Source organism: Homalodisca vitripennis, chromosome 8 (genome assembly GCF_021130785.1).
Source record: "Homalodisca vitripennis isolate AUS2020 chromosome 8, UT_GWSS_2.1, whole genome shotgun sequence".
NCBI classification, from domain to species: domain Eukaryota; kingdom Metazoa; phylum Arthropoda; class Insecta; order Hemiptera; family Cicadellidae; genus Homalodisca; species Homalodisca vitripennis.
The window spans coordinates 101,267,169-102,394,755 of NC_060214.1; the positions used below are offsets into that span (position 1 = coordinate 101,267,169).

At 34.6% G+C, this 1,127,587-nt stretch overlaps 8 protein-coding genes, 1 long non-coding RNA gene and 1 other non-coding gene across 15 annotated transcripts; 6 read left to right on the plus strand and 4 right to left on the minus strand.

The window, feature by feature from the left end:
* Window positions 1–152,625: 152,625 nt before the first annotated feature.
* On the minus strand, window positions 152,626–666,884 carry LOC124367798 (phosphatase and actin regulator 4B). 6 transcript variants are annotated; one of them, XM_046824917.1, is made up of 15 exons: window positions 666,673–666,884; window positions 651,568–651,663; window positions 350,940–351,104; window positions 318,901–318,999; window positions 282,718–282,816; window positions 181,650–181,883; window positions 179,672–179,896; window positions 175,858–176,074; window positions 174,251–174,283; window positions 169,540–169,688; window positions 162,841–162,997; window positions 158,669–158,724; window positions 158,081–158,184; window positions 156,616–156,788; window positions 152,626–153,976 (listed from the first exon to the last, which is right to left on the minus strand). In XM_046824917.1, the coding sequence occupies exons 1-15, from the start codon at window positions 666,770–666,772 to the stop codon at window positions 153,961–153,963; spliced, it is 1,923 nt and encodes a 640-aa protein (XP_046680873.1). In that variant the 5' UTR covers window positions 666,773–666,884; the 3' UTR covers window positions 152,626–153,960. The 6 variants fall into 6 exon arrangements, with proteins under 6 accessions (XP_046680873.1, XP_046680875.1, XP_046680870.1 ...); XM_046824919.1 differs by lacking the exons at window positions 651,568–651,663; window positions 666,673–666,884 and adding an exon at window positions 632,971–633,025; XM_046824914.1 differs by lacking the exons at window positions 651,568–651,663; window positions 666,673–666,884 and adding an exon at window positions 543,883–544,739.
* Window positions 640,089–640,160, plus strand: Trnae-cuc. The gene has a single exon. It is a non-coding gene; the product is annotated as a tRNA-Glu (tRNA).
* A 12,170-nt stretch (window positions 666,885–679,054) lies between the features above and the next one.
* Window positions 679,055–687,740, plus strand: LOC124367800 (sulfotransferase 1C4). The gene is made up of 7 exons (XM_046824922.1): window positions 679,055–679,284; window positions 680,372–680,471; window positions 681,015–681,213; window positions 683,647–683,773; window positions 684,901–684,995; window positions 685,103–685,289; window positions 687,034–687,740. Exons 1-7 carry the CDS (start codon window positions 679,065–679,067, stop codon window positions 687,150–687,152), a joined length of 1,047 nt encoding a protein of 348 aa, XP_046680878.1. The 5' UTR covers window positions 679,055–679,064; the 3' UTR covers window positions 687,153–687,740.
* Window positions 685,022–715,513, minus strand: LOC124367799 (GTPase Era, mitochondrial). Its single transcript, XM_046824921.1, has 7 exons — window positions 715,089–715,513; window positions 696,069–696,193; window positions 695,068–695,242; window positions 694,690–694,905; window positions 691,898–692,078; window positions 689,662–689,825; window positions 685,022–685,291 (listed from the first exon to the last, which is right to left on the minus strand). Exons 1-6 carry the CDS (start codon window positions 715,362–715,364, stop codon window positions 689,662–689,664), a joined length of 1,137 nt encoding a protein of 378 aa, XP_046680877.1. The 5' UTR covers window positions 715,365–715,513; the 3' UTR covers window positions 685,022–685,291.
* Window positions 715,514–729,911: 14,398 nt separating this feature from the next.
* Window positions 729,912–747,668, plus strand: LOC124368288 (THO complex subunit 5 homolog). Its single transcript, XM_046825562.1, has 7 exons — window positions 729,912–729,947; window positions 730,809–731,023; window positions 732,911–732,986; window positions 734,182–734,367; window positions 736,868–737,000; window positions 738,512–738,621; window positions 747,603–747,668. Exons 1-7 carry the CDS (start codon window positions 729,912–729,914, stop codon window positions 747,666–747,668), a joined length of 822 nt encoding a protein of 273 aa, XP_046681518.1.
* Window positions 747,669–750,192: 2,524 nt separating this feature from the next.
* On the plus strand, window positions 750,193–751,978 carry LOC124367801 (NAD(P)H-hydrate epimerase-like). Its single transcript, XM_046824923.1, has one exon. It carries the CDS (start codon window positions 750,549–750,551, stop codon window positions 751,398–751,400), a length of 852 nt encoding a protein of 283 aa, XP_046680879.1. The 5' UTR covers window positions 750,193–750,548; the 3' UTR covers window positions 751,401–751,978.
* An 11,115-nt stretch (window positions 751,979–763,093) lies between these two features.
* Window positions 763,094–779,060, minus strand: LOC124368289. The gene is made up of 5 exons (XM_046825563.1): window positions 779,057–779,060; window positions 778,189–778,317; window positions 773,741–773,933; window positions 770,293–770,411; window positions 763,094–763,232 (listed from the first exon to the last, which is right to left on the minus strand). Exons 1-4 carry the CDS (start codon window positions 779,058–779,060, stop codon window positions 770,333–770,335), a joined length of 405 nt encoding a protein of 134 aa, XP_046681519.1. The 3' UTR covers window positions 763,094–763,232; window positions 770,293–770,332.
* A 58,091-nt stretch (window positions 779,061–837,151) lies between these two features.
* On the plus strand, window positions 837,152–844,421 carry LOC124367803. The gene is made up of 3 exons (XM_046824925.1): window positions 837,152–837,536; window positions 843,123–843,289; window positions 844,138–844,421. Exons 1-3 carry the CDS (start codon window positions 837,387–837,389, stop codon window positions 844,313–844,315), a joined length of 495 nt encoding a protein of 164 aa, XP_046680881.1. The 5' UTR covers window positions 837,152–837,386; the 3' UTR covers window positions 844,316–844,421.
* A 934-nt stretch (window positions 844,422–845,355) lies between these two features.
* Window positions 845,356–871,879, minus strand: LOC124367804 (probable ATP-dependent RNA helicase DDX47). Its single transcript, XM_046824926.1, has 9 exons — window positions 871,634–871,879; window positions 868,702–868,795; window positions 867,294–867,458; window positions 865,670–865,836; window positions 863,375–863,611; window positions 859,495–859,718; window positions 847,660–847,792; window positions 846,241–846,369; window positions 845,356–845,542 (listed from the first exon to the last, which is right to left on the minus strand). Exons 1-9 carry the CDS (start codon window positions 871,757–871,759, stop codon window positions 845,396–845,398), a joined length of 1,422 nt encoding a protein of 473 aa, XP_046680882.1. The 5' UTR covers window positions 871,760–871,879; the 3' UTR covers window positions 845,356–845,395.
* Window positions 871,880–1,102,577: 230,698 nt separating this feature from the next.
* Window positions 1,102,578–1,107,069, plus strand: LOC124367158. The gene is made up of 2 exons (XR_006922875.1): window positions 1,102,578–1,102,675; window positions 1,106,723–1,107,069. It is a non-coding gene; the product is annotated as an uncharacterized LOC124367158 (long non-coding RNA).
* The last annotated feature ends 20,518 nt before the right edge of the window (window positions 1,107,070–1,127,587 follow it).

The window sequence follows — 1,127,587 nt, forward strand, 5'->3', positions numbered from 1 at the left end:
TTTTGATACCCTCCTATTCTGCCCTTTACCAAAACCAGTTTGGCTGATGATTAATAAAGATTTTCTCTAGTTTAGATTCCTCTATCTTTGTCAATTTTAAGAAAATCCAGGTTGTGTTATTATAGACTACATGAGAATATAACTATATTTACACTGGTGGGAAAAGTTGCGAGAAAACTTGCGCAACTGCTATCGCGTAGTGCTAACCAGATAAGTTATTTTAATCGCGAGAATTGTCGATAGAATGTCGCAAGTGCTTGCGATACTTGCGTTGATAGTTGCGGAATTATCTTAAACGTATAAAATAATAAAAGAATATTCTATACAAGGGATCTCGTCAAAACCAAATGTATCTCTCGTCATAGACGTGTTCCTGTGTAAGGGACTGTGAGAGAAGAAAATGAGCCAAAACTTGGCATTAAAATTAAACATTTTTTTAACACAATATACCCACAAACCACATAATAACTTATTGATACCGATACCACTTATGCTTAATTTATTAATATGATTCAATTCATCTAAGTTAAATTGTAACAAAAGTATTTTGATATATTAGTGCATACACTGTATTTTTATTACTCAATAGCGTCAATAAACGTTTGAGTTTCAATAATATTTTTTGATATAGTACATTTAAATTATACATTACAAAGGGATAAGTTATTATAAAAATGTATATGGCATTTTTTAGAATCAAGCGAAACTTCTTAGCTATTCTAGTACAACTATTAAGAAAGCTCGCTTCCTACATGAATTTCTTTTTTTTTCATTCATCCCTAGAAGTTCAAAAATCAAAATCGTTATAATCATTCATAATAAAGCGGTGATCCCGTACTATATACAAATGTATACTAAATTTACCCATTACAGTCGACTCTCGATAACTCGAATTTCAAGTGAACGGCTGTTTTCTTCGAGTTACGTATAGTTCGACTTAAGAATAGTTCGAGTTATAAAGGTAATATTTCACTAAATTCGACTTACAGAGGTAATTCGACTTACAGAGATAAACAAAATAAAATTCGAGTTATAGAGGTACAAATAAACTATGTTTTTTATTCCCTACATCCTTTACAAAACTAATGTATGTACTGTAACTACATACAGCATTTGTACTTACTCTCACACTGCAATGTATGCCTACAATTCATACGTACATACAATACAAAATTTCTAGTTGTAGAGGTAATGTATTTAAAGACTTCGACTTATCTACTGAACTTCGAGTTATAGAGGTAATTTTTCTATCACTTCGAGTTATTGAGGTAAAATTCGGGTGCAAAATTAATTCGAGTTACGCATGGTTTTTTTTTTCGACTTAGGCAGGTTTTCTCAAGGGAACGGAAAAAAAATTCGAGTTATCAAAGAATTCGACTTATTGAGGTTCGAATTATCGAGAGTCGACTGTATATATTAGTTGGTTTGAATAGAAACGATTTCTAACCAACCTAAACATGCTTCGATTCCTTAAGTTTAGATCAAAATTATTTTATTGTTCAAAGATATCTAGACGTTTAGAACTGAATTTCTGTTTCAATTTTCTTTTAATTTTAAAATTTGCTTTTAAATTTTTTTATTATTTAATTTTTATAACTATGAATATATTATACTGTATATATTCAAATACCTTTATCTAAATCATTAACTGTTAAAACAATGTCAATAAAACTAAAATTGAGTTCAAGTTCCGCGCTACGTAATTACACAGACGAGAGTTCCTTCAACAGCTTATCCACGGAATAAAATGCGTTCTTTATGAAGTACTGCCTTACATTCTTTTTAAAACACTAAAAGTGCTGACTATATTCCCTTTTGGTGCTACACGTTTTTAGGAGTTTTTGCAAGCATATGTTGAAAGTACATAAAATTAATAAAGTGTAACATCTTATAGTTATTTTAGCACTAGTTTTTTTTTTTAACTACAGAATAGGAAAATAATAATTACAATTACTTACTATGTTTGAAAGTGATTATAAACAATAAGGTTTTTTAAAAGATTGTGTTTACTTTTTAGCACTTAGCACAACATACCGCTTTACTAAATACGCTCAAAATAACAATCCAAAATAAAAAAATAAAAACTTTTTACAGAATAGGAAAATAATAATTACAATTACTTACTGTGTTTGAAAGTGATTATAAACAATAAAGTTTTTAAAGATTGTGTTTAATTTTTAGCACTTAACACAACATATCGCTTTACTAAATACGGTCAAATAACAATCTAAAATAAAAAATAAAGACTTTTTACAAATAAGAAACCGTATACAACTTGCACACTTAATTTTTAGAAAAGGCATAGAAACAAAATATTTTTTTTGTTTTTGCCCGCTGAAAAGCCCTAAAAATCTAGCAAAGTAAAACAATTAATCCAACAGATTAGTTGCGGCGTGTGGATAAATGAATAATGCTGCTTTTCTAGATTATTACTATTTACACACACACACACACACACACACACACACACACACACACACACACACACACACACACACACACACACACACACACATATATATATATATATGTGTGTGTGTGTTTATATAGTATATTTCTCTATGTATATAATATATACACATATATTATATACATAGAGAAATATCATTAATTACGAATGTTATGCCGTTTGTGGTAAACTCCGACCTAACGTCACATAGCGCAATGTTGGCATGCTTACGGTTACAAGGTGCATGTGTTGAAGAGGTCTTCAAACTACGCGGAAGAGCATTGAATGCTTTGGGACCAAAATGTGTCCTGGACTTTTTCCTGGAGTGATGCGGAATGGCTCTTTCAGATTAATTAAAAATAGGTGATTATACCTAGGGAAATACAAGAGGTTCTTGAAGGTAGACATGGACATAAAGAAAATACAAACAAATGAACTAAGTCAACAGATTTTCTTTAGTGAAAATTTTCCTGCAACACGACTACTTTACGTTTTTTGGTCTCAAAAGCTGGTTTTTCCATATGGAATGTATCAGGCTTTGTATAAATGTTTAACAATTATTGTAGCTAGGCATTTATATACAGTAGTTTGACACCACATTATTAAATATAGAAGGTAGGTTTGCAGTATAATAGGCAACGTTTTTAGGGGAGCCTATAAATTCGTTATAGAGACCACTTAATCAGACCCTGCAACACACTACATTGCATCAGCACTTGAATGGCTTTCAAGAGTTGACCTTCAAGAGAGTCTGATGCAGGTCGCAACAGGAGCTTTCCAGGCCGTTTACTTTACAAGAATAATAGGGGTAGGCAGGCAGCGGCTTTTTGTCGGCTTTTGAGGCATCCGCCAAAACCTTCCCGGGAGCTGCGAGGGGTGCGGACGGAGGGGTGAAAGTGAAAAGAAACAAACCTCTTACAAAACGAGTACACTTTCTCATACTTTCCCTTTTCGACAGATGGAAAAAGCGAAGATATTCAACGATTCCAAAACAACTTAATCTATACTTTTTTATGTCCTCAACGGTTTTTTTTTTTAGGCTTTGCAACTGTTTTTTTTTTTTTTCATATGTTTGCTTTTGGAAAACAAAACATCATGTTCTTGATATTTTTTTATATCATCAACGATATTGTTTTTGTAGGCTTTGCAACTGTTTTGTGCATATAATTGCTTTTGGAAATCAAAACATCATGTTCTTGATATTTTTTATATCCTAAAAAATTTCGTTTTTTTTCATATGTTTGTTTTTGGAAAACGAAACATCATGTTCTTGACACTTTTTATGTCCTCAACAATATCGTTTTTGTAGGCTTTGCAACTGGGTGCACATGTTTGCTTTTGGAAAACGAAACATCATGTTCTTGACACTTTTTATGTCCTCAACAATATCGTTTTTGTAGGCTTTGCAACTGGGTGCATATGTTTGTTTTTGGAAAACGAAACATCATGTTCTTGACACTTTTTATGTCCTCAACAATATCGTTTTTGTAGGCTTTGCAACTGGGTGCATATGTTTGTTTTTGGAAAACGAAACATCATGTTCTTGACACTTTTTATGTCCTCAACAATATCGTTTTTGTAGGCTTTGCAACTGTTTTGTGCATATGTTTGCTTTTGGAAAACGAAACATCATGTTCTTGATATTTTTTATATCCTCAAAAATTTTGTTTTTGTAGGCTTTGCAACTGTTTTCTTTTTTTTTTTTTTTTTTTTTTTGCATATGTTTGTGTTTGGAAAACGAAACATCATGTTCTTGACACTTTTTATGTCCTCAACAATATCGTTTTTGTAGGCTTTGCAACTGGGTGCACATGTTTGCTTTTGGAAAACATCATGTTCTCGATATTTTAAAAAGTTGTCCCTAAATGCATCAGATTCTACATTTGTATTCCTTTATCAAGCTAGTCCGGGAGTCGAGGGCTAATTTGTATTGTAAAAGCACACACTTGACTAGTCTTTTAATTAAATCAATATATGAATTTTCTCTAAGATAGTAATTGGTTAACAAGCGCGCTAATTTCGATTATTAAACTGATTAAGACACACCAAAACAATAATTTGGCGAGTTGCTCAGAAACACATAACGTAGATGAGAATGTTGAATCAATGTGAATGTTGAGTTTAGCTCCAGTTCACATGCAAAGTCTGAATCCTGACGATGTCACAGACTTGACTCCTGGAATCTGGAGTCATTAAGTCTCTCACAGCGTCAGATTTCAGACGCTGCACTAAGAGGAAGTTGAACTGGAGCTAAATGGCAAACCATGGCGGAGCAAAAACATTCACAACGAATCAACCCTTCCCACTATAGCAACGTCATGTGTAGAAAACTCGGTTTTGGGTCGTGTTTAAAACATAGTGTGCACCTGATGAGACAACTTGGAAACTCCTCTTCACCTAGGTTACACTTGATCTAGGTGTCTCTGATCTCGAAACGATGTAAAAAGTTTGGTGATATTCGAAATTCTTCAACGCCGACTTTTTTTATCTCTTGAAACTGATATGACTCCAGATTCCAGGAGTAGAGTCTGTGACAGTATCAGACTTCAGACCCTGCACTAAGCGGATGGTGAATTGAAGCCACTCAACATTCACATTAAATCAAACCCTCCTACCACAGTTAAGTTAAGTGTTGTCTGTATTGTGAAAGAAAACTGAAATTCCGTACTCCCTTAGGGGTAAACTTTTGGATCTAAGCTTCTTCTCATTTACTTCAACAACTTGAGTTAATCGACCCATAATGGAGTGATGGTTACCATTTTTGTACTTTGGATATCTCTGTTGATTTTGAGCTTCTTAGTCAGCGACTTTTTTATCTCTTCAGTCAAACATGACTCCAGATTCCAGGAGTCAAGTCTGTGACAGCGTCAGATTCCAGACGCTGCACTAAGAGGAGGGTGAACTGTACCTAAACTCAAAATTTACAAAGAAAGAGTTGATATTTTTATTTAATTTTTAAATATGTGTCAGTTAAAATGAGTCTTCTATATGATTATCTGCAAAAATACGTTTATTATCTTCATCAGCAACTCCTCTTGCTTCAATCACAAGTTCTGATTTTCCTCCAACCATCTCTAAATTTTGTTTTCAATAATTTTTCCAACTTTTGATGATTTAACTTGATTTACAACAATATTCTGGTTACAATAAATCGACGAGCCAGATTTTAAATAACATTTGCTACGTTTCAAAACTTGCCGAAATATATTATGGTGCTCCGTAATTCTTTTCCCTAGACACATAAACCACAGGTTTATTTCTGATAATTTCAAGTTTGACTTTTGTACTGGGATTGAACTGAACGCCAGTTAACTTTCATTTTATTTCCGTAACAAATTCCTCCCAATTAAACTATTAAGTAGTACGTCAAAGACGCCCTTTATTTCTCAAATTAATTACAGTTCCACTTTTCAGAAAATCTTAATGTGCCCCTTACAAATGATAAATAATAATTTCACATTAAAAACCTATATTAGTCTTTCATACCAGTTGCCCCAGTTTAGGTCAACCATTTGATGAAGGGTTAAAAATATCAAATAAAAACATTTCTTCATCAATCTTTTTTTAGTTTTATGTGATAGGTAACCAATCGTCAGGTACGTGAATAAAAGTTAGATCAGCTTTACTCAACAGCATGTAGAGTATTATGGCTGAATTTGGTGAGTTTTAGCATTTTATCTTGGTAATATTACAGTAAACCCGGAAATAAATTCCAAATTATACTATAACATTTTATTCCGTCGTCGTACATTTTGCTCTATCTGTTCGGTTTAGGCCTGCCACCTTTATTTACAAGCAATTCAGAAACAATCCGCGATTTCCAAACATGTTGAAGCGATGATAGCTCAGACTTCAAAGTGTGCTTGGTGAGAATTTAGCAAACAAACACTTCTTTTAATTTGGCCACCTAACAAACAAGTCACTACACCAGTGAAGCATGACATGTTTTCAAAACAACCATGTTTCCCAATAGAATGTTGATTTAGTAGAGAGCCTGAAATAAATTTGTAAGTGTAAGCTTATATATATACATAAACATACATGTAAGAAAGATTTCAGTGGCAATTATAGATTTTTTTCTAAACCTGAATAAAGCTCCAACACGGAATTGTCTCTCCTAGAAAGACCCAAATGACTTTTAGCGTGTGAAAAGGGCACATCCGAACTCAAAATCGAACCCGGGTCTCTGTGATTATAAAACGAGACGCTAGACACTACTATGCAGGCATACTGAACGGGGCGTGCAGGCATACTTTTTTACTTCTTCCATGTACGTAGTACAAGGTAAAATATTATAGCTGCTTGTTTATAAAAAAAACCGCAATAAGAATGTTTCTTAATTTTTCAATTTATGACTAACATGATTATAAACATAAATTTCACAACCCACGTCTGCATAAAAATGCCTTTTCAAAACGCTATATTGATCATGAGTACGGTTCAGTTAAAATAGTAATGCAGACCAAAAGAATGACCCCGAGTTGGGAGTTATTCTCAGTATATACATTTAACTTTTGAATCCCTTATTTTACTTTATACTACTTTTGATATACCCTATTTGTGTCAATTAATAGAATCCATCAAAGATTGTACCACTAAAGTCGTTATTGTTGAAAAAGCAAAGTGTTTTAAAAGAAATCGAATTCTGAACAAATTGATTAGCATGTAACGCCAACAGTACATCATGTGCATTAAAATATCATTATCTCCACTAAAAGGAAGGAATATATGATTTGGAAATTTCAAAAAATACTAGTTACGAGATTTTATCCTTAAAAATCGTGTTAATGTTAAAGAAGCAAAGTGTTTTAAGAGATGAGAATTCTGAACAAATTGATTAGCCTGTAACGCCACAGTTCATCAACTACAGTAAAATATCTTGATTCCCACTAACAAGAAGGAATATATGGTATGGAAATTTAAAATAATACTAGTTACGAGATTTTGTCCGTAAAAAATCGTGTTAATGTTAAAGAAGCAAAGTGTTTTAAGAGATGAGAATTCTGAACAAATTGATTAGCTTGTAACGCTACAGTTCATCAGGTACATAAATATATCTTGAGCCCCACTAACGAGAAGAAATATATTATTTAAAATCACAAAATATACTAGTTACGTATTTGGATTGTCACAACAACAACAAAATTTAAATTTAAACATATTCTACAAATCAATAATCAGTACTTAGGCAATGCATGCCTTAGCATTCAGGACCAAGAATGTTAGGGAAGATTTCTAAGATGCCCTTCAATATCCTTCTTTTGCCCTCCTCTACCCTTGCAATGTCCCATGTTGTTGTGGGTTCTGACAGCACAAACCCACAGATGACAAGGTTTCCAGGATAATAGATGATATTATAGTCCAGGTCGTCAGGTAGATTCTGGGGAGGCTCAGGTGTCAAGAGAGAAGCCTTCAGGTGGTCTTGTTTACCGAATTCCTCAGATTGCCTACTTGAAAACAAGATTATGGGTATTTTACAGATCATAACAACTTTTTAGTGTGGAAGTAAAAATAAATTTGAAACGAGCCACAAGCAGCTATTATTGAAGCTTAAATTGTGAAGATCCCAGGATTAAGGATTATAGATCTCTGAAGAACTGTTTCTGGATATAATGAGTGAAAATCAACACTATTAAATTAATGCTCACAAAGTTTTATAGAACACATCTACGGCAATTTCTACTAGAACAACGTTAAATAAGGTCTGGACTGAATATACACAATATACTTGGACAAAACCTATCTATTTATCTATTCGCCTCACGTTTTAGCATATTTAGAACTTATTAATTAATTAACAAATCAAGCCAATTTAACTCAAGTGAATTAACATTCTTGTCATACTTAATATAAAATTCCTGCAAGTTGATAGGTGTTTTACATTATTTTCTAGTACGAGTATAAACCTTCAGTAGGTACTATAAGATAATTTCATTTTTAATGAAATAATAAGAACAGATTTTCAATAAACTGAATTGTACAGAATACATGTACAGAAAATATGTATGTAAGTTCCCTTTCAATTTAGTATAAATTCTAGTTTCTGGTTGAGAAGGAAGGGTTATTGAGATATATGTTTTAGTTTGTAAGATAAAGATTGTAACAAGGAAAGTATTTTAGTTATGTTGGTGACTCATGCAGTGTTATCTATTATTAATCTGCAGTGCAGGCGCCACGGGGAGTAGTCCGGTTGATATCATAAAGAATCCATAGAATGGACTCTGATAAGAAACCTGTTTTATTTTGTTATTCACTGACCACACTACTTGCAAAAGTGGTCAGTCAATTTCGAGTTGTTACAATTTTGTATTGATGTACATTTGATGTTAAAATAAATTCATTTATACCTTTCAACTGTTCCTGCCTTGATTTAAAATATATATAAATTGAGGCATTGTTCACTAAGTTCAAAATATTACTGTCCAAAAAGTAAGAATCTGCGTATTTTCAAATTAATATTGTAACTCTAAAACATTCCAGTTACCAGGAAGACGCCTATTTGTAAATACTTGAGTCTGTAGCCTATCAAGTTTCAATCGTCTTGACCTCGAGTTAATCCATGAATGATGTAAAACTGTGGATTTATTACAACGCATCCACTGTTCACTGATCAAGACCCTACTTGAGTCCGAGTTAAGTGAATCTAAAATTAGCGAAGATCAGATAAACGAGTTTTGAGGTTAGGTCTGGTTGATTGTTGAATCAACTGATGCTATCTTGGCAGCGACTGTGACAGCGCTGGACACGGAAAGTCGGAATGGAAGGCCAATCAGCTGTCAGTAGAATCAATCTTCAAAGAACGACCGAATGATCAAATGATGTCAGTTTCGAGAAATCGAATACTCGGAATTGTTTTGTTTGTGGTCGCCGCTGCAGTCGTTGTGGCTTCAGTTGAAAGTGATCTGGGGCGGCATAAATATATAGTTTCCTACCGCAGATATTCTCGGAACATCGCCACTGCCTGTCCACACACTATAAACGTGTTTCAGCTTCAGCCTGGTTGTTTCTTTAATAGGCCATTTGTATATTTAAGGGTCCGTTTACGCTACTATGTTGGTTGTTTACGCTACGTTTCTCTGTAATCTATATAGTCAGCCTGTTTCTGAAATATCACAGTTTGTAGTCTATAAACAATGACTACTAACCGAGTGTTCTACACATAACGTAGCTATGGTGGGAATGGTTGATTTCATGTGTCTAAAACACCGTAGTGCACGCAATTGGTTACCTGATGAGACAATTAAAACACTTCTGATTTTGTAGTCTACGTGTATCTGATATCGAAACGATGCAAAGAGTCCAATTTGAACTTCTTTGTCGTCGTCATTTTTGGATCTCTTCAAACTGACATGATTCCTAATTGGAGATAACCTCAGCATTTACATTGAGTCAGCCCTTCTATCCCAAGCTAAGTTATGTATTGCCTGTATTAGTCAAACAAACTAAAATGTTTTATTGAATTCCTCAGGAATCAATTTTGGGATCTATGTTTTTTCTCATTTACTTGAACAAATTGAACTTTTGGTTTTACACGCTTACGAGATTACTTGTAATACCAAATGATGATGACCAAATCTTTCAGCAACAATAATTCAAGATTTGGAAATAAAATCGTTTGTCGAACAAAGTGTGTGCATCTAGCAAGTGTCTTAAATTTTGTCTTTAACAACATGAAAATTATTTGCGACAGTTGTGATCTGGGTAGTGTGGGCTACTATTAGAGCAAAAAGGATCTATGAAATTTAAGGAAAATGTTAATCTTGAACAGGTACCTGGAATGATTAATTAGAATCCGCGTACGCATGATTTGTCAGTAGTATTTTATATATATATATATATATTATATATATATATATATATATTACGATTCAATTATATTGTATTTGGCCATATCTGTCACATATGCGTTTAAATAACCAAACTAACGTATGATCGAAAGACCAAATACCGGTCAAGTGACTTTTATTGAAATTAAAATTAGGCTATTGCCACTTATACAAATTTAAATGTAAATAATATATATATATAAAAGTTCGACTCCCGGCGGAGCAAGTACTTTTTGTGATTCAATGTTTATTGAAATTAAATAAGGCTATTGCCATTTATACAATTTAATGTAAATAAAAGTCGTTTGACAGGTATTTGGTCTTCCGATCATATGTTAGTTTGCTTATTTAAACGCATATGTGACAGATATGGCCAAATACAAAATAATTGAATCGGAAAAAAGTAAGCGCTCTGTGGTGTAATGGTAGCACATTCACCCGGCAAGTGAAAGATCCGGGTTCGACTCCCGGCGGAGCAAGTACTTTATATATATATATATATATATATATATATATATATATAATAAAACAAAAATAGCTTTTAATATTGCTATTTTAATAGCTATTTTGGTTGACACCAGTACAAGGAACAAAACAAATGCGTATGAATAAGGACAAAAAATGGGCATTCATTGCAAACAAAAATATAAGCAATAATAATTTGTATAAAACGTGAACTTAATTAAGAATACAACCTTGGCAAACGTACATTAGCCTAAAACGATATTATACAAGAGCAATTCTAAGGACGACTCTTATCTCAGTTTTTTATTACCACGTTTCCATACTTTTTTAAATTTTGTAACTTTCTCGTAAACATTTCTCTGTGTTACAATGCTGTTTTAAATACTCGTGTTTTTAAATTGCTATTTGTTGTGCTCTCTTCCCTTAACACAAATATTCTCTAGTATTTCTTTTTCGGAACACCATCAATACAGTCGCATCAAGGTCGAATATTTTTACCAATTGATCAGATAGCATATAGAGCTAAGTTGCATACGTCTAACTTCGCTTTATGGCTATTGACTGCGCCAAGTTCTTGATATGCGTTTATTGACTTGACATAAATTCCTCAAGTGGGTTTGAGGTGTAAAGGTATGAAAAAAGGAATACCCTGTAATGTTGACATTGCTGTAGAACAGTCTCAAGTTGCCGTAATCTGACCCTACCACAAGAAGCCGCCCATAGTGCGCTTGGAACCGACCTTTTGACATGATTTCTTTAATGCTAAAAACAGCGAGATCAGCTCTTATAGGACTGTGAAGAATGTTGAAAAATGAAGAAAATTGGGATGTATTATTTTAAATCGTTTTCCTCCTCCTATTGTACCAAGTTTCTAATGAACCACTCATGAATATACAATTCAGCTTTATTTTTTCATTTATGTACTTCCTGAAAAGTTCCGGTACACTGTAAAAAATTATCCTTTTTAATTCGCTTCACCAAAAATTACATTAAACAAGAAGTTGGCTAAAAGGATTATCTTGTTTCTGATACACTTTGTAAAAATTCTTGACTAAAAGACACACACGCTATTTAGTTTATGTATTTTTATTTATCATCCTTAGTTTCGGCACAAATCAGTACCGAGACGTGGCTTTTGGCGATAGCTCTCTCGAACCGATCTCCGAATTGAGTATTGGTCGGTAATTGTTTATTGATCGTCCATAGTTTCGATACAAATCAGTACCGAGACTTGGCTCGGCAAATTCTCTCTGGAACTAATCTCTAGATTACTCGGTCTCCGTATCGAGTATTGGACCGTAATTGTTTTTTATATCGTCCTTAGTTTCGGTATAAATCAGTACTGAAACGTGGCTCTCAGCGATTGCTCTCTCGATCCGATCTCCGTATCGAGTATTGGACCGTAATTGTTTATATATCATCCTTAGTTTCGGTATAAATCAGTACTGAAACGTGGCTCTCAGCGATTGCTCTCTCGATACGGTCTCCGTATCGAGTATTGGACCGTAATTGTTTATATATCGTCCTTAGTTTCGGTATAAATCAGTACTGAAACGTGGCTCTCAGCGATTGCTCTCTCGATCCGATCTCCGTATCGAGTATTGGACCGTAATTGTTTATATATCATCCTTAGTTTCGGTATAAATCAGTACTGAAACGTGGCTCTCAGCGATTGCTCTCTCGATACGGTCTCCGTATCGAGTATTGGACCGTAATTGTTTATATATCGTCCTTAGTTTCGGTATAAATCAGTACTGAAACGTGGCTCTCAGCGATTGCTCTCTCGATCCGATCTCCGTATCGAGTATTGGACCGTAATTGTTTATATATCATCCTTAGTTTAGGTATAAATCAGTACTGAAATGTGGCTCTCAGCGATTGCTCTCTCGATCCGATCTCCGTATCGAGTATTGGACCGTAATTGTTTATATATCGTCCTTAGTTTTGGTATAAATCAGTACTGAAACGTGGCTCTCGGCGATTGCTCTCTCGATACGATCTCCTAATCGAGTATTGGACCAAAATTGTTTATATATCATCCTTAGTTTTGGTATAAATCAGTACCAAAACGTGGCTCTCGGCTAATTTTCTCTACATCCCAACCAAGTGTTGGTCCTTAATACTTTTATCCTATTTAGTTTTGGTAGAAACCAGCTACGAACTTAGAGCCGGTTTCTGAAATGAGTATTGGTTAGTAACTTTTTTTATCATAACTAGTATTATGCGTGTAGGTTTGAAAATAACCACTCATATTACGATTACTATAACTAAAAGCCTAATAACATAATAATTCCTTTTCTATAAAATTAGTTGCTATTCAAAAATCAGAAAGAAAATCAAACAACCGATATAATTTTACTTAGAATTAAGACTAATAGTTTAGAGGGTTTAGCCATAATGACTACAAGAAGACCGTATTAGTATACCGTGCAGTGACTACAATAATCTGGCAACGACGCGACGACTGAACCAGTCAGACCATGTCGATTGGCTGTTATTAGAAGTTGACTGCCGATCAGCTGTTTTCTCGGAACGATGGAACGCCGGGACACGACCAGCTGTTTGATAAAGAAATTACCGTAGGCGTTTAAGGCTATATGATTTTAGAAACTTCATCCTTTTTAAGTGGTGAATTACCCATTTAGATTATTAATCGTCTGCAGAGAATGATTATTACATCATGTTAATGGTTATATCTCTCATTTATATTAATTATAAAGAACAGCCCATCGCTAGATTGCACAATTTCAGATCATTCTAAAATCATTCAGAATATAGCTTTAATATGTGGCTTTTACTAGAAGAATTATTATTTTCTTATTATTGCGTAGTTTTGCAAATTTTAGTACTTAGCCTAGTAAAAAAAGGAGTACTACAAGAAAGGAGTACGCCACACCACGTGTCGCGTACAAATCTTCGCTACAAAACAAAGTCTTTAGCTCACTATATTCTCGAGATAACTCGGTGTTGGTAATATAGGAATGTAGCTTTATGTCAAATTTGAAGAATATAGGTAAGTTCATTTTTGAGATATCGCGCGGACAGAGAGACAGAAATGAAATAACCAGTATCCCTCAAGTTATGGGCTTCGCTAACGCTCGGCCAATTAGTGCAGATTACATAGTAGACATGTGTATGCAGAGTGTACAGACCCGTTATATCCTTCAGACTTCTGTTGTATGCCTTTGTAGACAGTGGGCTGGAAATATGAGTATAGTTAGTAGACCTAGGATTAGAATAGAAACGAGAAAGTCACGGCGATTGATGCCAACCACACATACGAGATTAACGCATCATACAAAAGTCATCATTAATTTGTTACAATATTGTATCTCTAGTTAACACTGTAATTCCTGGGTGCGCAAAAGGCTCTCGAGGATTCAGTATATGGCACTAGGTCGCCCCTTAATAGAAGAATACTGTGATCAAATGTAAGCTGTAACCAAGCTGTAATCAATTTATGACAAGGTAAGTCTCTAATTTTTTATTTTTACTCTATGAAAAAAAATCCCACACAAAGACACCAAAAGCAAAGTGATTTATTTTGCTACTTTCTCCTAGCCTTCATTGTTACTCACATTACCAATTAAGTACCAATTCGCTGACGCTCAGCCAAATCCCATGGAGTGACATTCACCATCATCTAACAGTATTGCCTATATAGTAATGAATCTGAAAGCGCAATTTAAAAGCCTGTAGGTCAATCCGTTTTCGACTCGTACGGACAGAGAGATAGACAGACAGACACAAATGAAATTCTCCAGCCCCTCGTTCAGCCAATGATAAATGGTAACTTTTTCATTGAACACGATGATTTCCTTTGTACCCGAAGATGACAGCTGAGGCTTTGATAGTCTCGAACTGACATGCTTAGTACCTTATTTAGGAATCTACACTGGCCATTATTATTATTCTCATGTAACTCACACTCTTGTCGTGAAAAAGCAAGTAATATCAACTAAACTTAATAATCAGAGGTTTTTTTTACGATAGGAAAATGCATTATGCACCGTCAGGGACAGGTGTTCGCCCTGGTGTGTGGGACTCTCACCCACTAAAAACCTACCAGTCCAGGCATTGGAAACCCTCTCGGGAACGCATCTCTGCAACTACTTCAAGAGGGTGCCATCGTTCGCCCAATGGGCATTACTTCATTCTAAAATCCAACAGCATGAGCTATTCTGGTGCTTTATAGCTGCTCTCTTCTAATAATCATAGGTTAGGTTACTTAGCCATTGACTATCTACTATTCTAATATCTCACTATTCAATTTACCATTTCTGACGTGATATTTTGGAAATGGTACATAATACATTATGGTTTGTCTGTGTTTCAAATGTTCTTCGTTGTTAACCGTAATTTACAAAATACTAAATATGCTTCTACGGCAGAGGTTCTTCTTTTATTTCCACCCAATAGATAGGACAGTATTTAGTGACTGGAAAGAGGGATCACATTCGTCATTGAAAGAACTAATTAGCCTACTGCAAAGTATCCTAGTAGACCACGCGGTTAGCATACATGTAAGTCAAATCAATTTGATATCGCTATAGACCTACTGGATATCATCGCGATGCACCTAACGTGATTACCCAATTTGTTTGCATTTATAAACTGCAATGAGCTTTATTTGCATAAATTACAACTACGGCCTTGATTAAGACACTTTCACTCCGCCTTAGCCTTATAGGAGATGCATTAAACGAAGAGACATGGTTTATGCTGCGCTGGGTTTTGTGTCTCCAAGGTCGGCGACGCAGAAGAATGGGCGGACATTTGAACCGGTTTGTTTATTTATGGGCCCTAACGCCTTGTGGCCATCAAAGAGAGGCAGGAATTGTGCAGCTTCGTGGTCTCCAATGATTGGTTGGTCAGCTCAACATCATGCCCAGCTGGTCTCTCTGCACCTTCTTCACTTTCCTTTCAAGCAATAATTAGTTATAGCCTCATGTTTAGATTGTAGATCATTCGAAATTTTGGATTTTATGATGTTCAGGCTGGAAGTATTTTGTTCTTAAGACCAGAGGTTGAGAAACCTCTTATTGCACTTAGTCCTAAAAGGACCTTTACGCTTGCTTCCGGAGTGCCAGGATATTCAGGATAGGTAAGGTTAGGGGTAGGGGCCGCCTCCTGTCGATATCCACGAGCAGGGATGCACTATATCAGTCATGTCATCTTGGAAGAAGGGGAGGCCAGTTCTGCTCCAGCCTCTCCAATCAAAGTAGGTAAGGGTAGCACACCCTTATGTCCATACTAGCCTTGAACCCTAAAGGGAGCTTCTACTACTCCAACAATCATCGTCCATTGTAGACTAGACCTACCGATCCACCTTATTATCTCGACATTTGCGATAGTGATGTGCCTTTGCTAGGTTGCCCAGTTTAAGTGACAGATCGGTTTAGCTGCACCTTGGTGTACGTTCAAGAGGAAAGTATAAACCAGCCAGAGTAAACTCCTACTGGGGTAGGCTGAATGAAATTATCACATTAAACTGCATTTTTTATCGCGCTAGCTGTTCGTTTAAAACTCAAAACTGTCAAAATTTGTCGTACGTTAGTCCTGAGTGGCTGAGAGAGCAACACACGCAGTAATCTTCATAGTTAAAATGTTCGACTTGATATTGTTCTCGGATCGTTCTTTATTAAAGAAAAACTTATTTTGAAATCATCTTTAAGCAACGTTATGTTACTCTGGCTGTCTAATTGGCGACAAATTAATTTTATAGGTCTGGTTACATTACGACGGTCCATCTCCACATTACTACGGCAGACATGTCCACAGCACATTTCCGCTAAGTGGGGACAAGGGAAGCTATTGAGTTCTCTGCAACAGCACGTAATTTATCACTACTAGATTACTTTCTGTGTGGTCACATTTAAAACAAGGTTGGGGCAGCCGATGGCCGAGCTGTCTAAGACGTGGGACTTTCGATCTGAATTAGAGATATCGTAGGTTCAAATATTTACTGAGATCATTACAATTTTATCAGCACCATCAACCTTATACTGTATGGATTCTTCCCTGTAATATGTTTGATAAGTCCTCGCACAGACCAGTGGCTCGTGAGTTCGGTCAGAATAAGACTAAAAGAAGGAAGGACCTTTGTTATACAAATTACACAATATTGTGTAACTAATATAATCAAAGGTGCATCTCTTCCTTCCCTCTGTTTATGAAGTTCTGCACGCAAATCAGACGTCTCAGAAGAATGGACATAAAAGACTTTCAAAGTATGATCAAAGTAATGAGAAAATGTCCATTGGGAACCATTTTAATTGCCGTTTCAAGATGTTTCGATAGGTGGTTATACCGCCAAACCATCCAATGGAAGCAGTTCGGGAACATAAAATATCGTATATTCCTCTTATAAAGTACTGAGATAATAATTAATTGCAATAATAAAAAATACACAGATGTTTTAGTTTCTCGGTACAGAATGATAAGTAATTCTAACTAACAGTACCCTCTTATTTGTTAATAATTACTTTTTTATTTTTAACATTTATTTCACTTTTTAATTTTTCGTCAATTTATAATGGAATGATAAACAGACCTATATTTTGCACTGCTCATTTTCTAACATTAATACCTTGAAAAGAAGATGCCGTCTACTTTAAAAAAGTTAAAGTTGTTAACTAAATGGGAAATTGCCTGGTCTGGTTAATGGTAACCAGATAGTTGTAACAAAAAAGTGCAGTTACCTAAAATGGTAGGCTGGGGTTTTGGTGGGTTAGCAATTAAAGTTTGACAGGGTTATCCCACTCATTTTTCATACGACAGCTATAGAACAAAAGTTGAACAATACACAATAGTCAAGATGCGAGGTTAGATTATTCGTCCGTATTTCTGAAAACAAGCTATTAAGATTGACACCAAATCCTAGATTTCTTCTACCATTCTTATAAAAAAGCACAAGTAATGAGAGAGAGCTCTACCAGTAAGAAAATCGCGCAACGTTGGCGCGGCGTACTATCACGCGCATGCGCAGAGCTGCGACCATGGCCGTGACATCGACACCCAATACTTTCCCTACTTTCCCCGGACATGCCCTTGTAACCTAACTTCCGGTTTCTATCAAGAAAATATATTTGGTATTGTTTTGGTACTTGTCATTGCTCCCAACGTTTAGTCAGTTAAGCGTAGAAATATTGGTATTACGGTACTCATCATTTATAAAATCGTGTTTTTTCTTCTGCACACTTTCATAATTCAAAATCTTCTTAGGTTTAAAAAAACTTTTTGATGCTCTATAGTTTTGACAGGCATGTGATACGATGTCGGTGGATATTTTACGGTGTTGAATCACCAATTTGCCCATCTCACACCTACGCTGCCACGTTTCTTGTGCATAAACGAAAAGGTAGCTCCTAATTCCACAGCAGACTCGTTTGGATTTTTGTTTTTACAGTCTTTTACAATAATTTTTCCTTTCTTCTTTGTTGAAAAGTGATTACTATAATATATCACCTATATTACTCTTAAAAATACATTATAATGTTTCAAATCTGAATGCCTCTCTAATTCGCTTAACTGTTTAATTTAATTGTTAACTGCTAATTTTTGGATTGAACGTTTTAAATATTTTTTCCGAAATTCATAAAACGAATAAACATAATATATTGCAACGAAAGTAACGCCAGCTTTAGCCATTTATATGAGGTAATAAATCAGGATTTTAGGATACACCAATTCATTATGTTTATGGCAAGTGCAGCAAAGGTGTCAGCAATGGGGTAAACTTTACCCAAGTGTTTAAAACTGAACATTTTACTTATTTGGCCAGATACATACAATGAGATAAGTAATAAGAAAAATTAAAATGTGTTTTGCAAGATGAGACATTTTGGTTATAATTCAATTTGTACCTCACTATCTCCTTTCTCGATTCCAGCAAATTTATCAAGTTTAAATTCAGTAATAAAGCATTTTTCCAGCACAGAAATGCAAGGAATTTGTAAGTATAATATTGGGATTTATTTCTGAATTCCAAGACAAAATAAACTCCAAATAGAAGGCTTAGTTGTTCGTGGCTGGAATAAACGTATTCTTATTATTATTTTATGATTCAAACTCTTATCTAAATAAAACTTGACAATGAATCTTCAGAGCAATAACGGCGAGATTAACGGTAGTGATTGTACACCAACTCCTTTATTATTCTGAGCGGTAGAAAAAAGTTTCTTTATAAACATCCAATACTGGAAATGTATTCCTTAAATTCTTTTCATTATGGTAAAAAACTAAATGTCCGTTTAAACGGCCGTTTCTGCCCAAAATCCTGACCGAGTTTCTCCAATCACGAGAGGGGAACTAATAAGTGTTGTCGTTCTCGATAAAACCACCAACAAAGCCTTTGGAGCCGTAATCCTGTAGACGGGGACTCATGATTACACACATTGTGAGTGAGAGCATGCCCATAGAAGAATCAACAATAGAGTTCCCAGGACAAGCGAAGCGAACGAAGGAAAGGTGATCCTGCTACTCTCTCGCGTAGAGCTGGGCGGTCTCGGGCCCATCGTGCTCCCCCAATAGAGGGCTTTTAGAGCTTTCAATAGTCTTTTGAAAATGCTTGAAATTTACACATTGGTCTATAATTTTCTAGTGCTTTTTGTGTGCCACCGTGTGAGATGATTTCGCGTTTTCTAATATTTGTTAACAAAATTCTCCCAAACAGCCCTCGCCTCATCGGCTCTGGTTAGATATTGAACGAAGTTCCTCCGTGGTGTGTTTTTATCACCCTTCGGGATAAGCAGTCAAGGTAGTTGGCTCTGATCTGTAATTATGAAAATCTGAAAACCATCAATAAAGCGAGAACTTTGACTGTTCAAAACTTAGTTAAATATTGGGATAGAAGATAATCCTTTTCGGAAATAAATCAATTTATTGTTGTGATTTTGAATTATTAAATTTCATATTTAATAATAGTTTACAAAGTTGTTCCTTTGGCGACTCTTAATGGCTGTCAACATATTTTCAAATTTTGAAATCCCGCCATGTATACAAGGGGATTTCAAAATTTGAAAATACGTTGACAGCCATTAAGAGTCGCCAAAGGAACAACTTTTTTATATATATATATATATATAAGCACATGAGTGGTTTCTTAAAAGTGTATCTTAAACACTTTATACATAGACACATATATTGTATGGACGCATTTTATATAATTTAACTGAAAAGTCAATAGTAATCGGGAAAACCCTTAGTAAATTAACGGCCGCTTTTCTGGAATTTGTCATTATTTTGTGACTTAAACATGTTTAGAACTTATTAAATACACGCCACCATGTTTGGATTGCTATCAATTCTAAAATATAAAATATACCGTGATTCTATGCCATAGTATAATTCTTTAAACACACGGCCGGCATCTTGAAACTTTAACGCATATCTAACATTGTAGGAAAACAAACGTTTAAACCATATAACAGTACATTGTTAAAGGGTGATTAATGCAAACATGATTACTGCGTTCTTTTCACGGATAATTTGAAACAAAAACAAAACTGACTCCAGAATCGTTCTGATCGAGTCGAGAGGATGTGGATCTGCTGGAACGGCATTTCTCCAGGTTCCAGGAACGCTGGCCTCGCTGACCACTTCTCGGTACAGACACACACACGCGCACACGCACACTCCGTGTAATTAGACACAACATGGATGGTGCCCCGAGGCAGTGCTTGTTACCGCATGATGCGCTATGCTACAGGTTGACAAACATAACAACATCAAAAACTTTTGAAAATGTTTTGAATCACTTAAGATTGGCCTGCTTTTTGAATGACACAATAAATAATATATAATACGGAAAAACATGATAATTCAGTACTTTAAGATGGCTGAATGGGATTTCTAATAGAGTAACACTGTTTAACGTTTAAATCCAAATTTTGGTCTAAGCTCTTTAAGGGAACTTTTATAAAAGCATTACAGAAAACATTTTTCGATTATTTCACATGGTCTGTAGGCATTTGAAGAGAATTTAGTGCCATTTTAAGAAAAGAAGGGAGTCTTGAAGATAAGCACAAGGAATAAAAACAGTCGTACATAAGGGTATGAATTTACATTTTGTTCATAAAAAATGACTGGAGGGAATTACAAGACAGTTTTTTAAAATTTGTAACAAATATTAATTAACATGTTATTAAGAAAATTATATTAAAAAGCATATTTCTGTAAATCATAACTCATGTCACACTGTCTGGAGGTATACCTGAGTTCATTCCTTACAAACTCACAATTTTATCTTTAGATGTATTTAGGTGGGCCTGGTAGCAAAATCGTCTAAATTTCTTGGTTTAAATTAATGTAACTCTTCGTGTGGTGATCAAAATTATATTCTACTCATTCTGCCTTCGGAGAAATTCTTAAAGGCATATGACTTTTAAAATGAAATAATTATTCTAACAAAAAATAATTGCACTGTTTTAATTTATTGCCTTTACAATAAGTAGAAGTGGGAATGAAAGGTAAGATGGTTAATTCAATGCAAATGTTGAGTTAAGCTCCATTTCATCATCTGCTTTGTGCAGCTCTGAGATTTGGTACTGCCATAGACTCGATTCTTGGAATCTGGAGACCGTCTGAAGGTACCCAGCAAGACCAAAACAGTAGAGTACTTTGGCATTGTTACAATATTCAAAGCGTGCTCTCAGCAATAAGTACGTTTTGAGTATTGAAATCATGGCAAGTACTGAGCAGTACTCCCAAGGTACTGTATCGATTCCGTCTTGTTGGATACCTCCAGACGAACGTGGCCTCCAGCTCCAGTGTCCAGTCTGAGTCAAGTCACTGATCAAACACTCTGCACTGAGAGGAAGGAGAAATGGAGCTAAACCCAACATCCGCATGGAAATGAAAGGATGAAATATGAGAGGCGACACAGAGTCTTACCATATTTTTTTCTAATGTATTTCTAAAATAGAGGAGGTTCGCTTATCAGACCTTTCATACAAGGTAGTAATACAAAGTAAGTCATAAGGTATAATACCACTAGCAATACATTTTTTTGCCTAGCGAAGAAGTTTTAAATTCCAATTAATTGTCAAAAGTTCCAATCTTGATTGCCCATATTACAGCACAAACAAGCCAGTTTGTACCAATATTAGTTAATACATATTTGCTTTAGATTCTTCTGTTGAAACGATTGCTGTAGACAGTTGTATTTTAGCACAAAATGTATTTTACAGCTGTATTTGATAGCAGACTACGCGTAGGCTGTATTTATACCACAAGAGCACTGTGTTCACATTGAAAATAACCTATAAGGTTAAAATAATCTGTAAAAAGGTGATTAACAAGTGCTATTGATTTTCTCAGAAATCGCTAAGTGGTCTTTACTCTTCGAAGATTTGTAGATAACCTATTTGTTGAAGGTGGCTGTACGTATCGATGGCAACAACATCGTTTTTATCGATCACCTGCCACGGGATTTGGTTATCTGGTTATAAGTGAGTTTGAACTTCGGTATATTAGAGAAATCACGTCAAATAGAGTGCATTCAGATAGACCTATGAACTTCATCAGTTGGTGAGATGCAATGACCGTCAGAGCTACAGGGGCTGCAGCCCCAATTCACCCATATTTCTCACGATTCTGTGTTGTAAGTAGGCTAGCACAGTTTCATTTCCGGCTTGTATTTTAAAAATGCATGAAAGGAATGTATGATATCGGACATTTACCCTTTTTATATGTTTCTAAAATAACACTATTTTCGAGGATCTAGATCTACTCTATTATTCAGGTACCAGTAACCCTAATAAACAAAAAACTTAAAAACGAAGAAGTGCGGCAATGGGCTGCCACCCAAAGGTTAAAGTGATACCTGACTGATATACCAACGACATGACAGGAAGGAATGAACCCAAGTGATACTACTGCACAGGAGCCAAGAGCACACATAGCACGTCACACACGCACTAACGAAGATGGTACACGAATACAACGATGACAGATGTCCGGAATAACAAACTTTAATATAGCATATTTTACGGATTATAAAATAAATAATCGGTCAACTTTTCATCTCCTCGTGATGGATTTCGCATGCATTTTCCAGCGGTAGGTATGTACGAAAATGTCCAAATTTGCGAGAATTGAGATGATGGCATCCAGGAATCACGGTACGCCCAAGGACTTTCGTGACACCGCGCCGGCAGCATTTGCTACGCACCGGCCTCTGCGACCTCCCCGGCCCGCCACCACTCCCAACTCGTCACGACGTCCTCTCACGACACTTCCCCGTCCATCACCGATATTGATGTGTTCTCGTGACTTGCGACACTCCAAATAACAATTTGTTCCCCGAGTAATTTCGTATAATAGTAGGTATTAGACGGGTCAGTCCCGTTAGTCGATTCGTGGACTCCGGGCCTTCTGTGAACCGCGGTCTTCTGATTCTACCGCATACCCGAACATGCTACTGTGTGAATTCAGTTATCCATTATGTAAAACAATGTAATATGTGGATTATATGACACTCTGTCTAAAAGCAAGTCAATACAAAATGTAGTAATCTAATCATGTGTAAAATTTAATACATATGCGTTCAGTATTTCATTGAAGTGAGCGTGACAACAAATTTGTCAAACTTGAGCATAGAGCATATGGTCAACCTCCAGAAATAATGCATATACCTAAGCGTCTTTAATGTTTTTTTAAAGTTATTACATGTGTAAATTAAATTAACTGTATTGATATAGTTTGACTTCATATGTGATCAATATCAATAATGTCGTCATACATGTTGTCTGAATCTACAGCCCTGGTACACTCAATCGAGTCGAATAGTCTTCATTATTTTCAAGTAATATAAGTTTGGAATATTATAATCTATAATATCAAGATAAAAGGTTGTGGATATAACCTGCAGATCTTAAAATATATCTCCATTTTACCTTTGCAAGTCTCTTTAAAATAGCGCCTTATTCTTGGATTACTGTTTTTGTTATCAGGGGGTCTCTAAAATTTTCAACTTCAATTAATCTATAGCCATTTTTTTAGAGAAAAAATAAAGTCTCTTATAAGACCATCACATTTCCAATTTTGGATAATACGAATAGCTTTTAACATTGATCATTGGTAAGCACCTCTCGACCTGTACTGGGGTGTCCGTAAAATCCCAAGATACTGCAGTAGTGGTAGCCCCCTCATTTAACACCCTAGATACGATTATGCAGTCGAGTTCTTCGGGCAACCATTGCATTATAGCGAACGGGTATCCTGTTAACCATGGTATTGTCAAAATTAGATTTATTTATATTCAGTAAGATTATTCCAGAATTCTCGTTGTACCATAAGGACTGCATCTATTTGTGTTATTATCTCAGTTCAACTAGAGACAATATGGTATCAACTTCAGAATTATATTTATTTTTATTGGTGGGAAATTTTTCCACAAAGCGTATTACTTGACTTTAATAATATGTACTGATAGGGAAGAAGAGGCATTAATCGTAAATCATTTTGTAATCGTGATACTTTAGGTTTGGTTGGGTTTATACAATATTGCTGATACCTGCTACACATTGCTTATTTTGTGCAAAGTAATTGGACTAATAGACATATTCTAAATTCCCAAAACCCCACCATCTGGCACAGACATTAGCCGGTTTGTCAGGAACGCGATGACTCCTCCTGTCCCAAGGGCGCAGTTGTTGCCTCTTTGTTTCAGTGTTTACCCGAACGACACGAGGGGCAGAGTCCCCAGTCACGGTCAAGACACGGGGCGCTGATATTGCACGTTTTTCGCGCCATGTGGAAGTCAACCGTCCGGACAGCCGTGATGGTCTGGAGTGTCGCTGGGCCGGTTCTTACGTGTTTACTGTGGTAAACAAAACAACATTATTGAAGAAGTAAAAAAAGTTTAAACCCGACTGAGTCAGAATCAGCAAAAGATGTTCTTTGTTGTTAAATATATTTTAAAACATCAGAAACAAGTCTAATCCATTGTGGTTATGGTTATCCATGTGGATGAGATAACACATTGTCCTAAGTGGTGGACGACCGTTCATTTGCCACAATCGTATGTCTTCTTTGAACATAATTTTCACTAATGAATGTGTGGTTATTGTTTTACTAATTATTATACTTTTAGTTTTTAAGGTTTCTTCTATTATAAAACCAAGTAATAAACTCATTCCTATTATTTTCAAAGCACTTCTATCAGACTGGCTGGATCGGGAGTTGTCTTAATCCATACAGGAGCATTAGATATAATTATAAACCATATATAAGTGAGGTATATAGTGTTATAATCCGTATAGAAATTTGATATAGGATTATAATCCACTTTGGCAGCGCAGTATAATCCATACAGGAGCACGACACGTAGTCTCATAACACGTCAACGTGGAATATAATGTCATAAGCCATACGGCAGCACACGATATTATTTCCTATCCATAATATCGTAATCCAGCGTGAGCTAAACTTTAGTGATATAATTCACGTAGCACCGTGGGATACCCATAGACTGTAGAAATGCGAGATATAGTATCATAATTGATATGGCAGCGTGGAGTATCATGTCACGATCGATATACAACTGTAATCGATATATACTGTAATAGTTCACGTGGAGTATGAAATATAGTGTTATAAGAACTTTAATTCTATACCATTTATACGTTACTGTTCAGCTAATAGAAAATAATAATTTATTCATATTTTTTATATCATATAGATTCAGTAGTGAAGAAACGTCACAACAATAAAATCCCTAGCAGAATTGGAACTATTCATTCTATAATGATTTATAAATTCTTCCCGATTATACACTAATTTGCAAGACTATTCCGTAGGCCTATTGCCTCAGTATTTAAGTAAACTGAGGCATTCTTTCTCTTGTCTTTAGACTCTGTGGTGAAAGGATATTACAATTAGATCTAGAGTCCTCGCACTTCACATGAAATGCCACCCCACTGCATTATACCTGAGAGATCATATACCCCAGCAAACCAATGATTACATAGTATAAAACCACTATGTAATCATTGCAGTAAACCCTCTTCAGGTAGCCCCATGGGTGCGGATAAATACTTGATTGGTGATTCCAAGATATCCTGCGGAAGGCTATGGCCATTGGGGAAAATCCTGATCCTCACTCATACCCGTCCCAATGGCCTTCCCCAAGAAACTCCTGGTCTCCAGCAGGAGTATGATCGAAGTCTCCAACCTCTCTGTACCAATAACTATCAGGAGAGATCCTCACCATTGTTTTCAGTTCAATCTCACTGCACCAACATCACAAACTTATGGTATCCAACATTGGCACCTGTTCCTTAAAAGTGTCCTGTGCATACCTGTGGTCGTCAGGAGAAAGCCTCCTTTCTCGCACCTCAACCAAGGACCCGTGCCAAGGAAACTAGTGTTCTACAATATGGAAGTCCTTTTCAAGGATATCTCAAACGTAAAATTTAGCCTAATAGTAGTTTCCTTGTATCAACCACTTTATGCGTATAAAACGCATGCAAACATCTATTAAACTTCTTTTTACAAAGTCCTGGAATTAGACCACATTCGTTTTCTTCTCAAATTCAAATACAGCTTACTAATTTATGTAGTTACTTTTTTCAACTATTTCTATTTCCCTGTTATACATATGGCAACTTTGAGAGTGCCCTGTACATATTTTACTATATACTTTTGAATACAAGTTTATTGTTGTTTAAAATAATATTATAATCTATTTTATTAATTTTATGTAATGTTAGCAAAGAGATTGGTTTAACTTTAATTATTGATCATTGTTTTTAAAAGTTTTCATTCCGATGGAATTACGATAACTTATAATACCTAATGCAAATGTTTGAATCTGAGTTTTTATCAACTCAACTAACTAAAGTGTTACAGAATTTTGGAAAAAACATTCGAGACCAATAATGGACATTTTAAACATATAAAAAAGTATAAATCTCTAGCTAGAATTTCAACGTCACCAAAACTTGCTTGTCGATAGAATAAATAGAAAGTAGAATATTATTGTCTGAGCATTAGCGAAACCTACCAATTAAGGGGCCGGACAAATGGTATTTCTGTCTCTCTGTCCGTGCGATATCTTGAGAAAGAACCGACTTATAGACTTGAAATAATTTTGCTTGAATGTTCATTTCTAAATACGCAACATCGAGTTCGATTATGATGCATGTCACTCTGTGAGCGTATTTGGCTGAGCGTAAGTTAGTGTTTTCATATTGGAGTCATGGATAACCAATGAAAGAATCGTATACAGTTAAAAATCATATGGCAATCATATGAAATTGTAACACATGTAGCCTAACTATCCGTAAGATATTATCTCGAGAATGCTTTTAACTGTAGACTTTAAACAATGTCCATCCGTGGGAATGGGCTGAGCGTCATTGAATTCAATCATTCAGTAGGCTGGCACAATTTCTCCTTTGTCTGCCGGCGGATGTAACAATTTCTCTGTACGACTGTCCGTCTGTCCGCAGAACATTTCAAGAAAGAAATTCACTATAGCCTTGAAATTTTGCATGCAAACTCAGCAAAGCCTGTAATTCAACACGTGGCGTAGAGTACTCATACCCTGTATAGTATGTATCTGTAATAGTACAGACAGTATTTTCAAAAATTGTCCCAATATATCGGTAAAGGGACAATAAAAAATCATTACTTTCTCATAATGGCGTTATTTTATTCAGAAATACAACGGAATCTTGAATGACTCGACACAATGTAACGAATGTTTTCACCAAGCTTACTGTAACTTTGGGGTCCTTTGACCCCAACGTTAATGGAATTCTTCCTTGGGCCGATAGGACCCTATGTACAAAGTTTTAAGTCACAAAATATTTTACCAATAGTTATTGCATAGACGAACATACAGGCAGCCAACGAAACAAAACGAATCTAAGAACCTGTCCTTGTAGTATTTACGCTGGTTGAAATGAATATTAAAGTTAATATACAAAAAATCAGTAACACTAAGTTTCGATATCTGCAATCTGATCTCTTCTTCAGGTAAATAACTAATTTAATACATAATTACAAACTAGATTAAAATAAACGAATCATACCAGGGCGTTGTGATACGCCTAAGTGAGGTATGATAATCACAAACACCATGTTGTGTCAATTTCACCAACTCTAAAAACATGCACTTAATAAAAAAAACTAAACACAACACTAATTATTAAAACAGAACTACAGAATACAGGTCACAATACGTCTGCATTCGTCGTGACTTGTTATGATTTGTTTATTTTAACCTAGTTTGTAATTATGTGGTAGTTTAGTTACTTACCTGAAGAAGAGATCAGATTGCAGATTTAGAAACGTAGTGTTACTAATTTTTTGTATCACTGAACGATGACAAATGTCCGGAAAATTATGTTTCCTTCACAATCCTTCCATCGTCAAAAATAAACTTCAACATGGAAAAGTTAAAATCTTTGGAATTATTGTGAACAGTAAAACTTTTGAAGTCTGTTTCAACTATTACAAAACTCGTTTAAGATATGTTTGTTTCGTTTGCAACTTGTTGTTACGCGGTGGGAGCATGCACTAGACTGGTCTAACGAGGGGGAATTCAATTGAGAAATAAAACCACTGGGCGAGAGTACAATGGACGGGCTTGTTGTCACGTATTAGATTGCATTTGTTTTATGTCTTCCAGACCGCAGATGTTGAGGGCAAACCAATATCTCAATATTGTGCGTGACAAGCCACTAAGGGCCGATGAGGGTCGACCCCAATCATGGGATACTTTGTGACCTACTTTTCTTCGGATCTAACTACACGTGTAATAGTCAGGGGCATTGAGGAAATTGCTAAAGTAAATTATTATTGTGAGTGTTGTAAGTTTCGCTAACAATCAGCGTCAAGAGTGTTTCAAGAAACACACATCACGGCCATAATATTAGTCCACAGGCGAGAGCCAATATGGATTGTATAATCACACACTTTAGTTTTTCTTGAAATCTATAGAGGAATTTCCCATTAGAAATAAATTGAACGTTAGCATGGTTAGTTTTGGGAAATATAATGGTATGATAGGATTTAAAATATCAAACTATGATTTTTCTGGTATATATAATTTTATAAATTTGACACTTATTAGTTATATCAACATCATCTAGAGTAAAAAGACTGAAAATAGTCATTTTATGCCAAGTGGTCCCAGTTTGTACCAAGTTTCAAGTCTCTAGTTTGTACCAAGTTTCAAGTCTCTAGTTTGTACCAAGTTTCAAGTCTCTAGTTTGTACTAAGTTGCAAGTCTCTAGTTTTTTTTTCAAATTCAAAGTCACTTGTTTGACCCAAGTTTCAGGTCTCTAGTTTGTACCAAGTTTCAAGTATCTAGTTTTTACCAAATTTCAAGCCACTAGTTTATACCTAGTTTCAAGTCCCTTTTACTTACCAAGTTTCAAGTCTCTAGGACCGCTTTCTATCCAGAGTTATCGCATAGATGGACGGAAAGATAACGACATAGTTTTAAAAAGGACCTGTTACTCAGTAACACATAGATTTTCTCTTAGCGGCGTGCAGATGGACCGTCAGACGGTTGGTGCCTGTCGGGTTCTTAATAATACAATTTCAGAAATTGAACTCCTATTTCTGATTAGTTCATACTTTAATAGTTTACCTAACCTAATCTATATCTATCTATATATATAAAAATGAATGTTTGTATGTTTGTCCTTTATGGAATCGTGAACTATTGGACCGATCATGATGAAAATTTGTACGTATATGTATTTTTCCACGGAGAAGGTTTATAAGCTATGCCCATCCCTTTCCCGATTCAGGATTCCGCCCCACTGGTTACAGAAATACCCATAAGAAATGCATTGCAGCAAACATATGTTAACGTCTTTTCAAATTTTTAATCAGCTGTTCTTTGTAAACATATATTACACTTATAGTTTTAAAGCATAGAGTAAGCTTAAGAGAAACGACAAATTTTGTTTAAACTGTTTTTGCAATCACTGTTAAACATAGACTTTACTATCCAGATAATACAATTCAAATTTGACGTAAAAATTCACCTTTAACTGCAATATTTATTTAATATAAACCATGCTCATGCTTGATCAGAAGAGTAATGCAGATATCATAATTACTATCTTACGTTGGCTACAAATATAAAGAATGTTATAAAATCAACCTTAGTTGTTTTTTTTGACAGAAGTATGGTTCTCAAAACTCCGTGTGTACATATTCTCTCGATCGAGACAACAAAGCAAGCTCAATCGTGGCATCGGAGATATAACTAATTTAATCTAAAATTTATTATGGTAAAAAAAAAATTTACTAAGTAATATAAGGACTTCGGTTCTTAAGATTTGCGTGCGAAGCCGTGGGTAACAGCTAGATAGAGGCAGGAATATGGTACATACCTTCATAATACGCCCAAGAGGCTCACGATGGAACGACTATCAATTATCTCAGCAATGTTTAGAATGTGATAGAAAAAGAATAAGTGAATATAGTGTACTGTTTTCAACGGGAAATTGCGTGCGAAGCCGCGGGCAACTTTTGCAAAAAATTATTGAAATGCGCAGCAAAGCGCGCCGGGCCCGCTAGTAATATTATAAATGCAAAAGTGCCTTTGTTTGTTTTGCTTTCACGCTTAAACTATTCCCCCGATTGCACTGATATTTTACATGTACATTCTTACGGTTCCTGAGATGAATATATGCCTATTCTTATTTCAAAAATGCCTCCGGGCTACGCCGCACTGGTGTTTAAAATAGAAAAATCTCACCTTGGTCTCTTAAAGTTGTGAAATACTATTTGAAGTGACCTGTATAATGGAAAACAACTGTTCTGTGTAAACATTGTTTATTACTTTCAATCTGTTTACATTTATAGTCAGTGAATCCTCTAAGGAGTAACCATTACTTTTCACGCAGTTTTTAGATTTCAGTGATTAGGACCTACTCATCTAACTTAAAACAAGTCCTGAAACATAAGATGGTCAGAATTTGGCTCCGAAGACTCCCTTTGAAGCAGTCAACAAGAAATATGCTAGATGAAATTTCGCTGTGCTATTGTGCCGTTTGAATTATGAATGTACCAATTCCAGCTCGAAATGTCCTAAAATATAAAAAAACTTACTGATATAAAATCCATCTTAGTTCTCTTTTTACAGAAATCGGCTTCTCCGATCTGTGATATTTATTTTATTTGTTGGGGATACAAGGCAAAATAAACTATGGAACAATACGTACTAATAACGAAGTAAGTTACAATGTAGTATAAACTTCTAAGATCCAACTGATTTAAACACTTTTATTTACCTCGGACGTATCGAAATGATCCTTATTCAGACGAAGACGTACAAAATAATGAAACAATAGTACGAAACAACGTGTGTTTATAGATGCGCCCAGAGTTTTTGCTTAAACTAAGACTGTTACATACGAAACACTGGAATTTGACCCTCTAGTAGTTGTTTCCTAGAGCAATTACCTCTAGAAGCAAAGGTCACAATTTGGACATATTATTTCCTGATGTTGGCATTCCACCCACTGTAAGACGGTCAGATGGACTGCACTTTGACCTGTTGACCACAATATCACCCCCTTCTCAGAATCAAGAGGGACGTACACTATGTGCCAACTTTCAAAATATTTCTGCGATGTTTTATCGAGATTTACTGCACAGACTGACTGCCCACCATACACCATCCACCAGACATTGACTGTCTACATTTTGACCACAACATCAACTGTGGTTTTCCTTGTACCTAGGGGCCTACGTTTCAATTTTCAAATCTTACGATCTTTCCATCAATTGTTATCCGACAGGCGGACAGGTGGATTTCCCTTGGGCCTGGAAATCAATAAAAGGTAAGTAATCAATAAGTTATTTATGGACCTCAAAGAACTTATGCATCAAGTAAAACTATTGTTCTATTAAGGATTATCGCACTATTTATTGTGGTTATTTTGGGCAAATGTAAAGTTACAACCACGGGAAACGGATGAAGTAAGACACACGTATATGAATCAACAATATTTAATAAAACATGACTCGAAAGAAAATAATTCTTTATTTGAAAATCAAATTAAAAACTCAAATTTACAAATTGTTAATTCGTTAACAATATGTTATTGAAAAATTTGATCTCTTGATATGTGTTTTTATCGTCAGCACTTTATCCTCCAGCTCAATAAATAAAATTCTTCAGTAGAGATTAAAAACGACTATATACTCTCTTTACCATTATTTAAGGCGTATTTGGCAATGGAATTTGAAAATCCAACTCAATTTAAATCCGATCTCGCCACTTGAAGGCTGCGTAAAACTCACGCTCAGCGAAGGCTCAGCAACGAAAGGAATCAATCAGTAAGACGAGATTTGCACGTGATAATAAACTATACTCCGGAAAAAATTCCGTAAGAAAATTTCACCCAAGGCTCCCCATGTGAAAGGGCCGCACGTTGTTACCCACGTAATTTTCCAACAAATGGCCGGCTATTTACCTCAAAGAATGCTGATCGTCTTTACTCCGCGGGTATTGTAATGGGGACAAAAGGTTGCGGTACTGTCTATTGTGGCAGGACGGGTCTTTCTTATGGTGATCATCGCGGTACAATGGTGGTGGAGACTCGTCCTGTGTCAATACAAGGACCGTAGAGCATCTCCAACGCGAGGAGGTTACAATCCCACTCCCCCTCCCACTTTCTGGTCCGGGAGGAGGAAGAATGGTATACAGTTAGTTATAATCGTCTGGTATACAATCCAGACGTTTTGGTAGATATTCCAAAGAGAATACGGTTTACACCGGTTGTATCATAGATTCGTCAAGGAAACCTCTAAAGGACCAGTTGTTTACCTGTAGTAACCACAGAAATAACACGGGCCATTTTCACATCACACGTCGAAAAAAGTTTTCTCCCTAAATGAAGGTGTTCTCCCACCACGTGTTGCCTAACAGGCTTCACTGAGGTTCCTTGCAAAATGTAAATCCTAAAGTTGCTCGTGTTCCACATTCACATGTTACAATGACATGTCAACGTATCCAGTTTCTTTAAACATTTATTTAATCAGTGTACTCACGTTGCTATCATTGTTAATAAATAAGCCAATCTAGACATTCTCAATGGCGTGACATGTACCATTATCGAACTCGATGTTTCTTATATAGTAATGAAGCTTTATGCAAAATTTAAATTAGGTACGTCAGTTCGTTCTTCGGATATCGCGTGGACAAATATACAGACAGATAGACAGACAAGCGGAAATTAAATTTTTACAGCTCCTCGAGTGATACGTTTCGCTGATGCTCAGCCAATAGTGTAAAAAAATCTCCGTCTCACAAACTCTGCAGAATCTTGAAAGGAAATATTAGATTGTATTATTTAAAACAAAATCAAAGTCTTCAGTTAGGTAGATAGGTTATATCAAAATGTCTGGGTTCAATGCAATTTTACACTATAGATAATACAAAAAAGTTATTAAATTAAAAAAATTTAGCCTATTTGTGGATGCATTCAGTAATTAAATGTTGTATTTAATTTAAAGTATTTATTTAAATATCTAAAAGTTAATTCAAGGTTAACTTTTATATTTGTTCCTATAAACTTTCCTGTTTCATCTCCATAGGCCCCATAAAGGTGATCATCATGATTTTGTTCCGAAAAAACAAGGTTAATAGCAATATCACGCCCTTACTTTTATATTGTAGAATTACGAAAGATTTCTCATTTCAAAGATATAATTTTTACGCATCTAAACTTTTTTTTAATTTCTGGATACTTTTATTGAGTTTATATAAAAACAATCTGAAGTTAATTTAACCGTTAAAATTTCAAGGTACGTTAGTAACGACTTTATATATTAATATGTCTTTGAATGAATTACGACTAAGAAATCACTTTTTGTGAAATAGACCGTAAGAAAATTTCATGGTTTTTAATAAAATATTAATTCGTCTTTCATATAATTTACTGTTAAAATGTTATATCCTCAATTACTTTTTATGGATAAAAATAACTTAACCGAATACCAATCGCACCATCTTATGGCAGGAAAGATTAATTAATTACTTAGTAAGTATATTATTGTAATCCTTCATAAGGAATCAAAACAAACAAACTTATGACGTTATGTACAAAGCTAGGATTATGTGTGGCGGCATAAACTACCTCTAATCGTGTAGGAAACAGCAAAACCATTCTCGACTACCTATTTATTAGAAATGACAATGTTGAATGTTTGTATACATAAATAATTAAGATTACTATTTATTACTGACCACTACTTTGCTGCCCTAAATATTAGAATTCAAGCGTTAACAACAATACAGCATGTAGTGATAAGACCTACATTGATAAAACATTACTCTCAACTACTTAAATTGACTAGACTTGCGTCTCAGGCATCCACGACGTAAATATTTTTTCAAACTTTTTCAATAACTGAACTGAAAGTCGAGAAAAACTACTGAGAACGGTCTACCAAGACTGAAAAAGATTACTAAAGAATTAGTTCGGGGAGTTAGAATCAGGAACAAATTTAGTATGTCTTAAAAAATAACCATTAAACTAAATCTTTGAGATTATGTTCAACTGAAGAACAGATTGATTGAATATGCAAACTAATTCGACCAAACTTTATTACTACAAATCCAAACTAAATACGAATAAACATACTCCTAAGCTTTTGCATGACAATTAATAAGTTGGCAGATAGGATGGAGAAAAAAGACGTTTTTCAACTTAGTAAATTCAATATCAACATTACTACGGAACATGACATAAAACAACGTTAACGGGTGGTACATTCCGTATTGATTGCTTTTCCCAGGTAGTTTATAACTTGCGCGGGGCATAGATTCCAATAGTCTACCTGTTGCCAGTAACAATGGACATCCAGTTAAACCTGAGTTCACTATTCACACCACTACTAAGACAGATCTCTACAGACACATTAATAGCCCTTGCGGTATGGCTGCATATCTGCGTCCTTCCTAATAGTTAACTTTCACCTTTTCCCTTGTCCACTCTACTATATAATTAACTCGAGTGTACGCAGAGTAGTACTCCAGATGTTACAAGATGTCTAACGTAATCCCACTTTTTAAAGCTGCAGACGCTTCTCTGAAATCGAACTATAGACCAATTAGCTTATTGCGTGTTTTTCGAAAATCACAGAAAAGCTAATTAAAGGTCTATTAGTTTCATATTTAGAGTCGAATAACATTTTAACTGACAGTCAATTGGGATTTAGAAAATAAAAAAATATTATTAACATCTCTAAGAAGTAATTACTGCCTTCTCGAGCAGCAGTGGTTCAAAGATAACAGTGTGAACGTGAACAAATAGCTACCATTAACGAGGATTAACAGCTCATTACACCAGTGGATATGGGGTAATTCAGGGTAGTACATTAGGACCTGTTTTCTTTTTAGAATACATCAATAATGAGAACTAAATTCAGAATCTAGACAATCAAACTATCTAAATACAACACCAATCTCTATTCCTCCTTTTAAAATGTTATTTCTTTGTCGAAACTTACTAATATTCAATAAACAGCTGATGAGAAATTTGTTACTAATGAGTTTTAGAGATTAGAAATATAAACATGTTCGTAAAGTTTTCTATTTTGTTTTGAATTTAACCTCACTGCAAAATTATATTACACTATACGTATATCATTGTAATTTTTATCGGATATAAAAAGTAAAATCAAATGTAGTGTCAGATATATCTTTAATTATAACCAAAAATATTCCTACACCTACCAAAAAAGCGTAAAACCTGAAAATAATTCACTCGCAATTTCGCTTAACCTGTGATACTCTTAACCATGAATACTGAACAATGTGTATCTGATATAAGTCTCTTTCCGTTTCAAAAATACCATAGTATTCCATCGTATTATAAGTGCTGCTTCTTAAGAGGAGAGTTGGACTACGAATTTAGGATTCCTCCTTTTGGGTCTAAAATAGATCAAGTGTTATTACAATCGTTGGAGCTATTCAACCAAATGCACGCGACGTTGCATGAAATTTGATTAAGTATTTAGATGGTATTTAAAAAAATTAGTTTCAATCTCTGATTTCAAAGCCCCTAACCACTCCTCTCCATACTTAAAGTCTAAATATTCTGGATTGATCAGGAAATATTTTTCGGTCCACGTTACTTATCTCAGGTGTTTTACATGCCACTTTAAAACGGTATACCTATGAAGTCCCCATAGTTCGATAGAAAATTGAGGGCAAAGCTTTGGGTAAGTGCTAGTAACTTTATAATATTTGTTATCTTAAAAAAATAAAGAAAAAATCTGATGCGGCATACATATTGGTGCTAAAGTGATGGATAAGTGGTTTTAAAATAACTAAATGTCAGCTTTACTATTAGTAATAAGTTCGTCGTATTTAATAAAGCCTTTATTTTCTTAGGAAATAACACATGTAATGGAATTTACTTAATTAAATAATAATTACAAACAAATCGTTGCACATCGAGAACATAGTCGATAACTGAACGGATAACGCGCCCACTATAACTGCGAGTGGACGTGGGCGAGAGCTTTAATCGGCGAGGGTATAATTATACTGGGGTAAAGTCTATACGGACAGACTATAGTGATCTGCTGAGAGCCACTACTACAGCTGGCAGCTTGTATATGGTTATAAGGAAGAACACGTCTTCGGCTGTTGTTTTACAATGTAATCAGTCTGTTATAATTGGTTGTTGCAAATCAAACAAGAGGGCTAAAAGAACACAGGTACACATTCTGAGTTTCTCCGACAGTAAACAGACAATGCTCCGTCGACATTGCTTGGAACAACCGATGATACAATAACGTTTCAGAAGAACAAACTAAATTTAACCAGTGAAACAAAGTAGTCATTACACTTTCCAGATTACTGGCGTTTTGCTCCTATTGAGCTACTTCAATAACTACTTCATTAATAAATCGCTACAGTGTCGCCTGCCCCCAAAATAGACAAGTGGGATTGGTCAGTATAGTGATTTCCCCAGGGCCGGCTTTAGGCAGGTGTGACTGGTGCGGCATCACAGGACCTCGCGCTTAAGGGGGGGGGGCGCACCAAAATCTAGTTTTTTCCAAATTAATAATAAAATACTAATAATAAATGCCTGTAACTCCAATGACGGAGAGACCAAGCAGTGTTTCAACTTTTTCTGTATTCAGAGAAGTTATCTTAAAGGGCTACACATAATTGATTGATTACACTACCTTAAAGATAAAAATATGGCTTACCAACACCAAAAGAAAACAAAAGAAAAGCAAGTATTGATTAAAAATAGTACAAATTGCAAATGTCTATAAAATAACTATAAAACCCACGTTAAAGCCGCGAAACTACTTTTCAAATGACATCATGTGTAGAGTTCAAAAGATTTCAGTCGCTGATAGTGCACACCCTTGTGGTATACCCAATCGTATGCCTTTGAAGAGGTTACAGCGTCATGCTTCATACAAATAGCGCCATTCTTGAAGCGCGTCTAGTCTTACTGAAACGGTCTTACTGATTTTATGTGTTTCTTGTTTTTTGCAAGAACACTTTTATAACCTATTGTAGAGTACTCACCATAAAGAAATTATAGTCTATAAAACTGCAGGCGAAGTTAGCGAGAACATAATGTAATATTACTCAATCCTTGGTATCAAAAAAATTGCGATAACGTTTATACTTCTTTCAAGATTAACTCGGAAGTCTGACCTACAAAAGAAGTTGATCGAATGAATGAATCCTGTTCAAAGTGAATGGTCTGATTTTATTACATCCTGGAGCCGTAAATGTAATGGTCATATAGTAAAAGATAATTATTGTAAGTTATGTTAAGCTTCATTTCACCTTCCTGTTAGTGCAGCTGTAATGTGACAGTAATGTCTTACAGTGAAATGTGACACTGTAAGAGACTTGATTCCTGGAATCTGGAATTTACATCTAAAGAGATACAAAAGAGACTGTGAGTTTTCCGATTTGCGAAATGGAGCTAACATCGGACTTTATCAACATTCGCACTGTATCAACACTTTCCACGCATAGTAACGGTATATGTAATTGCAAGTTGATTTCAGTTTATTTTCTAGTTATATTTTACAACTAGCGGGCCCGGCGCGCTTTGCTGCGCATTTCAATAATTTTTTTGCAAAAGTTGCCCGCGGCTTCGCACGCAATTTCCCGTTGAAAACAGTACACTATATTCACTTATTCTTTTTCTATCACATTCTAAACATTGCTGAGATAATTGATAGTCGTTCCATCGTGAGCCTCTTGGGCGTATTATGAAGGTATGTACCATATTCCTGCCTCTATCTAGCTGTTACCCACGGCTTCGCACGCAAATCTTAAGAACCGAAGTCCTTATATTACTTAGTAAATTTTTTTTTTTTACTATAATAAATTTTAGATTAAATTAGTTATATCTCCGATGCCACGATTGAGCTTGCTTTGTTGTCTCGATCAAGAGAATATGTACACACGGAGTTTTGAGAACCATACTTCTGTCAAAAAAAACAACTAAGGTTGATTTTATAACATTCTTTATATTTGTAGCCAACGTAAGATAGTAATTATGATATCTGCATTACTCTTCTGATCAAGCATGAGCATGGTTTATATTAAATAAATATTGCAGTTAAAGGTGAATTTTTACGTCAAATTTGAATTGTATTATCTGGATAGTAAAGTCTATGTTTAACAGTGATTGCAAAAACAGTTTAAACAAAATTTGTCGTTTCTCTTAAGCTTACTCTATGCTTTAAAACTATAAGTGTAATATATGTTTACAAAGAACAGCTGATTAAAAATTTGAAAAGACGTTAACATATGTTTGCTGCAATGCATTTCTTATGGGTATTTCTGTAACCAGTGGGGCGGAATCCTGAATCGGGAAAGGGATGGGCATAGCTTATAAACCTTCTCCGTGGAAAAATACATATACGTACAAATTTTCATCATGATCGGTCCAATAGTTCACGATTCCATAAAGGACAAACATACAAACATTCATTTTTATATATATAGATTAAGTAGTATTAATTCTACAACCAGGTTTCTATTGTTATCTACGTTTTAGGGCATGTATAGTCCTACGTTGTGGTGGGTGGGAAGGGGCGCAAGAGTAAATGGATTGTAGGTCCACGTCGTAAAACCTTCGTGGTAATTTCCTACCTACTTTTTAAGCAGGTGCAATCGATTTTGGGTTGAGTAAATTTGTTAAATATAACAGTTACATATAACAGTTATATAATCGTTCAACATTCGCTTCCTGGAGATCGAAAAAGAACAAACAAGATTTTTGGGTCACTTCGCGAGAAATTATTTGAAGTTGTCATTTTGGGTCATTTTATAATCAGGCCGAATGGAAAACGGCTGATTATAAGGATTTCAAATTTTTGGAACAAGTATGTGAAATGTGATTGGAGGGTTTGACGTATTTTTTTATTTTTAAACACATGAGTAAATGTTTTCCATTATGTTTAAAATGTTTCGAAAAATATTAATTTAGTATATTTTGGAATAAAAAAATATTATGTTACTCCCTCCGAGAGAATTATGTCTAAAATTTGGCGTTTTTAAATGGTAAAAAAACGTATTCCTTCGGATATTCAGACTGCTTCCAACCGTGCTGCACGTGGATGCGCAAGCAGGAGCGCACTCGCTTTTCCCCCGCCAACGCCAATCCCCTCAAAATGGTAATTAATAGCCGATTTCGAATCCTTACAAAAAGCCTTTGATTGATTACGCCTTTAATTATTAGGTTAAAACTCTTAATTTTTAGTATGTCGTTCTTTAAGGAACATACAACAAATTCTGTATAAGATTCTTTTTACTGTCATTATTTTTTAATAATGAGGAGTTAAAGTGGAGAAAGCTTAAATTTTTAATAAAAAGACAGTTTTCTCCAACCTTTTGGTTATCGCAATCTACAAAAAACATTGAAGATGTATTTCTTTCGCTCTAATAAATAGCCCGCTTTTAAGGTAGCTCTAGGATGGCAAATAACAATACTCGAATAAGTTACAAGCAAAGCTGGCCTATAGCCTGTCACCAAGGTCACCCCTGATAGGGACAATGTGTGCACGTGGCGACTCCAGTTGGAACCCTTGTCAGATCTGCGGTCAAGGTGTTTCCACTTCTCATAAAATAATCTACTACGACCCCCTTTGTTTAAGTTTGGCTTTAAGTAGTTCTTCAGAGTGTTGCTTTTGTTTGTTGAACTCTTACGTGAGTTCAAGGGAGGCGGTTACAATATGTACAACAATGTCTAGTTAGTGTATGTTTTAGCTTCATTACTTAAGATGAGATTCTTTGCTATCATAGAATTACCTAAACATAAAATTTTTATGAAATATTGTTATCAATGTATAGTTGTATTATTTCTATGGTATATCTTTATTGCTATAGGGAATTTGTCACCCCTAAAGAACGCCTCCTCCGGAGACGGGTAGGCAGGGTGATAATGTAATCCCGCAGACCAACAGGTTATAAAGAAATGTTATATTATTACCTGATTCATTCACCCATGATGACTCGAGCTGTCAACATCAATTTGGATATCTTGAGAATATCCGTAAGACTGAAACCTCAACCAAGATTGCGTATCTTCGAGTTGTTGAGCGTTGAATATACTTAACGGAAACGTGCCAGAGCACACACCCAGACAACGATTCACCCAGAAAAAGAGACTATCAAGAAAGACATTCGACTTCTAAAGGTTCGTGGAAAACAAAGAAAGACTTAATTTTGTGGAAAGGTAATATAGATTTCATTAATTAAAGAGATTGTGCTGCAATCGAGTAAAGAGTATGGTTCGTATATAACCTGAAACCTTGAAAAAGGTTACTACACTGGTAAGAGAGGAATCATTCAACACTTTGGAAAAGAAAATGAACAATGATTCAAACCGTGTTTACCTTGAAGATAGAAAAAAATGGAGTCAGTGTCAGTAAACGCTACAAGTTGCAATTACTCTACAAAGGGACAAATTTTCAGTGATCAACTGAGACAATCGACTTATACAGGTACCAATAATCGAATCTCCAACAGTGCCGCAGGATTGGTTTCAATCAAGATATTTTAAGTACACTTCCAAAATAATTTAAAACCAAAGGTTTAAAATACTATGCCAAAATGATAAAATTGAGTGGACGGGGTGGCCAGTATAAATGATGTGGTTCTAACAGGAGCGAACTTTACCGATTTAGTGTGTGACGTGGCAAGATGTAAGAAATCCGGCAACTCGATTGGGTGGTAACATTTCGAAGAAGCTGTACTGACATACACATTCCAAAAGAATTCACGGTAATCCATAGCGAAAACAAAAGCCGAGCATTGCGTCTCAACGACTTGAGCGCCAGAACACGTTGCACAAGAACTGTAGCGAGGACGCTGGGATCATACTCGACTCATAGCTCTGATTGTTTTACAACACCAGTGACATTATAAAATGGCTACTCACTCAAGATGCATACACACCCACAAGAGAAAAAATTTTCCACGAATCAAGTACATAGTGGACAACGTGAACGATTTATGGCAAGTGGACCTCGGTGTATTTAATAACTTAGCTTCATACGATGGCGGATTCCAGTATGCTATGATTGTAATAGAAGTGTTTTCAAATTATGGTTGGATTAGAGTTTGAAAAGAATAACAGGAAAGGAGATAAACTAAGAGTTCGAACGTATAATTCAATCAAATGGTCGTAAACCATTTAACATTGAAACCGACAAGGGTACAGAGGTCACTTCATTACAGTGCAGAAATAAGTTTTAAGAAACTATATAAAGTACTAAAGCTTCTGTTGTAGAAAGGTTTCTGAAGATCGTCAAAACAATATTATGGAGATAAAGCAGCTATGGTGGGAAGGGCTAATTCAATGTGAATGTTGAATATAGTTCCAGTTCCCCACACTTTACGCTACATTGATATCATTCAAGCACTGGTACATGGATACAATCATACCGTACATAAGAAACCCACAGATGTGAACGAAACCAATATTCTAGAAGTTTGGCAGGCCCCGTATTCGAAAAAGGGGAGTTGCATCTCCGAGGTTGAAATATGGGGATGCTTTGCGAGTGTTAGAAGAATATGAATGTTGAGTTTAGCTCCAGTTCAACTTCCCTTAGTGCAACGTCTGGAAAACTCTTGCTAGATGTTGTGTGCACACCTGATGAGACAATTAGAGTACCTCTTCTCCTAGAATACAATATATTTTGTAGCGTATGTGCCTCTGATGTCGAAACGATGTACAGAGTCCATTTGGGCTTTCCGTCGCCGACTCCTTCAGACGAACATGACTCCACATTCCAGGAGTCAAGTCTGTGCCGGCGTCCATTTCAGGCGCTGCACTAAAACGAAGGTGAACCGGATCTAAACTCAACATTCACAGCAACATTTATTTTATATATTTATAATTAATGCTCCTAATTTAATTATTACATAGGAACGCTTTTATATAAGCAATGTTCACTATATTTAACTTGTAGATATTTGTTTTTAATACGTATCATCATAAAGTGAAAAATTAACACTCTGTGTGAGGAATGACCATCGACTGTGTTCATATGGCTACACTAGACTATAGGGGTAATAATACACGTTCTTTTTTGTAGATAAACACAACAATGAACTAAATTTAGTGTTACCATGAATACTATGTAACCTAAACCCGATATATCGGACTACATCAGTCCAACACATGATTGATTCGATTAGCCAATATAGTTGAATTCAGATTATTAATCCCTCTTTTTTACAATACGTTAATTTATAGCAGTAACAACACAGCTAGCTGCTAGGATCTCTGCTGGACTGGAACCGCGTGGCCATCTGTAAGGACAGGTACGGTCAGATACGTCACAAACACCACCCGTGATGACGTCACCTTGCTGTTCTGCCTTTCTTGAGGTAAGCCAAATCAATATTATAATATGGTAAATACTTCTTTACGTAATACATTACACTCTACTTCATTCGTAGCAACCCATTGCACACAAGAGGTCGTTTATAAATAGGCGAAAAATAATAATTAAGTACAATATTTATTACTTGCATTGATCCTCAAGATCCAAAAAACTACATTCTTTTGTTAAGAGTTTCAATTGTACCTATTTTGTGACCAAAGAATTTTGTAAAATTATTTTGAACCTCCCAAAACATCTATAAAGGGCATTTTGGGAGTGGGAAGTTGTTTTTTGGGAATTTTTTAACGTAAAGATGAAGCGTGTGGTACCTCATTTTAAAGGTTTAAACGTTCTTGTTGCTGTAAATGTACTGGGTGTTAAAATCTAAAAAATACAGCTTTGACAGGTTTCTTATAGTTACTTTATTGAAAAACTTATGAAACTCCAAATGTTACCAAAAATAGGTGAGGGCCCAACCTTCCAAAAAATAATTAAAAAGTTCAAAATCAACAAATTTTTACATTTAAAAATTATGTACATTTTGAAAATTAAAATATGTTTATAGCAAAAATATATTACTTACAACCGTATGGTTTCCTTTACACCAAAACTTCAGATAGTAAAAAACACTTATTTGTATTTTAACTTTGGCTTTATCTGAAGCGGTTTTGGTTCTGTAGGCAAAAATTAGAATTTCAATTATTTTATTCCAATTTGTTTTCAAAAAATCTTATCCCAGGTGGTCTAGTTGACTGTATTTTAATTTATTAGTTTAACAATCTACTAATAAGCTGAGCGTTAGCGAAACCTATCATTCGCGGCATTGGAAACCTTTAATTTCCATCTGTCTGTACGATATCAAGGAACAAACTAACACATGGGCTTGAAATTGTGCACAAAAAATGACTAATACTTGCGGAGTGAAGTTCTCTAATAATTAATTAAGAAAGGTAAATAGATTTTTGTGTTATTTCAGTATTTAAACAATGTCCATAAAAAATTATACTTCATTGATTTAATAATTCGTGCTCAATGTAAAGACAAAAGTTTTTACACGCACACGTTTATTCCTCTACCGAAACTTTGTTTATAATACTAGTATGATTATTCAAATTTCAATAAAACAGCCCAATTAAAGTTAGCATTGAATAATTATAAATTAATATAAAAATCGTAAAATTGCCGTACCGTCGATGACAAAATAAACTACACGTTGACGCACGTCAGAGTGATGTCAGATACACGCAGTATAGGATACAAAAGACTACTTGGATCAAAAAGTTTAGATATCCGAGTTTCAACGTTAACCTCAAAACTAACTAGTGCAGCTAAAATTACGGAATTTACATTAAAAATTTGCCTGTTTATTCTGCGTTTATATACAAAGCATATTATTTAAAAACAATAACTTTACGTTGGTACGAACGTAGAAATGTACTGGGTTGTGGCGCTTTTCAACCTAACTGCGACTTTGAAAATTCATAACTCGGATACCTGTTACAATATTTACACTAAAATGTTATACATGATAGGTAAAGGTGTACAGTTTTTGATTATACAATTTTAGAATATTTTACCAATATGAATATAAATTGTTATGAAGTCACCATTTAACTTTATTTCTTTACAGATCAGGACGGGCATTTAAGGCTGAAAAGGGGATTAGCCTCTTCTCAATAAAGGTTTAGCACTTGATGGGCACAATATGTTAGGAATGTGTAACTATACCATGTAACAATACAATATGTGTTAGAGTGCGTTATGTGAAGAAAAAGGGGCCAGACTCAAGATGTTACTGTTATGTGGTGATAATCGTAGGCTTCTATAAACAATGTTGATTTCAAGCAACGAAAATAGTTTTTTAACATAGTAAACTCGAAAAGTCGCTCGTTTCTGTCAATCGTTGGCTTTGCACTTTTGGACATGTAAAAGTTTGTGAAGGACTATCGCATTAGAGGATTATTTAGTCTAATCTCTAAACTACGCCTTCTAAAAAACTTTGGGTTTTATAAATAGTGTTTGCGTTAAGCGTTTTCTTCCTTCGGCTGACCAAGGATTCTTTTATTCTCGAAATTAATTCTCTTTACCACCGAATGTTCTTTCTATTTAAGGAAGTTCATTAGTGCTCACCGAAATGGTTTAGATTCGGGTACAAATCAACGGAATTCCGTTATTCTTATGTACTGATCACGCGTTCGTGTTTTAGCAGCGGGCAGTCAATTACTAAAAAGAAATTACTCCCTCCCCCACAAAAATCCACAGAATTTACAAATTTTTGAAAAAAAATATTAAAGAAATAGTAATTACTTGAAATGAAAAATTATTTCAAGGATAATATTCATACTAATCGTAGTTAATACAACGTTCAGAATTTACCCTCTAGGACACTTAAAATAACAAGAATTACAACTTTGTTTGAAATAATATTACGTTTTTTCTCAACAATTAAATTTTGTTGTTGCCATAAAAAACAACTGTTTTGTATTAGTAACATTTTGTGTTGTACATTGCAGCGGCTCTCCGAAGCGTAATATACGGAAAAGAAGATCCCCGTTTGACACCAGAATAAACAGGCTCTGGCGCTGCTGGCTATACTTCACACAACTACTGGGCATCGAACCTGCGTGACAGGCTGTGTGGCTGGGACATTCTTCAAAACGATAAGTCAAAACAATATACAGTAGTGTGATTAATTTATGAGTAGTATAGAATATAGGCTATAACGGGTGTCGCATGTGTATTTCTTATAAGACTAAGTGTTCGAGGAATAGAAAAAATAAACCCACTAGAAATAAAACGTTTTTGCAATATAATGAAGATGAGATATATAATTATCTCAAAAACTTACTTTTCTTACTGATTGGTTGTTTTATGTCAACCTATTTAAACCGGTATTCTTTGGCTCACTTAAAATAATTTGTGTTTACTTATTAAGTGCTGTTTTAAAGATAAAAAAGATGTTTAAAAGAAGTGCTGCCTGGAGTTAACACAACATTAGATTGTGTGTTTCATGACATGCGTGTCACAATGCTGAGGTACGATTTGTCTATTTAAACCTAGAATCTAGTTAGGTGTTTGGCCAGTTATCCACTTGAGGAAGAGATCAGATTTCAGATTCCGAAACGGTTTGTTCCTGACTTTTTTTGTCACTGTTCCTGTTACCTTCGCAATCCATCTATTGTCAAAATTGAACGAGGACTGCACAAAATCTTAGGACACCCCACTGACGTGTTATTACTAGTAACATTTTTTACACTGATATATGCAATTGACGAAACATACTATTCGAAACTATTTATTACTACTTAAAACTAATAACAACTCTTTAAAAAAAAATCAATTATTGCACCATTATAACATCAGAAATAACCCCTTACAACACCCCATACATCGATTAGAACTATTCGAGCAGGGTCCTTATTATTCAGCCATCAAAATCTATAATACTTCCAAATCTAAAGAGGGAGAATTCCATAAATTTTAAAACTTCCCTAAAATGCTACCACATTGACCGAGCATACTATTCAGTTGATGAATACTTACATGAACAGTTCTTTACGAGTACATATTATTGCGTAGGTATGAGAAGCCTGCGTCTGTCAAAAAGTATATTCTGGCCGTTGCAATATAATCCTGTTCTAAAGTAAGGGTGCCACAGTTGATTAAGCGTTGATGCCCCGATCAAAAAATGTTTACTTACGTAGGTATGAGAAGCCTGCGTCTGTCAAAAAGTGTATTCTGGCCTTTGCAATATAATCCTGTTCTAAAGTAAGGGTGCCACAGTTGATTAAGCGTTGATGGCCCGATCAAAAAATGTTTACTTACGTAGGTGTGAGAAGCCTGCGTCTGTCAAAAAGTGTATTCTGGCCTTTGCAATATATTTTATATTTTTATATTTTAAAGAAACTGGTCACTTTACCTTCGATATTTCATATAATCAACTTTTAAGCATTTTTGAAACGGAAAGTCTTCAAAAACGTAGAAAATTAGCGAATTTACTTTTTCTTTTTAAATTGCTGAGAGGTGAAGTAATGGATTCATTTTGCTTGTCAAAGATTAATTTTTACACTCCATCATTTTATAATAGATCCCAAAATTTGTTTCACATTAATTTTTCTCGTACAATGGCACATTTTTCATCACCTTTGAATACAATGATGAGATTGCATAATTCTTTGCCTGGGGAGGTTGATATATTTTTATAGTATTAATCAATACAAAAGAGTTTGTCAGAGGGATATAAACTGAGCTAGACTATCTAATACCTTACATACGCACATTTAACAAATTACTACACTACCAATATTTTTATTAAGATGTTTATACGTGATTAAAAACGAACACGCGCGCGCGTTCTTTTTGTTATGGCTTATCTTGACTTTGTTAATATTTATGATTATTTATTATTGTTGTTATTTTGTTTATAATTTTATTATAGTTACGTTGTTATATCTATATATATATGTATCTGTTATTTATCTTTAGGCTTAATTATCTATTTAATGGAACTATTTTGGTGGAACACTGGACTGGATTGAATTTATTTGAATGTGTGAATATTATTGCATGTCATCTTGATTTAAACATGCACAATGTAATTGGGTGTGTAACCTGTATTGTTGCATGTAAATAAAATAAAGAAATAAATATAATTCTGTTCTAAAGTAAGGGCGCCACAGTCGATTAAGCGTTGATGCCCCGATCAAAAAATGTTTACTTACGTAGGTGTGAGAAGCCTGCGTCTGTCAAAAAGTGTATTCTGGCCTTTGCAATATAATTCTGTTCTAAAGTAAGGGCGCCACAGTCGATTAAGCGTTGATGCCCCGATCAAAAAATGTTTACTTACGTAGGTGTGAGAAGCCTGCTTCTGTCAAAAAGTGTATTCTGGCCTTTGCAATATAATTCTGTTTCTAAAGTAAGGGCGCCACAGTCGATTAAGCGTTGATGCCCCGATCAAAAAATGTTTACTTACGTAGGTGTGAGAAGCCTGCTTCTGTCAAAAAGTGTATTCTGGCCTTTGCAATATAATTATGTTCTAAAGTAAGGGCGCCCCAGTCGATTAAGCGTTGATGCCCCGATCAAAAAATGTTTACTTACGTAGGTGTTTACAAACATGTAGGTCTGAGAAGCCTGTGTCTGTAAAAAAAACAACTAAGGTAGGATTTTTTTTTAAGTCTTTTAATCTGTAGTAAAAGTTAGTTTCTTTATCTTTAATATCTGCATTTCACTACTGAGTAAACATTGCATACTTACATTTAATGTTGCTTAAATTTACAGTTAAAAGTATATTTTTATTATCTTATTACCTCGATAAACTCTATGTTCAATAGTGATTACAGTAAAGCTTAAATTAAAAAGCTGTTACTTCCTAGTTTAATTTCAGCTATAATATCTTGACAGACTGATTTATTCATCAACGCGCAGAAAAAAACCATGAAATATAGAGACATGAAATTTGGTACATTTGTTTATCTTGTGCCCTATAGTAGCACATATATAAAATATTTTGAACTGATGTTAGATTTGGGTTTAATAGGTCATGTTCGGTGAAATTATCCAGAAATGTTCAGTAAGTGCTACCATGAAGGCAATTGCAATATGTTGTTTGTCTATAACAAAATCTACCTAAAATTTCTAGTGAAGCTAGCCAATTTAGGATCAAATTGGTTCAGTGCATGTAAGTTTTAAAATTCTAGGTATTACGGTATGCAGCAGATATCTACATAAAACCTGGCCAGTGAGCCCAAATGTCTTCTGTTTGATTGATAAGGTGGTTTTAATTTGCACCAAAGTTACAGTATTTAGCATTTAGTTCAAATAACACGTTTATAGTTTCCTAAAATTTTAAAAATTATTCATAATTTTTATTCAGTAATTAATATAATATAATTAATATAATTATATAAATAAATATAATTAATAATAAGTTATTTAAATTTCGTTTTACCCATCAACGAAATATAAGTTGAAAACGATAAATATACTCCTGACATGAATTTAATAAATACTAATATTTCCAACTACACGGAATTAATCATTTCTATTGCATATATTTATTTCACCGTATATTGCAAAATATAGTTCAGACATTTTAAATATTCATTTCAAATATTTCATGTAACATATCATACCCAAATAAAGATATAGCGTTTTTACTTTTGAACTTCTATTGTATCTACGTAGCAAACCATGCACTTTTTGGCTGTTCTCATATTTGTTTAAACAGAAAGACTAGGCTATATATTGTTATAGTGCTGGTACTTTATAACCATTTACACACAAAGCCCTTGAACTGTATTTTCTGACGGACGAAGAATTACAGAGTAAGATTTATTCTACAGTGTTTTTGTACTTCAGATTGGCGCCAGATCTGGCAGAGAATCCTAAGCTGTAAGCCCATCGTCTGCAAACAACATTCTACAAACATCTTCAATACAAATTCCTTCCCTTGAGTTTATTAGTAGCCCATCTTCTCAACATTTCAAAATTTTATTTTACGGATCAGCCATTCATAAATCCATCCTTGAAGCTATCTTCCATATAATTTCAAATTAGGCCACTTATATTCCAGCAGAGTCCTATAACCCAATAATTTTGTATATTTATCTTTTTCTTTCCACGTAGTATTTTTGATCCCCCCCTACACTGAAACGTATTTTTGTTATTTTCTCTTTGCCTCATTCATCATTTATAAATCCATCCTTTAACCTATCTTACATAACATTTCAATCAGGCCGTTTATAGTCCAGCAGAGTCCCATAACCCAACAATTTGGTATGTTTGTCTTTTTCACTCCACGTAGTATTTTGATCCCCCCTAACACTGAAACGTATTTTGTTATTTTCCCTTTGCCCCATTCATCATTTATAAATCCATCCTTGAACCTATCTTTCATATAATTTTATATTCCAGCAGTCCCATCACCCATTAATTTTGAATTTTTGTCTTTTTCACTCCACGTTGTATTTTTATCCCCCCCCCCTTCACTGAAACTTATTTTCGTTTTGCCCCAGAAGTCAAATCGATGGAAAGAGAGCTTCACTATGGAGTCCCTCAGGGATCCATACTAAGTCCTTTACTCTTTTTGATTTACGCCAACGACGTTGGGTCATCTTTACAACATGGATGAATAGTCCAGTACGCAGATGACACGACTCTCTGCTTTAGCTCCAAGTCGAAAACACAGTTAGAAAAAAACACGTTCATAGAACTCAACAACGTAATCCAAAATTTCAATGAGCTAAACTTAAAAACAAACCCGACAAAATCATCTTTTATCCACTTCAGCCTACGACAGGCAGACTCAACTTCCACTCCCACAGTCATGTTGGATGAAAGTGAGGTTGAGGAAGTCTGCACGACCAAATTCCTTGGAATTCACCTCGACCGAGGTCTGACTTGGAATTGTCATGTAGACAATGTCTGTGCCAAACTACCCTCAGGCGTTTATGTTTTTAAAACAACTGTCGAAGTATTGCCCAACTCAGGTACTGATGACGGCATACTTCGGAGTAATCTATCCACACCTTTCCTACGGATTGATCTTGTGGGGAGGATGCTCAGCCGCTAACATTAAACGAATTTTCACTCTGCAGAAAAGGGCTGTTCGGATAATCGCTAAACTACATAGGAGAGAGTCGTGCAGACCAGCTTTCAACAATTTAAAAATCTTGACCTTACCTTCCCTCTATATTTTAGAAACTTGTCTTTTCTTTAGGTCAAAGTGCGATCATATAAGAGGAAGTGAAATTCACTCCTATGAAACTAGATGAAGGGAGGACTACCGAACTGGGAGACACAGAACGGTAGTCCATACACGTTTGCCCTCACAGGTAGGAGTTCATCTGGTCAAACAGGCTACCAAATTCAATTAAAAGTGTCCCAATGCTCATCTCAAAAAATATTGATCGCAGAAGCCTTTTACAACACAGACGAGTTTATGACACACGACTGGGAGAACGCGCTACAAACACACTGACCACCGGATGAGAGTGGATTAATTCGAATGAATGAGGGAGTGAATGAAAAACATTGTATTTGAATGGGACCTCGATGTAAGATTGAATGGAAAATTTTAGTTAAAAAAAAAAAACAAAAATCAAGTGACGGTTGCATACATTTAATTGTAAATGTCAATTGCAATAAAATATTTATTTATTTATTTATATAATTTCAATCAGGCCGCTTATATTCAAGCAGTCCCATCACCCATTAATTTTTAATGTTTGTCTTTTTCACTTCACGTAGTATTTGTATCCCCCCTTCACTGAAACGTATTTTGTTTTATTTTCTCTTTATATTTCTTTATTTTTAACAATTGCTGCATACTTCTGCTATCTCCCTTGAATAACTTTCCTGTTTTATTTCAACCATTCCCATTAGTGTGTTGTCTCCACATATCTATTCCCCCTGTGTGGCCTGTAGTATTCTTACCACCGTATAAACATTTCCCCTTTCCAATTTACATTTTCAATTTTTCATTATGCCTGTCTTACATCTACCTTTCTGCGTTTATAACCTATATTTCTGTCTTCTTGGTTACGTTCTGTTTTCCGCCTCATACAACTCCTAATTATTAAGTCCTAACGTTAACACATTTTTATACCTTCATGCTTTTGTTCCTAATCCACAACATTTTTAACCAGTTTAAACATTACTTCTTTCAAATACAAATATCGTTTTACTTTTTCTGCATTGGATGATAAGACAACTTCCGGACATTTCCTTTCCATTCTTACCCCCGTCATAACACACTTCCTATTCTTATTACTCAACATTTCCTACTTAATGTTCCCTACTTTGCTATATATTTCCAACTTTTTCCATCGTAACTACTCCTATAAAATATCGTATCCATCCGAACTTTCTCTTGAATTAGGCCTATTTCTTTTCATCAAATACTTTTAAAATGTTCTTGCCAACACAAACATATATCACTTATAACATCCTTCATTACATTTTCTAATTATTGGTGCTAGAACTACTGGCCACTGTTTTACGTTTTTAAGTTTTTTTATCACTCCTCCCATTTTTCTTCGACTTGCTATCCTTTTTTTCTTTTTTTTTTTTTTCTGTTTCATACTATGTGCATGTCATATCCCCATGTATCCACACTGTACAACTTGGTTTCTGCTTTTAGTTTACTCCCAAAGAGTTATGTTATCAAAGTTTGTTTGTCTATCTTCCCTCTAAACCTTCTCTTGCTTAGTTTGCTTCATACCACTCTTTTATTACTCTACTTGTCCTGTTCTATTGTTCCTATAGTTTCTTCTTCACAATACCCATCATTTGAAAACTCCTCCCTTTTTAAAGTCCTGTTAAATTTATCCTTCTCATTCCTCGGACAACTTTAGGCCATCTAAGTTTTCATGTTTTTATTACTATTTTCTGCTATCCTATTTCTGCCATGTTCCACACAACCTATTTCTGCCATTTCAAACACATAACCTCTCTTTCTGCCATTGCCCCCACATTGTACTAATTTTGTTATACAGCCTATTATTTAATATTCTAGTATCCACCCATTCTGTTATATCCGGCCTGTTTTCCCCTTTCATGTGTTCGTGCCACCGAATTATTTAGTTTAATCCCAAAGCATTATGTTTTTAAATTTTGTTTGCCTACTTCTCCATTATTCCCTGTAAACCTTTTCTTACTTTGTTTTACTTCATATCGCTACCTTTTATTACTCCACTTTTCCTGTTTATTTTGTTTCCTATAGTTTCTTCTTTTCATAATATTATTTTGAAAAACGTTTTTATAATCTTGTTATATTTTTATCCTTCGTATTCCTCGCCTTCTTTACGTTTATCGAAGCTCTCCGCGTTTTGTTACCTATTTCTGCCATTGTCCATATATTGTTATAATTTTCCTATTAAAAAATTCTACTCATCCCATAAATTCTGTTATATTCGGCCTGTTTTCCCTTTCCATAAACATTATTTTTAATGTGTTTCCTACCACCGATTAAAACTTCCTTTCCCAAGCGTCCTGTTACATTTTCTAATTTTTGCTTCTATTTTCACTTATTTATTCACGGTGCTATATTTCTAAAGTTTTCCAATTTGTCCTTCCAACCACTTCGGATGCCTTCTTTATTTTACTTCACTTTATTTTCAATGTAGTGATTCTTTAAATATATAACACATCTTCTATTACACATTTTTCTATATTTTACGGTTTATTATAATGTTACACAAGTACTTCTTCCAACCATTTCATAACTCACAATTCTTTTCATAAGTCTCTATTGTTACAAAGAAATATCTCTCCCACACTGTTGATTATTAATTTTGAAACTTCCATATATAAACATGCCCCTAGTTCTTCAGATTGTTTTTGCCCGTCCATATTCCACATTTTCTGGTTATATTTCACGTCACTTCCATTCTTTATATAATTCAAAGTCTTCTCTAAAAACAGTTTTCCATATTTTGAAACCCCCTTTTCAGTATCACTTCGATTTTCTTAAGGTGCTTCCCAAATCATTCCACTCACAATTAATCTTCTTAGAAGTCGCTTGTTTTCCCAAGACATTGCCATTCTACACCCCACATCGTTGGACACTATTTTACAGGTAATTGTATAACAGTTATTTTACTTTTAAACGTTTTATACCTATTTATTATAAAGAACATATATTTATGGTAATTCTTCGTCCGTTACTATACAGTTCAAGTTTTCATATTTAAAAATTGTGTATTTATTATATTATTATTTATAAGTATATTTAGTTTTAAACTTATTTGAATAGGATACTTCACATTTAATAAAGATTTTTTTTATTAATAACGTCGTGCAAAGTTCTTAATTGCTTTGTTTTTGAAAAGTTATGAAATTTATTACTAATCGACAAGTTTATTTTGTAACTGTAGTACATTTGAAATCGCATCAAGATAATAAAAACTTTTAGCTGTACATTTTAGTAACTATTAAGTATGCAGTGCTTGATCCATACTGTAATGCAGATATCAAAGACAAAGTTAGTACCTAATTTTCACCATAAATGTGAAGGCTATTATAAAACCCATCTTAGTTGTTTTTTGACAGAAGGTTTCTCAGACCTATGTGTGTGTGTGGATATAGGGTGTGTGTGTGTGTTGTTTTTTTGCATCAGATATGTAATTTACTCGAACCAGAAGGGCCCATAAACGTGCAAAGCCTACGGAATTGAGGAGAGGAAACTGCTGGTATCTGCTAATGGTTTAAAATTTTAATTTTGCTAAAGATGAAAATCGTGTTTAAAATATTATTAAAAAAAACTATAAAAAACTGTAAGAATAATTTTCGTATACATCTCAAAAAAGTACTTATAACAACACATTTTTACTCATCTACTACAAGTCTTAGGTAGATTTCCTTTGTTGTTCATAAAACCCGTTATTTTGGAACTAATTAAAGTATGTACCAGCTGGCTCCTGAAACCCTGGAGAGTGCTTTCACTCAGGGTCATAAATCAGACCGGTTTTTTCGTACAATTTTACACCGGGGTTCCGCCACAATATGTTAGTGCTATCACTCAAGGTCATAATCAGACCGGTTTTTTTTGTACAATTTTTAAACCGGGGTTCCGCCACAATATCTTAGTGCTATCACTCAAGGTCATAATTAGACCGGTTTTTTCGTACAATTTACCTCCACCCCCCCCCCCCCCCACCCCCCCCCCCCCCCACCCCCCCCCCCCCCCACCCCCCCCCCCCCCCACCCCCCCCCCCCCCCACCCCCCCCCCCCCCCAAGGCTCGTTATATTTCATAAGATCACAAAGTAGGTATATTTTTTAAGATTTTGAACTGTCTTGTCCACGCCTGAAGTTTTGGAAAAAGGGGAGGAACCGAAAAATACTTCGAAACATTTAGACGTTGCAGTATTGTGCAAATCATAAATATCCGTATACTAAATCACGAGTATTAATATTTAAATTTAATTTTTTAGGTAAAACTATTGTAAAAAAATATTTCCTTCCTAAAATATGTGTCCGCTACTTTATACCACAAGTATAGAGTATAGAATATTTAGTCACTCTTCCCAGTTTTTTTGTGAAAAGGTGCGAAGCCGAAAAATACTTTCGATTGGATGCATTACTACTTTTAAATGAACAGTTATAATTAAGTAGAGGGTGAGGATTAGCCGCCACATTGTTCAGAGTCAGGTATATATTTTTTTGGTGTTTTTGTTTATTTTTTTTCTTGCATATAGTGGATCTCAAAAATCTCTCGCATTAAAGTAGAATTAAATTTTGAAAAGTCAACCCTAACGTTTTCCCGTTTTTTAGAAAGAGGATAAAATAAAATCATATTTTAAAATGAACTATGATAAACGTACAACAAAGATGTGTGTTATTTTCTTTAATGAAGTTCAGAAATGGAGAGTAAATTTATTTCCACCCTGCACACAGAGTACCTCAATATTCAATACTCTCTCTTCATACCTCTCGTTTCCACACAAATTGTCAGTAGACAATGTCAAAGCCGTACTCTACTCATATGGATTCATTTGGTTGGCTTCAGCTGATCCCGAGGTTACAATGTAAATCTCTACTGATTAACACAGTACACTGCAGATCACACAGCAGTTCTCTCTGATCTGTCGTTTAACAGCTGTAGGAGGGCTATTGGTGATAGTGGGGCCAGGTTAACTAGGACGGTTTGTTTTTGTAAATGGTCATTTTAATTGTGTGTGTGCTAAATCGGAACTTCTGAGGATTGTTTGTAGGTATTGCTGAATATGTCATAAAAAAAGGATAAAATACAGTGTTCCGTCTTCTGTTACTGCTTAATACTTACTGTAATATTTCATGAGGACATACATTTTCACACGGTGACTAGAACTATAACTAATCTAGTTCCAGTTCACCTCCCTCTTAGTGCATCGTCTGGAATCTGACGCTGTCACATACTTGACTCCTGGAATCTGGAGTCATGTTCGTCTAAAGTTAAAGAGATGCTTAGGAAGCTGAAAACGAACTCTTTACGTCGTCTCTGCGTCAGAGGAGCTAAACTCAACATTCACATTGAATCGACCCTTTCTAACACAACTACGTATGTGGAGAGAAAACTTAAAGTTTTCTCCTCTGTGCTTAGAGATCGTGGAAACGTTGTAGTGCACTCAATTGTGCATCTGATGAGACAATGAGAATGCCCCATTCATCTAGAACACTATGTTTTTATATTTTTTGGTCTAGTTGTCTCTAATGTTGAAACGATATAAAAACGTATTTTGAGATTTTTCGTCGCCAACTGTTTTTGGATCTCTTCAGACTAGCATTAACTAGAGCTAAACTGAACATTGGCATATTTCCAGTTATAAGTAGCACTTCTCTTCCCGCTGCGAAGAGTACCAAAACGAGTTATTGTATATTTTTACCGGTTATCCAGAAAAAGTGTAAAATATATTAAAAAATATAGTTGTCTCTAATGTCGAAACGATATAAAGACGTATTTTGAGGTTTTTCATCGGCAACTTTTTTTGGATCTCTTTAGACTAGCAAAACTGAACATAGGCATATTTCTAGTTATAAAGTGTTTTCACTTCTATTCACGCTGCGAAGAGTATCAAAACGATTTATTGTATATTTTTACCGGTTATCCAGAAAAAGTGTAAAATATAGTAAAAAAATATAGTTGTCTTTAATGACGAAACTATATAAAAACTACAGAAAAAGTGTAAAAAATAGTCAAAATATAACAATTCATTCAAATATTAAAAAATTATAAATTTTGCATAGGTTATAGTTTGCCGTAAAAAAGCTAAAAATTACTGTCTATAACCCAAGCTATTAAAAATTACAGTCTTTAACCAATCAAGCTCTTAAAAGTACAGTATATAACCCATAAAGCTCTTAAAAATACAGTATATAACCCATAAATGCATCGTGTACACAATTGTTTCTTGTATCTCTCATATTAAATTCTCCACATACATACATTACAAGATTTTTTAGGGTTTTCACAATAAAAACTAAAACTTTTAATATTTTATACGTCTTTGAAAAAATAAAAAATAAGTATATACTTCACATGAAACATCATCGGGATGTTTATTAATGCCATCTTTAAAATGACAACATCAACGGTTCTACGACCAAAAGTAACGGTGTAAAAAGTGCCTAAGGTTCAATATAGAACATATAGTATAAAACTGAAGGTCGTTTCACTCCACTCGGTTCGGCTCTCAAGCAAAAAAACTCCATGGTAACGTGTTTCACCTCTTTGCCAATAATTCGAGAGCTGCCCTGTGATCGGTGTGTGCATGCATTCGTAAATAGACGACACGTTTGCCGGTAGAGTGCGCTGCCTGCTCTGTCAGCTAAGCGGCGGTGTAGTGTAGTGTGAGTTCACTGTAGTGTGGTGCGTGTATACTGTACACTACACTGTACATTGTACACTGTACAACCTCGTACTTCATCGATCCTGGGCGTACACGCACGCACACGCACACACATGCTGCAAATGCTGTCGTCCCTTTGTTCCCGGACCTGTAGTGTGCAACAACCAGTTCGAGTTTTATTGAATATAGATGCAGGTTGTGCGTTGGCAACGGAAATCCTTTAAAATTCCTCCTGTCGTTAAAACCAGTATTAGTGTTCACGTTGTAACAAATTTTAACAATGAAACGATGTGCATCAGCTATTGGGACTGCCGATGGACGAGCGGTCTTTGAATCGTTGGACGTTGGACTTTGAATCAGAGTTAGAGATAGCGCAGGTTCGAATCCTGTCTGTGACCATTGCACTTTTTATCAGTACCATTGATCTTGTACTGTATCGATTCTCCCCCCTTATTCTGTTTGATAAGATCCTCGCACAGGCCAGTGGCCCATGAGGACGGGCAGAATAAGGCTTAAAAGGGTATCGGCCTCTCGTCTTAATATATATTTATTCAATATATATATATATATATATATATATATATAAAATACATACATATATATATATATATATATATATATATATATTGAAATAAAACAGGAATCAATGCTTTTGTTTGAATATTTCTATTGGCGCTGGACTATTTCGGACATTTTCTGTCGTTATATGTAACAAAAAAAAAAAAGAACGTCACGTTTCGGAGATTAAAATCTAATCGCTTCCTTAGGAGTAAACCTCCAAGTACAAGATAAACAAGAGCTAAAAAGTGTGGCGATGGACTTGCTACTCAAACTAAGTTTAACAACAGAATATGTTACACGTCATCTATCAAGCATACCCTTACGTCTTAAGGTTTTTTACTGTTGAGGAAGGGGGTAGATTTAAATCGTTGAAACGTCGTGTTCTATTTTTGTAACATGATTGTAAAGGTGGCGAACGTACTAAAACAATTCGTAGCAAATTTTGTCTCCCTGATTTAATATGATAATGACTGTATCTCTATCAATTCCCTAAGGGTGTATAATGGTACACTATAATGCACTGGTAATAATAGCCTATAATGCCTACCTCAAAATAATCCATTGTTATATAGCATCCCAGGAAGTCCAGAGCTGCAAGGCAGCGTTCTCAACATAAGCCTCTATAAGAGCATTGTCTATAGTCGGGAATATAGATATGTACAATGCTCCGTTATGCAGCTTTCTTGGACCACACTAAAAATACTTTGCTTTAACCAACAATTAAACAACAATTGGGTGAGGCTTGTTCCGTTCCATTGAATACAATTTTTATAATTTTCGGCTTTAAGGTTTGCTCTATTGATATTTTATATTATTGATTTGATGTGATATCAAATATCAATATGATATCGTTGTTTGATATTATTTACTGTTCAAACGTGTTAATAGTTAAAACGTAATTATTATTATTATTTTTACGTTATAATATTTACGTTATTTATTTTACGTTTATGCACGTGGATTCGCATTCACGGATTTTATAACATGCCCTTTGGTTGGACAATTTTAATATGATTATTCATGCAATAATTAATAAGTAAAACGTGATGTACTCAAACATTTACTATTTCCTGTCTCTCGATATATGTCTTCAATTATATATTTATTATTTGAAATTGCACAACAAAATGAAATATTTAACACACCTTTGGGTTTTTTATTTCTGTTGGTAGTATGGGAAATAATGAAAACTGTTCCTACTCCATAACGATGCAGATATAAGTCTTTAAATGTCATAAACCTAGAATCCACAATTTTCACAATATATTAAGAATAATATTCGTTGTTTGAATTTTTCAAAATATTTAGTCCTGGAATATGATAAATAACGGAGGTGCGTCATCAGCAGTGATGACATGTTTTATCGCCAGCCGAGTGCCGATTTACAACAATGATGCTCTAATTTGCTGCACTGGTTGGCGATAACATGTCATCATTATTGGCGCCACCACACCGTCATACATCACCCGATCGTCTAACCTGATGTACAGTACAAAGTAAATTACAAAAAAAATTAACTCTTAAGTAGTCAAAATTATGGGTTTTAAAATTTTGCCATTTTGAAATTATGAATAATTTTATATTCGTAATTTACACGTAAGATGTTGTTCTCCATATGCGGCCTTAGACATGTTTATGTGGAGTTTAAAAAATACCAAACTGACTCAAGTTTCTGGTAATTAATCCAAAAATGAATGCACTTTTTTTGTTTCTAACTTGAGTATCAGCTGTTGAAAATTTGCTGCATCGATCAGCTGACTCAGGCTTCCGCCAAACCTTCACTCATTTGTGATTGAGGGTATTTTGTAATGTGAAATCAGGTTATTTATAAAATATGTTTGTATTTAAGCATTATACTACTACAAACATCGTACAATAGTTAGTTCTTTTACACTCGTACTGTATCAGTTTCTTTACAGTTTAATCTGGCCTCTAGTAATAACGAAGACACCACATGTAAATAAATAAATTTAATTCATAAAATTGATGATATTCACCAATTGTGAACTCTAAGTATGTAGTACTATGCATAGGTGAACATTATCTTGATTGGAATGCAGGCTACATATTTTCTCTTGGGACAAAAAGATTAGAAAATTATGCCTAGTCCTATAAGGACCTTTGCGCTGCTTCCGGAATGATAGGATACTTTGGATGGGTAAGGTTGGGAGCAGGGGTCGCCTCCTGTCGAGATTCATAGGAAAAACGTTCAGGGCACTAATCTTAAGTCATGTCCCCTCCTAGGAAGACGGAGAGGCCAGCTTTGAACCAGCCTATCCAGTCAAAGCAAGTAGGGAGTGGCACACCCTTATGTCTAGTTTTGCCAGAACAGTAACTCTTAGGGAACAAACCCCACCAATTCCAACAGTCATCTCCCGAAGTAGACTTGACTTATCGAATTACTCTATGCGCTTCAGAATCTAAACATTTGCGGTTAATGATTTGCCGCTCCTGGATAAGGTTGCCCAAAATTAAGTGACATCGGTTTTTGCTGTACCCTCTGTGGGTTCAACTGTAAGGTATAAACCAGAATAATAAAAGGTATAAAAGAAGTGAATCCTCCTGGGCTACATTTAGTTTAAATATAAATATGTACATTTGTGTCTTTCAAACTAATGAAAAAAATAAATTCAGAACACTTGGGTGAACTTAAGTTTTAATTTGGAGATGTTTAGATAACAAACTCCCTCCTCCCTAACACCAAGTAAACGTTATTTGTCCACATTCACCGATTCCAAGTAATTAATTATTATGTACCAAAATAAGCAGGAGTTAGAATTTGTTAATTTCCAGTATGATAATTAATCGGCCATATTCATAACTAAAGTGCGTACAAGAAGTAGGTACGCACACAGTTCCGTAACAGGCTTTGCACACAGTAGGTATAAACAAATTCTTTTTCATTTGTTGGTATATAGCCAAATTCGATGTTAATATATTTTTTGATATTCCGATTGTAAAGAATTTCTTTTCATTTCACTCTTCAAAAATAACAACACAGAGGAACACATTACATTCTGACATAGTATTTTTTACATCTTGTAATTAACTTCACGGTTCCGAAGGCGGTGTAAAAGTGAACGCTTTCACAGTTCGGCCGACAACAGCGCACCTGCAGTCTGGTGTCTGTGAGGACGGCGTTGGAGAAACTAGGACAAGTGTACAGACAGACAGACAGACAGATGTCGTGTACGAGAGAATATGAAAATTATCAGATCGGAAAGACCGCTGGACCGTGTTGACCTGTACACTGTGGAGCGCGCTGCCGTTCGGGCGATGAATGGGAAGGCTATTGCATGCCGGGCCGGCTCTGTTTTGTGTCAATACCGCTGTGATACACGCGTCGTGTATTAGCGTGTAAGTGCATCACAATGCGCCATTACCATTGTTATACTTGAGCCAAAACAAACCGCCAACCACGTATTACACGTCTTGTAATGTTCTTTTTGTTTTACCTGTGAGATTTAATGACAGAAACATATTTATTTAATATTAAACTAAACATATATTTGTGGTGCTGTAAATAAACAATACTCTAGTTTGTGGAAGGAGCTTGGAAGATTTTGTATCAGCTCATACTTATAGTTACTAGTTTCCATATGAATTCAATAATTCTTGAAGTAACCATCCTTTCAAACCTTTTACGTTTACATTGAAATATGTAGCAAATAATGTAATATATCTTGCTTGATTAAAAGATTATAATATATTAAAACGGTCGCATTTGTGAGGTATGAATTTTTCTAAAGGAATCCATGCAAACGTAATAAAATCTTTGAGTTTACACAAGAGTGTCCTAAAACGGGAATATGGGATTTTTTAAATGATAAGTTCAGATATCCTTTACCCTTTTTACGAGAGAAACTATCCGGCCCAGAGCCCTTTCTCCAACCTGTGTTCGTAAATATGTATAATATTAAGTAAACAGTGAAAGTGTTAAGGTTGTGCAGTCAATTTTAAATTGACTGACTTGTCTTATTTTATAAATGATCTCTTTATGGTACCTTCCCAAAACACGGAAATGGTAAAAAATTGACTTTTCGATAATTAAATGAGAAGTTAAACAGGGAAAGTATTAAGGTTGTGCAGTCAATTTTAAATTCGCCTTTCTTATTTTATGTAGTATCTCTTTATGGTTCCTTCCCTGAACAAAGAATTGTTAGAAAAAGGCCTTTTGATCATTTGATGCGGAGTTAAACAGAGAATGTGTTAAGGTTGTGCAGTCGGTTTTAAATTAACCTGTTTTATTTTATAAATGATCACCCTACGAAATCTTCACTGAAGACTTAAATGATGGAACAAAGGCATTTTGATCATTCGATACGGAGTTAAACAGAGAAAGTTTTAAGGTTGTACAGTCAGTTTTAAATTAGCCTGTTTTATTTTATAAACGATCACTCTACGAAACCTTCACTGAAGTTTGAAATGATGGAAAGAAAGCCTTTTGACCATTCAATGAGGAGTTTAACAGAGAAAGTGTTGTCGGGTTTAGAGTAGACTGTTTGATTTGATAAATTATCACTTTACGGAACCTTCCTTGAAAAAAGAAATGGTAGAAAAAGGCCTTTTTTCATTCGATGAGGAATTGCAGTAATAATGTCGTCCTAAATCGAATCAGACTCACGGTTACGGACTACGGATAAGTATAAGAGTTTTCGTGTAGATATTTTATATAGATATAACGTGGATTTTCTTGAAATTGTGTAATTTTACTGCAGACATGCCATTACGCTAAATTACTTAATGATCTATACTGTCTAACACGTATAGCCCTACTCGTGTTCTGTAGTTTTTCGTTGAGCGTGGTTACAAAACTAATCAACACGATCATTCTTTGTTTGAAGTTTATTTTTGACAATTGGAGGATTTTGAAGGAAACAGTATTTTCTTCCGGACATTTGCCACCGTCCAGTGAAACAAAAAAAATCTGTAACACTACCTTTCGAGATCTGCAATCTGATCTCTTCTTCAGGTAAATAACTAACGTAACACATCATTACAAACTAGGTTAAAATAAACAAATCATACCAGAGCGTTGTGACACGCCTAAGTCAGGAATCACAATCACCATGTTGTGTGTCAACTTCACTAACTCTAAAACATGCACTTAATAAAAAAAAACTAAACACAACATTATGTGTGTTTTTAATTATGTGTTAGGTTAGTTATTTATCTGAAGAAGAGATCAGATTGCAGATCTCGAAACGTAGTGGTGCCTATTTTTTGTTTCACTGAACGATGGGAAATTTCCGGAAAAATCCTGTTTCCTTCAAAACGATATTTCGTCTTGAGTTCAACGGTGATTTATTTTTATGAATGAACATAAACGATTTCGAAAATGGAAGGGGTCCGAGAGGAAATAAAGAGCCACTCAATGTCCCTGAACGGTAGTGTGTGAATGTGACCGCACGCCGGCCGCGACCCAGTGGTCAGTCAGCGGCACCAGCCTCCGGGGTCGCAGTGGCCTGGAGCCGAAAGTATCGCGGTAATTGAATTCCAGGAGCGGTAACGGATCATGAGGCCGTCGACCCTCCTAATCTATAGTCCACATTACAGCGCACATCAGTGAACACTCCCGCCGCAGTTGCCACACCGCCTTGCTTCACCGATACAGCGACAGAGATTCGCACTTAGGCCACCTGGGGCACGAGTGAGTCATCACTACCGCCCGCCTCTAGTACGCCAGTGCCTGACCTTTGTGGTACTTTATGGTGCTCTACCCAGTGTGGGTGCAATGGGATGAGTTCCTCGGCGAAAAGTTAATCTTCCTGGGGGTAGCCTTAAAGTTCTACGTGGATTCGAACCACTAGTGAGAGCTAAACACCAACAATTCCAAATATTTTCAAAGGACTACACACCAGTCTCGCAATATACTTTGCAAACCATCGGCAGGATAAGAGGAAGATTCTATAAAAGCTTGAATCACAGTCGACTGTGTCCTATTGCCGAATGAGAACAAGGAATAAATAAATTAATGTTATTTATATTATTTTGTTATGAAAAGGAATAAAAATCATTTGGCCGATCAACTGTACTACACTGGGTACAGCGAAAACCGATGTAACTTGGTTTGATTTGTTTTTTGTTGAAGAAAGTGAAAGGTTCTTGAATTTATTGTATGGTAGCATTTTCGTTATTTGTATGTTTACTGTAGTAAATATTAGGTCTCATAGAAATAACGTAACGAAATCTTTGAGTTTTCACAAAGCTGTCCTGAAGCGAAAGTGTTGGATTAAAAAAATAAAAAATCAGAAGTTCTCACTTTATTTGATTTGTTTTGTGTTGAAAAAAAGTGAAAGGTTTTTGAATTTGATGTATGATGGAATTTTCCTTATTTGTGTGTTTTCTGTAGTAAATATTAGGTCACATTGAAATAACTTGTTTTAAGCGAAATGTTTTAGTTTTCACAAGCGTGTCCTGAGGCGAAAGTATTGGATTAAAAAAATAAAAAATCGGAAGTTCAGTTACCCTTTACCCTTTTTCAGAGGGGAACCAACCATCCAGCCCCGAGCCCTTTCTCCACTCCTGACGCCGACATGCCGACCCTCCGGCGGTTAGGGGCGGCCCCGTTTATACGCGCCCCCGGTCGATTGTCAATTACGCGTAAACTGTTGGAGGGTCCGCACGAGGGTGGGGGAATCTGCCCCAGGTAACATTGGGCATTATTTAATTACCAAGTTAACGACGTTAGATGTCCTGATAAATTAGTAGTATGATCATTGGTCGGTAAATATCCGATATTGGTTCGAATTTGCTGAAAACTGACAGTCCTTTCGTTTACACAATTTGAATAATAAAAACATTTGAATATATAACTAATTTTTGGAAAATAACCTTCACTTACACGTAACGTAGAGCAATTGTGGGAAGGGTTGATGCAATAAGAATGTTAAGTTCAACTCCAGGTCACCTTCCACTAAGTGCAACGAGATACGCTGTGACACGACTCGAATCCTGGAATCTGGAATCAACATCCATCTGAAGAGATCCAAATTAGTCGGTGACGAATTAACTCAAAACAATTGTGTATCTGATGAGACAATGATAACACCATTTCATCTCGATTACATTTGTTTTTAGTCACGGTGTCTCTAATTTTCGAAACGACGTATAGAGTTCGTTTTGAGCTTCTTCGTCGCCGATTGTTTTGGAAATCTTCAGATGGATGTTGATTCCAGATTTCAGGATCCAAGTCTGTCACAGCGTTAGACTTCAGACGCTGCTGTAAATGAACGCTGAACTTAACCTTCTTAACCTTTGAAATATCTTATAAACCCTGAGGAATCTAGGATATTAATATTTCTGTACGTGCAGGACGTTCCCATACGTGGGTTGTAAATGGCTGGTTAGCAGGAGTATGAAATCTATCGACAAATCAGGAAAGTTTCGGTAGCACTTGGATCTGAGAAGTTTTTATTAATCGTATTCACCTAATGTATAAATTAATGATTTCACACAGTTTGCAGTTTAATGTTTTTATTACTAAGTTGGTGAAAAAAAATATTGTGTGCATTTCGCTATGGCGTGGCAAATAAGTTGGTAAATTGTATGCATTGTATGAAAGAAAATTTATATATATATGTTGACAACTGTCACTTAAATTTACGTAATTATTTGAATATCTTCCACCATATGAGAAATCGTTATTGTTCTTTGTCACGGATGCGGACGGTTAATTAATATTCGGTTAACTAGAATTCGGTTAGTACATGATATTCCTTTAACCGGTGTTTTTGTGGTTTTAAGAGTTTCGAAGCTGAGGAGCACATTTTGAAATATGGATTTTAAAACAGTTTCTTCTTATGTGTCTGAATTCAATACCTCAAGCCAAAAAAGTGATATACTCAGTAGCGGTTGCTCTATTGACTACTGACATCTAATATGTCAGTCCGAGTGCGCCATAGGTGTCAGTGTGTCATGTAGAAACCACAAGTCGGTAGCCAATTGTGCCGCGGTACACTCTGGGTAATTCATGAGCCCCTGATACAGCCCGGGACCACATACATTACTGGTTTTTGTACGTTTGTACGGCCAGACCCGGCATTGACATGTAATGGAGCCGTGATGTCCGTCTCGGTAGTTGACTGACTGTACATGCCTATTTGAGGTGTACTCGCCATTTTGCGGAAAGGTAAGTAAGCCAAGGTCTGTTCGTTTCCTATTGTTAGTATTGCCGCTGTCATACGCGGCATATGTTATTTTGATTCGATGGGCGTGTTCGTTGTAAAATTCTTTCAAATTGCTAGTCTTTTGTTTCAAGTCAGTTGGTGACTCTAGCAAAGATAACCTTCATCGTCATGTGTTTCAACAAACATGTAAATTCTAGGTTACATTGTACTTCACGAGAGGGTACTGATGACTTTTTCTCGAATATTCAATCTTGAGATATCATAAAACCTTACATAGTTCCAAAAAATTTATTTTGTTCCTCCTCTTACTTATTTGCATTAAATAACTCCTGAAGAATGTAATTTCTTTTTATTACGGTTTGTAAAATTGGGGTTAATAAAAGTCCATCAAAACAACAAACTTCTATTATTATAGGGTTTTGATGATTTTGTTCTCAAATATCCAATTTGAGAGTTCAACCTTGACGTTGTCCAAACATTCATGTTTGTTCTTTTTACTTACTTGCTTTTAATTGTTCCTCATGAATTTAATTTTTGTTAATTGACTTATACGGTTTTTGGAAATTCGGGTTAGTATCAAAACTACTTAATCAAAAGCACAGATTGTTATTTGAATATCCTTAATCATGACCAATCATCCAATTTACGTGCAATTGTTAATTGGAAAACCAAGCATATAATTAATCGTTTTATAGGCCATTATTCACTTTTTCCCCATCTTGATGGAGTGTGCAATGCCGTCAACGATATTCCCACAATATTCACGTATTCTATAATCATTGTAACTTCACATAATTTTTTTAGCTCGTGAAGAAAAATGATGTGACATGTGGACATTGTCCTTTTTTACACAATTTGCAATCATAAAGAAAATGTTCTTAATTTAAGGAGCATTGTCCCTGAAGCGACTCTTGCAATAGTAGCTGTACATTGGTTAGAGTTGGTTCAAATGGGACCATTGCCTTGATGCGACTGCGACTGGAGCTACTAGCGACTGTAGTTAGCGACTGTAGAGACTAGCGACTGGAGTCGCTAGCAACTGTAACGACTAGCGACTGTAGTTAACGACTGTAGAGACTAGCGACTGTAGTTAACGAATGGAGCTGCTAGCGACTGTAACAACTAGCGACTGTAACAACTAGCTACTGTAGAGACTATCGACTGTAGTTAACGAATGGAGCCGCTAGCGACTGTAACAGCTACCTACTGTAGAGACTAGCGACTGTAGAGACTAGCGGCTGTAGTTAGCGACTGTAGTTAACGACTGTAGAGACTAGCGACTGTAGTTAACGAATGGAGCCGCTAGCGACTGTCACGACTAGCGATTGTAGTTAACGACTGTAGAGACTAACGGCTGTGGTTAGCGACTGTAGAGACTAGCGACTGTACTTAACGACTGTAGAGACTAGCGGCTGTAGTTAACGAATGGAGCCGCTAGCGACTGTAACAACTAGCTACTGTAGAGACTAGCGACTGTAGTTAACGACTGTAGAGACTAGCGGCTGTAGTTAGCTACTGTAGAGACTAGCGACTGTAGTTAACGACTGTAGAGACTAGCGGCTGTAGTTAACGAATGGAGCCGCTAGCGACTGTAACAACTAGCTACTGTAGAGACTAGCGACTGTAGTTAACGACTGTAGAGACTAGCGGCTGTAGTTAGCTACTGTAGAGTCTAGCGACTGTAGTTAACGAATGGAGCCGCTAGCGACTGTTACGACTATCGATTGTAGTTAACGACTGTAGAGACTAACGGCTGTGGTTAGCGACTGTAGAGACTAGCGACTGTACTTAACGACTGTAGAGACTAGCGGCTGTAGTTAACGAATGGAGCCGCTAGCGACTGTAACAACTAGCTACTGTAGAGACTAGCGACTGTAGTTAACGACTGTAGAGACTAGCGGCTGTAGTTAGCTACTGTAGAGACTAGCGACTGTAGTTAACGACTGTAGAGACTAGCGACTGTAGTTAACGAATGGAGCCGCTAGCGACTGTAACAACTAGCTACTGTAGAGACTAGCGACTGTAGTTAACGACTGTAGAGACTAGCGGCTGTAGTTAGCTACTGTAGAGTCTAGCGACTGTAGTTAACGAATGGAGCCGCTAGCGACTGTTACGACTATCGATTGTAGTTAACGACTGTAGAGACTTGCGACTGTAGTTGACGAATGGAGCCGCTAGCGACTGTAGTTAACGACAGTAGAGACTTGCGACTGTAGTTGACGAATGGAGCCGCTAGCGACTGTAGTTAACGACTGTAGAGACTTGCGACTGTAGTTAACGACTGTAGAGACTTGCGACTGTAGTTGACGAATGGAGCCGCTAGCGACTGTAGCTAACGACTGGAGCCGCTAGCGACTGTAACGATTAGCGACTATAGTTAGCGACTGTAGCGGCTAGCGACTATAGTTAGTGACTGTAGCGGCTAGCGACTGTAGTTAGTGACTGTAGCGGCTAGCGACTGTAGTTAGTGACTGTAGCGGCTAGCGACTGGAGCAAGTCTCGTCTGAGGGCCGACTCAGTCGCAGTTGTTGAGCGATTTGGGCAGAGTGTTCACGTTCTATTTCGTTTTCCAGTGGCTTAATAGAGTACGAAACTGCTGTTATACCTGAAGAAGGTGAAAGGCTGCTAGATACTATCAACCTGCCGTTTACTACTAGAATTACATGTAAAATGGTAGATTGCTATAAACATTATATGACTAATAGTTTCAAAATTGGTGAGACCAAATGTGTACAAAACTAAATTTTGTTTTTGTTCGCACAAATGCTAAGTAAAATTGGTCATCATAAGCACCCTTCTCCTCGCCCGTTATAACATTAGTTTGAATATGTTTATCAGACTATTTAGCATGTTGTCTCTTTCACTTGCCAATAGGGAACAAGTGATTTTGCTGTAGGGACCATGCACCTTTAATCAGTAGTTTAAATCATAAAGAATTCATTTCAATTTTCAATCAACGTCCTTCTACTATGTATGCCTGGTACATTAAAACCAACAAGATTGCTCTTCGTAGAATTCCTTGCTTCGGGATCGATGGTTGAATTCGAATTTGGAAATTTGTGAAGGCATGTGGTCGGTTCTCATCCATCACCTCTGCGAGCGGGATCCACATCACACGGCAGTAATTACACCAAGAGCCGGTCACGGTTGTTTGTACTCGACTAGTTAAAACAGCGATGTAATTTGGGCATTCAAAACAGCCCCCGGCCGCTGTTTGTGGTGTGGTGTGTGCTCGGGGGGCGGGGGTGATTGGAGCTGATCTCAGCGCTCTGGTGGGTGACTCGTAACATCAGAGCGCTATCTACTACAGGTATTGCAACAGCGCTAGTATGTTTGGTTAAATTGTTGCAATTCTACATAGAGGAACTAGTCTATTTAGTATGTGTACGATTTATGAATTCATATTATTATACCTTCTATTAAAAGTGTATTTTCATCAAAACTGTCGCAAAAACAAGAAACAGTTTTAAATATAAAAATGTACCTACCCTAACACCCGTCTTGCGTTGGTTTTATAATTTAAAAAAATCATATTTCTTAATAACTATCTGCGTTTAATATGTAATAACCTATATAAGAAAGGAAAAAACTTCTTAATTCAGTTTTAAAAACAGGTATAAACATTGTATAGAGGGTTAGAAATAAATAAAACATAAACACAGTTAATTTTTAGCATCAGCTGATTATTTATGTAATAAATACTAAAAAACAAATTTCTAAATTAATTCTTGTGCAAATATTTCAAATTTAGCATTTTTATATTCTATATGAAATTATTATAATTGTACCATAAAATGTTTTGTAAAAGTCATGGCTAATTACAACAAAATATAGTGAAATGCAAGTTGAGTCTGCAGTATTATAGTTAATTTAAACCTAAATTTAATAGTTATCTTTTACTCAATCCAAATGGTATTTCAATAATTTAATTAATGGTAATTTTCACACCAACACTGTTGTGCTGGTGTGGGTTACATATCCCTTTTAAGGTGTAACATTTATTTAAATCTTTGTTATTGACCAATTTTTAGAAACCAATTTATCATCTTGTCGATTGGATGAAGATCGATGATTATTATTCCTACTTACATGTAAGGGATTTGTGGTCAAACTAACACAGTATTTTGGACAACTTTTACACGATAATTGGTGTAAGCTTATTTGAATTTTCAGTTGATACTATTTGTAATTTTTTACGGTTTCTTTGTTGTGCTACTTGTAACAGTTTTGGAAGGATTAAAAATTAGACATGCAGTAAAACATTTATTTTGCCAAGAATGGCAACATAAACACTATTACTTGTATTTGAATTTTGTATTTATATTTAGAATTTGGTTCGTCAATAAATGTTAAAGGTCGTTTGGCTGGTTTTTTGTCTTTCGATCACATGATGTGGCACCATGTCTCTACAGAATGAGCGCACTGAACACCATATCCGTAAAATTACACGTCCGTAACCCACCAGCGACGGTGATAGACCGAGAACAAAAATTTTATGGATGTGTTATTCAATGTGTACTTGTAGTAACATGGTTGGTTCTAGCTCCAGTCGCCCTAGACATGATTTTTTGTATGTTCAACTTTTTCAGTTGTTATCCATGACTTCGGTGAGTTCATCGCCGCATATTAACTGATTTGGACAACTTATGACAAGAGGATAGATTCCAAACCTCGAAACGTTGTGTTCTATTTTCGTAACATATGACGATAGCAAATGCCCGAAATCTTATTACCTTACAAATTATCCATTGTCAGTGACAAATTTTAAATTTTGCAGACTTATAATACCATCTTACCGAATTGAGCTAGACAAACGCCTATGTTTTACCCTCCGTTCTAACCTTATTGATTTCAAACTTAGTTTGTGGAAACGAAAGAGTGAGCTAGTTAGTAAAGAAACCCTGATGACAGATCCGACTGCCCCAAGTAAATATAATATGTACAACACGCCTCACTGTTTGGTGCCCCCCTCCCCTCCCCATAACATCTCACCCCCTCTGGCGGTCGCTATTGACAGTGCTGTGGCCGCCAGCTGTCAGATTATTGACAGTCCTCTGCTGGGATTATCCTGTACCTGTCGCCGTACGTCTGTCAATAGCATTGAGTATTCTACCATCACAGCTGTCCGATGCACTGTGTAGCTTTTATACTCTCCTGATACCCCGATATTGTATCCGGTCTCTTTTTGCATAACGCGTTGTTCCGTTTTTTTTTTCGTGCGGTCTGAAAGTAGTTTTTATGTCTGGATTTTTAAGGATTGCTAGTATTATAATCTTGTAAAGTACTAATTGTCGTAAAGTACTAATAATAATTGTAAAATACTATTTGTGTGTCCTTGAATTAAATTTAAAATCTTAATCGAATTGTGCTTTTTGGGCCTCAAAAAGTGTTCTTATCATTTAACTTGTTTGTTGATTCGTAACTTTTGGATGAGAAACGTAATGGAAAATTTATTAGGAATAGAAATTCGCTTTGATTCCATTAGCTCCATTAATTAGCCTTTCAATCTAGGGCAGACGACTGGAGAGATTGAGCCATCTTCGAACACACGCTAGTACGGCGTTAACAATAGACCGAGGCCGATCCGTTACTCACGGTTCTGATACACAATATACAACACTGTACGATATAAATCAGTTCATGTTTTTCAATTTATTTCCATTTGAGATTTTGTATAAAAAAAGGGTTGGTAAATAAGTGGTTGTTTGCCTACCACGTGGAACAAAGCGTATTGAAACATTAAAAATAAATATACGAAACAAAATAAACAAATGTAATGTGTTAAAGTAGCTGTATACATTTCAACTAGAGTAGTCCGCACGAAAATAGTCCGATGACGTTTGGGGCGGTGTTGCCATATCGTTGATGACCACCAGCTGTTTCCACTATGACGTGGCTGTGTTAATTACGGTCGGTGTGATTTACATGCCTGAAAAACAGATGGATGAAATAAAACGTACTTATAGTACTATATAATGGGGTTTGTTTATTGCAACGATGAGACGAATCAGTACTTTTTAATGCACAGTGTTTGGCGCTGGGTGAATAGTGGGGGATTGGAGTACACATCGGACTTCTTTGGCGCGGGCTGCTTGAGAGTACGTATGCTAAGTGTATTTTACAAATGGTATTAGTTTACCATTTCGATGTAAATCTTGAAAAGATGAACTATAGAAACAAACTGGATCTGTCGCTAAGATGTACGGATAGAAATCTCCAGAAGATGCTGTTGGTGTTTAATTTGTGTTTTTGTGTATGAATTTAATGTTGTAAATTTATAATCTCTAATCTTGATAACAGTAAAAAAAACATGCTCTTCAAGCGATACCCAACTAACCACAATGTCAGTGATTGACACAATTTCATGCTTCTCTTATGTAGTTGTTGCAAACCCTCATCTTCACAGCCAATCCAGTCTGCCTGTAACACGACCGAAAGCTATATAATCTTCAGTTGGGGTATCATCGGGCATTTGGATGACGAGATGTCCCTATGTGTTCACAAACTCAAGAATAATCACGCGAGAATCACCATCGCTGTCATCCATATCATGTTGCTGCACCAGGTCCGGTCAAGACCTCCAATCGTGACGTCAGTCACCTGGTGACCTCGTAAAAGTACGTGATCTGAGCAACTCTTTGGACATTAAGATACTTTCAGGATCATTTTTACACATAAATCAGTGTCATCATTATGTATACCACCCCGCGTGTCGTGTAAGAAGTTTCGCTGATATTGCATGCAAAGTTTAAAATCCCCAGTTCATTTCATTCTCGAAATGTCTTGCGACAAATGAACAGACATTCGACTATAGAGAAGAGAAATATTACATACCCTCCCGGCAGCTAAGAGATACATTGTATCCGCCTACTGAGTGATAGGCTTCATAACGCTCAGCCAAAATCGAAGGTTGGGCAGATACCGTCATAGTTTAATTCTTGGTTATTTAGAAACGAAGTGTTATACAAAATTTCAAATGCACAAATGAAGTTTTCTCGAGATATCTTCCCCCACGATACATCCACATTTTTGTTCATTAAAGAGTGCGTTGAGATAAAATATTGTTGGCGACTTATGGAATGTGTCACTTGTCAAAAACTCGTCGATTGTCCTCACCTTGTTTACAAATCCTCTTTTCTCATTGCCATCGTGGTAATAAATAAGACCAATATAAAAATTTTCGCCAAGCCTATACACAGGGATGCTACAGGTCAGGGATGAATCAGGGAAGTCAGGGAAATGTCAGGGAAAAAAAACAGGACTGGAAATCAGGGAAAAGTCAGGGAATTTCGATGTTGGTCAGGGAAAAATATAAAATCCCTTTACACAAATAAACTTACTGCCGCTGCGCCGAGTCTAAGCCTGCAGACTACGCGGCGCATATTTGACTTCTGTGTTGTAAAAGATCATTTAAGTCAATCTTTTTGTACGTATTAAACTGTGTTCAGTTTATTTTTTGCTTTTTTATATTTGCCACTCTGTTAGCCTCAACACCGCTTTTTTCCACCCATTAATTGCCAAAAACCCTGGGGATTGCGTCGAAAAAAGTCAGGGAAAAATGAAAAATTTGGTCTGGAAATCAGGGAAAAGTCAGGGAATTTCATTATTGGACTCCTGTAGCAACCCTGATACAGTGCAGTGCACCATCAGCCAACTCAGTGTTGCCCATATTGAAGTTAAGTTTCAAGAGATAAAATGTTTCTCACAGAGAGACAAAATCAATATTTTCCAGCCTCTAGAGTGATAGACTTTACTAAACCTCTGCCAATTAGATATTTAATTAAATATCTCAGAATATATATATAAAATACAGGAAGACTTGCAGTAAGGCCAATTCCAGTGAATTACTGACACTAGAGGACTTGAGTATTGAATTCGACCAAATAAAATGAAATCTGATATTATTGTTATTTCTAATTATCTGCAACTGTGTGTACGATTGTGGATATTTTTGTGTCACTCATCAAGCGAACAACCCTGTAGCATTCTCCACCCTGATTGGCATACATGTAGGACCCTCGCTTGTAGCCGTGTGCAATATTGTACCACGTTATCATAATAATATGTCTGGCTTCGTTGTCGTTGCTGGCGGATATTAAATTTCCGGCCTGACCGAGACGACCGAACCGATGTGACGTGATGACGAACTTTTAACTGCTTGTTGCAGCTACCTCCGCTGTTATCCAACTCCATCATCACCAGGGTGCTGGTAGGGTGGTCGTAATGGTGTTTTTGGATGGCACAGCGCATGAAATTATGTGCCCGAACCGGAATTCGATCTCGGGCCCAGTCAGTGCACTACCGTTGTGGTAGGGTTTTGTTCTGTTGTTAATTCCTGAATTTGAATACATGCTGTGGATCTTTGATTCGTAGTTCAACGAAAAGAAAGGAGAGTTGTAATCCTCTATTTTTTTACCTCCAATCAAGCTATCCTTACATGTTTAGACAGGTAGCTGAGTATCATCTAACAATTTTGGTTTGAGTATTTTAGAGTTAACTAGAGCAGTTGAGTAATAAATGGGCTTGTTAACGATTACAGTCCCATTTAAGGATTTCACACCATTACCCTTATCGTACTGCAGTCTTTGTTCGGTTAGGTTGATTAACAATCTATTAGTCACAACTCTTCAAGACTCCTTTCTTGAAGAAAATAATTGTTGTATTATATTGGTGCAACATTTCATAAAAATTAACGCCGTAAAAGTTTTAAAACATTAAAAATGTCACTATTTCACATATGATATAATTGGATTTTTAGAAAATAGCTAAAGGCAAAACAATTGAATTAAAAATAAATATACAAAAAAGAATTTTTTTTACGATGAAATTAGTCTTCGATAGTGATTCTTTAGTAGGCATGCCATAAATACTGAATGTGGACATTCTAGTTGGTTAAGCGTTAGCGAAGCCTGTCACTTTGAGAAGACGGAAAATTTCTAATTATATTATATCATATTTATGTTATGTATGTAGAATTTTGTATTTTACATAAAACCAATGCATCATTGACAAGAAAGAGTACCATGATCATGCATGTTTGTTCAAGGAATTTAGCTGAACGTCATTGAAGCCTACCACTGAGTGTCTGTTTGCAGGATATCTCAAGAATGAAATGAGCCATAGACTTTAAATGTTGCATGCAACATCAGCGAAGACTGTTATGCGACTCAGGTTGTGGCGTGGCGTACTCCACCCAACTTTGAACAGGAGGAACTTATAATATCCTGCTGACAGACATACATATCCATATACATAATTGTTTAGTTAATTACTTAACAAAAAACAAAGCTCATTTAAGGGAACACTTATTTATTCCGCTGGATTAACACTTGTTTACCTCTGATTGTTGCACTTTTTCAAATAATATGTAGAGGGCACATTTTCAATTCAATTGTTTTGTTTCAGGTAAGACACTCGTGAATTTCCTCCACCCTTCTTCCATCACGTGAAGTGGTAAATATACTTGATGGAATTATATTGTAATAGAATTTATCTGTAAATAATAATTAATAATTTATGGTGTTTTATGACTAAAATGACGCGAGTGATTTTTTTTTATTGTGATGTTACTCATTAAGCGTTCATGCACCTGAATAAAATATTATTACCGCTATTATGGCAATCAGTAAAGAGTGACATAATGAAGGCCAGTTCGTTTTCCATAGCGTACGTTATATGCCTTCGACCGACGGGGCCTCTAAGTGGTCAATGGAACTAAGCGAATCCACGTTTATGTTGAATAGTTCAGGCTTTAAAGCGTGATCTGGAAAAGATTTTCTTTATGTATCACATTATTATGCTTTAATTACTAATATTTTGTATCCTTTTCAATACTAACATTACATTTTGAAAACTGCACTGTGTTCCTAAGAAAATTCAAATTATTCTCTATATTCAATATATAAACCTTACAGGAAATTCAACCCATTGAAATAGTTGTTAGAAAAATTGAGATTATTTTAGTTTTACAAGGCCTAAAATTGTGTTTTTATGATTTAAGGTTAAAAAAAATTCAGTTCCGTTCCACCGTTCTTAAGTGAATTAAACAGATGAACAGGAGTCCTTCTGTTAAGGAACCGAGTCTAGACTTTACAAGAGACATTTTCATTAAACACGTGAACTTCATTCTGGCAAGCGTTTGTGAATGACTTGCAGATAGAAACGTTTCTTGGCAACACTCGACTCGGGCCCGACCACAATGATATCAACACGGATCGCAAGGAAGCGCCCCAGTTGGCAGCGCCACCCCGCCCCAGGACCTTGACACCGATCCTGACTATTGTACAGTTTTGGCCCCAGACAACAGAAACATAGGATCTGCGCCCTTGTGGTTTCTTGGTTTTCTAAGTTTAGTCCAACTGCTCTACTTTAATGCTGCCTTTTTAGCTCACCGTCGATTTTACCGAGACATCTCTATTATATTTAGCGGTAATTGTTACGTCATTTTAAATCGATCCCATTAACCGGTTATTCCAGACAAGTAGAAGCTAGAAATATAATGCGGTCGGTATGATTGATTGGGTTTTACGAATTAAGAGGTGATCTTGCTTTATATATTTAGTTCCCAGTCACTGGATCAAGAAAAAGTCTGGTCTGTCTGTAATGAGTTTATTTTAATCTATGTTTATTGTGCTATTTGGTAATAAACTTAATTGGTTAAAGGCGTAGAAAATGGCCACACAAATCGTCCTTGAGTGGCTAATGTAAATTTAATATTTTTAGTGGTAATGCTCTCGTTTAATGCACGTTATAATTTACATCGCAAGATATAAATGAGGCATTAACGAGCTCCTTGGATGAACTAATTTAACGAATGATACTCTTTGGATGAATTGAATAATGTAGCAACGAGCGTGGTCGCTCCTTGGATGAGCTAATTCATACAACGAAGGATGCTCCTTGGATGAATTCAATATTGTAAGCAACGAGCGTGGATCGCTCCTTGGATGAGCTTAATTCATACAACGAAGGATGCTCCTTGGATGAATTCAATATTGTAGCAACGAGCGTGATCGCTCCTTGGATGAGCTAATTCATACAACGAAGGATGCTCCTTGGATGAATTTAATATTGTAGCAACGAGCGTGGTCGCTTCTTGGATGAGCTAATTCATACAACGAAGGATGCTCCTTGGATGAATTCAATATTGTAGCAACGAGCGTGATCGCTCCTTGGATGAGCTAATTCATACAACGAAGGATGCTCCTTGGATGAATTTAATATTGTAGCAACGAGCGTGGTCGCTTCTTGGATGAGCTAATTCATACAACGAAGGATGCTCCTTGGATGAATTTAATATTGTAGCAACGAGCGTGGTCGCTTCTTGGATGAGCTAATTCATACAACGAAGGATGCTCCTTGGATAAATTGAATCATGTGGCAACGAGTTTGAATAAACTGAATCGTGTAACAAAGATATTGGCCATTTATTAGATAAACTGAATTAAGCAACTACAAGCTTGGTTGCGACTGAACGAACTGAATCATGCAACAACAACCTTGGTTGTTGCTGGAATAACCTGAATCAATCAACTAGAAGGTTAGCCACTCCTTGGTTGAACTTAATCATGCAATAACGAGACTGGCTGCTCTTTGGATGGTTGAACGCTTCGCAATCGGTTTCGTACAAGCAACCCACTTTCTGGACCCGAGTATTACTGAGGTTATTCAAGTTACTCTTTAATTACGGATAAAAATAGGTACAGCTACGAGGCGTGATGCAAATTTCTGTATGGAGGTCGCCCTTTACTAAATGTCATAGCGTAATCTAATGCGTCAAGTAGGCTTAACACTAATTATTAATTTTGATCATTCATCCCTTTGGGCTCAGAATACTTCACGTTGAACCTCTCCCACTTCATCGTATCAACGCACAATCATTGTATAAAACATGACATAATATTTTTAATGATATCAACTAAAGTAAATAAATATATTGTATTCATTTGTATAATCAGTTTATCGCTCAATTAATCAAACATGATTCGATAGGATCATTGATTACAGCATGATCTCGGATTATTTATTGGTGTCATTGTAATTAAGAACAGAATTGTTTTAACTTTTTAAATTGACATATTGCGTAACGTAAGATATCTAACTAGCGTCATATTATCAACAATCATCCTGGGATGAATAGAATCATGTAACAACAAGCGTGACCACTTACGAGTATTGGATGGTCTGAATAAACCAACTATCTTGAATGCTTCTTGGATGAACTGAATCATTGCAATAACGAACGTGTCCAGTCTTTGGATGAACTGAATAACACAACAATCTTGAATGCTACTAGGATGAGATAACTCATTGCAATAACGAACGTGACCAGTCCTTGGACGAAATGAATAACACAACAATCTTGAATGCTACTAGGATGAGATAACTCATTGCAATAACGAACGTGACCAGTCCTTGGACGAAATGAATAACACAACAATCTTGAATGCTACTAGGATGAGATAACTCATTGCAATAACCAACGTGACCAGTCCTTGGACGAAATGAATAACACATCAATCTTGAATGCTTCTCGTATGAACTAAATCACTAAATCATTGCAACAACGAACGTTACGATTCCTGGAATGCTACTAAGATGAACTAAATCATTGCAATAACGAACATGACTGCTCCTTGGATGAACTGAATCATGTAACAACGAGCGCAGCCTCTCCTTGGATGAAGTGAATAATACAATACCGAGTTTGGGTGCTCCTTGGTTGAACTGAGTCATGCAATTACTTAATTACTTACTTTTACTAAATTTAATATCGGATTTAAATAAAGATTAAGATTCTTTCCTGGAGTTATTTAAAGATAATTCATTAGTTGCCGTGGTGGCTGGCATCGATAGATTCCTGTTCTTCTAACAGATTAGTGACATTATAATGAGTACTAGAAATGGTTATATAGGACAGAAACTCAAGGAAGGAGAGTTGTGCATTGTTTTTCTACGCTGAGACAAAATCTTTCACACGGGTCTAGAAAGTAGTGCAGTTACAGCGGGACTTGCACAACAGGTCGCCGGAAGTTGCAACATTGCAAGTTGATTGTATGAGAATACCCTTTACTTTACCTTTGCATTTGCATTGCACAAGAGTTACTTCCAAAGGCGGGACTCACAAGGTGTCGTGTTTCCACTTTGCATCTGTTGCCATCTCCGTCGTGTTATGGGATCTGCATCTCAATACATGGCATTTTGATATCACCACTTTTGTATTCCGATCCTTTGCCTTTTCAGGGTCACCATTTATGAGAAATAGGTAAATAAATAAAAAAAATCAAATCACATTTATTTCCGCAAAATGCTGAAAAACAGAAGTAAATATTTTATGTTGAAAAAGAAAACAAATGTAGCATTTGGATACCTAATGGTAATAAAATATACACTAATATTCAAGTAATACAATTGAAAATAGTTAACATTAAATGATTCAACTCTAAATAATATGAAAAAGTCTTATCACAAAGATATAAATCTTTATATTGAAAAAATAGAGAAACTAAAATTTATATATATACATTTTATATTTATATATATATAAAAGTGAGAGATCCGGGTTCGAGCCCTGGCGGAGCAAGTACTTGATAAATCTTTATATTGAAAAAATAGAGAAACAAAAGTTTATAAATATATATATATATATATATATATATATTTTATATTTATATATGTATATAAAATTGAGAGATCCGGATAAAATTGAGAGATCCGGGTTCGAGTCCCGGCGGAGCAAGTACTTTTTGCGATTCAATGTTTATTGAAATAAAATTAGGCTATTGCCACTTATAAAAATGTAATAAATGTAAACAAGTAATTTGACAGGTATTTGGTCTTCCGATCATATGTTAGTTTGGTTATTTAAACACATATGTGACAGATACGGCCAAATACAAAATAATTGAATCGGAAAAAAGTGAGGGCTCTGTGGTGTAATGGTAGCACATTCACCCGGCAAGTGAGAGATCCGGGTTCGAGTCCCGGCGGAGCAAGTACTTTTTGCGATTCAATGTTTATTGAAATTATATATATATATATATATATATATATATATATATATATATATATATATATATATATAGTAAAAACAGCATTTATGATTCAGTTAATTTGCTATCTAATTTCTGTATGATTAATAAACAACATGGAAAAAGAGCCTACATGGGTCTTAATGGCCTGTGCGTAGACTCGAGTTGAAATTGTTAAGATTATAATTTTATATTGAGCAGTGTGTAGATTAATTTAATAAAATTTTAATTGTAAGAAGTAATCTGAAGTAGAATAACTTATGGATATGACAAGAATTCTGATAATTAGCAATATTGTAGAGAAAGTAAGCAAAACAAATAAAAATATTGAGTGAACAAAATGTAATAAAAATAGGATTATTAATCCATTACTTGGTGAAAATGGATTTTTCTATCTTTAGTTTGGAGAGGAGAGGAGAGGGGACAATCCCGTCAGTCAGTTGTCAGTTAGTCCATGTCTGTCTGTCTATTAATCTTTTAACTTAAACATATTTGTTAGTTTTGCATTTATGATTTTAAACGTTTTATGTGACGTGGGCCATAGAATACAAATCCATCACCAAGAAAAAGTATGAGTGGAATCAATTTAAATGTTGCATTTTAATATGCGATAACTTTTTGCCTAATATTTGCTAAATGTTCGACTCAAAATAGAAAGATTAGAATTTTACAATCATGTAAAGTGCGAATGTAGAACAGAATAAACGCGTTTACAATGGGAAGGTGCTTCATTTGTAGTTGTCCATATCTCTTCCAAGCATTTAAATTCGCCCATAACAAGTTCATTCCCGTAACTAGATAATTGTTACCGGGGTTATATATTATTGCACTTGGAACAGTTAAAATATGGACAGTTTTTGTAGGTTAGAAGTAGTTGTTTTGTACGAAAATTCAAAGTTATTCTGAATGCATCCTTGCCGATAGTTGCTGAGTTTCCAAATCCACTTTTTATCTGAATATGTATATTTTACAAACATTAACTGTATATTTCACTTGTAAAAGCTTTTATTAAAATATATGAAGTACAAAGTTAAGATTCTTTTATGTACGTTTCAGCCAGTTAAAAAATTGTTTCAGAGTAAATAAAACTTTGATTTTATCTGACAGTTGTTAATTAATTACTGATGGAAGTTTATTATAAACAAAATGCCTACATATACCATCTTCTGAGACGAAACTAACAGGCATTGTTTTTGCAATTCGAAGAGACTCCCCAAATCTGCCAAGAAACCTAGCTGATTTTTAATATGTAAAATGGCTTTTAAAAATGTACAAAGAGATGTATATACAATATACTAAAATCACGGATATCACCTCAACAAAAATAAATTTTAGAAAGGCAAAATGTCTGTTTTGTTCGATGAACAATCTGGGAATTTAGGATTTGTGTCATTAAACAAATTAGAAATTAAGGGTGCGACTTTCTAACTGTGAGGTTGCAGGTTCAAATCCCAGGGAAGTAATAAACATTGTGGTGAATGGTTTCGGACCGATTACCATATAAAAATTTAGTATGATAAATTAAAAAGCCAGTGGGGTTGAAAGAAGCTCCTACGATTAATACTGCAGTGGTCCAAGTCAGAACTCAACTTTTCTGGTTTTTTTTTATAATCTTTATTGTTTTAACTAGTAGTTGGATCTACCACTTAGCGAAACAGTGAACGCAATAATGTATTTATGACGTTCAAAGTTGTTTTCCATCCATCTAGCAAAGTATTTATGTATGTACTCCCTAATTCCCCAAACTTGTGATTGGATACTGCGGATTCTATCAGAATAATCTAGGGTTTCTCGTTACAATTTTTTTTGTTTATTCGCAATGACTTCAGGTCAAATCTTGACCATATTATTTATTGTGTATTATTACAAAATAATAAAAAAATAAATAATATTATATATTATTTATTTATTGATTTTTTATTTATTTATTATTGACTTATATTTTATTTTAAATTTATTTGTATCTATTTATTTTTAATTTGTTTATTTTTATTTTTTATTTATTTATATATTATTTATTTTGTAGTATTGATTTATTATTTTTAATAGTAGTTGCTGTTTTGTAGTAAATTCGTGTGAATAAGTTCGTGACGTACTCTGAAAAGATTAGGCCAATGTTATAATTTCTCAATGTTGCGTAAAGTTTAACAGTGTTTTGAATATGACGTAAGAGAAATTGGATAGTGGTGTTCCATTTCGTAAGTTTCTGCATTGAAAACTACCTACAATCAGTTAGCCCTGTATAAATGTTGTAGTCGGCAGACAAAGAACCGTGTTGACGACAGTGAAGAGTTGGGAAGGAAGTAAAACAAACAGCTCCTCGATAGACAAACAAAGCAGAACCCGAGATGGGGCGAGAAGGGGAATTCATTAATACAACAGAAGGGCAATCAGGTGTCGACGGTTAAAGTGGGGGGGGGGGGTTGGAGGGGGGTGTTATCGGCAATTGGTGTTGAAGGTGGAGGAGATCTATAGTAGACGCTGGACTGTCTGTTTGCAAGGAGTTGATAGTCTTATGGTTACATCAACATAGTCAGTTAACGTCCCGATTAATCTTGGTAAATATTGGCACATTCTTGAAGGACGTTGTCCATCCACAATCTTCCCAAGGTGTTAAAGTTATTTGAGTCATATGCAATTATAAAGTCCAGCCTAATAAAGACACTTCAATCTGTCCTTCGTATTTTATATGACATTTTTATTTAGTGAATTTTTAAACCAATAGTCAATCTTGGTTACAAGAGATATTAGTACTGTAGTATTTATTTAGGTTTAGAGTAACAGAATTTTTAGGTGCCTAAGGAACTAAAAATTAAGCTTATGGTGCGTTTTTTATAATGACGAAAAAGTAGCAAAATACTGAATCTGGGCTGTCTGTTTGCAAGGAGTTGATAGTCTTTGGGTTACATCGACACATAGTTAACCTTCCGATTAATCTCGCTAAATATTGGCACATTCTTGAAGGACGTTGTCCATCCACAATCTTCCCAAGGCGTTAAAGTTATTTGAGTCATACGCAATTATAAAGCCCAGAATTTATTTAGCCTAATAAAGACACTCCAATCTGTCCATCGTATTTTTTATAAAATTGTTATTTAGTGAATTTTTAAACCAAAACTTAAACACTCTTGGTTACTATTGTATGTTACTACTACTTTAGTATGAACAGTAGACCTCGGTGTTTAGGTAGGTTACATATGTTTTGTCCGTGTTATCCCAGTAACTGCTGACATTGATTAGAAGTAATATTTATTTAGGCTTATAGTAACAGAATTGTTTAGTTGCCTAAGGAACTAAAAATTAAGCTTGTGATGCGTTATATTGACAAAAAAGTTGCAAAATACTGAATCGAATGAAAAAGTTAAAATTTCCTTCTCTTCAAAAAGACTTATGTTACAAATTTGGTAATCCCTTTTGCTTTTTGCTTGTTTTGTCGTAAATGAGTAAAATTGTAGTAGATGATTTGAGTGAAAATACTATTTTCAGTTACTACTACTACGGTTTATTATTTACTAGACTTAGTTCTATGACTACGTCTCTAATTATGTTATATGCTGTATTAATGTATATAACTGTGGTACTTTAGATCGTGTAGATATAGATTACATCTGTACATGTACATCAACCTGTCAATGTTAAAGAAATTAGTATCATTTAGTACTACAAATGGTGACAATTCTGGCTCAAAATGCGTTGCATACACCTAAAATCACATAAATTAACCGTTTTTAAACATACATTGATACATACAAAATATCAAGCTGGTTATAATTAGTGACCTCGTCAACAAATTTTCACTTTTCATTGCATTTCTTGAAAATAGTTACATTAAAATAAATTTTTATCTGAATATTGCTGAATTCTTTTATTAATAGAATATAAAATATAATGATTACAAATCCACATATTTTGTTTTTTGTTTGATTGACCTACGTTTTCCGGAACATTTTAAATATTTCTAGTATTTAGTTAGTGTTAAACATGTGTGGACGTGGTGTGCTGCTAATTAAAAATAAATGGATTTTTACAATAAAAATGAAATTTTACTAAAAAATGTAGAAAATTTACAAAGATTGTGACCAATAAATGAGTTTACACGCAGTTCAAGTTGTAGACGTGTAGGGCGAGGGCGGATAAGGAAGGGCAGACTGTATGTGGGCGGTCAATCCACTTCGAGCAGGGGTGAAGGGCTAACCAGGGCTCCGCTTTGATCTCAGGTTCCCTATATAACAGCATTGACCGTGTTTATCGAGTATACATTCACTTCCTATACAGAGAGACTAATTACCCTTAAAATCACGGCGCGGCGTTCGTCCTGAAGTCTTCAAATCCCTCATTTAAAAACCAATGTTATATTTTAAATGCCACCATTCATATTTTTCCTAAGATTTTTTTGTATGTTATACAGTTACGAAATGTTAATGAAAATCCGTTAAATTCAAGCTTTTAAATTATTGAATGTGTCATTGTAGTGAAGGTCCTTCAAAAGTCCTTTTTTCCACTTAAGTAACCTAACTAAGGAGGGAGAACTAAATTTGCACTCCCTAAGAACACAATCTTATTTTTTCGTGAAACCGATAGATTTTATTAACATGTTCACGACGTCATTTTGTCCGGACTTTTTTATTTGCCGTCGAATTTTTCAATAATCATGGCAATAAACCGTAATTTTTTTTTACGTCAAACGTCTTAAGTGTAACGAGTACGGTATGTAGGCTTCGAAAATTTGCAAAAAAAAAACAATTATTTTATTATGTTTTTTTTTTTTTTCAATTTCTCTCGTGTACTCCAAGGGGTACTTTGAGTAAAAAAATAATTTACTTGAAACATTAAGCAATCGTGGGCCCGACGGGGTACAAGTTAGTCTGAGGTATTTATTTAAGCTCGGGATCAAATTTAACAAACCACCAAGTTCACTTTAGGCCCGGCGTGTACCCGATCGGGTACACGCCGGCAGTTTTTAATGATCGCGTATACCCGATGGGGGGGGGTGATATGCTTGTGGTGCCCGAAAGTCGATATAAAACAACAAAATTTCGACGCTAAAAATACAATTTGTATTCAATATTGTTGAATACTTGAAAAATACAGTGAAAATCTGGAATGTAATCATGGTAACGTTAAGTGTAATTTTAAAAGTCTTCATTGAAAGAATTAAGTTCTTTTAACAAATTAACTTATGGACTTTGAACGTACATATTTGAACATGTTTCCAGGCTGGCTGTTCATCATAAGGAGGGTCGGCCATATATTAATACTATTATTTAGCCCAAGTCATTGTATCAAGTTTTATCCGATATATAGTATTGTCCGATTATGACTACTGTTGTACTACGACTATAATTTGTAAATCAGCGTAATTACAGTTGATGTCGTTGGATGAAATTTGCTTTAATTACTCTCAAAATATAAAAGTCTAATCAGGTGCTACATTCAATTACTGGGTGCCAACAACATAGATCAAATTTGAGTGAACATCTTTAAATTCAAGATAGGGTCTCAGTGTTATTCAATATTTTCCATAGATTTAGAAAATTAATATAAATTTCTTCAAGAGAAAGGTACAGGTTTATTGGGACTAAAAGCGTTCTACAGTATTGACGAATTGGTGGGTCACAATAGTACTAATATAATACACATTGCTTGTACATTTCATACTCATTGAATAACAACTATTCTCATCAAAATGTGTTACTTTTAAATTCATATTTACTGCAAACTAGTAATTTTGAAAATTCTCACCTTTTGTTGTAGTCACAGAATAGTGTTATAAATTTATAGGCAATTTTTGTTGTTGTTGTTCTATTATCTATTATAGCAACTAGATCTAAATTATTTTATATGTAATCATTCATTACACACAATTGTTGTCTTTACGTATAAAAATATCGTCTTTGACTTGAATCCTTGAAACAATACATTGAGTAAAAAAAAGGTTACTTACTATAACAAAAATACTTTAATGTAAAAATTTTGTTTTGCTTATATACAATATAGAATTGTAAGTTGATGCTAGATCTCTTTCTTAGTAGAACACAAATGAAGATGGTTAAACTTGATAATAAGAAAGAACCCGTTACTGTTTAATAGTCAATATCGTTTAAACACTAAGCCTGTATATGTTTTCTATTCGCATGGAGATAAAGCCAGCTATTTTAAATACTCTTATCAGCATATGACGCATACGCTAAACACTGCAAGCAGTGTTGCCACTGCTACGTCGGCAAATTGTGGTAGTCCTGCAGTGGTGCCAACATCACACGTTATCAGCACTCCTACAACACTCAAACAGATATTGTTGACCAATCGTGGAGAACTGTCGTGCGCACCATTTGTTATCGTTTTATAAGTTTTGTGCCTTTCATGCGATTTCGATTTGTTAAATGAGTCTACATTTTTGGGTTTTATTGATTTCTCAATGTTGTACCGTAAATTAGTTAATTAAATTTCATACAATGTAAATTTCGCAACCTAATCAGCCAGTATAATATAATATTATTTTACATCCAATGTTCCGAACTAAATTATTGGGCGGAGTAACTACCTAATTGGCACGCGTATGAATCTTTTCTTCTAACCCTTTGTAGCAGCCCAACTACGTAACCGATCAGACCTCGCGCGCTTTGTCCGTAAGTAAAATTTATCTTTTCGTATTATTAAATTAGCCTTTTGATGCCAAACGTATAAAATGAATGTAACGTAAAGTAAAGATGTGAATAGTAAAGTAACTTACCCTTTGAAGATCTTTTATTTGCTTGATGGAGATAGATAAAGGTGGTGGCGTTCGTCCTTATGGCGACGAGCACGTTGTTATAAATAGTAATTTGTATCATTAAATGGCTAATACCGTCGCGAATTTGTTTTAGGCGAGTTTACGTAGCTGATGTATCTCACGTGTTGTTTGAATAGATGGCTACCACTTCCTAACTTCAACTCCTCTTCAAAGAAATAACCGTTCTTAGACTACAGCTTCAATGTCTCGTGCCAAGACGCCGACACCCGGGTTGTGAGTCTACCTATTGCGAAGGGAAGTGAAATATTATTGTTTTGTAAAGTAATACGTCGTACGCATAATTCAATAGAACATTGGATATCTTAGGCCCACCTAGAAGATATACTTTTTAGTTATTATATTCTAATTGGCAGCAACGTGGCATTACATAACTTTTTCCTTTACCATCTAAAAGTGGTGCTTTTAAGTTTTCGTAATTAAACTGAACTTATAAGTAAACTTTGTATTTCTAGTATTTATTACTACGACCTCAGAAGTCACCACCCCCATGTGTTTATCGTCATACGGTACACACAATTTTTATTGCGCGAATCTGCTATTGATGTGCCTACTCTGCCATCAACTGGGTGAAACTGAGTGAAAACGCCACGATGCCTGCCATTAAAATAGAATATTTGTCTAAAGATGAGTTGTCCCCCCCCCCACCCCCCCCCCCCCCCACCCCCCCCCCCCCCCACCCCCCCCCCCCCCCACCCCCCCCCCCCCCCACCCCCCCCCCCCCCCACCCCCCCCATTCTAAATAACAAACTATACACTAATTCTACCCTTTTATTCATGTACTATTAAATTACAAAATTCAACCATAACAATACTCAATGAGACGCGGGGTTTCACAAAAGTTTCCTATCAAATCCGCTAGATCGCATGGCCAATGCAGTTTCTATGACTGCTTACGACTTAGGGACCAAAAAATAAGAAAATCAAATTAATTTAGGCAAAAACTATTTTCCAATAATGCAGTGCACGTTGCCAGCGTTTTAGAATTTGCGGGTCGTATGCAAAGAATAAGGACATTTAATGGCGGTATTAAATCGGTGTATACAAGTGTAGTGTGAGTGTTTTGTTATATAGGCGCCCACTATTCATACTTCTGTTTGCATTCAATCACCAAGTTGTTCATGTTGTGTTATAGTGTTTTTGCCAATCTAAATACCCTGAGGACTTTGCGGACTAAGTTAACACAATATGGATCGAAACTGCTTTGGAAATGAAAACGTTCCCCTCATCGAGAAGCTAAAGTCTCAACATTTCTTATTAATACCTGACATCACTCTTAATATATATATTCTACATACAACATTCCATATACATCTTACATCTACATGAATTTTAACATCTTCCAAATAATATCTACAAAATTTCAAAATTTCAAACATTCTTCGGCATTAACCTTACAAAACACAGACAGGAACCATTATAAACATATATTGGTTCCACCTCATTACAAAACAGTCAGGATCAACTCTGTCTCATTTTCTTTACAACTAAGTCTATTTATCAACATTCTTTATTTCTATATTTTATTTCCCAATATTGCATACATTCGTTTAAGAATTTCACACAATAACGAGTTTAACTTTCCTCCGGATTTTAATCTTAATCTTTTAAATATTTGGCTGAGCAAAGTGGTGTCCTTAAGCTAGGGATCTGCTACAATTTTTTTTTTTTTTTTTATACAGAACAGGTCTTAAAGTTTAATTTTAAATCTACAATTATGCACCTTTTTTTAAACAATTCAAAAGAACCATTTTCAGGTGTGTTGTACAATACAAGTTACAGGGGCCCTTACAAATATATAAAAATATTCTATTAATTCCTACATATTTTGGTGCTAATTTTGCAAGCAAAACTTTTCTATCCTTATTTGCCTTAAATAGTGGGAATTCTAAAAAAATTCCCCCATACCTTAACGGAATGCAACTATACAATAGGGATGTTAAAAATTTACATTTTTGCTCTGAGTAACTTTTAATGTTCTATTCATACTGATTATGTTGCGTATACTCTCCACATTTTTTTACATTCACCACAGCTCTCCATTTATAAAATTGTTTATAAATACCAACAACAGTTTTCCTTGGACAAATTTCATCACACCAAATTAGATCATTTAAGCTAAGCTCTCCAATAAATTAGATAACAGACATATATTACAGGAAATGATTAAACTATTAAAAATCAAAGGCAGCTATAAACCTGTGGCTTTCATTATGGGCGGTTGTTTAAACTTAATTGGTCAACCTATTAAGCCTAGGTCAATTATCTTCCAATTTACTATGACAGTTGTGGATTAGAAACAAGAACTACGTAAATGAATGCTAGAGTATGCTTTCTAAGTTTGCCTTGTTTCTGATTTGATTTCCATTTAGCCCCTGTAAGTGCGCTAGTCCTACGGATGTTCAATTAAAAATTCTTAAATAAGATAACTTTCTTAAAAATAACAGTGATGTTGTAAGAATATTGGCGGCAATTGTCTGACAACATATATATTTTATAAGGTACAGAAAAAGTTGTTAAAAATTAATGCTGGTCTAATTTTTTGTACATTATTTCAGTTCAGCACTTTCCCTTACATTCCTCTCAAAGGGATTAGCCATAGAAATTTAATGGCGGCATCTACATAACTACAAGTAAATATCACCATTGCTGTTTCTAAGTATCTCACTAAAAGGGGACCTAACACAGAATCTAAGAGATAAAAACAATACAATATTGATTCATCTAAATGGCACAGTTACTAATTCGCCTTTCATATTTTCGTCTTTTGGCACAACTTTACTCGCATTAAATACAAACATTACATTCTTTGACTTTTGCCTATTATAACTTTCGTCTAAAATCAAGGTCTATAAAAATACATGATTACATTTTTCTTTGCAGTTCTAGCAATGCCTAAAATGAGCCTCCTATTTTAAAGAACTGTGGTAAGGAATTCATATACTAAAATCAGCAACAAAACATGTAACTGCTACATGGCAAAAATATTACTTACTCACTTACTTTTTTAAACATTCCCTTATGTGTAACATCAGTACACATCTGTATTTTTATAAAAATTAAACATAAACATTGTTTTACTTATTGACTGTATATTTAACTAGTATTGGAATGATTCAGCTGACGTTTTCTTCTTTATCTTTGAAGTTGATATTTTTCTATAATCTTTTAAACCCGGCTAAAGGGCAACAATCATTAATTAACAACCACAAAACTTATCCTTGTTATTGCACTTATTATTTATCCTGCATGTTTAGGCTTTAACATTTATAGATGTTCGTTTACATGTTTGCCTTCGGCGAGGAGATTTTGAATAGGGCTAGAAGGAAATCGATAATCTATGTTTTAATCCATGGATCAGGACCGTTTCCCGCGCAATCACTCTGGGGTTGGGCTCGGATCAGCTGTTCCCAGTCGTACTCACCACTCAAAACATACGTGATTAAGGGGGCGTCTCGCCAGCGCAATTAATCGGTGGATACTTTTAAATTCCACACCTCAAATGGCCAAAATTACTAAAATCCTTCTTCGATTCCACCCAGGGCAAAGTTCCTTTCCTTACCTTGCCTTTTGTGATGTGAGGGACAAATAAATTGATAAAGCTTGGTTAATTACAGTTTTATTAATTTAAAGGTTCTTACTTCTAAAAATTCGTCGCCATTTTTCTATGCAAAATTAGTGGCACTCAAAAGCTTCAATTTTTCCATATCACAGTAATTATTTTAAATATCGGGGGGCATCAGTAAAACTTCTCTAGAGTAATAGGCTATTGGCAATTAATTCATTTTGGTCGTATTTCCTGTTAACTAAACTAACAACCTGCGGGCTATTCACACTAGCTATCTGTCATTTACTATAAAATTGCATTTGGAAAAATCGGCATCAACTGGAGTACAGGAGGGGTGTTCCATTATAGCTTCTTTTAACTTTACAAAAACGAATCTTGACATTCCCTTTGTCCAAACAAATTTTTAAGAGCGTTTTTTCCCTTCTTATAACACGATTTAAAGGATTACATTAAACTCGGCCATATATTATTTATATAAATTTTGAAAAGTAAATTTAGTCATACCCATAAAAAACTGTGAAATTTGTTTGGCGTTCTTAGGCGGCATAAATTCTTCTTATACTCCTTGTTCGTGCTCAGGGATCTATAGTTACTGATATTATTTAATTTATTTTTTAATTAAAATTCCCCAAAAAGAGGAGGATTTCCTCCAAAAACAAAACTTTGACTTTCTCACTAGGTTTGCCGTTAAGCCATTGGTTTGCTTAGTCTATTTACAATCTCTCTGGGACATGTACTAAATGCGAAATCAAGGTCTTTAACTGTACACCACTTAAGATATACATCACAAATAATTTATCACATATTTAAAATTTTTATAATTGGTTCATAGGACATTTTGTCCAGATAGGGCGGACATATACAAGCACTACTCCAACATGTTAAAACCGAAGTGGGTACTCGTGTTAAATTTATATTTACCCAAATATAATAGTTGCCTACAATGAAGGGTAAGATCTTGACTATTCAGGTGATAATGGACATTCGCAAAAAACGTATTTTCTTAAATCTATGTATTGAAAAATTATTTTGGGCTCCACTAAGATTGTTTCGATAATAATTATTTTAAATCACCAATGGGAAAATCAATTTTCCTTATTTCTGTTAAACTTTTTTGTTTGAATTCTCGGTATATCAATTGACTACAAGTCTGGTCCTTTTTGGTTACAAAAAGGCTGGACTGGGAGTAGGGCTGATTGATGTTCTGGGTTCAATTTATTCCCTTGGTTAACCAAAACCAATCCTGTATGTAATTGTTTTATCATTTTACTTAACAGTAGGATGGGCTACTTATAAAATAAGGGCCCTAAATATTTACAGGTTTGTAGGGGTTCAATTTAGCAAACTAATCATCACTTCCCAAATTCTAGAGACCTCTTCCTAATTTTTGGATATTTAAAAAAACATTTGGAAAATCCCCTATAAGGTTTTGTATCTCAGCCTCAGCTCTAGTGCACCCTATTTTTACATCAATGCTGTTTACTTCATGTTCAAAAGGCTGTTGTCTGACAATAGTTTATTTCTCATTACAATTGAATTTAAAATTACATGAATCTCACATCAAGATCAAAATTAATTTGCTATTAGATATAAATGGGTTTTCCCAATACAATGTCCCATTTTAAATTATCCAATACAATAAATTTTACTTTCCAACAAAATTTAGAAATTTTTATCTTAGCATAACAGTAACCAAAACATTTTATTTCAGTGTTATTTGCAGCAAACATTCTATCCTCTGACTTCATTAATTTAGAAACATTTTTATTCAACAATAGGCTATCATAAAATTCTTTACTAATTATATCTCTTGTAGCACCAGTATCTAATAAGCAGTTTGTTTTTACATTTTTACCCACTATAGCTTCAATTAAAGGCATATTGTTACACTGTCTAACATTTAGTCTTAAATTAGGTTTTCTATAGTTTAATTTACTCCAATTTTTAATTACCTTACCATAGACTCTCATAAAATAGTTGTTTTTCTTTTCTTACTGTATTATTATTTTATAAAATTATTATTTCTTAAACTTATGAAACCGGGGAGGGATATTTTTAGGTGTTGTGTGTAATACCACTCCACCTACCAACTTAGTTTTTTTTTATTCCTAAAACAGTTTTTTGCTAAGTGGCTAGGCCTATTACAATTGAAACATAACTTTGGGTTTTTAATAGTAGGCCTACTATTCCTAGGTTCAACATGTGGTGGATACATGTTGTTAACATATGTCTTACTTAAATTGTCCCTTAAGTTATCATTAAAGGTTATATTGTTACTAGCTATACACAATTTTTCCAAATCTGTAAAACAAATGGGATTGTTTTCAAAAATCAACTTATTTCTATCTGTAGGCTTAATACCTCTTTTTATACAAGTTACCAAGTCCTGTTCACTTATGTTACACAATAAAACTTGACTGAGCTCTTTGATGTCATAGATGTATTCATACAGTGGCTCATCAAACCTTTGTGGCCTATAAACTAAATCTAGTCTCAGTATTTCAATTAGGCCTACAGGGATAAAAGCACTAATTAATTCCCTGTGTAGATAGTTGACATTTGGCATGACAGACTTACACTGTATTATTTTGGCTAAAAGTGGACCTTTTGCATAACATCGGTAACAATGCTAAAATTTTCATTTTCTGAAAGGCTAGTTTCACATTTTAGTTTTAACAAAGTTTTCAAAAAGTTTATTAGCTCAGGTACTTACTAAGCCATTTGTTACTGTAAAATTTTGTAAATAACATTCTACAGGGTTGTTTAACTTATTAAACATATTTAAACCAGACATAGGTTGACTAATACAATCTTTGTTTGCATTATAAATAGGCATTATAGGCAAAGTGGGAGTACTGGCGGTAGGCTGTGATAGTGTTTGTGGTTTGTTACAGAAATAGGGCCTATTTGTTCTTTCACTGCCTGTTCCATAGCCTCATCTTGTTCTAATGATTTATTTAAATTGGCTTCTAAACACTTTAAGCTGTTCTAGGTTCACTGTAGGTAGCAAGTTTTTTAGCTAACTGTTGTTCAAACATTTACTAGCCTACACTTTTAAAGCTGATATAAAGTTTCACTATGTAACAGAACTTAGTTCTAGCTGGTTGTCTAAAAAATAAACGGTTTATTAAATGTTTACACTTTTCTTGGAATTTGGGTGATTTCTAAAGGTGAACTAGCACTGTTCAATTCACTGCACCCATGTTCTAATAATATCACTTTTTCACTGAGAAGTTTTACTTCCTGATTGTGGTCTATTTTTAATAGGCTACTAGGAGTAGGTAAAATATTGTTTCTCAAACACTGTCTTAAAGGACTTTCTGAGTTCATTTTACTGTACTGTCACTATTTAATTTAATACCTCTAGATATCAGTTCAAATACCAACTCATCTTTAGACAAATATTCTATTTTAATGGCAGGCATTGTGGCGTTTTTCACTCAGTTTCACCCAGTTGATGGCAGAGTAGGCACATCAATAGCAGAGTCGCGCAATAAATATGTGTACCCGTATGACGATAACACATGGGGGTGGTGACTTCTGAGGTCGTAGTAATAAAATACTAGAAATGCAAAGTTTTACTTATAAGTTCAAATTTTAATTTACTAAACTTACAAGCACCACTTTTTTAGATGGTAAATGAAAAATATGTATTGCCACGTTTGCTGCCAATTAGAAAATGTAATAACTAAAAAGTATATATCTTCTAGGTGGGCCTAAAATATCCAATGTTCTATTGAATTATGCGTACGACGATTTTACCTTACAAAACAATAATATTTCACTTCCCTTCACAATAGGTAGACTCACAACCCGGGTATCGGCGTCTTGGCACGAGACATTGAAGCTGTAGTCCTAAGAAACGGTTTACTTCTAGAAGAGGAGTAGATGTTGGGAAATGGTAGCCATCTATTCAAACAACACGTGAGATACATCAGCTAACGTAAACTTCGCCCTAAAAACAAATTCGCGACGGTATTAGCCATTTAATGATACAAATTTACTATTTATAACAACGTGCTCGTCGCCATAAGGACGACGCCACAACCTTTTATCTATCTCCATCAAGCAAATAAAAGATCTTCAAGGGTAAGTTACTTTACTAATCACATCTTTACTTTTACGTTACATTCATTTTTATACGTTTGGCATCATAAGGGCTAATTTAAATAATACGAAAAGATAAATTTTACTTACGGACAAAGCGCGCGAGGTCTAATCGGTTACGTAGTTGGGCTGCTACAAAGGGTTAGAAGAAAAAATTCATACGCGTGCCAATTAGGTAGTTACTACTCCGCCCAATAATTTAGTTCCGGAACATTGGATGTAAAATAATATTATATTATACTGGCTGATTAGGTTGCGAAATTTACATTGTATGAAATTTAATTAACTAATTTACGGTACAAGGGCTTCTTAGCCCTAACATCGCCTGGTAAAATAAGACATTTTTTTTTTTTTTTTTTAATTTTTAATTTTTTTTTTTTTATCCAGCGGAATAAATAAGTGTTCCCTTAAATGAGCTTTGTTTTGGTTAAGTAATTAACTAAACAATTATGTACATGGATATGTATGTCTGTCAGCAGGATATTATAAGTTCCTCCTGTTCAAAGTTGGGTGGAGTAACGCCACGCCACAACCTGAGTCGCATAACACAGGCTTCGCTGATGTTGCATGCAACATTTAAAGCCTATAACTCATTTTTATTCTTGAGATGTCCTGCCAACAGACATACTGATAGAAACAGCCAGACTAATCAGTGGTAGGCTTCACATAAATAACATAAACATGATATAATATTAATTTAGAAATTTTCCGTCTTCTCAAAGTGACAGGCTTCGCTAACGCTTAACCAACTACAATGTCCACATTCAGTATTTATGGCATGCCTACTAAAGAATCACTATCGAAGACTATTTCATATAGTAAAAAAATTGTTTTTTATATTTATTTTTAATTCAATTGTTTTGCCCTTTAGCTATTTTCTAAAAATCCAACTATATTATATATGAATAGTGACATTTTTAATGATTTAAAACTTTTAACGGCATTAATTCTTATGAAATGTTGCACCAATATAATACAACACTTATTTCCTTCAAGAAAGGAGTCTTAAAGAGTTGTGACTCTAATAGATTGTTAATCAACCTAACCGAACAAAGACTGCAGTACGATAAGGGTAATGGTGTGAAATCCATAAATGGGACTGTAATCGTTTAACAAGCCCATTTATTACTCAACTGCCCTAGTTAACTCTAAAACACTCAAACCAAAATGGTTAGATGATACTCAGCTACCTGTCTAAACATTTAAGGATAGCCTTGATTGGAGGTAAAAAAAATAAGGATACAACTCTCCTCTCTTTTCGTTGAACTACGAATCAAAGATCCACAGCATGTATTCAAATTCAGGAATTAACAACAGAACAAAACCCTACCACAACGGTAGTGCACTGACTGTGCCCGAGATCGAATTCCCGGTTCGGGCAAACATTTTCATGCGCTGTTCCATCCAAAAACACCATCACGACCACCCTACCAGCACCCTGGTGATGATGGAGTTGGATAACAGCGGAGGTAGCTAGCTGCAACAAGCAGTTAAAAGTTCGTCATCACGTCACATCGGTTCGGTCGTCTCGGTCAGGCCGGAAATTTAATATCCGCCAGCAACGACAACGAAGCCAGACATATTATTATGATAACGTGGTACAATATTGCACACGGCTACAAGCGAGGGTCCTACATGTATGCCAATCAGGGTGGAGAATGCTACAGGGTTTGTTCGCTTGATGAGTGACACAAAAATATCCACAATCGTACACACAGTTGCAGATAATTAGAAATAACAATAATAATCAGATTTCATTTTATTTGGTCGAATTCAATACTCAAGTCCTCTAGTGTCGGTAATTCACTGGAATTGGCCTTACTGCAAGTCTTCCTGTATTTTATATATATATTCTGAGATATTTAATTAAATATCTAATTGGCAGAGGTTTAGTAAAGTCTATCACTCTAGAGGCTGGAAATTATTGATTGTGTCTCTCTGTGAGAAACACTTTATCTCTTGAAACTTAACTTCAATATGGGCAACACTGAGTTGGCTGATGGTGCACTGCACTGTATGGGCTTGGCGAAAATGTTTATATTGGTCTTACTTATTACCACGATGGCAATGATAAAAGAGGATTTGTAAACAAGGTGAGGACAATCGACGGGTTTTTGACAAGTGACACATTCCATAAGTCGCCAACAATATTTTATCTCAACGCACTCTTTTTAATGAAATGTGGATGTATCGTGGGGGAAGATATCTCGAGAAAACTTCATTTGTGCATTTGAAATTTTGTATAACACTTCGTTTTCTAAATAACCAAGAATTAATACTATGACGGTTACCTGCCCAACCTTCGATTTTGGCTGAGCGTTATGAAGCCTATCACTCAGTAGGCGGATACAATGTATCTCTTAGCTGCCGGGAGGGTGTAATATTTCTCTTCTGTATAGTCGACCGTCTGTTCATTTGCCGCAGGACATTTCGAGAATGAAATGAACTACGGATTTTAAATTTTGCATGCAATATCAGCGAAACTTCTTACACGACACGCGGGGTGGTATACGTAATGATGACACTGATTTATGTGAAAAAACGATCATGAAAGATGATCTTAATGTCCAAGAGTTGCTCAGATCATGTACTTTTACGAGGTCACCAGGTGACTGACGTCAAGGTTAGAGGTCTTGACCGGACCTGGTGCAGCAACATGATATGGATGACAGCGATGGTGATTCTCGCGTGATTATTGTTGAGTTTGTGAACACATAGGGACATCTCGTTATCCAAATTCCCGATGACACCCCAACTGAAGATTATATAGCTTTCGGTCGTGTTACAGGCAGACTGGATTGGCTGTGAAGATAAGGGTATGCAACAACTACATAAGAGAAGCATCAAATTGTGTCAATCACTGACATTGTGGTTACTTGGGTATCGCTTGAAAAACATGTTTTTTTTACTATCACAAGATTAGAGATTATAAATTTACAACATTGAGTTCATACACAAACACACAAATTAAACACCAACAGCATCTTCTGGAGATTTCTATCCGTACATCTTAGCGACAGATCCAGTTTGTTTCTATAGTTCATCTTTTCAAGATTTACATCGATATGGTAAACTAATACCATTTGTAAAATACACTTAGCATACGTACTCTCAAGCAGCTCGCGCCAAAGAAGTCCGATGTCTAATCCAATCCCCCACTATTCACACCCAGCGCCAAACACTGTGCATTAAAAAGTACTGATTCGTCTCATCGTTGCAATAAACAAACCCCATTATATAGTACTATAAGTACCGACCGTAACTAACACAGCCACGTCATAGTGGAAGCAGCTGGTGGTCATCAACGATATGGCAACACCGCCCCAAACGTCATCGGCTATTTTCGTGCGGACTACTCTAGTTGAAATGTATACAGCTACTTTAACACATTACATTTGTTTATTTTGTTTCGTATATTTATGTTTAATGTTTCAATACGCTTTGTTCTACGTGGTAGGCAAACAACCACTTCTTCACTACTCTTTTTTAAAACAAAATCTCAAATGGAAATAAATTGAAAAAACATGAACTGATTTATATCGTACAGTGTTGTATATTGTGTATCAGAAACCGTGAGTAACGGATCGGCCTCGGTCTATTGTTAACGCCGTACTAGCGTGTGTTCGAAGATGGCTCAATCTCTCCAGTCGTCTGCCCTAGATTGAAAGGCTAATTAATGGAGCTAATGGAATCAAAGCGAATTTCTATTCCTAATACATTTTCCATTACGTTTCTCATCCAAAAAGTTACGAATCAAGAAGCAAGCTAAATGATAAGAACACTTTTTGAGGTCCAGAAAAGCACAATTCGATTAAGATTTTAAATTTAATTCAAAGACACACAAATAGTATTTTACCTGCCTAGATTATAATACTAGCAATCCTTAAAAATCCAGACATCAAAACTACTTTCAGACCGCACGACGAAAACAACGGAACAACGCGTTATGCAAAAAGAGACCGGATACAATATCGGGGTATCAGGAGAGTATAAAAGCTACACAGTGCATCGGACAGCTGTGATGGTAGAATACTCAATGCTATTGACAGACGTACGGCGACAGGTACAGGATAATCCCAGCAGAGGACTGTCAATAATCTGACAGCTGGCGGCCACAGCACTGTCAATAGCGACCGCCAGAGGGGGTGAGATGTTAGGGGGAGGGGGGAGGGGGGCACCAAACAGTGAGGCGTGTTGTACATATTATATTTACTTGGGGCAGTCGGATCTGTCATCAGGGTTTCTTTACTAACTAGCTCACTCTTTCGTTTCCACAAACAAAGTTTGAAATCAATAAGGTTAGAACGGAGGGTAAAACATAGGCGTTTCTATAGCTCAATTCGGTAAGATGGTATTATAAGTCTGCAAAATTTAAAATTTGTCACTGACAATGGATAATTTGTAAGGTAATAAGATTTCGGGCATTTTCTATCGTCATATTTTACGAAAATAGAACACAACGTTTCGAGATTTGGAATCTATCCTCTTGTCATAAGTTGTCCAAATCAGTTAATATGCGGCGATGAACCCACCGAGGTCATGGATAACAACTAAAAAAAGTTGAACATACAAAAAATCATGTCTAGGGCGACTGGAGCTAGAACCAACCATGTTACTACAAGTACTCGTACATTGAACAACACATCCATAAAATTTTTGTTCTCGGTCTATCACCGTCGTTGGGTGGGTTACGGACGTGTAATTTTACGGAGATGGTGTTCAGTGCGCTCATTCTGTAGAGACATGGTGTCACATCCTGTGATCGAAAGACAAAAAAACCAGCCAAACGACCTTTAACATTTATTGACGAACCAAATTTTAAATATAAAATATAAAATTTAAATACAAGTAATAGTGTTTATGTTGCCATTCTTGGCAAGATAAATGTTGTACTGCATGTCTAATTTTTTAATCCTTCCAAAACTGTTACAAGTAGCACAACAAAGAAATCGTTAAAAAATTACAAATAGTAGCAACTGAAAATTCAAATAAGCTGATTACCAATTATCGTGTAAAAGTTGTCCAAAATACTGTGTTAGTTTGACCACAAATCCCTTACATGTAAGTAGGAATAATAATCATTGATCTTCATCCAAATCGACAAGATGATAAATTGGTTTCTAAACATTGGCCCATAACAAAGATTTAAATAAATGTTACACCTTAAAAGGGATATGTAACCCACACCAACACACACCAGTTGGTGTGAAAATTACTAATAATTTAATTACTTAAATACCATTTGGATTGAGTAAAAGATAAACTATCAAATTTCAACTATCAACTATAATATTGCAGATTACATTTTAAACACATATATTTTGTTCAACTTCCATTTCATTATATTTGTTTTTAATTAGCCATAACCTTTACAAAATATTTCATGGTACATTTACAGTAATTTCATATAGAATATAAAAATTCTAAATTTGAAATCTTAGCCCAAGAATTTAAAAAATAGTTTTAGTATACATTCAGAGTCAAAGTCAAATTATTTATTGTGAAAACATGGTAACATGCATAATCATATAAATGTGTGGTCATGGTATTTATTTATTTTATACTAGCTGTTACCCGCGGCTTCGCACACAAATCTTTAGAAAAGTCCTTATATTACTTATTTAAAGCAATTATGCGCGATTAGCCGCGGGTAACAGCTAGTTCGTCAATACATTCGCAGTATTTTATAACGAAAACTCTTGATTTTCAATAAAATAACCAATTACAACCAGATACCCAGTTACCCACGGCTTCGCACGCGATTTCCTGCAGAAAAATTGGAACATAGGAGGCATATTTCTTTTGAACGTCCTTATTACCCTTCTGAGATAAATAGTCGCTGAAAGATACTCCAAGCTCATGAACTATTTAAGATTTAAATTTTAAAACAGTCTCAATATGCACTAGTGAAATAACTGGAATTTTTCTCTAATATTCTATGATTTTTGTATACAATTGAACTATATTAGCCCAGCGTGGACAGGAGTCAAAAGTCGAATTCATTTGCACAAATACGATGTAAAAAATGATGGCGCTCAATGTAATTTTGAAACGAAAATAGGCATATCTTAGGTACATATTATTACAGTCTAATGATTATGAGCTCCAGATATTAAACGAAATTGCGTATGGTTTTTATTTTATTGAAACAAAATTTGCTGATTCTCTTAAGCTTACTTTATGCTTTCAAACTATAAATGTAAAGAAATTTAAAATCGTAATTAAATTATATAAACATATTTGTTTGTCGCATATATGTTTACAAAGAACAGCTGATTAAATTTGAACAGGCTCTTTCACTTAATAACATATGTTTACTGCAATGCATTTCTTATGGGTATTTCCGTAACTTTTAGAGACCAGTGGGGCGGAATCCTGAATCGGGAACGGGATAAAAAGTATCCTATGTCCTTCTCCCAGTTCTTAGCTACCTCCCTACCAATTTTCAGCCAAATCAGTTCAGCCGTTCTTGAGTTATAAATAGTGTAACTAACACTACTTTCTTTTATATATATATATATATATATATATATATATTATATATATATATATATATATATATATATAGATTATATAAATAATCAGCTGATGCTGAAAATTGGCTTTATTTACGTTTTGTTTATTACTAATCTTACACAATGTTTACACCTGTTTTAGAACTTAATTAAGAAGTTTTCTTTCCTTTCTTATATGGGTTATTACATATTAAACGCAGTTAGTTATTAAGTACTAACACTGTAGCCCCAAAACGTGAAACAAAAAGAAATATGAATTTAAATTTTTTTAAATTTTATAATATTATAAAACCAACGAAATACGGGTGTTAGGGTAGGTGCATTTTTATATTTAAAACTGTTTCTTAACTGTTTTTTGCAACAGTTTTAATGAAAATACACTTTTAATAGGAGGTATATTTTGTGAATTCATAAATCGTACACATATTAAATAGACTAGTTCCTCTATGTTGAATTGCAACAATTTAAACCAAACATACTAGCGCTGTTGCAATACCTGTAGTAGATCCCAAAACGCGTAACAAAAGAAATATGAATTTAAATTTTATAATATTATAAAACCAACGAAATACGGGTGTTAGGGTAGGTGCATTTTTATATTTAAAACTGTTTCTTAACTGTTTTTGCAACAGTTTTAATGAAAATACACTTTTAATAGGAGGTATATTTTGTGAATTCATAAATCGTACACATATTAAATAGACTAGTTCCTCTATGTAGAATTGCAACAATTTAACCAAACATACTAGCGCTGTTGCAATACCTGTAGTAGATCCCAAAACGCGTAACAAAAGAAATATGAATTTAAATGTTATAATATTATAAAACCAATGAAATACGGGTGTTAGGATAGGTACATTTTTATATTTAAAACTGTTTCTGGTTTTTGCGACAGTTTTAATGAAAATACACTTTTAATAAGAGGTATAATATGTGAATTCTTAAATCGTACACATACTAAATAGACTAGTTCCTCTATGTAGAATTGCAACAATTTAACCAAACATACTAGCGCTGTTGCAATACCTGTAGTAGATCCCAAAACGCGTAACAAAAGAAATATGAATTTAAATGTTATAATATTATAAAACCAATGAAATACGGGTGTTAGGGTAGGTGCATTTTTATATTTAAAACTGTTTCTTAACTGTTTTTTGCAACAGTTTTAATGAAAATACACTTTTAATAGGAGGTATATTTTGTGAATTAATAAATCGTACACATACTAAATAGACTAGTTCCTCTATGTTGAATTGCAACAATTTAACCAAACATACTAGCGCTGTTGCAATACCTGTAATAGATCCCAAAACGCGTAACAAAAGAAATATGAAATTTAAATGTTATAATATTATAAAAACCAATGAAATACGGGTGTTAGGGTAGGTACATTTTTATATTTAAAACTGTTTTTGCAACAGTTTTAATGAATATACACTTTTAATAGGAGGTATAATATGTGAATTCATAAATCGTACACATACTAAATAGACTAGTTCCTCTATGTTGAATTGCAACAATTTAACCAAAACAAACTAGCGCTGTTGCAATACCTGTAGTAGATAGCGCTCTGATGTTACGAGTCACCCACCAGAGCGGTGAGATCAGCTCCAATCACCCCCCGAGCACACACCACACCACAAACAGCGGCCGGGGGCTGTTTTGAATGCCCAAATTACATCGCTGTTTTAAACTAGTCGAGTACAAACACCCGTGACCGGCTCTTGGTGTAATTACTGCCGTGTGATGTGGATCCCGCTCGCAGAGATGATGGATGAGAACCGACCACATGCCTTCACAAATTTCCAAATTCGAATTCAACCATCGATCCCGAAGCAAAGAATTCTACGAAGAGCAATCTTGTTGGGTTTTAATGTACCAGGCGTACATAGTAGAAGGACGTTGATTGAAAATCGAAATGAATTCTTTATGATTTAAAACTACTGATTAAAGGTGCATGGTCACTACAGCAAAATCACTTGTTCCCTATTGGCAAGTGAATGATACAACATGCTAAATAGTCTGATAAACATATTCAAACTAATGTTATAACGGGCGAGGAAAAGGGTGCTTATGATGACCAATTTTACTTAGCATTTGGTCTCCCCAATTTTGAAACTATTAGTCATATAATGTTTATAGCAATCTAAACCATTTTACATGTAATTCTAGTAGTAAACGGCAGGTTGATAGTATCTAGCAGCCTTTCACCTTCTTCAGGTATAACAAGCAGTTTCGTACTCTTTTTAAGCCACTGGAAAACGAAATAGAACGTGAACACTCTGCCCAAATCGCTCAACAACTGCGACTGAGTCGGCCATCAGACGAGACTTGCTCCAGTCGCTAGCCGGTAGTCACTAACTACAGTCGCTAGCCGCTACAGTCACTAACTACAGTCGCTAGGCGCTACAGTCGCTAACTATAGTCGCTAATCGTTACAGTCGCTAGCGGCTCCAGTCGTTAACTACAGTCGCTAGTTGTTACAGTCGCTAGCGGCTCCATTCGTCAACTACAGTCGCAAGTCTCTACAGTCGTTAACTACAGTCGCTAGCGGCCCATTCGTTAACTACAGTCGATAGTCTCTACAGTAGCTAGTTGTTACAGTCGCTAGTTGTTGCAGTCGCCAGCGGCTCCATTCGTTAACTACAGTCGCTAGTCTCTACAGTAGCTAGTTGTTAAAGTCGCTAGTTATTACAGTCGCTAGCGGCTCAATTCGTTAACTACAGTCACTAGTCTCTACAGTCGTTAACTACAGTCGCTAACTACAGCCGCTAGTCTCTACAGTCGTTAACTACAGTCGCTAGCGGCTCCATTCGTTAACTACAGTCGATAGTCTCTACAGTAGCTAGTTGTTACAGTCGCTACGCCTCCATTCGTTAACTACAGTCGCTAGTCTCTACAGTCGTTAACTACAGTCGCTAGTCTCTACAGTCGCTAACTACAGTCGCTAGTCTCTACAGTAGCTAGTTGTTACAGTCGCTAGCGGCTCCATTCGTTAACTACAGTCGATAGTCTCTACAGTAGCTAGTTGTTACAGTCGCTAGCGGCTCCATTCGTTAACTACAGTCGATAGTCTCTACAGTAGCTAGTTGTTACAGTCGCTAGCGGCTCCATTCGTTAACTACAGTCGCTAGTCTCTACAGTAGCTAGTTGTTACAGTTGCTAGCGGCTCCATTCGTTAACTACAGTCGATAGTCTCTACAGTAGCTAGTTGTTACAGTCGCTAGCGGCTCCATTCGTTAACTACAGTCGCTAGTCTCTACAGTAGCTAGTTGTTACAGTCGCTAACGGCTTCATTCGTTAACTACAGTCGCTAGTCTCTACAGTAGCTAGTTGTTACAGTCGCTAGCGGCTCCATTCGTTAACTACAGTCGATAGTCTCTACAGTAGCTAGTTGTCACAGTCGCTAGCGGCTCCATTCGTTAACTACAGTCGATAGTCTCTATAGTAGCTAGTTGTTACAGTCGCTACGGCTCCATTCGTTAACTACAGTCGCTAGTCTCTACAGTCGTTTACTACAGTCGCTAGTCTCTACAGTCGCTAACTACAGTCGCTAGTCGTTACAGTTGCTAGCGGCTCCAGTCGCTAGTCTCTACAGTCGCTTGTCCCAACAGTCGCTAGTCTCTACAGTCGCTTGTCCCAACAGTCGCTAGTCTCTACAGTCGCTAGTCGCTCCAGTCGCAGTCGCATCAAGGCAATGGTCCCATTTGAACCAACTTAACCAATGTACAGCTACTATCACAAGAATCACTTCAGGGACAACGCTCCTTAAATTAAGAACATTTTCTTTATGATTGAAAATTGTGTAAAAAAGGACAATGTACACATTTCACATCATTTTTCTTCACGAGCTGTAAAAATTGTGTAAAGTTGCAACGATTATAGAATACGTGAATATTGTGGGGAATATCGTTTACGGCATTGCACACTCCATCAAGATGGGGAAAAAGTGAATAATGGCCTATAAAACGATTAATTATATGCTTGGTTTTCCCAATTAACAATTGCACGTAAATTTCAAGATTGGTCATGATTAAGGATATTTAAATAACAATCTGTGCTTTTGATTGAGTAGTTTTGATACTAACCCGAATTTCCAAAAACCGAACAAAATAAGTTTTTTTGGAACAATGTAAGGTTTTATGATATCTCAAGATTGAATATTCGAGAAAAACGTCATCAGTACCCTCTCGTGAAGTACAATGTAACCTAGAATTTACATGTTTAACACATGACGATGAAGGTTATCTTTGCTAGAGTCACCAACTGACTTGAAACAAAAGACTAGCAATTTGAAAGAATTTTACAACGAACACGCCCTTCGAATCAAAATAACATATGCCGCGTATGACAGCGGCAATACTAACAATAGGAAACGAACAGACCTTGGCTTACTTACCTTTCCGCGAAATGGCGAGTACACCTCAAATAGGCATGTACAGTCATTCAACTACCGAGACCGACATCACGGCTCCATTACATGTCAATGCCGGGTCTGGCCGTACAAAAACCAGTAATGTATGTGGTCCCGGGCTGTATCAGGGGCTCATGAATTACCCAGAGTGCACCGCGGCACAATTGGCTACCGACTTGTGGTTTCTACATGACACACTGACACCTATGGCGCACTCGGACTGACATATTAAATGACAGTAGTCAATAGAGCAACCGCTACTGAGTATATCACTTTTTTGGCTTGAGGTATTGAATTCAGACACACAAGAAGAAACTGTTTTAAAATCCATATTTCAAAATAAACTCCTCAGTTTCGAAACTCTTAAACCCCCAAAAACACCGGTTAAAGGAATATTATGTACTAACCGAATTCTAGTTAACCGAATATTAATTAACCGTCCGCATCCGTGACAAAGAACAATAACGATTTCTCATATGGTGAAAGATATTCAAATAATTACGTAAATTTAAGTGACAGTTGTCAACATACATATACATTTTCTTTCATACAATGCATACAATTTACCAACTTATTTGCCACGCCATAGCGAAATGCACACAATATTTTTTTCACCAACTTAGTAATAAAAACATTAAACTGCAAACTGTGTGAAATCATTAATTTATACATTAGGTGAATACGATTAATAAAAACTTCTCAGATCCAAGTGCTACCGAAAACTTTCCTGATTTGTCGATAGATTTCATACTCCTGCTAACCAGCCATTTACAACACACGTATGGGAACGTCCTGTACGTACAGAAATATTAATATCCTAGATTCCTCAGGGTTTATAAGATATTTCAAAGGTTAAGAATGATAAGTTAAGCGTTCATTTACAGCAGCGTCTGAAGTCTAACGCTGTGACAGACTTGGATCCTGAAATCTGGAAATCAACATCCATCTGAAGATTTCCAAAACAATCGGCGACGAAGAAGCTCAAAACGAACTCTATACGTCGTTTAGAAAATTAGAGACACCGTGACTATAAACAAATGTAATCGAGATGAAATGGTGTTATCATTGCCTCATCAGGTACACAATTGTTTTGAGCTTCTTCGTCGCCGACTAATTTGGATCTCTTCAGATGGATGTTGATTCCAGATTCCAGGATTCGAGTCGTGTTACAGCGTGTCTCGTTGCACTTAGTGGAAGGTGAACTGGAGTTGAAACTTAACATTCTTATTGAATCAACCCTTCCCACAACTGCTCTACGTTACGTGTAAGTGAAGGTTATTTGCCAAAAATTAGTTTTATAATTAAATGTTTTCACTATTCAAATTGGATAAACGAAAGGAACTGTCAGTTTCACCAAATTCGATTCGAACCAATATCAGATATTTATCGACCAGTGATCATACTACTAATTTATCAGGACATCTAACGTCGTTAACTTGGTAATTAAATAACGCCCAATTTTACCTGGGGCAGATTCCCCCACCCTCGTACGGACCCTCCAACAGTTTACGCGTAATTGACAATCGACCGGGGGCGCGTATAAACGGGGCCGCCCCTAACCGCCGGAGGGTCGGCATGTCGGCGTCAGGAGTGGAGAATGGGCACGGGACTGGATGGTTCCCCTCTGAAAAAGGGTAAAGGGTAACTGAACTTTTTTTATTTTTTTAATCCAATACTTCGCTTCAGGACACGCTTGTGAAAACTAAAACATTTCGCTTAAAACAAGTTATTTCAATGTGACCTAATATTTACTACAGTAAACATACAAATACCGTAACGAAAATGCTACCATACAATAAATTCAAGAACCTTTCACTTTCTTCAACAAAAAACAAGTCAAACCAAGTCACATCGGTTTTCGCTGTACCCAGTGTAGTACAGTTGATCGGCCAAATGATTTTTATTCCTTTTCATAACAAAATAATATAAATAACATTTATTTATTTATTCCTTGTTCTCATTCGGCAATAGGACACAGTCGACTGTGATTCAAGCTTTTATAGAATCTTCCTCTTATCCTGCCAATGGTTTGCAAAGTATATTGCGATACTGGTGTGTAGTCCTTTGAAAATATTTGGAATTGTTGGTGTTTTAGCTTTCACTAGTGGTTCGAATCCACGTTGAACTTAAAGGCTACCCCCAGGAAGATTAACTTTTCGCCGAGGAACTCATCCCATTGTACCCACACTGGGTAGAACACCATAAAGTACCACAAAGGTCAGGCACTGGCGTACTAGAGGCGGGCGGTAGTGATGACTCATTCGTGCCCCAGGTGGCCTAAGTGCGAATCTCTGTCGCTGTATCGGTGAAGCAAGGCGGTGTGTGGCAACTGCGGCGGGAGTGTTCACTGATGTGCGCTGTAATGTGGACTATAGATTAGGAGGGTCGACGGCCTCATGATCCGTTACCGCTCCTGGAATTCAATTACCGCGATACTTTCGGCTCCAGGCCACTGCGACCCCGGAGGGCTGGTGCCGCTGACTGACCACTGGGTCGCGGCCGGCGTGCGGTCACATTCACACACTACCGCTCAGGGACATTGAGTGGCTCTTTATTTCCTCTCGGACCCCTTCCATTTTCGAAATCGTTTATGTTCATTCATAAAAATAAATCACCGTTGAACTCAAGACGAAATATCGTTTTGAAGGAAACAGGATTTTTCCGGAAATTTCCCATCGTTCAGTGAAACAAAAAATAGGCACCACTACGTTTCGAGATCTGCAATCTGATCTCTTCTTCAGAAAATAACTAACCTAACACATAATAATTAAAAAACACACATAATGTTGTGTTTAGTATTTTTATTAAGTGCATGTTTTTAGAGTTAGGGTCATTCCATGTCAATTCAACCAGGTCATTTCACCAAACACCTCAGATTTTTATGAAACTTGGTACATTTGTTCTATATATAGAGATTAATAACACCACCAAATTTTAAATTTTTATCTCACATACTTTTTTAGTTATGGCACTTTAAAGTTTGGTCGTTTCTCAGTTTCCGAGCATTGGATAGTGCCCAGTAAAACGTGTATTAGGATAGAAAAAAAAATTCTCATTCACTTATTTGGCACCCAATCTTGGTGAAATTTTTAAGGTAGGTTTATATAAGTATAAGGAAGTTAAAAAAATATATAACATAACCCTAAGCTAAGCATAAAATATTATAAAAAAAATATTTTTTGAACTTTTTACAATTTAAAAAACGGGAACATGGCTCAGCGTAAAATTAAATATCTCAAAAAGGGAATGAGATAATCAAGAATTTTTTCCCCCCTAAATTATCTATATGAAATGGGCTTTAATTTAATAAAATAAAAGTTTTGTGTATTTTCTTCCTTCTATTTATTGATACCATTGAAAGTGACATTATATTACTTACGAGCAATGTGAAGTTCGCCTGGTTTCAATAAATGGGTATAGCTTGTTAAACAAGGATAAATTACATTTTTATGTTTGGAAATCATAATTCACCCTTTCACTGTACTTATTTTAAGGCTTTGAAAGTTAATGAACCATTAGCTTTTCAATTAATTTTATGCACTCTGGTGAGAATTGATATGTTCTTCCAGTCGAGGTGTGTGGAGGCTCAACCACTGCAAGGATGTGTGGAATCGGCACATCACATATATCATCTCGTTTTGGCCAGTAAAATGAGGGGGATGGTCCTGCTGGATGAAGAAATTTTACTGTAGCGTCTCCATCTTCCTTGGCAACATTTGTTATTATCCCAAAGAACCAAAGATTGTCGTATTTACAAGCAATGTAGCGTGAGGGGTACAAATCTTCTTCTCTTACATTTAAGGCCAACCCTCTCCTTAAATTGTACGTTAGGCTAGGATGTTTCATCAGTACTAATTCGCCTTGCTTCTAATGTTCCTGAAGAGTCCAAGGGTCTAAAGTTGTGAAAACTTCTGGTACCTGGAAGAGTATTAAGGTTTTCAAAACGTGTTTCAAGCTGTCGGCGAACATCATCTGCTGATTCTTTTGAAATGAAATGGAAATTTATTTTGGATATGTTTGATTTACAAAACTCGTAAAAGGTAGCTGCTGTTAGTATTTGATCTTGAAGAGGCCTTTGAAGACTTGCTTTTTCCTCGCCAACCTTTTAACAGTTCCCCCAATACCGTCACATTCAGTTTTGCCGTGGCTTGTAGCAAAGAAAGACCATTGGCCTTTAATTTTGAAGTCTTTTTCATGAAGTGAAAGGTTCATGAAGTTGTATTTGTTCTTGTACTGTCCGGCGCAACCGTCACTGTAATAGTGAACATCCGTGACATTGGGATAATTTTCCTTGACATACTCTAACAGGGTTTCTTGTATTTTATAAACCATACAAACATCATGATTTAAGTCATCGGAGATTACACAATGCGATGAGACTATTTTTTCCTCGTCAACACACATGTTAATAATTACTGGATGAACAGTACAGGAGTCTGAGGTCCAATGATAACCCTGCACCTCATCTTGAATCACAAATGAGAAATTCTCACTAAAGTCCATTGATATAATGGCTTCGTTTGGCGCACAGTTATCCTTTAAGCTTTTAAAATAGCTGGACTGGCTTTTTGCAATATAAGAATGAGGGATCAGTTTTTCTATTTTTGTTGCCAACTCGTCAACAAATTCATCAATAGTTGAAGTTTGTGTTATCATCTGTGTCCTGTCTGTAGCTACCCACTGTTTGAATTCTATTCTATCATCTTCTTCATAGTTTTCAAACTTTGCTTGTAAGAATGTTGTCAGATTGTCTTTTGAGGGACATGTTTCACATCGCCTTAAACATGCAGTTTTGAGTTGGATTTTCACATAAAAGAAGATTTTGTAGATCTTTGTGACTCTCTTCCAGTTGTGCTGCATGTATTAAGAGCAACACATTTTGATGAATAGTACACACACAAACAGAGTGTGTTCCACTAGCACCAGCCAGAACACACCATTTGGGACGAAGAGTACAAAACTTGGAGAACCCTATTTTTATGTCAGGATGTTCCCTTTTGAAGTTTGCCAAATATTTCATTGAGGTTACTTAAAATTAATCTTTTCTTCTCATATTTTTTCTTTCCCAGGCTTACTACATCTTTCATACCTGGCAAAAACTCTTGATTGCTCGTCGCTTTGATAAAAATTTGTGACCAACTCCACAACTTCAGGGACTGAGTTTCTTTCCTCTTCTTGGTTCAGGTTCAGCCAAAAGTCCTTTTTCTTTGTACAATTTTTGTGCCTGTCTAGCAGAATAATCAGACACTTCAAAGGCATCTTTGATTTTTTGTTCTCGACCCAATTCAGTTGATGCTGGAATCGTTAATAGTTGTATTTTCTTTTTTGATGAAAGTTTATTTACTTCACTTTTTATATTCTCAACAAGCAGGTCCATTTCATCTGCTTTTTGTTCAGCTGTTTTTTGCAATTTAGGTATTTTTTGGTGGCAACTGAACATCTAAAACTGTTTCAATTTTCTTTTTTACATTTTGATGCAGTTTTTTCTAATTTATTTTGTGCATAACCAATTTTGGAGTTTTCATTCAACGCATGTAAATTTAAGAGGTGAACAACCAATATCCGTTAAAGAGGAATTTAGAGAATCAATAGCCTCTTCTTTTTGTAACTGAGTTTCAGTTTCAGTCGGCAGTGTAAAAAGATCATCATCATGTGATTCTTCTTCACAGTCATTTGGAGTAGAGAATATATTTTTAGAGCAATTGGTGCACAACTTTTCCCCTGGTTTTACCTTTAAACCTTTTGTGATACAGGCCTGACTTTGCTGAATACTTACAACTCTTAAGCCATTTTTAATGGGTTTTCTTATGTTTTTTAAAAGGATCACAACAGACTTTTTGGAGGAATTCGTACTTGGTCAAAAATAAACTCTTATGATGCAAACAAATGTTAATTATTTCCTTATCATCTAATTCACTTCTTATTTTAATCAAGTTGAGATTTTCTTCAGACAAATCACTAACATTTTCTAGCCCTTTTTTTGTAACATAAGTTAATTTGTGGCATTCTGTCAGTTTTAATAGCCCTATACTACACTTATTGTCCATTTCTAATTGATTTAAAAGCAGGTTAAATTTCTCTTCTTTACAAATGCATCATAAAACAACGAAAATTTCAAAAATTAAGTTCAAAAATTTGATCTATACAAGTATATGGAATATCATTAATCTTTGTATTAATATTAGGTTTTTTAAAGATTGGCACCTTAGTTAAAACTCAATTCAACACTCAGACACACACACTAACACAATATCATAAATCCAAAGGAAAGGTAAACACCACTTTTATAACCACCACAGCTTATAACACTGTTACCTCTTGGGACACTAGTAACAGACTGGCTCATAACTGTCAGATACACTGCCTAGAAAAGCAGCCTGTCATGACATGAAAACCTCGTGTTGCAAACTTGCCCAGATTAGGAGGTAGAATATCTGCCTGTTTATTTTCTGTAGTCTAATCTATTTAAACATGAATGTTGACATTGAACTTAGGTACAGTACTGTGTTAAACTAAGCTTCTATATAAATATTATAATAATTAATAATGTTTATATAGAAACATTATAATTATTAAAATGTTAAATTAAAATTATTAAAAATTTTATTTAATTTTCATTAACAATCTGTAGCCATTGAGACTGGTACAACCTCGCTTTGATTGTAATTAATATATTGTAACTTGCAAATGGCCTTAGTTAATAGAAAGGAAGAAAATACACAAAACTTTTATTTTATTAAATTAAAGCCCACTTCATATAGATAATTTAGGGGGGGAAAATAATTCTTGATTATCTCATTCCCTTTTTGAGATATTTAATTTTACGCTGGAGCCATGTTCCCGTTTTTTTAAAATTGTAAAAAGTTCAAAAAATATTTTTTTAATAATATTTTATGCTTAGCTTAGGGTTATGTTATATATTTTTTTTTAACTTCCTTATACTTATATAAACCTACCTTGAAAAATTTCACCAAGATTGGGTGCCAAATAAGTGAATGAGAATTTTTTTTTCTATCCTAATACACGTTTTACTGGGCACTATCCAATGCTCGGAAACTGAGAAACGACCAAAACTTTAAAGTGGCCATAACTAAAAAAGTATGTGAGATAAAAATTTAAAATTTGGTGGTGTTATTAATCTCTATATATAGAACAAATGTACCAAGTTTCATTAAAAATCTGAGGTGTTTGGTGAAAAAATTATTTTTTTCTGGTTGGAATTGATGTGGAATGACCCGTTAGTGAAGTTGACACACAACGTGGTGATTGTGATTCCTGACTTAGGCGTGTCACAACGCTCTGGTAAGATTTGTTTATTTTAACCTAGTTTGTAATTATGTGTTTACGTTTAGTTATTTACCTGAAGAAGAGATCAGATAGCAGATCTCGAAAGGTAGAGTGTTACAGATTTTTTTTTGTTTCAACTGGACGGTGGCAAAATGTCCGGAAGAAAATACTGTTTTCCTTCAAAATCCTCCAATCGTCAAAAATAAACTTCAAACAAAGAATGATCGTTGTTGTTTAGTTTTGTAACCACGGTCAACGAACAACTACAGACCACGCCCCCCCCCCCCCACCCCCCCCCCCCCCCACCCCCCCCCCCCCCCACCCCCCCCCCCCCCCACCCCCCCCCCCCCCCACCCCCCCCCCCCCCCACCCCCCAATACGAAAAATAATTGACCATTTCACGAAGATTGTAGCATTTAAAATGGTATTTATGGGTATACCATAATCAGAATCAAAAATGTGTACGAAATGTGACTGGAATTTTGTATTTATATTAGTGGTGTTTATAAATAATTTAGTGTTTTTATAAACCAGTAACGTTTTATTGTGATTTCAGTTTTTTTAGTTTTTACCACTTTTTCCTAAATGTATAAAGTTGTCAAAAACAAAATTTATATTCTCATTCTAAAAGATAAATTTTGTAACTATTATTATAACTACATAACACTATTTTGGCTTGGATATATATATCCAACAAACAGTGGATATATATACCCACTGCTACATTTTTGGGTAAAATGGCCCAAAAATCTACTTTAAGTTTCGAAAAATATCTCGCTGTTTTATCAGAAATTATTTTTGTAATTACTTCTGTTTTCATAAAAGTCAACTTCTTAAAGGGCTGAGAACTAAAATAATAAAAGTAACTAAAAAACCTATTTCATTTTAATATCTCTCAGGTATACACTTTTGATCTACCTGTTGAACTGTGTTAGGGCGATGAAACTCTATTTACGCATTTCTCTACCATCATGATTACGCCTATAACGGGTCTTTAATAAAATCTGCGTCTACAAGTGAATAAAAACCAGACTTTGTTGTTGATGCAATTTAAGCAGCAAAAGCGAAGCTCCAGAGCCAAAAATCGGTATGTACACAATTACTCTTGGATCAAAAAAGTAAAGAAATCCAAGTTTGAAAGTTATATATACCGAACTGCAACTATGAAAATTCATAACTCAGAAACTAATAATCCGATTAAGACTAAATTAAGACTATAAATCATATATTAAAATAGCTAATAAGCTAGCCAATCATTCGGGTTCCATATAAAATGGAAGTTTCTAAATGTCCTAAGCTTGTAGAGGATGGAAAATTCTGAGTTACCAGAGGGACAAAAAAGCTTCAAGAAGCTGAAAGCTCTGGAGACCATGAGTTTTCAGTGGGCGGAAGTTCTGGAGGGTGATAGCATTTATAGGTTTAGAAATCAAAAGTGCTAGAATCTTCCAGAAGCGAAGAGTTTCATACGGTTGGTAGTTCCTACAGGCCGAGAGTATTCCGTGGCCATTTATTCCAAGACACTGAGAGCATCTCCAGGCAATTTCTATACGTGGAAAACATACAATGTTTGGGAATTTCCAGTGAGTGAGAGTTCCTTATTGGTCGAAACATTCCAGAACCCGAGAACTTCTATTAGAAAAGTCAGAAGTTGCGAGGTTCCTGAGGATGGGATTCTTAAAGTACGAAAATTCCCAAGGATTGAAAACAAGTTTTTTCAGGGAAACTCCTGATGTTCAAAACAATCGTATTCCGAAAGTTTCCGATGAAAGAGAGTACTCAGAGACCGGTAATCCGAGTCTGAATGCCGATCGCTATGTCTTAGAAAACGAATTACTCAGGCTGTGATGTTTTAGTTTATAAAAGTTTTGTAGAAAATAGAGTATCCCAGAAAAACTAGCTTCCAGTTTGTTCTCAGAGGTAGACAGTTGCCATAGACCGAAAAGTTCTACATGCTGGATGGGAGCCTTCAACGGTTTGCGAGCTCGCAGATATCTGAAGCTGCCATATATTTCTCATAAGACTCTCAAGCTCAATAGAGCCGGAATCTCCCACACACCATGAAGTCACAGATACTGGAGAAGTGTATTGGCCAAGAGCATTTAGAGGATGGAAGTTTTCTGGCCGTGAAATACCAGAGGATTCGAATTTCCTCCTCGGTCCACTCGATCAATTATTCAGTTAACCTGTTTCGTACTCAAATTGATTTCTTATTTGAACCCAATAATGCTTTTGTGCCCAAGAATGGAAGTAGGCTATTTCTATGAAAATGGAGGTTGGCTTTTCATTTCAAACATTCGGTTAAAGAAGTTCTAACACTGGTGCTGACAAAAGTTACCGGTACAATATTAGTAGTAGAGTACTATTATTATATTTTGCCCCCCAAGCACCCGAAGGTACTCGAGGGAGAGCCCACATTCCAGAGGCCATCGGTCCACCGAGGTGAACAGAAGGCGGGCCCTACCGACCCCGGCTTCTGGTTTATCGGCCCATAAAAACACGGGCACCTGACCGTCACCACCGGTCCACCCTCCTGGGGTGAACAATCCCTCCTGGGCCGGGGCTCTGACGGTCCAGGAGGCTAAGCCGCAAGGCTCGTGACTGGGCAGAGGATTTAAAACAGAAAATAAAATAAAATAAAAATCCATGAGCACGTTCTGAACTAAACTGCCTTCGATTGTATCTTTGTAAGGGAGACTGCCAGACTTTCAAGTCTAATAATGGTCAAGCAAACAAATAATTCAACCCGCATTTTATATATTTATAATTGGACCACATAACTTAAATTTGAGATCAAATATTTATGTAAGTAACGCATAAATTCTTATTGGATAATTGAATTTACTGCATAATTTGCCAGCTCTTCATTATCTACACTGCTATCTTTCGGATCAAGAGTGAACTATTTGGGCCAGTTTCAGTCTGACAAGCAGGCTGTGTGGGACTTCATAAATCCTAACCTAAGTAATAAATCAAACGACACTAGGGTGTTAATACAACTTTCCGTAATAATTATTATTCGTGTTACCATCATGAGTTTCACTATATAGCGCATTGTGCACTTTGGTGCGTGACACATAAATACTGATTTGAGGTCTAATACACGTTTAATAATACGCATCCAATGCCTGCCACTCTGTCGAGAACTGTATTGGCATAAGGCATAAAACATTATTATGTGGCATCTGGGATGTGTAATAACTGTTTACGTCGAACCTTGTACTCAGTTTTGTAAATGTGTCAGTCAAAGTTTAATATTTGTAGTGTGGAACTTGTAATGAATACTAGGTTACAAACAATATCGATGTTGTAAGTTTTATCTTTTCCTTCCTAGCCATTATTGGTATTTCATGACTATTTTCCTTGTTTTTGAGTATTTACAATCCATACAACATTGCTTACGTACAATTTTATTCTTATAAAAAATATCAATGATCATAAATTAAAAAACAAATAATAATAATAAATTATTAATCCTCACTGTTATTTTCAATTAACCCCTAATTATACCTACAACTGAAAACTGTTATGATAGGTACTAAGAAAAGCATGTGCATAATATATGGTGAAGACTACATTAAAAACTGAAACAATACATTTAGGCAGCTTTTTACAAAGTTATAAATTCTCTTGGATTTCCTACGGAAAACCATTTCTCCATTTCTCGGTATTTTTTATCTATATGAGAAGTTGACTTTTCATGAAGAGTGAGGGGAACAGTCAGTACGGTACAAAATGGAGGTTATTAATAAAAAAGGGTTCATGTTAAGGCAAGATTGAGTCACCAGTTTTAATGTGCAACACTTTTAACTCCTTTGTGGCGGCGTACAGTCTACGTATAGAGCGGCATTATCCTCTAGACATTCAAGAAAGTATCATTATCATTTTAATGGCACGTGTTCTTTTAACACTAGTGTGGAATTTTACTATGAAATTCCTTATTGTACAGGATGGGCTTTATGAAGGAAGGCAAATCTCTCACTCCGCCTTCTTATTAAACCGAAACACACACACACACACACACACACACACACACACACACACACACACACACACACACACACACACACACACACACACCCAAACACGTTATATCTCTTTGAATTTTGTTATCTACACTGATATCTACAAGTAGTTCACATTTGATCCGAAAGATAGCAGTGTTGATTGTGTACATATGGGGCGTAATCATACAGTTGTATAAAAAAGTTAATAAGAAACGATGTAGTAGGTTTTTAAAAATATTTCCTAAAAATGAAATAATTCTACCAGTCACATATATGAAATGTAAGTCGAATCATTACCATTACGATTTCTCTTTTGATGTCAAGGAAATACATTCTCAATTGCGATGATGAGACTGATTGCAGTTTAGTTTAGGAAGCGTAAATATACCTTTATAATGGATTCGGAGCTTTTAAATCCTATGATTTACTATAATTCATGAACTAATTCTGACTAATTCCCAGAAATATCTTACTTTTATTAGAAGATTTCAAAAGCAAACTGTCCCGTAAGTTCAAAAAAGAAATCACGTTGAGTATGATACAATTAAATTGAATAGTTAATCGAGTGGACCTTGGAAATTTGGATCCTCTGGGAATTTACGACCTGAAAACTTCCATTCTCTAAATGCTCTCGACCAATACACTTCTCCAGTATCTTAGACTTCATGGTGTGTGGGAGATTCCGGGTCTATTGAGTTTGAGAGTCTTATGAGAAATATGGCAACTTCAGTCATATGCGAGCTTGCAACCGTTGTAGCCTATTGACGTTTGAAATCTTCCATGCAGTTTGTAGAACCTTTCAGTCTATTGCAAATACCTCTGATAACTAACTGGATGGAATGTTCTAGCTTCAGAGTTTTAGAAATAACCCTTGAAGGCTACTCAAAATTGAATGAGATTCAAAAGAATTTTTTTTAAATAACCGCCTAGTCTGCATAATTTGTAAATTCACCCATTTCAAACAGGAAGAATACTATCAGTGTATACGAGTATGCCCCGCGAGCATCCAAAAGCACTCGAAAGATTATTATAGCACCAGAGTCCTGTTAACCGAAAAAGGCGAGAAAAAAACAGGTTCTACAACCGCGGCCTATGTTATACGAGCATTTGTATTCCACAAATAGAAAGCACTTTAGAACTAGGATATATTCATTTTCCCTGAGTTAATCATATAATATTGTAATACGATATTACAACACAATGCTGATACTAATTAAATTTATTTGCAGTAAATCTTGTTAAACTTAATAAATTTCTCTCACAGTGCGGGTTTTAAATTTAAGTCTTCAATAATTATAACTGACGGTTTAGATTTGTGGAATTTATGTATCGTTATAAGCAGTAAAACATTTCATAATAATAAAGTATAGGTTATTCCGTTTAATATCAATTGCATGTGCTGAAAATTCGGTGGCAAGCAATACGCATACAGTCTATTCATCGAGTGTTGAGAGTGACGCCCGCCTAAGCACGACGAGCCTCTAGAGTTGTGATTAATGGGGAAAGTATGATATAAACCATTGAAAGTTTACGTGTAGGTACCGTGGAAATTCCTATAATATTGGAGGACCTTTATGTTTCAAACGTCGAAATAGGCTAAACAATAGCAAATAAACTATTTCATCAGTTGATATATTTATTTTATAAATAGGCAGTTATAACTTTAATTTATTGAGTTGGTAATACTGGAAAACACATGTAGGCCAACCTTGTCATGGCGTTGCTCTTAACCACTTATCAAAATTGGATTAGTCCACTATAAGAATTTAGAGTAAACAGTAGTATTTTGATTCTGCTGAATTTAATATTTAACTATTTTCACTATTCCGCTTTCACTGCTCTTTAACGGCACTTACAGACGTTTTTATGCACAGTCAGACGAGTTATTTCGTCCTTCAAGTGCCCGAGTATTCTCGTGGAAGGTCAGCCCAACTCCTGGTCCTCCAGCATGACGTGAACAATCACTCTTCTGGACCGGGATAATAACAGTCCAGGAGGCTGAGCTCGCAAAGCTTTTGACTGATCAGAGGGTTTAAAGTGTTGGACATGATAAAAATACATGCATACTGTCTAACTTCCATTATAAATGAGAATGGCAGATCTAGATAATAGGATTGTTAACAATGAAGTTATTTAAATATATATTGCTGATGAGTTATTGAACCTAAATCCAGAAATCTGATTAAATATTTAGATTCTCTGTAATTATGTCTAAAGTACGCCAACTGCACTGCTATCTTTTGGATCAACATTGAATTGTTTGGAGAGTAATATAGTTCACTCTTGATCCGGAAGACAGCGTTGTAGATGCCACATATTTGCAAGATTGTACTACGAATCCAAATATTTAATTACAACATATATATTAGTTATAATAATATTTGCACTGAAATTTAAACAGTTTTATTCCATTCTTAATATTATGCTCAATTTAAATCAACCATTCTTTTGACGTACCAGTATATTTAAAGATAATGCGATCTAGCCGGCAATGTTCATCGACTGAAGATAGGTTACGAAGGATGTGTATGTCAAAAGATATTTCGTGATCTTCTGACGAGTCATGAGACTTGCGGACTCAGCCTCCTGGACCGTCAGAGCCCCGGCCTAGGAGGGATTGTTCACCCCAGGAGGGTGGACCGGAAGTGACAGTCAGGTGCCCGCTTTCACAAGGGCCGATAAGCCAGACGCTGAGGTCGGTAGGACACGCCTTTTTGTTCACTTCGGTGGACCGATGGCTTCTGTGCATGGGATCTCCCTTGAGCACCTTCCGGTGCTTGGGGGACAAAATACACAGATAGTACTCCTCTTATGAGGAAGAGTCACTCCTCTTATGAGAAAGAGGTACCGTAACTATTATCAGAACCAGTGGTTGATTTTTTTTAAGAAACCGCTGTTCTCGCGTTTGATCGCATACGCAGATGTTTTTAAAGCATACAAATATAAACTCTATACACAACACAGCTATATAAATTTACAGAAAAGAGATCAGTTTTATTGTTTTGATTTATTTATTGATTGCATTGGCCGTGGACAGAATCAGCTCAATTTTTGGAGCTCAATTTCTCAAACAGATACAAAAAATACAATTTGGATTACCTGAATTGGCCATGTATTTTCTGGCACCAAATCACCTAGTGCAGGGCTGCCCAACCTACGGCCCCGCGAGTCAGTTTTATGTGGCCCGCCTTGTTGCCAAAACAACCAAATTTGTTTACAAGCATTTGAAATATTAAATAAATACAAATTTTGAGAACCAAGCAGTCCAGCCGAATTCACGTAGAACGAGCCGTATTCATTTGGTGGAGTATGAGTGTTGAAAGAAGTAAAGTAGTTGCAGACAGATTTCACTGACTACGGTGGTGGCTGCCGGCTGGCGAGAGCGCGCGTAAAGCACGGAGCGCGCGGTGCGGCGACGTAACCCCTACCCAACTCAAGGTTACCACTCGCCACGTAATTTGTATGTCCTAGTATCCTAGTAGGATTAATTAAAATCAATGTATTCAATTTATTGGTGACTTTTTTATTGTTCCCTCAGAATTAGAGCAAACATCCAAAAGTCTGGGTTTATATTTATTTGTACTAAAAGAACCTAAAAACATAATATATTATAAACCTTTACCTAACAACTAATAAATAATAAGAAAATTACAATAATCAGGAAACAAGGGCCAAATAACCTTAAAACTCATATTTTGCACAAGATTTCTGGAACAAACCCCGGGCAATACGTTTTGTTTGGGGTTCCAAATCCCCTGGGATGTTGGCCCGCCTGGCCATAAAGGCTTTACAATGTGGCCCTTGGGTAAAAAAGGTTGGGCACCCCTGACCTAGTGTACTAAGCTTGGTTACAAAACCTAAAGAGAGTTTACATACTTAATACTCAAAATTCACTTTAAGGAATCCAAAACAAGTATTTTAGGTTCTACTCGTATCAAGATTAATATACGATTTTAACAATTCAAGTGAATTTGCTATTAAAGCATTCGTCTATCTACGTTATATTATGATCAGAAATAGCTGCGTTATCTCAGACTCGTCATTGCGGCATGTAACAGAATCTAAAACCACACACATTAAATGCATAATGTGCATGTGTTTCTGTTGAGATTGTTAACTTCTTCAACTCCAACACGATTATAAACTTTGTGGAGATTATACTTACTTTGATATTAGGAACCACTAATCGTGTACGAATAATTCATCACGATTGTTTATCCTTTTAGGGCTTGACCGTATATTTGAACTCAATCAATTGATCCACTTCGTTCTAGATATTGACTCAATTGCTGTTGTTTTGATTTTCGGTCGATGCTCTTGACATTGCAGTTAATTACTGTATTCTGTCTGGGTTTGAACCCCCCCCCCCTTTCACGGTTACCCGTAAGTCTTGAAACTGAAACCTGTTTTTGCCAGATTAATAAACATATCATTAATTATTTGACTATTAGGACAATATAACTTTACGATATGTATTAGGTTAGTTATTTACCTGAAGAAGAGATCAGATTGCAGATCTCGAAACGTAGTGTTACTGATTTTTTGTTTCACTGAATGATGGCAAATGTCCGGAAAATCCTGTTTCCTTCACAATCCTTCCATCGTCAAAAATAAACTTCAAACAAAGAATATGCATAGGTTTGAATGAAATGATTATATGATGTACTGTAATTGTTTACTAGACTTCTTACTAGAATTATACTTTTTATAATCAAATTCTGTCCGTGAATGTAATATTTTTAAAACAGTTATTATTTATAAAAGTAAACAGTGTTTATAATCTAAAGGCAATGAAATTGTCAACTACATTGTAAAGTTCATAAAACCGTTGACAAAAAAATCTCAACAGTAAAGGTAGTTACTTAATCTCACATAATGAAACGAGCATTCGACTTATGTATAGTATTGATTTTTAGCGATTAAAATGAAAATTAAATACGATAGTATAAATATGCATAACCGAAACACCGTGAGAAATTTACTGAATGACGAATAGGATTTTCGCATTCTTGTGAAGAAAACTTAACAAAGCATTTGTTAGAAACCACCAATTTGCGTTTTTAATAGAGGATATATTTCCTTCTAAACTTCATTTCCAGCCATTCCTCCAGTTTATCTGTGATCTCAGCTAATAAAGAAGGATGAGTAGAAGAGTCAGTTCAGTAGATTGGAAGTACATAACTGATAGCAAAGAGGCCAAGTTAAGACAGGTTTTAGTCAACACTATCTCTAAACCAGTATAGAATTATAGCGTTTTAAAACTTACGTGAAGAACATTATCGATATTTACATTTGATAAATACTAAGCGGAAATAACTGATAAACATTTAAGGCAGCTTTAGTAAAGGTCGGTTGTACTAGCAAGTACCTTAACTTCAACCTTTAGGGATCAACCTCAAACAATTTTGCGTCCTCTTATGAGTATTTGATCGTAGAGCTATGGAAGATGTAACTTTCAAAGATGTAATTATTAATCATTCAAGCGTCTTTCAATATTTTTATTTATTGTTCAAAAAATACTTTCTGTGTGTTTATGTTGTTAGTATTATCATACTTTGTACGACATTTATTAAATATGCACAAAGTATACGTTTTACCACAAAATGTAGAAAGCGTTTCGATGCTTATTGATCATGTCTTTAAAATAACGAATATCTCGTAAAACTATATGTGGACCAAAATAAGTTAAAACTTCAGGTTGAACTCGGTTATTATGAGTTAAAGCGTAAGTCATTTCCTTACAAAGCTCCATGTATTGAAATGGAAATTTTGGTATACTGCTAACGAGTATTATTCTGTAAACCCTGTATATGGGGATTACGTCCTATGATTTACAGACTAAAATTAACTTATCTCTCATAGAATTATGGATTGAGTTTATAACAACATAACCAAACTTTAAATATACCAAATAAAACATTTTTATAATTATAAATAGATACATTTTTTGGCAATTTGCAATAATGTTACACTTTTCTGATGTTCTATCAGTTTATAAAGCAGTTTAGTAAAAGTACAGAATTAAATAAATAACATAATAGTTAAAATATATGGTGGCGTCGGAATGTGTTTTATTAAACACTTAATCTTCCATATGGTTATATAAACATTCAATAATACATTATTGGCATTTTGGAGAGCGTAAAATAATCGGGTAAATGGTTAACATTCACTGCAGTATTACATTTCTCTCATTAATTGTTATAATGTTTCAAACATTGAATCATAATTCATTGACTTACACAACTTCGACTCTTACGAATAAATAAATACAAATTGTTGTGAAAAGCTGAGAATAATTTTAGTTTTAAGTATTTAAAATAACCGATACTCAAATTCAACAATATTAATGTATTAATACAGTTCGTGCAATTAGTTTTATGTTAGTCTCATTTACATTTACAAATTTTGTAAATTTGAAAATAGTGTATAATTTAGTCAAGAGGCCAAGAACCGAAACCCAATAATTTGCACACAATCTTGGTTTTCTTAAGAATCGATAGAGAAATCTGTCCTAAGAAACAAATCTTTCGCTAGCCACGCTAATTTTGGTGGTGGTCGAAATGGGAGGATCCGAAAGGGTTACAAAATACAAAAGAAAATTTTGTTGTCAGATTGTATTTTTTAAGGTTTGGCACACTCAGAACCAACCGTCGGACTCATAAATAATAACTATACCTTTGTCAGACAACTAACTAGATATAGTGACTGAAAGTTACCAATTAAGAAGCTGTACCGTTCTTGTGTAGCTGATGTTGATTTTACACTTACTTACGTGTCTGGCGGGTGGTTTTATATGCTCGAGCTAAGAAATATATACAATCTAATAAAAAAAACATGTGTCATATTTTTAACCCTTTTCATACCCTCCCATTTGGACCTCCACCAAAACTAGTGCGTCAGACGATCGATTGTTTAAAGGAAAATGTCTATATCGATTTGGTGAAAGTCCAAGTTGTATGCTTATACAATACAAATTGGCTATAGCCTCCTGGGCTATAATATTATATTTTATAATAACTACAGCAATTTCATATACTACTAAAAATATTAGAAATGCTGTTAAAACACAGACTGGATTTATAAATTCGAGTCTTCGTTATTTCAAATGCGTTATAGTCTGCAAAGGTTATATATTATGTGCGACAGTTGACTTGTGGGATAAATATGTGGTTTATAAATTAACTAACTCTTGTAATCATCAAATACAAAGTCAGATCCCAAAAGGGTGACCTGGCTCTACGAGCTTTCGGATCCCAAAAGGGTCAAAGACAAAATCAGATTTGCAAAATGCGGTACTTTGGCAAGGTAATGTTATTGTTTAGGACCTTAGGACAGCATTTGGATGATAAAAAGTAAACAATAACATTATCTTGTAATCAGTTATTTGAAATTGAAACTTCGTATTTTCACATGGTTTTTACAAGAGCCTCGTCCTGGGTCACAGGTGAATATTTCATGATCGTACTCTATGGTTACTAACGAAAACTTCGCATAATGTTTTATCTTTATTCTCCATTGATATTAACCAAAGCCCCGCAGAATGTTTTATGTTTATTTTCCATGGATATTAACCAAAACTCCGCAGAATGTTTATGTTTATTTTCCATGGATATTTACCAGAACTTCGCAGAATGTTTTATGGTTATTCTCCATGGATATTAACCAAAACTCCGCAGAATGTTTTATGTTTATTCTCCTTGGATATTAAACCAAAACTCCGCAGAATGTTTTATGTTTATTTTCCATGGATATTTAACCAAAACTCCGCAGAATGTTTTATGTTTATTTTCCATGGATATTAACCAAAACTCCGCAGAATGTTTTATGTTTATTTTCCATGGATATTTACCAAAACTCCGCAGAATGTTTTATGTTTATTTTCCATGGATATTAACCAAAACTCCGCAGAATGTTTTATGTTTATTTTCCATGGATATTAACCAAAACTCCGCAGAATGTTTTATGTTTATTTTCTATGGATATTAACCAAAACTCCGCAGAATGTTTTATGTTTATTTTCCTTGGATATTAACCAAAAACTCCACAGAATGTTTTATGTTTATTTTCCATGGATATTTACCAAAACTCCGCAGAATGTTTTATGTTTATTTTCCATGGATATTAACCAAAACTCCGCAGAATGTTTTATGTTTATTTTCCATGGATATTTACCAGAACTCCGCAGAATGTTTTATGTTTATTCTCCATGGATATTAACCAAAACTCCGCAGAATGTTTTATGTTTATTCTCCATGGATATTAACCAAAACTCCGCAGAATGTTTTATGTTTATTTTCCATGGATATTAACCAAAACTCCACAGAATGTTTTATGGTTTATTCTCCATGGATATTAACCAAAAACTCCGCAGAATGTTTTATGTTTATTTTCCTTGGATATTAACCAAAACTCACAGAATGTTTTATATTTATTCTCCATGGATATTAACCAAAACTCCGCAGAATGTTTTATGTTTATTTTCCATGGATATTAACCAAAACTTCCGCAGAATGTTTTATGTTTATTCTCCATGGATATTAACCAAAACTCCGCAGAATGTTTTATGTTTATTTTCCATGGATATTAACCAAAACTCCGCAGAATGTTTTATGTTTATTCTCCATGGATATTAACCAAAACTCCGCAGAATGTTTTATGTTTATTTTCCATGGATATTAAACCAAAACTCCGCAGAATGTTTTATGTTTATTTTCCATGGATATTAACCAAAAACTCCGCAGAATGTTTTATGTTTATTTTCCATGGATATTTACCAAAACTCCGCAGAATGTTTTATGTTTATTTTCCATGGATATTAACCAAAACTCCGCAGAATGTTTTATGTTTATTCTCCATGGATATTAACCAAAACTCCGCAGAATGTTTTATGTTTATTTTCCATGGATATTAACCAAAACTCCGCAGAATGTTTTATGTTTATTTTCCATGGATATTAACCAAAACTCCGCAGAATGTTTTATGTTTATTCTCCATGGATATTAACCAAAACTCCGCAGAATGTTTTATGTTTATTTTCCATGGATATTACCAAAACTCCGCAGAATGTTTTATGGTTATTCTCCATGGATATTAACCAAAACTCCGCAGAATGTTTTATGTTTATTTTCCATGGATATTAACCAAAACTCCGCAGAATGTTTTATGTTTATTCTCCATGGATATTAAACCAAAACTCCGCAGAATGTTTTATGTTTATTCTCCATGGATATTAACCAAAACTCCGCAGAATGTTTTATGGTTATTCTCCATGGATATTAACCAAAACTCCGCAGAATGTTTTATGTTTATTCTCCATGGATATTAACCAAACTCCGCAGAATGTTTTATGTTTATTCTCCATGGATATTAACCAAAACTCCGCAGAATGTTTTATGTTTATTCTCCATGGGTATTAACCAAAAACTCTGCTGAATGTTTTATGTTTATTCTCCATGGATATTTAACCAAAACTCCGCAGAATGTTTTATGTTTATTCTCCATGGATATTAACCAAAACTCGCAGAATGTTTTATGGTTATTCTTCTCCATGGATATTAACCAAAACTCCGCAGAATGTTTTATGTTTATTCTCCATGGGTATTAACCAAAACTCTGCTGAATGTTTTATGTTTATTCTCCATGGATATTAACCAAAACTCCGCAGAATGATGTTTATTCTCCATGGTTATTAACCAAAACTCTGCTGAATGTTTTATGTTTATTCTCCATGGGTATTAACTCTGCTGAAATGTTTTATGTTTATTCTCCATGGATATTAACCAAAACTCCGCAGAATGTTTTATGTTTATTCTCCATGGATATTAACCAAAACTCCGCAGAATGTTTTATGTTTATTCTCCATGGATATTAACCAAAACTCCGCAGAATGTTTTATGTTTATTCTCCATGGATATTAACCAAAACTCCGCAGAATGTTTTATGGTTATTCTAATACGTGAGTTGTCATCTCAGTAAGGAATGGTGGATGAAGAGAAAAGAATCTGTAATCACGTGGAAACATTTTCTTTGGGTCAAATGTTTGCATAGAACGACACACTGGGGAGAGTAAAAAAGTTCAGTGATCAGCGAAGGATCAATAAAATTGCGTTGCAGATGGAACTGCGCATTTCACTATTTGACAGCCGTGGAAACAGGGTTCTCAATCGTAACTAAGGAACACTAATCGCAGGAACCACGGTATTGTATAGTTGTTGACATCCTCATCTGTTTCCCAACACACGTGAGCCGAGAGCGCTGCCCCGTACCGCGGAACCACGGTCCACCGCCCGCCAAGGCTGCCCGAGCCTCGCTCTACAGTCAAACCCGACTTTGCCTAATTGTAACTGACCGGACCACACGGTTTTTGCGACGTCAGCAAGGAGAAAATGGCCAAGAACCGAACCACGAACAAGAGTGAAAGTTTTTAATTACTTTCAATGTAAATCAGTGGTGAGGAAAGGTGTTACAGAAAATAATACGTGAACTTGGTATAACATCTAAACTGTCCTGTTTACTGTGTAAGTTATCCGGTCATATTGCATCTTAATGGACTTTCTTGCCAAGATAATTAAAAATAATTTATTGCAACCGAAGGTTGGTGTAGAAACATTCGTCAGTTTTATTACTGAAGATAACAATTATTTGTACGCACTGAAAGGCTAGAGACACGTGTATCCTTCTCCCTTTAAACCATTAGTTTGCTTATTTCACAACCAAGAACACAAACTAGATATGCATGTACCACGAAATTTGTATGGCAAAATGCACAACAATCGATCCACGTCTTTGGCCTTATCCGTGAGACGTAAAACGTTGGTATCTTAGAAAAATGCCAAAACGTAGACAAAACTAGTCCGCAGAAATGGTCTCGCAAAACCCTGTTCACGAGGAATATTCATGTTACGATTCGTGGTAATCAGAAACTTGTTTGGCCTTGGCCGTGTGCCATGCAGCATCTTGGACCTAATAACAAGGAACATTCATGTCACGATTCGTGGTAATCAGAAACTTGTTTGGCCTTGGCCGTGTGCCATGCAGCATCTTGGACCTAATAACAAGGAACATTCATGTCACGATTCGTGGTAATCAGAAACTTGTTTGGCCTTGGCCGTGTGCCATGCAACATCTTAGACCTAATAACAAGGAACGTTCATGTCAAGATTCGTGGTAATCAGAAACTTGTTTGGCCTTGGCCGTGTGCCATGCAGCATCTTAGACCTAATAACAAGGAACGTTCATGTCAAGATTCGTGGTAATCAGAAACTTGTTTAGCCTTGGCGGTGTGCCATGCAACATCTTGGACCTAATAACAAGGAAGATTCATGTCAAGATTCGTGGTAATCAGAAACTTGTTTGGCCTTGGTCGTGTGCCATGCAACATCTTGGACCTAATAACAAGGAAGATTCATGTCAAGATTCGTGGTAATCAGAAACTTGTTTGGCCCTGGCCGTGTGCCATGCAACATCTTAGACCTAATAACAAGGAACGTTCATGTCAAGATTCGTGGTAATCAGAAACTTGTTTGGCCTTGGTCGTGTGCCATGCAACATCTTGAACCTAATAACAAGGAAGATTCATTTCAAGATTCGTGGTAATCAGAAACTTGTTTGGCCTTGGCCGTGTGCCATGCAACATCTTGGACCTAATAACAAGGAACATTTATGTCACGATTCGTGGTAATCAGACACTTGCTTGGCCTAAACGTGAGACATGACTCTCAATTGTAAATTTACTCATACCTTTACCTTTACTCAATTGTAAATTTGTCATAAAATCTGTTAAAATAAACGTAGAGACCTCTAGTTTGGATTTCTTTTTTTATTACCTTTAAAATGAGGGGTCACATGATAGGGGTTTGTATTTGAAAATTTTTAATTGCCCCCCTTTAAACCCCCTTTAGAAAAGGGGGGCAAAATTTTCAACAACTTGAAAAATTAAAAAAATATGTTATAATAGGTAGGGTCAAGGTTTCACATAGACATCTCGGGCCGTTTAAATTATATCCAGGTGTGCCAGGACATAAAACTCACTCTGTATAAGGTTAACAAATATTTTTGAACTTTGTAATACACGAGAGTAGTAAACACACATTTATTCCGCTATTTATTACCTGATTACGACAAATAGGTCATAAAACTCTTCGACTTTTTACAAGCTATAATTTGTGCTCTTTAATATTTTTATATGCTCCCTCGATTTTTGTGTAATGTTCTTTTAAAAAACTTTTAAATGTTGCTATTTTTAAACTTTGAACGACAAATATTTTTTCTTTCAACAAAAGTTACATCCTAATAAGCTATTAAAACATGCTAAATTACTACGATGTAACTTAAACTGTATCCGAATAATGTAATCTGCTAATGAGGATCTTTCAGAGATTTAGAAGATGATATGCTAAATCTTCTTGTCCCAAAAGAGTCGAAACACCAATTTTTTACCATTTACCAAAAACACATAAACCATCGAGACCACCTCCTGGCAGACCTATCGTGGCAAGCATCGGTTGTCCTACAGAGCGAATCTCAGCATTCGTAGATGACAACCTGCAACCCCTGGTGAGAAATCTTCCACCCTACATCAAAGACACCGGACACTTTTTATCAAGACTCAAGGATGTTCACCAGCCACTTCCTGATGAGACGATTCTTGTAACGATAGATGTAGAATCGCTTTACACTAACATTCCACATCAAGGTGTTCTGGTAGCCGCCACACATTTTTCTTGAAACGAGGCCAAATAATACTAAACCTTAGTACTAAACCAACAAACTTTCTAACCTCACTCATTCATTTAATTTTAACACTGAATAATTTCAAATTCATGGATCAGAACTATCTCCAAATTAAAGGAACGGCGATGGGTACTCGAATTGCCCCATCATACGCCAACCTTTTTATGGGATTTGTAGAACAACATTTTCTTAAAACTCAAAATTTCCTTCCTTTATTGTGGCTAAGATTTTATAGATAACATTTTTGTAGTCTGGAATCATTGGTTAGAGAAACTTCATCATTTCTTTGATAGTTTAAATAAATTTTCATGTCTTAACTTTAATTGGAATATTAATCACAAAATCGTCACTTTTTTGGATGTTGAAGTTTTTCTAGAAAATCGTAATTTAAAAACCAAAATACATGTTAAGGGTACTAATAACATTAATTACTTACATTACACTAGCTGCCATCCAAATCATGTAAAAAAGCATTCCAAAAAGTCTTTCTATTAAAGCTAAATCCTTATGTACAAACGCTTCAGATTTCAAAATTTGCAAAAGCAAACTTATTAAAGCTCTTTCTAACAGGGGATACCCTAAAAAAACTTTTGAACCGGCAGCTCAGACAACCAAAAAAGGTTACAAATATTCCAAATCACTTCCAAAATGATCCTAAATTTATATCAAAATTTTATCCTAGTTTGTACAAATTCAATAGAGTTATGAAAATTGGCTATGGAATTTTAAAAAACTCGCCCTTAACTGAGAAATTATTGTCCAGACCACCTAGAATAGTATTTAAGAGACCTAACAATTTTAAGAATATGCTTGTAAGGCCCAAAATTCATGTTGGAAAAAAATTATGAAAATGTATCTTTTGGCTGTGAACCATGTAATAAACCACGTTGTGGTATTTGTAAAATTATGGATAAGACCGATCAATTCCAAAGTAGCGTCACTAACAAAACTTATCCCATAGCTGGTAAATTGGACTATACCTCCAACAATTCAATTTACCAGCTAACCTGTAGGTTTTGTCCTAAGGACAACATTGGGCAAACCTCAAATTCTTTACGGGTAAGAATGACCGGTGTGCGTGTGCGTGCGTGCGTGTGTGTGTGTGTGTGTGTGTGTGTGTGTGTGTGTGTGTGTGTGTGTGTGTGTGTGTGTGTGTGTGTGTGATTTGTATAACGGTAATACCAATAGTCAATATACTTGTATCTAATTTGTACAATATTTCGTTGTAATTACAAATTTCTCAAGTATACACTGTAAAACATACATACACTGAATAAAATAAACAAACAATAGAAGAAACACATGATAATAAACTTTCTACATTTAAATAAATAACACTTTTGACATCAAACAAGTTTTGATTAGATGTTGATTTTTTTTTAAATACATAATATAATATAATTTTGAATTTAGGTCAAATATGCATATATATATACATATATATATATATATATATATATATATATATATATATATATATATATATAAACACTACTTCCATATTGTTTATATAGTGCGATGTTAACCGATTCCAATATAAAGAATGCTGAAGGTATCGCAATGGAACCGCCGGAAATGGCGTGGTCAATGCGTAGTTCCGTTCATGACGTCACAGCCACTGCCCGCTCGAATGTTTGGATGTGGCTAACCGGCTAACGTTTCCACTCTATTTACTATAACTGGCTTAGTTGCTATTTGAACAACGTTGTAATGTAGGGTTCTATTATGACGTTGTTGTGGTATTGCACATTACGACATGTGCTGTAAAACATGACGAATGTGTTCTAAATATAAACTCTGACATAATCAATAATAAAATTGTACAGTTTTAAGAATTACAAGATTATATTATTTCAAACTGTCAGCTTTTAATGTTTTACTTTCTTTGTTTAATTGTATGCTTTCTAAATATTTGACAGTGTTGCAAGTATATTAACATACTAACTTGAGAGTTGTGAAAATTATTCAGTTTGACATTTTGAGACAAAAACCTCATATGACATCTATCTTTCTTCCAAATAAGCCGGAAGGGTATTTGTGACCGAAGCCTAAACAAAATATTTGACTTAGTTAGGGATAAATTAAAAACCTTATTGTTGCGAATAAACGAATAGTTAAAAACATCAAATTTGGGGGAGCGCAGAACAGGAAGAAGGGCTTTAACCAAGCACTTAATTGTAGTGGAGGGTCCAACGGCCTTGTTCTGAATTATATTAGTCTGTCAACAAGGTACCATGACCTAACTTGATTGTATTCACATTTGACCTTGTTTCAAAAGGAAGGTTGTATGATTTTAAAGAAACCCGATTTCATATTATAATATTAATCAGAACTATTGTGCATTTTTTATTTTATTCCAGGAATTTTAATAATTAAAATAAGTTTCATCCTTTGCTAGAGAGAGACACAACCAAATATGTTTTACTACAGAAATAACTGTAAATATTTATACATTTTTATATTTACTTGATTTGCATACTAAGTTAAATGATTCAAAATAATTGGCTCCTCAAAGTTTTGCTGATTTCTGCCAGATGTTTGAGAAGAAATTGAAACTCTTGACAGTCAATAAACTAAGGTACTTTTTTCTCTATAGAGACAGAAAACAATCTTTATGCAGGGAAGATAAGTTGTATAGTAGAAATGTTTTCATTAAGTTAGTTTGGAAGTTACTGTCAGCAATTGAATCTCACCTCCAAATATGGTCCTGCTTTCAGAGGGCCTTTTTTTTAAAAAACGTAGCGTTGTCTGTCCATTTTTGCAAAACTCTTGATGGAAAGGTCCTGTAAGCTTGAAACTTGATACGTAGGACCTCTTGATCCAAGGAATGTTACTGATTTTCAGATCAAAAGGTCAAAGAGCAGTCTGTCTGTCTATCTTTGCAAAACTCTTGAGGGAAAGGTCCTGTATGGTTGAAACTTGATAGGCTACATAGGTCCTCTTGATCCAAGGAATGCTACCGATTTTCAGATCAAGAGGTCAAAGAGCAGTCTGTCTGTCTATCTTTGCAAAACTCTTGAGGGAAAGGTCCTGTATCGTTGAAACTTGATACATAGGTCCTCTTGATCCAAGGAATGCTACTGATTTTGAGATCAACCGATCTAAGAGCAATCTGTCAGTCCATCTTTGCAAAACTCTTGAGGGAAAGGTCCTGTATCGTTGAAACTTGATACATAGGTCCTTTTGATCCAAGGAATGCTACTGATTTTGAGATCAACCGATCTAAGAGCAAATCTGTCAGTCCATCTTTGCAAAACTCTTGATTGAAAGGTCATGTATGCTTGAAACTTGATACATTGGTCCTAATGATCCAAGGAACGCTACTGATTTTGAGATCTAGAGATCTAAGAGCAGTCTGTCTGTCTATTTTTGCAAAACTCTTGATGGAAAGGTCCTGTATGCTTGAAACTTGATACATAGGTCCTATTGATCCAAGGATCGCTACTGATTTTGAGATACAGAGGTCAAAGAGCAGTCTGTCTGTCCATCTTTACAAAACTCTTGATTGAAAGATCCTGTATGCTTGAAACTTGATACATAGGTCCTATTGATCCAAGGAACGCTACTGATTTTGAGATAAAGAGGTCAAGGAGCAGTCTGTCTGTCCATCTTTGCAAAACTCTTGATGGAAAGGTCCTAGATACATGCAACTTGGTACATAGCTTCAAAAAACATTTGTTCCAAGAAAAAACTCCATTGATTTCAGTTCAAAGGGAGACCGTCCATATGTGGGATAACTATTTCGTTACGTTCTGTGGTGTCCTTTGATACTCCACTATATCAGTTTATTGCCTGCTTTGCACTATGTAATATTGTAACAAAGCTTTGTAAGTTATGCGATATTTTCTCAATTCTTGGGTTCACGTGGTCTGTGTTATGGGTACCTTAGCGAAGTTTTCCAGTTAAAAATTTTGAGACATTTCCATGTTGCTTTGAAGAGCCATCTTTGGTCAACAAATATTACATAAAAACTCGAATGTTAGGTAATATTTATGATATGTTACACAAGTGAGACCTGTGTGAGCCTGAACTACACCAATAATCTTTATTGTAATTCCATCAGTCTATAACTATGATTATGTTTGGGAATAAACATCCATGCATTGCCTGCAATATATCGTGCTCTTGTTTATGCCTGTTGAAAATTTTTTCGATTCTCTTTCATAAAGTACAAGTAAAACTAGTTAAGTCTAGTCTTTGTGTAAATATCAGAAAATCTTAGCAATCAGTTTGAATGTTAAAAGCTTCTGTACTAATGCAAAGAAGCGAGTTGATTAATGCCTTTATAACGTTAAAGGCTATTACCACGTTACACATACATAGTCGTCGGCCATCTTGGTCTGGGGCATGGTGGCTTCTAAACTGCTATAAAAACTTTGGATGCCACTGCACTTCTCTGTAAACATCTGTATTAATAGTGAAAATGTCTTCCTTCAGTGAAACAGATAATCTGCTAGCTATTGCTGTAAGATCTTACTTAAAAAAGAAAAAAATTGCTTTATTACTTTTGGAAATTTGGTTGATTTCCTAAAGGTGTGCATATTGATGGTTAAAGGATGTGGGGCTACATAGGAGTTTAAATCTGGGACTAAGAATCAATATCTTACATCAATATTGATATCAAATGGCCAACATTAAATTTATCAAATGATTTTGGTGACATACTATAATATAGCCATTTGAAAGATCCATAGTTAGTTTTTAAGCTGTACAAGAAATTCAGGACAACTAGGACCTCAGTCTGACCTCAAGTTAGACTGGTTAAGACTGACAATAGCCCCATGAGAATAGCTATCAGGTTATATAATAAATTATCATTAGAGATAAGACAACTTATTGATAAGGATTTTAAACATAAACTTAAGCATTTTATTTGGAAATTATTCTGTATAAGAATATATTGACAAGGCTAGCACTATGAATGATTTTTAGTGTTTTTATTCCCTGGTACAATAATAATTGTAACGTGTCAATGTATTTGTATGAAATATTTTCTGGCAAAATAAAGTTCTTGTTCTTATATATTTACTCTGCTTCATTTTATTTTTTTGTCAACCTTATTTTGAAACATACTATTGCAATCTGGAAAATTGTATAAACTTTAACTAATTAAAAGCATTATAAGATCACATATACAATGATGAATCCTTTTCTAACAAGTTGTCATACTAAAAGTTTGAGCTTTCATTGTGGAGGGAGAGGCAAGATTATAGGTTTTGACATTGAGGGAGGAAATGGGCACTCCTGTTAAAGAGGAATGAAAGTGGAAATTAGTTTATCAGAATCTCAATGAATATTAGTAAAAGATTTCGAACTGGTTCATGTGGTACATTTATTTATTGGCTAGTGGAGCATCAGCGAAGCCTGTCTCTCCAGGGCCTAGACAAATTTCATTTCTGTCTCTATGTGTGCAAAATATCTGCGTTTGAACTGACCTATATACTGGAAATTTTGCAGGAAGGTTTATTTCTATATAGACTACATCAAATTTGATGATGGTGCATACACTCCATAGAATTTGGCTGAGTGCTAGTGAACATTTTTATATTGGTCTTTATTAGCAACCATGCTAGTAATGAGGAAATCACGAAATAAATAAAATTGTAAGCAGACTCAATACAATCATATGACATATCTCATAATAACACATGTAGCTATAGATTTGAAATTTTACGTACAATCTCAGTGAATCTGTAACACGACACGTGGTGTGGCATACTCCTACTCTGATTGGTTATTTTATTTATAATGGTTTCTTTTTAGGCATGAGCTGTAGAGGTCAATTATAGTTTTGTTTAATACTTTGTTTAATAACTGACTCTTTCCATTAATTTTAAACTTATTTGAGAAAATATAGACTAATATGGAAGCCTAATTGAAGCAGTATACTCTTTTCATTAGTCGTGACTTGAGAAAGAACAAGTCAACGAGAAAAGTGCAAACAGATCGCAAACAAATTAATCAGGCCTGGGCTCTTAATTGGAAGTCGAGAAATTTACGAAGGAGAACGAGTCAGTTGACAAGTGGCAGAAACTGTAAGTAAAATCGAAGACAGTAATTCAGGAAATGCATCTACACAGTGAAAGGTACATCACTATGTAACGATCTATGAAAGGATATATCATCTAATGCTAAAATTCGTTGCCACTTTAAATATTCATGTTGCGCGCTATCTAGTGGCAAATGACAAAAACCGTGATTATACTCATAAATACATCACATTAAACTATTAACTATTAAACTATTATTGTATTGAGTAAACTTTGATAACAAAAAATAATCTAAACTTAAATTTAATTCACAAAATGGAACCATTACTAGCAGATTCCCGATGAAGAATATCTTTAAACTTCTTTTGAAAAGTTTTTGGCAACTCAACCTTCAAGCAAGTAGGAAGAGAGGGAAAATGGTTATACAATTAATTGTAAAAAATTTGTTTTTGAGGGAATGCCGTTTTGTGGGCTGGAATTGCCTTGTAGTCTTCATTCTTTTTGCAAGGCAAATCCAGAAAATTCAAGAATCAAGAATCAAGAATCATTAAATTGTCGTCCCACATATGTTGTATGCATTGACAAAGGTCAGGATAAGGTTTACAATAATGTACTATTTACATCAGAACAGTCAAGAACACCATTCTCTATATGGAAGAAATGCAATAAATATACAATTAAAAAATAGTCAAAAATATATTTTTATTAATTAAAACTGACTGCTTAAAAAAAATAATAATAAAGTAATAATAGAAAATTAACAAACAACGAGATTAAAAATAAAAACAATAAATAATAAAATGTTAAAAAATTTAAACATAGCACATTATTAAAATTTAAGGTCACTTAATTCAGGTAAAATGTATTTCTTTTACTGAATAGAAAGCCTTCTGCTTCAGCCATTTCACAAGAACAAACTTCTTGAAAGTCCTTAAAGTAGTTGGTTAAACTGCATACTGGTGGGTAGGAGGTTTTAAAAAGTGTTACACTAATGTAACATGTAGCTGTTTGGGTTTTTACTTAATTCTAAAGTATTCTGAGTTCGATCAAGTTCTGAGATACTGAGTACTATAAGTTATGGACATAACTTCTAATATTTATATAAATATAAGATTTTCATTTAAGGAAAAATTAGGCCTTTGCAAAATTAATATACATGGAAGGGTAAGAATACCTAGATCAACAAACGACAGGCCTAGCAAGGAATCTCTTCACCAAATACCTTGCAAATAACTCGTAATGCCCTTCTTTGAGTCTTTAAAACACTAATTTTGCACCAGCAGAGTTGCCCACAAAGAGAGTGGCCATAAGTAATGTGAGCATTAAAAAAAGCAAAAGTAAGCGTTCCATACTAGGATTTTTGCTTGTACAGGGACTTTAATTTTTTCAATAGAAAAATAACCCTCGATAACGATGGAGAGCAAAGCGGATAGTTTATGTGGAAACCCACCAATTCAGCTTCGAATACCAGGTTTATGCCCAGCAGTTTTAAGATTTTACTGTCCACCTTTGAGCCTCAGACTAAAAGACCAATCTCCCTCAGTTTTTTCATCGTTTTACGCTTAAATTTGTTGGCATCAAACCCAGAGGAAGGATTTTTCTTTCATGTAAATTTAATTATCACTTTGATTTTAGCATGCTATCCTTGTTTGATGACCAATAGAGTGGTGTCCCATCGGGTAAAGAATACTTTTATTTGGTATAAAAAATCAGGCAAATCATTAACAAACGATAACAAATAAGAATGGACCCGAGAAACAGAGCCCTGAGGGACTCCATTTCTCAACCACCTCTGAAGGTGTGACCTCTGGTCACCCAAACCTTTACAAACTGATATAACGATCAGACAAGTAAGAGGTGAGAAAGAGACATGCTCACGCCCTCTCTACACCATTAATACTTTAATTTATTCAATTAGCTCCACCTGTGTGGTACCAAATCTAAACGCTTTAACTGAAGGTCTAACAAAACCAAGGTTGCAACTTCCTCCTTGTTTTTCAAAACTTTCGAGAGAACAGTAGATATGACATTTTTCAAGGAGCCTTTAATGGTAGATAATTTACATTTGAAGCCATATCTGAGCAGGATTCAGGTATTATGAGTTATTTTCAAAAACAATATAGCCATCTGTGTTTTTTCGTAACCTTTCAATTATTTTAGAGGACTACAGCAATTAAGGATAATAGGGGTTGCGGGGGCTAGTTATTTATACAGGACTTATCTCCCTTTTTAAAAACGTGGAACAGTAATTGTTAATTTTCAAACATTGTTGGGAAGGTGCATACAGTAAAATCCAATTGATAAGGTGATGATAAAGGAAAGGAGATATTCTTCAATAATATTTTTGATCAAAAATATTGAGAACATACCCAAAAACAATCTTCAGCTTTAGAGGTTGCTCTAAATTTCTTTTACCAGTATTATGAATATCAATATTGTTAATCTCCTGCCATTTGAGACGGTTTTAAAACAGGAGTTTTTGATAGGAAGATGAGCTTATACAATATAAGTTTAACATTTTACATTACAAGGAAACTAGTTCCATTTTGGCTAGGCCAAAATTACTTAAAACTATTACTAATATTTACAAAGAAATTATTTAAACTGATTTGCTGTAAATGGGGTTATACTGGCATGACATCTCTTATCTGCTACACGGCCTGTTACAGAATTTATAACTTTCCATGCTGCTCTACATTGATTATTAGATTCTAGTATAAATTTATCATTTGCAGCTTTTTTTGCCAAATTATTTGCATTTCTATACAATTTCTTAAGGGTCTATTATGTGCTTAGGATAAGGCTTAGGGTTTGTTTGCTTTTAACTTTATCATAACTAATGTCCAACTGTAAATCCTAATGTTTACCAAGGTAGGTAGGGATTGATTGTACCAATTTTGTTTTATAACCTGACCTAGTGCTTCTATACCACATGTTTTTTTAAAATCTTAGTTTTTATCAGGACATAACTTCATTAAAATTTTCAGATAAAAATTTGCTAATGAAATTGATTCTAAAAAGGCTTTCCATCAACATTAAGCAAATGAGAAGCACATTACTCCAGTTAATCCTACTTAATCTATGTTTTAACTTATTTGGATGCAGGAAGTTGTTTGTCAATCTGTATGTAATTGTTCTAGGTGCCTTGCTAATTATGAGAAAAACTCCTTCATTGGTTCACTGGTAGGGTATTGTGAATTGATTCTGAGAAGAAAGTCCCAAATGGTCCGATAGGTGAGGCTGATGAGTTATTTCACACGCCACAGTACCAGGGCTGAAAGTTAGTAGATAATAATTGATCCAAACCACGAGTGCAACCTGGTGGGGTATCAGAGTTTTCAGGAGCAGAAACAGTGCTAGGATTTCAGCATATTTACAAAATTTTTGATGATGAAAATAATTGTTTACTACTTGGGTCCATATTAATGTTCACCCGCAATTGACCAATCTTAAAATTTTTGTATTTATAATTCATTTCCATTTTGTCCATAAGGTTTGCAACAATCTTTTTCTGTGAAAAAAATCTATATTTGCGCATCAGGAGTTCGAATACACTGGGACATACATTAATTTAATTTCAGGAAGTAGCTCATCCATAGCTGCTTCATAATGTTTAGGCTGACCATAGAGAGTCAACTGTTAACAAACTTCATAGGCATATTTACGTGAGTTTTTAACCAACACCAGCCACTCCACCATACGGTATGAAATGGAAATGAAATGAAATGAAATGAAATGAAATGAAATTGAAAAATTCTTCTTTATTTTTGCAGGTCGAAGTTTCAGGACTACATAGTCCTTTCTTTACACTTTAAACCTGATTATTAGTATATGTAAGTACACGCATTTGGTAATCTTCAATAATAAAAACAAATCTCTTAACAAAAAACAACTATTTGCACTCTTTAAACTTTATACTGGGTATAAAACCTTAATACTTGATTACCAAAATAATATTGATTGATACTTTTAAACAACAAAATTTAGTCAAAATATTACAACATTACAAATATTTAAAAACATTATATTTTTTATTTAAAATTATTTACTTACACTCAACTCACCATTCATTCATTCGGTCTGCAAAACAAATACATTGACTAAGACAATCCTGCGGGCACACACGGCCGCGGGACATCCGCTGCAAAAAAAGATACAAAACTTAACAGCCGAAGCAAAACCCGATCCCGGCTTCCAAGGTTTTTAAAGGCTCTGGAAGAGAATTCCACAAACGGCCAAGCAGACACTAACAAATGGATTTATTAACAGACTAGTTCGTTCTGTGGTTGGGGGGATTCGCAACGTCGACGAAGCCAGTGCGGGTGTTCCTTACGCCTTCTTCAATACGCAAGATGAACTTAAAAATCGTTTGCTAAACTGTATTTTGGAAAACCCGGTTTTTTAAGGATCAGGAAAAAAAGTAAAATTAGGATTCGGAGAAGCTCTTCGATCTTGGCAATTTTAACGTAGACATTAGTACTATTAATAATGGTGGAGATATGCTCATCTCGCTTTAAAATTATAACAAAAATCTTAAAAACAATAATTTTTGGATTTCTGCAAATCTCTTATTCCAAAAACCACAAGTCAGTATTAACCAGGGCACAAAACAGTAGAGGAGTAGTGGGAGGGGAAATTCGAGTGATTTAATTAGTAAAAGCCTTTTATGTGGGTTGCGGTAGAAGAATCGTTGTCATTCTTTTCAGCGTATGCCACTGCTGCAAATACCTTTTTACAGGTATCTACAAACGTAGGTCGGTCCAGTCCACGTTGTTTTCGTAATTGTCAATCCCAAACTTCTGACCTACTACAGTATGGCTACAGCCTCTCCGGGTTTACCAATATTTCACGTAACATTGTTTTAAAGTCACTCGTATTCAAATAGTCTTAAAATGCCCAATTATTATTGGGTTTAGTTTTTGGTCCGAGTTTGAGTTTCAGTCCGTGCTTATTCAGTCCAAAGTACAATCGGTTGAATTGGTCCATGTTAATGTTTTCAAATAGACATTTGGTTAAATGTTACTAACACTGCCGTGGAGCATATATCTGTATCGTCATCAGCATAAGAGTGAAACTTCGTAGTCTATGGTGTCAGTACCTTGCTTATATCGTTTCCATTAACATATAGTGAAAAAAAGTAAACGGGCATGGAAAATTGGGATCCTTGTTGGAACACCACACGTCAACAGGCTTCCAGTCAGATCTAAGTCTTCAACATAAACACACTGCTGTCTTCCACCTAGAAAAGATCCCTCCATGTAAGAACTCGGTGGAAAATATATATGTCTCAATTTTTCTACTAATAAAGTTGTGATTAAACTAGTATCGAAAGCTTTAAGAATTAGTCAAAAAACTGCTACTAATTACAGTGCACTGCCTTTGATCCCATGGCAAACCCGGGGGGGATGTCATCTGTCATTCTCAATTAACGCTGTCTTCAGTACTGTGATACTGGTTCGAAATCTCAGGGGACTGCTGATAAAATGTTAAGTATATTTTTGCGATTGATAGAAATTGGAGTTACTTGGACAATGCACTATTCGTTCAAGAACCTTTTAGGATACAAGCAGGGCCAAGATTGCTGATTAGGCCTGTATTCTTTGCGGAGAAAAAGAGGTGATGGGATCTTGTTTAGTGGACGGATGTGGGCCAATCTTCCAAATATCAGGGAAAAATACCCAGTTCGCAAAGATTCCTTAAATTAACATTAAGTCGAGATGGAAGTATAGCGATAACAAGGACACGTTTCACCAGTCGAATTGATATGTCATCAGCACCAGTTGCATTGGGTTAATGATTCTGTTGATTACATTGCAGGACATCCAAACTGCAATCACTGGGTCCTTTTTTAAATTTTGAATAGAGGTATGCATTGGCTCGTGGGGGGCAGCATTTTGTAATTGGTTGATGTAATTTTGCAGAGCCACATTTTTATTTGGTCTAGAAATTAATAAGAAAGTAATCTTTAAAATCATTCAAGGGCACTTGGGACTGGGACTCTGGAAGAGAGGCTGCTTGCCAGAAGCCAGCTTTTATACAATTACGCGCCACGATTGATCGTTGAAAGACTGTTTTCTTATTAGCAAATAACCGTGTTGAAGTATCTCAATCTAGAATTTCGAAGGCTCTGCTATAACCCTGTTTTCGGAGTCGGCGATACGGATACATGGCCACCGCATCACCAGTCTCCTGGCACTTTGCCGATAGGACTGCGTCTCGTTGATTGAGCCATTCAAATTTTAAAAATGTCTTGAGTGAGTCCAAGGCTACTGGGCGGCCTTTTATTCACTCGTTTTTTAAAAAAAAACAATTGGAGCATTGCTGTGCTGAAGAGTGACAGAATCAATGAGTTTAATGTAGGCAACCCATTTCCATTGTAAGGCTCGACTGCGTTTCTACAGAGTTGCCATGGTTGCTTGATAAGTACATCTTCTAGGAAGACATCCTCAATTCATAACGCCTAAAATCCCCTATATTTCAAGGAATCTTTCACAAAGGGCTTAGGCGTTTTATAGGAAAGCACACAGAACATAAGATCGTTTGTTTTTGAAACTGCAGGGATCTGGGAAGGTTGCCCTTTGTGAACAATATCATTAAGATCGCTTAACTAACTGCTATAATGGTCTAATCGTGTGGGATTCAAGGCAGTGTGGTTGTGTAGCGTCCAGTGGTACCAATAGTCATGTTGCAACAATTAAACATAGTAGTCGTTTGGTTTGTAAATCAATTGTTCTGTGTTTTCATTGAGTAAATGCAGTGTTCATGTCACCCATTGAGTGGACACGACTGTTTAGCACGGCTATCAGGACGCAAGTAGAACATCCTCAAAGTCAGTCAGATGTCCAATCTTAGGAGGGCGGTGGTAAAACAAAACTCCAGAAAGTAGGGGCATCCAGAACAGACAATCCAATTTCTAAGAAAAACAGATATTCAGGTCTAGCCGAGAGTACTCCTGAGGTGATGCATCCAGTAATTTAACCCCTTAAAGTTTGTTTGGATGTATACCGAAAACACCTCCACCCCCTTTATTGGTTCTGTCGTTTTCTGTGGAGAACGTATTCCACTTATTGATTACCTCAGCTACTGAGGGAATACTCGGCTTTATCAATGACTCTGATATTAAAAATTAATGTTCAAAAGTTTGCGTGCCGAAATATAGCACTGAAATATTCTTCCACGTGCCCCCTCAATGAGCTGAGCATTGAATATGGGCAGCCTTCTTAGTTTGTTTGGGGATTACGGGGACAGTTCATTGTAGCAGGACTTGAGCGGTTATCAGGCCGAGGAGTGGATGGGGTGCGGTTTAGGAGAAGCAGGGAGTCGGAGTCACTGGTCAGAGTCATGTCAGACGGGACCTCCCCCACATGCTGAAACGCCGCGACCCCCCACCCGCCGCGCGCCCCGCCACCAGACCACGTGCTACAGACACACAATACACACACATCTTCATACAATCCTTTCATTTCAACACAAATACATCAATATGAAAAAAAATAAAACAAATATGCATATTTAGATGCGAAGGAGAACGGAAATACACACAGCCTTGCACTCATAGATAAATACTTAAATAAATATCTCACAGTGGTATAAGTCCTGCAGTAGCTACTTGACTAGTTGTTGAAAGTCTTCGGGCCAGAAGATATATGCTTAATTCAGCCTGTGTACACCAATGGTTCATTTACACAAAAGAATTTCACACAATCCGCTTTTTTAAGAAAGAGAATCTAAGGAATTTATTTTGTTTTTAATGCACTGAACATTTAGATGGGCTACTAAGTAGACCAGAAGGTGTTTACGGTCAGTTGTTTGATGGGTCGGTTTTCCTTATGTTGGTTGTGACTTAGATGTGATAGGGTGCAGTTTAACGGATATGTCTCAGTCTCCTTGTCCTTTCCGACGGTGTGGAAAAGCCGTGGATATTCCAATAACCTAGGGCAATCAATGTTTGGGAATCAGAGTCTGTGGCACAGGCCATCTGTTGTTTCTGTGGTTGCTGGGGCTTTCTCTTCTAACTGGAAAGGGTGACAGTATCACAGGTTATCTGGCTGGTAGGGTAGGGATGCTCTCGCCAAAATTCCTGTCTACTGGAATTTGCGAGGGCCAAGCCAGTAGACAAGAGAAAATTATCACAGTGAAAAATATCAGTTCTTTTTAAAATAGATTGCTGACTCATAAATATAAATGGTGGTAAATGTGAGTACATTAGCTTCCCGAAAAATTAGTTTACAGGACTGTCTTGTATTCAGTCCGAAAACCATTCAAAGGTCTTTCTTCTGGAGACAGAGAATATAACTTGTTTGGGTACTGCAATGTCCCCAAATAGGAACAGGATACACCAAATCGGGAAAGAAACTTCTGTAATAAAGTTTCTAAATAACAAGAAAGTTAGAATACTGAGTAAGTTAACAGTACAAAAAAAGGCAAGAGCTCAGTTTAGCTATTATCTGTCCAGTATGGTTGGTAAACTTTAAATGAGTGTTTCCACTGTGCAAGGCTCAATCACCTTCTTGCTTAAGAGGCAGAATATATAAGCTAACAAAACTCTTGAATCGCTGAACCTTGAACAACTGGGGCAGTATAACAAATCCCAGTAGGAACAAACATGCCAACAAATACAAAAAGCTACTCCTCTTGAAACTGCAAAGAGATACCTATCAAAAGGAATCAGCGAATTTCAAATTTTGATAATCCAAACAGGCGTAATAGGACAACACTCATATGAAATACAAAAACCATTTTCTTGTATTGCTTACATGTGAAAAATATTAAAGACACAACAATAAAAAATTAACTCCAGTGCAAAGACACCAACTACAAAACCACTCACTGTGCTAAAAGAATGATCAACCTTTGAAAAACCTTATCAAACAAAAAGTAAAAAACAAGAGCACAACTATTCTACCAGAACATAGCTAAGAAGAAAAACCCTCAAAATTACAGCAATTAAAAAAGAGGGTGAATCATCTGACGACATTTTAAACTTAAATATTGAAAATTACACTCCGACACACCTAATTCATATATTACAACTACAAACATTATATTAGCTCTAACAGAGAAGGAAATAAAAAGCTCAAAATAATCTAAACATCACAAGTATACAAAACCTCCCAGAAGAAACAGAAAAATATAAACAGCCACAATAAAATTAAAACTTCTCGACCAAAACCTTTTCTTATTAAAAAACAAGGACATATCCACTTACACTCAAAATTCACATTGTAGTATTAGTAGAACACAGCCTAAAATAGAATGAACACATTAATTTAACAAAATACAACTTATGGCGACCCTACTACAATATTTTATTGTTATTTATTATGGATGTTAATTTCAGCTCCTTTACACCTTCCGCTTAGTGCAGCATCTGAAATCTGACTGTCAATGAGACAATGAGATCACTTCTTCATCTAGGTTGCAATTTTTGTAGTCTAAGTGTCTCTGATGTTGAAACATAGCAGTTTGTTTTTATCTTCTTTGTCACTGACTTTTTTGGATCTTTTCAGAAGAACGTTGACTCCAGCTTCCAGGAATGAAGTCTACACTAAGCAGAAGGTGAAATGGAGCTGAACTTCACATTCATTTTGAATTAACCCTTCCTACCATAGTTACGTTATTTATTGTTACATAACTTAATAAGTTTTTAAGCCATAGTTGTTATTTGCTAATTTTGTTTGTGAATGTCTTGAGTTGGTCTTAAAAATAGTGTAAAACTGAGATTGGCTTGTAGTTGATGGCACTTTATTTATTTAAGAGAAGTACAAACAACTTCATCTTACGTACTTTCCCAACCATTGCAACCGTTACAGTCTTGAGAGTCTATTTCTGGAGTTGGAAGACTTAATATTACCTGTATTAAGACTGTAAGTACATGGGATGTATACGTTTATGATGCTTAATGTTAGCTGAATAAAGAACTTTTGAACTTGAACTGTACTTTTAAGACAATGCCAGTCTAAATAAACGAATGTACCTATGTTCATTGCATGCAGCATTTCATTGTCAACATTGCATATGGTTACAACAACTGTACTCTGCAAGAGTTTCACGACAGTTCCTGTAGACTTTAACTTATCAACAAATCTTAAGTCAAACTTAATTAGACTGACTTGATGGGAATGGGGCCTTAGAAACATAGATATTCTTCAGATCCATGCCTAGAAAGTGTATTTTAGCTTGAATTGTATTACTAACACAAATGATTTCATCTAATGCTACAAATTGAGGTATGGAAAAGTGAGAGCTCAGTTGGTTTTTTGTGGAGTGAGAGACCGAAGTAAATCAGGTTGTACAAATTTGAACGGTACCCATCAAAGTTAAGTGGCAGAGCCCCAGCTTAGGACCTCAAGCACACCTCAACCGTATGAATGGTTTACCTTTTTATAACTAATAAAATCAAAGATTTTACTTAATAAAATAATACATATAAGTCCAGAGGCAACTTTATGTTGCCTCTGGAAAACAAAAATCTTTACATCTGGTAACAGTCAAAACTAAGTGTTTGTGAACTCTGTTCATCAGCACACATGCTACACTCACTTGACAGTCTTGTCCAGCAACTAGGATTTGCTGCAGAGTTAAAAATGGACGTGCTGTTTGTGAAATGCAGGGACAAGAAAAGGAGAGATATGTGTTTTCTTAACTAGACAGAACTAATGGACTGATTATACCGGTTGTTAGTTCAGAACCTACTTATTTCTAAGCGTCGGTCATGATAAGCTCTGTTATTGACCTTACCTTTGTTCTCGGGAAAGATAAGAGAAGGAATAAGCAGATGAAACATATCTTGCTAATCACCTATCTTGGATCATTATCAAATTTATTCTAAGGTAGGTGGCACTCTCTTGAAAAACTTGAACTCGTAAAAGGGCAAATTGTGGGATTCATGAAGGGAATTATTCAGATTTTATATAACTCACAATCAAAGTTAGTCGTATAAAAGATGTTTTATAAGATCAGCACAAGTTACTTGGCAAAAGATTCAATTAATCTGGCAATATTGAGGTCTCCTTTGAAGCTAGTTGCACTCTAGCTCTGCTAGTGTTGATGCTGGACTTTGGGTCTGAGTTAGAGATAGCACAGGTTCAAATCCTGTCTGTGATCGTTGCACTTTTTATCAAGCCCATGAGGGCAGGCAAAATAAGGCTTAAAAGAGGATAAACCTCTCCTTTTTTTAAAGAATAAAATAACATTAAAAGAATATCAATGAGCAGTCAATAGAGTAAGGTAAACAGAGGATTTCAGAACAGGCTTTGATGAAATATGAAGCAAGAGCTCTTTCCAGGAGGACAAAGGCCATATATTATTGGATCAGAATCATAGATTTTGATTCAGTGCAATGAAGAGGAAAGGATTTTTAAGGACTCTTGAACAAACTTCCAAGATAATTTTAAATTAGTACAAAAAACTGGTGGTATGTTCAGACCTACGTCCAAAGAGAAGTATATATTACTTGGAAGGCTTTGAATAATAAGTGAAGGAGAAAACTTTAGCCTTTGGAAGGTGCTGAAGCTTATGGTGATTACTTTTCTGAAGGCAACTTGCTCAACCTTCCCTGTATAACAAGATAAAGTGCAAGATGAGAACCAGCTACAAGACAACTTTTTACATTATCTGCAACTTATATAGAAATCTGGTTGACAATAAGAATGTAAAAGGAAAGAGGGATAAATACAAGTATGAACAAAATTGACCCTTTGTTTAATTTACCTGACTTCCACAAGAGGGAAAGGTGTATATTTTACATGACCTTGTGCAGTCTCTAGAGCTCTGCAGGTTGTCTTATTCTATCTACTGGAAATAGGTTCTTCAGGCTGTCTGGAAAAATGGTTCTTAAAACTCTCAATCCTATGTGAATATTCATGATTATGATACTTACACTTACTGTCTGTGGTGAAAAGTGTTAAGGTGCAATTACCCTAAGCAGTTCAAGCGGTAGATCTAAACACACCAAGAACTACATGCTGTAAAATTTCCGAATTTCCTGCCCTGTGCACAACAAGAAGTTTTTATTGGTCTTAACATGTACTGTTATTTAGTTTCATTTTGTATAATACATATTTTCGCAACCCTGTTACTCGCTACTGGTTTGCATAAGTTTAATCTGATGTTCTTGGAACTAAATTTTTGGCAGATTAATAACATAACTAACACGCGTAATAATCTTTTCTCTCTTGAATTTTGTAGCTGAATATCTTGCTGCCAAGTAACACCTCATGTGCCTTGCCCGTAAGTAAAATTTATATTTTTGTATTATAAATTACCCCTTCATGCGAGATATCTAATTTCAATGTAATATAAAGTAAAATTGTAAATAGTAAAGTAACTTACCTTTGATGATGTTTTATTTCAAAGATTAATACAGATAATTTAGTTGCGATTATATCGTTCTGACGAGACCACATTGTTGTGATTATAAGTTGTCTCGATAAATGGCTAATATCATTGTGATTTTATTTTACGTAAGTTTACGAGTGCGTTTTAACTATGAATACAACGTTGAGTACTTCCAGTATTCATGCTTTAGACTTCTAGTCTACTAATCTTCACTTTTTCCGACTACAGCTGCAATGTCGAGCCAAGATGCTGACACCACGTGTGTGAGTCGGCATTGACATGAAGTGAAGTCAATTTTAAATTTCTAGTAAAGGATTAAGTTTGTTGGTAAAATTTCAAAGAACAAAATTTAAATTCATTTTTTGGGGGGGGGGGGGGGGTGGGGGGGGGGGGGGTGTTGGGGGGGGGGGGGGGGGTTTTTCATTCTCCTATTTTGCCAGCAACGTGACAAGATATTATTTTACTTTTACATCTATAAGTGGTGCTTGTAGGTTTTAATTGCCACAATTAAACTTATAAGTAAACTTTGCAAATCAAGTATTTATTACTACAATCTCAACTAATAACAACCCCATGTGTTTCGTCCATTCGGTACAAACATTATATTTCGGATACAGAGCCAGCCTAAATGATTGGTTGTCTGATTCTTTTATCACCTTTGCAGGAAACAAACCAGTAAAAACAGGAATTTGCTTATCAACCAAATGTCATTAACAACTTCCCAGTTTACTTTATGTTACAGATTTTGTAATATTTAGGTCCACTTGTTTTATTAGTAATAATAGTAGTTGTTATAAGTGAAACTAAATATTAATTAATTTGTATTTAGTCATATTTAATATTTTTTACTAAGAAAATTATGTACTGATCCATCTGATTATACTCGGGTGTATATATGTATACATATAAAACTCAAAATATTAGAGTATCAAGAAGTCTTTCTTTTTGGTGTTTCTTATGTATAATTATATATAAACATAAAATATATATATATATCTACATACACATGGAAATATAATATAATATCGCACTGTAAATAGTTATTTAAGTATGAGTAACATACAGTAATTTTACTTCAGTTTTTTCTAACAATAATTAAAATTAGGGTCGCAACTGAGCATTTTATACAGCAAAATGGTATATTAAACTTTGTATAGTATAGTTTTATATGTATAATAAATTGTGTATGTGGCCAGTAAGCAAGGCAACTCCTTCTTGCCCGTAAGCTCCAGCAAGATGGGTGTAACTATCACCCTCAGAACAGGTCATTTGAGAAATAATATAAATTTAATGTGGTTGTTGTAAATGTTTAATGTTAATTGTTTAATGTAAATGTAGTAAAATAATGTAACTGGGCCAGAAGTTTTTTCTTAGATGAATTACAGAAATAGTTATGTTGGCAAATTTATACAATTTTAGAATTGATTGTCCAGGATTGTTAACCTAGGGATGGATGATGTATATCAGGGGGTTGATTAACAGTGTATCAATACATGATATTAATAACATGGGCTCAAAAAAGTAACAAAGAGAATGTTTAGTTCAGTAAGTAGTATGTATTGCTCATAATAATAAGTTGTTTTATTGTCTCACCGAGAAAGATGTCATCTCTGCATGTTGGATTATTAAAGCCGATTTAACGTTATTTTAAATGATTAAACGATATCTTGTACCCGCTCACACTCGAAATGTTCAATTGTTAAATTTAAATAAATATGAAGTAAATAATGGTAGGATTGTGTGAGACTTGCCATTAGGAACAAAGAATAACCCAGGTAAGGGATCTTGGGTATGATATATGAACATGCTTTAATGGCCATATAGTGTATTTAATATAGGTGTGTGTGTGACCAACCTTACTTGAATTTTTAACATATAAGTTCCATAGTATTTTTGGAAAATTAGAAGTTTAATATGTTTATAAAAAATAAATAGTCATTCATTACTTTTTCTTGAGGGAAAGAGACGATTGTCTCCTCACTTAGTCCTAAAAGGACCTTTGCACCTCCCTTACTTATATTTGTATCCTCAGAATCTGAGGCTTTTACAGAAGCCCGATCAGATTTGAAGACTCCTGTTCTCTGATGTCCTTGGGGCTGAGGAGATATGCTCCCAGGAATCTTTTCCACATTTTTGATGTGATAGGAGAGTTCAGACAAATATGCTCTGCTGATTCCTCCTCTTCCCTGCAGAGTCTGCATTCATCAGTCTGGCTAAGACCCACCTTCATGAGGTGTTTTCTAACGGCGCCATGTCCTGTCAGTATCCCTATTATCATTCTTGTATCCTCCTTGCTCTGATCTAGCAGAGCTGTCCACCCTTTAGCATAAGAAGAGATAAACATTTTTAATTGTCTTAATCCTGAGGCTCTACTAAAATTAAAGTTTCTTATCCTCTTTTCCCAATCTTTTACAAGAGCTTTGCTGTTGGAGAAAGCTATCCCACAACCTGGCTCTGCCCCTACCATAAAAGACCCCACTCACTTTTTGGCGAGGGTATCTGCTTTCCATTTCCATGAATGCCCTCATGGTCCGGTACCCAACTGAGTATTACTCTGTTTTACTTAGCCAGTTCTACCAGAGCATTCTTGCATTTCCAGACTGCTTTACAATCAAATGAACAGGTATCAAGTGCCTTCAGTGCAGCCTGGCTGATACATTCATTACTTAAAAACAAAAAAGACATTTGAATAGCAAATATCAAGTTTTTAACAATGTGGACATACACCACATTGATCTCTCATTCCAACATATATTTTGACACTCTTTCTGCTTTGTTCATCTAAAATCTTTTCCTACCTCAATTTGAGAGTAAAATTTTCTGATTGTGCAGTCTCCAGTCATATACCATAAACTCAAAATAATGTACCACATGACTCCCTTCCAATTTGAAAAATTCTATCCAAATCCAAGAGTTTAAATTTCAGGATGGCCGCTGCTGTCACCTAGCCCCTAAAATTTGCGCATTCAACTATAAACACCATATACCAGTCAATTATGACTCCTTTTTTCTTTTATCCAGACTTTTGGTAAAACATCTATACTGTGATGCCCTTTCTAAACTTGATGGTTATGAAATAAAGACATTTTTATTCTGAATGCAAAATAACAATCAATTTAGTGCATTTTACCAACCTATTATCTAAACACAGTATACATTGGATGAACAAATAAGTGTGAAGATCATTTCACAGCTCAAACAAGAGATATGGATGGTAGAAACCATCGTAAGGAGGCTGCTAAAAACAATCCCCGTCAGCTTGATAAATCCAAAAATATAACCATCAATACACTAGATCTAGTACAGAGTCGACTTGCTAGCAATCCAAACCTGTGCAGATTGTGTACAGACCTCATACCTTCAATTGTGACAACAAATGAAATTGTCATCACAAATCTAGAAATCACAATAATTAAACTTCTTCAGCCACGAAATACACATTGCCAGAACAGCCTTTAATATGGTATAAATGGTATTTCTTGTTATTTGTGGCAAGCCACCATCAAGTCAATGAACATCTATTTGGTAAACCATTGACACAGTTTCGACCCAAGCAAAGGCAGTTTCAAACTCACACCCATTATCTCCCATCTCTCAAACCTATCTCTCCTTACCTACATGGCTCACATTCTAAATGATGACTCGCTTAAGGCTCTCACTGAGCCTTCATTGGTGAAGATCCCTGAGCAACGTCTGTCCAGATGACAGTGAAGCCAGCAGCTCGTTCTGTACTTCTGAGCACCATGGCATTCCGGATATATGTGCAGTCTCCAACATATGGGCAAAGAGTAACCCAGCTACATACAGAAATTGACAATAGCCTCAAGGATACAAAACAAAATATCAACAAACTATGCCCCTTGAGGACTGATTAATATCTAACTGAAATCACTTTCGTACACTTAGTAAATTTATAATTAAATACATTTCTAAATTAATATAGTCTCTCACAAATGTCCCCCATTCATATCGTTATCATTTGGATTATCCTGTATAGCTTAATAATTGTGGTAGGTAGGCTGAATCGATTTTTAAATTCATTTATGCCATGCTTGAACTTTTGTTTTGTAGTAATCTTGTCTCTTAATGAATTCAATACTTTGTTGTATGAGATATACATATCTGTAGTTTGACCATATTCATAGTTTTATTACTTATTCAAAGAAGATTTATGTAAATGCATTTGTATACTTTATTTGTGTATCACAATATTTGTTAGGTATGGGTTTTTATTCATTTAAGAAAAGTTAATGTTCTTACAATTGTTGGTTTGTTTCGAAAGTACTTTAGGCAGTACTTTCAAGGTGGGCGGTATGTTGGGATCCACTGTTGGACAAGTAGTGGGGGGTGTGACCAACATTCCCTTAGTCCAGACCTATCAGTTGTGTGGTAACCCTTATGTTCAATGCCACACAAATTAATTTCCATTCTAACAACGCAATTTGGAAGGTAGATATAAAACAGGCATATGCCACAATACTTATGAGGGAGATGACATTGTTTGCTCCTCTATGGTTGTTTCATTCTTGTATTAATGTTTTCTTCAAACTAAAAAGAGCTCTGTTTGGTTTACCCTGCAATTCAGAGTAATCTAGTGAAGAGGTATTCTCATTGTCTCAAGATGTTTTACACACAATCTTTTTTTACATAATGCCATTAACTTGATAGGAATATCACCGCTTTGTACACACCACAATTATTGAAATCAGCTGACATAAACCTGTTTAATACTAACAATATTCATTGAAAAAACAACCAAAATGTAAAATAATAGCTAACGAATATATCTTCCTTGTTTTGTCCACACCGTTCTCTTACAGATATTTAATCGGAACAATTCAAGAATTGGCCACAACAGATGGAACGACAGGATTGGCTGCCGATGCGCTTTATTTGAAAATCACAATATAAAATCAGCGTGTCTGTAGAATATCAAATGCGTCAAAGGGTTCAGTCGTCATGAATGAAGCAACCACGTCTCAAGTTGTAATATAACTATTTCGCTAAGACCTCAAAGTTACAGTTAGTGACTTATTTCTTGGTGGCAACCCCAACTGCCATTCTATTTCGAAATTGTGAGGGAAAAGTATTATAACAAATACAATACGTATATACCACCATCTAGCTCTCCACCTCATACTTACCTTTCCTGAATGTCAGTTTAAAACACATGAGACCAAAGAGAATGTCTTCAACAGTGATCGGGTTTCAAATAAATATTGAATGATGGAATAAAAATTGTCTTTTATATTTACAGAAATAAAGTATAAAAAAATTTCAGTAAGAGAACCATAGATTATGAAGAAAGTGTCTCTTGTTTACGTATGTATCACTATATAGCTATATTTATATATATGTATAAATATATAACACAAATTAATGTATAGAAAAGTATACAGAAGCTCTGTCGTTTTCTACAAAAATTTCTTAAACGATTTGTACGGTAGCCAAAGTCAAGGTATTGATACCGACCAGTGGTGGTTTAGACAATGTAAATGCTGTACAGGCATCTGAACACAAAATAATACTGTAACCCATTATATTTACAAGATATGGCATTAAATGAGATAAATAAACAATAAGGTACATACAGTCACTCTGGGTCAAGTAGTTAAGATAAGACATGAATAAAAACTGTATAAAACCGATAAGTTCCCAAGGATCACAACAAATTTATATAAAATTCAAAGTGACATCACTTCATTAACATTCATAATTTCTCAAAAATAACAGTCAATACAATTGGATTTCCTATTGCACTTTATTAGACGGTAATAAAATGGTGCAAATAAATTATATCCTACAGTAATTATTGATAATAACAAAATTATTCACAATATAATATTACAATAATTATTTTAAAAATCACTAGCTTTACAGAAATATTCTACGATAACAATCTATCGAGAGCTCATACTTTCATAGAGGATAAATTAAATACAATTATCATTAACAATATTAACATTTTTTAATTATATCCAATTAGTTGGACTCTGACCCAAAAGTCTTCTGAAGTGAACTTCCACAAACACAAAATAGTAGCAAGCTAACAAAAAACGCAGATGCCACATTGATTTCTTCCTGTGAGTGGTCGAGCGCTCCTAGAAAACTTGAGGTTTTGCACGACGGCAATGGAGGTTGAGTAATTTTAGTTTTCACAAATTTTAATTAAAAACTAAAGCGGTTAAGAAAAGCGAGAGCTCGAGTTAATAAGACCGAGGGAAACTAAAAAAAATCACAGATTCTCCCCCAGTATGAGCGGGACCAAGCGACATTTATATATAAGTGTGCTAAAAATGCACTACTCTGCTATTAACAAACCATCTCTCAGAGAAATGGCCTTTTCTTGATTTATTAAACATAAAGTATCATTTTATGTACAAACAAGGAGTCGGACGTGTCGCAGTACCGACGCCCACGAATCGACTGGAGTCGTAACAAGAACGAATCAGCAAAAAGCTTTCAAAAGGTTTAGTTTATATACAAGACTGTTTAAGTGTCCAGTTTTTTTGGGTGGGGAGGACTGTACAAGGGGGATCTAGGGGCCCGGCCGTCGCAGGCGTCATGGCCTGTGAAATCTGAAACAGACAAATGTCAAGTGTTAATTTTCACCTCACTAAGTCATATACCAAGAAATATAACAAAACTCCTTAGTTTTGAGTACCTAAATATAAATAATATGCATAGAAATGATATATTTATCTTATTTATTTTAAATTTAAAAGTAAATCATGACCAATTATTTATTTATCTCTAGTATTTGTTCTCTGAAGAGTATTTTAACACATTCACTACGGGTTACACACCAGCGGTTAACAATACAATTGCAAGCTACAAGCCTCGTTGTTGCTAAGATATCAGTTGTAGTCAATTGGGAATACTCCCATAGTTTTTCATGTCTGTATTCATATACGTTGGTTTTAGTTTTTAGGAATTTTTGGGTTTACAGGTAAAATGTAAACACAATTTTATAAGCGTTTTGGAAACATATGTAATAGCGTATTTGTAATAAATGTGTAAGATAAATGTTGAACATTGAAAATGGCGGTTTTAATAAGAAACAACAAAACTGTGACTGTGAACACGGCAGTGGAGCGTGACTGGAAATGTCAAACTATGCGGGTTACATGCCGGCGGTTAACAAACCGAAATGTCCAGTATCAACAGAAACATCACTTCAACTTCAAATGGGACCATATTCTGATCTTTAGAACACACACGGTGACACAATATAAATAAACCTTTTAACACTTTTTTTGTAAAATTTTATTTTATAATAAAATAAAAGTTAGTACCTGAAGATGAAATCACAGATTTCGAAATGTACATTGTAACAAAAATAAAAGTTTACAAAAAAAAGTGTTAAAAGGTTTATTTATATTGTGTTATACATATTTATAAAACACTTTTCAAGGCTACATCTCTAACACACGGTGAGTTTTTATGAATTTTTATTTTTCCATTTTTTGGGTTTTCTTTAACGTATGTTCCCGCAGCGAATGTGTTAATGTATACAAATAAATGAACAATTTGTTTCATGACTTTTTATTTTTGTTGTTTTGTAAAATCTAGAAAAGTGATTATTTGACTCTTTATGATGGGCTGTTTCCTTATTTTGAGCTGCAGTGATAACCAGCCTAATAGAAACATCACTGTCTAGCAAGACTAAGATATTGACGCTTAGGTGTTAATACTAAATTAGAACTATGACCTGATTATCTATTCAGTATGATCTTATCACTTATGTAGGAGGCGTGTTTTTTTAAGTAAGTACTGTTTGAAATTTTGATTTTGTCGCTGCAAACCTGCGGTTGGTATCCTGCGCTTGCGTACTGTCTACCTTACATCTGCTGCAAGCCACAGACACTATTAAAGCAAAATTCGTTCGTGTTTACAGCTGTTTATGAACATATAAAACGCCTTTGTCAGTTGAGAATCAAGCAACTGTAAAATACACGCTGTTATTTGTTTTCAAAGTGCTAGGTGTGAAAGTGGGGAAATTCACTGTCAAATTTTTAAGTGTACAGACAAGACGTTATGAGTCGTAAAATGGCAAACAAATGAGTAACAGCTTTAAAACATGGCCGAAAGAATACTCATGGTAATAAAAAAGAGTGACCCCAGTTACCATTCACAATATGGTACAGATAGTGCATAAAAAAGTGAAAATTAACTGATATTTCACTATTTACTGATCGCGAGAGAAAAGAGACCTGGATTCTGGCCTATCTGAAATTTGCAGGCGCTACTACCAGTATGTTGCCGCGCCTTGTTTCGTAATTCCATTATTGTTTCACTGTTCCATTGCTATGATAAACAATTCGCAGGGTTGGCTGTGGGGCGAAGCGCCTGAAATTATCGTGCGGCAACACACTAGTACACAGCTGTTCGCCGGCACGGGCCAGGTCTCTTCTTTTCTCTCGCCACCAGTACTCATTATCAAATGAGTTCCTCCAGTTATAGGAAGAATTCTCTATAAAATTAGGATCAAAAATTGTTTAACTGCATGACAATGCTTGTCCAAATGTCAAAAAACGAACGCAAAATCTCATCACAACATTTGACTATGATCACTTTGATAATCCTCCACATATCACCAATATAGCGCCTATTGATTACCAAGTTCTTATTGCAACATATTGTAGGTCAGTGCCAAAATGATAAAAACACGGTCAAAAACGATTGTGTTGCAATCACAATTAAATCAGGCAACAAACTTCAATGACAATAGTATAGGAAAGAGTTTTTTTTTTGTACGGTAAGTACCTTAATATTGGTGGCAATTATGTAGAAAAGTAGATAAAAGTGTAGGCTTTCGTTTAAATATAAAATTGTTACATAAAGTGTACTTCTTATATATATATATATATATATATATATATATATATATATAAAGACAGTACTTACATATAAAACATGCCTCATACCTCAAGAGTGTAGCAACCCCTGAGAGAACCATCCTTAGGTACATACCTGAATAGCAAGCCTCAAAATATTCTTTTAAGTTACACTCATTAACAGGAAGACAAAGATTTGAATTCAATACCAAGACTATAGAAAGTTCTTTCCCAAAATTTCCAGAATATCTTAGAGAATACTGTAGGAGAACAATAGTTTGGCAATACCATTTAGCTCTTTACATTTAGTCCCATCGACTTCTAATTTTAAAAACTAAATCGGTTATCCTAAAAAAGGCATAAACGTTTTGAGTGCCTACCTGGTAAGGTGCCTGGACTCCTGATGGACCTCCATCTCCGAACTCTTGAACTCATTTAGCTCCTTGCGAATCGCAGCTTTGTCCTTGGGCGTGAGTCGTGTCCACGGTTTGTCCGCGCGGCGATCATAGTCATGCGCCTGCGTCACCTCGATGTAGTCATTGAACCGAATAATCTGTTATTAGAACAAAAACATTATTTTGTTGCAAGAGACGTAATATAAAATGTTATATTTGCAATTTAAGACAAGAAATTTTTTGTTTTGAACATTATTTGAATAACAAGCACCAAAACCTTTCTATAAACTATTATATCTAAATTTTGATGTAATCAACATTTCAACCTTTCAGGAGGAGAAAGATATCAATGAGAAATTGAAAAATAATTTTTAAATCCAAGCAAATGGCATGTTTAATATTGAAAATCTTTGACAAAATGAATAGAACAGTATAAGAAACACAAACTTTGGGTGATTTGAAAAAAATGTGCGGCAATTTAAAATTGTTAGTTATGTTTTGGTCAACACTGAACTCGTGCAGTTAAGTGCTCATTGAGTAGACTTTGTGTGTTTTAATCGCACTCAACTTCACATTGCAATTACAAATATTGCTGTAACCACGAAAAGAGCCTAAAATAAACCAAGAAGCAAATATCTTCGACGACATTAGAATTTCTCTTAGATATGGTACGGAGAATTACAGTATTAGCACTATGATATAATCTATAGGAGATAATCTACAATCACATAACTTTTTAAAATTGATTTGTAAAAAATTCTCAAGTTACTTATCATCATCTCATTGAGTGGCTTTATTTAAAGAAAGTAGATCTACCAGATAACTGGAGCGGTTCACTAATGGCGTATAATATTTGTAAAATTGTTCTGAATATAATTTTACTTCTAACACTAATTTGTGTTACCTATGTTAACACGTACTTAACACCAAAAGGCAAAAGTTTATTCCACAGAAAATTTGGAGAACAATTTGAATAACTGACTTGAAATTTTGCATGAAACTCTATTTCCTACAAAGACAAGATCGGGTTTGAGAATGTTGCTAGTCCATCCATGGGAATTGACTGAGCATTAGCAAAGCTTGTCATTTAGGGGGAATGTTTAGAATTCTAGTATCAGTGTACTGACTTTGTATTACATTTGTTAAATTTAGAATTCATATGGGTGGTGAGGAGCTAACTTCTTCACCACTACTCTATTGTTAGGCTCATAGAATAATATTTACAAGCTATTATTAGGAATTCTTCCTACAATAACTTTTTAGTTTTACCAATGATTTACTCTATTTTAATTTTTTAGATTTTATATCCTCATACTAATAATTATTCTTGTTTCTTTCTTTACTTTTATTTTTCAATTCAATTTGTCTGAAAATTCATATAGTACAAAACTAATTATAACTCATGATCTCCAATGTTTACATAACATATTTATAGCAGGAAAGTGCTTACCTTCTTCTCTTTGAGCTCCTCGACAGTTGGCCTGAAACTCAGTTTCCGCAACAACATCCGCTTCTTCTCCTCTTTTAACTTCTTTTCCTCTGCGGCACTTTGTTCTGGAAGAAGAACATCCTTGTTAAGAATAATTGTAATAGACAAATTTGACAAGCTTGTAAAGATTTAAATAGCTTGGATATCATAGTGAAATAACTGACAATGTATGATGAATAACTTTTTAAATTTATAGACATGTTCTTTATTTTTGTGTAGCTAATTTGTATAGATTATCTAGCTTCATTTACTTCTCAACAATATCTTTGACATTAATTTAAACTCAGACTGACATTAGATTTGAGTTTTCTATAGTTTTCAAAACTTTATTGCCGCATATGTTGTTAGTAAAATGATAAAGATTATGGCTATGACAACTAAGTGAAGAATAAAATACTAAAAAAGTATAATACATACAATTTATGAATATATGTGACAGTAGTTCATTTAAACATCTCTGAATTACAATAACTTATTTTCTAAACAATTAAGTCTTTTTACAACAATCCTTTCTATGGCAATATTTTTAAAATTCCTCAAAATACTTACTTTTTAGAATGTTTCTATCCTCCAGTTCCTCTTGAGTAGGCCGCATACTCAACCTCCTATAACCACAATAGAAAATGTTATATTTTAATTATTACAGCTTCTGCTACATTGTAATTCTAAAAAAAACTATAGGATAATCTTATGCAGTTAGATGGACTAATCAACTTATTGTTATTTTGTGTCACATTTTAAATTAACTTGCGATTTAACTTAGCTTTAAGTATAATATTTTATAATACTTTAAACTTCTTTTGGTTCTTCTTCGGGGTTTTCAACAATGGATGTTTAAAAATACTATTTTAAAGTCACTCCATTCCTTTGGACAATGAATTTAAGTTGATATTTTCATAATAAATGATCAAAGGAATTGACATGCTTGAAATAACGTTTTTATAAACATTAAAAATGTATAAATTCACTACAAACTGCACCAACAAATAAAATGTTTGGAACTAAAAGCTAATATAAAAATAAGATTGAGATATTTAAAGAGTAGATGGAATCTTGTATAGAATTACAAACTCATATTTTTTCAATCATCTGATTTCTTTATCTATTCTATTTACTAGCAAAATAGGATAAACTTATTGAATTTTAAATTAAACTGAATGTAATGAGAATGCTTTATTACACTTATTTACATATTCTGAAATAAAAATATTTTCAAAATTAATCTGTGAAAAATATTGAATTTAAAACATAAAATCCATAGCAAAGTTCTGAAGCCACAAGTTTACTATAGATCAAGCTATCTCTCAAAAGCACTTGTACCATGACCAGTAAGATTAGCAAATTAAAAAACTCTGGGAGCAGAAACCTCAGATTTACTAAGACATTACATCAAAACAAACTAAATACAATTGACAAAAAAGAATAGTGACTCCGCAAATATATTTCAATAGATACACATACTTTCGGAAAATATAATGGTGGTAAAGCTTTTATTTTCACAAATATATTTTTTATATTATTTTAAAAACTGAAGTTTTTTTATGTATTATTTATTCATACAATATAACAGATTTCATAAATCAATAACTTAAGTATAACTAGTTAGACTACATAATTTATGATTTACAGAACTGATTTTGATATACCAGTACCAGCTTATAATGGTAAATGATTTAAGCAAAAATACTCCTGAAACTGATTTAATATTTTTTTACTTACGGTTTGCTCATATTTACTTTCAAATGATATGATTATGATTTATAAGATCAATGTTATTAAAAGAATTTTTTTTAAATTTTTGTACACCGATTTTAGATATCTAAAACTCAGATGCACCTTTAGTGGATATATATCAGCCTATGGGATGGGGCCTTTACTGGTTTCCAAAGTTCCAATATCAATTTTATTAGAGTTTTTTGTTTTGTTCAAAACAAAACAAGTGTTGTTCAGGCAGCAATTCTCAATCCAATAATCAAGTTAATATCACCTGATTGGTTATAACTTCCAACTTAAAATTATATACTGTATAATATTATCCGCTTATTTCTTTATAGTAGTTTCCACAATCATTTTTATAAAAGTTTTTATTATTTTTCAAGTATCAACCAATGAAATTTATAAAGTCAGAAGCAACATTCAAAGTTTTAAACTAGTACTATTCATTCATCTCAAGATTCTGGTATTTAGTGCCAGAATTATAATCATGATCAGCACAATGTCTTACTGCAATCAGATTGAATAAACCTCTGCAAAATGGTAAAAATTGATCTACTTCAACAAAAATTACTACCACTTTTATGGTTTACTGAAAGAGAAGTGACACATAATTTGCTTGTAGTGGTAACATTTTATAAGCAAACAATTCACATCTCTTTCAAAAGCTTATTTCAACCACATTAAATGCACTAAATTTAACAGTTTTTCAAAATTTATTGATGAAAGAACAGAGAAAAGTATTCTTTGTTATATTTTACTTTATATTAAATTTTAAAATGCCTATTAAATTCTAAAAAGTACGTAAACACATAACAAACTAAATTTTAATCCCAAATTTAGTTACTTGCTATTATAAACTCCCTTTTTGGAGGAGAAGTAACATTCTTAACAATAACCACACTGTGTGAAATCTTTTTAATGGTTTTTTATAGAAAAAAATTAACAATCTCTAAGTGACATCATGATAGTGTCCAACTGAGTTTAGAATTTTACCTTTTTTCAAACTGTACCCATTTTGGAAAGAATGATCAGAAATTGGTTTTCTTTGTGTTTGCTGACTGTATGTGTTTTTGTTTGTAACCTGCAAACACATCTCTCAGTGATGGATGTATCCCATAAGGCAGGGGTGCCCAACCTTTTTTACCCAAGGGCCACATTGTAAAGCCTTTATGGCCAGGCGGGCCAACATCCCAGGGAATTTGGAACCCCAAACAAAACGTATTGCCCGGGGTTTGTTCCAGAAATCTTGTGCAAAATATGAGTTTTAAGGTTATTTGGCCCTTGTTTCCTGATTATTGTAATTTCTTATTATTTATTAGTTGTTATTGAATACATTGATTTTAATTAATCCTACTAGGATACTAGGACACACAAATTACGTGGCGAGTGGTGACCTTGAGTTGGGTAGGGGTTACGTCGCCGCACCGCGCGCTGTGCTGTGCTTTACGCGCGCGCTCTATTCGCCAGCCGGCAGCCACCACCGTAGTCAGTGAAATCTGTCAGCAACTACTTTACTTCTTTGAACACTCATACTCCACCAAATGAATACGGCTCGTTCTACGTGAAATCAACTGGACTGCTTGGTTCTCAAAATTTGTATTTATTTAATATTTCAAATGCTTGTAAACAAATTTGGTTGTTTTGGCAACAAGGCGGGCCACATAAAACTGACTCGCGGGCCGGATTCGGCCCGCGGGCCGTAGGTTGGGCAGCCCTGCCATAAGGACATTGGTTGATAGTAAACGACCCAAACATCTACCTGATTGATACAAAGCGTTGTTCACTTTACTTCTAAAAAGAAAACTGTATTACCTTAGACGTGCTAGTTTCAACTTATTATGCTTATTTCACTCACATTTAAGATATGGAATAACATTATGGGGCAATAGTAGTGGTATCCAAAAAGCTTTTAAATGGCAGAAAAAGGCATTGAGAGCTATTAAGAATTTACATGAAAGAGAAACATCTGTACCAATTTTTAAGGAACTAAAAATAATGACAATTTCAAATTTGTATGTTTGTTGTTGTTTAGTGAATGAAGAATCGTTATGTAATTTTTTAAGTGGAAAGAAAATTTATAGTGTTTTTACCAGAAAAAACAATAGTCTAGATTTACCTACTTTCAAAACTTGAAAAAAGTAAAAGCAGACACACCACACACGCACGCACGCACGCACGCGCACACACACACACACACACACACACACACACACATACACACACACACATGTATATATATATATATATATATATATATAAAATATATAAATTAAGCTATTTAACAAATTACCGGAAACAGTATGGTCTGTACCTATAAAAAGATTTAAAATAGCAGTGGATAGCTGGTTAAAAGAGAATGTGTATTTTATTCTGTTGATAGTTTTTTTTAGCCTGTGATACTAGCACTATATATTTTTATATATGGTGGGAAGAAACTCTTTAATGCTCTGCCAGAAGAAATCAAGAATAATCAAGATAATCTCAAGAAAATGAAGACAGTAATGAAGAACTGGCTACTGCAGAAAACCATCTATACAATAGAGGAATTCTACTCTTGGAGGCAACTCAATCAAGACCACTAATACTTTTTATAATAAGACTTAACTAATAACTATGTACATCTTATTTCCATTGACGCTACTTGTAATCTTAAAGGTTATCAATAAAGAATCTCTGATTTCTGATTTTAACTACATTGATATATTGTTTTTTTATTTTATTTATTTCTGTTTGTGTATTAAGTGTATGTATGTGTTACTGCTAATATAGTTTTAGAATAGATTATTTATATATTTATTTAATTATTATTTAGTATAGATTATTTATATATTTCATTTAATTATTATAACTTCATTGTTACCTTATAGATAACTACCGAGAATTTGACAAATGTCCTTTAGACAGAGATTTATATTATGAAAATGGTTAATTGTAAATCTGACTTTGTCAATTGCACAATGTGTTTAAAGACAATAAAAATTCTTGATTCTACTCTATTATCGTACCGTATCAGCCGAGCTCCGACTGCCTCCTTGTTCTCCTGCCGTTCTTTCTCCGACTGCAGCTGCAAGATGTTGCGGTCTATCAGCTCCTGTCTGTCGGGCCGCAGCGCCAGCTTCAGTGCCAGACTGTCCTTGCGAGCAATCTTGGCTGCCAGCCGCCCTGCACAGCATGAAAACATTAATTAAAACTTCAACTTACTCAAAATCAAAAGGAAAATAGTCAGAATTCTTTGTTACTTTGAAGCGAGTTGTTACATCTAGAAATACTCAGACATTAATGACATAAGTCAGTGGATAATGTCCTTATAACTCGTACAGTGTCAGATTTTAATTCACCAGCCCAGCCGAGTGTTACTAGATGTTAGTTTTGGCTCTGAAAACCTTGTGGTCAGACCAGACCGAGGCTGTGGAGTAGCCTATACGTAGTAACGCTCTAGTAATTTTTTGGGAAAAGAGGATTAGATCAGACTTGAAGACAGGCCTCAGGACTCAGGCAACCAAAAATATTTGTCTCTCCATATGCAAAAGGATGGATAGACTCCAAGATCTAAGCAAGGAGAATATACAACTAGTACTTGGGATGTTAACAGGGCATGGGCCTCTTAGAAAACATGACTGATAAATGCACACTCTGCAGACAGGTAGAAGAATCAGTAGAACACATATTGCCAAACTGCACTGCCATTTGCAAAACCAGGAAAAATTCCTAGGAGCATATCTCCTCAGCCCAAAAGACATCAGAGAACAGGAGCTCTCAAATGTCATAGGTTTCTGTAAAAGCTTTGGATTCTGAGGGTCCAAAACTTACATAAGGGAGGCACAGAGGGCCTTTCAGAACAAAGTGCAGAGACTTTTTCCATCAAAGAAAGAAAAAAAGATGCAGGAGTATTTATCTGAGTTTCTTGAAAATTAAACTCAAAAGGAAATATTTCCTTTAGAGAAATAAATATACTACTATACTAATATACTATCAAATACAAATTTAGAAAAAAGATATCTCTTTCAAACCCCACAACTTCAAAAAGTTGCATTGTTTGAAATGAATTCATAATGTGAGATGAAAAATTTACACATCCCACAAAAAATTGTGTGGGTTTTATCTTAGTTTGATTTAGTGAAAACAAAACATTTCACCTTTCAATTGACTCAAAATGGCAGGATTTACAGTCCATTTTCCAAAACTCATAGAAAAAATTGTTTGTATTGCACCTTTTACAAATCAATCAAAACCACATTTTGGAATGTTTGAAGTATAATAATAATAATAACAAAATAAAACAATGAAGAATGCAAACCTAAACCTAATTCATTGACATACTAGTTTGTTCAGCCTCAGCTACCACGTTAAATTCAAATAATTTTGTCCAAAATGGTGAATTATACTTGAAAATATTACTAATAGTTGTGGTTTTTTTATTTTAACTAAACTAGGGAGCATTAATATAACCATTCTGTTATAATTTTTTATTTAAAAGGTTACATAAAACAAAGTTTGGATGTTAATTTTACGTTAGTCACAAAATACAATTTTTATACTTAAAAATGACAAGTTAATGTTAATTTACGCTAATTTTATTCAAAATTTAATCAATTCAATTTTTGGACAAAATCTATTTTTATTTCTTAAATATAAAAAAGTATAAGAATAAATCACAACAAAATTTGTTGGGACTGACTTCTGCGTCAGTGATAAAAGTAACACTCAATAAGTATAACACAACAACAGTCCAACAAAGTTACTTAAGACGACCCAAGAGGCACACCAGCTCCCCAAGTTTATCCCCATTTCCATAAAGTTTACATTTATAAAAACTGACTTAGGAAAGCAAAACTTTTGTACAAATTCTATTGTTTTCCAACAACTTTCTGTTTGTGTTTCTTTGATATAACGAGATTACAAAGCTTAAGTTTGAATGTTAAACTTTAGTTATCAAGTGACAATGTTACTAAGGCTAGTAAGTTGCTTGGAATTCTGAGGGCTGATAATAGCCTGTTTTTATTACATTTGAAAACATTAATATAGCACTGTCAGTAACAAATAGACAATATATCTTTATTTGTAAATTCTTTGAGAATAACAATGGCATCAATATGGAAATGCCATCAATGGAAAGAGTCAAGAAAAGTTCAAGTCAATTGAGTTCTCCAGTTTGTGAATTCATCAATGGTGTAAAAGGGGTGCTCCACCCACCACCCTTTTCAGCTTTCCCTCTTGAAAGCGTTTGCTCTCTTCTTGTAGTTTGATTTCTTCAGGCAGGATTAGGTATGCTGTCATTGAGAATTAGAGCTATATCATCTATGGTCATTGCATATTCATCCAAATGAGTGGGAATGTCATTTGCAAATAAGAAAAAGAACAGGGCCCAGCACAGATCCCTGTGGCACACCTCTTAAAGTTGTAAGAACTTTAGACCTCATATATCAAGTTAATCCTCTTTATGTGTGTGCCAGTTCAACCACCTGTTGCCTGTCTGGTAGATAACTTTCAAACCATCTGGCTATAATTCCTCTAATACCAACTGCCTCCAATTGTACTAATAGTTGAGCATGGTTCAGACAATCAAATGCCTTGCTGAAATCAAGTAGAATAGAAATAGTAGCGTTGCCAGCTTCTAGTTGATCAATTATTAACTCCACTAGACTTATAACAGCATTAGTTGTGGATCAGACTTTAATAAAGCCATGCTGATGCTTTGTGAGGCTTCAATTCAATTCAAAAACTTATTTATTCCCAAATAAAAAAATTACAACTTCATAACACATTAATGAGAAGTTCAGAAAGTTAATATCAGCGATATCGTGTGATAGTTTCCCATATCAACTGCATTTAATTTTTGAGTAAAGGTATAACTTTGGTTGACTTGAGCTGTGACAAAAAATTTTCTTTCCTTAAACGACATGTTGATGAGAAAAATCAATGGGTATGCAAGATCATGACAAGAGACTTTTAAGAACTTAGATGACACCTTATGTATTCCAGCTAGCATTTTGTTTTTGAGAGTCGAGAACACTATTTTTATTTATTTTACTGAACCAGGGTACAAAAGCAAATTTGGAATTCCACAGATTAATCTACAAGCGTCAAATTGTGTATGATTATGAATAATGATATAGATGTTTACGTAAAATGTCTAAAACTGTACTGGCAGATTGAAGACACGTCTCTGCCAATAGACGTGGCAGTATGAGAACATTAAATTGCCAAACATGAACTTTAAAAAGCATAATTTATTAAGATAAGCTAACATTACATGTGCAAAACTATTTTTATCATTTTTGTTAGTTAATTAAAGTTGTATTGCCATTTTCTTACTCCTAGGAATGTAGATCAGCTATATTTTGGTCAATCTCGTCTTTTACTAATCACAATCAATCATTTTACGGCCATCGGGATTCACCAGTTAGGATACATAAACAATCATTATTACCGGTCATAGACCTTTAAATGGCACATCGCATGAGTCCTACTTTATTTGATATTTCACATGTAAAATTACCTTCAGTTTGGGTATTCTAGATATTCTGTAAAGGACATTTCAATAACATATAGAAACTTTTGTGTAGTCTAGAGATGCTGCAAGATATTTATTTAGGTACAAATTTCTGAAACTGTAACAAAAACTAAAATTATTTGGACAGCTTGAAATTTGTGTAGTTTAACTCTCTGGTTCTTTACATGAAAACTAATATGCATATATATTACAAAGTATTATATTTTTTAGGAATGTTATGACAGTCAAATCCTAATAGAAAAGCGTGTATTTTAGAATTTCTTATAGAAGCTCCTAGGGTTAGAGTACTTTTTATATTTTCATTAATTCTGAAGGATTTTTATATATTATATAAAATAAATTGTAATTTTATATTATTATAATTATCTTATGAGAAATTTCATCAAAATAAAATAAACCATAATTACTGTGCTGGCAGCATTATTTTCACTCGGGATTTAGCCCAGATTTATTACAAAGGAGATAGAAAAAGGAAACAGGTCACAATTGTAACAATTAGCCTGAAGCCAAGAAATGTTTGTACCGATCTGGGTTGGACAGGTGGTGAACTAATTGAAGACATGTTGCCAGCTCTGGCCACGTAGCAGTCTCTACTCGGGGTTGACACTGATATTTCATCCTAACCTCTTACATACCATACACACGTAGCAGCCTCTACTCAGGGTTGACACTGATAGTTCATCCTAACCTCTTACATACCATACACATGTAGCAGCCTCTACTCAGGGTTGACACTGATAGTTCATCCTAACCTCTTACATACCATACACACGTAGCAGCCTCTACTCAGGGTAGACACTGATAGTTCATCCTAACCTCTTCCATACCATACACACTTAGCAGCCTCTACTCAGGGTAGACACTGATAGTTCATCCTAAACTCTTCCAAACCATACACACGTACCAGCTTCTACTCATGGTAGACACTGATAGTTCATCCTAACCTCTTCCAAACCATACACACTTAGCAGCCTCTACTTAGGGTAGACACTGATAGTTCATCCTAACCTTTTATATACCATACACACATAGCAGCCTCTAATCAGGGTTTAAACTGATATTTCATCCTAATCTCTTTCATACCATACACACGTACCATCCTCTACTCAGGGTTGACAATGATAGTTCATCCCAACCTGTTACATACCATATACATGTAGCAGAATCTACTCAGGGTTGACACTGACAGTTGATCCTAACCTTTTATATACTATATGATAGACAATGATAGCAGCCCATCCTAACCTCTTATACCACATGTAGCAGCCTCTACTCAGGGTTGACACTGATAGTTCATCCTAACCTCTTACATACCATACACACGTAGCAGCCTCTACTCAGGGTAGACACTGATATTTCATCCTAACCTCTTACATACCATACACGTAGCAGCCTCTACTCAGGGTTGACACTGATAGTTCATCCTAACCTCTTACATACCATACACACGTAGCAGCCTCTACTCAGGGTTGACACTGATAGTTCATCCTAACCTCTTACATACCATACACATGTAGCAGCCTCTACTCCGGGTTGACACTGATAGTTCATCCTAACCTTTTATATACCATACACATGTAGCAGCCTCTACTCAGGGTTGACACTGATAGTTCATCCTAACCTCTTACATACCATACACATGTAGCAGCCTCTACTCAGGGTTGACAATGATAGTTCATCCTAACCTCTTACATACCATACACATGTAGCAGCCTCTACTCAGGGTTGACACTGATAGTTCATCCTAACCTTTTATATACCATACACATGTAGCAGCCTCTACTCAGGGTTGACACTGATAGTTGATCCTAACCTTTTATATACCATACACACATTCTCAGTTACTTCCTGTTTGAAAGTAATACTGATCTAATTTAATTTAATCACATTACCAACTATGGTATTACCAATAATAGTTTTGCTACATTGAATCTCAAAATTGTAAACAAATACTTACAGTCAACATTGACACAACATATGCTTTAATTTTTAAATTTATCAATCATATGATTTTAAATTTCTATCCAACTTATTATAATGAAAGACTACCCTTGCACAGAGTAATGTGAAACATACAGACTGATGTGTATGTAAATAAATTTTAACACCAGAAAATTCAGATAAATTTAAAAATCAGCATTGATAGTCCTTCTCAATTACCGTATCAAGTTTAATTGAATTACTATTGAAATATACTAAAAAGTGAACACTTTTAGAGGCATTTAAGAAGAAAACAAAACAGGTGTGGGAATGGCATCATAATCTAAAATAGTAATTCCAGGTAAAAGTGTTAGAGAGGGCTTCTTAGCCCTAACTTCGCCTGGTAAAATAAGACATTCTTTACTTTTTTTTTTAATTCAAATGTATCAAAAGAAGCAAAAAATATAATCCTTTGCCCCTTTGTACTATTTTTATTATACAATACTGTATATAAATTTTTACACAACAGAAAAACTAAGTTAAGTTAAACTTTTTCTACCTGTGTTGTGCATCTACCTACATTGTGTAGTAACAAAAAATATATATGGACAAGGGATTACTATATTAGATTCATTCAGCATTTTTAATAATTATATTTTGTGTATTTAATCTTACAGACACTTGTAATCATTTCAAATGTTATTAAAAACGTTCACGTTGTAATAAATTTCAATAGTCAAAACATAACTTCTTGTTATTCTGTACTTTTTGGAAAACAGTATTGACGCCTTTGTATTTCTCTACAATATAACAAATAAAGAGATTGATTGATTGATAACTAAAATTAATACAGTTGTAGAGAATTACGATACATTAGTTAATATATTTTATTTTTGTCCTCATGGAGCAAGGACGGATTCAGTACCAATTTTCAGGAGGGGGCTACATTGATTTTAGTTTACCATTATATTTACCGTAACAAGAGATTTTGCATTTCAATGCAACAAAAAATAAAACGTTCTAAAAGAAATTTACTCACCCTCAAAGTTTAGTTGGTTTTTATGGTTACAACATGAATACCCTTGAGTGCAAGCACACACAGAGCGTGATAGTATTGACACGAGAAATCCATATGCTCTGTGCTGATCAGCAAGTTATACAAAGCACATTTGATCCGACAAAATCATCGGTTGCAGTCTAGATACCCAGGTCTTTGATTTCAAAAATCTTTTCTTATCAAAAACTAACTAACTATGACAACTGTACTCACCGTAAGTGCTGTCATTGTCATCGTCGTCTCTGTACAGGACTGGTCCGTCCCCGCTGCTGTCACTCTCTGCGTCATCGCCGTACGGCCGAGTGTTCTCCTTGTCCTCCAGCGTACACGGCAGGGCAATGCCGAATCTCACAGGTCGTGAGCTGTAATCAATGCAGACATAGGTTACAGATTAGAACAAACATACCTGAACCTCCATTCTTTAACTGAAGCAACATTAAGTTTTACACAAAACAATCACATTATGGGCTGTCCTGTTGGTGTTTTAATTTTATTCTCCACATAAAGTTTGAGTTTGACAAATAAATAAAAGCACAATTTTTATTACTGATAGTTACTGATTAATTGCTCTCATGGGTTAAGGAGAGAGCCAGTGTCTGATTTTATATTCCAGTTAGAAATAACACAGTTTCGAATTCCTGTCTGTCACCAAACGCAGTTTATCAGTATAATATAATCCATTTCAACAAAATTAAAAATAATTCTAAATGACCAGCCTCTAATGTATATTGTTAAAAACACTTTTGTGAATCTATTTTCATTAAATATTTTTAATGATAATAGTGAGGTAATATAATATACTCTATTATTTATAAACTTACAGTAGAACCATAAACTCTCCATAAACCAACTAAACTTATGAAACTAATCTTCCGATTCCCAAAAATTATATTTAACGTAGAATGCTGATCTAATAGTATAGGATATATATATATATATAATATATTCTTAATGTAAACAAATGATAATAAGGTACCTTCACTCTGATGTACGAGTGAATAACAATCTCGTAAATAACAATTAATAAAATTTATTACAAAATCACAAAAGTATGAAATAACTTAACTCGAAACTCCGTCAGAACTTAACTTTCTCCACCAGAAGATAATTCTACGTAAACAGCAGAAAATTATAGATTAGTAGAGAAATATAGATTGTTTATAAAATCCAAAACAGCTACTAAATTAAACAATAAATCCAATCTGTGCATGTAATTAGCAGTGTGTACCAAAAATTGAATGCGGACATAAAGTTGTGCAATAGGACGATAATAGACAGTTTACTACCTGCGGTGTGTGTGAGACATGCGCATTAGTTACGGTTGGAACTTGGCGAGTGAGATGCAAACACCGACGACCTGGTGACATTGTGCGTGCGCCAACTGCCAGCCTAACCAGTCTGAATCACACATGCAAATACTCCGTCTCTCCTCGCGTCGCTACATTTGCTAACTGATATGTGCATTACACTTGTACTGAAGGTTAATGTGAACTTGAATGTATAAATGTCCACTTGTGAACACTACAAGTATTTTACTCTGTTTCTTTCTTCAACGTATGTACTCAAGGATCCTCAACTTATTTTGATTAAACGCTTGTTGTCATAGATGAGTATTGTTTTTTAAAGTAGGAGCATTAAAAATTAGTAATAAAAATGTAGTTACAAGAGGTGACTACCAGGATGATTGATTATATTTCAAAAATTTGTATTTAGATTGGATACAATTTGTAAAATATACCGCAACATAAAGTGATCGGTGAACTCCAGTGTAATTACTTGTAAATTGTTATTTTCTACGAACATAGTGAGAAAAATACCTCCTCTGTGCAGAGTTAATTTTGTGGTGAATGTCTAGACGTTTACTAAGTTGGTTTAAATAATGTACAAAAGAAATCTTTGATTTCCTCTCCTTTCATCTCATTTTATTGGAGAATACTTGTTTTCCTAGATTCCTGCTTGGGTCTGTTAGACATTCCATATGGATCTGTCAGGAATGTTCTTCAGTGTTATGAAAGTTCTGCAAGAGCCTGTTAGAAGTTCCACATGGATCTGTCAGGAGAATTCTATATGGCTTTATAAGGAAAGTTCTCCATGAGAACATCCATGAGAATCAGAAGAGATTCGTATGGTTTTGTTAGGAGAGCTGTGCATAGGTCTATTAAAAGAGTTCTACATAGATTTATCAAGAGAGTTTCATTTATCAAGATTTGTCAGAAGAGCTTTTTGAGAGTTCAAATACCTCTTCTGGAGTATATAAACCAATAATTATATTAAAATAAATTGGCTTCACAAACACTTACCAATGTTTTATTTTTTATAGCACATGGGCAAGTTTTCACAGAATGTAAAAATGGTAAGCAAGTTGTAACTGCATGACTTATTCTCACTTTCAAGTAAGGCCTCATTTTTTCAAATTTTGGCCTCAGGACTGTGTCTAGCTTTTCATCAAGTTCTATTGGTTAGGTTTAACTGACTAGAGGGAGAATTGGCAAGGTGCAGGCTTCACTTGTTTACTACAAATTAGATGACACTAGTGCAATTTTAATACAGTATCAGGACAAAGACACTCAAGCGGTGAAAGCTACATCTCTGAATTATGCCTTCAGATGTTAAGTTACCAAACAGTGATAAAAAACTGTAATAATGAAAATTCTATATTGAAAAAAATAGTTTTACTTGCTTACATCAGCAGGTACTAGACAGACTCTTTAATACACCTTAATAAGCTTGTAGAATAAATTATCTCAAAGCATTTATAAGAATTTAATAATATCTAATAACAAGTAAGAACAACAAAATTATGTTGTAATATATAAAAAAATACAGTATATTATTCACATAAATCAATTCTTCACGTAAGTAAACTGCTAAACAAAAAAAATTATTACTATTCAAAATGACTGTTCAACTTATAGCCAGAGAGAATGGAAGGGATATAAAATGTGGTATAGTTATTTTAGCTACAGGAAAAAACCTTACTACATTGAAATGGTAACTAGCTGAACAAAAAAAACTTAAAACATAAACGTTTTCTCTCAATCAAAATTTAAAGAAAAAATCTTTCCAACTTTTGTGTATCTATAAACTGATATAATACCTCAGATTTGTATTATTTGAGAAATCAAATTTTATCTCCAGTATATACATTGATATAAGTGGTTTAACAGATAACAATGTATGTAAAATGGATAAACAAAACAAAAGCTATGAAAATACTGTAGTCCTATAGAAACAATGTACTGTATAATTGAATGAATTTTATTCCCAATAGTTTATCGATTAGCAAAATTTTAGGAGCTGAATAATCTGTTTTAAGGCCTTCAATACTATCTATTTGGAACATTTACTATGATAAAATAAATTCATGACATGCTAAGAAGCCTAATGAGATGAATTTAGAAAATTCTATGAGTAAAAGATAGTTAAAAATATGGCTACTATTTTGAGGTTACAAGTATTTTACAATTATTTTCTTCATATACTGTATTTAGTTCCCACAAATATCCTGTAACACAAATATCCTGTCCATAACATCAATCTAATATTAACTATATTTTATTTTCAAAAGTTATTTTCAAATTTATATTTTAAAAATTATAAGAATGAATATTTTTAAAACTAGGTTGTGAACACTAAATATACTGTATTTAATTATAGGCTAATTTCCATGATTATTTACTACATACCCTGATATCATTCTTATTAAAATATCCATAAGTATAAAGCAATAAAATGCTATGTAAATACCGAATTTGAAACTATTTCTGATCTACACTATTGTAATTCAGCAAATCAATACGACTTTTAAAATACTACTTCAAATAAATTTGAACTAAATAAATAAGAAACAATACAATCAAGTAACACTCATGCTGAAGATACATACAATAATTTATGAACTAAACTATTAAAATGAAGCTTAATGTTTACAATGCCATAATGATTTAATGTCCAATATTGCTATCATACCCTGATTAAATTTGTAATTGTGAATTGAGATAAGGTAATTAATTTATTAATTAAGTGTTGAAACCCAGTAAACCTTTGTTAATTCTTTTTTAAGCTACTGACGTAAGCACAGTATGTGGCTACATGCACAGAATTTATGTATTTGGGAAAAGTCAAGGATTTAAAAAAAAATTGTTTATAATTTAATCAATTTTTTTATAATTGCATATTGACTAATTTCAACTTCCTTTTTGACATACTAGATAACTTACTATTATTTATGCGGAATGTTTTTTTTAAATAATTTTAAATGTTTTGAAAAAATAAAGTGAAGTTATTAAGAGGGGCACTCACTATTCAGTTGCTGACCCCTCATCATGCTCAGTTTTTAACATGGTGATAAAGTTGAAAACAATTTTACAAAGAACACTTTGTCTCAAATCAATAAATACTTCACTATAGAAACTTAAAATTAGTGTCCTAATTTCAGTGAATATTTAAAACCCAATTATTTGTCAATGGTAGTAGTTGTATTCAATATAGTTTCTTATGGAAATATCTATACTGAATATAAATTATGAACAATTAGTGTAAATGGACAACCCTACTTTTAACAGTTCATTTAATCATAGTTTATCAATTTTGTATTTTGTAACAAATCATAAAAAAATTAATATAAAGAAAAAAATTCTTAATCATAAATTTTGAAAGTATTCATATTGCTCTTTGACACAATGTATATTACCATATTAATTAACACAAAAATACAGAATTCTCAGTCCTTGAACTGAACTATTTTCAATCTCATAACAATGTTGAAGTCCAGGAATGAAAAACACTGAAAGTAAACAGTTTTCTCATGTTTCTCAAGGGAACTTCTAGACACTCTGAATGGAAATAGTACACTACGTTCATATAAGCACAAGTACAGTTTATATAAGCGGAAGTAAAGTTTATATAAGCAGAAGTAAATTACCATATTCGTATCCTGGGCCGTAATGGCTGCCTTCTGTCCAGCATAAACAAAATCCAAATTGGTAAACAAAACTTAAAAAAAACTCAACTGAGGGCATCAAAACATTTTTGGAATGTCAAAAATCATAATAAATGGAAAATTAAAAATACTTGTTGATTGCCACTCATAATAAACGAATTATGTTCTATTCTAAAAATGTTATACTGTAAATCAAAATAATAACTAAAAAAAATCATTCACAATGTGAATAACCTGATCACTGTTTATGAATAAGTGTTGCCCATTCATGCTGCATTTGTGTAGGCAGAGGTGAAAAATACATTTATTGTGCAAGAAATGTAGGTAAAATAAAAATTTCCTTTCATTTAAATACTATTGGTGTGTTCTAAATACAAACCTACACAAAATTTTAAGTGGCATCGATTATAAAAAAATAACAAGCATAACTTTTATGTCTTTACAGGGTGAAATAAATTGTAAAATGTTTTGAAAACAGTACGTTTTCCAAAAAGGTAAATGAGAACAAAGAGTATACACCATAATTCATAGACTTTTAAATATGAGTTCTTAGGTGTTCTCAAACCTTATTAATGGATAGTAATTGTTGAAGATTTAATAATATTGTATAAAAATCCAATTGAATACTATATTTGTTTCTATGAAGCTTCAAAGTTCTTAACCAGAAGAAAGACATTTCATGATTTCACAAAGTGATTTCATATTTGGGGAAGGTCAATAAAAACAACGAACTTCCCCAACTTACGACACATTATTGCTGGCAACACGTTTGACTAATACTTTGTACCCTGGGGCTAGAATCAGTGTTATTTCAGCAAGTATATAAAGTATCATACAATATCAAATAAAATTACAGATTTAATAGTATCTAAAAATGTTAAAAATTGCTACATAGTTTGTTAGTCCAACAACCTTTGAAACTTAAAATATCTTACAATAATGTAACTATTGTTTCGGTATTTGTCACAGATTTGTAAAAAAAAATTAGTAAAACATCATTAGGACTCACAACAACACACAATAAGTAAAATACCAAGCACCAAGACTATCAGGCTGTTCAGAGTCACCTGTAGTATGATGAGAAAAATGCACATTTCTTTACTAAAACTTGATCCAGCCCCAAAATCAAGACATACGGATATAAACAACCAATAAACATAACCGGTAAGTTTGAATTTGAAAATACGGTGACTCACAGAAAATAATGAGTTCCAAGCTATACAGGGGTACCAATGCTGTGGTCCCCAACCCGACCTATACTATAGGTACAAAGTGTTAATATTTTTAAATGACCAAAAGTGATTTGATGGCTGACTGACAGCAATGGCAAAAGCAGCTGATCAGCTGTGATTACAATTTAGGTTGTATTTAATAGTTTGTGCTGAAATATCAGTCAAAGAAAAAAAAAGGAAACCAAAAGCTTGGTTAAAACAAAGTGTTTTAAAATATTTGAATATATTCCATGATCATACAATTTATACAATATTTGCAACTTCAGTGAATTAATCGCAGGTGTGTTTCGAGTCACTAATTCTAATCCCCCCTTCTCCCCGTGAATTCCAAATTTGCACCAGTGAATCCTCACTTACTTTAGCGGTCCAGGCCCGTCCTGCGTAGGAGTCGGGGGTTTCTTGAGGGCGGACTTGAGCGGCACAGCGTGGAACTTGGGCTCCTTGGCTGGTATCTCCTCAACGCGTGAGGTATCAATGGCAGGGTCTGGTCGTGTCACGCGCACTCCCAGTCCATCCTCCTCGTCCTCGTCCTCACAGGGGGAGTCATCGAGGTACTCTTCCTCTTCTTCCCCTTCTGGAAAAGCAAAGGCTCATTGTACATCGAAGGTCACCTGATATTCAATCTTAGACTTCCTATAATATTTAATAGAATCCAGCTACTTTCAAAGGGTTCAGAAAGCAACCTTCATTGCCATGAAAAGTAGTGCTAAATGGAAAATACTATTTCCAATTTAATACTGATGAATATAATAATGTATAGAAATGAAAAACTGCACAAAAAATGCATATGTATTTATGTGTTGGACTAAAAACATCAGTGACATTACTATGTTAAACCCAAAACATAATGTATATATGAACAAAAATAATAACTAATTAAAGTAACTCATTTCTTTACCTAAATCAAGAGAGAAAATCAAAAGCTTTAGGGGGTAGTCATTAGACTTCCTGAAATTTTATTATAATGGGTGGTGTGAATAAAAAGAAGAAAATTCTCCTTTTTGTCGATATCGAGAATATTCTTCGATTAGAGTGCATAAAAATTAAGGTATATACTATGGGATTATACGATTCGATTCAAGAATATGGCGGCAAAACCCGGTCAAGGATGTCATATCCAAGGCTGGTGGGATAAAAAGGAATAAATACTTCAGGAAAGAATATTCTACAACAGTAAATTCTGCAAACAAATCGAACAAGCCTATCTATTTTCTACTCAGTCATAGCATGTTGTACTCTATATTTACACCATTCTCCTTTGTCTCTTTTTATAACTTGGAAGAAAGGCAAGTGTGATACTCTTACTAAATAAATTTATTTATTAATTCATCTTTTATATTTATACACAATGATTTTTTTAAACATTAGATAGTTATGATAATATTACAAAGACAAGGAGATGATTTCTTACACAAAACATCAAAAAGTTCCTTCCAACAACGCAGGTCCTACTTCACTTAATTTTTGTAAGTATGTGTTTTTATTCTTTAAATCTTATATAAAATTTACGCTACAGTCACAAGTACAATTCATTTTAAATTAAACATATTTTTTTCACCTGTTTCACAATGGTAGACATTTTAAAAATTTTTAATGTTAAATTTCATGAAAACCAGAAGGGAAATATTTCAATATTTCTATTGTGTTAATGTTCTGAGCTAGAAACAAGAAGAAATTTGATGATAATCATAAAATATCTGTTTTATAATAAACAGTTTATCTTAGAAAAACACTTATACCTAAAATTGGAATAACAATTTTTTGTTTGTTTTGATTAAGTTGTGCGACAAGAGTCAAAGTTTAATCTAATACTATGCACATCATATCCTATTTTTCATATCCTAATATAAATTCCTGAAATAGAATGACTTTGGCAATATATCTGTCTGATTTGGCTCGTTTTAGACAAATAACACAGTGACAGCATCACACACAAATATAGCACCAACAACTCCATAGTATGATGAGGTATGCTCTTACCATCTGAATATAATGTCAACTTTATACTTTTTGGTACATTCTGAGTAAATGTCTTTCCTTAAAGTAACAAATTGTACATTTTATTTGATTAAAACTAACGTCACTACATATAAATACCATTAAAAAGTGTTCCATAATGTGTGATGCCGTTTTCTCATTCTAAGATAATTTTTTTCTAAATCTATTATGCAATAAATCAGCAAAAAGTTTATTTAACCCTCCGAGTGACGGTGCTTTTTTTCTCCAAGTGGCGGGATATTTTTACTGATTTTGTATGTTCGCAAAAGAAAATTTATATAAAATCCTGTATATTATATAAGAATGACATATTATCATACATCGATTTAAACTACATAACACACAGAATAGAATGGTAATAATATGAAACACTTACCTTGAATTGGTGTAAAAAACCAATGGGTTGAGTTCTAAAAATAAAAATTCAAATTTTTTTGTTTTATGTTAGGCTGAGTAAATGTTCCTAAATTTAATTTTTTGACACAAATCCAAAATAACCATTTTGTTTATAATTTAATTCTGAACAAAAATATGTATCGTTTGCATGTATTATTCCTAAAAACAACGCACTAGTTGCTGATCGAAACTTTTATGTACACGTTTTTTACTGCATTTTAATCAGTTTTAGAGCCAACCTCATTCTTCCTGGTTTGAGAGGCCTCCAGTAATGTTCCAAGTAAGGGAAACACTCCCTATGAACCCCTACAAGCTGGGCACCAGAAGTGACTTTTACCCCCTTTTTTGGTGTGTCCACACACTGCACAAAATCTGGTAAATAAGCAATCCCGTGAGGAAGATCTACACTTGGTCCAGGAGGTTGTACAGTAGGTGGATGAACCGTTTGTAAGAGTTCCATTAGTGCCAGCATATCTGAATACTATATCAAATTAAAGTTTGGAATCTGGTCTTTCTAACCATACCTAATATATAGCGTTTAAGTCGCTGCATAACATCGGAAATACCGGAACAAGAGAGGCTTGCGTTAATAGACGCTGCAGCGTCTTTCACCACTCGGAGGGTTTAAAGCATACAAGTAATTTGAACTAAGGTAATCAAAAATCCTTAATGTTTACAAAACGATTTTCATACAGAAGAACCAAAATGATTGAGTAAATAATGAACCTGGGCCTTTCACTGGTACTGCCTTTAACCTAATTAAGTATCAATTGTTTACATATACAGTGGACATACTTCCTGGTATTTAAAATTTTATCTCCTTGTATTTTTAATGAAATGTGATTTTAAGTACTAAATTTTTAATTATTAATTTAACCACTGTTATTTCAATTATGTGGGTCTGATGATATGTTCCTTGAACAATACAGGCCTCACAAAAATAAAAAAAAAAAATAAAATAATTATGGGAGTGTTTGTTTTAAAATTAAGTAGTAAAGTAATCAAGTTTGTTAAGACAATAATTTAAAATGTTTTCTACAATACATGAAACAGAATTTCAATGAAAAAATGTATGGACAAGGAAAACCAGTTTACAAATCAAATTTTACTTCTAGTATTTTTGAAATAAGATACCTTGAGTTATATACCAGTATGAAGTCAGTTACAGAAGATGTTATCAGTCTATTTATACCTGTTACTTTAAATAACTGCAGAGTTTATCTGTATAGAAACCTAACACTATTTTCTGATTAATATCAAATACAGCAATCCAATCAATGCAGTGTTTACTAAGATTTAGCTTTGGGGGGGGGGAGTATGATTGAGGAGCACACCACATCGGGGTTATGCAATAAATATAAATTTGAATAAATTGGATAGATCTCATTCAAAGTAATACAATTAATTGCTTTACACAAGTTATATTGCTGTTATATGAAGATTTGTTTTAATTTTAGACATGGGGGAAGTATTCTATCATCCAACCCCCATTAACCACACAATCACCCTTCCTCCCCCTACAACTGTCCAATGTAAAGACGTCACTTAGTTCTTATGAGAGACCGAATTGAGTACATTTGAGTACATGCGTACAAGAAGAATAACACCATGTTGTTGTACAAAAACTACTACAAAATTAAGCGAAAACAACCAAGAATCTGGGGAAAGTAAATATCTTCATGTGTTAAATAGATTTAAAATCTTAAAGAATCTTGACTTGATGCCGTGGCATTCATTTTATTCTTGGGTTAAAAATTCCACTGGGTTTAAAACTCACCATCGTGTCCATAGTTGATGGCAGAGAGATCGAGAGGCACGGCGCTGTGTAGCCCGATGCCCAGGGGCATACCAGAAGGTTGGCTGCTGAACATGGGCGGCGGGGGAATTGGACCGATCTCCGAGACGGGGATCGGGGGCTCCGGCAGCTCCGACAGAGTCAGCGGAGGCTCCGGACCAGGCCCTGGCGGCGGCGTGCACAGTCGAGGGGATCCGCCCTCGTGCACTGACAACACACAACAGTCAGGATCTCTCATAACATGTTAACACTCCTTAAAATACATTTCTTACAAAGTATTACTATTTAACTTCCATAAGTTGCCATCACAATAAAGAAAACTATATTTTTACTTAATTTGCCAAAGGATACAATATACTACAAACATTTTGATTTTCAACTGTTTAAGACAATCCGAGAGGATGTGCGATAATAAAAGTGATGTTATGGTGATTTAACCAGCATGACAACATCGAACAGAAAAGGTTTCTGAGGTTTCGAGTTCGCTAAAGTCCAGGCGGAAAAAGTACTTTTTGTGAATTAATCTTGATTGAAGAAATGTATATACTGGCTATTATAAAAGTTCTGAGCACTCAAGTAAACTAACAATAACTACTAACAAACTGTTTATCTTTGCTGAAATCGACAAAAGAAATTACGCTCCGCAATAACCTCTCAAACATGTGAAGGACTCTCTATCGTAATTGAGACCCTTATTTAATTAATCCTTCAGGTTGACTTTGAACCGTTTCGACAATACCTCTCAAACATGTGTAGGATTATGCTTTCTTCTATTGTAATTGAGACCCTTATTTAATTAATCCTTCAGGTTGACTTTGAACCGTTTCGACAATACCTCTCAAACATCTGTAGGATTATGCTTTCTTCTATCGTAATTGAGACCCTTATTTAATTAATCCTTCAGGTTGACTTTGAACCGTTTCGACAATACCTCTCAAACATGTGTAGGATTATGCTTTCTTCTATTGTAATTGAGACCCTTATTTAATTAATCCTTCAGGTTGACTTTGAACCGTTTTGACAATACCTCTCAAACATGTGTAGGATTATGCTTTCTTCTATTGTAATTGAGACCCTTATTTATATAATCCTTCAGGCTGTCTTTGAACAGTTTTGAATATACCTCTAAAACTTGTGAAGGACTATTCTTTCTATCGTAATTTATACCCTTATTTAAATATTCCTTCAGGTTGACTGAGCCGTTTTGAAAATTCCTCTCGTGAAGGGCCATGCTTTTTATCGTAATTGACTCTTACTTATATATTCCTTCGCGTTGACTTTGAGCCATTTTGTATATACCACTTGTGAAGGACCAAGCTCTCTATTGTAACTAATACTCTTATTTAAATAATTCTTCAGGTTGTCTTTGAGCCGTTTTTTAAACTACCCTTCAAACATGCGATGAACATGATTTTTATCACAATTAAGACACTTATTTGGATAATCCTTCAGGTTGCCTTTGAGCCGTTTTGAAAATACCTGAAAATACCTCTGAATCATGTGAAGGACCACGCTTTCTATTGTAATTGAGACCCTTATTTAAATAATCGTTCCGGTTGAATCTGAGGTGTTTTGAAATTACCTTTCAACCATGTGATGAACTTGCTTTTTGTCACAATTGAGACACTTATTTCAATAATTCTTCAGGTTGACTTTGAGCCGTTCTGAAAATACCTTTTGTAAATGACCATGCTTTCCATCGTAATTGAAACCCATGCTTAAATACTCCTTCCGGATAACTTTTGAGAAGTTTTGAAATGACCTTTTAAATGTGACGTGAAGAATGTGTTTTCATTTATAATTTGAGTTTTTGCACATTGACTCTTGAAGGAAACGCGAACACTTCCATTTCATTGGAATTTTACACCAAGTGCCGTAGTAAATATATCAAATTTAAAACGAACTGACTAGGTATCCTTATCAGGGTTGAAACTAGAGATTGAGGATGGTGGGACCTTACCTTGAGAGTCCGGGTGAGGTCTGGTGGGCGAGGAGGTGTAGTGATCGTTGTGGTAACATAGCAGCCGTCGTGTCAGCTTGCCGGGACCCAGCGAGGAGGGTCTCTCAGGCTTGGAGTCTGGGGGGGCCAGCGACGGGGCCGGCGGGGGCTCCCCACTGGGCGACACACATCCCCCATTCACCCCCACGCCCACGCCGCCGCTACCGACCAGCTCACATTTGTCCTTCTTCAACTCTGCAACAGGACAAGGGAAGGTTACTTCTAGCGTATAGTCTGGTAGGGGCTACCTTTGTTAGTGCATGTCAACAGAACACAGTTTGGTTGGGTGAGCACTGTTAGAAGTCAGAAGAGGAAGGATCACTACACTTCAATAAGCATTTATTACTTGCAGTGTAATTAAAACTATAAGCTACAATACATTCTTAGAAAGTTAACAAAGAGAGTAAAATCGGCCACGGCAAAACATATTCTTCAAACTGGACACTCTTTTTCAAATGCAAAAATTGTTGTCAAGAGTAAAAAATTTCTCGATGTATATGAAACAATTTTTATAAAGAAGAAACAGAATAATCAAGTAAATAATGAACCTAGTCCTTTTCAAAATTCGCCATTAATTTATTTGGATCTAATTAAATACTAACTTTTTTACATATACATGGACATAATTTCCTGTTATATAATACTATCTCCTTGTATTTTATAATGACATGTGTTTTTATTTAAGTACAAAATTGTTTATATTATTACTGTAAGTCCTCCTCCGTAGACTAGTGGATACAGTTGTACGGTTCTCCAACTGAGAAATCACGTGTCCAAATCCCGGGGAGGTCCAATCATGAGAGGAATAAATAGCCACAGTTATTTCAACAAGCCAGCATAGCCTAAGGGCAGAGGCTTAAAAGAGAATAAAAAACAATATTATTGTAACCACCTTTATTCAGTTATGTGAGTCTGATGATGTGTTCCTTGAACACGAAAGCACTCACAAAAATAAAAAAGTGTATTCTTGGAGTGTTTGTTTTCAAATTAATTACAAACTACAATTAAATTAATTATTTAACAGATTTATCTGGACCACACAATACTCGTTTCTACTTGTTCCTACCATTGAGGGATTTCTCATTCACTTTGGTAAAGAAATGTTGTTTTTCTGATAATATACTCGTTCAATAAAATATTCATGTGATTAAAACATTTTGCCTCTGTAATTCTGAATTTCCCACGACCACCAAGCAAAGGAGTTACCATTTCAACTAAAGTTTCCATCACGGTGTTGATTTTGTTTTACTGACTCCGTAATAACCACTGTAAGGCATGACTATTTTTTAAAGCGAAAGACTTGTTTTAGATAGGCTGTCGAACGTTAACAATTCCCATCTCGTATTCATGTGTTTACGAAAATGTCGATCAAATAGACGGCAGTAATTATGCAGGCGCGTTTCACTGTTAATTGTTGAAAAATTCTAAGATGGTATTTCGGGTGACAAGTTGTGACATTTTATACGGAACTATCTATAGGAATTCATTTATGACAAAAACAAATTCAGCAGAGTCGTGCTGATTTTAAAATATGCGATGTCATGTTATTTTTGAATTAACGTGTCAGTAAATGTCATTGATGATATACCTCTGGACGGACCCAAAAAATTCAAGATTAGAATTACAGTCGAGCTCGGCCGTGAGGAGATGCGCGGCGGGCGCAGTAGAGATGGTGAGCGGCCTCTCCAAGGCGACACCGGCGGCTCGCCGCCAACAACGGTGACTAACACATTTCTGCGGTCGTGAGCCCTGGGCCAACGAAACACATCACCACCACGTGTTGGTGGAACCCCACTGGTGCCGTGCAACGCTAACGCTCGCGCCATGGCTGGTCTTCCCAGCCAAGAAAAATGAGTTGCCACTTCGACAAACCTGACAGCCTAACCGTTCCTACACAAAAGCGTGTATAATTAAAGTGAAGGTGTCAAAATCTGGAAGGCCCAATCATAGAGATCACATTGCCGAGTTTACATTAAAATTAGCGACCAATACTATGAACTGCTCTTGCTTATAACCAACTTGATTAACTAAAGTGTCCAAGAAATAATTGTTACAAAACACTATCAGAACTATGAAATCCAACAAATTTTGATCAATCAAAGAAAACGTCCAATAACATTTGAACACACAGTGATTCTGGGATGCAGACCCAAACCGTAGATCCGGAGGCTTTTGTTTCCTCCTCCTCCTCCTCCTACTCCTCCTCCTGGCCATCGCCATCCGGTTTATTTATTGTTTTAGATGGCCACGGAATAGGATGATATTGATTTTTCGTCAGTCTCTCACATGTTGTGGTGCGGATAGCATGTATTGTGCATGTGCAGTCCATGGTTTGTGATTCTCGTCACAGCTATGAACGTTGGGCATATGCTTGAATTTTTCATCTATAACCTGTTCTGTTCTGTTGACTTCATTCCAAATGTGGATTTATACTTGCTTAGCCCCGTGTATTGTCTTTGCGTACCTAAAGAAGAGAACAGGTTGCAATCCTCGAAACTTCGTGTTCTACAAGGATGGCAAATATTCGGAATCCAGTTAGTTTGTCTTTCAAATCAATCAAAGTTGATAATAAATATTAAGCAAACAAAACCTTATGGATTTAATTCTTTTTAACATTTGTTTATCAACGAGCTTGCTTGTACCCGTTTCTATAATCCAATATGATTAGAGTTTACGAGAGATTCTAATAAACTAACGAATGAACATTGAGAAGAAAGACATGGAATATAACAACTCCATTGACAACCTCTGTCATTGCATATTCCAACATTCCAACATGGACTTTTTAAACAATAGAAGTCATTCTTTTAGATAATATGATATTTGTAAACGCTGGGCATTTCTCATATTTCTTAATTTATTATTCTATTTGCACAACAAGAACGCTTTCGAATTTCACACATCTCAAACAAATAACTCAAAAATGTGTCTCATATGACGTGGTATCTTCCACAGCTTCAAAAGTAAAAAAGAAAAATCCATGTGTTTACCTCGGATGCTTCCTTTAAATATATAATTGTACCAACTTTATACTCCATCAAGGTTTGCAAATAATGGTGGAAGTTGGGGATAGATACCATCGAAAGTTCACGGTAACGTTGTGTTTTTCGTGTTGGTAAAATGTCAACATCCTTTGACATTTACCGACTCTTGGTTGATAAAACAATGCTTGTTGCCAACCTGCTATTTTACTACCAACACAGCTTGTCCACGACAGCTGTCCCTTACATCTCAGATTACCATCACAGCAACCCGAGTTCGAATCCCGATTCGGGCAAATGTACATCAGTGAAGTAATAAGATAATCGATTGTTTCGATCCAGATTATTCACCATACACATCATATCAATGCGGAACAGTGGCGTATCAAAAGTTTGACTTTGGAGATTCCAATTGCGATGACCTCTTATTTAATCGTTGGGCGAGGATAGTTCGATCCCTTCTTTTACAATGTTTTATTTCATATTAAACGTGCAGCTGTTTTAAAAGTGAGTACAAACAAATTTCGAGACTCGTATAACAATTTGATCTTATGTCTTATGTCCCAACTAGCTGTCATTGACAAACGTTTAATGCATAGCGCTTAGTGTGGTTGAAATTCTGCCACACAAACCCTAGCAAGAAATGAAATTTTACAAATAGTTACAGCAAAGATGATATAGTAAAAGCAATAATTTAACAGACAGAATCTTTTTATACATTTTAACTTATACTATGCGGCGGTGATATCTCTAAAATGTTTCGTCTCTCGGGTTTGAAAACCAGAGACACCCGAAAGGAAATCGTCAAGTTTTCACTGTCTCTCTCAAAGAACTGCGTGTAGACGTTGTTTTTTTATATTTATTTCGTCATTTTAGGACGAACGAATAGAAAAACAAAACTCATTCATTAGACCACACCGCTGTACAGTATGTGGCCGTATCTCGACAGTGTAAATGCTAGTTTCAACTCTCAACTTGCATCCTTCTTTGTTGTATCCTTGGTTTTTTATGTATCTTTAAATTGTTTTTTTTTTTGTATCAATATCTGCCGATACGACAGTGTGGTGGATCAGTTTATTACAGGTACAGTTTGACAGGGCATAAATATAACTACAGAGCATTGGATGGAAGGCGCGGTTCTATGGAACACCGCAAACTATATCGACCTTGTACGGGAGTGTAATAATCGGATCAAGTTAAACCAACGAGAAAACAATCAAACTGGCCCTCATGACATAATCCCTAAACCTGAACACAATCTGGAAGCCCTAAAAAGGCTAAAATCCTAACGAATCCAGAGAGACCATAGACACCGATCTGATCGGTTAATCGTGTACTCTCATCCAGAGAGAAGTGCAGAGCTTTCGCGGTAGCTTCTACAATTGCAATAGAGAATCATATAGTTCACAACGATGTTAAAAGAAGAGGCTCTTTCTTAATACAGCAGGCTCATTACATCTGAAAATTCTTGCTTCCGGTAGTTGCATGGGTGGTCAGGTCTAACTTACATTTTTAATTTTTAAAGTTTAATTCACATGCTTACGCTATAATAGTAATTCTGCAAGATTATCAGAATGTAACGTTATTTACACCATCAAGATGAACTTGTGTGTGAAATTTCCCGCTCTTTGAACTGTGCCGATGGTATAATAGTCTCCAGCATTTGGTACCGATGGTATAAGACTCTTCAGCCTTTTGTGCCGATGGTATAATAATAGTCTCCAGCATTTGGTACCGATGGTATAAGACTCTCCAGCCTTTGGTGCCGATGGTATATGTCTCCAGCCTTACGTACCGATGGTATAATAGTCTCCAGCGTATGATAAGGTCAAGGTGAAAAGTGAACGACTAAACACACAGTTCATAATACGATTTAGAGCTCCAGGGATTGTGTAAGATCAAAATTTCACCTTCCTACACGATCTTTAAAGAACTAGTGGGAGGTACTGCCACACAATCTATGCCATGGTGAACCGTTTCTCAAACGCCTATTATAGACCCTTCTTACCAATTCAAGCCCAGGCGTCTCGCTGAGCTTAAAACTAGGGCCCGTCAATACGATTCGCTAATGATACGCTATGCCCCGCTATTGGTAGTTCCTAGGTTTGGCCCTCGGATGGCGCTGCGAACAATGTTCCAGTGAGACTTCTGAGTTTGTGTCTGTTCTGTGCTTCATATTGTCAGTTCATAGCCATTGACAATACAAATAACGCAGCTATGGTGGGAAGGGTTGATTCAATACCGAATGTTGAGTTCAGCTCCAGTTCACCTTCCTCTTACGTGCAAGAATCTGAAATATGATGCTGTTGCAGACTTGACTCCTGAAATTTAAGTCATGTTCGTCTGAAGGGATCCAAAAATAGTCGGCGAAGAAGAACGAAGAAGCTCAAAACAAAACCCTCCGCAAAGTTTTTGTAGTCAGGGTCTCTGATGTCGGGATAGAAGACTCGGTTGCTCCACCGGGCTTTGGGATCGTCATCGTAGTGCACTCAGTAGTACACCTGATGATACAATGAGAATACCTCTTCACCTAGATTGCACTACTTTTTGTAATCTTGGTGTCCCTGATGTCGAAACGATGCGGGGGGTTTCGTTTTAAACTTCTGCTTTCTTCGTCGCTGACTATTTTTGGATCCCTTCAGACGAACACGACTTCATATTTCAGAAGTTAAGTCTGCAACAGCATCAGATTTCAGATGCTGCATGTAAGAGGAAGGTGAACTGGAGCTGAACTCAACATTCGGCATTGACAATATATGTAAAGTCGAGCAATAATCATGATGATTTGCATGTCATCTGCAGAATGCCATGGGCGATGATCCGATTATGTACTTAAAGCACCCAAGATGAGATCTGCTGAGTGCTCACAATTAATTGAGAAGAACGAAATCTAAGTGGTTTTCACTTCTGAAAACCAAATTCTAAGGTAACAGCATAATCCCGGCCTGCCCTTGTTCAGCGATAGCCGAGGTAGGTAAATAGGAGCCACGTCAGGGATCGGCCACAAGTGGCAAGGTGAGGTCGGTGGCTCCGTGCCCGACATCTCGCTATTGTGGCCAAAACACAATATGACTACTACACACGTGTTATTGTCCCGCTGCCACTTCTGGAGCCCAGCCGCCAGTGCCAACATCGTTCGCTTCCAGTTACAACAGCCTCTCACCGTGAGCCGCTTACGTGTGCTTTAAATGGACACACTTCTCTACCTCTACCTTTAGTGAGAACAGCCTCTCACGAAAGTGAGCTGCTTACGTGTGCTTTAAATGGACACACTTCTCTACCTCTACCTTTAGTGAGAACAGCCTCTCACGAAAGTGAGCCGCTTATGTGTGCTTTAAATGGACACACTTCTCTACCTCAACCTTTAGTGAGAACAGCCTCTCACGAAAGTGAGCTGCTTACGTGTGCTTTAAATGGACACACTTCTCTACCTCTACCTTTAGTAAGAACAGCCTCTCACGAAAGTGAGCTGCTTACGTGTGCTTTAAATGGACACACTTCTCTACCTCTACCTTTAGTAAGAACAGCCTCTCACGAAAGTTAGCTGCTTACGTGTGCTTTAAATGGACACACTTCTCTACCTCTACCTTTAGTAAGAACAACCTCTCACGAAAGTTAGCTGCTTACGAGTGCTTTGAATGGACACACTTCTCTACCTCTACCTTTAGTAACAACAGCCTCTCACGAAAGTGAGCTGCTTACGTGTGCTTTATATGGACACCTTCTCTACCTCAGATGTAGTACATTGGTTTAATCTAACCTTCGCGTACCCGACCCACTCCACAGTTCCCACCTGAAGGAGCATGATTACAGACATTCAAAATCAAGAGCGACACAATGTATAATGTAGTCGCTACAATGTATTGTGATTGAACCTTTTCAAGAGACCAAAACACGCTTATATGGCTATGAAATGTAAGGAAGGCTAACAGTAAGAAAGGGAGCACAAAAAACCAAGTCTAAAGTTCTTAAAATGCTTAATTAAACATTGTTCATAAAACCCCTACCGTAAAATCGATATCAAAGGGGGACGTATTAAATGGTCACATTAAAAAATGTTTAACCAAAATTTCAACAAACAAACCCGACCAGATTGTTAGGAAATATAAAGATAATTGGATTTCGGACATTTGCAAAAACATAGCACTAGGTTTCGAGGGTTGGAACTATCATCCTCTTCTTCTTAAGTTGACAAAACCATAGGGAAATAATCTTAAGTATATAAAAATATTCAATTTGTTGTAGTAAATACGTGGGCAAATATGCCAAATTGATTTTGAATTTCTGGAACACACTGGATTTATTTAAAGGCATCAGGTTTACATAAAAAAATTATGCAATATATGGACGAAAATGTGAATCAAATAATAAAATTAGCACAATTTGGCATGAGTGGAGTTTTTACGCCTGTTTTAAAACGTTTTTCATCCGTATAAATGAGTATTTAACATTTAAATTTGTTCTATCGTGTTTTTGTCGACAGTCCTGTCTTTATTTTATTAAGTGATTTGTTTTGTGCTGTTTACTTATTGACTGTGTCAAGTGTTTTAATTTATTTTTGTACTTGTATTTGTATGTGCTGTATTTCTATTCACTTGGCGATGTCTGCTAGTAAAACAACAACTTTATAAGGCAAACAAGTTGATGGTGATTAGTGGCATCGAAACAAGTCCTAAACAAACGTAATTCGATTGAGCTAGACGACGATACTTGTACGTTATTAATCCACTCTTACTTATTTCCCACAGCCCATGAGCATAAACATTGATAATAATATTCCAATCACACGTTAGTTCCGAGAAAAAGCAAAGTACTAAGAATTATAGCTTAATAAAGAAACAGTTCGTTTCGTCCACACGTTTGAACACGTATGAGGATTTAAAGCCTGAAGAAGAGGACAGATACCAGTCACGAAACGTCGTGTTTCTGACGCAAGTGCCCGTAATCATGTCCATGCACATGTGTTGTAGATAATCAACACTCCAATTACACTTCAGTGGTACTTTACTCGGTACTGAACTAAAAAATACGTCTAGAAATAACTTATGAAAATTCCTGAAGAAGAGGGCAGATGCCAGTCACGAAACCTCGTGTTTATGACGTAAGTATCCGTAATCATGACCATGCACATGTTTTGTTGTTAACCACGACTCCAATTACACTTCAATGGTACTTTACTCGTACTGTGCTATAAAATACTTCTATAAATAATTTATGAAAGGTCCTGAAGAAGAGGACAGATACCAGTCACGAAACGTCGCGTCGTGTTTCTGATGTAAGTGCCCATAATCATGTCCATGCACATGTGTTGTAGATAATCAACACTCCAATTTCAACTTCAGTGATATTTTACTCGTACTGTACTATAAAATAGTTCAAGAAATAATTTATGAAAACTCAACAACGATTGATAGTTCACTTAATCGTCCCACACCCATCCTTCGCACCAGTAAGAAATAGCTCTCTATCGACGAGCCATTAGTGTTCACTTAACTGTGACTAGGCTTAACTGTCCCGTCCTTCACGTCGATTGAACAAATTGAGTTCACTTCATTGAACATTTAAGTCGGTCATCGTCTCTAAACTATAACATTATCTCTCGCGCCGGCTGTTGATTGATCTTTTGATTGAAGACTTCAAATGAGTTAAGTTGCCGAGACCGCTAGATGTCGCAAACAAGGGAATACTGATCCAACACCACACACTATTTAAACTATAGTATTTATTTTTTATCGTTTAGCTTAAAATAACCAATGAATTCGATACATCCAAATTCCGTAGAAGGCCAGTGGAAACTTAACAAAATAGCACTAGGTGAATCCAGTATGGAAGTACCTGTAAATCAAATACCGGCCCAAAAACGCCAATCCTTCAGAAGGAGGTGAAGGTATTTGGACCTTTGGAAATTCCCCCTTACCAACGTCACATAAGTTTGAAGGTTCAACTGCACCTTTCTAGATGGTGCAAGCAATAGGCTTCACTTGGATATTTAATAAAAAAATATATATATAAAAAGAACCTATCACAGAATACTATAAGAGTTTATAGTATCTTCTTTTTCATTTCAGATAGTACAATAATAGCGAGATTCTACAAAACTATTTTCAAACCCTTACAAAATTTTGCAAATCTAAAAACACGTTGTTTCCATGCACTGGTAGAACTGCAGTAGAAACAGGAGTATTTTCACCGACTGACATCTCATTGCGGAATGCAACCGGAAACGGAGTGGGCGTCCTTTGTTGAAACGGATGCACCTAAATATAAGCGCACGTCGAGTCAAGAATACCTCACGTCAATGTCAATCACACAGCAACGCAAACACAACTGACGGATGACGCAACGTATCTCCCTCCGGGCCTCCGGTAACAGGTCTTCCTCAATGTCAAGCTCTTGGGTCCTCCTAGCGGTCATTGGCAACATGCCGCCTTCGTCACTCGCCGGGGTATCCCCTTGTTACATCCCAAACAGCATTAAGTTACGTCGCTTTCTTTCATCATCTCACTTCCCAGACCAATACAATCTTTTTTTTTGTAATACCAAACAGATCATTTTTGTAAAAACATTTGTATACTTGAGCCCAAAATGCTTCAATCTAAAAACCTTATAGTAATATAAAACAAATCGATAGCTTTCAATTGTTTTCCATAAAGGTTAAAATTTGGCTCAAAATATTGACGATTTAGGTATTTTACCGTCTATTGTTTCTTAACTTTATCTGTTTAGCTTATGATCTAATCTAGTATTATTAATCTATCTTGTTATAAATTGTTATATTTCTTTAATGTATGCATTTCGATCTTTTTCTCTCCAACTGTGCTGTAACTGTAAAATGGGTGTAAATTATTAATTTTTCTCTTACCTACTTATTTTTTATTATTATTAGATAATGTTACTTTATTGCGGAAGACCACTTTAAGTTGTAACTATATTATAAATTATACTAAAATAACCACCGAATACTGACAAATTGGGGTTATTATTTTTTTCCAAGTTGTCATCTTGTTATGTAATGTAAATGCAAAAGATGGAGATAAATACATTCTATTCTATATTCTAACCGCGTTTTTTGCAATCGTAAAAACGAATGCAAAGCGCGTTGTTTGACAAACACCGCGCTTGTATTTTTGTAACGGAAATGCGCATTATTATACCACCCCAAAATAGTAAGTGGTAAATAACAATGAGTGATAACATTTTCCAAAGCAACGACGTACTTTTCCCCCCTGGATTTAGCATCGAGTTAATTAAAGTCAATATAGAAATGAACATAAAATTATAACACTGAGATCATCGATGATTGAGGAGGATTGAGATAAATAGAGATCAAGACAGGTTGGACACAGATAAAACTATTTCTCGGTATTCGGAGGGGAGGGGGAATGTGTCACCTGGATGCGTTATCGCAGAAAGGCAGATGATGCTCATGCGATCTAGCGGTCAGAGTATGTAATACTGACAAATGCACAACCTTAACGTCCCGTTTACACATAAATATCGGATGTGAATTCAATAACTTCCCTTACACCTTCCTGGCTTACGCGACGACCACTAGGCTTACTACATGCCAAAATAACACAATACGTTTACGATAAGGTCAAGGGCACAACTGCATGTACTTGGAAAACATCAATAGTACTGGAACCATACACCTTTTGAGAGTTGTTTCAACAGATAATCAAATAATATACGACAAAAACAAAGTAAACACTAGTAGCCTAGTTGATAAAATGTGACCCTGGACAAGTCATCTCTTCCCTATATCGTCATCAACGTACTCGTATTACGTTTAATTGTATTAGCTACACAGGAGATAACTCATTCAATGTTATAAATTGAGCCACGGCAAAAGAAAGCACTCGAACTGCCATCTATTGAGTGAGGGGTTCGCAAATATTTAAACAGCAACAATCAAAGTTACACAGCCCGAGCGACGGCCTTAACTAACTGAACAATCCCCCGGACCTCAGTCAGCATACCACGTCCGTATAAATGATTGATCTGCTGTGTAACTAATACAATCAAAGATTATCATTTATTATAGCCGCCATTAGCGAAACAATCTCATCGTCCTACAACAATGCAAGCGGAAATGTTATTGTTGTGTACGAATGGTTTTGAGCATTATTGTTTGAAAAGTTGCACATGATTTTGATATTTCGATAGGTAATTGTTGTGTTGTGACTGAGTGAATACAGTATTAGGCTATGAAACAGTTGACATAAATAAAATGTTTTGATTTTAAATGTGTTCCATTTTAAAGTTAAAATGCCAATAGAAGAGAAAGGGATACAGCAAGATATAGGTCTTTTGCAAGAATTAGGTTTATAAGAGACTGGTATGCTTAAATAAGGATAAAGAGTTAGTTTATGTGAAGCTGTTCAATAGCACCAAACCCAAAATCAATAACCATATCATAAGCATAGATAGTTCTTCTATATCGGATTAACGCGTGGGTCTTATGTCACACAGTACCCTCAGAAGTATCAAACTCCCATATCCTCTTGTGTCAAACGCGGTTCAACAAAAAAAAAAGATCATATGGTTTCTATATCAACACTAATATGAATCGGTGAACACGTTATTGAAATCAAAGACAAAAACTTGGGCTATTTGACTGTGTTAAAAGTACGTTATAGACACATTCTTAACATTAAACTTTGTTGTTTTGCCACTTAACCGATTTTTTTATTTATTCGACAGATCCTTTTGAAAATAGGTTTCCTTGTTCGTCTACCAACCAGTCCGTAGGTCTAACATTTAGTGAAGGTTCTTGGTCTAAGAAAGAACTCTATTGAAATTGTAGTTAAAGGGTCAAAGGACCGTATTTCCTTATGCCTGCCCGCTTGTTTAGTTATCTATAACTATAACTATTGGTCTAAGAAAACATGACAAAGAACATTTTGAGATATAGATTATCAACTTTCATTATTCCGGGGAAAAATTTTGTTCGGTTAAGACCTGCGTTACTTTCTGTTGGGTCTTTCGATACCCCCTTGTGTTGGAGGGTATTTATTTGCCACATCCCTTTTCAGACATTATACTGGGGCATGATGTAGGTATGTGGAGTGCCAGTACGATATACGACCAACTACTGTAGACGTTTCTCGGTGTTGTGCTGAACAAAACATCGTCCTCGGACATTACCCGTGGACACATTGTATCCATGAACCATGTACCGACGCTGACTGCCTTGTTTTCGCCAGCTACTACGAGGGCAGAGCACTTGACATGTTGTGGACCACTCTCAATGTTGCGTTGGTCCACAACAGGACCACATAAAACAGTTGCCCAACGAGCCAAGAGGTTGGCACCAAGCCCGACCCACGCACCACGGTTCACGCTTTAGTTTGTTTCCCAACTCCCACTCAAGGCTTCTTGCGCCTCGCAACCCAACGGTGATTGAGCAACGGCGCGGCGTTGCGTTCCCCAAAAAAGCTCACACTTGACACTGTTTCCTCATTCATCCTTCAGGAATCATCTCAATTATTGTATTCTGGATCATGTAACCATTTCAAAGTATCCTTGCGTAATTTACGTAATTACGGAACAAGCCTTGGAATCTTAAATTCTCCTTACGACCAAATCAGTGAGTGAGGACAAAATCAAATGGTTTATTCTTAAAATCCGCCTATCCACGTTCTCAGAGAAATCTCATTAAAAGACGATTGAACCTGGGTATGTGATTACAAGCTAGATCCGATTGTTAAGTGATCTTAGACTGTTATTCAAGACAAGAGAAATACTCTGAGAACGGTTGACACTCTAACGGCATTACACTCATACTCCAACAACAGTTGCCTGCAACTGTCACTGTAACTTGTTTAACAATAACAGAATAACTGTTACTGGAACACTCAGGGTTTAAACAATACTTCCCTCTCCTTCGAGTGGGAATTTATTACCTACCTCCCCCCCCCCCCCCCAATTCACCGTTACATTAGAGACAATATGAACAACGCGATTTTGAGAATAATCGATAAAATACAATTAAGACACGAGGAAAACACAATTCAAAAGTACACTGCCTCTTTATCGTCTTACACATAATTTCAGTCCTACTAAACACACATTATTTTATAATTTTAGTTATGTTTAAAACACAACGTTACCGCAGATAGTGTATAGTAATATACTCATAGATACAACTTCGATAAAAGCAGCCAAGAGATTTTATCAATTTCAAAAACAAAACGTTATATATTTCAAACACTTCATAAGCCAGAAACGGTTAAGGAGGACTTGTCACTAAAACGTAAAAAATACTGATACCAATTTTATTTAATGTTTTGCAATGTAATGAATACTACTACACTTTTGCAGAATTCTAGACTAAACAAACCCACTATAGTTTTAGGCTACTATTCGGTAGATATTAGTTTACCTTCACCATCTGGATTGTAGGAAATTTATTGTGGCTTTTGTATAGTCTATCTTCTTTAGTGCTTAATTAGGTCGTACAACCAAACATAGTTTAAAATAATATATTTGTGGAAGTTGTGCAATTACACCACATATCAAGATAATTTGGGAAAATGTCACCTACACATATAGAACTTTTGAAACAATAAAATCAATTTATTCAGCGTTATTGCACAAAACATTTTGTTGGTAAGATTTTTATTAATTGGATTTAAAATAAACCCCAGACAGCAGAGTTTTATGAAAGACACAATAATAATATTCAGACGGAATCAAAATATTAGCAAGGTGCATTTTTCTATTTGTATAGCACTTACGTAATAAGGTCATACATTAGCCCCAATAGCTCACTTTTATGTTTTAATTTCTGTGTGAACAAGCCAACATTTATTGACAAGCAGTTTTAAAAACTGTTGACATTTTCTGAAAAACACAACCAATGGGAAATAGTCTTGGGGGAGGAACTACAAAATTAACAATCTGATAAATTACGGAAAATAAACAATTGACGTACAGTATGACTACGAAAGGTAAAACACATAAATTCACTCGTCATGCCTCGCATAATCCAATAGTTATCAGTTGTTAGTGATAAAACTAATCATGCTGCAACACAAGTACCCCCCCCCCTCTCACTGCAAACATATTTCGCTTTGCCAAAAGGTGAAGGTAAACCCGTGATGAGGTCTGTGGTCGGGGGAGGGACGGTGGTTCAGCACTGTTCCACATCCTACATCCCTGCCCTGACCCCGAGATCGATCCGTACACCGAACCGCGGTACAGGAGCGATAATCGGATAGGCACACAAACACGGGAGCCCGCCCATTGAGCAACAGTTGTGTACGACAGATTCGACTGGCGAGAGACTGAAGAAACTTACCGCAGTACAATTATAAACACACCAAAGTGCTTGATATAAAAAAGGTCCAATTTAACAACAACAAAATGTTGTTCAAACTAATTTAAAGCAACTGAACAGACCAAGCAATAACTAAATGCAGCTCTTGGCTGGAAGAAATAGGAATGAAAGATTCAGAAAATAACAGGTTAGGATACAATATACTTAGTAGTACGACAAAACGAATACTACTTACTTAGATCCTAAAGGAGAAACATACTGTTTTATCAAAAAAAAAAAACTGCACCAATTGTAACGCTAATGAGGGTGGCTTTCGGATATAAATAAATGAAAAGATACTCGAGGCGCGTAGTTAGAGAAGAAAAACAACTTAAGTTCAACATGGATGGTCAATGCTAATAGACGAATTGATTTTGTACGAAAAAATAAACATTTTAACTACAGGTCATATGTGTTTTCTCAAACAAAGAATTGGACGAGAAAAACTTTTCTATGATCAAAACAAACAAAAATTAACAGTATAAGACAAAGAACTATGAAGAGAGAGAAGTAAAACCAAAAACATTTTACCAAATTATATCAATATGATGGAAACATAAATGGAAAGATAAATTGGTCAACAACAGAAAGTAGACTGATAGAGATTGGTGCAATGGAAAGCAAGAGAAGTGTTGAGGACCAAAGTCCGCCTGAGGGCCGCCACTACCTGGACGGAGCGCCTTGGCGTGCCCCGGAGGCAGGAAGGCCGGGGGCGGCGTGATCGGGGGCGGCTCGAAAGGAACCACATCGGGGACACCCTGGGGCAGCTCTAGCCGCCGCTTGTCGCTGGCCCGGCGCCGCCGACGGGGTGTAAACGTCTTGACGGCGGCCAACAGCCCGGCGCCGCTCATGTGACAGCAGCTAGCGGGCTCGGGGGCGGCAGCGGCGGGCGCATCGCGACGCTCGATGGTTACTAGGTTAGTACGACTGCTACACTACTGCTCGGGTGGTGGCGTACTCTTCCGTTCCACCGGCGAGTCGGGGTCTGGCTCGCACCATCCCTTCATGCCCATGGTCGGCCCGGCCTCTCTCCGCACTACACTGTCACTATCACTGTCCGCAATGCGCCAAGCGACTGTCGGCCAGAGACGCTGCCACCCCACCCCCGCCCCCGCCCCCGCCCGCGCTGCCGTGGCTTCATTGATCGCGACTCCCCCCCCCGACCCTCACGTCATCACCAAACCGTGGACCAATTTAGCCGGTATCAAGTAAAAATAACCCGATACACTCCGATTTTAGTCCAAAACAGTGGAATTGTCCTCAATTATCACGTCGAAATCTAAATCATGACTTTTACAAATTTCAATATGAGCTATTTACTTTAATACACACCACTATGAAAACGCATTAAATTGTTGAAATATTAAATAAAAAGTGATGAAATTTCAAAAGCCTGTTTTTAGATCTGCCATAAAGTAGGCTACTTTTAACGAACTTTACAGTGTGACCTTATCAACTTAAATTGATAAAGAAAATTTTTTACCATTTTCTAAAAACACATAAAAGCAAACTAAACTTCTTTAACAGTTGGAAAAAACAAAATTAGGCAATATGGAGGGTTGCGGGGGCAACGCGATCGCAGCCACAGGTTGCAGTCGTACCACCCTCCCCCCCACAACAGGGGTTACAGCTTGGTCTGAATCAATGAATAAGAAACTTGCTGGCTACGCGCTCCCAACTCTCAATAGGTAAATTAGACGTGTTCTAGCCCCAAAAAGGTTTAAATATAAAATAAACTAAATCATTGTATTTTTTCACTGAAGATGTGAAATGAAAATTCAGTTCAAAAATGGCTATTTAAAATTTATCAATCTCAAATCTATCAGATTTATTTACCTCATATGTGCCTATAGGTCCACTATTAGGGCGACATGAACTCAGAACAGAACAGAACTCAGAAACAGAAACTTGCAGACGGTCTTACGTTTGTATGAGTTAATTGGTAAAAACTACTTACGGTAAATACAAAACACAACAAGGACCGGCGAGTTATTTTTAAACTGTAGAAGGAGGCCGTATAACGTTGTCATCGTCTCAAGTCAGAGAAAAATGAGGGGAATGATCCGCATATTCTCGTTTATCGTTACAAGGTCCTCATTATGCGGGGGAACAGCTTTGGAATACAAATCCCAATAAAGTGGTTGGCGGCTGAAATAGCGGGACGCTGGCAACACTCCAAAAACTAAACTGACCATCTCCAGTCTCTAGTCTTTGGTATCGGCCATCGATATGAAAACACCGACATTCTTCTTTTGCGATATAGATATTTCGAATCGATATAAACACGACCAATACTGTTTAGGTAAAAATATCATATTAGTATTATTGCCTTTACTATCTTTACTATTACTTGTTTTTTTACATCAGTGTTTTTTCATTTAGTGTTTGCTTAGATTTAAACACACAAGCTTCATTTTTCTTGAACATGCATTAACATAATAAAATTCTGATAACAACACTACTGATTCGGATAATGATACTATCGATTATTATACTAACGATTTAAAACACTCCATCATTTAATCCACATCGTCAATTTTGAATATTTTCCAAGCATAACCTCTGCAAATACAAACTGCACAGGATTTTTCTGATCGATTCTTCTTATATATATATATTTTGGTAATTCTATTACGTCAGGTTTATTTGCAAAACTCCTGCTCTGAGTTCAGATACGATAAGTTTCTACTTTATCTGAAGTCTGGTATCATATATTTTCAATCTATTGATCTTAACCAATAAGGGGATGCCTTACTTTCCCTTAATATTCATAAAATAGCTCGAGAATAATACAGGGAAGAAAATTCGAATGGGGTAACAGAATGGATCATGGTGGACTAATAGCAGCGAAGTATTATTTTGAAAAATAATTCCCGATTGAGCATCATTTTCATTAAAAATTTTTAAACTTTATAAAAAAACAAACATTCGTATTTAAAAATTTTACCAGAACTCCCGAGTGTTTCAGAAGTAGGTTCCCCTGAAGACCTTCACTTGACTCCATAAGTACAACGGTCGTCGAGAGCAGCATCTTTACCTTAGTACAGACATTGGTTTGGCGTACAATGTACTCTCAACGTTAATATAACCATCACTGTGCTAACTAATTACCACGCTAAATTGGTCAAAATGCATTTAAAAATCATGTATTGAACTGGGCAACGTGCCGAGTTGTAGGACGATCGAAAATCCCAGATAAAAACGTACCAGACTAAACTGAATCGGATTTTATGTAGCCTGGATTCCTCGGAGAAACACTTCGCGAGCCGACCAAAACACTGACCGGCGGCGGCGGCGGCGCGGGCCGTGACGCGGCGGTTGTGACGTCCGCGGATTCTTGCCTCCTCGCCAACAGGATATTTATGCTACGATCCGCCACTTATGTAACGGCGTGCAAGTTCGTTCCTCTTCAGGGATTATAATTAAACGCGCGAGAGGACCTGGTGATTTAGCGCCAACATCTGGTCCGTAATCGCCGGCTTACAACCGCCCGTACAAGTGGACGAGATACGTGGAATCGATGCAACAGATTCCGTGAAAAAACTTAATTACATCGCATTGTTTCGTCAACGCTCTCGCCATTACTGGTGGTAAACAGATCAAAAGTGTGGAAAAGAAAAACAAGAACGAAAGAAATTGCTCTGCATTGTCCAAATTTCTTCATGCATAGTACTAGAAAATGTTTCGGTTCCAATCAGGAAAGATTTTAATTTAAAGGAAGAGCTAAATCATGTTTTTAGAATCCAATTACTTTTGAAGATTGACATTGGGCATAGAAATTCATCAACAAAGATGGTACTTTTCTAGATTTATTCCATCTAGTCTCAAACTTGCACCCGTACATTAAGTACAACTGTCTACAAATCTAGACACTCGGGTGGCAGAGAATATAAGAACTTGCTTAGATCTGAGAAAAGAGAGTCGTATTCTGACCATTTACGAAAACGGCCCACATCATAATTTCGGAGGAAATTACACCAAAAGGCCAACCGGAGATTATAGGATTAATACCAATATCCAACGCTTTGCAACCAGGCTTCACTTAAGTTCGAGGGATTCTGACAAAGATCCAAGAAAGAGGCTCATCATTTCTTGTGACGACAATCAAAAGCATACTGATGAAAGTATTAGGATCCACTTGGATCATATTAGGCCCGTGACAGCCTTAAGAAAACTGATTTACGTCTCGCAAGGAGAAAGATCAAGATAATACAAAGATTCTTAAAGATCCATCACACCAAAAGGTACAGTTTTTCATAACTTAGTGATTCGACTCATCTGAAACCATAATGAATAAATATTGCGAATAACACAATAGTATTGAATTGTATTGTGTATACCTAGATGTGGAATTGTTATGATATCTTGTAGAATGCCAGAGGATTCAACAACGCCATTCTAGGACTTATAAAAGGAAAACGTAATGTTACAAAACAGAATTAAAAATTAAAACATAGCATGCATAGTGTTTTTCAGATTATATTCTAATAATAATAAATCAAGAGAAACGTCATCGAATATATGAAAGAAGATGCTCGGTCTAATTGCTCTGATGATCTGGTAAAATTTGCCCAGATAATTTAAATAATTTAGTTTTAATTTATTAATAAGTGTATTTTTTCTAAATCATTAGCAGTCCACGTAAGCATTTTTCCTTTATACATGGATCCTACTCAATTACATATTTTTATTTTCATTTTATATATATATATATATATATATATATATATATATATCTTCTATATATATAAAAATGAATGTTTGTATGTTTGTCCTTTATGGAATCGTGAACTATTGGACCGATCATGATGAAAATTTGTACGTATATGTATTTTTCCACGGAGAAGGTTTATAAGCTATGCCCATCCCTTTCCCGATTCAGGATTCCGCCCCACTGGTTACAGAAATACCCATAAGAAATGCATTGCAGCAAACATATGTTAACGTCTTTTCAAATTTTTAATCAGCTGTTCTTTGTAAACATATATTACACTTATAGTTTTAAAGCATAGAGTAAGCTTAAGAGAAACGACAAATTTTGTTTAAACTGTTTTTGCAATCACTGTTAAACATAGACTTTACTATCCAGATAATACAATTCAAATTTGACGTAAAAATTCACCTTTAACTGCAATATTTATTTAATATAAACCATGCTCATGCTTGATCAGAAGAGTAATGCAGATATCATAATTACTATCTTACGTTGGCTACAAATATAAAGAATGTTATAAAATCAACCTTAGTTGTTTTTTTTTTGACAGAAGTATGGTTCTCAAAACTCCGTGTGTACATATTCTCTCGATCGAGACAACAAAGCAAGCTCAATCGTGGCATCGGAGATATAACTAATTTAATCTAAAATTTATTATAGTAAAAAAAAAAAATTTACTAAGTAATATAAGGACTTCGGTTCTTAAGATTTGCGTGCGAAGCCGTGGGTAACAGCTAGATAGAGGCAGGAATATGGTACATACCTTCATAATACGCCCAAGAGGCTCACGATGGAACGACTATCAATTATCTCAGCAATGTTTAGAATGTGATAGAAAAAGAATAAGTGAATATAGTGTACTGTTTTCAACGGGAAATTGCGTGCGAAGCCGCGGGCAACTTTTGCAAAAAAATTATTGAAATGCGCAGCAAAGCGCGCCGGGCCCGCTAGTATATATATATATATAAATGAATGTTTGTGTGAATGTCCTTTATAGACTCAGAAACTATTTGACCGTTCGTTATGAAAATCTGTATGTTTATGTATTTTTACACGGGGAAGGTTTATATGCTATGCCCATTGATGTAACTTACCACAAGGCAGCGCTGCAAAATAAAAAGGTTTTCAAAGCGCCTGCACATTATAAACTGCAACTACAAGACAGTTACGTATATTAAATTGCCAAACACCATTTGAAGGCGCTAATTTATTATGTATATTTGTCTTAAAAATAAATTTCTGGCTGAACTTAAAGCTTGAGTGTTAGACCACTTTTTAATAAAGTAAATGTGCGTTGTGCGTGTACAATGGCTATAGACATACACTTCTGACAGATTTTCTTGATCGTGGCAACAAGGTCAAACTCTACATCGCCGTTGGAAATATAATTCACTTGAACCAGAAGCGTGCGAAGCCGCGGGAAACAGCTAGTTAGAAATAAAATTATAACTCAGATATTAATTAAATACCTTGATAACAGTTCTAAGCTCAGATCATGCGGAAGCTCTGTAATCAGGGCCACTGAGTGGATCTAATCAATACTAAGCCTAAAGCCCGTGCAGCTCTAGCTGATTTGGGGGCGATCGCGCGGTTCAAGTCTGGTAAACAGTGATTAGTGGCATACTACTGGAACATTATTTTTATTAGAACATGAAAGGATTTAGATATATTCAAATTATCAATGAAAAGTCTACTTAGCCAGAAATGAAAAAAAAACTTGTATTTAATCAAAACAGAAAACAGAATACTGAGGGCGAGAGAAAAGAAGAGACCTGGCCCGTGCCGGCGCACAGCTGTGTACTAGTGTGTTGCCGCGCGGTAATTTCAGGCGCTTCGCCCCACAGCCAACCCTGCGAATTGTTTATCATAGCAATGGAACAGTGAAACAATAATGGAATTACGAAACAAGGCGCGGCAACATACTAGTAGTAGCGCCTGCAAATTTCAGATAGGCCAGAATCCAGGTCTCTTCTTTTCTCTCGCGATCAGTACATTTAATCACATCCGCTTTGTAAAATAATTACGTTGGTCTTATCATTGGTAAGCAATTTAGCAACTAATAAATCAGAATTTAATTCATCAGACACTACATTTATACGCTTCAGATGGAAACGTACAACTAAATACAATTAGGCCAACATCAACGTAATCTGCATGCAAAAGGAAGGAGGAGCAAGTAGTGTAGCGAGCATATGATCTTTATTATGGGATCTGGAATACATCAGCAGGGCCAAACATTACGTCGGAAACGTTACACTGTGAAAACAGAAAAGCATTTCGCGAGGTGGACAATCACTTCGAGAGACGGACTAACACTTTAACAGGGGGACTACTACTTCGCGAGGTAGACTACTACTTCACTGGGTTGGACTACTACTTTGTGAGGTGGACTAACACTTTAACAGGGGGACTACCACTTCGCGAGGTAGACTACTACTTCACTGGGTTGGACTACTACTTTGTGAGGTGGACTAACACTTTAACAGGGGGACTACTACTTCGCGAGGTAGACTACTACTTCACTAGGTTGGACTACTACTTTGTGAGGTGGACTAACACTTTAACAGGGGGACTACTACTTCGCGAGGTAGACTACTACTTCACTAGGTTGGACTACTACTTTGTGAGGTGGACTAACACTTTAACAGGGGGACTACCACTTCGCGAGGTAGACTACTACTTCACTGGGTTGGACTACTACTTTGTGAGGTGGACTAACACTTTAACAGGGGGACTACTACTTCGCGAGGTAGACTACTACTTCACTAGGTTGGACTACTACTTTGTGAGGTGGACTAACACTTTAACAGGGGGACTACTGCTTCGCGAGGTAAACTACTACTTCACTGGGTTGGACTACTACTTCGAGTGGTGAACTACCACTTTAACAAGGGGACTACCACTTCGCGAGGTAGACTACTACTTCACTGGGTTGGACTACTACTTCATGAGGTGGACTAACACTTTAACAGGGGGACTACTACTTCGCGAGGTAGACTACTACTTCAAGAGGTGAACTACCACTTTGCCAGGTGGACTATTACTTCTCCACTCCAGGTGGACTATTACTTCGCCAGGTGGATTAATACTTCTCAAGGTAGACTGCCACTTCCTCGCTGAATTTCTGCTTGGTGATGATTCTTTTGGATCGTGACTGCACAAGATTAGAAAAAGGAAATTTCCCACCCGCGGTTTTAGAGATTCACCTGGGTTCATGTGAAGCACAGCTTCTACAGGTGCAGACAGAATATGGACCGAAAACTAAAGAGAGCTGACGATGGTTGGAACATGATTTGAGAGCGAAACTGCTAGAAAATGGTGGCCCGGTGCGAAGAGAAAATCCTGAGAGCGAGAGGCAACTTTAAAACTTGAACAACTAATCTAGATAAAAGGATGCAAGAACTAAATGAATGAGAGTTTGAATATACCAAAAGAAAGGCTCAGTCAGAATTGGTGCGGGCAAGAGGGTTTACAGACTAATCCGTGAATAGGGTGCACAATTTTCATAAGTATACTATAGTATATTCTCAATTCGAGTGAAAATAATAATTATTGTAATCCAGAAATGATTCCAACCAAAGCAGAGGCGATGATTATACTCATATACGAATTAAAATAGCTCATACGTTTTATCCATCGAATTACCTATTTAAAAATTCAAGTGCCTAGAACTTTATACTTTGAGGCTTCATGATATGAATTGATCGAATCGAATTGAAAGGTAGAATTAATTGTGTTTCAATTAACATTTTTATAAACTAATGGAGCAAAAATAGTGTTAAGTTCACAATTTTTTATAAGCACTTCGAGATGTAACTATTGAGTTATCTTGAAAAGTTTTAATGGTTAGCAATTAGAGTCACCGTGGGCAAATAAACTAAAACAAAAAACGCATTTAGTACTATTAATGGCTATTTAACTTCATATTACAAGGGTATATTCGCAATGCCTTATTCTAATGCGCTGAAAAAATGTATTTCAAATAACACAAGTAGCATGTACATTTTAACAAATTTTTGTTGGTCTTTAGTTTTTCACTATATTTGGTCTTGATCACATTATTTTAATACTAACTGAGCTATTAGTTTTTATTTCTACAAATAGCGAGACCCGTATGTATTTAAAAATAAAATAAATACTAAACCCTAAATATTTTACAAATTTAAATTTTAAAGAATATTAAAAATAGTCTTTAAACTTAGTGCGAATTGTGAACTTTTAAATCACTACACTCTTGAAAACATAAAAAGATTAACGAATAATTGAAAATTTTACTCATTTCCATATATTTATTGCTTGTATTATTGTGTGCTTTTCACAGCTAAATGATGAAAAAAAAGAACTATGGCAAAAATACTAAGCCGTTATGTTCCCACCAATTTTGAATTTCATACAAAATTACAGAAACTATCACTAACGACATAGAAAATCTACATCAGATTTCAATCTAGACAACCTAAAGCACGGAAATTTACTATGCACCTAGGCGACGACGTAACGCAAAGATCTACAACCCGCCTGTTGGAACCTTATTGGTCATAATTCAAGAGAAAGGCAGGTGGGGCACAGATTCTACACAAAGCCGTATTTAATACTGCAAGGGGTCATATTGCTACTGGCGGGCATACAGCCCCACCCCACCCCCACCCATTCCATATCGGTCTCTAAATGTCAAATGTATACCCTGGAACTCGAGGCGAAGGACTCTCAAAGAGTCCTCCACTATTCTCGGGAGTGAAAGGACGAACAGGATCATATTCAGGAGTCTCCCTGCAATATTTACAAAATCATGTAATCATGTTCCCGGCACATCTTCTTAGGCTCGAAACATCCTTATTGCGGTAAGGGAATCTATCAATGATGTGACCTTGAAATTTTGCATGATTGATCAATTTTTATACAAGAAACATGAGTTCGATCATGATGTATGTTTCTCCATTGGATTAGCTGAGTGTTATATAACAATTTACATTGGCCCTAAGGGTAACGAAAAAAATGGCAGGATATATAAATTTGCAGACAAACTCAGAACACGCATATGAGATTTTAACATGTGACATATTAACATATGTGATTTAACTATCCACAAGATATCTAGTGAAAGGTTTTATATACAAACGTTTAATTGAGCATGTAACTTCATGGATAGTTCATGTCCATCCACGGGGTGGATTAGCTAAGCCTCTATGAACCCCATCACTCAGTAGGTTGGCACAATTCATTTCACTTTATAAGCCGGGGAATGTTAAAATTTCTATTCAGCATGATAATCTATCTGTCCGAAAGGCAATTCCAAAATGAAATGAGCCAGACCTAACATTTTGCATGCAATCTTAGCTAAGCCTGGTACGCGACACTTGGTGTAACGTACTCCCGTATTCTCCCTCTGACATGACCTACGCAATATTTCATATTAGACTCTATCTTTAAAAGACTGAGTAAGCTCTATATGAGGTCAATGTTGAGCATTTGCTATTATGATAACCATCACCATCAGTTCCCTAAATATACTCACGTACATGTTAAAATCTCTTCCTGAATCCAAATGTAGTTGGTTATTGAAAATACAACAAACACAATGATAGTTCTCCGGTAAAAAAAAAAATATATATAAAAAAAAACAGAAATGTATGGTTAATTAATTGCTGTAAACTATTTCTATTATATATCCAGCCAAAGACTAGATAAGACCAATGGATGGAGTATATAACCCGTGTTTGCCATCTTGTCGAAGGCAAGAAACGCAAAACTAAGCTCAGAACGGTGCTAAATTTCAATGCTACTGTTTCAAATAAATCATGATCTAGCTTACTTAGAATACTGATAACGTTTTTAAGCTTTGCATGAATAAAGCTGATAAGTCATTAACACGAATGGTGACATCCAAAAGCTAAATAACCGGTCACTTAATATTTTAGATAGTCAAGTAGAAAGTGACTTTATAAACTTATAAAAAAAACTTATATAAGTTTTTAATCGCGGTATGAAAAATGTAGTCGGGATTTTTGGATCGGGTTAGTTAAAAAATAGTGGAATTTTAGTACGACACTTCAACTGTTTGAATCATATTTCTTGATAAATTTAGCTGCCGTAGTTTGGTCTATAATTAATTTAGGTTGTATGCGAGAGTTTTAACTCGCGGGTCGATTCTTCTCGATATACCGGTACGCTACAGTTCTCTTGAGAGCTTCACATCGCGGGCTTTGAAGATACAGTTATTAAAGTAATGTAATAATCTAAATCGTATAAAGATCGACATTTGTAGGGTTTATTACAAATTAACCAAGTTCTCTAAAACAGAAAACTTTGTCCTATAAAAACTAATTTAACTTCCATTTCAAAACACCTTTGTGTGAAATAAAATTGTTGAGCATATTAAACATATTTAAACACTTAGTCCAATTTTTTCACTTCAGTAATAATTTCGCAGTCACTCAAGTTTCTTACATTTCAAGTTTTATCTCTTCAATTTATCTCAATAAAGTTTTTAGGCCTAAACTAAGGGTTTTCGAACAAAAATATTTCTAAACACATCCCGAAATGTTCTAGTTTTACCCCACCCCCCCCCCCCCCCACCCCCCCCCCCCCCCACCCCCCCCCCCCCCCACCCCCCCCCCCCCCCACCCCCCCCCCCCCCCACCCCCCCCCCCCCCCATGCTAGAGGAAAAGTAGGCTATCTTGTAATTAGCACTGAGGATGTGCGATAATAAAAATCCCTTGCAAAGATATTAATTAACTACACCCAGCCTTATTTATTAACAAAGTGAAACTATTTTAGCCAATATTGTAAAACACGTTATAGAGGAATCTTTAGTTCTTTAACGGAATTTTAGTTATTCCATTTTTATAAAATTTTTCAAATCTTTTAATAAGCCATTTGTTACCAAACAAAATACAATTACAATATACCAAATACAGTAATTAAGTAAAGAAATTAAAATATGGGGTTGATGTCGTTAAATTATGTATAAGTATATTCCATTTAGTAAATATTCTTTCAGAACTCCAAACAATGGTATATTTAAGAAATTATGTGATTCTTTAATATTCACATGATATATGATTGCACGCAGATGGCGTTATTAGTTTAAAAGTAAACATACACGTTCTAATAAAATCGTATTAAAAATTCTATTTGAATAGTGATGATAGCATACAAATAGGAGTATAAAATAATGAGTCTCGTGAATGTATGAATTGTAAATTTATGACTGATTCTGATCAAATGTAAATAATGTTATTTGTACAGTACGTATAAACGCCGTCAATTGACTAAGTTTAACTTCGCCGTCGGGATTCCTTCGCCCGATTTAACCTTCAAACAAACAAACAAGTGTAACTTGTAAAATTAGCACGTTGATTATCCCTAAAAATAAAGTGTATCTGGTTCGGTGGGAACGATTTACACGTAATATCGTAGGAGTAACAGTTCAAGATGGAATGTGAGGCCATGTGTTGTTCAAGTCCACGTATGGGTAGGCGAGAAAACACACACACACACACACACACACACACACACACACACACACACACACACACACACACACACACACACACACACACACACACACAAGATCCGCCGCCGCGCCGCCTAGACGCTGGTCAGTATCACCCTGTACTATATACATGCACAAACCGCGGCGCTGTGTCCAAGCAAGAATGTTAATAGGCGGGAATTAGGGACGCCTACGCCGCTTCAAAAATAGCGCCGGCGGCAACCAAAACATACGCAGCTCACTCACTCACTACTGGGCGTGTTGACCTATACCCTCGTAATACAATGGTTAAGTGTACACACGAGTAGAAAAAAACCCAGTAAAATAAAAGGTAAATCGCGTTTTAAAACGATAAATCGTGACGTAATGATGATTGTTTCAACTTCAAAATAATATATTTTAATTGCTTGTATAACATGTCTACAGGGCCTTACTTAGCTTTGGCGGGCCTCGGAGAAAATATTCGGCCAAGCCCCATCATGTCCCACCAACGCGCCTCCGCCACACCGCTTCACCCCCCACTTACCAACCCCCCAGTCACCAACCCCCCATTCATCCCCTCCCTCATCCTATATCCAACTAACAGCTTATTACTTTGTTAATGTAGTAAGTTACAGTTATTAGATTGAACTAGATCCGCCCGCCAACATAGCCCCTTCAAATATACATATGGCGGGGCCCGTCCCAGCCCTCCGAGGCCAATTTCTTTTAATTTATTTTTACCATCTCTAAAGACATGGTACACTTTGTAAAAGAACAACCTTTTCATTTACCATAATATTTTAATTGCCATTACTCATATTATCTGTTACTGCTTGTTATAAGGAGTAATTATCATTAGGAGCCACACTATTTATATTATTTAATGTTAACCTCTTCTCTCTCAACAGCTGATCTCTTTTGATATCTTATTAGACCCTACCACCGGTAGCGAAACGATTTAATTACCTATAATTAAATGAAACGCCAATTTAAGATCGCTGAGATATTGCCTTATTTCTTGTTTCTTGTCTACTACTCTAAAAGAAGATATCGCAAAGCTCTGTGGCCAAAGCAAGATGAATATAAGTTAATGAATCCTTTTTTGGCAGTAATTGCTCATTAAGAGTAGGCCTACAATCAATTCAAATGTACCAATTATTCACCTTAAGGCCCTTGCTGTGTATCTAGGTGACGCTTGAGATGGAAGTCGAAATATTAAAAAAAGATATTACGAGAGGAAAAAACAAAATGCTAATGCTTTTTTTCACTTACGTATCGAAAACTCGTTACAGCTTTCCCAAACTTAACACATTCGTGCACATAACCGCTCATTTACAACTCTTACATCGTATTTATAATGATAAGAAAAACTAAGAGACATCTCTTACTTAACCCTCCAACTGGCGGTCATTTTTTCCTGTAGTGGCGGCATGTTTTCGAGCCTCGTGCAAGGGTTTTTAAAGAAATTTATTAAAAATATAAATTAAAAGTAATATATATAGAAGTATATATTTTTGTGTTCAGAATTAAACATATAATAATATTAGTATTTAAATTTGGCCTTTAAAAAATGTTTACTAAAAATTTTTTTCCATGAAATTCAAAATTTACATTTTTTTTTTTTAATTTGGGGGGACCATATCTAGCAAACCAAGTTATAGTAAGAAAACTATAAAAGTGAGATAGCCATTTTGTGTCAAATTTATTCTAGTTTCAGAAACACATAAGCATTATACAAATTTATGAAACTATAATAACACTATATAACAAAAAGCAGGGATGCGCATAAATTGTGATAATACGGTGTATATGTAAGAGTTTGCTAATAAAAGTTTTACTAATACAGTTTTACTTCAATACATGTTATATTGCATATTTTGTTACTCAGAATGAAGTAAACTATACAGCAGTAGTAAAATAAATTCCATTACTTTTTTTTGAAGAGTCGAAAAAAGTTTCATTTTGTCATTACTCAAAACTTTTGCGAAACATTTTCGAGAAATTTATTTATTTGCACTACTGCAATATTTAACAATTCACCACACACTAAACACAACACTAAAACACAAATAAACACGACTCGTCACATCAACAACTCAGACGGCATCGACAACATGGCGGTCACAATGAATCATCTTCTTTTACGTTCCAAACTACGAACTTGGTACGTTGCAACTACAATACAAAGAGGAATAAAACTATAGTATTCCTTAGGCTTTTTTTCCGAATCCAATGGTGCATGAATCGAATCGATACGTTGCCGGAATATACTGTAATGAGTGATTATGCAAGGGAATGTTTGATCATCAAAATTTTGATAATTTAAATATAAAACTTACGGTGGAAGACACCTTTAGTCATCTCACCTGCAACAAAGTTACACCAATTACATATGATTTGACACGTACATATACACATATTAATATCAGAGAAACTACATATAGCATAACTCGTTCAAATTTAAAGGCGACAGGTACAGATTACAATAACGTGCTTCAGCCATTCTCAAACAAAGAAAGTAAAATGTGCAAGGATCTGTGGAAATGTGCTTTAATTACAACATCAAAGGATAAAAAAATATATGATTGCAAGAACATTGGAACTCACTAATTAATTGTCTTTGTATGCCTTTGTATTATGTCTTTTTAATTTGTGTCGAGTACATTCATATATTTTAATCTCGTTTTAGAATAAAAACACCGTCTCTACGAAATTCTTTTCTGAGAAGTAGTGGGGGCCCGTTTCCGGTTCCGAGCTGAGTAACAGTTCTACAAAAGCAAACCATTTAAGTTCTGCACGTACCGGTTGGATTTCCTTACTTTTATATAACATAAACATTGTCGGATCTTAATTTTTAAAACAAAGTAATTTATTTAAGTGTTAGAGAGGGCTTCTTAGTCCTAACTTCGCCTGGTAAAATAAGACATTCTTTACTTTTTTTTTACTTTTTATTTCTGTATGAAATTAAATAATGCTTTCGTTTAACTCACAGATCTTTCACAAGATAGTGTAATACGCGAATGAACAATCTGAGCATGTACAGCCCCTGTAAATCTGCTGGCTATGTAGTTCTGGCAAATAAGACTTTACGATGAAAGAGAAGGGGGGAGATATGTGGAGAGGGAAGAGAGGGGGAGAGGAACAGGGGAGAGAGTGGAGAGGGGGGAGAGGGACAGTTGGGAGAGGGAGAGTGAAGGGGGAGAGGAATAGAGTGAGAGGGGGGTGGTGAGAGAGTAAGGAGAGGGGGAAGAGGAAAGGGAGGGAGAGAGAGCGATTTCCTAACAGCGTTGATTCTAACGGGGCGAGGTGTGATTCCAAACTACCTAAATGACCGTCCATTATAGAATACGAGAGGCGGCATGATCATGATGTCATATTTAGGCGAGTTTAAACATTTAGTGGTTTTAAAATTATAACAGAGCCTTCTTCACATAAGTAAACAAGATCATATATCTAACATCTCAGACCTAGGACTTCACCAATAACGTGTAAGGATGAGGAGTGTTACCTCAAGGATTTTGAAATGTCTTGGGAGACATCAATATACAATTTACTTTCTAACTTTCCATGTTAAATCTTTGCCTTGCTTAAATAACGTGACTAGTTTTCCACGTAATTGACTTAAATATATCGCTAACTAAATACAACAAGCAAACATTGTTAAGATTATTTCACACAAGAGTCCCTCCCCCCTCAAACTAGAGGAGCCACCAACATTATAAAGAACGGAGAACTTTGTCGGAAACAACTTATGATGGCCGGCTCTGCCAAAACAGTGTTTACAATGTGGTGGACTCGGCAGCTCATAATGTACAACTTTGTTGGGCCGAGGGAGAAAACCAGCCAACACTGTAGGTCTCCTCTATAAATTACACCTAACTACGAAGGTGTATCTCAATCACACATTAATACTATAGTGTAATTCATACCGCCGCACTTTCATTGAAACTTAAGAGGAGGCTTGGAATACCAAAACCCAATTAAATGAGTTATGTGATTTTCTTTTAAGCTCATCATTATCTCGCAACACATTCGCGATAATTACTGGGAAAGTTAATTCAATGGTGAAATAAGCACCTCTTTACAAGACGTAATAACCCCCCCCCCCCGATGGTATATAGATGCACGGGGGAGGCACAAATGTACGAACATCCACTGGTACAATCGCCAGTCGCATTCTTGAAACATTCTACGAAGGTAATACAGATCTGTCCTGGTTATGCATCTAGTTGAAATTCTTTCCTTATTTGCATGTCATTCATAAACGGAATTAAAAGTATCACTTCTACATTTCCTGCCACCACTCACCATCACGCATCTGTTGGTGGGTTACACTTCCACTTCTACATTTCCTGCCACCACTCACCATCACGCATATGTTGGTGGATTACACTTCCACTTCCTCATTTCCTGCCACCACTCACATCACGCATCTGTTGGTGGATTACACTTCCACTTCCGCATTTCCTGCCACCACTCATCATCACGCATCTATTGGTGGATTACACTTCCACTTCCACATTTCCTTCCACCACTCACCATCACGCATCTGTTGTTGGATTACACTTCATACACCGAGGCCCTGCTTCGCTGTTATTAATGAAAGATGTTTTTATTTTAGTACAAATAGGATTTTTGAGATGTTACATAACAAATATATATTGATTACAAAAATAAAGTTTTACAACATTCCCAATCACCCCACTTTTTGTCTTCCCACTTTTGAAGTACTTCTTGCCTTTCATTAGACCTAATCTTATCCCTTGGAAAAGACATGAGTGCGATTAGATGGAATATATTCTGAAAGTTCCGTTGCCAGCTGAGGAATGCCTCAAGGCTCTGACTTAAACTCCGTTTTCTTGAAATTATCAATATACATCTAACCTCATATGTGACGTCCAACTGTGTTCTAATTATATTGAGGTCTTTCTTTCGAATTCCGGAGCAACAGTTGATTTGTCACTGCGATAAGCAATTGATTCTACTTTATGATAAGCCGCAGCCACACTTATATGCCATCATCAGTAAACCTTGGAATTCTAGTTAGTTTGTTACCACACTTATTGTTAAAAGCATCGAGCAACACATTGTAGGCTACATAAATAATACTTTACTGTATGGTTAAAGGTAATCCTGAGCAATCCAGGTCATAACGATCGTATGGGGGATCCGTTCGTTAGTCCCTTTTATAAAATGTTAACGTTTTTGAAAGAATTTCTGCCAGATATGACAAATCATAAAATTGCCACGTTACATGAGGTTGTGTTATTTACAATCGTACCGCACCTTTTTGAAAAATCATTTTTAAAGTATTGAAGTCCTCAGGTAAGTTTGGAGCAATCGGAGGTCTACAGGTCGCATGTCATTAGGATTGCCAACAGTTGAGCGGTCTAAAATGTCAGATTTTTTTAAGTTAGAGATAGAACAGGTTCACCTTCTACTGTATCGACTTTTCTCCTTATTCGTTTTATAATATCGTCGAACACGATAGTTTCGTCTGTCCCACGATCGTCCCACAACACGATCGTCTGTCCCATGAGGACAGACAAAAAAAGGCTGAACAGGAGACCGGCCTCTCCTTTTTGTATAAACAAATTGGACAGTAGGAGGAGCGGCGAGATCTATGGGAGAGTTGTAATTTTACTTAACAAAATAAGATATCATACATTTTTTTAATTTCCAAATTTAAGGTTTTTGGCATTAAAGGAAATTTTTTTCGTTATCACGTTTGCTGACAGAGATCCAACAAATAATTTGCGTGACAAGCCTTAATTAACCCTTTAAGCGTCATGAAAAATTAGACCTGATCTTTGATAAAGTTACAATTTTTTTAAATTTCCAATGTGTAAAGTTAAATTTATTTTCGTTTCTGTATGTCAAAATAGAGTTATTTAACGGTAAATAAAATTCGTTTAGCCTTTTTTGGATTACCTAGGATAATTTTTAACTTTTGAGAATATCGTAGAATAGCAGTGTAGTTGTCACTAATATTTTTATAATTTATTCAGTAAGTATGGGAATGAAACACAGTTTTATAGATAAACGTATACTATATTACAAACCAATAAAATTAGAAAAATACAAAAGTAGACAAAGAGTGTTTATTTAGTGGCGGGCTGTCACAACTGACATTCCACGCGTCTCCCGCAAGCCACTGTTATCGCGTGGACTTTGAACCTTCTTATCGCTCGGCAACGTGTAGGACAGCCTTGCAGGGCTTGAATTATGTTTCTTGCTTTGTGATAACATCCTTATGACCGTAGTAAAATATTAAAAAGTTTGGGGTTGACCAAGTAATTGCTCAGAATTACCAAATCTTCAAATTCCGAATCGTCTGGATAGGCCATTCACACGAATAATGGTAAAAAACACTAAATAAATACTGGAAACTGCTGTATTTAATATGAATAATTTACTTTAAAAAGAATAAGACACAACAGAAAATTAGCGATAACCGAAATACATATGCGTGTACCGGACGCTTCTCACTAACAACTGGCTAGATGCCTTGACGGGAGCTCCCGTCAATGACTTTGTGAAAGGCGCGGGGCCACGCCCGCTAGACAGTGTTTGGCCAATTAGAAGCAACTGCCACTCCCATTGTAACAGAATTCGAGGCAGGGCAACCCGTCTGTATGTCGCATGACGACTAGGACCATCTAACAGCAAAATATTCAATTAACATAGCAGTAAGAAAATAAAGAATGCAAAAACGCGGATCCACGGCAATAACGTTTTGAGCTTGTAGTGGCCCTCCGCGGATCCGCGTCAATAACGCTGGAAAGGTTAAATTATAGGCCATTAAAAATATGTCCTGAAAGTTGAAGGTCATGGTAAATGAAAATGAGTTATATAGGATCTCCATCCATCTCTTTCCGTAAAACTAGCAAATTCGACTGTTGATAAGTTTCTCAACTGGATCGCAAAATCCTGAAACTAAATCATGCGCATGTACAATGAGAAACTGCGAATGCCTCTTGGACCAGAGTAGACTTCCCCTGAATTGAGCCCCGCGCGGTGACCAACTAGCGTACCACGTGACCAGTGATGACGCGTTGCCATAACGACACCGTCAACTCGTGTTTACTGTGGCAACATGTCACATCGTTTCCGCTGTCAGTCAAATTTGTCCCAACACTTGAACGCGTTGTTGTGCAAGCATTCGTCACCCTTAACAAGATTATCAGTTATTAAATGTGCTTATAATAGACGCCGCGGCTGTCGTTGGTAGCTCTTGGAATATTTAATCACAGCTTTGAAGCAGTATCTATTTTCAAACTACCGTGTAATTGGCGTAAGCAGTTAACTAAAACTGAGTAAAATCTTGTAATAACAACAAAAACTTTGTTAGAACATTTACACTATTTTTTTTGTAATGAAACAACTCACTTTACTTTTGGACATCATAACGTTATTCCTGATACACACACACACACACACACACACACACACACACACACACACACACACACACACACACACACACACACACACACACACACGCACGCACGCACACGGACGCACACACACACACACACACACACACACACACCATTTTTAGTCTTATAAATATAATATGAAAAATAGGTATATCACCATTAATCAGACTAATTTGACAAAATTGGCATATCTTTAAAAACGGTTTATAATTTTACTGTGGACAGTTTTTAAAGTCGTTACGTTTTTGGAATTTCAGTATGTCAACAATGAAAAAAAAAATTTTTTTTACAAAAGTAAACTTATTGTGAGACAATAAACAATCACAGCTTCATACTGCTTTGCTTTCTAGGGATACCAGTAGCTCTGAAAGTATTCTTAATATTAGATTTACAAGAATTGTGTGCAATAAGAAAACAGGAGGTACCGAATGCCAAATTTAATTTGTTCTGAATCATTACATAAGGTGAGCCTAAAGTTTTTCAACACTGGAATATTTCCTCAGGAACGAACTTCAGAGTAAACTTTAAATAAAAGTTGTACGATTTGAAAAACTGTATCCACTCGTCTTATAAGAGGGGTTTTTTATTCCCATAGGGGTTTTATGGAGTCACTGATTAAATGCGAACCCATATGTTTCTCCTCGGATTTATGTTGAACATAAAAAATGAAAATCTACTGTCTGAAAACTATTTTTTCTAATCCTGTTTGCTTATAAACACTGCTGACTGTTTGAAGGAAAGTGAAACATATTTCTACAGGTATAAAAGTTTCTTAATGGGAATAATAAAATGTAAACAGACTTTTAATATGAAACTGGCATATTGTTTTCTGAAGGATATGAATTTTTTCAAAATTAATCGTTTTCGTGTAAAATACCCCTTCAGACAGAGAGTATTGTAGACCTAAAAAACGTTCATACTAACCTTGAAGAGATAGGCTTGTTTGGTATTAAACACATTGTTTAGTACTGAAAGAGTATCACATATGCTTTTCCATCAAAAGATTTATATTTTCCATTTGCGTCTTTTTAATTTGACTATTCCCCACCAGCTTCACGCCACATTTCACTTTGCTATTTTTTAAACAGACAGGACTATAAAACTGTTTAAAGAAACATTACCCCATAAAAATTCTATAATAGACCATGAAAATAAACTAAAAGGAGTAGGTTGAAAAGTTTTTAACTCTTACAGTTTTATTTGAAATATATCTGTCTAAGTTCGTTTCTGAGGAAATACGCCAGTATTGCGGTATAACTGTACATAATTAAGTCCTGTTCACCAAGATTAAATTCCTTTTTCTAAGAATCTGTCTATTTTAACTATTTCAGTGTTTAGATCATTTCACTTTTGAAAATAAAATTTTACTTATTAACGTGAATACAAAACCAATAATTAAAAATAAAGATGACACAAAGGCTCGTTTGGCCGTATGAAACCATCTGTTACCTGCGTGTATAATATATTTGATAATTATCAATGATCATTTATTTGATACCCCTCTACAATTATTGGTGTTTGGCTCCAGATCTCGACAATGCCTACCTACAGTAGGATCACAAAAAAGTGCAGTTGAGGGAGGAGCCTATTTGGTGTGTGACCTTGGAGCAGCCAACGAGGACTGAGCGATGTTGCCAAACTTGTAACCCGGGGTTCCGTGCCGTTCCGCAGTTGATGCGTTGTGGCAACGACGCGCGGGCCTATCCATTTGTTGCCACACATTGCACTCTTTCGTAGTCCCTACTGTAGTTGTGGATTTAACAAATCCTTTCTGAACCAATTCAAAAACATTTAGTTTGTACGTTGCGAAAAAAACGAATACTGAAAGGGTTTAAGTAACGCTGATGTTACGTGTGTATGATGTGTAGTCATCTTGCTTTGCTTAAAGACCTAAAGAAATATAGAAAACGAATCGAATATTTACGATTTTACTTGATGAAATTACTTGTCGGGCAACATGTAGTTCATTTAGTTTTAAAGCAACAATAATACAGGTTTTCTAATTGAAAAATCATCAGGTTAACAAATGAACAGGCCTACAATTAGATGAAAATAAACAATATCATTTTAATTATTATATGAATTAATATATGCATATCTTTGTACAGTTTTACAAGGAATCACAAATATTACGCAAATAGGCTTAAACGCCAAACACTTATTACTTAAAAGAAAATACGATTAAAATTACATTTATTTCTTAAATACAAATCTCAAGGCTTACAAATACGAAATTATTTCTTTGAAGTAGATGAAAAAATTAATAGTATACAGAAAAATGGCCCAAAAACTACGACTTGGTAATGTTTGAATAATAACGAGAGGAGGTACGTTTGTAAGAAAACAGGAATATGAACATTTGCCATCGTTATATGTTACAACAAAACAATGCATCGACGGAGGTGATTTAATCCCAGAAAAAGAGGTAAATACTAATTCTGGAACCGTCGAGTTATTATTATTTTACCACATAACAAAGGCAAGCATCACAATAATAAACTCCCATCCCAGCATTTGTAGAAAAAATAAATAAAAATGAAAAAAAAAAATACACAAACAATATTGGACAACAATGAGGCCCATATCTTAAGTAGAAAATAAACAATAGTAAAGATGACAATCTTCACTTAATTCGAAGTTCTATCTTCAGTTAGTATTACAAAAATACATTTTAAAATTAATTTGATTTATTAAATTTTATTAGAGATGTAATGTTTACTTTGTTTATACTGCAAACAAAACGCTATGGTATAATAATCTCATTTACACAAATCAAAATATACAAATCCATTAATCATTTACATCAAAAAGTAAAACGCACATTTTATAGTCACCGCCAACAAAGCAAAACCAACAACCCTTTCAAAATGTAACCAGTCTCTCATTTTTGTTTAACTACAGAGATCCACATGTAAGTGAAAAATTACCATGCATGAGGCTTTCTGTCAAAAGAGGAAATTGTTTCATTTTTTACGAGCACTTTACAACATTAATATTCGTGAGCGGTATCATCCATTCCACTTACGTCATAGACCTCTGCATAGCAGCCATAATATAAAATGCGTTTACTTGTTTTCCATGGGTTTATAGTTTAAAAACTTCTAAGCTATAGTATATGTTGTACATAGATTTCAACATAACTTTTGCTAAAAGGTGGAAATTTAAGAATTTGGTAGATAAAAATCTTTAAAAATGTTCTTTTAATTTTTCCGTTCGTTGAAATTGGAAGTATATTCAAAGGGAAGTCTTCTACAATAAAAACAGAGCTATTTTTAAAACAGCTATTTTTATTTCATATTATGCAACAAAGGAACCTTTCAAGTATTATTGAGCTACACGGCAGTACTTAAAAAAAAAAATCTGAAGTCACGCTCAAAATGTTTGAAATGTCGCCTTAAAACTAATTCACCACGTTTAAGGTGGTAATAAAACTGTTTGGCTAAATCAATACAAACGCAATAAACTTCTCAAGAAGTACCTTTGAAAATACTTTTATTGTGTTAGCGTGTCGCATGAAATCAATGTTAGCCCAAGACAAATTGCTGTGCTCCTTTCAAAATTGTAAGGTTGTAAACATGTCTTACCACTGAGAAAAGCTGTATAATGGTTAGCGGTGTTCATCACTAATTAGTCGGTTAACTGGATGGACAGTAGCCTAATGTAATAAAAAAAAAAAACAGTAATTGAGGTTTAACGTATAGTTTATTAAACAAGGAATCGACCTTTCTGCCACGCAATATAATTCTGGCAAGATTATTGGCTATCCTGTACTATTATTTATTAGTTTGAAGGTCTGTTTTAAATGTATCAAACATGGAATAATATAACCTAAGAAAAAAATTATCGTTTCATTATTTAAGTTGTTTTAATACCGTGCTATGTAGACCTCCGCCAAAGCGCGCCTGACAATCCTATGTTCCGATGTTCTTTCTTGAGAAACATCTTGAATAGAAAAACAAGTTGTGTGCTTATACTCGTACAATCCAAATTGGCACTCGGCTTCTAAAATAATATTTCTCTTTTTAAATTGGCATAAATACGACTCAATAGCACTAAACTCCAAACTTTTTACAAATCTGAATATACCAACAGCTAATAACTATTGTTTCTGGGAAAACAAGGAAAGAACTTGAAACCATTCTCAGTGTATTTATTGGGACGTTCCAGCGAGAGCTTTCCCGTCCCGATTTATACGCCATAAACAGGCATTTAGGGCTCGGGAAACAGGTCAACTGGAGTGTACTGCATCCGAACACAACAAAAGCACTCAAACATCTGCATGTACCTGGTGCACCACCACTGGTACATTTGCGTTTCGAGAGGCAAGTTTAATATTGAACTTTGTGTAGTTGAATTTAAATTATCGTACAAAACGAACTTATTTAAGCCTATTATTTCTTATTGTACGTACATAACCTGCAATGAATAATGTAAGGGACGGATGAAGTGAAACGATTTTGAGATGTATTCTATTACAACAATATTAATATTCAAACAATTTCACTCCTCGTTTTTGGTCGTCGAATCAAGGGAGACGTCGCATTTTAATTATGTAAGTGGAATACAACTACAAACGCTTTTTAGTTTTTGTAAAGTATATAAAAAACTAAAAAAAATTATCATGATTCGCTATGAAAATCATGTATCTCAATGAACATGTGGATACATTTTGAGTAGGTACTATGTAAATATGGTAAAATACAAAAATGTTTGAGATGTTTCCATTTTATGTCATTTAAACTGTATTTATTCACGGCAAACATTTTAAAATTATTACATGCCCCATACACTAAAATATTCGTTTGGAAAGGAATTAATTACAAAAATAATATTAAACATATTAGCAGCCGGTGTACATTTTTATTCAACTCTTTCCTCTATTTCATGGTGTCAACATGTCAAACACTAAGTACTTTACTAATATACATATAAACATATTTTCTTATATATGTATGTATAGAAAACATTCCTATGTATGTTTCAACACAACAAATAGAATTTTCCAACTAGGTATATAAATATTTCAAACATGCGAATGTATAACACAACTGTTATTTCTAATTTATAAAGCTTTGGAATTTTTAGAGTAAAATCATTAGCTTGCACCTGATAAAAAGAATAATAAAAACTAAATTAATTTAACAATTTTTTATTTTAATTTAATTTAACCAGTTATAACGATAACCGCTCAATGTAACCTATTTATTATATTATAGGAATAACAAAATGAATTCGACTAAAAGTGAACTTTCAAAAAGACAACAAACATTACAATATTATACATTATAATAATATATTTTATGTACATATACATATACTGTATAGTTGACAGGTAATCATAAAACAATAGATAGGGAGGTATAAGTTTAAAATTTAAAAAAAGCATTGCAACGTTTAGTCGAATTGCCATTTTCTGTAATAATCTTTTGAAATCTCATTTTAAGTATAATTTCCACTTAAAGTTCCATTAAAATATTGAAAAAATTCTAAAAATCGTTTAGACGCATCTTATCTTTCATAATTCATGTATCTCTCATAATTTTACGAATAAAGTTTTGGGCGTAAAAGTGTTTTGAAGTGTAAAATTGTATCTTACAGGGCTAAAATAAATATGGTTACAAATATAGGCGGCATTTAAATACACTGCGCAAAACCTATTTATATTCTAAAAGAACAAACCAGGCTTCACATTAAATCAAATTTATCACCAGGGTAATTGATCACCATTCGCGCTAATTTTGGCGGGAAGAGGTCGAAGTAAGGAAGGTAGCGAAAGAGTTAAAAACACCAAATGATAAATATTTTCCCAAGTCATATTTTTTGGCTTGACAATTGAAGACTAAGATACTGATAACACGTGTCTTAGGAGAGTTAGATAAATTAATGTAATTGATTTATTATATTAATTAATACCGTACTCGTACATACTTATTAATTAACAATATACCAAAAGTATAGAATGTACTGATTTTCTCAGATTGTACATAATAGCATTCGAAAGGAGTATCTTTGCCTTTACTGTAAACATGGTTAAATTAAACTCCAGTCAAATGTATATAATTATCCACAAAAAATTAAAACCTCTGGCAAAAGCTTTTGGCAATGAATAGTTTCTTCCAGAGTGTTTTTATTTTTATTATCTCCTTTCTGTATACGTCTAATGCAGTTACATATTTTTTATTGTTATAGCTCATTAATTCAGTAAATTTTCATAAATAATTATAAAAATACTGTCAACAAAAACCCGTACAGTATTCGAGTAATTGCAATCTTGATTCTCTATGAAACGACCAGGATATTATATGAACTAAAACTAATGTTCGCAAAGTTTTAATTAATTCTTGGTTTAAGGAAAAACAACTTAAAACGATAATTTAGTGGTCGTGCCCAAATTAAACGTTCACGTTAACAGAGTTTTAGTTGTTTTTTAATTTAAGGAAACATACGTACAAACTATATTTAATTGGCCTTGTCTACCTTAACTACAAGGTGTAATAATGTCGCGAAGTACGTTGTACAATTAGAGCACATTTAAACATTTTTTAATTAGCTGAGCGTTAACAAAGCCTATCAATCAGATGTTTGGAAAACCTTAACTTCTGTATACCTGACCACTCGATGTTTCGAGGAAGAACTGATTATAAATTTTGCATGAAGATTCATTTCTATTTAATCAACATTGAGTACTCCTACCTTTTATATGTATAGGGTGAATTCGAGGATGTTAATTTATTTGTAAACGGTGGCTTTCCTTCTTTTCCATCCTATTGCGTCCTTTTTACATTGAATCTCACAGATTAAATACTGAATAATTAACTCTACTCAGATTTACGTTCGACGGGCAGCCAAATGACTTTTTATTTATATAATGTTATAGATAAGAATATTTTTATACATTTTGGGTATTCAATTGGAATAATGTATTATAATTTTTTATGCGATTACAAACTACATTTGTAATGAGTAATAGTCGATACAATCTCTAATGATGTGTAGATAAATGCAATGCACAATAACCTTGTATTTGTTTTAGAAACATCAAGGAAGCCTGTTACATAATATGTGACGTGACCTACCTTTACTTTTTTTTAAAGAAAATCAATGGATTTTTCTGTAAAATATCGAGTTTTGATGAACATTACAAAGTTACAAATGTTTTATCTCCGATTAGTAAAACAGTATACGAGATTTTATAGTTCATATTTTTTATAACGATTTAACCTGATCCACTTGACTATTGAGGTATCATGAAAAAAACACACACTTTAACTAATACTTATATTGTATATAAATGTTCATTAAGATCCATGATTTTCATAGGATGCCCATAATTCTGTTTATTACACAGCAGTTTCGTTTTATCTCACATTTATAGGTGTAACAAAGACCTTTAAAAAACTGCTCATTCCATTCTTTACGATATAAAAAACCGGAACAAATTACTATAATCCATACTTTTACCTCACCCTATACAATAATAAAGTATCTAGAAAAAAAATAATTATCATGGATCTATTATGCAAGAAATGAAAAAGCGATTATTCTCACACAAAATAAGGTTGAAGAGCATTCGTTAATCAAACATAACCTCAAACACTATTAGAAATAGAGTGATGTATGGCGTTGTGTAATGACATATAAAACGTGCAGCATGTATGTACATATGTAGCAAAAGCACCATTCGCAATGATCAACAGAGACTGTGGAGCAAGCAAGTTTACAACAGTTGTTTATTTATCACAAACAAAATAATTAAGAATCTTGTTATTTCAACCGGAAACTAGCTGGAAGTTGTATAAGCGGGTCGAGTTCTTCATTAAAAACAACTTATGACACACTTCCGGCACTGTTACAGTTTGTCGTAACCAACACCACACAAAGTATAATAAAACCCTCGTTAGTACCAACAGTTCGTGCAAATATAAACGGCTGAATCATGATAAACATCATTATTGTGCACACATAACACCTAAAATAATTTTAACTTGTGGATGTTATAGTTACAGTATTTGTAGAGTATACTCGTACATGTTATAGAGAATATCAGTTCTTAGACTAACGTAGCTGGTGACATAACTAACGATTAAGTTTTCCGATCCACATCGTATACGTTGCTTACACAATTACATTCTTGAAATATACACACTTAACTGTGGATATAAATACTTTTCACTGAAAAGTATTTGCAATGTACCCGAAGATGTAAGCAAAATTTACTTAGAAAATTTAGAACATCAGTTAACATTAAGGTGTGTTGATAGGGACGTAGCTCTATCGTGATTGACTGGTTATGGCTGAAAATGATACACATACGTCTGTACAGGTGTGTTGAGAGGGACAGAGCTCTATCGTGATTAGCTGGTTATGGCTGACAATGATACACATCCGTCTGTACAGGTGTGTTGATAGGGACGTAGCTCTATCGTGATTGACTGGTTATGGCTGACAATGATACACATCCGTCTGTACAGGTGTGTTGATAGGGACGTAGCTCTATCGTGATTGACTGGTTATGGCTGAAAATGATACACATCCGTCTGTACAGGTGTGTTGAGAAGGACAGAGCTCTATCGTGATTGACTGGTTATGGCTGACAATGATACACATCCGTCTGTACAGGTGTGTTGAGAGGGACGTAGCTCTATCGTGATTGACTGGTTATGGCTGAAAATGACACACACTCGTCTGTACAGGTGTGTTGAGAGGGACGTAGCTCTATCGTGATTGACTGGTTATGGCTGAAAATGATACACATCCGTCTGTACAGGTGTGTTGATAGGGACGTAGCTCTATCGTGATTGACTGGTTATGGCTGACAATGATACACATCCGTCTGTACAGGTGTGTTGATAGGGACAGTAGCTCTATCGTGATTGACTGGTTATGGCTGACAATGATACACATCCGTCTGTACAGGTGTGTTGAGAGGGACGTAGCTCTATCGTGATTGACTGGTTATGGCTGACAATGATACACATCCGTCTGTACAGGTGTGTTGATAGGGACGTAGCTCTATCGTGATTGACTGGTTATGGCTGAAAATGATACACATCCGTCTGTACAGGTGTGTTGAGAAGGACAGAGCTCTATCGTGATTAGCTGGTTATGGCTGACAATGATACACATCCGTCTGTACAGGTGTGTTGATAGGGACGTAGCTCTATCGTGATTGACTGGTTATGGCTGACAATGATACACATCCGTCTGTACAGGTGTGTTGAGAGGGACGTAGCTCTATCGTGATTGACAGGTTATGGCTGAAAATGACACACACTCATCTGTACAGGTGTGTTGAGAAGGACAGATCTCTAACGTGATTAGCTGGTTATGGCTGAAAATGATACACATCCGCGTGTTGTAAGTGTGATTAGGTAGACGACTATTTTAGCGATTGGCTAAACCTTAGCTCTTAACTAATCAACAACCAATGTGACTAATATGTCGGCTGATCATGGTTGAATCTGTCTCAGAAGTACAATTGTAAGTTTAATAATGCCATCGCCGAGTTATGCTTGATCACTTGGCTTACAATTTGGAAGTATCAGAACAGAGGTTCTTAACAAGTATGGTGTCTCGGCTACATAGGGGACCCACGCCGTGGATTGTCCGAGGCACTTATGGTGTTTTAAAGGCGGTCTAAGCTGCGGATACAGATATTCACCCCACCTATAAGTGGGGTATTTGGGTGGTTCTTTTTAAAGGTGTAAAGTAAGTACAACGCCGTTTTCTATTTACAACGGAAAATAAATACAAATGGGACATTTCTTCTACTAGTTGTGGCAGAAGGGTTAATCACTCTGACATTCCACTATTGTTACAAGTAACACGAGAAATGGGGTTGGGGAGGGATGATATCAGACCAGAAGACCCAATACATGATCAGTGTTGCCGCAGAGTGCGGTCACACATGATCAGATCAAAGCCTGTCCAGCCTACCCCGCCTTTGTACGATTAATCGCAGTTAACTCTTGACGCAGTGTGTATAGCTCAGTCAACTCACACATGTCATCGATTTTCATCATATTACTGGTTATTCGCAGAGATTAGTGGCACTCCCAAGTTCCGTGCTGTGTGCATAAATCGTCTTCACGATTAATCTGTTTGCCGTTAGTATAGTGTGGATTCCGAACAACCCAAGTGTCGGTGTCATTCGACTGGCCTCAATATTCTCTTTTCACCACATTATAGATTTGTTAGACTCACTATGGAGACTGGACTAATCTTTTAGGTCTTGATACAGACCAGTACAATATTATTCAACATATTTATAATGGGCCACTTTATGTTAAAACGGATTACACAATATACACAGCACACATAAGGAAATACCCGTACACACTACATGGTTTCATAACTAAATTAGCCTAACAACGCTTGCAAAGAACTACTGTTTAAAATTAAAGCTGATAATACAATGGGAACTGTGAAGAAACATCGCGCTGGGTTCGTCGCTTTGTAAACTAAGTGAACCCACTTGTCCCCATAATGTAGTTTACATTACTTGTTCCTGCTTCCTTACATAACATGCACTGACATGGGCACATTTTATATTACTAAGCACTTTACATTACTACTGCTACCCTGCATTAACTACATCTGTAGATTAGAAACAGTAACATAATATGATTGAGAAAATAGTTATTGCTCTACGAGGTGTATGTTCTATTCTTAAAAATAGGAAAATTTTATATTGGAACGAATAAACGTAAATAAAAAATATTATGATATTGGGAAATACAATACAAATCGAATTGAACGCAATTTAGTTCAGTGTTGGCGTTGATGAAGAATAGACGTTTCAACTAGGTACTCTAACTTTTTGAAATTAATGAAAAATAAAATATTTTTTTAATAATCCTGTTTTTAAAAACACATACCTTGATAAAATGTAGGATTAAAAAAACATCTTATACAGACAGACCTGTAAGATTTGTATATAGATATACAGATTAGTAAATAGCCTACAGACCTAATTTGACCATTATGTATTTTTATATGTTATAATAAACGCATTTTTATTACAAAGGTTAGACAAATATTTCTTACATCCTACCCCACTGCTCAGTAAGGTAAGGAAACTATAGATCAATCTTCACAGTCCGATGAAGACACGTAGCTCAAGCTAAATCAACTCGTCCCCAGAACCTGGGCGAGACACGTCACAGAATTCAGAATGCGCTGCTATTTTCTGATCCGGCGAGATCTACTTGTACCGTAGATTTATGAATTGTCGCGAATTTGCACACTCGCAAAACTATAATAGATCGATATCTGCAGGATCTGTTTTCGAAACATTTCAATCAGTTGATATACTCATGATCATCAGCATGAGGAATTGGGTAGTTTCTAATTTGTCACAATCTGAATGGTCAGAAAACTATGAATTGATTCATACATGTATGATGGGATATAAAATATTCGTATCCGTGACATTCACATGATAGGTAGCTTTCTTTTCAATCCGTTACAATCGCATGATTAGAAAATTGCTAACGGGATGATGTTTGCATGATGGCATTGAAGACATTCGGTTCCGTTGCCAGTTACATCGTCACCAGCGTAAGAGAACTGGTACACTCAAATCCGTTGCAATTTGCATCATTACCCGTATAAAAGAACTTGTACACTCAGATCAGTTGCCACTTACACCATCTCCAGTATAAGAGAACTGGTACACTCAAATCCGTTTCCATTTGCATCATCTCCAGTATAAGAGAACTGGTACACTCAAATCCGTTTCCATTTGCATCATCTCCAGTATAAGAGAACTGGTACACTCAAATCCCTTGCCACTTACATCATCTCCAGTATAAGGGAACTGGTACACTCAAATCCGTTTCCATTTGCATCATCTCCAGTATAAGAGAACTGGTACACTCAAATCCCTTGCCACTTACATCATCTCCAGTATAAGAGAACTGGTACACTCAAATCCGTTTCCATTTGCATCATCTCCAGTATAAGAGAACTGGTACACTCAAATCCGTTTCCATTTGCATCATCTCCAGTATAAGAGAACTGGTACACTCAAATCCCTTGCCACTTACATCATCTCCAGTATAAGGGAACTGGTACACTCAAATCCCTTGCCACTTACATCATCTCCAGTATAAGGGAACTGGTACACTCAAATCCCTTGCCACTTACATCATCTCCAGTATAAGAGAACTGGTACACTCAAATCCCTTGCCACTTACATCATCTCCAGTATAAGGGAACTGGTACACTCAAATCCCTTGCCACTTACATCATCTCCAGTATAAGGGAACTGGTACACTCAAATCCCTTGCCACTTACATCATCTCCAGTATAAGAGAACTGGTACACTCAAATCCCTTGCCACTTACATCATCTCCAGTATAAGGGAACTGGTACACTCAAATCCGTTTCCATTTGCATCATCTCCAGTATAAGAGAACTGGTACACTCAAATCCCTTGCCACTTACATCATCTCCAGTATAAGAGAACTGGTACACTCAAATCCGTTTCCATTTGCATCATCTCCAGTATAAGAGAACTGGTACACTCAAATCCGTTTCCATTTGCATCATCTCCAGTATAAGAGAACTGGTACACTCAAATCCCTTGCCACTTACATCATCTCCAGTATAAGGGAACTGGTACACTCAAATCCGTTTCCATTTGCATCATCTCCAGTATAAGAGAACTGGTACACTCAAATCCCTTGCCACTTACATCATCTCCAGTATAAGAGAACTGGTACACTCAAATCCGTTTCCATTTGCATCATCTCCAGTATAAGAGAACTGGTACACTCAAATCCGTTTCCATTGTGCATTATCATCTCCAGTATAAGAGAACTGGTACACTCAAATCCCTTGCCACTTACATCATCTCCAGTATAAGGGAACTGGTACACTCAAATCCGTTGTCATTTGCCTGATCACCAGTATAAGATAACTGGTACAATCAGATCCGTTGCCACTTACATGATTATCAGTATGTGAAACGTGTAGCTTTCAATTCGTTAAGGTTTCGCGATTATAAAATTGTGAAAAAGTTAATAATTTCATTGTTGGTTTGGAAAAATTAAAATCCTATGACATTAATATGATGGATTGTAACGCTTTCAATACGATGTGCATGGTTGAATATAAAATTTCCAATAATAGTAATTAATCTTAAATAACTATCCATTAATTACAAGTTAAGATGACTTACCAAAAGACGAAACTGAATAAAAGAGACTAACCTGAAAACAAAAATACCCATTATTACAAGTCTGCAGTTGTTAATCTTCAACATTTGGTAATATTTTTATCGCTTCAAACACTGTGACTTTGTATGTTAGGTAGGGTAGCATAGCGAGTGGTACAATTGAACAGATAGAGTAGGTATTGTTACACATACAGTACATATATTAACGACTGTTTCTTTGATTGACTCACACCCACAAACAGATACACTTTGAACGTGAGTGGAATAGCAGAAAAGTGTATTCCAACTACAAGTGAAAATTATGAAGTCTGTAATAAAACATGGATATTGGATAGTGTACAAATCAGCAATACTATCATTAAAATATTATAGAATGACGAACAAAATTGCGCTATTTGTGTCAATGTTGTAACCTTACAAACAAGCATAAGATCGTCTATATTACACCGTGTAAAAACTAAATCATCTCGAGTTACCGAATACCCCTATTTTCAGGCTCTAAACCGTTCCTTACTACTCTCTCTAATTATTACTCTGTATTCACATCATGTCCGTGTCTACTGATAGAGTAAGCTGTGACTCGAGGCAGGTCAGTGACATACGTCATGATCACAACTGTGAACAGTACCGGACAGGATGTTCCGGCGATCAACCGCCACCGGAAGTAAGAAGACTGGCGCTCGCATCCTACATGCAGCCAGCTAGTGAATCCCAAAAGTATAACCGGAAAACCACATTGATGCCATAACGAGAGCAGATGATCGACCAGTTTACGTAAAATTACAGGCATTAAAAACAATACCTATCTGGATATCTGGACGTGATGACGGTATTAGAAGTATTGAATGTGGTCAGCGGTGACAGATCGATGCTCCCCACCCCATTACTAAATACGCTCGGCGTGTCAACATAATATCTGTCTGGATGTCTGGACGTGATGACGGTATTAGAAGTGTTGTATGTGGTCAGCGGTGACAGATCGATGCTCCCCACCCCATTACTAAATACGCTCGGCGTGTCAACATAATATCTGTCTGGATGTCTGGACGTGATGACGGTATTAGAAGTGTTGAATGTGGTCAGCGGTGACAGATCGATGCTCCCCACCCCATTATTAAATACGCTCGGCGTGTCAACATAATATCTGTCTGGATGTCTGGACGTGATGACGGTATTAGAAGTGTTGAATGTGGTCAGCGGTGACAGATCGATGTGCCCCACCCCATTACCAAATACGCTCGGCGTGTCAACATAATATCTGTCTGGATGTCTGGACGGGATGACGGTATTAGAAGTGTTGAATGTGGTCAGCGGTGACAGATCGATGCTCCCCACCCCATTATTAAATACGCTCGGCGTGTCAACATAATATCTGTCTGGATGTCTGGACGTGATGACGGTATTAGAAGTGTTGAATGTGGTCAGCGGTGACAGATCGATGTGCCCCACCCCATTACCAAATACGCTCGGCGTGTCAACATAATATCTGTCTGGATGTCTGGACGTGATGACGGTATTAGAAGTGTTGAATGTGGTCAGCGGTGACAGATCGATGCTCCCCACCCCATTACCAAATACGCTCGGCGTGTCAACATAATATCTGTCTGGATGTCTGGACGTGATGACGGTATTAGAAGTGTTGAATGTGGTCAGCGGTGACAGATCGATGTGCCCCGCCTCATTACCAAATACGCTCGGCGTTTCAACATAATATATGTCTGGATGTCTGGACGTGATGACGGTATTAGAAGTGTTTAATGTGGTCAGCGGTGACAAATCGATGCTGCCCCACCCTATTACCAAATACGCTCGGCGTGTCAACATAATATATGTCTGGATGTTTGGACGTGATGACGGTATTAGAAGAAATGTTGAATGTGGTCAGCGGTGACAGATCGATGTGCCCCACCCCATTACCAAATACGCTCGGCGTGTCAACATAATATCTGTCTGGATGTCTGGCCGTGATGACGGTATTAGAAGTGTTGAATGTGGTCAGCGGTGACAGATCGATGTGCCCCGCCTCATTACCAAATACGCTCGGCGTTTCAACATAATATATGTCTGGATGTCTGGACGTGATGACGGTATTAGAAGTGTTGAATGTGGTCAGCGGTGACAGATCGATGTGCCCCACCCCATTACCAAATACGCTCGGCGTGTCAACATAATATCTGTCTGGATGTCTGGACGTGATGACGGTATTAGAAGTGTTGAATGTGGTCAGCGGTGACAGATCGATGCTCCCCATCCCATTACTAAATACGCTCGGCGTGTCAACATAATATCTGTCTGGATGTCTGGACGTGATGACGGTATTAGAAGTGTTGAATGTGGTCAGCGGTGACAGATCGATGTGCCCCACCCCATTACTAAATACGCTCGGCGTGTCAACATAATATCTGTCTGGATGTCTGGACGTGATGACGGTATTAGAAGTGTTGTATGTGGTCAGCGGTGACAGATCGATGTAAATACGCTCGGCGTGTCAACATAATATCTGTCTGGATGTCTAGACGTGATGACGGTATTAGAAGTGTTGAATGTGGTCAGCGGTGACAGATCGATGCTCCCCATCCCATTACCAAATACGCTCGGCGTGTCAACATAATATCTGTCTGGATGTCTGGACGTGATGACGGTATTAGAAGTGTTGAATGTGGTCAGCGGTGACAGATCGATGCTCCCCACCCCATTACTAAATACGCTCGGCGTGTCAACATAATATCTGTCTGGATGTCTGGACGTGATGACGGTATTAGAAGTGTTGAATGTGGTCAGCGGTGACAGATCGATGCTCCCCACCCCATTGCCAAATACGCTCGGCGTGTCAACGTAATATCTGTCTGTATGTCTGACATTTGCTTACTATTGGATTTAAATATATTTCAATTTTATGTAATCAGTTATTACAATTCCTCCCTTTCTAAAGCAAGTACGTCTGTCTGCTCTAGGGCAAAACTAAATCAACACATTGAGGGTGTTGAATAAAAAAATGCAACATGTGTTATTTCTCTTGAGCGCTTTTTATTCATAAATCCATTTTTATACTTATTTTATCCTCCTAAATTTACAAATTTAAGTTGATAATTAAATTTTTAAAAGTTTAAAAGGTTCCTTGGGTAGATGTTGTACCTATCTTGTAAATGTTGTAAATTACTTCCTTTAGTAATGTATAATTAATGTAGCAATGTAAACTATAAAAAATAAATGATTTTTATACCGACAGAATTTTTACAATAAAACCAATAATCCTATTTAAGTTAAAATTGAAATATCTAGTTTATTCTTAATTAAAATAAAAAAATGAAAAGGTATTCAATTTTGATTCAGAGACAAACTTTATTTGGAGATGTGAAAAAGTGGAGTGCCGGATACTCGCCGCGGTAAAATCTCTGAACAGTAGGTTTTTACATTTTATATTTGGAATTTTAGCATTGGGACGATAAAACTATGAAAACTAATGAAATTATGATAAAAAATTACCAATAGTGACCAAAAATTCCTAATATTAAAAGATACTGGATACAAATTTCAAAAGTGAGAATTTATTTGAACTGTTGGATTATTTTAAGGTTGTTTTACTTTAAAAAAAAAAGTCATCTTCTGGGTGGCAAACAATTTAATATTTTCTAAACGAAATACATATTTTAAAAGTCCACATATAGCAAAAAAAATGGATCCCGTTACCTTTCTACAAAATCTATCTTTTTTAGGAAGTTGTGGTTAGGAGACTTTTTAGTATCTGTTACCTCTCTGACATTTTTGATCAGACCCTCTAGAATTTTACGTTGTACTATATAACCGCGGATCGCACTGATGGCCAGAGACATTAGCGTCAGCCCGCTACGACACTAAATACTTCTCAATACAGAAATACTTTGTAATCAAGTTCAATCAATCATAAAGATTGTTTTTCTTAGCTTACATTTATATTTTAGTCGCTTTAAAAGTTCTGGGAGCAGATAATATTTAACACATTCCAACGCTGCGTTGGGTACAAAATACTCATTGACCTGTTTATTATATAAACTATTAATAATTTCCTCTTTGAAAACAGGCGTTCGTAAAACGATAGTATTTTTTAATGCCCTACAATTCTCTATACTGGATAATGAACAATACTTTTAAAAGTCCATTCTTAATGCTGTTTCTTACGATGTTGACATGAGAATGTTGCTATTTTAAAGTCTTGTCATGTTGTTTACTCTTGAATTTTACAAGAATAGTAAAAATAAAAATGATGTTATAAGAAATTTCAATTTCAGCGTCCAACAAACTTTTTGAGAATTATTAACGAGAACTACGCAATTATAGAAACTCAATTTTTCCCGTAATATTATAGTTAAATGCAATAATTGGAATCGAAATTCCACAGAATCAATGCTGCGTCAGCTATCCACTACTCCTCATGTAGGCGGATTATGCCTTCGGAAACGGCCACAGCCGCAGGATAAACCGGAAATAAACAAGTGGCATATTTTAATTTCACAGAGTGTAACCTTCACCTTCAACTTGGGGGATTATAATCCTACAACCCGCAATTCTTACAGAACATCAGGATCAAGATTTTACTGGATTGAGGGAAACGTATGTTCAGTGTTTCCCAAACACTCAAAGTTTAAACTTTTCACTGTGCGAGTGTTCAGCCTTGGAACTGTCTCGGCCACTTTATCAGCGGATGATAAGGTCATAACAACTGATAGTGGCAATTACAGTTGTACGCTATTGAGTAGATAAGACGTCGCGGCCCAGTGCGAGACCAGCTGACAACTAGCCAAGTGTTTTTCAACTAAACTATTAAACTGTGATTAAAACGTTTTACTAGATCGACATGGTACGATAATTTTAATAATGCTGTTATTACATGCACTAAGGTTTTACGATTGTTCTTATCTGATTTTTACCATTCATTCGACGCAATTGCACAGTCTAGCTAGTAAACCAGAACAATTGACATAACCACAAACTTGGCAACAGTGAAATTCAAACCCAACCTATTTGCTGTGTCTTGCCAAGACAATTTTACTCATCTTTCAAGCCAACCTGGAAACGTTTTCAATTTGCAAGGATCCCCCAGAAACAATTTTATCCAATATAAAATTTAGACGTACTAATATCAGTAATTCTAAATTTAAAATAACATCTCTAGACGAGTGTGTTTTAACATATTTCGTTCGGGAATTTTCGGAGTCTGTTTTTCTTTGTAGAATTCGTAATTTTGAGTAACGCCTTTAATCTCATTTCATAGTAATAAGATTATAACCCTGAAAGGATTTTTTCTAAAACTTATATTCAAGGTCATGAACATAAACTAGATAAATCTTTGAACGTAACGCTTTTCAGTGCATTCTAAAAATAAGTACAATATACTTTAATTACGGTGGTAAAAAAGATTTTGGATTTGTAAAAAATATTTAAATGTAAAATTCTTACACTTTTAAGACGACTTCTCCGAATATAGAATAAGTAGAAGTGTTTGTACTACTTCACGTCAAATTACATGCATGTACAGTACGAAAGTTAGCGATTTTTTCTATCAGACCCAAATAAAAACGCCTGAAGATGGCAGTGTTAAATTCTTTCAGAACTTAATTCGGGTCTTTTTCGTTTAAGGGCCGGCATAAAAGACCCTAGCTTGCCTATTCAAAACTCAGATCACGCGATGCTTGCCCGCTGCGCAGCGCTTTGCGCTGCTTGCTCTTTTAGAAAAAAAATTAACTCGAGCTTGCAAAGTCCAAGCCCAGATCAACTCACCACGCTTTATTGAACAAGAAAAACTAAGTATAACTCACTCACGAGAAAATGGAAAAAGATAAGCGGCGCGCGTTTATCACTGATAAGATAAGACGAGTTTATACTAGAAGTAGTACCTGGACTACTTACTGCCTTACGAACTAATAACACAAAAAAAAAACGATTAAATGCACTGTCAGTCAGGTATAGTATGTTTGTAAGGTGCTGGCCCTTAAACGAAAAAGACCCCTTAATTCTTTAGTTGATTTGAAATTTTTAATTATAACACAATTTGTATATCTCCTATTAATATTATACGTGCAAAACTTCGTGAAGTATAATGTATAGATAGATGTTTGGATGTTTTGATCCACACAATCACGCACACACAATCTAGTGGACATTTTTAGACGTAACTTGAAATAGATATTGCATGGTTATCAGAATAAAACATTCACATATTTTTATCATTTTTATTATTATGAAATACTAAATATTAAAAAATACTTATTCCAGAATGTTGCATTTTTCATAAACAAATTATCAAATATCATGGAATAGTGGGGAAGAACTTCGATAATATCTCAATTTGTACTTAAAAAAACACTTTTGGCTCTACGACTTCAGGGCCTTAAAAGATTGTTCTTCAAACTTACAGTCCAATTATACTGAAATTGATCCGGAAATTGGTAATCTTCCATGAACCATCCATCACTTATTACAGGAGTGCTTGGTATGTCATTTAAATAATGCATCTGTTATTCAGAAGGTAATTGGTACATCTTCCATGAACCATCCATCACTTATTACAGGAGTGCTTGGTATGTCATTTAAATGATGCATCTGTTATTCAGAAGGTAATTGGTACATCTTCCATGAACCATCCATCACTTATTACAGGAGTGCTTGGTATGTCATTTAAATGATGCATCTATTATTCAGAAGGAAATTGGTACATCTTCCATGAACCATCCATCACTTATTACAGGAGTGCTTGGTATGTCATTTAAATGATGCATCTATTATTCAGAAGGAAATTGGTACATCTTCCAGGAACCATCCATCACTTATTACAGGAGTGCTTGGTATGTCATTTAAATGATGCATCTGTTATTAAGAAGGTAATTGGTACATCTTCCATGAACCATCCATCACTTATTACAGGAGTGCTTGGTATGTCATTTAAACGATGCATCTGTTATTCAGAAGGTAATTGGTACATCTTCCATGAACCATCCATCACTTATTACAGGAGTGCTTGGTATGTCATTTAAATGATGCATCTATTATTCAGAAGGTAATTGGTACATCTTCCAGGAACCATCCATCACTTATTACAGGAGTGCTTGGTATGTCATTTAAATGATGCATCTGTTATTCAGAAGGTAATTGGTACATCTTCCATGAACCATCCATCACTTATTACAGGAGTGCTTGGTATGTCATTTAAACGATGCATCTGTTATTCAGAAGGTAATTGGTACATCTTCCATGAACCATCCATCACTTATTACAGGAGTGCTTGGTATGTCATTTAAACGATGCATCTGTTATTCAGAAGGTAATTGGTACATCTTCCATGAACCATCCATCACTTATTACAGGAGTGCTTGGTATGTCATTTAAACGATGCATCTGTTATTCAGAAGGTAATTGGTACATCTTCCATGAACCATCCATCACTTATTACAGGAGTGCTTGGTATGTCATTTAAACGATGCATCTGTTATTCAGAAGGTAATTGGTACATCTTCCATGAACCATCCATCACTTATTACAGGAGTGCTTGGTATGTCATTTAAACGATGCATCTGTTATTCAGAAGGTAATTGGTACATCTTCCATGAACCATCCATCACTTATTACAGGAGTGTGGCGTTTGCCACTTTTTTTTGTTGGTCTTTGGACGGACCGGGAGCTGTTTCCTTACAGCTGGTCGAGCCATCTGTTTTACCAGATGGTTGTTCTCTTTCTAGATGTTTCTGTGGCTTTCTGGCTTTTTGATTGGTTCTAGTATTTTCAGGTTTTCTAGATATCGGGAATTAGGTTTCTTGTGCTCTTCTCTTCTGACTTCCATAGGGCAAGGACATCTTGGAGTTTTCTGTGGTCGGAGTTACAAAATCAAAGCTGGCTGCCCGCTCCCTCTACGAACCGGCACGGTGTTTTGGTGTTAATATCGTATGCCTACCTTCCAATCAACGTTTCACGACCTCGTTTAATATTTAGGACCCAGTCTTTCCAAATTCAGTTTTCGAATATCGTCGCAATTGGTAGCAGAGCGTGGTTTGAAATGGAAGGCTAGGCTTGCCGGTGGGAGCGGAGGAATTCTACACAGCTATGAGAGCTAAGTCCTAGTTTTAAGTTTTTTTAAAGGGGTAGACGTTTTTCTAAATTTTTTTAGTTTTCTAAATTTTCCTTACACTGCCTTTTTTTTACTCAAAATGTTAAACTTTTTCGAAGTAGCTTGTTTTTAATGTGCAGGTCTGAGCCAAGCAGTTCTTGCAACCAACTGCTACCTAAGCCTAGTTGTGTAATAATTGAACATGTGAGTGGCAGTATTTCTTAAACTTTAGTAACTTATTCTCACTAATTATTTAGGCATAGGTATTTGGTTGATTTTTTCTAGCTTAAAATTTTTACTTTAAACCAATTTTAATAAATTTTTTTCTCTCACCAAGTTAACTCTTAACCTAACTTTTACTTTCACCTACAGTGTAGCCTGTTGCCTTAAACATACCTGGTACTTAATTACTTGTGCTTTCTAAACTTTAATTAGCACCTTTTAGTATTTTAATTTAAACTTTGGCTCAGATCTGTGCAAGTAAAGTCGAAGGATTTCATAGATGCTGTTGGTGACTGCGTATTGTACTGCCGCCTATGTATAGCCTACCTTTTGTTTTTAAAGTTCTTAGCTTTCTGGTTAATATTTGAAACCCCCATTCAGTTTCACCAGATTATTTACTTTGGGTTGGCTTATAATTAAAAGTGTTCTTTTTTATATAACTTGCTTTCCTTCTGATATTTCATCTCTACTTCTGATTTAATTAAAATTTTTAACCTTTCCACACCTACCCTTAGTTCCAAATGCAATTAATTGTTGTTATTCTAGGATTTAATTAATTATTTAGTTATTTATTTATTCTTCCAGCGGATTTACTCCACTTGTACATGTTTTAAGTTGATAAGAGTTTAAATTTTTAATAGCTCTAATTTGATGATTTTGTCTACTGCGTTGAATTTATTCGAGTCTTACACAATTTTGTTAATTAATCTTAGTCTATACACAAGGTAAGTGAAGTGTTACTGTTAAATTTATCTGATATTTTTTCTACTTAGAAACATGTCAAACTTTTATGTAGGCCTATGCTATTTGATTGTTCGGGGCAGTTCAAGCTTAAGGGGTTGATTTAGTCTAACAGTTTGCAATTTTTTTTCTAAAACCTTCTTCAAAACTTTAATGTTATTGTAAAAATAATAATTCTTTCATAGTCTATTATTAAAAGCCCTTTGATTCTTTTGACTAGTGCCTGTTTAAATTAAAACAGTTAAAGTTAATATGGAGTACACCTTTAGTTTCAACTAGTATTGAAAGTAACATAGGCCTAGGCTTGTTTTGTAATTTTTATGAAGTTGCAGCTTGGGGTTGGATTTGACGTGCTGACATACATATAAGTGATTTAATTACTTACAAACTAACTTTCTTTCCAAAATGTTGAAACATCCTTTCTTTTACAAACTTTTAAAACTATAGTTTGCCACCTTGAGGGTTCACTATTTTATAATATACCAAACCCTAGTGGACTCTTTGGATTGATTGATATGTCAGCTTGCTTGATTCAGCTTCGGGTGTTTAACTTACCTAAATTTCAGTTTAGCCTAATTTAAGCCTTAAGTGGTTAAATAATTTTTTTTTCCTTTGGTCTTTAATTTCTTAATTTTTAATTTTTCACTGGGGTTTTTTTTTTTTGGATTCTTGGCCTCAAAAGAGATTTTTTTTTTGGGGGTGTTCTAAATTATTTACAGTTTAAAGGGAGAGTTTACTATTTGGGCTTGTGTCTTATTCACTTGGGACTTGTTGAACTTTATGTAGTAGTTACCGGTAGCGCTACTTTACGACTCGCTCCACATATATATTTTTTTTTGCTCTTCTACGGTACAGTTGCTATTGCTTTTGATTAATTTTTGTTTACTTTGTTTCCCTCTCTTATTCTTTTAGGTTTTGAAAGGTGTTGTTAGGTTTTTTTGAATACTTTGAACTTTCTCAACCTTTTGAGAGGAAACAAATTGAGTCTACCCCCGACTGATGGCAACCGACTTTTTTTTTGTTCTGAAAGCCAAACTTGTTGTATTTTCTGCCTTCACCTGTTGGTGATACTGGAATTTGGTTTCATGGTAATAATAAGGAAATGTACTATATGCTTTTATTTATTTGTAATACTATAAATTGAAATAGTTTTTTTTTTTTAACTTGTACTTTTTGCATACACCACAGTAAAATTGCTCTAATGATTTTCTGAATACTTTTTGCTGTGACTTTGAGGTGTCCCAAGTCAGGGAAACTTATTAGGTCGGCCCATGTTTCCCACCTAAAGAAATATTTTGGGCCTATCTAAGACCAAAGCACCGCTGCCGGGACGTTTATAGGGATGGTTTAGGGCATAGTGATGTTAGTTTAGTTTTTTCCCTCCTCCTTCTTCTTCTTCTTCTCTTCCTTACACCACATTAACACTCTGATACTTTTACTCCTCTTCTTTTACAGTACATATACACGGGGGGATCAGGATTAGCATTGGCTGTTTAGAGAATTTTTTTTGCTTCGGCAATTTTTCTAGGCTGTACATTGGGAGCGAATTTTATGTTTATTTATTTTTAACATTCCCTAATGCAGTCGCGCAGCCTGCTATCCTTGGTTCGGCCAACCCATTACATTTTACAACACAAGCTTACATTTTCTTTCCCTTTTCCTTTTCTTTGTCTTTCTCTTGCTTAGTAGGGTCAGTCTTTTGGCAGTAGGTGGAATTCTTTGTTATTCAGCTAAGTTAGCAGCGATGGATAGGTTTAGTTTTTATTGTTGAAAATATTGTTGAAGATTGTAGTTTGTCTATATATTTTTTGTAGTTAGTTGTTGTTGTTATCTCTTTGTGTCTTTAAGACTTTATAATTTTGTCTCTGAAGCTGCTAAATGTTCCAGCAGCTATCTTATTTATTTGCTGTTTAGTGTTTATATTGGAAGTGTTTTTTTTTACTGTTGTTACTGTTATCCTTTGAAGGCTTTTTTTATTGTTATTGTTTTAGAGGTTTATTGATTGTTAACCTAATTTTGTTGGGTTTTGGCCCAGTTAGTTTTTTTTGGGTCTCTTTTCCGTAGGTTTCTGGGTTTTTTTTTGCCTTTCCTGGCCAACACTTAGAAACTAGTTGTTTTTTTGTTTTTAAAGTTCCTAATTAAACCACTTTACCACGACCAAATGATTTCCTTACTCCGTTAAGCTCTTCCCGTAGCTCTACAGTTTTTCTTTCACGCCTTTTAAGAGCCTGAATTTATTTGCTCCAAGTCTCTAAATTTAAAAAACTAGTATGGAAAAATAAAACTTTATTTTGTCTTTTCCCACTGGCCACCAATTTTTTTTCTCAGCCGTCCCGTAGGGGGAGGAGAGTACTGGCCCACTTTTGCTAAATTTTGCCAGTACCAGGTTTTTACCTAATTAGCCTTTACAACACGAACTTGGGTCTGTTGATATTATGATGGGTGTAATTTCCTCATATTTTTAATTTTCGCTTTGGAATGGTCTATTCATCCCTTCTGTTCCTCCCATCTTTGAAGAAAAAAAATACAGACCTTATGTCTGGAGTAATACTCTCCCGGTGGTCCAAGGAGTTCCGCCAGCCGTTCGGGGTTTCCATTCGGGTGCTTAAGTGGCCCTTGGGTTCCGGGGTGGAGATACCCGGATGGTGGAGACTTTAGGAAGTGCTTTGGCTAATAAGCTTTGGCTAATAAGTGTACACTTATTTAATTTCCTTCCCAACCTTACTGGAACACCCTCTTGTAGCCTTTTGACCACCAAGCGTATTAGTGATGTAGAAACAAACGAAAAAACCCATCCTTGTGTCAACACTTCAGACCTTTATTTATTGGTAGCTACCACAGAAAGTAGTTAATTTTGTTCAAGTTTTTTTTACTACTACTAGGCTTTTCCTCAAGCCTCTTTAAAATAAAAATATTTAATCTTGAGTAGTGTGGTCAGTCGGAATGGATTCTAGCCGTTACGCTTTTGGAGCGCCTCGCGAGCGTGCAGGATATCCATACTAGAGCTATTTCTAGCTGTTTGCTAACGACAGCAGTACCAGTTGTAGTCTCTAATCTTTCCGTCCTTGTCTTCCTACCTTATCCTTTTGAGTTTTTTTCTTTTCTCTCCCGGGGTAGAGGGGGAGGATGTGGCGTTTGCCACTTTTTTTTGTTGGTCTTTGGACGGACCGGGAGCTGTTTCCTTACAGCTGGTCGAGCCATCTGTTTTACCAGATGGTTGTTCTCTTTCTAGATGTTTCTGTGGCTTTCTGGCTTTTTGATTGGTTCTAGTATTTTCAGGTTTTCTAGATATCGGGAATTAGGTTTCTTGTGCTCTTCTCTTCTGACTTCCATAGGGCAAGGACATCTTGGAGTTTTCTGTGGTCGGAGTTACAAAATCAAAGCTGGCTGCCCGCTCCCTCTACGAACCGGCACGGTGTTTTGGTGTTAATATCGTATGCCTACCTTCCAATCAACGTTTCACGACCTCGTTTAATATTTAGGACCCAGTCTTTCCAAATTCAGTTTTCGAATATCGTCGCAGGAGTGCTTGGTATGTCATTTAAACGATGCATCTGTTATTCAGAAGGTAATTGGTACATCTTCCATGAACCATCCATCACTTATTACAGGAGTGCTTGGTATGTCATTTAAACGATGCATCTGTTATTCAGAAGGTAATTGGTACATCTTCCATGAACCATCCATCACTTATTACAGGAGTGCTTGGTATGTCATTTAAATGATGCATCTGTTATTCAGAAGGTAATTGGTACATCTTCCATGAACCATCCATCACTTATTACAGGAGTGCTTGGTATGTCATTTAAACGATGCATCTGTTATTCAGAAGGTAATTGGTACATCTTCCATGAACCATCCATCACTTATTACAGGAGTGCTTGGTATGTCATTTAAACGATGCATCTGTTATTCAGAAGGTAATTGGTACATCTTCCATGAACCATCCATCACTTATTACAGGAGTGCTTGGTATGTCATTTAAACGATGCATCTGTTATTCAGAAGGTAATTGGTACATCTTCCATGAACCATCCATCACTTATTACAGGAGTGCTTGGTATGTCATTTAAACGATGCATCTGTTATTCAGAAGGTAATTGGTACATCTTCCAGGAACCATCCATCACTTATTACAGGAGTGCTTGGTATGTCATTTAAATGATGCATCTATTATTCAGAAGGTAATTGGTACATCTTCCATGAACCATCCATCACTTATTACAGGAGTGCTTGGTATGTCATTTAAACGATGCATCTGTTATTCAGAAGGTAATTGGTACATCTTCCAGGAACCATCCATCACTTATTACAGGAGTGCTTGGTATGTCATTTAAATGATGCATCTATTATTCAGAAGGTAATTGCATTCAAAGCCGCGCGTTTAATGTAAAGTACGAGTTTATATAAAATGTAAAAACAGTAACTTGAGTTTGTATCGTGACGAGCATCGGCCCCTCCATCTCCTGGCATCCAGCTCTAAAATTTGTCTCTGGAGAAAAACATAGAAACTTTTTGATTAGTAATTATAATTCAGAGTAAACTAAAGCTAATATTTGTATTTTGTTCCGTGTTTTATGTCAACTATTCTGCTTTTATTGCCCTATGGCAATTATAGAAACAATCAAGCCTATTTAAAAAGATTATCAAGTAAGACTCTGATCCAGAAAGCCCGCTCGAAAAGACTCGAAATCTAAACATTCTTTCGATGATAATCTACGGTCACGTCTACAAAAACGGGGGGGGGGGTCTTTTTCGTTTAAGGGCCGGCACAAAAGACCCTTGCTTGCCTATTCAAAACTCAGACCACGCGATGCTTTCCCGCTGCGCAGCGCTTTGCGCTGCTTGGTCTTTTAGAAAAAAAAATTAACTCGAGCTTGCAAAGTCCGAGCCAAGATCAACTCACTACGCTTTATTGAACAAGAAAAACTAAGTATAACTCACTCACGAGAAAATGGAAAAAGATAAGCGGCGCGCGTAAGATAAGACGAGTTTATGCTAGAAGTAGTACCTGGACTACTGCCCTACGAACTAATAACACCAGCAAAAAAAAAAAAAAAAAAAAAAAAAAAAAAAAAAAAAAAAAAAAAAAAAAAACTATTAAATGCACTGTCAGTCAGGTATAGTACGTTTGTAAGGTGCTGGCCCTTAAACGAAAAAGACCAAAACGGGTTTTTGTTGCAGTTGAAACATCCTACGCACTTAAAATAGTGGTTACATAAGAAGGGCAAAGGTGTTGCCAGAACTCTTCGGTGATGCTGGGGCGAATTCTGTACTTGTCCTAAAGATGCTCGACAAATGAGCCAAATAACAGGCGATAAAAAAGCTGAAGAGGTGACCAAGAAGGCCAGAGTATCAGCTTGACCTAAGAAGAAGAAGCTGGACGACATAGAAGTTGAAGAAGAGGAGCTTTATGGGCCTAGAATTGAAGCTGTTGCACGAATAAAGACAACATTTTCTATTTCGGCTTAATTTTCTGAAAAATTCAAATGTTCAACTTCCGGTCCAGTTTATTCTTTCAAAAAGTTCATAATTTATATCCCTGAACTTTTACCACATATTCCTTTCAACGTCCTTCACATGTTTAACCCCCGCATTTACTGTATATATGTTTTAATTGAATACTCTACGAATTACATTACATTACATTATACAAATACATTAATATGAATTACTCTAGGTTTAATAAACAGATGAAGACTCATAACAACATGTTATGAAGTTTGGTTTAATTAAAAAAAATACTGAATTGTGAAAAATTGTAATTCTAATTTTAACAAACTGAAATGGGACGACAGACGCCTCTTAATTAAATTTAATTTATTTATTTATTTATTTATTTATCAACGGTCAGTGCCATTTACACAAATGTACAAACAAGCAACTAGTACATACAAAAGTACAAATTACAACATAAGTTAACAACAATATTTACTAGATAGCTTCAAGATGTATATAAATAATTTCCAACAAATAATTATTTTAAATACACAAATAGTAACAACAAAGAGTATAAACTAAGCAACAATCAATAAATACTCTCTAACAACAATTGACTTCAACCAACCCAAGAACAATACTGATATGTAGGTATATAAATGCTATTAACTACAATGGGACCAACTAGCATTTGATTTAAATACATTTTAAATGCTATGCCTAAGAACAAAAAGAAGATAAGACTAGAAAAAGAATAAGTATAAAATTTCCTGAATAATCACGAGTGCAATATGTTTTCCCTGAAGGTAGTGGGTGAAGAGCCAAAGAAGTCGGCCCGTGCTGAAACAGAGTTCCCATGTCTCAGTAAACGAGGGATGATACTGTGGTAGCCGTAGCTGGTTAGCTGATGTGTCTTTCCAAAGAGGTCTCTCGACCTGGTGCCTCCGACTGGAACACGCAGATCTACCATGCCGAGGAGATCGGGGCAGTCGATACTACCATTTAGCAGTCTGTGCAGGAACATCAGGTCCAGATACCTTCTTCTTGACTCCAGCAGGGGCAGTCCAAGAGCATCCCTTAGCGTTGTCACCGGAACCTCCCTATAGTTAAATCCCAGCCGGACTCCAACTGTCTTCAATTAAAAGTACAATTTCCTTACGTAATAAATGAAGAAAACAACTCTCACTCCATTAAGCAATTGCACCACATTATGAGAATCACTTCCTGCGGATGACATTTGATGGAACTTTAACAGCTTGCTGCCGTAAACAAAGACAATAAAATGTGATATTATTAAATGCTGATTGTGAGATTTTGGATCAATAGTTTGGTTACACAAGTTTCCCGTTGTAGCCGGTTTAATGCTGTGAATTCGATTGCGAGGGTTCGACTTCTTTGGTCAGAAACTTTGAAATTAATAAACGTATCTGTCATCACATTCCAGTTGTGAATTTGTTGCTTTTAAATCAAACCGACTGGCAGCATAAACAAAGTAGTCGAATGATACCACTAGTCTCCCGTTCCTAATCTACGAGACAAATAAATCTCATGCCTTATGCAGTAGTTTCACTGCTAAAGCGGTCACATTAAAGGGGTTTAAGAAGTTAAGTAACGAGCTAGGATAAGAGGGTGGGGTTCCCGTAACCAAACGCTGCACGACTTTAATGGCGGTAATGACCTACATTTACTCGCTCCCTCCCCCTTCCGCCCACCGAACACACAAACAGTCTAGGTCAGATAAGGACTCACCCCTAACATTTCCTGTTCGATAATATGTCATACAGTTTTATCATTTCTAGTAACGGAGCGGGAAAAATCGAAAAAAACACAGACAACGTCTTGTTTGATTGACAATAAGGTAATTAGGAAGTTTATAATTATTTTTTACAAAAAACGTTACAGCCCAAAATATTCCAAAAAGGTAAATCATACATGACATATAGGTCATGCTCAAAATATATTTAAGTAGCGCAATTTGTAATACGATAAATAACAGGGTAATAATACCAAATGAAAACTAATATGTTAAGAATCAGTGATATTTCATACAAAACCACGAATTCCAAACCGACGATAAAACTAATAAAAAAATCGAGAAAGCCCCAATTATAAAGTGAACTACAAATGAACTTGAACCAATTATCAATTGCGGATTTCAGAAAAAGATATCTTCGTCTAGCGCTGAAAGAAATACGTACACTATTTACTTGAAAACTTTGCAAATAATGTGCAGTAATGTTAGGAGTTTGGGTGTAACAACAATAGTCGGTAATTGCATTGTTGCGTAAACAACAGCCGCTTGTGACACGTTTCCATCTATGTTCATCTGTAGATCACGCAGTTTCTCTATATTACCGCTCATCTGTGCATAAACTATTTTCCGAAATACTGCAGATGATGTGGAGTAGTGTTAGGAGTTTGAGTGTACCAACAATAGTCGGTAATTGTATTGTTGCGTAAACAACAGCCACTAGTGACACGTTTCCATCTATGTTCATCTGTAGATCACGCGGTTTCTCTATATTACCGATAATCTGTGTATAAAATACTTGCCGAAAAACTGTAAAGATGACTTGGAGTAGTGTTAGGAGTTGGAGTGTAACAACAATAGTTGGTAATTGCATTGTTGCGTATACCACATCCACCAGTGAGATGTATTATCCCTCCAGGTTCATCTGTAGATAACGCTGTTTGCCTACATTACAGCTCGTGTGTGCCGAAATATAATGGTGATTTACAACTGTTACTATTGTTTTACAACTATTGAGAGTCGTGATTGAAAACAGTGAAAATTACATTAGCAATAACGACACTACCGGCCATGGGTATTTTGACACTTATTGTATTGTGCTTCATTACTAATTCATCGTTAAATATAATACACTAAACCTTGTTAATTCGTACACAAATTTTTCATTTATACAATTATGTTTTATAAATAATCTTATATCCAGTCTGACTAAAATGATATAAAACATGATGCATATTCCTAGATACTTAAATTTGCATACGGGTAAATAAAGACTCTACTAAGAGTTCAAAAATAACCTACCTCTTCAAGGTTTAATTAATTCAAATTTTAGTTAACCTGTACTTTAAATGTAGAAGCCATTATTGCAAACCTTTGTTTACACAGTTAAAATTGTTAACTGTGCGTTCTCCAGGTTAATTGCCATAAAGGACCTACATGTCCTAACTTTATCCGCCCAAATACAGAGTTTAATGTATCAATACATTTTTTATTTGTTTTTGCAGTATTATTTTATGTTAAAAAATTACCTTGATGAGATAATTGTAAACAACTCCATACACGGTTACCAAACACCATTGTGGTCTCAAGAGTTAGCCATAGTAACTATCAGTCCAAAAAAATATTTTATCAATGTAGGAATTAAATTGAATAACCTGTTGCCTGCTCATATTAAGTGCTTATATTCACTTGAGTATAAGAAATGTATTAAAATATTTTTTTTAATCTAGACTTATTAAAATGATCTAGATATATATCGATGACTTTGCAGAGTATATTATACAAAACCATTTATAGGCTACTAAATGACTATTCAGAATACCGTATAAAGATTGTAGCATAATGTAACTTTAGTTTACAGACTTAAGATTTGTTACGATGCTACCGATGTTATTGATTTTTAACGTCAATAATAATTCAGATTCTGATTGTGATAACGATAGAATTCAATGAACACGAAAAACAAAGAAAAATTGATTAGGTCTGAGCTAACACGATTAGTTTCATTCCAAAGCAAAATAAACAAATAACTTATAAAAGGAAATTAATAAAGATTTCTCAAAAACCATATTTCATAACTGTAATAATATACTGTGCACTGTGTTTACTTACATTGGACACTTGAGTCAGCTGATTGAAGGCACAGAAAGACAGCTGATTAGAGGCTCCAAATAGAACAAGTAATTTTCATCACTGGGAGCAAAAATAAAATAAATGTATTCGGCGCCCACATCGTATTTTATAATCGATCGTATTTTATAAGCAAGTTGCACTTGGAATACGATTAAGGCACTGGAGGACTCTTTCGCTTTGCATGATAAAAGCCATATTATAAGACTGCAAAGGTCTTGTTTAAATTAACTTCGCATTTTATTATTATTTCATGCCGCAAAAAATACCCGTTTTTATGACTTGGCCCATACATTTTGGATGCGAAATACATTCTTGATAGATGAATAAAAAACGTGTGTTGGACGACAATTAAAATTATGTTGGTAAACCAAACAAGTTTGTCATTGTGGTTTTGACAACCACAACAATACAAGAAGACAAAATGGAAATTCCAGAACATAGCCTATATTTCATTCACAAACATAGAAGTTCTTCATCTTAAAATAAATTAACAAAAATTATGTTCAGGAAGAGGAAGAGTGATCCGAAACAAACGAAACGAAAAACTAAAATCTAACGTAATTAATTATATATTTATCAAATAGTGTAGCAGAAAACTTCGACAACAGCATGATGTTTTATTCAATGGCTTCAGCTTTAGGCACTACTTTTAATCACCAATACGTAAACAAGACTCGTAAAAAGAGCAAAACTCCTTGCAAGTTCTTTTTCCCACAATTTGAAAGCTTTTTGTTGTTGAAAAAAATACGTTAAGATCGGGTATTTTTTGGTTTTGGTACGTCATTCGCGAAAAATGAGATGGAAATTGAAGCTCTTTGGTCGCCTGTAAAGTTTTCCAGATAACAATCAGCATCTGACTTGAGGCGCTTCGTCCTCAAAGAGCACAAACCTCTTCGTCTGCAACACCTTCTGTCACAACTAACTGTACAGGTTTTACTAACTTGTCAGGTTCTTACCTCGAGAGAAGCATGAGCAGCCCATAATGTATCCCATCATCGGGCGTGCTAGCGGCAGGTCCCGCGCATGTCGAAGGTCCCAGGCTAGGCTACCACGGCACCCGCACTGCCACCACTACCCGCACTAACGGACGCACTGCTCCTCGCTGCATACTGATCGCCGCCGATACCGCCGCGCTATCACATTCCGCTGATAAAGTCGGCCACTCGCCACTGATTTGATCGCTCGCACTCGAGTGCACAGACTAGATTACACCACTCGAGTGCTGAACAGTCTATCGCGGCCACTTAATTGTGGCAATAGTCCATCATCGGGCTGAACTATAATTCAAGCTATTTAATTTAAGACACTAATTTCAAACAAAAAAGAGTAAATAACGTTCGCATAAAATTTTACTTACAGACCCCCAGTATACTGAAGAGTATGTAACGTTTGTTTAAACTATGATCAGCACAGTGTGGTAGAATGTTCAGGCCAAAGTCAGGACAAGAACTCTTTCGATAGCTTGGTGGCAAGTTTCCATTTTTCATCCCGGAGACCTGAGTTAAAATCATCGTGTAACCACAGCCTCACGGTGAATATTGCTATGACAGCTCAGCAAAACTATTAACACTGAGTGATGATCGTTACCGTTGTGTTTGTGCAGTAATTATGTTTAAATATTGGTAAAATATCTGCTAATAAAGAAATAGATGACGAACATATGTTAGAAGTGTTAAGTACGCTTTGTATAAATTTCAGATTAACAAGACTACATATAAATGGTACTTGGCGTCAAAAATGGAATAAATAAATTTCAAATCGCGAAAAGTGCAAAATAATCGCTAGCGACTGCGATTCTGTCTGCTCCAGGATCAGTCCCAAGAGAGTACTGTAACAGTCACTATGGTAAAAACGTACCCTTTAAAGTCCCAAACCAACAACAAAAAATACATGTAACTGTACATGATTCAAAAACCAATATTTCTACAATGTTCATAAAATACTGCAGCCAATGTCGAATAAAATTTTTAACACGCACACGATAAAAAAACTAATGTACTGTTCCACTGATTCCATAAACAATCGATCGATCAATCAATGGGGTGAAAAAAGTAACTCGAGTTGAGGACAGAATCCTGAGATGCCCCACACAAAATTTCACAGTCTAACCGTGACAGGCTCAACACAATGATGGATGACCGAACAGGAGAGTTCAGGCACAAGCCAGGCGATGCTGCCTCGTCCATTATGTACAACCTTGGTGCCCTTCCTGCCCTACTTTGGTCTAATGGAACTACCCTAATAGGGTATGAAATTTCAGCTCGCACATAAGGACCAGTCATCGAAAATCCTGAGTAATCTGTAAGGAAGATTGCCTACTCAAGAACTCTCAGCTCCTTCTTAGTTTAATTCATTACGTAGCAAGCATTCAGGCTTATCTAACAAGTCCAACCACTCTATTATTCACGCAAATAAAACATAAAACCTGGGTGACATTTACAGATTATTCGACATTCAAACCCCATCCTATTCCAACATATAATTGGAATTATCCTTACAAAATGAACTGTGACATTTTCTGGCCTTATCTACATTTTTCAGGCCACAAAAGAGGGCCAGAGGTTAAATTTGACAATACACTCTTTAACATATAATAGGTTTATATAATATACTAATGATTAAAAGGATAATAGGATAACGAGCATCTACAAAACAAGTTATATGTTACAAAATGTATAACACAACATTTCGAGGATTTAAATCAATCCTATTTATCAAATGGGAAGATAGTACATTAAGTAAGAAATAAAATAAATAAAAACAGAAGAGATTCTTTAAAAAATTCCATAGCCAATAACAAACTTGTTTAATTTGAACCTTTGATATCTATGCGCAGTCGATGTGACAGGGTGGGGAGAAAACCCCATTTTGAGGACATATTTAATTAGGCATATAGGCAACCCAAGATTTTTCAATGGGTCCACTCCACTCTCTTCCATTCCCAAAGATTGAAATGGATATATTGGTAATGAGTAAAAGGGCACTTCTGTTGAGCTTTAATAAATCTAATAAAAACACAGACACAAAGCTTCTGGTGGGTGTTAAAACCCAATTTTTTCTAACCATATCAATTTTGTGTAATAAATTAGGGGAAATATTAAGAATAATAATCGTTAAACGCCAAAAGTAGTATATGTTGGTCGGTGTTCATAACTACAACTCGAACTCGTCTAATACTCAGCATTATCTCAATCCCATGGAGATTTGTGGAATGAATAGCGAAACGCTTGGCCATTCATCCGCTGCCCTTTGTTGTCGGTTTCAACCCCTGAAAAGAGAGTGGGGGTAGGGGGTGGGGGATGGGATGTAGGAGAAGGGGGAAGGGTTCACTTTCACAATTTTCACAGCTCTCCCAGTAATGATCAAAACTGTACTTCACTGTTGTCCGGTTTCTTCTGTTTGCTTCCTACTCGTTCCCCGGTGTTGCCTTCTTAAATATTACTTGGTATAGCAAGCGGCTCATTATGATTTATATTTGTATAGAAAAATACGTGTTCAGTTTATCAGCGATTCAAGAATTATTATACGTTAACGCTACATCAGGCGTCAAATGTTTTGCTATAAAGACTATTTTCGTCAAGCTAAATAAATTAAATCTCTTTTTACAGTCGAGATTTATAAGAAATTCAAAAAAAAAATATGCAAGATTCTATAGTACAATGCATATAATCGGAAGTCTGGGATGAGGCTAATAAACTGTTCTTTAATACACTTAGAAATAAGGTACATTATTTAAACTTTGCATGAGAAGATGATTAGTTTCTTGCCATAACATTAGTATTTTAATTATTACTTCAGATCTCTTTATATTATTAATCGACGCTATTATTGTGGTTTTTGTTACTCAAACACACCAAAACTGCTGGATCGATTGTATTGAAAATTTTCATGGACATTCTTAGGGTCCCTAGATAACATAAAGACCTATTCTGACCCACATTTCTCTAAAGTTGCATAACAGCAAACAAATATTACTAGCAGCTACTCTCGGATTAACACGCAATTTCGTAGATTTTCCACGTGTACGAGCACGTCTGGTTCAAGTGAACTATATTTCCGACGCCATTATTGAGTTCACCTTTAAACCACGATTAAGAAAATGTGGCGCAAAGTGTATATTTATGGAATAAATTAGAAATGCTATAAATAAAGACGTTTTACAATATTTTCTTGGTCGTGGAATCAAGGAAATCTCAACATTGGCGTCAAAAATATAATTCACTTGAAACAGAAGTACTTATATGCGTGTAAAATGAACGAAATTATATGCAAAACCACGGGTAACTGCTAGTAAATATTAAAGCCAAACTTCCAATGATATTTCTCGTACTACAGCACGTGATGTATTATAGTACATAGTAATAGAAAAAAGAAATATCATTTTTGAACGAGTCAAGCAATGTCTGTTTCGTTAGAGATGACTATAATGTCAAATGGTATTTTTTAATAGAAAACTTAACAACAGTGACAACAATTTAGTTTTTTGCTAGAGCTGTAGTGTGAATAAGGGCCTTAACACATAAATGCGGAAAACACCTTACGCGCTTAGCACTGTTCATTGTCACTCAGTATAGACCAACAGTGTAGGTGTTAAATACATGTACTGCAGCTAGAGATGTAGAGTACAGTAGTTTAAAAAGTAACAGTGACATTTTGTGAATAGTTAGTGCGCGACAACAAACTGTTATCAACCACTCAAGAGAACGGCACAATCCGCAAGAATGTGAGATAGCATCGGTCGGCCCTGGCTGGCAGCGCCTTATCACCACTGATAAGACACGTAGCCACTGCCTTACGTAACGCCCTAATGGCGGCGATAAGGTGCTCATTATTGCGGCAGTTTGGGTGCTCGCTACCCGCTTTCGTGGTTCCGCACTCAACTCACCTTCGCCAGTTTTACGTGTAGGTCAAGTGGGTGTCCCAACTTGTAATCGTCAAATCGACTCTTATTTATGAAAACTCAAGATTTAAAACTTCACTAATAAATCAAACAAAAAGGTTACTAGCTCAAATTGTTGGAATCTTAATTGAATTCTGTAATTTGCAATGAATTTAGTTCTCCTTAGTAGCCTTACTATCGACTTACTTAGATTAAAAAGAAACTAAGAAAGCAATTTGACTCACGTTTTAGACAAACTATCTTATTATTTTACTTTAAATTATTTTCGCCCCAAAGGTCTTAAAAAACTTACTAAAAAAAATAGAATTTTATGGCTAAGTAAATCGACTATGATTGACTAAAAACACAATATTTAAAACTGCACTAATAATTAGTAAAAGGTTAATATCTCTAATTTTTGAAATTTTAATTTAATTCTGTAATTCGCAAAGAATTTAGTTCTCCTTTAGTGCATATATTTAACATATGATGAAGATATCTCTAAATGAAATTAAAGGCATATTACTTACTTAGATTAGTGATATATTGATAATTAAAAAGAAACTAAGAAAGCAGTTTGACTCACTTTCTGGACAAATTCTCTTATTACTTAAATACAATTATTTTAAATGATAATTTTATGGCTAACTAGTACCGCTAAGAAAAAATATTTTATATGTACTAGTTCATAGTCTGTGTAAAAAAATCTTGTTAATTTGAGAAGATATTCTTCTAGTTCTAATTTTTGTAATCTTATTTGAATTCTGTAATTCGTTAAGAACTTAATTCTACTTTAGTGCATATATGCTTATATTGTTTACCTCAACATATGATGAAGACATCTCCAAATGAAAATAAAAGGCATATCAACTTACTTAGATTAGTGATATATTGATAATTAAAGAGAAACTAAGAAAGTAGTTTGACTTACTTTCTAGACAAAGTCTCTTATTATTTTACTTTAAATTGTTTTCACCCCAGAGGTCCTAGAAAAAATTATAGATTTAAAAAATATTAATTTTATGGCTAATTAATCCCGTTAATAAGAAAGTATTTATATGTACTTAGTTCATAGTCTGTGTTAAAGTATTGTTAATTTGAGAAGATATTCTTATTCTCATCTCTTGCCCGTGTTCTCTTCAACATTGAACCTTCTCTATTGGTACTAGCAGTGGGGAAAAATAGTAAAAAGCATTACTACATGCAATGATTTACTCTTTCAAAGAGTGGGAAAATATTCGACAGCAATGTAGGGTAAGTGGATGAACCTATTTCATTGGCAATTTCAACTACATCGTTGGCTGCCATTTTAAATGCAATAGATGAGAATGGAATACAATTTAGTTGATTATTTAACTCGTCATGTTTTGTATTTTACATCATTACTATGTAACCATTTTTAATACTGTTATATAATAATGTATTGCCTAAATCCTTTCGTGATACGGACAGAACATTTTTTTGGAAAAATCAACTAATCAGTTTTTCAGAAAAACTGTTCACGCTTATCCCTTATATACAATTCTTGGAAGGGCTGTGAAGGGTACACGTTTTGTTTTGCCATCGTGAGGAGATAACGAACCAGTAACATTACCTTTAGAGATCTGCAATATAATCTCTTCTTTAAGTGTATAGAACCTATAATTACAATAAAGCTAAAACAAATATAATTCCTTATTCCCCTTTAATACCTTTCTAAGCTTCAAACGACTCTGTTGGGATGATATAAAATTATAATAAAAATGTTTCAATGTGTGCATAACTACCATCCCTACGAAAAAAATATAGTAACAAATAAATATTCAGAAGATTTACATAAGAAGGGTCTTGATACTCATACAAATAATTTGCTCGATGAGTGTTTATTTTAAAAACTATTTTATGTTTATAGTGATGTAATTTATTTTAATAATTAAGTTTGAATTGTTTACATTTTAGGACAAGATGAAGAGCTTACCTATCTTGATAAACCATATATTTAATACATGCCTCAAAATATTGTACATGTTTATGGTGCAATACATTGTATAAATTTAAAGAGCACAGCAAGCGTGAATTTTCTACACATAACGTAGCTATGGTAGGAAATGTTAATTCAATTGAACTTTGAGTTTATCTCCAGTTCACCTTCCTTTTATTGCAGCGTCTGGTATCTGACACTGTCTCACACTTGACTCCTGGAATCTGGAGTCTTGTTCGTCTGAAGAGATCCATAGAAAGTTGACTACAAAGAAGCTGAAAACGAAACATTTGCATCGTTTCGACATCAGAGACACCTATAAATAAGTGAAGTGGTAGTCTCATTGTCTCATCAGGTACACAATTGAGTGCACTGCGATGTGATAGACACGATCTCTAAGCTCGGTGGAGCAACCGAGTTTTTGTATTCATATGTAGAACGTTTTCTACATTTTTTTCTAGACGTTTTCTACATATAATATGTTTTTTACTTATGTGTGGAAAGCTCAGTTGCTTCACCGTGCTTAGAGATCGTGTCTATCACATCGCAGTGCACTCAATTGGCTGTACCACTTTATAGGTGTATCTGATGTCGAAACAGTGTACATGTTTCGTTTTGAGCTTCTTCAACTTTCTTTGGATCTCTTCAGACGAACAAGACTCCAGATTCCAGGAGTCAAGTCCGACACAGTGTCAGAAACCAGACGCTGCAATAAAAGTAAGGTGAACTGGAGCTAAACTCAAAACTCGATTTGCATGAACTATCCTTTAAGTAATGTTTTTCAAGACATCAACAATGCATCCTTTTCCAATCATTCCACAGTTCATAAAACAATTTTGATTGTTCTCCGGGAAATTTACCAACATCTGAAACCGTGTGGTTGATAAGTGCTCAAATTAATATCTGTAATTAGTAAAATTTAGTACCCTACGCAAATTTACAACAAAGGACCATAATATACTTAATTTTGAACGACCTAAAAACCTTTAAAGTTTATTTATGGAGGTTTAAAACATCACTATCACTAGAGGGACTTTGGTGTCAGGTGATTCACCCCGTAACCTTTTAAGTTCACCCGTGACTCAGGTCAAACATAGAAATTGTGACGCGTTCACCCCTGCGCTGCGTTGCGCCGTAGAGTTCTTGTACCAGACAAGGGGTGGTAGTGGGGGGGGGGAGAAGACACCACTCAAAAGTAAAACACTTGCAGTAATGATCTAAATTTTAAATGAGGCCGCTCTCTATACTAGACTCTACTTTCCACGTGTTTTATACCGGTTGCTTTAAGCATTTCGCTAGCGGAGGCACTGGAACTGTATACACGAGCGCTAACTTTGGGAGAGCAGACTGCCGCAGTGAACGCGTAGAACTCTGGATCTGAACGAGAAATGGCACAGATTCAAATTCAGCCTAACAGTGAACGTTTATTACCAACAGTGTTCACTTCGTAATGTACAGACGGCCTCTCTTACTTTGTTTCATGAAATCCTTGCAAAATTCAAGTAAGGTATGACGAGTCCCATTCAAAAGATTGGGATGAAAGAACACTGTGTCCCTTTTAAAATTATAATTTCTAAAAAGCATCCGAATGCTTTTAAGATAACGCTGCGTATATTGCTTTACTCTTATAACGTGAGTTTATACTATAATAAATTTCTGAACAATGTTAAAGTCAGATTTGTGTGGATAGGTAGTCCTAACCATCAAGATATCAACCTCCAAAATATGGTAAATCAAACAATCAAGACATTACGGGGTAACATATCCGTGGGGTAGGTACATGAAATCGACTCCTCCCCAATACACGTGTTGAAAATTAAAAATTTATTTATTAAACTTGTTGAATAAGGGCTTTTCTCTTTTCTGGACGCTGATAGATTTGTTCATAATGCCGTTTTTCCTATATTCAATTATAATGTAAGCAAGCTTTCACTGAAATTATAAACAATTACTGATTTTCAAAAACTGTGTTGACAACAACAATTTATTAACCGAACAAAACTAGTCAATACGGGACCCATAACGTGCAAAACGAGGCGTCGACAACGGTCTCGTTTCATTGTTTCAACTGAAACCGTAATCTGAACAACCCAAACACATCAGTGTCATACAAGTTGTACATGAGAGTAAACTCCGAGAGAATTGTAAAGCCATGCATTGTTTATCAAACAATGTATCTGAGTGAAGCGGTGCCAGACAGCGCTTTAATCACTTTTAAAGCAAAGCAGAACTTTAATCCTTGTTGATTCCGTCATAGTTATCGTTTTGTTCGAATATTACCTCTCAAGAAACCTGATCTGAATTAAACGCTACACTTTATTAGTTCCTTTGTAACTGTTATCTCTCTGGTAAACGCTATTCGTTTCTTCGTCAATGTTGATTTAAATTGTTTTCAAGGTAATTTCATACCTTTTTAAGAGAGAGAATCGACGGTTCATTGATGTTGTACAATTTCAAATTAAAAAAAGAAAAAAAAACAGGTGGACTTTTTATATTTAAATACTTTTTACAACTGCTGTAAAGTTACAATTTAACAAATGAGTAGTCACATAGAAGTTCTTCAATTTACGCGAGAGAGTTAGCGGGTAATACTGGTCATCAGGACAGGAAACAAACCGATACAGAATTATTGATGTATACATACATACAGTTATGTTGATTACACGAATTTAGGCGAGACCGGTAGCGGCAAAACAGTGGTTGACTGGGCAGCAAACAAACGGAAAGTGACTTATTGATCGATGTACATATACCGTTATGTTGAAGTCAGACAACAGCGGAAGCGGCAAAACATTGGTTGACCGAGCAGTACATAACCGAGACAGAAATATTGATCAATGTATAAATACCGTTGTGTTGATTACAAGAAGTCAGACAACAGCGGAAGCGGCAAAACATTGGTTGACCGAGCAGTACATAACCGAGACAGAGAAATATTGATCAATGTATAAATACCGTTGTGTTGATTACAAGAAGTCAGGCGAGAGCGGAAGCTGTAGAACACTGGTTGACCGAGCAGTACATAACCGAGACAGAAATATTGATCAATGTATAAATACCGTTGTGTTGATTACAAGAAGTCAGGCGAGAGCGGAAGCTGTAAAACACTGGTTGACCGAGCATAGATTGTTCAAAAAAAGGACGTGAAAATAAAATAATTATTACTAATACAGAGTATGTATAGACTGAAAAATTTTTATAACTTCAGGAAATGTTAAACATGTCAATCCTCCAAAGATTGGTTTAAAATTTCTGTTTAACCTGATTCATTTACTCGAAGAAAGGGTGCTTCAAACCTAGCAGAGTACTAGAGAAACCCCTGCTACGTTCCTTACCAAGTTGCCACATCGAAAATACAGTTGTTATATACAACTAATTGATAATTCAATTATTATAAGAACACTGACTTGTGATATTTTCCAATTGGATACCTAAATGAATTAATAGTTACATTAATTCAGTAAGATAACCCAGTTTATCTTAACGTAAATTAAAACTAGTTTTTAAAGTATAATCAAAGAAGAATTTGGTTTTTTAAATTCTGATAAAAAGCCATCTGAATGTTTTAAATTTGTGTTAAAACAATATGGCTATGAATCTATGTATATACGCTGTTTTTGTGTGTGATTGCATTGTCCTTTTATAATTCATACCCCTTTTACTTACTATTCCTGAACAAATCCCGTTTGTATTTTTTGTTTCTGCCAGTTTATTTTTTATCTTAGGATAAGAAACTGAGAAATTTAACGTAGTCCTAAAAGGGTCTTCACTCTACTTCCGGTATGACAGGTTATTCTGGATGATTAAGGTTAGTGGTGGTAAGGGCCACCTCCTGTCAAGATCCATGAGGAAGGACTTTGCGCATTAAATCTGTAACGTCTCCTGGGAAGAAGGGGAAGAAAGCTCTGTACCATACTAGCAACACCCATTAACATTCAGGGAGCCCCACCAACTCCAACAGTCATCTCCCGGAGTAGACTAGACATATCGATCTACCCTTGCACCACAATATTCAACATTTGAGGTTAGTGATGTGCCACTCCTGGTTTTTGCTGTACTCCGTGTAGGTTCAACTGGAAGGTAAAAACTAGCCAGCAGTGATCCCTGCTAGAAGTTGCTTGAACTTTACATACTTAACACGTAAAAAATGTTATTTGGTAGAAATTGTACATCACAGGTCCCAGTACCGAACCCTGAGTAACGCCAAATTATAGTGAAGCCTCGATAAACGGTTTTAATTAGTCTGGATGCATGTTGCCGGGACAACCTCGACATAGTGACAACAGCGGAAGAAAATCATTTGTTCATCCCTTAATCAAAAATTTTACAACCAAATGTATTAAAAATAAATCCTGCTTTACAGAGATACGTCAACTCAAAAGTGCTATTTTTCAACTATATGAATTATCCCGATATAAACAACGAGTCTACTCCTGAAAGAGAAATATTCGCACCTGAAATCAATGCTCGTCAAAATATTTCGCTGGTGAACTCTTTAAAATAATAGCAAACGGTTTAACTCACGGGCAAAACTAATCCAACATGCCGTGTGCATACTGCACCTCAACAGTGCATTGTTCCCGGCACGGTGACATAAATACACCGCCTTCATAACTATGCAAGAGCACTTGTCGCAAATAATATGAAATCGCTAAGGGAGTATTTAGTGCTGAGCACACTAGACGTTTCCCTATATTACTGCGTTTACAAAAACATCGGCTGCAGTATAATAAGAGACCACCACCACAATAGAATCACATTTATGATTATCTGAACTATATAAACAAAAATGTTGACACGAATTACGTTATAGATATTTTCAATTATAGTATAATTCAGATGTTTTAAATCTAAAATATTAATAATTTACTGATGAATAACAAACTATCTACGTTATGTGTATCTATAAAATGTAACAAACAAAAAAAGTTTAACATTTAGTTACTTTTTACTGTTTTAGAGGATAAATGTGTGTGGCAGCTAGTGACACAACACATATTATACTAGCGGCCATTACTCAAATACCATATAAGTGATTATACTTTGCTTGAATTAATTTGGAACAATATTGTTATTTAATACATTAAAGAGAGCTGATAAACATTAATTGTAAATAAAATGCTTTTGTATTAGATAGTTTAAGTATTTCTAATCGATAATTTGGTGCCCTGATACGATTGCAGTGGTGGCCTCTTACTATACTGCAGCGAAAAAATCTTTTTATTAATCCACTACTTTATAAGTACAAAGTACAAAATGCTATTGATAGCATAGATTAAGATATTCATATCGCTTATCTTTATGTAAACAACAGGATATAAGCTAACGCCGCCCATATCACAAATACCATGTTTTAAAAATAGTGGCGATAAACACAGCGTTGAAAAACTGTTCAAACAATTATTTTGATTAAACAAATTTTTGAAGTGTTCCCGCTTGGAGCGGAGAGCATCTTTGGTCAACATGTGTTATTCCAATATTACCTATAATACAATTCCGCCTGTACTATGGACTGAGCTTTGCCGCGATTGGTTAACCCTAACAATAAAGAAGCATATTGACCATTCATTGTTGGTCATATTTGTTGTAAGCTGGTGCAGTCGATTTTGGTTTTGGAAAATATTGTTTAATATTAAAACTCTTAGCTTCTTAAGACGACTTCCCTGAATACAGAAAAAAATTTGCATTTATTTTAGAACTTATTAGAATTTAAAAGTGAAATTACTCGTACTTCGAGTGGGAAATCTGGGCAATTTAGTTATTAGGCCAAAATTATACGACTTATTTATTAACTTAAAAAAAATTTATTTTTTAAATTAAATATAATTTAATAAAATTACACGTTTTTAAATATTGTTTCTTACCTAAATCACATTTTTGTACGAATAAAAAAAAAACGTGTTTAAACTTTCACACGTTTAAGTTGAGCTTGATTACAAAGTTGCCAAGATTTCCTACTTTAAATTCCAGTAATTCCACGTGGAGTTACCAAAAAGTTCTTGTCTTCTGTTTTTGTATTCTGAGTTATCTTAGAGTGCTATGAATGAAATATTAAACAAATTCAAACTCAAAACCATTGCACAAACTTTAGCTGGTAGACGCTGTCAAGAATTTACAGAGGTGTGAAAACAAATTCATCAGTAATTCCACGTGGAGTTACCAAAACGTTCTTGTCTTCTTTTTTTGCATTCTAAGTTATCTTAGAGTGCTATGAATGCAATATAAAACAAATTCAATCTCAAAACCGTTGCACAACCGCTGGTAGACGCTGTCAAGAACTTACAGAGGTGTGAAAACAAATTCATCAGTAATTCCACGTGGAGTTAACAAAACGTTCTTGTCTTCTTTTTTTGTATTCTGAGTTACCTTAGAGTGCTATGAATGCAATATAAAACCAATCCAAACTCAAAACCGTTGTACAAACTTTAGCTGGTAGACGGTGTCAAGAATTTACAGAGGTGTGAAAACAAATTCATCAGTAATTCCACGTGGAGTTACCAAAACGTGTTTGTCTTCTTTTTTTGCATTCTAAGTTATCTTAGAGTGCTATGAATGCAATATAAAACCAATCCAAACTCAAAACCGTTGCACAAACTTTAGCTGGTAGACGCTGTCAAGAATTTACAGAGGTGTGAAAACAAATTCATCAGTAATTCCACGTGGAGTTACCAAAACGTGTTTGTCTTCTTTTTTTGCATTCTAAGTTATCTTAGAGTGCTATGAATGCAATATAAAACCAATCCAAACTCAAAACCGTTGCACAAACTTTAGCTGGTAGACGCTGTCAAGAATTTACAGAGGTGTGAAAACAAATTCATCAGTAATTCCACGTGTAGTTACCAAAAACGTTCTTGTCTTCTGTTTTTGTATTCTGAGTTATCTTAGAGTGCTATGAATGCAATATAAAACCAATCCAAACTCAAAACCGTTGCACAAACTTTAGCTGGTAGATCAACCCTGTCAAGAATTCACAGAGGTGTGAAAACAAATTCATTATAACCCTCGAACTATCAAAAATTCTAATCACCGATATTTCAAAATATCGAAATAATTCAACATCAGCCGTCAACTTTAGACATACGTTTTCTCAAAAGTTCTCAAGCCTGAAGCGAAAGCAGTCGTACTACAAGGACTCCATTCACGATTCCCGAATAGAAAGACTAACGAACAGCTGACACGTACAAGAGCCATTTACATTCGAAAGCAACCCAACACAAGCACACAACAAGCACTTATTACAGTTAAAGCACGCAGGCCAGAATTGGCCAATTAGGGCTCGTATACATCGGCAGTACTGAGCGCCGCGCCGGACTAAACAAAAACTGGTGCAATTAGTGTTTTATTTTCCATACATTCCTCTCTCGTCACAAAAATTCGCACTCGGCCGAAACAAATCCAAGTGATTGTAGGAGTTATGGTTAAACCCACCATAACGACCAGTGTCACGTTCACGCTTTGCACGTGATTTCAACATTCCAAGTCTATTGTTTTACTTTCAATTAGCATCAAAGTTTAGCAAGATGTTTTCAGCAATCATTACGTTCAAATACACGCTTTATTAATGTATCTTATAGTGAAACTGATACATTACAGTTATTCTAATAATATTTTAAATTCCAAAGCGCCTTTGTTTGTTTGTTTCAATTTCACGCGTAAAAAATACTACCAATTGTACTAACATTTTACAAGGACATTCTTATGGTCCCTGGTAAGAATATAGGTCTAATTCTATTTAGAAAATTCATCCGAGCTACGCCCCACTGGTCTTTAAAGTAGAGAAAAATCCCATCTTAGTCTCTTAAATTGTGAAATATTAATTGAAAGAGCCTGTTAATTGTAATCAACAGTTCTGTGTATTGTTTAACATTGTTTTATAACAGCACAACCGTATGTTTACCTTATTTAACAACAATATTTAATTTGTTTACATTTATATTAACCCTTTGGGTGCCAAGGGCCGATATTATCGGCTCACTATATTTAACCAAAGCGTGCCGAGAGCCGATATTTTCGGCCCTTTACGTTTAACCGAAGTGTGCCGAGAGCCGATGTTTTCGGCCCATTACGTTTAACCGAAGTGTGCCGCGGGCCGATATTTTCGGCTTTGCGATTATATTATTTTTTTTAAATCATATAGTAAGCGAATCTTCATAACAGATACATCAAACGAAAGGGGAAGAGTTACTTAACAAATTGATATATAATTTGTTATAGTATAAGGTCCAGGACAGTATGTGTCAAGTGCACCCGGGGTTGCCACCTTGACTGTCTCCCCCGCCACGAGTGTAAATAGACTGAACGTTTATGTAACAATGTATATATTTTATATAGAGACATTTCTTTGCATAGTTTTTTATAGACTTAGTAACATTTTTCAATAGGCCTATGCTATAGACTATAGGCTCTAAAAAATAGTGAGTGATTGAAGATTGGACTTTTCTGCCTTTCAATAACTGAGGGTGAGTAAAAGCAAATAATATAAAAAAATAGGCTATTTGTCATGATTTTATTTTTTGTGAACATGCATTAGGGTCCTAACCAATGTTTTTCAACCATCTCAATGCTAGTTTAATAAATATAGTTTTGTTTAGAAAAGTCCTTACAATAACATGTCCTTACATTACATTGTCAATATTTTAGCATTTTAGTCCAAATGTAAAGTTTTATTAAAAATCTTATAAAACTTTTATTTCTCAATATTTCTTTTTGAACTTTTCTATATTGGTTCATAATTATACATACTAATGTAAAATTTAACATATGTTTACATAAATAGTAAAATAATATAAGTTTTCTAATTAAAAAAAATAAAAATAAAAACCTTTTTTTATTTTTTATTTTTTTTATAGTTTACTTATTTATATTTTTGTATATTATCATAAAACTTTGTTATTACATAACAGTATATTTCATAACCTACAAAACAAAACATAAATTGTCCATTTATCAGTATTAGGATAGGAGTTTTATACAATTTTTAGTCTAACATAAAAAATTAGCTGTTTTGTGCTTGGCACACTTGGCTGTTATAGGCCATTTACCACTGGCACTCAGGAAACACCCACAGCTCACATGCATGGCATTACTCAAAACGAATCTTGAATTTTGCTTGGCATCCAAAGGGTTAAGTAAGCTAGATAGTAACAAAACTTCTCATTTCAACCTTTTCGGTAACCGCTGTTGAGCATGTAATAAGAAAATATCCAGTAAGAGAATTAAAAATTTCAGTACTTTTAATTGATTATTTTTGGCAAATTTATAAAAGATAAGAGTTACTAACTTCTACTACAGATTGTAACTGTTATAAAACCCATCTTAGTTATCTTTTGACAGAAGTAAGCCGCTCAAATGTAGGTATATATATTTCCTTGATCGGAGAAATAAGGCAAAATCAACTATGTAAAAAAAAATACCAAGACCGAAGTAAATTAAAATGGCCATAGATAGGCCTATAGGCTTATAGGCAGAAGCCTATAGAACATACACACTAGTTCTAGATCGTGGCAATATGGCAAACTCAAAATTAGCATCAGAAATATAATTGACCCGAACCAGAAGTGCTCATACACGTGCAATGCCTACGAAATTGCGAAGCCGCGGGTAACAGCTAGTATTACACATTATTTTAATCATAAGTACACAGGTTCTGGACAGAATCTACTTTCATGTTAAAAGTTATGAGTGATCTGAGTGTAAAGCAAAGAGAAGCACTTTACATTTCGTGATACTTCCGTCGGTAACTTCGGGACACTCGTACTTCCGTCGGCAACTCCGGGACTGGCAAAGTTTTAACTGGTAACGTTTGCATTAATTTGGCAAAGTTGGAGTGGTCTATAACGTTAACACCGAACTGGCAAGGACTCACGCAAACCTCTGAAAATTGAAATTGACACGCTAACGCCAGTACAAGTCAGTTTACACTAAGTCTTTAACAATTTAAAAGTAATCATACACAACATAACAGAACACAAGATTGACAATCAAATTTACCCAGGTTATGAATTTTAGATTTTTATTTTATTTTCAATTTCTGATTTATAGCGTAAATAAAAAAAATCAAATAGCATGTGTTTTCCCCTCCCCCAAACATAGCAATTTGTCCTCTAAAGGTTATGAATTTTGGATTTTTATTTTATTTTCAATTTATGATTTATAGCTTAAATAAAAAAAAATCAATAAGCATGAGTTTCCCCCTCCCCCCAAACATAGCAATTTGTCCTCTAAGACGGCAGAATTCAACTACAATATCTAATCAAAAAGATCGACGGTAAAAGTAATAAATATTGTCATGATTAATAGTGTATAGATTCAGAGTTGATAGTTAGTTCTTTCTGTATATAAATAGGACTTAATATATCAAAATAAACTACAGAGAAGTTACTGTATATTTATTGTAACAACATTGTAAATATGAAATGTTGAATGAATGTTGGCGTGAATGGGCAAAAGATGTAAGTTTGAATGAGTATTGTTGTAGTATGGATGTGTATAGTAGGGATTTTAATTAATAATATAAACCTAACTTTTGCAATGCTATGTTTTATTGTCAAAATGCAGTAAAAGTATTATTATTTAATCTTGAAAAAGATATATGAGTGGCTGAGAGTTAGCGAAAGACTGGACACTTTCACTTTTGTCTCTTTCGGTCTGTCTCGAGAATGAGATGGACTTATAGATTTGAAATTTTTCATTTAGCTTCAATTCTTTATAGGCTACGATGATGGCACTCTGTGAGATTTGGTTGAGTATTAGAAAACAGTTTTCATACTTTAGGTTATGGGTCTTATGGTAACTAGAAAATCACTGATTCAATTTGTGGACAAACTGAGTTTATGACATTTAACACATGACATACTAACACGTGTAGCCTAACTATAGATTGAGTTGTAAATTGTAAATTTGGCACGTAGCCAGAACGAAGTCTGCTACCCAACACATGGTGTGGCGTACTCCCGTCTTGTCAATACCCTATAGGCAGTTTCCAACTAAAAATGTTCTAAAAATGTTCCATGATCTTCTGGGATTAAGGCCAGAAAAAAACTTTTTTATTCTTAATAAGATCACGGAAGAAGGGCCAGACCTTCGTCTGCCTAACCGTTATAAATTATATCCTTACTGAAGTATATTGTTGAAACCTGATTACGATATAACGTGTGATAAGAATGTTTATAAAATACTGCCCCCTTTTCGAAAAAACCTGAAAAAACGATACAGGCGATAATAGCGCCACAAAAGATACCCGATTACTCGGACCCTGTGTCAATTTTTGTGCGAAATCAACTAAGGAAACAAATGAAAAATTCCGCACGTATATAAGACATAAGTAACAAAAACACTTATATCTTCGATAACACGCGCAACATTTCTCAATTACGACTTTGCCTTACAGTGATTGAAAGTGTGCTCTGATAAATTTGATAAAACTACAAAAGAAAGATAACTGGATGTATATGTTGATTAATTTATCAGGTTCTATAAACTGATTTAGTCATGGAACCAAAGTGAAACATTATTTTCCAGCATTTTTTTATGTGCATTTGTATATCTTAATATTTATTTTAAACTATTTAAATAATTTTTAAAGTTTTAGATAGTCTTTTATAGGAATCGAACACTAAACTAAGCGAATTTTGATATTTTGGTACACGTTTCACGTTTTCCTGTAGCCTACTTTTAAATCTAGAGTATAGTACGTATCATCTTGCATCAAACATGAAGATATTTTTACCTAGCGGTTTGATACCGATGATTGATTTTTTTAAGGAGAAGCCGATCACCTTTTAGACCTTATTCTTTCCGTCCTTATGAGCCACTGGCCTGTGCGAGGATCTTATCAAACAGAATAAAGGGAATCGATACAGTACAAGGTTGATGGTACTGATAAAAAGTGCAAGGGTCACAGACAGGATTCGAACCTGCGCTGTCTCTACTCAGATCCAAAGTCCGACGACTTTAACCGCTCGGCCATCGCCACTCCCGCGTCAACTGCATACATTTCAGTGTAGTACGGTGGAAAACGCCCCTTCCACGACTACATCAGTAAATGGACTTTATGAACTCCATACCACAGTCAGCTAACATTCCAATTGATCCTGATATTCAACAAGCACCCTCCTTTCTATTGACAAATTCCAGAGATTGACCACTGTCAAGGCATAGCCTTCAAATTTAAGGAGATTCTGTCAGAAAAGAAACTGAAAAATAACTTGAAAACCACCCTTTCTCCTAAAACATTCCACACGACAATAGAATAGTGGGACCCATTACTTTAATCAATCCATCTACCGTCATGACCAGGAAAGCCACACTGCCTGGATTCGTGCCCTTAATTAATTGTGTACCTGACGGAATAATTAATCTTGAAAATTACCTTTCCACTCCTTGCAGACTTTTGACTACTTCTTTTATCGACCGAGAAGAGAAACTTTACCTTCGGGTGAAAAACATACAATAGTAAATAAAACAGTTTCCGAATTAGAGTATTTTTCTGGCTGTCTTTGTCGTGGACTTACTCCTTCACGAACTTATTGTAGGTTATGCATACGCAACCATTACATATCCTAAGGAGAGAAAATCTACGAGGCAAGATAATTATAGATTAATGCACTTTTACAATGAAATATGTATACAATTTTATGTTGACTATAAGGTTGGCAGACGTTCTCATATATGCAAGTTCTGGATATCACAGAAAGTAGGCTATTTTTAGTTAAGATTTTGTAAGATTAAACAAGTACTGGTTCTAAAAAAAACCTTGCACCTCTTACTTTAAAATAAATGGAAATTCGTTTTTGAATTATTTCCTAAGAACCCAGATATTTCAGTTTACGTGGTAGACAGAAAAGGGCAAGAGACGGCACCGCTTTTCTTTGGGGGGGGGGGGGGGGGGGGGGGGGGGAATTATTTGGATACATACGCAGCAGTACCATTACTGCTATATCAGTACTGTAGGTACTCAACTGAGAGGTACTGGATGTCGGGGATGTGGATCCCTCCTCAGTTAACGCGATGTTACGAGAAATAACACTTGCACCTGCCTACAACCTCTCCACAAACAGCAGATCAGCTACAGCTTATGTGTAAACACCGAGAGTTAAAGCTTACTCGATTCACTTTAGTCGACCTCAATTTTCTAACATTAGTACACAGGCTGATCTCTTAATAATACGTGAATACAATGAATTACAATGATAGATAGTGAAGAAGGGGAAATTTATAAGGGTATGGATTCATAAGTTGCCAGTAGTTGTTGCAATAGACGCGTTTCGCGAGGCACTACACACGATATGTATGATTGATAGACGCAGTGAGAATCCGGATTGTAAAAATTTAAAGGAATTTTCTTCTCTTTTTGAGGACGGAGCTGAAGAAAAGTGTGCGATCCAGAACCAGTGTTGGAGTAACCAATTTATTTTTCTTACTCAATTAAGATGGAGAAATCGGTTTAGGGTTTGTAAAATATTTGTTTATGTTAAATTTTTAGCCCATTTAAATAACTTATCCGTTAACAATACAAAAACCGTATAAAATTTGTTTTTATCGCTCTAAGGTCAAATTAAAGGCATTTAAAACGGGTAAAGATAAAATGTGAGATTTTTTACAATAGTTTCATGATTTTACGTCTTTTTTTATTCACGTATAACTTAAGGAAATTGTAGTTTTTAATTAAAATATAATTTAAGAAAAAGACGCGTTTTTATATTTTTTTTTTTTACAAATTTAAGTGTTTTATACATAAAAAAACATGCCAATATATAAGATTATAATTTATATACGTACAGCGAAAATTTCACATTATATCCACAGCAGTTTTATTTGGGCCTGGTTACAAAACGGTCTACTTTAAACACCTGTAATTTCAAGGGGAGTGAAAAAATTATATTGTTGGCTTTAAAAACTGATAAATGTTTACAGTTACAGTCTACAGTTAAGCGTCAGACATTTTACCCATCAAAAGAAGAGGGGGGAGGGTAGGACAATGGATGGCTATAGGAGATGAACGAATTGTTAAGAACTCTGGTACACACAATGCTGATCTCTCTATATTCAGGCCCCCTTTTAATTCACCCAACGCCAATTTAATTATACCCTACAACTATTTTAATTCAACCAACTTCCCATTTAATTCAATCAATCCTTTTTAATTTACCTAAATCACTTTTTAATTCACCATCGACGAATTAATTTAAAACGACCTACTGCCTGACCCCACAAAACCGCCGGAGCTCTAGTGGTTATCTTGTTCCATCTGAAAAGAATCCTACAAGAGCTTCGTGTAACCCTCTTGGTGATTCACTTGAGATCTGAGAAAGTACAGAACTCTCTGCCTGAGACAAACAATTTTGCGTCAAGTGATTGTGCAGGGAATGGAAGATCCAATGATGGGATCTCTGACTTAACTTAAAAAATTCAACCTAAATATAACTTTATAAACTTTCCGTTCAGTATCGCCGTGAGTTCCGTGAACGAACTTTTCATAACTATGAGTAATATCACGGATATCGCAGTGTTCATCACCAAAACACGAATTTATTCCTCAAGTCAATAAATCACGCACTCGTTGACATGTCTCACGGGCCAGATCTGTCTCTCGGTATTAAAATTACATTTTAAACGAGGGTGCATATTTATGTCTCTCAAGGATTTTAAATTCTTACTTCGCAAGTAATGTCAAGTGTCTTTATAAAATAAAGGAAAACCAGATCGTGCATAATTTTTCAAGCGTGTTAAGTTAAAATATTAAGGTTGATGATTTATTAAGCAAAATAAAATAAACAATAGCCATTTAAAACTTTTTAACTCTAACATTTAGCTGCAAAGACTCTCAACAGATGAACAACAGTTATTTAGTACAAGTTACAAGTACGTGTTATATAGCAGGTTTCGCTCAGAACTAAATGAGTAAGTCCCATGGAGGGATATGTACGATTACGATCGTCAAACTCAGCCTTGCCTATGTGCGGATAGAAAGATATCGTGAAATTTCAAGTCTATAGGACAATTTTTTCAGATAGAAAAGAACATGTGTCAGCCCCATGAGTGAAAGACTTCATTTACGATAGGCAAAATCCCATGTACGTACATGATTAATCATCGAACTTAATTTTGCCTATGTAGAAAAGCAGTTTCGCCTAAATTTAAAGTGTATAACTCAATCCACTTTCGCAATATATATATATATATATATATATCGAGGGGTTTCTGGTTAAAATCACCCAAGTCCATTTTTTTCTGAAATCATGATTTTGTAACCTATAGATGGTGGAATTCAAGATCTACAAGAGGTAAAACCAACCATGTCATTGTTAACAATAGTAAACGAATTATGGGCAAAATAAGTTTTACCCAAATGGTTTTTACTTCTATTCAGTAGAAGTAAAACCACCCAAGTTACTTTGGGTGATTTTACCTCTATCACTTTTGCTGTGGCTAGATGAGCCAGCTGTGTTTTTTTAACCTATAAGGCATGTGAGTGATTTTACTCTTGTGTATACATTGTGATTGTATCTGTATCACATTGCCTTTAGTAAAGTGCACTAGTAAGGATATTGATAATTAATAAAGTGCTTTAATTAATTGTGAAAATGAAACGTTCTAAATTGATTTGTTGAACTAGCTGAACGAAATGAAGTGTTGGAAATTAACAATCATAATGAACTAAGTGAAAGGAACCTAACCAAACATGATACAAATCTAACCAATCAGTTGTTTATAAACAGTGGTGAAACAACTAGGTTAAGTTCATCTTGTTCAATTCCAGGTAATAATTGTAGTTTACAATGTAGGCCTAAGGACCTGAAACCAATCTCTCTAGTTCCTTAGAATCTGGATTCTGACTTAGTATACGACTCAGATGCAGATCCAGAATACTTACCAAAAAACAACCGAATCCTATTGCTAAAGGACTGAGAAAATATTTAAAACTACAGAGTACCAGACCTGTACTAAAAAGAAAGCTTGACGATGAATCTAGGCCTACGCCTATGACTACTGGCAATATTGTTATTAGGCCGACCCAAATTGAAAATGATATTGCTTTACCAAATGTTTTATCTTGCCCAGAGGTTACATTACATGAAGCAAATGGTGATGTGGCTGATCCTGAAATAAATATCATTACTATCGCTGATACTCCTGAAACTGAACCATTAAAAAAGAAAACCAAGAAAAAGATGGAGCAAAACCTCACCCAGAAACCTGGAAAGTCAACGTAAATAAATCCAATAGAAAACTAGGCCTACCATATACAAAGCCAAAAAAAGGAAAAAGTATGCCACCTAAAATCCCTAAGCCCGTTGATTGCTCACAGTGTGTTTTCCAATGTACGTCCAAGTTCAGCGAAAATACCCGTAAGGAAAATTTGTGCAGAATTTTACATCAAGTTCATTCGAGCAACAAAAAAATTTAATTTTGTCCCTTGTTACAAAATCTGTAGTTGAAAGAAAAAGAAAACGAGATGATGACTCTAAAAAACCTGGCAAAATGTTCAGTTATTTCTATTTCTTTGTGAAAGAGGGTTGAAAAAGTTAGGGTATGTAAACAGTTTTTTTTTTTAAACCCTTTCAATTAGTAACGCTCCTCTGAAAACAGCATTTTCTATGCAATCTGAATTAACTGGTAATTTTAAAGGCTCTGATAACAGAGGTCGTTAAAGAACCTCCGAACAAGACTTCTCAAGATTGGATTAATAAAATCAAAGCTCATATTGAAAACTTTCACTACAATGGAGAGCCATTATTGTCGCAAAGAACCAGAGAAAAAAGGTACCTTGATTCATTGCTTTCCATTAATAAGATGTATGAACTTTTCAGTGAACTGTACAAAGATGAAGAAAACGTGCCAAAAGAGAATGTGTACAGAAAAGTGTTTTGTACAGAGTACAACCTTAGTTTTTTTCATTGTTCTAAAGACAGGTGTCTCATATGTCTGAAACTATGAGGAGTGCTACTGACGATGAAAAGAAACTGCTCCAAGCTTCATATGACGAACACATTATCAGGAAAAACGAAGCGAAACGACAGCAAAGATTATGACAAAAAAAGAGCAACTGAAGATCCAGCTTTCGTTACTGCGAGTTTTGACTTGCAAAAGGTTCTACAAATTCCTGTTTCAAATGCTGGTCCTGTGTACTATAGTAGAAAACTATGTGTATACAACCTAACAGTGTATGAAGCAGCACCACCTAACAAAGCCTATTGTTTTTGTTGGAGTGAAAAATAACGGTAAAGAGAGGTAGTTGTGAGATCGGAACTTGTCTTCTACAGTGGTTTAAAAACATTACCTGCACATGTTAAGGAAGTTTCTTTGTATTCTGATACATGTGGAGGTCCAAAAATAGGAATCAGTTTGTAGCAGCTCTATTTTTGTACATAGTAAAATATTTCCAATTTGATGTTATTGAGCACAAGTTTTTAGAGAGAAGGGGCATACGAAAATGGAAGTGGACTCAATGCACAGTGCAATAGAGCATGCACAACAAAATGTTTCTATAATGTGTATGAGAGATTGGTTAACACAGTTTTTTGCTATGGCAGATCTAACAGGCATACTCACAAAAGGAAGAAGCCAAAAAAGACGGGGATTTAACAAAAGAACTTCAGTTTAGCGACTTTATTGATTTAAAAGATCTAGCAAAAAAACACTATTGAAAATAGAACTACTGACTCAAATGGAAAAAAACTGTAAATTGGCTGAAAATAAAACGTTTACGATATGAAAAAGCGAAACCTGGAACTGTGCTATTCAGTTATAACTGTAAGGGGGACAGTTATCAAGAACTACGCGTGATGGAAAACAAACCAGGACGACCAGTAAAGCAGTGCGATCTTAAGAATCTCTATTATGGACAGCTTTCTATCTCAGAAGCAAAGAAGAAGGACTTGCTGAAGTTATGTAAGTCAAATGTCTTTCCTACAGAGCACCATTCTTGGATACAAAAGTTAAAGACATCTGGACACAAGAACACTGTGGACAAAACTCCAGAGCCAACCACCGAGGAGTACTTTTTTGAGGAAGATCAAGAAATTTCTTTATGCCTAAGATGTATACGGACTACCTACTACGCCATACCTGTTAATTGACATCAAATAGTAAACTTTTATTTATACAACTAGGTGTTTTTATTTTGTCTAAAATAAAGTTTAACTTAATCAGCTCCGTTGTCATTCTTGAGTAATGTGCTTAAACCCCCATTTTTCGTAGTGGTAAAACAACCCAAGTCACGTAAACAATTTTTCTTATTTTTTTTAAGCAGGTAAACAAAATAATATTTTGGTTAAAAACTAAATTACTTAAGGTAGTTTTTAGTTTGACTACTAGTTGCTTTGTTCCTTTTCTTATTAAACATCAACAGTGATTTTACAGGGAAATTCGAATGTTTGTTTTCGCTCTACTGAAAAATTTAAAAACTAGGACTTGGGTGATTTTACCAGGAACCCCTCGATATTGTAAATTACTGTACAATTAAAACAAAAGTGTTTTTAAAACATTGGCACTATATTTCGGTGAAAACCGTCTTCAGGTGCAAAAATTTTATAAGATATAAAAATATAAAAGAAAACCGTACAAACGAAAGTAAATAAAACAGTGAATAAATAATAATAATAATAAATACAGATGACATGAAGTAAACAATTTTTTCCATATGTTGATTTCAAATTTTAGATGCTTTTGGCTAAGTTATCTGATGTTGAGTCCATGTGGAATTTTGCTCTTTAAAAAACCAATTGGTGTGCTTGTTCTAATGTTCTGAGGTAAATTGGGTTTGAATTTGTATGTACTTGCCGAATAGGTTTGACCTGAATATGTATTTTCAAAAGTTTCATTGTGATTTATACCTTGAGTCACGACAGTTTTCTTTAAATCTTGGTGTTTATAATCAAATCGGTATCCTGTCATTCTTGTCCTCAAGGTATTTCTTGTTGAGCCAATATAATCTGCTGGACATTTTTTACATATATTTTTTATATATATGTCTTGGAAAATGACTTGGGGAAAAATACATTGACGATATTATGAACGCATTCTTAAGAAGAGGTTATCCACGAAAATTACTTAAAGATAAACTTAATATAAAAAGAAAACACTACATTCTAATTTGAAAACAGTGATCCAAAATTAATAGTTCAATACCATCCAGGGCTTCACAAAAATTAATAATATTCTTAAAATAGCATTTAATACCTTACAAAATTCTAGTTCAACTAATGATATCCAAGACATATATATATGTCTGAGTGAGAGTTTTCGCTAAAGCTCAGCCGATTTTCGTTAATGTACACGCACTATCATTGATTCATGGAACATGGTATCTCATGGACTTGAGATACTCAACCAAATACTGAAGAGGAATGTTGCCAGGCCACATGATTAAAATTTTCTAATGCTCAACCAATCATCACTGTCATATTGTTCAATGCCAACACAAACCAACAATCTTTTACAATCCTCCTCGAAACACATTTCATCAAACCAACTGACAGTTCTACGCTAAATTTACATAAATAGCAATAGAATACGTTGTATGAGATGACAAGTACAACTGAACTGTGTCCTTTGTGAATCATTTTTATTACACTATTAAATCTACACTGATGTAGACAAATTTGAACATGATAGCGTCTTATGTCCACCTGAAGAAGAGGTTAGATTTCAATCCTCAAAACGTAGTGTTATACCTTTTTATAACATATAACGATGGCAAATGTCAAAATTCCTATCATCCTTTCAAACTTTTGAAAAAGACTATCAAAATGTTCACAATGTAAGCTACTTCTACTGTCAGAGTTAAGCTAGGACCGTGTTCCATTACACGAACCCTAGCTATAACAGCAAGTAGTAACGTGCTAGATATGTAGTGAAGGCAATGCTTACAAAGTAGCTTGTGACCTTTACGATAGGTCTCCCCGTCTATCGTTATTGACATTTGATTTGATCATCAATGCACTTCAGCTGAAGGTTGGAAACCATTCCAAGAACAATGTATCTACATAATGAGATTTAAATCTAAATGTATTCAAATACAAATCATCAAAAGGAAACCACGAAACGGCTAAAAGCCTAGGAAATTTAGGTCACAATTTTGTGTTTCAAATGTCAAAGGGCTAAGTGATTACAGAGACAGTAGTGATAATTTATAATTTAACCTACACATTTTAGTTTTACAAGCATTTTCCACTGGGAGAATAATAAATGATGGCTAGCATAAAACTCATAATTTACACAACTACAACATCCAATACACCGCAGCTTGAAAATCACTGTACACTGTGCTCGCAGGGTCTTGTTACGGTCAGAGAGGTTGTAAACAGTTCAAACGTCGGCCAGTTGGTGCGTCGTGTGTGTGGGTGTATCGATTGTGAACGCTTGACACTGACAGTCACGCACAAACATCGCTACAAACTCTCAACCTCACGCTAACTACGTAACTGTACACTGTGCTCGCAGGGTCTTGTTACGGACAAAGAGGTTGTACACAGTTCGAATGTCGGCCAGTTGGTAGCGTTGTTGTGTGGGTGTATCGATTGTGAACGCTTGACACTGACAGTCACGCACAAACATCGCTACAACTCCTCAACCTCACGCTAACTACCTAACTGTACACTGTGCTCGCAGGGTCTTGTTACGGACAAAGAGGTTGTACACAGTTCGAATGTCGGCCAGTTGGTAGCGTTGTGTGTGGGTGTATCGATTGTGAACGCTTGACACTGACAGTCACGCACAAACATCGCTACAACCCCTCAACCTCACGCTAACTACGTAACTGTACACTGTGCTCGCAGGGTCTTGTTACGGACAAAGAGGTTGTACACAGTTCGAATATCGGCCAGTTGGTAGCGTCGTGTGTGGGTGTATCGATTGTGAACGCTTGACACTGACAGTCACGCACAAACATCGCTACAAACTCTCAACCTCACGCTAACTACCTAACTGTACACTGTGCTCGCAGGGTCTTGTTACGGACAAAGAGGTTGTACACAGTTCGAATGTCGGCCAGTTGGTAGCGTTGTGTGTGGGTGTATCGATTGTGAACGCTTGACACTGACAGTCACGCACAAACATCGCTACAACCCCTCAACCTCACGCTAACTACGTAACTGTACACTGTGCTCGCAGGGTCTTGTTACGGACAGAGAGGTTGTACACAGTTGGAATGTCGGCCAGATGGTAGCGTTGTTTCCATTTATTTAATCTTATTGGCTCTGCACGATAAATTTGTGTGTTGTGTTCTAAAGTATAAAATACAATGCGGTTAAATTACCTATTGTTAAGTATTAAATTTTACTTAACTCACTTTAATTTTCATTAATCTCTCACAAAAAAGAACGAAACGTACGAAAAAAAGTAACATATTATCAATTCGAGTTGACATTGGAATTAAGAAATGTTATATTTGTGGTGATCTAATTAATTTATTTGGAGCGTAGTAAAAACAACCAAGTACCCATTTAAATAGCAAAGACTAGTAAGTACGGTTACTATATTATAAGAAATCCAGCTCTAGGATCTAAGCACAATATCAGAGCGGTCCTGGATTCAGTGGAATGGCGGCTATATGCACTCCTCCCCCTCATTCCCAGAGCCATCTGCTTAAGCACCCTCCATTTCGCCGATAGGCTGGAGAGAGTGCTTAAGATGCATTCTACGCAAAATCACTTTACGGCGCCGAACTCTCGCAAATTAGGGAACTTTTCCACCGACTGGTCTTCAAACTCCTTTCTGGATTTATGTTTATTATCTCCTTCCACTTTGTTATTAGTTTAACATTACTAATACGTTATTATGAAGACTTAGTGTTAAAACACCCCATATAAAACATAAAGAAGTTCAGTTTCAATTTTTAGCGTAGTAAAAACAACCAAGTACCCATTTAAATAGCAAAGACTAGTAAGTACGGTTACTATAGTATAAGAAATCCAGCTCTAGGATCTAAGCACAATATCAGAGCGGTCCTGGATTCAGTGGAATGGCGGCTATATGCACTCCTCCCCCTCATTCCCAGAGCCATCTGCTTAAGCACCCTCCATTTCGCCGATAGGCTGGAGAGAGTGCTTAAGATGCATTCTACGCAAAATCACTTTACGGCGCCGAACTCTCGCAAATTAGGGAACTTTTCCACCGACTGGTCTTCAAACTCCTTTCTGGAATTATGTTTATTATCTCCTTCCACTTGATTATTAGTTTAACATTACTAATACGTTATTATGAAGACTTAGTGTTAAAACACCCCATATAAAACATAAAGAAGTTCAGTTTCAATTTTTACCATTTTATATTGTTTACAACAACGGACGATAAAATTTGGGGATTCCTAAATCTATGTCTCATCACTTTTCTTGGGGAAAAATGGTTTACTACGTATAATGTGATTGGTGGTAAAGAGTTTAAAATATCGTTATACATAAAATATATTTAAATTATATAAATATAAACTTAAAATTAATATTTTTAATCTTGTTTTATTGTATATTATCTGGGCTTGTAGTTTAACTTACTGTTTTCTTGTTAAAAATATTCAGTATGTATACATACTTTTGTATTTATTTATAATTGTTGCTATTTATTTAGAGTATTTATTATATAAAAAATTACATTTTAATTTCACACTTTATACCTATATTTTACCTCAATTACTTGTTACTACAACTTGTTACTGTGTTATTATTAATTCTTATGTATTTATTATTGTTATTTATTAAATGCTTTTTTGAACTGTTTAAGTAGTAAACATGAATCACCTGTTTACTATTCTAATTTAACACAATATGAATAGTTTTATATTAATGGATCTTCTTTTACTATTATTTTACATTAGGTTTACCGTGAAATAAATAAATTTAAGGTGTATTTGGTCATAACTGCATTATTAAAATCTAATTTGGTTTTAAATTTAACAGTTTAAGGAAATAAAATTTTGATAAAATACGGTAAAAATAGACCATTTTTTAAATGCGCTACATACAAAATCATTAAGAGTGGAAAAAAGAAGCATTTAATAAAAAATGTAATAATTCAGAATTGTGTTTATAACGTGTAATTTTTAAAATTGAAAACTTTACATTGGGCCATTCAGGGCTTAAAACCAGGCAGTCAATAGGATTTTCTCCTATAGTAATGTTTAAATGATGTGTAGTAGTTAATATAACTCTCGCATTTTTGGCGCTGTTGAATAACGTTAAACCTACATTTTTTTTATCAGACTGCAAGAAGAAAAAGGCGCAATATACGGTTTGACCTTGGAAGCCCGATTTGACCTTGATTCAACGAGAGACGCAAGTTCTTCTTTATTCACTTACAAGTGCTTCCCTTAATGAGACCTTACCTCAAGAAGCTTTATTTCAGTGTTAATTGAACTTTCATTGGTAAAAAGAGAGTTACAAACTGGGCTTTAAACTCGTTCACCGGGTTAACGATCCACTAAAGTCCACTTTATTGAACATTTCACTTTTCAACTCTAACTCAATGCGTCCATCGTGCGGACGTTTTGTGACAGCCTAGAAAGCAGACAGGTTGAAAAGATTCAACAGTTGTTGACAAACCTTGACTACGAATAAAGAAGGTCGGTACCAACATTAACCCAAAACCGGAATCTATGGCCCGTTTATCTAAAACAGTCAGACGCTGGATATCAATATTGTTTAGACTCCGTCGCCAGGCAACGGCCCCGGCCAATCAAAGTTGGGGCCTGGTTTTCGTCGTTTACTGTTCTTCAAGCCATGGGAGTTACGTTCATCTTCATCGTGGAAGATGGAATTTTGCTCAAGACAAAGAACACAAATTAATATCATACTTAATAACAACCACGATTATTCATCAGAACGACAGCACAACAAATAATTAGTTCCATTCCAGTTTACAAATATATGGCATTTATTCACAATATGTAACAAAACTAAGAAATTATCAAGCTTATAAAATTCTTTTGTCGTTTCAAGAAAATTTTATTTTATGTACCAATTCATGGGTAAGTTAATTAAAATTAATTCCGTTATTGGTATTAAATAGTAAATAAATTCATGTTTTTTTAAATATTTCATACACGTGCATAATTAATAGTTACGTTTACAAAGTCTTCCTTTCTCATTACACAGTTTGGTGAAGGAAAACACCCTAGACTATCTGATATGCAATACGTGTAAATTACCAGTCCTATTACAACGAGTGACGTCATACTCAGCAACAATTTTACGTTGACGCCATATATAGTAATAAATTAAAAACTCATAAGATAGGAAATTTAAAACACAAAAGACCGTGTTGGAAGGATGCTATTAACAGTTAGAGAACAATCATTGTGTTCGGAATTAACAAATCTTAAAGAAAATATATCTAGAATACTGCACGTAATCTATTAATAATAATACTGTTACTGAAATAATACTGTTAAACAGTCTTAAGCATCACAACAGTTTTAAAGTGATCCGAATACAATTTTGTTGTAATGATGACAATCAATATGGAGGAGTTATTTTGATTTTACGTTGTTGCTTGGGGATGACTGCCACATACTATTCACACTGGTACCTTACACTACAACGATCACGATTTAAAAGTGTGGAATATGCCGCCAGATGCACAGATCATAGCGGTAAGTATCAAAACCACTTTTGTCTGCTGCGCCACCACGATCCACGACCACGACACATCGCGATCACCGTCACGACACTGAACCGACAACACAACGCCTTCTTGTGTTCGTGTAGCTCTGTACGACACGTACACGACCTCTGCCAATGTAAACACGAACACTACACGGCGTGTATTGACCCACTGACACGATCACAACAAGCACATGTAATGCCGGCCCACGGCTCGGCTGTTTCCGGCGCCGTTCGGCTCTAGTCGGCAAAACCCGCCTCGCACCGCTGTACCCAAATTGCATCCTTGCCCCTTAGCTCTTTAATATAATATAAATCGTCAATAATATCATGTATTGACATTTATTCACCAATTAACTTTAACATATTAACATTAATGGAGACTTTTGTACAATCGCAATTTTTATTTACCAATCCTGCATAAAAAACCTGTATGTGACTACTAAAATTGAAAATAAATTTCAGAGCATACTTCTTATAGGGAGAAATATGTCTGAATCGATAACCCTTATACATTTATTATATACCAAATGTTAATATATATATATATATATATATATATATATATATATATATATAAAGTTATTGATAGGAATAAAACATTTAATCACACAGATTGTTGCGAAACATATTTGAACTCTATATTTTCTCTGAACCCCTCATAAGGTTATGTGTGTCTGGTTCTGAAAGACGTAAATATGTAATGCTGATGGTTCAAGGAATTCAAGGGGTGGTGGCGGAGGGGGTTAAAGAAATGCTGTTTCTCTGACGTGACGTCAGTCTGTTGTTTTGTTCCGTTTCCGCCTTTTACATTTCTCGTTTGACGATAAAGACTTTGGATTCTATTGGATTTAACCAGGTATACATGGATAAACATTAATAGAACACTGAATAAATCTGTCAACAAATCACCATAAAAGTAAGTTACAAGAAAATCAAAAATGATTTATGTATATCTTGCGTGATTACGTTTGAGGGGGATATCCTAAACTGGAAGAAAATATATTAAAATATTTTACGTACGTAGGATTAATATTTATCTCACTCACAAAGTGGTTATAATAAAACTAGAGTTTAAGTATAAATATTATGAAAAATTGATTAAATTATCCGTGTCCGAATTCGAATTCCAAAAGAAAGTCGTTAAATCTCGTAGGTGAACATCAATAGTTGATTTAGGGGGCTGTCCTTGGACCTACGAACCTACGTATTCTCTACTAACGACATGCCGGTTGCCCCCAGGGTCGACTCTACGCAGAAGACGCGCTGTTCTGTGTCTGACTCTTCGTATCCGACAAATTTGTAATTTTATATGCACCTACAGTATATGCAGATCTTACAGAACCCCGGCTACAAAAGTGGAGGATAAAGATTAAAAAGCCAAGTGAGAGGGTTCCTGCACGAAAACAGTGAGAACCTGTGCTCAGAGAAATGGAGAGGGTTTTCTTCGATAGACTAAAAAGTTCAAGCATACTGAGATCATTCAAAGACGGCCACGCACACCTCCACTGCACCATCCGTCCTCCCCTTTTTATTACAACATCAAGATGATGTTGTACAAGGCTACCACAGTCCCCATCACATCACGCTGATGTTGTACAAGGCTGCCACAGTCCCCATCACATCACGCTGATGATGTTGTACAAGGCTGCCACAGTCCCCACAACATCAAGCTGACGTTGTACGAGGCTACCACAACCCCCACAACAGCAATCTGATGTTGTACAAGGTTACCACAATCCCCACAACACCAAGCTGATGTTTTACAAGGCTACTACAATCCCCACAACACCAAGCTGACGTTGTACAAGGCTACCACAATCCCCACAACACCAAGCAGATGTTGTACAAGGCTACCACAATCCCCACAACACCAAGCTGATGTTGTACAAGGCTACCACAATCCCCACAACACCAAGCTGATGTTGTACAAGGCTATCACAATCCCTACAACATCAAGCTGACATTGTACAAGGCTACCACAATCACCACAACATCAAGCTGACGTTGTACAAGGCTACCACAATCACCACAACATCAAGCTGTCGTTGTACAAGGCTACCACCATTTCCACAACACCAAGCTGATGTTGTACAAGGCTATCACACAATTCAGATCCTGACCTAAGTTGTTCCTGCCTGGAACCTCGCGACCAATTCAACGACCAAAAAGAAATTGGCATCATTACAAAATAAGACACCCCGACACAACACAAGCTCCACAAGGTTTTTCAGGAATGGAATGAAGTAACTCACAACTCCACTGGACTTACCATCCACGAATACGTCCGGCTCAGGACTAGACGCCTGTCAACAACCAGCGAAGAATTCAGAGACAAAACACACCAGGCTTGGCCTATCCGGGAGTTCCCCACAACAGAAGATGCCTGCACCGTATACACCGTAAAATACTGATTTCGAGGTAAGATTATCACTCCAACTTCCCATTCTAAACATACATTTCCCAAACTCTCGCCAAAACCCAAATTCACTTAATTCTAACGTTTTCGGATGCACATTGAAGTGGAAGTGTCGTGTATATTAATAATATAAATCTGCATATTTGATATGTTATTATAATCATAATATAAATATAATATTCGTACTGACTTTAAACGACGTGTTGAAATATTCAAGGCGTAAACGGTAAATGTCTAAAGTATCTCTGTTCGTATATACATTTGTGTTTGTGACACGATGTGTATGTTGTTTCGAATAAAAGGTAGCTGTTCTCCATGTTCAAACATTTACACTGAGCAACGTTCTTCGGGGACTAAAACTCTCGTTTAACAACAGCATTTCAAATTTTCCCTCTTCTAATTTGCGATCATAAGGAGTCTTGACTGATTGTACATGAAGAATGATCAAATCGAATACAGACGCATCGCCTGATCTGCGACACCCACGCACACTTGCCCGTAACTCACCGACGACACGTGATATTGTAGCCGCAGACTTGATATCAATATCACCCCCTCCCCCTCACAACCCCCCCCCCCCGGCACGCGTGGCAGGCTCCCACGTGTCGTGAACGACCAGGTACGGGCCCCCGCACTTTCTCACGCCCGGCGCCGGCTTGCTCGGTTATTTCCGTTTTGATTCGATTTACTTTTATCTGGGACAACAAAACAACACGGATTCTATCTCATGTCGTACCTTGAATTTATCATAAAAATCCCTAACTCAAAAATAATACACCTAATCAGTAAATGTCGTTACAGTATCACAATTATTGTTTTAAAATAGTATTTAACAATTACATAAATTACGCTAATAGATATAAACACGGGATAATTTCTAATGTTTAGACATTTTGATAATTTTATGTTGCTTGAAATTTGAAAACTCTTTCTTTTTATTAATATCGGATGGCTACTACATGCGTAATCGTAATTTGGGCCCAAACCTTTTCATGAATTACTTATTTCACTGCCGGAGCTTACAACAAGCTGAAAGTTTGTACGATGTGCCACTGGAGAGCCATAGATGTACGAAGGATACATTTAATTGAATACTCGCAATAATTGTAGAAAATCTTGTCGACAACAAGTATTATCTGAAAATCAATGACAAACTTTTAAACGCACAAAAGACACATTGAATGGAAACCTAAATGAGACTGCCCGGGCCGATTACTGGGCGATAAGATGTCTAGCAAATTGGGGAAGAGTTTCCCAATATATGCCCAAGATGATAATTTTTTTTTTCAAAATGGTAGACATGGCATGTTTTCATGCCGGATAATTTCAAACATCGACGGAATGTGGAGACGGGAATGCCATAGCTGCAGGTGTTGCACGGTGGCTAGAATATCATCCTGCTATTCGTATTTGTATAATTGAAAAAAAAAAAAACATGTTGGAATTCAAGGTCAAATTCTCCATTTCATTAAATTTTTCATTTTCTAATTAATTCCAGATGTTCTATCGCCCCTATTTTTGCTTTGACTCTTCGAAACGATCTGTTTGATTTCAGCCAACGTTGGACTCTAAAACCGAGAAACTATGATCACCTTAAAAACTACATATCAGCGTATAAAGCAAGAAGCCCGTAGTGGTTGTTTAGGACAGAAAAGATAAGAATGTTCACGTAGCATCAAGATGTACTGGAATGGCACTGACCTGGAATATTGGTGACAGGGGAGGCGAGGGGTGGCGGCCGGAACTGGGAAGGGGTGGTAGTTTGGCCGGCCGTGGGGAACGGTGGTCCTCCTTCCGGCCCTGCGGACACAAACAGGCGTACATCAGGAAATATAATTAAATACATTACACTTTCTACATTATACATTGTGAAAACACAATATATTAACTTAAATGATAACATATAGTTAATTTCTCTACTATACAATAAATAAATTAGTAAGTGAGGAAGTGAGTATAAATTTCCTTAAAAGAGACAATTATTTAAAACTACTGGTCAAAATCATTATTGCAAGTACTAAACATTATCGGGAGCCAAATTAACTTCAGCGACTTTTTAAGCCGGTGCAAGACATTTCAATACCTATATCTTGTCTGAAACTTTTAACTTGTAAATGTTACGTTAAAGTTATTTTGCACACTTAAACATGGAAAATTCAAATACCAACCCTTTAAAACATACTTTATTCAATACAAAGTAGGAATAAACCACACACGCGTGCATTCTGTATTCAATCATGATTCAATCTGTGGCAATCATACAGAAAGGAAATTTACATTCCCCGGCAGACGAAAGATAAATTGTGGCAGCCTTTTGAGTGATGACGCTCAGCCAAACCCATATTTCGGCATGCACCACCATAGAACTAATTCTTCTCTATGCAGAAATTAAGTTTCATGCAAAATTTAACGTTTACAGATAAAATCTTTCTCGAAATATCTATGTATAGTTAGTATGCATGTGTTCTATGACATAAGTTAATACGCCATATGATAGTACTCAGCTTGTCTAAACATTTATTTAATCTCTCATTTTGTCGCTGCCATAATGATTACCCATAACACCAATGTGCGATAAAAGCTGTCCACTAAGGCTATCAGCCAAACCTAATGGAATACTATCACCGTTGCCTTTAGGAAAGAAATAAAGCTAAATAAAGATATGGAGCAAAATGCAAATTGTCAAATCAGGCCAGTTTGTTCTCGAGATATCGTGCGGACGGACAGGCAAAAATGAAAATTTCCATTCCCTCGAGGAATGGAACCACATCTTACTCCATCAACCACGTGCGAATCACTCGATGTTGCCTATACAGAAATGTACCTACAGTCACAATATCAAGTACCTATATAGGTTTAGAGACGTATCCGGACAGGTAGACAGATAGAAAAATGAAATTTTCCAGCTCCTCGAGATATAGGTTTCGCAGACGCTCAGCCAATCAGATATCCTTACACTCGATGTTGCCAATACAGAAATGTAACTTCTATCAAAATATAAAATATATGGGTTCCTTTTAGAGATGTATGCGGACAGGCAAAAAGACATACAAATGAAATTTTCCAGCTCCTCGAGATATAGGCTTCGCAGACGCTCAGCCAATCAGATATCCTTACACTCGATGTTGCCAATACAGAAATGTAACTTCTGTCAAAATATAAAATATATGGGTTCCTTTTAGAGATGTATGCGGACAGGCAGAAAGACATACAAATGAAATTTTCCAGCTCCTCGAGATATAGGCTTCGCAGACGCTCAGCCAATCAGATATCCTTACACTCGATGTTGCCAATACAGAAATGTAACTTCTGTCAAAATATAAAATATATGGGTTCCTTTTAGAGATGTATGCGGACAGGCAGAAAGACATACAAATGAAATTTTCCAGCTCCTCGAGATATAGGCTTCGCAGACGCTCAGCCAATCAGATATCCTTACACTCGATGTTGCCAATACAGAAATGTAACTTCTGTCAAAATGTCAAGAACCAATATAGGTTCGTTTCAGAGATGTGTGCGGACAGACAGACATACAATCAAATGAAATGTTCCACCCCCTCGATATATAGACTTTGCTAACGCTCAGCCAATTTGAGTTTACAGCACGGCCTTTAAAACATAAAACATTCACAGAGCACAATTACAATATCACGTTAGGAGTCTAACAATCCGATTCGCTAGCAGCAAAAATGCATAGCGCAAACAGACGGTCGGCGCTCGACTTGGTGAATCGGGTTGGCTTTGTATTCCGCATCCCTTTGATGCGGTAACCTGCGCCGAAGTCCGTTCAACCATGGTTGGCCGCTGACCAAAGGCCTAATATCAAACTTTATATTGTCCAACCCGTGGTTGTAGAGCTATTACTTTTGTTACCCGAGAGAGATGGATGACGGTGGTTTTGCGTTCCAACGTATAATTTTGGTTAGTTGAAAACCAAAAACAAAAATCAATATCTTCCCGACATTTGCCATCGTTCAGTGAAACAAAAATCAGTGACACTACGTTTCGAGATCTGCAATACGATCTCTTCTTCAGGTAAATAACTAACCTAATAAATAATTACAAACTAGGTTAAAATAAACAAATCATACCAGATCGTTGTGGCAAGCCTAAGTCAGGAATCACAACCACCACGATGTGTGTATCACTGTGTGTAGAGTGTATCACTAACTCTAAAACATGTACTCAATAAAAAACTATACACAGCACTAATCATTAAAACTGAACTACAGAATACAGGCCATAATACGTCTGCATTCGTCTACCAACCACCTACGACTGAAGAATTGTATGAACGCCCTTTCTTCAGTTATTTACCTGAAGAAGAAATCAGATTGCAGATCTCGAAACGTAGTGTCACTGATTTTTGTTTCACTGAACGATGGCAAATATCCGGAAAATCGCGTTTCCTTCGCAATCCTTCCATCGTCAAAATTAAACTTCAAACAAAGGAAAATCAATAATTGTTAGAGATCTTGCAACGCAGAGTATAACGTTTATTTTACTACTACCAAAAGTGAGCTGACATATAAAAAAATCTTATTTTGAAATTTGACAAAATATGTTTTTATACCATTAAACACAAAATAGTTTAGTTATTAGACACGGGCGTAACCCCTAATGAGCAACAGTGTAATGAAGGCACTGTAATAGTTTTGAGCAAGGCTCTTGGGAGGAAGTCTGCCATGTTTGATAAAAATATGCTACTAGCCAATTTCTTGAAAATTAAATAGACAACTAACTGCATTGTACGGCTTGGGTGACATTAGTGCTTACCGTTTTCAGACTACGTATAACTAGTATTATACTTCTCAATTTTCCTTCCAAAGACGTTTGCATTTGTGGAAAACCACGATGTCAATTACATAAACTCAATACTCTTCATAAATGTTGGATATCGATGCTTGAAACATAGGTTTTAAATTGAAAACCTTGGCTAACAATGTAATGGACCATGTAATAGTCATGATCATATCCATAATTTAATAAAGAAAATCCATAAGGAAACTTCTATTTCCCCGGTAAACAAAAGAGAAATTGTGTTAGTTCACTGAATAATACGCTCATTTTCCATGGCTGGACAAACATGGTTGGACAAACAACATCATAGAACTTGTTCTTGTCTATGTGGAAATGAAAGTATCATGCAAATCTTTTTCGAGTTATTTTGCCACATGATACATTCACATTTTTGTTTATTAATTTGGATTTTATACAACTATTTAAATAACAAAAGTTTACAAAGCAAGTCATCATAAAATTGTGTAGTGTGTCCTGGGATAATTAGGCTACATCTGTTAATATGTCACAGATTAGAATATCTTATGGGCGTATTGATTTTCTTTACAAATTTATTTTTTTCTGCTATTTTCACGTTGCCATCAAGGTTACCCATAAGATCAATATAAAAAATATATGCCAATGGCATTTTTTTCTCCTTAACGCAATTTTGCAACGTAGCATGTTGTTATTTATTAATTTATTTTGTAAAAAATAGTGTATTATTAAAGATATTTATTTTTTTATATTGTTATGCTATTGCTTAATTTTTTAACTGTTGTTATGTTATTGTTATCAAATTATTTATTATTAAGATAAAAATTTTCTAATTATTTACTACTGTTATTGCTATTCAAATTATTTATTTTATATCGCTATTATTATATTATTTATTATTATATTGTTGTTATATAATATTTATTTTTAATACGTTGCTGATATGTTATTATTATTACGTCATCTATATTTAAATTACTATTATTACTATGCTATTAATTTAAATTATCCTGGTACTATAATCATAATTATTTTTAACTTCTTTACTATTTATTATTCTATTCAGCTTTTTCTACCAATTTGTGCAAGCTTTGTATGTAATGGGTTTACCGTGAATAAATAAATAAATAAATGCTTAGTCCTGTGAAGTGACATGGACCATCATCGAATGCACTGTGCCTTATATAGATATGAAGCTCCAAGCACAATTTAAAGTGTACTGATGATTTAGTTTTCCATATTTTATGCGGACAGACAAGTAGAAATGGAATTCTTAGAGCCCCTCGAGTTATAGGCTTCGCTAACGCTCAGCAATTTTGATATGCCTCTGACAACCCCCAAGTTTTAACCTGGATAAGTCATTAGTCAAAGAGGTAACAAGCATATTGGACCAAAAAGGGGTTTTAACGTTAAAGACATTCCTACACAATTAATAAGAATATGCTTTATTGCTCATACGAGTGCCCGTATTACGTAGAAGGCAACCTGTTCTACAGATACGACTTGACTGTACAACACTTGTGTACCTTGTCCTCTCGTATAGATAGCTAGCTACCTCTCTACGGTACTCCACTCAGTTTATTGGTAACACGATCGCACCAGTAGTGGCGCCTTGCCTCAGTTCGAGAAAGGTTAGTAACAATTCGTTAGTAACAATATGTTTCATTAATATATAGCATTAAAATCGGTAAATAAAGCTAGTTGAACTAAAATAAACCGATGATATACTTCTCAATGGATATTGCTGGACATGACTCGTTTGTTTAATAATTGTGTGAAGAACACAATTGCTTAATTAAGCTAGAAGGCAGGGCGTTGTATGTAAAACTTCAAATCGCATTTCGTTCACAACATGTCCTGTAGACAGATAGACAAACACAAAATTATACAACAACAATATTTTTAGATCCCGGCGGTAAACATTCAGCTAACTGAGTGATAAAACTTCAATGACGTTCAAGTACATAAACCGTCTATAACTCATTCTTGTCTATATAGAAATAAAGTTTCTTGCAAATTTTAGGGTCGTGAGATGAATTCTTTCTCGAGATACCTTGTTACGTGATACATTCAAATTTTTAAATTTAAATTAGGTTTCATAGCGATGTTTTAATACTAATATGGCGCACATCGGAGGGCACGATGGCGCAAAAGTGTGTATTTAAATCGAATCTTGTCCCTGACTTTCTATTTTTTTAATTTTTATTTTTACTCTATGAATAGCAATACCACACATTAAAGACTCATACGATTGTACTCTGTAAGTTTGTAAATTAAATGATTTAATTTAACGTACATATGAGGTAGATATATTAGAGGTTTTAATTTATTTATAAATACAGCGATATGAGAAATAAGTTTGCTTACATTTTTACTTAACCTAATCATATTGCAACTGCACATGTACAATAACGTTATATTTAATTTTTTTTAATTAATTTTTTAAATTTCATCACCAACTAACATTTTTTTAGAAATACTAATGAAATATTTTACTATATAACTAGTACATACATTCCATTCCGAATACTTGGAAAACTGTGTTATTTATTTAAGTTATTTGTCACAGCCAGAAAAAACACTTAAAACAAGAGATTGAAATCATGATTTACACTTTGAGAAAGAAATTTTCTTGATAGGAGCACTGGCAAATGACATATGAAAATATCCTTTCCGGTTCATTCGGTAAACTTCACATATTTTTTATAAAGTCTATTGAAAGTCTATTTTATTTTTATTATAAAAACATCTACCTAAAATCAGCTTTTACTATGTGAAAAACCCAAGTCCTGTGAATAAAACATTTGATAAAAGTGGCACCACAACATGCGAGAATGTTTGCACAATGCAAGCGAGGTTCTCATCGTTCTGCTTTTATTTGACAATGTTTTGAGTAATTTGATTTTTTGCTATCGTACTAGATTGTGAAGGTTGTTGTCAATGTTTTAAAAACAGCGACCACTGTTGGCCTACATAACACATTTTGTTTTGTTATAGTTCCATAGTTTCGCTTTAATATAAGAAACAGTATTCATTAAACATCACAAAGTATTAAAATCATTTAAAAGTAATGAATTTTCAAATGATTGATTGCGTCATAAAGTGTCGAATTATAAAAAAGCAACTTGTCATTTTTTACAAACATCTACAACTTAAAAAATTGTGCTAAAATCGTACGGAAAAGCGACAGGCCAACGTAATTATATTTCTTGGTACATCCGATATTAATGTAAACACAATCTTAAACTATGGCAATGTCGTCATAAATAATATACATTTAATAGATACCAAAATTTATTTTTTTTATTGACAGAACAAACTAATACAAATATTTTATACCGCATTTTTTATGAATCGTTATAATATAGTATTAAGTATCCCTTACAACATTCAAAGTGCCTTTAAATAACTAAAAGTTATTTAAAACATGAAAAATTCCATAAAGAATTACGTCACTATGAGTGCCTAGTAAATTTATTTTTTAAAGGTTTCAAAATGTTTATGAGCAAACTCAATCACAAAGTCCTTTTCATTTCTAAAAAGTTATATATGGCACTATATTATAATATTTAAAGGTACTATAGTAACTTAAAGTACGCATATTACACTTACATATCAGATTCAATGTTATACCGTATATAAGTGGAATAATCAATTATTAAAGGAAATATAGTAGCTACAAAGATAACCTGATATTGAGAAATATAATTGTAACGTGAATTTAATTTAGTTATTACATTTTCCAATCTCTGAGCCCACAATTGAATTGTAGTACATCAAATACTACACTCTAACTATCATATGTCAGAACACATATAATCGAGCACTATACTGAAGTACAATACCTACAAACTTTTATAACAACTAATGACGTTATATATTGTTTCATATTGATTATATTTAAGTACAAGAATATGAAGTGTAAAAACAAAACCCTAATCGGACAAATTATGCGGTTTTGTTTGTCAGTGCAGACTACTGAAGCAAACTGGGTGTGGTCATACACCTAAATCCCAGCTTATCATTGGTCCAACGTGTGTTTCTGATTTGAACTGTATTAATTAAACTTTAATCAAATCTTTTCTTCTAAGGTCACTGCTTGACTTTGAAAACTCCTAGCAAAAGTGGTGTTTGCCTTCTCTCTAATATGGCTATTGTATGCAGTTGATTTAGCAGAAAAAGTGTATATAAATAACTCAAAACTGTGAAAAACACAATTTGTAGTTTTTGCTTCTGAACCCCTCATTTTATTTGTCACTATTGCTGCTTCTTCATCAAGAAAACATACACCGGTTGGTGAAAAAGTGTGTATGTTATACACTGAGGCGTGAACGAAGCATAGGATTTTTTATTGTACTGTACTGACCCAAAAATTTGAAAATACCTGGAAAATTTCACGACCTACAAGGAAATTCCGAAGCATTGACGACGTTTCTGCTTACATTTTACAAAAGTTACGCAAGAGCTCGTTCAATATTCATCCCCTTAAATTTGGTGGCTTACTAAAATATGTAAACTGGCATATCAAATATTCCATACGTTTTTGGTATTGGACGAAAGCCAAATCTCGGCAAGTTGTGTGCGGTGTTTGTGGTACCGGCTCTTGCAGCAATACATGTATGTACATACATTTACCCAATAGACCGCACCTCAAACAATATCAGAGTCAATAGGCCTACACTAGTAAAAGCCCGAAGCCCTGTATAACTGCCGACATTTCTCGCCGAACTCACCTGACCAAGAATCGTCCAATTTTCCAGATGAACTGACCGACAGACCGCGTGTGAGCAAATTATAACACCCCCTCCCCCCTTCCCACAAATAACAGAACATTCCTGACGGTTACACCGTGTACAGTCACAATCGTGTACGACGCGATTGAATTCCCCCCCCCCCCCCCCAAGGCACACACGTGTTTCAATTTGACTGTAAATTGTACCGTGTTAACATAATTTTGAACACGTCACGCAGTATTATAACGTGTGTTCCACAATGCATTCTATGCAAAATTCATAAATAACTTTAAAGTACCGACGATTTAATTAATCATAAGAAAAAACCCGTATTTCGTGCAAAAAACTGAACATTTTTTATTATGTAACCTGTTCGTTATTACGTATTATAACAGACAAAGGTTTACAGGTTTGTTTCTCTGCAGTATTGTATGGTATAACCACAGAGAAACCTATGTAATACTTAATACTACTGTCACTGTTATTAACTTAATCCACTAATCAACGCTTATATTTCTACAGAAAAAGTAGTTGATTACATGCGAATCAAACACACGTTACAAATTTTATTGTTCAGTCTATTTGTATATTAACATCATTAGCATTCGGTCAAATATACTTACTTTTAAGAATTGTTTGCTTACAACATTCAGAAAAGAATAAAAATTGCCTTATTCAAATCTTTGGCTTTGAGCAATTATTAAAATTGAGTTTGGCACATATCAATAGTTTGTGACCGATGACGAATGGAATAAAATCGAAAACGAAAGCATATTTTATTTCAAACCCTTGAACATGCAAGCAATTATGGACTTTTGTACATTTCAAACCGGTGAAAAAACCGAGCACGAAGTCAGTATATGGTGCACGCACTCGAGCTCACGGTATACGCACAGTACACTGAGCCATAGGGGCGTACATAAGAATGGCTCAGGGGGCTCACAGCCCCCCCCCGAAATTTTAAAAGACAAGAAATTAAAATTGCACCGTGTAGTTTTTTAAGATTGATCACAATTACAAGATCTTGAAGCACAACAATTTTTTTGGGGAAGGGGGGAACTCCCGAATTCCAGTTTTTGGAGAGCATTTTACCCCTCATAACCACCCAGAATGCCAGCCCCTACGCAATAATTTTCTATGTGCGCCACTTCATTGTAAACATAACTAGTTCATTCATGAATTATAAATAGTAAGTTTATGCAGCATACTTAAAGACACACACAACACTAATACTTACTACTTATGTTTAACAAACAATTTATCAACCATACAGTAGATTTGATTTTAACCAACTAAATGAGTTGATTCTGAATGAGTTTTTCGTTATCAGTCACACAGGAAATGGAAATGATGGAAATTCAATTTCGTTCTACTACAAAAAAACAACGAGCAATATTAAATTTGCACTGACAACCCGAAAACAAATATCGACGCAGTTCCATTTTGTTGTGTTCTTCCATTTCACTTTTGATACTCAACAAAATAAAAACTTGTTGCTCTGTCTCAGCTTTGAGAGCTGGTTGTGGTGGCGGCCATCTTGGATTTAATCCCATAGGAATAACTCGAAACCTCAGACATATAACACCATTATTTTTTATTATACAATTATGGAAAGTGTATCACTTAGAGATGCATATCAACAACCTCAGTTTGAATGACTTATTTAGAGAAAAATAGCACACCTTTTTACTTCATCGTTAAAAATAAAAAATTACAAACTGTACATGACAACCTAATAACCGTTTGAATCCACGTAATAATAATAACTTCCCAAAAGTTCACGACGAAAAACAAGGGTGTAACAATATTTGAGGTTCAACATTGTTTTTACGGAGTGACACTCTGTCTTGAAGTCAGCCAGCTCTTATGATAACTTTCATGTATACTCTACCAAAGTTCCCCAACTGGGCAGGTTATCACTACCTCTGTTATTACTTATGGTTATTCTGAAACATCTCTAGCATTTCTTTGTTTGACGTTTATTTTTGACGATGGAAGGATTGTGAAGGAAACAGGATTTTCCCGGACATTTGCCATTGTTAAGTGAAACAAAATATCAGTAACACTACGTTTCGAGATCTGCAATCTGATCTCTTCTTCAGGTAAATACTAACCTAACACATCATTACAAACTAGTTAAAATAAACAAATCATACCAAAGCGTTGTGACACGCCTATGTCAGAAATCACAACCATCGTGTTGTGTGTCAACTTCACTAACTCTAAAACATGTCCTTAATAGAAATACTAAACACAACACTAATTATTACCTTAAGAAGAGATCAGATTGCAGATCTCGAAACGTAGTGTTACTGATTTTTGTTTCACTTAACGATGGCAAATGTCCGGAAAAATCCGATCTCTAGCATCTTTCTTCTTCAGTGTTTGATAACCAAAAGAGTATGACTTTTACATGAAAAACTAAAAAAGCGTTCGTTTGGATACGTAATAACCCATAAATACCGAAAATATTGTAGCACATTAATCAGTTAATTAACGTACTGTTGTACTAGTAGAGGGTAGATAATGACACCTTGAACTTATACAGGTGAACCGTATGTTAAGTCTCTACCATAATTCTAAAAATAAAATGGCTTAAGTTTAACATTGTTCTTAAGAGACCAAACGAGGCTATTTGAGTGAGTACAGTCGGCTATTTGAAACATTGTGAAAATAGAAAGGAATCAATTCATAGCTGAATTATTGATTAATTCACATATTAATCCAGATTTATTCCATTGAAACTGTGAAATTTGCAGCAATAGATGTTATTCTTTTTAATTTTTTTGTTGTACAAAAATAGCAAATTTGACATTTCCTATAATTGATTATACTCTACTGAAAATACAGTGTTTCCTTGTACAGTCGAGTCTCAATAACTCGAATTTCAAGGGAACGGCTGTTTTCTTCGAGTTACGTATAGTTCGACTTAAGAATAGTTCGAGTTATAGAGGTAATATTTCACTAAATTCGACTTACAGAGGTAAACAAAATAAAATTCGAGTTATAGAGGTACAAATAAACTATGTTTTTTATTCTCTACATCCTTTACAAAACTAATGTATGTACTGTAACTACATACAGCATTTGTACTTACTGTCACACTGCAATGTATGCCTACAATTCATACGTACATACAATTCAAATTTGAAAATAATCCGTAATCTTCTTCTGCCTAAGGCTTTTTTTTCAGAATTTAAGTCTATATGTTCTCAATAACAACAACATCAGAGAATACGTTGTCTGGTACGTCACTTGATTGTTCTAAGTAGCTACGTAAAGTGTTCACTGCGGCCTTTTGTAGATAGTCGGACAATTCAGCGACATGTCCAGACCTGTTCGGCTAGGTCTATGACCTAACTCAGGTTCGCTGTAAACACAGCACAGCTTCGTGTTAGCGAGGGTTGATCTGAAAATTTCGAGTTGTAGAGGTAATGTATTTAAAGACTTCGACTTATCTACTGAACTTCGAGTTATAGAGGTAATTTTTCTATTACTTCGAGTTATTGAGGTAAAATTCGGGTACAAAATTAATTCGAGTTACGCATGGTTTTTTTCGAATTAGGCAGGTTTTCTCAAGGGAACGGAAAAAAAAAAAATTCGAGTTATCAAAGAATTCGACTTATTGAGGTTCGAGTTATCGAGAGTCGACTGTAGTTAATGTCCTACTAGCATGAAATTCACGAGAACGATATCAGCCATCTACAACGTTTTTATGAATGAATTCAATTATATACTACTAGACCTTATAGTAAGCAGTTAATAGAGTAGAACCATTTGAGTTATACTCCAACCATTATTTTACCAGACCATGTTGGCGGCTAAGTTATCGGTCTATTAGCAAAGTGAACACGTTGGACAATCTTCTCACACGGCGTCGCCACTCCACCATAACTCTGGGTAATCTCCAACCATTAGTGTAATCGATTGGTAAGGGAGAACGGAGAGCCTGTTTTTTTACGCTTAATCGATTACATCGCTCGATGTAATCGGCAAAAAGTTAACGTGTAATCGATTTAAAAGAAAATTTCAATACATTGTTGTGATTTTATTGAATCCCTTTATATTGATTTGGTATTTCAAAAAGTACCATAAAATGTCCTAAAATATTCTTATCTATGAACGTAGCCTATATACGTAAACAAGTCATTCGTTGAGCGCAATGTCAGGCAAAAGTCTAATGAATTAATCAATTTTTTTTGTGTGAGGTTTACGCCTTTCAAAAAGTAAACACGTTTTTTTTAACGAAATTGAAGAAATACGATACATTTACAATAAACATAATGTGACAGGGACACAATAGCATGGACCAGAAAGAAAGCCACCGTTTTCAGATAAATCAACATCCATGAATTAACCCCACTCTTACACAATGTAGGGGTATGCCACACCCTGTGTCGTGTACCAGGCTTCGCTGACGTTGTGTTTAAAATTTAAAGTCTACAGCTACTTGCGTTACTATGTCATGAGTGTACTTAGTTAATTAAATTAACAAACTTGTTTTATTCTACGATTTTCTCGCGGCTATCATAATTACTTATTAGCCTAAAGAGAAAAGTGTTCACTAACGCTCAGCCAAATCCCATGACATTCACTACCATCCAACTCGATGTTGCCTGTATAGAAATGTCTTCGATTTCAACCAATATTTCTCAAGATATCGTGAGGGTAGAGACAAAAAAATAACATTTTTCAGTCCCACAAGTAAAAAAAGTGTTCACTAACGCTCAGCCAAATCCCATGACATTCACTACCATCCAACTCGACGTTGCCTGTATAGAAATGTCTTCAATTTCAACCAATATTTCTCAAGATATCGTGAGGGTAGAGACACAAAAATAACATTTTTCAGTCCCACAAGTAAAAAAAATGTTCACTAACGCTCAGCCAAATCCCATGACATTCACTACCATCCAACTGGATGTTGCCTGTATAGAAATGTCTTCGATTTCAACCAATATTTCTCAAGATATCGTGAGGGTAGAGAGACAAAAATAACATTTTTCAGTCCCACAAGTAAAAAAAAAATGTTCACTAACGCTCAGCCAAATCCCATGACATTCACTACCATCCAACTGGATGTTGCCTGTATAGAAATGTCTTCGATTTCAACCAATATTTCTCAAGATATCGTGAGGGTAGAGAGACAAAAATAACATTTTTCAGTCCCACAAGTAAAAAAAATGTTCACTAACGCTCAGCCAAATCCCATGACATTCACTACCATCCAACTGGATGTTGCCTGTATAGAAATGTCTTCAATTTCAACCAATATTTCTCAAGATATCGTGAGGGTAGAGAGACAAAAATAACATTTTTCAGTCCCACAAGTAAAAAAAAATGTTCACTAACGCTCAGCCAAATCCCATGACATTCACTACCATCCAACTCGACGTTGCCTGTATAGAAATGTCTTCGATTTCAACCAATATTTCTCAAGATATCGTGAGGGTAGAGACACAAAAATAACATTTTTCAGTCCCACAAGTAAAAAAAATGTTCACTAACGCTCAGCCAAATCCCATGACATTCACTACCATCCAACTCGATGTTGCCTGTATAGAAATGTCTTCGATTTCAACCAATATTTCTCAAGATATCGTGAGGGTAGAGAGACAAAAATAACATTTTTTTCAGTCCCACAAGTAAACAAAATGTTCACTAACGCTCAGCCAAATCCCATGACATTCACTACCATCCAACTCGATGTTGCCTGTCTAGAAATGTCTTCGATTTCAACCAATATTTCTCAAGATATCGTGAGGGTAGGGAGACAAAAATAACATTTTTCAGTCCCACAAGTAAAAGAAGTGTTCACTAACGCTCAGCCAAATCCCATGACATTCACTACCATCCAACTGGATGTTGCCTGTATAGAAATGTCTTCAATTTCAACCAATATTTCTCAAGATATCGTGAGGGTAGAGAGACAAAAATAACATTTTTCAGTCCCACAAGTAAAAAAAGCTTCGCTAACGCTCATCATAAACTAAAAATCTATTAACGTATATACGTATAAAAAGTCATTTTAAAAGTCACAGCACAAACTAAAATAAGAAACTGAGGTCGACAGTCCAAAAAGAAAATCATCTCCGAATTGGTGTAGTCGGTTCATCGGAGGGCGAACCTCTTGTTAAATTATGATGCTTGGAATCTAAACTAGTGCAGTTATAGTTTATACTTATTCATTTAACTATTTATAATTGATATAAACATATATTTAAGTTTGTTATTATAAATTGCTTAGTTGATAAATAAATCCTAATATCAGTCTCTTTGGAGAGGTTAAACATGCATTACGTTTAGTACAGCGAATATCACATTTGGAGGGCATTTCTAGAGTACCACCATTTATATACGGATAGTACCACCATACATACACGAATAGTACCACCATTCATATACGGATAGTACCACCATACATACACGAATAGTACCACCATTCATACACGGATAGTACCACCATTCATACACGGATAGTACCACCATACATACACGGATAGTACCACCATACATACACGAATAGTACCACCATTCATACACGGATAGTACCACCATACATACACAGATAGTACCACCATTCATACACGGATAGTACCGCCATACATACACGGATAGTACCACCATTCATACACGAATAGTACCACCATTCATACACGGATAGTACCACCATACATACACGGATAGTACCACCATTCATACACGGATAGTACCACCATACATACACAGATAGTACCACCATTCATACACGGATAGTACCACCATCATACATACACGATAGTACCACCATTCATACACGGATAGTACCACCATTCATACACAGATAGTACCACCATTCATACACGGATAGTACCACCATACATACACGGATAGTACCACCATTCATACACGGATAGTACCACCATTCATACACAGATAGTACCACCATTCATACACGGATAGTACCACCATACATACACGGATAGTACCACCATACATACACAGATAGTACCACCATACATACACAGATAGTACCACCATTCATACACGGATAGTACCACCATACATACACAGATAGTACCACCATTCATACACGAATAGTACCACCATTCATACACGGATAGTACCACCATACATACACAGATAGTACCACCATTCATACACGGATAGTACCACCATTCATACACGGATAGTACCGCCATACATACGCGAATAGTACCACCATTCATACACGGATAGTACCACCATTCATACACGGATAGTACCACCATTCATACACAGATAGTACCGCCATTCATACACAGATAGTACCACCATTCATACACGGATAGTACCGCCATTCATACACGAATAGTACCACCATTCATACACAGATAGTACCGCCATACATACACAGATAGTACCACCATTCATACACGGATAGTACCACCATTCATACACGGATAGTACCACCATTCATACACAGATAGTACCACCATTCATACACAGATAGTACCACCATTCATACACGGATAGTACCGCCATACATACACAGATAGTACTGCCATTCATACACGAATAGTACCGCCATACATACACAGATAGTATCGCCATTCATATACGGATAGTACCGCCAGTAATACACGAATGGTACCGCCATTCATATATGGATAGTACCGCCATTCATATATGGATAGTAAAGCCAGTAATACACGGATAGTACCTTCATTCATCCACGGGTAGTACCACTATTCATACACGGATAGTACCGCCATTCATATATTGATAGTACCGCCAGTAATACAAGGATAGTACCTTCATTCATCCACGGGTAGTACCACTATTCATACACGGATAGTACCGCCAGTCATTCAGGATGATTGGAAACATTCTTGTTATTTTATGTTACTCATCGCAACAAATTAGACAGTGAAATATCTTCATGTGATACTTGGTTACCAGCTGTATTTTGTACTTGTACTAACAATTCGTCAAAGTTTTGGTCGACATATGCCAAAACATTAAAAAAAGAGAATGTCTAATCCATCTTCACCAACAAACCAATCCTAATATGCTAAATAGGTAAATCATACAGTGAATGTATAATTATAATATCCTAGATGTTTCAAACAACTCACCCCAGACGTATTTAACGAATTATTAAATTATACATAGGATCATAAAGAGGACGTCTACCTCTGGATGTAGTAACGAGGTTAAACCCTGACAGAATTATAACACGTCACCAACGACACGCAACGTCATCCGCACGTCATGCGAGGAGCGATATCGATCAATCGATACTTGGGTGGCACCCACAACAACCCGACTGGTACTTTCGTACATACCTTTCACGGCTTTATACGTCATAGATATGATCCGTTAATATAGTAAATCATAATTTCATTTCCATACTACACGCTGTATTCTACATTTATTAAAGTTTGACTTACCCAAACGTATTATCTGAGTATCAATTGCATAAGTTTCCTTTATAAATGCTAAAATTCTCTAAGTTACATAACATTTATTTCTGTAACTAAATTCCAATCGATTGAACAATCAGTTATTTAGCCAAAGAGACAATTTCTTTAGAAAGAGTCAGTTATTTTTTAGTATTAATTTTGTGATGTAGAATTTATACGTTATTAATAAAAGGGAATATCGTTTTTAAACACTTGATGCCTAAGTCAGCATTGCGACTGACTGACTGATTTCAACCAATCAATCTCTTATCTCATATGACTTATAACTAACTAATTTAGAAAATAAATACAACCAAATTTCAACCTGTTATATATGGTATGTTAAAAAATACAAATTTTGAAAAAGCAATTAAAACCACAATATTACACAAAAATATGTGATTTTTAGGGAAACTACAATTTAACAGGTAGTGTTCTTAAATTTGTTATGCTCCAACAAATCATAACTATGGGGTTTGCTCAAATAGGGAATACGTCAACATAAACTATTGAACTTTAAATATCTATTAGAATCCTGTAGTTTTTTTAAAACTTATAAGTGTCAAATAAATAAATAAAAGTAATTAACAATAACAATTAATTAAAGAAATATCCAAATTCTGTTTCATCACTTGTGTAGAAACTGAAACACTTCTCTTGTGTGGATACTTTTAATTTGATTGTGCGTTCTAATTGAGACAATTTTAAAACTTTTTGAACGAGTGTTATTATTTGTGCTGGAAAAACTGAAAGGTTACACAAGTATGTACCATATTTTAAACATGATATATCTCGCAAGATTTTGCTGTAACTGAGTAAAGTCTTTAGTAATTTAACATATGTACTTATGGGGTTTCAAACAATCAGGACTTCTAAAGCACATTAGATCTTTAACGTGTTTGGAAGTGAAAAGTAAACTGCGACTACGAAAAATTAATGTGCGATATAACAAAATAAATGAAACAAAATTACTTACACGGTTTTTGAAATAAGTAAACAAGCAATCAACCAAATGGAAGGTGTTATCTAAAGTTTTAAAGACACCATCGGCGAGAGGGTGGTCGGTTCATCAGCTAAGTAAACATGACAGACCTCCGCCAACAACCCGAGTCCGGCCTAATAATCTGCAATCACTACTTAACTAATTGAAATTAATTATGTGATTGAATTTAGCCCACAGTATCTCAGCGATCAATCTGTTACTCGATTTTCAAGGACGCGTTCCAATCAAGTACGAGTAAAAGTAATATCTTCAAACTTTTAAAACACCGAAGAGACCACGCCCTATATAGTGCCTCTAAATTTTTTTTTATATTTTGAATTTATTTTATGTTCCGTCAACGAGTCTAATATATTAATGGGATTGATATTAGCATACGAGAAACATTCAACGTGCAGGTTACGTTAATATTAACCAATAATAAACCGATATGACGTAGTATAGAAAGACCCAAAAGGAAAAATGAGTTATCGCACAACTTCCATTACACATCTTGATCCCAAAATAAGTTCTTCCTTAGATCAAGAGGAACCGAAGTACCAATCACCTCTAGGACCTTTCTATCAAGAATTTTTGCACAAACGAACAACTTCTATTTCACATCTTGACCCTAAAATAAGTTCTTCATTAGATCAAGAGGAACCGAAGTACCAAACACCTCTAGGACCTTTCTATCAAGAATTCTTGCACAAACGGACAACTTCCATTTCACATCTTGACCCTAAAATAAGTTCTTCCTTAGATCAAGAGGAACCGAAGTACCAATCACCTCTAGGACCTTTCTATCAAGAATTCTTGCACAAACGAACAACTTCTATTTCACATCTTGACCCAAAAATAAGTTCTTCATTAGATCAAGAGGAACCGAAGTACCAAACACCTCTAGGACATTTCTATCAAGAATTCTTGCACAAACGGGGAACTTCCATTTCACATCTTGACCCTAAAATAAGTTCTTCCTTAGACCAAGAGGAACCGAAGTACCAATCACCTCTAGGACCTTTCTATCAAGAATTCTTGCACAAACGGACAACTTCCATTTCACATCTTGACCCTAAAATAAGTTCTTCCTTAGATCAAGAGGAACCGAAGTACCAATCACCTCCAGGACCTTTCTATCAAGAATGCTTGCACAAACGGACAACTTCCATTTCACATCTTGATCCCAAAATAAGTTCTTCCTTAGACCAAGAGGAACCGAAGTACCAATCACCTCTAGGACCTTTCTATCAAAAATTCTTGCACAAGCGGACAACTTCCATTTCACATCTTGACCCTAAAATCAGTTCTTCGGAACCTGTGAACCAAGTTTCACGAGGGACTTTCCATCAAGAATTATTGCACATGCGGACAGTTGTGGACAGACGGAATGTCTTTATAAATAACGATCTTCTTTGGCCCAAAAAGAATCTATTTATTGTACCAAGTTTCTATGACCTTTCCAACGAGATTTAACACTCACACGGACGGACAGACGGACTGACAAAGACTATTTCAAGATGGAGTTGGGCGCCATCGGAAAATATGTGATAAATTTTCTCCAAAATTTACCACCAATAATCAAACTGAAAAATACGGTAAGTCTTGAATTTTGTCAGAACTTACTAAAAATCGTAAGTTAACTGTAAAAAGTTGTAAACGCAACTTTAAATTCCCTTTAAACTACCTGGTATTGCAGTGTATTGCGTATTTTACGCGTCCGTTGTAGATAGACCCATCCATAAAGGCGGACTGCTGCTGCTGCAGGGCTAAATGTTTTACGCTCTGCGTACACGAAGAAATATTTCCACCAAATAAGTGAAATTCCAGAGCAGTCGGTAAATATTCAGAAACAAGCTGAAAACATTGGTACTATAAACTAACACAGCACTGAATTTGTAATTATCATTTGAACGATTTCTGCAATCGAACTTTGCCTATTCAGCATGCATTAAAATTTTCTGCTTTGTGCATTAACGGTTAGCCCAAATAAGTTAATATTAACCAGTGTGAAACCAACACAAAACACAGTTTTGTCTGTGTTTTAATGTCTGGTCCATTCCAATAGTTGTTTCCTACAAGAAAATAATACTAGGACACGCACGCACGCACGCACGCACACGCACGCGCGCGCGCACGCACGCACCACACACACACACACACACACACACACACACACACACACACACATATGAGTAGAAAAGGAACGAATATACCAGGTTTCAAGTCTCTAGGAGCTTTCTATCGCACAGACAAACAGACACAAATCTTACAACAAAAACGAGTCGCAGAGTAACAGAGACAGAATCGAGGCAAGAAGTTATGTGCCTGATGCGACTCTGTGAACAATTTACATTTGGAAATCCGATAGCTCAGCTACTCTGGAATGTAATTGTGTTCTGTACAGGTGAATAAGAACTTTGCACTTTGAGAAGGACAGTTTGCACGAGTATTTCAGTATTACCGAGTGTGGAATTGTGATCTGCCAAACATGCTTAATGGGGACAGTTTAATATACTCCATTTTTATGCACTGTCACATATTGAAAAATAAAAAAATATAACCACTTTCTTAAATCATATTTTGCAATCCTGAACTTAGTACTAAATTAACAAAAGCTAACTGCAAGAATTAGTGTAATTATGTAGAAAAGTTGGAGATTCTGTTAATTATACTGTTTGAATAATAAAAATCCTACGTGTATTCATTCATTCAAATTAAATATGCGATAAGAAATCCGTAAAATTTCCGATTTTGGTTGATTTTCACTCAACAGATCGAACAATTACGATATAAACATATACATTTCATTTCACATTAGAGTTGGTTTCATCTTAGAATCCGTCATTTTCCATAAAATTTGGTATTAAAATATTGTAGCAACAACTTGGAGAATATATTTTACATTTCATATAAAACTTAACGTTCATTAAGGTACAATAAACCTATATGAGTTGTGAATAACCCGACCGAACGTAACTTAAGAGGTAGCGCACAAAAAAGAACCGCTTTTGTAGTTTTTTTTCTAAAATCAATAGACAGACGGACGGACAACGAAACAATTCCAAAAAGGCCCTATCGGCTGCTTGGGGAGTCTATCTCGATATTTAAAAAAAAAACTTTTACTTTTTTGTTGTTTATTATGCATTGATATCTCCTCTTTTAAATGGTAAATTACTTTTTGTTTCAACTCAATTAAAACTGATAAAAATATATAAAAGGTGATTTTTTTTATTGGTGCGGTTTTTAAAACTAAATAAAAAAATGAAAAACAACCTGCATTGACATAAAAATGCTATTTATTTGAACTACAGTGTCATGACATTAACGTTTAAAAATGATTTCTGGCATATGGGCTCCATTTCGTTCGCGTAGAAAGCCCAATCGAGAAGTCCAATTTTCAATACTCTTTCCAGCAGCTGTGGTTGAATTCTGCCAATAACTCGACGAATGTTAGCTTCCAAGTCATTTAAAGTTTCTGGCTTGTCAGCGTATACTTGAGACTTAACATATCCCCACAGAAAGTAGTCTGTTGGCGTGATATCACACGACCGTGGGGGCCAGTTGACACTACCTCTAAATGAGATGATACGTTCACCAAATGTTTCTGCCAAGAGGCCAATTGTGTAGTTTGCCGTGTGGCACGTCGCGCCGTCTTGTTGGAACCAGACATTTTCTAAATCCACTTCAAGTTCGTTTAGCTGAGGAAAGAAAAAGTCCCGTAACATTGCCCGATAGCGTTGACCATTTACCGTAACAGTCTGGCCAGCATTGTCTTTAAAAAAAATAAAGGGCCAATAACACCACCTGCCCAAATGGCGCACCAAACGGTAAGTTTTTGTGGATGAAGGGGCATACCAACAAATTCTTTTGGGTTTTCATCACTCCAAATCCGACAATTCTGTTTGTTGACAAAGCCGCATAACCAGAAATGAGCCTCAGCACTGAAAAAAAATCTTGCCTGCGAAAGCTGGGTCACGTGTTATCTTACGTTGAGCCCATTCAACGAAATCAAGACGCTTGCGATAGTCTAATCGTTTCAGTTCTTGCACCAACTGAATCTTGTATGGATATAGGCGTAGATCCTTCCGTAAAATATTCCATAGAGTTGAGTAGCAGATCGCTAATTGCTGCGCACGATGACGAATCGACACACTTGGATCCTCTTCAACACTATGAGCAACAGCATCAACAGCCTCTTCGGTCCTTACTGTGCGGCGTCTCTGCCGATGCTTGTCAACAAGAGTGTGGGTATTACGAAAACGATTAACCAAAGCTCGAATACCTGACTCTGATGGACGATTATGAGGTCCGTAAATCGGACGAAGAGCTCGGTAAGTTGCCCGAACTGAACTGCGGTTTTCAAAATAAATTTGCACTATTCGCAAACGCTCTTCTTTTGTAAGTCTGTTCATGGTTACTATACAATAATACGCACTAGACAATACAAATATCGAAATGGCATAAGATAATAAACAAAGATCAGCTGTTTTATTCAAATTTAATTGTTGTGTTTAATAGTGGTGCCAACTTAAAAACCACACCAATAAAAAAATCACCCTTTATTTTTACAAGCTATGTCATAGTGATTGTTTGGTTCTGGACAATGGCACCTGGTGCAAATATAACCAATCTTTATTAGACCAAACACATTATGACCACAAATATTATTTTAACACCTAAAAAGAGGTCATGGCTGAAATTAAGGCTATATTCCATTTTTAGATAAGCATCTAACAGGCAAAACACAGAATAAAAATACTTGATGAATACTGTTATATGGTCTGTGATCCCAAAAAGTGCCTTTGTGAAATTACCTACTCTGAATTATAGTGTTTTTACTGCAGTTAGTGCATTTAATGATGGTTATACAAGTAGAGTAAATTTATGGAGCATTTAGGTTTGTGTGTGAAAAACATCTGGTAAATTTGATAAAAAATCTGGAGCTAATTACACTGCAAAAAGTTGTTGAAAAAGCAGCTAATGGCCTCGAAAATAAAATCGGACAGACCAGGACTGAAAAAAGGAAGCTTGAGGATCTATTTTATAAACAGGGGGATCCAGAGAACTCTGAATAATGTACTTGACATTACTAAACAGTTGCATAGCTTCACTTTGGTTTCTTTTTGCGATTTCCAAAACTTGTGTTTTAAATATTTTGATGCTACTTTTTCAGTTCAGAAAGATTCTACAGTAGTGATATTTTTACTACATATCATTTGTAATATAAGCTAATCATAGACATAGTTAGCTTTGGATTTATACAAAATTAATTTCCGAGTGTTCGATAAAATAATTTAAAATAGTTTTTGGACAATGTATATACTTAGTGTAAAAATGTCTGTTTACTTTTGTGCATCTTGTGTGTGTGTCTAAATAAAAGTCCAATGGATGGACAGAAATAAATTGCATAAAGTTAACATTACGGAAGGTAGGGAATCAGATTCCCCTTAAGTAAGACAAAATTCAAAACGCAGTAACATTAGCCAATTGTAAAGTATTTGTGGAGGTGATAGTAACCTAACCCTTACTCTATGATTTTCTTAATTCTCTTGACATTAGTTTGCATACGCTTGCTCTAGAAACACATAGACTGGTTACTAAACATGCACAAGAAATAAATAAAGCCTTTCACAATTCAGTTCGCATTGCGGAGAGAGCGTCTGAGAGAGACAGACGTCACTTGCAATGTTAACCTGACACCAGACCAAGTTATTCAAGGCGGAGCGCCACCGCTACTTGAAACACGAGCAAATCCGATTTGCCAACTCCGACTGAGCCTAACTTGTCCTGACTTGACTTACAAAAGTCGCTTGACACGAGAACCGCCCACCTGACACCAGACCAAGTTATTCAAGGCGGAGCGCCACCGCTACTTGAAACACGAGCAAATCAGATTTGCCAACTCCGACTGAGCCTAACTTGTCCTGACTTGACTTACAAAAGTCGCTTGACACGACAACCGCCCACCTGACACCAGACCAAGTTATTCAAGGTGGAGCGCCACCGCTACTTGAAACACGAGCAAATCCGATTTGCCAACTCCGACTGAGCCTAACTTGTCCTGACTTGACTTACAAAAGTCGCTTGACACGACAACCGCCCACCTGACACCAGACCAAGTTATTCAAGGTGGAGCGCCACCGCTACTTGAAACACGAGCAAATCAGATTTGCCAACTCCGACTGAGCCTAACTTGTCCTGACTTGACTTACAAAAGTCGCTTGACACGAGAACCGCCCACCTGACACCAGACCAAGTTATTCAAGGCGGAGCGCCACCGCTACTTGAAACACGAGCAAATCAAATTTGCCAACTCCGACTGAGCCTAACTTGTCCAGACTTGACTTACAAAAGGTCGCTTGACACGAGAACCGCCCACCTGACACCAGACCAAGTTATTCAAGGCGGAGCGCCACCGCTACTTGAAACACGAGCAAATCCGATTTGCCAACTCCGACTGAGCCTAACTTGTCCTGACTTGACTTAAAAAAAGTCGCTTGACACGACAACCGCCCACCTGACACCAGACCAAGTTATTCAAGGCGGAGCGCCACCGCTACTTGAAACACGAGCAAATCCGATTTGCCAACTCCGACTGAGCCTAACTTGTCATGACTTGACTTACAAAAGTCGCTTGACACGAGAACCGCCCACCTGGCGACTAACTGGTTTTTGTGATTATTGTCACCACAGTACAGTTTCAAATAGTTCTTTTGGTAAGTAAGTACATCGTGCTGAAATAATAAAGTATTTCTTATGGGATTTACATGTAATCGATATATCACATTACAAAACATTGTAAATTTTAATAGTTGCTGATTGTAAAAATTTAAGCAAAGGTTATAAACATTCGAGAATACATATTTTTACCTATATCTATAAGTAACAGAGATAATGTTTTTTAAGTAACGAAATTAAGACATTGAAACAAAATGTGGTACCAAGCTTACCAACAAACCTAATTTTGCGCTAAGCGTTCATCGTTTACTGTGTTCTTGGTTAGTAAAAATAATCTCTTGGTCTATAAATGAAATAATACGTTACTAAAATATTGCTTATTGTGTATAAGAAGAAAAACACATACACACGTACTTGTAAAGTATAACTTTGGAAAATCAAGTACAGAAAACGATATTCTTTAAACCATAATGAGTGATACAGTGTCATTACACAAACATAAATATATGTATTGTAGTAAAATAAACATGACTAAAACATAACACTTTGAAATGTTATGAAACGTTGCTATTCACGCTATGTTCCTTGGAGTTTCTTTAGTATTCACTTTTCAGCTAAAACGATAAATACTTTAATGCCTGTGTCAGCATTTTAAAATCTAAAGAAAAATAATGCGATAAGATTACGTATATATAATATTAAAAAAGATCTACAGTAATAATAAAATACAACAAAGGTTAATTAATAAAAGATCTACAGTAGTAATAAAATACAACAAAGGTTAATTAATAAAAGATCTACAGTAGTAATAAAATACAACAAAGGTTAATTAATACCCGCTTACATATTAATTAGGAAATGCAGCAGTCAATAATCTTTACAAGTGAACTGTAACCTAAAATGCCCCTAAAAAATCAAACAAATATAGCTTTCATTTAAATGTATAGTTTGTATGCACTTTTATGTAACTATGTATTATGACAGGAGAGGGGAATCAAATATATATTTTGTGTTATTAAAAAAATCATTTCCCATTAGACATTGCATTTCACGATTTTAAAGAATTTAAAGATCATAAAAATTTCACAAGATATTTTTAACCATTTCTTAATTCATGAAACTCATTTTTGTTGTAAAAAAATGTAATAGATTTAATCAGTAATTAGATAATTATATCGTCCACTTAATGCTTGCGTTATCTGAACAAAGATGAACAACGTTATCCGCTCGGAAAACGTTTACAATGGAAGACAAAAGCGCAGGCACCATTAGTTGTACATAAAAGCTAGTGGGTGCGTCATAAATTCTTGAGCGAAAACAAACACTACAGTGAAGTGTACTGAGCATGACGCGAAATAACGATTCAAGTTCAAGGCAGTGTCCGCACAACACTGCCAGCGCTACCTGGCGGCAAAACTGGGAACTTCGCGCGTCGCTGTAGTTCGTCGAATTGCTGCTAGAGTGCAGAACCTGTCAAGCCAACCACTGATCTTTTGTCGGTAAAGAAGATTCTGTAGCCGGACGTTACAAAATAGATTATTTATTTTAATAAAACTTAATCGTATGAAACTTATAATATTTCTGCGTTTTAAACCGTTGAATATTTTGAAAATATTAATAAAAATATCACTCTTTAAACTGACAACATATTTATTTTTTCCTTACAATGAAAAATCTCAGTGCTTTGAGATACAGCAAAACCTATTTCTTCTTGTTTGTGCCAATTTGACAGAACCAAAAATTTATCTATAATTTTAACATGGTGTTTAGAAGTCTTACTGAAGATTTAAATATTCTAAAAATTCTTACGTGCTCAGAACTTTCAATTACGACCAACATTCATCCTACAGGTTCCGTATTCATGTAACAGCTGCAAATTTATGGTTTGACTAAGGATAGTTCTAGAATGGTTAAGCTAATGCAACACAACCCGAGAATCTAACACATTTTCAAAAGAACCATCGCGGAAGTTATAACTTCCAAAAATCTAAACAATTTGAAATAAATTTGTGTTACTATTTAATAAACACATTTTTACTAAAAGCAGTTATTTCTGAGTGCGTTGGAACAAGAGGAAAATGTCCAGGCCAGAAACATTTACTCTTTAACAACAAACTCAATCCTGCACGCCTCATCAGTGCATTGATATTAATCAAAATTGCCAAGATTGGGTATTAACCAAAGTTGCCAAGATTGGGTATTAATCAAAGTTGCCAAGATTTGGTATTAATTATACGGCAATTGTTCACCAAAGAATACATAAAACATGAATGATTTTTAATGCAAAGGCGGAAAGATTCAGGATTAAAACAAAATTCTAAACTCAGTAAGCTAAAAAGATCTTCCCTATTGATAATTTAAGGTGGGTTTATTAATTCCTCAAAATGGTTAGTTACACAAATCTAAAATTTTAAAATACTATATAAAACACTGTAAAAACAAGTTTTTACAACATGAAAATATTCAGCATGTTTTAAATCAAGAAAAACTTCAAATCAAGAAACCAGTATAAAGAGGGTTAGAACTCGACTATGGTGACGCAAAGTCGCGCCGTGACGCAAGGGTAGCAACGAAGTTAGTCGCGGTTCGCCGTGGATTAGAAACTATAATAAAAGGAGCTCTATGATTGGCTCGTTCTTCCGCGTTATTAAACTTTACTGGGGTTCTCATAGCGCTGTTCGAACTTTACAATTATGACTTAATATCTCCACAGAGCTGTTTCATTTTATCGTCCCAGCTGTTCAACATTATTGAGGAGATGCGATAAAGTTTTATTTTAAATACATTACTATAGTTCTTTATGGCGGTATTTTTTTTTTTTTTTTTTTTTTTTTTTTTTTTTTTTTTTTTTTTTTTTTTTCCTTTGGGATATGGCGGTATTACAAGAACAACAAATAAGAAATGTCTCAGCGGCAAACATTTTACACTCGATATGACTTTTCCCGACTTGTCCTTCTGAGAATCGAATCGTTATCTGCCTCTTCTGTGCGATAACGCTTGAAACAAAGGTCATAGGAACTTGAAATTTGCGTTCCTCGTGGTTCGAAGAGAGAACTGTACTAGAATCTGAATTAGGAGGAAAGTAACAATTGAAATTCTAACATTTTACAACGGTTTTATGGATAACCATGATCGCAACGAGTTAACAAACAAAGTAATGTTAATTCTATGACCTTTTCAGTAAGTCACCTAAAAATGTGGCTAGTTTACTCGATGGAATGATTGGTTGCATACCAAAATGCACGTAATATGTAACCTGCAGCAATATGGATATGTTCTGTCGGATCGTCATATATTCCGTTGTGTCAATTTCTTTAATCGTTATTTAACCATGTCAAATTATATCATCGCAAAGGTCGAAAATCAGAGAAGTGGCTGCGCTGTGTGCTGGTGTGATTAATGAAAAGCAACTTGGTTTTATTAGAGACGAAGTTAATAACTATAAAGTCCTTTCGTTGACTCAAGTCTTAGGATTATGTTAGGAATAATAATCCTATATTAATACAATATTTAAATTTACTATCCCAGAGTTTCAAATAAGTAATAAAATATTATAATCCATATATTAATATAATACTTAAATTTACACATTTCCAAATAAACAATAAAATATAATTATTCGTATATTTATACAATATTTAAATGTACTATCCCAGAGTTTCAAATAAGTAATAAAACATACATAATATAATATTTAAACTTACCACCGCAGAGTTTCAAGTAAGTAATACACATTAATAATCCATATATTAATATAATAGTTAACTATCCCAGAGTTCAAAATAGTAATAGAAGATATTATAATTCTAATATTAATATAATATTTCAATTTACTACCTTAAGAGTTCCTATTAAGTAATAAAAAAATCTCGAGCGAACACAGCATTCTAGATGCAAATCTAAGGGGTTTGTGTATTGATAGATTAAAATTAACGACAATTCCAATTTTATTACGAGATACATTATTGAAACCGAAGCACAAGTTAGAAACCGAGTTTTCTAGTTACGCCAGTTACGCCTCTTTCTTTATACACCGTCTTCTTCCACCTCAGCGGAACAAAAGCGCTATTTAATTAACTCCCTTCCGTCAATAAAAGTAGGAAATCAATAAACGTAAAACAAAAACTCAAATCAAGTCATAGAGCCTACACACCACGCACAAGAGAAAATTGCCATCCAAGAAACTCCTACATCATATCATACCCGCCAATTAATTACATAGACATAACCGTAATTATATTAAGAGTCAGCTGTAGTGAAACAACCTTAACAAGAAAAATTGAAAACTTCGACCACTTTTACGTCCTTATTTCTGAATTGTTGAACAATGGGAGATTTCTCATTTTAAAGATGTAATTAAAAACGTCTCTTACTTTTTTCTTTAAAGCGGTTACCTTTGTAGTATTTAATCGAAAAAGCACAAAAAGGTTTATAATTTTTTAACAAAAAATAAAAATATGCAAAAAAAAGCATTTGAATGAGTGTTAAATATCAATAAAATGAGACATCTATTTTTTATTTATTTGTTAGTCACTTTAGTTTACGTTATGGCAATCTCAATCTTAGGTAAACATATCACACATCAGTTTATTAAACAAATTATGCTAACCTACATTAAAACCAATAAATTAAAATTAATACATGCAATCTACAACATAAAATCACACATATACGTAATTGAAAAATATTCAAATCATTTGCGTATCATTACAAAACTCAGAAGCACCGTAATATGCTCGGGCAATGAGATGCTGTTTTAAGGTACTTCTGAATTTGGAAATGCATTTCTCCAACTTTAAATGAACAGGGAGTTAGTTTATTATATAATCTGAGCTAACAATAAAATGTTCCTCTTCATACAATGTGGTAGGTGGATTGGATAACGTAAATTGACATGTCTTAGTTGGTGATGATGAGTGACTTGGTTATTGTGAGTAGTATCTACCACAAATATATGACCACAAATAAGGACGTGAAAGTGTACGAGGTTAAAGATCGTTCTTATAGAGACTAAAACCAAGATGGACAACAGCACAACTGGCTCTTAAAATGGGCTCGGTAAAACTCTGGAGGAATTCAACTTTTAAAAAGACTGCAATTTAACCTATAGCGTTTGATAATTTTATTAACTTTCATCGTTTAAATATGTCTTTTTCACGGTGTTCCAGGGGGCTATTACTTGGACTTATAAAAGTACATAAAGTTATAACAGGTAGTATTTCTAAGATACACGAAAAACACGACGCCAATTGCAATCTTTCACAGATCTCGTCATTGTGCTGGAACATAAACATGCAGACAAGATGTTTCGACAAAATGAGGTAATATTTGCAAATACTCACGGAATTTACCCCATATTCTCAACGAAGTCTTTTCGTTCTGAGGTAACCACAGTTCACGCGACACGACATACTCCACGTAGTGTATTAAAGTGCTCCCCCGACACGACACAGAGATAGGAAGCGTGCTCTGTTCCACGTGGATATGTCTAAACACAACTGGAGTTTCACCGTGCAGCCATGTCGGGCGAAGTGAACGAATTAGTGAATGAATGAACGAGTAAGTGAATGAATTAGTGACAACACCGACTTCGTATGTGCACACAATTACATCCATGTTTCCAGACTGACTTTCAGGAAGTTCTACAGTACAGACCATCCATTACTATTTAATTCTGACCCAGAGGCTATTTGAACTTAGAAAAGCACGTAAGTGACGTGTACATTTTATTCCTTTTTTTATCAAAAGTCAAAATCTGTTTAAGAATTCCAATCCTCTTGTCGAATATTGTGTTCAAAATCTCATTCGATAATGATTTTCAAAAATAATTTCTACCTGACAATTTAAACCTCTTATGGGTGAGGTCACACTAATAATACTAGAGGTTTATTTAGATCGAAACGAAAACCGTTATTGACTTTGAAGCCAACCTACATGGATTGCGATCCATAAAAAATAAATCCTGCCTATTTCGACAAATGGATAGAGATTTTTTACGAGAAATTTCAACGAAAAAGCCTCGGTTCACTTTTCTTTGTTGGACATCGGAGTACAAATTCAAAATTTCTACGGAAATAAATAGTGAATTGGGATTTAAGAATAGGTCTTTTCACGTTGACACCCCACCACCACTACCAGAGGTTTCTCGAATTGGAAAATTATTACAGCGTAAAAGTAATTACATTTCAATTACACGAAGTACAGTGGGAGGAATTTAGCTGTGCTCGTAGGGCCCTAATACTACCCTTTCAACAAATAAACGCTATCTATGTGGCGGGTTGCGTTTACGTTCTAGCCGCTGAGATGAAGGCGCGACAATCTCTTTAACGACTTTAAACTCACGATTTCGATTTGCAGATTAGTATTGACAAATACGTTATTTTTAAAAACACATTAAACAACACTGTAACAACTGAAAAACAAGGATAAGTCCTATTATTGCTATTATTTGGTATTCTCTTATTTTTTAATTCCACCACAATCAACACTGTCACAAAACAGACTGATTTTAGCGAGTGTGATGAGTTATTTAGGCCAATACGATTCCTGAAAGGAGGGTTTTACCTATGTGTCACAGGAAATGTTTTCGGGACGCAGCGCATAATGCTACCCCGCCACCCCTCCCACCTATCACCACACACTCAAGGTCACGCGCACAGCTAAAATTCTCGAACTGTACACTACGAAATGCGTGTTGCCGTACTTTTTAAACAGTTCGTGGAGCGGGGCGGCGCGGGGGCGGGGGCAGCGGGGTGGAAACGGTCACACTTTCCCAGCTTATGAGCAGGAAGCGGCAGACCCAGCGACTGTTCGCCTAGTCTCCACCGCAGCATACCACAGTAATGGCGGCATACCTACAGCAGCCAGTGATTGCTGCTGTCAGCGGAGGAAACAAGTGTTTTGTTTTGCTCCGAGTTTACGACCGAGCGTAATGCGCGGACGGCTTGGCTCGACATCTGGGTCACTAGGCCGAGAGAGCTCTGGGCTCACCACAGCTTGCTCGAGATCGTGTTTATGTCGCCAGCAACGAGCCCGGATTAACTTTATTCAATTTTTATCTCTTCGCTCAAAGTCCGCTGACAATAAAGTTTAACGATGGGTTTAAATTCATCATGTGTCGTACGTACACATTGATGTGAATCCGTTTACGACTTGTACGTCGTAGGCGTAAGACCACAACCATGTAACCTTTACCGAACATAATAATCTATATATATATATATATATATATATATATATATAAAAGAAAGTCGTGTTAGTTACACTATTTTATACGTCAAGAACGCCTGATCCGATTTGGCTGAAAATTGGTAGGGAGGTAGCTAAGAACTGGGTAAGAACATAGGATACTTTTTATCCCGTTCCCGATTCAGGATTCCGCCCCACTGGTCTCTAAAAGTTACAGAAATACCCGTAAGAAATGCATTGCAGCAAACATATGTTATTAAGTGAAAGAGCCTTTTCAAATTTAATCAGCTGTTCTTTGTAAACATGTATAATGCGACAAAAGAAACATATGTTTATATCATTTAATTACTATTTTACATTTCTTTACACTTATAGTTTGAAAGCATAGAGTAAGAGCTTAAGAGAAACAGCAAATTTTTGTTTCAACTGTTTCTGCAATCACTGTTAAACATAGACTTTACTATCCAGATAATACAATTCAAATTTTAATTTTTTTACAATTGAAAGCAATTATCTCTGCATCTCCAAGTCAGATTACATTATTTGCTATCATCATTTCGACATGCTTTCCATCGAACCCATCTAACCTATGGCACAAATACAAGGATAATATGGCAGAAGATATTTTACATCAAATTCGTGTCAATTCAAGAAATCCCAATCTTGAAATGAATTAGGAGATACATAATAGGGCCTTGCTTTTGATTGAAGACATGTGCTATCTCATATGCGGTAGTTTATTAGTCAGGTTAGGAATGCCAGTGCCAAATTGTGAAATGAATGACGCATTTAATCGAGAATTGGAACGGGAAACGTAAATATGATCACCAGGAATTAGATTTAGAAGTTCAAAACGAATGTACCACCTGATGAATCCCCAACAAATGGAAGTTTATGATACATTAATGAAGGCAACTGATGATGGAAATGGTGGTTTCTATTTCCTGGATGCCCCTGGTGGAACTGGTAAGACATTCCTCGTGTCAGTAATTTTAGCCACTGTTCGTGCAAGATCCAACACTGTGGTTGCAGTTGCTTCTTCTGGAATAGCAGCCACATTACTAAAAGGATGTCGTACGACACATTCTGCATTAAAATTGCCGTTAAATCTGGAATATATTGAAAAACCAACTCCGCTATGGCCAAAGTTTTATCAGAATCGAAGATCATCATCTGGACGAATGCACAATCGCGCATAAACGTGCATTGGAAGCACTCTACCGAACATTGCAAGATCTACGTAATGACTCGAGATGTTTTGGAGGCTCAATGATTTTACTGCCTGGCGATTTCCGCCAAACATTGCCAGTAATTCCCAGATCGACTGCTGCCGACGAGATAAACGCTTGCCTCAAATCATCGAATCTATGTTAAGAAACTTCAGCTGACAACAAACTTGAGAGTTGCATTGTTGAACGATACATCTGCTGAAGATTCCTCTGAGCAATTGCTGACTATCGGTAATCGTCGAGTACCTGTCGACGGATCGAGCGAATTGATTTCATTTCCTCGGAATTTCTATAACTTTGTCTCATCGAAAGACGAACTCATTAACAAAGTATTCCCAAACATCATTAATAACCTCAAAAATAATGAATGGTTGAGTGAGCGAGCAATTTTGGTAGCTAAGAATAAAGATGTAGATGACTTAAACTACATAATTCAGAATGAGATCATTGGTACACTGCATTCTATCAAATCTATTGACTGTGTAGCAAATGAAGGTGATGCCACCAACTATCCAATTGAATTTTTAAACTCCTTGGATGTACCTGGCTTACCACAGCACAATTTACAACTAAAGTTTGGTTGTTGTAATCATGCTTAAAAACTTAAACCAGCCAAAACTGTGCAACGGAACACATTTTGGTGGTAAGTAAATTGATGAACAATTTTATTTTACGCCACAATACTCAAAGGAAAATTCAAAGGTGAGGAAGTTGTCATTCCGAGTATCCCGATGATCCCAACCGACATGCCATTTCAATTTAAACTACTTCAATTTCTGATCCCGTCTTGCATTCGCCATTGACTGTAAATAAGTCACAAGGCCAATCGTTAAAAGTTTGTGGTCTTAATCTCGAACATCCATGTTTTTTCCCATGGTCCATTATATGTGGCATGTTCACAGGTCGGAAGACCTTCCGCGTTATTTTTTTCGCGCCTAATATAAAAAAAACAAAAAATGGTTTATCACAAGGTGCTACAATAAATGGCAAATAAAGAATCATTGAATAATTATATTTTTTTTATTTACAATTATCCTAATTTAAAAAGTACAAAATGTGATCATGTGATATTGCCTTAAAGGCGGAACAAAGTTCGCTGGGTCAGCTAGTATATATATATATAAAAGAAAGTCGTGTTAGTTACACTATTTATACAGGGTTTGTCCGGAAAGTAATAGACTGATTTTTTATTACCGAAACCTGTACTTCGGAGCATACGCGCACCGACTGGATTCGGTAGAGGGCGTTCCTAGCTAACAAACAAGCGGCTGGTCATTTGTCTCCGAGCACGTGAAGAGTCAGGACAGACATTTTTTCACGCGACGTGTTTTCTGTGAGTGGTACAAGCCGAAAATGCAGCGTTCGTTAGAAAAGAGGTACACGATTAGATTCATTGTGAAACTCGGTAAAATCTGCGACAGAGACATTTGATATAATCAAGCAGGCTTACCCAGATGTTGCTTTTGCAAGAATTGGTGTGTTTCGGTGGCACCAGGCCTTTTTGGAGGGCCGGGAAGAGGTCGCTGATGAAGACCGTGCTGGAATAATTCGACTTGGACAAACACCGACAATGTGACTCGTGTGCGCAAAGTTTTGAACTCAGACCGTCGACTAAGTATTCTTTTAATTGCCCAGATGTATACATTTACCGAAATCTGTGGTTCGTGAAATTGTGACGGAGCATTTGAACATGCGCAAAGTGTGTTCGAAGATGGTCCCAAAAGTGCTCACTGGTGACCAGAAATTGCGGCTCACACCGCCTTTCTTGTGAACAGCTACCTGACCAAGGCCGGCATCCCAACTCTTCCACAGCCACCCTACAGCCCAGATGTGGCTCCCCCAGACTTTTTTTGTTTCCTCGCCTGAAAAGGCAAACATTTTGAGACGGCAGAGAGGATCCAAGCAGCTTGCACCGCGGCTCTCAAGGCTATTCCGGAGAATGCCTTCTGTGACGCCTTCAATGCTTGAAATCGCGCTGGCAGCGCTGCATCGACTCAGAAGGAGCCTATTTTGAAAGTTTTTAAAGAATTGTAACGATTAGCTCAATAATTTGTTTTTAATCGACTCAGTCCTATTACTTTCCGGACAAAACCCTGTAAGTCAAGAACGGCTGATCCGATTTGGCTGAAAATTGGTAGGGAGGTAGCTAAGAACTGGGTGAAGGACATAGGATACTTTTTATCCCGTTCCCGATTCAGGATTTCCGCCCCACTGGTCTCTAAAAGTTACGGAAATACCCGTACGAAATGCATTGCAGCAAACATATGTTTGTTAAGTGAAAGAGCCTGTTCAAATTTAATCAGCTGTTTTCTTTGTAAACATATATAATGCGACAAAAGAAATATGTGTTTACATCATTTAAAGTTGGTTCTCAGAACTCCGTGCGTACATATTCTCTCGATCGAGACAACAAAGCAAGCTCCATCATGGCATCGGAGATATAACTAATTCGATCCAGAAGTGATACACGCGCAAAGCCTAAAATAAAAACCATACGCAATTTCGCTTAACATCTGAAGCTCATAATCATTAGACTGTAATAATATGTACCTACAATATGCAAATTTTTGTTTCAAAATTACATTGAGCGCCAATCATTTATTACATCGTATGTGCGCTAATGAATTCGACTGTTTGACTCCTGTCCACGCTGGGCTAATACAGATCAATTATATACAAAAATCGTAGAATATTGGAGAAAAATTCCAGTTATTTCACAGGTGCATATTGAGACTGTTTTAAAATTTAAATCTTTAACATGAGCTTGGAGTATCTTTTCAGTGACTACCATTTATCTCAGAAGAGTAATAACGACGATCAAAAGAAATATGCCTCCTATGTCCCCCCAATTTCTCTGTAGGAAATCGCGTGCGAAGCCGTGGGTAACTGCTAGTAAATAATAAATCTCTTTATTTCTGTAAAACAATTCACATTGTATTCGAATTGTATAAAGAGGATACTAATTGTTATGTTGTTTTTACTGTTAATATTAGATAATTTTTATTCTGACGTTATATGGATAAGTAGTTAAAATTATTTTTATATTGGTTATATTTTTTGTATTCTTATTTTTAGTTCATTTGTAGTTTCAGGCACCTCGGAGAGTGGCCAGCATGTAATTTAATGCAACTGAACTCTAAAAGTACTATTAAGTTTATTTTATTTTGTTAATCCTAATCACACTACTGGACATGTGATTAGGCTATTCCTAAGATTTTATTTTTGTAATGTTTTTGTACTTTTTTGAAGGAATAAATCATTATTCTCATTATTCTCACATATTGTATAGCATCAGTCACTTTCATCTTAATTCTAAGCTGTCTAGAGCACTAAACTAATGTAATGTAACTAAATGTAACATATAACAGGTTATTATTTAAAACATGATTTACGTTATTAAACTACAAGTATACACAATCAGTTACTTCAAATTAAACAGTATTCACACAACAACTATATATAACTAAAACTATAAAATTATAAATACTTTTAAAACTGATAAAAACTTTAAAATATAATACAAATTCTAAAAAAAGACTTAAAAACAGGTCGGTCTCCTAAAACTCTGTCTCACGGTCCGCGAACTCAACAACGCCATAGAAGACCCCCCCCCTACTAAAAATTGCTTTAATTTATTTTTAAACAGTGTTTCCCTGTTTTCCTCACGTATACCGAGGGGAAGCAAATTGATTAGTTTAGCTCCGACCTCACGGGGTACAGCTCCATAAGTGCAGTACAATCAAAGGTTCAAAATACCAAAGTTGATCCTATTTATACATTTTTTTAGTCCAACAATTATAAAATCATCATTGATCATTAGCAAATACATAAAACGTAACTTAAGGTGGTAGGGTAAAAAGAAAAAATGGACTTACCAGGTAACGGCAATGGTGACGTGGGGCTCTCCAGCAGTAAGATACCCTTCTGGACCAGTTCGTCTCTCGGCGCCCGCACCGATATCTTCCGCTCCAGGGCTGCAACATCACAAGAGTTCCGGTTACACGGTGTCATCCTAGCATCATCCTTATGGACTTAAAATGGCTGTTCAGCACAACATGTTCAAGACCAACACGCCAAAAGGGTTTACTACAATTCCGTACCACGAAACAGTGTGCAGTTCCATTCCGTTTGTGTATTATGTACTAAGAATTTGTGTATCTTGTCCATAACCCATCCTTGCATAATTATTATTATGAGATTCAGTTAAATTCCAATGTATCGACATCATTTAAAAAATAGAAGTACGCAATAACTCATCCTTGCGTAATTATTATTATGAGATTCAGTTAAATTCCAATGTATCGAAATCATTTAAAAAATAGAAGCACGCCACACCACTTCGCTGAAGTTGCATGCAAACCTTCAAGTCTGTAGCTAATTTCATTCTTGAGATGCGCTGCAGACATAGAGACAGACATAATGAGTGAACTCTTTATTTTACGAGGTGACGTTAAGACAATAATGAAGAAAAGAAATTTCTAAATCCTCCCGGCAGAAAAAAATCGTGCCACTCTACTGAGTGATAAGCTTGAATGACGACGCTCAGCAAACTTCCATGAATGGACAGTGACCATTACTTAACTTATTTTCCTCTGTGTAGAAGTAAGGATAGTTATGATTTACGTTTTACTATGTCGCAAGTAAATTTCCATATTAACAATCATATGGATCAAAGGAAAAGACTCCACACAATGTGATTCCAGAGGTAAGATTTAATAAAGTAAACCATTGGCCAGTAAAAAACGTCAATGTCACAGAACATTGGTGCAACCTCTAAACCTGCAAAAGAATGACCCGCTACGTGTGTAGCTAATGCAGTCCCCATGTTTGTTCACACTGCATGAAGCAGTTCCATACTAATTGAAAGTGCATAAGATACTGTATAGCAATATTATGCAATTAGACTTTTAGCTTAATATGAAATAACAAGTGTTTTGGATTTATTTACATGATTTTAAAGATTTTCAAAAATGTAATTTTTAAGTTGTAACGTTTGTAGGTTTTTTTCTATTTAAAATAAATTTACAATTGAAACTGAGTACAAACTCAGTATGTTTAAAAATTCATTTATTCTCTCATCTCTAGTTGCCATCTTGGTTACCCATAAGACCAATGTAAAACGATTAGAAAACCCCCATGGAGTTACAAGCCGCATTATCGTCCTCGATGTTCCCTATAAAGAAAGTGTAACTCACTCGCCGGCCACATCGCACTTTACATTGTGCAATGGTGTCACAATTGGCTCCAAAGAGACGTCAATAAAATCTTGGCATCGCTCTCGGCTGCTGCCAGATTATTTACAGTAAATCATCACTTCTGGAAAGAGCAGTGCAACTCACTCTCCGGGCACATCGTATTTTACATTGTGCAATGGTGTCACAATTGGTTCCAAAGAGACGTCAATAAAATCTTGGCATTGCTCTCGGCTGCTGCCAGATTAACTACTGTAAAGTAAATCATCAGTTCTGGAGAGAGCAGTGCAACGTCACTCTCCGGCCACATCGTACTTTTACATTGTGCAATGGTGTCACAATTGGCTCCAAAGAGACGTCAATAAAATCTTGGCATTGCTCTCGGCTGCTGCCAGATTAACTACTGTAAAGTAAATCATCAATTCTGGAGAGAGCAGTGCAAGTCACTCTCCGGCCACATCGTACTTTACACTGTGCAATGGTGTCACAATTGGCTCCAAAGAGACGTCAATAAAATCTTGGCATCGCTCTCGGCTGCTGCCAGATTAACTACTGTAAAGTAAATCATCAGTTCTGGAGAGAGCAGTGCAAGTCACTCCTCAGCCACATCGTACTTTACACTGTGCAATGGTGTCACAATTGGCTCCAAAGAGACGTCAATAAAATCTTGGCATTGCTCTCGGCTGCTGCCAGATTAACTACTGTAAAGTAAATCATCAAGTTCTGGAGAGAGCAGTGCAAGTCACTCTCCGGCCACAATCGCACTTTACACTGTGCAATGGTGTCACAATTGGCTCCAAAGAGACGTCAATAAAATCTTGGCATCGCTCTCGGCTGCTGCCAGATTAACTACTGTAAAGTAAATCATCAGTTCTGGAGAGAGCAGTGCAACTCACTCCCCGGGCACATCGTATTTACATTGTGCAATGGTGTCACAATTGGTTCCAAAGAGACGTCAATAAAATCTTGGCATTGCTCTCGGCTGCTGCCAGATTAACTACTGTAAAGTAAATCATCAGTTCTGGAGAGAGCACAAGTCACTCTCCGGCCACATCGCACTTTACACTGTGCAATGGTCTCACAATTGGCTCGAAAGAGACAACAATAAAATCTTGGCCATCCTCGGCTGCTGCCAGATTAACTACTGTAAAGTAAATCATCAGTTCTGGAGAGAGCATTGCAAGTCACTCTCCGGCCACATCGCACTTTACACTGTGCAATGGTGTCACAATTGGCTCGAAAGAGACAACAATAAAATCTTCGCATCGCTCTCGGCTGCTGCCAGATTATTTACAGTAAATCATCACTTCTGGAAAGAGCAGTGCAACTCACTCTCCGGGCACATCGTATTTTACATTGTGCAATGGTGTCACAATTGGTTCCAAAGAGACGTCAATAAAATCTTGGCATTGCTCTCGGCTGCTGCCAGATTAACTACTGTAAAGTAAATCATCAGTTCTGGAGAGAGCAGTGCAACTCACTCCCCGGACACATCGTATTTTACATTGTGCAATGGTGTCACAATTGGTTCCAAAGAGACGTCAATAAAATCTTGGCATAGCTCTCGGCTGCTGCCAGATTAACTACTGTAAAGTAAATCATCAGTTCTGGAGAGAGCAGTGCAAGTCACTCTCCGGCCACATCGTACTTTGCACTGTGCTATATCCGTACACTGTGAGTGTGATTAGAGTATACCGAAAACAAGGACGAAGTAGGTTTTTAAAGCCTCTTTCTTTAGAAGAGTAGCGTTGAAATCAAAGATAAAATCGAAACCTCATACTTTGCCAGTATAAATTGTAAACTGGTATTAAGTTGCATTGCCAAAAAATTTAAAATTTGACAAGAAGGGGGATTAGTGGATGAGTTTCAGAATAAGGGGATAGGCACAAATAGAAGAAACAATATAATTCAGGCAAAGCTGGTATTGAGGAAAGTAAATAATAAAAAGGAGTAAACTTGCATAAGACTAGAAAATATTTATACAGATGAGCTATGCAAACAAAATGTAGAGGGGGAGAAAACACGGGTAAGCTACAAAGATAGTAAAGGTATATAAAATAGCACTGGATGAAGAAGTAACAAAGGTAGGCAAAACACACTAATTATAAAAATTTAAATAATTATGAAAAAAGTATGACGAATGAAGATTAAAAAAATGAGCAACGAAGTTGATAAAGTTATTTCGGGCAAGAGTTAATTTTAGCAATCAAATATAGACGAGTTATGCAGACAAAGTGTAGAAAGGAATTGGTAAAGGTATATAAAATAACAATGGAGGAAGAAATTAAAAAAGAATACAGGAACGATACTTCTTACTAGGAGGTTGAAAGTGCTCGAGAATGATGACGACTGAAGATAAATATCTGAACGACAAAGCAATTTGATAAAGATATTGCTTTTATTTTACGCTTAAAGGCAGTTAGTAACTGACAGGGAATGCCGCCCCGCGTCCCGACGCGTCGCCCGACGCTGGCTGCGCTGCCGGTCCCGGAAATAAATGTTGTATGTGTCACGACCCTGGTCTCCGGATCAATACCGCTTCCTACGGGTATTCAATGAAAAAACACTTATTTGCCCAAGGACTAATGTCTCAGTTGCAGTATTAGTTATGTAGCGAACGCTAAGAGAATACCGATGGGTGTTTGTATCTCGGCGTTTTAGTGACGCTGAGCATCGCTAACTTTGCCGATTCAGCGCCTAAGTTGAGAGCGAAGAGTTAGTTTTAGTCCATTTCCATATTGTTCTTTTCTACTTCAGACACAATACAAATATAGCTTTCAAGGATCAATAATTTCTTCGTGATAGTTTATCAATATATGAAATATCCAACAAAAGAAAAAGAGGGGAGATATATTTAAAACATTCCTCTGTAGGTTTAAGTGAAGCTGACGAGGGATCTGCTACATAGTGAACAGTGCAGCATTGACAAAGAGTGTGCTCGGTACGCTCGGCGTGCAAGCATATGCGTTTAGCGAGTGAGATCAGTGCGTTCGGCGTGCAAGCGTCTACGTTTAGCGTGTGAGATCAGTGCATTCGGCGTGCAACCATATGCGTTTAGCGTGTGAGTTCAGAGCGTTCGGCGTGCAAGCATATGCGTTTAGCGTGTGAGATCAGTGCGTTCAGCGTGCAAGCGTCTACGTTTAGCGTGTGAGTTCAGAGCGTTCGGCGTGCAAACATATGCATTTAGCGTGTGAGTTCAGAGCGTTCGGCGTGCAAGCATATGCGTTTAGCGTGTGAGATCAGTGCATTCGGCGTGCAACCATATGCGTTTAGCGTGTGAGATCAGTGCATTCGGCGTGCAAGCATATGCGTTTAGCGTGTGAGATCAGTGCATTCGGCGTGCAAACATATGCATTTAGCGTGTGAGTTCAGAGCGTTCGGCGTGCAAGCATATGCGTTTAGCGTGTGAGATTAGTGCATTCGGCGTGCAACCATATGCGTTTAGCGTGTGAGATCAGTGCATTCGGCGTGCAAGCATATGCATTTAGCGTGTGAGATCAGTGCGTTCGGCGTGCAAGCATATGCATTTAGCGTGTGAGATCAGTGCATTCGGCGTGCAACCATATGCATTTAGCGTGTGAGATCAGTGCATTCGGCGTGCAAGCATATGCATTTAGCGTGTGAGATCAGTGCATTCGGCGTGCAAGCATATGCATTTAGCGTGTGAGATCAGTGCATTCGGCGTGCAACCATATGCGTTTAGCGTGTGAGATCAGTGCATTCGGCGTGCAAGCATATGCATTTAGCGAGTGAGCTCTGTGCATTCAGTGTGCTTGGATTTGCATTTAGCGTGTGAGATGTAAAGGTTGATTTTAGCTTCTTTCTTTGGATCTGTTCAGACGAACATTACTCCATATTCTGAGACTGTGTCAGATACCAGACGCTGCCAATATAAGGCAAATGAACTTGGGCTACATTTAACATTTAAATTGAATCAACCCTTCTTACCATAGCTTCATTCTATGTAAAATATTATTGCGAGAATCTTCCTTCACAGGCGAAAATTCAGGGCACTCTTAGCAATTCACAATTACACCCCCTATATCGTTTGTGAGCTAATTAGAGCAGCGTGACTGTTTATGCGCTATTAAAACAATTGTATTGTTATAATTAATAAAAAATATATTAAAGTAGTAAAGCACAAAGTACATTTATCTCTGAATGTTCACAGCAACCGTCCGTAACTCACGGAAGAAGTTAAGGTTTTTGTGGAACTCGGAAGTCGATTTCCAGGTCGTTCTTGTTGAATAACGGTTCTGCGAATAATTTATCGGGTTTGTTCCGAACTGCGCGGGGTGGCCCAGTCGCGGGCGTCGCGACGCCCGCCCCTAGCGGACTGCTCGCCGCGGCGCTGTAATTTATCACTTGTATGTAAAATTAGCCGTGTTACCCCTCCAAATGGCTTAACAAATGAGTAGGACAGTATTTATGACTTCGCGATTTTACACTGCTGCTGAAAAATGTACACGTTACGATTTAACTTTTCCTATACTACATGTCAATAAATATTTGTAAATAGAGCATGTATTTTTGCAATACATTTTCCGGTATAGAATACATTAGAATAAATTATTTGGACTTGTGCCAAATTCGAACCATTTCTATGGAATTACTACCAAGACGGATGCAGTGTTACAACATTCGTAATAAAAATGTCCCGTTTTTCAATATGTTCCCAAATGCTATATCGACCTCCTATTTCAACGCAGTACAACCTAAATAATTTTAAAATCAAAAACCAATAAAAAAATCTAGATTATGCAAAATTGTACAGAATTATACAGTATCAGTGTACAGGAATTAAAGGAATCGGACGAAAAGTTTGGATTATGTAGACGTATTAGGTATTATTCAGGCGAAAAATTCGAGTATCCAGGATTTCCGAATAAAAAAGGTTCGACTGTAATAGCATAAATAAAAGTTAATGATGTTTCTAAAATGTGAATGAAATGTGAAATTTTAAACCATAGTTAAATTAATTAGTACAATAGAACAGAAATGTCTGTCTGAACTTCTATACAGGGTCTACAAAAAGACAGGGAATGGCATTTTATTTTTTCGAACTATTTTGCGCATAGATCAACGAAAGTTAGGTTACACATAAGTTAATATGTTCAAAACAAATTAACTTCACACATACAAAAAAATCTACTGTTTAAGTGAATATCTATTTTTCCACTATACGGAAGACGGTTCAACGATGAATCAGCAAAAATTTTTCTTTTCAAAAAATTCAAAATGTAAGCATAGTTTGATATGTACATCAAATTGAAGGTCTTTATTAGTAGAGTAAAATACCACAAATCCGACCTAAAACGGACAATTTACTTAATAATTTCAAATTCAAGTCATCCTTGACGGCTGCAATTTCCGGCTCGGTTGTCCGTTTTAGGTCGAGTTTTCCGGCATTATATCCCACTAATAAAACCTTTAATTTGATGTGCATTTCCCACCTATGGTTTCATTTACGATTTCCTGCTGACTCCTTGTAGACCTTCCCCAGTATGATAGAAAAAAATCATATTTGCTTAAAAAGTAGATTTTTAGGTATAGTACTTATCTGTAAATTTTCATTACTTTATGTTTAATAGGAGTTTTTCAGACCCTGTATAGAAACGCTTATATACTGTATCTTCGCTATCTATTACCGTAACGATACGTAGCATGACGTAACCAACCCGTGTGTCGAGCTTCTCCGAAAATATATTCGGATCGGATTCCAGCTTTTGATTAGGCTTCCTAAATAATATAAAGATGCGCTTCACTTTCACCATCAACAATCAGGCAATTTGACGTTGCCAGATTCAAATTAACATAAAGTTTTATTTAAACAAATTTTGTGCGCTATTTCCTGTTAAGAAGTCCATATTATAAAAAAGGGATTCTTACAGCTTGGTTGAATGTTTGAGACTAAATTACGATGTTTGAGACTAAATTACGATGTTTGAAGCTAAATTACGATGCCTTTGATAAGGGTTATAAATATCACCTACGGATTGGTCTTGTGGGGAGGATGCTCAGCCCGCTAACATTAAACGAATTTTCACTCTGCAGAAAAGGGCTGTTCGGATAATCGCTAAACTACATAGGAGAGAGTCGTGCAGACCAGCTTTCAAAAATTTAAAAATCTTGACCTTACCTTCCCTCTATATTTTAGAAACTTGTCTTTTCTTTAGGTCAAAGTGCGATCATATAAGAGGAAGTGAAATTCACTCCTATGAAACTAGAGGAAGGGAGGACTACCGAACTGGGACACACAGAACGGTAGTCCATAATCGTTTGCCCTCACAGGTAGGAGTTCATCTGGTCAACAGGCTACCAAATTCAATTAAAAGTGTCCCAATGCTCAAGGCATTTAAAGCTCATCTCAAAAAAATATTGATCGCAGAAGCCTTTTACAACACAGACGAGTTTATGACACACGACTGGGAGAACGCGCTACAAACACACTGACCACCGGATGAGAGTGGAATAATTCGAATGAATGAGGGAGTGAATGAAAACATTGTAAGTTTGAATGGGACCTCGATGTAAGATTGAATGGAAAATTTTAGTTTAAAAAAAATCAAGTGACGGTTGCATACATTTAATTGTAAATGTCAATTGCAATAAAATATTTATTTATTTATCACGAATTGACGCTCCTGCACCGCTGCATCGCTTAACCGGTCTCACTGTGCCTGCGACAGTAATTGGGTCGGAGATAAAGACAAGTGGTATTTCATTGAAATTGCAAACCGCATCCTTTACTAGGAAGTAATAGCTTGCTGCAATTACCATTGCGACCGGAGCACCACCTTGCACTTGTTTCGATGGACCATTGAAAATACATGATTACACTATTCGTGCGTATATGCAAACGTTTTCCATTTAGACGCCTTTTGAAAACCACTCACACAAGTAGGATATGTAGAGGTAACAGAATCCCAACAGCAGTATAGACCACCTTTTCTTTTGTACGCCCACCCAGGAACTCATAGTAATTCCCCCCGCAAGTATATATGTTTCAAATCAAATGTACTAGGATCTCTTACTTTGCGAGACGAATGCAAAGAATCGTGGACGATAAGAGATGTTGCTACAGATGGCACTTAAACTTTGGAACAGGTTCGATCTAAAGAACGGTACCTATGGCTAGGTATCGTTCAATCCGGGATAGTACCAAATTGTACAAACTCCCTCCTGATGTCACAATTGACACAACGAGTTTGAGTAGATAAGAAAACTCGATTACATCCGACTGTATCAGCATTCGAGGAATAGATGCTTCAGCGGGACGAGAGCAGACAAGAAGTGCTGAGTGCTGAGTTATGCTATCAGCGATGAGTAACAGCAGCAGTTCTCGTACCGATATCGCCTGTTCCACTCTGCAGACGTTCCGCGCTCTCGTATTGTGATGCTAATATGAACAGTTATTGTTTTATACCCAACTCAATGATTGCTGTCAGGATCGCGGTAGGCGTATTTTTCCAATGAAAGTTTATATTTCGGATAATACGATGCAGCTGTAGTATAGGATAATGATTTAGGATAATAGCATGTTAAACTATTATACTATTATATAATATATACATTCATTACATTTGTATAAGTGGCAACAGCCTAATTTAATTTCAATAAACATTGACTCGCAAAAAGTACTTGCTCCGCCGGGACTCGAACCCGGATCTCTCACTTGCCGGTGAATGTGCTACCATTACACAACAGAGCCCTCACTTTTTTACGATTCAATTATTTGTATTTGTATTATATTGTATTATATGTATATTCATTAAATTTGTATAAGCGGCAATAGCCTAATTTAATTTCAATAAACATTGAATCACAAAAAGGGGTATGTGTTGTAATGGTAGCACATTCACCCGGCAAGAGAGAGATCCGGGTTCGAGTCCCGGCGGAGCAAGTACTTTTTGCGATTCAATGTTTATTGAAATTAAATTAGGCTATTGCTATTTATACAAATAATTTAATAAATGTAAATAGAAGTCATTTGACAGGTATTTGGCCTTCCGATCATATGATGTTAGTTTAGTTATTTAAACACATATGTGAAAGAAACGGCCAAATACAAAATAATTGAAGTAAATTATTTTGGGTAATAATATAAATGAAGTACTATCTATATATGCTTACTGAATACCTATTAACTATACAGCTATCGCTATGCTGTGACGATTTAATTTGTAAGTAAATGTAACGACAACACTACTAGAGCAACCCGTACCAAAGTAGTTCGATGATATTTGAGGCGGTGTTGCCATATCGCTGCAGACCGGTTCCCGCTATGACGTGACTATGGTCACTAGAGTGTTACCAAATAATTATTGCTGATTGGGCGCAGGTAGTTTTAGAACACAGACGCAGCCCGCACACACACACACACACTAGTAAAGGGGATTTTTGATCCCCCCAAATTGTGGATTTGGAAAATATTTTCAAACTATTAGTTTACCTAGTGCATCTCCACAATCTAACCCAAATTTTTGAACAATCTACAAATTGCCACAGAGTATTGCTTAGCCTTGAGGCTAAGTTGTCACTGAATAACCAGGGACGGAAACGGCTAAACCCAACCCTCTGCGCTCGTGAGTGTGAAGGTGCGTGCGAGTAGACTACCTGGTCCTTTAGCCGCAATCCCTAATTATTGCCAATACTGTAGTGTCCGTTTCATTTACATATCTTAAAAACAAATGAATGAAATTAACGTATGTATATTTTTGAACGGTAATAACTAACGATGTTTGTTTATTTCATTAGACGATGAGTAATTTTTCATACACGTAAAATTGGCAACAGTGTAGGGCGCAGAGTGTTGGGAGGGGGGGGGGAAGAAACGCAACAAACACCATCCGATTATGTTAGACAGAGCTACTCTTATACCTACCACACATTAAATATTCTATTCCGTAAACCAATCAACACGGTTGACAACATCTTAAGAAATTAAAAAAGCGAGGGTGTTTGTAGTGAATGTAGGGAATCACAAGTTGCTAACAAAGTATTAGCAGATCGAGCAAGTACAATTCCGTTTTTGGATATAGGTCCCCCACTAATACTATTTTAGTATATTATAAACCGATACAAAGTATCGAAGGGTCCGACAAGACGCAACGGAAAGGGAAAGTGACAAACAGACTAATCTCCCTTTGACATTTGAATTCAAATCAATACGCTTATTCCTTAGGCCAAGAGGAAACTATGCGCCAAGTTTTAAGTCTCTACTACCTTTCATGAAGTATTATCGCACATATAGAAGGACAGCTGGACGGACAACGATACGATTACAATAATACCTCGTTGGGTTTTTAATTACCTCTAGTAATTTACCTACCAGATCAGTGATGTCCTAATCACAACTTAAAATTTAAACAAACACATATTCCTAACATGTATTGGAGTAAATTTCACGACACAACAAGGAACAAGTACGTTCATTGCACAAAAAAAGGTTTGATTTGCATGGAAAACGGAACTTGTTTTACATACAGCCAATTGTTTTAACAATTTCCGTGAGAATTTTAATTTCAAACTTTTTTTAGAGAGATAATAATTATACAACGTAATTTATGTTTATATTATATTTTTCTGGCAATACCTGCAAAACAGTAATAGATCAATCATAGACATACGATTAGATTGCATTTCAATACGTATTGTATCTTTAAGCCACCATCAATACACTGAGTGAATGTAGGCCGACCCACAGACAGATGTCTGACATTTTTCCAATTTCAACTTTCGCTAGCAATAAAACGATCAAATGTCATAACATTTGCATCTGAACGTAATCGATCGCTATCGTCTGTGACTGCACGATAAATGTCCCTTTTATTACACAAGCGAAATAATAAAATGTCCCCCCCCCCCACTTACTCGTATAAAACTTGCGATCGTAAAGAGCTGACTGAGAAGTGGGAGGACCGTCCTGCACGGGGTAAGTACCCGTCTGTGACACAACCGGGTCGAGATGGTGGTTTGTAAAATTTATGTGGCCCTGAGAGAACAAAAAGGGCATGAAAGGGCGCCGGAGAGTTCATAAATAGTTAACAGGTTCATCAGAGATTGCGGGGTAAAACGCGTTCCAGCTTCTCTGGCCTACATCTGAATACTGGTTACGTCGGTCGGCTACTGTTGTCTGGTTACACGGACCTGTCCTCCGTCCTTTCACCTCTCACAGGCTTCCTCCTGTCTTCTACACGTACGTAAGATTATTACCCACGGGATAAATATATTTAAAATAAAGCCTCGTTTCGATTCAGTGCCATTTTTACACCACTTTTTACAGGAAGGTAGGAGTACTCCACGACAATTCTCGTGTAACAGGCTTCATTGAGGTTCAATGCGAAATATTTTAAGTTTATAGCTCAATCGTACAGAACAGAAACTTTTATACTATCCGGAAAAAATAGAGAAATTCTTTCAGCCTACTGAATGATAGGCTTAAAAGTCCAGCCAAACTTCATGATTGGACATGAGAATCGTACAACTCAATCTTGCCTATGTATTTCCGGCACCGTAGTAACGTTTTTCCTTGTTTTTCCGATCAAGGAAGTGTATGTATACGTTGGTATAAAAAGTCTTCATAGGTAAAAAAGCGACTACTTTCGTATAATGTATTTCCGCTACCGGTAATCGACTGAGTACAACACACATGTACAAGTGTGGATTTAAGTTGTACTTAATAAAATAAAATTGGTGCCTGATACAGTAAATAACGCAATATACACTGGTATTTTAAGAAAAATTAAAACTAAATTGCGCATTATAGTACGAGATATATCACTGCAAGCCTGGCCTTTTGGCGTTATTATTTATTAATAATGTAAACAGATATTGAGTACACATTTTAATAGTAGTGTTTTCGCAAAAAAACTAACTTTCTATGCTCATACGAATTTACATAATATACCTCAGGTTTAAATGAATTATACAACAGTCTATCTGCCTCACCCTATGCATGCAACGCTATGTCTTGTACTATAATAATACAGATAAAGATAAAACAATGATTCTATTATATATACTATTGTTTTTTTCAGCAAGAACAACAACTGTTATTAATTATTATACTAACATTTATTACAAGAGGCCTATAGTCGCAAGAGTATTAACAAATAACGCGTAAAAAATGAACACATAGAAAATAAAATTAAACATGGAATGAAAGTGTATTACATGCACCACAAAATGGCAACTTGGAAACCAAACATTATTGAATTGGACAGTTGGACCCTTACCCCCCCCCCCCCCAACCACCACCACTCCATTTCATCCCACCCACAACTTGTACACATAAGAAGTAAGATGTTACGTCACGTGACTTGTGTTACACCTCAGAGATAACAGATCTCAAATAAAGAAATTTTTATACTGCGCCCAGAACCAGCTGTTCTCAACGACACGAATCTGGTGTCCTTCAAAAAACGTGTTCCGCGTTTAAAAAAAATCGTAATTATTAATTAAAGCACACATTTATGTAATTTTATCACTTCACTGCAGATTCAGTTTATTAGAAATGATGTGCTCATGTCTTCGCAGCTAAGGCATTTGGAATATTTCCAACAATAGAGTATCTACATTCTGTTACGGTTTTCGAGACAGTCCGGTGACACAGATTGTTTAATTTGTTTAACAAATACAGAGTTTTAAGAAACATCCTTCATTTCTACAACAGAAAATCTTGTATTTATTGATTACGTTAAGTACTTACTGTAATATGCGGTAAGACCACATCTAGAGATTCTTTTTTTCCTTCATAATTAAAACAGAAAACGTCCCGTCATATTTGCCACAAAAATAAGAATGGTACTACCGTTTGAAGATCTTTTACTAAATAAGATATACGCTAATCATATAACTATCAGTTAACTTATGCCATTTTGCATTTGTAAAAATTTGTTACATTTCCGACACACGCACTGGCTATTCACAGGGTTAAATATGATCAACGATATTATAACAATTACGTAATTTATTTTTATGCTTGTCGCCAAAGTCATGTTTAAATAACAAGCCATCGTGATGATTTGGCTAAATCGGCTCCTGCTACTAGTTTCGGCTTAATCGAATCCAAAGAGACGTTTCGGTTTCACAAACTCCCACACATAGTTCGGGTAATCAAGTCCTACATAACATTTCGGTTTAATCGGCACCCCCTAGTTTAGCTTAACCGAACCCAAAGTTACATTTCGGCATCACGAGCTCCTTCATGAAGTTTCGGGTAATCAGCTCCTCCATGCCATTTCAGTCTAATCCACTGCCAAGTAACATTTCGGTATAATCGACTCCCACTAGTTTTTGCTTAATCGAATTCAAATTTACGTTTCGGTTTTAAAAACTCTCGCACGGAGGTTCGGGTAACCAGCTACCCCATGACTTTCCGGTTTAATCGGCTCCGACTAGTTTTGGGTTAATAAGCTCCCAAGTGACGCTTCGGATTAATCGACTCCAAAGCGACGTTTCGGTTTAACAAGCTCCCAAGTGACGCTTCGGATTAATCGACTCCAAAGTGACGTTTCGGTATAACAAGCTCCCAAGTGACGTTTTGAATTTAATCGACTCCAAAGTGACATGCGGTTTAACAAGCTCCCAAGTGACGTTTCGGATTAATCAACTCCAAAGTGACATTTCGATTTAACAAGCTCCTAAGTGACGTTTCGGATTAACCGACTCCAAAGTGACATTACGGTTTAACAAGCTCCCAAGTGAAATTAATTTTTCGGATTAATTTCAACGCAAAAATTTCGATTCAACCGGTTTCCAAGTTACATTTCTCTTTAATAAGCTATTACTTAAAGTTTTTGATTATCTACTCCAAAGTGACGTTTTGGTTTAACAAGCTCGTACGACAAATGAAATGTCTGTATATAAAAACATAATGAGATTCTTATATCACGTTGTGTAACAACATCACGTAAGGCTAATATGAACCGAGTACGATAACTAGCAATGTGAGCAAGCGAAGCATCACCAATCGGCTATTAGGCGCCGGTTAGTTACAAGGCGCCAGAGCACCAACTATCCAAAGTGCCGAAGCGCAAAGTTCCTACTCCAGCCCGACCCCGACAGCCTCTCGTTATTTATAAACCTCTGTCCCTAGCCTGATGAGTCGCCACGATCCCCTCAACTCTTTCTCTGCTAATGGCCGCATACATTTTACATCTTCCCGGCCCTTGCCCGCCCGTTCCCGCCATTCATGAGGCTGTACTCCTTGCATTCATTATGAGCTCGTCATATTAAAGTGGTCACGAGATAAAAGATGCCTCAGTAACAAATAAAAGAGTTGTAATTATTTTACAACTTTTCAACTCAAGTTTTCATTACGTACCTCCAGTTACACAAGGTTTACAAGTCTTTTTCAGAAAAAATCACAAACTTTTTGGACTTTATTATTTCAATATCAAAAAAGTACAAACATTAGAAGAAAACCCAAAAAGTGTTTGGATGTGTTTTTATTAAGATATTCAAATAAGACATTTCGGACATCACTAGATAAACAAATAAGGCTTAATGGTGCATGACGTTTAACATTCTTCCTTTAGAGGTCGTTTCACCACAGCCGGCTTTTTTATGAAATGGGTTTACTTCTGTATGTATATAATTTCAATAAAAATTTATCCACAAAAAATGCTTGCTCCGTCGGGAATCGAACCCGGATCTCTGATTTTCGTGTAAGTATGCTACCACAACGCCCCAGGGCTCTCACTTTATAATGAATTTCTGATCATGCATTGTTCAAAAATTAAATATATGATTCGACCTCTTTTTCCTCATTAAATTTTTCCTTGTTCATTGTTTCCTCGTTAATCCACAAGCTTGTGTAATTTTAACACGAATGATTACGTATTACATCTATTATTATATTTTGTGTATCCATATTACTAATAAAAATAAGAAACGTACGTTGATACTTAATAATAAACGAGGAAGAAATCCTTAGATCCATTCGCCAAATATACATTAAAGCTTCTTTTGATAGTTAACTAAACAAAGGCTTTACAATCAAGCAGTAATTTAAATACAGTAATTATTTATTGATTTATGTACGTAATTAAGAACTCCCGTTGTTTAAAAAGAAAAGTGAATACAACGAACAAGGAAAGATTAAGTAGGAATTATTTTTAATTTTAGAATTATGCACTTCTTGAATGATGACCATACATACAGTCTACACACACTATACTGTTGTTATACACGTACCGTTGTTATAAACGGAATTGTAAATGTGTATTCATTCATTATGTCGGGTATTTGTACTAATACCCCATTTGTATTTGTGCTCATACAACAACAAACAAGTGTAGTGTACAATTTGTTGAGAACTATCGTATTGCGTGTTTTGAGTTCACCATTCGAAAACAAGATAAATAATACGAGTTCCACATATTTACTATTTCCCTTTTGAGACATTTAACAAGCTGGTTTAGTGCTAATTCTGGAGGCATGACCTTTGTTCAACCAGGCGTGAACCGCCAACCTAAAGCCACGCAATTTACTATGACGTCACACTAGCATTTAGGATTTAAAGAAACTCGCGGTAATGTACCCAGAAGTATCACGAGTTAAAACATCCTTTCAGTGCAAACCCTTTGATGACGTCACACTGGTTGCAAGTAATTTTGAGAACGGAAACACATACTTATGATAACCCTCAAAACTTCCGGTCCAAACTTGCAAGTCCACTTGAGTCAAACAGACCTCTCCACGAACTTCGGAGAGGTTTAGACTCGTCTACAGTACAGTATGAAAGTTGGGTTACCATTAAGGCAAGCGTTAATGCCACTGTGTACCGCAAACTTCACAGACTATATATATATGTTCACTATCTCCAACTGATAGAAGCGTTTCTCCCAACTCCTGACGCCCCTATACAATAATAAGAAGGAACGCCTCCCCACGGCCTGTTTGGGTGAGGTTGCATGCAAAATTCCAAATAATTTAATTCTCGAGGCGTCCTGCGGGTCGATAAACGGTTATACAATCACACAGAACAAAAATTACAAAACAAAAATGAAAAAAATCTCAGCCAAATTCCAAGGTTGGATCCCCACCCTCATAGAACACATTCTTGTTTGTCTGACAATTAAATTTAATACAGCATTTAAAGTATTTTTTCCGGATATTTGCCATCGTTCAGTGAAACAAGAAATCAGTAACACTACGTTTCGAGATCTGCAATCTGATCTCTTCTTCAGGTAAAGAACTAACCTAATACATAATTACAAACTAGGTTAAAATAAACAAATCTTACCAAAGCTTTGTAGGCACGCCTAAGTCAGGAATCACAACCTACATGTTGTTTGTCAACTTCACTAACTCTATAAACATGCACTTAATAAAAAATCATACAAAACACTAATCATTAAAACTGAACTATGGAATACTGTAAATGTCCGGAAAAATCCTGTTTCCTTCACAATCCTTCCATCGTCAAAAATAACCTTCAAACAAAGAATTTAAAGTATATTTCTCAGGATATCTCCTACCACATGATGTGTTCACATAGTTGTTCGTTAATTTGGGTTTTTAAAGCAGTGTGCGGATAATAAAAGTTGCGGTAAGCTAGGAGAGTACTAACATTGAATAACACAGGCTTTTAACACTGACTTATAATTCGATTATTTTACGTTTTACTCTATGAATAAAAATGTGACATATTTAAATCATACGATTGTACTCAGTTTGTTTACAAATTTATTTATTCTGAGATTTTCTCGTTACCATCACGGTTACCAAAAAGACCAATGTAAAAATATTCGCTCACACCTGCCAAAACCCATGGAGTGATGTGTACCAACTTTGAACTCAATGTTGCTAATATATAAATGACGCTCCATGCAGAATTGTATGTCTATAAGTCAATTAGTTTTCAAGATATATGTTTCGAACAGACTTCTGTAAAAGATAGAAACAAAACTTTCCCACCCTCTCAAGTAATAGGTTTCGTTAAAGCTTAGCCAATAAATAAAATCCAAAATCCTACATATTTCCATTTCTTTTTTTTTTTAATTGTAACACTTTTAATGTACTATGGTTTCAATCCAATCACGGATGAACAATAGCCTGAGGTACTACTGACTATACATATGAACCAAAGCCATAACTTAATACGATATATGATCGCTTGTTCGTGTACATGAGGATAGGAATTGTAGATGTTGAAGTTTCCTGTAAACGGTGGTTCTCAGAATCTGTCAAATTGAATGCTTTGTGGTTTGCTCCCCAATACAATCTGTAGATTGAGCTGTCGATGTCACACACTTGCTACTAGTAAAATACTGTTGGTGACTTTAGACAATATAATGTGAAAACTCATTTCATTACCACTAGTCCTTCCGACTCAGTCGAAAGAGGTAGGCAGGTGTTGTAACAACTACAATATTAATATGGTTCATTTTATACATACAGAATTCAATCCACATTAACCCATACATACCGGACTAGTGAAGTTTGAACTGACGTTATATTGGAAACTGTCTATTTGAAACCGCACAAAATTGTTACGTAGTCGTGCATTCTTGCCACGAAGGACGTTTAAAAGCAGAGGTGACGATAACGTCGTCTCACAGTAATCCTAACAATGAAGATAGAGAGTGAACTGTGAGGCGTTGTAAAGATAACTGTTATAACATTTCGGGCAAGGAGTGACTTAATGTGGAATACTTTCGGGAACCTATTCCGCATAAATAATATACCTGTTTGAGAGACAAACTGTTACATTTAACACGTTCATAGCTACATGATCTTAGTACACTTACACTAGCTACCTGTAATATTCTAGCGATTACATACATGACACTGAGAGCATAAATTCAACTGGATTCGATGGAGTAATCCTGTATTTACTGGTTAATATGAACAAATAAAGCCCTGCCTTAGTTTCGTCCAAACTATTTGACTTTATATGCAGAACGTATTAAACTAGGCATACTTTGCATAAAAATATGTTCTCATTTTAGTAATTCTTTTTCACTAAATAAATGCTTCCATAGTTTTCGTACGCAGCATCAGTTTCATCAACCTTGTACAAAAACTGTGAAGACTTAAATTTATGAACGTTTATCACTACATATTCTAACTAATTGTTAGCTATCATTTATTAAATAATATTTCACAACGTAACAAATTTTCATGGTTACATGCACGAAACGAGTTTTATCCCACTGGACACACATGATCGATTCTTAGTTTCGTTTTCATAAAAAAAACATTTAGGCTTACTAAAAATTGCCCCAGCTTCTCAGCCACAGATAATAAATTCAATAATATCATGTATAAATGACAACCCTTTAATATTTATGCATACAAAATATAATCAGAGTTAAAATAAAAATACATACTCATATATGAATAATTTAGCCTCAAAATTTATTCTCCGCTATAAGCCACAAAACACACAACACAATTTACAAGTAAATTTGAAAAATATGTGGCAGACAAAGAATATTATTTTTAATGTTTTATCTCTAGCAGGTTTCAAGTTGTAGAGTTTTGTTCGAAACAGTAACAACACGCAGGCATTTTCGGTAACAAGATTTTTGAAACATAATGTGCAATATGTAGCGTTATATTCCCCTGGAAATTTTTTTATTACAAAGAGACTAAAACAACGTAAAACAATGTATATACGCAATGGACTGACTGACTTTTACTACGGGATCGTGTAGCCGGAGCGACCAAACAGCACATGCAGGCGTGAAATACGCGTCACTCGCCTGACACTGTTGCAATGGAAGACCAACCAATCAACCGTCAAACCTTTCTACGGGAAGTCAGGTTATTAATAACGCAGACCAGTTGAGATTTATAGGCCATAAACACTTGTAACTGGAGATACTGGCGGAGCCGATGAACCAGATGAGCGGGATTCCACGAGAAGAGAGAGTGACGCTGGCGGGTTTACGAGCGGTTAGCGTAAAGAAAAGTGGGCCAAGGCCAGTGCCTTGAGTTACGCCGAACACTCGGTCGTCGACCCCGGCGGTGAGTGCCAGGTTACAGTGTTTATTTGCAGGCTTTCCGTTTACACTGCTGTTAGGGTTGTGGGTAAAAATGTTTAAATGACAAACAACATTTTGTATGCGTGGGTAAGAAAGAGTTGATGGATTGTAGAGAGATTTCCCCTAATGTAGAAATGTGCACATAATTAATTCCACAGTTGTACCATTCGCAGACAATTAACTTCCACTTTACATGTTTACTGAAGTACATGTTTTGTTACTCAAATCACGCATGAAACAGTTCGAATGGAATTTGTTTAATTTAATTTGGCTATACAACCAATGGCGGAACAGCATTCCCACACAGCCCACCACCATGAGAACCCTTCTTTACATCACAAACTGGTTCCATTTAAGAATTTTGGAACTTTGTAAAGTAACACTCAAAGCTTTCACTTGGAACTGTATTAAATATAATGCAGCTTACAACAATATTTTCAAAACTAAGGCAAAAGAGATTTTTATTGTATTGTATTGTATTTTCATTGAAATTACAGTCTGTACATCTGGAAAATACTACGAGTATTTTTAAGATGGTTTCAGGTTGAATAGTTTTTTTAATGTATTACAAAATAATTTCTTATTATTACAAAAAAATATTTTTACATATTGTTCATCACGCTTTGATAGTTTATAGGTGTCTTAATAGGCCGTTTGAACGATTATATAATCAGGCCCTAAGAATAGAGGCTGAATGTAAGAACATGATTTCTAGAGTACGTATATGAATTATGACTACAGGGAACGCATTTTTATGATTTATGACTTAGGTAAATTATTTGTGAATAAAATACAATTTGAGATTTTCTTATAAAACATTACTTAGGGAAACCACATTTTTTAATGGATAAAACATGTGATTTCTCTCCAGTCATCATTAATACAAGTACTTAAGAATTTCAAATATTCACGAAGTTGCCAAACACCATTTTTGTGTTATTCTTGTTATCACGGGTTAAGGAAATACAACTAAAGAATTTTTTAAAACAAAACTAATCCATCATAAAACTCATTAAACGACCTTAATGGAATTAAAATTACTCGACATGACGAAGGGTAGTTTTAAAAGTTAAAAAAGGGCAAAGTTTACAAAACCAAATAAACTGTTCAATCAAAATCGTTCAATTTCGATATTTTTGAATGCAGGTTTTTATTGATAAGACACAGTCGCAAATGTTACAATCATTATGTACCTCTCCCCACTACTACCCGAGGAACACGTTGTGCCAAGATCACACAATTGCACTGTATCCGGTTCCGATTGAACGTGATCTCATTTAGGAGGGACATGTGGCAGAAGACTTCACGGACCTTTGGACTGTCATTCCTTAGCAATAATAATGAAGCAAAAGTATACGGACTAGACTACGAAATCAAAAGTAACACAAACCAATTTGTATTGTTATAGACCTAATTAAACTTTCTACAATACTTTTTTATCCAAGCCGGAACATTAAATCTGTAGAAATAAAGAAACCTTAGATTACGGAATAAAACATTTTTGTTTTTATCGATTCCTACTTTGTGTAAAATACCGTAAAATAAATATTTACATTTATTTTTTATAATTTCGTAATAATTGTAGGTCATTTAACGTGTGATTATTATCAGAAACTATAAGTGGCAAAATAAAAGAGCGGTTATATTTAATGCATTTTCATTTTATTTTCATACGATTTCTTCATGACGGTTATCTCTCTGTTATTACCATTCCGCTTTATATTTAAAAAAAAGAATCTGATATGAAGCTTATGGTGGTTTTTAATTTGTTATTCTATTAAAATCTTGTAACACTTCGTTATTGTAAGGGACCTTTTCTATTACTTGCATTTTCAACTTTCTTTTTTCACGTGATTCTGACTGTTGTCTCTCTGTTATGATCATTTCGCTTTCTATTTGATTTTTGTTTGTTTGTTTTATTATAAATATCATGTTGGTCTTCAATTTCTCATTTTATTCATTTCTGTAACACTTCATTATTGTAAGGAATACCTCCAGTGAGCTTCTCAAGTTTAAGATCTTATATTAAGAGTCCATCTAATGATTTCACACGATTGAAACATATGCTTGGCCTGCTGCGAGAAGTTCTAGGCCTAGGTATGTCAACCTTGCATCTTCCGTATTGTTGCCCAAGCCAGTACTATAAGCTCTCAAATAGTGATAATGTTGATTTAATTCATTAATTGAGTAATCGATTTCATTGTTTAATAGGTGTCGCGGGATTTGGTTTGACATGCAAAATTTCAACTCAATCAAGTAATGAAACACAATTTTTTCAATGAATCGTATCTTTGTTTCAAGACGATTACACACAGAGAGATTTTCAAGCTAATATTAGGATTTTCAAAATAGGTGAAGAAAAACCGCACATTCCCGCAAAATCCTAGGGATGATCTCATAATAATCAACTGTTGTAGAAATTATAATAATGATAAATAGATTATTGTACTTGCTTTATATTACAAAGAATTTTGTTATTGCCGACACTAATCTATAATCAAGGAACTAAGAGACAACTGCACTATATAAGCGCTTAAAAGTTACCCTAAGAAAGAAACCGAATGTTAGCCGCGCTAATTTTGGTGGAGGTCAAAATAGGAGGGTATCAAATGGGTTAAAAATATGAAACGAATTTTTTTTCTAGCTTCAAATTTTCCTAGCTAGATAAACTTAAAACCGACTGTCAGACACTTAATAATCGTCATATCATCGTCAGACTACTAGATAGAGTGACTAATTGTAGCCACTTTAAGGGCATGTACTGAAAGAGATTTAACATTTATTTACGTATCTGACTGTTGTTCTCAAGTGTGTCGAGCTTAGAAAAATATGATCTGAGAAACACAATATTGTTTCATTTGATACCTCTCATACTAACTTAGCATAACTAACACGGGGGACTGACGGTCGATTTCTTCATTTGGCGAAATTACTCTGTACATTTCAAGATACATCAGGTTGTGTGTTTACACAGAGCAAATTGACTCTCGGCTCCTAGAATTTTTAGAATGCTTAAAAGATTCTGAAATAATGTATTAGATACTTGCCTTATTCAACGAGTTATAACACACGCAGCCAAAAGTCTGGGCGAGGAGGGGAGGACCTGTTGAAGTACCGAATCCACCCGCTCGCTTAGTTTACAAAGTAGAACATAATTATGACGAGCTAATATCCGTCACTCTAAAGGCACGTGAACTTCGAAACTTAAGTAGCTTATAACCTGCGGTAGAGCTGCCGCAGAGATGAGGCGAATAATCCAATCTACGAAAGTTTACTAAAAATATTTTCAGAACTAATTTTCATCGACAAGCTGTATAAATTATTATTAACCGCCAAATACATTATTATATTAACGGTTTAGTGTCATTCTGATAAATTAAGAGTGAATTACGGTATAAAAGTGTAAATTATTAATTCTGTATTACAATCAGCTAAGTCATTTGATAAGATTTCACACATATATTGGTTTAGCGCAGTTTCAATTTTTATTAAACCAAGAAATTTACTAAACAATGGATATGTCATAAAACAGTATAAAATCCCGGCCAGAAAAACTCAGTGCAAAATAGTCACGAGAGTACCACATTTCTTTCCATTTAAGTGTAACACATTATTATCAAGAGTCAATATTGGCTGAGGTCGGACGCAGGGAACAGAAGTGGGTGAAGGACAGATCTCTGTGGCACCCCGTCGCGCCTCACTCTCCGCATAGCGGCAGTACTTAAGAAACGTTTTTACATTCAAACCAAAACCTACAATCCTGTAACTGCTCAAATAACACCACTTAGAGAATTCAAATTTTTTTAAATAAATATTTGTTAAACATAAAACCGCTAGGATTAAAACTCGGGCGGACTACATTCTTGCATGCCTTTTTGCTAGAAGTGCATTATTATGGAAGTAATTTCTGTCATGTGCGGTAAAGAATTTTTTTTGTTTCGAGTGTTTCATATTTAATGATCAAACTGTATAAAAGTATGTATACGTTTCGTAAGAAACCAATATCGTCAAATTACCTATATTAGGCTCAATTCATTACAAAATTGACATGATAATTAAGTATATAAAGTTCTTTATTTTGAAATTTGTAAACTAGTCTAAGGACTTTACGTGCAATGTCACCTTTATTTTATTTATTCACTCAATACAATGACACTACTTTATGTGGATTACTGTACGTAAAGAGCGTCTTTTTAATTGGCCACCACTGCGACCTTGGAAACTATAGAATTTTATACCAAACTTTAAATAGAGAACACATGTCCTTATTTTTAGAGAATACTTTGTTGGTTTTAACACCATTTTTTTACTATAATTTCATATAGGAAAGGTAATTTTAAAACTTTTTGATTCTTAGCAATATTTTATATTTGTCTCATAAGAATATGAGAACTGATAATGTTGAGGTTCCCTATGAAGTTTTAACATTGACAAAATCTTTTTTTAATATATTCCCAATTCAATATTCGAATTATCCTTTATTTTTAAGATAGCAAATTTTAATTCAAAAATCTATGTTTTTATTACAAACACAGCTGCAGGATAGTTTCAAAATAAATAAAAATCTTTAATTGAGTGGAGCGTAAATTTTTATTCAGCCACTTTTAACAAACAAACCGCTATTAAAAAAATTTCTTTTTCCCTCTACACGTTTATAAATACAATGCAAACAAGAGAGAATGCCTGAATTTAACATGTTAAAGAGTTACCGTGTATTTCACTGTGTTTTATATACGCTTTTTCATCTTCTTCATTTTCTGGTGCGTCCAATTTCTATTAAACACTGCCAACTCATAAAAAGACAACACTGCATGGTAGTGAATTGCACGCCTCCAGTAGGAAGCAACGGCTTGAGAGCTTAGGCTAAGTAGGACACTCAGGTAACACAAGATCTCGATTCAAAACATCCACACTTCATTCAATTACACTCCGCAGTACTTTAGGTGGATTTGCTACGCTAATTTATTTCCAAACATCACCTAACTTACATTACTCGTGCAAAACTACTGATCTGAACACCGCACAACTATCTACACTAGATACACTTCACCTGTGATGAGCACATTTCGCCGATAAACTTTAACAATGTGTACTAGACGTAGCGCGGTATTGTTGTTTAACAACGGGTACAACCGATAATGAGGTACTCATGCATAACAATGTGCACTACATACGGTTAACTATTTGCACCTTAATTAGTTATCTCATATTTAAATATTACAAAACACCATTATGCGGTACATGTATGGTAGTAAACAGTTTTGTTATTTGAAACATCAGCAATAAGGTAATGTTCATGTCGCAGAAATTCAGTTACTATAATTTCGAAAGTTCAAATTCCAACACAACATAACATAAAATAATACGTGTACATGTACTACAGAATTGTTGTTTTATTTCCTCGCCGTCGATAAAATACGCTTTAAAAGTTTCTGTTATTAATTTTTTTTTTTTTTCAAAAATATTATCTACTTAGGCCGTTGTATACTGTATATCCTCGATTGGAGCTTAGAAGATAACGTTTCCGGTTATATGAAAACTAAATTAAAAATGTTTGTTGAACACGTTAATACTGTCTACAGAGTGTACTGATAAAACATTCGTAGACCGTATATAGAAGGCGGATACGAAGAAAGTGAGAGGCACGATTGTGCAAGGACTCACACTTAGCAGCGACTGGGATAAGAATTAGGAGAGTGCTGTGTCTGAGCCGTGTAAATAGAGGTCAATACACAGTTGTATGAAAATATTATAAATACAGAGCGGAAGACTCGACGCCCAATAGAACACCATGAATGAGATGGAAATACGTACACGAACCTATAAGTGATATAAACATTTTAATTTATAGTTCATTAAGGAATTTTAATACTTTTAACAGTTACCATCCGGAATCTAGAGAATATCTCCGAAATAACGAACGGAAGACTCGACACACAATAGAAGACCAAGAACGAGATGGAAATACATACACAAACCATATAAGTGATATAAACATTTTAATTTATAGTTCATTAAGGAATTTTAATACTTTTAACAGTTACCATCCGGAATCTAGAGAATATCTCCGAAATAACGAACGGAAGACTCGACACCCAATAGAAGACCAAGAACGAGATGGAAATACATACACAAACCTATAAGTGATATAAACATTTTAATTTATAGTTCATTAAGGAATTTTAATACTTTTAACAGTTACCATCCGGAATCTAGAGAATATCTCCGAAATAACGAACGGAAGACTCGACACCCAATAGAAGACCAAGAACGAGATGGAAATACATACACAAACCTATAAGTGATATAAACATTTTAATTTATAGTTCATTAAGGAATTTTAATACTTTTAACAGTTACCATCCGGAATCTAAAGAATATCTCCGAAATAACGAACGGAAGACTCGACACCCAATAGAAGATCAAGAACGAGATGGAAATACATACACAAACCTATAAGTGATATAAACATTTTAATTTATAGTTCATTAAGGAATTTTAATACTTTTAACAGTTACCGTCCGGAATCTAGAGAATATCTCCGAAATAACGAACGGAAGACACCCAATAGAACGAGATGGAAATACATCATTAAGGAATTTTAAATACATCTAAAGAATATCTCCGAAATAACGAACGGAAGACTCGACACACAATAGAAGACCAAGAACGAGATGGAAATACATACACAAACCTATAAGTGATATAAACATTTTAATTTATAGTTCATTAAGGAATTTTAATACTTTTAACAGTTACCGTCCGGAATCTAGAGAATATCTCCGAAATAACGAACGGAAGACTCGACACCCAATAGAAGACCAAGAACGAGATGGAAATACATACACAAACCTATAAGAGATATAACAATTTTAATTTTTAGTTAATTCAAGAATTTTAAAACTTTTATCAGCTAACATCCGGAATCTTGAATGTTGCCTAAAAGTGAGCAAGATGTAACGTTTCTAAAGGAAACTTTATATATTAGTAAACCTTGTTGAATAGCAAATATGGTATTTTTTTATTAATGTAAAAAGCATTTATAGTAATTTTTTAAATTTTATACACACGGCATCTTGTAACCTCACGAGATAACGAGAGATTTATAACAATAGTACAAATTATTACAAAATTAACCTTCGATTTCCTACAATTTTAAACTGGACAGACATTAAACATCTACAGTGTCTAAAACTGTTTTTGGTAATAATTTGGTACACATGAGTACCGCCATAACCCTTTGGCGCGTAACAGGCTTAACGAGGTTGCCTGCAAAATTCCAGGTCTACATCTCATATCACTAAGCCACATGTGCATGACACATGTTAAAATTGTACTCAGTTAGTTTACAAATTTAATTATTCTGCGAGTTTCTCATTGTCATAACCATTTTTAATAATATAATTTTTTTTAAATAATATTTCTAAAAATATTTGCTAACGCTCAGCCAAATTCCATGGAGTAATATACACCACCAATGAACTCAATGATGCTTAAGTAGAAAGGAAGCATGCAAAATTTCAAGTCTGTAGGTCAATTCGACAACCAGTGATTGCATTTTTCCTGCCTCTCGAGTGACTGCCTTCGCTAACGCTCAGCCATATTCCATGGAGTAATATACACCATCATTGAACTCAATGATGCTTAAGTAGAAAGGAAGCATGCAAAATTTCAAGTCTGTAGGTCAATTCGACAACCAGTGATTGCATTTTCCTGCCTCTCGAGTGACTGTCTTCGCTAACGCTCAGCCATATTCCATGGAGTAATATACACCATCATTGAACTCAATGATGCTTAAGTAGAAAGGAAGCATGCAAAATTTCAAGTCTGTAGGTCAATTCGACAACCAGTGATTGCATTTTTCCTGCCTCTCGAGTGACTGCCTTCGCTAACGCTCAGCCAATCGCGACAGCGAATTTTGAACGAATGAGTAGCTAGCGAAATGTTCAAAGCAAGAGGTAAGCGCTATCTTTTTACAAAGCTTGATCATTCATGAATTATGCCTCGAGAGTAATAGCGCAAAAGATTCATTCATACGCGAGTCCATCCAGCGGTTGCCGCAAGGAGGACAAGATACAGTATTAGGTGATTTTATATTTCACACTATAAACTATACGTATCAAGGATTACAAAACCTTACCGACATTAAATCTAACCCTCCTTCAGGAACCAACGGACTTGATTATTTAGCACCTGAAATTAAGAGTTTTGAATGAGCTTTTATCAGTTAAAATGTACATCACACTCGTCCAATAACCGACCCACGTGCAGTAAAATGTGTGCATTCATCGACAAACCCGAACACGGCGATATATTCATATAACGTTTGATTGGTACATGAGTGTCTGTTTGTTTATCGAGATTCAATAACGGATAAATTATAATTGCTTCCATATTCTCTTGCAGTATCAACGATCTAAACAGCAAGTGAATTAGTTGCATTAAATGCACAACGGTGCACACAAAACAATTAATTGAGGTAATGTATGTTGAATTGTTAACAGTCCATTTTACAAATACTTATGCTCTTATTATCTGTATCACTTTACTGTTTTAAATTATTTTTTGGCTGAGCGCTATCGAAGCTTATAACCCAGGGTATGGAAAGAGATGTATCTTCTGTACCTCGAGAACGAACTGGTCTATACAGTTAAACTTCTACATGAAGCTCGTCACGATGATAGTGTATGTTATGGGATTTGGCTTAGCGTTAGCAAAACTTTTTTACATTGCTGTTATGGATAACGAAATGGATAATGGCAACGAAAACCTCGTACAAGATATTTGTAAACAAATTAAGTAAAATCGATTAATGATTTCAAATTTCAAATAATGACACATATGTCCTAACTAGTCGCAAAATATATCGAGAAAGACTTAATCTGTAGACTTTTAGATGAAACTTCATTTCTATACGGACAAGAAAGTGTTCGATGGTGGTGCATACCCCCATGGAATTTGGCACAGCGTTATCAAGGCCTATAACTCCATGGAAGATTAAATGAACCCCTTAAACAGACACGTGGTATAAAACTCCTACCATGCTTTGTACAGATTCTTTAATGAAATGACAAATATGAAAACAGTTTCAACAGTTATAACCTGAAGTTTATACTTCTACAAGAAATGCCAAAATTTAGTAATAAATAGTCTCAGTTCTAGATTACATATCTGCATTGATGGCTACTTTGAAGTAATAAAAACTATTTTGGGAATTGTAATAATTGACAGTTAACAGTAACATTCAAATCGAAACCTAATTGAAAATTAATTGCGCCTTTAAACAAGTAACACTACGAAATACGAATCAATTATGAGTTATAAAGATTTTAAGATAACTTTTCACATTGTTAACATAAGCGAAGCATGAAAAGCATGCAGTAACATCACAGTAACAAAGGGAAATTTGATAATTTCCCTGCATTTTTAATCTTATGTCTTATGTTAAGCCGCGTGAAGAAGAGAAAACATACCAGTTCCCGAAACGTAGAGCTTATTTTTTTTTAATGTAACGGAATTTCTGAAATCCTGATACGCGTCTATAGTCAATGGTGCGCTTTAAATTGCAGTAATTTAATAAGGGTTGCATTTATTTACTCACAGCGCGTGCTATGTATTTTTTTAAACTTAAAATTACTTCAGAACAGGCACGACTTAGAGTAGCGATAATTTATCCAGGTGCCACTCTGTATTCATGTACAATGATGCCGGCCCGAACGCTGAAAGTAACCTTGATGAGTTGAGAAGTTTCGCGACAGTACAGAATGATAAGTGAGCCCTAAGGTGGTGTACTTCCATACTTCCAAACATTACTGAGTTTGTTGACGTTGTGATGATTACAAAACAAGGACGTGCAGTAGTGAAGGGGCATCAAACAGGTTAGGAAAATCACGGTCAATCTTCTTTAATGAAATATTCTTTTTAATAAAAAAACCAAACTTATTGTCAGTTGACGGCCAGTTCAAATATTAATTCAATGATTTGACTTTTGATGTGCCCCAGCAATTAATACATACTTCAGATTTTAGAACAACCAATAAATATCCATAAAACGAATATCGAGATATACAGAATGGGTGAAATGTAATTCTAAAATGATTATTAATTTTATCACAGACACACAAGTGGACGATAAAAATGTAGAATTATTTCACACAAGGATATATTTTTAAAATACTATAAAATTTCATCTAAAAATTAGGAGATACTCAAAGGGTTGAGGGAGGGGTTGGGGGTTGGAGGGGATTGAGGGTTGGGTTTAGGGGAACTCAAAGTCCGACTGTTCTTGTAAATGTAAACTAATGTAAAATTCGTATTTATATTTGTGAATTGTCTGATGAAAAAAAAACAGCCTTGCTGTAGAAATGCCTCACAAAGTAAAAATTGAAAGAGTTTTTTGAGATTTAAAATGTCATATTTACAAATTAAATAACCAATTTTTTACGATAGGAAAATGCATTATGCGTGGTCAGGGACAGATGTTCGCCCTGGTGTGTGGGCATGAGCTATTCTGGTGCTTTATAGCTGCTCTCTTCTTTTTTGCCTTAGCACCCTCTTGCAGAACGCAGCGACAGCGCTCCACGATTCGGGACTGGTCAACATCTCTTCTATAAGAGTCTCCGGCGAAACACGCCAGATAGCTGCCTCCAGCTCCCTTCTCTCCGTTTCACACCTTCTACATTTGAAGAAGGTGTGCAGGGCATCGTCCGCATCCGAATCCCCGTACTGGCATTCCGGGTATTTATATCTCAAATAACCAATAGTAGAGCTATATCTTCAAGAGTAAGTACTAAAATAGTTATACGTAGCGTAAAAATAAAGCTGTTTCACTTCTTGTGAAGGGCATATGTGGTCACGTGATACTTGAGGAGCATGAGATAATAATTATTCAATTACAGAGAGACAATTACATAGATCGGATGAGCGAGCGCGGCCGTGCCTTGCCGTGAACGTAAGCGAAAGCATGGAAGCCTAGTCATACTAGTATGGCATACTGATTGGAAATGCCCGAAGAATACTAATGGACACCGGCCAACTATGGAGTAGAGGGGGAGGGGGGGCAGATCGTTGGTAAAACATTGGCATCGTTCGTTGTCATAAATAAAATATAGGCCGGTGGGACAACCGACTCGATTGTGTGGCCGACAATTCATCTGCGACACAAAAGTGACAAAAACACGTTGACGAGCTTCCCGGCGAAATCATCAATTCGTTGGGTCGTTTAACTAACATCACACTGCTCGCTATTGTGACGTTTCCGTCCCTACACTACGTCACCAAACTCTGAGCTACAATCTCGGCACACAAATAATAAACGTTTCTAGCGATTTAGAGAATTAGGATTGGTACGGAAAACTGCAGAAATACCTGCTGATTAAAATTACAACATATAGCGATCTCAGAAACTTCACAGGATGCGTTTGGTGTTTATAAAATTAAGGATGTCCAGCGATTAAAATCGGGATGAAATTAAACTGACAAGTTAATCGTGCAATAGAGACATAATACGAAATTGCAATAGGTTGATTACATCTGTTTATAAAACAAAAATACACGGTTTTGCATAATGCGAATTTACACAATTTTCACTCTAATAATTTAAGTAATTTTCGGAAGAAAATACATAAAAACATTGTTTATTAAAATTCCAGTAATGGGGCGAATATTAAAATATTGATTACAAAATTAGTAATATTACATTGGAGAAATAAATTCATTTTATTTAGGTAAAATTTTTTTAAACAAAATTTTACTTCACTTAAAACTGTCTCTTTACAACATACGAATTTATTTTTGATTATTGGAACATCTATTGTTTGGTAAAAATATTTATTTACAATTTAAACATTTAGTGATAAGTGAGCTTTTCTACGTTGCCAGCGAAATAAACGAGCCCAAAAGGAAGAAAATTTTGAAAAAGGGGAGTTATAGATTACGAGGGGACGAAGTAACCCATACTGACCACTTTTAACTAACTAGACTCCCATATGTGGGAAGAATAACGTGTGGACGGAATACCGAAAACGTACGTAACTTCCCCTAACCTAAGAGTAGATACAGAAATACACTTGGCTGCTTGAAGAACCTCTGCGGTGGTTCCTCTAAGGCACACATATTGGCAGACAGATGAATAGCCCTTTGACCCCAAATCAGTAGCAATCTTCCTTCGACAAAAAACCCTATGTACAAACTTTCAATCTTCTATCAACAACAATCGTACACACGGAAGGACGACATGTTTTCAAGAAGTCTCTGTGGTGAAAAAATTTATAAAAAGGTCAGGAAGTAAAAAGGATCTACCAAATTCTGTCTAGTTAAAACTAAAAGTAAACGATCACGATACGTCCGTCAACGATGATCACAAGATTGGAATTACGTTTTCAAAATTAATTTAGAGAACATAATATAAATTGTATATACACACTATTTGCCTAAGAGCAAACTTAAAACTTTTTTATTTCGTGTAAAAATATAAAAATCATAAGATTATTATTTAATTGCGAAAGAAAATTTATGCTAGAAGTAATTTTAAATTATTGCTCTATTACTACAACCCAAGAATATTTTGTACTAAATGTTTTATAGGGCAGCCAAAACAATAACTACTAAAAACGAAAAATGTACACAAAAAATGTTTATGCGATCGCGGAATTACAATAAACTAAATTTTTTAATTCCCAGAAGGTTCACAGTGATTTCAGAATAAAAAATATGAACCAAACTTACATCTTGATGCTGCCTCGAACTTCTCCGACTTCTTTTTCCTCTTCCATTTCCACGGCTTGAAGAGGCGGCCTAGAGCAGAGAACTTGCTCTTCCGCTCCAGGGGCGGAGTCCTCGTGCCGGACCCGAGGCTATTGGTCCTCAGCGCCGACCCGTTCTGCTTCTTTCCTGGAACAGACGTGGAGGTTCACCATTGGGTTGAATTGATTAAGCACATCGTGTACGCAAAACCGTGAAATAATATTAATAGTTATAGGATATGACGTCAATTCAAAACGATCCCAAAATAGACAACTTCATAAACACTTTTATTACATTTCACTCTATTTATTTATTTCAACGGTCAACACCAATTTACATCAAAACAAAACAAAACTCTGCAGAGATATAAGGCTGCAATGCCTTACACATATGCAATGGACTATACTATGATGATGATGAAGATACATTTATTTACATCGTTGTTCGTTATCACTTTCTGAAGAATAACTGAAAATACGTGTGTAAGAATTCAGGTATGTAGCTGTAATAGTTTTTTTATGTAATTTAGTCTACAAATTTAAGGAGAACTACTTTTTCTTTGCATCACTTCGAAAAAAATAATATCATAATTAGTATTTTGAAATATTTTTGTCCTCCATGTCAGAGAGACCAGTTAACCACTGTAAAACCAAAACTGGCAGAGCCAGTAATCGACATTTTCAGAAAAGAGAAGGAGGGAGATCTTTATCATGACTGACTGTAGCTTAACCAATCATTAATCAACCTCACCAATCAATAGATCTTCAACGAACATTATGGCTTTCACATTACAGTACTTTACTGACAACATCAGATTATCAAAATCTTGGCAGCCTGTAATAAAGAAGCCAAATTGATCGCTACTGGTCAGGTTGAATGGTGACTGGCCAAGTGTCAGCCAATCACGATGAAGGTACCATCCCCTTCACTAGCGGATGTGCATTATTGATCGTAACAGTACCGGATTCTCCATAGTGGAACCTGAATATTTGCAACATATTTATTGTGTTCGCAATTTTTGACACGGTTAGTTTTCAAAAGTGACTTTTTTTAACGAAATCCATATTTTCTAAGATCAACTCTCAGCAAATCATCCACATAAGTCCACGTCACAATACCGTCATACGGACAAGACGACGTCGTCATCAAATAACTAGGTATTCGCGCTAGTCGTAAAAATGTACTTGAAACTACAATACTGGTAAGGCTGGGAACAGTACTTGAAGGTCATGCGTAATTATCATGACAATTACCGGAAGGGATTGAGAAATGGGAAACCCGCGAGGGACAACGAAGTCCGGCATTAAAACAACACAGGAATACCGACTCAAAGTTCCCACAGGAGTTAATTAATTAAGTATTATCATTTTTCCTACAATTTTGGTACGTGTGCATCAACGGGGCACAATATAAGGTCAACTCCCTTAACATTTTGCAAGTAAGACACTATTTTGATATATTCCGATTTCTATCTCCATTCAAAAATAGTGTGGATGCCGATTGTTTAATTCCTAAGCAAGATTTCTCCATCGATTATAAAAAAAAAAAAAAAAAAAAAAAAAAAAAAAAAAAAAAAAAAAAAAAAAAAAACAGGATGTGTTCTTACACAACGTACATTGGCACTCTGCTCGTGGACTATAATCCAGGTGGGCCTGTGGTAAATAGAATGTTACAACCTATTCATTACAACATGCTGGTATAATGTTACATACTTTTAACAAAATTGTGACGATTAATATATGAAAATATAAAAAAAATACTCGTGTGACGTATAGACAGTATTTAAACGAAGAGCTCACCACCGTGGAGGATTAAATTACCAGGAACAAATTATTACAACTGTATGCAATACAATTCGTTTATGACTACGGAAATTGAAGATCACAGTGCAAGAAAAATAAAAAAAGTATAATTAAGCTACTCAAATTTGAAATTGTTACCCGATGCGGCCACCATGCCTGCCCCGAGAGAATGCATGTGGAGCCGAGCGTATGTGTGCAGCGGCGCGTGCAAAGGGTATGCAAACACCAAGACTCGTTTGGCGATTGTCCCCACACAATGGACAATCAAGGGATCGATAGAGGCCGGCCAAGCAGCCAGGGGGCAGGGACGGGACAGACAAAGGTGGTGCGTGACGTGACGCAAGTGAGGAAGTGGGGTCGTAAGTGGGAGGGTGCCAGATTTAATGAAGATCTCGCGGTTGTAAAAGTGCCCCCGACTTTGAAGGTACAACTCTGATGCGTCTTCATCTCCGAGATAAAGTAAAGACTTGGCTTTATTTGTTACTCGTACGATAAAAACAACATAACAATCAAGCTGCTGTGCCGCTAACTGAGTTAAACTTTAATCCATCGTAACAATAATGTACCAATAGCGAAATTAAAAGTCTGCAGAAACGTTACTAAGTCTCAATATAAACGTAAACAATTAAAAGCAATTGAAAAAGCTGCTATGTCAACACAAACAACCTAACAAGTTCCAAGCTCAAAGATGGAATTTACTTCGGGAATATTTATCACGTGGCGTCTACAATGCCAATCTGACGTCTTTAAATGGCCGTTGTTCGTATTGGGACCTTTCGATTAAATTTGTTTGTACTACAGTGACATTTTGTCTCGTATAATTATATAAAAATGTAATTATATGTACATTATAGTTATCCAGAGGCTGCCATCCAACAGCCTCAAGTATTAAAGTTTACTGATTTGTTGGATATATGCTTGATCTCTACAAAAAAAAAAAAAAAAAAACACGCACATACAATTTCTTGCCTACCTTCACCTGGAATGTCTTCGCTACTTGTCAAGCTATAACATGTTTGTGTTATTGTTATTTAGATTCCAAAAGTCCATTCATAATCAGAGAATTTGCACTGAGAAAACTTGTTTCTGCTGTTATTATTACAGCACAATTTTAGTTTCAGTAGCGGAAGTAGCTTCAAACCCCCTTCGCTCCGCTCTCGATAACAATATCTTCCTCCCCACCACCTCTCTTTGTCACACCACATCCTCTCTCGCTCAGACATCTATTAATGTGTAAAGCGGTTTTCGACTTTGGCACAATTTTATCCAAAATTTTAAATACGTTAGATATGTTTGAAAACGGACCCTATCCAAATGAACAATTTGAAAGGTATTTTCAAACGTTACACTTGCACACTTTCGTGACTCTAGTAGACACGTATTTGACATAATAACTATCGTGGACATTACAATGAAGTAGTTTAAAACTACAAAACTAATCACGGAATTCATGTTGTGGGACTTCGAAGAACTTTTCAAACACAAGGTGACAACTGTTGTGGAGACGGACAACAGTTTTCTTGCACTTTGCTGGTTAAATATTGTTATTTTTGCATATATTAATTTGTTAAATTTTTTATCACTTTGTTATTACATGTTTATTATCACATCACAAATTTATTACTGTTGCTCGTTTGATATTTAAATATCCATTATTGTCTTTGTCTTTTTTTACCTTTTTGTTGATTGTTTATTAACTAAATTACATTTCTTACTTATTCATTGTTGTGTTGATTATTTATTTTTAACACGGTTTTTTATTTAATTTTATAAGAAAATATTAAATTTATTACTGTTGCTCATTTGATATTTAACTATCTATTTATTGTCTTTGTCTTTTTTTACCTTTTTGTTGATTGTTTGTTGACTAAGTTACATTTCTTACTTATTGATTGTTGTATTGATTATTTATTTTTAACACGGTTTTTTATTTAATTTTATAAGAAAATATTAAATTTATTACTGTTGCTCATTTGATATTTAACTATCTATTTATTGTCTTTGTCTTTTTTTACCTTTTTGTTGATTGTTTGTTGACTAAGTTACATTTCTTACTTATTGATTGTTGTATTGATTATTTATTTTTAACACGGTTTTTTATTTAATTTTATAAGAAAATATTAAATTTATTACTGTTGCTCATTTGATATTTAACTATCTATTTATTGTCTTTGTCTTTTTTTACCTTTTTGTTGATTGTTTGTTGACTAAGTTACATTTCTTACTTATTGATTGTTGTATTGATTATTTATTTTTAACACTGTTTGTTATTTAATTATATTAGTAAACATGATTAGTGTTATTAATCGTTTATACTGTTTATAAACTTATTTAATTGTACTACTAGTGAAATTCGGTTGGAAGAATAAATAAATGTATTTCTAACGGCTAGTCCAAATACACAGTCCAACAAAACCTGCGAGCCAATATGTATGATTGAATAATACTTCAGAGTCAACTGGATCCACATCAGCGATTCTGGACTAAGAGAGAAGTTACTCTTGATTTCCAAGGACGAAATCAGAACCGGTGACGGCCTCAAAACGAGTCTGATACAGTAATGGGCAATTTGCCCGAGTAATAGTTTCCTCACCTTGTGGTAAAACGATATCGTTAGACGATGTCAGCAGTGAACGAATGTTGTTTGCGACAGACAGTTCATTATGCCGGGCCGCTACGCTGGGTGACAGAGTAGAGTACGCACCGAACGATTTAGCATGGAGCACAGCGTAGTAGGGGACACCCCCTCTCCTTACTGACTACCGCAAATAGCCTACCCCTCTCGCGACTAGATCGAGTACAGCCCGCCCCAAAATTCACGAGGGAATGGTGGTTGTGCGCATGCGCTGGCCGACTACATAGTTCAGCCTGTTAGTAGTCTGTACCAGCGAATGTTCGTGGACAAGCCTAGTAAACAAACCTTGAGAATCAGTCAATATTTATTATAACTTAAGATTATTTAACTAAAATTACCCTGAAAATGGCTCAATTTTTATTAAAATCCTCCAAAACACAACTTCATATTTAGAGATTCAAACAGGGATATTAATATAAAGTGTAATCAAATGTAAAATTACTTTCATAGAACGATTGTATAAAATCGATAAAACATTAATGGATAGCTCTTACACTCGCCTCTGTCCACTTCAATCTGCTATAAGGTATTTAGGTTTTATTTATACAGCTTTCTACATATTCATTTCATTTATAATTAAATTTCCAAATATTTTATAAAAATATACATTTTATGCTTTACGTTGCAAAATAAAATTGCCTTTTTATTATAGTACTGACTTGAAAGTATAAAAGAATAAAATATTATATACATAAACTGCATACAAACTAATTATTAGTTTTACCTAATTGATACGTTATTGGATATGCATTAAATTCTAAACTTTTAATATATTTAATTCAAATAGCATGATGATTTATTATTATTAATGTATAAATTAATTAATGTATTAATGTAATGCTTCCCATTATGATTAATTAAATATATAATATTATCTGGCCTATCCAAACAATGCCAGTAAAGCGATAAATAATCAAGCGTACTTAAAATGATGACAGTGTAGCACTGATTTATTAATATATGAACTAAAGGTATGTTATCTGTAATTAATTACATTCACTCCTACTCGAGCCTGTCCATTATAAACGACAGCGTCCATCAACCATTGGGGGTTAATTAAACTATAATTAGCTTGGCTAAATGGTTTGAACTAATATTATTAATACAAAATAATTATTTTAACCCAATGCAGTTCTGCAGTAATTCACATGGAATTGTAAAGCGTAATTTAATTCTATACAAATATAAACTTTAAAATTATATACTCATCTGAAAATGGTAATTTAACCCGGTTTTGGATACTAAATCAAGTCTAAATACTCTTGAAGTAAAGGCTGGTCCCCTTTTACATTTATTCTATCCGTCACCATAGGACATTGGCTGCGCGAAGATCGTATCAGTATAATGGGGAGAAAGGAGTCTGTACGATAAGAAACGAACTGAATTGATAAAAAAAGTGTTACGGTCCCAAGAACGAATTTGACTCTTAGGTACCCTAACTCAAATCCAAAATATGACGTCTTAAACTGAGTGGCAACCGTCTTTTCCTAAAGAATGCCCGTGTAGTTTATTGTTACATAAGTAACGGTGTATCGTGAGCGAACTGTATAGCAGAAAATTCCCAAAGTTTCAAAGTAAAAAATAATTCTTGATTTTTTTCTGATTTTTAAATACAGCCAAACCTCTTTAGAAAGATTGAATAGTTTTGATAATCTGACCAGCAATTTAAGGTTGAAGATGTCCTCAAAGTCTCTCCTTCACTAAAGATTCTTTATTTCAAGGCTTTCCAATGTTTATGCTAGAGTAGTTCATTTCTAAAACCAGAACGAAACGGCGACACTTATTGTCACACTCCAGTAGTCGACCCTTTACGGTACGCAGTTTTCACTTTCTTTAATTCGTTTTCATTCATCCGGAGAACCATCTGTCCGTCCAACATGGGTGAAATTGTGCGGAAACCATGTCATACCAGATACTCGTAGAATAACTATTAATATTCTACATATATCCTCTTTAATCAACAAATAGAATAGTTTTGTATAACATTTGTTTTATTTTAGGTTCTGTTTACTTTGCACCTTGTATAATACAAAAATTGACGATTTTTCGAGTCAAAATTTGACTTATGACGATAGTCTTAAAATTAAGATTATTTTTATCTCAGAGAAAGATTCCCTTTTAAGCCTTATTCTGCCCGTCATTGACCTTAAACGCCTTTTCTCGTATTTGGAGAGTTGAAATAAAAAATTCTTCGGTAGTCTTACGAGTAGATTGAATGGTGAAAAATCTCCAAGTTCGGGTTATGAAACAAAGTGAGCTGTGGTGTTTTCTATTTTTTTTTTTTTTTTTTCATAATTCCAGGATGACAAATAAGGGCGCAGAAGTGTTTGAAGTTGCTCTTACGGGATACAATTCAAAGTAATTTCACTGTAGCCAATTCTTGAGAGCAAAACGTCAATGCATCATACAATCACGAAGAACGTGCCATTTGAAGATATGATTAATATGCATCTAAACGCTCTTATTTTTTAGTTTTTTTATGTCATTGGCCAAATTAAAAACCCATTAATTTGCCATAATTTGGCAAATTATGAACCTGTGCTAGGATCATACAAAACAGAATAAGGGGAAGAAGCGATACAGTCCAAGGTCGATGGTACTGATAAAAAGTGCAAAGGTCACAGACAGGATTTGGATCTGTGCTATCTCTAACTCAAGACCCAAAGTCCAACCTCTTAGACCGCTCGGCCACCGGTAATTCCACAAGGACGACACATAAACTGTGGAAATATTGCAAACGCAGCAAAGCATTTTTCCTCAGACTAGTCCAGCAGCACTAGAAAAAATTTAGCTGTATCTCTGTTTGTATTAGTTACCCAGGAGATAAATCATTCATGCTTACGAGGTGTGGTGAGGTCCGGCGGATTATTTCAGTTAGTTCTGAGGTCTGACGCTAGGGCTGCGTCACGTGACTTTGTTACAGTTCTCCAAAATTCTCTCAGTCCGAGCACTCACTTTTTCCGCACCTCATTTTATTGCAATATAAGTGTTATCTTTTGTGTCACTAACTAATACACTCACAAGGCTCTCTCTACTAACTTCGTCAAATGTGAACACGTTTTGTACGGGTAACAGTTCAACGAGTTAACAATAAGGTGGAGCAATTTCAAGTGATTACATGGCCGTTAAGGACATTCATCATTGTTATGGATGGCATCGTCAACGATGGATGGCAAATATATTAAACCCAGTTGTTCTATCAAAACAATATTCATTGTTAAAAAAACCTTTATACATAAATATTGGTCTTCGTCGTAGGCGACAAGAAAGGTAATGACCGACGGTTTTGCCAAGATAAGCCAAACGTCGACCAAACAATAAAGGACATGAGACATGTCCCATTTAAGACGGGCTCAACACAACATTGATACTTCGTCGTAGGTTTTGTCGTACCTCGGCATTTTCTTCAGCTTCTGGTATCTCTTTAATTATTTTAAATTAGAAAACCACAGCTCACTTTGTTTCATAACCCGAACAAGGAGATTTTTCACCATTATATATACCCGTAAGACTACGAGAGAATGTTTTATTTAAACTCTCCAAATACGAGACAAGGCGTTTAAAGACATTCCATTGTTAATATCCCACTATATAATAAGCACTTAGTTATTCCACCAATGCAGTTGTAGGAATACATTCTAAAAATAGCTATTTTTTAATAACTATAAAATGACGACGTTATGCCTTAAACACTGCGGTCACGACGCTACGTTAACACCGAGGTACATTTTATTTCACAAATTGAAGAGGAAAACGGAGTACACGTAAAAAGGCATGTTGTGTTTCGCTGTGTCATAAAAGCGGACATAAACACGTACAAGTATGATAAGGATGTAAAATATTCATAACACTCGTCTTATCCTTATCCGAAGCTTCAAACCGTCTTACACTAGCTAAGTATTTTGTTGGAAATTCACAACGACTGGAGACCATTGAATCTGCATTCCTCAGTTTAAGTGTCGGCTGTAATGGAAGCCATGATTTTATCTCCTTAAGAACTATGTTAAACTTAAACACTTTCACGGCCTTAGAATTAAGGGAGATGCCTCGTTGTAGACACAATCACCACGCATCCAAACGCTTTTTTTAGGTTAGTTACACTTTTATAGGTTATCAGAAAAATTCAATTTTTTGTACTTCATTGTTACAAAATAAAAATATCAAACTTTCCAAGAAAACTAAAAAAATCTTTACAATGAGACTTCTTTCATAATTCCACGATAAAAAATAAGGCGCAGAAGTGTTTAAAGATGCTCTTTCAAAAAAAAAAGTAAAATTCAAAGTCGTTTCACTATAGCCAACTCTTAAGAGCAAAATGTCAATGCATCATACAATCATGAGCAACGTGCCATTTAAAGATATGATTAATACGCATCTAAACGCTCTTAGATTATTTTGTAATGTGTAAATTTTTAGAGTAAATAAATTGTAAAATACGAACACTTTTTCTAAACATAAAAAAATAATAAAAAGCTTTTAGATGTATATTAAAATGAGATATGCCGTCCAAAAATAATGACAGAACGTGTTTGAGGCTAAATTCAAGATGGCCGCTAGTACAGTCAGCTCATAACGCAAATGTGTCCTAGACGCAGCACATTAAACATTGTAATAATTTATTCCAATCGAAAGACACAGGGAAATGTAGTCATTCGATATTGTATTAAGGTTTTGAGCGCAGTTGGAGATTTATTACGATCGATTAGAGCACCCACCTTGGAGATTTATGATTTTAATCTCCAGCAAGAGATCTGTGACAGACGAGCAAGAAAAGTGACAGGCGAGAGATCCAGCGCCAAGTGAATAACTCACGGGAATATATACGAGGCCGGGGTGCAGACCCTTCAGTCGTTACGTGTTCGTCGTTCGCTATATCCAACGCTATATGCCTGCCGCTGCTATATCCAACGCCGTTGGTCACGTGACTAGCAATACCATACACACAACAGACTGAAGTTACTAACTCCGAGTACTTTACAGTGTCATTTTATATCGTTAAGTACGTCTTTCCAAGTATCATATAAGACATGTGATACAGTAAAGTGACATGTCTGAAGATACACGACTAAACAAAACACAACTTACAGTCTAGGAGCCGAAAACCAATTTGCATTATGAGAGCACAAATCCTGGTTGTTTCATTGCCAGAGAAATATCCGTTAAGAACAAAATCGACCGTCGAAATCGATTTCGCGCTCGAATGGCTAACATCGATTGTCGAAATGGGACAACTCTCTTCTCAGACTATATATCTTTGCGTAACACATTTAAAACCAATCTATAAACAAATGTTAAATCCGGCATGGTTGTGGTAACCACATACAGACCCTCAAGTATCGACTTTTAGCCTCTTAATGGAAATTGTCTGAAACTATTATTCCTGTCCGAAAAAAGTTTTTAAGCGTACCAAATTAGGAAATTATAGTCTGAGTAATAATTATAGTTTGGTATTTTTAACTTTTTTAATACCCCCCCATTTCGAACCCCACTAAAACGCGCGTTGTTTACGATTAATTTCTTTCTTGGAAAAACTCTTACATACACCATTCTCTAACTGCTGCTTAGATTATTGAACAAAGCATATTGAAACTTTTATTGTTTTTAGGCTTCAACTGGTATTTGCAAATCTGAAAACCCGTTAAAAATTACGGCTGACAAAAAACCAAGTTTAACAAGAAGTGTCTTACATATCTTTTTGCAAACTATAAGGTTATGGTAAGACATTGAGTAGTAATTTATATTACCACATTAACTTCAAAAATTAAAAAAAACTCATTTTTTGGTCCGTACAAAAAAGACATTCAGTATATTTTATATAGAATTCTAGTTTCTTAAAAAGAGGTTTCTTTAGAGTCTTCTTTCTGAAATGTGACAGTTAAAGATCTCACTTACTTCTGTAATTGATTCCGTGTAAAACCGATTTCACAAAAATCAATAATAGCTCCTCCACCCATCACGTAATTATTATTTTTTGAAGATTCTATGACTTAATGAATACGAGAAGTAGACACAGTATATAGAACGCAATAACAAATAAACAAGGAATCTATTCAATAAGTTTGAGTTATGATCATTATTCCCAGCCATAACAATAATACCTCACATTGCATCTGCTACCTGGAATATGATCTTCTCTTCAGTATTAAATTAGCATTCCAATTAGCTAAACCCTCCCCCCCTTTTGCCCCACAGTTGCCGGGCATGTTGTCACTACTTAAGCATGCATTCTTGCAAACAAATTATCTCCTTGATGTAATAAGTTGACACAACACGAAGCGCTTTAGTGCCGTCCCCTTTTTATCATTTCATCTAAATGTACCTATTATTAAAAACTGAAACACGACTGGTAAACGCTTGTGTTCTTAATGAGGTCAAGTTGTCCGTGTGTTTCGGAAATAAATGAAAATTTATTCTCTCTAGAGAAAATGTAATATTTTAAAACAATACTAAATGGAATATCTCAAGGATCGATCTTCCAATCTTTACTGTTCTTAATTTACATTTCAATGGCTTTCCATGTTCCTGGATTGGGCATAAATGAATTTAGTATTCCTAAAATAAACTTTAAATAAGTTAAGTGTGAACTTTCATTGAAAAAGATAATACACCACTAAGCTAGCATTGAATAATAAATTTAAGTTAAACTATTGGGTTTCAACGTTTCAACTCATTTTTTATTTCTAAAACTGTTATTTTACAGAACTTTAAGTAAATTTTGAAAATTGCCGTTTTTGTAGGAACGCACACATTAAGAACCCATCACAAAATAACGTTACAGTTTGTTGATGAACTCGGGAAACGTTGTGCAAAGATTTACGAAGTTTGAAAATGACATCAAACTTAATTCACTCAGTACGAAATACAAGAGTAAAAACGTAGGCCTTTAGTCACAAGATTACCATGAAAATTCTCATTAAAACAGTTTATCTGAATTCTTCAGCGACTATGTCGTCAGAAAAGCTATACTCCTCAAATTGTACAAAGCCATCACAAACAGAAAAGTTAAATGAATCTATCGAATTGTGTAATAGACCTTCACAGGAAAAAGTGTTTCACATCAAAATATCACGAGTATTAATCTTTATTTTTATTTATATCGGGAGAAAGTAGCTCCTAAGTTCAATTTAGACAAATGCTAGTTTTTCCGATGAATAATTTTTTGGGGGATGACCACCTGAACGACCTTGAATTAGGTAGATCTAGTGCACTGGAGTCATTATAAGCTTCAAAATTGCAGCTGAGGTTGCTGAACAAAATTGTTAAAGAGTAATGTAAAGTAAAGTGTGATTTCCACTCACCACTTGGCCAAAAACTTATGCAATAAAATTTGAATGATGTACCCTGCAACGGGTATAATACGAACCATGGACACAGCTGGCGAGAACGTCCAACATGGCGATGACAGACCGATATCACTACTACGACTGTCCGACACTCCTCGCTGCACCAGTAAAATGAATCGAACACGAAGGATTTAACTGGTTCATCGCTAAACTAATGTCGGTTTAATAGTCTGCCCTAATTGCTGCCAACTGTGGGAAAGTTCTTAATGGACTGCCACTATCTCAGCGCACACATTGCTGACTCGTATGTTGACATTCGCTACTGATTTAGCCACAATGTTCGATTGCTCTAATACGATTAGAGCACAATGTTGTAGAACAATATAACATCGTTATATCACACTAATTATTGTCCTAAAAGCGTTTTCGTAATGGCTAAAAACCTGTCAGTCGAACAGAGAAGTGTCCTGAAAAGACGAATGGTTTAGGGATTAAAATATTGCCTAATGCTGAAATTAGAAAGTATATCTCTTTCTTAAACCAGTTAGGCACTCAGACGAAGTAACTATAGTTGCTCGGTTCAAAACGCATAACATTGAAGACTTCCGGTTCATAACGCATTGAAATGTCCTCCTCCTTAGACTAGTGGATATACCCACGGACGGCTCTCTAACTGAGAGATCACGGGTTCTAATCCCGGGGAGGTTCCATCATACAAAATAGCAGCCATAGTGTATTAAACAAGCCAGCATAGCCGATAGCTGAGGCTTTAAAGAGATAAAAAAACCGCGTTGAAACATCACTTTCACAATTAAATTTTTAATTATCTCGTACTCATAGTGGAGAGCCAACTTATGTTACATCGAAACCCATATTACACAGACGGTAACATCCAAACATAATGAAGCTGGGTGCTCCTATATGAATAAAAAACTGCGACTTCGTACAGTTCATAATTTCAAGGTGGCTGTTTAATTTTTTTATATTGCAATACATCCTACTAAATGTGTATAAGGGACACACACATAAGGACTAATCATAAGCAACAAACGTGAATGGACCGATGCAGTGGTGTAGACCTGTAAAAGGGTGTTCGCCGCTGTGCACACGCTGAAAAGAATGCAAGAACTTCTACCATTTCACATTTAAATTCTGTTGATCAAGTTACTTGTGTTTCCCTACTTTAACTACTGCAACTCTGTAATCAATGACATGACTGTAGCACTAAACTGCAAAGAGCACAAAATTACTGCATTCGCTTTCCGTTTGATTTACGTCAAAGGGATCATGTTACGATATATTTCGTTCAATCATCAATACTAAAATTAGCTTATTCAAGATTGATTAGAATGTTGTCATTGTTGTAGGCCTACTGTATTAAAAATACGGATTCACCAAAATATTTATCTGAAAACTTTCAGTTTTAGGCGGGGAGTGGAGTAAGTTGTCTCAGAATTCCAATACACAGAATCACAACCCATAACCGATCCTTCACCGTTACAGCCTGTAGATTATGTAACTCCTTACCAGATCCTGTCAATCAAATTGAGAGCCGGGAACGGTTTGTGGCGGAGCTGAGACGAAGAAGATACCTGGACTGGATGATCGTGGCAGGCGGCAGGGCTACTCTTTGAATCGTGACTGTGTGAATGGAATACCGTAAGTGTAAGTTTCAGTTAATAAGCCTTATTTTGCACGATTACGATTAATTTTGTTTGAGAGGTTAAATGTAAGAAAGGACCATATGGTCCTAATTTCGGCTCAATAAAGAAGTGTTTCTTTCTTTCTTTTTTTTTATAAGAGTATTGAATGAAATTTAACACAAAAATTATTTTAAATGTCCGCTATTTTGAAACTTGTTGAATTATTATATTTGTCTTATTTGTAGTAAATTAGGCTTATTTGCAAGATAAACATGCATGCCAAATTTCAGCACCACAGCATGAAGCGGTTTAGTGTTATGTATGCTTAGCAGAAAGCACATACGGGCCACACGTGTAGGAGAATCCTACGAAACAACACATGGGTCAGCATCTTTCCAGAGACATGCAAAAGTGACATAATCTCAAACAGAATCTACTCTGCTGTGATTACACAATCGTAGGGGACAGACTGTTTACTGTATCAATGAACCGCTAGGGGAAAATACGGTGCTTACAGCCCAGTCAAGTACTTTTCCCCCACCCACAAAACACACACACACACACACACACACACACACACACACACACACACACACACACACACACACACACCAGTATTGGTCCTATTATTGTGTCAAGGGGCTTTGTTGAATACGCCCACCCCTCCGCCATCACACAATAGCTCTTATTAATTATTGGTTAACTATCTTTCCTTCCCCACCCTTGCTTGAGCGCTAATTATTTTCTTGCTGCTAATAAGCACAGAATTTTACCGTGCTCTCAAATTTCCAACAAAATTTTGGAATGAAAATTTGTATCAGTTCTGTAGTGTTGCACAACGTTTTGACTGTAGATAAATGATCGACGCACGCACTAAAAGGTTAATTTTAAACAAAATCTTTATATATATATATATATATATATATATATATATATATATATATAGTTGAAGTTGGAAAAACATTATTTAATGTAGATTGTTTGCTGCAATACCAAAGTAATTTCTACAATATAATTTTTGTTTCCAATTTTGAAAGTATGAACTTTTATATATTATTAATTCGGCTTAGGATCAAAAATACAGGGTGGCCCATAAGTCAGTTGTCAGAAATGAAAATACATAGTTACCAGAAAAGTACAAATACTTTATTTCTACAAAGTACTGTATTATTAATGTAATTATTATTATTTATTTTTAATTATTAATTTAAAGAGTATCTAACCTACAATAGGTGCTCAAAGTGGCTTCCACGTTGTTCTATACAAACATCGTCTTATAAAATTGCAAGTGACAACTGACTTATGGGCCACCCTGTATGTTAAAAAAATATGTTAAACTTGTGATAATTCAATTTCTCAACCAGAATTCGAACCCAAACCCCTGTGACGCTTTTTAACCACACGACAAACGTACTGCGTTGATAATTTCATGTGCAGTGCTCAAAAAGCGTACAAATCATAAAAACTATACACAAAATCTGTAATTTACAATAAAGCCTCTTGATTTGTCAATAGTAGGCTAGTAAAATTTGTAACGTCTCTTATTAACAGTTCGAACTGATCAAAATCGATAAGGGTATACGAAAGCTAGTTATTAATCTGCAACACCTTCGCAGGTCAAGGAGAATTCCGATGAGGAATATATGAGCTTACGAGTCAATCAAGCTGTAAATCCATTTAGAGTTTAGCGAGATTCCAAATATTATGTATTATAAAGAACTTAAGCTCAAAGTTTAGAAGGCTGGTATCTGTCCTCTTCTTCAGTTTAAAAATATAATAATAACCGTAAACGAACGAACGAATCGTTGGCACAATGGTCACGCAATACATGACAACAGTAGGTTGTACGTCATAAAATAAAACGTGTACCTTTAACCTATCACTAACAATAGTAGAAGCAACAAACACACACACGCTGCTGATGTGTGAGCACTTTGTGTCCAGTCTGCAGTTCAAAGGCAGGATGGCGAGGATCTGAAGACTTGGAGGCGAATAGACGGAAGCCTTGGGTCTAATTTTTATTTCTATCCTTCATTATGGCTCTGGGCTAATTTGATTGCTTTAATTATTATAAACTGATTAAGTTCCTTGTTAATTATTTTCTTCAATGTTAAAGGCCTAACTGGGTTAGCAAAGTAAAGATGTCTTATTTTACCAGGCGAAGTTATGGCTAAGAAGCCCTCTCTAACACTTAACCTGGGGACCAACGGCTTAAACGTGACTTCCTGTGTCTTCAGCACCAATGGCCGGGCAGGCGGACTGCTTGCAAGGACAGGATCGCTCAGCGGTCACCCATCCAAGCAGCAGCCACGCTCTACGCTGCTTGATTAGGTTATCTGGCGATAACCGTTGTACCCGCTACACTACGCCATCAGCAATTGTTTGTCAACTAAATTTACGAACAAAGCCTTTGTTAGTTATCGCTCTGTAAAGTTCTATGAGTGACGTACTATATGAAACGTATATCATATGAAAACTTCTTCGCACTTTATATATCTTTCAAACAAACCATTTCATACTATTCCATCGTATTTATGACTTTGTCACACAAACATTCTTTTACCCCTTTAAATTGCCCGTCAACAATGATACAAATCATTGATCATTGATACAAATGATTTGTATCATTTTGTTTCAATGAAACAAATGAAAGGTAAAAAAGAGACGAAAGCACTGATATTCTAAAATGAGCAAAGATAAATTCAAATTTATTTTTAGTTGGCCACATCATTAAAAGAAACTAAACACAATCAAAACTGTACAACAATTTGAGATATCGCTTAGGCGAATACATTGACATGAGAAATATATACAACCTGGGTAACCCTAATCGAACTGGGGACATTTTTATCTGCGTGGCCCGCCACTCATTTCAAACACTGGGATTTCCTAACGCCCAGTCATAGTCACATTTGTCGAACGACAAATATTTGGAGCGTCGGAGTTCAAGACAACTGAGAACTCGGCTTGGCGTAGAACGAGGATAAAAGTGATGTTTATTGGATCACGAAAAAGTTGTGAGTTGGCTTGGCTTCTGCAGCGCGCTCAATCCAATACTGTCTCTAGTCAAGGTATAACTGTGGATACAAATGTGCAGAAGAAACTATACAATACAGAAAACCTAATTAAATACGTGAAATTATAACTGAATAATGTTGTATTTTTCAGGAAACTGAATATTATTTTGTTTTGTAGCAAATCTTGGAATCAAACTGACAACGTACTCTGAACTAATACCATTGTTTATAGATTAAAATAAAGATTACAAAGAAAAATTAATGTAAAATTGGTTGTTGTCAAAATAAGCGTGCAGGTCCATTGTGTACCACTTTTAAATTTCAAATTTATCAATAGCTACTACATTTATTCTCTAGATAACATTCGATTGTTCTGCAGGCTTCGGTTTATATTGTTCACCTGTATTTATCAATAGTACAGGATAACTGTCGCTAAAACAACTTATCAAACACAAACACACATTTTTCCATACTTCAAATAGTGTTCAATTAAATTCAAAATACGAGTGTTAATCCTCAGATGATTCCAGAGGAGGAACCGTGACTATATGTCTAATGTAAATTCAACGGCATGCGCCTACATATAAGTAAAATTCGGACACAAAAAGTGAATTAATGGGATCTACCTCACCGTTTACCAAGACCAAGGTCACAGTGTTAGAAGACAGATTATTTTAATATACGACCTGCGACTGTTTCAGAATTTCCCTCTTCTGAAAGTAAACATGTAATACGCAAGGTCCAGCCAGGCGACATGAAATATGGAGAAATGGATCGAATCGGTGCTGGTGGTTTTGTGGCAATCATTACAGCCCTCACTTGGAAAAAAACTTGTCAAATATAGTTTTAAACTGTAGGTAACTCCTAATCATTTTATTTTCTACGTAGCATAGAATAACAAAAAACTTCACAAATGGGGATAAATTACTTATCGAAAAACATTTACACTTTAAAAAGAGTTAAAAACTTATACAGTGCGCCCCACTAGCAACCCGACAAACTTCTAAGGTTGTTTCCTGTCATCAAAATAATGAATAAAAGTTCATATAAACAGATCTGCCATTACAATGTTTTGTTTTTACGAAGAACGTTCATTTAATTAACATATATTGCAATTCTATCTTATTTTTCGTATGTATTGATTTACTTAAAAATTATGTTTGTGTATTATCAGCCTATTTCACATTATTCTCTTCGGAAATAAATTCTCTAAAAGTGTTGGCTAAAACGTTTGCGTGTTTATTACACATTTAGTGTACTTCAAATCAAAACAAAGATGTTTTTCGAGACTGAATTTTCTTGTATTTTGTCTGATATCTCAGAAATGGGTGGGCTTACTCATTAAGAAAGTTTGAGACGTACTTTAATAAATATTTCGGTTCTTTTTAAACAAAATCTAATAAATTTAACAACTATCTTTAAGGCATAGAAACGTCAGTTTCGCTTTATTTCTGTCCTTTTCGGGCAAAATCTTTACGCTAGTCGTAGCTGGTGAACAAAGCGTTTCAAAAGAAAACAAAGAACTTTTTACATTATTTTGATAAGAGGAAACCACCTGAGAAGTTTGTCGGGTTACCCGTGGGAAACCCTGTATTGTGTTATAGCTGTTTAATGATTGTAATTATTGTTAGCCTAATCCTAGTGATCAGCCATTTTGTTTCGTAGTGATGTAATTTTACTGTAAATTATCGTTATATTTAATAAACAAAACATAATTAAATTAAAATTTAAATGCAAAAGTAGTAAAGAATTATTGATCAAAATTTCGAAATAGAGCGGAAAATCAGCGAAACCTGAAATAAATACTAACTGTAACCGACGCACGAGTTCACAAAATTAGAAAAAACTTAATGGCCACTGAGTTTCAACTTATACCACCTATTTTAATGATAAAATGGAACAAAGTTGGGTGTTGTAGATCTGCACTTTAATATTATATAGCTCATAAAACCTTAAGATAAAAAATATGAGAGATAAACTCAGTAATTCCACTTAAGAAACACTTAAGAACCCAAGCCACCCCTATAAAACTAGATTACCGGGAGGATGGTGCAGCAAGTTGTCCCAAGTGTTACGGCGACCTTCCTCCGGTAACGAGATGTACCGACCCGCTGCCCCCTCCATGGTGCACCACAAGACACCGACTGCCGCTCTTATCAGTCCCGAGCACCTTGCTGATAACAGACTTTACGGGCACCGCTTCCACAGCGCACCGGCGCGCCGCCCACTGCGACTCCAATTGTACAAGGTGTCTTCCTTGATAAGGAGACGTCGAGCAGGTAAAGTGCGTCACACTTGTCCAGGGTTTACGCTGGAATAGCATTTTTAATTGACCAGCACGGAAATTCGTTTATTCCTGACGTTTCAATTATGTTGCGGGATCGTACGTTTCGTTACATACGATTTTAATGGGTGATCTATGAAAATGTCATTACAAGTGGATGGGAATTACCATTAAAACCATTTTGATGGTCGACTAGGTCAATTAATGAAATTGAACATTGAAAATATTAAAAATTAAAGGATTATGAACAATGTACCATGTATTGGTGGTACAACGAATTGAATACAACTTGTGAATCAGTAAAACATCTCTTATCAGATATTTGTGATTATTTACAAAAGAGGGAGACAATGTTTTACAACAATTTTGACGATTTATTTTGATCATGTTTCAATTTTGGGGCAACACTGGACAACGGCAATAGGCCAATGATCCCTGATTCTTAAAGAAAACATTACGGCCAAAACAGTTTCATATAGAATTCAAAGAAATTTCCCAATCTAAATCCACCATTACGCCCCTAATACACAAAATATAAAACGTTTAACGAATTTGTGGAGAAAGTTTTCTTGTAACATTAAATACCTTAGATAAAACCTTAGTAATATTAAGCAGTTATTTATACTTTAAAACATGTTTATATCTCATTCAGGTTTCAAGATAGCGGTGTCAATATACTGATTTGAGAAGTACCGTATAAAATAACATAGCGGATATAAGGGTGAACTACACATTGTAGGTAGGTTAGTTAGATTGTATAAACTAATAAACATTTTCAAGATATTTACCATCGTTCAGTGAAACAAGAAATCAGTAACACTACGTTTCGAGATCTGCAATCTGATCTCTTCTTCAGGTAAAGAACTAACCTAATACATAATTACAAACTAGGTTAAAATAAACAAATCTTACCAAAGCGTTGTGGCACGCCTTAGTCACACATGTTTTTTATTAAGTGCATGTTTATAGAGTTAGTGAATATGACAAACAACATGTAGGTTGTGATTCCTGACTAAGGCGTGCCACAACGCTTTGGTAAGATTTGTTTATTTTAACACAGTCTGTAATTATGTATTAGGTTAGTTCTTTACCTGAAGAAGAGATCAGATTGCAGATCTCGAAACGCAGTGTTACTGATTTCTTGTTTCACTGAACGATGGCAAATGTCCGGAAAAATCCTGTTTCCTTCACAATTCTTCTATCGTCAAAAATAACCTTCAAACAAAGAATTTTCAAGATGACGGTAATTTACCTCTAGAATGTTAAGCTATTACAAACAAATTTCACACTAATACGTTTCGCGTTATCTCTTCAGATTTCAAGATGCCTGTTCAATATTTTGGTAAGTGTAAGAAACACTAAATTATTACATATAATATGTTTATAAACGTAATTTCAAACTGATTACAACCGACTCAAGTCCATGGTTTCTAAAACCACTTTACAGGTGTGTAACGACTTTACACCGTCAAGTACCCAGATGGTGGAGATTCAATACATAGCATAAATTAAAGTCGGTTTTGTGTCGGTCTGTTTGTGCATTGATATTTCCTAAACTACTCAACGCATTTTGATACGGTTTTCACTGTCGGCTTCGTTATGAACTAGGGAAGGTCGCTAGTTCATATTGCATGATACATCAATATATTAATCATAGAAAGTAGAGAACATTTTTTATAATGCGACCATTTTTATTTTTACGTTTCGAATCTTTCAACCATGCATAATTAAATAACATGTAGCTGTTACTATATATGTATATAAAATTGTAGGGCTCCATCATGAATGGTTTCACTAAGAAAGCTTAGGCCTTAAGAAAATTGCGTGTTAAGTCGTGGGTAACTGTTAGTTTAAAATATTTAAAAATGTCTTGTGTTTAACGAGCCAATTAGGAATCATCATAATATGCCCTCATTGTTGTTTGAATTAACTTTCAAAACTAATAATGCAAATGCATCCCGAGTTTGATATTCCACGATAAGAGCAGTACGACAAATTCACTTTCCTTCCAAACTGTGCATGAAGGAAAATTTGGGGAGCAAACAAAGGAATGTGATTTGTTCTCTTGACACGTTTCCCTAGAATCACGTTAGACTGACGCTAAAAATACCTACATATAAAATTAACACTATAAAATGGTTCGTATATCGTGCAATCTAAATACATTTCTTTACTTCGTAATTTTTTAGAGTATTTCCCGAGTTCATCCTAATTTTTCATTGATGACAACACTTTGTGTCATACAAATTTTAATTTGCTATATAGTAAAACTTACTTTCAAACATTGGATAATTCAAAGGGCTTTACTGTTCATTGCCATCCTTAAACAATAATAATAAATAACAAAAACTTATTTGTATATTTATTTAAATTATAGTAAAGATTTTCAAAATACTTTTCTCCACATTTACCAAATAAACAGTACAAACACAATTTTGAAAAAAATTAAACTTTAATTACAAAAACCTTATCTAATTTACATTGATCCACTACAAATTTAACATTTCTTAAAAGGTTCATTTGTATACTTACTTGTTTGTTTACTTACTCTTTTTTATATGTTATTAAAATGTACAATGATGAAGAATACCGAAACATTTGTATGTAAAATAGAAAGTATTAAAAAGGGTTGTACTTTCCTAATGTTGATACCAATTGTAAAAAGATAACCGTATATTGTGGATTTAATAATATAAATAATAATAAAATCTGCGTAGTTTGAAATAATAGAAACTCCAAATATTTTATTAGCCCCTTTAGCTTCGGATTATCTGCCTCACAAATAAACGATTACCTACTCGTGCTTGACACTTTGTCACCAATATGTCACAACAAGCAGCATTACTACAGCCACCTGCACCTGCTGTGATTGTCACTGCTAGAGGCCGTGCCTGTGGCTGGCGTGTCGAGAGTCTACTGTTTAGATTTAATCTTATCTTGTGCATGTTTAGGTGATGATGTTCGTTGACTTTGTACACAATTTACACAGTGAGATCCTTCACTCCGTCCGTCACAGAGCCCATTCTCTGTTTACCTCACCTTGTCTGCAACGCTATCTTCAGGATTACGGGTGTATGTCACCAATGTTTCACAACAAGCAACATTACTACAGCCACCTGCACCTGCTGTGATTGTCACTGCTAGAGGCCGTGCCTGTGGCTGGCGTGTCGAGAGTCTACTGTTTAGATTTAATCTTATCTTGTGCATGTTTAGGTGATGATGTTCGTTGACTTTGTACACAATTTACACAGTGAGATCCTTCACTCCGTCCGTCACAGAGCCCATTCTTTGTTTACCTCACCTTGTCTGCAACGCTATCTTCAGGATTACGGGTGTTTGTCACCAATGTGTCACAACAAGCAGAATGACTACAGCCACCTACACCTGCTGTGATTGTCACTGCTTGCCACCGTGCCGAGAGTCTACTGTTTAGATTTAATCTTATCTTGTGCATGTTTAGGTGATGATGTTCGTTGACTTTGTACACAATTTACACAGTGAGATCCTTCACTCCGTCCGTCACAGAGCCCATTCTTTGTTTACCTCACCTTGTCTGCAACGCTATCTTCAGGATTACGGGTGTTTGTCACCAATGTGTCACAACAAGCAGAATGACTACAGCCACCTGCACCTGCTGTGATTGTCACTGCTAGAGGCCGTGCCTGTGGCTGGCGTGTCGAGAGTCTACTGTTTAGATTTAATCTTATCTTGTGCATGTTTAGGTGATGATGTTCGTTGACTTTGTACACAATTTACACAGTGAGATCCTTCACTCCGTCCGTCACAGAGCCCATTCTCTGTTTACCTCACCTTGTCTGCAACGCTAACAGCCTTGGCTGCTGTTTGTAAAACCAGGAATCAGTTCTTAGATCTCTTAAGCCCAAAGAATATTACACGACAGGAACATACAAATCTAATTGGATTTTGCAGAAGCCTCACATTTGACGAATAAGTATACGTACGGTATACGTAAAGACCCATTAAGGATTAAGTGCAGAGTCATAGACTACTGTTAAAAACATATAGCCTTGTACAGTTTCAGATAGACAAATGAAATGAAATGAAACATTCTTTATTTATACAGTCAAAGTTAGGGCCGCATGGCCCTTTCTTACACTTAACCTGCGACAACGTAAAATAAAAAAAATTAATTCAATATTAACATAAGAATAAAAAATTACAGAAATAATTACATTTAAACAATGTGGTTGAATTAATAGTATTTTAGTAGTATTTTGACATGTTAAAATTAAAATTTAACACATTAATAAATTAACTACTTCTGTAATTCTTAAAAATATAAAATAAAATTGTACTTTTAATATACAAATAAATAAAAGTATTTATTGCTAATGAATCCTAACTTTTATCACACACAATCTCTCACATTCATCCCTCTGCCAGTGTCACGCCCACAGCATCTCAGACCGGACCTGCCTCGGATAACCGCTTAAGCTACATATCTTTCAGTTTCGCCGCAAACCGGGAACGGCTATCGATGGAAGTAATTGTTTGGAGAAGGGCATTCCACAACCTACAAACCATTGCATGGAACAAATAGGAAACACGTCTTGACATTTACAAAGAGAAGTCTGGTTGAAACCTTGCAACTCTACCGTGACCGATAAAAGTCGACCATTAATATCAGAGAAGTAGTAATCCACGGACGGCTCTCCTGTTCTCACAGTGAAATGATTTAATTACGAAGAACTGAGTTGAGAGAAAGTCGCTGGTGAAATTACAGAAAGTATAGCACTCAAGTGGCGCACGCCACGGTCGGTAACTTACTGCGGTAGGTAACAGGAGGGCATGAGAAGCGAGCAGGTAATTACAGGCCTATAAATATCCTGCGAACGCAATAAACACCCCGACGAAATACCGCGCCGATGCCTGCTGGCCGACCGACTACTTCGCACAATGCTTTATCGTCTCGCACTGAAAGCACTCGCACTTAGTTGAAATATTACGGCGATAAAATTAGCATAGCGACATCTTCATACGGACTTTATTGGCCAATTAGTTAACATTTTACACGCCCAGAGAAGTATGTGTTTGTGTGCATTGCCCAGTTAGAAATGGCGTGATAAATGGATGACCTACACCTACACTGATGGCAATTATGATACAAGATGAGTTTCTGAGCAGAATTTTAAAATTTGTATTAAGTGAGCACTAGTTAGGAAAAAATATATCTAAAAGTTTTTTTTTTAATTCAGATCTTAATTCCATTTTAAACCCTCTGATCGCACTCCTGTTCTTATGGGTTTCGAAGTAATTATATCGAAACTAACAAAGGTTACGAGTACTGACTTCTCTGGCTAGACGTTGTGCCAGTTGGAAGCCTGTCTTTTGCATCGTATACTATAGTTAGAGACGTATATTCAATACAAATATTAATGAAGAATATCATCACTTATTATTAGCAAAGTTCTGTAAAAATAATTTTGTGATGGGCTAGTATTTTATTTCTTGGTTTAAATTGTCCCATGCGTTTACGCTAGGATATTCAAATACAGGCCAGCAGCAGAGGTGCCAATGAAAATATAGAAATACTAGCAGCCAACCTGCTAGTTACCTTGCAGTTACCATCACAAAGCGCTCTGCATGCGATGTTCTATTAAATAACAGGTGTGTCATAGGTATAATACCCCTTATAAAAAACTCCTGAAATTCAGTGATTGTCACTATTTCAAAGATTGCACAAACAAAGAGCAACAAACATGTCAAAACATGTGATGCCTCTCAACTGAAAATACCGTTTGTTAATCCAGGCTTGTGCAAGCATACCTTTAAAGTGGCCATGCTTGCTTATGCGATCACGGATCTCGTTGAACAAAGTACCGTTGAAATTGTAATGAAAATTGCAAAAATAGTTGGTATCTTGTAAAATTGTTATAACTATACTGGCAATTTTTTGACTTTTCAAAGGGCCCATATTGTTAATATAGGCAAATCACACAACTAATTTTCTTACTTTCCATCTTATTTATCATAAACTATGTTTACAGTTTGGTATATGTAGCTTTAGAGATAATAATTTTTTATAAAAAAAAAATATAAATGAACGAACGCTAGCGGCTAAACAACACATTTCTCGATCTATGTTCAAAGGACATTTTTTGTTTGAAATCATGAGTACTATCAGCCACATAAGTTTTGACACCCTTTTCAGAACAACCTGTATACTCGTACAATAGAGATAGTGAAAAGCATAGGGATTATTACAAACATAAAATTTTTGCAACCATGGCAAAAGAGCGGCAATTTCCAGTATTAGCGTTGGTTAAGTGACAAATTACTAGTTATAAAATATAATATTTTTATAATATTTAGAAAAGAACTATATAAAATTAGGCACTGATTAAGCATTAGACAAAATTTAACTAGAAGAAATTGAACATTAATTAATTCATAAAACTCCTACTTATCTTACTCTCTTTAGCAGTCCGGGTTTTATACCCGTGGCCCTTTTACATGCATCACAAACGAGACATATCGTTACCGCATGGTTAAAGCAATTGAAATCTCGTTACGTAAAACACGATATGTTCCACAGTAGATTGCTAAACGTCTGATGCTGTCAATGACACGTCCGCCTCGCCTCACGTCGTCTGCGTCTTCACACATGACACTAGATTACTGTAACATAATAAAAGACTGTGCAGCACGGACAGAGTGCAAGCGGTTGGACGAGCGACGGACGGCGGATAGCCCTAGTGCCGCACACCGGATAATGTCCGTTGTCCCCGGAACCGGATGTGACACACTAACTGCCTGGCGTTCAATTAGGCGGAGCTCTGCCTCTTCAATGGCGAGACTGATTAATAACCCTCTTCTGTTCTACCTGATACACTTCAAAATATCCATCGCCACAACGAAACTTGATGCACTCCTTGGTGATACAATTTACTTATGCACGTGTGCTGAAGTGTCCCGGGAACGACTAATTACTTAACTGTAGATTAATTAATTACAATAGAGTGACCGTATTTTATAACCAGCTTATAGTGTTTCGCCATGATACCCTGCATATGGGGGACGTCCCGCTAGAACTTTCATTGGAAATAATGAATTCAGTTAATATGCATCTTTTGAGATAAATGTTATAGTATTAAGCATGCGTTAATTTCAATAAGAAAAATTTTTGCACGCACGCGCAATTTTGCGCCTTGGGGGATGAAAGTGTATGAAATTGTAACGTATTTTCCTGAACAAAGTGATTTTGAACTTGAACTTGGTAAAAACTCTTAAATTCAAGCATAGGTCGCTCGTTGTACATCAGATTCGATGAAAAAGTGTCTCAACAAGTCGACGTATAACAAAATGGCATAGACTAACAGACTACAATGTGTCACATGACCTAAAGATATGCTCCACAAATTGACAGAATGATAATACTAACAGCCGGCATACGGAAACGAACGGATACGTCCTTTTTATGCCTTCACAACCTTCTTCATGGCGGCCTATGGGAGTTGGAAATTGCGGGATCACGATCGTGTTCACTCGCATCACTACTGTATTAAATTTGAAATCATTTTTTAAAATAAATAACAAATTTAAAACAAGATTTTTTAATTATACTTGAAAATTCAAAGCTCAGTTTTTATCTATGGTGCCTAATATATGATAATTAGGTGTTTTCGGAACTTTCAAAAATCCGTGTAGAAATGAAAGTTTTACCATACAGTCAAAAAGGATTTGTATTGATTGAAGCTGCCCGTGGCACCTAAATAATAAAGGTTTTACCGTACAGTTAAAAAGGATTTGTATTGATTGAAGCTGCCCGTGGCACCTAAATAACAAAGGTTTTACCGTACAGTTAAAAAGGATTTGTATTGATTGAAGCTGCCCGTAGCAACCTAAATAACAAAGGTTTTACCGTACAGTTCAAAAAGGATTTGTATTGATTGAATCTGCCGTGGCACCTAAATAATAAAGGTTTTACCGTACAGTCAAAAAGGATTTGTATTGATTGAAGCTGCCCGTGGCACCTAAATAACAACGGTTTTACCGTACAGTCAAAAAGGATTTGTATTGATTGAATCTGCCGTGGCACCTAAATAATAAAGGTTTTTACCGTACAGTCAAAAAGGATTTGTATTGATTGAAGCTGCCGTGGCACTTAAATAATAAAGGTTTTACCGTACAAAGGATTTGTATTGATTGAAGCTGGCACCTAAATAATAAAGGTTTTACCGTACAGTTAAAAAGGATTTGTATTGATTGAAGCTGCCCGTGGCACCTAAATAATAAAGGTTTTACCGTACAGTTAAAAAGGATTTGTATTGATTGAAGCTGCCCGTGGCACCTAAATAATAAAGGTTTTACCGTACAGTAAAAGGATTTGTATTGATTGAAGCTGCCGTGGCACCTAAATAATAAAGGTTTTACCGTACAGTCAAAAAGGATTTGTATTGATTGAAGCTGCCCGTGGCACCTAAATAATAAAGGTTTTACCGTACAGTCAAAAAGGATTTGTATTGATTGAAGCTGCCCGTGGCACCTAAATAATAAAGGTTTTACCGTACAGTCAAAAAGGATTTGTATTGATTGAAGCTGCCCGTGGCACCTAAATAATAAAGGTTTTACCGTACAGTCAAAAAGGATTTGTATTGATTGAAGCTGCCCGTGGCACCTAAATAACAACGGTTTTACCGTACAGTCAAAAAGGATTTGTATTGATTGAAGCTGCCCGTGGCACCTAAATAACAAAGGTTTTACCGTACAGTTAAAAAGGATTTGTATTGATTGAAGCTGCCCGTGGCACCTAAATAATAAAGGTTTTACCGTACAGTTAAAAAGGATTTGTATTGATTGAAGCTGCCCGTGGCACCTAAATAATAAAGGTTTTACCGTACAGTCAAAAAGGATTTGTATTGATTGAAGCTGCCCGTGGCACCTAAATAATAAAGGTTTTACCGTACAGTCAAAAAGGATTTGTATTGATTGAAGCTGCCCGTGGCACCTAAATAACAAAGGTTTTACCGTACAGTCAAAAAGGATTTGTATTGATTGAAGCTGCCCGTGGCACCTAAATAATAAAGGTTTTACCGTACAGTCAAAAAGGATTTGTATTGATTGAAGCTGCCCGTGGCACCTAAATAATAAAGGTTTTACCGTACAGTCAAAAAGGATTTGTATTGATTGAAGCTGCCCGTGGCACCTAAATAATAAAGGTTTTACCGTACAGTCAAAAAGGATTTGTATTGATTGAAGCTGCCCGTGGCACCTAAATAATAAAGGTTTTACCGTACAGTTAAAAAGGATTTGTATTGATTGAAGCTGCCCGTGGCACCTAAATAATAAAGGTTTTACCGTACAGTCAAAAAGGATTTGTATTGATTGAAGCTGCCGTGGCACCTAAATAACAACGGTTTTTACCGTACAGTCAAAAAAGGATTTGTATTGATTGAAGCTGCCCGTGGCACCTAAATAACAACGGTTTTACCGTACAGTCAAAAAGGATTTGTATTGATTGAAGCTGCCCTTGGCACTTAAATAATAAAGGTTTTACCGTACAGTCAAAGAGGATTTGTATTGATTGAAGCTGCCCATGCATGGCACCTAAATATACCACTTAAATCATGTTGACAAGCACGCGTGCGTATGCGCATTTATGGATCTAAGAGACCATCATCAATGTCAAAGAAACACAAAACGGTATGGTGAAATCTTACCGGAGGAGATTGCAATAGCAGATATCTGCCGATCACTACTGTCAGCGAAGACTCGCTCAGTGTGCAGTCAGAAGCATTGCGGCAGCCACAATTAGATGATAGCCCTCTCCACCGCTCGAGTGACGAGAAGATTACAGGCAGACTGCGGGCTGACTGAGTAATTGGCCGCCTTAGTCTCGTCTACTTGTGGGCTTGTGGCTCCCGGACCTCTACCTGCCGCCTGGGTAACTCCGGCAGTTCACCACCGTCCACCTCCACTACACTAGTCCAACCGTCCGCAAACGCATTCCCCCTTCGTAATAAAATTACAAAAAAAAAAACTTTGGTAAACCGATATATTTATTATCGGAACGTAACGGTCAATACTTTAGTATCCAGAAGAATGTAATGCGGTAAAAAGTTACATATTGTACCGTATATACCAATAGTTAATACATTGTTTTATAAATTTTAATGTAAAATTTACCCTAAAATTATTATATGTAATAAGTTTAGTTTTATAAATACATAATGTAAGATTTATATACGTAATGTTTGAACAAGTAATCTCTGAAGTTGCTTGAAATGGACAAGTTGAATTGTGCAAATTTAAAACTACGGAATTTCATTGTTATTAACTAATTTTGTGATTGGTCCAGACGTCTGAAACTTGTTAACCAATAGGAGGCCTAGTTGGTTACATGTGATGTATTATTGCTACTACAAAACTACTGGAGAGCTCTACTTACTTTCTAGTGTAGTTTAGCCTTGTAGACACAGAGTTAGATCCGGATTGAAAGAAGACTCCAGTTTACGGGTATGTACATTTTAATAGAACTTTGAACCAATCAAGGAATTGTTTCAACTTAAATAAAATTCATATATAATCTTTACTGTGTTAAATTTTAAATATCAATAAAACTTCACAAAAAAGTTTTAAGTACGGTAACTGAAAAGTAAATTTGTTTTAACAAAGTAATACAAATTTTAAACCATATTGAAAATCTAAGATTTGTAAATTTGTTTCTTATTGGGGTTTTCGGTGAACCGGAGAAGAAACCCAACAAAAGATGTAAGATGTTTTAGTTACTTTTAATATGAAGAAGTTTTTTTATACTAATTCGAGCTAAATTCAGTAACTATAAAATAATCTGTCCTCCAAAAATGTTTTGCACTTACCAAAATGTATGTATTAGAAGTATAACTTAATTATTGAATTGAGCTTGTACAGAAATCAAATTGTAACTTGAAGATTACTACAAGATAAAAAAAAAAAAAATGCTAACGTAACAAGACTATAAATTTATTTACCAGAACACCAACTCCATTTAAATATAATTATTTATTAATGAACAATAATCTGGTTATAATTAATCTGGTCATGGAGTATCTACACCAGAGGATACAGTACATAACTAATAAATACATTTTATTAGTCCAACCATGTAACAATATTGAAATAAATTATATTTTCAGTTGCTCTCATCTATATACTAGACTAATATATATGATCACAATTATTTACTGGAGTAACTTACATTATTACACGTAACAAACTGTTCTACAGTTTTGCTATGGCCGTCTCACGCCGTTTCGTCTCCTATCTCCGATGGATTTAACACATCTAATAACCTAAATTTAACTTTAATTAACGGTAGTAATTAATTTTGTTCAATTCAATGATTTATTCTATAGAAATTAACATACCTTATTTTGTTTTTTTTTTATGATTTTATATAAAAATAATTAGACTATTCAGTGTTATGGCATAATTTATGAGGTCTGTGGCCAACAAGTTGTCAATTTTTATTTCAGATTTAATATATAGTAATTGTTTTAACAATATACAAAATTGTTTATTATTATTGTTTAATATGTAAACTATTATAATACCGCTGTGCACAGCAAAAAGAAATAGACTCGTCACCACGCACAAGCCTCTGTAGTCCATGTGGGACTAAGTTCATGTGTATCAAGTGCCCTATATTTGCTTGTAAATTCTAAAATAAATTTGATTTTATTTTATTTTTAGATCTGATTATTACGGATCGAAATAAGGAACGAGGATACAAACTTTTTTGGTTGAACGGGCTTATATAAAGTATTTTGAAAACAAAGAGAAAATACCGGTCAAAAGTCACATTTCGGTCTAAACAGATATTATAATTAGACACCGTAGCCTACTGACGGTGATATTACGATGTGAGTTGCTAGATAAAACAATATGATGTCCAAAAGTCAAATCTCGTTTCCAGAACAGAATATTGTTCAAGGACCTGTTATTCTATTCACCCTGTTTCAGGTCATACCTCGACTGGTGAACCGCCTTAGGAATAAGATTTGTGAGCTATGTGATGCTGTAAAAGAAAGGACATGAACCAGTGAAATGTAACTTTCTCTACACGAAAAAGTAATAAATGGATGGAGAATCAATGGAGACCACCAGTAGAGAGACATCGCACTGACGTTGTCAGATAGGGTGGTGTTACATGCTCGATTCTTTGAGGATATCATGTCCAGAAGTCGAGCACGTTTCCTGTAATTAGGTCACACCTCGGCTGGAGAACCACCTTAGGAAGAAGATTTGTGAACTATGTGATGCTGTAAAAGAAAGGACATGAACCAGTGAAATGTAACTTTCTCTACACGGAAAAGTAATAAATGGATGGAGAATCAATGGAGACCACCAGTAGAGAGACATCGCACTGACGTTGTCAGATAGGGTGGTGTTACATGCTAGATTCTTTGAGGATATCATGTCCAGAAGTCGAGCACGTTTTCTGTAATTAGGTCACACCTCGGCTGGAGAACCACCTTAGGAAGAAGATTTGTGAACTATGTGATGCTGTAAAAGAAAGGACATGAACCAGTGAAATGTAACTTTCTCTTCATGAAAAAATAATAAATGGATGGAGAATCAATGGAGACCACCAGTAGAGAGACATCGCACTGACGTTGTCAGATAGGGTGGTGTTACATGCTAGATTCTTTGAGGATATCATGTCCAGAAGTCGAGCACGTTTCCTGTAATTAGGTCACACCTCGGTGGAGAACCGCCTTAGGAATAAGATTTGTGAACTATGTGATGCTGTAAAAGAAAGGACATGAACCAGTGAAAAGTAACTTTCTCTACACGGAAAAGTAATAAATGGATGGAGAATCAATAGAGACCACCAGTAGAGAGACATCGCACTGACGTTGTCAAGATAGGGTGGTGTTACATGCTAGATTCTTTGAGGATATCATGTCCAGAAGTCGAGCACGTTTCCTGTAATTAGGTCACACACCTCGGCTGGAGAACCGCCTTAGGAATAAGATTTGTGAGCTATGTGATGCTGTAAAAGAAAGGACATGAACCAGTGAAATGTAACTTTCTCTACACGGAAAAGTAATAAATGGATGGAGAATCAATGGAGACCACCAGTAGAGAGACATCGCACTGACGTTGTCAGATAGGGTGGTGTTACATGCTAGATTCTTTGAGGATATCATGTCCAGAAGTCGAGCAACGTTTTCCTGTAATTAGGTCACACCTCGGCTGGAGAACCACCTTAGGAATAAGATTTGTGAGCTATGTGATGCTGTAAAAGAAAGGACATGAACCAGTGAAAATGTAACTTTCTCTACACGGAAAAGTAATAAATGGATGGAGAATCAATGGAGACCACCAGTAGAGAGACATCGTACCTGACGTTGTCAGATAGGGTGGTGTTACATGCTAGATTCTTTGAGGATATCATGTCCAGAAGTCGAGAACGTTTTCTGTAATTAGGTCACACCTCGGCTGGAGAACCACCTTAGGAAGAAGATTTGTGAACTATGTGATGCTGTAAAAGAAAGGACATGAACCAGTGAAATGTAACTTTCTCTACACGGAAAAGTAATAAATGGATGGAGAATCAATGGAGACCACCAGTAGAGAGACATCGCACTGACGTTGTCAGATAGGGTGGTGTTACATGCTAGATTCTTTGAGGATATCATGTCCAGAAGTCGAGAACGTTTTCTGTAATTAGGTCACACCTCGGCTGGAGAACCACCTTAGGAAGAAGATTTGTGAACTATGTGATGCTGTAAAAGAAAGGACATGAACCAGTGAAATGTAACTTTCTCTACATGAAAAGTAAATAAATGGATGGAGAATCAATGGAGACCACTAGTAGAGAGACATCGCACTGACGTTGTCAGATAGGGTGGTGTTACATGCTAGATTCTTTGAGGATATCATGTCCAGAAGTCGAGAACGTTTCTGTAATTAGGTCACACCTCGGCTGGAGAACCACCTTAGGAAGAAGATTTGTGAACTATGTGATGCTGTAAAAGAAAAGGACATGAACCAGTGAAATGCAACTTTCTCTACATGAAAAAATAATAAATGGACGGAGAATCAATGGAGACCACCAGTAGAGAGACATCGTACTGACGTTGTCAGATAGGGTGGTGTTACATGCTGGATTCTTTGAGGATATCATGTCCAGAAAGTCGAGCACGTTTTCCTGTAATTAGGTCACACCTCGGCTGGAGAACCACCTTAGGAGAAGACTTGTGAACTATGTGATGCTGTAAAAGAAAGGACATGAACCAGTGAAATGTAACTTTCTCTACACGGAAAAAATAATAAATGGATGGAGAATCAATGGAGACCACCAGTAGAGAGACATCGCACTGACGTTGTCAGATAGGGTTACATGGATTCTTTGAGTTCATGTCCAGAAGTGCTAGGTCACACCTCGGCTGGAGAACCACCTTAGGAAGAAGATTTTGAGGATGCTGTAAAAGAAAGGACATGAACCAGTGAAATGCAACTTTCTCCAGACGGAGAATCAATGGAGACCACCAGTAAGAGAGACATCGCACTGACGTCAGATAGGGTGGTGTTACATGCTAGATTCTTTGAGGATATCATGTCCAGAAGTCGAGCACGTTTCCTGTAATTAGGTCACACTTCGGTTGGGGAACCACCTTAGAAAGGTGATTTGTAGAATAAGTGTTGCTGTACAAGAAAGGAAAGGGACTGGTGAAAAGTCACGTACCGTTCCTAATAGAGAATGCCTCCAGTAGAGATCGCGGTGTCGTTGAGACACGGATGATGAATGCTAGATTCTTTGAGCACTCATCAAGTATGATGTAAGGGCTCACTAGCCACACGTTTCTGCGTAGAAACTGAGCAAGCACTTGATGATAAAGTCAAATTTCAACTTGAGTACATCATAAACCATACAGACACGAAAATAGTGTGAGAAGTGAACGGAAGGTGAGACTCATGTTGATGAACACTTTTTTAAATAGATATTTTCTAGTTTCCTGCCTTATTTGTACAAATATATGTGATAAACACGGTGAATAGTAAAAATGCGTTAAACAGTGCTGGACTACTCAGCTATCTAGAGTTAAAAAATCCTTAATTGCTCTACAAATCTTCCACGCAGTTGTCCTCCAGACTCTGTAGGGGTTACCTTATAGCCATAATTGGACTAGTTAGTGACTTTAACAGGAGGATCAATAGGATTTGGAACTTGCAGACCATCATTAGACAACTAGTCTTGTGATTTTGGGGGCACGTCTTGGAATTACTCTAGCGGATCAGGTCTTTGACCTGACCGGCTGAATGTGGAGGGCATCATGGCATTGCGAAGAACTAATTGGTGGGTAAACCTTTTTGAAAGGACATCCTTTGGGATTATGTCAGCTCCCTGGTCTTACCACCCCACTTTTCTTATACGTCAAAAAAGGAACTTCGAAGAAAAACAAAGCAATTTTCAATTGCTTCAATTGGCAACAACAATTAATTATGGTTGGGATTGAATATCATGGCCTGCTGGTTGTAAAATGCTGAGCCTCCTACCATTGAACATTACATGTGGCTCTATAATATGGCAGGTAGAATTCCATTTTCCTATTGACAGTGGTGTACCCAATATTCGGTGAAGTGGAGGCAACAAGTGAACGATACAAAATTTATTTTAAATTGAAAACAATTAACAAACATACGTGTCTGTAATCAATTCGTACAATGTCAAAAATTTACACTTGCAACGGCTACGGTGTAGACCAACATAAACAATCCAACAAGCCTGTGGGAAATCCCAAGCAAAAATACAGCAGACTTGAGTAACATCTCTCTTCACAATGAAAATCTTTGGAAGATCCGTACGGAGAAACAGTAAGTTTGTTTAAATAACTCTTGTACAACAACTATTGATGAATTTTATTAGTAGTTAGTGATTTATAACTCGGATTTGTAACTCTAATACAATATTCATACGAGTATTATTAGTTTATATTTTAATCTTGTAGACGTGCTCAGATAGATTTATGTCCAAATATTAGACCAAGCTGTGCTCTAATAAGTGACTACTGTGTAAAGATCATACCACACAAGCAAAACGAAAAGTAAAACGTAAGTAGATACTTTAAACCTACTTAGTTACACATATTTGACACATCTACTGGATCAATTACTTACTGAAATGTGAAAACTTACTTTCACACATTTAAAAAATCCAAAAATACTGGATCTCTCTTAGAAGATCCCAGAGGTATAATCTGAATGTTTCTACAGAATCCTGCAGTAAGCAGCTCGTCTTTTCAGACGAAAATATTTAGCTAATCCAGACTTCATATAATGGCTCTCTAGAGACCTTTAATAACAAAACTATTACAAAGTTCTCTGACTATGCAGACACTTTGACGGCGACTTACCTATTCCCGGAATGTGAGAGCGGTGTACATAATGTAGCAGACAAAGCGTTCCCCGGGGACTCTCTGAGAGATAAAGAGCATCTGCCTTTACCCCTCACAACTGCATAAGGTATTTTGACACCGAGGTCAATGAACTCGGTGAGAATGAGTGTGTTTTAATAAATATTCCAATTCATACACGAATGCAATGATGTATATTTAAAACAACTGTACAAGTTTAAAAGTAATTTTACAAATGCAAGCGCTACCTACTCCATCTATCAACTGTTCATTACATTACAAAATGTTAATGATTTGATTAAATATCGAATACATCAATTAATGACGCATACTTAGTATCTTCTAGACATGGTTAACAAGAGAAAGTTACTTTAGAAATGTTTTTTTTTTTCAATATTTGTGTAGTTTCCAATAAGTGTTCAGCAAAATTTGATTTTACTGTAGACATGTTATTTGTTTTCAAAGCTTATATGTGTTCTTTAAACCTTTTATTAAAATTTCTACCAGTTTGTCCAATATAATAGCTTCACAGTCACTACAGTTAATTTTGTATACTCCAGATTGTTTGTATAGTTCTTATTTGTCATAATTTTGGTTCACTTTGTTTTCAATAAGTTTAAATGTATTATTTCTGGTTTGGTAACAGATGGAATATTTTGAATTTTAAAAGGTTTTTCGAACAGCTTTCTTTAATTTAGTAGTGAAAGGTACACATACATATTTCTGAATTTCTTTAGTATTAGGATTAGGTAGTATGATGTTCGTTCTATTGATTTTTCTTCTTAATCATTTTGTCTACAATGTGGGGTTGATACCCAATTTTGACAGCTAGGTATTTTATTATTCTCATTTCTTTAGTTTTCGTCAACCCCATTAGAAACTAAACATAATTACACAAATATTGAAAAGAACATCGACATTTTATATATCGAGAGGAAAGGAGAGAAATTAAAAACAAAATAAGAATTACCTATCTATCTAAATTATAATAGAGATCCTCATAACATTTTAAATAGTAATCTAAAAAATAAGACAAATCCAATTAAAGAAAATTAAAATTTTAAATACAGATTACTAATCAAAATTACAACTGTGTCATTTAAATTTAACATATGTTTAAATGGTCCACATGTGTATATTTAATTGTTTATTATTTATTTAGAGGTTAATGTACACTGATGATGGTTGAATACTGAAACACGTGTATGGCAATAAAAACATTGTTAATAACAGGGTTTTAGTTGACTTTTCATTATACTAATATAAAGATACCCTATTAATGTGGAGTTAATAACATAACATTAGTATGCAATGTTTACAATTGTGGGGTTGTAATTTTCTAAACGTAACCGAGCGCATATTGGACATACCGCGAAGTCTGCACCAAACAGGTCATTATGAGACAATGTGCGCCACAGTTTTGTACCTGATGGGATGATAAACACCACTTTATCAGGATTAAACTAATTTGAAACCTACGTGTCTCTGATGTCAAAACGATACAACAAGAAAACAACTAAGAACTCAGTGTGTTGCGGATAGTCAGTTTTGAACGTTGTTGGCCTCCTACTCACCTTGGTGCGTTCAAGGTTACCGAAATCAAGGAAAGTACTAAGTAGTATTGCCAAGATACCGAAATCAAGGAAAGTACTAAGTAGTATTGCCAAGATACCGAAATCAAGGAAAGTACTAAGTAGTATTGCCAAGATACCGAAATCAAGGAAAGTACTAAGTAGTATTGCCAAGATACCGAAATCAAGGAAAGTACTAAGTAGTATTGCCAAGATACCGAAATCAAGGAAAGTACTAAGTAGTATTGCCAAGATACCGAAATCAAGGAAAGTACTAAGTAGTATTGCCAAGATACCGAAATCAAGGAAAGTACTAAGTAGTATTGCCAAGATACCGAAATCAAGGAAAGTACTAAGTAGTATTGCCAAGATACCGAAATCAAGGAAAGTACTAAGTAGTATTGCCAAGATACCGAAATCAAGGAAAGTACTAAGTAGTATTGCCAAGATACCGAAATCAAGGAAAGTACTAAGTAGTATTGCCAAGATACCGAAATCAAGGAAAGTACTAAGTAGTATTGCCAAGGTACTCTACTGTTAGGCCGTGCTTGATCCATTAAGACGGACTTCGACTCCTGATTCCAGGAGTCATTCCTGTGAGAGTCAGATTTTAGACGCTGCACAAAGCGGAATGTGACGTGGCACTAACGCAATATTCAGAAATACTTCGTGTCTTGCAACTTTCCAAGTTTCTCTCAAATTCAAATCGTACGCTTCAAGATTTTCCTTACTGATAACAATAGTCTAGAGAGTCCTAGACCTTTAACACGGACCTAACCCAACATCGTGATTCACCCCTGATATGATTATCGCTGTTTACGGTGCACACAGAATATGAAGGAGCCCCGGACGAGTCATTAATGAGTCGAAGCGTGAATGAGCTATGAATATATAACGTAATGGCCGTTACGAGCCTGAAATGTTACAACACGTATTATATATAACACACTTAGGCAACGTCAGCAGGAACTAATCAGGTCTTTGATCTCAGTATAAACTGATCGGTCCATGGTGCAGGATCCGTGGTGAAACCGTAATCAGTGGCAAATTGAATGTAAACATATAACAAAGCATAACCATAACAAGTCTATAACGAAGTATATTAGATAGTCACATCGACTTGCTAATAAACATTACAGAGTTCTACTTCCGAGTATAAAACCTGATTTAAAAAGAAACAAACCCCTAGTTAATATTCAGCTTTTAAATCTGCATTGTTACAACGTTAATTGTGCAAAAGTGACAAGTATCAATCCTTGGTTAATTACTCGTATAAGCAGAAGGAGTTATGTTCTCCAACCAGGACATAATAAATTACTCAAAACTATAAAAGACATGAAAGAGAGGGTATGTCAACTACAGGTACAAAGTGGATAGCTGCTTAGAACGGACCCTTGGTTCTCGAGGTATGTTGGTATACAAAATAAATAGTCTCTTCAACATTTCATGTAAATGCAATTTCTTTCATTTTATTTATGGAGATGTTCTTGAAATATGAGATACAGTTTTGTTTACAACGGATCTTCTTGTTTATAATTACATTAAACGTAAACCTTAGCTGACAATCTCAATTACAATTTAAATGGCAAAGGAAATTATAAATATTAATACATTAAACTAAAGAGTTTGCTAACCGATTTAAAAAATAGTTTTCGGTTACAATCCTTATACATTGAAATGTATTTTAAACAATGCAGATTCAGGAATTTATTCGGACTTTTCATCAAAGATAGAGGTTTAAATGGTAAGGCTAAACTTTCAAGCATCGTGCATTAAAATACAGTAATGCATAACTTTCAGATGCAAATATTCATCTATTGATGCTTTATACAGATACAGAATCTTCAAAAAAACTTCCAGCAACAAATGAACAAAACACACTTTCAAATATAAATTATTGATTGACTCAATTTATTGGTTTGGGTTCCGCTTGTTTCTTTTAATTAGTGGTTTTCTGATACAGAGTTATGACATTAAAAAAAATTAAAAACATGATCACTGATTTTCTTGTTTTTCTTTAATTTCGGCGTATTTGCAAATATTATTTTTTATTTGGAATACTTAAATCAATGATGTATGTATACTAATAATTTTCATTATACTAACTTAGGGTGAAATTTAAATTTCTAAATATTTATTTTTACATAATTATTTGAAAGGAATTAACAAAACCTAAATGTTATCTGCTCCTACAGCTCTTGCCGCTTGCACTTTATTTGGCCCAAAAAGAAAGTTTTAACGAATTACAATTAATATTAACCAATTTACTGGTAAAATATTACTTGGTAAAATACATCTCTACTGTTTTGTTATGTTACACTACGGTATTTCTCAGTTCAAAATGTACTAAACCTGGTTTAGTTGAAAAATAACTTTGGAACAGTACGGAATAGAAAATGATAATCGAGGCGCTAAACTATTCCTGAAATATGTACGTAACAAAAAGAAGTGAATCGTACTTACAAACTTTTCAAACTGAAATGAGTAACGTTTACGTAATTTGAGATTCGTAATAAGACTTTAACTAGGAACCAGTATTATCGAGGCTTCCTCGTTGCGTCTGTACCCTTCCAAAATCACGTAAATCGTACAGAAAATATAAAACATTTGAACAACTGAGTTTAAAAAAGAAATTGTGTTTTCAGAGGCAACAACAACAAAAACTGGAAATAAAATAAAAATTCATCGATTAAAGAAGGATAATAAAAGAATATCTCTAACTTAAATAAATTTAATTAGAGCAAACAACGCCAGAGCGCGTTGTTCAGCTACAGCGTACAACAGCAAGGGAAGCAAGCAGTGGGACACAGCCATTAGCCGAGTCTAAAGCAGGGATTTGTTATCTGTTGTTATACTATCATTAATTACAATTCTCTCTCGTACAAAACGAGCCCTTGTTTAAGTAGTTTGCTGACTGTTAGTAAGATTACAACATTGTAAGCAAACTGCCATAGAATAACTAAAGCGATAAAATTGTGTTTGCTCAGTTAAAATTATAAATTACTTGTCTCTATCCTCTTTTTAGAACTTAAAAAACATTTTTTGCACTTTGTGTGCTTGGTAATTGTGCAAAAAAATAATATTTCTCAAAGTAAAAATTGATCGATCAAATAAAAAGAGAGGCCAATGTTAAAATAAATGGAGTTTATAATGGACTCTGGAATAAGTCCAACATTTTAGGGATTTAAGTAGTTTCCACAGATTAGTAAGATACTTGCATCACACAAAAGGTCACTCAAATTTATTTTAATCCCACGAAAAATAAGTGAAATAAAACAAAAATTCAAAAAGACCCAAGATTATCAACACATTCTATCACGCAAATCTGTATATCTATAATAATATTATATACATATATATATATATATATATATATATATATATACACACACATATGTTTGTGATATGAATGTTTGTCTGTATGTCCTTAATAGACTCAGAAACTATTTGATCGATCATTATGTAAATTCATATGTATATGTATTTTTCCACGTAGAAGGTTTATATGCTATGCCTATTGATGTAACTCACCATCAGGCGGTTCTGCAAAATATAAATGTTATCAAAGCGCCTTCACGTTATAAACGGCAATTAAGAGACAGTTACGTATATTAAAGTAGACAAACAATAATTGAAGGTGCTAATTGTTTATGTATACTTGTCTTTAAAATACGAGTAAATTTCTGGTTGAACTTAAAGCTTGAGTGTTAGACTACTTTATAATAAAGTACATGTAGCCTACGTGTACAATGGCTATAAACATACACTTCTGACAGATTTCCTTGATCGTGGCAACGAGGTAAACTCTACATCGGCGATGGAAATATAATTCACTTGAACCAGAAGTGCTCATAACACGGGCAAAGCTTACGAAAAGCGTGCGAAGCCGCGGGAAACAACTAGTCTAATTGTATATTACACTATAAATATAATAAAATTTGTATGGTTAATTCTAATAAAACGTTTAAATGTTTAAGTACCACCTTTGCAACAATTGCGACAAAATAATTCGGTACACTTTTAGCGAGAACGACAAGACATTTCACTCAACTCCTTAACAAAGGTGTCACAATTCAGTGAAATCCGTAAATAAAAATCTAATTTTGTTTAAAGTGGAATGTATTTATTTTATAAACTTTCTGGTTAAACAGAGGAGACTTAAGTAAAACGCCAAAATATTTAATCACTAAACGTCGTTTATTGACGTGGTCTCTCCTAAACCCGGATACTCCCTGTTGCGTAAACAAAAATAACTGCTGAAACAATTTATCTAATGGGGACGTCACCCCGGTCCGGAAATTGCTACGAACAATTCATTAGGTCCCTTCGTTCTTTCGGGCACTTCCATTACAGAGGCGTCTCACTTTAAACGGGACTCTACTCTACACAAACAGCGTGGGACTTGGCGATGAAATAATTTTTGACATTCGAGGCCTGGTTGTCGTTGATATTGAACAGTTGCCAGTTCGGGGCTTAGTTACTCATCGACCACCCCTATCCCTCGTCTGAAAACCCCTGCAACTGTCTGAGAATCACAGTTCTGAAAACTTTTTAGTTCGTTCGTCTTCGATCAGTCTATCAAAATTGCATTAAAAAGAATACAATTGTTTCAGACACCGAGATCGAAAATCCTCACTTCTAATTTAGAGCGTAAGAAGATGTAATCACCTATTAAAACAAATTGAAATATCCCCTCTTCTGAGTCAATCGCTAACCCCCAGTATTGATTGTTATTGTCATGTTTAGTGTTATCATTAATTGGTTTGTAAACCAATTAATTGTTATGCATTTTGATCGCTATAATATTTAAAAGGTTAAAGAGAACTTTCAAACGAAACATCTTAAATTATATTTATTTATTGAATTACTTATTATAATGCGATGACATTGTACGGTGTGTGTAATATGTAGCACAGAGGAGGGCATTTTAACAGTTAAAACCCTAGTTAAAAACAGATGCTGAAGCTCTATTTTATAGACCAGCTGTTATGAATCATATTGCCAAAAGTTTTGTCGTTTATAGTGTGTGGTAAACCAATATGAGTTTGTTACATTAATAATTAACCGGCTATAGTTTAAACCAAAAATAAATTAGTAATTAATCTACATAATAGTCTTGCAATCATCCTATCCCGTAGGAATAGCAAAATATAAAAGTGCACTCGCTTGGGAAATCTAGGAAGAGGAATTATCCTATAATACCGTGTATGAGAAAAATTACACAAGGAGGAAAACATTTTTTGTGACAAGTAATTTCAATAAACATAGACAAAATATAAAACAATTAAATAGAAGAATGATCAGTACTATTTTACTTACCTATTAGGTATCAATTAATTAGTATCAAAAAATATATCAATGTGAATAATTAATAAGTAATTCAGTAATTTAATTTAATAATTATATTAAAGATTTTAATAATAATTTAAATACACCTAAAACTAATTTATTATTATAATATTAAGTTTCAAGTAATAAAACTAAAACTTTACTTAGAACTTAACAAAATAATACAGTCACAACAACCTTTTTTTAATAAATCGTAGATTGATAAATTTTGAAATTAAAAAAAAATATTAACTATAAAAAAACTGTGATCAATCTACAAACAGCAAATATAATCAACTTACACGCAATATAGTACAAGGATCATGCACATTTCTACTGTTAACAACCCAAATGACCCTCCAGTACTACGATATAGTCACCCATCCACTGCCACATTCCGTGATTCACTTTCATAACTCGTCGTAACCTCTTTTCGAAGAGAAAAAGGTATTTTCCACTGTATTGTGCTGTGAAAGTAAAAAAAAACCACTCCTGTTCTCACGCTACACAAACTCGTGTGTATTGAAACAAAAACATTCTTCCTCGGAGAGAACGCATTACTCTTCCCGCACTGCACAGGACACGCTGCGCTGTTCTTTACTTTGTCAAGAACTGTATTTTGTCGCTGTTGTTTCCGTTAGACAAAATCGTACATCACACCTTACAGTTCGTTGAAACACACTGTTGGACACTGTATTCCGTACAATTCAAGAAACACCAAAGTTTAAATGTGTTATGGAATCTACAATTAAAAAACAAAAATGCAATCTAAATTAATTGTATAGAACGTTTATACAATATTTAACATATATAGTTAATATATATTTGTTATTTAAATCAAAATTAAAATCCAAATATTATTATTAATTTCTTATTAATTATTATTTATTTATTATTAACAATATAATTTATCAATCATTTAGGAGAATAAGTACTACATGAATTTACAAATTCCTTCTGCTTTTGTTGCTTTACTTCTCCTCAATTACGATTAAATGTACCGACATCCTTTGTTTGATTTAATAGTTCTATTTGGTTGGCCGGTGGGTGCAGACCTATTATGATCTGTATTCTGTAGTTCGGTTTTGATAATTCGTATTTAGTTTTTATTAAGTGTATATTTTAGAGTTAGTGTACAGGGAATAGACACACTAACTCCCTGCCGTTGTGGTTCCAAACTTATGCCTATCACAACGCTATGGTATATTTTGTTTAATTTAACCTGCGTTGTAGTCGTGCATTAGTTCAGTCATTTACCTGAAGAAGAAACCAAATTGCAGATCTCAAAACTTTATCTTACTGATTTTATTGTATAACTGAACGATGGTAAATGTTCGGGAACAAATCCTGTTTCCTTCACGTACCGAAATATTGATCACTTTGAGGCGAATGTAGGGTTACTTTTAGGAATAATAAAGTGATGAACGGTTTATGAAGCTAGAATAAGTATTAACAAACATATAACAATATATTTCCATATTCCATATTTAACAGTGGAATTACAAGAAGACAAACATCTAAGAGTTGAAATACAGTTTGCATTATATATAAGCACTGAAATAGTTTTTCATTACATCGTGAAATCCAGGAATTATCTGAATTTGGTACGCTTGGTTTGGTGAAGTCAATATGGGAGGTTATGGAAAGGGTTATAATAAGTGTTAACCTTAAAATAAATAAAGAAGGCTGGCATATTTGTTATGATTTCATTCACAAATGCAATTACATATTCACATAATAACATGGTTGTATATACACTTTCTGCGTGTTAAAACAATTCATTGCAATATTCAGAAAGCACTTAATCGAAGGCGGCAAACCTTTTAAGAACAGTGTCACCAAACTTCAGTTGTGAAGTTTTATCACTATTATTCTGGGTTCTAACCAACCGGTAGTAACCCAATGATTTCCTTATGAAACTCGGAGAACCTTTGAAAAGTGGTCAAGGTCTTGGGCAGTGGACACTGACCTAATACCGAGCCTCAAACGTCTTCATCACGAATCTTTATTACAATAACATGCCTGCCATTATCCAAAATGAAACAGTGACGAAATCATCGAGATTTACTGAACTCCCGCTCTGGCAGCATGGGCCATCACATCAAAGCCAGAGTCTGTACCAGCCATGAACCGAATTTTGGGCCAAGGCGATCTGGCCACGACGCCACGTTCCGACAAATGTAGATAAACAGTTCCCATGTGCCAAGGTCAAACTGGCCATCATCGTCTAAGGTCTACACAAGGTCTTTTGCTAATGCTGGGAACATTTAGCTTTATTCAATTGGACTTTGTTACATGAGCTGAATTGAAGTTTGTAATTTCAAAATACAATTCTTAAAGCAAGTCAAATTGAAAAAAATTATACCTGGGATACAATTTGTATTTGTGGATAGGTAAATTTAGTCTCGACAGATCTAACAAAAACAAGTAATGTAATGGATAATTAAAAGAATAACACTGAGGACTATTAATATTATTCACTTATTTCCCAAGAGTATTAATGGCACATCCTATCAGAGATCCACTGCAAAATATGATTATCAATTCCTTTAATGAGAATTTCCACAGGAAAGATTACCTGACTGGTGACTTCGTAATGCCATGTAAATTTGGGAGGATGAAATATGTACCGATCATTATCCCCAGACCACGTTTTCTCTTTATTTATTTACAACTGCATATGTTCAAACGTTTCAAGTATTAAATATTGACACTTAATGTGAAAAATGTTTCCAGTCAATTTTCTTCAAATTTGGTATGATCATTCTTTTTCAATCATTCTGTACGCCATGTTTACCTACCAAATCCAACAAGAGGAAATATTTCTGGGGGATACTTTTCCAAAACTTTCCGTTTCGAACTCTTATTGATGCCGAAAATCCTTTTTATGGTTTCCTTGAAAAGAGAAAATTATAAGTATTTCTAGCTTGAATAAATTAGGTATAAAACCCGTAAGAAAACTATTGCTATAGGCCCTAATGGTACAGAAACGCTTGGAGAAGACGAAGTGGCGAAGCCAAATTAGAAATAAGATTATCTGTTTAGAAGGAATCCAGGAATGTTACAAAACATAATATAAATTTTTCATGTCTTAATAGAAATTCATCTCTTCCCCTACCATCACTGAAATAATTAATATACATTTTAGGGCCGAGCACCTCTACCGCTAAACGCCAAAAGCATGTATTTGGTTTTAATTCACAAAAGTGGAAAAACAACAGTATCCACCACAAGACATTAATTTGAAAATACAATGCACTACGGCAACAACAAAACCTGCAGCTGTAACAATTTCCAAGAAAGACATAAATCCAGAGAGTATTGTTAGGAAAAGTGCTCCCCCGGGGTCCTCCGAACCTTTATCAATGAGATAGCGCAGCGGGGTACTCTGGCCGCAGTTATGTTATGAAATATTGCGGTGCACCAAATGTACTTTGAGTTTCGAAGGTAACAACTCCATTTCCTTTAGCTCAACACTGTTTTTCTCACTATATTTATGACTGATTAAAGCCAATACCATGATTTTTAAGAAGGAAAACAGTAAATTTTAAATGGATCCTGGTAAATATTACAACATGATGTGAACTGAAGTGTGTAAAGATTCAAATTACTTCTTAACCGATGACCCTAAACTTTTGAGTTTGAGTCCTAACAGTTCCTTAGAGAGTACTTATTGACTTTTAATACACCTTTATAAAGTGATCTTACAGAATTTCTGAAAAACATGAAACCAACTAAGAACCCTCTTTAATTTTACGACACTTTTCGTACGTTCATGATTTACTATCGAAAACAACAGACCACGCCCTGTTCCACCCACATCTGTAAATTCATTATCAAAGATGTTTTAAACAGACTGAACTGGACTATATATAGGGGTTCTTTTTATCTACGGACACAAGTGACTGAACATTATCACATGAGCTACAATATATCACGGGATTAAATCTTCACACATATCCCTTACATTATTCATTTATATTCTAATGAGACAATCCCATGATTTCATTCCGATACACAGAAGAAGTAATGAGACGATTGCGTAAAATGTATGTCTTTAATATGAGCCTCCTCCCTTTAATTTGCGACCAAAATTGAAAGAGTAAAGACGTTTAAGGTTTAACTTTGTCCTTGTGAGACTAAAGTCAACATGGCCGCCAGTAAAGTCGGCTCTTAATCGACTGCACGTGTTTGTATGAGTTCATGAATCCTACAAGCAGTCAATGCATTAGTACGATAATCGATAAAGATATCGGTTTGAAGATCCAAATATTTTACTCTGAAACATAAAAGAAATAATGAAGAGTTTGCGTAAAATGTAATCTTTTTAATGAGCCACCTCTCTTAAATGTGCGTCCAAAATTAAGAGAGTAAAAGGGTTTGCTGTTTAACATTGTTCTTATGGGAAGTCAAGATGGCCGCCAGTAAAATCGGCTCTTAATCGACTGCACGTGTCTGTATGAGATCATGAGCTCTACAAGCAGTCAATGCAGTAGTACGATAATCGATAAAGATATCGCTTTGAGAATCCAAAGATTTTGTCTCATACATAGACGAAGTGATGAGGAGCTTCCGTAAAATGTAACTTTTTTAAACGAGACACCTCCCTTAAATGTGCTTCCAAAATTAAGAGAGTAAAGGTGTTTGAGGTACAACGCTGTTGTTTTGAGGCTAAAGTCAACATGGCCGCCAGTAAGGTCGGCTCTTAATCGACTGCACGTGTCTGTACAGCCGGATCTTAAACGCAATCTACAATCTTAATGAGCCCGTATGAGTTTATGAACTCTATAAGAAGTCAATGCAGTAGTACGATAATCGATAAAGATAGCGCTTTGATGCAGCAATTTCATTACCCTAAACCTATACTAACCGTTTCGGTCCCAATGACCGTATACACGAACGTTCACCACTTGATTACTTTAAAATATAAAAGTTAATGAAGATTTTTGTATTAAAGATGTGAACTAAAATCTTACTTGCTAAACATTTTATAATAATTGCTATAGACCGGGTTATCGGTGGGTTGCAACCTGCTGTACTGTACTTCTCTATACGTAAATCAGCTTCAAATGAAAACTGATTACACAATTATTGCTGGGTAAGCAATGCATTGTTTGATTTTGCTACTTCGCTACTTTTTGTATTGTACTTAAGATTTTTATGTATTTTCAACATCAGTGTATTTTATTCATTTTAAGCCCTATTTAGTTTATATTCTAATTGTAATACTGAGTAAACTTGTAATTTCTATAAAAAAAAACGTAAAATTTGTAAAAATATATTTTATTTAATAAGATAAGATAAACTAACAAAATTTGACGTGGTAACTCATTTTTGAACTCTACGGTTTAGAACTAAACTAATCTTGTAAGTGCTACTATTTGTTACATAGTCTTTACATATAAATATATTCGAAAATGCTTCACAAGATTATTTAGAAAGGTTATTTTTTAGTATAATATATTGCAAGAATATATATTTTAACCAGTTTTACACTATAGTTTAATATTCTTCATGCTGATACAATTAAAGCTCCGGAAATTGGTTGAGAAAATAATGTTTTTGCACATTTCCTAATACTTTAAAACTGAGAAAATAATATGGGGATTCTCATGAGAAAGCTTGAATTGAATTGTTCGGATTTGAAAGTAAATACTTTCTCAAAAGTTGCCAGAATTGAAAGAAATAAATGTACATATATTTTATATATAAAATGTTCAACTCATAAAATATAAACTATGCTATTCTACAAAACGTAAATTAATCTGATTTCGACATTACCCATGTCATTCATAAAATAGAAGGCGAACTTAAAGAAAATCAGTTCCACAGTCAATGAAAGAAAACATCTGATATCGTTTCAAATAATTGGTTCTAAAACAAATCAAACTTTTTTTATAAATTTTAGTAACGAATCAAAATAACTTTTCTCTTGAAGAAAATTAAAATGTGTACTATTAGGTACATAATTTTATAAAAAGAAATACGATTAAGTAGATTTTGAAAATGCAGGGTGCGCTTTTGTCTGTAAAACGGATGCAAATATTGTATTTTATGACCGGAAATTGAATTGGCGACGTTTCTTTGCAGCTAAAAAAGCATCAGTATTCGGTTAGTCAAGAACAAAGGGACAATCGAGTTGATGCAGCAGAATGAAACAATAGACTACAGGAATACTTGAGTGGATTAGATTAAATTGGTTTTTATCTCGCAAAAAATATACAACATCGCGAATAAATTGCAACAGAAATCTAAAAATTATATTTTATATTATGTGTACAGTAATTTTGAAAATATTGAAGTACAAAAAAAACTTTACTCATTTTAATGGTGTACAATACAGCAACTACTAACTGCTAAGAAACTAAGAATAGTTACCTAATTTTTAATATTTTTTATACAAACATAAATTAAATTAAGTTGATAATTTTATTTTAAATATTAAAGACGTAAAAATTTAAATTTAGGTCAGCAACATTTCACACCTCGTCGCAGTAAATACAAATATTACCCAAGAAACCAGGTAGTATAATACTTAATGTAATCCCCAGTCATTCAAATACAATTTAAATCCCTCTTTTACTCAGTCACATAATTTGTGCACTGTTAAATTTGTAATAAAATTAAGGCAGCGTGCTCCATGGAAACGTCTTGTTGAATCCTTCCTATTACACCTCTTAATTCGATTCGAGGAGGGTGAGGAAGAATTACAGAAGAAATGTAGTACACTAAAAAACACAGTTTCATTTATATTTAAACATTTGGCGTGCTTGACAATTTTGGGGGAAACTCTAGTAATTGATTAAATGAATAAATAAACGAAAAAACTCCGTTGCCGTCTAATCTCGATCTATTCGTTTAAGTTAACAATAGGTAACTCTAAAATTACGTTACTGTGGTTGAATTTTGACCGAATGCTTATCTTACTATAATTTAACTCATCGTTCAAACTTTTAAAACACACTTCCTCTAGTTTCTAAATAGCACCCATTTTAAAACGTCAAACTCCAAGCACTATTTTTAGGACATGAAAAAGAAACTCCATAAAAAAGATAAACTTTTAGTATTTTTAAGATCGATTGATACGTAACTGAGATAAAGTAGTTTCATTACTCATATGCAGCCATAAGGGAATATGAAATTGATATAAATTTCAGATGAAAATTTTGAAAAAACCGCCATTTTGAAAATGGAGATTGAAATAAATTGTTAACAGTAAGGTAGGTTACAAAAAGTCACACGTCAATAGTGAATTGCCAAACTACGAATTAAATCCTTTTATGATTTTGTTTTTACACGGCAAACAGAATTTGTGATAAAGTGATTTTTTTCAACCTGTTTAACCATTTACGGTAGTTTTCACTTAGAGCCTTCTATAATCTGTCATCTCTTCTTAAACATCTGATAGTAATTATATCTTAATGTAATTACCAATCAAGACCTTCAATAATATAAAGCACTTCAGTATATAACCGAGGAGTATTACTTTTTATATTCAATCTACTTTATGTTGAGTAGATCCTGATCACTTTTCCCTTGTCATCCATTAATCAAACTCTATTTATTTCATCCGAAAACATAAGGGAGGTGCCAAGAATCACACTAAGCAATATTTCAGAACAGAAACGACGTGAAGTTTTAAAGGGTGAAGACGTGTCATAACATAACGCCGGCTCAGAGGGAAAAACTATCAGGAGAGGAGACATAAGCGTTTCTCTCAACTGTGAAAGAGGAGATAAAACAGTTTCTGATAAGAGTTCCCCAATAGTTCCTCTTCAATTCTGTGTAGGCCGTTGCTCTGCGCTATCTCCTCACACGTCTCAGAGTATCGGTCCATTTCACTCCTAATGTTTTACAAGCACACCAGTTCACTCCACTGATAACAAAACCATTACTGAACTCAAATAAAACCATCCGAGTAGAAACCATCACTAGAGCACCCCGCACCAAAATAGCCCGATGACATCTGTCGCGGTGTTGCTACATCGCTGATGACCACCAGTTTTCGTTCTATAACGTGGACATAGATACTATTGTCTGTTTGATGCTGTTTGCAACACTGATGAATGAAAACTAACGTACTTAGATTTGTTTATCGTATCAAATGATCCTGTTTTTGTTATTGCAAAAGATGATGAGACCGATCAATCAATTTAACTCCGCTGATAACAGACCATTACTGAACTCAAATAAAACCATCCGAGTAGAAACCATCACTAGAGCAGCCCGTACCAAAATAGCCCGATGACATTTGACGCGGTGTTGCCATATCGCTGATGACCACCAGTTTTCCCGCTACGGCGCGGACATAGTTATTATTGTCTGTTTGATGCTGTTTGTAACACAGATGAATGAAAACTAACGCGAGTGCATTTTTATGGTATCAAATGATAATGTTTTTGTTATTGCAACATATGATGAGACTGATAAAATAATTTCCATACAAATAGAACTGGCAACAGTGTTGAACGCGGTGTGAAGAGGGGGGGGGGGGCATTGAGACGCACCATAAACCGTCGGACTATTTAGGAGCAGTCTGCTCTAATGATTTAAAACCCACTGATGAACATATAATAATCAATTTAAGCAAATATGATTCCATTTGAAAAATAATAATTAAGGGGTGGAGTTACATCAATTTTATTTTAATCTACAATAAACTCCTGAAAATGGAATAAAATGGACAAAAACTTGTATTTCATTGTGTACCCTGTGATACACGCAGGTATTTACATTTTTGAAAATCCACTAGATAAACACACAAATATTACTAAACATTGCATACTAATATTGCAGCAATTAAATTAAAACTAAAAATAATAATTATATTCTCTAACAGATTAAAACATAATTTTACTATGAAAATAGCTGTCGGCAACCACCATTTTGTTTCTATTGAAGGTATCAACGTTAATATTTCAAGTAAAATTTGAACAATCATGTGGCTGTCCAATTTCTGTGAGTCCAATTTCAATACTATTGTATTCAAAAATTCCATTACGTAAGAAAAAAATTGACTCAGCTAAAGATCATAGAGCAGAGTTTAGTTCATTTATTTCCTTTTACAAATTCCACACATACCCAAGTATAATACATAGGATGATAGTATCAATATAACATGACAAAGCAAAACACAACACGGAAATCTATGCACCATTAGGGGAACACCTACACATTGGTATGCAGAGAGCCGCGTTGCAGAGTCACGCCGCTTTTCTGCAGAATTTACTGCGACACTGCCCTAGTCCCCACGTTGTTCGTACGCTACAGCACAGATATTGTTACAACTACATGTAAACATTTACATTTCAGTAAGCCAATTAATGTCAGTAAACATGACAAATCACAACACAACACCTAGAGCTATGTACCAGAGGAACACCCACATTTTGTTATGCGGAAATTCGCGTTGTACTCACACAGTCTTTCTGCAGACTTTACTGCGACACTACCCAAGTGCTGTTCATTTGCTACGCCACAGACATTGTTACAACTACATGTTGCCCTTATAGTGAACTACATTAAATGCACAACTGTTTTGTGTTGTAATGCTTTTGATTCACCGATATGTCATCTACGATCTATATAATGTACAGAGTGGTATCGGCCTCCTCGTTAATGTAAAGATAATAGGTAAATAGTAGTAGAGAGTGAGAACGAAACTTTTGAATTGACACAACTGATAACAATGTGTGAGGGAAAATAAGGTAAATAAGAGGGATTTAGGTTTGGTTTTCGGAGGTCACCTCTGTCACGAACCCAACTAATTCCCAAGAAGTTGTTAGAATATATGTCAGCAATTTCTTTCCGTGTAGGTTTTAACTGAATCGGAATCTTGACGAAAGGAAACCTCGCCTGGGAATAAAGACAGACGGAGATATCTTTATGTACCGCAGGATGTTTTCTTAAATTGGTTATTAAAGAAATCAAGACCCTTAGTTATTCTTTCACTGATGGTTTCCTGAATTCCTCCAGAAAATACGAGATCAGAGACTGTAGTCTGCGGATGTTGTAACGGGTATAGGCCTAGCCTGTAACCTAAATCAACTTTTACAATTAATAATAAATTCGAGAATAATATAATACAATAAACAATATTTTTCTATTAATAATAAATCTAAATGAATAGGAATCCAAACCGACAATTTAATTGCTTAGTTAATGTTATCATTCTCATATTTGAGAATAATCAAATTTCAATTTATTATGAAGCTTAGTTGTGCATGGTGACATAGCCCGTCACTGACAGTATTGTAACCTCAAACATAAATCTCAAATGGTAAAGCGGCCATATTTAATAAAACTCGATAGTTTTCTCATCAACATCAAAGAACAAAACTAAACACGGCAAAACGCGTGCCACGACTGGCTAACGTAAGGATTATTCTCATTGGAGGGTAGCGACCCCGCGGGAACGCAAACTCGTTCTCTGCGCACCGAATTCGAGTGGGTTGTTAGCCAGAGGTAAAAGCGGATCATTTTTCGACCAGAAAAACGGAAAATTTCCGTTTTGAAGGGTATCACTTTTCCCTCTCTGCGCTACTGACGCGGAGTTTGGGAAAGAGAGAGTCTTCTTCCTCGACCTCTTGATGATGTAGTACGTTGTGAAACAGTTTTCAAAATTTTTCAATTATTAATCAGTCTTTTTTCAATGTGATCCAAATTTAAATTTTTCAATTATCTGTGAGGACCGCCGTGTCGCCATCATGGGATTTGGTGAATATGTTTAAGAGTATTTAAACCTTTTCGATCAACATTTTTAACTAAACAGACTCTAAATTTTAACTGCTAGGGAGTAGGGGTATTTTCTAATTAATTATTTCAAGCTAATTGGATTTTGTGTTGTAGGATGTTATTTTAAGCATAGCCATAATTTCATTTCATCAAAATCATGTTTCATTAGTATTAGTTTTTATTCAATAAATCTAAAATTTGTTTCTATCAAAATTTTTAATTTTCATTTTACCACACATAGCTGCCCTACGCGCCGCACCCATTGTAAAAACGACCCTGTAAAGACAAAGAGTCAAAAGCTAATATATTTTTCACAAAACCTATCTTGTTACTATTTATTATAATGTAACGTATCTGTTACAATGTATTTCGACAACGGCACGAGAACTTGATAGTGTAGCCAGTTTATAGGCTTAATTGAATGTCTTTTCAATCCTAGACTTCCTTCGCCAACATTTCATGCTGTCTAAAGCAATCTGCCTTATGACGTAATTCCCTGTTTTTCACCTTGGGACGGGGTTATATTATGGATGGAGTCCTTCGGCGCAATAAGCGTGTCGCATATTTTTGCATACTCCATTACTTAATGTATGGGATTACTGGCACAGTCAGATCCTGCCCTCTGCAATTTCTTAATTGACATTCTCAAACTGTATTGTAGCCGTAATAAAAAATCTCGGTAAGCATCGTTACATGAAAAAAACGATGTGCAGTTACAATGCATTAGAGATGAAACAAGTATATGCAACCAGGGATCTGAATAAAGTTTTTATGAAATGCAAATTCATCTTTTTTATATTACAAACTAAAACATTACGTTACTTAATTTCACCCATTACTTAATTTAGTTTAAAGGAAAGGATATCCATATAAACCTCTCGAAACATTGACGTTCATACAAAATGGCAAATTAACGTTATTAGATCTCCGAATTAGCGCACTTCATTCAAAACACTGATTTATATTCAAGAAAATAAAAAACAACGAAAACAACCTTATTGCAACAAATTCAATAAATCATAAATAATATTACTAGTTATAAATAATTACACCGTAGAGTCCACGTTACTTTACCAACGGCAACGGTCCACCATCACTCGTAAAATAAACAGCATACCTGAAACAAATGAAACACATTAATTCCAATATTTATGTCAAATAGTATATATAATACCTCTGGGTAAAGTATAAACAACTAAGTGCTGAATAGAAATGTCATTGCCATATCAAATGTCAATAACAGTGACAATGTCATTGTAGACAAGTTCACAAGAGAAAACATTTATTTATGGTATCTAAATTTGACGCACAGTAATACTGCTAATAGATGAAAATAATTAATAACTTCAGGTTGAATGACAAACGGTAGAAAATATTTAAAAGTGGGTTCTTTAAGTTCGGAATGAAGACCCCAAAACTTGAGAACACTGGTAACGCAGCAAGGGAGGAAGGGTTGATTCAATGTGAATGTCGAGTTCAGCTCCAGTTCACCTTTCTCTTAGCGCAGCGTATGTCACAAACGTAACTCCAGGAATCTGTCACCCACTACAAAATATAAAAATATGGTGTAATCTAGCTGAAGAGAAATTAGCACTGTCTCGTCTGGTACACATTTGTATCTAAAGAGTTCGTTTTGAATTCTTCGTCCTGCTCTTTTTCTCTTCAGATGAACACGAATCCAGATTCCAAAAATAAAGTCTGTGACAGCGTAGAATTCTAGGCGCTAAACTAAGAGGAAGGTGAACTGGAGCTAAAATAAACATTACAACTGGTAAGTTATAATTAATTATAATATAGTGTACGTACGACACAGAACTGAATTATGTTTGTTCGGCCTGAACCAATTTATTATTTATTATTACAATTAAATTTTTATTGGAGTTATAAAAAATGTTGTTTAAAACAAGTTAGGTGGGATTACGACCCAGATAGAAGACAAGCAAAGTAGAGGAAACATTTCAATGAGTAGGAAGTCTAGGAAGTTCACAGGCTTTGAGCTAAACCACAGTTATTACAGATATTATACATTTTAATAATGAAGGTACAAAGTGAACACTGTGGACTACAACGAATAGCTCACTTTCTTAGCTCCCGTTGGGAGGATTAGGTCACCTGAATAAACCTGGACACAAATTCCTTCTTTGTTCACTAATGGAGACGTTATGAGTTTCTCAAAAGGCAAAAGCAGTTCTAAATAGCAGTAATCGAACCATGTAAATAACTTGAAACTAATTACACACACAGAATTAATGGTCTTGTTATTACAAACTGCTGCCTAATTTAAATAAATTTCTTTAATCAATTCTCGAATGCTTCCAAGACCTCTTTAGTGTGTAAAATTGTGGAACTAGTCGTTTTAATAGTATTTTTTTGTATAATATAATTTCTAACAAATGACGATTATTTCCATAAAGACAATCAAAATACAAAAAGAATCCATTCAATTACAACGTCAACACTCTAATCAGAATCCGCAGGTAAAATGTATTAATGCACTCAGCTGATGACTGATGTGGTTGAAAAAGTGTTATTATTCCGGTATGACTATCTGTGTATTTGAGTTCACCTGATCTCAATAACAGCACGAGTTATTCAAAATCAAGAATGATTGTAGTGATTGTAGTACTCAACCTTAGATGTATAAGATGTAGGTTTACCATCTTATTCATAAGGACTATCACTATTTCCAGCATTTTATCTTATCAAGGATACGTTATACAAGGTCTTTGTGAAGAGGCCTAAGAATAAAGCTGGATATATAAATATATATATATATATATATATATATATATATAAAAGAACCTCGATACGAAAAATTTAAATTTTTACAGTTAAATTTTAATGAGACTTTCAAACATTTGTGTTGGAATTTTGATCCTTAGTACAGCCAAAACTACCTACTCCCTTGTGCATGCAACGAATCCTGTCAGCTGTGTAACTTTTAGATTTTGTTATCCCGTAAAAATTACAAATATTGAAATATTACGTTTATAAAAATGTTTTGAAGGTTCCAGACCTTCTATCGCAATTGGTTACAGCATCGGTTGCGTTCTACATTTGCTTCTCTCATCAGGCTAGAATAGTGATCCTGTAACTCGAAGTCGCTTACATTTGTTATGAGCAAAACGCTCCCGCTTAAGTGAAGTGATCAAGTTAGCTGAAAGCCTCTAGTCATATCTAAAACATTTCCTTCATTTCATGGGTCCGCATGAAGTGGTTCCCTCGTAGACATGATAATAACTAATGAGTTAATAGCCTTCGCAGTAGTATCAAGGGAAGGGAAGTAGAAGCATTTAAAATTATTTAAAACATGACACACGACGGTAAAGCAAAATTTCTCTAACATTCAAATTGACAATGAGATTATACTGATGTAGATCTCAGGAGCAGGATAGCGCCCGACTATTCTACCCCCCCCCCCCTGGTAGAAGATGATTGAACCATAGTTCATAAGCACAACATTTAAGACGTGTCAACTTGTATAAATTTGTGACAGATTGAAATGATGATTGTTTTACCTATTCTAAAATCTAGGACTGCCACCAGAAAAAAATATCACCTACCTGAGTGTAAACCTAGAGCATTACAATAGCCAAGACGTTCATGCTTTTATGTAACCAGTTTCTCCCCGACAGTTTTAAGTAAATTAGAGTAAATTTAAAAGTACACCTAATTATTGCAAGCCACTAGGAATTTCATGAGCCATAAACGCGAATCTAAAAGAGCTTTTATTGTATTAGCAATTAGTGAGTGCGGCAGAAGGGACAGGTAGTCGCCTCGCACTCACGCCCCCCTCACTCACGAGTGCAGAGGGTCGGGACCAGCTAGCCGGGCACCTGACGTATTCCGTCCTGGGTTATTCAGCGACATCTTAAAAACTCACAACCAAGCAAGACTCTGCGAAAAATTCACTGTATTATACTTTGCTTCGTGTCATTTTTCTCGATATAACGTTTACAATCAATTTCATCATATACTAATCAATGTTTAGGGAAAACTATTTAAAAAAAAACACAAATCCGAATTTGATTTAGGAAATGCATTAGTTCAGCGCGTCTGTAAATGTTAACTTACCTGGGTCCAGCTGCAATTCCTAATTGCTAATGCTATTGATAAACTTTCCGGATCAACTATTCTGAAAACAAATCATTGGTGCCTTCATCCAAGGTATCAAAACACCTCAGACCAATTAATTATCAGGAATAAAAGAGATTAGTACATGTTTGGCAGTACTTTCTAACCACGTGGACCATGAAGCGGGTTCGTAAATATGATTCTTAGTTACAAAGTTCCACCAAGAACCACGAGGTCTTGCTCTGGAGTGGGTAAAATCAATAGCAGGAAGAAATAGAGGTAAACCCACGAGACCCAAAGTAGAAAGTAAATTTCAAACACATTCATGACAACAAGAACATAAAAAAGATGGGATATTATTTCATTTAGACAATCTGAACAAACAAAAAGTAGTATTCTTTTAACGCGTTTGAATACCAGAGACGCCAAAAGACCAAAACTTTAGCTTAGCACCTCACGTGACTGCTATTAAACTACATATTAGATCGTGATTAGTGATTTTGGATAACTTAATTGCCTCTTTAAGTTCTTTCAGTATTTTGTAACAAATACTTACGTACTCATTCCTCCGATGAAATTGCGGGAAGGCTAAAATATGTTACACTGTGCTTATTTATATAGGGGTGCTGAAAAGTCATGAAACGGTAAAGTGTCTTGTGTACTCGTTATACGTACAAACATAAACCTTTCTACAGTGACATAGAGCATAAACGTTTTGATGCTATTAATAGCTCTTCACCACCTCTGGGAGATGGCTCGTAAGGAGTCGGTGTAAAATCTCAAATGCAAGCATAGATCGATGTGCATACCATTTTAAAGGTCTTAATTAGTAGAACATCATGCCGCAAATTAGACCTCAAAAGGGTAATCGTAAACAAAATGGCGGCGCTCGATAGTTCCAATACTGATGTTTTGTGCACGTTCAACAATGGCTTCACTTTATAGTAACCATATCAGATGAAGCTACAAAACTTCACACATGATTGCTGTACACAAACATCTACTTTAACATGTTGTTCAGTATCCTGGAATCTTTCTATGGGAACGGTCCACAAGGGGTCAGTAGACAATCGTTAATGAAAGGATACGTTGATATGCACATCATTTTAAAGGGCTAGCCAAGCAAAGAAGTATGCCGCAAACCGCACTTCATGAGCGTTATCCGTTTCAAAATGGTAGCGGTTTAAAGATTTTTAAAGTAAACCGTAAATTCAGCGGTAAACTTAGGAAGTTGCTTTAATTAGTTTACTGTCACATTAAAGATTGTGAGTGGAGGAGTACAGAAGATATTAGACCGTTTCACACACGCAATCCAGTGGTAAGGCTATGTTCTCAATATCTCGTTAATTTTGTATATAGTTTGGATCACAAAACCGAAGAAACTGTGAGGTAAGCCTTCTACTACGACAATTAGCTGATCCCTAAAATAATAAGACCGTAACAGAATCCCGGGAAACAGGTTGGCCAAAATGTTCAGTTCGGTTGTAGAGACACTCACTAGGTGTGAAGAAGAACACGGTACAAGTCAACGTAATCAAAGGAAGGCGCCCTAAGAGCATTAGACGTTAGACGTCCCAGTATGGTTTCCCGACCTCGTAAGTCTCTTTCGCTACACCCACACTGGTAAAAACTGAGGTAGGGTTCGTTCAACTGTGAGTGCAGAAACATGCTCTCCTTTGGGAGACTGATAGTGAAAAAATTGCTGAGCGAAAGCTAATAAATGATAGGATAGTTTATTTTGTGATCATTAGTCTTGAGTTATAATTCAAACAAGGATATAAAAATTAAGAGACAACATTACAGTCACTCCATGAAATTATGATCTTGGTTGGATTCTCCACAAAATTTCAAGATATCACCTATCATCTGGAGATACGATATAATAATACTTGACATTTAATCCCTAAGTATTAATTTGGGAATACTCATTTTACCCGTGAGCAACTCAAATGAATTCAATTAAATTCATTTTATTTTGAATTTTGACAATAATACATTGTTTTGCAACGTCAGTTTTTAAAGTTAAAATTCTAATCTAATATTTACATCCATCCATACTTACAAGCATCACACACACACACGCGCAATCATTTAATTTGGTACACCAGATCCGTAATTTGGCTGATTTTAGGTCAATACCAATTAGTTATCCCAGCAACTCTCCATAAACTCATCAACCGAGTAAAACGCATTTGCCACCAAATGGCACTTCAGTCGAGCTCGAATGCGATTTAGATTATCTTCTTGTTTGGTGCATTCAGGGTGTTTGATTTTGTTGATCGTCGAAATTCCTCAAGAGAGGAAATAAAGTTCAAGTAAAAATGAACTGTAGGTAGCTACCAAGACTGTTGATAAATTCTGTGTTTTTGACCATAAATCCATTAAAAATTAGTTACTGTCTAATATATTCGTATGTTTGAATGCTTCACTGTAAGTTGCACCACAGTAAACTCTAACATTGTTATCGAAATCATCTGTTTCAAAGGAAAAGACAACTGAGAATGGGTTTTGTTGCTCATCGAAATTCCTCAAGAGAGGCAATAAAATTCAAGTAAAAATTAATTGTAGGTAGCTACCAAGACTGTTGATATATATCCTGTGTTTTTACCATAAATCCATTAAACACTAGTTACTATCCTAATATATTCGTACGGTTTAATGCTTCACTGTAATTGCCCAAGTACACTCGAAGGTTGTCGAAATCAGCTGTTTCAAAGGAAAAGACTAATAGTGAAAACATTCACCACATTTGAAATTATAAGATTTAAAAGCCAACACTGACGTTGTGTTCTTTTACACTGTACCAGTAGCCAAGCACACAAGAAACGTGTTATCTAAGGAATGCGAAGCTCAGCGTTTCCCAGTACGCGAAACACCTCCAAGGTCAACATGCCGACTCAGACCATCTAGATAAGGCACACTGCGCAAATGTCTCTGCCTCATTGTGTTGTTTATTAACAATATCTTACAGAAATGTATTACTTAAAAAATGCTTTTGACATAGATTGTATTTACAATATTTTTAATACAGTTAGTTAGCTTAATTTACGATGAAATATTTTAATTAATGTTTTTTACGCCTGATGAAGAGGACAGATTGCAATCCTCGAAACGTAGTGTTATATTTTTACATATAACGATGCCAAATGTCCGCAACCCTATCATGCTTTTAATGTTCGGGCAATTTTTCATTCCCACTGTACACGGGTTCAAATGATACGTAAGAAGATAAGCTAAAACACTATATTTGAGATTAGTAGCCGTGATGGCCAAATTAGTATTTTCGTCTTCACAATAATAGTATAATAGGTATTAAAGCAGACTACGATTTCAGTCCAGCCGAAGTCGGACGTTCCGACGTTGTTAAGAGATAGAAGGTTAACAGCCAATTTACTCATATTAAGCGGACATACTCGTATTTATGAAGCGATAGTTATCTTTTGAATCCTTCATAAGGATACGTGAAATTCGTTAGAATAATAAATTGATTTTTGGGTGCGAAATCTTCAATAATATTTCTAAAAGAAAAATAGTTGTTTGAAAACATTATTAGCCTACACATACTTGGAATAAAAAAACACATTAATGAGTATAAAAAAACAATAATTATTCTTCCGTACGTAGTTCAAAAACAATTGTTTTTTTTTTCAAGGAGCCGAGACCTAATTTGCATTGAATAAGCACAAAACATGTTTTTTCTCAAAATTTAGTGAGAAATTTCCTCTAAGATAGAGAAACTGATTGTCATCTAGCGCTAGTTTTGGTGCAAATAGAAGAGTATCAAAAGGGTTAAACATATTAAATAATAATATTTCTAAAATTATTTTTTTTTACACAAACGCAATTTAATGTTCAATCAGGGTCAACTAACCTTATAAAGAAAGACCCTTAAAATGATGACTTTCAAACTATCTACCTAGTTATATATGACAGTGATATACCTATTATTTATGTTTCTGACGGTCGGTATCAACATCAGTAAAGTATAATTTGAGAAAAAAATTATCATTTATGGTTTTAACTCCTTTAATGGTCACCCTTCCATTTAGACTTCCATCAAAAGTAGTTCGGCTGACTATCTACTTATTTCTTAGGAAAATTCTTCTATTGATTTAAAAAAACAGTTTTTCATTAAACGATGCAATTTGGCTCTTGATTGCTAGCATATTACAACACGTTTTAGTGTAGAAGATATTGTTTGAAGCATTCGTTTAATAAGAGATGAAATAATGATAAAAACATTTACTTAGTACCCAACTACAGAATTTCCCGCCCATGTTCCGTGGAAGGTTCAGAACAAAAACTGAAATAGAAGTGGAAAAATTGGCGAACATTTGTCTGTAACGCCGAATCGTGGCACACCATTTCCTTAATGGCCCCGATTCAGCAACTCTGAACAGATTTCTTACTTTGCCACCACGCGTTGAAAAATTTCACCCCGATATATCTTGTAATCCTTTTTTATATTTATATATATTTTCAGATAATAAATTAATGTAAATTTAATTTTCCACAGACGCATCAATAATGGATAAATCGATACATTTTGCTGATATATAAGTTGATATGAAACAAACAAACTACATTTAATATATGCACGGTTAAAATGGGTTTTAATTAAATATAACAAGCTTACTAGCTTGAAACGAGTGAGTTATACGACATAAAAAGCTCTATTGTACAATATCATCCGTAACATTAATAATGCACATTCAGAACCCAATAATTTAATAAAAAATAAGTAATTACAACAGAAAAAATAACACAGCCGCGCCATGATGGATATGAATGTTTTATCAGGCATCATATTAACATGCATATTTAATTACGAATAATTACACAAAATGCAATACAAATACGTTTTCAGATATTTTTGCTTCTCTTTAACATGATAATTGTACAGTATTGGTCAGGACATAATCTACACTTTATGAATTATGTATATCATCATCCCTCATTTAAAAAAGTCATATAGAAAAAGTACAAATTCGTACTCGTGTGATCAGTCAGACATAAATAGTAATCCTAACAGTTCTACCAAGTGCTAAACACGTAGTTGAATAAAAAATTAACAGGGTTGCTACAGGAGTCCAATAATGAAATTCCCTGACTTTTCCCTGATTTCCAGACCAAATTTTTCATTTTTCCCTGACTTCTTTCGACGCAATCCCCAGGGTTTTTGGCTGCCTGCTTCATGCGCCGCGTCGTCTGCAGGCTTGGACTCGGCGCGGCGGCAGTAAGTTTATTTGTGTAAAGGGATTTTATATTTTTCCCTGACCAACGTCGAAATTCCCTGACTTTTCCCTGACTTGAGACCAGATTCCCTGACTTTTCCCTGATTTCCAGTCCTGTTTTTTCCCCTGACTTTTCCCTGATTTCCCTGACCTGTAGCATCCCTGTATGAGTAAACTCAATAACCCACTAGAAAATTTGTTTCAGAGTCAAAGTGCATCATAGAGAAGATCTATCTACAGACTTACACCATTATCATCTTACATATCGAAAAAGTAACCATTGCTAGCCACAAATTGAGAACGCTTGGCATCCTTTGTGATTTTTCCGCTTAGGTGAAATGTTTTTGGTAATTAGTTGAAGTTATTTTACATGCAGCAGTAAACAAACAGGGCAATTCCTTAATATGTTTATAAAATTATGTTGAAATGCTAAAAACTAAATACTTAGGAATTCACGATGGATACAAAATTGACGTTTTCAAATAAAAATACACACAAACTGTAAACAAATGCGTGTTTTAATAGCAGCGGTACATGGAGGAATACGTGTAACACGCACAGAGTAAAGAATACAACGCCAGAAATTGGAAAATGCATGTTTGATGTTGACAGTATTGCGCCTAGTATTGCGTGTAATGGTACCTTCCCAAGATGACCGAAACCAGAAGGCTCCAGTTACAAAAATTACGTGGCACCAAAAAGTTAATTGATATTATATTCATTGATGCTTCTTATAGTCTCTCTGTATATATAGACATCACACAGTTTCGCTGTATCCGGTTCTGCTTTGTTGCATTTCTAACGATTACTATATGCTAAAATTTAAAAAAAAATGTGCTTGTGTGTAAAATGTGCTTTGCTTTAATTCAAGGATTGAGTTACAATTTAAATGTAAAACTATCTTGTGATTAATATTTCAACAGAGATTTGGGCATCGCAGACAGAAGAATACGTGAAAACCCAGAAATACCTCTACCAATATGGTGATCTGGAGAGTTCCCAACTATTCATATTCCACTCTGCTACAACTGAAATAGGGAACCGCGCCAAAATCTTAAATCACATCACTCCTATACAGAGAGAGAGAGAGGGACTGTTAAAACAAAGAGTAAAGTACCCGTTCTGGCACAGTCGGCTGAAAGGTACATTGCATGTGCGTATTTCAAGACATATTTGAATACAATATAACAATGTGTGGTTGTAATCAATAGAGAATTGCGAAACTTATTGTTTAAACCCGTCCTACTGATAGTTACGTAAGTTATTGCATATTCATATCTATGTATATGGACGTAATCAAGAAAAATTAAATACGTTTCTAACGTCTATTGTAACACAAAGTGGTTTAAAGACATAATAATTCAATAGGACTGCTTAGTACTATATATAATACATTATACCGGTTTGTCAGATAAGTTAAGATAAAAGGGTACAGAAACAAAAATTTCTTTAAAATTTTGTACGGTTTCTAATAAACACTTCATTCATGTTTATATAGTACGAAACCACAGCTGGAATTTTGTCCAAATCTACACGGCGAATACTCGTATATACGGAATGAATGGTTTACATTCATAATCGTTGAAGATGTGTACAACTTAATAACAACCAAAAATAACGCTATGAGAGAGATCAATTAGGCAGATTTCTGTTCAATCTACCTGGAAATCAAGAATATGATGAGGCATGAATATGAAAGGTGGTATAACATACCATTGGGTTGTGGGTGTTTCCCTTATGAATAAAATTAGTTGATAGATAAGTCGTAACCTCAATATTATAATTTATTTTGGTAATAATAATCGATTTAAATCTTTTCCGATCTTTCCGTGCATGTGAAAGAACATACCATTGGGTTGTGGGTTGTTTCTGTTATGAATAAAATGAGTTGATATAGAAGTCGTAAACTCAATATTGTAATTTATTTTTGTAATAATAATCGATGTAAAAGTTTTCAGATTCTTCCTTTAAAACTTACTCGGAGCTAAACTTATGGGCGCCACTTGTTTCTTTCACATCTACGTCCTCCGCAGGATCGCGGCGTTTATTGATTTGTCAAAGCTGAGCGAAGGGATTTCCGGATAGGGCATACTATTCAACTCATATAATTAGTGTTCTCGCTACCTTTACCTAATTTTGGAGGATCGACACATGGGCCTACTAACTTTAAATATCAAGGATGTCCCACTAATATTCCACGTAAGAACAATCCTTCAGTAATCAGGTAGGAACGATACAAGCGTGCCCGCACATTATACGTAGGTGCTATGGGATTCCGCGAACACGCTCTATTGGGTCTCTGTACTTCAATCAGAGGGCCAGGCCCTTGATTCAAGTACTTGAGTCGGTGCTTGAATATTGATTACGCCCTACAAGCATTATCTTGGTAGGAACTAGATCTTCACACATTGTCACCAATACGCTTTTGGCAGTTAACAAAATATTATGGAGTTGATTACAAAGAGGCAAACTACAACGTACTACCACTTATTTTCCAGAGTTGCATCTTAATTCAATAACACGAATAAAGACAATCGCATACGCATACATCTTTTGACAGTTTTGTCAAGTTAAACAGAAAATTACGAAGTTATCAGTTGTTAAAAGTTGGCCTTGGCAATAACATTACGGTTAGTTACGGTCCACACTGTTCCTTGTCTCAAAATACACGCATGTAGGCAGTTTGTTTGCGTTGGCGAACTCGAACTTGACGCAACGCAAGTTCGTTTGTAACAACCAAACGCTACGAGTTGTTTCTTGTTAGAGGACTTCCGCCTTATCGCAACCTAAGCTAAATCCAGTTAACTGATAGATCACAATCGAGAAGAGTCACATAGAACCAAATTTGATAATATCGAGGTAGTTCAATTCAACGAAAATTCGGTTAACACGGAATAATATTCATAAAATCGTTTTGATAATGAAAACATGTGTGCGCCTTTACAGCCACGATTTTACATGGACCTATGTTTAATTTGCATTTCACTATACGTTAATTTATCTATGCAAGTAAAACACAAATAACTTACTTAAAATATATTCGATTAAGGCGGATTTTCGGTTAATCGGGATTCGGCTAATCGGAATTAGGTTAATTGGGATTCGGTTAATCGAGATTCGGTTGATCGAGATTCGGTTAATCGATACTCTTGTGTATCGGGGAAATCATGGCATTTACTAGTATGTTCGTTTACACTACGTCCATGCAATCTGGGTTTAATTACTTAGCTGAATGAGACGTTACAACTACAAGAAAAATCACAACCGAGGATCTCTGGGTAGAACGTCAACCTCAACAGGTGGGACAAGATTTAACACGAGCCGGCAGTATTCAATGTAGATACACCGTCCACGTGTGTGTTTTACTTCATTTCCAAAGTTACCGCACATCGATAGTCGCCCGATGTCGGACAATCGTTACCCATATGGTGAGTGAGGCAGGCATTTGTTCACGTGTCTCAGCGGAGCCTGCATGTACTTGGCGGACTGCCAGACACGACTGCGGCATTCCCTGCCCTCCATGGCCCGTCTTGCGATATAAATACTCGTCTCAAGGTTCCGTTCCCACATCTTCTGGAGCGTCCCAATCGCCGACACTAGAACCTCCACCCTGCACTAGGGCGTCTCTTACAGCTGTGATCTCAGTTGTATACTTCAAAATGGTCTCATATCTTATGATTGATATAGAACATTTCAATTTAAGGTGCACACATTGCTTAATCTCAATATCTTAAAGAAACTAAAACATCGTTAACCCATAGTTATATTGATCGATTTCCACAAGAGCATAAGGTCTTTCTACAATCTGGGCTGATAAAAATACGTATAGAAGATACGTATCTGCAGTAATGAAGACTTGACTCCACATCGCATTAAGTTAATAACGTGAAAAAAATGATAGCATTTACAAAATTGCGGTAACTGGATATTCTCTTTTATTGCAGCGTCCGTTATCTGACGCTGTCTCAGATTCGACACTTGGAATCTGGAGTCTTGTTCGTCTGAAGAGATCCAAAGAAAGTCGACGACGAAAAAGCTCAAAATGAAACATTTACATCGTTTCGACTTCGATGTGATGGACACGATCTCTAAGCACGGTAGAGCAACCGAGTTTTCTACACATAACGTAGCTATGGTAGGAAGGGTAGAATCCCCTCCAAAAATGAATTTTGAGTTTAGCTCCAGTTCACCTTCCTTTTCTTTTTCGTCGTCAACTTTCTTTGGATCTCTTCAGACGAACATGACTCCAGATTCCAGGAGTCAAGTCTGAGACAGCGTCAGATACCAGACGCTTCAATGAAAGGGAGGTGAACTGGAGCTAAACTCAATATTCAATTGAACCAAACCTTCCTACCATAGCTACGTTATGTGTAGACATTCTCCTTGGACATTTGGAACCCCACATTCGACTACTGCGCTCTATTACTATCAGTTTCAGACGTTCTAACCAAACCAGTAGCATTTAACCGACATACTAAAATATTTTAAGGGAAAAGGAACAAAACCATTTGCAAATTTTTAAGACCTCCGCGGAAATTCAACCCGCGACCTATCGATTTAATAACCACAGCCTCCGCTACGTTGAAGGCCATTCGACGATACTACGCTGCGAACAGACATCCTTGGTACAGACTAGGGCACCGCCAAAACTGAACTATTTGTGTCAAACTATAAATAATTAATTAAATTTCTCAACTACAACATCTAAAAATGTAAAGTATATATTCATCTACATAAAATACTATTACATAAATAACGTATGATGCACTGAGTATGAAAAAAAAATTGATTCAAAAAGAAAATCAATTATTAAAAGAGATTAAAAAGGAAAATTGAAAAGAAAGGCTTGACGCAGTTCACACAGAATTTGGTCTATATTCGTCGTGTAACTTAGTTATCATTCATAATTAAAGCAAGTAAATTGGTACAATCAAGTTATTGCGAACCTTATCTAATGTTATTGTAGTCTATTGTGACGTATAACAACACGGCGTTTTAGTGTAGTCAGATTCATATTATAATGATGAATAAGGTAGAGATTGTAACGCTCAGTCGTAAATTGTATTGTAAATTAAAATTGAAGACTATTACTTGATAAATTATGGTTCATGCGATAGTCAATAAATGCCATCCTGGTATATAAAGACACTCTAACATCCTGTAACTGGAGTTCGAATTTCAGTTTAGGCACAACATTTTCAAACGGTAACATGTCATATCGTCGTTTAATCACTAATTTCTCAGGAGCCAAAAAAAGTGTCTGAAAAAAGCGCAAACTTTTATGTCCCCATTAGTGATAATAATTGTATTACGTAATAAATTAGTACTGTTACATTTTTAATATACTATTTTAAAGGGAATTTTATAATTTATAAAGGATAATTACCTTGATACACGTCCCATGAAAGTGTCTTGTTGGAATGAAAATTAAATTACGCCCTAGTTGGTAAACTAACACTTGATTAATTATTAAGACACATTTTCGGTTGCAACAATAATTGCAATCTTTTCGGATTATAATGTTACTTATTAGTAAACTAATGTGTAGTACATCTCTTTAAAGTAATGTAAGCCTAGTCTAAAGTATCGTGGTAAAAGGTTCAGGGCTAGAAATTCAAAATATTATAAGAAACCCATTACGTATAAAGTAGTAAAATGAGCTCTTTTCGTAAAAGACTTAGTAAATTGATTGGGTAACAAACAATTATCGATCTATAGTAGTATTAATGTAGGGCTTGGAAGAACAAAACCAAACCATACAAATGTCATACTTCTACTGAAGTTTTGATACTAATTTTCACCTAGCACAAGATACATTGTTGTAGGAGTCAGCGTGAATTAGCTTAGGATACAATAACGATTAGACACATCTGTGTTCAATTTAACATTCGGATTATTTGTAAACAATTATTTCAAATCTTCAGATATAGTAGTCATCAATCACGTTTCACAATAATTACATTTTACATATCTGTCTCTAAACAATCCATATTTTCTCTTCAATATAGACTTAATATAAGAATTAAGCTAAACCGGCCGTACAAGAAAAGAAAGGTTTTTGAATGAAAAGGGTTTTTACCTTTGAACCAGAGCCATTGTCAATGATCATCTCGATGTTAGACCATTCTGGTGGTGTACAACTCTTAGTAGTAAGAAAGCAACACAAAGGATTCATCGTGATTGACCTATCGCAACTTAAATACCCACCGATATAAACTTGCATCATAGAGGCGGTGGAATCCGTCCGACCTGTCCTCCTCGCTGTGTCGTGTCGTCGTGCTTTCCCTTTCCTGGGTCGGTGTCCTTGCAGCAGTCCACACACGTGTACAGCGACCTCCGACAAGCCTGGGAGCTTTTACTTGCTCGTCTATTCCTTTACTATACACTCCAACACAAGATTGTTGTGTATGAAGACATTGTACCATTGCTACAGTATAACCACCGCTGCCAAGCCTCTAACTGTAAGAATTACTTGCTCGTACATTTCTTTACTACACAATCCAACACAAGATTGTTGTGTATGACGACAATGTACCATTGCTACAGTTCGACCTCAGTCAAACCTGGAAGCGTTTACTTGCTCGTATATCCCTTTACCATACACTCCAACACAAGATTGTTGTGTATGACGACAATGTACTATTGCTACAGTTCGACCTCAGTCAAGCCTGGAAGCTATTACTTGCTCGTATATTCCTTTACTACACACTCAAACACAAGATTTTTGTGTATGACGACACTGCACCATTCCTACAGTACGATCTCCGCTAAGCCTGGAAGCTTTTACTTGCCTGGAATATATTCCTTTACTAAACACTCCAACACAAGATTGTTGTGTATGATAAACACAGTACCATCCTTACAGCGACCGCCGTACTCCTTTACTACTCACTACAACACAAAATTGCTGCATATGCCTTACCTGTGCCATTGCTACAGTTCGACCTCCACCAAGCCTGGAAGTTTTTACTTGCTCGTATATTCCTTTACTACACAATCCAACACAAGATTGTTTCGTATGATAACACAGTACCATCCTTACAGCGACCGCCGTACTCCTTTACTACTCACTACAACACAAAATTGCTGCATATGCCTTACCTGTGCCATTGCTACAGTTCGACCTCCGCCAAGCCTGGAAGTTTTTACTTGCTCGTATATTCCTTTACTACACAATCCAACACAAGATTGTTTCGTATGATAACACAGTACCATCCTTACAGCGACCGCCGTACTCCTTTACTACTCACTACAACACAAAATTGTTGCATATGACTAACCTGTACCATTGCTACAGTACGACCGCCGCCGCCCAGCCTTCAACTGTAATCTTTACTCACTAATATATTCGTGTACTAAACACTCCAACACAAGATTGTTGCGTACGACAACTATGTATAAGTCATTGTAAAAGGAATAAAAAATTTTGAAGGATATCTTGCTTAAACGTATTTCTTTTCAAAAGTTTAAATCCATAAACCATCCGACACAGATTTACTTATAAACAAACAGAAGTATTACGTAAGTTTTTACATCCAGTTTAATAACTGTTTTAAAGGTAACAGTTTTAAATAAGATTTCACACGAAATACCATTCCGAGTGTACCTTTTGATCTATTACCATTTAAAATTTCATGTAATATTCATTTTTTTGGGAGTATGATAAAGTGAAATAAAGGAAATTTACAGCAGATTAGAATAGTATGATGTTTCTTTAATAGTGTAAACATTCTTTGTTTACCACCAATCGTCTTACATATGATTTTTAATGTAAAAACTTTAACGTTTTTAGAACACTCTTTAATATTATATTTTTAAATTATATATCATGTGTCAGGTTTACATTCGATCGCGTTTATTTTAGAACCCAGGACCGACAGTTTTAGCATATCTGGTACCCACAATCCGATATACAAGTTGAAACAGATTCCCAGTATGTGATTTAGGGATATAGCATATATTCTTTGTTATAGCTCCGATCGTTCTCCTTAAACGTTAGGACAACTTATCACAGTAAGCATGTGTACTGTCTACTTGAATTATGGAACTTAAACTTATTTGAACTTGACATAGGCACGTCTGGAGTTTCGTACTACAAATTGTATCTGACTACTTTTGGTTATATTTATGGAGAGGATGATTTAATCTATTCACAGCTTTTGTCACCTATCTCGAATAGACGATGTTACGAATCAGCCGGCGTTTACTGTTGTTACTTATTTCGTGAAAACCCATATAATTTTTATACAACTGGAAACGTGATTAAAAGCTGATGCATGTCTTTCTGGTTTATTTTGACATCAGAGACAGTTTCAAAGATAAAAAGATTTCCATTTCGTAAGTCGTTGTAACTAATGCTTGATCCTTTTTCCATAATGTTATTGTGCGGTAAATGCTACGAATAACAAATAAATTGTAGATGAAGATTTATGTTTCCAAATTAACAAATCATGATTTTCAAGTAGTATTTTCCAGTCAATGTTACCTAAAACACATTAAAAGAAAACATAAAACCAAACATGTTCTAAAAATCAAATAAGTCTAGAACGCTTTCGATATCTACGAATGTTCCATGTATGCACATAATTATCTTACGTACACCCTCCACCCTTTATTTTTACAACCGGTGTTCATATCTTTGACTTACAAAAAATGTTAAATTTTTTTTAAAAATTTTTATTGCTGTTTACATCATGGTGTTCTCTAGTATATGAAGTATTTTTTTTTTTTTTATAAGTAAACCTCCATTATTTCCTACATGCCTCCCATACCGCTTCATGACTGTTACGAGTTTTAATTTCTTGCTCGAAAATGTTACGAACAGTTCATAATAAAAACTGACCAAGCCTTCAAGTAATGAGTTTTTCAATGCCAAACTCGAGGAAGCAAGGAAAACAAACAGAGATATTATTTAACAGATGTTACGTTATGTTCTTAAACCTATTTGATGATTATTTATCAACATTTGATACAGACTCTATACAACCAACAACACGGACTCCACACACGGATACCCTGTCAGATCGCTCTAGATCCACGATAAGAACACAATCTGCCGGTAAATACGCAATGCTCTAATGCTGCCAGACGCGCCGGAACTGGGTTAAACTAACGTCATAACGAACCAAGCGAATCACCGGCATTGTTAGTTTATCGTGCTCGCTTAACTGTTTACTCTGCCGGATTGAAGCTCACGAATTATAAAGCGGCCTTTAACTAGGGACTGGCGGTTTTCATCACGGGTTCGGTTTAACCACTCTGCAAAGGTGGTTACTACTGAGAGGCACACAGATAGGAGTCGACAGTGATCCTCAATGACGTCATGTACACTAGAAACGTTCTAACTACAAATCTGAATTCTTCTGAAAGGAAAACATAATTGCAAACGCACAGTGGTGTATCTAGAACTTAGGAAAAAGGGATACCGACCGGCGAAGGAAACATAATGATTTCGAACGGGCTCTAGCAAAAATTCTAAGGTCCATCCCTGCAGTATTTCAAAAAAATGAAAGCAATGCTTGGGGATTATAAGTATTGGATATAGTGTTTAACGTGTACAGAAGAAATCTTTCTCGACATATATTGGAAAATGATGCATTCACATTTTTGTTCTTTAGTAGTTTCATAGCAGAATAATAAAAGTTCCGGTGAGCTAGGAAAGATACAATGCTAAAGAGTGCTGAAAGCACATTTTGTTACCGTGTTTTTTCACATCGACTTTCCACCAATCTATTAATTTTTTTTACTTTTTGAATAAAAAAATCACACATAAAAATCTCGTCCGCAGTTTTTATACATTTTTATGTATTCTGTTTATTTTTATTTTTTCTCGTCGGTATCATCGTTACCTACTAAGACTAATGTAAAAATATTCGGTAACGCTCAGCCAAATCCCAAGGGATGACATGCACCATCATCGAACTCATGATAGCATGTTGGAACCAATGGGCTCTATGGTGTTTCCTCTTATAAAAGTTAAGCTTTATTCAAACTTACAAGTCAAAAGGTTGATTAGTTTTCGAGCTATCGTGCGGCGACAGACAGACAGATAGACGGACAAAAATAAAAATTATCTAATTCCTCGAGCTTTGGACTTGGCTAACGCTCAACCAACAATCATTGAAATTACACAATTTTATACTAAATTTAATTAAAATTACCATGTGAAAAGGCTCTGTTATGTTTAGTTTAGTTTATGGTAACAGGTACTATGATAACTTCCATAAAATCCAAAGGATTGACTACTTTGAGTTTCACTACTATAAAAAAGAAAGAAAAACATGCAGGTTAATTAGTAACATATCATTTAAATTTAAATTAGTTCGATTGTAACTAATTCGGACCTAACTAAAGAATAGGTGTAAGCACTGTTATTAAATCATAAACAAAAACAATTTAGACTTAACTGTTAACGAATTGTTAATCATATACTATTTAGTCGTAACAGAAGGTTCTATAACACTGGACGTAACACATACCGCAAACGCTAACCAAAACTTTACAATGCCATGTGATCAAACATTACAATGCCATGTGATCCGTTAATAACGTTGGGGTTTCTCTGTAACGTTAATGACTGTTTTCCACACATGTTATTTTCCAACTTATATTTCAACATCAATAAAGTGATAGGCCTATTGTCATTAATCAAGAGAAACTTCACACTGAGTAGATAAAACATTGATAGCAATTCTGTCTTAGTTGACAGTTCCCATTAAAGAAATTCTAAACGAAATTGTAATTATTTTTTTAAATTTAATCTTAATCCCTTTTGATACTATTACATGTATTAATTGTACAGTGCATTTGACACACGATTCAGTATACATTATTCTTAGATGTCCTGTGTGTCTAAGAAATAAATACATTTTTCCTGCATTTGAAACTGAACTTTTAAACTGAAACCTTTCTCCCAAGATTCAAAATGATTTCTTCGAATTGTTTTAGGAGATCCGGCAGCAGCACGGTTTATATCGCTGGACTTTGGATCTGAATGACAAATAACGTAGGTTCCAATCCTGTCGGTGGCCGTACTACAAAAGTACTCTATCGACCCTTATTCTGTTTGACAAGATCAGCGCTCACGAGGATGGAATGCTAAAAAGAAGATTGGCCTCTCCTTGTACAGATAAAAAAGCGACAATCAATATAACATGTCATACATATCAATTGGTTGTCTCTAAATCCACACTGAGCCAAGTCACTCTGTAAGGTATGTTCAGGTCAATAATCGTGCAAAACGGTTCACATGTCCTTCCTTAACCAACAGACGGAAAACTACTTTCCTTCTAGTCTTGGTTCGGAAAGCCAATTTGTACTCTAGAAGCATACAACCTGCTTTTTCTTGAATTCGATAGAGAAAATCTTACTAAGAAAGAAATCATCACCAGCCACGTTAGTTTGGGTGGAGGTCAAAATAGAAAGGCATCAGAGGTTTAAAAATATAAAAAGATAATTTGTTCCTCAATGGTCAACTAATGGTCAAGCTTGGTGTACTCAAAATTGACAATCAAGCAGGCACATGAGTAATAGTTATATTACAATCAGACAACCAGGCGAAGGGACTGAGAGTCGCCACTTTAATGGCCTATAACTAGTTATCTGACGCTGATTTAACTTTTAATAGGTGTCTTGTCCAACGGTTTTAAGTGAATAAAGTTAAGAAAACAAGCTGTGACAACCCCTTTGACATGACACCCTTCCAATTTGACCTCCCATCAGAGCTAGCACTGACTGCTATTGGTCAATTTTCTCCTTATGGGGAATTACTGTATCGCTTCCAAGAAAAACTAGGTTGTGTGCTTACCCAGTAGAAACTCACTCTGGGCTCCTGGACTATTCATTCAATTACCAAACACGCCATTTAAAGATCATTGTTCAAGTTGTCATCAATATTATGTATAACAAATGATGTACGACTTAAAACATTGGTTTCGTACACTTCCCGGTTAAATACAAGTAAGCGGTACATGGAGACATGGTGTACTGAAAGTGGGGTAGGGGAATACGCTTGTAGAACAATCTCCAGAATGTTCGGGCCATTACACCGCGACAGACAACCACTCCCAGTTATCGGTGCCGACAGCTATTGGCGCTGTCTGTCTGTCTGTATGTCTGTCTACTGATAACACAAGTCGAGAACCGATCAGCTCTGGGCGACGACACGACGACGGGTTCTTGGCAGTAATAAACCACCGACCACAAACCACAAACTATACCGGTTATGATATGGAATTGCACGATCAAACAGTGGCAACGACCGCTTCCTATTCCTTTACGTACGTGGCTTAGTTAACTCTCAATGTGGTGAATTCCCTCTCGATAAAATTGGCGTACATAAATTTACGCATTAAAATATTTCGTAAGCCTAGAACTGATTGTACATAGTAACTTTAAAGTACCATGCAATCAATAATAAAATACATCCAGATTTGACCTTTTTTATACTCAGCGTTTAAACCAGTGATGTTTGCACGTGTTTACATTATTTCATTAATTAATTTCTCTTATTTCTCAGTTAAAGCTAATTAGTTTGGGACTGTTTTATTGTGATTCGTGGAACCAAGAATTGTGGTCAACAACTTTTGTGGTGACATGGATAAGGAGAAGCCAACATTTCAGTCTCGCCTTTGATTTATTTTCCTGGAAGGCGAGCTACACCAAAGGATTTTTAGAGGAACAGTTGAAATGATTCAGTTAAGGGAAGTGTTTTAGTTATGAAACTATTTGAGAGGAGTGTTCCAGTTAGACACATTAGGGTTAGAACTAAGTTTGAAGAATTAAATTAGAACGATTAATCACATCAGAAAGTGACAGCAACTCGCTTAAGTCACAATTCCCGCTTTATAATCTTTGTGGTATAATAAAGTATTAATATAAGTCCTGCAAGGCTAACATTCTCTTTTATTAATGGTATACCACCCTATATATTGGGGTATATAACTTAAAACTAAAAAAAAAACATTTTATTAATTACGAAAATTCAATTCTACTCTCATCACAATTCATAAGAAAATTAAAATGTAACAATTAGATGTAAATATTTTACTATACTGGCTGAACCATTTTTCCAAATCCTTTACCATTTATGTTATTTATGTACTCATTGTTTAGAAAAATGAAATATTTATTCATTTGTGAAGTTACTTGGCGATTAAATCCTTAATTGTGAAAGGCCGTGTAAAATTAAATTAATTATTGGAATATGTGTTTAAATTCACTAGTGGTATTAAATTTTAAACATTTAAACATGGTCGGCGTTCATTAGGCATATATACCTTATACTTATTTATACTTATATAAATATAACTATTCTTCAAAATTCAAGTCAGTTTGTATTTATAATACTATGCGTCAAAGGTTATTTTGACAATAAACTAGAAGAAAGTAAAAATATATAAAATGTATTTATGCGACCCTAATACCATCACTTTAAACAGCGAAGAGCATTTGTCTCTCATGGACAAATTCTGTTTTTCAAGGTACACCATCAGCAAGCTTGCGATGTCGTCTAACAACCTGCCCCGCTAGGTAAATGACTCGCCGGAAAAAAACTTATCTCAAACGCGAGTCCAGCTAGCGTTGCTCAATAAACGAACATCATTACCTCCCATTGTTCCACTGAGCTGTGGGACACTGGACGTGGATTCTGCAGAGCAGACGACGTGGACTTCCACTTCCGCCTTCGACCGCTGGAGCTGGATATCTCCACTGGAACCACTAGATGGAAACTCCAGTCCAGAAATCGTGAAAGGAATTCTGCAGTATTATTTCTTGTGAAGTTCACAGATTGGAAACTCTTTAGAACCGCCAAACAGTTAATTTTCCTTTTACCCCCAACATATATTTCCTTTTTATAACCGGGTACCAAATATTATTTAATTGTTGTCAAAACAGTAATAAATAATGATAGGCTAGTATGTTACTTTCAGCATTACTTATTTACAAACAACGTACTATACCACACCAAGCGTTGCACAACAGGTATACATGAGGTTAACAGGAGGTTACATGCAAAATTTTAAAACTCTAGGTAATTTAATTTTCGGAATTTCCTGGGACAGACAGTCAGGCAGAAAACATGTTTAAATCCCCCGGCAGGCAAATGAGAAATTATGCCCAACTACTGAGACATAGGATCAACGATGCTCTATCAACAATCATGGATTGTCATTTATATACGTACCTCGTTCATGTATAAGTAGAAATTTATTAGAAATTCTACAATTAAAACTTTTCTAAGGATATTTTGCAGATACTTTGACTGCATGTTTTACACGTTATATTACTATATTCAAGCTAAATACAAATTTATTTAATGTGCAATTTTCCTGTTGCCATCTTGGGTAGGTATCCAAGGACCAGAATAAATATGTTCGCTTAATAACATGGAGTGACACATACACCATCATCGAATCTAAAGTTGACAATACAGAAATGAAATTAAGTGCAAAATTTCAAGTCTACTTGTGAGTTCGTTCTCGAGATCAAAAGTTAGATCGTTCTCAAGATGTCGTGCTGACAGACCAAACAGAAGTACAGTACAATATTTCAGCCTCCCCGAAAAATACGCTTCGCTAACGCTCAGCCAATAATGTACGTTGCGACTGTGTTAGCTAGAGACAACAAATTTGCAACTTTTTAAAAGAGTACATAGCTTAGTTTTCGCTTCGCTTTCCCAATAGTGTTTAACCGCCTTCATTGAGCATATGTCATTACTTTTGAAATGGATGGTATAAAATAGCAGAATTGTTGCGGACATACAGTAAGCCTTGTGCCCTGAAACCGAACACTGTCTCTGTTTGCTTGCGGTATTCGGTAATGGTCACCCGTTGTTGTGCAGTAATGGGTGTCACTGTCCTTTGTGTTCGCTTTCATGCGATGGGTTGTAACGTACCCAATGTGTAACGTTCCTGCTTATTTAACATTTCTACATGCTCAAATATTTATGTTTGTCTCTATGTTCTTTATAGAATCGTAAACTATTTGACCGATCAGTATGAAAATTTGTATGTACATGTTCTTTTTCGAAGAGAAGGTTTATATGCTATGACCATTGATGTAACTCGCCACCAAGCGACGCTACAAAAAGATAACAGTTTTCAAAGCGCCTGCACATTATAAACTGTAATTACGAGGCAGTTACGTATATTACATAGCCAAACACTATTTGAAGGCGCTACGTTATGATGTATATTTGTCTTTTTAAATAAATTTCTGGTTGAACTTAAAGCAAAACAAGAAAGTACACTTCCTAAGAAAGTACATGTACGTGTATAATGGCTATAAAAGTACACTTTTGACAGATTTCCTTGATCGGGGCAACAAGACAATTTCTACATTTGCATTGGAAATATAATTCATTTGAACCGGAAGTGTTCACATACGGGCAAAGCTTACGAAAAGCATGTGAAACCGCGGGAAACAGCTAGTAGGTTATAAATCTGAATGCCACTATGAGTAAGCACTATGACTAAAACCACCGGGTTTTAGGTTAGTTAACAACAAACAGATCTACCAAATCTACGTGTAAATACAAAAGAAAACCTTCAGAAAGTGCCAGAGGTAAAAAAAGCCCGACAATGTATCTGTCAGATTGTGACGAAGATACAAAAATTGTATACAATAATAAACTAGTAGTATATAGGACGTCATATTTGGAACCAATTGGATTTAAGAAATTACACATAACAAAATTCAAGGAATAAAGAAGGACTTCCAATGTACCAAGCCAATCCGAAAACACCCATATTATATGAACTGATACAAACGAGAATCAAAGGATCCGAAAGAACGTAAAAAGTAAAAAGAACCGCACAGACAGACAGACAGACGCACTGTCCTTTAACCATTTAAAATCAAGGACGTTCATCCTTTTATCCAAATGCCAAGTTTCTAGTCTCCCGGTCCTTTCTATCAAGAATTGTCGCGGACGGACGACGACACGCTATGTTGGATCCTTAATGCTAGTGGCTGGCACCGATTGCAGGATAAAAATTAAATCCTGCCTTCAAAATAGCATAAATCGCTACTTCATAATCTCCATCAAAACAGTTTAAAATAAGACGATGTTGTAAAACCACAGTATTCAAATTTTAACAGCAATTGCGGGAAATTAGTTTTATACTGTATTCAAGCGTTGATAGCAGTAGCACTTCAAAAACCACTAAACATGGCGGTGTTCATTTAGCTAGATCCAATAAAGATAGCGGTAATTAACGTCTTGTGTGAAAGGTTAACCACTATCAAGACTGCTCTTCGCAGAGAGAGAGGCGTGGTGGCCGGAACTCTGATTGGCTCACATTATCGACTTCCGGTCAAACAGATGGTAAAGCCCCAGTGACTAGTTACCACAAAACAATGTTCCAACTTGTGAAAACATTTACGTAAGCGTTGCCTTATCCTATGTATTATATATACTGTACTGAAATTTTACATGGCCATTCTTGGGGAACCTGGGATATGTATATATGCCTATTTTTATTTCGTAAATCCCACCGGGCTAAACCAACCCCACTGGTCTTTAAAGTCACAAAAAATCCCATCTTGGTCTCTAAAGTTGCGACATATTAATTAAAAGAGCCTGCCAAACGTATTAAATGTTCTGTATAAACATTGTTTATGACAGCACTACCATGCATGTTTCATTCATTTAACCACAATGTTCATTTGTTTACATTTATAGTGTGTAAATTCTCTAAGGAGTGATCATCAGTTTTCACTCTGTTTTTATATTTCAGCGATTAGATCAGTACTTATCTTCCTAAGAAAATGTTCTAAAACGTAATGTGGCCAGAATTTGACTCCGAACACTCCCTTAGAAGCAGTCGGCAAGAACTATGCTAGATGAAAGTTCGCTGGACCGTACTTTGAATTAATGTACCAATTCCATTTCTAAATGCAACATAACATGACATATACAAGATCTATTACATTTTATAAAGAAAAAAACACGTAAATAATGTCATTGTTAATGTACTTTTTAACTGCATATTTTGAGAAAATAAAAAAATATAGCATATTTTAGATATAAAACACAAAGTTACTATCTAACTTTGACTATAAATTTAAAGACTTTTATAAAAACCTATCTTACGAGTAGTTGTCTTTTTACAACTTTGACAGGCTTCTCTTATCTCTTCTCTGTTTATGTATATATAAAGTAAACTCAACATTGGCGTCGGGAATATAATTCGCTCGAACCAGAAGTGGAAGTGGTTGGTGTTGGTTAATAAACACACACACACACACACACACAACATTTTTATAAATGGCAATAGCTTAATTTAATTTCTCAATAAACATTGAATCGCAAAAAGTACTTGCTCCGCCGGGATTCGAACCCCGGTTCTATCACTTGGCGAGTGAGTGTTTATTAAAAATTTATATATGTATATACCTAACTGGGTTTGAGAAACCCAGCCCTACACTTTACACAATTTCAACGAATGGAATGTCCCGGTTTTTTAAATGTTTTAGCCATTAAACTTGTGGATGCCAACAAGAAAAAAATATAACCTGAAAATTGGGAGAATTTAATATATTCGTTCTGGAAACTAATCGACTCGAATGTTTAAAAAGAAGTGGTCTTAATCGCGTAAGCCGGAACGGCGCCACAGTTCGATAAGCCATACTTTCCTTGCGTTGTAATAACACAGCGCAGTGCGCCAGACGAGCGGCGAAAGTTGTCCCAACACGAGATGAGCGCAGGTTGCTGCAATTAATGTGCGCATAGTGCGCCTTCTCACCAGACCAAAGTGACCAATTCCAATCCGCTTTAAAGACTTCAAACATTCTTTTTGAATTATGTTCATATTAAAACTCTCCAAAATCAAAATACACGTTGTTGAACAACTGTTTTTACGAAAAACTTGTTGGGAGCCATTTTGTTGCATCGAGGATGCTGTAAATGTAATCAATAAAACAACCAAGCTTACAAAGGTACCATATAATAGTAAAACCGATTAAAAGACTGAGGGTATTCTTTGTATTAAAAATCTCCAAAATCAAAATACAAGTTGTTGAACAACGGTTTTAACGAAAAATTGGCCGGACCCATTTTTTTGCATCTAAGGGGTTGTAATCAATAAAAACAACCAAACTTACGAAGGTACCATAGTAAATCCGCTTTAAAGACTTCAAACATTTTTTTATATTAAAACTCTCCAAAATCAAAATACAAGTTGTTGAACAACTGTTTTAACGAAAAATTGGTTGGAGCCATTTTATTGCATTAAAAACATCCAAATTTATGAATTACATAGTAGACGTATGTTTATTTCCCGTCTCACTTCGTACCACTATGGGTTTTGTGACATTCTTTAAGGAATTACAGGGTATCATAATTTATAAAACGTAGCATACTTAAATCCTTTGCCTCTCTCAGGTTTTGAGTGTATTACTATTTTTAGATGACTTCCGGAAAAACCAATTTATTATTACACGAATAGGCTTTCAATGGACCTTGGTTGCCCGTAAGATGTACTAAATAAATGTTGGGGAGATAGATGTTGTCTATCGATTTCAAGAGAAACTAGGATTGTGTACTTAAGAAGTGAAAATTGGCTTTCGGCTCGTACATTGTTAGTTCAACTCAACAACACACTTGATTACTACGAGTAAAACTTACATGTGTTGTTCAGGGACAGCTATTCTCAATCCACTCACCTATAATAATCTAATATAATATTAGATTATTTCTTTACTCGATGATTTATACTCGTTAATCATACTGATTTTCTCTGTGAATAAATTGCAAAACCCTCCCAGCACGTTCGTTGCAAAATACAAATTGCTACTGTAACAGCTGATTCTGCTACAGTGGAGTAGCACACAGCTGACTCCAAGGTCGATTACGTCACGACAGCCAACTGAACAAACATTTACCCGACATATGGTAAAACTGGCACCCAAGGATTACCACTACTGGAACTACTGCTGCGAAGGGATAAACTCCGTTCTGATCTCGATAGACTTATTTAGTTCAGCGAAAAGGACGATTCACGATTAAAACTTTTAAAATTGTTTTAATGCTAATTACTGTACCGCTTTTCGTATTTCAATTACGATCATTATTATCTCCGGGGCCAATTGTTAATCACATTTTGTCTAAGTGCATACAAATGTAAAGGCATCACAATTACGTCGGTAAGAAGGATCTACCGTATTTATAGATTGATGACGAAATAAGTATATTTTTTTATGTTCTAGTTTATACGCTAGTAGCATTTACCTTTATTATACTAAATTTTATAATGGGGAAACATTTCAAACACATTAATTAGCAAATTTTAACGATTTCCTGGAAATTAAACTCGTGACCTTATGGTCAGAGAGGCGCACCCTACTTTTACGCTACGGTTAAGGCTAATTTGTAACGTCATACAATACTCATTAAAAATTATCTGTACTGAATGAATCTACACATAAACACTTCATTTTAACCATTCATTGGAAATCCCTGAACTTTCATCTTCACTTTTGGAAATTTTATTAAATTATAAAACAATATACTCGCTTATTTAATAATTTGTAATTCCTCTCGGCAACGAACGGTGCTCCAAATCATTATTAAAAGAGACTTCCCGGCAATAAATTAGAACTGCTTCAAATACTTTGAGTACACGATGAAAAGATTGAAATAGCCCAAGGAAATAGCAGTTCTCTAAAAATAGCCACTTTAATGAAAAACTACGATTGGAAATTATTGATTTTGTGCCCGTCAAACCATCAACTCATTAAATTGCCAATCATTCCGACGGAATCCCACGCGAAGAGAAGAAGTGGGCGAAATGAGATTTTCCTGTACCGGATACTGCTGGAGATCATCGCCAAAGGGCTCATAACAGAGCGTAATCAAGAGATTGGTTGACACGGTTCAGCAAAAAGCGGGTCCGGGACTCTGACAGCGTTTATTCTGGCAACGGCATTCATTACTAGATTGCTGTAGGTAAACGTCGTCCCGGGACTTCGGTCTGTGGCGCTGATTCGATTAGGCATCGTAGAGGTACATACAAATACCAAGAGAAGGTAGAAAGCAGCATACAAACCCTTCTTTGAAATTAACCTAGAAACCGTTTAATCGCAATTAATAAAATATAAATTTTCAAAATTTCCTGCACTTACCATTATTTAACCAAGTTGTTCTGATATAAAGGATGAAAAAAGGTTTATGTAGCGTTAGAAAAAATTAAACCTTAGTACTTACTATGAATTCAAAGATATAAATGCTCTTCTAATTAAAATTAACTATAAAAAATTATTAGAAAAATTTATACTTATTATATTGTAATTTAATTTCAAACGTATTTTCAATGCAGCCCTTAAAACCCCAACATGTAATAAAAAATAAGTAATTTCGTTTTTTTTAATTGGGTCATTTAAAATGTTATATTCGTACATTTATACGTAGCTGACGCTCAGAAACGGATTTAATATTTTGAGTGATATCTTCGAAAGCGATATGATTAAAATAATAAAAAATTTAGTACAATTTAAAAATACATTTAAAAAATATTTTTGAGATAAATTAATGATTTTTTTTCTTTTTTACAATTGAAAGATACCATACGACCTGAACGCTCCAACAAATATAATAATATTGGATACGCCAGGAAAGTATAGATGTGAAATTTGATCGGACGTCAGAGTTCGCTGCAAGCTGCGAGAGCGTGGATTCACGGTCATGTTAACAATACCGGCTCTCTATGACAAAAGCCACATGTGTCAACCAAATCTGCACGAGTTCAGGTGACTTGTCCACACTTCCCATATGTGTGTGTGTGTGGGGGGAACTGACGTGAATTTATAAGAAATCAGTATTTTTGATACTGTCGCACCACTCGTTAATCTCATTTACAACCATTATTCTCCTATTTCGCTTATCGTTTGATTTGTTGTAAATGTTAAATAAAACACAAACAACTGAATCGATACTTTGCTTTTACTAACTATGAAAAAGATCAATAAGTAGCAGTATTCGTACCTTGTTTTAGTTTAAACATTACACATATATGTAATAACATTAAATAAGAATTAACGTATTGGGGAGGACAGTTCAGAGAGCAGTCCGGCTATTACATCTGAGAGTGCGCCTGCGAGAATGATTGAGTCGGTGTGAGTCTGTAACACTTCCGACAGATTATAGAATTACAGCTATTAACTAATGCAACCCCAGCGTCATTTGGTTAGAAAGGTATCTCAATGACCTTCTATGTCAATGTATACAGAATGGAATAAATTCGCAAACGTGACGTATTACACAAGACATGGTGGATCGCATGCAAAAACTATAAAAAAAAGAACAGGCTTCACTGAGATTGCAATATTTTATGTTAATATCTTATTTCATTATTGAGACACCCGCCGAACAGACATAAATCATAAAAAAGCAATTTTTTAATCCCCTGGCAGACGAAAGGGAAAATGTGCCAACCTACTGAGAGATGACGCTCAGCCAAATCACATAGTTGGATATGTACCATCATATAAATCATTCTTTTCCATTTAGTATGCAAAATTTGAAGTCTATAGACGAAGTATTTCTCGATAGAACACAGGGATAGATTGGGTGCAGGTAATTCATTAAAAAAATGTCATATGATTTTATTCAGTTTCAAGTTTATTGTTTCTGAGACTTTCTCGTTGCCATCGTAAGACCAATGTAAACGTGTTAGCTAACGCTCAGCCAATCCCTTGGTGACTTGCATAGAAATGATTTCATGCAAAATTTAAGACTATAAATCAGTTCGTTCTCCAGATATAGTGCGGATAAAAGGATAAAAAGGGTTAACAATCCTCTCGAGTGGAAGGCTTTACTAACGCTCAGACAATAATATTACTTATTTTATATCCGGCGTTCACATCGTGGTTCAGACCAGTAAATAGAAAGATGCCGCAGCGTACGCTAACGGACCTGAATCGTGTCGTCCATTTCCAGTGAGGAGATTTAAGAGGGTTTTTAATCGAGGATTTAGCCCGCCTAGCGATTAAGAGCAGCAATGTGAGGCGGACTGAGTCAAATTTGATAACCCCTCCCGCTTGTCGCCGCGCCGCCACTCCCCGCTGGTTATTTCTGTTTTAACGATCAAAGTCAAATTTAGTACGTCGTGAACAAACGCGCTTGTCAAGTTCACGGTGTACGTTCGATAAAAAATACTGGCAATTCTTCTTCAATCATTTGTGAACAGCGATCTTAAATTCGTGAAACAAGCAATTATTCAAATATCAATGTTTTATGGCTCATTTTAAGGATGTAATTAATACTAATTGAAACTCTTTTTAGTTCTTGCTGTAAAATGTATATTATTTTTTTATTTGATCGATCACGAAAAAGAAATTTTTTATTTTTTCTTAAAATCCAATACAAATTGAAAAATTTAAAAATGTGTTTGGAACAAGCATATTATATATTTATATCTTTAACATGATGCACACCCCATAATTCTACGACCGCAAATAAAGGCGTCCAAAGTTTAACATTGTTCTTATGGTGTTAAAAAATCAAGATGGCCACGCCAGTACAAGCCATTCTTACGCTGCTTTATAAGACCGCACAGAATATACAGTATTCTGTTTTTTTTTTTTTTTTTTTTTTTTTTTAATTTCGGGCTCCAATTACAACGGGAAAAACATATCTGATTACACTTTTACTGCGGAACCATACACAAAGTGACAGAAACACCAAAGTATATTCAGCTAGGAACGCGATAAACATTATTATCAATTATCTTTTGAATTAAAATTTATATTATTATATATTTAAAAGTGATGGAATTGCGCAATGTCTGAACGCATTGCTACAACTTTCTTGCCAGCTTTAGCACCGTAGTGACTATACAAATTTTCAAGGTTTCTAATACAAAATTATTTAACGTTTCTGTATCTCACCAAGGCGATAGAGTGTTGTTGATATTATGTATCACCTAGCGGAGCGTTCAGCCTGTCCAGACTCCAGGTTACGACACGATCTCCCCTAAAGTCCTGTCAGAGGTGGGCTTTGTGAGAAATGCCCACGGCAAAGCATGCCTCGTTCCACTTCACCAGACATCACGGCACGGGGTCCTTAATAAAGACATCACCAGTCAATCAAACTGTTACAAAATGTCCTCCGCCACCCTTGATTCAGCGGATCAGCACCACACATCTAATCCCTGCACTGTATTGCGTTTCAGTAACCCTACTCGTATAGTACTGATAATCAAGATTTACCATTTATTCCTCTCCCATTCAAAAGGAATTTTAGGGCTATGTCTCAAATATATTTATTTCACACTCAAGTTACTTGATTGTATGTATGCACACTTCCTGACTTAGCTCTAGGAGAGCTTCAAGGATTTTTGTGAAATTCGTAGGAGATGGTCACATCAATAAAATTATCAGGGTTATTTAAAAGTTTGCAAGTTGGGTACTCCTGTAAGTCACAGAAATCGTTTATGTATTCTGAAAAGTCGCGTTTCCAAATCAAGAGGCCAAAACAAAATGCATAAAGACCAATTAAGAGACTAAGCATTCTTTTAGGTGACCATTGATGTTTTTGTTGGTACCCACTTGATACAGGATTTTGCGGGTTGACATCTTCTGTTGGTCCAATGAGATTTCGGTGGTTTTTTTTTACAAACTCATAATCAAAATGTTTAAGGGACATTTACTGAAGAAAGCAAAAATAGAATGGTTCCACGAAGAACTGCAACTTTAAGTGGAATACCTTGAAATAACGCCAAAGGGAATAGGGCTTTAGATAAGGGCCTGAATGTTACAGTATGGATATGAACCTTTCAGAGTTATGTTAAAAAAAACACATACAGCAAAAACAAAAACAATAAAAGACACCAACCAGTCATATTATAGTTTCTAAACAAATAAATAAAACTAGCAACATTTCCTAAGCATTCGGAAAGAAAAAAAACTAATACCTATGATTGAACTTCAATTTTGTTTAAAGAGCTACTTTAACTCCATACTATGGAAATTTCTTGATTTTAATCATAGAGAGAAATATTTTTCAAAAGCTTGATTGTGTTGTATGGCACATATACCAGTATGTCACTGTACAAAAAAGTACTTCCTATTCTTTATTGTAACTAAACATGGTTGCAACTAAACCTGTTATAAAAATACATTGTATAAGAAGATGTACTTGCAAAGTATATTAGTATATTTGGTGGAATATTTGTTTGTTTAAATTGTATTGTACTATCCTAATTATAGTACGTATTGTGAACTGTACACATTATAGTCATTAAACGTTCCATGCAATGACACTTTATTTAATTTGACATTTTTATATAAAAAGTGTGTTAATTCCTTAAGTTAAGATTCACTACATGTTATTTCATAAAATCATTAATGCACACTAAAAAGATATCCTAACTTCAGACTTTTTCCTTTATCTGGTAACAGTATTGCCCGAAATGGCTATTAAAGGCCTATAAATCCTTGTGAAATTATAATACACGTTTTTATTTTTCTTCTATTCAGAGAAAATTACTTGAGGGTTGTGACTGGATAATTAACACGAAAATTTATTTTCATTTTCAATCTCTGTCAGTAAATTAATTAATTAATTAGTTAATTTTGGGGAGATCGTAACATCAAGGCAAAATAAATATGACGTTCCAATACAGCCTCAGCGAGCGGGCATTAGTTAGTAACGATCCATAAATTATAGTAAATGTATTATTTTTACGAAAATTACTACACATACCTGAAGATACACATCAGAAACAAGATCAGACACATACCTGAAACAGATAAATTCTATAAATTAAACTGGAAATTATTGAATACATGAACGAAGTACAAACTAAAAATGTACTAACTGAATTATTACTTAACTTATTTTCGACGAACATAATAACAAAATAAATAATTAATGTAAATTAAATATATGACCGGATGCAGATGTTTACAGCTTTACAATATCTTTATTGCTCATATAAATTAAAGTACTTGTGAAGAAATTAAATTATGAAAATTAAAAGTACTACGATTACACAATTCAGTTTTCACAGTTGAAGTTCTGAGAGGATACATACCGTCAATGTATAAACCGGATGATTTAATTAAAACGTTAGAAGAAACTGCTCAGCAACTTTTTGCCTCCAGCTTTATTCTCTTGATTAACTCTATTCTTTGTAGCATAAATCCAATGAGAACGTTTTACAATGCGACTACTAAAAGACACTATTTTAAGTTTCTTTAGCTCGATCTCTGAAGCTAATTTAACTATTATGAACGTGTCGATTGATGTTTACTATGTAAGACTAAAACGCCAGTAATCTGACCAGTAAAATGTGTATATTTTGGTATTTTTATTCTTTACTTCCATTTAGACATGGGCAAAGGTAGGAAGGTCGCCCCACCTCCACCTCCTCTGAGATGTTTTTCCGCCAAACAAAATTACTACGGCGTAGTTCGGTTTCTTTACTGTTTCAGTAAAATCTCGTACATTACTACGAAAAATGTACTAGACAATGCCTTCATGAGTTTTAATGAACAAGCACATCGGATTTATTTTGAAACAATGAAAAATGACTTTTTCAATTCGAAGATGCTTATTTAAACCCTACTTTGCTAACCAGTTGAATTTGAAAGTTACTAACAGTTTCCGAGGACAGTTTCGGCTTGTTAGTCCAAATCAGTTGACTTACGTGCCATAGTGTGCAAAATTTAAAAACTAACTAAACTGTAAAACAATTTACTTCTTTTCAAGGTTAAGAGGAATATAATTTTCTTGTCACCAAGTTGTATCCTCAGAATGATAAGAAAGATTATGACGATGAGCCAATGCGAACAGTGAATTAACAAAGTTACGGTTGAAGTTTCCACAGGGCTGTCAACAGAATCTTTCACAAAATAACTGGAATATGAAGGTTTTAACTTTTGAACACTAATAATCCAATCCAGTTGTGAAAAAGTTTAGATTTTTTTTCGTATGATTAAAATTTATTTCCTGCTGCATGGCACTTCCTTCCTTAGTATAACTAAAGATAAACTTCAAAACGCGACCATTTATTTAGAGTGGGACCTTTTGAGGTCTGCTTCGCGGCACTATTTTCAATTGGTTATATGACATTTTGACCTACAATTCGACTTATTAATACCGAATAAGATTGTCTACTTAACCACTTGTGAGCCTATTGATTTATACAGTTTTTATTGCTTTAGCCTATTGGTAAAAAAAACATTAAACCGTTCCGGAAATTTCCTACCACACTGTAAAAGTGAATATGGTTAGAACAAGTGCGGTTTATTACAAACAAAAATTGAATTGAAAAATAAAACGAGACCACCTACTTCTCTTTCAATCTGACTACTCCGTCTGAGACCTGAAGCATGATAATACAAAGAAACAGTATTATATTCGAAATTTGTACCAAATTCCTTACATACTAATACTAAAGCAGTCCCTTAAGTTATTTGTACAGAAACTAGAAGTTTACATTAGTCTTAGAGGTAACCTATGATGGCCCTGTTAAAATCTTAAAAAGGTTAAATTTGTAAACATATTATGTAGTATAGTATAGTCCTGTTAAAATACACATGCAACCTATGCGCAGCCAGTGAGGTAAACTCTTATTATGAAAGACAAAATAATAAGCATTAAGAAATAGTTAATATTAACAAAATCCATTTTTGCACTTATTTGATTTGGAAGTTAGTTCTGAGGTCCCGACACCAGGGCAGCGCCAAGTACCTCCGATTTTTAAATATTTGCCACCTGAGCTATTAGTTTACGCGGTAAGAGTGCCACGATGTATGGCACTGGACTGGTTACGTACATCTTGTACACGCAATGCAATCAAAGGTATCACGTAACTCAGTTAAATCTCTATTAACTGTAGTAACGTATTGTGTTCCATATGGATTATTGTTCTGTTAAAGGAAATAATTCATTAATACGTAGAACCCAGTTCACTTCACCAGCAAAAGCTTCAAATCAGCACATCATATGCATGGGAGTTTGTTTTATAATGGTTTGTACATCTCAAAACATTGCTGAAGACGTATGAAACCATTGAGAAACGTTGAGATAACTTTAATTTAGAATATTTATTTCCGGTAAATCAGTAGTTTATAAGATATTATAAACTATAATTTTAAACTGATATGAACAGATTTGTTATATATATATATAAAAGACTGCGACGCTCTAAATTAAATTCTAATATCGTTGGAGAATTTCACAATTGAGTCGTTTAAAAAGTAATTAAAGCCGGCGCGAAAGAAATCCTGCCAAAGAATGAATGGGAGTTCGGCAAACAGAGTCAAATTGAATTATTAAATTAAAAGAGAAAACACTTCTGAAGACCCATTGTGGTGACAAATAGATATCGCTCAATCGTTCTTCCATTGCACAGTTTGAAGTAGTGCAATTTGTTCGGTCCGTTTTGTCTTTACAGCGCGTTAACCAATGAGTTTCATGACCTATAAACAATTTACACAAATTATAAAACAATTTCTTGCTTACTTTAATAGTGTCACATTATTATACTCTGTTGTGATAAGACAGGGGGTACACCATACCACATGTCGCGTAACAGGCTTCACTAAGGTTGCATACAAAACTTCAAGTCTGTAGTTCATTTAGTTCTCTATATATTATCATACGACCAAGTCGTGTGTATGTAGAAATGAAGTTTCTTGCAAAATTGAAAGCATACAGACAACATTTTTCTCGAGATATCTTACCACATTATATGTTTTTCCATTAAGTTACGTTTCTAAGCAAGAGATTTTTTTCAAATTAATGTCTACACACTAAGTTGATGTTGTATGTGTTACGGTCGTTAGACAACATGTATTAATATGTCACATTCTAAAATACCATATGACTGTACTCAGATTGTTAAAGAATGTATTTAATCGACAATTTTCCCCTTTGGCATCATAGTTACCCACAAGACAAGAGTAAAAATGTTTGCTAACGCTCAGCCAAATTCCTGGAGTGACATACATTATCACCGAACTCAGTTTTTTTCTATATACAAATGCAAGCTAATGCAATATTTCAAGGCTATAGGTCAGTTCGTTTTTCACAATATCATATCATTTCACGGACCGAGAGACAGACAAAATTCTGTCCAAGGCCTTCGCTAACGCTCAGCCAAAACCTTCTTTCACTGCACAATATGAACCCACATTATTCAAAACCATACAACAATACATTTACATTTAAAAAATGCAGAATGAACTAAAGTACTCCACAAGTGTGTTTCTACGGCTTACATTTAGATCGCAGCCGAATGACTTCTTCCATGAAGTTCATTAATTCGCAACTCTAAAGTATGAAACTTCAAGGACGTCAGAAGCGGGAGCAAAAAGAAGGAAGTAAAATTAACAAAGTCTGAAAGAGGGTCGGCCGGCCGGGCAAAGGTAGAGATAATGAGATGGCTAATTACAAACCTGACATAAGCGAATTTACACCTGTTTCATCCCGACTTAGAAGTATCCGCGAGTAAGCTCAATTACACTTACTGAAAGCTCTCAGGCTTCTATTACACAGCCTTTCTATTAAAATCGCACTTTTTTCCCCCAAAGCCAAATACTTTTTACACAGTATTGTAGCTAAGCGGTTACAAAAATTAGAATAAAAATTACATCCAACGAGTAAATTATTAGTGGAGGGTTGTGTGTTGTGAATTTATGAACAATTGAGAGCAAATAAATAGCAATAATAATACAATAACAGGGCATATACTTTATTACGCAATATTATATTATTATTCCTTATAGTTCATACGAAATAGCTGAAAAAAATCAACTAATACAAAGCCATCCAAGTCGTTGTCCCCTGTATGTAAATCATCTAACACTGTTTAATTTATACTCAAACTGTATTCTTCAGAATGTACATTCCGTCTTTTAATGGTCTAATGAACAGAATTGCTCATCCATTTCCGGGACGATTTACACTCCTGTTGTTCATTCTCTGACGTGTCCTGCATTTCCGTGTAGGTAGTTTTGTAATCATTCTCAGGTATTGTTATAGCACAGAATAACGTAAAGTACCTGATTAGAACAGGTTACATATGGGCATAGCGACTTGGTAGCGTAAAAACCACAGAGCCACGAGAAGCCACCCATAGTTTCTACTATATGACAAAAGCAAAAGTTCGAATCCATAAAAGGAGACCACTTTTTCGGATTAAAAATAAATTAAGTTGCCAAGGTTTTAGCTAGCTAAAAGCCTTTCTCAAGAATTATCCGGGGGCGGAGGAGGAATAATAGTTTTTGGAGATTTAGAACAGTAGTGGAGGGGAATACGCTGTACAAAATATGAAAAATGTTGGAAATATGGGACATTTGGAGGGGGATGAATTAAAACATTCCCTCCTCGGATATGTCACTAACACCAGAATAGGTGAATAGCTGTCCAGAGGGGCAAGAAGAGCTCAAGCCTAATATCCAAAAACAATTCCCTGAAGTACCGCACTGATAGTGCTTGAACCCAAAACACCAGAAGAGGGGAAGTGCAGTCTAGAAGAGCAGGAAGAACTCGAGGTAAGCATGTAAAATCAACCTCCTAAAGATCCGGGGTGATCGTGCTTGAATCTCAAACACCAGAAGAGGTGAAGAGCCGCCCAGAAGAGCAAGAAGAGCTCAAAGGTAAGTTTGTATTATCAACCTCCTAAAGTTCCGCGGTGATCGTGCTTGAACCCAAAACACCATAAGGGGTGAAGGCCGCCCGGAAGAGCAGAAAGAGCTCAAGGTAAGTCTGTAAAACCAACTTCCTGAAGTTCCGCGGTGATCGTGCTTGAACCCAAAACACCAGAAGAGGTGAAGAGCCGCCCAGAAGATCAGGAAGAGCTCAAAGGTAAGTCTGTAAAATCAACCTCCTAAAGTTCCGCGGTGATCGTGCTTGAACCCAAAACACCAGAAGAGGTGAAGCGCCGCCCAGGAGAGGAGGAAGACCTCAAGGCAAGTCTGTACAACCAACCTCCTGAAGTTCCGCGTTGATCGTTCTTGAAGCCAAAACACCAGAAGAGGTGAAGAGCCGCCCAGAAGAGCAGGAAGAACTCAAGGCAAGTCTCCACACTGTCATTACACATTCACATACCGTCACGTCCTTCCCGTGACTAACCCGTCCACAATAGAGACATCTAATCCCGGTGTCCACCGGCTACCGAGGAAATTCCGAGTGAAAAACCCGTCTTTCATAGGCCCAACTTTTTACACGCGCCTTGTTCAATCTGTTGTGGCCAGCCTTTTATCAATCTATCAGTCGAACAGCAGGTAACGGACACTAAATCGTATTCAAATACACAAACCTTTGTAATCGTGAGAGACATTTCAAGGTCACGGTAAATCCGCAATAGTAACATGGGGGCGAAAAACTCCCATGCTGTTAAGTTCCAAGTTCTATCCGAGAATAAGTCTAGGTACCGAAATACTCTCACTAACCTGTAATTTTCACCATTAGCTTCGGCGTCAGTTCAAATAGTACTCGTATAATTTTGGGAAATTACCAGAATATTATTTACACCAATAAAACCAGCTGACCATAAAGTTCAATAAATTATAAACCTAATACAAACAAATAATAGATCGATTCGTTTGTTTGTACCTGGGGTATTCTTTTATTTCTCTTCCTCCATCGACATGAAGTATATTTATAAGAATACATTTTAACTAGTCCAAAATATTTAACTATAACGTAATTATACTTTCTCGTTCATCCTACGACTCTCACGAAAGAAACAAACGCGCATGTAAAATATTACATTTTATACTTGAAATATAAAAATATATTCGGTTTAATTTTCAATCAAGAATTTGTCTTAATCAGCTCACCCCTAAACACATGAAGCTAATAAATGTTGCAGGATACTATTTGTTACGCTTAAGAAAAAAGTAACCTACATTCGATCCAAAGTTTCTGGTACAATGATTATTTGTGATATTCCCAGTGAGGTGGCAACACTGTGGCAACCGACTCACAGAAGCACAGTTCCCGACTAACTCCACAAGCTATAATCAAGTTGTGGCTGGTGCCGCCGTGCCGCTGTTCTACGCAGGATGTAACTAACACATAATTGAACTGCATCGACTCACATGCCAAACTCGATTATTTCGAGTGATTCGTTTAACTGCAGCCATGTACACTGTACTCTAACCACTACGACCTCTTGCATCCAAATATTCTCAAATATGAATTTAAACGTAAACAATTCAAAATTAAATGTCATACACATTTGCATTTACCTGTCGATAATGGATTTATTGAAGAGACTGACCTGGAATGGACACGTTGAATCTATCTATTCGCAAGTCACCTCAGACATTTACGTCCTACGTAACTTTGAAAGATTTAGTACACCGGAAGTCTTAAGAATGGTATATTTTGGTATAGTGCATCCCCATTTGTGGCACAGCATAAGAATCGGGTAACTGTGCTAAATACTAACTCGATATTTTAGCAGAGTTTTTAGGCTTCTAAAGAAGGGTGTCAGAATTATACACAGAGTCCTGCAAATTTGCAGGGATCTTGGATTATTATTGATTTATTTTCATTTTATTAAATTTTGCAAGTACGGCCGTCGCAAGATAATCGAATCAAGCAACGTAGAACGATATTGCTGCTTGGATGGGTGACCGCTGAGCGATCCTGTCCTTCAAGCAGCTCTTCCTGCCCGGCCATTAGTAGTGGTTCGGGAGTTGCCTGTTGGTCTCCAGGTTCAGGTTCTTCCAGGTTGTTCATAACCAAGTACAGTTAGAGAGGCCTTAGCCAGAGTTAAGTTATTAGCCTTAACATCACCTGGTAAAAACAAGACATTCTTTAACTCTTGAATTTGACATTTTAATTCTATTACTTTTAGATATTATTATTGTTATTATTATTATTGTTGCTGTTGAAATATCATAAACTTTTTTCTTGTTACTTTTAAACATAATTTTTATCAAAGTTGCTGCCGCCAAGTTAAACAGTAAAATTTCAAAATGAAACCATCCTTAGGGTATTGTTTTTCTTTCTAATACAATATAACGCATGTCCTATTGTAAACAATGTAAAATGAAATAAATAGATACATACTGATTGACTTACATCAAAGTACGTCTATTCGGGAAGGCACTGGTCACACGACCTGAAAATCCCTCTCTACCGGATGCCATATTGCGTGAAGCCACATCATGCACAAAAAACTTACCATACCATATTTTTAACCCTATTTATACCCTTCCATTCGTCGTCTACCAAAACAAGTTCGGTCTTTCTTAGCGGAAATCTATCTATCGATTACAACGAAAACCAGATCGTTTACGTACACAATTCGAATTGAAATCTTCGTTTATATTGGCAGCAAACATAAAAGATCACAGTAAATAAAAACATATCCATTTTAAATACTTGGCATCAAAAATTCCATCGCGTATACGGGGGAAATGGAGAGGAATAAATGCCCTGAGTTAAGTACGATGTTATTAACTTCAGACTCAAAAAGTGCCTCGTGCCCCACCCCCCCCCCCCCCCACCCCCCCCCCCCCCCACCCCCCCCCCCCCCCACCCCCCCCCCCCCCCACCCCCCCCCCCCCCCACCCCCCCCCCCCCCCAAGTTTTGGCTCAAGTATAACAATGGTAATGGCGCATTGTGATGCACTTACACGCTAATACACGACGCGTGTATCACAGCGGTATTGACACAAAACAGAGCCGGCCCGGCATGCAATAGCCTCCCCATTCATGGCCCGAACGGCAGCGCGGCGCACAGTGTACAGGTCAACACGGTCCAGCGGTCTTTCCGATCTGATAATTTTCATATTCTCTCGTACACGACATCCTGTCTGTCTGTCTGTCTGTACACTTGTCCTAGTTTCTCCAACGCCGTCCTCACAGACACCAGACTGCAGGTGCGCTATTGTCGGCCGAACTGTGAAAGCGTTCACTTTTTACACCGCCTTCGGAACCGTGAAGTTAATTACAAGATGTAAAAAATACTATGTCAGAATGTAATGCGTTCCTCTGTGTTGTTATTTTTGAAGGGTGAAATGAAAAAAATTCTTTACAATCGGAATATCAAAAAATATATTAACATCGAATTTGGCTATATACCAACAAATGAAAAAGAATTTGTTTATACCTACTGTGCAAAGCCTGTTACGGAACTGTGTGCGTACTTCTTGTACGCACTTTAGTTATGAATATGGCCGATTAATTATCATACTGGAAATTAACAAATTCTAACTCCTGCTTATTTTGGTACATAATAATTAATTACTTGGAATCGGTGAATGTGGACAAATAACGTTTACTTGGTGTTAGGGAGGAGGGAGTTTGTTATCTAAACATCTCCAAATTAAAACTTAAGTTCACCCAAGTGTTCTGAATTTATTTTTTTCATTAGTTTGAAAGACACAAATGTACATATTTCTATTTAAACTAAATGTAGCCCAGGAGGATTCACTTCTTTTATACCTTTTATTATTCTGGTTTATACCTTACAGTTGAACCCACAGAGGGTACAGCAAAAACCGATGTCACTTAATTTTGGGCAACCTTATCCAGGAGCGGCAAATCATTAACAGCAAATGTTTAGATTCTGAAGCGCATAGAGTAATTCGATAAGTCAAGTCTACTTCGGGAGATGACTGTTGGAGTTGGTGGGATTTGTTCCCTAAGAGTTACTGTTCTTGCCAAAGTAGACATAAGGGTGTGCCACTCCCTACCTGCTTTGACTGGATAGGCTGGTTCAAAGCTGGCCTCTCCGTCTTCCTAGGAGGGGACATGACTTAAGATTAGTGCCCTGAACGTTTTTCCTATGAATCTCGACAGGAGGCGACCCCTACTCCCAACCTTACCCATCCAAAATATCCTATCATTCCGGAAGCAGCGCAAAGGTCCTTATAGGACTAGGCATAATTTTCTAATCTTTTTGTCCCAAGAGAAAATATGTAGCCTGCATTCCAATCAAGATAATGTTCACCTATGCATAGTACTACATACTTAGCGTTCACAATTAATTGGTGAATATCAATCAATTTTATGAATTAAATTTATTTATTTACATGTGGTGTCTTCGTTATTACTAGAGGCCAGATTAAACTGTAAAAGAACTGACTATTGTACGATGTTTGTAGTAGTATAATGCTTAAATACAAACATATTTTATAAATAACCTGATTTCACATTACAAAATACCCTCAATCACAAATGAGTGAAGGTTGGCGGAAGCCTGAGTCAGCTGATCGATGCAGCAAATTTGCAACAGCTGATACTCAAGTTAGAAACAAAAAAAGTGCATTCATTTTTGGATTAATTACCAGAAACTTGAGTCAGTTTGGTATTTTTTAAACTCCACATAAACATGTCCAAGGCCGCATATGGAGAGGACTGAACATCTTACGTGTAAATTATGAATATAAAATTATTCATAATTTCAAAATGGCAAAATTCTAAAACCCATAATTTTGACAACTTAAGAGTTAATTTTTTTTGTAATTTACTTTGTACTGTACATCAGGTTAAACGATCGGGTGATGTATGACGGAGTGGTGGCGCCAATAATGATGACATGTTATCGCCAACCAGTGCAGCAAATTAGAGCATCATTGTTGTAAATCGGCACTCGGCTGGCGATAAAACATGTCATCACTGCTGATGACGCACCTCCGTTATTTATCATATTCCAGGACTAAATATTTTGAAAAATTCAAACAACGAATATTATTCTTAATATATTGTGAAAATTGTGGATTCTAGGTTTATGACATTTAAAGACTTATATCTGCATCGTTATGGAGTAGGAACAGTTTTCATTATTTCCCATACTACCGACAGAAATAAAAAACAGATGTGTTAAATATTTCATTTTGTTGTGCAATTTCAATTAATAAATATTTAATTGAAGACATATATCGAGAGACAGGAAATAGTAAATGTTTGAGTACATCACGTTTTACTTATTAATTATTGCATGAATAATCATATTAAAATTGTCCAACCAAAGGGCATGTTATAAAATCCATGAATTCGAATCCACGTGCATAAACGTAAAATAAATAACGTAAAAAACGTAAATATTATAACGTAAAAATAATAATAATTAATAGAGATTAATAATAATTAGTTTTAGCTATTAACACGTTTGAACCGTAAATAATATCAAACATGCAATAGAGCAAACCTTAAGGCCGAAAATTATCAAAATTGTATTCAATGGAACGGAACAAGCCTCCCCCAATTGTTGTTTAATTGTTGGTTAAAGCAAAGTATTTTTAGTGTGGTCCAAGAAAGCTGCATAAACGGAGCACTGTACATCCATATTCCCGACTATAGACAATGCTCTTATAGAGGCTTATGTTGAGAACGCTGCCTTGCAGCTCTGGACTTCCTGGGATGCTATATAACAATGGATTATTTTGAGGTAGGCATTATAGGCTATTATTACCAGTGCATTATAGTGTACCATTATACACCCTTAGGGAATTGATAGAGATACAGTCATTATCATATTAAATCAGGGAGACAAAATTTGCTACGAATTGTTTTAGTACGTTTACCACCTTTACAATCATGTTACAAAAATAGAACACGACGTTTCAAGGATTTAAATCTACCCCCTTCCTCAACAGTAAAAACCTTAAGACGTAAGGGTATGCTTGATAGATGACGTGCAACATATTCTGTTGTTAAACTTAGTTTGAGTAGCAAGTCCATCGCCACACTTTTTAGCTCTTGTTTATCTTGTACTTGGAGGTTTACTCCTAAGGAAGCGATTAGATTTTAATCTCCGAAACGTTGCGTTCTTTTTCTTGTAACATATAACGACAGAAAATGTCCGAAATAGTCCAGCGCCAATAGAAATCTTCAAACAAAAGCATTGATTTTTGTTTTATTTAAAACACACACACACACACACACACACACACACACACACACACACACACACACACACACACACACACACACACACATTGAATAAATATATATTAAGACGAGAGGCCGATACCCTTTTAAGCCTTATTCTGCCCGTCCTCATGGGCCACTGGCCTGTGCGAGGATCTTATCAAACAGAATAAGGGGGAGAATCGATACAGTACAAGGTCGATGGTACTAATAAAAAGTGCAAGGGTCACAGACAAAATTCGAACCTGCGCTATCTCTAACTCTGACTCAAAGTCCAACGTCTTAGACCGCTCGTCCATCGACACTCCCAATAGCTGATGCACATCGTTTCATTGTTAAAATTTCTTACAACGTGAACACTAATACTGGTTTTAACGACAGGAGGAATTTTAAAGGATTTCCGTTGCCAACGCACAACCTGCATCTATATTCAATAAAACCGAACTGGTTGTTGCACAACACCATAGGGAACAAAGGGACGACAGCATTTGCAGCATGTGTGTGCGTGTGCGTGCGTGTACGCCCAGGATCGATGAAGTACAAGGTTGTACAGTGTACAGTGTACAGTGTAGTGTACAGTATACACGCACCACACTACAGTGAACTCACACTACACTACACCGCCGCTTAGCTGACAGAGCAGGCAGCGCACTCTACCGGCAAACGTGTCGTCTATTTACGAATGCATGCACACGATCACAGGGCAGCTCTCGAATTATTGCCAAAGAGGTGAAACACGTTACCATGGAGTTTTTATTGCTTGAGAGCCGAACCGAGTGGAGTGAAACGACCTTCAGTTTTATACTATATGTTCTATATTGAACCTTAGGCACTTTTTACACCGTTACTTTTGGTCGTAGAACCGTTGATGTTGTCATTTTAAAGATGGCATTAATAAACATCCCGATGATGTTTCATGTGAAGTATATATACTTATTTTTTATTTTTTCAAAGACGTATAAAATATTAAAAGTTTTAGTTTTTATTGTGAAAACCCTAAAAAATCTTGTAATGTATGTATGTGGAGAATTTAATATGAGAGAGAGATACAAGAAACAATCGTGTACACGATGCATTTATGGGTTATATACTGTATTTTTAAGAACTTTATGGGTTATATACTGTACTTTTAAGAGCTTGATGGGTTAAAGACTGTAATTTTAAGAGCTGGCTGTTTTTACGGCAAACTCCATACACTTTTATAACTTATTTTTTTGCAAAATTTATACTGTTTTAATATTTAATGAATTGTTAAATTTTGACAATTTTTTACACTTTTTCTGTAGTTTTTATATAGTTTCGTCATTAAAGACAACTATATTTTTTTACTATATTTTACACTTTTTCTGGATAACCGGTAAAAATATACAATAAATCGTTTTGATACTCTTCGCAGCGTGAATAGAAGTGAAAACACTTTATAACTAGAAATATGCCTATGTTCAGTTTTGCTAGTCTAAAGAGATAAAAAAAAGTTGCCGATGAAAAACCTCAAAATACGTCTTTATATCGTTTCGACATTAGAGACAACTATATTTTTTAATAAATTTAACACTTTTTCTGGATAACCGGTAAAAATATACAATAACTCGTTTTGGTACTCTTCGCAGCGGGAAGAGAAGTGCTACTTATAACTGGAAATATGCCAATGTTCAGTTTAGTTCCCGTTATGCTAGTCTGAAGAGATCCAAAAACAGTTGGCGACGAAAAACCTCAAAATACGTCTTTATATAATTTCAACATTAGAGACAACTAGACCAAAAAATATAAAAACATAGTGTTCTAGATGAATGGGGCATTCTCATTGTCTCATCAGATGCACAACTGAGTGCACTACGATGTTTCCACGATCTCTAAGCACAGGGGAGAAACTTAGTTTCTCCACATAATGTAACTTGTGTTGGAAAGGGTTAATTCAATGTGAATGTTGAGTTTAGCTCCTCTGACGCAGAGACGACGTAAAGAGTTCGTTTTCAGCTTTTTTTAGCATCTTTTTTGTTCAACTTTAGACGAACATGACTCCAGATTCCAGGAGTCAAGTATGTGACAGCGTCAGATTCCAGACGATGCACTAAGAGGGAGGTGAACTGGAACTAGATTAGTTATAGTTATAGTCACCGTGTGAAAATGTATGTCCTCATGAAATATTACAGTAAGTATTAAGCAGTAACAGAAGACGGAACACTGTATTTTATCCTTTTTTTATGATATATTCAGCAATACCTACAAACACTCCTCAGAAGTTCCGATTTAGCACACACAATTAAAATAACCATTTCCAAAAACAAACCGTCCTAGTTAACCTGGCCCCACTATCACCAATAGCCCACCTACAGCTGTTAAACGACAGATCAGAGAACTGCTGTGTGATCTGCAGTGTACTGTGTTAATCAGTAGAGATTTACATTGTAACCTCGGGATCAGCTGAAGCCAACCAAATGAATCCATATGAGTAGAGTACGGCTTTGACATTGTCTACTGACAATTTGTGTGGAAACGAGAGGTATGAAGAGAGAGTATTGAATATTGAGGTACTCTGTGTGCAGGGTGGAAATAAATTACTCTCCATTTCTTAACTTCATTAAAGAGATAACACACATCTTAGTTGTACGTTTATCATAGTTCATTTTAAAATATGATTTTATTTTATCCTCTTTCTAAAAACGGGAAAACGTAGGGTTGACTTTTCAAAATTTAATTCTACTTTAATGCGAGAGATTTTTGAGATCCACTATATGCAAGAAAAAAAATAAACAAAAACACCAAAAAATATATACCTGACTCTGAACAATGTGGCGGCTAATCCTCACCCTCTACTTAATTATAACTGTTCATTTAAAAATAGTAATGCATCCAATCGAAAGTATTTTTTCGGCTTCGCACCTTTTCACAAAAAACTGGGAAGAGTGACTAAATATTCTATACTCTATACTTGTGGTATAAAGTAGCGGACACATATTTTAGGAAGGAAATATTTTTTTACAATAGTTTTACCTAAAAAATTAAATTTAAATATTAATACTCGTGATTTAGTATACGGATATTTATGAATTTGCACAATACTGCAACGTCTGAATGTTTCGAAGTATTTTTCGGTTCCTCCCCTTTTTCCAAAACTTCAGGCGTGGACAAGACAGTTCAAAATCTTAAAAAAATATACCTACTTTGTGATTTTATGAAATATAACGACGCCCTACTCAATGTTTAAAATTAATAGGCACCTATTTTGTGAAGAAAATGCTTTATTAGCGTTTTGCATGTTAGGTTAAAGGTGATTATTTGCACACAAAAAATTAAATTTGAATCTCAGCACTCATGATTTAGAAGAAGGTTATTTATTGCATATACAACACTATTACGTCTAAATCTTCCCGTATACAGAGATAACTTTCTTGCCTTTTGGTTCCTGTTTTCGGTGTTAGAAATATCACCATTTGAAAAATCAGATATTCAGAGCATTTTAAAGGATTAATAGTCAGTCAATTTTTTACAATTTGCAACGACATTTATGAACAAACTTCAAACTATTCCTCATTTGACGGAAATATATGAACAAAATATGCCTCTTATGCTTTCAAAGCCAGTTTTTCTGACATTTGAGTATTTTACCTCAATTTGGATACCGAAAGTGACACAGAAATGAACGTTTAGAAACGCTTTACATGAGTGTCAGCACAGCGGTGGTAGCGGAGGGAGGAGGTGAGGAAGGAGACTGCGGCGGTTGACTGGTCTGCCACCCGGGGAGAGCCATTTGGCCTTACACTTCGCTGATCTCTCAGTCTACCCGCTCTGAACTTATGCGAAGTCCTCGCGTTTTCCATATCACTCCAGATAATCCTGTGGTTGATGACGAAAGTATCCGTGGTGCAAAAAATTTTGAGGTTGGAAAATATTTTAATGTTAAAAAGTTATATCCCTTTAAGGTGATTTTCCTGAATACAGAAATAGTAGAAAATTTATTTTGATCTCTTCACGTTGAATTGCAGGTAGTCAAAGTGTGAAATTTATACAACCGAAAAAGCTACTGAAGATAAAAAACTTTTAATTCCGGATTTTTAATTTTAATTTGGGAGTGCCGATGACCGAGCGGTCTAAGACCTTGGACTTTGGGTCTGAGTTAGAGATAGCGCAGGTTCAAATCCTGTCTGTGACTGTTGCACTTTTTATCAGTACCATCGACCTTGTACTGTATCGACTCTCCTCCTTATTTTGTTTGATAAGATCCTCGCACAGGCCAGTGGGCCATGAGGACGGACAGAATAAGGCTTAAAAGGGGATCGGCCTCTCCATAATAAAAAAAAAGGTTTTGTAGTATGTACATCAATTATATCTTCTGCGAGTAACTTGGCTTTTTTTGTTTATGGCTTAAGGAAACTGTATTTATAATAATGTAATTTAAACATTTTTCTGGCAACTTTTAAAAAATAAAACAAATGTCAATTTGTGGAACTATATTTCGTACACATACAATACAAGTTTCAAATTTGTATAAATTCATCCAGGCCTCATTATAAAACAAAATCTCCTAAATGTCTACTTAAAACCCTCTCTTATTTTACGTGGAGTGTTCAAAAACACAAGTTATCTCAAAGGGCTATGAATTTCCCATAAAACATTTTCCCAAACCAAAATCCATTGTAATATGATGGCAAATTTAAGACCCCACCTTCTTAAGACTAGGTTTCAAACAATGCCTTTCTACGATTAACAGAATATGGATTCCTTACAGAACAAAACCATGGTTTACTATTCATCCAGGCCTCATTATAAAACAAAATCTCCTAAATGTCTACTTAAAACCCTCTCTTATTTTACGTGGAGTGTTCAAAAACACAAGTTATCTCAAAGGGCTATGAATTTCCCATAAAAAATTTTCCCAAACCAAAATCCATTGTAATATGATGGCAAATTTAAGACCCCACCTTCTTAAGACTAGGTTTCAAACAATGCCTTTCTACGATTAACAGAATATGGATTCCTTACAGAACAAAACCATGGTTTACTTGAGTTGCATCAATGCCACAAGACTTAAAATGTGATTACTATTTTAAAATAGAGCTAAAGAAATTGCTATTTATTTTAAAAAGTATTCTTTCTAAAAACGCGAATAAGTAGGGTTGGCTTTTCCAATTTTAATTCTAGTTCAATGCGTGAGAAGATTTTGAGATCCACTATATGCAAGAACGAAAACGTCAAAAAATATATACCTGACTCTGAACAATATGGTGGCTAATAAAAAGTTTTGTACGTTTTGTATATTAAAAAACCTCACCCTCTACTTAATTATAACTATTCATTTAAAAATATTAATGCATCGAATCGAAAGTATTTTTCGGCTTCGCACCTTTTTCCAAAAACAACAGGCATGGATTATATTCAAAATATTTAAAAAGATTTGACTACTTTGTGACCCACATTAAGAAACGTTGAACAGTGAAGAGTGACTTGACTAAATATTCTATGGTCTCTACTTATGGTATAAAAAATAGCAGACACATATTTTTGGAAGGAAACACTATTTTACAATAGGTTTAGGTGTGGGAGACTATTTCGCAAAAATTTCGAATTTGAATATGAACACTTGTGATTTTAGAATAAGGTTATTTATAATTTGCACAATACTACAACGCCTAAATTTCGCCTAAAGAAATTGCTCAATTTATTGGTTTCAGTCTATAATCATTCATGTATTATAAATATTCCATACTCACTCTAAACTGTTGTCGCAATAAAGTAACAGGTAATTTGTGTCGCCCGGTTCATTGACTAATCAACGGTGCGATCCGATATGCACATTCACGTACGAGTATAAAGACATTCAAACGTACGCCAATCTATATCGACGTAATAAATTGGTTTCAAGAAGCACTTAGCCTTTAGCGTTGTTTTTATTAAGTCAATCAGCGAGCATTGAAAGTGAATTGTTTAGCAGCCCGAACGATTTCCACGGGGATCGCTCGCGTGAATGAGAACAAACTCCATGATGGCTTTATAACGTACTCACTTTGCCAATAATCACTTTTATTCAAACAATTCGTGTATTCTACACATTACTAAAGAGCATTAACAAATCAATAGTTAAGTTCATGTGCAATATAAATTATTGTACAAACTTGTATACTTCCAACAATTTTAAACGCTTCTACTCATATAATTTCTTTATAACAGCAAATGTTTGAACTTGTCTGCTACCTCAATTTTGTCGAAATAAAAATACCTGTATAACGGCACTAAAATCCTCTAAATCCTCTACAGTACAACATTTTACACTACAATACAAACATCACTTGAACATGTACGATAAGGATTTGTTTCAAGTATATATAAAACAACAAAATGCTATTCAAGGGTTAACATTTTCGAGAACAGATCTTTGGAGGCAAAGAATGGATTTTGAATTACTAATTTTTTACAACTCATGTTATTTAGGCTTTTAAGTATCCCTTACTTAGTTCATACTTAAGGTGTGTTTTAATTTAAAGAAGTTTGATAAACTCCCTATCTTTAATGCAAATATTTCCCTTAAGATATGATTAACAATTTTGTAAACTTACGTTTCAAAAAATGGATGTGAATTATAAAAGAAACTCTCCAATGTCGTTTAAAACCGTAAGAATTCTCCTAATCAAACACAACCGAGCTCAATGTACATTATTTACAATAATTTTAGCTCTGAATGAATTAAAGAACATGTACAAAATAAAACGTTCTATTTTGCTGCAACAGTTGTGTTACAATTAAAAACAATACCTTGGAATTTAAAGGAAATAAACATATGTTTTAAAACAAAAGACCATAACATTAGTGTAGAAACAAATCTTGAACTCGCTAAGACTTTAAATGATTTTGAAAAAAGGTTCGAAAAGAAAAGCTGACGAGCGCAGCGAACACAGCTGATTACATTTATCCCTTACTCATCGCACATAACAGATTATCTAATGTAACACATTTTATGAAGTAACAACATCCGGTGCGGCTAAAACAGCGCAACTTAGTATAAAAATAACTCCTGTCAGCTGTGTACGACTGTAATCAAACCGCGACCTTGAGATAAGTCACATGACCTTGAGGCCGACTGGGGGCCCGCGGTGGATTCACTCCTAACGTATACGGCCAACAAGTCTGTTGTGCGTACGAAAATACTATTCGTCACCCAAAATCCTACACATGTGTATATGTTGTTTATTTTGGTTGGAATACAAGCCCATTTATCGAGATTTTTAAATGCTGGTGCAAAAAATTAACCTATTTCTGTACACACACAAGCACATGTTTGAGATTGCCAATTACTACTGCAAGAAAGCGATTAAGAATGGGGACGAACCTTTACGAGGTAATTTATTTCTGTACACACACACTCGCACACGTTCGAGATTTGCCAATCACTATTACAAGAAAGTAATGAAGAAGGGTAATGAACCCTTAAGAGGTAATCTATTTATGTACACACTCGCACACGTTTGAGAATTGCCAATTACTACTGCAAGAAAGCGATTAAGAAAGGGATGAACACTTAAGAGGTCATCTATTTCTGCATTCACACAAGCACACATGTTCGAGATTGCCAATATTAATAATGCAAGAAAGTGATTAACAAAGGGGATGAACACTTAAGAGGTAATCTATTTCTGCACACACACACACACACACACACACACACTCGCACACGTTCGAGATTTGCCAATTACTACTGCAAGAAAGCGATTAAGAAAGGGGATGAACACTTAAGAGGTAATCTATTTCTGCACACACACACACTCGCACACGTTCGAGATTTGCCAGTTACTATTCCAAGAAAGTAATAAAGAAAGGTAATGAACCCTTAAGAGGTAATCTATTTATGTACACACTCGCACACGTTTGAGAATTGCCAATTACTACTGCAAGAAAGCGATTAAGAAAGGGATGAACACTTAAGAGGTCATCTATTTCTGCATTCACACAAGCACACATGTTCGAGATTGCCAATATTACTACTGCAAGAAAGCGATTAAGAAAGGGGATGAACACTTAAGAGGTAATCTATTTCTGCACACACACACACTCGCACACGTTCGAGATTTGCCAGTTACTATTCCAAGAAAGTAATAAAGAAAGGTAATGAACCCTTAAGAGGTAATCTATTTATGTACACACTCGCACACGTTTGAGAATTGCCAATTACTACTGCAAGAAAGCGATTAAGAAAGGGATGAACACTTAAGAGGTCATCTATTTCTGCATTCACACAAGCACACATGTTCGAGATTGCCAATATTAATAATGCAAGAAAGTGATTAACAAAGGGGATGAACACTTAAGAGGTAATCTATTTCTGCACACACACTCGCACACGTTCGAGATTTGCCAATTACTACTGCAAGAAAGCGATTAAGAAAGGGGATGAACACTTAAGAGGTAATCTATTTCTGCACACACACACACACTCGCACACGTTCGAGATTTGCCAATTACTATTCCAAGAAAGTAATAAAGAAAGGTAATGAACCCTTAAGAGGTAATCTATTTCTGTACACACACTCGCAAACGTTCGAGATTTGCCAATTACTACTGCAAGAAAGCGATTAAGAAAGGGGATGAACACTTAAGAGGTAATCTATTTCTGTACAAACACAAGCACATATGTTCGAGATTGCCAATTACTACTGCAAGAAAGTGATTAACAAAGGGGACAAACCCTGAAGAGATCATAATCTATTACACAAGACCACATGTTTCTAGACTGCACTAACCATTGCAAAAATATGATGATGAAAAAGGGGCGATCTCTTTTTTGATTGTGTGGACACTATGGAATACATCAACACATGTCTGGATATTCTAGAACGCACTATATAGAAAAGCACTATATTTCCGGATGATCACTCACTTTTGGCACAGGCAATACCGCCACTAGAGAACATTGCGCTATTTACATGCAATGGGTTTTTTTCAAACATAGCCAACGTTCCGACAGTGTCCCAACAGATTCAGCACGGCAGGTACATGTATCACTGATATAATTCGACAACTTAACACACCGTTCCGATGAAACAACACACATCGCAGATTATTGATCCATGCTGAACGAAACGACAATTTGCGTTTAAAATATATTGCAACGGTGTTCTCCCTTCGTCAGTCAGCGTTTCAAATATTAAAATAATAATACCAAATAATATATATATAATTACTAAACTATTTCAAGTTCGTCTTACATAATAAAAATAAATCTCATACTTGACAGCTCACCAAGGAGATTGAAATGTTGTTCCAAGAAAAAGTAAGTGACTTAAAGTAGGTATTTACCAGAAGGCATACGAGATCAAATAGTCTCACAAAAAAGTATAAATATGTTTCAAGGTCATCGTCTTTTCCTGGTACAATCAGTTTTTGATATGGATTATATTTTAGAAATTTTAGTCACAGTCCTAAAGTTCCCTGAATAATACAATTTTTCATAACTAAAGGAACTAACAGTAAGAATTTTGGCTGAATATGAGGATTGAATGTATTTTTGACAAAATATAATATGAATTCTGGATTCAGGGAGAAAGATAAAATTCCAATTAAATATTACATATATACAATTCAATTTCCTTCAGATACTTTCAAATACATATTTTTAAAAATCCGTACCCTTAAGTGGGTTTACTATAGGTCTGATTTCAAGTTGCCTTTAAATACTGTTATATGATAAGATGTATTAAAGGTCTGCAACTTTACAAATTTTAAAATATAAAAAAAAAAATCCCTAAAGAACCCGATTATATGACCTTAACAGACTGGCTTCACTAATAATAGATATTTCCGAGAGTAGGTATAAAAAATCATCGCAGAATGCAATATTCTTTGTCGGTGTTCACGCTAATTTCAAGACCTCTTTACTTCCTGAAGAAAACGATCAAAGTTTTTGCCAACCAACTAAGTTACCAAGTCTGAAGTGGACTAGTTTTTTCACATTTAATTAAAGCGTTTCTGTCTCTTCCATTCAAGAATCTTTCTTGTGATGGAATAATCTTATCCGTCAATTTATATGTTGTACAGAACAATTGTTATAGGTTAATGTCAACCATCTTTTGAAACTTTATTCACTTATAGTTGGGGGAAAAATGAGGATATACCCGTTCTTGAACACAAGAGGTTCTAGTGTCATACAACGTCAACCAGATTGTACTTATTAATTTCCATCAATATTCGATTGCACATTTGTTTAAGACTGTAACGGCGCGCTTGCTTTATGTCAATTCGACATCATTCAGACGTCAAGCTTCTTATATCAGAACTGGAAGTTTCGTTATTCATAGTTCGGAAAAGTACTTCCATGAAATTTAAGCGTAGTTTTTAGTTCAAATGTATGTTTTGGATTCCCCGCTCTTTTGTTACTACACAAGTGATATTAAAAAAATGTTCATTTTGCATGTACGCCTACGTGTGTTGGAATCGGCTGTGAGAAAACAAAAAGACTGATTTCATAAAACTCATAATGTGAGTACAATTAATTGGTAAGTGCACATTTACAATTTATCGTTTACAAAAATATCTTTGGTTTCCACAAAACTCAACATTTACATACACATTCTGGATTGGTGTTAATTGAATTCGTACTATTTATAGTTCAATTTAAAAAATGTTGAAAACAGTATAAATCTCTAAACAGTCTCATTCAACAGAAAATTGATTTAATTTTGAGTTAGACACAACTACACTTTTCGACATGTTTTATTCTCATGATTTTTATACTCAACACGTACTTAACCTTAACATAGTTTTCGGTCCAGAGAAATCAAAACCAAAATATATGGCTCTATACATTTTGATTGATTCCTTAGTTTGTGAGGCCCTAAAAATAAACCCTATCCACAAAAATATTACAATTTTTACTTCATACAGGTGATGACATAGTGGCCAAAACGACTAACTCAAATTTTCGGAATTCTCTAGTCCATTTGTTTGATTGCATACAGACTATCTAAACTATCGGAAAAGCTGTGCTCTAATATCAATTAGATAGCGGCATTGTATCTATGTAAAACAGATTAATAGCTCGTTACATTGATTGTGATATGAATTTATAAAAAATACGATTTAAAAATGTAAAATTAGGTTAAGAGTGAGAATACATTGGTAACATAGTATTATGTCTATATACCATATGACATCCATATGTATATGGTAATCAATCAATCAATCATCGACAGCAGCTGGGGAGAAGAGTACGTACTGCAGCACTTCCTCCCTAGTGCTTCTGAAAAGTGAATTGACTCCGACTGTGATTATTCAATCAATTACGCTAATTGCACTGCAACAGACCACTGAACGGGATACATCTCTTGTGAGTTTTGCATTACGTTCAACAGCGTAATTTTAATTTTCTGTAGCCATAACATCTGTATTGATAAATAAAAACATTTTTTTAGATCACTGCAATCTATTGCACTCTGTATTATTGAAAATTACCTTGTACCGAATGGAAAATACACGTGGGGATAAATATATCTGAGGTAGTAGTAATAAATACTCGGTATTGCAAAGTTTAATTATGGCAAATAAAACCTATAAGCACCACTTTTAGATGTTCAGATAAAATTACGACTTGCCACGTTGCTGCCAAAATAGAGTGACACTTGACTAAAATCATATCTCGAAAATGGCATTGGTGGTTCCAGTATTCTTTGAAATTTTTCCTGCGAACCTAATCACTCAAAATCAATTTAAATTGACTTCCATTCACGATGATGTCGATTAACACACGCGGCGTCAGCATCTAGGTTAGACATTGCAGCTCTAGTCAGCCAAAGAAAGATTGAATCAAAGTAGTCCTCAAAGAAGAATCATTATAGGACTCAAGAACTCGATGATGAACTCAAAGTCGGACTCAAACTCGCCTAAAACAAAATCGCTGGAGTATTAGCTATTTATAGAAACAACTTACAATCACGACAACGTGGTCTCGTCAGAAGGGCACCAGCACAACTATATATGTATCAATCTGGGAAATAAAACGTCATGATAGGTAAGTTACTTCAATATCTAAAAATACTTTATATTACATTCAAAATGGTTGACTTGAATGCAAGGGCTAATTTATAACACTAAAAATGTAAATTTTACTCACGGACAAGGCGTGCGAGGTGGTAACCGCTGAGGTGTAAAAGGGATACAGTGTTCAAAAGAGAATAAATTACGACGCGCACCAATTTTGTTCTTATTCTACCAAGCATTTAGTTCCAAGAACATCGGAGAAAAATAATGCTAACCGATAACGAGTAACAGGGTTGCGAATATACACAATGCAACTAAATAACGGCACAACCTCTCTACAATGAGAAATACGCGTTACTGTATTTGAAAATAGTAAAATTTGATTAACTAGTAGGTCTAGTTAATGAAACAGTTCACAATATGGATTACAAATTCACTACACGTCAATTATAGGCTACAAACTTTACACAATTCAAGTTTAAAGCTTTCACTGCCCATGTTAGACGGTAGACCATCTTGGACGTTAGTAAAACAATGAACTAAAACTTCACTTAACAGTCGTTAATTCTTGCAACACATTTTAAAGTAATACTCCACGATTAGCTGATTACCATAACGTAATTGTTGCTAATTTGGACGCGTTTCTAAGAAATTCTGTATAAAAATGTGTAATAAATCGCTAAATGTCCGTAAAAAACTTTATTTTTACGATATTACTATTAACTTGTATTATACATTATACAATATGAACAGAATAATTAATGGTGAACTAAAACCCTTTTTCGAAAATTAATTTTATTTCATACACGTGTTTCCGTATAAACCATCTTCAGTGTGTAGGCTACATTAACCTCTAACTATATAATAAATAAATAAACAACTAAATATACACATGCGGACCATTTAAACAGATGTTAAATTTATATGACACAGTTGTAATTTTGATAAGTATTCTGTATTTAATATTTTCTCAAAGATAGGATATGTCTTATTTTTTAGATTGCTAATCACATCATTTTAATCGTGTAATAGTTGTTTCTTTATTTATTTTATAGTTAGAGGTTAATGTACACACTGAAGATGGTTTATACCGAAACACGTGTATGAAATAAAATTAATTTTCAAAAAAGTGTTTTAGTTTACCATTAATTATTCTAACATAAAGATAACCCTATAATGTGGAGTAGGCCTAATAACATTACAAATATGAATAGAATTTGTCTGTAAAACGATTTTTGTATGTAATGGACAACTAAAAAAGCATACACTGTCAAAAAAACAGTTGAAGAAAACAGAAATAGATGGGCCATTAAGATGATACGAGATAGTGTCGGAGCTCAGAACTGTGCAGGCGAATATTTAAATAAATATTAAATTCCTGTTCGAACAACTGCAGAACTTGTTTAATAACAACCCGGCCAGAAGCACTGAAAAGAGACAGGAACTCCACAAAGGAATTTGCAATTCTATGAGCAACTTTATTCCGCAAAAAGGAGGAGAGGTGTGAGGCGGTTCAAGTTTTGGGATGACAAACTAACTAGCAACGCAAATGAGATTGCCAACTAAGGACGACACCGCCACGGCCGACTGTGTGCGTGTGCGTGTGCGCGCGCGCGTGTGTCGATTCACGTATACTTGTGAGATCCCGGACCCACGTCCGGCCATTGAAAGGCTCGCAATTACAAATTGTCCTGCACACCTAACATCCTTCCTCCACTCCTGTCCTGGACAACCAAGGTCATAGCAATTATGTGTTTGTCATCTGACAATAGGCGATTGTGGCAATTAAATCTGCGCAAACGCGGAGTGTGGTAATTCCATTCAAATTTCCAACAAACACCACAACACAGTTCTTAAGGAGCAGTACGTGTAATCTGGTGGCACCTGGGTGTTTATTTAATTCCAAGGAACATACTATTACAGATAGTCTGATATCTTTTATATCTTTGGTTAGGATGCGTATCGTTACAACTTCATGACAGGCGCTTAGTACAACTGTACTCTTTACGTCCATATTTGAATGTCTGAACTATGACTTTAAATTTATTGATTTTAAAGGTGCTATGGAAATAAATAAATGAGATGTAAAATGTCAAAAGTCCTACATGTGACAGATACATTTACACTTGTCCTGTTGTTAAAGTATTTAATTAAATTATTGTAAAACTTAACATTCTTTTTTTTTAACCGGTATATTGAAATATAAAATTAAAACATTCAACAGCACTAATAAAATTACAATTTATTGATGATTTTTATTTCAAACATTTAGTATTTTGTCCGTTACTATAGTCTAAAAAAGATGAACGGAATGAAAAAGCGAGATACAATACTTGGTCGGAGGAACTTCTTTATGACCTGAGAAATCAAGAGCAAGTTCAACTTTTAACTCCCTGTATATTTTGTCCCCATATGGATGACAACCATAACAAAATTGATAACAACCAAGCCAAGATTTATGGACACGTTGTCCGGTGATGGTCCATTCACTAATACGGAGGAGCAAAAGCGATTTCTTACTCGTGGGATGCAAATAAAAATTAACATAATTTGTTTTGAAAAGTAGTGCGGAAACTGACTGTAAAAAATCAACTGAACAAAGTCCGTTAACGTGGAAAACCGATGGAGTCTGGTGATTGACGGGAACATTGTAAGAGCCACTTTTCTATTGACAGACTGCTTGATATATCGGCAGCGAGTATTAACAGCTGATCAATCACCGGACCGTCTCATACCTGCTGTACACTTATGGTGCCCTGATGTGACTGAACCTGGCTCTTATCGGTAGGTAACTGCCGAACTTGCTGTTTTGGCAACATTTGTTTAATGATATGTAGATATATTTAAATTCGAGTCAAGGAAACAGGATTTTACGTACATTTTCCATCATTCAGTGATACAAAAAAATCAGTAGCACTACGTTTCGAGATCTGCAATCTGATCTCTTTTTCCAGTAAATAACTAACCTAACACATAATTACAAACTAGGTTAAAATAAACAAATCATACCAGAGCGTTGTGACACGCTTAAGTCAGGAATCACAACCAGAATGCTGTATGTCAACTTCACTAACTCTAAAACATGCACTTAATACGAGGCCATTTTTGCTATTGGCCTCTGGTCAGTCGTAGGTGGTTGGTCGACGAATGCAGACCTATTGTGACTTGTATTCTGTAGTTTAGTTTTAATAATTAGTGTTGTGTTTGGTTTTTTTTATTAAGTGCATGTTTAAGAGTTAGTTAAGTTGACACACAGCATGGTACAAACAAATTATCTACTCTACTCACGGATCAAAAAGTGGACATCACCCTTTCCGTAAAATTGACTATACGGTACGCTAAATAATATACTAAAGAGCAATCTGTTATTAGATTATATGGAAGTAAGGATCGATAATTCCGATTAACTTATATTGAGTAATGCCGGCTCCACCGATAATATTTACAGCTTGGACAGTAAAGAAAGCAAAGTTTATGTTTAACCGCACAAGTCGTTGGAACAAGTCGGGACAAGGGGTGACTTCCACAACACACGGCAATTATAGTAAATTACGGCTTGGAGAGTGAATGAGATAGGGTTTGGTGTAACCGCAGTCGCAAATTGGGACAAAGAGTAACTTCTACAACACACAGCAATTATAGCAAATTAAAGCTTGGACAGTGAATGGCAGAGGGTTAGGTGTAACCACAGTCGGAAGTCGGGACAAAGGGTGACTTTTACAACACACAGCAATTATAGCAAATTACGGCTTGAAGAGTGAATGGGATAGGGTTTGGTGTAACCGCAGTCGCAAGTTGGGACAAAGAGTAACTTCTACAACACACAGCAATTGTAGCAAATTACGGCTTGAAGAGTGAATGGGATAGGGTTTGGTGTAACCGCAGTCGCAAGTTGGGACAAAGAGTAACTTCTACAACACACAGAAATTATAGCAAATTAAAGCTTGGACAGTGAATGGGAGAGGGTTAGGTGTAACCGCAGTCGCAAGTAGGGACAAAGAGACACACGATAATTATAGCAAATTACGGCTTGGACAGTGAATGGGATAGGGTTTGGTGTAACCGCAGTCGCAAGTCGGGACAAAGAGACACACGATAATTATAGCAAATTACGGCTTGGACAGTGAATGGGATAGGGTTTGGTGTAACCGCAGTCGCAAGTCGGGACAAAGAGACACACGATAATTATAGCAAATTACGGCTTGGACAGTGAATGGGATAGGGTTAGGTGTAACCGCAGTCGCAAGTCAGGACAAAGAGACACACGATAATTATAGCAAATTACGGCTTGGGCAGTGAATGGGATACGGTTAGGTGTAACCGCAGTCGCAAGTCGGGACAAAGGGTAACTTCTACAACACACAACAATTACAGTAATTACGTAGTTACACCACAAGTAATTATACACTGAAGGAAAGTACCACACCTATGAAACCATTTTAATGTAACACTACTAAAAGCTTGAAGCAAATAATGTAATTTTATAATATACTAGCGGGCCCGGCGCGCTTTGCTGCGCATTTCAATAATTTTTTGCAAAAGTTGCCCGCGGCTTCGCACGCAATTTCCCGTTGAAAACAGTACACTATATTCACTTATTCTTTTTCTATCACATTCTAAACATTGCTGAGATAATTGATAGTCGTTCCATCGTGAGCCTCTTGGGCGTATTATGAAGGTATGTACCATATTCCTGCCTCTATCTAGCTGTTACCCACGGCTTCGCACGCAAATCTTAAGAACCGAAGTCCTTATATTACTTAGTAAATTTTTTTTTTACTATAATAAATTTTAGATTAAATTAGTTATATCTCCGATGCCACGATTGAGCTTGCTTTGTTGTCTCGATCGAGAGAATATGTACACACGGAGTTTTGAGAACCATACTTCTGTCAAAAAAAACAACTAAGGTTGATTTTATAACATTCTTTATATTTGTAGCCAACGTAAGATAGTAATTATGATATCTGCATTACTCTTCTGATCAAGCATGAGCATGGTTTATATTAAATAAATATTGCAGTTAAAGGTGAATTTTTACGTCAAATTTGAATTGTATTATCTGGATAGTAAAGTCTATGTTTAACAGTGATTGCAAAAACAGTTTAAACAAAATTTGTCGTTTCTCTTAAGCTTACTCTATGCTTTAAAACTATAAGTGTAATATATGTTTACAAAGAACAGCTGATTAAAAATTTGAAAAGACGTTAACATATGTTTGCTGCAATGCATTTCTTATGGGTATTTCTGTAACCAGTGGGGCGGAATCCTGAATCGGGAAAGGGATGGGCATAGCTTATAAACCTTCTCCGTGGAAAAATACATATACGTACAAATTTTCATCATGATCGGTCCAATAGTTCACGATTCCATAAAGGACAAACATACAAACATTCATTTTTATATATATAGATAATAATATAGTCTTTAAAGTACACTACTAATATACTACAATTAATTAGATAGCCTAAGGTCGATCAATGAAACAAGACAATAAGTCTTAAATGTTGGCCATAAACTAATAAGAATTCATACATGTTTACATTATTGTAATGACAACTCAGTAACAGAGTTATTATTATCCTCGTTACTTTATAACGGACCCTGCAAGCCTTCTTGGATTCCTGTCGTTATATGCTCATCTGTACGATAGTTCTTAATATAACATTGATTTTGAGGGCAGAAAAGGCCATCCGTCTGGCTTTCCGGGTGAGTGTTAGTTGTTCGTTACGTACTTTCGAATCATTCTATAATCCGTTGAATCGGGTTTGTTTTTAATGTAAGTATAAGAACACAAGGAAACAACGATATCGTCCACTTTCTAAGACCCCTCTATTCCGAGTATTAAAATTATAAATTAATTTAAAACTTTTCTAAGAAAATGATTTCACACATAATGAGTTAAATTCTTTTGTTTTGTTTCTTCTTCTTTTGAGTTTTTTGTTTCTATTAACGCCACTATACACATTCCCTGTCATAAAACCCAATACGATGAATATTTCCACTAAACAAAAATATTCCCAGTACCAGCCACATACTGAGGTATGGCAAATATTACAACATTAAACAGTGGCTCCAGCAACGACGATATTCGACCGTGACACGAATACACATGCAAACGAGGAGCTAGGCGGCTGATCAGATGTAATGAGGTGACGTCACACATTGTGATATATGGGCACAGAGCTGTCTCTCACCTGACTGTCTCTCGTCCATCGGCTAATAGGATTTTCCGGACATTTGCCATCGTTCAGTGAAACAAGGATTCCTGACCTAGGCGTGCCAAAACGCTTTGGTAAGATTTGTTTATTTTAACCTAGTTTATATTTATGTATTAGGATAGTTCTTTACCTGAAGAAGAGATCAGATTGCAGATCTCGAAACGTAGTGTTACTGATTTCTTGTTCCACTGAACGATGGCAAATGTCCGGCAAAAAATCCTGTTTCCTTCACAATCCTTCCATCGTCAAAAATAACCTTCAAACAAATAAACAACGGCTAATGTTAACATTGCCCCCACTACTCGGCCCGGGCCGACTCATCCGTCTGTGGGATGGTCGGTAGCTTGGGCGTCGCTGGGCGCCGTCGACCAGTGACTAATCAGTTCTCAGATGGAAAAACTGGACTGATTTTGAAATCACGCCTGCCGGCTTTGCAACATATTGCTGAAGTTGGTCTAATAAGAGGGCGCGGCCTTTCTGTTGATTATTTTTAAGTCACTTTAAGGTTACCAAACCTGTCCGCACTACTGACCCCTCCGTATAGAATTGAAGCTATGCAGTCTATAACAAATAAGGGAGGGATTATGTTCTTGCGAACGCTTATAATACTTGCCCAGCACAGGGGAGGTTAAGAGTAGCACCCATTATGAGCTTGAAAACATAAACCTGTAAGTCTATTAAAAGGAGGTTCAATCCGTGTTTGGTTGTAATAAAAAAATATTTTAGACACAGATAAAATACCATTTTTAAAGACAGGTAAATATAAAATTGTGTTTTGTAATTCTAAGACAGTAGTAGGAATTTAAAACCAAATGTAGAATATTTTATGATTAGCCTCAACGAAATCGGTTCAAGATAAGGATATGAACTTTTTACACTATGAACCTGAAAACCGGTTTTTTAATATTTCCTTAAAAATGTTATTAAAAACCATATAATTCTCGTAGATTATATGGATTTAAAAAAAGTTTTATTCCATTCAGTCATAAATGTTATAGAAAATATGTCACCCTTTATATTTGAGCCTGGCTACAAACTGCCTGCTTGAAATGCATGCAAAATGGTATTGAGTCTTTAGATAAGTTAATAATAAATGGCTATGAACTGAAAAAGAAAAAAATATGTTTCCATCCGAAAATCGGCTGTAACATTTGAATGTCTCAGAAGCGCTTTATCTAAATTTCTAGAAAACACAAACCACAACAGAGCACTTAGGCTGCTACGACATATACTGACAAATACTGAGTTCTACATAGTGTAATTGGACATTTTGCTAATTTTAAACGTGCCATTGATAAAAAATTATGTAGCAATGCAGTTGTCCTAAGAGAGGGACCTGGAAGAGGAGTGGGCGAGGCAGTTTGGATTAGCCCAGATTCGAGTGCAGCTCTGGCACACTTACCACAATAAGTGTCCACCCACTGTATGTCTCTCCGTTCCGCTCTCCAACTTCCACTATAGTTATTTGATTACCGCAGCGCTACGGTTTGAAAGTAACAACATGCCCTGGTAAATTGCGTCTCTGAATCTGCACTGTCTTTCCGAGAAGTTACGATTATGTCTCAATTATAATTTGAAAAATAATAAGAAAACGTCGGATATATACAGGAATTCTTTTTATTATTTTCTTAATTGAAATCAATATGGAATGTAGTTAATTTGTGGCTTTTCAGTGCAACACTTGATCAGGTTCGGCACGTACTACGGTACTCCTCCAAAATCAATATGGAACGGATCTGAACTAAGGCATTTCAGTGCAACACTTGATCTGTTATCGACTGCCTATAACATTTCTCCCAATCAGATCAGGTTCGGCATGTACTAGCCCGCGGTACTCCTCCAAAATCAATATGGAACGGATCTGAACTAAGGCATTTCAGTGCAACACTCGATCTGTCTGATTGCCTGTAACATTTCTCCCAATCAGATCAGGTTCGGCATGTACCGACAGCCCGCGGTACTCCTCCAAAATCAATATGGAACGGATCTGAACTAAGGCATTTCAGTGCAACACTCGATCTGTCTGATTGCCTGTAACATTTCTCCCAATCAGATCAGGTTCGGCATGTACCGACAGCCCGCGGTACTCCTCCAAAATCAATATGGAACGGATCTGAACTAAGGCTTTTCAGTGCAACACTCGATCTGTTATCGATTGCCTATAACATTTCTCCCAATCAGATCAGGTTCGGCATGTACCGACAGCCCGCGGTACTCCTCCAAAATCAATATGGAACGGATCTGAACTAAGGCATTTCAGTGCAACACTTGATCTGTTATCGATTGCCTGTAACATTTCTCCCAATCAGATCAGGTTCGGCATGTACCGACAGCCCGCGGTACTCCTCCAAAATCAATATGGAACGGATCTGAACTAAGGCTTTTCAGTGCAACACTCGATCTGTTATCGATTGCCTGTAACATTTCTCCCAATCAGATCAGGTTCGGCATGTACCGACAGCCCGCGGTACTCCTCCAAAATCAATATGGAACGGATCTGAACTAAGGCTTTTCAGTGCAACACTTGATCTGTTATCGACTGCCTATAACATTTCTCCCAATCAGATCAGGTTCGGCATGTACTACGGTACTCCTCCAAAATCAATATGGAACGTAACTGAACTAAGGCATTTCAGTGCAACACTCGATCTGTCTGATTGCCTGTAACATTTCTCCCAATCAGATCAGGTTCGGCACGTACTACGGTACTCCTCCAAAATCAATATGGAACGATCTGAACTAAGGCTTTTCAGTGCAACACTCGATCTGTTATCGACTGCCTGTAACATTTCTCCCAATCAGATCAGGTTCGGCACGTACTACGGTACTCCTCCAAAATCAATATGGAACGTAATCTGAACTAAGGCATTTCAGTGCAACACTTGATCTGTTATCGATTGCCTGTAACATTTCTCCCAATCAGATCAGGTTCGGCACGTACTACGGTACTCCTCCAAAATCAATATGGAACGGATCTGAACTAAGGCATTTCAGTGCAACACTCGATCTGTCTGATTGCCTGTAACATTTCTCCCAATCAGATCAGGTTCGGCATGTACCGACAGCCCGCGGTACTCCTCCAAAATCAATATGGAACGGATCTGAACTAAGGCATTTCAGTGCAACACTCGATCTGTCTGATTGCCTGTAACATTTCTCCCAATCAGATCAGGTTCGGCATGTACCGACAGCCCGCGGTACTCCTCCAAAATCAATATGGAACGCGAATGAACTGGTAAACGGACTGTAGGTCCACATCATAAAACTGCCGGAAGCATTTCTTACCTACTTCTTAAGGGGTGGACAGTGGGTCCGCGGTCCCGGCCTGGGACCCACTGTCCGACTCACGGGATTCTTTTGACGAGGGGTTGACAAAAGATCGTCGTACTCTACACACTGCAGCACTTGAATGGATGTTTCGAGATCTAAACTCTATATCTGCTAAATAGTTTTCAGTACACTACATAAGACAGCTGCAAAAAGAATGAAACAAAATGATATACATAAAATAAAGTCAGGTTTAGTTACGCCATTTCTAACTTAAGAATTGTCTGTAACGATTATAGTGGTCTTTGGTTTATTGAATATGTTTTCGCTCCGACTAGGAGAACAACGATTAAAATATCGTAAGAATGCACAGAAAAATCAGGTAAAGAGAACAAGACATTTATATAATAGTATAAGAGCCTGTTAAACTTTAGTCAATTGTCCTGTGTAAACATTGTTTTATAGTAGCACAATCATAAATTACCTTACATTTAGTCGTGAAAGCATAGAGTAAGCTTGATAATAACAAACACTTTCTTATTTAAACATTTTTTTGCGACCACTGTTGAGCACAAGTAAGACAAATATTTAGATAAGAAAACTAAAAGTTTTATTACAAATCTACTTTTAACTGTACACTTTAGTAAATATTGAGTATGCATGTTGAGTACTGTATGCAGATATCAAAGGAATGTACTATATAACTGTTATTATAGTTATAAAACGCATAGTTTATTTGACTTTTGACAGAAGTAGGCTTCTCAGAAGTTTGTTTGTACCTTGTTCGAGAAAATAATAAAGCAACATTAACTAGGGCTTTTTTTTATTAACTAAACCCCAAATTTTAAACCTTTTAACGCTTAAAAACGGTTTATTTTAAAGGAGAATAAAACTAATAGGGTTTAAGAATAAATTTAAGAATTTGGTGCGTTCGAAGTTCTTATAACTGCTAGTAATTAAACATGTTATCTCCTGTCGTTCCGGGATCACTATTTGAAATAACGTTAAATTTTTTCGCAGCGGGATATAGAGATGAATAGCAATTGGAAGTTTGAATGAAACTAGACACATTTTTTAGCCGTTCATCGAATTCCTGTTTGAGTGATATTTACAACGAATCGTTAGCGACATCAGGTCACTATTATGTAAGTTAGTATGTCTGTGTAGGAAGATGTTTTGTTTACTGTTTGGATTATATGCCAAGAGCCACTATTTAAGGTAATAAAATATTTTGTCTTCGTATCTATTTAACTTAATTTGGTACAATTTAAAAAAATGATATATTAGATATGAAGTAAATTGTTATTTTAACTATTAACAATGTTAATAAAACAATAAACCATCCATTTCAATTAACGTGTACTACGAGTAACGTGTCTACTGGTATATACAGTATTATACAAACGATGGTCCAATATAAGGAATAACTAATACAAAAACTTACTGTAGATTGTTTATGATTCATTAGGACAATGCCAAATTAATCAGAGAGTAATATAATGGAAATATGGATATTCGTTAAGATATAATCCCGTTAAGATATGTGGTAGCTTGAGTAAACTGTTAATATTTAACTGCTTTAGCAGTACGCTGTGCGAATGTAGTGGAGAGCATCACTGACCAGAATAAAGAATAAGTGCAGGTAGAAAAAAACTAATGCACGGCCAGGTCAGTTTTGAAAAGAAGGACAGTTAGTCCACAGGTTATCACCGTGGACTAACTGTCCTACCCTGCAGAAAAGTGACGTCAGCCACCCTCGTCAAACTAGGCGTGGACGTACAGTCCTAAAATCTGAAAATAAGGCGACATGTATATTATCTTTTATATTACATATTTCCCATTGTACTTTGCACCTGCAGCTCCGCTCTTCCCTCCACGTTTTACTACATTTCAAGAGCCCGACAACCCTAAATATAATCAAAAACACACAAAGAGTAGTGGTGTTCTTAATAGATGTTTCTCTACATCTATTTAGGTGAAATTTCACATATAATTTGAAAAATACCATTTAGAGCAAAACTAGATGCTCAAAGATGAATTTTTATAGTAATTTGTTTAAACAATGAAAAAAACCTAGATAAAGAATTTGATAAACATTGCAATTTATAGTCTGAAAAACAAAAATACCACAGTCGACCATATAAATGCATTCACTGTAGTTGTAATCCGAAGTCAAAACCCCCAGGCGTTCCACTATAAAGTCTGTTTGTGGAATGAAAGATTGAGAAATCAAGTTTGAGACCAAGTCAAGTGCCTATTTTCCATTGAATTTTTGCTCCATGTTAAATATAGAGCCTCGGAAGAGCAGGCAGCATCCACTAGCGTGTCCTCTTACATACGGGATGCTCGCATAATCAAGCAACATTAGATACCGCTAATAAAAATTACACAGAGTCGATAAAAAACCCTCAAAACTAGCCTAATGACTGATCAATCCTCCGACTTGAGTAAAAGTTTAGACAAGTAGTAGTAATGGGGTTATAGAAGCGATGCGACAATATGCTTTTCGAGGCCACATCACGCCCAACTCCGAACTCAACACTAAAACTGTTGCCGTCTTCAATTTCACATTCAGAGGGTAACTACAAAGGTTTATTGTACTATATTCAATTTACCTAAGGTTTACGCTGACACTTTAAGTAATGTTTGATATGATAAAGGTTGAATTTTAAAGTGACACAAGCCTGTTTTATGTATTTTTTGGCTAGGTTTCTGTAAAGTAATTTATACACATTCTTGTAATTGTTTTCTTTTAGCCACCCCTTAAAGCTGTCGTCCTCGGTAGCCGCCTAGTTTGCCTAATGGCCACGATTGATTCTCCTTCTGTACAGGTCCACTGCTTCACTGTCTAAGTCATACTGGACAATGATATAGAGTAAATGTAAATAATGTACACAAATTTGAAGGTTTTAAAAATTTCATGGAAGACTTCTCGATAGTTGTTAAATAACCTTAAATACTAAAACACGAGCTATATGATTTGATAATATTTGTTATCACTATTCTCCTCAGCCATCACAGCGTACAAAGCTACAATGAAGACGCCAAAGAAAACGTTTACTTCACATTAAAAACTATTAATAATTATAACAAGGTTTGTCACGGATACATCAATTCAAGTTTGCATGTTTCAACTTGGAAATAAACTGAAGAAGACCCCATCAAAAGAATAATGTTGAACTTATAGGAAATTAAAGCTCTAGTAGTACTGTACTTTCACAGTTGCATGTGAAATTTGAATTCTTTTTGCGACATCACTAATAAAATTATATTTCTAATATATTACCACAAATTACACTATTCTACTTATAACTAAGAGTCTAACAGGTGCATTACGTTTATAGATTATCTCATATAGAATACCCGGTATAGGATAATGTAATGCCTTCTCTCACATCCCATTAACAATCAACATTACTTCTTCAGAGGCTTCTATTTTAAAGTTGGCAACATATTCTCAATTAAGCTTTAATGATTGATAGTTACCTCTAATATGTACTGTAAATGTAGTTTATATCCATCTGAAGAAATGTACCAGATACACGAAAATGTTTAAATGCTTCAGAACATTATACATTGGCTTTTTTAAGAGAATTGGCCGGTTCTTTTACTTGTACATGTATATGTATATGATAAAAAATCGATACTAATGTAGTTTAAATAAACATTAAATCACGATTTTGCCGTTTATACAAATTTTATATAAACATATATTTGTTTAGTCACGTCAATGATGTAGAAGAAATTATAACTAAAAATATACGTTTATATTAACCAATGTAATTTTTTCTTTACCGACAAAAATATTAATAATGTACAAGTTACCTCATACCTGCATTTAATTAATATATAATTTATAATAACATTTATAGTTATATATATTTATATTTTCATCAAATGTATTCACGCTCATAATGAAGATAAAATTCCAACAGTGCAGGAAGAGCGGCTGCCGTACCGCCTGCCCTTGTCCATAGTGGACTAATCGGTCAGTGGAGTAATCGACCCTTTTCATTTGAAATGCAATGTTTTATTTGATCGGGTCGTTGGGCCAACGACCCAGTGGACTAATAGAACCTCTATAAATTATAAAACGGGTCGTTGGCCCAACGAACAGTGGTGTAATCGAACCTGCATTCTACAATTTAACTTGTTACTGCAATAGGGTCGTTGGCCCAACGAACCATATACGTTATTAGTATTTGTAAGTAAATTTTGGATCGTTGGACCAACGAACCTTGATTGTAAATTTACTGTTTAAATTGTAAATACGGTTCGTTGGGCCAACGACCCATTTTAGTTATGTTTTACTTTATGAAACAAATCAGTCCGATTACACCACTGATCGTTGGGCCAACGACCCTCTTATTTTAAACTAAAGTAATGTTTGGGTCGTTGGGCCAACGATCGGTGGAGTAATCGAACCGGACCCTTTACGAGACCTGCGGCTATCCTTACCTTTCCGGAAGACCTTTTGGTGCTGCTGGCATGCGCAAATGTTCGCATCGAGATGCTAATAGAGCAGCACTCTTCCTCGTCTAGATGTGGGTTTTATAGTCCATAGACTGAGTCACTGTCGAATGGCTGATGTATTGTATGAGTCGAATCGCATGAGATTTTTAGGTTTGATTAAGACTGCCCTGTGCAGACTTTGCTCATTCATCCAAGCGCCCACTTTCCAGCCAGTATACATAAGGGAATAACTCTAGATTGACTGCGATATTTCAATCAGAGTCAGCGTAGGAACTGACAATCGGGTTTGTCTCTCGGCCAACACAATCAGACCAAATTTACCAATCCCTGGCTTGTTAGAAGTTCAATTCAAATTTATGGTCCTTAAATTCTCTGACTACAGGGCTATTAATTTAATGATCCTCTGTAAACCTTATAAAGTATCAAGACTACACAGGTCACCTACACTCATTCAGGATTGACAAAGAATAAACAAATAGATGGTGCGATTGGCCTCAAATTCAAATGAAGCGTGACACATTAAAGAATTAATTATAATTCATCCAACATTTCATTCACTTATGAATTGAAATGATAATCTTGAAAACTACGGTAATCTTGAGCTTTAGGCCTGTGAACAATTGTTTTCGATGTATCACTCCAAATTTGTTATTCATAATTTTAGCTATAACTCAATTTTATTTATAAAGTTAGAAAAGTAATTTCCTGATTTTAGATGTCTTTATTTTTGCACGAAAATACAAGTGATAACAGTGATCAAACATCGGGCGAAAGAAACAGTTATTACTAAGTGTATGCTTTTAAAAATGCTTGGAAATGGCCGAATACAGTATAAGTGGACATCGACTTGGATTTTGGAACCAAGTGACCAGCGTCCTCGGTAGAACTTCCAAATGGGACGAGCACAGTGTGGATGTCCTTCGACGAATTTATGTACCAAGTGACCAGCGCCCTCGGTAGAACTTGCAAATGGGACGAGCACAGTGTGGATGTCCTTCGACGAATTTATGTACCAAGTGACCAGCGCCCTCGGTAGAACTTGGAAATGGGACGAGCAGTGTGGATGTACTTCGACAAATTTTTGTACCAAGTGACCAGCGCCCTCGGTAGAACTTGCAAATGGGACGAGCACAGTGTGGATGTCCTTCGACGAATTTTGGTACCAAGTGACCAGCGCCCTCGGTAGAACTTGCAAATGGGACGAGCACAGTGTGGATGTCCTTCGACGAATTTTGGTACCAAGTGACCAGCGCCCTCGGTAGAACTTGCAAATGGGACGAGCACAGTGTGGATGTCCTTCGACGAATTTTGGTACCAAGTGACCAGCGCCCTCAGTAGAACTTGCAAATGGGACGAGGAGTGTGGATGTACTTCGACAAATTTTGGTACCAAGTGACCAGCGTCCTCGGTAGAACTTGCAAATGGGACGAGCACAGTGTGGATGTCCTTCGACGAATTTATGTACCAAGTGACCAGCGCCCTCGGTAGAACTTGCAAATGGGACGAGCACAGTGTGGATGTACTTCGACGAATTTTGGTACCAAGTGACCAGCGCCCTCAGTAGAACTTGCAAATGGGACGAGGAGTGTGGATGTACTTCGACAAATTTTGGTACCAAGTGACCAGCGTCCTCGGTAGAACTTGCAAATGGGACGAGCACAGTGTGGATGTCCTTCGACGAATTTATGTACCAAGTGACCAGCGCCCTCGGTAGAACTTGCAAATGGGACGAGCACAGTGTGGATGTCCTTCGACGAATTTTGGTACCAAGTGACCAGCGCCCTCAGTAGAACTTGCAAATGGGACGAGGAGTGTGGATGTACTTCGACAAATTTTGGTACCAAGTGACCAGCGTCCTCGGTAGAACTTGCAAATGGGACGAGCACAGTGTGGATGTCCTTCGACGAATTTATGTACCAAGTGACCAGCGCCCTCGGTAGAACTTGCAAATGGGACGAGCACAGTGTGGATGTCCTTCGACGAATTTATGTACCAAGTGACCAGCGCCCTCGGTAGAACTTGCAAATGGGACGAGCACAGTGTGGATGTCCTTCGACGAATTTATGTACCAAGTGACCAGCGCCCTCGGTAGAACTTGGAAATGGGACGAGCACAGTGTGGATGTCCTTCGACGAATTTATGTACCAAGTGACCAGCGCCCTCGGTAGAACTTGCAAATGGAACGAGCACACAGTGTGGATGTCCTTCGACGAATTTATGTACCAAGTGACCAGCGCCCTCGGTAGAACTTGCAAATGGGACGAGCACAGTGTGGATGTCCTTCGACGAATTTATGTACCAAGTGACCAGCGCCCTCGGTAGAACTTGGAAATGGGACAAGCAGTGTGGATGTACTTCGACAAATTTTTGTACCAAGTGACCAGCGCCCTCGGTAGAACTTGCAAATGGGACGAGCACAGTGTGGATGTCCTTCGACGAATTTTGGTACCAAGTGACCAGCGCCCTCGGTAGAACTTGCAAATGGGACGAGCACAGTGTGGATGTCCTTCGACGAATTTTGGTACCAAGTGACCAGCGCCCTCAGTAGAACTTGCAAATGGGACGAGGAGTGTGGATGTACTTCGACAAATTTTGGTACCAAGTGACCAGCGTCCTCGGTAGAACTTGCAAATGGGACGAGCAGTGTGGATGTACTTCGACGAATTTTGGTACCAAGTGACCAGCGCCCTCAGTAGAACTTGCAAATGGGACGAGGAGTGTGGATGTACTTCGACAAATTTTGGTACCAAGTGACCAGCGTCCTCGGTAGAACTTGCAAATGGGACGAGCACAGTGTGGATGTCCTTCGACGAATTTATGTACCAAGTGACCAGCGCCCTCGGTAGAACTTGCAAATGGGACGAGCACAGTGTGGATGTCCTTCGACGAATTTATGTACCAAGTGACCAGCGCCCTCGGTAGAACTTGCAAATGGGACGAGCACAGTGTGGATGTCCTTCGACGAATTTATGTACCAAGTGACCAGCGCCCTCGGTAGAACTTGGAAATGGGACGAGCACAGTGTGGATGTCCTTCGACGAATTTATGTACCAAGTGACCAGCGCCCTCGGTAGAACTTGCAAATGGAACGAGCACAGTGTGGATGTCCTTCGACGAATTTATGTACCAAGTGACCAGCGCCCTCGGTAGAACTTGCAAATGGGACGAGCACAGTGTGGATGTCCTTCGACGAATTTATGTACCAAGTGACCAGCGCCCTCGGTAGAACTTGGAAATGGGACAAGCAGTGTGGATGTACTTCGACAAATTTTTGTACCAAGTGACCAGCGCCCTCGGTAGAACTTGCAAATGGGACGAGCACAGTGTGGATGTCCTTCGACGAATTTTGGTACCAAGTGACCAGCGCCCTCGGTAGAACTTGCAAATGGGACGAGCACAGTGTGGATGTCCTTCGACGAATTTTGGTACCAAGTGACCAGCGCCCTCGGTAGAACTTGCAAATGGGACGAGCACAGTGTGGATGTCCTTCGACGAATTTAGGTACCAAGTGACCAGCGCCCTCGGTAGAACTTGCAAATGGGACGAGCACAGTGTGGATGTCCTTCGACGAATTTTGGTACCAAGTGACCAGCGCCCTCGGTAGAACTTGGAAATGGGACGAGCAGTGTGGATGTACTTCGACAAATGTTGGTACCAAGTGACCAGCGTCCTCGGTAGAACTTAGTGTAAACGGCCATTAATCTACGTGACATACCTCTGTGTCTTCCAGTCCACGAGTGTTGTGTTGATTTTCATGATCTCTGTATTGTGGTAATTTAGTCACTCTCTTAGTGTTCTTCAGCAGGTGTTGGTAAAGTTCTTACTAGTATTTTCTTAGTCACAGTTCACCAATTTTTGTACATCGGAGTTGATTTGGGAAAGGTATATTTAAATAAATTTTATGACATTTATAAGACGTGTTTAATTTTCTATAACTTATGATACTTTATTCATTTATTTCCATGGTTACACTGCTGTCTGTTGGAAATTGTGGCCATATTGTTTATTAATGATTGTTGGTAGTTATAAAGCACTAAATACTTTTTAATCAATACGCGCTAGTGGCATACAGACGACATTTCAGCACATGTTAAATACAAAAACACCAATGTGTTTCTTAAGTTAGAAAATAAGTAAATTAAATGTGTCTAGCCAAAGAGAGAAAATATCAAACCACGTTGTTAATTAATATTTCTGAGAAATTTTCAGAAAGCCGGTTAAAATAGTAGATATAAATTCACTAACGATTCGATTTTGTGCAGCTCTGTTTTGTTTCCTATAGTGCAATTAATTAGGAATCCTAAAAATCTTCAAATTGTTTTAAACCGAAATACTTTAAATCCCGTAACATATGGTTTGGTCTCCTTTGCAGGCTAGGCAGTCAAACTATGTATTAAAAAAGACACATCGAGTGTAATTTAAATTTATGTTCCTTTCCATTTGCATTACATAAAAGTGAACAGTTGAATATACAATTTAGCCTACGTGCAATCCGGTTGTATGCCAAAAACTCGTTCAGGTTATCAAATACTGACGATAAAAAGCTTTTTAGGCGAATGTCAAGTGACTTGTGGAATTTCTACCAATTTGGTAACCTGATAAAATGAACACCTGCCTGTGAGAGCAAGTGTTCATACACCTATACCTCCTATTCCGCACAGGAAGTTCTCTGCCTCCAGACGTATACCAATGTATATCTCGACCACTATTAGGAAGTTCAGACATTTGATGCAAAGTTGATCCCAAAATGTAAAGGCCTGGTAAAGTCCAGCAACTGTACTATTTGGCTAACGACTTTAAATCATAAAAGCCAGAGGCTAAAAATAAGCAAACGTGATTCCATGCCAAACCTCGATCGAGGTGTATTCCAACGAATTTTGAATTATTGACTTCTTCCAGTATGGAGTCTGCTAACATGCCATACTACGGTCTCTTCGACCCGAGAGGATTACTCATTAAAGCCTTAGTTACAATTGACCGTCGGCACAGACGTTCATCAATTTTTCAATTTATGGACAATTAAAAAAAAACAATACAGTAAATGAATATTTGAATTATTATCAAATTTCTTTCTGGTTTCTAACAAAAAAAATGATATTATTCAGCATTTAGCAGATATTAAAAAAAAATATCCGTAAAATATACTGCGCAAAGACAAAAACCATGGAATCATTCTGGGAGTTTCTTATTATCAGTTGGAGGGTTAAAGGGCCGGTAAACGGACTGTAGGTCCACGTCATAACACTGCCGGAAGCATTTCATACCTACTTCTTAAGGGGTGGACAGTAGGTCCACGGTATCGGCCTGGGACTCACTGTCCGACTCACGGGTTTCTTTTGACGAGGGGTTGATAAGGGATCGTCGTACTCACACTGCAGCACTTGAATGGATGTTTCGAAATCTAAACTCTATATCTGCTAAATAATTTTCAGTACACTACATAAGACAGCTGCAAAAAGAATGAAACGAAATTATATACATAAAATAAAGTCAGGTTAGTTACGCCATTTCTAACTTAAGAATGTCTAACCATTATAGTGTCTACTGGTATAGACAGTATTATACAAACGATGGTCCAATATAAGGAATAACTAATACAAACTTACTGTAGATGTTTATGATTCATTAGGACAATGCCAAATTAATCAGATAGTAATATAATGCTATATGGAATTCGTTAAGATATATTCCCTATTAGTAATCCACTTCATTGTGATAGCTTGAGTAAACTATTGTTAATATTTGCTGCTTTAGCAGTACGCTGTGCGAATGTAGTGGAAGCATCACTGACCAGAGTAAAGAATAAGTACAGGTAGAAAAACTAATGCACAGCCAGATCAGTTTTGAAAAGTAGGACAGTTAGTCCACGCCGACACCTGTGGACTAACTGTCCTACCCTGCAGAAAAGTGACGTCAGCCACCCTCGTCAAACTAGGCGTGGACCTACAGTCCTACAATCGAATGAACTGTGGCATTTCAGTGCAACACTCGATCTGTCTGATTGCCTGTAACATTTCTCCCAATCAGATCAGGTTTGGCACGTACCGACAAGCCGCGGTACTAATCCAAAATCAATATGGAACGTAACTGAACTGTGGCTTTTCAGTGCAACACTCGATCTGTCTGATTGCCTGTAACATTTCTCCCAATCAGAACAGGTTCGGCACGTACCGACAGGCCGCGGTACTCCTCCAAAATCAATATGGAACGTAACTGAACTAAGGCATTTCAGTGCAACACTCGATCTGTCTGATTGCCTGTAACATTTCTCCCAATCAGATCAGGTTCGGCACGTACCGACAAGCCGCGGTAATCCTCCAAAATCAATATGGAACGCGAATGAACTGTGGCTTTTCAGTGCAACACTCGATCTGTCTGATTGCCTGTAACATTTCTCCCAATCAGAACAGGTTCGGAACGTACCGACAAGTCGCGGTACTCCTCCAAAATCAATATGGAACGCGAATGAACTGTGGCATTTCAGCGCAACACTCGATCTGTCTGATTGCCTGTAACATTTCTCCCAATCAGATCAGGTTCGGCATGTACCGACAGGCCGCGGTACTCCTTTAAAATCAATATAGAACGTAACTGAATTGTGGCTTTTCAGTGCAACAGTCGATCTGTTAGATTGCCTGTAACATTTTCCCCAATCAGATCGGGTTCGGCACGTACTGCGGTACTCCTCCGCCACGCCTCCACTTGACGCCAACAACCGCGAAGTCCAATGGAAAGTGACGGTGACGGTGACAAGCGCGCCCGAAGAAAGTGCGGTAATTATAAAGTAACATTACGTAAGTAATGAACCACCGTAAGGAGGTAACTAGAGACACTTATGCGTAATTAGCGTTGATGGTCGCGGACGACGAGGAATGCGCGACTCTGTCCCTACAGTTTGCGATTTGACCACTTTCACGTTCGCGACAGTTTGTCAATTTTTCCCAAATATGTTACTTTTACAATATTCTGTATGTAAATATATTTTATATTTTTGTTAATAGAAAATAAAGTAATCCACCAGAGTGTCCCAAAAGCCAAAGTATATAACACTTTTGTTATCCAGTAAAAACAGTCAACTTTAGCAAAATATTCTAGTGCACCACTTACGTAGGAGACAGTTACGTAGTTGTTTAGTAATTTTTTTCCGAGTATTGATTTAAGTTTATACAAACTCGTAGAGTAAATTCTGTTTTCAATCAAACAATGCCTATGGTTAGGTGATATTTCCATTTCAGTTGTACTGGTATAGAACAGGAAATTACAGATTTTTAAACAGTATAAAAACTAGAATATTATAAATTGTAATACTTTACATACTTACTTTTTTGCAATTTTCCATAAACACTTTAATGTTCCGTTTAAATGACCGTAATCAGTACATGTGGAAGTAGCCAAAACGATGAAACCAAATTATGTTGATATGTATAACAATAGGAAATATCCAGAATGGATGACAAAATCTATTCACTATTCACGGAATTCAAACAGCTGTTGTGTGTCCAAGACTTGAAGGAACATTTTACGAGACAGCTCACAAGATGTGTTACGTTATCAATGCCTGGGTAAGCACGTATGTTTATTCCACCATGACTTCCTAACGGGTTTACGATTTGAATCTACAACTAGTTCCTCATTTCACCGGAACTCATCTTTATACAAGACAGGAAATGCACTTTCAGTTGTTACCATAAAAATTCCTCGCAGTTCAAGAGAAGAGAGCTAATTTTATATTGTTTAAGCACACAACATGGGGTTTCTTGAAATCTATAGAGGAATTTCCCTTAAGAAACAGATTTATCATCAGCAACGCTAAGCTTATCTGGTAGTCGAAGTGGGAGGATATCAAAAGGGTTAAAAGTATGAAACGATCATTTCGTTTCTCCGACCATGTGTTTCTTAGCTTGAATACGTAATATCAAGCGCCCAACACACAAATAATTGCTTAATAATTATGATCAAACACTCCAATAAATGACAAATTTTTATTTTTGTGAGGCCTTTCGTGCTCAATAAACACATCGTCAGACCCACACAACTGAAATAAAATTCATACTGGACACTGCTTTTCAAAAGTAAAATTATTAAAAGAAATCAAAAACAACAAATTCCTCGATCCTTACGAAACTATTTTTATGCAGAAGAACCAAAATTATTTTGTAAATAATGAGCCTAGACCTCTACAAAATTCACCGTTACTGCCTTTAATCTAATTAAATATTATTTTTTACATATACAGTAGTCATACTTCCTGGCCTTTAAAATCTGATCTCTTTGTATTTTTCAAGACATATGTTTTTATGTAAGTTTAAATTGTTTGTATTATTACTTTACTTTTATTTCAGTTATGTGGGTCTGATGATGTTCATTGAGCACGAAAGGCCTCACAAAAATAAAAAATTGTCATTTATTGGAGTGTTTGATCATATATTAAGCATTTAGTTTCCAATAAGAAGAAGCTGGTAAAATGTGTACATAAATAATTGTTAAATCTGGGTCAGCTCTCTTTATAGAGGGACAGATTATTAGGCTACAAGTGGCAACTTCAATCTCTTTTATCTAGTTTTGTAGCATCGGTTTTAAGTATGAAGTTACAAAAATATTAAAAATGTGTGAAACCCTTTTTCTCCTGTTCTCAACCCTTTCGACGCCCTCCCATTTCGACCTCCGCCAAAACTAGGGCGGCTGATGATCGATTTCTCTCCAGGGAGAACTTACTCTATCGAGTTCAATAATAATCAGGTTGTGTGTTTATACAATGTAAATTGGCTAAAAGATTATAACGATAAGAGAAAAGGTTATTACAGATCATCATGGATAATCATTTACGAGGTTGTCCGACAGTGCTTATACCAAGTAAACGGGTAAATTAAACCTGCCGTAAGACACATTCTTGAAATTCTGTAATGATCTATCTTTTGTAACACGTTTACTTCCGGTTCTGACCCAAAGCGGGTATAATGAACAAACTGCTCTGGATTCTGCAATACCACGTAATAACACGTACCTTTAGTATCCGGTTATTATGCGCCATTATGGTTTTGGTGCCACATTAACGCCACATGTTTTTGATGCAACTAATCATGTTTGTATAATATAAACATGCAAAATGCGTACTAAATAAAAAAATATACTAAATTCGCCCAATATTTAATACACTTTTTTCTCTTTTATCTTTTTAAGGAGGTTTTTCCTACGCCAGTGGCATTTTAAATAGTTTTACCAGCAAAAACTGTCAAACCCATTTACAATTGTTTTATAGACCTACACGAGAATCGAACCCGTGATCTCCCGGTTATAGCCTCAAAGTCCATATCTCTTGTCACCGGCTTTTAACACTGACTTCCCACTCTATTATTTTGCTTTTTAAACTCTTTTTGAATACAAATGTCACGTGTTAAAGTCTTATAACAGTTTGTTTACAAATTTATTTATTCCGCTATTTATCCATGGCCATCATGGATACACAAAAGACCAGTGTAAAAATATTCACTAACGATCAGCCAAATTCCATGGAGCGACACGGACCATCATTGAACTCAGTGTTAACTGTATACAAGCTAAGCTGCAAAAAGTCTTGAGGTCAGTTCGTTTTCGAGATGTCATACGGGTAAACAGATGCACAAAATTAAATCTTTCCAACCCGTCGAGTGATAGATAGGCTTCGCTGACGCTCAGCGAATAATCTCCCTGCCTTTAAATAACAGAAGACATTGAAACGTAGATCCAAACGGAACTTTGTCAACGCTTCCTGTAATCTTTCTTCTCTCCCTTCATCAAATTATTGGTGGTGACATGAAAGCAGAAAGTGAACGTACATCTCTATTAATATTAGTCATTAATTACATTTCGCTGTCCGTGAGTGTGTCATTAAAACAACAGGGACGAAACTTTCGTTCACGAAATCACTTGCTACGTAACTCCGCCTTGCGTACCAGCGGTAATTTTTCATTTAAGTGACGAGTGGTTGAGAGGAAGTGAACGTAGAGCACGAACTGCCCCGCACGCAAAGTGGCAGGCGATCTTTCATATTTCTCTTGACACAATCAACTTGTGGTTGAGGTTGACCTTTACCCAATGAAATAGCAACGTTTTTCAAGAATTAATCCAACTTTGACCGCTGTCATAATGATATTACACTAAATATTATATGCTTGTTTCCATTCCATTCCTCACCTACTTGAACTTGCGCAATGCTGGAAAATTTCTAATATACTGATAAGCAATGACATAACCTCAGGACATGTTTGATGGAATTTTAAGTTATCTCTATTTACCAAAACTGGCATGTAAGGAACAGTTTGAGAATTTCAAATGATGAAATAATCAATGACAACATTAAAAACAATTTCCTAATATTCTTTCAACAATTTTCAAATTTTAACGTTGTTAGATAACCCCAGAAACTTATCGAAACTTACTATTTTTCTTTAAACAATATCTTAAAAATGAGGTGACACACGGTGGCGTTAGTGAAAAACACCTAAAAATTGGGGTTTGAAATTTATAAATAAAAGTGGTCATTATTTCTCAGCGGAGACGGTACGTGTTGTAACTATATAAAATCTTCAAATTGAAGGTTGGGTCACTTGTACAATTTTGGAGGCCTTTAACAATGAAAAATAACAAAACATAAAATATTAAACAAAGTTCATTAAAGCGATAAGTGCTATCATTACTATACATTTTTACATTGAAAACATATTATAAAAGAATTTGTCACAGAAAGAGCTAAAACGTTACAGCAAATATATGTCTGCAAGGTAAAAATTATTTTTGTAACTCACATTTAAGACACATTATTTTTTACCTTTATTGTACATTCATTTATTATTTTTGTGAAACTAAACGAACGGCTTGCCTATAATCTAATATTCAGAAATTCCACTTGCTTTGCAAACTTTTGAGGATAGTTCACATTTTATTGTTATCGTTATTTTTAAATAATTAACGCTATACTCAGCTAGACCTATGCTTGCAGAGATTTTCAACTGAAACCAAAAATTCTTCCATCTTGCGGTGTGAAGAGCCAACGATTGCAAAAAAGTATTTCCTTCAGCTTTAGCAAATAAATTTGCAGAAAATACGTTAACCATTAAAAATTTATTAACATTATCCGGAATTCCTTGAAAAGACAATGCCATATCCATGATAATCTTAGTTTTTATCGTTGCTTAACATTTCCTATCAACAGTGTTCATCTTTCAGGTTAGTGTCATCTGTGACACAGACAGGTCTAAGACAGCAAACCAGCGGCTCGGGCACGTTTTGTGCTCAGATTTCGTGTTTTTGCAAGCCAATCCGTGTTTTTATCACCACACATCTCACGTTTCAACACCTAACTTATCTTTTTAGGTTTTCAGATTTTATCACAACAAAAACGTGTGCTGATAAAAGTAACACTGTGACACCCCAGCCCGTTGGAGATAAGGACGTGCCGCCAAACTACACCGGTATTAAGGTCCTTACGTAAGGTATTTGGTAATCTTCCCAATGGTATCTGCAACGCCTAGTTAAGCATCGTTGCCCACTTTGCATCTGATAAGATAAGAGCAACAGCGTGACCTGATCATCAGACGATCTTCGACATTTAGCCGAGATTCCAGGTTGTCTCCGGATTCCCAAATCCTTGCGTCATTTCAGACAAATCTAATATTGCGTCAACGCTCATTATTTTCTGGATGTGAGAATTTTAATCTGTCAAATTGTTTAAAATACAGCGTAACAATGTTTTGACGCTTTTTTCATTTCTGACTCTGCGAATTGACAAATTTCTCAAACTATATTTATACGAATCGAGTTCGACGACTGTACGTATCCCTCCAGTCATTTGGCTGAGCGTATGCGAAGATATCTGAAGAATTAATGGAGCTATTGATTTGGAATATTGCACGTTTTGCAATCACCAAGGAGATCAATCAAAATTTCTTTTCTGTCTGTCTGTTTTCCGTAGGATATTTCAAGAACGATTAATCTAAGTTATAGACTTGAAATTTTGCATGACTATTATTTTAACACAGGCGTCATCATGTTGGGTGATGGTGAATTTCCCACTATGGGATTTGGCTGAGCAACAAGAACCCCACTCGGAGAGTATAAAAATATATTTTTCATCTGATTACCGCAGGATGTCTCGATACTGAAATGAGCTGTGGACTTTTTTTGAATCAACATAAGCGAAACCTGTTACGAGAAACGTGGTCTGGCCCACCTTTATGTTGTATTAATTTCTATTACTTTATTGTTATTATGACTGATTAAATAAATAAAATTATTAAATTAAAATATCAATAGAGATCATAAAATATCATTTAAAACTAAAACTGTATTGACTCGGATCCATTTGCTATTTCTCCAATCATTAATTTATTACTACGTATGTAAACAAGACCAAATTTTAACTGCCTCACTGGAGAATAGATGATGGATAAGGGTTGATTTGAGGTTGGAGAAAAACATTCGCTTGTGCAAAATGTATTTTCCCACAAACACAAAGAAAAGACTATCACATATTTACGCTAATACAATTGTAACAATGAGGTACGAGCTTGATTTTTTTTACGGATAAAACAATATTCTGTTCAATGTAGAACGAACATTGTGTGATTACCTCATGTTGGAGATTGCAGGTCAATACTTATTTAGTCACTTTATCATCTATGTAGCTGTATCGAATAACAACATGGTCGATCAAAGTTTTACAAAAATACTGATTATAACAATAAAAACTGTTATGACAAAAATACTGATTATAACAATAAAAACTGTTATGACAAAAATACTGATTATAACAATAAAAACTGTTATGACAAAAATACTGATTATAACAATAAAAACTGTTATGACAAAAATACTGATTATAACAATAAAAACTGTTATGACAAAAATACTGATTATAACAATAAAAACTGTTATGACAAAAATACTGATTATAACAATAAAAACTGTTATAACAAAAATACTGATTATAACAATAAAAACTGTTATGACAAAAATACTGATTATAACAATAAAAACTGTTATGACAAAAATACTGATTATAACAATAAAAACTGTTATGACAAAAATACTGATTATAACAATAAAAACTGTTATGACAAAAATACTGATTATAACAATAAAAACTGTTATGACAAAAATACTGATTATAACAATAAAAACTGTTATAACAAAAATACTGATTATAACAATAAAAACTGTTATAACAAAAATACTGATTATAACAATAAAATCTTCATGAACTAAGATCCTCTGTATAACGCTAAAACTTTAATGGTTCCGGAATATACCAAGATATCCCTACTTCATTTTCATTATTAATACAAAATATATTCTACATAAGTAGAAAAATATACCACCACATTTATATACGTCATATAGAAAGTTTTGTTCTAAGCCTCAATTAAAGAAGTGGTGCTCTATGACGAGTTATAGAAATTAATTTGAAACATTAGGCTTTATAAAACTTTAAATCACGTGGCAAAGTTTAATATCTACACTCATCAAAATTAATGTTTACCTTCTTATGCTGTAAAAATATTTATATACGAGTAGCTGGTAATAATATTCTTTTTCATACTTTATAGTTATCTAACTACCTTAAAATATTTTTATATTTTAGGTCCATTGAAGTGTTTATGTCACTAGATAACGTTAAAAATGTTATAGACTATTTTTGAGAAATATACTCAAATTGAAGCGTTTCCCCCTATCCCATACCAAATCAAAAATGAGTTCCAATATTGCAATTAAAAACAAGAGTGGACTCAGTTATAGTGATTAAAAGTAATCTTATTGAAAATAATAACAGTAATACTGTGCTACTCAAATCTCAACCGTACAAACATTATCATCGGCAAATTAAAAAAAAACTTAATATTTGAAATGGTCGAAGGCTGCAGCATAATGAGCGGCCACAAACACAATCGATTTAAATATCGAATAAAAATATTTCAATTTTCAAATTAATTAATCATCAAATAATTAATCATTGCAAGCTGTTTTTATTTAACATAGTAATTATATTTTTGATAATTAATTAAATTCAATAAACTAAAATCATTTACATACCGAGTAGGCTAGTGATATGGGCAAGAAGGGGGGATAAAGCAATGCACTGCGATTGTTGTCTCAAATTGTGTTTTTAAACAATAACCAATGTTTCAAATGGTTACAAGATAATGACTTGATGGTGGTGATCCATTCGAGAATTTTTTATGAATACTGTCAGACATGCCATGCTGTAAAGCAATCGTAAGTACTACACTGCTCAAACATAGTATACATAAAGTTTAGTTATTTTATATAATCTTAAATACAAACATTTCTTTGAGCTTCACTATAATAGAACTTTAAAAGCCTATAACGTAATTAAGTTTGACATTATCGTTCAAAATTAATTCAAAGTAAACTCATGTGTTTAAGTAATGTGTGTCATGTGTATGTCCGCAAGTGTAATGACGATGTAAGTTACGTGTGTTCTTTGTGTCACAACATGTCAGACATATTTATCCTTGAAAATAATAAAAAGTAAGTTATTGTTACATTGTTTTATTTCTAATATTTTGTAAATATACATAGCTGAAGTAGATTTTTATTCAGTAAAACCAGCAGAACTACATTGTTATTTTTTATATATATATATATTAAGTAATTTGGTTCGACATTTTTTCAGTATCTTTAGGAATCGATACTCATAAGTATCGATAATCGATAATCATGATTCGATTGTGATGGTGTCCGCTTATTACACTGCAGCATGTTGAATCCTTGGAAATTACACTTTTTCCAATATTTTAAATATACTAAATTACAAGTTTGACACGTTATATCCGTATTAAGTGTAATATAAAATCACTATCTACGTCATAAGATAACACTTTTACAGTTTGAAGTGTTGCCAACACCGAGTTTGGCGAAGCGATGAAAACGAGTAATGGGAGTTGCCGGACAGCTACATAACCTGAAGTGGCCACCATGAATAGTGATAGAGGACATATTACCAGCCCATTTAGACCGCCAGTGACAGTGTAAAGATGTAGTGTTGGTAGCCAACACACTGCCACTCTGTGTGGGTACGGACTACTGTGATGTTACAGCATTAGTCGTGGATACATACCCAACTCCAGTCTTTATTACCTGACCTTAACTCTCCTCATTTGGCAAGAACCTAAGAACCGCGGTCAGCGGACATAATCGTCCCAGTCGAGCAGCAGTACACGTGAGGTGGATGGACTCCGCGTCCAGAAACAAGGTCATCAATGATCGCGTGTCCAGGATTGTAAACAGAGGACAAACCCGCGGTCAGCGGACATAATCGTCCCAGTCAAGCAGCAGTACACGTGAAGTGGATGGACTCCGCGTCCAGAAAAAAGGTCATCAATGATCGCGTGTCCAGGATTGTAAACAGAGGACAAACCCGCGGTCAGCGGACATAATCGTCCCAGTCGAGCAGCAGTACACGTGAGGTGCATGGACTCTGCGTCCAGAAACAAGGTCATCAATGATCGCGTGTCAAGGATTGTAAACAGAGGACAAACCCGCGGTCAGCGGACATAATGGTCCCAGTCGAGCAGCAGTACACGTGAAGTGGATGGACTCCGCGTCCAGAAAAAAGGTCATCAATTATCGCGTGTCCAGGATTGTAAACAGAGGACAAACCCGCGGTCAGCGGACATAATCGTCCCAGTCGAGCAGCAGTACACGTGAGGTGGATGGACTCCGCGTCCAGAAACAAGGTCATCAATGATCGCGTGTCCAGGATTGTAAACAGAGGACAAACCCGCGGTCAGCGGACATAATCGTCCAGCAGTACACGTGAGGTGCATGGACTCTGCGTCCAGAAACAAGGTCATCAATGATCGCGTGTCAAGGATTGTAAACAGAGGACAAACCCGCGGTCAGCGGACATAATCGTCCCAGCCGAGCAGCAGTACACGTGAGGTTGATGGACTCCGCGTCCAGAAACAAGGTCATCAATGATCGCGTGTCCAGGATTGTAAACAGAGGACAAACCCGCGGTCAGCGGACATAATCGTCCCAGTCGAGCAGCAGTACACGTGAAGTGGATGGACTCCGCGTCCAGAAAAAAGGTCATCAATTATCGCGTGTCCAGGATTGTAAACAGAGGACAAACCCGCGGTCAGCGGACATAATCGTCCCAGTCGAGCAGCAGTACACGTGAGGTGGATGGACTCCGCGTCCAGAAACAAGGTCATCAATGATCGCGTGTCCAGGATTGTAAACAGAGGACAAACCCGCGGTCAGCGGACATAATCGTCCCAGCCGAGCGGCAGTACACGTGAGGTGGATGGACTCCGCGTCCAGAAACAAGGTCATCAATGATCGCGTGTCCAGGATTGTAAACAGAGGACAAACCCGCGTTCAGCAGACATAATCGTTCCAGCCGAGCAGTAGTACACGTGAGGTGGATGGACTCCGCGTCCAGAAACAAGGTCATTAATAATCGCGTGTCAAGGATTGTAAACAGAGGACAAACCCGCGGTCAGCGGACATAATCGTCCCAGTTGAGCAGCAGTACGCGTGAGGTGGATGGACTCCGCGTCCAGAAACAAGGTCATCTATTATCGCATGTCAAGGATTGTAAACAGAGGCCGCACGCAATTGACGCTCACGCACAGGGAGGGTAATGATACTGGGACATGAGCGTGACACGGTCCACCGCCTGGGAACTACCATCTGCTCGTAACTCTTAGCGAGCGACCCGGGTCCCAAAATAGACGAACGCATGAGAACGTACACTTAAGTGTGCTGAGGGTCTAAATAATTGTACATAGTTTTCTGAATTTCTCACGGCCCATGTTCGCCCTAACGCTGCTCAACGGCTGATTTTGATCACCAAGCGCATGTGAGAATTTCCCAACACGTATTCAATTAAACGATCCGAATACAGTGTGAGTGTGAGTATTTTCCTCCCCCTTTTTTGTTTTTTTTTTTTTTTTGTTTTTTTTTACTTTATACCGACTTTTGTAATTGTTTTACAGCGAAATAGCGGACTAAAATCTTACACAACGAATCAAAAATAAAAATATTTATTGTTCAAAACACATACGCATACACATGCATAGAACATAGTCATTAAATAGTTTTTATTATATAATATCACAACTATGTATTATATAGTATTACTAATAGTATATGTTATAAATACCATAACCTAAAATATGAATTGCTTGAATGAATTATATAAACATTGTCATTAAAACTAAAAATGATATACAATCACGCATCTGTTAATGGTCCAGACTAAGGAGCCCCATCCAATAGCTCGTCCACAGAGTAAAACGCATGTTTTAACAAGTATTGCTTTAAATTTATTGAATAAAAATGAAAGTTCCACAAGAGTCGGAAATTGCATGGTATCAAAGGTTACAAGTCAACTTAAATTACATGATCATTGCAGGCACTGGATATTACTCCAGGTGGTGCTGAGTCGATTGTTAAGATGTTCTGCACAGCAATGCTCAGACCAGCATCTATATATATAAAAGAAAGTCGTGTTAGTTACACTATTTATAACTCAAGAACGGCTGAACCGATTTGACTGAAAATTGGTAGGGAGGTAGCTAAGAACTGGGAGAAGGACATAGGATACTTTTTATCCTGTTCCCGATTCAGGATTCCGCCTCACTGGTCTCTTAAAGTTACAGAAATACCCGTAAGAAATGCATTGCAGCAAACATATGTTATTAAGTGAAAGAGCCTTTTCAAATTTAATCAGCTGTTCTTTGTAAACATATAATGCGACAAAAGAAATATATGTTTATATAATTTAATTACTATTTTAAATTTCTTTACACTTATAGTTTGAAAGCATAGAGTAAGCTTAAGAGAAACAGCAAATTTTGTTTCAACTGTTTCTGCAATCACTGTTAAACATAGACTTTACTATCCAGATAATACAATTCAAATTTGACGTAAAACTCCACCTTTAACTGCAATATTTATTAAAAATTACTATCTTACGTTGGCTACAAATATAAAGAATGTTATAAAACCAACCTTAGTTGTTTTTTTTTGACAGAAGTATGGTTCTCAAAACTCCGTGTGTACATATTCTCTCGATCGAGACAACAAAGCAAGCTCAATTATGGCATCGGAGATATAACTAATTTGATCCAGAAGTGATACACGCGCAAAGCCTAAAATAAAAAACCATACGCAATTTCGCCCAACATCTGAAGCTCATAATCATTAGACTGTAATAATATGTACCTAAAATATGCCTATTTTCGTTTCAAAATTATATTGAGCGCCATCATTTATTACATTGTATGTGCGCTAATGAATTCCAACTTTTTGACTCCTGTCCATGATGGCCTAATATAGTTCAATTGTATACAAAAATCATAGAATATTGAAGAAAAATTCCAGTTATTTCACAGGTGCATATTGAGACTGTTTTAAGATTTAAACCTTAAATAGATCATGAGCTTGGAATATCTTTCAGTGACTATCATTTATCTCAGAATAGTAATAACGACGTTCAAAATAAATATGCCTCCTATGTCCCAATTTTTCTGTAGGAAATCGTGTGCGAAGCCGTGGGTATCTGGGTATTTGGTTGTAATTGGTATTTTATTGAAAATCTAGAATTTTCGTTATAAAATACTACGAATTTATTTACGAACTAGCTGTTACCCGCAGCCAATCGCGCATAATTGCTTTTACTAAGTAATATAAGGACTTCGGTTCTTCAGATTTGCGTGCGAAGCCGTGGGTAACAGCTAGTCAATAATAAAATTCTATCTCATTTTGGGAAATCCCGTACGACGAAAGCCACCTTTCATTCATTTAACCCATCTATCAATTCTTTACCACGGATAATATGTTTATAGATCTCCCACAAAAGTCAAAAATTACCACAAGTCGAAGGTTACAGGACAACTGAAATTAAATCACTACTGACTGTTTATTCTGCTATGCATTGTTTACCTTATACTGTTTTTTATCTCGGCACAACTTGTTTGCATTACATTGATTGTTTATCTTTGTATAGCTTGTTTACCTTACACTGGTTGGCATGTGATTTCCCGAAGCCTGTTAACCTAGAGCTAACAATTAGAGAATAAAAAATACACTGGTTGTCAAAATGGTATGACTTGTTTACTTTACACTGAATGTTTATTAATGGATGACTTTTTCACTTTGCTATGATTGTTTATCTTGGTATAACCTGTTCACTTTAAACTGATTGTTCATCAATTGTATACCTTGTTAACCTTACACTGATTTTGTATCTCATTCAAAATTTTACACCTTATACTCATTGTTTTATTAATAGTATGCCTTGTTCACCTAACACATATTTTTTATCTTAGTATAACTTGTTTACCTTACACTTATTGCATATCAATGGTATGCATTGCTCACCTATACTGATTTTTTATCCCGGTATATCTTGTTTACCTTACATTGACTTTTTATCTTGGTATAACTTGTTTATCTTACACTTATTGTTTATCAATGGTATGCATTGCTCACCTATACTGATTTTTTATCCTGGTATATCTTCTTTACCTTACATTGACTTTTTGTCTTGGTATAACTTGTTTACCTTACACTTATTGTTTATCAATGGTATGCATTGCTCACCTATACTGATTTTTTATCCCGGTATATCTTGTTTACCTTACATTGACTTTTTATCTTGGTATAACTTGTTTATCATAAAATAACTGTTTATAAATGGTATGCATTGTTTACCTTACACCGATTGTTTATCAATGGTATGCATTGCTCACCTATACTGATTTTTTATCTTAGTATATCTGGTTTACCTTAACTGATTTTATTATCAATGGTATGCCTTGATAATCTTACACTGATTTTTTATCTTGGTATAGCTTTTTTACGTTACACTTATTGATAGCTGTGATATTCAGTGTGTAGACGTCTTCGTGCTGATAATAGAAGAGACCCAAGTTCGTTCCTACCGCTGTGCCATCACTTGTATTTATAACCTCTATTTGCCTAATGCTTTTTGGCTGGATAAGGTGAAAATTTTCTAAAAAAAATTTTCTAAAAAAAAAACCATTAGTACGCTACTCGTCAATGTAAAGAGGTATTTTTATTAAAGGTCGAGAAAAGTACCTCTAATCTTTACCAAGGTAAATTATTAATTTTTTTTGTAAAAATATAATTTTATTTTTAATATAACTGAGCATACTCGTACAGTAATAAATGGTATGACGTAACTGGAGCACCGCATATTTTACAACGTAGCATCTAATATATACCGCATCAATCACTATAAACTCGCCCGCTCTGGCGGAAGACGTATATTTCCCCGACCGATCATATCTGTGGGCTACAACAAACAATTCACTCCGCCTTCCGGATTTCTCCGATTGTCACCACCGGCGAAGAGATAATATAGCGGAAGTTCTCCGTCAATTTGGGCCGGTGGTCCCCGAGCGCCTTCCCGGCCGTTCTCGTTAGCTGTACTGCCCTCCAGGGACCGACTCCACCTCCACAGTTATTGCCGTTCCTCTTCGTTATCGGGTGGAAATAGATCCGGCCCGATTTATCGCCTCCTAGGGTATCATACTTCTGTCTCGCTCCGTACATCAATTTATATTTTTTTTCAAAAGTCGTTCATGCACGCGGGCTGAACAATAAATGGAGTAAGTTGTACCGAATGACGATAACACATGGGGTTGGTGACTTCTGAGGTCGTAGTAATAAATACTCGAATTGCAAAGTTTACTTATAAGTTCAATTTAATTAATGAAACTTACAAGCACCACTTTTAGTTGGTAAATTAAATGTATGCCTTGCCACGTTGCTGCCAATTAGAATACAAGAACTAAAAAAATGTATATCTGATAGGCGGGCCTAAAATATCCAATGTTCTATGGAATTATGCCTACGATATTTTACTTTATAAAACTTTAAGATTTTACTTCCCTTCGCAATATGTAGACTCACAACCCGGGCGTCGGCGTCTTGGCACGAGACATTGAAGCTGTAGTCTAAGAAGGGTTATTTCTAATCGGTAATTACTAGAAGAGGAGTAGAAGTTATGAAAGTGGTAGCCATCTACTCAAATAATACGTGAGCTCGCCTAAAACAAATTCGCGACGGTATTAGCCATTTAATGAGACAAAAAAACTTATCACAACAACGTGCTCGTCAGGAGGACGACGCCACAATTTGTATCCATTTCAATCAAGCAAATAAAAGATCTTCAAGGGTAAGTTACTTTACTATTTACAACTTTACTTTACGTTACATTCATTTTTATATGTTTGGCATCAAAGGGCTAATTTAATAGTACGAAAAAATAAATTTTACTTACGGACATGGCGCGCGAGGTGAAATCGGTCACGTAGTTGGGCTGCTACGAAGGGTTACAATAAAATATTCATACGCGTGCCAATTAGGTAGTTAGTCCGTCGATAATTTAGTTCCGGAACATTGGATAAAAAATAATATTAAGTTGTACTGGCTAACTAGGTTGTGAAATGTTGCATTATGTAAAATGGAACTAACTAACGGTACAAAGTGGTTTTTTAAGGTCTGGCTATTTAACGCGGAAGCCGGATAGCTTATTATTCATAGAATCCACCTTGTAAATAATACCACATAGAATGAAGCAATAATTTCCATTCTTGAAACAGCGTTTTAAGGTTTATAAATAATTCTCATATTATTAATCATCTAGGTAGCGGAATTACTCCAAATCGTCCCTGGTATATGAGTGATCTCCGCTTACCACCACAAGTGTCCAGGTTCAAATCCTCGATTGTGAGGATTAGCACTAGCTAAGGGGATAACCGATCCCAACTAAAACATTCATATCGCAATTCATGCACAAATTTTAATAATAAAATGGTGGATTCAAAACCGAGCAATTTTAAATTAAAGCCCAATGCAGGGAAACTCTATTGTGTACCATTGAACATATCAGTGCTGCTGTAGATTAATTACCTTGTTCACTTTCATACAATACAGTACAGTCGAGGTTTAAATGTGAATAGAGGCGCGTTTATATTTGATAATCACAAAGAATCGGATATGGGTTCTGAATTGTAACTTGAGGACAGAAAATTGTTTATCCCGGCTCGCTGCGCTCGCTCGTTACTCTCGGAAAATTAGACTGATGATGAAACATGCTTTTTTCCAAAATTTCATTTAAGTGTTGTCAATTAAAAGGAATTCCTAATAGAGACTTACGAATTCCAAATGGTGAAGTACAAGAATCCGTGACATTATATATAAAAAAATTAAATGGTGAAGTACAAGAATCCGTGACATTATATATAAAAAAATTAAAGGTATACTAAAAACACAACATTAACCTCATCCGGTTGATTAAAACCACAAAAATTAAGTTTTAAGAGCCGAGTATAGTGAAAAGTTCACCCTCGAACACTGTTAAGCTCTTTTAAAACTCTTATCTTAAAACGCTCTCTAAGATCAGTACCGAAGAAAGTTCCCAGCCCCGGGATCTGCCGCTTGGGTACATTCTTTCGCATACATTATTTCACCACTGATATTGGAACAGGCTATGCCAAAAATTATGAGACATAAAGAAATTTGAAAATAAATAAAACTGTGTGCCAAACATTGACATACTGGACTATGTATATATAGTCGTTTGACAGGTATTTGGTCTTCCTATCATATGTTACTTTGGTTATTTAAACGCATATGAGTGACAGATACGACCAAATACAAAATAATTGAACCGTAAAAAGTGAGGACTCTGTGGTGTAGTGGTAGCACATTCACCCGGCAAGTGAGAGATCCGGGTTCGAGTTCCGGCAGAGCAAGTACTTTTTGTGATTCAATGTTTATTGAAATTAAATTCGGCTATTACTGCCATTTATACAAATTTAATTCATGCATATAGGCTATATATACATATATATTACATATTTTAAATTAGCAAAAATTGCAGGTAATATCGAACTGACTGAGAAATCCTCTTTATTTCATACCTGACAAGCGAATATTATTTGCAGGATACGCACGTATTTTGACGTTTGGCCACCGAGGTATACATACGTTTTATACTTTGAGTCTTCAAAAATAATTTTGTATTATGAATTTCTTCAATACCTAACAAAATGTAGACATAATATAAAATTACTGTAGTTATTCGTAACTAATATGTATAATTTTCTACATTTAAGTCCGTAGTGCATAAAAATTTAATTTAAATCTCTGTGTTGTTCATTTGGAAAACCCCTACAATTTGGGAGTGCCGATGTTCGAGCGGTCTAAGACGTTGGACTTTGAGTCTACGTTAGAGATAGCGCAGGTTCGAATCCTGTCTGTGACCCTTGCACTTTTTATCAGTACCATCGACCTTGTTCTATATCGTCTCTCCCCCTTATTCTGTTTCATAAGATCCTCGCACAGGGCAGTGGCCCATGAGGACGGGCAGAATAAGACATAACACAGGATCGGCCTCTCCTAGATCTACACTATTCAACTATATTTTTTGGATCACATTCAAAATCGTAAAATCCGAACATAACATATTGTATTGACGAATTACAGGTTTATTCAAGCTATGTTACACAATAAGTAGACTACTAAGTTATTAATGTAATTCAATTTACGAATATTCGAAACGTGAGATGATGTTTCTGTTAGCATCAGTTAACTTTTTAAACGACTCACAGTGGGAAAGGAAAGATCCATTTTAACACACAATATCGGTCTGTTATAGGGCAACATTATTAAAGGATAACGTTTTCAAAGGCTCGCCCGAAGAGGTTATTCACTGGTGGCAAATCACACAATGTTATCAGCATCTTCACAGATATAATGAAGCCGCTTATTGGTAACGCAGGCTGTGGGTTAAAGCAGCGCACTGCGGGAATTGGTATGGAACACAATGACGCAATGACGCGGGAAACATCAAAGTTATTCAAAGGCTCCGAGAAGAATAAGCCTTCAAACAAACAATACCGTTGTGATGAAGTAAAATATTCTTCAAGAATACTTAACAATATCGAGTAAGTGACATTTCTTGTTCACTGTACCAATACTTCAAGCACTTACAATATTGTCAATATCTTTGAGACGGTGATTGATTGACAATTTTAGTAATCATTGCTATAAGGCTGTCTTGCGTTTAAAACGCACTTATAGCTGTCAATATCTTTGATACGACGATGATTGATTGACAATTTTAATAATCATTACTGTAAAGCTAACTGCCTTATGCCGGGTCCACACCAAACCAACAAAACAAAAAACTCCAACAAATCAGCAACACCAACAAAACTGCAAGTTTTCGAAAACAGGAACTAATTGTCAACTGCTGTCCACATTATGAAAACAAAAAATCAGTCAACTTTGTGATCCCGATAGAAAATGTGGCGAGCTCGAAATTTGGAATTACAAAGGAACAATGAATTATTTATTATGGCAGCTGGTTTTCTATTCCTAAACCAAAAAAGAAAAAAAAACGTTTTTGGGTTAGGCCGAGCTTGAAGAACCGACAAAAAAACTATGTTGAGGAACTATTGGAAGATTTAAGAAAAGACGATAGAGGTATTAGTGGAGAAATGCGATGCAGCTTCAAAAACTTTTTAAGAATGACCAGTACTGATCTTGAAAATCTAATAGAAATCATTGGACCCTCGATACAGAAGAAAAATACAAATTTTCGAAATGCCATTAGTGTAACAGAACGTTTAGTGATTACTTTAAGATTTTTGGCAACTGGGGAGTATTACCAGAGTCTGATGTATCTTTTCAAAGTATCCAAACAGGCAATATCAGTAATAATTCCAGAAACCTGCGATGCTCTCATAAGTGCCCTAAATACATATGTCAAGGTAAAATTTAACATTATTAATAGGTAGCTGTTAAAAAATAAACTGATTTTTTTTAAAATAACTTTTTATTTGGAATGTATCTGAAAATTACATGTATGACTGAGCTGATTCATTTGTTGTTATCCGCGTAGCTGGCCAGGATTCATCAATCTGGGTGGTATGTTGATTCGATGAGCAAGACGGACTAGTCAGTATCTCGTAGGTTTGAACGCTGGGTGGGTTTGAATAAGGTTGTATGCCGCCTGGATTTGAGTAGGTTCCAACGCTAAGGGTACTTGCGCAAGACCGAATGCTATCTGGACTCATATAATTGTGGTTGTTTGTATCTGTAGAACTAGTGTGAACTGCAATTGGAGATCGAAAATGAAGGAACGGTGTCAATTGCTCTTGAGTTTCTGTGTTTTTTGGTTGGTCATATTCTCCTATTTCTGCTTTGTAGAGAAGATCATTGATCAAATGCTGCACAGTAGCTTGCGCATAAGGAGTACGAAGTTTTCGCACTTTTCTAAGCAACTAGCTCACCAAATATATCAAAATCATCGGGTTGTACAGATGTTCCTTGCTGATTTTTTTTATATACTTCTTGTAGCATTCCATAAACTTCTGCATTTTGCTTCTCACTAGTGGTTAGAAACTCTTTTCTTTGGTGTGGTAGATTTTGCTTTTAAGCTTTTGGTGTTTTTATCAGTAATTTCCTTTTGAGCCTGCAAATCTTCGTAGCTTTCTTGTAATTCTCCCATATTACTTGTACTCTGGCTGACGCTAGCGGTATCATCGTCATTTGTTTCGGATTCTTTTGCCTCTTCATCACTGTCTGAATCATCACTTTCCTGTAAAGTAAAGAATGTATGTTATTAAAACTGCATAAAAATATATTAAAAAAATGTATATTAAAAAAAATATATAATAAGAACTTTCAATTAAATTTAATTTGTATTTTATTTCAGACTCCTAAAAGTGAAGAGGAATGGGAAAAAGTTAGCGATGATTTCAACAAGATTTGGCACTTTCCACATTGCATAGGCGCAATGGACGGAAAGCACATTGTAATCGAGGCACCTACATTCAGTGGCAGTGAATTTTTTAACTATAAAGGAACATTCAGTGTAGTTCTTTTTGCTGTTGTTGACGCAAATTATAATTTTCTGTATGCAAACGTTGGTTGTCAAGGACGAATCTCTGACGGAGGTGTTTTTAAAAATACGCCATTTTACAAACTATTGGTTGAAGGAAAACTAAATTTGCCACAAAAAACGTTGTTCTTCTTGGAAGGGACAAAGAAAGTCCTTATGTTTTAGTCGCAGATGATGCTTTCCCCCCTTAAACCATGCATTATGAAACCATATAGCGGCCATCAAGATAAGGGGTCAATAGAACGTGTCTTCAATTACCGAATTTCACGTGCTCGAAGAATAGTTGAAAATGTGTTTGGCATTTTAGCGTCTGTGTTTCGAGTGTTTCGCAAACCAATGCTGTTACAACCAGAAAAGGTAGAAAAAGTGACTTTGGCATGCATTTGTTTTGCATAATTATCTAAGGTGTGTCTTGTCGAAAAATAAATATAATCCACCAAACAGCTTTGATGTAGAACATATTGATAGTGGTACACTAGAAGATGGCGCATGGAGAAAAGATCAACAAACTTTACAGTCGTTTTTTAATCTACAACAGACTGCAAGAAAAATCATCTGTAGAAGCTATGGAAATAAGAAAAGAATTTGCTGAATATTTTATGTCTGAGCAAGGTCAAGTTCCATGGCAGTTAAAAATTTTGTTAATCTATTGAGCAAAAGTACTGATTTTTTAGGGGAAAATGATTTTTTAATTGATTTAATGATTTATTATTCTAATTATTAATAACTAATAACAAGTTCCATGGCAGTTAAAATTTTGTTAATCTATTGAGCAAAAGTACTGATTTTTAAGGATAAAATGATAGAATGTATAATGAATAAATATAAGTAAATAAATAATGCATAAATATATGTAAATTTTATATCTAATAAATAAAAATAAATAAATAAATATCTACCTGTGTATTCGATAATCCGCCTATATTCCCACTTGGTCTTGGCTTGTTTTTATCTTTTAAGAAACTTAATAGTGAATAACCAAACCACTTCGAAACGAAAGTTTTTACCAGCTCCGGAATTTTTTTCAATAACTGATAATTTCTGTATTCTCTTTGGTACTGGGTATTGATGTTTTTATCTTTCTGTCTACTTCCTCTGAAGAAACATTACACAATATTCCTATTTCCTTTAAGGCGTCTGCCTTTTTTATAACGATTTTTTATAATCAGGGTGTCGGGCATCCCATAACAATTTACTTTCTCTATAAAGTTCGATTAATTTACATGTATTTTCAACACTCCATTTTATTGCTTTTCCCGATGAAGTCATTTTGCACACAGCACGAGACAAACTGAACCACAAATTTTAAGTTTTGTTTTCTTCCTGTGGAAAGCGTACACACTAGACCAACAAAGTTGCCAGAAACACAAACAAAACAGCAACAGTTTGATCTTTACCGCCAGGCGACGGGAAAACAAAAAGTTGTTGAAAACACGAACAAAACAAAATTGTTGCCGAAATGTTTCGCTTTTGTTTCAAAAATGTTGGGAAACATTGAGTTGCTGTTTTGTTTTTCTTTTGTTGGTTTGGTGTGGACCCGGCATTACGTTTAGCACTCAATTAAAATTGTCAATATCTTTGAGACGATGATTAATTCACAATTTTAGTAATCATTAATATAAAGCTAACTGCCTTACGTTTAGCACACAATTAAAATTGTCAATATCTTTGAGACTATGATTAATTGACAATTTTAGTATAAAGCTAACTGCCTTACGTTTAGCACACAATTAAAATTGTCAATATCTTTGAGACGATGATTAATTCACAATTTTAGTAATCATTAATATAAAGCTAACTGCCTTACGTTTAGCACACAATTAAAATTGTCAATATCTTTGAGACTATGATTAATTGACAATTTTAGTATAAAGCTAACTGCCTTACGTTTAGCACACAATTAAAATTGTCAATATATTTGAGACGATGATTAATTAACAATTTTAGTAATCATTACTATAAAGCTAACTGCCTTACGTTTAGCACACAATTAAAATTGTCTATATCTTTGAGACGATGATTGATTGACAATTTTAGTAATCATTGTCTTACGTTGAACATAAATTACCCGGGCAGATATCAATATATGCTTACATTTTATTTTTGTAATATTCGTATTTTATAAATGTGTCACCCTACTCAATACTTTACAATAAATGAATTCTCAAATAAAAGTACCTACATTTACCGCGAACTTTGACATTTTGTGTTATCTAATTTTAGTAAATAAAGTCCTGAGAGTGTAATGTAGTATATTCCTCGGCAAGTTAAAAATTATATAGTTCCTGTCTTAAACGAATAAAGAAGTTGTATATTAACATACTCTAAGCCTTTCCTACAATCTTCTTGAACACATATTTATATTTTACTTACAACAGCAAAACGTTCCATCTCTGAATCTATCACTCACCTGGAAAAGAAACAATAATGATCAGTAAACCTGAAATTATTCACACAAAATTATAACTGGAAAGGTACATAAAGAACTCCTTACATTAAGCTCTGTATAAAAATTATTACACTATTTACAAGATATAAACGTACAGGAGTTTCAATACCGAAGTATGTGCTTGCTCCTTATTTATTATACTGCATATAACTCACTCTGTAATGGAAATCACAGGTAACTAAATATTTATCACCACATGCACAAAAAATCAAAACTCTTCTTTTTTAGTCGCCCAACATGTTTAAGCATTCTCTCAGTGAATGATTAAAGAGTGGAAAGTAGTTATTTTTTCCGGACAATCATAATATGGTAAACATTTGATTTCAACCAGCATACGGGAAATATTGAAACGCAATTGGACCTACAGTTTCCTCAATATAGACGGGTTAAACCTAATTCCCCTTTTCCCTGATCACCGAATTAAACCTTTATACGGATTAGCCGACATCAAACAGCAAACGTATCTGTCCACGGCACCAAATTCATTCAGCACAACATTGAATTATTCGCCCTTAATTCGGCCTAAAATATAACTGCCCCGCATGATTTAAATAACTAACAAACCCTTCAGTAGTAGATACAAATAGAGTGTGTCTGCAAAATCAAATTGATACACAGTGTACGTTGTATTGCAACAATTAATTTCCTTGACGTATTTTATCAATAATCCGGCATATATCGGATTAGAGTACCGACGGATTATTAAAAAATCCGGATTACTAAAAATTACTAAAATAACAAATTTAGACGCAAAAATTTGTATTTTATAATGTGAAATTTAGTATAGTACACCTAAATAAATGGGCAAACATGCTAATAACAAAAACAGATATTCCTCGACAATATCCCCCAAAATGGACGTATACCAATTATTAGCTTTTAAAATCCAAGACGAAAATATATCTTCAGCTTGAGAGAACTCACTATTAAAGTTTGACAATTAGCGAGCGAATACAAGCGCGTTCTTAGTCACTACTCTGTAGTCTGCTATGCAACAGACTGGCGAGTATCCCTCTGTCGGATCACTAGCAGAGCCGGATAGGTGAAGTGCCGGATTACAGAGATAATACTGTATTTATAGTGAACAAATTCACGATAACCGAACATTAAGTAATATTAGACTAGCTAACTCTCGACATTTTAGTGACTTTATACTGGAAGCAACAAGTAGTGACTTCTATCCCTCTGTCGGATCACTAGCAGAGCCGGATAGGTGAAGTGCCGGATTACAGAGATAATACTGTATTTATAGTGAACAAATTCACGATAACCGAACATTAAGTAATATTAGACTAGCTAACTCTCGACATTTTAGTGACTTTATACTGGAAGCAACAAGTAGTGACTTTTATCCCTCCGTCGGATCACTAGCAGAGCCGGATAGGTTAAGTGCCGGATTACAGAGATAATACTGTATTTATAGTGAAAAAATTCACGATAATCGAACATTAAGTAATATTAGGTTAACTAACGCTCATCATTCTAGTGACTATACTAAATTGGGATGGGCTGAACCCTGTGAAATCAATATAAAATATAAATTTATTCTATTTTGTTATTTTAGTGCAAATTTAATTCAAAAGGTTTCATTTATGACTCGTAACCTCTTAAACCGTTGATATAATGGAAATATAACCTAACTTTATATTTAATTTATAAACGGATTATCAATAGGCTTCAGATGCGATAGAATGACAAACAACTGATAATCTTGTTGTGCCGTTAAACGCGGACATTTTACTTACTCTGTAGGTGCGACCAAACATATAGCCAAGATTAAAAAGAATGTTTATCGGCGTGAACTATATTGATACGAAACATATATAAAATATATAGCCACTCCTTGAAAAACCAACTCTAAAAAGTCGACTCATGATGTAAATAAATTAGCCGGCGAATTCGAGAAAAGGGAAGTGACTTCGTGTGTATTCACGAAAAGCCATCTGGGATGAATAATGATGAAGCTTACATTGCCATTGGGTTCATTACCACGACTGACTTGCCACTCTACGTCATCACCGCCGGGGTCAAAACATGTCCAGGTATCTCTCACAATATTGCTTCAATTAAAACAACATTTATTTTATGATTAAATAAAATATACATAAACAAACGCCTGAAAAAAATTTACACTGTAATATGCAGCCATTATTCATTTATTTCATTTGGTTAGTAATGTTATAGAACACTTCGGCCACAAAAGAAAAGAGAACCAAGTTAAATGATAATGCATTTTAACATATTAATCACTCTCACAGTGAGTAAACAAACCGTGAGGAGGTGCAATCAAAAACCGTAAGGTGGTGCAGTCAAACAACCGTAAGGTGTTGCAATCAAAAACCATAAGGTGGTGAAGTCAAACAACCGTAAGGTGTTGCAATCAAACAAACCGTATGGTGGTGCAATCAAACAAACCGTATGGTGGTGGTGCATTCAAACAAACCGTATGGTGGTGCAATCAAAAACCATAAGGTGGTGAAGTCAAACAACCGTAAGGTGTTGCAATCAAACAAACCGTATGGTGGTGCAATCAAACAAACCGTATGGTGGTGGTGCATTCAAACAAACCGTATGGTGGTGCAATCAAAAACCATAAGGTGGTGAAGTCAAACAACCGTAAGGTGTTGCAATCAAACAAACCGTATGGTGGTGCAATCAAACAAACCGTATGGTGGTGCATTCAAACAAACCGTATGGTGGTGCAATCAAAAACCATAAGGTGGTGAAGTCAAACAACCGTAAGGTGTTGCAATCAAACAAACCGTAAGGTGGTGCAATCAAACAAACCGTATGGTGGTGCAATCAAACAAACCGTATGGTGGTGGTGCAATCAAACAAACCGTAAGGTGGTGCAATCGATTTCGGGTTTGGAAAATATCTTTTATATTAAATTCATAACACTTCAAGATAACTTCCCTCAATACAGAAAAGTGAGAACATTTTTATATGACTCCACCTGGAATTATAGCCATAAACAGAACATTTTGGCATTTTGTAATCAGGCCAAAAAACGGCTGAAGATAAAAAATGTGAAATTCTTACAGCATGTTGTTCATGAGGTATAGCTTCAGATGTAATATGTTTCTACATACAAAAAATTAAATTTGTTAAGAAAAAATCTTTTACTGACGAAAACCTACATTTTTGTCTTATAAGACGCCTCAACAATTGTACGCCCTTACTACGGAGATAAGGAAGGTGTCTCCCTTTTTAAGATTTAAACACAGCTAAACTTTTTTTTAGTTTTTTATTATCTTTATTGGTTTTATGTATAAAATATTACCAAACCTAGTAAATTGAGCATTTTTATTGGTTTTATTTATAAAATATAATAAAAACCTTTTTGTACGTTTTAGATCACATACTCAAAAAGTATATTCTCCACGAGAAACCTAAAAATCATTATAAATGACACATCCCATAATTCTACGTCCAACTATTACAGGGGAGTAAAAGCGTTGGAAGTTTAATGTTAATAGCGTTATTGTTCTTATAGGCTTCGAGGTCGTTTCGCTACAGCTGGCTCTTAGTTAGGTATTTCTTCTCGGTCAAATTTAAAAGCAACATGTGTGTTATCATTAGTTACTTATTTCGGGGATAACATCAAGGTTGTTTCGCTACGACTGGCTCTTAGTTAGGTATTTCTTCTAGGTCAAACTTAAAAGCAACATGTGTGTTATCATTAGTTACTTATTTCGGGGATAACATCAAGGTCGTTTCGCTACAGCTGGCTGTTAGTTAGGTATTTCTTCTCGGTCAAATTTAAAAGCAACATGTGTGTTATCATTAGTTACTTATTTCGGGGATAACATCAAGGTCGTTTCGCTACAGCTGGCTCTTAGTTAGGTATTCCCTCCTAACCAAAAACCAAAAACAACGGATGAGGTGTTGTCAGTAGTTACTTATTTCGGGAATTACCTAACACCGCCAGAATACAGTATAAAATCGAATCCGCCGAATACCCTTTTTAGTACTTAAATCAGCGCAACACCACAACAACAAAACCTACTATGTACACATTGTAATGATGAAGTATAAACTCCTAAAAAAATACATAGTGAGAACACTTCATCGGTTGTTTTTGGATTTGACGGGGATAAGGGTACATAATGAGTTGTCAATTGAAGTTTATAAGTTCAAAGAGGCATATACTAATTAATTTTTATTAAATAACCCTATAAAACAATGTTTAAACGAACATATTAATAATTGTTTTTGTAACATCGTGTGCTCATGGGTTCCCTAACGTAACCCACCCACAAATTTACTTAATTACAGTTGTTTTCTGACAGTTGAACGGATATAGCACATTTATATAAAAGGAGACCTTCCAGTCCTTGTATAAACGGAACAGATCAGTGCTGAAACACCGATCCTATTATCTGAACATATAACGTCGAGATTTCTCAGTCTGACGTGCCAACATTGTTCTATTTGCAGTCTGGTATATCTGCACTAAATATATTTTTACATCGAAAATGACAATTTTGAATGACAGTTGAATGCATGTCCGAAGTACCGTAAACCACAATACAGATTTTTTACCGCAATTGAAAATAATGATCCTGAAGAATCTGTACTAAAATAATGAAAAATGTATTTAGTGATATGGGGATTAAACATTAAAACAATCGCTTCTGTAGCACGATAATAATTCCTTAGTGACGTTCATATTCTTTATAATCGATGTTCTGAAGATGCTACAAAATGTTACGTCATATATCGCTTGCTGCGTAAATCCTACAGGTAAACCAAGTAACAGAGACTATCCTGATTATAATACATATTGTTACAATTATAACTAAAAATCCGGATTGTTTTAATACGTGGTTGAGTGTAAGTGTGATGATATCTCTCTGATAAAATGGCCTACTTCAGCTAGGAAACGAAATTTCTGAGAGGTCTGCCCGTAAGTATTAATTTTATACATATTAATATTTACTAAGCCGAGAACATCTTGTAAATATCGATCTAATGAATATTACAGTAACTAATAAAAGTAATTATTTGTTTTTGATACTTAAAACCAGTATGAAAGTTGCATCCGCTTCTTAACCCTTTTGGCGAAGCCGTTTTTCTTTCACTACTTGACTCGAAGATAAATAATTTGGGGTTGTTCTTAAGAGGGTTCGCTGTTACGAATTTCGTGATCGTCAAATTTCATACCAGAAATATTTTATGACCGTGCCAAGATAACTTCGTGGTTATCAGCTTTCATTCCATCAGCACCCGTGGAATTCATGATCACTGGACATTCAAAAGTTTTATTTGTTGTTCAAAAACCAATCTTAAACATACATTTTCACTTTTAAATATTCAAAAGTCATGCGCTGAAAAAAACGAAAAATAATAAAAAGAGTTCCATGCGTTTTAATCATATCTTTCAAAAGAGATAGCTCCCATAATTCTACGATAAAACATATGGGAGTAAAGACTTTAACATTCCTCTTATGGGGTAAAACTCAAGAATGTTTCACTAGACCCAGCTCTAATCCGTAATAAATACTAAATTAACGTTGCCATGAATGATTTTAACTGTTGTAGGAGGTTTAATTTGTACGAAGAATATTGCAAGTCTAAGTATATAAACTGTAGGTTTAATTTGGAATTTGTTATAACGTAAACATGTTATACGTGATACTCATTCTTCTGTATTACTTCTACAAAAGCGGACAGTTTTTGCATTTAATAAGACAGGTCTCTACCGGAAGAGACTCAGGTTCTCGCCAGAGTCTGCAGCACGAATAACCTCTACCTGATTATTTTATTACTGGACTAATAACAAATGGCAAGTAATCGCCGCTATCTACGGTCATAAACGACGAGGGAATGATTTTAACTGTTGTAGGAGATTTAACTTTATGTACGAGGAGTGTTCCACATAGTCCGATAAAATAAGGATGCAACCTCGGAATGAAAGATAATAAGCTAAAATTTTGCATACGTCTTTATTTTGATGGTATAAAATTTACCTCAAAAGTCTCATATAATCACATGTATGCGACTTAAGATATTTAAGGTCAAAGGTCACGAAAATCAGTTTTTTGCAAATATCTCGTTTCCTTTACGCTAAATGACTTTGAAGGTGGTTAGAGAAATTTTAGAACGGAAAATTCTCTTTAACTTTTGTCTGAAGTAATTTTATGTACGTTCAACCCTTTTTGAGATACTGCGCAAAGAGTAGGGGACCGCTTACCTGTATATACGATAATGCGAGGTCAGCCAGTAGAATACAATATATAAATGAGTTATATTGTTAATTATTGACTTACAATTATTATTATTACTTAATACTATTATTATTGTTATTGTAATTATCATTATTATTAAATTTTTATTATTATTTATTATTTAATATACCTAGACGAAACCACTACAACATAAAAATAAAGACGTATGCAAAATTTTAGCTTATTATCTTTCATTCCGAGGTTGCATCCTTATTTTGTCTTATTTTACTGAGTTAACATCTAAGTATATAAACTATAGGCGTAAAAATGTTATAAGTGATACCTTTTCTTCTGTTAACTTCCACAAGAGCAGACAGTTTTTGCATTTAATCTACCGGAAGGGATTCAGGTTCTCGTCAGAGTCTGCAGCACGAACAACCTCTACTTGATTATTTGATTACTGGACCAATAACAAATGGCAAGTAATCGCCGCTATCTACGGTCATAATCGACGAGGAACAAGGTTACGGCCTACATAGACAATGTCGACTACTTGTCTATTGCCTTTCACTTCGACAAGTCCGTCAAGTGAGATGTCAATGAGTGCCGTACCTAACAATAGAACGATCCACACCTTGTTTCTATGCAAAATCGGATTGCATAAAAGTCGTCGTTACCCTACTGACACTTCATTTCAGAAATGAACTCTCCTTACAGTTCATCAGTTATTTATAAAATCTCTTTTACTTCACATCTTCTCAAATTTTCACTAATATTCACAGATATTCCCCACTCATATACATCAGATATGGCCGTGAAACAGGAATAACCAATTTACAACTTTAAAGGTATTCTTCCACAACATTTCTCAATTACCATAATTTATCACATATATTGTTCAGATATATCTCTCGTATTTTCAGGCTTTTGATTTGTTCAACGCTCAATCTTTGCCAGTTTTAAAAATCGTATCAGAGTGTGGTTATTGCAATTTCGCATATCAGAGGCGGATCTTTATCACTACCGAATACAGGGGATCTGACCCTTGACGGACATTTTACTGATGGGACACTCTTGCTCCTCACTTCTCTATAGTCTTTCTTTAATAATTCCTCAATAGTTTAATGTAGTCTTAGTCTTAAACTAATAACATAATTTAATGTTGTCGCCGCTTCAACCAAAATGATTATTTACGTAGCGAATTTCAAGAAGCAATAGACAACGCTATTTTTATGCTTTTTTCTCCTTATCCATCTAAATTTCTCCAGCCTTTTCTGCAATTCTACTAGAGGAGGCTAGATACAGCTAGACCCAGGAACAGGCAGGCTTGCCCATGTAGGCCTACTGGTACTGAATTATTATTCGTTTTTTTTCTTAAAATTGTTTTACTATATTAAACAGGCATACATTATTGTCCGTGTAGTTTAATTAGCCTATTTCAAAGATTAAATGTCATTCATCACGTCAAATTCAAGTATGATCAAATGAACTCGTGCATAAATGTGACGCGGGATCCTCAAGTCAGAAAATTCGAAACTAATGCACCCCCATTTATTGGCTGAACGTTAGCGAAAAAATTCATTTCTGTCTGTCCCACTATACCTCGAGAGAACAAACTGGCAAAACAGATTTTAATTTGTATGAGGAAATAGTGGTTTAACGCTGACATCATCCGGTTTGCCAATCATTTGGTAAACATAATAAGAACGAGGAAATCGTCGGTTTAAATACATACAACAAAACTGAGTACAGTCATTGACATTTTAACATGTTAGATAGTAACAAATGTAGCGTAATTATAAAACAGCTACAGAGTTGAAATTTGTGCATGCAACATGAATAAAGGCTGTTATCCCTGTACGTGATGCGGTGTACTCCCCCTATCTTGTTTTATTCATGTATTAACCTTTCGCATAGTGCAATGAATAGCAGCTGTTTATTATATATGAACTTAGTACATGAAGTGAATGTTTTGCCTTATCTAGCTAGCAGTAGGGATCTAAAAATTCAGCTAGCGCACAATTCAAGTTCTTTAATCCATTAATTTAATATGTACGAGTATATTATTTATTAATTTGTTTTGTAAATGTCCCGTTGGAAGTGAATGTTTTGCCTTATCTAGCTAGCAGTAGGGATCTAAAAATTCAGCTAGCGCACAATTCAAGTTCTTTAATCCATTAATTTAATATGTACGAGTATATTATTTATTAATTTGTTTTGTAAATGTCCCGTTGGAAGTGAATGTTTTGCCTTGTCTAGCTAGCAGTAGGGATCTAAAAATTCAGCTAGCGCACAATTCAAGTTCTTTAATCCATTAATTTAATATGTACGAGTATATTATTTATTAATTTGTTTTGTAAATGTCCCGTTGGAAGTGAATGTTTTGCCTTGTCTAGCTAGCAGTAGGGATCTAAAAATTCAGCTAGCGCACAATTCAAGTTCTTTAATCCATTAATTTAATATGTACGAGTATATTATTTATTAATTTGTTTTGTAAATGTCCCGTTGGAAGTGAATGTTTTGCCTTATCTAGCTAGCAGTAGGGATCTAAAAATTCAGCTAGCGCACAATTCAAGTTCTTTAATCCATTAATTTAATATGTACGAGTATATTATTTATTAATTTGTTTTGTAAATGTCCCGTTGGAAGTGAATGTTTTGCCTTATCTAGCTAGCAGTAGGGATCTAAAAATTCAGCTAGCGCACAATTCAAGTTCTTTAATCCATTAATTTAATATGTACGAGTATATTATTTATTAATTTGTTTTGTAAATGTCCCGTTGGAAGTGAATGTTTTGCCTTGTCTAGCTAGCAGTAGGGATCTAAAAATTCAGCTAGCGCACAATTCAAGTTCTTTAATCCATTAATTTAATATGTATATTATTTATTAATTTGTTTTGTAAATGTCCCGTTGGAATAACTGCCAAGTTTCGAGCCACCCCCATTGGATACACTAGGCTAAATAGACACTAAACTAAACCAAATAGGACAATTCTTTTTGTTTTTGTGTCTAGTAATATTAACAAAGTTATACCCACCTCTCGCTATACACCCAGTATATATATATATATATATATATATATATATATATATATATGGGTGTTGTATGTGATTAATGTAAACAAAAGTCGTTTGACAGGTATTTGGTCCTTCCGATCATATGTTAAGTTTAGTTATTTAAACGCATATGTGACAGATACGGCCAAATACAAAATAATTGAATCGTAAAAAGTGAGGGCTCTGTGGTGTAATGGTAGCACATTCACCCGGCAAGTGAGAGATCCGGGTTCGAGTCCCGGCGGAGCAAGTACTTTTTTGCGATTCAATGTTTATTGATAAAAATATATATATATATATATATATATAATATTCACATTTATACAGAACTTTACACTGTAATATGGCGTTTATGTTACATGTTGTATATACAGAGTGTCCCGTAACTCTGGGCAAAAGAAGAAATTCTTAGAAATGCCGAATAATCAAACAAATTAACTTAATTACTGTTATTGTATCAAATCTTAAAAATTCAAATGACTAGACTTACTTTAGTTTACAAATCTATTTATTTCGATATTTTCTCTAAACCATCATGTATAAGACCAAAATATACGTTCGCTACGTTCAGCCAAATCCTATGTAACGAAACGTGCCCACATAGAATTGAAGCTTCGTGGAAAATGTCACGTCCTTAGGTAGGCCTATGGGTTTTCTTGAGATATCGTACCGACCCATACAGCCAACAATTACATTTTTCAGCTCCTCGAGTTTATAGGCTCGTTAACGCTTAGCCAATAAAAACAATTGTAAATTACTTGACAATTTTGAAACTTTTTTTAGTTTTGTTTTACGATCCTTAATAGCCAATACGTTATTGTCTTTTGAAATTTAGAACGGTCGCCACAAGATCCCATATCAGGCTAAAAGTATGACAAATTCTGTCGAAAGACCAACTGATTTTCGTGGACAGATACCTACGAATCCAACTACAACATTTCAATGACTGTATTTTCGTTAAGTTTGTGGGAATTTCATGTTTGACGTCAATGAGCATTAAAAAGTAATAATTTGTTTAAGAAATTCAAAATGTTATACGTTATTAGAAATATTTTAACATTTTGTGCGTTTGTTTGTGGTAGTTGTTCGTGGTTAAAATGTTGATACTCTGAACAATTTAGGAGGAATCGGAGATATTCCGAGCGAAATTTAAAAGTTCACACACTGAAAACTTGAATCGATCCATCTTACGTTATTAATACCCTACAAAAAGAGTTTTTGCTGCCGGATGCAAGAAGTAGCAAAGCTCGTTATGAGACTTGATCCTCTTCCTGAGCTGAGTTGCACGCGTTGTCCCGAGTTTGAGTAAATCCTTCCTCCAGATTCCCGCCAAAACACAAAGAAAGTTCTAGGAATCACTCGGGAATGTTTTATGTTGTTTGTCAAGGAAACTCGCTCCCCTGATATTTGCTTCACCCGAACATTCTCTTTCACAGTTGTTTCTATAAACCAGCTGTACAACTATTATAGAGTACTACATGCTTATTGTCTATAACGGACTCCACATATTTATTCTTGACAGAGATAACGAGTTTTCTTAGAACTAACTTTACAGTTGTATTCGTAGCTAGGAGCAGCAATAGTTGTTCAATACGCAGTGTGTTTTAATGGCGTAATTGAGGAAATATGACAACACGTTATTTCTTAGGTCAACACAAACACATTTCACCATATGAACATCTGTCTGTAGGCTACGTGTTTTTCAAAAAAATATCTTAAAAAATAATAAATTAAATTACACGAAATTTCGCTGAAATGTTTAAATTAATAAGGCCAATTACTGAAAAAATATTATTAAATTATGTTTAAAATTTTTGAAATGGCAACCATTGACATTTATTAACGTTGAATATCTTAAAAACCAGCGATTCTTTCAAGAATTACAAGAATAAAATTCTTTAGAGAACGTAATGATAAATGTAATGACACAAACATTATTTAAATCTAATAATAAATAACTGACTTAGAGCAGATTGACTGTGAAATACATGTAGTTAGTATAACGCCTCTGACTGAGCGATGTTGACAAACAAGGAAGCGCCCAAGACACACAAGTAGGTTACGGTATGGGGCGGTACGCAGATGTGATGTCGGATCGTGGGTGTGGGAGCAGGCCACGTAACAATGCTGGGAGAATGTCGGTAAAAACTTGTACAAACAAAGACTTCTCCTATTTCCTAGCAGGCTCTTGAGTAATGTAGCGGGGAATTTCATGAAATGGAGTTACGCAATTGGTGATACTGTATAGTTTTAAGGCAATGTTTATTTGTTAGTACTATAGGCAGTTTCACCCTCTGCCGAGTTATACGTAAACGTTTTCACATCCGAAGAACGGTTATGTACCAAGCAATGAATCAAAGAAGGTTTCCCATAACCTGCTAGTAAATGAAAAGTGATTGATGTTACTTTCAGTGCTTGGCGGAGGATCTAGTTGCCTTTGCTGTATAGTTTAGAGGGAATGTTTAGTTGATAGTACTATAGGCAGTTTCACCCTCTGCCGAGTTAATGCGTAAACGTTTTCACATCCGAAGAACGGTCACCAGGCAAAAAATCAAAGATGTCACATTACCTGCTAGTACATTAAAAGTGATTGATGTTACTGTCAGTGCTTGGCGGAGGATCTAGTTGCCTTTGCCGTATAGTTCAGAGGGAATGTTTAGTTGATAGTACTATAGGCAGTTTCACCCGCTGCCGAGTTAATGCGTAAACGTTTTCACATCCGAAGAACGGTCACCAGGCAAAGAATCAAAGAAGATGTCACATTACCTGCTAGTACATTAAAAGTGATTGATGTTACTTTCAGTGCTTGGCGGAGGATCTAGTTGCCTTTGCTGTATAGTTTAAAGGGAATGTTTAGTTGATAGTACTATAGGCAGTTTCACCCGCTGCCGAGTTAATGCGTAAACGTTTTCACATCCGGAGAACGGTTTGTACCAGGCAAAGAATCACAGGTTTCCCGTTACCTGCTAGTACATTAAAAGTGACGAATGTTACGTTTAGTGCTTGGCGGAGGATCTGGATGCCTTTTAAGTTGGAAGTGGGGGCCGATAAAATAAGGACAAATAAAGAAACCCGACTATAGTTAGAAGGGACAACACACGCGTAAGTAGGCGTTATTCGCTAAGGACGCCAGTACAGCTCTGCCATCCGCTTATGAGTCTGATCCGCTTATGAGTTGAACCAAGAATCCTCCGCAATAGTTTCAGTTGCAGCCAGAACGGTTGCAAAGAACCGTTGTTGCCGCTACAATTACATATTTTTCAGCTTTGCACGACTTATTCAGTTGCAGGAATTGTCGACAATGAATGGTTGTGTTTTTAAACTGCTACTAAAAAGTTGAAGTGGAACTGAAAGTACTGTATAGTACTACTAAGTTACAGGGTGCAAAAGTCCTATGATTTTAAGCTCCTTTGTTTTTTAAGACACCTTTAATACACAAAGTTTGAACTGAACAGCGGACAATAGACAAGCAGATACAGTGTTATTCGAGCACTCGAAATAGACAACAGTGCGTAAATTGAACAGCATCTAAATAAATAATTCATCCTTACACTTTAGTCGAGTAAGAAAGTCTATACTCAGTCTGAGCTGAGAGAGGTCGGCCATAGAGTAACATATTATATACTATATAACATTATAAAATATGTTACTCTATGGTTCAGCTGTCCGAGAGATAGACAGGTTGTTCGATGTGTAGAAGGAAACCATTTCAAGGTAGGTACAACAAAAAATATCACTGCAATGTAAATCACACACAATAAAAGTCTAACTTTAATGTGTTTTTATATATAAATCATGAAGTATTGATACTAAAATTACATTTTAGTACAGTATAAATACATTTTACTGAGATAATTTACGTAATTGTACTAAATACGCCGAGCGTGGCTGCTGCTTGAACAGGTGACCGCTGAGCGATCCTGTCCTTGCAAGCGGCCCGCCTGCCCGGCCATTGGTGGTGGTTCGGAAGTCACCTTTAAGCCGTTGGTCCCCAGGTTAAGTGTTAGAGAGGGCTTCTTAGCCCTAACTTCGCCTGGTAAAATAAGACATTCTTTACTTTACTTTTTTTTACTTTTTTAAATAAATAAACAGTAAGGATAGTGAACAACAGTTTAAAATTAATTAATTTGATATTATATTTACTATCAAAGTATGATTAAATTTATCAAATAATTACACTATGCATCTATTATAGTTACTTTTTCATTATTACATTTTATTGTTACCTAACATTACACAGGGTGTGTAAAATGTCTGAAAAGAGCCAAATATTCTTTTGAATTCCTAATGAAATTCAATACTCAATACCCTGAGGTCCAAGACATTGCACTATTAAATATAATAATCTTAAGTGTAAAACTGGTAACGCTGGCTCTGATTTTATAATTAACCATTATTCTGTTATTATATTGTTGGATGTATAGACGTAATTTTTTATTCTCTGTGTGAACTGGGATGTATTCAGTACGTATTTAAACACAGTGTAAATTGAGCTATAATTTAAAATACTAATTTTTTTTTTTAATTCACACGTCACGTACCCGTCTAAAGCAAAATCATTGACCAATCAAAACTCACAGTGCAAAAGCAACCCAAGCCGATTCTGGAACCAAACAAACACTGGATTCTTCCGATGAGCAAGTGTGGTGACATCATGGGTTACATGATGTCATCGCCAACCATGACGTCATCGCTGTCAGCCTTACCTAGGTGATATCAGCCTTGTCGTGCCTCGGGCTTTGGGCGGAGTAATGAATTTTTGCTCAGTTACATCACCGGCTTCGGGCATTTTAGGTTGCCCTCTCGGCAAATATAAGTTTAACATAAAGAGAAAATCTTAAGATTAGTGATCTCTTTTTCCGCTACTTTAATTCAGAAAGGAGACAAGGTGGTAACAATATTTAATACACCGGGTACATAAGGAAGAAGTGAAGAATGTACGAAATCATGTCCTTTGACAAACGCTGAAAGTACTAGAATTAACCCTCACGACGAAGGCCATCCTGGTGCTCTAATCGGCCTTCAATGTCCTTTCAACACTTAACATCCTTCTATCAGATCTTGTGAGACCTTGAAGTAAACACATGCGGCGAGAACTTCCAACCACAATGTCATCATTATTAACTCTTCGACTTTGAATACGAATAGAACAATCACTGGATAGCGTATAGAATATATTCGGTAGACTTAACCCCACTTCCGCACCCAGCAGAAAAGTGTTTCAGTAAATATTAAACAGAAATAAGAAATGATTTAGGTGTTAGCACTATTGAATTCCAGATTAGTGTTCAGTTTGGATCAATTATGAAATAAATTTAAACTCTGAATAGTTTGGTATTGCCTATAGAGGAAAAGAACGATTCAATGTGAATTTTGAGTCTGGTACTAGTTCACCTTCAGAGTCTGTTTTCACTCAGAGATCCTGAAGAAGTCGGCAACGAAGAAGCTCAACACGCTCTTTTTTCAACGTTTCTACATCAGAGACAATTAGACTACAAAATTCAATCTATGAAGAGGTGCACAATTGAGTGCACTGCGATGTTCTAGACACGATCCCAAAGCACGGTGGAGCAACAGAGTTCCCTACAAATAGCGTAGGGGGTGTTTTATTTAATGTGAATGTTGACATTAGCTCTAACTTCAAATTCCGCTGAATGCAGTGTCTGAAATCAGATCCCGTCTGAAGAGATCCAAAAGAAGTCGGGTACGAAAAAGCTCAAAACGCACTTTTTTCAAGGTTTCGACATCAGAAACACCCTAAACTGAAATATCGGTGTTCTCATTCAGTCATCAGTTGCACAATTGAGCGCACTGCGATGTTCATTGACACGATCTGAAAGCACGGTGGAGCAACCGAGTCTTCTACACATATCGTAGCTATAGTGGGAAGGGATTTATTCAATGTGAATGTTGACATTAGCTCGAATTCCGCTGAAATCTTGGTAGCATAATTTTCGGCCGAGAGTTAAACTTGTACAACGTTCCAAGCGTAATAACTACGAAAGGACTCTTGAAAGTTGAGAGTTTTGATCTGGGCAGGAGACTTGAAAGTTTGCCGGCCTGACTGGTCAAGTATGGAGTAAACCAGTGTTTCACAAAAGGGCAGTCCAAATTTTGCTTCAAACGTGGCTCCTAAGTGAGAAGTATATATTTTAGATTACTTCTTCATGTAATTATATTTTCTTCTGTAAAATTAACTGGAATAAGGCCTTCAAGAAAGCCAATTTGACTGAATAAATCCACACACTTATACATAAATGTAAAAGAAATGACTTGAACTGTCATTATGTATGAAACTCTGTGGAGATATAAATAGCTTTAGAGATTTTTTTAAACTATCTATATGTTGCACGGGATGGAGTAAACGTGATACGACATTTTTACGGAAAAATTCATTATCTTTCGATTCTACACTGTGTGTTATTTCAAAATGAAGTCAAGCGACAATATTGGGCGTAGTTGAGTAGACCATATGGAAGATTAACCAAAATTTCACAAGGTATGCACTTAAACCTGTAAAATTCAAAACAACTGAAAGTAGGCTATTTGATGCAAAATGCGGTCCGTGTCTTTTGTTGTGAATGTTACGGGGTTATTTTGGGCGACCGACATTGGATTTATATAAATTGTATTACGCATTGTTGCAAATTGCATATTCCTTATTAATTTAAACATTCACTGTATACATCAGAAATACGTCCTGTTGTAAACAGTTTAGAACTGTTGTTGCGGTGCCTTTGTCAGTTAGACAAAGGTATCTGACCTTATAAATGTAAGTTTAAAATGTTTGTGTCATCAAAAACTAAAACTTAAATAGCTAATTATGTACTGCATTCCTAGTAAATGGTAAGTAGGTTACTGACACAAGCATGATTGATTCTAGGGGCAACTTCATGGGTGAAGCAGTCATAGGTCAACGAGCACAGATTATTTCGATCGATTGTGACCCGGTCCAACAATGTATCACTCAGTTCTGTGCTCCTAGTAGCTACAGGCATGACTGATTCTATGACCACGTTCGTGAGTGACGGCAGTCGCAAGATCAACGAGTACAAATTATTTGGATCGATTGTGACCCGGTCCAACAATGTATCACTCAGGTCTGTGCTCCTAGTAGCTACTCCTAATACAGGCATTACTTGATTCTATGACCAAGTATGTGAGTGACGGCAGTCGCAAATCAACGAGCACAAATTATTATACGATTGTGACCCGTTCCAGCAATGTGTCACTCACTTATGTGCTCCTGATACCTTTTTAGATCCGGACACGGAATTATGACATGTTGAAGAGAAATATGGTCAGATAAACAATTACGATTTTGCTACTCAGAAACAGAATTCATGATTTAAGATATACGATTGTTAGTACATTTGTATTTCTTAATTCTTGGATATAGCCTTAGCGGGGTGGTGAAGAGACAAAAAGATACAATTGTTGCGAGCAGCGCAAACACCCGGGTCTGAAAGCAAACGCAGTAATGCGGGCTGCGAGAGATAACCTCAAAGGCCCTGATTTAATGCTTGACCTTCACCCAGGGGGTCCTTATCACAGAGTTATCAAAGCAACTACTATACCACACAATTTATCTTCATCACTGACCGCCGACAAGGTCAATTCAACTTATTGATTAGTCATGTCAATCTCATCGTGATGTAGAATCTTTATTTTATCACTTATTATTACCTTCCACACTCAAAAACGAAAAACTCGCATGTCTGACTGAAAGTTTACAAATAGTTTTATATATCGATTGTGTCATATACACAGACTGATTAATAACGATTTACAATTGTATAGTTACTTTAGAAATAAATATATTTGTGGAACCTTTAGCGGACAAGTTTTGCAATCTTTGGGAAATTAAAGAATTGTCAGCTATCACTTGGAATTTAGATGTTTTTTGACAGCCTTTTGGTTATACATTCTAGTCACGGAGTAGACCCTATTAATAAATTCACAGGCCAGACCTTTTGTACGATTTAAAGCCTCGCCGCTTACAACACTGTCTTGCGCTGCGCGAAAAGGAAACGGGAAGAAAGTGAGGAGGCCAAGGGCGACGGGTCACGGCTATACCGCCGATAACACAACTTCACGGCTGGCTGGCAGCTACAACTACAAGCCGTATACACAGAGAGGATACGCTGCTTTGGCTAGTCATCGACTTAACTATTAACTTTTGCACTAGGTTTCACCGCTTATGCCAAAAATATACAGTACTTGTGGGAATTTAATAATAATTGCTTACAAAATTATTAGATTTTCCAAATAAATTGACTAAAATACTGGATTAAAATATCGAAACTAATGGGCAAATTGCGTTTTTGAAGAAAAGCGTGTGTAATAAAAATAATTATTTTTACAATCTATTAACGATAACCCCGCTATTACATCGTCCAAACAAATTGACTAAAATACTGTTTTTTAGTTTTTTTTATATTTTTTTTTAAAGATCGAAACTAAGGGACATATTGGGTAAATTGCGTTTTTGAAGCAAAAAGTGTGGAACAAAGACGTTTTCTTTTACAATCGACTAACGATAACACGCCTATTGCATTGTCCAAACACATTGACTAAAATACTGTTTTTTAGTTTTTTATTTATTTTTTTAATTTTTTGTATTAAAAGATCGAAACTAAGGGACATATTGGGCAAATTGCGTTTTTGAAGCAAAACGTGTCCAATAAAAACGTTTTCTTTTACAATGGACTAACGATAACACCATTTCTGAGTGGGCAACAGCGGAAAATATATCAATGAGTTATATCACGAAACACTTTTATTACAAGAGACCGATCCGAACCTTAATTCTGCCTGTCCTCAATTAAACAGAATTTGAGAATTTTATCAAACAGGAGTTAGAGAGTGGATACAAGACCCATGATCTAATATAAAAAAATTGCTAATCTAACGCAGATCCGAAGTCAATCAGCAGTCCACTAAATAACAGCTAGAATTCAAAAAGTAGCCCTACCTTTTAAGAGTAAAATAAAAACGAAGAATTTTGACGGACACCTAAAAGTTGTCTTATACAAAACAATATGTAACAAAAAAATGTGAGAAAACGGTGAGGGACAAAAAAATTATAAAATATTTTTTGCAAAATACCCACCAACATCGAGCGGGTTGACGTAGAATCCTAGAAGCTTCTAATCATTATTTTCAGAATACAGTGGCGTCAAACTCAGGGATGGCAATCACAAAGACCTACGCTCATGCCAATAATAACCTGAACTTAACCAAAATACCGTTAACATAAAAACACTTTTGTTTTTCAAGCTGGACAGTCGCTTGGTTTAGTGCTATAAGGGATTTTTAAGGGTTAATCTGACAATTATAACCCATGTTGTACACTACTTTTCAAAATTAAATGGAGGTTCACTTTGCAACTCTCAACAATAGACTATTAAACTGTGCCATCCAGTTGCTATTTTATTATCGCTAACATCGTGCACGGGGGGAGGTGTGCAGTGTAAATCAGGCCATAAATTCACAACATCCAACTGCCGAACCAACACATATCCAAACGGCGATAACTTTCACTTGGCGACTACGTTGTTCCAGTTACTGTTCGTTAAGTGGTAACCGTAGTTGATTTGACGTACGTTTTTGCAAAACGGACACAAACAGTTTTATATATATAGACGTAAAATCAGATTTATTATTGACACCTCGACGTCGTATAATGTACTGTATCTAGTGAAGTTGTGTAGACATGTAATAGTCTCTTTGATCGGTTTGAAATCTCAATGTTTTTGTAACGTATATTATAGCGCGGGTTAAAAGTATCATATTACGCATTTTAAATATATAAACTGTAGTAAAAACAATATTATCTAAAATTAAACAGTATTACTGAGATGTTATGGTTATCTGATCACATATCAGCTATATCTACTAAATTTAGTCGATTAAATAGTCTATTTTTAACTCTATTCATTGACCAATACTTCCGCGTAAGCGGGAAAAAATACCTATCCGCTTAACAACTTCTTCATCAAAATGCTAGATGACGTTTATGAGGTAGGACTATAAAGAAGTAAGGTGAAACAATGAAGGACAACTTAAATTAATCAGTAGTAAAAACATTGTAGCAGTGCAAAAGTTACGTTTTTGTACCTTCTACATTTAATGCTTTAACCTTTGTAGCGTTATTAAAACTTAACACTGCAGGGTTGCTACAGGAGTCCAATAATGAAATTCCCTGACTTTTCCCTGATTTCCAGACCAAATTTTTCATTTTTCCCTGACTTTTTTCGACGCAATCCCCAGGGTTTTTGGCAATTAATGGGTGGAAAAAAGCGCCGTCTGCAGGCTTGGACTCGGCGCGGCGGCGGTAAGTTTATTTGTGTAAAGGTTATATAATTCCCTGACTCTTCCCTGACTTGAGACCGGATTCCCTGACTTTTCCCTGATTTCCAGTCCTGTTTTTTTCCCCTGACTTTTTCCTGACTTCCCTGACCTGTAGCATCCCTGCACTGGTACATTTTGTATTTTTAATCAATGGTGATGATTAGATGATCGGATCTACTTCATAATTCAAGCAAACAAATACTAGGATTACCGCGACCTCACTGTATAGTGATTGGAGCTTTTGTTGATCATTTTATCCAATTATGTTAATGGACTGGTCCGTTGCGGGACAGACCACATACAGTTACGAAGGGACGTGTTTTATTGAATATTTGAAAAGAAAATCATTCTTGTAACCAGATAAAACCCACTGTAACCTGACACGATGGGTTTTTTTTTTTTTTTTTTTTTTTTTTTTTTTTTTTCCTTTGGGATATTGGGGTGGATTCCTAGATCCTCACACGTCAACCTGAGCTTATTGTGTGCCCCTTTGATGTTAGAGGGGTAAGCCTATCTTCGTGCCCTTAATTAGGCTAAGAAGCTTTTCCCCGATACTAGCATCTGGTTCGTCGCCTGGTTGTTTATCACCGAAAAGAGCCCTTCTCCTTGCTCCCAGTCTCTCACAGTCCAGTATTATGTGTTTTGCAGTCTCTTCAGACTTATTGCAGAGTCTACACTCCGAGTCCCTCATTTCGTAAACCTAGAGTGTTTAGGTGTTTCCTGAAGTGGCCGTGTCCAGTGATCAAGGCAATCACTTGCTTAACCCGATCCCTCCCCAGCCCCGTCAGCCATCTGGTGAATCCGGAGCTAGAATCGGCAAGCAGTCTTTTGCCGAGTGCTTGTCCTTGGTGACTCTGCCACCGCAAGCGGTGTGTCTTCCTGGACCATCTGTTTATACTTTGATAAGCGGCTGACTTGCTTATACCCACAACTCGGTTCTGGACCGGTGTATGGCATGCTTGCTCCGCTTTTGGCAAGCTGTCGGGCATTCGTTGCCACCTATGCCTGTGTGGCCCGGTACCCAACCAAGACGCACACAGTTGCGTGATCCAAGCTTGCAGAGAGTGTTTAAAGCACTCCCACACAAGCTTGGATGAAATGCTGTTGGAGTCAAGAGCTTTAAGAGCTGCCTGACTGTCTGACATTATACAGATGTTCATTTCCTGGTACCTTCTGGTGAGGCCTAGGTTGGCACAGGCTAGGATACCATAGATTTCGGCTTGAAATATGGAGCAGTTCCGACCCAAAAACTGCCGCTAAGGGCAGTTCTAGGGGATTGACTAAACACTCCATATCCAGTTCTACCCTTAATAAGCGAGCCATCCGTGTACCAGACAAAGCTCTTTCTTATGTTGGGATGTTATCTTGCGATTTCCACTCATCTCTGGAGTAGAAGTCAACAGAGAATGGCTTATTGAATACGAACTCCGTTCTCATTGTGTCGGAGACCATTTCGAGAATAGCGCTTGGGTTTTACAGCTTCAGTGATGGCGCCATGGCTCGCGTTAGACGCGCCATTCCTCCACAAGCCAGCAACCATCAGCCGATAAACTGACTTACGCGCTTCAGCTTTTATATGAAACATCAAGAGGTAGAAGTCCTAAAGCCACCTCGAGGGTCGCTGAGGGACTGCTCCTGAATGCTCCGGTTACAAAGATTGTGCCAAGCCTTTGTAAGCTTTCAAGCTTGGCTTTGGCAGTTACCTGATTCACCTTTGTCCACCAGACTAATGAACCATAAGTGATTTGAGGCCTTACAACTGCTTTGTAAAGCCATAGTGCTATATGGGGTTTTACGGCCCCATGAGATTCCTGCAAGTCTCCTGGACGTCATGAGCGCCCACTTTGCTTTGTGCAGGATATTATTAAGATGATCATTCCACGTAAGCTTATGGTCTAGAGTCAGTCCTAAATATTTGACTGTCTTTGACCACTCCAGCTGAGTGGATGCGAGTTTCAGCCTAGAAAGAGACTCTAGGTTCTTTTTTCTAGTGAATGGTTACAACTACTGTCTTAGAGGGATTTACTTTCAGTCTCTCTCTCCTGACACCAGTTGTGTACATGTTGAAGGTTGGTATTCATGATATCAAACAACAACGTTTGTGTATTTTCCCTGTACCATAAGGACTATGTCGTCTGCATATCCTTGGACATAGATTCCGTTGTTAGTAAGGTCCTCAAGTAGACCATCTACTACTAGATTCCACAGTAGAGGTGACAGGATGCCTCCTTGAGGACATCCCCCTTGTGGGTGCGATCACAAGCGATACTTCATTGAGATCGGCCCCTGATCCGTCTGGAGGCACAGCATGGCCCTAAGCCACCGGCACAGAGCTGGCTCGAGGCCACGTCCGCTGTGCTCCACTTACCATTGCAGTGAATTTGGCATTGTCGAAAGCTCCTTCAATGTCTATGAAGGTGCACAATGCCAATTCCTTGGCGGACAGGCTATCCTCAATCCTACTGACTAATTGGTGCAGTGCTGATTCACAGGATTTGCCTTGCTGGTATGCATGTTGGTTGCGATGAAGGGGAGTGTCTGAGAGAACTCCCTTTCTCAGGTGCCTCTCCACCAGTCTTTCTAATGTTTTTCAGTAGAAACGAAGATAAACTGATGGGGACGAAAAGATTTAGGGACAGAGTAGTCCGCTCTCCCTTTTTTAGGGATGAAGACCACCCTGTTGAGACGCCAGACTTGTGGTATGTACCCATAGGCTAGGCTCGCCCTGAATAGTTCACATAGAAGGGTAAGGAGATTCTCTCGGCCCTTGTTGAAGCAGGGCCGGAAAGATTCCATCCCCCTCCTGCAGATTTGAAAGGGGCAAATTTAGAAATTGCCCATTTGGCTTTAGAGAGAGTGACAATCCTTCTGGCAATGGCCCAGCTACCACGACACAAGCTCTTGGCCGTGAGCCTGCCTCGTGATTACCAGACGTTCCAGTGTCGTCATTCTCAAAGATACATCAGGGAAGTGAGTCTCAAGGAGAAGTTTACACGATGGGTTATTTCGATGCCGTTTTAATACGTCAAAATACGTTTTCAACGTAACAAAATTGAAACTGACAAATCCCTGTGTATGGATCAAGAGCAGTTTGCAGCAATGCGCTTAGATTTAAATCTACTATTATCAGATTATACACCAGAGAGTTATAGAATTATAGATCGAACTTAATTAGAAGCTCTGTCCGATCTTTGATCAAGGCCTGATTGGGACTGGAAGGCAATGGACCAGGACATCCCTCCCTCGGGAACCCACCCACAACTTATAGGAGAACAAGACCATTACAACGTGTACCAGTCTGGTATCAGTGTTTTAGCATTTGCGTGTTCGCATGATGGCACTTTATACAGGGTTTTTTCATGCCATCTTTAAAAATAGCACAAAATAAAAAAATCCCACACGAAAACAGATTTTCAACAAAGTGTTGCGGGCCATGTCAAATTAGCAGTCATTAAATAAAAGAACGTGCTTTACCAACTCAGATTTTGATAACAAATTTACATTAAAATAGATGTTAAGACTAAAGATTTTTTTTAAATCTTTAACAGTGTTCAAATATCGTTCAAAATGTCACAACACTTTAAAATTAACCAATTCTTTTCAAATTAAGTTACAAATATGTCATTTTGTAGCATTTTAAAATCCAATTTCAGTGATGTATAACGTACAAAACAATATGATTTTGTAACGTGGAAAAATATTTAGTAAGGTAGAAATGCTAATTATTGAAACAGATTATTTACTACAAATAATTTTTCCCCATAATAAATCAATAGCAATTGATTAATTTAAATCGTATAACTTTAACAACCGTTAGGGATTAAGTAGTTGGGACTGAAAGCGCGATGGTATTGTGATGTTTATTTGAATTTTTAAAGTTGTGATAGGTGCCTTGGCGAATGCTATCTGCACGAATCCTTTTGATACGCCAGGCATAGACAGATTTGGCGAATGTCCAGTTTATGACTTATTTTTGAAAGATAGCGTTGGAAATGGTTTAAAACACTGAATACAGAAAAACACATATATATTTTTTACTATACTGTGCTGTTATCCAAGGTATGTAATTTTGGACTATACTGAAATAAATCATTTTCTATAAAAATACATACTGCTTATATTAACAATGAACACACTAATAGCCTACATAACACACAGAAAAATACTTGAGAAAAGAGGTCAAAATTAATTTTGGATTCGAAAGTTCAAAATTAATGGTGACATTGTTACATTGATTTTACATTGGGTTGCCACGATGGCAAACCAGAAATTTGTGAAAAAAACACAAACCTAGAGTAGTCCGCACCAAAATAGTCCGGTGAAATTTCAGACAGTGTTGCCATTTCGCTTCTGAGCACCAGCTGTTCCCGCGATGACGTAACATAGACAATTATGAGTCGATTTATTTACAATGTCAGCATAGCATACGGACGAAAACAACACGTTTTCATGTATATTTACAGTAATAACCTATTTTGTTTGTTTATTGAAACATATGATCAATTTAGCAATTTAGCGTACGCGTAAAACTGGCAACAGTGATGGGCGTAGGGTGAAGAGAGGGTCAGACTGTTTTGGTAGGGGCTACAACAATATGGCGTTTAATCATATGACATTCGGTAAAGTTCCATTGGGTTGGTAAGACATTCAGGGTCTTTTTCTTTTTAAGGGCCAGCACCTTACAAACATACTATACCCGACTGACAGTGCATTTAATCGTTTTTTTTTGTGTGTTATTTAGTTCGTAGGGCAGTAGTCCAGGTACTACTTCTAGTATAAACTCGTCTTATCTCATCAGTGATAAACGCGCGCCGCTTATCTTTTGCCTGTAATGTAACCTGTGTTAGTTCTGTCTGAGTTTTAGCGTGGTGAGTTGATCTGGGCTTGGACTTTGCAAGCACGAGTTAATTTTTTTCTAAAAGAGAAAGCAGCGCAAAGCGCTGCGCAGCGGGCAAGCATCACGTGATCTAAGTTTTGAATAGGCAAGCTACGGTCTTTTGTGCTAAGGCCCTTAAACGAAAAAGACCCGACATTCATTACGTTTAGCGGGTCCTTCGACACGCTGTTGTCTTTGGTTTATTACAATTACTATTCAAATTTATCTTAAAACTACACAATTTTATTTCTTCTCTCAGCGGCTGGTGGATTAAAATATGCTTACCCATATTGTCTCTCTCTACATGCAGCTAATTCGACGTACAAAATCACAGCTGAAATCTGCGACAGGAAAATCCATTACGGGACTGACAGACACGGAAGAGTAGACAACAATTTGCAAACATGTGTTAATGACCGTGCCTGCAGAAGACATCGGCTGCCGCTATCAATACGTTAAACCTTCCTCGCTAAAACTGACTTTACTTACACTTCTTAAAAAAGTTACTTTTAAAATTTTTAAAGTCGAAACTTTTCATACCACTTGATTTGACAGCTTTTGAGGTATTGAATGAAGGTTTGATTATGCGAAAAAAACAAGAAACAGGCTGAGTAGAAAACAATGCTAGTGATTATAAAATTTTATTTCATACGGAGCGAGATAAGAAGTCGTGTATAACAAAGCCTCTGAGTCATATGACACTATGTTAGCAATTGAAATAAAATAACGTAATTCCTACAACATAGGGCAGTTGAAATATTTCTGTTTAGACTATAATTTTATATATTATTAACCATCAGCATTTAACATTGGGAGGTCAGCCGACGAAACAATATACGTAATCGATTGACTTTAGATAAATGCTGCTGTACTGGCGGCCATCTAGGTTTCGCCTTCGTAAAAACATTGTTAACCTTTTAACACTCTACGCCTTTATTTTAGTCGTAGAGTTAGTGGGCTGTGTATCATTTTAAGGGTGAGAAGGAAACAAGATTTTCCGGAAATGCCATCGTTCAGTAATTAAAACAAATCAGTAACACTACGTTTCGAGATCCAAAATCTGATCTCTTTCTCGGGTGAATACTAATCTAACACATAGCAACAGTCTAGGTCAAATAATAAGATAATACCAGAGCGTTGTGACACGCATGTCAGGAATCACAATAACAATGTTATGTGTCAACTCCACGTAGCCTACACTACCTCTAAAACATGCACTTAATAAAAATCACTAGTTATTAAAATTGAACTAATTAATACAGATCATATAGATCTGCACTAACCAACCAACCACAGAGAACCGATGAGAAGTCAATGCCGATCGTCACTCTCAGGCGAATTCTTGAGTACTTTTGGATGTACAAATTGTTGAGTTGGGAGAGTTCATAGAAACATATTGATAAGTATTTAATACTTGTACTCGCTTATTCTTATACCCAAAGGGTGTTTAATCCTGAAGAAGAGGGTAGTTTTCAATCCTCGAAGTTACAAAGTTAAATTAATACCGTACTTCTGTTAGTCTAATTAATTACAGTAAGGGGGGAGGGAGGGAGGGGGAATGGAGAGGGTGAGAGAGAGAGAGGGAGAGGGTGAGAGGGAGGGAGGGAGAGAGAGATATTGCGAGTAATGTTGGCAAGGAAGGCGCGGTACTATTGTAAGCCGAGTTTACTCTAGCGTGAGGCGGTCAGATATGGTATCAGACAAGTCCGCACAATGGACAGGCCGGTGACCGTGCTGTGGCTTACTCTCCATTGTCTCTGCCCGACCAAACCGACCTCACAACGCTAATGAATACACTGCCATACATACATACAGTTGACTACTACACCACTAATTGTCTCATACCTTTCTTTCAAAACCAGCCACCCTTTATCACCCTCTTCCAGTGTCTCCCGTTTCCACTTTTCCTTCAATAGCTTGGTTACAAAATTGCCGTTTTATACACCCAAAGCCTTTGTCGAGTGATAAAATATCATATTGCCTATTTAAAGGACCGTGACTTGGACATTTTTAAACACTTACCCAGCCAAATCTGACTTACCACCTTGAATTTTCCAAGTACCAATCTTCAATTCAATTCCATGTTTTATTGCATAAAAGACAATATAAATTGCATCGAAATCGTCATGAAATTTTTGCATTCATCATTACAGTGGTTCTCATTCAGACTTACAGTTTTTCATTCATCCAAATTCTCCTTTATTACATAATTTCCCCACTCTAAACGCATGGTCAGCCAATTACGTGGTCCCCCAATCGTTTGCCATGAACTCGTCTGTACTCTAAAAAGTCCCAGATCAGCGCAATTTTCAGACGAGTTCCTTAGGCATTGTGGCATTTCTTTATAGAATTTTGCAATTTTTTGACGAACTGAACTCTTGCTTGCGAAGGCAATCAATCGTTCATAAGCCACCGTCCTGTGTCTTCCAGTACGGTAGTTATTCCTGCCTCTAGTGTCATAAGAGTGTACGTCTCTACCTCTTACGACCTCGCATTTTGATTGAAAAAAGATATGTTTCCAGAATATAGAGGCAGGGAAGCGTCAACAGTTTGAGATGTTTGAAGACTGGTCTGCACGACTCTCTCTGTTTCTTAATGATTATTGTTTATATTTCGTTTATAGGAAGCAGTCTAAGAGCTCAGTTTAATTTATCATGAAAGATAGCCTATGTAAACACGTAAAGATGTTTTTGAACACTCCACTGTTTATGACAACTATTTAAACCAGATTAACCGCTTTTGTTGTGTCCGTGTGGAAAATAATTGAACCGATCCGTATTTGTGCAAAGTGGTTTTCAATTTTTTTTACAAAACGAGTAAAAACGGCTTAGTACAACGAATTCTTACTCGCGTTTTATTTTTAAACAGTGCTGTGGTACGATCTAGCGGTACGCTTATGTAAGCGATTTACAGAGCTAAACAATGGCGTGAACACTAATTAGAATTTAATCGCCCTTTGTTTGAAATGCAACGGCAAACAGTTTAAACAGCCTGTGCGTTCCATTACTGCCGGAACTCGATGGGAACAGTGGGACTAGATAACACAGTGCCACGCAGTGGTCTGCATCCCACAACCAAGTTTTCTAGAGTAGTTTCCAAACTAAGTACTGGCGACGATGCCATAGTTGAAAATCCCGCTTAAGTAGGAAGATAGTATTGCAGTGTTTAAATAAACCGTAGCAATAATAAATATGCCCTGTTTAAATATACAGGGTTATTAAATAAGGATGGTGCAGTACAATCCACAACGCAGGAAGTGTTGAAAGTGTGAGCAGAGTTGGAATATCTGGGAATTTGCAGAGCAACTAGTGACGCTCATTGCAAAGCTCAGTTGCAAAACTAGTTTTATAACAATTTTCATGAAATTTTTGCTCTTCATCTGCATATAAATATACAATAATTTGCATCATTGTTTTCGAATAAATCTGTTTGTGTAAAAATCCAGAAAAAGAGAGACTTCGGCGATTCCCATCGCGTATATCTGTGAGTTCGTGTTTTCGTAACAGTTTAAACCTTCAGATACCTGAAATTTGTTGACTTCACAACGTCGGCTTAAATTGGATTTTACTGGGTAAATGGGGAATATCATAAAATACCATCACCGGTCCTCCACCCTTATCACGGCCGACTGTCATAAGCATAAGTTCCAAGCACTCTGTTTGTTAGTCGGATGATAGCCTACATGATACGATGATATGCTTTGATAAGTGTTAGGTTACACTCTTCTTGATTTGAATCAAGTTTAATACCACTTGTAGTAATGAAGCTGCCAGATGAAATCCTTATTAAAAAAGTTAAATTTGGATACTTTGTATTACGGTATGTCTCCGCATTTTCCTAACTCTCTTTTAAGTACCCAATAACAACTTTCTTCATACTTATTGCGCATCTAAATTGTCGTCCAGAGGCCAATTGTAGAGACCTTGACAATTTTAACGATGTAAAATCGTTGTCTCAATCTGTAATCGTCTAATGGTCACGATTAAACGAACTAATGACACTAGAACGGCAGCCCACGTGCTTAAAGCACATAAATTCTACTTTGAATTTTCCTTTTGAAGAAATCTAAAAAAACCGTTACAAAATCTCAACAATCAGAACAACACAACCCTTAGTTCAGACACTGAGAGGCGTATTCTGTTCATTATAACACTCTCTTTAGTAACAAACAGTGGTCCGACATAATTGGGCTTGTGAACATCATGATAATGTTTCATCTGGCGTTAATTGGATTGAGTTTTGGATTGTGGTACCGACGAGGAACTCTATAAACGCGATACAGTTTGGATAAGAAGCGCCGAACTGTCCTTTGTTGACACTAAGCCAGCGGGTGGGGTGTCCCCGCGACCCCCCGCTTGAAAGTGATGCATTTACGTAGACAAAAACAGTCGTGTTCATTTGCACGGATTAATTTGTTCTTGCACCCACAAGAAACGATTCTTGAAGCCAAATTAATTAGCAACAAAATTGTTTATCGTATTAAAGAGTAAACACGGCTGAATGTAAGGATAAGTACACAATTAATTGAGAGATGACTGACGGAAGCTTGGTTTATATTTACCAAAATATGTAATTTCCTCAAGTAATGTATTATTTCTAAAACGAATTTCACTAAACATTTCCTTCCCTGATGACATAACTAATATAGCCTACATAATAACATATCACATCTCAATATTCACATGTTTTCATGGAATCGATTAAAGGATTACTACTGTAAATATTCATGGAATGACGATAAACCTTTAACAATTCTTATCTTTCTTCAGAGAATTTATCTTTAAGGCCACTAAAACATTGCAAACCACCAAAATAATCGATTTCACAGCAGCAGGCAGTCATTGTCTTCATATACAGTACTAGCTACTACATTCTTTTCGTAATGTATCACGATTTTGCTTGGAATGGGGAAGGCTTAATCTATAGGGAATCTTGGTAAATCTTATTTCAGTGTGGGTCTCACATTTTGGTTGGAGGAAAGTCATAAGCTTAAGATCTTCGGTAACACTATGAGATACGTACATCTGATAAAACGGAATAAGATGACTGCCATAGCTGAAAAAAGCAAAGCGGGGTGAAGCGACCAATCCACGAATACTATACTGCTATCGGTGATATGGTACGTGTTCCATGCGAACTATCGGATGAATTGAAATAAATCAATACTAAGGGTATCGTAATTTCCCTAATTACATTTATGCTGTTGTCAATCAAAATAGGCATACGTAAGGATAAAACATTACAGTTTAATCTTTATTACATGACAGCATAACCGCAAAGCCTGAAGTTGGAAATCCAGGTTCCTTGTATCAGGCGCCAGCCGAGACCGGAAACCGATTGAAAATACACCTCTAAAATAGTTGTAGAACAGTCAAATGGCAAATTGTGGGAACCAAATTGTATTGGACAGTACTTTTAGCTAACGGTTCCTGTTACAATTTTAGGTATACAATATCCATATTGACATTTCTTTGTATAAAATCACAAGTAAATGCAATGTTAGCCTACAACCAAAGGGATTACGACGCGAACATTGATTTTGGTATCGGTATAACACGAGAATGATTGATATAATAATTATCTATACAACATAATACATATGTCATATTTACTAAATTAAAACTACGGTAAAAATTTAAAACGAAATAATCATAACAATCTATTAATATTTTCCCTCGCTTATTGACGTTAGCTGAGAGTAAGCTCGAATAATTTCAACATAGAATAACATTTAATTATTCATATTAAAAAATTAAGATATTTTACTAAACGTCAAGTCACAACTATCTATTTAGTATAGACAAAAGCGGCAAGGATAACCCAAATGGATGAGTGATCGAACTTTTTCATCATATAATACAAATACAGACGCACTTTACATTAACAAATCGGACGAGCTGTACTCAATGAACAAACACATGCGTAGAAATCTACTACGCATGCGCAATGTAGCCACAAACAGCTGACCTGGCGCGGTCTGCGGCACGCGACCTTGTGACAACCTTGTGGTTAGCTTACGCTCACGCACTGAAGCGAGATATACGATATCGGACGACAACCCTACCCCACCAGAGTGTGCGGCGCGTGGCTCTTTGGCGGGGTCACGTTTCATCCTGGAACATCTGGTTCTCAATCTGGCCTGGAAGACGAGGTCAGCACATGCGCAGTACATCTCGTGCACTACGCATGCGCAATGTAGCCAAAAACAGCTGACCTGCCCGGTGACCGAGACCTGGCTTCGTCGTGACATACCCGCTGACATTTACGTGATACTAAAGTACACTATGGTATTGCGTGACCGTAAATATCAGGGGAAAGGAAAGATAACAGGAGGAGTTGTTGTTTATACATGAAAGACGGTATATGTTATGACCAGTTTCCTCTCTGGGCAGACTTGAACCCTGGTATGGAACATGTGTGTTGTTTTGAGGTTAAAGTGGGCTTTTTTGTGGTATACATGCCTGCCTATATTGGATATACCCAGTTAGATTATATGTTTCTTGCCCTGTTTGTTGACCTAGAAAATCACAGTCAATTCAGCCATATACTTGGGGACACGAATATAAATCTGATAGGATAGGAATCTCGACCACTTTGTCAGACCACATTATAGTGGGCCGGCGTTTTATGCCCCAAGTATGCCAAAATAGATGCCCCAAGTTTTACAGATCCCGGAGGAGTAAAACAATGATTGAGCACAAGCTGGCATATTGAACTACTTAGTGTCAAAAGAATAAACTTATAGGGATTTTTTCAAATTGAAAATAAATTATGCTGTCACAGAAATGTCAGAGTGGCCACCAATGAGATAGATAATGTAGACGAAATCGAGAACTTTATTACATTTTTATTTATTTATTATAACTAAATTTATTTTAGATTGATAGACCGTATACACTTTCATACTCCAGTACTAACAAAGAAGATCGTTATGTCTTTATTTCAGTTGCTATTAACTCTGAGCATTTTGTCAGTTCACTGAGATCTTTATCTATAAAAGGATCCTGGCAAATGGGGCAGTTTTAACACTGTACCTACGACAAACCAGCTAGAGGTAAGAACCGAGAAGTCACGGGCTCGATTTCCGGAAAGGTCAACATCAATTTCAAAATGGGTATGAACCATTTTCCTTAAAGATGTTTGGTATACTCATAAATGTCATTGGTGTTGAAAGAAACGAACCCTCCTTCACCAGCAGTCATTACTGAATTGCTAACGAACGATTTACCGCAATGTTCTTGCTTGTACAGAAACCGCAAAGTCAAATCTAATCAATGTTGTGGCGAGTACCAACTAGTCAACACCCATGAAGGCGATGGGAGTGCGGTAATACGACCGACTGGACGGCAAGATCGCGTTATCCCCAGTGTATCGAATGTGGACTGGTTACCCAACAAGGTGAACATATCGGTATCAGTACAATCAATACACACTTATACCAACAAGGAGTATTTCATCTGAAGTTTTAAATTTTGCATAAAGCTTTAATTCTACACAGACAAGAATTTCTCCATGGTGCATGGACAAGAATGGTGTAAGTCCATCCATGAAATTTCTCTAAACGTCATTGAAGCTAATACTAAGAAATCTGACAAGATTTGTCTTTGTCTGCCGAAGGGATGTATACATGTCTTTTCTGTCTGCCTATCTGTCTATCCGCAAGACATTTAAAGATTGAAACGAGCTATATACTTGGCATTTTGTGTACAACCTCAGTAAATTGAAGGGTCGCGAGCAAGAACAATCAGAGTCAATTTTTTCACGAAATCGAGTTTTTCAGTGCCATTCGATAGCTTAATAGTAGTAGATTTCTTAATTGCTATTACAAACGTGCAAAAACAAGTAGAGTCACTAAGTTTTTCAAAGGGAAAGAGATAAGCTAACGGGCAAGAAACATCATAGTCCATGCGGCGGCGCACAATAACAATCAGAGTCAATGTCGCTCCCCTCCACCTCACTCTAAACTCAGATTCAGTCAGGTGCTTTGTTGTTTTTTGTTTCCAAAACATAACCCTACTTTAGTGGATGTGTGAATGTTTTGTGCGGACAAGTTTTCAAGATTGTTAGATTATTTTACTGTTAGTAAACGCTATGTTGAGTGATATAAGTGGAAGTGAGGGGGAGGAAGGGACTCATGTTGGTTTACAAAATGCAAAGAAAAGGAAGAAAACGGGGAAGATGAGCGACGTGATGAAAAAACTTCGTGCAACTACTCATGAGGTTGGTGATGATTGTCAATGTTCTCGTTACAAGTGTTTTTCACGTTGTTTCCACCGGAAAACCGACAACGTTATCATCAATAACTTTAAACGGACTAGTGATTACAACGCACAAAATCAGTACTTGGGTGGTCTTATATCTGTTGTACCTGTTAAGCAGCGCCGCAACCGAAATTCCCAAGAAGAGGCTAATTTCAATCTTTCTTCTTATTGTTACCGTGTTCGTGCATATGTAGATGATAATTTACAGGACGTTACAGTTTGTTACAAAGCATTCATGTCATTACATGGCATTGGGAACAATCGCGTTCAAACCATAAAGAAACACCTTACTAGTTTTGGAGAGGTCAAGCCAGATGGGCGAGGTAAACATGCAAACAGATCTAATGCTCTGTTCCGAAGAAACAAAAGCAAAAGTAATAAAAGTTTCATTCAATCCCCTAAAGGGTAGAAAATCACATTACTCTTTGAAGGACACATCAAAATTATACTTACCTGAAGAGATCAATAAGTCTAAATTGCATAGAAATGTACAATGAAACAAATAAAGATAATACTGTTGGGTTCACTACATTTCGAGACATTTTTGATAGTAAAATTCAATATTTCATTCGGGTACCCAAGGAAAGAATACGTGCAGTACCTGTGATGTACTTAAAGCAGGAAATTTCTGTTTTAGAAGAAAAAAATCAATGGAGCGGATGACAAAAAAAACTAAAGATACATTATCACAAGATCTAACAAAGAAACAAAAAGAAAAAGAAATTCACCTGGCTAAAGGCACAAAATTTTATTCAATTAAAACTAAGTGCAGGAAGGAAAGCAAGAAGAAAAGAAGAAGAATTTGAGGCCGTTACGATGGACTTTCAAAAAAAATTTGCCTACACCAAACATTACAACATCTGACGTATATTATCGACGCCAGCTCAACTTTATATCATTCAATGTCCACGTGTTAAAGTGACTCTACATCGTTGTTTTACACATACGACGAAACCGTCGCCAAGAAGGGAGCAGATGATGTTTGTTCAATGCTTGAACATTTTTTGACAATGTACTAAGCTTGAATGTGCGACATCTTGTTCTGTTTTGCGACTCGTGTGCAGGACAGAACAAGAATTATACCGTCATACGCTTTTTACATCACACAGTTTGTGGACAAGGACCGTTTCGATAGGTGAAAGTTGTGTTCCCCATAAGAGGTCATTCGTATATGGAGGGGAGACAAAGACATGAGCGTTGTAAACTCAAAATCCTACACAGAGACACCAGATGACTGGAGGGATGTGCTCAGAAATTCGAGGGTGAAACCTTCACCCTTTCACAGTAATAAACTGTGGCACTGAGGTTAATTTTCAAAACCTGGACGAAGTACTTTTCTGACAAGTACGTAAAAAAATGTCCCATCCCAACGAGACCTATAAGAGTACTCAAGATTGACAAAAATGAACCAAGATTCCATGCTGCACAAGTCTAAACTACTTTGGTAGTTATTTAAAGGCTGTCTTAGTTTCCTCCCAGTGAAAAAAAAGCAAAATTCAAGAAATCCTAACAAAAACAACTCTCCAAAAGTGCTTAGTAAACAGTACAACGGACCAGTGCCTATTAAAGCGGCAAAAGTGAAAGACCTTTTACACTTAAAACAGTTTTTGACACACCAGGAGTCAAAAGCTTTCTATGAAGCGTTAGTACCTGACAGTGAATGTTTAGAGGAAGCCTCGGATGGCGAGTTTGCAGACGACCCACTCATTGATGAGGCCCAGTGACGGGGAAAACCAATCAAGGTAACCAATAAACCAAACCAATAAAACAACCTTTTATTGTCGTGACTTAAAAATGTTTACTATGTTTGGAATAAACTAAAATACTATTTGTAACATGTTTGGATAGTTATTTTTAGCTTTAGACCTTTTTTAATAGTAGGTAGGCGACGTTAAACTTTAAAAACTGTTTTCTGGCAAACTAGTTTCAGTTGACTCTGATTGTTCTTGCCCGCGACCCTTCAATTCTCTTAGACGACATGTGGTGTGGCATACTCCTACCTTTTGCACACTTAAGACACAATTTTGAATAATACCGATTAATTGTCATACCGAAAACTCAGAAAACCTCAACTGTTGTTGATTTTTGTCCACAAATAATAACAAACTAAAAGGAGAAAATACTAAATAATAACGTGTTCTTCATACTGCATGGACAAGAATGGTGCATGTCCATCCATGGAATTTGGCTGAGCGTCATTGAAGCTTATCACTTAATTGGCTGAAAACCTCTCGATCTGCCTGATGCTGTAATGATTATGGACAAGAATGGTACATGTCCATTCCGGGAATTTGGCTGAGCGTCATTGAAGCTTATCACTGAAGAACCTCTCTATCTGTTTGATGCTGTTATGATTTCTTTGCCGTTTCATTGGCTATCGGTTCGAACAGCATAAACACAAATAACTGCCCTTCCCTAAAACGTTGCACAAATAGACTTCAGAGAGTGAAAGAGGCCCAAACAAGATTATAATCCAGTTTCCATAATGACACAAGTTAGGACGGGCCTTTCTTCACAAACCCCGACCCAACCCAATTTAACATTTCCCTCTCTTGCGGAGTGTGACTTTCCAACGTCTCCTTTATTACGTATTTCAACATCACAGTTACCACAGTGTGATAGAATTTCACTCTTACCACTACCAATGAAACATTTCTAATTTTGCAGTCTGTTGGACTAAAAATGGCGAAATAAATCAGTCATCATACATTTTGGGAATAGCGATGTAAGTAAATAAACACATACGTACGTATTTTAAATAAAACAGTTAAAGTTAACTTTCACTAGTGCTCACTTAGTTGAGCTTCGACTTTAGGTACTAATCTCGAGGGTTGTTTTTCTTCTTTCGCCAAAAGTGCAGGATGGCCCAAAAAGCGCCACAGAAGCCCGCGCTCCCTGATGGCCAAGGACACTTCCGATCTGTACTTTTCCGACCTCAGATCACGTTGGAAGATCTGGCACGTGTCGGGAAAGAACCGATCGGAAATGCCCCTAGCTATCAGTGCAGGCTTCAGTGACCTCCAGTGAGAAAAGAAAAACATTCCACGAGATAGTACCCAAATTCAAGCTCAGATGATCACGTGAGCTCTTGTAGAGGTTAACTTACTCTGGCACTACTAGTAACACATTTATGATAACCTAATCTAAACCTACTTACATCGCGTAATAAAAAGTAGTAGATAAGGACAGAGTAGCCTCCGCACCAAAATGTCACTTGCTTCATGAGTTATATTTAAAATAGGCAAATCTCCATTTTGTAGAAATAGATAGACTTGAAAATTTGTTTGCTCGCGCTTGAAGCATTTAATCTCATCAAGTTTAATCAAATATTTTAGTTTTAGTACTGTATTTCTAAAAGTTGTGAAAACAATAGGTACACATCCTATGGGTGGGAAGTGAGATTCAATGCAGATGTGTGAACAAAATTAGTGTGAAGACATCTTTCAACAAATCTTGGCATGCATAGAAGAAAGAGGTTTAAACTACAAAAGAGTCACGTAATAAACTAACAAACTAGTAGACAACGTAAGTGTAATAATATAGCATTGTAATGAGGTCCCTTTTCAAAACTTTAACATTAATTACACTAGTTTCTACGTCAACAAATCTCTCAACACACTTTTAACACCAAATACATTCGTTACCAATTTTACACTGGAAAATCGCTCAAGGACAAGAAAGGTCACTGAATTGTTTCGTTAGTAAAGTTGTCCAAAAACCAATTTCAATGAAGCCTAATTGAACAAAAACAATGAAGAGGGTTCCAACAATGACTCCCATAGTTGTAAACGCTGTTCAATAAACTAATGACCAGATTTAATGAAAGCCATCGAATGCAGTGATGCCAACTGCATTATACCAGTTAATTGAATTTACCTCAAGTAGTATTGTTTGGTCGTCACTGGAATCCGCTGCTTGCTCACTTAGGTTGATTAATTAACCACCGCACCACAGATTTCACGAGAAAAACAAAATTAAAGCTTGTCGAGTACATTTTATAGTGTATTGTTATGTATACAATATCTACATACGGTGCTGTACGACGCGACGTTTGTCTACATAAAGATCGTCTATACCTGATTTCTCACGTCGCGTTGACAATTCAATAGCAAGAGCAATAAAGATTGGTTATTTCACACAATGTTTATTAACAACAACATTCAACTTCTTGCTAGTTTAACCTCTGTACAGATGTACGAATAAAGAAAGAAATTAATCAATCAGTCATATTGATAAGGCGTCAGACGAGACGGTTACTTAATTAGTTAGAATTGCACGTTAAGATTCGGCCCATGTTAATTGCAGCCATAATAACAATGAATGCTAAACCTCGTGTACTGTTAACACCTTATTTCTAGCCGTAGAGTTTTGGGAGGTGTCTCATTTGAGATATACAGAGTGTCCCGTAACTTTCTGGACAAAGGTATACCACGTTATTGCTCATGTCAAGACAAACATATTTCACCATATGAACATGGACCTCTGATGCTTAGTTTCCCATTTGTCTGTATGTATGTGTTGTTTAGAAAAGAATTAATATCTTAAAAACTAATAAGTTTAATTATACCAAAATTGGCTCAAATATTTATTATAACAAGGTCGATTGCCGAAAAAATATCATGAAATCATCTTTAGTATTTTCAAAATGGCGGGAATTAAAACTTTTAATGTTGAATATCTTAAAAACCAGCAGCTTGTCTCAATAATTACATGAATAACAGTCTTTAGAGGATATTATCCCAAATCTAATTACACCAACATTATTGAAATCGAATAATGAATAACTGATTTAGAGCAAATTTTCTGTGACAAGACATGGCCCACATTGTGGTTTCAGGCGAATAGCCAACAATACAAAAACTTAATAAACGGCAGCTAGCTTTCAATGGTGGCCATGTCTTGTCACAGTAAATCTGCTCTAAACCGATCCAAAGTTTTAATTGCTGCCATTTAAAAATACTAAAGATAATTGCATTATATTTTTTCAGTAACTGGCCTTGTTATCATAATCATTTGATCCTAATTTGGCTTAATTTAATTTATTTTTTTAAGATATTAATGTTTTTAATAAAAACACATACAGACAGACAGATATGGAAACTAAGCAGCGGAGACCCATCTTCATATGGCGAAATATGTTTGCCCTGACCTAAGCAATAACAAGGTATGCCTTAGTCCAGAGAGTTACGAGACACCCTGTATAATTAATACGCATTTAAATGATTATTTGTATTTGTTACTCCGAATAAAATTGTACTTCTTCGTTGAAATACTGAAATAATGAAAATCGTATTAATTTAATTATATCGATGAGACAGAAGGGCGTAAAAGTTTATAAGGTGGAGCATTGTTTACTATAGTCCACTCAAACCAGAACGGATGAGTTATTTACTTGGAATTCACATTAAACTACATTTCTACATGGGTTGGGCAATGGTGCATACCGTTCATGGAATGTCACTCATTCTATTCATTGAGCCTTGTTATTTACCAACAACGTTAAAAATGATCCCTTAGCAAAAAACGGATAGACTAATAAGCGGCCTACGCTTGTTATTCGATTATTTTTATTGAATGTATCGATGTTATTATCCGAAGGAATAACTCGATATTACAATTTATTTTACTCAGCGTAATTATAATTTCAACTTATTAGTTAAAGTAATTTTAATGTAAACATTAAATAACAAGAAATAAGTAATATTTTGATACTTTCAAAATGGTGATAAATATATGGTGAGATATTTCTCACAAGTGACGAGGCTTCAACATGTGGGTTCGGCTCCTGGTAACCCATGGGGAGAATCCTTTCCTCCATTTCACAGAAGCAGGTACTCATTGATATGAAGCTGGGCAAGTTATAAATATTGTAAGGTTTCGGTGGCGTCTAAGTGTAGGTCATAGTTGGTTTTGTAATGTTAGTGTTAAATGTATGTTTTTAAGTAGTAATTTATGAGATTCTTCTTGTTACGGTAATTTATAATAACTCTTATTGTGTACGATTTTTAAAAATAGAAGTCGGATAGATAATACATCAAATCGATTGTTCGATAAAACAACCGAATAACGAGTGTAGGCCGCTTATTAAAGTCTCCTCCAAAAAAACTAAACAAGAAGACCTTTCTGTATAAATAGGAATTAGAAGAAGGAAGGGTTGAGCGTTAAGCCTGCAGCCACAACGTTCACAACCGGAAGAGCAGTGAGCCCTGGGTCTAGACGGCTGGCGCCACCGGAAGCCACAATCAGCTGACAGCTGTGATGACGTAACTGTCATCTGTCATTCATATGGACTACGTCACTCAGTGGAGTGACTAAACCCATCTACGGAGGATAACCGGCGCGGCTCTGCTGTATGAATCACGTAGTTTAACTTGCTCTATTGACTCAATTGATTTTAAGTGGGGATTTCTGTAGGTCCGCTTGTAGATTGTCTCACATGGTGTCTTCTTCCTCGTCACTTTGAACTCGCCACAAATAAAACTGTTTCACAGTCAATTTCTAGTGGAAAGGGGGGATTTCATAAAACTTACTAGTAATTAAAGTTTAGACAGCATCAATGCTAGCTACATTTTGTTGTCTGTTGTAATGTTTAAAAAATACGTAATACTCTTAAACAGGAGTATAAATTTTTGTAACCTCTAGAAGATTTCAAAATTATCCCAAAATTTATCTATTTTTCGACACTCAATTTTACTTATGAATGAACGTTATATTTAACGACTGCATGTAGCCTACACTATAATACGTAGGAAACGCAGATCAAGTTTAACTTTTATTTTAAATGAATTTTGGTTGTCTCATTTTAAACATGCATAAGGAAAGGTCGGGACTTCGAATAATTAATAAGCAGTCTTGCATACACAAAACTCTTTTAACTGTTATTTTCTTCTGCAATACAACAGTTGTATTTTCTGTACAACAGTTTTCTCTAAAACAATTTTCTCCGATCCACAAAGAAATTTTGTATAAATAAAAATAAAAGGCATTTAAAGACTTATACAAATATTAACTTTGGTTGTAATAATTGCTCTATTGTACAGGTAGTTTCTGAAATTAATGAGATGTTTTTAATTTTTTTTTTTTTTTTTTTTTTATTATTAAATATTTTCTCGATACACTGCTAAAATATTGTTATTAGCTACTTAATGACATACTAATAATAAAATTGTTTTAACATTCGCAATAATAATAATACTGCCTTCAACAGAAATATGACGTGTATTAATAATTGTATATAGCCTACTTTATTATAATGTGTGTGTAAATATATGTTATTAAATTGTAATAAATACACAAATATATAATGTAATAATTTTGTTAGAGGGGCTAACCATTACATTGTTTGTCATTTCGTAAATGTTTCAGTTTTTTTTTCCACTAAACAGTTTCGTTATTTGAAAACCATTAAATATATTAATATCATGTAATTATGAATTTAAACCTATAACTAATTTAGTATTGGAGCACTTCTTCCATCATAATGGAAATCACAGAAGTCACAATTTAGCATCAATGATAACAAACAATTATAAGTATAGTGTAAAAAATTAAACTCATAGTAACAAGCCTTTCTTAAATTTCAAGGCTACAACTGCTAATACACACATCTTTTGTACACATATTATTTGTTTAAATACACCGGAAAATTAAATATAACATGTCAGTTAAAATAAGTTGCAGAACATGTACTCTTTAGTTTCATCATTATTTAATTTCTACATCTAATTCTATTGCAAACTAAAGAGGTGTTTTATTCCTATATCCCAGGATTTAGAAATTTTGTAATCCAATACAGGACCAGACTATAAAATCGTTAGTTGGGGAATATCTTTAGTACTGTACATAATTCACAGCACCCAATGGCTAGAACTATTTGAGGCGGTTTTCGCTACAAAACCTAAAAGAATTGCTATTGTGAATGTAATTTACTTCGTCAAAAACCTAGAGTTTGTCAGTAAAATAAAAACACTCCTGATGCTGACATGGCTTTGTGCAGAAACAATACACCATTTCAAAAACATTTACTGCACAATACAAACAGACAAACACATTCACAAACAAACAATAGTGGCGCCTCACCTATATAGACGTTCCCCGAGGTGGGTGAAGAGGGGCTGGTGGCGGAGCCGCCATGGTGTAAAAAATCCGTCAGCGACAGGGAAGACGCTATTAATTGTCGCTTCTCCTCGAAATTGAGGAAGTCGAGGCTGTTACTTCTCTGGGGTGTAACTATAGCGACAGCAGCCGGCGGCTTGGCGGGGTTGTTGGGCCCCGAGCCCGGGGATAGCGGGGCGCCTGAGGGGGGCATCAGATAAACCCCCCCAGGCACTCGTAGAGACATTATTCCACAACTGTTGCACACATCAACACAAAGACACTGTTTGTACACCGACACACTAAACACTTCCCGGTATATCAGCAACTGACACGAAATTCAGCCACACCCAGACTATCTATAAACGGCGGAAAGGGCGCCGGAATAATTTACTCCTAGAAAAAATCGAGTGTCCTAACCACACTTACGATTACAATAAATTATCGTCTTAGACCTGAGACATTGACTTAGAGCGAAGTGAGCAAAACTATCTACGTTTAGAGGATGGCTTTCTGATAGCGGGCACATGATATGGACGAAATGGTACTACACTAGGCTATATTGTGCGACAGACAACACAACAGAGCTGACTAACCGACACTGAACACTGACACAACACGCCGAGGTAAACATAAACAAACACAACACGCTGGAGACCGGGTATCACGACCGAGCGGAAGTAGACGAAGGGAACTTCGAAACACGCGGTTTTACATCACAGATTCTTAGAAGCTTTGGTGAATTCGGGCTCATTTTGGCAGAATGGAAGCACACAACCGTGTAGGTTACAGAGAGGACTGAGCGAGGTCGGCCATCTTGGCTGTCTCCCGCCTGCAACTGAGCGCCGTCCCCTCCACGCCAGTGTGGCCAACTGTGAAAACTAAATTTCCCACGTGTGCCCGTTGCACTTCCCTGCAGTCACCTGTCAAACGGCGAAAGGCGAGAAAGAACGCGGCAGGGAAGTACAGTTTAGTTACTGAACCCATATACTTAACCCATCAAGGACGATCGCGTCTAGGCAACTAACTGGCCGGTAAATTTTTTGCCTACGACTCAACAACCGCAAAAACCACAGGAGATGAGGCGTAAGAAAGGGTCCATTTACTTTGCCACAAAACCCGTTTGGGAATTATCCCTAAAGCAATATCATCATCGCATATGGATAGCAATTTGTTTTTTAATTAATAGTAAGCACATCACTACGAGTGTTTCCATCTCTGGTACAAAAAAATTAAAATCACATAAACAACTAAAATTACAATGCCTACTTATTATGAAGTGCCCTCTGTTGTACATGAGGAAGTAGTAAAATTAAAATATAAAGAGGTTGTGACTCCTCATAGAACCAAGATATAAAACTGATATGAGTTATTTCTATTGCTGATTTTACAACGCAGCATCAATGAAACTAACTTTCCTTGGCAATAAATTTGATGCCATCATAAATTGATTGCTCAATGTTTGAACGCTGTATTGCCAGAGGAAGCAAAAGTACACAAACTCGTACCATACAGGCACATCCAGAAATTTAAAGGTGGGGAAGATAAACAAAATAACTTAGATTTCGTGGTGAGGGGGAGGGTGAGTGTAAGATCGAAATCATATTTTTGATTATTACGTTTATGTGTAATACTATTTCCATTTCCCGAATGCATAGAAGACATATTAACCAAGCAGGCAATGTATAATTCAGGAATTAAAGTGGCATATAACTTTTTATACAGATTTCTACGATAATTGTTAATATGTTTACAATGGAAAAGAATATTCGTCATCAAACAGAATAGTTATACGATGAGTCGAAATTACAGCTATCATAATTTATAATTTTATCGAAGGACTGTATTATTTTCCTCAGTCGGTTAGGGACGGATCTGCCCCCTTGCGTCCTCCCCCTGAATACGTCCCTGACTCGCACACAACATAGCGCGGGTAGGGACAGATCGATACAGTGCGAGCGTACAATACACGTACGTACGCCCTAGGGCGGGAACGGCAGGTTGTTCGGAGGGTGCAAGGTGTGGAACTGCCGGCAAGTGTCTCGTGGTGTGGCACCCCGCCACGCAGTTCACCTGTCCACTGGGACACTGGGACTATCATGTTGAGGGTCGTAGGGAGGGGAATGTTGTCAGATCAGGTGCAACACACCCACCTTAGTCAGTCCCCAGGACACCAGACAAGGGAATATAAACTGCGTTGCAACTTGAATACATTCCTCCGTGGTAAAAACAAACAGCTTTACAAGTTGAATACATTCCTCCGTGGCAAAAATGCACAGTTATAATTAATTTGAATATATTCTTCCATGACAAATAAAGCGTTACGATTAGAAAATATTCATCTGTGGAAAAATAAAAATAGCGTTGCAAGTAGAATACATTCCTCCGCACCAAAAAAATACAGCGTTGTTACTAGATTATATACATCCGTGGAAAAATAAAAATAGCGTTACAAGTAAAATATATTCCTCCGTGGCAAAAATACAGCGTTACAATAAGAATATATTCATCTGTGGAAAAAATAAAAATAGCGTTGCAACTAGAATACATTCCCCGTGGCAAAATATAGCGTTACAACTAGAATACATTCCCCCGTGGTAAAATAAAGCGTTGCAACTAGAGTACATTCCTCCGTGACAAAGATATAACGTTACAATTAGAATTATTCCTTCGTAGATAAATAAAAATAGCTTGCAAGTGGAATACATTCCTCCGTGGCAAAAATACAGAGTTGCAACTACAATATATTCATCCGTGGAAAAATAAAAATAGCGGTGCAACTAGAATACATTCCTCCGTGGTAGAAACAAACAGCTATGCAACAGGAATGCACTCCTCCGTGGCAAAAAAAAACAAAGTTGCAACTAGAATACATTCCTCGGTGGCAAAAAAGCGTATTTGTACAATATATTATCAATTTATAAACATTCAACATTAATTTTTACTTTAAAAATCTCAAACAACGCAATCTCAATTAACAAAATTTAAATGGACTTACACGTTACTGTAAAAACAGGGTATAGAGTATACTATTTATCGCCAACGTAATAAGAATGTTTAGTATAAACTCCAGTCCCTTTCCATTATCATGAACTTTACCGTAAAAGTGGTCGGATCATTTGTTTTTTTTTTTTATTTAAATAAATTTTGTAGTCAAAACCATATAAGAAAATCCTTTTCCGACAATGAATCGTTAAAAATACAGAATATACATAATATAGAGTTTCCTACGGAAAAAAATATATACTAAATATAAATGATTTTAGTAAAAACATTTAGTAATAACAGGTAATAGTATTTTAACATTTCATTAGCACCCTAGAAACAAAAATGTAAGTTTTTATAATGAAACAATCATGGATTTGAGAATTCACAATTTGTAGCGCAAACAAAGTTTGTCAGAAACGGAGCTCAAAATTTTGCGGCCAGCCCAGCTAACGTATCTTCTAAGTAATATATTTTTTTCAATAAGCAATTTTCATAAATTTTTACTTATTACAAAAACTTACATTTCCCTGCTCACGAATCATTTATGTCAATTCTCGAAGTGATAATTTATGTACATATTGTACAAACTCATTTTCATTTCACTTCTTTTGTCCTGCTGTTTTTCCAACGGATGATACAATTTTGCAATGCTAATGTATATATATATATATATATATATATATATATATATATATATATATATATATATATATATATATATATATACATGCATACATGTGTATATAGTTCCTTGCATATAGTTAAAAAGCATCTTTTCTGTTTTTCTATCTTCGAGGAAGTTACCTTAAAGACATCTTCAAGATTCATTCAAGGCTGTGAAGCATACTCCCTCCTTCCTTTAAAGTTATGAAGCATCCTTCCTCCTTCCTTTAAGGTTGTGACTCTCAAATGTTGTGACTAACCCAACCAAAACCCACCCACACCACCTTAAATGCACAGAACACCTCTACTACTTTTAATATACGTACAATATTAAATATACGTTAATATACGTAATACATGGAACATGATACGTACAAGAATTAAAACCAGCATCACTTCTGCTAACACAGCACAGTGATGCAAACAGGGTTAATATTGTAATATTTTGCAATATACCTTATTTCCTTTGGCATTAGAAACACTTAGCCTGTTGCAAGCCTCGTAACACAATTTCCGGAAATAAGCTTGTACACCTCTACTAATTGTGACAGTAATGTTTAATTGGTTCGACCTAGTTCTGACTTGAAGATTTTACTTACGCATCGACGTACTGAGGTTAATAAAATTTATAATGTATTGTTAGACACAGAAGTTCAAAGTTTCAGAAAGGCATTATCTCAGATTAAATTTTTTAATGAAATTTAAACGTATTTACAAATTGTTTTAATGATATTTTATTGTTTGAAAGCTTTTAAGATGGCGGCCGCCTAGTTTTCAGTCGTATAAAACAGTTCCTCAACATTATGGGGGAACACACTGTATGTCCACGATGTTTGATCATAATCAACCTCAACATATGATCATGATCAATAATCAACGTAACGGGTATGATTATTGTAGTCTACTTACAAATAATTTTATGGACAGATCGGTAATCCACCACGACTGAAAAAAATTCAACATGGTGACCGATTACGTCGTGCGCATTGCTACCCACATGGAGCAAAAATTTCTCCGACGTTACTTTTTTTATACAAAACAGATTTAGAAACTGCTTGACTTTAAATATTATTTTTATAAGAACGACACAGACAAATACTAGACCTAGGTACGGAAAAACGTAGCAAGTCTTCTGCCGCCTTCCTAATATCGAAGGGGTGTCGCTGAAGTGTAGACGCAAATTGTAAGTAATGGGGAAGAAGAGGGGGAGCGCCTTGAGCCGACAGTACGGCAAAATTAACTTTTTCATTCCCATCGCAATTACTTCAAATCTCACCCCTTTAATCTTCTTAAATAACGAAAATAACAAACGACTCACTTCAAAATTTAATACAAACCGCTTTAGTTGTTAACAACTGATCAATCCTAAACCAGTTCTTGCCTAACACAAAAAGTCATTAATCTCATTCGACAATAGAAAAATTCAGAAATACTTATTTCTTTGAAATTAAGTATTATAATATGAAAGTTTAAACAAATTGCGTTCTTAGAACTTGACTAAGGAAACAGAAAAACCTATTTCAGCACTTAAAAAATATAGTATTGGTTAATATACCGGGTGTCCCACGAAGAGATTTAAATTTGATTTTATATTACTTGCCCATTTATGCACCGAACATTGCCCATTTATGCAAAAATATTGTGTGAAAATCTCTCTAGCAATTATTAAAGCAAAATTGTGGCATTTAAAAAACTATACTTGTAAAAAAGAGTAAAAAAAAAACAATATTTTTGGTTTTGTAAAACGATTTATTGTCATATTACTAAATTTGTTCAACATTAAACGCCATTTCTCGAACTTCAATATCAGTAAAACTGTTATCGAGGAGGTTAGTTATGTTTTTATAGCACAAGCAATATTCTTCAATCAAACACCTGCAACGCAGTAATCAAATCAGGTAATTCTAGAAATGAATTTTTATAGGAAGCAAAATTGTAACATTTTCAATATATCAACATTTTGTTTCTACAATTGTTAGGGAGATTTTATTTTCACAGAATAATTTTAAAACCTACTTTATTAATCGTGTAGAGTTTGAAAATGTTCGGTGCGTAAACGTAAATAAAACGTTTAAACCTCTTCCTCACTCTGTATAAGTTAAAGACTGCTACAGAATAGTTGTAACCACACCAACTGCAGTAATTGACTAGCACTATCGAAATACTTTTCTTCCGTTATTGTGTTGAATGCTTTAAAACCCTGTTACTATATATTTTTTTTAATCAGTAATAGACATAAATAAAATAACTTGTGAAGGAAACAGTGTTTTCCGGACATTTGCCATCGTTCAGTAAAACAAAAAAAACAGTAACACTACGTTTCGAGATCTGCAATCTGATCTCTTCTTCAGGTAAATAACTAACAAAAACACATAATTATATAACCGGAAAAATCCTGTTTCTTTCACAATCCTTCCATCGCCAAAAATAAACTTCAAATAAAAAAAAACTTAGATTAATTTTCATGTAGGCTAAAAAGCGTTAATTCAAAATGTATTAAATTAAAATTGTTAAAATTATGGATTGAAAGTTTGACTTTGTCGATATGTAAATACTCGGACTAGACGAGGCAGCTGCACTACAGAGCTTGTGTAGATAGTGTCAGTCAGCGATTTGAAATGTTCAAACGTACTCAGGCCAGATTAGCAGCTCTGCGTAATCAGCTCCTACCTCCAACATATAGGCGGTGATCATTTTTGTATACAAATCGGGTGAAACCTGCAGATCCTTTATCTGAGAAGGAATTGTTCTATAGAGAAAATTCACAACATAAACGCACAAAATTAGTAGCTTTTACCACTCTGGGGATCTTCATGCCAACATATTGTGCATGTCTGGTGAAATGTTGATAAACTTATCACTGAATCACTCGACGCGTGAAGGTGTGAACCAAAACAGATCTCTCGTACAGTTGTCTTACGGAAAGTATCTTTGACTCCTTAAAAAGTTGAATTAAGGGGGTTGCATTTATAGTTGCAGCAAAACAAGACTATATCAGTTTTCGAAGATTATACTTATTTTCTGTATTTTACAGAACAACAATCAATTAAAATCCCGTACAGTACAAATTAATCTTGTAGTCACAAAAGTCCTTTTACGAAAACCACGGGATTTTTCCTACAGTATTAGCAATTAGGGAGTGTGGCTGAAGGGCCAGGTAAGTAGTTCTCTCGCACGCACGCAACCCCACACTCACGAGCGCAGAGGGTTGGTGGCAGCCCGGGTTATTCAGTGATATTTTAGACTCAAGACTAAGCAATACTCTGTGACAATTTCTGCCTATTATAATTATTTTTCTTGTTACGATGTTTAAAATCTAAAACATACTAATCACTGCAGGATCAAATTATAACAAAAACCTCTGTTATGGGATTTGATGGTGGTACACTGGGTAACTAATAGGGAGAAAATGCGAGCGATCATAACCCGCTGCACTTGTGTGCGTGGATCTGCGTGTATAACTACCCAGGCCCCAGACGCAGTCATCAATTGCTAACACTACAACAGGTTATAGTATACAAATTCCATTCCAATGGGTTCGGCCATTTTCCTTACCAATGCACATTACAGAAAACAAATTCAACATAAAAGCTGTACTGTTTGGAAAACTCAATAAACCATGTTATGTGGGTTTTATTCCCATAGGAGTGTATGGAAGCGAACAATCACATTAAAGAAATTAAGATTTTTATAAGTGTCACAATTTTCTGCAGAACATAAATTCGTAGAAAGCATGCGTTTCATCTTAATTGGAAAATTTTCTCTCTTAATTGGAAGTTTGTTTTTGAGGAAATATTCCAGTTCTACGAGCTGGAACAGAGTTGGCACACCCTGTACATATATTAATAGAGCAACGTATCGTGTTCACTCATAAGTAGTTTTATAGTGTATTTAACTTAAACACTGAGCGCGAATGACCTCAGGTCGCACTGCATTAGGCTTGTTAGCCTCAACAGGGAAAAACCTACACTCTACACACCGTGTCTTAGTGTATTTCTTTAGGGAAATTGAGCTACTACTATCGTCCACTTACTAACCATGTATGCAGGGTCCTGACAAACTGCATGACTCACAAAGTCTTATGTCTTGGAGAGCCTCGGTATCTTGGACACAAACTGTCGTATCGGGAAGAGATCACTCAAAGGAGCACCCGCCAAGACCGAAAGCTTCACTTTCCTCAAGTGTGGCTTGAGGTCGGGAAGAGAAGCTTCACCTACTTTGGCCCAACCTTGTATAATGACCTCCCTGACACCATAAAGTCTTATGCAGTTAGCACGTTTAAAAATAAAATGAAAATATTACACAACAGCAGCAACTAAGATGTTAATAAATGATTGCATACTAAGTAGTGATTTTGTTATATTAGTTTTTTGGTTTTAGTACTTTATTTACACAATTTTAATTTCTGTATTTTTCTTGCATTAAAATATTTAATTCATAGCGTTTTAACTGTTTTTGTAATCTTTGTTACAGTTTGTGTGTTGTAATGTATGTTACTGTTATTTAGTTGATAAGTAGTTATTAGGCATATACCATTTGACGCAAGTTATTCCGAAAAACAGTTATGTACTGAGAAACGCTTAAGAAATAAAGGCATTTTTATTTATTTAACCGCGCTCGGGAAGGTAGAATGTCTACCGGGCGCAAACCTCCATTTCTGAACTAACACATGCGTCATTAAATGGCAAAATCCTATTAGAGGGAGGAATCTTGTTAAAAAAATTGCAATCGTGAGGAATTTTTCTGTTCTGATAAAAGTTTTGTTATCGTTACCCAGAAAAAAACCATAAAAAATAGATGATCAACTTGATCGACTTTCAATCATTAATAATTCTCACGAGAATCTAAATTTAATGTTAATTTTATATACAGACAAGATTGTGTCGTTTCGAGTAATAGGTTTCGCTGAGATTGTATGCAAAATTTCAAATACATAGTATATAACATGACTGCAATTATTTTGTTTAATCATCATCATCATCATCATCATCTGACGTTTCCATTATCACGGGTCGTCGTACACAGCCTCCTCCACTTTGATCTGTCATTCCAGGTCTCCTCTTCCTCCACCTGCATTTTCTGTAGTCCCCTTCTCTCTATGTCTTTCCACACTTGGTCCTCCCATCTTCTTCTCGGTCTTCCTCTTGGTCTTCTTCCTCTTTCCTCCTTCTCCAGTGCTATTCTAGGCATTCTATTATCTCCCATCCTCTTCACATGCCCCATCCACTGTATTCTTCTTCTTTCCATTGTCTCTTGCAGTGAAACTACCTTCAATCTTTCTCTGGTTATTTCGTTCCTTATTCTATCTCTTCTTGTAGTCTTCTCTATCCCTCTTAAAAATCTCATTTCTGCAGCTTGCAATCTGCTTAAATCATTTTTAGTCCACGTCCACGTCTCTGCTCCATATAATAAAATTGGTTGGAAATAAGATTTATACATCAATACTTTTGATTCTTTCCCAATGTTCCAACTCCACACAACCTTTTTCGCCATATTGAAAAACTTTCCACTCTTCCATATTCTGTTTCCTATCTCTTCTCTTATTGTGCCCCTATCTGTTATGATACTTCCTAAATAACAGAAATTCTTCACCTTTTCAAGTCTTTTTCCTTCAACTAACACGTCTTTGTTATTTCCTTCCCTTCTCTCTACTTTCATTACTTACATTTTTGTATGTTCATCTCTAAACCATATTTCTTCGCCACTTTTGGCCCATTTGTTCAACTCTCGTTCTAACTCTTCTTCCCTATTTTCCCATATCATTATGTCATCCGCATATGCTATCGTCTTAAGTTCTTCTGCTCCTCTGTTTCCTTGTACTTCTAGAATAATTTCATCCATTATAATATTGGTCCTAATATTTTGTTTAATATTTATTTATTTTAGGATTTTCTCCTGCTATTATGACACCAATATAGAAATGTTCGTTAACGCTCAGCCAAATCCCATAGAATGACATGCACCACCATCGAATTTTTCGTTGCATATATAGTATCAAAGTTTCTTGCCAAATTTGTAGTCTACAAGTAAATTCGTTCTCAGTTAACGTGCGATCAGCATATAGAGTTTTAACGTTCAACCAGTAAAATCCATGTTGTGAGGTTTAGACTGCTATGAAACTAGGCACGACATGCTGTTGTCGTGTAACGTGTGAACGACCTTCTTACATTTGGAGTCATAGAAAACAGCGACGCAAGATCAATTGACACGTCACTACGCTTCCCCGCCGCGCGCCGCTGCGTCTTTGGGCGTTGTTTTAAATGGAACTCATTATATTAGGACGCTAGCGGCGCCGCTTAACATTAGCTTTTCTTCCGTCGTTATAATTGTTCTCATCCCTTTATGAATAACGCAGATTATACTCTTGAAGTAATTTAACAGTTTGCACCATGAGTTTGTTACATAGTAACTGAATAACTTACTATCGACACAAAGCTCTTGAAATAACGTGTATTATATACCTTTAGGCTACTAGTTCTTGCTTTAAGATGCACTGGATTCACACGCACACAAATCACTCTGTTCACCTTTTTTATGAACCAAGTCAAGAGTATGTATTTCGTTTGTCCCCGAAAACATGTTTACTAATAATAAAATATGGAATACGAATTACCTAAAATGGTACGTTATGGCAGTGCATTCGATTTTAGGTTCGGAAAATAGTTATTTACGATAACTTCCCTGAATGCAGGAAAGACAGAAACATTTTTCTTGATCATTCCGCGTGGAATTACAGGCATTTAAAGTAGCAAGTTTAGGCAATTTTCGTAATCACCCCCATGTACAAAAAAAAACGACTGAAGATAAAAATGTTAAGTTTTCACGTAAATGAAGGAGTGACTTTGAATGAATTTTTTTTATTTCGGTAAATAATGTTTACTTAAATTTAACTTAAGGATATTATATTTTTTTAATAAGTTCCCTTCTCAACAAATCCGTTGTTTATAAATAATATTTACCACTATATTTTTTTTATATATCAGACACATAACCAGTTGCTCTGCCGCGCGATGCCGCCGCTCAACGATTTAATGTACTATTTGTGTAAGCTAGAAACTAGCTGTTGCAGGGGTAGACGCTTAAGTTCCATCACTTTAAACAGCTGTTCGTTCCAAGGATAGCACAAAAATTGGGGTCTTTTTCGTTTAAGGGCCAGCACAAACTCAGATCACGCGATGCTTACCCGCTGCGCAGCGCTTTGCGCTGCTTACTCTTTTAAGAAAAAATTAACTCGAGCTTGCAAATTCCAAGCCCAGATCAACTCACCACGCTTTATTGAACAAGAAAAAAAAACTAAGTATAACTCACTCATGGAACTCTTAAATGGAAGTATTTAAGAGCAAAAGATAAGCGGCGCGCGTTTATCACTGATAAGATAAGACGAGTTTATACTAGAAGTAGTACCTGGACTACTGCCCTACGAACTAATAACACAAAAAAAAAAAAAAAAACGATTAAATGCACTGTCAGTCAGTTATAGTATGTTTGTAAGGTGCTGGCCCTTAAACGAAAAAGACCCAAAAATTGGAGTCCAGTAACGCTTATACGTTTTGGGAATTGCTACATGTCTAGGCCCCTTTTTAACTTAAATGGTCGTGCCAAGGTTTGTCTCTTCTTCTTCGGCTACGAGCGCTATATACTGGGCATAGTTGTACTACGCCCCGCAAGGGACTAGTCGATGTACCTCATTTTTGTTTGGCCGAGGGTTTATAATGCAGAATTAATACCAAAAAAAATTCATACTAACCCTAATTATTGATATTATTTCCAGTTCTTGTTGTTGAATACAAAGACTTAATCCACATTGACATAACTATTTATGTTTAAATTATTTGTTTGAAAACTGTGTTTATGGTACTCACATTATCAGTTTCCTTAGTTATTTTTACTTATTAACACTTTTTATGTTGTACAGCTATTATTATTGTACGTTTTTGCACTTTGAAACAATTCAATAATTGAAGCAAAATTCCTATTTTTGCTAGTATGAATATGATATTAATATAATAAATTAGATACAGGCACCACGAGTTTTAGCTAGGGCGTGTCAAATTTTCCGGTTATTTAGGATGTGCACTACAACATGAGGTTGAAACCAAATCTTTGAAACGACTTTAAACGTTGCCTTTCTACTCTGTTAGACTATATTTTATTTTATACCCCATGTCCACGTCGACACACTATTTCTGAATGCAATATAGCAGCAATACACAATTGGACTTTCCGTGTCAATTTATTAAAAACTTCTTCAGTGATTGATTGCTCAATCGGATAACTTCTGGATACAAAAACGTTTTGTTACCAAAAATAAAAATTTCTGTTTTTACGGTTATTGTTCAATCGAGAAAGACCACAAAGATTGAGGTTTATCAAAATTGTCTACAAGGCGTGCATTGTTTAGGGGGTGAATAAAAGACGCCGGAAATGCATCATTGCCATGTAAAAGGCGTCATTTGATTTTTCACGTAACAGAACTTTAGTAGCAGACTAGCAATCGGTGTTACCGCCACACGTGGCTTATACGACACTAACATAACGTATCGATCCCTACAATGTTATGATACGTTTTCTGGCCTCTGAGACATAAAACGTCCACTCTGGGGTTGTTTTATTACCCCCCCCCCCCCCCCCAACCAACTACCACGACCAACCTTTTGTCTTCTCTGTCACTGAAAGTATTTCCTTTACAGGAATGAGCATTGATTACCACAACTGACGTTAATCTTGTTAGTACCGGCTAAGTGAGGAATCGTAATACTAAATACTCCTTTAATGTGTATAATATTTTACAGTTTCGTTTAGCTCTACAGAACAGCGCAAATGATATCAACTGTGTTAAACACGGACGTAGTTTTTCTTGAAATCGATCGACCATTTTCCCTAGAGACTCTCCAACAATAACAAGTCATCAGAATCCTAAGTAATAGGTATATGCTAGTGACGAAAATGAAACTAAAGTCGCCGAATTTTCAACCAAACAGTCGGTCTTTATCATGTTGGCTGATGAATATGTGTACCAAGCGAAAAATATATGATGCATCGAAAAATTGTTAGTTTGGTATTTTAACCCTTTTGATACCATTCCGATTCGACCCCATCAGAAATATTTCAGCTAACGAACGATATATATTTCTTTTTAAGGGACAACTTCTCCATAAATTTCACTAGGTTGTGTTCATAGTTCACAGTTCAAAAATCATTTATTTCCTATTACATTGACAAAAATGTATATTTCCAAGTGCTTGGCACAGCACGCATTGAAAAATGTAATTATATTTTACATAATACTGTACATTCCTTTGCAAGGCTATCCGTACAGTTGGCAGTTAATATATAATTTATAAACTATTTTCCAGCCCTCTCGTGTTTATCCTGTTGCATATCTCCATGCAATACTGTTTATACATACCGAGCAAACAAACGCGTGTGTGTGTGTGGTGTGTGTGTGTGTGTGTGTGTGTGTGTGTGTGTGTGTGTGTGTGTGTGTGTGTGTGTGTGTGTGTGTGTGTGTGTGTGTGTGTGTGTGTGTGTGTGTGGGCGCGCGCATGTGTGCTTATATCCCAAAAGTAACACACCTCCTACTAAATTTTGAAATATATCGACCAATATCCATGATAAGACTTAAAATCATGATTTTAGAAATATTGAGAACTTCAACCCCAACCATAAAAACGTTATTGTATTATGGTTAGGACACATGGTAGAATATAAATTAACTCTCGACGTAAGAAATAGCTAAACACTGTAACAGTTCATTAGTGTTTCTATAACCCTGCGTTGTCAATAACTGAGTGTTTCAGGATGCACCAGTTTTCCTGTGGCTTTATCAAATACAAAATGAAGTATTCATGAAAAAAAGGCGTGGTATGATTGACAACAATCCATAGCGGATAAGACACATTGTAGACTGCAACAAAACAGCAAAGTACAGAAAATAATACTCGTAGTATATTCACAAAGTGGAGAAACACGACTTTATTTCATTACCCTCCGCCATTTACCTTTTCAATCCAAACGGGGTGGTAGGAACTATTTAAAAATAATACAGTTCATAAAAAATCACGTTCAATCAAGACCGCTATAAACAAGACAAAGGTGTTTATTACTCACAACACCATTCATATACCTTACAAATTATGACAAATTTGGTAAATATTGTTCATTTTTTATACAACTCATTGTACATCTTGCATTCTGAAACATTTATGCTTTGTATTATAAAAGTGAATATTCTAAAATTGTGCTACTTGTGACACTAGATGTTCATCGCAGACACTGCTCATGATACACTTATGTATCAAAAGTATCATAAGAGAACTCACACCTTACGGCTAATAAATTTGATACTTTCATTCAAAACTTCTTAACTGTCTACGATCTATTTTTTAAGTTGTATTAAATGACAACTATTATCGACTGAAGTCAACTGAAAACCATAACGCCGTGAACCACCACTGTCAACACTTCCTCCATAAGAACTTTGCAAAGTTGCAACGATTTCCTGTCACCTGTCAATAAGCAGACCTCCGCACACCCTGGATAGCACAATAGGTAGACGTCAGGTGACAAATAGCGGCACCACCGCCACACAATAGCGTGGTGACGGGGGACACCACACCGACACCACTACCACACAATAGGGAGCTTTCAATGGTAGGACTACTGATGTGAATCTAAACAGTCTTGGTACTATACGGACGCTAAATGCGTCGCGTTAATGCGTCGCGTTAACGCCAAAGTTCGGCGCATAAACTAGTCCAGACTATACGGACGCAAAATGCGTCGCGCTGTTTTTGCGTCAACGCCCCGCTGGCCAGACTATACAAGCGCAGAAACCGCCACGTTGCTTCCCAGATCACTTTATTCCAAGTTGCCAATATGGATGCAGTGCAGATCGGTGCTGTAGGGTTTCAGTGTCTACTAGAGATGTATTTGGAAAAGACCAAAAGGCAGGATAGACGTTGGGGTACCCATCCCGTTCTAAGCAGCAGATTGACAACGGTACTATTATTAATTATTGTCTTCGTTACTATTGTAAAACAACAAAGATAGTTAGTTGTACTTGGTGCTTAGAAAAAATATGTTTACATCATTACACCTTTGTTTATAAATATATCAAACTTAGTTACCTGCTTCGTCCTTCATTTGGGGAGTCATTTCCTCCCAGTTGTCGTGCACAGCTGCTCCTACCTCCATCCAGCACTGAGCTTTAACATTTCTGTTTGAATATTCTTTTGACTGGACGTCATAAAGTGGAGGTCGCTTCTCTACTTCTAAGATGAACTTCTCAGTATCAAACATGTTGATGACTCTCACACAGAAGCACAATAACTACTCACTCAAGACTGCGACTGCGGGCCACGCATCTAGCGTCCGTATAGTCCGGCCCTAGCGTTGCGCAGCGCTATCTACGTCGCGCTGCTAACGTTTTTTCCAGGGCTGGTCGCGTAAAAATGCGTCGACGCCGAGTTGGAGGGCAGCGTGCCGCGTAGACTGCGCTCGTATAGTCGCTCAAATTGACTTGCATTGCCATCCAAAATTAAAAATAGCGCAGCGTATTTAACGCGACGCATTTAGCGTCCGTATAGTACCAGCCTAAGGAACTGTTATACGTTTTATAGTGTTAGAAAATAGTGAATGCGGCTGGGCACATGTAGTTTGACACACACAATTAGGATTAGGACGGCCGCATTTTTTGCCCTATTAGTTACCGAGTGAAGGAAACAGGATTTTTCCGGACATTTGCCATCGTTCAGTGAAACAAGAAATCAGTAACACTACGTTTCGAGATCTGCAATCTGATCTCTTCTTCAGGTAAAGAACTAACCTAATACATAATTACAAACTAGGTTAAAATAAACAAATCGTACCAAAGCGTTGTGGCACGCCTAAGTCAGGAATCACAACCTACATGTTGTTTGTCAACTTCACTAACCCTATAAACATGCACTTAATAAAAAACTATACAAAACACTAATCATTAAAACTTAACTACGGAATACAGGTCACAATACGTCTTCACTCGTCTACTAACCACCTACGACTGACTAGGTTTGTTTATTTTAACCTAGTTTGTAATTATGTACTAGGTTAGTTCTTTACCTGAAGAAGAGATCAGATTGCAGATCTCGAAACGTAGTGTTACTGATTTCTTGTTTCACTGAACGATGGCAAATGTCCGGAAAAATCCTGTTTCCTTCACAATCCTTCCATCGTCAAAAATAACCTTCAAACAAAGAGTTACCGAGTGTTCTTCCCCAATGAAAGATTTTTGTTATTTGTATTGAGAAAATGAAACTAGACAACGTAGAATACACTGAAATTGACACATACTGTTTTGCTTTATCAAGAGTCTAATTACGTTACTGAATTACACAGAACAGAAAAAGGCAGGTGCCGGGCTGACCCAACCCTCTGCGCTCGTGAGTGCGGAAGTGCGTGTGTGCGAGGCGGCTACCTGGCTGGCCCTTCTGCGGCACTCCCTATTTGCTAGTACTATAGAAAGTTGGGTATGTTATTCTGTACATCTTGTGAGCTTAGCGAACTATTATTGCCACGGAGAAGGCCAAGAACCGTATAATTCCTTTAGTTCCTCCAGTCCGTAAAATTACGTAACTTTCCCGAGGGCAATGGTCATAGAAACATCGGGGGCAGAACTCTAATATTTAGCAAAAGCCGTGCTATTCTATAAAAATGGCTATCAGTTAAACCAGGTGAGAATTTACAAAGAAATAGGTAATTCAAATAAGTTATTAACTTATCATAAAATTTCAAAATTTGAAAGTGATGTCCTTTTAGCCACGCATATAAACTGAAATTATTTTTTCTAACAGTTGTATTTTCCGCTTTTTAAGAACACTCGTAGGCATTAGTAAAACAAAGACACATTCATTATTTAAATTTAAAACTAAATATATAAATTATTAATATATCTTAAAAATAAACAACATCTAACATAAAAAAACCTAAATTTATTTTGTTTGATAGCGGTAGGTTACTTCTTTCAATACTTTAATTAAATAAAACTAATTTCGACAGAATAATTTATTAAAATATCCGATTTTTTGATAGTCAGCAATGTTAAATTTCCAAGTTGAAAACAATAAATTCAATATTTTGTGAAAACACATTACAACAAACACTTACTCAACACATTACAAAAAAACCTTCGTTGGAAGTAGTTAAAACCAAACAGCTGTCACAAACAACAGTTGTATGACAATTAACAACTTTTAAAAACAAACTGTTTACTCATTATTGTGCAAACTTGAGTCACAACATGCACTTTGTTCCTTTGTGTCAACATATTTTTTTAAAACATAAACCATTTTACGTTTGCAGATTATACTGATATTCATTTTATATACGGTGAAACCTTGCTGAGGTTCCAAATATTTCAATGCACAGCTACACGACTTTCTATAATGCAGTTTTTTAATTATTCTGAGCGATTTTGTTTTAAAGAATGAACATTCTGCTTTTGTGGGATTCCCTCCACAATGTCAATATGTAGGATAGTTGATTAATATATCTATTATATTACTCGTAAATTACGTCATACTATGCCGTCATCACAAACTGAGCTAAACAATATTCGAACAGTTCCCTCAAGGCATTGATACCTAAGGACAAACGTAGAACAACAGTTGTCTACGTGACAATTCCAAGTCAACTCTAGGTCGAAGTCCACCAAGGAACTGTTGACTGTACTTCTTGGAACTCGTGTCTCATCCAGTCTAACTGTTGTACTGTAATCTGATCTGTTTGTTGAAAACAAAGCTGAATAAATGTTGGCTTAGTTCGATTTCCTTTGAAATTGGCCTTATAGAAAAGCTGAATTTAACTTTTGAGCTCATGAATGTCTTCTTTCCAAGTTTTCGAGACACCAACTTTATAGCAATCTTGTCTCTTCCTCAAGTGGATAGCTCACCAAACACATAGCTGTAATACGGAACAAAATGAAGAGTGTCAGTTTCATGCACACAATCTCTAAAACATGCACTTCATAAAACCATCACTAATTACGACGGGTCACAATACGTCGATCATTACAACTGACCAGTAACTGATAGTAATGGCGACCGCCATGACAGAAACCTATGGTGGAAATCAGGCATTGTTTTATAGCAGAGGGAATGTGATAGAAGAAATAATTAAACAGTAACGATTAAGTTTTTACAACAAATTAATCCAGCAAATAAATTTGACTTAATGACAAGTAAAACTATATTTATACAATTTTCAGAATTCAACATCAAATACTGAATGAAACTTATGTGTTATGAAGAACGTCAATATATCTGTCAGATATTCAAGGTAGAAGTACGCAAAATCACTTGCCGCATAACAAGGCTTCGCTGAGGGCAAATAATCCTCGAGACGCCCTGCAGACAAATAAACCGTCGGACAGAAAATAAATTTGTACATCCCCGACAGACAAGAGAAATTGTATGAGCCTACTGAAAGTAACAAGGCTTCAATGAAGCACAGCCAAAGTCCATAGATGGGCATGCACCGATAGAATATATTCTTGTCTATGTAGAAATGAAGTTTCATGCAACATTTGAAGTCTACGGATAAAACATTTCTCAAGATATCATGCGGAAAAAACTAGGCTTCGTGTGTTACTATGTCGTGATGTATTCAAATTTTTGTTCAGTTTTAAAATATTAAAGTTTCTGTGAGCTAGGGAGAGTACAATGTAAGAGTAAGCTGAAATAAAATTGTGTCTTCAAACTTTAACATTGACTTTGTATTGTATTATTTGTATTTTTTTACTCTACAAATAAAAATATCATTAAAAACGTTAAAATATAATGTGATTGTTCTCAATTTCTTAAGAAATCTCATATTTTCTCGTTGCTATCATAGTTACCCATAAGACCAATGTAACAAATTTCGCTAACGCTCAGCCAAATGCCAAATAGTGACATGCACCATGATCGAAATCAGCGTTTTCTACGTAGAAATGGAGCTTCATAAAACATTTCAAGTCAGTTGACATTCGTGATATCGTACGGACAGACAGACAGAAATAAAAACATTCCAGCCTCTCGATGTTAGGCTTCGCTTACGCTCAGCCAACAACAAATAAGAAACATTGCCTGTATATGACTCGGAGAACCGTTACTTCAGGTGTTTTAATGCATCATTTACGTGTAAATACAATCTCTACTGCAGGTTAATAACAATTTGACTTTGACACAAAACCTACGATTGTTTGTTTATGTTGAACCTGCAGCTTTTGATTAACGATGATTTAATGTTAACTACCCGCTTTCCATAAGCCACTGGTATGAAGTTAAGTCTTTTTGCATAAAGTTTGCATCCTTCCTACCACCTTGTCCAGAATGAAGCATCATATTTTTCCTAGGTATTGGTATTATAGGAAGGATGGTTCAAACATCTAAATCGAGTAGGTAAAACGGTGGAGGTTTTGCGAACCAAGAACTTAGTAAACAAATTTTCAGTTTCCAAAGGTTTTCATTACAAATGTGTACTTAGAGATATATTTTTATTAAAATACTGTGATAAGTGTCTTACAAGAAAATCAAATATATTTCACACTATTGAGTAGAAATTGTTCCAACTTAACTTTAACTGCTTTTATACTATCAACAATTAATATTCGTTCATATTGGATACTTTTAAAAGAAAAATAGCACAAATATTATTTAGTCTTATATAAATTAAATAATCAATTTAATTTAGAACCTAAAAACACGAATAAAAAATATTAAAACATTGCATCGTATATTATACGGAATAATGATGATGTGTTGGTCAACCTACAGATCAAAACGAGGAATTCAACATGAAATAATGAATAAATCACAGCACTAAAAAAACAAACAATGTTACAATGCATCACTTGATTTTTTAATCAACCAGACAATTGGCTGAGTGATCAATAAAAACAAGCGAAGCAATAAAAAGGATTGGAAACATGACGAGTGCTTTGACAGCGAAAGAATTGGAAATACAACTGTTCTACATTGTAATGAGTGCTCTGTGCGAGAATTACTTGGAACTCTTCTCTTATTCAATTAATATTACAAATAATCTTTCCATCGTTTATAACGTACATAGTTATGCATTTCAACTTGGTTTACACAACATAAATGCAATTATTTGCGATGCAGATATCTGGCGATTATTGAAAAACGAGTGAGTATTAAAATTTAATATTACTCGTAATAGAAATTATATTATTGTTCAGTACGTATGCAAATGTTACTTACGGGACTAAGCACCAACTATAGTGAAGTTAAATTGAATTTTATATTATAAGAACCACGTTAAACTTGTCAAACACTTGTGCACCCTTATTTCTTTTGTCATATAACTATTGTAGATTTTCTCCAATTTTAAATATATAATTGATACTCATCGAAACGCTCTTTATGTTTATTTTAAAGTTTATTACAACTAACATCCTCCCTCTCAAACACCTATTTATATATTTAAAGTTTTGAAAATATTCTACATCCGAAGTGGAAATGATGGAAATAAACGATTTCAGCTCTACACTCGTGCTGCTACCAACTCTGTTTACATACTCGTAAGACCAAAAATCAATAAAACTATGTTCGGAAAAACTTTTATTTTTATAGGCCCAAAGATTTTTAACATGTTACCCCACAGTATTAAAAACTCCAAAAACTTAAAATTTTTTCAAAAAAGAAGTTAAAAGATGGCTACTAGAAAAAGAAGATACAAAGGTTTTTTTTTTGAGATTCTGCACTGAAGTTTGAATGTTTTTATGAAACCTGAATGCAATTATTCTTTTGTTTCATATTTTGTACTGCTGTATCTTAAACTCTTACTATACACAAAAATGTATTAATTGTATTGTAGAATACGTAATTCCTTGGGTTAGTAATGATGTTTTGTTGCTAAGAGTATTTTAATATTAGTATTTATTTGTATGTTATTTTTATTTCGTTGCGAACACTGCTGTGGGCCGCTTAGATTTAAGTTTATTTAGACTGTAAAAGACGTTTTTTTTGTCAAATTCGTTTTGTGCTAGCCATCTCTACTTGATTCGATGGCTATAAATTCCGAGCCAAATTTGTATTGTGTACATAAAACTATGTAAAATAATGGAAGGGATAAATTCATATTCTACTCTATTAGCTGAGCGTTAGCGAAGCCTATAACTGAATGGGGTGGAAAAATTCTTGTCTCTTTGTTTGTCTGTTCGTTGATATCACAAAAATTAACTGACCTGAAGACTTAAAATTGGGCATGATGCTTCATTTCTGTATAAGTAACACTGAGTTTGATTGTGGTGCATATCACTCCGTGGAATTTGGCTGGGCGTTAGCGAATATCTGTACACTGGTCTTACGGGTAACCATTAGGCAGCTAGAAACTATCAGAATAAATAAATTTGTAAACAAACTAAGTACACTCTATACATTTTTAACATGTGACACATTAACACAACATTTTACCCGATCACAACACCATTCTATAGAATGAATAATAAAAAGTCAGGACCCTCTATATATTTTTTTCTAAAGTTTATATAAGGAGATGTCCTTTGGGGTAGTGATGCAATGTAGAAAATAAGTTCTCCCAAAATGTGGAATTATGGGGGAAACTCAACAATTTCAAATGTAAACCCCTCTCAAATGACCCTACTCATTTTGAAGAATATAAACAAAATTAAAGAATGGTGGAAAACCAGAGATCGCTATTTCTTTGCAATCCAAAATATATCTCTGTATGCGTGGAAACCGATGTATTGGTCGTTTTATTTTTTTAATTTAAAAATTGTCTTTTTATTTATTTATTTTTTGTTAATTAGTTAATCAGTGTTCATTTACCAACGCTGATGGTAAATGATCCCAGAAATACGATATTCCTTGAATTGATACTATTCATAATTTTTTTTTATTATCATTGAATACCGGAACGAAAAAATAAACAGACCTTTATCGTACTTAGAATGGAAAAATGCCTAAAATGCAAGCGTCATTCTTCTTTGTTTATATTAGAACGATAAAATGTACCATTCTGTAAATTACGTCAGCCTTACGTAAGTACAAGTACAAAGTGCGACATAATGGACGCCGCGCCAACTCGTGTTGTTACAGGACGTTCTAAAGGAGTTTCTCTCTAAAGTAAATTTCCCTCTCCGGAGAACTTGAAGCGGCATCTGTTGACGTGTTCAAAGCAACACCAGTCTCGCCTCTCAAAGACCTTTCAGAGTGTTCAGTGGTTTTTTAATATCACACACACACGTTGCTGCTCGAATATCGTTGCAGTTCACTTGATTATGAATAAAATACAGAGGGTCGGTCAACTTTCTTTAAACATATATAGGATCGATAGTGACCCCCCGCCACCCCCCCGAAAAAGCATTTCTTTAAAAATCGACTTTCGTAAGAGCCAGCTGTTGTCAATTTTCAGTTTTTCCCCATAAAAACAACGTTAAACCTCAAATGCATGTACGCCCCTAATTGGACTATGTATCATTTTAGAGAAATTAATAATATGGATCCATTTCAGTTTGTAAAATGGATAACTTCCAGTTTTTAACGGTGAAGTACAAAACATTTGGATTATTATTCTAAATAGCTCAATAAAATATTTAAAAAAACTAAAAAATGTATGGGTGTCTACATTAAACTATATTAAGGTGTGGGTATTATAGGTGTCTATATTAAGTTGAGTGGGGTCTATATTAAACACGCCTTAAAATGAGATACCTCTCATCAGTTTTACGACTAAAAAATACGATGGTAAAAGAGTTTGAAGTTTAACATCGTTGTTAGAAGGCTAGAATTTAGATGGCCTCCAATACAGCCTGCTCTTAAAAGGTACATAAAGTTTTAGATTTAGACGTTTAAAGTTTGACGTACACTCACAGAATTTGTGCGTAAGGGGTGGGATTGGCTGCATCATTGCAGGATTTTGGAATCAAACCTCTGCTAATGGAACTTCTTATGACTGAAACATAATGGCCTCATAACATGAACCCCTTGAAACAATGGGTGGTCCGATTTAGCACCGTGGCCATCCGCGAATTAGCATCTCCTAAGCGTGACGTCACAGCACTGGCGGATAATGCTATTCGAAGAGGTGCTAAAATGCTTGTTTCAATATAACGACTATTATCAGTCTCATTGGTAAAAAATGTAATAATAATAAAATATTGTATTTTTATTGTACAACACATTTGTACAATTTAACCACGTGACATGGTAATACACGTGGTTTATTACTTCATTTCTACATAGACAAGTATGGGTTTTATGATGGTGCACGTCACTCCATGCGACTGACTTCATCTTAGTTATATTTTGACACACACACACACACACACGGTAGTGCAGTGTGAACTGGAAGAAATCCCGCCAGTTTCAGAAAACGAACTGATGGAAGCGTGTAACCGAGTAGGGAATAGTAAAGCACCGGGATTAGACGGAATCCCAAACATCGCCTTAAAAACAGCAATTAAGGCAGCACCAGCACACTGTTTCACTGACGTCTACACCACATGCCTCAAAGAAGGGATTTTTCCTCGAAAGTGGAAACAGCAATGACTGGTACTGCTTCCTAAAGGAAAAAAAGTCACCAGAAGAACCGTCATCTTTTACCGTCCACTATGTATGCTAGATACGGCGGGTAAGATACTTGAACGAAATCATCCACCAGAGGATTGAGGCGATAGTCGATGCACTCCTGGCAGACAATCAATACGGTTTTCGAAAAGGACGATCAACCCTGGATGCGATCAACCTGGTTGTAAACACGGCCAAGGATGCAATCGCAGGAACTAGGTGGAAGCGTGGTACGAAGAAATACTGTCTAGTGGCCGCTTTAGACATCAGGAATGCATTCAACTCCGCACACTGGGATCGGATCATGCAAGCCCTACAAGAGAAGGACGTGCCAGAATACCTATGCAGGATAGTGGCTAGCTACTTCACGGATAGAATCCTGAAATATGAACACAAAGAAATGGCCCCAACAGAATATGAAGTTACTGGAGGTGTTCCACAGGGCTCAGTTCTTGGTCCTTTGTTGTGGAATATTATGTATGATGGCCCCCTAAGAATACCACTACCAACTGAAGCAAAACTTGCAGCATTTGCAGATGATGCAGCCGTAGTGATTGTCGCGAAGCATCTTGAAGAGATAAAACTAATCTTCGACATCGTATTTAGACGTATTAACCTATGGATGGATATGATGTACTTTGGAGCTAGCCAAGCATAAGACCGAAGCAGTGCTTATTACCGCAGAAAAGTAATGGAAACTGTCAAGCTGAATGTCGGCGTACAAGAAATCACATCACAACCATTTATTCGATATCTGGGAGTGATGCTTGATGCCCGACTAAACTTTAAGCAGCAAGTAGACCACGTGAGTGCCAAAGCATCATAGTAAGAGCAAGCCTATCACGGCTCATGCCTAACGTTGGAGGCCCAAAGCAGTGCAGAAGGAGCTTACTTTCGTCAGTCGTCACCTCGGTGCTGACTTATGGAATCTCCATCTGGGCGGATGCCCTGAAGTCCAAGAGACAAGAAGAAAAAGTCGCATCCATCTATCGACTAAGCGCCTTGAGAGTGTCCAGTGCCTTCCGCACAGTATCAGAAGAAGCGGCGTGCGTTATTGCCGGAATGCTGCCTGTCCGAGTGCTAGCCGAAGAAAGGCGAGCCCTCTATCAACGACGAAAATCATCTGCGTCGAGTCTTGATGAACTTAGGACCGAAGGACGGCAGTATAGTATACGCCGTTGGCAAGAGCGCAGTGGGATGCCCGCGGAGAAAGGTAGTGTGGACGTACCGCCCTAATACGAACAACTGGATGCCTGGCTGAATAGAAGTCACGGAGAGGTCAATTACTATATGACACAAATACTATCAGGACACGGTTTGCTTCCGAGCATATCTCTATCGCTTTAAGCACGATAATTCGCCGGAGTGTCCGTCCTGTCCTGGAGTCTCCGAAGATGCAGAACACGTATTCTTTATGTGCCCTTAGATTCAGTTTGCAGCGTGACAACCTGGAAACTATTCTTAACCGGACACTGCATCCAGAAACACAAGTAGAAGCCATGCTGTCATCGAAAGCTACATGGGACGCCACCAGCACATTCGCCATGGAGGTGCTGAAAGAACTAAGGTCTATTGAAAGGCAGAGGTACAAACTCCGCAATAACTAGACGAGAAGAAATGACTTCAACCACCTGATGAAAGAGCAGAAATGCTAGATTCTCTCCCTGCGATGTAATGCCCTAATGGCGGTTTCCACAGGGATTCAGAGACTGGAGTATAGGGGAAGTTTTTTAGTCGGTATTAACATTGGCTACAGTCACCAGCCAATGTTCGAGTCCGACATACCCAGGCAAAACACCTAAGCCTGGCATGCGGAAATGCATTTTTTTCACAACTCCCTAAAAAAAACAAAAAAAAAAACAAAGGAAACTCAACATTGGCGACGGAAATATAATTCACTCGATACAGTAGGAAACCCTTCAAAATTGCACACGAAACCGCGGGTAACTGCTAGTATGTTTTTACAATATGATAATATTCATTACTTATAAAAGTCGTGAGTTTGTAGTTAGTAACTGATATAGTATCGTTATTAATAAAACCCTTTTTATTTCAAACCAAACACTCCATAAATGTATTGACTGTTAAAAGAAACTTAATTTAATTGTAGTTTCCTATTAAGTAACGAATTTTAAAAATACGTGTAAAATTGTTAGTTTATTACTACCTATACTAAATTTTTTAATGTTACCAAATCGCTATATAATACTTGAGAAAATATAAAGACGTTTTAGTTACCATGGTTTTTTTTAACCCCAAATATCCCAGTAAGAACATGTGAAACAAGTTTCAGGTCTCTTAAGTTAAGACCTTCTTATTGTGAATTCTTTGTTAACTTTGAAAAATTACTCAGGTACCTTTTGAGAATCGCCCATTGAGATGGGATTTTGTAGAAGAACGCCACGCCGCGTGTCGTAACAGTTTTCGCTGTTATTGCGTGCCAAATTTCAAATCTTTGGCTCATTTTATTCTAGAGATGTCATGTGGACAGTTAGACAGACAGGCAATCATACAAAAATGAGGCTGACACGTAAATTACGCATCTAGAAGTCATGCTTGTCTATTTAAAAATTAAATCTATGCAAACTTTAAAGCCTTCATTGAAATCTTACTCGAAATCGTAATACATTAACACATTTAGCCTATCAAAACACCATTTTATAGGATGAATAAAAAGTCAGGACCCTTTATCTATTTTTTTTTTTTTCTAAAGTTTATATAAGGAGATGTCCTTTGGGTAGTGATGCAATGTGGAAAGGAAGTTTCATTTGATTATTTTGAACATTTTTTGTGTCAAAATGCGGGTTTTTGGGGGCAACTCAAAAATTTCAAATGTGAACCCCTCTCAAGTGACCCTACTCATTTTGAAGAGCATAAACAAAATTAAGGAATGGTGAAAACCAGAGATCGCTATCTCTTTGCCATCCAAAATAATAGGTCGTCAAGGTTTTAATTAAGTCTTTATACTTACATCAACTTTGTTTGGGTAAACTTACTGTCTGCTTGGAAACCGATGTATTGGTCGTTTATTTTTTTAATTTAAAAATTTTCTTATTATTCATTTATTTTTTTGTTAATCAGTTAATCAGTGTTCACTTACCAACGCTGATGGTAAATAATCCCTGAAATACGATATTCCTTGAATTAATATCATTCATCATTTTCAAAAATTATCATTGAATACTGGAACAAAAAATAAACAGAACTTTATCGTACTTAGAGTGGAAAATGCCTAAAATGCAAGCGTCGTTCTTGTTTGTTTATATTAGAACGATAAAATGTACCATTCTGTAAATTACGTCAGCCTTACGTAAGTACAAGTACAAAGTGCGACATAATGGACGCCGCGCCAACTCGTGTTGTTACAGGACGTTCTAAAGGAGTTTCTCTCTAAAGTAAATTTCCCTCTCCGGAGAACTTGAAGCGGCATCTGTTGACGTGTTCAAAGCAACACCAGTCTCGCCTCTCAAAGACCTTTCAGAGTGTTCAGTGGTTTTTAATATCACACACACACGTGCTGCTCGAATATCGTTGCAGTTCACTTGATTATGAATAAAATACAGAGGTCGGTCAACTTTCTTTAAACATATATAGGATCGATAGGACCCCCCGCCTCCCCCCCGAAAAAGCGTTTCTTTATAAATCGACTTTCGTAAGAGCCAGCTGTTGTCAATCTTCAGTTTTTCCCCATAAAAACAACGTTAAACCTCAAATGCATTTACGCCCCTAATTTGGACTATGTATCATTTTAGAGACATTAATAATATGGATCCATTTCAGTTTGTAAAATGGATAACTTCCAGTTTTTAACGATGAAGTACAAAACATTTGGATTATTATTCTAAATATCCAATAAAATATTTAAAAAAAAAAACTAAAAAGAGTTGCGTATTTTAAACCTCAAATGTATTTACGTCCCTAATTTGGACTATGCCTCATTTTAAAGACATTAATAACATGCATTCATTTTAGTTTGTAAAATGGATACTTTCCAGGTTTTAACGATGAAGTACAAACCATTTTGGAGTATTATTCAGAATAACCAATAAAATATTTAATTAAAATATTTTAAAAAAGAGTTAGGGTGCGTATTAAACACGTCTTAAAATGAGACAGGTCTCATCAGTTCACGACTAAAAATACGATGATAAAAGCGTTTGAAGTTTAACATGGTTGTTATAAGGCTAGAATTAAGATGACCACTCTTAAAGAGGTAAATAAGAAATGGATTTGCGAGTTAGGCCTTCAAAATTTGACGTTTACTCTCAGAATTTGTTCGCACAGTGGCTGCATCATTGCAGGATGTGGGTTTAAAACCTCTTCTAATGGAACTTATTATGACTGAAACGTAATGGCCTCATAATATGAACCTCTTGAAACAATGGGTGGTCCGATTTAGCACCGTGGCCATTCGCGAATTAGCATCTCCTGAGCGTGACGTCACAGCACTGATGGATAATGCTTATTCTAATAGGTGCTAAAATGCTTGTTCAATATAACTACTATTATAGTATCATGGGTGAAAAAATGTATTAATAATAAATATTACATTTTTATTGTAGAACACATTTGTACAATTTAACCACGTGGTATACATACACGTAGTCTAATTATCCGTCAGTTATCTCGAGACAGACTTTAAATTCTGCATGAAACTTCATTTCTACATAGACAAGTATGGGTTTTATGATGGTGCACGTCACTCCATGCGACTGACCTCACACACACACACACACACACACACACACACACACACGCACACACGCACACACGCACGCACGCACACACACACGCACGCACGCACGCACGCACGCACGCACGCACGCACACACACACACACACACACACACACACACACACACACACACACACACACACACACATTCTTAATCGGGAAATAGGAAAACCTTCAAAATTGCACACGAAACCGCGGGTAACTGCTAGTATGTTTTACAATATGATAATATTCATTACTTAGCCTATTAAAGTCTTGAGTTTGTAGTTAGTAACTGATCTAGTTCGTTATTTAATAAACCCCTTTTTATTTCAAACCAAAACAGTCCCTAAAATTTATTGACTGTTAAAAGGGACCTAATTTTTCTAGTTTCCTATTAAGTAACCAACTTAAAAAAAGCATTGGTTTATACATATAGTAAATTGTTTAATTTTGATAAATCGCTATATAATATTTGAGAAAATATAAAGAGCTTTTTTATTTCACATTATTCTTTACCCAAATTATTAAGTTTCAGGCCTCTAAGACCTTCTTATTGTGAATTCTTTGTTAACTTTGAAAAATTACTCAGGTACCTTTTGAGAATCACCCGTTTATATGGGATTTTGTAGAAGTACACCTCACCGCGAGTGGTAACAGGCTTCGCTGAGGTTGCGTGCCAAATTTCAAATGGTTTGCTCATTTTCATTCTCGAGAGGTCATGTGGACAGTTAGACAGACAGGCAATCATACAAAAATGAGGTTGACACGTAAATTACGCATCATAGAAGTCATTCTTGTCTATTTAAAAATGAAATTCTATGCAAACTTTAAAGCCTCCATTGAAATCTTACTCGACATCTTGCTGGGTAATACATTCACATTTTTTGTTTTATTTTATTTATTAAATTGGGTTTCATATCATTGTTTAAATAATAAAAGCCTACACCCAAAAACACTATAAAATTATTGTATGTGTTGGGATAGTTAGGCTACATGTGTTAATATATCACAGGTTTATTTTATGGGTGTATTAAGTAGCCTATGTTTACGAATTTTCTATTCTGCCATTTTTTCGCTGCCATCATTGCTACCCATAAGACCTGTGTAAAAATATTCGCTAACGCTCAGCCAAATCCTACGGTGTGACATGTATCAACTCAATGTTCCTCATATATAAAAGTAGGTAGATTGATGTAAAATTACATGTTTATAGGTTAGTTTATTTTCGAGACATCGTGCGTGATTGAAATGAAAAGCACCTCAGCTACAACAATTAAACTCTTAGAGTTTCTAGAATGCATGAAGTTACTTTTTTAACACTTTTTCTATAGAAATGATAACATATGCTAGACCACTTCGAAGCTTCAACTGTATAGTCGCAGTTTAGGAGACAAAACCCCTTACGTTGCGTTGTGTGATAACCGCTTACGTGACATTCTGAGACGGGCGCAACTGGACTGACAGCAGACTTGTTGTTTCCTTATCTTATCACACCAAGAGCTGCGTCACTCGTTACCGACCACCTGACAGATAGCACCACCAGTCTGAGTCATCGGCGTCTTCTTGTTTCTACGCAATTCTTCGTGGAAAGATTGGTAACTGACCAATACAAATTCTGTTTTTCCGACTTCAACTTGAAAGAACAAGGTTAAAAATCACCAACACGCCAAAGTTGGTTAAAACTAACGCAGCAATAACAGGATTTATTGTTGAGTCGAATAAATCATTAAAACATGTTTTCACTGTTTGCCACACTGATGTTACAAAGTTTACTCATTTATTTATGGCACACAATATTCACTGGTATATGAATACTGATTCAAAAGAATATTTTGTTTTATGTGTGTATGTGTACATATATAATTTTTCTGTTTTCAAATCAAAATTTTTATTTCGTCTAAAATCCGACATTTTCAAGAGATATAAAGATGACATACTAACAAAAAATAATTATATAGTAATAAAACTAATTTTTAATTAGGTACAAAGAGTAATTAATTTGGCTTAATACAAGGAATATTACTTTATAAAATCAATTTGTAGTTAATTGTGTAATTTAATAAAATGAAACAAACTAAATTGTAAAGGTTAATTAATTGTAAAACAAATTAATATAAAAGTTGTTTATATAAATGGTATAAGTGAAATATTGAGACCATTTTAGACCAATTATAAAAGAAACATAATAAGTAATAATCAATTATTCAGCACGGTACAGTAACCATAGCAATAAAATAAGTGGTGTTTGTACAATACAATACATCGTTAACTAAGATTACAATATACAACGGATTCAACAATATATAAATTGTTAAAAAGAATTGACGAAATAAAATATTATACGAGAGTATAACAGTCACAAACAACAAAACAACTTTACAATACTTATTAATAGTTTACATTGTAATCCATAGATGTGATTCATCAAATTCCCATTGCACTTTTATCCTCAATCAACAGTCGATCCTTTATACATTTAACGTCGACTAAATATTTTATAAACACTCAATTTACGCCTCTTTGTTCATACCTAGAGAGACTAAGAAATGGAGTACTATTATTGTTACAGACGTCATTGAGACCTTTCTCAATAATGTGCCGTTGTCTGTGGTTCAGCGTGACCTGAGCGATAAACCTTGATAGGAAGGTCTTACAGAACTAAAACTTAGTTCATAGGTTCTGCTTACCCCAAGGAAGAACCAACCTACTGGTTTTTGGGTGAAAACGTCAAAGGGAAGCAGAGTAGCAAGTAAATCCATAAATAAATACCTGACTATGATTCGTTACGCTGTCAGGTTCTTCGATACTCAGTTGTATACTTTTATTAAAACAATGTTTGTTAAGTAATCATGAAACATTTAAATGTTAAAACATAAATTGAGAACTTATGTGTAAAACATTATCATTAAGTAAGTTAATAGTTATTAAATTGTCGAAAGCCCTCAAATCAATCTCCATTTAAGAATCACGATTGTCGTTACATTTCAAATGCTGTTGATCTATTTTTATCGATTACCTTGATACCACAATGACCGCTCCAATCACAACGTATCACTTGGATACATGGCTGTTATTCAGAGTTTGTTTAGGAAATTGTCAATTTGTTTCTTAAAAAAAAAAAATATATAAAAAAACAGTTCAACCTTGTGCTCTCGTTTAAACTTGTAACTAGAAGAGAGGATGATGCGGACGACATGTTATTTAGAGGTATGTAATCACTACCCAAAATCTCAAGGTGGCAGGATGTGGCATTAAAATACTTATTCGCAATTTCTCACTCACTTGACTTTGCTCTGCCCTAAAAATGAAATTTATGATAAATTAATCTCTTCATGTTTAACCCTTTAGGGCCCCACACCTAAATTTTCATAATTGCATGCCGCTGACGTGGCAGGAAGTTGCCCATTATTTGTGTTAGTGAGTCCACGACAAAACTGTTGATATCGATTGTTGTAAAGTGAAACATCGATAGCGTAAATTATCCGATAGCGGCAGTCCTGCAATAAACCGATCTACACGTATTGCATCGCTGTATTCATTCAATCACTCTATGTTTGTAGTGGCGGCGCGGCGTGTTCTGTTTGGTATACCCCAGGGATCCACTTCGTCATGCTGTTTTTCCCCTTTGATGTTCGGCAACAGAAAGACAATAACTGTTAATTAGTTGTAAGCTCAACCAATACCATGGAAGCAACGCGGTTCATGTTATTTTGGAACAAAAGTAATTCTTGTTATAGCCACACTTTTACCAATGGTTTGAGAGAATTTTTAACGTACTGTTTGGATGATCCAGTGAAAAACATCGTGTAGCCAAACAACAATTGGACGTACGAATATGAGCGAATTATACAGGGTGGTTATAAATTATTGTACACATTTTAAGATTGAATAAATAAATAACCAATCAACTTAAAAACATGGGAATTGATTTATTAAATTGTAAATTTAAAACAGTTTTATATACTGACTGAAAATTAATAATTGTACACATTACAATAATTACAAAAAGTAGTTATAAAAAGAAAGTAAAAATGTCACTTAAACTGTGGGTGTAAGGTATGATTCTTCTTAATGACTTGTGTTTGTGACATAGTCAGCTGGTCAACAATGGATCTTTCCACACCAGCTGTTAATTACAGTTGACTAAACAAACACTAAACTAACCTCAGTATCAAAATGGCTAGTGTGCAAGAAACAGCAAGGTGTGTTCTTTGGTTTCATGAAAGCAGATCTGTAATAACATGTTCAAAGAAGGGGGTATTCAATTTGAGTATTGCGCGAAGGTTCGAGTAACAATTCTCCGAGTAACAATTAAAAACGCTGGTATAGGCAGTTTTGGACAGACGGGAAGTGTCCAACATAGAAAAGGTGCTGGTAGACCTCCAGTTTCTGAAGCTATTGTTGATCAAGTAAGAGAATTGTTTACGAGGAGCCCTGGTAAGTCTACTCGGCGTGCAAGTTTGGAATTAGTGATTACCTCGATCAAACAGTCTTAAAATTTTGCACAAACACCTTAAGCTCCATCCATACAAAATTCAGTTATTACATGAACTAAAACCTAACGATAAACCTCAACGCTACCATTTTGCTGTTAGATTTACTTTGACCTCGAAGAACAAACAATAAACATTGGAGAAAGCGATTTCTTGAAAAAAAAGTAATTTTTTCTGATGAAGCAACCTTTTATGTTTCTGTAAGGTGAATAGACACAATTGTAGGATTTGGGGTACTGAAAATCCTGATAATGTTCGAGAACAAGAAAGAGACAGCCCTAAAAATAAACGTTTGGTGTGCATTGGCTATAGATGAAGTGATAGGACCTTTTTTCTTCGCAGAACCGACAGTCACTAAAGGAGGGTATACCTCGACATGCATTGAACTTTTTGCAATACCGCAAATTGAGCATAGACAACCAAATGTTTACTGGCAGAAAGATGGTGCCTCTCCATACTGGGGTAAGATAGTATGTGACTACCTAAATGACACGTTTTCCTGGTCGTTGGATTGGACGGGATGGTCCAATCCCTTGGCCTCCACGTTCCCAGACATTACACCCTTAGACTTTTTTTTTGTGGGGGCCTATTGTCAAGGACAGAGTCTTCGCCAAAAAAGTTCAAAGATATTGAGGGAACTCAAGAATAGAGTTCAAGAGGTTATTGGAAGCAATAACTCCAGCAATGCTCAGAAACACATGGTGTGAGGTTTGAATTTAGACTACAAACTTTGCGTGCAAACCTCGGAGAGCACGTGTAATTAGTTTAGTTTCCTTGTAAAAGTATGAGTAAACAGTAATCTTTTTGTCCTTCATTGGTAATAAAACTGTTTTAAATTTGCTATTTAATAAAACAATTTCCATGTTTTTAAGTTTATTGGTTATTTATTTATTCGATCTTAAAATGTGTACAATAATTTATAACCACCCTGTATATTAGAACGAAAAGGAAATTCAACTGAATAGAACAACAATACGACGTGAATACGTGACAATCTTGGTAACTGCAGTTAAAACCTATTAGAAAAATTTGGATATTTCCTTGTGCTAGCTTACAAAAATCTAGAGATAAAAACAACGAAAAAATTGTAAACAAACTGAATTTGACGTAATTCTAATGGATATTAATCACGAATTAAACATTTGTAGTTTGGTGTCACATTGACATGAGATTCTTGACATTTATATACTTATAACCTATAATATCATATAACATGCTCGTCATATGTTACAACTCACGTAACTCCGTGTAGATGTAACAAACGTATAAATACATACCTGAAACAAACAAAAAACATAAGTTACATTACTCTACTATTCACTCAAAGCAATTTCATAAAGTACATGGCAAAGAATACAATTCTTTGTTTTTAATTTGAAATTAACTTTAGTACTTATACTATAGTAGGAAATAAAAGTCATTTTTTGTTTCTTCAGAGTTCTTTGTAATAATGTGTTACTACAAACAAGCTGATTTCACACTACAGTTAAAATAAAAATGACATCGCAAAATTTGTCACTATAAAATGTTTTCGTTGAGGTAACGTATATACACGAGGTTCAAAGGGCCGAGATGTTCTTAATATTACATACGGAAATAAATTATTTCTTATCGACCAGTCGCTGGGCCAACAGAATGCACCACTACCGTACTTGAACAATCAGCTTGCGGCTAATATGTGATCACCCAGTATCGATTTGGTTGATTAGGTATCTTATTGGATTCAATTAATCGCTGGGCAAATTGGGATTTCCTGAGATGAGGTTATGTCCGTTGCTTCTAGAGCATTCGGGCTTTAAGATATAGGGGTGCTAGCGGAGCTATCGAATTCGCTAGATACAGTTTTAGAGTAATTAATTTACAATATGGCTTTAAGGCTGGAAAATAGTGTAACTGGACAAATCTGATGTTTTTTATATTTCCTCGGTGAGTCTGTCGAGATAGGATGCCAAATAAGGCAATATACCGTCATCTGTCAGTCTGACTTTCACACGCGCACTCACCTCCAGTATAAACATTGCGGTCTTAATTACAGAGTGATCATTAATTCGCGCACATCAAAAGGACAGTTTCTGTAAATAGTAATTTCGATCAATTAGCTATATTGACTCCTGCAAGATAGCATCGAATGCACCACAGACAAAAATATAGACACCATTGGAATGGATAAGAGTCACACTAAGTCTGTAGTATCGTTGAGTTTACTGCTTTGTAAACACGAAGTTTTCTCAAAAGCAGTGAGTTTTAATTGTTGAACGGTATTCGTCAAGCCATTTATATGTTATGAACACATATCGTGAGAATATACGTAAATAACTGGTGTATACTAATAATCAAAGTTCGTAAAATATATTTTGGTTCAACTTATTCATTTTTTCTGTTTACTACTATATTACGTTTTGATGTGCGTGACTTATGATCACTCTGTAGAACAGCTCTTAATTCAGTCTAAGAGTAGATAGTTAACTGCCACAATTACGTTTCCTGATTAAATACATTTCAGCTGTTACGTCATGACGTACGACACATAAGGGGTTTAAATGTTCATAATCTATGTATATAAAAATGAATGTTTGTGTGTTTGTCCTTTATGGAATCGTAAACTATTTAACCGACCATTATGAAAATTTGTATGTATATGTATTTTTTCCACAGAGAAGGTTTATATACTATGCCCATTGATGTAATTCGCCACCAGGCAGTGCTGCAAAAGATACAAGTTTTCAAAGCGCCTGCACACTAAAAACTGCAATTACGAGACAGTTATGTATATTAAATAACCAAACACTATATTGAAGTTATGATGTATATTTGTCTTGAAGATAAATTTCTGATTGAACTTAAAGTTTGAGTGTTAGACCACTTTATAATAAATTACATGTAAGTGTATGATGGCTATAAACATACACAGATTTTCTTGATCGTGGCAACAAGGCAAACTCGACATCGGCACTGGAAATATAATTCACTTGAACCAGAAGTGCACATACACGGGCAAAGCTTACGAAAAGCGTGCGAAGCCGCGGGATACAGCTAGTAATGTATAAATTAAAGATCAAGTGAACTGAAAATTTGAAGTCAAACAAAGTAGTAAGCAACGACTTGACAACTCTTTTGTCAGTCTCTAACTTCCTGCGAAAAAATAGTGAATAAACACAATCCAAGATTTCTACACCATCCGCCATAAGGAGTGTTATATTTCAGCACCTGGGTGTGTATGTTTATTTCACCATGACTAACAGCTTTTCTTATTTGGATCTATTACAGATAATTGGACACTTCTGTACGTAAAAGCATTTGGATCAACTGTACGTAAAGCACCAGAAGTGAATTTGCAGATTTGAATAAATAATCGTTACAGTTTACATCCCAACGGAATGGCATGTAATGGAACGGTATCGACCGAAAATACGTATGCTAAGTAAACGACTGAAAGCATATTCGTATGTTTATTCCACCAAACTTCCTAACATGTTTTCGCTTTGGATCTGCCCTAGCTCGTGCTTTACTTTTACCGAAAATGTGAAGCAACACAGCGTATGTATTGCTGAAAATGAACGCGACAGTAAAATAGCTGAATGAATTTTCTGAAGTCACATAAAATTCAAACTAACCTATACTTTAAAAAAATATACATGTTACATGTATGTATGTATACTGAGTACAAAAGCAAGAATAATACTCCCCCACAAAGACTGTGTATCTGTGCGTGGGGAAAGCAGTCTACAATTCCTGTATTAAGTTGTTCACATGCTATAATAAACAAAGCATGCACGTGTTACACACTGAAAAGTAACTAAATCAAATTACAACTAATATAAAATATATTAACTTACACAGCTCAGAATGCATAGTACATATTATTATGTATTACACAAGGTTATTCAAGAAATATTAATAAAATAAATAAATTAGTTAATGTGTGATTTATCAGGCAACAGCTAGATCTAATTTTTATTTTTTAAGTTAATTTTTGCTACCTGAAGAAGAGGGTGGATCTCAATCCTCGAAACGTAGTGTTATGCATTTCGTAACATATAGCGATGACAACTATTCGAAATCCTATTCTCCTTTCAGCTGGATTTATTTCTCATATATATTACTGAAGTCCATACACTAAACAGCATGAGTTTAAAATGTCACCGTAAGTTCACACGTGGTGTTCACCGAAAGAGCATACGCTAACTAAACGGTTAAACAAGAATATTTTTTGAATACTCATGATTACTTGATGCCTCAGAATGTAAGCTCCAAGCTGGGACCGATAGTAGATATATTTATTGAGAGGCTAAAAGAAAAATATAGTCTAGATATTGTATGATAATCACATAAATAAAAATGGAGTTCATGTGGAACGTACGAGATTGTGGCGGATTTATCTAAACGACCATAACGTACTGCAGAGTATTCCCCACATTTAAAAGTTTTTATCATTCGTGTTTTCTAAGTTAATTTCATGTTTTAAGGTTAACTACTGCCCCCAAGCTATTCAGTTCAGAAGCGTACACAGAGGCTTGGCTCTTATGTTGAGGCGATATGGCTCGTGTTGCTTTTCTTGAAGCCTGAGTGGAAATTTAACCGACATTTCAAAATTAAGTCTCACACTAATAATTATTGGTTATGTATTTCCATTAAAATTTGTACTGATACACTCATATCTATAGCAAAATTACTGTTGCATCCTTGGAGAATGCTTATAATGTAAGTCCTAATAAATGTCCAAGATTGGTACCCCAGGAGGGCTCACTTCTGTATGATTTATACCTGCCGGTAATAGAACATATATTGGGTACAGCAAAAACTAATGTGTCATTAAATTTGGAAGACTAATGGATATCCAGGAGCAGCACATCACTACCCGCAAATGTCGAGATATTGGGGAAAAAGGGTTGGTCTACTACGGAAGATGATTGTTACAAAGGGTGGGATTCCCTTCGTGTTTTATCAAGCCTAAATATGAGAATGGCTTTACCTCGCCACTTTGTCTGGAAGGGCTACAACAGAGCTAGCCCCCCTCCATCCTTCTTCTAAGGTGAAGTGCTTCATGGGCGAGGACAAGAGACTACCCCTACCCTGATCTTAGCCATCCTGAATATCCTTTCAGTCTAAGAAGCGCAAACGTCCTTTTACTCCTGAGTGCAATAAAGGTTTCCTCGTCTTCTTGTCTTAGGTGAAAAAAGAATTAGTGGGCAAGAAAGAGTACGTATTGAAGCAGTAGGGAATACGGTAAATTTTTTGGGAGGGGGGAGGGAGTGTGACGCACTGGGTGGTTTAGGAGGTACAAAATACACTAACCAATAGAATCTTCCCCAAGTTGCTGAGCTTTAAGAACTTATAAAAGTGAACTTAAGTTCTTTTAAGAACTTAAAAAATCTTAAAACAAATTATTGGGTGCATTATTAATGTTTGTCTTTCAAAGTTGGGGAGGGCTTGGGCCCCCAGAGCTTCCCTTATACGGGGTGTCCCATGAAGAAACGGAGAAACTGTCAGGACTTGTTCTTACGGTGAAAATAATGAAAAAAGTTCATATACACATAGGTCCAGAAACGCTTAGTTAGCGAGCTATGCAGGGTGAAAGATTTCGCCCAGATTTCAGTGCCACCGTTAAAAGGGAGCCCTATTAAATTATTTTGGGCGTTACCCAGGACGTAAAATTCAATGTATATTATGCAAATTGAACTGAAAAACTGAATAAAATTGGTACCAGACCTCTAGCTGCAGTAATTTTTAATATATCTGAAGAAATACGCAAAATTCGGTGTCCAAAAACAAGTTTCATTTAGGTTTCAAGTAGATTAACTTTGTTAAATGTGTAACAAACACGTAAAATTCTTTAACAAAACATAATTTCTTAAGATAATGATGTAAAATAAGCCAATAAAAATTATACGTAAACTTTAAGAAAATCAATTTTTAATTAAATAAATAACGTACGAAGAATAGACAAAATCGGTTACACTTTTTTCTTGCTGAACGTACATGTTTTTATAAACTTGTACACTTTACGCACATGTATCCTAGTGTTTATATGCCACCAATTTTATGTTTTTGTATATTATAAATTACACGAAAATAAATCGTAGGGCTGTATACGTAAAATACATGTACTACGCAAGTAAATGTAAAAACAAACATTACAGAAGTAAATTCAGAACAAATGTTATCTCAATGAAAAATATCCATTTGTGGAAAGTATTTCATTTTGGTAATATACTATTACAGTAATCAAGGACACACCTTTGATTCAAGATTGAATACTCTATGCACAGTGTTACAGTAAAAATCATTCTCTATGTTGTTCGTACCGTTAAAATCAGTACAAACAAGCTATTTTCCAATACACAGAAGAGCAAACAATGGGAAGAGTTCGACACGTTTTCAATCTTGGTTCTCTTTCACTCCGATGTTGTTTTTGTCAGGATTGTTGGCAAAACTGTATCTTTTGTTTGAACATTGTCGTTCTTTTTCGTAGATAATCGATTTATTTGTTTCTCAACCGGATTAGTTCCAGAATGTCTGGGTGAGGAAAACGTTCACCTTTATAATGTTGCAGTTATTATTAATTTTCAATTTATTTGTAGCTAGAGTTTAAGTGAAATTTTTCTACCATTAAAGGTTCTTCAGGTTATTTATGAAAGTGAAATATCACTCACATTTCACCACAAACTCAGAATTAAACTATTTACGCGTTGTTCAATGACAATTCGAATTACTGCCATAATATAATTACCATATATGCAGCTTAATTGAAATTTGAAATATTTTAAACAATTAGGGCACATAGTGTGTTACAGCTCATTTAAAAAAACTACTCCAAAATATATCTATTAGATATACACTGCACACACATCTAAGCCATCATTAAAGTATTTCAAATTAAGTAAAAGGTTCTATCCAAAAGCCTATATTGTTAGAGATTGGCGCACAGTTAAAAGTATTGAAATTTACTCGAAGTTATTTTTGTAGCCACATAAACATCAGTTCAGAGCCTCTGATGTTATTTATGTGAAAGAACAAAAATACACTTTTTTAAGCAAATACAAGTAGGAATGTATATTTTAAAGTATTAACTTTCATTTAAAACAGTTGATACTTTGCATTTGAGACAGAATATGAATAACTCTTAGGTTTAGAGATTATTAGCATGGAGAGCTCGTTCATTAGTCAAGGTTACATCGCCTTGCTCTCCACCGCCTAAGGTGACTGAAATATGCAACTGCTCGGTTACCTTTATTACATCAGTTGCAGATTTCTGTAACTACGTTGAAAAGGTGACAGATTTCAGTAACTCCGTTGCAGCAGTTGCAGATTTCTGTAACCCAGTTGCAGCAGTTGCAGATTCCAGTAACTCAGTTACATCAGTTGCAGATTTCAGTAACTCCGTTACATCAGATTACAAATTTCAGTAACTCCGTTACATCAGTTGCAGATTTCAGTAACTCCGTTACATCAGTTACAGATTTCAGTAACTCCGTTACATCAGCTACAGATTTCAGTAACTCCGTTACAACAGTGTTACAGATTTCAGTAACTCCGTTACATCAGTTACAGATTTCAGTAACTCCGTTACAACAGTGTTACAGATTTCAGTAAACTCCGTTACATCAGTTGACAGATTTCAGTACGTTGACTACAAACTCTTAAAGAAACAATGCTTAAAATTACATTTAAAAAATGAGGGTCGCAGGGATTTCATTAAGAGTAAACGAAATATGACCATATGAAAGAATTGTGAAAGAATAAAGAAGAAATATGATATGAAAGAGTTGTAATATGACCATGTATAACCTTCATCTTCATGTCCACAAAAATTTTACCAGAACAAGTCTACCCGTAATTAAAGAAAAACTACTTGCATAAATATATTAAATACTCAACGGAAAGAAATGCCCCCCCGATCTATAATTTTTGAAACACCGCATTTAAATACGTTTTTTATAGGCTATGCACTACTTTTTTAAAATTTGTAACGAATAAGGTAGTACAAATATTCGATGACTAACATTGAAAATTATTGTTTCTAATTAAGTCTCCAGGGGAAAGGGAGGGTGGTCTTGTAAACGTAAGAATTTTGTAACCACTATTAAAACGGCTTATTTCGAATAGAAAGGAATAACGAAAATAATTTTAAACTCATTCGCGTAACTTAGCAAGCACAATACATAGGAGTATCCCTAAGAATGTGAATTTTATAAAATATTCATACATATATTATTCACGCACGATATTTCAAAGTTTTACATGGAGTTATTTAAAAAGTTATATTGTATGATGGAACAAACATAAATGATTTAAACATTTTAACGATTTAAATACATTTTCAAATTCACGTTTCTTTAATAATTTTGTATATCAAAGCAAATAATCTTACGCTCATGATTTCAGCATTTATTGCTGCATTATCCAGTTAAGTGTAGGAAAAAATGTTTAAAAAAGTTTGTAGTAAAAATAAATTTATATTACTGATATGTTAGTGAAAGGAACTTTAAGTACCTTACAATCAATACAATTTTAGTATTTAAAAAAATCAACTGTTAATACAATTACGTGTCTTTCTGGTAAAAATAAAATTTATATTTTTCTCACAAAAGTGTTTTTATTGTGATTTTATCTTTAGTTTAACCTGTTATATATGTTTTAAAAGCTCAAATTTCACGAATAGCAGAAGGCTAATCAATATACAAATTTTATTATTTTTATTTTGGATTCATAAAAGCTGAGGATTGTTATAGAAATAAGTAAACACATTTCAATTTATTTCAAATGAATTTACAATATTTTTATATTTCAGTCAATACTCTTTAGTTATACACATAAAAACTGTTGATAACGTTAGCCGTATTTGAGAGCGCCTATGTATGTTCTTAGACGCAATTCAGCTACTTACGTGGTCACCGGGTATTGCATTCATAATTAATGAAGGCGCCAACAATTGACGTGACATGTCTATTTACACATAGATTTTTAAGTTTTTCTTTGTATACACGCATTTGTATGCCTTATGACAAAACAGAGTATTTAAAATAGCTATTCATACATCCTATACGATCAACAGGTTTATTAATTTAGATTTTATCAAGCAAAAATACGACAAGAACAGCTTAAAGGTGTATTTTTAAATCACAACTTCCTCTTTTACACTTGTTTTGCTGACATTGACTTTTGTTTAAAATAACTAATTCTTGATTGTACCCACCACTTCATTTGATAAGAATTTCAGATACAAATTAAAAAGATTTATTAACACCTAACAAGTGTTTAAAATTCTTTTTTATAACGAATTTTTTTAAATTTATTATAAAAAATATTATATATTATATAATATATTATTATATTATTATAATAATATATTATATTATTATAATAATATATTATATTATTATAATATGTTATATATTATATATATACATATATATATATTTCTTTTTAAAAATATCGTACTTCTAGTTTTAACAGACTAAAGTACTGCATTTGAATATTATACTACACTGTTGTAAAAGCGCAGAAAAATAACACCAAGCTACACTTATAGTTTTCATAAAAACAAATCCCTGACGGAGCCGAGTCCCGGCAACCTCTCTCACACGCTTAACATTCCACTTTAAACGTCTACCACTTTAAAATATACTCCTATATTACCACGAAAATAATATTTTACTAATTGGCCTATTTATTCGAGTAAAAGAAAAATATTTTGTGTGTTATTCTGGATTGCGATAATCAAAAATATGGAGAAGAGCACGGTTTTCTGTTTAAAACCTACGCTTTCTCAATTTAACTCATTATCCCAAAAGTAATGAGAGTAAAAAATTCTTATCAGCTTACAAGAGCCGCTGTAGAGAAAAAACCTTGTGTGTTTTCCATAAGAACAATGTTATACTTCAACACTTTTACACCTTTATTTTTAGTTTTAGAAGTATAGAATATGTATTATTTTAAGTATATGAATATCATACATCTAAAGACTTTTTCTAATTCTTGTAAATTGTATACTCTTTAGATAATTAAAGGATAAAGCTAAAAAATGTTGGATTATTTTTTATGAATTGTCAATAAGCATATCGAAAAAACTAAAACGAGCGTACGGTTATGTTTTGTTTTTAATTCTACTAAAAGTAAGGTTGTAAAAGTTTTTGATTTTGCGTTAAAGGGACAAAATAAAGACGGCCCATATAGAACCGCCTCTTAATTAATACCACACGGAAATAGTAAATCTTGTGAACTGTTGCCAACTTTTGCAAAGTGAAAAGATTCTTCTTATTATTATTTAATAATGGTATCTCGTTCCTGGGGAATTATTTTACACGTGAGAAAGTGATCAGATAAGAGGTCCCGAAAGGGCGCCATTTCAGTCTTTCAATAAAATAAATGATGATTAAATTACTTGACAGAGCTGTAATAACTACACACCGGCGATCAGTAAGGTTAAATGAGACTGAGAGAGTAACAGGAAGTGTCCCTCGACAACCAAAAGTATAAATCGAACCCTGGGTAGGGCCAAAATTGTCGGAATGGGAGGATGAAAACTTTCCAATCGTTAGAAGTGAACTGTAAACAAATCATTCCTTTAGTACAACAATAAATTATTGTGTTCCAGAGCGAGAAGCGAAGCGCTGAATGGGCCCGACTGGCGGTACAATGCGAGTATATTGGAGTGCAGCAGGCGGGCCTGCGATGGAATCGGCTGATCAAAAGCGATGAAGAGGCCTCGTTATAAAACGAACCTTGCTTGGAGTGATCGGCAAGTCTTTCAATGAAGCTGCTGTACTGAGCTTTCATTTACATTGCCGAACCACACTTCGAATTAAATCAGTTAAATATAAAAGAAATACGCTCATTCTTCCCATAACAGGATGGTCGCTCTTTCCTTTGCTCCTTTCTTAGTCGATTGGGATTGCATAAGAACATGGAAAAGTCAGTACACTATTCAAAGACTTTAAATTACAATTTACTTCTCCCATATAAACATTTTTATTTCATACGGTCTTTTATAATGAACTGTATAAAATACAACCACTGCGTTACACTGAAGCTTTGATCAATAATTCGTCGGGTTTCACGGGATCATAACCTCTAACATATTAGTGCACTACAAATTAACACTGCAATTTTTAATGCAAACAATAATCAGTGAATTTGATGAAATTTGGACACTCCAGCTGAGATAAATGCAAACAGACATAAAAGATCTTTGACCATCTACGCTAAAAATCACAGACCAGTTGTTAAAAATTTCATATTTTATTGTTGTTTCCCAAAAATGATAACTATGTCTTGAAAAACTTAGGAAGATAACTGAATATCAGCAAACTAATATATTGACATCAGCAACATTGAACGCTGGGTTTCCATTAATCAGAACGTCAATAATTTATTTCCAATTGTGTTATGAACTCGAATAAAATATTTTATACTTAATAAAGCATTTTTTAAAGAGTAGCGCGATCACTAGGTTAAGGATAAAAATGGCTACTTGATAAGAAATTACTATATACAACATCGGACATCTATATTACTAAATTATTTTCTTGACTTTTACAGGGCGATTTTAGGTAATCAAATTTACTGTTTTATATACATATTTGGTAACAATTTAAACCAAGAGATGTGCCTTTTGCGGGTTTGAAATGCGCTTCATTTGATCGTAGAGCTATCTCTGCTTCCAAATTTCCAATGTTAATCTTACGAGAGTATTTTTGTTCATTTTAAAACAGCTGATAACTGAATTATACTTGTTACTCAGGCAGTTATTCACAGTGTAGTAACCAACTTAACATCAGCTGATTTCTTTGATGGCTTTCATCGGTAAATTAACTATTTGGACAAACGCGTTTTATCTGTATATATATAAAAGAAAGTCGTGTTAGTTACACTATTTATAAGTCAAGAACGGCTGATTCCGATTTGGCTGAAAATTGGTAGGGATGTAGCTAAGAACTGGGATAAGGACATAGGATACTTTTTATCCCGTTCTCGAATCAGGATTCCGTCCCACTGGTCTCCAAAAGTTACAGAAATATCCGTAAGAAATTCATTGCAGCAAACATATGTTGTTATTAAGTGAAAGAGCCTTTTCAAATTTAATCAGCTGTTCTTTGTAAACATATATAATGCGACAAAAGAAATATATGTTTATATCATTTAATTACTATTTTAAATTTCTTTACACTTATAGTTTGAAAGCATAGAGTAAGCTTAAGAGAAACAGCAAATTTTGTTTCAACTGTTTCTACAATCACTGTTAATCATAGACTTTACTATCCAGATAATACAATTCAAATTTGACGTAAAAATTCACCTTTAACTGCAATATTTATCTAATATAAACCATACTCGTGCTTGATCAGAAGAGCAATGCAGATATCAAAATTACTATCTTACGTTGGCTACAAATATAAAGAATGTTATAAAACCAACCTTAGTTGTTTTTTTTTTGACAGAAGTATGGTTCTCAAAACTCCGTGTGTACATATTCTCTCAATCGAGACAACAAAGCAAGCTCAATCATCGCATCGGAGATATAACTAATTTGATCCAGAAGTGATACACGCGCAAAGCCTAAAATAAAAACCATACGCAACTTTCGCTTAACATCTGAAGCTCGTAAATCATTAGACTGTAATAATATGTACGTAAAATATGCCTATTTTCGTTTCAAAATTACATTGAGCGCCTTCATTTATTACTTTGTATGTGCGCTAATGAATTCCGACTTTTGGACTCCTGTCCACGATGGTCTAATATAGTTCAATTGTATACAAAAATCATGGAATATTGGAGAAAAATTCCAGTTATTTCACAGGTGCATACTCTGAGACTGTTTTAAAAATTTAAATCTTAAATAGATCATAGCTTGGAGTATCTTTCAGTGACTATCATTTATCTCAGAAGGGTAATAACGACATTCAAAAGAAATATGCCTCCTACGTCCCAATTTTTCTGTAGGAAATCGTGTGCGAAGCCGTGGGTATTTGATTGTAATTGGTATTTTATTGAAAATGAAGAGTTTTCATTATAAAATACTACGAATTTATTGACGAACTAGCTGTTACCTGCAGCCAATTGCGCATAATTGCTTTTACTAAGTAATATAAGGACTTCGGTTCTAAAGTTTGCGTGCGAAGCCGCGGGTAACAGCTAGTGATAAATAATCTTTGAAGTCGACAGTTGTAACCACTTGGATTGACTGTTACCCTGTATCAAATCTAAAGCAATGACAGTAGTTTTTAACTGCGTGTGAAGTACTGTACTAGTGCAGACGCTGATATTGAAACACTTAGGGCTATAAACAATCGGAAATTGAACTGTTGCTGTTAAAGCATTAGCGTGATTTTTGTGCAGCTGTGTTGGCTGTGACTGTCATATCAGCATCCGACTCACACGTCAGTAAATTAATAAAAATACCAAAAATTCATTAATTTCTTTATTATGGAAATAAAAATATTAAATGAAACATTTATAAATGATACTTTTTAAGCAGTTTTCACAATTTGCATCACAAATATTACTTAAATCGTAGTTCCAGCACACTTGGAAGACGCTTCAAAATATTACTCTTTATTCATTTATTATTTGGATTCATCCAAATATTATTTTATCTAGAGGTTTACATTCGACCAGCTAATGAAAATGGGTTTAAATGTTATTTACTTTTGTAATTTAGCTTCGAAAAAAAATCAGTAAACTATTAATAAATATAGTACAAAATTAACACTTTGAATATTAATTTGAACTCGCACTACGTAAACGTCCGTCTCAGTGAGACCATCATCACATTCAATAGATTGATTGAACTAGATATAAACAAAACAAAATAAAATTAAAATGTGTTGAAAATTATTTTTCACATTATTATTCATTTAGTTTACATAAAAATTTATTTAAACTGTTTTGTAAAAACATTTTACTATGTGAAGAATAAGAAACATGTTCTGACAAAAAAATTTCTATTTATAAACTTAAATCAGCATAAAAAAATTAACTACACTTAATTTAAATATTAAAAATGTAGCTACAAAGGTAGTAAGTTTACAATTTTTAAATTAACATACTCTAACAGAAAGTGGTCTCAATGAGTCAGAAATGTAGGATTATATAGTACATATTACAACTAAAAGTATTACTTGTTTTTATTTTTATTAATTTTACTAGCAGTTACCCACTGCTTCGCATACAATCATCTGCTTAACAACTGGGATATCATCGGCATATCCTTTTTAAATTACATACCTAACAATGCTGTTATAAGTAACGGTCATTGGAGGGTAGCCTATTCCTTCTCCCGATCTATTTCAAAATAGTTGTGCTTTAAATTTATTTTATATATATATATATATATATATATATATATATATATATATATAAACAAAAAATATACAAACATCATATTACATATAATATTTAATATGATTAAACGCTTTTGTATCACCGATACAAAAATACTCATAAAAATTTCTACCAATTGCAAACTTAGTTATTTTTCTCAAACTTAGTTAAACTTTTGCCTAAAAATAATACTGTGCAGAGACAAATAAATCGATTAACACTGAAACAGGACGACAGAGTCCAAACAAAAGGAACAGTTTTGCCAACAATCCCGACAAAAACAACATCGACGTGAAAGAGGACAAAGATTGAAAACGTGTCATTGTTTGCTCGTCTGTATATTGGAAAAATTTCTTGTTTGTACTGATTTTAACGGTATGAACAACACGGAGAACGTTTTTACTGTTATACTTCGTTTAGAGCATTCTATCTGGAATAAAAAGTACGTTCTTGATTACTGGATTAGAACAGTGACATTGCATAATCATTGTACCTAAAAATATTCTAATCAAATACAGGAATGTGTTACTGACATGGCATTGCCGTGAATAAGTTTTGTATTTTCATTATTATTGGCTAAGCGTTAGCAAATCAAAATCAAATCAAATCTCTCTTTATTGTCGTAAGGCAGTTACATGCATTGACAACGTCAAAATTATCTACCAACAGGTTTTGTCAATCACACACTGGTAGCAGTCAAACTTGGCATAAGTCCTAGTTTGGGTTACAAACTAATTGAAAATTCAAACATTTTATCAATAATTATAAAATAGCCTAATAAAAAAATTTAACATTTTTTTAGGTTTACGTTAAAAACAATATATGTAACAGACAACATATTAAAATTAAATAACAATAAAAAATAACAAGTTTCATTAAAAAATTTAGAGAAATTAACAAGTTTTATAAAAGTTTTATATAGATAACAAATAAAATTTTTAAATAAACAAATAGGCCTAGTTAAAAATATTTGACATAAAAATTTATTGTATAGGTTAAAAATACCCTACTGTACAAAATTAAAAATATATACTTTGACATGTAAAGAATTCGTTCAAAGAATAAAATGGGTTCTTCAACAACCACACTACTAACTTATTTTTAAAGATTTGAGTATTGTACATTTTAATGAGGTGACTTAACCTATTATAAACTTTCTTTGACAAAACAGTATGACTTTTCAAGGTTTTACTTAGCCTGCAGTGTATAAAGGATAAATTATTTTTATTTCTCGTGTTATGAGCATGAACATCCTCGTTAAACAACCACCAATGGAGACCTGGCACAATTTCTGTTCAGCGGACAGCTTCTTTTAAAATACAGATATAAAAATTTATATCTGTCCGTAGGACATCTCTAGAACGAAAGAGCTATACTAACTTAAAATTTTGCATGCAACTTTAGCGAAGTCTGTAGCGCGACAATGGTCTTGTGCACACCTTATATAGCTGCCCCGAAGTCTTATTCCTTCAACCACATGTGGGGACCCAAGGTGGAAATAAGCCGTTTTAAGAATATCGGATAAACTATGTCAATCAATAGTCAATTATTTATCGCTGAGACAAAATACATTTGTATTTACTATGTACGTCAAAACATGTTAAAATGTGGACATACATACCACATCGAGTTCTCATTCAGACATACATTTGACCACTCATTCCACATTCATCCATCACCTATACTTCCCACTTCGTTCGGGAGTCAGTCTTGTTATTGTCTGGTCTCCCAGTCATACTCCAGAAACTCTTTTACATTATAGAATGCAATTGACGCTAAACAGCGTTTCAAACGAGTTTTGAGCGCCTTGAGCGTAGAGGTTTTTCTTAATTCATTAGGCAATCTGTTACAATAAACTAAACCCCTGCCTGTGAAGGCAAGCGTTCATAAACCACCGTCCTGTGTCTCCCAATACGGTAGTTATCTATGCCTCTAGCCTCGTACGAATGAATAGCTCGGCCCATAGTCTATACAATGCATCGTAGTTTGTAAGCGTTGGGTAGTAATTCAACATTGGGTAGTAATTAGATAAAGTGACCGACTAACCTCTATGCTACTTCGCCTCTATAAATAAATACATGTTCCTTTTCATGTCTTCAACTCAAATTTAATTTGAAGTTTATTTTTTACGATGGAAGGATTGTGAAGGAAACAGGATTTTTCCGGACAAGTGCATGTTTTACAGTTAGTGAAGTTGACACACAACATGGTGGTTGTGATTCACACTTAGGCGTGTCACAACGCTCTGGTATGATTTATTTTAGCCTAGTTTGTAACTATGTGTTAGGTTAGTTATTTACCTGAAGAAGAGACCAGATTGCAGATCTCGAAACGTGGTCTTACTGATTTTTTGTTTCCCTGAACGATGGCAAATGTCCGGAAAAATCCTGTTTCAAATTTAGTGATTCAGGAGAAAAGAAAAATTAATAATAGCTGTTATTGCTATTACAAACTTATTGATAAAGCTGCACCAAAAAGGTTTGAAAATTTTAGCCTCTTTCGCACTCATTGAGTTATTTTTTAATACATTTCAACTGTAATGTTCGAACCAGATTGTCACTGTAAAGAGCGTCAAAGTTACAGATTTTGAGGGAACGTGCATTTACGTACGTTTCGACTAAATCCCAATATGGTAAAAGTTTAAAAGAGTTTCATCAGGAACAGAATACTAAGAAACTCTCTTTCATTTCTGCCTATCCTTTTGACAAGGTAGGAAACTCCATACCACGTGTTGAGTACGAGCTTCGCTGAAGTTTAGTGCAGTTTTATGTCTATAGCTCATTTTATTACGACCAATAGAACAACAGGCAATCAAACTTAACATAATTTTTACATCTACCGACAAGCAAAAGATAATTGTGTCAGTCTATTGAGTAACGGTGAGACAAAATCCATGGTTGGACATGCACCGTTACAGAATTGATTCTTGTCTTAACAGAAATGAGGCTTCATTGACAATTTAAATTGTACAGATAAATTCTCTCTAGAGATATCTTGCGAATATCGAGCCTACAATATGTCAGTGTTAAAATTACCTATGACGCCACTCAGTTTGTTTACAAGATTATTAATTCAGTGATTTTCTCGTTGCCATTATGGTTACAAATAGGACCAATGTTCGCTAACGCTCAGCCAAATCCCAAGGATGGTATATACTATTATCGAAGACGATTTTTCCCTATATATAAATAAAGCTTACTTAAAATTTAAATCGTGTAAACAGTCCGACAGACGCTGGGGAATTAAATTTTTCCAGTCTCTAAGAGTGAAATAGGTTTCACTTACGCTCAGCCAAAAATACTGCCAAATATGGAACAAAAGTTACTTTGTTACGTACTAGACCCAGAATTACATCGTTCCACAGAACGACAAACTTGTAACAAATCTATGCTCGAGTTTTGGTTTCCATGGTTTCACTAACACTGTTACACGAAATTCGAAGCAAATGTTAAAATAATAATATGAATAGCCAGCGTACAAGCGTACAACGTAACAGGCTTTACAAAAACAGAATGAAGGACATGCCATGGGAGGACATGCACCATCTTGAAGTACTTAAAGACTGGATCGAAATGACCCCACTACTCCAAGGGTGTCTAAAGCACATTCCATACATATGGCGCCGAGGCCTCTGCAGAGAAAGTAACATTACATGTTTTCTGTTGGTACAAGGGGTTCGGAGATTGATAAGGGGGGAGGAGGATTGGAAACATCGGGTTGGTGCTACGCCAACTGTCTCTCCGCGGACCCCTCCCCAACCCCTCCCTGGAATCTCCATTCTTACTGATCTTGAGTGAAATATGCAGTACGAATTGTAACAACAGTCCAAGGTACATTAATTATAGCAATAGAAAATTATTGAATAATATTAATTCAACTGTTATTTAACATAATGACCTCAACGTAGTTGAAAGAATGTAATAATCCCTTAATCTTTTCCATTAATCCCTTCCTAATGTAAATAAATTTTTATGATGTGACACACACACACACACACTCTTGTGACATATTTTAGGTCGGTCTATCCCAATTCAATCATTAAAGTAGTTCTTCGTGAAACTCTATACAGGATAAGGGATATAATTCATATTCAAAATAATTGCTCGTTTTTCTAGAGGCGTCCAAAATGATATTTTGAAGCTTGTTCTATTTAAAGACTTGATTAACTCATTCTGTAACCCAAAATACACAGTGGCTCAAAATACTATTAAATATACTCAGGAATACCCTGGTTCACAAGGCACTTAATTTGGATTCAACTGTCTGGAACAACAAAATATTTGAGGCAGAGCGGGACATTTGATTAATATTTTTTTAAATATAATTTCTTGTATATAAGTTGACACAAGAGTTTTAAAAGACGGGTTTACAAAACACTGTAGAAACTAAGAATATTGTTTAGTATCTGACAAACAGAAACAACTAAACAATTGTATTCCTAAAATACCTAATAATTTTGATGACCATCTTTTCATACGTTTTCATGTTAAAATGAATTTATATTCGTGATTCATGGAAAATTATATTCATACAGATTATTTATAGAATATTTAACGTTTATTTTTACAGCATGAGAATATATACTCGTACCTTATAATTGAACTGTATGTAGTACAATAGTAATTATGTGTTAACCCATATTAGACGCCATTCACAGTTCCTAGTAAATACTTTAATTCGTAAAAGGTAAAAAAAAAATGAAAAAAACGTTTAAAAACTAGGGATATGCATGGTGATCTGCCCGGCGGAAGTCAAGTCTAATCATGTCTTCCTGGAAAAAATCGTTTAATCCGACGGGCGGTTAATCCGAGGTCGGTTAAGAGGGAGCGTACTGTAATATAAATATTTTAGAAAAATATATGTTCGTTACACCAAAACTTCGTCATTGCATTAACAGCCCTATGCCGCTTTAACTGGAAAATTATTCCCACTCAACTTTGTCACCTTAAGAGCACCAGCCGTGATTATAAAAACCTACATACGGGATTCCCAAATAATACACACTCACGTAAGTGCAACTCAAGAGGGAACCCGCAATAGCAGGTTACAAAGGTGACAAAAGAGTTTTTGTTCTCAAAGAACATTGAGCCGCGTCCGTAACTTGGGAGAGAATTACTTTGTGAACCTTTTGCTAACACTCCGGCGTCGTTATCTTTGAATTAGAATTAATGTTTAGTTTACTTTCAGTACACTGCTACCAGTACTTATATAATTCTGGATTATTCTTGAGTTTATCTTTACTTATTTTCAAAGATACAGCATGGAATATTTTTAAATTCTTAAAACATTAAGTAGCCTTGATATTTTAGTTCTGAAAGCTCAGTTACAGGCTTCTACTTTGCTCTAAATTGGCTCACGACTAGTACTACAGCTTTATATTTTAGTTTTATAAAGGTACACATAAGACATGAATGTCATCTCAAAAATTACAAATTGTTTTAGATAAAAACGCCTTCCGTTTATGAAATGCTGCTTACTTCAAAACTCATATTGTCGTTCCCGTTTTCTGAAGGAGCTTTTCTGCGTGTTGTTTATGTATGTAACCTTTTATAATAAAATAGCTGGTTTTCGCGGCTTCGCACGCTTTTCGTAAGCTTTGGCCGTACATGAGCACTTCTGGTTCAATTTAATTATATTTCCAATGCCGATGTAGAGTTTGTCTAGTTGCCATGATCAAAAAAGTATGTTAAAAGCGTATGTTTATAGCCACTGTACACGTAAGTATACTTTATTATAAAGTTGTCTAACTAACACTTAAGCTTTATGGTCAACTAGAAATTTAATTTAAAGACAAATATACATAATAACTAAGCACCTGCAAATAATGCTTGGCTATTTAATATACGTAACTGTCCCGTAATTGTAGTGTATAATGTGCAGGCACTTTATAAACTTTAATCTTTTGCAGCGCCGCCTGGTGGCGAGTTACATCAATGGGTATAGCATATAAACCTTCTCCGTGAAAAAAATACATACACACAAAAAGTGCCGTAATGGTCGGTCAAGCAGTTTACGATTCTATAAAGGACATACAGACAAATATTAATATTCTTACATTTTAAAAGTATAACATTATAACATGTAATATAGTTCAACCTACACATTTAGATAAATCCAGATGCACGTTTGTATCGTAATATTAATAGTATAAACTTTGTTTCACACAAGTATTGAAAAAGTAAATATATTTACTTTCAGATTTTACATGTATTTTGTAACTAATTTTAATCTTACAATTTGTGTACGATGATACAATGAGACCATTTTCATAATCTCCATAAAAACAACTCTAATGCAGAGTATATTCACAACGTTACTCTCTCATACACATCACCTTACTAACCTGACTACAGGGAGTCAATTACTGTAATTAACTGTTTGTGATTGTGACAGCTCGTTAACTAGCACGGTAGTCAAAATACGTAATTGAAACTTTTGCTATAGCAGATGAGGCCAACATTCATGTTATAATTAATTAGTTGCTACTTCCTTAGGGATGATATAATTGCTACCAGCATCTAACTCGGCATCACTTACGTTGAGAATCTTCTGATCAGCAGGTTTTCCTAGTGAAAATGGTGTCATTTTATGATTTCAAATACAAATTTCAATACAAAGTAACAAATATTCTGCTCCCTGGGTCTCAACTACTACTATATTCGTATGGACGTTTTTTTCGTACGACAGAAAATACCGAGTTTCGGGGTTAAATAAGGATAGACATGAACATTTTTTATATCGTATAATTGTGCATAGCGTTATTAATTATTCTGATAATGTTTTGTTTAAAGTTTGTTATTGACGATGGAAGGTGTGACAGGATAACATGATTTCGGACATTTGCCATCGTTATAGGTTATAGGTTTAACACAACGTTTCGAATACTCTTCGTCAGGTGGGGGATGCATTAATACATACAAAATTAAAGAACAGAAAGAAGTAAATAAGAGAAAGAAACGGGTTCAAACATACCCAGAAGCTGCTTGGAGTCCAGTCTAAGCGTTGTCATTGCACAGGATGCAAGTCCTGAGCACAAATGACAAGGTGTATTAATACCTCCCCCACCTGACGAAGAGGATAGATTTTAATCTTCGAAACGTTGTGTTATACCTTTTTTAACCTATAACGGTAGCAAATGTCCGAAATCCTGTTAACCATCTTAGGTTATATCTTTGTATGTTATTTCAGTATTATTTTACTCCATGGGTTGGACCAAGAAAAGCCGTTCAACTACTCAAACCTTAGCAAAGCCGCTATATCAGCTTATCGAAAATGTTATATTATATACGCTCTCAGCTTGAGGAATCCAATTTATCCGTAAGTGTAACGCGTTTTGCTTGATCACGTCATTGTCAAACGCACAATCCTGTTATTCTGATAAGGAATTATGAAATCCGAAACTCGCGTGTGTTAAGTAAAGTTTCATTTTTAACGTACTCCTAAGCCTCCACTATAATGAATAAGCTGATGAAGTATGATTATCTAATATGGAGGAAATGTGTGATCGGAAAATATAAACCGATCCGGAAAGTCAGAATGGAGTGCTCCACAACTTTTCTATGGGGAAGTGAATTTTAGCGACCTGAGGCATGAAAATGTTCGTGTGGAAAACTGCCCGTTGAACACTTTACGAAGCCAGGAAATGGCGAGTCCATAAAGTGCAGGGCCTAAGGCAGGCAGCGAGTTATGTTAGCTGGCGGATTTCCGGTAATGGGCCGTATATCTAACTGGGCGCCTGCCTTGCGTATGTTGCCCGAACGTAATTATCGTACGCTTTATTTACTATCGTTTACGTAACCCAAACAAATATACACTCCCAGCTCAAACACTTTTATAAATTCTTTAATCCTTCAGTAACGGAATATAAAAATATTACTACAGTAATAACACATCGGAGCAATGAATTAAATGTTCGATTATGACATACTCTTGAAACAATCACATATTCAACTACCTCAGGAGTGAAATAATACTGAAAACCAGTAGTCTCCAATCGTAAATTACTTATATACTACCCTTGAAAATCATTCGGCTCTGAAGCGTTGACATTTTTGATAAATTTTGATTACATTTGAGTAAACGTATTTTTAATCCAGCACAGGAGAGAAAATAAGACCCAAAATCACTATTGTTAAATTCTTCCTTACTGAGCTTAAAAATTATTCAGATCTAGAGGTATAATTCGTGACCAGACATGTTTATAAACAAATGTGATATTTTCTATAAACTAAGACAGTGGCTTTGTTTGCATTTAAGTAGTGGTCTAACTCCTCTTGGATCCAATGTAATGAATAAGCCTCTTACTAACACAAACTGCACACTGACCTTGAATATCACCTTGAGTCTGAAGACATCATTTGCGATCGGATATACAGATAAAAGGACACAAAATTTGTTATTTGAGTGTGCGTTTGACAATGTCGTGATCGAGCGAAACGCGTTACGCTTCCGGATAAATTGGATTCCTCAAGCTTTGAGCTTATAATATAAGATTTTCGATAAGCTGATATAGCGGCTTTGCTAAGGTTTGAGTAGTTGAACGGCTTTTCTTGATCCAAACCATGGAGTAAAATAATACAGAAATAACATCCAAAGATATAACCTAAGATGGTTAACAGGATTTCGGACATGTGCTACCGTTATAGGTTATAAAAGGTATAACACAACATTTCGAGGATTGGAATCTATCCTCTTCGTCACGTATCCCACTGTAGCCTGTGCTAGTGTGATGTGTGATTGTTATCCTCGTACTTGTGATTTGTGCAGTGACAACGCCTGAACTGGACTCCAAACAGCTTTTGGGTATGTTGATTTCCTTCTTTACTTCTTTTTCTTCGTCCTTTTTGTATGTATTAATACCTACCCCACGAGTTTGGAATTTCATATTTCCTCATCATAATAACAAGATGTCGGACATTTGCCATCGTTATAGGGCAAATGTTGCGAGGACTAGAATCTAACCTCTTCGTCAGATGGGGAAGGTATTAATACACTTTGTGATTTGTGCTCGGGACTTGCAGCCTGTGCAGTTACAACACCTGGACTGGACACCAAACAGCTTTTGGGTATGATTCGACCCTTATCGTTCCCTTCTTTACTTCTTTCTGTTCGTTCTTTTTGTATGTATTAATACTTCCCCCACCTGACGAAGAGGATAGATTTCAACCCTCGAAACGTTGTGTCATACCTTTATAACCTGTAACAATGGCAAATGTCCGAAATCCTGTTATCCTTTCACTCCTTCCATCGTCAATAACAAACTTTAAACAAAGAACTAAGATGGTTGTTTTTCGTTAGCAGTTAGCCAAAAGAGCTTGTACAAACGCATTGCATTTTCGACGTAATTTCGTCCCCAGACAGGCGAGACGCAGAAGGAAACATTCGCGGCTTCCCTCCGACCCCGTGCCCATGGAACCGTTTGATTCGCTTACCGGCAGGAGGATGTCGAGGAGGGTGCGGTAATACATCGAGGTGTGAGAATGTGGGGGGGGGGATCAAATTATAGGCCCTCGAAGTATTTTCTCCCCATATACAATCTCATCTCATCAGGTGTGTCATCAGTCAATATGCCAGGAAATATACGGAGTCGGGATAAGAGGTTCAGTCTCTAACTTGTGTATGGAATAGGCCTAAAGTGTGTAAATAAGTAATTGAGAACATCACCCAACACAAACTTTTTCGAAAAGGTTACAATCTAGCCCTTCAAAATCTGAATAAGTGGATAAAATCAACACACGAAACAGAATGAAGAATTTTGGAGCATTGGAAAAAAAGGTTTATTTTACTATCACTATTCATGAACCAATATGATTTATTTCATATTGATAAATGAATAAAACATTTTACAATATAAATTGTGAAGTGAAGTGTACACATGTGAAGTGCCTGATGATGGAATCATTGATTCCGAAGGTCTTGCGTAAAAATATAAGTTACATTGTAAAATGTTATTCCTTTATCAGTGATAGTAAAATAAATTAAAATAAACATTAAACGCCATACTAAAATATAAAAGCGTAAATCGTATAAAATAAAAATTTTGTAATAAGGACTTCAAAAGACTTGAAATTAAAACTCGTGTGTTTTTTTTTTAAAGAATGGTGTCATTTTTCTATTAATAGACCTATTAAAACAACGAAGATTATTACAATTTTAGATCGGTTAAAAATCTTAATTTGCTTTAGATAAAAAATAGTAATTCTAAAGCGATACAACGAAATTTTGAAGGAGCCGGCAGAAATTAATGAAAGTCTTCTACGAACCGACTGTAACCAGCTACTTTGCTGCACTTTGAATCTTTAACCTCAAAGTCAATTAGAGTTCTTTCTTGGATCAAGAGGAACCTATGTACCAAGTTTCGAGTTCCTAGGTTATTTCTACCAAGAGTTATCGGTCAAAACTGTCATACAACACGAATTTAACAAGGGCCTGAGGGGTTCTTAATACTCGTATATGCACATGTCCCCTTGTCCCTCATAACGTTGTATGTTTCCTAGAAATACAATGTGTTCCACGAAGAGATTAACAAGTTTATCGTTGTTACCATTGTCGTATGGATGGGATCCAGTTTGAATAAATTGGTTTTGAGGTCAACTTTTCCTTTATTAAACAGAGCTTTCCATAAATATAGTTTTCCATAAATTACTTAAAACGTATTTACATATAATAACGCTATTAAAAATTTTATTACAATACAATGTGTCCCACGAAGAGGTTAACACGTTTATCGTTGTTACCATTGTCGTATGGGTGGGATACAGTTTAAATAAATTGGTTTTACGGTCAAATTTTCATTTATTAAACAAAGAGGTTTCCATCTACACATATAAAAGAAAGTCGTGTTAGTTTACACACCATTTATAGCTCGAGAATAGCGGCTGGACCGATTTTTATGATTTTTGTGTTTTTGGATTTGTTTTCGTCGGGAATAAGATAATAAGTATTAAAATATCATAAAAACTCACAGGGTTCCGCCCCACTGGCCTCTAAAAGTTGCGGAAATACCTATAAGAAATGCATTGCAACAAAAATATGTTAATAAGTGAAAGAGCCTGTTAAAATGTAATTACCTGTCTTTTATAAACATATATAATGTGACAAAACAATCATATGTTTACGTCATTTAATTATCATTTTAAAATTTCTTTACATTTATAGTTTGAAAGCATACAGCAAGCTTAAAAGTAACAACATATTTTATTTCAACTGTTTCTGCAATCACTGTTGGGCGCAGACTTTATTACCCAGATAGTACAATTAAAAATTTTAACTAAAAATACACCTTTAACTGTAAAATTTAGCTAATATAAACTATGCCCGTGCTTGATCAGTAGAGTAAAGCAGATATTAAAAACATTATCTTACGTTGGAAAAAATATAAAGAATATTATAAAACACACTGAAGAATGGTTCTCACAACTACGTGCGTACATATTTTCTTGATTGGGACAACAAAGCAAGCGCGATCATGGCATTCAGAAATATAATTAATTCGATCAAGCGATGCTCATACAAACACAAAGCTTAAAAAAAGCCATACGCAATTTCGCTTAACATCTGAAGCTCTTAACCATGAACACTGTTATAATATGTACCTAAACTATGCCTACTTCCCTTTCAAAATTACATTGAGCGCCATCATTTATTACAACGTATGTGCGTTAACTGAAAGCTAATGACTTTGACTTTATGACTCCTGTCCACGCTGGGCTAATATAGTTCAATTTTATACAAAACAAATCATAGAATATTGGAGAGAAATTCGAGTTATTTCACAGATCCGTTGACTATAAAGAATGTTTTAAAATTTAAATCTTAAATGGATCATGAGCTTGGAATATCTTTCAGTGACTATCATTTATCTAAGGAGAGTAATAAAACATTCAAAAGAAATATGCCTCCTAGCCTCCTATGTGCCAGTTTTTCAGTAGGAAATTGCGTGCGAAGCCGTGGGTAACTGCTAGTCACAATATATTTGTAGGAATAACAGTTTATATTGGAAAATATGTTTCTTTCGACGACGATTCCGCTTCTGCGAACATGCGAGAGCTGTAAATTTTACACACTATTATTGATATTATAATTGAAAATTGTTAACTTTGCAGTTGCGCTGAACGGTGTAAGATACATCTTCAAACAGAACGATTCACTTTCAACGTTTACGTTATTTTACACTGGTGCTACGATATCATCCAAGGTATCATCAATTGAGATGCTTTCTATTTATAAGGGAAGAAAATCAAGCGAAAGAGAAGCGACGCAAAACATATAAGAAATATGCCTTCTATGTTCCAGTTTTTCAGTATGAAATTTTGTGCGAAGCCGTGGGTAACTGCTAGTCAAAGTATATTTGTAGCAATAACAGTTTATATTTCTAAAAAAATCTTTAACTTTCGACGACGATTCCGCTTCTGCGAACATACTAGAGTTGTACAGTTCACACACTTTTCTTGACATTATAATTGAAAAACGTAAACTTTTTAGTTGCGCGGGACGATGTCCGATACATCTTCGAGCAAAACGATTAACTTTCAACGTTTATGTTATTTTACACTGGTGCTACGATATCATCCAAGCTATCATCAATTGAGATGCTTTCTATTTGCGAGCAAGCGGAAGAGAAGCGACACAAAATACAGACGCGATTCTGGAAACGTAATAGAACCTCCATGGAGGGGAATAAACCTCTGAAAATCTCATAAAAGTCGGCCAGTTTTATTCACTTATTCGAGAGCCGCTAGCAGCTTTAGAGGAGGGTGACATAACCAGATAGAGGGTGTGATAAGCGGGGGTGGGGGTGCTAGTCCTGCACACGGATTGATACAGGATCAACATTGCCTACCTGCACGCGACACGATATCCACGGCTTCATCGGATATATCCTTTCAAGCATGCTACTTCCATTTATTGGCCATTTGTATTGAAAAATACTCAACTTTACGTGATAGTCTCATCTTTGCAGTACCAAAGAATAAACGTTGTCATTTACTGTATTATTTTCCATCTTATATGATCGTGATATCTTTACACTCAGTGAATATTTATATACAGTTAGCTGAGGGACGCGGAGTAAATAAGTGTGATCAATTCACTTCAAAGAGCTGTACTTTTTTTAGTGATTGTATGGTTTCACAAAAATGATTGAGGGTCACATGTATTACAAGTAAATGGTACTCCTTCCACCTCAGTCGGAAGAAGTTGTACTTTTTGAGAACTACAGTATTAATAATGTATGTCTCACTAGCGACCAAGTCGCGCTTCGCACGGTTCCAATACATAAAAAAATCTATATTTAATCATAAACGTTAATTGATTTTGTCTTCAAGATTCTGATATTAATCAGAATCTTCCCATAAGACCTCAAAATTATACAATGTACTAATCTGGCTAATAATAACCAATCGCATTACCGATCAAATGATATTATGAAATTAGATAAATTTATCAATTTATCTATATCTAACATTACACTATTATTACTACTAGTAACTATTAAATATCTTTATACACATACTTAAAGCAGTATTTTCTTTGGCCAACAAAAATAGGTTATTCTTGGAAGTTACCCGTGAAAGAACAACAAATATAGTGGTCCATGTGAAAAACACTGAACGCTTAAATATAATCCTGTAACATTGAATTTTTAACCACGTGACTTAATACCGGTCATTGAAAAAAAGTTTACAGAAGCCACTTAACAGAAAGTTTTTGCAGCCACTTAAATTGGATAGGTAAGTCTGTATGGATGAAAGGAATCCAAGGAATCAAAACAACGTCTCCAGTTCCCACATCCAGTTAATATTGTGCATTCTATTAGGTATGATTTTAAAGATTTTACTATCCTAGTCAAGAATAAAATTGTTGAAAAATCAAATGTTTTTCTTTACTACATTAAAACTAAAAAACTGCCAAATTTGAGGATCTGAATGTATACTAAGGTTGTAGTATACTCTACTGTTCGGTTTCACTTAACTATGGTTAAAGATTCGTTAGTCCTAGATTTCATTATTATACTTCGCAATGAAGTGTGGTATGATGCCCGCTCGACCAATCAGAGCACAGGTGCCGTAATTGGTCAAAAGTCATGCAAACAAAACAAGCGGGCTTTTAAACGTAAATAACCTATCTACCAAAATATTTATAGAAATTATTTGCTTAAAGAGTAATTTGACCTATTTACGTATTTTAATGCGTTTATATGGATATTTTATTGGTATAAATATCTTCGGAAATGCTAATAAAAAATGTAAACTTTCAAGAAAAAATTGTTATTGTGGGTTATTCTTTGGAAATAGATATATGCCATCGCGGACTTTATTTTAAGCCTTTTGGTATGTACAATTCCGTAGTACATTATTTTGTTATAAGTCGTAAGGTTTATTCAGTATTATTAATTAAAGTGCTCAAATCTATTTTCGCATTATATAAAATTTCATCTTCTATATAATATATAGGAGATTTTTTTATATCTCAATATTTGTATCATATTATGATTAAAATATTGAGGTATCATAACTAGGGGATCTAGTTCATAACGACGCCGACAGCGAAAACCGTATCCAAATCAGTTGAGTAGTTTAGAAATTATCGATGCACACACAGACCCATACCAAAAAGGATTTTAATTTCGACTATGTATTGATTGATAACATTTACATATATTAGATATCTCGAAAACAGTTCGACATACAGAGAAACGTTAATCACATAAAGTCTATTAGATGTTGTAAAGAGTCCAGAACAATTTAAATTTTTTCTCTATATTTACAATAACTTGTTGTGAGTGTAGCTCAACTGTTGTCATAATGGAACGAAATGGTGTACCGATCTGGCACACGAACTTAATCGAGGTATTTATAAGACCAATTTTGCCACCAAGTTTGAACTTGTTTCAGTATTCCTATCTCCAGTTCTTGGTAATCGAACATTCTGATGGGATTTACATGTAATCGATATCTCAGTAACCGTTCCTGATACAAAAACATTCGTTATTAAAACGTCTAGGAAACGTTATAAGAGCTCCAGAACACTTAGTTTTGTCTAGGTCCATAAATAACGGAGTTATTAGTTTTTTTTTCAGTTTGAACGGTCGCCATATTGAAACGAAATGGCGTACCAAGGCCAACGAAAATCACCCGAGATGTTTATGAGATCAATTTCTGTACCAAGTTTCAACTTGTTCGGACTTTTTGGGAGAGTTTTAGTTTGGGACAAGCCGCGTTATGTAGTATCGATTATCGATATATCGCTTACATGTAAATCCCAAAAGAATGTTTCGATCACAACAATACTCGTTGACGAGTTTTTGGCGTTTAACTGGGTGAGCCCAATTCGATGACTGACTCCAGCGCTGGATTGGCGAAGGATGAATGAGACTTGAATGTATGAACAATTATGTAAGTTTGGACGTGGTGGAAATGTGGTGTGAGAGTTTAAAATTTAGAATAAATTATGACATTTGCCATACAATGTGCAATTGTTACGAGCAATAGAAGATTTGATTTGACTCGTATGAGTGCGTGCGTGTGTTTGTGTACAGGGTGTCAATAACTTCTATGGCTAATAGTACTAATCATTTCAAACAAAAACGTCCTTTAAACATAGGTGGAAAATGTGTCGTTTATGTTCGCAGCTGTACAACTACAGCTACCAAACTTTGCACATAGTTTGTGATAAATCATAGAAAATATTTTTTTAATAACGAGTGATTTACTCTAATTTTTACAAAATCGTTCCCGTTGAATATTGTCACTAATATATGTATAAAACTTTAAAAAATAGTAATTATTTTGCAATCACCATTACAATTTTAACTGTTTTTTTGTTTGTTTTTTTTTTCAAAGAAATTCGTTAACGCCTAATCAAGCACGAACAATTAAAGCTATGTTTGCACAAACCTAAAATTTTGTCAGTTGAAATGCATCAGCTGTTTTGATATGATTGCTAATATCTATAATGATATAATAGTAGTAGAACACTTTGGATTCTAACGAACTCAAACCAATTCTGAAATAGATTAGATGGGAAGATAAGACAGCAAATGGATTTCCTTCTCACCTGCATCTGGACTTGATGGTGATACCACTGCATAGTGGAATGCACTTGGAGTTTCTGTTACAGCCCTCTCCATTCAGCCTCATGCTTGGCATTATTCGATAGTAGACAACATTAATACCTAACAGCGATGGAGATTATGATGTTGTGACGTTCAATAAGCACCGTGAATTTTATTTATTAATTTTCAGTTTTAACATTGATATGATATTAAAGCTAGATTAAGGTTTTTCCTTCTAATTTAATTGTTCGCGTTTAGGGCTTTTCCTTCATAATGAGTGCAGTTTAAAGAAAAAAAAAAAAATTCTCGTATTTTTTTGTTCCATAGTTTATTTTTTTTTGATTATATATACATATCTGAGAATTTTGACAAAGAGATTATGATGTAACATGTAAATCTAAGAAAAATTATCGTTTTTATATTTAAACTAGCAGTTACCCGCAGCTTCACACACAATTTCGTAAGTTTTGTACCTGTATGAACACTTCTGGTTAGAGTGAATTATATTTCCAACGCCAATGTTGAGTTTTCCTTCTTGCCACGATCAAAGAAAATATGTTAAAAAGTGTACATTTATGGCCACTGTGATTTAATTCGTTCTCAGTATGTTTTGTTCAATAGTTGATTTTGTTTTGTTTCCCGATCAAGAAAGAATTTAACACAGATCAGAGGAGCTTACTTGTGTCAAAAGAGAACTAAGATGGGTTTTATATCAATCTTTAAATTTATAGTAAAAGTTGGATAGTAACGTTGTCTTTTATATCCAATACTTAATACTTGCTAAAATGTAAATACGAGCAATGACACATGAGTTCCAATACACATAGTTCTTGCCGACTGCTTCAAAGGGAGTTTTCGGCGTCAAATTCCGACCGTGTTCTAAGGTACATTAGAACTTAACTAAACGCTGAAATTTAAAAACGGCATGCAAACTAATGGTTACTCCTTAGAGAATTACACACTTATAAATGTAAAACAAACTGGAAATATTGGTTAAATTAATTGAATATATGGTTGTGCTGTCATAAAGCAATTTTTACACTGAACAGTTCATCACATTTTACAGGCTCATTCAATTAATATTTCACACCTTTAGAGACCAAGATGGGATTTATCTCAACTTTAAAGACCAGTGGGGCGTAGCCCGGAGAGACTGTGAAAATACGAATATACCATATTGATCCTAGGAACCGAAAGAATTTACATGTAAAATTAATCGGTTGAATAATGAAGCAAAACAAATAAGGCACTTTCATATTTATAATATTATAATAGGCTGTGTTAACTTTAATATTATCAAAAGTATTTCATATTGTTTAAATGTACCTATTTAGAATACATTTCAGCCAAAATATGAAATGTAAAATTTCAGATATTTATTTATTTTTAGTAATTTTTTTTTTTAATTTTCCAAAATATTTTCCTTCTAATTAAAACATGTTCAGTGTGGAAACAGGGCCACGAAATCCTATGCACTGTAAACAAAAACCCAATTTCATTTTTAAAACAACGCGTTCTGATTGAAAAAAAAAAATTGAATTCATCAGCACCAACATCTAATAATACGAGGTATGGTATTATCTGAAGAGAATATAATTTACTACTTTTTGCATGAGGGAAATGCACTGCCTTTCATCACTAAGAATAAACATCTCTGACGACACAACGTCATTGATGGCAGTAGAGGCGTTACTGACCCAACATCAAACGGGCTGAGGCAAGCACTAGACAGACAAGACAGTGCTATTTGTGGACTTCTGTGTACGATATGTACCGGTAAATATAGTCAGCCAGTCGGTAGTCGGTCATATTTCCACGTCACTACGCGGAGCTAACCTGTTATTACGACCAACAGGTTTATAATCTTCTTTACTACGACCACAATACGCTATTATTGGCTGAGCGTTAGCGAAGCACTGGCATATAGACTTTAAAATTTGTATGAAGGTTCATTTCAACGAGACATTAGCGGACATTTTTTATTGGTCTTATGTACAACCATAATGGCAACGATAAAACCACAAAATAAACAAACCTGCAAAGAAATCGAGTATAATAATGATACATTTTTAAATGTGACATAGTAACGTAAGTACTCGTAGTTTAACTATACGTAAGATATCTCGACAATGACTTCACATGTGTAGACTTCAATGTTTGCATGAAATCCGAGATTTCTTCAACGATGGAGGGTGTTTAAAAGGTTAATAAAAAGCAATTAAAAATTAAAGCTTTCACCAGGAAAATTAAAAGTATAAGTAGTATCGGCTGATATTAAAAACATTACTGATAGATTCTTACATTTCGCGTGATTCAACATGAAAGCGCGAGAGGGGAACTGCGGCTGGATAGGAGGGGGAGCGGCGGCGGAGGGGAGGCGGCACACAGACGCCCCCCTCGCGACTTCCCCCTCCACTCCACATGAGCAGTAGGCTACTGCGCATCGTCGGGCCGAGGACCACACAGAATCTCTCGGCCTGTAATGACCTTCGTAATGACCTTCGTAATGAGACAATCTATTACAATCTCGTTCTATTACGATTACAAAACTCTCCAATCAACTGACTGGTATCATTGACCTGTGTGACCTCATCAGATAACGACAGAACAAGACATAGATCAACATATTCTCTTTGCCTACTTAAGGATATCATCTTAATACTGTACAAGTTGTTTTACCTTCTAACTGTTGAAGGTAGGGATCATCATCTAAACGACTGTCGTCTTAAACTTTCAATTTTAAGTTTTAAGACGATGGAAATGCCGTTGTGCTGGTGAAACATGTCATCGACCTAGCATTTTGATTGCCAGAAAGAAGGAAATTGTTGTACAGATAGATTAACACATTAGCTTATTACTTAACCTCAAAGACTGTTTGAAGTAAAGTAGAATGGCAGATTTAAATACAGTTTGGATCTATAACATTGCTAAAATATAATTGTAATATACCAAATAATTACCGAAACGAGCCAAGCTGCCTTTCTCTGGTATTGTAATAATTAGGACCATTGCATAACTCGCAACATGTCTTTACGACAACAATGATTTTATTGAAAATTTAAAACTGTTTGTGCAATTCACACATGCTATAATTTTACACCATACTGTAGACAAGCGGCAAGCTCTACTGTTACAGGGAGATGGAACCGGCAAGTCTCGTTTTAATAAATTGCATTCTTAAAACGTTACAATATTAATTAAAACGAATAACCGTAAAGTACACTTACCGGCGGCGCAACCTGGCGGCGAGCGAGGTAGTTAGTCCCGGTTACGTAATCAAGTATGCTTTCGCGAAGAGTTAGTTAGTAATTACTTCGAGCACTCACTTTTTCTAATGATTCCCAATCAGTTCTCATGTAGTTTATTTAGTTTTTAATTGCCCCAGTTTAATTCGAACTATGAGTACTTTTAAGTCCTTTTACTGATCCGATTCATTTGGATCAATATCAAATGTTTGTCCGTCTCAGTCCCTTTGCAGAACAATATTTAGTACGTGGCGACTTCCGGTTCTGAAGAAAATTAGGAAAGAAAGTATTTATTAATTATTAATTAGAAGATTTAGCCCACAAAGGTAACATGGAATAAGAATATTACCCCACGAGGGTTCACTTCTGGATGGTTACGCTGTAGGGTTGTACCCACACTGGAAAAACAAATGTCATTTACATCTGGGCAACTCCATTGATCTCGAGGGACACATCACTAACCGCAAATGTAAAAGGATGGATCAATAGGTTAGTTTCCTGCAAAAATTACTGTTGGAGTGGGTAGAGATCTACTAGATTTAAAGGATTTTGCTAGCCTGCGTATGATGCTGTCCCCTACCAGCGTTTACTGGAGAGGTTGGTACAAGGCTGGCCTTCCTTTCTTCTGAGACGACATTACTGAGATTTAGCCCGCTATCCTTCCTCATGGGATCCCGACCGGAGGCGGCCCCTACCCATCTCATGCCTGTCACTCCGGAAGGTCCTTTTAGGACTAAGAGCAATGATAAGTTTTCCAGCTTCTTGTAATAATTTAAAAAGAGGATATTATTTCAAAGAATCATTTTAGTTCGATTCAAGGAAATTAATTTTATTAACCAACAACAAGCTCAACTATTACTTAATTACTTTTATACCACATGGACACAATTAATATGTAGAGTGTTATCCTGAAAGATAACTGAATGACGCCCAACAAAATTCATTGCTTCATTCACTTGTCATATAATCCCCATCCCCCTCTTATGGCAAAACATGATAAACGAGGAAACCGGCGATAAGAACGGACGTTGAAATACGTCAAAAAGTTATAAGAAACTACGATAAAAACTATATTGAAGAGTGCCTGAACTCGCTTGTTAACAGGAAGATAAAACAAGAAGTCAGTAGAAGCAGCAAAGTGACTGAATGGACGCGATATAGAGAAGCCAGTATCTTAGCAACCCCCTCGTGCTGGCAGCTGTCTAATGTGCTTCTTAACCTTGTCCCTCCACCCTCCATCTCCCTCCTCAACTGGCACCAACCAGTCTTGGCGACATTTTAATAACGTCTGATTAAAATTACTCATTTATAATGCGGTTATTTGTTAGATCGAGGGAATAAAACAAGTACATCTCGGTTTGAACAGGAAAACACACTACTCATCAGAAAATTATTTTCAAGTAAGCTTATTTATTGTAAGTTATGAGCACGCCGGAGGGGTAGGGACTCGGTTTTTAATATCGATATTGACAAACGATATTACTCAATTATAACTTTCGATATAACTAACCGATACTGATTTCGAACAATAACTAACTTGTATCGATTATAAACACTTTTTTATACAGTAAAAGTATTTTCTTTTATAAACAATCTAAAACAGACAGTCGAACTTGTGGAGAACCGTGAAACGAAGTTTAAAAAGTGGCATATCAGCCGTCCTACTTGCAGATCATCTCTGTGACTATTTGTGCAGAAGAGAAGTACGGTTTTCTAGAGAAGATGCTTCTACAACTTCTCGAAAACTGTTAATCATTGCTATACAGGAGGAAACATATTAAAAAATTACGCATATTTCGCATTTCCTGTTATAAATTTTGTTTATGTTGTTATCATTTCTTTATTATACATGAGTTTTATCCTATTTCCAGTTCTAATAGTTTGTTTGATCGTTAGAGCTCATTGATTATTTATAAGATTATCACTATGTGCGTTGTATTAGTTATTTTAATTTAAAATATGATTGTGATTATGGCTATAGATATGTTGATATGGTTTATAAACGCGTATTCGATAAATGAATACTAAGTATCGATTATTGTAATAATCGATATAAAACACCGGGTCCACTTATCGTACTCTACCTCGCTAGATCATGTGTCGAAAAACATGCCTTGCTGAGGTTGCGTAAAAAATGCCAAATCTTAAAGATAGACAAAAGAGAAATTGTCCCAGCCTACTGAGTGATAAGCTTCAATGACGCTCAGCCAAATCCCACGGATGGACGTACACCATTATACATACTCATTCCAGTCTATCTAGAAAGGAAGTTTCAATGCAAAGTGTAGAGTTTGCAGATGAAATCTTTACGGGTAGTTAGACTGAATGTGATATTATGACACATGTTAAAAATGTCCTCACATTAATGTACCATACTCATTTTGTTTACTCAGTGATTTTCTCGTTGCCATCATGGTTACCTAGAAGACCAATGTTCGCTAACGCTCAGCGAAAGCTTACAGAGTGCCGATGTTGAACTCGATGTAGCCTATATATAAATTACGCTCCATGCATAATTTTTCAAGTATATAGATCAGTTTTCGAAATGGGAATCAACTACAACTTCAGGCTATGTACAGCCCAATACAAAATGCTGTTCAAAACTATGTGAATATCGGCTATTTAATTATGTTATGTCAAAAAACAGACGCTTTAGTTAATTATCTAGTTATATTAAACCAAATTAATCAACAATGTTTGTTATTATTTAATGTTTGTTATGATTACTTCCCTATTTATAAGTCAGTTGTAGCAGCTGATTTTGTAAGCCCCCACCTTGAGCCTCAGGCGTGTGATTCTTCAATGTTGAACTGTTAGATGCATTTTTTATGTCAGTACAAGCATGACAGTTTTTTCAGATGCTTTATACTTTATTTTGTTGAGCCAACTGACTGTTTTACATAAGAAGAAATTATAAATTTGATTAATTATATTCGATTAATTATCCGTGCTCATTGTGTATCAAGCCCCAAATGTGGTCACCCACCGTTTGAACGCACCCACCATTTGGGTCTTAAAGTTATATGACGAAGTTTTTACAATATTGTGTCTATATACTATATTTGTTTGTGAGTATAATACAAATTTCAAGTAATTTACTGAGCAAACTTACATTTTTATTAAATCAACCGTAATTTTCGAGTTTTACAGAAACATAAGATCTCAGTTTTAAGTAGCTGCTATCTGTCTAGACTTACTATCTAGCAGCTTTCCACAGAAGAATTTAGTTATTACTATTTTATTACTGGTATGTTACACAAATTGATTTTAATAATAAAACACATAAAACAATAAAATATCAATTTACCCCAAATGAACCAAACGTCGGAATGTGTGCCTTGATTACAAAAATAAATGGAATTACATCTGAGCTTTGTACCCAATTGGGCACACTTTATTTTTCTAATATAAAATTAAAAATGTAATGAAATAAATTAATGGTGATAGTTAAGTATATGTCTATTAGAAAAAAAAGTATCCAGAGTTTTTTTAAGTTTTCAAAATAATCGTCCCTGAAGAGGTTCTGTAGTTAACACCATAACGCTAAAACGGCGTAAACACAAAACCAAAACGCACAGCTGGGGTTGAATTGAATTTATCTATACGAAACCAGTGTACAAAGCAACATATGATGCGGTAGCTGCAACTTTTTGTGTGAAATAAACCCAGTACGACAACACAATTTATCTATACGAAACCAGTGTACAAAGCAACATATGATGCGGTAGCTGCAACTTTTTGTGTGAAGTAAACCCAGTACGACAACACAATTTATCTATACGAAACCAGTGTACAAAGCAACATATGATGCGGTAGCTGCAACTTTTTGTGTGAAATAAACCCAGTACGACAACACAATTTATCTATACGAAACCAGTGTACAAAGCAACATATGATGCGGTAGCTGCAACTTTTTGTGTGAAGTAAACCCAGTACGACAACACAATTTATCTATACGAAACCAGTGTACAAAGCAACATATGATGCGGTAGCTGCAACTTTTTGTGTGAAATAAACCCAGTACGACAACACAATTTATCTATACGAAACCAGTGTACAAAGCAACATATGATGCGGTAGCTGCAACTTTTTGTGTGAAGTAAACCCAGTACGACAACACAATTTATCTATACGAAACCAGTGTACAAAGCAACATATGATGCGGTAGCTGCAACTTTTTGTGTGAAGTAAACCCAGTACGACAACACAATTTATCTATACGAAACCAGTGTACAAAGCAACATATGATGCGGTAGCTGCAACTTTTTGTGTGAAGTAAACCCAGTACGACAACACAATTTATCTATACGAAACCAGTGTACAAAGCAACATATGATGCGGTAGCTGCAACTTTTTGTGTGAAGTAAACCCAGTACGACAACACAATTTATCTATACGAAACCAGTGTACAAAGCAACATATGATGCGGTAGCTGCAACTTTTTGTGTGCAGTAAACCCAGTACGACAACACAATTTATCTATACGAAACCAGTGTACAAAGTAACATATGATGCGGTAGCTGCAACTTTTTGTGTGAAGTAAACCCAGTACGACAACACAATTTATCTATACGAAATCAGTGTACAAAGCAACATATGATGCGGTAGCTGCAACTTTTTGTGTGAAGTAAACCCAGTACGACAACACAATTTATCTATACGAAATCAGTGTACAAAGCAACATATGATGCGGTAGCTGCAACTTTTTGTGTGAAATAAACCCAGTACGACAACACAATTTATCTATACGAAACCAGAGTACAAAGCAACATATGATGCGGTAGCTGCAACTTTTTGTGTGAAATAAACCCAGTACGACAACACAATTTATCTATACGAAACCAGAGTACAAAGCAACATATGATGCGGTAGCTGCAACTTTTTGTGTGAAATAAACCCAGTACGACAACACAATTTATCTATACGAAACCAGAGTACAAAGCAACATATGATGCGGTAGCTGCAACTTTTTGTGTGAAATAAAACCCAGTACGACAACACAATTTATCTATACGAACCCAGAGTACAAATCAACATATGATGCGGTAGCTGCAACTTTTTGTGTGAAATAAACCCAGTACGACAACACAATTTATCTATACGAAACCAGAGTACACAGCAACATATGATGCGGTAGCTGCAACTTTTGGTGTGAAATAAACCCAGTACGACAACACAATTTATTTATACGAAACCAGAGTACATAGCAACATATGATGCGGTAGCTGCAACTTTTTGTGTGAAATAAACCCAGTACGACAACACAATTTATCTATACGAAACCAGAGTACACAGCAACATATGATGCGGTAGCTGCAACTTTTTGTGTGAAATAAACCCAGTACGACAACACAATTTGTCTCCCTGCTTGTGGCTGTAGCAGTGTTTTGTACCGAGGTCGAGTGAAAATACTGTTTTATTCTTCGATACACCAATTTTGTTTTGTTTTCTCCTTAGATTATCCATTAAATGCAGATTTTCTGCAATATGGCAGAATCTGTTTTTATTATTAATTCTTTCTTTACATTTCTTTATTCACGGTGTTTTATTTAAAGGGGTGACATGACGTTCAAGCACATTTTCACCAAAGCGTGTGGTTTGAAACACAATACACTATTATACACTATGTCTACAAAGTCATGTCACACTTTTAAATAACTTTATTTTACAAAAGTATATACAGCATGAATACCAGATTAACACAGGATTAAGGAGTACTTTTAAAATTTTTGCGTCAATTTATTTTAGCTCAATATGAGTACCATGAATCATTCTGCAGACGTTTAAGCAAACTTCGATCTCCTCCCATGTTTTGATCAGCACTTCTGGGGTAACTGAGCAATCGCAGCTGATTTGTTGCCTTAAGTTATCAATATAGGAACGCTATGACGATGCACATGTCTATAAAAGTGAAAAGTAACCTCATCAAAAAACAATTCGGTTTATAAAATGTTGATCCGGTCCATTTTTATAAAGAACAGCAGCAAAGCCATACCTTTGAAATTTAGCATTTGGCTTCAAAGGATGCAATAACTGAGGTTTGTAACCATTACTTTGTGAACTGTATACATAGGGACATTCAACTCACGACCTCGTTTCCACATACACTTTTTTGGACATCTAACAAAACTTTTTTGAACGTTTTCGACGATTCTGTTTTAACCCACCTGCCCGCGTTTTGTCTGTCAGAGAGATTTACATGAAATATTCGACGATATTCACTGCACTGAAATCAAAGTATGAAACTTTGCTAGCCACAAAATTCACCGAACTATTCTTTTCCAATTAGCTATGATGATTACTCTCGTAAAACATTAGTTACAGATGACAACACTGAGTAACTCAACCAATTAAAACGAAACTTCATTAAACACTGTTTTAATTTACAACTGTTTCATAGACTTGCGATCAATAATGGAGTGGATATAATCAATTTCAAAAGCGAGACATAACTTTGTGGACGCACTGTATACAAACAATAAATAAATTTGTCTTTTTGAGATACCAAACTTTCCTAATATTTTAAATCTAGTATATCGTGAACAAATATCGAGTGTAGTGTACATTGAATTAACATTCTTTGTATTCACTTTCACAACAAATCACATGCTTTGCGTTATCTTTTCTTGCTATTGCTATGAACACAATAGAATTTTACAATATAAATAATTATTTAACATTCCGGTCAGGTGACGGATTAAGTGTCCAAAACCGTTAAGTCCAGTACTACACTAAAAGGATCAAATTTGACAAAAAATATGGTATGGCAACACTTTTTAAATTTTAATTCAAAATTAATTTTTTTTCTAGAGACTTGTTGTAAAATTAATTTTCTATTAATTATTTCACAAACCAAGTGAGCTTTATGCCATTTCACCACAGCAATTTACTTTCACCTCGCCTAAAGTACACGACAGTGCAATTTGAATTGAAATCGTTACTGTAAAAATGTAGTTCACATCCACTTACCCCCGAGTAAAACAAAAATAGCGGGTGTTGGTTCAGACTTCTCGACACGATCTATTTGTGGGGGGGGGGAGGTTTTTCAACGACAATGGCATTTTTAATTGAGGCAGCATTAAACAATCCAAACTGTCCAAATGCGTTTGAAAAATTTGTACTTGCCTCTTCGGAAATGGAACCCGTGATCTCTGACTAGAGAGCCACAGCCTAACAATTTAGGCTGCGGTTAAGGTCAATAATCTAGCTCGTCAGCTGAATCATTCACTGGTATATTAACGGTCACGCTACCTTCAGGTCAGTTTATTGACATAAATTTGTTCTCAAGGACGGGTCAATTTATACCTATTGCTGGGTCGCCTTGGTGCCACCGCCACCGACTAATATACTGACGAGACACATTCGCGAATACATCACAATACATAATATCCACGCATTAATCAACGTAGCTCAACATTCAAAAATATTGAAAAATTCAGCAAATAATAAGTACATAGGTTTTTATTTCTAGCTTCGTGATTAGAAATTTAATGAAAATGTATCATTAGTTACCATACAGTGACTCAGTGGCGTAACCACGGGCGTCGCAGCCATAGTGGACATGGGGGATGCGTCCCCCCAATATTTGAAAAGTCAATTTTGTCCCCATCCCTAAATTTTATAACATTTTGGTGTTGCGTTCAATTTGTTATAATGTACTGTAAAGAGACACAAGTCTACAAATTTAAATTAATGTTTACGTTGTGATGTGGTAGACCGCATTTAATAACAGTAGTGTGTGTAAAATAAAGCATATAAAACCTGATAATAAGTTAAGATAATAAGTAATAATACCTATATTCAGTTGTACTTTTGGACGTTTCCAGACCATAAAAAGTTGTTTAAATGAAAAACCTGCTCGTAGAAATGTAAGATTTGGGGTTTAAATTAGCGTTCAAACGTCATTTCAAAGTTAAAATTTTCCAAAGTTTTTCGGGAGGGGACTCCCACATGTTCCCGAGGAGTGCCCCCGGACCCCCCATTCGTCCTCCGTTTTCATGTTGACGACACGAATGGGCGTAACTATGACTTGAAGGAATGTTTCAACTTCAAAAGCACACTACATCGGGGGGTATGGAATAAATATGAATAAATATCAATAAATGATATGGGTCGAATTGAAAATAATATATTATACTTCAAATATAAATATCAAACACATTGGTTTATTTATACACATAACTTTTAATTTTTGGGAGTTTTTTGAGGAGGGAGGAATTACTACCCCTCTCACACCACCCTTAGTTACACCACTGCTGTGACATCAGTTATACGAATACTGATGACAATGTGACGCTAATGAAACGCTTGTATATCGAACTGTGGTGAACCGTATAATTATGAGGCTGCAGTAGTATGATCGGTTCTTCATTATTCTTCTTCTTGGTTGAACACAAAAACAAAGTTCCTTCATAAAACGTTCTAATTAAAAATACGTATTACTGAAAAAGATTTAATTTTTGAATTCCTTGACAGAAAATGGATTATGACAGCGAAGCCAAAATAAATCACGAATGTAATATTTGAGAATATAATAGAGAAATATAATGTAAAAATCACCAATGTTTTCACGCAGTTTGAACTGGGAAATTTCAAACATAGTATGGATTTCGACTCGGAGAGAAAATGTACGAAAAATAAAACTCTTTAGATTACTAAGAGTAAAAATTAATAGATAATTTGCTCCATTTTTTAAGAGGTATCATAAGGACATCGAAATTTTACGTCATTGTGTAGAGTAGAATCACAACAAAAATACCAAAAACGTTTGTTAAAAAGTGAAGTTACTTGAAAAGTTGCCTTTCGTTCCTTTGGGCCTTATCAGAGAAGTGGTGAGATCGAAATAAATAACATCTAAACAGACTACGCAAATGGTCCCAAATTTGCCTGCAAATTTACCAAAGCGGGTAAGGGATAGTGGTCCCTCATGTTTAGCCTACAACTCTAACTAACTGTAAGTAAGCAGCTCCCCCAACTAACTCCAACACTCATCCTCCACAGTACACTAGACTTATTGATCAACCCCAACAACTCGACATTTGATGTGAGTGTAGTGTAGCCCCTAAGCCCCATAGGGTTGCGCAGATGTAAGTGACACATCGGTTTTCAGTACCCTGTGTAGGTTCAACTGGCAGTTACGAGCCAGGGCCTTTCTGAGAATATATCCTGAGTTAAAACATAAAAAATGATTGTTTGCTCAAAATATTATTAGTTTGTCTGCCCGTTTCATAAAAAAAGTGAAAATCATGACTCCGATTTCAACCAATCCTTGCTCAAATCAGAACAAATTTCAAAATGGACTAAAGTTCCCCCTCATCTCGTACCACAAGTAGCTCAATCCCATTCAGTCATGACATCAATCTGATTCATCCTTCATTGTTTCAACCTTCATTTTCCTGTTCAGCCTTATTTTGCCTGATGTCAAATTCTACATGACTGCGCGAGGATCTGATCAAGCAGAGTAAATGCGGAAGTCTGTAGTACAAACTACAGTACGCGGAGTGTACTGATAAAATTTCCTATGGTCTCAGATAGAACTTGCACCATCTTAACTCCGATCCAAATTTTGATGCACTGACTCACTTGGGCTCCCGACTCATTCATCCATTAGGCAATTGGACATACAATGAAAACTTACAAGAAATATTCACCAGGCATCATAAAAGGCGTCCACGATGTAAACTTAACAACAAAGTCGGGTCAAGGAAATTGGATTTCTGCTGGAATTATACAACTTACACAAAGAATACAGTGTACAGCAGCAACGGGCGTGAGTGTATAACACAACAGTCAGGTATTTTAGGATTCCGAGCAAGTCCCCTAGGCTGACTGTAGCGGCGCACCAAACAAAGCGAAATAGTTTTGCTCCAGTTTAACCTTTTATGAAGACACGTTCCCCGCAACCTATTTCACGTCGCGGGGTCGCACCACATAAATATGTGGTAGTTCGTGAATATCGCTCCGCTGCCGCGATGTATGCCCAGGGTACGGATCCTTGTTATACATTCAACCAAGGCCGTAGCTAGCAAGGGGTCTAAGAGGTCCTCCCCCCAAAATTTTAATTTGTTTAATTACTTTTTAGTAAACGATTATTATTTACATAATTCATTATTACTGACACGTACTACTGAAAAATCGCTCTCAACATTGAAACGGGACAGGTACTTTTTAAGGAAAAAATGGGGAATGAGCGGTTGATTGCAAATGTTTTTTTTCTGTCCATTACGGGAAAATAGAAGTTTTTTACCGTCCCCCCCCACATTTTTTCCTGGTTACGTTCTTGTATTTTACTTCTACTTTGTAGTGCAAAGGATGTGTACCAATTTATACTACTAACATTCCATTTACAATCTAAACAAATCAAATTAATAAATTCAAAATGCGAGGGAGGATATTTCTTAAAATGTTAGGAACGCAAACCTACTCTATCTTAAGCAGGAACGCGAGTCAGCTATGGAACGTGGAGAGACTTCGTTTTTAATATGAGACTACAATTTAAAACTGCGTTATAAATGAGAACTCGTCTAAATTGTTTCACTCCAGAAACTGAGATTTTTATTTCTCTTACTTTCTCAATACTAATACTTTTTTAAGACGATTACCTGTTAATACTAATACTTTAAAACTAATATTAAGTACAACTAGAATAGTATTTGCCCATATAAAAAGCTTTCATTTTAATATAAATAACTACAAAGCATTTTTTGAAACTATTCATTACCAATGTGACACTAAAATATAAGTTTCTGAAATGATTTTTTTTCGATTTGAGACGAGTTCATATTAATAACACAGTTTTAAATTATTTATCTCATGTTAAGAACCGAACCATAGACGTGCGACTGGCTTTTGACTTCTTGATGCTCAAATTTAATAATACACAAATACTTTTAAACTTGTATGAAATAAATGTCCTATTAGACATTAATGCACTGTGTTAGGAAACATAAAACAAGGGTTTTCGTACAATCTGTCATACTAAAAAGATTCTTTAGTCCCTACGTTCGTGGTCCGCACTTCACCTTATTCGTGGTCGTTTATTCGCGTCCTGTTGGAAAATAGCTTATTCATGTCCTAAAAGCAATTAGCTGCAACCCGCTTTACATAATGTGTTGCTGTTCAGGTTTAAAATATAAAATTAAACCAGACGAGTTAAATTACCCAATAGGACGACATGTAAGCACAATAATACAATAAGCTAGGAGGAATACTGTTCTAGGTTACATAACGACCTGAAGTCCTGGAGTTGCTACTCGAATTACCTAAGTTCATTATTTATTTACATAATTCAGCGTACCAAGGTATCATTTTTCGTGATCCTGTTATTGAAAATTAATTAATTGACGCTGCTTTAATGTGTTATGTAATACAAACAAAATCTCAAACAGCAACTAAATACGTACTTGATTTACTGTTGAAATATTTCCCTTGGTTTAATGTTGTTTAGTTAGTGTTCGTATACTTTTTCAACTTTTTGTGCGTGTTTGCTTTAACATGCGTAGAGAGGCCAGTGACGGCGTACGAAATTCCAGCGTTATAAATAGCTAAGTGAAGTGCGGGCGGTAAATCAAAAATTGGCAGACCATACTACTTGGAAAAGCTCGCTGTAAACAACGCATTCTGTCGTAACGCCTATTGCTTGCCCGTGTTACTGATGGGCGGAACGGTTCTCGAATAGACCGATGAATCGAATCTCGATTGTGAAGGAACAAGTTCACTAACACTAATCGGTTGAGTTTTTCACTACACTCCATTAGCGACTGCATGCTGTATTACTGACAAATAGAACACGATTCAACTAGATGAATCGAATCTTCTGACGGAACTAGTTCACTAGTCGGTTGAGTTTTATCAGTTCACTCTTCATTAAAGTGTTTAATCCAACAACAAAGATAAATATCAGTGGCGCCGACTGCATGCTGTATTACTGACAAATGGAACGATTCTGGGAATAAATCAACTATATGAATCGAATCTTCTGACGGAACTAGTTCACTAGTCGGTTGAGTTTTTTCAGTTCACTCCATTAAAGTGTTCAATCCAACAAAGATCAAAACGTATTCAGTAGCGCCGACAGCTTGCTGCTGTATTCCTGACAAATTGGAATGATTCTGGGAATAAATCAACTACATGAATCGAATCTTGTGTAAGAACAAGTTCAATAGTCGGTTGAGTTTTTCAGTTCCATCCACTAAAGTGTTAATCCAACAAAGATAAGTATCAGTAGCAACGACTGTTTGCTGTATTACTGACAAATTGGAACGATTCTGAGGATAAATCAACTATAAATTAATCAGAATCTCGTGAGGTTCACAAGTCGGTTGAGTTTTTCAGTTTCAATCCACTAAAGTGTTTAATCCAACAAAGATCAAAGATATGTATCAGTAGCGATGACTGCTTGCTGTATTACTGACAAATGGAACGATTCTGGGAATACATTAACCAAATCTTCTGAAGGAACAAGTTCGCTAGTCGGTTGTGTTTTTTTTTTTTTCAGTTCAATCCATTAAAAAGTGTTCATCCATCCACGTATCAGTAGGGCCGACTGCTTGCTGTATTGCTGATAAATGGAACGATTCTTGGAATAAACCAAGTATATGAATCGAATCTTCTGAAGGAACGAGTTGGCAACAATTTTGGCACATAGGTTTGAATTGGTAAGAGGGAAAAAATGTGTTATTTTCTTTAATATTAACAAAATAGCGTCTGTTAAAAACTTTTGAAGTAAAATAAAAAAAGAACCAGTATAGTTATAAAAGATGCACTAGACACCAACTATTTGAAGAATTGTATTGCAATTGCAACGGTACTAGTTTCGACGGAATCCGTCCAGGCATAAGCGAGCACGGCCACTTTAAAGGTGCACTTGCACAAGCTGTGAGCACCAAACATTTTGTCTTTTGATACGAGCTCGTAGATATCAGCTGTTTTACATTGGTTATACAAATTTTAAAACATACCAATTATTTTGCAATTTTTATAACAATTCCACGTTACTTTGTTCATCGAAATCCATTAACGCATATTTTAAAGATCGCTTGCACAGGTAAAGATCGCTAAAAATGTCATAATTGAGAGTTATCAGTTGTTTGCTGCTCCTGGCTTCTACAAGAGTATTAAAAATTAATCATAAGGACATATCTTGCACTGTACCGGAGTAGTGCTTCACATCTAAAAATGTACCTGCTTAGACTCATACAGAAGGAACTGACACCACGTTGCCACGTGTTTGGCAATAGGGCGGCAGAATTGTGACAGGTTTAGAGTGCGTGACAGTCAATATGGTTTTAAAATAATTCAATTAATTACGGTGGGGGAGAGTTTGACGAGCGCTGAAACCTGCGAAGTAACGGCTCCGGCACCTAACCGGCGATCTGTTGCTGTATTGACTACCCCGGTCTCCGACACCGTCCGCGAAGCCCCGAAGTAGCGGTAATCGTTTTAAGCTTCCCCATTTACTGGAAACAATAGTCGGTGTGGTGTGCAATATGCGGTGTTAATTTTTTTACCACAACCGAATATTCTGTCACATTATATTACGGCTCGTTGAGGCAGACTAGCGGTGCGTTATGTATACTGATCATACCAAATACTCAACAAACTAGGGAACTCAATTAAATTACTTTCAACTAGTGATAAGGCTATTGAGATTCATGTATTGGGATTGTATTTGAGAAACTTTATTATAATATTTTTGTAGAAGAATGGAAAACTATTATCAAAATAATTAATCACATAAAAAAATGGTTTCCTCTTAGATTCACAGAAATTTTTTTCCCAGAGAGAGGGAGGGAGGAAGAGGGGGAAAGAGATGGGGAGATAGATGGGAGAGGAAGGAAGGAGAGGTGAGAAGGGATAGGGAGGGAGGGGAGGAGGGATAGGGAGGGAGGGAAGGAAGGTTGGAGAGGGAGGAGGGAAAGGGATGGAGGGAGGGGGAGTGAGGGGGAGGTGGTGAGAGAGAGGGGGGCTTAGAAATGAATATTCAACAAAAAACTTAGTGATGCAGAATTCATTTATGATCGCGGTACATTTATGGTGTAATAGACATGCTCAAAAATATGGATACGCCATTATGAGAAAATAAAGTGTAGAGGAAATGAAGGAAATGAGGCATGTTCAGGCAGGTGAACTGATACTGAACTTCTTGGTTGTACCGCATTGGTTATGACTCTTGCTGTAAGTAATGTAGCAAAAGTAGTAACGAATGTAATTCAACCCAGTCTACACCAATCTGGGCTCTCCTGATATGTTGAATTGCTTCCTTCATGGAAGAACCCTAATAAGGTATTTGAATTTTCTCATTAGGTCAAATATTCTAAAAACTATGTATATATTTCATGGTCTCATGTGTAGATGCAAAGAATTCTGGGAAAGATTACAGTACTGGAATATCTTTGTTTAGAATCTGGGTAAACGGACTGTAGGTCCACGTCATAAAACTGCCGGAAGCATTTCTTACCTACTTCTTAAGGGGGTGGACAGTAGGTCCACGGTCCCGGCCTGGGACCCACTGTCCGACTCACGGGTTTCTTTTGACGAGGGGTTGATAAGAGATCGTCGTACTCACACTGCAGCACTTGAATGGATGTTTCGAGATCTAAACTCTATATCTGCTAAATAATTTTCAGTACACTACATAAGACAGCTGCAAAAAGAATTACACGAAATTATATACATAAAATAAAGTCAGGTTAGTTACGCCATTTCTAACTTAAGAATGTCTGTAACGATTATAGTGTCTACTGGTATATACAGTATTATACAAACGATGGTCCAATATAAGGAATAACTAATACAAACTTACTGTAGATGTTTATGATTCATTAGGACAATGCCAACCAAATTAATCAGATAGTAATATAATGCTATATGGAATTCGTTCAGATATAATCCCTATTAGTAATCCACTTCATATGTGATAGCTTGAGTAAACTGTTGTTAATATTTGCTGCTTTAGCAGTACGCTGTGCGAATGTAGTGGAAGCCTCACTGACCAAAATAAAGAATAAGTGCAGGTAAAAAAACTAATGCACGGCCCAGGACAGTTTCGAAAAGTAGGACAGTTAGTCCACAGGTGTCGGCGTGGACTAACTGTCCTACCCTGCAGAAAAGTGACGTCAGCCACCCTCGTCAAACTAGGCGTGGATCTACAGTTCTACAATCTAGAATCTGATTCCAACTGTGCCCAAAGCCTCCAAAAATAGAAATGGAGGTTTTGTTTTCAGTTATGTGGGTCTGACGATGTTTTCCTTGAAAACGAAAGGCCTCACAAATTCGAAATTTAATTATTGGAACGTTTGTCTTTTTAATTGTTGAATACATGAAATGGTATTTGAAAGAAGCTAGCGATTTTGATAAGAACTTAAGAGAAAGGCAAGAAAAAGTTGGAAATGGAAGCATGAACACGTCTACATTATTGATGCTGTCTGTACCTATCGAAATAGACCTTTTTAAACAATAATGTGAGCAGCTGTTTTGTTTTGATGACACGCGCCTCGTTTTTTGCACGCTTTTCCAATATACATTTGTTTTTTACATTGATATCATTACTGATATTGTTTATCAATAGATTCTCACAACATTTAGTACAGTTGCGATTTTGTTATTGCGCTTAAAGAGTATGCGAGATAAATTTTATCTCTCTCACCTTTACACAAAAGTTGTTATTACGAAGGAGTTAACTTTATTATATATAAAACGTATATTCACCTGTTAACGAAGGCAAGCGTTTTATTCTAATCATTGTTATAAGCTCTCTAAATAATGTTTAAAATCTTCAAGTAGTTATCAAAGTTATGTGGACCTAAAAAGCTTCATTTTGAATATGAAGAGTTAAGTGAGCAAGAGATACCATTACTGAGCTTGAACTTGTAATTAGGCTTTATATTAATGATCTGTTGATAACGTACACACCGAATTAAATTGTATTCTATTATATTCTATTGTATTCTAACCAGTCCAAGAACAATAGGTAGGTACAAAACTGCAGAGACCGTGATATTTAATGACAATGGCATACATTAACTCGTTATTTAGGGTGTTGCTAGTATCCGCTTTCTATTTGATTCATACCCATTGGTGTAATTCGTCACCAGGCAGTCCTGCAAAAGATACAAGTTTTCAAAGCACCTGCACACTAGAAAACTGATGATTCGGAAAAGCAATAAATACGAACAATTATTAATTTTTATACAAATATTTTATCCCAGATTTTACGAATGTTTAATAGTTTGCGGCTAAGAAACCGTTTAACCGTTTATGTTTACAACACAGCAACACTTATTCATTTCCGCCTTGTCTTAATCATTCCTTCATTCTTAATCATTAATATCTTCTAATTTATTATATCATTAGGAAGAGCTAATTAAGATTTCAAAGACACTGTCCATAAAGTGTTAGTAAATTGACAATACTCGTAACCTAGAGGCCAGAATAACTCACAATTGCCAATATTGTTTTTCGCCTTCGGTATTTCAAAGTTGATTACATACTTGAGAACTCGTAAAGGCTTATATTTATTGTAAGCACTATAAACATAAAATAATTTGATTCAAAAGTATACGATTATAGTAGAAGCTACAATTGCTGGGTAATTTGATCATTCATAATTGTATTCGATTTCAAAATGAAAAAGGACAAAAATACTACATTGATTATCGTCTACAGTTGTTTTGGAATATATTCAGTCATAAAGCACGTAAATTATGGATCGAATTTTAAAAGTTGACTACTTATTGCCTCAAGTTTCGTTTCAAGGATTACCTCTATCTTATAACGTATGTATTCCAGATGTTATCATTTTCATATAGAGTGTCTGCTAATTGCCCAAAGTCAAATTATAAAATATCTGTAACAGTGTTAACAGTGCAGTAAACTATATCCCTTCTTATTCTAATAATTAAGAAATTAACTAAGTTATTTTTTATTTACTTGACTATTGTGTTACCGTACGCAAATATTAAAACTACTTTAGTGTTTCACAGTGGACAACAAAACTGCGATTTATTGGTAAAACATACAAACATAGTTCACAAAATTTTAAACGGAACACGGTGACAGCTCTAACTATAGACATAAAACAAAGTCAGGTTAATTACACCATTTATAACTCAAGAATGGCTGTACCGATTATAATGAAATCTGATTCGTTGGATTCGTCTCCCCCCTCATGCCGTAAATAGAAAATGGAAAATAAATATGCAGAGAATAATGGCGATACCTGCCAAATGTCAAGTCAGTTCAGTTCTTACGTATGGCTATAGCCATGCCAGGCACAACAATTTCACCAAACATATCTTAAATTGGTCTAACCACTATTTCTATCTCTTTTCTTCTCTAATTGTTAGATCTTGGTTAATAGGCTTCGGAAGGATGTATAGTCTTGAAAACATTGAGTAAGCTTGATACTAAGCTAATCTGACAACTGGTGTTGAGCAAAGAGTAAGCAAATAAGACTTTTAACTGTACATTTTACCAAATACTAAGTATGCAGTGCTTGGTTAGTATTGTAATGCAGGCATCAAAAACAAAATTTCTATCTAACTTTTACTATAAATTTAAAGACTTACAACACCCATATTAGTTGTCTTTTGACAGCTGAAGTAGGCTTCTTAGGCCTGTATACATATATTTTTCCTTGATCGGAAACAAGACAAAATCACCTATGACACAAAACCTTATAAGACCGGAGTACATTACAATTTCCATAAATATACACTTTTGTACACATTTTCTTGAGCGTGACAACTAGGCAAACCCAATATTGGCGTCGGGAACGCAACCCTACCACACTTGGAAAGCCTACGGAATTGTGTGAGATGCCGCAGGTATCTGCTAGTCTTTGTATAAAAATTAGTAAACAACCCACAACATTATCTACCAAACTAGATTAGTCTAGAAACTTCAACAAATATTTTAGAGGGATTTTGATCCACCTAATACCCAATACATTAGTACACGGCTGAAACACTAAGTTCCCAATGGCTATTGAACCGGTTTTCAAGATACACGAGTCAAATGGCAGGGTACAATGCGTAGATTTGCCGAATTTCCTCTTATTTTATCGTCTGCCCTTATGACTACTACGACAACAGCGTTTAACAGTGTGAGCCACGGATACTAGGACTGACACGTTAGGGGTCAAGCCGGTGTGCGCAGTAGCAAGCCCCGCCGCCCACTGACGTCACCCTTTCACCACCGCGACCCCGCCCACCCGGTCAGTACTGTTTAACACGTGCTGTGAACTAGTCGTTTTGTCAGTGCTTCGTACATCAGTGAGTATATTTTAGTGCTTTTACTGTTTGCTTTACCGTTGAGTTGGTTGTTGAATATGGTTTTTGTTGTGCTATCGGTGGTTGTAGTAACCATGATAGACACCAAAAAGAACCTCGGTATAAGATTTCATAGGTTTCCGAAGAGCCCTGAAACTAGATCTAAGTGGATAAATGCATGTAAACGAGCAGATTTGTTTTCTGCTGATGTAGCTCACGTATGCTCAGCCCACTTCGAAGAATCTGATTACATACGAGATTTAAAAAGTGAGCTGCTTAACCTTCCTAGGAAAATTTTCTTTTAAAACCTGAACGTAGTCCCTCATAAGAATTTATATCTCAGCACTCTTATGCTCCTGACCTTAGACAGAATGCGTCCTGTACTGAAAGAAAAGTAGAATAGAAAAAAAGAAATCTACACAAGGAAGCGCAACAGATTTTAAATATATCACATGACCAAAAACATTGACGATGGAGAAAATGAATTAGACGTATTAAAAGATGCTGACGTAACCAACGATAATATTGCTCCCTGCAAATGTAATGTTTTCTGAGATTTACTCAAAACTCAAATCGGCACAAAACGAAAACGATGTCTTGAAAAAAACAAATATGTGAGTTTACAGGATCGTTTAAGTGTAGCAAACAAAGAGTTGACGGAAAATGAAACAATTGCGCCAAGCTGTTGAGGGCACGTTTTCCGTATGTCAGCAGCAGGCTTTACTGAAAGGTAGATGCACCAACTGGTCAACCGAAGATATCGCCAAAGTAACGACTTTGCGCTGTATTTCTTACAAAGCTGTTGGTTTTGTGAAAAGACGTCCTCAAAATCCCACTTTCCCAGTGAAAAAACAATAAAACGTCGTTCTCTGAGAATGTTTACGGTCCCACCAGGATTTATTAATCTCAGCATGGATATTTTAAAAGCACAGAAATGTACTTTGACGGATTTTGGAAAAGGACGTAGTAGTCAGCTTCGATGAGATTGAAGGTAAAAAATGAATTTTGTTTCGATCAAACAGAAGAGATTGTTAGAGGACCACATGATAATGTCCAGGTTAGTGCTGATAAGAAGCTTAGTAGGAAAATGGATGCGCAACCCCATTTATTATAATTTTGATACTGTTATGACAAAAAGAACTTTTGGTAAAAACCATAAAAGTTATTGAAGCACTGGTTTTAAAGTCAGAGCGCTAGTTTGTGACATGGGGCCTACGAATAGAAAAACAATATCCTGATTTGGGAATTAACTGGCAACATTCTTACATGATAAATCCAGCGAATGAAAACAGAAAAATTTGGGTCTTTTGTGACGTGCCTCATGCAATAAAAATTATTAAGAAATCATCTCCTTGACGATGGTTATGAACTAGAAAGTGGAAAATTATTTACTAAGAGCCATTTATGAAACTGATAGAAAAACAAAGTTCAGGTGGGGACCTTAAGTACGCCCATAAATTGACCATGCAACATTTGTTAGTGGTGGCACTGAAAGGCAAAATGTGCGAAAAGCAGGAGAACTCTTTTCTCTGACTGTTGGGAAAGCAATTTCCTATAATTTCCCAGATGACCAACACGTGGGAGAAACAGTGATGACAATTAACGATGGTTTTGATGTGTTAAAACTCTAGAGAGTCCCATATGACAGCGTTTACAAGTTGAAAAGTGCTTATGGTAACTGCATAGCTGAGGCAGGACAATGCACTAGACAAACTTCATAAGTTAGTCCTAAACTATGAGAGTTATTAAAAAAAGTAAAGTTGAAAGTAAAGTAGAAGCCCATGAAAAAAGCCAAGATGTCAAGCTCTGAAGAAAAGGTCAAGGAAAAAAAGTTGCGAAAAAAAGAATAGACAGGAGAAAACAAAGAAAAATAAATCCGATAATCTCCTTCCTTTTCAGAAAGGGCTTCTTATTTCCATAGAAAGTCTTCGTGGTTTGTATAAAGACTTGAAAGCAGAAGGTTATTCTTACGTGATGTCTTCAAGTGCAACCAGGACATCCTAGAAAGTTACTTCTCTAAAAATCGTGGTCTAGGGAGGTTTTACGACCACCCATTGCCTACTACAGTAACTCAAAGGATCAAAACACTTATATTGACCCGCAACGCTAGTGAATTAATTACCAGTGGAAACTGTATCCAAGAAAAAGGTGTTGAAAACGCTTAGCGCTAGTATTTTGTCTGTATCATCTCAAGAAGATGGGACAGCCTCAGACCACATCACAAGAAGATGGACAGCCCTCAGACCACATTACAAGAAGAAACCGAGACTGCTAATGATATCAGTGATGATCAAGAATTCACAGCTGCCGTGAAATGGGCTGGTAGAACATTTTGAAGTCATAAAAGGGGAACGCAACCTAGAGCTTTATTCAGAAAATCGTGAGTTACTTGAAATGATTGCCGGTTATTTGGCATATAGACTGAAAAAGATTGAACCTGAAAAGGCGGCTTGTATGGGAGCTTGACCAAAGCAGTTTCATTTTCTGGAAAAAAACTGGCTTTTATGCTTTATCAAGAGGATCGCTAATGAAGCCGACAGAAAAAATGTATGCAATATGTGTTAAAGATGGAGGAAGAATTTATAAGGTTCCATGGAGGTTCTGTAAATAAGGACATTAGAGTTTTTCACAACTCTGAAAGATAAAATCAAGATGAAGTACCCCGAAATAGATGATTTTGTAGTAATGTGTTTTGTAAGAACACGAACGTTTATTAGAATTAAATCACTTAATAAACGTAGAACCATTCAATCTATTACAAGACACAAAGTACTGAAAGTGACGAAAGAAAAAACACCAAAAAAAATGAAGAAAATTAATTGTCCTAAGTAGGTACGCGAATCAAATGTATGATTTGTGAAAAAGGTAAATATAGAAAACGGATTTGAGAAATGTGATTAATCAAGTTTATAGAATAAAACCAATCAGATTATCGGGGTTTTCTCGTACCACAGGTCTATTAGGCCTAAGCCTGTGAGATCCTCTTTCCCATGAAAAAAGTAGTGACCTCCGAGATGGTGGAAAGAGGTTGACGTTTCTTCGGAGGCTTTGTACTAACATTCCACCGGCCTAGATATACAAACCAAACATTTTAAACAAAGGAAAGCTTATTATTCAGACGAAGATTATGCCTATAGCATAAAACTAACATATCCACCATTTAAACAAATACAAATAGTAATATAAAGTCCCATTAAAAGAAAAGGTTAGTATCGAACAACAGCGGCTTACATAGGCCGGCAGTGGCAGCTGGGGTGAACAGCTGACGTCATCAGTCGCGGCAGAGCTGCGCGTGACCCCTACCGTGTTCTAGTATCCGTGGTGTGAGCGATACAATTTTCTTACTTCAGTTACTTGCCAGCTGTTTAATAGTCACCTGTCAAAAATTCGTTATGAATTTTACAATTTCAGTATACGGCATTATAATCAACGAGTTACTTTTTATACTTGGCGGTTCTGTACAAAAAAAGTTTGCAACGCGAAATAAAACCAATGGTAGGTGAGGGGGGGGGGGGTGGCGGAGGAATTGTTTGTTCCGATTTTTATAATTCACTCTATACGGCCACCCAAACAATCGTAGACAAATCCTGGTGCAAGTAGTACAGGGTAGTAACCCGCTTATGAGCTGGTTAGCTTACCTATAAACATTTTACTGTGGGTGATTAATCCTGCACAAGACCTGTTTTTGAGGTCGAACTGTACCAGACTGCACTGTTTAGAGATGGTTAGTACGCAGTAAACGTCTAACGACCGTCTATAAGTGAACTATACCCCGACTATTTATTCTGTGTGCATATGGCAGTTGAAGGCAAAACTGTGACTTGTGATTTCGGTTACGGACTAAAACAGTGATTTATTGTTTAATGGGGATGGTAATTCGGTAGCCTACTATCCAGAGGCCACTACTTTTCGAAGAGTTTTTCTAACCTGGAACCTAAAAATACTACGTGATTACAAAGAACAGACTTTATTTGACAGTGGATGTTGGACTCAGATCACTTTAGTGATTTATAGTTTTCAAACATTTTCAGAATAAGCTTTAGGGCAAGTACAAAAAAATAAGAAGAATAAGGAGAAGTTGTCGATTGGCCGCCATAAACTTATATGCAACAGTTTGTTGAATTTATACAACTGTAAATTTCGAATAAAATAAACAGCAAGAATAAAAATTAAGTGCACGTTTTAGAGTTAGTGAAGATGACACACAACATGGTGGTTGTGATTCCTGACTTACGCATGTCACACAACGCTCTGGTATGATTTGTTTATTTTAACACAGTCTGTAATTATGTGTTAGGTTATATACCTGAAGAAGAGATCAGATTTCAGATCTCGAAACGTACTGTTACTGACTTTTTTGTATCACTGAACGATGGAAAATGTCCGGAAAATCCTGTTTCCTTCGCAATCTTTCCATCGTCAAAAACAAAGTTAAAAAAAAAAAAAAATATCATATACAGGCCAACTGTACAAAGACAAAGTACGAGGCCCTCGTAGGCCTTAAACAAAATACATCAATATAAGTAGAATATGTTAAGTTGTACAAAAAATTACTACAATTATCCCCGTACCGAAAGCACAGGCGGTTAACTAACACTTTTAAAAGTTAATGTTTTATAATTAAAATACTATTTTAAAAACTTTAAACTTTATCCGTTAAGACATTTTCAGCATATAAAATGAATGAATAATAAACTGTTCCAAGAAATGCTCATAATATTCCAGTAGAATGTAGAATGTGAACCCACCGTCACTGAATGGTATCCAAGAGCGCACAGTATGAGTCATACGAAGCTCTATCAAGTCACAACAATACACTAAACCGTGCTGTGCTCCTCACAGCCCGTCAACTTACTGAAGCTTGCTTTCTGTCGTGGCTAAATATATTACAATACGTCTACCGTGCGGTAACCGGCCGGCGCGGCGCGGTGGGACGATCGAACCTTGGACGTACAATTGCAGTTACTCGTGTCTTTGCGGCAAATTTTGCCGCTGCTGTGTGCACTATTAAACTTGCTCACGGATATATCCAACACTTATCAAATTGAGATTATCAGATTGATTACGGCAAGCGCCTGCAAACACTCGATACTATTCCCGCAGCGCACAACGGTTTTTATATTGCATCGAACTTAAATAAGGCGCCTTACTAAAACACTCAATATTAATCATTGATTTGACTAGCTGTCAATGTGTTACAGATACAAGTTGCGAAATAGTTTTCGCTCGGTTATATTTAGCATTTTTTGCTGTATTGTTATTTATTTATTGGCTTTGTATCCTACTAAGGCATTGAGTTCTTAATTTAAATTATTACTACAATATGAACAATATTTGTTATTATAAAATCATAACAATTTAAAGATAGAAACTGCGTGTAGGAATATATTTCTTCTACTTAAAAATAGATAAACCTAAATTAATTTATGGTACCTTTTGTTAACAATATTTAGAAATTTTGCATCACAACTATACATACTGCAGGCACAGTATAATTATTAATTATACAGGGTGCAAATTAAGTCCTGATACGCCTGTATAAATTCCAAACCGATTGTGATATCGATGCACAATCTTCACCGTACTTATTAATATACTTTTTTGGACTTTTTAAGGGTAAAAATATTCCTCCTTCCTTTTTCAAAGGGGGGTAGAGGGGGATCACTTTACATTTTCAAATTGCAACCCTTATTTTGTGACATGTAATTTCAAACGTAAATTCAAAAGAAACACAATTACAGGAACAAAACATCTCTACGACGATCCTAGCAAAAGTTATGGGTAAAAAATCCCTTACATCTAAGGGTGTAAATTAAGTCCTGATACACCTGGGTATATTCCAAACGGATTGAGATATCAATGTACAACCTTCATCATACTTATTAAATTACTATTTTGGATTTTTTAGGGTAAACAAAATTTCACCCCTTTTCAAAAGGGGATAGAAGGGGTAACGTTAAATTTTCAACACTAACTTGTGACATGTACTTTTAAAGGTCTATTCAATAGAAACACCCTTTCAAATGTTCAAGATAGGGGTTGCAATTTGGAACTTTAAAGTGACCCCCCATACCTCTATTTACCCTACAAAAAGTTAAAAATGTAATTTAATAAGTATAGGGAAGGTTGTACTTAAGCCTGAGTATTTAACTACGAATTGAATAAACTACATATACAAATGTGTTTTGGTTTTTACATGTATTTAAAATCGTTCACATCCGAAACCTGTAACATTAACCCTAGACATTATATACAGAATTTCAAGAACAGTGTATGAAGTCGTTGAGCCAGGCTTTAAAATTTCAATATTACTTCATCGAAGTGAAATATTTAATGTCTCAAATTTTTATTGCAGACAAATCGTTGTGTTGTGGCGTGAAAACTTGAAGTATCAGTACAAAGCAGTGCAAACTTTTTGTAAAAAAAACGTACTATGCATCAAATAAATGCAAGGCAGGAGTACGCCACACCACGTGTCACGTATCAGACTCCGCTGAGGTTCAATATAAAATTTCAAATCTACAGCTCATTTCAATATTGAAAGATACGACAGACAATCATACCGCAAAGATATTTTTATATCTTCTGGAAAACAAAAGAAATTGTGTCAGCCTACTGAGTGGTTTAATATGCAACAACACAGAACTCGCTCTTTTCTTTGTAAACATGTGTCATGCAAAGATTCAAGTCTACAGATGAAATCTTTCTCGAGATATCTTGCTACGTTATACATTAACATGTTTATTCATTAAATTGGGTTACATGTAAGTATTTAAATAATCAAAGTCTACACACCAAGTCACCATAGAAAATGTATACTTAGACTACATGTGTCACATGTTAAAATCTCTTATGGCTATAATGAGTTTGATTACAATTTTTATATTTTGCTACTTTCTCGTTGCCATCGCGGTTACCTATAAGACCAATGATACATATTCGCAAACGCTCAGCCAAATACAAACGAAAATTCAAGTACAATTTCAAGCCGTAGGTCAGTTCGTTTCCAAATATCGTACGGAGAGACAGACAGACAGGCAAAAATGAAGGGTTTTCCAGCCCCACGAGTGAGATAGGCTTCGCTAACGCTCAGCCAATAAATAGTGCCAATTATGGAACAGACATTTTGATACGTGCTAGGCACAGAATTACATCGTTCCACACAACCACAAACTATTGTAACAAAGCTATGCTCGAGTTTGGGTTTCCATGGTTTCACTTGCACTGTTACAAGAAATTCGAATTAAATATTTAAAAAATGTAAATAATATTAATAGCCTACATTTCATAAAGGACAGAATGAGGTACATGCCATACTATCATAAAATCTTACCTAAGTAGAAATGAAGTTTCGTGAACAATTTCCAGTCAACAGCCCAATTAGTTCTACAGATATCATGCGGACATACAGACAAGCAGGGAAGAGAAGAAATGTTGCCACCTCCCTGAGTGATAGACTTTGCTAACGTTCAGCCTAATTTCAAACTATGCCTATGTAGAAATGCAGTTTTAAGCAATTTAAAATCTATAACCAATTAGTTCCCTGTTTATCCTCCACTAACGCTCAGCCAAATTCCACTGAAGGTAATGTATCCATTTCACAGAAATTGGATACCTAATTGAATCACATAAACGTAGCTATGGTGAAAGTACTAATTCAATGCGAATGTAGAGTTTAGTTCCATTTCACCTTCCGATTAGTGCAGCGTTTGGAGTGCAATTTGGAGTCTACATAAATTGGGTATTGACTTATCAAACACATACCACCACACACGCTACAAGCCTCAGTGATAGATATCCGATAGCGGCGTTTGGAGAAATGTGTCGCCAACACTGGAGTATGTTTCTTTTTTTTATATAAATTGCACTTAGGGGGTACGGTCCGCCTCCTATCGAGATCCATGAGGAAGAATTAGGGCACTAATCTGAAAGTCATGTCGCCCCAGAAAAGGGGAGGCCAACTCTCAACCAGCCTCTCCAGTCAAAGCAGGCAGGGGGTGACACATTCTTGTTGAGGCAAGCAAGAACCTCTGATATTTTAGGGAACAAACCCCACCAACTCCAACAGTCATCTCCCGCAGTAGACTAGACCAATTGAAGTACCCTTGCACCCCAGAATCTCGACATTTACGGTTAGTGATGTGCCGCTCCTGGATGTCCATAAGGTTGCCCAGATTTAAGTGACACATCGGTTGTTGCTGTGCCCAGTGGTGGGTTCAACTGAAAGGTATAAACCAGCCAGAAGTGATCCCTGCTGGGTGTGGAGTAGCCTACATATTGAACTGTAGGTGAATAATTTATGGAAAGGAACCTTATGAATTAAGCTTTCTTTTTATACCAGTCACAGTTTTCAAAATAAAATATTTTATTTAAAATACAAGATGGGTATTGTATGTGATTGGGTATTTATCAAACGCCCTGTATATTTCACGTCGTTACAAGCTGTGCCTTGTGTTAGGCCAACATCAAACTCCGTGTTAGCCAGGTTTTGGTCAGCGCCACAAGCCGCGTATTAATAGCCCCATGTCGGCTCAACACTTCCGTTATCGTTTACGTCAGGTCTCGGCGCATCCGTTATTGTAAAGTTAGTTAGTTCACGTTTAACCGACGTCATATCACGTAATCTTTCGTCGCACAAGCCACGTATTAATAGCCCCACGTATGCCCAACATTTCAGTTATCGTTTACGTCAGGTCGCGGCGCATCCGTTATCGTAATGACACTTTACGTTTAACCAACTTCAAGACGTTTCTGACGTCATCTTGCGTCGCACAATCCACGTATTAATAGCGTCATGTAGGCCCAACATATATCAGTTATCGTTTACGTTAGGTCGTGGCGCATCCGTTATCGTAATGACACTTTACGTTTAACCAACTTCAAGACGTTTCTGACGTCATCTTGCGTCGCACAATCCACGTATTAATAGCTCCTTGTCGGCCCAACATATCAGTTATCGTTTACGTTAGGTCGTGGCGCATCCGTTATCGTTATCGTTTAACTTCAAGACGTTTCACTTTACGTTAATAACCAACTTCAGTTTACGTTAGGTCGTGGCGCATCCGTTATCTGACACTTTACGTTTAACCAACTTCAAGACGTTTCTGACGTCATCTTGCGTCGCACAATCCACGTATTAATAGCGCCATGTCGGCCCAACATATCAGTTATCGTTTACGTTAGGTCGTGGCGCATCCGTTATCGTAATGACACTTTACGTTTAACCAACTTCAAGACGTTTCTGACGTCATCTTGCGTCGCACAATCCACGTATTAATAGCGCCATGTCGGCCCAACATATCAGTTATCGTTTACGTTAGGTCGCGGCGCATCCGTTATCGTAATGACACTTTACGTTTAACCAACTTCAAGACGTTTCTGACGTCATCTTGCGTCGCACAATCCACGTATTAATAGCGCCATGTCGGCCCAACATATCAGTTATCGTTTACGTTAGGTCGCGGCGCATCCGTTATCGTATTATTACAGTAGTTCACGTTTAACCAACGTCAAGACGTTACTGAAGTCTCATCGTGTCATCATGTATCGTCGTACATTTATAGAGCAGTATTGCTGTTTATAGTTTTCCTTTATACCCGGATGTTTAAATTGTACATTATACTGCACAACTTGAATGCTGTAGTATATTGTATATAAGTATTAATCAATGGGAATGTCAAAACTAGTTGCACATTAATTTAGCGGTGTAATTAATTGTTTAAATGAAATGATAAATCAACCAGCGAAGTTAAGGCTAATTTTAGAACAATATATCGATGTGTTTTTATTAATTTGTTAAATTGGTCGTTTTTTAAAAGGCTGAGCTTTAGCGAAGATTTCATTTCTGTGGGTCTGTCTTTCCGCACGAAATCTCAAAAACGAACTGACTTATGGACTTTAAATTGTACATGAAGCTTCATTTCTTTTTGAGGCACACAAAATTCGATGATAGTGCATGTCATTCCTTGGAATTTCGCCGAGCGTTAGCGAATTATTTTGAATTGGTCTTGTGGGCAACCATGATAGTAACGAGAGAATAGCAGAATAAATAAATTGTTAAACAAACTCAATACACCAATAAGGGAATTGTGATATTAACACATTTAGCCTAACATCCCTACACTTACACAATTTTATAGTGTGTAATTTTATTATTTAACCCTTTGAGTGCCACAGGTATTTTTCCAAGGCATATGCATAAAGTGCCAGGCTGTTTTTTTGCATATTTGTAAGCTTTTGGGAAAAAAGCTGTTGTTAAATAGCTACCCAACAGATCTTAATACTTTTGTTGTTGTTTTTTCTCATTACATGCAAAATATTATACATATCGTTACAAACAAAATTTGATTTGTTTCGTACCTAATTTGAGTGTACACGGTATTTTAAAATATTGTTCCTGGTGATAAAGGCCATATAATTCTAAATAAAACCAATGTATAATATATTATTCTTCTAGAATTAAAAAACATGGCATTATATGTATAAACAAAATGCTGCCCTGTATCGAAATTTTATAAATTGTACTTCATTTGTCAGAGTTTAGAAATTACATAGTAATAGTGTAGTTTTCACAAAATCTAATCAAACATCAATATAACCCAAATAAATATGATTAGTTAACGTCGAGACAAATACTTGCTAAAATAACTCTTCCAAAAATAGTGGCCTCTTGATAAGTACCCAAACAACATAAGTTTCACAGATAAAATAGTAGAGAAACAACATAAAACTCGTATTTATCGATAGTTTGGAACCTATTGAATACAGCTGTTTGGTTATTTGGCCAAAATAATCTTGTATTATATAAAATATTATCGAAATACGAAACGTCAAAATTAGTGACGCTGGCACTTGATGCACTTTTTGTACCGTTAAAATTAGGCGACGCTGTGGCACTCAAAGGGCACTGAATATTTTGAAAAAATGCGAATGTATCATGTGGTAAGATATGTCAAGAAAATTGTACAGTATAAGTAGACTTTAAATTTTGCATGAAAATTTGTTTCTACAAGAATGAGCTCTATGGTGCGTCATTTTATATTTATGAAATGAGTTATAGATTAGAAGTTTTGCATGCAACATCAGTTATGCTTGTTACGGTACTTAGTGTGGCGTACTTTTACTTTCTTAAACATAAAAAAAGGTTATAACAAGGTAGAATTATGCAAGACCGTAAGCCGCGTAACAGGCTTCCTTCGTTAAGTTTCGATGCTATGGGCATTATCTCGACAAAATTCTGTTTGGATATGGTTTATCTCATTGGCCTTGATCTGACTACTGCCATAAATTACTAAAAGTTACTTATAATCAAGCTAGGCCTTATCAGATGTGGGACATAGATTTTTTCTATGTAGAAATAAAATTTCACCCAAATCCCATGTAGGCACGAGCACCGCCATAGGTCCTGAAATGAAGTTTCATTAAACTTTCAAGCCTATAGCTCAATTCGATCTCGAGATACCCCCTTCAGTTCATTCTGTTTTAAAGTATCTTGCGAAAAGTTAGGCTTCGCTAACGCTTAGCCATTTCCTATGGAGGCGGGGGGGGGGGGGAAGATACCCACCATCGCCGAACTCTACGTTAACTACGAGAGATTGAAAAGAAATTACATGCAAAGTCAATTTATAGGTTTACAAGATACCGTGCTGACAGACAGACAGAAGTGAAATCTTTCAAGCCTACCGAGTGATAAACTTCACTACTGCTCAGCCAATTATTTACGACCCTGACTACGTCTACCTATAAACAAATCCGAATATATGAATGTGTATACGGGAAGTACTACGCGATCTTAAATAACACTTACAGTAATAGAGATTCAAATGTATTCAAGACTACATCAACAATTCATGGCATTTCATACAAGTCCGGTATGGTCTAGTGGCTAGGATACCTGGCTCTCACCCAGGAGGCTCGGGTTCGATTCCCGGTACCGGAAGATACTTTTTGCCACCAACAGCCGTCACCATCGATTTTACTAACGTGCAATATTGTTTTTCAGATTGTAAATTTTCTGTCCAGAATAGAATGTATTATTTTTTTTATTAATTATTTATGTAAATTATTATTTTTAATTACTTATTTTATTATTGTTATCTTTACTATTGTAAATGTTAATCATAATATTTTTTCCCTGTAAACAAGTAACCTTGCTCGTTTTTATGTTCCAAATGCATGTTAAGACATAAAATATATTTTCTTTTAAATTTCAGTTGAGTTGATGTTGATCAGGTTTAATAGCAGTTAAGAAATAGCAAATTGTGTTTTATTTGTATTTATTTATTAATCAATAAAAGTTTAATTTTTCCGTATTCTAAGCAAGAATACATGTAAATCTATTCTGTTTGCCCATCAATAGACAATTTTGTAACATCTTGGTCGAAATCTGCTTCCTTCCTTACCATAGATCTTTTAACTTCAGCCTGCATGTATGTGGATAAGTATACCGCTTGTTTCATTAATCTTGTAGATTCCCTATAGACCAGCTACAACAATTACAAACTGACAAATAGTCACTGAGATAGTTAGCACATATAATTTTGTAATAAGATTGTTGATGAGGATCCATGGTTTTATTAGTTTATTCTGTTCTAATTATTGTTGATTCATTTAGCAATCAAATTATATCCAATTAATCAGATCAGTGGTGTAATTAAGGAGATGCAATAAGGTGGGGGATAAAATTCTCTGAAAGCCCTACATAAAAAATATAACAGAAAATGAACATTTAAATTTAAATTAGGCCTTTATAATTTTTTGTGTACTCTTCATTCAGATTAATTTCCCCCCGCCCCTTCCCTCTAAGCCAAATCCACTGAGTTAGATACCAATCCATACACCATACACATATCTATGAAATGTAAAACTGAATGAATGCACAGAGTTAAGCGTAAAATCTCACTATTTACATTTATAAAAATACAAAAGGAACTATGAGATGTAAACAGTTTTAATGTAGAACAGCCATTGTGAAATACAAAATCTGTTTCCTGTTATAAAGATGTAAAATGTTTATACTACTTTTTTCACACAAATTACGATATGATAGTATAAAACAAATGTAATTTCATTTTGATAACATATAAATACAATGGGTAATATACATGATCAAAAGTCAGATGTCACCCTTGTCATTTCTAGATGTTTTGACCAATTAAAATAAACATTCAGGGTTTTTTGTAGATTAATGAGATTTATCTTTTGGCTTATCAAACAATTTTTAACCCGAAAAACCCCCACAAACCAAGTTTGTAAATAGTTAAAACTCGTATTTCACACAATTTAATAACGACTGCTATCTTAGAATGGTATGATAGATAGTGACGTCTGGTTTGCACCAAATTTTGTTTTTTACACCCTTTCCAACGGTATTCCCAGGGGGGCCGCCCACAAAAATCTTTTGATACGCTAAGATGTAGATCTCATTAACCTACAAAGATCCCCAAATTTGTATTTCAACTGGTCAAACAATCTAGAAAATATGGAGGTATACAAAGTTAGTAGACAAGTATAAAATTGATATTATATTTATCTTTATGATTTTTATGAGATTTATCTTTTGGCCTATCAAACAATAAAATTTTCAACCCGAAAAAACCCCCACAAACCAAGTTTTGTGCGAATCTGTTTGTAAATAGTTGAAACTCGTATTTCATGCAATTTAATAACGACTGCTATCTTAGAATGGTATGATAGATAGCGACGTCTGGTTTGCACCAAATTTTGTTTTTTACACCCTTTCCAACGGTATTCCCAGGGGGGCCGCCCACAAAAATCTTTTGATACGCTAAGATGTAGATCTCATTAACGTACAAAGATCCCCAAATTTGTATTCCAACTGGTCAAACCATCTAGAAAAGATGGGGCTACAAAGTTAGTAGACAAGTATTTTATATAATTAAGAGTAATAAAAAGTATTCTCTTTCTTAACAGTTTCTTTCCTCTAATATTCAGGATTCTTAAATGGCAACATCAGGATCTATTATGAAATTAATATTTTATAAATATTTTCCCCCTTTGATGTGCTTCTATTTACAATGTGCAAAATGCAATTCAAAGAAGGGTTATTCATAAAATCTGAGAGCAAAATAAGAATAGAATAAGAATAATGTTTATCCCAAAAAAGGTGTAGATGTATTTAAAATATTATGATGAAATAATACTAGCTATCTTATCAAGTAGTGATAGCTACTGCAAACAAAACTTTACAACTGAGGAACAAATGTCAGTCAGAGTTCTTATCTAATCATGATAACACACTGGTCATGCTAATAATACAATAATAATAACACACAAATGCATGTTAATAATACACTAAAATGAACACTAGATAATAACATTACTTATCAGGCCAGGTCATAAAGGTATTCAATTTCAAAATTGAATATCTAGACTAAACTCATCAGCAAAATAAAGTGTTTAACCAATCAATTTTACTTTAACAAATTATACAAGTTCCAGAACAAATCCTCCTGGAACTTTGTTCAATTTGAAATTTTGTAACAATTAAAATTATTACTACTGATCTGGTCCGCTATCTGACATTGTAAGACTATTTAATATTCCCAGCTGTACACAAAGTACTGAGAATGTTAAAAGTAATCTCTTTAAAATCTTTATTTAATTGAATACTATAATAATTTGTTATAACATATGGAAGATAATCTATACTTGGAGTTATCAAACTCAAGGTCCCAAACTCCAGAATACCTAAGACACCAGTCAATGAGATATGACTCAAACCAATACAATGCTCTATCTTTAATCTCTATATGACTTGACACTTTAAGTAAATAACACATAAGAGACAACAGCATAAGTCACACACCTTCCTTCTCTAAAGCTGTATTGCTGCTTACCTAACAAATGATTTTCTATAAGAAATTTTGACAGTTGCAGAAGCATTATGCTATCAAACATTTAGGAAAACGCAAATAACAAAGATGTAGGCTGTAATTTGATAATTATTTTGAGTCACCACTATTGTAACAAGGTTTAAATTTTGAAGTTTTCAGGAAAAATATCTAAATTATAGAGGAATTAATGCATCAGTGGCACTAATATACAAGATCGAACCTTTTTAATTATTAGAATAGGTACTTTGTCACATCCTGTTAATTATTAAGTGATATAATTTTGTCTAATTCCTCAAGGCTAATATGAGTGGGAAGAAATTTTATTATTTTTTGTCTTGATGGTAAAATAAGACCTATATTACAAGTAAAATTGGTCTTTGCCTGTATACTAATGTCAACCATTGTTTTTAATAATTATTAAAGATCTGACATAACTTTTGTATATTGGACCGTTTATTTTCATCAATTTATGGTAAAGTTTTTATTCTATTTTTACTACTTTTATCCAGCTTTTTTTATTAATAATATTCCAAGTGGTTTTGACATTCTGGCACTTTTCTTAATAAACCATCATAGTACGTACATTTTGTTTGTACCGAGTGTTTATAAATGAATGCGGAGTTTTAAAGATTTGTAGTATTTATTATATAAAACTTAAAATAATACATCAAATTAAAGAGCAACCCTAATAGTTATACCCACAAGCTTACATGTGTTCAATGTGAACTCCATTTGTCACATGGCACACATCAAATTGATAGCCCAGTTCTTCCCAAACTTTGGTCAATGTGTCTGGAATGATTGTTGGAACAACTGCTTCAATCCTGTTCCTTAAGTTGGGTAGGTTAGCAGAGGCACATACACACAATCCTTTATGAATTCCCAAAGATAGAAATCACATGGTGTCAGGTTGGGTGAACAGGGGGGCTATGCAAAACAAGCTCTGTCATAAGGCCCCTTGCGGCCAATCCAGCGGTTGAGTACAGAGACGTTCAACCAATCGAGTTATGCTAATGAAGTGGTGCACCTTCTTGCTGCTAAATGAAGTTCTGTGGTTCATCTTCCTCCAACTGAGGAAATAGCCATAGTTCTAGAGCATCAAGATCAGAAATACCAGTTACAGTTCCTTCTGCAAAAACGAAAGGCTGATAAACTTTCCGCCTTGATATGGCACACAAAACATTCAATTTAGAGGTGTCTCGCTGCAATTGAACCATCTCGTGAGGGTTTTCTGAGCCCTAGGTATCTAGTGCACATTGAGAGTGTTCACTGAGGTGAAATGTTGATTCATCACTGAAAACGACATGATCCACAAAATCTTTATTGTCGTGCAACAACATTTTGTTTGCAAAATTGACACGTAACCATAGTGTGCAGGTTTTAGAGCCTGTAACAACAGCAAACGATAAGGACGTAAGCGTTTCCGTAATAATTTCCAAACAGCCGTCACTGGAATTGCTAATTCACGATTAGCACGAATAGCTTCCAAACCGATTTTGGTGGGCTTAGCGTGAAAGTCTCTCTCACTCGCTCAAAACTCTCTTCACTAACCATAGGTCGTCCCGTACCCAAATAAGCTACTGCTCTTTGCAAAGAAAGCCAGTATCTTTAAACTGACCCTCTACGGATGTTATTATCACTTGGAGGATCACAAACGAACTTTATACTGAATGCACATTGCATAGTTACTACAAATTCGTACTTTGCAAACTGCACAACACACAAAGTTATATGTAAAAATACTACCAAGTGTTAAAACCCTGATATCCATTTATAGACATTATTTCCCTGTATTATTTGATTTTTTAATTACTTTTTGATTTTCAGTTTTTCTTACAACTTTACCTCGGCTTAAACATTTTTTAATAACATCCTTAGAAACCCAATTTAAATTAATTTTTAATCCACTGTTAATTTTAGAGAAACAAATATTAAAGTAATAAATAAATAAATTAAAATATCAAATCAAACGCATATGATAGGAATATTTAAAACATGAGACCAATTTTTATCACATGTTAAGACTGTCTTCATTAAACATTCTACAATAAGGAACAATATTTTTGTACATGGAGAAATCTTAATAATTTCATTATACTATTTCAAGTATTTAAACATCATGATCTGACAGCTCTGAAATAGTTCCAGAAACTTCTGTCATATCCTTTGCAACATTAGTAAAAATGATATCTATACAACTCTCATGTAATAAAATTATTAACTGATGCTTTAATTTTATGTGAATTTAAGAAGTTTTTTAATCTACAAGTGGTTTTAGCCTCTTTTAAAACATCAACATTCACATCACCTACAACTACTATATTTTTTAAATTATTATTAAGTACTTCGAATTGTTCTACAAACTTGTTTAAGAATGTGGTATCGTAACATGCCTTTGGAATTCTGTAAACACCAGCCAATACAAACGAAACTTTTCCTGATGCAACTTTAAATGCACAACATTCATTTTCTTTATAAGATACTTTACCTGTAATATCTTTTAAAACAGTTGTCTAACACTAAAGTTAGGACCTGCTAAAATTAAAAACGCCACCACCATATGACAATTTACGCCTAAAAAAGATTTGACACACAATTTTTTTAAATTTAGGTTTGAATTCTTCTTTACGCATTGTGTGCTCAGTTAAACCAAGTCAACTGCTATTTCATCCATTAACAGTGTTAAAATATCTATAGAGGATAAATGTTGTATGTTTTTACGTAATATACTATTATTTTTTACTTTTTTTGGTAGGACAGTTAATATTTGTAGTTTTTTTATGAAATGTTGATGTCTGAGTTTTGTTGAATTCTAAGTTTTAACCAATTTTCTTACCTAAGTTATAGCAATTTTTTGAGTGGTGTTTTATTTTAAAGAATTGGCAAGTGACATTTTTTTCATTCAGACTAGCATTACTATAATTAATTACATTGGACTGATTATTGTTAATTTTACATAATCTATTTTCAAAATGTTCATATCTGAATGTTTTTAGTTCAAAATTTTTAAAAAGTTGTAGTGACAACCATCAGTTCTAGTTGCGATAGAGGTGGATATTCTTCCAGGGACTTTAATCAGAATTGAGTCATATTTTCTAAGACTAGTTGTCATATCATATCCCAATTAAGCCACTTTACTAATCATTCTACGTAAGTTATCAGTTCCCTACCGATTAAAATGCAATTAATTCCTAGCGAGAGATGAGTTTTTCAAGATCCAACATAGTCCAAAGATTTGCTCACAACATATCCATCTGATATTTTTATTAGTTTTTCTTAACAACCTTGTTATTTAAGTGTCTTCTCGTAACTATACCACTTTCAACCAGGTGAAAATTTTGAAAATGCTTGCTAGCTTAATTAATTTTTCATACATACCTTAGATTTTCTCATAGATTGTCTAGATTTTCTTTTTGTCCCAACATGATGAAAAACGGATCCAATCGTTGCTCCTCTAAATACTTTTACTACCCTGTTATGCAATGATGTTATGCTAAATCTACGTATTTGACAATTAAGTCACCAAGTACTGTACTATGTTACTTATTAGTTTTTTTTATTTCATAGTTTTTTGTCTCTTAACTCTGGATTATGCTATTTATACGTTGTTGTACTTTCCACATGCATCTTGTATTTTTAATATGCATCTTCTTCTTTTTGTTCTATTAAGTTCTATGCATCCATTATTGGTTCTTGTATATTCAGAAGCTATATTTTGCTTGATACTTACAGTTAAAAGTTTTTTTGCAATGGAAACATGAGAAACTGATATATGGTATAAGTACAAGTCATACACTTGAAAGTTTTAGCTATTAAGTGAAATCTATTGATAAACATTTTATATGAGCTTATCATTTTTGCCTGATGATAAGGAAGGTTATATATAACTTATCAAAAGATAATATAACCTGCAATACAGCTGTTTATGGGTCTTAGATTTCTTCCCAATTATTCATGTGATCATTAATACCCTTCATGAATTTTTATATGATTACTCATGCAAAATAAAGAAAAAAAGTCTGTATTAAGGCCTGTCCTTTAAAAGGCCTTGCACACAAACTTAAAACTGTACATATGTTCTACTTGTTAAGTTGGTATTATAAAAAATTTTTCCACTTCAAAATGATGGTCATATATAAATCTTTGATTTTGAATAACTTAAAATATTTTCATGTAAAATAGTATGAATTAGTTTTTGTAGCAATTTTTATTGTAACTCCAAAATCTCCAGATCAAACAAACCAGATTATAAATGCCCCAAGGGATTAGCGCCCTCAGCAATGATGGATGACAGTTAGGTCCCAATCATCCTCAAGTGCAGATTTTAATGAGTCCCTGTTATAAATTAATTACCAAAATAGGTTTTGATAATGATTTAATTTATCTAAATCTTGAAAAAAGGTAATGCCAGCACAACATTCGATCTAGCTGAGGATCTTAGTAAATAATGTACAGGTTTGTGTTTTAAAACAATTTACATAATATTCTATCAAATAAATTCCATATTGAAAGTCTAAATCAGTGCTTATGGAATTTAGAAATCAACATTTTGCAAACTTGGTAACTTGCTAAGGCGAAGTATTTTTATTTCAGCAGAAGATACTAATTTTGTATGTAATCTTTATTTATTGAAATAATTAGAGCAAAAGTAAATTATTTTAATGTGTATTACAAAATTTACAATTAACAGTAGCCAAATGCACCCCTGCTTTTGGACAACCTTTACATGGCACTTACAGTAAGCAGAATATAAATAACTATAAGCATTTTATACTATTTTAATGTTTGTATACAAAAGAATTAGTTTTTTCAACTATTATACTTACAACTTCATGATTTTACAGTATTTTGTAGCCTCAAATGTAAAGCAAGAACAAAATTACTCTAAATATTTAAAGCTAAATCAGATATACCTGATTAAAAAAACTGTTATAGCTATATAGGATTTGTTTTTTATAAATGCTAGAAATCTTGTGTTGCTTACACAAACATTTAACATATTTCTAAAAGAAGTGGACAGATAGAGAATTTAGCATGTAGCCATTATACGTTTCTTGAAACTTAATTGTATAGGCTCGGAAAATATGATTCTTGAGTAAGAAACACATTTTACAGGATGTACTATCTGTTTAATTTTGTAGAAAATTATTGAATAGTTTAAGTTTTAGTATGGCGATAGTTGAGAATAAACTGATTAATAACATCATTTGTTGGAATTCTCTAACAATACAGCTTGTAAAGAATGAATATAATGTAGTGGGTGTCTGAATTACTTGGAATTCTAAATCAAAACTCTGCCCGAGATTCTCTGATATCATTACTTCATTCCTCAAATATTGGTTTATAAATATGACATTACATTCATAAAAATACGAAAGTAATTGCTGTTAAAACAATTGACTGCATGTTAGAAACAAAAACTATTTTTACCTGTGGTAAAATAGCTTATAATAAGCAAAGTTTAAACTAATTTAAAGTTTAATTAAAAATTGTTATATTGATAATCTTTAAGTTAGTGTTATAATGTAAATCCAGGGATGGATTTAGCAAAAAAGTTGGACAGGGCCACTAGAGAGATATGGGTGTTTCAAGTAATCCTCCCCCCCCCCCTAGATAACCAGAGGATTCTGAGGGTCTCCACAACAAAATTGGTTTTGAGTTTCTTCATCGCCGACTTTGTTTAGATCTCTCCCGATGAACATGACTCCAGATTACACGAGTCAAGTCTGAGACAGCGCCGAATACCAGACGCTGCAATAAAAGGAACGTGAACTGGAGCTAAATCCAACATTAAAAATGTTTGTGTGGGTGTAAAACTACCTGGTTCAAGCTCCACTTACTATTTGCTAATACTATAGTCCAGAAGGATTTAGAATAAATTAGGATAGAGTACAAAAAAATGCCAAATGGCAGTGAATTTCCTGGTAGTACTAACACTACTATTCTGAGGAAGGAAGAATCAGCCATTTATTCCTGACGTACAATTGTCAATAGAAAATATATTTAAAGTAGTTATAGTTCCAGAACATTATTATTCCCCAAAGAGTTTGGGAGATTTACAACCACGAATCACTGTGCAGGGTTCACATTTTCCAGTGGTTCACCGAAAACCTTAACGTGTGAAAGAACATGGTTTACACAATTATTATTAAGTTAAAAGGTTAGATAGCTATTAGATTGGTTGGTTAATTGTGACAACTTATTTATTGTTGAAGTTTAAACCTTAGTGGAAATTATTTATATTTTATGATGCTATCACTCCAATAGATCATATTGTCACTTCTAAATCCTCGATTGAACAAACATTCAAACATCTAGATTTTTTTTACATTTATTTATTTGTGTGATTTAGATTAAAACACTTTGAGAACCAGTTCTTCTAAAATATTCATTCTTTGTGCTCAGGGTGTTTTAAGAAACATCCTCTCAGGTCAAATGGCTAGCACTGCAGCCATTCCAGTTTCTTTGTTACATTTTTATAGCAACAAAATTTTTAAAAATTTTATAGCCAGCTGTTCTTAAAGTTAGGAAAGAAGAAGAAATCGTCATTGGCAAGGTATACTGGACATCCGACCTTAGGAGACAATGCAGATTACTAAATACAACCAAGGCAGACTAAGGAATGCTATTGAACAGTAATGCATAGATTGGCTGCGGGCACATATTATATGTTTACGATCCAAACTCACAACGACCTGCTGGATTCTCCACCAGCTCATTCCTCGTTCATTGTTGTGATAGCTTTGGGTGAAAAAATGGAATCCTACCCTATAGCCCCAATATCGCCTCCCACAACTTTTTTTTTTATTTCCTAAGAAAAGTTGCACTTCCAAGAAACTCTTCTTGGCAAAATAAAGTCCACATCAAGGAAGCCGTAACAATGATGCTGAGCGGGTTAAATTTTGAGGATGACCAAGGTGCTAATAATTGTGTAGAGAGACTATTGTGAAGTTTTAGAAAATTATCCTCCTTAATTTAATTGTTTTTTATTGACTAACTCTTTTAACTTAATCTTTAAATATGTACTTTTGCTTACTCAACCATCAACTTGTTATGTAAACAACTATCACGTTATAAAATAACGGACCTTGTTGAATTTTACACCATCCGCTAAGGATCATGCCACAGTTTACTTCAATCACATGTGTTGACCATCATAATGTGTCAGCTGCTTGAATATAATTAATTTACTCTCACAAGTAATACGATAAATGATTACGATAACCGATACCATAAATTGGTGCATGATTAACCCTTTCCGGGCCAGGCGGCAATATATTGCCGCCATAGATCGCGTCTCAAAAGTGCCAGGCGGCAATATATAGTCGCCTTGATATTCATCGTTTTCTTAAATAAATACGACGTCAAATGATTAAAGTTTTATGTTTTTTTATTCCCTGGTATATTTGTAAATAATTAATATGAATATCATTTTTATTTTGGAGGTCTATACATTTTTATTTCGTAATAATTGTCACATGACATTATCAGCTGACTCGATCTATTGTTGTTAATTCTTTATGCTTTAGTGTAATGCTTTAGTGTAATCGTACTATTGTATGCTGGATTCTTCTTCATTATTTTATTTTGTGGTTGTAAATATTAGTAGTGTTAGTAGTTACGTGCTTAGCTATTGTGTATAGTAGTTACAATGACTGACAATTTGCGATCTCACGGGGAGTGAAATTGTAAGTAGCATATTAGTAAATAGAAAAAGTGTAAATAAATTTCAAATAAAATTGTGTAAATATTTCTTGGTAAATAGTGTTTTTAACTGTATTGAAACTGTTTATGGATCCTACAATCATCTGTTTACCAGTACATCCATAATGTGAATATTTATTTTTAGTTTCTTGCAGTGTAAGAGTCAGTTGCTTTATCACTTGTTGCGAAGTACAATTATGCATATTTATACAAAATGTGTCATAAAAAATTTATTTATGAGAGAAATAACACAAACTTTTGTATGGTTGTTCCTTTCTAAATTTACAATATAATAAAATAGCTTCCCACAGTAAAATTATTTTTCCTTTTTTTAGTTATTTACAAAAAAAATAAAAAAAATTTTATGTTATCTATTAAAACATTATATTTTAAAAATTTTAAATTACTTAAAACTACATCTATATATTTTTTGTTGATAGTATATATCTATACGAGTAATTTGGTGCAACTTTTAGGTCATTCTCTAATTTTTATGAAAAGTTATAAATTTTAATCTAAGAGACTGCAAAATCGCCAATTTTAGCCTGGCACTTTTGACTAGTCACAAGCGGATATGATATGTGAAAAAATTTTGCAACATCTCATATTTGGTCCTGGCCCTGAAAGGGTTAAACTTGAAGGATTTTCTAAAAAAAAGTTAACTTGTCTCCAACCTGTGCCGGTATCTACAAATTAACAATACAAACGTTATTGAGGTTGATTTAAACAAACAGTCATATCAAAAACACCACCACCACTCCGTCAGCCATCACCTGAGAGACTCACCTATATCTCCATTGCAGCAGTTGGTCGACGCACTTTCTGTCGTCGGGGGTAAAGATGAGTTCGCCGCAGCTGTCGCCTCACCACCGTTGGCCCCTTCTGAACAGGACCATCTTTTTCAATATACTTGTTTACCTCACATTTTAAGATTAAAAGAATAGGAAAATCAATTCTCATTTAAAACATATTTTTGTGAAAAAATTGTTCATCGAGTCACACATAGTCAAACCTGTTTTTCTTTTTTAACCAAAACAGGTTCAATTTCATTTTTTACTTCAAATTGTACACTTTTTAAATGAAGGAAACATCAAGAATACTTGCTTGCTTCAAATTAATTTAGACCCAAAAGTGTACTTTTACCTAATTTAAATTAAATTTAGTTAACACCGTAAAAGAATAATAAAAAATTCTACTAGTATGTATGGTTGAGGAAAAGATCATTTAATCATAGAGCAAATTAATTTAGACTAAAATTATATCAAGCTAAAAAATTATTAAATACACAGAATCGTTCTTTATTCATACTTTTGCATTGATCATCTACAAACATAATTGCTTTATTTTGAGATTTCATTCTAATCATTAACTAATAATAATATAATGTTCCAATTTATATGATAATGAAGCATAGATAATAAACTAGATAATATATATATACACTGAAAAATATTTACTGATAATCACAAAACGCAATAAATGAATGTTTCTCTTTACTGTTCTTAATTGTAATACAGAAGGAGCAGACCTGCTAATGGGAATCTTGACTGTTGATGATATTAGTGAATCCCGCATCAATTTAAGCGTAAAAAGAGCAGCCTATGATGTGAGATCATACAATCCAAATGACAAATTAAAAAATCCATTAAACTGTTTTTGTAAAATTTTGCTTGTGGAGTTTGTGCAATATAAAATTAAAACCATGCATGTGTTCGTAATTTGTATGTATGAATTATTCTGAATCCTACTCAGGGCCTACAGCTTTGGCAGGCTCCAGAAAAGATATTCAACTGGGCCCCGTCATGTACAGCTACAAGTGTGGGTACAGGGTCTGATCCTAACATCAGATTCTGAACAATTTAAAAATATCATCCAAAATAATTGCCAAGGTCTACTAAATACAGGTGTGTGATTTTTACACAAATACACCCTTGCTATATTCTGGGTGGCAAAAACTATACATGCTTTGAGAGTTCATATGGGATTTTTTTCTCTCTCTTAGGACAAGAAGCTTAGAAATTTTACTTAGTCCTATAAGGACCTTTACGCTGCTTCTAGAGTGACAGGATATTCTGGATGGGTAAGGATGAGAGTAGGGGCCATCTCCTGTCGAGATCCAGGAAGAATTTAGGGCACTAATCTCAAGTCATGTCCCCTTGGAAAAGGGGAGGCCAGCTCTGAACCAGTCTCTCCTGTCAAAGCAGACAGGAGGTATATGGGATGTTTACTAGTACTCACCATAGAGACCTGATATTGCATCTTGCGACTTTCATCTGTTAATCAAAGATGAACCTTTTAGTGTTGTGGATCGCTATGAGCGATGGATGGTCTGTACTACTGCGAAAAGTGCCGGAGTCGCTTATATTGACACTACAAACTTGTTATAGCACATTTTTTCTACTTATTTTTCAATATTTTGGCTAATACCATACAGTTTACAGTTAGAATAAAAATATTCCAGTATTGTAGTGTTCATTCTTTTCCTGTTTATACCAGTGGCGTTATCCAATTATTGTATATTTTTAATGTTTGTATTGTTTGAACCTTGCAGCTGCAGACTCTCACTAATTGCTTTGGTTATTACAGTTGGTGACTCGTACAATAAATATTTTGTTACTATTTTCTAAGTAATTATTTTTCTACACTGAGTGCGGGCATTTCATTCAAGAAAGATAACAAGCATTTAATTTTTTATACTTGAAGTTACACCTGGATTTGTTTCTTCAAGAATGGTTTTTGAAACAAGAATTTCAAAGTTTCTTATTATATTATAAACATTTTTTATACTTTAGAGCATTAACTTATAACTTGAAGCAATAATTAAAACACTCGTCACTTGGGTATTGATTTTAACTCTAAAACAAAATCTTTTATAATTAAAGAAAATAAAATATGATACTTGTAATGTTTCAGCTCTTAAAATAAAAAATATATAAAATTTATAGCTATATTACTTTAGTTTGAAGTTTTCAGAACTTTGGGTCCTTTTAATTTTAATTAAAATAATAAACAATATATTTTAACCTACATTTTTATATTTCTTTTAAAATTAAGTTCATTTTTTACAAAATGGTAGAACAATTACAAGGTAAAAAAATATGTTAAAAAACAAAAATACCACAAACTTTTCCCTAAAAATCTACATTTTCAATAGAATGGCACAGCACTTTGCACAAGAATTGACAAAATCACATGGCAATAAAAAAAGGTTAATTACAGGTTGTCTCTTAAACCCTTTGACTCTGACAACGACAAGGGAGATGTTCTCATACGTTCATAATGATATCACACAGCAGAATTTTATGCTGAAGGAATTTCTAAGAGATACTCTGATAAAAGTTTAAATTGGTTTGGCAAATTTTAAGAAAAACCAGAAGATACATAGTTAAGAGATGTAACTAATAAATGTTTCATATCTAATGTACCGCCTAATGTACTTTCTGGGCATCCATTCGATAAAATTCCTAATAAAACTTTGGAGGTGAATTATCTAACAAAACACTTCCTAATTTTCCTAATTTAAATTGTTGTTACTGAATGATTACTCTTGCTAATTTACAATACTAGAATTTCTAAATAATATCTGCAATAATATATCCACAAATAGAGCATTCAATTTACTTCATAGCGTTAACTCCAAAAGACTGCCTCCAGGAGACTACCTTTCTTAGTTTACTAATGTACAGAACTAATGTACACCTGTAACTGTGAATTTCACTTAATTAGTCTATCATTATTTCAGTATAAGGGTTTATTTGAAACAAAACCATTATTAAAAAGACATTTCAACAAGCGTAACTTTATGAAATTGGTAAAGTACAAAATAAAACAAATATTCCTTAACTAAAATTAAGGTTTAATAACAAAACATATGGATAAATGTATCATAATGTAACATACAACAAAAAACATATTAAATACACTTAAACTAAGATTAACTATAGCTGAATGATAATCTTCAGGTATCATAAAGATTCAATTTACTTTCAACACTTAGGCCTACACAAATTTAATTAGTTTATTTACAGAATATATGTAAAACCAACATCATAAAAAACGTTCCATAAAAAATGTATTACACATCAAATTTAAAGAAAACTTTAATTTGAAATAATACGTAATGAATTAAAAGCATAAACTTGTTTAATAAAAGCAGGTATGCTGCATTAAAAATATACATTAATACTGAATTTCAGAGAGAGGAAAATAACAAGTTACCCTGTTTCTGAAATTTATCTTTCGTTGATAATATGCTCTATGTGTTTCCTTGGCCCCAAGATCACTGGGCCGGCAAAATTTCAACATGCAGTATTGTTTCCAAATGCGTTCATCATAAGAAAAGTTATGAAAAAAATATTTGCAAGTAGAGGTAAACTTTAGAAAATCATCGACTTGCAAGTAACTGATGATTTTCAATAATACTTCAACAGGTAAAGCAAATAGTCCTACAGTAGTTTGGTGCACTTCGTTCAGTATCACAGTACGGATCGGAATGACAACTTGGTCTTTGAACTTAAGCGATAAATTCTTGAGCCTCTTGAATATGATTTGTGTCGGGTAGAGTGCGACGTACTCGGCGGGGTTGATCATCATGGCGAAGGACTTGTTGCTGCACGTGCTGTACATGTTGGCGACCAGGCAGGATCCGACTGGCAAGCACACCAGCTTGCACTTCTCCTCGGGGAATGGAGCCAGGGTGAAGTATATCCGGTATACGCCGTCGCCGTCCAGCCAGCTCTTGGGCGATGCTGTGAGAACCCTCAGTCTGTGCGCATTGTACCTGCAATTCTCGTCACCTGCGACGGGCTCACAAGGGAACGGAACAAAACCAGATTCCACAATAAGTATATAAAGGACCACAACGACAATTTCTTCTAAAGTAGGGTTTTCGAGTGAGGACGTCAGATTTTTCATGGCCGTTGACAAGGCAGGGTATTCTTCAACAAGCAGCGCCTCAACCACTCCTGCAAGACAAAAAGTCTGTGTTGGAATTCACTTGTTTGACTAAACTACTGCTAAACCACCAACACGAACACAACATTTACATGCACAAAAGCACAAACATCGCAATAAAACCAAAATGAAACTCATAACACATGCACCTTTGATATGTATGAAAATGAATGTCCATTTACAAGATGAAAATTTTTAAACACACAAACTAATATTTCTACACATTTTCACAGCAATCAGTAACATTCCAGTTAATTAAAGAGATAAGGCTACTTACTCACAAATTTGAAAATAAACCATAAACACACAGATCAACCATACTGTACATGGTTTAATAATATATTAAGTGAATTACACTTTGTCGTACATGGAACTAAATGAATAATTTACAATAGCTTCACTATAAATACAATAGTTTTACATTACTGGAAACCATTTAAAAAAATAACTAGTTATTACACTGCTCGTAATACATTCTTAAATATAAATTAGTTACAAATAATTAGGCTTAATTACAATAATGAATAATAATGGCTTAGAATTTTATCATAAAATAGGCTACACCAATAATTATATTCAAGGAAATAAAATATCATTAATCTTCTAGTTTTCAATTTGAATAGTCCTGCGATCATAGAAAAATTAGTATATATTACCCTCTGAAACGTTTTCACTTGAATTAATAAATTATTAATTTATTTAAAATTAAGTAATATACCTGTGACATATGCCATATTAATCTGCTTATCTTCATTTGTGTGACAATATCAAGTGACACTTAGCTAGTTTAGGCTGCCATTGACGAAAACAATGTCTTTTATATATCTTGAAAATGTAAGCCAATATTAAATTAAGGACCTAAACCATTCACAACTGCTTTATAACTCACGCTTAAATTAACACAGTTGGATCAGATTTTGGTTGATTATATGGTTACATAAAATAAGATTATATAGTTTGCTGGCCCAAGAAAGTCATAAAAAGTACCAGACCCCTACATTTTTTTTTGAAGAAGCAATTGGAAATTTATTGATGAAAATTACGAATTCTGGCAGATAATAATAGCAAACAAGTGTTCTAACAATAATGCATGCCATTCTTATCATAAAAATAAAATAATTTACACTGAACAGCAAACAGCTTTTATTATACTCGTATATGTATATTAATGTACAGAGTTTAATATGCTTGAATATTATCATACAAATGTACAAATGTAAGTTGTATCAGATAACAAAATCATTCTGTATAGTATTGTTTTGAAATAAGAAATCTACATTTTTGTTGTTAAATTTCCTGGTGGTAATGAGAATACATAACTTGAGTTTATTTTAATGTAAAATATTTATTAAAAAGAAACATATAACTATATATAACAGTTAAGTTCTAACATTATAAAGGTTAAAATAACTAATAAAATAAAATAACATGTAAGGATTTACTTTTTTATATGGCAGTTGTAAGGTACAAATATAAGCAAACCCTGTAAAATTTGTGTTTTTTAACATCGTTATTGCTTTTATTACATACTTCTGTTGAAAAGTTGAAAATTTTATCTCATACAAGACTCGTCTCATACTGCGAATAAATCACCTGTTTGAGAGATCGTGAACGATAGTTATTTTATGAACTTCCGAAATAACTTATATGTACAAAAAGAGTCCTGTTCCGTACCATGTTTTGTTCTACTTCCGTTATGTTTTCAATAAAATTTCAGCTGTTTCTCCTCCCTATGCCTGTTTAATTACCTAATCTTTCCAATCTATTCATTTATCATAACTTACTAATAACAGACAGTAAAATGTGACAGTGCCTCCTCCCTCCCCCCAAAAAAAATCCCAAGTTTACTTAGATAACTACACCCACACAAGAATACTAGTCTGGCGCTCTTTCAGAGCTCGGATCTTAGAGCTAATATTTCTTGTCACCTTCCCAGATTATTTGTGTATATACATAACCTTTTTCTTTTGCACAGTTAGACTTTGCACCTTAATGAATGCATTCTATGGTACTATAGTACTGTATTCACACAGTTCATTCTTCACCTAGTGTAATTTTTATATCCTTACCACTGAAGCTATGTATACAAACTCAATAAGTTTGTTTTATCAATCCTTTTTATTGATTTAGTTCTATGCAGCAACATTAAAGGCATTGGTAAAATTACAAGTAGTTACTGGAAAAACACATGCACAAATTTAAATACAGAATTTTCAATAGCAGTAGTGTTCATACAGGAAAATCCTGAATATTGTCCTATCAATACTCAAACCAGTATACATAATATTTCACACTTAAATTATTCTAATTTAAGCATTTCTGGTAAATATAAACAAAGCTATTAAATAATACAATACAAAATGGAGTGATATATATAAGTTTCATTTACTATTTTATATAACACTTTTTGACATATTCTCAAACATTTTACCTTGGCGTTAGCTTTGGTACATATTGGATTACCAAACCCTAATGATCAAATAAAAATTAAATTTTTCTCAATTTTTCCTGAACATTTTACAGATACATAATAAAATCTCACTGTTTCTTTCAAGCACCATTTACGCTCAGTCCCTGTTCTTTAATAAATGAAACCTTACATATAACTATAATATCATGCATGGGTATATAAGACCACATGCAATTTAGAGTGTGGGGCTGTGATGCTTATGGTTAGATAAGTTTTGATTATTTAACCACAAATAAAGAATTGAATAAAATTGAAATAAAAATATTACTCTTATTTACATAATCATAATAACTGTCTAACATGGATATATTATAGTATTCATGAATTTTGTGGATAGGTATTGAGAATATTGATTTTGGTTTATAGAAAAATGGAAAGAACGTAATTAAAGAGCACCTGAAAAAAGAATAGTGTTTGCATTATTATAATTGTATAACATATATTTATTGGATGTTCAGCTTGAACCAATAGTAAAACAGGTGATAAGCAGAGAAATTAGTACCAGACAATTATTGATTTACAGAGTGTTTAACCCCTCATATGGTCATGTAGAAATTTTAGAAATCAACGAAACCGAGTTCAGCAGAGAAAATACAATTGTGGGAGGATAACTCAAGTGCAGTGTGCGTGGGAGTAATTCCTAGAGTCCGTAGCAAACAAGAAATGCCTGATTCCTCATCAGATTAATGATGACAGATTGCTTCCGACACGATTATTTTCATGAATTCTTGGAGGCAAAGAGAAACCAGTAGAAATCGTTTTGACCACAGCACTGCACAGTTAATCACTCCTGAAATTTTTTCGATCCAGACATTATAGAGAATACCTGGAGGGGTGTTCTGGCAATATCGAGACAAGCCATGAACAAGTAAATTCTTTGGATATCTCGTCGAGTATCTCTTTCCGAGAACTCTTGCTTTACCTTCCTTTGTATTACTATACACAACTATTAATTTGTTATAGCCTACAGTACAGTATTGTGCTTCAAATTTTTAAACTGAATAGTTATTTAAAAATCATCTAAATACCATCAGAATTTTACTATTGTATTGTTGTAAAAATTTAAACTGAAAGCAACATTATCATAAATATTTTATTCTTCAAACAGATATAAGAGAGATTGTTAATTGTGGTTATGTTGTCAGGATCATTTTTATTTCTTATTTTCAATGACTATGCTGTTTCTCCAATTATTAATCCATTAACATGGCACATTTTAATATATTTATCATAACTTTGGAAAGTTAGTTTTATAACTGTTTACACTGTACATATCAGATGTGAAGTTCTTGTTGGTACTTTAGTATTATCTGGAGGCCACTATATTTGGAAGAGTATTTTTTACTGGGGATGTAAAAAAAACTACATTATTAGAAAGAACAGACTATATTTGACTTTTGCCATTAAGGCGATCCACTCTGTCCCTATCTATTACTTGGTATTAGGTTATAAAAGTAGGTAAATACATTTGTACATATTATAAATATAAAAAGTTAACGAGTGCTCACATGATTTGAGCTTGGATTTAGGCACTACCTCGAGGGATGCTTTTATGTTTTCACCAGAAGTGCGGCACTAAAGCCCGCACTGATGACCAGGGGCATTTCACATCAGTACTTTTCTGATTTCAGATCACATGCTAGGTCATCCAAACGTGATTTAACATTGGAAAAGTTGGAAGATCTGGAATGTGATCTGATGTCGGGAAAGTACTAATCGGAAATTCTCCTGGCCATCAGTGCGGGCTTTTGGAGTTACCCCGCACTTCTGGTGAGAAAAGGAAAACATCCCTCGAGATAGTATCCGAATTCACGCTCAGATCACATGATTGCTCATATAATACCAGTAACGAATATCGCTCAGATCACAGAGCTGTTATCTTATACTGATTGGCATCACATTTGCACGGTACATCATTGATATGATTAGCCCCTCTAGAATTTGATAACTGATAGGTACTATCTCGAGGGATGTTTTTCTTTATACCGAACTTGATGGCATATTTTGGGTGGCATAATAACAATGAAATGTAGAGGACGGAAGTAGTGCACCAGCTCTCTGCAATCACGTTATCTACTAGACGCTCGACTTTGACCTCTGTCCTAAGACAATTCGCTTGCTAATCTAGTAATCAGTCAGGAGAGAAAGACAAACCGACATCGTTATAATGATGTGTAATTTTCACAGTAAGCAAAACAGTCTGTCCTTTCTAAGAATCTCGTTTTTCAGGTCCCACATAACAAAAACTCTTCCAAAAATCGTGGCCTCTGGATAACATCAAAGTACCTATTTGCTTTTACTGGTTACTTTTCAATGATATTAATTAAGTTAGATTTGTAAAGTTTAGGTATAGCCTACATTTTTTTTTTTTACTGAGGAAGTAAACTTGTTTAAAAATATATAAAGAGGTCAACTATGTAAGTTCTTTATGGTTTTTTTCTATTTATGTACAAAACGATTCTAGCAGATTCTGATTATAGTATACAATAAGAAAAACTATGTGAGCCTAATCATATTTACAGCAGCACTTCCATAAGAGGCTGACAGAAAAATAAATTATAAATATTGATACTACAATAATTGTATTTATAGTAAACATTAGGACCTTTTTTTTTTAAGGAGAAGCCGATCTCCCTCTATGCCTTATTCTGCCCGTCCTCATGGGCCACTGGCCTGTGCGAGGATCTTATCAAACAGAATAAGGGGGAGAGTCGATACAGTACAAGGTTCGATAGTACTGATAAAAACTGCAACGGTCACAGACAGGATTGAACCTGCACTATCTCTAACTCAGAATCAAAGTCCAACGTCTTAGACCACTCGGCCATCGGCACTCCCATTATAACTTACAACCTATAACTATCGTATGGTACTGATATTAATACAACAAGTTTACATTTTATCAATTAAAAAAGTTAAAAGGGTGGAAAATGTAATGATTAAAAACTAAAGTTTCTTTTGTTAAAATGTAATTTAAAAAAATACTATTGAAATTTTACAATAATGTAATTTGATGGCTAAATCAGGAAAATGTCAATGACAAAATGAAAATGAGAAAAAAAGGTAAGAAATGCATAGTATTTCGCTATTGTAAAAATTGTAGCGAAACTCTAGCCAAGTGTGTAAATACACATACTTTTTAAGGTTTGCTTGTACATTTGAGGTGAGATCTATCAACAGTAAACCATGACAAATTATGAATTTTTTTGCAAAGGCATACATAATGAAGTACTTTGTTATTATAGTTGTGCAGTTACTTAAATAATTGAATAATTTTTTTAGTACAGGACATTTTGTTTCATTTCTATTTCATTAACAACAATTATAATATCACAATGGGGTAGAGTACCATAAGAGGACCCAGTTTTTTGTATCCACACCTGTACCAACATTAAACCTTCTTCAGATTGTAAATATAATATTTTGTTGCTATGGTTCGTTTAATATTTATGAGGTTCTGCTCTTGAAACTAAATTAATTAATTTAATTTCATACATATGTTTTTATTTAATATTTTAAATACGTTGGTATTGATCGATAGTTTTGTTATTCGATATATAAAGTATCGATCGATGACTATACTAAGTGACATACAAACCGGTTCTATTTATTTTACTATGGCCTTTGATGTTTAGCAACAGGCTGCCAATATCAGCATTTAAAAGTAATAATTATATTCACTTGTTTTGCTGGCCCTCTATGAAAGTGCAGCCCTATTTACTTTAATATCGTTTGTGTAGGCCTACCACTACAAAAGCTCATTTGGGTAATATTTACTTTACCCATGTTTCCTAAAAATATCTAAAACCACTTTTAACAATTTTTTGCCCATAATTATACTTTTATTTTATAAACAGATATTTAGGTATGCAAATTCTATTGCAAAAAAATAACATCCCAGAACCTAAATTTGATATTTAGATTAAGTCTATATTCCAAATGAAACAATCTAAGACACGTTCAAGCATTCATGATCAGACATTCTAGAATTATGATATTTTGCTGATAGGTACTGCGTTATAAATTTCGAGTAATGTTTTCGTTCATCACAGCCCATGCTGATGGCCGAAAGTATTACTGTCAACAACTAGACTAGACTTTTTTAATTTTTTTGAAGCTTTCCACGTCTTAAATGTTTTCAGTTTCTTTTCTATTCACTTTTCAAAGTATTTTCTTAAATATAAAAAAATAATATGAAATAGCAAGGTTTGGTAGTTTGGAGAAGGATGGCGAATTTCCCCAGGAGGACCTGATTGGTTGCTTTCGGTGGTTTGTAGAACTGCATGAAGATATGGTGTTCTTCCAGAGTGCGCAAAAGGCCCTTGAGGCTTAAGTGCATGGCAATAGGCCGCTCCATAGAAGAAGAAGAAGAAATGGGGAGACTAATAAGCGGCCTACACAAGATTTTCGGTTGTGTTTATCGAATTATCCAAATTCAATATAAAAAAATCATACACAGTAAGAGTTATAATAAATTACCATAACAAGAAGAATCTTGTTTATTACAATTTTAAAAACGTAAATTTAACGCTAACATTACAAAACAACAAAACAAACTAAGGCCTAGAATTACATATCAAATAAACCTTACAATGTTTATAACTAGGCCAGCTTGATAGCAATGAGTAACAGCTTTTGTGAAATGGAGGAAAGAATTCTCTGCATGGGTTACCAGGAGACTAATGTACATGTTAAAGCCACTTAAACTAATCTCGTCACTTGTGAGAAATATCTTACATATTTTCCTCATATTCATTGCCATTTTCAGTCTCAAAAATATTAGTTACTTCTAGCTGTTTATTGTTTGCATTAAAACTGCTATAAGTAATAAGGTGACATCATATGCTAAGTTAAATAAATTGTAATATTGAATTACTTGATACTTGATGTCTTCGTCTTTGACTGATAAAACCAGATAGACTGTGTCAATTTTGTTTAAAACTGTTTGCAATTTGTTCAGAACAATTCTGTCAAGTACTTTAAAACTATATACACTATTTACAAAGGTTTATGGTGGCAGGACTAGAACAGTGGGTCATCTTCAAGTTCCTTGAGTGCATAGATAGGCCTACTTGTAAGTCTGGACCATATGGCTTCCTTGAACTTAATAGTGTTCATATTTCTGATGCTTTCCGGTAGGCTGTTGTATAGTTTGACCGCTGCTATTAGAAAACTGTTCAACGATTTTGAAAGTCTACATTTTAGGGTGTTTAGGTCTTTTGCATGGCGGGTGTTGTAGCCATGGACATCTTGTCTTCTCCCAAACAGTGATTCATTCTCCTTTTATATAAGCGAGTTCATTACATATTGGCCTTAAACCGTTAATACCCTGAGGTGTTTGAAAATAGGCCTACAATGCTCCAGATGGTCTGAAGATGTAATGATGCGCAGCGCCTTCTTTTGGAGAACAAGTATTCTGCTGCATGGCCTCAGAGCAGAATACCATAGGCTAGGTGGCTGTGAAAAAGTGTGTGGTACACCGTTACCAGGCACCGCTCTGGTACCACGGTTCTCAGTTTTCTCAGCAAGAAGATAACCCTGGAGAGTTTTGTGCAGACTTTGTCTATGTGGCAATTCCAATTTAACTTCGGGTCCAGCCAGAAACCGAGTAATTTAACGGCCTCATCACAGTCCTCTATGACATCTCCATTTTTTAGAGTACAGAATATCAGTTGTGTTTTTTTCTTTCGTTTAATTTTAGTTTGTTTGTGGTGAACCACCTCTTGGCATCTGCTAACAAGTCCTCGGCTTCCTGAAGCACGGAGTGTATCAGCTTTCCTCTGGACAGGAGCGTAGTGTCATCTGCAAACAGCACTGCCCTGCCTCCCAGTCTTAAATCATTCACAAGAATTAAGAAGAGCAAAGGTCCCAGGATGGAACCTTGTGGCACTCCATGCATGACTTCTCTACTTCCTGAAGTAGTCCCACCAAGCGATACCCTCTGTTGTCTATTTTCGAGATAGCTGGAAATAGTTTTGTGAACTGTTCCTTCGATCCCATAGGAATTTAGCTTGCTAAGTAGTATCTTATGCGGCACACAATCGAATGCTTGGCTCAGATCACAGAGCGCAAGAGCCATTGATTCGCCAGCCTCGAAAGCTTCCATTATCTTTGATGCTATGGATAATAAGGCAGTGGTTGTAGAACGTCCACTTCTGAAGCCATGTTGGGTGTTGCTGAGCAGATTGTTGGACTCAAAAAGATCAACCAACTGTTTTTTTCATTATTGACTCCATGACCTTAGACACCACTGGCAGAACTGCCTTTAGATAAAAAACATCGAACAATTCATTAAAAATAATGAGTGTAGGCCGCTTATTAAAGTCTACCTAAGTAAATCAAGGTCATTGCTACCACCCATTAGCTCCTTTGTTTATATCTCTGTGTATTACTTGTCCACACAACTCGTGTATACCTAATAACTTTCCTTTCTGTAATATTTGAAAAATACATGTATCCAATTTGGAAAAATAAAAAGAACAAACAATTACAAATACAGCGATAAGAACCAAACAATCTACACGTAGAATCAGCAGAAATACTAGTGTTGACAAATATAGACAAAATAAAACTTCAAGTAAACTACTATTTAAAAATTGCGCTATTTTGTATCTGTGCTTAGTTTTTATACACAAAAAACTACAAAACCCGTATTAGGTATTAGCAATTTTGCGTGCTGCTGATTAGTTGTGGCCCGTGAACATACATAGCAGACTTGCGACGATGCGCCAAAATAAATATAGAAAATACAAATTACTCTTGAGGCTAACTAAAATATTATTCATTAAATTTACAGTAATTTGTTTACATACGCTATAGCTATATTTTTAAAACGGACTCTGTAAGCAAGTAAGTGATATCACAGGCCATCGCACTCTTTTAGTTTGCACCGTCAATCTTCATTCACAGTTTCAGAAATCAAGGTCTTGTAAAATACAATACTTCGGATTAATGGACTACTGATACAAGGAATCTGTCAAATTATTTCTTGATTTTCATAAGTTCTTAGAGTCAGAAAAACTGTTTATAGAGATCTTCCTGGTTCTATAGGGGTACATTCCTGGTTGTTGGCCCAGTACGTAAAATGTTTTTCCCAGGGGGTAACCACCTTAAAAAAGCTATTTATGGCTTGTTTGATGTTACAAATTCAAATATGAACAGACTAGAATAATTTTAAGTGGATATTACAATGGAAATTTGTTTTGACTAGGGGAGTGTGTCACAGGAAGTATTGAGAAGGCCAAGACATGTCAAGATTTAAATCAGGATGTGATATTTGGTTAAAAGGATGTCTTATGTAACAGTTATACAATCTCTACTATATTGAAATTATTCAGGGTAGATTTTAATAAGCGGTCTACAATTGTTATTCAATTGCTATTATCAAATGATTTCAACTTATTAGTTATAGTAGTTTTAATGTAAACAATAAACAGCAAAAAGTAACTAATATTATTTGTAAACTTTGAAAATAGTGATGAATATAATATTTCTTACAAGTGACTGTTTAAGTGGCTTTAACTTCTGGATTTGGCTCCTGGTAACCCATGGGGAGAATTCTTTCCTAAATTTCACAAAAGCGGTTTCTGGTTGATATCAAGCTGGGCAAGTTGTAATATTGTTAGGTTTCTTTGATATCTAAGTCTAGGCTATAGTTGGTTTTGTTGATTTGTAATGTTATTGTTAAATTTATGTTTTTAAAATTGTAATGTACGAGATTCTTCTTGTTACGGTTATTTATAACTCTCAATGTATGTGATGGATACAATATAAGAGGCCACCACCACAATTAGAATCATAGTATATCCTTAAAAACAATAAAAGGTAGCTAAACGTTAAACTGTTTTGTTTGTTGCACTTTATAGATACACATAACAGATAGTTTTATATAACGTAACTCGTGTCAACATTTTTGTTTATATAGTTTTGATAATCAAATATGATTCTGTTGTGGTGGTGGCCTCTTATTATACTGCAGCTGTATGTGATTTTTACATATCGAAGTGGGATAATATATTGAATTGTTCGATAACATCAATCGAATAACGAGTGTAGGCTGCTTATTAAAGTCTCCCCATTATTCATAGAAACTATTTGAAAAAAATATATTTGAAATAGCTTAACCTTATCTACTTTACTTCCGAACCATTAAATCGTGTTCTTTAGGACAACATGCCCCTGTCTCATGCATTAAACTTAAAAAAATTAAATTTTATTTGATATATCTATTAAAACTATCAAAATAGCGCTAAACCGTAAGAATGGCCAAGCCATAGTATTACTGCTGAGCATAACCTAATTTCATTTATAACTCAAATACATTATTACAAGTAGATATACCTACAATAAAATATTACCAGAATCTTTTATTGTAACTTTGCGCATCAAATAAACAGTAAACAAACATATGCTCAATATATGAAAGCAAATGATATTGATAAGCAACAAGTGAGGAAGCATATACTAACCATTTCCTGGTTTTGAGGCAATGTTCGTTGGTAAGCTATCACTTCCAGATTTAAGGTCTTGAGAATTATCACCATTTTCAGATGAATCTGCCATTTTCATAGCATTACCTATTCAAAAAATATTCACAATATTCATCTTAGTTCACAACCTTAACATTAAAATGCTTACAAAACGACACTAACGAACGGCACGAACCACAAAAACGTCAAAATCAAAATCATCCGTTTCGTTTTACATGACTGTTTGTTTTCTTTTTACTAGTACCATAGAGTATAAAAGTAAGTGCTGCAGTTTCAAAGACACACATTTTGATCATGACGAAATCAGTGCCACTAGAATTTAATAAAAAAAACTTTAAAAATTTCTAAGCATTTTAAAATTTATTAGGACAGTTTTTCTTTAAAAACATTTAGTGTATTAAAACATGCATGCATCAGTAGGTCTAGGTCATAGAGAATTCAACCTTTCTTATATACAATCTGTTTTTATTTAGGAAGAGATCGGTTCCCTTACTGTCATTCTGCACAATAGCATCGATATGGTATTACTGGCTTTAATGAAAAAAATATTTAAGATTTAAAATATATTTAGTAAAATATATTTAGTAGGTCTATTATTAATATTTATGTTGTTGGGTAACATAGCTAGACATTAGGTAAGGTTTATGGAACTGATATGGAACTGAATATATATATATATATATATATATATATATATATATATATATATATATATATATATATATATATATATATATCACATTTTATAAGTCTTTAAAACAGTTTCGAAACATTTCTCTCGTTAATTTTCGACAGGTTTAAGCTTCAGTCTCTAAAAGTTCCCGATCCCTAGAAGCCTCCGACCCTTGACTGCTATCGGCCTCTGGGAGTTAAATCTCTGAAAAGTCTTGAGTTTTGGAAACTTCCAGTCTTTAAAATATCTTGGATTCAGGAAGGTTCTGATCTTTGGAATCTCCCGGACTTCTGCAAGTCCCCGGCCTTGTGAAGCTTTTGTATTCTGGTAGATTCCGGCCTGTAGGAGCTCTCGACTCTCGACTTTTAAGATGCCTTTGGAAGCTCTCATCCACGGACAGGTTCCGGCCTCTGGAAACTTTCGGCCCCTGAATATTCCTATTACCTGGTAGCTACCCCGATTTGGAATATTTAGTCCCTGAGAGCTGCCACAATCAGAATTTTTTTGGTCTCTATATGACATTTGAAAGCTTCCTTATTGTAGATGCTCCCTAACTAAACTTCCTACCGTTAAACAGTCTACTTTGGGATAGTTATAAACGTTCTTCTAATATTCTGTCGTTATTTAATGAGGAAATATTTCTGTTTTACTCGTAAGTATTAGTATTTAGAAAATGTGTTATTAATACTTTTACCTGTAATGCTTAGAAAAATAAAATATGATGTCTTAAGTTATACTTGAACGTTGGCTTACTTAGACATCAATTTAAGTTTTATTTTAAGTGACGTTTATGATTATATAGGCTAGCTTGAGACAGGGTTTTATAGTGTATAGTTAAAAGTAACAATATAGTTGGCTACATACTGTTTTATTATCTATATAGGAACAAAAAACTAGAACTTATATTTAAAGAAGAAATGCAGTAAAACCAAAATATGTTCGAAGTACAGAAATTGAAGTTAAACATAAATCTGTTTAAACCAAACAAAGGCTGAAAATTCTAGCTATACTTTAATTCATTTTACATGGAAATATATACCACCACCTTAAACACACTTAGGGGTTCAAGTTTATCCAAGATTTGTAAAGAATGTATAGTCATAATTTCGTCTATTTATGGGAAAAAAACGTATACAATCATGGCTTTGGTTGACCTTCTGAAGTAATTGGAATTCAGTGTCATACTTTTCAATAGATAATACCTTACCAATAAACCTTTTTTATTTTTTCCTTTTAGTTCCTTAAACATACACCATCTTATCACTACACAAGTATATAGCATTAGTTTGTTCAGTTACACAGTTTCTAGGGCGCTCACTACCACAGGGTTCTGTGCTAGGTTGTTGGAATTTTTCGGAGTTATCTTCTAAAATTGGTTCATCTACAAATGAACTAAAATGCATTTAATCAAACATATAATTAACTGAATAACGTTTATCTTACTCTCTATCACGGGATTCTTTCAATTTCTTTCGTTTACCAGGTTTATTATTTTTTCTTGTCATGGGTACGGTATCATTTGATTTTTTATCGATTAAGTAGCCTTGTGCCACGCTCTTTCCCGGAGGATATCAATATTCATCTTTATGAGATTGTTTCAGTTTCTCATGCTTTTCAAAGTAAACTTCAAAGCAGTTTACAATGAGCGATTGGTTAGTACTAATGCTGGCCATATTATTACTATGTTCCTTTCTTCTTCGGCGACCTCTTCAAACTTGATCTCTGGCTAGAGGAACAACTCCCGCCCCTTTAAAACCCAGTTGACATTTTTCACGGTTTGTTTCATGTACAATATAGTAATTGAACATTTATTTAGAAGACGAATTGATACCTATTTAGAAATTCCCCACGGTATTTAGTTTTTCATTGCTCCTTATATAACTTTTAGAGACTTGATAAATACAGTATCAAGTGGTTGGAAAATACCTGTGCTGTTATGTGGGAGCAAAAAAAACCTTATATATTACGACGAACCTAACCTGACAAGAACCCAATGTGACACATGATTAGCCAAGTTGTTACCATGCAATCAGCACCTTTGGTTTATTAAATGAATTGCAATAGTATAAAACTAGGGTTCGAACCCTTCATATATTTTCAATGTGGACCAACCATTTTTTGGTCGGTTATACAATATACCCTTATGCCTATTCTCACACCAAGAGCTGAACAAATTTTCTGCTTTATAGGTGGTAGCAAAGTTCCATCAGACGTAGCGGAATTCATAACTGAATTACTCGTTTTTGAACTCAGATTAATTTTATTTTAAAACAGAATATACATCTGCATAATTGCGTCCTGAAAGAAACAATAAAGTTGTTTTACTTATTAAAAGTAAACTTCCAATTAAAATCGGGTTTAAACAATTATACATACATATACACGTTCCTACACAAATTTATAAAATAAGAATTATCGAAGGCAAAATACAAAACAATTTACCGCTTGTCTGTATATTTTTGAAATATTCATAACTCTAAAGTTGCGATGTCTAACGGGTTTAAGGCCATATGTGGACCCTGTATAGAGTAACATTATACTTAGCAAGCAAAGTTTTAATTCTGATCTAAGAAGTATATAAACAAAACATAAAATCTACGTTTGAGTCTTGTAACGAAATTAAGTATTATATCTAAACGGTTTACCCTAAAATGTGTGCATTAAACAGCCATTTCTTGAGTTCATGTTTTTTGGAGTTCAAAAGTAAAATTATAGTAACCACAGTTAACTATGTAAAAATGTAATGACCACATTTTTGTTTCAATGTATTTTAATATAAATTTAATAAAACAAGCGGATATACTAATAAATAAACCACTTCCTATTGACTTCCTTTATTGTTTAATACTTTCAAGGGTACAAAACTCCCCAATACGGTAAAATGAGCTTTCAAGAAGCATGCCTTTCACCCCCCTCTCGAACCTCGATCCCTGTCTCATTCTGCCTTAAAGGATTCAAGCAGCGCATTGTGGAGCTGAATGCCCTTATATTTTAGGTGCGTTTGTTTTTTTAACGAGCTGGAATTTGAATATTATTTGTCCTCCGCAACCTGTATTTGCTGTGCCTGGATGATGGAATAAATAAATGAGGTTGGATATCTTTTGACAAACAAGACACAATTCAATATGCAAAAACAAGGAAGAGTTAAGATTTTGTTTTGGACGATCGAGTCCCGGCAGGATGATCTATAAGGGATTTTTTTTAATTCGCCTCAAAGCTTTTTTGCAGCTAAAATACAGTGTATTCGAAAACATCAATCCCCCGTATTGTAACAGCATACGATAATTGCGAAAAACTAGACCATAATAAGCTGTCAACAGTAACTTGTAGATCAGCAGACGAATTAAATATGTTTACCAAACTTAAACTGTCCATCTATAGGTCGAGAATCTTTTTTGTTTTGCATGCACCATAAGTTCATTTCCAATCTTTTAGTTATTTTGACAATCACTTTTCAAACGAAGGAATCAGGATTTTCCCGGACATTTGCCATCGTTCAGTGATACACAAAAGGTAATTTTCGTTGGCTAAAATGTATTGTATTTGTCTTAAACCTATTAAATATCAAACAGTTTACATCAAACCACTGGATAACTTTGCTACTCCTAGTGAAAGTCCTCACCTCAAATTCGGAATAGTTTCTAGATTTGACAGACAGTGAAGTGTCGTCAGCATATAGACAAACGGCAGCTGAAACACCATATATTTTAGGCTATTCATTGATGAAAAGCAGAACCGAGCCCAGGACAGGCTTCTTGAGGAATTCCCCTGCAAACTTTGTACAATGAAGAATCAGCGAAGCGCTGACATCCTGTGGAATCAACGTAAGTTATTTGGACATATTGCGTTCTTTTACTCAGATATGATGTGATCCATGAGTGAGAAATTCCCCTAATTTTTTATATATTTATAAGATACCTTTATTGGTGGTATCGAACGCCTTTTAACGGTATACAGATGTTAAGACAGGAAATCTGGATAGCCCTACCTCTGAAACGGTTGTGCAATGTTACTGAATATTGCAGCAGTACCTTACTATACTACAGACTACTAGTCAGAAACGGAACGATGCTATATTTGGCAACCACTACGGTATCAGACAAAATACTATGATGAGTTGTTTCTAACAAAACCACAAGTCGACGTGTCATTATATAATCACGGTGAAAACGACAGGTTATGATTTTCGTTCCGTCATCATTGTTGCCGAGCTCATTGTGTAATATGACAGCATATGACCTTTGTAGACTACTACTCTCGGATCAAAAAGTTTAGAGTTTGAACGTTAACCACAAACTAACTAGAAGAGATACAGCAACGGGAGTTACATTACAATTTAGATAGTTTATTTCTGCATTTATAATATAAAGCAAATTATTTACAAACAATAACTTCAAGTTTTCATGTCAGTAAGAACGAAAAAGTACAGTTTTTTGCCCTTTTTAATCAAACTGCAAACATTGAAAATTCATAACTCGATAACTTTAATATATTTTACCATTATCCATCACCTTTTTCAGAAATATTTTAGACCTTTTATGGTAGATTAAAAAATTAATTGCATCCAATTAAGCTGTTTTCAAATATTTACAACATTATAAATTAAAATACTAACACTTGATCTGTATTAATACAATTAATGTGCAATAGTCCTCTTCACATAATGGGGTAATACCTGAAACAGTAGGATTTATAGTTTGGGCTCATTTACCAGGATTTACAAAACTTAGTTTTCACAATTAATACATTTTTTCAATTGGTATATTACATTACGTAAAAGTCAACTTTTAATCTAAACACTAAGTGCATACTGAATTAATTTTGACTTTGATCAAACACAATATTTATCAGACACTAAATTCAACGAAGTTGAATTATACATCATATTATAATGGGATGTTTTAGCATTTTAAATTTGAAGTATAGTTTTTTAATTATAATGAACAAATAAAAACATTGTAAATAAATAATGTTGCAATAAAAGCTTTGATTTGCAACTTCCGGTCGTCTGCAAGATTTTACTACTGTATAAATAAAACTTAGTTGGTTTTTGTAAAATAATATTTTTATTGTTTTGCACCAAAAACTTGTTGGCATATTTTTATGTGCTGAAAATTAAAAAAAAAATGTCTGATGCTGTAATTTAGAAATTTTGTTTTTGATTTTATTTATTTAAATTTTGAATGGCATAAAATACTAATTAAAATTCTTTTGGACTAACTATTTACAGTCAATATACATTTTGGCTGTGATGTACTGATCATGACATTATATAATAGTATATACTTTTCCTTAATGATTATTATTCTACAGATTTATAATGATGATGTGCAAATTAGTAAAAAAAGTCCCTGCATTCACAGGTTTTGCATTTGCTACTAGATTTACATTAAATTTCTGTAATGTACAACAACAAATTAAAAAAGTTCTAAACAGTTAAAGAATTTAGACCTACTTGCAAACTTCCAGAAAAATCATATCAAATACATTTATTTTATGATTTAAGTATGATTTTTATCATATTTTCTTCTGTAAATTTTGAACGAGAATATTTGTGAAAATATGATTTGTAACAATGTTTCTGATGAGCTATTAGTAACAAAAGCGTCACCAAGATCGGTTTAAGAGAATTTTGATTTCTTTGCTAAAAACACAGTTTTAAGTATAAAATTATAAAAACATTGAAATATACTACTACAAAATTGGATATACATAAATTTTTTTCAAAATTGAACCATTCATGTGATCTCTGGCAGTCTACAAATGGAACGGCCTTGTTCACAAACTATTTTCATTTCAATGTAACTTAAAATGGATAATTTGACAACAATTTTAGAATAAGAAAATTAACTGAAATGGAAGCTTTATTTGTTTGTTTACTTATTTTATAATCTATATTTAATCTGTTACTTATTTTATATTTTTTATATAATATGGTTTATATACAAAATATTTATTAGCTAACTATGGTTATATGTGTTCATTTTTTATTCGTTTACCTGTTAAAAATTACATATATGTAAGGTCATCTAATTTCATAACTAAATTGCAGTGTCATTCAATCTAAAAATGTAATTTCACCAACATTTTTGTTTAATAATTTATTGTTTGACTGTTATTTATAGCATGTATATCTGTGTTAATCTGTTACATTCCTGTTTATTATTTCATGTTATTTTCATTTAAATCGCTTATTTACTAAATATTTTTATATTCATTACATATTTATTAATTGTTGAATTTTGCATATATTTCTTCTTGACTTTATACAACTAGTTTAATTAATTTCATAAGTTATATTATCTATATATTAATAAATTAATCACACATCCAAGAATTCTTTTCTTCAATTAGTTACTTCCTTATAATCTTAAGGTTTGCATCCATATCTGTTCCTAAGTTCACAAGCTCAATATAACAGTAAATAATTCAGAAAGAGATAACTTATAACATTCAAGCCACCATGATGTTATGATTATAATTAGTTTTAATAATTTTATCTTCGTGCATATTCTTTTTAATTTATCTTTAAGTGTATTAATAATGTTAAGAGATTCCCTCTCAATTAGCTGTAAGCTATAAGAAAATGTGTTTTGTGTATTAATATGCAAATTTGGTTTGCACCATCATAAATGGTTTTCTGTACTATGTGCACATGAGAAGTAAAAGGATATCATTTAAGCTCCTTTATAATATGTTGTCTTACACTAACAATCATTATTTTTTGTACAAGGTACGTTTAGTGGCGTTCTTTACTAATAAATATGAGGATATGTTATATTTAACTAAACTCGTACTATTTCTACCCTAAATAAATTTGACAGCATTTTGAAAAGTTTTATTTTAAATGAAAAGTACACAGACTGAATGTCCCTATCCTTAAATGGCTCTCAACTACTGTTATACCAGTGTAACGAAAGAAAACTAGAGGAAAAAAATGTTATTGTCTGGTCTATTGAAGGTAACCTATATGGGCCCCTCGGACGTTTGGTAAACCAATCTTCATAGACTGAACTTTCACCCACTATAAAACATGCTAACTTCCTCTTCGCTTGCTTTCTCCTGAAGAGTCCTTCAGCCAGTCCACATCAGGTACTAGACATCTTTTACTTTCTATTTACATAACAAAAGGTCCGAATTCGAACAATATTTTGAGGCATTTGTATTAGTGATGACTGTTATTAAAGGATTTATTGTTCAATAAATATTCCATTGTTAAAACATATTATTAAAATAGTGCAATATATTTATTCATGCTACACTGAATTGCATAGCAATCACTAAATATATATAAAAAAAAACAAAAAAATTAAAATGTCCACATTTAAGTTATGATAGTACATAACTATCATAGTTTTATTACAACTATCATATCCAACTAGATATACAACTATCATATCCAAAGTTTTATTTAAGTTATGATAGTAAGTACATGGGGGTTATTTTATTGGTTTACTAATTTTGTTCTTAAATGAATATTTTAATTTAATATCATATAACTTGTTATGACCATTTTTTATACTCCTCGAGTACTATATTATTGCCAAGGCAGCTTCAATTATATTGTTTCATATTTTGTGTCTTACAAAATTTATTCTACTTCGGAAAAGTATTTTCATGACTAGCTGTCATGGTAAGTAATCAGAAGTAGACTTAAGTAGATGCATTACTTTTGAATGTTAATTGGTACAACGCTTTTGCTGTGATGACTTTATAAAGACTGACAGGTACATATATTTAAAAAAAGTTTTGAATGTCTGTAAGTTTAAAACTGTTTAGATATCTATAAGAATAAGAATGTTTTATTGCTTCAAATAACATTATACAATTTCTATATTAAACGTCAATGTTTGTTGTACACCAAGTCTTAATACCTATGCTACTAAATAGATATAAGCTTAGTAGTTATCATTTAGAACTTGAAACATTACTTCTTCTCTGGTGGATCCAGTACTGATTTTCAGAGGACACTGCCTTGGTTTTATCATTATCTTTTCTGTAGCAGGTGATTTTTCAGTTTAATACAAAGAAAAATAAAATGTTTGGAAAGAAATTTAGGCATACTGAAGTGAGTTTAGTTCATTAGGGTAAGATATGGCTTTATTTTTATGGTTACAATATGAGTTGATTTAGTTATTTTTCACAAAGATGTCTCTTTAAAAAATCTTGGGAAGGGGTCATGGTCCCTATAGCTCCTCTACTGTCTCTAAATATGGTCACAACATAGTTCAAAAATATTTGAAAATGTACGAGCCCATTATTTTATATCATTATGTAGAGGAACATTAGAGACTTATCTACTAATGTTGCACAGTACTGTCTCAGAACTCAACAATAATATTCAGAAGTGTGATAATCAAACAATTAACGGCTTAGCTCAAAATGATGGGCACAGATACTTATAAAAGTTTCTTGGTTTTGAGATATCAAAATGTTTTTGAAAATCACAAGAACACTACAGTGATATATATATATATATATATATATATATATATATATATATATATATATATATATATATATGAGATGAGCACTCTCATCTTCTTTAAACACCAAACACTTCAATTTAACGAATGTAGAAGAACACCTGATGCTGTCATTTTCTCACATCATGAAGCATTGGAAGAGGAAACCCGAATCAACAAGCCTCTGGTGGAGGGGGCAAAGCACCTGGCTCAAGAAATATATATCGCTACCTCAGTGCAAACAGTGGGACATCTGAGATTTTTAGTGTTTTGAGGTTATGATAGGTTTTGATTCTATTGGAGATGTAGATTTCAGTGCTATAGTGGGTTTCCCAAGATATCTAACAATTAAAGCAATATAAAAGATATCCTGATGGAACACTTAGTTGTTTTTTCCATTATACTATAGTGAAAAAACAGTGGGATATCTGAGTTGTCCCAGTGTTGCTCTTTTATTCCTTTGTTTCTGTCTTCAGTGCACTGAAGTTGTCCCAATATTACACCAGCTGTTTTTGTGTTGAAATAAGGTTAAGATCATACTGTTTTAGTTTATTCTTGTGATAAAAGTGTTTTCTTCCAGAACATTAAAAATAATTAATAATTCCAAAAAGTTGGCTGATATTTAAGAAACAAAAGTTCAGACTTGTGAAAGGTAAATGCTTTTGACCTTGTAAATTATAGGAGTATCATGTACTGACAAATGCATTTTAAAGCGTAATTTGAAATGTTTCAAATGCAAGTAGCAAGACAATCTTTGATAAATTTTACAATCTGCGTGACATTACAAGAAAAAGAGACTACATATCAAAACTCATTTCTTTTTCCAGTAACAATAATGAGCGACCACTTACAGCTCGTAAACGCAACGCATCGTTTTATTTATCTTGAGATAGATGGTAGAAGAGAGCGAGTTTGTAAATTAATGTTTAAATCTACATTTGCTACTTCTAACAATTTTATATCTACTGTCATGAAAAAGAGTGATGTTAATGGTTTTACTGGGGGAGACCCAAGAGGAAAGCATGGGAAACAGAAAAGAAAACTGAAGATGCATTAGTAAATTCAGTAATGGGGAAACACATAAATCATTTCCCACGGATTGAATCCCATTACTGTAGGGCAAGAACTAATAAGGAATACTTGGAAGGTGGGTTAAACTTATCAATGATGTATAGGATGTATGAAGAAGAAAAAACAAGACTAAAGGTTTGAACTACGTAAATAAATATTTGTATGAATCAATTTTCAATACCAAGTTTAATATAAGTTTTTTTTAAGCCAAAGAAGGATTTATGTTTAAAATGCGAGGAGTACAAACTCTTGAACGATGAAGAAAAAATAGAAAAGGAAGATCATCTGAAAAAGCACAGAGAAGAAGTTTCACTTTTGAGAATGGAGAAATAAAAGGATAAGGAAAAATGTGCTAGTGACAAAAAACCTGATGTTAGCCAGTGTATGATTTAGAGGCAGTATTCCAGTTACCATAGGGTAAAGCATCACTATTTTATTACAATTCTAAATTGAATGCTTTTAATTTTACAATAGCTGACATTTCTAAATAAGGATACTTCACAAAGAAAAGGTTATTGTTATTTATAGAACGAAGGTATTGCAACCGAGGTATTAGAAGAAATTGCAAGCTGCGTTTGTGAATTGATTAAGGAACACTGTAAGGACAAGAAGAATTTAATATTTTACAGTGATAACACTGTACACAAAATAAGAACAAGTATGTCTTTGCCATGTACCTATTTTGCATTCATTCAAACCATGCATATTGAAAGTATTAACGTAAATACCTAATATTCGGTCATACGGAAAATGAAGCAAACAGTATTCATTCCTGCATTGAAAGAGAAAAACAAAGAATTTTTGAAAAAGTGGTCCCATTTATATTCCTAGTGAAATATCTATGCTTATTAGGACCTCCAAAAAGTCAGGGGAACCGTATAATGTAAAAGAAATAGAAACTCTAGACTTCTACGATTGGAAAGAAGCTTTCAGAAGACATGGGCAAAATTTTTTTCTATAAACAAGGATGATGAGAAATGTATATGGAACGATGTAAAGATAGTAAAAGTGAGAAAAGAAAATAAATATTCATTGATTTACAAGATGTCTTATAAAGACGAACATTTCATAAGAAATTGACACAAGAAAAAAATCTAAAAAGAGTGCAAAGGAGTTAGTTTTTAAGAAAAGCTTATAGCGAAGCACCTCTTATTTCAGATAATAAGAAAAAGGATCTATTATCATTGTGTTCAGCAAAAGTTAAATCCTAAAGCACATCACCAATTTTATTGTAATTTACAAAGCTCAACAAAGGTAATTTCAATAGCCCAGGACAGCAGTGATGAAGATGATTAAAACAATGTTTTCTTGATAAATTTAATACTTTTTTAAAGCTGTATGTACAAAAGTTCTAAAAACGTAAATAAAAAAATTATTAAAATACATTGTTTTATTTCATCATTATTTATTATCATTAAAAATAATTATTCTAAATAATAGTGTAAATATTATACTTGAGACAAGGATTTGGAAAAGTATGATTTATTAGTGCTACAGTGGGACATCCATGCCAGGTCTTATTTTATATTTTTTTATGTCCGTAATTGAGGTACTAATTACAAGTAACTGTTGCCAAAACTGTTTAAAGATGTATCAGATGACACTTTGGTAATTTTTTTAGTTTCAATTAGGCAAATGTTTAAGGAGTAAACTGCTATCATCTAACATGAAAAAACTTTGATCGCTGATTCCCCGAAAGTAGGGTCTTTTGGTACATGTCCCACTGTTGCTCTGAGGTAGCGATATAGTTCATTAACTGCTGTAATAAAAATTAAGATTTCTAATTGTTCTCTTATATAAATTAATAAAATATTAATAAATCAGGTGCAGTAAAAAACAACTTATTTCCATCACTATTTTCTAGTAATACTAAAAATAATTTCATGTATATATATAACGAATCTTTGTACTAATTTAAAATTTTAGTTTAAGTGGTTGTAAAAATTGGAAGGATTTCAAAGATACATAATGCTGGTGTACTATACAGTAGAATAATGTGGGTTAACAACGATATTATTATTAATAAGATTAATTATATATATTTTGTAATTACTTAAAATTGTACATTGATGCAATATGCAACGGCACATCATTTTGCAGTATAGTGGCAGGATTATCCGATGTTGACTGGACTTTGTAAATAACAGTAACGATCTGGAACTATGGGGGATGATCACTCTGCCATGCCGCTGGAGATTACTCCTGTTGAAGAGGAGCTGAATCGTCAGCTGCTGTCGGATTTCACAGGGGAGAGAACAGGATTCCTGAGGGTTGGACCTCAAGGGTACTTCTTGCCTAGCAAATACGCAAGGCAAGCCCACCATCTGTACAACTTCCAACCTCGGCCCGATGACGTTTGGGTGGCCACATTCCCCCGATCAGGTCAGATCTGGATCTGTTTTTGATCTTGTATTCAAATACATTACATTTATGAAATAGTAAAATGTATACGTCTATATGAAAATCATCATCCTACTACTTTAAAATGTTACAATTTTGTTGTTTTAAGACTCATTTTCTTTATTTTTTCATGGAGATAACATATTTCAAAAAAATTATCTTAATAGATTAAACAAGTACACCATGATAGAGATGTGCTAGGCCGTTCTGGAACTGGAACCGTTCCGACTGGAACGCTACAGACTCGGAACTAGTTCCGTGAGATAGTTCTAGTTCCATGCGTTCCGTTCCAACAGGTTATCTACTTATTTAAGTTTCTGATCGATTTTGTTGTGGTACAATATAATACTGCGTTCCAATATTTAATACCAAATTAAAACAATTAATTTAAAATTGAAGAAATATATTTATTGCTAAAAAGAGCTTTAGACTATAGTTGTGTAAAAATTACATTTGGTAAAGTTCATTCGTTCAGTCTACGGACACTTATAAAAGTTATACATGAATTATTAATTAACGTATAAATTAATAATGCTTTGAATATACCAATAACAATAATTAGATACAGGTTGCCACATTAAAATATTGTGGTTGCCTGGAATCCAGAGTGTATTTACAAGCCTAGTCATTCCGCTTAACAGATCCAGAACACCCGGAACCAGGATTTGGCACGTCTAATAAACCATTCCGACGGAACATGGAGTTCCGTGCATAACAGAGCCAGAATGCCCGGAACTTCTGGGCACGTAACCTGTTTCGACATAACATGGAGTTCTGAAGAAGTGAACTGTTCCAAGTCTGTTCCGGTTCTAGAACGTCCCGATGGAACTGTTCCAGTTCTTTTGGCACATCTCTACACCATGGTATCAGTTGATGACTCGGGGCAGGCAGGTTGTAGGGCTGCCCAAGCCAGTTGTGTTAGTTTATATGAATGGTAAAGGGCCAGTAATTTCTTCAGAGCCTATGAATCTCTGGATAGAAGAATTTGAATAGGCCTTCCCAAATTCAAATACTGAATACACTAAAGAGCTTATTAAACATAAATATTAACACCTACTCAATATTCCAGGAACAACCTGGACCCAGGAGCTTGTGTGGTTGATTGCAAACAATCTGGATTTTGAAACTGCCGGAAAAGTCCCACAAACTGAACGATTTCCATTTTTCGAGTAAGTATTATCAAAAAGTTATGTTGCCAATTAAGTGCTACTAGATGAATATTTTTCTTATTGATTTTCCTCAATAAGCTGATTAGTGATTTAAATTATTTCGTCTTTAACAGTTTTGGAACATAAATAGGTAATTTTTGGGAAAATATGATAAAAAATATATTATCACTTCATTATCCACGGAAAAACGTCCTAATAAAAAGAGATTCTCTGTCTCACAACAAACTAAATGTATCTCACTATCCTTGTTCTGTAAGCTGACCAAACATGTCTGAATGTATACCTTAAATCATATTCCAGTATTTTGTTCTTCTGACTTCAACTTTCTTCTGTACATGAAGTGCTAGATTAAAAAGCAAATGGTTTGAAAGTTACAACCCGAAAAATGTACAGAGTGTGAAACTATGTTAATACATTGTTTAAGATGTGTTTTCTTTCATATCAAAATAGAACTTGCTTAACAAAACTTTCTTTACTAACAAATACCTACTTTTCTCCACACATCTTGTTCACAGAGTATTTGAGTGCTCGTTATACTTGTAGATTCAGTCTGTTCCTGCATGATGAGACCAAGGAAGAGTTTATCAAGGAGAACGAATCAGACCCCAAGAAAGTCGAGCTGGTGGAACAACTCAGCAAGCCTGGCTATCAGATACTCAATGAGATGACAACGCGAAGATTCATAAAAACACATTTACCTTTCAGTCTTTTGCCCAAGACTCTACTTGAAGTAGGCTGTAAGGTAAGAAGTCTTTCTTCCTATACCACAAGCTTTTTGAATTCCATCTATCCATCTTAACAAAGGTGGCCATACCAAAGTATAAAATAGGGGGAAATTAGACAGCGGTGTCACAAAACAATCTTTGCTTAGTTTGGCCATAAGTTTTACTTAAATAGCATCCTGCTAGGATATGGTTCATCCAACTATTCGGAAAACAAACTTAACTACTGACAAAAAGTACATAAGGTTGCCTAGAAATCAAGTCAGGGAGACTTCTGTAACCTGCTATTTTTTGAGGTCAAGAACTTATCCTCGATGGCATCCTGACATGATAACTACATACATCACCATCAAACTCATTCTTGCCTAAACAGAAATGAAATTTCTAGTAAAATCTAAAGTCTAATCAATTTGTCCTCAATATATCCACCTGAGGACTGGACTACTCTAATGTTCAGTGAACACTTATTAACTATATGTATAAAGATCATTCAATAAGTAACAAGACAAATCACTACTGCTCAAAAACGGTTTACTCAATCAGTACAAAACTTGGTTACTTTTCAACACAGTCCCCAGCTATACTTATACATTTGTAATTTAACAAGGGGTCCAAACAGAAGGAAGTCTAATGGGGGTTGTCTGTGAAGTCAGAGCTGTAGGGGGGATGTGGACAGATCTCCCACCCCAGTTTATGAAGCTTTACTTTCATCAGCTGTGCCGTATGTGGATGGATGCTTGCCTTCAGTCAAAAGCCCATGGTATTTCGTTCGAATGGCAGGGAAGGTCATATCTTGTTTACCAGCATGTCACTGTGGTACTGACTGTTGATTGTTCTTAGGCCTTCAAGAATATTGCATTAAATTGGCCCCTGAAAATCCCAGAATACTGTAAGCATGGCTTTACGGGCAGATGGCTGTGTCCTGAATTCTTTGCGAGTGGGAGATGTCATATGCTTCCACTCAAGACTCTCGTTTTGACTCTGGTTCACAGTGATGAATCTATGTTTCTTCACACGTTACCATTCTTTTCAAAAAAACCTTCTACTTAAGTCGAATTATCCATTTTTCAACTGCTGACTGATTTGAAGCCGGGTTTCTTTGAGCATCCATGAGTTGTCTGGGCACAAATCTCACAACTTGTACTGCAGCTTGTTAATAATTTTATGGACCGTTCCAACACTTATTTTTACAATTATCAGTTAAACAGTGATACGCTTACTGTCCCGAATTAACTCGTCAGTCCAAGATTAGAGATAGGAAGTCCCAACTTCAACTGGTTGTCCACTCCATTGCTCGTCAAAAACTTTTGTAAAGTCATTTTGAAATTGTTCTACCCATTTGTAAACATTCTATCGATTCAAATAATTGTCTCCATAAACTTTTAACATTCTTTCGTGGACTTTACAACCTTTCTCACCTTCCACGACTAAAAATCTGGTCACGGCACTCATATGGATAAATTCAGTTTCCGTTTTTGAGTAGTAGTAATTTGTCGTATTACTTATGAAATGACCCTTGTATAATCATTGAACTCGTTTTAGCTATGATCCATAGGATTAGACAAAATATTAGTGAAAGTATTAATTCAGGAGGATATCTTGACAACAATCGAGTTATGGATACAACACTACAAATACAGTATTTACACAATGTATTGGTAACCAATGAGCTGTTAATAATAGTATATAGTATACCAACTAAATTCTATTGATATTTAGTGACAAAATTAAAATTGTATTGTAGAAGTATCATACCTGCATTTGATTTCATTTTTTTCGAAACAATAGTTAAAAAAATTATATAGAATTTAAGTTAATAACTGCTAAATTATTTTTTAACCTGAAATATCTTTGGCTAATCATTGTTTTTAGTATTATGTGTTATTGTAAATTTCTCGTAGGTACAAAAATTAATATATATTATTTAATTTTAAAAATTTAACAAGTTTTCAAAAATAAACAAGGTTTGGCTTATTTTGGAAAAATAATTACAAAAACTAAAAAATTTTCAAAATGAGAAACTTGAAACGTGAAAAAAACATATATCCTGCAATAATAATTTATTTAATCTTAGTTCACAGACCATCGCTTGTACAATTAAATTCTTGAAATGTTTCAATCTTGTTGTGGAAACAGTCTTCAGTTAATGTATGTTACAACAAAACTGGCAATAATACTAATTGGTCTGTACAGTTCATTTGAAAGAAGGTGGAGCTTTATTGTGATTTGTTAAGCTTACCCAACCAACGAACTATAAGTCGGTTAAGCTTCTGCCAATCACAATAAAGCAATTATTAGCAGTTTTGGTTTAACATCTTTTGACTGAACATAGCTTTCTAAAATTATTTTGTGTCACTATTGCTGCCATGGTAACTCCATGGTCCTCACAAAACGGTCTAGTAGATGTCACCTCTACCATAATCTGCTCACTTTAATACCATACTTTTTCACAGGTGGTCTATGTCGCTAGGAACCCCAAGGATGTGGCTGTCTCCTTCTACCATCTCAACAGGCTCATCCGCACCCAGGGCTACAAAGGGGACTTTTCCAAATATTGGGACTACTTTGAACGCAATTTGAGTTAGTACACAAGAAAACCGTAAAGCATGACTCGAATATCGAGATTATACTCTTGTAATGATTTAACTATAAACTTACAAAAACTTGATGGTGATAAAATACTTTGAACAGAATCTAAACAAAAAAAGAAAAGGCAATTAATATAATATTGTATTGTAAGTGGCAGGAATACAAAACAAGGTTTTAAAGGAACAGTTAGAAAGTAGGAAAACAACACAGAAGAATATTCATGTTTTTATGTGATGATAAAGAAGATGCTTTCAATGAAATAGCTCTTCAAATAGAAGCCCATAATGTTTGAGCAATATTTTTAGAGGAGTTTTAGACCAGAGAAGTGAAAACAGCTTGGATAAATACCAGGATATGTTTCATTGCAGATTAACATTATAGATTTCACATCAAAATTTCTGAAAAACCTACCAATTTCTTGCCAAAGCACTCCTTACTACAATATAAAATTTCAAGTTTTGCTACAATAGTTTTAAACTACCTAATCCAATATTTGCCACAAGTGAATTGTTAAACTTTCAAAACCAGTGGTGTAACTATGGGTTGATGAGGAAGATAAAAACTCACCAAGACCCTTAAAAATTAAACAGGTATTTGTATAACAACTATCCAACTTATACAGAAGTTAAATGGTGTAATTTAAATTAAGCCTATCTCATTTATTTAGATAAATATATATATATATATATATATATATATATATATATATATATATAAATCTGATTGAAGAGCACACCACATGGGGAGGGGGTGTAGAATATATATATGGTGGTGTGCTCTTCAATCAGATTTATCCCCTCCAAAGCAAAGTCCTAGATGCGCCACTACCCCAACCTGAATATCTGATAAGAAAATCACAATTATATACTTTTTAAACAGCAGGCCTAGTAATTTGCATACTTTTGAGATTATTTAAATTAAACATTTCCTTACTGATTGATATACTCCTCTAAAGTTTAAATCCTTAAGGGCATGGACAGTTTAATCTTGGGACAAACATAGAGGTGAATCTATTTATCGTTAAATTTATTAAATAGATGTAGGATTAATAATATTTTTAGTTAATCTTAACAAATTTGTCTTTTTCCAAAACCACATGTTCGCCTTTTCTTTTACAGATCCTTGGACTCCTTATTGGTCCCATGTCAATGAGGGATGGAAACTGAAATCACATCCAAACGTACTTTTCCTCTTCTATGAGGAGATGAACAAGGTAAACTTATTTTTAGACTAAACCTATAAAAATATGACATGATTTATTTACAAAATATTGGTAACCAACTATACAATTGCCAAATACAAGAGTCGATAACGTTTTAGGACATTAAGAGCACAATCAACCAAGTGTCTGAGTTTCTCCTGGGATCCAGACTGTCAGAGAAGGACACAGACAGGCTGGCCAACTATCTGGACATTACCAACTTTCGCAGCAACCCCGCTGTCAACTACCAACCACTGAGGGAGGCTGGTATCCTAGTTGAGGGTGAACAAGGCTTCATCCGCAAAGGTCTGAAAAAAATTAAAAGAAAACTTTTATTTAATTTCAAGGTTCAATTCAGGAATTTCAGGCTTTAACCACAACTTATTGTTAAACATTCTACTAGCAGATACCAACGGTTTCACACATTTTATTTTGCAAAACAGGGACACCAATGGCGCTGTGTAGTGGGTACAAACAGTTATCGCAAGATAACCGGATCAAGCAACGTCGAGCATGGCTGCTGCTTGGATGGGTGAAAAGCTTCTACACATAACATGACATACATACAGTATAACTGACTTTAACATGAATAATATCAAACATTAAATATCACCTGTTTAAATGTGTATATGATTATTATACTTATTATTCTTGACTTTAAAAGGTGATTTGAAAAAATTTACTACTTGCTGATTACACCAAGTCCATAAATATAATGGATAAGAGTTTTCAAGACCAGTAGGGTGTAGCCCAGAGAGATTTTCAAAATAGGAATAGGCCTAGATGTTAACCAGGGACCCTAAGAATGTCTATGTAAAATTTCAGTACAAACGTTTGAGTAGTTTTTATGTGTTTGAGTAACAAACACACAGACAGACACTATTAGATTTGTATATAATAGTATAGATTTATTTTTAAACTTGTGATTTAATCAGGTCAGTGTTGTTAATTCTTTTCCCAAAAAATATTTTCTTAAACTTTCTCTTTTTCTGTATACATGATGAACAAAGAGACACAATTTTACTTAGTAAACATGCCTAGTTACCATTTCTTTCATCTTGTATGTTACAAAAATTTTGTGATGGTAAAAGATCAAATTTTGGTTTTTAGTGGAACTCCAAATTACTACAAAGTTTACTTCTCTTATAAAATCTCTGATTAAAAATAGCATTTAAATAAATCACGATATTTTAGCTAAAAAAATAACATTTTTTAACTAAATGTGTTATTTTAAGGCTCTAATGACTTTTACTATACTTTCATGAATGATTAGTTAACACACCTTTAAATGGTTAAATGGGACAGACCATATTTGCGTACATTTATCTATTAATACAGCCTTGGATGTCTACCCAACATAAAATTCAGTATTAACCCCTTAGGACTCTATGGTAAGTCTAGAATCATGTGAAATACTACAGTATTATGTAAAGAGAAAAGGGAGTGTAATTTTTTTGACCCTATTTCTCTACCTCTTCTTAGTTTTTAATGAACAAATCACCAGCAAACACCAAATACTCAAAGACCTGTAACTAGTAATGGGTCTGGTTCTTTCATTTTTATGATACTGAATTTAAAAACATTACCATTTCTGGTTATGGTATTGATTTGAGAGAAGGAATTGATGAGTACTGTTGAACTATTTATTAACCTTACAGGACCTTATTGAAATTGTGTTGTTGTCCATCTGTACGTAAATATGATAAAAGCTTGATAGAAAGGTCTTAAAGACTTTAAAAAAACATGGTACAAGAGTGTCTCTTGTTCAAAGGAAGATTACCTCTGATTTTGGAGTCCAAAGGTCAAAGGGCAGTCAATGTGTCAGTCTGTTCATCTATGTGACAACTCTTGATGGAAAGATTCTTGAAATTTGAAACTTTATACATGGATCCTCTTGGTCCAGACAAGAATCCTTTTGATTTTTAAAAGCTATGCCATGGCTCCATTTTATAAACAAATAAGTAACGTATGAAAGAAATTTATCATTGGGGAAATTGAATCTTCTCTAGATTTATGTTAAATTGTGTCTGTGAGCTCTGTAATGTTTCAGGAAAGAATGGAGGCTGGGTTGAAGAGTTCACTCCTGAGTTGAACAAACGAGCTGACAAGTGGATTCACGAAAACCTGAGGCAAACGGATCTGCGATTTCCTGGAATGTGTGATGTTTAATACCCTTGAATTTAACGAGCTGACAAGTGGATTCACGAAAACCTGAGGCAAACGGATCTGCGATTTCCTGGAATGTGTGATGTTTAATACCCTTGAATTTAACGAGCTGACAAGTGGATTCACGAAAACCTGAGGCAAACGGATCTGCGATTTCCTGGAATGTGTGATGTTTAAATACCCTTGAATTTAACGAGCTGACAAGTGGATTCACGAAAACCTGAGACAAACGGATCTGCGATTTCCTGGAATGTGTGATGTTTAATACCCTTGAATTTAACGAGCTGACAAGTGGATTCACGAAAACCTGAGGCAAACGGATCTGCGATTTCCTGGAATGTGTGATGTTTAATACCCTTGAATTTAACGAGCTGACAAGTGGATTCACGAAAACCTGAGGCAAACGGATCTGCGATTTCCTGGAATGTGTGATGTTTAAATATCCTTGAATTTACAGCCTAGAAACCAAATCACCACTATGAGCATAAACAATATGAACAAACAAGAACTTATCAAACTGAATCATGAGTGTTAACTATCAACTATATTAACACATTGCATGCGGCGCGATCACCAGTGACCACCACAGTACTGGTGTGTGGCGGTCGCCAGTGACCTGCACTGTGCCGCATGCAATGTGTTAAAAGAAATATTTCATTGACATTAAAACACCATGTTCAGCTCCTTCAGATTTTTTTGCAACATGTTTTGTAAAATATTTGAAACACTCATCATGAAAATTCCAAAGTATAAAATTGAATAAGGCTGATGTACAAGACCTAGAAAATGAAGTACTGAAACATATTTTTTTACAAGTCTTCATGAAAAGTAATATATAACAGAAGAGGCATAAGTATTTATATAAAAATATACAAGAACAAACAACATATATGATGATATGGTGATAACAATGGTTTACTCGCAGGATGAGTAAATATAAAAATAACCGATTTACAGGTAAGAAAACTACAGGTAATTTTTTAAGCAAAGACAGCAAATAATTTCTGATTGCAATATTTTTTAATGTTTATTTACGTACAAAACAGTAAAGACATATAAGTAAGTACCTTTTTTATATAAGTTGAAAATGTTTGGGTGAATCCAAATGTTGCCTAAGTATTCGTCTCGACGGACGAAAACAAACAAACAATGTAAGTTGCCAGCTGTGTTGTAAATGAGCTTATGTACATTTCAGTGGAAAATAATGTTACTAACAATATAAACAACAAATTACGTAATGTGTGATTATGACTTAAAATTAGGATTGTGTACTATGCTAAAATGAAAACTATGGTCTTTTTCAATGTCATCAATGTTGTGTTTCTCATAATACTGATATTTGGCAAACTTTTGAACTATTTTGCATTTTGTGTATACATAATTAAAAACTTTTAATAAATACCAATTCATGATAATCACTCTAACAGTTTATACTTCTTAATAGTGCGATTTGACGGTAAAAACACAATTTCCAAAACTGTAGTGAAATAAACAGGATTTTTAAAGAGTGTGGATTGATTGGAGTATGTAACCTTTGATTTTATATACAAGGTGACTTTTCCCTCCTAGGCAGAGTGTAAAAAAGTCCGGCACAGGCTTGATAATTCCTGAATGATTACAGGTAAAGCAATAAAACTTTGTATACCATTACTGCACCAATAAATCTACTTTTTGAAGTAACTACCATTTTCTTTTCATGTCTACATTAAAAAATATTTCATAAGTCCAGTATTCATTTACTAAGTTTAATTTTCACACCTTGAGCCAATACAAGAATAGTAAACCATCTAGAACAGGACCTACATTATAAATGTTTCAAACTTTAAAACAGCCAAATTTTTTTAAGAGTGTACCCTTTGAGGTCAGATTTACAGCATTGTACTCTACTTTAATTTGATGTACTACTCGAACTATGCTCTCATTTATGATTTCCTTCTGACTCCTTACGGGCCATCCCCTGACATGACAAAAATATGATAGTTACTTCAAAAACTACATTTATAGGTGCAGTAATGATGTACCAAGTTTTATTGCTTTACCTGTAATCGTTCGGGAATCATCAAGCCTGTGCCGAACTTTTTTACACCCCATTGGGAAGCCTTTGAGGGAAAAGTCATAAAAAGATAGCTTGATGACTTATATTATTTTGTGATGTTAAACTATTACAATGCACAATTGTTATTTAGATGCGTCTTTATACTCTATGACATATTTTTAGTGTGTCTAAAAATGCAAATAAGTTTTTTCACACAAAGATGTGCCAATGTTCTTTATTCCTCAGGATAAACTGGTCAGTTACAATGTATGTTAAGAATTTTTTTTAACTTAACTAAAGTAATAACTTAAGTAATATATTTGAATAGAGAAGTTTTTAATTTTTTAATTTAGTGGATGTTCTCTGTTAACTAATAATGATCGATTTGTAGCATGCCAGACTCTAAAATGTGAATATGTGATTAACATCCCACATTGAGACACATCGCTTAAAACTCAATCAACATATCATCCTTACCTATTTCTCAACTGTTTGCAGCACAAGTTTGAGCACCACTTGGGTCATGAATGTGTTTCTCAACTCTGCTTCAGACTCTTGGGCGATTGTTCGGATTTTTCTCATGATCAACTTCTCGATCCTCGTACTGGGACAGGTTATCAGAACCACTGCCATGATTGTTTCTGTTTGTATATAAAAAAATTAATAACAAGTTTCACATTTCTCTGATATGGAGATTTTAAAGAACAAAGATTCCTATGAATAGCTGTGAAGACTTTAAGCTTCTATATACATCCATACAATGCTTCTGGTGATCTTTTTTATACCTATAAATTAAAATATAAGGTACAATTTTGTAATTGATCACATTGCAGCATACCAAGTATCAACAATAAAACTTAAGAACTTTGAAAAATTATACTAGTGATATTAGACCTAAAAACAAATTCCAAATAGTATAATTATAGTTCTACTTATTAAAAATATGTTAGTATATTTATAGGAAATTTTATTTACTTTTGGGAAAGATAAAGAGCTGTGCTTTGGTTTGGCACACGTTGCATTAAATAGCAAACTTAGTTTAGCCAGGTATTCTTTGGGTATACTAGTTAGAATAACATCTTTGGAAGTTGGTATAGCTGTGTATTATGCCCATGTATACTCGATGTTGAGTTATGGAATTAATTTTTGGGGGTAATTGTTAGATGTGCAAAAACTCGTTATTAGTCAAAAATCAATTATTAGAACAATAAATCATTGCAATTTAAGAGCAACATTTAAATTGTTATTAAAAAATGTAACATCCTTACTTTGCCATGTATATATTTTTGAAATGCTTAAACCAGTACATAAGAATCCTGATAAATTTGAAAATTACAAATTTAATCATAGATATTACACCAGAAATTGAAATTTGTTTCAATATTTTTTTAGTTGGCACATAAACTAAAAAAATTTGAAACTAACCCTCTTTATCTGGGTTTTAAATTGTATGATAATATTCCACAGTCGTATAAAAAACTTCCCTTATACAAATTTACTAAAATTAAAAGAAGTACTTTGTAAAAAAAACATGTTTATGACGTAAACGAATAATAAACAAACATATCTTTAACAAATGTATTTTATGGTTTTCAGCCTTGGATTTAATCAACGTGTTTAATGTTTAATAATATTTTTATGTTTTATAATGTTTCTATATCAATAAAATATGTATCAAAAGTAATGTTTTACAATAAGCTTTAGTTATATAGTTTTAATCATTGACTATGTACCGGTATTTTATTACATTGTGATAACAGAAAACGTATTATACAATAAATATTTGTCTATTGTATCTCTTTGCGAGCTGTTATTTATTTTTGTCAGCTGTTGAAACTGAAGCCATTCTAGTTCAGCAAACAATTGTGTGGTTAATTTTATAACAAACAATATAAAAATCATTGTAAAATTTCAAAAATTATATAATTGTACTTGTAAACCCCATCTTCTTCACCACTACTGCAACTATCTCTGTACTGTACTGTACTATCACTAACAGGTGAATACACAGCAAAGTACATTGACAATGATCCAAGTGCACTAGTTCATTAAAGAAAACTAAATTGGTAAATTTATCAAATTTATGTTTCTGCAAATTCAGAAGACACTCAAGGCACTCCTGGGAATGAAACAGCGGACTCTGGCCAAGGCAGGCTCTAAAAGCCTTTTGGTAGGGCCAGAGCCAGGATGTGGAGTTTCCTTCTCTTACATTAGACCTTAGTAAATCCCTTGGAAAAGAGGGTAAGATCCAAGGCATAGAGAAGAGTCTCAGGACTCAAGTAATCAAGTTTTTATTTCTCCTTGCACAAAAGGAATAGCTTCCTAGATCTAAGCAAGGAGAATATATGACTAAGATTTTGAATGCTAACAGGACATGGCTCTCTTCAGAAACATCTGACGAAGGTGGGCCTAAGCCAGACTGACGAATGAAGACTCTATGGAAAGGCAGGATTGGTGGAGCACATACAACTGAACTGTCCTACTCGCAGTGTATTTATCCTGCTAAAACAGAAAAAAGGTTGAACCTAAAGTATAGTAGGGAACAGTAACCCACAGATATAATTGGTTTTTTCATAAACCTCAGATAGATTTGATAGATAAACATGAGAAAGGTATGTGAATATGTACAGAGTCTTAGACTCTTCCCTCTGAAAAACAAAAAAAGTTTCTGGACCCTGTTATATTAGTCTAACCTGTATAGTCCAGTACGTACCATCTCTAAGCTCGTTGAACATCTCTATCTGAGTTTCACAATTGTAAGGGATTTCGTTGGGAAGATTCTCCAGCAACCTGGACTTGACGGCCTCGCAGATCACTCTCTCCGGCTTCTGGTCCGTATACACTGTCTCCGGGTACATCCACTGTCCCGGTCTCGCATACTGCAGGAAATATTCCTGAATAACAAAGCAAGTAGTAGTCAACCTTTAACAGAGCAATTTGTAAGGCTTCAATTAAAGACATTGTCACAATTGCACAAAGGTTAGGAACTGTAATGTGCGAGAAAAAGAAATATATACAAGGGTGTACCCAAATAGAATAGAATACCTCTGCTGTGGGCAAGGTTTGTGCAGTACATTCTATGCTAGATGACAGTAGCACAACTCATTGCCATTTTAGTGCCACCTAGAACGTTGCCTTGGTTTGTTCGTTTGTGATATTTTTTGGTATTGTTTATTGTGCTATTTTCCTTTTTTATGATGACAAGTTTGAGTGAATAGGGTGCAGCTGTGAAATTTTGTTTCCTGCTCAGTAAAAATACCATTGAAACTGCTTTAATGTTGAACACAGCCTACAAAGACATTGCTATGAAAAAAACTGTACGAATCGTTTTCTTGGTTTAAAATGGCGAAATGTCCATTGATGACAAGCGTCTTTCTGAACGTCCAACTGCCCGAAGAGATGAAAAAGTTAATGAAACTGTGCTTTCAGACTGTCAACTGACCACTGATCAACTGTCAGAGATTAGGTGCTCGGTGCTCAGTTCAGCGAATGTTATATGAAGATTTGGGAATGAGAAGCGTCTCTACCAAGTTTGTGTCTTACATTATGAGTGACAATCACAAAGAGCGTCGAGTTGAAGCATGTTGTGATTTGAGAGAAACACTCGAAACCGATCCTGATTTCCTATAGAAGGTCATTACTGGCAATGAGTCATGGTTCTACGATTATGATCCAGAAACAAAGCAACAATCAAACCAGTGAAAGGCGGCATTGTCACCCAGTACAAAAAAAGTCATCAATACAAATCAAACATCAAAACAATGCTCTTTTTTTATGTGAGAGACGTATTTCGTTCAGAATTTGTTCCTCCAGGCCAGATCGTTAATCAGGTCTGTTTTAAGAAGATTGTGCTGCAGTGTTCATAAAAAAGACCTGATTTATGGGAGACTGGATTTTTCATCATGACAATGCATCTGCAAACAAAGCCATTTATGTTAATAATATTTTTGCAAAAAAATGGTATGGTTCCACTGTCCCATGCATCTTATCCACCTGGCCTTGCTCCAAGTGATTTTTTCTTGTTTCCACACATGAAAAAGAACTTGGTCTCAGATTCGACATTATAGAAGAAATTTAAAAAGAGTGAAGAAAGAGATGTCAGCCATCACTGAAAATAAGTACAAGCAATGTTTCGAACAGTGGAAGTACCGTTTGGAGTAATGTATAAAGTGTAATGGAGCGTACTTTGAAGAGGAACTTTGTTATATAACATAATGGTAGCACATTCACCTGGCAAGTGAGAGATCCGGGTTCGAGTCCCGGCGGAGCAAGTACTTTTTGCGATTCAATATTTATTGAAATTATATATATATTTGGGTATTACCTCATACAGTTGATGTTGACTGAAGCTGGCTCAGTTCTTATGTTCACTGTTTAACACACCACTACTATACATGGATTAAAGCAGCATAGCAAGGCTAAAAATGTGTATTGTTACTTTCCTAAGAGTGTGTTCTAAAAATAGTTATACTGTTATAAAATTATGAAATTATTATGTTATGAAATTACTGCTAGGTTTTAAAACGAACCGACAATCAACTAAATACTAGAACTCCTTAAAACCTTTCTTATAAATTTTAAATCATTTAAATTAATAGATATCTGTGCAGTCACTACATCGATTACAATCAACACTCTCACTGCGGCTCGATACTGAGTGATTTTCAATAATCACAAGAAAAAAGTTATAGCTTCTATTTAATATAACTATAATTAATATATTATTTTTTATCAACAAAATAAAAGCTACAGGTATTGCGTTCTGGACAAAAACTGACGTCCATAAAAATGGTCACATATTGACACGCATAGTGAGAATTCCCACACTTGTGTGTAAGTTTTTGTTTGTACGCAATTAAAAATAAAGGTTTATTGAATATTAAAATAAATCTCCTGGCTATTACACTATGGTTTATGCATCCATGTATTTAATATAGTTATTAAAGCAAATAAAGTTATTATTTCTGAATAATATAAACTCAGAATATGTTATTCTCGTTTAAAATTAGTGATGTAACAACACATGTAGGAAAGGATTCCCTCATATCTTTAATATTTCTCAAGTCAAAAGCTCTCCTGCATTTTTATTTACTTCTTAACTTAAAATAGAAAGCTATGGAAACCAGTAAAACAACACAACAGCCAACAAAAACGTTACGTGGGCGGGGAAACTTCACTAAATGACAAATGAATGTCCCTACGTTAAATCCAAATTTTCAAGGTCAACTTAAATTGTAATAGTGTTACACAGGAGGTATAGAGGAGAGATGTCCTAGAAGCGCACCCCTCAATAAATATGTATTCTGACATGTAATAAAAATTCATTAAAAGTGAGGAATCCTCACCTTGCATGTTGCACAGTATTACATATTGTCGTTCTTAGTTATGAACAGTTTTGTTATGCACCGTACACCACCACATGTGTATGATCATGTAACACAAACACAAGCTGCACATATGGCAGTTCTGATACGTCTAAAAAATAATAACATTTTGAACACAAACCATTACTTCCCCGACCCCAGACCCCTCCAGAGCAGACACCATGAACACCTGGCAGAAATTGGACCAACCAGATTGTTTCTTCACTTCTTTCATCACCTCCTCCTCGGACAACTTTGTTCTATCTTCCCTGTGAGATTTTTCAGGACTGGACAATCTTTTGCAAGTAAGTCTGTCAGATAATTCCAGTAGATAACGCTTCTTCTTGACCATGTCAACCTAAAATCATTGGGTATCGATAAAACTAAAAAGTTTGTAAATATTTTATAACATTGTTTTTAACACTTTTAGCCTATGTTAGAGATGTTAAAATTTTAATTTCCATCACTTAGGATAACTATGACACGATTTATAGACACGGAATTGGTAATAATCAGCTACCTTGTTTAATACAAGCACAGAATGTTTGTAAGGGTATAGGTGGAGAAGACGCAACACTTTTGGGTCCAGGCAGCCTCGAGTGAAGCGATTTCCTACGTCATGAATCACCGCCACTACGTTAGCTTCGCTTATTGCAATCTCCCCATCTCTAAGGAACGAAGCCTCCAGATTATGTCTGGAACAAAGTAAGCATTTATCGACTGACAGCTGAACTGAAGATGCTGGAAATGGAATATTTATCTAGATAATATTATATAGTGTAAACTGCAGCAGTTATCTTACAAATTGAAATTGAATCCAAACTGTACATCTTATGAGTTCCTCTACAACAACTTGCATATTACTAAATTATGACAAACCGTGTCAAGAAATTGGTAACTCAATTCAAATCTTGAAATATTAAAGCCTCACTGTGGAGAGCTATTGTTAGTTGACAAATTTTTCAGGGTTGCTACAGGAGTCCAATAATGAAATTCCCTGACTTTTCCCTGATTTCCAGACCAAATTTTTCATTTTTCCCTGACTTTTTTGACACAATCCCCAGGGTTTTTGGCAATTAATGGGTGGAAAAAAGCGGTGTTGAGGCTAACAGGGTGGCAAATATAAAAAAGCAAAAAAATAAAGTGAACACAGTTTAATACGTAAAAAAAGATTGACTTAAATGATCTTTTACAACACAGCTGCCTGCTTCATGCGCTGCGTCGTCTGCAGGCTTGGACTCGGTGCGGCGGCAGTAAGTTTATTTGTGTAAAGGGATTTTATATCTTTCCCTGACCAACGTCGAAATTCCCTGACTTTTCCCTGACTTGAGACAGGATTCCCTGACTTTTCCCTGATTTCCAGTCCTGTTTTTTTCCCCTGACTTCCCTGATTTCCCTGACCTGTAGCATCCCTGTTTTTAGATGATCTATTTTCACATGGTAATAAATAGTGTTATCTTAGCCTAACATAGTAAAGTAATAAAAAGTAAAAAAAAATCTGTGAGTAATCAATAGACTTACTTCTGAGACTCTGTTTGTGTGACAACCCCTGGAGTGTCCAAAAACACAATCTGAGTATCATCTAAGTTGATAACAGCCCTTGCTCGAGCACGTGTTGTATGCACTTTGCTGGATATAGCAAATACCTGTAACACAAAATTCAAATTAACATACACAATATAAGAAGAATACATTTTTATTCTAGATTAAGAATTATAGTAAATACAAATGTTTTCAATTAAAGTAATTAATTTTATGTGGTAATATTTTTTTAAGAATGAATGGTCAAAATAGTTAAAATAATTATTTATCTTTGATAATTTCTCCAATGAAGCCAATATAGTACTGGTATGTAAAAAGTTTTTTAGATATTTGAAAATGCCTGTATAAAACGTGAACTGAATCTTAGACTCTTTTTCAAATCTATTAATCACATCAACTCACCGGCATGAAACTGGCCATAGATTCCATCCATAGAAAGAATGAGAACCCGTACCTAGTTCCAAACTGAATCCTAACTTAGTTCTTGAACTTATACAAAATATATATTAATTTAATAACATGAAGATAAATACAACAAATACGGGTTTTAATGAACAAAGTCTAATTTAATAATAATAATCGCCATTTGCAGTTGCTATTTTCAAACCATACTGATTTAAAAAGACGAGTTCTGAAAACCCCCATACATGGTTCCGTACCTTAAAAATGTGAGTCGATTTTGATAAAACTATTGAATTGAATCATAATTTATTTCCAATTTCGGTACATGAAATAGTGTACAAACTCAAACTCCTTAAAACATAAACAAAGAGTAACAATGTAAAAATTAAGCAGTAATTATAAGTTATTTAATAAGATACAATTAAGGAATCTATTTATATAACTAGTTGTACATTCGTTAGTAGTAGCAGTTAATTTCTTTTAAGAAGTTGAACTCATTAATAAAAAATATTAGTGACCTAGGAAATAAGCCTACATGGGCCTGTAGAAAGCCTGTGCGTAGGCTCGAGTTGCTGCCATGAAACCGTGGACGGATTGTAATTTGCTGTCTTTATTCAATATAAATCATGCGAACTACATGGTGCGCTCGTCGCGCGCGCACCCACACACACACACTTCATGAAATATTGTACTAATGTCAATCTTAGCGAATAATTAAAAGTATTAAAATTTAGGATGGTGTATTCCCAGAATCAAGAAAAAACGACAGAGTATTAACTTATATACAGTAGTTGGTTGAGAAGATTAAAGTGAAGCAGTAAAGTTAAATAGATAAATTATACTACGAGCTACCATGAATCCATTCATAATTGTCGGTAGTGGAGTAACAGGTTAGATAAGGAGGGTTAGATGTGTAACTTTGCATACACATTCAATACATAGTCTATTATATTATATTACAACCCTCATATTAGGCCGTGCCTATTTTTGGAGCTATATCGAATTAATGGTCCAAATGCTGTGTCTAAAAGTTATGTTATAGTTAAGTTATACCTCAAAAAACGTACAAGCCGATTTTGATAAAAACTTTGTATACACATTATAAATATGTGTTTAATATATCATATTACTACCCTCATTCTTTGGCCAAACCTATTTTCGGAGCTATATCGATTTTACAATCCAAAAACTGAAAAAACCCAAATATATGAATGGCACATTTCAAATACATATAAGCCGATTTTGATAAAACTTTGCATACACATTAAATACATAGTCTACAATACTAAATTATATTATTAGCCTCATTCTCGTAGACCTATGTTCGTAGATAAATCGGTTTTACAATCCAAAAACCGAATAAACCCCAAATATATGGATGATTGCACCTCAAAAACGTACAAGCCGATTTTTATAAAACTTTGCATACCTATTCAACCCATAGTCCTTTATATTATATTACTACCCTCATTCTTAGGTCAGACCTGTTTTTGGAGCTATATTGACTTTACAGGCTATGTACTGAAAAAAAAAAAACAAATCTTTTAACAACCGTACCTAAAAAACATACCTTAAATGACTCATACTTATTTTTATCTAATACTCAGTACTTAATTAAAGTTAATAATATTATTTTAGTTATAATTAATCTATGAATTTAAATTCTCAATTCATTAAGCTATACTCTAACAAAAAATTAAAAGTATGGGAGGCGCAAAGGTCCTTTTAGGACTAAGCGCGGGGTCAAACTGTCCTTTTTCCTCAGAAAGGAAAAAAAAGAAATAAAGCTATAGTCTAATGTAAATTTATAACTTACATAATTACCTACTGTTGTCATAATTATTATATTCAAACGAAGAAAATAAAAAAAAAATTAAAACGGGTAGGATAGGACAGGAGACTGATCAATTAGTAAGTTACTGAAGTTTGTATTCAGACTAAATGTTACTTCCCTAATCATCATCTACTTCAAGTGACAAATATTTCCATCTGGCTCTGGATGGTAAGACGTGACCACCCTGCGGTCATGGTTCCTGCCGTGATGCGGCCTGGGTTCTGGGGAGTCCATAGATTCCCCGGCGGCCCGATACGACACATGTGCTCAGCCTGGACTTATTGTCACTTAAAGTGGTATCCAAACTCATGCATTTTTCCAATACTCACACATCAGTTGCAAACACTATTAATTTATAATCTAGGCACCTTGCCATCGACAGCAGTAGTAAAATATTATAGCACCTTCAGATATAATATAGCATTCCCTTTTTTTATATATTTTTTTTACCATTCAGGGCTTAGTAACTTAGTAGTCCATAAGAGCCATAAAATAAGGTATGGTGTTTGTAGATAAGTTGGTGGTGGTGTGTATATATTGATATATTACTCGCAAAGAACTGTTCAATCTTGTTGACTAAGATTGAATTGTAGGTCACGGCCATCAGAAGGCGACTTTCAAATGATAAGTAAAATACAAATCGTTTTTAAAAAACTAGTGTAATAAGAAAGATTGAAGCTTAAAATACAATTTCATTTACTATGAAAAACCATTCTAAACACCATTTCCAGGCAGTTCAGAGGGAGTGTGAGAAATTAATTCTCCAGTTGCGACTCTAGGAGCTTTTTGTTCTGAAAGGACCCTTGAAAAGAACCTCCCTAGACGGAACTACTTCAAACTCACAATAGGAGCATGTGTTAGTGTACGGAAGAATAGAAAAAACGAAAAGACTTATAGCTAATATCACTACGGAGCATCAGGCTGATACATTGAGATCTCTGAGGTTTCAATATTTGGGAACAAAAACCTTTTTATTAATTATAAGATTATTATACTTTAATTATAGAAAAAATTTTATTTGAATTAGCGTATTAATTAAATTAAGAATAGCATCATTTAATAACTGGGTATTAGTATTAGTTGTGGAGGGACTGAGATATTGAGTTAATTTTACGTTGTTCACTTTTATTATAATTACACCTTTAGTTGTGATAAGTTATATTAATGTTAACACAACATTAGCTGTTATTGTATCATTAGTTGTTGGGTCATTACTATCATTAAATCAATCTCCAATTTGAAAAACTTTAGTTTATTAATAAATTTTTAATTTGTCATTCGTATCTATTTCTTGTAAAAATGTATCACAATCTGAACTATCTACTTTTTAATTTATGCACTAACTTTATTGAATTTGTTATTTTGTATTAACAAATCTATATATATAAAAATGAATGTTTGTATGTTTGTCCTTTATGGAATCGTGAACTATTGGACCGATCATGATGAAAATTTGTACGTATATGTATTTTTCCACGGAGAAGGTTTATAAGCTATGCCCATCCCTTTCCCGATTCAGGATTCCGCCCCACTGGTTACAGAAATACCCATAAGAAATGCATTGCAGCAAACATATGTTAACGTCTTTTCAAATTTTTAATCAGCTGTTCTTTGTAAACATATATTACACTTATAGTTTTAAAGCATAGAGTAAGCTTAAGAGAAACGACAAATTTTGTTTAAACTGTTTTTGCAATCACTGTTAAACATAGACTTTACTATCCAGATAATACAATTCAAATTTGACGTAAAAATTCACCTTTAACTGCAATATTTATTTAATATAAACCATGCTCATGCTTGATCAGAAGAGTAATGCAGATATCATAATTACTATCTTACGTTGGCTACAAATATAAAGAATGTTATAAAATCAACCTTAGATGTTTTTTTTGACAGAAGTATGGTTCTCAAAACTCCGTGTGTACATATTCTCTCGATCGAGACAACAAAGCAAGCTCAATCGTGGCATCGGAGATATAACTAATTTAATCTAAAATTTATTATAGTAAAAAAAATAAATTTATTAAGTAATATAAGGACTTCGGTTCTTAAGATTTGCGTGCGAAGCCGTGGGTAACAGCTAGATAGAGGCAGGAATATGGTACATACCTTCATAATACGCCCAAGAGGCTCACGATGGAACGACTATCAATTATCTCAGCAATGTTTAGAATGTGATAGAAAAAGAATAAGTGAATATAGTGTACTGTTTTCAACGGGAAATTGCGTGCGAAGCCGCGGGCAACTTTTGCAAAAAATTATTGAAATGCGCAGCAAAGCGCGCCGGGCCCGCTAGTTAAATATAAATTACATTAATCAAATTATTATTAATGAATTCAAACTTGAAATTAAAATTTCAATATGGATTTAAATTTTATCTTTAGGAGGTATACCCTTAATCCTAGAACACTACCGTGTTTTGACATACCTTTATTACTACTGATACATAATTTTACTTGGCATGTGTATTTTTTTTTTTTTTTTTTTTTTTTTTTTTTTTTTTTTTTTTTTTTTATATGAAGAATTATTTGCATGCCTGTGTGTTATCTTTGTGTACTTGCTTGCCTATGTGCTTGCTTGAGGTGAGGATGAGTGTGTCAAAACCTGTGAGAGTTTGTGTGTGTGTGTGTGTGTGTGTGTGTGTATGTGTGACGTTTGCATGTGAGTGCTCTGTGGAATGCTTGCTGCAATAGAACAAAAAATGAAACATTTAAGTTATTGAGTGACATTATTTTTCTTTATTTAAAATTACATACTAGTTGAAAAACAATACACTTTAAATCTTATTGCATATTTCTATAGACTTTATTTATTTTTTTTATTTATTATTTTTTTTAATAAAAAGGAGAGGCCGATCCCCTTTTAAGCCTTATTCTGTCCCTCCTTATAGGCCAGTGGCCTGTGCGAGGATCTTATCAAACAGAATAAGGGGGAGAGTCGATACAGTACGAGGGGGCGATGGTACTGATAAAGTGCAACGGTCACAGACAGGATTTGAACTGGTGCTATCTCTAACTCAGACCCGATGTCCAACGTCTTAGACCGCTCGGCCATCGGCACGCCCTAGATTTGTAAGAAATGAACATTGTAAATGCAATCATGGACATCTTTTACGTTGGTGTTCCCCTCATATAGCTTGTCCGCAAGGGCAATAAGTTGTAGTCATTCAAGAAAAAATAGAATCTCGTTAAAATCAAAATATGATTTTACAAATCATACTTACAATAAATGGCAAACGTTAAAATTTTTCCTAAAAATGTATGCTCAGATTTAGCTACTCAACATGACAGCATAGTAGCTAGGCTACTAAATGTGGATTATGTTTTAAATCCTAAATATAATAACAAATATAAATGATTATCTGCGTTTGTTGTAGTTACAAATGAACAGTACTTTCGAGGTCCTTGTTGATCAACTACTGCAGGTTGTTGATGGTGTCACAAGTAGATTTCGGCTCAAAAGTCTAGATTGTTGACTGGTAAACACTAACTTCTCATGCAGACTCAGCATAAACTCCATTCTTAATTTTGGTTTTTATTTTCTAGTGCAGTAGCTGTTGTGGACATAAATAAAATAGCATTTATACAGGCAATGTTTATTATATTATAAAAAAAAAAAACACACACATTGGCCAGCGTTTGATCTTCCTGCCACAGTTCATTCCTTGACACATCTGATCGAACATGTCAACAATTATTTTGTTGAATTGTACGTCATAATAACTTCTGGTTTTCCAGGGTCCTCATTGACTACAACAGCACCTGGATGTATTGTTATCAATGTAACAATCTTGTTATGTTTTGGTTTATAAGAAAACAGCTGTTATGTCATCATGATACAGGAAGAGGCTACTACCAATGGCCAGATTTGTGAAATTAGTATATGTGAACTCAGCCGGTAGTTCCGGCTTGTTTGTTTTTTGTTTTTTAATGGTTCCCACAAGAGTTACTTTGCTCTCCTCTAGAAGCAGAGTTGCGAGTGGAATGGTTGTAAACCAATTATCAAGGGTCACATTACGATTGCTCCCTGATATTGTTGGGGCAATCAACTGGCCAACAAAATATTCTGCTACTGGAACTCCGGGATCAGTAGCGTAGCGTAGCCAGAAATTTCGTTCGGGGGGGGGGGGGGTCCGAAAATTTGGGTCCGAAAAACGGGTGATCCGGGGGACGTTTTGTGTGTTATTTGCCAATGAGTTCACTGGTAAAAGTTAAATACCAAAAATATGGAGCCTTAGTAACTAGCCTTATAGAAATTGGAAAGATGTAATAGGCAAATTCAACTCTCATAGCAACTCTAGTACCACAAATTTTCTTGTATAGCTACAGAAACTTTACGAAGTTCGATTCTGGCCGACGTAGAAGGCACCAAAGTGATGTTGGATTCACTGGATAAGAAAGAAAAGGAACAAAACAGAGCTTCACTCAAGCGTATAATTGACAGAACTATATTCTGTGGAGAAAATGAAATACCCCTTCGGGGACATTGGGCCGCTGACGGCCGAAAATCCTTTAGAAAAGATGGGCAATTTTTCGAGCGTTGTTCGGGTACAGATCAAACTAACTGTCGGGAAAAATGCACCGGAAAAAACTCTACTGATTAGAAGTTCGGCTATTTTGGATTTCACTGATTGAGGTATTTATGAATGAGTTATAATGACGATTTTTTGTATCATTACACTGTAGACGAGTATCTAATTATCGGGGGGAAAATTCACTTTCGGTCGGAAATAAAATACACCTGAAAAAACTCTAATGATTAGAACTTCAACTACTTCAGACTTCAGTTATTGAGGTAAACGTGGTATTTTTGATTGAGTGTAGGACGACGATTTTTTGTTATCATTAAACTGTACTCGGACTATCTATATAATTATCGAGAAAAAAATCACTTGTCGGTCGGTAAATACCTAAGAAAAGCTCTCTACAGATTCAAGTTTTGACGATTTTGGATTTCACTGGTTGAGGTAAAAGTGGGTACTTATATGTTAGGGACATTGATTTTAGGTATTAATTCAACGCAGACTAATAAATATATAATTATCGAGAAAAAAACAAAAAATAATCACTTCCGATCGGAATATACTAAGAAAAATGAAATAATACATCAGTCAGTGAAATCCAAAGTAGTCGGAACTTCTTCTTATCGGTAGAGTTTTTCCGGTGTATTATCCGACCGGAAGTGATTTTAAACATTTTTCTCCGATAATTTATATAGGTATTAGTCGGCGTTCAATTGATACCTAAAATCAATTTTCTAACATAATTCTAAGTACCACTTTTACCAAAATCGTCAAAATCTGAATCAGTAGACCTTTTCCTCGGCATTTTTCGACCGGAAGTGATTTTATTGTTTTGTTTTCTCGATAATTATATATGTTATTAGTCGACGTTGAATTAATACGTAAAATAAACGTCCTTATAATTACCACTTTTACCTCAATCACTCAACCAGGGAAATCCAAAATCGTCAAAACTTGAATCCGTAGACAGCTTTTCTTCGGTACTTACCAACCAGAAGTGATTTTGTGCTTGATAATTATATAGGTACATTGTACAGTTTAATGATAACAAAAAAATCGTCATCCTAACTCAATCGAAAACACCACATTTACCTCAACCACTGAAGTCCAAATTAGTTGAAGTTCTAATCAGTAGAGTTTTTCAAGTGTATTTTCCGACCAAAAAGTGATTTTTTATATTTTTTTTTTCGATAATTATATACACGGTCTACAGTTTAATGACACCTAAAATCAACGTCTTAATTTAATTCTAAAGCAGTAATTTTACGTCCTCAAAACGAATTTGAACGAAGTGGTCGCTAATATAAAACTGTTCGCCGTGTTACGGTTCAGGTTACTTTGCGTAGTCACGTGACCCGACGCGCCCTATAAAAATACCGTGATTACACTACACTGTCCGAAAGGCCGAGCCCAAAAGTACTTTATGGCTTAAACGAAAGGACAATTATATTTTTAAACAACGGTCAACTTTAATCAATTAAATCAATCAAATTTAATGTTTGTAGACAAGAGTAATGATAACTCTCCTTTTTCCTGCTCCATGCTTTATTTTTTAATATGTCTTTAAATTTCGGGGGGGATCCGGACCCCCTGGACCCCCCCCTTCGCTACGCCACTGTCCGGGATGTGGCATGCCTTTACCAAGATAGGGTTTCGCACAAACCCTATATTTGTACTGTTGTCGCACATTATTACTATTTTTATTTCATATTTGTTGGACTTGGAGAGGATATACATTCTGAGGGGCATTTCCCCCTAAATCCAAGGAGCTGCTCATCTATCGTGACTTAAGCACTGGGCTTGTAGTTCAATACAAAGTTAGTCACCAAAAGTTCCCATATTTCATTTGTAGCTGCATGTTTGTTCTCTCTCTTCCTTTCTTCTCTTGTATCTTTGCAATCAAATCTCAAGCAGTCAACAATAAAACAAAACCTTCTTTCAGACATTGTAGCCCGATATTTATTTCCACATAGGTTAGAATTAAACAAAAGCCTTGATGAAAGGTGAGCGAAAAATGTGATGGATCTTTATACTTAGCTCTTTTCAAACTTATTTCTTCATTTTTATGTCTGATAATTTTGTCAACTAGATCTTGAGTTATAAAAAGCTTGAAGCATTCTACACGATCTTGAGCTTGTCTTGCATTTGCTATAGGATTAGGGTTAATGTGAACAACATTTTTTGCAGGTGTTTTCCTAACCTTATCTTCATATCTGCAATGCCACAGAAACTCATCCTTTCCAAAAAGCATGTCTGTATCTGGCTTGACAATTTTGGTAGTATCAGTTTTTTCTTCTAGAAATAACAGGCAATTCTCGATTCCTAGAATCAGTTATTTTTTTTTACTTTTGATTATCCTACTGCCACTGCACCATTATCTTTTCTTTTCTTTGCTGCTCCTGGGTTTGTTTCCTCTCAATATTTTTTATGGGCATGACAATCTCGTCATCTGAAATTTCATTGGCATCTAGCATGAACTCAGGGTCTGCATCAGTCATACTCATTTTCTGAAGAGCTTTGGAGTTTTAAGATATCGACGTCACTAATGTCTTCAAGTAAATTGAGAATATCATTCATTATCTTCGACAGTTTGCGTATCATCCATTTTCATACTACAAATTGCCTACTAACTCCAACATAAAAATTTAAAAAGAAAACCAAAAAGTAGATTTCCTTACTTATTTTACTATACAAACTTATCACTATCTATATGTAAAATGTACATATTTTGTTTATCAAGCAATACTACCGCTATGTAAAATTGACATACAGCCTAAACACAAATCAAGATTGAGACAAGGAAAAGACCTACATGCACCCTTAAACTTCGGAGGTCGAAGGACCACTGCTCAGTAGAAGTACTGTCCAAAGCTAGAACTGGAAGGGTGAGGAGAGTAGGCGTGACTATAAACATGGCGCATACAAGTAAAGTTACGCACAGTAGTGTTCTAGTGTTAACTTGGATTTATGGGTAAATTAAAAGTTTTTCACATATTAATATTTAATTAGTAATATTTTATTATTTTCGTATAATTTCATTAATATTTAGATGCCTAGTATTAAAATGAAATAAAATTAATTAAATTAACATAATACTTATTTTATTGTTTTAAAATTTGTTTTAGCACCTATAGTAATTACAGCAAAATTATTAATTGACGTTTATTTTTTTTATTTAATAATTTTTTTGCACTCTTTTTAGTTATGTTCTTACTCTTGGAGTACACATTGTTCATTATTATCTACAAATAATATAAACACAATTTGACTGCAAAAGCGTGATATTCTTACAGAACCATAATGATGACTAATATTATTCTGGTTTTGGATTTAAATCATTTTACAACGCGTCAGGGAGTCCATAGGCTTACTAATACAATTTTTTCTGTATCACAAATCAATTTAATATAAAATGTGTTTGAAACAATGATATTTGTTTGCTTTCATGGAAACCAAATAAATTGAAAACTTCTGTATTGTTAATTATTTCCTTGGAAACTAGATCTCTTTTAATCAAAGTCTTGAGCCTGTTGCATGTGTTTTTAAAAGCTCTTATACTTATACTCAGGAGGTACACAAAGAGGCATCCATCTACCCGGTTAAAAGAGGGTTCCAATCAAGAAAGAGTTACCCAAGTCTCTGCTACAGGTGTCTACTCTTTTGTTAGAGAGAGCTCGTCTTCAGTACAAAAACTGGTCCAGGTGGTAGGTGCATGACGTAACCGAACCCCCCATCACCAATACCTTCCCCCTGCCAGCCAAGGTCAATGCTGGATAGAGTTCCATTTTATTTCATTCACTCAGTTCATTTCAGTGAGCCCATAGTCGTCTGGTAGACTACGCGTTACCGTTTATGTAACTTTTTTGTTCCTGAGTAAAAATATATGAAAAGTTGTTTTGTGCGAATGTAGTGTTAGGTTTTGTGATAATTTTTACTGTGGATGGTCAAGTAACCATGGCTGATCCACTGAACACTAGTTTTGAAATAAGAGAAATACTATCTGAACTTGAACGAAGTAATATACAAGAAAGTGATCATGATGAAACTTTTTTTTTTGATCATTTTAATCAACTCATTTGTTATTTATGTCCATCAGGCATTGTCAAAAAAATTAAACCAATGACAAGAAGGGCATTTGCTAAATAAATATGTGTTGAACTAACAACTCCACACATTCAGGGAAGACAAAAACTGCCAAATTTATCAAGGAATCTCAAACGCAACATTGAAAGATGTCGTTGGCCCATCAACATATGAGGTTACAAATGTTATTGAAGAAGCAGGAACAAGGAAGATTTGTGCAGTTTGCCCAGCGAAAAAAAGGAGAATGACTCGATTCCAGTGCACAAAATGTTATAAGCATATTTGCTTGGAGCACCGAGGAATGTTGTGTGTAAAGTGTTACAATAAAGACTGAAATCAACAAAAATCAGGAAACATGACTCCTAAGATGTAAATAATGTCATTTGTAACTAAATTTAATTTTAATTTAATTTTTATAAATTTTTATTCATTTTTTTCCCTAAAGTAGTCTGAGAGACTACGCGTTACCATTTATGTGTGTGCAAATAGGCGTTACCATTCTAGGGTTAAAAGAGGGTTCCAATCAAGAAAGAGTTACCCAAGTCTCTGCTACAGGTGTCTACTTTTGTTAGAGAGAGCTCGTCTTCAGTAAGGAAAGGGAAAGTCAACCTAAGTCCCAACCACCAGGGTTTCTACTTTTTGGAAGAGAACACAACCCAGTGGAGAAGGTAACAGGAGGTTTTAATTTCAACAGTTCCGGAAAGGCTTTGAAAAGAGCTTCTTTGAATTCTTAAGTCAGCAGGAACAGTCCTCTCGCATCCGTCTTTGTGAACTTCATCAGGACAGGTGTCCAGAGTCTAAGGGTCTTTCTTCTATTTGAAAGAAGACTCAGGAGAAAAAAACTCGCCTCCAACAAGAAAAGGGTCTGGAAAGTTTCCTGGGACGATCTTCACAACTCCTCGCATCCTGACGTATACAATTGCAATGTGGGGCTGTGTATTCAAATAAAGATTCTGGAAGCGGTGCTGCATTTACAAGGTAGAGGATAACCGCTACACTACGTCGCGATGGTCGGGGCGGCGTAGACACGGGGGGGGACAAGAACCCCCCCCCCCAACACTTCCATCAACTTTGAGACATACCAATACCTCACTACACCAACAATAGTATGAGGACAACGAAATTGGTGAAGATTCTAGAGACACTAAATCATTGTTCCTGTAAAGAGATTTACATTTATGTAATAAAATCCAAATTTATATTATTTTGTTTGTATTTATTAACCAAGTTTGAGGGAATCTACTATATAACACTTTATTATTGTGTACGATTTATACATACATCGAAGTTGGATAATATATCGAATTGTTCGATAATAGCAATTGAATAGGCCGCTCATTAAAGTTTCCCCATTTTGACTAACATTCTATTTATATACAATAGAAACTAAACAAATGGAACAATCTTTAAGAAATATTACATGTGAATGAGTATTAGCTACATGACTCATTTAATATATGTTCCAAAAACTGAATTCTGTCAGTAAGCAAACTTGTTATAGTATGTTCAGCACTTCTAACCAATTGCATAAGAAAACCACAAACTTTAAAACTTCTGGAAAATTGATTCAAAAGTTATCAACAGACTAATTGCTTAATGGAGCTGGAATAATCACCCGTATTAATTTTATAATTCTAGATAAACACTTTCACCTTTTAGAGTGAAATCATTTTACCCAGTACTTATACCACACAGCCATTCTTTTTTAAAGGGGAAAAAGGGATAAAAAATATAAACAAATAATTTGAAATATTCATGATACATTCAGGTGCATAAAGAGTCAAATAATAAGGAACCATTAAAAATTATTGCCCAAAAATTTGTATTCTATGTTTTTATTGATTTGTAAACAGCTGGCTGATTGTTGGCCAGAACAGCTGACGGTTGTGGTGTTTTTTGTTGTTTTTTTTATTGCAGATGATTCAAGTTAACACCAGGAGTTTATGGTCTATGTTATAGTTTGACTTTTGAAGATTTACTTGGACTAGTTGACTTTTGAAGGTGAGTTGTATTATTATACTAATTCAAAATAAAAATTACTATTCCAGTTGTCCCATCCATTACAGAAAAGTTAATAAAGTTAAGTTTATTGCAGTAACAGTAATGTCACACAATTCCTACTTTGGGAAAGTAAGGTTAAGTGAAACCCTTTTTTAGTTTATATATTTCTACAATTTTAGGAATTCATTTTAGCAGTTTTTAGTGTAACGGATGGGACATGTAACGGATGGGATAATGTCTGATAATATAAGGAATTGGTTGTTTTAGGTCCCCAAATATCAATAACAAATAGTTTTGAGGTTATGTACATAGCATGAATAACTCTGAATGCAAAGAGTGGCCTAGATTAACAAAAAAATTAAACCAATTAAAGATATTATCAGTTTTTATAAACTTTTTAAATCGGCCAAAACATAGAATGTGTAAATTTAAATTTTAAAAACACTACACTTTTTAGGCCTAAATTTGAGGTAGACTTCACAAATATTATTACAGAGTAGCCATTAACAAGACAAATATTCCTCACATATAAAAAATGTTTTTCAATTGAAGCTTGAGCTGATATTAAATTGTGTGCTTTTAGATTATGGCGCCTATCAACCAAAATCGGATGGCCAAATGTCGTGCGAAGAAAAAGTCTGATCCTGAAGCTTGGGAAGAACATTTACGAAAGGACAGAGAAAGAAACAAAGCCAGAAGAAGTGTAAAGAAGGAAGAAAGACTCTCTGATCCAAATTTATTGAAAGCAGACAGAGAAAAGGAGCGACTTCGAAAGAGAGCAGCAAGAGAGAGAAAAAAACAGTCTACACTGGGGACACCAACTGTTGAAAATTCTTGTAGACTTGGTACATATTCATGTACAAACACATTAAGAAAGGCTGTGCAAAATCTCAAACAATCACTGCCTTATAGCCCTTCTAAAAAGTTAGCCGTCATAAGAGAATTTCTTAATGATAATGAAAGAGAAGGATTAGCAAAGAAAATTTTTCTTGAGAAAAATATATGTCCTGGGAAACGATTTATTAGTAAAGAAACAACTGAAAGAGTTCTAGCCTATTATCAGAATGATAAAGTGTCTAGAAAAGCTCCTGGAAAAAGAGACAAAAAATCTGTCAGAGACCCCATTACTGGAAAACGCAGTCTGATTCAAGTACGGCATATGTTGGTAACTATAAGTGAAGCTTTTGAAATGTTCAAAATAGATTATCCAAATAGTATTATTTCCAAAAGTAAATTTTATAACCTACGACCAGAACTAGTTTTACCAGTTTCAGAAACTCCACATAATGTATGTGTGTGCAGGTACCATGCAAATTTTTCCTCGCTTATAAATGCAATTGGAAAACACTTTCAGGAGTCAAGCTTTCCTAAAAACTATCATGATTTGCTTGAAAAGGTGTGCTGTGACATTTCCAATTAGAAGTGTATGACTAATAAATGTAAATAATGCACAACAGACTTACTTGATATTGCTCCACAAGAATTTAAATTAGAATCGAACATTAAATGGAAAGAGTGGAAAGAGGTTAATTAATCACCTTACTCTCATTGAAAATGTGTCTTCTGTAGAGAATGCTATTACGAAAGCTAACAGCCTCCTGCCCAATTTTAAGACTTATTCCTTTGTTAAAAACAGACAGTACGAGCATTTTGAGACTTTGAAAGAAAATGTTACTGATAAAACATTAGTCGTCCAATTTGATTTTGCTGAGAACTACTCTATAATACACCAAGACGAGATTCAAAGTGCTCATTGGCACCATGAACAAGTTGCCATTTTCACTTGTGTAATTTGGGGTAAGGATAAAGTTGACTTCTATGTTGTTGTGAGCATGATTTATCTCACTCTAAATACTCTGTTTGGACTTTTATAAAGGTATTTTTGGAAGCTATGATACCTTTGGCATTGAAAAAATTGATGTGTTTACTGACAATTGTGCAGCACAATTCAAAAGCCGGTATATGATATCGAACCTATGCTTTTTAAAAGATGATTTGAACATGAAAGTGTCATGGAATCATTTTGCTGCCAGCCATGGGATAGGCGCTGTGGACGGTATAGGAGGCATTGTCAAAGGTAAAGTGTGGATTGCTGTAAAAAGTAGAAAGGTTCTCGTGAATTCTGCAAAGGACTTCTACGAGTGCGCTACAAAAGAATGTGACAAAATAAACATACTTTATATTCCTAAAGAAGATGCTGAAGAAAACAAATCCTTATTAGATTCGAGATTTTGCAGGGCTATCGAAATACCTGGAATACGGTCATATCACTTCTTCCAGAGAGCAGATGAAACACATGTTTATGCTCAGAGAACATCTGTATCAAAGAAAATAAAAATAAGAGTTTTAGAAGCTAAAGCAAAGCATAGATTGAGATATACTGATGTGTATACCTCATCAGAAGATGAAGCATGGCCATCCTTGCTTGAGGATATAGATGAAACTACTCCACAACAGTATGATGACCTCGCTTCAGATCCTCCTGTTTGTGGCAACTCAGATGATGTGGAAGAGGGTGACTGGGTTGTTGTTATCTACGATGGCTGGTATCCAGGTAGGTTGTAGAAGCTTTTTACTTAAGTACATAGCCTGAAGTGTTCATTGTTAAAAATTTTGGCCAGCAATGAAATCATATTGGGCCATTTTGTTGGTTGTAATAATTGTAATCCAACGCATGCTGTGGGTTAGCTTTGTACATCTTCTTGGAAACAATTAATGTGTTAATTTGTACCTATAAAAATGAAGCCTTAATAAATGATAATTGTTGCAGGTGATGTCGAGAGACGAGATGAGAACTTCCTCTCCGTCAATTTTATGCATAAAACTGGTACCAAGTTCTTTTGGCCAACAGAAGCTGACATTCAGACTCTACAACCAAATGACATTTTATGCAAAATTGATATGCCTCCACACCCTGTCTCCAATAGACATTTTGGAATGTTGGAAAATACTGTCAATCAGATCCAAGAACTCTATGAAAAATTTAAATAGTTTAAGTAGTAGATAAAACAAAAGCTTAGTTGTAAAAAAGCGTTTAATTAAAAAATTGTATTTTTATAAAAAAACACCTTGTTTTTTTAATCTCCATTAACTTAATAAATAGTTTTCACCATTAAAAACACATTATGGTATTAAAAATTCCATTGTTAATGATCTAAATCACCAACGTTTTGTTACTCGTCCCATCCGTTACATTGGAACATGATTTATTACTAGATAACGTTTATTATAATGATAAAGATAAGTATAAAACTGAAAACTATGCAATCTGATTAATAGGTAGTATTTTTCCTGTTGTGTTAAAGATATGGACAGAACTGAATTACTCCCATAAAGGGAATCATCAATTGCTACACTTCCTAATTATTGTGTCCCATCCGTTACACATTTTTGAACTCTTTTAACTCTTAAAATAATAATTGTATTTTTTAAACACTTGCATATTAATTTACATCAACTCTTTAAGCAACCAATTATGTTGTAAAATTTCACTTTAATACCCATTATTTAACTTATACAGGTTTCTTTAGGGTAAAAAAAACACAGTAAAACTGTCCCATCCCTTACAAAAGAATGGCTGCATAGCACAGTGCCACACCTTTTCTGTTTGTTTGATTATTATAGTCCCTCAATTATTTTGAGACTGGTACTTTGGGATTATACCGACCACACCAGTATGAGGAAAACAAAAATATAAATTTATAGAAACAAACATTATAGAACGAAAAAACAACTCTTTAATTACAAAATTACAATGATTATCAATTGTTAACCCTAGAACTGGCGGTCATTTCATCCTGTAGTGTCGGGCTGTTTTGGAGCTTCGCGCAAGGTTGTTTTAAAAAAATTATTAAAAATATAAAATAAAAGCAATATAAATAAGAGTATATATTTTTGTGTTCAGAATTAAACGTAGAATTGCACTATATTGTAAAATTAACCATTAAAAATGTTCTAATAAACACTTTTTTTAATCAAATATAAAATTTACGAAAAATATTTCTTAAATTTGGGGGGGACCATACCTAGCAAATGAAGTTATAGTGAGAAATATTTATAAGTGAGATAGCCATTCTGTGTCAAATTTTATCTAGTTTCAGAAAAACATAAACATTATACACATTTATGAAAGCATCATAAAGCTATAGAACAAAAAGCAGCGATGCGTATAAATTCTGAAAATCGGGTGTACACGTAAGACTTTGGTAAAACAAGTTTTTCAAATACATTTATCTATGAATACATGTTATTTTGCATATTTTATTACTTAGAATAAAATAGAATATACAGTAGTAATGAAATAATTACCATAAATTATTTTTTGAAAAGTAAAAAAAGTTAAATTTTGCCATTATTCAAAAATTTTGCGAAAAATTTTCATTCAGCAAAATATAAAATAGTTTCTAAAGCTTGTACTATATCAAAATTTTATAAATTTATGGTTTATAAGTAATAGGAAATATTATGTAGTTAGAAAACTATAAATATAACTAAAGATATTAAAAAAATAGAGAATAACCCAAACAGTTATTATATATAACCAAAGAAATTACAGGAAATATATATTTTATTGTGAAAACTATCTATTTACCAAAAATAAATAGTTACTTCAGAGCTAAAAGAGTGCTATAAATAACGTTTAGTAAGTGAAAACAATAACAAACTATGTGAAATGAATTTTAGCCAAGTCATTTTGCCATAGCCTACACAAAGCCAGTAATTTCTCAAACATATTTCAGTAAATAGAAATTGATTTATTCTAAAATATATATGTTTACACTACTACGACATCAAACAACACACTACACATTAAATACGACACTAAAACTCGCGTAAAACTATTAAAACTTACAAATATCCACAGCTCGGCACGAAAGTGATACAGAACGGCAGCGGCAATATGGCGGTCACAACAAACGGCGTCGCGTTTTCTTTTACGTTCAAAATAACAAGCTTGCTACGTCATAACCATAATACAAAGAGGAATAAAACTCATCTGTTCCTTAGCATTTTTCTTCCCGAATCCAATGGTGCATGAATTATATCGATACGTTACCGGAGTATATTATAAAAAGTAATTATAGGAAGGAATGTTTGATCGACAAAATTTTGACGGTTAACACCACAAAAGCGGCATTAACCGACATAATTATGTCGATTAACAGTTCTAGGGTTAATGGGTTTCCTGTGACGCCCAGAATGCAGCAATATCAAGGATGAGTGAGAGTAGTGGATTTCCGCCTTCAGCCGCAACTGCCGACCGCCACATGTATTCAGCTAGGTATTAGTCAAGATGGTGTTGTGCTGTTCCTTTTTGTTTTTTATTACGCCATTTAGCTGAACCCCACATTCGCTCAACCTGTTGAGTAGTAGAACCGGTTTCCGGGTCACGACATACCAGCTGAATGGGCGGCGAGACTCTGCAGTCACGTTATCTACTAGACTGCTCGACTTTGACCCCTGTCTGAGGATGGGGAGGGGTTTGCGATAAGACAATTCCTGTTTTATATTGACGAAATATTGTTCTACGCTAATCTAGTAATCAGTAGAAGCAAAATGTCAAATAAAGATTCATGTCTGGGTGTGGTCGTTATAATCCCAAAGTACCTTGAGACTATAATAATTACACTGTGTATACTAAATTACAGTTACAGATCTGTTTCTTTCCCACACATTTCACGTAATGGGTTTTTCGGTACGATTCCAACATGTTGAAGCCACGAAAATCATGTCTTGTCAACTTTCAAAGCAATGTCGTGTAGTTTTCTAAAATTGATTGCCTTTTTTAATAATCAAATGTTACTCATGTAAAATTGAAATATTACCCTACGTGTAATATTCAAATGTGTTTACAGCTGTTGATATAGATTATTTAAGTTAATTGTTCAAAATAATTAATCAATATCGATTGATATCGATGGTTATGATTAAGTAATATCGTTTACCAAATTTCGATATTAAAAACCGGGTCCGCTTATCGTATTTTGGACCCCATTTTAATTTTGAACATGATTGTTATTATGAATCTATAGATATGTTGATATTGATAGTCTTGTATTCAATTTACGGATATTAAAAAATACTGGGTCTATTTATAGTACTCTGCCCTAGGAAAATCATTGTAAAAAACAGTTTGAAAATATGCTTTTCTTACCCTTCTTCCAACAATTTGATTGATGAAGGTGCTTTTCCCAGAGTTTGGTGTACCAATTATTGCAATCTTCAGTATTTTCGTTAAGGGCTTATCAGCCACTTGGATATCATGGTAGGCATGAGAAACCCATCTATTCCACAAAATATAATTAACTTGAGTTGTCCTAGATCTCAAAAGTGTATTCGAGCATATATTGCCAGAGCTTCCCACACTACAGACACAACACTTATAAATTGAGGATAACTGATTCAGTAAACCTAAACTCTTATGCATCATAATTATGCTATAAATAAAAATAAGTTATTATATACAAAAAAGAATCATAACTAAAATCACACCACGCATTGAGTCAGCATCACTCACAATATTCACTTCACAGTCCACAATACTATTGTTTTCAGTATTAACCTCAAAATAAACAGTTCAATTTCAATGCATTTTTTCTTTCTTTTTTTTTTGCCTGAAGACCGGCTTTGGGAAAGACCCACAAAGTCTCGAAGTACACTGTTTTTTTGTGTGTGTAGACTGTAGAATACGATAAGCGGACCCGGTTTTTTATATCGATTAGTACAATCGACTATACTTAATATTCATTTATCGAGTACGTGTTTATAAATCATATCAACAAATTATCTATAGTCATAATCACATATTTTAAATTAAAATAACTAATATAATGCAAATAGTGATAATCTCCTAAATAATAAATGAGCTCTAACGATAAAAAAACTATTAGAACTGGAAATAGGAAAAAGTCATAAATAATAATAAAATTTAAAAAAACGTAAAGAAATTCATCACAGGAAATACGTAATATGTGTAATTATTTACATGTTGTCTCCTGGGTAGCAATGATTAGCCGCTTTCGAAAAGTTTTTGAACCATCTTCTGTAAAAAACAGAACTTATCTTCTGTACAAATGCTCACAGAGATGATCTGCAAGCAGGTCGGCTGATATGCCACTTTTTAAACTTCGTTTCACGGTCCTCCACGAGCTTTCGACTGTCTGTTTATAGAACAGAAGATAACGTTTATTACATGAAAACGTGTTTATAATTTATACAAGTTAGTTATTATTCGTATATCAGTATCGGTTAGTTACATTGAAAATTAGAATTTAAGTAGTATAATTTGTCAATATCAATATTAAAAACCGGGTCTGTTTACCATACCCTACCCTTTTTTGTTAATTCAGATTTCCAGGTTTGGTTTAAAACAAAAATCACTTGGTCCTTGTGGTTGTCTGCAAAACAGTAATTATATTGATGAGATTAAATACATTTATATAAAGAATGACTCATAGTTTTAATTCAGTTTCTCTCATTACCATTTCATTACCCCCAATCCCAAGTATTAATTTTTAGCAGGTGCTTTTAACTCTGGTTACGACAGGTTTAATCGGTAACCAACCTATGCAATTTTATTTCGAAAAGTGTGATTACTTAAAATTGTAATATAAAAGTTATTTACATAATTTGTTATTCATGGCCAGATATATACAAGTATAATCATTGTATATGTTTTTAAATAGCAATTACAAAATATTTTCCATATATTATAGTTATGATAACTAACACTTTGATTTCAAAAATATTTTGAACCCCATACTCCATGATTTTTTTGTGAATGAAAAAAATATATCCTACCATAAACGGCCACGAACAGCTGATCACTAGAAAAATAGTTTTAAACATTCAGCTGTCACAATAAATGGCTTTGTATTTATCTGGTTGTGCCACATACGGAACTTCATAAACGAGGTAACATCACGTGAAAGCAAAATTAATTTATATGCACCTATAAAGATACTTAATTTTTTCAAACACGTTTGTAAATCGGAGAGTGAAATATCTTGAAACAGTTTTTCTCCTTATTAAAACACAAGTTTATTTTATCTTTTTCTCATGCCATATCAGATTTGTTGAGTACAGTTTGGCAATTTCGATCTTTGACGAATGTCTGTCTATAAGGGTCAATGTAGCAATATCATCTGTTCGTACATCCTTTGGCGGGATGTAAGACACATTTGGTTTCTGTCTTTTAAATTATAATTCTTCCTCAATATCTGATTTGGTCTCCCTCTCTGGCCTGCCACTTTACTCCCCAGTTGACATAGAGGTATGACGAAATCTTCTCTAAACTCAGCCAGTTCCATTATATCATTGTTCTATCTGTACATGCACAGTTGTTTATTGTTTTTCTGAAACCATGAGCTGTCAAGCGTGTATTAGTACTTTTTAATCTCATTTGAGCCTCAGTGTCAGCTATGCCAGCTTCGAAGTGCACTTATTTTTATTTTCAAAGTACAAAGTTCATGATTGGACCTCCCCGGGATATGAACCCGTGATCTCTCGATTAGAGAGCCGAGACTATAATCATTAGTATACGGAGGAGGACTAGTACTCTTTAATTTTGTTGTTGACCGTCATTTAGAGCAAGTTTATTTCATTGTAGCGGGTTACTAACGCACGAAGAGTATCAAAAAGATGGCAGGCCGTCCTGTTTTGCTTACAAAATACAACATCAATGTCATTTCTTCGTTCTTATTCTTTCCATAATTGCTCTTTTACACATAACTTTTTAGCAAGCCCCATCTATGTGGAGGACATGATGATTAAAAATTGTGTACTGGGATTGCACAAAGGTGAAAGAATATAGTTTCTGTATAGACGCGGACGAGGTTCAATGATTGGGCAATACACGATATATAGTCGGCTAGCTCGTTTTTTGCTTCTTATTCTTGATTGCAAATCTATATACACTTTCTACACATTTAATGTATTGTCGTAACTTTTCTCGCAAAAGTTCCCGGTATGTAGTTTTAGTTCGCTAAGCAATGAAAGATTAAGCTCTTCAAGCAGCTACTTTGATTTATTTGATAAATTAATTAAGCTCTTGGTTTTGTCACAATGGAAATAAATTCACTATAAATATCAGATGACAAGTAGGATATATTACCTTTTCCTTTATTGCCATAGATAGTGAAATGTTGAGATAAGGATGAGCCAAACTCGCTAATAATTGCAATGCATCTAAGGAATAAACAATTAAACGTAAACTCAGCTGTTGTTTATAACTACGAACGGGAGACGCCTGACTGCCAAACATTTTTACAATACTTATCACACTTGTTAACATATCTTTCCAATATTTTACTTCCTTTTATGTTGTGTTAGCACTAGAGACTTAACAGATTCGACTTTTTTCTTGAGACAGACATAAATACATTTACCCGATGATCATTTGATTGTTTTTTGCAGCTTGGCTGACTCATAAGAATGCTCCCAATCACTGACACCTTGAGGAAAAGACAAACGTTTATTTTCAGGCTAGAAAAGCAGGCAGGGAACACAAAATACCTAGCCTGTAGATTTATAGTTCAGCAGCCAGTCGCTTTTAAAAACCGGGCCGGAAAATAAATTCACAGAAAGCCTGTAAGTGGTTTTAACATCTTAATAACATTATCTACCATTAAGTCTTGTTTAACATCATATTTAACTCTTTTTGCATTTCCTCGTCATGTTTTTATGTTCCACGTTGTTGGGTCATTTGGGTGAAAAGTTTTCGTCGACTTTGCTTTTACAATATCAATATTAGGTCCTTGTCCTGGAGGGATTGAATCTGCCTAAGGCAATATTATGTTAGTATCAATCACTCCAAACGAGGATGGTTGTTACACTTTGTCTTGTATGTTGATGTCTCAGTCTGAAGTAGGACTACTTAAGGGAGGTAGAAAAACAGTATTGTTAACATTTATTTCAGGACCTTAAATATGGTCTGTTGGGTTTTTGTTCGGAGGGAGTAATAAAAAAACCTATTGATTCTAAACATCTGTTTTTAAGGAGAATTGTCTCTTGCATCTGCTTCTGAACGGGGGGCTTATTAAATTCAGCACCACTAGGCTTTTTCTTGTCGGTCATAGTCAACAAAAAACACAACACTAACACGGTACTATTAAATTCCAAACACCTACCAGTACAAATATTAGAAACCAAAAGCAAAATAATTTCGTATCTGGTATTACAAAATTGGAAATTACAGAATGTAGACAGCAGTTCGCAAAAGGCAGAATGAGAAACAAACTGTAATAATCAACTGGAATTGGCAAACGACAAGCAACTAAGCAAGACGCTTTGATAGCAGGGCGGGCGGGCAGCCGATGACAGTGGAAGAGGTCGCCGTGTCGTGGCGCGACGCTGTAGCGGCGGAGTGGCGATATAGGCGGGAATTACAGTTAACGGTATTACGCGGGCGCCCTATAAACAGCTCCAAAGTGAAACTCAGCAGTCCTAGCTACTGTATTGACCTTGCTGTGCTGTACAATAAATTAAACTAAAATAATCCACCTTTGTTGGCCGTGTCAACTTTAATCAGAGTTTAATTTTATTTTTCTACCACACGTTTGTCATTTGTTAACTAACTTGTTTCTTTACCTCTCCTGCGCTTCCTTTACGATCCTATACCCTTTACCATTACGCTCAGTTACAGAATCGGGCCTGTAAATCATAGTGTGCTTATACTATTTCTGGCACACATGTAACAGAGGTTGATACTATTTGATAGTATTTTAAAGAAAAAAATTTAAATTGGTTGTACCGGATATGGCACACTATGCAGTGTAGAGTTAATGGATTCCGTATACGATGTTATGAGGTATGTAGTTGTTATTTCCGAAGAAAACATATTTTTTTAGTTTAGAAGAATCATTGTGCATCGACAGGATAAAAGATCATCCAAATATAAGAATTATTCTTTGAATGTGTACCTCTTAGGGGGGAGAACTAGGAAGAAGTCGGTGGCCACTCTTATAGTCATGCTGGGTCGTGGAAAAAGTTTGCAATTGTATATGCAATTGGACTGCTGCCATATTTGAATTTGCGTTGTAAGAGGTACAATAATCGTTTAAGACATATAATATTTATTTGCTTATTGACTTTGAAGAGACAACATGCTCCTCTGGAAAAAATCGACTGGTTTATATCTTTCAGAATAAAATGTTTAGTTTGAAGAAAACATTTCATTTTTGGAGTTTGACACTTCGTTACACATAACTGAGGCTTGTTTGCTCGATGAATGAAACCGAACTGAATTTGTGACTCTTTGCCACTCTTGCGGCACTTTGTTTTCACAGACTCACTATAATACCTTTTACAGGCGCTCATTTTAAACTTATCTATGATCTCTAACTGAAACTTGAAATACTGTTCATAAAATACAGGTTAAATTTAGCTAAACAGTCTTCTCTACAAGACGTAAAGTACTAGTCTGGCTGGCTCCCTAGTCAGAAATGCCCGCGCAAACATCGGTACAGTCTGCGCCAGCCAGACTTCAACAGATAACTTATTGGAAGAACACAAATAAATCTAAATATTTTAAAAACTATTGTTACGGGTATTGTATAAAGTCATGGCACTTGTCTTATTTAAAGTTGTGTGAATAGCATTTCTTGAGAAGTTGTATATGATTGTTACAAGTACAAAATTACAATTATAGTAGATTTTATTTTATTTTTAACAGCACAATTCAGAAGGAGTAGGCAAAATACTAAACGTAAAAGGAGTCGCAGTGTCTAAAATGTTGAGAACCATTGTATGGGTACATAACATTATAGAATTAGATAATCATAGAATCCACAATCCATGTATAACGAAAAATGTGCCTTGATTCTATGATCTTACGGTAGGGAAAAATCAATGATATGAATAACAAGAAAACTCGATCGGCTGAGTGCCTTGTGGACTGTGTTTAGTCAATACGTGAATCCTATTTGACCCTAGGTTTCAATTTTGTTGACTGTTGTGTTTTCGACTTTGTTTTGTTGACGCAAGCGGCTGGCGAGGTTCGAGGTTAGTGAGTTGAGTTCGGGTTGTGGAAGTTTAATGAATTTATTTCTCTGAAATTTGAATTTTGTGATTCTTAAATCCTAATGGGGAAAGAGACTAATTTAATCAAGGAAACGAAAGAAATGTCAGTAAAGAAAAGGAAGAAAGAAGTGTTATCAGAACCACCAACCAAAATTCAAGTTCCTAATATTGGAACCTCCATTACCTATGAAGTAAGTGATTAAACTTTTACTTTACTTTACTCTTATTAAACACTTATTTGTAAAAATTGAGAAGTAAATCCAAATCTAATTCTCTTGTTATGTTATACAAGTTTGCTATATTTAATAATTAGGCTAGCTACATGTGTAAATGTATTCTGTTGCTGTAGAAATAAAGTTGAATCTTTTTGAGTGAAACTGGTTGAATCCATAGAAAGAACAAGTGTTAGTTGTGAAGTTAACTGCCGGATCAGCGAAAAAAGATTTTACATTACTTTCCTATTGCTCTCGTCCTCATGAATGAAACCATTTAAGGTTTCAATTTAGGCCTAGGTGGAAATGAAGGTACTTGTGAAAGTAACGGCCGGAGAGTCAAAATACAAGTTTCGCGTCAATAACTTATTGGAATCGTCCTACTTAACAAAACAATATAAGGTTAAGGGTGGAAATAAGAAATAACGAAGTTGTAGAACATACAAAAATAGTTTATAACGTACCAGTAAGATTAAACGCCGGGGCGGCAAATCACGAATTTGACGTTACCAACGTATTCTGCTCACCGTCCTGAACAAAAAATATATATAGTACTATGGGGTGCAAATGACAAATAACACGATTTTAGGGGGTATATTGATAAGTGGTTAAGTTCTTAATGTTATAATGTTCAGTTTGTGTGCTGTGTCTGGATAATCTGTTTACTTGAATATTATCTGCGGCCGGGACTGATAGCAGCCTGATAACGTACCTGTTATCTGAGTTCTCCGGGGCATGGGTCAGTTCTACACAAGATATCGTGTTCAGTAGGTCGGATTGAGTGAGTGCGTTTACAATGATGAATCAACCATCCACTAGTTCAACCAACCCTAGTGAATTGTGTGTGTCGGAGTGTTTCGTAGGGCACGTAAAGAGTTTACGTTTTAACCGAAACGAAATTATCTCTTTTTTAATTGAACATGGAATTTAAAAAAATGAGTGTAAGTATGTGTTCGTCGTGCGGTCGAGTGGTGTTTTTAAACCGGGAGACTTTGTCGTTTCGTTGTGATAGACGACTTTTTTGTTGCTGCTGCTCAGCTGTATCCGCCAACACACTAATGGTATGTGTTCTCTGATCCATCTATATATTTGAGTTTTTCATGATTTATTTAGTTTTTTAACTTTACATAATTGCCTTTGCATTACATTTCAATTTATATTTTTGATCAGTCCCTCTAGTATTTTATATTTTACTGATAGGTACTATCTCGAGGGTTGTTTTTCTTTTATTGACATCAGCGCTGATGGCCGGAGGCACTTGTAATTAATTGTTTTCTCGAAATTAAGAAAAACATTATTTATTTTGATCAAAATTCTGCTCATTTCTGTATTATTTTTCATTTACGTTTGCAAAGATGGCGGCGCAACCGATGACGTCATCACGAGGTTCAATCATTGGCCACAAAAGGTCACGTGATGCTAGACGTGGATGTAGAACATGGAGATATTACTGAAAAGTTATTTAATTTTTCATTTTCTAGAACTTAGTTATTTTTCATTTCCACCCCATCAAACCATATACTTTTTTGTTCTATATGACGATTCCAATAAGTTTTTAATGCAAAACTCGTATTTTTCCGCCCCGGCCGTTAATATGATAATTACCGTTTATAATTCGAGTTAAAATAGTTTAATTGGTTGTTATCGGGTTGAGACGAGTGCCTCCAGCCATCAGCGCGGGCTACGGCACCAGGTGCTGCTCCGCGATGATGTCAACGAAAGAAATACATCCCTCGAGATAGTACCTATTAGTAAAGTATCAAATTGTAGAGGGGCTGATCAGAAAGATTGAATTGAAAAATAATGCAAAGAAATTTTTGTACATTGTTAAAAGCGTAATAAATCATGTAAAAACCCAATATTGAATATATAAATGGATAGTAATAAAGGGTAGGGTACGATAAGCGGACCCGGTTTTTTTATGTCAAAATTGGCAAACAATATTACTTAATCATAACTACTGATATAATCAATCGATACTGATTAATTATTTTGAACAAATAACTTAAATAATCTATATATCAACAGCTATTAGTAAACACTTTCAAATAATACACGTAAGGTAATATTTCAATTTTACATATAAGTAACATTTGATTATTAAAAATGGCAGTCAATTTTAGAAAACTACACGACATTGCTTTGAAAGATGATAAGACATGTTTTACATGGCTTCAACATGTTGGCCTCGTAACGAAAAAATCCATTAAGTGAAATTTGTGGGAAAGAAACAACTGTAACTTAACTGTAAGAGGAGCAAACATGGTCGTCTTCAGTTTTCCTAATTTTGCTTATAATGATTTGTTTAATCACTATAAATATTAAATCCATATTTTAATTTCAAACATATGATTGTTATTGGGGACTATAGATACTTTTATATCGATTGATAGTCTAGGATTTGAGATGCGAATATTAGGTATCGATGATTACATTCTTCGATATAAGATTCCGGGTCCGCTTATCGTACCCTCCCCGTAATAAAGAACACTTACCATTCAAAGGAAATAATCTTGTGTCGGTTAAAACATTAACTGCTAACATGCCCGACAAAACACTCCGACACACACAATTCACTATGATTCATTCAACTCTTGGATGGTTGTTTATCCGTGATTGACAAGCACTCTCTCGACCCGAACTACAGTACACAATATCTTGTGAAGTACTGGACCATAAGCTCTCAGATAACATACACACAGATATCAAGACACATAGTACACAAACAGAACATAAAGATATTAAAAACTTAACTTTTTATGAATATACTCTCTAAAACCATGTTACTTGTCATTTGAACCCCCTAAAACTATATATATTTTTGTTCAGGAGGATGAGCAGAATACGTTAATAATGTCAAATTTGTGATTTGCCGGTCGGTCTTTAACCTCATAGATACTGAAATGACAAATAGCCTAACAAAGTTATAGAACATTAAAAGTGGAATTTTTTCAAACAGACTAATGTTTCATTGTTCTACGGGTGATACATGTTCTTGTTATGATCATAAGTCAACCTCCTATTGGTTGCTGTTGATGTCAGCTGTTTATGCCATCTTTGGATACGTGAAATCCAGAGATTTTGTTGAAATCAGGAGAGTTCGGCCCAAATAAAAGATGTTTTTGTTAATTTACACCTTCTAAGAATTAACCCGACACAAGTGCCTACAGCCAGTCTCGCGCTGATGGTGACATACAAAAAACATCTCATCTCGGGACCTAGTACCTATAAGAAAAAGAATAAAATTCTTTATGATCTGAACAAGAATGCTTCTGGCCATTAATGCTTTATAGGAAAAGCAACTTGTAAAAACAAAGAAATATTGTAAAGTTACCTAACCATAACTTTCTACTTCCAAGAAAAGTAGTTCCACTTTTAATGTTTTAATATTCATTTAGTGAAGTGATTAGAATCAAGATTAAAAAGTAGTTATAGCTACCACTTCCGTTTTTCTTGAGTTATAACTTCCTTTTGAGTGATTAAAAAAGTAGCTCTAACTACTCCCGTAGTTGTATCTACAGTTTTCTTGACGGTAAGTCATATCTTCACTTTTGGTGTGATTAAAGTCGAGATACAAATACTCTCCTATAGTTATAACTTCATTATTTTGAAGTCTGAGGACAGGCACACTGCACTTATTTTTGTCAGTTGTCACTCAGCTTTACGATGGCGATGTTTATTTATTTATTTATTTCCAACAGTTCCACCATTTATACATGAGTTGACTTAACTAAGGATAAACTAATCAAGATGGTATACAATGACTAATAACTGTGGTAACAACAATCCAATAACATACCAAAACTAGTAATGATAACAGATAACACAAGGAAGACATTATGCAATAATTTATAACAATACATAGCAATCATACCAAATAATGCAGGAGCAACTAGCAAAGAGAAACAAAACAATGTAACAATTATGATAATAATAACTTAACAATGAGATAAATATATAAAAACATGCAATGATTTATGTATGTAAGGGAGAGAAGAACATTCAGTGAAAGAAGAGTTTTGAATAGATGCAAGGAGCTGATGTCATTTGAATCAGAGAACATTAATTTTTTAGCATCAGATTTTCTCCCACATAGCAATGAAACTTGAAGAAAAACACTTCCTCCTAGACAACATATGGAAATATCCCTGTGTTATACTGCTGATCCAGGTTTTCAGAGTGGAGTGGCAGAAGATGTTGAAGTGGACCGCTCTACAGTACATAAAACCATCAAGTATGTGATAAATTGTATCATGGATAAAGCTGAGAACTGGATTCACTTTTCCATTACAATTCAAGAAATAAACAATGCAAAAGTGATGTGGCCAACATGCTTTAATTTGCCAACTGTTTATAGGAGCATTAGACTGCACCCACGTTTAAATAAAAAAATAATCGATGTTTGGAGATGAATATATAAATTGTAAGGGCTACGTTAGCATAAATGTTCAGGCAACATATGACGCAGAAGAAAGAGTTATGAGCATATCTGCAGAATGGCCAAGCTCTGTACATGACTCTAGAATTTGGAGGAGTCATGTTAGGGACATAATTTCTTAATATGATGGAACAGCTTGTTTGGTTGGTGATTCCGGATTCGTTATCTCCCCATGGTTAATCACACCATTCAAGCCACCTCTAGACGATATTTAGCATAGATTCAACCGTATTCGTGCTAAAGAAAGAGTGTAGGAGCAACTTAAGAAAAGATTTCTAATACTTGGAAACTGCATAAGAGTGTCCTTAGAGAGAGTACCAAAACTTTGTGATCACACTACTCATTACGCACACAGAATCATAATAATAATAATAATAATAATAATGTTGTCTTTATTTTCATCAAGCGTTTCTCAGTTACATACAGAACAACTATCGTCACATACAACATACACATGAAAATGAAATACAAATAAATCAAGAAAATCTATACATTAAGCAAATTCTGCCTCATTTTATTCTTAAATGTAGCTATCGAACATTGTTTCACGTTTGGTGGGAGGTCGTTGTACAATTTCGGGCCGAAGTAAGAGAAGCTCCTCCTTCCCAACTCCAGCCTAACTTTGGGAAAGTGAAGAAGATTCCCATGGCGGGTTCTGCGCTGAGAGACCTCGTCCCGAAATGAGAGCTTCTCACTAAGGTACTGAGGCTCCTGATTAACAAGAGCCTTGTGGCCCTACAGACGGTCTCTACCGACATCATCCCAGCGGCATCTCTGTAAGGAGAGACAATGCTCAAATCGTTTCAAATTAAAAATGAAACGGATTGCAGAGTTTTGCAACTTTTGAATGCGATGCATGTCTTCTCCAGAAATGCTATTCCCGTAGGCTGGGAAACAGTAGGCGAAAACGGACAGGACTAGTGACTGCATGATACGTAGTTTCGCAGACTCAGGTAAAAGATCTCTAAATCTGTAGAGTCCCCTCAGTCTACCGAGTGCTCGTTGACAGGCATGTGTGACATGGTCAGAGAGAACGTGAGGCCGCTGTCTAGCACAACGCCAAGAGTCCTCGCCCTATCAAATACAGCCAAACTCTGGCCATCAAGCCTCACCATCACTCCTCTTTCACTGAGGGACTGCACAATGTTGTGTGGCGCCGTATGCAACACAGTGCACTTGCCTATGTTTAGTTTCAGCCCATTCGCCATTGACCACCCCAATATTTTTTCAAGGTCTACATTGATCATAATCAATGGCTGACACCATCTGCGATGGCTCATAAGACAAGTGCAGCTGCGAGTCGTCAGCATACAAATGAACTGTGCAATTTTGCACACAGCTTGGCATATCGGCTGTGTACATATTGAAGCAGAATAGGCCCTAGCCAACTACCTTGAGGAATGCCTCGATATTTCACAAGCGGGGTTGACGTTTCACTCCCTAAACGCGTCACCTGCAGCCTGGAGTCTAAGTATGACCTTATCCAATTGACTACGCTCAAGTCAAAGCCATAATAGCTCATCTTCGCTAAAAGCATCTCATGGTCCATTGAATCAAAGGCCTTAGAATAATCCTACATAACAATGGAGTTATATTTACCCATGTCTTTGGCGTCAATCATATCACCGAAAAGATTTGTCAGGGCTGTACATGTACTATGATTGCGCCTGAAGCCCGATTGCAGCTTCGGTAAAATATCCTATGTTTTTCATAAAAACTGTCTATTTGTCGAATGGCAATCTATTCCCAGTATCTTAGACATGGCTGGGAGTATTGAAATTGGCCTTAGCTGGTCTACCTGATTGGCAGCTTGCCCTTTCGGTATTGGCCGAACAATACTTGTTTTCCATGACTTTGGAAACACGCTGCCAACCAGAGAAACGTTTACCAGGTGTGTAATGGCTTTGACTGCGTAGGGGCTCACTGACTTGATCATGTCAATCGAAATTTCATCACTGCCCACAGCTTAGATTTTATTTCATTCATTGCCGAAATAACGTCTCTTTTACTGACAGCGTAAAACTTAAATTTATCTCTAATTTCTTCTCGGCCATTGGTTGCAAAAAATTCCCATACGTTTTTTATCAATCTTCGGGCCAGCTCCCATGTTTATAAAGTATTCATTGATCTCATGCGCTTTAAGTTCAGGTGGAATGTTCGAGCAATCCCTTGTTTGTACAATATCATTTTTCTTAAGACATGTCCAGAACTCCTTTGGATTTTTGAAGAGGATAGCTTATCAGAAAAAAATCTCTTTTTTACCATTCTGATCATATTATTCAATCGGTTTCTTATTTCTTTATACCTCTCCCAGTCATCTATATGCCTGTACTTCCAATATCTATTTCGCAACTTATTTTTTAACTTTCGTCATCTTTCGGATGTCATCGTTTCGCCATGGGGCTTTTTTCTTGGACACTTTCTTACATACTACAGGGGCATTTTTGTCATATACTTTCCTAATATTATTTGTTATCCATGCCTCCACAATATATCGACGTCTTGTTCGTTCAATATACCATCCCAGTCACAAGCCGCTATCTTGCTTACAACTTTGTATATAACAAAATTAAAGTCAATGACATTACGATACAGAAGGTACTTGGCTGTCATGATGAGACATGAGAATACCTCTTCACCTATATTACAAAGTATATCTGATGTCGAAACAATGTAAACAGTTCATTTTGAGCATCTTCGCCAATGACTTTTTGGGATTCTTCAGCCTAACATTTCTCCCAGATTCCAAGAGTTGAGTCTATGGCAGCGTAATATTCCAGTCAAAGCACTGAAAGGAAGGTAAACTGGAGCTTCACTCAACAATAACATTGAATCAATTCTTCCTACCATAGCTACATTATGTGTAGTTAAACAAACCAGCTGGTTTACCAGTATAACTATGGAATATTTTAAAAGAAGCGTGGAAGCTGCTTTCGGTAATCCTCATTCTTTTTAACTTAATCATATAATCACTCACAGTAATATTGTAGTTCAAAGTGTCTATAATGTACTTTTTACGGCACTACATGAAGAAGACAGTAAAAGTAGGTTCTGACAAATTCATTCACTAGGTCTACGTTTTAAAATCTTCATACTAAACTGTTACAAAACATATAGCAGAAAAATTTGTTTAATTTAAAGCTTAAACCCATCACTTAGCCTAAATTGTGGCAGTAGTAAGATACAAATGTTCAGCCCTAAGTCTAGTCTGTAGTGTCTATATGGTAAGCTGTTACTTTAGGCAACCTAAAGAACTTTACAAGCGTTCGTCTGATTTTTGTAATATTTATTGTGTACGTGATACAGTGTTGTTCTTTTGGTTAAAATCTGTTGTTTGTTTAAAGCCTTGATAATTTTATAATAAAGTTTACAATTTATTATAAAGTTTTGTGAAACTAATTTTTAGGATGTAATGGAGCACGAAGAAAAAGAAGCCTTGGAGAGGGATGCTGATGGGGATTTAAGTTTATTCTGTACAACCTGTGAGGAGTTCAGAAAATTGGTTGCAGGAGATAGCAACACTGAAAACCTCTAATAGCCCACAGGTAGGACTAGTACAAAACTGCTTTAAAATATTTACTATGTTGAGAAAATTGGTGTAGGTGGTAGCAACACTGAAAACCTCAAATAGCCCACAGGTAGGCCTAGTACAAAACTGCTTTAAAATATTTACTATGTTGAGAAAAGTGGTGTAGGTGGTAGCAACACTGAAAACCTCAAATAGCCCATAGGTAGGCCTAGTACAAAAACTGCTTTAAAATATTTACTAGTTGAGTGAGGCTTAAGTGCATGGCAGTAGGCCGCCCCAAGGAAAAAAAAAAGTGATGTAGGTGGTAGCAATACTGAAAACCTCAAATAGCCCACAGGTAGGCCTAGTACAAAACTGCTTTAAAATATTTACTAGTTGAGTAAAGTGATGTAGGTGGTAGCAATACTGAAAACCTCAAATAGCCCACAGGTGTAGGTCTAGTACAAAACTGATTTCAAAATATTTACTGGTATATTAACAGCATTTTTTAAAGTATGAATAGGTGACCTCTTGATTACCTTAACACTTTTAGGTCTGAAAATATACAGACTAATGAATTATAGAATAACTTTCCTACTAGCCATCAACTAGAATCTAGTAGATAAAAAACCTACATATATAGATGATAAGCTATAAAATATTTGTTTAGTGTCAGTGAAAGAATAGATTTTTCTTAAGAATAATTGTTTTATATGAGTATATTTATAGATTTTCAATTTAATTTCTAATTTTTTTAGTGTTAAGTACAATCAAGAATATTAGTCATCTAGTAAAAGATGCATGATCTGTTATAGTTTTACTGTAGCAAATGTTAGGGTAATATATAAAACTCTATTTTTATTGGCAAATAAAAATATCTTGCATTTTACGTGAATTTTCAGTTTTTATTTTTAAGTTTCATTGAAGCATTTTTTAAAGTTTTACAATCTTTTAATTTTAGATTATTTATTTTCCATTATTTCATCTTGATTTATTCTAAAAATATGTTGATAAGAACTATGGAACCCAAAAATTTTAATTTTGTAACAAAATGTTATTACAATCATTACATACAGGTATATACATTTTTTCTACTAAGAAATTTTAGCTTCTTTCGTAACATAATAAATTCTTAATTTAGTGCCATTAAACCCCAGCACTAAGCACTGTTAAATGTTATAAGTGGCAGTAACAGTAACAGAATATCTTGCTTCCTGTCATCTAAGAGCTATTCTATTTCATAAGGTTGATCTGAAAGTTTTCTCGTCTTTATGAAATCGCTCAAGTTGACTTCTGCGTTAGTGTTCTTACAATTATCAGAAAAGACAAGGACTGTCCTCTTGAAATCTGCATTCATGTAGTTGGAGACTTTGTCTGTCTTGAATTTTACCATTTTCGTAGATGATTATTTGGGCTTAATCGCAGTTTTCATCTCATAACATAACTAGGCTATTATGTATCTCTCTCCTTCTCTCAGCAAATTTTATACCAAGGATCAGTGAGATGTAGGGTTTAGTGGGAGCTTTTCTAACAAAGCTTTACTAATGATAAAACAAAAATCGTGTCCATCAAAAATAATCTCAAATCAGCCTTGGCCTATATATGGGAATATAGGGCCAATAAAAAATGTAACGTTTTCTATTTAAGCCTAAATGTTAAGGAATATTAATTTTTGAGAACACAAATTATTATTTTCAGGCTGCAGCTCAGATTGCTCAGAAGCGTGTACAAGCCTCCCTGTTGTTTGTTACCCTCAAGAAGTTGAACCGGCTGGAGAAGTTCAGAACAAACCAGGCTCGGGAGAAACTTCACAAAGCAAAACAGCAAGCGGACAGTTGTCACCTGCAACTTGAGAATTTGCTCTATGAAATCCTACACCTCAAAAAGGAAGTCACCAAGTGCTTACAGTTTAAGTAAGTGTTTCATTGTTAATAATACTTTTAAGTCAATTAAAATATACAAGTGAAACATTTTATTTTCTATTGATATTGACGTTTTAGATAACATTCTCCAGACCATTCAATTGAATTATTAATTAAGCATTTAATGAAAGTATTAATTATTTAGACTCCAACTATTCATGTTCGAGTGATGGAAGTAGTCTACAAAATCAAAATTTAAAAAACTAATAATCTTGCAAATAATAGGTAATCTGTTTTCAGCCTTTTCAAAAGTAAACTAGTAGGCTATTGCATTAAGGATTAACCAACTACATAGACTAGGTTTATGGAGTTGTTGCATCCTGTTTTGGCCTTTCCGAAATGTATTTCTAAGATATAAATTTCTATGTATTTTTGAAATATCACTCCCCCCCAGAAGGGTTTTCTAAAAGCCATAGTTTTGCTTTTAATGATAATAGTTTTATTGATAATCAGTATTTTTTTAAGTTTAAGTCACTACAATTGCTATCATAAAATTCTTTCCTATTAGGTCACAGTGTTGTTTTTTTTTACCAATTGAGTGAGGTTTTCAATCTGTGTAGTTTATTAAAATTACACAATTTCAAAACAATGTGACATTATAACAATATATACATCACAATTTCACATTGGCTTCAGGAACATCAACAACACTAACAGAAATGCAAAACAGCATGTTATTTCTTTATTTTTCAGGCTATAACAGATACCTGTATATAATAAACCAAACTATTTAATTTGCCTAAATCTCATTCAACTCATAAATTTAAATGTGGAAACTGTAAGCAGATATTACGAAATATTTTATTTTATTCTGTATAAAAACTCCAACACAATGGTTAAAACACTAATGTTTAGAAAGAAATGCTCTTTACAGTGACCCAACTTTCAGTATCATAAAATGAAATTCCTCTCTGGTATGGCAGTTATAAAATGGTGCATGTTTTAAGCTAATCCCACTCCTCCATCATCCTCTCCCCCAACCATTAAATATGTTATAGTTAAATTATACTGCTCCAGGCAAGAAAGGTTAGTTAACTTACTTTCTGTATATGCAAGAGTAGTGAATCAGGGTTGGGCATGAAGGAAGCAGAGGTTTATGTAGTTATTGTATATGATGTGTCAATTATTAAGATTTCATTTGTTAAAATGTAATTAAAATTGTGTATGTTGACAAATCCTTAAGTTATTAAGATTATGTGTGGAATAGTTATGTTGACACATATTAAATCAAAATTTTTTGGTTTGTCAAAGCTTATTTTATAATATTTTATTTAGTAAAAGAAGTAGTCTTCTCCTTCCTTGAGAGGATGGACGGTGGAATTTTTTTCCCAAAAGACTTTTTCATGATGGACTGTCATAGGCTATCAACCTTAGATGGAGCGAAGCTCCGAATTACAACCACGGTTGTTAGCCGCAGAGGATACTTATTTAGCCGCCACTAACATGTGAAACAGACGCTTTCGGGAAACCGCCACTAACATGTGGAACCGTCGTGCCCTTTGGTGCTAGTTTCACAGAATTAAGGGAAGATATGAGAGAGTTACAAATTACAGTAGAGGTTTTATAACACAAGACAAACACATTAAAGATATTAAATGACAAACACTCTACACTACAGCTGAAAAGAAACAAACAACGAATAGGAAGAGTGGTTCCGGAGGAGGAAAGGAAATTACGCTCGGAAAGGATGAAGAAATATTGGGTGGATAAAAGAAGAAAGACTAGAAAATATAAAGTGACTAAAGTGGTCCAATGTAGGCCATAAAAATTATAAATAAATAAAAGAAGTAGTAATTAAAATCATTAAACTCATGTTTCAAAGTTGATATCACACCTCTCTAATTTTTATGATATTCAGTAGTTTAATTATTTTTCCAGATCAAAAGATGAAGAAATTGACTTGGTACCGTTAGAAGAGTTTTACAGTCAAGCTCCGGAGTCGATCTCAAGACCGGTAAGTCTAATGACGCATATTTGTTTAGTTTATACCAGGGAAAGAAACGGTAAAATCGATTATTTTATTTTCAATTTTCATATTTTATTTTGCACAGCATTAATTAATTGCACAGTCAACAATGTGAATATTGTGTTAAGCTTCATTTCACCCTCCACTTGTCAGATATCTGACTCTGGCACAGACTCATCATCATCATCATCTGACGTTTCCGTTATCACGGTCGTCGTACACAGCCTCCTCCACTTTTGTCTATCATTCCAGGTCTCCTCTTCCTCCACCTGTATTTTCTGTAGTCCTCTTCTCTCTATGTCTCTCCACACTTGGTCCTCCCATCTTCCTCTCGGTCTTCCTCTTGGTCTTCTTCCTCCTTCCTCCTTCTCCAGTGCTATTCTAGGCATTCTATTATCTCCCATCCTCTTCACATGCCCCATCCACTGTATTCTTCTTCCTTCCATTGTCTCTTTGCAGTGAAACTACCTTCAGTCTTGCTCTGGTTATTTCGTTCCTTATTCTATCTCTTCTTGTAGTCTTCTCTATCCCTCTTAAAAATCTCATTTCTGCAGCTTGCAATCTACTTAAATCTTTTTTAGTCCACATCCACGTCTCTGCTCCATATAATAAAATTGGTTGGAAATAAGATTTATACATCAATACTTTTGATTCTTTCCCAATGTTCCAACTCCACACAATCTTCTTCACCATATTGAAAAACTTTCCACTCTTCCATATTCTGTTTCCTATCTCTTCTCTTATTGTGCCCCTATCTGTTTATGATACTTCCTAAATAACAGAATTCCTTTCACCTTTTCAAGTCTTTTTCCTTCAACTAACACGTCTTTGTTATTTCCTGACTCCTGGAATCTAGAGTCCACGTCTTGTCTGAAGAGATTCATAAAAAGATGGTGACAAAAAAGTTCAATGCGAACTCTTTGGGTGATTTTGATGTCACAGACATCTAGGCTACAAAGGAGCTCAGTCTGGTTACCCAGCAGCTATCCACCTGTGTAATCTAGATGAAGAGGTATTCTTATTGTGTCATTAGGTGCACAATTAACTCAAAACTCGCATTGAATCAACCTTTCTCATCATAGCTACGTTACAGTCAACAATGTCAGACTATTGACTAAATTAGATATAATATATGTTTTTCTTTCCTTACTGCTTTTTAAGTTTGTCTTGCCTTGCTCCACAGGAAGTGACAAAGGTGGACACTCACCAGCAGCAGTTGGCCAGACTGGAGTGGGAGTTGAAGCAACGTAAACAGTTGGCAACTCTGTGTCAAGATCTGCAGGCTGAGAAAGAGAAGGTGGCCTCGGAAATAAACAGGAAACAGTCACAACTTGACAACTTAGCTCCCATGCTGAAGGAGGTTTTGACAGTGAGTTGACATGATTCAATATATACTGTATATCAACAAAACATTAGCATTAGAATTCAAATTTAAAGATCTTAATTCACAAAGCACTAGTACAACTTGAATTGGTTTCTTTAATAATCAATTGTAACTATAATATATATGATCTTTTAAATAATTGACTGGTCAAACATGTTTCATCTAATTCTTTTCTAATAATCAGTTAGTCAAAAGAACACATCTTGTATACAAATACATATAGGGCCTATACTGACAAGCAGTGTCTGTTTGTTGCTTAATGGGCTACTTCTGGACATATCTTCTACAGTCACTGAACAGTATTGTATCACTGAACAATAGCAAATGTCTGGAATAAATCCTGTTTCCTTCACAATCCTTCCATTGTCAAAAGCAAACTTCAAAGAAATACTTTTTATTCAGACCTCATAAGTGTATGAGTTTGTTTGCACATTATATCGTACATCGTTTTATGTGCAGTGGAAAGATTTTGCTCCAAAGTTAATCTATTAATACGAGGGCTGTTTTTTAAGTAAGGGCCGTTTTTTTTTTTTTATAATAAACAACAATTATTTTTTTTCAAAATACATTTATTTTCAGAATCTACATACTTTTTTTTTATTTTTCTATATAGTTGCCTTGTTTGTGAAGGCACTTATCATATCTTAAAACTAAGTTTTGAAATCCCTCTTCAAAGAAATTTGCCGCCTGCTCTGACAACCAGGAGTTCACGGCCGTCTTGACTTCTTCGTCGTCATTGTAGTGCTTCCCGCAAAGATGATTTTTCAAGTACCAAAAAAGGTAGAAATCGCTTGGAGCAAGGTCGGGGCTGTACGGCGGATGATTCAAAACTTCCCAGCCAAAAGAGTCCAATCATTTCCTGTGTCCGAGCAGCGGTGTGAGGCCTTGCATTGTCGTGGAGGAGCAGAATTCCCTTTGTCAGCATGCCGCGTCTTTTGTTCTGAATGACGCGTCGGAGACTGGCCAGGGTTGCGCAGTAGGCTTCTGAGTTAATCGTCATTTCTCGCGGCATAAAGTCCACTAGCAAAACACTGCGCCTGTCCCAGAACACAGTTGCCATAACTTTGCGCCGCGACAGCGTTTGCTTGGCTTTGACTTTGACTGGAGATGTTGTGTGCCGCCATTCCATGGACTGTTTGCTTTGATTCAGGAGTGATATGGGATACCCATGTTTCATCTCCTGTGACAATTCGACTCAACATGTCGTCTTCTTCCTCGTCGTAGCGGGTCAAGAAAGTCAAAGAACTGCTTAATCTCTTTTTTTTTGTGATCCTCAGTGAGGAGTTTGGGTACCCATCTTGAGCACAATTTTTAAAGTTTAGGTTTTCTGACACAATTTTGTACAGTACTGACCTGGACACTTGAGGAAATTCCATAGAGAGAGTGGTTATTGTGAACCGTCGGTCCTCATGAATTTTTGCGTCAACTGCAGTAACCAAATCTCCCGTGATCACAGATGGCCGGCCTGAGCGATTCTTCATCGTGGACATTTTTGCGGCCATCTTTAAATTCTCGGACCCATTTCCCGCACTTTACCTTCACTAATTGCCTTGGCACCATACACCTCACAAAGCTGACGGTGAATGTCACAGCCGACATGTTTCTTGCAGTCAAAAATCGTATCACTGACCGAATCTCACACGCGGCGGGTGATTCGATAATCTTAAACATTTTAAAGATCCACAGTAATGCATACAGGTTAGCTACAGAGCTGCAACTGACATGAAGTTGTTCGCTAGGAATGCCGGGAGGCGGGGCACACGCTCGTTACGGCAGGAACGCGAACTACTACCGTGTACGGGAGAACGGCCCTTACTTAAAAAACAACCCTCGTAGTAAGGCATCTAGACTAATGTACCAGAAATATAATATGTCTGAACCCAAGGTTCTTCTACATGTGAAAAACTGGAAATAACCAATTATAGTTTATGAATTGACAATTGATTAACCTATGAACTAAAATCAAATGAAAAGCCATGCAAGCTTTAATGATAAATATTGATGAATCAGATACTCTCTGGTCTAGGTTGTTCAGGCCTAGTGACATCATTACAGACCTAGGTACAATTCACCAGGTGCAGATAATTTAAACTTGATTAAGTGTGTTATGGAAATAATGTAGCTATTTCTAATATTTATATATTGAATTCGAATCAAATGTTGTTGTTTATTTGTGGATAAATTGGAAAGTTGTCAGTTGACTTCACAGATGTAATCAGGTCTCTTTATAACACCACTAACATAAATTTTGTTTTCTGGGTGGCTTATAATCTCTAGATTTTTTTTTCAATTGCACAGTTTTTTCTGTACCAGGAATAACAAATTTTTATGGGGCAAAGAGATAAAGTTTATAATTGCTTTAGTGATTAATTTAGATGAGTTCTTGTTAATAGTTTTATTTACTAAACGCAACAATGTCGTTCTACTAGTAATTGTTGAACATGACTTGAAGGGATATAAATGCATGTGTTTTTCTTGTTATAAGGTAGCGAAACCAGTGCAGGAGACTCTAGGCTTGACGACAGGTCCTTCACCATCTCAGCAGAAAGCAGCCCAGTTATTGCCTCACCCACTTTACTTCCTGTTTGTACAGGCTGACGCTCTGAGAGAGGCTGGAGGTAAGGAAATTATGATTTGATGGTATTCTTGATATCACGAATAGTCCTAAAGTAGTAGTAAAAATATACTGTAAACATTTCAGACAAAGCCAGCTCTTTCACTACTGGCCTCTTGTATGATTGTACTTCCCAAGAATGCTTTTGTAAAGTGGCTATATTATGTTTTTTTGTTTAACTTTTCATTGGATTGGCAAAAAGAATTCGTGTTTGATTTTTCACAAACAATACCAGAGGTTGTGATGTGAAACAAATGTATCATCTTATTTTATATATGTGTTGTATATACAAAATAAATGTAAAACATGATGTTAATAATATTCAAAAAAATGTTATATTATATATACAGATAAAGGATGATTTAAAAAAAAGTGTGCAACCATTAGTATCATCTGTACTTACAGAGATACAGCAAACTCAAAATGAGGAATTTTGGCTACTGTTTTATTTTTAATGTTAACTCTTTGATCACTAATTTCCCACTGGTAGGATGTTTAATATATATTCGTTATTTATTAATAAAAGCAGCTTTTGCTTCCATAATCTACACACATGGTTTATGAAAGACTTTGTTTATAATTTTCAATGGCGAAACATATTTGGAATGTCATTGATAAACTGTTTTTAGATGCTGGTTGAAAACTAAAAATTTCCAAACAAATTTCTAAACCAATAAAATTTGTTTGTAAATTTCAAACCTAATAAATAATTAATTACATGTTTTTTATTAAACATTCTTTTAGATAGTTCAGTTCACTACTAAACAAAACAACATTGATTGATTTATCTCAATAAACAAATGTACAGTTTCTAAACAAAACCCTGCAAAATCGGCCATTTTCACCTTGGCGCTTCTCTCTCAGTAGGCCACGGCATCAACAAGCGTCTGGCATTCAGAGGGTTAATATGTATTTACCAATTTTGAAAAAAATGGCAACCATTTTTGCAGTAGGGCGGTCTCTTCTATTTTTGTGTGAAAATCCTGTGTTATTTTGTAAGTTTGGGTGAAAGACGTTATTTCAAGATGTTTGTATTCTTTGCATTTTCCCCCGCTGAAAGTGGCCAGACGACTTAATTTGTTTACTGAATTTTTTGTGTTTCATGATTATTTTGTATTTCCTTTTTTTTGTTGAATTTGACATCACAGTTTTAGAACAGTTGCCATTTTTTTAACAGTGAAATAATTTTGGAGTTATATATTGATTAGATAGTTAATCATGCAACATTATAGTTCTGTAAATTAAACTGTTTTTCATCTATTTATTGGGTTTTTAAGTAGGGCACCCCACCAGTTAGGAAGACACTTAAAAAATCACAAAATGACATACATTTGAAGGATGTATTTTACTTGTTTTTATATGCATGGAAATGTGTCAATTCAAATCAGGGATATTATGTTTTAATAGTTTGCAGTGTAATATTTTTATCCTGTCATTTAAATACATATGTTTCAGAATAGGATAAAAATGGATAAAGGAGGTTTTAAAGTTGATAAGGTTTAATTCTTTGTTTAGACAAATCAATATCTGTGAAGATCGAAGGTGACGAAGAGGATGCTCTGAGATTGAAACAGACAGTGGTGGAAACTTCCACTCCAGATGATTCCGACTCTGACACTCAAGAGGTTAGTTAGATTGTTTTGAAGGTTGTTTGTTTTAATATTAATATGTATAGGCTCTTGCAAAAATGATTCTGGGTACAATGGCAATTTTCTTAATTGCAGTGCAAATAGCAAAAACTTTTACGAGGAAATATTTTCAAACAATCAATGATATTAATTTTTTCATATTTCAACAAAGTCTAAATTTTAAACTTCTAATACAAACATTTAAGTGATAATATGTCTATATAGTGTTAATAATGTTTGAATGTATGTGTAAATATCAAACCAGAATATTATCCTTCAAGTGACATGAGTTTTAGTTGTGTCAAAGCGAAAGTATAGGTAATGCAAGAGTTTGTACTATGACATGTTTAATGTATCAAAATTCACTTGACGACTTTTAAAAATTTAGTTAATGTCTCAAAATTTATGTGAAACGTTATGTAACAACCTCATTCTTGTTCCATGTCAATGTTCAGTATGGATAGAAAATGCCTTAAAAATTAAAGTAGGTTACTTAGTTATCTATGTAATCATATTCACTTCAATAAATCTTAGTGATGGTCATAAATATTTATTCACATATTCATTTAGAACAGAGATGAATCAGTTTTACCTAAATGTTTTTGCCTAGTCATGAGGTAATATAATTTAAAAAATATTTTATATCCATATAGTTAAGTTAAAGTGTCAAAATTCAGCCATGCACAAGCTCCTCCAAACTGTACTGGTTTCAACTACCATTGGTAGATAGTGTCTTCCTCAATTGCTGGTGGGCGATGAGCTTTGGTTTCATCAGGAAGGATGTTTCAGTATTTAGCACCAATGTATGATGGTTGTTTCTCAAATATAATTAGGCGGTGGATAGAAAGGGTATAGTTGTTGGTTCTACTTGTATGATAATTGTGGATGTCTGCTCTTCTTGTCAGATGTTGCTTATTTGACAAAGTGACCATCTTCAGGAAAAAAATCCAAAAACAGTTAGGATGTTGAGCTGTCTAATTAAATTCCTGCAAGATTGCAGTGGGCTTAGGTTAGAGACAATGCGAATTGCCATTTTCCTGGAGTATTAAGACTCCATTGAGATCTATGGAGGAGCTTCTTCAAGCAGTGAGATTATATCTCAGTTTGAATTTGGATAAGCATGGTAACCTATTTTAGTTGTTTAAGATAAGAACTGCTCACCTACCTATAAAGCTACCTATATATGCTCAAGAAATAAAGAGACGAGCTTAGTTTTTTACAAAACTAGTCTTTATGGAGATTCAAGGATAGCTGGTTATCTATCAGTGTTTATATCGGATAATATGGGTGTATAAAGAGAGTGAATGTGAAATTTATGGTTCAAAATACTTCAGCATGTGATAACTACAGTGCGCTGGTTTCTGGTGGAAAACAACAGAACTTACTAATTAATATATTTTCTTTTATCATAAGGGATGTTTCATGGAAGAAAATAAGAAACCTCTTAATTTTACCAAAAACGTAAAAAATTGAAGAAAGTGAAACTTCTTGAAACAGGACAACTTTACAAGCTATGGCACTATCAAGCATTAAAACTCAGACAAGTTGCATGAGAATCCCCCCCCCCCCACCCCCCCCCCCCCCCACCCCCCCCCCCCCCCACCCCCCCCCCCCCCCACCCCCCCCCCCCCCCACCCCCCCCCCCCCCCACCCCCCATTACTCATACTGCTGATTTTTTTTAGAATTCCAGAATCAAGTTATATCATCTTAATTCCGTTATTTATGGACCTAGAGAACAATATTAAAATCGTTCTGAAATCTTATAACATTTCCTAACCTTTCTGTAATAACCAATTTTTAATGTCAATTATAAATATAACAATACATGATTAATATTAAAGTTTGCCACTAAGTCTATCTACTTCTTCCTACAACTGAGCCGAAAGTACTATTAGACCAAACTGTGTTGAATTGTGATGATAACTTTTCTAACTCGCGTCTATTATGATTTTCACTAGCCCCTTCAAACGTTTCTCTGCTATTTACACAGACTAATGCCATTAAATTGCCTACACAACAAATTTCAGTTGTGATTCTTATGGAATATTACCTAAATAATAATAATACCGAATCTCTCATGTTTACACTGCCACGGGCTTAAGGAAAGTCTATGTTACTTTGAGAAATATTTCACTCCTATGTTTACAATTGTATTGATTTCGTGTGCCGCTTACATAAAATATTAATGTATTACTTGTTAGAAAATCAAGGAATAAACGTACATGAGTGAATTTAATTGATAAATAAGTCGAAAGTGTTCTTAACCCATCTAATGTACCTGTAAGTACAACGTAGGGTAGGCTACTACACAATCATTACTGTGCCTAAATAGAACAATTTTTTACTGATATACCAAGAACGTAGCCATGAACAACTTTGGGGGTCAAGACGAAATGGGGGGGCCTTTCGCGGAAACATTCATAAGTAGCTGTATTACTGTATGGAATCAGTAGCTTATGTGGAGGAAGAATGAATTTTAATGAAAAGAATGTTTACCATCAGTTGACGGCTGCTGAGGCACGCAAAACAATTAAGAATGTTTGCTTCAACAAGGCTGCTCGTAAAAATAAGTGAGCAGAATATTGAAGTGTACCATTCAATGTTTTGGAGAGCTATTTCTAGAACCCGGATGTGACTATACCGTCACGGTATAGGATAGCTCATTTAGGATAGACCGAAGTTAATAGACATCACATGTGATCGATTTCTAACGTTTATCTTAATTTCGTCTCTGCACTTCATGTACAATATATTAAAGCAATGATTTATTGATTGATATCTTATTGTCAAAATCTATAAGAAGACAGACTACAAGTAATAAGCTGTATGGTTCTTAATAGGAAAGTATGCACACAACATGTTATAATAAATTATATTTGATAGTATGATAAAACCATCATTACGAACTCTCTTTATATTTTTCGTGACTAAGTAAAATGTCCACTTATACGGTATAAGTGAAGTGAATTCCATGTCTCAGGTACATGTCTAATATGGAGCCCCTAAACGGAGCTCTTAAGTAATAAATTTGGTGTATTTAAATTATTAATAAACAAAGAATTTCATGGCAATTGTAAATTTAATATATGGTTGAAGATATAACAAAGTTAATTTGTTTTCTACCCTTAGGTCACGCAATTATTCTTTTATTTAATATGAATTAATGTCTCGCCTTGAAGCAAATTAATTTGGAATTGTTTTAGGAGGGTTCGCAGAGACAAACATTCGTTGAGTCAATACCTTTCATAGTCTCTTAGTGGAGCTAATACTGTTGGAGCCAACATTTTCGTTGTCTGAACTTAGTTTCTCCTGCTGGAAGACTAGACACACTATAGGATGTCCAGTGGTCTAGGAAAATGGTTGAAATATCCATGAAATGGAAGTGTGTTTATTTTGAAATTATTCTGGTCCTTAGCGAAATTGGGAAAGTGTTCTTAAGTGTTCGTGTTAAGAAATAAGATTTGTGTTATGTGATTATAACTGTGTTGGGGGATGAAATTATAACGTATAATCGGATCAGTTAACCACAAACTCATTAAAGGCATAGTATCTGCTTTATAATCAGTGTGGGTTAATAAAATATTAATATGAGTTTTGAAAGTCTACAATTTTCTCCCATTAGTGTACTGTACATCTCAAGATACTTCAGTATGATATACATTTCAAGTCATACAGTACGTAAAAGCCTCAGAGGTGATTAGATCGGGGACGCTGCTTTAGCACCCCCTGGAATAAGCACCCCCTCGGGCTCTGACGTCACGGCAGGGGGGTGCTAATTCAGCGCACGGACACGGACCAGGCACTGAATTAGCACCCCCCGACTACAAGGGGGTGCTAAATCAGCGCATGAACATGGTCGAGGCCCTGAATTAACACCCCCCTGTTCCAAGGGGGTGCTTATTCAGCGCATGGACATGGCTCAGTCACTGAATTAGCACCCCCTAGCATTCAACCAGGAAAAAGGATATTTATCTTTTACATATTCAATTTCATAAATATAATAGTTGTTATCTGGATTTTTGTGACGCTGCCACTTATAAGCTACCATCTACGATTGTTTTGCAATTTCCGATGAACAATTGAATAATATAATAATCAAATATGGCTACTTTCTCTCCAAAATTACCATAGACTTAATACTACATAATAATGCTCCGACTAATAAGGCTAATGTATATGAATCCATAATTAAACTATTGATTTCATTTAATAGCTTCACGGAAATGGAGTGTTCTTTTTTTAGTTTAATTTACTCAAATTTAAAAAACTAATATAATTTTGTAAACAATTTAGGCTCGTATTTTAGGCAAAATAGTTCACTGTCACACAGTATAGAATTTTTCTTTGCAGCATTTTTGTTTCATATTTAATTTTAATTACATTTCAAATATAAATTTTATGGAATGAAACAGATAAAGCATGAAAATTACAGTTTTTGACTTACCTGTTTATAATTTTTATAATAATTTTTCAGTACCTGCCCTTAAATAATTACTCGTAACCATCTGCAGTAAGAAACTAGATTATAATTTTTTATCTTATGCACTATTAGGCGTACCGTGAATCATCTGCACAATGGAACAGCTCCATAGACTTAACACTACACAAAAATCCGTAGAATGGTATTTACAAAAATATGTCAAGGTTACGCCCATAAGTATTACTATTGCTTACGTGTAAAATATCCTCTATAGAATCATGCCTAACTATTTTTCATAATTAAAGGAACATATAGAAACATCAAATACACAATATCCCTTCCGGCTGAGTCGGAAGAAAGGTATATTTCACATGAGGCTACAACTTGAAGATACATTATTAGTTTATGAACTTAACACTGTGATAAAAAACTTATGGATGAGGCATTGGTAGCTAAGGATGAAGTATATTAATCCGCAAGGTTTCTTCCTAACTAGTTAATGTAAGAAAAATGTTTGGTCGACATCTGTCCATCTTACCTCTAGCAGATATATCCCTCTGGTAAAGGATTATACCCTCGATTATATTACTTTTTCTAACGGTATCGATGATAATTAGTGTCATATTACGAGAATGAATAATAGAATTCATATTGGGACTTTCATATTAAGTGATATCAACTATTAAATGTAAAATATTCTCACATATACGTTTTGTTGCTCCTTTTATGAGTAAACCTATTTTCAAATGTGGATCATGAGTCTGTAATTACCTACAGTACTATAGGAAAGGAGGGATCGTAATTTGTAATTACTTTAGAACATCAGTTCAAAAAATCATGGAATTTCGCATTTAAATTAAATTTAGAATATTTTCCAATTACCATAATTTTTTCATCAGTAGTATCCCATTTTTTTAAAGACATCAAGGAGATGTCTATGACGTACCAGTTATTCTACAAAAATTCCGTACGAAGGGGCGGGTATCAGCTAGTAAACATATAAAAACTTGAAACTCCTTATTTTTGCCTTAACATCGTTTCTCATTATATATCGACCGTCTACCAAATATGAAATATACAGAGTGAAATCAACCTGCAAATATCGATTGTAGGACTGTAGGTACACACATAATTTTGATGAAGCTGACGAAACCCGTCCGTGTACTACCAACTCTACTGTTCAGAACTGATGTGGCCGTATCGAGTGGTCGAGTAATAATATCGATGTTATTCCCAGTTGTTATTCCTATATTAATACATAACTTATTATGTATAGTGAATTTGTTTGATTGAACTTTCGAAAAAAATATAAGAAGAAATCAAACAATGTTTGAGTGTACTGGCCCAAGGTGTGGCATATTATACTCTCTAGGTAACGGATACTTTTACACTAGGAAAGAGTAAAGATAAACTAGAACACGGTAATGATGTATGGACAAAAACTGAAAATCATCGCCTTTTTGTATGCAGTTAAAGAATCTTTAACTATTGTGTGTTACATTAGTCACACGTGCACTTCTAACCCCATGTATCTGGAAGTGTCAAACTTAAGGATGACATTCTTACAATATTGTAAAAAGAAGAATGAAATCTCAGTGAAGTCTTTAATAAAGCGTCTATAAAAAGGTAAAATTTAAAATTACACTTCAGCTTAGCTGTACTTTTATTTTAAGGCTATTTTATATCGGAAAGTGTAATGAATGTTGTTGTAGTGAACTGATTTGTAAACTAGGTAGTCAACAGATGTATAGAAGCATAAATATTACTTCATTAATAATAAAAAAATACTATACAAATATACATAATATTTCATTTTGTATACAGTAAACTTTTATGTTTTTTAATGTTTTATTTTCCGGGTAAAACAAAATCTTCAAACCTCGGTTAGAACAAACTTAACAACGCAACAAATAGCAATCTTTACTGGTACATTTAAGCATCTACGTTTACCACCGCATACCATTAATAGCATATCTACAAACTTTGTATAAATTTATAAACCAGAAGTAGGTCTGAGGTCTTCCATTTAAAAAACAAAATATTAAATAGAAATATAATAACTATAAAGACATTTTTAATTTTTGGTCTAGGTAATCAACATGTATTAGAGTGTTTTTTATGACGTCTTAATCAAAAGAAACTTATATTCAGAAATAATTAAGGTTATTATGACCAACGTTCAGCAACCAATTTTTAAAACTTGGTATCGTTGGATTTTTAATTAAATTGTGTAATAATTGATACCCTTTTTTACCATATATCGCTTTTAAGATATTTACGCTTAAAGATTTTTTAGAAATCACTATTTTGGCAGGTATACAAGAATAAATCTGATCGTGGATTGTATCACAAATCTAATTACTCAAATAATATTTCAAACTAATAATAAATAACTCATTAAGAGCATCTTTACTGTAAAAAAACATGGTTCGTGAAAATAAATTAACATCAGCTTTAGAGTATCTTACCCCTATTTTTTTTTATTTTTGTTATTTATTATGCAAAACATTTGAAATAACATGTTTCAGGCCTATCTAAGGATAGAATAGAATCATATATTAGATGTGTAATCAATTTATTTAAATATCTGTTGTTTTAGGATATATTTATTTACGAAAATTTAGTCAAGCGACAATCAGATGTATTTCCAATAAAACCGCTTATCTTTGATTTTGTCATCTATAAAAGCATTATTGTCTGAATATTACTGTACGATTTTTCTTGTTTGTTTATTATTCTTAATATATAACAGATAACCTAGTCACTTTATTTAGTTTTTTTAACATATATTGTGAATACATTTAAGCTTTATGACAAATACAACATTTTATTATTGTTAATTAAGACGTTTGTTTTTGTCCTTCATTGGTCATAAAGGCGTTCATTGTTGATAAATTTGCAATATCTCTAGTAGTTTTTAATTTATTAGACAAAAAAGTTGCTTGGCAACAGATATTAATGTATTTCCTGTAATTTAAATGAAGGGACTAAGATGTGAGCACAATTGGCATAAGATATTCTGGAGCTGCCGTTTACTCGATTTTTTGTATTGTGACCTACTCGCTGAGAACCTCAATGTCGACAGTGTTTTGTTACAGTAAATCTGTGCATATTATATTTTATATATTTGGTCATTAGATTTGTGATAGAACCCTCTCAAATTCATTTTCTTGCAATATTTTAGAATAATTGCAGATTTTAAGAAGTTAAAAGGTAAAATATTTTAATAGCCACTATTTTGAAAGTATTAAAGATAACATCATAATATATTTTTAGTCGCCATAAAATTTTGACCAAGACTTGGTAGGATTAAACTTTTTAGGTTTTCCTTTCAGATTTTCCAAGATATTCCATTTTTAACAAAAACAATAAAACGCACACTAACCGACAGAGGGTAAATTAAGCAATGTAGATCCATAATACTCAGTATATAAATGTATGTTTTCACCTAAGCAATAACGCTTTTGAAAAAAACGGTAGTAGTAACATTGTTTTAACATTGTTTTCAACTTTTTTTTAATTATAGTTGAACTAACTGATAGGATATAACTGAATGATATTGATTCTTGTAGATATAAACTAATATTTAAATTGTTTGTCAAGTGTGTTTGAATTATACTATTCAGTTTAAATAGTATTATTCAGTTTATGATGCGTCTTTAAAAATAATTGGCTCTTAGCCGTCGCAAAATTACAATTTCACGGTTCTAAATTTTCCCGCTTTTGATTGGTATTCAAAAAATTAAAATAAATAAATAATTGTTTTTAAAGTGGTTAATAAGTATGACCATGTATATTTATTACACATGCCGGATTTACGCACTATCAGTTCCTCTGCATTGTTCGCACCATGATTTCAAATTAAATTTACTTTAAAATAAACCTGTATTTGAATGCCTAGAACCTAGTTTTTTACTTAAGTATATTTGATGCATACTATTTTCACAATTGGTAATGAACTGTTTGTTTTTGAAAATATTAAGTAAACCACAGCAATGCAGTAAATATACTCATTGCAATATATTTAAATTGTTATATATATATATATATTATTTTATTTTATTGAAAAATAAATCACAATATGGTTAAACGTTTATTATTCTATTCTGTTGGGGTAATTATTCATCTCATCAATACGGCGCTGATTTAGCAGCCCCCAGATTCAAGGGGGGTGTGTTAAATCAGCACATGAGCACGGTCAACGCACTGAATTAGGACCCCCCTATTCGAAGGGGGTGCTAAATCAGCACATGAACACGGTCAAGGCGCTGAATTAGGACCCCCCGTATTCGAAGGGGGTGCTTATTCAGGGCCTGGACACGGCCACTGTGCTGATTTAGCACCCCCTTTCGTGACGTCAAAATGACGTCAGTAGCGAGGGGGTGCTATGTCCAGGGGGTGCTAATTCAGGAGCTAGGTCTCCTACTCACTGCAAATCTTTCGAATTGTCAGACTCACAATTCGTTTTGCTCACAACCACGTCAGCTGCAACATGAAACATTGAAAAATCTGAATAAGGGTATATTCACAGTTGAAACCATTGTTAATCTTTTCCAGATTGATACAAACGTGTATGCAAAAGTCTTGTCCAAGCCTGCCCCTCCTATAGGATACGAATTTTAATACGCGCACAGAGATCGTAGGACATCCTATCCAGTTTTGAATGCACAAACGTATGTACATACCAGAATAGTATATAGACTTATTTATTCTATTTACCTGAGACTCAAGCGTAACAATAATAAACCACAAAATCAATGGTCCGGGACTATCCTCAGGAGGTTGGCGTAAATACTAAATGGCCGCCCAAGTCCAGATCTTAACCTCTTCAGGTCTGACTTTTCAAAATATTTTGAAGACGGAAAATTAGTCCTTCTCCGTAGACTAATGGTTATAGTCTCGGCTCCCTAACCGAGAGATCACGGGTTCAAATCCCGGGGAGGTCCAATCATGTACTTTGTACTTTGAAAATTGAAAAAAACAGGGCACTTCGAAGCCGGCATAGCTGACGTGAGGCTTAAATGAGATTAAAAAAAAGGCGGAAAACATATACCGGTAACATAGACACAAGTGCTTATATTACACAAAACATTGACTTTATTCAAACAATGTACCGAACAAAGAGTTTCATAACAGCTGGTTTACAAACCCAGTAATAATAACAACAGCTTTTAAACAATAAAATTATGTTAAAATACTTCTTAATTATATAAACATATAAAACAGCACTAATGTGAAATGCACTATTATTAACATAAATAATATTTGTTATTCCTTAATCCCGTGAGTAACAAAACATAGCGTGATTCTCCAATAACACCAATGCAGGGAAGCACTCGGTTGTTCGGTTCCCACTTGTGTCTTGTAAAGAAAATAGATCGAGCAATGAAAGAGGGGGTGGCGGTAGGCGTGGTCGAGCTCCTGCTCTCCCCCCCCCTTTATGCGCAAGAAATCTTCGCCCAGGTCGCTTTCAAATTAGCTCATATAACATAGCATGCTTGTAAGCTTTAACCTTAAAAATTTGAGAACCCAGGATCGGCAACCACATTGTTTGTTTTTTTATGTTATTATTAATGTTATTAGGCTTATTTACGAGTCTTTATTTCGATATAGGTTGATAACTTTTGAGTTTTTATTAGGGAAGTTAAGAAATTTGTTCTCATTTGTTTTTACCAATAAATAAATCTTTTAAACACTAATTATTTAATTGTACAGTATTTTGGTACTTTAGTATTATCCGGAGGCAACTGTTTGGATGAGTTTTTCTTACAATTACCTAAAAACTACATTATTAGAAAAAAAGACTTAATTTGACTTGATGATTTTACTATCGGTTCTTGTTGTCTACCTCCCAAAAGGAAACGATGTCGCCGAAAAAGACCACTCTATCCCTATCTTCTGTTTGTTGTTACGCGATATAAGTACATACAGTATGGTTAGATTAGGTTAACATAAATATGTCACTAGTAGTACCAAATTTATAGATAACCTTTATGAGCTCTCAGGTGATTCTTTTTTCGCCAAAAGTGCGGCGTTGTGCCGAAAGTCGCCACCAAAGCCCGGACTGATGGCCAGGGGCATTTCCAATCGGTACTTTCCCGACCTCAGATTACATCCCAGATCGTCCAACCTTTCAGATTACGTTGGACATGCGATTTTCACAGTAAATCGAATAAACTTTGTTATTTCTAATAATTTGGGTTTTTAGATCTTTGATAAAAAAAACCTCTTCCAACAATAGTGGCCTCCGAATAATACCGAAGTACTTACAATTTTAAGACTAGTATCGGTACTGACCAGCGTTCATTTTACTAACCCGAAAATGGATGACATCCTTGATACATCTGAATGTTAATATCATTCAGTTTATGAACTAATAATGTGTTTAATCAATTTTGTGTATTTTAAATATAATATACAATACAGTATATTACAGCAAAAATAATTTTAATTTTCCGTCTATTTGGCATTTTGTACATATAGTGTATATCTGATAGCACCAGTAATAGATTGATCATCCTTTTTTTAATGAATGATTGTTTGTTGTTACGGTTAGTACAATCATGATATGCTATAAAATGTATTTTTGTTGACTTGTTCCACTAATTCATGTCTGGTCTGGTGTACTTTTTTACAATTAGTATTGGCCAATGTTTTATTTTACCAACCTGGAAATGGATGACATCTTCGACACATCCTTTCACACGTGTGAAAGTTCATTCAGTTTTAAGAACTGTTTTATCAATTGTCTGTTTAAATTGACAATCCTTGTGTTAAACAATATATTACCAAGAAATAACTTTCTTTTTCTTCTATCTGGCATTTTGTACAGTATAGTGTACATCTGATAACACTAGTGATAAGAATAATAATTCTTTTTTAATGAACGATTGTTTATCATTAAAGATATTACAACCATTTATGCTATACAATGTGTTGTCCGCTTAAAATTAATTCAGGTCTGGATTGAGTAAAAAAAACCCTATTATACTGAAGTGTACAGTGGGTCTGAGGAAGTTAATCTGATATTGGGAATAACGTGTTGGATACTTTGAAAAAAAAATATCAGAACTGGTAAATCCCACGAAACATTGGCTAGCCTAAAAACAGAATATTATTGAAGAGTCAACAAGGAGATATTCAATATTGTATAATGAAAATGAGTAGGCTCAAGGTTGTAATAAGAACAAGAGGGGGAAATATAAGATGCTAATAAAAGACAAGAATCTGTATAAAAAGAACAATCAAAATCGAGTTCCTGCTTGTCCATAGAGAAATTTGTGCCATGTAATAAATTATCAGTTATCTATCACTTCTCAGCTGATGTGAGATTGTTGAATTGAGTTTCGAATGATCAATGATATATCCTAACCTAAGTTGTGTTCATGTTCAAGTTGTTGGCAATAAGCGACCGCCAGTGGCATTTTATTCATCTTTACATTTGAACAGTTCATTATTTTCGAGTAATCTCTTCTATTAATCTTTAATGTTTATGACACAGTAATGCTTGATAGGTTCCGATACACTCACAGTGTTGTGAAACATTTTCCCACTGTAATCTCAAAACTAAAACCTAGTGTGTTTTCAGAGTCAAACACCAAATTAATTTCTAATTCTGGTTTAGCTGCTATTTCCATTAATTCTAGTGTTAACTCACAAACCATGGTGAAATATTTAAATCAGGAAGAAGCCATTAATGTGGACTTGGAGTTGTTCAATGAGTACAAATTTAGTGTTGATCAACTAATGGAGCTAGCTGGTTTGAGTTGTGCTACTGCTATATTCCATTGTTACAAGTCTAAACCACGAAAGAATGTGTTAATTTGTTGTGGACCGGGAAATAATGGGGGAGACGGACTTGTTTGTGCAAGACACTTGAAATTGTTTGGCTTCAATCCTGCTGTTTATTATCCAAAACGTACAGATAAGGAACTATACCACAATCTAACATATCAATGTACTAATATGAATATTACTTTCCTGGACGTACTTCCAAATGAAAAAGATATAAACTCCAATTATGATGTAGTTGTCGACGCTGTGTTTGGATTTAGTTTTCGGCCACCTGTTCGACCAGAATTTGAAAAGCTTCTGGATACTCTTAACAAAATTTCTATAAGTCTTTGCAGTATCGATATTCCTAGTGGGTGGCATGTAGAAACAGGACCGCCAGCTAATGGACTTAAACCTGAGCTCTTGATATCTCTCACTGCCCCTAAGAAGTGTGCAGAATTCTTCCAAGGAAAGTATCACTATTTGGGGGGGCGATTTGTGCCTCCTAAACTTGGTGAGAAGTATGACTTGCGACTTCCGGAATATCCAGGAACTGAATGTGTTGTAGAATTAAAGCGATAGGTCTCAAATGATCAATTATTATAAAATATTTGTGTAAAAAAGTGTAACATAAGCTTTTAGCCTTTTGAAACATAATGTTTATATGAGAATTTATGTAACATTGACCTAGCCTTTGTCTGTATACATCAATAATATGTATGGTTAGGCTAACAAATTTTTTAACATGGAGTTTCTATTTTAAAATACAACTTGTTTTTTCAAATTAAAAAAGCGTAATGTTTTCTGTGCCTTGATTAGCCTATGTTAGTCAGAGAAATTTATTTTTTACAATTTTCAAAGCTTTAGCCAGAATTAGAGCTATAAGTACATTTTGCTACAATTAGCATGGAATGTTATATTTAAAAAAATAAAATGTAAACTTATATTAACTAATAAACTTAGATAATAGTCTACTATAGATCATAATTCATCAAGGCATTGATGACAACTAGCCTACTATAATATTGTATACTGAGTACATTAATAAGAAAAACAAAAACTAAGCTTTTAAAACAAGCCAGGTATAATTAAAATAGAAAAAATATGTTAGGCTAATTATGAATTAACTTTACTTGGAAGTACAAAAATGAATTAATGAACACATTCGCTGTAATATGAGACATGTACCGACTTTAGGACAGCCGGATAATTAGTACTGAGCGTACACCACTGTCAATGTGTTCAAGTTATGATATATCTGTAGCTATATTATACATTATTAACATGTTGGCTTTGATGCAGAGGCTTAATAGTATGTTTACAATGTCACTCAGTATATACTAGCAGTGAAAATGATGACAACTTCACTATAACACGAGTCCTGTACAGACTTCAGAACAGCCGGGTAATTAATAATGTAAGCCTGTCGCAGTCATTGTGTTAAACTGTTATATTACATCACAAAAAACATGCATGACAAGTAAGAAAAATTAGGGCTACAGTATAATAAGCAGCCACCACGACTATCAAACTATCAATTAGAAATAGCCAAACTAATACAAAACCAATCTTGTTTTTTACTGTTTTTCATCAAATTTACTGGTAAACTTAACTGTTTTAATGTATTATAACAATATTGTTTAGACAATTCAAACCATGTAAAATCATGTGTGGTATTTAAGTAATGACCGCAACGAGTAGGGTACGATAAGCGGACCCAGTTTTTTATATCAAAGAATGTAACCATCGATACCTAATATTCGCATCTCAAATCCTAGACTATCAATCGATATAAAAGTATCTATAGTCCTCAAAAACAATCGAATGTTTTAAATTAAAATATGAATTTAATATTTACAGTGGTCAAACAAATTATTATAACCAAAATTAGGAAAACTGAAGACGACCATATTTGCTACTCTCACAGTTACAGTTGTTTCTTTCCCAAAAATTTCACATTGGGTTTTCGGTGCGAATACATGTTGAAGCCACTAAAAACATATCTTATTTCAAAGCAATTTCGTGTAGTTTTCTAAAATTGACTGCTATATTTAATAATCAAATGTTAATTATGTAAAATTGAAATATTACCTTACGTGTATTATTTGAAAGTGTTTACAGCTGTTGATGTAGATTATTTAAGTTAATTATTCAAAATAATTAATCAGTATCGATTGATTATATAGACGGTTATGATTAAGTAATATCGTTTGCCAATTTCGATGTAAAAAACCGGGTCCACTTATCGTACCCTACCCACCGCAACTACAATAGCAGTGACCTTTGTTATTTGTGTCACAAGCTGTCAGATACGGATCTGTTAAAATAATAAGAAGTTTTACAAGTTGATTTTTGTATACACATAAGTTACATACTTTTTAAGTCATCATCAATTTAAACTTTTTTTTTATATAAAAAAATTGCAGAACTACCACAATATGAAATACCTATAACATGATTCGGTAGTTAAGAATAAATCAGAAATATCAATAACTTAATTGTCGTGGTGGCCGCTTATTATACTGCAGCCGAAATAAGGCACTAAGTGAAATTAACATGTTGAAGCTCAGCCAAATATAGGGTTATCCAAATATCTTTTTGAGAATGGTATTTATTTAACCTTATAAGATTGCTAAACACAGTCAATTTCATGAATAAAATGTATTTACGTAAAAAGTTATGATGCCATGGTGCTTCATGGGTAGCCTACTGTTGTCAAAGGGTTATCACATACTAACTCTGGTTTGCTGAAAAATTGAGTAGGCCTACACAAATTCCAGAGCATTGCGACTCAGTTTTTAAATAATTAGTACTACACCCAAAATTTTTGGGAATATCTGGTTTTTTTAAATATAATAGTTTTACTACATGAGTAGTAAAAAAATTTATAAATCACCATGTAGGTACTGATGTAAAATTCCCAGAAATTTAAAGCAAGGAAATAATGCCTGGCAATTTTCACAATTCATATATTCCCAGTAATTTATGACTAATTAGCAAGATGTCTAAAGTGAACTGTGAATAATTCGGCCACATCAGTAATTACATGCCGAAATCAGATTATAATATATTTAAAAATAAAATTATAGTTAAATACAATTCCTGGAAATTTGTAATTTTAAAAGCGTAATTGCTCAAACTAATAGGTCAGTGTGGATATCGCGTGATAAAAAAACACTCTTTTATGTTTAAAAAATATTATTATTGATTGAACATAAAAATTCCCTCTTTTGCCTTTTAAGAAAAATATTTCCCCATTACGTGTATTGTAATTAAGTTACTCTTAAGAGCGTGGTTTATGATCAACGTAATTGGGTTTATTTTTATTTTGACACTCTAATTATTTGACCACTCCTACTTTTTATTTAAATGATAAATAAAATATTTAGATATAGGTTTAGGTTTTTGTATCATAAGCACATTTTTTGTTTTAAAGATCACAGAATTATGCAAATATCATACTAAGCTTTAATTCCCCTATTGTGTATTAAAATTATTGTACTAAATATTATGGCAATATTAGCAATAATTCGCCTAACAATTACAAATTGTAAAGCTGAAAAAATATAAAGAAACAGTAATTTATAAAAATATGTAGTTTTTTAATATTTTGGACCTAGAATGTTTTAAACATGAATTCCAAGGAGAAATTTCTTAAAAAAAAAATGCTTGGTTTAGTGTTTGAGTTTTTAGTAACGGTTTAGGATAAGAAATCCGTTTAGTTCTATAATTCCCAGGATATTCTGCATTATTGCATGGAATGATAATTTTCGGATTAAAATGAATTAACTTACTTATGTAACCTCGTTTAAAGGTTCATTAACTGTTAGTAAAGAGTTAAATCATTCAAAATCTAAAATTGTTATAGATTCCTAATTATTTGGAATCTTCTGGAGCCAAAGAAATACTCGGGGCAATATTCCCATTTCATAAGTTTCCTCCCACCGAGAATCTTCTAGGCCCATACCACTACATGTAGGGATTTTAAACTCTTATTTAATTGATGTCAAGGAAGTCAATATATAAATTTGAATAAATTTACATCAAGTAAGTTAACAAAAAACAAAGTTTTCTATAAAATAATATAAAAAAAGAAACATAGTATTTTGAGTAATACAAAGTTTTTCAAATCTACGTTTATTAGTCACAAATCAAAGATTAACGCATGTAAGCAAATCGGTCCCCAGTAGATTTCTTGAACTGTGAAGAAAGATACCAGATATAATGACAACAATTACTCAGGCTCTGCCCCATTGGCCTCTAAAATAATTATTGAAGAAGTCCTGAAGAATATCCTTCAATTATTGAAGAAGTCTCCATAAAACTTCATTGGTTAATGAACAATCTAAATTTTAGTCATGTGTTAAAAGTGAACATTGCATCACTATTGTGGTTTTTTATATCTGTTTTGCATTGAAAGGGTGTAAGTACCTGTCATTAAACATTTGTAAAATAATGGATCTTAGTAAATTTACATCAAGTAAGTTAACAACAAACAAAGTTTTCTATAAAATAATAGAAAAAAAAGAAATATAGTATTTTGAGTAATACAAAGTTTTTCAAATCTACGTTTATTAATCACAAATCAAAGATTAACGCATGTAAACAAATCGGTCCCCAGTAGATTTCTTGAACTGTGAAGAAAATAAGATAGCTTTACGAAATTCATTTTAAAGCTTCAGTGCCAGATACATTGTAAAGATACCAGATATAATGACAACAATTACTCAGGCTCTGCCCCACTGGCCTCTAAAATAATTATTGAAGAAGTCCTGAAGAATATCCTTCAATTATTGAAGAAGTCTCCATAAAACTTCATTGGTTAATGAACAATCTAAATTTTAGTCATGTGTTAAAAGTGAACTTTGCATCACTATAGTGGTTTTTTATATATGTTTTGCATTGAAAGGGTCTAAGTACCTGTCAATAAACATTTGTAAAATAATGGATTTTCAACAGACGGTTTAGATTAAATAAACATGCAACTGACAATAATGTTACTATCTTACTTCAATTTATCTGTACACAATTCTATAGAAATTTGTACACAATCAGTATTTTGAGATTAGATGTTGTTGCTCCAACCTGCTCTCTAAAAGCATTTTCATTGTTTTAATTGTTCATTGAAGGAATCGTTAAATTATTTATTTACATTATCATCAAAAATTACTTGTCCAACTATAAGATTATTTCTTACAGCTTTTAATTAATAGATAGTCTTGTAAATGAAAAGAAAGTTAAGCTTTAAAATGTTAATATATTTAAAATGCATCTTAATTTATAATTATTTACAGGAGATATGAAATTTCCGTAACAAAAACCATATTTCATTTCATTATAAGTTGATTGCTTTAAAAAACAATTTATACAGGAAATTAAATTAATTATATAGGAGATTCTTTCCATGCTAATTGTATTTTAATTCATATAACACTGCTTCACATTCTAACGAGATGCCTCAAAATGTTGAAAGTATCTTATGACATACTCGTATTAAGTAAATAAACAGAATCTGCAGAAATCATAGCACATTGGCGTTAGGCCTGAACAGAAATGTAACTAAGGTTATTCCATCCATTATTGAGACTGAAATGGACTGGATCATCTGTGTTGATGCAGAAAATTGTACGTTCCAAGTGGTCTTGGTTATTGCTTTGCTTCAACCTGACCTTGTGGCTTACTCTCAAATACACAGTTTGGTTGTTATTGTTGAGCTAACTGCTTCTTAGGAGACAAATATCCTGATACATTCCCTGTTCAAGCTTTTTTATGGAGTAACTATCGTCCCATTTCATTTTTAAGTGTATCCTCTAAGGTGCTGGAGAGAATCGTCAAAGAGCAGCTTGTAAATTACCTTCAACACAACAATATTTTAGCGGAGTGTCAATATGGGTTTAGGGCTGATGAAAACATTTCAAACGTTCTCTTTGATGTAAACAAAGGAATTTATCATACTTTTATCAGATGGTATGAGGCCCTTTATAATTTTTCTTGACCTAAAGAAAGCATTTGATAGTGTAGATAGAAATAAATTAATTTTAAAATAATCAGCTATAGGTGTAACGGGTAATGCTCTTGCATGGTTTAAGAGCTACATTGCGACAGACAGTTTGTGTCTGCCTGCGGTCTGAATGGTGATGAGCTTCCTGTGGATTATGGTGCAGTTCAATTTATTTTATTGTATCTTGACGCAATACTGTACTCTATGTACATGTAAATAAAGATGACTTGACTTTGACGTACGCTGGGTCCTATATTATTTTTTATATATATTAACAACATTTCAAAACTGCAGATTCATGGTAAACTATTTCTTTTTGCTGACGATACGCTAATTATTATCAAAGGTAAATCTTGGCAGGATGTTCAAAATAAATCTTTAATTGACCATATGACAATTTAAAAATGGATGGAATAAAATGTTTTATCACTTAACGTTTCAAAAACTAAATTTATGCCCCTTTCTCTTACATCAAATTCAGATTACAACTAATACGATTTAATTATTCATAATTGTAATAATCACTATAACAATGCCTGTGCCTGTAATAAAATCGAGAAAGTGCCGTCATAAAAATAGTTGGGTGTGTTGTTTGATTCTGAAATGAAATGGATGGAGCACATTAATTTTTTTTTAATAAAGCAAGAAAATATATATTTGCTTTTAGGCAGTTAAATGGCATTTTGAGTTTTGATGAAACTAAAATCGTTTATTTTGCTTATGTGCAATCCCTTTTTTCTTATGGCATTCTAGCTTGAGGGGTGCTTTTCCTTTACATATTAAACGTTTAGCTATAGTTCAGAAATCTATTCTATAAAAGCCGGCTTTGCGAAGTGTAAAAGATATCTCTCTGAATTATTGTTTCAAGAAACAGGAATTCTGCCGTTAAAAAAATTTTATTAGTCTTATTTATTCATACTTACAAACATTTCGGCTCAATTTGTCCTATAATCCCACATTTTCATAACACAAGATATGCAATTATAGTCAGAATTAACACTATTCACCAACACAAATCATTTGCGACAGCAAACAGTTTTTATCTAGCGCACATTTTATATGTTGATTATTCTAATAGTTTTAGAAATTTCAAGCTGTTCTATTCTTCCTCTTTTGAGGTTTTTAATAAAAATGTCAAGGAGTTTTTGATTCTTATAAGCCGTGAGGGGCCCAGTCACTTATCTCTGTTGACTACAGACGGACATAGACTAACTGACAACTGATTGATGGGATTGTCCTCTCTCCTCTCCTCTCCAAACTAAGGATATAAATATCTGTTTACAATTTTTTTTCACTCAATATTTTTATTTGTTTTTTTTCTCTACAATATTGCTAATTTTCAGAATTCTTAAGTCATATCCATAAGTTATTCTGCTTCAGATAACTTCTTTCAATTAAAACATTTATAAAATTAATTTACACGCTGCTCAAGATAAAATTCTAATCCTAACAATTTCAACTCGAGTCTACGCACAGGCTATTAAATGAAACAAGGAATTTAGGATTTAAAGTTCAGATCAAATTTGTATCATCAAAATTAGATTTAACTTACCATAGCCTATGCCGAATGTCATGTTCCTCTTTATTTCACTGTAGCATAGAGATAAGGCTGTGGCTCTTTAACTGAGAGGTCACAAGTTCGATCCCTGGGGAGGTCATAAAATTGTATAAATGGGTTTCCCTTAAAAATGTTTAGCATAGTTAAAATGCCACTGTAATGTGATTTAGGACAGGGGGAGAGTAGCATTATGCGTCTGCCACATTCAATGTGTTAAAGTACGGAACATCTCTAACTATATTTTATGTATTTAACACCTGCACTGAGAAACGAGTCATGTACTGATTATAGGGCAGCAGGGGTAGTAGCAGTGTGCCTCTGCCGCATTCAATGTGTTAAACTACAACACATCTCCAGCTTTATTATATGTTGTTACCTTGACTGCTACATGAGTCATACACTGATTTTACGATAGTGGGGATAGTAGTAGCAATGTGCATCCATCGTAGTGAATGTGTTAACCTTTTATGTCAGGTCTCCAGTCCAGGACCTTTCTCTCTTTTTCAATTATCAGCCTTCTATCATGAAAGAGCAATTCCATCATTCCAGAGCTTGTTATCTTTTTCTACTAATGTTTGTAAGAGAAAACCGCCAAAACGCATTTGCAAACCTTTATTGACCTCCTTGTGAATCGAATCCGTGACCTCTCATTAAGAGAGCTGCATCTTTATGTTACGGTTTAACCTTACATGAAGATCATGTCCAATTTTGTGCTTTGTATCTGCCTCTGAACGTAAAATAAAATAATTTATAACTTGGTCATAGAAATAAATTACCGATAAGACAAAAAATGTTTCCATCTCTCTGAGTGGTAGGCTCCATTACCACTCAACCATTAGTTATGGAGTTAAACTTATTTAAGAAATTTAACATAACATTCCAGGAGGCTCACAAGAATTGATAGTACTTGAATTACAGTAAAGTGCAGACAAACTGAAAGACACATGGAGAATTTGATCACCCCCGAGTGATAGCAAGCAAGTCTATAGCACAATCCATTCTCAAGATACCTTTGGATAGTTAGGCTTTGTTAGTTAATGCTCAGCTAAATCACATGGCAGAACATGCACCATTATCAAACTCTATGTTACCTATATAGACATCATGTTCCATGCAAAATTTTAAGTCCACAGCACAATTCGTTTTCGATATACGAGATCGTGCAAACAAAGAAGAAATCTTATCAGCTCCTTGAGTGATAGGTTTCGCTGACGTTCAGCAAACTAAATTAAGTTAACCGTAACTAACAAATACTGTAAAACATAACTTTCCTGAAGTCTCACAAAAATGTATAGTATATGAATCAAAATCAGTATTTTTCTTCAATACAAGCTTGAGTGACCACAATTTGAGCCTTTTTAGTATTTGTTTATGTACTAGACTCACAGCTCGCTTTGAGGACAGTATGTGAATCAAGATCAGTATCTTCCTTTGTTACAAGCTTGAGTGGCCACAATTTGAGCCTTTTTAGTATTTTTTATGTACTATACTCACAGTTTGCTTTGAGGACAGTATCTGAATCAAGATCAGTATCTTCCTTTGTTACAAGCTTGAGTGGCCACATTTTGAGTCTTTTTAGTATTTGTTTATGTACTAGACTCACAGCTCGCTTTGAGGACAGTATCTGAATTAAGATCAGTATCTTCCTCTGTTACATCTTGAGTGGCCACAATTTAAGTCTTCTGAATTAAGATCAGTATCTTCCTCTGTTACATCTTGAGTGGCCACAATTTAAGTCTTTTTAGTATTTGTCTGGGTACTAGAATCACAGCTCGCTTTGAGGACAGTATCTGAATCAAGATCAGTATCTTCCTTTGTTACAAGCTTGAGTGGCTACAATTTGAGCCTTTTTAGTATTTTTTTTATGTACTAGACTCACAGTCTGCTTTGAGGACAGTATCTGAATCAAGATCAGTATCTTCCTTTGTTACAAGCTTGAGTGGCCACAATTTGAGCCTTTTTAGTATTTGTTTAGGTACTAGACTCACAGCTCGCTTTGAGGTCTTCTTTACTTGCTTTTTCCCTTCAAAACAATAAATATTTATTTTAAACTAAATATTACATATCTTGCCTGCAATCAAAAATCTGTGAATTATTGCAGTTTTGGAATTAAGCTTCCATTCATAATTTCAGTACTCAGTGATAATGCAATGAATCAGGGGCTGCTGATCAACCAATAAATGGAGAGGTTTTAATTGGCTGTAGAAAATTTCAGTTCTAGGGTAGTACTCTGTTTGGAAAACTATGGATAGTTCGAACTTCTTGAAATAAGGTTAATAAAATAACATAATTGTTGGATTAATAATTACTTAAAATATTTTAAATTAATTTACTAAGAACCTAGAGCAATTACAAAAGTTCAAAACGCTGTTATGCAACAAAACTTTGTGATAATTAGTACTTTTGGCGTGTTTTCTCTGCCATGTAAGATAATGCCAAACTTTGAAAATAAAATAGTTTTTATGAGAGCTATTTATTAATAGGTGTAATAAAAGTACCTTGGCTATTTGAATTTTTTAGGATTGTTGTGCTTGGAATATCCTAAATTCAACTTGTTTTTAATAATTAGAATTGTGCTAAAAAGTGACAACTATAACATATTTTTAGAAAGAGTACTTTCCTTAAACCTTGGATAAAAATTTGGATTTGTAAACATTTTTAATGAGGTTACTATAAAAAAAAAGAAAAAAAATAACTGATACCATAGAATTATCTTGACTACCTTTACATTAAAACTTTTTCAAAAATTTAACACCACCCTTGAAGTGCCATTTTGTGCGTTACAAATTATTGTCATGAATTCTTTGTGATCTAAATATGGGGGTTTTGTGAAAACAAAGTAGGTAGGTTTCTTGGTTCAGCCGCTATACATCATAGATTGGTGGTCTGCTTCTCTATGTATTAATACTCTAGTTATAAAAAAGTATATTTTGAAGAATCAATAACATTCTTTTATTGCTTAAATATCTCCATATACCTGATCATTTATGAAAATAGTTTTCTTGGTTATCTTTGGGACTCCCCATTGAACCAGCAGTCGAAGGTTGTGGCCTGTAGTATACACACGCAAATAATCCTGATGACCTAGTAACCTGTGTTTTATATTTGTCAACATAATTATTCTTGGCAAGAATTGTTCTGGAACTAATTTTAATCTTCAATTTCATGCAATATGTAGGTTAAATAAATAATTGCAAAAAGAATTAGGGCAAAATATAATTGAAATGAACACACCTACAATATAATGCAATAGGACTGCCCCTCTTCAAGAAAAAATCCAACTTCTTAAAAACTTTTAATTGTATAGTTTTACAATAAACTGTCATTAATAAAATTTATTCTCACAAAATGTAAAAGAAAAAATATTATTCGAAAATATTTTTTTTTAATTAGCAATGGTTTTTTTGCCTCAAAAGGGGCAGTGAACATTTAATTGTATAGTTTTACAATAAAACTGTCATTAATAAAATTTATTCTCACAAAATGTAAAAGAAAAAATATTATTCGAAAATATTTTTTTTAATTAGCAATGGCTTTTTTGCCTCAAAAGGGGCAGTGAACATTTATGTAGGCAAAGTAATGGTGAGAATCGAGGAATGTGGAGTGCTCATCGTTGAGTAAAATGGAATATCCCTTCTCCTCTGTCCAATTGTTTAAACGGCCACGCTCGATTTCTTCCCCTGAAACAGAAACGTAAGATATAAAAGCATTTAAATGCACTCAGCTACATTCTCGATTGTCATTTTATAACGAATTAATACCACTAAATTTCTTTTAAATGTAATACTTATTAGTTTAGGACCTCTTAACAAGAATTTAGGAATTTTAAGTAATCTGTAACATTTCAAATACCCTAATAGCATTCAGTCTAATAGCAACAGTCCATTAGATTTTAAAAGGAAGCAAGAACTCGAGCATTGACTCCATTATGGATCGAACTAGTAAATGTTGGTTATCAGTCTGGCACATGTACCACTGAACCAACTCATCTGGAAATTTTGTAAATATTCTTCGTACTTTACATGTCTGAAGATGGAACAACTCTTGCCATGTGTTACACATTTAAACTAACAAAAAAGTACTTTCGTAAATCTTATCGAAGCATTTCTTAAATGTTTTATAAGTTCAGACAATGATTTTAGCATTATTTTTAAACATATGACAATATTGAATGTATTGTCAGATTTGAAAGTTTATTAATTTAAACATTTTGTAATTATAAAATTGCATACACCATTTTTTTAACATTGAAAGTTACAACAATTTTTTGAGTTGTTCTAAATTTTAAATTTAATTGTTTTCATTATTAATTATTTTAAATATATTTAATGTATGTCATACAAAATTTAATGTAGTTTACAACAAAAGATGTCAAACATTCCAAATTGTTTATTTTATCTCAATAAAACCCTAAAATACAATTAAATGGAAATCATTTTGAAAATATTAAAAATTTTGCGTGTTATGTGTATCTCTACAATTAAAACCCATTCCATTAATTTAACTAAATTCAAGAACAAAACCTTTTAGACCTGCATTCTGCTATCTTACCAGCAATTCCAAGATTATGTTGTAATGTTAACTGCAAATCCGAATGGAAATTATTGGGGTAATTTACACTCATGCGCTATTCTAACAAATACACACGGAAGTGCTTCCTGATTAGCCTGTCAGTCATTTACCTGTTGGACTGGACAAATATCTTGTCCCTTGGAAAATCCTGATTGGAAGAAGCTTCCAGAAGAATGTCAAAGTTTGTAATTAGACGCAAAATCTGCGCAGTGAGCAGATTGTGTCCTGACTTTGTCTTCTTTATAAGCTCTATGAAGTAGCCATTAACCTCACGCTCTATATCCTGTGGACAGAAATATTGTGTTTGTAATATTTTTGTAAGAGGGGGGACAAGCCAAGTGTTAACATAGTTTTAATGAGATTGAAGAGCATACATTTTACTTGACTAGTAGTTTGTTTCTTTTATTTTTAGAACAGTGCACAAATAAATGAGATTCTTCATGCCCACCAGGCAATTAGTCAATCGTATAGAGATTCAGTATGAAGTAACCAATGTTGTTAAACTGCAGAAACAAAGAGGTTGCAGAATCTGTTACATATGTATAGAGTTAAATTTTAAAAAACAGACAAGCTTATCTACTAGCTACCTTCATTAGGTCAATTCATTAACTTAAGGAAAAAATATATACTTTTTATACAAATGTGTTTTTAATTAACAAATATAGACCAAAATACTAATATCCACAATTAATAAGGCTTATTAAATAATAATAAAACATATGCAATGTAATAATGTAAAAAATATATTTTTCACTAATATAAGAGAACTCCCACATTTTATGTATTAAAATTGGACAACTAACACATTGCTGGAGCTGCGTGAACATACTGTAAGGCCAATGGGTGGATAAGTAGTGGACACAAAGCCGACCAACCTCAGCTTGCTGTGCTTGTTTATTGCAAATATTATTAAAAAATTAATTTCTTAAGTATCAATCACCAGTTCTAAGGACGAGTCATATGCAGCATGGACACTGGTGCCTTTGACAGAGTTAATAATGCTTAAAAATGAAAGTTTTGTAGGAAAACATTCATTACTCATCTCTTTTTACAGCAAACTGACAATTCTTTTTGTTGATTTTACATTTATTTGTACATTGTAGGGAACAAATAGACAAAAGTTTCCATTTGGGGGAAACAGAATAACATTTGGCCACATGTCTCATGTTAAAATTTCCAATGGTTGTACTCAGTTTGTTTTCAAATTTCATTACAGACAATAGACAATGTACTTTATTTGCAACAATCATAGAGAATGGCATTAGCGTCAGAAATATAACATCACATTATAAGAACAAATATTAGTTGTGTCAATTATTATTACATGTTTATGTCAAAAGTTCTCCATGATAAAAATGCATTTATGGAATAGAATGGGTGTTTCAAACAGCCAATTCTTCAATGTTTTCTTTATGTTTTCTTGGGACTTGATGTCAGCAGGCAGGCAGTTGAACAACTTCGCTCCCATATAGGATGGCTTTTCTTCAAATTGAGCAGAATGGTGTTGGGGAAGAGTGAAGTTTGCAGCATAGCGAGTGTTGTGTTGGTGTACGTCACGGCCACGGGGTGAAGTTATTCTCATGGGCATAAGTTATTACACTGAGTATATAGAGTGATACTACAGTTAGAATTGAATGATCAACAAAAGCAGCTCTACAACTGTCTCTAGACTGCAACCCAGCTAGTGTTCGTATGCACTTCTATTGTAAAGATTAGGGTTCTTATGTATATTTAATGAACTAGATATACCCCAAACTAAAATACCATAGCGAAGATGTGTTTTCAAAAAAGTGCATAATAAGCACAATTTTTGCCGTCTGCACATCACTAATTGTCTTTATTCTTCGGATTACATAAAGTCCAGAACTTAGCTTTCCTGCAGAGACTGTCAACATGAGAGGTCCAAATTAAGACTTGTGTCAATTATAACACCTAGATACTTGGCAGCTTCTACTCTATCTATGTTAGGTAGAGTTCCCGCTTCAAGCTTTTCGTCTTCCCATTATTAAATGTTGCGATTTTGTTTCATTTAGTACCAGGCTGTTCTGATGGCAGTACTGAGTGGCTACATTCAGTGCTATGTACGTTGACACTTCAAGTGGCTCTGTTTTCCTTGTTACTTAATAAAAGCACAGACAGTATCATCCGCGTACATAATAGTGGTAGCAAATTCTTGCAGATACTTAGGCAGGTCATTTGTAAAAAGTACAAATAAAACAGGCCCCAGTACAGAGCCTTGAGGTACGCCTCTCGAGTTTGTTAGCAGGCTAGATCTCACCGAACGAGTCATACCATTGTCCGATAATGAACCAGCTGAACCGTTGTTGTCTATCAGTCAAATAGCTGTCAAACCACTCGCTGAAATTCCAGAAATTCCAAGAGCTTTCAGTTTTGTTAGGAGTTGTTTATGATCAAGGCTGTCAAAATGCTTTACTAAAGTCTAATAAAACAGATGCACAGGTATTGCCATTTTCAAGTTGATCAATAATGTGTAATTTGTTCTATTAGACTAACTATAGCGGTTGACGTAGAACGTCCTTTGATAAAACCATGTTGCTGATTAGTTAGTAAATTATTTTCCAGGAGGTGAGTAACAAGACGAGTCAGGGCCACCTTTTCAAAAAACTTTAGATATTGTTGATATCAGCGATATTGGTCGATAATTACTAGCATCAGAGGTGCTACCCTGCTTGAAAAGGGGGAATAACCTTCGCCAATTTAAGCCTTGTTGGAAACCTCCCTTCTGCGAATGATCGGTTTATCAGTAGAGTTATTGGGTCCGTCAGTTCCATTACACAAAATTTCAGCAGCTTCGAAGATACCAAGTCAATTCCATAAGAACATTTCGTTTTTAAAGAAGATATGATCTTTATTACTTGGTCTGAAGTGGTAGGAAAGAGTGTTAAGGATGGAACATTATTCTGAGCATGTACAAGTAGGGGTGGTTTTGGATTAGCCTCTAGAGCCTTGTCTGCCGCTGTAACAAACCTAGAATTTAGGTAATCAGCGATCTGGGTAGAGTCAGTAATTTTCCCCAATACTGGATCCATTAATTCCTTCGGACTATGTGATATTTTTGTTTTCCTTTCATTATTTACTACTGCCCATAAGGCCTTTGACTTATTTTCTGCATGAAGGAATTTTGTCTGTTACTTCTTTACGCCTTAACTCTTTAAGTCTTAAATCATAGGCTTTCTTTTTAGAGGCAGTGTCTTGCTTATGAATCAATTGACCAGTAGTGTTGTATTACAAGCTGTGCTTGTAAAAAACTTTACGTAGTCTTTTTAGCCTCAGCATCTGTTATTTTATTTCTCCTTTTTCCTTTTACTCTAGATTTTTTTAGTGGGCAAGCAGAATTTATTATCATTCCCAAGGTGTTACTAAACAAATAATTGTAGGCTGTGTCTGCATCTATAGCAGTAATCAGATCTTCCCATGATTCTTGTTGTAGTTTTATTTTAATGTCCCCTCATGTTTCCTTTCAGAAAATTGTCATTTTTCAGTCATCTGGGCTGTTGGTTTTACCTGCTGGTGGTGTGTAGCGTACAGAGCTGTGCCGTATGGTCAGAGATCCCCTCATCCAAAACTTCCACTGTTATTGTTTTCATCTTTTACATTAGTACACACACAATCTATTGATGATTATGAAAAAGGGGTTATGCCAAGTGGATGGAAGAGAAATTCTGAACATACCACAGCTTCTCTCAATATATCCTCCAAACAGCATGTTGTCTCTGTTAACGTTTAGGCAGTCCTATGTTGATGTCACCCCATAACAATTATCGGACACCTCCATATCGGTTACCGCACTTGTATGCATTGGGATATAATCTCAAGGGATTCCTCTAGGTTGCCTTGGTTTCTATAAAATACCTGCAATGTACAGACACCGATCCTGAAGTTTTATCCTTATAAGGGGCATTTCACAAAACCATCTCTATACACTCTTCACTTCAATAGAGTTATTAGTGAGTTTTTGCAGAAAATACCCACACCTCCCTTTTTTATGAAACTGCCGACAGAAATCAGCAATCAAAGTTATAATCAGTCAGGTTAGTATTGTGCAGCTGGTCATTGCTCAGACCATTGCTCAGTGAGGATTAGAATATCAGGCTCAAGTCGTTGAAGAAGATGAGTTATTATATCAATTTTTGTTGCTGAGCCTGTCAAAGTTTTTGGTGTAGAGAATCTTGAAGTGTTCCTTGTTCAATTGGGGTTATGGTAAAGCTGTTTTCATTTTGAAATTGGCTGAGGCCGTCTTGTCTAAAAAATATTTGTCCTGTTCATCTTCTGCTCGTGGTGGGGCTTCCGCTGCTGGCCTGATTCAGATGGAGATTGTTGGTTTATAGGAGGCCGGGAATTGAGCGTGAATGAATTAGACTCAATGCAATCAGCATTCGGCAATTGATTGTTTGTCATGATCGAAATGTAGTAATCAATGTTTGTGGTGTAGAACTCTTCTATACTCTCATCTTTAATTCGTGATCTTGCATTTATCGGAGGCTTTATTACTGAAGCTTTAGCGACTCTGTGTGTGTCCAAAACAGACGTCATCTGTAAGGTGTTACCAATGTTTGGAATATTGCGGTTCAGTCCCCGTGGATGCTTTAGCATTATTGTTACACATCTCAAATCCTTCTAAATTACACATGTTGTGGTTTTTATATTTTTGAGCTTTGGAGAGACACACTAAAGAGGTTCTTTCCCTTTGCGTCCCGTCTAACTCCTGATTTCCTTTTGGTCCCCTGAGGTATAGACTTATTCAGGGTAGAATCTAGAGGATCATCTTTATGTTTGCATTGTTGAGTAGATTTAGATGCTATAAAGTTAGTAGGTAGGATTTCTTCCAGACTCATTTAGATGAAGGTGAGTGTGTTGTATAGAAGTGCTGACATTTGTTGCTCCAGTTGGTCTTGCCTCCTCTTAAGGATTAGCATCTCTGAGTTCACTGACAAGGATTGTGTTGCAGGTGGAGGGGTGACTTCTATGAAACCATACTTTGTAAAACTTGACGCCAATTGCAATTCTTGATGTTTTTGTTAATAAAGAGTTTGTCTATTGTCTATTGTCTATGGAGGTTTTGGGTGGAGGTGTCTATCTTTGGTTCTTGGTCATTCTTGTCATCTGATTTAATCTCTGCAGGGTCAAAAGAGATTTCTCCAGATTTTTTTATCTTAGCTATAGTATGATTCTATAGTTTTGTTGTGATTTTATGTCTTGCTCCTCAAACATTTTTTGCATTTCTTTATGAAACTGTTTTTTCTTTGCACAATTGGGACAGTGAATGTGTTAGTTCCACACTGAGGGCTTCTATCTTGGTTAAATGCCTTTGTTCATTTTCCTCCAGAGGTTCTATTTTTTTCTTCCATGGTTCCCAACATGGCTTCCAATCTAATATTTTTTTTCTTCCAAGAGCTTGTTTTTCTCTAGAAGAGCTGATCCTATCTTGGCAGCTATTTGTAGATTATCTTCTTCCTTGTTTGCATTTTCCAAGAAATTAATTATCAACTAGAATACTTTCTAATTCAATCAGTGAGTTTTCAATGAGTTTTGTACTATTCTGTTAAAGAGGGAGAATGTTTACATCCATCATTTGAGGAGAATTTTTGGCAAGGAGTCAGAAAAAACATGCTTCTTCAAGCTCAGACTGTAGACTACTGTCATGTCTGTTTGGAGTCATTATAGAGATAGTGTTTTTAATTAGATTGAAATTCATTTCGGCTTCCTCAAGGCCTTTATTAAATTTATAATTTCTATGATTGTCTGATTTCCTCTGCCCCAATCTTTGTACATTTTCGGATAGAGACATATATCATTTTGTTTCACCGTGGCGGTTTCTGAGGTTCCAAAAAATATGACACTGTATTTTAGAGATTTGCTATTAACTTTGGTTATTATGCCATTAACAGTAGCAGGCCAGTGTGCACACCCCCTTAACTTTGGCAAACACCAGGTCACTGCACTAAAAACTGTTGTTTTCCCATCCATTGTAAAGATAACTGTGTTACTGATGCTTCTATTTAATTTATTATTTATTGTGAAGTGGTGTTTATCAGGAAATTGGCTCCTACAACACATGTGCCACAGGGATATATTGACATTGTGTGTTAGCCAATAGTACAATTGACATTAACATTAAAATGTTGGTCAATTGAAATAAAATGGACCAAGATAAATACATTGTCCTATCATTTGGGGCATTACAACAACAATGAAAACAGCAGCACAAACAACTGTTACAGCTCAGATTAATTGCGCTCAATTAATTCTTTGATTGTAATATATTAAGTATAATCAAGTAGTTTATTGTGAATAATTATTACATTCACTTCAATTCAATTAATTTACATTTTGAGAATATTGCTGCTGTAAACAGAGTAGTCAATCAATCCACTTGACAGGACTGTGCAATGCAGACAGTCTGCAATGTAAACAACAATAAAACAGCTGACAACAGGTGGTCTGCAGACATTAAAAACAGCTGCTGAGAGTGGGTAGTCAGTGGTGGGGGTCATACAGCTCTCAACAGGAAACTGCTCCAGTCAAGCAAGTGATTAATACAGCAAGAAATAGCAGTGTTAAGCTTTAGCCATGTTTATATTATTTAAAATGTGTAAATGTGCAGTTATATATATAAAACTGTTTTCCATAGGTTAAAAACTTCTTATTTATCTTCTTATAAATACAGCCAGGTTTTAGAAATTGTTCTTCCAACCATGTGGTTTTAACAGGTAACTAAGTTTTAAACAAGTTTTTGTTATTAAATAGTCTGCTTCAAAAATTATTACATTAATCAATCCATTATGTTTAATGAAACTTCTCTGATTAGTTCAAGTTGAACCTAGCACCAAACAAACCTTAAAACCAGTCCAATAACTGTGAAATATTTAAGCACCAACTGTAACTGCACTCACTCAGTTTGACTCAGTTAAAGGTTATTATTCTGTGACTGTCTTGTTGCCATCATGGTTACCCATAAGACAAAGTAAAAATTTTCGCTAACACTTCGCCAAATCCATTGAGTAACTTGTAACAACATCGAACTCGATATTGCATAGAAATTAAGCTTCATAAAAACTATCAAGTCTTAGTTCATTTGATTCTTGAGGTATTGTACGGACAGACAGAAAATTTGTTGAGCCTCTCTTGATATTCTTCACTAACTTTAAGCCAATTAGAATAAATAAAAATAATTTGAATTGCCTATTTAAAAAATAATTATTTCTTCAACTTTGGAGCAAATCGGTACCAATTTGTTATGGTTTGGTAAACCGTTCTACAGAACATGTGATTTGAATTTTAGGGAGTTTTAATTTCAAGAAACAAAAAAATAATGCTCTTACCCGAATAGAATCATTATTTGTAGCCTGGATGGTCCTGTTCTCATAGGCAGCTTGTAACGAGAACACGGGTGGCAACTGTGGATAGCTGTTCTTGATGGCAACGGCCATAGTCAGACGAGCTGTCACATTAAACAGTTAAACATGTAAATATTAACCACTCCATCAGGCAACATAAACTATATTAACTGTTGGAGATTATCCTTATCTAAATCATTACAAAGCAATGCTGTTCAGAACATAAATACTCTGAACAACTTGTCCAGAAGAATCTCATGAGAAACACAATCGAAGGCCTTGTTGAGATTACAGAAGGTGACCGCAGCAAGGTTCCTTCTCTCAAAGTAATCTAAAACTTCACCAACATGCATGTATGCTTGACAATCCTTTCCTGAAGCCAAACTCATAATTACTTATTAACTTGTTAAGTTCAAAATTGTACCGTTAGTTAGTTCCATTTTATACAATGCAACATTTCACAACCTAGTTAGCCAGTACAACTTAATATTATTTTTTATCCAATGTTCCGGAACTAAATTATCAGCGGACTAACTACCTAATTGGCACGCGTATGAATATTTTATTGTAACCCTTTGTAGCAGCCCAACTACGTGACCAATTTCACCTCGCGTGCTATGTCCGCGAGCTCACGTATTATTTGAGTAGATGGCTACCACTTTCATAACTTCTACTCCTCTTCTGGTAATTACCGACTAGAAATAACCCTTCTTAGACTACAGCTTCAATGTCTCATGCCAAGACGCCGACGCCCGGGTTGTGAGTCTACATATTGCAAAGGGAAGTAAAATCTTAAAGTTTTATAAAGTAAAATATCGTAGGCATAATTCCATAGAACATTGGATATTTTAGGCCCACCTATCAGATATATATTTTTAGTTCTTGTACTCTAATTGGCAGCAATGTGGCAAGGCATACATTTAATTTACCAACTAAAAGTGGTGCTTGTAAGTTTCATTAATTAAATTGAACTTATAAGTAAACTTTGCAATTCGAGTATTTATTACTACGACCTCAGAAGTCACCACCCCCTTGTGTTATTGTCATTCGGTACAAAATAATTTATTTATTGTTTGCCAATACAAGTTCTAAAACCTTAGAAAGTGTAGCTATGATAGTAATGGGCCAATAGTTATTAAAATCATCTTTTATTCCCTTTTTGGAAAAACTGTTGTAACTTTTAGAACTTTGGGAAACCTTCCCTGTGTAATGCACATATCAATTAAAGGTATCAAAGGAGTAACAAATAAGTTACAATACATTTTCAGAAGCCTATTAGAGAAACCATAGATAGTGATCCTTACTATTTTTGCAAGACATTTGTTTTACTATTTCTAGTAAATCTTCTCCATTAATCAAATTTAAGGCGAAGAAGTAACTATTATGTACAGAAATTTTATATTTTACTAGGGTTTCTTTCACATTTTTACCAACATTTATGAAAAATTAGTTGAAATCGTATGGCTTTAGTTTGCTTACACTTATATCTACTTTTTTACTTTTATTTGCAACTTTCCATAGCTCTTTAATCTGTTTTGAAAAATTATTTATGTGTTCAACATTTGATACTTTTTTGCGTCTTTTATTTTTAATTTGTAGTAAGTTTTTGTCTACAGTACATATCTTTTAAGGTGGTACAGGTAAAAGATATGTAAGCTTCCTTTTAGTAAGCTCATACAGAAAAGATAGCCTATCTTTAATTAAACCTATATCAGGTGTATACTAATTTAACTCACCTTTACTATGATTATATATATTAGATCTGAGGTTCTCTTTTACACGCTTTGAGAAACAGGTATTGAAATTAAATTTCAAAATATTTACATATTCTTCAAAACAAGCTTCAGCATTCTCTGAACAGAAGACTTAGTTCCAGTTTTGCTTGGAAAGAAGAAACTTAAAAATATACATACTATCAATGATATGTACAACTGTCTTAAATAAAATTTCTACAACTACTATGTATAAGCCTATTTGGTTTATTTATTAACCAAACTAACATACATAAAAACTAACATATGTGAAATGCTGTCCTAGATGGTCAGTCACTAATATAGAAATTAATGACCCTTGAATCCAAGTCCTCTGCTTCAGAAGTAAAGACTTTGTCTAAAAAATTATTCAGTCTGGTGGGTTCTCAGATTGTCATGTAAAACCCATAAGTCTGGCAGAGATTTATAAAGAATTCAGCATTCTTGCCAAGAGATAAAAATGAAAAATTGAAGTCACTATATGCAATGGACTTTTTGTTATGGTTGTTAATAAAACAAAACACTTTCTCTATTGTCTTGATGGTAGGTAGGTTCTATGTAAGTAAGTACGAACACACAAAAAGTTTCAACCAATTGAGCAAGTAGTAATGTTTATATGAATTATTGTTTAAATTCCGATCATAATTTACTATACACTTCTTGACGGTAACATAGAACATACTTATAATTTGTGCGATCTAACGCACCAAAGTTTTTATCCCAGACAATGATGATCATTTGGTGGAGTTTCCAGAATGACAATTTTACAAAATACACTATTTCTATTTTTATTATTTACACCATTTTCACACAAAAGGTTTCAAAATTTAACTAAAATATTATTTACAATTATTATTGTACTCTTGATACCATTAGGGAAATATTTTCCTAAAATGCGCAGGGAACAAAACTAATTTCGATAGGAATGCTGAAAGAAGTTCAAACTTGGTACAAAAATGTACGTTTTAAATATCTTGACAAAGTTTGTTGGCCAGCTTAGCACTCCATTTTGTTTCAATATGGCAAACCATTTAAAACTTAAAAAATAACAACTGTGTTATTAATGAATGTAGAGAAAAGGCAAAATGTATTCTGGAATGAATATAAGATTGAATAAACCTTTTTTGTATCTCAGACGGTTTCCAAGATATTGAGGTACACGTAAACCCATGAAGAATAAATTAATAATATTTCAGAAGCCACAAAATCTACCTACTTCTTGGAACAGTTTGGACAGAAAATATTTCATCCGCTGGTTTCTAAAGTCAATTTACCCAGAGATGTAGTGTTTCTTTTTTTAATTTGAGGGAAAAGGATGGTTTGTCACGTGCTTAGTCCTAAAAGGATCTTTGCACCTCCCTTACTTAAACTTGTCCTCAAAATCTGAGACTTTTACAGAACCCTATCAGATTTGAGAGCTCCTGTTCTCTGATATCCTTGGGGCTGAGGAGATATGCTCCCAGGAATCTTTTCCGAATTTTTGAAATGGCAGGACAATTTAACCAAATATGCTCTGCTGATTCCTCCTCTTCTCTGCAGAGTCTACATTCATTTGTCTGGCTAAGGCCCACCCTAGTGTAGTGTTTCTTAAATGGGGCTTTTCCACCACTAAAAAACCAAATCGTAATAAATAAATAAATATATTCAGCCATTTCTGAAACAATTAGTTGCATCGCACTCACCATTGTCTCTGGTGAGGGTTGCCCTTGTAAAACCTGTCCCGCTCTGAGACACAGCACCTGGTGATCTGCTGCTGTGTGAAGCCCAGCGCTTGGTAAGCAGTCCAGCTCAGTGCACTCCAGTGGGTTAACTCTGTCAGCAGCTTCTGGGGGAAACACGACCTCACCTCAGGGATGTTCGGGAGTTTCCCACCCTCTGTCACACATGAACACAACAACAATATACATGAATTGTCTATCTAAGATGTTCAGTCCCAGTGTCATAAAGCACCCAACAGTTTATATATCAACATCGCCACGTGACTGTACTTGCTAATTTTTATTATTATTAATAATAGATCATTTAATTCTAAAGAAAGCAGGTGTATTATTCAATAAAAAAAGCAGTATTTATAATTTTTATCTACCTAAATTTTAATTACATGGAATATCCATGAACTGATTCCCATGGGAATCAGTGAAACAAAGTGGAAAGGTAGTGGAAGTAGAGAAGTGGGACAGGGATACAGGATTTGGTGGTCTGGAGGAGAAATTGGAAGAAGAAATGGAGTAGCTATAGTCATGGACAAAAAGATGACAAGCAGAGTGATGAAAGTGGATGTGGTAAGTGAAAGAATTATTAAGGTTACGGTCAGAATGGAGGGGGAGATAATGGACATAATACAGGTATACGCACCACAAACAGGATGCACGGACGATGAGAAGAGAGAGTTTGAAGAGGATCTGGAAAGACAAGTAAAAGAAGAGAGAACAATAATAATTGGGGATTTTAACGCACAAGTGGGTAAGTTTAGACAAGGATATGAAGAGGTAATGGGATGTTATGGAGTAGGAACAAGGAATTTAGAAGGAGAAAATTTACTGGATTTTTGTTTAAGGAATGATATAGTGATAGGGAACACCTGGAACAAGAAAAGGGGTAGCCACAAATACACAAGATACAATTGGAATGGTGAACAGCCAAGTTTAATAGATTATATATTAGTGAGGAAATGCCTGCAGCCATACATGGCAGATGTAAAAGTTATACCCAGTGAAAGTATGGGAGGAGATCACAGGCTGGTGGTAGCTGATTTTCAAAGAATGAGGTTTGGAAAGGATACATGCAAAAGACTAACAAGAATCAAGACATGGAAGTTAAAAGATACGAAAGTTAGAGAGGAGTTTGTAAATAACATTAGAGGAACGATACCCAAGGGGGAGGTCAAAACAGGAGAGGAGGAATGGACAAATTTCAAGAATGCTATAGTCAAAGCTGCAGAAGAAACATGTGGACGAACTTCAGGTAAAAGAAGGGATAAAGAGACCCCTTGGTGGAATGAAAGAATTGGTGAAGCAGTTAAAAACAAAAATAGAGCTTGGCAAGAATGGTTTAAGGATAGGTCAAATGAAAAGAGGGATAAATGGAAGAGACTTGCAAGGGCATCAGCAAAGATGATGAAGGAGGCAAAGGAGAGGACATGGAAGGATTTTGAAGAAAAACTGAAATCAAACTTCAAAGGAAATAAGAAGATTTTTTATGGGGTGATAAGGAACAAGACGAAACCTAAAGAAATGTTGACTAAGGTGGTGGATGTTTCAGGGGAAATCAAATGGGAGGAGAAAGAGGTTTTGAAGACGTGGAAAAGAGTATTTTAAGGAACTACTGGAAGGAACAGAAAATGAAGAGGAAAGAAGAGATATGACAGAGGAGACAGAAGATGAAGAGGATTTTAGTATGTGCGAATTGGAAAAAGCGGTTAAAGAGATGAAAGAGGGGAAATCTGCGGGAATAGACGAGCTGACGGCTGAGATGATAAAGGCGGCGGGCCCATTGGGAATTCAATGGTTGTACAGAGTGATGAGAGTGATTTGGAAGGAAAAGAAGATACCAGAAGACTGGAAAATGGGAATAATAGTGCCGATTTTTAAGAAAGGCAATAAGCAAAAATGCGAGAATTACAGGGGAATAACTTTGTTGTGCCATACACAAAAAATTTATGAAAAAAATACTGTTGCAGAAAATTAGACCAGTACTGGAAGAAACAGGAAGAGAGGAGCAATGTGGTTTTAGGAAAGGTAGGTCAACGGTGGATGCTATTTTTGTGATGAGACAAGTGTTAGAAAAGAGGTGGGAATACGGAAAAGATACAATGGTAGCGTTTATAGACCTACAGAAGGCATATGATAAGGTACTGAGAGAAAGGATATGGGAGAGTATGAGAAAGAGAGGATTGCGTGAGGGAATAGTAGAAAGAATAAAGAACCTGTACGGCATATGTAAAAACAGGGTAAGAATTGAAGAAAAATATACAGATACTTTTAAAACAGAGAGAGGAGTAAGGCAGGGAAGCATATTGTCACCTTTCCTTTTCAATATTATAATGGATGAAATTATTCTAGAAGTACAAGGAAACAGAGGAGCAGAAGAAACTTAAGACAATAGCATATGCGGATGACATAATGATATGGGAAAATAGGGAAGAAGAGTTAGAACGAGAGTTAAACAAATGGGCAAAAGTGGCGAAGAAATATGGTTTAGAGATGAACATACAAAAATGTAAAGTAATGAAAGTAGAGAGAAGGGATGGAAATAACAAAGACGTGTTAGTTGAAGGAAAAAGACTTGAAAAGGTGAAGGAATTCTGTTATTTAGGAAGTATCATAACAGATAGGGGCACAATAAGAGAAGAGATAGGAAACAGAATATGGAAGAGTGGAAAGTTTTTCAATATGGTAAAGAAGATTGTGTGGAGTTGGAACATTGGGAAAGAATCAAAAGTATTGATGTATAAATCTTATTTCCAACCAATTTTATTATATGGAGCAGAGACGTGGACGTGGACTAAAAATGATTTAAGCAGATTGCAAGCTGCAGAAATGAGATTTTTAAGAGGGATAGAGAAGACTACAAGAAGAGATAGAATAAGGAACGAAATAACTAGAGAAAGATTGAAGGTAGTTTCACTGCAAGAGACAATGGAAGGAAGAAGAATACAGTGGATGGGGCATGTGAAGAGGATGGGAGATAATAGAATGCCTAGAATAGCACTGGAGAAGGAGGAAGGAGGAAGAAGACCAAGAGGAAGACCGAGAGGAAGATGGGAGGACCAAGTGTGGAAAGATATAGAGAGAAGGGGACTACAGAAAATACAGGTGGATGAAGAGGAGACCTGGAACGATAGACTAAAGTGGAGGAGGCTGTGTACGACGACCCGTGAGAACGGAAACGTCTGACGATGATGATGATGATCCATGAACTGTAATAACTAAATTCATAACTGTGTTTCTTATATAAAAATAAACCTATACAACAGAGTACGAAAGGACCTGTCAAAACTTTAAAAAAAATCTTTTACCGAGCTGACGGTAATTATCAGTTTAAAACCCGCTGACCATCTTTGTATGAAACCAACCAACCCAACAAAGTAGCTTCATCAATGTGTTGGTTAAAACTATAGTCAAGTTCGAATGTTGAGTTCAGTTCCATTTCACCTTACGCTTAGAGCACTGCCTGGAATCTGAAATTGTATCATCAGTAGTACGATAGAGAACATGAAACAATGAGGAAACCTCTTTGTCTACATTACACTTGATTTTGTGAGCTAGGTATCTCTGATGTCGAAATAATGCAAAGGTTCATTTTGAGCTTCTTTGTCACCGAATTTTTAGGGATCTCTTCAGACAACGATGTGAGAATGTCAGATTTTAGACGCTGCACTACGCAGAAGGTGAAATGGAGCTAAACTCAACATTTGCTTTTAATCAGTACTTCCCAACCATAGCTACATAATGCATCATTAAGTTAATGTTATAATATAATTAACTTCCACAGTTTACTTAATATGTTTACAAAATTGTTTATTCTGTGTTTTAATTGTTAGCATCATAGTACAAATTTAATTTTTTAACCTTTAATTTTGAACCCAAATTAATAGATTTTGTCATTGGCTCAAGGTGAATCTACAAACCAAGTTTCAAATATCTAAGACCTTTTTATCATTAGTTATTGAACTGATGACACAATAAGAAGGGACTGTTTAAGGGGAATAAACATCTTATAAGTATGCATTATAAAATACATAGTTTTCTGTATATATCCATAAAAACTATAAATATGGACCTAACACTTTGTATAAGTGTTTAACTCTTTTCTATTTCAAAATGACAATCATAAAATTAACATCTAGAGCTAGATTAAAAACTGCTTTAGGATACGTGATGACAAATAAAAATGATCTTAATGTAACTATAATGATACCTGATTGTATAGACTGATATAGAATAAGAAACAAAGAAGGTACATTGACTTATGCTTTACATTACACAGGTGCTTTGATTTCAACAGATGATTGCAACTAACTAATACAACCAATCACAGATGACAATTTGTTAGCAATACATTTTTGTTTTGAAATTTTCTACACAATTTGTTAATTTTCTAAAAAGATGTTGACGATTTTACAACTCACCTAACGCCTGCAGCTGGATACAGAGGGAAATTCGGGCTTGCAGCCGACGCTTGATAGCCTTTATAGCTTCTGGTAAAAAACAGTTGGCTGACCTGCTGGCTGGGCACCACAGACCTCTCCCCTCCAGTACTTAAGGCAAAGTTGAGACCAGCCATGCGTTGCGCCCAAACGTATGCTAGCCCCAGCTGCGCTGAATTGAAACTGTCGATACCCACCTACCAAACACGCAACAGTAATTGTAGTTAACACATTGAATCGAGTTTACCTTTCTCCTAATGAATTGGCTTTGGTTTAGTTATTACTATGTATATAAATTTGATTAGTGCAAAATTGCGTTTAATCCTAGTTATGTTTTTAACATTGGCACTTCACAACAGTATTACTTTGTCAGTGTTAGTAATAATTTTAAACAAAATATGAGAAGTTCTTCTTTTTTTTATGTGTCTGATGAAGATAGCCTTGCTATCGAAAGGCCTCACAAAAATAAAAAGTTATTAGTATTGGTTGGTGTTTTCAATGTAGTGAATAAATTAAGATTAGCCAATACAAGCTCCAACTTCAACATTTCAAAATATGAGAACCATTAACCCTACAGCACATATGTGGCTAAAAATCACATTAGTACATATCTGGGGTGTTACAGATGTTAAAGAAAAATTTTTGCTGTAACATCTGTAGATTTCTCAACATATATTTAAGCAATGCCTCACCTCACAATAGTAAAGCCTTGTAATCTTCAAGGTGAAGTGATGAAAACTCCAGTTTTAAAACAAGATATTGTACATTTCGCCACGTTGTGGTTGATTTCTTAGATGAATTTCAATGCTTCTGATGGGGTATACTCCACCTCCCTTCACAAAATTATTACGCATATCTTCATTTTGAATCAAATTGTTTCAAAACTTATTAACACTATCAACTTGTTCCAGAGTTGCCCAACTGACAGGATCTTAAACAAATGGTCCAGAAGCAAATGCATATTTGTGGACCTTACGATGATTAAAACAAGTCCTAAACAATACATTATGGCTGAACTTTCGTGACAGTTGTCGAATGAAATGCTACTAACTGAAAATAACTTTTAAACACACAAGTACTCTCATCTCCTTGACTTTGGATGGACTTATCAAAAAGTACCTTTTCTATATAGGAATTCTTCTATATAAAAACATTATTGAAAGTATTACCAGGATTGAATTTTATCTTTGGCACTGCACATTTCAAAATCGAAAAACAACAATCTTATGGGTTGATGAAGTACTCAGTGAGTACAAAATTTATATTATTTTTAATCTTTTCTCAAGAGTACTCACTCTCCAAGTTGGAAAAGGTAAGTCTGCTCTTCCTATCCAAGACATTCACTTAGTTCAATACAGAGTTTCTCTTGATAACGTGATCTATCTAACTCAATAATGATATTGTGATTTAGAGAGATTTGCATTTTAATAACCAAAAATATTGTGAAAAACGCCTGTTGAAATGATAACATTTAATTATCCATAGGAATTTAAACTCAAATCACCTGTTTGAGCTGGTAGATGTTCGCCGTGTTGGGGCTTGAATCTCCGTGGTCTTCAGGGTACAATTCTGTCAGGATATATGATCACTGTCGAGCAGCTTGCTGTAGGCAAATATTTACATAAGTTAAGTGCCCATGTTACAATTATTACGGTTGTAGATAGTAAATTTTAAAATAATGAGTGGATACTTGGACATTCCAAAAATTTAACAATAAGTCATAAGTCATAAGTTCTTTATTGTCATTAAACATTACAAAAATGTGATAGACATAGTCAATTTGTAACAATAAGTTAGGCTATTACAATAATTTAAATGTATGAAACATAAGTAGCCTAAAATAATAGTCTATATAACAAGTAGGCCCTAGTTAAATTATAATATTATCAAACTTTAAAAAATCTTTTAAGTCATAAAAAGGGTTAGCAATTAACCATTTGTGAAATCTGACCTTAAATAGACTAAGAGGTAAGGACTTGGATGCAATATGTAGTTTATTGTACAACTTGAGGCCAACAACATTGTAACTATTTGTACTCTTACTTAATCTGCAAAGTGGGATTACTGCCTTAGACTGATTGCGAGTGTCATGATTGTGAACATCACTATGTACGGAAACTAAATTTGAGTTATTTTTCACATTTACCACACAGACAAATATATACAGGTTTATCACAGTTAAAATTCTACTATCTACAAAAAGGGGTTTGCAATGAGCTTTGACTAGAGATTTGGTAACAATCCTAATGGCCTTCTTTTGGAGCAATAAAATATTATTTACATGACTGCTGTTTCCCCACAGGAGAACACCATAACATATCACAGAATGAAAAAAGGCAAAATAAACTATACGTAAATATTGTAATGGTAACATGGAAGAAAGACTCTTGAGCAAGTAAATTACTTTGGCTAACTTTGTGCACATTGATTCTATTTGGGGAGTCCAAGTTAACTTATTATCTACTATTATTCCTAATATTTTAATTTCTGTGATGGATTCAATATGGCCTAGGCTTACACTATTTTTTAAGCTACATAAAAGATTTTGGGTTTTGCCCTGATTCAGTGTTAAACTGTTTGCTGCAAACCAATCTACTGCTTGCTTCATGGTGTTTTCTACTACTAATGAAAGACTATTTACATCACTGTCAACACTTAAAAAAGTAGTGTCGTCCGCAAACATAGCGGTAAAGGATCGACTAATATTATTTGGCAGATCATTCATAATCAAAAGAAACAATGTTGGGCCTAATATAGATCCCTGAGGCACACCTTCATTTACCTCAACTTTTTTAGATTGATCCTTACCATTATCTACATATTGCGACCTTCCAAGTAAGTACGATTTAAAGAAATCTAATTGGTGACCACAAACACCATAATAATTAAGTTTCTCCAAAAGAATCTGGTGGTCAATACAGTCAAACGCCTTACTCAGATCACAAGCTGTGATCTGAGCAAGGCGTCTGTCTTCGAAAGCCTGTAACATTTTTGAAATTAAGGACTCAAGGGCATCAACTGTCGATCTATTTTTACGGAAACCAAATTGTGAGTTTGAAAAAATATCATTCTCACTTAAAAAGGTACACAATTGCCTATGTACAACATGTTCTATGATTTTACCAATACAAGGCACAAGAGATACAGGACGGTAGTTACAGACCTGGTTTCTGTCATTCTTCTTGAACACCGGCACAACTCTGGACACTTTCTGTGAAGTAGGAAACACACCCTCTTTAAGGCAAGCGTTTATGCACAGCATAAGAGGCAGCATTATTTCACTAATCACCATTTTCAAAATATAACTAGACAGGCCATATACATCTTTGCTTTTGGTGCACTTCATTTTATTCACTGTACACAACAAGTCTTTTTCAGATACAGTTTCCCAATGAAGTTGCTGCTGAGGTTGCACGATGTTCCGCAGAAAGTGGCTTGAAGTCGCAACAGGTTGTGACTCCGCAGCCTTGGTAGCGTGTACTGACTCGATGAAGAAGTTGTTGAACTCATCAGCGGAAATGTTTGTTGTCTCGTTTACGGCTGGGGATGTCTTCTTTTTTATAAGAGACCAGGCTGCCTGACAAGGGTTGCTCGCAGACTCAATAAAGTTGACATTGGCTACTAGTTTGGCTTGATTTACTGATTTCCTGTACCGACATCTGATCTCCTTATAGGCCCTAAGAGCCTGTTCGCTCCCAGTAGTTTTGAAAACTGTTCGGTAACCCATCACCCTCTTCCTTAAAATTTCCAGCTCCGGAGTATACCACGCAAGATGTGATTTAATAGACCGTTTCTTCACGGTATGAGCTTTAGCTTTTACATACTTCAAAGGGCAACAATCATTGAATATTTCTAAAAACTTGTTGAAGAACTGGTCAAACATGGTTTCTGCTGTCATTGTTTTGCACTTGAGAAGTTCTAGCCAGTTCATTTCACTTAAGCAAAATTTAAAATACAAAATGCTATTTACAGAAATGTTTCTAACCATTTTTACTGCAGGAGTTTCTTTGGGCGCAACTTCCAGCAAACAATTACATTTTATTTCCATCTCGACACCCTCATGATCTGCTATGTCAGGGCATACAACTTTGTACTCATAAGCAGATGTCTCAATATCTGTGAAAAATATTATCCAGACAGTTGTTATTCCTTGTGGGTTGATTGTTGACGTAGTGACAGTTAAACTGAGCAAGAACAATTTTCAACTTCTTAACTGTAGGCGAGTTTATAGTGACGTCAAATTTAGCATTAACATCCCCACCTATAACTATGTAAGCCTTGAAGCGACCCAAATAAATTAAAAGCTGCTCCAGTTTTTCTAAAAATATATTTGCATCACCAGCTGGAGAGTGATAAAGAGTTATTGTGAGTAGGTTGAGGTAAGAAAGCAAAACTGCTGTACATTCAAAATGGAGCTCTTCACAGAATTGATCCACCGCTATACGCTCATACCTTAAATTACTAGTAGCTGAAATAAATATGCCTGTTCCACCTCTAATGTGATTACTTCTGCAGAATAAAGATGCTCGCACATAGCCTTCCACATCCACACAATCCTGTTCCTGATCACTGAGCCAATGTTCACAAAAACACAGCAGGTCATAATGATTTTCATCACCCAGGACACTTAAAATATTTTCTTTTTCTTGCAAAACCTTGTACATTTAAGAACAGTAACTTTAGGTTAGGCTTTGAGGTAGGCCTATATATGACGTCTTGTGTCGGCGACCCTGGGTAGGCACCGTCGCACCTAATCGTAGTAGTGTCACTAACCTCAACATTAGTTCCATCCTCAATAGAGGGTACAAGCTTAGATCCACAAACTAGGCCTAAGTATTTTGCAGATTCGCCTGTACATTTTCCAAAAAAGAAGCCTCATGGGCTTCTTTCTCCACGGGACTTTGGCGTTTAAACACAAACCGACTTACATAAGAACCTTCAGGCCAGAATTCTTCATCATATACTGTGGTCCACAGCGACAAAGGGACACCTATTTTAAATGAACTGTATCCTGGAAACTTATTTTTTAACTTTGTCACTTCAAAATTATTTTTACCTTTGGCTCGAGCATTAACATATTGCTTAATATTGTCACTTTCAACACCTTCGGCAAACCTAGAAACAAATATATACTTATGTTTTTCCACAATCTTCAGTCTGTCGTCATTAACCGAAGCGCGGCCCGTTAAGAACTGATATCTTTTGGGGTTATTTTTAACCTTTTCCGTTTGTTTACGCTTTCTGTATTTCACTTCAATAAATCCGTTATTGGAGTACTCACGTTCCTCTTCCAAAACCACTTGTTCCACATTGGACGATGGGACAGACGGAACATCTGTTGTTTTTGCAGACCAATGTCTCCAACCCAACATTTTCCTGCCACAGTGACACTTAACCCTTCAGTATGTTGAAAAATAATAATTAAAGAGGTTCATAAGGCCTAACATTTCCTGATAATGTTGTTTTTAAAATAAGACTTTTTGCTCCCATCAGGAAACAATTTACCAGCCAATGTACAAAGGTTGTTCAGAAAGTAACAGAAGAAAATGAAAGAAAAACATTTATTACATAAATTTGAAAACTACATTCTTAGGTTATTTCCCCACATAATCCCCTTTCAAATTGCATGACACAAGTTTTTGTGTTCTAACTTTGAAGAAATCCGCCACTTTGATTAGATCTTAACTGGTTAACACTGATATGAATTCGGCACCATTATTAAAGCGCTGTGTTGTGAGCCAGGTTATCATCACTGGAAAGAGATGGTAGTCATTTGGTACAGGATCTGAGTTGTATGGAGGGTGATCAAACATTTCACATTCACAATCATCCAAGGGCTGTTAAGTATGATTGATCGACTGACTGTGTGTGGATTTGGATTGTCATGAAGAAAAAAGATTGTTAGTTCAATATAAACAGCTTGTTTGGTATTGCTTGCCGTAGTTTCTACAGTGTTTTACAATACCGATTGAATGTCTATTCCATTCAAGCAAATCAACCAGAATCACACCTTTATTATCCCGAAAAATAATAGCTATAATCTTTATGGCAGACAAAGTTTAGAGACTTTTTTTTAGAATGCGTATGTCTCCATCCCATAGACTTTCTTTACACGTAACAAAAAATTAACAACATGCTTTACTTATGTTTCATCACCATTTATGATACGACCGAGAAGCTTATCACTATGTTTATCAATGTCTTCATGGGAATTCACAAAAGCAACAAGTCTGTATTTTTTATGGTTGTCTGAAAGAATATTTTGAACCCAATTTTATTACCAAGCTTCCCCACAACAACTTCATGAAATAAACTTCATACTGAAATAAGGAAATCTTCTGCAGGTTCAGTGGTTATAAAACAGTGATTTTCATGAGTGTTTTCATTGATTTTTATCACACAGTCTTCAGTGGCTAGGCCGACCTCTGCGATCCTCGCCGTGAACATTGGTGCAGCCATTTTTTAAATCAATACACCACTGCTTCACTCTGCTTTCACCCATTATTCCATTCCCACAAAAACATCACAAAATTAGCAAATGCATTTCAATTGGTTTGTAGTTATTTGTTATTTCCAACAAAACTCTAATGACGAATATAAAACTACTCTCAAGTTGCAGGATTTTTAATGGCAGTGCTCATTTTAACTAGTCACAATAAGTGGTAGAGATACAGATTACCAACAAATCGTTTTACACCAAGATGGCAGCTCTACTACTACTCACTGCCGAGTTAGTCCCAAATGTCTTACTTTCTGAACAATCCTCACACATTGGATGTTGGCACCGGATGTAAAAAAAAAAATACTGATTATATATCAACTGGTTAATACATTTCTAAAGTAAGATGCCTTTAGATACCAGTTAATAGTGTTTGAAGCAATCTTCTAATGTTTTAACATGAACTTTTTTTGAACTTGAAACACAAATGGGAGAAGCTTCACAACAGTTCTGCGATCAGACAACCCCTGTAATTGGGAAGATTTTCAGAGAGCATAAAAAACTAAGACAAGATTTTCCCTGCAAAGGGCAATCAGATCATGAAGATGTCCAACTAATACTACAGATGTATACTGATACTACATTGTTGGACATACCTGGCTGAACTGTTAGGATTGATTGGAACTTGAGGAGGAAGTTTAATAGTGGGCTTGACCGTTACAACATGTAACTGCACCAAGTAGGAGAACTCCAGGCTGATACTGGTTACCTTGTCTGGAACAATAAAAAACATCAATATATTGCTTTAAGCAATAATATGAAATAATATTTTGAGTATATCATTAGTAACAATTATGTCACATTTCAACATTAGGGTCTATCTTGTTCCTTCTCATAATATCAGCACATAACTATGACATGTATTAGTTACAGTCACTTCATTAACAACCAACAATGTCTTCTTAAACTCTGTTTAATAACTAATGATAAGAAACTAATTTATTTTGTAGTCAAAAGGCTACAGAACAATCTGTCAATATGTGCCCTTCCTTGTTTGTTACATTAAGTCAGGTTATTTGATACTCCATTGTATCGATTTAATACAAATAGTGACTGATATTTTATATATTTTTGATACTCCACACCTGCCATGGTAATATACCTCTTATCAGCATTTAATACTAGGTAATAGATAATATTTTTCTGTTTAGTTTTGCATATTATTCTTTGAGATAAATTATATTTTAACCAACTTAAGAACTTAAGAATAAATTATTTTCTGAAATATGTAAATGAAAAAGCTACACACAGTAATTGCCCACATGCAATCTTTCCCACAGAAGTTGGCATCAGATGCACAGCAGTGCATTTAATTCTACAATTAGTTCATTTAAAGCACTTATTTTCTGAAATATGTAAATGAAAAAGCTACACACAGTAATTGCCCACATGCAATCTTTCCCACATAAGTTGGCATCAGATGCCCAGCAGTGCATTTAATTCTACAATTAGTTCATTTAAAGCACAAATTACAAAAAAACTGTATATCTTCGTTGTACAAACATCCAACCAGAAATTAGTGACTTCTATTCAAACTTGACTTTTTTTGTTCTCTTAGGACAAGAAGCTTAGAAAATTGCACCTAGTCCTATAACGACCTTTGCACTGCTTCTGGAGTGACAGGATATTTTTGATGGGTAAGCTTGAGAGTAGGGGCCACCTTCTGTCGAGATTCATGAGGAAAAGTTTAGGGGGGTAATCTCAGACTTAGACTTAGTTCAATAAGCACAAATTACACATACAACTAAGAATCTGTTATTGTTGTCCCACATAAGATGTGCATTTGCAAAATCAGACTTAAACAATATTAAAATTAAGATATGTTATCTACTTGAATTCATATATACATAATTTAAAATTTCATTAAAGTATACGTTTAACACGTTAACTGCAGACTCCATAAATTACATTTTAGTGGTAGGCTCCTCATTACAAATGATTAATAACTACAATTTGATTATCTATTTATCAATATCATGTTTATAAAGCATTGTATACTTTAGCCTGACACTACTATTAACATAAAAAATGTACGAGCCACTATGCACAGCACCTTATAGTAGGGAAATTTAGTTTTCTTTGTTGGCAACATGAATATCTCATATGTTTTTTGCTCACTGGACTGCTACAGATGCATCGGCTGTCCTATCACGTGACTATTCTACAACGAGAAAGATCTGGTGGTAGTAGTAATGCTATACATAATGTCTGGAATACATAATGTCCCGTAGACTAATGATTGCAAATGTGGGAAATGTGCCCACGTTTCACACGAGGACGCGTAGGAATCAGAAATCAGAAATTTATTGTCACGTAACGTTACATAATTGTAGTAGATAAGATCTACAATGAACAGGTGACTCGTCAATATAATTTAAAATATACTAATCCTAATTAAAAAAAGTTATAAACATAATTAACAATTCATTGATAAATAATCAATATTAATCACACAAACAGTGATCCAGTAAATATGTAAAACATTAAATTCTAATAATACAGGTACAGGTTATAATTTATATTAAAATTAAATAAAGATAGATGTAGCTATTATTACGCTAAAATAAAATAATTTACAAAACATAAAACACATTTAAAAACAATTAGTGATAAAATAAATAGAGTGGAATTAATATATATATATACATCAAAATGTTTTGATATGGTTGGGGGGTAATTTAATTAATGAAGGTTGCATCATTTATAAAATCAGTTTCTGAATAATATTCTTTCTCTATTAAAATATGTTTTAATTTTATAGAGAACTTTTCTAGAGGCAAAGAGGATAGAGATATTGGAATTTTATTGTAAAATTTTAGTCCTTTTGTAATAGGGGGACATTTCAAATAATTTAGTTCTATGGATTGGGTATGTAAGTCTGTCTCTCTGTCTTGTATTATAATCATGATCTTTTGTGGTGATATCATTAAGTAAGTTTTTATGGGTATACATTAAGACCTCATATATATATAAAGTGACAGAATGGTCAATAAATTTAGCTGTTTAAGTATAGACCTACAGGATGATCTAAAATTTAATTTTGCTATGATTCTCAAAGCTCTTTTTTGCAATTTAAAAATAGAAATTGCTTTGGAGGAAGAACCCCATGCCAATATACCGTATTTCATGTGAGGAAAAAAATAACCATAATACACTGTCATCATCACTTGAAAACTCACAATATTTTGTAAAACTTTTAAGGCAAAAACACGCAGAGCTCAGCTTATTTTCTAATTTTTCCAATATGATATTTCCAATTAATGTTTTCGTCAATGTATAATCCCAAAAACTTTACTGTATTAGAAACACCGATTCATCATTGAAATTCACGGTCTGAAGAATAGATTTATTTTGGTATGTTTTAAAATGAACAATTTCTGATTTTTTGCTGTTTAAAAATAAACCATTTAGATTGAACCAATTATTTAATTTTAAGATAAGTGATGAGATTTTACAATGCAAACTTACAGTGTTTAGGTCTTTTACTATTGCTGTTGTATCGTCAGCATACACAATATTAAACCTTCGTCTGTTACTTCCTGTAGGTCATTTATATAAATTAAAAATAATGTTGAGCCTAAAATGGATCCCTGAGGCACCCCCTTACTTACAGGACTTCCATTCAGATTCATATTTTATGCTTCCAATTTTAATCAAAGTTTTTTGTTTCCTAGATTGGAAATAAGACCTAAACCAGTTTAATTCTCTCACACCCATAAAAATTCCAATTTTTTTTAATAAGATTGTTATGTATAACGCAATCAAAAGCGCTAGATAAATCGCAGAATACACCAGCAGTGGCCCGCAACTCATCCAAGGCTTGAGAAACCTCATTTACCAAATGAGCTAGGGCCCCTTCAGTGCCATGACCTCTCCTGAAGCCAAATTGATTTTTATGAAATAAGTCATATTGTTCAAAATATCCAGTCAACTGAGAATTTACACTTTCAAAAATCTTTGAAAAAACTATGGGAACTGAAATTGGACGATAGTTTTCAATGTGAGCTCTGGTTCCTTTTTTAAAGATAGGTGTTATCACAGAATATTTCAGTCTGTCAGGAAATTCGCTCTTCATAAAAGAGAAATTAATTAGAGTACATAGTTGGGTGCAGATGTAGGGATTCACCTTTTTTATAAGGAAGGTAGGAACATCCTGTGAAATTTGTTATTTTTTAATTTCATTATGGCTTTGATATATCTTTGTTTTTTTACAGTTAAAAATTTGAATTCATGAGGCATTTGTTTCATATTATGACAAATCATATGCTCATTATAGGGTATACTTTTTGGAAGCTTGTTTAAGTTTCTCTGCAGCTAAAGCAAAATGTTCATTGAATTCTTGAAACAATTCTATTTGGATCAGATATTGTATCATTATCAATAATTAATTGTCCAAGACTTTTGTCCTTTTTGACCGAATCCCAATTCAGATTTAACGACTGACCAGACAGCCTTAGATTTATTTCTCGACTTGGAAATTAGTTCGTCATTAAACATTCGTTTTGCATTGTTAACAACTTTTCTAAATATCCCTCTGTATATTCTATAGTATTTTAAAAGCAATGGTGATTTGTTTGTTTTGACTAAGCTGTGTAACTCTCTTTTTTTTTATACTTGAAATTTTTATCCCCCGTAGTACACCAGGAGTTTTTGGTAATTCTCGTCTTTCCACTAATGGTTTTTCATTGGAAAACATTCATTAAATATTAACAAGAATTCTGACAAAAAAGCATTAAAGTTATTGTTTACATTATCAGATGGGTCCAAATTCCAATTTAGTTTTTTTATTCTTGATTCAAAATTGAAGACATTTATTGCAGAAAAAAAATCTTTTACTTATTAAAATTGATTCTGTTTTAGTTTTCTCAGGTAACTGGATGGAAATAAACAAAGAATTATGATCTGACCACTCCATGTCAAAATTTATTTTATCATTTACTATACAGTTCATACTTGAGAAAATGTTGTCTATGCATGACATTGTGAAATCAGTACCCCCCCCACCCCCCCCCCCCCCCACCCCCCCCCCCCCCCACCCCCCCCCCCCCCCACCCCCCCCCCCCCCCACCCCCCCCCCCCCCCACCCCCCCCCCCACTTTTTTTTAAACAAATTTAATGAAATTAAATACAAGTCACAAGAGTTTTCCGAACCCCAGCTGTGCTGTTTCAGTGTTTGTGTCCTTTATTTGAATTTAAAATGTAGTTTTTTTACCCAATTAGTGGTTAAAAGTATATAAAACAGTTCTTAAAACATTTTTGTTCATAATTTACATTAAAATGTTTTAGATTTTTTTTTCGTAATCTTTTTTTCCCAGTACTTTTCCTACAACTAACCTTACCCCGTTAACTTTAATTGTTTTCAGTGTTTGTTTACTATTAGTAGTTTTTCAAGTGAGAAGGTAATGGACAACTTAAAATTTGCCCCTTCAAACAACTCAAACTGTTTGGATTTTGATACCATAACTAATGATCACAATTATTGTTCTAATAAGCAAACAATTAACATCATTTCAGGAAAAACTATTTCTAATGACGATGTCAATAATCAAAACGAGTGGCAAATCGAAACAACTAGAAACAAAAGACATTTGTCAACAGCCAACGTTTCAGATGTTAAGAAACCTTGTAGACCTACAGAGTACGTTGCAAAAACTGCTAGACCTATTGAATTGCACAACAGATTTGAAATGCTGAGTAACGCCAACCTAGGCTCTGAAGAAGAAACGATGAGTGACGACAAATGTAGGACGAAGGTGAGGCCTCCACCTATATTTGTCCCCAACATTGTCAAACATAAGTAAAATGATGGTAAACATTGAACAAGTAATTAAAAAAGAGTCATATTAATTTAAATGCATAGCTAGAGATAAAGTAAAAATTAACAGTGATACTATTGAAGCCTACCGCGCATTAGTCAAACATTTAACTAACATGAAAGTAAAACTTCCATACATACCAAATAAAGGGTGACAGAGCTTATAGAGTAGTGCTTAAGAATATGCACTTCTCTATGGAACCCCAGGAAATTAAAACAGCTATAGAAGCTTATAACCACAAAGTTAGGAATGTGTTGAACCTTAGAAGTAGCAAATCTAAAGATCCACTGTCAATTTTTTTTGTAGACTTAGAGCCAGCATCAAACAACAAAGACATTTTTAAAATTGAATTCCTACTAAATGCCAAAATTGTACTTGAGCCCCCTTACAAACGTAATGATGTGGTGCAGTGCAAAAAGTGTCAAAGATATGGGCACACAAAGGCTTACTGCTGGTACCAAAACCGCTGTGTAAAATGCGGCTCAGATCATGATACTAGCAGCTGTAATAAATCTGTAAATGTTCCTCCCAAATGTGTATTATGTGGTGGTGAGCACACAGCCAACTATAAAGGTTGCTCTATTTACAAAGATATTAAGAAAAAAGGCTTTTCCACCTCTAAGACCAGCGTTAAAAAAAGACACTCCTCCTCCAGTGCAAGATCGAGAAGTAGATAGACCTATATCTGTTCGTACTCAAAATTCAACAGGTAATCAGTCTCAACCAGTATCACCAACCTTATCTTATGCTAGAGTGGCATCAGGTCAATCAAATGTAGAAGCAAATCACAATCTGAATCAAATAATTGATGGATTTTTAAATAAGTTTCGAAATGAATGATGTCTCAACAAGCCCAGCAAATAGGTACATTGATTAACCTATTGACAACTGTCATATCAAAACTAAAATGAATAGATTTTTATAGGATTGGACTCTGGAATGCCAATGGCTTGGCCCGACATGGCCAAGATATTCAACTTTTTATTGCAATACACAAAATAGATATTATGTTAATTTCTGAGACCCACTTTACAAACTTAAATTTTTTCAAAATCCCAAATTTTACTTTTTATTCTACAAACCACCCTGACAATACGGCGCATGGAGGTAGCGCTGTGCTAATCAGAAAACAAATAATAAAACATTATGAATTACCTTGATTTCAAGAAGATCATATTCAAGCTACAAGCATAGTGGCTGAGGACTGGATGGGACCACTTACATTTTCTGGTGTTTACTGTCCCCCGAGGCACAATATTACCAAACTTCAATTCAACGAATTTTTCGAAACTTTAAGGCATCGTTTTGTAGCAGGTGGTGACTTTAATGCCAAACATGTCATGTGGGGTTCAAGGTTGATTAACCCTAGAGGTAGAAAATTTGTTAAATTGCATGAATGACAATCACTTGAGTTACGTATCTACAGGGGAAAAACCAACCTATTGGCCTTCAGATCCCAACAAAATTCCAGATCTTCTTGATTTCTTTTGTTACGGGAGGTATTTCTCCTAACTATATGGAGGCTGTTTCATCTCTTGATTTGTCGTCCGATCACTCTCCGGTCATCCTATCAATAAGCGCAATCATTTGTATTGAAAGAAAAAGGCAGCGTCCTTATCGAATAAAGGCACAAACTGGGTGAAGTTTCGTGAAACGTTAAATGACAGTTTAAGTCTTAATATATCACTTAAAACAAGAGAGGAAATAGACAACGCTGTGGAAATTTTTAATTATACTGTTCAGAAATCTGCTTGGAGTGCAACGCCTGAACTTAATAATACAACGTGTGGCAATATCAATTACCCAATATATATTAAGCAGCACACATTGCTCAAAAACGTCGCTTACGAAGAATATGGCAAAATTCTAGAAATGTAAGAGAATAAAACAATGTTTAACAGAGCATCAAGACAGTTAAAGATTTTGCTTAAAAACTTAAAAAACATATGGTTTCAAGAATTCACTTCAAATCTCTCCCCAACTGAAGCAACAGACTATTCTTTATGGAAAGTAAACAAAAAGCACAAAGAAACCGCAAAGTGCCCATTCCTCCAATATCTAAACCAGATGGTTCTTGGGCGAAAAGTAACAGAGAGAAAACTGATTTGTTTGCTGCATATTTTAGTAATGTTTTCAAAGATAACAACTTTGATAATAGACATGTTGTAAAGGAGTTTCTTGATTCACCTAACCAACTCTCACTACCTATTGGCTCCTTTAAACCATCTGAAATATATGATGAGATAAAAAATCTTAATCCCAAAAAGGCCCCTGGTTATGAGTTAATAACAGGTAAGATACTACAAGAGCTTCCTAGGAAAGCCATACTCTTTCTTACCTTCGTATTTAATGCTATTTTGAGGCTTGAATACTTCCCATCACAATGGAAGGTGGCTCAAGTTATTGTTGTTCCTAAGCCAGGAAAACCTCAAAACGAAGTAATGTCCTACAGGCCAATCAGTCTACTACCTATACCTTCTAAATTATTCGAAAAGTTATTTTTAAAACGACTTCAGGTTTTTATAACTGAATGCAATTTAATTCCCAATCATCAGTTTGGTTTCAGAGTGCACCACTCCACTATCGAACAAGTCCATAGAGTAGCTAATATAATAAGGCAAGATTTGGAATCAAGAAAATTTTGTTCTGCAGCATTTCTCGATGTGAGTCAAGCCTTTGACAAAGTGTGGCATGAAGGGCTTCTATTTAAAATAAAAAGTCATCTACCTCACACTGTTTACAACATTATAAAATCTTATTTAGAACGAAGGTATTTTCAAATCAAGTTTGATGATTGTCTTTCAGATCTGAATGAAATAAACTCTGGTGTACCTCAGGGAAGTGTACTAGGACCAGTGCTGTACTTAATTTTCACTGCAGACATTCCAACTAATCAAAATTCTTTGACAGCAACATTCGCCGATGACACTGCCGTACTGGCATCCCACTCCAACCATGTTGTAGCATCACAAATTCTACAAACTAACTTAAATTCTATCACAGTTTGGCTTAAAACTTGGAGAATTAAAGTGAATGAAACTAAATCTGTTCACGTCACATTTACGTTGAAACATGACACCTGTCCACCAGTGTTTTTAAACAACATTCAAATTCCTCAAAGAAATGAAGCTAAGTATCTGGGTGTACATCTCGATAGGAAGCTGACTTGGAAACCACACATATTGGAACAAAAGGCTCCAATTAAATTCAAAATTTTCAAAACTAAATTGGCTTTTTGGGAACAAATCCCATTTATCAATAGAAAGCAAACTGTTGTTGTACAAGACTGTTCTAAAGCCCATCTGGACGTACGGAATTCAACTGTGGGGAGTTGCTTCTACATCAAATATTGAAATTATACAGCGTTTTCAATCTAAAGTTCTCCGAAAGATATTACAGGCCCCATGGTATGTTCGTAATGAAGTCATTCACAGAGACACGAATATCCCTTTTGTTACTGAAGAAATTCCAAAGTTCTGCATCAAGTATCAAAACAAATTAAACTCTCATCCTAATTACTTGGCTATTAATCTGCTGGACAACAGTGACCATCAATTTCGGCTAAAAAGACATGATTTCTTAAACTTAGCTGATCGATTTTAAAGATGAACAATCTCTTAAATGTTTATGTTAATTAAGGTTAATGAACTTTGATTAACCATGTCCTTAAGATTTATCATCAAATTTACTTATTGTTTGTTGTATATAAACAGATTGTAAATAAATTAAAGTAAAAAAAAAAAATCAAAACGTTTATAGTTACAGCCTTTGTAATTTACTTCGTTCTTAGTATATATCATTCCATAGTTTGATTGTGTTTTGTTTCCCGATCAAGAAAATAATTAACGTAGATCAGAGGGGCGTACTTCTGCCAAAAGAGAACTAGGAAGGGTTTTATTTCGGTCTTTAAATTTAGTTCTTTAATATTTTAGTAATATTTTAGAACATTTAGAACTGGAATTGGTACATTAGTTGAAAAGAACAGTCCAGCAAAATTTCATTTAGCATATTTTTTTTTTACTGCTTCAAAGGGAGTCGTCGGAGTCGAATTCTGATCTACTCATTTTATAGGACAATTTTAAAGGTAGATTAGCACTTACCTAATCCCTGAAATAGGTCTTAAAGATTATGGTACCTTATTAGAAAGTTGAAGCACTATAAATGTAATCAAACTAAAAATAATAAACAATGTTTACAAGTAATAGTTGATTACATTATTCAATTAATTATATTACCGGTATGTTACATATATACCTGTATATTACGGGTTTATTCAATTAATATTAGACAACTTTAGAAACCAAGATTATTTTCTTTTATTTTAAGACCAGTGGGCGTAGCCCAGGGAGATTTTAGAAATAACAACAAGCCTATATTAATCCAAAAAACAGCAATAATGTCCATGTAGAATTTCAGTACAATTGGTTGAGTAGTTTACGTGAAAACAAAAAAAAAAGAAACAAAGGAACTTTCTCATTTATTCACATTATTAGGAAATGTAGATTATCATTGTTACATATTGGTCAACACGGTATACATACTTTAAACAGAGTTTTACATCTTAATATTATAATTAGGTTAATTACAAAAGTGGTCAGTGTACAATTAGCAGGGTAGTAAATATTTGTGTTATAACAACCGCCTAATAGATAAACAAAAACGTGTTAGATTCTCGCTTAATATTTCATGAATTAAAATCAACATGCTAAGCTATATTTTATTGAGTTAGTAGATTTTTCAGTGGACTAGTATACAAATTAAATCACACCTTTCAAGCATGCCTTGAGAGATATTATACAATCAATATGAAGTATTGAACAAAACATGGTGTATAATTAAAAACAAAAAACGTGATTTATGCTTAAAATTGACGAAATAAATCAAGAAGTATTCAATAAACACTTTGGATACAGAAAATGTGTAACACTAAATATAAATTGGAAGTTGTTTTTCTTTGTACAATAAACCTATTATTATTACTTCTATTATTATTAACACTATTATTACTTCCTTGATTATCGAATGCTTTGTTTAAATTTAATGTAAACTCCTAACGTTAATATGAAACTAAGACATTCTTAATGTTTACATAACTATGTAATTACATCTAATAAGTAACAACATATTCTGTATTATAGTGGACATGATACAATATGGTTGATTTATTATTATAAAACTAATGCATACAATATTTGTAAATACTGTCCTACTGTATTAAAGATTAATTACAAACAACTTCCATATTTCTTTCGAAGTGATCTGATCACATAGTCTGGTATGTTGCCTCCAATAGTAAGTATCTGAAAAAATAAGTAAAACATGATACAAGTAGTACATGCAACATTTACAATTACTACCCATCTATATTAAAGATTAATTACAAACAACTTCCTTATTTCTTTCGAAGTGATCTGATCATATAGTCTGGTATGTTGCCTCCAATAGTAAGTATCTGAAAAAATAAGTAAAACATGATACAAGTAGTACATGCAACATTTACAATTACTACCCATCTATATTAAAGATTAATTACAAACAACTTCCTTATTTCTTTCGAAGTGATCTGATCATATAGTCTGGTATGTTGCCTCCAATAGTAAGTATCTGAAAAAATAAGTAAAACATGATACAAGTAGTACATGCAACATTTACAATTACTACCCATCTATATTAAAGATTAATTACAAACAACTTCCTTATTTCTTTCGAAGTGGTCTGATTACATAGTCTGGTATGTTGCCTCCAATAGTAAGTATCTGAAAAAATAAGTAAAACATGATACAAGTAGTACATGCAACATTTACAATTACTACCCATCTATATTAAAGATTAATTACAAACAACTTCCTTATTTCTTTCGAAGTGATCTGATCATATAGTCTGGTATGTTGCCTCCAATAGTAAGTATCTGAAAAAATAAGTAAAACATGATACAAGTAGTACATGCAACATTTACAATTACTACCCATCTATATTAAAGATTAATTACAAACAACTTCCTTATTTCTTTCGAAGTGATCTGATCATATAGTCTGGTATGTTGCCTCCAATAGTAAGTATCTGAAAAAATAAGTAAAACATGATACAAGTAGTACATACAATATTTACAAATACTACCCATCTATATTAAAGATTAATTACAAACAACTTCCTTATTTCTTTCGAAGTGATCTGATCATATAGTCTGGTATGTTGCCTCCAATAGTAAGTATCTGAAAACATAAGTAAAACATGATACAAGTAGTACATACAATATTTACAAATACTACCCATCTATATTAAAGATTAATTACAAACAACTTCCATATTTCTTTCGAAGTGATCTGATCATATAGTCTGGTATGTTGCCTCCGTAGTAGGGTTGAAGCCGAATCCAGAATACACCAAATGAACAATGCTATTTCTGCAATACAAAGAGTGCAGCGCAGGCATTTGACTATCATGTATGAAAATATCATAATTACATTTTATTTTGTATAACTTTCCAACCTTGACATTTGTCTGGCTAAAATTACCAAATACATCAATGTAGATTGTCCGCAAATAGCAACAAACTTATAGCAATAGCAAATAGCAATGTGCAAAAATAAATATTGTAACAAACACACAGCACTGCACTAACATAAATGTAGAAAATACTGCAAATCATATGTTATTAACAAAACGATAATTTGTTACTTATGTTACCTATTTACGTGTCTTCAAACAAAAAGTACGTTGGAAACACGTTTGCGTGATCAGTAAATTGCATAATACCCATAATCTGTTATCTACTAATAAACACAGTAGACTAATGACGCTGCACTAACATAAATATGAAAATACTAACTGTAAGCAAAATATACTTATTAAAGTGAACAGCAATTTTTTAATAAGGTCACGTATTTATTGTTTCAAAAATTCAAAGTACAATGGTGTAGTATATTTACAACCATTTATTATTAACCCATTGAGGAAGACAGACGAGTCTGACTCGATGCCGCTCCTAGCGGACTGAATGCAGACACACGGGCCTGACTCGATGTCTGTACTGCGTCGTTACTTAGCGACATAGTCCTATAATTTTTCGACAGATATCGTTGGCGTGTCCTTTGTGAACGTTTATACTGACTAACAAAATATAGTTTTGGTCAGTTGGCCAACCTGATGATTCCCTTTTTCTATTATTGTAAAGTGTCATCGGTTTGTTTTGAGGCAGTCGACGCTTTACTGTGTGTTTGTATATTGTTTGTAACTTTTTGGTTATGTGCGCATAATGGATCGTTCAGTGGCGTAGCGAAGGGGAGGGTCCAGGGGGTCCGGACCCCCCCCGAAATTTTAAGACATTAAAAAATGGAGCAGGAGAAAAAAGGACAGTTATCATTACTCTTGTCTACAAACATTAAATGGATTGATTTCATTGATTAAAGTGAACGTTGTTAAAAATATAATTGTCCTTTCGTTTTAAATCATAAAGTATCAAACGATACTTTTGGGCTCGGCCTTTCGGATAGTGTAGTGTAATCACGGTATTTCTATAGGGCGCGGTCACGTGACGTCGCAAAGTAACCTGAATCGTAACACGGCGAACAGTTTAAATTAGCGACCACTTCATTCAAATTCGTCTTGAGGACGTAAAATGACCGCTTAGAATTAAGCTACGACGTTGATTTTAGGTGTCATTAAACTGTAGACGTGTATATAATTATCGAAAAAAAAAATTTAAAAAAAATCACTTTTGGTCGGAAAATACACTTGAAAAACTCTACTGATTAGGACTTCAACTAATTTGGACTTCAGTGATTGAGGTAAAAGTGGTATTTTCGGTTGAGTTAGGACGTCGATTTTTGTTATCATTAAACTGTACACTGTACCTATATAATTATCGAGAAGAAAATCACTTCCGGTCGGTAAATACCGAAGAAAAGCTCTCTACAGATTCAAGTTTTAACGATTTTGGATTTCTCTGGTTTAGTGGTTGAGGTAAAAGTGGTACTTAGAATTATGTTATGACGTTGATTTTAGGTATTAATTCAAGGCCGACTAATACATATATAATTATTGAGAAAAAAAACAATAAAATCACTTCCGGACGGAAAATACCGAGGAAAAGCTCTCTACAGATTCAAGTTTTGACGATTTTGGATTTCACTGGTTGAGATATAAGTAGTACTTATAATTATGTTACGACATTGATTTTAGGTATTAATTCAACGCCGACTAAAAAATATATAATTATCGAGGAAAAACTAAAATAATCACTTCCGATCGGAATATACTAAGGAAAATGAAATAATACCTCAGTCAGTGAAATCCAAAGTAGTCGGAACTTCTTATCAGTAGAGTTGAAGTAATACCTAAAATCAACGTCCTAACATAATTCTAAGTACCACTTTTACCTCAACCACTCAACCAGTGGTTTGGACAGTGAAATCCAAAATCGTCAAAACTTGAATCTGTAGAGAGCTTTTCCTCGGTATTTCCGACCGGAAATGATTTTATTGTTTTTTTCTCGATAATTATATATGTATTAGTCGGCGTTGAAATAATACCTAAAATCAACGCCTTAACATAATTCTAAGTACCACTTTTACCTCAACTACTCAACCAGTGGTTTGGACAGTGATTTTTTTTCTCGGTAATTATATAGTTAGTCGAGTACAGTTTAATGATAACAATAAATCGTCGCCCTAACTCAATCAAAAATACCACGTTTACCTCAATAACTGAAGTCGGAAGTAGTTGAAGTTCTAATTATTAGAGTTTTTCCGGTGCATTTTCCGACCGTTAGTTTGATCTGTACCCAAACAACGCTAGAAAATTGCCCTCCTTTTCTAAAGGGTTTTCGGCCGTCAGTGGCCCAATGTCCCCGAAGGGGTATTTCATTTTCTCCACAGAATATAATTGTGTCAATTATACGCTTGAGTGAAGCTCTGTTTTGTTGTTCTTCTTTCTTAGACAGTGAATGCAACATCATATTCGTGCCTTCTACTCGGCCAGAAGCGAACTTCGTAAAGTTTCTGTAGCTATACAAGAAAATTTTTGGTACTAGAGTTGCTGTGAGAGTTGAATTTGCCTATTAAATGTTTCCACTTTCTATAAGCGTAGTTACTAAAGCTCCATATTTTTGGTATTTACCTTTTGCCAGTGAATTCATTGGCAAATAACACACAAAACGTCCCCCGGATCCCCGGTTTCGGACCCCCCCCCCCGAACGAAATTTCTGGCTACGCTACTGGGATCGTTCATAATGAAAATTTACGTTCTTATGAAGTGGACCGTTATTTAGAAAGTGATTTTGAGTTTGATTCCGAAAACAGCAGTGATGTAGTGTTGAGGACATAATTGTTCAACCGACCAGAGCTTGTAAAGTTTGCACTTCCCACAACAAGAGGTCTGAGACTGCTTGGATGTGCGACCGGTGTCAAGTTCCACTGCATCTTGAAAAATGTTTCAAGGATTTTCATACCAAGCTAAACTATTAAAATCCTAAAGAAACATGTGTATATAGTGTAAATAATAAGACTTAGTAAACTACAGTTATCCAGTGTTTTAAAATTTCATTTCAATATAGACTAAATTCCATGGCAACCTACAACTGAGCCGGGGCTCAGTTTGGACAATTTATTTTTGTCTATTATTTTTCCCACCTCGGCCAGTCTTGTCAGTCGGTGGGGGAGTCACTCCGTCAAGTATTGATTTTCTGCCTGGTTGGACTGATTGGTTGAGGTCAGCTGGTTGACCTTGACTAGTTTACCGACCAGCTGTTCTCCGGCACCGGCACCGGCACCGGCTACTGTTCGGAGCGGTCAGACACGTTCGGAGAAGCTACTGCGTTGCTGTCTGTTCACTGCTCGTCCCGTTCCACATGGCTGGCTAGTTCACCGACTTTCGGCAGGTAATTGGCTTTTTCACTCTCTTTACTTTATTAGTTGGCGGTTTTTCTCTCCCACCCAGACATATATTTTCGTTGATTAGTTATAAGTAGTTTATATATATTATTTTGTAACTTGTGTTCCTCGTGTACGTGTTCGTGTCGCAAAGTGTTCTATCCTGTCTTTCGTACGTTCTAAATTTGTTAATTTTATTTACTATGCTAGTTAAGTTTTTACTTTCGCTCTTGTGTTTTCTAACTGATCCGTTCGGCGAACGGAAATTATTTTTTCCGTGTACACACTTTGATTTTTTTAGTGTAAGCGAGACGGTACAGACTTTGCAAATTTTTGTTACCTCGTGTTTTTGTGTTGCGTGCAAAATTGGGTGGCAACATTCATGATTTCAATTTTATTATTTAATTATTGGCTTTATAGTAGCGTGAACGGATTATAATTTAATTATTGTTATCTGGGAGATAATGTTCTGTTATTATTTGTAATTTATATAATTATTATTAGGTCTACCTTACAATTAATATTTAATAGCAAAATGTAAATTATTATAATATTATAATAGAATGATTGAAATCCAGCGAATTATAGTTACAAGTAATTGTTATCACGCTTAATCATTTAGTATGGCTGTTCTAGCCTATAAGTAAATGTTTATATATTTGAAAATTTGTTTTGTTTGTAATATTTAATATTGTCACCAAGTAGTGTATTTTATAATACTTGGTGTCTTGAGTTATTTTTAGGAAATAGTCTTTGATACTTAAAAGGTACTGTTAGTTACAGATCGTTATTTTTAATTGTTAAATTTAAATATTTTATATATACTTTGGCAAACATAATTAAGTTTTTATTATTTCTCAGGTTACAATAACATTTTTCTAAATATCTACTGGTTATGTTGGGATTCTATAGGGTCCCCGTGAGTGCCGTCAGCGGGACTGATGCGGCGAGTCTGCCCACAGAACTGAAAAATTGAATGCCCTCGCCCTGCCAGCGCTTCTGTACCGGCATCCAACCGGAGTGTATGTGCTCCTATTCATTTCATCTGGAACAAGGTTGGATCAAAAATGTGTTTTTTTTTCTTATACCACTTGAGAGGATTGGCTTGTATGGAGCGCTGCCAGATGTTAGATCTGGAGGAGGGCCAGTATATTAGCCAGTATTATTTAGTTTAGTTACATGAACTGAAGGGGAGGATTTCATCTTTAATTCGGATTCGTGGAGGCAACTAAGCCCCCGCCTCCTTCGAAAATTGGCTTTAAATATTTTTTTTTTAATTTTCGGCTACAAACTTGAAACCAAATTACTTTTTAAAATTATTGGGCTTAGAAATTCTACAACCTTTTCCCTCCCCTCAGTTTCATAAAAAATTACCTGTTAAAATGTATATATTTACTACTGCCGTACCTGAAATTGTTATTTATATATCATATCTCTATATTATATTATATTATTTATTTATTATGTTATTATTTCTATTTATTATGATATTGTCTATATTGGAATTTTATCTTTTGTTATATAGTTTTTAAGTTACGCGGTGCACCGTGGTGCTGAAGTAATTGTATTTTGCATGGAAATGTTTGCCACCTATCTATATATATAAAAATGAATGTTTGTATGTTTGTCCTTTATGGAATCGTGAACTATTGGACCGATCATGATGAAAATTTGTACGTATATGTATTTTTCCACGGAGAAGGTTTATAAGCTATGCCCATCCCTTTCCCGATTCAGGATTCCGCCCCACTGGTTACAGAAATACCCATAAGAAATGCATTGCAGCAAACATATGTTAACGTCTTTTCAAATTTTTAATCAGCTGTTCTTTGTAAACATATATTACACTTATAGTTTTAAAGCATAGAGTAAGCTTAAGAGAAACGACAAATTTTGTTTAAACTGTTTTTGCAATCACTGTTAAACATAGACTTTACTATCCAGATAATACAATTCAAATTTGACGTAAAAATTCACCTTTAACTGCAATATTTATTTAATATAAACCATGCTCATGCTTGATCAGAAGAGTAATGCAGATATCATAATTACTATCTTACGTTGGCTACAAATATAAAGAATGTTATAAAATCAACCTTAGTTGTTTTTTTTGACAGAAGTATGGTTCTCAAAACTCCGTGTGTACATATTCTCTCGATCGAGACAACAAAGCAAGCTCAATCGTGGCATCGGAGATATAACTAATTTAATCTAAAATTTATTATAGTAAAAAAAAAATTTACTAAGTAATATAAGGACTTCGGTTCTTAAGATTTGCGTGCGAAGCCGTGGGTAACAGCTAGATAGAGGCAGGAATATGGTACATACCTTCATAATACGCCCAAGAGGCTCACGATGGAACGACTATCAATTATCTCAGCAATGTTTAGAATGTGATAGAAAAAGAATAAGTGAATATAGTGTACTGTTTTCAACGGGAAATTGCGTGCGAAGCCGCGGGCAACTTTTGCAAAAAATTATTGAAATGCGCAGCAAAGCGCGCCGGGCCCGCTATAATATATAAAAAATGAATGTTTGTGTGTTTGTCCTTTATAGACTCAGAAACTATTGGACCGATCACTATGAAAATTTGTATTTATTTGTATTTTTCTATGTAGAAGGTTTATATGCAATGCCCATTGATGTAACTCACCATTAGGCTGTGTACTGCAAGATATAAAAGTTATCAAAGCGCCTGCACATAATAAACTGCAATTACGACACAGTTACGTATATTAAATAGCCAAATACTATTTGAAGGGAAAGAAATATACGGGCAAAGCTTAAGAGACGCGTGCGAAGCCGTGGGAAACAGCTAGTTAATTATAAATCATTTACTCGAAATCTTGTCTCTCTTTGTCTCTCTTCCCACTAGTGGCATGTGATTTTTTTTTTTATGATTTGCTCCGAGTTTGGGAGGGACACGCTTCCGAGACCTCCTGTCTTTTTCGCTAACTCGGAACAAAATGGTAGCAGAGCGTGGTTACGTGTTTTTACCCTCTGCGGGCCCGGGGTTTTTGTTTTGCCACTGGTGGTGAGAGACATGAGTTGGAGTTGGTAGATTGTGACTTCCTGCGCCTGTGCCGTCTCGCTGTGCTATTTTCCGCCGATCGACAGGAAGTGTGTGAACTTGTTTGTTTATTTTCTGATTATTGTTACTTGTGTGTTTTTGTTATATTTTGTCATCGTTGTTTTTCTTCCTGGTTTTTGTTCTGGTACGGCGTAGTGTTTTGCTGTGGTATTTTTGGTTTCGCTGCCGTGTTTCGTGGACGGCAGGAATTCTGGGGACCCTGCTGAGAGTGTTGTCTCACTAAGTTATTCTCTTGTCGCCTTACTAATTTTGATGTGTTAGTTGTTGACTTCGAGTCAGTGTGTTGCTTGTTAGTCTGTGTCTTTATTTATTTATCATGCCTGTCTCTCTGGTGCCTGAATATTTGTTGAAGGAGGATCTCCATTTTGAGTTGTTGGCTCGTGGGCTTACTCCGGGTTCCGACTGCGAATCCATGCGGAAGCAACTGCGGGATAACATGGACCTGGACACTACCTGGCCTAGGGATTTGGCGTTCCAGAAGCAGAGGCCTATTTTGGAGGCTAAGTTGGAGACGTTTGAGAATAGTCAGGAGGACTGGTTGGAGTCGCCGCCTACTGGCCGAGAGAGGGCTAGGTATTTGTCCCGGCTTACCCATCTACATATGAGGCTGTCGCTACTTAGAGCCAAGCTTACTAGTTCTGGTGATAAGGAGTGGTTGGAGGAACGCATCACCTTGGTTGACGGCCTGCTGACTGTACTCGAGAGGGACGAGGGGGCAAAGGCTCCTGAAAAAACTTTGTCTGCGATTGACTCTGCTGCGGCTGTTAAGGGTGAATGCCGGATCCCTGGGTCAGTTGTTGCTGATTTTGATGTGGGCGTGGCGTCGGGGGTGTCTGGTGTGGACGGGGCCCGGGGGCCTGTGACCCAAATGCCTGCTGGATCTGGAGGACTGGGGACTGTGGTGACGGGATCCTTTGTTCAGTATCACAAGCTTCCAAACCCACTTACCCCGTTGCTGCAGCGACTACCAACGGTGGATGGTCTAGATACTGAAGCCTTGCTGCGGTTTCTTTCTGAGATCCTGCGACTGCATGACTTGCCTGGTCTTCAGGGAGCGAGCTTCCTGCATGTCATCTCTCCGTTTTGTAGGCCACCTTTGGGTGACTGTCTGGTTCGAGTTCTCCAGAGGGGTGGTACCCTGGATGATTTTCATAGGGAGGCATTGGATTTCTTTGTTCCTGGTCAGTTTGAGGGAACGTCTCCGTGTGGAGAAATTCTTTAGGCCTCAGGGCAACGGAGAGAGTTTGGCAAAGTTTGTGGCCGAGGTAAGGGACACTGATAGGGTGTTAAGGCTCAATATCCCCGAAAGTACTGTGGTCACCACCATCCTTGAGGGTCTCAATCCTGAAGAGAGGTCCCGTCTAGTTTTGCTGGTCGCCCTTCCACCTTTTCTGATCTGGACCGTCTGTGCATTGCTTCGCGCAGCGTGCAGTTTGCTGACCGGCAGAGGGCGGAGAGGAACAATCATCGTTCCATCCAGCCCTCCAGGGCTGTCACGGCCGTACAGAATCCCGTAGATGGGCCACACCACTCAGGTGGGCTTCGTCTACCCATCTGCTATGCCTGTGGTGAACGAGGTCATACTCGTCGGGAGTGTCCTAGGAGATATCGCACTGGTCCAAAAAACTAGATCGAAGGGGGGTTTTATCTGAAGTTCCCCCGAGGTCTAAGAAAAATTTTCAAAAAAATAGTACCTGTGCGAAAAATTTGATTAATAGTTTGGACACTACGAGCCTAGCAGAAAAAGGGAAACCTACGGCTTAGGACAGCATCTTCGGTGTGCCCTTATATCAATATCTTAGTGGGAGACTCAGTGCATAAGGCCCTATTTGATTCCGGGTCAGCCTGTAGCCTCATCTCTTCCCGTTTTTTTGAAGCCATTTCAAGGTTGGGTTTGGTGAAGCACACCGAGGAGTCTTCTTTAACTTGCTGGACTGCTTCTAATTCCCCTCTTCCAATTTCGAGGAAGGCTTCAATCAAGTTTAAGGTTGAATGTTTTTCATGGGTGTGGAGCTTCCTTGTGGCCCAGGACCTGAGTATGGATTGTATTTTGGGGGCGGATTTTATTCAAAAGACTGGTTTGGTGCTAGATCTTCAGGCGGGCCAGTCTTATTTCAAATTCAATCGGCGAGTGTCAGTCCCCTTTTCCGATAATTTCAAATCGACACCGCAGGTTGGTGAGGTGGAGTGTGAGGAAGGTTCTGCCCCTGAGGACCCGTTCGGTCACTTGGATGAGGAGCAAGCTGGGGTTCTCCGTGAGCTTTGCTCAAGATTTCCGGATGTCCTCACACCCAAGCTCGGTTCTACCCATCTTATTGAATATGAAATTCGTCTGACTGACACTCAGCCAGTACGCTCCCACCCATACAAGTTGGCTCCTCCAAAGATGGAGGTTATGCGTGGTATCATCAAGGATCTCTTGGATCAAGGAGTTATTGAGCCCTCAAACTCATCGTATGCCAGTCCAGCGTTCTTGGTTCCAAAGCCGAATGGAAAAAATCGTATGGTGGTCGACCTAAGAAAACTTAATGCCAAGATTGAAATAGACTCAGTGCCTCTCCCCGATCTCCATTCTGCTTTTGATTGGTTCGGTAAGGCCAAATTTTTCACTATATTTGATTTGAACCAAGCATATCATCAGATTCCGTTGAAGAAGGAATCACGTCCTCTGACGGCCTTCTGTGTTCCGTGGAATTTGTATCAGTACCGATCTGTGCCGATGGGGCTAGCTGTGGGGGCCCAAACGTTAACTATGTTGCTTGACTCCATCTTCCACGATGTGAAGTTCAGGTATGTCTTTAATTATCTTGATGACCTTCTGGTCTACAGTGAGTCTTTCACGGAACACGTTAAACATCTTGAGGAGGTCTTGGTTAGGTTGGGTAGGGCTGGCGTTACAGTCAATCCGGAGAAGGTGTCTTACGCCAAGTCTGAAATATCGTTTCTTGGTCACCTCGTGTCGTCTAGGGGTGTATCTATAGACCCTGCCAGGACCCAAGGCATTCGGGATTTTCCTCCTCCGAAGGATGCCAAGGGTGTTGCCAGATTCATCGGCATGGTTAATTTCTACCGTAGGTTTATTCCTGACTTTGCCGAGGTGGCCGCCCCTATGAACGCTTTAAGAAGGAAAGACGCAAAGTTCGTTTGGGGTGAAGATCAAGAACGTGCTTTTCAACTGCTTAGGGAGGCCATTATCCAACCTCCTGTGCTGCGAATACCGGACTTTAGTAGGCCCTTCATCTTGCAGACTGACTCCTCATCCTGTGCTGTAGGAGCTGTGCTTTCTCAAGAATTCGACGGCGCTCGGCAACCTATAGCTTTTGCTTCTAGGACTTTGACCCTTCAGGAAAAGAAATCTTCTATTTATGAGCTGGAGTGTCTGGCGGTCGTTTTCGGCATGGATAAGTTTCGGAGGTTCCTAGAGCATTCCGAATTTCTGCTGGAAACTGACAATCAGGCTCTTTCCTGGCTATTGGCCCATCCTCGACAACTCGGGAAGATTGGTCGCTGGGTTGTCAAAATTGCGGCCTTTAAATTCAGGGTGTAGCACATTCGCGGCACACAAAACGTCGTCGCCGATGCTCTTTCTAGAATGTATCATCTACCCAGCGATCCTGTTGATTCTCAAGCACCGTTGTGTGGGACTGTGATGTTGGATTTCCCTGCTGCCTTTGAGAGTTTTGGCTCTCACCAACTTCAAGACCCCGAGTTGTCAAACATCATTGGTGAGCTCCAGGAGGGAGAAGCCCACTCTCCTTACTTCTTGTCCAAGGGTGTCCTCTGCTGTCGTGCCCGACGCGGAGGTGGTCCCAAGATTGTTCTGCCGAGTGCCCTCATACCGATGGTCTTTTCCTATTTTCATGTTTCTCCCGTGGGCGGTCATTTAGGGATCCACAAGACCATCGCTAAAATCAGAGATAAGTTTATCTGGAAGAGTATGGACAGAGACATTGCTGGTAGAGTACGAGCTTGTCATCTTCGCTCGGTCAGTAAACCAGCACAAAATACCAAATTAGGACTTCTTTCCTCCGAGGTGGCGGAGCGGCTTCTTGAAAAAGTGTTCATTGACTATGTGGGGCCCTTTCCCCGTAGCAAGTCAGGGAACACCTCCCTGCTTGTAGCTGTGGATGCTTTCTCTAAGTTTTGCTGGTTGATTCCTCTTAGGAGTGCCACTGCGTCGCTCACCGTCAAGGCACTCAAGTCCCACCTTCTACAGAATTTTGGAGTGCCCGCCACCTTCGTCTCGGATAACGGCACACAATTCGTGTCGAGGGAGTTTCATCGCTTCTGTTTTGGGCATGGAATCAAACATGTTACGACATCTCCTTACTACCCCAGCCTTCTCATGCTGAGCGGTTCAACCGCAATCTCAGAGCCGCCCTCATCGCTTATCACGCTGAGAAACAAACTACCTGGGATGAAAACCTGAGCTGGCTTCAGTTAGCCTTCAATTCTGCTCTTCACGAAAGTCATGATTCCACGCCTTTTCAGGTCATGTTTAGTCGTCCTCCTTCTGATCCCTTGTCTAATCTCTGGAGTCTGGATAGTCTTCTACCAGTACCTGGTACTCCCAATGTGAGTGACACTTGGGAAGCAGTCAGGGTTAAGCTCCTACAGTCTAGGGAAAGGGTGAGGAGAAAATTCAATAAGGGACGTATTGCTAACCCCTTCCAGGTGGGGGATCTTGTCTTTTGTAAGGCCCATCCGGTCAGTTCGGCCGTGGATAAACGGGCAGCCAAACTTTGCTATCTGTGGACAGGTCCCCACCGGATTCTTCGTTTTCTCTCCCCAGTTACTGCTGAGTTGGTTGATCCCGTATCGGGTAGGTTGTGGCGGAAGGCCCACGTTTCTCATCTGAAGGCCTTCCGTGGTGACACCTCTGGTCATGCTCTGGATACTGGTGCGGCTGCGGGGGTGTCCGGGGACTGATCACCCCTGGGGTTTCTCTGTAGTGTCGTTTTACTCTCTTTCTCTTTTCTTCTTTCTCCAAGAGAGGCGCCTCTCAAAATTTTCAGGAGGATCGTGTTTTGTCTGCCTCCTGCTCAGGACTTCGTTTCCTGTTAGGGTTCTCGACTTCCCGTTTCCTGTGCCAGAGCTTGTTGGTTCTTCTTTCAGTGGGGGAGAGGTTTTGTTTGGGGTTGCACCCTTTTTAGTGGGGGAGGTTGAGCCGGGGCTCAGTTTGGACAATTTATTTTTGTCTATTATTTTTCCCACCTCGGCCACTCTTGTCAGTCGGTGGGGGAGTCACTCCGTCAAGTATTGATTTTCTGCCTGGTTGGACTGATTGGTTGAGGTCAGCTGGTTGACCTTGACTAGTTTACCGACCAGCTGTTCTCCGGCACCGGCACCGGCACCGGCACCGGCTACTGTTCGGAGCGGTCAGACACGTTCGGAGAAGCTACTGCGTTGCTGTCTGTTCACTGCTCGTCCCGTTCCACATGGCTGGCTAGTTCACCGACTTTCGGCAGGTAATTGGCTTTTTTCACTCTCTTTACTTTATTAGTTGGCGGTTTTTCTCTCTCCCACCCAGACATATATTTTCGTTGATTAGTTATAAGTAGTTTATATATATTATTTTGTAACTTGTGTTCCTCGTGTACGTGTTCGTGTCGCAAAGTGTTCTATCCTGTCTTTCGTACGTTCTAAATTTGTTAATTTTATTTACTATGCTAGTTAAGTTTTTACTTTCGCTCTTGTGTTTTCTAACTGATCCGTTCGGCGAACGGAAATTATTTTTTCCGTGTACACACTTTGATTTTTTTAGTGTAAGCGAGACGGTACAGACTTTGCAAATTTTTGTTACCTCGTGTTTTGTGTTGCGTGCAAAATTGGGTGGCAACATTCATGATTTCAATTTTATTATTTAATTATTGGCTTTATAGTAGCGTGAACGGATTATAATTTAATTATTGTTATCTGGGAGATAATGTTCTGTTATTATTTGTAATTTATATAATTATTATTAGGCCTACCTTACAATTAATATTTAATAGCAAAATGTAAATTATTATAATATTATAATAGAATGATTGAAATCCAGCGAATTATAGTTACAAGTAATTGTTATCACGCTTAATCATTTAGTATGGCTGTTCTAGCCTATAAGTAAATGTTTATATATTTGAAAATTTGTTTTGTTTGTAATATTTAATATTGTCACCAAGTAGTGTATTTTATAATACTTGGTGTCTTGAGTTATTTTTAGGAAATAGTCTTTGATACTTAAAAGGTACTGTTAGTTACAGATCGTTATTTTTAATTGTTAAATTTAAATATTTTATATATACTTTGGCAAACATAATTAAGTTTTTATTATTTCTCAGGTTACAATAACATTTTTCTAAATATCTACTGGTTATGTTGGGATTCTATAGGGTCCCCGTGAGTGCCGTCAGCGGGACTGATGCGGCGAGTCTGCCCACAGAACTGAAAAATTGAATGCCCTCGCCCTGCCAGCGCTTCTGTACCGGCATCCAACCGGAGTGTATGTGCTCCTATTCATTTCATCTGGAACAAGGTTGGATCAAAAATGTGTTTTTTTTCTTATACCACTTGAGAGGATTGGCTTGTATGGAGCGCTGCCAGATGTTAGATCTGGAGGAGGGCCAGTATATTAGCCAGTATTATTTAGTTTAGTTACATGAACTGAAGGGGAGGATTTCATCTTTAATTCGGATTCGTGGAGGCAACTAAGCCCCCGCCTCCTTCGAAAATTGGCTTTAAATATTTTTTTTTAATTTTCGGCTACAAACTTGAAACCAAATTACTTTTTAAAATTATTGGGCTTAGAAATTCTACAACCTTTTCCCTCCCCTCAGTTCATAAAAAAATTACCTGTTAAAATGTATATATTTACTACTGCCGTACCTGAAATTGTTATTTATATATCATATCTCTATATTATATTATATTATTTATTTATTATGTTATTATTTCTATTTATTATGATATTGTCTATATTGGAATTTTATCTTTTGTTATATAGTTTTTAAGTTACGCGGTGCACCGTGGTGCTGAAGTAATTGTATTTTGCATGGAAATGTTTGCCACCTATTAATTATAAATCATTTACTCGAAATCTTGTCTCTCTTTGTCTCTCTTCCCACTAGTGGCATGTGATTTTTTTTTTATGATTTGCTCCGAGTTTGGGAGGGACACGCTTCCGAGACCTCCTGTCTTTTTCGCTAACTCGGAACAAAATGGTAGCAGAGCGTGGTTACGTGTTTTTACCCTCTGCGGGCCCGGGGTTTTTGTTTTGCCACTGGTGGTGAGAGACATGAGTTGGAGTTGGTAGATTGTGACTTCCTGCGCCTGTGCCGTCTCGCTGTGCTATTTTCCGCCGATCGACAGGAAGTGTGTGAACTTGTTTGTTTATTTTCTGATTATTGTTACTTGTGTGTTTTTGTTATATTTTGTCATCGTTGTTTTTCTTCCTGGTTTTTGTTCTGGTACGGCGTAGTGTTTTGCTGTGGTATTTTTGGTTTCGCTGCCGTGTTTCGTGGACGGCAGGAATTCTGGGGACCCTGCTGAGAGTGTTGTCTCACTAAGTTATTCTCTTGTCGCCTTACTAATTTTGATGTGTTAGTTGTTGACTTCGAGTCAGTGTGTTGCTTGTTAGTCTGTGTCTTTATTTATTTATCATGCCTGTCTCTCTGGTGCCTGAATATTTGTTGAAGGAGGATCTCCATTTTGAGTTGTTGGCTCGTGGGCTTACTCCGGGTTCCGACTGCGAATCCATGCGGAAGCAACTGCGGGATAACATGGACCTGGACACTACCTGGCCTAGGGATTTGGCGTTCCAGAAGCAGAGGCCTATTTTGGAGGCTAAGTTGGAGACGTTTGAGAATAGTCAGGAGGACTGGTTGGAGTCGCCGCCTACTGGCCGAGAGAGGGCTAGGTATTTGTCCCGGCTTACCCATCTACATATGAGGCTGTCGCTACTTAGAGCCAAGCTTACTAGTTCTGGTGATAAGGAGTGGTTGGAGGAACGCATCACCTTGGTTGACGGCCTGCTGACTGTACTCGAGAGGGACGAGGGGGCAAAGGCTCCTGAAAAAACTTTGTCTGCGATTGACTCTGCTGCGGCTGTTAAGGGTGAATGCCGGATCCCTGGGTCAGTTGTTGCTGATTTTGATGTGGGCGTGGCGTCGGGGGTGTCTGGTGTGGACGGGGCCCGGGGCCTGTGACCCAAATGCCTGCTGGATCTGGAGGACTGGGGACTGTGGTGACGGGATCCTTTGTTCAGTATCACAAGCTTCCAAACCCACTTACCCCGTTGCTGCAGCGACTACCAACGGTGGATGGTCTAGATACTGAAGCCTTGCTGCGGTTTCTTTCTGAGATCCTGCGACTGCATGACTTGCCTGGTCTTCAGGGAGCGAGCTTCCTGCATGTCATCTCTCCGTTTTGTAGGCCACCTTTGGGTGACTGTCTGGTTCGAGTTCTCCAGAGGGGTGGTACCCTGGATGATTTTCATAGGGAGGCATTGGATTTCTTTGTTCCTGGTCAGTTGAGGGAACGTCTCCGTGTGGAGAAATTCTTTAGGCCTCAGGGCAACGGAGAGAGTTTTGGCAAAGTTTGTGGCCGAGGTAAGGGACACTGATAGGGTGTTAAGGCTCAATATCCCCGAAAGTACTGTGGTCACCACCATCCTTGAGGGTCTCAATCCTGAAGAGAGGTCCCGTCTAGTTTTGCTGGTCGCCCTTCCACCTTTTCTGATCTGGACCGTCTGTGCATTGCTTCGCGCAGCGTGCAGTTTGCTGACCGGCAGAGGGCGGAGAGGAACAATCATCGTTCCATCCAGCCCTCCAGGGCTGTCACGGCCGTACAGAATCCCGTAGATGGGCCACACCACTCAGGTGGGCTTCGTCTACCCATCTGCTATGCCTGTGGTGAACGAGGTCATACTCGTCGGGAGTGTCCTAGGAGATATCGCACTGGTCCAAAAAACTAGATCGAAGGGGGGTTTTATCTGAAGTTCCCCCGAGGTCTAAGAAAAATTTTCAAAAAAATAGTACCTGTGCGAAAAATTTGATTAATAGTTTGGACACTACGAGCCTAGCAGAAAAGGGAAACCTACGGCTTAGGACAGCATCTTCGGTGTGCCCTTATATCAATATCTTAGTGGGAGACTCAGTGCATAAGGCCCTATTTGATTCCGGGTCAGCCTGTAGCCTCATCTCTTCCCGTTTTTTTGAAGCCATTTCAAGGTTGGGTTTGGTGAAGCACACCGAGGAGTCTTCTTTAACTTGCTGGACTGCTTCTAATTCCCCTCTTCCAATTTCGAGGAAGGCTTCAATCAAGTTTTAAGGTTGAATGTTTTTCATGGGTGTGGAGCTTCCTTGTGGCCCAGGACCTGAGTATGGATTGTATTTTGGGGGCGGATTTTATTCAAAAGACTGGTTTGGTGCTAGATCTTCAGGCGGGCCAGTCTTATTTCAAATTCAATCGGCGAGTGTCAGTCCCCTTTTCCGATAATTTCAAATCGACACCGCAGGTTGGTGAGGTGGAGTGTGAGGAAGGTTCTGCCCCTGAGGACCCGTTCGGTCACTTGGATGAGGAGCAAGCTGGGGTTCTCCGTGAGCTTTGCTCAAGATTTCCGGATGTCCTCACACCCAAGCTCGGTTCTACCCATCTTATTGAATATGAAATTCGTCTGACTGACACTCAGCCAGTACGCTCCCACCCATACAAGTTGGCTCCTCCAAAGATGGAGGTTATGCGTGGTATCATCAAGGATCTCTTGGATCAAGGAGTTATTGAGCCCTCAAACTCATCGTATGCCAGTCCAGCGTTCTTGGTTCCAAAGCCGAATGGAAAAAATCGTATGGTGGTCGACCTAAGAAAACTTAATGCCAAGATTGAAATAGACTCAGTGCCTCTCCCCGATCTCCATTCTGCTTTTTGATTGGTTCGGTAAGGCCAAATTTTTCACTATATTTGATTTGAACCAAGCATATCATCAGATTCCGTTGAAGAAGGAATCACGTCCTCTGACGGCCTTCTGTGTTCCGTGGAATTTGTATCAGTACCGATCTGTGCCGATGGGGCTAGCTGTGGGGGCCCAAACGTTAACTATGTTGCTTGACTCCATCTTCCACGATGTGAAGTTCAGGTATGTCTTTAATTATCTTGATGACCTTCTGGTCTACAGTGAGTCTTTCACGGAACACGTTAAACATCTTGAGGAGGTCTTGGTTAGGTTGGGTAGGGCTGGCGTTACAGTCAATCCGGAGAAGGTGTCTTACGCCAAGTCTGAAATATCGTTTCTTGGTCACCTCGTGTCGTCTAGGGGTGTATCTATAGACCCTGCCAGGACCCAAGGCATTCGGGATTTTCCTCCTCCGAAGGATGCCAAGGGTGTTGCCAGATTCATCGGCATGGTTAATTTCTACCGTAGGTTTATTCCTGACTTTGCCGAGGTGGCCGCCCCTATGAACGCTTTAAGAAGGAAAGACGCAAAGTTCGTTTGGGGTGAAGATCAAGAACGTGCTTTTCAACTGCTTAGGGAGGCCATTATCCAACCTCCTGTGCTGCGAATACCGGACTTTAGTAGGCCCTTCATCTTGCAGACTGACTCCTCATCCTGTGCTGTAGGAGCTGTGCTTTCTCAAGAATTCGACGGCGCTCGGCAACCTATAGCTTTTGCTTCTAGGACTTTGACCCTTCAGGAAAAGAAATCTTCTATTTATGAGCTGGAGTGTCTGGCGGTCGTTTTCGGCATGGATAAGTTTCGGAGGTTCCTAGAGCATTCCGAATTTCTGCTGGAAACTGACAATCAGGCTCTTTCCTGGCTATTGGCCCATCCTCGACAACTCGGGAAGATTGGTCGCTGGGTTGTCAAAATTGCGGCCTTTAAATTCAGGGTGTAGCACATTCGCGGCACACAAAACGTCGTCGCCGATGCTCTTTCTAGAATGTATCATCTACCCAGCGATCCTGTTGATTCTCAAGCACCGTTGTGTGGGACTGTGATGTTGGATTTCCCTGCTGCCTTTGAGAGTTTTGGCTCTCACCAACTTCAAGACCCCGAGTTGTCAAACATCATTGGTGAGCTCCAGGAGGGAGAAGCCCCACTCTCCTTACTTCTTGTCCAAGGGTGTCCTCTGCTGTCGTGCCCGACGCGGAGGTGGTCCCAAGATTGTTCTGCCGAGTGCCCTCATACCGATGGTCTTTTCCTATTTTCATGTTTCTCCCGTGGGCGGTCATTTAGGGATCCACAAGACCATCGCTAAAATCAGAGATAAGTTTATCTGGAAGAGTATGGACAGAGACATTGCTGGTAGAGTACGAGCTTGTCATCTTCGCTCGGTCAGTAAACCAGCACAAAATACCAAATTAGGACTTCTTTCCTCCGAGGTGGCGGAGCGGCTTCTTGAAAAAGTGTTCATTGACTATGTGGGGCCCTTTCCCCGTAGCAAGTCAGGGAACACCTCCCTGCTTGTAGCTGTGGATGCTTTCTCTAAGTTTTGCTGGTTGATTCCTCTTAGGAGTGCCACTGCGTCGCTCACCGTCAAGGCACTCAAGTCCCACCTTCTACAGAATTTTGGAGTGCCCGCCACCTTCGTCTCGGATAACGGCACACAATTCGTGTCGAGGGAGTTTCATCGCTTCTGTTTTGGGCATGGAATCAAACATGTTACGACATCTCCTTACTACCCCAGCCTTCTCATGCTGAGCGGTTCAACCGCAATCTCAGAGCCGCCCTCATCGCTTATCACGCTGAGAAACAAACTACCTGGGATGAAAACCTGAGCTGGCTTCAGTTAGCCTTCAATTCTGCTCTTCACGAAAGTCATGATTCCACGCCTTTTCAGGTCATGTTTAGTCGTCCTCCTTCTGATCCCTTGTCTAATCTCTGGAGTCTGGATAGTCTTCTACCAGTACCTGGTACTCCCAATGTGAGTGACACTTGGGAAGCAGTCAGGGTTAAGCTCCTACAGTCTAGGGAAAGGGTGAGGAGAAAATTCAATAAGGGACGTATTGCTAACCCCTTCCAGGTGGGGGATCTTGTCTTTTGTAAGGCCCATCCGGTCAGTTCGGCCGTGGATAAACGGGCAGCCAAACTTTGCTATCGGTGGACAGGTCCCCACCGGATTCTTCGTTTTCTCTCCCCAGTTACTGCTGAGTTGGTTGATCCCGTATCGGGTAGGTTGTGGCGGAAGGCCCACGTTTCTCATCTGAAGGCCTTCCGTGGTGACACCTCTGGTCATGCTCTGGATACTGGTGCGGCTGCGGGGGTGTCCGGGGACTGATCACCCCTGGGGTTTCTCTGTAGTGTCGTTTTACTCTCTTTCTCTTTTCTTCTTTCTCCAAGAGAGGCGCCTCTCAAAATTTTCAGGAGGATCGTGTTTTGTCTGCCTCCTGCTCAGGACTTCGTTTCCTGTTAGGGTTCTCGACTTCCCGTTTCCTGTGCCAGAGCTTGTTGGTTCTTCTTTCAGTGGGGGAGAGGTTTTGTTTGGGGTTGCACCCTTTTTAGTGGGGGAGGTTGAGCCGGGGCTCAGTTTGGACAATTTATTTTTGTCTATTATTTTTCCCACCTCGGCCACTCTTGTCAGTCGGTGGGGGAGTCACTCCGTCAAGTATTGATTTTCTGCCTGGTTGGACTGATTGGTTGAGGTCAGCTGGTTGACCTTGACTAGTTTACCGACCAGCTGTTCTCCGGCACCGGCACCGGCACCGGCACCGGCTACTGTTCGGAGCGGTCAGACACGTTCGGAGAAGCTACTGCGTTGCTGTCTGTTCACTGCTCGTCCCGTTCCACATGGCTGGCTAGTTCACCGACTTTCGGCAGGTAATTGGCTTTTTCACTCTCTTTACTTTATTAGTTGGCGGTTTTTCTCTCCCACCCAGACATATATTTTCGTTGATTAGTTATAAGTAGTTTATATATATTATTTTGTAACTTGTGTTCCTCGTGTACGTGTTCGTGTCGCAAAGTGTTCTATCCTGTCTTTCGTACGTTCTAAATTTGTTAATTTTATTTACTATGCTAGTTAAGTTTTTACTTTCGCTCTTGTGTTTTCTAACTGATCCGTTCGGCGAACGGAAATTATTTTTTCCGTGTACACACTTTGATTTTTTTAGTGTAAGCGAGACGGTACAGACTTTGCAAATTTTTGTTACCTCGTGTTTTGTGTTGCGTGCAAAATTGGGTGGCAACATTCATGATTTCAATTTTATTATTTAATTATTGGCTTTATAGTAGCGTGAACGGATTATAATTTAATTATTGTTATCTGGGAGATAATGTTCTGTTATTATTTGTAATTTATATAATTATTATTAGGCCTACCTTACAATTAATATTTAATAGCAAAATGTAAATTATTATAATATTATAATAGAATGATTGAAATCCAGCGAATTATAGTTACAAGTAATTGTTATCACGCTTAATCATTTAGTATGGCTGTTCTAGCCTATAAGTAAATGTTTATATATTTGAAAATTTGTTTTGTTTGTAATATTTAATATTGTCACCAAGTAGTGTATTTTATAATACTTGGTGTCTTGAGTTATTTTTAGGAAATAGTCTTTGATACTTAAAAGGTACTGTTAGTTACAGATCGTTATTTTTAATTGTTAAATTTAAATATTTTATATATACTTTGGCAAACATAATTAAGTTTTTATTATTTCTCAGGTTACAATAACATTTTTCTAAATATCTACTGGTTATGTTGGGATTCTATAGGGTCCCCGTGAGTGCCGTCAGCGGGACTGATGCGGCGAGTCTGCCCACAGAACTGAAAAATTGAATGCCCTCGCCCTGCCAGCGCTTCTGTACCGGCATCCAACCGGAGTGTATGTGCTCCTATTCATTTCATCTGGAACAAGGTTGGATCAAAAATGTGTTTTTTTTCTTATACCACTTGAGAGGATTGGCTTGTATGGAGCGCTGCCAGATGTTAGATCTGGAGGAGGGCCAGTATATTAGCCAGTATTATTTAGTTTAGTTACATGAACTGAAGGGGAGGATTTCATCTTTAATTCGGATTCGTGGAGGCAACTAAGCCCCCGCCTCCTTCGAAAATTGGCTTTAAATATTTTTTTTTTAATTTTCGGCTACAAACTTGAAACCAAATTACTTTTTAAAATTATTGGGCTTAGAAATTCTACAACCTTTTCCCTCCCCTCAGTTCATAAAAAATTACCTGTTAAAATGTATATATTTACTACTGCCGTACCTGAAATTGTTATTTATATATCATATCTCTATATTATATTATATTATTTATTTATTATGTTATTATTTCTATTTATTATGATATTGTCTATATTGGAATTTTATCTTTTGTTATATAGTTTTTTAAGTTACGCGGTGCACCGTGGTGCTGAAGTAATTGTATTTTGCATGGAAATGTTTGCCACCTATTAATTATAAATCATTTACTCGAAATCTTGTCTCTCTTTGTCTCTCTTCCCACTAGTGGCATGTGATTTTTTTTTTTTTTTATGATTTGCTCCGAGTTTGGGAGGGACACGCTTCCGAGACCTCCTGTCTTTTTCGCTAACTCGGAACACAACTCATGATGAAATCGCAAATGCAGAACCGTAAGTGATCACAAAACTTTTTGTCGCATGTTTATTTTTACAGATATAAATTAAAGTTTTTGTTTCTACGTAAAAAACATTATGAAGTTTCAGAAAATGTATAGTTTAGATGGCTTAAAAATTTTTAAATAGTTTTTATAGCAAATTGCTTTTAAAATTTCTAAAAAAAATTATGATGTTATATTTTTTTACAAAAACATTTTTTAATCTACAGTGAGTATATTTTATTTTTAAAGAACACAATGTTTTCTACAAAAGAAAACAAAAATTATAAGTTTATCTTTAATAGAAATTATTTTATGAATTTTTTACCAACTGCCTGCAAAAGAGCTCATTTTAATTTTGCTTTTTACAGGTCAGTTCATAATCAAGTTAACTACTTCCTTAATAGGTTAAGATAAGATATTAATTTCATTGCTAAGAATAATTTAGTTTATATTTGTGTTCTCTGATAGTAGATAAACTGAGATGAGTTACTCTATGATGACGGAATAAGACATGAAATATGGTGATTGCTTCCCATTGGCCGAGAGAGATTAATTTAACACCATCTGAGGTTACGTGACATCTATTTGCTTCATGAGATTACAATAATTTATACAACTTTTTGCCATTTCCCGTGTTTTCCCCCCTCATAGCTGCCGCCCTAGGCAGGCACGTAGTTTGCCTAATGAACGACTTTAGACGATGGACAACTATGTGCCACTCCCTAGCTGCGGTTTAAAATATGTTTCTACTAAACAATAAGTTAACCATAGAACATCGTCTTTACCAAATTAAAAAATTAGTCCTTTTCTTCAGGACAGAGGGATTAAATATTTTGTGCTACTGTATACCAAACTAGATAAATATTTTACAGATAATCTTAATATTTACACCAAAATGTTACATTTTCATGGTGTATTTAAATACAATGGAGTGTGAACATAAAACATCAGTTACTTATGCTTGGGCCATCAATAAAATACAACAAATGTCTGTTTTTGTTTTGAAAACGTTTTGCACATAATCTGTGGAAATAAGCAGTTCCGTATAAATATGTTGGGGAAATAAGCAGGTTTGCATCTAACACATTAAGAATACATGTTTTTTGGAAAATTTAACCTGGACGGATAGGATGGTTGAAATAAGGTAATTCGATTAAAAGTAAAATTTTAACGTTCTTATAAAAGAACGTTTTTTATTTTGCATAAGGTAAATAACAAAATACAAATTTTTAGTTCGACATTAGGAAAAATTATTATTTCATATTTATGACCCTTCTTATTTCAACCTGTGCCAAAATAGTATGGCTATCGATTAGTTCTGATTTTTAAGAAGAGAAAAATACCAAAGGCGGGTTGTGTGATTATACTAAACAAATTGGCTCTCGGATTCTGTAATAATCCTGTGTTATTTTTTTAGTTCAAGGTTTTCTTTCATAAATATTCGAATTCAGCCATATGAATTATATGTAATGCCGCACTCTGTCATTTGCTAACTACACTGTTTTAGTTGTTGACTTTGAACACTAAGTACTTTACTAGTGCTTTAAATATCGTCGTATTATAGAGACATAACCGATATAACGCAGTATTAAAGAATCCGACAGAACATAAATTTAAGTTTTCTCAATGTGTTTTGCGTTGAACCCAGAAAAAACTAAATACAAATGGTCGAGTTCTCGTATGTTCCTTATATCAACATGTATCGCACAAACAGGTAGACCAAGTTGTACAAAGTTTCAATTCCCCTTTGTATTGAGATTTACTGGACAGAAGGACGGTTGGACGGTCGGACGGACTACAATACAATTTAAATAAGGTCCTGTCGGTTCCTTAACAATGCTCATGATAGAGCAGCTTACATACATGTAATATTTTATATATATATATACATATATATATATACATATATATATATATATATAATATATATATATATAATATGACAATAAACATAATAAGCAATTACACCCTAAGAGCTAGTAGAAAATTGCTAAATGACACTCTACTCTAGTCACATTGGTGAAGAAGAAATATCTCAAGAGTACTTGCGCTAGACGAGTCAGTTGTGAAGTACCATTATAATATTTATTAGAAAATATAGAATAGAGAAGTGTTTCATGGAAGACTGGGCTGTATTTGGTTTGCAAGAACATTACGATATCACATACAAAGTTGCACACCTCTGGAGATCACATATCAAAACGTCGAAAGGTAGTGATACTGTAGCACTAGTAGTACTGATCTGTTTTATAGTTTAACTTTCCAATTTAGCAGATGTTAAATCAAAATGTATCGAAATCATTCGAAAATCAAGGGATTAATAATATTTCAGGGTTTATAAAAAAGAAAAAATCAAATTCCAATTTATATTTACAATATTACAGATTTTCTGTAGACAAAAAGTTTATTAGATAGTTTGTAAATTTTAAATATACATAATGATTTTTTTTTTCAATAAAACAAAATTTTTTAACACTTCATCTAGAGGAGTATATTACCTCTGGAGATATGTTTAAATATTTGGTAGGAGGGAGGAAGAGCGACAATGTGAAAGAGCGTCACTCAGTTCACATGTTTTCCAACCGTTTCGAATCAGTGAATTTTTCCAAGTTTCATCTTGTTTTGGCATATCCGCATCTTAACGCCAACAGAACAAACAAGAGAACATATTTTACAAGAGAAGATGGTGGCAATCCGTACCAACAGTTGTGTGTTCTACAGAGACACTCTATGGCTTTTAATCTAAAATAGCCTTTGGGAATCCATACAGACTGAAGAAGATTTGTTATTGTTGGACTTCATGTTCAAGCTTTTGTCTTATAGTTCATTTAGTTTACATGTTAGGAAGAATTTGTTTTAAAAGATGTCGATAATGTCTACAAGCTTACCCTTCGTGATCTTTTAATTTTACTCATTTGTGTACTCAAGTTTTAATATGGTGGGTTACGTAACTTTGAATGGCTAAATTAGACGTAGAAGAGCATTGCAAAGCTATCAAATCAGACATTACATATAACAATTGTTATTGTCACCACTAAATGTAGATTGGCACCAGTGTGTTTTAAGAAATATGTAATATAAGTAAGTTAGAAAACCACCAAATTGGTTGAACAAAACAATTCGTTGTGAAATGACTAAAATATGTGGTAAATTAATGATCTTTATAAATCTATGATCTACTAATTTATTTATTGATTAATCCAATGTAAAACTTATTTGACTTACTGCATCATTTAATATCAGTATTTAAGCACATCGGATTCACACCAATGATTTGCCTGTCTAATTACTAATAACGCGAAAGAGAATATTGTAACGAGCTAAAAGGTTTCTAACTAAAACAGCAATTTCAGAATAGCATTAATAACTTTTTATGTCCAACGAACTTACGGAACTGTGTTTTCTCATATTTACGATATTGCAGGCTGAAACATAATCCAAGTTAATAAACAGAACATATAAGAAGTATAGTATTTGATTATAAAATATTATGTTACAATAAGGAAAAACATAAATGTATGTGACAATTAAAACAAAGTTAAATGAGATCACGTTTTATTTTATAAAACCCCATATAAATATGATTTATTTACAAAATAATTCATTATAGATTTGGTTTTGCCTTATTTCACATGAGATACTCTTATCGCTTGCATGTTTTGAAATGCTATATTTAACCCTGACAGGAACGCTCTATTATTAGTTCTTGTAAATATAAACATCTAGTACAGCACTTACAACACTGTCTAGTTGCATTATATAATATAGTTACAATGCAATATGAGGTACGACTGTTCATATTCTACGAGAATAATATTATAAATGAGAAAGTGCTTTTTTGTTTGTTTGTTTTCAAACGTAAACTATTCAAACGATTGTACCGAAACATTACATTGACATTCTCATGGTTCCTGGGTTGAATATAGGCATATTCCTATTTTGAAAATTTCACCAGACTACGCCCCACTGGAATTTAAATTAACTAAAAATGCCATTTTGTTCTCTAAAGTTGTGTAATATTAATTGAAAGAGCCTGTAAATTGTACACAACTGTTCTGCGTAAAATTGCTTATTATTTTCTATTTGTTTACATGTATAGCAATTTGTCTTAAGAGAATATTTTTTAATAAGTATTAATAATTTATAAGTCCTAATCTGCCTTAGAAATGCCATAAACTTAAGATCACAATTTTACTCCACACACACCCTTTGACGCATTCGACAAGAACTATGTTAGATGAGATTTCGCTGGACAATTTGAACTAAGGTACTAATTCCAGCTCTTGGACTTCTAATATGCCAAAAAATTTACTATAAATTTAAATACTAATATACAACCCGTCTTATTTGGACAGACGTAGGCTTCTTTGATTTGTGATATAATTATCTTGGTCGGGAAACAAACATACAATGAAAGAAGTAGATTACCAAGACAATTATTGTTATTAACTTTTGTCATTAACATTGTTATTAACTTTTTGACATATTTTATTGATCGTGTCAAAAATTGGTTGTCAACTTTGGGGTCGGAAATATAATATACTCTAACCAGTAGTGATCATAATGGCGTAACGGCTAATACATTGCGTACAAAGGAGTAGATAGCAGTACAGATATAAAATACAAATTAGTCTAACTTTTACTATACATTTAACGGCCGTTATAAAAACTGTCTAAGTAGTCTTTTGACAAATTTAGGCTTCTCAGAGCTGTGTATGTATATATATTTTTGTGATCAGGAGACGGTAGATAGACAAAATTAGCTTTCAAGCAAAGAATACTGAGACTATAGTATTTAAATTACCATAAATATACACTTTTAATATATTGTTTTGATCATGTCAACAAGGTAATCCACCATTAGAGTCATAAATATGATTAACTAGAACCAGAATTGCTCATACAGGTTGAAATTCTACAAAATTTGCGTGCAAGGTCGCGGATAACTGCTGGTAAATCTTAAAAATGACACTTATTTCATTCGATATTCCAAGTTGACCAGGAAGAAGATGATCATCAACCACGCTACTTTTGATGGAAATTAAAGTAGAAAGTATAAGTGATATAAGTAAATAAGTGAGTCACATTAGTTCTACTGTCCTACAGGAAACAAGACAAACTGATAAATTGCTGCAATCAAAACCAAAGGCTTATTTGCCCACCATATTCAGACAACATCTACAGCCATACACGCAGCACAAAATGAACATGAATTATATTACATGAGTAATACGATGTTTTTACTTATCCAGCAGAAGAATATTGCAGCTAAAACGAGAGAGGCTCAGGCGTGATGTCAGGGTCACAGGTCCGAAGAATAGCGAACGTAAACATTGTTAACTTCGTCGGTATCAAATTGAAGAAAACAATCTAGTTGAAACATTTGATGAAACTATTATGTTTTAAAATGTTTTCATGGTAACAAATTATAATTATTGTAATTTAGCAAATAGACTAAAACCAGTAAGTAAACATCCGTACTGTAAATATCACTATTAACATTTTATATTTGCATCTAATTAATATCAAATAATGCTCCACTACTTACAAGGATTTTATCAATTTTATGCTATATAAATTGCTACCTTTCTGGAGTGTGTAAAAGGCATAAAAAATACGATTTTTAATTTTATAAATATTAGAATTCACTAATAAAAATATTATCAGAAAAGGGCATTACAAATTATATTTAAAATTAATGCATATATTTAACAAAAATTTAATAATGACAAACATCTCCTTTATATTTTGACATCCTGTAGAACATTCGTGGCATCTACATGCACCTAGTTTACAATTTTCAATATTTATGCTATCGGTATATCTTGTTTCGAATTGAGCGAGAACGAGGCTCTAACCCGAGCCGTTACATTAATAATACTTCTACAGTAATAAACCATCCACTTTGTTTTATTTCCTCTATCTACGACACCACATTCGGTCATTTACTATGTTTACATATTTTCCCAAAGCTTAGGTAAATTGACCACTTTGACGAACCAAAATTGAAAGGGTAATAATAGTTAAGGGTAAAATTATTTTTGAAGTCGGGTGATTATCAGTGGAGTTTGGAGGGGTAAGTGACCGATGGTGGGTCTGCGAACCACAAGAATGAGAGTTCGGGCTGGCCCGCACATCGCCTCAGTCAACCCGTTATGTGGACGGATATTATATTCTTGTCTAGTGCGTAAACTTTAGTTTTGCTTATAAATAATTCAAATAGCCCTGTTTTCATTTTGGTTCAAGAGTTTATAATGTTATTTCTTTTCAGTAGGGTTTTCATTTTTACTCCGCTTTAGTCAGGCCCCAGTGAGGGAAGTAGTGTTGTATCCTGTCTTAGCCTGTAAGGGCCTCAGTGCATTGATTTAACTTAGGCCTCAATGTTACATATTTTCTTTTACTTTATGAGACAATCTAAACTAATTATTTTGTTCTGTATTATTCCAGGAGGGCCCTGGGTTATGCCGTTTTAGTAACTCCAACAAGGCCCAGGATCTCTGGGTTAGTTTAAATGTTACAAAGGATTCATACTCTAACCTTTTATCTGTTTTAGCTTTGCTCCTGAAGGGTCCTTTGGAGTTTTGGTGACTAAACAACCTTCAATTTAGATTTTAGATTTGCTCCGGAAGGGCATCGAAAGGTTGTTGGGACCAGCCAAACTCTAATTTTATTCGGTTTGGTGTACAGGAAGGGCCCCGAAGAGTTGTATTGATCAGCAAAACTAATTTTTATTCGGTGTGGCTTACAGGAACCACCCTGAAGAGTTTGTGGTGACCAGTCAAACTCTAATTTTTATTCGGTTTGGCCTACAAGAATGGTCCCGAAGAGTTGTGGTGACCAGCCCTACTCTAAACTTTTGTTCTGTTTTCTCTTGCCCTTGAAGGGTTCTAAGAAGTTTTGGTGATAAACCAAACTCTCTTTCTGTGCGTGTTGGCCTATTCCCGTGTTGGGTGCCGCCGAGTTTTTGTGTAAACCATCCTATAGTTTCTGTCGGGTCATATTTATTAACGTTTATTCCATACTTTTTTATACACTGCATATAATATAATTATATGGTCTTTGTTACAAGTCCTTGGCAAAAAGGATGTACTGTGACTAGACATCCTTTAATACTAGGCATAACGATATGGCATCCTCTCTCAGGCTACATCAACGTACTCGTATAGAGAACTTTGTGAATATCAGCTTTATAAAGGCTTGCTAGGACTGGAGAAGTGGTGAAGTACAGAGTCGTTATCTTCAGTGCATATTGTGGGTTTGTGTGGATGTATACAAATAATTTTAGAATATTAAGCCATAAATTTGAATATAACTTTATATATTAGATACAAAAGTATATTATAGATCTTGCCCTGTATAACCCAATTTTAAAATGGGTTAAAATGTTACAATACCATCATTCATTGACTATCGATTACCTAAGTAAATAACACTTTCTAATATAACAGAAAATTCTAAATCCTCAAGATGAAGGTACTCTTGGTACTAATCATAATCCGTACTTTTAAATATCGGCTATTTAGATTAAAATAAACTGATCAAACTTGACAGTAATTAAACCTGTAGCCGTGCATTTTCCACAGGTACTATGCCTAGTAATAACATCTTTATCAGCACCCACGTAGTATATTGTATATTTATATTCACCTTATCCTTCACCTGATGAGGAGTAAGATTTATATAATGTATCTAGCATATATTAGTTATTTTGTATTTTTAACATATTGTAAAAGTATATAAGTATATCTTCAGACAAAGTTTAAAGAATTTCGCAAATAAATTTGAAACGGGATTATTGTTTCTACTAAAGATTATTATTATTTAACAATGACACAGTGGAATAAAAATAGTAAATAATGCGATCGTTTGACGTATTTTTTATTTAATTAATGTTATATGAACTATAGGAAATTTAACAAATTTACTGCTCATTAAATTTACTTTTACATTTCTGTAATTTGCTAAGCAGCATAGAAAGATACGATAGTATAATTTAGATAATAATATAAATGTATGTATTTTATAACATGTATGAATAAATCTATAAACGATTTCGTTGAAATAATAAGACTAATTGAAAAGACAAAGTTACATTTATGTACACAGAAATCAAATATGGCCTTAAATATTTCAAGAATAAGCTAATAAATCCATAACAACAATTCCTTTTGTATTGGCCACATCCAGTGTACCATGTATGACTGATATATCCATATTACAGTGTTTCTCTTCGCAAGTATTACCATTATTAAAGCCTGTGTCTGGACTTTTATTGTACGAGACCGAGGCTCTTATCCAGCTGTGGAGGATCTGAACATGTTCTGTCTTCCACATTCCACATTCTGTTCTCCAGACCAGTAATATAAAATGATTCTCCTACACAGCTTTTTGAATCTCTCGTTATTTGTAAATCAGTATTTCAATGGACCAATTTTGTTTTATTCTTTACAAATTACACCAAATAACACTGGTGCTTCTCCAATGTTTCCCCAAGTGAGGGAGGGAAAGTGCAGAGGGTTAACTCTTTTCATGAGATAGAAAATCTGAAGTGATCGAGACTACAACGGCAATAAGAGGTATTTTGTTGATGTTTTGTATATATTGTTATTTTTCCTTATATTTCTTGCTCTTGTTATATTTCTTTTCTTATTTCTTATTAATGAATTATTGTTTTTTACTATAAAATATGGTGGATAAGTATACTACTGTACAGCAACAACATAAAGTAGATAATTTTTTTGTAAATAGAGAGGAGAATAGTTTATTCAGTTTAATCTATACCAACATTAGGAGTTTAAGGAAAAACTTTAACCATTTTATAGCTGATTTTAGCCAATTTAAAAGTAAAATAGATATTGTTGTCTTTAGCGAAATTTGGATCAATAAAGATGAACTTGATTTGTATAAAATACCGGATTACAACATGTGTGCCAAGTGTAATGAGAACTATACGGCAGGTGGTGTTGTTTGTTATATACATAAGGATATATGTGCCACACAAACAGACATTCATATGGTTACGGCTGATTGTTTATTTCTAAATATCAGGATAAAAAACGTTTATTTTAAATTATTTTCTATTTATAGATTTAATTTTAGTTCAGAGACTGATTTTATTAAAGAGCTAGACACCCAACTTACTGCCTGCCAACAAAATATTATTTATGTAGGTGATATAAATATTAACATATTAGAAAGCAACTTAATTACTCAAAGTTACATTAACCTATTAAGTAACCACGGTTTGGTTTCTCTTATTAATAGTCCAACTAGAATAACAAATGTATCTAAATCTTTAATAGATCACATGTTTATTAGAAATAGGAAATTAGATTGTTTTAATTCAGCTGTTTTTTGATGTAGGGCTCACAGATCATTGTTTTCCTAGGATTGAGCTGTTACAATGAGAAAATAAATAAAGGTCAATTCAATATACTAACAGATATCACGCTTAAAAAATGTAATATTAATTATGATAAGCTTAAAAAAAACTCCATGAAATTGACTGGATCCAATGTTTTGTATTAAATGATGTTAATTTAAGTTATAATAAATTTTGTGAGAGATTATCTTTAAATATAAATAGTTGTAAAACAGTTGCTGTGCCTTCTAGATTAAACAAAGCAAAGGCTATCACACCTTGGATGAATCATAATTTATTAAATCGATTAAAAAGAAGGAGAAACCTATATTCAATATTAAAGAAACGACCTTATGATCTAAAGTTTAAAAAATATTATAACAGATTTACTGAAAAACTAAAAAATGATATTAATTTAACTAAGCAGAATTTTTACAGTACAAAGTTAACCAGTTGCATAGGTGACCAAGCACAGTGCTGGAAAATTATAAATAATTTGAGTGGAGCGGCAAATCGTAAATCTGTATATAAGATCGAGTTAGATAACGGGGAAGTTGTGTCTGATGCAAGACAAGTGGCAGAGTCAATCAACTCTTATCTTATCTCAACCCAAGGTCCAACTCACCTGCACACTTCTGCACCTCAGACATTTCTTTCCTTGCCTAGTCCCTCCTCCATCTTTATCAATCCTACAAACGACTTAGAAATCATACAAATAATAAAAAACCTTAAAAATAAAAAATCATGTGGTGTTGATAATTTTTCCGTAGACTGTATTAAAAACATTTCAAATGAAATATCCGCTGTCTTAACGTACATTGTTAACTTAAGTTTTAATGAAGGTACTTTTCCCGAAAGACTTAAATTAAGTACTGTTGTTCCCATATTCAAGAAGGATTCATCCTATAAACTTGACAATTTAAGACCAATAAGCTTGCTATCAGTTTTTTCTAAAATAATTGAGAAAATAATTAAATCAAGCTTTTTGGAAAGAAACAATTTTTTTAGTCCCTGCCAGTTTGGATTTAGAAAAGGAAAATCAACTGAAGAAGCAATACTTGCAATTACAGAACAAATATATTGTAGCTTAAATAAAAAAGAGAAAGCCACAGGTCTATTTATTGACTTTAAAAAAGCTTTTGATTATGTTGACCATAACATCTTATTGGAAAAATTGGAACATGCAGGAGTAAGAGGAATCGCTCTTAACTGGTTTAAAAGCTTTTTAAGCAATAGGGTCCAACAGGTTAAGATTAAAGATAGGTTTAGTAACCCTTACTTTGTCAAGGCTGGAGTACCACAAGGGTCAGTGACCTCTTCAAACCTATTTCTAATTTTTATAAATGACCTGTTAAAACTTCCTTTTCATGGGCAAATATGTGCTTTTGCTGACGATATCGCGTTCTTTTATTCATTCACAGACGCCGCTATCGCCTGGCAACTTATTACAGAAGACCTCAACACTTTAAAAAATTGGTGTGTGAAAAAACAAAATGCAAGTAAATGTCAGTAAAACTAAGTACGTTAATTTCAGTCATACAAATTTTGATTTTCCCTCTGATATAGTATACAACATAGATAATTGTACTCAAAACCAAAAGTATCAAACCATAGAAAAGGTAAAATATTTTAAATATCTGGGAGTTGTGCTGGACGAACAATTAAATTGGGAAAGACACTCAATAATTGTTCACAGTAAAATTAAATCAATGATAAGGACATTTTACTACTTAAGAAACTTTTGCAACGAAACAACCTTAAAAATGCTTTATTTTGTGCTGGTACACTCGAGAATTCAGTATGCTATACATTGTTGGGGAGGTACTTACAAGACTTATATTTTGAGGATAAGAAAATCCCAAAATTACCTTATCAGAATAATTACATGTAAAAAAAATAGAGACAGTTCATTTCCACTATACTGCACATTAAAGATACTTCCTGTTCAACATCTATTTATTTACAAAGTCTTAAGAATATTTTATCTTAAAAGTGGAAACACTGGAACAACAAATTTAATGCACAATACAAGAAGTGGATCAAATAGAATATTCAAACTTCCAAAAGTTACAAAAAGTATTTTTAAAACATTCTTTCCAATATATAGGGCCTAAGTACTTTAATCAATTACCACATGAGGTAAAAAGTTGTATAAACTTAAAAATATTTTCCGGGAAATTAAAAGAGTGGTTATTTTTAAAACAAGATGTAGACTTTATGAATGTTTGCTTGGTATAAATTCTGTACATATGTCGAAACTAATTAAATTTTTTTTTCTCATCTGTTGTTTTATTTTTCTTTTAAAAATTGTAAATATAAGTACGTATACTATGTGAGAAATGTTAAGTTGAACTGCAGTACCACCTATTATAGGAATATAATCTGTACATATATTAATTATTTTATAAGTAAACCAAGCGCCACAGAGAGTGTCTTTGGATGTATCGAGACTGGACTCATTTATAATTTTTGTACTGTGTATTTATATAATTAGTTTAAGGATGTTGTAAATTTGTTTTATATTTAATAATTCTCACTGGCCACACATACTTGTAACTGTGGTCAAAAAGAGTGAATAATTATGTTTTAAATTAATGAATCTATGTAATCAACTGCCTCAGCGGTAGTAGTAATAACTGAAAAGTATATGGCGTATCTTACTCAGTTTGTTATTCGTTTTCTTGCTTGCGTGGTAGCATACGTTGATCCGAGTTCTTTTTTATACCCTCCCATGTTGACCTCCACCATGACTCGTAAACATGAAAATTAATGTTTTCTTAAGATACAATTTAGTATTAATTTCAAGAACTAGGTTGTGTATTTGAACCATAAAAATTAGCTTAAGCTACTGTACGTACACCACCTTAAACAATAAACAAGTGAAGGAATACTTTCCAATGTAAGTATCACAGGGAACAACATTTTCGGACAAGTTCTAACAACAACAGATCATAGCGCTAATATGTCACCTAAATACGAGTATTATTAGATTTGTAAATTCGCAAAGTTATTATTTGCCTTTGTCTGTGGTTATGTTACTGTACACACTTTGGTAAAGTCAAAATTAATTACTACTGAGGAAATACATGTGACTTTTGAATTGAGAATAATGTAAAACAACCGCGGGTATAACTTTGTTGAAATGTGTCAAGAGTAATTAGTCATGTTTTAAATTTATGAAACTATTTAATCAACTGCCTCAAGGGTAGTGATAACAACTGAAAAATATGTAGCGTAGTGGCCGGAGTCCATGGAGTAAATAAGTATAGCTAAATATACAATAAAGAATTATGTTATTTATAGTTCTGCTGTCTTACAGATAATAATCCAAATTCATGACTTGCTACTCGTAAAATCTAATTCAAGCCTTAATTGTTTAACATAAATATTCAGATAATATCTACAGTCATACATGCAAAACAACATCTACGTGGGTTGTATTCAATAAAAATGTGATGTTTTGACTTATCCAGTTGAACAATATTGCAGCCAAAACGGCAGAGGGTCAATCGTGGTGCCAGGGTCACAGTGACTTTCTCCTTATCAACTTGAAGCAATATTTATTAGGATGCTACTGTTCTGAAAATTTTTTTTGAAAAGTATTATTTTTTAAATTGCGCTTTCATGGTAACGAGGTATAGTCATTGACAGATGAGAAATAGACTAATTTTAAGACTTAAGTCAGTTTTGTATATTTTCAGGAAGAGAGATAATCTAAATATTTACACCAAAATGTTACATTTTCATGGTGTATTTAAATAATACAATGGAGTGTGTGAACATAAAACATCAGTTACTTATGCTTGGGCCATCGATAAAATACAAAAAATATCTGTTTTTGTTTTGAAAACGTTTTGCACATAATCTGTGGAAATAAGCAGTTCCGTATAAATATGTTGGGGAAATAAGCAGGTTTGCATCTAACACATTAAGAATACATGTTTTTTGGAAAATTTAACCTGGACGGATAGGATGGTTGAAATAAGGTAATTTGATTAAAAGGCAAATTTTAACGTTCTTATAAAAGAACGTTTTTTTTTATTTCGCATAAGGTAAATAACAAAATACAAATATTTTAGTTCGACATTAGGAAAAATTATTATTTCATATTTTTGACCCTTCTTATTTCAACCTGTGCCAAAATAGTATGGCTATCGATTAGTTCTGATTTTTAGAAAAATACCAAAGGCGGGTTGTGTGATTATACTAATCAAATTGGTTCTCGGATTCTGTAATAATCCTGTGTAATTTTTTTAGTTTAAGGTTTTCTTTCATAAATATTCGAATTCAGCCATATGAATTATATGTAATGCCGCACTCTGTCATTTGCTAACTACACTGTTTTAGTTGTTGACTTTGAACACTAAGTACTTTACTAGTACTTTAAATATCGTCGTATTATAGAGACAAAACCGATATAACGCAGTACCGTATTAAAGAATCCGACAGAACATCAATCTTAAGTTTTCTCAATGTGTTTTGCGTTGAACTCAGAAAAAAACTAAATACAAATGGTCGAGTTTCTATGTTCCTTATATCAACATGTATCGCACAGACAGGTAGACCAAGCTGTACAAACTTTCAATTCTTCTTTGTATTGAAATTTAATGGACAGAAGGACGGGCGGACGGACTACAATACAATTTCAATAAGGTCCTGTCGGTTCTTTAACAATGCTCATGATAAAACAGCTTACATACATGTAATATTATATATATAATATTACAATAAACATAATAAGCAATACAATTTTTAGAGCTAGTAGAAAATGGCTAAATGACACTCTACTCTAGTCACATTGGTGAAGAAGAAATATCTAAGGAGTACTTGCGCTATACGAGTCAGTTGTGAAGTAAACATATTATGTATAATATTTATTAGCAAACATAGGATAGAGAAGTGTTTCATGGAAGACTGGGCTGTATTTTGTTTGGAAGAACATTACGATATCACATACAAAGTTGCACACCTCTGGAGATCACATTTCAAAACGATGAAAATTAGTGATACTGTAGCACTAATAGCCCTGATCTGTTTTATAGTTTAACTTTCCAATTTAGCAGATGTTAAATCAAATGCATCGAAATCATTCGAAAAACAAGGAATTAATATTTCAGGGTTTATAAAAAAGAAAAATCAAATTCCAATTTATATTTACAATATTACAGATTTTCTGTAGACAAAACGTTTATTAGATAGTTTTTATTTATTCGGTAAATTTAAAAATAAATCATGGTGTTTCTTTTTATTAAAACAACATTCTTTTTAAAACACTTCATCTAGAGGAGTATATTACCTCTGGAGATATGTTTAAAAATTTGGTAGGAGGGAGGAAGAGCGACAATGTGAAAGAGCGTCACTCAGTTTACATGTTTTCCAACCCATCCGAATCAGTGAATTTTTCCAAGTTTCATCTTTTTTTGCATATCCGCTTCTTAACGTCAACAGAACAAACAAGAGAACATATTTTACAAGAGAATATGGTGGCAGTCTTTCGTACCAACAGTTGTGTGTTCTACAGAGACACTCTATGGCTTTTAATCTGAAATAGCCTTTGGGAATCCATACAGACTGAAGAAGATTTGTTATTGTTGGACTTCATGTTCAAGCTTTTGTCTTATAGTTCATTTAGTTTACATGTTAGGAAGAATTTGTTTTAAAAGATGTCGATAATGTCTAGAAGCTTGCCCTACGTGATCTTTTAATCTTACTCATTTGTGTACTCAAGTTTTAATATGGTGGGTTACGTAACTTCGAATGGCAAAATTAAACGTAAAAGAGCATAGCAAAGCTATCAAATAAGACATTATATATAACAATTGGTATTGTCACCACTAAATGTAGATTGGCACCAGTGTTTTAAGAAATATGTAATTTAAGCAAGTTAGAGAACCACATTGGTGGAACAAAAAAAATTCGTTGTAAAATGACTAAACTATGTGGTAAATTACTGGTCTTTATAAATCTATGATCTACTTATTTATTTATAAATCAAATTAAAAATTTATGTACCTTACTGCATAATTGAATAGCAGTATTTAAGCTCATCGGGTTCACACACCAATGATTTGGCTTTCTAGTTACTAATAACGCGAAAGAGAATATTGTAACAAGCTAAAAGGTTTTTGACTAAAACAGCAATTTCAGAATAGCATTAAAAACTTTTTATGTCCAACGAACTTACGGAACTGTGTTTTCTCATATTTAGGATAAGTAATATTGCAGCCTGAAACATAATCCAAGTTTATAAACAGAACATATAAGAAGTATAGTATTTGATTATAAAATATTATGTTACAATAATGAAAAAATAAATGTATGTGACAATTAAAACAAAGGTAAATGAGATCATATTTTTATTTTATAAAACCCCATATAAATATGATTTATTTACAAAATAATCCATTATAGATTTGGTTTTGCCTTATTTCACATGAGATTACTCTTATCGCTTGCATGTTTTGAAATTCTATATTTAACCCTGAACAGGAACGCTCTATTATAAGTTCTTGTAAATATAAAAAATCTAGTAACAGCACTTACAACACTGTCTAGTTGCATTAAATAATATAGTTACAATGCAATATGAGGTGCGACTGTTTCATATTCTACGAGAATAATATTATAAACGTGAAAGTGCTTTTATTGTTTGTTTTCACACTTAAACTACTCAAAACGATTGTACCGAAACTTTACATTGACATTCTTATGGTTCCTGGGTTGAATATAGGCCTATTCCTATTTTGAAATATTTCACCAGTCTACGCCCCACTGGACTTTAAATTAACGAAAAATTTCATTTTGTTCTTTAAAGTTGTGTAATATCAATTGAATGAGACTGTAAATTGTAAATAAATGTTCTGCGTAAAAGTCCTTATTATTTTCTATTTGTTTTACATTTATAGTAATTTGTCTTAAGAGTATTTTTTTTATAAGTATTAGTAATTTAAGTCCTACTCTGCCTTAGAAATGCCATAAACTTCACACCCTTTGAAGCATTCGACAAGAACTATGAAATGAAATTTCGCTGGACAATTTGAACTAAGGTACTAATTCCAGCTCTTGGACTTCTAATATGCCAAAAAATTTACTATAAATTTAAATACTAATATACAACCCGTCTTATTTGGACAGACGTAGGCTTCTTTGATTTGTGATATAATTATCTTGGTCGGGAAACAAACATACAATGAAAGAAGTAGATTACCAAGACAATTATTGTTATTAACTTTTGTCATTAACATTGTTATTAACTTTTTGACATATTTTATTGATCGTGTCAAAAATTGGTTGTCAACTTTGGGGTCGGAAATATAATATACTCTAACCAGTAGTGATCATAATGGCGTAACGGCTAATACATTGCGTACAAAGGAGTAGATAGCAGTACAGATATAAAATACAAATTAGTCTAACTTTTACTATACATTTAACGGCCGTTATAAAAACTGTCTAAGTAGTCTTTTGACAAATTTAGGCTTCTCAGAGCTGTGTATGTATATATATTTTTGTGATCAGGAGACGGTAGATAGACAAAATTAGCTTTCAAGCAAAGAATACTGAGACTATAGTATTTAAATTACCATAAATATACACTTTTAATATATTGTTTTGATCATGTCAACAAGGTAATCCACCATTAGAGTCATAAATATGATTAACTAGAACCAGAATTGCTCATACAGGTTGAAATTCTACAAAATTTGCGTGCAAGGTCGCGGATAACTGCTGGTAAATCTTAAAAATGACACTTATTTCATTCGATATTCCAAGTTGACCAGGAAGAAGATGATCATCAACCACGCTACTTTTGATGGGAAATTAAAGTAGAAAAGTATAAGTGATATAAGTAAATAAGTGAGTCACATTAGTTCTACTGTCCTACAGGAAACAAGACAAACTGATAAATTGCTGCAATCAAAACCAAAGGCTTATTTGCCCACCATATTCAGACAACATCTACAGCCATACACGCAGCACAAAATGAACATGAATTATATTACATGAGTAATACGATGTTTTTACTTATCCAGCAGAAGAATATTGCAGCTAAAACGAGAGAGGCTCAGGCGTGATGTCAGGGTCACAGGTCCGAAGAATAGCGAACGTAAAACATTGTTAACTTCGTCGGTATCAAATTGAAGAAAACAATCACCCCCCCCCCCCCCCACCCCCCCCCCCCCCCACCCCCCCCCCCCCCCACCCCCCCCCCCCCCCACCCCCCCCCCCCCCCACCCCCCCCCCCCCCCACACAATTACACATGTATCAAATAATAGGCATAAATCTAGATTGTATCTAATTTGATCATAAAATATCCACTTTGTGGCCAAAAATGTTATTATATAATCAAGCCAATCATTTTTAAATACAAGACCCAAGAGTCAGGTAGATTTTCGTTTTAGTTCATAAACTGGTACGTTGAAATTTATGAGTACTAAACCACCTATTTTCTTGAAAGCTTCTGAAACACACTCTAAACTTACGGTCTCTGGCAGCTATAAGCTTCTAGGAGCATTCAACATCTGGGAACTCCGGCTTTTAGGAGCTCTCATTTGCCAGTAACTGTGGGCTTTGAATTTTGAACAATTGATAGTCTTCAGTGTTAGCTGCCAGCGTGTGAATTGATTGCAAAAATGCAGGAAACTATTTTCATCTTTGCGTAACCATCAGTAATTCCTAGAGATCAGAGGAACCGATCCTAAGCTAATCAGAATTTACATTGAGTATGCTTTTGTGTGACAAAATATTATGTCATTAGCCTTACACACATAATGCAACAATATTATTGGTCATGGACGTTAGGTTTTGTGTCATTAACCATACTGTTTATATAACCAGCCTTAATTTATTGATCATCCTGGTACTTTGCCATTTTGCAGTTTACAAACATCTCAGCGTACACAACAGCAGCATTTAAATGCACACAGGTTGCATCTTTCTTGCATACTATCGTTGTAAAGTTGTCCACTATCATTTTCAAACATAAACTTGTCTAACAGTCCAGCCAACAATAAATAAAACCAGACCTACTGTGTTGCATATACATTGTATAGTCCTAATACATTATTGGGAAATTGTGTATTACATAGAAGAGCAGTTTCGAATACAAGGATCATTAAAAAAGTATCGGTATTGCAGTTGTATCATATAGGTTCACTCCCATGGTTCAAACAATCATTAAAGAATACTATTGTGTTGTGTTATGTTGGTTATGGAATACTGTTTGTTAAAAAAGACCATCAGTGTATCTCAAGTGGGAATTGGCACTTTAATCACCAGATGTTGCTTCTAGTGACTTGTTCTTCAAAATCAAACAAACATCAACTGAAAGGTGCCGATTTCTAGATGTAACAGACATACAATAACACGTAACACTACAACTTTTTAAGGTTCCAAAAAGCCACTTCAAAACCTGCTTCAAGCAGTTAAAGTGGTGCTGGTCAAACTGGGTAGTATCTGGAGAGAACTACTTTGAAGGCATAATTTGAACCTTTTTTAACAACGACAGTCCAGATACTTTTGAAACAAGGCAAATAGCACAGCAATAGGCATTTAAATCCTGCTTTCACTGTAGCATGTAATGTTTTTGGGAAATAATTTAATATTATTAAAGTCACTGAAAAATAGTAACAAACTGCAGCCATTATATTCTAAATGAAAGTGATAATTGTAATCTCCCTGATTTAAAGTTTTGGTCTTATTAACCTCAAAAACGGTTTGACTCAAACTGAACAATTTAACACTTTTTTTCAGTCTCTATGATTGTAAGACTTGAGAATTTTTCAGAGTTGGATGTACCTCCGGTGTTGCCACACCCCGACAGAAGCAACGGCCTGTCTCACCTTGGCATGATGTGCCGAAAAATAACCAACCAGTGTTACCACCTGAAGAGGACCACCCACCCCCACTGCCAGTGAAAACTAGGCGGAAAAATCCTCATCAACTTCTAATAGAAGTGAAAGACCAGAGCTGTGAAGAACAAAATCATCCCTCTCTCGGTATGGACTCGGTTGTGTGTGAGCCACCCTCGAGGAACGGAGAGCGGAAACTGGAGGATCTCGACAACCTACTGACACAACTCTCAGAGGTCAACACATATGTGGTCCAACAAATAGACATATCAGAGGGGCTTCATGGCAATATCATTCAGGTAAATTATAACATCTAAGATTCACAAATCAAACGTATAGAATTAATCATCATTCTTCATTCTCATTTAAGGAATTAAGTGATAGTCTCAACAGGATCTTAATTGGTTTGAAGAAATACAGTAGATTGAGAACACAAACACCATAGTGTAGCACAAATAATAAGAAACTCAGCGACCCAGCAGGGATCACTTCTGACTGGTTTATACCTTCCAGTTGAACCTAACCCTGGGCAGAGCAAAAACCGATGTGTCACTTACATCTGGGCAACTTTGACTGGAGAGGCTGGTTCAGAATTGGGCCTCTCCTTCTTCCTGGGAGACATGACTTTTGAGATTTAGTGCCCTAATTCTTTATCATGGATCTCGATAGGGGGCGGCCCCTACTCCCTAACCTTACCCATCCTGTCACTCCAGAAGCAGGGCAAAGGTTCTTATATGACTAAGTGCAATTTATAAGCTTCTTGTCCTAAGAGAGAAAAAAAAAAAAACGCCTCAGAGGCCTGGAGCTCAAGGGGTTTAACTCATCCACGGTTTTTACGTAATGTTACATTCATAGCGATTGCGTAAAAGTGTGCTACAGATGTAATATTATGCATTGTTATATTGTTCCTGTTTTATTCTGTTGTAATATTGTGCAAGAAGTATTTTCTATGAGAAACAAACGTTGCACAAGTAGTTCTGGCATTTTCTACTAGTTGTCAGCACTTCCTTTCCTTGTCCTCTGTTATTAGTGTTCGCATCGTGGTGAGTTCACTGCAGTCGCACAGTGCAGACAGCTACTGCGTGTTGTTACATGTCACCCGTCTTGTAATATTATGGTTTTATTTCTACTTTTTATTGTACTATGCACAAATGGACAATTGGCATTGTTTGTGCGAATTAAAAGAAAACACCTTAATCCTTAGAGTGCCGCAGCGTCTACATAGTAGATGTTGTTAAATGTGCATAAATTGCCGGCATCTACCCAGTAGACGATTTGTATTTAATTAATATCACATATAATTCATTTTTGTTTTGACAAATAACTTATTTCACGGCAATCTACAAGTTTCGAACAATCGATTGTGATTGATTTTTATTGTTCACACCGCCCCCTTGTAGTTATTTGCCATCAGAAAAAAAACAGATGACGCAATAGTTGGTCAGCTGCTACTTGTTGCCATTAACTACACAGTTTCGTTTGTTGTGTGTTTACATTGTGCTAGTTTCGTGTGTTTATGCTGAAAACTGTTGTTATTACTATTCTGCAATTGTGTTGAGTAAAACTTACAATGCATTTATTTATAAACTTCTTTTTTCGTGTTTAGTGACGTATATTTTATTGTTGGATTGGTGATGAAGTAAAACGCAAGTTCCAATCAAACTATTGATTTTAGGTGAAGTAAGGTTATATTGTAGGCCTGTGTATATTTTTTATATACTTTTTATATAATTAGTATTTTACAGTCGTCTTACTTCATTGAGTGAAATAGGATAGTTATAATATTGTTTCTAAACTTTTGAGAAACTTGAACAAAAATTGCTTTTTGTTGTATTTTGTATATATTGCAGTATCTGGTTAAATATTACTGTAACACACCATATTATGCATGATTTTTGTTCAGTTTTTTCATGCTCTTTCATATGGTATAGCTAAAAAAATATTGTATATATAAAATTTTAGCTCAAACTTGAAATTTATTTTTTTTCATTTTTTAGTTTTTTGTTATAACCTATATTCTTTTTGTGTAAATAAAAATAAAATTATAATATTATATGGAAAAAATACCTTGTTTTATAACACACAAACCAAAAAAAAATTATTCAAATCGGTTGAATAGTTTTTTTAATATAGTTTTTTTCCACACACGCTTGCAAAACAGAAGGAAATGCTCCGGCAATTTATGCGTATGACTTGGGAAAATATGCCGTGGCACTCAAAGGGTTAATAAAGTATTAAAATTGAACAAAAATAATTTTTTTACCTTCAGTAGCTAAAATAATAAACATTTGAAAAAAAACACATTAAATATACTTTTTTTTGCATACGGTAAGTGTGTGTTCTAAACTATGTGCCAAATTCATACTTTTTATCACACAACACATAAAGCTTTCCTTCAAGTACTGAAGTTATGGGGATGCCCCAGAATGTATTCAGACATTGATATACAGTTCTAAAAAACATTGACTTGTGATGTCTTAAAAGTCAACAAATTTCCGGGGAAGAATCCTCATACCCCTCTGGTTTTAGGGGTTATTTGTGTATTTAAAACCTCCGCAGTTTTTCTGCACCTGCTGGAATCATTTTCTTTGTACACTGCTACTAAGTTTTCTAGTATTGAGTGAGTCACTGAATGCTGTACCTGGTCAGTTTGGGAAAATTCAGTGTGGTTGAGTTAATTTTAGGGCGTTATTTGGACCTCAGCAACTGTCAAAATTGATTGTGAACATTGTCAAATCTGTTAATACAGTTGGATCAACATTCAAGTGGTTTCAAGTCACGTATAGGCTCTAAACATCCTCAATTATGGACTCTTAATTAACAATCATTTCTAAAAATTGGGTGTCCTTGGGTAGTAACAACAATACACAGTTGTTGAATAAGGGAAAAATTATGGATAAGAAGAAAAATCCACAGAAACTTAATAGAAATGAATGTGTGACTTAAATGGCTGTTATCTAGCACAATTCCATTACAATAGTTTATAGTTTTATTTTATATTGAAATGATGTCAAAAAGTTTACTACATAGCAAAATCCTAAAAATAAATATTTCCTTAATCAAGCTTGTATAATATTTTTAATTTGAGAAGTATTAAAAGAGCTGTTATGACATTCCAGTTAAGGAAAATTTGCTAAACTCTTCCAGCTTATGATATTTTTCATAAAGTTAGATTAACAATATTTTTAATTCATAAGTTCTATCTTTTGTTTTTGGAGGGAGGGAAGGAAATATGATATATAAAAATAAATATTTCCTTAATCAAGCTTGTATAATATTTTTAATTTGAGAAGTATTAAAAGAGCTGTTATGACATTCCAGTTAAGGAAAATTTGCTAAACTCTTCCAGCTTATGATATTTTTCATAAAGTTAGATTAACAATATTTTTAATTCATAAGTTCTATCTTTTGTTTTTGGAGGGAGGGAAGGAAATATGATATATATGTGCTAAAGGACTTTCTGAATCGTATTTAAATAAAATGCAAAGTAAAGTAAGCATAAATAAACGGCATTTTATATACATGAAGCATTACGTTAGCTTGTAACTGTCACGGTCTTACACCGATTTTTGTCTCTTTATAAATCCAAGTACATAAAAGAGACAAAATTTAAAGAGTATTCAGATGAAACAATGAGGAGTTCATCAAGGGTATTTCCAAATATATTTATTCCAACAAAATTTAAAGGGTACACAAATAAAATAACAAGGAGTTCATTAAGAGTATTACCAAATATTAGTTCTGACAAAATTTAAATGATATACAAATGAAACAATGAGGAGTCCATTAAGGGCATTTCCAAATATTTGTTCTGACAAAATTTAAAAAAGGGACTCTCGCCTTGCTTTGTACGAGAGGAAGCCAAGCTATGCAGGACCTAAACTCTTCAATATTCTTCCAGACCATCTGAAAATAAACAGTGGACAGAAATGCTTCAAGAAGAAACTCCAAGAATGGTTTCTACAGAGGACATTTTACTCCCTTGAAGAATTTATAAACTGGAGAAACCATTAATCATAGTGCTTAAAATGGTTTATCCACTGTTTTCTACATTGCTGACTAATATTCTAAATTATTACCTTTACCTACTTGACGCCAATTCTGTAACTCTATGTACATGAATAAAGAAACTGTCTATTGTCTATTAAAGGCTATATAAATGAAACAATGAGGAGTTCATTAAGGGTATTACAAAATATTTGTTCTGATAAAATTTAAAGGGTATAAAAATGAAACAATGAGAACTTCATTAAGAGTACTACCAAATATTTGTTTTGACAAAATTTAAAGGCTATATAAATGAAACGTGAGGATTTCAATAAGGGTATTACAAAATATTTGTTCTGAAAAAATTTAAAGGGTATAAAAATGAAACAATGAGAACTTTATTACGGGTATTACCAAATATTTGTTCGGACAAAAATTTAAAGGGTATAAAAAATGAAACAATGAGAACTTCATTAAGGGTATTACCCAAATATTTTTCTGAAACAACTCATATTTTGTTATACATCCTCATAATATGATGATCAAATCAAATCAAAAAAACATCTTTATTTCCATTATGGTACAAAAATTTAGAAATCATAGGAGCACAATTTTTAAATTTATAATATAAAATTACTTAATGTAATTAACACCAAAAACATAAAACTGCAAACAAATTAAATACTTATATATATATATACATACAGTATTGTATAGACTGCTCTAATGATTATGGAAATGTTTCCTCACATAGGTGCATAGCACCTGTGCGTGAGAGAATGAGTCCCATTAATTCAAAAATAATTTTCTTAGGGAAATAAGATGTTAAAATAATGTTGTTTAGTAAAAAAATATATAATAGAAAAATAATTCATTTAATAATTATTAATACTGATAACGCTCATAGTGGTAAAGAAGAAAAAGCAATATGAGGTTACAGAAGAGACGCAATAGCAAATATACTTATCAGTGAATGTAGGTAATTAAAATAAGGATAAACTACGAAATATTAGTTGATAAGAAATAAAAAACCGACAGACAAACGGACTCCTCAGTCAGGACAATGCTTGAGGCCTCTGCCCCTCCTTTCAATTAGCCTACCCCAAACTAATCTTACCCCGCACCTCTACCTACCACGTTGGCCACCAACACCACACGCTCACACTCACACGCACGAACCCACACAACACCCCCCCCCCCACACACACATACTGATAACGCTCATAGTGGTAAAGAAGAAAAAGCAATATGAGGTTACAGAAGAGACGCAATAGCAAATATACTTATCAGTGAATGTAGGTAATTAAAATAAGGATAAACTACGAAATATTAGTTGATAAGAAATAAAAAACCGACAGACAAACGGACTCCTCAGTCAGGACAATGCTTGAGGCCTCTGCCCCTCCTTTCAATTAGCCTACCCCAAACTAATCTTACCCCGCACCTCTACCTACCACGTTGGCCACCAACACCACACGCTCACACTCACACGCACGAACCCACACAACACCCCCCCCCACACACACACACACCCACACACAAAACTATCACCATGCGATCACAAATATAAAAACAAGCTCCCATCCTGTAATCCAATTTTGGACATTAAATTCTGTAATCAGATGTTATAATCCTTTCCATATAATCACGACCCACACTTTTTAACCAGTTTTTTACTTTTATTTTATAAGTTGATAATTTATACAAAAACATATCCTTGAGAAATTCTGGTAAATTTCTATAAATAATGTGAGAAACATAAAATGTATTTGTTTTTGAAAAAGTTCTATTTAGCCTGAGTGTAAATATGGAGGATGTAAAATTTCTTATTGCGTAATGGTGATTCGGAAATTCGAATATACTTCTGTAATTTTTGAAATCACATCTGTCCCTCAAAGGTGTCAGCAGCAGCTTTGGAGTCTCATTATGACATCCCCCGGCCACACCTCTCTCTACTGGCCTCGATGAGATCCACATATGTTCGCTCAGATACGTTCCCCCCCACCCACTTCCTGTGCACGACACCTCTTGTGGACAACGATTCTTTGGATCCTATTGTGAACAGGTTTGTTATGTTTGGTTTTGGTAATTAATATTACATTTTATCTAAACTCAATGGTGCAATGAAAACAAAAACAAATCTGTTCATTGCCTAGCAAATTGAAATGCGTGTCACATGACCACCTTCTCATTGCTTCTAAGTTATCTCTCTTAAATCTTATGTCTGCGTTTCTTAAAAACAGTACTATTCCTAAAGTTTTAATTGTACCATTGTTTTTAATATTTCATTGTCAAATTTTGCTTGGTTTTTATAATACAATTTGCGTTATTACCTATAAAAAAACTATTTTAAAAGTGTATTTTATGTCTGATATATTTTACCAAATAATGTTTTTAACAGAAAAAAATCCTCTCTGCTATTGTATTTGTTTCCCTATTGAATTGTAGGGTGTGTTTAATTTTACAAAACTTAAATAATTGAAATATTTTAGTTTTCATTTGATCAGTGAGTTACAGAAGAGTTTAAAGCTAACATGTAACAAAATGACAACACACGTATGTACTAACTGATATAAATCATACTTCAATCTTGTCTGGATAAAAATGAGAAAGATCCTTTCACCCATGGAAGAATTAAATTAAAAAACAATCTTAAAGGCAAGTAATTATAACAATAAAATCAAGCAAATAACAAAAATTATAATTGAAAAAATTAATTTGTTCATTTAATGATTAATCCAGACTTAAATATATATACTGTATTCTTAATTCTTGCCCTTTGATAATCTTTATGAATAACTTTCTAAATTGGCTAGATTTAAGCTTAGAATTTTAAATATCCCTATGTAAATTCCTTAGTTTTCTTCCCTATTTCTTATGAAAAGTCAGATTACTAAACTCCAATGTGTATAGGTTAGACGCAGAGATGACTCCTGACTCCTTAGAGTGTGACTCGCCTTGGTCGCTGACTCATCCCAGCACTGCCTGGTCTCATCCAACCATCACCAGTGATCTGAGTCATTCTGGCTCTCTTTTGCGGAACTTCATAACCTCAGAGGAAAAACTTTTCCCCGACTCTCTAAACTCATGACCAAGCTGGACAAACCAAATTTTCACTCTCGGAAGAGTGCACACTACAGTATTATGTATACAAATGTTTTAAATAAATGTAATAAACACTGTACATTTCTAAAATTTACACGCATTTTTTAAATCCTAATAACTGTTCCAATTTGGTAAACTAAGAAATATCCCAGGTTCTTGGCATCCATAATCTACGGATGATCACAGTCAAAATCTCCTGCCCTACTCTTCTTCCTCAGGAAACTCCTGTCTGGTCCTATTAGATTTCCCCCTCTACAAACTCCTCTCATCCCATGGGATTTCAGCCTTAAGAAATTTCCAGACTCTACAAGCTTCCATCCTCTAAAAGTTCTTGGTTTCTGAAAGCCCCAGACCTGTCAATGCTTCTGGCCCATGGACTTTTACATATCTACAAAATCTTGTATGGTAAGAATGCACTTATTGTATATATTATCATATACAGGCAAGAGTATTAAATAACTGTATAGCTACAACTATATTCAAATTTCTATTGTATACAGTTTTAATCAGTTAATAATTTCAATAATTTTGAAATTGTTTAAATAAGTATAGTTTGATGTAGTTTTCATTATAACTGTGCCAAGACTCTGTAGCCAACTCACTAATTAAAAGAGAAGTTTAGCGCTGTTACTGATAAAATATATTGTTCTGGAACTATATTTTCACACTGTATTTGCTTAGTTAAGTGATGATGTTCCACCTTGTTGTGATGGTCAGTGTGGACACACATTTTGCTTTCGACAATAGCATCCGTAACCCTTTTCGGTCACGTCCTTCCTGCTGGCGCCACCTACGGCTCTTTAACTTTATCAAATAGCTTTTTTCAGCCTAGAAAAATAACAATATGAAAGTATTTCTCGAAGATTTAGATCCTGACAGCCTCTTTCATATTCCTGTATTTATTATAGGATTTGAGTGCCCAAACTAACCTAGATAGGCCAGGGGTTTCACTGCAAGAAGCATACTCAATTGAATTTTTGACCTTGATCAAGGATATCTTAAAATTATAAAGGATACTTAAACACATTTTGTTAGAAAAATAGTTTAATATAACAAACTTATAAAACTATGCTTTCCTTTTAAAGGATTTATTTTTGTTGTTTTTATTCTTGTTCCCTTTCAACCGTTTCTGAACACCTGTTGACTCTTCCGTATCATCATCAATGCCACCTTTCTTCCTCTTGCCCTTCTTTTCATCCAAGTCTTTCATTTCCTGTACAGAAAACCATAATTATGTTTATACTATATAATAAAAATTACATATAACAATTACATTAAAACAATTTATCTAATAATTTGGTTTACATTACTAGATCTTTAATTAATGTATTGTAGCTTTGCAAGATTTTTTATGTAATTGTGTGTCAATTGGCAAATTTTTTACACAGTTTTTTAAGAGTTGTTGGTCAATATTTCAAAAAAATTATTATGTAACTGGTATCCAAAACTAATGACATAAATATTTTACTTTAGAGGACATGGATGAAAGTTATTGAAGAGTGCACCAAAAGGGCGGGGGGAGGAAGTATGGAATAAATCTAAATTTGAATAAATTAGATGAGCTTAATTCAAATTTAAATCTTTAACTGTTGTTCTTAAAACAAGTTGGTAAACAATTTTTTTCTATCCTCTCATCCTCCTCTTATTGCTACTGGACCTAGCACTTTATTGTTGGGTAAAATAGATTTCTAGTTGACTGCCATTATGAGGAGCCTCTCCTTTAAGTTATTGGTTGAAAAAGAAGACTTGAAAATGGTGATTTTTCATGCATTAACCCTGCGACTGGCAAAAACCCAATATTGGATGTTTTACTTGTATTCTAGATGGTAGTACCCAATATCAAGTCTTTGCTATTATGTCTTTACAATGTGCTAAAAACGTATCCTATTAAATAACTGAATAAATGTTTACCATCTTGGCGACCCTGCGTGCTTCATCCACTCTCTCCTGAAGGCACATCACCTCCTCGTCTTCTGTCTTGTATAATGGTAGCTTCTTGCCAATCAGCTGCTCTATCCTCTGGTACAGCTCCACATCATACTGGAAATGTGCAGGGTTTGGTATCATGTCACTGACAAATTTAGAGAATGCGAATTTAATTTTAGCTAATAGATATAATCCTGATCAATGTAGTTATTATTGAGAAATTAGATATCTACATATTACTTTTCTCCACCAAAATTTGAGAATAAAAACAGATTTTCACGAGCTTTTTAAATTTAAATTCTTAAAACTTTACGAATCTTGTTCCAATTTTTTCTAGACTCGTGCATTGTTTAGTATTAGGGCATGCTAGTTAGCTCCCTTTATAATATGCCATGCATATTAGGATCCGCTTTTAATATAGGATAAAGTTTAAAACTGTTATGAATATGAAATTGTTTCAAATCCATAAATCTTGAATTATAGAAACTTAGATTTTAGTGTCTCATTGCAAACAAATTCTATAAATTAAGAATATCTGTTATATAGTTTATAATTTATATACAATGTAGAGTTCATTATGGAAAAACATATATTGGTATTTAACCCTAGAACACTACCGTGTTTTGATATACCTTTGTTACTACCGATACGTAAATTTTACGTAGCATGTTTATTTTTGTTTTTAGGTTATGTAAAGGTTTATTTTCATGCCTGTGTATTGTGTTTCTGTATTTTCTTGCCTATGTGCTTACTTAAGGTGATGATGCGTGTGTTTAAGCGTGTGTGCTTGTGTGTAATGCATGCATGTGTGATACATGCTGTTTTCCTAACCATATCTTCATATCTACAATGCCATAGAAACTCATCCTTTCCAAAAAGCCTACAAATTGTCTACTAACTCCAAGACTTTTATTTACCAAAAAACAACCTAAATTAGGTTTAGTTACTTATTTTACTATACACACTTATACGTAAAATATACGTATTTTTTATCAAGCAATACTACCGCTACGTAAAATTGACGCACGGCCTAAATAAAAATCAATATTGAGATAAGAAAAAGAACTACACACACCCTTACACTTCGGAGGACAAACGACCATTGATCAGTAAAAGCACTGCCCAAAGCTTAAACCGGAAGGTTGGAGGGGAGAGTAGGTATGACTATAAACATGACGCATAAAATTTATGCATGGTAGTGTTCTAGGGTTAATTGGTATAGCTATAAGTATAATCAATTTAGTCATAGGTAGGTAAATCTTGTAACTTGCCTAAATCATTTTTGATTTATAATAGCGATTTTTAGTTCAACTGACTTCCTTTCTTACATCAAACCTGGCCGATTAGATAATGCTAGAATCTCCTGACAAATATTTTTACGTAGCCTAAGGAAGCTGAAATTACCTGAGTGACAAAGGTGATGGCTTTTCCTGAGCGACCAGCTCTGGCGGTGCGTCCAACTCGGTGTATGTAATCCTTGCTGTGCGTGGGGATGTCAAAATTGATAACTACATCAACGTGGGGAATATCTAAACCTCTGCAATTGAACACTTTTATTAGTACTCTTCCATTAATAGATTACCAACTACTCAATGTCAACATTTGGCTCCATACATTTCTATTCATAAACTTTAAAATTATTATGTAGTGAAAAATATCATCAATATATCACAAATATGTGTGTTATTCAAAGTAATGTACTGAATATATCACAATATGTGTGTTATTCAAAGTAATATACTGAATATATCACAAATATGTGTTATTCAAAGTAATATACTGAATATATCACAAATATGTGTGACATTCAAAATAATATACTGAATATATCACAAATATGTGTGTTATTCAAAGTAATATACTGAATAAGCTTAATCCTGCAATGTGTAAACATTACTTTGTGCGCCAGTATTTTTGCCACAAACAGTGCTCTTGGGTTAGCAGGTACCTATCCAACCAGCTAATCCTCTCTCTATCATGTCCAAGATCCGTGTCTCTTTTTCAAAATAATATACTGAATATATCACAAATATGTGTGTTATTCAAAGTAATATACTGAATAAGCTTAATCCTGCAATGTGTAAACATTACTTTGTGCGCCAGTATTTTTGCCACAAACAGTGCTCTTGGGTTAGCAGGTACCTATCCAACCAGCTAATCCTCTCTCTATCATGTCCAAGATCCGTGTCTCTTTTATTACCATGTACTACACATACAAGATATCACCCAGTGTTCATATTTATGAGGGGTTTTTGTTCAACTTTGAAAACGGACCATTAACCCTTTTAACCCCGACGTCCGTACTATACGGACGTCGTAAAAATGGCGTCAACTCCCGACGTCCGTATAGTGCGGACGTGCACTTTTTATTACTTTACTGGCCACCTATTTCACCAAATGCTTTGAAATTTCACAGACTTGTGCACAAAGATATTTTGCATCGAAATATATTAGTTTGTAATGGTTTGACTTTGTATTTTGTCAGTCTGTGACTGAGCAATTGCAGTTCGTCTCGACTGACTGCTCACGCTTGTTGCAGACAGCTGTATATCACGTGGTTGTGAATATTCCGTTTTCTTCACAGTTTTAGGTTAATTCTTTGTTTGAAGGTTATTTTTTGACGATGGAAGGATTGTGAAGGAAACAGGATTTTTTTTCCGGACATTTGCCATCGTTAAGTGAAACAAGAAAACAGTAACACTACGTTTCGAGATCTGCAATCTGATCTCTTCTTCAGGTAAAGAACTAACCTAATACATAATTACAAACTAGGTTAAAATAAACAAATCTTACTAAGCGTTGTGGCACGCCTGAGTCAGGAATCACAACCTACATGTTGTATGTCAACTTCACTAACACTAAAGACATGCACTTAATAAAAAACTATACAAAACACCTATCATTAAACTAAACTACGGAATACAGGTCACAATATGGCTTCACTCGTCTACTAACCATTTACGACTGACCAGAGGGGGGTAGCCAATGGTAATCGTGACGGCCGGCTAAAACCAAGATGGCGGAAAATACAAGGGAAGGGGAACAGGAATGGGCCCTTTCGTTATTATTGGTTCATGCGAGATGAACTTCTTAAAACCATATTGTGACTCCGCATTGGTTTATTGCAAATATCCGATCCGTTTGATACTTTTGGTATTCTCTCTTTAGTTCATTTTTTAGAATTGGCAACCAAAGCGGCCTAATCTCGACTGATGGTTGACTGATTGGTTGGTCTGCCAATTTAATGTATGTTTGCCTCAATTAATTTCCTTTGAAGAAATGTGGTTCCCGATGTATTATGTGGGCTTCATCCCAATTCATATGATGGTCTTCGGACCAACAATGGTGTGCAATTTTTGACTTTCTGTGAAACCCTTTCTCGTGTTTTCTTTGTGTTCTTTTATCCTTATGTTTAGTGGTCTTTTTGTCTCGCCTATGTATTCCCTATTGCAGCTACATTTTTATACTGTAAACACAGTTTTTGGAATCCTGTGTGCCATTTTTTGGTTTTTGTTTTTACGAGACTTTGTCTAAGAGTGTTGTGTGTTTTAAACGCGGTTCTAATGTTGTACTTTCCTACCTACTCTTCTAATTTTCTCCGATAATCCCGGCACATAAGGGATTGACATAAACGCAAATTTATCACAATTCTGTTTTTCTGACTCAGGAATGATTCTTCTGGTTCGTTTGCACTTATTAATTACTAATTGAGGGTATCCATTGCTTCTGAGATCCGATTCAATTTTCTTAAATTCTTCTTTTAGTCCATCTTTATCTGAGCACAAGCTCTTTGCTCTATCATCAAACAACGAGTAGGCTACTCCTTCTTTGACAGATTTTTGATGGTTGGATTGATAATTTAAATATTTTCCTGTGTGTGTGTTATCTTTCGAAAAACAGTTGTCTTAAGGACATCCCTATCTCTTAATTACACACACATCCAAAAAGGGAAGCTTGTTTTGGACTTCCACTTCCATTGTGAGGCGGATGGAAGGAGAAATACTATTAATGTGATTCAAAAAAATTATTTAATTCAATGTCTCCATGAGAAAAAATAACAAAGGTATCATCCACATACCTCCACCAAATCTTCGGTTTGAACAGAGCTGAAGCCCAAAGCTTTTCGCTCGAATTCCTCCATAAAGATATTGGCGAAAATAGGAGACAGTGGAGAACCCATTGCCATCCCTCATCTTGACGGTAAATTTTACCCTCTAACTCAAAATAATTGCATTGAGTGCATAGTTCTAAACAGTTCCATAATTACTGGCACGGGAAGTTTTAGTTCTATCCTTTAATGTTTGGTCTTCTTTGAGACGTGATTTAATAATTCCGAGAGTTTCTGGAACTGGTACATTTGTAAATAGACTTTCGACAATCAAAACTTACCAGTTTGTCAGTTTCAGTCAACTTTAGGGAATTTTGACCTCTCTACGAAATCCCTGGAATTTTTGATGAAAGAGTCAGTTTTTCCTACCAATGGTGTTAAGATGTCCAAGAGGACTTTAGACAATTCCCTGCAAGGTGAATCACGAGAACTAATGATGGGCCGGAGAGGGATGGTAGGTTTGTGGATTTTGGGAAGGCCATACATATGGGGGATTTTGGAGTGGTGAGGAGTTAATTTAGATCTAAATTTATCTGAAAAAAATTCTTTATGTTTTCTTAAGGTGTTTTTGCTACTTTGCGTTCAAATGAATCAGTCGGGTCTTTATTTAAAACTGTATATTTGCCAGTATTTAAAGTTTCCGCAATCTTTTCTTTATACGCTACTGAGTCATAGTACCACAGTTAGCGTTGCCTTTTGTCAGGCAGGTAAGATTTTGACCGTGTCATCTTTCCCAAGGATCGACCTGGCCTTTTTTCTCCTCTATTGTTAAATTGGGTTTTGTGGGAGGAATTTTTCTGAGTAAAAGACTGGCCTCGCAGCGGAAGCGGTCACACCCTGTTCCTCAGGTAACTGTGAAACAGCCGACTCAATTCCAGTTACGAAATCCAGTGCCTTTACCGATTTTTGTGCCACAGAAAAGTTTAAACCCTTGGATAATACTGATATTTCGCTTCATTCAGGATTTTCGAAGAGAGATTGATTACGTTTTTATTATTTGCATCCGTATTCACAGTTGCCATCCTTAGGCAAATCACATTTTTTAGGCCTAATTTTTTCCAGTTTGGAGATTTTCTTTTTCTTATCTGTTTCAGAAACTTTTATACATCTATTTTGGATGCTATCGAGAATGTTGTTGAATTCTGTACCGATCAGTGTTTTTAATTCAGTTTTTTTACACTCAATACTATTTTGGAGGAGGTATTTTTCACGATGATGATATGCAATTCTTTCTTTAAGTAAAGATTTAGAAGCAGAAGACAAAATTTTACTGGCTTTCCTACTATGAAAAGGAGTTTTTAGAGTTAACCCTATAGGCATAAGGTCTTCAACCTTACATTTATGCAAGAAAGTTAAATGATTAATGTGTTTTAGTTAATTTAAGATGCAAGCTCTCAAGGTCTTTGATTTGTTTACTGGTTCCGGGTCCGTACCGAGAATCAATTCTTTTGTTTGAAGGTTATTTTTGACGATGGAAGGATTGTGAAGGAAACAGGATTTTTCCGACATTTGCCATCGTTAAGTGAAACAAGAAAACAGTAACACTAACGTTTCGAGATCTGCAATCTGATCTCTTCTTCAGGTAAAGAACTAACCTAATACATAATTACAAACTAGGTTAAAATAAACAAATCTTACTAAAGCGTTGTGGCACGCCTGAGTCAGGAATCACAACCTACATGTTGTATGTCAACTTCACTAACACTAAAGACATGCACTTAATAAAAACTATACAAAACACCTATCATTAAACTAAACTACGGAAATACAGGTCACAATATGTCTTCACTCGTCTACTAACCATTTACGACTGACCAGAGGGGGTAGCCAATGGTAATCGTGACGGCCGGCTAAAACAAGATGGCGGAAATACAAGGGAAGGGAACAGGAATGGGCCCTTTCGTTATTATTGGTTCATGCGAGATGAACTTCTTAAAACCATATTGTGACTCCGCATTGGTTTATTGCAAATATCCGATCCGTTTGATACTTTTTGGTATTCTCTTTAGTTCATTTTTTAGAATTGGCAACCAAAGCGGCCTAATCTCGACTGATGGTTGACTGATTGGTTGGTCTGCCAATTTAATGTATGTTGCCTCAATTAATTTCCTTTTGAAGAAATGTGGTTCCCGATGTATTATGTGGGCTTCATCCCCAATTCATATGATGGTCTTCGGACCAACAATGGTGTGCAAATTTTTGACTTTTCTGTGAAACCCTTTCTCGTGTTTTCTTTGTGTTCTTTTATCCTTATGTTTAGTGGTCTTTTTTGTCTCGCCTATGTATTCCCTATTGCAGCTACATTTTATACTGTAACACAGTTTTTGGAATCCTGTGTGCCATTTTTTGGTTTTGTTTTTACGAGACTTTGTCTAAGAGTGTTTGTGTGTTTTAAACGCGGTTCTAATGTTGTACTTTCTACCTACTCTTCTAATTTTCTCCGATAATCCCGGCACATAAGGGATTGACATAAACGCAAATTTATCACAATTCTGTTTTTCTGACTCAGGAATGATTCTTCTGGTTCGTTTGCACTTATTAATTACTAATTGAGGGTATCCATTGCTTCTGAGATCCGATTTTCAATTTTCTTAAATTCTTCTTTTAGTCCATCTTTATCTGAGCACAAGCTCTTTGCTCTATCAAACAACGAGTAGGCTACTCCTTCCTTTGACAGATTTTTGATGGTTGGATTGATAATTTAAATATTTTCCTGTGTGTGTTACCTTTCGAAAAAACAGTTGTCTTAAGGACATCATCCCTATCTCTTAATACACACACATCCAAAAAGGGAAGCTTGTTTTTTTGGACTTCCACTTCCATTGTTTTCCACTTCCATTTTAGGTTAAAGCAGTATAAAGTACGGCAGTTAAAGTTTAGTTTATTATTTGTTTTATTTAAAAATGAGTAAAAGACATCGTTCAAAGTCTCCCGTAAGTGAAAATACAATAATTAGTAACCTAGTTGCAAATGGTGTGGATGTGATTAGTGACGACGATTTGAGTGATGGATATCTTGAATATTTACATTTTGTAGTGATGTAAATATTGTTTTAAAACTTTTTTAAAATTTAGATTATGAACAGTTTTAGTTATTTTGTCAGAAATAACTTTGGTTTTATGTTTATTTTAAGTACTGTGAATTTCAAAGGTCTTGTTACTTTGCCTTGCCCAGAAATGGCAAAAAGAAAAATGTACACGGCTTTACAAAAATTGATGTTACTCCACTTGTAAATAAGGTAGGCCTATAATTTTTGTTTCCTTTTATTAAGGATTAAATATATCATAAAGTAAATGAGTATTTTTTTGTCAAATATTTTTTTATCTATATGGTTTCCATGATCAAACTTGAAATTTTTTCATTTTTATTTATTTTTTATATATGTATATGCATTTAAAAAAATTTACTTTCAAAATAATAATTTTATTTGTATATTTCTGTAAGCTACATGTATAAAGAAGTAAAACAAAAAAAGAATTACCTAAATATCTTAAAAAATAACTGAGTTATGAATTTTTTACAAAACCCTTACATTTTGTCTGAAAATGGCTTGGGATTTCTGGCACATCACTTGATTTAATGGCCGGGGTTAAAAGGGTTAATGTACTTTTAGAAACCTTGCACAGTTTAAGCTTTTTCTCTTTTAATTCGTAAAAATATTTTGACTTTCATAGAGTTAAAACCTCAATCTGAAATAGATTTAAAAGTTTTGCTACTAGATATTTCAAAACAAACCAAAATTCGAAATAAATGTGTATTTTTTTGCATACAACAAACCATAAAAAAAGATTTAATAACTGTTTTTCACATACTCTTTAAATGAAATAAAAATCTGATTTGCGAATTTTTATAATGCTTACCATTTTAGGATTAATTAGTTATTGGCACTTACTTATTTTTTTTTACTTAAAAAAAGGAGAAGCATCCCCTTTTAAGCCTACCTAGATCTCATGGACCACTGGCCTGTGCGAGGATCTTACCAAACAGAATAAGGGGGAGAGTTGATACATTACCAGGTCGATGGTACTGATAAAAAGTGGAAGGTCACAGACAGGATTCGAACCTGCGCTACCTCTAACTCAGACTCAAAGTCCAACGTCTTAGACCGCTCAGCTATCGGCACTCCCAATAGCATATAACTTATGCATACTAGAAGTTACTGTAAAACTAATAAATATTTTGACAACATACTTGTAACTGATTCCTTTTGTACTGGTTTGTCTGAATCAACACTTACTAGACCTCATAAATGAGTCTATGAGTTTCAAGTAAAAATATCCCTGGAATTGTTACCTATATACTAAAGCAGGGCTTCCTTGATGGATAATTTCTGTTTCTGTGGTTGGCATCAGCTATTCTTTCTGTTACTGCTATGGTAATTTCGAAAAGGTCTGTGTTCTTCCTTTGGATTTTAAAATCTCATCTTAAGAACAGTATGTCAACATAACACGCTTGGATTTGCTTGAGAAAATGACATCTGGAATATTTGAGGTGATGAAGAACATCATGTGAAGTTTGCACCAGTGTGATAATGATGATCTTCGGAATGATCACTTCTTCTAGATGAAAATTTTGACTACATTTGAGAGTTTGGACAGTGGAATAACTTCTGATGATGTTTTCTAAACTAGTATTTCACATGAGTGCAATAACTACTTTCACCAGTTTCATGAAGATTTGAGCATGTGTTAGCATTTGAAAATATCTGCTGAATAACAATGAAGAATTAGCTGTCCAGAATATGACAGCACAGCTGATGGAGTAGACACCTGTGACAGACGACGAGACAAGACTGTATCTTTTCTATCCTCAGACAAAACGACAGTCATCCAAATGGAAACAAAAAGTAGAAGCAAAAACACAACGCATAAACAAAAAACCTTAATCAGAAGTGAACTAAATTTCCTTTTGATCACAGTACTGAAAAGAATTTTATGCTTATTTATACTTGATGTCTTCGTCTTTGACTGATAAAACCAGATAGACTGTGTCAATTTTGTTTAAAAATTGTTTGCAATTTGTTCAGAACAATTTTGTCAAGTATTTAAAACTATATACACTATTTACAAAGGTTTATGGTGGCAGGACTAGAACAGTGGGTCATCTTCAAGTTCCTTGAGTGCATAGATAGGCCTACTTGTAAGTCTGGACCATATGGCTTCCTTGAACTTAATAGTGTTCATATTTCTGATGCTTTCCGGTAGGCTGTTGTATAGTTTGACCGCTGCTATTGGAAAACTGTTCAACGATTGTGAAAGTCTACATTTTAGGGTGTTTAGGTCTTTTGCATGGCGGGTGTTGTAGCCATGGACATCTTGTCTTCTCCCAAACAGTGATTCATTCTCCTTTATGTATATAAGCGAGTTCATTACATATTGGCCTTGAACCGTTAATACCCTGAGGCGTTTGAAAATAGGCCTACAATGCTCCAGATGGTCTGAAGATGTAATGATGCGTAGCGCCTTCTTTTGGAGAACAAGTATTCTGCTGCATGCTGATGCATGGCCCCAGAACAGAATACCATAGGCTAGGTGGCTGTGAAAAAGTGTGTGGTACACTGTTACCAGGCACCGCTCTGGTACCACGTTTCTCAGTTTTCTCAGCAAGAAGATAACCCTGGAGAGTTTTGCGCAGACTTTGTCTATGTGGCAATTCCAATTTAACTTCGGGTCCAGCCAGAAACCGAGTAATTTAACGGCCTCATCACAGTCCTCTATGAAATCTCCATTTTTTAGAGTACAGAATATCAGTTGTGTTTTTTCTTCGTTTAATTTTAGTTTGTTTGTGGTGAACCACCTCTTGGCATCTGCTAACAAGTCCTCGGCTTCCTGAAGCACGGAGTGTATCAGCTTTCCTCTGGACAGGAGCGTAGTGTCATCTGCAAACAGCACTGCCCTGCCTCCCAATCTTAAATCATTCACAAGAATTAAGAAGAGCAAAGGTCCCAGGATGGAACCTTGTGGCACTCCATGCATGACTTCTCTACTTCCTGAAGTAGCCCCACAATGCGATACCCTCTGTTGTCTATTTTCGAGATAGCTGGAAATAGTTTTGTGAACTGTTCCTTCGATCCCATAGGAATTTAGCTTGCTAAGTAGTATCTTATGCGGGACACAAAATCGAATGCTCGGCTCAGATCACAGAGCGCAAGAGCTATTGATTCGCCAGCCTCGAAAGCTTCCATTATCTTTGATGCTATGGATAATAAGGCCACTTCTGAAGCCATGTTGGGTGTTGCTGAGCAGATTGTTGGACTCAAAAAAATCAACCAACTGTTTTTTCATTATTGACTCCATGACCTTAGACACCACTGGCAGAATTGAAACTGGCCTGTAATTCACCAGTTCCTCAGGATTTCCTTTCTTGTAGATGGGGACTGTGCGTGCAATCTTCAAAGCATCTGGAAAGATACCTCGACTAAGACACTTGTTTATTACTACTGATAGAGGGTTTGCTACTTCATGGATCACCGCTTTCAAAACAAAGCAAGGAACACCATAGATATCCGGGCTTCTAGAGTTCTTTAGCCTATTTACTATTTTTATAATATCTAGTGGCCACACCTCTAACCAGTGGTCTAATATAGGCTTAGGCCTATTCGCAATATACAGAGGGTTAAAGTCCATCTCCGGAAGGTTTGTCACTATCTCTTCAACAGCCTCTATGAAGAAATTGTTTATGTTGTCGGGACTTTCTGAGCAGGAAGCATATGGCTTCTTAGGTCTGTGTGAGTTTATAATATCCCAGGCCACTTTACACATGTTGGAGGATGACCTGATAGTGTGGACGTTGAAGGCCTTCTTAGCTTCTGTTACTTCCAGTCTGTACTGTTTATTTGTTTTACAATATAATGCATAGTACTCATCACGGTCTTTTGGTGAGACTGCTGATTTATAATGATCATTTAGAAGAACTACTAAGTTTTTAAGCCTGCGCAAGTCTGCCGTATAACAAGATTTATCTTTAAACTGACATTTAGTTCCGTTTTCTGGATTTTTTTTAAAAGGTTTTAATGGAAAAAGTATGTCAAAATTGTAATTAAATGTTTGAAGAAATCTATCAAAGGAGTGCTCAGATAAATAGTGATCACCCAATTCAATTGGCCAGTTTACGTTTTTTAGAGCCCTCCTTAGTAAAGGCAGCTGTTCATCCTTGATGACGTGCTTTGTAAAACTATACTTATCATACCATGAAACTTTTTTGTGTTTACCATTTCCCAAGCTTGTCTTTATTGTCATAATAACTGCACTATGGTCCGCAATCATAGGTTCAATAACTTCTATCTTATAATCCCAAGAATCAAAATTTGTAGCCATGGAATCTAGGCACGCTGTGCCTCTTGTGGGTAGTCAGTTTGAAATGTATAGGCCATGACTAATGAGCATGTTTGTAAAAATGTTCTCTTCCCGTGATTTTTCTTCCAGGTGTACATTAAAGTCACCACAGACCACAAGTTTTTTCTTATTTCGAGAAAGAAAAGTAAAACATTTGTCCAGAAGTTGGATAAACTCATCAAAATCACCATCAGGAGAGCGGTAAATCGACATGATGATCATTAAAGAGTCCAAGAGCTCAATAGCGGCAATTTCTAAAGTTAGTTCTTTACAAAATTGTTCAAGGTAAAGTTTTTTATATCTAAGATTATTTTTAACATAAACTGCTGTGCCTCCATTTTTATGTTCCTGTCTACAAAAGGCATCCGCCAAAATCAAATCTTCAATTTGGGTGTACACATCAATTTCATCTTTAACTAGCCAATGCTCTGAAATGCACAGTATATTTGGTCTAGTTTCCAATATAAAGAAAGATAGAACCTCCATTTTTGTCCTTAAACATTGAACATTTATTGAGGCTATTACCTTGTCTGAGCTATAATTTTTCATAGGCTTTTTTAACTTAGGCCTATGACTAGTTGTTTGGGAGTTTAGGCTAGGAGGAATAATATCACTAGACTGAATGTTAGACGAATGAGAAACTAAGTTACACTGAGAGTTTGTGTGTTTCTGAATAAAAAACGCTTCAGTGTTACATTTCTGGGCCAGCGGGTACAATCCATAACCTTATCTTTATGTAAAAAATCTACTCCTAGCTTGAAGCTCTTGTTTACTCCCTTGTTTTCAAGTTTTTCAACACTAAAACTAATATTAGGAAAGGCTTTACTTACAAAACATCGAACATCCTCTTCACTCGTTCCCATAGCGACTTTTCCCAAATGAAACCAAGCCTTCTTAGCACCGAGAAGGCTTGATGAGACACTCTGTACCGATTATAATAGGGTGTTTCTTTTTGTATTTGGATGACTCTGGGTATGGGCTTACCCTATTTTTGCTTAGGCCTAGATTAGCCTTGCCAAGTTCATTCCTAACCTCACTGTCCAGCTTTCCTATTTTATTTCTCACATTTTTCCTTCTAGGCCCAACAGCTTGCCAATCTTCATTTAACTTATTTTCTGTCTTAGAAGGAGAAACATCGTCACTTGCAACCAAAGAGCAGGTTTCAGTCCGAGTCACTATTTGAGCCTAGACTTGCTTCAACATTTTTGTTATTTACATCTTGGCATATTCTATTTGTAAGCCGTTTAGAAGTTCGGGTTTTAACAATATCTACATAAGATGGGGTTTTAATTTTGTCATCGGTAATTTCATTTACACATTCACTAAGGTTAAGTTCCATTCCTATTTCTGGATTTATTAGACTGTTCGATGTATTGGAACAACTCTCTCTCTCTCTGAACCGTTCTCAGAACGATTCGGTTCTTTGGATTCGTTTGTGGATGTTTCAATTTTTGAGTTGGCATGGAAATGTCGCATAATTTCATTTAGCTGTGTCCTAAACACATTATTTTCATTTCCAAGTTCACTTAATCTTTTAGACAAACTTAGGTTATTTTTGGTTATTTCTTCCAATTCTGTCACGACAACGTTAAGAATCACGGAGCAGTCAGATCCATTCGACGGATGCAGATCAGTTCCCGACGCAGACTCGGTACTTTGTTTGATAACAGCATTTGGAAGGCAAGAAACAAAGTAAGTATAAGTAAGTGCTGCCAATCACAGAGAGATAAATTTATCCTTCAGTACATTCTTGTTTTAATAAGAATCCAAAATGTTTTTGACTAAGTACTCACATACCTGCTGGCAACATCTGTGGAGATCAGTATGGATCTGCTCTTTGCCCGAAATTTGGTGAGAGCAGCGAGCCTCTTGTTCTGTGACATTTGGCCGTGGAGTGGCACGGCGGCCATTCCAAGGTTCCGGACCATCAACGCAGTGCGCAGCGTGTTGGCACAGGTCGCGCAGAAGATCATCATTGAGTTGCCGGCCAATTCATTCAGCAAATGGACCAGATACACATCCTGTCACAACATATTTCGTCCTGATTATTTATAATTTAATCCTAATAACTTTATGGAACATTTTCTTAAACTGCAACAATTTTTGTCTACAATGTTTATTTCTCATAGACAATGATGCTGGTTTGACATCCAATATAGAAATCTATATTTACATTTTAGCCTAAAATAAATAAGTAAACATTAAACACCAGTACATTCAACGTAATTTCAGACAAACAAAATGTAAGTAATATTCTACTTATCCAAATACTAATCATGTACAGAACACTTTATAAAATATATTCAATAGTTAACTTTTAACTTTCAGTCCAATTCCAATTAGTAAAGTATAAATAGTAATGGATTTTACTTTTTATTCTTTACTTCTATTTATTAATAGTGTACGTATGTATCAAGAATCGAAAACTATATTATATTATTTTCTATGATTGAGCCTATTCATTTGTGATTTAAAAACACCTCTATGAATAAAGAGAGTTTGAGACTTTATTTGACGTCTCTAGATATCAGCCTTGTTAATGGAAAACATTCAGCGACAAACAAAAGATTCATTCATGACATGGTTTTTACTAAACACTTGTTGAACATAAATTATTTGTTTCATTAATCCTTTGCATTCAGTAGGCCATCAAGTGTATGCTTAGCTCCTGTGGAATTACAGGTAGCTCTCCTCTCAGCTTGGTGAACCACAGCTAGTGGCCTGGCTGCGTCCTTTGTCACCACTTGGTGCTTGTGTAACCATGTACATCACTTCGACTTGTATTTAAATGCTCTTTAAATTGATGAAATTGAAATGAAATACTTAAAAAATTCACAAACTTTATTAGCTTCAAAGTAAGAATTTTATTGATTAGTTATTTATTATTTGCTCTTAAACATTGAAGTTAAATTTAGCTGACATATTTTAAAGTATTTTTATTTACAAAGAGGTAAAAACAATCAGTCAAGTAGACTGATATCAAAAGAATATAAACTCGATTTACAAATGCACTTGTATTTTAATAAATAGTCAGGATACACTATAGCAGCTACAGTGGGCCTCCTACCTATCAGATAGAACACCTTCGGCTACCCATAGTGGTCTCCAGAGCTGAGAGGAAAAACGCTTAAGTTCAAAGGTTTAAACTGTATCCATCTATAAAACACAAGCCTTACAAACATAAATGTTGAGAAATAAAGCCAAATTGGAACCAATAGTTTTAAAAAGTGTTTTCCTAAACTGAACTTCAATTTACGTTTAAATTAATCCATCCAGTAATTGGTTAAAACTCGGGTTAAAATTAACTCCATATGTTGTTACCATTTCCACTTCACCCTTAACTTTATTTCTATTGAAGACCAGATGTGAACATAAAAAAGCAACACATTTGCCTGGGAATCAACCACCAAAATTGATCAATTTAAGACATATTCCAATCATTCATATATTTTTTTTGTTTCAATAAATATCACAGTAAATGTAACATAGGCTATAAAAGTTTTAATATTTGTTAATGATGGTTTCAAACAAATTAATTATATTCAATTCATAAATAACGCCTGTTAATTAAAAATGAATATAAATTTTAAATGTATTAATTCTAATAAAAACAAGGTATCATAAACCAAAACAGTAGGTCCCGTCTGCTCTAAACTATTCAAAATATAACTTTCCATTACGTTACATGGGCTTGTCAAACAATCAACAATTGTTCATTCATATTGATACTTGTGAATTATAATCCAAGCTATTTCCGTGATGTGAGCTTCTAGATCCAGGGTAATATTTTTGTTCACAAATTGAAACAGTCAAAACCATTGCATATATTTACTAATATTTTTCTTCTGCAATAATAAATAAATTCTTATTAAAAATTTAAAAGGAGTGATTATTAAACAGAAAACTCAAAATGTTTTACTAATGATCCTCAGTTGTAACAGACTTTCGATGCCTCTTTACAATGTACTGATGAAGCAACCACAGTATGTGGGTCTGATGAGCCATAGCAACGTCTAGAGAACGTACTGATGAAGCGACCACAGTATGTGGGTCTGATGAACCATAGCAACGTCAAGAGAACGTACTGATGAAGCAACCACAGTATGTGGGTCTGATGAACCATAGCAACGTCTAGAGAACATACTGATGAAGCAACCACAGTATGTGGGTCTGATGAACCATAGCAACGTCTAGAGAACGTACTGATGAAGCAACCACAGTATGTGGGTCTGATGAGCCATAGCAACGTCTAGAGAACGTACTGATGAAGCAACCACAGTATGTGGGTCTGATGAGCCATAGCAACGTCTAGAGAACGTACTGATGAAGCAACCACAGTATGTGGGTCTGATGAACCATAGCAACGTCTAGAGAACGTACTGATGAAGCAACCACAGTATGTGGGTCTGATGAGCCATAGCAACGTCTAGAGAACGTACTGATGAAGCAACCACAGTATGTGGGTCTGATGAACCAAAGCAACGTCTAGAGAACATACTGATGAAGCAACCACAGTATGTGGGTCTGATGAGCCATAGCAACGTCTAGAAAATGTACAGATGAAGCAGCAACAGTATAAATCTGATGAGTCAGACTAATGTCTAGATTCATAGCAGTGAGACTCTATGTACTGTTTATATTGTCTTCGTGTCTACACTCATCATGTATTGTACTGACTGTGTTTTATGTATTGTAATGATAATAATTCTATTACTATTGTTGTACTGACTCTACAAGTTTCTTACAAAATCTATTCACCATGTTCTTTTTCATTATCACCAAACAGGGCTTTGGCTTAAAGAGCTTTTTAGCCCATGAGAGCAGGTTTGAAAGAGTGGCAAATTGTGGATGGCAAAATCAAGAAATATATAAACTAAAAAACAAAGTTCAAAAGTTAGTGATAAACTGTATTACAACATATCTTAAAAATCATACCAGTATATATAGCTTTTTCATCATTTATATAATACAAGTAGTATTGTTTATTGAACAGGATTGATCGATTATTGTTTAATATCAATTTACATAATAACAAGTGCTTTTGTTTCACTTGATACATTCCATTTTTACTCAATTGAGTTTTAACACATTAGATATAATTTATTATCATCCAGTATTCATAAAGTTGTTTTACTTAATTATTTACAAATACATGTAACGCTGTATTTTAATATCAAATGAAAAAGCAACAGTAATGCACAACGCTACAATGGCATCTCATTTAACTTGAGAAATTATTGGTTATTATTGACTTTTAAAAGAGAATAGCGTGTTAATGTGGGCTTTGAGTGCAAAGCATTATTGTCAGTGTTTTATCATACATGACTGTTAATTCATTTTTTAAATATATTTGTCATTCCTGTTTCTTTTGTTTGATGCTATATAACCTGAATGTTTCAGGTAGCAACATGTTTTAGCATTTTATGACATGTATCAATAGACTATTACATTAGACTTAGGGGAGCTATATAGCTGACTGGTTATCCGTTAGTGAAGGGGCAGCGATACTACAATAGCGGGTTTCAGATTTATAAACCCGTCTCTGTCATCTAAATCTCCAATTTTGTAAGATTTGATCATTAATTTTTTTTCTGCTAAAACCGTACAATCATTTTGATATTATTGATGTTTAAGAGATAGAAAAGAACAGAGACTATCCATCCTGAGGTCTACTAACCTTGAACTTGAGTGGGATGAAGATGTAGTACTGTTGCAGCTGGTCAACAGTCTTGTATTTAGTGGAGACCTCGACCTTCACAGGGTCAACGAGAGAGGCTCTCTGCAACTTCTGCACCTTCTTGGTCATGGTGGCGGAGAACAGGAATGTGTGCCTCTCTCTAGGGATAACCTTCAGTATCTTGTCCACCTCTACCTCAAAGTCCATGTTGAGAATGCGATCTGCCTCATCCATTACCTTGAACATGTTCATATTTTGTCACTTTTTATTTAAACTTTCAGGCTTACAAAAGAAATTAATACAAGTGAGGTTATTGATCCTAAATTTAACATCTGTAATGTTTTTCACTCCTCTAATAATCTACAAAGTGACAACCACATTAAAACCTAACAATTAAAATCAAACAACAAGAACCCAAGAATGTGAGATATAATATTGACTGTAGATGTACAAAAAACTTATTGGACAAGCTTCAAGATCTTTACTAACAAAAACAAACGAACATATTTATAATTATAAAAAAGAAAACATTGAAGAATCTAAATTAGTAAAATAAGCTACAAAGAAACCAAAGTGACAGTGTGTATGATGGTTTTCAAAGATAAAGTATTTCTTTACTATATCTATAAATTTCAATATTTTCCTACCCTCGGTCAAAGAAGAAATCCAGTCAAAAATTAAGAAATGTAAACCAATACTTTTATAATTTATGTTTTAGGTATTTACCATTATTAGTTTTAATACATTTACTGCGGTGGGGCAGTTACCTATACAGGGTGTTTGAAAAGTATGGGTACAGCTTAATATTTAAAAAACCATAGGAGATAACATCTATAAACTTTGCACAGTGTCATATGGCTATGTAAACTACTTTTCCTTGCTATTACCATGACATGCCAACCATGGGGAGACGGCCCACAGAGGAAAACATGGAAATCTTAAATTGAAGCATGGGTCGAGTGATACCTCATTTGAAAGAGCTCACTTAGTAGAGTTGAATACCGCAAACCGCATCTCAAAAGGTTTATCCAATCAGAAATGGCGGGTTGTTTTAGGTACACATTGTGAAGTACATTATGCGCTGCCATTTCTGACTGGATCGTCGTATTCTGATGCGGTTGGCGGCGTTTCACTCTACTAACCAATGTGTTTTCACTGACTTTTTTTAATTAGCAAATTATGTCATAAATTTATAACACAATAAATAAAACTAAAAAACATCGGTATTTATTGTGTTTTATTTATTGTGTTATAAATTTATGACATAATTTGCTAATTAAAAAGTCAGTGAAAACACATTGGTTAGTAGAGTGAAACGCCGCGAACTGCATCAGAATACGACGATCCAGTCAGAAATGGCAGCGCATAATGCACTTCACAATGTGTACCTAAAACAACCCGCCATTTCTGATTGGATAAACCTTTTGAGGTGCGGTTTGCGGCATTCAACTCTACTAAGTGAGCTCTTTCAAATGAGGTATCACTCGACCCATGCTTCAATTTAAGATTTCCATGTTTTCCTCTGTGGGCCGTCCCCCCATTGTTGGCATGTCATGGTAATAGCAAGGAAAAATAGTTTACATAGCCATATGACACTGTACAAAGTTTATAGATGTTATCTCCTATGGTTTTTTAAATATTAAGCCGTACCCATACTTTTCAAACACCCTGTATATAAACATAACCTATTTTATTTTACCATGTAACTTTCTGTAGTTAATGAAATTGTAATTTTTCATTCCGTCAACTGTTTTGATGCCTTTGTATTTCTCTATGAAATACAAAGGCATGACTCATGTCAAGTGAAGGTATTAGATTTTATTTTAACTGCTTTATCTTGTGTTTATTTCTATTTAATACAAGGTTTTCTGCTTATATTTTAACTAATGATAACTTAACTCCAGCAAACGTACATTTTATTTAAAAATTTTTGGAAGTATGAAACATGTCTAATTCTAAAATCTTACCATTTCCAACACGAATACAATGCAGAAAATGGAAAAGTTATTGAATTAGTCAGTTATATAATAATATATGCATGTTCAGTTTTAGCATACTTACTCCATGGAACAGTGGATTTTATCAGACTTAGTATCAGCTGAGAAGTTTTAAGGTTACAAAATATTTAATAAGTTGGCTCTTGTGTTCAGAAATCCCAGTATATGTAACATTTCCACTTGAAAATATTTTGTAGACTATACTTTAAAGCTAATAATGAATACACATTTTATTACAGTAATTAAACGATTTATTACAAAAACATTTATAAGCTTGCTTCCATAGGTCTGTACTCACCAGGTATTTCAAGGCTTTGAGGTTGAAGCCCTTGGTGTTGGTGAGGTGGTCCACAAGACGGCCAGGAGTCGCAATGATAATGTGAGGTTTCTTGGCGAGTGTCAAGGCCTGAGACATCATGTCCATTCCACCCACAATGACAGCACATTGTACACCGATACTGGAACCTGCAAAACAACAGATTTTTTATCTCAATATCTTCACAAGTCATACAAGTGGAAAGAATACTAGTTTGACTTAATATTCATTATCTCCTCCAAGCAGGGATTTTCACAAACCTACCTACTTCCACATGCAGAACTTGTGTCATAATGTTGTAGTAATGGTAAAAAAGATAGAATGATTAGCCCTCTATCAAATCAAAAACCAACGGCTCGAAATAGTTTTGGAATTATTGGAACAGTTGGCTGTTACCAATCAATCGCATAAGAATACTGTCTTCATTAAAATGTGGTGTTCATGTGGAGCTGCGGGCGGTGAGTTTGCTGACGGAGTCTGTCATGTGACATCACATCAAAGGGTAAATAAATTGAAGCTCAATAACTGTTTCTTTCAATGATTTAAAACAAATTGCCTGAATATTAATTTCCATGTCAAAATTTGATGAACTACGAATAAAAATAAGGATTTCCAACCTGTAGACTACCTGGTGTCTGTTAACAATATTAAACTTTGGTGGTGCTGAGTCACAGTCGTATGTGAACTGTTAACGAATCCTAATGTAATCCATGAATGCATTCAAAGTTTAAAACCAACTAAATTTGAAATTTTGATAAAATTTTTGGAAAAATTTGAAACCATTATTCACGGTATGATATTGATGAAATTCAAATAGGTGAGTATAATCTACAAAAATAATTTTGTTTGCTATATTAATTAATTAAAAAATTGTTTAATATAAAAATATCCTGTTTTTTTAACCTAAATATTGGGGTTTTCTGACTTAAAGTGTTATTAAGTTGTTTTAAAGGTCTAGCAAGTCATTTACAGTCCATTAAAAAGTTAAAACTGAAAAAACCACATAAGGACGAAAATGTTGATTTCAGTTTCATATACAAAAATTACTTGAATGAAACTGTGGGAAGCGTAAGAATGTCTCAGCCAAGATATTTACACATATACGGCAGGTGTACAAACAACAGAGTACAATAATTTATAATAAACGTAAATGGAGAACAATTGTGGTATTTATTTTTAGCTAAGATAAAATAGTTTAAAAAGTGTTGGAGATAAGTATGTGGCTAAAACATATTAGCTAGAATAGCACTCTGCAGAGTTAGAGAATATTAGACAAACCATGCAAAATGGTTGAAAGACTTTTATTGTACTATCTCAATTTAATTTTAAAGCTGAAAAAGTTGTGTAAAAGGTTGCATTTTCTTTCACTGAAAGCCAATTAATTTTAATTAATTAAAAAAATTTGCGTAAAAGGTTGCATTTTCTTTCAAAGTTCATTTAAGACCGAGTCATCTGAAGGCATTGAATTCGAGAGTAGAATTGGTACTTATATTCAAGCCAAACCTCTACTTATTAGATTTCACACCAGACGTGCGTTGGCAGTTACACTAAGCCTGATTCTTTTAATAACTCATCACATATGTAGTTCAAATTGTACTTCTCTTACCTAGAGCCTCAAACTGTTCAGAAATCTGATACGCCAATTCTCTTGTAGGAGTCAATATCAGAGCAAAATATCTCTGTGGAGTTTCTAACAAGGCCTGGAGGATAGGAATAGCAAACGCTGCTGTCTTGCCTGAACCTGTCTCCGCGAGTCCAATGACGTCTTTACCTGAAAAAATATGAATTTTGGCTATTATTGATACATTCTACGAAATAATTGGATAGTTCCTCTTATTTTTTTTACAGTTTATATCCTAAGATTATATTGATTCATGATTCATCAATCATTAATCTTCTTGCATGTTTACACTTTCACTGCCGCCCCCTAATTTAAATAACATCTTACACTGCTGTCCGTTTTAAACATTTTTAAAATACACATAATTTTTTAACTAATTATAAGCAAATCATGGGACTTACAACTTTTTAAAGCTGAAACAAACGTTTATGCATAAATATTTTCAAAATGAAAGTCTTATTTTAAAACTTAAAAACAATGTTTTTTGTACAAAATAAAAATTTGACCAATTTCATCACTATGTACTAGTCTATAACATAAATATATTTCTTACTATTTGCTGTAATCAATATTTTAATAACTGTCACTATAGCTACATATATTTACAATTGAAATCCACTTATGTTTAAATAATCTTTTTAGTGTGGGGGCCTAACCCAATTGTTCTAGGGCCATCATAAAAATCTTCATCAGAAACTGAAAATAAACAAAAGAACTGTAAAACTCTGTAATAAACCAATAATTTATAAAACTTAAGAATAAAAGTTTTTATTACTATTATGCTGATGTTTGTTTTTTTGAGTAAAAAACAATGTCAACAAGTCCATTGGTAGTAAAATCAGGATCATTATCTGTGCCATCTTGGAATAAATCATTACTTTCACTGTCACTTGAAAATCTGAGTAACTCTTCTAGCACTCGATTGTCTTCAATACTGTCACGATTCATTGTATTTACTCACAAACAATCGTTGTAAACTAAAGTAATAGCAAGCAAAATAATAACAATGCAGACGACGAATTAGCAGAACGACAACAAACGGCCGCCCGGCCATCGCGACGAGTTCGTAAACAAACCACTATTTTCTGATATTCCAGGTGAAATGCCAAAAACATTTCATAGATCATAATCCGTAGAGTAAGAAATAAAAACATGGAAATAGCGAATGACTATCAATGCTGAAGTCTAAATATGTTTAAATTAATCTGTATTACTGTAAAAGTCAGCGCCGTCAAAAGACAACAGCAGTGAAAGTGTTAAAAACTAGTAGTCGTTATAAAATAGTTCATCATAGACTACTGAAATGAAGCTAGCCTAATTTATATTACTTGTTAAGAAGGAGTACTGTTACTGTTACTGTTGGATGTTTGATGTGTAATCTGTAGAATCCTACCTTTAAGGGCCAGAGGTATTGCTTCTTTCTGAATGGCTGACGGATGTTTCCAGTTCAATGCAGCACATGCTTCACACAGAACATCTACCACTCCCTGCAATTAGAAACACAATTTCAGTGATTGTCATACTTAAGTGAAGGTAAAAAAATCGCAAAATTGTTAATTTGATGAAAACACAATAAACTTTTTTCTAAATACATACAGTATCAAAACCAAAACCAATCTTTCTTCTTTCTGTAGAATGAAATATTTTTTATTTCATCAAAATTATTAAGTTTTTTTTTAAAAATTCTTGGATTTTAAAGAATTTAAAGCCTAAATCTCAATTTAATTCTTTGTTTCACAAAGCAGTCAAGTTTATCCTTGAAAATACATAAGGTATGTACATGTTATTGTTTTGATGTAATTAAATATTATATTTTAATTTGTACATTATATTAATATTTATACATTAATTTCTAAGACTGAAAACTAGCAAAACCAAACTGTTCTTTGAAATTCTCTTATGTTATTTAGTCCAACATTTTGCTTTCAGTTCTTTGGATGGTTATGAATATCCATGATTTGATCATTCGATAATCATCATCCGACTGTTGGTGGCCACATTATATAGCAGCTATCTTTTGAGATATGGGGGCATCTATAGAGTTTATCAAGACTTATCCTGTAAAATCAGTATGATAACCAAAATAGCCGCTGCAAATGGCGATTATTATAATGAAGGTATTTTTTTGATCATTTAAAACCAGTGTTTATAGTTTTGGAATGCCATTTAAATAGATTCCATAGGTTTTTTTTATTCGTTTTATTTGTCTTCAAATTAATAAAATCAATTTAGTTTTGTTTAAATGACTGGTTTAAAAACTAGGTTAGGAGTAGCTCACGAATCATCTGATTCGTGTCAGAGGATTAGTTTTTTCTATGGACTGAACAAAACAATACATTTCACAGGGTGGAAATGAAAAATAACAAACTTGTTGAACATAAAATATGGAACTACTTTTCACGTGTGGAGCAATATTTCCACGTTGCCAGGCGTCACGTGACCTTTTGTGACCGTGATTCAACCTCGTGATGTCATCATCAGATGTACCACTATCTTTGGAAACGTAAATGAAAAATAATACTGAAGAGTTTGCTCCCAAATGAAGGATGTTTTTATTAATTTTGAGCTACAAGTTAATTGGTTGTTATTGGGTTGAGACAAGTGGCTCTGGCCATTAGCGCAGGCTGCGGTCAGTTCTGCCTCACGCTGATGTCAACCAAAGAAAAACATCCCTCGAGATAGTACCTATTAGTAAAGTATAACATTTTAGAGGGGCTGATCAGAAATATAGATTGAAAAGAAATGTAGTGTAAAAAAGTAATAAATCATATAAAACCCATTAATATATAAATGGACAGTAATAGAGAACACTTACCATTAAAAGGAAATAATCTTGTTTCAGTCGAAAATTCCTAATATGCACAACAAAACACTCAGACACACGTGATGATTGACAAGTACTCAATCAATCTGAACTACAGTACACAATATCTTTGAAGCACTGGACCATAGCCCCGGAGCGCTCAGATAGGCCTAATAGATACGCTATCAGTCACGGCTGCAGATAACATTGTACACAGATGTTGAGACACAGAGCACACAAACAGAACATTAAAAACTTAACTATTTATGAATATACCCGGTAAAGCCATGTTTTTTGTCATTAGTAACCCCTAAAACCACATAGCCTACATTAACCCTCCATCTGATAAGATCGCATGGTGCGACTAAATTTGACCCGTCTGTACTGATAGTCGCACAGTGCGATCCATAGTTAGCGTCATACAACAACTATGAGATAAGCGATAAGCTGGTTATTTATATAGTACGAAAGAGGAAGACATGCCCTTTCCACATGTATTACTGGAATCGATATTTGGTGGTTTTTGGAATGTAGTGGGATATAACAATCAGCTGATTTGCACCACGCCCACGCCTTTACTGTTGCGTTCAGCTCATTGTTCTCGGCACATGTTTGTTTACTGTCTTGCCCGTTGTAAATCGTTTGCATTACTAGTTTATGTTTTATTATGAGTGAACTTAGCCGTTCTAGTGCGATTAGGCACTGTTTAGATGAAGAGATTAGTGACGCTTAGATGATTGTTAGTGAGAGGAGGAGAAGAGCAGAGGAGTCAGGATCTGAATCAGACTATGTAAATGTATTTTGGGTTATATAAATATGTATATAAAGAGTTATATGTATTTTTTTCTCATGGTTTAATTTTGTTATACTTTAGATATTTTTAGGATTGTATTTGAACCAAAATAAAACATTTATGAGTGGTTTATTGAGAAAAAAACATTGAAAGTTTGAAGTATTGCAACAATAGTCAAAAGTTACCTACGTACCATTTTTTTATTTTTAAGTTCTTAGTGTTAGTGTTTTTATTTTTATAAAGTTATGTGATGTGTTTTCAACTCAGCATTAAATTTGGAACATTTTTTTATTTTGGAACTTAGAATACAACAAGTTAGTGTAGGCTATATACAGGTATATATTACCTCAAAGTTGAAATTTGAATTTTTTTTAATCATTAGGCCTGGCTAAAAAAAATTTGGAAAAAAGGGTAAGTTTTTAATTTTGTTACCATCTTGAATAACATATTCTTACAAATAATTTGATGTACAACACTTGATAATTTCTCACTGTTTTCTATTTTTTTATAATGTTTTAAGCAAACCATGCAAATGTCTTGAAAATGCCCTATCATTTTAAAGTGAAATAGTCATCAGATGGAGGGTTAATATTCAGGAGGATGAGCAAAATACGTACCGTCAAATTCGTGATTTGCCGTTTCGGCCTATAACCTCATAGATACCTTTAATAATAAGACAGTTAGAAATAGTCTGATTAGTAAAACAACAAATACACAATGTATACTTACCAAATCCTTGAAAGTGAGCTTTCCATTTGATTCAGCTAAAACTTTATCCTTATCCAAATTATCCTTCTCGATAAGGTCCTGTGACTCGTTTTCAGATATTACACTATCTTCTCCTGATGAATCCATAATAGGACTAATAATAATTAAATTCGTTAACAAAAATCTAGCACAAAGGAACAAACATAACCATGCGGTACAACATAACAACAACACAACATAACCTCTATTAAAGCAGAACGAAGCTGACTCACGAGTTACATGAATAAAGGCAAAGACAAACGGACTAAGAAACCTGTTTTACACAAACAATGTTTTATACCATGTAGACACCGTAAACTACATTTTCTTATTTTGTAATTTTACACAATCAAAGAAGGAAAATGTTGTACAACTTGATCTCTTTCAATATATGCTTTTTATTTATGTTTGCCCTTTGATACTTCCGAGACTATATTTAAAAATATACGATTCACATAAAAGAAGGCAACCACCCGGTAGTCATGTTGTAATGATGTAAGGATTGGACCAGTATGTCGGTAAATAATTATCTTTTGTGGAATATGTAATTAGTCCTAGATCAGTGACAGAGCATAGAGTGCGTGTATTTGCATTTTCGAAATAACCATAAGTTATCTCAGAGGTGCTGATAGAAATGTTTCTGTTTATATCAGTGTTCAGTTGACACTTCCTCTAAGAGGCCTTTAAAACATAACATAAGACACAAGAATAAGTTGGTAGGATATAGTTTTCATCCAATGACTATCTTACAGATCCTAAGAAACATTTCCCTGTTCATGCCAAGGTTGCAAGTGGAGTCCTTTTGGAAGCAATGTGGAATCTGACATGGAGAAGCTAGTGCAAAGATTGGGATTATTTATTTGGAAAATGTAGAGTAACTCACTTTTATACATAATTAACCATATAATTAAAGCAACGTCTCATTATATTTTCCCGTGAAACAGAAGTTAGTTGTTAGAAACCAGGCACTTTTTAGTTTTCTTTTGTGTTTGAATAAACTTCTGGAAAGAAGGCTGTGAGTCTTAGGAAATAAAATGTTTCTCTTAAACAACTAAATGTTTCCATCAACTGTGGAATACCAGATCCGATTGTTTTAACGAAAACGTAGCAGTGGGTTTTGTTTAGTACGATAACAATTCCAATGCAAGGTGTAAAAGTGAAAAAAAAATCAACACATAAAAGTTCTGTTTAATTACGTTATCGTTACATATAAACTGTTCTAATGTTTAATGCTGTGATTAATAGTAGCTAAAACTAGGATGTAAACTGCTTTGGTTGTCGACAGATAGTGAAAGCGGGTACTATGATCTATAAATAATAAAAATGTTTCATCTATATAGTTCCTGGCCATCCTCCTTGGCATCACATCATGTTCCTAGTGGTGGTTATTAGAGGTGCTGCGAGTTGAACAACTTTTGAAAATAATACCAAACAACAGATTAACATATCCCACATCTTTCTTTCGTTGTTTCCATGGATGGAACTAATATTGATGCGTTTGTCTGTTAAGAACATTACAGACAAACGTTTTTTATTACCTTTATTTTGGTGATTACTCTTCAGAGGGAAAATGTAATTTGTAACACCAGTGGGTAATTGCGGACTTTTCGTCCGAGCTTTTTAAAATAATGCGAAATTGTGGAAACCCATTGCTTTAGTGCCAACGATATAAAACTTTCGTTGTTTATTAATATATTTGGGAAAGTTTATAATATAAATCAAAAGATATTTGAAGGTAACATTGCACATGATCTAATAGAAGACGAAAAATGTGGACTATTAATATATAGTATTTTAATATTAGGTTGATAATTAAGTAGTTTTATTTCAAATATACTAATTACGATAAAATGTTTGAAAGGCATGATAATAATAAAAGATACAACTATAACATATATCAATTATTGAGATATAAATCAAGGATCCTTTTTATTCACACTCAATTCATATTTGAATTTCAACATTAAATATACTGAATACATTCCCCATATTTAGATCAGGATACACGTCAAGGATATAACTTATATCTTACTCTCTTTGATGAATTTTAAGTTAAATACTCTGCTTTTAACGTTCTAGGCTGAAGTCACATTGCTAAGGAGGATGTGTAGGCACTATGGTCATTCAGGTAAAGCTCACTCCAGCAGGGTGCGCTCTTGATATATAAGTTTAGCTAACGCATTTTCGCCAGAGCTACTCACTATATTTAACTATGTAACAGAAATAAAATTAGTAATACTTACAGTGAGAAAAAGAAATATTTAAAGGTAATAATTGAACCTAATAAAGCATTTCTACTACCGGGAAGTGGAGGAGAGCTCTGTTGTTCATTTCAGTAACTAAGTGAAGAACTCCAATATTATAGAACATAATTATCTTCAAAACTGTTCAACACCATTTTATTTAATAACTGAATTTAAATAATTTAACTGTATTTAGTTAGGAATTTTAATCTTAGTCAGCTAGCATACACCAATTTCAACTCATTGCCATTATTTAACATACTACAAAATGCAAAATAGATTCCTTTTACTCATAAGCTAGAATATAATTCTCCTAATAATGTTTGTAGCTTTTATAAAATATGTATGAACGGAGCCGAAATTTCTATAGGATGATGATGTCGATGCAACTTGTAAACCGATTCTGTCTGTGCACTTAGAGTACAGGGAGAATTAAAACAGTAAAAAACATACGATTTTAGGTGTTTAGATAAAACGTACAATCACAATCGGTACTTTGTGATAATATTCCCAAACCAAGAAAATACTGATTTAAAAAATAACAAGGATTCAGATATAATTTCCTTTGTAGTGAGTTTTCATTACATATGAACTGTTCTATTGTTTTTTGCTGTGATTGATAGTCGCTAAAACTTGGAATGTAAACTGCTTTGTGTAACGAGATAGCGAGAGCTGAAACTTTGATTTATAAATAATAAAAGTAACTCATCCACGTGGGTCCTGGTCCTACTCTCGTTCCTGGACCTGCTCCTGGTCCTGGTCCTACTCCTGCGCACAGCGCTGTGGTGGTAGGTAATTGTGTGATTTGATGAGTTGAATTTTTGAATATAAATCTCAACTGTGAATACCAAAATTATGATAATTTCTCATGTTGTTTCCACGGATATGAATACTTTTGATGTGCACTCTTGGGTTCCTAATTTAGTTTTTACTTTCACTTGCATGTTTATTTATAATTTTACAATGGAAAAATGTAGTGGGCATGTCGGTTATCGAGCGTGGCTGCTGCTGGATGAATAACCGATGAGCGATCCCGTCCTTTTGAACAGTCTTCCTACGCGGACACTGATGTTGATTCGGAAATCACCTTTGAGCCGCTGGTCCTCAAGTTGTGTTAAAGAGTCCTAACTTCGCATGATAAAATAAGTCATTCTTTAACTTTTTTGCTTTATTTACATCTTATTATAGTAACATGTAATCCTTTGTAACGGTTAAGTATTCAAAAAAATTGTTTCAAACGTTTTTAGCTTGTCTTGCCTTATTGTGTATGTGGTAATACATTATTTTTATACACACTAGTCGGCAAAAGTTTATTGATTTTACATTGTATCTTATTACTAATTGCTTTCTCTATCGGCCCGATAAGCCTAAGCAGATTTTGTGGAACTTGTAAATGACTCATGTTTAGTTTTAAAGAATCTAAATTCTACTGATATAATTGTTAGGAAATAAATGAAGGACTTCCTATTCTCCCAAAATAGGAAGAATGACGCCATTATAGGAGAGCTTGTTTTTCAGTCAAGCTCATTTACTTTGTAAACGCCACAAGTATGGTCTTAGCCAGGTTTATCCATAAACCCTCCCTACAGCACTACGCTTGAACCTCATAAACATTCACGATATTCACCACAGTACTACATAAATAATCATAAAAATTAATTCCTCTTAATAAACAAGTAACATAACAATTTGAAAATTTTCATTCAATTGCTGTATAAAAATGAAACAATATTTCAATAACAATATTCTACATTTTGTTTCACCTTTTACGATAATCAAGGGATACTGCAGATTACGGATAGTCCGGATACCGCACGGCTATCGTTTTGAAATAATATAATATTAAAACAATTAAACATATATTAGCTACCGTTTTTGATCGTGGTCTTGGACGTTATGTTAGTTCAGCGATGGCGAAGACTGTTTATTCAGGAGGCTACCGAAATTCCAATCTGACTCCTGGAATCTGGATTCATGCTGGATGTGGAGTGATGAGCTCCTAAAAGAAGTCGGCGGCGAAGATCAATGAACTCTTTACATCGTGTCTATACCAGAGGCACCCAGACTATAAAACGTAGTGCAATTTAGGTGTAGAGAATTTAGGTATCTCTCCTGAAGTGAAATCTGCAAGTGTCGGGTTACAGACACTATACAAAACGTAGTGTAATCTAGGTGAAGAGGTATTATTATCTCTCCTGAAGTGAAATTTGCAAGTGTCAGGTTACAGACACTATAGAAAACGTAGTGTAATCTAGGTGAAGAGGTATTATTATCTCTCCTGAATATATATGCCCTTTTAGCGTTTAAAAAACGTCAATAGGGTTCTACTCTATTAGCTTCTAATATTCCAACGATAATTTCATGAGAGAATAAATGTTTAGCTGGTTATTAAAATTATATTTTTCAGGTAGGTTTTTCTCCGCCCAATAACCAACTTAAATCAGTAATTTGATAACAGCTTATTATTCTATGATAGTTTACACTCATATATCAGCTATATTATCTGATGAAATATTTAATGTACGTATATTATTGTTTTATGTAAAACAATTGGAAAAATAACATTAATTCGTATTTATACATTAATATTTAGTTGAAATGTATTCCAGGAAACTAAGTATATGAAGCTAGCTAAGTTTAGAAAACAACGATTACTTTTACAAAGTTGGCAATATTTTATCGAAATGAGTTGAACTGGGCAGTTAATCTAAACAGTACAGTTTTCCCGTAGTTACAGAAAGTAAGGAATGTTCGACTGAACATTCCTTATAACCGCTCATAATTAAGTTAACTCGTTTCAATATTGAGATCGATATTTCAGCAGTATTATATCGTTTCGACATCAGAGACACCTATAAATAGGTGAAGTGGTTGTCTCATTGTCTCATCAGGTATATATAATTGAGTGCACTACTATGTAATAGACAAGATCTCTAAGCGCTGTGGATTAACCGAGCTGTGGTAGGAAGGGTTGATTAAATTGAATTTTGAGTTTAGCCCAAGTTCACCTTCCTTTCAAAATTCAAATAATCTTTTCCTATAAAAGTAATTGAAAAATCTTTAAATTTGATGGGGAGGGGTGGGGTTGGGTCCGAACTTCTTATCTCTTGCACTGTGGAAGAGAGCTCTAGCGTGAATTTCCATAACTAATGGAATGACTTAAAATTTATAGACCATATTCGTAAAGAACTTTTTGGACCCGAGTTTTAAATTATTAAATTATAACAATTAAACATACATTAGCTACCGTTTTTAATATTGGTCAATTCGTATACATTAATTTCAACTCATTACCAATGTTTATCCTGCTGAAAATGCCAGATCGGTTACTGAAAGACCCAAGTTAGAAAATAACTCTCATAGACAACTATATTTTTTATAAGGTACTTGAAAGCATTATTTCAGCCGCCTTCGCCCGAAGAAGGCCCCTGGTCCGGACTCCTTAGGAACTCCAGCATTGAAGAACCTGCCGGCTTGGGTGATCGTCACGATCACCTGCATCTTCAACTCATGCCTACACCTGGCTCACTTCCCGACCACCTGGAAGGATGCCAAGGTGATCATGATACCCAAGCCCGGCAAGGACCCTCTCTTCCCGGAAAACCACAGGCCGATCTCCCTCCTGCCTGTTCTCTCCAAGATCGTCTTGGCGAGATTCCCTGAGGAGTTCTTCACGTCTATCAGGACAGAACAATTCGGCTTCCGCACCGGCCACTCCACCACCTTTCAGCTTCGCAGAGTCCTGAACAACATTACCGGAGCTGTAGGAAGGAAGCACCACTCCACTTCGGTCCTGATAGACGTGAGCAAAGCCTTGCGCTCCTCACGGCCACTTCTGCCAACCTGAGGATGGCTGGGTTCTACATCCAGCGGCAGCTGCACCTACTGGAGCCCTGGTTGACCAAGTGGAGGATCAAGGTCAACGTTGACAAATGTGAAGCCATAAACTTTACAAGGACAAGGAGACAAGCGGACGGCCGTCACCTGTCACTCAACGGCGACGACATACCGTGGAAGACTTCAGTCAAGTACCTGGGGGTACTCCTGGACTCCAAGCTGACCTTCACACCCCACGTCAAGAGGATCTGTGGCCAAGCGAGAAAGGGCTTCGGCAGCATCGGCCCCCTGCTCAACTCCACGAAGCTACCGACCAGGACGAAGGTCCTGCTCTACACGGCTCTGATACGACCAGTGCTCACATATGCGGCCCCAGCATGGTACCACCTCACCTGCAAGACCGCAAGGAGGCAGTTGCTCGCTGTCCAGAGCGTTTGTCTCCGGCGGGCCATTGGGTCGCCCTGGTTCGTGAGGAACACCGTAGTCAGGGCTTCTTCCAACGTCCCTACCATCAGGAGCTTCGTAGAAGGCCTGACATCGAGCCTTGAGAATGCTGCAGAGTCCTCACTGTGGGATCACATCCGTGAGCTTCGTGCCCAGGAGGTCCCCCAACTGCGTCTTCCCATGGATGACTGATGACATCGATTACAACTTCGACTGCACCACGAAACTTCACCCCACTGACAGGTAGCGAAAGCTACTAGGGCTTTCACCCTCGAGACACAAGGGAAAAGCCTAACCGGCAGAGGCCTTGAAAGATGTGGGGGATCCACCCCCCACAGTCACAGCGACTTGGACTTGGACTTGCGTCGTCATCTCGGCCCATTACCGCGGGCGTGCCACAGGGATCTGTACTGGCCCAGTGCTGTACCTGTGGTACACAAATGACATCCCATTCATTCCCAGGATGTCTCTCGCCCTCTACGCTGACGACGCACTGTTCTGCAGTAAGTCGGCCAACATCCGCCAATCATGTGCCTACATGAGAAGGCAAATGGAACATCTGGACCCCTGGCTGAGGAAGTGAAAGGTCAGGATCAACACTCAGAAGACCGAGGCTATCTGCTTCACCAAAAGCCCGCAGTATCCGGCCCAGCGCGAGAAGATTCACCTGCAGGGGGACCAACTAAGGTGGACCAAGTCTATTAAATACTTGGGAGTCGTCCTCAACAGGACTCTAACGACTGGACTTGCCGCCAAAGGGAGGATCCGCCTTGGAATGGCCGCCCGTCAAGTGCTGTCGGCTCTACTGAGACCTCACTCCGGACTTCCCATCAACACGAAGCTGCTGCTCTACAAAACGATAGTCCGCCCCATCGTGACATACGCGGCTCCTGCCTTGTATCCACACACCTCCAAGACGACCAGGAAGGCACTAGAAGCCTTCCAGAACAGGACACTCCGCCAACTGACGAACACAACATGGTTCGTCAGATACACGGTCGTCCTACGGTCTGCAGGACTACCCAGCCTGCATGACTTCATCACTGGCCAGGCGAGAGCCATGTATGCAGCAGCAGCTGAATCCAAGTGGGATCACATCCGTGAGTGGGCAACCACGGAAGCCGTCCATCCGTGGAAAATCCCACAACTAAAAGTAATATTAGACGACCCACCATAGAAGACTAAATGTAATAAACAAAAACCAACGTCTCTCCACTTCACTTCACTTCCCAACCTACTACACTACTAACACCGACCTAAATAAAACCACACACTCAACAATTCCTCCACGAACCAACGCAAAAATAGCCCCTCTTGGGGCTGGACGTACTGATGATCAGTAGCCATTCTGCTTGTTGCAGAGACGTTACCACAGAAGGGACGAGAGTCCCGGCCTACCCGCTGCCTGCCTGCCTGCCAGAAGTGCGTGTAATGGTTGTATACCAATCCTCTCTGTATGCATTTGTGTACAGGGAGGATTAAAATACAAATACAAATTAGCAGCTTCTACACAAAACGTTCCAATAAGTATAATAATCTATCTAAAACAAGACATTTAATTACGGTAACTCAAGAAAAATCAACAAATCCTAAAATTCTGTTAAATTGTTTCAGTGTTTTGTGCTGTGATTAATAATCGCTAAAACTAGCGCGTAAACTGCTTTGTATAGCGGGAAATGTTTTGTGTAGTTGGTGTTGGACAAGAAACTGTGGTTTCTAAATAATGAAAGTAACTCATCCCTGTAAGTCCTGGTCCTGATCCTGCTTTCTGGACTTCAAATCATGTTCCTGTTGGTACCTATGAGTTGAAAAACGCTTAAAGTGCTGCGACATAACACTTTTGGATTATTAAAAACGTTATTTATCCCATGTCGTTTCCATAGATATTAATAACAATTCTTAATGAGTACCTTTACTCAGTTTCGTATTCCTTTACCTGTCTTCATTATCTTGTGACGACGTGACTACTAATAACATTTAACCAAGCTCTGATTACTACAACACATACATTTAAGAAGACAAGCGTGTAAATAAACATAATTATTAAGTTTATAGTAATTTTGCTCCCTGTCTCAAGATATGGTGTATGTGCTACATTATTATTGTTTAGATACAACATCCGGGAACATTAGTCGACATTGCATTTTATACTATTGTTAATTAGTCTACAATGTTTTAGTTATCTACCCAACAGATTTTCATAATTTTGTTGTTTTTTCTCATTAAATACAGAATATGATACGTAAAAAATGTGCTTTATAAAAATTTCAGTTTTATAAAAAAGTAAAAAACGATTTTTATAAAAATCTAAGTTTCTACCTAATTTGAGTGTACGGTATTTTAAAGATTTTTCTTTATACCATGATAAAGGCCAGATACTTCTAAATAAAACCCATGTGTAATATATGATTCTAGAATAAAAACAAACATGGCATTATATGCATAAACAAAATGCTACGCTGTACCAAAATTTTATAAATTGTACTTCATTTGTCAGAGTTTAGAAATTACATGGTAATAGTGCGTTTCTAGGCTTAATTGTGTACTTTCTGGGTACAGAAAGGATTAAACACATTGCTAAACATTAGTTTTTTCTGGACTTACATGAAAAGTAAAAGCACAATTCGTTGGTATACTCCACGGAACAAGAAAAACGCGAAATTAAAAATATCAACATTGTAAAAAAAATAAATAGTTGCTAAAACTAGGATTTAAACTACTTTGGGAAACGAGAGATATTATGAGAAGAAACTATGACTTTTAAATAACTCATCCATGTAAGTCCTGGTCCTGGTTCCGGCCAACATATCGCATTCTCTTGGTGGTGTTCTCTTACGTGCTGCGAGTTGAACGAGTTGACCACAAAGCTTTTGAATTATCTAAAAACCTGTCCTTTAAAGTTTCCATGGATATTAAATACTTTCTGTATGTATGTATCGCGTGTTTACCAAATTTTATTTGATCAACATTGCTTCTTTACATCAACACTTGTACTTACATGAATCGGGTTCTTGTTATATAATTGACAATACATGCATATTTGGATCTTTCAAAAGTACTTTTACTTTAAATCAGCCTTTTGTGGATTTCAAGTACATCTGACTATAGTGCTCAGTCCTAATGGCATTCTAAGTTTCAATTGATAATTTTATGAGGGCATATTTCTTTAATTTAAAACATTTATTTATAAAACACGCGCTTGTTGCTCAAGCATATTTATCCACTAACCCATTTAAAATCACCTCAATGTTTCTAGCATAGGTCACGAACAAACTTAATTTTAGTTTATTTCTTTTTTATGATTTCACTCGTCTGTATCTTAAATATCCCATGTTTGTTGATTATAATTTTATTTGCCACAACCGATAAAAACATTACTTAGTCATTTTCAAAATATTGATACTCTGTATTACTATATTCAATGCAGTAACCTAATACGTGTTGCAGTTTGTAATCCAAAGACAGGCCTTTTAAATATGAACCGACTTCAGACGAAATCGGATTATAATACACGTCTGAAACTAATTTTCTCTATTTATATAATTTTATTAAATAGTTATTACAATTACAAAGATGGCAATATTGTATCAAAATTAGATAAACTGAGTCAGTCAATACATTCGGTGAGATAAAACTGCAAAACACATCTGTAAAATCTAAGTTTAAAATGTCTGTACTCACGATGAATGAAACAACAGAATCTGTCTCACTTGTTATTCTGTTCCCTTGGATACGAGTTGGTCAGTGAATATCAGATGTTACGGTGCGTTCACAAAAAAAGCTGGTTACATGTACTTATTTTCAGCGCTTGCTCCAAGCGCTTGAGAATTTTGTTGTGTGTACACAACAATCGCTTGCATTTAAGGGGAGCGGGAAGGCCCTATACCGACCATGTTAAATTCTACAAATTTAGGTACACTTTTCTCAGGAACCATGAAATCTATAGGCCTATAATTTTGTGTGTGTATTTTTATGATATTTATCTAACTACAGAAGCACAATGGTAAAAATTTAAAATAAATTAATAGATAATTTAGATTTTTTTAAAAGTGATTTAAAATTTCTAGTTTTTTTTTAGAAAAATATTTTTTTTTGAAGCTAGTGTGTTGTGCTACACTATCTATTTTGCTTCCATGGTTAGGTAATTAGGTGTTTTATAAGTGTAAAAAGATTGGTTGCCATACCTCCATTGGTTTTTGATAAAAATGTACCTTTGTTTAAAAAAAACACAGTTTTTGGGAAACGACGGTTATATTTAAAACTAGGTACTATACTTACTTTAGCTAAGCTTTGAACATCCCAGCACCATAGGCAAGGCCATCAGCATGCTCCTGATCCTCCTCTAGAACCAGTCTTCTCTTTTTTCTAGCTGTTCTGGCTTCCTTGGTCATTAGTTGTGCAGCTTTGTCGGCTTTCTTGAGTCGCAAAACATCAAAACCACGAAGCGCGAGCACTGAGTTTTTACTCAAAGTTAGGCCTAATTCATTGTAGATATAGAACTTACAGGCAAATCCATCATTGAAACTTAGCACTGCATCCAGCACACCTAACTTCAAAGTGCTCAGTCTCACAAACACATTTTTGGGGACTTTATTCCACACAACGTTATTAAAACTTTCGTTAGGATTTTTAGTTTTTTGGTGAAGGCACTTTTTTAGAAGTTCGGGGTTTGCTAAATCCTTATAAATTTGTTTAATTTTGGCCATTATGTCACTTGGTAAAAATACTGCATCAGTAACAACACAGGTTGTACTATATGAAAGTTGTTCACAGTGTGGAGTAAAATTTCATGCCAAAAGCGCCGGTAGTTACTTCGTAAATAATTTTTTTTGCGTACTTAGGATAATCTTGCAACAAAAAGTGTTATATTTTCTGAAACTGTACAAGTCTGAGTAACAAAAAATAAAATAACAGAAAACTAAAAAAATTCAATTTTTTGCCTTCCTCCTCCCCTTAAAGCTTAGTGTTTTTTCAGCTCTCGCTGAGACAAAGCTTCATCAAGTGATAAAGAGTTATTTTTACTTGAAAATGTTGAATTAAAAATTCGTAGAAGGAAAGTCGGTGTCATGCAATTAACCGCGGAAGAGGTTGGTTTGGGGAATACAACCATCTATTTCCTCAATTGAAATTTAACAAAGTGAGGTCTTTTTTCTTATATGAAAATGAAGTTAACCACGTTTAGTTACATCCTCAAGAAAATTGAAAGCGTTTTAATAAATTTTTGGGGAAATTGGCATAAGCAACCTATCCATGGCGAAGAACGACTAGTTATTTTATATTTTATTTGGGCGTTTGTCCCAAACAGCCCCTCTTCTAAAGTCTTGAGATATCAGTTCATCGACATCCATACTGCACAGTTGTTTATCACTGATTGGTTTGGTCAACAAGATCCGCAAAACAAGTACAAAACGTTCTTGCATGCAAGTACAAAACGACAATCCTCTTCCATAGCTAATGTATTGAAAACAAACAATCTTAATGTAATTTAATACGATTTTGTTTTATTTTATATGGTACAGTTATGCTATTTAAGTTACGTTATTCTCTTATATTCAAAGAGAAGGATTGTACATGGTAGTAATACGCAACTGCATGTGTCGTGAAACAGGCTTCTTTGAGGTTGCATGCAAAGTTGTAAGTTTATAGCTCATTTAATTCTTGAAATGTCTTCTGAATAGACGGACAGACAATTAATACAGATAATCTATTTTTATATCTCTCCGGTACTCAAAGGGGAGATAATGGTGATAGTCTAGTCGGTGAACCAAGTCCATGATTGCTTCATCATAGAACTTGAAGTTGTGACATGAACATTTAATGTCAGCAGAAAAAAAATCTTTCTCAAAATATCTTGCGGGTAGTTATGCTACTCCTGTTACGGTCTTATTTTAATATGATTTATCTGTGTGCTTATCCTTTTACAAATTTATTTATTGTGCAATTTCTTTGTTGTCATCATAATTACCCATAAATAGATTGAAAAATCTTCGCTAATGCTCTGCCAAATCCCATTGAGTGACAGGCACCATCATCGAACTCAATGTTTTATATATATATATATATATATATAAATTTAAAAAATATAGTAGTAATAGTGTATACTGTAGTATGTTGTAAATAGTAGCCTATAAGCTAGTGCTAGTTTCACCGGTTGGCAAACGTTCTGCCTTTAGCTATGGTTGTAATGTTAGTTTTACTTATGGCCACCAGGTGGTTACTTGGTTGCTCTTGTTAGTTTCGTTACTCGATACTAGGTTGCTTTTCCCGGACTGATGGTATAATCATAAGTAAATTTATTTTTAAAAGTAGCTCAGTTATTACGTATAGCATTAACAAAAACTATTTTAAAGTAAAAGTAAAATATAGCATTATTTGAAAAGATAAATTAGGCAGTAAAATACATGTTTGTTAAGTATTTATAATCAAGAAACGCACCTCGCGGTTTAAAAACAACGTTTTATAACTTTTATAATACACAATCTTCCAGATTAGGTATGTTACTAATACTATTATTTATTAAACTTACGGGAACATTATTTGAAGGCCACTAACGAACTGCTTAAAGCGGGTTTGGTGGCTAATAACGGTATATCAGAGATGGAATATCACTGTTATTTGGCAATCACCTAACACCAAAATAACGTGTTCAATATTGTTATTCCGTTCGTATAGCCTGTTACCAGCCGACACATAAACGGTATTAGCACCATGCTGTTACGTTGACATTGAAATAATGTTGGTATGTTGCAAGTAAACTGAGTCAGACTAAATCTCCATGAGTAATCTGATGTGTATTTTAATCGCACAGTAAATACTTTTTAATTGAAATAGGCTACGTAATAACCGCAATAGAAAATAAGACATTTGTATGTAGGCAGCACTAACAACAACTTTAGAATATAACACCTATTTGCAATATTCAAATTTATTTTGCAGGAAATACGTTTATATTCGACTAAAAACATGTGTGCTATAATAAAACACCAAACCTATTTGTACAAGGAAAATCTTTTAGTCTATTAAACTGACATTCAATTAATAAATTTTAATTGATGTAAACAATTAGTTCGATTTGAATACTATACAATATGGATGTGATGTTTCAAGTCAGAACTGTTTAGTGTTGGATAAAAAAAAACACTATATATCAACTTCAGTTGTATCACACAGAAATTATGTACATTTTTCAATTCTCTACAGTTCATGAATATTTAATCGTTTTTCAAATCATGGTACCAGCTTTTGGATTCCATCATCAAAGAACTCAGCTGCCTGCCTGTTACAACGATGGTTTCTTTCAACTTGTCATCATTTTCCAAGCGCTTATCACCAAGACATTTCTTGGGTTTAAAAAAGATGAAAATCTGTTGGTGTGCTAAGTCTGGGATGTAATACCAGGAGAGCGTTACCACAACTGTTACGTTCTTGGCTTCATTGCTTGCACGATAATTGTCTCAGCTGTTATTGGTTACTGAGTAACCTAATACCAGGAGAGCATTATCATAACTGGTACATTCCTAGCCTCATTGTTTGCATGATAATTGTCTCAACTGTTATTGGTTACTGAGTAACCTAATACCAGGAGAGCGTTACCACAACTGTTACGTTCCTAGTCTCATTGTTTGCATGATAATCGTCTCAGCTGTTATTGGTTACTGAGTAACCTAATACCAGGAGAGCTAATAGGTAAACTCGGTTTGATTATCATATGTTCATCGCAAACTTCATTGGCTGAATTAAAGATCCTTTCCATCACCTAGTCAACACATGCATTTTTCAAGTTGTTATTTTGTTTCACATAATCACTTAAGGTAAAGTTCTTCTCAGCATTATTATTGTTATAGATTTATTATAATGTTATTTCTTTTTAGCATGTACTAAATTATTGCATTCTAACAGATATTATTGTTACTGTACGTACTATTATTAATATCGTTATTGTCAATCTATTGTTTATTATGTTAAGTTAGTTGTTATTCTATTGAAGTTTTATTGAATTGTTAGTTTTTCTGTTTTGCAGTGTCACATTATTATTATGCTCATCAACGACTGTTAAAATGTATTCCATAGGTTTTTATTTGTCTGTCTCATGTTAAGTATTAAACAGCGTGTTATAATAAGTTACATGAAACATATTATTTGTCATCTTGACTGTATTACTTTGTCATAAAATACTGTAAAAATGGTGGTGGAACCGTTGAAGTAAATAAATAAATAAACTGATTGATTGTGGATTACTATCTTTAAACGTCCCACAAGTAAACGTCAAATGGTAAAATCAGGTGATCTCGCAGGCAAAAGAATGGGTCCGTTTTTACTAGTTAATTTTGCTTGGAACATGTTATTTGGGTATACCGTAACAATTATACGAGTATTATTATGAGGGTGTTGTAACAATTCTTGAAGTGTAAGTGGAATGTTCTCTTGAATATTTTTTTACTGTATCTTGAATAAATTGTAGATACGCTGTTCCTTATTTAACCTATCGTCTAATATGTTTAGTAGGTCACCATTCAAAATTCCGCCAAAAAATTAACAAGAAAACGTTGCTGAAAACGATTCAATTGAAAAGATGTGGGTGTTGATACTTGTATGAATTATTCATACCATAACTTCGAAACTAAACTTAATTTGTCCAGAGAATTTAGAACCAAATTTGGTCTAATAACTGTAGACAAAAGCTGCTAGTCGTCGTTTAGAATAAACAACTCTCTCTCTCTCTCTCTCTCTCTCTCTCTCTCTCTCTCTCTCTCCTCTCTCTCCTCTCTCTCTCTCTCTCTCTTTCTCTCTCTCTCTCTCTCTCTCTCTCTCTCTCTCTCTCTCTCTCTCTCAGATTTCAAGAAATTTGTGTACAAATAAAATATGCCCAAACTTAAACCTCAAATGTATATAAATTTAAACTTGATTTTCTGATAAGTAGCTGAGGAGTTGCAGATTCCAGCAACTCTGCTACACAAGGTAACAGATTACAGTTACCTAGGGAGGTGGAGAGCAAGGCACAATATCCTTGTTTAGTAAAATATGCCACAATGTTTCGGTTAAACCGTCTTTCGGCGCATCAATTGTATTCAATATAAAATTACATAATACAAATAAAAGTAATTAACGGTGATTAAATTATAATAAGTATGGATGAGGAACTAAATAAGTAATTCTTCCATATTTAGATTAAAAATTTAGACGTTTTTGGCTAAGTTAGCTGATTGGTATAAAACCAGTTGGTGTGCTTGTTCTAATGCTCTGAGGTAAATTGGGTTTGAATTGAATTTTGATGCACTTACCGAATAAGTTTGACAGAATAGGTGTTTTGAAAAGTGTCATTGTTATTTAGACTATGAGTAACAGTTTTCTTTAAATCTTGGTGCTTTTACATGTATATAGTAATACAAGAAAAAGACTTCATACAATCCTTTGATATTTCGACGAATTTAGTTCTCAAAAAGGATAAAAATACTATGTATACAAGCAAAGAATAAAAGTAAACTTATATTGAATTTGAATTATCAGCTGAAATGTTATAATCTAAATTTATAGTGTAATTCAGCTGACACTAAAAACTCGTTATTATGTTTACTTGTATTATTTGCTTGTATACGTAATATTTTTATCCTTTTTGAGAACTAAATTCGTAGTAACTAAATAATACAAGTAAACATATAACGAGTTTTTAGTGTCAGCTGAATTACACTATAAATTTAGATTATAACATTTCAGCTAATAATTCAAATTCAATATAAGTTTACTTTTATTCTTTGCTTGTATACATAATATTTTTATCCTTTTTGAGAACTAAATTCGTCGAAATATCAAAGGATTGTATGAAGTATTTTTCTTTTATTGTTATAAGAAGCCTATGCGCATTTATTTTCTGCATACAGTACATCAAGCCCTTTGGTAAGTTAGACCTCAATCACAATATTTTTACTGTCTAAAACAAACGGATAACCTAGACGCAAATTCACATTCAGCGATGAAAAAATTTCAATATCACTCTCTAAAAATTGTTGTACTGAACTACAAAATTATATTTTTAACCTGGTTTACAACTCGTATTGGTTCCCATCGGCTAACAGCCCAAATATCTAATATTTAGTATTCCACCACAACTTTGAAACCAGGTTGTACGTATAGTTCGTACTTCAGACATCAAATTAATGTTGTAATCGTAACTTATATCAATTGTAACTAAGTTTTAACATCGCATTTCACGATAAACTTGGAGGAGTCAGATAATGCGCTGGATCTACTTATATTAATTTAAACAAATACATATTTTTTTATATTTATGAACAAATCCATTACGAAATATACAATGTTTGTAATAAAAATCTTAAAAATCTCATTTGCAATATTAGGTTGTTTTTGTAGTCTTTCATTTAACATTTTATCTTTTTGTATAAAATTAATGATTTTAAATCTTTGTTCTTCAAATTTTTCACAAATTTTCTCAATAAATAAATTTTTAAATCTGAACGCTCATTACAAATGAAAATTTAATAAATTTCGCAGGTTTATCACGTTCGAACTAGTATCCATAACTATAACTTATGGAATTAATTTATGTATTTCTGATCTGTTAAATCAACCTGTCTATTTTGCTTGGTCATTTATTTGATGTACAAATGAGTATCTTAGTTACAACATGTTACAACAGTACAACTGTATTGAACATGTTACAACAGAAATTGGAATATCTTTAGGACATTTTTGATTTAAATTACGAGATATGTAAGCTGCATCTCTAAAAATTTCCAGTTAAATGGCTATGATCTCTAACTTATAATCTGTTTTCACTATCGAATCATTTAGTATCGTAAATATTAAAACTGTTAAATTTTAATGTAATTTTCCTCTTCACCAGTAAATGTTATAGGCTTTTTGTTTCTAGAAATATATTTTTTCGTATGTATTTTTACAATTTATTAAGCTTTCGGAACAATTTTGCTGGAGTATTAGGCAAATCGTCTTCAGATTTTTCTGAAAACATAATATGATTTTACATTATTTTGTTAAATTTGAAAACTATATAGAGTAATACCATCTGAATCTTAGTTATCATAGATTTTTGAGCGTTGTTTTATTTTTTAAGGGTTTTTATATATTAAGTCAAAATTATTTCTTAAATGCTTTTAAATCCACGTAAATTACATGAGAACCAGGAATTTTCTTTTGATGGGTTGGTAAACTTTGTGGCCTGACCTGGATGGATAACACATTATTGGGCCTACAAACATCGTGTGTGTTTACAAATATGTAAATATTCTCTTCAAAATCTCCAGACATAAATATGACTTTAACCTTCGACATAAGTATGTTTTATGTTAATTTTCAGATAATTGAGGGTAAAACAAATTTATTTAAACTCTCCCATCAAAACATAGTGAGATTTTTCTTCTTATTTTATGGAGATAAAAAAAGTTATTGTTGTTATAAAATATTGGCTGAATATTGTTAGTTGTTTAATTTTTAACAAGAAAACACAACTTTATAAAGTATATGGATGTGTTTAGGACTAAAAATGTAACTACTCAAAGCCCTGATAAACTTGGACTTAACAATTAAGTGCTGTTGCTTCACACTCACATACATGTAGGTATACATGTGTCTATTATTTCATGTAGCATGGTATTCATTGCTTAGTTTTGATTATTTGCCACTGGAACGTCTGATTTCATGCTGGAATGTCTCTGTGTTGCTGAATCTACTTTAACATATGTGTTTTTGAAATGCAATGGTATTGCTTTTGTAATGCATTGGTATTGTTTTTGTAATGCATTGGTGTCGTTTTTGTAATGCATTGGTATAAACCGGAGACCACTATTTTTTAAGAATATTTCTTACCGGACAACTGAAAGAAACTATATTGTTAGAAATAAAAAGTCTTAATTTGACTTATTTAGAAAATTAAATGCCATTATGACTATCGATTCTTCTTTTCTGCCTTCCAAAATATAGCAATGCGGACAGAAAGAGGCAACTCTGTCCCTAACACTATTTGTATTACAACAACACAGTAATGAAAATAAGCAACACATTTTTACCCTCAATCATTAAAAAAAAAAAAAAAATAAGATTAAGTACCTTACTGGAACCTAATATAATCCAAATTTTGAAATAATACGGTGAATCTGTTGTCAAACTTCAGTCGAGAGTATCCGTGAAATAGTTTTTCAATCCTTTCAAGACACAAAAATGGATATTCCAAGAGGCCTAGTAGGTTTTTTAAGATATCAGTTTCAAAAAATACATAATAAATAATCACATTTTTGTATAGATAAAAAATACTTCTTAAATTTTATATCTTGAAAAATTTTAAATCCTGTTTATTATTTATTTTTTAGTTTAGTACCTAGAGTAAATGAAAACATATAAAGTCATAAACAACCAATTGTCTTCTTGGAGTACCGAATCCCTTTAGCATATAATCAATCAATTTACTCTGCATCATAAATGTTTGAATTATTAAAAATTACGCGTAAAAATAAACACCCTTTTACGCGTAAAGATTTCTATGGGAGTTTGTCACTCGAGCTATGACGTCTAACAAAGCCAATAAAGTATTATATGAGATAATATCCCTAGTTAAGTTTACATATCATAGGGGAATATCATTATTATTAATGCACAAGGCTCTGGACTAAGTAGTCTATGACATGTGGGGTACATGGATTTTAATTGCTAATATTTTTTATTCGTTCAAAGCCGCTGGTAACAATTTGTTAAAATGTATACAAAGTGTTTAGATGTATTTACTTTCTGGTACACAAACAAACTTAAGATTGTTGAGAAAACAAAAGTGGTGAATAATTGATGTATTAGGTGTAATTTAATAGTTATTAAGAATTGTTTTGATAGGTTTTACAAAGCATGAAAAATTGCCCATCTTCTTCTAATAGCCAGAGCTAGGTTTAACGCACATTATGAAACAATACTAAGCGGTTTCTTAGCAACATTTCATATTTCAGTGTCATTTTGTATTTGTTTCTAAAATAGATTACTTGCAAAATGTTTTGACTTTTTCAAAAACTGTACTTTTTCTCAAATTATAGGTGGAGTTGTGGTTACTGGCGTATTGATTGGAGGCGGCATATATCTGCACAAAAGGTAAGAAATAAATACTATATAATAAAAGAACTCATTAGTATATTTGGGTGCTTTTGACGCACGAATTTCAATTAGTGAGTTCTATCGAAAATTTAAATATTTTTAGTTTGTAGTGTTGATAAAACAATCATAACTTTTTGCGATACAAGGCAAATATTATCAGGTTTTTGTATGATTATCAGATATAGTCGAGATGGACTCCTGGCCAGACCCAACTTCTGTGACAGCCACTGATTCTCTTCAAATTTTATGGATGAATTTGATTTTAATTTGATTTTCAATCTTCACAATTATTACAATTGTTATTGTAATTGTGAAGATTCAAAATAGAATTAAAGTGTACATTCCTGGACTGACAAACGAAATCAAAAGTTAAGTGAAACACGAAATTTTGATGTACCATCGACAGTAGCAATGGCAGGCAGTTTGGAGCGCCTTAACCAATAAATACAGGTATGATCTAATCGTTTATCCTATTGAAAGTTAAGAAATTCTCACACTTCCACATTTAGTATTTCTAGATTAAACACATTCAATCCCTGCCTACAGTGAATTTCCTATTCGTGGTAACATTCCTGAACTTTTATGATATGAAATAAGAGACAGCGGATTGTTGTGGTTGTTATTTATTTTATCATTCTCTAAACATTTTTCTCATTAGAAATAATTTAAATCTTTTGAACTGATAACTGAAATTCACTTATAATTGAGACTAATACTTATTTTTTTTAATTTTCAGAAGCACCTACTGAACTGACGTTTATTACCCTAGAAATGTCGATAGAAACCTGAAATGACAAAAAACACCCGATGGCGACAAAATAACCCATGGATTTGACAATTTAAAACACTGATAAGACTTCATCCCCTATTATGAGTTAATAATAAATGAGACATATAAAAGATTAATCTTTGTATTTACTGACATTCGTATTTTAATTTTACCGAGGATAACTTATAATAATATTCAAAATTACTTTTCAGTCTCCGTAATGTTCCCCCACTTAGAATTGTGTTCTTATACTCTGCACGAAGGAAAGGTCTACTCCCTGAAGAATAGATTCATAATTACTACACAACTCTAATATCTGCCTACCATGAATCATAACATGTACCATACCGGAAAGAAATTAATTTTTGTTTTTGAATGTATTGAAATAGTTAATGAAATATGTTGATCTCATGAAAATATTCAATGGGTAAATGCACGATGTATGAGACATGTTAAAGCATTCAAATAAGATTCTATTGTAGCCCTTAACTTTATTTGAATTTGAGCATTACTATGTTAAAGTATATCATACAAGATTATTTTTTAAATTTTGTTATGAATCCTAATGTATGTAATAAGATTAACTGCATGTAATAAAACTTTTTAAACTTTAAAATTGGAAACATAGTTCATGACTGAAAGGCCACTGAGCGTGTGAGAGCGCTTGATTTAAAACAAATCATGTCTATTTGATATATAACAAATAATAACATTTTGTTATGATTATCAGATGTAGTGGAAATGGTCCCGGGCCAGACACAACTTTTGTGACAGCCATTGATTCTGCCTACATTTTTTATTCATAAATACCGGTTGGGATTCTGAAGGCTAAAAATCAAATTCGATTGTATATCCCTTAACTTATAAACAAAACAAAATTTTGAGTTTAACGCCCAATTTACATGCAGCATCAACAGTCGCCATGACAGGCAGTCTGAAGCGCCTTAACCAATAAATACAAGTATGATTTGATTGTTTACCCTATAGAAGGTTAGGAAAATCTCCAACTTCCACATTTACTCTTTCTATAATAAACATAGGAATGCACTCCTTGCCTAAATACAGTGAATTTCCTATCCAAGGCTACCTTCACGAACCTATAGGATATGATTTAAATAAGAGACAGTGGATTGTTTTTTTGTTGGGTTTGTTATTTATTTTATCGTTCGCTGAACATTTTTTCATTAAATATTTGAACTAAAAAATTAATAACTTTTGAACTCATAACTTAAATCCACATATAATTGAGTCTAATACTTATTTTTTTATTTTCATAAACACCTACTGGACTGATTTTTATTACCTTAGACAAGACATTAGAAATCTTAAATGACAACACACCCGATTAAGTCATTAGTCATAGAATGACCTAATAAGTCATACTACTGTGGGCCTTTACTTTATTTGTGTTTGAGTATTACAACGTTCAAGTATATTATATAAGATTTATTTATATTTTTCTTTGAAGTCAACGTTTGCAATAAGATTAACTGCATGTAATAAGAGTTTTTAAAACTTATTCAGTCACATTGGGAACACAGTCCATGGTTGAAAAAGCAGTGGGTGCTTTTTTGAAACAAAGGTCAGCAGCCCTTCAAGGGCTACCCTTATCCGGACAGAGTACAAGAATTGCTATTCAATGCAAATTTCGTTGGATTAAACTTTATAAAACATATACAATACATTGTCTCCAGAAAACAATTACGGTTTCATCCAAGACAGTTGTATAGTAGCGTGAAGTGGAGCCTCCACCGGGCAGTTTTGCACAGAGCTACGTCTAATTGAAACTTGTTAATAATCAAACATCTATTAGACTTTGTATATTCTATAATCCTAATCTTTAACTTTAAAAAATATGTAAGGCAATACCTCTTTTCAAAATTGAAATCAATAACATTTGAGGAGATTGATTATCATGATACGCAATATTATACAAAGTTGTCCCTTGTGTTTATTTATATTAATGTAAAATACATTGTAATAGAGGATAAGGTTTCATAGCTAATATATTGAGAGTATTTTAATAGGCTGCTGAATCGTAATGCATGGACTGTGTGTGAGATAATTTTAAATTTTTATTAAGTGCCTGATGTTCATTCCTAATTAAGATGGACCAAGTGTTATAAAATTAGCTTGAATCAATTTACACTTTTAAGTTATACAAACCATTATCAGGCATTAATGATATAACTTATTTATCTAAACTAGAAGTGCTTAGGCTATTTATCACAATTGATAATAGTGTAACTGATAAAGAGATTTAGACAATATATTATTTTTTAGGGTAAGAGTACATACGAAATGTATACATTATGGATACTTATCAGGTACGTTTCATAGAAATCTGCCTGTTGCTGTCGCAATTTCCGAGAAGTTTTTTAAAGTTTTTTCTCGGTCTTTTAATCCCAGAATAAAAAACAACTATGATTATAACTGCCCCACAAAGTTTAATTTTGTTTATAGCTTTGAGTTTATAACAATCCTCAAATGTTTTACACCCACACACACATGTATGTGAAAAACTATGTTTATAATCTAGTCTATCTATAATCTAATCTATCTACACTATGTGTTTGTTTTACTGTGTATTTTTACATCATAAATGGTTTTTATTTATCGGGTTTACACTTTTTTACTAGTATACAACATTGCGGGGATAATTAACTTGATTGATAAAACATTGTTATAACGTTTGCAAAAATCTTATGTAGATACGCTAAAAGGAGAATATTGTCTGTGAGACATGGCTCTCAGTAAAATGCCTGAATAACAGAGTTACTATATGTTATAGCGAAATATAAATAAACTTCTTATTTAGCATTATATAAAAGTATTTTATACTTCTTATTGTTACAGATCTTTTCATAACTCCTCCCGTATTTGAGTTATTAAGGCTTTTTAACCTAACATGATATTTTCACAAATCTCTTTAGAAAACAGGTCTTAATTAGACCAAATATTTCGAGAAATTCTAACTTTGTACCTTTATCAAAATTATAATGTATCATTCTTTCAATAACAACATCATACAAGAGACAGATGGAAAAAAATGTTATAATATATGACATGATATTTATTATTTGTAAATACGTAAACAATCCAATAAGTCGAGTTTTTATGCGTTTATCAATAAAACTAACGATTCCAACCTTCAAATTCGTTCTAAGATTTTATGGTATAACCAACAGAATATAAATAAATATTGACAATATTTTTATCTGTGCTGTTTTATTTATAAGTGTTAATATACTGTATTTTGTATTCCTTTTGTTTGAAAGTTCTAAAATATATTACAATGTATATTCCAAGAAAATTGTCTTTAATTATTTTACGCCCTACAGGTTTTCTCTTAAAACTAATTGATATAAAATTTAAAAAAAATGCGTTATTGTACTAAGTGAAATGTGTATAAATGTTAAGGAAAGAAACTTTTACAAAATTCCAAATTATGACATCTTATATTATATTGCAATGATGCTTATAGACCTAGAGCCGTGTTGTGGTACATATCACGTTATCATTCTAAAAGATGTAGATGTTAGCTTTGGACAGGGAAGACACTCTTCTTTTAAAGATAAACCATGAATTGTCTTTTTAAATTCGTTTTGTATTTATAGGTTATGAAGCATCAAAAGAAGTTTTTCTGGTGAATGAAATTATTTGCATTTAAAATTTGTTACACAAAACAATTATAATAGGAAAAAGACGCAACAGCTAATATAAACATTTCTTAAAGAACATATATTTTTTATATTTGTAATGAAGGACTTACATGTAACGTCTTTAAATTACGCATTATTAGCCTACATTTAAGATAACATTTTACTCAAATTGGGGTACCTTTAAGTATGATATTGATAAATAATAGGTACGTAGAATCACTTTATAAGAATTTTGAAAAAAAAGATGTGAAATGTTCATTGCTTAGAAATATTTAACTTTTTACCATCTCTTCGGACGAACATGACTCCAGATTTTAAGAATCAATTCTGAGACAGTGTCTGATGTCGTAATGTGCAATAAAAGAAAGGTGAACTGGAGCTAAACTTAAAACTCAATTGTAGTACTCTTGTTGTTGTATTATTAAGTGCGGAATAAATAAGTTACCTTACCTCTTATTATCCGCTCTCACTGGCCACTGGTATTTGCAAGTAAATCGTATCTAACTGAATAAAGACTCTTTTAGGCCATTACAAAAGGTTTGACCAATGCTTTATACATTGACTCCCAAATGGTAATCTTTTTTGAATGACATGTTTATTTCGTAGTAGGGATAAATCTCCATTCATAAAAAATAAAAAAGGTAAGAAAATTCATTAGTAATTTTCAAGAGGAAGAATAAATACTTCAAATGTCACATATTTTAATACAGAAAGTATTTTTATTTCTATTTTTGAAACGATCCTAGCAGACACGCAATCACTAATTTATCAAAGCTCTTGGTCTTTTAAGTACATTTAAAAAATATATTGTTAATTTTTGGGAATGATTTTCCGAACGTACATATCTTTATGTTTCGTATAAATTTTAAAATATTTAAGGTTGAAACACTGAATTTTACAGTATAGTTATCGTAACACCCGCTATTGCATAAAAGTACATACACTTCTTGCACTCTCTTCTAATAGTGTTTGTAGCATCGCAGCGCTGTACGACAGGGTTTAGATAACGTATAGTAGGTGATTTAGCTGCTGAGAATTCTTGGGAAATTATTGGGAATTCTTCCACTGTGTGCCAGATATTATGTGAAAATTAGGAGAAAAATCAATACCTACAAAAATCATGTATATTATTTAACGCTTAACCCCAATTGCACTCGTGCAGTGGTACTGTTTCCTAATTTAGTATTGTATCCAGTGCAATACAGGTTATCGGTATGACATCCCGAGTCTACAAACATCTCAGTTATTTAAACTGAAAAATGAGATTTTAACGAATATTTGCACATTACCATATATTTTAAGGTACCCTTCTGAAATGTAACTTATAATTAGTGTAATTAACAAATTCGTTATTTTATCCTCCAACACATAAGAACAGAAAACTGGTATTAGGATAAAGGTAATGACTGCATGTGATTATTTTTTTGCGATCCGTCAATTTTAAGATCAATTAAATAGAGGTTTTCTTCACCAATCACCTCCGACTGTTAAAATATGGTTGGAGAAAGCAAACTTTATAAGAGTAACACGACACGACAAGGAGTATAAATAGTGTAATATTCGCGTATAATAAAAAATATAACGCAAAAGATTGAAGGTTGTATGTGGATGGTGGAAAGGAAATGACAAAACAATTCTGCAATATTAGCATTGTGGTCTTTAAAAAAAATTGGAACACTGTCATATTGTAAACATTTTAGAAGAACACAAAGAAAATTTTTTTTTGGATTTAGTAATTTTTTGATATTAATATTAAGGGTGTGTATGAATAATGTAGTTTATAAATGTCACACCAATTAAAATCATGAAATTTACCAACGAAGTTTGTTGTATACTTCAAAGTTTTAATATCTTTCATTTATTCTTTATTATTTATCAATATGATTGTGTGCGTATATATAGGCTACATACAGGGTGGCTGGTCATCAGGGTTAAAAAATTTTTTGGTTGAAATTACAAAGTAAATGAAGTGTAATGATGCATGTAAGAGGTTCCAAGTCAAAAAATTGGCCTCAAAAAGAATTATGACGTAATTTTCGTATTCTACATTAAATTTTGAATAGGAATAGGAATAGTGCAAATTTTAAAGGATCAATAATAAAAATTCCATTGTTAATAGTTCCAAAGTTTAAAATTTAAGTATATGTTAAAAATAAAAAAAACATTGGTCTATTGTATTTTTATACACCCTGTATACAAGAAGGTAGCTAAATATTTCAAAAACTACGCCATTTTATAAGCTTTTCAACCATACACTACACTATTGAGGTTTAGATCTGCATATGTTCGTTTTAGTGTTTTGAAATCTCATTTCCTGAGCCAGACGTGATCATACTTTGGAATATTAGTTTTGAAATTACACATATTAAAATAATGTCATGCAAATATACCGATTTAATGGTCCCCACTACGGTGGGGCTGGATGGACCTCTGGACCCAGGGCCCGTGCGGGGGGGGCACTTAAAAGAAGTTTATTGAAACATACAATTAAATTCAAATTACAAATATAACCTCTTTCAAATAAAAATACCTTCAAGATTAAACTATCATGTATTGTTCTCTACTGTAATTATTGAAAGCTTAAAACTTAGCCTTAATATTAACTATAATGGTTTTAGTTGGTATAAAACTGTTGTTTTTTTAGGCAAGGCCAAATATTGAAACTGTTTCCATGCAGGCCGCCACCCCTTCCCCTTGCAGTGAGCCACTCAGACCAGACAGCCACTACTGTGTTGTACTGTCAATTATCTTCCTTGTTCTAATAACAGACGCATCGCTTTCTTTCTGTACTACTACAACCACTCGCAGTCAGGCCACCTGCCATCTTCGTTATACACGGGTTGAATGCCGTAATTTTATCTCATGCAGTCGAGAGTAAAAGTGAATTTTGATCGGTTTCCCACTAATTTAATAGTGATATCTTAACCAAGTTTCTTATTATTTTTTTACGTTGCTTGTGCTTCATGAATGATAACTGTTATTTATATGAACGAATTCTTTTATCAATCTGAATCAAGAATCAAGAAAAGGTAAGAGCAATACTGTTTGCTAATAACAAAACTAAGATTTATATCCAGAGGGGTAAAGATAAATCTAAAATGGGGTAAAACAATAGGCTTATACAACCACAATTATTAAATTTAAAAAAGTAAAAATGTGTAATAGCTGGTTTGTATTGTTTCAGATAATTAACACAAAGACAAATCGAAATTAACATGCCCAGCTATAAACACAAATCTGGGGCATTAAATATAAAACTCTGAAAAGAAAAAATGGAAAAAGTAGCTAAAGGTCGTCAGACTATAAAACAGTTTTTTACAGTCAGAATCTAAAACAGCCTTAGATAGCCAAGCATCGTGCTTCGTCTGATCAACCCATTTCAAAGGAAGACAAACAAGATGCTATGGATTGAACAAATAGTTGAAACAGAGAAAACAAAAACTAACGATGATCATGGTATGAGCCCATATGACAGCAACACGTTTATTTTAAACGATCCTGGTTCTTAGTCTGGAGTTTTAACACTGGGTTTTCTTGAAGGTATTCTACTTTTCAAACCAGATCAACATCGTTACCTTCCGACCTTAGAGGAAACCATTTTCATGAGGCATTTTATATGAAAACAGCTAATAACAAAACAAGTAAACAATTTCCACGTGAATGGCTAATGTGGTCAATGTGGAGCGAATCAAAAAACACTATTTATTGTTTCACGTGCAGCATGTTTCAACCAAACCCAACCAAACTGGCGAAAGAAGGGATTTTGCCGATACTTACACAATTAAAAAGACTTTACAGGTTATCTAATTTTCTAAACAATTAAATCAATTTGTTGCCATGAAAACAGTATTTTTATATTTAAAATTAATCAATAATTTGAGAAATGAGATGAAGACGAGATGAAATGGCTTCCTGAGAGTAATCAACTGAAGGCAATATACCGCTTTACGTTACTACAATCTGCAAGCTGTGGCGCCAACTACCGAGCATCGGACCTTCTGTATCTGGAACATTCTGCAACATGATAAGTCAAAATTATATATACGAGTATTTGATTCCTTTATGTGTAGTATATAGTTCGCAGTTGATGACATTTGCATATTGCTGTAACAAGTATTTGGTTTGAGAGTAATATTACTATACGTATATGCTAGAAACAGCCAGTCTAGATGTGATTTGAACACTTACCTCCAAAACGTGCACTTTTACTAGTGTTTGGTTGTTTTATGTAGCACTAGCTTTACCTGTAATCTTTGGTTAATTTTTAATAATTAGTATTTGTTTTATTTACTTCTTTTTTAGAGATAGTGTGTATGGAGTTGACACACAACATGGTTGTTGTGATTCCTGACTTAGCATGTCATAATGCTCTGGTATGATTTGTCTATTTTTTATTATTTGTACAATTATGTATTTAGCCCAGTTCATTAATCCACCAAAAGAAGAGAACAGATTGCAGATCTCGAAACGCTGTATTACTGCTTTCTTCTATCAGAATAGTGGATAATGTGCGAAAAATCAATGCACTTAAACAATCTATCTATTGTGACAACTGAACTAAATAGGAAATGTACAATAGCTCTAGACCATTCACTGACGTGTTATTACTACTTAATTTTATTTCACTGAATTATGCAGCTGACAAAACTTCACAAAATGCGTTCTCAAGTTGCGTTCACTTGAACGGTGTATCTTACACTTTAAAATTAACATTTCTACATTGTCCGGTCTCCAATATATAGTTACATTAGTCACAATTTGTGTCACTATAACATGCTGATTCTGATGCACTGCCTTTTTGTTTTCTTTAGCCGCGTTTACTGTATGAGTTTAACCTTCTGGCAGTAGACTCCTGACTGTAAATCGTTGATTCATATATTCGCCTATAAAGATATGTAACTTGAGGGGCTAGCTTGGAGAGGTACCAGGCTAATTTTAATGGATTTCTCTGGCCAGAAAAGGCGTTGCCGGTATTTAACTTTTAGTTTTATTATTATTACCAGGTTATTACCAAAACAACAATTATGCAACAACAACAACATGCAAATTGCACGTTTGTGTAATTATTGCATGTTTGGTAACAATACTGTGCAATCAGAAACCAACGTGCGTTTTGATCCTATATCTGTTCATTGAAATTGTTTATACTAAATTTAAGATTTAATAGTTATTTATGATTAGGTAGTATTCCTAGGATTTGCAAGGATAGGGAATGTGGTATCAAGCTGGATATTCACGTGTCACACACATCCATACAACACGGTCAAGCTGAATTAAAAAAAAAGATATTTTTGGAAACCAAAATGTGAAAATAAAACTAGTATAAGAAACATCTAAATGCATATTTTGGCGTCTTGTGAATAGAAATTTGTAGACTTTAGTTACGGTAAAGGTATTACTAGGTGCGTTTAATGCACCAGTGCAACTGATTAAACTGCTAAAAATGAATTTTAAACTTCTTCAGTTTACACTAGCCTGTTTTCTATAATGGTTTACTGTAATGGTTACTGGTTACCTCTGACTGAAATACACTGACTGCCGAAAATAGCTTCTTATAGGACACGATTACTACTATAATGGTTTGTAACCCTGATTACCTACGGAATCAAGTTCCCTGACTGTCTAGTCTGTTTACTGTAATAAATTATAACACTGATAACCTACAGACTCAAATACTCTGAATGTCTAACCTGTTTTCTACTTAAACCAACAGAGGGCTCCTAGTGTTAGACCATCGGGCTGCAATAATACCTTCCTTCTATTTTCTTGGTTTAGAGACACTATTCGAAGTATGCCTGTTAGAGACCATTACCCAAGCAATTTTACTCGGTGAGGTTGGCTTAAGGCAGTCACGAGTCTTATTCTTTCGTTTTCCCACCGTCTGTAGAAGAACGTGTGGTTGGCGTCGTCGTGATTTGCATCCCCATAGGGACGTTCCGAAGTTTCAAACTTACCGATTTAAAGAGGCACGCTCGAAAGTTGCCATGACTGATAAGGAACTGGGTGAGGTTTACCTCCCCGTGTTTTCCCTCCATGTATTTTCTGAGGTATTTAATCAGTCTGGCCGTTCAACTTTCTCCACACTCTGACAGCCATAGTTCCTCACGGTGTGTTCTCGAGCCGTGAACACACTGCTACCTTCGTATACCCGCTTCCATCCAAAGAAATGGTAGAAACGCCGCCTTATTTGGCACCACAAAGATATGGTCCTAGACCGTGAAATAGGTATCAAGCATCACGCCAAGATACATCAGAGCGCTCATTGTCTCGATAATCTCCTGGTCCAACCGGACCTGGAGACAGTGTCAAATCTCCGACTGTTGGGAAGTACGATCTCATCTTCTCCTTCACCCTTGAGGACTTTGGAGTTGTCTAGACCGGAACTCCAGATTCCTTGGCACGATATATTGGTGATCGGATCCAGTAAAGTCCTCTAACACCGTTCAGTCCTTGTATGTACGGTAGAGGTTTTCCGCCGCAAAAGTAATATCCGGGATGGTAAACGTCACTTGCATTCCCCATACCGCGGCTCTTAACGAACATGTTCAAACGGTGCTTAGGATATCGCGGAACCAGTACTGCTCGCTTAGTATGACCACGTCGGTTTTGTTTCCCGGACGAGTTGCGAGAGATCGTTCGTAACTCTACTTCGGTGGATATTTCCCTGGAGAATTTTAATCCCCGTTTTTACTGCCATAGTCCAGGGCCTGTCGGATGACAGAACAGTCCCTCATACCAGGAAGGAGTTCCAGGTTTTTGAATAATTTCAACCCTAGATACAGACAACAACGGCTTTCCACTTTACAGTCGTCTCCCCAAACATAAACAAAGGCCTTGACCTCTTTTTTACGACCTTCTGCAGTCCACTGGAGGTGGCCGAAACGGAAGCACCGGAAGGACTTCGTCCCCTCGAACCTCCAGAGACTACAATTGATCCAACCAACTTTTATAGCCTACTGGCTTCGCGCTCCATTAGGTGCACTATATCCACTTAAGGTCGCGGATTTCTAAAGCCACCATCGACTCTAGACTTCGAACGGTTTCGCTTGCCCCGATCGTATCCTTCAGTGCAGCACTGAATCACGATTTGTAATTTTCCTGTCAAGTTCCAACAAGGCACCTCCTGTTCTTGTCTACCTGATGGCCCGAACCTTAGTGTCAGAGTCATCAGGTTTAATCTGAATCTCCTTTAGCAGGTCCGCATAAGTCCTACCATATATATACACCTACAAAAAAAAAAAAACCCAAATTTATTATTTTTATTTTTTTTATTTATTGTATTGCAAATTGACCCATGAATATACTTAATTTGAATAACGTCATATATATATATATATATATATATATATATATATATATATATATATGTCAACAATATATACATATATATATATATATATATATATATATATATATATATATATATATATATATATACTAGCAGTTTCCCGCGGCTTCGCACGCAATTTCCCGTTGAAAACAGTACACTATATTCACTTATTCTTTTTCTATCACATTCTAAACATTGCTGAGTTAATTGATAGTCGTTCCATCGTGAGCCTCTTGGGCGCATTATGAAGGTATGTACCATATTCCTGCCTCTATCTTTCGTGGTTTTTGCTAGGTGTTGATAAGTTATTCAGAACAATTAATGTATATGGATGAATCTCGGTAAACTAATTAGGTTATAAAGAATCAAATTCGGTCTTTTAAAATTAATTTTCTGTCTAAGATATTTCCAGTATTATTTAGGAGTGTGCCTTCAAGAAAATGTATCAAAGAAACCCAATTTCGATCAAAAAGTGTCTTATTTCGGCTCTTTTCATTTACCTTCCATGTAACCAAATTCGATTACCTTATGTGGAAACATTCACGGATTTTTACAATGAGGTTGTTTTCATAATAGCGTTTAATAGTATTTTCATTGCATTAGATAGTTTATTGTTCATTGGTGCAATCTGAATTTAAAATTAGGCAATGACGTCTTCTATGCAACCTGCATTACAGTAATGATCAAGCACTTTACAATAAACATTTTCTAAATTTTAAATGTAAACAAATGTTTCTACCTCTTTGATGAACTTTAGCTGAAAGTATTAACATATGTTAAGTATCAGTTCGCTTTGTATTATATGTCGTAGCGCAGTCTGTCTGATCCAATACAAAGCACTCTAACATCAACAACGATTTATAGTTAAAAAATTAATTAAATAAACTATTTAAACAGTCGCCTCTCTAAAAGTATGACGATGTTACTTCCAGTAACGTGTAGAATCACTGTACAAAATTTATAAGGAGTTATAACGGAACATACAAACAAACATTCGCATTTATATATATATATATATATATATATAGCTGTTTCCCGCGGCTTCGCACGCTTTTCGTAAGTTTTGCCCGCGTATGAGCATTTCTGGTTGAAGTAAATTATATTTCCAACCCCGATGTAGATTTTACTTTGATGTCACGATCAAGAAAATATGTCAAAAATGTATTGTACATGCATAATGTATTTTATTACAAAGTGGTCTACCACTCAACCTTTAAGTTCAACCAAAAATTTAGTTTAGACAATTATACATCATAACTTAGCGCCTTCAAATAGTGTTTCACTGTTTAATATACGTATCTATCTCGTAATTGCAGGTTAAAATGTGCAGGCGCTTTGAAAACTTTTCTTCATTTTATTCGTTTATATTCACGACATAAGCGAATAATTCAGATAATAACTATCCTATCTTCTAAGTTAGACTAAATTACGGATACATGTGAAATTTGATTGAAATTGGTTCAGTCGTTTTGGAGTTTATTGGCAACATACATCGTGACTCAAGATTTTTATATATATATAAGATATATATATATTGTTGACATACAACTAATCTGTATGTGTTTTCCCAGAGACTGCACTGGCTAAACCTTAAATTCTTTGCAACTAAGAATAACCGGTCACGTCTTTTTAATAAATCACAAAGAAGAAGAAAATCTATAAAAATAGCATGTAAGGCTATTTTCTTAAACAAAATTTTGAGGATTGCTGTGACTTAAGCTATAAAAATTCAACCTTTTAAAAAATAATTCACGGAACGATGTGAACCTAAGGATTATGAATTAGCACATTAACTCATTTAAAATCTAAACAACCATATGAACCTACAACATTTTCTAAATTATTGTTTTCCACTTGAATCCTCCTTATATTCTTATTTCTTAAATTTACCGAAATTTTAAAATTGGATTATACTTATTTTGTTTCAAAAAACTTATACTAATTTAAATTTTTATAATTTCTAAACTTTCATTCTAAATTTAGAAAGTTTGCTATGAGGTGTTTGTTTAATTTTTTGATTATTGTTATACAGTGCTTTGTGTACTTGAGAAAGTTTTAATAACGAAATAATGTACATACATAAATATAATTTTCTTTTGAACTTTCCTTGTAATCTACTTCTGGTTATGGTATTCCCATTAACATAGTTGTTTTTCAGTTGAATTTTACGGTGTTACATTTCAATATGGTTTAAATCTCCATTGACGACAATATCTTGATTACCATGAAAAGAATTTTACTTAGGGTTAGATGTGTGCCTTGGCGTTTTTATCAAACTATAATATTGTATTTTGTCTATAAATCATACTTCCATCGTTCGTTTTTAAAAGAGCTTTTCCCCCCTTAATTTTAGTATCATATATATTAACTATTAACTTTCAGTGCAACGGCAAAGACAGGATTTTAATCTGTGCTATCTCTAACTCAGATCCCTAAATCGACAACTTAGCTACCAGAACTTTTATATTCACTTTAAACCACTACAATATTATCTGTACTAAGTATTATTTTAATAATATACTTATTAAGTTTTGATTATTAATTTGAAATCATGTTTCAGAATGCTATATTACTTATCCTCAATGCGAGATGACACAGTACCGTAAGTATTTGGGAAATTTCAGGTGTAAATTTAATGCCATTCTGAAACTACAGTTTTAGTTAACACTCTTTTATAAGGTACTAGCGGGCCCGGCGCGCTTTGCTGCGCATTTCAATAATTTTTTGCAAAAGTTGCCCGCGGCTTCGCACGCAATTTCCCGTTGAAAACAGTACACTATATTCACTTATTCTTTTTCTATCACATTCTAAACATTGCTGAGATAATTGATAGTCGTTCCATCGTGAGCCTCTTGGGCGTATTATGAAGGTATGTACCATATTCCTGCCTCTATCTAGCTGTTACCCACGGCTTCGCACGCAAATCTTAAGAACCGAAAGTCCTTATATTACTTAGTAAATTTTTTTTTTACTATAATAAATTTTAGATTAAATTAGTTATATCTCCGATGCCACGATTGAGCTTGCTTTGTTGTCTCGATCGAGAGAATATGTACACACGGAGTTTTGAGAACCATACCTCTGTAAAAAAAAACAACTAAGGTTGATTTTATAACATTCTTTATATTTGTAGCCAACGTAAGATAGTAATTATGATATCTGCATTGCTCTTCTGATCAAGCATGAGCATGGTTTATATTAAATAAATATTGCAGTTAAAGGTGAATTTTTACGTCAAATTTGAATTGTATTATCTGGATAGTAAAGTCTATGTTTAACAGTGATTGCAAAAACAGTTTAAACAAAATTTGTCGTTTCTCTTAAGCTTACTCTATGCTTTAAAACTATAAGTGTAATATATGTTTACAAAGAACAGCTGATTAAAAATTTGAAAAGACGTTAACATATGTTTGCTGCAATGCATTTCTTATGGGTATTTCTGTAACCAGTGGGGCGGAATCCTGAATCGGGCAAGGGATGGGCATAGCTTATAAACCTTCTCCGTGGAAAAATACATATACGTACAAATTTTCATCATGATCGGTCCAATAGTTCACGATTCCATAAAGGACAAACATACAAACATTCATTTTTATATATATACTAGCGGGCCCGGCGCGCTTTGCTGCGCATTTCAATAATTTTTTGCAAAAGTTGCCCGCGGCTTCGCACGCAATTTCCCGTTGAAAACAGTACACTATATTCACTTATTCTTTTTCTATCACATTCTAAACATTGCTGAGATAATTGATAGTCGTTCCATCGTGAGCCTCTTGGGCGTATTATGAAGGTATGTACCATATTCCTGCCTCTATCTAGCTGTTACCCACGGCTTCGCACGCAAATCTTAAGAACCGAAGTCCTTATATTACTTAGTAAATTTTTTTATTTACTATAATAAATTTTAGATTAAATTAGTTATATCTCCGATGCCACGATTGAGCTTGCTTTGTTGTCTCGATCGAGAGAATATGTACACACGGAGTTTTGAGAACCATACTTCTGTCAAAAAAAACAACTAAGGTTGATTTTATAACATTCTTTATATTTGTAGCCAACGTAAGATAGTAATTATGATATCTGCATTACTCTTCTGATCAAGCATGAGCATGGTTTATATTAAATAAATATTGCAGTTAAAGGTGAATTTTTACGTCAAATTTGAATTGTATTATCTGGATAGTAAAGTCTATGTTTAACAGTGATTGCAAAAACAGTTTAAACAAAATTTGTCGTTTCTCTTAAGCTTACTCTATGCTTTAAAACTATAAGTGTAATATATGTTTACAAAGAACAGCTGATTAAAAATTTGAAAAGACGTTAACATATGTTTGCTGCAATGCATTTCTTATGGGTATTTCTGTAACCAGTGGGGCGGAATCCTGAATCGGGAAAGGGATGGGCATAGCTTATAAACCTTCTCCGTGGAAAAATACATATACGTACAAATTTTCATCATGATCGGTCCAATAGTTCACGATTCCATAAAGGACAAACATACAAACATTCATTTTTATATATATAGATATATAGATTATAAATAAAGCAACCTACTGATTGGTGTCATATTTGTGATTCGAGAGTTTTGTTCTGATTATTTTCAGGTGGCCTCGGTCCTGCGTTGGCTTGACGTCCCCCCTGCGACACTTTCACGTAACACTTCCCCACGTGTGTTGCAAAACACACAAAGTATGAATGATGGTTGAATGGAAGTGTGAAAGAATGCGTGCGTGTAGAACTGCATACAACTACTACAATAAATTTCCACCACACAACACATTAAGGTATACTAAATTTATGTGCTTACATTAGACTTAAGTTTACGTATTTGACCCATGAATATACTTAATTTGAATAGTATATATTTAATTAAGGTATATTTCAGTTCATTCATTTTGGAACAACATGGTTCAATATGATACATTATTATATGCTGTCTTTTCTGATTGTTACAGGGTGATGCGACCAATGCGGCAGGAGGTCGCCCCACTTACACTAATACACACACTACACATACACTAGGTAATGTATTGTTATACTTAAAATATTTAAGTTAATTTAGTTAAAATTGTTGTTTCAGAATGGCATACTTATATTAATTGGTTTAGTATTAGGTTACATGAGAATAGTTTATAATCTTAATATAAGTACAATTACTCATGACGTTAGTAATAAATTGGTTAATTAGATTGTAATATAAATGTCACCATATCAACTTTTGATTTATCTCATTCCCTATTACCTAGTAGAAGAAAGTAATGTAAAATTGCAGTGATTCAGTTTGAAAGTTTTGTAATTTTTTTCTTAGGGCTCTCTCGAGTTTCAAATTGTTATAAATCGTAAGGATCTGCCAAGTTGAATCTCAATAGAAATTATGCTACATATATTTTCTTGCACACTACTAAATTCATAGTATTCTAGGAACAATCTTGATAGCACACAATATATCATAGCAAAGCTGACACTTTGTTCCTAATTAAGATAAAATGCAATGCATACCATCTAATGATGTATTTTATATTTAGTCGGACTATTAACTATTTTAATGTTATGTAATAAAGATTTTATGTTTATATAGTAAAAACGTTGTTTAACCAGATTTAGCATTTTTGCACAATTTTCTACTTACTTTGCTGTCTGTATTGTAACGTGTGTAGCACTTGTCTTTAATAGTACAAAATTGTATATATTATTATAGATGCTTGTTATTTTCTTCAAGAACATATTAGCACAAATCTGAAATTTATAAATTTATATAATAAACAATTATGTCTCGACGTAACAATCTTTGAACCAAAGGTCATAGAAGTAAATGTATAAACTTATACTCACACAATGCCACTCGCGGTCTGAGGTTTTAGCCTAGATATGTAATTTATTTTTACAAATTTGAACGGTTGCATTTTCGAAATCTTAAGTGATAGCAAAATATAAATGGGTATATATTGATTGGAAAATATAATAATTAAAATGTTTTCTTAAATGAAAATTTTTGCCATTTTAAAATTGTCTTTTCTCCAACTTCAGTCTGGATCTAATTGGAAATACGGTAGTTGCTAGCTCACATTATATTGCATATAGCCATTTATATTCTATCAAGATATCGATTTTAATAGACATGTTTCTATAAAATCTATCTAACTAGTAACACAATTTAAAAATAATATTTAAAACTAATAAATAGTGTTTTCCCTGTTTATAGCAATACTTCCTAAATACCGAACTTACGGTTGTGAAATTTTCAACCACATAAGAGTAATCTATATTTCTTAGTCACAATATCGTCTTACTTACGTATCCTTGACAAAGGATCTAGGATCTCAAATGATTCTTCAAAGTTTAGGATGTGGCTATGGCATTCTAGCTTAAGTTACATCAAAATACATTATGTGGATATGGAATTCTCTCTCAGGATACATCAAATTACAGTGGGGACGGAACAAGTGGATAAGTAGAATGGCGCTGTTTATACATGGTGTGTATTTGTAATTATTACATAACACAGAAAATATAACATAACATTTGTCATTATTAAAATGGCGCAAGATATAATATTACTTCAAGTAAAAAATAATTTCCTTTAATACAATTTTAAAATGGTGTACTTTTTAATAGGTTGCTATTTAAAATGTTTAACTTTCGCATATTTATTTTTTACTAAAGGTTTCATGATTTTGTGAAATTAGAATAGGAAGAAAAAAATTAGGTCACTTCATATTTCCTGAAGAGGTATTTAATAAACATGTTGCAAAAACAATTGGTGTACTTAGGTCAAAAAGGGGGGCTGAAACCAGAATTTACTGTTAAACCTAAATATAACTGTTAAAGACATTTTGTCACACTCTGTAAACTTTTTTTATAAAAACGGCCACAACCCCACAATAACCCTGTTATACAATATTTATACTGAAAGTATATTTATATACTCCGTAAGTACATCACGGTGAGAATTTATGAATCTACATTACTTTTTTTGTCATATTTTCTCCGGTAGATAGCAGCACACGTGACGTAATCTACATAACTCAATTAACCAATATAATAAGAGAGAGGATTATTACTTGGTAAAAGGGCGACGACCTGCCCAAAGAGTGGCTCTAGTACCATGTAATGCTCTAACCTGGGTGCACATAGCAGAGTCTTTGCAGCCATTGCTGTTAGTTCTGGTAACAGTGATGAATGCACGGAAACTGTTTTTAAGCACAGGCAGTCCCAATCCCTGCCAAGGTTGGTCATTAGAAGTTTTTAAATTAACATTTTAATAGATCTCGTGACATATTTTTCGTCTGTAAGTTATTACCCGGCGGTGATTTGGCATTTATTTCAATGTCTGAAGTGTGGTTGCTATAAATATAACGTGTGTTATGATGTTTTAGACTTTTCTCTGCATATATTTCAGGCTTGGTCTACTTATTCTTACTTGTTCTTTGTTTTCACAGTAATTTGCTTTAAAAGTGATGCGCAGAAACAATGTCTACTTACAAGATGCTACCGACCAAACCAAAACCAAAACCATACACCAGTTGTTGCACTAAATAGTTTTTTAACTACCAAAGTAACAGGTAAATGTGGTGAACAAAGAATGTGTCTACCTAAGTGACTGGTTTTAATAAAAGTAACGTGTTAGGGATTATGTATTTGTGTATTTCTTTTAAATGATTTCATTGTTATGGAATTTTCCCAATTGGTTGTTTTCATGTGATGGAGTAATGTGTTTTGAGGTTACGAAATACTTTTCACATAAATATATGCTTAGTATTTTATAAATATTTGTGGTGACGAGATCCAGTTAATTCTACACAAGTTATCAAAGCTGTGAGAAATTTGTGAGTGTCATCTATGAGAATTTACAATGATTATTTATTGAATATTGTTGCAGATACTATTTTATAACGGGTAACATTAAGAAAGTAGATACTAGGTAGATTACAAGAACCATTAGTAGACGCGTTTTAACCAAAGTATGTATTGAAAATTAATACGAATACCTTTTCTTGTTCGGGCAACTAGGCAAGCCTAACTGGCTCCGTAAATACCTTAGACCAGACCGGAAGTGAAATTAAACAGTCGGAATAAACACTTCCCGCCTGTTCGTGGATGTAAAGCTTTAGACGTAAGGCTCATCAGTCCTAAATATTTACATTTTATTTATTTAGACAACGAGGCCAACTAAACTCAACTATACTGTTAATATTCCTTATACAAGAAGTAAATTTCAAATGTCGAAAGCAGACGATTCTTGGTTTCAGTTGGTATACTTGATCGGTTTAATTAAAACATGGTATTTTCGTGAATGCAATCATGACAGTCAAACTCAACTATGGTGTGAAAAGAGTAAAAACTGTTTGTTTTATGGTGTGATTCGAACTAATAATGCATAGTTTTATATTTTAATACATACGAAAATCTGGTATAAGAACAAGTAAAAATGTATATTTTTATTCTCTAAAGGATTACATCAAATCATTCTTACAAAGGAATTGGAAAAAATACTCAAAAGGAATGTTACAATGCCTAATGAACTATAAAGAAAATCCTAAAAATGTAAGGAACGTTATTAAAGTTAGAAATGCAAATCCTATTTTTTTAATAATCAAATTAACAGAAGAGCCTGCTTAAAGTGTGTCTTACCAACTAAATGATATGGCATAAGGTGTGTACCTATTTTTTATAAATCTATTTATTATTTATAATTTTTTATTTGAGGTAAACTTAATACTGTTACTATCTAAAACTATAACTTCTGAAGCCTAATTTGTTTTATTTAAAATATTAATAGTATGTCTATTGAGTGAACTTACATCAACTTCCTATTTATGTTATGGGAGAATAACAATAATAGGATGTCAAACGCCCAAGCATTTAGTAATTAACATTTTCTTGCTAGTCCCATTATTTAATTTTTGTACCAGAATATGTTTTTAAAATCCTAATTTAAAATTATAACCTTAAGGTAAGGACATTGTTTTCACATCTTCCATTAAAAAAACCAATTATTGACAAATATCGTATTAAAAATAATGAATAGAACGATAGAACAGTGTTCTCTATTAAAAATAAACAAAAAAATACCAACACGTCTTGAAAGAAAACAACGATATATTATAATTAATTTTGTTACCTGGCGTTAGGTTTATCGTAATACAGGGTTATCATAAAGAAATGGTGCAGTTTCAGTAATTCGTAGGAAGAGAGAGTAGGGAAATTTTGTTATTAGTATCTCTGAAAGCATCCACCTCAAAAGTTTGTTTATAAGCTGTTCTAACCTCAAAATCAGTTCTTGTATTGTTTTGCGGTAAGGTTTTATACATAAAACAAAGTCTGTTTTGTTGTTAGCTGAATTAAAATCCGTAATTTTAGTTCAACGTGCGTTCCGAAGTGAATTTGGAAGAGATCTACCATAAAAAAATAACACAACATGTTGGTTTAAACAATTGGAAAAAAACTGGATCAGTTAAGAAACAGAATTCAACCGGCAGACCAGGTGTACCAGACAGTACAGTTAAACTAATTAAACATTTGGCAATTAGAAGTCGTAGGAAGTCCATCTTTCGTCGAAGCTTTAATTTAGGTGTTCCAAAAACAACAGTTCACAAGGTTTTAGATAAACAGCTCAAATTGCACGCGTATAAAATCCAGATACTACAGGAATTGAAACCAAATGATTAATGTAAACCGTTACAATTTCGCTGTTGAAATGTTGGAAAAATAAGTGAAAACTAATCATTTTTTGATAATATAATTTGTACAGATAAGTATACTTTCCATATTGATGGAACAGACGCAATTCTTGAATATGGGGCTCTAAAAAACCCAAATGTAAATGTTGGGAAACAACGCGAATCGCCTAAAGTCAATGTTTGGTGTGGTTTGATGAACAATCGCGTAACAGGGCCTTTCTTCTCTGGTGAAAAAAAAACAACAAATGGAGTTGTGTATCTTGACATGTTAACCAATATTGCTTTCCTCAGCTAGATGAACTCATCAACTTCATTTCCAATAAGATGGTGCTTCCTAACACTTCAGTGCATTGGCCACGGACGCTTTGAACGGAAGATTTCGGAGATTGATGGATAGGCCGGCAAGGAGTCCTGACACCTTGCGTTTTTTTCTTGTGGGGGCGAGTAACTAACTTAACACATAATTACAATTTAGGTTGAAATAAACAAATCATACATAAGCTATGTGACCAAAATAAATCAGGAATCACAACCACCATGTGTCAACTTTTACTAACTCTAAAAAAATGTAATTATGTATTTGCTTAGTTACTACCTAAAGATAAGATCATATTGCATAACTCAAAATGTAGTGAAACTACATTTTTGTATTACTCAATGATATCAATGTTCGGAAAAATGTTTCCTTCCCATTTAAATACAAATATCAGACTTTTAATAATGCCTTACAGATACTATACAAATATGTATTTGCTATATGCTTAATGCAGCGCTCCGGTCTCAGAGTAGTATATTATCACAGAGGTGACTTAACCATGTTTGCCTCTTCTGTTGTATAAAAAACATAAGCATACAACATAAGAAAGAACAATATACTGTATTAGGTTTAGTATGGGAATAAGGGTGCGAGATATGGACGGACGTTCTACGTTAAGGGTGCTACAGACAAAATATGGCGACGGTACAGAAAAAAGGGAGAGTTACGAGTGCTTACCGAACTGTCAACAAACCGGCTGTCCTCGTGGTGGCTGGGGCCATCCCAATTGACTTACTATCTAATCTAATCTATCTAACCCAAACAGTTTTTATGTGATACACTTTTGTTATATGTTACATAAAGTCAATTAAAGTTAAACCGTATGTTACCTAACAATAATTATCGTCGTCTCTATGAAAACAGATTATGAGATTTGCTTATTTTCAACATTTAATTAAGATAGTTCAGTGTAAAGTATATTTGTGATTGGATTACTACTAAACAGGGGTTAAAGCTTGTGCAACTTAAAACAGACACCAACTACAATCTGAACGGCTCAACGCTCATTGGACTCAACAATGGAAAGCCTACAGCTTCAGGATTAACTCTTCAAACTGGTAAGTCAAAATCTTTGACTTATTTCCTATATCTTAGATTTTGTTATGAACGGTAGAAATACTATATAACAGACGGCTGTAAAGAAGTGACTGTATTGTTTTGTGTATTGTAAATGACTATCCATCCATATAAAACTGTAGTTATTCAAAGGAATCGCAAGGAAGTTAATAGTTATATTTATTAGAATATTATAATCCTGGATATGATAGCTGCTTGAGTAAAATAGAGGTGATTTACAATATAACGGAACTAAACATTGATTAGTTATTGTTTTTTTAGTAACTATATCACAATGAAACTGAATATTTTCTGGTAGTAATTTTCACACTACTTTAATGTGGCATTGGATTAGTAAAAATTAAATTCAAGGAGCATTAAAATTAAGTGGAAGAGTAGATAGAATAGACATTTTTATACTTAAAACAAATGTATTTTTCCGAGAAGTAAAAAATAATTATAGTCTATTTGTACGCATAAAATAACTGCTCTTGAGGGTATTAGCTCTAGACCCTCAGGCGGTTCACCTATTTGGTGTATAATAGGCTTCACAGATATATACCCTTCTCCCTTATCCATCATACTGGCCCGCTAAAAGTGCGTTCACCCTATAATGTATTGGAAAATCTAATACATTCTACTAGCTATAATTTTGTATTCGTACCCAATGCGTAATCTATCTATTTAAACCAATTTAATACAGTATTTGTGATCTAGTAAGATTAACTAAACATATCCCAATGACGTGAACTAAAATGCCGTCGATTTGGCTACTTCAGAGTATTCGGATAGGAAACTTCGTGCATATCAGCTCTATAAAGGCTGGCTAGGGCTGGAGAAGCGGTGAGGTACAAAGACGTTGTCTTCAATACATATTGTGGGTTTCTGCCAATGTATATAAATAAATTTAAAATATTAACCGTAATTCAATCTATAATTATATATATATATATATATAAAACAAATTAACATATAATAGATCTTGTATTATAATACATCATATTCATATAATACATCTTTCAAACTTAAGTTTTGCTAATTATAAACTTATAGATAATTATAAAAAAATATAAAAACTGAAACATTTAGTAATGATACATTATAATATTAATAAAATCAAAATTATCTATACTATTGTATGAATATCTAAAGGCGTTTCTCTGTGTGTTTGTATTTGTGTTACTGGATTTTGTAAATACGACTGGATGGATTTAATTAAATAAGTCTATTCGTATTTTCGAAATCCCTGGGAGCTAAGCCCACTGGTCTGAATAATTCAGTTTTAGTCTTAATCAGGGGATACTAGATGTGTTTTTACCAACAAATGTTTGTTTTTATTCATCTTTTAAAATTAGATACCCATTACGAATGTCTTATTACGGGCAGAATTATTTATTTACCTGGGTATTAATATTTTAAGTAAAGATGAAAACAGTTGCAAACTACTTAAACGTAGATTTATTAAATAAAAATAGTAAGTACATAAAACTGAGACTGCAAAATGTTTAATTCTAGTCAAAAATTGAAGTAGCTATATTGAATGAACATACCAATAAATGTCTTAAATATTAAACAAGAATAATTCATTTGAAATTCATGAGACGAAAGGCACCATTTTAATCAAAATTTATATATACATATCCGAAACCATTAAAATTTATATATAGATATCCGAAACTTAAAATTTATATATACATATTTAAAACCTTCGAAAAATAACTTCGGTTCAATTGGAGCTAGCACTTTCCCCGTGGCGTCTCTTGCTTCATGGTGCGAATAGTGTTATAGCATAACATTTTGAAGGGCATTTTCCCGATATGCAAAAGCTTTAAAAAGGCAATTAAAGAATCTTTTTCCACTCTAGTAATAAAAACAATTAATATTAGATGCCCCTTGATAATCTTGGATGATTCAAAACAATATCAAAAAAGGGAAAAAATTTTAAGAGCTTTTTGACGCTATATTTTATCAACTCTCGGAGGAAATTCCTTCATGATATTCAATATAAAGAAATATTCCATGAATTTAATCAATCTATGAACTGCATTGTTACAGTTTCTTTAGGCACAAATTTTATAATGTCACCTATATCCTTGTATTCAGTATTGTAAATTGAAATTTAATGGTTTTTTAATAGGTCAGTGCGATATTTAGCAGGGGTCTTATTTTTCATATCAGATAAACGTGAAATTCCTATTACATTAGGATCCTAATATAACGTAAATATTTAACTATGATAATAATGATATATCTCTCAAGTCAGCACATTGTGCACTTGAAAGACTTACAGTACAGTATTAATGAATCTCCAAATCGAAAAAGATATGGAGCAAGTTCTTTGTTTACATGCTTTAAATGTCAACCGAGAATCAAATGTTTTCTTTTTATCTAAATAGACTCAACTTATAAAAAACTCTTTTCTTGTCTAACTCAATATAACTCAATTAACCAACCTAATAAGGGAGGGGAGTATTACATGGTAGAAGGGAAACGACCTGTCCTAGGACTGGACCTAGTACCATGTAACGCTCTAACCTTGGCGCGTATAACATTGACAATGCAGCCATTGCTGTTGGTTCTATTAACAGTGGTTGAAAAGAATGGATTTTGGTTATGAGAACCGTTAGATAATATTTTAGAGGCTCGATTAAGAAGGACACTTCACACTAGGCAGTGAAGACGCCGAACACACTGATTTTAACAAGAGTTCACTAGGTTACACATAATAAGTTTATGAACAGTGCATATTCAAATAAAGTGCAGAAAATAAACAGTTACCTTTGTTTTCATGAGAGGTACCTAACCGTAGTCTGCTGTTGTTGAGGGCCAGGTTGTGATCAGTAAGTGTGGAAATAGGCTGCTGTCTTGTAGGCAGGCGTGAAGACGGAAGATGTCATTCACGGATTCACTCACGCACAATACGACCGCAAACGAATAGTTTATAACACTGTGGCCAGTCCTGTAGAGCACGGTAGACGCGGGTGTCCGGGAACAGAGACGTTCTGGTAGAGATTGCCAATCCAGAGCACTGACTTGAATGTTAATGTAAATGTACAACAAATAGAGATAAACTAATATTTAAATGAGAGAGTAACACATGGGGGAGAGAGTAAGTATGGTAAGCAGTGGCTAGAGAGTACATAAGTGCCCCAGGCGGGACCGAGAGTATAATGAGCAAGCGTGCCTACGCTTGCAAGGTGGTCAATTGATAAGTCAACCGTTGTGATTGGTTGGTGAGTTTACAGTAAACAGCTAATTCGGGAAACAATGGTTCATTGGTCTGTCACTGTACGTGAATATTTTAATCCAGTAAGGAATGGTATTGTAGGCACTAGGCCGCAGAAAGAGATATAGAATTAATGTAGTATATACAGTTTAGTAAATAAAGGCAAATATAGAGTATAAGTTGCACAAAAAATATATACATAATTATTATTCAATAAAAGTAGCCTTTTAATATTAGGCAATAAAAAACAAGTTATTTAATGCAATAAATACTTAACAGTGGTGAATGCATTGTAACTGTTTTAAGCACAGGCAGTCCCAATCACTGACAAGGTTGACAGTTTAAAATGTTTAAACTACCTATTAATATATCTTTGATATTTCCTTCGCAACATTATTTCCAGAAATGTTTTTTAAAATACATCCACTAATCAGTGTTACATCAGAGTATCAATTTAACCAGTACAAATCTTATAACTTTTTATAAACGTTTAACATGGCCCAGCTAGCATACTGTTTTGATTAACTGTTACACATGTGTTAATAATTTTTACTTTAAAAATTTTTATGAAATATACAAATTACTTCAAAATTAGTACCACAATGTAAAATAGTTTTTGTAAGACAATACAAACGTTGACATGTCACTTGGCTGAGTAATAGTTTTATGCTAACAATTATTTACTGTGTTGGGTGAAAATTCCAATTCTGCTGTTGAAATTTAATTAAATAAGTCCTAATTCTTGGAACGATTTCTTTCATGAAATTCCGGAATACCAAGCTGACATCGCACTGGCTCCTTAACATTTATTTATGAAACAAAACGTTTGTAATTGTAAATTATTGTAATACTGTTTTAAATTGTTTTGCAAAAACTTACACATTAATAGAATATAGTTTCTACACGGCCGAGCCAGTGACATATGACACTGTGTCATACATGAAACATCTTTCTTCCTTTGGCGTCGGAAAGTATATTTAAATTTGAAACTCTTCTTTATTGCCCGGTTTTTTTACAATCTGAATGATTAGGCAATAACAATTATTGATTCGGAAAACAATGAACAATACTAACTGAGAGCCACTCATGTATTACTGTTCTTCCTTTGGAAGTTTTTGAATTTTAAATTCGTCCCACTTCTTTTAAAAGTGTAATCTAAGGAATACTTACTAAATTTAACTAAAATATGGTGGCTGGCATCTGGGTAATATCGGAAATGTGGTAAACACTGTGTGTAATAATCACTGCAATGGTGACCGAAAGGTCTAACAACAGAAGACTTTTCCTATTTTAAAAAGCAAATACCTTAGGATGTTTGATACCTAAAGAAGAGGATACATTCCATACCTTCATACTGTATGTTTTATACTTTTATCGTTCTCTATGCCAAATATCTGAAAACACGATATCTTTCATGAATGCCATATTAAAAGCAATGTATGAAACATTCTTTTTACCAGCAAAGTTGATGCGAACAGCAAAGTTGATGCGAACACGTTCGTTGTTGGCTCTCTTACTTTGGTATACACACTGGTGCAAATCTATATCATGTGGTGACAGCTTCTAATGTTACAGATTATAATTCTTATTTCATACTTTTAGAAAAGTTCTATGTAGACGTATTTGGGCATTAAACATTTCTTAACTTGCCTTATTACAATTTCCCACGAATTAATACAACTAAAATGATAAGGCAATGTTTAAGACTAAATATAAATCTTTTAAGGAAAAATTATTGTAACGTGTAAACTAGAAGGATTACAATAAAAATACAAAACATGAATTTCAACAATAATAAAACTTCCAATGTCTGTATGGACACCCAGGGGCTAAGCCAATGGCTATCCATATAAATCAGACATTTTTTGGTGTGAAGTGTACCATTGTCTTACTTTAAAAATAGCTTCTCTCATTGGGTCTGTTAACGTTAAGGTTCCAAAAATGTCAAAACAAGATGAAAATTGTGTAATTTAACTGTTCCCTGATAAATGCGTGAGTTAATTTGATACGTTTAGGAAACATTTTAAGATAAATGACGCTCTTCCATTATTTGTCCGACTACAGTAATATTTATAAAGTACTTAAGCTACCTACCCTATATAGCAGCCTCTTTTTCCTTCCTAAAACGGAGGAGTTTTCTTCTTTTTCTGTTAAAAGACCTTAATTTTGAAGCGGATTTTCGGATATGCAATGACATATAACCGATTTAATTGTAATCTTACCTGTCAATTCGTTCTCTGATGCAAAACATCAGAAACTACTCCCTTAGTTATGTAACTTTTCATTATGTTATTTTCTAATGTCATTAAAAACATATATAACGTGTCTTTTGATTGTTTTCATACTACAAATATTATCATATACAAGTTACGAGAACTCCAGACAACGTTTCATGTATGTGTTCTTGACAGAGCCTTGATAGGATGATTCATTATTATTTCCGAAATGCTGCCTTAATCTTAATTTCACCAACAATTACGAATGATTGTCCTGCAATTAAGCTTCAACAGCTACCATCCCACTGATTTACCACTGTTTGAAGGCTATAGGTGAATCCTTGATGGCGTCCTGACTATATGAAGGACATAAAATAGAGACAGGAATCATCGAATCTGATCTCGACTATTTAAAAAAATAGGTTTAAATCTATAGGACAATCGTCCTCAAAATATTCACAAGCAGTAATACTGGACTACCTTATCTTATCATGTAACTGGTAACATTGACTGCGGATCTAAAAATGTAATATACAAAATTAACTAATTAGTTTTGGTTTAAACAATATATTGTTATAAAACAATCATTAGCAATACATTGTACTGAATTTAAACAAGAAAAGTTTGTACAGTGTTTTATAATATATATACATATATATATATATATATATATATATGTGTGTGTGTGTGTGTGTGTGTGTGTGTGTGTGTTTTATAATAAATCCCCATAAAATAAATAATACCAGCACACCCTAATGAAAACTACAATAGATTAAATATTTAAAGCTTGAGATAGTTTTGCTAAATTATCTTCAAAGTAAATACTCCATTGACAGTACTTCTTTTTGTCATTTTCTGATATTTGGCTAGTTTTAAAGCTCAGAGGGATTTAATATTAAAATTAAAACAGCTTTAATCATTACGTTTTTTAAACCAACTGGTCCACAAAGATTTTTGAAACGTTTACAGCAGTGAAACTTTGTCATATGTGATATGCTGTGTTTATATTTAACTTTTACATATTTAATATTTCTTCCAGTTAATTAATTTTTTACCTTCTTGCTACACCAGTAATAGTTTATTGAAAGATATAATTTGGAGATATAATACTCTTTGAGAGATCTAGGGTTGAACATTATTTTATCTAACAATAATATTGTCGTCTCTATGAAAACCAACCTCTAAATTTTAATATCTTAGATGTGGAAGTAAAGAAGCTTAAAATAAAGTAACTTGTATATTGGTTGCATATGATTTAAAGTTTAAATAATCAGTAATAGTTAAATAAGTCGTTTACTACCATTTGGAGCCTTTAACAGATCTTAAAATCTGAGACTTTGACAAAGAAACCTAAAGGTTCAGTCTGGTATCTCTTCAAACTGGTAAATCAAAACATTTTTTGCCTCTGTAGTAATTCTTGTAATCTAGATTAACAAGCCCTATAGATTACTTATTTCTATTGTCTTTTTTTATTTAAATTAATCTACTAAGAGCGAAAAAGCAAAACATTCACTGTGCTACAAAGTAATAAAAAACCTTTTTTTAAATAGTCTATACTATCTCAACACAATAAAAGGATATTTGGAAAATTGAGGATTCAAAACGTATACTTATAAGTATTAAATGTTTTTTTAGTGAATAAAATATGTTCCAGCAGTAATTTTCTTAGATTATAAAGAAATAGGATTAGTGATAATAACAAATCGAACATCATAAAAAATGAATGTTTCTGCAGAGAACCTAAAGTGTGTGCTATCTTAGAATTTTTAGTATAACTCAGTATAGATCGGTAGTGAAAGTTATAATATCTAAACTTTCTCTGCCAAAATTACCACTACCGTAATACCTCAAATATCGCCACGCTTTTCCGCCTAATATGGATACCATTAATTTGTACAATATCCCTCATTCCGTAATTTCTAGTTGTCTACCCTCGTGCTAATAATCCATGTTTTATATGTCTAGCCTTTGAATTAATCTACTCTACATTACTATCCAACCTGTTCACCCTGTCCCTCTTATAAATAGATAAACCGCTAGCAAATAAACCTGCGCAGAAGCAAATTTCTGAGCAGTACCGCGCAGGAAAGGCCCCCTCCGGCGGGAGGTTGTGGTGGGGAATGAGACCAGCACCTTCTTAATCCTTTAATCAGCTGCGTGGAACGTGTCTCGCTCGCACAGTTTTGTTTACACTGCAGCTACTTTACTTGCTCTATGACTATATTTTGTTGTGAGTAGGCATATACAAGCATTAGTGTCACAGTCTAAGTGTAAACTATTAATTGAACAGATTAATGTAGCCATAGACGTATCCTGTGAGCTTGCATTTTGTTGTGAGGTTAGCCGCGCAGTGACAGTGACCAATAGAGATGTGTCGTTTGGTCTTAACCCGTTCAATTCAAACAGTTCAGTCAAGTGAACAAGGGATCCGGATCAGAGTGATACAAAATATCCGTTCACCTCGAACGTTTCGTTCACTTTTTCTTCCTAACTTAAAAATATTAAGTATTCTTAATATTTTAAGAAACTTATTCTTAATTATTATTATTCTTTTTGGGAGGAGTATTTACCCCACCCTGCGTGAACTCAAATCACCAAGGGTCTTTTTGTAAACGGTTTGCTTATTCTAATGGTCTATTCACGTTTATTTCCAGGCATTACACTTACATGCGTAACTCCAATGTTTGTGTATAATTCACTGTTTCCAACCTTTAATATTAATCATCGCAGGTTCCTGATTAAACTTCATAGTGATTAAAACTGTGCATTTATCACAGGTACTATACCTAACAATAACATCATTATCCGCACCTACGTAGAGCATTGCGTGTTAATAAGGTCAGTCCCTTGGCAGATAGTCGCCCTTCTACCGTGTATTACTCCTATCTCTTATTATGTAGGTTTGTACATGTTGGACAGTAAAGTGAAACGAGTTCGTGTGATGTGTGCTACCATTGTATTGTAAACAGTATGCATCTACAAGATACGGTAAAAAAGTTTACTATTAGATTAGCATTGTGACTTACGGGACTAAACGTTATAAATACTTTATAACATCGTCATGATTACAATTTTGTTTATCTACAAAAGTGATCAGTGTGCATTAAACAAGGTAATAAATATTTTGGCTATACGAACTGAATGAAAGATAAGCGACAACCTTTGAGATTGTTGGTGGCTATCTTCGAGTAGTTATCTGAGCTGAGAGCTCTATTTGCACTTATACCGAATCTGGCAAACATTGCCTTGAAAGGTGTTATACAAGTTCGATATTAAGTATCGAAATATGAGTTTAATTTTAAAATACATTGTGATTTGTATTATTTGACATTTACTGAAATAAGCAAGAACCAGTCAATAGATATTACCGCTAACTTAAAACAAGTAAATATACTCTATACTTCGTCACTCTAACGACATAACGGAATTTGTGACTTTAGACTTATTATAAATCATGGGCTTTACTTACTACTGGTCTCTTCGATATCTTCTATTGCTTCTGGTATTACAGCCGCTAACATCATCCCAATAACCGATGATCAAGTTTAGCAATAAAACGTCAATATTTCTTGTGCTACTATAAACAATCTCTCTTTGCATTTTGTAAGGTGGTGTAGAAAACCCACAAAATACTATTTTATGTAAGGTTGTATTTGTTCCCGCGGACGAAATACAAACAAGTTTTCCCTGACACACCTATCTATATTCTATCTATATTAGGTAAGAAAAGGAATATTTATTAATGTACTTTACAATTGTCTCTTCTAGCGCATCTATAACTTCTCCGCCAATTTGGTCGAGTGGTGTGTCATTAAAAATTATCCATTAGCTTTATACAATATGTAAGTTGGTGATGTGCAGTATTTTACTGTAATTATAGCTAATTTTTGTTCAATGAAAGCTTTTTCCATTTACATAGATATATTACAAAGTTTTCCATTACAATGTGTCGCTATTAATCACCCGATAAGGCCTTACAGAAATTGTCCTGTAATCCGCCTGTCTGTGGAACTCTCAATGGAAAGGTCTAGGGATTTGAGACTTCGTACAAAGGGTCCTCTTACTTCAAAGATCTCGAATGAGGCAAAGGTCAAAGGGCAACAATTCCTTGAAAACTCTTGATAGAAAGGTGATACTGACTTTATGGTTGGTATTTAATTTCAAACTCAAATGGAAGTCCTAAAATAGCTTATTAGTTACACTTTGTCCGGCCCTTTGATAATTCGTTGTGTCAGTTATGTATTCCTTACATGGTTGTTATTTTTTCAAGAATAAAGTATTGGTACTAAATTATGTAAAAATATAACAAGTGTAAAAAATCATTATGTACATCCATTACATGTATCCGATTAAAACATTTCTTTTAAAATTTACTTCGTAAAAATACTTTATTCCCATTTAAAACATGTTTAAATTTACCTTTCATGTTCAAACGGCTTGTTTCCAATAACCTCCCTAACCTGCTGGATTAACCTCTCCAAACAAACGTCTATTGTTAATTTGGCCTAACATTTTTTAATAAGCTAACAAGCATATTTACCAACATATTTATATATACAAAATAGCTCGTTTCCAAAAATGTGTAAAAGTCTTACTTCCAAAACAAAATGAGAATTTTGTTGTTTTCTTTGGTCGGTTCAAGGTTAGGTCAATTATATTTTATATTTAAACCAAAAGGGTTGTATACACACAGATGTAATATAATTTTGTAAAAAATACACGTTATGTTATGATTTCCAAGAAAACACCATGTTACTGTGAAATAAGCAAGCTTGATTGTATGTATCAATATTAATAGAAAAATTATATGATTTTACTTTTAATATCAAACTGAAAGATTTCCCATATATCTTAACTAACAACAATCATACCTCGTTACCATGAAACACCATTTTAAAATCATACTTTTAAAAATGTTTTAACGCAGTATCTTCCGGATTCGTTGTGCTTTCGGTTGATACAGATGGAGTTAGTAGTGTTCGCTCTTCTTTGGAACTGACACCGTGACACCACGGCTGAGTCTCTGGCGTTTTGGCTGCAACATTGTATAATGAGTAAGTCAAAACATCACATTAAATATATCTAACGTAGGTGCTGTCTGAATATTGCTGTTACGCAATTAAGGCATGATCATAGACGTAACAATTCATAAATTGGTCTTATTGCCTGTAGCGCTGGAGAAAATTACAATAATTCACTTATTTAATTGTGTTTTTAACTGTATGTAATTACTGTATGGACTCCGGCCACTACGTCACATACTTATACGTCTGTCATCACTACGGGAAACGCAGTAAAGTTGATAAAAAGGATTTTTAAAAATCAAAAGATAACCATTCATTTTTTACACCTTTAGAGGAGTTTAGAAGCACTTTATATTTGTCGTCTTCAAATGACATTTGGTTTAATAATCTTTTAAACCAATAATATACGAGGATTTGTGCTGTTAGTTTTTTGACGTGACAACGTCTTAAATTAGGTTGCGGCTCGGAGTCACTCATGAAAAAGTGTAACGCCCGGTAACGTTACGATGCCCGTCCAGTGGGTCCGCCGCACGGGATAAAGCAGATAACTGTGGGTCCGCCGCACGGGATAAAGCAGATAACTATGTTTATTCGTGAAAATGTGGAGTGCTTAGATTCGTCATTTACAACAACTACAACAATAAAGGTAAATAATTGTACACTGATATTTCATTATCGTAAACTATGATTGATTGATTAATTGTTAGATTGACACAAAAGTTGAGAAACTGAGTTTATAGGTTATGTCATACTATTGACAAATGTTGATAGTGTTAAGTAAATTATTAGTTTAAATCACTCTGCAATCAATCGTAATTCAGTCGATTGAGAAGAAACAGCGCGTATTGCTAGTCAAACATTTAAAATAACAAATTATAACCTCTAACCTGTCATAACAGTGCGACCAAACAAACGAACTAAACCGACCAATCACCACGCGCGAAGTTAGAATTTAACTGTGTTTAGCAAGAATTTCAAATTCCAATTTTAGTAAATGTTTTATTCAACTTTACCATTTACAATAACAAATTTTAATTAATTTCAAATTATGTACAATGTTTTAGTAAACAAAATATATTTCTATAGTTAAAATTTGTGCAATTCTTATTTTCATTCAATTCCTTGTTCCTATTGTGCAATTTAATAATATTCATATCAATAAATATTCTACCGAGAAAAAGACGTTGTCACGTAAAATCTTCGCCCGTAAAACCGACTTTACAGGCAACCATAATTTTTTTTTTTTTAAATATGAACACACGTTTATAACGTTCTATTATCGTTTATAACGTTAATAGAAAATTATAGTTAAAAATAAAGATAGCCCCATAACTACTATTTTCAAATTCCCTTAAAATTTTCAACGTCATTATCGCATCGTTCGAATATTAGTAATTAAAATAATGTTATTACATCAATTACTAAATAATTCCGTTTAATATTGTAAAAATGTAATTTAATACGATTAATTTAATATTATTAACCGTAATACTACTCTTATACAACCAATAATATAGGATAAAAACTAACAATAGAAGGAATGAATATAATCCTTTGGCATGAATCAGATGTAGAACATGCGCGATTATAAACTCTGCATTCTTAAAGAATAACAGGAATGTTGGCCGAACTTATCCTACAGTTGGCAATTCTCATGAAAATTGAAAATTTTCACTAAGACAAAGACAAGCTATTGACAAAGCATTGTATTGAAATTAATGAAGAAAAATATGAACACTGATCTCAGTTAAAGGGAACCCACAGTGCACAACTAAAATGGTTACTACAATAAAACATGCGATACATTACTTTTACTATATTGAACAGATTCATTAAATTATATCGAAAACAAAATTGCTCTGGGACAATTTTTAAAATCATTCTGTAAATTTTCCAAAGCGTTGATTCAATTTTTTATTTATATCATTGTTCCTTATCAACTGCTGTTTTAAAATCAACTGATCCACCAATATTTTGTTAAAATATTTAACGCCAGCTGTATTGTGTTATATGTTATAAAACTTGTTTACATTTAACGTTGTCTTATTTATTTTTAATATATTAAACTATATATAATTTCCAGCTAACCACGTACTAGTGTAATCTTGACTAACATCGGAGGTATAATCAGTTTGGTCGAGAGTGATTGATCGAGAGTGAAACACAAAAAATGTAACAATGGATCGTCTCCATGAAAACAGAATTCTAAATTTAAAAATTCATTTTCAACATGACGTAACTTTGTAGAAAGTGAACTTTTGTGAATTGATGACTACTAATGATAAGGTACAACAGTTCGTTCAACTTAATCTTGTGGAGTGTGTGACATCTGTAGTTTACAGCGATTCGTCGATAAGGGACTCAGAAAAAGGAACCTAGGCGTTCAGCCTGGTACCTCTCCGAACTGGTAAACCAAATACTGTATCGTAGCCTTGGTCGTAACTCTTGCTATATAAAGTATTAGGGCTATATATAATGCACGTGTTTTATAAGGTTTATTAAAATTAACTTTTCGCAAATAAAAAAGCTCAGGTCTACTAAATATTGAAACAAATGAAATATTAATTTATCTCCAATTAATGTTTCTGATATTGAAAGAGTGTTCAGCCTTCAGCCCTATAAAGGGATCCAACAAGCATAAGTAGTTGATAAATATTCTCCAGCAATAACTTCCAACGTATATGTTAATGAGATGTAACGATTAATGAAGAGCAAAATCAAAGTGAATTATTAATTAAGTGTTAAAGATAACCTGTTACATATTTCCAATCGTTATACAGTGAGATAGAATGTGACAAGAGGAATGGTCAAAGAAAATAAAATGCAAAACTTTGTTGTTATACTCTAACGAACAAGGATAGTCACAATAATTATTGACGGCAATTTACTGTTCTTACGTTGGCGTTAGAACTATCTCTGGCGTACATATCACGGTAAATATCTAAAATATCATCACTTTTATCTCCTTAATACTGATTCCCTTAGTCTAGATATACAGTATGTGACATAGCGGTCCAACATTAGATCGATATTTAGTGTGTATCTAGCATTTGTATTTATTTTTATAGATGACTAAATCTTTTAGGTATTTTGATGTATGTTGACCTCAAATTACTCGACAGTACACAGTCTCTTAGCGACCTACACTTTTAACACGGTAATTATTCTCTTACTGTATCTGAAATTTGTATTAAAACATTTCTTTCTTCTATTTAATTTTTAAGTACTTCTCATCCGTCACGTTATCAAATGTTTCATTTCCAATTAGCGTTCTCTTATTTTAAATAATAATACTCCTGAGACATCCATGCATCTTACTCTGCTCCGAAGGAGGAAGTAGCCCGCGTCTTACAGAGAACTGAATCGAAGAGAATTTATGATATTATGGAATGTGAGTTTTTTTTTATTAAAGTTTTATGCAAGAAGTATTGAAACATCTCAATTGAAGAATTCATATCTTATTGGAAAAAATAATTATTCAGGTCATTCTAGAAATATCGAAAGTGTTTAAAATGGGCAAGTATTTTAACCCGAATTTGGTACTATTGAAATTTTAATTGTTTTTTTCAGCAAAATGTTGAAAAAATTATGTACGAAAGACCAGAGGGCAGCTTCAAAAACAACCTTAATCTCAAGCAGTTTGGAGTTAAGGAATCCATTTGATGTAGTTAGTAACCTTGTAGATTAGCTTGTAGAATTTTGTAGATAGCTTTTAAAAGTATAAATTTAAAAATTATATTTCTAAAAGTTTTAAGGCATTTGACAGTGTGAAGCAATAATTAATATTGTTGCAAAAAAAGTAGCGTTCAGTGTTCAGTCATGTGGCTTGCTTTAAACTTAAGCATAGAGTACACTGTAGGTCACAAACGTTCTTTAAAGCAAAATAAGCAAAATTCAAATTAAACTTTTAGTCCTTTGATTCCGGAGATTAGTTCTTTGGCCTTTACTATTCTTAGTATACGTCAATTGGTTGAATGATGTTGTCAAAAAGAGACAATTTATTCAGTATGCTGACAACACTATACTGTGTTTCCAAAGTAGCACAGGTATTGGAAAAAAAATTTTATTTGTATGAATTCTGACTTTTTACTATTTTACTGATACTAAATCTGGATCTAACCATTTAAACTCCAATATCACTGATCGCTTCAAGAGGAATTTTTAACGTTTCATCAGCTGTTTTAGTTTATGGTGTTCCCTTTGGCCATTTTATGTATGGACATGCGTGATCTAAGGGTTGAGCAGAGATGTTGATGTTTTTTCCTAGAAGTGCAGCACACATGTCTGACTTAGGGGCCTGTATAATTTTACTAATATTGTCTAGAAAGTAAAATTTAAAATTGCATATTACAGCCTTATCCATTCGAACTTAACACACGAAAAAAACAGTAGCAGTCGTGGGACTGCCGATAGAAGTGAAAACGGAACTATTAAGTTGAGAGTAATTAACAATACGTTATAGTAGCAGTACATCTGTAATTGTAAATGTGACGCGTTTTTAATTTTCCAATTTTAAAATCCACGAAAAATTATTATCAAATAACTAGAAATCTATTTTACCACGCTAGTAAGATAAATCTTATACCGTAATAATACTCATTTCATGATGAAGAGGTTAAATATTAAAAAAAATAATAAAAATGAATAATGCTAAATTTTAAATACAAATATTCGTACAAATATTAAAAATGTTTAAAAATATATTCGTTGTTTTCATTATTCATTTATAAGTGAGTAAACACCGAGTGAACAACAGTGAGTTGAACACCGTTGTAAATAATACAGTTATTGCTACGACGGATAAAGTATATAATTGCAATAACAATTAAACCCACAATATTTTTAAAACTAATAAATTAGTTAAATTAACTTGGTTCTTTCGTAAAGGTATTTTTATTGCACAATAAACTAATTTATTGAGTTAATACGGTATCAGTGAGCTAATGCGCCAACTACAGTTCCGGCAGAAACGTTCACTCATCACTTCATACGCTACAGGCTAAACTAAACTTCCAATAAAAAAATGATAAATTACAAAAAAAATATTCATATATTTTCACACAACTTTCTCGCTGACAAATTTTGTCTGACCAAAAAATAAAAAAAATCCTCGCTTACTACTTTTTTCTTGTCATTGTAAACGCTATGTAAAATGTAAACAATAATCAAAATTATTTCGAAATTTTTTTAATATTTAAAAATGTAACCAATAGATTGCCAATATTAAGAGCTTTAATTTGACGCATCTTACAGAATTGTACGACATTGGCTTCACTTTTAAATCGCGAGAGGAAGCCGTAAAGGTCACTGATTTTCGCAGTCTGTTTTCATACTCCGCCGGGACAGTTTTAACACAGCGAGACTGACTTTTTCATGCAGGTTAGTAGTCCGCGGCCAAGTCTACGGTTAAAAAACACAGCGAGACTGACTTTTTCATGCAGGTTAGTATCATTAGCATGTCGGTGACGCGAACCGAGGATTTTACCCTCTACCAAAACGCTCAACGCGCCTAAAGAAGTTTTCACTTCAATAAAATTCTGGTGAACCATTGAAAAACACAAAATAAAAGCGTAATTTGAACTTCAGAGCTTCATACAAAGATGTTTTCAAAGAGTTAAGAATGCTGATATTGCGCTGCCGTTTTAGTCTAAACGTAACAATGCTATTGTGGTGAAAGTGGTACATGATATCATATGCACAACTGCCGTTTTATTTATATATGTTCACCTAATAACACAACATACGTGACAACTTATATATTAAATATTAGCTTTTAGTGCTACGGTCAAAGACAGGATTTTAATGTCTGCTATCTCTAACTCAGATCCAAAGATCGACGTCTTAGACAACTTGACTACCGGGACTATATATATTCGCTTTAAACCACTACAATATCATCTATACTAAGTATTATATTAATAATATACTTATTATGTTTTGATTGTTAATTTGAATTCATGTTTCAGAATGCAATATTACTTATCGTTAATGCGAGATGACACAGTACCGTAAGTATTTGGGACATTTCAGGTGTAAATTTAATGCCATTCTGAAACTACAGTTTTAGTTAACACTCTTTTATAAGGTTTTATAAATAAATCAACCTACTGACTGGTGTCATATTTGTGATTCGAGAGTTTTGTTCTGATTATTTTCAGGTGGCCTCGGTCCTGCGTTGGCTTGACGTCCTCTCTGCGACACTTTCACGTAACACTTCTCCACGTGTGTTGCAAAACACACAAAGTATGAATGATGATTGAATGGAAAAGTGTGAAAGTCTGCGTGCGTGTAGAACTACATATAACTACTGCAATAATTTATTCTCCACCACAAAACACATTTAGGTATACTAAATTTATCAGCTCATATTAGACTTAAGTTAACATATTTTTTCCATGAATATACTTAATTTTAATAATATTTATTTAACTTATTTATATTTCTGTATTTACAATGGTTTTGGGAATTACGCAGTTTAATATGATACATTATTATATGCTGTCTTTTCTGATTGTTACAGGGTGATGCGGCCAATGCGGCAGGAGGTCGCCCCACTTACACTAAAACACACACGACACATACACTAGGTAATATATTGTTATACTTAAAATATTGAAGGTAATTTGGTTAAAACTGTTGTTTCAGAATGGCATACTAATATTAATTGGCTTATTATATGTTTACATGAGAATAGTTCATAATCTTAATATAATTACAGTTACTCATGACAATTACACTAGCTTTTTTATTTTGTATTTCTCTAGGTAACTCAATATAAGAACCAGTATTTAAAGAATTATGTTTATTAAGTCTTAAAATAGTTTGTTTACATCTTTTTAAAGTCCATCCAGATCCTGCATTAGGTTGATTATTCTGTTCACGTAATGTAATTTTTTCGAATTGCCTTGAAATAAAATAATCAACATTAAAAATACCTTCTGTCTTTAATTAAAAATACATTGATGTTGATTGATGATTACCGTCTACTAATTCTCTTTCATATTCACATTCTAAACATATTTGACCTTTAATATTTTTATTTTCTTCCAACATATTTTCAATTAAGCTCTTCAATTCGTCTCTTTGGGATTCTAAATATGGAGAAAGATCAACAATGTTTTCATCTGAATTAGAAAGAATAAATTCTTTAAAATGTCCTTTCTTAGATGATATTGTTTGAATATCAATAATATTTTCTTTTGAATCTGGAAAATGTTTTTGTAATTCAAAGTGCTCATTTAATTCTCTTCTAGTTTTTGTACTAATCATTAATCCATTCTTCCTTGCTAAATCTTGAAGATATCTAGTATTTCTTAAACCTAATCGATTTGGACGTTTTTGAACTTTTTTAATATTATGTATTAAAGTTTCTCGCAATAGATCATCAATCTTTCTCAGAGATAATTTTATTGCTATATCTTTTAATTTCTCAATATTAAAGAGATTTAGATTATCCTTATTTTCTTTATATGAATTCTTTAATTCTTTTAATTTATCTGAATTTAGTTTTTCATAATTATAAATTTGATTATCTTTTGCCCATTCTTTCAAATAATTAAATTCATTATCTTTTAATTTTTTATTTTCTAAGTGCTTCTTAGAGTTATAATGTCTATCAAAATGTTTCTTGAAGAGCTCTTTGTTGCAATATGGACAGTTAATCTTTTCGTTAACCATTTAATACTAAAAAATGTCTTTCTAAGTCAAATTTTACTATTTAGTAAAACACCTTTTTTATTTCAGAAAACGTAATTTGCTAAATTCATATTATTCTCTTTCATTCCTTCTAATACTTCAAAAATATACTCTTTTGAAATTGAAAAATCTCGATTTCTTACATAATAATCTTTATAATCAGAAACATAATATGCTAAATAATCATACAATAATATAAATTTTCTATAATCATGAAACATCGGGCATTGGTTTTTGGTTATCTCAGTTGTTGAAATATAAACAAATACATTAATGCCAAAGTTTTTTCTTGGAATAAATAATTCTATTAAATAACTCCCCATTTAAATGGAAGAAATAATTATTTTAAATGTTAACAGTGTGGTAATAGAGGAGAAATTCTCGATAAAATATTTCTAGTTTGTAAAAATTGTAACTTAATAGTATATGAGAAAAAGATTAAGAAATGTAAAAATAAATTAACACATTTGAATAATCTGCTTAGAACATTGCAATATGGAGATAAAAAAGAAACAAAATTTATTAAGGACTTTAGATCTATGAATAAATCTTTTATATTATCTTATGAAGAAAATGAGAATATCAGTGCATTATTTAAAGAATATGTTAGGTTTTTTGTTATAAATAAACATATTTATTATGATAAGATATTATCATTACTCCTTCATTACTTGGGTATTGAATTTGATTTTATTTTTAAACCTGAAACTTTTGATGACTTTATATTACATTTGGAGAAAAGAAGTAAAGAAATTGGTGTTAAAAAATTATTTGTTCCCTTTAAATTAAATTCCCAAGGTAAAGTATGTAAATTTTAATTTTTTTCTTTTTGATTTAATTAAAATATGATATTAATTCTTACATAAAATCATGATTATACATAATACATTATGTATAATCATGATTTTTATGTTTTTAGGTTTTACTTTATATTATTTTTCCTGAATTATTTTTGTTAGTTAAAATTTGTTCTTATTAAATGGAGTACTTGAAAGATTTAAATGATATTGGAGAATGTAAATTTAAAGAGTATAAGAAGTTAATTGAATTGGAAGAAAATAAGAAATATAGAATTTGGAATTTGGAAAGAATGAAAGATAAATATGGTTGCACTATTATTGCAGATTTAGAAGATTATAAAGTACATTTGCCTAATAGATTTTTAAATTTTTTAGATGATAAAAAGATAAAAGAATTGAATAAAAGAGATAATATATATTTAATGGTTATTGGTAAAAAAATTATAAAAGATAAAGAATGTGTTATGATTAAATTTGTTGAATAAGTTAAGAAATAATATTATAAAAGATTAAACATATTCACATTCTTTAATTAATTTATTCCATCCATGGAAGTTATACTATAATGATTCAAAATTGCATTTAGAAGGTATATTTTCATTTGATTTTTAAAAGTCCCCAAACAGATTTACTGTTTATTTTCATAGATCTATTTATTGACCTTAGACCGTATTTTTATTTGAAATTGAATTGTCCCGAAAAGTGTCCTAGGAGTGACATATTAATATCTACTTATATACATATTATATATATATATATATATATATATATATATATATATATGTATTTATATATATATATATATATATATATATATATATGTATATATATATATATATATATATATATATATATATAAAAATACCCATTTACAACTGTTTTTTTAAACGGCCACCACCCCCTAAAAAGAGTCGTTACTGAATTCTTTGTCAAAACTGCGGTTATCTGTTGAAATGAGTTTTGCAGCTTAGTTTTTTATGCTGCTATAGATAATGCATGTGAGGTCTGAAACAACCTGTATGTAAAAAAATAAGTTACGGAGTTCAATTTATACATCTTGTATATGTTTTTTATATGTATATAATATACCTTAAATAAACTTAAATTTTACTAATCGGTAAACTCATTTGTATAAAATTATGTAAAATATAAAACTTTCTAAATAAAACCTTTTTTAATAAGATACATTTTTTTATATAAATTCACTACCTAATGGTTGCACAACACAAATTAGTACATAACCATTTAAAACCAAACTAATAAATGTGTTTCGGAATAAAATAATAAAGCCTTGAAAGCTTAAATTATAACAACCAATAAAAATAAAGATAAATAAAATTAAATAATACAAAACATTAAACTGTACGAATGCGTATACTAACAACGTTTCTATCAACTCACTACCTACTGGTTGTGAACAACACAAATTAATACATAAATTTTTATAACCGAACGAATACGCGTGTTTCGGTGTAAGATAATATAGACACAATATTAAAAACTTTTGCAAATTATCTAATGTAATACTGTGAATCCGTTAATTTACAGTTTTATTCTATCGTGTATAACATGGAAATATAGTTGTCATATAGCAGAGGTATTTGCTATACCGTGAAGCTAGCAACCGCTAAAATAAGGAAATATGTTATCTTTACTTATGAGCCTGAGCCTCCAGACTCTTGGGCACAGAGTCTCACTGGCCGCAGACAAACTCTTAATTGTTCAGTTTAAATTTAACGTTACTGCAGACACCTTACATATTTTTAGTTGAAAATTTTTTTAAAAAACAACAATTTCAAGAAAAACACGAACACATTCATCTCCAAAATCCTCAAAATGAAGCATTAATTGCATACTATAAACCATAATCCGTACTTTTCCCAAGCTATTTAAACTGAAACATTTTGATTGTGATTCATAAGTTTGCCGCGCATTAATTACAATTACTAGCGAAATAAAAATCAACTAAACTGCATAAATTTTCATAAATACAAAGTGCCATTTACCTAGAACAAGTTCAAAATAATGCAGTAGTTTAAATCACTTTTTGAGAACTACAAACGAGGGAAAAGTACGATTTGCGAAGTTACGACTAACCACTTAGCTGCTGAACAGATCTTTTGACTAAACTGGTGTTTCGACTCCTATTACAATATGAAGAGAAGGCATGTAATATAATATGGTCTAGTCTTGCGTCTATCTGCTTCTTCTTGGAGCTCTTGATTGCTGACCACTCGACATTCTTGGTCGCATTTGATGAGAACTTTGAATGACATTTCATTGAAGTTACATGAAACGGGTAAGTATAAGTTATCCTGAAGTAAATACTTGTAGTAAAATTCAATTTTATTACTTAACACATTCACTGCGTGTCTGATCAGCATGTGCTGTCCCCCGTGTGGCAAAATAAAAACATAACTAAACACAACAGAATTAGTATTTTTGTAACCTACTCGATATTATGAAGTGTACGGTAACCTTAAATTTTAATTAATAGATAAAAAAATTATGACGCACAAGTGCTTCATCCGCACATGGCGTAACTAATGTTCCCTTGTGCCGGCGCGTCATCATTTTTTATCCTTGTTTCAGGTTAAAAATATCACATTTCGTATTTTTACATGATTTATTAGCTTAAAATATACATCGTCAAGTATAAAAAAGAATAAAATATTTATATAAAAAACAAAAATATCATTGTTTTAGTCAGATCTTTCCACAAATGTTGCGTTCACATACTATGGTGTATTCTAAAACAATTTTCGAGACAATGCAGGTTTTCCAGGACATGCTTCACATTGATAAATTGTGTCCTTCCTTTTTCCTTTTTTATAACACACATTGCAACGTCTTCTTTGTGTTTTATTGTTTTTCCCCAAAGGTGATTTGACAGGGAGATGCTCAACTATCGCTGGCTGAAGTCGTGCCAAGTCTTGGTGCTGAACATTTCGGACGGGCGTGAGCAGACATTTTATTATTGTCATTCTAAAATAAAGTAATGCAATTTTTTTGCCAATTGTGTGTTCGTTACACAGTATAAATGCATTGACCATACTCATTTCCAATATGTGTATAAATACCGTATACATCTTACTGTTTTTCTCTCGCATGGATAGTAGCTGAGTGCCTGATCGTTGCGATCTATACCACTCATAAACTTATTATACGTATTTAACTACAGGGAGTGGCTTCCTAATTTCTTCACTTCTCCGGTTCCTAACAACAGTCATTTCATTTTCGTATTGGGTGGATAGGTACAGATCGTATCGTTTGTCCTTCCAACGTCCCACCATAACACCTTCACGATACTAGGCGCAACTTTCGCCTTTTTGGAGATTTTTTTAGTTAATTCTTTTGGATTACCTTTCAAATCAGCTCTTAATGTTCCTGTTACGTAGGTATTTTCATCTAAAGTCTTTTTGACAACTCAACACTGTTATAAAAATTGTCCATGTATAATGAATGTCCTCTACCTAATCGTTCTGATATCAAATGCATGACCACTTTGGCTTTGTGCCCCTCGCCTGATAAAATGTCATTTGCCTCAGCATATATACAAAACTTAATTACCAAACCATCAGGCTCGGTTTTATCCACTGCAAGTACATGTCATATTCATAAATATAATTTATCAATATAAAGCCGAGGCTTTTTCATGTCTTACTTTTTTCCACCCCTACTTTGTTTAAGGTTCCACTTTATTTTATTAATGGTACATGATCAACTAACTATGAGAACTCATAGCTCGTGTTAAATGTAGTATTTATAAAATTTAAATTAAATCGGTAATTCATCCATGTACTTATCTTTATTTACTCTTCGAAATATTTAAACATGACCAATAGTAATTTTCATAATATTACCTCATCACTTTGTAAGTTCGCCAATAAAACAGTTGCGGTATTCTTTTAAATATCAAACAAATTCTTTACTAACGCAATACATTTTATTATTTAACACTATGTAAATATAATCAATTATGTTATTACGTTTTCAGTTACTTTACCATTAATTCTATGGAATAGAATTTTAATTATTATAATAATTTTGCTATAAAGATAATCCACATAATTCGCTGAACTATTATGGTAGTTCGATTAATTTTTTTTTTAAATTTAATAATAGTTTATAAAATTAGACATAATAATAAAATAATTATATAATTATAATGAGTATACAATTTGTTTACTCATTTTATTTATTCATGCGCAGGCTCATTGGAGATTACGTAGAGTTGAGTTATTTTATTATTAATTCCAGCAATTAGTGCAATAGATAATAACCTCCTCTTAAGAAAAACCCCTCCTCTCTCCTCCTCTCCTCTTGTGTTTTCCTCTTAAGAAAACTTGTTCTACATCTTAAAACTCTTAATAAAAATTTGTACCAGATGAATTTGTTTCAACTAATTTGGGAGGAAATGTAAATAACAATGCAGAAGAAACAGTGTTATCTGGTATAATTTGTAAACAATAAAACTTCTGTTGTAGATTGAAATATTTATTTAAAAACAATGAGAGCTTCAAAGAGCTAAAGTGTAGGAGACTAATGTTATGGATGGTCTCGAGGGGCGGTTGTAAGATGCAAGACAGAACATGTTCAGATCCTCCACAGCTGGATAAGAGCCTCGTCAATAAACCTGAGATATCATATCACTAACACATACTTTAAATATGGTAACACTTGCGAAGAGAAACACTGTAATATGGGTATCTCAGTCATACTGTATGTGGCCAATATGAAAAGTATTCTTGGTTGTTGTGGATTTGTTGAGAAAGGCTAATCTTGATAACTTCAAGGTCATATTTGTTGTTATTAATTTGTGTACATACATGCAGTTTTATCTATTTCTGTTAGTCTAATTATGTCAATGAATATCACTTATAGATTTATTAATCCATGTTATAAAATACGTACATTTATGTTACTATTAAAATTAGATTATATTATTTTTGTACGCTGTTTAGTAAACTACAGAAACATAATATTAAATGTAAATATTATGAGCAGTAAAATTGGTAAATGTCTTATAATTCAAATTACATTAATTATGTTAACTGACTGAAATATTGACTAAATATATTTCAGTGTTTAATAATAATAATACTTTTGATAGAAATAATAGTTGCGTCACAAATTTATTTGTACAATTCATTGAACATTGTCTGAAAAATTTACTTATGTAATTTTACAATATGTTAAAAAGACAAAATATGTAATATATGCTAGGTACATCATTTAAATCTTACTTCTCATCAGGTGAACGATAAGGTCAATATCAATACACGAGTACATATATAATATACTACGTGGGTGCTGATAAACATGTTATTACTAGGTATAGTACCTGTGGCAAATGCACGGCTACAGGTTTAATTATTGTCAAGTTTGAGCAGTTTATTTTAATCTAAATAGCCGATATATAAAAGTACGGATTATGATTAGTACCAAGAGTACCTTCATCTTGAGGATTTAGAATTTTCTGTTATATTAGAAAGTGTTATTTACTTAGGTAATCGATAGTCAATGAATGATGGTATTGTAATATTTTAACCCATTTTAAAATTGGGTTATACAGGGCAAGATCTATGATATCCTTATGTATCTAATATATAAAGTTATATATTCAATTTATGGCTTAATATTCTAAAATTATTTATATACATCCACAAAAACCCACAATATGCACTGAAGACAACGAGTCTGTACCTCACCACTTCTACAGTCCTAGCAAGCCTTTATAAAGCTGATATTCACAAAGTTCTCTATACGAGTACGTTGATGTAGCCTGAGAGAGGATGCCATATCGTTATGCCTAGTATTAAAGGATGTCTAGTGACAGTACATCCTTTTTGCCAAGGACTCGTAACAAAGACCATATAATTATATTATATGCAGTGTATAAAAAAGTATGGAATAAACGTTAATAAATATGACCCGACAGAAACTATAGTATGGTTTACACAAAAACTCGGCGGCACCCAACACGGGAATAGGCCAAAACGTAAAGAAAGAGAGTTTGGTTTATCACCAAAACTTCTTAGAACCCTTCAAGGGCAAGAGAAAACAGAACAAAAGTTTAGAGTAGGGCTGGTCACCACAACTCTTCGGGGTGGTTCCTGTAAGCCACACCGAATAAAAATTAGTTTTGCTGATCAATACAACTCTTCGGGGATCTTCCTGTACGCCAAACCGAATAAAATTAGAGTTTGGCTGGTCCCAACAACCCTTCGATGCCCTTCCGGAGCAAATCTAAAATCTAAATTGAAGGTTGTTTAGTCACCAAAACTCCAAAGGACCCTTCAGGAGCAAAGCTAAAACAGATAAAAGATTAGAGTATGAATCCTTTCTAACATTTAAACTAACCCAGAGATCCTGGGCCTTGTTGGAGTTACTAAAACGGCATAACCCAGGGCCCTCCTGGAATAATACAGAACAAAATAATTAGTTAAGAGTGTTCCATAAAGTAAAAGAAAATATGTAACATTGAGGCCTAAGTTAAATCAGAATGCACTGAGGCCCTTACAGGCTAAGACAAAATACAACACTACGTCCCTCACTGGGGCCTGACTAAAGCGGAGTAAAATGAAGCCCTACTGAAAAGAAATAACATTATAGACTCTTGAACCAAAATGAAAACAGGGCTATTTGAGTTAGTTATAAGCAAAACTAAAGTTTACGCACTAGACAAGAATATAATATCTGTCCACATAACGGGTTGACTGAGGCGATGTGCTGGCCAGCCCGAACTCCCATTCTTGCGGTTCGCAGACCCAGAAACGGTCACTTACCCCTCCTAAACTCGACCGAAAACCACCCGATTAAAAAAATAATTTTACCCTTAAATAATATTCCCCTTTCAATTTTGGTTCGTCAAAGTGGTCAATTTACCTAAGCTTTGAGAAAATATGTAAACATAGTAAATGACCGAATGTGGTGTTTATCGTAGATAAAGGAAATAACACAAAGTGGATGGTTTATTACTGTAGAAGTATTATTAATGTAACCGGCTCGGGTTAGAGCCTCGTTCCTACCGATAGCATAAATGTTGAAAATTGTAAACTAGGTGCATATACATGCCACGAATGTTATACAAGATGTCAAAATTATATAAGGAAATGTTGGTAATTTTTTATAAACTTTAATGCATTTTTGATAATGTTTTGGATAAATATATGCATTAGTTTTATTAATCTATTTCATACGTTAACAATTGTTTTAATATAATTATTAAAACACAATACACGTAATATTTTATAATACACAATGAATTCTACTATTTCTAAAATTAATAATCGTATTTTTTATGCCTTTTACACACTCCAGAAAGGTAGCAATTTATATAGCATAAAATTGATAAAATCCTTGTAATTAGTGGAGCATTATTTGATATAAATTAGATGCAAATATAAAATGTTAATAGTGATATTTACAGTACGGATGTTTACTTACTGGTTTTAGTCTATTTGCTAAATGACAATAATTATAATTTGTTACCATGAAAACATTTTAAAACATAATAGTTTCATCAAATGTTTCAACTAGATTGTTTTCTTCAATTTGATACCGACGAAGTTAACAGTGTTTACGTTCGCTATTCTTCGGACCTGTGACCCTGACATCACGCCTGAGCTTCTCTTCTTTTAGCTGCAATATTCTTCTGCTGGATAAGTAAAAACATCATATTACTCATTTAATATAACTCATGTTCATTTTGTGTTGCGTGTATGGCTGTAGATGTTGTCTGAATATTGGTGGGCAAATAAGCCTTTGGTTTTGATTGCAGCAATTTATCAGTTTGTCTTGTTTCCTGTAGGACAGTAGAAATAATATGACTCTCTTATTTACTTATATCACTTATACTTTCTACTTTAATTTCCATCAAAAGTAGCGTGGTTGACGATCGTCTTCTTCCTGGTCAACCTGGAATATCGAATGAAATAAGTGTCATTTTTAAGATTTACCAGCAGTTACCCGCGGCCTTGCACGCAAATTTTGTAGAATTTCAACCTGTATGAGCAATTCTGGTTCTAGTTAATCATATTTATGACGCTAATGGTGAGTTTGCCTTGTTGACATGATCAAAACAATATATTAAAAGTGTATATTTATGGTAATTTAAATACTGTAGTCTCAGTATTCTTTGCTTGAAAGCTAATTTTGCCTATCTACCGTCTCCCTGATCACAATATATATATATACATACACAGCTCTGAGAAGCCTAAATTTGTCAAAAGACTACTTAGACAGTTTTTATAACGGTCGTTAAATGTATAGTAAAAGTTAGACTAATTTGTATTTTATATCTGTACTGCTACCTACTCCTTTGTACGCAATTTATTAGCCGTTACACCATTATGATCACTACTGGTTAGAGTATATTATATTTCCGACCCCAAAGTTGACAACCAATTGTTGACACGATCAATAAAATATGTCAAAAAGTTAATAACAATGTTAATGACAAAAGTTAATAACAATAATTGTCTTTGTAATTTACTTCTTTCATTGTATGTTTTGTTTCCCGACCAAGATAATTATATCACAAATCAGAGAAGCCTACGTCTGTCCAAATAAGACGGGTTGTGTATTAGTATTAATATTTATAGTAATTTTTTTGGCATATTAGAAATCTAAGAGCTGGAATTAGTACCTTAGTTCAAATTGTCCAGCGAAATTTCATCTAACATAGTTCTTGTCGAATGCTTCAAAGGGTGTGTGTGGAGTAAAATTGTGATCTTAAGTTTATGGCATTTCTAAGGCAGAGTAGGACTTAAATTACTAATACTTATTAAAAAAAATACTCTTAAGACAAATTACTATAAATGTAAACAAATAGAAAATAATAAGGACTTTTACGCAGAACATTTATTTACAATTTACAGTCTCATTCAATTGATATTACACAACTTTAAAGAACAAAATGACATTTTTCGTTAATTTAAAGTCCAGTGGGGCGTAGTCTGGTGAAATTTTCAAAAAAACAATAGGCCTATATTCAACCCAGGAACCATAAAAATGTCAATGTAAAGTTTCGGTACAATCGTTTGAGTAGTTTACGTGTGAAAACAAAACAAACAAACAAAAGCACTTTCACATTTATAATATTATTCTCCTAGAATATGAACAGTCGTACCTCATATTGCATTGTAACTATATTATCTAATGCAACTAGACAGTGTTGTAAGTGCTGTACTAGATGTTTATATTTACAAGAACTAATAATAGAGCGTTCCTGCCAGGGTTAAATATAGAATTTCAAAACATGCAAGCGATAAGAGTATCTCATGGGAAATAAGGCAAAACCAAAATACTCGTATAATGGTTTATAATTGTATATAAATCATATTTATATGGGGTTTTATAAAATAAAATATGATCTCATTTAACTTTGTTTTAATTGTCACATACATTTATTTTTTTCATTATTGCAACATAATATTTTTATTATTAAATACTACACTTCTTTATGTTTATTAACTTGGATTATGTTTAGGCTGCAATATTACTTATCCTAAATATGAGAAAACACAGTTCCGTAAGTATGTTGGACATAAAAAGTGTTTAATGCTATTCTGAAATTGCTGTTTTAGTCAAAAACCTTTTAGCTTGTTACAATATTCTCTTTCGCGTTATTAGTAATTTGACAGCCAACTCATTGGTGTGAATCCGATGAGTTTAAATACTGCTATTACATGATGCAGTAAATCAAATAAATTTTAATTTGGATTCATTAATAAATAAATTAGTAGATCATAGATTTATAAAGATCACTAATTTACCACATATTTTAGTCATTTTACAACGAATTTTTTTGTTCCACCAATGTGGTTCTCTAACTTGCTTAAATTACATATTTCTTAAAACACTGGTGCCAATCTACATTTAGTGGTGACAATACCAATTGTTATATATAATGTCTTATTTGATAGCTTTGCTATGCTCTTTTACGTTTAATTTTGCCATTCGAAGTTACGTAACCCACCATATTAAAACTTTTGAGTACACAAATGAGTAAGATTAAAAGATCACGTAGGGCAAGCTTCTAGACATTATCGACATCTTTTAAAACAAATTCTTCCTAACATGTAAACTAAATGAACTATAAGACAAAAGCTTGAACATGAAGTCCAACAATAACAAATCTTCTTCAGTCTGTATGGATTCCCAAAGGCTATTTTAGATTAAAAGCCATAGAGTGTCTCTGTAGAACACACAACTGTTGGTACGAAAGATTGCCACCATCTTCTCTTGTAAAATATGTTCTCTTGTTTGCTCTGTTGACGTTAAGATGCGGATATGCCAAAAAAAGATGAAACTTGGAAAAATTCACTGATTCGAAACGGTTGGAAAACATGTAAACTGAGTGACGCTCTTTCACATTGTCGCTCTTCCTCCCTCCTACCAAATTTTTAAACATATCTCCAGAGGTAATATAATCCTTTAGATGAAGTGTTTTAAAAAGAATGTTGTTTTAATAAAAAGAAACACCATGATTTATTTTTAAATTTACCGAATAAATAAAAACTATCTAATAAACGTTTTGTCTACAGAAAATCTGTAATATTGTAAATATAAATTGGAATTTGATTTTTCTTTTTTATAAACCCTGAAATATTATTAATTCCTTGTTTTTCGAATGATTTCGATACATTTGATTTAACATCTGCTAAATTGGAAAGTTAAACTATAAAACAGATCAGGGCTACTAGTGCTACAGTATCACTAATTTTTATCGTTTTGAAATGTGATCTCTAGAGGTGTGCAACTTTGTATGTGATATCGTAATGTTCTTGCAAACCAAATACAGCCTAGTCTTCCATGAAACACTTCTCTATTCTATATTTTCTAATAAATATTATAATGGTACTTCACAACTGACTCGTCCAGCGCAAGTACTCCTGAAATATTTCTTCTTCACCAATGTGACTAGAGTAGAGTGTCATTTAGCAATTTTCTACTAGCTCTAAGGATGTAATTGCTTATTATGTTTATTGTCATATTATATATATATATATATATATATATATATATATATATATATATATATAAAATATTACATGTATGTAAGCTAAACAGTTTTATCATGAGCATTGTTAAGGAACCGACAGGACCTTATTGAAATTGTATTGTAGTCCGTCCGCCCGTCCTTCTGTCCAATAAATCTCAATACAAAGGAGAATTGAAATTTTGTACAACTTGGTCTACCTGTCTGTGCGATACATGTTGATATAAGGAACATAGAAACTCGACCATTGGTATTTAGTTTTTTTCTGAGTTCAACGCAAAACACATTGAGAAAACTTAAGATTTATGTTCTGTCGGATTCTTTAATACTGCGTTATATCGGTTTTGTCTCTATAATACGACGATATTTAAAGCACTAGTAAAGTACTTAGTGTTCAAAGTCAACAACTAAAACAGTGTAGTTAGCAAATGACAGAGTGCGGCATTACATATTATTCATATGGCTGAATTCAAATATTTATGAAAGAAAAGCCTAGAACTAAAAAAATAACACAGGATTATTACAGAATCCGAGAGCCAATGTGATTAGTATAATCACACAACCCGCCTTTGGTATTTTTCTAAAAATCAGAACTAATCGATAGCCATACTATTTTGGCACAAGTTGAAATAAGAAGGGTCATAAATATGAAATAATAATTTTTCCTAATGTCGAACTAAAATATTTGTATTTTGTTATTTGTCTTATGCAAAATAAAAAAAACATTCTTTTATAAGCACGTTTACATTTTCCTTTTCATCAAATTTCCTTATTTCAACCATCCTCTATCCGTCCAGGTTAAATTTTCGAAAAAACATGGAAAATGTATTCTTAATGTGTTAGATGCAAACCTGCTTATTTCCCCAACATATTTATACGGAACTGCTTATTTCCACAGATTATGTGCAAAACGTTTTCAAAACAAAAACAGTACATTTGTTGTATTTTATTGATGGCCCAAGCATAAGTAACTGATGTTTTATGTTCACACTCCATTGTATTATTTAAATACACCATGAAAATGTAACATTTTGGTGTAAATATTTAGATTATCTCTCTTCCTGAAAAATTTACAAAACTGACTTAAGTCTTAAGATTAGTCTATTTCTCATCTGACAATGACTATACCTCGTTACCATGAAAGCGCAATTTAAAAAATAATACTTTTCAGACAAATTTTTCAGAACAGTGGCATCGTAATAAATATTGCTTCAAGTTGATAAGGAGAAAGTCACTGTGACCCTGGCACCACGATTGACCCTCTGTCGTTTTGGCTGCAATATTGTTTCAACTGGATAAGGCAAAACATCACATTTTTATTGAATACAACCCACGTAGATGTTGTTTTGCATGTAGGACTGTAGATATTATCTGAATATTGATGTTAAACAATTAAGGCTTGAATTAGATTTTACGAGTAGCAAGTCATGAATTTGGATTATTATCTGTAGGACAGCAGAACTATTATAACATACTTCTTTACTGTATATTTAGCTATACTTATTAACTCCATGGACTCCGGCCACTACGCTACATATTTTTCAGTTGTTATCACTACCCTTGAGGCAGTTGATTAAATAGTTTCAGAAATTTAAAACATGACTAATTACTCTTGACACATTTCAACAAAGTTATACACGCGGTTGTTTTACATTATTCTCAATTCAAACCTCACATGTATTTCCTCAGTAGTAATTAATTTTGACTTTACCAAAGTGTGTACAGTAACATAACCACAGAAAAAGGCAAATAATAACTTTGCGAATTTACAAATCTAATAATACTGGTATTTAGGTGACAAATTGGCGCTATAATCTGTTGTTGTTAGAACTTGTCCGAAAATGTTGTTCCCTATGATACTTACATTGCAAAGTATTCCTTCACTTGTTTATTGTTTCAATAGCTTAAGCTAATTTTTATGGTTCGAATACACAACCTAGTTCTTGAAATTTATACTAAATTCTATCTTAAGAAAACATTAATTTTCATGTTTACGAGTCATGGTGGAGGTCAAAGTGGGAGGGTATAAAAAAGAACTCGGATCAACGTATGCTACCACGCAAACAAGAAAACGAATAACAAACTGAGTAAGATACGCCATATACTTTTCAGTTATTACCACTACCGCTGAGGCAGTTGATTAAATAGGTTCATTAATTTAAAAAATAATTATTCACTCTTGACCCCATTCAATAAAGTTATACAAGGGGTTGTTTTACATTATTCTAAATCAAAACTCACATATATTTTCTCAGAAGTAATTAATTTAAAAGGGGGTTCGGTAGGTTAAAAATTAAAAAATTATACATTTTTTTTATTTCAATTTATTTTCTGTGTTGTTTTCTGGAAAATTTTGACATAAAAATTATTTAATTCTGACAACGGGAAGTATTTTAAAAAAATATACAACATATTGTCTGCACAGCTGCAATTTTTACCAGAATTGTATCTATGGTAAGGACAATACTATTATTTATTTGTTATAATAACTAGCATCCATCCAGAAACAGTTGTTTTTCTTCAATGGTTGGCTAACCTGAAGTATTGTGCCAATAAACAGCAGACAAGAGAAGTAAGAAAACATTGTTTGGTTTACATTCATGAGTTTATTCTTTATTGTGAAAACTCAAAAGTAAATACACATTACAATTATTTTTCTAAAGTGTTGTGTCTAGTGTTTTAGAAGAAATATATTATTCAAAATGCCTAGGAGTACTAGTGTTTTCAAGAAAAAGGAAACGAGTATTTTGTAAGAAGACAGTTAGAAACTGAAATTAGGCATAGTCCTAATGCTGATGTTTTGGAAGATATGACTAGTCTAGATGAACCAGTTAGTGCTTCAAAAAGCAAAAACTAGGAAATATTTCCAATAACTACCAATCTATTGTTGATTGGTGAGCCTAGTCTAGCCTATGAAATAGTTCATTTGAATAGTTTTGTTGAAAATAATTTTCTAATATAGCAGTTTGTAAACATTGCCATGAAGCAATTGATTTCAAAGTCGGTAGGCGTGTGTGGGACTTTTCTTTTCAGGTGATTTTACATGTTCAGGTTGTAGTACAAAGACATTAGCTTCATATGAAAATTGCTGTACTTTACCTGATAACCCATCACACAATTAAAATGTATGACCTAAATGTTAGGTTAGTGTTACGGTATGCGTACTATTGGAAGGGGCCCAGGGTCGCTTGTGAAACTCTTTGCGGCGGCGTGCTAAACTTGCCTAAACCTCCTACAAAGTTTAGTGAATACATTAGAGTTCTAGGGTCTACAGCTGAGGATATATGTTTTTTCATTTATGAAAGAGGCTGTAGAAGAAGAAGCAGTGAAAATAAATGATGGACAAATAGGCATTTGTGTGTTGCCATCGACGGCACTTGGCAAAAAGCGTGGACATTACATCTCTCAAAATGGCGTTGTAACTGCTACAAGTGTTGATACTGGTAAAGTTGTAGATGCCTTCATACTGTCTAAGTACTGTCGTTGTAGAGGCAAGTTTACTGGCCATCATGATGATAATTGCAGTGCTTAATTACCAAGGAGTAAGTGGGGGTATGGAAAGTGGTAGGAGCCTGTAAAATATTACTCAACGGTCCGTTCCAACTTATGATGTTCGCTATATTGCCTGAATATCTTGGAGACGGCGACTCTAAAGGGTTTGCTAGTGTATTAGAAAGCATGCCTTATGGTAATGACTGTCCAGTTACAAAATTAGAGTGCATTGGACATGTCCAAAAGCGTATGGGCACACGCCTAAGGACATTAAAACTAAAAGAAGGTAAGGCAAAAACAAATTGATGGAAAAACCTTAGGCGGTCGCAACCGACTAACAGATGCTGCTATATTATCAATTCAGAAATACTACGGGATTAGCCATACGCAGAAAATATAGGTAATTTGAATGACATGAAGCAAGCTATATGGGCAGAATACTACCATTTACTATCAAGTAACTCTAATCCTCAACATGGACTTTGCCCGAAAAAGGAAGTGATAGTTGGTGTAAATATCAAAAATCATTGGTCCAAAATGAAAAATATGATCATGAAAAAACATTTTCACCTACCACTTGCCATAATGGAGAGGCTAAAACCTATTTTCAAAGATCTTAGTGCTCCTGACCTTCTAAAAAAGTGGCTTACATGGTAAATCACAGAATCCCAATGAGTCTGTGAACCAAATAATTTGGACTCGCCTACCGAAAACCGTGTTTGTAAGCATTCACGACACTTCAATTAGGTGTACATGATGCCATCAATACTTTTAATAAAGGAAACATAGCAAGGTGTATGGTATTTAAAGAAACTGGGATTGATTGTTGGGCAGAATGTTTGTGATGCTATGAAAAATTAAAGATATATCCCGGCTTAAAAAAAGGCTCAGCGCATGATCTCGGAAGTTGCAAAAAGAAGCAGACAATCCCGTGAAAGTGCTAAAAGGAAGTTGGAAGATGAATTGGGAAGATTTGGAGGATCCTGATGATCCCAGTTATGGAGATGCCATTAACTTCAGTTACATATTACCGAGTAAGACCAAATGTATATTTTAACTTTAACGTTGATTTCCCGGAATTTAATTTTTTTCTTACTTATGATACCTTTATCTCAGGAAGTATTAGATGGATCATTATGAATAAAAAAAACCACTTGTACATGCCACCCAATATGCACATTTTAAGCGCGTAACATTGTAAAAAAAATCTTTAATAATTACGCAAAAAAATAAATAACATAAAAATGTTTTCAAAAAAAGCATGTATTTTTAAAAAAATTCTTTTTTAATGAAATTTTCTTTAAAAACCAAAATGTTTTGCGCTCTATTTCATGATAAGGACCTAAAAAAATAACACATAAAAATTTTACTGTAATCGAACCAGTTGTTCCTGAGAAGAAGGTACATTAAATGTAGGAATATAGCATTGTAAGGATAGGGCCTACCGAACCCCCTTTTAAACATTTTGCCTTTACTAAAGTGTGTATAGTAACATAAACACACACAAATGAAAATAATAACGTTGCGAGTTTACAAATCTAATAATACACGTACTTAGGTGACAAATTGGCGCTATAATCTTTTGTTGCTAGAAATTGTCCGAAAATTTTGTCAGTGGTTACACTGACATTTACTTTGGGAAGTATTCCTTCACTTGTTTATTGTTTAAGGTGGTTTACGTCCAATAGCTCAGAGCTAATTTTTATGGTTCAAATACACAACCTAGTTCTTGAAATTAATACTAAATTGTATCTTAAGAAAACATTAACTTTCATGTTTACGAGTCATAGTGGAGGTCAAAGTGGGAGGGTATAAAAAAGAACTCGGATCAACGTATGCTACCACGCAAACAAGAAAACGAATAACAAACTAAGTAAGATATGCCATATACTTTTCAGTTATTACCACTACCGCTGAGGCAGTTGATTAAATAGGTTCATTAATTTAAAACATAATTATTCAATCTTGACCCCATTCAATAAAGTTATACAAGGGGTTGTTTTACATTATTCTCAATCAAAACTCACATGTATTTTCTCAGAAGTAATTAATTTAAACATTTTGCCTTTACTAAAGTTTGTATAGTAACATAAACACACACAAATGAAAATAATAACGTTGCGAGTTTACAAATCTAATAATACACGTATTTAGGTGACAAATTGGCGCTATAATCTTTTGTTGCTAGAAATTGTCTGAAAAGTTTGTCTGTGGTTACACTGACATTTACTTTGGGAAGTATTCCTTCACTTGTTTATTGTTTAAGATGGTGCACATCCAATAGCTCCGAGCTAATTTTTATGGTTCAAATACACAACCTGGTTCTTGAAATTTATACTAAATTTTATATTAAGAAAACATTAATTTTCATGTTTACGAGTCGTGGTGGAGGTCAAGATGGGAGGGTATAAAAAGGGACTCGGATCAACGTATGCTACCACGCAAGCAAGAAAACGAAAAACAAATGGAGTAAGTTCTTTATTTATATTATTAAATTAGCAACTAAACATTTTTATTTTTTCGTTTTATTTTTATTTCAAACGTCTTTTGAAAAAACTCTTTTCTTGTTTAAGTCTACCTGCACCACAATAATTATGAGATAATACGTAATCAAAAAACCTAAATCGTTGTTACTCAATATTTAATCTGTAAATTTTAGTATGTCACGGAGACAATTTAGAAATCTACATAAATTTCTTGTCGTCCATATTTTCTCCCTTACGTAGCAGAACACGTGATGTAAACAGTGATATACCAAATATCCAACCTAATAAGGGAGGGGAGTATTGCATGGTAAAAGGGTGACGACCTGCCCAAGGACTGGCCCTAGTACCATGTAATACTCTAACCTGGGTGCGCATAACAGTGTCATTGCAGACATTGCCATTGCAGACATTGCTGTTGGTTCTAGTAACAGTAGTGAAGGCACAACAATTGTTTTAAGCACAGGCAGTCCCAATCCCTGCCAAGGTTGGATTTTTAAAGTAACATTGTAATAGATCTTATACAATGATCTACATATTTCTCTTCGTGAAATATTTTCCGGAAGAGGTTTTTGGAGATTTACCAATAATAAAGTGTTTACGAGATATACATTCCAAAATTGAATACACTTTTTTATTAAAAAAAAAAAAACATGCCCGAGCAAACATGTTGCTTGGCTTAACATCTATACAATTGTTTATTATTGTTTACTATGTTAGGAAAATTATACTCTAACATATTATGCTATATACAAATTAGTTGCGATAAGTACCAAAGAGGATGGATTTTGTAAAGAAATCTGAACTTCAACAGACTGGGAAATTTTAGGGTTTGGCCTATACCTCTTTTTAACTGACAACTATTTTATTGTGTCGGGTTCAATTTCTTTTTTCTTTAAAAACTAAAACATTCGCAATACGAGTTATTTCATGAAATTCTGGCACCCAACTGTCATTTCACAAGCGTTCAACATTTATTTTTTTTATTTCAACATTCTGTCATAAGAGTATAATAATACTAATGTATTTCTAAAAAATGTATACATTTATACAACATATAAACAAAATTAGTACCCATATATGTACTGTATTTAAATAAATTTACTAAACAGCCGGGTCATTTTTCTGATTAAATAATTTAAATTACTTAATTTCTCTTTCTATATTTGATACCAAACAGAAATTTTTTGCATAAAATTCAAATTTATTGAAAGATTAAATTAAAAGGTGAATGCCTTAATCATTACAATCTATAAAAAGAAAAAAAAAAATAAGCAATACTTGCATTGAACATTTTGCTTTACTGCTCTTCTTCTAAAATTAGTTAAATTTTTCCACTTTTCTTAAAATAACTGTAATGCAAAACAATTTATTATATTATTCTGATTTAATATAGGTTAAAGTAAAAATAAAAATTAAGATTTTCTTATTATATCAGTAACTGAAATGAGGTAAAATTTTTGACTGCCTTAGGGTTTTGTACACCGGAAGAAAAGGATACATTACAATCCGCGAAATGTTCTGTTATAATTTTTTATATAAATTTTAAAATGTTATTTTCCAATTGTCCGTAAAGTTGATATCATTCATAGATTCCTAGTGTTACAGCATTACTTAAGATGTTTTGCAATTACTAGTAATTTATAAACGTTATTTGTTGGTTCTTTAGCTTACGCAAACCCCACATTTCCTAAAACATTGATACCAATCCACATCAAGTGGTAACAATGTCTAATGTTAGGGTTTAATTGTCTAGCAAATGAGTAAATATAAAAGATCGTGTAGGCTAAAGTCCCAGACATAACTAAAATCTTTGGGATCAAAATTTTGGTAACGTGTGAACTATAAGAATTGCAATAAAATAAAAAGAGAATGTCCAACAACAACTTCCAATGTCTGTGTGGACTCCCAGGGGCTATTTCAAATAAAAAGGCAGGGGTTTGTCATTGATAAAGCAACTGTTGGTATGACTCCTACCTTTGTCTGACTGTAAAATATTTATCTAGTTTGGTCTGTTGACGTAAAGTAGGAATATTTTAACAGTGGAGATACAAATTTCAAACCAAGATGAATCTTGTGTGTTAATCCAAGAGAAAAATTCTCTGATAGGTAGTCTAGTTGATTTGAAACGGTTGGGAGACATTTAAACTGAGTGACGCTCATTCCCATCATCGCTTTTTCCTCCCCCTTTATACTAATCTATGACAAAATGAATTCTATTTACTCGTGGCTACTACGTTTTCATTTAATAAAAAACTATGTTAAACAATAACTATTGCACCCCTTTTCCTCATAGTGTTGTATAATTTGCATAATTTATTTATATTTAACCAACTGTACTTTTTATTCATTATTATAAGTATTCAATCTAAAATAAAATATAGAATGTTTATTCATAATATTTTATTAATAAATTTTTTAAATCCATATCTGAACTATTAAATTAGATACGTTTTTATTTTAGGAATTTTTATCGATAACCGAAATGTTTTTTGAACATGTAACATTCCTTTAATATGATTCGTGACTTTAACACTTGGATGTGTTGGGACCATAAAACATATTACAATAACTTTCGTGGCGTTCCCGTTGGTATAAATATAACATTGTCCTCATAATTAAAAAAGTTTTGGCTTATATAACTTTGAGATACATAAAAATGTTTTGAAATATTATCACATTGTTCCTATAAAGATATTTTTGTTCGACAAGTTTAATTAAATGATATGTTTTTTATGGTATTACACTATATACTTTGTATTATTAAGCTTCTTAAAACCTCAAAACAGAATAAAGAGATGTGAGCACAATAATATAAATTGTTTGAGTAAATGGAAAAGAATTTTCCTAACCCAATAAGATATGCTACTTGTTGGAAAGGAATATATTGTTTTTCAATTTTGAAATCATGAGGAGTATAGATCATTTTTCAAAATCTTCAGAGATCCAACTTATGTTCCAAATAATTTTAAGATTTAAAAATGTTTGGTTTATATCAATAATATAAATATCAAGTTAGTAGTCACACGTAAATTTAACGTGGACTGAGAATGGATCTTTAACTATTTCAGTAATACAAACGTAGCAATTATGATTTTCAAATGTATAGAAGTTCTCTACGTCCTTAGCTTAGGCTCCAGTATAACTAAAGCTTATAAAGGTTTAAAGCAACTAAACTCGTTTTAACTAATCTCAGTAAAATAATTATTGGGTGTCTTGTTCTTACAATGAATTAGGTGTCAAAAAAAGAAGCTTATTATAAATTTCACGGCAAACAAAATTCGCTTTTTGTTCAACATTTTATTTCTTGTAAAAAAAGTAAGGTTGAATAGTAAAATGATTCCCATACATTTAAGTTGAAAATAAAATAAGTTATAAATAGTATCGAAGGTGATCAAACGTCAGTAGCGGCAGGGCAGCCAACTTGACAGAAACTGTTGGAGTGATCATGATGAACAATACAGACCAAGTTGCGCTGCTATTTACAAGTAGATTACATTAGGATTGGCACCCGATAATTATGTTTGGACTGCAACAGAATAATATTTTCAGTTTTAACTAATAATACTTAACAGACAATTAAAATTTAATTTTGTTATTGGTGAACCCGGGAATGTGAATTACATAAAATATGTATATTAAAATTATGGTAAAAAAGCTTATCTGATTAAAACCTAACTTTATAAATTTATGATTTTAGTGATAATAAGCATTTGATCTATTATATAGTGACAATTTGTTCTAATAATCATTCTTAAGCATATCTAAAAACATTCATGAAAACCCATTGTGGAGTGGACACAAACAACATAGATGAAAAAAAGTATTTTCATTTGAGAATAATCACTTTCTATGATTCATGTGATTGGACATGCCGCTGCATTCATAATCATAAAGTAAACTAAAAGTAAGGGATGTTTATTTAAAATTTGTAGTCTTCAATGTGTAGTTGACTAGTATTTTTATTTCTAGTAATACTCACTAGAATACGTCTTAAATTACTCATCAGCCCAACAGTTTTCGATAAACACTCTGCTTAATCCCAGTGAGTGACATGCACTATAATTCGAAATACATCTACTTAATTTATGTTACAATAAAGATTCCGTCAGAACCATGGACAATGCTTTAAACAATGTAATTTTAAGAATTAATAATGCAACAATATTCTTAGATAACGAGGTCTTCGATCAGAGCTTCGGTAAACATCTTTGCACAGATAGTATTTTTAGCTACATCAGATATTTAGTTAGGCCTTTATCAAGGATATCATAAAACATTATTGACCTTGATTACAAATAATAAACGTTGGAAAACAAACCTGGACGAAAGAATATTTGACAGTGCAGATCAGAAGCAACAAGAAAGAGTAGATCATCTTACAAGACGCTAAGACGGATTCTTACTGTATCCCTTGTATTATTGATCTGCTTCTGCATCACACTTTAAACGTTAGCAGTTTACATTAAATTTACACAAAAGCATTCGATAATCAAGGAAATAATAGTGCAAAGTATATTGTACAAATAAAAAAACTTCCAATTTATATTTACAGTGTTACAGGTTTCTGTATCCAAAAACGTTTATTGCATACTTCTTGATTTATTCCGTAAATGTTAAGCATAAATCATATTTTTTTTTAAATTTATAAACTATTTTGACGTGACAACGTCTTAAATTAGGTTGCGGCTCGGAGTCACTCATGAAAAAGTGTAACGCCCGGTAACGTTACGATGCCCGTCCAGTGGGTCCGCCGCACGGGATAAAGCAGATAACTATGTTTATTCGTGAAAATGTGGAGTGCTTAGATTCGTCATTTACAACAACTACAACAATAAAGGTAAATAATTGTACACTGATATTTCATTATCGTAAACTATGATTGATTGATTAATTGTTAGATTGACACAAAAGTTGAGAAACTGAGTTTATAGGTTATGTCATACTATTGACAAATGTTGATAGTGTTAAGTAAATTATTAGTTTAAATCACTCTGCAATCAATCGTAATTCAGTCGATTGAGAAGAAACAGCGCGTATTGCTAGTCAAACATTTAAAATAACAAATATTATAACCTCTAACCTGTCATAACAGTGCGACCAAACAAACGAACTAAACCGACGAATCACCACGCGCGGAGTTAGAATTTAACTGTGTTTAGCAAGAATTTCAAATTCCAATTTTAGTAAATGTTTTATTTCAACTTTACCATTTACAATAACAAATTTTAATTAATTTCAAATTATGTACAATGTTTTAGTAAACAAAATATATTTCTATAGTTAAAATTTGTGCAATTCTTATTTTCATTCAATTCCTTGTTCCTATTGTGCAATTTAATAATATTCATATCAATAAATACTCTACCGAGAAAAAGACGTTGTCACGTAAAATCTTCGCCCGTAAAACCGACTTTACAGGCAACCATAATTTTGTTTTTGTTCAATACTTCATATTGAGGTGTATAATATCTCTCAAGGCATGCTTGAAAGGTGTGATTTAATTTGACTCCTAGTCCACTGAAAAATCTACTAACTCAATAATATATATATATATATATCTCTTAGCATGTTGATTTTTATTCATGAAATATTAAGCGAGAATCTAACACGTTTTTGTTTATCTATTAGGCGGTTGTTATAACAAAAATATTTACTACCCTGCTAATTGTACACTGACCACTTTTGTAATTAACCTAATTATAATATTAAGATGTAAAACTCTGTTTAAAGTATGTATACCGTGTTGACCAATATGTAACAATGATAATCTACATTTCCTAATAATGTGAATAAATGAGAAAGTTCCTTTGTTTCTTTTTTTTTGTTTTCACGTAAACTACTCAACCAATTGTACTGAAATTCTACATGGACATTCTTGCTGTTTTTTGGATTAATATAGGCTTGTTGTTATTTCTAAAATCTCCCTGGGCTACGCCCACTGGTCTTAAAATAAAAGAAAATAATCTTGGTTTCTAAAGTTGTCTAATATTAATTGAATAAACCCGTAATATACAGGTATATATGTAACATACCGGTAATATAATTAATTGAATAATGTAATCAACTATTACTTGTAAACATTGTTTATTATTTTTAGTTTGATTACATTTATAGTGCTTCAACTTTCTAATAAGGTACCATAATCTTTAAGGCCTATTTCAGGGATTAGGTAAGTGCTAATCTACCTTTAAAATTGTCCTATAAAATGAGTAGATCAGAATTCGACTCCGACGACTCCCTTTGAAGCAGTAAACAAAAAAATATGCTAAATGAAATTTTGCTGGACTGTTCTTTTCAACTAATGTACCAATTCCAGTTCTAAATGTTCTAAAATATTACTAAAATATTAAAGAACTAAATTTAAAGACCGAAATAAAACCCTTCCTAGTTCTCTTTTGGCAGAAGTACGCCCCTCTGATCTACGTTAATTATTTTCTTGATCGGGAAACAAAACACAATCAACTATGGAATGATATATACTAAGAACGAAGTAAATTACAAAGGCTGTAACTATAAACGTTTTGATTTTTTTTTTTTTTTTTTTTTTTTACTTTAATTTATTTACAATCTGTTTATATACAACAAACAATAAGTAAATTTGATGATAAATCTTAAGGACATGGTTAATCAAAGTTCATTAACCTTAATTAACATAAACATTTAAGAGATTGTTCATCTTTAAAATCGATCAGCTAAGTTTAAGAAATCATGTCTTTTTAGCCGAAATTGATGGTCACTGTTGTCCAGCAGATTAATAGCCAAGTAGTTAGGATGAAAGTTTAATTTGTTTTGATACTTGATGCAGAACTTTGGAATTTCTTCAGTAACAAAAGGGATATTCGTGTCTCTGTGAATGACTTCATTACGAACATACCATGGGGCCTGTAATATCTTTCGGAGAACTTTAGATTGGAAACGCTGTATAATTTCAATATTTGATGTAGAAGCAACTCCCCACAGTTGAATTCCGTACGTCCAGATGGGCTTTAGAACAGTCTTGTACAACAACAGTTTGCTTTCTATTGATAAATGGGATTTGTTCCCAAAAAGCCAATTTAGTTTTGAAAATTTTGAATTTAATTGGAGCCTTTTGTTCCATATGTGTGGTTTCCAAGTCAGCTTCCTATCGAGATGTACACCCAGATACTTAGCATCATTTCTTTGAGGAATTTGAATGTTGTTTAAAAACACTGGTGGACAGGTGTCATGTTTCAACGTAAATGTGACGTGAACAGATTTAGTTTCATTCACTTTAATTCTCCAAGTTTTAAGCCAAACTGTGATAGAATTTAAGTTAGTTTGTAGAATTTGTGATGCTACAACATGGTTGGAGTGGGATGCCAGTACGGCAGTGTCATCGGCGAATGTTGCTGTCAAAGAATTTTGATTAGTTGGAATGTCTGCAGTGAAAATTAAGTACAGCACTGGTCCTAGTACACTTCCCTGAGGTACACCAGAGTTTATTTCATTCAGATCTGAAAGACAATCATCAAACTTGATTTGAAAATAACTTCGTTCTAAATAAGATTTTATAATGTTGTAAACAGTGTGAGGTAGATGACTTTTTATTTTAAATAGAAGCCCTTCATGCCACACTTTGTCAAAGGCTTGACTCACATCGAGAAATGCTGCAGAACAAAATTTTCTTGATTCCAAATCTTGCCTTATTATATTAGCTACTCTATGGACTTGTTCGATAGTGGAGTGGTGCACTCTGAAACCAAACTGATGATTGGGAATTAAATTGCATTCAGTTATAAAAACCTGAAGTCGTTTTAAAAATAACTTTTCGAATAATTTAGAAGGTATAGGTAGTAGACTGATTGGCCTGTAGGACATTACTTCGTTTTGAGGTTTTCCTGGCTTAGGAACAACAATAACTTGAGCCACCTTCCATTGTGATGGGAAGTATTCAAGCCTCAAAATAGCATTAAATACGAAGGTAAGAAAGAGTATGGCTTTCCTAGGAAGCTCTTGTAGTATCTTACCTGTTATTAACTCATAACCAGGGGCCTTTTTGGGATTAAGATTTTTAATCTCATCATATATTTCAGATGGTTTAAAGGAGCCAATAGGTAGTGAGAGTTGGTTAGGTGAATCAAGAAACTCCTTTACAACATGTCTATTATCAAAGTTGTTATCTACAGGGTATGGTTTGAAAACATTACTAAAATATGCAGCAAACAAATCAGTTTTCTCTCTGTTACTTTTCGCCCAAGAACCATCTGGTTTAGATATTGGAGGAATGGGCACTTGCGGTTTCTTTGTGCTTTTTGTTACTTTCCATAAAGAATAGTCTGTTGCTTCAGTTGGGGAGAGATTTGAAGTGAATTCTTGAAACCATATGTTTTTTAAGTTTTTAAGCAAAATCTTTAACTGTCTTGATGCTCTGTTAAACATTGTTTTATCTCTTACATTTCTAGAATTTTGCCATATTCTTCGTAAGCGACGTTTTTGAGCAATGTGCTGCTTAATATATATTGGGTAATTGATATTGCCACCCGTTGTATTATTAAGTTCAGGCGTTGCACTCCAAGCAGATTTCTGAACAGTATAATTAAAAATTTCCACAGCGTTGTCTATTTCCTCTCTTGTTTTAAGTGATATATTAAGACTTAAACTGTCATTTAACGTTTCACGAAACTTCACCCAGTTTGTGCCTTTATTCGATAAGGACGCTGCCTTTTCTTTCAATACAAATGATGAACTTATTGATAGGATGACCGGAGAGTGATCGGACGACAAATCAAGAGATGAAACAGCCTCCATATAGTTAGGAGAAATACCTCCCGTAACAAAGAAATCAAGAAGATCTGGAATTTTGTTGGGATCTGAAGGCCAATAGGTTGGTTCCCCTGTAGATACGTAACTCAAGTGATTGTCATTCATGCAATTTAACAAATTTCTACCTCTAGGGTTAATCAACCTTGAACCCCACATGACATGTTTGGCATTAAAGTCACCACCTGCTACAAAACGAGGCCCTAAAGTTTCGAAAAATTCGTTGAATTGAAGTTTGGTAATATTGTGCCTCGGGGGACAGTAAACACCAGAAAATGTAAGTGGTCCCATCCAGTCCTCAACCACTATGCTTGTAGCTTGAATATGATCTTCTTGAAATCTAGGTAATTCATAATGTTTTATTTGTTTTCTGATTAGCACAGCGCTACCTCCATGCGCCGTATTGTCAGGGTGGTTTGTAGAATAAAAAGTAAAATTTGGGATTTTGAAAAAATTTAAGTTTGTAAAGTGGGTCTCAGAAATTAACATAATATCTATTTTGTGTATTGAAATAAAAAGTTGAATATCTTGGCCATGTCGGGCCAAGCCATTGGCATTCCAGAGTCCAATCCTATAAAATCTATTCATTTTAGTTTTGATATGACAGTTGTCAATAGGTTAATCAATGTACCTATTTGCTGGGCTTGTTGAGACATCATCATTTCGAACTTATTTAAAAATCCATCAATTATTTGATTCAGATTGTGATTTGCTTCTACATTTGATTGACCTGATGCCACTCTAGCATAAGATAAGGTTGGTGATACTGGTTGAGACTGATTACCTGTTGAATTTTGAGTACGAACAGATATAGGTCTATCTACTTCTCGATCTTGCACTGGAGGAGGAGTGTCTTTTTTTAACGCTGGTCTTAGAGGTGGAAAAGCCTTTTTCTTAATATCTTTGTAAATAGAGCAACCTTTATAGTTGGCTGGGTGCTCACCACCACATAATACACATTTGGGAGGAACATTTACAGATTTATTACAGCTGCTAGTATCATGATCTGAGCCGCATTTTACACAGCGGTTTTGGTACCAGCAGTAAGCCTTTGTGTGCCCATATCTTTGACACTTTTTGCACTGCACCACATCATTACGTTTGTAAGGGGGCTCAAGTACAATTTTGGCATTTAGTAGGAATTCAATTTTAAAAATGTCTTTGTTGTTTGATGCTGGCTCTAAGTCTACAAAAAAAATTGACAGTGGATCTTTAGATTTGCTACTTCTAAGGTTCGACACATTCCTAACTTTGTGGTTATAAGCTTCTATAGCTGTTTTAATTTCCTGGGGTTCCGTAGAGAAGTGCATATTCTTAAGCACTACTCTATAAGCTCTGTCACCCTTTATTTGGTATGTATGGAAGTTTACTTTCATGTTAGTTAAATGTTTGACTAATGCGCGGTAGGCTTCAATAGTATCACTGTTAATTTTTACTTTATCTCTAGCTATGCATTTAAATGAATATGACTCTTTTTTAATTACTTGTTCAATGTTTACCATCATTTTACTTATGTTGACAATGTTGGGGACAAATATAGGTGGAGGCCTCACCTTCGTCCTACATTTGTCGTCATTCATCGTTTCTTCTTCAGAGCCTAGGTTGGCGTTACTCAGCATTTCAAATCTGTTGTGCAATTCAATAGGTCTAGCAGTTTTTGCAACGTACTCTGTAGGTCTACAAGGTTTCTTAACATCTGAAACGTTGGCTGTTGACAAATGTCTTTTGTTTCTAGTTGTTTCGATTTGCCACTCGTTTTGATTATTGACATCGTCATTAGAAATAGTCTTTCCTGAAATGATGTTCATTGTTTGCTTATTAGAACAATAATTGTGATCATTAGTTATGGTATCAAAATCCAAAACAGTTTGAGTTGTTTGAAGGGGCAAATTTTAAGTTGTCCATTACCTTCTCACTTGAAAAACTACTAATAGTAAACAAACACTGAAAACAATTAAAGTTAACGGGTAAGGTTAGTTGTAGGAAAAAGTACTGGAAAAAAAAGATTACGAAAAAAATCTAAACATTTTTTATGTAAATTTATGAACAAAAATGTTTTAAGAACTGTTTTATATAGTTTTAACCACTAATTGGGTAAAAAAAACTACATTTTAAAGTTAAAACAAAGGACACAACACTGAAACAGCACAGCTGGGTTCGGAAACTCTTGTGACTTGTATTTAATTTCATTAAATTTGTTAAAAGTGGAAGGAATGTTTTGAATGTACAGATGTGAAATGAATGTTATGAGAAGTTTCATAATTCTCTAACCGAAATAATACAGAGTTGCAAGACAAAAGTTGAAATAAAATCAAAAAATATGAAAAGGCCAAAGTAATTAGTCCCAGGATAAATGGATCTATTTAAGAAAGATTGATAAAAGGAAAAAGCTCTATATAATATATAAAAAAAGACAATATGATAGTAAATATATAACTTATTACAGACGCTTTTGCGATAGTATAAAACAAGAAATTGATCTAGCTAAACAAAAGTTTTTTGGCGACAAAATTAGAAGCTGTAATGGTGACTCCGCGCAACAGTGGAGAGTCATAAATAGTATCACTGGTAAAAATAATAAAAAAGGAGTACATACATAAAATTGAGCTGGATAATGGTGATGTGATAGACGGAACCGGATATTGTCGCGCGGGAGATAAACAAATACCTTATCTCGGTTCAGTCAGTCAACCGAGTGCCGCGTCAAGGTCAGAGTCAGGTACGCGCGCGTAATACCACCAGCTGCCCGTCATCTGATTTAGTTGTTACTGTCCCCGGTTTCATTCTTTATTTTTACCGGTCACCGAAGGTGAACTGCTTGAAACTATTAAGCAACTAAAAAATAAACGTTCTACTAGCGGATTTTGATTCTTTTCACAGTTGATTTAATCAAGGAAATCTCTACTCTTATAGCTCCTGTTTTAAACCTATATTATTAATTTAAGTTTTACTAATGGCATTTTTCCAGAAAAACTGAAACTAGGTTCTGTTATACCCATTTACAAAAGTAAAGGCTGTATCAAATTAAAAAAATATAAGGCCTATTAGTTTATTATCAGTATTCTCGAAAATCTTTGAAAAGTTAATGAACAAAAGACTTTTAAGCTATCTAGAAAAAAATAACTTTTTTAATGAGAGTCAATTTGGCTGTAGAAAGAATAAGTCAACTGAGAAAGCTATAACAAGGATGACAAATTGTATTTTTGAGAGTGTTAATGAAAACCGGAAAACTGTGGGCTTGTTCATTGATTTCAAGAAAGCATTCGATCTAGTTATTCATACCATTTTTACTACAGAAACTAGAAAATGTGGGAGTGAGAGGGGTGTCTCTTGACTGGTTCAAGAGTTTTCTATTAAATAGAATCCAACAAGTGCGGATAAAAGATACAACCAGCCCCCTCTGAACGTTGAATCAGGTGTACCCCAGGGATCCGTTTTAGCAGCAACATTATTTTTAGTTTTTATAAATGAATTATTGGAAACCCCGTTTTATGGTCAGATAACTGCTTTTGCAGATGATGTATCTTTTCTTTATTCTCAAGAAAACTATGTAATATACGCGAAAAGATAAGCAGTGATTTAAATTACTTACAAATTTGGTGCTGTCGGAATGATATGCAGGTAAATGTATCAAAGACTAAATATATAATCTTTGGATTTAAAGACTTCGAATTAGAAAGGCCCTTAAAATACCACAATATGAATTGTAACGTAAATCTATGTAACTGTCAGTGTATAGAAAGAGTAAATAGTTACAAATACCTTGGAGTAGTAATAGATAGCAAATTAACATGGGGGGATCATATTACCGAGTTACATAATAAGTTTAAGATCATCAATTAGAACTTTTTATTTTCTAAAAAATTATTGCGATACAGATCTTATGCGTACTTTATATTTTGCCCTAATCCAATCTAGATTACAGTACTCAATTAGTTTCTGGGGAAAGCCTACGCATAAATTTTTGATAAATAAGTTAAAAGTGACACAAAATTATTTAATGCGTATTATATTAAGTAGAAGCAAAAGAGATAGCGTCTTTCCACTATATGTGCAATTGAAAGTCTTGCCTATAGAACATCTATACATATACAAAAGTTTTGAGAATATTTTATACTAGAAGCAGAAATTTAGGTACAAGTGGTTTGACGTATAAAACTAGAATTAGTGAAAGTAGAATCTTCAGGTTTACCTAAAGTTAATAAAGAACTCTATAGACAGTCCATTCAATACGTAGGCCCAAAATTATTTAATCAAATGACTGATGAAATCAAATCGAGTAATAACTTAAAACAATTCTGCTCCTTACTAAAATTCTGGCTATTTACAAAACCTGATATTGCTTTTTTAACAAGTGTATTAATTTAAGTTTTATGCAACCACCTATTACATTGTTTACATCATTATTACATAATTTTTGTCATAGTAGTGTGTACGTGTGAATGTATGTTTTTGGAGTGTGGATGTTCTATAGTATGCATGTAAGTGTACGTATGTGATTTTCGGATATTTGTATGTAATTTTATGTGGTACATTAATTTAATTTTCCATTATTTCAATATATTTGTTTTTATACGTTTTTTGTAATATTATTTATGATTTTAGTACATAAGATTTTATATTTGTATTTTTTTCATAGCTTGTTTTTTTAATTCTTTGCATTGTCTAATTAGTTCCTAGTCACTCTATATTGTATAAACGTCGGCTATTATGTATTTATTTTTGGTTGTAGTTTTCTGTAGTCTTGTGCAGACCGTCGGTCGCGGAGAGCAGTCTGTTGATATTTTAGTTTTTTTTTTATGTGAGAGCAAGCTATAAACTGTTTATTTGTGTATTGTGCATCTGTTACACTGACCACCTACTTGTTTTTGGTCACTGACTTCCTAAGTTTTTTCATTTATTTGTAAACATGAATGTAAATGTTGGAAAATAAATATTTATTTTATTTATATATCCTGGCCTCTGACAGCTCCCAGTGTTTGTGAGCTCTCAACCACTAGGACCTCCCGTCCTCAAGGACTTGCTGACCTCTAGAATGTCTTGACCTGTGAGAGCTCCCAGTGTTTGTGAGCTCTCAACCACTAGGACCTCCCGTCCTCAAGGACTTGCTGACCTCTAGAATGTCTTGACCTGTGAGAGCTCCCAGTGTTTGTGAGCTCTCAACCACTAGGACCTCCCGTCCTCAAGGACTTACAGACCTCTAGTATGTCTTGACCTGTGACAGCTCCCAGTGTTTGTGAGCGCTCAACCTCTAGACCTCCCGTCCTCAAGGACCTTCTGACCTCTGGCATATCCTGGCCTCTGACAGCTCCCAGTGTTTGTGAGCTCTCAACCACTAGGACCTCCCAACCTCAAGGACTTGCTGACCTCTAGAATGTCTTGACCTGTGAGAGCTCCCAGTGTTTGTGAGCGTTCAACCTCTAGGACCTCCCGTCAAGGACGTGCTGATCTCTAGCATGTCTCGGCCTGTGGCAGCTCCCGGCTTTTAGAAGCCCTCGAACTCTAGGACCTCCTGTCAAGGGCCCCCTGATCTCTGGCATATACTGGCCTCTGACAGCTACCAGTGTGTGTGACCTCTCAATCTCTAGGACCTCCAGTCAAGGGCCCCCTGATCTCTGGCATATACTGGCCTCTGACAGCTCCCAGTGTTTGTGAGCGCTCAACCTCTAGGACCTCCCGTCAAGGACGTGCTGACCTCTAGCATGTCTTGGCCTGTGGTAGCTCCCGTCGTTTAGAAGCCCTCGAACTCTAGGACCTCACGGCATCTTGCAGCTCCCGGTTTTCGGGAACCCCCAGTCACTGACAGGCCCGACCTATAGCAGCTCTTGCTCTCTGTTAACTTCCGTATCTTGAGAGCTATGCTCCTCTTTTTTGAATTCCAGATAAAATCCCTCCGATTACAATGCATTTACATTAAAATTGTATACCTCGCAAAGTTTTTCATCTAGGGTTCCGTTACCTTGTCTGAAAAGGCGGTGTGATTAAATTTTGGCTTAAACTTTTTCAATCAATATGTGGTCCTAGTAATTGTACATATAATGTACGTGAGCCTAATGCTCCCCTTGTTTCAAATGGAGCTGAAAATCATTTGGCCAAAATATATCCAACTACAATGTGTGCATATTAATGATACATATAATGGATTTGATCATAGTCTCAACCCGCTTTTCTAAAACTGTGCAGAAAACCCACCCTCAGATACTATTGATCACGTATAATATTCGTCAATTTCGGTCCAGACTCCATTTAACCGTTATAGTAATTATTGTGTATAACACAACTTTGGTCTGGGGGATTCGCTCCCTTGGCTTCAGAGCCGGTTATGAGCTATCATTGGTTATTATTTGTTGTACTGAACATTTTACCGATTAAAAAATCCATCTAACTGTAAGACGCCCAGCTTAGTTGTTGAAAACATTGTTTTAGTCCTAGGGCTCCACTCCCTCGTGTCAAAAGTAAAAACCTCATTCTACGTTATAATGTAGTATGTCCATTCTAATTTTGATTCAACAGTAAGATCTCTATAGTATTTGCGTAAAAATTCCGATTGGCCCCATGAACGAATTTGACCTTACCTTTCATATTTAGACCTTCCCTATATAGTTTAGAATATTTAAATTAACACGCTGCATTAGGTAGAATCGAAATATTCCTAAAATAAGTAGATTCAAATGATATTATTAATAAAATGGTTATTGAAGCCCAAATTTACTCTCTGGACATTATAAAATAAAAGGTATACGTCAGCAAAAGTCAACTTCACCCAGATCCCCCTCCGAGCTCGCACCCGTTAGGCAACCCAGGATCCATCAACCGTCGAAGTGTACTAGACATCTTCTGCGGCGGACTATAAATATCGTCTGTTGCTTTACACCATGACAGCGAGAACTGCTCTATTAGACTTGTTGCACAGACTGTACTGTGTGAGATTACTGTGTGCAAATATTAATATCATATTTTAATCTACATTTTCTATTGTTGAAGAGGCTAAATATTAGAATATAGTTGTAAAAGTTTGGTTTCTTATCGTGCGTAACACGGGCAGTTACCTACTTTATCGACATATTAGTTCAAGCCAAACACAACAGATAGCGCAGCGCTTAAACTGCCTTATCGGTACTGTTGAGTAACTAATTCGGAAATAGACACCACAAACAAGGTTTAGCATTACAGTATTTTTATGAAATAATTATCAAACACAATTTATGCATTACTTCACGTACATTAATATTCAATTTGATTTTCTTACGAAAGATATATGTCTCAGTAAAGACAACGATTTATTTGAACGGCCAATAAGTGTTTAAAAAGAAGGAAATAATTAGAAGATAGCCACTTCTGTTTGCCATTTAGAATGGTGTAGGGAAGTTGATAAAATAGGCATATCTGTGTATGTTATTTTTCTTTAGAAAAGTACCAAATGTAAAAAGCAGAAACATAAAAAGTTATTACATAATTCGCTCAAGAGTACAATATTACCACAATAAAACAATCTCGTCCAGATTAAATGGAGAATACTATTGTTTTTTGAATTATGAGTCATTCCATTCATATCTAGTTTGTTTGATCCATCACAAAAAATGTTGAAGATGAGTATCTAAAATATGATGATCTACATACATACAATTATTTAATCGTATTAAGAATCAAGGAACAGAAATAAACAAATCCATAACTTATTAATACTAATATATTATCCTAGATATATTTAAAATTAAAGAGAGGCATGCTTTTGAGAGTCTTCAATGTCGAGTGTTTTATACGTCTTAAGACGGACGTTGCCTCCAAATTCCGAGAGTCGTCTGTGACAGCGACATATTTCAGACGCTGGATTAAACGTAAGGTGATATTGAGCTGAATTCAACATTCGTATTTAGCTATTGTGTAATTTCTTTAGTGAATATCAACAATGTAATTGGAAGTCAGTTTTCAGTTGCTTTCTGGTTAGAATTAATTCTTTATGTTAATGACTTGACAAAAATGAGTAACTTAAATTATTTGTTTCAAATCAGTAATTTCATTTCACATCTGCTTAGTTTAATGAACATGTGTTGTCAGATCTCAAAACGAACTCTCAGACATCGGAGACACATATGTAATCAATCAATGATTAATTGTAGTATAGATGAGCGGTGTTCTCATTGTCTCATCAAATGCACAATTGAGTGCACTACGATGTTTCAGACACGATTCCAAAACGGTGGAGCAACCGAGTTTTCTGCACATAAAGTAGCTATGGTGAAAAGGGTTGATTCAATGAGAATGCTGAGTTTCGCTCCATTATTCAATTTAGGGTCAAAACGTCAAAGGGTAGTTCATTCGTTGAAATTTCCGTCCTTCCTCTTGTGCCATAAATCTTGATAGAAAGTTCCTAGAGGTATGAATCTTGGTATATAGTTTCCTCTAATTCCAAGAAAGCAGGGGTGCGGTATCTGGGTTCACAGGATTGTGAATAAAAGCTAAATAGCTGTTGGTGGTCAAGAAAATATAATATAGTTTGGGTAGTTAAATCGTATATTATAATGTTTATATTACATTATATAGAATTAAAATACAACCAAAACGTCACAAACTGTTGTTACCTCCTTGTTTTCGTGAAGTATATTATTTGACTTATTTCGTTTCAGCCAAATGTATTACTCTATGGCCAATGGCGGGCGAATGTGCGGCCCGTTCGTGTATTTGACAGTGGCGCAATACAAAGTAACATCTAACCTACAAACAGTCACAAACTGTTGTTACCGCCTTGTTTTCGTAAAGTATATTCTTTGACTTAGTTCGTTTCAGCCAAATTTATTCCTATGGCGAATGGCGGGCGAATGTGCGACCCGTTCGTGTATTTGACATTGCCGCAATACAAAGTGACATCTAACCTACAAACATAACCTACATTGTTACTATTCGGTAATCGTCAGTATTGTCAGTTGATTTTTACTTCAGTCGGATAAGTGATAAGTGTTACACTTTAATTAAAACTATCAAGAGACAAAATATTAAAAATAATTTTATGCAGAAAACTAAGAGTGGCATAAAGCAAAAACCCCGTTCCAGCAAAGATATCAACGATTGAAAGAATATACGGTAATGAACCATTTTGCGTTTGCCTAAAGTCTAAAAGCTTAACCTAAATGTTTTGTCTAAATGTAAAATAGACGAAACATTTATTTTTACTGGATTGTCAAACTGGAAAAAGTTGCTGAGAAGTTTTGTTCTCATGAAAGCAGTGAATTCCATAAAGCTCTTGTTACAGCTATGATAGTTTTTAACCAAACTCCTATTTGGGCTCTTCATCCAAGCAAATGCTCAAATGGTAAACATATCCCTAAACTGAAGGAATGTCCTTTAAAAAAGATCGTAGTTGTCTCAGGAGAACCACTATGACATACTGGAGATTTTAGCTTTTGAGGTGATACGAAAACTAAGAAGTGATATCAAACATTATTTTCCTTAATATCGGATGAGACAACTCACGTAAAAAAAAAAAAAAAAAAAAAAAAAAAAAAAAAAAAAAAAAAAAAAAAAAAAATTATGTCCTTAAGCCTTGTACATGTCAATGATGATTTTGTACATGTCAATGATGATTTTGAGGGTTATGACGATTTTATCGGCCTATATGAAACAAATTTAACAGGAAAAACTCACACCAAAATAATACAAAATGTTTTATTAAGATTTAAATTTGGCTTCAAAAACATTCAAAGACTCGGCCAAAAGAAATAATTCTATGCGCCATTACATACCAAATGAGAATGGCAAAGCTGCTCTGACAAAAACACTAAACTAAAACCTTTACGCCACAAGATGGATTAAAATTCTTACGAGCAGTGGCGGATTTGAAGATTTTCCGCCCCTGGGCTGCCCATAATTTGCCGCCCTCCCCAACCATTTAGGCTTACCTTGGTACCGCGTGGGTCGACGCGACGTCGGCGGCAGCGAGGCGGCCACGCTAAGCTTGTAATAAAACTCAAATAAAATAGGTTGAATTGTCATCATTAAAGTTACGCTTCTTATAGTTTATATTTATCTTTTGAAATAATTTATTTTTTACTTTTCAACCAAAATTTGCCGCCACCTGAATTCTGCCGCCCTGGGCTATAGCCCATTCAGCCCATATGTAAATCCAGCCCTGCTTACAAGTAGTGTATTTACAATATGAGATAACCTTAAGACCCTTAAAGATTTTAGATCGGTAAATGGTTACTACAAAGACTGAATATTGTATCTTGTTGTGTAGAAGTTTTAAAAGTTAGCTCTTAGTTGCTTTATTATTTCTTAATATGACTGGATTTAAAAAAAAATATTTTTTTAGATACCAATTCTTGTGCAAATCTTCTATGTGGTATTATCCCTTGTTTAAAACTATAATTACGGAGTTTCAGAAAATCAGAGTTTACAATTTTTCCGAGGCCCGTTATTTTTCTGACCTCCAAGAAACACTTACCTTACTTAGTGACCTCTCGGGGGGGGGGGGGGGGGAGAGAGAGGTTTGATCTGCTACCCCTACAAGAAAGCACTTTACAAGGAAGAGCAGTAGCTCCGTCCATCTGTCCGTCATCAGTGTGATAACTTGGTCGGAAAGTCATAAAGAAAAGTTATAAAGAAAATTGGTCTAAGGAAGTTTATCCCCTAACTCAAAAGTCAGAACATTAAAAACCTTTGCAGATGATTATTATGGTGCTGAAGCTCAAGTGCAAAACTCGAGTGTATATAACGATCTTTGACTCATTAATATGTAAGTTGTCAAGGCGAAAAGCAGATTATACGAGTACACATGTAGCCAACAAATTCGAAATACTTTCGATTCTCTTACAAAGTGAAACGCAGAAGAAGCACATATCACAGCCTTCAAACAAACTTTATGAAATGTACCCTAATGATAATAATGGCTTAGAAATGAGTGCCATCACTTTAAAATGTATGTGGGAGAGGATTTTAAAGGAATATTTGACTTATATGATTACATTACAAAAACATTATCTGAAAACTACATTTTCCAATCTTGAAGTGTAGGCCTACATCGGGATTCTTCTTACATCACCTGTTATCAACTGTACCGAAGAAAGAGGGTTTTTTGTTTTGACCCATGTCAAGAATCAAGAATACGAAGAGTCAACTCTTTCACAAGTCAAACTAAATTCTCTAATGTTGTTGTGTTGTGATTAAGACTTAACTCTCAGTACAGACTTTTCATATTAGAGATCATTAGGCTTAATGTGTAAATAAATAGTAAAAATAAAAAATCATTGAAACTGTACCTTTCCTAATGTCAGGAATTCCATAAATTTATAAATGCTGGTGAAAGGAGTTGATCAATTTAATCAGTAATCGTTGGTTTGGGTAATTACAATCAATGACGGTTCTTTTTTTGTAATAATTAATCCATGAAGTTTTAGTAACACAGCTATTTATTTATTTTTTTGATACTTTATATGATTCAATAATTAAAACGAAATTGTCTTTTTAAGTATGTATCTATTAAATAATTGTTTATGTGTGTTCAGATTGATATTAATAGAGAATATGGTTCATGAGACAGACTATTAATAATTCCATAATTTAACTACTATACCGGTTAGTATATGGTTTTTATGCGATTTATGGCATATTTTATTTAGATTAATTAAAAATAAACGATTGACGACATACCGTATACGAAATAAAATGTAATTAATTGTATTGTTTCAAAAAAGGGGAGAATGAATAAATGTTACAACTCTATTTTGTAACAATTAAAAATTTTAATTAACGATAGCAAAAAGTCAACTTCACCCGAATTCCCCTCTGAGCTCGCACCCATCAGGCAACCCAGGATCCATCAACCGTCGAAGTGTGCTGAATACGGCTAGCAGTCGACTATAAGTATCGTCTGTTACAATACAACATCGCAGCGAGAACTACTCTAATTTAGCTGTTGTGCTGACTGTACTGTGTTAGGAGATTATCTACAAATGTTATTTTTATGTTAGAACTTACATTTGCTGTCGTATTGGTGTTTAAATAATACAAGGTGCTTGTAAAAATTTGGTTTCTTGTCTAACATACAATTAGTCAGTGACCTGTATTATCGACATATTAGTAAAGGCCGAATCCAACAGATAGCGCAGAGCGGAAACTTCCTTATCGGCACAACTCTATTACTGCATTTGACACAACAAACTCGGTCTAGGTTCGAGTGCACTGTTTTTACGAAAACAAAATGAAATTGTATTTTTTTTAACACTACTAAAGTTGTGTGTAGTGTTGGCACCTCAAACGCCAAATCGAATGTTAAGTTTGTTAAAAAGTTTATTTTGTTTTACAGCGTTTATTACTTTCATATTTATTTTTGTACATTTATATTTATTATTTAATAAGTATTTAGCAAAGTAAAAGGTTATTAATGTAATATTTAGGTTTGAATTAATGTTTGTCTGATTAACAAACATGTATTTTATTATTTACAGTAATAATAAACTTTATTTTTGTTAAAAATGTATGTTAGGTCCATGAAAATGATTTATATTAAGTTTTTCTGTTAGGCACTTAAAAGTTTGTAGGGAATGAGACAAAGAGGCATTTAGGAATCTGATCCTATTAACTCGTATTAAGGAGTTTACTTCAAATATTATTCCTTGCTTCATAAAAATGCCTGTTTCTCCATTTTTCTTATATTTATGCCAAAGAAACTTGCAGGTAAGCACTCAGTGTGTTTAGAATTTAATTTATAAATTAATGGCTATTTCCCGTGTACAATTATGGTTATCCATAAGACCAATATAAAAATGTTCACCAGCCCATGGAGTGATTTGCATCATCACCATCAGTATCATTTAAATATAAGTTACAATTATAGGCATATTTTATACGTACTATGGAACATAGGCTGTATCAGCAAACACAGGTTTGCTAAATGTATTATACGTACACGTATAATTTTGTACACCTGCATAATTGTATGATACTTTGTGCAGAGCTGCCTTGTCAAGTTATTGCATTTAGTTAGTCGCAGGTATGAAATTTTGATATATTAATTCTTTAATTGATCAATGACTGTTTCATTCAACCTTTAAGATTTTTCCTACTGTGAGTTTTGAGAGTCTTAAGAGCAAAAACAAAATATTATTTTATTTGCTTTATATACTTGCTATCTATTTCTTGCTTCCTGGTTAGAAGTTTGAAGTAACGATAATATTTATATTATTTATCGTAATAAAATTTATAAATGTATTTATCGCAATAAATTTATAAATATATTTATCGTAATACATTTATAAAAAATTAAGATGTCTGCAATTTTTACAAGGAAAGTACACTGTGTGTGTGTGTGTGTGTGTGTGTGTGTATATATATATATATATATATATATATATATATATATATATATATATATATATATATATATACACACACACAACTGATTGGAATCTTGTTGTTTATGGTATTTATTTGTTAAAATTTTAATTTGGTTACGTCTTTCGTTCTTGGTTTGAGTTCTGTTTATATGTTTTAATTCAGTGTGGTTCTGATGAAGGGTTCTGTAAACTCGAAAATTAAACATGAGCACTGAATTTTTGTTTCTGTCTATACTTTAAAGTACTTAGAAGAGTGTATGTATATATATATTCTCAAAATTGCAGAGATTTAGATTTTTTACATTACTGTTTATTTAAGCTAATTGTATTAACATATTTATTAAGCTACACAAAATGAATATATAAGCTATACATATTAAAAACCTTTTACACTATTTAAATAATTTGTGTACATTCATTTTTATATCCGTTACGAATATATACTTATAAATAAAAACTTATATTATTAATTCAAAAGCGGTTTAATGTGAAAGAACTTAAAATTGAACAATAGTGTAAAACAGTAAATATCTGTGTTTAGTAACGCATTTAAACGTCTCCCTGTACAGCCACTAGACTGCGGTATAATATAAGAGTGGGATTTATCGAATAATATGTTTATTGAATTGTCACAAAGAGAGAACTGTATTATGCTTCAGGGGCTAATGCAAGTGAAGTATATTGTGAAATCGAAATGCAATTTATAATGATGTTTTATAGCAATATAATAGCTACAAAATCACTTAGGAGTGGTCCTTTGTTGTAGTGTCAATATAAAAATAAATAACTTTAGAAACGGAAATTTTTCTACAATTAACAATTTTCTCTAAGGGTGGTGCTAAGATGACACCATATTTTATTATTTTATATTTACACAAGCTCAGATCGGTTTTTGAAGCCGTTGATTTTGATTTATTTAATGTTGTTCTATAAGCTTATAATATTTTTGTTATAATTGGAATTTAGTATGCAATTTTCAGTCTCAATACATGTTCTTTTTTAATAATATTCAACCTACGACTCTAACTTGTTCTTTATTTTTAAAAAGAAAAGAATTTCCGTATTTATATTGTAAGAATACATATGTAATATGTATACACTATTTTAACTTGTTTATTATTATAAGAATTATTTATTGATCAATTAATGTAATTAACGTCAATGTAGATGTATTAATGTAAAACAATATGCATGTAAAGTATGTTTAATATAATAAAAAAACTTTTTTAATCAAATTTTCTCTCTCGATTAGGAATACTGGAGAGTTAGATATGGTTACACCTATTCTGCAATGTTAATCAATGTTTTTCTGAAAATAAACGAAACGTATGTCCTATTACTTATTGACTCAAATTTCAATACATATATAGTTAGGCCTATATATTCCTAGCTTGTATGATTACTGTAACATAAAGTAATAATTTATCTGCTATCACTAGTACAATAATTAATTATATGAGAAATCTCAAAAATGGCTTAAACTTTCTCTTCGGCAAATAGTTAAGCCTTTACGCAACTTTGTGAACTTTTGACATTGAATATAAGATGTATTGTATGTTGCGTCATTAGCAATGGCTAGGTTGGCCCTACCGCGCTTGTTTCGTTTATGCAAGCAAGGTACGGGATTATTTGTAAATAGGTACTCAGTGGGAGAAAACTGGTTTCTTTCACTTTTATATTATTTCGTTCAAATATCCATCCCATGTTTCAGACCACCCATGCAGTATCTATAGTCTAGCAACCAAACAATTCGAGCTGCATAATTCGTTTCAACCCCCATTTTTGACCCCTAACTAGTCAGTAAACCTTTTTTAACCCAGAAAAATGCCCAATAGGGCACGTTTTGGTGGGTACGGGTCTTTTTTTTTTAAATTTTCAAATGGGAACTTCAATTATGTGATACCTCATTTTAAAGAGCTAGGTACACTCTTTACTAAAAACTCAATATTATGTGTATTCGTATATACAGGGCGTAAAAGAATGTAGGCTATTTTATTTAGATGTTAAAGGTAAATTCTGCTGTTAACACCCCTTAAGATCTAGGAGCACCATTACATAAACTATTCATGACATATAGAGTGGCGTAACGTTTTATTTCCTTTTCTAACTAAACAAAAATGATGAAACATTAAAAATTAAAAACACAAAAGGTCAAAAATATAAAATAGCAACTTTTTTGTATTTTAAGAGTTTTTCTATCTTGCGTCGTTCAATAATAACGCTTAAAAACGTATTTCACCATGTTTTGCTAGTCATAAACATTAATAAGAGTCACAGCTGTATACCAAACTTGAATTATATTTATATTAAATATATAATACTGTTATAAGAAGAACCCAGCAGGCAAGCAGAAAACTAAAATTCTTGTATATTTTGGTTTAAAAAATGATATAGTAATTCTTGGTTGACTGATGTATGGACAATCTTTATGTACGCATATAGATAAATATACAGATAAGGACAATTGTTCACATTTTTATAAAACATTAAACTAAGAATAGCTTTTGGTACAAAGATGAGGGAAGCAGATTTGCCAAAATTTTCCAGAACTTCCTGTCATGAGGGATTAGGAAAGTCATAGTTTTAGAAATTCAACACAGAAATCCAACAAATAAAAACATACCATCAGCCTGTTACTATCACATAAAAAATAGTTTAAATGATTGTTTTCAAAATAGATTGTCGTGTATTTTTTGAGCAGTTTCTCATGTTTCTCTCAAATAACTTTTCCTCTGCTTTTTTCAGTCAACCTTATGTTTCTAGTTACGTGTTATCAATGTGTGTGAGTGTATATTTTTACCTTGATACGAACATGTAAGTAAATAATTATATTTTAAGTATTAATATAATGTATTCGTTATATAATTCATAGTTGTAACAATATAACAAATTTTGATCAGTCACACACATGCGCCTTTTAACAGTGCCTTCCCAAGCTTGAAAATCCTTTTAATCAAAATCATTTATGGCTGCTTAATTTGCTGCTCAAAAGTGTAAAACGATTCTGTTCAAACGAAGAATTTCAAGAACCAACCAGGTTGGATGCTGGAAACCAACGAACTGTGTGTCACTAGGGGTGGTGTTTAACGTACACGGGGTTTACCAAAAGATGATTCACGCAGTCGATTCCAAATTCACACTGTTGTTTTCATCTGGATGATTCATTCGATTTATTTCTGCGAATACACTGCTATCCTCACACAATGCCTTTTATGTGAAGTTTTCACAACTGATGAATTGACCTATTTGCATTTACCTAATAGTGTTCGAGAATACCTAGAAGAGTAAACAATGTAGACTTCCACAATTAGTTTACCTTAATTTAGGTTACATGGGTAATCTGTTTTTATGTATTACTGTTATGTATCACGTGTATCTTGACGATTGTCCATGCATTTTATGTTTTTTGATAATAAATGAATTGAGTTAATAGGTTTAAGATTATATTTTTAAACGCAATTCTAAGAATTATAGCATAGTAGTTATATAAAATATAGTATGTATATTTATGAAATAATATAAAAGTTATAATGAACTTCTCTTTTATTATCTCTAGGGGACTATCAATTTTGATGGATTAAAATTATTAAAGTGAATAAGATACGTTTTATTGTATTTTATTAAGTAAGGCTATACTGGGAGCAATATAATAGTTTAACTTGTTTAAGTTCATAAACAACTAGTTCTTTCGTTACTGATAAGAGATTAGATTTATTCACTTATATGATTGATACATTTGTTTATTTACTCGTACAGTAGTTCAAGATTATTTTGTAATCGAATATTTATGCAAACATTCAAATAAGTACAAGTCCGGTACTTGATTTTATTAGAACTTAGTTATTAGAAAGTATAAAAAATACTGATAACCAAAATAAATTTAAAACTTATCTGGAAAGCCTGTTGGTGTCCATTGCGTTTTATTCTGCTGACGACTTCATGATAAACCGCTGAATATTTGAAAGTGCTGGATGTGAAATGCGATTGTGTCTGAATGAAAGTGTGTACAATTGTGTGTGAATGTCTCGATGAGGGGACTACATATTATATTTAAGACATTTGTTGATGATTGTAATATAGTGTATGTCTTATATTTCTTATAAATAAAAATGAATCGCAGAATGTGTTGCTAAGCGCTAATCTCGAGGACTACTGGACCGATTTGGCTAACTTATTTTTTAAAATATACGTTGAAGTCGACGGTAAATTTACATGAAGACAGACATTGTGAAAGTTTCCCGTAACACTTTAGAATTCGTAAAATTAATGATAATATTATTTATATTTCATAATCAAAATTTAAATGGCACTAAACAGCTCTGTAAACACTTTTAAACTTTCTTCGTCGTTTCAGCTCAATTCGTCATAGAAACTGAACATTTGTTTACATTTCAATTTGACAATATAAGTGCGATTGAATAGTAGTGTAATGCAGATAACAAAAGGCAAAGTTATTCTATAAATTGAATTCCAGGTTACGCCAAGGAAAAATTGTTACTGTACTATGTTTCTGGGACCTATTTAAATTGGCTTGACCTGGCCAACGGAAATATTATTCATTCGAATCAGAAATGCCCCTGTACGCGTAAAACCTGGTATAAGAGTCAGTACCAACCTAGGATAGTCTTAACTATGAACAGTTAAATAATAATTATCTGATGTATGGTTACATACTTTTAAGCCATATCCCGGGACGGCACCATCATAAGTGGTTTAACTAAGTAGCTATGGTAGTTAACTAAGAAGATATATTTCAAAAATTACTTGCGAACCCGTGGATAATAGCTAGTTGTGAATACAATGTAATCACAGTATTACTATACAGTGTTGAGCGCGTGTTTATGTGTTTATTAGTAAACTATCTAATCGCCAACTGTACTTTCTCTGTAATCTTTCCCCGAGATCCCAAGAGCGAATTTGCCTCAAGAAGGTTCTTTTTATGGGTTTATTTATATACAATACTTTTCATACAAAAAAAACGGACCATAAAGACCGACCTGGATATTGACAGAAGGATCAGCAGCACGAGTGTTTACGAAGGATCTTTTCTTTACAACTCTGTCTGATCTACTATTTTGGGTTTTGTTAAACAAATATTTTCCATTCTAATCAGTCATACAATGCCTAAAAAAAAAAATCAACAAAGTATTATTTAGTTCTTTTTAGTTTAAAAACTATCTTTTTAGTGACTATGAGTATACGTTGATTTAAAGAAACGTCTTTAGGCTTTAAAATATTGCTCAGTACAAAGATTTTTGCTATTTGCAAAAGTCATTTCCAAAGATTTTTAGATGTGAAAATAGTTTTTGGCTATACTTTATGAGTGGTCAAAGTAATCCCATCCAACGATCATACACTTTTGCATGCGTTTAAAAGAGCTACTATCGTTATTTTTATTAAGTCGAAAGATTCAGTAATATTTTCGTTAATGTCAGTTTTCGAAGTAAAGCAAAAGTCACACAAGAGTGTTTTTATATTTTATTTTAAGCATCAGTTCTTGGTTATGCTGGCTTGTCTGGGTCACTTTGGCTGTTATTCCTGTATGATTGGACCTCCCCAGGATTTGAACCCGTGATCTCTTAATTAGAGAACCGTCCGTGGCTACATCCACTAGTCTATGGAGGAGAACCACAACAGTATTAATGAGGTAGATCTTTTATCGCTGTGATGCCAAAATTTCTCAAAATCCCCTCCCCACACGTCGTACTCTACAAAACATGCCAAACATTGTTGGCCATTCCGACTTACTGTGATGTTCTCTCACCTTCAAACCTTATAGTAATTCCGGTGCTCTTGGATAGTATAACGTACTTTACCTAATTCTTAGTGGAACAATGTATGGATCACTGGATCAATGGATCTTTCTGTTTGTTCACTATTGTTGCAGAAGGCATTGGTTCAAAACCACAACCGCGACTCTCCTTGTGAATTGAAAAATCATAATGTCATATAGATATCATCACCTGTGACAATATCTCAGCACTTGCTGCGATATTGCACAGTAAAAGCTCCATGTAAACAGCAAAACACAAGTTTTATTGGATCGAGGAGCGAGTTCAAATGGTAAACGGACTGTAGGTCCACGCCATAAAACTGTCAAGACTATTTCTTACCTACTTCTTAAGGGGCGGACAATAGGTCCACGGTCACGGCCTGGGACCTACTGTCCGAGTTACGGATTTCTTTAGACGAGAGGTTGACAAAGGACTTTACTTACACTGCAGTACTTGAACGGGTGTTTCGAGATCCAAACAGAGCTGCGTAATAAAATAATCTTCTTTCTTTCAGTACATTACTGTAGGCTTGTATCATTTGTAAATATTAGTAAAGTATTGAATAATACAATTCAAATATAGTAGTTTGTAATATGATATTATTGGGTTTAAATAATTTGTGACAAACTGTTTTATTTTGGATTTTTAGACCGCGGATATGTTTAATTTAAGAATATATCTCGGCCTAAATAATTAACCAGAAATTTGTTACAATTATAAATGTGACAAGCTGAACATGATTGAACAAATATAGAACATAATTGAGCAATTTGTTGAATTATTGACAATTGACGTGTAAAACTCATAATATATACTGGCACTATACCAACAACGGAACGTAGCGGAAACAGAGTTTTACTCCTATTTTATTAAAAATATCCATGAACAATTAAACGTTATTAGGAACAATGTGGCGGTCTTAACTAACAGCAAATATTGATAATTAAATCTAGCGTACTGCGAAAGCGTACCTGTACGCGAAGTACTATTGTAGACGCATACTACATTAATCATTAGTATGATTCTGTATTACACAGATAGCAATATACTGCTGTTTGCGGTTTGTTTCAAAAAGTAATCATATTAATTAATATTCCAAAAACTGGGTTCACAACCCATAAACGTTTTCATTTTGCTTTTCTAAGTGCTCCACCTTTTACTCGAAAACAAGAAAGTTTTTTGGTTACCGTTCCTGAGATCGTTGAAACCGACAAAATCTTGGCGCTTTAGCACGAATCTGGGGATCTAGAATTTGTTTTTCAAACATTTTAATTAATTAATTTTAGTATAATAAAACTTAGTTTTGCAATTTCAAATCCAATAACAAAATAAACGGGTCAGTCATAATTAAGAAACATATTTTTATGCGGTTGTAACTTTTATTCATGCAATGATCATTGTATTCCTACTACTACAATTGTATTAGTCAAATACTGTCTGCTTGTCTAATATTTACTGTCATACAATAGCCTATTTCTCGCTCGTAATTTCACCGAATTTGGGGATATTTTCACTAAAATACGCGCTTAACTTGGATGTGAATACGATTCAAGTACAATAACTTATCAACAAACTGAACAACAAATAGTATATACAATATCACTTTAATGCTACTTTGAAGATTAATCAGCGATTAGTGTACCATAGAACAATTAGGTTGGACGTGTAAGTAAATTATACATTTCTAAGATGTCTTTCTAACCAAAATAATTGTTCTTTGGTTACACCAGAGTGAAATGGATTATTTAAAATACATGCACCATCTGAGTAGACGATCTGTTAAAATGGACGTGTGTATTATTACTACGTATTGAATATGTTAAGCAATCAAATTTGTTTTAAGTGAGTAAATATCACAACTGCGTTAGTTAAAACATTTCATGTTACATTTTATGACTTATCGTGCCAATATTTTTTTTTAATAACAACAGTTTAAATATAATGCAAGGACTTGTTAATAAAAATACTAATTTAAAAATCAGAAAATTATTTCTCATTTTTACTTTACAAAATTCTCAATAGCCATGGCGCGATTAGGGTGTAAAACATATTTTGGTATAATTTAGCTGCTCAAAAAGTGCCTAGCTAAAATCTAACACCGTGCAATTTTGGATTATCTGTCCTTTATAACGTTGACACACGATAATTGGCGTTTTGAATTTGCTTTATTTTTTTAAAAAATAAGCTGTTATTACAAGTGCAGTGGAAGCAGCCCCAGATAGAAGAAGGTTCAGGTACAAACACGAATGTACAACCAGGTCAGTCTTGGAAAGTAGGATTGGTAGTCCACGGGTGTCGGCGTGGACTCTCTGACCAACCCTGTGGAAATGTGACGTCAGCCACCCTCGTCTAAAGTAGTGGAACTTCAGTCCTACATTCAGCTCAAATAGATAAGTTACGAGTGCAGTGATGGGAATAACGCACGGTTAACCAAGAAATAAACACAACTTCCGGATATGACGTCATAAATTGTGGTGCAAGGAGCAATTACAGGGTATTCCAAAAATAAAACAATATTCTCAACTTAAATATTCTGAGTTCTTTGTAACGGATATGAGTACAAAGTTTCCAGCGAAATGCGCAGAGTAAGTCCTAAATTCCCGGGGAGAGTTAGTTGCCGGGTGTTGTGGGGGGGGGGGGGTTAACAACTAACAATTCTCTCTACCTCTCCCTCTCACTCCGGGTACAGAGACCTGCGCAATGAGCCCCGGTTTGAGGCCAAGGTTACCACTGTTGTTGCCTCTCCCGCCCTACCCCACCGTGTGCTGATCATGAGCTATTCCTGGAGTGAACACTATCCAACAACTATAATCGAGTGAAGGGGAAATCGGAAATTGAAGGGGACTGACTCGATGGGAAGCGGTCGAAGATTCGATTGTTTAGTAAAAGTGCATGGACGGCTGATCGGTTCTAACTGAAATCGATTGTATTAGGTTCTATACAGCACTGGTAGAAATCGAATGTTAATATACATATACAAATCACACATTCGTATTGCAGAAGTACTTCAAAAGTAAATGTTTTGGTAGGAAATTATGTTATTTTATGGTTATTACTAATCAGCTCAATCGCTTAAATGAGACTTACGTTTTGGAAAGACCCAACCCAGACCTTTGCCTAAATAAAAAAAAGAAATTAGTTGGTCCACAGAAATTGAGTGGTACATTTCTTAGGAAAATTTGGATTCATTAAAAGTGAGAGCAACTTTTCAAAGTGTTACATCATGAAATTTTTACTGACGTAATACAATTATATAATTTGTAGTAGGCAATAATAATGTGGTACAAAATATAAATACATTTTCAAACCAACCAAATTTCAAACTGATATTACAAAAGCGTTAATTTATAAATAAACATAACCACATTAATTAACACGTTTGTGACATTATTTATGCAATTTGGTTATGTTTATATTTATTCGATGTTAAAGGTTTAATACTTTAAGTGTTACATTTTAATTAAAATAACAGCTGTTCAATCACTATCAAATTATGGACCACTAGTTTGTATGTGTAATACAAAACCTTATTTTTTATATAGATTAGTCATTTCTTTTTTGTGTATTGTAAAATTTTGATAAAAGCCGTGGTTCATTAGATATTTCAGAAAACAAAACTTAAATTCCTGCCATTTTGAAAATATTAAAACTGATTAAAATATATTCTTTCTGATATAATGCCTTCTAACATGGGACCGATTTACCAAGTTTTATAACAATCGTGAAGATAACAATATAGATCAAATTGTTTTAATAAAAAATTGTGTATAGCTGGCATAAAACGGGAAATTGTAAACAAATTATTGGTCATTTTTAGCTTAAAATCACACACAGAATCTGAAAATGCATGGCCAGCCTTTTGTTACACCCTGTAGATCTTACGAGAAAGAATTTTTAATATTTCAGTTGACACAAAATGTACTTACTTCTTCCAGCTGAGCCGGAACTGGTCTACTATTGATATCGCAATATTTTTGTTTTTTTATGGACAACACCTATTTTAATATTATTGAAATTCGTAAATTAAATGATAAACATAAAACGATATTAGAGATGTAGCCTCGAAAAGTGTTTGATATACAATATACATTACACAACTTTTAACACATTTTGATAGATTTTATTTTTGTATATTGGACAAACCGGTCGATCCTTCAAAATTAGATTTTATGAACATATAAAGGCATTGAATACATCAAATTCAGAATATGCTGACCATTCAAATACATACACAAACATCGAAAACAATCTTGTAATTTTACACACACGCAAGAAAGTCACCAACTTTAGAACATTTTGAAATTCACAAAAATGCCAAAATTAATCCTAATGTATTATAATAAATTACAAATATTTCTAACAAAAAATTTATTATTCGATAGACATTTAAACGATATAAATTGATTACATATAAAATTAAATAAAAAAATTTAAATTTAGCCACCACGGTAGGTAAAAGATGTGGCAATTTGGTTTCAATGATTTATTTACATAATTTACCTTAACCTACAAGTAACTGATGATGAATTCATTGAATTCGAAATGTACATTTTACAAAAATAAAATCAATCAAAAAGTGTTAAAAGGTGTATTGTTGTATATTACATATAAACGAGATTAAGGGGTTTCCCAGAAGTTACTGGGTGAGGGGTGTGGGGGGGGTGATATAATGCTATAAATCCCAATTCGACATTACACTTGAAGCTCGGTACGGCAAGTTTCGGCGTAAATACTGCAGAACACGATTGTTAGCGATGGTGTGGGTGGTAGGGAGGACGAGAGGGTTGGTTAGGTCAAGGGCAGTGTCCCGGGCACCTCCCTCCCCTCCCCATGACCCTGACCTAAGGCACCCCTCAGTCCCGTACAACCTTCCGCCATTCACCCGGCCGCAGCTGCTGCACATTCCGAGCTCTCCTCCTTCACCTACATATTATACATATTATATACGTGTTGTATACATATTATGTATACATTGTGTATATTATGTATATATTGGGTATATTATGTTATATATAATACAATATATACGTATTGTGTATGTACATAATACACATTATGTATATCATGTATATATTGGGTATATTGTGTTATATTATACAATATATACGTATTGTATACACATCATGTATATTATGTTATATATTGTACAATGTATAAGTATTGTATACACATCATGTATATTATGTTATATATTATACAATATATACGTATTGTATATGTAAATAATACACATTATGTATATCATGTATATATTGTGTATATTATGTATGTATTGGGTATATTATGTTATATATTATACAATATATACGTATTGTATACACATCATGTATATTATGTTATATATTGTACAATATATAAGTATTGTATACATATTATGTTTATCGTGTATATTATGTATATATTGTGTTGTATATATATATATATATATATATATATATATATATATATATATATATGTATGTATGTATGTATATAATGTTATATATTATACAATATATAAGTATTGTATTTAAGAAACCTGATTATTGGTAAATGTCTAGGGATCGGCCACAGTGAGTTAACGTTCATTAAATCAAATCAAATCACATTTATTTCAACAAATTACTGAAAAACACAAAACAGAAGAAAATTTTTGTATATCCTAAAGGAAAACAAACGTAGCATTTGGATATCTAAACGTTAAATAATGTAACGCTATATAATATTTAAAAAGTCTTATATCACAAAGAAATTAAATCCATATATTGAAATACGAGTTAACGTTCATTAAATAAAATCAAATCACATTTATTTCCACAAATTACTGAAAAACACAAAACAGAAGACAATTTTTTTATATCCTAAAGGAAAACAAGCGTAGCATTTGGATATCTAAACGTTAAATAATGTAAAGCTAAATAATATTTAAAAAGTATTATATCACAAAGAAATTAAATCCATATATTGAAATACGAGAGAAATTAAAATTAAATAGTATAAACCTAGTGAAAACGGCATTTACGATTCAGTTAATTTGCTACCTAATTTCCGTATAGTTAAAAATAACATGGGAAAAGAGCCTTCATGAGCTACGTTAGTTTCGTAGAATAAAAAAACGGATATATATATATATATATATATATATATATATATATATATATATATGTCCGTTTCTGTTAATCCTACATTAACAGAATCAATAATTCCGTTTCTGTTAATCTTATTGACCTGATTACTTCACTCTTAGCTTGCCGTTCTCTCCAACATACAGGGTGTGCAAAATGTCTGGGAACACCTAATTTTTAAACGTTAGCAGTTAAAATTTATAAACTTTGCAGAACATTATACGGCTGTCTTATCAACTGTTTTATGCAATAACCATCACGCACCTAAGTTGGGAGAACTGCCCGTGGAAAGTTTTATGTAAATCTGCGCCTGGGTCAATATGCATGTAACTTTGAAAATGTTTATTATTAGAACATAATAATCATTACAACAGGACATTTGTTGAAATAAGGTCAATATTGGACTTTAAATGACCGCCATTTTGTGGACGATAAACCAATTAGGAGTCACTCTATTAGAAAATAGAGTGATTTCAGTGCGTACTCAAAATGCTCTGTACGTCTTAGGCACTCTAGATTTGACGAGAAACATATCCCCACAGTAATACAAAACAACAGTTTTGAGATTCTTTTCAAAATTTATCAGGCATGACCCTTGGATCCCTTCCCCCAATTCTTCTGGAGGATATTCCACCCCTCCCTTCGACTGTCTGAGATTACAGCTCCGCTACCTTAGATCTAGAAATCGAGCACTGGGTATTATATATATGAACAACCGTATTAAAATAATGTATTGCCAGTCTTCCAAAAACATGTAAGTTTCGACTTAGTACAGCGTTTGGAACCAGACGCTGTTGCAAACTTGACTCCTAGAATCTGGAGCCATGTTCGTATTAAGAGATCCTAGAAAAGTCGGTGACGAAAAAGCTTAAAATGAACTCTGTAGATCGTTTCGACATAAGAGACACCTAGACTACCTAGAAAATATAGTGTGATCTAGGTAAAGGTGTTCTCGTTGTCTCATGAGGTGCACAATTATCACTATATATTGCAGAATATCTTTAATTTTTAAACTTCTCTCTTGTTTCCAACATTGTGCTGATATTGTTGTTGTCAGCACATACTGGAGTGCCATGGATAATTCTTGAGTGATAAATACTTCATTTCTAAGTATTTTACATCCATAATTATGGAATGAATTTGTAGTTTTCTACGTAATTTTTTCACTTATATTTTTTCATTCTAAAATAGATAATAACCAACATTTTTGTGCGCCATCTTTAGTGATGAGGCAATTCTTAAATAAAAACTTACTCCAATAGTAAATTATCCAAGTGGAAATGTATCTGCTTTAATTTGCAACAATGATCCCTATTGAAGGATATGGTAGTTATAAAATGGTAGGACCACTGCTTATAGCAGCCGATATACTTTATTTTACATCAGTTACTGTTTAAATCACTATTATATCTTACATATACATTTGGGAACTACTTTACCGCTAATGAATAACTAATAAAAACGGTTTGCGATCAAGCTACTCAATGCGACATAAAAATTAGGTTTAAATACCACAACACAGCTTTCAATTTGAAAAATATAAGCAGGCTGGCCAACATGACGGAGACAAATGTAGTGGTCGAAAATGTTAACTTTAACATTGATTTTAACCACTGCTTAAACATTTTTAATCAACGACGAACAAAGAAACAAACAATGGAGATGTTTTGGTCTCTATATCTGAAGAGTGTAGATACAGTCAGAAAGAGGTGTCTCGTTTTAAACTTAACTTACACAATTCATGGATAAGTAAAACAACAAAATCAGGTTTTGGAGAAACTTATATTTACCTGTTATGTCTGTACATATTATTTTACAAACACTCATGAGTAGGTGATTGGTCGACGAATGCAGACATATTGTGACCTGTATTTTATTAAGTGAATGTTTTAGAGTTAGTGAAGTTGACCTACAGCATGGTGGTTGTGATTTCTGGCTTACGCGTGTCACAACACTCTGGTATGATTTGTTTATTTTAACCTAGTTTGTAATGGGTTAGGCTAGTTATTTACCTGAAGAAGAGTTCAGATTGCATATTTTGAAACGTAGCGGTACTGATTTCTTTTGTACCAGTGAACGACGGCAAATCTTCGGAAAAATTCCTGTTTCATTCACAAATCCAAAAAACAAACTTTAAACAAAGGAATGAAGTTTAGTAATCTCGCAATTCACCATAATAAGACTGGCAGGGGATAGCGGTACACTACCATCTCATAAACAAGATTACACTCTATAATAATCTGCAATCTATAAATTATAGATTGATTTCCAAGCTCCAGCGATTTCAAATGTTTTACGTTCCATTTGATACTCTACTATTGTGTAGCTACAACTAGTGTTTGGAATCATTGTTAAAACATGTCATAGAGATCATTCATAAAATTAGCCGTCCCTAAAAATAGCTATTAAGAACCAGCTTTTGTTAAACGACCTTCAGTTAAACCTCAAGCATTTTTACGCCATTATTTTGAATCATAGAACTAAAGGGGAGTTTAAAGATACGCATCCAAACGCCTCTTAGTTTTACAATAATTTTATGGATTACTCAGAAAAAAAATCGCTAGTTTTTTTGTACTTAATAATTAATATCATTTAAATATTGAAAAAATTATTCACATAAAAAAACTAAAAATCTTTTGGATGCGCATTAATTATATTTGTTAAACGAGACATCCTCCATAAAACTATGATAGAAAAGTAAGGCCGTAAACTGCATTAGTTTAAAATAATCGTTTTTATGGGGAAAAAACTAAAAGCAATTTTCTTAAGAGCCAAGTTTATCATACACGTAATTACCAACGTATATTTAATATAAATCATTTTATGTAGATGACTCTGCATGAAATGAAATGAAATTATATTAAAATACTTTTTATCGGATGTATATGGTATAAAACCAATGATTGGGTTTTATATTAAAAATAACTAAAAACAAAGTTGTATTACAACTATTGTGTTTTTCTTTAATTCGGATATTTAACTAAAAACAATTCCATTACTAAGTTTTAAAACACGTTTTGTCCTTACACTTGCATATTATCCTTGCATGCGGTGGATACTTGCATAATTAATTGTTATCGCTTGCAATCACTCTAATATTGACGACCATCGATCTCATTATCTCTTACTTCTACAGCTACGCCTTAAGATCGATTGCTATCCTTCTCTCGATGGTTAGAAAGTGATATAAAGACAGTCAATGAAAGAGGGCTATAAATGTTGTTTGTACTACAGCCTGACTAAAGCCAGGCCCATACTGCTGCGGAATCTACACCTGCTCTGTGTAGTGTTCCTCTGCTATTGTTACATATACCAACACTGTCCCTCCTAAACATACCCGATCTAATGTCGCGGATGCTATGCTAGAGATAATAACGTAGGTATATAACGTATTAGTGTCGCTAAAATCGTTATCCAGTGGTAACCTATTACCAGGATTACGTGTTACCAGTAACACCCTGTTATTTGAGAACAGGTGGGCTGAATGATTTGGCGTTCACATAACGCCGTTGTAGTATTAGGTTGCTCAGTAACTAGATTACTGAGTAACAGCCGAGGCTATTACCGTGCAAGCAATGAGGCTAGGAAGGGAGTTCTGGTAACGCTTTTCTTGTATTACGTTACTGAGAAACCAATAACGTAGTGGAGTGAGCTGGATGGTACGGGGGGGGGAGCAGGTAATAAAATATCAGATTGAAATAATGATAAATAAATAAAATATATTTATCAAAATAGAAACATACATTTGTTTCTGGAAAAGGTCAAAACAAGCCTAACTTATTCTTATTCAATTTGTCGTTCTCATTTATCATTAATTATAAGTAGTCTACTAATCTAAATATTAATTTGTAGTGAGTTAGTTAAGTTTTTGTATACTAAACAATAACTGTATTGGGCACTGAAAATTTTAAATAACCAGTTTATAATTAGTATATTTCAAATTGTCTAAGATTACATTTTACTGAATTAGTTAAGCATATGATTTGTCTATATAGCTTCACACATGTAGATTTAGTCTGCCTTATACTTGCAACTTAATAACGTCAGTTCAGTAACAGCATGGTGCTAATACCGAGCGTTGGTCGGCTGGTAACAGGTTACTGGAACGTAACACCAACTAACCACGTTATTTTGGTAATAGGTTATTGACAAATAACGGTATTTCCCATCTCTACGCTATACCTAATTGGAATTATTCAATGGTAACTCAAATAAGTTCATTTTACATGAATTGACTAAGAACATCTTTCTCTGTAATTGATATTGACAAAAATGAATTTTCATATATTTACATTTCTGTTATTTAAGTCTTTCCTTTCGTACAGAGACCGGATTCAATGCACTGCATTCTTCTTTATGTCAAACGTAAGTCTCAGAACAAGTACCACTGATGATCTTGTCAGAAGAGTTCTAGAGTTCCCAATTAAGGTATATCTAGTCCTTCAAAGTTTTCTAATATTGGTCCCGCGTGCTTTTTGTTTCCCATTATTTTACAGGTACATTTTGAAATCCTAGAAGTGAGGCGTGAATGAATCCTTTTCAACTCCGTGTTTAGAGACTCATGATCGGTTCAATGCCTCGTCAAAGAACGAGGATGTGTTAGACATTTATATTTGGAATAATCTGGCCGTACACTTTTAGCAGCAGGTGACAAAATACCTTTTCGGTTCAAGCCTGGATTGTAGATCCTTCAGAAGGTTCTATATTCTAGGGTTTAAATTTGTTGAGAGAATCCCAACCTACTTCCTGGTTCATTCTTATCAACTGGGATACTATCAGTGGCTAATAATGTATATTATAAGGAAATACAAATGTAGGACCATGTTAACGCAGAATATGTCCTTCTGGTTGATTTGTCACATTGTATGTTTATTAATATAGTTTAATGAAGCCCCCCGAAGAAATTAATTTATATCAGAGAGTGTAATAAAGACAAAACAAGTATATTGTAACTTTGACTATAAATTGACTATAATTACTTTGGATAAATTTCCTTGCCATAATTACTTATGGAAGATCAATTTTCAGTATACGCTCATTCAGCGTTTAAACAGTTTTCCGCAGTGATGAGTCAAATGTTCACTCAACATGACTCATTTAACAGGGCACTCATGTTAGATACCAGTCGAGCACGTTTATGACACGTGGTTAAAATTTAAAAAATTTATTATAAAAAGAAACTTGACTCAAAAAAAGTTCCACTTCAGAGTTACCAATGTTTAAGAACTGTTATAACTCTGGATGTGAATATTGAGTTTAGCTCCAGTTCACTTTCCTCTTAGTGCAGCGTCTGAAACCTGGCGTTGTCACAAACGTGCCTCCTGGAATTTGATATCCAAAAAAGATCGATGATGAAGACGTTCATAATGAACTCTTTTGTATCGTTCGTCATCAGAGACACCTAGATGTCAGTGACAGCGTCAAATTTTAGACGCTGCACTAAGAGGAAGGTGAAGTTGAGTTAAACTTAACATTCACATTGATTCAACCCTTCTCACCATACCTACTTTACATATAACACTGCCGAACTGTCACTTAGAGTCTCTACACAAATTACATTGTTAAACAATTTGTTAGGTTTGTAACGAATGGTATATAATTTAGCCAAGATTTACCCATAGGAAAGTTTACAGGCTGAGCGCTAGCGAAGTGTATCACTAGAGTTACTGGAAAAATGTTATTTCTCATCATGAATCAATGAGAGCAGTTAAAGGGCCAGCCAGGTAGTCCCCACGCACGCACGCACCTGCACGCCCACGAGCGCAAAGGATTTGGACTAGCCAGGTATGAAAACTGCCACACAAATGTGTTTCATTTCGTTCCGAAGTGATAATTTTAATACATTATAGTGATATTCACAGTCCACATATAATATTCATTTCATGGTGTAAAAAAATCAATAAAACCTAGGTTTGATTGCGAACTAGGTGACAACAGGGTGGAAGTAGGATAAGCCTTAATCTCCTGAACTTGTGTGTGTGTGCGCGTGCGTGCGCGTGCGTGCGTGCGTGTGCGTGTGTGTGTGTGTGTGTGTGTGTGTGTGTGTGTGTGTGTGTGTGTGTGTGTGTGTGTGTGTGTGTGTGTGTGTGTGTGTGTGTCTAACTGATACTGGCATGTATGTCTGTCTGTACTAAGCACGATATCCGACGAATGAACCTATAGACTAAAAAGTTTTCATTTCTGCATAAACAACATCGAGTTCGATGCTGTATGTCACTCCATGGAATGTGGCTGAGCGTTAGCGAACATACTACATTGATCTTGTGGGTAACCTTTGGCAACGAAATAATCGAAGAGTAAATAGATTTATAAACAAACTGAGTACAATCGCATGTTGCATAGTAACACCATGTGCCTAATAAAATTAGCTGTGCAATTTTGTATGCAACCTGAGCGAAGCCTGTTACGCGACACGTGGTGTAGCTACCGTACTTTGCATTACAAACCACCATCGTCAAATTCGACGCTGTCTATATAGTAATGAAGCAGCATACGAAATACTAATTAGTTTATTAGATATCCTGCTGACTGGTGGACGGACAAAGATATTTTGGAGTGATACCAGACCCCTGAGTGATAGGCTTAGCTAACGCTCAGCCAACAGGTCATTGTACCCATCCTCTATCTTGAATACTTTATACCTTATCAATGTTCCAACACAATTATTTTATACATCGATGGAAAACGATAACTGGTAACTCTGTGATCTAGATATATGTGGGAATTAAAGCACCTCGTTCGTCTCTTCATATAATTTGAGGAAAGTTCGAAGAGAACAAAGCCTGAAACAAGAGAAGAGCTTAACTTATAGGAATTCTTGAAAATAATATACAGTATTTTACCATGTCAAAAATTCAAAAGTTGTTATGTTTACGGATGCTGCATTTTTGTATCTCTTGAAGGGCTGGAAAAATTTGATTTCTGTCTAACTGTCAGTTTATGTGCACGACATTTCGAAAAACGAACTGACTTACAGACTTGGAATTATGCATGACACCTCATTTGGTATTTAAGGTACATTGATTTCCATTATGGTGCATATCGCTTCTTCAAATTTTGTTGAGGTTTTGCGAATTATTTTACATTGGTCTTATGGGTAACCATAATAGTAACAAGAAAATGTAAAATAAATAAATGTGTAAACAATTTGATCACGTGGAATTTTAACACGTGGTATATTAACAAATACCCAACACATACAACCTCATATTATAGTGGTTTTGTGCGTAGTATTTCATTCATAGAATGTAATGACAAAATAATAGAGTGGAAGGTCAACGTTAAACGTCGGTGACAATATTTTATTTCAACGCAAGTTCCGTTACAACTACAGTACCCTAACTCACAGGAACTTTTATTACTTAAACACTGCTACGAAAACTAATTACTGAAAAGATCATCCAATCTTATACTGAGGCAATGCTGTATGTTTTGTCTGTATACAACGCAGACACTAGCCTTCTGGTTTTGTATCTCAAGTAATATTTTGTATGTTGTAACATTTAATTTTAACCAGTTGGATGCGGCAGTATAAATTATTATTAATTTCTTGGTCATTAATTGTGGGGAGTTTAACAGAAGCATGCGAAAAGCACAAAACCCTGCATTTTGGCATATGAAGGCCACAAACAAAACCAAAATGGGTTTAGTCATCATTGAATAACACGTGATCTATAATGAAATATTATTTTTTTTTTCAATTTTACATGACAGCTACAGGACATGATATAGCACAAACAAAGTAGAAAACCTTCAATTATTCCCAAAACAGTCACCCTAACTAAAATTAATGTACTCTTAATATGAACTTTACATAACAAACTAAACTAAACTAAACTGCTGGCAGTTACACAAATTAATATTTAAATTTCTTTACACAACATAAATAAATGAACTCTATACAATTTAAATAAAAATAAAAACTTGCTACATTGTACACATACACTTCTACAATGAACAATAAATTAAATCAAAATAAAAGGTTGCTGCATATCTTTAAAATATTTTCCAAATTATCATTAAAAATATCTAAGTTTAATTGGTTTAAATTAAGAAACCGTAGAGTCTTGTACAAAGGAAAATTATAATGAGAAATGTTCTACATCTAGGTAAATAAAATAAATTAAATTCTCTAAATATATGATGTGGTACATGCAAACCCATCTGACTTAACAAATACGAACTATCAACTGAATTATTAAGTAACTTACATAAAAACCTATTGAGGCTAGTTCCCTTTTTATAGACAATTTTTTAATATCAAACATTTCCCTTAAATTAGAAGTGGGCATGTCGTAAGAACATACATAATTATGTTGTTTGTAAAATAAAAATTTAAGAAATTTGTTTTGTATTATCTCTAAATTGCTAAACTCTAACACATTTATTGAATTCCAGATAACAGAACAATACTCTAATTTACTTCTTATCATAGTTTTATACAAAGTCATAATTGTCTCAGTATTGTGAAAATATCTTGAATTTCTCTTGACAAAGCCCAGAAGTTTGTATGCAATCGACACCAGCATGTGGACATGATCATTAAAACAGAATGAAGAACTAAAAATTACACCTAAATCTTTAATTTTAGAAACATTTTTTAAAGCTTTATTATTTATGAAGTAAATGTTAAAATCAGGAATCCTCCTCTGTGAGTATGACATGGCAAAACACTTGTTTACATTCAATTCCAACTTATTAGTCGAACACCAAACATACAACTGGTCTAAAGAATTTTGTAATAAGTTAACATCAAAATCATCTTTTATAGGCCTGTATAATTTAAGATCATCAGCGAATAATAGACATTTACAGTCAGAAAAGCAACGGGGGAGATCGTTAATGAATATTAAAAACAAGAGAGGTCCTAAATTTGAGCCCTGAGGAACACCCGAGGAGCTTGTATAAACACAAGAAGATTTGTTTAACATTGACACAAACTGAGTTCGGTTTTGTAAATATGACGCCATAAATATACAAAAATCAAATGAAAATCCTAAGAGAAATAATTTGCGCAGCAAAATATCATGATTTACCCTGTCAAATGCTTTTGAAAAATCAGTATATATTACATCTAGTCTACCACCACTATCAAGTTCAGCTGATATATTCAAAGAAAGCTCCATTAAGTTTGTTGCTGAAGAGCGTTTGGGTAAGAACCCATGTTGTTCTGAGGAAATCCTAGACTTGATTGCACTAAACATCCGCTTATACAAAAGAAGCTCATAAACCTTTGCAAATGAATTTATCAACGAAATAGGACGATAATGCTCAATTTTATTTTTTTCTCCAGATATAGATATTATAATGATCTATCAATGAACAATAATTCATTTTGATTAACTAGCAGTTATAAGGGTACACACCATGCAGGTTAGCTCCTAATCGTGCAATCTGGTACTTTAATTCTAACATGGGGCTGGTTTTTATATATACGTGAGTGTTTGTCTGTATGTCCTTTACAGACTCAGAAACTATTTGACCGATAATTATGAAAATTGTATGTATAGGTATTTCTCCACGGATTAGTTTTATATGCTATGCACTTGATGTAACTTGTCACCAGCCGGCGCTGCAAAAAATAAGTTTTCAAATCGCCTGCACATTATAAACTGTAATTACGAGACAGATACGTGTATTAAATAGCCATATACTAATTGAAGGCGCTGTACCATAGTTCTAATTCTTTATGCTGAATCGCGGTAGGAAGTAGGCTCCTGTTAACTAGACGCGGTGCGTGGACATTGTTTGTTTAGTTGGACCGGTAATCAGCTGATCGGTCTACGTTCCGACCCGGCAAGCCTGGAGAGAGAGAGAAGCAGTCAGTCCAGTCTTGGCGATTCGAAGAGAGGGTGTACCGGTCGAGTTAGATGCTGAATTTCTTTCTCTAACCCAATAGTTGGGATTTAGAGTAATTATTTATCGCGGGTAAATTCAATTTCAAGTATTTAAATTTTAGTGCGTTTTATTTTCCGATCTGCCTCCGTAATCTTCAAAGTAGTAAGTCCCGTACCAGCGTATAGTTAATATCTTTTATTTTATAATACTGTAATTAAAATTTCTAAAGTTTCCCATCTTTCAGAGTCTGAAAATTTAATTCAATTTTTTGAAGTATTGTGAATTAAATTTTGGTCATAAAGTAAATATCAAGTTTTTGTGTTATATTAATTTTGAGTATTTTGAGAAGAGAACTTTTTATTTTGTTTTGTTAATTTAAACCATTTTTGGAGAAGTATACATTTTTAGTTTAATTTTAATTTTAATACCTTTTAATCAGACTCTTAATTAGATTTGTTCGATTGAGTGACATTTGAAGAAAATTGAATCAAAAGTTTGTAAACTTTGTAAACTTTTGGGTGAACTTAAATTTCGGAATAAAGCAAGTATTTCCGAAAAGTTGTTTAATTTATAAAGTATTTGCTCCATATAAATTTTAAAATATATGTGCTATAATAACGGTACATAATTTGCGCAATCTGCTGTTTCTTTTTGAGCATAAACTTGTACAACAGGTTATTTACAGGAAAGAACTTGTAAACTGGTATAAACTTGTATAATTCATGAAAGTGTGTGTAACTTGTATAAGACTTGTATGAACTTGAACATTGTGTATAAACCTGCATAATTTTGTGTAGTGAGTAAGACTTAAGACTTAGAATAATATTGTGAGTTTGGAATATTTGATTTATTTTAAGAAAATTATTTTAAAATAAAAATGGAGCTAGCGCATGTGGATCTGTTGCTCAAAAAGGAATTAATATTTGAAATAAAATTTTAGGGACGGAAATGCTTTTAAATGCGACACCGTCATAATCTTAGGAAAATGTGAAAGTCCACTTTGAAATTTAATATTAGGGACAGGGCTTGTAATCTGAAAAGGGGGTTATAAAATAATTATGGTTGAGAAAGGGTCAAGAACAATGAGGGCAGGAGATAGGAATATTGTGATAGCTTCCTGTGTAAAAGTAAAAAGGTCCGGATGTTCCCAATCCGCAATAATTCAGCCCGTTGTAAAAGTATTTGTTAGAAAGAGTCCGTATCGTAAAGTTTTATTACAAGTGAACCTGATAAGTGAAAGCGAAGTGAACCTGATAAGAGAAAAGTAAGTGAGCCCGATAAGTGATAGCATTTATGACTTGATAGTAAAGAAAGGACTGGGCAATATGATTGAATATTTTCATGTTAAATGCTTATCGGAAATAACAAGGAAATATTGATCCTGGTAAAATGTGTTTTTTTGTTTTAAGATAAAGATAGGTTGTTTTCGTCAAAATGTGCATATTTCTAAATTTAAATTTAAATATAAAATGTAAAAGTTGAGAACTCTATAAACATTAGCCCGGGGCAAAGGTCAGTATGTGTTATTTTCAGGAAAATTATATTGTCGAAAAGGAATAGAAGATGGGTCTAAAACAATAAAATTGGCAATATAATTTATTTCTAAATTAACCTCAAGAATTGATTATATATTTATGTATTAATTTGGCCCAAAACAACAAAACAAGTTAAGTATGAGAGTCCAGTAGTTTATTAAAATAGTAAAAATAAATAATGGAATATAAAAGGAGGATGTGACGACGTTTTTATTTCAGCAATTGTATGGCTAAACAATGAGAAGTCGTGATATAAAATGCCAGTGTAAGTGTGTGATAGGAGTGTTGTAGTAAACCATGTAATTTTCAGGGACAATGAATGGCATTAATGGTGTATAAAGTAAATACACAGATGTATTCTGATGTATTGTGATATTTTCCCCTGTTCCTTCAAATGTCGAAGGACAGGGTAATTTTGGTAATGTTGTGGTATTGTTGTCCCCTGTTCCTTCTAATAGAGAAGGACAGGGTAATATTTTTGGTATACAATGAGTTGTATTGATAGTGATGTTTCTTCCCTGTTCCTTCAAATGTCGAAGGACAGGGTAATATTGTTTTTTATCACTATATGAGGTTTATTGTGTGTAAACAATTGATTATTGTGCCATTGTAATCCCTGTAAATTGATTGTATTGTAATTAACAATATCTGGTAATGGTTTACATTCGTGACACTGGCGCAGGCGTACAATAAGAACACCGTGAAAGACTGACAGCCATACAATTATACGGAGGGAATATTTTGTAAAAGGAATGTCCTCCAAGAGCTCAATGCCTCGCTGGCTGAAATTGTTATTAGATTGGAGGAACAGGTAGCAGTGCTATTAGCGAACCAGAGCCAGCCAACCACGAGATCAACGAGGCCGCCGCACTGCACCGGCCGCACAATCATTGGAGAAGCTACCTGCCTCGACTCCTCACCTACCACATCCCTCTGCGATGGCTACCTGGGGAGCCACACTGGACGTCGGACATTCTTACCACATCACCCCTCGGACTACACATCACAGCCTCCACGTAGTGATAAGTACAAAAGAATTGTTATTTAAAAGTGTGCATGTGGAGGGATATTATCGTACTTAGTCCGGGATGAGTGTTTAAAGGTTTAGGTTCCTACCGTGATTGCAGCTTCGGGCTAGGGAAAATATGTACCATAGTTCTAATTCTTTATGCTGAATCGCGGTAGGAAGTAGGCTCCTGTTAACTAGACGCGGTGCGTGGACATTGTTTGTTTAGTTGGACCGGTAATCAGCTGATCGGTCTACGTTCCGACCCGGCAAGCCTGGAGAGAGAGAGAAGCAGTCAGTCCAGTCTTGGCGATTCGAAGAGAGGGTGTGCCGGTCGAGTTAGATGCTGAATTTCTTTCTCTAAACCCAATAGTTGGGATTTAGAGTAATTATTTATCGCGGGTAAATTCAATTTCAAGTATTTAAATTTTTAGTGCGTTTTATTTTCCGATCTGCCTCCGTAATCTTCAAAGTAGTAAGTCCCATACCAGCGTATAGTTAATATCTTTTATTTTATAATACTGTAATTAAAATTTCTAAAGTTTCCCATCTTTCAGAGTCTGAAAATTTAATTCAATTTTTTGAAGTATTGTGAATTAAATTTTGGTCATAAAGTAAATATCAAGTTTTGTGTTATATTAATTTTGAGTATTTTGAGAAGAGAACTTTTTATTTTGTTTTGTTAATTTAAACCATTTTTGGAGAAGTATACATTTTTAGTTTAATTTTAATTTTAATACCTTTTAATCAGACTCTTAATTAGATTTGTTCGATTGAGTGACATTTGAAGAAAATTGAATCAAAAGTTTGTAAACTTTGTAAACTTTTAGGGAGTGAACTTAAATTTCGGAATAAAGCAAGTATTTCCGAAAATTTGTTTAATTTATAAAGTATTTGCTCCATATAAATTTAAAATATATGTGTATAATAACGGTACAGTTAAATCACAATAGAAAGTTTGCGATACTTACATATATATATATTTATGTATTTATTTAATTGAATTCTGTAAATTGGTTAAACACGTTTAACACAAGAAATAATGTAACAGTTGGGAAAGCATTTGGCCTGCTGAGAGTTTACTCATTACGTGAATGTAATTTCTGCAGATGTCGTATAACACCTTTACAGTTTATACAGTAGTTATGGTACGAAAGACATCTTGGTGGGGCCATTAAATTAAATTTTTTATCTCTAATATTTGTTATAGAACTGTCATTATTTTTACAATATATGAGGAAGTCTTTTATTTCTAAACTTATTTTCATTAAAGTAAATAAGTAGGTTTAAAAGCTCAGTCTTTCCGTGATGAGCTGATTGATTATATCTAAAATAATAGAGCATATATTTAATACAACATTACTTAATTTGTCTCTTGTTCATAAGCAGTTTATTTTGTAGAATTACATCCTCTCTGGAGTTTACAATTGATACAAAAACTCATATTACAGTATTGCGAGTCGTTATAGCATCTTCTACACACAATTTGTAACATCTACCTTTAGCCTTTTATGTCGTAGTTTAAGAGAAGCAACTGACTTTATTGTCTTTCCTAAATTTGATTTTTTATGATGTGGGAAATGTCCGACACCGTTACAAAATCCTGGGATGACAGTTAAGCATTTCACATGTCCTCAAACATAGAGGTCACTTGGGATTTTAGTAGGAGCAGCAAAATGTGTGTAATATCTTTGAGGTAATTGGGGTCATTGGAAGAAAAATCCACGTCTGCAACTCTTATTGATCTACACCATGTTCTAGGATTGCCAGTGGGATGTCGCATAAAGAAAAATATCAACGTATCATCTCTGAGGTCATTCTATACAATTAAACTATGAATAAGTACCAGTATTTGCATTCTATACTATCTCGTTAACCCATGCAGCATGTAACAAAGGAGTAATAATCTACCTCTCGTTAAGTAAGATGAGTTGTGATCATCAAACGAAAATCAGTCTCCTCAAATGAGAGGGCTTCATAGTTCAATGCGACATCACAGTTTGCGGCTGAAGAACCACGAAGGTCTCAATTTACTAGGACGGATTCCATAAATCCCGACACGGATGATATCCGGTGTATCATCATCAGAAAATGTTTCTCTGCGTCAATCTACGTAATTTTGATAATGCAAACATGCAGTCTATGCAATCTACCGTAACTAGTACTACTGATAAGTATAAGACTTCCATAGGACGGAATTATACTAAAGTTGTAAAAAAACCAGGAACTTTTTTAAGTTGACTCAGTATTTGTATTTCTTACGGTATCACTGTTCCAGGAGACACATGACCTATATTTGACTCTTACATTGGACCCCTTTACTTTGAGGTTTGTCTTCCCACACCTTATAATGAAAATTTTTAATTATAGAAGCCATTACCAATATGGAAGAAAACTCTTCAAACCAATCTCATCTAGTTGCTTTTCCCATATATCAAAAGCCTTGGAAAGAGTTTTAGCGATCACTATACAAGAACTTTTATATTAATAGTAATTTTATCTGCCATCTAATTTTTTAAATAAATTTTACCTCATTAAATATATTAGGAATTTAACTAAAAATGAAAGATCCCAAGAATTTTTATTTGTAATAGCAATAATATAAAATTGGAAATGATCAGAAAGCGACCTGTTCCACAGCTTATGATGGAACACCCTGTTTGTGTCGCTTCTTATGATAATTAATTAGAGTAGACGTTGTAATGTTCAAAGTTCTGAGTGTTTTCCATCAAACAGAGGCAAATATACACTATTTAAATTTTTACGAAGTACTTTGTACATGTCATATATCTAAATAATAAATTAAAAATATATTTTTTGTATATAATGAGTGATTTATTTCATGTTATTTTACGATAATGTGGAGTGCACACACTATTTACAACATACTTGTGTGCAGTTACCTACTGAGAATCGCGTTGTTTTTAAATATATAATATTAAACAATAGGGTGGCGTTTTTACTTTTTGTTACAGTTCAATAATTGTAATTCTTTTTCTTTACAAGCGCGTGAATAAGGAACAAGGAAATGGAACTATAAAACATAAACTATTTTAATTGTGTTTAGCTTTAAGGGGTTTTAGAGATGTTCTCTAAAAGAAGAAAACTGAAGGGCCAAAGATGTAAAAAAGACCATCTTCGCCAACTCCGAGTCCACTTCTACCACTTACTTAATTTCTTTTTGTTTTCCTAAGTAGAAAATATCCGATAATACGAGATACAAAAGTAAAGTTTTCAGTTTAATTTAGCGTAACTCTTATAATTATTTAAAATACATTTAATGTCTTGGATATTCTTTTACTATTTGACAATAACATTTTACTTCTTTCTAGTGCTATAATTTGTAAGAACCATAAAAAAGAAAAAATTAATTTATTCTCACAACGTCTACGTTTGCTACCAAATACGGTAAGTCCTGTAGCTGGCTTCTAAAAAGCTTCATTAAAATTACAAGTTTGGATATTACAAGATGAAAATTAAACTTCAAAAAATTGTTTAAGTTTAAGGTATAAACGTCAGTCATGAGTCAGTCACGGCCGCAGACAGACGTGTGTAGCAGTGCTCGCTAACATAACCTCAAAAGTTCCAAGTCATTGTGTTCTGTGCGATGTTTTGAGCTCAAAACTCGTTATTTCGGTTGTGAAGTATACTTTATTTGTGACCTATTTATCTATTGTTGCTTGTTTATTTTCAATTTCTGTTAGCCTAAGTCTAATATTTGCCTACATCATGGCAGATTGTGCTAAGTGTTTGAAGCCCATATCTAAGACTGGCAAGAAACTCTGTTAAAGTGGACTGTGTTGAATGTAAAAAGCCTTTTCATGGCAAGTGTGTTGATCTGACTCCTGAAGACATTAAATATTATGAAGATAACCAATCTATCTGACGGTGCTCTCCCTGCTCGAAGGAGCGTCGTAAGAGTATGGCTATTGAGTCTAGATCCGGATCGTCAATAACGTATGACGATATCTACAGTCTTGTGACTGACCTCAGAAAGGACTTAAAGGGGATTGAAACTAACCTAGGTAAGTCAATCAACACTGCCTTTGAGGAAATAAAGGAAACTAAAAGTTAGGCAGTAAACAGAATGAAGAAATGGCGGCTTTGCTAGAGCTCGTAAACAAACTAACTGCTGAAAATAGCGAACTAAAGAACAGAGTGTCTATGCTCGAAAGCCGTATAGAGGACAGTGAACAATATTCGAGAAGGGACACTATCGAAATACATGGTGTGCCAGTTGAAAAAGGCGAACAAGTGTTGGAAGTAGTCAAGTCGGTGGGGAAGGCATTAGATCTAAACATTGAAAATTCTATGGTTAGTGCTTGCCACAGGTTACGAAGTAGGGATGGAACTGACAAACCTCCCGGAATAATAGTTAAGATGACTCGACGTATGGACGCTGAATCTCTGCTGCAATGAAGACGTGTGAAGAGGAATTTTTCTACTCACCACATAGGCCTAACAGCAAGCCCTGCTCAGCCTATCTACATAAATGAAAGCCTATGTCCCGGAGGCGCCGACTTCTGAATGCAGCTAGAGTTGTGAAAGGAGAAAAACAATACACATACTTATGGATACGGGGAGGCAAGATCCTTATGAGAAAGGCCGAAAAAGCTCCTGTGAAAGTGATAACTTCTCAAGCAGATCTAGCCAAAACTGTGAGCTTAGTTTTGTTTTCTCTGTTGTATTGTAAGTTAACTTATTTTTTCACATGTATTATCTTATATAAGTCTGGTAAAGATGTAGGTTTTAGGTTTATTCTGGATTATATGAGGGATGAATACTGTTTGAATGTTTTGTTTTCTGTATTAATTAACAAAAGTGGGCCTATATATTCTGCTTACTGTGTAGTGGGTAGGCCTACATATTTTTATTCCTGTTTAAAGCTTGTTTTTAATATACTGAGGCTCCAAAACAAGTGGCTTAAGGTTTTTTTTGTTTATTTTAAAATTTTTATACCGATAATAGCATGTTTACCATAGTTAATCAAAACATTAGAAGTATGGGGCAAGACTTTAATATCTTTTTAAGCGACCTGGAGTCAGCTAGCCTATTCCCTGATATGATTCTTTTAACAGAAACGTGGATTAGTAAAGTAGAATTAAATCTATACAAAATAGAAGGTTACAACGCTTTTGCAAAGTGTAATGAGGAGTACAGGGCAGGGTGGGTACAGTAATTTTTGTCCGAGACTGTTATCAGTGCAGTGGAGTGAGAGAGATAGCTGTTCAGTCAGCTGACATTCTACAGCTGGACGTCAGGGTCAATGACCGGGAAGGATTCACCGTACTAGCTGTCTATCGCTTTCATAGTAAATCACAATTTGAATTTATTAATGATTTAGATACTATTTTAACATACTTGAATGGTCGTAATATTGTTTATGCTGGGGATATTAATTGCAAACATTTTGTGTCAGACCGTAAATATTGATAATTATTTAAGCCTTTTAGCTAGCAAGGGTATGATTAGTTTAATTAATGAGCCTACTCGCATAAGTGGAAATTCGGCTACTTGTTTGGACCATGTTTTTGTACGGTTCTTGAATAATAGCTCCATTAATTTTGAATATAAAGCTAAAGTTTTTCACTATGACATCACGGATCACTCAACAGTTGTTTTTTTCTATTAATTTTATCAAGTCTGTTTCAAGAAAGGTTGCAGAATGCTACAGTAAAATAAACATGGATAGGCTTGTGGTGGAACTCAGTACAGTGGATTGGGCTGATGTTTTTACTAAGAATAATGTGCCAGATGCGTTTCAATTTTTCTTAAATATTTTAGAATCAAAATTAGAAGCTTCAAAGTCCCAAAGGATATTAAATAAAAAAATATCTAAACTAAAACCTTGGGCTACTGACGGATTACTGATAAGGTTACAAAAGAGGAAAAAAATATACAGATTGCTAATGAACCATCCGAATAATGATAAATTAAGAAGGTATTATATTAATTTTAGAAACCGACTAAACTTAGACATAAGAGCTGCCAAAGAATTTTACTATAGATCTCAGTTTAACAATGCCTCAAATGATATGAAATCTCAATGGAAAGTAGTGAATAGTTTGATTGGAGAGCGACAAAATAGAAGGGATATAAATGAAATTTTTGGAGTGAATGGTATGGTCACTGATAGTTTTCAAATAGCTAATGAATTTAATCATCATTTTTTTAAGTGTTACACATAAATTACAAACACAAGTAAATAATGATTATCTTGATCTAGTCACTGATTATAAACAACACATTCATTCAAAGGATTAACTTAAAATCATTTTTTATGTGTCCAACATCTACTGTAGAGATCCTACAAATAATTGCGAGCTTGAAGAACAATAAAGCACCAGGTTTTGATATGATAGGCTCTACAGTTCTTAAATGTATAGCACCTAATATTGTAAATGTTCTAGAATACCTGTATAATTTTAGTTTGTCAACTGGGGAGTTTCCACTTTGCTTAAAAAAGGCAATTGTGACACCAATTTTTAAAAAGGGGGATTTTACACAGCCCAATTGTTTCCGCCCAATATCCCTGCTGTCAGTATTTGCTAAAGTAACTTGAGAAGATAGTCAAAAGGCGTTTAGTTGACTTTTTAAATAAACATAACTTTTTCAGTAACAACCAGTTTGGTTTCCGAGAAGGCATGTCTACTGAGGATGCCTTACTTCATTTTATGGAGGCTGTTTATAGCTCAATTAACAATAATAAAAAAGTTTCTGCATTATTCGTTGACATAACAAAAGCTTTCGATACCATTAATCATAAAATATTGTTGGAGAAGCTGTGGATAGCGGGTATTAGGGGATTATCACATGACTGGTTTTCCAGCTATCTTTCTGAGAGGGAGCAAAGGGTTCGAATTGGCAATACCCTAAGTGATGCAGGTTCTGTTGATTTTGGAGTGCCTCAGGGCTCAGTCCTGGGGCCTATCCTTTTTTTAATGTACATTAATAAGTTGTGTGATGGACACTTTAAGGGCAGACTCGTTGCTTTTGCGGATGATGCTGCTTTTATTTATGATAACTTTGACCTTGAGGCTTTGCATAGTGATATGTCAAGAGATTTATATTATTTAAGGGTGTGGTTTGATAAACATTTCATGATTCTTAGTGAAAAAAACAACCAAATTTATAATATTTAGTCTGAAAAATTTTTTAACTTTTAACATACCATTGAAATTTCATGATTTCAGATGTTTTCATTTACGTTGTAATAATTGTAATTGCTTACAATTAGAACAAGTTTAAAAGTATAAAATACTTGGGTTTGGGTATTGATAGCAGTTTAACCTGGAAAGAACATATAAAAACATTGAAAAAAGAGTTGTATCTTAGTCTAAGGAGCATGTATTTACTTCAGCAGATGTGTAGGAGTGTTGAAGTGTTGGTTGGGGTTTACCATGCTCTCGTTGGCTCTAGGCTTTCTTATGGCATTACATGCTGGGGAGGGGACCTACTGCTCAACTTTGTATCCCATTATAATTTTTCAAAAAAGGTTCATGAGACTAATCGTGCGTAGAGAAAAATTTGAACATACATGGCCAATTTTCTCAAACCTAAAGATTCTTCCACTGCGTCATTTATACATTTTTAAAGTACTAAAAATCTTTTATATTAGAAGCACCTCATTTTCCGTGGCTCGCCAAACGACCTATAATTTAAGAAAATATCAAGTAGTGTTTGTGCCAAAGTCTCATTTAACAGTACATCAAAAGTTTTATACTAGTGTGGCACCCCGCGTTTGTTTAATTTAATAACTCCGAAAATAAACCAATTTACAAAACTAAATGAGTTTCTTGAAAAATCTAAAAATTTGGTTGTTTGAGCAACAAAATATAGACAACTGGTTAAATGTCACAATTTAAATTAGTGTAGACTTGTTTGTGTAGATTTTATTATTATTATCTTTTTTTTATTCCCTCTGTAATAATAGTTTATTTTGTTATTGTTGTACAGTTACTTTTTTGAAGGGATGAATTTTAGTTGTGTAATTTAAAGCACCGAGTTATTAAACAGAGATTATTTTTTGAATAAAATAAATTTTTTTTCCTAATACGAGTTGCGTGTCGCTGCTAGCCGATTTTTTTTTTTGCTTTAGTTAAGTGATGGAGATCCCAATACTGGTTTTACCTATGGGGTTCCTATTTTGTCTTGTCTTAAATACAGTTTTTTTTTTTAAAGTTATATTATCTTTTATTGAGACTGTTTTTGCATCTTAAAATGGACATATTGTAGTTACTTAATGTAAGAACACTTATTTTGATTTATACTATGTAAATGTATGTATGTATTTTATTATGCATGAATATGTATATGCAAAATGTATATTCTGTGTTTTTTACAAAATAAAGAATTATTATTATTATTATTATTATTACGTTGTATAGCTTCATTTAATACTCAAAATAAGGAATTTGTAGCTAAAGTTTCATAAATAAAATATAAAACATTTGTTTATTGAAAATAAAATTTAACATTTTATGTTTTAAAAGAACATTTAATATTAATTTTACAAGTAGTTTTAGTGTAGTATAAAATCAGTTTTATCTAGAAAGAATAATGGAGTACGACTACTATATTTATAATTATTCCTTTAAACCCAAACTAACTTTCAAATGTCAAGGCTTTGTATATTAAAACTACCATTATGTTTCAAAAAAACAAGATTGTAATTTTTAAAATTAAATATGTTTTATTCAAAAAACCAAAATAAAAATTCAAATATACTATTTTTAGTGTTGTATTTTCAACGAAACCGTTTTAATTTTTTCACGAGCTTCATTCCTGCATGAATAACACTGTGTTCGATGATTGTACATGTCACTCTATGCGATTTAGCTGAGTGTTAGTGAATATTTTACATAATATTTCACATCCGATTATTAGGACCCTATTTAGTTTAAACTCATAACATCTTGACATTATACTCCTATCATACTTGTATATTTTACTCTTGTCTGAACTATTTGACTGATACTTAATATTGATATATGCTATTCATTCCACAATCTAAAATTCAGAAAAGTAAATCCAGTAACAAGTTAAACACTTATACATTGAAGTTAATAAAATCAATGTTTCGTCCATTATCTCTTTTGATACATTATTTTTTCCAACTTGGTCAACAAAAAATTTGTGGCAACAAAGTATACGGTCATACAAGTGGCTAACTTTTTACTACCATAATCAATAGTTAGACTAACTTAAAACAAATATTAAATTTATTGAGCGTTGATTATTATCTTTAAACAATTCAAACAAAATTGATAAGTTTCGATTTCCTATAACAAAATAATGATTTTTTATTCATGGTAATAATATAGAGAGGTGTTATAACGTAAAAATAATTTTGTGCTGGAAATGAGTTTAAGTACAGAAACACATAAATAAAAAATATCACAGTCAAGCAATCTCAGCTGTTATAATTAGAAATAATTCGTTAAATAAATGAAACGAATAATGTAATAAAGGATATGAAGCTTTCACAAGATGTAAAAAAAGCAGCTGTCGAGTCTCCCTACTTTCGTCTCCAACAGAACCAGCAGAACTCACTGTCACAAAATCTCATCTGATTTGTGATTCACTTCCGGTGTTACTTCCGGTCCAGAAGTGGATTATATTCACTGATGTGACAGCTCGCAAATTCCAAGCAAACAATTCTGCTCTGTATTTAAATTTCTATGAATAACTAATGAGCGTAATAACTAATAGTGAAGTAAATATTGTTATTCTCTTTTCTTACAAGTAATTCGAATAGTACTAATGATATATTAAAAAATGTTTCTGTATCTATTGACAGGCTGGAACAGAAAATTACTAATCAAATTTTTAAAAGCATTCGTTTATACAATGATTAAGCTGCTATATAATAGTTGCATAATATATCGGGGCTTAAAAATTGTAATTTTTTAAGTTAGTTATTAACGATGGAAGGTTTAAACGAGATCAGGATTCGGACATTTTCGATCGTTTATAGGGTATCAAAGGTATAACGCAACGTTTCTAGGATTTAAATCTATGCTCTTTGTCGGGTGGAGAAAGTATTAATACATGCAAAAATAAAGAACAAAATGAAGTAAAGAAGGGGAAGAAAGTGGTTTAAGCATACTAAAAAGCTGCTTGGAGTCCAGGCCAGGCGTTGTCACTGCACAGGATGCAAGTCCCCAAGCATCATTACACTGCTGTGAAATCTAAATTCAATGCAGAAAAATATGAATGTATTACATGGCGATATACCACGAAAACCTGTGGGCTTTAGGTTAGCATCAAACTTGATTAATACATAGGCAAGAATGGCGTCTATGGTGGTTTCATGATTCAACCATGAAATTCAGCTAAGTGTTATTGTATCATCAGCTTCTCAGTTCGTATGAGGAAATTAACTATTATGAAGCCTGCCGAGGGATGTAAAAGATTTGTTTTCTGTATGATTGTTTGTCAATACCAGAGAATCCTGTTACACAACACATGTACAAAATTACTGGACAAATTAACCTCCTGGATATTTATCTCTTAATACTCTCCTAGAGAAACACACCAAGATCGCGCTGTACTTCAAGTCATACATCTAAAAAGCAATTACGTCCTAATAGTACGTAAGAAAATATTAAAATGTAACACCGTAGATACTACCTTCCTTTAGAACTTACCCCGGTAAATTCCCATGATATCCTTCTCCCCGTAAGCAACAATGTTGACAAAACTAGTAGGCATAGTCTTATCTTACAATACTACAAGTCTAATTTTCTCTAAACCTCTAACTGTTCTCCGGCAAAGTTCTCAGAACCTACCTTACAAAGTTACGTAACAACTTTATAACTTATTGACACGATAAAGCATGCTAGTAGAAAACTTCGTATTTGGTGATTTCTTTAATATAAGATTGAATCGAACAATAAAAATGCCTCTCGACTAGGTTATGACGTCCAATTTCTCACATAAACAGTAAACATTTTTAAAGACACAGCTGAACAACAATCAACTAAGTTGCACAAGTTTCCATGAATTACAAAGTAGGATTTAAACAGAACACTTTTATATTAGTTCAGTTACTTATATTATGTTTTCATATAAGAGAGAGAGATTCAGCTCCTGACCAGAGACCTCGGAAACTGAGAAAATTTAAAGTTCAGCCTCCTGTATGGACGATAAGTAGGTCTATGTTGAGGTCTGGTCTTACGACCGTTTGCTTCCCCTTTGAGCTCTAAATTGCTGACGACTTCAAATTGTCTCGTTTAATTTATTGGAATCCCCCCCCCCCCCACCCCCCCCCCCCCCCACCCCCCCCCCCCCCCACCCCCCCCCCCCCCCACCCCCCCCCCCCCCCACCCCCCCCCCCCCCCACCCCCCCAGTGGTCGTGGTGCAGTTCGAAGTTGTAGTCGATGTCATCAGTCATCCATAGGAAGACGCAGTTGGGGGACCCTCGTGGGCGCGAAGCTCACGGATGTGATCCCACGGTGAGGACTCTGCAGCTTCCTCAAGGCTCGATGTCAGGCCTTCTACGAAGCTCCTGATGGTAGGGACGTTGGACGAAGCCCTGACTACGGTGTTCCTCACGAACCAGGGCGAGACCCAGTGGCCCGCCGGAGAACACACGCTCTGGACAGCGAGCAACTGCCTCCTTGCGGTCTTGCAGGTGAGGTGGTACCCAATGCTGGAGCCGCATATGTGAGCACTGGTCGTATCAGAGCCGTGTAGAGCAGGACCTTCGTCCTGGTCGGTAACTTCGTGGAGTTGAGCAGGGGGCCGATGCTGCCGAAGCCCTTCCTCGCTTGGCCACAAGATCCTCTTGACGTGGGGTGTGAAGGTCAGCTTGGAGTCCAGGTACTTGACTGAAGTCTTCCACGGTTATGTCGTCGCCGTTGAGTGATAGGTGACGGCCGTCCGCTTGTCTCCTTGTCCTCGTGAAGTTTATGGCTTCACATTTGTCAACGTTGACCTTGATCCTCCACTTGGTCAACCAGGGCTCCAGTAGGTGCAGCTGCCGCTGGATGTAGAACCCAGCCATCCTCAGGTTGGCAGAAGTGGCCGTGAGAAGCGCATCGTCCGCGTACAGGGAGAGCTGCACTCTCGGAGCGACCGGAAAGTCGTTTGTGTACCACAGGTACAGGATCGGGCCGAGGACTGATCCCTGTGGCACACCAGATGTCACTGGGCGGGTCGTGGAGGTGGATCGGGCAACGCTGACGGAGAAGGTCCGAAGGTGGAGATAGCTGCGGAGCAGCCGGAAAATCCTGCCAGGCAATGGAGACGATTGACAGCTTGAAGAGCAGTCCCTCGTGCCACACCTTGTCGAAGGCTTTGCTGACGTCTATCAGGACCGAAGTGGAGTGGTGCTTCCTTCCTACAGCTCCGGTGATGTTGTTCAGGACTCTGCGAAGCTGAAGGATGGTGGAGTGGCCAGTGCGGAAGCCGAATTGTTCTGTCCTGATAGACGTGAAAAACTCCTCAGGGAATCTCGCCAAGACGATCTTCTCCAGAATCTTGGAGAGCACAGGCAGGAGGGAGATCGGCCTGTGGTTCTCCGGGAAGAGAGGGTCCTTGCCGGGCTTGGGTATCATGATCACCTTGGCATCCTTCCAGGTGGTCGGGAAGTGAGCCAGGCGTAGGCATGAGTTGAAGATGCAGGTGATCGTGGCGATCACCCAAGCCGGCAGGTTCTTCAATGCTGGAGTTCCTAAGGAGTCCGGGCCAGGGGCCTTCTTCGGGCGAAGGCGGCGAATGTGGTCTTGCACTTCAAGTGTAGTCACAGTGGGGCAGTAGGTCGTCTTCGTCAGGTTTGTATTCCTCCAGGAAGTTTTCAATCATTTCGCACGGACCCCAAAAAATCATATGGTATAGGGTTTTTATTTATATTGATTAAATTGCAACCGAGATTCAAAAAACGTTTTCTTATTTTCTCAAGCGGTTCGATTTATACAAATAACTTTTTCTTTCTTTAATATACTCGGACTAGTTAATCACACTAATCCTTTAAAATCTGGAAATCACAACGCTATTATAAAGTAATACCACAATGTTTAATAAATCTCAGGGAGAATTTTAGAATTTCTACTTTATTCACTTGTCGTGTACATACATATTTTTTGCGGTGGATGGCAGCACGTGTAAAAGACCTATATATCCCAATTCACTAACTTAGTATGAGAGGGGAGCATTACATGGTAAAAGGGCGACGACCTGCGCAAGGATTGCCCCTAGTACTACGTAATGCCCTAACCTGAGTGAGTATAACAGTGCAATTGCAACCACTGCTGTTGGTTCTAATAACAGTAGTGTATGCACGGCAACAGTTTTAGCACAGACAATCTTTAAAATGATTAGTTACATTTATATATATATATATATATATATATATATATATATATATATATATATATATAAACTTTTTAGAATCATCACCAATCACAAAGTCTTACGAGAGTATCACGCCTACTAAGCACATACAGTACCCATTCCTGAAAAGGTTGGTAATTTAAACCGTTAAAGTAAAATGTTAATAGATCTCGTAAAAATTACTTTAAGTCATTTATTGGGATTTTTTTTTAATTTTCACCAATAATTATGTGATACGAAAGTAACATGCTAAAAGGTTAAAGCTTTTATTACACAATTTTAAAAATTCATATCAAAACACATGCTTGGATTAAACATTACACATTTGTTAATAATCGTTTACTGTGTCAGGAGAAAATTGTTTATACAATTTACAAATTAGTTCTATAATAGGTTCAAAGAATATTATACTTTTGAAACGAAATCCCGAATACGGAAGGGTAGCATGTGACTAGGCCACTGCTTCTTGTTAACAACTATTAACTGTGTTGGGCAAAAACTATAATTCTGCCGTAATAATGTAAAAAACAATGTTTTTACTATGATTTTTTTACAGCATACCAAGTTGGTATATTACCGGATAGACAGATGAGTCACACATGATGTCTCTTTCTTCATATAGCACGGGAAGCCATGAAGAACCATGAGAGCTCTGACACAACCTCTAACTCAACAAAGTCACGCTTCTATAGTCAGTACCTCTTGCTAATAACGACACGTCCTTAAGTAAATATTCATCTTACTTAGGAATATTCTTAATCCTCTGTACGTAGAAAAGATCAGATTTGATTACGGTGAGTGTCCTTGAGTGGATCTCTTCATTCAGCCAGGACGCCGTCAAACATTCGCCTATAGCCCTCAAAGAGTACTAATTCAATTAGATGATAGCGGCCTGAGGCTTAAAGGAAACTTTTTTGTTAAAAGATAGAGCAACGCAGCTTTTTTGAAAAACATCCCGTCAGGACTCCGTCAAGAAAATACCACATCCGGAATTTAGGAAAGCCTGTCACGTGACACGTGGTGTGGAATTATCCAACCTTGTACATAAAAATATATGTCATTATGAAATAAACCCAAAAAGATAAATTACGTTTTATTTGGATAGAATTACTAAATAACGTAATAAAACTCTGATGAACAAGATTCTGATTATGTTTTTTAAGGATATGCGAACGAACTGGCATTTGCAATGTCAATATCAATGAATATCGGTTATATTTAACTGTATATCTAAAATCCACTACAGGGAAATGTTGTTTTGGAAGAAAAGGCAAAGTTTAAATACCTTATACATTAGCTTATAATTTTTTTATTTTATTATAGAAGGGTATTTTAGTTTAATTCTGTAATTTTCAAGAAATGAAAAGAAATAAGCAGAGGAAAATGATATTGTACATTGTAAACCTTATAATCAGAGAACTGATGTTTGAAATTAATCTGGGGTTCTTATTAGCTGGTAGTTCTAAGAGTCAAGATCGATGAATTTTTTGTATTATCAGCCACAAGTTAGCGATATGTGGCAGGTTTGAAAACGCTTGGATTAGATAAGAGGATCAAGTACGACAAAATTAATATAATAAATTATTCACACCAAAATTTGTTATTCTATTTTCAAATATCTAAAGATTTTGCAACTCAGACACAATGTGTATATATATTTATTTATTTATTTAAATTTACTAACCTCAAGCCCAATTGCTTAACAGACAACATATAAAGTCGTCATCACACAACATCTACATGTGTTGTATTCAAAGATTAATATGTTGTTTTCTCTCATCCATTTGAAGAATAAACCAGACTAAACGGTAGGGGTTCATTTAGCCTACACTAGTATACGAGTATAATTAAATGATAGTAACACTTTTTGGTTAATATTGTAGTTTTAGTTTAACTGCAATAGTAAACACAATTTGTTTTATCATTAAAAGTCAAAATAAACAAATCCTTGTAAATCTCTCACGTGATAATCTCTTTGTGAATACATCAGCATACAACATGCGAGGAATAATAAAATTATAAAAGCTTTTATTTATAAGAAGTATACTCAAATTATTATGCAGCTTGCAGAGAAGAACAAATAGGTATGCACATTTATAGATTTAACAATTTAAAAATTGTGACAACCATTAAACCTTAATTACTTTTTATGAATAATGCACACATAACAATTTCAAATGAACTTCCAAATTGTGTGATAAATACCCTTTCTTATTTATTTTAATTATAATTGTTAAACTCATCTCCCTGAAAAATAAAAAACTTGAATCCCGAACGAGGACCTAAGACAAGTCCAGAGATTATCATAAACATGTACAACGCCTGCATTTCCAAAGGGGTATTTCCTCCGCAATTGAAAAGAGCCAGCCTTTTTCTAATCAGTAAGGGTAAACGTGATCCTAACCTACCATCGTCCTATAGACAACACTGTATGTTGGATACGACAGGGAAAGCTTTTGAAAAGATGATCGGCTCCCACTTGAATTTCACCATAGAAGCTAATGGGATCTTTGACCACGTTAGTACGGCTCCAGAAAAGGGCGGTAAACTGTTGACGTCATTGTAAAGGATCAAATGGTAGTCGAGAGCTACAGCCGCTATTCTCGTCAGGTGGTGATTATTGTTACGCTTGATGTCAGTAACGCACTCAACTCGGCGAGAAGGCTTTGCAGAATACCTTTCGCATACCCATGTTCTGCTCCAGTACATCAATCCGGTTCCGTCTCCTTATTTATAACACCACTGAGGCCCTACGGATAATGGCTGTAACCTGTGGCAGCAAGCAGGGCTCGATTCTGAGTCCTGATCTCTGAAATGCCACGTATGACGTATGAGTATTTTGAGGTCTGTGATGCTAGATCAGTCAGTCTCAGTTGGAAAAGCCGATGATGTCTTGGTTTTGATCACTGCACGAAACGTTGAGGTGGCCCAGTTGAAGCTGAACGAAGTCATGCGCGTCATTAACAACTGGGTGGCAAATATAAGGATTGTCTTTGGATCTAATATTAAGACCGAGATCGTGATCCTCACCAAGAATAGAATAGAAATTGACAAACCGCTCCACGTGGGTAGTGTGACAGTGCAGACCATTCGAGCCACCCAGTGATTCGAGGTAATGGTCGATTGTTAATCTGACCTGCAGATTTTCCTAATAGCGGATAAGGCCTCTAAGGAGATCCAATATTTGGTCAATGTTAGTGCTCCCATGTCCAGCTTACAAGACTTCTGATGAGAGCAGTCCAGTTCATTCTCCTGAACAGAAATGAGGTGTGGCCAGGTGCGCTGAAAAACGAAGCGCATATGATACGGCTCTGACGAATGCACATGTGGAAAATATAAGAGTATTTATATAAAACGAACGGGTTGGGACGAAAAAACTTATTATTTTCTCGGTCATTATTTAAAGTATATAAGTAAAGACGATATGCATTTTGATTATCAGGTGTGTTATTTTGAAGGACTGTACCACATCTTTCGAGTGCGCAATGTGCTGTCTTGTGAGATATATCGATGATATTTATTATACATAAGTTTCAAGGTATATTAGGAATTTGATAGGATAAGCAGTACAAGTTCATCAAATATAAAATGTTAAGTCCATTGCTAAACAACGTTCTAACCTTTTAAAAATGTAATAAAGCTCACAATTTTTTGAAGACAAATAATTACTGAAATTATTATAGAGTTAGTTTCTATAGAAGCTTTCTAAAAATGCATTTCATACTTTAGTTAACGTCAAAGAATCTTCCCTTTTAATAAATATCCTGAATTAATATCCTCAGAGATTTACAATTATGTAGTCACTTTGTAAATAACAGTTTTTAGTGTTTGTGATACTTCCCAATATTCGGAAATTGTTTCTAAACATCCAAGATTATCAGGAAGAGCCATCTAACAAAAGATTTAACTTTATTTTTTAAACGCCTTTGCATCTCGGGTAAACACTCTGTAAAATGATATGTTTAAAACACTATAAGCATCCAGAAGCATGAGACGCACCGGTGAAATCACTCACTCAAACTATAACATTTATTTGAAACGTTAAGAAAAACAGTTTTTATTGTTTAAAACATTATTTTTCATTAAAGGCTGGCCTTTATTTGACGCATTTTTTAATTAACTATTGTTGATAATTACCTGGAGCTCACCAGGCCCTCCGTAACACAAACCTTACCGGTGAAACCGACACATGGCACTAAATCAAGGAATACGGAATGCTACCAGTAGCATTATTTTAAAATAATGCGAATTCGTAGAAACCAATTGCTTTAGTGCCAACGATACACAATTTTCGTTCATGAAATTTATTTGGGAAGGTTTATAATATAAATAAAATGATCTAAATATAATAATAAGGAATATAATGATATAAAATATAAGAAACATTGCACATGATCTAAAAATAGAAGAAGACAAATGTGGACTATAATATACTGTATTGTAATGGTAGGTTGAGAATTAAGTTTTTTTTTTCAAATATACTAATTATGATAAAATGTTTGAAAAGACATAATAATGATAAGACATAATATAACTATAACATATATAAATCATTGAGATCATTTATATCCACACTTCATTCATACTTGAATTTCAACATTAAATATACTGAATACATTCTTCATATTTAGATCAGGATATACCTCAAGGATATAGGTTTTATTCTCCTCTCGTAAATGCATTTTAAGTTAAATACTCTGCTTTTAAAGTTCTAGACTGAATTTAAATTGCCAAGGAAGATGTGTAGGCATTATGGTCACTCAGGTAAAACTCACTCCAGCAGGATGCGCTCTCGATATATAAGTTTAGCTAACACATTATTCTCCAGAACTACTCACTATATTTAACTATGAAACAGAAATAAAATTAGTAATACTTACAGTGAGAAAAGTAAATATTTAAAGGTGATAATTGAACCTAATAAAGCATTTCTACTACCGGAAAGTGGAGGAGAGCTCTGTTGTTCATTTCAGTAACTAAGTGAAGAACTCCAATATTATAGAACATAATTATCTTCAAAACTGTTCAACACCATTTTATTTAATAACTGAATTTAAATAATTTAACTGTATTTGGTTAGGAATTTTAATCTTAGTCAGCTAGCATACACCAATTTCAACTCATTACCATTATTTAACATACTACAAAATGCAAAATAGATTCCTTTTACTCAAAAGCTAGAATATAATTCTCTTAATAATGTTTGTAGCTTTTATAAAATATGTATGAACGGAGCCGAAATTTCTATAGGATGATGGTCGATGCAACTTGTAAACTGATTCTGTCTGTGCACTTAGAGTACAGGGAGAATTAAAACAGTAACAAACATACGATTTTAGGTGTTTAGACAAAACGTACAATCACAATCGGTACCTTGTGATAATATTCCCAAACCAAGAAAATACTGATTTAAAAAATAACAAGTATTCAGATATAATTTCCTTTGTAGTGAGTTTTCATTACATATGAACTGTTCTAGTGTTTTGTGCTGTGATTGATAGTTGCTAAAACTTGTAATGTAAACTGCTTTGTGTAACGAGATAGCGAGAGCTGAAACTTTGATTTATAAATAATAAAAGTAACTCATCCAACGTTGGTCCCTGGTCCTACTCTCGTTCTTGGACCTGGTCCTGGTCCTGGTCCTACTCCTGCGCACAGCGTTGTGGTAGTAGGTAATTGTGTGATTTGATGAGTTGAATTTTTGAATATAAATCTCAACTGTGAATACCAAAATTATGATAATTTCTCATGTTGTTTCCATGGATATGATTACTTTTGATGTGTACTCTTGGGTGTTTCACTTGGGTTCCTAATTTAGTTTTTACTTTCACTTATGTATTTACTTATTTTTTGACAGTGGCACAATGTAGTGGGTATGCAGATTATCGAGCTTAGCTGCTGCTTGGACGAGGTACCGCTGAGCGATCCCATCCTTGTCAGCAGTATTCCCGCCCAGACATTGACTTTGATTCGGCAATCACCTTTGAGCCGCTGGTCCTCGATTAAGTGTTATAGGGTTTTTTAACCCTAAATTCGCATGGTCGTGACCCTTCAACCGACTACACCAACAACTGAATAGTCATTCATTACAGTGCCAGCGGTGTACTAATCCATTTGATCTTTTGTGCTTACAGGAATTTGGTTGCATTCCCAGTCAGATCGCGTTCCAAGATGCAATACAGTTTGTTTAAGGCAAATTCAGTTAAATCTGAATTGCCTTAACATAACAGATCCACCAGAGCATCACACCAGTTGATCTTTTACGTTTAGAGAAATTCGGATTCATTCCCAGTCGGATAGCATTCCATGATGGATGTAATTCGTTTTGATTAAGGTAAAATTCAGTCTGTATAGGATCGATGCCATCTCGAAGATTTCATTTGAAATTTGGAACAGACCCTCCTCAAAAGCCGACAGCCTCAATCTATAATGCCGTCTTGGCCGACTTTGAGGTGGATATCTAGGAGTAAACTGGACTAATAGGATCTCTGTCAAAGCAGTAAATTCTCTAAAATGGTGATGCATGCCAGTCTGTGTAAAATATAAATCTCTAGAACTTTTCCAAGGCCAAGCCTAGACACTTTACTGTCCCCAAAATAGGAAGAATAACACCATTATAGGGGAGCTTGTCCTTCAGGCAAGCTCATTTTCTTTGTAAACGCCACACGTATGGTCTTAGCCAGTTTTATGCATAAACCCTGTCTACTGCACTACGCTTGAACCTCATAAACATTCACGATATTCACCACAGTACTACATAAATAATCATAAAAATTAATTCCTCTAAATAAACAAGTAATACAAAAATTTAAAAATTTTCATTCAATCGCAGTATAAAAATGAAACAATATTTCATTAACAATATTCTACATTTTGTCTCGCCTTTTACGACAATCAAGGGATACTGCGGATTACGGATAATCGGGATATCGCACGGCTATCGTTTTGAGACAGTACTCCTTGCATGCAGGTTATTACGTTATATTAGTTCAGCAACGGCGAAGACTGATTATTCAGGAGGCTACCGAAAATTCCAATCTGTCTACGACTTGACTTAACTAATATATTATACATACAAATTTTGTTAACCTTTTTAGTACCACTGGCATATTTCCAAGGCATATGCCGGGCTGATATTTTTGCATATTTGAAAGCTTTTGGGAAAAGAGCTGTTGTATAATATCTAAGATTTTCATAATGTTGTTGTTTTTATTTTTCTCATTAAATGCAGAATATGATACATACACAAAATTTGCTTTATACAAATTTCAGTTTTATAAAAAAAAGGAAAAAACGTTTTTTATAAAACAGTTAAGTTTCTACCTAATTTGAGTGATTTTTCTTTATACCATGATAAAGGCCATATACTTCTAAATAAAACCCGTGTATAATACATTATTCTAGAATAAAAACAAACATGGCATTATATGTATAAACAAAATGCTACCCGGTACCAACAATTTTATAAATTGTACTTCATTTGACGGAGTTTAGAATAGTGCGTTTCATAGACTTAATTTTGAAACGATTCTTTCTGCACGCTCTGGGTACAGAGAGGATTACAAGCATTCCTAAACACAAGTTCTTTCTGGATTTACATGAAAAGTAAAACCACAATTTATTGGTTAAGGATACTCCACGGAACAAGAAAAACGTGAAATTAAAAATATTTAACGCTGTAAGAAAATAATTATTTTAACAAGAAATTGTTGACATTAAATTTACACTATTATCATTAAATAAATCGTTCCAGTGCTGTGATTATTGGTCGCAAAAACTAAGATTTTAAACTGATTTGTTTAACGAGATATTATGAGAAGAAACTACGCCTTCTAAATATTAAAAGTAAGTTATCCTTAAAAGTTCTGGTCCTGGTTCTGGCCATTGCACCATATTCTTGGTGGTGTTTCTCTTACGTACGTGGTTGAACTAATTCTGCCACAAAGCTTTTGTATGATCTAAAAACCTGTCCTTTAATGTTTCCATCGTTATGAAATACGTTTTTGTATGTCTGTTTCGCGTGTTTACCTAAATTGTGTTTCACCAATATTGTTTTTTTTTTACATCAACACTTGTACTTATATGAAATCGAGTTCTTGTTTATAAGCATATTTGAGAAGCATATTTGACATATTTCAAAAGTACTTTTACTTTAAATGTGCCTTTAAATAACACAAAAATAACATAGCTGTTTCGGACATATGTTCCAATTTTTTCTTGTTTGGATGCCCTGCATGGACTCCTATAATATTGGTAGCTCGTTATGAAACACTCTACATACAGGATCTTCAGAAAAGAATGTAATAGATTTCTGTAGCTGGTAGTACTCATGATTGCAAGCAAAATATATCATTTAAACATAGATCGAGAAATATGATGGTTAACTCCTAGCCGTCTTTTTGAATAAAAGACTATTACCTCTAGAACTAGTAATATTATAAACCACAGTGTGTATATGATATGTATATATGAGTAGGTGACGTTCAAAAAGTGTTTCATCACAAACAGACATGAATTAAGCTGAAGGTGAATTCTTGTAATTTTAGTTGGATGCCACAGTATAAAACTTTTTCACTCAACAAAACAAATTTATTCCACCTAAAATATTATTGAAAGATTTCATTTTTTGTTCAAAAAGAGTTTATTCCAACAGAGTGGTCAATCAAAAAGGATGTATTCCTCTACGACCAATCACAGAGCTGTATTGCTTTCTCTCATGATCCTTTGCAACAATTGATGACAGTACCTGTAATAACTTTTTGCTGTCTGCTATGTTGTTGAGGTTATCCTTTATGCAGTGTGTTGGTGGTGGATATTATCTTACAGTTTTCGTTAGTTTTATTATAATTTCTGTGAAATGAGTGATTTACAGGATGACTTAGTGTTTGATCTGCAACAAATTCAACCTCTACCTAAATCTGCTATCCAAGAAGCCTACTATTCTCGTCAGATTAGTTTTTACTGTTTTTGTATTGTTCAGGTCGAGGGAACCAATCCTAATTTTTACGTATGGACAGAAGAGCAGGCGGGTAAAGGATCTGATTGAGCATCTTAGTTCTATGCAGCTTGACAATGACGTAAAAACGATCAGACTGTTCTGTGATGGCTGCGGGGCGCAAAAACAAAAATAACTACGTTCTTCACAGCCTTACGCATTTCCTACTGAAGACAGAAATGAAAGTAGAAAACAATTCAATTGGTATTTTCTGTGAGGGGCCACAGCTTTTTGCCCGCGGATAGAGTCTTCGGCCGTATTGAGAAGCTTTTACGAAAGCGGCCATCCATTTTAAACAAAGAAGAATACGGGGACATCTATAAAACTGTTGGGAATGTGAAAATACTGGGATCAGACTGGAACCTTTACGATACAAAGGAACTTTCAAGTAAAGATGGCTGTTTTCCACTCGAATGGAGGGAATTTCAGGTAAAGAAAGTACTTATTCAAAAGGAAGTTAAGATTAAAGGAAAAAACACTGTTACATTCTTAAAGGTTAAAGGTCATCAATGTTTCAACTTTGAATCAGAAGCTGAGTCTTGGAAAACATACAGAAAAAAGGGATGGAACATTGACCATGTAAACATTCGAGTTGCGTAGACTCGCCTTAGAACACAACATTTCTGCTGCCAAGAAGAAGGATTTCATAAAATTACTGGAGATAATATTCGGAGAAGAATGGCAAACTGATGAGAAATTGGAGTGGTACAAATCCATGTTACTTTCCAACAATGAAGAGCATGAACATGTGCAAGATGATGATTCAGAGGATGTGTGTGATTGACTCGAAGAAGATTGTGGTTTACACATTTGAACTGAAAGACTCATGAACGGAAGTGATAGAAAATAACACTTTTGAGTTATCCAATGTCATTCTTTTACGGTACGTGTTTTTCCCAATGTTTTGTATAATAAATATTAAACAAAATAATACGTTGTCTGGTATTATTTTACCCAGAAAAACTGTCATATAAAATGCTCAGATGTCAAGGAGGGGTTTTTCTAAAAAAATACACATTCGTTATTTTGAAGTATAATAAAATAAAATTTCAAAATTGAAAAAAGTCTAACAGTAAAAACACTAAATTTGAGTTAGTTTGATCACAAAATCTTTATTGCCATGAAAAAAAAGGTTTAATCCATTTCCAGTTCAATCAAAAAAGGTTTAATCCTAGCAAGTGAAACAAAACTAACTTATTCCAACAATATTAAAGGTAAATCTTAATTATTACTCATGTTTTAGCACTTATGCATTTGAAATCTTAATTATTATGTCAAAAGAAAACTTAATAAAATTATTTTAATGAGTTTTTACTTCACAGATGATAGAAACATTTATTTGCTTACACTGAAAATTGTTAAATTGTTAGGCCTGTGATTAAACTCTTTTTGAACGCCACCTCCTCATATATATATATATATATATATATAATATATATATATATATATATATATATATATATAGTATGTCATATCTTATATACATATAAATGCGAATGTTTGTTTGTATGTTCCGTTATAACTCTGGAACAAATGCACGAAACATCGTGAAATTTTGTACAGTGATTCTACACGTTCCTGGAAGTAACATAGGAATACTTTTAGAGATTTTAATAGTTTATTTCATTAATTTTTTAATTATAAATCGTTGTTGATGTTAGAGTGTTTTATATTGGATCCGACAGACTGCGCTACGACACATAATACAAAGCAAACTGATACTTAACAGCTGTTCAGCTGAAGTTCATCAAAGAGGGCAGAAAAACATTTGTTTACATTTAAAATTTAAAAAATTTTTATTGTAAAGTGCTTGATCAGTAGTGTAATGCAGGTTGCATAGAAGACGTCAATTATTTTTAACAAGGATTTATAAGATATTAAATACATTTTAAACTTTTTAACTGACTTCTTAATTTTACATAAAACATATATGCCCTCTTTCTTTTTTCATACAGGTAGGTACTACGCGGGCGAAGCCGCGGTATAAAGCTAGTACAGTATAATACACAGCCGCATTTGTAACTCACTGATAGGGTATACAAAATCTTAACCCACTTCTAGAAGTGCTGGAAACACGCAATTTTTCACGTACGTAGCTTTTACCTTAAACCACCGGGAATAGTCTGAAAACCGGATTGTTTTACTTTTAAATCCCTCAAAGATATACGAAAACTATCGCATTTTTCACTCTTTCATTTATTTGAAGCCCGATAGCGGGCGAACCGTTAGAGCTAGCTCGGACCTGAGAAAAAATTGTTAGTCGGGAATGAAGTGATCTACAAAATCTCTATCTCTATTGGTTTGGCCGCAAAACGCAATTATGTGGAAAACTTTCGCAGTTTTCACTTAAACATTTACCTTCTGCGCTTGGTAGCGGCCAAACCGTTGGTCGCAGCTCAAAACAAATTTGTAATGGGATTTAGAAAACAGCGTGATCTACAAAAAAGGCCAAGTAACATTTTGCCATATCCTCAATGGTTTGGTCAGAAAACGCGTTTAAATACATTACCTTTTTACATGAAAATTGTCCTGAGCTACATTGCAACGAGCAATTTAAGTTTAGCACAAAATAAAAGTGATTTCAATACAAAACAATGCGATCTACAAAAAATGTTCAGTGACTTTTTACTCTAACTTCATTGGTTTAGCCGTAAAAAATGAACATGTTGAAAATTTCACTTAAAACTTACCTTCCGGGCTCGATAGTGGCCGAACCGTTGGCCCTAGCTGAAATTTCAAATTTTTTATAACTACCTATTGATAGGATCTACAAAAAAGGTCGTTTATCTTTCCGTAAGCCTGATAAATGCTATAAATGGCAAATTCTTTGTCGTCAATTTTAGGTGTTTTTAATTTTTGCAACTATAATTAGTGCAAATCATGCTGGTTCCAGATTGACCTTGTATTAGTACGTTAACGAGTGACTAAACAACCCCTCCGCATTGGGAGTTGGCTGAGCGTTAGTGAAGCTTTAATAGTAGATAGGGACGGAGTGTGTTTTTTTAATTTCATAAAATAGTGGTTCAATATCAAAACTCTGGCGTGAAATGACAATCTCCTGAGTTAAATAAACTCCCTGATTCTTTTGATAAAAACTACTGTGCACATATTATCGTAGTGCAGACATAAAACCCTTGTTGTACTGACTTAATCATATTATACAAAGTCTAGCCTACTTACTGGTGTACCAGAAAATTTAAATTCGGCATAATTCTAGAATCCGTGTATCCATTAGAAAACTCCTAAAACCAATCGATTTCTGCATTGTAGTTATTCTTGCAGAAGCTAAATATGCAGTCTTCTCTTCCAAGCTCTGTACTGCCTAAACCAAAGGTCATAGCTAAAATCTGATAGCAAAATCCTACTTCAATTTTAAATTTTATACAAGAAAATTCCAGTCAGTTTTTTTGCATCTCTAACGGTTAAACCAAAACTTTAATTAACACTGGAAAATTCAATAAAATAGGTCTAATATAAACTCCCAGACCCCTAATCTAATTCTATGATTTAACCAGTCATCGAATTCTGCTTGTCTCCGAATTTTGCCAACACACATTTGGCAAATTAGCTGAGCGTTAGCGAAGGTGAATAGTAATTAGGGAGGTCAGAGTGATGTTTTTATGCTCACAAAACACAACACCTTCCGAAAGGGGCCCACGTGTGTCTTAACCCCCGGTAACATTAGCCCCCTGAAATTTCCTTGTATGACCAGATAACCTCCTGAGTAAATTAAACCCACTGATGTCTTAACCCCCGGTAACATTAACCCCCCCCCTGGAATTTCCTGGCATGACTAGATAAAATCCTGAGCAAATTAAAGCACCTAAACAACGTTAAAATACTGACTTAGAGTCGGTTTGTTATTATATTTACACTAAACAATTCACAATAGCTGACCAGTGCAGACTTTTCTTCTAAGCTCTGTACCGGCTAAACCAAAAGTCCTACTTCAAATCTGAGGGCAAAATCGAAAAATAAATTAAATTTCCAACAAGAAAGGTCCAATCACTTTTTCTTGACTTCTAACGGTTTAGCCACAAATTGCACTTAAAGTCAAAACTTTGGTTAAATTCAGAAAAAAATCAAAAAACTTCTAATTCTAATTCTCTTATTTAACCTGTCACACTACTATTACTTTTAAATTGACTGTACAAATAAAACTGTTTTTTAAACAATTAGCTCTATATTTAGGTAAAAACCGTCTTTAGGCGCATAAATTGTTTACAATATAAAAGAACATAATAGAAACAAAAGTAATTAACAGTGAATAGATAATAATAAATATAGATGACAAGAAATAAATAAATAATTCTTCCATATATTGATTCCAAAGTTAGACGTTTTTGGGTAAGTTAGCTGATGTTGAGTCCATGTGGAATTTTACTCTTTAAAACCAATTGGTGTGCTTGTTCTAATGTTCTGAGGTAAATTGGTTTTGAATTTTGTTCCACTTGCCGAATAAGTTTGACAGAATAGGTGTTTTGAAAGTGTCATTGTTATTTAGACCATGATTAACAGTTTTCTTTTAATCTTGGTGCTTTTACACATATACAGCAATACAAAAAATACTTCATACATTCCTTTGATATTTCAAGGAATGATCTCAATAAGAATAAAAATATGTATACAAGCAAAGAATGAAAGTAAACATATATTGAATTTTAATTATCAGCTGATATGTTATAATCTAAATTTATATTGTAATTCAGCTGACACTAAAAATTAATTATATATGTACTTGTATTATTTCCTTGTATACGTAATGTCTTTATCCTTTTTGCTTTTGCTTTTATTATTGTATGAAGCCTCTGCGCATTTATTTTCTGCATACAGTACATCGAGCCCTTTGGTAAGTTAGACTTCAATCACAAGATCTTTACTGTCTAAAACAAATGGATAACCTAGACGAAAATTCACATTCAGTGATGAAACAGTTTCAATATCACTCCCTAAAAATTGTTCTACTAAACTGCAAAATTATATTTTTAACCTTGTTTACAACTCGAATTGGTTCCCAACGGCTAACAGCCAAAATATCCAATATTTAGTTTTCCACCACAACTTTGAAACCAGGTTTTTCGTATAGTTCGTACTTCAGTCATCAAATTAATGTTGTAAACGTAACTTATATCAATTGTAACTAAGTTTTAACATCGCATTTCACGAATAACTTGGAGGAGTCAGATAATTCGATGGATCTACTTATATTAATTTAAACAAATCCATATATTTATATATTTATGAACAAATCCATAACGAAATATACAACTTTCTAATAAAATCTTAAAAATCTCATTCGCAATATTAGGTTGTTTTGTAGTATTTCATTTAACATTTTATCTTTTTGTATAACATTCGTGATGTGTTTAAAATCTTTGTTCCTCAAATTTTTCACTAATTTTTCAATAAAATACATTTATAAATCTAAATGTTCATTACAAATGAAAATTTAATAAAGGTACTTTGGGATTATACCGACCACACCAGTATGAAGAACACAAAAATAGAAATTTATAGAAACAAACATGATAGAACGAAAAAACAACTCTTCAATTACAAAATTACAAACTTACAAGCATTTCCAGGTATTGTGATCGGTATTGTTGTCGCTGTTATCTTATCTTTCTCGAGAATCCTGATTACGGCAGGCCGCGCGGCATCACGTGATTTGCACGGTACATCATTGCCTTTCCATTACAATTCAATTTATATTTCTGATTAGCCCCTCTAGAATTTGATATTTTACTGATAGGTACTATCTCGAGGGATGTTTTTTCTTTCGTCGACATCAGCGCGGGGCAGCACCCCAAAGGTGCTGCCCCGCGCTGATGGCCGGAGGCACTTGCATTTTGGGTGGCGGAGTGTAATCAAGAATAAAAACAAGTTTCTAGTGTTTTTTCAATAAAGAGTTTAGTTTTAGTTTGGTAATGTTTGTTTTTGTTGAATTTTTGTGTTTGGAGAAATGTAGAGGTAAAACACGGAAGTACAACAAAGCGACGCACCAGCTAAACGGGCGGCGAACTCTGCAATCACGTTATCTACTAGACCGCTCGACTTTGACCTCTGTCTGAGGATGGGGAGGTGTTTGCGATAAGACAATTCCTGTTTTATATTGACGAAATATTGTTCTACGCTAATCTAGTAATCAGTAGAAACGAAATGTGAAATAACGATTCATGTCTGGGTGTGGTCGGTATAATCCCAAAGTACCTTAATAAATTTCATAGGTTTATCACGTTCGAACTAGTATCCATAACTATAACTTACGGAATAATTTATGTATTTCTCATCTGTTTTTGCAGTTAAATCAACCTGTCTATATTGCTTGGTCATTTATTTGATGTACAAATTAGTATCGTATTTACATGTTACAACAGTAAAACTGTATCTAACACGTCAAAACAGAAATTGGAATATTTTGAGGTTATTTAGATTTAAATTACGAGATATGTAAGCTCCATCTCTAAATTTTCCAGTTAAATGGCTATGATCTCTAAATTATAATCTGTTTTCATTATCGAATCATTCAGTATCGTAAATGTTAAAAATGCTTTTTTTTTATATAATTTTTCATTTTCACCAGTAAATGTTATAGACTTTTTGTTTTTAGAAATATATTTTTTCGCTATGTATGTATTAGCCAAATCCTCTTCAGATTTTTCTGAAAACATAATATGATTTTACATTCTTTGTTACATTTGAAACTATATAGAGCAATACCATCTGAATCTTAGTTATATTAGATTTTTGAGGGATGGTTTTATAAGTGAAAATTATTTCTTAAATGCTTTAAAATCCATCAAAATTAACACGCAGACCAGGAAATTTCTTTTGATAGTTGGTAAACTTTGTGGCCTGACCTGGATGGATAACGCATTATTGGCCTACAAACATCGTGTTGTGTACAAATATGTAAATATTCTTCTAAATCTCCAGACATAAATATGACTTAAACCTTTGACATAAGTATGTTTTATGTTAATTTTCAGATAATTGAGGGTAAAACAAATTTATTTAAATCTCCCATAAAAAATTAATGAGATTTTGTTCGTTCTTATGGAGGTGAAAAAGTAATTTTTGGTACAAAATATTTTTTGGCTGAATATTGTTAGTTTAATTTTTAACAAGAAAACATAACTTTATAAAGTATATGGATGTGTTTGGGACTAAAAATGTAACTACTCAAAGCCCTGCTAACTTGGACTTACCAATTAGCAGAATGCTGTTACTTCACACTGCAAAATAAGTAGGTGTACTGTTGTGTTTATTGTTTCATATAGCCTGGGTATTCATTGCCTAGTTTTGATTATTTGCCATCAGAACGTCTGATTTCATACCGAGTTCTCTGTGTTGCTGAATCTAGTCGTACTTCTACATATGAGTTTTTGTGATACATTGATATTAACCGGAGACCACTATTTTTAAAGAGTAATTCCTAACGGACAACTGAAAGAACTGTATTGTTAGAAATGTCTGAATTATTAAAAATTACGAGTAAAAGTAAACACCCTTTGACGCGTAAAGATTTCTGTGGGAGTTAGTCACTTGAGCTATGACCTCTAACAAAGTCACTAAAGTGTTATATCTGATAATATCCCTAGTTAAGTTTAATACACATCATAGGGGACTATCATATTATTAATTCACAAGGCTCTGACTAAGTAGGCTATGGATTTTGATTATTTTTAATTCGTTCAAATCCGCTGGTAACAGTTTGTTAAAATGTATACAAAATGTTTGGATATATACTTTCTGGTACACAAACAAACTTTAGATTCTTGAGAAGACAAAAGTAGTAAATAATTTATGTATTAAGTGTAAATAATAGTTATTAAGAATGTTTTAAATAGTTTTTACAAAGCATGAAAATTGCCCATCTTCTTCTAATAGCCAGAGCTAGGTTTAACGCTATTATAAAACAATACTAAGCGGTTTCTTAGCATAAGTTCATATTTCAGTGTCATTTTGTATTTGTTTCTCAAATAGATTACTTGCAAACTGTTTGACTTTTTCAAAAACTTTACTTACCAAATTAGAGTTGTAGTTACTGGCGTATTGATTGGAGGTGGCATATATCTGCACATAACGTATGAAATAAATACTATATATTAAAAGAACTAATTAGCATATTTAGGTGCTTTTGGCCCACGAATTTAAATTGGCCAGTTCGATCGAAAATTCAAATATTTTTAATTTGTAGTGTTGATAAAACAATCATAACTTTTTGAGATACATGACAAAATATAACATTTTGTTGTATGATTTTCAGATATAGTCGAGATGGACCTGGGCAGACCAAACTACTGAGCCAGCCACTCCATTTTATGGATGAAGAACAATTGTAATTAATTGTGGAGAATCAAAAATAAATTCAAGTGTAGATCTCTTGACTGACAAACAAAATCAAATGTTAAGTGTAACCCTTAAATTTTGATACAACATCGATAGTAGCCATGGCAGGAAGTCTGGAGCGCCTTAACCAAAAAATACAGGTATGATTTAATCATTTATCCCATTCAATGTTAGGAAAATCTCACACTTTCACATTTAATATTTCTAGATTAAATAAATTCAATCCCTGCCTAAATACAGTGAATTTCCTATTTGTGGCAACTTTCCTGGACCTTAAGGATATGATTTAAATAAGAGGCAGTGGATTGTTGGGTTTTTTCATTTATTTTATCGTTATCTAAAAATATTTTTCATTAAAAATAAATCTCTTTTGAACTGATAACTTAAATCCACATATAACTGAGACTAATATTATTTATTTTTTTATTTTCAGAAACGCCAACTGGACTGACGTTTATTACCCTAAAAATCTCGATAGAAACCTGAAATAATAAAAAACACCCGATTGTGACAAAGAACCTATGGATGTGACATTTAAATCCCGATAAAGACTGTTTACCCCCCATTATGAATTAATAATAAATGAGACATATAAAAGATAAACTTTGTATTTACTGACATTCATATTTTAATTTTACCAAGGCGTAACTTACGATAATGTTCAAAATTACTTTTCAGTCTCCGTGGTATGGTTCCTCATTGAGAATTGTGTTGTTCTACTCTACAGGAAAGAAAACATTTCCCTGAAGAATATATTAGTAATTACTACACAACTCTACTATATCTCATAACATGTACCATACCGGAAATTTAATTTTTGTTTTTAAATGTATTGAAATAGTTAATGAAATATGTCGATCTCATGAAAATATTCAATGGGTAAGTGCACTATGTATGAGACATGTTAAAACATTCAAATAAGATTCTATTGTAGCCCTTTACTTTATTTGAATTTGAACATTACTATTTTAAAGTATATCATACAAAATTTTTAAATATTTCGTTATGAAGCTAACGTATATAATAGGATTAACTACATGTAATAACACTTTTTAAACTTTAAAATTGGGAACACAGTTAATGACTGAAAGGCCATTGAGCGTGCAAGAGCGCGTGTTAAAAATCATAACTTTATTTGATAAATGATAACATTTTGCTATATGATTATCAGATATAGTGGAGATGGTCCCGGGCCAGACACAACTTTGGTGATAGCCACTGATTCTGCCTACATTTTATTCTTAAATACCAGTTGGGATGCTGAAGGCTCAAAATCAAATTCAAATGTACATCTCTTGACCTAAAAACAAAATACAATTTTGAGTATAAGGCCCAATTTCGATGCAGCAGCAACAGTGGCCATGGCAGGCAGTCTGAAGCGCCTTAACAAATAAATACAAGTTTGCAACATATATATAAAATGATTTTCCAAATAGACCCAGCTTTTCTCTAGATCATCGCTTGTCAGCACAATTATTGTTTATAAGATAAACACCTTTACTTTGTAATTTTATATTACAAATTCTGAGAAATTCCGTCATACAACACAAGAGAACGCAAACCTATATTTTGAGTGTGCAGATGTGCCAGAGAGTATGTAAGAGAGATGGTTGTTGACGAAAAGGTCAATCTTTTCAGACCTTTGCTGAGGCTTTCTCTGAAAGAGCGATTCATTACGATACAGTAAAAGCTACAAACGGGTTGTCCTTGTTTAGTTTGTTTACTATGTGAGCATGCTAAATTCTTTCGATGGGATCCATTTATCTTTCTGCAAAGTATCGAATGCTTGATTATTTCACCTCCTTCTCATTAATTTATCAAATTTATTAGATAAAATACCCTTGCTAATTACAATTCAGAATTGTTTAATGCGCTAACCGATGAAGTTCTGCCCACTGTTCTCTTCAAATAAATTTAACTTGTTGTCGTGCTCAGGGCAATGCCAATGGGTCCAACATGCGAGGTCACAATAGTGTTGTTCGGTTTAGGATACTTGAAAAAAAAACAAGTCTCCTATTTCTTTCTCCCTGTGAAGCACATTCTCCATTAGAGTGTTAATACCTCTAAACTGAATTCTGATGTTATGACATTTTTTTGGAAACTGAAAGTTTTTACTGTTCATTCTCTAGCAGCCCTAGCCGTCGGGAATTGTTGAAACAAGTACCGTTGCTTTACAAAGCCTTTCTGTAAACTTGTTGGAGCGAAAGCTGTGCGTCCAATTGTGAAGCACTATCTTTCAATCCTCAAAGTGTTAGACGAAATCCTTGAAGATGTACCGTTAATTGGTTAATTAAATTTAATATAATGTAAATTTCACAACCTAGTCAGCCAGTATAATTTAATATTATTTTCATCCAATGTTCCGGAACTAAATTATTGGGCGGAGTAACTACCTAATTGGCACGCGTATGAATATTTTCTTCTAACCCTTTGTAGCAGCCCAACTATGTGACCGAGCAGACCTCGCGCGCTTTGCCCGTAAGTAAAATTTATTTTTTCGTATTATTAAATTAGCCCTTTGATTCCAAACGTATAAAAATGAATATAACGTAAAGTAAAGTTGTAAATGGTAAAATAACGTACACTTGAAGATCTTTTATTTGCTTGATTGAGATAGATAAAAGTTGTGGCGTCGTCCTTATGGCGAGCACGTTGTTATAAATACGTAGTAATTTGTATCATTAAATGGCTAATACTGTCGCGAATTTGTTTTAGGCGAGTTTACGTGTCCCACGTGTCTCACGGCTCACAAGGCACATATTATTTGAGTAGATGGCTACCAATTTTATAACTTCTACTCATCTTCTAGTAACCACCGACTAGAAGTAACCCTTCTTAGACTACAGCGCCATTGTCGCGTGCCAAGACGCCGACACACCCGGGTTGTGAGTCTACACATTGCGAAGGGAAGTAAAATCTTAATGTTTTATAAAGTAAAACATCATAGGCATAATTCCAGAGAACATTGGATATTTTAGGCCCACCTATAAAATATACGTTTTTAGTTCTTGTATTCTAAATGGCAGCAACGTGGCATTACATACATTTCCTGTGCCATCTAAAAGTGGTGCTTGTAAGTTTTCATAATTAAATTGAACTTATGAGTAAACTTTGCCATTCGATTATTTATTACTACGACCTCAGAAGTCACCACCCCCCCATGTGTTATTGTCATTCGGTACAAAGATAAGGTACCCACATTAACTCCATCAGCAAGAAATACAGTTTTAGCACTCAAAAAGTACTTTGTATCTTTCAAAGGCCTCGATGTCATCATTTTGGCTCAAGATCTTGGTTTCCATTGATGAAAATAACGTAATAATACAAAAGGAATGTATCTTCCTCAACGTCGAGACACAACTAATTAAAGATGAGATGCAGGCTCTACGAGATTCATGTGTACCAATGAAGCAAAAATAGTCGAAGACATATTAGGCATTCCACCTGAGTTTGTTGTAAAAAGGAACCCGATAAAAAGACGGCTGAACCTGAACAAATCCAGCTAGAGGTATTCAATGCATTCAAATCTTCTGTTCTTTTTTCTCTTTTCGATTTAATTTTGGCTGATTTAAAACCAGATCTGTAAGTTTTGACCGAGTATGTAAACTGTTTTCACCAGTTATATCATTTATGAACTTGGAAAATGAGGTATTTAAAGTAAAAACAAGCGATCTTGTATCTAAATATCCCTCAGACTTTATAGGTTCAGACAGCTCAGCCGAGGAGATTTTTTATATGAAGACCGTTCACAGTACAGTATTCCAATCGTAGGAATTCTCAACTCCATCAAAACCTTCAAACGATTTTTTTAAATCGTTGTACTGCAAGAAGATTTTTTGTAAAATTCCAGAAAAAATATCTACGACTGATAAGTTCTAAAAAACTTGGAAGAGAAGTACAACAGGCCAAAGTCGACTAAATCATTTAGCACTTCTGTCGATTGAGAATGAGCTGGCAAAGACGATTGACTTTTCTGATGTGATTGACCTTTTAGTCAGAAGAAAGCGAGACCCATTATTCAATAGAGTTACTGTAATGTAACCCGTGTTTAATGGCAGGTGAACAGCAGTGACCGAGTGACCTATTGTAACTGAACTAAATATTTGTTTTAGTCTACTAGTGAGTTATATAAACAATAAACACGTGTCGTTATCATTGAAACAAAAATGACGTGTTATAATTAAACTTGTAAGATATTTATAATTATAACCTATATTTTCAGTTTAAATTAATTATAATAATTTTATTGTATAATTTTGTTAAAAATAACCACGAAATTATACTTTAGCACACGACCGCGAAAATGGGGGGGGCATTGGTTTTGGGGACCAGGGCTCTTAGTCATGTGGGGCCATGTCTGATTGTTTGAACAATTACATCATCTTGTTGCCATGAAAACAGTATTGTTATATTTAAAATTATTTGATAAATTTTCAATATCATAGAATGGCTTCCCGAGGGTAATCTGCTGAAGACAATATGCCGCTCGCTTTACGTTACTCCAAGCTGCAAGCTGTGGCGCTAACTACCGGACATCGGACCTGCGTGACAGCTGTGTTGGTTTGGTGGGAACATTCTTCAACATGATAAGTCAAAATTATATATACAATAATATGATTCGTCTATGTGTAGTATATAGATTCTAGGTAGTAGATGCTATTTGTATATTGCTATAACAAGTATTTAGCGTGAGTGTGTAATTTGTGTAAAAAATAGGACTTACTCTGTTGGTTGTTTTGTGTTAACCTTTGTTGACCTAATCTTAATATATGCTACTCACTGAATGTCTAGATGTGATATGTATAATTATCTCCAAAACGTTCACTTTTACTAGTGGTTGGTTGTTTTATGAAGAACTATTTTGACCTGTAATATTTGGTTCATTTTAAATAGTTAGTGCTTGTTTTATTACGTAGCGCTTTAGAGATATTGCGCATAGTGTTGACACACAACTGGTTTGTTGTGATTACTGACATATGCGTTGTGTTATTGCTCTGGAAAGATTTGTATATTTTAACGCATAGTTATGGGTTAGACCAGTACATTAATCCACCTAAAGAAGAGAACAGATTGCAGATCTCGAAACGTTGTATTACTGACTTCTTTTATCAAAGAATAGTGGCAAATGTGTGAAAAATAATTGCACTCTCACAATCTATCTATTGTCAAAACTGAACTAAACAATGAATGTACAATAGCTCTTAAATTACGTGTTATTACTAGTTAAATTTATTGTACTGAAGTATGCAATTGACAAAATGCAAAAAGCGCTAAGTTGTGTTCACTTCAACATTGCACCTTACACATTCAACCTAACATTTGTGGATTGTCCGATCTATATTCTCTAGGCACATTTAATGTCATGATTTGTAATACTATAACTTACTAACTCTGATGCACTGACTGTTTAGCCTGCTGCCTCTAGTCCCCGAATTTGTTTTTTTTCTCTAGCCGCGTTTACTGTAAGATTTGTATTTGTACGATTGTATGGGTATAAAGATATCTTTAAGGAGTAGCTTGGAGAGTTACCAGGCTGATTATAGTGGATTTCTCTATCTAGAAGTGTGTTGCGGGTATTAGATTTTTAGTTACGTATATTGCGAAATTATGTGCAATCGAAAACTAATGTACGTTTTGACTTCTTATCTGGTAATTGGAAGGATTTCATATGAATTCTGAGAATTTTACTATAGGATTTGCAAGGATAGGTAATGTGAAAGCGAGGTGGATATGCGCATGCCAGACACATCTTTGCAAGATGGTTAATATATTTTGCAGAGCCAAAATTTAATGGAACTAGTTTTAATAACATCTAAATGAACATCTTGACGTAGTATGAATAGGAATTCGTAGATTTTAGTTACGATAATGCTATTACTGAGTGCTTTTTAATTCACCGATTCAACTGACAAAAGGAGTTCTAAACTGTGTTCATTTTAAATTGTGTACCCTACATCTTCAACCTCAAATGTAGAGATGGTAATATCTGCATTCTATAGGTTCATTAATTGCTACTTTGATAACATACTGACTCTATTTTCCTGAATCTCTAGCCTGTTTTCTTTAGGCGCGTTTACTGTAATAATTTGTTAAGGCTGATTACCTACTGACTCAAATACACAGGATGACCCTACGTCCAATAGGCACGCTTACTATTACATTAGTTTGCAATAATGGTTACCAACGGACTGTAGTCGGCAAATTGTCTCGTCTGTTTTCTAAAGTCGCGTCTACTGTTATGATCTGTATCACTGATATTACACACGGACCCTAGGCCCCTGTCGTTTATACCTCTTAACTGTAGGGAGTTTTACTGTGATAATTTGTAACCGTGATGACTGCGGACTCTAATGCCCTGACTGTTTAGACTCTTTCGTACAGTCAAGCGGAACACATGGAACTGTAACACTGTTACAGACTCTAGTACAATAGCTGTCTAGTATTTTTTTACTGTCGCGTTTACTGCAATTATTTTTACCGCTGATTACCTACTGTCTCTTGTCCCTTGACTGTTATTATCTTATTTTAACACGTTTTACGGTAATTGTAATTTACAACACTTATTACCTTTTTGACTCAAAACCCTGGCCTGTGTCCTATAGGTACGCTTACCGTTATAATAATTTGTAATAATGGTTACCTACGCATGCAAGTACCTTGACTGTCTAGTCTGTTTGCTACGTTCGCGTTTACTGTAGTGATAAGTAACACTGCAAACCTACCCACTCTATTATTCTTCTGACTATTAAACCTGTTTTATTTTGTAGTTTATAGAGCTGGAATTTGCAATACGTTTTACCTACTTAAATACTCTGACTGTCAAAGCTGCTTCCTATAGGCATGATTTTTCTTTATTATGAGGAAATGAAATTGCTGGTGTGTAGGACTCTTACCAACTCCCACTCAATCCCAAATCCCACCTCTCGGGGTTTCTTTCTGCATTACTTCAAGAGATTGCCTTCTTAAACGTACAGAGGGCTCCTACAGTATCAGGCCATCGGTTGGTCAACACTGTATTACCGTTCTTCTAATTTCTTGGTGTTCAGCGGATAAGTAAACGTACTATTGCCTGTCAGAGACAATTTTCCTTACAATGTTATCCGGTGACGTTGACCTATGGCAATCACGAGACCCACTCTCATCACTTGCATTTCCCATTCGACTGCCTTTGCGTTAAAATCGCCGGCGATACTCAAATGTCCTCCGAGGGGTATAGTACGTCCCGGAAATCGACGACACTTTCATTGGCTGTGAAATAGTATCTGACTAGAGACACCCGCTACTCACTCAAGCGAACCCCTGAGGCTGGCACCATGGCTTTTAACGACCACGTTCAAACGGTGCCTAGGATATCGCGGAATCAATACTGCTCGCTTATTGTGATAACGTCGATTTTTTGCCCAGACGAGTTGCGAGCCCTCTGCAGTCCACTGGAGGTGGCAGAAACGGAAGCACCAGAAGCACTTCGTTACCTCCAACCTACAGATTCTGCAATTGTACAACCAATTTTTATATCCTGCTAGCTTCGCGCTCCATTAGGTGCACTATATCCAGTCGAGGTCGCGGATTTCTAAAGTCACCATCGACTCTAGACCGAACGGTTTCGCTTGCCCCGATCGTATCCTTCAGTTCAGCACTGAATCACGATTTGTGATTTTCCTGCCAAGTTCCAACAAGACACATCCTGTTCTTGTCTGCCTGATGGTCCGAACTTCAGTGCCAGAGTCACCAGGTTTAATCTGAATCTCCTTTAACAGGTCGGCAAAAGTCCTACCAGCGGGCCGGTCTTATAAGAACCGTCTGAGGACAAACCTACTTTTGAGAATTTTGTCTTGATGGTGTCATCTTGAGAAAGGTGCCTCCCAACAGTTCTCATCACTTTAGCCGCCCGCTTCTCCTTTCCCGCTCTCTTTCGGTCTGCCGAAATAAGATGGAAAGTGTACAGAAACGTTTACTGTAATGAGTTTTAACCCTGGTTACCTACTGACTCTAGTCCCAATATTGTTTAACATGTTTTCTTTAGCGACATTTAATTTCATGATTTGTAACACTGACTACCTGCTTACTCAAATACCCTGACTTTATAGGCTACTCTCTATACACGCGCTTACTATTATAACAATAATTAATTCTAACATATACGCTATAATAACATTTCTAGATATGAAATGTATAATTATCTCCAAAACAAAAAATTTTACTGGTGGTTAGTTGTTTTGAGTCGACCCTTTTTGACCTGTATTCTTCGGTTCATTTTTAATAATTAGTGTTTGTTTTATTAAACGTAAAGTTTAAAGTCAGTAGAATGGAGTTGACATACAACATATATGTTGTGATATCTGACTTAGATAAGAGTAACCCTAAAACCCGTTATAAGCCTTTGGCTTCCAGAAAATAAGCTGTAAATAAACCTCCTGGGGTAGTCGGTCTTCCGACCTAATTCTTAGTAGGTAGGTTTTGTGACGACTGAAATATTCTTAATTTATTCTCATCGGATTTATAAATAAAAACAATATCTCGAAAACCATTCAAGATACCAAAACATGGTTTATTACAAAATTTTTAGTAAATCTTATATACATTTCAGATCACCTGTTGTTTCGTTCTCTTGGTTAATAAATAACGGATTTGTGGATTCCTTAAACGTTTAAATGACTGCCATATTGAAAAGATGTACGTACCTTGATGGCTAAAAAATAGTGAAGATATTTAAAATGTAAATTTTCACCCGTTCAAGAGGATATAAAAGTTATAATAGGATTTACATGTAATAAATAACTTAAAACCATTTAAGGTACCAAACATTGTTTATAAAAATGTTATAAACATTCCAGAACAATTCTATTTATTCTCTTGCTTCATAAATAACGGACTTGTGAGGTATTTTAAAAGTATTAATAACCACCATATTGAAACGAAATGGCAAGATTTCCAACGAACTTAACTAATAATAAATTTCAAAAAATCAAAGTTTACAAATTTTAAACTTGTTTAGACTTTTTTGACAGTTAATCATTACACAATTAACGTAAATATATATACACTGAAAAGAAATTTCTTGTTGAAAAGAGGGAAACCGCGGCCATATTCTATTTAAGTGAGATTCTAAACACTTCTGAGATAAGTGATAATCACGGAAAGATATTCCAATCTCCTGAAAAATTTTGATTTAAGATCAAATAGCGGAATTTTAGGATCCTGAAGTCTGAGTGTGAAACAGAGTTCATAAGTACTCGTGAAATAACTCCATTCCACGATATTTTATAAATAACATTTTTAGTAGCTATTTTAGACCTGTGTGGAGGAATCCTTAAGTCGAAATCCTTAGTTTTGCTGTTAACCCACTTTATTATTAAATAAAAGATAATATGTAATTTAGAAACAGAATTAGGGACATTGTATGTATATATTCTTTTATTTTTCTTTGTTAAAAGCTTCAGATGTGACTCGAATTACGAATGGCTCGTATTGTAGACATTACGTGAGGTATGAGCACTTCCGGTTTGAACGAATTATATTTACGCGCCATGTTTGAGTATGGTTTATTGGCTTCCCAATGTATAAATATACATACGTATATATAAGAAAAGATTCTCAGAATTTATTTTTTTGCTGTAAACCATGTAATAAATTAATAAATAATAAATGTGGTACTTGCAACATTATGAATAAGACCAGTCAATTCAAAAGTAGCGTCACTTAAAAAACATCCAATAGCTGGTAAATTGGACTGCACTCCAACAATGCATTTTACCAACTAACCTGTATGTGTTTTCACAGGAACTACATTGGCCAAACCTTAAATTCTTTGCACCTAAGGATAACCGGTCACATGATTTTAATAAATGAAAAAGAAGAAAAAAAAGCTTTTGTTACATTAAACAGCATATAAGGCTATTTACATAAAGAAAATCTTTGAGGATTGCTCTGACTTAAGCTATAATCAAACGTAACCTTTTAAAAATAGTTCACGGAAAGATTTGAACCTAAGGACTAATGAATTGGCACATTTTAAAATCTAAACAACCATTGAAACCTGAAGCATTTGCTAAATTATTGTTTTTCACTTGAATTTACGATATTGCGTTTCAATATGGTTTAAATCTACATTGACGAAAATATCTTGATTATGTTGAAAAGAATTTTACTTAGCGTTAGATGTGTGCCTCGACGTTTTTATCAAACTATAATATTGTATTTTGTCTATAAATCATATTTCCATCATACTTCTTTAAAAGAGCCTTTCCCCCCTTAATTTTTAGTATCATATATATTAACTATTAACTTTCAGTGCAACGGCAAAGACAGGATTTTAATCTCACACTCAGATCCAAAGATCGACGTCTTAGACAACTTGGCTACCGGAACTTATATATATATATAATATATATATATATATATATATATATATATATATATATATATATATTCAATTTTTACCACTACAATATTATCTATACGAAGTATTATTTTAATAATTTACTTATTATGTGTTGATTATTAATTTTAAATCATGTTTCAGGTTGCTATATTACTCATCCTCAATGTAAGATGACACAGTATCGTAAGTATTTGGGACACTTCAGGTGTAAATTTAATGCCATTCTGAAACTACAGTTCTAGTCAAAACTCTTTTATAAGGTATTATAAATAAAGCAAACTACGGACTGGTGTCCATATTTGTGATTCGAGAGTTTTGTTCTGATTATTTTCAGGTGGCCTCGGTCCTGCGTTGGCTTGACGTCCCCTCTGCGACACTTTCACGTAACACTTCCCCCACGTGTGTTGCAAAACACACAAAGTATGAATGATGATTGAATGGAAGTGTGAAAGTCTGCGTGCGTGTAGAACTACATATAACTACTACAATAATTCTCCACTACAAAACACATTTAGGTATACTAAATTTATCTGCTTAAATTAGACTTAAGTTAACATATTTTTCCCATGAATATACTTAATTTTAATAATATTTATTTAATTAAGGTATATTTCTGTACTTACATTGGTTTTGGGAACTAAATGGTTTATAATATAATACATTATTATATGTTGTCTTTTCTGATCGTTACAGGGTGATGCGGCCAATGCGGCAGGAGGTCGCCCCACTTACACTAAAACACACACGACACATACAATAGGTAATGTATTGTTATACTTAAAATATTTAAGGTAATTTGGTTAAAACTGTTGTTTCAGAATGGCATACTAATATTAATTGGTTTAGTATATGTTTACAGAGAATAGTTCATAATCTTAATATAATTACAATTACTCCTGACGTTAGTAACAAATTGGTTAATTAGATTGTAATATAAATGTGACTCACTACCATAAATGAACCAAAATAATTATACTTATAATCATACAAATAAATTCATACTTTACTAATAAATAAATACACTATTGTTTTTTCAATCTCATTCCCTATTATATATTTATTACAAATGAAAGTATTGTAAAATTGCAGTGATTTAACTTGAAGGTATTTGTAATTTCTATTTTGGGGTTCTCTTGAGTGTATAAGTGTATTATTTTCTATCTCACAATAATAGTCTATGCGCGTTTGCAAATCTGGAAAGTTAAATAACAATATAAATTATTCAATACATATTTCTATGCACACTATTAGATTAATCATAGTCTACGTACAATCAGACGGTACATAATATATGACAGCAAAGCTGACACTTTTTTTATAATTAATATACAACACTATGTCTATAATTCTTATAATATCTTTTATATTAAGCCAAACTTTTAACCACTTCAATATTATAAAATAAATATTTAAACTTCATATAGTAAAAAAATTGTTTGCGTGGAATTGGGCATTTTTGAACAATCTCCAACTTACGTTGCTGTCTGCATTTTTAACGTGTGCAGCGCTTGAGTCTTCGATAGCACAAAATTATCTATCCTATTATAAGTGTATATGGTAATTATTCAAGAGCCTTAAAAATATATTAGCACAATTAGCAAAGCTAATATTTATAAATGTAAAATTACCAAATATTTCTTTTGTTATTACTGCATATATTTTATTAAAACACTAGGCAGCCATTGACATAAATACATTTACGTAATTATGTCTGCGCATTGGGATTTTTGAACCAAATGTCATCCAGGAAGTAAAATGTCTAAAACATGTACTCACGCAAAGTCCCTCGCGATCTTAGGTTTTAGTCCAGATGTATAATTTATTTTTTCCCAAAATTTGAACGGTCGCCTTCTCGAAATTGATTTGGAACTATTATTGAATATTATAATATTAAAGTATTTTTTTGAATAAGGGTTTCCGTCATTTAAAATTTTTTAATTAAATACCGTTGTTTAAAAACTCACACAAGCTAATTACTACTGTATTTGCTCCAACTTTAATCTGGATCTAATTACAAATACGGTAGTTATTAGCTAACGTTATATCGCATATAGCCATTTATATTTCATCAAGATATCGATTGTGGATATGGAATTCTCTCTCAGGATACATCAAAGTACATTATGTGGTTATGAAACTCTCCCTCAGCCTACGTAAAAGTACTCAAATATCAAAGTTCGTACATATTAGATTGCTACGATGAACAAGTGGCTAAGGTTTACTAAATGTTTCAAGATTTTGTTAAATTAGAAAAGAAAGAAAAAGAGTTCGGTCACTTCATATTTCCTGAAGAGGTATATAATAGACGTCTTTAAAAAAATTAATTGGTGTACTTAGGTCAAAAAAGGGGGCTGAAACCAGAATTTACTTTTAAACTTAAATTTTACTGTTAAAGACATTTTGTCACACCCTGTACATACCAACAACCATAATATTGATTTTTTAGCCCCAAAACGCTCTGCCTATATATACCTTTAAGACAGAAAATCATGTAAACATATATATTCCTATTTGAAACATTAGTACTAAAACGGCTACGACCCCCCAAAAAAAGAGTCATTTTGGGCCATATTTTTCGGCTTGATAATTTTGTTACTGAATTATTTGTTCAAAACTGCGGTTATCTGTTAAAACGAGTTTTGCAGCTTAATTGTTTTTGCTGTTATAGATAATGCACAGGTGGTCTGAAACAACCTATCATAAAAAAAATAAGTTATGGAGTTAAATTTATACTTCTCTTTATATGTTTTATATGTATATAATATTCATTAGAATTAAATTTTACTAATCCATAAACCTATTTGTATAAAATAATGTAAAAAATTAAAACTTTCTATATAACACCGTTTACTAATAACATCAAATGTTTTATATAAATTCACTACCTAATGGTTGTGTACAACACAAATTAATAGATAACTGTTTTAAAACCAAACCAATACATGTGTTTTCTTAATAAAATAATAAATCCTTGAAAACTTAAACTATAATAACCAATAAAAATAAAGATAAATAAATAAAATAATGCAAAACATTACGCTGTGTTAATAACAGCGTATAGTAACAGTTTTCTATAAACTCACTAGCTACTGCTTGTGAAAAACATAAATTTATACATAAATCTTTATAACCCAACGAATACGTGTATTTCGGTGTAAGATCATATAGACATAATATTAAACACTTGTGCAGCGTGATTCGTTGTAAGATAATATAGACATAGGCTAATATTAAAAACTTGTGTAACGTGTTTCGGAGTAAGATAATATAGACATAAAATTAAAAACTTCTGCAGTGAGTTTCGGTGTAAGATAATATAGACATAATATTAAAAACTTGTGCAAATTATCTAATGTAATACTGTGATTCCGTTCATTTAAAGTCTTATTCTATCGTATATAACATTGAAATGTAGCAGAGGTATTTGCTATACCGTGAAGCTGGCTGGCAATCGCTAAAATGAGGAAATATGTTACCTTTCCTTACGATCCTCCATACTCTTGGGCAGAGAGTCTCACTGGCCGCAGACAATCTCATAATTGTTCAGTTCAAATTCAACGTTACTGCAGACACCATTCATATTTTTTTAGTTGAAACGTTTTTTAATAAACAACAATATCAAGAAAAACACGAACACTTTCATCTCAAAAATCCTCAAAATGAAGCATAAATAGCATAGTACAAACCATAATCCGTACTTTTCCCAAGATATTTAAACAAACATGCTGATTGTGATTCATAAGTTTGCCGTAGATTAATCACAGTTACTAGCGAAATAAAAATCAATTAACTGCATAAATTTTCATAAATACAAAGTGGCATTTACCTATAACAAGTTCAAAATAATGCAGTAATTTAAATAACTTTTTGAGAATTACAAACTAGGGAAAAGTACGATTTGCGAAGTTACGAATAACCACCTAGCTGCTGAACAGATCTTTAGACTAAACTGGTGTTTCGACTCCTATTACAATATGAAGAGAAGGCATGAAATATAATATAATCTAGTCTTGCGTCTATCTGCTTCTTCTTGGAGCTCTTGATTGCTGACCACTCGGCATTCTTGGCCGCATTTGATGAGAACTTCGAATGACATTTCATTGAAGTGACATGAAACGGGTAAGTATACGTTATCCTGAAGTAAATACTTGTAGTAAAATTCAATTTCATTACTTAACACATTCACTGCGTGTCTGATCAGTAAGTGCTGTCCCCCGTGCGGCAAAATAAAAAATAACTAGACACAACAGAATTAGTATTTTTGTAACTTACTCGATATTATGAAGTGTACGTAACATTAAATTTTAATTAAATAGATAAAAAAATTATGACGCACAAGTGCTTCATCCGCACAAGGCGTAACTAATGTTCCCGTGTGCCGGCGCGTCATCATTTTTATCCTTGTTTCAGGTTAAAAATATCACATTTCGTATTCGTACATGATTTATTAGCTTAAAATATACATCGTAAAGTATAAAAAAGAATAAAATATTTATATAAAAAAAACAAAAATGTCATTGTTTTAGTCAGATCTTTCCACAAATGTTGCGTTCACATACTATGGTGTATTCTAAAACAATCTTCGAGACAATGCAGGTTTTCCAGGACATGCTTCACATTGATAAATTGTGTCCTTCCTTTTTCCTTTTTTATAACACACATTGCAACGTCTTCTTTGTGTTTTATTGTTTTTTCCCCAAAGGTGATTTGACAGGGAGATGCTCAACTATCGCTGGCTGAAGTCGTGCCAAGTCTAGGTGCTGAACATTTCGGACGGGCGTGAGCAGACGTTTTATTATTGTCATTCTAAAATCAAATAACGCAATTCCAATATGTGTATAAATACCTTCTTGTACCATCTTAATGTTTTTCTCTCGCAATGGATAGTAGCTGAGTGGCTGATCGTTGCGATCTATACCACTCATAAACTCATTATACGTATTTAACTACAGGGAGTGGCTTCCTAATTTCTTCACTTCTCCGGTTTCCTAACAAACAGTCATTTCATTTTCGTATTGGGTGGATAGGTACAGAACGTATCGTTTGTCCCTCCAACGTCCCACCATAACACCTTCACGATACTAGGCGCAACTTTCGCCTTTTTGGAAATTTTTTTAGTTAATTCTTTTGGATTACCTTTCAAATCAGCTCTTAATGTTCCTGTTACGTAGGTATTTTCATCTAAAGTCTTTTTGACAACTCAACACTGTTATAAAAATTGTTCATGTATAATGAATGTCCTCTACCTAATCGTTCTGATATCAAATGCATGACCACTTTGGCTTTGTGCCCCTCGCCTGATAAAATGTCATTTGCCTCAGCATATATACAAAACTTAATTACCAAACCATCAGGCTCGGTTTTATCCACTGCAAGTACATGTCATATTCATAAATATAATTTATCAATATAAAGCCGAGGCTTTTTCATGTCTTACTTTTTTCCACCCCTACTTTGTTTTAGGTTCCACTTTATTTTATTAATGGTACATGATCAACTAACTATGAGAACTCATAGCTCGTGTTAAATGTAGTATTTATAAAATTTAAATTAAATCGGTAATTCATCCATGTACTTATCTTTATTTACTCTTCGAAATATTTTAAACATGACCATTAGTAATTTTCATAATATTACCTCATCACTTTGTAAGTTCGTCAATAAAACAGTTGCGGTATTCTTTTAAAGATCAAACAAATTCTTTACTAACGCAATAATTTTTTTTACTTAACACTATGTAAATATAATCAATTATGTTATTACGTTTTCAGTTTACTTTACCATTAATTCTATGGAATAGAATTTTAATTATTATAATAATTTTGCTATAAAGATAATCCACATAATTCGCTGAACTATTATGGTAGTTCAGATTAATTATTTTTTTTAAATTTAATAATAGTTTATAAAATTAGACATAATAATAAAATAATTATATAATTATAATGAGTATACAATTTGTTTACTCATTTTCTTTATTCATGCGCAGGCTCATTGGAGAGTACGTAGAGGTTGAGTTATTTTATTATTAATTCCAGCAATTAGTGCAATAGATATGTTACTCTTAAGAAAACTTGTTCTACATCTTAAAAACTCTTAATAAAAATTGGTACCAGATGAATTTGTTTCAACTAATTTGGGAGGAAATGTAAATAACAATGCAGAAGAAACAGTGTTATCTGGTATAATTTGTAAAGAATAAAAACAAACTTCTGTTGTAGATTTGAAATATTTATTTACAAAAACAATGAGAGCTTCAAAGAGCTAAAGTGTAGGAGACTAATTTTATGGATGGTCTCGAGGGGCGGCTGTAAGGTGCAAGACAGAACATGTTCAGATCCTCCACAGCTGGATAAGAGCCTCGTGCAATAAAACCTGAGATATCATATCACTAACACAGACTTTAAATATGGTAACACTTGCGAAGAGAAACACTGTAATATCGGTATCTCAGTCATACTGTATGTGGCCAATATGAAAGGTATTCTTGGTTGTTGTGGATTTGTTGAGAAAGGCTAATCTTGATAACTTCAAGGTCATATTTTTTGTTATTAATTTGTGTACATACATGCAGTTTTATCTATTTCTGTTAGTCTAATTATGTCAATGAATATCACTTATAGATTTCCATGTTATAAAATACGTAAATTTCTATTACTATCAAAATTAGATTATATTATTTTTGTACGCTGTTTAGTAAACTACAGAAACAAAATATTAAATGTAAATATTATGAGCAGTAAAATTTGTTAAATTTCTTATAATTCAAATGACATTAATTAAATAAAAAATACGTCATACGATCGTATTATATTTACTATATTTTTATTTCAGTGTCATTGCTAAATAATAATAATCTTTTGATAGAAATAATAGTTGTGTCACAAATTTATTTGTACAATTCACTGAACATTGTCTGAAAAATTTACTTATGTAATTTTACAATATGTTAAAAAAGACAAAATATCTAATATATGCTAGGTACATCATTTAAATCTTACTTCTCATCAGGTGAACGATAAGGTCAATATCAATATACATATACAATATACTACGTGGATGCTGATAAACATGTTAATACTAAGTATAGTACCAGTGGCAAATGCACGGCTACAGGTTTAATTATTGTCAAGTTTGATCAGTTTATTTTAATCTAAATAGCCGATATGTAAAAGTACGGATTAATATTAGTACCAAGAGTACCTTCATCTTGAGGATTTAGAATTTTCTGTTATATTAGAAAGTGTTATTTATTTAGATAATCGATAGTCAATGAAAGATGGTATTGTGATATTTAACGAATTCTAAAATTGCGTTATACAGGGCAAGATCTATAATATGTTTATGCATCTAATATACAAAGTTATATATTGAATTTATGGCTTAATATTCTAAAAGTATTTATATACATCCACAAAAACCCACAATATGCACTGAAGATAACGACTCTGTACCTCACCACTTTCTCCAGTCCTAGCAAGCCTTTATAAAGCTGATATTCACAAAGTTCTCTATACGAGTACGTTGATGTAGCCTGAGAGAGGATGCCATATCGTTATGCCTAGTATTAAAGGATGTCTAGTGACAGTACATACTTTTTGCCAAGGACTCGTAACAAAGACCATATATTTATATTATATGCAGTGTATAAAAAAAGTATGGAATAAACGTTAATAAAATATGACCCGACAGAAACTATAGGATGGTTTACACAAAAACTCGGCGGCACCCAACACGGGAATAGGCCAAAACGTACAGAAAGAGAGTTTGGTTTATCACCAAAACTTCTTAGAAACCCTTCAAGGGCCAGAGAAAACAGAACAAAAGTTTAGAGTAGGGCTGGTCCACAACTCTTCGGGACCATTCTTGTAGGCCAAACCGAAAAAAAATTAGAGTTTGACTGGTCACCACAACTCTTCAGGGTGGTTCCTGTAAGCCACACCGAATAAAAATTAGTTTTGCTGATCAATACAACTCTTGGGGGATCTTCCTGTACGCCAAACCGAATAAAATTAGAGTTTGGCTGGTCCCAACAACCCTTCCATGCCCTTCCGGAGCAAATCTAAAATCTAAATTGAAGGTTGTTTAGTCACCAAAACTCCAAAGGACCCTTCAGGAGCAAAGCTAAAACAGATAAAATATTAGAGTATGAATCCTTTGTAACATTTAAACTAACCCAGAGATCCTGGGCCTTTTTGGATATACTAAAACGGCATAACCCACGGCCCTCCTGGAATAATACAGAACAAAATTAGTTTAGAGTGTTTCATAAAGTAAAAGAAAATATGTAAGATTGAGGCCTAAGTTTAAATCAGAATGCACTGAGGCCCTTACAGGCTAAGACACGATACAACATTACGTCCCTCACTGGGGCCTGACTAAAGCGGAGTAAAATGAAGCCCTACTGAAAAGAAATAACATTATAGACTCTTGAACCAAAATGAAAACAGGTCTATTTGAATTAGTTATAAGCAAAACTAAAGTTTACGCACTAGACAAGAATATAATATCCGTCTACATAACGGGTTGACTGAGGCGACGTGCGGGCCAGCCCGAACTCCCATTCTTGCGATTAGCAGACCCACCAACGGTCACTTACCCCTCCTAAACTCGACCGAAAATCACCCGACTTAAAAAATAATTTTACCCTTAACTATTATTACCCTTTCAATTTTGGTTCGTCAAAGTGGTCAATTTACCTAAGCTTTGAGAAAATATGTAAACATAGTAAATGACCGAATGTGGTGTTTGGTCGTAGATAAAGGAAATAAAACAAAGCTAATACTTCTACAGTTTATTACTGTAGAAGTATTATTAATGTAACCGGCTCGGATTAGAGCCTCGTTCCCGTTCAATTCGAAACAAGTTTATACCGATAGCATAAATAATGAAAATTGTAAACTAGCATATACATGCCACGAATGTTATACATGATGTCAAAAATATATAAGGAGATGTTTTGTAATTATTAATTTTTTGATAAAATATATGCATTAATTTTAAATGTAACTTGTAATGCCCTTTTCTTATAATATATTTATTAGTGAATTATACTATTTCTAAAATTGATAATCGTATTGTTTTTGCCTTTTTACACACTCCAGAAAGGTAGCAATTTATATGGCATAACATTGATAAAATCTTTGTAATTAGTGGAGCATTATTTCATATAAATTAGATGCAGTTATAAAATGATGATAGTGATATTAACAGTATGGATTTTACTTACTGGTTTTAGTCCATTTGCTAAATGACAATAATTATAATTTTGTTACCATGAAAACATTTTAAAACATAATAGTTTCATCAAATGTTTCAACTAGATTGTTTTCTTTAAGTTGATACCGACGAAGTTAGCAGTGTTTACGTTCGCTGTTCTTCGGACCTGTGACCCTGACATCACGCCTGAGCTTCTCTTCTTTTAGCTACAATATTCTTCTGCTGGATAAGTTAAAACATCATATTACTCATTTAATATAACTCATGTTCATTTTGTGTTGCGTGTATGGCTGTAGATGTTGTCTGAATATGGTGGGCAAATAAGCCTTTGGTTTTGATTGCAGCAATTTATCAGTTTGTCTTGTTTCCTGTAGGACAGTTAGAAATAATATGACTCACTTATTTACTTATATCACTTATACTTTCTACTTTAATTTCCATCAAAAGTAGCGTGGTTGATGATCATCTTCTTCCTGGTCAACTTGGAATATCGAATGAAATAAGTGTCATTTTTAAGATTTACCAGCAGTTACCCGCGAGCTTGCACGCAAATTTTGTAGACTTTCAACCTGTATGAGCAATTCTGGTTCTAGTTAATCATATTTATGACGCTAAATGGTGGGTTTGCCTTGTTGACATGATCAAAACAATATATTAAAAGTGTATATTTATGGTAATTTAAATACTATAGTCTCAGTATTCTTTGCTTGAAAGCTAATTTTGTCTATCTCTACCGTCTCCTGATCACACACATATATATACATACACAGCTCTGAGAAGCCTAAATTTGTCAAAAGACTACTTAGACAGTTTTTATAACGGTCGTTAAATGTATAGTAAAAGTTAGACTACTAATTTGTATTTTATATCTGTACTGCTATCTACTACTTTGTATGCAATTTATTAGCCGTTACACCATTATGATCACTACTGGTTAGAGTATATTATATTTCCGACACCAAAGTTGACAACCAATTGTTGACACGATCAATAAAATATGTCAAAAAGTTAAAAACAATATTAATGACAAAAGTTAATAACAATAATTGTCTTTGTAATTTACTTGATTCATTGCATGTTTTTCTTTCCCGACCAAGATAATTATATCACAAATCAGAGAAGCCTACGTCTGTCCAAATAAGACGGGTTGTGTATTAGTATTAATATTTATAGTAAATTTTTTTGGCTTATTAGAAATCTAAGAGCTGGAATTAGTACCTTAGTTCAAATTGTCCAGCGAAATTTAATCTAACATAGTTCTTGTCGAATGCTTCAAAGGTGTGTGCGGAGTAAAATTGTGATCTAAAGTTTACGGCATTTCTAAGGCAGAGTAGGACTTAGAAATTACTAATACTTATAAAAGAAAAATACTCTTAAGACAAATTACTATAAATGTAAACAAATAGAAAATAATAAGGACTTTTACGCAGAACATTTATTTACAATTTACAGTCTCATTCAAATGATATTACATAACTTTAAAGAACAAAATGACATTTTTCGTTAATTTAAATTCCAGTGGGGCGTAGTCTGGTGAAATTTTCAAAATATCAATAGGCCTATATTCAACCCAGGAACCATAAAAATGTTAATGTAAAGTTTCAGTACAATCGTTTGAGTAGTTTACGTGTGAAAACAAAACAAACAAAAAAAGCACTTTCACGTTTATAATATTATTCTCTAGAATATGAACAGTAGTCGTACCTCATTTTGCATTGTAACTATATTATCTAATGCAACTAGACATTGTTGTAAGTGCTGTACTAGATTTTTATATTTACAAGAACTTATAATAGAGCGTTCCTGTCAGGGTTAAATATAGAATTACAAAACATGTAAGCGATAAGAATATCTCATGTGAAATAAGGCAAAACCAAAACTACTCGTATAATGGATTATTTTGTAAATAAATCATATTTATATGGGGTTTTATAAAATAAAATATCATCTCATTTAACTTTGTTTTAATTGTCACATACATTTATTTTTTTCCTTATTGCAACATAATATTTTTATTATTAAATACTACACTTCTTTATATGTTCTGTTTATTAACTTGGATTATGTTTCAGGCTGCAATATTACTTATCGTAAATATGAGAAACACAGTTCCGTAAGTTCGTTGGACATAAAAAGTGTTTAATGCCATTCTGAAATTGCTGTTTTAGTCAAAAACCTTTTAGCTTGTTACAATATTCTCTTTCGCGTTATTAGTAATTAGACAGCCAAATCATTGGTGTGTGAATCCGATGAGTTTAAATACTGCTATTAAATTATGCAGTAAGTCAAATAAATTTTAATTTGGATTCATTAATAAATAAATTTGTAGATCATAGATTTATAAAGACCACTAATTTACCATATTTTTTAGTCATTTCACAACGAATTGTTTTGTTCAACCAATGTGGTGGTCCTATAACTTACTTATATTACATATTTCTTAAAACACTGCTGCCAATCTACATTTAGTGGTGACAATAGCAATTGTTATATGTAATGTCTTATTTGATAGCTTTGCAATGCTCTTTTACGTCTAATTTAGCCATTCAAAGTTACGTAACCCACCATATTAAAACTTGAGTACACAAATGAGTAAAATTAAAAAAAGATCACGAAGGGCAAGCTTCTAGACATTATCGACATCTTTTAAAACAAATTCTTCCTAACATTTAAACTAGATGAACTAAAAGATAAAAGCTCGAAAATGAAGTCCAACAATAACAAATCTTCTTAAGTCTGTATAAATTACCAAAGGCTATTTCAGATTAAAAGCCAGAGAGTGTCTCTGTAGAACACACAACTGTTGGTACGAAAGATTGCCACCATCTTCTCTTGTAAAATATGTTCTCTTGTTTGTTCTGTTGACGTTAAGATGCGGATATGCCAAAACAAAATGAAACTTGGAAAAAATTCACTGATTTGAAACGGTTGGAAAACATGTGAACTCAGTGACGCTCTTTCACATTGTCGCTCTTCCTCCCTCCATACCAAATATTTAAACATATCTCCAGAGGTAATATACTCCTCTAGATGAAGTGTTACAAAAATGTTGTTTTATTGAAAAAAAAATCATTATGTATATTTAAAATTTACAAACTATCTAATAAACTTTTTGTCTACAGAAAATCTGTAATATTGTAAATATAAATTGGAATTTGATTTTTTCTTTTTTATAAACCCTGAAATATTATTAATCCCTTGATTTTCGAATGATTTCGATACATTTGATTTAACATCTACTAAAGTGGAAAGTTAAACTGTATAACAGATCAGTACTACTAGTGCTACAGTATCACTACCTTTCGACGTTTTGAAATGTGATCTCCAGAGGTGTACAACTTTGTATGTGATATCGTAATGTTCTTGCAAACCAAATACAGCCCAGTCTTCCATGAAACACTTCTCTATTCTATATTTTCTAATAAATATTATAATGGTACTTCACAACTGACTCGTCTAGCGCAAGTACTCTTGAGATATTTCTTCTTTACCAATGTGACTAGAGTAGAGTGTCATTTAGCAATTTTCTACTAGCTCTTAGGATGTAATTGCTTATTATGTTTATTGTCATATTATATATATATATATATATATATATATATATATATAAAATATTACATGTATGTAAGCTGCTCTATCATGAGCATTGTTAAGGAACCGACAGGACCTTATTGAAATTGTGTTGTAGTCCGTCCGACCGTCCAACCGTCCTTCTGTCCAGTAAATCTCAATACAAAGGGGAATTGAAACTTTGTACAACTTGGTCTACCTGTTTGTGCGATACATGTTGATATAAGGAACATACGAGAACTCGACCATTTGTATTTAGTTTTTTTCTGGGTTCAACGCAAAAACACATTGAGAAAACTTAAATTTATGTTCTGTCGGATTCTTTAATACTGCGTTATATCGGTTTTTGTCTCTATAATACGACGATATTTAAAGAACATAAGAATACGTTTATTTTCTCCTTTTCTCAAAAGAACACATACATTAACAATTTAAGTATAGAATACAAAAACAACACTTGCCAGGCTGCCTCCTAAACAAAATAAACTTTTACACTTATATAATGCTTAGCAGCTAAAAAAATAAATAAATAAAGAGTAAAAATTTAAGTATCTAAACTAACATTTTAAAACATAATAAATTTTTCGAGACAATTAACTAAGGAGAAAATAAATAGGGCCCCCTAAGGTTTGAAAACCTGTTTTGGGGTTCCATCATAATATTAAACAAAATAACTAAGAGAAAATCCATAGCGGCAACTAAATTGTAACAACGTTGTTTCCCTAACATTACTAAAAATTATATGAATTATAACCACACCACTACTACATATAAAAACAAGAGATGTGTGCTTAGTTGTTAAAAAGAAAATATATAGAAAATTAAAAAACTATTCTGCTATAGTAAATGTACTTATAACATAAACGTTACAAGATATACCACTTAAAACTAACTTAAATTGCTACTGTTAAATACCCTTAGCGGTTTTATTTTAATGTCAAAAACAGATCTTCAATGTTTTTATAATTATATAGCCATTTTTTTGTTTCCTTCAAAAACTTATTTAAACCTTCTATCCTTATGTTCCTTTATCCTTTATTCTTATGTTCTTATGTTATTTAAAGTACTAGTAAAGTACTTAGTGTTCAAAGTCAACAACTAAAACAGTGTAGTTAGCAAATGACAGAGTGCGGCATTACATATAATTCATATGGCTGAATTCGAATATTTATGAAAGAAAACCTTGAACTAAAAAAATAACACAGGATTATTACAGAATCCGAGAGCCAATTTGATTAGTATAATCACACAACCCGCCTTTGGTATTTTTCTAAAAATCAGAACTAATCGATAGCCATACTATTTTGGCACAGGTTGAAATAAGAAGGGTCATAAATATAAAATAATAATTTTTCCTAATGTCGAACTAAAATATTTGTATTTTGTTTGTCTTATGCAAAATAAAAAAAACATTCTTTTACAAGCACGTTTAAATTTGCCTTTTAATCAAATTACCTTATTTCAACTATCCTATCCGTCCAGGTTAAATTTTCCAAAAAACATGTATTCTTAATGTGTTAGATGCAAAGCTGCTTATTTCCCCAACATATTTATACGGAACTGCTTATTTCCACAGATTATGTGCAAAACGTTTTCAAAACAAAAACAGACATTTGTTGTATTTTATTGATGGCCCAAGCATAAGTAACTGATGTTTTATGTTCACACTCCATTGTATTATTTAAATACACCATGAAAATGTAACATTTTGGTGTAAATATTAAGATTATCTCTCTTCCTGAAAATTTACAAAACTGACTTAAGTCTTAAAATTAGTCTATTTCTCATCTGACAATGACTATACCTCGTTACCATGAAAGCGCAATTTAAAAAATAATACTTTTCAAAAAAATTTTTCAGAACAGTAGCATCCTAATAAATATTGCTTCAAGTTGATAAGGAGAAAGTCACTGTGACCCTGGCACCACGATTGACCCTCTGCCGTTTTGGCTGCAATATTGTTCAACTGGATAAGGCAAAACATCACATTTTTATTGAATACAACCCACGTATATGTTTTTTTGCATGTATGACTGTAGATATCTGAATATTGATGTTAAAAAATTAAGGCTTGAATTAGATTTTACGAGTAGCAAGTCATGAATTTGGATTATTATCTGTAGGACAGCAGAACTACTATAACATCATTCTTTATTGTATATTTAGCTATACTTATTAACTCCATGGACTCCGGCCACTACGCTACATATTTTTCAGTTGTTATCACTACCCTTGAGGCAGTTGATTAAATAGTTTCATAAATTTAAAACATGACTAATTACTCTTGACACATTTCAACAAAGTTATACACGCGGTTGTTTTACATTATTCTCAATTCAAAAGTCACATGTATTTCCTCAGTAGTAATTAATTTTGACTTTACCAAAGTGTGTACAGTAATATAACCACAGACAAAAGACAAATAATAACTTTGCGAATTTACAAATCTAATAATACTCGTATTTAGGTGACAAATTAGCGCTATAATCTGTTGTTGTTAGAACTTGTCCGAAAATGTTGTTCCCTGTGATACTTACATTGGAAAGTATTCCTTCACTTGTTTATTGTTTAAGGCGGTGTACGTACAATAGCTTAAGCTAATTTTTATGGTTCGAATACACAACCTAGTTCTTGAAATTTATACTAAATTCTATCTTAAGAAAACATTAACTTTCATGTTTACGAGTCGTGGTGGAGTTCAAAATGGGAGGGTATGAAAAAGAACTCGGATCAACGTATGCTACCACGCAAACAAGAAAACGAATAACAAACTGAGTAAGATACGCCATATACTTTTCAGTTATTACCACTACCGCTGAGGCAGTTGATTAAATAGGTTCATTAATTTAAAACATAATTATTTAATCTTGACCCCATTCAATAAAGTTATACAGGGGGTTGTTTTACATTATTCTCAATCAAAACTCACATGTATTTTCTCAGAAGTAATTAATTTAAACATTTTGCCTTTACTAAAGTTTGTATAGTAACATAAACACACACAAATGAAAATAATAACGTTGCGAGTTTAAAAATCTAATAATACACGTATTTAGGTGACAAATTGGCGCTATAATCTTTTGTTGCTAGAAATTGTCTGAAAAGTTTGTCTGTGGTTTACACTGACATTTACATAGGGAAGTATTCCTTCACTTGTTTATTGTTTAAGGTGGTGCACATCCAATAGCTCCGAGCTAATTTTTATGGTTCAAATACACAACCTGGTTCTTGAAATTTATACTAAATTTTATATTAAGAAAACATTAATTTTCATGTTTACGAGTCGTGGTGGAGGTCAAGATGGGAGGGTATAAAAAGGGACTCGGATCAACGTATGCTACCACGCAAGCAAGAAAACGAAAAACAAATGGAGTAAGTTCTTTATTTATATTATTAAATTAGCAACTGAAAATTTTTATTTTTTTCGTTTTTATTTTTATTTCAAACGTCTTTTGAAAAAACTCTTTTCTTGTTTAAGTCTACCTGCACCACAATAATTATAAGATAATACGTAATCAAAAAACCTAAAATCGTTGTTACTCAATATTTAATCTGTAAATTTTAGTATGTCACGGAGGCAATTTAGAAATCTACATAAATTTCTTGTCGTCCATATTTTCTCCCTTACGTAGCAGAACACGTGATGTAAACAGTGATATACCAAATATCCAACCTAATAAGGGAGGGGAGTATTGCATGGTAAAAGGGTGACGACCTGCCCAAGGACTGGGCCCTAGTACCATGTAATATTCTAACCTGGGTGCGCATAACAGTGTCATTGCAGACATTGCCATTGCAGACATTGCTGTTGGTTCTAGTAACAGTAGTGAAGGCACAACAATTGTTTTAAGCACAGGCAGTCCCAATCCCTGCCAAGGTTGGATATTTTAAAGTAACATTGTAATAGATCTTATACAATGATCTACATATTTCTCTTCGTGAAATATTTTCCGAAAGAGTTTTTTTTTTATATTTACCAATAATAAAGTGTTTACGAGATATACATTCCCAAAATTGAATACACTTTTTTATAAAAAAAAAAACATGCCCGAGCAAACATGTTGCTTGGCTTAACATCTATACAATTGTTTATTATTGTTTACTATGTTAGGAAAATTATACTCTAACATATTATGCTATATACAAATTACTTGCGATAAGTACCAAAGAGGATGGATTTTGTAAAGAAATCTGAACTTCAACAGACTGGGAAATTTTAGGGTTTGGCCTATACCTCTTTTTAACTGACAACTATTTTATTGTGTTGGGATCAATTTTTTTTTAAAATGAAACATTCGCAATACGAGTTATTTCATGAAATTCTGGCACCCAACTGTCATTTCACAAGCGTTCAACATTTATTTTTTTTAACTCAACATTCTTGTCATAAGAGTATAATAATACTAATGTATTTCTAAAAAATGTATACATTTATAAAACATATAAACAAAATTAGTGCCAAAAGGTACCCATATATGTACTGTATTTAAATACATTTACTAAACAGCCGGGTCATTTTTCTGATTAAATAATTTAAATTATTTTAATTTCTCTTTCTATATTTGATACCAGACAGAAATTTGTTGCATAAAATTCAACTTTTAATTGAAAGATTAAATTAAAAGGTGAATGCCTTAATCATTACAATCTATAAAAAGAAAACAATAAGCAGTTAACTTGCATTAAACATTTTGCTTTACTGCTCTTCTTCTAAAATTAGTTAAATTTTTTCACATTTCTTTAAAATAACTGTAATGCAAAACAATTTTATTACATTATTCTTATTTAATATAGGTTAAATTAAAACTAAAAATTAAGAATTTCGTATTATATCAGTAACTGAAATGAGGTAAAATTTTTGACTGCCTTAGGGTTTTTGTACACCGGAAGAAAAGGATACATTACAATCCTCGAAATGTTCTGTTATAATTTTTTATATAAATTTTGAAATGTTATTTTCCAATTGTCCGTAAAGTTGATATCATTCATAGAATTCCTAGTGTTACAGCATTACTTAAGATGTTTTGCAATTACTAGTAATTTATAAACGTTTATTTGTTGGTTCTTTAGCTTACGCAAACCCCACATTTCCTAAAACATTGATACCAATCCACATCAAGTGGTAACAATGTCTAATGTTAGGGTTTTAATTGTCTAGCAAATGAGTAAATATAAAAGATCGTGTAGGCTAAAGTCCCAGACATAACTAAAATCTTTGGGATCAAAATTTTGGTAACGTGTGAACTATAAGAATTACAATAAAATAAAAAGAGAATGTCCAACAACAACTTCCAATGTCTGTGTGGACTCCCAGGGGCTATTTCAAATAAAAGGCAAGGGGTTGTCATTGTTTAAAACAACTGTTGGCATGAAGCTTGCCTATGTCTAACTGTAAAATATTTATCTAGTTTGGATTGTTGACATAAAGTTGGAAATATTTTAACAGTGGAGTTTAAAAATTTCAAACCAAGATGAATCTTGTGTGTTAAAACCAAGAGAAAAATTCTCTGATACGTCCTCTAGTTGATTTGAACCGGTTGGGAGACATTAGAACTGAGTGACGCTCATTCCCATCATCTCTTTTTCCTCCCCCTTTATACTAATCTATGACAAAAGGAGTTGCATGTACTCGTGGCTCCTACGTTTTCATTTAATAAAAACTATGTTGAACAATAACTATTGCACCCCTTTTTCCTCATAGTGTTGTATATAATTTGCATAATTTATTTATATTTAAACAACTTTACTTTTTATTCTCGATTATTAGTATTCAATATAAAATAGAATACAGAATTTTTATTCACGATATTTGATTAATAATTTTTTTAAATCCTTATCAGAACTATTAAATTAGATACGATTTTATTTTAGGAATTTTTATCGATAACCGAAATGTTTCTTGAACATGTAACATTCCTGTATATTCTCATATGATTCGTGACTTTAACACTTGAATGTGTTGGGAACATAAAACATATTGCAATAACTTTCGTGGCGTTCCCGTTGATATAAATATAACATTGTCCTCATAATTAAATAAATATTTTGCTTATATAACTTTGAGATACATACAAATTTTTTGCAATGTTATCACATTGTTCCTATAAAGATATTTTTGTTCGACAGTTTTTAAATTAAATGATACAGTGTGTTTTTTATGGTATTGCACTATATACTTTGTTGTATTAAGCTTCTTAAAACCTCAAAACAGAATAAAGAGATGTGAGCACAATAATATAAATTGTTTGAGTAAATGGAAAAGGATTTTCCTAACCCAATAACATATGCTACTTGTTGTAAATAAATATATTGTTTTCTAATTTTGAAACCATGAGGAGTATAGTTCATTTTTCAAAATCTTCAAAGATCCAACTTATGTTCCAAATAATTTTAAGATTTAAAAAGGTTTGGTTTATATCAATAATATAAATTTCAAGTTAGTAGTCGCATACAAAATTAATGTGGAATGAGAATGGATCTTTAACTATTTCAGTAATACAAACGTAGCAATTATGATTTTAAAATGTATAAAAGTTCTCTACGTCCTTAGCGTAGGCTCCAGTATAACTAAAGCTTATAACAGGTTTAAAGCAACTAACTCGTTTAACTAATCTCTGTAAAATCAGTATTGGGTGTCTTGTCTTACAATGAATTAGGTGTCAAAAAAGAAGCTTATTATAAATTTCACACGGGAAACAAAATTTCGCTTTTTGTTCAATATTTTATTTCTTGTACAACAAAAAGTAATAAGGTTGAATAGTAAAATGATTCCCATACATATAAGTTGTAAATAAAATAAGTTATAAATTTTATCGAAGGTGATCAACGTCAGTAGCGGCAGGGCAGCCAACTTGTCAGGATCTGTTGGAGTGATCATGATGAACGATACAGACCAAGTCGCGCCGTTATTTACCCGTAGATTACATTTAGGGTTGGTTCCCGATAATTTATGTTTGGACTGCAACATATATTAGATCATCTTACAAAACACTAAGACGGATTCTTACTGTATCCCTTGTATTATTGATCTGCTTCTGCATCAAACTTTTAACGTTAGCAGTTTACATTAAATTTACACAAAGCATTCGACAATCAAGGAATTAATAATAGTGCAAGGTTTATTGTACAAATAAAAACAACTTCCAATTTATATTTACTGCGTTACAGATTTTCTGTATCCAAAACGTTTATTGAATACTTCCTGATTTATTCTGCAATTTTAGGCATAAATCATGTGTTTTGTTTTTATTTATAAACCATTTTTTGATCAATACTTCATGTATCGAGGTGTATAATATCTCTCAAGGCATGCTTGAAAGGTGTTATGTAATTTGTCTAATAGTCCACTGAAAAATCTACTAACTCAATAAAATATAGCTTAGCATGTTGATTTTTATTCTTTAAATAGCAACCAAGAATCTAACACGTTTTCTGTTTATCTATTAGGCGGTTGTTATAACAAATATATTTACTACCCTGCTAATTGTACACTGACCAGTTTTGTAATTAACCTAATTATAATATTAAGATGTAAAACTGTGTTTAAAGTATGTATACCGTGTTGACCAATATGTCACAATGATAATCTTCAAATCCTAATAATATGAATAAATGTGAAAGTTCCTTTTTTTCTTTGTTTTGATTTCACGCGTAAACTACTCTACCAATTGTGCTGAAATTCTACAAGGACATTCTTGCTGTTTTTTGGGATTACTATAGGCTTATTGTTATTTCTAAAATCTCTCTGGGCTACGCCCACTGGTCATAAAATAAAAGAAAATCATCTTGGTTTTCTAAAGTTGTTTAATATTAATTGAATAAACCCGTAATATACAGGCATATATGTAATATAGGGTAATATAATTAATTAAATAATGTAATAAGCTATTACTTGTAAACATAGTTTATTAATTTCAGTTTGTTTACATTTATAGCGCTTCAACTTTCTAATAAGGTACTATAATCTTTAAGGCCTATTTCAGCGATTAGGTAAGTGCTAATCTACCTTTAAAATCGTCCTATAAAATGAGTAGATTAGAATTCGACTCCGAAGAATCCATTCGAAGCAATAAAAAAAACTATGCTAAATGAAATTTTGCTTGACTGTTCTTTTAAATTAATGTACTAATTCCCGCTCTAAATGTTCTAAAATATTAAAGAACTAAATTTAAAGACCGATAAAAACCCCTCTTAGTTCTCATTTGGCAGAAGTACGCTTCTCTGATCTACGTTAAATATTTTCTTGCTCGAGGAACAAAACACAATCAACTATGGAATAAAATATACTAAGAACAAAGTAAATTTCAAAGGCTGTAACTATAAACGTTTTGATGAATTTTATATCGTGGCAACAAGGTAAACCGACGTCGAACATAAAATTCACTCGAACCAGCTGTGGTTATAAACTTGCAACACTTAGTAAATCGCATGAAATGTAGCAGGTAACTGCTAGCAGTGCAGATATAATAGACAATGTCTGTAATCTAACTTTTACTATACATTTAAAGGCTGTTATGGAACCTATATAAGATTTAAAACAAAATTATTGATCGTGAGAGAGACAAAATCAGCTTTGGAACAACGTTTATTGGTTTTACTTAACTCAACCGTTGAAAAAAGTAATACAAATCTATAATAGAATTTTTATAAAATTAATGATTCCATGGCGTTAATCAATCTATACATATCATTGTAAAAGTTTCTCCTTCTACTAGAAACTACTTTTTACAAGATCAATCCATTGTATATAGTTCAATTTTATTAGTTAGTAATATTTCAGTGCAATCTTAAATAGTGGTCTTATTTTTTTATTTTTTATTTTTTTTATTTTCTTATTTTTTTATATCTGGTAAATGTGGAGTTCTTGTCTTACTAAAATCCTAATACAACAACCAACTTACCCTATCATATTTTAGATATATCTCTCAAGTCAGCACATTGTGCAACTTGAAAGACTCGAATCAACGTATGGTATCACGCATGACAGAAAACGAAAAACAAATGGAGTAACTTCTTTATTTATATTATTAAAATAGCAACTGGGAATCAAATAAGTTTTATTTTTATTTCAAACGTTTCGTTATTAAAAAATACTCCTTTCTTGTTTAAGTTTACTTACTTACACTTCAATAATTATTAAATAATACATTATCCAAAAACGTAAAAACGCTGTTGTACAGTATTTATACTGTAAAATTCACTACGCCACGATGAGAATTTACAAATCTACATAATTTTCTTGTCGTACATATTTTCCTCCGGTAGATAGCACCACATGTGACGTAAACAGCGATATCCCAAACATTTACCAACTTAATAAAGGAGGGGAGTATTGCATGATAGAAGAGTGACGACCTGCCCAAGGACTGGCCCTAGTACCATGTAATACTCTAACCTGTGTGCGCATAACAGTGTCATTGCAGACATTGCCGTTGGTTTCTGGTAACAGTGATGAATGCAAGTCAACTGTTTCAATCACAGGCAGTACCAATCCCTGCCAAGGTTGTTTTTTTGAAAGTAAAATTTTAATAGGTCTCATAGAAATCTCCTTCGTTATAAATTTTCAGAAAGAGCTTTTTGATTGTTTTCCATTAATAAAGTGTTACGCGATATACTACATGCTAAAATTGAATAAACCTTTTTATAACAAAAATATTGCCGAGCAAACACGTTGCTTGGCTTAACGAATACACAATTGTTTATTATTTTGTTAATGTGTTAGTAACAAATTATTAATTTTACTATATACAAATTACTTGCAATTAGTACCAAATAAAATTAACAAGCCAATATTGAACAAGCTGGCAAATTGGAAGGTTTGGAAAAGCCTTTTGTTACCGGTAACTATTTATTATGTTGGGTTTAAGATAGTTTTTATCTGTAAAAAGTAGAACATTCGTGATACGATTTATTTCATTAAAATCCGGAATCCCCTAACTGTCATGTCACTGGCGTTCAACACTTATGTTTTTAAACTCAATTTTCTGCTATGAGAGTATATAATAAAACTGTTGTGTTTATACAAAATGTGAACATTTATACAGAATGAGTTCCAAAAGGTACCCTTATATGTATTTAAATAAATTTCCTAAACGACCGGGTCAGTTTTTATGATTAAACGATTCGGTAAGACATAAAATATGTTCATTCCTTTGATACCAGAAAGAAAGTCTTTATATGAAATTCAACTTTTTAAAAGATTAAATTACAATTTGAATGCCTTAAGCAATACAATCTATAAACAGAAAAACAATAAGCCTTATTCTCATTGAATATTTTGCTTTACTGCTCTTTCCTCTAGCGGTAATTAAAATTTTCCCTATTTCTTAAAATAAGTCTAGTTCGAAATAACTTATTACAATATTTTTATTTATAATATAGTTTAACGAAAAACTAAAAATTAACATTTTAGTATCATACTGTAACTGAAATGAGGAAAAATCCTTTTTATGTCATTTTAAAATTATGTCACAAGCCTTTCCGACTGCCAAAGAAACATACATTAATTACGTTCGAGTAAAAAGTTTATGTTTCATCTACCTTAATAAAACTAAAAAAAAAAACATATTTTTAAGAACTTTACTTTTGTCTATACCTTAAGTTAAGAAGAAATCAAACAATAATGATCCAAACAACAACAAAAAACGCTATATTTGTTACAACTTGAAGTTCTCATTGAGATTGTTTTTTATTCTATGCCTCATAGTAACTAACTTAGGTTTATCACTAATGGTTATAATGTTAAAACTTTACATTAGCAGACCTATTTTTCCTTTCCTGCCATAAATATAATATATAATATTAAAAGTACGAGTGTACTTAATAGAAATAAAAGCTTCCCTAAAAGGTGCCCTAATATTTTGCTTGCTGATTTAATCAAATAAGGTGATATTTGATATTTACATTTAAATATTGTTAATTTGAGTTTTCATGTGAAAAACAAATTTTAAAACGCTACAGCTGCTGTTCAATTTTAGGCAAAAAGTTTTAAACATTTCTTATTACTCACAAACGTAGGCTAAATAGATTATCTTCAAGGAAAATGTGAATAATAGAAAACTAAATAATAATAATAATGAAACAAAAAAACGAATAAATAAACATAGTAAAATGTGTTATTACTTGAAATAAAAGATAAATCTTTGGAAAAGATATACTGTGCAATCCAAAAATATATGTAAAAAATATATAAATTTGAATATAAAGGAGTGCTGCATAAGATAAAATGTAATATTTACCACTTGTTTTATATATTTTTAATTGCAATTGAATAAAAATAGACTTAGATTGTAATATTTTATAGAGGGATTATGTCGCTACTTTAAAGACCAGTGAGGTGTAGGCCGGAGGGATTTTAGAAATAAGAATATGCATTTATTCATCCCAAGGACCTTAAGAATATCCATGTCAAATTTCATCTCAGTCGTTTGAATAGTTTATGGTTGAATACATAAATCAAGTTAATTTTACAGACAAAATAATTCAAATAACGTTTAATAAATAACTACAATTACTTAATGATGGTAATTATGAATCATATTTAAAATAGAATGATAGAAAATATAAACATTTTTTAGGCTGAGGTGTCCTGCAAAAACAACAAAATTAAAAAGGACGCACGGTAACATGTACATGTACTTTATTATAAAGTAAAGCTTTAAGTTCCACCATAGATAATTTATTTTAAACACAAATATACATCCCAACTTAGCGCCTTCATATAGTTTTAGGCTATAAAACAAACGTAACTGTCTTGTTTTTTGCATTTTCTAATATACAGGCGCTTTGAAAACTGTGATATTCTAAATTTAATTAGTGGACCTCCCTGAACACTTCGGAGTGTGAAAAATAAATAGTAGCCGATTCTCAGTCCTACTGAATATGCGTATAAAATTTGGTAAATATCTGTAAAGCCGTTTTGGAGGAGTAAGGTAACTAACATTGTGACAAGAGAATCTTATATATAAGATATACATAATGTAACAATTAAACAAAAAATCAATAACCGTTTTAAATGAGGCAGTACTTTCTTTTTGGAATCTTTTGCTTCATATTGCGTATTGTTTTCTAACATAGCATTTTGCAGGATATTTGTTTCGACACGAAAATTAAAAATTTAAAAAAATAAAAATACATGTGAAGGGCTTTTGCTACATCTAGGGTTAATAAAATTGTAATAATAGATCGCTCCTACTGATAAATTTGGATTTTTCAAAACAATTTTAACAATTTTGGTACTAATTCTATGCATTCGATACTTAAAAATTTTCTATGGAAACTAAATTCATAATGATTCTAGTACTCGGTCATGTTTAAGTGTTGTGAACTTAATCTTCATTAAAATGTTAGTACAATGTTTGGCCGTGTTCCTAACGTTTTATATCTGGTGAAGGTGTCATTTCTACCCAATCAAAACCCTAATTTAACGTCAACTAATTTAACTTATAAATAATATATCCATATATATCTCAAGTAATCACATTGTGACTGTCAAAGATTTGGCAGAATTTACGAGAGGACCCCAGAAAATCATATGGAATAGGGGTTTTATTTATATTGATTAGATTGCAACCGATATTCAAAAACGTTTTCTTATTTTCTCAAGCAGTTCGATTTATACAAATAACATTTTCTTTATTAAATCTCCTCGGACTAGTTAATAAAAAAGTATAAAATCTGGAAATCACAACGCTATTATAAAGTAATACCACAATGTTTAATAAATCTCAGGGAGAATTTTATAATTTCTAATTTATTCACTTGTCGTGTACATACATATTTTCTGCGGCGGATAGCAGCACATGTAAAAAACCTAGATATCCCAATTCACAAATTAGTATGAGAGGGGAGCATTACATGGTAAAAGGGCGACGACCTGCGCAAGGATCGGCCCTAGTACTACGTAATGCCCTAACCTGAGTGCGTATAACAGTGCAATTGCAACCACTGCTGTAGGTTCAAATAACAGTAGTGTATGCAGGGCAACAGTTTTAAGCACAGGCAGTCTTTAAAATGATTAAAGTTACATTCATATATGTATATATATATATATATATATATATATATATATCTGTATCTGTATATAATTTCAATAAACATTGAATCACAAAAAGTACTTGCTCCGCCGGGAGTAGAACCCGGATCTCTCACTTGCCGAGCGAATGTGCTACCATTACACCACAGAGCGCTTACTTTTTCCGATTCAATTATTTTGTATTTGGCCGTATCTGTCACATATGCGTTTAAATAAGCAAACTAACATATGATCGGAAGACCAAATACCTGTCAAACGACTTTTATTTACATTAAATTGTATAAATGGCAATAGCCTTATTTAATTTCAATGTTTATTGATTAGTAAGCTCCGAGTGAATATTCAGAAAAATTTATTACTAAATTTTTAAACTATTAAATTTTGATCTGGTTTGTCTTGAATAAAAATCACAGTTCTAAATTAAAAATAATGGATTTATTTTAAACTTGCAATTTATAATTTCAACGGTTTCAGTATTTTCATCGCTCTATTTTTCACAAAGAATTGACAAACCGTTTAGTAAATTTAAAAGTTACTTTGGCAAAAAATAAAAATATTAATCAAATATATCAAACTAAAAATCAGAGTTCTCTTCTAAAATAAAATAATAAAGTTTTAAAAATAAAAATCAAATACCACTTGGAAATAACTAAAATAAAAAATGTTCACTTCTAAGTAGACCCACAATTCAAAAAAATAAAAATTTAAACTTCTCTTTTCACTAGTTGAACCTTAAATTTCAAGTCTTTGCAATTCAGATTACAACTTTCTCAAACAATTATTAAAGTTCAATTCAATTAATTACCAATGAATAATTCACAATAAAACAGTTCCAGTTAAATATTAATAAATTACTAAATTTCCAACTTCAATTAAAGTTATTAACAAAAATCAATTTTAATTCACCTTTCTTGCAAGTTTAAACCAAATCTAACTTGTATCTTTTTATTATGCTCTATTGTTCATCGAGAATTAATTATGCAGATTGCTCTGTAGTATCTATGAATTTAATTTTTTCCAAATTAAATTACCAAAAGAAGGCCGAAAATTATGAGCTGGCGCTTATATACTCCCCCCCTCCAATCAATTCTGCTGGACATCCGCGGTGTTTCTCTCATTGGTCCAGCTGTATCAAACAAACAAGGAGAACAATAGCCGTAACAAGACAAGTTCTAATCAATTCAAGACAGTTAACCGCCTTCATAACAATTTAAAACTACCAGTAGTAACTTGCCAAAGGATTACATGTTCGTTTTTTACCCTGAGTTTTTCACAATCAAATTTAAAATTAAAGCATAATATTTCGTTCCCAACATTTTTTTATTTAACACAAGTTTGAATTAAAAAACAAAAAAAAAAACAACGTAGCTTTAAAAACGCTACACTTACTTATGAATATTTTTAGGACAAATTCAGCTATAGATATAAAACAAACGCATTTCTTAATCCTCTGTACGTAGAAAAGATCAGATTTGATTATGGTGAGTGTCCTTGCATGGATCTCTTCATTCAGCCAGGACGCCGTCAAGCATTCGCCTATAGCCCTCAAAGAGTGGTAATTCAATTAGATGATAGTTGCTGAGGCTTAAAGGAAACTTTTGTATTTTTTGTTAAAAGATAGAGCAACGTAGCCAGCCCCATTTTTGAAATAGAAATGAACCCGTCAGGACTCCGTCCAGAAAATACCACATCCGGAATTTAGGAAAGCCTGTTACGTGACACGTGGTGTGGAGTTATCCAGCCTTGTACATAAAAAAGAGATGTCATTGTGAAATAAACCCAAAATATAAATTATGTTTTATTTGAATAGAATTACTAAATAACGTAATAAAACTATCATGAACAAGTTTCTGATTATGTTTTGTAAGGATCTGCGAACGAACTGGCATTTGCAATGTCAATATCAATCAATATCGGTCATATTTAACTGTATATCTAAAATCCACTACAGGGAAATCTTTTTTTTTTTGGAAGAAAAGGCAAAGTTTAAATACCTTATACGTTATCTTGTAATTTTCTATTTTATTATAGAAGGGTACTTTAGTTTAATTCTGTAATTTACAAGAAATGCAAGGAAATAAGTAGAGAAAAATGATATTGTACATTGTTAACCTTATAATCAGAGAACTAATGTTTTAAATTAATCTGGGGTTCTTATTAGCTGGTAGTTCTAAGAGTCAAGATCGATGAATTTTTTGAAATATCAGCCACAAGTTAGCGATATGTGGCAGATTTGAAAACACTTGGATTATACAAGGATTAGATAAGAGGATCAAGTACGACAAAATTAATATAAGAAAATTATTCAGACCAAAAGTTGTTACTCTATTTTAAAATATCTCAAGTTTTTGCAACTCAGACAAAATATACATATTTTTAAATTTACTACACTCAAGCTCAATTGCTTTAACAGACAACATATAAAGTCGTCATCACACAACACCTACATGTGTTGTATTCAAAGATCAATATGTTGTTTTCACTCATCAATTTGAAGAATATACCAGACTAAACCGTAGGGGTTCATTTAGCCTACGCTAGTATACGAGTATAATGAAATGATAGTAACAAATTTTGGCTAATATTGTAATTTTAGTTTAGCTGAAATAGTAAACACAAATTGTTTTATCATTAAAAGTCAAAATAAAAAATTCCTTGTAAATCTCTCACGTGATAATCTCTTTGTGAATAAATACATCAGCATACAACATGCGAGGATAATAAAATTATAAAAGCTTTTATTTATAAGAAGTATACTCAAATTATTATGCAGCTTGCAGAGAAGAACAAATAGGTATGCACTTTTATATAGATTTAACAATTTAAAAATTGTGACACCATTAAACCTAAATTAATTTTTTATGAATAATGCACACATAACAATTTCAATATGAACTTCAAATTGTGTGATAAATACCCTTTCTTATTTATTTTAATTATAATTGTTAAACTTCTCTTTCTGAAAAATAACAAACGTGAATCCCGAACGAGGACCTAAGACAAGTCCAGAGATTATCATAAACATGTACGTTATGTAATCAGTAAGGGTAAACGTGATCCTAACCTACCATCATCCTATAGACAACACTGTATGTTGGATACGACAGGGAAAGCTTTTGAAAAGATGATCGGCTCCCACTTGAATTTCACCATAGAAGCTAATGGGATCTTTCACCACGTTAGTACGGCTCCAGAAAAGGGCGGTAAACTGTTGAAGTCATTGTAAAGGATCAGATGGCAGTCGAGAGCTACAGCCGCTATTCTCGTCAGGTGGTGATTCTTGTTACGCTTGATGTCAGTAACGCACTCAACTCGGCGAGAAGGCTTCTGCAGAATACCTTTCGCATACCCATGTTCTGCTCCAGTACATCAAGGAGTACCTCCGGTTCCGTCTCCTTATTTATAACACCACTGAGGCCCCACGGATAATGGCTGTAACCTGTGGCACCAAGCAGGGCTCGATTCTGAGGCCTGATCTCTGAAATGCCACGTATGACGTATGAGTATTTTGAGGTCTGTGATGCTAGATCAGTCAGTCTCAGTTGGAAAAGCCGATGATGTCTTGGTTTTGATCTTCGCACGAAACGTTGAGGCGGCCCAGTTTAAGCTGAACGAAGTCATGCGCGTCATTAACAACTGGGTGGCAAATATAAGGATTGTCTTTGGATTTAATGAAGACCGAAATCGTGATCCTCACCAAGAATAGAATAGAAATTGACGTACCGCTCCACGTGGGTAGTGTGACAGTGCAGACCACTCGAGCCACCCAGTACCTCGAGGTAATGGTCGATTGTAATCTGACCTGAAGGGAACAGAGTTTCCTAATTGCGGATAAGGCCGCTAAGGAGATCCAATCTCTTAGGTGGCTGATGGTCAATGTTAGTGGTCCCATGTCCAGCTTCCAAGACTTCTGATGAGAGCAGTCCAGTTCATTCTCCTGAACAGAAATGAGGTGTGGCCAGGTGCGCTGAAAAACGAAGAGCATATGATACGGCTCTGACGAGTAGCACTCAGAGTCGCTTCCGCGTATCGCACTGTCTCTGGACCTAGCAGTCCTGTCGGTCGCTGGAGTCATCCCTGTCAACACATGTGTAATAGTTAAACCAAGCAACATGTTCGCTCGGCTATGTTGTGCTTTTATAACAAAATGTATCCTTTTTGGCTTGTTACCTTCGTAATACCCTAAATGTTGAAAACTAAAAAAGATCTTCTGTCCAATATTTCACAAATTAAATATCAGTGATATAAATTAAATGTTACTTTAAACATTTTAAATTGACTAATCTTGGTAGATATTGTGACTGTCTGGGCTTAAAAACAGTTGCCTTGCATTCATCACTGTTACTAGAACCAACAGCAATTAATGAAATAACACTTAATCGAAAACCAGGATAGGGCATTACCATGGTACTAGGGCGTCCTTGGACAGGTCGTCGCCCTTCTACTATGTAATAAACCCCTCCCTTATAAGGTTGAAGAATTGAGATATCTCGTTTTACGTCACATGTGCTGCTATCTGGCGCAGGACAGTACGCATCTACACGACAAGAGAATAATGTAGATCCGTAATTTCTCATTGTGACGTTTTGAAATATATGTTATAAATACTTTATAACATTTTTTTCATTTTCAGGTTGTATATCGTTTTTAGTATTATCAATTAGTCCAAAACACATGTGGAAAATATAAGAGTATTTATATAAAACGAACGGGTTGGGACGAAAAAACTTATTATTTTCTTGGTTATTATTTAAACTATATAAGTAAAGACGATATGCATTTTGATTATCAGGTGTGTTATTTTGAAGGACTGTACCACATCTTTCGAGTGCGCAATGTGCTGTCTTGAGAGATATATCGATGATATTTATTATACATAAGTTTCAAGGTATATTAGGAATTTGATAGGATAAGCAGTACAAGTTCATCAAATATAAAATGTTAAGTCCATTGCTAAACAACGTTCTAACCTTTTAAAATGTAATAAAGCTCACAATTTTTTGAAGACAAATAATTACTGAAATTATTATAGAGTTAGTTTCTATAGAAGCTTTCTAAAAATGCATTTCATACTTTAGTTAACGTCAAAGAATCTTCCCTTTTAATAAATATCCTGAATTAATATCCTCAGAGATTTACAATTATGTAGTCACTTTGTAAATAACAGTTTTTAGTGTTTGTGATACTTCCCAATATTCGGAAATTGTTTCTAAACATCCAAGATTATCAGGAAGAGCCATCTAACAAAAGATTTAACTTTATTTTTTAACGCCTTTGCATCTCGGGTAAACACTCTGTAAAATGATATGTTAAAACACTATAAGCACCCAGAAGCATGAGACGCACCGGTGAAATCACTCACTCAAACTATAACATTTATTTGAAACGTTAAGAAAAACAGTTTTTTATTGTTTAAACATTATTTTTCATTAAAGGCTGCCTTTATTTGACGCATTTTTTAATTAACTATTGTTGATAATTACCTGGAGCTCGCCAGGCCCTCCGTAACACAAACCTTACCGGTGAAACCGACACATGGCACTAAATCAAGGAATACGGAATGCTACCAGTAGCATTATTTTAAAATAATGCGAATTCGTAGAAACCAATTGCTTAGTGCCAACGATACACAAAATTTCGTTCATGAAATTTATTTGGGAAGGTTTATAATATAAATAAAATGATCTAAATATAATAATAAGGAATATAATGATATAAATATAAGGAACATTGCACATGATCTAAAAATAGAAGAAGACAAATGTGGACTATAATATACTGTATTGTAATGGTAGGTTGAGAATTAAGTAATTTTTTTCAAATATACTAATTATAATAAAATGTTTGAAAGACATAATAATGATAAAACATAATATAACTATAACATATATAAATCATTGAGATCATTTATATCCACACTTCATTCATAATACTTGAATTTTCAACATTAAATATACTGAATACATTCCCCATATTTAGATCAGGATATACCTCAAGGATATAGGTTTTATTCTCCTCTCGTAAATGCATTTTAAGTTAAATACTCTGCTTTTAAAGTTCTAGACTGAATTTAAATTGCCAAGGAAGATGTGTAGGCATTATGGCCACTCAGGTAAAACTCACTCCAGCAGGATGCGCTCTCGATATATAAGTTTAGCTAACACATTATTCTCCAGAACTACTCACTATATTTAACTATGAAACAGAAATAAAATTAGTAATACTTACAGTGAGAAAAGTAAATATTTAAAGGTGATAATTGAACCTAATAAAGCATTTCTACTACCGGAAAGTGGAGGAGAGCTCTGTTGTTCATTTCAGTAACTAAGTGAAGAACTCCAATATTATAGAACATAATTATCTTCAAAACTGTTCAACACCATTTTATTTAATAACTGAATTTAAATAATTTAACTGTATTTAGTTAGGAATTTTAATCTTAGTCAGCTAGCATACACCAATTTCAACTCATTGCCATTATTTAACATACTACAAAATGCAAGATAGATTCCTTTTACTCATAAGCTAGAATATAATTCTCTTAATAATGTTTGTAGCTTTTATAAAATATGTATGAACGGAGCCGAAATTTCTATAGGATGATGATGTCGATGCAACTTGTAAACCGATTCTGTCTGTGCACTTAGAGTACAGGGAGAATTAAAACAGTAAAAAACATACGATTTTAGGTGTTTAGACAAAACGTACAATCACAATCGGTACTTTGTGATAATATTCCCAAACCAAGAAAATACTGATTTAAAAAATAACAAGGATTCAGATATAATTTCCTTTGTAGTGAGTTTTCATTACATATGAACTGTTCTATTGTTTTGTGCTGTGATTGATAGTCGCTAAAACTTGGAATGTAAACTGCTTTGTGTAACGAGATAGCGAGAGCTGAAACTTTGATTTATAAATAATAAAAGTAACTCATCCACGTGGGTCCTGGTCCTACTCTCGTTCCTGGACCTGGTCCTGGTCCTGGTCCTACTCCTGCGCACAGCGTTGTGGTGGTAGGTAATTGTGTGATTTGATGAGTTGAATTTTTGAATATAAATCTCAACTGTGAATACCAAAATTATGATAATTTCTCATGTTGTTTCCATGGATATGAATACTTTTGATGTGCACTCTTGGGTGTTTCACTTGGGTTCCTAATTTAGTTTTTACTTTCACTTATGTATTTACTTATTTTTTGACAGTGGCACAATGTAGTGGGTATGCAGATTATCGAGCTTAGCTGCTGCTTGGATGAGGTACCGCTGAGCGATCCGATCCTTGTCAGCAATATTCCCGCCCAGACATTGACTTTGATTCGGCAATCACCTTTGAGCCGCTGGTCCTAGATTAAGTGTTCGAGGGTTTTTTTTAACAATAACTTTGCATGGCCGTGACACTTCACCAACTACACCAACAACTGAATAGTCATTCATTACAGTGCCAGCGGTGTACTAATCCATTTGATCTTTTGTGCTTACAGGAATTTGGTTGCATTCCCAGTCAGATCGCGTTCCAAGATGCAATACAGTTTCTTTAAGGCAAATTCAGTTAAATCTGAATTGCCTTACATAACAGATCCACCAGAGCATCATACCAGTTGATCTTTTACGTTTAGAGAAATTCGGATTCATTCTCAGTCGGATAACATTCCATGATGGATGTAATTCGTTTTGATTAAGGTAAATTCAGTCTGTATAGGATCGATGCCATCTCGAAGATTTAATTTGAAATTTGGAACAGACCCTCCTCAAAAGCCGATAGCCTCAATCTATAATGCCGTCTTGGCCGACTTTGAGGTGGATATCTAGGAGTAACTGGACTAATAGGATCTCTGTCAAAGCAGTACATTCTCTAAAATGGTGATGCATGCCAGTCTGTGTAATATATACCCAATGTGATCATTCTAAGTCTAGAACTTTTCCAAGGCCAAGCCTAGATACTTTACTGTCCCCAAAATAGGAAGAATAACACCATTATAGGGGAGCTTGTCCTTCAGGCAAGCTCATTTTCTTTGTAAAAGCCACACGTATGGTCTTAGCCAGGTTTATGCATAGACCCTCTCTACTGCACTACGCTTGAACCTCATAAACATTCACGATATTCACCACAGTACTACATAAATAATCATAAAAATTAATTTCTCTAAATAAACAAGTAATAAACAAAAATTTAAAAATTTTCATTCAATCGCAGTATAAAAATGAAACAATATTTCATTAACAATATTCCACATTTTGTCTCGCCTTTTACGACAATCAAGGGATACTGCGGATTACGGATAATCCGGATACCGCACGGCTATCGTTTTGAGACAGTACTCCTTGCATGCAGGTTATTACGTTATGTTAGTTCAGCAATGGCGAAGACTGATTATTCAGGAGGCTACCGAAATTCCAATCTGTCTACGAATTGACTTAAAAAATATATTATACATACAAATTTTGTTAACCTTTTGAGTACCACTGCATATTTCCAAGGCATATGCCGGGCTGATATTTTTGCATATTTGAAAGCTTTTGGGAAAAGAGCTGTTGTATAATATCTAAGATTTTCATAATGTTGTTGTTTTTTCTGATTAAATGCAGAATATGATACATACACAAAATTTGCTTTATACAAATTTCAGTTTTATAAAAAAAGGAAAAAACGTTTTTTTATAAACAGTTAAGTTTCTACCTAATTTGAGTGATTTTTCTTTATACCATGATAAAGGCCATATACTTCTAAATAAAACCCGTGTATAATACATTATTCTAGAATAAAAACAAACATGGCATTATATGTATAAACAAAATGCTACCCGGTACCAACATTTTATAAATTGTACTTCATTTGACGGAGTTTAGAATAGTGCGTTCATAGACTTAATTTTGAAACGATTCTTTCTGCACGCTCTGGGTACAGAGAGGATTACAAGCATTCCTAAACACAAGTTCTTTCTGGATTTACATGAAAAGTAAAACCACAATTTATTGGTTAAGGATACTCCACGGAACAAGAAAAACGTGAAATTAAAAATATTTAACGCTGTAAGAAAATAATTATTTTAACAAGAAATTGTTGACATTAAATTTACACTATTATCATTAAATAAATCGTTCCAGTGCTGTGATTATTGGACGCAAAAACTAAGATTTAAACTGATTTGTTTAACGAGAGATATTATGAGAAGAAACTACGACTTCTAAATATTAAAAGTAAGTTATCCTTAAAAGTTCTGGTCCTGGTTCTGGCCATTGCACCATATTCTTGGTGGTGTTTCTCTTACGTACTGTGGTTGAACGAATTCTGCCACAAAGCTTTTGAATGATCTAAAAACCTGTCCTTTAATGTTTCCATCGTTATGAAATACGTTTTTGTATGTCTGTTTCGCGTGTTTACCTAAATTGTGTTTCACCAATATTGTTTTTTTTACATCAACACTTGTACTTATATGAAATCGAGTTCTTGTTATAAGCATATTTGATAAGCATATTTGACATATATTTCAAAAGTACTTTTACTTTAAATGTGCCTTTAAATAACACAAAAATAACATAGCTGTTTCGGACATATGTTCCAATTTTTTCTTGTTTGGATGCCCTGCATGGACTCCTATAATATTGGTAGCTCGTAATGAAACACCCTGTACATACAGGATCTTCAGAAAAGAATGTAATACATTTCTGTAGCTGGTAGTACTCATGATTGCAAGCAATAATATCATTTAAACATAGATCGAGAAATATGATGGTTAGCTCCTAGCCGTCTTTTTGAATAAAAGACTATTACCTCTAGAACTAGTAATATTATACACCACAGTGTGTATATGATATGTATATATGAGTAGGTGGCGTTCAAAAAGTGTTTAATCACAAACAGACATGAATTAAGCTGAAGGTGAATTCTTGTAATTTTAGTTGGATGCCACAGTATAAAACTTTTCAACTCAACAAAACAAATTTATTCCACCTAAAATATTATTGAAAGATTTCATTTTTTGTTCAAAAAGAGTTTATTTCAACAGAGTGGTCAATCAAAAAGGATGTATTCCTCTGCGACCAATCACAGAGCTGTATTGCTTTCTCTCATGATCCTTTGCCACAATTGATGACAGTACCTGTAATAACTTTCTGCTGTCTGCTATGTTGTTGAGGTTATCCTTTATGCAGTGTGTTGGTGCTGGATATTATCTTACAGTTTTCGTTAGTTTTATTATAATTTCTGTGAAATGAGTGATTTACAGGATGACTTAGTGTTAGTAGGAGTGGCCAACGATGGATCTCGCAAGAGAGCTGTTAATCTACGCCAAAGAAATATAAAAAAAGAAGAGATATGAACAGCCCAAGGGTTATAACACATTTTTACCTTGCCTCTTAGGGAAACTAGAGGTGGAGATAGGAAATCTCAGAAATCAGTTGAAAAAAAGAGCAAAGTGCGAGATTTTATTACATCTTTAAAGGGAAAGGAAAGTCACTACAACAGAAAAAATCCAAACGGATTTATTTGGACGCTAACTTAAATATTAGTAAGCTACACCGTATGTACAATGATATGCAACAAGATTTAGCCAATAAAGTATCTAAAACAATGTTCCGAAGAGTTTTTAATTCGTTCAACATAGGATTTAGATCCCCTGCGTCAGATGTTTGCAGTTTGTGCCAAAAACATAGCCACCAAATTAAGACAACGACTGATGCAAGAAAGAAGCAGGGCCTTATGACTCAAAAGCGTGTGCACAAACTTAGAGCAGCTGCGTTTTACAAACTCATGAAGCAGAAGGTAGACAATAGTGTGACGTTGTGTTTTGATCTGCAACAAATTCAACCTCTACCTAAATCTGCTATCCAAGAAGCCTACTATTCTCGTCAGATTAGTTTTTACTGTTTTTGTATTGTTCAGGTCGAGGGAACCAATCCTAATTTTTACGTATGGACGGAAGAGCAGGCGGGTAAAGGATCTGATTGAGCATCTTAGTTCTATGCAGCTTGACAATGACGTAAAAACGATCAGACTGTTCTGTGATGGCTGCGGGGCGCAAAACAAAAATAACTACGTTCTTCACAGCCTTACGCATTTCCTACTGAAGACAGAAATGAAAGTAGAAACAATTCAATTGGTATTTCCTGTGAGGGGCCACAGCTTTTTGCCCGCGGATAGAGTCTTCGGCCGTATTGAGAAGCTTTTATGAAAGCGGCCATCCATTTTAAACAAAGAAGAATACGTGGACATCTATAAAACTGTTGGGAATGTGAAAATACTGGGATCAGACTGGAACCTTTACGATACAAAGGAACTTTCAAGTAAAGATGGCTGTTTCACTCGAATGGAGGGAATTTCAGGTATAAAGAAAGTACTTATACAAAAGGAAGTTAACATTAAAGGAAAAACACTGTTACATTCTTAAAGGTTAAAGGTCATCAATGTTTCAACTTTGAATCAGAAGCTGAGTCTTGGAAAACATACAGAAAAAAGGGATGGAACATTGACCATGTAAACGTTCGAGTTGCGTAGACTCCCCTTAGAAAACAACATTTCTGCTGCCAAGAAGAAGGATATCATAAAATTACTGGAGATAATATTCGGAGAAGAATGGCAAACTGATGAGAAATTGGAGTGGTACAAATCCATGTTACTTTCCAACAATGAAGAGCATGAACATGTGCAAGATGATGATTCAGAGGATGTGTGTGATTGACTCGAAGAAGATTGTGGTTTACACATTTAAACTGAAAGACTCATGAACGGAAGTGAAAGAAAATAACACTTTTGAGTTATCCAATGTCATTCTTTTACGGTACGTGTTTTTCCCAATGTTTTGTATAATAAATATTAAACAAAATAATTACGTTGTCTGGTATTATTTTACCCAGAAAAACTGTCATATAAAATGCTCAGATCTCAAGGAGGGGTTTTTCTGAAAAAATACACATTAGTTATTTTGAAGTATAATAAAATAAAATTTCAAAATGGAAAAAAGTCTAACAGTAAAAACACTAAAAGTTGAGTTAGTTTGATCACAAAATCTTTATTGCCATGAAAAAAAAGGTTTAATCCATTTCCAGTTCAATCAAAAAAGTTTTAATCCTAGCAAGTAAAACAAAACTAACTTATTCCAACAATATTAAAGGTAAATCTTAATTATTACTCATGTTTTAGCACTTATGCATTTAAAATCTTAATTATTATGTCAAAAGAAAACTTAATAAAATTATTTAAATGAGTTTTTACTTCACAGATGATAGAAACAGGTATTTGCTTACACTGAAAATTGTTAGGCCTGTGATTAAACTCTTTTTGAACGCCACCTCCTCATATATATATATATATATATATATATATATATATATATATATATATATATATATTGTATGTCATATCTTATATACATATAAATGCGAATGTTTGTTTGTATGTTCCGTTATAACTCTGGAACCAATGCACGAAACATCGTGAAATTTTGTACAGTGATTCTACACGTTCCTGGAAGTAACATAGGGATACTTTTAGAGATTTTAATAGTTTATTTCATTAATTTTTTAATTATAAATCGTTTGTTGATGTTAGAGTGTTTTATATTGGATCCGACAGACTGCGCTACGACACATAATACAAAGCGAACTGATACTTAACAGCTGTTAATACTTTCAGCTGAAGTTCATCAAAGAGGCAGAAACATTTGTTTACATTTTAAATTTAGAAAATTTTTATTGTAAAGTGCTTGATCAGTAGTGTAATGCAGGTTTTATAGAAGACGTCAATTATTTTTAACAAGGATTTAAAAGATATTAAATATATTTTAAACTTTTTAACTAACTTCTTAATTTTACATAAAACATATATGCCCTATTTCTTTTTTCATACAGGTAGGTACTACGCGGGCGAAGCCGCGGTATAAAGCTAGTACAGTATAATACACAGCCGCATTTGTAACTCACTGATAGGGTATAAAAAATCTTAACCCACTTCTAGAAGTGCTGGAAACACGCAATTTCACGTACGTAGCTTTTACCTTAAACCACCGGGAATAGTCCGGAAACCGGATTCTTTTACTTTTAAACCCCTCAAAAATATACGAAAACTATCGCATTTTTCACTCTCTCAGGCATTTATTTGAAGCCCGATAGCGGGCGAACCGTTAGAGCTAGCTCGGACCTGAGAAAAAATTGTTAGTCGGGAATGAAGTGATCTACAAAATCTCTATCTCTATTGGTTTGGCCGCAAAAACGCAATTATGTGGAAAACTTTCGCAATTTTCACTTAAACATTTACCTTCTGGGCTTGGTAGCGGCCAAACCGTTGGTCGCAGCTCAAAACAAATTTTTAATGGGATTTAGAAAACAGCGTGATCTACAAAAAAGGCTTAGTAACATTTTGCCATATCCTCAATGGTTTGGTCAGAAAACGCGTTTAAATGCATTACCTTTTTAAGTTTTACATGAAAATTGTCCTGAGCTACATTGCAACGAGCAATTTAAGTTTAGCACAAAATAAAAGTTATTTCAATACAAAACAATGCGATCTACAAAAAAGGTTCAGTGACTTTTTACTCTAACTTCATTGGTTTAGCCGTAAAACGTGAACATATTGAAAATTTCACTTAAAACTTACCTTCCGGGCTCGATAGTGGCCGAACCGTTGGCCCTAGCTGAAATTTCAAATTTTTTATAACTACCTATTCATAGGATCTACAAAAAAGGTCCAGCAACTTTCTGTCGTTTATCTTTCCGTAAGCCTGATAAATGCTCTAAATGGCTAATTCTTTGTCGTCAATTTTAGGTGTTTTTTAATTTTTGCAACTATAATTAGTGCAAATCATGCTGGTTCCAGATTGACCTTGTATTACTACGTTAACGAGTGACTAAACAACCCCTCCGCATTGGGAGTTGGCTGAGCGTTAGTGAAGCTTTAATAGTAGATAGGGACGGAGTGTTTTTTTTTTTTTTAATTTCATGAAATAGTGGTTCAATATCAAAACTCTGGCGTGAAATGACAATCTCCTGAGTTAAATAAACCCCCTGATTCTTTTGATAAAAACTACTGTGCACATATTCTCGTAGTGCAGACATAAAACCCTTGTTGTACTGACTTAATCATATTATACAAAGTCTAGCCTACTTACTGATGTACCAGAAAATTTAAATTCGGCATAATTCTAGATTAGTCCGTGTATCCATTAGAAAACTCCTAAAAACAATCGATTTCTGCATTGTAGTTATTCTTGAACATCAGCAGAGCTGGCCAATGCAGTCTTCTCTTCCAAGCTCTGTACTGCCTAAACCAAAGGTCATAGCTAAAATCTGACAGCAGAATCCTACTTCAATTTTAAATTTTATACAAGACAATTCCAGTCAATTTTTTTCATCTCTAACGGTTAAACCAAAAAAACGCCCTCGAAGTCAAAACTTTGATTAACACTGGAAAATTCAATATAATAGGTCTAATATAAACTCCCAGACCCCTAATCTAATTCTATGATTTAACCAGTCATCGAATTCTGCTTGTCTCCGAATTTGGCCAACACACATTTGGCAAATTAGCTGAGCGTTAGCGAAGGTGACTAGTAATTAGGGTCAGAGTGATGTTTTTATGCTCACAAACACAACACCTTCCGAAAGGGGCCCACGTGTGTCTTAACCCCCGGTAACATTAGCCCCCCTGAAATTTCCTTGTATGACCAGATAACCTCCTGAGTAAATTAAACCCCCTGATGTCTTAAGTAACATTAACCCCCCCCTGGAATTTCCTGGCATGACTAGATAAAATCCTGAGCAAATTAAACCACCTAAACAACGTTAAAATACTGACTTAGAGTCGGTTTGTTATTATATTTACACTAAACAATTCACAATAGCTGACCAGTGCAGACTTTTCTTCTAAGCTCTGTACCGGCTAAACCAAAAGTCCTACTTCAAATCTGAGGACAAAATCGAAAAATAAATTAAATTTCCAACAAGAAAGATCCAGTCACTTTTTCTTGACCTCTAACGGTTTAGCCACAAATTGCACTTAAAGTCAAAACTTTGGTTAAATTCCGAAAAAAATCAAAAACTTCTAATTCTAATTCTCTTATTTAACCTGTCACACTACTATTACTTTTAAAATGACTGTACAAATAAAACTGTTTTTAAACAATTAGCTCTATATTTAGGTAAAAACCGTCTTTAGGCGCATAAATTGTTTACAATATAAAAGAAACATAATAGAAACAAAAGTAATTAACAGTGAATAGATAATAATAAATATAGATGACAAGAACTAAATAAATAATTCTTCCATATATTGATTCCAAAGTTAGACGTTTTTGGGTAAGTTAGCTGATGTTGAGTCCATGTGGAATTTTACTCTTTAAAACCAATTGGTGTGCTTGTTCTAATGTTCTGAGGTAAATTGGGTTTGAATTTTGTTGCACTTGCCGAATAAGTTTGACAGAATAGGTGTTTTGAAAGTGTCATTGTTATTTAGACCATGATTAACAGTTTTCTTTTAATCTTGGTGCTTTTACACATATACAGCAATACAAAAAATACTTCATACATTCCTTTGACATTTCAAGGAATGATCTCAATAAGAATAAAAATATGTATACAAGCAAAGAATGAAAGTAAACATATATTGAATTTTAATTATCAGCTGATATGTTATAATCTAAATTTATATTGTAATTCAGCTGACACTAAAAACTCATTATATATGTACTTGTATTATTTCCTTGTATACGTAATGTCTTTATCCTTTTTGAGAACGACATTCGTCGATATATTAAAAGATTGTTTGAAGTCTTTTTCTTTTATTATTGTATGAAGCCTCTGCGCATTTATTTTCTGCATACAGTACATCAAGCCCTTTGGTAAGTTAGACTTCAATCACAAGATCTTTACTGTCTAAAACAAACGGATAACCTAGACGAAAATTCACATTCAGCGAAGAAACAGTTTCAATATCACTCCCTAAAAATTGTTCTACTAAACTGCAAAATTATATTTTTAACCTTGTTTACAACTCGAATTGGTTCCCAACGGCTAACAGCCAAAATATCTAATATTTAGTTTTCCACCACAACTTTGAAACCAGGTTTTTCGTATAGTTCGTACTTCAGTCATCAAATTTAATGTTGTAAACGTAACTTATATCAATTGTAACTAAGTTTTAACATCGCATTTCACGATAAACTTGGAGGAGTCAGATAATGCGCTGGATCTACTTATATTAATTTAAACAAATCCATATATTTATATATTTATGAACAAATCCATAACGAAATATACAAACTTTCTAATACAATCTTAAAAATCTCATTCGCAATATTAGGTTGTTTTGTAGTATTTCATTTAACATTTTATCTTTTTGTATAACATTCGTGATGTGTTTAAAATGTTTGTTCTTCAAATTTTTCACTAATTTCTCAATAAATAAATTTATAAATCTAAATTTTCATTACAAATGAAAATTTAATAAATTTCATAGGTTTATCACGTTCGAACTATAGGTATCCATAACTATAACTTACGGAATAATTTATGTATTTCTCATCTGTTTTTGCAGTTAAATCAACCTGTCTATATTGCTTGGTCATTTATTTGATGTACAAATTAGTATCGTATTTACATGTTACAACAGTAAAACTGTATCTAACACGTCAAAACAGAAATTGGAATATTTTGAGGTTATTTAGATTTAAATTACGAGATATGTAAGCTCCATCTCTAAATTTTCCAGTTAAATGGCTATGATCTCTAAATTATAATCTGTTTTCATTATCGAATCATTCAGTATCGTCAATGTTAAAAATGTTTAATTTTTATATATAATTTTTCCTTTTCACCAGTAAATGTTATAGTCTTTTTGTTTTTATAAATATATTTTTTCGCTATGTATTTTTACAATTTATTAAGCTTTTGGAATAATTTTTCTGGAGTATTAGCCAAATCCTCTTCAGATTTTTCTGAAAACATAATATGATTTTACATTCTTTGTTACATTTGAAACTATATAGAGCAATACCATCTGAATCTTAGTTATATTAGATTTTTGAGGGTTGGTTTTATAAGTCAAAATTATTTCTTAAATGCTTTAAAATCCATGAAAATTAACATGCAGACCAGGAAATTTCTTTTGATAGTTGGTAAACTTTGTGGCCTGACCTGGATGGATAACGCATTATTGGCCTACAAACATCGTGTTGTGTACAAATATGTAAATATTCTTCTAAATCTCCAGACATAAATATGACTTAAACCTTTGACATAAGTATGTTTTATGTTAATTTTCAGATAATTGAGGGTAAACAAATTTATTTAAATCTCCCATCAAAACAAAATGAGATTTTTCTTCTTTCTTATGGAGATAAAAAAGTCAGTTCTGTTACAAAATATTGGCTGAATATTGTTAGTTGTTTAATTTTGTACAAGTAAACATAACTTTATAAAGTATATGGATGTGTTTGGGACTAAAAATGTAACTACTCAAAGCCCTGCAAACTTGTACTTAGCAATTTGCAGAGCGCTGTTGCTTCACACTGCATACTAAGCAGGTGTACACGTGTCTATTGTTTTGTATAGCATGGTATTCATAGCTTAGTTTAGATTATTTGCCATTGGAACGTCTGATTTCATGCTGGAATGTCTCTGTGTTGCTGAATCTACTTCTACATATGTGTTTTTTGTAAGAGTAGACCACTACTTTTGAAAGAGTATTCTCACCGGTAAACTGAAAGAACTGCATTATTAGATATAAAATACTTTATTTCACCTATTTATAAAACTAAATGTCATTATAACTATCGATTCATCTTTTCTGCCTCCAAAATATTGCGATGCGGGTAGGAAGTGGCAACTCTGCCCCTAACTACATTTGTTAGATACATTGTAAATGCATAGCTATAGTGTTACCGGTACAACAAAAACACAGCAATGAAAATAAGCAAAACATTGTTACCGCCAATTATAATAAAATAAACATAAAATTAATTACCTTACTGGAGCTTAATATAATCCAAATTATGAAATAATACGGTGAATCTATTGTCAAACTTCAGTTGAGAGTATTTGCAAATTAGTTTTTCAATCATTAAAGATAAAAAATAGTTATTCCAAAAGGCGCCGAGTAGGTTTTAAAAATATAAATTTAAAAAAATACATAATAGATAAATACATTTTTGTATATATATATAATATATATATATATATATATATACCATATTATATTATATATAATAATATATATATATGGTATATATATATATATATATATATATATACACTGAGAGATCCGGGTTCGACTCCCGGTGGAGCAATTATTTTTTGCGAATCAATGTTTATTGAAATTAAATAAGGCTATTGCCATTTATACAATTTAAACTATAATAACTATATAACTTAAATACTATAATTATATTGAATACTATAAGTATAATTTACATATATATATATATATATATATATATATATATATATATATATATATATATACATACTTATTAAATATTTTACACTGGAAAATGTTATACCCTGTTTTTTTTTATTTATTTTTTTAGTTTAGTACCTGGAGTAAATAAAAATATATACAAGTAATAAGCAACCAATTGTCTTCTTGGAGTGCCGAATTCCCTTAGCATATAATCAATCAATTTACTACATCATAAATGTCTGAATTATTTAAAATTACGTGTAAAAATAAACACCCTTTGACGCGCAAAGATTTCTATGGGAGTTAGTCACTCGAGCTATGACGTCTAACAAAGTCACTAAAGTATTATATCTGATAATATCCCTAGTTAAGTTTAATACATATCATAGGGGACTATCATATTATTAATTCACAAGGCTCTGACTAAGTAGGCTATGGATTTTGATTATTTTTTTTCATTTGTTCAAATCCGCTGGTAACCGTTTGTTAAAATGTATACAAAGTGTTTATATGTTTATATACTTTCTGGTACACAAACAAACTTTAGATTGTTGAGAAGACAAAAGTAGTAAATAATTTATGTATTAAGTGTAAATAATAGTTATTAAGAATTTTTTTAATAGTTTTTACAAAGCATGAAAATTGCCCATCTTCTTCTAATAGCCAGAGCTAGGTTTAACGTCATTATAAAACAATATAAGCGGTTTCTTACCATCAGTTCATATTTTAGTGTCTTTTTGTATTTGTTTCTCAAATAGATTACTTGCAAAATGTTTGACTTTTTCAAAAACTTTACTTTTTCCCAAATTATCGGTGGAGTTGTGGTTACTGGCGTATTGATTGGAGGTGGCATAGATATGTACAAAACGTATGAAATAAATACTATTTGTAAGAACTCATTAGTATATTTGGGTGCTTTTGACGCACGAATTTAAATTTGTCAGTTCTATCGAAAATTAAAATATTTTTAGTTTGTAGTGTTGATAAAACAATCATAACTTTTTGCGATACATGACAAATATTAACATTTTGTTGTATGATTGTCAGATATACCTGTAGTCGAGATGGACCTGGGCCAGACCAAACTACTGAGCCAGCCACTCAATTTTATGGATGAATAACAATTGTAATTAATTTTGTGAAGAATCAAAAATAAATTCAAGTGTACATCTCTTGACTGACAAACAAAATCAAATGTTAAGTGTAACCCTTAAATTTTGATACATCGACAGTTGCAATTGCAGGAAGTCTGGAGCGCCTTAACCAATAAATACAGGTATGATCTAATCGTTTATCCCATTCAAAGTTAGGAAAATCTCACACTTTCACATTTATTCTTTCTAGATTAATTAAATTCAATCCCTGCCTAAATACAGTGAATTTCCTATTTGTGGCAACTTTCCTGGACCTTTAGGATATGATTTAAATAAGATACAGCTAATTGTTGGGTTTGTTATTTATTTTATCTTTATCTAAACATTTTTCATTAAAAATAAATATCTTTTGAACTGATAACTTAAATTCACATATAATTGTGACTATAATATTTATTTTCTTTATTTTCAGAAACACCTACTGGACTGACGTTTATTACCCTAAAAATCTCGATAGAAACCTGAAATAACAAAAAACACCCGATTGTGACAAAGAACCTATGGATGTGACATTTAAATCACGATAAAGACTGTTTACCCCCCATTATGAATTAATAATAAATGAGACATATAAAAGATAAACTTTGTATTTACTGACATTCATATTTTAATTTTACCAAGGCGTAACTTACGATAATGTTCAAAATTACTTTTCCGTCTCCGTGGTATGGTTCCTCATTGAGAATTGTGTTGTTCTACTCTACAGGAAAGAAAACATTTCCCTGAAGAATATATTAGTAATTACTACACAACTCTACTATATCTCATAACATGTACCATACCAGAAATTTAATTTTTGTTTTTGAATGTATTGAAATAGTTAATGAAATATGTCGATCTCATGAAAATATTCAATGGGTAAGTGCACTATGTATGAGACATGTTAAAGCATTCAAATAAGATTCTATTGTAGCCCTTTACTTTATTTGAATTTGAGCATTACTATGTTAAAGTATATCATACAAGATTTTTAAATATTTCGTTATGAAGCTAACGTATATAATAGGATTAACTACATGTAATAAAACTTTTTAAACTTTAAAATTGGGAACACAGTTAATGACTGAAAGGCCATTGAGCGTGCAAGAGCGCGTGTTAAAAATCATAACTTTATTTGATAAATGATAAATAACATTTTGCTATATGATTATCAGATATAGTGGAGATGGTCCCGGGCCAGACACAACTTTTGTGATAGCCACTGATTCTGCCTACATTTTATTCATAAATACCAGTTGGGATGCTGAAGGCTCAAAATCAAATTCAAATGTACATCTCTTGACCTAAAAACAAAATAAAATTTTGAGTATAAGGCCCAATTTAGATGCAGCAGCAACTGTGGCCATGGCAGGCAGTCTGCATCAAATATATAAAATAATTTTTCCAGCTTTTCTCTAGATCAGCGCTTGTCAGCACAATTATTGTTTATAAGATAAACACCTTTACTTTGTAATTTTATATTACAAATTCTGAGAAATTCCGTCATACAACACAAGAGAACGCAAACCTATATTTTGAGTGTGCTGATGTGCCAGAGAGTATGTAAGAGAGATGGTTGTTGACGAAAAGGTCAATCTTTTCAGACCTTTGCTGAGGCTTTCTCTGAAAGAGCGATTCATTACGATACAGTAAAAGCCACAAACGGGTTGTCCTTGTTTAGTTTGTTTACTATGTGAGCATGCTAAATTCTTTCGACGGGATCCATTTATCTTTCTGCAAAGTATCGAATGCTTAGATTATTTCACCTCCTTTTCATTAATTTATCAAATTTATTAGATAAAATACCCTTGCTAATTACAATTCAGATTTGTTTAATGCGATAGCAGATGAAATACTGCCCACATTGAAATCACTTCAAATACAATTAACATGTTGTCGTGCTCAGGGCAATGACAATGGGTCCAACATGCGGGGTCACAATAGTGGTGTTCAGTTAAGGGTAGGTACTTGAAAAAAAAAAACAAGTCTCCTATTTCTTTCTCCCTGTGGAGCAAATTCTCTGAAAAGAGTGTTTTAATACCGTGAAACTGAATTCTGATGTTATGGCATATTTTTGGAAACTTTGAAAGTTTTTACTCTTCATTCTCTAGCAGCCCTAGCCGTTGGGAATTGTTGAAACAAGTACCGTTGCTTTACAAAGCCTTTCTGTAAACTCGTTGGAGTGAAAGCTGTGCGCCAAATTGTGAAGCACTATCCTTCAATCCTCAAAATGTTACACGAACTCCTTGAAGATAAGGTACCCGCTTTAACTCCATCAGCAAGAAATACTGTTTTAGCACTCTAAAAGTAAGATCTTTCAAAGGCCTCTTGATGTCATCATTTTGGCTCAAGATTTTGGCTTCCATTGATTAAAATAACGTAATAATACAAAAGGAATGTATCTTCATCAACGTCGAGACACAACTAATTAAAGATGAGATTCAGGCCCTACGAGATTCATGTGTACCACCTTCAATGAAGCAAAAGTAGTCGAAGACATATTAGGCATTCCACCTAAGTTTGTTGTTAAAATGGAACCCGATGAAATGACGCCTGAACCTGAACAACTCCAGCTAGAGGTATTCAATGCATTCAAATCTTCTGTTCTTTTTTTCTGTTTTCGATTTCATTATGGCTGATTTTACAGGTTGACTGCCAGTCCCTTTTTGGGTGTCTTTGCCGTGAGGCCACAATTTTGGTACTAGTGTAATTTGTATAAACTGGGTTTTTCATACATTATTAACTGCAAGAAAGTAAATTTAGTGATAATTAAAAAAATAAGAATTTTTTAAGTGAGTACCATATTTGGTACTCATGGCCTGTGGGTGAACAAAATATTTTGTATCTCCTGTGTTGTAATAGAAGCAAAAATATCGAAAAAATTAGAATATCCAATAATTATTATTTACAATAAAAGTGTTGGGCTAAATAAATACGTACTCAAAATTCATTTAAGACAATCTAATATCAATAATTTATTATACAACGTTGAACCATACATCAATATAGGTGTAGATAAGTATACAAACTCATTAAACACAATTACAGTTGTCTGTTGTTAGCCTAGAAATGATCCATTTTTAAGTTGCACTAGTGCATTGTCAACAAGTACACATAACCAACAAATCCCTCCAACTTAAAAATAACCAAAGCAAAGTGCTGGCAACTGTCAAATAACTGAAACATAAAATTACTTGCTAAAGTCATAAAAAGCACGTGTGTTTTTTTTAAGAAAAACCATTCTAAAAAAACACTTAATCTGTTTATTGCTTAAAAAACAAAGAAATATAAGTAAGATTTTTCAGTGTGGTGAGTACCAAATATGGTACTCACGGCCCCAGGGTGTAAACTCCTGAGTACCATATATAGTACTCATGGCAATCAACCTGTTAAAACCAGATCTGTAAGTTGTGACCGAATATGTAAACTGTTTTCACCAGTTATATCATTTATGGACTTGGAAAATGAGGTATTTAAAGTAAAAACAAGCGATCTTGTATCTAAATATCCTTCAGAATTTATAGGTTCAGACAGCTCAGCGGAGGAGATTTTTTATATGAAGACCGTTCACAGTACAGTATTCCAATCGTAGGAAGACCCAATGAAGCTTCTCAACTCCATCAAAACCTTCAAACGATTTTTTTAAATCATTGTACTGCAATAAGATTTTTTGTAAAATTCCAGAAAAAATATCTACGACTGATAGATCTTTTATTAGATTAGCCAACTCCTAAAAAACTTGGAAGAGAAGTACAACAGGCCAAAGTCGACTAAATCATTTAGCACTTCTGTCGATTGAGAATGGGCTGGCAAAGACGATTGACTTTTCTGATGTGATTGACCTTTTTAGTCAGAAGAAAGCGAGACCCATTATTCAATAGAGTTATTGTAATGTAACCCGTGTAATGGCAGGTGAACAGCAGTGACCGAGTGACTTATTGTAACTGAACTAAATATTTGTCTAAGTGTACTAGTGAGTTATATAAACAACTAGCTGTTTCCCGCGGCTTTGCACGCTTTTCGTAATCTTTGCCCGTGTATGTGAACTTCTGGTTTAATTGAATTATATTTACAACGCCGATGTAGACTTTGCCTTGTTGCCACGATCAAGAAAATCTGTTTATGTTTATAGCCATTGTGCACGTGCATGTACTTTATTATAAAGTGGTCTAACACTCAAACTTTAAGTTCAATCAGAAATGTATCTTAAAGACAAATACACATAATAACTTAGCGCCTTCAAATAGTGTTTGGCTATGTAACTGTCTCGTAATTGCAGTTTATAGTGTGCAGGCGCTTTGAAACCTTTTATCTTTTGCAGCGCCGCTTGGTGGTGAGTTACATCAATGAGCATAGCTTATAAACCTTCTCCGTGGAAAAATACGTATACATACAAATTTTCATACTGGTCTGTCTAATATTTTGCGATTCCATAAAGGACAAACACACAAACATTCATTTATATATATATATATAATGATGATTTACATTTGAATAAAAATGATGTGTTATAATTAAACTTATTATTGGACGTAAAATATTTAGAATTATAATCTATATTTTCAATTTGAATTATATCATAATAATTTTATTAGTAAAAAATGACCATGCAATTATATTTTAGCACATAACCGCGGAACTGGGGGGGGGGGGCCCTGTAATCATATGTTTGGCCTTGTCCGATTTTCCAAACAATTAAATCAACTTGTTGCCATGAAAACAGTATTTTTATATTTAAAACTATTTGATACATTTTTAATATCATGGAATGGCTTTCCGAGGGTCATTTGCTGAAGAAAATATGCCGCTTTACGTTACTCCAAGCTGCAAGCTGTGGCGCTGACTACAGGACATCGGACCTGCGTGACAGCTGTGTTGGTGTGGCGGGAACATTCTTCAACATGATAAGTCAAAATTATATATACGTGAATTTGATTCATTATGTGTACTATATAGTACGTAGTATATGCTATTTGTATATTACTGTAACAAGTATTTAGTTTGAGTGTGCAACTTGTAGAAAAAGTAGGACTTAAATTCTGTTGGTTGTTTTGTATTGACCTTTGTTGACCTAATCTTAATATATGCTACTTACTGAATGTCTAGATGTGATATGTATAATTATCTCCAAAACGTTCACTTTTACTAGTGCTTGGTTGTTTTATGTAGAACTATTTTGACCTGTAATATTTGGTTCATTTTAAATAATTAGTGTTGTTTTATTAAGTGTTGTTTTATAGATATTGCGCATAGTGTTGACACATAACTGGTTTGTTGTGATTCCTGACATATGCGTGTGATAATGCTCTGGAATGATTTGTATATTTTAACGTATAGTTATGCATCAGGCCAGTAAATTAATCCACCTAAAGAAGAGAACAGATTGCAGATCTCGAAACGTTGTATTACTGACTTATTTTATCAAAGACTAGTGGCAAATGTGTGAAAAATCATTGCAATTTAACAATATATCCATTGTCAAAACTGAACTAAACAAGGAATGTAAAATAGCTCTAGACCATTCACTGATGTGTTATTACTAGTAACGTTTATTGCACTGAAGTATGCAATTGACAAAACTGCAGAAAATGCGTTCTCAAGTTGTGTTCATTTATACAGTGCACCTTACACGTCCAACCTAACATCTCTGGATTGCCCGACCTCCATTGTCTAGGTACATGTAATGCAATGATTTGTAACACTATAACCTACTAACTCTGATGCACTGACTGTTTAGCTTACTGCCTCTAGTTCCCGACTTTGTTTTCTCTAGCCGCGTTTACTGTATGATTTGTAATCTACGGACAGTCGTAAATCAACAATTCCTATTTTCGTCTATAAAGGTATAAGTATTTTGAGAGGCTAGCTTGGAGAGCTACCAAACTAATTTTAATGGATTTCTTTGTCCAGAAAAGCGTTGCCGGTATCAAACTTTTAGTTTAATATACTTATTATTTAATATATTATTATTTTAGCTTATATACTTTTAGTTTTTACTCCATATCTGGTAATTGGTATGATTTCATAGCAATTTTGATATTTTTGTTCAGATAATCGGAATTACTAGGATTTGCAAGGATAAGTGCCGTGAAAGCGAGGTGGATATGCGTATATCAGACACACATGACAATGCCACAATATGACAATATTAGTTTTAATAACATCTAAATGAACATCTTGACGTGGTGTGAATAGGAATTCGTAGATTTTAGTTACGACAACGCTATTTATTAGTGGGTGCTTTGAAATCACCGATGCAACTGACAAAATCTTACACCGCCAGTGAAATTCGCTGGTGTCTAGACTCGTCCCCACTCCAACATCTCAATAGCACCCGTTGAGGTTGGCCTAAGGCAATTACGAGTCTCATTCTTTCGTTCAACTACCGTCTGCAGTAGAAGTTCGTTTTCCCATAGGGACATGCGAACTTTCAAACTTACCCGTCTTAAAGAGGTACGCTCGAAAGTTGCTATGACCGTTAAGGAACTGGATGAGGTGGAAATTTACCCCCCAATGTTTTCCCTCTTCCAATGTTCCCAGATATTTAATCGGTCTGGCCGTCCAACTTCCTCTGCTATCTCTGACAGCCATCGTTCCTACCAGTTCCGTCGCGTGTTCTCGAGCTTCGGTGCGAGTTACCAGATTTCATTTGTAGGTCGATTGGCAAAGCTCCTGCCACCACGAGAACGGCCGGTTCGGAGACAGTTCTGTAAGCACTCTTGGTAAGGAGTGTCCCTTTTTACTGTACTGCTGCCACACTTTGCTTGTAGCACACTTGACGTAGAGCGTCCGACCATATCACGAAGCCGTACAGGAACACGGATTGCATGACCGACACGAGAAACAGGTCCGCCGTCATTCTGTGTCAGTTGGCTCACAGAGGCGGTAGAAACCACCGCCTTATTTGCCGCCACAAATATATGGTGTCAGACCGTGAGTTTGGTATCAAACCAAGATACCTCAATCCTCCGTCTGTTAGAAGTACGATCTGTCTTCTCCTTCAACCTTGAGGTCGTCGGAGTTGTCCAGATCGCAACTCCTGATTCCTTGGCACGATATATTAGTGATCAGATGCAGTAAAGTCCTCCAACACTCTTTACACCGTGATTCTTCGTTAGAGGTTTCCCGCTGCAAAAGTAATATCCGGGATAGGATAACGACACGGTGCACTGTAATCAAATTAATTCACGAAAATTACCAAAAGAAGGGCGAAAATTATGAGCTGGCGGTTATATACTTCCCCTTCCCACCAACTCTGATGGACATCCGCGGTGTTCTCATTGGCCCAGCCGAATCCAACAAGAACAATAGCCTTGTCAGATCTAACGTAACTGCAGAACAAGACAAGTTCTGATAAATTCAAGGCAGTGAACCGCCTTCCTAATAATTTAAAATTACCAGCAGTAACTTGCCAAAGGATTACAAATTCGTTTTTTATCCGTTTAAAATTAAATCCCAATATTTCTTTCCCAAAATGTTCAATTAATTTAAGTTTTAAATAAAAAAAAAACAATGTAGCTTTAAAAACGCTACAGATAGTAAATGTCACTTGCATTTCCATTTCGACTGCCTTTGTGTTCACATCGTCGGCGACAATTAAGTTTCCCCTGAGGGGATAAATACGTCCTCCAGCTTGTCCTGAAAATCGACAATATTTTCATTAAGTGTGAAATAGCATCTGATGAGGGCGACCTCATCCAATCGAAACCCCGGCAGGAACCGGGGCTTTTAACGAACACGTTCAAACGGTGCCTAGGATATCGCGGAACCAGTACTGCTCGCTTATTGACAGTGACAACGTTAGTTTTGGTTTCTTGGACGAGTTGCGAGAGGGGATCGTTTGCAACTCTACTTTGGTGGTTATTTCGCTGGAGAATTTCAATCCCCTAAGTTTGTATTGGCCTTTTCCAGAGCCTTTCGGATGACCGAGCAGGCCCTCGTACTAGTAGTCTTCCAGTTTTTTGGATACTTTCAGTCCTAGACAGTGACAACAACGGGCTTCCACCATACAGTGGTTCTACCTGTGAGATGCCTCTCCACACTTTATACAAAGCCTTGACCCCTTATATAGAGCCCTCTGCAGTCCACTGGAAGTAGCCGAAACGGATGAACCGGAAGCACTTCGTCACCTCCAACCTACAGATCCTAAATTGTTCCTGTATTGCTGGATTCGCGCTCCATTAGATGCTATATCCAGTCGAGGACGCGGATTTCTAAGGCAGCCATCGGCTTTAGACTTCGAACGGTTCCGCTTGCCCCGATCGTATCCTTCAGTGCAGCACTGAATCACGATTTGTGTGAAGTTCCAACAAGACACCTGCTGTTCTTGTCTGCCTGATGGCTCGAACCTCAGTGCTAGAGTCATCAGGTTTAATCTGAATCTCCTTTAGCAGGTCCGCATAGCTCCTACTAGCGGCTTATCTTATAAGAACCGTCTTCGAACAAGCCTAATTTGGGGATTTTTATCTTGACGTTGTCATCTTGGGCGGCATAGTAACAAGGTGCCTTCCATAAGTTCACTTTGGCCGCCCGCTTCTCCTTTCCCGCTCTCTTCCGGTCTGCCGAAGTAAACAGTCGCGTGTATAGGCGTGTTTACTGTAATTAGTTTTAACCCTGGTGCCTACTGACTCCTAGTCCCACGATTGTTTAACATATTTTCATTAGCGACATTAAAATTTAATGTCATGATTTGTAACTGATTACTTGCTTACTCAAATACCCTGACTTTCTAGTCTGTTTTCTATAGACGCGCTTACTATTATAACAATAATTAATTCTGATATATACGCTGTAAATAAAATGTCTAGATATGAAACTTATAATTATCTCCAAAACATACACTCTTACTGTGGTTTGTTGTTTTGTGTCATCCTTTTTTTACCTGTATTCGTTTTTTTCATTTTTAATAATTATTTTTTATTTTATTAAGTGCTGTTTTAGAGTTAATGTGAATGGATTTGACATAAAAGTAAACATAAAAACCGGTATAAGCCATTGCCTTCCAGAACGTTAGCTACAAATAAACCTTCTGGGTTAGTCGAAAGAAGTAGGTTTTGCGACAATTGAAATATCATTAATTTATTCTCACGGGATTTTGACATATAATCAATATCTCGAAAACCACTCAAGATACTAAAAATATTTTTTTAGTTTAAAAGTTGTTATGACCATTCCAGAACAATTCTATTTATCCCCTTGCTTCATAAATAACGGAGTTTTGAGTTTTTTTAAGGTTTTAACCATCGCCATATTGAAAGGAAATGGCGTACCAAGGTGACCAACGAACTTAGTCGATAAATTTATAAAATCAAAGTTTACCAATATTAAACACGTTTAGACTTTTTGGGACAGTTATCCATTACACAAGTAGCGCAAATACATAGCTTATACTCGCGGACCCATACACAATTTCATGTTGAAAAACAGGGACACCGTGCTCATATTCTTGTTAAGTGAGAATCTTAACACTCCTGAGATAAGTGATAATCACGAAAAAGATATTCAAATCTCTTGAAAAATCTAGATTAAAGATCAAAGAACGGTATATTTGGATCGTTAAACAGAGTTCATAAGTACACGTGAAATAACTCCATTCCATGATATTTTATAAATAACACTTTCATTGGCTATTTTAGACTTGTGTGGAGGAATCCTTACAAATCCAAAAATCCTTTAGTCCTTAAATCCTTATTAGAATCCTTACTAAGTCCAAATCCTTAGTTTTGCAGTTAACCCACTTATTATTAAATAAATGAGAATATGTAATTTAGAAACAGAAGTAGGGACATTGTATGTATATATTCTTATATTTTTTTTCGTTAAGAGTTTTTTTTATATATATTCTCAGAATTTATCTTGTAACTATAAACCATGTAATAAATTACATTGTGGTATTTGTAACATTATGAATAAGACCAGTTAGTTCAAAAGTAGCGTCACTCTAAAAACTTATCCAATACCTGGTAAATTGGACTGTACTCCACCAATGCAATTTACCAACTAACCTGTAGGTTTTGTCCCAGGAACTACATTGGCAAAACCTTACATTCTTTGCAGGTAAGAATAACCGGTCACGTCTTTTCAATAAATCACAAAGAAGAAAAATCGCTTTTGTTAAAGTAAATAGCATGTAAGATTTTTCCTTTGTTTCCTTTTTTTCATCTCTGCTAAACAGTCCCTATAAAATTATGTATATACCTATTGGGCTATACTTACGTTAATTTTTTTGCCGAACTCCTTGTAGACCATCCTACACGGATGTGAAGAGTCACTTACTACCTTAAAAACTATTTCTAAAGTTCAGTATTCATTTACTAAGTTTGGCTGTCACAACTTGATCTAAGACAAGAATGAACCGTGTAGAACAAGACCTACATTTCATAATCTTTTGTAGGTCGTATTTGTGGCATTGTACTTTACTAATAAACACAATTAATTAGACATATAATTCGAATTATGCTCTAATGACAACGAATGGTAGTTATTTCAAAAATTGGATTTATAGTTGCAGTAATGATGTACCAACTTTTATTGCTTTACTTGTAATTGTTTGGGTATTATAAAGCCTATGTGGGACTTTATTATCAGGCTATATGTACTTTTGGGCCTTGTAATCTACTTCTGGTCTTAAAGTATTCCCGTTTACATAGTTGATTTAGCGTCGATGGCCCGATCAAGAAAATGTATACATTCTCGTACATAGGCCTGAGAGTCCGCGTCTGTCAAAAAATAATAGTCTTTTAATCTGTAGTAAAAAGTCAATTGCTGTCCTTAATCACACTACAGACCACTGCAGCACTGCATACTTAAAATTTGCTAACGTTTACAGTTAAAAGTAGAGTTTTACTAAGAATTCCAATCTTGTTACCTGGTTAAACTCTGTGTTCAATGTTGAATACGGAAAAGGTAATAAGAAGTATTGTTACTTAATGATTATCCTATGATTTTATGACCATAAATGTAAAGACATTTTAAATATTAGTTAAATTAAACATGTCACATTGTGCTGTCATACTATAATGATCACATAGAGCAGGTAATAGCTTATTTTCTTTCCTTCTTGGAGCTCAGTATTTATACCATGAGCTACTAGTATTTTGTGTACAAAATTTATCATTTTTACTTGAAGTTTTTATTACATACATAATTTGTTAAGGAAAATTTTATTTGCGGGCCATATAAGATATACTTATATAAATATTTATATAAGATATATTTTTTGTAATTTCAAGATGTACATATCAAGTACTTTCCAGAGATGACAATTATCCATTTGAAGTCAGGTTGGTAAATTTAGTGGAGTTTCCTTAATTCTTCATACGTCTTTTTCGTTCCTTAATATAGTCCATACATTGATTGAATATATGATCGATCGATTCCTCAACACCACCGTTTTCATTTAGGACTATTTAATATTTAAACAGACACTTTCGATTAACATCATGTGTTTACACCAATGCATTTTTAAGGGAATTTTCATATACTTTAGAGGTTAGTAGGGCGGAGTTCTGAGATCGGAGAGAAGAATCGTTTGTACCAAAATTTCATGTCTCTTTCTTCCAACGTTTTCATTGGGGGGTAATGAATTAGTCAAGCAGGACATATCTCAGTATATAAGATTATATAGTCAGTATATATAGCAGTGAGAGGTCACAAATATGGAACTTTTTGAAATAAAGTTGGTAGTAGGCTCTGGAGATCAAGTTCAGTGAAGTTATGCAAAACATTTCAGTAGTGCTATAATGATGCCAATTGCAAAAAAGCTGACTTTGTATACAAAATTTACCTAACATTTCTATTATACATATACTTAAGCCAGGTGATTCATGATTCAACTGGTACAGTGCCAACAAGTTTAAAAATAACGGGGTTACGAAGTTCAGCAAAGATCTACTTAAAAACTTTGCCTGTGAGCAAAACGGCCAACTTGTGTGATCGACAGTGTTGGTTTTAATTTGCTCTGTTACACTATGTAGCAGTTTTATCAAATACATTTATAGTTCGGTAACAATATTTGAAATAACGGATATATTTATTCAAAAATTAATGAATAATATATTATTATATTTCATTAAACACTCAGGAACGACGTATAATTGTAATACAATAAATATACCGCAACCTGAATTTAATAAATACTAGTATTTACAACTGTATGGAATCTATAATATATTCTACATCATTATAGTTAAGATATCATTTTGAGAGTATTCATTTCAAATATTTCGAGTAACTTCATGCCATGAAAAAGAAAAAGAGTTTTTCTTTGAAACTTCTATTCTATTTATTTGGAAAAGAATGAACTTTTTTACTGCTTATCAATATTTACTACGCCAAAAGACTGCAAATTGTTGCAGTGCTGGTATAATAATTCTACCCACAAAATTCTTGAACTGTTAATACGACGGACGGAGAATTACAGAGTAAGATTTGTGCTACAATGTTTTTGTACTTCAGATCAGACGGCGCCACAACCTACATCTGTTACTCCGACAGAGGATCCTTATTTAGCTGCAAACCCAAATGCATCTGCGAATACTATTCTATTATCATCTTCAATACAGATTCCTCCCTTGCGTTTTTCAGTAGCGTATCTTCTCATCCTTTCCATTATCCATCAAGAATTAGGTTCAACAAATCCCCTAATTTATTCATTTGTATGTGTTTATAGTCATCGTGCTAATGTCACAAATCTATTAGACCCCATTTTCAATTTACAGTTTTTACAAATTCTGCAAACTTCCTTGTATACCTTTCCTTTTGTTTCAACCATTCCCATTATTATCCCATCAGTCTAAATATTGTGTTGTCTCCACTTATCTAATACCCCTGTGGGGCCGGTTGTACTTCCTACGATACAATTTTATCCCCGAAATTGCCATCTTCTCAATAAATCTTTATACGTAAGCACTCCTATACAATATCGTACCCAAATAAACTTCCTATTTATTCCCTAACTACCCTTAAAACAATTTTCTCTCCACCACTTACACATTTATCCCTCTTATTCATAGCCCTCTTCTTCATACAATATTATATCCCACAAAACATCTTATTTCTTCCGATCACATATTTCCAAAATATTCCTACACCACTTACACATTTATCCCCCATCTGCATAACCAACAACATTACATATTCGCAATCTTCTCAGTACATTTTTATTCAAAACCGCTCTCACACAGTAATATATCCCACCAAACTTCTTATTTCTTCCCATCACATATTTCCAAAATATTCCTACACCACTTACACATTTATCCCCCATCTGCATAACCAACAACATTACATATTCGCAACTTCTCAGTACATTTTTATTCAAAACCGCTCTCACACAGTAATATATCCCACCAAACTTCTTATTTCTTCCCATCACATATTTCCAAAATATTCCTACACCACTTACACATTTATCCCCCATCTGCATAACCAACAACATTACATATTCGCAACTTCTCAGTACATTTTTATTCAAAACCGCTCTCACACAGTAATATATCCCACCAAACTTCTTATTTCTTCCCATCACATATTTCCAAAATATTCCTACACCACTTACACATTTATCCCCCATCTGCATAACCAACAACATTACATATTCGCAATCTTCTCAGTACATTTTTATTCAAAACCGCTCTCACACAGTAATATATCCCACCAAACTTCTTATTTCTTCCCATCACATATTTCCAAAATATTCCTACACCACTTACACATTTATCCCCCATCTGCATAACCAACAACATTACATATTCGCAACTTCTCAGTACATTTTTATTCAAAACCGCTCTCACACAGTAATATATCCCACCAAACTTCTTATTTCTTCCCATCACATATTTCCAAAATATTCCTACACCACTTACACATTTATCCCCCATCTCCATAACCAACAACATTACATATTCGCAACTTCTCAGTACATTTTTATTCAAAACCGCTCTCACACAGTAATATATCCCACCAAACTTCTTATTTCTTCCCATCACATATTTCCAAAATATTCCTACACCACTTACACATTTATCCCCCATCTGCATAACCAACAACATTACATATTCGCAACTTCTCAGTACATTTTTATTCAAAACCGCTCTCACACAGTAATATATCCCACCAAACTTCTTATTTCTTCCCATCACATATTTCCAAAATATTCCTACACCACTTACACATTTATCCCCCATCTGCATAACCAACAACATTACATATTCGCAACTTCTCAGTACATTTTTATTCAAAACCGCTCTCACACAGTAATATATCCCACCCAAACTTCTTATTTCTTCCCATCACATATTTCCAAAATATTCCTACACCACTTACACATTTATCCCCCATCTCCATAACCAACAACATTACATATTCGCAACTTCTCAGTACATTTTTATTCAAAACCGCTCTCACACAGTAATATATCCCACCAAACTTCTTATTTCTTCCCATCACATATTTCCAAAATATTCCTACACCACTTACACATTTATATCCCCCATCTCCATAACCAACAACATTACATATTCGCAACTTCTCAGTACATTTTTAATTCAAAACCGCTCTCACACAGTAATATATCCCACCCAACTTCTTATTTCTTCCCATCACATATTTCCAAAATATTCCTACACCACTTACACATTTATCCCCCATCTGCATAACCAACAACATTACATATTCGCAACTTCTCAGTACATTTTTATTCAAAACCGCTCTCACACAGTAATATATCCCACCCAACTTCTTATTTCTTCCCATCACATATTTCCAAAATATTCCTACACCACTTACACATTTATCCCCCATCTGCATAACCAACAACATTACATATTCGCAACTTCTCAGTACATTTTTATTCAAAACCGCTCTCACACAGTAATATATCCCACCCAACTTCTTATTTCTTCCCATCACATATTTCCAAAATATTCCTACACCACTTACACATTTATCCCCCATCTGCATAACCAACAACATTACATATTCGCAACTTCTCAGTACATTTTTATTCAAAACCGCTCTCACACAGTAATATATCCCACCCAACTTCTTATTTCTTCCCATCACATATTTCCAAAATATTCCTACACCACTTACACATTTATCCCCCATCTGCATAACCAACAACATTACATATTCGCAACTTCTCAGTACATTTTTATTCAAAACCGCTCTCACACAGTAATATATCCCACCCAACTTCTTATTTCTTCCCATCACATATTTCCAAAATATTCCTACACCACTTACACATTTATCCCCCATCTCCATAACCAACAACATTACATATTCGCAACTTCTCAGTACATTTTTATTCAAAACCGCTCTCACACAGTAATATATCCCACCAAACTTCTTATTTCTCTTCCCATCACATATTTCCAAAATATTCCTACACACCACTTACACATTTATCCCCCATCTGCATAACCAACAACATTACATATTCGCAACTTCTCAGTACATTTTTATTCAAAACCGCTCTCACACAGTAATATATCCCACCCAAACTTCTTATTTCTTCCCATCACATATTTCCAAAATATTCCTACACCACTTACACATTTATCCCCCATCTGCATAGCCAACAACATTACAACATTACATATTCGCCATCTTCTCGGTACATTTTTATTCAAAACCGCACTCACACAGTACTATATACGACAAAACTTCTTATTTCTTCCCATCACATATTTCTAAAATATTCCTACCACCACTTACACATTTATCCCTCTTCTTCATTTGTTCTTCTTATTTCTTTCTTTTTTCTTCTTATTTCCCATTCTTATTTCTACATTTTCTTATACTTCTGGCCTCTCAGTTTTACGTCTTAAAATTTTTTTATCACTTCCCTTTATTTTCGTCGACTGTTTTTTCCTACTTCCATTTTCCCTGTAAACCATCTTTTTGTTTATTTTATACCACTTCCATTTATTACTCTACTTTGCCTGTTGTATTGAACAGGATTTCTGTTCTGTTGTTCCTGGATTTTCATTATACGCATAATTTCAAAACTCATCCCGTTACATTTGATCCTTTTCATTCTTTAAACTACTTAATATCTTCTAAGTTCCCAAGTTTTTTTCATTTTTTTTAATTTCCATACTTTTTTTAATTTTATTTTGTAGCCTCCTATTTAATATTCTATTCATCCGTATATTCTGTTATAAACCACATGTTTTCCTTCCCATAACATTTTTTGTATTCCTACCACCCATTAACATCCCTTTCCTTTCCAAGGATCCTAATACATTTTATAATTCTTCTTTCTATGATCACTTATGATCCCTGTGCTACATTTCTAAACCTTTTCAAATACTCCTCCCAACCACCTCGGATACCTTGTTTATTTTGCTTCTCTTTACTTCAATATAGTCTTCTAAGACACATCTTCTATTATATATTTTTGATTCCCCTTACGATACTTGCTGATTATTCTAACTTTAATAAAGTACTTCGTCCACCATTTCACATTTCTTATCATATTTATACGTCGCCCCAACTCTTTATTTCATTACACTTCTTCTCGAAAACGTATCACTCCAATTACATCTTCGAAAGTCGCTGTCCTCCAACACATGGCCATTCAGGAGTTGGACAATTTACTCAGGTAATTGTATAACCATTTATTTTATTTTAAAGTATTAATATTTTTATTTATGTTAACTATATAATTTCTAGTAATTCTTCGTCCGTTACTATACAGTTCAAGTTTCGTAACTAAATATTATGTAATTATTCATAAGTATGTTTATTTTATAAGTAATATTTAAGTATATAATTTATATTTAATGAGACTTTCATATAAAGATCGTGTATAAGTTCTTAAAACGGGTTTTTAAAAGTGGTATATTTAATATTAGTCCAATAATTTACGTCATATCTTTTTCTTGTTTAGCTTTTTTCTGTTTTAGCTTATATTATATATGCTTCTATCTATAGAACATTTGCAACTGTCTTCATAATGTTCGAAACATGTACGACTTGCAAGGTTCCACGAGTTTTATCATACTTTCATCATAACGTTTCTTGATTATTCCCCTACTTATGACATATTAAAAATAGACAGGATAATAAAAGATTAAATTTTTAAATTTATTGGCCGTAAGGAACTAATGGTTAAAGATTACTTTTGATAACTGTGGTTCAAGTGTTATCTGAAGAGACATTAAGGATACTTCGAGATCCTTTATGTTACTAAATTTTAGTCAAAAGTAACATTCATGATCAATAAAATATGTTCACGTTACCTAACTCGTATCCGTCTCTACATTATATGGTTTGTGTTAGATTAAATTATTTGCATATATAATATAACTTAAACAGAAACATTTATACTGAGAGTTCCACTGTTTGTCAATAAACACTTTATTTACAACCTTTCTTTCTCATAATTAAATATGTTAATCAAATAATTAAGGTTGATTTTGTAACTCCTGATATTCTTGAAAAGTTTTTAGCTTCTTTTTGTCGAATTCATAATGTTATAATACTTTCTGATTTTATAAAATAATTTAAAATCACATAAACATAAAAAATGAAAAAATAATCAACAAATAAAATCCAAATATCGAACTAATAGAAATCTTGATCCATTTTTGTTCCTGACTCTTATTATTTGATTAAATGTAGCATGGCATAATGGTATTTAGCTCTAATGAACATATATAAGCGTGTTTAGTATTCTCCAAATACTATATACATATGACTGATATAGAAATTATTAAAGAAGGTGGGGAATAAGTCATTTAGTTAACACAAGTTAAGTTTGATGTGGTAAAAACTCATTGCAATGTTTGAGAGAATAGACAGTTTAGAAGGCTCTTTGATAAGTTTCTATAACTACAACAGTCCAACTTAAAATTTTGTACATTTTCAAAAGAAGACAGGATAAGACGTGTTTAAAACAAGCACTCTTAGCGTGTTTTAGAAGACAGGTTTGAAACAGTCTATAAGGAAACAATAAAATAATCTTGATCAATCTGGTAAATTTTAAAATCTTTATGGAAGTATGATATTTATTTTAAAGGAGACTTTTCAGCGAAAAGCAAAGAGAAGCTAAATTAACAGAAACTAGCAAGTATTTTAACTAAGTTGCACAATATTGTTTTTTTTTTTTTTTTTTTATTTACACCTAAATATTGTGTTTTGCAGAATAAGCAGTGTAAATTATTCACCTTTGAGTAAATTATTCAAAATTCCAATCAATGCCAGTATACATAAAAATATTGTATTTTAATTATAATGCTACTATAAGCTGAAACAATAATTTATTATACTTATAAATTGAAGATCAATAAACAAGTTTATCTTCCGAAAGACCTTTTACAAAAACCTCCAGTAAGTTCCAATTAATTTTTAAATGTGGTAAATTAGAAATTTAAATACAGTAAGTTAAATATTAGTTAAAAATACCTTATTTCTACTATTTCCCAAGGCTATAAAACACAATAATAAATCTTAAAATTGCTTACTTAGGTTCCATGGTATGCCTCAGAAATATTCACACTAATAAAGGAATTCAAATATTACTATAAATTCAAAAGTGACTTTGTTTGTTTTTTTTGCTTTTAAAAGTTGTACTGAAATCTTATATGAATGTCGTTAGGATCTTGGTATGAATATAGGCCTATTGTTATTACGAAAATCTCTCTGGGCTACGCCCCAGTGATTCTAAAATATGCGAAAAATCCCATCTTGGTCTTCGAAATATAAATTGAAAAAGCCTGTTAAATGTAATCAACTGTTGTGTATAAACATCGTTTTATGACAGAACAACCTTATGTTTAATTAAATTAACCACTATATGAAATTTGTTTACATTTATAATGTGAAAGCATAGAGTAAAGCTTGATAGTAACAGGACTTCTTATCTCATTCTCTTCTGTAACCGCAGTGAGGGTATTACAATATAGAGGTTATAAAATTAAAAGTTTGAGTTTTTAGGTAATATTATGTATTATATATGAAAGACAAAAATACTACATCAATATTACTTCAAATTTCAAGACTGTTACATGTATGTATATACATGTATTGTATATATTTGTGTACATATGGTACATATATGTATACATACCTTCTTGATCATGAAACGAGGCAAAATCAACTATGAAACAAACATTTCCTAGACCAAAATACATTAAAATGACCAGAAAATATACACTTATTGACCTATTTTCTTGATCGTGGCAACTAGGAAAACTTAATATACATTATTTCAAAAGTAGTTAGATATACCGTGAAGAGATTTTAGCACCAATGTATGCGTATTGAAGAGTAAGGCAGAGCGGGAAATTAGATATTTCACTTTAAACCTTTTAACCGAAGTGAAATACAGGCGCAGAGGTCACTTTTTAACTGCAGTCTAAAGTTCCTATACGTTCGTATGTACATATACCTATAAATTTTGCTAAAGGATTTTGTTGCAAAAACTTCTTTAAGAGTAAGAATAACTAATCATTGATTTGATACCTTTAACATAAATTCTGAGGGACTATTATCTGCATATACAGTTTATAAACCAAAATAATTTCGAAATTTTCTCAACAAAATAGGAATTATTCATATATAACTTAATCTAAATATAATTCATTTACAGAATGTTATTATGGTACATAATTTATTTTTAAAATCTAGACAACAGATGGTTTAAGTAAAAGATAAATTAATCCTCTTTAATAAATAATATTTGTTGAGACTTAAACATATACTACAAAACAGCTGGTGAAAAATATGTTTATGATATCCATTTGTTATTGTTATTATTTGTCTTAACCTCAAACACTGAAACACTTTATTACAAAAATAGCATAGGATTCCATCATAGTATTAGCTGTATTACAACTTACTGTCATAATGTAAGTATTGAAATTTGTTAAAATTATTGATATTAATGTGTCTTTTATTTTTAATTTTCAATAACAACATAAATATGCATAAAAATTATAAACTTAGTTAGTTAGTTTATTAGTTTAGTTAGTAACAACATAAATATGCATAAAACTTAGTTAACTATATAAAAATGAGATATAATTAACAATATACACATATATGACTATAAACATTGTTTCTCAGATATTTTAATTGTTTCTGAGATCGTGGGGGCTTTTCAATCAAATACACGAAATTATATACAGAAATTGTGGGCGAAGCCAGGTATATGTGCTAGTAGAATAATAATTTCACAACACAAACTTTTCATTTAATATTGTGGTCCTAAACGATGTAATAACTCATAAACACTTAAATAGAAAGGATTGCCACTTATTATAATAATTTTTAATAAGTAATATTTTTTTTTTACAAAAAATTAATTTGGATTAAATTTTATTAAGGAAGCTCGTAACTTCTTAAATACTAGGAAGTCATGTTTTATCTGGCAAATAGCGATTGAGTGTTGACCTAAAATCAAATATAAAAATTGAATTCTCCCTTATATGAAGTTATGAAGAATTCTTTCTTGTACCTTGTAAAAAATATTTCCTGAGGTTTTTAATCGGGAATAAATGTTACGATTACTACCAAGTACGCTTTGAACAGCAAGTTACCTAAAACTAATATAATATTACAAGCTTAACATTCCTTGTGGAAGCATAAAATAGAACGTTACCCTAAATCGAAATCTATTGCACCACCTGACTAATTTAGTGTACCATTTTTAGTGACTCACAAAGAAACGTTATTTCAAAAGTAATTTTAAAATATTAAAATTTCTTATTTGTTGAATTAATATTTATTTTTAGAAATTTGCTTTTCATTTCATTTTTAACAACTTACTAATATTTAGGTAACATTTTAAATTTATAATAAATATACTCAGTAATGCAAGTAGTTAACAACATATTTAGTAACTCTTCAATGAAAAAATCGAGAGATGAAAGACGAGGTACAAAACAAAACTCCATATTTCATAATTTAAAGTAACACATCTCTAATTGTTTTTCAACATTTACGTGGGCTATTGCGAATTTCGCACTCCACCAATGACTTATCGCAGCACTGTTAGAGCGTCCATAAGTGTCACGCAATTTATAGAATCATACCATTTTTAAGATTAGGTATGGAAAAAGTAATGTTTAGATGAGTTCATCGAACGAAAAATAAACCTAATGTAATGTTTGCTTGGGTTCACTGTTGGAAAACAATGATTAATCTGAATATCTATTTATTTACATAAATGCATGCGATGCTATGAGTATTAATAACTACTATATTAATAAATATTCTTATTGTTATTAATAAATTAATAACAATCAATATAAAATAAACTGGGATTTTCCGCAAGTAGAATATAATATTACGAAATGCCAATTTATTTATCCCCATTTTATCACATTCCAACATATCTAAAAATTAAACTTAGTTAGAAACATAAATATTCCTATCTTAAGTTACTGAGACGGTTTATATTTGTTTCCCTGTTGTGCAAACCTTAAGGTAATAATATATATTGCATTGACTGAGAGGACGTATAGGGAAATGACTTATATGAAGTACTTTGCCCCGTGATCGTCTTCTTCTAGTAACGATTAAAATTGCGAATAAAGAAATAAAATACTTTTAAAACAGTAAGTCAATAAAATTAAATTTTCATAACCAAACTTTCACAAATAATTACAAATGGACTGATAATCTTGGGGACACAATGTTTATTATATGTTATGGTCATATTAATGTTGAACCATCATTGTTATGGTCAATGATAAAGGCTAAGTGCATGTGATAACAAGGTCGTCAGTTCATGTTGTAACACTAAGCACATTTGAGTTCTAATTGACAAAAACCAACAAATAATAAGTATGAGTTTTTATCCATTATAACACATTTGATATGTGATAACGTGATTAGCCTCATAACAGTGTTAAGGTAGTAAAACTAATTGAGAAAAACAGCGTAACAAACAAACCTTTTCAAGCAGCCGGAAAGAACTATGCAGTGGTGTAGTTGTTAGTGTACTTTCAACTGTAAAAAATTTACCTTTAGAAAATTTTAAGCATTATATTTAAAAACAAATTTACTATTTAAATTTTCCTATAAATTAAAACATTGTTATAAAACCCGTCTTACTTGTGTTTCGAGAGAATTTGGCTTCTATGATCTATGATATATATTTTCTTGATGGCAAACAAGGCAAAATCAACTACGGAGCAAAAAAATATTAAGAACAAAGTAAATTAAAACTTCCATAAATATGCACTTTTCGACGTAATTTCTTGATCGTGACAAAAAGGAAAAAACACAATATTGGCAGCGGATGCATAATTCACTCGAACCAGCAGTGGTCTTACATGAGCAACGCCTTCTAAATTGCGTGCTAAACTGCGAGAGTAACTGCAAATAGGAAAAAAGCTCTATAAAGACACTAAATTAAATTTTTGAACTTACATTAAATTTATGAAGAACACTGCGTCCATATTTAACTCAATCGTATCTTATCATTAATGCTTTCACTACGAAAGCTAAGTAGGCTACATCGACATTGGAGTTTTTTTACCAATGTCTAAAATAGTTCCAGTGTTACTGAAATTATTGGTACTATTCAATAAAACACATATAATGTTAGATGCAATGCAGAGCGGTGTAGAGGAATTGCCGGTGAAGCCGCGGGTAAGGACTAGTTCTAATAAAATTGCAAGTTTTGTTCTTTAACTACCCGAAATAAGTCTAATTAAGCAGTCACTATTTTACCTAAATAACCGGGTCTTTCTCATTCATTCTGCGTTGAAATTGGCGTCTCTATATGTATCTGGGCTCAAGGACAGCTGCTCCTGTAATAACTCTTCCTCAACTCGCGGGAGACGAAAGGACATGAAATTTCACTGGTTTTATCACAGGCGTAGATAACGAAGAAGAGGCCTCTAATAGCTTAAGAATCAACTAATGTCCATCCTTCCCCTTACACCTCCTTCTAGGCCATGGAAACTACACTATCAAAGTGGTATTCCAATTCCAGTTGGCTACTGCAAAATTATTTCGAGGCACCAAGTTTCTCGCAGGTCTTTTTTTTAGACCTTACATCTTAGAACAGTACTGGTCACCAAATCTTTTCATGAACTCAAACAATATCAATACTCATCTCATCTCAAATCCATGATCCCCGCGGCTTTCTCTCACCATGTACATACAATTCGCAGTGCTGCCTCGGTGACTGGCTAATGGAGTAGATGGGGTTGGCCACCTGGCCCGCGTCCTCGCTAAAATACTCGTACTTGCAAACCCTTGTTGTAACCTTAAGATCGATATAAAAAATCAATAGAGATTTCTAAGCCTTTATATGATACTTATATGAACTTTAACTAACGAAAGTTTTGCTGTAGTAGTACACTTTCGGAGTCATCATAAGAATATATCAAAGTAGCACTCATTAAGTGGACAACTTTGTATAGCAAACCCAACTTTGTAAAGTTGAGTACTATGTACATTGCTTGTACAATGAGACAGTATTTGAAAACAAACTTCCTCCCTAGTTCAAACATTTGTGGAGAAACTCAACACTGACGCTCTTATATGGCTTCAAACATATAACCGCCTCAAGACTTAATGCCACGAATCATTTATGTAACTTTTGATCGAGAATGAGACTTTAGCACAGTCTCACTTCTGCAATCATTTGAATGGAGTTCAAAATCCCGCTGATAAGGTGAGAACGTTGATGGCAAGATTATATATAGCCACGTTACTCATGGGATTCTTGGTTTTTTCTGGTTGGGTTTCTACTTAATTAAGGATTCACTGGTAGGAACTCAAGATTATCTCTTCTAATCTCAATGTTTGATGATCTGAGGAGGAATTGAACCTACTCTCCATATATCATTTGAAGGCAAAACTGTTATGTCATATATGTGCCCTTTTATTAAAAATTTAACTCGATAAGATTCAAACTGCTTTGACATATTCTGTTTCAGAACCGAAGACTTCCAAAATAGGGATATTGAAACTCAAGTGACATTCTGTACTTTGAAGAAAGTTAGACTTCTAAAGAAAAGAGTTCTCTGTTGGACCTCCTGACCACGACGATCTACATCGCCTGGACGAACGTCTATTGCTGCGAACATTACTTCAATTTTCCCTCTGGCCAGTCTGTCCAAGTTACATCAACCTCCAGGACTCTCATTGTCTCAGATTCTTCCGCTTACCTACCTGCCTTGATTCATTATCAACTATGTGTTTGACTAACAATAGATTTAAATTCTGTGAGTTCTAATATATAAAAAATACTTTTCATTATAATATTACGTATCTCCTCCATCTCTCCATATCTTCTTTTTTCTGTCATATTACAATTTACTTCGGTTCTAATCATTAGTCCTATTTAAAGGTATTAAGATATTAAATATCTTTAGAAATAAACCTTGGTGTTGACAATCTATACAGGGTGTAACAAAAAGGTTGGGCTGCCTATATATTTTCAAATTCCGTGTGTGATTCTAAGCCAAAAATTAAAAATAACTTTTTTGTAATGTGTATACACTGTATGCCACAAATAACCCAGGTGGACCACAGTCCCAAAGTTATTGGAATAATACACTCGATTATTCATTCTCATATTATCGGAAAATCCATTAGAAACACTTATACAACAACATGGAACTTCACCTCGTTGGTGTCTTGGTGTGTGATCATTTTATAGTCAATCCCAACTTCAACAATAGGAACAATGGGATTATTTATTTATGACATTAAAAAACGTTTTATTACTATGCATATTAAGCGCGTCCAATTTATACTTGATTGTATACCAATTAATTAAGTTCGGTCCATTTTTTTAAATAATTACTAAGAACAGACCTTAGGTCTGTTTGTGCGATACCTAAAAAAGGTTCTATGGATTTGTCGATTGGGATTTGTACATAGGTTCACTTTGGTATAAGATAGGACCTGATTAATTTTGGAATCGAAAGGTCAAAGTGCAGTCCGTATACTTGACAGTTTGTGCGATGGTACTTAATAGAAAGGCTCCATAGCTTGAAGCTTGCTAAATAGGTTTCACTTGGGACAAGGAAAACCTTCATTTATTTTGGGGTCAAAGGGTCTGTGCGATAATTGTGTTGTTATATGTTATCGGACCCATGTATACTTCGTCGTACGATTTATTATTGTAGTTTAGAACGTTCTTCACACTGTTCTTACGTTATGTTTACTTATAGGGTATACGTTGATAAGGTTCCAACCATTTCTCCGCCTCTGAAAACGAAACAATGTTAATTAGCATTTATTGCAAAAAGGTTATTAAAATTATTATACCCATTTTATTATTAATTAAAATTCAAACTTTTTTTATTCAAGAATAACCATTTGTTTACAATGTATTTATTTTTTTATCCCCATCTACCCGAAGCTATTTGAGCGGGAAATCTACAAAAAACATATAAATACGTACTACTACGATTAATTAAAAATACAATACAAACGTGGAGATGAAATTCGTATCAAAAATTTAAATTCCAAATACATTGCATCATTATAAATTAATAAACAACCTAATAACAAACTTGATAAACAACCAAAACAAACTTTAAATATATCAATAAATATTTTACATGTAACAACACAATTTTACATATTTTTACAATTTGCTATATTATATCTACATAAAAGAAAACCCAAGGAAATAAGGCATGAACATCTGAGAAATATATAAAGAAAACATTGATTTTAAAATTAAAAATTTATTATAGTATCTTAAATAATATCATGAATGGATTGAGTAATATAAATACTTCTCTATACACTCTCATATATACTTATGTGTAATGTAAATTCTTCAATAAATTTTAACAAAACCAAAGCCCACAGAAAAACACCCATTTTCATAACCATCAAATCAAATAAACAAGATCAATAATTTTCCCACCAATGTATAAGTGTTTGTACATTAAATTAGTTTAACATATAAAAATACGTCATATAAATACCTAAATGTGGACTTGACTTAAACATACTATGAATTTTACATAAATTACTAAATACACAAAGTAAGCAAGTATACGTATAATTTATATTAAATCGTTTTTAAATCTGATAAGAAATTATATTAAATTAGCTGTTAACCGCGGCCTCACACGTAATTTTCAAAATCAAAGTCCTTATAATACTTAGTAAAAGCACTTATATATAATATAATCTATCGAATTACTACAGTATGATGTCATTGTACTCCAGTACTAAGACATTTTTCAAACGTATGCAGGCATATATCAGGTACATATTATTTTCAGTGTTCATGGTTAAGAGTATCAGAATTGAACCTAACTTAATTTATGTACGTGTAGGAGCATTTCTTGCATATTGTTCGCTGTAGGAGGATTTCTAGTTCATATAAATTTTTTGTAGGAGTATATTTATTAATGTACGCCATTTTGAATTCCCATATGTGGAAACATTTACAATTTAAATTATATTTAAAATGCATTGTATGATTTAAATGCGTTACTGGTGCAATCTAAAGTAAAAGTTAAATACTACCTTTATGTACTATGTATTTACTACCTGCATTATTCTACTGATGAAGCAATGTACAATTAATATTTTATCAATATAAACAGACGTTTCAGCTGTAAGTCAACAGCTGCTTAATGTCAGTGAAACTGTATTATGAAACATAAATGGTATCATTGTCCAGAATTCCAAAATACTCCAGGTAACTTTTTCAATTTTTCTTCTCATTAAATTTGTCAAGGAATATTTTTGAAAAGGAATTAGCCAAATAGGTCCAACCGTTCTTGGGATTGGCGCTTGGAAACATACTTTTACACATTCTGCAAAATAATTTTGTTTAAATGATAATATTAGGTAGTAATTTGGTAAGTAAATCAATGCTGCTGTACTTAAAATGAATAATAATGAAGCTAATCCTATATAAAAAATACAAAGCCCTCACTTACTCACTGATTCACCAGTAATTAATGGAGAATTATTCTCCAACTTTCTGGTATTCCAGAAAGTAAACTTTGGCACATTTATGTTTCATTACTTAAATAGAAAACCCCCATGTTCAGGGAAATCAAATATCCATAGGGGTTGAAATGCAGTTGCAACCCTAAAATAATATCATTTTTTAAATATCCTCCAAAAAGATAAAAGCCACACGTGCCTCATGACTTAAAATTTTAAAAATCAAAAGCATTTTCATGACGATTATCCAACCACAGGAGTTGAAGTATGGCTGCAACACTGGAATAATAAGTTTTTGTTTAAATTTCCGATGTCCTACTACGATTAAATTTTAACATACGTGTTCCACATGGTCTCAACAAAACAAGAAGGGATTTTCATGTAGATCTACCACCCATAGGGTTGCTGTTCTGGAAAAAAATAAATTTGACATTCGTTCCTCAACAACTAATACATAGATAGAAAATCAAAAACATTTTTATGCGAATTATTCATCCTCACCAATTTAAAATAAGACTGAAACCCTTTGAAAATCTCTCTCTCTCTCTCTCTCTCTCTCTCTCTCTCTCTCTCTCTCTCTCTCTCTCTCTCCCCTCTCTCTCTCCCCTCTCTCTCTCTCTCCCTCTTACTCCCTCTCTCCCTCTCTCCCTCTCTCCCCTCTCTCCCTCTCTCTCTCTCTCATCATTGAATAATTTGAATGATTTTTTTTGTGGTATAAATAATGAAATCAGTAATGATTTGGTTCAACAATATAAGAAACATGTATAATGAGCCATCTGAGATATTTAGCCTTAAGGATGTTAATTGTGATTTAATGTTTAAAATGTTAAATAGTATATCTTCAAATGCTGTAGGAAAACGATGAAATTGAAATAAAGTTTATCAAGTTAATTTTTAATGAAATTAAGGAGGTTTTTATGCCATGTTTATAATTTTTCTATAATTAACTCAGTTTATCCTAGCCAATGGAAAAAATCAGTTTATATTACCTTTGCCAAAAATATCTAGCCCTTCTGAGTGTAAGCACTATAGGTCGATAAATATACTGTGTTGTGTTCGGAAAGGTTTTAGATAAGTTAGTGGCATAGTCAAATATGTGAATACATTGATGAGAAAGATATTTTGTGTAAATACCAGTCAGGGTATAGAAAACACTTCAGCACTCAAACTGCTTTAATTTCGTATTACAGATGATTTAAGATATGCAATGGATAAGAGACTTGTAACTATTTTAATGTTTTTAGACTTCAGTCGTGCATTTGACTGTGTTAATCACAAGCTTCTTTTGTCTATTTTAGAGTCTTATAATTTTAGTTCAAATGTTGTTCGATGGTTTAGTTCCTATTTAGACAATAGATTGCAGCGCATTAAAACCGTAGGAGGCTTGTTTTCAGATTGGAAAGTTAACCTTTCCGGTGTACCTCAGGGTTCCACTCTGTCTGCGTTGTTGTTTTCATTGTATATTAACAGAATAATAGAATCCATTACATTTAGTGAAATCCATATATTATATGCTGATGATGTACAGTTGTATTTGCAGACTAGTACAAAGGATATTAACATAGCTATCACTAATTTAAATGCTGACTTGGAAAACCTTTGTTAAGTGGTGCACAAACCATGGATTAGGCTTAAATGTATTGAAATGCAAAACCTATGATTGTGGGCACTTCTCGCTTACTTTCTAGCATAGAGCATCATACTGTGTTACCTATAAAAAAAATAAATAGTACAGTTTTAGAATTTGAAAAGTCTGTTGTTAACTTAGGGATAAGAATTACTCAAAATTTATCGTGGTCGGAACAAGTGGATTACATACATAGGAAAGTTTATCAATGTTTGTACCAGTTAAGACGATTGAATTTTAAACCAACTTTTATGATTTAAAAAAAATGTTAGTTACTACTTTAATTTTTCCTTATTTTGATTACGCTAATATAGCCTATTGTGACTTAAATGAAACCTTAACAACTAAGCTACAAAGAGCACAAAATGCGTGTATTAGGTATATGTATAATTTGCGATTAGATGACCATGTAACTAGATTCTACAAGGAACTAAGACAATTAAAAGTTAAAGAAAAAAGGGAGTATAGTGTTTTGAATCTGTGCAAGAAATTGTTAGTCAATAGAAAGCCAGAGTATTTATATGAAAGTTTATAAAAGGTTAGGAGAAGGGCACCAACGGGAAAACTAGATATGGTGAAGTAGTGTTGAGAGTTCCAATTCATAGAACATTAATTTATAATAGGTCTTTTCATGTATTATCAGTTCGGCTTATGAATTCTTTAGACAATTATGTTAAGGATGCTGTTAAGGTGTCAATATTTTTGCCAAAAGGTTGATGAAACCGTACATCGCCGCTCGCACACCCACAGCAAACCATCAGGGAAGCGCGCGCCCATGGTGGCGAACGGGATGCCGGATCAAAACAAACTAGGTAAAAAAAAGAACACCGTGGTCAGTATACTCAGGTTCATTTACTAAGACACCGCATAGGCCTATCCAGTCAAAAATAAATATATATATATATAAACTATAAATAAAAAAAATAAAAAAGTGCCTGCAGTAGTATACCTCAAACAATCCTCGTCAGGTGCACCTGCATACAAAAATTAGAAACGCCATAATTTGAAACAAGAAATGCCAATTCCACCCGGTATCCTTCGGCTAAGGGCGGGCTCCTAATGAAATCCAAGAAATAACTAAATAATATCTAAAACTAACTTAAAATTAAATAACAAAATATAAACTATATAAATGGCAACAATAACAATAACAAATAAATAAAGAATATGGGCAGGGTATCACAGATGTTGAACTAGTAGAAATGTCCATCATGGTGGCCGTCCTTCAGCAGAGCGCAAAAGCGAAGGTTCTCTGCGACCACGCATGATGGAGAGATGGCAGCAGAAAATCAAACTCATCTCCCGGACCTCATCAGTGAGGGGCCGTAAACTTAGCCGCACATGTCAGAAGGAGAATAGCTCAGCAAAACTAACAAACACTAAATAAACAAAATATATTAAACTGGAGCTACTCCTAACTTGTACACCACGGCTCGGAGTCTTTGCCACTCTACCGGAAAGGCCAAACGCCTTCAAATGGTCAGTGGCCTCTGCAGCCAATAAACCACACACACATACACTATATAAAACACACATGAGCCGGGGAGATATAGGTATTGAACCGGCTCAGACTCCCCCCCCCAAAAGGAGGAACTCCCCTCTGTTAATTTCTTCAAAATGAAGAACCAAACGAATGCCTCTCCCCCAATGGTTGAAGAATTATAAACCGGAAACCCTGAAGTCTGCAGAAGGGAAAACCAAGAAAATCCAGTTGGAGGCAAGAAATCACTCCAAGAGTTGCGTGGGTACAAAGAAGAAAACAGGAACCTTGATCAGGAAGAAGGAGCAGAGGTGATCAGGCCTCTGGACCTAAAACCCTCCCGCACAGACTAAAGAGAAATCCACGGATGACTCCGGCAAGGCTTCAGATGGGATATGTGCGCCTTCCTGAAAATCTTCCCGGACTGAGGATCTCCCAGTCGGGCAGTCACCGGAGTCAGAAACTTCAAGATGCGGTGGGGACCAGTCCACCTGTAGCAAAGTTTAGCAGCTCTTTTATCCACAGCCGAACTGACTGGGTGAGCCTTGCAGTAAACTAGATCCCCCACCTGGAAGGGATTGGCAATACGAACCTCGGTATGTACTTCCTCCTTACTAACTCCCTAGCCCGAATGAGATTCCGCCTGGCTGCCTCCCAAGTGGCTTTCACATTGGGAGTACCAGGAGGTGGCAGAAGAATCGCTAATTTTCCAAAGGTTCGCCAAAGGGTTTGTTTGGCGGAAAAGCCAAATAATAACTCGAAAGGTACCGCCTTGAGACTTTCATGCTGGGGCCGTATTAAAGGCAAATTGGATCCAAGGTAGTTGTTGATCCCAGGTGGTCTGATTTTCCGCATGAAAGGCAATGAGAGCAGATCGAAGATTGCGATTAAACCGTTCGGCGTGAGAAGGCTGAGGATAGAAAGGGGAAGTAGTCACATGGCGGATTCCGTGCCCAAAGCACATTCTTTTAAAGATATTGGAGACAAACTGTGAACCATTATCGGAAAATAAGGTGGCGGGGATTCCAAAGTGTTGAAAAAAATGGTTTACGAAGTGCTTTCACCGTGAGCTGCGCGGTAGCACTCCGCAATGGGAACAACCAAACAAACTTGGAGAAGGCATCCACACAAACAAGTAGGAACTTATTTCCGGACTTGCTACGCGGGAGAGGCCCCAACATAGTCAATGAAAACCTTCTCCAAAGGTTTTTCCGCCACCTCAGATGACAAAAGACCCAACTTGGTATTTTGAGCGGGTTTGCTTAGCGAGCACAGTTCACAAGAACGTACTCGAGCTGCAATATCCCGGTCCATACCTTTCCAGATGAACTGATCCCTAATCTTCGCGATGGTCTTATGTAATTCCTAGATGTCCGCCCACAGGAGAAGAATGAAAATACTGAAAGACCATCGGTACAAGAAAGCTTGGCAGCACTAACTTAGGTTTTTTCCGCTGCTTGTCACGGCAGCATAGAGCACCTCGGTACAGAAAATAAGGAGGGTGGGCACCTCCGTTTTTAAGCTCATTGATGATAGCAGTCAGCTCGGGATCCTTAAGTTGGTGTGGAACAATGTCCGAAAATGCCAGAGGAAAGTCTAGGAGCACGCCACAACATGGCGGCTCTGATAAATTCTGGTGGTCGTTGGGTAAGTGATACATGCGTGACAGAGTGTCCGCTATGATATTTTGGGTGCCTCGCACGTGCTGCACTGTGAACTTAAGGGCAGAAATTTGGACTACCCAGCGACCAATCTTTCCCGAGCTGACGGGGGTGGGCAAGGAGCCAAGAAAGTGCCTGGTTGTCGGTTTCCAACAAAAATTCTTTATGTTCTAGGTAACGCCTGAACTTATTAATTCCAAACACGACAGCCAAACAATTCCAGCTCATAAACAGAACAACTCTTCTTCTCACAAGGGTTTAACGTGCGTGAAGCATAAAGCTATGGGCTGCCGGATACCATCTACTTCTTGTGATAAAACAGCAGCAACGGCTAAGGAGGAAGCATCAGTTTGCAAGACGAACTTACGACTGAAATCAGGCATAGCCAAGACTGGAGGCTGCATCACTGCCTCTTTCAGCTGCTCAAAAGCAGTATGTTGCGCTTCACACCCACTCAAACTTGGCACCCTTTTTTCCTAAGAGAGTTCAGAGGGGCCGCCACTTCAGCAACATTGGGATGAAACGACGATAAAAATTTATCATTCACACAAAACGGGCAATCCCCTTGGCATCCTTAGGAGGAGGAAACTCCCTGATTGCCTGGGTTCTCTCTGGATCAATACAAACACCTCTCGAGAAGAGACAAGATGACCCAGAAACGATATTTCAGGCTGAGCAAAACTCACCTTTTCAGGATTGACGTAAGGCCAGACTCTCGCTGCCTAGTTAGAACTTCCTCTAGATGAGTCAAGTGCTCCTCATAACTCTCACTGTACACAAGCAGGTCATCCAGATAGTTGAACACGAACTTAAATTTGACATCATGAAAGATAGAATCCAGGAGTCTGGTGAGTGTTTGGGCCCCCACAGCCAAGCCCATTGGCACTCGGTGAACTGGTACAAATTCCAAGGCACACAAAAGGCAGTGAGAGGTCGAGACTCGTGTTTTAGAGGAATCTGATGATATGCCTGATTAAGATCAAAAATGGAGAAATACTTGGCCTTACCAAACCAGTCGAAAGCAGAATGCAAATCGGGAGAGGCACGGAGTCAATTTCTATCTGAGCATTGAGCTTTCGATAATCCAGGACCAATCTGGACTTCCCATTAGGTTTCGGCACTAGAAACGCTGGACTGGAAAAATTTGAGCAAGACGGCTCGATTACCCCACTCTTAAGTAAATCATCAATCATATTTCTCAGAATTTCCATCTTGGGCGGAGCAAGCTTATATTGATGGGAACGTACAGGACGGGTGTCTGTAAGACGAATCTCGTATTCCAAGAGATTGGTCCGTGCCCAGTTTGTCAGTTAGGACTTTCAGGAAAACTGGAACAAATCTGCCTTATGTCCTCAGCCTCTTTCGGCGTAAGATGTCCTAGTTGGTCAGGAGGGAGTCAAGCTCTTATCTTCCATCTCTAAGGCGCAGCAGTCCCACGAGAACTCGATATCTGAAAAGGGAACGAGCACCCCCCTGGCGAAAGCAAAGAAAACATGACTGGAGGCCAAATCCAAAATCATGCCAGTTTTTCCGATAAAATCTGCTCCCAAGATGAAAGGAAAAGTCAGGTCCTTAGCCACCAAAAAGCTCCAATCCCAAGAGAAATAATTAATTTTGATGTGAATCTGGGCACTACAGATAATAGGTAAAGGTGTGCGTGAAGCAGTCCAACAGATAAGTGAACTAGGCTCAACCTGCCGTATTAGCCCAGAGGATTTTAGATCTTCAAAAAACAACAAAGAAATCAGGCTGCGTGCTGACCCAGAATCAACCAGGGCCTTCTGCACCACATTCCCCACAAGTACATCCAGTTGTGGGCAGGTTGAGCGGGCAGCCCTTACTCCCTGCGCAGCCAGAGCAGCAACCTCCCCTCTCGGCCAACGATGATAACTGTTCCCCAAGTCTATTTCTTTCTGTTTTCTTTCTGTTCTGCATTAAACCAGCTACCCTTTTACCATCAAAATCAGGTACATATTTGCCCTCAAAATTACCTTTACGGCACGAGTCGGGCTTACTCGTCCGCAAGCTTACTAGTTTTTTTTATTAAGTGGACAAAACGGTCTAATATGTCCCACTTGCTTGCAGCCATAACAGGTTAGGAGGCTGCCTACGGGAAGGAGCAGCCGCTGGCTCAGACTGCACCGGAGCATGGACCGGCCCCGGAGGCAAGTGAGGAAGATGCCTCGACATGGCCTCCCTTTGATCATCCGCATCCTGAACCCCTCTAGAGATGATGGAGAGGCGGTCCAAATCCGCAAAAGATGCGGGACGGCTACAAAAAATCAAACGGGAGCGTTTCTTCAGGTTTAATGCCCTCCAAAATAAGGCTCACCAACTCCGTTTCGCTCAAGCTCAAGCGCAAACCCCGGCTACATCCCGTATCTCCCCGACAAAATGGCTCAACGGTCTCGTCTGGTGCCTGAGGACGGTAAACGCGTTCCACCCGCAAGCGCTCCCTAACCCGAGCAGGTACAAAGAACTCCAAGATCTCGGCGTGGAACTGGTCAAAGGTGGCACCTCTCTTAAGGCAGTCTAGAAGGCGATCAAAAAGCGGGCCTTAAGGAAAACTGCGCTAAAATCTGCATAAGCATGGCATCTGTCATACCAGGAAATTCTCTTAGCTTAAAAACTTCCAGAAGGAAATGGATAAGTAAATTAGTGTCAAGCCCATCAACTCTGGGGAAGTGTTGTAAAACACTCCCCAAAGGATGGGGCAGTTTGCCAAAGCTAGAAAAGGAAGGCACAACTATAGATGATGGCCTCACCACTACCCATCGGAGACATAGTAACTCTGGGAGGCTCGAAAGAAAGAGCCGGTGGATGGTTAGCAAAAGTAATGGTAGTGGGAACCTCCGTTGGAGTGACAGCGGTAAATAGTACCCCCTTCTCTTTCACCGAGCGCACCTCACTCAAACCATCTAAGGCTTGTTTTAATTTGTTTACTGGCCGAAAAGCCCAACTTTTAATATCAGAGTTTAAACTAGGAGCTGACATAAGTAAAACTATTCTGTCACGCCAATGTAAAAGCTGAGATACCAATCTAGCCTTTGCTGACCCGGACATGGGAAGTGACTCAAAATTAATATCGTCTTCTAATTCCTCCATGCGGGTTTTACAAAACTCAAATTCTGTGTTAATTTGGAACTCTGCATTCCAGCTGCGGTCCAACGCTATACAAGCCCGTAATTGAGCTCTTAATGCCCTCACATCTCCCTCGGGCTTCTGTCCTCTCGCCAGGACCTCAAAAACCAACTCGGGCTTGCGTAGATGTTCCAGGCACCAGGGAAAACGCCATACCAAACAATTAAGACCAAATAAATACCACAATAAACAACAAAGCGTACGCAACAATTACTTAGTAACCTAAGTGGACTCAACTCACAAAAAGCTTACACTAACGAGGTCCAAGTGAAGAACTTAATACCCGCTACCTAATAGAAGGATACCCTGCAAATATAAACTAACCACAACCTACAAACACAGAAGCAATAAATATAACAAAACAACACATTGATAGGGGAGAAGTAGAGTACAGTTAGATAAATTTAGCGGTTAAGCAATTTTAGAGTCCCTTGCTCCCTGCAAAGGGAAAGTCTGCAGGAAGCAAGACACTAAACCAATTCCACCCGGTATCCTGTGCTAGGGCGAGCTCCTAATGAAAAAAAAATGGGTACTCTAACCTCCCCCTACCTAACACTAACCTACACCAACAAACAAAACCAGAACTGAGACAGCTGAGAGAGCAGCTAACCACGCTCTGCTACCATTGAAAACCGTACATCGCCGCTCGCACACCCACAGCAAACCATCAGGGAAGCGCGCGCCCATGGTGGCGAACGGGATGCCGGATCAAAACAAACTAGGTAAAAAAAGAACACCGTGGTCAGTATACTCAGGTTCATTTACTAAGACACCGCATAGGCCTATCCAGTCAAAATAAAATATATATATATATAAAACTATAAATAAAAAAAAATAAAAAGTGCCTGCAGTAGTATACCTCAAACAATCCTCGTCAGGTGCACCTGCATACAAAAATTAGAAACGCCATAATTTGAAACAAGAAATGCCAATTCCACCCGGTATCCTTCGGCTAAGGGCGGGCTCCTAATGAAATCCAAGAAATAACTAAATAATATCTAAAACTAACTTAAAATTAAATAACAAAATATAAACTATATAAATGGCAACAATAACAATAACAAATAAATAAAGAATATGGGCAGGGGTATCACAGATGTTGACTAGTAGAAATGTCCATCATGGTGGCCGTCCTTCAGCAGAGCGCAAAAGCGAAGGTTCTCTGCGACCACGCATGATGGAGAGATGGCAGCAGAAAATCAACTCATCTCCCGGACCTCATCAGTGAGGGGCCGTTAAACTTAGCCGCACAATTGTCAGAAGGAGAATAGCTCAGCAAAAACTAACAAACACTAAATAAACAAAATATATTAAACTGGAGCTACTCCTAACTTGTACACCACGGCTCGGAGTCTTTGCCACTCTACCGGAAAGGCCAAACGCCTTCAAATGGTCAGTGGCCTCTGCAGGCAATAAACCACACACACATACACTATATAAAACACACATGAGCCGGGGAGATATAGGTATTGAACCGGCTCAAGGTTAAAAGAGGTATTGCTAAGAAGATATTAATAGATTATTAAAATGTACTTAGAAAAAGATGTGATGTCTGTATAAATGGAGATTAATCGAAATAAAACATATTCTACAGTGTGTATCTTAATTGAAGTTTGGAGAAGATAAAAATAATAATATTTATATTTATAATTAGCGATTTCACAAATCTTGTTAGTTTATGAAAATAATAGGTAAAATACTTTAATAATGTAATCGTAAATTGTGTGTTATTCTTAGTTATTATTAGTTTATTAGAAATTATATTATTAATACTATTTGTGTAATATAAACCTCAACAAATGTAAAAAGAATTGTAAATCTTTGAGCCTGTCCTGGTGGAAGAGTGGGCCTTTGGCCCCAAACCATGGCAGGATAAATAAAACCATTCTCTCTCTCTCTCTCTCTCTCTCTCTCTCTCTCTCTCTCTCTCCGTTCCGCATAACTGGCTTCGCTGAGGACAATTATTTCAAGTCTACATCTAAGTTCACTCTTCACTCTTTTTATCACCTGCGAACAGACATACCGAATGTGCTTAACAGAAAAAAATGTTTCATCCTCCCAGCATACTAGAGAGAAATTGTGCCAGCTACTGATCGATAGACTGTAATGACGTTCAACTAAATTGCATGGATGGGAACCATCGTAGAAGTCATACGTAGAAATGAAGTTACATACAAAATTTTAAGTCTGAAGGTGAAATCTTGCTCTAATTATATGACAGGCAATTTGACTTACTATGTCACATAATATGTATCTTCCAAATCCCGTGGAATGGCACACACCATCATCGAACTCGATATTGCTTGAGTAAAAATTAAATATTACGCTTCATGAAAGATTTTAAGTCTGTATTTCAGTTCTTTTTGGATACAAAGTGTGTATAAGGACAAATTAAAATGTTTAAGTCCTATTCGCTAACGCTCAGTCAAGCGATTACATCGATTATAGTTAACAACTTACCAATTTTTTAAGAAAAACTTAAAACAAAGGCCTCGCTTTTATTTCATTTTTGATGCAATTTAATTGTGCCGTTAAACCGTATAACGTGAAGAATAGTTTTTTTTATAAACTGTCTAATACTAAAGCAATCTAATACTAATTTTTTTATGATTATAACAAAATTTTCACATTTGTGTAGTTGTAACAATTTACTCACAACTGCTAGATTAAAATATTCTGTTACTCTAAGCATTGGCTCTTGGCCAATAAACCTTACATTGAATGAAACTTATCTATCTGCAGTGAATAATATAGAGACTTTCAATAACACAGTGACATTGAATTTAACTTGATTATCTAGAGCATTTTTTCAACGTGCTATTCAGCTGAACTCCACCACGTAAAGCGAAATCAATCTGTAAATTTCAAATGGTCGTATTTTCAATTTGTCAGCAATTTTTCGAAATATATTTTGAGTAAGTGTAATTTAAAAACTGTTTTTCCTTTTAGTTTGTTTAGGTATTTTATGACATAACTTATTAAAATTATTTCTTATAAAGTATTTTTTTGGCAATACTATTATTCTGCTTGTTTACATAATTTATTTCATATCATCATGTTATTTTATCTTGTAAGGCATAGTCACATCCTTTTAAATTACTACACCTCTGAAAATAATTAATGGTCACTGGAAGATATTGCTGATATCTGGAAGATATCTCCTGATCCATTAAAAAAATCAACAGTAAATTAGAGCATTTAGAGCATTGTTTTGGGCCCGTGAAAGTCAGGAAGCATAACAGTGTTTATGAATAACAATAAAATACTCAAACTTCTCTACAACGTTCCATAATATTTCAATTGATGAAATAATTGAAGTAATAATTGATTATTTTAGGTCACTGTAATGAGGTAATATGATGGAGACCTATGATAATATTAAATCTGAGGTAACTATATTTATGGTCTCTAATATTTTAGTGTTTATGGACAGCAGTTTCAAGAGTTATAAACGTTGTGACTTGCTCTTTTTAAATTTATGTGAGTATATAAACACTTCTGATTCAACTGAACTTATTCTAGACGTTACAGTAAAATTTTCCTTATTCTCACGATAAAAAATATACGCAAAACCAACGTCGCCAAAAGAAGTCTACTGGTCTAAAGGTAATTTTGGTTTCCTAATAGATTTTGGATTGATGTCTCTAGTGCCATTTTATGATAATCTACTTCCCGTTTACAACAACAGCTGTCTGTCAATAAGATTTGCTAATCACATTAAAAGGTTTCTTGCGGCTACTGATTAATCAGTAATCAATGATTAAATTGATAACTTGAGTGATTTAGCCAAGGATGTCCCACCAGACCGTGTCTGTAGTTATAGAGCTTGTTCGATGACCCTGGGTGTAAATGATATTCCGCCGTGATCGAAAATGCCCGAAAAGGATTATAAACTCGACTAAGTCTAATATCACAGTCATTTTTGTGGTATTGCCGCAGGTACAGCTCTTCCCCCATACATTATTTATAAAGCGAGGATCTTTGGTCTACTTGAGCCGAAAATGGGCCATCTGGTTCCAGATATAACAGAAGCAAGCACTGCCTGGATAAATCAGCTTTATTTGAAGAAAGGTTTTCAGCCCATCTTCTTCCTGTGCTCAATAAACAAGAAGGAACTAAAATTGGTGATAAGTTGTTGATAAATTTGCCCTCATATTTAAGCATGAAATTTGTCAAGTTTCATGAAGAAAATTATGTGACATTTATGTGCTTACCACCAAATTCCTCCAATTTCACTCAGCCTCTCGATGCACCTTTCTTCAAATCTGTAAAGTCCAAGTGGATAGCTATCTTAACGAATTGGAAACAGTCAGACGTTAGTAAAAGGGCAACTTCTCTACAAAAAGACCAATTCCCTATGCTACTCAGAACTATGTTTAATGAAATCGCTCCTAATGTGGAAAACAACTTGAAAGCTGTATTTAAGAAAGCAGGCATTTTCTCCACAATTTCAGATCCAATTTTATCTCGATTTCCAAAGCAAGACATCAGAGAACCTTGATCATGTTCGAGTTTGTAAAACCTCTAAGCAAAAATATACGTGGGACCAGGTAAAAGCATCACTGTTAGTGATATTCAGTCTGTGGAAGAACAAGATCCCACATCTAAGTGCAAGACTGTAACACGAACCAATTCAAAAATCTTAAAGGAAAACCATCCTCAAAGAAACCACACAAAAACAAAATCTTAACCAAAGGTTTCATGATTCTACCTCTGAAGATGGTACCGCTTCTAACCTTCAAAAATCAGACGGAAACAGTGACTTTGTTTATTCAGAAATGAAACGTCTGATGATCTGCATATGCAGGATACAGAGCTTCGCCCGGGTCATTCAAAACCCCTGTCACTAGACCTACTCTCTCTCGTAATCTTAAAACAGTAGACGAAGTCGTACTAAATAATTCCATTCAAATTGGAAATGTTGTTGCTGTAACTTGGAACGGACTGCTGTTTCCGGATGTAGTAAACAGTCTTGACGAAATGGAGCGATTGTTGATTGCATGCAAAATTGCAAGAAATGATAGAAATGGCCGGCAACGATAGACGTTATAAAGTTCAACTGTGAATGGACGTAAAAATGATGAATCCACCCAAATCGTTAGAAGAGTTTGCATTGTTCCTAATGTTTAAATAATAAGCATTTCTATTGATTTTTTAGTTTCATTGTGTTCTTATTTGAAAAAAACATGTTTGCAAAAGAATCGTTGTTTGTGTACTTAAATGGTTTAACATTATTTTATATAAATGGTTTGTTTATTACAATGTTCTTTTAGAGCTTTATTTTCAAACCATTGATCCTACATGATCCCAACCGGACCTTTGTTCATCGTTTTTACATGTTTAACGGCCATTTTAATAGATTTTGTGAGTTAGTACCAAGTAGCACTAGCGCGGGGCTACTTGGTCCTAATTTAAAAAAGTAAAAATAAAAAAAGGCTTAATGTATTTGTTGTAAAATGGCTTCATCAAGTGCTAGTGAAATATCTGGAAAGTGGTAAAAACAAGATTATCAGTGCAACAACTAATAAGTATAAAAATCCAATTCCAAGTATGTTTCCGGTACATTTTTTACAGAATCTGAGAGTTAAATACAATTTTTAACACAAGTTATTATTATTATTTATCATTTCAAATTCGTTTTCGGTGTCTGCACTCCACTGCAACAAATATGGCTATGGAATTTTTTTTAATTACATTGAAATAAATGCTTTTTATAAAAGAATTTAGACTGAGTTAATTGAAAGGTTTATTAGTTACTGTTTATATTCTTTTAGTTACAGTATCCTAAAGTGGCAACACTATACTTCTACTGTGGCGCACCGTTTTTCGTGATATTTATTTTTCAAAAATTAATATAAAGCAGATTTTTATTCTTAACTTATCATGTTGCTTTCTTGGCTCATTTACAATTAGTTGCAGTTTCATACTACGTCAATATTGGTTTTATTTAATTCTAATGGGATATGTAATAAAAACCGAAACAGTTACTCAATATCTTAACTAATTTCTAAACCAGCCCTTTAAAAAAATAGTTAACACATTTTTATCCTAAATTTGTTATATGCAAAAGTTTCCTAAAATGGATTTCTCTTCGAAAAACAAAAAAAATGGAAGGCTATAGAAAGTATGAGCATAATATTCGGAAGACTATATGTATGGTATATGCTAGGTGGCTGACCATGAGAAATGTTTTATATACTTTGGCAAATACTTTGGAAAAATATTCATCTTCGTAAAAGTAAGCAAAATTTTAATATATTTTCACTATAATTGTTGAAAACTACTCAACCCTTACAATAAGATATTTAGTTTAGATAAAGTATTTCTGTAATAAAATTAAAATATTTTATGTTCAAAAGCGGCTAAAAGAATGACTAATACCTCATAGGGCTCTTATAAAGGGTCTTTTGCTACTTTGACAGTCTGCACGTAGCAAAAGCTCGTGTTAACGATTTTGCGATAAATAACATCCACCAGCATATAGCATCTAATAAAATTATAATCCGAATATTGATCTATAGCTAGGAAGATGTAGAAGGCATCGCTCAAATTCAAGCATAAAAAGCGAAATATTGAACTTGACAATAGCGTGATCACGATGAGCAATCGTAATTTGAAGTTGTAATAAATTATAAAATAAAGGCACATACCGTATTTAGTTATAAATAACTAATTATAAAATGCGTTTTACAAAACTCTTTATATATAAATGTTTATCTTTCTCCAGAAATTGTATGAATTTAAAGCAGTACTTGGTATCTTCAAATCAAACCTACAACAAATGAAACTGAATAAAAGGAACTGTCGAAGATTTCTATTTTTAAAGTAGGTATAGGCATTTGAAAAATCTGAAGTGAATGAAATAGATTTTATATATTACAATTTAATTTCGTGAAGAAATATTTTGTTGAAAAACTTGCCATTTTCTTAAATTATGTTTAATGATGTAACATCATATACGTATGTAACAAAAACAATTGCTAAATATCTCTTTTTTTCTAAAGGGTGATTGCAAACATTTATCTAACTTAATATTTTTAATTCATATAATTTCTCCTTGAGTGAACCCTCATTTCTGTCTCCAGAAATGATTTCCTAAACGGTTTTGGCTCTGAAATAAAAAAATGTTATAACTCAAATAAAAAAAATTGCACCACGTTAAGTAAGCACATAATTTTCATGAAACTTTCCTTCTTTATGACCTTCAATAACCGTGGTTTCCAAAATCTTTAATTTTTTGTTATATACTATTCTAGATATAATTATATAGATTTCAACTCTAAAACAATTTAGAGTTAATTAGTAAGATTGCTTTTATAATAATAAGTGATATTACTTTTGATTATTTATCTAACACTTATAATTAGTCAATAAAAATATACTCCTATTTTTTTTATTGATGAATGAATTTTATTTGTGATACTAAAGAAAGCGTATTCTTGCTTCGTACATTCAAAAACGTATTTTTGATTTTTTTCTGTAAGAGGTACAAGATATTTTGGATTTTCATGTTAAGGTTGTGCCAAGGTTTAAAAAAACATTAATTGATTTGTGTTTGTTATTCCTTAGTAAATAAATTCTTGGCATCACATAATTAGTAAATATAACTAACTATGAAAACTATTTCACTGTAATTCACGAATGCTTTCATCATACTTAAAAATTAACATTTTTTATACTTAAGTAAATCAAACAAGTATATTTTTTTCATTAACTTCAAATAGGGATCAGAACAATCAGCTGTTGCACAATTTATTATTTTTGTACTACGCTAACTTCTACCTGTGTAGCAAGACGTAGTAACAGTTCCTTGTAGTAACAGTTCTAGCCCTGGACAGTTCCAGCAACAGTTCAACAGCAGTTTTAATACGTAAATTTCATAGTACGACGTATGTTGAGTCACTGTATAGTAAAATAGTACGTATAGCTTGTAAGTTCTATTCTACATGGTAGTAAATTTTGCTCATCACTCAGAGCAAAAGACTTGGCAATTATATATCCAAACTCCGCTTTGCTTGTAAAACACTATTACACAAATGAAAAATACACCTTTACTCAATTTTTATTTTACCATATTTGGAATTGTGTCAAACTAACTTAGGAACCTTTGAAAATACAAGGCATTTGTTATAAACTATCTTAATGTACAAAACGAAATAAAACACTAATGGGATCGTTTAAGCAGAAAGTTAAGCATAAACAACATCTCAAGAAATGCATAAGCATTACATTTTCAAATGATCCTATTCATATAACTGAGTTACGCTATGAGGGAGAGGGAGTAATTGATATAATTAAGACAAGTGATAGTGTTGATTTCACGGGTTGTTGCAAGGTTATCACCAAGCATTGAAAGAACAAGTTTGTATCTCTTCATTGACAATAAGTTTTTACTCTAGAGTTTTTAGTCATGGTATATGACATTTTTTCATGAAATATAGTTTAAGACAATGGCACATTAAAAAAGTATATGTTGCTTAGGAAATTTAATCTTTATGGTTAAAATATATTATTCTTTACGGTCATCTTTAATATACGTACTATTAAAACGAATCTTCAGTCATGTTTTTGGTCTAATTTTAATATGCCCTTAAAATATAGTAAAATAATAATTATAGCCTCTAAATTTATTCTACTACATTTGAAATGGTTATACTTCTTATAGTATTTTTTTCTCCAGAAAATTGAGCTTAATAGGTTACAAGGTAGTATAGTGCGCCACACCACGTGTTTCGCCACACCACAAGGTTTCGTTGAGCTTGCAAGTAAAATTTCAGATTTGTAGCTTATAAATTAGTTTTTGTAGCTTATAAAACATATTTATAGCTGTTGAGATGTTCTGAAGACACATAGACTTAAAAATCATAAAAAACGGGTTGGCACAAAATGACTGATGCATCAGAGGATTCTCAATTCATAAGTCAACTTATGAAATCTTTTATGACATAGATATTCGTAGATGATCATTTATGTAAGATTGCTACATGATGCATTCACATTTTTGTTCTTTAAATTGGTTTCATTATAAGTAATTAAGTAATAATAGTTAGGCTACGAATCGGTCTCTGCAAGAAGGGCTTCAGTCCATTTTTTTTTTTTTTTTCAAAAATGAGTTAACATTGAACACTGTGTCTATGAAGATAATCTTACAATAACATGCAAGAAGAACTTCAGTCCAATGCATGCTTGTCTGTGAAACAGAGGCTTGATTTTAATGTTCCATGCAAAAAAGGCTTCAGTCCAGGACTGAGGCACTTCTTGCATGGAATATTAAGAGGGAAATGATTCTTATTGTTACTTGAAGAGATATTTCTATCTGTTGTGTTGCCTAACCTGTAATATCATGAATAAAACATCATAGGAACAGGTTAGCTTTGTGAGTTGAGTTTAGTTGAGTGTTGAGGTTAATTCAAATTTCTTTGATTTCACCTAAATAACTAGATATTTGTAGGTTGAGTATGACTTCTGTTGATGTTGAAACGTTATTAGAAGATGTAGGAGATGAAATACAAGGCAAAAAGAGGAAGAGTACACCTTGCAGTTGGAAGAGAAATATGCGGAAAGTTTCAAGATGTAAAGGGGAAGAATACACCAGTTCTACAGGTGTAAACTAAGAATTTGGACTGAAGCCCTTCTTGCAGGGACCGATTCAATGTGTTAATATGACGCATGTTGGAATCTCTTATTGGTGTTTTGAGATGTTTACAACTTTATATATTCTGATATTTTCTCGTTGCTAACATGTTTACCCATAATATCAATGTAAATGTATTCACTGACTCTCAGCAAATCTCATGAAGTAACGCCTTAACCAAATTCAGTGTTCCTCATACAAGAATGAACCTTTATGTACAAATCCAAGTTCACCTATAGGTCAGTTCATTTTCGAAATATCGTGCCCAAATTTTCCAGCCCCAAGAGTGATAGGCTTTGCCAAAGCTCAGCAAATTTTCGTAATTAAATACAA

Excerpts from the sequence above, each read along its gene's own strand:
- LOC124367798 (XM_046824914.1), bottom strand. The coding sequence starts at position 544,144 with ATGTCTCTACGAGTGCCTGGGGGGGTTTATCTGATGCCCCCCTCAGGC. Across the intron at positions 282,817-318,900 it reads GTCACCATTGCCGTTACCTG|GGCCGGAAGGAGGACCACCG; the intron begins GTAAGTCCATTT and ends TTGTGTCCGCAG. Across the intron at positions 181,884-282,717 it reads CCCTGTCACCAATATTCCAG|AGTTGAAGAAGGACAAATGT; the intron begins GTCAGTGCCATT and ends GTCCTGTTGCAG.
- LOC124367800 (XM_046824922.1), top strand. The coding sequence starts at position 679,065 with ATGGGGGATGATCACTCTGCCATGCCGCTGGAGATTACTCCTGTTGAA. Across the intron at positions 684,996-685,102 it reads TCTATGAGGAGATGAACAAG|GACATTAAGAGCACAATCAA; the intron begins GTAAACTTATTT and ends ATAACGTTTTAG. Across the intron at positions 685,290-687,033 it reads ACAAGGCTTCATCCGCAAAG|GAAAGAATGGAGGCTGGGTT; the intron begins GTCTGAAAAAAA and ends GTAATGTTTCAG.
- LOC124367799 (XM_046824921.1), bottom strand. The coding sequence starts at position 715,364 with ATGATGCATAAGAGTTTAGGTTTACTGAATCAGTTATCCTCAATTTAT. Across the intron at positions 696,194-715,088 it reads ATCAAATTGTTGGAAGAAGG|GTATTTGCTATATCCAGCAA; the intron begins GTAAGAAAAGCA and ends TTTGTGTTACAG. Across the intron at positions 695,243-696,068 it reads ACACAAACAGAGTCTCAGAA|ACATAATCTGGAGGCTTCGT; the intron begins GTAAGTCTATTG and ends ACTTTGTTCCAG.
- LOC124368288 (XM_046825562.1), top strand. The coding sequence starts at position 729,912 with ATGATCTGTTATAGTTTTACTGTAGCAAATGTTAGG. Across the intron at positions 731,024-732,910 it reads ACCAAGTGCTTACAGTTTAA|ATCAAAAGATGAAGAAATTG; the intron begins GTAAGTGTTTCA and ends TTATTTTTCCAG. Across the intron at positions 737,001-738,511 it reads CGCTCTGAGAGAGGCTGGAG|ACAAATCAATATCTGTGAAG; the intron begins GTAAGGAAATTA and ends TTCTTTGTTTAG.
- LOC124367801 (XM_046824923.1), top strand. The coding sequence starts at position 750,549 with ATGCTTGATAGGTTCCGATACACTCACAGTGTTGTGAAACATTTTCCC.
- LOC124368289 (XM_046825563.1), bottom strand. Across the intron at positions 773,934-778,188 it reads TATCCAGCTGCAGGCGTTAG|AGGGTGGGAAACTCCCGAAC; the intron begins GTGAGTTGTAAA and ends CATGTGTGACAG. Across the intron at positions 770,412-773,740 it reads AACCCTCACCAGAGACAATG|CTCGTCTGACTATGGCCGTT; the intron begins GTGAGTGCGATG and ends TTAATGTGACAG.
- LOC124367803 (XM_046824925.1), top strand. The coding sequence starts at position 837,387 with ATGGACTCGGTTGTGTGTGAGCCACCCTCGAGGAACGGAGAGCGGAAA. Across the intron at positions 837,537-843,122 it reads TTCATGGCAATATCATTCAG|GTGTCAGCAGCAGCTTTGGA; the intron begins GTAAATTATAAC and ends TGTCCCTCAAAG. Across the intron at positions 843,290-844,137 it reads TTGGATCCTATTGTGAACAG|GTTAGACGCAGAGATGACTC; the intron begins GTTTGTTATGTT and ends CAATGTGTATAG.
- LOC124367804 (XM_046824926.1), bottom strand. The coding sequence starts at position 871,759 with ATGGATTCATCAGGAGAAGATAGTGTAATATCTGAAAACGAGTCACAG. Across the intron at positions 865,837-867,293 it reads TGAACAGTTTGAGGCTCTAG|GTTCCAGTATCGGTGTACAA; the intron begins GTAAGAGAAGTA and ends GTTGTTTTGCAG. Across the intron at positions 859,719-863,374 it reads TCATCCCACTCAAGTTCAAG|GATGTGTATCTGGTCCATTT; the intron begins GTTAGTAGACCT and ends ATGTTGTGACAG.